Source organism: Scyliorhinus torazame, chromosome 14 (genome assembly GCF_047496885.1).
Source record: "Scyliorhinus torazame isolate Kashiwa2021f chromosome 14, sScyTor2.1, whole genome shotgun sequence".
Taxonomy (NCBI): Eukaryota; Metazoa; Chordata; class Chondrichthyes; order Carcharhiniformes; family Scyliorhinidae; genus Scyliorhinus; species Scyliorhinus torazame.
This window is the reverse complement of record NC_092720.1, coordinates 47,007,688-48,161,120: the sequence shown is the minus strand read 5'-3', so window position 1 is coordinate 48,161,120 and position 1,153,433 is coordinate 47,007,688. Positions and strand designations below refer to the sequence as shown.

Genomic DNA, 1,153,433 nt, shown 5'->3' with positions numbered 1-1,153,433 from the left:
GTTCCTAGGTGGGGCGTTTGATTGCTGGTGCCATTGCTGGTTCGGGGGTTTTTATCTGCATTCGCCAGCGTAATGTCCCATGTGTCCACAATTAGAGCAACCTCGTGGTGCCTGTGCTCTGGGGTGCTGTCCTTCACGTCTGCCCTCATTTACCCATGCTGAGTCCTGATTAGTCCTGACTGGGAGCATATTCACCTCTGCCTTTTCCTGATCTGCCTTCCTATGTAAGGGTTGTTCCCAAGCACTGGAGAGTCGCTTTAAAACTCAAACTTCATTATGTGTGGCGTCTGCGGGGTCGTAATTTACACAAGCCTTTTGACCTGCTTCTGTGGCGTGGGAGACTAAAGTGCGGGACCATGTGCGTGGTTCAAATCCCTAAATATTCCTTTAAAATGGATCCAAAGGCGACCTGCAAATGCAGTTGGATGCTCTCCCTTCTTTTGCCTACAGCGGTTTAAACCTTCTACGGGGTCTCCCTTGTTGTACCCGATTGCATCTAAAATGGCTGTTTTCATTTCCTGTAGGGTTCCTAATCCTACATCCTGGGGTTCGGGTAAAGCTGAGCTAACGGACGGGTCAAGGCTCATGACTATAAGCTTAACTTCCTCTGGTTCGTCTAGACCGTACATAACCGTTTGCTGTTGTACTCTATCAAAGAAATTATGTGGGTCTGTGGTGGGTTTGAATGGTTCAATTTTGGCGCAGGCATCTCGCAATTGGGTGATGGTTAGTGGGGTGCTGTAAACAAAATCAGGCTCATCCCGATCCGATGACTTGCGCTGTGTGGTGATGGTATTCATGGGGGTGTGTGCTGCCTGTGCAGTCTGTGGTGTGGGTGCTTCCCTTTTCGGGCATGGGGGGCTCTATTGTGGTTTTCGGTATTCTCTGGGCGGTTTCATTTAGTTCTTGCCAATTGGGGCCATTCTCCTCATCTAAATCTTGTCCAAAGGTATCTCTGAATCCGTTTTGCACTGAAAGCAGTGACAGCAACTTCTCTATTTGTCGTCTACATTTCGCGTGATCTACTGTGCCCTGCTTTTGTTCTGTAGTGGAGCTATGGAGTGCTCGTAGAGCTGTCTTTAAATCTGCGCATTGTCTTGTTAACTTTGCTACCTGCTGTTCTGTCTCTTCTCGTACCAAGACTGCGCGCTGTGTATCTTGGTAGGCTTTATCGTACTGGGTCTGAAAGCTGCTAAGGTGAACTAAACAAGATTGGTGTGCCCGTTTGACACCAGCCATCTCTTTATCTTTAGCTGCCAACTGTTCCCGGAGTTGCTCAATAATCTTTTCACATTCACTACAGTTTCCCTCATTCTTCTCCTCTTTCTCAACTAGCTGCCTGCGGAGCATTCTCACGACCTCCTCTGTGCCGCGCAACTGTGCCAAACAGGACACTATTGTCATCGGCTTACGAACTTTCGCTGCATTCTTCTTATGTACCTCGGTTAGGTTGTCCCACCAGGTTTGTCCTATGCTTCCTGGACCTGACTCATCATTTGAACAAAACTCGGACCAAATCCTTTCCCCTTCAAATACTTTGGCCTGTATTTAGAAGCCATGATGTGGAGATGCCGGCGTTGGACTAGGATGGGCACAGTAAGAAGTCTTACAACACCAGGTTAAAGTCCAGCAGGTTTGTTTGGAATCATTAGCTTTCGGAGCGCTGCCCCTTCATCAGGTGATTCCTGCGCTCCCAAATCTAGTGATTCCGAGCAAACCTGTTGGACTTTAATCTGATGTTGTAAGACTTCTTACTGCATTTAGAAGGGAATGGAGTATGAAAATAGGGAGGTACTCTTGCTAAAACTATACACGGCACTAGTTAGACCACACCTGGAAAGATATACTGGCATTGGTGGCAGCCCAGAAAAGGTTCACTAGGTTGATCCTGAGTGTGAAGGGATTTTCTTAGAGGAAAGATTGAGTAGGTTGGGCCGTATTAATTGGAGTTCAGAAGAATGTCAGTCGACCTTATTGATGTGGAGATGCCGGCGTTGGACTGGGGTGAGCACAGTACGAAGTCTTACAACACCAGGTTAAAGTCCAACAGGGTTGTTTCGATGTCACTAGCTTTCGGAGCGCTGTTCGGACCTTATTGAGATATGTAGGATTCTCAGGGGGCTTGACAGGGTAGATACTGAGAGGTTGTTTCCCCTTATGGGAGAGTATAGGACCAGAAGGCATAATCTCAGAGTAAGGGGTCACACATTTTAGACAGAAATGAGGAGGAATTTCTCCTCTCAGAGGATAGTGAATCTGTGGAATTCTTTACCGCAGAGAGCCTTAGAAGTTGGGCCATTAAGTATGTTCAAGGTTGATATAGACAGATTTTTAATCAGTAAAGGAATCAAGGGTTATGGGGACTAAGGCAGGAAAGTGGAGTTGAGGATTATCATATCGGATCAGTCATGGTCTCATTGAATGATGGAGCAGACTTGATTGGCAGAATGGCCTATTTCTGCTCCTAAGTATTATGGTCTTATGGCGTACTGCATCCCAGCAAAGAACCCAATCAAACCCACCTGAATGCTAACCCAGGGCTGTGGTGGGTGAGGCGGATGAGTGTTCTGGCAATATTTCAGTACTCTCATCTTCCACTGATTCCCTGGCCCCTCTGTCAGAGCACCTGTTAGCAGTAAATGCCCTCATGACATTGGCTGCTCTTGCAGATATGCAGAACGCGCAATCTCAGATGGGTCCCAACAGGGCCCTGCATGATAAGGCTGACCACCATGATCATCAAAGCCATACAGATGGACAGGTGGGAAGCCTGCCTTCATCACCCCTGAGTCAACACCTTTGTAGGATTATTCAGGAATGCAGACACTAATTTGCTTCAATCACTATCGATAGCTATTTTTATAAACCATGTAAATACATGGTTGTCCCACCAGGTTTGTCCTATGCTTCCTGGACCTGACTCATCATTTGAACAAAACTCGGACCAAAGGGGCCATCCTTTCCCCTTCAAATACTTCCTCAACTCTTCTTCCCATATGGAGCACTGCTCTGCTGTGTTGGTCGCTGCGCCCTAGGGTTCCTGCGGGTTCATTAGGGTTCCATCGCTTTTGGACCATTGCTACTATTATCTCTGTTTTTCCTACCGTTAATCTCTGTTTTCCCTACCGTTAATCTCTGTTTTTCCTACCTCTAAGTTCTCTTTTGCTCTGCTTCTAACTTCTCTTTTCCTACCGTCAATTTGGGACAGGGGGAATAAGGCGGTGATTCGAACAGTGGGTATGGCCTAGGCAATTTTCCGGTTCACAATACTCCTGATAGTTTTATGCAAAATCTAACAAGGTTACCTTATATCCTTGTTAGTATGCATGCAGGTTAATACATACTCACGAATCTTGGTGATTTGATCGATAAGGGCCTTACACTTGTGGTTTCTTTCACTTTTCCTCAATTGGATTTCTAATGCAAGATTTTGTGGGTTCTCTCGGAGTGACAAAATCACATCGAGTCCCGTCAGATGTCGGCAATAATTTTGCCAATCGGCACTAGAGTCACTAATAATGTTGCTCTTTTTAATGAGTGGAATACTATTCCACCAATCAGCATCAATAATGTTGCCAAATTAACTAGATATGGCAATTATTAATGATAATATTGCTTTTCAGAGTCGCTAGGTATCAAATGATACCACCACAAGGCTTTACTGGATATCGATCAAAGACCAAACAACCAGTTAGTTAGTTCAGGTTCAAAGATAGTTTATTTACACACAAGGATTAATTCGACATGCAACATAAAACATTGCAAATTAAACTACACCTAACAACTACAATAACTTATACTTAACTTCAGGGCAACCGGCTCTATGCAGATGAACAAGGCCTTTGTCCGGATCTTGCGTGGCTGGGTAGAAGAAGTGGCTTTGTTTCTGCTGGCTCCTCTGTCTGGTAGCGATCATTGGTCTTGAACTTGTCTTCTGGTCGTAATGCTACACTTGGTTTAGGCATAGGCCGGGGCCAAGAGAGGCCGAACACATGGCTGTGTCTCTTTTTAGCCCTCTGGGATTTTCCACTCTTTGGGGGGGTCCTTAGCTTTGGATCTAATAATTCGACAGGCTTCGATCACTGCCTTTGATTTTGGCCAATAAAGGGACGGGTGCCTTGATAGCTGGGCATGTCCTCGGCGGTCATTGACCTTGGCTGTTTGGGCTTTCTTAGCAAAGGGAGTGGCGCCGGTTAGTCTGCATCTGTATCGATTACCTGAGTACAGTCCTTTTGTTCTGGGGAAATGGGCCATTAGAATGCAAACAAGCGGTGGTTTCGATCGCGTCTAGCTAGCTGGGTTGCAAATACACACACAATCTCTGAGGGTGCCTGAGTCGTGGGTTGGCCATAATTCCCATGGTCCTTTGTAGGTGGCCGCCTGAGATGGCTACACCACGCAGACACGGGGAGAATGTGCAGACTCAGCACAGACAGTGACCCAAGCCTGGAATCGAACCTGGTACCCTGGCGCTGTGAAGCAACAGTGCTAACCACTGTGCTACACTTAGTACCAACTCATGCCAACCCTTACCCTTAAACCATCTATACCAATGTCTCAACATCCACCGTAGGCAGACATCAAGAGCCATGCTGAGATTAAATAAAATAAAGTTCCAAATATTTAATACAGACTTCACTGTATCAAAAACCCTCTCTCGACTTCTGGGTGCGGCGGTGACCAGCTAAGTCGCACGTTTCGGCAGCTCCCGGTAAAACGGACTTTTGGGCTCTTAATAGGAGCCCCATCGGCAATTTTAACGGCAAATAACACTGTGCGGTAATCCAGAAGGGAATCCCCCTGGACACGGATGGAAAAAAGAGAGGAAAGTAGCCGGATTGCGGTGGATCCTCAAGAGCAGCGGCCAGGAAGGCAGGCACAAAGCAAGATGGCGTCGGAAGGAGGCAGTTTAATATGGGGCGCTGACCAACAAGAGTTCCTGCGGCGTTGCGTTGATGAACTCAAAAAAGAGATGAAGAAGGAGCTGTTGGCCCCGATATTACAAGCGATTGAGGGGCTAAAGGGGCAAAAGACCCAGGAACAGGAGCTTCGGGTCGTGAAGGCAAAGGCTGCTGAGAATGAGGACATACAGGGCCTGGTGGCGAAAACGGAGATCGACGAGGCACAACACAAAAGGTGTGTGGAAAGGCTGGAGGTGCTGGAGAATAATGCGAGGAGGAAGAACTTAAGGATTCTTGGTCTTCCCGAAGGTGCAGAAGGGGCGGACGTCGGGGCATATGTGAGCACGATGCTGCATTCGTTAATGGGATCGGAGGCCCCGATGGGTCCGCTGGAGGTGGAGGGAGCCTATCGAGTTATGGCGCGAAGACCGAGGGCTGGAGAAATTCCTCGAGCAATAGTTGTGAGATTTCTCCAATACAAGGACAGAGAGATGGTCCTCAGATGGGCCAAGAAAACTCGGAACAGTAGGTGGGAGAATGCGGTGATCCGCATGTATCAAGATTGGAGTGCGGAGGTGGCGAGAAGGAGGGCAAGCTTTAATCGGGCCAAGGCGGTGTTGCATAAAAGGAAGGTCAAATTCGGAATGTTGCAACCGGCAAGACTGTGGGTCACACATCTAGGGAAACACCACTATTTCGAAACGGCAGACGAAGCGTGGACATTTATTGTCGAGGAGAAGCTGGAGTGAGCGGGCCAGAAAAAGAACGTTTGGGACAAAAGTGGGCGGGTGAATTTGTGGGATGAAGGGGGGAAAAGGGGGAAGAGAAGACTTCCCAGATTGTTAAACCTGCGACCCTGTAACTTCTCTCTCTTCCCCATGTCGTGGGGGAGGGGGTGAGGGAGGATGAGGAGCTGTGGGCGCCGGCCATTGGGGTCGGGGCCAAAAGGGGAAGCGCGGGCTTTGTTCCCGCGCTATGGTAATCACGGCGGGAACAGGGAAGCAGGAAGGAGGGAGCCTCGCACAGTGTGAGCCGAGGTCACGGGGGGAAGCCGAGGTCGGCCAGAGTTTGCTGACTTCTGGGAGTAACATGGGGGGTGCAATTACGCTAGCATGGGATCTAGCGGGAGGGGGGGGGGTTAACTGGGTTGCTGCTGCTGGGGAGAAGGGGGAGCTGGTATGGGAGGGGGGGTCGGGGCGGGGGGGCGCCGCCTGGGGGGGGATACAGCTACGTGGGAAGCGGGTGAGGAGCTGGATTGAAAAAGGAAATGGCTAGTCGTCAAGGGGGAGGGGGGTAAAGAGCCCCCCAACCCGATTGATCACGTGGAATGTGAGAGGGCTGAACGGGTCGATTAAGAGGGCACGGGTACTCGCACACCAAAGAAACTTAAGGCAGATGTGGTTATGCTTCAGGAGACGCATCTGAAGCTGACAGACCAGGTTAGACTTCGCAAAGGATGGGTGGGGCAGGTGTTTCATTCGGGGCTAGATGCAAAAAACAGGGGGGTGGCCATACTAGTGGGGAAGCGGGTAATGTTTGAGGCAAAGACTATAGTGGCAGATAGTGGGGGCAGATACGTGATGGTGAGTGGCAAACTGTAAGGGGAGGCGGTGATATTGGTGAACGTGTATGCCCCGAACTGGGATGATGCCAATTTTATGAGGCGTATGTTAGGACGAATCCCGGACCTAGAAGTGGGGAAGTTGGTAATGGGTGGAGACTTTAATACGGTGCTGGACCTAGGGCTGGACAGATCGAGGTCCAGGACCGGAAGGAGGCCGGCTGCAGCTAGGGTGCTTAAGGATTTTATGGTGCAGATGGGAGGAGTAGATCCCTGGAGATTTAGTAGACCAAGGAGTAAGGAGTTTTCGTTTTTCTCCTATGTACATAAAGTATTTTCACGAATAGATTTTTTTGTTTTGGGAAGGGCACTGATCCAAAAGGTGACGGGGACGGAGTACACGGCTATAGCCATCTCGGGTCATGCTCCACACTGGGTGGACCTGGAGATAGGGGAAGAAAAACAACAGCTTCCACCCCGGAGAATGGACATGGGATTATTGGCAGATGAGGGGGTGTGTTTAAAGGTGAGGGGGTGTATTGAAAGGTACTTGGAACTTAATGATAATGGGGAGGTACAGGTGGGAGTGGTCTGGGAGGCACTGAAGGCAGTGGTTAGAGGGGAGCTGATATCTATTAGGGCACATAAAGGAAAGCAGGAGGGTAGGGAAAGGGAGCGGTTGTTGAAAGAACTGCTGAGGGTGGACAGACAATACGCGGAGGCACCGGAGGAGGGACTATACAGGGAAAGGCAAAGGCTACATATAGAATTTGACTTGTTGACTACGGGTAAGGCAGAGGCACAATGGAGGAAGGCACAGGGTGTACAGTACGAATATGGGGAGAAGGCGAGTTGGTTGTTGGCCCACCAACTGAGGAAAAGGGGAGCAGCGAGGGAGATAGGGGGGGTGAGAGATGAGGAGGGGGAGATGGAGCGGGGAGCGGAGAGAGTGAATGGAGTGTTCAAGGCATTTTATGAAAGATTATATGAAGCGCAGCCCCCGGACGGGAAGGAGAGAATGATGTGCTTTCTGGATCAGCTGGAATTTCCTAAGGTGGAGGAACAGGAGAGAGTGGGGCTGGGAGCACAGATTGAGACGGAGGAAGTAGTGAAAGGGATTGGAAGCATGCAGGCGGGGAAGGCCCCAGGACCAGACGGATTCCCAGTTGAATTCTATAAGAAATATTTGGACTTGCTGGCCCCGCTACTAATGAGAACCTTTAATGAGGCGAGGCAAAGGGGGCAGCTGCCCCCGACTATGTCAGAGGCAACGATATCGCTCCTCCTAAAGAAGGAAAAAGACCCGCTGCAATGCGGGTCATACAGGCCTATTTCCCTCCTGAATGTGGATGCTAAGATTCTGGCCAAGGTAATGGCAATGAGGATAGAGGATTGTGTCCCGGGGGTGGTCCATGAGGACCAAACTGGGTTTGTGAAGGGGAGACAGCTAAATACAAATATACGGAGGCTGCTAGGGGTAATGATGATGCCCCCACCAGAGGGGGAAGTGGAGATAGTGGTGGCGATGGATGCCGAGAAAGCATTTGATAGAGAGGAGTTGGATTATTTGTGGGAGGTGTTGAGGAGATTTGGCTTTGGGGACGGGTATATCAGGTGGGTACAGTTGCTGTATAGGGCCCCGATGGCGAGCGTGGTCACGAATAGACGGGGGTCTGACTATTTTCGGCTCCATAGAGGGACGAGGCAGGGATGTCCTCTGTCCCCGTTATTGTTTGCACTGGCGATTGAACCCTTAGCCATGGCACTGAGGGGTTCCAGGAAGTGGAGGGGAGTACTTAGGGGGGAGAAGAACACCGGGTATCTCTGTATGCGGATGATTTGTTGCTATATGTGGCGGACCCGGCGGAGGGGATGCCAGAGATAATGCGGATACTTGGGGAGTTTGGGGATTTTTCAGGGTATAAACTGAACATGGGGAAAAGTGAGCTATTTGTGGTGCATCCGGGGGAGCAGAGCAGAGAGATAGAGGATTTACCGTTGAGGAAGGTAACAAGGGACTTCCGGTACCTGGGGATCCAGATAGCCAAGAATTGGGGTACATTACATAGGCTTAATTTAACACGGTTGGTGGAACAGATGGAGGATTTCAAGAGATGGGACATGGTGTCCCTGTCATTGGCAGGTAGGGTGCAGGCGGTTAAAATGGTGGTCCTCCCGGGATTCCTTTTTGTGTTCCAGTCCCTCCCGGTGGTGATCACGAAGGCTTTTTTCAAAAGAATTGAGAAGAGCATTATGAGTTTTGTGTGGGCTGGGAAGACCCCGAGAGTGAGGCGGGGATTCTTGCAGCGTAGTAGGGACAGGGGGGGGCTGGCACTACCAAGCCTCAGTGAGTACTACTGGGCCGCCAATGTTTCAATGGTGTGTAAGTGGATGGGAGAAGGGGAGGGAGCGGCGTGGAAGAGATTGGAGAGGGCGTCCTGCAGGGGGACTAGCCTGCAAGCAATGGTGACGGCGCCATTGCCGTTCTCACAAAAGAAATACACCACAAGCCCGGTAGTGGTGGCTACATTGAAAATTTGGGGGCAGTGGAGATGGCATAGGGGAGGGATGGGAGCTTCGGTGCGGTCCCCGATAAGAAACAATCATAGGTTCGTTCCGGGGAGAATGGATGGGGGATTTGGAGCATGGCAAAGAGCTGGGGTAGTACAATTAAGAGATCTATTTGTAGATGGGACGTTTGCGAGTCTCGGAGCGCTGACGGAGAAATATGGGTTGCCCCAAGGGAATGCATTTCGGTATATGCAATTGAGGGCTTTTGCGAGGCAGCAGGTGAGGGAATTCCTGCAGCTCCCGACGCAGGAAGTGCAGGATAGAGTGATCTCAGAGACATGGGTGGGGGACGGTAAGGTGGCGGACATATACAGGAAGATGAGGGACGAGGGGGAGATCATGGTAGATGAGCTGAAAGGGAAATGGGAAGAAGAACTGGGGGAGGAGATTGAGGAGGGGCTGTGGGCTTATGCCCTAAGTAGGGTAAACGCGTCGTCCTCGTGTGCCAGGCTAAGCCTCATACAATTTAAGGTGCTACACAGGGCGCATATGACTGGAGCACGGCTCAGTAAATTTTTTGGGGTCGAGGATAGGTGTGCGAGATGCTCGAGAGGCCCAGCGAATCACACCCACATGTCCTGGTCATGCCCGGCACTACAGGGGTTCTGGGCAGGGGTGGCAAAGGTGCTTTCGAAGGTGGTGGGGGTCCGGGTCGAACCAAGCTGGGTGTTGGCTATATTTGGGGTTGCAGAAGAGTCGGGAGTGCAGGAGGCGAGAGAGGCTGACGTGTTGGCCTTTGCGTCCCTTGTAGCCCGGCGCAGGATATTGTTAATGTGGAAGGAAGCCAAACCCCCGGGGGTGGAGACCTGGATAAACGATATGGCAGGGTTCATAAAGTTAGAACGGATTAAGTTCGCGTTAAGGGGTTCGGCTCAGGGGTTCACCAGGCGGTGGCAACCGTTCGTCGACTACCTCACAGAAAGATAGAGGGAATGGAAAAGAAGTAGATAACAGCAGCAACCCAGGGGGGAGGTGGTGGGGGGGGGGGAGGAATCGGACGGACTCTCAGAGATGTTATTGTATATGTATAATATGTATCGGTATTTGTTATAGGTAATTGTATATTGGATTGTGGGATTGTATTTTTGGAGAGTATTTATTTTGGACAAGGCAGTTGCCATGTAGTTTTGTTTTTTGTTTTTGTTTATATATTATTTATTTATTTGTTTAAAACTGGCCACGGTTATTTATATTGCTTTATTGTTGTGTAAAAGAAACACTACGTATTGTTATGTTTGGCCAAAAAACTTGAATAAAATATATATTTTTTAAAAACCCTCTCTCATTCTTGAAAGCCCTGTTCAATAAAATTCAAAAAATATTTCTTTACCCAAGGAGCAAGGAAGATGTGGAACTCACCATCACAGGAAGTTGAGGAGAATTGCATTGTTGCATTTAAGGGGGAGCCAGATAAGAAAGAATGTGAGGGAGAAAGAAAAAGAGCATTATGCTGACAGAGGCAGATGAGGAAGGAGCGGAGGATGCTTGCATGGTGTATAAATCTAGCATGAACTGGTTGGGATGAATGGTCTGATTCTGTGCTGTAAATTTTATGTAATCCCGTGTAATAGCAGTGTTTTTTCTTTCCACCGCGACTTTCAATTTGTACTTACAAGATCGCAGTTACATGGCCAAAACATTTTGGGAACCACTGAAATACAGAAGATGCTAATTCGAAGAATCAAAGCAGCTGTGTAAGAGGGATTGTCGTGCTGAAGTCGGTTACAGAAATCTAAATACAGGAACAAAAACATTTCATTTGAAGCATTGAAAATGGGGAGGCAATGCATGCCTGCAAATAACTGAGTGAATGATTAGCAGGGCTCGGTGCTGGATAGAATACAGAGAGCACAGCTCATTCCTAGTTAACAATCAAAGGCGTAGGGGAGAGAAAACGAATGTGACAGGATTGAAAGCAAGGGATTAAAAGCAGTAATTCAATCTGGACCTTTCAGCGTATCAAAAATTCAATTGCTCAAATTACACTCTAGATTTCCTGTAACACTCTAACCCCCTCAATTAGATGACTTCCTTGTACTTTACTCCATTGTCTTTAGTATCAACCTCAACACCACCTCACACACACCCATACACATGGAAAACATTTATTTTTTTAAATTATGAAGAAAGGTACACACACTGTGGCCTGGATTTTAACTGAGTTGAATTGACTCAAGAGACCTTTAAAAATGGCAAGTGGGTCTCGATTACAGGATTCCCGACTCCATTCCCAGACTGCATAATTTTTGGGAGTGTCTTTAAAGGCTGGGGGCTACTTCCTGTCAGAAGCTGACATTCCTAACCCGACTGACTCCATTGTAGAGATGGGCATCTTCTACTCCTGTGCAATTTTCATTGAGTTGGACCACGTTTGAAAGAATCGTGGTCCAAAGATGTGCCGGTTAGGTAGAATGGCCGTGATAAAATTGCCCCTTAATGTCCAGGAGTGTGAAGGTTAGGTGGGGTTACGGTGTTGCAGGGATAGGGCAGTGGAGTGGGGTAGAGTGCTCTTTCAGAGGGTTGGTGTGGACTCGATGGGCTGAATGGCCTCCTTCTGCACTGTAGGCATTCTATAACCATGGTCCCTAGAGGAGCCATGAATAAAGTATGCATGACTGGGCCATATAAAAAATAAATTGAAAAGTTCTCCCTCATGTCAATTTATATCCTTATCCACCAGGTCATGCCCCCTAAAAAAACCTCTGCCTTTCCTGTAAACTGTCTAAAACTAATCAATACCAGTGTTCATTATGTATGTTTGGCTGTGTGCCCAGCCAGCTATTCGAATAATAGATCATTTGCTCCCCAGAAGAAACATTGTTTGAGTGACAGATCAAGCTTTTTGATTTCCGTGGTCAATTTCACAATATTTGTTGACATAAATTAAATGGTTTTAATGGTTTATGTTTTATGAACCTTAAAAAGACCTGGATGATTAACACTTTTATTTGCATTTCCAGACTGTTTATCCCAAGAATATGAGAGTTACCAATGGATTACATTTTGCCTGAAGCTTTTGTTTTTACACTTACCACTATCCAATGTGGTGTTCATGGTTCTAGAAAGTGGATCAATGTGCATGGACAGATACAGTTTGGAGGGGAGGGGCGCGTGTGGAAGAGCAGAGCTTGGCATACGGAACATGAGTGGACATTGGGTTGAAGGACACAGATAAGCACAGGGAACATCGGAGTGTTTGACGAGTGATCGGGGTGTGGAAAGGGAGGGATGGAGGGTCTTTGTGTTTTATTTTCACTTCCCACAACACTGAAGTGCACCTTTAACAGCTTGTTTCCATGCCCAGCAGCATTTGGGCTTCCGCATTTGTACCTGGTCAGCTGACCCAACTCCAGCTCATACCCAGCTCCAAAAATTTGTAGGTACTTTGTGGGGGGCCCTGGGCTGGGGGAGGTGGGGGCTGAATGGTTCCGGTCCAACATGCCACCTCAGCCCGACTAAACCCACACCCCCGGATAGCCGGGCTACAAATTTTTCCAACATCCCTACCCAACATGAGGACGATAATCCAAAAAGAAGGAATTTAAATTTATCTAAAATCTTTCATATACAAAGACAACAACAAGCACTTCACATTAGAAATGTAATCACATTGTGATATAGTGTAATGTAGTTACATACAGCAAGACTCAGGAAAACATTTAAATGAATGGTTAATGTGTTTTATTAACAGAGTTCCCAACAGGATAAATGAAGGTGCAAATAGCAGAAGTGCTCCTCTGCTCTACTTCGAGTCGTGCCAACTACCCATTTCTAGGCAGGTGGGGGAGCCCCTGGGGAAGGGGGAAAATGGGCCGGCTGGGGGGTGGGGGGCGTGGCTCCGGTCCAACATGCCACCTCGCTCCTACCAAACCAGCCCCCCCCCCCTCAGGATAGTATGTACACATAACAGGGGCAACTTCAGCTGCTGTCTGTCCATCCCACTGGACAGAGCCCTGTCCGTGGTAATACGTTGAAGATCACTTTAATACCCACTGACCGTGGTAGCCTCTGGCTGCACAGCTGAAGGTTATCGTTAATAGGGATTTGGCAATGTGAGTACTCCCTGCTCCCAAGCGGGTAGATGTGCCACGTCGGTGGCGGGTGTTACAGCCTGGCACCCCAATCAGGCTGTGAGGCCTGGACACTATGCCTGAATACTGGAGGCATCAACACCACAGAGGCAGCAGCCAACAATTGAACACCCAAGAGCTGAGCTTCTGTACTAGGGACATTCCCGCGAGCAGAGGGTACCTGTGTGTGGATCGGGGAAGGGACCCGCCAGGTCTAATGATGGACTGCAGTCCAGGGTCTGGTCAACCAAGAGCCAACAAGTGCATCCGTGAAGTCACGGATGCCCTGTCCGCCCGGGCAGCTGACTATATAAGCGTTGGCATGGACTCTGCCATCACCGGAATGCCCCAGGTCCAGGGGGTAATAGATGGCATGCATGTCACCTTGCACCCTTCAATTAACAAGAAGGGGTTCCACTCCCTTAAACTTCTGTGTGACACCCACCTCAAGATCATACACATTTGTGCATGCTTCCCAGGAGTGTGCATGACTGCTTCATCCTGGGGCATTTGGAGATCCCCAGCTGGATGATCAGTTGGCTCTTGGGGGATAAGGGGTAGCCGTTGAGGTCCTGGCTATTGATGCCAGTACAGAGGCCGATGCTGTCATTGAGTGGTGCATTGGACTGTTTAGCATGTGGTTCCAATTTCTCGACCGCTCTGGTGGCGCAGTGCAGTACACCCCCCCAGAGGATCCCCACAGCAGTGGACAACCTGCTGGAGGTGGAGGAGGGGAAACACGCGGCCTCTTCAGAGGAGAACAAGTTAGAGCAGGAGCAGGAGCGGCTGGAGGACAAGCTCGGGGAGGGCCTGTGGGAGCAGCCGGAGGTTGGATAATGGCTGCACTGAGAGTACAGCATGCCCAGAAGCAAGGGAGGCCCTCATCCTCACCCACTTCACATGGGACCTGATTTCATCCATCATCTCACCCCCCTCCATTAGGCCTTTCCCTATATCTCCAACAGTGCAGCACTGTTAGTTCTGCATTATCTATCAGCCTATGTTATGTGGTTCTGGAGTGTTGGTGTAAAATTCACACCCTAGTTTATAGCTTGAAACTGTGGGATTCTAAATGGCGAATACTGGTGAATACTGTGAAACACTGTGACTGCTTTTAAAAACAAAAGGTTTTCACAGAATTGAGAGCAACTATCAAGGCCACCAGCCCAAAGTTAACTTGTTTGGAAATATACTTGTTATTTCCTCACTAACAAAATACACCATTCCAGCCGTTCAAGGGACTAAGCAGTTAGGGGAATGAATTAGCACACGACGTGACTGGGATTTGCAGCTACCAACAACCTGAGCTACCAGGGGCATGTATAGCAATTTGAGTTGATGGAACAATGTGTTAGATTGGTCAATAGAATGGAGCATGGATGTAAAGGATATTTAAGAGGGTGTTTTAACACACCTTCAAGCTTTTGATTTTTTTTGTGCCTTTGTGTATTTTCTTTGCTTGTTTGTTTCTCTGTTTCAGAGTATATACCAGGGTGGCTTTAAAAAGGTGGAAGTACAAAGTACAACACTGACAAAGATAGAGCTAGAAGTCAGACTGCATGGTCATACCAGGCAATGATCGGCTGATATAGAAGTGTTACTCTTCTTTTTCACTGTATTTCCCACGCTGCTGTCCACCTTGATGATGCTCTGTACATGGGTGACAAAATATTTTTGTCCCCAGCTTGGAACCAGCTGGTGTTTGGAGAACCTAAAGTGGCTGTGGTGGTCCTCAGGTCACTATTGCAATATAGGTCCACCATTGGCTTCCAGTATTAGCCGCAAAGGCATATGTAAGGAACTTTCTCCCACCACAACAACCACAAGCTTCCCTCCCCCCCACCTGCCGCACCCCCTCACTCCCTGCCCCCACTCCCTGCCTCCCCCGCAAAAAAATATTCAACCTACATGGAGATAGTTTGCAATGGAAGCATTTGGTATATCTCATCAATAGCTTGCCTTGTGAACTCTAATGGAGGACAGAACATTATGGGCTGCAGGACCCTAACCTTTCCACCTGTACTTCTATAACCTCCGCATTGGAAACAAGCTGATCACAGAATCAGTTTGAACATTTAAATTCAGCTCAAAGAAACAGTGGGAATTATTAGTGAGCGGTTCTTCAGTAAACTAACAAGCCAAGGCTAAGAATGCAATTGAAAAATGAAACTCCTCCATTTACAATGATTAGTATTTTTACTTATGTGATGTAGATCAATGTAATAAATAAATTATTAAGCAGTGCCACATAAATTAAGCATGCTTCACTTTTTGTTAATTTTACAGCTGGCTGAAGGTTCAATATCACAGTAAGATGCCTTACACATTCAAGAATCATGAATAAAGAATGTAGCAATAATGCATTCACTAAGGAGTATTGACAGCAATAACCTGCTCTCATGGATTCTGTCAGAGCCACTCAGCTCTTGATCTCATTACAGCCTTGGTCCAAACATGGACAAAAGAGTTAAACTCCAGAGGAGCGGTGAGAGTGGCTGTCCTTGATATCAAGACGCATTTGACCGAGCCTGGCATCAAAGAGCCCTAGCAAAATGAGTCAATGGAGATTGAAGGAAAACTCTCTCGGAGTATATGCAGCAAGACTTGGATAATCATCAAGCTTGGGCTATTCAGTGTTAAGTAACGTTAATGTTGCACAAGTGCCAGACATTGACCATCTCCAACAAGAGAGAATCTAACCCTCTCCCCTGACATTCAATGGCATTACCATTGCTGAACTCCCCGCCACTATCAACATCCTAGCAGTTACCATTTACCAGAAACTTAACTGGACCAGCTATATGTGACCACAAGAATAGGTGAGAACTTGGGAATTTTCACCAGTGCGTAACTCACCTCATACTTCATGGAATACCCTCAATTTGCCTCCAGCATCATTCAATAAGTTGGACACCATCTATGACAAAGCAGCCGTGCTTGACCAGCACCCTATTCACCACCTTCAACATTCACTTCCTCCACCACCGACACACAGGAGCAGCAGTGTGTACCATCTACAGGATGCACTGCAGCAACTCACCAAGGCTCCTTTGACAGTATCTGCTAAACACGTGACCTCTATCACCCAGAAGGACAAGGGTAGCAGGTGCATTGGAACACCACCACTTGCAAGATTCCCTACAAACCTCAGACTGCCTGGTTTGTAAATATATCGCCGTTCCTTCACAGTTTCTGGGTCAAAATCCTGGAACTCCCTCCCTAACAAGGCTGTGGGTGTACCCACACCACGTGGACTGCAGCAGTTCAAGATGGTGGGTTCATCGCCACCTTGTCATGGGCAATTAGGGAGGGCAACAAATGCTGGCCTAGCCTGATCACCCACATCCAGTAAAAGAACAAATAAAAAAGAAAAAAAAATTGTCTTGCTCTAGTCTTGAAGAAATTTCCTCAGAGTTACTGATATCACCATATCACCATTGGCAATATAATGGAAACCTGAAGGGTGGAAAAGTGATAGCAGCTCAAAAAAATATTTGCTCAAAATTGTTACAGTACTATGTTGATGAGTGCTAATGTAATTGTTGGGATAAGGGTATTCTTTGTTCTTTCATGATCTTAAATTCTTCAAAATGTTTTTCATTCGATTTCCTGATTTTCTTTTTTAAAGTTATAGGGGATTCATCGACCAGCTCTGTCGTTGTGCATGGAGATGTCTAGTGGTGCCATGGTACTATTCAAAGGTACCAGGGGCGAAATTCTCCGTTATCGGCGGAAAGTCCACCGATCGGCACAAAAAACGGCGCAAATCCGACTTGCGTCACGTCGGAAAAATGGGTCGATAGTCTCCGGCCCGAAATGGGCTAGCAGCGACATAACGGGATCCGCGCTTGCGCAGTAGTTCACTACGTGCAGCGTCATACACGCCGCACGGCGTGACGGCTCATAAGGCCGCGCTGCTCCCCCCCACCCGACCGGAACACCCGACCGCAACACTCGACTGGATGGCTGGCCGTCGCTCAGCCCCGAGGTTCGAGTCACGTGATGTGGAGGCGCTCCTGGACGCGGTGGAGCAGAGGAGGGACGCCCTGTATCCCGGGCACGGCCGCAGAGCCCCACGCCACAGCCGGCATCTGTGGAGGGAAGTGGCAGAGGCTGTCACCACTGTGGCCCTGACACCACGGACAGGCACCCAGTGCCACAAGAAGGTGAACGACCTCGTCAGAGCAGGCAGGGTGAGCCTCCCCATATCCCCCCTCCCCCATACCCCCCTCCCCCATATCCCCCCTCCCCCATATCCCCCCTCCCCCATATCCCCCCTCCCCCATATCCCCCCTCCGCCATATCCCCCCCTCCCCCATATCCCCCATATCCCCCCTCCCCCATATCCCCCCTCCCCCATATCCCCCCTCCCCCATATCCCCCCTCCCCCATATCCCCCCTCCCCATATCCCCCCTCCCCCATACCCCCCCTCCCCCATACCCCCCCTCCCCCATACCCCCCCTCCCCCATACCCCCCTCCCCCATATCCCCCCTCCCCCATATCCCCCCTCCCCATATCCCCCCTCCCCCATATCCCCCCTCCCCCATATCCCCCTTCCCCCATATCCCCCATATCCCCCCTCCCCCATATCCCCCCTCCCCCATATCCCCCCTCCCCCATATCCCCCCTCCCCCCCATATCCCCAAGTGAATCCAGCCCTAACCTTAACCTCTGCAATGCACGCGCAACCGATGGCGTGCATTCATATACCTGCCTAACAGTGTTGCCTTTTACCCCTGCCACCCCCCCCCCCCCCCACAGGAGAAGCGCGCACACAACAATTGGGAGCATGTGAGGACTGGAGGAGGCCCCGCTGATGAGAGGCCACTGACCGAACACCAGGAAAGGGCCCTGGAACTGGCTGGCGGACCTGAGGACCGGGAGGTTGCTGATGCAGAGGTCGGGGGCGTACTAGCAAGTGAGCCACCGACAGCCCGTCCCCATATCTCCCCTCCCCTATATCCCCCTCCCCCGTATCACCTGATCACTGCCTGACGTCTAACCATGCATGCTTCCTTGTGTATCGCAGGACCAAACGTCCAGGCACCCATCCCCGCAGATGCAGACCGCCCGCAGGATGCCCCTCGGAGACCACGGGAGACGGAGAGACCTGCACCCTCCAGCATGCGACGCCCGCAGGATGCCCCTCGGAGACCACGGGAGACGGAGAGACCCGCACCCTCCAGCATGCGACGCCCGCAGGATGCCCCTCGGAGACCACGGGAGACGGAGAGACCCGGACCCTCCAGCATGCGACGCCCGCAGGATGCCCCTCGCACACCACGGGAGACGGAGAGACCCGGACCCTCCAGCATGCGATGCCCGCAGGATGCCCCTCGGAGACCACGGGAGACGGAGAGACCCGCACCCTCCAGCATGCGACGCCCGCAGGATGCCCCTCGGAGACCACGGGAGACGGAGAGACCCGGACCCTCCAGCATGCGACGCCCGCAGGATGCCCCTCGCACACCACGGGAGACGGAGAGACCCGGACCCTCCAGCATGCGATGCCCGCAGGATGCCCCTCGCACACCACGGGAGACGGAGACATCTGGAGCAACAGGGAGACGACACCCCCGTCACATGCAGGAGCGACCACCCAGCGACGAGGGGGGCAGCCACAGGCCCCCGTCACATCCGAGCCAGGACACCACTACCCGGGACACCACTACCCGGGGCAGCAGTACCCGGGACAGCACTACCCAGGAAGACAAAATACCGGACAGTGACTCAGAGTGGATGGGTGGAGATGAACCCCCACCCCAAAGTGCCATGGACTCAGAGTGGGACGAAGAGCACGACACAACGCCACTGCTGTCACCAACACCCTCCACCATCGCAGAAACACTCACCACGGTTGGGCACTTTAGTGATGAGGCGTCTGGTACACTCACTGGTGTGCACAACACAGCCGTCCCGGTACAGCAGGTGGAGGTAGGAGCAGCAGAGGGGCCGGGCGGTCGGAAGGCAGCCCAGCCCAAGCGAACATCTGCCGCCCAGATGGATCCCGGGTTCCTGGAGTTACCACAGCCACACATAGATCCGATGCAACCACCGACCCGGAGACGAGCGAAGAGGGTGACGGGCGGCTTGCGGCGGCTGCGGTCGCAGGTGGAGGAGTCCACCCGCGTCCAGGAGCTGGGAGTGGTGCCGGTCATGCGTGCCACCCAGGCCGACACCGCACGGGTGGCGTCCGCGGTGGAGGCAATGGGTGCGACGGTGTCAAACATGGGGAACGGTTTGCGAGGCCTGGGGCTTTCCGTGCAGGCGGCGTCTGTGGCCCAGGAAATGGCTGCCCTCTCACAGGAGGCCATGAGCCAGTGCCAGCGCCAGATGGCAGAGGCGCTCAACGCCATAGCCCAGTCTCAGCAGGCCATGGCCCAGTCTCAGCAGGCCATGGCCCAGTCTCTGCAGGCCATGGCCCAGTCTCAGCAGGCCATGGCCCAGTCTCTGCAGGCCATCGCTGAGGGCATCGGCGCCAGTGGCCATGTGCGAGCCGGCGTCGCACTGTCACAGACAGGGTTTGCCAACCCCCTGGGCTCCATGGCTGCAAACCTGCAGACCCCTGTCGATACCAGCACGGGCCTCCAGGACTGGCAGCGCCAGATGTCGGGGGGGCGTCGGATGGCAAGTCCGTTCGCATCCCCCACCCATGTAGAGGCCTGGGGGCCATTGGGCACCCCGAGGGAGGAGGAGGTGGTGTGGTCCGTCCCGGCTCCCTCTGTAGAGGAGGTCCCGGTACACCGCGATACCTCGGACTCCCCCCCTTCCGTCCCAGGTGCATCGGGTGGGCAACGGGCAGGACAGGCTGGCAGCTCGCCATCCCAGTCGCCCGGGCCGCAGCATGGCCCATCTAGGCCAGGACGCCCCAGGAAACGGCCGCCAAAGGGATCCAGTGTCAGAGGGCAGGAATCACAGGAGTCCACCTCCAGTTCTGCTGTACCGTCTGGGGAACCACGTAGACGTAGTCAAAGGGCCCGTAAGGCAAAACAATTAGACACTGAGTAAGTTGGCACGGTTGCAGGGCACAGATGAGTTTTAGGGGCTAGGGCACGTGCATGAACTCCTTTGGTTATTAAAGTCAATGTTACACCTACAGAAGCTGCCTTTGTGCTCTGTCCAAAGTGTGCGGGGGTGTCATGTACGTTGAGCGCAAGTGTGTGTGTGAGGGGTGGTCTTACCTCAGCCCCAGGTGAGTCTGCCCCCTTCCCCCTGGGCCGCCATCAACATCCCCCGGGCAGAGGACGGGACTGTGCGCTGCAGTGTCACAGCCGCATGCAGGGATGGTCCGGGCGGATGGCGGTACTGTGGTCATGGGTCAGACATAGTCCAACGATGTAGAGCCAGGAGCTCACCGCAGGGCGGGTTGTCATCATCCTCCATGGCCTGCGATAGACACGCGTCCACCCGCAACTGTGTGAGCCCGGCCCGTTGTGCCGCAGGTGGATCGGCAATGGGGGGGTGGTGTGGTGGTGTGCATGCGGTTGGGGTGGGTGGGGTTTAGGAAGGGGGGGGAGGGTGCTGGGTGGGTGGATGGGTGGGGGGTGTGGGTGGTCGGCTGTTGCCATGGTGTGCGGTCTGTGGCCATACTACCCGATTCCCACGCCCATCTAGTCAGTGAAGCGGGCGTCTATCAGTCTGTCCCGTGCCCGCTGGGCCAGCCGGTAACGGTGGACAGCCACCCGCCTGTGTCTACCCCGTCTGCCCTGACCATTACCCCCATCCCCCTCATCTGGGGAGGACTGCGCCTCTTCCTGTTGCTCCTCCACTCCGCCCTCCTCTGCCTGCGGCACATCGCCCCTCTGTTGGGCTATGTTGTGCAGGACGCAGCACACCACAATGATGCGGCCAACCCTATCTGACCGATACTGGAGGGCGCCCCCAGAGAGGTCCAGGCACCTGAAACGCATCTTCAGCACGCCAAAGCACCTCTCTATCACTCCCCTTGTCGCTACATGGGCATCATTGTAGTGGTTCTCCGCCTCATTGCGTGGCCTCCGTATAGGCGTCATCAGCCACGATCGCAATGGGTAGTCCCTGTCGCCCAGCAACCAGCCCCTCAGCCGCACACACACACACACAACCCGAGACACACCTCTCCTCACGCATTCAGACTGCGGCCACGCCATTGCCTGCCCAGAGCCAACCCCCCAGGCCGTCATTCACCTCCACGCTGGTCGGCGTGAACCTGGAGCACAGGGTCATGCCGATGAAAAGGAGGTTTAATTTACGTCGACGTGAACGGTCATCACGTCGACGGGACTTCGGCCCATCCGGAAGGGAGAATATCGGCAGGCCGAAAATCGGCTGCCTTGCGCAGACCCGTGGCATTCTCCGCGGCAGTGGCGACATTAACGCCCCGCCGACTTTTCTCCCTTCGGAGACTTCGGCAACCGGCGGGGGCGGGATTCACGGCGGCCAACGGCCATTCTCTGACCCGCTGGGGGGTCGGAGAATGACGCTCCTATTTTGTAAGATATACCTCTCTCCCGAAGGCTCAGAATGTTAAAGATATTTATTTTCTTTCTTTGTTTCTATGAAGCCTTAACAACAAATTATAGCTGCTTTGAATACCCCAGAAAGAATGCATTGAAAAATAATTACTGCTTGTTCAGTATTTAGAACTTGCATGGCCAAGTTTCCAAGCATCTTGAATCAAGCATTGTTATCTACATAAAAACACTAAATTGACTAACACTCGTTACCCATGCCTGTTCAACCAGTCCTGAAAACTGTTCCCACCCTTATTTGAATTAATTGTTCAAGCCATTATAGAAAAGTCTGGGGTATGTGATTAGAATTCAGTTTCTGCCAGATCTGTGCAAAAATATGTTGTGGATCTGCTGGAGTCTCTTGATTGCTTCTGCTCATGGGCAAGAGATTTCAGGTAAGAAACAGATGCTTCAATCTTTTCTGTTGACATTATGGTTCTCCTTCTTGCAAGTTTTTATTTAAAAGGTTTGTAAAAGGCAAGAAAATGTAAAAAGATTACAAACATTTTTAAAAATAGTTACAAGCAATAGAATCAATTCCAAGCAGCTATACGCCAGCAAGATTTCAGGTCATTTTCTCCAGTAGTTTCCTTCAGTGGAAAGCTCCTGGACACTGCTTGGATACTGTTTCTTGCATGTTCACATCCTTTAGGTTCTTCACTCAACTCAAGCAGCCATTCTGTATGCATGATCTGAGGCACTGTGTGTCAGCAAGTGATTCGTCCAGATGGAACGAAGCCTGAATCCTGTCTTCCACATACAACGACACAGATGCGGTTTTCAACACATCCAGTGAATAATGACAATGAAATGGAATCCTGGTTAATTCTTGCGCCCAAAGTCAATAATAAGATCACTTGCTGATATCCTGCAGAAATCGGATAACTCAGCACTGGACCGGAATCGTACCTGGAATCTATTGGTTTGTGCGTTGCCCCGTTACTCTATTGGAGAACCTCAAACATAGAAGATGAACAAAGAAATTAAAATAAGTAGATGTCTCCCTGGGAAAGTTCTCTCCAAGCTACTAGCCGTTTGGCCATGCAGTAACCCAAAGGTTCCCATACCAAACTGCACATGTGGCGGCCTCTATGATCTTTCTGTGAAAAACAATTTAGCCTATATTCTTCATCAACAGACTCAGAAATAGGGAAACTCTTTCAAGTTACTATCTAAGAATATGTTGGTTAAGCATATCCTAAGCAATATGTTGATTATATTTGTACAAAATTACGAGTACTTAGTCACTATCTTTGTCCAGCGAGCTGGCGTGAGTGGAAATAAATTAAGGTTAATTTTGGTGGGACAGCTGAGTGGAGACATGCAGATAAACCCGGTGGTAAAACATCACCTGGGTCGTATGTCTCTGACGCCGATGAGAATCTTTCCTTCACACCTGGGGCGTCATTCTCCGACCCCCCGCCGGGTCGGAGAATGACCGTTGGCCGCCGTGAATCCCGCCCCCGCCAAAGTCTCCGCTCCCAGAGATTGGGCGGGGGCGGGAATCGGGCCGTGCCGGTTGGCGGGACCCCCCGCTGGATTCTCCGGCCCGGATGGGCCGAAGTCCCGCCCAGGAATTGCCTGTCCCGCCGACGTAAATCAAACCTGGTATTTACCGGCGGGACCAGGCGGCGTGGGCGGGCTCCGGGGTCCTGGGGGGGTCGCGGGGCGATCTGACCCCGGGGGGCCCTCCGATCCGCGGGCGGGCCTGTGCCGTGGGGGCACTCTTTCCCTTCCGCCTCCGCTACGGCCTCCACCATGGCGGAGGCGGAAGAGACTCTCCCCACTGCGCATGCGCGGGAAACTGACAGCGGCCGCTGACGCTCCCGTGCATGCGCTGGGAAACTGACAGCGGCCGCTGACGCTCCCGCGCATGCGCCGCATTTCCGCGCCAGCTGGCAGGGAAACAAACGCCATTTCCGCCAGCTAGCGGGGCGGAAATCCCTCCGGCGTCGGCCTAGCCCCTCAATGTTGGGGCTAGGCCGCCAAAGATGCGGAGCCTTCCGCACCTTTGGGCCGGCGCGATGCCCGTCTGATTGGCGCCGGCTTTGGCGCCAGTCGGCGGACATCCCGCCGTTGGGGGAGAATTTCGCCCCTGGTTCCTACTCCAAGCTAAGGTTTCAGGCTAATATTGATAGAGTTGTTGTGATTTCTTTTTTTACTTGCATAGCGACTTTGATACTTCACAGGTTTTAAAATTGAATTTAGAGTACCCAATTCGTTTTTTTTTCCAATTAAGGGCAATTTAGCATGGCCAATTCACCTACCCTGCACATCTTTGGGTTGTGGGGGTGAAACCCACGCGGACACGGGAAGAATGTGCAAACTCCACATGGACAGTGACCCAGGGCCGGGATTCGAACCCTGGCCCTCAGTTCTAACCACGGCGCCACGTGCCGCCCTCTTCACAGGGTTTTTAATGCTATTGTTACAGTCATGTCCTTAATAGGCTTCTGGTTCCTGATGTACACAGATTATAATGATCACAAAACTAGGTAGTCAAGTTTGCAGATGACCTATACCCAGGAGCCCGTGGCTTTATTCTATCGGGAGCTTAATAAAAGCTTGTGTTGTGGCCTGAGAGGGATACTAAATTAAATATGAACAAGCTCCCAGTAACCTGCTCTATGAACAGAACAGAACTTACCAAAAGGAAAGTTAAAAGTAACCCTTTTCAGTGAACTCTTGAACATTAATTATAATTTATTGCTGGGGCATCAAAATGGTCTTGCAGATACTTGGTTAAAATGGGGATTTTAAATCCTCCATGGCACTCTAACGCTGTACAGCCTTGGTTGGATTACATCAACGGAGGTCTGCAGACGGTTCGGGACACTGCAACATACGAGAACAAGCCAGGCCACAGACAGTACAGCAGAGCGGGCAGTCTAATACTCAGTCAGAGAAGGAAGAACCACAATTTGATAGAGAACCCAGGAGGAAAACACAGTTCAGAGCAGCATTCTAATTTCCCCGTTTTACTGGTGTTCCATTTCAAAGTATACAAGACCAGTTGAGACCAATATTCTTCGCTGTTTTACAGGAGGGTTTTTCCTTCTGGGGAGAGTTCTTCAGTCTTAAAAAGAAGCATTACAAGTGAAATTTATAGGAATATTTAAGATATTTAATGAGATATAGAAAGATAACCAAAAACATGGGAAAAGGGTAATAAAATTAGAACTGCTGGAAAGACGGGCAGCATCTGTGCAGAGAGTATCAAAATTAACGTTTCAAGTCCATATGAGTCTTGAACATATATGAACAATGGTGATCTTTAAGGAAGGTACAGGAACCTTGGATGATGAGAGAAATAGAGAAAATGATAATGCAAAGAGGGTGTATAATATACGTCACATCAGTTCTTTAAGTGAAAACCAGGTCGAATGTAATGAATTGAAAGAGGAAATAATGAGGAAAATAGGACTGGCAAAGATAGAATATGTGAAAAGAATGACAATTAATATGCACGATAACCACCGTGTTACACCCAGCGCGTGACTGTGCACACCGGTAAAATGGTGGGAAAGGCCAAAATCGAGATTCCCACCTGCTATCGAACCGACCCGCTCCCAATGGCAAGTTCTGGATCTCTCCCAAATATGATGAGCAGTTCATTAACCCTCATTTGCATTAATTTCCATCTCAACAGCAAGATTAAAGTCGAATGCAACGGGGATGAGGGGCTTTGCATCTATGAGGTCTTCAAGCCATAACAAAGAACAAAGAAATGTACAGCACAGGAACAGGCCCTTCGGCCCTCCAAGCCTGTGCCGACCATGCTGCCCGACTAAACTACAATCTTCTACACTTCCTGGGTCCGTATCCCTCTATTCCCATCCTATTCATGTATTTGTCAAGATGCCCCTTAAATGTCACTATCGTCCCTGCTTCCACCACCTCCTCCGGTAGAGAGTTCCAGGCACCCACTACCCTCTGCGGAAAAAACTTGCCTCGTACATCTACTCTAAACCTTGCCCCTCTCACCTTAAACCTATGCCCCCTAGTAATTGACCCCTCTACCCTGGGGAAAAGCCTCTGACTATCCACTCTGTCTATGCCCCTCATAATTTTGTAGACCTCTATCAGGTCTCCCCTCAACCTCCTTCATTCCAGTGAGAACAAACCGAGTTTATTCAACCGCTCCTCACAGCTAATGCCCTCCATACCAGGCAACATTCTGGTAAATCTCTTCTGCACCCTCTCTGAAGCCTCCACATCCTTCTGGTAGTGTGGCGACCAGAATTGAACAGTATACTCCAAGTGTGGCCTAACTAAGATTCTATACAGCTGCAACATGACTTGCCAACTCTTATACTCAATGCCCCGGCCAATGAAGGCAAGCATGCCGTATGCCTTCTTGACTACCTTCTCCACCTGTGTTGCCCCTTTCAATTACCTGTGGACCTGTACTCCTAGATCTCTTTGACTTTCAATACTCTTGAGGGTTCTACCATTCACTGTATATTCCCTACCTGCATTAGACCTTCCAAAATGCATTACCTCACATTTGTCCAGATTAAACTCCATCTGCCATCTCTCCGCCCAAGTCTCCAAACAATCTAAATCCTGCTGTATCCTCTGACAGTCCTCATCGCTATCCGCAATTCCACCAACCTTTGTGTCGTCTGCAAACTTACTAATCAGACCAGTTACATTTTCCTCCAAATCATTTATATATACTACAAACAGCAAAGGTCCCAGCACTGATCCCTGTGGAACACCACTGGTCACAGCCCTCCAATTAGAAAAGCATCCTCCATTGCTCGTCTCTGCCTTCTATGACCTAGCCAGTTCTGTATCCACCTAGCCAGCTCACCCCTGATCCCGTGTGTGACTTCACCTTTTGTACTAGTCTACCATGAGGGACCTTGTCAAAGGCCTTCCTGAAGTCCATATAGACAACATCCACTGCCCTACCTGCATCAATCATCTTAGTGACCTCCTCGAAAAACTCTGTCAAGTTAGTGAGACACGACCTTCCCTTCACAAAACCGTGCTGCCTCTCACTAATACGTCCATTTGCTTCCAAATGGGAGTAGATCCTGTCTCGAAGAATTCTCTCCAGTAATTTCCCTACCACTGAAGTAAGGCTCACCGGCCTGTAGTTCCCGGGATTATCCTTGCTACCCTTCTTAAACAGAGGAACAACATTGGCTACTCTCCAGTCCTCCGGGACATCCCCTGAAGACAGTGAGGATCCAAAGATTTCTGTCAAGGCCTCAGCAATTTCCTCTCCAGCCTCCTTCAGTATTCTGGGGTAGATCCCATCAGGTCCTGGGGACTTATCTACCTTAATATTTTTTAAGACACCCAACACCTCGTCTTTTTGGATCTCAATGTGACCCAGGCTATCTACACACCCTTCTCCAGACTCAACATCTACCAATTTCTTCTCTTTGGTGAATACTGATGCAAAGTATTCATTTAGTACCTCGCCCATTTCCTCTGGCTCCACACATAGATTCCCTTGCCTATCCTTCAGTGGGCCAACCCTTTCCCTGGCTACCCTCTTGCTTTTTATGTACGTGTAAAAAGCCTTGGGATTTTCCTTAACCCTATTTGCCAATGACTTTTCGTGACCCCTTCTAGCCCTCCTGACTCCTTGCTTAAGTTCCTTCCTACTTTCCTTTCATTCCACGCAGGCTTCATCTGTTCCCAGCCTTTTAGCCCTGACAAATGCCTCCTTTTTCTTTTTGACGAGGCCTACAATATCTCTCGTTATCCAAGGTTCCCGAAAATTGCTGTATTGATCCTTCTTCCTCACAGGAACATGCCGGTCCTGAATTCCTTTCAACTGACATTTGAAAGCCTCTCACATGTCAGATGTTGATTTGCCCTCAAACATCCGCCCCAATCTATGTTCTTCAGTTCCCGCCTAATATTGTCATAATTAGCCTTCCCCCAATTTCGCACATTCATCCTCGGACCACTCTTATCCTTGTCCACCAGTACTTTAAAACTTACTGAATTGTGGTCACTGTTCCCGAAATGCTCCCCTACTGAAACATCTACCACCTGGCCGGGCTCATTCCCCAATACCAGGTCCAGTACCGCCCCTTCCCTAGTTGGACTGTCTACATATTGTTTTAAGAAGCCCTCCTGGATGCTCCTTACAAACTCCGCCCCGACTAAGCCCCTGGCACTAAGCGAGTCCCAGTCAATATTGGGGAAGTTGAAGTCTCCCATCACCACAACCCTGTTGTTTTTACTCTTTTCCAAAATCTGTCTACCTATCTGCTCCTCTATCTCCCGCTGGCTGTTGGGAGGCCTTTAGTAAACCCCCAACATTGTGACTGCACCCTTCTTATTCCTGATCTCTACCCATATAGCCTCACTGCCCTCTGAGGTGTCCTCCCGCAGTACAGCTGTGATATTCTCCCGAACCAGTAGCGCAACTCCGCCTCCCTTTTACATCCCCCTCTATCCCGCCTGAAACATCTAAATCCTGGAACGTTTAGCTGCCAATCCTGCCCTTCCCTCAACCAGGTCTCTGTAATGGCAACAACATCATAGTTCTAAGTACTAATCCAAGCTCTAAGTTCATCTGCCTTACCCGTAATACTTCTTGCATTAAAACATATGCACTTCAGGCCACCAGACCCGCTGTGTTCAGCAACTTCTCCCTGTCTGCTCTGCCTCAGAGCCCCACTGTCCCTATTCCCTAGTTCTCCCCCAATGCTCTCACCTTCTGACCTATTGCTCCCGTGCCCACCCCCCTGCCATACTAGTTTAAAGCCTCCCGTGTGACACTAGCAAACCTCGCGGCCAGGATATTTATGCCTCTCCGGTTTAGATGCAACCCATCCTTCTTATATAGGTCACACCTGCCCCGGAAGAGCTCCCAGTGGTCCAGATAACGGAAACCCTCCCTCCTACACCAGCTGTTTAGCCACGTGTTTAGCTGCTCTATCTTCCTATTTCTAGCCTCACTGGCACGTGGCACAGGGAGTAATCCCGAGATTACAACCCTCAAGGTCCTGTCTTTTAACTTTCTGCCTAGCTCCCGGAACTCCTGCTGCAGGACCTCATGCCCTTTCCTGCCTATGTCGTTAGTACCAATATGTACAACGACCTCTGCCTGTTTGCCCTCCCCCTTCAGGATGCCCTCTACCCATTCGGAGACATCCTGGACCCTGGCACCAGGGAGGCAACATACCATCCTGGAGTCTCTTTCACGTCCACAGAAGCGCCTATCTGTGCCCCTGACTATAGAGTCCCCTATTACTATTACTCTTCTGCGCTTTGACCCTCCCTTCCAAACATCAGAGCCAGCCGTGGTGCCACTGCTCTGGCTGCTGCTGTTTTCCCCTGATAGGCTATCCCCCCCGACAGTATCCAAAGGGGTATACCTGTTCGAGAGGGGGACAACCACAGGGGATTCCTGCACTGACTGCCTGCCCTTTCTGGTGGTCACCCATTTCTCTGCCTGCACCTTGGGTGTGACCACATTTACATAACTGCGATCTATGACGCTTTCCGCCACCTGCATGCTCCTAAGTGCATCCAATTGCTGCTCCAACCGAACCATGCGGTCTGTGAGGAGCTGCAGTTGGGTGCACTTTCTGCAGATGAAGCCATCCGGGACGCTGGAAGCCTCCCGGACCTGCCACATCTCACAGTCAGAGCACTGCACCCCTCTAACTGACATTGCGTCAATTAATTAAAAAAATTTTTAAAAATTAAAAAAATTTTTAATATATATTTTTTAAATTTTCAAAGTTACTGTTAACTATCTGTTTCCTAGCACTAGATTTATAATAGAAATGCGAAAGCTAAATATAGTACTCTCCGATCTCTGGCTTAGATACCCCTCTAAATTATAATTAAGTAATTATGTTTAATTAGTTACCAATGCTTAATTTTTTAAATTTAGTGTAGATTCCCAACCAGCCACTCAGGCCACAGCTTTTCTGTGATGTCACTTCAATTTCCCCCCGACACACACAATTTGAAAAAGGTATAAAAGTAAAAATGAGTAAAAATCACTTACTTACCTTCTGAGTGTCTTAGATGTTCTCAGGTTCTCTCCCTGACAGAGACTGCTCCTCCTCCTCCGAACTATCTTTAAATATTGTGGAGACCCAGAACAGGGACAACAACAGCTGCTGCCTGTCTGTCCCAGCAAACACCTCCAGGACAGAGTCCTGCTCTTGGTTCTATGCCGAAAGTCACTTTAACTCCCTTTGACTATAAGCAGCCTTTAGCTTCACAGCTGAAGGCTTTTATCACAGAATCTCCAGTGCAGAAGGAGGCCATTCGGCCTATCAAATCTGCACCGGCCCTTGGAAAGAGCACCCCACCCAACCCCACACCTCCTCCCTATCCCCACACTTCCACCCTATCCCCGTAACCCCACCTTACCTTACCTTTTTTGGACACTAAGGGCAATTTAGCATAGCCAATCCACCTACCCATGCACATCTTTGAGCTGTGGGAGGAAACCGGAGCACCCGGAGGAAACCCATGCAGACACGGGGCGAACATGCAGACTACGCACAGACAGTGACCCAAACCGGAATCAAACATGGGACCCTGGCGCTGTGAAGCCATTGTGCTAACCACTAGGCTACCGTGCTGCCCCTATTGCTAATGAGGAATTGGCTTTGTTAGTTGTGAGAGCACATCACAGCTCTCAAGTGGCTTCCAGTGGGCACACTTGCCATGTCTCAGACAATGATTAATGCATCGCATTTTAATCAAACTTTGATGCCTGAACAGTGTGCCTAAACTCTAGAAGCGTTAGCACCAGGGAGGCAACAGTCAACAATCAAACACTCGAGAGCTCAGCTTCAGCAATCGGGATATTCTTGAAACCTATATGTAAGTGTGCGGAGCAGGGGAGGGCACCTGAGCACTGACTCATTAATGTTCCTGCAGGAATCTTGGAACTGGGGATTTGTGCGGCATATCACAAGCTACAGCCGACAAGTACATTGTGAAGGCACAGATTCTCTGTATGCCCGAGCATATCAGACTATATCATACTTTGAGCTGCACCAAGACAACCAAGATACCCAGGCTGCAAGATTTTCTGCCATTGCCAGGATTCCCCACGTACAGGGGGCAATAGATGGCACGTATGTTACCTCACGTGCACCATGGTGTCTCGGAGTGCCTTTCATGAACTGAAGGGATTCCACTCCCTAAATGTTGAACTCGTGTACTACCGCCTCCAGATTATGCACGTGTGTGCACGCTTCCCAGAGAATAATGTCGGCACTAATTAATACTGATTACTTATTTGACTTAATCAAAGCACGATCACACGTACTAACTTCAAATATTTAATGCAGGCTTATCTTAGAATCTATGGGCAGCACAGTGGTGCAGTGGTTAGCACTGCTGCCTCACGGCACCAAGGTCCCAGGTTCGATCCCAACCCTGGGTCACTGTCCGTGTGGAGTTTACACATTCTCCCAGTGTTTGCGTGGGTTTCGCCCCACAACCCAAAGATGTGCAGGGTAGGTGGAATGGCCATGCTACATTGCCCCTTAATTGGAAAAAATTAATTGGATACTCTAATTTTATTTTTAAAAAGGCTTATTGTAGAATCCCTACAGTGCAGAGGGCGGCCATTGGGCCAATCGAGTCTGCATCGACCCTGTGAAAGAGCACCCCACTCAGGTCCACTTCTCCGTTACCCTATCTAACCTTTTGGACACTAAGGTACAATTAGCTTATCTAATCCACCTAACCTGCACATCTTTGGACTGTGGGAGGAAACCGGGTCAACTGGAGGAAACCCACGCAGACACGGGGAGAACGTGCAGTCTCCGCACAGAGCCAAGGCCGAATTGAACCTGGGTCCCTGGCGCTGTGGTTGCAGTGCCACTGTGCTGCAAGTTTCTTAAAATCAAGGACAACGCAGAAATTAAATGCAAAATTATTCAATTGCAAATATAATGGCTGAAGGCCTCAGGCCCACAGCTGCACCTTAACTCAACATTAAATCCCAAGACAGCCTTGGTGCAAACATGGACAATAAGGTAAGCTCCAGAGGTGAGAATAACTGCTCTTGACCTCTAGGCTGGCATTGAAATCTGGAGTGGCTGGAGTCATGCTCAGCACAAAGGAAGATGGTAAGTGTTGTTGTAGATCAAGCATTTCAACCCAGTATAAGACTGCAAGCTTTCTCAGGCACGGTCCTCGGATCAAACATCTTCAACTACTCATTCCCTCCATGGTAAGCTCAAATGTGGGGATTTTTGCTGATTGCAGTGCTCTGTTCCATGTGCAATTCCTCAGATAATGAAGCAGCTTCAAATCAGTATTTCTACAATCTTAAACATTCAAATATATATATCTATATATAGATATTTTAGAACAAAAAATGGATCTCTGTATTGAGAATATTCCAAATTCAATTGAATGAAAACAAGCATTTCATTTTTTCAATCCAACAGTCAATATGATTTTTCATGTAGTGGTACAACTGACAAAGCAGAATCCAGCTATGGAAGAGAAACAGAGTTAACAGTTCAATGCTGATAACATCATCAGGTTGGCCACCTGAAATATTAATTATGCTTCTCTCTCCTCAGAGTCTGCAGGATCTTCTGAACCTTTGCAGCATTTTCTGTTTTGTTTCAGATTACGCAAGCGATTTACCTGCTGATATATTAGACAGTACATTACAGGCAGGAAATTATCCATCAACATTTCCACCATCAATAGATACCTCAGTTCCATTCCACTTATCACATGTCAAATAAACGGCTGTGAATTCAAAAATTAGAGACATCCTTTTTTTTTAAACTAGCCTTGGTCTTTGCAAAAGCAAACACAAGAGTTCACCTGAAAGATCAGAATTAAGCACAGCAACAGGATTCTTGTCTTAGGAATGTCTCATAAATCCAATTGAATCAAAATATCTATTTGATTCTATCTACCCAAAATAACATGTTTCCTTCAGTATGACCAAAAACAACAGCATGTTACAATCCAGGTCAAGCAGAATCTGTGGAAAGAGAAACAAGTTTTTGTCAGTTTTTTGTCCAATTAATGGGCAATTTAGCTTGGCCAATTCACCTAACGTGCACATCTTTGGGTTGTGGGGGTGAAACCCACACAGACACGGGGAGAATGTGCAAATTCCACACAGACAGTGGCTCAGGGCCGGGATCGAACCCGGTTTCTTGGCGCCGTAGGCAGCAGTGCCAACCACTGTGCCACCGTGCAGCCCAAAGTTTTTGTCAGGTTATTGATCTGAAACAATTTTGCTTCTCTCTACACAGGTGCTGCCTTTTCTTTTGAATCTTTACAAAATTTTCTGTTTTTATTTCAGGAGACACGACTGAAGATGACTCAGGTTTTGATGCAGATGACGACACAGGAACGGAAGTATCAGGATCAGAAATCCCTCCTTCAAGATTTGTGTACAATTCCACTCCCGCCAACATAATTCAAGGTATGGCTTTAAATACAAAATTCATCCTTTTTTAAATTGGCCTTGGTATTTGCAACAGCAAACACGATAGTACCTGAAACAATTCAACTGTGATGAACAGTGTGAATCTGCTTGGTGTGAATTAAGCAGGATTGACAAACCAAAATGTGTTTTACAGCACAGCATCTAATATCCACTCAGAAGGCCAGTTTGGAGTTGTGGGCCAGGGTCATTTTGATCAGGTGAGGGTAGCAGAGTAGAGATTAAGATACGGAGGGAAGGACAGCGGGCAGGCCTGCCACTCGGAGATAAATTGAAGTCCGTAAAGAGCTGCCCCAGGGCCTCATTCACGTGGAGCTGGTATTCAACCAGTCAGCAAGATCCATGTCGCACTCATTAAATTCCACTGCTAAGGTTGCCGAACATGTTCTCGTTACTATTCTTATTTAATGTACCATTTATTTCTTCATTATATGTGCAGCACGGTGTACAGGCAGCACGGTAGCACAGTGGTGAGCACAGTTGCTTCACAGCTCCAGGGTCCCAGGGTCGATTCCCAGCTTGGGTCACTGTCTGTGCGGAGTCTGCACGTTCTTCCCATGTCTGCGTGGGTTTCCTCCAGGTGCTCCGGTTTTCTCCCACAGTCCAAAGATATGTAGGTTAGGTGGATTGGCCTTGCTAAATTGCCCTTAGTGTCCAAAAAGGTTAGGTGGGGTTACTGGGTTACGGGGATAGGGTGGGGCTTAAGTAGGATGCTTTTTCCAAGGGCCGGTGCAGACTCGATGGGCCAAATGGCCTCCATCTGCACTGTAAATTCTATGATTCTATGCTTCTATATCTGGATTTTGTTCATTACAACAAATAAGAGGCAATTTGGAATTTCAAAGTTCACTTAATTTCCATTAAATTCAAAGAGTTTTTATTATTTCAGTACCCTTTATACTATAAACTCCATTATAATGACAGAAACAACAGAAGTAGACTATTTAATGGTATTACTATCGCTGAATCTCCCACTATCAACACCCGTTGGGTTACCACTGATCAGAAACTTAACTGAACCAGCCATTTAAATACAGTCACTATAAGAACAGGTCAGAAGCTGGGAATTACAGCGAGTAACTCACCTCCTGACTCCCCAAAGCCTGTCCACCACACAAAGGACACAAGTCAGGCGTGTCAGGCATGGAATGCTCTCCACTTGCCTGGATGAGTACTGCTCCATCAACACTCAAGAAGTTCAACACCAATCCAAACGAAGCAGCCCGCTTGATTGGAACCCCATTCACCACCTCCAACCACGACTCCCTTCACCACCGATGCTCAGTAGCAGCAGTGTGTACCACTCACAAGATGCATTGTAGCTACTCACCAAGGCTTGTTCGACAGCATCTTCCAAGCCCACCAAGCAGGGCAAGGGTAGCAGATGCTTGGGAACACCAACACTTGCAAGTTCTCCTCTGAGCCACTCAGCATCCAGATTTGGAATTATATCGCCATTCTTCCACAGTCGTGGGTCTAAATCCTGCAATTCCCTCTCAAATAATACTATGGGTGCACCACCACCACATGGATTGCAGTGCTTCACAAAGGTGGCTCACCAATACCTTCTCATGGACAAATAGAGAATAGCAATAAAAACATAAGCCCAGCCAAGGATAAAACAAAACTCACAGTGTGTAGTTCCAAAACACCTGAGCAAACCTGAACTCAGTAGCATTCAGGGCTAAACTCTCCAGCTGCTAGAATCAAAGCTAGCACAGTGGCACTAGTAGGGTTCAATGCATATCAATCATCTCAATCCATAGTGATCACTATCGGAGTTTTGCAGGGTAGGGTCCTCGGCCCAAATATCTTCAGTTGCTTTCATCAATGGCCTTCCCTTAAACATAACGTCAGAAGAGAGAATATTCCTGTTAATTGCACGGTGTTCAGTATCATTTGAAATCCTAAAATAATTAATAAAATCAGCATCTGTACTTTTTTGAGCAAAAGTCAATATTATATAATCAACTTTTACAAACAAAAATGGCGACTAAGTGTTGCCATCGGGCAGGATTCGTGGACTTCCAGGACAGCAAAACTGGTGCTGCATCTGGACCTATTCAGCGAATGTTAAGGGACTAGCGTGCCATGTGGAACACAATTGAGTTCAATGAGAAACAGTGCCAGATTCACGATTGACACTTAGTAGGCTGACACGCTACAGGTGCATATACACATTTCACTCCCCATACACACCATCCCAGCCAACAAGATGGCGCTGGTTGCACTGGAGCACGCCCATATGGCTGATGGGTCGGCTGGGGCCAGAGGGCACTTGAGGGGTGGCCTGGGGGGACACCCATGCGACCCGTGGCCCTAAGTTCATAGTGGGCAGTCAGCGGCGTGCGCAGCTGCATGGCTGCCTTGCAGGCTGCGGCAATGGTGTTCAGTGCCCATCCACCATGACACCACGGCCCACCTCCTAGGCCCCCAACCAGTGGCACAATTGTCAGCAAACGATGGCGATGTTGAACATTTTCCGTACCCCGTCGCTCTCCCTCAGCAAGCACGACACCTGTTTCATGACTTTTAATAGCACAAGTGAACCTCGCCGTTGAGAATTCGGTCCATTGGAGGCGGAGAATCGCTGAAGCCCCGGAGAATACCGGATCGGGCCCACTAATGATATGCCAATGGTGTTTACTGTACGTGTGTGCTGGAACACATTGACGCCGCTTTCGAGGCGCTGGAGATTTGCGATTTGGCATGAAATTTGGCCACGATTTCGGTGTCGGAACCAATTCTCCGCCCAACGCATTTCCCGGTTCCAGCGACGGAAGATGGAGAATCTCTGAGAGTAAGCTATAAATTTAATTAAATCTAAACACATATTTGATTGTAATTACTCCAACTATCAATATTGGGCGACATTCTCCCAAAAAATGATTAAGTGTCATAATAATAATCTTTCTTGGTGTCACAAGTAGGCATACATTAGCACTGCAATGAAGTTACTGTGAAAAGCCCCTAGTCGCCACACTCCTGCGCTTGTTCGGGTACACAGGGAGAATTCAGAATGTCCAAATTACCTACCAGCACGTCTTTCGAGAATTGTGGGAGGAAACCGGAGCACCCGGAGGAAATCTACGCAGACACAGGGAGAACGTGCAGACTCCACACAGACAGTGACCCAAGCCAGGAATCGAACCTGGGGCCCTGGAGCTGTGAAGCAACAGTGCTACCCACTGTGCTATGTGCTGCCCATTTGGGGTGAGAAAATCGGTGTTGTGCTCCTCGTGCCCAATGTGGGAGATAAGGGACGCAGACGATGCCCCTGACTCCTTCATGTGCGGGAAGTGTGTCCAGCTGCAGCTCCTGTTAGACTGCATGACGGCTCTGGAGCTGCGGATGGACTCACTTGGGAGCATCCGCGATGCTGAGGAGGTCATGGATAGCACGTTCAGTGAGTTGGTCACACCGTAGATTAGGGTTGGTGAGGGAGACAGGCAATGGGTGACCAAAAGGCAGAGAAAGAGCAGGAAGGCAGTGCAGGTGTCCCCTGTGGTCATCTCCCTCCAAATCAGGTATACTGTTTTGGATACTGTTGGGGGAGATGATTCACCAGGGGAAGGCAGTAGTAGCCAGGCTCATGGCAACGTGGCTGGCTCTGCTGCACAGAAGGAGGGACAAAGACTGGCAGGGCTATAGTCATAGGGGATTCAATCGTAAGGGGAGTAGACAGGCCTTTCTGTAGTCAAAAACGAGACTCCCGAATGCCTCCCAGGTGCATGGGTCAGCGATGTCTCAGATCGGCTGCAGGACATACTGAAGGGGGAGGGTGAACAGCCAGTTGTCATGGTGCATATAGGTACCAACGATATAGATAAAAAACGGGATGAGGTCCTACAATCAGAATTTAGGGAGTTAGGAGATAAGTTAAAAAGTAGGACCTCAAAGGTAGTAATCTCAGGATTGCTACCAGCGCCACGAGACAGTCAGAGTAGGAATTCAAGAATAGTCAGAATGAATACGTGGCTTGAGAGATGGTGCAGGAGGGAGAGGTTCGGATTTTTGGGACATTGGAATCGGTTCTGGGTGGGGCGGTGGGACCATTACAAATCGGATGGTCTACACCTGGGCAGGACTGGAACCAATGTCCTAGGGGGTGCTTTTGCTAACACTGTTGGGGAGGTTTTAAACTAATGTGGCAGGGGGATGGGAACCAGATGAGGAAGTTAGAGGTCAGTAAAGAGGCAGCAACTAAAGCCAGTAAGGTACTAGATAATAAGCTCAATGTGATTAAGGGGAAGAGTAGACAGGGAAGAGATGATGAACGCTAACGGCCAGGTTGTCTGAGGTGCATTTGTTTCAATGCGAGAAGTGTAGCAGGTAAGGCAGATGAATTTAGGGCTTGGATTAGTACCTGGGAATATGATGTTATTGGTATTACGGAGACTTGGTTGAGGGAAGGGCAAGACTGGCAACTAAATATCCCAGGGTATGGATACTTCAGGAGGGATAGAGAGGGAGGTAAAAGGGGTGGAGGAGTTGCATTACTGGTCAAAGATGATATCACAGCTATGATTAAGGAGGGCATGATGGAGGATTCGAGCACTGGGGCAATATGGGTAGAGCTAAGAAATAGGAAGGGTGCACTAACATTGTTGGGACTTTACTACAGGCCTCCCAAAAGCGAGCGTGAAGTAGAGGTACAAATATGTAGACAGATTATAGAAAAATGTAGGAGCAATAGGGTGGTCGTGATGGGAGATTTTAACTTCCCCAACATTGAATGGGACTCATGTAGTGTTGGAGGCGTAGATGGAGCAGAATCTGTAAGGAGCATCCAGGAGAGTTTTTTAGAGCAGTATGTAAACAGTCCAACTCTGGAAGGGTCCATACTGGACCTGGTATTGGGGAATGATCCCGGCCAGGTGGTTAAAGTTTCAGTCGGTGATTACTTTGGGAATAGCGATCACAATTCCGTAAGTTTTAGAATACTCATGGACAATGATGAGAGTGGTTCTAAAGGAAGAGTGCTAAATTGAGGAAAGGCCAAGTATAACAAAATTCGGCAGGAGCTAGGGAATGTGGATTGGGAGCAGCTCTTTAAGGGTAAATCCACATTTGAAATGTGGGAGTCTTTTAAGAAAAGGTTGATTAGAGTGCAGGACAGACATGTCCCTGTGAAAATGAGGGATAGAAATGGCAAGATTAGGGAACCATGGATGACGGGTGGAATTGTGAGACTAGCTAAGATGGAAAAGGAAGCATACATAAGATCTAGGCGACTTAAATCTGATGAAGCTTTGGCAGATGGAGTTCAATCCAGGCAAATGCGAGGTGATGCATTTTGGAAGATCTAATTCAAGAGCGGACTATACGGTCAATGGAAGAGTCCTGGGGAAAATTGATGTACAGAGAGATTAGGGAGTTCAGGTCCATTGTACCCTGAAGGTGGCAACGCAGGTCGATAGAGTGGTCAAGAAGGCATACAGCATGCTTGCCTTCATCGGACGGGGTATTGAGTACAAGAGTCGGCAGGTCATGTTACAGTTGTATAGGACTTTGGTTAGGCCACATTTGGAATACTGCGTGCAGTTCTGGTCGCCACATTACCAGAAGGATGTGGATGCAGAGGAGGTTCACCAGCATGTTGCCTGGTATGGAGGGTGCTAGCTATGAAAAAAGGTTGAGTAGATTAGGATTGTTTTCGTTGGAAAGACGGAGGTTGAGGGGGGACCTGATTGAGGTCTACAAAATTATGAGAGGTAGGGACAGGGTGGATAGCAACAAGCTTTTTTCCAAGAGTGGGGGTGTCAATTACAAGGGGTCACGATTTCAAGGTGAGAGGGGGAAAGTTTAAGGGAGATGTGCGTGGAAAGTTTTTTACGCAGAGGGTGGTGGGTGCCTGGAATGCTTTGCTAGCGGAGGTGGTAGAGGCGGGCACAATAGCATCATTTAAGATGCATCTAGACAGTTATATGAACGGGCGGGGAACAGAGGGAAGTAGTCCCTTGGAAAATAGGTGACAGGTTTAGATAAAGGATCTGGATCGGCGCAGGCTGGGAGGGCGGAAGGGCCTGTTCCTGTGCTGTAATTTTCTTTATTCTTTGTTCTTTAAATCCTGCTGACTGTTTCAGCACAATTCCCATCAGGCTCTTTGTGCACTTAGTCATATTTTTGAAGGGGGATGTGATTTGCACGAGCATTGAGAGTGGCGAGGTCTAAACATGCCGGCAAGTCTAGCATTGCAGAGATTGGGCTGCCATTTTTAAAGGCGCCCCGATCTCAAAATGGTAGCAAAGGCCTCCACCCCCAGTACCTTTTCTGCCATCGGGCTTCAGTGGCCCCCCCCCCCCCCCCCCCCCCCCCACCATCAGCAACCCCTCCCAAGGATCACTGGCATCCACTGGCGCCTTCCCAATAGATCTCCCTTCAGGCCTCACCCCCCCTTCTCACCAGCAAAGACCTTCCCTCCTGTTAGCATCAGTAGAGTGTCAAACTCATTTATTTGTTTTATCGTTACTTAATAAATTCATTTAATTTACCTTGAAGACTCAAGTGTTCTTCAAGGTCACCTGCAATCGGTGACATATATTACTTACTCCAAGTAATATAACATGGTATCAGAAGCGCCTACTGAATCTACCTACTAAAATTTAAGTTTAGAGAGAAAATTAGATAGCTCTTCAGCAACAGAAGCATCACCTTCGGAACAAAACTTTGATGATTCCCGGCACGATGGTCAGAACACAAGCTCCCCGTCAACTCTGGATCACCAGTAACCTTAATGTTAACTGGTGGTTGCTTAGACAACAATTTCAATTGTATTTGGAAGCACCTGACTTAACAAACGCGACAGATGATCGAAAAATAGCTCTTTTACTGACTATGGCTGCTCCACACACGAGAGAGATCTACAACTCTTTTAACTACACAGAAGGACAAGATAAAATAAAGTATGCCACAATCATTAAAAAAATTTGAAAGCTACTGTAAAGTACAGACAAATGAGACATTTGAGTGCTATATCTTTAAAAAAAAGGATGCAAGGGAAAGAGGAATATTTTAATAGCTTTGTCACTGATCTTCGGCTTCTAGCTCAATCCTGCAATTTTGCTGCACTAAATGACTCAATGATTCGAGACCAGATAGTGTTTGGAATAATTGATGAACACTTTAGAGAGAGATTACTTCAGCAAAAAGATTTGGCCCTTGAAATCGCTATTGAAATGTGTTTGGTGCATCAACAGTCCAAAAATCAATACTGGCAGTATAAAATCTATGAAAGTGACGCCAAAATCCACCACGAGGTAGAGTGTATCCAAGCAGTGTCACAAATGAAGAGGCTCCATGTTTCTGATGGCCGCCATCTTGCGCGCACGCACTCTGGCCCGCACATGTGCACTTCGCAAAAAAGTGCGAGACGCCCGAGAACCGTTCTGCGCATGCGCAAAGACGTATGGGACGTCATGACGTTGACGCGAAGACGTGCATGAGGTGTGGAACCACCCACTTCCAGAAAAAATGCCCTGCAAAAGGTAAACAATGTCTCCAATGTGGAAGACTGAATCACTATGCTGCTCAGTGCAGATCTGCACTCCCCATTTAAAGCTCAAAAAAACAAATTGAAGCAGAGAACATTGGAAGTGTTCAATGCAAAACAGATGAGTCTGATTAAGATAGTGCAACAGATCCAGAAGGTGATTGCCTGGATAAGACATTCCAAGTTGGAATAATTGAGAAATTTGAAAACTCCACAGACAATACATCGCAAGCGAAATCAATCCATGCCATTGATTCCAAAGCTGAATGGAACACAGTGTTAGATGTAAATAGATGCCCGATTAAATTTAAGCTGGATACAGGTGCCTCCGCTAATCTGCTTTCGAAGTTTGACTTCACGAGGCTCAAGCAAGCTCCCAAACTGCTTCCAGCTGCCTGCAGACTTCAGGACTACAATGGCAACGCAATCTCGTCATTGAGTTCATGCCATTTAGTAGTGTCCAACAAACACATCGAGACAAACCTTAGATTTGAGATTGTCCGATCAGACAAGTCGTTGCTCTTAGGTGCGAAAGCCTGCAAGCAGTTGAACCTTATTCAAAGGATTTACACATTGACATCGTCTCATCCAGCTCTTCAGAGCAGAATTGAAGGAATACTGGATCGATATCCAGATGTCTTCAGCGGAATGGGCACACTTCCATTTGAGTACAAAATTTTGCTGCGTGCTGATGCGAAACCTGTTGTTGACCCACCAAGGAGAATTCCTGCTCCACTGAGGGAATAGATAAATCAGAACTAGCAAGTCTACAGAAAAAAGACATCATCTCCAGAGTCACTGAACCAACTGACTGGGTCAGTTCGATGGTGTGTGTAAAAAAGCCGGTGATTTAAGAATTTGTACAAACTCCAAGGACTAAACAAAAACATCATGCGGGAACATTACCCAATCCCAGAAAGAGAAGAGATGGCACAAGCCTGCATCTTCACCAAGCTAGGTGCATCGCAAGGTTTCTGGCAGATACACTCAGAAGAATCCAGAAAGCTCTGCAGCTTCAATACACCATTTGGCAGATTTTGTTACGATAGAATGCCATCTGGAATTGTCTTGGCATCTGAAATTTTCCACCGCATCATGGAACAGATGACTGAGGGAATAGACAGCGCTTGTGTCTACGTGGATGATATTATTATTTGGTCTCCGACTCCAGAGGAACATGTGTCGAGACTGCAGCAAGTCTTCAAACGCATACAAGCTGAAAAAATCCAAATGCAGCTTTGGCACGTCTACGCTCAAGTTCCTGGGTGACCAGATATCGGAACACAGTGTACGATCGGACACAGATAAAATAAAAGCCATTCAAGGAATTAAAGTCCCTGAGGACAAGAAAGCAGTTCTTCGCTTCCTTAGAGTAGTAAACTTCTTAGGCAAATTCATACCAAATCTGGCCAACCATACAACATCTCTAAGAACATTAATAAAGAAATCAACCTCGTTCGAGTGGACTACAGATCATCAAAGAGAATGGTTGGAGTTAAAAATGAAACTCACAACTGCACCCGTCTTAGCATTCTTCTAGCATTGGTGCTCTTTCAAAGAGCCGGTGCAGACTCGATGGGCCGAATGGCCTCCTCCTGCACTGTAAATTCTATGATTCGATCCAGATCGTGAAACAAAGATTTCGACTGACGCAAGTCAGGATGGAATTGGAGCAGTGTTGTTACAAAAAGACAACAGGTCGTCATGGGTTCCAGTAGCATAGGCATCACGTGCGATGACACCGACAGAGACTCGATGCAGATCGATGAGAATCTCAGTGACATGATTCCTCGATTACAAAGAATACGACTCAAACATTGGAGATCTGGGGCGGAATTCTCCGCAATTGGCGCGATGTCCGCCGACCGGCGCCCAAAACGGCGCGAATCAGTCCAACATCGCGCTGCCCCAAAGGTGCGGAATCCTCCGCATCTTGAGCGGCCGAGCCCTAGCCTTGAGGGGCTAGGCCCGCTACAGACTGATTTCCGCCCCGCCAGCTGGCGGGAAAGGCCTTTGGTGCCCCGCCAGCTGGCGCGGAAATGACTTTGCCGGGCGGCGCATGCGCGGGAGTGTCAGCGGCCGCTCACGGCATCCCCGCGCATGCGCAGTGTAGGGGGTCTCTTCTGCCTCCGTCACGGTGGAGACCGTGGCGAAGGCGGAAGGAAAAGATTGCCCCCACGGCACAGGCCCGCCCGCGGATCGGTGGGCCCTGATCACGGGCCAGGCCCCCATGGGGGCACCCCCTGGGGCCAGATCGCCCTGCGTCCCCGGAGCCCACCCGCGCCGCCTTGTCCCATCGGTAAGAGAGGTTGTTTAATCCACGCCGGTGGGACAGGCATTCCAGCAGCGGGACTTCGGCCCATCCGGGCCGGAGAATCGCCGGGGGGGGGGGGGGGGCGGTGGGGGCCTGCCAACCGACTCGGCGCGATTCCCGCCCCCGACGAATATCTGGTGCCGGAGAATTCGGCAACCGGCGGTGGCGGGATTCACGCCAGCCCCAGCGATTCTCCGACCCGGCGGGGGGGTCGGAGAATCTCGCCCATGATTTCAATCTTGTATATACGCCTCGTAAAGATCTACTGATTGCAAATGCATTATCTCATTCAATCACTGCACCGAGCGAACCACTAGAGATAATTCAACACATCGAATCTCAAGTACAAATGTGTGCTGACAACCTTCCTGCGACGGACAAAAAAATAATTCTTATCAAAGAAGAAAACGAAAAAAGATCCAGTGCTGCAACGAGTCATTTACAAACTCAACAATGGGTGGCCAAAAGGGCAATGTCTGCAATTCCACAATGTACAAGCAGACTTGACAATGATTGATGGTCTACTGCTGGAACTTTATAGGATAGTCATTCCACTGTGTCTCAGGCCCATGATACTTCGTCAAATTCATGAGGGACACCTCGGAATAGAAAAATGTAAACGAAGGACTAGACAAGCTGATGATTGGCCTGGCATCAATAGGGACATCACAGACATGGTTTTGGGATGTGAGACCTGTTTAAAGTTCCAACCTGCACAGAGTAAGGAGACTCTGCAACCACATGAGTTGGAAACCTCTCCTTGGGCCAAGGTAGGCATTGACCCACTCTAATGGTTGTGACTACGTACTCCTCATTGACTATTACTCAAACTACCCTGAGGTATTGAAGCTGTCAGACCTCACCTCAAAGACAATGATCAGAGCATGCAAGAAAACTTTCTCACCATGGTATACCGAATACTGTTGTGACTGACAGTGGACTGTGTTTTCGCATCAAGATGGACTGAGTTTGCAAAACGTTATAACTTTAAGCACATCACTTCTCGTTCATAATACCGGCAGTCCAATGGTAAAGTTGAAAAAGAGGTACACATAGTCAAACAGCTGATCAACAAAGCCTCGGATTCAGCATCCAACATTCACTTAGCACTACTCTCATATCGTGCTACTCCATTATCGACTGGCATATCACCAGCTCAGCTTCTGACGAACAGGGATCTGAAAACAACACTTCCGCTCTACAACTACCCAATCCAGTTCACCTTCCGGTAATTAAGAAGATGCAGCAGCTTTGCAATGATCAGAAATATTACTGTGACAGACATGCGCCCACTCTGGACTCGGTATCTCCAGAAGATACCGTCAGAATCAAGATATCTGATGGAGGTTGGTCTGCTCCAGCTGTCATCATTTGACAAGCCGCACCCAGATCCTACATACTCAAAACTTCCGATGGCAATATCATTCACAGAAATCAAAGGGCACTTCAAAAAAATCACACGCCCACAACCAATTTTTCCTCAATTTCCGTTTAATGAAGCGATAGTTCAAGACACGATGACTAACAATTCTACTAGTCATGATACACAGAGAACTATCAAGACATCGACTTCTCCACCTCATATCCTGAGAAGGTCCTCAAGAAAAAGAAGGGAACCTAGCAGACTGAACTTATGAACATTTTGTTTCGTATATTTGCTGTGTATATAAGTCATACATATCTTGTCCTTACCTTTCATATTAATATCCATTTCTCCTTGTAAAAAAAAGGGGGATGTAATGATATGTATGCAGACATGGAACCAAAGGGTTAATCACAACACTTAGCTGTGACACTAACACTAGAGGGCACCACTAAACCACACCAAAGAATTGAGCTCCTAGAGGCTCTTGGTCTCTTTCCATTCAGGAGTAGTTAGATAGCAGTTGTGTAGCAGTCAGGTCACAGCCTAGCCACCATGTGTAGTTCAGATACAGTTTGTACAGTTATTTCCCATTACTTTATTTCTAGAGTTAGTTCAGTAGAGTGTCAAACTCATTTATTAGTTTTATCATTACTTAATAAATTAATTTTATTTACTTCAAAGACTCGAGTGTTCTTCAAGGTCATCTGCAATCAGTAACGACATATATTACTTAAGTCAAGTAATTCTCACCAAACCCTCAGCTTGGGTGAGAAAAACTGCCCTTGGCAGCAACGCAGCATGAAAGGACTGTTAACAAATGTCACTGATTCTTCAACTGGTTTAACATCAGTGGCTAAGGCTACTGTTATGAACTGTCAATCTGATTGGGGGAGGCATAGCAGAAATAACAAGCCCAATGTGCATATTACATTTGTCAAATATGGTCTTGTTACTATTCTTACTTAGGATGTATCTTTTATCTTTCCATTATTTGTACATATCTGGATTTTGTTCATTTTGACAATGAGGCATTTTGGCATCTTAATGTTCACACAAATTCAAAGACTTTATTATTCTAACGCACCATTAGACAATGAACGTCACTGTAATAACAGAAAAACAGCAACAACAGACTAATCTGCCCACTGATGCTCCATTTGTGTTCCTCTTGGACCACTCAACTGCAAACTTTATTACAGTCCAAACATGGCGGCACAATAGCTCAGTGGTTAGCACTGTCGCTTCACAGCTCCAGGGTCCCAGGTTCACGCATTTGATTTTATTTACTCCAACTATCAACATTATCTTTCCTTTAAGTGACATCGAAAACAACTGACAACACAGAATTATGGGCAGGCAGAAGCTGTGGAGAGAGAGAAATTTAATTATCATCAGGGTATCAGCCTGACATTACAATGTTGCTTCTCTCCACAGATACTAGCATATTCTCTCTGTCTTTACAGCATGCTCTGTTTTCATTTCAGATTATGCCACCAAGGATTATACTGATTTTTATATAGAAAAGAATACAGAAACAGAATCATCAGGAGCCGAAATCCTCCCTTCAACATTCCCACCATCAATAGGTATCTACAATTCCATTCTAGTAATCACACTTCACAATATGGCACTAAGTTAACAATTTGCGGTCATCCTTTTCTAAACTAACTTTGGCCTTTGCAATAACAAGCTCCACAGAGATCAAGATCCGGACAGTAAGGCTATAGAGCCTGCCCACCAGGAGAGTAATTGAGGTCCATGAGGATCCATCTTTTTTTTTTAAATTTAGTGTACCCAATTCATTTTTTTCCAATTAAGGGGCAATTTAGCGTGGCCAATCCATCTACCTTGCACATCTTTGGGTTGTGGGGGCGAAACCCACGCAAACACGGGGAGAACATGCAAACTCCACACGGACAGTGACCCAGAGCCGGGATCGAACCTGGGACGTTGGCGCTGTGAGGCAGCAGGGCTAACCCACTGCACCACCGTGCTGCCCCATGAGAATCCATCTTAGCCGTTGCTTGTATTTGACCAGTGAGCGAGTTACCAATCACTCTTTAAATTTAAGGAGTTTTTAAAAAGGAGTTGCTTCCAGGGCTCGAAGCTGAGCAGACAGTTTTCAGCTTGGTCCTTAAAGAAAAGGTTTCTCTTTCCAAGGACTCTGCACCAAGATAAACAAGAATAACATGGTTGCTAAACAGCACAGGAGCAGAGAGCACACCTTCAACATCTCCACCATCAACAGGCAGTGGCATGGTGGTATTGTCACTGGACTAGTAATGCAGAGACTCAGACCAATGCTCTGACGTCCTGGGCTCGAATCCCACGATGGCAGATGGTAAAATTTGAATTCAATAAAAAAAAGGAATTAAAAGTCTTATGATGGCCATAAAATCATTGTCAATTGTTGTAAAAACCCATTTGGTTCATTAATGTCCTTCAGGGAAGGAAATGTGCCATCCTTACCCAGTCTGACCTACATGTGACTCCAGGTCCAGCGATGCGGTTGACTCTTAACTGCCCTCCACTGAAATGGTCTAGTAAGCCACTTAGTTCAAGGGGAACGAGGGATGGGCAACAAATACTGGTTCAGCCAGTGATACGTACATCCCAAGAATGAATTTTTATCAAGTACAACGCCACTCCAGTTATCTCACGTCAAAACATGGGTGTGAGTTGTAAAGTCAGGGACATCCTTTTTTTTACTGGCCTTTGTCATTACAAGATAGGAAAGCACTGCCTGAGTAATCAGATTCAAGCACAGCAACAGAACCATGAACAAATGTCACAAACTCTTCAACCCAAATAAGATCAGTGGTTGTGACAATTGTTCTGGTCTGATTCAGTCTGACTGATGCAGATTAATAGGGATTAACAAACCCAAAAGTGGTTCATGGTGCAGAATTTAATGTCCACCCTAGACGCAGGGATTGAACCCATGTTATCCGATGAGAGTGTGCAGGGTGGAAATCAGGTTGCCGGCCTGTAGGACAAAGGGCAGCCATTTGGCCAGGAGGCTAATTTTAATCTTTTAAAAACCTCAGAAGGACCTAATTCCATCATCGATGATACTGAACCCGTGGGCAAGACACCAATCACTCCTCACATTCCACTCATGAATTTGTCAAATATGCTCTTGTTACTTTTCTTACTTAAGAATACATCATTTTCTTTCCATTGTTTGTACTGATTTAGATTTTGTTCTTAACAGCAAATTAGATACAACTTGGTATCTCAAAAAATATACAAATTCTGCTGAGTCAAAGATTTGTAATTATTTTAACAAACCCTTATAATATGACCTTCACTGCAATGACAGAGACAAGAGTAGCAACAAAATTGGAAATGCCACTTCTATCCTGCTCACTGATGCTCAGTTTGGGTTCCCCTTGAACCATTTAATCTTCAACCCTATTACAGCCTGAGTCCAAAATGGAAAAATCAGATGGATTCCTGAGGTCAAATGAGAGTAGTTGCCCATGACACCTTCGCAGCTTTAGTCAATGCTTTGCTCGAAGAGCCTCAGCAATAATGACCATCATAATATTCGGGGCTAAACCTTCACGAGCTGAATCATAGAACATTACAGCGCAGTACAGGCCCTTCAGCCCTCGATGTTGCGCCGACCTGTGAAACCACTCTAAAGCCCATCTACACTATTCCCTTATTGTCCATATGTCTATCCAATGATCAATTGAATGTCCTTAATGTTGGCGAGTCCACTACTGTTGCAGGCAGGGCATTCCACGCCCTTACTACTCTCTGAGTAAAGAACCTACCTCTGACATCTGTCCTATATCTATCTCCCCTCAATTTAAAGGTATGTCCCCTCAAGCTAGACATCACCATCCGAGGAAAAAGGCTCTCACTGTCCACCCGATCCAATCCTCTGATCAACTTTATGCCTCAATTAAGTCACCTCTTAACCTTCTTCTCTCTAACGAAAACAGCCTCAAGTCCCTCAGCCTTTCCTCATAAGATCTTCCCTCCATACCAGGCAACATTCTGGTAAATCTCCTCTGCACCCTTTCCAATGCTTCCACATCCTTCCTATAATGCGGCGACCAGAATTGCACACAATACTCCAAATGCGGCCGCACCAGAGTGTTGTATAGCTGCAACATGACCTCATGGCTCCTAAACTCAATCCCTCTACCAATAAAAGCTAACACACCGTACGTCTTCTTAACAACCCTCTCAACCTGGGTGGCAACTTTCAGGGATCTATGTACATGGACTCCGAGATCTCTCTGCACATCCACACTGCCAAGAATCTTACCATTAGCGCAGTACTCTGTCTTCCTGTTATTCCTTCCAAAATGAATCACCTCACACTTTTCTGCATTAAACTCCATTTGCCACCTCTCAGCCCAGCGCTGCAGCTTATCTATGTCCCTCTGTAACTTGTAACATCCTTCCGCACTGTCCACAACTCCACCGACTTTAGTGTCATCTGCAAATTTACTCACCCATCCTTCTACGCCCTCCTCCAGGTCATTTATAAAAATGACAAACAGCAGTGGCCCCAAAACAGATCCTTGTGGTGCACCACTAGTAACTGGACTCCAGTCTGAACATTTCCATCAACCACCACCCTTTGTCTTCTTCCAGCTTATCCAATTTCTGATCCAAACTGCTAAATCACCCTGAATCCCATGCCTCCGTATTTTCTGCAGTAGTCTACCATGGAGAACCTTATCAAATGCTTTACTGAAATCCATATACACCACATCATCTGCTTTACCCTCATCCACCTGTTTGGTCACCTTCTCAAAGAACTCTATAAGGTTTGTGAGGCATGACCTACCCTTCACAAAACCGTGTTGACTATCTCTAATCAAATTATTCCTTTCCAGATGATTATACATCCTATCTCTTATAAACCTTTCCAAGATTTTTCCCACAACAGAAGTAAGGCTCACTGGTCTATAGTTACCGGGGTTATCTCTACTCCCCTTCTTGAACAAGGGGACAACATTTGCTATCCTCCAGTCTGCTGGCACTATTCCTGTAGACAAAGATGATTGAAAGATCAAGGCCAAAGGCTCAGCAGTCTCCTCCCTAGCTTCCCAGAGAATCCTAGGATAAATCCCATCTGGCCCAAGTGACTTATCTATTTTCACACTTTCCAGAATTGCTAACACCTCCTCCTTATGAACCTCAAGCCCTTCTACTCTAGTAGCCTGAATCTCAGTATTCTCCTCGACAACATTGTCTTTTTCCTGTGTGAATACTGACGAAAAATATTCATTTAGCACCTCTCCTATCTCCTCGGTCTCCACGCACAACTTCCCACTACTGTCCTTGACCGGCCCTACTCTTACCCTAGTCATTCTTTTATTCCTGACATATCTATAGAAAGCTTTAGGGTTATCCTTGATCCTACCTGCCAAAGACTTCTCATGTCCCCTCCTGGCTCTTCTTAGCTCTCTCTTTAGGTCCTTCCTGGCTAACTTGTAACTCTCGAGCGCCCTAACTGAACCTTCATGCCTCATCTTTACATAAGTCTCCTTCTTCCTCTTGACAAGTGTTTCGACTGCTTTAGTAAACCACAGTTCCCTCACTCGACCACTTCCTCCCTGCCTGACAGGTACATACTTATCAAGGACACACAGTAGCTGTTCCTTGAACAAGCTCCACATTTCCATTGTGCCCATCCCCTGCAGTGTTCCTCTCCATCCGATGTATCCTAAGTCTTGCCTCATCGCATCATAATTGCCTTTCCCCCAGATATAACTCTTGCCCTGTGGTATATACCTATCCCTTTCCATCAATAAAGTAAACGTAATTGAATTGTGGTCACTATCACCAAAGTGCTCACCTACCTCCAAATCTAACACCTGTCCTGGTTCATTACCCAGTACCAAATCCAATATGGCCTCGCCTCTCGTTGGCCTATCTATATACTGTGTCAGGAAACCCTCCTGCATACATTGGACAAAAACGGACCCATCCAATGTACTCGAACTATAGCGTTTCCAGTCAATATTTGGAAAGTTAAAGTCCCCCATAACACCTGTTGCTTTTGCTCCTATCCAGAATCATCTTTGCTATCCTCTCTTCTACATCTCTGGAACTTTTCGGAGGCCTATAGAAAACCCCTAACAGGGTGACCTCTCCTTTCCTGTTTCTAACCTCAGCCCATACTACCTCAGTAGACGAGTCCTCATCAAACGTCCTTTCTGCCACTGTAATACTGTCCTTGACTAACAATGCCACCCCTCCCCCTCTTTTACCCCTTTCCCTGAGCTTACTGAAATGTCTAAATCCCGGCACCTGCAACAACCATTCCTGTCCCTGCTCTATCCATGTCTCCGAAATGGCCACAACATCGAAGTCCCAGGTAACAACCCATGCCGCAAGTTCACCCACCTTATTCCGGATGCTCCTGACATTGAAGAAGACACACTTTAAACCACCTTCCTGCTTGCCGGTACACTCCTGCAACTTTAAAACCCTACTCATGACTTCACTACTCTCAACCTCCTGTATACTGGAGCTACAATTCAGGTTCCCAAGCCCCTGCTGAACTAGTTTAAACCCTCTCGAAGAGCATTAGCAAATTTCCCCCCCAGAATATTGGTACCCCTCTGGTCCAGGTGCAGACCATCCTGTTTGTAGAGGTCCCACCGACCCCAGAACGAGCCCCAATTATCCAGAAATCTGAAACCCTCCCTCCTGCACCATCCCTATAGCCACGTGTTCAACTCCTCTCTCTCCCTATTCCTCGTCTCGCTATCACGTGGCACGGGTAACAACCCAGAGATAATAACTCTGTTTGTCCTAGATCTAAGTTTCCACCCTAGCTCCCTGAATTCCTGCCTTACATCCCCATCCCTTTTCCTACCTATGTCGTTGGTACCTATGTGGACCACGACTTGGGGCTGCTCCCCCTCCCCCTTAAGGATCCCGCAAACACGATCCGAGACATCACACACCCTGGCACCTGGGAGGCAACATACCAACCGTGAGTCTCTCTCGTTCCCACAGAATCTCCTATCTATCCCCCTAACTATGGAGTCTCCAATGACTAATGCTCTACTCCTCTCCCCCCTTCCCTTCTGAGCAACAGGGACAGACTCTGTGCCAGAGACCTGTACCCCATGGCTTAACCCTGGTAAGTCGTCGTCCCCAACAGTATCCAAAGCGCTATACTTGTTACTAAGGGGAAAGGCCACAGGGGATCCCTGTACTGACTGCTTCTTCCCAGCCTCTCTCACGTCACCCATCTATCTTTATTCATTGGAGTAACTATATCCCTGAAGCTTCTATCTATGACCACCTCTGCCTCCCGAATGATTCAAAGTTCATCCAACTCCAGCTCCAGTTCCTTAACTCGGTTTCTGAGGAGCTGGAGATGCGTGCACTTCCCACAGATGAAATCAGCAGGGACATTGACGGCGTCCCTCACCTCAAACATTCTGCAGGAGGAACATTGCACTACCTTCCCTGTCATCCCCTCTAGATTAAAAAAAAAGAAAGAAAGAGCTTACCTGTTATTCACTCCCCTTCTCAGCAAGCACTCACTCAGCAGCCTCTGCGTCCCGCACGATAACACCTGAGGGAAAAATAAATAAAAACTACTTACCAGTCACCAGCCCATCCCTTACCTGCAGGCTGTGACGTCACGGTTCAACTTTCCACTTCTACCTGCCCTCGAGCCTTCCTCTTGATCCTTACAGCGGTTGGGTTTTTTTTGGTTAGAGGAGGGGGTAGGGAGGGAAACACTGAAGAAGTGTTTCGGGTTTAAGTGTCACTTGACAAGAGCTCCTCCACAAACCACCTCCAAATTAGGGTGATCACAGGGACGTATGCAAATTTCCCCTGCAACGGCCAATCAGCAGCTCCGCTCTACTGCCCTCTGCTGGATGCTTGTCTTCACTTGAACAGCTAGGGTCTCTTGTTCAGGTACGCCCCCAAGTTAGGGTGATCACACGGACGTATGCAAATTTCCCCTGCAATGGCTAATCAGCAGCTCCGCTCTACTGCCCTCTGCTGGACCCTCTACTGCCCTCTGCTGAATCATACCTCGCATAATGGAAGAAGGTAGCTTGTTGTTGCACATAATTGATTTCAGTCCATGGCCATTGCTGCAAGAGTCACTCAGGATAGGTTTCAAGGCCCGATCATCTTCAAATACTTCATCAATGGCCTGCCCGAAATAAGGATGTTTGCTGCTGATTACACAGCATTCAGTATCATTTGCAATTTCTCCGACAATGAAGCAGTTTCAAAGCACCAGGTGTAAAATTTGTAACAAACTCTCAGATATATCTATTTACAATGGCAACAAAAGTAGGATTCCTGTGCTGAGAATATCTCATTAATTCAATTGTCAAAACAGATATTTGGTTCGACTTACTCCAACTGTCAAGTGTCTTTTCTCTAGTGATACCAAAATCAACTGACGAGGCAGAATCCACATAAGACACAACTTATGGAGCGGGACAAAAACCTTCAGCAGGTTCTGAAACAATAATATTGCTTCTCTCTCCATAGCCCCTGTCTGGCCTTCTTAGTCCCTAAAACATTTTCTGTTTTTATTTCAGATTATGTAACCAAGGAATATTCACAGTTTGATCTGCAAAACAGCACAGGAACAAAATCATCAGGAATAAAGATCCCTCCTTCAGAATCTCCACCATCGATAGGTCTGTACAATTCCACTCCTGTTATCACATGTCGAAACATAGATGTGAGTTCCGTGGTCTGGGACATCCTTTCGTTGACTGAAATAGGTGATTGCAAGAGGATTTCCAGAATAATCAGAATCGAGCACAACAGATCCATTAATGAATGTCAAAATGTCTTCAACCAGGCAGCTAGGGAGATAGGGAAAGTAAAGGACGGAGATGGGAACCTGGTTGGTGATTCAGTAGGGGTGAATAAGGCATTTAGGGATTTCTACAGCAGGCTGTACAGGTCAGAACCCCCTATGGGGCCGGAGGGGATGAGGCACTTCTTGGAGGGCCTGAATTTCCCAAAGGTGGACGGGGAGCGGCTAGAAGGGCTGGGGGCCCCAATCGGGCTGGAAGAGATAGTGGAGGGCTTGAAGACCATGCAGGTGGGTAAGGCCCAGGGTCAGGATGGATACCCAGTGGAGTTTTATAAAATGTTCTCGGGGGTATTGGGGTCGGTATTGTTGAGGATGTTCAATGAGGCAAGGAAAAGAGGGGTGCTGCCCCCGACGATGTCACAGGCAATGATTTCACTGATTCTTAAGCAGGACAAGAACCCGGAGCTCTGTGTGTCCTACAGGCCGATCTCCCTGTTGAATGTAGATGCCAAGTTGCTGGCCAAAATCCTGTCCTCCAGGATCGAGGATTGTGTTCCGGACGTTATTGGGGAGGACCAGACAGGGTTTGCCAAGGGCAGGCAGTTGGTGGCCAATGTCAGAAGGCTGTTAAATGTGATCATGATGCTCCCGGAAGGTAGGGAGGTGGAGGTAGTGATCGCAATGGATGCAGAAAAGGTTTTTGATCGGGTAGAATGGGACTATCTGTGGGAGATACTGGGATGGTTCAAATTCGGGCGGAGCTTCATTGACTGGGTCAGGTTACTGTATCAGGTTGGAGCACAGGGTTTCGCTCTGTGCAGATGACCTGCTTCTGTACGTTTGGGACCCAATAGAGGGGATGGAAGAAATCATGAGGACTCTAGGGGAATTTGGCCGGTTTTCAGGGTATAAGCTTAATATGGGAAAGAGTGAGATGTTTGTGGTCCAGGCGAGGGGAACAGGAGAGGAGACAGGGAGAGCTGCCGTTTAGGTTAGTAGAGGGAAGCTTTAGGTACCTAGGCATCTAAGTGACGTGGGAATGGGACCGGCTGCATAAATTGAATCTGGCCCGGGTGGTGGACCAAATGAAGGACGATTTTCGGAGATGGGACGCACTTCCGTTGACGCTGGCTGGGAGGGTGCAAACGGTGAAGATGACGGTCCTCCCGAGATTCCTATTTGTATTTCAGTGTCTCCCCATCTTTATTCCGCGGTCCTTTTTTAAGCGGGTCAACAGAGTGATCACGGGCTTCGTCTGGGCGGGCAAGACCCCGCGAGTAAGGAAGGTAATACTTGAGCGGAGTCAGGAGAGGACGGGCTGGCGCTGCTAAATTTTAGCAACTATTACTGGGCAGCTACTATAGCCATGATCAGGAAGTGGGTGGTGGAGGAGGGACCGGCCTGGGTGCATATGGAGGTGGCTTCATGTAACGGCACCAGTCTGGGGGCGTTGCAAACTGCGCCTCTGCCGTTCCCGCCAGCACAGTACTCCACCAGTCCAGTGTTGGTGGCGGCCCTGAGAGTTTGGGGCCAGTGGAGGCGGCATGTGGGAGCAGTGGGAGCATCGGTCTGTGCCCCAATCTGTGATAATCACCGGTTTGCCCCGGGGAGTATGGACGGGGGGTTCCGGTTATGGCGGAGAGTGGGGATTGAGAGGATGGGGGCTATGTTCATAGAGGGGAGCTTTCCGAGTATGAGGACGATAGAGGAAAAGTTTGGGTTGGCGAGGGGAAACAAATTCAGGTATCTGCCGGTGCGGGACTTCCTACGTAAACAGGTGTCAACCTTCCCGCTCCTACCGCGAAGGGGGATTCAGGACAGGGTAGTTTCCAGTGGGTGGGTACGAGAAGGTAGCATCTCGGACAATTATAAGGAACTTATGCGGTCGGAGGAGACGCAGACCGAAGAGCTGAAGCGCAAGTGGGAGGAGGAGCTGGGAGGTGATTAGAGGATGGTCTATGGGCAGACGCGTTGAGTAGAGTCAACGCGTCCGCAACATGTGCCAAGCTCAGCCTGATACAATTTAAGGTGGTTCACCGGGCTCACATGACAGCGGCCCGGATGAGCAGGTTCTTTTGGGTGGAGGACAGGAGCGCAAAATGTGCGGGAGGACCAGCGAACCATGTCCACATGTTCTGGGCGTGTCCAAAACTTATGGGATTTTGGCAGGGGTTTGCGACATCATGTCCACGGTGTTAAAAACGAGGCTGGCGCAGAGTCCAGAGGTGGCGATTTTCAGGGTGCCAGAAGACCCGGGAATCCAGGAGGATAAAGAGGCAAACGTTCTGGCCTTTGCTTCCCTGGTAGCCCGGAGACGGATACCATTAGCATGGAGGGACTCAAAGCCCCTGAAGCCGGAGACCTGGCTGTCGGACATGGCTAGCTTTCTCTGTTTGAAGAAAATCAAGTTCGCCTTGAGAGGGTCACTGTTAGGGCAACCGTTCGTTGACTTCTTTGCGGGAAAATAATCTTCAGCAGACGGGGGAGGGAGTAATTTAGATAGGATTTAGGGGGTTAATAAGGGCGGGACCTGTACGAGAAGTAAATGGCTTTTGCACTATGTTTATGGTTTCATGTATTTTGTTTATTTTGTTGATGTTATTATACCAAAAATGCCTCAATAAAATGTTTATTAAAAAAAATTGTCTTGAACCAATGTAACATCAGTAGCTGCGGCAACTGTTATTAACTCCATCAAATGGATTGATGCAGATTAAGAGAAATTAATCCTGTGCAGAACTTATGTTGCAAGGCCTGAGGCCAGAATTGGATCTTCTAACTGGGTGGGAGTGTGTGGGGTGGAAATCAAGCTGCAGGAAGGATAAAGGCCAGCCTTCCCACCACCATTCCAATTTTGACCCTAAAGAAGCTGCTTAAGGACCGCCTCCCACACCAATAATGGTCACCCAGTGGAAAGACGCCAGTCACACTCCTTATTTCCACCCATAAAGTTTTGGAATAGGCTCTTCTTATTTAAAAGTTTAATGGAGATGCCGGCTGTCATGATATTCAGGTAAACATCATGGTGCAAACATACATACATACTGATGGACAGATCAACGGACCAATCAACACACACACAACACCACAGCCAATCACAGGCACGAGCATACACACTACAAAACAGGGAACACAACACTTCCCGTGCATTCCAGCAGGAGACAGCTCAGGGCACAGAGCTCACAGCAAGCCACTCAGACATCCACCATGTGCTGAGTGCCACTCCAAGATAGTGTTAGGAATAGGTCCACAGATTCAAGGGTTATGATCGAATCTCAGTACCCAGTTTACCACTGTAAATATATGTTAGTAATAAAACTGAGTTGTACCATTCGCAACCGTGTTAGTTTGTCTGTGTAGCAGAGCCCCCAACACATCATAGTACCAGGATTGGAACCCGATAACTGTGAGACCTACCTACGAATCCTCAGGAACCTGCCATCCTGCGCCATGGACACCGTCAGCACGCCGCAGCTGCTACAAGTCGCTGGAAACCTCGGCGTCAATTGGAAGCTGTTCATCAGCGCTTCCAGCTCTTCCTGGAAGCCAACGAAAAGGTGAGCGCTTCGGACACCAGAAAAATCGCCCTCCTCCTCTCCACGGCAGGTCAACATGCCATCCATATCTACAACTCCCTGGTGTTCGCGGAAGGTGAGGACAAGACCAAGTACAAGACGGTCCTTCTCAAACTCGACCGACACTTCAGCGTCGAGGTAAATGAGAGTTTCGAGAAGTGTCTCTTCCAGCAGCGCCTGCAGGGTAAGGATGAGCCCTTTCAATCTTTCCTTACACACCTCCATATCCTCGCGCAGTCCTACTGTTACGACACCACCTCCGATTCAATGATTCGGGACCAGATTGTTTTTGGGGTCACCTCAGGCACCCTACGCCAGCAGCTCCTCAAAATTAAAGGCCTCACCCTAGCCTCCGCAATCGAAGCCTGTGTCCTGCATGAAAACGCGACCAGCTGCTACTCCCAATTTCAAGCGGCCGAATCGGCGCGGCAGGGGTCCTACGCGTCCGGATCGGCAAGGCAGGCGTCCTACGCACTCGAATCGGCAAGGCAGGCGTCCTACGAGGCCGGATCGGCAAGGCAGGCGTCCTACGAGGCCGAACGGATCCAGGCGATCGGGTTCCTCCCGGCCCGCGGCCCAGACAAGGGCAGCCATTTTGCGCGCTTTCTGAGGCCTCCCACGATTGTGCGTGCCAAAAAAGACGTCGACGCAGAGGGACGGGATGCGCAGGCGCGCTCGACGCAAGATCGAACTACGCATGCGCGGTGGCGCAATGAACGCCATGACGTCACGACATGCGGCAACTGCGGAGCCGCACATTTAAAGCGGCAATGTCCGGCAAGAAACCGACAATGCCTCCGCTGTGGCAAGATGGGCCAGTACGCTGCCTGCTGTCGAGCAGCTCATCCTGCCAATGTTCCCCAGTTTACCGTTGAGACTGACCATCGCCCCCTGGTCAGCATCATACATAAGGACCTGAACGAGATGACTCCTCGCCTCCAGCGCATCCTACTCAAACTCAGGAGGTATGACTTCCAACTGGTCTACACTCCGGGAAAGGACCTTATCATTGCGGATGCCCTATCCAGAGCAGTGAGCACACCGCCCAATTCGGAGGGGTTCGTCTGTCAGGTCGAAGCGCAGGTGGCCTCCACATTGCAAATCTGCCAGCTGACGACTCCAGTCTGGCCCGTATTCGCCGGGAGACTGCGGCTGACCCCCTTCTACAACGGGTGATGCGCCACATGATGGGAGGGTGGCTCAAAGGACAGTGCCCGCAGTTCTACAATGTCCGAGACGACTTGGCCGTCATTGATGGTATCCTCCTAAAGCTGGACCGGATTGTGATTCTGCACAGCATGCACAAGCTAGTCCTCGACCAACTACACGAAGGCCATCTGTGGGTCGAGAAGTGCAGACGGAGGGCCCGAGAGGCGGTATACTGGCCGGGCATCAGTGATGACATTGCCAATATGGTGCTCAACTGCCCCACCTGCCAAAGGTTTCAGCTGGCGCAACCCCCTGAGACGCTTCAGCCCCATGAGATGGTGGCGTCCCCCTGGGCGAAGGTGGGTGTGGACCTTTTTCACTCACTCGGCAGGGACTATGTAATCGTCATTGATTACTTTTCAAACTATCCAGAGGTCATACGCTTGCACGATTTGACATCGTCCGCTGTCATAAGGGCCTGCAAAGACACCTTCGCTCGCCACGGCATTCCGATTCCTGTCATGTCGGACAATGGGCCCTGTTTTGCCAGCCAGGAATGGTCGTCCTGTGCTGCTTCGTATGGCTTCACACACGTGACGTCCAGCTCTCTGCATCCCCAGTCCAATGGAAAGGCGGAGAAGGGCGTTCACATCGTCAAGCGGCTCCTCTGCAAGGCTGCTGCTGCCGGATCGGATTTCTGCCTAGCCCTGCTGGCCTATCGCTCGGCCCCACTAGCCACTGGCCTCTCACCAGCCCAGCTGTTGATGGGTCACGCCCTCAGGACCACTGTGCCATCCATTCTGGTACCCACAACCAACCATGCTCCAGTACTGCACAGGATGCAACAGCAGCGCGTTCGCCAGAAGATGGCATATGATCTTCCCGCCCTGGCGCCTGGAGACGCGTCCGCATCCACCTACCAGAAGATGACTAGTTATCACCTGCCGAAGTTCTCCGATGCGTGGCTCCCCGCTCGTTCCTGGTTCGCATGCCTGATGGATCCATTCGCAGGTGCAATCGCCGGGCTCTTCGCCTACTTCCACGCTCGCTACGGGAACTTACACTGGTACCACGCCCTCCTTTTGTTCCTGATGTCGACTTCGTGGAGCTTCCTGCCACCATGCCCGTTCCGTCGTCGCCCGTGGCCAGGCCCATTCCTCAGCCGGTGGATCCTGACCCACCCTTGAGGCAGTCAACCCGAATTCGTCGCCCACCTACTACACTGGACTTATGAGCCTGTTTGTACATTGAACTCATAATACCACTGTGTTAATATGTTTCTGCTCTTCCTTGTCGTTACAGGAGTTTGTTTTGTTGTTCAACATTTCCCCGTCCTTTGTTTATGGTACAACCTCGTTGCTATGCCGCACCCGACAGCGCCCCTTGTATATAGTTTAGCCTCATGTACATGCTGTAGATATTGCACGCACACACATTCAGCTGCACTCAGTACACATCTCTATTTATAACTACATAGGCACATGTTCTTGTAAAAAAGGGGGGATGTCATGATATTCAGGTAAACATCATGGTGCAAACATACATACTTACTGATGGACAGATCAACGGACCAATCAACACACACACAACACTGCAGCCAATCACAGGCAAGAGCATACACACTACAAAACAGGGAACACGACACTTCCCGCGCATTCCAGCAGGAGACAGCTCAGGGCACAGAGCTCACAGCAAGCCACTCAGACATCCACCATGTGCTGAGTGCCACTACAAGATAGTGTTAGGAATAGGTCCACAGACTCAAGGGTTATGATCGAACCTCAGTACCCAGTTTACCACTGTAAATATATGTTAGTAATAAAACTGAGTTGTACCATTCGCAACCATGTTGGTTCGTCTGTGTAGCAGAGCACCCAACACATCACCGGCGGTGGGCTTGGGTGGGCACAGTAAAAAGTCTTACAACACCTGGTTAAAGTCCAACAGGTTTGTATCGAATCACTAGCTTCGGGAGCGCAGCTCACTCACCTGATGAACGAGTTGCGCTCCGAAAGCTTGTGATTCAAAACAAACCTGTTGGACTTTAAATAAATAAATAATCTTTATTGTCACAAGTAGGCTTACATTAACACTGCAATGAAGTTGCTGTGAAAGGTCCCTAGTCACCACAAACCTCGGCAGGATTCTCTAATTCCAGGGCAGAGTGGCCCGACAGGGGGCCAGCAGGGTGGAGATGATGTCCCTGACCTTTTAACTCACATCCGTGGATTTGTCATGTGTTCTTTTGGTGGCTCGGCTCCTTTTTGAGACAACCCTTCGCAGGCCACATGGCCCACCTGGAACCTATTGGGCCATAGCGTCTTGTTAGATCTTCCTTCTGTCCCTCTCAGTGGTTTTGGGACTTTTCTGTTCTTTAGTTTGGGAACTGCTCTCTGCAGTCTTCATGTTCTGTTAGAGAGAGACTTAAACTACTACCCCTACCTCAAGAGCATAATCATCAACTGAACCTGCTTTCTGTTCTCCTGTAACCCGGCCAGTTGAGTATACCCTGTGTTTGCTTTAGAATCGTAAAATGTCATTAAAATGCTGGCATCTTTAAACGTGAAACTAAAACGGCGGTTTCCTCAACACTTAACTGCACAAATGTAAATAAAGCTTAAGTTTAAAGCATCATATTATTCCTAACACCCACAAATACAAATATAACTTACTTAAAACTATCTCATGTAACCTAAGCACATACCTCTTAATCCAGGGGGTGTTGAAGGAGGAATTTCTAATCTCGCTGATTCTATTCCTGTGCTGTTTTGCAAATCAAAATGTGAATTATTCTTGTTTGGGTAATCTGAAATCGGAACAGAAAATGTTGTAAGGATTCAGGATATAATGAAAAAGTCCAGATCTGTACCAACATTAAAAAAGCTAATGATCCATTTTTATGTTCTTACTTAAGAATAGATCATTTTCTTTCCATTGTACGCCCAGATATGGATTTTGTTTATTACAGCAAATAAGAAGCATCTTTTCACCTCACTGGATGTGAATTGTAAAGTTAGGGAATTATTATGGATAATCATAGAATCCCTTTCTTTTACTGGCCTTTGTCATTGCAAGAGCAAATAGGACAACATTCACTGAATAATCAGATCCAAATTCAGCAACTGAACCATTAATAAATGTCACAAATTCTTCAACCCATATAACATCAGTGGCAATGGTTTAAAATCTGTCTATCTGATTGATGAATATTAATAGGGATTAACAAACCCAAATGTGGTTCACAGTGCAGAATTTAATGTCCACTGCTGAGACATTGATTGAAGATACGGTATCCGATGGGAGTGCGGGGTGGAGATCAATCAGCCAGATGGTGGGGTAAAGTGCAGCCATCCACCCAGAAGATCAACTTTTGACCTTTTATAGATCTTCATAAAGATCTAATTCCACCACTGATGATAATCAATCAATGGGCAAGGCACGAGTCACTACACTCCACTCATGAAGTTGTCAGACAAATGGGTCATATTCTTTCCATTGTTCATACTGATTTGGATTGTGCTCATTACTGCAAATGGGATGCAAGTTAATATCTCAAAAGTTAAACAATTTCTGCTGCAGTCAAAGACTTGCAGCTCCACTTGTCCATTCCTGGAAGGTGAGCAGATGTGCATGCGTCTGGTTCAGACAGATTGACTTTCTCCTAATCATTCAGGGCTTTCAAATAGTGGTTTGTGATGGACAGCTCGTAAAAGCCATCTGCCATTTTGATCCCTTTGCATTCCAATGGCTTAAGTGATGGAATCCCAATATTTGTAAACATTGACCACATCAAAGAGAGATAAGTGCAGGGAAATCACAAGTTTGAGTGATTGGAATGCACTTAGTGTAACTTACATCTCTTTGAAGTGGGCAATGTTTACAGACATTGGGATCTCACCACTTAAACCAGCAAGGGTGAAGGGAGATGAATGGATTAAAAGCTGCTCACCTTGGAGGAATGGACACTGCAGCTACAAGGAAAGTTTTACAGCTATAATGCTTCCAACAGCCCCAATCTGGACTGCTCTCTAGCTTCCAGAGAGGGGTCCTTTTACTGTTAATGTCTTTGTGGGGTGGGGGGTCTGTCTGTGGGTTCCTTTATGCAGGGGTCTCCCTTTAACAGGTGTCACCCCCATATTCAGCGGTGGGGGGTGCCCGGGCAATCCGGGGGTTTGGGGTTTCTGAGTGGTGAGGGGGAGGGGACGGTACTGATTTACAGAGCGGGGTGGGGGTGGCCTTGGATGGTCTGGTGGGCCAAAGGGGGAACGGTAGAGGTCCACCACATCAGGTTCACGATTGCTGAGACCGCAAGTGAACCTCGCCCACGTGATTCCCAGCCATGGGGACTGGAAAATCACGGAGAGAAGAGCATTAGGCACCGTTACCGCTAAATAGATGGAAATGGGTCAGTACGACACATTTGCATTTATTCCCATGCTCCCGCTGGTCTGCAGAATGGAACTTGTTCACAACGCCAGTGAGAGGTTGCAGCATGGCATTTGGGCAGGCATCCGTTGCAAAACCTGATCTTAACCCGACGCCCGATCTCTGCCCCATCAGAAAATGCACTCAGGGCACCCCACGGGCAGAGAATCCCACCCACAGGATAAGCTATGAGGCAGGCAACAGAGGAACAGAAAGCAGTTTGAGGTTCAGTTGGTAATAATGCTCTTGAGATGCAGGGAGTAGTTTAACTCTCTCTAACAGGACATGAAGGAAGACTGCAAAGAGCAGACCAAAACCTTAAGAACAGAAAGGTATCAAAACCAGTGAGGGGGACTGAAGGAAGATCCCATAAGAACCTCTAGTCAAAGGGAATAAACAGGTGTTCCAGTGAGACCAGTTGGCTCACAGTGTGAAAAGCATCTGGGGGGGGTGGGAAAAATAAATGGTCTGTGTACTTATTGGGAACATTGAAGTGTAAGATAACATTTGTAACTGGTGCAATCCTTACAACACTATACGAATCTGTAAGGTATATTTGGGGTGCAGGAACTATGTAATATAATTCCTTTCATGATTATTAAATACATTTGTTAAAGGTAAGTTCACTGGCTCCTGTGACTGTTCATTAGCAGCTATCAAGACAAAAAAATTAAAATTTGGATCTATCAAGCCGGGTTCCATCCTGGGATTTGCAGTGTCCATTGGTAACATCTGCTGGGATGGTAACACATGTCAAAACATGAACGTGAGTTAAAATGTCAGGGACATGCTCTCTTTTACTGGACTTGCTCATTGCAAGGGAAAACCCGACAGCTTTGCCTGAATAATCAGAAACAAGCACAACAACAGAACCATTAATCAATGTCACAAATCCATAAACCCAAATAACATCAGTAGCTGTGTGGCTCCACGAGTCTTGGCAAAATTGAGCTCAGGAGCATTCAAGGTAAAACTCCCCATTGGCTGGAATCAAAGCACGCACAATGGAAGATTGTAGGGTTGTTGCAGGTCGACCATCTCACGCTGCAAGAGTCCCTCAGAATTGGGTCCTCAGCCCAACTGTCTTCAATTACTTCATCAATGACCTACTTGAAGTAAATGTGTTTGCTGTTTAATGTACAGTGTTCAGCACCATTTGCTATTCTTAAGATAATGAAGCAGTCTCAAAGCACAATTTCTAAATTGATAACAGACATTCAGATATATAGATCGAAAATTTCCAGGGACTCCTGCCCCTAGACTATCTCAAAAATTCAATTGAATCAAAACAACAAATTGATTCTATTTACTGCATTTATCCACAGGTGCTGCCTGATCTTCTGAATCTTTACAACATTTTCTGTTTTCATTTCAGATTATTCAACCAAGAATTATTCACATTTTGATCTGCAAAACAGCACAGGGACAGGATCATCGAGAGCTGAGATCCCTCCTTCAGCACCTCCACCATCAACAGGCACGTACAACTTCAGTCCAGTTATTGCATGTCAAAACATGGATGCGAGTTCCAATGCCAGTGACCTCCTTTCTTTTACTGGGCTTGGTCAGTGCAAGAGCAAACACAATGACATTACCGGAATAATCAGGATCAAGCATAGTTACAGGGCCCCTAATTAATGTCACAAATTCATAAAGCCGTACAACATCAGTAGCCATGGTGACTGTTGTAAACTGAGTCAATCTTATTGATACAGGTTAAGAGAAATTAACAAGGCCGAATATAGTTTTAAGCACAGAATTTAATGTCCAGCCTGGAGGTCAGCCCGAAGGCAGGGATTGGGGTTATGTAGTCGGATGGGATGGTGCGGGTGCTGTGGCTAAAAATGCAAAGGGACAGTCTTTCAACCTGGAGGCCAAGTTCAGCCCTTATAGAGCTGCTAAACGACTTCCTTCCAGCACTGATGATAGTCAACCAGTGGGCAAGACTCGAATCACAAACATTAAGTACCAATTAAATTGTTGAAATACTTTCTTCTTACTTATGAATTGGTCATTATACAGAATCATTGAAAGCACCGTCCCCCTCCCTTCACCATTTCCACTTTCAAAAGGTATGTCCAATTCCACTCCTGTCATCTCAGCTCAAAACATGGATGTGAATTGTAAAGTTAGGGAATAATCATGGATAATCATAGAATTGCTTTCTTTTACTGGCCTTTGCCATTGCAAGAGCATATAGGACATCATTCACTGAATAATCAGATCCAAATTCAGCAACAGGACCATTAATAAATGTCACAAATTCTTCAAACCATATAACATCAGAGGCTGTGGAAATTGTTATAAAATGAGTGAATCTGATTGATGGAGATTAATAGGGATTAACAAACCCAAATGTGGTTCACAGTGCAAAATTTTAAGTCCACCCCTGAGGCTGTGATTGAAGATATGCTATCTGGTGGGAGTGCGGGGTGGAGATCAATCTGCCAGATGGTGGGGTAAAGTGCAGTCATCCATCCACAAGACTAAATTTGACCTTTTATCAATCATCATAAGGATCTAATTCCACCACTGATGATAATTAACCAGTGGGCAAGGCACGAGTCACACTCACTACACTCCACTCATGAAGTTGTCAGATAAATGGGTCATATTCTTTCCATTGTTTGTACTGATTTGGATGTGTTCATTACTGCAATGAGTTGCAAGTTAGTATCTCAAAAGTTAATTTCTGTTGCAGTCAAAGACATTTAATTATTCTAAATATCCTTATACTGTGATCTTCGCTGTAATAACTGAAACAAGAGCAGAAACAAAATTGGAAATACCACTTATATCCTGCTCACTGATGCTCAGTTTGTTTTCCTCTTGAATCATTCAATCTTCAACCCTATTGCAGCCTTAGTCCAAAATGGACAAATCAGACAAATTCCTGAGGTTAAATGAGAAAAGCTGCCTGTGACATCAATGCAGCTTTTCCAATGTATGGCTCCAAGAGTCTCAGGAATAATGACCATCATAATGTTTGGGGCTAAAACCTCCACAAGCTGGAAGCATACATTGCATAATGGAAGAAGGTACTTGTTGTTACACATCATTGATCTCAGTCCATGGACATTGCTGCAAGAGTCCCTCGGGATAGGTTTTCAAATACTTCATCAATCGCCTTACCCGAATTAGGGATTTTTGCTGCTGTTCAGCTGAGGTCTGTATAAAAGACAGACAGAAAGTGCACTCAGTACGATTTGAGCAAGTGAAGGTGACACAGCCGGAGTGAGACACATCCAGAATGGAAATTTGGAACTTGGTAATTTGGTGCAGTGAGGTAATCAGGAAAGGTAAGTGGTAAGTCTAATTCTGCTGTTTTTCAGTTAAAAGTGCAGTGTGTAGCTTAGTGTCTGGTTGGCTGAAGCTGCCCCTACCCTAATTGCTGAGAGACAGTTATCTGTCAGTCACCTGAGGCCTGTTTAGTGGCACAAAGGTGCACATTGTATTCTTCTACTCTTTGAAGCCTAAGTAGTGTGAGTCACCCTGGTTAGCTGAGGTCTGTATAAAAGACAGACAGAAAGCGCACTCAGTAAGCTTTGCGCAAGTGAAGGAGACACAGCCGGAGTGAGACACATCCAGAGTGGGAATTTGGAACTTGGTAATTTGGTGCAGTGAGGTAATTCGGTGCAGAGTGGGAGAAGGTGCTTTTTCCCTACTGTTTTGTTCTCTCTCTTTCTTCTGGCCTGTAACTTTTAATCTGCAGGCAGAGAAGCAGAAAGCATCTGAGAACCTGGGAAGGTAAGTGATTTTTATTCATTGTTATTTTTATTACCTTTTCAAATTGTGTGTGTGGGCGGGGGGGGGGAAACTGAAGTGACATCACAGTAAAGCTGTGACCTGATTGGCTGGTTGGGAATCTACACTAAATTTAAAAATTAAGCATTGTTAAACTAATTAAACAGAATTACTTAATTACTGAATTATAATTTAGAGGGGTATCTAAGCCAGAGATCGGAGAGTACTGTATTTAGCTTTCATATTTATAGTAGAAATCTAGTGCTAGAAAACATATAGTTAACAGTAACTTTTTTTAAAAAGTTTTTTAATTTAATTTACTAATTCATTGATGCAATGTCAATTAGAGGGGTGCAGTGCTCTGACTGTGAGATGTGGCAGGTCCGGGAGGCTTCCAGGGTCCTGGATGGCTTCATCTGCAGAAAGTGCACCCAACTAGAGCTCCTCACAGACCGTATGGTTTGGTTGGAGCAGCAGTTGGATGCACTTAGGAGCATGCAGGTGGCGGAAAGCTTCATAGATAGCAGTTATATAAATGTGGTCACACCCAAGGTGCAGGCAGAGAAATGGGTGACCACCAGAAGGGGCAGGCAGTCAGTTCAGGAATCCCCTGTGGTTGTCCTCCTCTCGAACAGGTATACCCCTTTGGATACTGTCGGAGGGGATAGCCTATCAGGTGAAAACAACAGCAGCCAGAGCAGTGGCACCACGACTGACTCTGATGTTCAGCTGGGAGGGTCAAAGCGCAGAAAAGCAATAGTCATAGGGGACTCTATAGACAGGGGCACAGATAGGCGCTTCTGTGGACGTGAAAGAGACTCCAGGATGGTATGTTGCCTCCCTGGTGCCAGGGTCCAGGATGTCTCCGAACAGGTAGCGGGCATCCTGAAGGGGGAGGGCAAACAGGCAGAGGCCTTTGTACATATTGGTACTAACGACATAGACAGGAAAGGGCATGAGGTCCTGCAGCAGGAGTTCAGGGAGCTAGGCAGAAAGTTAAAAGACAGGACCTCTAGGGCTGTAATCTCGGGATTACTCCCTGTGCCATGTGCCAGTGAGGCTAGAAATAGGAAGATAGAGCAGCTAAACACGTGGCTAAACAGCTGGTGTAGGAGGGAGGGTTCCATTATCTGGACCACTGGGAGCTCTTCCGGGACAGGTGTGACCTGTACAAGAAGGACGGGTTGCATCTAAACTGGAGAGGCATAAATATCCTGGTCGCGAGGTTTGCTAGTGTCACACGGGAGGGAGTAAACTAGTATGGCAGGGGAGTGGGTACCGGAACAATAGGTCAGAAGGTGAAAGCATTGAGGGAGAACTAGGGAATAGGGCCAGTATGACTCTGAGGAAGAGCAGACAGGGAGATGTTGCTGAAAACAGCGGGTCTGGTGGCCTGAAGTGCATATGTTTTAATGCAAGAAGTATTACGGGTAAGGCAGATGAACTTAGAGCTTGGATTAGTACTTGGAACTATGATGTTGTTGCCATTACAGAGACCTGGTTGAGGGAAGGACAGAATTGGCAGCTAAATGTTCCAGGATTTAGATGTTTCAGGTGGGATAGAGTGGGATGTAAAAGGGGTGGCGGAGTTGCGTTACTGGTTATGGAGAATATCACAGCTGTACTACGGGAGGACACCTCAGAGGAAGGCGAGGCTATATGGGTAGAGATCAGGAATATGAAGGGTGCAGTCACAATGTTGGGGGTTTACTACAGGCCTCCCAACAGCCAGCGGGAGATAGAGGAGCAGATAGGTCGACAGATTTTGGAAACAAGTAAAAACAACAGGGTTGTTGTGATGGGAGACTTCAACCTCCCCAATATTGACTGGGACTCACTTAGTGCTAGGGGCCTGGACGGGGCAGAGTTTGTAAGGAGCATCCAGGAGGGCTTCTTAAAACAATTTGTAGACAGTCCAACTAGGGAAGGGGCTGTACTGGACCTGGAATTGGGGAATGAGCCCGGCCAGGTGGTAGATGTTTCAGTAGGGGAGCATTTCGGGAACAGTGACCACAATTCAGTAAGTTTTAACGTGCTGGTGGACAAGGATAAGAGTGGTCCTAGGGTGAATGTGCTAAATTGGGGGAAGGCTAATTATAACAATATTAGGCGGGAACTGAAGAACCTAGATTGGGGGAGGATGTTTGAGGGTAAATCAACATCTGGCATGTGTGAGGCTTTCAAATGTCAGTTGAAAGGAATTCAGGACCGGCATGTTCCTGTGCGGAAGGAGGATAAATACGGCAAATTTTGGGAACCTTGGATAATGAGAGATATTGTAAGCCTCATCAAAAAGAAAAAGGAGGCATTTGAAGGCTGGGAACAGACGAAGCCTGTGTGGAATATAAGGAAAGTAGGAAGGAACTTAAGCAAGGAGTCAGGAGGGCTAGAAGAGGTCACGAAACGTCATTGGCAAATTGGGTTAAGGAAAATCCCAAGGCTTTTTACACATACATAAAAAGCAAGAGGGTAGCTAGGGAAAGGGTTGGCCCACTGAAGGATAGGCAAGGGAATCTATGTGTGGAGCCAGAGGAAATGGGCGAGGTACTAAATTAATACCTAGCATCAGTATTCACCAAAGAGAAGGAATTGGTGGATGTTGAGTCTGGAGAAGGGTGTGTAGATAGCCTGGGTCAAATTGAGATCCAAAAAGACGAGGTGTTGGGCGTCATGAAAAATATTAAGGTAGATAAGTCCCCAGGGCTGGATGGGATCTACCCCAGAATACTGAAGGAGGCTAGAGAGGAAATTCCTGAGGCCTTGACAGAAATCTTTGGATCCTCACTGTCTTCAGGTAATGTCCCGGAGGACTGGAGAATAGCCAATGTTGTTGCTTTGTTTAAGAAGGGTAGCAAGGACAATCCAGGGAACTACAGGCCGGTGGGCCTTACGTCAGTGGGTAGGGAAATTACTGGAGAGAATTCTACGAGACAGGATCTACTCCCATTTGGATGTATTCGTGAGAGACAGCATGGTTTTGTGAAGGGGAGGTCGTGTCTCACTAACTTGATAGAGTTTTCCGAAGAGGTCACAAAGATGATTGATGCAGGTAGGGCATTGGATATTGTCTATATGGACTTCAGTTAGGTCTTTGACAAGGTCCCTCATGGTAGACTGGTACAAAAGATGAAGTCACACGGGATCAGGGGTGAGCTGGCAAGGTGGATACAGAACTGGCTAAGTCATAGAAGGCAGAGAGTAGCAATGGTAGGGTGCTTTTCTAATTGGAGGGCTGTGACTAGTGGTGTTCCGCAGGGATCAGTGCTGGGACCTTTGCTGTTCGTAGTATATATAAATGATTTGGAGGAAAATATAACTGGTCTGATTAGTAAGTTTGCAGACGACACAAAGGTTGGTGGAATTGCGGATAGCGATGAGGACTGTCAGAGGATACAGCAGGATTTAGATCGTTTGGAGACTTGGGTGGAGAGATGGCAGATGGAGTTTAATCTGGACAAATGCATTTTGGAAGGCCTAATGCAGGTAGGGAATATACAGTGAACGGTAGAACCCTCAAGAGTATTGAAAGTCAGAGAGATCTAGGTGCACAGGTCCATAGGTCACTGAAAGGGGCAACGCAGGTGGAGAAGGTAGTCAAGAAGGCATACGGCATACTTGCCTTCATTGGCTGGGGCATTGAGTATAAGAATTAGCAAGATATGTTGCAGCTATATAGAACCTCAGTTAGGCTACACTTGGAGTATAGTGTTCAATTCTGGTCGCCACACTACCAGAAGGATGTGGAGGCTTTAGAGAAGGTGCAGAAGAAATTTACCAGGATGTTGCCTGGTATGGAGGGCATTAGCTATGAGGAGCGGTTGAATAAATTTGGTTTGTTCTCACTGGAACGACAGAGGTTGAGGGGCGACCTGATAGAGGTCTACACAATTATGAGGGGCATAGACAGAGTGGATAGTCAGAGGCTTTTCCCCAGGGTAGAGGGGTCAATTACTAGGGGGCATAGGTTTAAGGTGCGAGGGGCAAGGTTTAGAGGAGATGTACGAGGCAAGTTTTTTACACAGAGGGTAGTGGGTGCCTGGAACTCGCTGGTGGAAGCAGGGACGAGAGTGACATTTAAGGGGCATCTTGACAAATACATGACAGGATCGGAATAGAGGGATATGGACCCAGGAAGTGTAGAATATTTTAGTTGAGACGGGCAGCATGGTCGGCACGGGCTTGGAGGGCCAAAGGGCCTGTTCCTGTGCTGTACATTTCCTTGTTCTTTGTTCTTATTGCACAATATTCAGTACCATTTGCAATTTTTCAGAGAATGAAACAGTTTCAAAGCACCAGGTCTAAAATTCGTAACAAACTCTCAAATATATATATTTACAATTTAACCCTAACCCTAATGAAGTAGTTTCAAAGTACAATTTCGAAATTCATAATAAACTTTCAAATATATATATGTTTACGATATGCAACAAAAACAGGATTCCTGTGCTGAGAATATCTAACTAATTCAATTGGATCAAAACACATATTTGATTCCATTTACTCTTTCCTCTGATAGCACCAAAACGAACTGATGAGGCAAAATCCATGTCAGGCACAACCTATGGAGAAAGAAACAAACTTTGGGAAAGTGATCAACCTGAAACAATAATATTGCTATTGCTTCCCTCTCCACAACCACTGCCCAACCTCCCAAGTCTTAACAACATTTTCTGTTTTATTTCAGATTATGCAACCAATGAATATTCACATTTTGATCTGCAAAACAGCACAGGAACAAAATCACCAGGAGTAATGATCCCTCCTTCAGCATCTCCACCATCAGCAGGTCTGTACAATTCCACTCCTGTTATCACATGTCAAAACACAGATGTGAGTTGCAAAGTCTAGGACATCACTAACTGATGTCAATGCAAGTGCAAACACGAGAGAATTTCCAGAATAATCAGAATCGAACAGAGCAACAGAACCATTACTCAATGTCAAATTTGTTCAACCAATGTAACATCAGAAGCTGTGAAAACTGTTATTAACCCCGTCAATCGGACTGATGCATTTTCAGAGGAATTAACCAGCTGCAATGTGGTTTACAGCGCAGAATTTAATGTCCAACCAGTGGCAAGACTGAGGCCAGGATTGGGGTCTTGTAACCGGTAGTGTGCGGCGTGGAAATAGAGCTGCAGGAAGAGCAAAGGGCTCTTTTGGCCCTAATGAAGCTGCTTAAGTACCTCCTCCCACACCAATAATGCTTAAGCAGTGAAAAGATGCCAGTCACACACCGGAGCGAGATTCTCCCAGCCCCGCGCCGGGCCAGAGAATCGGCGCAACCGCGCCACGCTGCCCCGACGCCAGCACGCAATTCTCTGAGGTGCGGAGAATTGGCGCCATTTGCGCCGGCCCGCATGGGCCGAGCGGCCACGCAGAAAAAGCAAAGTCCCGCCAGCGCCATTCACCCCTGGTCGCTTCCGGCGTGAAATCTGCGCGAAGGGTCGGGCGGGCGGCCTGTGGGGGGGGGGGTGGGGTCTCCGTCCCTGGGGGGGGCCTCCGATGGGGTCTGGCCCGCGAGCGTGGCCCACCAATCAGCGGGCCGGCCTCTGCCACCCCCCTGGCCCTCTTTGTTGCGCGGCCGGCCCCTGAACCCCCATGCCATGTTGCGTCGGGACCGGCGTGCTGATGAAGTCCCCCGCGCATGCACGGGTGGCGCAGCCCAACTGCGCATGCACGGGTTGGCGCAGCCCAACTGCGCATGCATGGGTTGGCGCGGCACCCATTTGGCGCCGGGAAGGGACCTGGAGCAGCGTGAACCGCTCCAGCGCTGTGCTGGCCCCCTGTGGGGGCCAGAATCGGTAGTCCCCGTGCCCGTTTCCCGCCGTTGTGAATGGCGCGAACACTTAGTCTCCATTTCGGAGAATCGCGCCCAAATAGCCCATAGAGTTGCCAAGCAGCCTTTTCTTACTGAAACAAGGATAATTAACTTTTTTAATGTTGGTACAGAGTTGAATTTTTTTATTTCAGCAAATAAAGCGCAACTTCACACCTCAAAGGTTACATAATTTCTCTGTAGACCAAGTCTTTTTAATTATTCTAACGTATATTATGGTCATCACTGTAATGACAGAGAGAAAAGCAGTGACATAATTGGAAATAACACTGATTACCTGCTCAATGATGCTCAGTTTGGGTTCATCTTGAACCACTCAAACTCAAACCCATTACAGCCTTTGTAATAAAGATGAATTCTAGAGGTGAGGTGAGATTAATTGCGCATGACATCCCCTCAACGTATGTCAATATGTGGCTCCAAGAGCCATAACAAAGTTAAACTCAACAGTATTCAGGGTGAAACTCTCCAGTAACTGGAATCATACCGAACACAATGGAAGATGGTAGGGTTTGTTGCACGTCATTCATTTCAGTCTATGGTAAGGATGTTTGCTGCTGATTGCACAGTGTTCAGTGCCATTTACAATGCTTACGGTAAAGATCATTTCAAACCAAATTTAATTTCATAAAATACTCTGAATAATATATTTAAAATTTACATCAAAAGCGAGATTCCTGTGTTGAGAATATCTGAAAAATCCAACTGAATCAAAACACATATTTGTCACATTTACTGTAACTTGTCTTTCCTTTAGTGACACCAAAAACAGCTGACAATGCACACCCACGTCAGGTGGAAGCTGTGAAAAGAGAAAAAAAACTCTCAGGTTATCGACCTGAAATAATCATTTTGTTTTTCTCTGTTCTGTTGATCTTCTAAATCTTTACATTTTCTGTTTTTATTTCAGATTACCCAACCAAGAATTATTCACATTTTAAATTGGAAAACAGCACAGGAATAGAAACAGCGAAATTAGAAATACATCCTTCAACATCTCCAAGATCAAGAGGTATGTGCAATTCCACTCCAGTTATCAGAAATGATACAAAACAGAGATAGTTTCAAGGAAGTAATACTTTTATTTGTGGATGTTATCAATAAGATGTGGCTTTAAACGTAACTTTAATTTATACTTGTGCAGTTAATTGTTAAGGAAACCGCTGTTTTAGTGTCACGTTTAAAGATACCTCTGAAGTAAACACAGGGCATAAACAACTAGGCAGGCGACAGCGGAACAGAAAATAGTTTGAGCTTCAGTTGTGATTATGCTCCTGCGATACAGGGAGTAGTTTAAGCCTCTCTCTAACAAGACATGAAGGGAGACTGCAGACAGCAGGCCCCAAACTAAAGAACAGAAAGGTTCCAAAAACAGTGACAGGGACAGAAGGAAGATGCAATAACACCTTCTAGTCAAAAGGAAGGATCAGGAGATCCAACCAGTTGGCTCAGTGTGGCAAGATTCTGGGGGTGGATGGGGGAGGGGTGAGCGGGTGAGAAATCTGTAATGGCTGATTTGGGTGGCATATGTCACTTGGTTTCAGAGTGTGGGGTCTCTGACCACAGGTCACCTCTTAGTCTACTGGTCTGTGTACTTACTGAGAACGTTGAAATGTAAGATAAACTTTGCAACTGGTGTTGTCCTTACAAATCTGTATGAATCGGTAAGCTTTTGTTAGGGTGAAGGAACTGTGTAATACAATTATTTCCTTGATTATTATATCAAGTTGTTCGCTGGCTCCTGTGATTGTGTTCATTAGCTGCCCTCGAGATAAAATATAAAAATTAAGCTCTGTCAAGCTGTATTCCAACCTGGGATCTGACTTGTCCATTGGTAATATCTGCTGCGGTCATAACACTTGCTAAAACATGGAAGTGAGTTAAAAGCTCAGGGACATCCTCTCTTTTACTGGACTTGGACACTGCAAGGGAAAACCCGACAGCTTTGCCTGAATAATCAGAACAAGCACAACAACAGAACCATTAATCAATGTCACAAATAACATGAATAGAAGAGTGGCTCACGAGCCTTGAGAAAATTGAGCTCAGGAGCATTCAAGGCAAAAGTCTCCATTGGCTGGAATCATAGCTCGCACAATGGAAGATTGTAGGGTTGTTGCAGGTCAATCATCTCAGTCCATGGACATCGCTGCAAGAGTCCCTCAGGATGTGATCCCCAGTCAAACAGTCTTCAATTCCTTCATCAATGTCCGGTTTGAAGTAAATATGTTTGTTGCTCATTGCACAGTGTTCAGCACCATTTGCAATTTTTAAGCTAATGAAGCAGTTTCAAAGCACAATTTCAAAATTCATAACCGGCTCTCAAATATATAGATCTAAAATTTCAAAGGAAGCAGGCTCCCGGTCCCGGGAACAACTCAAATATTCACTGGATCAAAACATGTATTTGATTCTTTTTACTCCAACTATCCACAGGTACTGCCTGATCTTCTGAATCTTTACAACATTTTCTGTTTTCATTTCAGATTATACAACCAAGGATTACTCATATTTTGATCTGCACAACAGCACAGGGACAGGATCATCCAGAGAACAGTTCCCTCCTCCAACACCTCCACCATCAACAAGTATGTACAACTCCACTCCGGTTATCTCACATCAAAACATGGGTGTGAGCTGTAAAGTCAGGGTCATCCTTTCTTTTCCTGGCCTTTGTCACTACAAGAGTAAAGAGGAGAGCATTGCCTGAGTAATCAGATTCGAGCGCAGCAACAGAATCATTAACAAATGTCACAAATTCTTCAACCCAAATAACACCAATGGCTATGGCACCTTTTATGAATCGAATTGATGCAGATGAAGAGGGATTAACAATCTCAAATGTGGTTCACAGTGCAGAATTTAATATCCTCCACTTAGCTATGAGTATAGTCATGTAACCCAATGGGAGTATGCAACGTAGATATAAAGCTGTTGGCCAGTGGGGTAAAGGGCAGCCAATCCACCAGGAGGGCAAGACACTGGTCACACTCATCATATTCCACTCATGAAGTGGTCAAATATGTTCTTGTTACAAATTATTATGTATCCGGGATTACAGAACCCCAAAGTGTTTCATGGAGTTCAACCAAACCACAACTTTCAATAGATTGTGGTGTGGGAAGCACACGGCGTACTCTCCAGGTGTGATACAGCAGAAATGGACAATGGGTTTTAAAACAAAACAATGTTTATTCTATGAACTCAAGTTAACCTTTTAAAAACAAACATTGAATATCTTAACACCCATTACTTCAAAGATAACCCCAAAAGACTACAACACTAATTAATCCTTCAAATTGTTCCTTTAAATATCCAAAAGACTTCAAACCTTCAAAAATAGGGGCACATTAGGTTACATTCAATGAGCGGTATTCTCCCCCACCCGGCAGGGCGGGAGGTCCAGGCGGGATGGAATGGCGGGAACCACTAGGCGCGGGCCGCCCCAATGGTGCGGATTTATCCGCACCTTTAAGGGCCAAGCCCTCACCTTGAGGGGCTAGGCCTGCGCCGGAGTGGTTGGCGCGCCGCCAGCCAGCGGGAAAGGCCTTTGGCGCCACGCCAGCCAGGGCCGAAGGGACTTCGCAGCCGGCGGGAGTCCGCACATGCGCGGGAGCGTCAGCCGCTGCTGACGTCATCCCCTCGCATGCGCAAGGGGGGGTCACCTAAGCATCGACCATCGCGGAGACCTACACGGCCGATGCGTAGTAAAAGAGTGCCCCACGGCACAGGCCCGCCCGCCGATCGGTGGGCCCCGATCGCAGGCCAGGCCACTGTGGGGGCACCCCCCGAGGCAAGGTCGCCCCCGCGGCCCCCCCAGGCCACCGGACCCCGCCCGCGCCATGCAAGATCCGAACAAAGGCCTTGTTCATCTGCATAGAGCTGGTTGCCCTGGAGTTAAGTATAGGTTATTGTATTTGTTAGGTGTAGTTTAACTTGTCGTGATTTATGTTGCATGTCGAAGTAATCTTTTTGTCTCTCTTGTGTATGTTTGTGGGTGTGTGTATATAATATATATAGAGGATGTGGGTGAGTGAAGGAGGGGAGGTAGGAATTGGATAATAGTTAACCTATTACATTTGCTGCATATTTAATTATTGCTTTGTTCTTGAAAAAACTAATTGTGTTTAACTTTAGAGACCTGGCAGCTATAGTTATGGGGCAGCCAAGGGCCAAAGAGTTTGTGTGTTCTTCGAATAATAGTTTATTAATTACAATTGTGTTGTGACCCTGGGTCAAGTGGGGCTGGAATTAATCGCACACCAGCTCAGGGGGTGTAAAAATGGCAAATAAGATGCAAAGTACACATGTGTGCTGAGTCAAAGAATTTAAATTATCCTAACATACCCTTGTATTATGATCTTCACTGCAATGACAGAAACAAGAGCAACAACAAAATTGGAAATATCATTTTTATCCTGCTGTCGGATGCTCAGTTTGATGCTCAGCCTTAGTCCAAAATGGACAAATTAGATGAATTCCAGAGGTTAAATGAGAATAGCTGCCCATGGAATCTATGCAGCTTTTTTCCAATGTGTGGTTCCAATCGACAGAGCAATAATGAACACAATGTTTGTGGCTAAAACCTCCACGAGCTGGAATCATACATCGCGCAATGGAAGAAGGTAGCTTGTTGTTGCACATCATTGATCTCAGTCCATGAACATTGCGACAAAAGCCCTTCGGTGTAGGTTTAAAGGTACGACCATCTTCAGTTACTTCATCAATGACCTAACTGAAATAGAGACGTTTGCTGTTGATTGCACAGCATTCAGTACCATTTGCCATTTCTCAGATAATGAAGCAGTTTCAAAGTACATGGTCTGGTTCTAGAACATATTTGGTTCCATTTACTCCAACTATCAACATTGCCTTTCCTCTAGTGGCACCAAAATCAACTTGTGATGCAGAAACCCACATCAGGCACAACCTATGGAGCAAGACAAAAAACTTTGGCAGGTTATCGACGTGAAAGAATGATATTGCTTCTCTCCCCATAGCCCTTGCCCAACCTACTGAGTCATTACAATATTTTCTGTTTTTATTTCAGATTATGTAACCAAGGAATATTCACAGTTTGATCTGCAAAACAGCACAGGAACAAAACCATCAGGAGTAAAGGACCCTCCTTCAGAATCTCCACCATCGATAGGTCTGTACAATTCCACAATGCCAAAACATGGTTGTGAGTTCCATAGTCAGGGACATACATTCTGTTATTGACCTTGGTCATTGCAAGTGTAAACACAAGAGAATTTCCCGAAAAATCAGAATCAAGCACAGCATTAACCCTCAACAAATGTCAAAATAAATTCAACCAATGTAACATCAGTAGCTGTGTCAATTGTTATTAACTCTGTCAATCGATCTGATAAAGATTAAGAGGAATTAATGAGCCCAAATGTGGTTTACTGTGCAGAACCTATTTAGCAAGGCCTGAGGCCAGTATTGGGTTTTGTAATCGGGTGAAGTGGGCGGGGTGAAAATAAAGCTGCAGAAAGGGCTTTCTCCCCACCATGAGGCCAATTTTGGTCCTAATGAAGCTGCTTAAGGACAACACTCCTTAATCTTTGCCCATAAAGTTGCCAAATAGGTTATTTTCTTCTTAAAAATGGATCATTAGCTTTTTTAATGTTGGTACAGATCTGGATTTTTTTCATTACAGCAAATAAGAGACAACATGGGATCTCAAAGGTCACATAATTTATGCTGTAGTCAAAGTAGTTTTAATTATTGTAACGTACCCTTATACTATGATCATCACTGTATGGACAGAGAGAAAAGCAGCAACATAATTGGAAGTAACACTAATATTTTACTCACTGATGCTCAGTTCAGGTTCACCTTGGGCCACTCAAATTTAAACTCATTGCAGCCTTAGTCTAAATGATGAATTCCAGAGGTGAGATAAGATGAACTGCCTCTGACATCTCCTCAGCTTATATCAATATATGGCTCCAAGAGCCTTAATAAACTCAACAGCGAAACTCTCCAGTAAGGATGCTTGCTGCTGATTGCATAGAGTTCAGTGCCATTTACAATGCTAAAGATAATGATCATTTCAAATCACCAGTTTTAAATTCATAAAAAACTCTCAAACATATATATTTCAAATTTACATCAAAATCTGAGAGGATATCTCAAAAATCCAAATGAATCAAAACACATTTGTCATATTTCCTTCAACTATTAACATTGCCTTTCCCCTTTCCTTTAGTGACACCAATAACAACTGACGATGCACAATCCACATCAGGTGGAAGCTTTGGAAAGAGAAAAGCTTTTCTCCGGTTATCAACATGAAATGATCATTTTGCTTCTCCCCGATCTCCTGAACCTTTACAATATTTTCTGTTTCTATTTCAGATTACCGAACCAAGAATTATTCATATTTTGATTTGCAAAACAGCACAGGAATAGAAACATTGAAATCAGAAATCCCTCCTTCAACATCTCCAAGCTCAACAGGTATGTACACTTCCACATCAGAACAGTGATTTATTATCAAGGGAAGAACTCTGTATTTACAGAACAACACAGTTGCAACATAGGACTAATTCACTTGACTCTCTGGCTTACTCTGAAGATTCCCTCACTTCCATGATCCGCCTCCTGGCACCTGATAGGTGCAGGTTCACACGCTCCGTCCAATAGGTCCATGAGGGTCACATGTCCCACGAAGGATAGTCCCATAAATAGGCCAAGCTACAGTAACACATGTCAAACAATGACACAAGTTAAAAAGGCAGCGACATCCTCTCTTTTAATGGACTTGAACACTGAAATGGAAAACCCGACAGCTTTGCCTGAATAATCAGAACAAGCACAACAACAGGACCATTAATCAATGTCACAGATTTATAAACCCAAATAACATGAATAGAAGAGTGGCTCACGGGCCTTGAGAAAATTGAGCTCAGGTGTATTCAAGGCAAACGTCTCCATTGGCTGGAATCATAGCTCGCACAATGGAAGATTGTAGCGTTGTTGCAGGTCATTCATCTCAGTCCATGGACATCGTTGCAAGAGTCCCTCAGGATGTGATCCCCAGTCATAGATTTATCATAGAATTTACAGTGCAGAAGGAGGCCATTCAGCCCATCGAGTCTGCACCGGCTCTTGGAAAGAGCACCCTACCCAAGGTCAACACCGCCACCATTTCCCCATAACCCAGTAATCCCATAACCCAGTAACCCAGTAACCCCACCCAACACTAAGGGCAATTTTGGACACTAAGGGCAATTTATCATGGCCAATCCACCTAACCTGCACATCTTTGGACTGTGTGTAGCGCACAAAGACTCCATGAGACGAATAGAGTGAAGTCGATGAGGCTTTATTAAGCGTGTCTGTTCCCCCGCAGCTCGATAGTAAACTGGCCTGCGGGGGAAGACTCCGGCTTCTTATACTCCGCCTTCAGGGCGGAGCTTGAGGTCAACGGCCAACCAGGACCCGGGATCTGTCAGCCAATGACATTAGGGCTTCCAGTCCCACATGACCCCCAATACATACTACCACATTCACCCCTTGTCAAAAATGAATCCGGCGGGGTGATGCTTCGTATGGTGGTAAGGGTTTACAGGGCTGGTCCTGGGAGGACAAAACATTCACATGGCAATACAGTATTGGACAATTTTGTCCTGTTGCAACTATTTACAGAGGGTATTGGAAGAAAAGCAAAATGTTCTTGTGAACAGTCCATATTTGTTTTACATTGACGCCACGAGTCGGTCGGGCGGTCTGGTCGTCCGTGTCGATCGCCTCGGCCCCGGCGGTGGTGGTGGTGCTTGTACCAGTGTTGTCGCCTCCATGAGCCGTACGGTTTCAGCTTGGGCTTGATTCTTGGTCGGAGCTGAGGGGAGGGGAACTGATCCTCCTGGGAAGGGGGCGGTCGCGGGGTGCGGCGGTGGCAGGGAGGGGGGGGTTGGGTTGATGGTGTCGGGGGGGGTGTGCGTGTTGCCGGCGGGCGCCAGATCCCGCAGGGAGACCGTGTCCTGTCGGCCGTCGGGGTACTCCACGTAGGCGTACTGGGGGTTCGTGTGGAGGAGGTGAACCCTTTCGACCAACGGGTCCGCCTTATGTGCCCGCACATGCTTTCGGAGCAGGATGGGTCCTGGGGCCGCCAGCCAGGTCGGCAGCGACGTTCCAGAGGAGGATCTCCTAGGGAAGACAAGGAGACGCTCATGTGGCATTTGATTAGTGCTCGTACATAATAACGACCGGATGGAATGGAGAGCGTCCGGGAGGACCTCCTGCCACCGTGAAACTGGGAGGTCCCTGGACCGTAGGGCCAGTAGGACGGCCTTCCAGGCCGTGCCGTTCTCCCTTTCTACTTGCCCGTTCCCCCGGGGGTTGTAGCTGGTCGTCCTGCTTGAGGCTATGCCCTTGCTGAGCAGGAACTGGCGCAGCTCGTCACTCATGAAAGAGGACCCCCTGTCGCTGTGGACGTATGCGGGGTAACCGAACAGTGTGAAGATGCTGTTCAGGGCTTTAATGAATGTGGCCGCGGTCATGTCAGAACAGGGAATGGCAAAAGGGAAGCGGGAGTATTCGTCCACTACATTAAGAAAATATGCGTTGCGGTCGGTGGAGAGGAGGGGCCCTTTGAAATCGAGACTGAGGCGTTCAAAGGGGCGGGAAGCCTTAATCAGGTGCGCTCCATCTGGCCTGAAAAAATGCGGCTTGCATTCCGCGCAGATGTGGCAGTCCCTTGTGACTGTACGGACCTCCTCTAAAGAGTATGGGAGATTGTGGGACTTGATGAAGTGGTAAAACCGAGTGACCCCCGGGTGGCAGAGGTCCTCGTGGAGGGTTTGGAGGCGGTTAATTTGTGCGTTGGCACATGTGCCGCGGGATAGGGCATCGGACGGCTCGTTCAGCTTTCCGGGACAATACAAAATCTCATAGTTGAAGGTGGAGAGCTCGATCCTCCACCTTAAGATTTTGTCGTTTTTGATTTTGCCCCGCTGTGCATTATCGAAAATGAAGGCTACCGACCGTTGGTCCGTGAGGAGAGTGAATCTCCTGCCGGCCAGGTAATGCCTCCAATGTCGCACAGCTTCCACTATGGCTTGGGCTTCCTTTTCTACTGAAGAGTGGCGGATTTCTGAGGCGTGGAGGGTCCGGGAGAAAAAGGCCACGGGTCTGCCCGCTTGGTTAAGGGTGGCCGCTAGAGTTACGTCGGAGGCGTCGCTCTCGACCTGGAAGGGGAGGGACTCGTCGATGGCGCGCATCGTGGCCTTTGCGATATCCGCTTTGATGCGGCTGAAGGCCTGGCAAGCCTCTGTCGACACAGGGAAGGTCGTGGTCTGTATTAGGGGGCGGGCCTTGTCTGCGTACTGGGGGACCCACTCGGCGTAGTACGAAAAGAACCCCAAGCAGCGTTTCAGGGCTTTTGGGCAGTGCGGGAGGGGAAATTCCATGAGTGCGCGCATACGTTCGGGGTCGGGGCCTATTATCCCATTGCGCACTATGTAGCCCAGAATGGCTAGCCGGTCGGTGCTAAAAACGCACTTGTCCTCGTTGTACGTGAGGTTCAAGGCTTTGGCGGTCTGGAGGAATTTTTGGAGGTTGGCGTCATGGTCCTGCTGATCGTGGCCGCAGATGGTTACATTGTCGAGATACGGGAACGTGGCCCGCAACCCATGTTGATCAACCATTCGGTCCATCTCCCGTTGGAAGACCGAGACCCCGTTTGTGACGCCAAAAGGGACCCGTAGGAAATGGTATAATCGCCCGTCTGCCTCGAAGGCTGTGTACTTGCGGTCACTTGGGCGGATGGGGAGCTGATGGTAGGCGGACTTGAGGTCCACGATGGAGAAGACTTTATATTGGGCAATCCGATTGACCATGTCGGATATGCGGGGGAGAGGGTACGCGTCTAGTTGTGTGTACCTGTTGATGGTCTGGCTATAGTCAATGACCATCCTTTGTTTCTCCCCTGTCTTCACTACTACCACCTGCGCTCTCCAGGGACTATTGCTGGCCTGGATTATGCCCTCCTTTAGTAGCCGCTGGACTTCGGACCGAATGAAGGTCCGGTCCTGGGCGCTGTACCATCTGCTCCTAGTGGCGACGGGTTTGCAATCCGGGGTGAGGTTCGCAAACAAGGACAGGGGTTGCACCTTGAGGGTAGCGAGGCCGCAGATAGTGAGTGGGGGTATGGGGCCGCCGAATTTGAATGTAAGGCTCTGTAGATTGCATTGGAAATCTAATCCCAGCAAGGTGGGGGCACAGAGTTGGGGAAGGACGTTTAGTTTGTAGTTTTTGAACTCCCTCCCCTGCACCGTTAGGGTAACTATGCAGAATCCCTGGATCTGTACGGATTGGGATCCTGCAGCTAGGCAAATCTTTTGTGCGCTGGGATAGGTGGTTAAGGAACAGCGTCTTACCGTGTCGGGGTGTATAAAGCTTTCCGTGCTCCCGGAGTCGACTAGGCATGGCGTCTCGTGGCCGTTTATTAGTACCGTTGTCGTCGTCGCCTGGAGTGTCCGGGGCCGAGCTTGATCGAGCGTAATCGAAGCGAGCCGTGGTTGTAGTAGTGGAGTGGGGTCCGTTGTTGCCGTCCAAGATGGCGTCGGGGATGAACAAAATGGCCGCCCCCATACATCGCACATGGCTGGGGGGTCACAAGATGGCGGTGGACAAAATGGCCGCCCCCACGCGTCGTACAGGTCTGGGGCGGTCCAAGATGGCGGCGCCCCTCCTCGCCTCGTGGTGGCCGGGACCCAAAATGGCGGCGTCTGCGGGTCGCACATCGGCGCCCCTCCTCCTCTCGTGGTGGCCGGGACCCAAAATGGCGGCGTCTGCGGGTCGCACATGGTGTGCTGGGGGGGCTGGGGAGCGCTAGGACCGCGATCGCTAGGACCGCGAGTGCTAGGACCGCGCGGAGCTCCCTCACCGGGGACAGCGGTGGTCGGGGCCCAAGTCGGCGGAGCCGGCTGGTCAGGCGTGGGGCCGCGAGCGCTGGGACCGCGCGGAGCTCCCTCACCGGGGACAGCGGTGGTCGGGGCCCAAATCGGTGGCGCCGGCGGGTCAGGCGTGGGGCCACGAGCGCTGGGACCGCGCGGAGCTCCCTCACCGGGGACAGCGGTGGTCGGAGCCCAAGTCGGCGGCGCCGGCGGGTCAGGCGTGGGGTGCGCGGTGGGGGTTAGGGACGCGGAAAACTCCCTCCTCTCCGTGGAGAGTGTTGGCCGGGACCCAAAGCGGTAGCGCCGGCGGCGGGTCATACATGGGCTGCGGGGAGGGGGGTTGGGGAGCGTAGGCGGCGTGCAGGGCTCCCAGTTCTCCCGGGACAGCGGCGACCTCGCGGGACCAGCACACAACCGCATAAAGGCCCTTTTTCCCGCAGCTTTTGCAGATTGCTGCGCGGGCCGGGCAGCGCTGTCGGGGGTGTTTCGCCTGGCCGCAGAAATAACAGCGGGCGCCCCCGGTGCGACTCGGCGTTTGGACTGCGCAAGCCTGTGGGGTGTCCGGGGGGGGGGGGGGGTAGGGGGTTTGCCGCGACGGGTACATACGGGGCCCAATGGTCTGCCGCGCGGTCGGGGCCGTAGGCGCGGGTATTACGCGCGGCCACGTCTAGGGAGGCTGCTAGGGCCCGTGCCTCTGAGAGTCCTAGCGACTCTTTTTCTAGAAGTCTTTGGCGGATTTGGGAGGATTGCATACCTGCCACAAAAGCGTCACGCATTAACATGTCCGTGTGTTCGTTTGCGTTTACAGACGGGCAGCTGCAGGCTCGTCCCAAAATCAGCAGCGCGGCGTAGAACTCGTCCATCGATTCTCCGGGAGCTTGCCGTCTCGTCGCGAGCTGGTAGCGAGCGTAGATTTGGTTAACTGGGCGAACGTAGAGACTTTTCAGTGATGCGAAGGCCGTCTGGAAATCGTCTGAGTCTTCGATGAGGGAGAAATTCTCCGTGCTCACCCTCGAGTGCAGGACCTGCAGTTTTTGGTCTTCTGAGACTCGGCCGGTGGTCGTTCTGAGGTAGGCCTCGAAGCAAGTCTGCCAGTGCTTGAAGGCTGCTGCCGCGTTCACTGCATGGGGGCTGATCCTCAGGCATTCCGGAATGATCCTGAGCTCCATAGTCCTTTTTTTTTTTTTTTAGGCACGCTTAATAAATTGTAGCGCACAAAGACTCCATGAGACGAATAGAGTGAAGTCGATGAGGCTTTATTAAGCGTGTCTGTTCCCCCGCAGCTCGATAGTAAACTGGCCTGCGGGGGAAGACTCCAGCTTCTTATACTCCGCCTTCAGGGCGGAGCTTGAGGTCAACGGCCAACCAGGACCCGGGATCTGTCAGCCAATGACATTAGGGCTTCCAGTCCCACATGACCCCCAATACATACTACCACACTGTGGGAGGAAACCGGAGCACCCGGAGGAAACCCACGCACACACGGGGAGGATGTGCAGGCTCCGCAGAGACAGTGACCCAAGCTGGAATCGAACCTGGGACCCTGGAGCTGTGAAGCAATTGTGCTATCCACAAGGCTACCGTGCTGTTTTCAATTCCTTCATCAATGTCCGGTTTGAAGTAAATAGTTTTGTTGCTCATTGCACAGTGTTCAGCAATTTTTGCAATTTTTAAGCTAATGAAGCAGTTTCAAAGCACAATTTCTAAATTCATAACCGACTCTCAAATATATAGATCTAAAATTTCAAAGGAAGCAGGCTCCCGGTCCCGGGAACAACTCAAATATTCACTGGATCAAAACATGTATTTGATTCTTTTTACTCCAACTATCCACAGGTACTGCCTGACCATCTGAATCTTTACAACATTTTCTGTTTTCATTTCAGATTATACAACCAAGGATTACTCATATTTTGATCTGCACAACAGCACAGGGACAGGATCATCCAGAGAACAGTTCCCTCCTCCAACACCTCCACCATCAACAAGTATGTACAACTCCACTCCGGTTATCTCACATCAAAACATGGGTGTGAGCTGTAAAGTTAGGGTCATCCTTTCTTTTCCTGGCCTTTGTCATTACAAGAGTAAAGAGGAGAGCATTGCCTGAAAAATGAGATTTGAGTGCAGCAACAGAATCATTAACAAATGTCACAAATTCTTCAACCCAAATAACACCAATGGCTATGGCACCTGTTATGAATCTAATTGATGCAGATGAAGAGGGATTAACAATCTCAAATGTGGTTCACAGTGCAAAATTTAATATCCACCACTTAGCTATGATTATAGTCATGTAACCCAATGGGAGTATGCAACGCAGATATAAAGGGGTAAAGGGCAGCCAATCCACCAGGAGGGCAAGACACTGGTCACACTCATCACATTCCACTCATGAAGTGGTCAAATATGTTCTTGTTACAAATTTTTATGTATCCGGGATTACAGAATCCCAAAGTGTTTCATGGAGTTCAACCAACCCACAAATTTTAATAGATTGTGGTGTGGGAAGCACACGGCGTACTCTCCAGGTGTGATACAGCAGAAATGGACAATGGGTTTTAAAAACAAAACAATGTTTATTCTATGAACTCAAGTTAACCTTTTAAAAACAAACATTGAATTTCTTAACACCCATTATTTCAAAGATAACCCCAAAAGACTACAACACTAATTAATCCTTCAAATTGTTCCTTTAAATATCCAAAAAACTTCAATATTTCAAAAATAGGAGCACATTAGGTTACATTCAATGAGCGGGATTCTCCCCCACCCGGCAGGGCGGGGCGTCCAGGCGGGATGGAATGGCGGGAACCACTAGGCGCGGGCCGCCCCAATGGTGCGGATTTATCCGCACCTTTAAGGGCCAAGCCCTACCCTTGAGGGGCTAGGCCTGCGCCGGAGTGGTTGGCGCGCCGCCGGCCAGCGTGAAAGGCCTTTGCGCCACGCCAGCCAGGGCCGCAGGGACTTTGCAGCCGGCGGGAGCCCGCACATGCGTGGGAGCGTCAGCGGCTGCTGACGTCATCCCCTCGCATGCGCAAGGGGGGGTCACCTAAGCGTCGGCCATAGCGGAGACCTACACGGCCGACGAGTAGTAAAAGAGTGCCCCACAGCACAGGCCCGCCCGCTGATCGGTGGGCCCCGATCGCGGGCCAGGCCACCGTGGGGGCACCGCCCGGGGCAAGGTCGCCCCGCGGCCCCCCCCCCCCCCCCAGGCCACCGGAGCCCGCCCGCGCCACGCAAGATCCGAACAAAGGCCTTGTTCATCTGCATAGAGCTGGTTGCCCTGAAGTTAGTATAGGTTATTGTATGTGTTAGGTGTAGTTTAACTTGTAGTGATTTATGTTGCATGTCGAAGTTATCCTTGTGTGTAAATAAACTATCTTTGAACTTGAACTGACTAACTGGTTGTTTGGTCCTTTGATCAATTTCCGGTAAAGCCTTGTGGTGGTATCATTTGATATCTGGTGACTCTTGTAAGCAATATTATCATTAATAACTGCCAGAGCTAGTTAATTTGGCAACATTATTGGTGCCGATTGGTGGGATAGTATTCCACTCATTAAAAAGAGCAACATTATTGGTGACTCCGGTGTCGATTTGGCAACGACAAAGGTGCTTATCTTTTTATATTTATTATTATTTTTACACCCCTCTTTTCCCCTCTATATCTATTTGTCTCTCTTGTGTATGTTTGTGGGTGTGTGTATATAATATATATATAGAGGATGTGGGTGAGAGAAGGAAGGGAGGTAGGAATTGGATAATGGTTAACCTATTATATTTGCTGCATATTTAATTATAGCTTTGTTCTTGAAAAAGTTAATTGTGTTTAACTTTACAGACCTGGCAGCTGTAGTTATGGGGCAGCCAAGGGCCAAAGAGTTTGTGTGTTCTTCGAATAATAGTTTATTAATTACAATTGTGTTGTGACCCCGGGTCAAGTGGGGCTGGAATGAATCGCAAACCAGCTCAGGGGGTGTAAAAATGGGAAATAAGTGGCAAGGTACACATGTGTGCTGAGTCAAAGAATTTAAATTATCCTAACGTACCCTTGTATGATGATCTTCACTGCAATGACAGAAACACGAGCAGAAACAAAATTGGAAATATCATTTTTATCCTGCTGTCGGATGCTCAGTTTGATGCTCAGCCTTAGTCCAAAATGGACAAATTAGATGAATTCCAGAGGTTAAGTGAGAATAGCTGCCCATGGAATCTATGCTGCTTTTTTCCAATGTGTGGTTCCAATCGACAGAGCAATAATGAACACAATGTTTGTGGCTAAAACCTCCACGAGCTGGAATCATACATCGTGCAATGGAAGAAGGTAGCTTGTTGTTGCACATCATTGATCTCAGTCCATGAACATGGCGACAAAAGTCCTTTGGGGTAGGGTTAAAGGCCCGACCATCTTCAGTTACCTCATCAATGACCTAACTGAAAAAGACACGTTTGCTGTTGATTGCACAGCATTCAGTACCATTTGCCATTTCTCACACAATGAAGCAGTTTCAAAGTACATGGTCTGGTTCTAGAACATATTTGGTTCCATTTACTCCAACTATCAACATTGCCTTTCCTCTAGCGGCACCAAAATCAACTTGTGATGCAGAAACCCACATCAGGCACAACTTATGGAGCAAGACAAAAAACTTTTGGCAGGTTATCGACGTGAAAGAATGATATTGCTTCTCTCCCCATAGCCCTTGCCCAACCTACTGAGTCGTTACAATATTTTCTGTTTTTATTTCAGATTATGTAACCAAGGAATATTCACAGTTTGATCTGCAAAACAGCACAGGAACAAAATCATCAGGAGTAAAGGACCCTCCTTCAGAATCTCCACCATCGATAGGTCTGTACAATTCCACAATGCCAAAACATGGTTGTGAGTTCCATTGTCGGGGACATACATTCTGTTATTGACCTAGGTCATTGCAAGTGTAAACACAAGAGAATTTCCCGAATAATCAGAATCAAGCACAGCATTAACCATCAACAAATGTCAAAATTTATTCAACCAATGTAACATCAGTAGCTGTGCCAATTGTTATTAACTCTGTCAATCGATCTAATGAAGATTAAGAGGAATTAATGAGCCCAAATGTGGTTTACTGTGCAGAACCTATTTAGCAAGGCCTGAGGCCAGTATTGGGTTTTGTAATCGGGTGAAGTGGACGGGGTGAAAATAAAGCTGCAGAAAGGGCTTTCTCCCCACCATGAGGCCAATTTTGGTCCTAATGAAACTGCTTAAGGACAACACTCCTTAATCGTTGCCCATAAAGTTGCCAAATAGGTTATTTTCTTCTTAAATAAGATCATCATCTTTTTTAATATTGGTACAGATCTGGATTTTTTTTCATTACAGCAAATAAGAGACAACATGGGATCTCAAAGGTCACATAATTTATGCTGTAGTCAAAGTAGTTTTAATTATTGTAACGTACCCTTATACTATGATCATCACTGTAAGGACAGAGAGAAAAGCAGCAACATAATTGGAAGTAACACTAATATTTTACTCACTGATGCTCAGTTCGGGTTCACCTTGGACCACTCAAATTCAAACTCATTGCAGCCTTAGTCCAAATGATGAATTCCAGAGGTGAGATAAGATGAACTGCCCCTGACATCCCCTCAGCTTATATCAATATGTGGCTCCAAGAGCCTTAATAAACTCAACAGCGAAACTCTCCAGTAAGGATGCTTGCTGCTGATTGCACAGTGTTCAGTGCCATTTACAATGCTAAAGATAATGATCATTTCAAATCACCAGTTTTAAATTCATAAAAAACTCTCAAACATATATATTTCAAATTTACATCAAAATCTGAGAGGATATCTCAAAAATCCAAATGAATCAAAACACATTTGTCATATTTCCTTCAACTATTAACATTGCCTTTCCCCTTTCCTTTAGTGACACCAATAACAACTGACGATGCACAATCCACATCAGGTGGAAGCTTTGGAAAGAGAAAAGCTTTTCTCCGGTTATCAACATGAAATGATCATTTTGCTTCTCCCCGATCTCCTGAACCTTCACAATATTTTCTGTTTCTATTTCAGATTACCGAACCAAGAATTATTCATATTTTGATTTGCAAAACAGCACAGGAATAGAAACATTGAAATCAGAAATCCCTCCTTCAACATCTCCAAGCTCAACAGGTATGTACACTTCCACATCAGAACAGTGATTTATTATCAAGGGAAGAACTCTGTATTTACAGAACAACACAGTTGCAACATAGGACTAATTCACTTGACTCCCTGGCTTACTCTCAAGATTCCCTCACTTCTATGATCCGCCTTCTGGCACCTGATAGGTGCAGGTTCACACGCTCCGTCCCAATAGGTTCACGAGGGTCACATGTCCCACGAAGGATAGTCCCATAAATAGGCCAAGCTACAGTAACACATGTCAAACAAGGACACAAGTTAAAAAGGCAGCGACATCCTCTCTTTTACTGAACTTGGACACTGCAAGGGAAAACCCGACAGCTTTGCCTGAATAATCAGAACAAGCACAACAACAGAACCATTAATCAATGTCACAAATTTTTAAACCCAAATAACATGAATAGAAGAGTGGCTCACGGGCCTTGAGAAAATTGAGCTCAGGAGCATTCAAGGCAAACGTCTCCATTGGCTGGAATCATAGCTCGCACAATGGAAGATTGTAGGGTTGTTGCAGGTCAATCATCTCAGTCCATGGACATCGTTGCAAGAGTCCCTCAGGATGTGATCCCCAGTCAAACAGTCTTCAATTCCTTCATCAATGGCCGGTTTGAAGTAAATATGTTTGTTGCTCATTGCACAGTGTTCAGCACCATTTGCAATTTTTAAGCTAATGAAGCAGTTTCAAAGCACAATTTCTAAATTCATAACCGACTCTCAAATATATAGATCTAAAATTTCAAAGGAAGCAGGCTCCCAGTCCCGGGAACAACTCAAATATTCACTGGATCAAAACATGTATTTGATTCTTTTTACTCCAACTATCCACAGGTACTGCCTGATCTTCTGAATCTTTACAACATTTTCTGTTTTCATTTCAGATTATACAACCAAGGATTACTCATATTTTGATCTGCAAAACAGCACAGGGACAGGATCATCCAGAGAACAGTTCCCTCCTCCAACACCTCCACCATCAACAAGTATGTACAACTCCACTCCGGTTATCTCACATCAAAACATGGGTGTGAGCTGTAAAGTCAGGGTCATCCTTTCTTTTCCTGGCCTTTGTCATTACAAGAGTAAAGAGGAGAGCATTGCCTGAGTAATCAGATTCGAGCGCAGCAACAGAACCATTAACAAATGTCACAAATTCTTCAACCCAAATAACACCAATGGCTATGGCACCTTTTATGAATCTAATTGATGCAGATGAAAAGGGATTAACAATCTCAAATGTGGTTCACAGTGCAGAATTTAATATCCACCGCTTAGCTATGATTATAGGCATGTAACTCAATAGGAGTATGCAACGTAGAGATAAAGCTGTTGGTCAGTGGGGTAAAGGGCAGCCAATCCACCAGGAGGGCAAGACACTGGTCACACTCATTACATTCCACTCATGAAGTCGTCAAATATTTTCTTGTTACAAATTGTTATGGGTCCGGGTTTACAGAACCTCAAAGTGTTTCATGGAGTTCAACCGAACCACAACTTTTAATAGATTGTGGTGTGGGAAGCACACGGCATACTCTCCAGGTGTGATACAGCAGAAATGGACAAGTGGTTTTTAAAACAAAACAATGTTTATTCTATGAACTCAAGTTAACCTTTTAAAAACAAACATTGAATATCTTAACACCCATTACTTCAAAGATAACCCCAAAGACTACAACACTAAATAATCCTTCAAACTGTTCCTTTAAATATCCAAAAGACTTCAAACCTTCAAAAATAGGAGCACATTAGGTTACATTCAATGGGCGAGATTCTCCCCTACCCGACAGGGCGGGGGGTCCAGGCGGGATGGAGTGGATAAATCCGCACCTTTGGGGCCAAGCCCTCACCTTGAGGGGCTAGGCCTGTGCCGGAGTGGTTGGCGCGATGCTGGCCGGCGGGAAAGGCCTTTGGCGCCATGCCAGCCAGGGCCGAAGGGACTTCGCGGCCGGCGGGAGTCCGCGCGTGCGCGGGAGCGTCAGAGGCTGCTGACGTCATCCCCTCGCATATGCAAGGTGGGGTCACCTACGCGTCGGCCATCGCGGAGAGCTACAAGGCCCCGATTGCTGGCCAGGCCACCGTGGGGGTACCCCCTGGGGCTAGATCACCCCGCATCACCCCCAGGACCCCGGAGCCCGCCCGCGCCACGCAAGATCCGAACAAAGGCCTTGTTCATCTGCATAGAGCTGGTTGCCCTGAAGTTAAGTATAGGTTATTGTATTTGTTAGGTGTAGTTAAACTTGTAGTGATTAATGTTGCATGTCGAAGTAATCCTTGTGTGTAAATAAACTATCTTTGAATTTGAGCTGACTAACTGGTTGTTTGATGCTTTGATCAATATCCGCTAAAACCTTGTGGTGGTATCATTTGATACCTGGCGACTCTGAAAAGCAATATTATCATTAATAATTGACATATCTGGTTAATTTGGCAACATTATTGGTGCCGATTGGTGGGATAGTATTCCACTCATTAAAAAGAGCAACATTATTGGTGACTCCGGTGTCGATTTGGCAACAACAAAGATGCTTATTTTTTAAATTCATTATTATTTTTACACCCCTCTTTTCCCCTCTATATCTGTTTGTCTCTCTTGTGTATGTTTGTGGGTGTGTGTATATAATATATATAGAGGATGTGGGTGAGTGAAGGAGGGGAGGTAGGAATTGGATAATAGTTACCCTATTATATTTGCTGCATATTTAATTATAGCTTTGTTCTTGAAAAAATTAATTGTGTTTAACTTTACAGACCTGGCAGCTGTAGTTATGGGGCAGCCAAGGGCCAAAGAGTTTGTGTGTTCTTCGAATAATAGTTTATTAATTACAATTGTGTTGTGACCCCGGGTCAAGTGGGGCTGGAATTAATCGCACACCAGCTCAGGGGGTGTAAAAATGGGAAATAAGATGCAAAATACACATGTGTGCTGAGTCAAAGAATTTAAATTATCCTAACATACCCTTGTATAATGATCTTCACTGCAATGACAGAAACACGAGCAGAAACAAAATTGGAAATATCATTTTTATCCTGCTGTCGGATGCTCAGTTTGATGCTCAGCCATAGTCCAAAATGGACAAATTAGATGAATTCCAGAGGTTAAATGAGAATAGCTGCCCATGGAATCTATGCTGCTTTTTTCCAATGTGTGGTTCCAATCGACAGAGCAATAATGAACACAATGTTTGTGGCTAAAACCTCCACGAGCTGGAATCATACATCGCGCAATGGAAGAAGGTAGCTTGTTGTTGCACATCATTGATCTCAGTCCATGAACATGGCGACAAAAGTCCTTTGGGGTAGGGTTAAAGGCCCGACCATCTTCAGTTACCTCATCAATGACCTAACTGAAATAGAGACGTTTGCTGTTGATTGCACAGCCTTCAGTACAATTTGCCATTTCTCACACAATGAAGCAGTTTCAAAGTACATGGTCTGGTTCTAGAACATATTTGGTTCCATTTACTCCAACTATCAACATTGCCTTTCCTCTAGCGGCACCAAAATCAACTTGTGATGCAGAAACCCACATCAGGCACAACTTATGGAGCAAGACAAAAAACTTTTGGCAGGTTATCGACGTGAAAGAATGATATTGCTTCTCTCCCCATAGCCCTTGCCCAACCTACTGAGTCGTTACAATATTTTCTGTTTATATTTCAGATTATGTAACCAAGGAATATTCACAGTTTGATCTGCAAAACAGCACAGGAACAAAACCATCAGGAGTAAAGGACCCTCCTTCAGAATCTCCACCATCGATAGGTCTGTACAATTCCACAATGCCAAAACATGGTTGTGAGTTCCATAGTCGGGGACATACATTCTGTTATTGACCTAGGTCATTGCAAGTGTAAACACAAGAGAATTTCCCGAATAATCAGAATCAAGCACAGCATTAACCATCAACAAATGTCAAAATTTATTCAACCAATGTAACATCAGTAGCTGTGCCAATTGTTATGAACTCTGTCAATCGATCTGATGAAGATTAAGAGGAATTAATGAGCCCAAATGTGGTTTACTGTGCAGAACCTATTTAGCAAGGCCTGAGGCCAGTATTGGGTTTTGTAATCGGGTGAAGTGGACGGGGTGAAAATAAAGCTGCAGAAAGGGCTTTCTCCCCACCATGAGGCCAATTTTGGTCCTAATGAAGCTGCTTAAGGACAACACTCCTTAATCTTTGCCCATAAAGTTGCCAAATAGGTTATTTTCTTCTTAAATAAGATCATCATCTTTTTTAATATTGGTACAGATCTGGATTTTTTTTCATTACAGCAAATAAGAGACAACATGGGATCTCAAAGGTCACATAATTTATGCTGTAGTCAAAGTAGTTTTAATTATTGTAACGTACCCTTATGCTATGATCATCACTGTAAGGACAGAGAGAAAAGCAGCAACATAATTGGAAGTAACACTAATATTTTACTCACTGATGCTCAGTTCGGGTTCACCTTGGACCACTCAAATTCAAACTCATTGCAGCCTTAGTCCAAATGATGAATTCCAGAGGTGAGATAAGATGAACTGCCCCTGACATCCCCTCAGCTTATATCAATATGTGGCTCCAAGAGCCTTAATAAACTCAACAGCGAAACTCTCCAGTAAGGATGCTTGCTGCTGATTGCACAGTGTTCAGTGCCATTTACAATGCTAAAGATAATGATCATTTCAAATCACCAGTTTTATATTCATAAAAAACTCTCAAACATATATATTTCAAATTTACATCAAAATCTGAGAGATATCTCAAAAATCCAAATGAATCAAAACACATTTGTCATATTTCCTTCAACTATTAACATTGCCTTTCCCCTTTCCTTTAGTGACACCAATAACAACTGACGATGCACAATCCACATCAGGTGGAAGCTTTGGAAAGAGAAAAGCTTTTCTCCGGTTATCAACATGAAATGATCATTTTGCTTCTCCCCGATCTTCTGAACCTTCACAATATTTTCTGTTTCTATTTCAGATTACCGAACCAAGAATTATTCATATTTTGATTTGCAAAACAGCACAGGAATAGAAACATTGAAATCAGAAATCCCTCCTTCAACATCTCCAAGCTCAACAGGTATGTACACTTCCACATCAGAACAGTGATTTATTATCAAGGGAAGAACTCTGTATTTACAGAACAACACAGTTGCAACATAGGACTAATTCACTTGACTCCCTGGCTTACTCTCAAGATTCCCTCACTTCCATGATCCGCCTTCTGGCACCTGATAGGTGCAGGTTCACACGCTCCGTCCCAATAGGTTCACGAGGGTCACATGTCCCACGAAGGATAGTCCCATAAATAGGCCAAGCTACAGTAACACATGTCAAACAAGGACACAAGTTAAAAAGGCAGCGACATCCTCTCTTTTACTGAACTTCGACACTGCAAGGGAAAACCCGACAGCTTTGCCTGAATAATCAGAACAAGCACAACAACAGAACCATTAATCAATGTCACAAATTTTAAACCCAAGTAACATGAATAGAAGAGTGGCTCACGGGCCTTGAGAAAATTGAGCTCAGGAGCATTCAAGGCAAACGTCTCCATTGGCTGGAATCATAGCTCGCACAATGGAAGATTGTAGGGTTGTTGCAGGTCAATCATCTCAGTCCATGGACATCGTTGCAAGAGTCCCTCAGGATGTGATCCCCAGTCAAACAGTCTTCAATTCCTTCATCAATGGCCGGCTTGATGTAAATATGTTTGTTGCCCATTGCACAGTGTCAGCACCATTTGCAATTTTTAAGCTAATGAAGCAGTTTCAAAGCACAATTTCTAAATTCATAACCGACTCTCAAATATATAGATCTAAAATTTCAAAGGAAGCAGGCTCCCGGTCCCGGGAACAACTCAAATATTCACTGGATCAAAACATGTATTTGATTCTTTTTACTCCAACTATCCACAGGTACTGCCTGATCTTCTGAATCTTTACAACATTTTCTGTTTTCATTTCAGATTATACAACCAAGGATTACTCATATTTTGATCTGCACAACAGCACAGGGACAGGATCATCCAGAGAACAGTTCCCTCCTCCAACACCTCCACCATCAACAAGTATGTACAACTCCACTCCGGTTATCTCACATCAAAACATGGGTGTGAGCTGTAAAGTCAGGGTCATCCTTTCTTTTCCTGGCCTTTGTCATTACAAGAGTAAAGAGGAGAGCATTGCCTGAGTAATCAGATTCGAGTGCAGCAACAGAACCATTAACAAATGTTACAAATTCTTCAACCCAAATAACACCAATGGCTTGGCACCTTTTATGAATCTAATTGATGCAGATGAAAAGGGATTAACAATCTCAAATGTAGTTCACAGTGCAGAATTTAATATCCACCGCTTAGCTATGATTATAGGCATGTAACTCAATAGGAGTATGCAACGTAGAGATAAAGCTGTTGGTCAGTGGGGTAAAGGGCAGCCAATCCACCAGGAGGGCAAGACACTGGTCACACTCATTACATTCCACTCATGAAGTCGTCAAATATTTTCTTGTTACAAATTGTTATGGGTCCGGGTTTACAGAACCTCAAAGTGTTTCATGGAGTTCAACCGAACCACAATTTTTAATAGATTGTGGTGTGGGAAGCACACGGCGTACTCTCCAGGTGTGATACAGCAGAAATGGACAAGTGGTTTTTAAAACAAAACAAAGTTTATTCTATGAACTCAAGTTAACCTTTTAAAAACAAACACTGAATATCTTAACACCCATTACTTCAAAGATAACCCCAAAAGACTACAACACTAAATAATCCTTCAAACTGTTCCTTTAAATATCCAAAAGACTTCAAACCTTCAAAAATAGGAGCACATTAGGTTACATTCAATGGGCGAGATTCTCCCCTACCCAACAGGGCGGGGGGTCCAGGTGGGATGGAGTGGATAAATCCGCAACTTTGGGGGCCAAGCCCTCACCTTGAGGGGCTAGGCCTGTGCCGGAGTGGTTGGCGCGATGCTGGCCGGCGGGAAAGGCCTTTGGCGCCACGCCAGCCAGGGCCGAAGGGACTTCGCGGCCGGCGGGAGTCCGCGCATGCGCGGGAGCGTCAGAGGCTGCTGACGTCATCCCCTCGCATATGCAAGGTGGGGTCACCTACGCGTCGGCCATCGCGGAGAGCTACAAGGCCCCGATTGCGGGCCAGGCCACCGTGGGGGTACCCCCTGGGGCTAGATCACCCCGCATCCCCCCCAGGACCCCGGAGCCCGCCCGCGCCACGCAAGATCTGAACAAAGGCCTTGTTCATCTGCATAGAGCTGGTTGCCCTGAAGTTAAGTATAGGTTATTGTATTTGTTAGGTGTAGTTAAACTTGTAGTGATTAATGTTGCATGTCGAAGTAATCCTTGTGTGTAAATAAACTATCTTTGAATTTGAGCTGACTAACTGGTTGTTTGATGCTTTGATCGATATCCGCTAAAACCTTGTGGTGTTATAATTTGATACCTGGCGACTCTGAAAAGCAATGTTATCATTAATAACAGAAACACAAGCAGAAACAAAATTGGAAATATCATTTTTATCCTGCTGACGGATGCTCAGTTTGATGCTCAGCCTTAGTCCAAAATGGACAAATTAGATGAATTCCAGAGGTTAAATGAGAATAGCTGCCCATGGAATCTATGCTGCTTTTTTCCAATGTGTGGTTCCAATCGACAGAGCAATAATGAACACAATGTTTGTGGCTATAACCTCCACAAGCTGGAATTATACATCGCGCAATGGAAGAAGATAGCTTGTTGTTGCAAAACATTGATCTCAGTCCATGAACATTGCGACAAAAGTCCTTCGGGGTCGGTTTAAAGGCCCGACCACCTTCAGTTACTTCATCAATGACCTAACTGAAATAGAGACGTTTGCTGTTGATTGCACAGCATTCAGTACCATTTGCCATTTCTCAGATAATGAAGCAGTTTCAAAGTACATGGTCTGGTTCTAGAACATATTTGGTCCCATTTACTCCAACTATTAACATTGCCTTTCCTCTAGTGGCACCAAAATCAACTTGCGATGCAGAAACCCACATCAGGCACAACCTATGGAGCAAGACAAAAAGCTTTTGGCAGGTTATCGACGTGAAAGAATGATATTGCTTCTCTCCCCATAGCCCTTGCCCAACCTACTGAGTCATTACAATATTTTCTGTTTTTATTTCAGATTTTGTAACCAAGGAATATTCACAGTTTGATCTGCAAAACAGCACAGGAACAAAACCATCAGGAGTAAAGGACCCTCCTTCAGAATCTCCACCATCGATAGGTCTGTACAATTCCACAATGCTAAAACATGGTTGTGAGTTCCATAGTCGGGGACATACATTCTGTTATTGACCTAGGTCATTGCAAGTGTAAACACAAGAGAATTTCCCGAATAATCAGAATCAAGCACAGCATTAACCATCAACAAATGTCAAAATTAATTCAACCAATGTAACATCAGTAGCTGTGCCAATTGTTATTAACTCTGTCAATTGATCTGATGAAGATTAAGAGGAATTAATGAGCCCAAATGTGTTTTACTGTGCAGAACCTATTTAGCAAGGCCTGAGGCCAGTATTGGGTTTTGTAATCGGGTGAAGTGGGCGGGGTGAAAATAAAGCTGCAGAAAGGGCTTTCTCCCCACCATGAGGCCAATTTTGGTCCTAATGAAGCTGCTTAAGGACATCCTCCACAATAATATTCAACCACATTACTTAATTTTGCCCATAATGTTGCCAAATAGGTTATTTTCCTCTTAAATATGGATCGTTAGCTTTTTTAATGTTGGTACAGTTCTGGATTTTTTTCATTACAGCAAATAAGAGACAACATGGGATCTCAAAGGTCACATAATTTATGCTGTAGTCAAAGTAGTTTTAATTATTGTAACGTACCCTTATACTATGATCATCACTGTAAGGTCAGAGAGAAAGGCAGCAACATAATTGGAAGTAACACTAATATTTTACTCACTGATGCTCAGTTCGGGTTCACCTTGGACCACTCAAATTTAAACTCATTGCAGCCTTAGTCCAAATGATGAATTCCAGAGGTGAGATAAGGTGAACTGCCCCTGACATCCCCTCAGCTTATATCAATATGTGGCTCCAAGAGACTTAATAAACTCAACAGCGAAACTCTCCAGTAAGGATGCTTGCTGCTGATTGCACAGTGTTCAGTGCCATTTACAATGCTAAAGATAATGATCATTTCAAATCACCAGTTTTAAATTCATAAAAAACTCTCAAACATATATATTTCAAATTTACATCAAAATCTGAGAGGATATCTCAAAAATCCAAATGAATCAAAACACATTTGTCATATTTACTGCAACTATTAACATTGCCTTTCCCCTTTCCTTTAGTGACACCAATAACAACTGACGATGCACAATCCACATCAGGTGGAAGCTTTGGAAAGAGAAAAGCTTTTCTCCGGTTATCAACGTGAAATTATCATTTTGCTTCTCCCCGATCTCCTGAACCTTCACAATATTTTCTGTTTCTATTTCAGATTACCGAACCAAGAATTATTCATATTTTGATTTGCAAAACAGCACAGGAATAGAAACATTGAAATCAGAAATCCCTCCTTCAACATCTCCAAGCTCAACAGGTATGTACACTTCCACATCAGAACAGTGATTTATTATCAAGGAAAGAACTCTGTATTTACAGAACAACACAGTTGCAACATAGGACTAATTCACTTGACTCCCTGGCTTACTCTGAAGATTCCCTCACTTCCATGATCCGCCTCCTGGCACCTGATAGGTGCAGGTTCACACGCTCCGTCCCAATATGTTCATGGGGGTCACATGTCCCACGAAGGATAGTCCCATAAATAGACCAAGCTATTGTGTCAAACAAGGACACAAGTTAAAAAGGCACGACATCCTCTATTTTACTGGTCTTGGTCATTGTAGGAGCAACCACAACAGACTTGCCTTAAAAAGCAGAATCGAACACAGCAACCGAACTATTAAGAAAGGTCATAATTTCTTCAATCTCTGTCACAACAATAGCTGTGGCAACTGGTATGAACTGAGTCAATCTGATTGATGCGGATTAAGAGGGATTAACAAACCCCAATGTGCTTTGCAGTGCACGATTTAATGTCCACCCGGAGCCCAGTCCAGAGGACTGATTTGGGACCGTATAATTGGATGGAAATGTGCGGGGTGGAAATCAAACTGAGGGCCAGAAGCATAAATGGCAGCCTTCCCACCAGGATTTCTGCCCTGAAGGAGCAGCGACAAGGCCTCAATCCACTACTGGTAACAGCTAACAAGTGGATAGATGCAAGTCATACAAGTTAAACTCCACACAAGTTGCCAAATATGTTCTTGATAGTTTTCTTACTTAAGAATGGATCATTTTCTTTCCATTGTATGTCCAGATATGGATTTTGTTCATTATAGAAAGTGAGAGGCAACTTTTCAGCTCTAAATCATACAATTGTTGCTGTTGCCAAAGACTTAATTGTCCTAATGTACCCGTAAACTATGACCTTTGCCGCAATGAAAGAAAGAAGAGCAGTTGGAAATATTATTTACCGCCAGCTCACTGATGTTCAGCATGGATTCCTCTGACGACTCAACTTTAAACAACGTGATATCCTCATTCTAAAATGGACAAATTAGATGAATTCAGAGATGAGACAATAATAACTGTCCATGAAGCACGTGGCAATGTGTGCCTCCAAGACCCTTAGCAAAATTGACCTCTATAACATTCAGGTCGAAACTCTCCACTATCTGGAATCATGCCTAACACAATGGAAGATTGGGTGGAGCTGGAGTTAGGAGAGGTGAGGGACCAGCGCCCGCTGTGGCATCTTGATGTGGGATTATTGGCGGATGAGGAGGTGTGCGGGCGGGTGCGGGGGTGCATGGAAAGATATTTGGAGGCCAACGACAACGGGGAGGTGCAGGTGGGGGTAGTCTGGGAGGCGCTGAAGGCGGTGGTCAGGGGAGAGTTAATCTCCATCAGGGCCCACAGGGAGAAGAGAGAGGGCAGGGAGAGGGAGAGGTTGGTGGGGGAGATCTTAAGGGTGGACAGGAGATATGCAGAGGCCCCCGAGGAGGGACTACTCAGGGAGCGGCGGAACCTCCAGATGGAGTTCGACCTGTTGAGCACGGGGAAAGCAGAGGCACAGTGGAGGAAAGCGCAGGGGGCGGTGTATGAGTATGGGGAGAAGGCGAGTCGGATGCTGGCACACCAGCTTCGTAAGAGGGAGGCAGCGAGGGAGATAGGTGGAGTTAAGGATAGCGGGGAGAATACGGTGCGGAGTGCGGTGAGAATAAACAAGGTATTTAGGGACTTCTATGGGGATCTGTACAGATCTGACCCCCAGCGGGGGAAAAGGGGATGCGATGATTTTTGGATCAGCTGAGGTTCCCGAGGGTGGAGGAGCAGGAGGTGGCTGGTTTAGGGGCGCCAATTGGGCTGGAGGAGCTGGTTAAAGGATTGGGGAGCATGCAGGCGGGGAAGGCCCTGGGGCCACATGGGTTCCCGGTCGAGTTTTACAGGAAATACGTGGACCTGCTAGGCCCGTTGCTAGTGAGGACTTTCAATAAGGCAAGGGAGGGCGGACCTTGCCCCCGACAATGTCCCGGGCGCTGATCTCTCTGATCCTGAAGCGGGACAAGGACCCACTGCAATGTGGGTCGTATAGACCGATCTCGCTCCACAATGTGGATGCTAAGTTGTTGGCAAAAGTGCTGGCTACGAGAATTGAGGACTGTGTCCCGGGGGTGATTCATGAGGACCAGACGGGATTTGTAAAGGGCAGGCAGCTAAACACTAATGTGCGGAGGCTCCTCAATGTGATTATGATGGTGGAGGGAGAAGCGGAGGTAGTGGCAGCTATGGACGCGGAGAAGGCCTTCGACCGGGTGGAGTGGGAGTATCTTTGGGAAGTGCTGCGGAGGTTTGGGTTCGAGGAGGGGTTCATCAGGTGGGTCAGGCTGCTATATAGAGCCCCGGTGGCGAGTGTGGCTACGAATCGGCGGAGGTCGGAGTACTTTCGGCTGTACCGAGGGACGAGGCAGGGGTGCCCCCTGTCCCCCTTGTTGTTTGCACTGGCACTTGAGCCTCTGGCCATGGCACTAAGGGAGTCCAGGAAATGGAGGGGACTGGTCCGAGGAGGAGAGGAACATCGGGTGTCGCTGTATGCGGACGACCTGTTGCTGTATGTGGCAGATCCAGTGTCCAGTGGAGGGGATGGCGGATGTCATGCGGATCCTAAGGGAGTTTGGGGACTTCTCAGGGTATAAGCTCAATGTAGGGAAAAGTGAGCTCTTTGTGGTGCATCCAGGGGACCAGGGAAAGGGGATAGACGACCTACCGTTGAAGAGGGCGGAAAGGAGCTTTCGGTACTTAGGGATCCAGGTGGCTGGGAGTTGGGGGGCCCTGCACAAGCTCAATTTGACGCGGTTGGTGGAGCAGATGGAGGAGGATTTCAAAAGGTGGGATGTGCTGCCACTCTCGCTAGCGGGCAGGGTGCAGTCGGTTAAAATGACGGTCCTCCCCAGGTTTCTCTTTGTGTTCCAGTGCCTTCCCATTATGATTCCCAAGGCCTTTTTCAAATGGGTAGGTAGGAGCATCATGGGTTTCGTGTGGGCAAATAAGACCCCGAGGGTAAAGAGGGTGTTTCTGGAGCGTAGTAGGGACAGGGAGGGCTGGCGCTGCCAAATTTGTGCGGCTATTCTTGGGCTGCCAATGTGGCGATGATCCGTAAGTGGGTAATGGAGGGAGAGGGGGCAGCGTGGAAGAGGTTGGATATGGCGTCCTGTGTGGGCACGAGCCTGAGGGTGCTGGCGACGGCACCGCTGCCGCTCTCGCCTACAAGGTACACCACGAGTCCGGTGGTGGCGGCGACGCTGAAGATCTGGGGGCAGTGGAGATGACACAGGGGCGAGGTGGGAGCCTCGGTTTGGTCCCCGATTCAGGAGAACTATCGGTTCGTCCCGGGAAGGATGGATGGGGGGTTTCGGAGCTGGCATCGGGCAGGGATTAGAAGAATGGGGGACCTGTTTATAGGTGGGGCGTTTGCGAGCCTTGGGGCGCTGGAGGAGAAGTTTGGGCTACCCCCAGGAAATGCTTTCAGGTATATGCAAGTGAGGGCGTTTGTGAGGCGGCAGGTGAGGGAATTCCCGCTGCTCCCGGCACAGGGGATTCAGGACAGGGCGATTTCGGGTGTATGGGTTGGAGAAGGCAAGGTTTTGGCGATCTACCAGGAGCTGAAAGAAGAGGAGGAAGCCTCGGTAGAGGAGTTAAAGGGCAAGTGGGAGGAGGAGCTTGGGGAGGAGATAGATGAGGGTCTGTGGGCTGATGCCCTGAGTAGGGTTAATTCTACCTCCTCTTGTGCCAGGCTCAGCCTAATACAATTCAAGGTTACTCACAGAGCGCATATGACAGGGGCGAGGTTGAGTAGGTTCTTTGGGGTGGAGGACAGATGTGGGAGGTGCTCGGGAAGCCCGGCGAATCACGTCCACATGTTCTGGTCGTGCCTGGCACTGGATGGGTTTTGGAGGGGTTTCACGAGGACTGTGTCTAAGGTGGTGAACGTCCAGGTCAAGCTGAGTTGGTGGTTGGCACTATTTGGGGAAACGGACGAGCCGGGAGTGCAGGAGGTGAAAGAGGCCGGTATCCTGGCCTTTGCGTCCCTGGTAGCCCGGCGGAGGATCTTGCTATTATGGAAGGACGCTAAGTCCCCCAGTGTGGAAGCCTGGATAAATGACATGGCAGGGTTCATTAAGCTGGAGAGGATAAAGTTTGCCTTACGAGGGTCTGTGCAGGGGTTCTTCAGGCGGTGGCAACCGTTCCTCGACTATCTCGCGGAGCGTTAGGAGGAGGTCAGCAGCAGCAGCAACCCAAGGGTGGGGGGGGGAGTGGGGGTCTCTTTCGGGGGGGGGAATTCGGGTGGGTGAGGGGGAGCTTCCCTATGGGTACCTTTGAATGTCATATGGGGGGGTTACTGTATATGGGGGAAACCCAATGTATAGGTTTTGTATAATTTTTGACTGTTGTGGTTGTGTTTCTCTCTTTTTGTTACCTGGGGGTGGGGGGGGGTTTGTTAAAAATTCTGTTGGAAAATTTGAATAAACATATATTTTTTTAAAAACACAATGGAAGATTGTAGGGGTTGTAACTTGTCATTCACCTTGATCCATTGACATCATTGCAAGAGTTCCTCAGGGGAGGGGCTTTGGCCCGACTGTCTTCAATTACTCCATGAGTGACCTCCCCAAAGCCACGATGATTGCTGCTCACTGCACAATGTGCAATACCATTTGCAATTCCATGATAATGAAGCAGATTCAAATCAACATTTCTAAATTCAGAACAAATTCTAAAAAATATATTTTTTTAATTTAGAATTTTTTTCCTGCTTTGAGAATATGTCATAAATTCAATTGGATCAAAAATAGATTTGATGAGATGTACTCCAAATTTCAACATTGTCTTTCCTTTAGTCGTAGGAAAAACAACTGCTGATGCTGAATCCATGTCAGGCAGAAGCAGTGGAGAGAATATATAATTTTTCAGTTTGTCGACTGAAATGACAATTTTGCTTCTCTCTCCACAGGTGCTGCCTGATGTTCTGAGTCTTTACATCATTTTCTGTTTTTATTTCAGATTACGCAACCAAAGATTATTCACATTTTGATCTTCAAAACAGCACACGAACAGAATCATCTAGAGCTGAGATCCCTCCTTCGGCACCTCCACCATCAACAGGTACGTACAACTCCACTCCAGTTATTGTACGTCAAAACATGGATGTGAGTTCCAACATTGCATGTCAAAACATGGATGTGAGTTGTTTTCTTGGGCTTGGTTATTGTAAGAGCAAACACAAAGACATTGTCGGAATAATCAGATTCAAGCATAGTTGCAGGACCATTAACTAATGTCACGGATTCTTAAACTCATGTAACATCAGTAGCTGAGGTAACTGTTATGAACTGAGTCAATCTTATGAATGCAGATGAAGTGGAATTAATAAAGCTGAATATGTGTAGAATTTAATGTCCAGCCTGAAAGCAAGTCCCGAGGCGGGGATTGGGGTTATGTAATTGGATGGGACGGTGCGGGTGTAGATCATGATGCAGCCAGAAATATAAAGGACAGCATTCCCACCTGGAGGAAAATTTCATCCCTTAAAGAGCTGCTTAACAATTTCCTAGTCAACCAGTGGGTAAGACTCCAATCACACACTTTTAATTCTACCCATTAAGTTGCCAAATACTTTCTTCTTTCTTAAGAATGGATCATTATCACTGTCTCAAATGTCACAAATATCAGCTGGAGTCTAAGACTTTTAATTATTCTGACATACTGTTATTCTATGAGCTTCATTGTAATGACAGGAAGAGGAGCAGGAAATATCACTGATAACCGGCTTGTTGATTCTAGTTTGGTGTCCTCTTGGATAGCTCAACTTTAAACTATATTCAGCCCAAGTCCCAAATAGGCAAATTAGATGAATTCAAGAGTTGGATGAAAATAATTTCCCATGACATCCATGATGTGTATGCTAATGTGTGGCAACATTGAACTTAATAGAATTCAAGGCAAAAATCTCCATGAGCTGGACTCATACCTTGCACAATGGAAGATTGTAGGATTTTTGCAGGCCACTTATCTCAGTCCATAGACGTCGCTGCAAGAGTCCCTCAGAATACTTGAAGTACCATTTGCAATTCTTAAAATAATGAAGCAGTCTCTTTCTAAATTCATAACAGACTCTCAAATATATAGGCCTAAAAATTCCCAGGAAAGCAGTGTTCCAGTCTGTGGAATATCTTAAAAATTCTATTGGATCAAAACACATTTGGTTCTATTTGCTCCAAATGTCAATATTGTCTTTCCTTTAGCAGCACCAAAGAGCAACTTACGGTGCAGAATTAACATCAGGCAGAAGCTCTGGAGCGAAAAACAAACTTAGCTCAACCTGAAAGAATAATTTTTCCTTTCTCCACAGGTGCTGCCTGACCTTCTGAATCTTTACAAAACTTTCTGTTTTTATCTCAGATCACACCACTAAGAATTATTCATATTATGATCTGCAAAACAACACAGTAACAAAATCATCCAGAAGAGAGAACCCTCATTCAACATCTCGTAGATCAATACGTATGTACAATTTCACTGCGGTTATCACATATATGTGAGTTCTAAAGTCAGAGGCATCCTTTATTTTATTGGCCTTGGTCACTGCAAGAGCAAACACAAGAGCATTGCCTGAATAAACAGAATCAAGCATAGCAACAGAACCATAAATGTCAGAAATCTGTCAACCCATGTAACATCAGTAGCTGTTTCAACTGTTCTGAACTGTATCAATCTGATTAATGCAGATTAAGAGGATTAGCAAGACGAAATATGACTTGCATGCAGTTTTTAATGTCCACCCGAGAGCCATCCCCGAGGCAGTGATTGGGGCTATATAATTGGAGGGGATTGTGTGGATGGAGATCAAGCTGTGGCCAGAAGTGTAAAAGGCAGCCTCCCCGTCAAGAGGCTAAATCTGGCCCTTAAAGAGCTGTTTAACGATCTCCTTCCTCCACCAATGGTATTCAACCAATTGGCAACGCGCCAATCACACATATTGCATTCTACCCATAAATTTGCCAAGTATGTTCTTCTAACTTAAAAATGGATCATTATATTTGCCATTGTTTATGCAGATCCTCATCAGTGACCTACCCAAAGTAGGGATGTTTGCTGCTGATTGTAGAGTGTTCGACACCATTTGCAATTCCTAAGATAATGAAGCAGTCTCCAGTTAGCATTTATAAATTTTATAAATTCATACCAAACTCTCAAATATATGGAATAAAAATTTCCAAGGAAAGCAGAATATCTGAAGCTGTGGAGAGAGTAACAAACACTCTCAGGTTATCCACCTGAAACGATAATTTTGCTTCCTTTGCCTGACTTTGAGTCTTTCTAACATGTTCCATTTTTATTTCAGATTATGCAACCAGGGATTATTCACAGTCTGATCTGGAAAACAGCACAGTAACAGAATCAAAAGCAGAAATCCCACCGCTGACGTCTCCATCATCAACAGGTTGTGTACAATTCTATTCTATTTTTCACATGTCAAAATATGGCTGTAGGTTTTAGAAACCTGCGACATCCTATTTAAAGCTGGCCTTGGTCTTTGCGATAGCAAAGACTACCGGGAAGGTGGGGGGTGGGGTGGGGAGGAGGAGGGGGGAGATTTTCCGGACCTCTTTGCCACAGGCACAAATGCCGTTATGGTTGCTAACTGTCTGGAGAAGGCCATAAGGGGTTTTCCGACGGCGAGAACTCAGAATGCGATGTTCACAGCTCTACCCGCTGATGTAATCAGGTTCACGGCCAGTGAGGGCATGAACCTGATTTTTATCAATTTAAATTCATTTCAATCCGCTTAAGCGGCTGAACACTGTTGCTTCCAGAAAGCAGTAATGATGACCATGCCGGGGGCTCAGAGGTTGGCACTGCCAGGGCGGCCGGGGCCGGGGTCTCCATGGGACTCTATTGCTGGTTTAACACAGGGCTAAATAGCTGGCTTTGAAAGCAGACCAAGGCAGGCCAGCAGCACGGTTAAATTCCCATACAAGCCTCCCCGAACAGGCGCCGGAATGTGGCGACTAGGGGCTTTTCACAGTAACTTCATTTGAAGCCTACTTGTGACAATAAGCGATTTTCATTTTCATTATTGGGGGTATTCTCACTATGCGGGGATGTGGCGATGTTCGGGGTGCACTGAAGCCCCGATGCATAGTATCCCAACAATGCAGAAGGAGGCCATTCGGTCCATCGAGTCCGCACCGACCCTCTGAAAGAGCACTGTAGCCTAGGCCCAATCCCCACCCTATCCCTGTAACCCCACCTAGGGGCAATTTAGCATATCCAATCCGCCGAACCTCCACATCTTTGAACCGTGGAAGGAAACCGGAGCACCTGAAGGAAACCCACGGGGAGAATGTGCAAACTTCACACAGACAGTCAGCAAGGTTTACAGCATGAAAACAAGCCCTTTGGCCCAACTTGTCCATGCCGCCCAGTTTTTACCACTAAGCTAGTCCCAATTGCCCGCATTTGGCCCATATCCCTCTATACCCATCTTACACATTGTGGTAAACCACTGTGTTCCTATATTAAGGGTTGTACGGTAGAACCTGCACTACAGGTTCACCTGGGCCCCTGCATGTTAGCTCCGCCCAGGAGCCGGGTTATAAATATCATAGATTATCATAGAATTTACAGTGCAGAAGGAGGCCATTCGGCCCATCGAGTCTGCACCAGCTCTTGGAAAGAGCACCCTACCCAAGGTCAACACCTCCACCCTATCCCCATATCCCAGTAACCCCACCCAACACTAAGGGCAATTTTGGACACTAAGGGCAATTTATCATGGCCAATCCACCTAACCTGCACATCTTTGGACTGTGGGACGAAACCGGAGCACCCGGAGGAAACCCACGCACACACGGGGAGGATGTGCAAACTCCGCACAGACAGTGACCCAAGCCAGAATCAAACCTGGGACCACTGGAGCTGTGAAGCAATTGTGCTATCCACAATGCTACCGTGCTGCCCAAATGGCCTTCAGCTAGCAGCCATTTTGTCAGCTGCTGTAGGAGGCCACACTTCAGACACTAATAAAGCCGCAGTCTGAATTCAACTTCGTCTCCAGCCAAATTGATCGTGCCTCAATTTATTAGTATCTGATTCAGAAGATGGACCTCCGGATTAAACCAGATCGACTGCAGCTGGATCCACACGCAAGCGACGCCAGAAAGGACTTTCAGCACTGGTTAGCTTGTTTTGAAGCGTATATCAACGCGGCGCCGACCCCTGTTCCAGAGGCTCAGAAGATTCAAATCTTGTACTCCAGACTCAACTCTAAAATCTTCCCACTGATCCAGGATGCGTCCAATTACGCTGACGCTATGACTCGACTCAAAGAGAGTTATGAGCAGAAGACGAACACGCTCTTCGCCAGACACGCGCTCGCAACGCGTACTCAACTACCTGGTGAGTCAATCGAGGACTTCTGGAGGGCCCTGATCCCACTAGTTCGGCACTGTGACTGCCAGGACGTTACAGCTAAGGAGCACTCAGATCTCCTTATGAGGGACGCTTTTGTAACTGGGATTGGGTCCGAAGTTATCAGGCAGTGGCTCCTAGAAGGGGCCACGCGTGACCTCGCAGAGACTAAAACACTAGCGTTTTCCATGACGGTCGCCCTGCGTAATGTACAGTCCTACGCCCCCAACCGCGCGGCCCACTCCTCCTACGCTTCATGGGCCCCACAGGCAGCCGCCACAGCGGGGGCACTACCCACCCAGTATGCCAGTGCTACGCGCCAGCCGGTGATCTCTGGGGGGCCCCGATGCTATTTTTGCGGCCAACAAAGACACCCCCGCCAACGCTGCCTGGCCCACGCTGCCCTTTGTAAGGCCTGTGGGAAGAAAGGCCACTATGCAGCGGTGTGCCAGGCCCACTCAGCGGCAGCGGTCACCCCCATCCCCCCGGGCCCGGACAATGGGCGCCGCTATCCTCCCCTCCACCCCAGGCCATGTGTGAGCAATGGGCACCGCCATCTTCTCCCCCATACCAGGCCAACTCAGCGGCAGCGATTGCCCCCACCCCACCCGGTCACGGACAATGGGCGCCGCTATCCTCCCCTCCTCCCCAGGCCATGTGCAAGCAATGGGCGCCGCCATTTTCTCCCACGCACCAGGCCCACTCAGCGGCAGCGGTCGCCCCCACCGCACCGCCGGTCACGGACAATGGGCGCTGCTATCCTCCCCTCCTCCCCAGGCCAGGTGTGAGCAATGGGCGCCGCCATCTTCTCCCCCGCACAACACGTGCGTTTAATGGTTGCCGCCATCTTGTTCCACCCCCGCAACGTGCGTTCCATGGGCGCCGCCATTTTGTGACCCCCAGGACCTCTGGGCGCCTCCATCTTGTCCACCCCGCAGCACACGGAGACCAACGGCATTTCAGGACCCCGACGCAGCGGCCGCCTCACTACCCGATGATCAACCACGACTCGCATCCATGGTAATCGACCAGTCCAGACCACACACTCTGACCAACGCATGTGAAAGTCAATGGCCACATGACCTCCTGCCTACTGGACTCCGGGAGCACCGAGAGCTTTGTACATCCAAATACGGTAAGGCGCTGCTCCCTTAAGGCACACCGTACCAATCAAAGTATCTCCCTGGCCTCCGGATCCCATCGCGTAGCAATCCGAGGGTACTGCACGGTCACGTTCACAGTCCAAGGTGTAGAGTTCCACGGTTTTCACCTCTACGTCCTCCCTAACCTCTCCTGCACTTATCCTTGGCCTGGATTTTCTTTTTTTTTAATATATTTTATTGAAATTTTTTTTCCCTGAGCAACATTTTTCCCGCTTACCAAACAAGCGAAACGATAACAATAACAAAACAGAAATTTTTTAACTTTTTAACAATAATAATAATAATAATAATATACAAGTAACAAAACCTCGTACTCTATTGACCTATACTCAACTAAGCCTCCCCCCCCCCCCCCCCCCCCCCCCCCGGGTTGCTGCTGCTGGTCATCTGTCTTCGCTCTAACGTTCCCCTAGGTAGTCGAGAAATGGCTGCCACCGCCTGGTGAACCCTTGAGCCGATCCTCTCAGGGCAAACTTTATCTGCTCCAGTTTAATAAACCCCGCCATATCGTTTACCCAGGCCTCCAGTCCGGGGGGTTTCGCCTCCTTCCACATGAGTAGGATCCTGCGCCGGGCTACGAGGGACGCAAAGGCCACGACATCGGCCTCTTTCGCCTCCTGCACTCCCGGCTCTTCCGCAACTCCAAATAGAGCTAACCCCCAGCCTGGTTTGACCCGGGCCTTCACCACCTGCGAAATCACTCCCGTCACTCCCTTCCAATACCCTTCCAGTGCCGGGCACGCCCAAAACATATGTGCGTGGTTTGCCGGGCTCCCGCCACACCTCCCACATTTGTCCTCCACTCCAAAGAACCTGCTCAATCTTGCCCCCGTTATGTGTGCTCTATGTAGCACCTTAAATTGAATCAGGCTAAGCCTGGCGCATGAGGAAGAGGAATTTACCCTGCTTAGGGCATCAGCCCACATACCCTCCTCTATCTCCTCCCCTAATTCTTCTTCCCACTTTCTTTTTAGTTCGCCCACCGACTCCTCCCCCTCTTCCCTCATCTCTCTATAAATCTCTGACACCTTGCCCTCTCCGACCCACACCCCTGAAAGCACCCTGTCCTGTATCCCCTGTGTCGGGAGCCGCGGAAATTCCCTCACCTGTTGTCTAGTAAACGCCCTCACCTGCACATATCTCAAGAAATTCCCCCGGGGTAACTTATACTTTTCCTCCAGTGCTCCCAAGCTCGCAAAAGTCCCATCTATGAATAAATCTCCCACCTTCCTAATTCCCAAATGGTACCAGCTCTGAAATCCTCCATCCATTCTTCCTGGGGCGAACCTATGGTTGTTCCTGATAGGGGACCCCACCAGGGCTCCCCGCACCCCTCTCTGTTGCCTCCACTGTCCCCATATGTTCAGTGTTGCCGCCACCACCGGGTTCGTGGTGTACTTTTTCGGTGAGAACGGTAGCGGCGCTGTCACCAGCGCCTCTAGACTCGTCCCTTTACAGGACCTTCTCTCCAGCCTTTTCCACGCCGCTCCCTCACCCTCCATCATCCATCTACGTATCATTGCCACATTGGCGGCCCAATAATAATCTCCCAAGTTCGGTAGTGCCAGTCCTCCTCTGTCCCTACTGCGCTGAAGGAACCCCCTCCTTACTCTCGGAACTTTCCCTGCCCACACAAAGCTCGTAATGCTCCTATCCATTTTATTAAAAAAGGTCCTGGTGATTAAAATAGGGAGACATTGAAATACAAATAAGAACCTCGGGAGGACCATCATCTTAATTGCTTGCACCCTGCCCGCCAGCGATAAAGGCTGCATGTCCCACCTCTTAAAGTCCTCCTCCATTTGTTCTACCAGCCGTGTCAGATTAAGTCTGTGCAAGGTTCCCCAGCTCCTAGCGATCTGAATCCCCAAGTATCGGAAGTTTCTTTCCACTTTCCTTAGCGGTAAGCCTTCTATCTCTCTACTCTGGTCCCCTGGATGTATCACATATAATTCACTCTTCCCCATGTTTAACCTATACCCCGAAAATTCCCCGAACCTCCTCAAGATTTGCATAACCTCTATCATCCCCCCCGCTGGGTCCGACACGTATAGCAATAGGTCATCCGCGTATAACGAGACTCGGTGTTCTTCTCCCCCTCTAGTCACCCCTCTCCATTTCCTGGAGTCTCTCAGCGCCATGGCCAGAGGTTCAATTGCCAGCGCAAACAACAATGGAGACAGCGGGCATCCCTGTCTTGTTCCCCTATATAATCGGAAATACTCCAATCTATGTCGACCTGTAACTACGCTTGCCGTTGGTGCCCCATAAAGTAGTCTATCCCAGCGAATAAATCCGTTCCCAAACCCAAACCTCCTTAACACTTCCCATAAATACTCCCACTCCACCCTATCAAATGCCTTCTCTGTGTCCATTGCCGCCACTATCTCTGCCTCCCCCTCCACTGAGGGCATCATTATCACCCCTAATAGCCGTCGCACGTTAACATTCAATTGTCTCCCTTTTATGAACCCTGTCTGGTCTTCGTGCACCACCCCTGGGACACAGTCCTCTATCTTCGATGCCAGCACCTTTGCTAGCAGTTTGGCGTCCACGTTCAATAGTGAAATAGGTCTATAGGACCCACACTGCATCGGATCTTTGTCCCTCTTCAAAATTAGCGATATCGTCGCCTCCGACATTGTCGGGGGTAGTGTCCCCCTTCCCTGGCCTCATTGAATGTCCTCGCCAACAACGGGGCCAACAAGTCCACATATGTTCTGTAGAATTCCACCGGGAACCCGTCCGGCCCCGGGGCCTTCCCTGCTTGCATGCTTCCCAGTCCCTTAATAACCTCGTCCACCTCAATCGGCGCCCCCAGGCCTGCCACCGCCTGCTCCTCCACTTTCGGGAACCTCAACTGGTCCAGGAACTGCCGCATCCCCTCCTCTCCCTCTGGGGGCTGAGACCTATACAGTTCTTCATAAAAGGTCTTAAACACCTCATTTATCTTTCCTGCCCTTCGCATAGTGTCTCCCCTTTCATCCCTAATTCCTCCTATCTCCCTCGCTGCTGCCCTCTTTCGCAGTTGGTGCGCCAACAGGCGACTAGCCTTTTCCCCATATTCATACCTCCTCCCCTGTGCCTTCCTCCACAGTACCTCCGCCTTTCTGGTGGTCAGAAGGTCAAACTCGGTCTGGAGTCGTCTCCTCTCCCTGTACAGCTCCTCCTCCGGGGTCTCTGCAAATTCCCTGTCCACCCTTAAAATCTCCCCCAGTAATCTATCCCTTTCCTTGGCCTCTGTTTTCCTTTTGTGGGCCCCAATAGAAATCAGCTCTCCTCTGACCACCGCTTTTAGTGCTTCCCAGACCACTCCCACAGGGACCTCGCCGTCGTCATTGACCTCCAGGTATCTCTCGATACACCCCCTCACTCTTGCACACACTCCCTCATCCGCCATCAGTCCCACATCTAATCGCCAGAGTGTTCTCTGCTCCCTGTCCTCTCCTACTTCCAGGTCCACCCAATGTGGGGCATGATCCGAAACCGCTATGGCTGAGTATTCAGCTTCTTCCACCCTAGAGATCAACGGCCTTCCTAAAACAAAAAAATCTATCCGGGAGTACACTTTATGGACGTGGGAGAAGAAGGAATACTCCCTAGCCCTGGGTCTAAGAAATCGCCATGGATCCACTCCCCCCATTTGGTCCATAAACCCCTTAAGTACCTTGGCCGCTGCCGGCCTTCTTCCAGTCCTTGAGCTGGATCTATCTAGCCCCGGGTCTAGCACCGTATTGAAGTCCCCTCCTAAAATCAAATTTCCTGCCTCCAGGTCCGGAATACGCCCCAGCATCCGTCTCATGAACCCCGCATCGTCCCAATTTGGGGCATACACATTAACCAACACGACCTCCATTCCCTCCAGCCTACCACTCACCATTACATATCTACCTCCACTATCTGCTACGATGTTCTTTGCTTCAAATGCTACCCGTTTCCCCACCAAAATGGCCACCCCTCTGTTCTTTGCGTCCAGTCCTGAGTGGAACACCTGTCCCACCCATCCTTTCCTTAGCCTAACTTGGTCCGCCACCTTTACGTGCGTCTCTTGGTGCCCTTAGTCCTTTCAAATGCGCGAGCGCTCGGGCCCTTTTTATCGGTCCATTCAGGCCTCTCACGTTCCACGTTATCAGCCTCACTGGGGGGCTACCTGCCCCCCTCCCGTGTCGACTAGCCATTACCTTCTCTCGGCCAGTCCCATATCCTGCCTCCGCGCTCCCGCTCGCTCCCCCAGCGTCGCATTCCGCCCCCGACCACCCTCTCTTTAACCATTTCCTTTTGGATTTCCGCAGCAGCAATCCAGTTGTCCCCTTCCCCCCCCCCCCCCCCCCCCTCCCCCCGCTAGATCTTGGCCTGGATTTTCAATGCAACCTCCAGAGCCTGACCCTTAAATTTGGCAGACCCTTACCATCCCTCACTGTGTGCGGCCTCGCGACCGTAAAGGTCGATCCTCCTTCCCTCTTTGCCAATCTAACTCCAGATTGCAAACCGGTCGCCACCAGGAGCAGACGGTACAGCACCCAGGATAAGGCCTTCATCAGGTCCGAGGTCCTGCGGTTGCTTCAGGAGGGAGTCATCGAGGCCAGCAACAGCCCCTGGAGAGCTCAAGTGGTAGTGGTTAAGTCTGGGGAGAAAAATCGAATGGTCGTGGACTACAGCCAGACCATCAACAGGTACACGCAGCTTGACGCGTACCCCTTCCCACGCATATCTGACATGGTTAACCAGATTGCACAGTACCGGGTCTTCTCAACGGTGGACCTGAAATCCGCTTACCACCAGCTCCCCAACAGTAAATCGGACGGGCCATACACCGCCTTCGAGGCAGACGTCCGGCTATATCACTTCCTTAGGGTCCCCTTCGGCGTCACCAATGGGGTTTCGGTCTTCCAAAGGGAGATGGACCGAATGGTGGACCGGTACGGCTTGCGGGCCACGTTTCCGTACCTAGACAATGTGACCATCTGCAGCCATGATCAGCAGAACCACGACGCCAACCTCGCTAAATTTCTCCGCACCGCCACTCTCCTCAACCTCACGTACAACAAGAAGTGCGTGTTCCGTACAAACCGCTTAGCCATCCTCAGCTACGTGGTCCAGAACGGAGTTCTGGGGCCTGATCACGTCCGCATGCGCCCCCTCATGGAGCTTCCCCTCCCCCACTGCCCCAAGGCCCTCAAACGCTGCCTGGGGTTCTTCTCGTATTACGCTCAGTGGGTCCCAAACTATGCGGACAAGGCCCGCCCACTCATACAGTCCACTCATTTCCCCCTGACGGCAGAGGCCCAACAGGCCTTCGCCCGGATCAGAGCTGATATTGCCAAGGCCACAATGCACGCTGTAGACGAAACACTTCCTTTCCAAGTAGAAAGCGACGCATCGGACGTCGCCCTTGCCGCCACCCTCAACCAGGCAGGCAGGCCCATGGCATTCTTTTCCCGCACCCTCCATGCCTCCGTAATTCAGCACTCATCCGTCGAAAAGGAGGCCCAGGCTACCGTTGAGGCTGTGAGACATTGGAGGCATTGCCTGGCTGGCAGGAGATTCACTCTCCTCACTGACCAACGGTCGGTTGCCTTCATGTTCAACAACACGCAACGAACAAGATCAAAAATGACAAAATCGTGCGGTGGAGAATCGAGCTCTCCACCTATAACTACGAGATTAAGTATCGCCCTGGCAAACTCAACGAGCTCCCAGACGCCCTATCCCGAGGTACATGTGCCAGCGCACAGGTAGACCGACTCCGGACCCTGTACGACAGCCTTTGTCACCCAGGGGTCACTCGGTTGTACCACTTCATTAAGGCACAAAATTTGCCCTACTCCGTCGAGGAAGTAAGGACGATCACCAAGGACTGTCAGGTCTGTGCGGAGTGCAAGCCGGACTTCTACCGGCCGGACCGCGCGCACCTGGTGAAGGCCTCCCGCCCCTTTGAACGCCTCAGCGTGGATTTCAAAGGCCCCCTCCCCTCCTCCGACCAACACGTATTTCCTCAGTGTGATCGATGAATACTCCCGTTTTCCCTTCGCCATCCCATGTCCCGACATGACGTCTGCCACCGTCATTAAAGCCCTTAATTCTATCTTCACTCTGTTCGGCTTCCCAGCCTATATCCACAGTGACAGGGGATCCTCATTCATGAGTGATGAGCTACGCCAGTTCCTGCTCAGCAGGGGTATTGCCTCCAGCAGAACGACGAGCACCCCCGGGGAAACGGACAGGTAGAAAGGGAGAATGGGACGGTATGGAGGGCCGTCCAGCTGGCCCTATGGTCCAGAAATCTCCCGGCCTCCCGCTGGCAAGAGGTCCTCCCTGATGTACTACATTCCATTCACTCATTACTTTGCACTGCTACTAACAGTACACTGCATGAACGCCTTTTTGCCTTCCCCAGGAAGTCCACATTCGGGGTATCGCTCCCAATTTGGCTCACAGCTCCGGGAACCTTGCTTCTCCGTAAACATGTGCGGCTCCACAAGGCGGACCCGTTGGTGGAAAGGGTGCACCTGCTCCACGCAAACCCACAGTATGCCTACGTGGCGTTCCCCGACGGCCGCCAGTGTGGTGTTGGGTGCTCTGGTGCACAGATGAGCCAACACAGTTGTATGTGGTACAACTCTATTTTATTTTAACTCTTATAATACAGTTCGTTCTGGATACTCTGCACGTGCTGTCTCCCTGAGTGTGTCATGTAGTAGGTCTGTCCTGGTCCTCCTCTGCAGCTAATACTGACCACCGGGGGTCGTGTCTGTGCTTTTATATCTTTCTGTCATTGGTTGTGGTGTTGTGTGTTCTGATTTGTCTGTTGGTGTATCTATCATGATGTGTGTGTTTGAATATCATGACATCCCCCCTTTTTACAAAGATATGTGCCTACGTGGTTATAAATATAATTGTGTCGTGAGTGCATCTAAGAGTGTGTGTGTGTGTTGTGTATATGACGTAACTATTTACATGGGGCGATGTCGGGTGCGTCACACTAACAAGGTTGTACCATAACAAAACATGGATGCGAGAGAAAAAAAAACTTGAACAGTGGTCCGGTCAGACGATATCTGGAACAATAAACAACAACAGGTTATAATACAGAAGTGTTTGACTTTTTGAACGTATGAACAGCGTTATAAGTCCAGTCTAATGGGTGACCGCCTCAAGAATGGGCTGGTCCTCAAGCCGGTTCAGCTGTGGAGATTTGGGGTCACACTGGTTCACCTTGGACTGTTGGAGGTGATGCTGTTGCCGAAGTCTCTACTTTACCATTTGTTGTACTTCGTGCAGTGCTTGGTTTTTCATTTGTGCAAATATAACATTCAACATCTTTGTTAGTGTTGCCTTGGCTGTGGTTTGGTTCTGGTGGCGATGGAAGGGGCATGATCCGTGGCATCTCCACAAAGTCATCCTTGGGAACCAGAGGAGGATCCGGCGTGTGCGTACGGTTCAGTTGCGAGCGTGGAAGGCGGCGCAAAGCTCGCTGATTGCGCCTACGCACCAATCCATCCGCCCTGCATGCCAGGAACAAGGTGGAGTCTTTTTTCTTTTTATGTTTGTGGTGGACGGCATCTTGTAGCCGATGGGTCGTTGCCATTGAAGTAGCACCATCACTAATATCATGCAAGGCGATGACTGTGCCAGATGTGGAAGTTGGCCGAGACCGTGCACGCTGGTTCCGGCCACCTGCTGTGCCGGAAGGGCGACTCCGCAGAGAAACGTCGAAGCATGTCGCCTTGGAGAGAGAATTATTGCTCGCATCAACGTCTGGCGATGGCACGAATTGGTGTGTCCATCTTGGACCGCCGGTGCTGGTTGCCACCCAGTGGGACTGCCACGCGATCCATTCCCTGTCGCCGTGGCATCCGCCGTCACCCTGAGCGTGCCATCACCGAGGCCGCGACACCGCCCGTCCGGAGCAAGGTCTGGCGTGCGCGAATCAGAGTCGCCGCTTGGCTGCTCCCCATCTGGAGTCCAGTCTGCCTTCCGTCGATGCCCCCCGTCCGGAGTCCCAACAGGTTCACTGGAGGCAGCCGAGATTCCCTGAAGCTGAACTACTGGAGTCGGAACATGCAGGAATGCACCAACCAGTGGAGAGGCTCGAGCCATCGAGGGTGGAAGCGGTGCGCCGCCACCGCAGTCGTCAGTGGTCCCACCGTGATCGTCGAGTGCCTCGGTACGCACTAGGCGAGGTCTGTCACCTTGCACCTTTTGCATGGGAAGTGGGATGCTGTCGTCACTCGTCTCACATCCCGTGGATAGATCCTCATTAGCAGCTTGCTGTTCACTAGGGTTGGGTAAATTGTCAGAGTTTTCATCTGGTGGTGCACACCATGTCGGTGGACTGTCATTGTCTTGCCGTTGTCCTTCATTTGGGCTTTTCTTCTTTGGAATTTTAAATCTTCCCCCAGACATTGCAGAACCTTGTTTATTACCCCCAAATTCTCCCATATGTATGGTCTCGAATATAGGATCCAATGTTTCTATTGACATTGTACTATTTTCCAAAGAACATTCCGTTTCACTTTTCTTCTCAGGTACCTCATATGTATCTTTGTCTAATGTACATGCCTTCATGGTCTCTGGGTCTGATTTTGCTGGGACTGGCATGGTCACAGTCTCTCTTTTACTGTTCTCAATTGCCCACATTATACTCCCCATACATAACTGCTTAATCACTGGGGTTAGTGTGGTACAATGGATAATCGGGTCGACCGTATCTGCATCTTCACCATTAGTGGAAAACACACTTGGTTCACTTGAAACTGCTGTGGGTTTTAAATTCGTTATCTGGCTACTCGATGTCGGTGTCCTCAGGATTCTTGCTCCAATGTTCTGCTCATTTATCAGTGGAGTGTGTATAGGTTCAATGCAATTAATGTTCCCCTCAAGGTTTGAAGAGTCATTACTGACTAACTGCTGGTCTCCGAAGTTGGGACTTTGCGGCGTTGTGTTGAAGGGAGACATTTGTCCCTGCTGTAGATATGATTCAGGTTGTGTTATTTCCATTACCTGAGGATCAATGTCTTGTCCATTTTTTCGATCCGTACTAAAACACTGGCAATTCTCAGTCTGCTCCTTGCAAGTTAAACATTCAATTAATTTCTTTAGCAAATCCTCAGCATCCTTCTGTGGCCGTGCAGCATTATTAATCTCTGTTCGGCTATAATGATCCTGAAGGTCAGCGCATAAACCTTTTTTCTTCGGGCTTGGACGAGGCGATTCCTTTGGCTTGTCTTCAGTTGGGCTTGAACAGTCTTCAGCACTGTGCCCTTCATTGTAGCATGAGAGACCGTCATGGTCATGCTGCTGTGTAGTGGAGCATGGTAGGCTGTTATAGCCTTCTTGCTGTTCACGTGAGCATGGCAGACTTGCATCGCCTGCCGCTGGTTGGTCAGGAGAGGTTGCTAGACCCTCATGGTCTTGTTCCTGCAAGGACTGCACATTGGAGTCTTGCGTTGCTTCTATCGTGGAGGCTGTCCACGAGCTCCCTGTGGAGGCTTGTGATTCTGGAGTCACTTCTTGTTCATGCAAGGACTGCGCTCTGGAGTCTTGCGTTGCTTCTATCGTGGAGGCTGTCCACGAGCTCTCTGTGGAGGCTTGTGACACTGGAGTCACTTCTTGTTCGTGCAAGGACTGCGCTCTGGAGTCTTGCGTTTCTGCAATTGTGGAGTCTGTCCACGAGCTTGCTGTGGAAGCTTGTGACACTGGAGTCACTTCTGGTTCATGCGAGGACTGCGCTCTGGAGTCTTGCATGTCTTCTTTCATAGAGTCGGGAACGTTGAGCGGGACGTGGACCACGCTCTGTGTGGCAGCAGGGCGCTCTCCGTGTGCTTGCAGCGCTCCCTGTCTGTTAATGTCAGGCTGCAGCATCATCCGGTACTGATAAGTTGGGACGTCATATCTGCTGGATTGAAGATCCTCAAATCCGAAAAATGAATCCGCATCTGCGTCGGATTCAATGTGGGGGCCGCCAATGTGCAACACGAAAGATTCGTCCGAGTCATAGTCGTATAGGACCACGGAGCTATCATTGGGCTCGCGAGGTCCGGAAACACTGTAAAGATCGTCATCGAAGTATTCGAGGTCGGAATCATCGGTTTGTGCGTAGGTAACTGCTTGTCGGAGGGTTCTTCGGAGGTCAAATTCATCTCCTGGGTCAATTTGCGGCAATGTGCTGTCATTCCAGGTGAGGGAAGGTTGTTTTACAGCTTTAACAGATTTTTGTTTTTTTGATTTGGGACGTTTCCCTTTTAAATTGGATTTGGGACGTTTCTCCTTTAAATTGGTGCAGTCTGGGGCCTCTGACATCCTGACGCTCGGTATGTAGCACGTAGGAAGCGACTGCGCATGCTCAGATCGCTGTTCCTTTACCGATGGCCGTTTTCTTGACTGCGCATGCGCAGCATCCCGTGCATGCGCAAACGATACTTCCGGTTCTGCGCACTGCTCGCGCAACTGTGCTAGCGTGATACCTTTAGCAAGATGGCCACCGACCTCGACCCAGCCCTCTCTCAGGCCCGGGATTTCGGCCTCTGGGAATTCGGGCTCCGGGATCCCGGCCACGAGGTGAGTACTGCAGCTTTTCTTACCTTTACTAGCCGATTGGATTGCGTTTTCTTCACAGTACTTGGAGAATTTGTCCAGGACTGCCTGGTAATCGTACCTTTGCTGCCTCCTGAAGAACCTGAACCTTGTGAATATTTCTCTTGCCCTTGCACCGGCGATGGTGAGGAGAAATTCAATTTTTTCGCTATCATCCAGGTCTTGGAGTTCAGCTGCCACCAGGAACAATTCGAACACTTGCCGGAATCGCCGCCAGTTTTCGCGGAGATCGCCGTAGCACTGGAGCGGCTGCGGAACCGGGAGCTCTATCATTTTGCCTGGGCACTGCTGGTTGTCTGTGTACACTGAGGTATGCCGGCAGGTATCGATCCACTCCTGTACCATGTGGTGTTGGGTGCTCTGGTGCACAGATGAGCCAACACAGTTGTATGTGGTACAACTCTATTGCGAATTGTATATAGTTATCCACCACCCCCGCCGGACTCAATTTTAACAGGGGGCGAATGTGGTAAACCACTGTGTTCCTATATTAAGGGTTGTACGGTAGAACCTGCACTACAGGTTCACCTGGGCCCCTGCATGCTAGCTCCGCCCAGGAGCCGGGTTATAAATTTGCGTGGCCTTCAGCTCGCAGCCATTTCGTCAGCTGCTGTAGGAGGCCACACTTCAGATACTAATAAAGCCTCACTTTGAATTCAACTTCGTCTGCAGCCAAATTGATCGTGCCTCACACATTTAACTGTCTAAATGCTTTTTAAAAGACAAAATTGTACCCGCCTCTACTACTGCCTCTGGCAGCCCGTTCTAGACACTCACCACCCTTCTGCATCCTTTTGTATCTCTCCCTTCTCAGCTTAAACTTATGCCCTCTAGTTTTAGACTCCCCTGCCTTTGGGTAAAAATGATGACTATCTACCTTATCTATGTCCCTCATTATTTTATAGACCTCTGCAAGCCTCCTGCTTTCCAGGGGAAGAAAGTCCCAGTTTATCCAGCCTCTCGTTATAATTCAAACCATCAAGTCCCAGTAGCATCTTAGGTTTTCCCTCTTTCAAGTTTAATAATATCCTTTCTATAAGGGGCTGGATTCTACGAAGCTCCGCGCTGAAATTCCGGCCAGCGCCGGGGCGGAGAATCCAGTTTTGGGCCGTGATCAGGCCCGGTGCCGGTTCAGCGTTTCTCCGGGCACCGAAAATCGGCGTCGCCGCGGAATGCGCGCACCGCCGGGTGGCCAGAGGCCCACCCAGCAATCTTCCGCTCCCGACCGGCAGAGTTCCTGATGGCGTGAAACTAACGACCTATTGCCGGTCGTGATGCTGGCATGGCGGCTGCGGACTCAGCTATTGCTGAGGCTCCCATCCCTTTAAGGGACAAGAGCCCTCCCTCAAAGAGCTGTGGGCCAAGTGAAGCTCTGACAACAGAAACAGTGGCCGCTCCTGGAATTCCACCAACACAGAGAAGCAGCATGGATGCTGGCATCAGACTCGGCTAGGGCCAGTCAAACAGGCCTTGGCAAGAAGGAAGGATAGTGAGTGCAGGAGATGTCTCCATGGTCTCAGGACTTGGTGCTGTGGAGGGCCCTTTGTGGACAGAATTTCTGGATGAGGGGAACGATCCAACCAAATTCAGAGGGGGAAACGGTAGGTTTTAGTGGACAATTACCTTGTATGGTAAAAGGCCCAGCAGCCATCAGTCAATTGCCAGCAATGGCAGGAAATGACTCTTAAGTAGTCACTTAAGTTCTGTGATTGGCCTCGCGATGGAAAGACCATCTTCACCTTGTGCGCCACTGACAAAATTCCATGACTTTAGAAGGCAGTGGGCACCAACCCCCACCAACCTTGCTCCTGTTTTCTCTACTATCATGCCCACACCCCCACCTCCTCCCATCACCAAACCCCTCCCCGCATATTCCAACCAATTCAAGAGCCACATTAAACTCTGCCCATGGAGTTACCATTTATATTTGTATGCTACTATTCTTGCTGAAGAATATTACTTTTACTTTTTCTATTGTTTATAACTATGTGGATTTTGTTTATTACAAATGATAATATGAGGAACATTGCCACACCGGCTAATTATTTATTTGTTGTTTCTGTACAGTTATGCAAAATATAACTAACTCCAACACAACAGAATCTTCCACAATACTTCCTCGGAAGTTTAATACCGTTTCATCCACCATGATCCAGACCATAAATGCATTAGCCAACAACCAGACAACAAAAGTAACCACAGCTTTATGCTCTGCATTTACTTTACAAGGTATTGTACTATATACAGTTTTTATATTAGCCTATAAATCTAGGGATTAGTTAATCAACTAAAATGGATTTTTCCATTAATATTTGTTGTTGAGATGTGGCTGGTCCAGGCAATATTGATTTATCTATTGTCCATCACTTGTTCTTGAAGAAGGTGGAGGCTGCAGTCCTTTTGGTGATATTGTGTTCACAGAAGTGTTAAATAGGAAAGTCAAACATCTTGTTCCAGCAAAGATGAAAAAATGCCATTATATCTCTGAGTATTGTGTTCAGTTTTGGTCTCCTTACCTGAGAAAGGACGTACTGGCGCTGGAGGGTGTGCAAAGGAGATTCACTAGGTTAATCCCAGAGCTGAGGGGATGGATTACAAGAAGAGGTTGAGTAGACTGGGACTGTACTCATTGGAATTTAGAAGGATGCACTGGGATCTTATAGAAACATATAAAATTATGAAGGGAATAGATAGGATAGATGCGGGCAGATTGGTTCCACTGGCGGGTGAAAGCAGAACTAGGGAGCATAGCATCAAAGTAAGAGGAAGTAGACTTAGAACTGACCTTAGGAGGAACTTCTTCACCCAAAGAGTTGTGAATCTATGGAAATCCCTGCCCATGAAGCAGTTGAGACTCCTTCATTAAATGTTTTCAAGATAAAGATAGATAGTTTTTTGAAGAATAAAGGAATTTAGAAGGATGAGGGGGGGATCTTATAGAAACATATAAAATTATGAAGGGAATAGATAGGATAGATGCGGGCAGGTTGTTTCCACTGGCGGGTGAAAGCAGAACTAGGGGGCATAGCCTCAAAATAAGGGGAAGTAGATTTAGGATTGAGTTTAGGAGGAACTTCTTCACCCAAAGGGTTGTGTATCTATGGAATTCCTTTCCCAGTGAAACAGTAGAGGCTCCTTCATTAAATGTTTTTAAGATAAAGATAGATAGTTTTTTGAAGAATAAAGGGATTAAGTGTTATGCTGTTTGGGTGGGAAAGCGGAGCTGAGTCCACAAAAGATCAGCCATGATCTCATTGAATGGTGGAGCAGGCTTGAGGGGCCAGGTGGCCTACCCCTGCTCCTAGTTCTTATGTTCTTATTATTATGAAATGGCATGGTGTTCAACTTGACAGGGAAATTGCAAATGATTATGTTTCCATGACATTGCTGTTCTTGCCCTCCTCAATGGTCAAGGCTGCAGAAGATGCTGGTACTGTTGAAGTAATCATAGTAGCTGCTGGAGAGCACCTGTACATATTACATTCAATTTTCATCATCCATGATGAAGAGTTGCAGAGATTCAAATGGCAGCCATTGTTTAAGAAAGATAGCAGGGATAATCCTGGAAACAATAGGTCGGTGAGCCTCAAGCCGGTAGTAGGTAAATTGTTGGAGAGAATTGTCAGGGACAGGATTTATACCCATTTGGAAACAAATGGACTCATAAGCGATAGAAAGCATGGATTTGTGAAGGGCAGGTCCTGCCTCACTAACTTGATCGAGATTTTGAGGAGGTGCCAAAGATGAGTGATGAGGGGAAGGTGGTGGGTGTGGTTTACATGGACTTCAGTAAAGCCTTTGACAAGGTGCCTCATGGCAGACTGGTACAATGGTACAAAAATTAAAGTCACTCAGGATCAGAGGTGACGTGGTAAGATGGTAAGATGGATACAGAACTGGCTCAGTCACAGAAGGCAAAGGGCAGTAGATGGGTGTTTTTCTGAATGGAAGGTTGTGACTAGTGGTGTGCCACAGGGATCTCTGCTTGGGCCTCTGTTGTATGTAGTGTGCATAAACAGTTTGGAGGAAAATGTAGTCAGTCTGGTTAGTAAGTTCGCGGATGACACCAAGGTTGGTGGAGTGGCAGATAGTGTTGAGGATTGTCAGAAGATACAGCAAGACATAGATAGGTTAGAGACTTGGACAGAGAAATGGCAAATGGAGTTTAATCCGGACAAATGCATTTTGGTCGGTCTAGAGGGAAAATATACTGTAATTGGCAAAACTATGAGGGATATAGAAAGTCAGAGAGATCTGGGTGTGCATGTCGTCAGTGGATAGGGCATCGAGTATAAAAATTGGCAACTCCAGCTACAGTTGTATAGAACCTTGGTAAGACCCCATTTGGAATATTGCGCACAATTCTGGTCACCACACGACCAGAAGGATGTGGAGGCTTTGGAGAGGGTGCAGAGGAAGTTTACCAGGATGTTGCCTGGTCTGGAGGGTGTTAGCTATGTGGAGAGGCTGAATAGACTCCGACTGTTTTCATTAGAAAGACGGAGGTTAAGGGGTGACCTGGTAGAAGTCTACAAGATTTTGAGGGGCATGGATAGAGTGGATGGGCAGGCACTCTTTCCCAGGGTGGAGGGGTCAGTCACTAGGGGGCATAGGTTTCAGGTCCATGGAGCAAGGTTTAGAGGAGATGTGCGACACAGGTTTTTTACGCAAAGGGTGGTGAGTACCTGGGATAGTTGCCAGGGGAGGTTGTGGAAGCAGGTACATTAACGGCATTCAAAAGGCATCTTGACAAACAAATGGGTAGGATGGGTATAGAGCGATACGGCACAAGGAAGTGCTGAGGGTTTTGGCAAAGGTTGGTATCATGACCGGTACAGGTTTGGAGGGCTGAAGGGCCTGTTCCTGTGCTGTATTGTTCTTTGTGCAGGAAGTATTCTATTGCAATGCTAACTTTTAAGTCTTGCCGATGTTGGAAATAATGTCAGAGTCAACAGATGTCCCACTGATCACAGAATAACCAACTTCTACCTTGATATAGTAACCACAGTGTTGATATGACTGATCTATTTAAGTTCCTGGTGATTGGTTACTCCCAAGATGGACAGCCAAGGTTCAAGAAGGTGGCTTACCACCACCTTCTCAAGGGCATTTAATGAATGGGTAATAAATGCTGACCTTGCCAGGCTCATATCCCCAAAACAAATTTTTAAAATGTAGCAGATGATTGATTCTGCAGTATTGAAGATGAGAGGGATAGCTATACATTCTCTTATTTGCGGTACTCACTCACTGATACTTTTAGGTGTGATGTATCATCAGCCCAAATGGGGACAATGTTCCAGGTTTGTTTAGGTTAGGATGTCATGGGATGCTCCATTAACAAAGAAATTGTGAGTGGAAATGAATCCTATGAAATCATTAGTGAATAGCGCTACTCCTGACCATGCAGCCACTAAATATGACAGACATAATAATTAAGATGGTTAGACTGAATCGTTAGACTTCCCGAAGGAACATCTGCATCAATAATCTACAAATCTGAATTCTCCCTCTATATACCTGAATAGGAGCCGGAATATGGCGACTAGGGGATTTTCACAGTAACTTAATTGCAGTGTTAATGTAAGGCTACTTGTGACAATAATAAAAGATGATTATTATATACACTGACTGGCCTCTATCAACTCGCATAAGTTTTGCATTCCAGTGGATCTAATTAGCAAGCAACAAGTATGGGAGATGTCTCCGTTTTACTGAAAAATTACATCATAAATAGACTAGCCATAAATGAAACAGGATAGTTTCGCACATTTATTTGTTGTTTTAAATAAAAGCTAATCTCCAGTCATGGAAATAGGGAAGGTGCAGAAGATGCTCAGCACAGATTGATTATGGAATCTTGAGATGCCAAGGAAATCCCCGGTAGGTGATGGATCAAGATCCAGCAGAGCATTGCTGTTGCGGGTAAAATTTGCATCTGTGCATTGCGGTCACTGCATCCAGAAAGTGTACCTGAGCAAAACATCCTAGGTGTTCAAGTCAAGGCAAGCATCCAGCAGAGGGCAGTAGAGCAGAGCTGCTGATTGGCTGTTGCGGGGAAAATGTGCATCCGTGCATTGCGATCACTGCATCCAAAAGGTGGTTTGTGGAGGAGTTGTTGTCAAGTGACTGTTAAACCCGAAACACTTCTTCAGTGTTTCCCTCCCTACCTCCTACTCTAACCAAAAAAACAATCACTGTAAGGACCCCAGCCGAGTAAAGATCAAGAGAGAGACTCGAGGGCAGGTAGAAGTAGAAAGAAGTTGAACCGTGACGTCACAGCCTACAGGAAATGATTGGCTGTTTCTGGTAAGTAGTTTTTCTTTTCCCTGAGGTGTTATCGTGTGGGGCACAGTAGTTGCTGAGTGAGTGCTTGCTGAGAAGGGGAGTAAAATTTTTTTTTTAAACTTACTGTTGGGAGTGTAAAAATAGCAGGAGATCACAGACCCGTGTAATGCTCCTCTTGCTGAATGTGGGAGTTCAGGGACGCGGCCGATGCCCCTGACTCCTTCATATGCGGGACGTGTGTCCAGCTGCAGCTCCTGTTAGACTGCATGACAGCTCTGGAGCTGCGGATGGACTCACTTTGGAGCATCCACGATGCTGAGGAGGTCGTGGATAGCACGTTCAGTGAGTTGGTCACACCGCAGATTAGGATTGGTAAGGGAGACAGGGAATGGGTGACCAAAAGGCAGAGAAAGAGCAGGAAGGCAGTGCAGGTGTCCCCTACGGTCATCTCCCTCCAAAACAGGTATACCATTTTGGATACTGTTGAGGAAGATGACTCACCAGGGGAAGGCAGTAGTAGCCAGGTTCATGGCACTGTGGCTGGCTCTGCTGCACAGAAGGGCGGGAAAAAGACTGGCAGAGCTATAATCATAGGGGATTCAATCGTAAGGGGAGTAGACAGGCATTTCTGTGGTCGAAAACGAGACTCCCGAATGGTATGTTGCCTCCCGGGTGCACGGGTCAGGGATGTCTCAGATCAGCTGCAGGACATCCTGAAGGGGAGGGGTGAATAGCCAGTTGTCGTGGTGCATTTAGGCACCAACGATATAGGTCAAAAACGGGATGAGGTCCTCCAATCAGAATTTATGGAGTTAGGAGATAAGTTAAAAAGCAGGACCTCAGAGGTAGTAATCTCAGGATTGCTACCAGTGCCACGAGACAGTAGAGTAGAAATTCAAGAATAGTCAGAATGAATACGTGGCTTGAGAGATGGTGCAGGAGGAAGAGTTCAGATTTTGGGGACATTGGAACCCGTTCTGGGGGCGGTGGGACCATTACAAATCGGATGGTCTACACCTGGGCAGGACTGGAACCAATGTCCTAGGGGGTGCTTTTGCTAACACTGTTGGGGAGGTTTTAAACTAATGTGGCAGGGGGATGGGAACCAGATGAGGAAGTTAGAGGTCAGTAAAGAGGCAGCAACTAAAGCCAGTAAAGTACTAGACAATAAACTCAATGTGACTAAGGGGACGAGTAGGCAGGGAAGAGATGATGAACGCAAAGGGACAGGTGGTCTGAGGTGCATTTGTTTCAATGCGAGAAGTGTAGCAGGTAAAGCAGATGAACTTAGGGCTTGGATTAGTACCTGGGAATAAGTTGTTATTGGTATTACTGAGACTTGGTTGAGTGAAAGGCAAGACTGGCAACTAAATATCCCAGGGTATAGATGCTTCAGGAGGGATTGAGAGGGAGGTAAAAGGGGTGGAGGAGTTGCATTACTGGTCAGAGATGATATCACAGCTGTGATTAAGGAGCGCATGATGGAGGATTCGAGCACTGAGGGAATATGGGTAGAGCTAGGAAATAGGAAGGGTGCAGTAACATTGTTGGGACTTTACTACGGGCCTCCCAAAAGCGAGCGTGAAGCAGAGGTACAAATATGTAGACAGATTATAAAAAAATGTAGGAGCAATAGGGTGGTCGTGATGGGAGATTTTAACTTCCCCAACATTGAATGGGACTCATGTAGTGTAGGCGGCGTAGATGGAGCAGAATTTGTAAGGAGCATCCAGGAGAGTTTTTTAGAGCAGTATGTAAATAGTCCAAATCGGGAAGGGGCCATACTGGACCTGGTATTGGGGAATGATCGCGGCTAGGTGGTTGAAGTTTCAGTCGGTGATTACTTTGGGAATAGCGATCACAATTCCGTAAGTTTTAGAATACTCATGGACAATGATGAGAGTGGTTCTAAAGGAAGAGTGCTAAATTGGGGAAAGGCCAAGTATAACAAAATTCGGCAGGAGCTAGGGAATGTGGGTTGGGAGCAGCTGTTTAAGGGTAAATCCACATTTGAAATGTGGGAGTCTGTTAAGGAAAGGTTGATTAGAGTGCAGGACAGACATGTCCCTGTGAAAATGAGGGATAGAAATGGCAAGATTAGGGAATCATGGATGAAGGGTGGAATTGTGAGACTAGCTGAGATGAAAAAGGAAGCATACATAAGATCTAGGTGACTTAAAACTGATGAAGCTTTGGAGGAATATCGGGAAAGTAGGACAAATCTCAAACGTGCAATAAAGAGGGCTAAAAGGGGTCATGAAATATCTTTGGCTAACAGGGTTAAGGGATTTCCCAAAGCCTTTTATTCGTATGTAAGGAGCAAGAGGGTAACTAGAGAAAGGATTGGCCCACACAAAGACAAAAGAGGGAATTTATACGTGGAGTCAGAGGAAATGGGTGAGATTCTTTGCATCGGTATTCACCAAGGAGAGGGACATGACAGATGTTGAGGCTAGGGATGGATGTTTAAATACTCTCGGTCAAGTCGGCAAAAGGAAGGGGGAGGTTTTGGGTATTCTAAAAGGCATTAAGGTGGACAGGTCCACAGGTTCGGATGGGATCTATCCCAGGTTACTAATGGAAGTGAGGGACAAAATATCTGGGGCCTTAACAGATATCTTTGCAGTATCCTTGAGCACAGGTGAGGTCCCGGAGGACTGGAGAATTGCTAATGTTGTCCCTTTGTTGAAGAAGGGTAGCAGGGATAATCCAGGGAATTATAGACCTGTGAGCTTGATGTCAGTGGTAGGCAAACTGTTGGAGAAGATACTGAGGGATAGGATCTATTCACATTTGGAAGAAAATAGACTTATCGGTGATAGGCAGCATGGTTTTGTGCAGGATAGGTCATGTCTTACACACCTAATAGAATTCTTTGAGGAAGTGACAAAGTTAATTGATGAGGGAAGGGCTGTAGATGTCATATACATGGACTTCAGTGAGGTGTTTGATAAAGTTTCCCATGGCAGGTTGATGGAAAAAGTGAAGTCGTATGGGGTTCAGGGTGTACTAGCTAGATGGATAAAGAACTGGCTGGGCAACAGGAGACAGAGAGTAGTGGTGGAAGGGAGTGTCTCAAAATGGAGAAAGGTGACTAGTGGTGTTCCACAGGGATCCGTGCTCAGACCACTGTTGTTTGTGATATACATAAATGATCTGGACACAGGTATAGGTGGTCTGATTAGCCAGTTTGCAGATGATACTAAGATTGGTGGAGTTGCAGATAGCGAGGAGGACTGTCAGAGAATACAGCAAAATATAGATAGATTGGAGAGTTTGGCAGAGAAATGGCAGATGGAGTTCAATCCAGGCAAATGCGAGGTGATGCATTTTGGAAGATCTAAGTCAAGAGCGGACTATACGGTCAATGGAAGAGTCCTGGGGAAAATTGATGTACAGAGAAATCTGGGAGTTCAGGTCCATTGTACCCTGAAGGTGGCAATGCAGGTCGATAGAGTGGTCAAGAAGGCATACAGCATGCTTGCCTTCATCGGACGGGGTATTGAGTACAAGAGTCGGCAGGTCATGTTACAGTTGTATAGGACTTTTGTTAGGCCACATTTGGAATACTGCGTGCAGTTCTGGTCGCCACATTACCAGAAGGATGTGGATGCTTTAGAGAGGGTGCAGAGGAGGTTCACCAGGATGTTGCCTGGTATGGAGGGTGCTAGCTATGAAGAAAGGTTGAGTAGATTAGGATTGTTTTCGTTGGAAAGTCGGAGGTTGAGGGGGAACCTGATTGAGGTCTATAAAATTATGAGAGGTATGAACAGGGTGGCTAGCAACAAGCTTTTTCCAAGAATGGGTGTGTCAATTACAAGGGGTCACGATTTCAAGGTGAGAGGGGGAAAGTTTAAGGGAGATGCGCATGGAAAGTTGCCAGCGGAGGTGGTAGAGGTGGGCACAATAGCATCATTTAAGATGCATCTAGACAGATATATGAACGGGCGGGGAACGGAAGGAAGTAGATCCTTGCAAAATAGAAGACAGGTTTAGATAAAGGATCTGGATCGGCGCAGGCTGGGAGGGCCGAAGGGCCTGTTCCTGTTCTGTAATTTCCTTTGTTCTTTGTTCAAGATTGCATTTTTAAAATGATAGCAACCTTTGGCATTCAGAAAAATTAGCTGTAAATTTAGGGAAGAAAGGATTTTTGATTCGGCCAACATCCTTGTTATGGTGGTCACAAAGGACACAGGGGATCGTCAACAGATCTCCCTGTGGGCTTCGTGGAATATGCATTCCCCTATTAAGCAGATGGGAGCTCGCCCAATGGGGAATGCACAGCGGGAGTTTAAAACCCACAGCTTTGCCTGCACGGTGGTGCAGTGGTTAGCATTGCTGCCTCATGGCGCTGAGGTCCCAGGTTCGATCCCGGCTCTGGGTCACTGTCGTGTGGAGTTTACACATTCTCCCTGTGTCTGCGTGGGGTTCTCCCCCACAAGCCAAAAAATGTGCAGGTTAGGTGGATTGGCGACGCTAAATTGCCCCTTAATTGGAAAAAAATTAATTGGGTACTCTAAATTTTAAAAGAAACGCTGCTTCAACCCGAGCTGTTATTCTCTAGGTCCCTGGACTTGGACTTGTGTGCTGTAAGCGGCAGCAGCGGCCTTTTTTTTGTTGCTTCAATAAAAGGTTATGGTCCTGGCCTTGGCGAGGTAATTACAATTCTTAATTTGGCAGATTTTGCGACAGGAAGTACTGTAGCTGTAGCATATTAATGTGATAGACAAATGAAGGGGAAGGGTGCATACACGAACATTAAATTTGGCATCTCATGAAAGATTTTCAAACATTGCAACAATTCAGCATAGCATCATATGGTGGTTTTGGGAGGGAAAAGGCCAGCATCAGAGTTTGGTGTAATTGGTTTTGTTAATTGGTTTTAAAAGAATAATGTGTCAGACAACCTGAAGTTAAGAAATGTGGTTCCCTATAATTTATGCAGTGTTTAGCTGGACAGAAGGACCAGTGACATGCGATATCTGTCATCAAAATTAAAGTTAGATCTCTGATATGGAATGTGAAAATATTCAATGTACAAAGCTTCAGAAGCTTCCCGTAACAGCCTCCCGAACAGGCGCCGTGGCGACTAGGGGCTTTTCACAGTAACTTAATTTGAAGCCTACTTGTGACAATAAGCGATTTTCATTTCATTTCATTTCAAGATAATATTGCCAATTATGGGATGATTATCTCATATTATAATATTTGTTGCCTACATTACATTTTACTTTAGATCTTGGAGTCATCTCTGCAGAAAACATCAAAAACAAGAGTTTTACCATGCACTGGTCAGACAATACCATTGAACCATGTGGAATCTACAAAGTTGAGAAATTATCTGAAGATGGGATTTTACTTTGTGCTTTCAACTTTAACAACAACACCTGCAACGTATTTGGACTAAGCCCAGGTCAAACCTACACAGTGAATGTTCACTTCATCAACAAAACAAATGCAATTCTAACAAGATCTTTGAATGTTACAACAGGTAAAATTTTCAAGTAAAATTAAAACAAGTCTATTGCTTCCTGACTTTAAGTTCGAGATATTTGCCAGACAGTAAAATGATAGTTGGTGCGATGTATGCGATGTTACCAAAAGTACAGTCTATCAACAAATCAATGAGCCATCTTGAAAAACAATTGTGTTTGGGACCGGGTTTCTGCGTGAGCATTCAGGTGGCAGAGAAAATTGGGGTGGAATTTTACAGCCCCTTCTGCTGGCGGGAATTTCCTGTCCCACCAAAGTCAATGGACTCCTGAATGTCTCATTGAATTTTCTGGCCCCGCTCCCCGACGGGACCACAACCTTCCAGCCCTCATTTCAAGCCAACTCTCTAACAGAGGCTAATGACACAAATTCTGCTGGAAGACACAATTAACCCCTTGGCTAATAATGTTATTACAGTTCCAATTTACTGATAGCATTGTATCAAAATTAGAAATTCCTGAATTTACTTGTATTAATCTTTTTAATAGTCACACTCGGATTGATTCCAAGAATAGAATTCACTGATTTTTGTAAAACTTCATTGATATAGTTAGTATGATATTTCAAAGTGCCAAATGAAAGCCAGCAATGTTTACCACAAGCCATTTAAGAACAATTGTTTGATTAATGAAATTTATACAGCAGGAGTTTCTTCCTCTGTTCTATATTTTAGTTTCAGATTGTTTGATGTTGCATTTCAAACAATATACTCAAGCTGCATATTCCTGTGAGGCAAACAAGCATCACTGTGATGCTGTGAAGAAGCACTTATGGCTCCAGGCTACTATATTTTAGCCAGGTCTCTTTTTTCAAACAATTCCTGAGTGCTTTGTTAACCTGTCTGTCCTTGGGCAATAAATACCATAAGTACATTAAGGGCAGCACGGTATCACAGTGGTTAGCACAGTCACTTCACAGCTTCAGGGTCCCAGGCTCGATTCCCAGCTTGGGTCACTGACTGTACAGAGTCTGTACATTCTCCTGTGTCTGCCTGGGTTTCCTTCGGGTGCTCCAGTTTCCTCCCACAGTCCAAAGATGGGCAGGTTAGGTGGATTGGCCATGCTAAATTGCCCTCAGTGTCCAAAAACATTAGGTAGGGTTTCTGGGTTACAGGGATAGTGTGGCGGCATCGGCTTAAATAGGGTGTTCTTTTCAAGGGCAGGTGCAGACTTGATAGGCTGAATGGCCTCCTTCTGCACTGTAAATTCTATGATTATATATATTTTTTAAATATGTTTTTATTAAGAATTTTTCAATAACAATATTTTCTACCTTACAAACAACCCCCCCCCCCTCCGTAACAAAAAAAAAAAATAGAACTCGCATGGCAAGACATGAACATGGCAAGTCAATAAGATACAAAACTTTGTACAGTGGATTCTTCCCGTACATGTCAGTTTCCGGATCCTACCATGTGTTTTCTTGCTCAAATGCCCCCCAGAAGCCTCTTTCGCTTCCTGCACTCCCGGCTCGTCCACTACTCCAAATAGTGCTAGCCCCCAGCTTGGCTTGACCCGGGCTTTCACCACCTTAGATACTGTTCCCGCCACTCCCCTCCTGAACCCCTCCAGTGCCGGACATGACCAAAACATATGGACATGGTTCGCCGGACTTCCTGAGTACCTCCCACATCTGTCCTCCACCCCAACGAACCTGCTCAGCCTCGCCCCTGTCATATGCGCTCTATGAACCACCTTAAATTGTATCAGGCTAAGCCTGGCACACGAGGAAGAGAAATTAACCCTACTTAGGGCATCAGCCCATAGCCCCTCCTCAATCTCCTCCCCCAACTCCTCCTCCCATTTACCCTTCAGCTCCTCTACCAAAGCCTCCCCCTCTTCTTTCATCTGCTGTATATCGCTGACACCTTGCCCTCCCCGACCCATACGCCCGAAATCAAAATCCTATGATTATAAAGCACAATAAAGCTCTACAAGTACCTGTCTCCACTTCTGTGCCTGAAGAGGAGTTTTTTGACATTATTTCCAAGCTTATATTTTACTCATTCGAACTGTGGCCCCTGTCCTATTACCACAAATTAATTTAAATTCAGACAGTTGAAAAGGAGCTCACCTACCCAAACGCCAGCTTAGACGTTAACACAGAAAAGCTGGCTCAGGATTACACTAAGAAGTGGTTAGAAACAGAAAGCAGAAATTACTGCCCGCAGATCTGTTACAGGATTTTAGCACCTGTGGCTTTTTCTCCCAACCAATCAAAAATTACTAACATGGTCCGCCAGCTTGTGTGTGCTCCTCCAGCTCTGAGCTCTTGCACATCTCTAATTAAAATCATTCTACATGTGGCGGCCATACCTTCACCTGCATCGGCATTCAGAGCTGCAATGAAGTCCCTAAGCCTCTTCATCTCTCAACCTCTCTTTCTTCATTTAGATGTCTTGTTAAAACCCACCTCTTTGACCACGCGTATGGTCAAACTTTGGTAGCGCTTGTGTGAAGAACCTTGGCACATTTTAGTCTGGTAACGATGATGCAAGTTGTTGTTTCTGTTGTCATTACTATCTGGTGTTAGAGGATTTCTTTGTTCCGCCAAAAACCTCTTTTTTTTTAAAAGTGTTGCTAATCCAGTGACAATATAACCCCTTATGATTCACATAAGGGTTGGCACGGTGGCACAGTGGTTAACACGGTTGCCTCACAGCGCCAGTCACCCAGGTTCGCTTCCGACCTTGGGTGACTGTCTCTGTGGAGTTTGCATATTCTCCCCATGTCTGCGTACGTTTTCTCCAGGTGCTTCGGTTTCCTCCCACAGTCCAAAAATGTGCAGATTAGGTGGATTAGGTCTAAAAGAGATAGCTGAGGTGATTGTGAGGCATTGTTGGTGGTCTTTCAGGAATCACTGGAGGCAGGAAAGGTCTCAGAGGACTGGAAAGTGGCTAATGTAACACCAGTGAGGGGCAGAAGTCCCCCTGTCGGTAATTTAACCCGGCCACTTTGTGTTATGGCTGTGGGGTGAGCTGGCATGGAGTGCATCGGCTTTTAGCCGACTGATTCCGGGTGGTGGGTGGGGAGGTTGGGGGCAATTTGCCCATTCTGCTCGAGGATCGGTCGCTCCTGTCCCTTGAGAATGCCCTGCCTTAAAGGGGATCCAGTTCTAGTCTTGTACTATAATACAACTTGTACTATCAGCAACATTGAAAGTGAACAGGGCAATTTAAGATAAAGCAAACGGGATACCATTGGAGGTGATGTCATCGACCGTTTTCAACGTAACTGCGCAAATTAGGTCTTCAGCCTGTAATGAACACAACTCCTTAATAAAGCTCCTTAGTTTGTTGAACCCCTCCTAGCCTCCATTCTGCAAATGGGAATACACAAAACAAACTGATAACGTGGGAGCCGAACAACGCTCGCAGCCGCCTGGGAAAAATAAAAACTTTGAAGAGGTTCCCCAACCCAGAACGAACTTGGAACAATTGCCATGTGTAACAGTTACTGCAGCAACAAACCTGCAGCTAGCGGTGCTTTAGAACAAAGAAAACATACTGAAGATCGTGCTGTTCCTTGTTTTAAGAGAAGAAAAGCAAGGTGGTGCTAAAACTTCATGGCACACTGTGCATCAGCAGGTCCTTCCATACAGAGAAAATGGTGTGAGGTTTTAGCGCCATGGGAACGTTTGATGAGAATACAAAGAAAGAACAAAGAAAATTACAGCACAGGAACAGGCCATTCGGCCCTCCCAGCCTGCGCCGATCCAGATCCTTTATCTACACCTGTCTTCTATTTTCCAAGGATCTACTTCCCTCTGTTCCCCGCCCGTTCATATATCTGTATACATGCATCTTAAATGATGCTATCGTGCCCGCCTCTACCACCTCCGCTGGCAAAGCGTTCCAGGTACCCACCACCCTCTGCGTAAAAACCTTTCCACGCACATCTCCCTTAAACTTTCCCCCTCTCACCTTGAGGTCGTGACCCCTTGTAATTGACACCCCCACTCTTGGAAAAAGCTTGCTGCTATCCACCCTGTCCATACCTCTCATAATTTTGTAGACCACAATCAGGTCCCCCCTCAACCTCCGTCTTTCCAATGAAAACAATCCTAATCTACTCAACCTTTCTTCTTAGCTAGCACCCTCCATACCAGGCAACATCCTGGTGAACCTCCTCTGCACCCTCTCTAAAGCATCCACATCCTTCTGGTAATGTGGCGACCAGAACTGCATGCAGTATTCCAAATGTGGCCTAACCAAAGTCCTATACAACTGTAACATGACCTGCCGACTCTTGTACTCAATACCCCGTCCGATGAAGGCAAGCATGCTGTATGCCTTCTTGACCACTCTATCGACCTGCTTTACCACCTTCAGGGTATAATGGACCTGAACTCCCAGATCTCTCTGTACATCAATTTTCCCCAGGACTCTTCCATTGACCGTATAGTCTGCTCTTGAATTAGATCTTCCAAAATGCATCACCTCGCATTTGCCTGGATTGAACTCCATCTGCCATTTCTCTGCCCAACTCTCCAATCTATCTAGATTTTGTTGTATTCTCTGACAGTCCTCCTCGCTATCTGCAACTCCACCAATTTTAGTATCATCTGCAAACTTGCTCATCAGACCACCTATACCTTCGTCCAGATCATTTATGTATTTCACAAACAACAGTGGTCCGAGCATGGATCCCTGTGGAACACCACTAGTCACCTTTCTCCATTTTGAGACACTCCCTTCCACCACTACTCTCTGTCTCCTGTTGCCCAGCCAGTTCTTTATCATCTAGCTAGTGCACCCTGAACCCCATACAACTCCATTTTTTTCCATCAACCTGCCATGGGAAACTTTATCAAACACCTCACTGAAGTCCATGTATATGACATCTACAGCCCTTCCCTCATCAATTAACTTTGTCACTTCCTCAAAGAATTCTATTAGATTTGTAAGACATGACCTTCCCTGCACAAAACCATGCTGCCTATCATTGATAAGTCTATTTTCTTCCAAATGTGAATAGATCCTATCCCTCAGTATCTTCTCCAACAGTTTGCCTACCACTGATGTCAAGCTCACAGATCTATAATTCCCTGGATTATCCCTGCGACCTTTCTTAAACAAAAGGGCAACATTAGCAATTCTTCAGTCCTCCGGGACCTCACCCGTGCTCAAGGATGCTGCAAAGATATCTGTTAAGGCCCCAGCTATTTCGTCCCTCACTTCCATCAGTAATCTGGGATAGATCCCATCCGGACCTGTGGACCTGTCCACCTTAATGCCTTTTAGAATACCCAAAACCTCCCCCTTCCTTTTGCCGACTTGACCTAGAGTATTTAAACATCCATCCCTAGCCTCAACATCCGTCATGTCCCTCTTCTTGGTGAATACCGATGCAAAGTACTCATTAAGAATATCACCCATTTCCTCTGACTCCACGCATAAATTCACTCTTTTGTCTTTGAGTGGGCGAATCCTTTCTCTAGTTACCCTCTTGCTCCTTATATACGAATAAAAGGCTTTGGGATTTTCCTTATCCCTGTTAGCCAAAGATATTTCATGACCCCTTTTAGCCCTCTTTATTGCACGTTTGAGATTTGTCCTACTTTCCCGATATTTCTCCAAAGCTTCATCAGTTTTAAGTCACCTAGATCTTATGTATGCTTCCTTATTCATCTTAGTTAGTCTCACAATTCCATCCGTCATCCATGGTTCCCTAATCTTGCCATTTCTATCCCTCATTTTCACAGGGACATGTCTGTCCTGCACTCTAATCAACCTTTCCTTAACAGACTCCCACATTTCAAATGTGGATTTACCCTTAAACAGCTGCTCCCAATCCACATTCCCTAGCTCCTGCCAAATTTTGTTATACTTGGCCTTTCCCCAATTTAGCACTCTTCCTTTAGGACCACTCTCGTCTTTGTCCATGAGTATTCTAAAACTTACGGAATTGTGATCGCTATTCCCAAATAATCACCGACTGAAACTTTAACCACCTGGCCGGGATCATTCCCCAGTACCAGGTCCAATATGGCCTCTTCCCGAGTTGGACTATTTACATTCTGCTCTAAAAAACTCTCTTGGATGCTCCTTACAAATTCTGCTCCATCTACGCCTCCAACACTACATGAGTCCCATTCAATGTTGGGGAAGATAAAATCTCCCATCGCGACCACATTTTTTTATAATCTGTCTACATATTTGTACCTCTACTTCACGCTCGCTTTTGCGAGGCCTGTAGTAAAGTCCCAACAATGTTACTGCACCCTTCCTATTTCTTAGCTCTACCCATATGCCTCAGTACTCGAATCCTCCATCATGCCCTCCTTAATCACAGCTGTGATATCATCTCTGACCAGTAATGCAACTCCCCCACCCCTTTCACCTCCCTCTCTATCCCTCCTGAAGGATCTATACCCTGGGATATTTAGTTGCCAGTCTTGCCCTTCTCTCAACCAAGTATCAGTAATGCCAATAACATCATATTCCCAGGTTCTAATCCAAGCCCTAAATTCATCTGCCATACCTGCTACACTTCCCGCATTGAAAAAAATGCACCTCAGTCCACCTGTCCCTTTGCATTCATCATGTCTTTCCTGTCTAGTCTTCCCCTCAGTCACATTGAGTTTATTATCTAGTACCTTACTGGCTTTAGTTGCTGCCCCTTTACTGACCTCTAACTTCATAATCTGGTTCCCATCCCCCTGCCACATTAGTTTAAAACCTCCCCAACAGTGTTAGCAAAAGCATCCCCTAGGACATTGGTTCCAGTCATGCCCAGGTATAGACCATCCAATTTGTAATGGTCCCCCCCCCCCAGAACCGGTTCCAATGTCCCAAAAATCTGAACCCCTCCCTCCTGCAGCATCTCTCAAGCCATGTATTCATTCTGACTATTCTTGAATTCCTACTCTGACTGTCTCGTGGCACTGGTAGCAATCCTGAGATTACTATACTGAGCGATGGAGCTCATATGCACAATGGTTTGACCATTTTGTACAAGCGAACAAGATAGCGGAAGGTATAAAATTTCCCACATTCCTGAGAATAATGGTGGGGGGGGTTATTTAACATTTTCAGGAGTCTGGTGCAGCTGGCAAAGACATACGAAGAAATAGTGGCAGTTTTTGTAGAGCCACTATTCACCATAATCTTTTGTCATTGCAGAAAGGTTTAGATTTCATAAGCACAATCAAGAAGAGGGGGAAACAATTACGCAATTTGCGGCTACACTGAAAAGACTGGCAGAGCACTGCGAGCTCGGGGATGTATTAAATGGTACAACCTGGGAACACCTGGTCTCTAGTTTGAGAAATGAAGCAATTGTTAACTAAAAGCAACCTAAAGCCACGGGAGTGGCTGTATCAATGGAGCTAGCAGCCAAAGAAGTGCATCATTTGAGTTCAGACACAAGGATTCACAAGATGTCGGCCGAAACCCGAACACAAACACAGACTCAAGTTGCCACAGATGTGCGAAGACCATAGACACTTGGCAACAGATTGTTGATGCAAAGTTACCATGTGCAGAAACTGTGGAAAAGGGGCCACACTGAGTGCCCATGTTGGAAAAAGAAGCAAACTTCATGCAAAAGTAGCAAAAAGTAAGAGCCAAATTAAATCCCTAGCAAGCAGGACAAAGGGATAAGTGTCTATGTAGTACAACAAGAATGAGAGAAGAGACTTAATTCACAGTCTGAAGACAAGTTTCAGAGTATCCAATTAATTTTTTCCAATTAAGGGACAATTTAGCATGGCCAATCCACTTATCCTGTACATCTTTGGCCTGTGGGGCAAAACCCACGCAAACACGGGGAGAATGTGCAGACTCCATATGGACAATGACCCAGAGCCAGGATCGAACCTGGGACCGCAGCGCCGTGAGGCAGCAGTGCTAACCACTGTGCCACCGTGCTGCTCTTTCTGAGGACAAGTTGTCGTTAAATGTGTTAGCCATTGCTGGTGATACAAATAGATACTGGGTCACTCCACTACTGGATGGACAGCAGGTAAAGATTTTTTTTGTTTTGTTTTTTGATAAATTTAGAGTGCCCAATTCTTTTTTATTCCAATTAAGGGGCAGTTTAGCGTTGCTGGGCACATCTTCAGGCTGTGGGGCCTGACTCACGCAGACACAGTGAGAATGTGCAAAGAATGTGCGAACACAGGTAAAGATGGAGGTGGACACTGCAGCAGCAGTTTTGCTGGTGCTCGAAACTACAAAGAAAAGCTCAATCATATCCCTCGGAGACCCTCGAAAACTGTGTTGAAAACCTACACTGGAGAAGTGGTCCAGTTGTAGGGCCATATTGATGTAGCAGTACAAATAAATTACAGATGACAGATTTGCCCTGACATAGAATCATAGAATTCCTACAGCGCAGGAGGCCATTCGGCCCTTGAGTCTTCACCGACCCTGTGAAAGAGCACCCTACCTAGACCCACTCCCCACCCTATCCCAGTAAACACATAACCCCACCTAACCTGCATATCTTCAGAGTGTGGGAGGAAACCAGAACACCTGGAGGAAACCCACTCAGATACGAGGAGAAAGTGCCAACTCCACACAAACAGTCACCGGAGGCCGAAATTGAACCAAGTGTCCCTGGCATTGTGAGGCAGCAGTGCTAATGACTGTGCCACCATGCCGTCCAAAGTCAAAGGAAGTTATCCGTCACTAATAGGCAGAAATTGATTGGAAAAGATCCGACTAAATTGGGTTGAAGTAAACCCAATGATTGATTCAGATTCAGGCCAGTCCCGTGTCCGCGCCAACCTCACCCTCCAGTCCCCCAGCCGGGGGACCCCCGCCCCGACCACCTCTTCTGTGTCCCATTCCCTTTCGGCCAGTGCAGCAGCAACCCTTTTTTCCCCCCTTCCGCCCCCCTCCCCTCCCCCCCGCTAGACCCCTGTCTAGCTTTTTTGCTTCCCCCACATCACTCCCGTAAGTCAGCTGTCACCTGCTGACCCCGGCTTCCCCCGCCGTCCCATTGACCTCCCCGTGTGGGAGTGTCCCAATCAGTATGCGTTCCTCCATTCCCCTTCCCGCCTTTCTTCCCTCGCATGGGAAAAACCCCGCGCTTTCCAAAGCCTACCCCGCCCCCTCTGGCGCAGCTCCTGTCGCGGCCTTGTCTCTCTCCCCCAGCCCATGTAACATTTCCTGCGCGTGATTGACCCCCTATATACAACAACCATCACACATCAAACCTCAAACATCCCCCCCACCCTCACAAACCCTCAGTTTGAGTCCAACTTTTCGGTTTGTATGAAGGTCCACGCCTCTTCAGGCGTTTCGAAATAATAGTGATGGTCGTTGTATGTGACCCACAGTCGCGCTGGCTGCAGCATTCCAAATCTCACTCCTTTCCGGTGCAACACCGCTTTGGCCCGGTTGAAACCCGCTCTCCGCTTTGCAACTTCCGTGCTCCAGTCCGGGTATATTCGGATCTCTGCATTGTCCCACTTACTGCTCCGCTCCTTCTTGGCCCATTTCAGGACCCCTCTCTCTGTCCATGAACCGGTGAAATCTCACCACCATCGCCCTTGGCGGCTCATTTGCCTTGGGCCTCCTCGCCAGCACCCGGTGTGCCCTGTCCAGCTCCAGCGACCTCGAAGGGGCCTCCGCGCCCATCATCGCCCCGAGCATTGTGCTCGCGTATGCCCCGGCATCGGCCCCCTCCACTCCTTCAGGGAGACCCAGGATCCGCAGGTTCTTTCTCCTCGACCTGTTCTCCAGGTCTTCGAGTCTTCCCGCCCACCTCTTGTGTAGCGCCTCGTGCTGCTCCACTCTCACCGCCAGGCCCAAGATCTCGTCCTCATTCTCACTGACTCTTTTCTGTACCTCCTGGATTTTTACCTCGTGGGCCATCCCTGGGTCATCCCTAGTCCTTCAATTGCCGACAGCATAGGCGCCAGCATCTCCTTCCGCAGCTCCTCGAAGCAGCGCTTGATGAATTCCTGCAGCTCCGGCCCGCACTCCGCTTTGTCCCCGGCCGCCGCCATTTTGATTTTTGCTTCTCCCGCTGCTCCAATGCTGCTTTTTTGGCCGTTTCACTTCTGGTCCGGTACATAAAGGTTGAAGGGGGACTTCTCTCTTCCCTTCCCCACGGGTTGTCTTCGAAAAAAATTCCGTTGGGGCTCCTCTAACGAGCCCGAACGTCCGTGATAGCGGGAGCTGCCGAATCGTGCGGTTTAGTTCCGCATAGCTGCAACCGGAAGTCCAAGAAGATTAGTGTTGAACCAATTACGCAAGGAGCTATTTCTGGTGGCCTGGATTAGAGGCTGAAATAGAAGAGAAGGCAGGAACATGTTTGTCTTGCGTGAAGGTGTGAAACCTGTTACCATTAGCCCCATTGCATCCATGGTAATGGCCAGAAGAGGATTGGCAATAGGTACACATTGATTACGCAGAACCGTTTACAGGACGCATGTTTCTAATTAAGCCAATACTCATTCAAAATGGCCAGAAGTTGCTCTCATGAAGTTGACCTCATCAGGGAAGACAATTGAGAGACTGGGAGAAATCTTTAGCAGATTCAGTTTCCCTGAGCAATTGGTGAGTGATACTGGACCACAATCATATCTCAAGAACTTGAAAGCTTCTTGAAGGAGAATGGAATACAATATATAAAATAAAATTGCGAGAGTCCCAGATGACCATAGGCCGCCTTCCCTTTGATTTGCCATCGAAGTGCTGTTTTCTTCAATCAGTTCCGTTAGTGTCAGGTTTTCAGGAAAGTTCAGGTCGTGTCTCAGCACAGTCAGATTCGGACTTTCTTCAGGTTCTGCTTCTGATGGATTGATTCTCCCCACCAACAGTTGATCTGCATGCCTCCTCCAGATGAGGATCACCACACCTCAGGCGAGGAGCAAGGTTACGAAGACAGGGCCTTCATGAATAACCTCAGCTGGTACCTGAATTGACCCCGCACTATTGGCCTGACTCTGCATCACAAACCAGCTGTCCAGCTAACTGAGCGAAACCAGCCCATACCATCCTACACTAAACGGACTATCAGAAGATTTCATGCAAACGATGAAGCACACGTTAAAGGATACCAACTTGGGAAAAGGTTTGTTGAGCAAACATTTGCGTCAAATCCTGCACCTGTAAAGCAACACTGCTCACTCAACAACAAATGTGTCGCTGGTGTTACCGATGAGGAAATGACAATTGCATAGAGGCTTCAACTTATTAAAATTACCCTCAACAAAATAAATCGTCCAGAAAAAGAAACCGGATCAGATCCTATGGTGGGACAACAAAGCAAAATGCTGTGTCTTCCACCAGAGACAAGAGGTTCTGGCAAAATGCTATACTACAGGAGAAAAATAGGTTCCTGCCACGATCATAGCTCAGGCCGGGTCTGTCGCCTACACCATCCAAATCCCCGACAATGTCATCTGGAGGAAGCATGAGACCAACTGTTGATGGGGAGAACCAATCCATCAGAGGCAGAACCTGAAGAAAATCCAAAATCAACTGTGCTGAGACACGACCTGGACCTTCCACAAAACCTGACACTAACAGAACCAATTGAAGGAAACAGCACCTTGATTGCAAATCAGCACCGAGTCAACCTCAAAGCATAACATCAACTCTGGTTAAAGCAACCACTGATGATGTTCATATTGAGTCAAAGACACCAAAGGTCACTGTAAGTGGTAAGAAGCAGATGCATGAGATTCGCCAATAACCTGACAGAGAACGACGACCTCCAAATCGTCTGACTTATTGACTGTTGTTGTTAACTCATTGTTCGCGTTATACTTGTTTGATGTGTTGAAGACGTTTGATTTAAAGGTGGAAGGAGTGTGTATCAGTAGTGATTTCTTGCCAGCAGCATTAATGCTGAACAGAGCACTTTAAGATAATTCATGCATGACATCATCGGAGGTGACATCATCAACCGTTTGCACGAGTAACTGCACAGAGTAGGTCATCAGCCTGTACTGAGGGGGAGAGAGAATAAGAAAACAAAATTGGTGCAGGTAAAATTGGGATGATAATGTATTAAACTTTCAGATTCAGATGAATGTAGCAGTGGAGATAATCGATGTGAGCAGATCTGCATTGAACGTTTCAAGTTTGAAGACAGCCGAGGCTATGAATGCAATTGTGAAAGAGGATTTGCATTAAGTTCAAATAGAGAAAATTGCACAGGTAAGTGGAAAGCTACAGTAAGTGATATTCCTTTTCTCACTATTAATGGGTCAGGAAAGTAGGCAAATGTAGAGTTGAATATTTTTATTGGTTCCATAGTTCAAGCAATTACATATTAGTGCATCATTGATTACATTTTCATATTAAATCACTATAATGATGCAATCATGTCAATCATCAATCTTTAAGTTTTAATTTCATGTTATTAATGCTGATTTTATCCAATCCTGCCTGGAATAGCAGAGGGCATTTGAGCCATCGCTAAAATTAATCAGGGCCTTTATTGGGATAGTATTTTGAAATGAGGCTCCTGCAATAATTTCAGACCTAAATTATTACATTTGTCTGGTTTTCCAATGATCCATCTTTGATCCACTTGTGATTACTCAATAAATGGTCACAAAATGTACCAGGTTTTTGTGCAGTTAGAAGGGGCACAAAGTGTTGAGAGGTGATGGAGTGGTTGGGTATATGGTCCTGTGGCAGGGGTACCTGTCAAGTTAACTGCCCCTTCCCAGGTGATGCAGACCTTCTTGAATATTGGTGCAGTTGAGAGATAAAGATTCCATCACGCGCTTGACAAGCCTTGCAGGTAGTGGAAAGCGGTTGAGGGCTCAAGAAACGGTATACCTCACTGTTATTTTAACTGAACATTTGGGGCCATTTTGTTTTAAGCAGGTTCTTTTTAATTGACTTCTATGTTGTTGGGAAATATTAGCGCTATGTGTCCAATAAAGGCAGATGTCTTTGCATAGTGTAAGTGTGCATTATGTTTGTATACTTAAATTAATTTTACAAAATTAATGTTTTAATTGTTATTTTGTTAACTTTCAGACATTGATGAATGTTCCAACCAACCATGTTGGAATGCAGCCACATGTATCGAGTCTATAAACTCCTTTGCTTGTACCTGTTTGCCTGGATATACCGGCAAACTCTGTGAACAAGGTGAATGATATATTACATTTCAATATATTAGACAAGACAAATGGGATATTACATTACTGATGAGGGAAGGAGAACATTTAATTATGTCATCACGTCAAGAGTTAACCATTATAAAGGGACCCCCAAAATAAAGAGACCCCTCCACAGACCCTCCAGAAAAGAGACCCTAAGGGGCAGCACGGCAGTGGGTTAGCTCGGCAGCCTCACGGCGCCAAGGTTCCAGGTTCGATCCTGGCTCTGGGTCACTGTCCGTGTGGAGTTTGCACATTCTCCCCGTGTTTGCGTGGGTTTCCCCCCCACAACCCAAAGATGTGCACGGTAGGTGGATTGGCCACGCTAAATTGCCCCTTAATTGGAAAAAATGAATTGGGTCCTCTAAATTTATTTTTAAAAAAGAAAAGAGACCCTGGTCAAGAAACCCTCCAGAAGAGAGACCCCTGTCAAGGAGCCCCCCCCCCCCCCCCCCCACCAAGAAGAGAAACCCCAGGTTGGAAGCTAGAGGGCAGTCCAGAGAGAGGCGGTGGGAAAAAAAATCACTGCTTTAAAACTCACCTGTGCAATACGTCTGTTGGCTCAGGCAGAGGAAGCAGCACCTGTAAATTCCTAGAAAGAGAAAACCAGGCAGCTGGGTTTAAATCCCCTTAGATCTTTGATCTGCAAGCCATTTGTTTATTTCGCTTTGATATTGATTTTACTAGGCTGTGATTGACAGCTTCTGCACACCCCAGCTGTCACCATTGTTCCATTCATCTTCCTTCATGATTGAGTAACTCAGAAATGGTCTTTACTCAATGTTTATAAACATCAAGCTCTGGACGCCGCTTTTGGACAACTTCAAACAGAATTAGGTGTTTTCCAAACACCTCCCTTCACAGTTGAATGACTTTGAAGTGGTTAGCTAGAAACTGACAGTACTGTTTGCTCAGGTGAAGGCTCTTTTCTGGGTGTGTCTCAGTGGTTCTGGGGGGTTCTTTATTCAGGTTTTCTATGTGGGCGATCTCTTTATATACCGGGTCTATGTGGGGAGGGGGGTTTGGAGGGCCACTTCTGTACTGGGGGGGTGGGGGGGGGGGGGTGCCCAGAAAGCCCAGGAGTGGGAGTCTGAATAGCGAGACCTCGCTATTGGGCCGCTCATTCAAAATGGTGGCCTGATAGCAGAAATCCCCCGGGAATTCCTCGCAATCCTCGCCATGCATAAATGCGCATGCCTGAGGAGTGGGAGCGCAAATCGGATGCAATTCAACTTCAGCGAGAGAACATATTCTCCCACATGGAGTATTTAGTCCAACAAGCAAACAGACTTATTATAGCATATGGTTTAGGCAGCAGAGTTTGGGAGCGTGCTAGGTGGAAATTCTTCTGTGTGGAGGTGAGAAAAACATGGAGGGCAGCCTCAGCAACAAGTGGCAGAAGCGAGTAATGTTACATAGGTGAAAGGCTGTCTTTATAATTGGGGAAGATATTAAAGGGACCAGGTGGGCAATTTTTTCACACAGAGGGCGGTGAGTGTCTGGAACGAGCTGCCAGAAGCAGTAGTAGAGGGGGATACAATTTTGTCTTTTAAAAAGCATTTAGACAGTTATGTGGGTCTCGAGGGATATGGGCCAAATGTGGGCAATTGGGATTAGCTTAGTGGTAAAAACTGGGCACATGGACAAATTGGGCCGAAGGGCCTGTTTCCATGCTGTAAACCTCTATGACTCTAAGATATGGAGTTAGAATCTTCGCTTTACATAAAAAGGGATGAGAACAGTTTAGTTTAACTTGAGGCAGTGTCTGGTGACGGGATTGGAATTAGTGGTAAGGGTTTGGAATTTATGGCAGGAGCCAAACATAATGGCATAGGGCTCCCGTGTTTAACTGGAGGGAATTGTATCTCATCCAAGACTGCATGATGGCCAGCATTCCAATAACACAGAGACATTGGCAGCAGATGCATCAAAATAGGTTATAGAGTGGCAGGATTGGGTGTTACTAGCATGCATATGGAAGGTTACTCTAGCCTGTGAATGATGTCAACAAGGCACAGGATAAAGGTGAGGATGGAGAAAGGATAGATCAACTGCATCTTGTGAAATCATAAATGTGTATTTTTCTACAAATAGTAAACATACTGAGCGCGATCAACTGGCCGCGCCCCGTTGGAATCGGGACGCGACTGGTAGATCCCTGGCCAGCCTGGGTGCCAAGGTTCTCAGGTTGCACTGCCAGACTGCCTAGTTGGCATTGTCAAGGTGACAGTGCCAAGGTGTCCAGGTGGCATCAGGATACTAGGGTACCCATAACCCAGCCACAGGGGGTCCACGATACCCTGGGAGACCTCCCCCAAGTACCAGTACTCCTAGTTCTCCTTTGTGGAGACCAGTACGAAATGGCACTTGCTCGGGGCCTCGAAGCCTTGGTGGCGCGTTCCCTGCTAAGGCCCCAAAATAAAACAAAATCCCGTTTGAAAGCGGGGTCTTTCTCAGTGCTGCGAGTTCCGGGAAAAACCCAGCTAAATGCGCTTGACTCGGGACTCTGCTTCATTTCTGTCAGATCGCGCCTAATGTATGTCATTAACTGATGAAGACCAGGCAAAACATTATGTCAACTTTGAATCCAGAGAAGGAAAAATGGCATTATGGTAATCTTAAACAGGAGTTTACTTGTTAACTGAAAGGAAGGTTTGTTTGGTAAATTCGTTATTAACGTATCAGTTAACAACTTACCAATTTACCTCAAAAAACTACAATATATTTAGTCTGATTAACCTTTTCTTCCTTTAAATATAGTGATTAATAACTGTGCCAGTAAGCCATGCCAGGATAATGGGTATTGCCAGAACCTTATTGATGACCACATTTGCTGGTGTTTTGGGAACTGGAGAGGCAAAAACTGCAATGAAGGTACAGTTTGGGAAATATTTTATTTAAGTTGCATGTGGTTTAATACATTAAATAAATAAAGTATAAAAAACAAGTAAACTGATTGAATATACGGTCCAAGAATTTGTGATGGTAACGGCAGTGGAAATACCAGCACTCACCGTTTTTATTGTGTAACACTGATAGCAACATCTCGCCACAGTTAAATGCAGAAAACCAGAAGTTGCTGTCAGTGATACAATCTGCACAGGATTAATAAACAATAAACATTTCAATCTTTGTGCAAAAGGGATTTTTAACAGTTTACTAAGTCATAATTTCTGATTAATAACATCCCTGGCCCTGGAGAAGTGATTTTACAAGTGTGAGGTAGCATTCCCTTGAAAGAACATTTTAAAATGGAATAATGTTTTAAAAAATAAAAAAATAATTTTACTTTTTAAAAGATTTTTCAAAGCACTACATTTTTATTAGTTACACAGAATTACATATTAATCAATAATCATATACAGGCAGTCGTTGGTATAAGCTGGTGTGACAATGCAACATGTTTTTACTCCAATGCATGATGATAAAGAATGGCATGAAGAAGATTTGTAACCAAAATTACAGACATATGGGCGAGATTCTCCACTCCCGCGCCGGTTGGGAGAATCGCCTGGGCCGGCAAAATTTCCCGGGACGCCGGTCCGACGCCCTCCCGCAATTCTCCCAAGCGGCGGGAACGGCCCCGTCGAGTTCCGCGGGTTGCAGGCCGGAGAATCGCCGGAGACACCCAAAATGGTGATTCTCCGGCACCCCCACTATTCTCAGGCCCAGATGGGCCGAGCGGCCAGGCCAAAACGGTCTGTATTGCCGTCGGGAACAGCGCGGGAATGCGGGGGGTACCTCAAATGTGGCATGTGGCCTCTGAAGGAGGACCTCCTTCCTTCCGCGGCCCCGCGAGATCCGTCCACCATGTTCTTGGTTCTTGCAGGACGGACTCAGAGAGGACGGCAACCACGCATGCGCGGGTGACGCCAGTTATGCGGCGCCGGCCGCGTCATCTATGCGGCACCGCCTTTACGCGCCGACAAGGCCTAGCGCGTGTATATGACGCGGCCCCGATCCTAGCCCATTGTCGGGGCCTGAATCGGTCGGGATAGGGGCCGCTTCGCGCCGTCGTGAACCTCGACGCCGTTCACGACGGCGTGGTCACTTCGGCGCAGGAGTGGAGAATCCCGCCCAGTGAGTTTCAAATGTAAAATCCTGTCCTGGAAGGGGGGGTAATGGAATTGACATTTGTTCCGCAAAGCCAATGAGAAAGGAAGAGAAAGTGATGTTATAGTTTTAATTAACTTATCCCACTCAGTGGGCACAAACTAATTTGAAGAGATCGTAAGAGCAGAAGGAAATAGCAGCCTAATATATTGGAAATAGGTAATTTCCCATGTTTTTAATGTTAAAATACCTTGTCACAAATATTTACTGATTTGGTTCACTGACATCTTGGCACCCTTATTCTGTAAATTAATAACTGCTATTCCAAATCTATTTACTTATATGAAAGGATGCAATGTACAAACTGCATTTTAATGTTCAATGACTCATTGTCAAAGAGCGCCGTGCCGCCCATGTTGCCACAGACCTTGATCTCATTGGCCCCAAGAAGGACAAAGTCCCGACAGAGTGTAGATCATACAGACCCATCTCTCTCTCAAATACTGATGTGAAAATTTTAGCGAAAGCACTGGTGAGGTGACTGGCGAGTTGCCTGCCAGAAGTGACCGCGGAAGATCAGACAGCGAATATCAGATTCTTGCTGAACGTAAGAATGAGCCCATCTGGGGAGACAAGAGGTAATCATTTCCCTGGATGCTGAGAAAGCCTTCGATTGAGTAGAATGGAGGTACCTCATGGAAATGCTTAAAAGGTTTGGGTTCAGGGCAGGGTTTACCACGTGGGTAAAGCTCCTGCACTCCTATTGCAAGCATATAAACAAATGCAACAGTTCCGAGTACTTCTGGCTGCACAGGGGAACAAGGCAGCTCCTGTTCACACTGGCAACTGAGCTGCTTGCTATCACCCGTAGATCGGCGGATTGGTGGACGGGCATTCGAAAAGGGAGCAGAGAGCATAGAGGCTCACACGATGTAGATGACCTGTTTCTCTACGTGTTGAACCCTCTAGCCAGTATGGGAAAGATAATCAGAATCCTGAGGATGTTCAATTCATTCTCAGGCTACAAACTGGATCTGAGGAAATAGAGAAATCTTCCCGGTAAACCCACCGAGAGGGAGTTGTGGAGCTGGAAGAACTGCCATCTAAAATAAGCCAAACCAAGTTCAGGTACCTGGGGATCCACGTGACCCACACCTGGAAGAGGCTCCACAAATGGAACTTCTCCAGCCTGATGGAGGAGGTGAAGAGGGGCCTGAAATCATGGGACTCACTCCCTCTTTTGCCAGTCGGAATGGTGCAGTCTGTCAAAATGAATGTGCTGCCTAGCCGGGGGGGGGGGGGGGGGGGGGGGGGTGGGGGGGCGGCAAGAGTTCCGAGGGTACGTAAGTCTATTTTACAAAAAGGGTGGCACATGGAAGTTTTAGCCTTACTGAATTTTCTGTTCTACCACTGGACAGCCAATGCAGAGGGGGTAGCTAAGGGTGCCCGAGGTGGACTGGGTCCAAATGGAGGAGGCCTCCTGCACGGGGACATCTTTCCGAGCGCTAGCCACTGCACTACTCCCCCCCCCCCCACACACACACACACACACACACACACACACTCCAGAAGCCCATTGGTAGTAGCCATCCTTAGGATGAGGAACCAGTTTAGGCGCCACTTCGAACTAGGCAAGATATCCATGGGGACCGCTATCTGCAACAATAATAGTGTTCGTACCGGTGAGGATAGGTGCCACATTTGGGAAGTGGGAGGGTGGGGGGGGGGGGCAGGGGAAGAGTACAGAGGATGCTAACAGTAGCGAACTTATATGTGGACGACAGACTGGCGACCCTGGGTGAACTTACAGAGAGACTCCAACTTACAAAAGGGAACGGACTTAAATATTTGCAGCTGAGTAATTTTCTCCACATGGAGGCAAAAATGTTCCCCAGAGAGCTGGACACACATTCCAGGACACAATGATAGTGCTGGACTGGTTAAGAGATGACAAATGCGGTGACATTTATAGACAACTTATAGAAAAGGTCAGTACTCCACTGGACGAAATGGGGGTAGGAAATGTCAATGGAGATAAGGTAGGACTCTGGACCGAGGCACTGCACAAAGCCAACTCCACCCCCTCCTGCGCAGGGCTAAGCCTGATGCAGCTCAAGATAGTACACAGAGCACACCATACCAAGGCACGTATGAGTGAGTTCCTCCCGAGGTGGAGGACAATGTGAGCGGTGGCAGGGGGACGCGACCAACCTGTTCTGGTCCTGCCCGAGACTCGGAGTTCCGGACAGCCTTCTTCGAGGGTATGTCCTACAGCGGGAGTCGGAATGGAACCGTGCACATTTCTGGCAGTCTTCAGGGTGTCGGAGCATCCAGATCTCTGGACATGGAAGGGGGCGGATGCCCTGGCCTCCACCTCATTGATTGCCAGGAGGGGACTTCTACTATGGTGGAAGTTGGCAGCGGCACCCCAGGCCTCAGAATGGCTCTCAGATCTGGCTGAATTCCCAAGGCTGGAACAAATAAAATTTAATGTAAGAGGGTTTGAGGAGAGATTCCATGGCACAGGGAATAAATTCACAAGCCTCTTCTCAGACCTGTTTGCAACCAACAGCCAACCAGGCAAGTGGCAGGGAGGAGCTAGATAAGGACTGGGGGTTGGGGAGGTGGTAGGGAGTTGGGGGAAGAAAAGAGGTGGCAGGGAGGTTGCCTAGAGGGAGGGGAGCTTGTGAGGAACAGAAAGAATGGGGAGGAGATCCACCCGCTGGAGGGGTCACAAACCTCACCCACCCGCGGAGAAACTGGGGAAGCGAATGGACCCATCGTCCCTGGAAAACTCAAACTCATGGGGGGAACGGGACCTCCCCACCCCACCAGTGGAACGGAGTCTAATGGTGAGCGAGGGGAAAGGTCCCAACTATATCTGTATATATGTGGGTAAAACTTGGTGGAACCCTACTGCCAAGCGGTCGGAGCCCCAGCTGAAACCCCTCAACTCACTGTAATAAACAAACACTACTGTAAAGTTGTAAATGTAAATTAGTATTGGAGCCCCAGCCCCAGTTATGGTGACAGTGAGGGGCTCAAATCTTGTTGTTTTGATTTTTTATTGTTCTTGTTGTTGCATTGTATTTTACATGCAAAACTCAGTCTTTTATATCTAACTCCAAACATCAATTAAAATATTTTTTAAAACACAAATATCATCTTACACTGACTATTTTTGCTATAGATTGGTACATTGAGAAATGATTTTATATATTTAAAACATTTATATTTGTTTTACTGACCAGATGTTGATGAATGTGCACATGGTAAACACAGCTGTGATCAGAATAATGGAATATGTAACAATACATTGGGATCCTACACATGTTCCTGTAAGGAAGGATATGAAGGTGATGGCTTCATTTGTAAAGGTACAGTACTGCATGGTACTTAATATTTCCATTACACACAATGGAACAGTGTATTGTAAGAGTGATTATCAACGATGGCTGTTTCTTGCTTGCAGAGAATCATCTGTTCTGCTGTATAGCCCAATTGCAGATCTGCACAAAGTTCCACACTGCTGGCAAGGATGAATTGTTAGACTTTGTTGCGACTCCCCAACTCTTCTAGCTTACCTTTTGTCCTTTGCTGCCTGTATTTTTTGCTGTTCGAAAGAAACAGTGCAATTACTTTAGACTGTCCACCAGGCAGCTCGTTCTTGTGCATTTTTCTCCAAATCTGTGCTGAACATACCACATTTCCTGAGGTTTACTTTCAAGGAGTCCTGAAACTTAAACTTGGCCTACCTTACAAACGCAACCCAAGTTGTGAATATATAATTGCCTTAGGGATTTTCCTAAGGGGTCTGGAAATGAGCGCCTAAATTCAAGTCATTTCTGCTTTTTGAAATACCTGCGTTCAGCACTTTGTCATCATATCCCATCTCAGGCGCATAATAGCCCAAGTACATCGAGTGTGGAACCTGCCCAACTGTTCAGTATTTCTGCAGCTGGCAGTCCATATTTCACATGCATATAGGAGGGCAGCTTTGTACACAGCACAGTTCCTTGTGTAAATGGACAAATGCTGAGCTCGCTCTAGCAATTCCATTTGGTACTTCCCCGTAAATGCAGAAATTTCTGCAAGTTGTCCTTCCGAGACGGGTGAAGTTATCTTCAGGGTTGGGGCATTGATAATTCTAGCAGGTAGGGTATAGTCAGAAATTGAGGGTGATTGGTAAAGCATCTTGGTCTTCCTGAAGCTGATGGTTAGCCCATAGTTGTTGGTCACTGTTGAAAAATAGTCCATGATCCTTTTGAAGGTCGTTCTCACAATGTGACACGAGGCACGGTCATCGGCAACAGCTAATTCCATATCATAATCTCTGGTTGAGGATTTCAGTCATCTCAGGTGGATAAGATTATCATCCACTCTGAATTTTATATATATGCCACCAACATTTCCATTAAATGTCCCAGAAAAAAAGACAGCAAAGAATACACTGAAGAGCACTGGAGCCATGATACGCCCCTGCTTCACACCACATGTTACATCAAAGGGGTCAGTTTATTCACCACAGTCAGCCATCATTCCATTCTGAAACTGCTGTACCAGATTTATTGCTCTATCAGGACATCCAAGCTGGGCTAAATCTTTCCACACGGCCTCACTATTTACTGTGTCAAAGGCCTTTGTTAGGTCAACAAAGGCACAGTACAGTCCATCTGCTGTTCGCAGCATTTCCCTTGTATTTTCTGTAAGGTAAAGATCAAGTGCCTCTGCTCCTGAATCACTTTGAATTTCTGGCACTACATATGAAGATATGTGGCTCACCAGTCTCTTGAGCAGAACATTTGCTAGAATCTTACAGGCCTTCACAAACAGCAAGATTCCTCTGTGGTTGTCGCACAGAGCATTTTATCCTTTTCTTTTGTAGAAGTGAACTGTGGCATCCTTGAACTTCTGAGGAAGGATTTATTGATCTCACATTCTGTGCTATAATTGTGTGAGTTTGATGGCTAGCTGGGGTCCCCCAAATCTGTAAATGTTTCCTAGGATCCTGTCTGAGGCTCGAGCTTTCCTTGAGGGTACAGATCTAATGGCTTTGTCAATCTTCACAACAAAGAGTTTACAGTCCAGGTTTTCCTATTTAGGCCAGTTTGAAAGCTTGTCTGTGGCTAAACCATTTACACTGTATGGGCAATTAAGCATATCCCTAAAGTACTCAGCCCAGCTCTTTTGTTAACTGTCCTGTCCATCAGGAGAGATTCCCCATCAGTGCTGAGAACAGGTAAGTAGTCCCATGAGGGAGGTTCATACACAGTCTTCAGGGTTTATAGAAGTTTCTCCTGTCGTGCTGATCAGTGTGGTTCTGTTGTTTGGCCCACAATGTGTCTTGCATCTATGCAGCTTCTGTTGCACGTGCCTTTTTCTCCCCTCAAGTAATTTCTTAGCACTGGATGTATCCTTGTTTCCCAGCATGTACTGCCCTGTAGGAGTTTCTTTATTTGATTTGGATACATGTAGGTATTTTAGAAATACAACTTATTGTGTTTGAATAAGAACTAGCCATATCATTGTTCACAGACAAAAATTAAAAATTGAATTTGAAGGTCTGAGCTTGGTGGAGTGGCAAATGTCACAATGCTTCTGTTGTGGGCGAGGCGTTTTCAGAACCCCAAAATGTATCATGAAGTTCAACCAACCTCTCCCTTTAATGGATTTGTTGCTTTTCCTAGCACACGGCTTTTTCCCTAGGTGTGGGATTACAATTATGGACATGTGGGTTCTTAAACACAAAACACTGTTTATTCCAAGAACTCAACTTAACATCTTAAATAAACATTGGATCTCTTAACACCCCTTACTTCAAAGATAACTCAGAAAATATTGCAACAGTAAATAATTCCTTAAAATGCTCCTTCAAACTTCCAGGAAATTTAACAGCTTTAAACAGTATCACATCAGGTTAAAGGATATATATATTTTCTGTAGAATGGCAGAGATATATTAGCTTGGTTGACTTCAGCTCCAGCATCTTGCTTTCTTCCTGCAGCTCTCTGGAAACACACAGACACACACAAACTGCTTTTTCCAACTGCAAAACTAAACTGCAAAATGGCTGACCTGACCTCAGCTCCACCCACTCTCTGACATCACTGTTTTCTTAAAGGTACATTGCTTAAACATCCATGTCTTAAAGGTACTCTCACATGACACTTCTTTACACCAAACTGGCCTTTGATTTTCCCTGCAACAAGTCATTAACATTACCAATAGAGAAGGAGTCAAATAAAAGTTTTAAAAATAGAAGAGAAGGAGGGAGGACAGTGGAATTATTTTTACACTAATGATAATATGTTGGTGAACTAATTTACCGGGAAGATGCTCTTAAATGACACTTATGTCAACAAACATTATATTGGTGCGAACATTTGAACTTTTTGGGATACAGTTACTTATTTGTCATTGAGTATTCATTCTCTCTTGAACTAAAAATACAGTCTTCTCTTCAGCCTAATATTTGTAAAAATATATTAATTGTGTTGAACTTTAAATTACACAGATATTCTGATTTATGTTTTTTTATAGCGAAACGGCTATTTAACTATGGATACGATGTTGGTGATGCAAAACTCTTTGTAGAAGGATATGACTTCAACTCTCCAATTATTAGGATCCCACAAGGCTTTCCTTTTGATGATGCATTTTACTACAGATTATATGTATGTTTATGATTCTTCTTTGTCTAAATCAGTTTTAAAATAAAACCTTCTTTAATGCATATTAGTCAGCCTTCCCAGAAATCTTATTTAAACCTTTTTGATAAGCATATTTGACTGTTAAAAGTAAAAGTTGTTTCAAACAAAGAACAAAGAAAAGTACAGCACAGGAACAGGTCCTTCGGCCCTCCAAGCCTGCGCCGACCATGCTTTCAATATTAAATAGTTCAAAATTAAATAGTTCATTGCATTACTGCTACTTTCCCATAGAATATATCAATTAATGATTTATTTTATATTTAAAATATGCAAGGATCACATGATCCTATCTGACAGTATTTCTTAATATGCATTGAGGGAAACAGAACGGGAGGAGCCAGCTTTGATCTGTCCTACTGACTTAGCTGACTCGAAGTTGGGTTGTATTTGAACTTTTGTAACTCATTACAGTTCCCATGATAGGACAGGGGAAATATCAACAAATAGTCCTGTACACGCTGCCAATGATTTATGCTGAAAATGTATTTTTTGTACAAATGAAGTGTGAACAGGATTCTGATTCCTCACCCCTCCACCAAATGGAAGATTATTAGCTTCCTAGCACTCATTGCCTGAAGTAAAGCTTGATCATTTGGAGAAATTTTAACGCACACTTATGAGTAACATAACTCAGCATATTGATGCCAAAGGACAGCATGCAGCTGTAAAATAGAATAAAACTAAAGTATTTTTTGTTGACTTAGATGTGCTACTAGTGTTACGGTAAATTTGTACAGTTCTGAGAAAGAATGAAAATAATACAATAATTTACATGATATGTACTGTTCATTTAAAACCGATGTGCCATCTTATCCTGGTAAAAAGAACAACTGAACATGAAACTCAATGTAATGAACCACCTTTATATAGTTTTCAGATAATGGCCTGATTACATTTCAAAGACAAAATGATTACCTGCAGTATTTGTACTCAAGTCCATTCTGGGCATTCAGTGGCTACTATTCTTTATGGACACCACCAATGATTGCTGTTTTCTGGGATGATGCAGACTTGACAAGAGGAATAGGATCCATTTACTACCAGGTACAGAGGTTCATACTTCATCTTTGTAAGACATCTAATGGTCAGACATATATATATTTGAGAATCATAATTTAAACAGTATTAAATTAAATATTTTATACGGTAGCTCCGAAACAATGAGGATCTCTCAGAAACAAGCATGAATTTAGAGCCTGCAAAGGAAAAAGCAGATACTCCAAAACGTTATAGTTCTCGCCTTTTCATTGGCGAGTTAACAAATTCTAGCGTCCGCAGTCAACCCGTTCTACTATTGGTCACTAGGAATGCTCTGAAAAACTAAACAGAAATATTGAAGAGATGTTGTGAAGTGTAATGCCTCACACAATAAAGTTGTAATGTACCACCATCTTTGGAATTTTGCAGAATCATTATAAAATCTGGGCCAAATCTACCAATTGACCCAATTATTCTGAAAAGGAAAAAACAATTGGCCAGGGTACTGCAACTGCAAAAAGCAGCATCACTGCACAGTTCGTTGGTACCAAGTTCAGGATACCAAGGGATGAAAATTCATCTGGGTCTATATTTGGACCCAAACTTGCATCTGGACAGGTCCCACATTGCCCACGTGACTCACTCAAGGCAGTCCCAAAATTGGGAATCTAGACTCGAGCATAATTTTAGTAGTAGTTGAGAGGAACTTGAAGTCAGCCCTGGAAGGCAGATAGACTGGGCAACAGGCCAGGATGATTGTGATGACTGCGGCGTTCGGGAAACAGTCACGCTGCTCCTGGCTCCACAGAAAGGCTTTTCTAAAAACTTAGCTGAAAAAGTAAAGGGTTGTTGGTATTAAATCAGAAACTTCTGGATACGCTGGGAGTGGGTTCCTTGGAGTGCCCCCCCACCCCCCCCCAAACCCCTCAACCACCACCACCCAGAATTAACTCGGTGGCAAACCTGCCTCTGATTCACCAACTCACACCAAAGCATTTAACAGTTTAAAGTGGACCTTCTGCACCCTTCCAGGTGGGTGTTCTGTCTTTGAGGTTGCCAGCAATCAAGTGCCAGCAGTACCACTCAGAGTGGTGGTCATTGCTGGGACTGCAGCAAATCCCCAATCGAGAGATCCCAACGGAGCCCAGACTGTGTAGCCATCTGGGATGGCCACTTTCAGAATACAAAATGGACACTCACAAAGAATGTAGGGAAATGTGGACAATACTAAGCAACAAGCAGCACAGAGCCTGAATGTATATTTGGAAAGCAGTCAGCAGACGGAATCGAAACTCTGGGTCGATTAGCATATTGATGGCCCATCTCCGAGGAACAAAGGACTAATACTCAGGTAGCTGATACTGTCGCAGACATCCCGGCGCCAATACCCCAACCGAAAGACACAAACAAAGCAAGGCCAATGGCCACCTAGGACACGCCCAGCCTTCAGGGCACCCACCCCTTTATTGGTTTAGATCGATGACAATGATCAAGAAGCTGCCCAATTAATTGGGACCAAGTTTAAGGCCCGCCTAAAGGCGCGCAAAGCCCTTCCAAATATAAGAAGGAACCCCCACCAGAGATTCAGCCTCTTGGATTTGGCTCTCAAGCGGAGAGACCCATCCACCAGCATCACCAGAAACAAGTAAGTTCAAGGTCAACGCTCGCTACCAGACGGACGACCTTAGCTGTACTCCTGTTACCTCTTCGAACCTAACAGCCTCAGATCCGAACAACGGCCATTGTTCCTCTGACTAAGTGGGCACCCGAAGTTAAGTATAGGTGTTAGCGTTAGAGATAGTTTAGTTTGGAGTGTTATCGTGCATGAGTAGATCTTACTGTGTGTAAATAAGTAGTATTGACTTTGAACTAACTAACTGGTGTATTGGCTCTTTGATCGGTATTCGGGTTGAATCTTGTGGAGGTAGCGAGAGATACCTGGCAACTCTGAAAGTATACACATAATTAGGATTAAGAAAGGTGACCATATTGACCGCCATATTTATAACCAAATAAATATAGCAACAACTGCGAGGTAAGTGTAGGAGGTCACTGGGGACAGGCTGGCAGGCCCTGGTGAGGGTGTTTGGGGCTGGGATTGCCAGGGTGAGGGGCAAACACAGTGAGGGGTAGACTTATCTTGGGTTGGGCCTCCAAAGGGCAGAGGAGACTCAAAGATGAAGCATCCTTCCCTTGTCCAGTCACCAGTCCAGTGACTGGTGGGCTGGACTCTTGGTATCAGCCTCCCCCACTGTAGGTAAAGTCACAATGGTGGTGGGAGTAGGCCCTTATGTGGTCATTAATTGCTCACCCAAAAACCTCAATTGACCCACAGACGAGCCAGCAGCCCGACACTTCCCTGTCACTGGTACAATCGCAGCAGGATTGGGGGGTGGTGCCATGTTGCCCAATTTTACCCAACTGGCAGCATCCCAACCCTGGGTGGGGCACAGCAAAAATCCAGCCATTTGGACAATAGTTATTAAATGACAATTATTGTAAAATAGGGTTCAAGTTATGAATAATCAGTTTCAGCTTTATATTGCTAATTTCACAAAATAAAAGTCTCTCTGGGTTTGTGCAAATGAAAGATTAACTAAAAAGAGGACATTTTATATATTTTTTCATCCATTTCAGGTATACAACTTCCAAATCAGAACTGATGCCCACAGTGAAACATTTGAGAAAAACCTTAAGGAGAAAGTCAATGAATACTATGGATCAGAACTTAACATTTCAAGCTTCACACCTAAATGGGCACTCAAGATCACCTGGGAAAATGTCCTTCCATATTCTGGATATCAAAACACAGACCCTGAGGGTGTATGTATTGATTAACTTCCAATTATTGTGCCATGTCCACCATTCTACAATTCTAATATTTTTACCCTTTGCTGCTACCTTCCTACGATTACAGAATTTGATTAGTTCTGAACGATACTGTGAAGAGTGTATTCGCAATGCCAAAGGAAACACTAAATTTCTAAGTTATCATTATAAATTGAGTTATTGTGACTTTTAACTTTTAAAAAATCGAACATGCATGATCGGATGCAGTAAACCTTGAGAGTTGTAAACATATTTCTTCAATTTATTGATGAACATTTTCCAAATCCATAGTTTTTTCAATGAAGGTGATGCAATATATCGTGAACTTTCATCCACAATAATAAGCTCTTAAAACATTGTGCCTGGTTCAGAACAACGCTTAATGATATGATGTTTGCGCTAAGTTCAATCAAATACTGTCTCATACAGTATAGTGTCCCAAAACCAGCCAGGACCACGGCCATGCTGAATTTCAGACCTTGCTGGATTTTGGCTTGGGCAGTTCGGATCATCGGCGATGGTTCAGGGCAAGCCAGGTCGGGCAAGCCAGGTAGGGTAGGGTAAGGTAAAGAGTTGCTCAAAGTGTGGGAATGGTGTAGGGAGATAACCAATCGGGTGTCACACCGCCCCAATGCAGCACCTAGCCACATTGTCTAGGTTAAGTGTTTTTGTAGCATTTCACACAAGTAAAATTGATGCATGGCACATTCTAAAGATGTCCAGTTTTCGGACAACTCTGATTTTTGGATGGCCGGATCTATCTAACACACAGATGACACATTTGCCTTGAAATTCACTTCTGCATTGCCCATTTTAAAAAAAAAGGTGTGCAGCAATCAGGGGCCTAACCTTTGTTTCAGGCCCCTGTCTGAAATTGGTAACCAACCGACAGAAGCATGTGCCTGACTCCACATTAGAACTATGGATCGCTGTGTGCCCACAATCAACCTCCACCCTCCCCCTTCTAGCCCCACGCACACACCGATTGCCTCGTACTAGTATAATTTAGATCCATAATACAACATGTTTAGATATAACTTGGTCAAACATAGCTGAAAACTTGTTTCTCAAATGTTCCTTACTTTACTTTGAAATTTACTAATAGTTTTACATTAATGGAATAACAAATGTGACTTTTTCTTTTCCAGACGAATACGTACCAGACAGTTCTAACAACTGATGGCATCTTCTCCTTTTGTTTAATTCAATTCAAAGACGGTGGAATGAACTGGAAATATGATGCAAAGTCTAACTATAGTAACTATGCTCTTATGGGCTATTATAGGTATGTATAACTTGCAGTTTGTAGTATTGCCTGGGTGGGAGAGTGGTTTAGCTCAGTTGGCTAGACAGCTGGTTTATGATGCAGAACAAGTCCAGCAGTACAGGTTCAATTCTTGTACCGGCTGAAGTTATTTATAAAGACCCGCCTTCTCACCCTTGTCCCTCGCCTGAGGTGTGGTGATCCTCAGGTTAAATCACCACCACTTAGCTCTCGCCCTCAAAGGGGAAAGCAGCCTATGGTCATCTGAGACTATGGCTACTTTACTTTACTTTAAGATAAATTTCCAGTAGAGAAGTTCATTGTAAATGGTACTGCTACAATCAAACAACAAATGTTGGTCTTACACAGTATCCATGAGGTCATTTTACTTTGGTTTATGCAATTCCCCTTTCTCACTCCTCTCCTATTTTTTCAGGCTTCACTCTTAAATTTTACTTAATTGACTGATCAATTAATTATTGTACTTCCATTCTTTTTCATTTATAGTGCATCTCTGAGATCATACCTTGATTCAAACATGGTCTTTAATGACCCTCACACCAGATTTGATGTGCCACCTGAAAAGATCTACCACCCAGATAGGTATCCTGGATTTAAAACAGGTTGGTTCTTCTTCAAAGATCAAGAATAGTATTGTTTTAAATGTTACCTTGAACATAACACAGTAAAGCAAATCAAAATTTAGAAAAATCTTTAAAACATTCCAGGATATATGAAATGTCTTCAAAAGATTTTCAAATTCCAGTTTTTTAACAGTTATTAAATAAGCATGATTCAATTTGGTTAAGAGAAAACTTGGATGGTTAGGAATTTTAAAATAACATCCCGATCTCTCACTACCTCAAAGGATTCATTCATCCCAAGGATAGTTCCACATTGCAATCAGCTTCACAATTCTCTTCAAGTGAGGTACCGGACAATGGGTTATTGACAGGAATGTACAACTCCAATACTCTGAATACTGGATAACGAGTAGGAACATTGATAATTTGCTTCCACCTCTAACAAGCTGCAGGCATTACAGAAACACCCTGGCTGAAATTAGCAAATTTGGCATAAATCAGAAGTTCAACCCACAACATTTTTCAGCTTCAGCCCCACAATATTTGGTGCACTTACCTATTGGAGGAATACAAATATCTGCTTTTGAGGGGCTAAAGATCCAATGATAATCCGATATTAATTTCAGAACTGAACTTACCTCAATGCGAAGATAGGTTATTAACAGACAAGTTTCATAGTTGTGAAACATTACCCTTTTAACAGGTTAATGGTACAATTTTACTTTCAAAGATATGGATCGGCTAGTCCCACAACGTTCTGTTGGTAGGACATAAAATTTCTAACAACTTTTCTTACAATATGAGCCATTAGCAAATAAATGTGTCTCTTAAAACATACATAATAATAATCTTTTTATTGTCACAAGTAGGCATACATTAACACTGCAATGAAGTTACTGTGAAAAGCCCCTAGTCGCCTCATTCCGGCAATTGTTCAGGTACATCGAAGGAGAATTCAGAATTCTCAGCTGGTACGGGAATTGAACCCCCGCTGCTGGCCTTGTTCTACAGTACAAACCAGCTGTCTAGCCCACTGAGCTAAACCAGCCCGACATTTAAGTGGTCAAAATGTACTTTTGTGGATTGCAGGATTTACATTTTAATCTCTGTTACCTTATAATTCTAGGTAAAAATGGACTGTGGGCGTACCGACTAGAAAGAAATAATAATTCCACAATAAACCCAAGACAAAAATGCATGGATTGGTATTTGAGGGAACCCGAATCCTACTGGAGCAATGACACTTCCCCTTGTCCCTGCTCATTTTGGCAGGCGATATTTGACAACGCCTTTACATGGGGAAATAGCATATATTATTATGGATTTGGTGTTAAAGAGCCTCAAGGTAATGGTTTACTTCCTGGTTTTGCAATCAGAAATGCTAATGTGAGAAGATTAAACTCCTCTTAGCCCACTGAAAGCTGCAAGACCTTCCACTTAATTGATTTTATTTGTCAGTGAAAAAAAGATGATGCAGGCAACATGATAATTATGTTTAGCAGTAGATTCTCAAGGAGAAGAAAGAGTTTGAATCTCTGCCTCAAATAAAACCACCTTGCAGATAACTTTAATAGCCTAAACTGGGCTGCTGATTTTTCAAGTCAATTATTACTAAATTTACAGCACAGAAACGAGCAGTTCCACGCCAGTGTTGAGGCTTCATCTAACATTGTCAGTCTGCTCTTCTGGGATCTGTCTCTTGCTCTTACTCTTCTTTACTACAAAAGCAAAATGCTGTGGACACTGAAATACTCAGCACTTGAAGCGGTATCTTTGGAGAGAACAGATCAGTTAATATTTCACGCCATTTGCCTTTTATGGCAATTTGAGAATTTTCTGCCTTGTGTAGCGTGGTGGCTGTCAGGAATGAGGAAATAAACCTCTGCTAAATTAAGGGATTTTCTGGGTCATAGCACAAGGAAACAGTTTTTTTTAGAGACTCTTTGCCATCTCCCTGGATGGTGAATGTAATATATCCCCGTTCACCAGTTAGGTAAATGACAGATGTAACGTTTATTTACATATAACTACAATGCAGAGGCTTGTACCCTTGTGGCTGTGAATCAGCTGCCAGGAACAAACTGATAGAGACTCACGCGAGGTGTGATTCCCCCATCCTGGTCCCTGATTGGTTACCTGGGCCCCGTGACTTTCTCGACAGATCACCCCTTAAAGGTGACAACACCACATCCCACCCTCTGAGTTCTTTTATACGTTAATAATAATTAAGTTATTTAGTCTCCAACAATCAGAACATTAAACACATGCAATTAATCCATCAGAAATTGAGTCTTTCAGGTGGTTTCTGATTTCTAGTGGGGTGGCGTAACTCCTCCATGGGGGGTGCTGTCACAGGGGTGTTTCTGCAGAAACCCAGCTTCATCTGCCTCCATGGTGAGGACAGACTTGCCTGTCACAGGCTGGCTCAGTACTTCATTGCTTTGGTCATCAACTATGTTTCTTGCTGGCAACATGGCTTCAGGTGGCAGAACTAGCTGCTGGGACAACTCTCATCCTCATAAACGGTCCACATGTTTCAGGACGAATCTTACCTTTCAATCCACTTGATAAGACAAAGGTCCTGTTTTTATACAATGACTCCTGGGATCTAACTCGAGCCACTTCCAAAATTTCTAACATAACAATCATTGATTCATCTGAATCATGATTTTTCTTCTGACTCCACTGACTTGCCTCTATCCTCCCTCTGGTAGCAGCACACCCATTGTAGAGTGCAGAGTGGTTCTATAGCCCAGAAGGAATCGTGAGATGCTGGTTTCCAGGTTTGCCTGATTGCTTCTTAAGGCCTCTCTTGAAACTCTCTTGGACATCTTGCTCAACCAGCCTGCTAGAATGCGGGGTGGTAAAGTGTACTTTATAATATTTAAGGAATTCAGCACTTGGGAAAGCTGTTCAATAATTCAACGCTAAGACTTCATTGGGTAGAAAAACATGGACAAAATTTCTCAATTGTGACGTGCAATGTCGTAGACTTTGGGCGAAATTCTCCGTTATCGGCGGAAACTCCGCCGATCGGCGCAAAAAACGGCGCAAATCCCACTTGCATCACGTCATAAAAATGGGCCGATAGTCTGCGGCCCGAAATGGGCTAGCAGCGACGTAACGGGATCCGCGCTTGCGCAGTGGTTCACGCCGTGCAGCGTCATACGCGCTGCACGGCGTGACGGCTCATAAGGCCGCGCAGCTCCCCCCCACCCGACCGGAACAGCCGACCGCAACACCCGACTTGATGGCTGGCCGTCGCTCAGCCGCGAGGTTCAAGTCACGCGATGTGGAGGCGCTCCTGGATGCGGTGGAGCAGAGGAGGGACGCCCTGTATCCCGGGCACGGCCGCAGAGTTGCCCCACGCCACAGCCGGCGCCTGTGGAGGGAGGTGGCAGAGGCCGTCACCGCTGTGGCCCTAACACCACGGACAGCCACCCAGTGCCACAAGAAGGTGAACGACCTCGTCAGAGCAGGCAGGGTGAGCGTCCCCCATATCCCCCATATCCCCTCTCCCCCAAATCCCCCCCTCCCCCATATCCCCCCTCCACCATATCCCCCATATTCCCCCCTCCCCCATATCCCCCATATCCCCCCTCCCCCATATCCCCTCTCCCCCATATCCCCCATATCCCCCCTCCCCCATATCCCCCCCTCCCCCATATCCCCCCTCCACCATATCCCCCATATTCCCCCCTCCCCCATATCCCCCATATCCCCCCTCCCCCATATCCCCCATATCCCCCTCCCCCATATCCCCCCTCCCCAATATCCCCCCTCCCCCATATCCCCAAGTGAATCCAGCCCTAACCTTAACCTCTGCAATGCACGCGCAACCGATGGCGTGCATTCATATACCTGCCTAACACTGTTGCCTTTTACCCCTGCCACCATCCCCCCCCAGGAGAAGCGCGCACACAACAATAGGGAGCATGTGAGGACTGGAGGAGGGTCCGCTGATGAGAGGCCACTGACCGTACACGAGGAAAGGGCCCTGGAACTGGCTGGCGGACCTGAGGACCGGGAGGTTGCTGATGCAGAGGTCGGGGCCCCACGAGCAAGTGAGCCACCAACAGCCCGTCCCCATATCCCCCCTCCCCTATATCCCCCTCTCCCGTATCACCTGATCACTGCCCGATGTCTAACCATGCATGCTTCATTGTGTATCGCAGGACCAAACGTCCAGGCACCCATCCCCGCAGATGCAGACCGCCCGCAGGATGCCCCTCGGAGACCACGGGAGACGGAGAGACCCGCACCCTCCAGCATGCGACGCCCGCAGGATGCCCCTCCGAGACCACGGGAGACGGAGAGACCCGCACCCTCCAGCATGCGACGCCCGCAGGATGCCCCTCGGAGACCACGGGAGACGGAGAGACCCGCACCCTCCAGCATGCGACGCCCGCAGGATGCCCCTCGCAGACCACGGGAGACGGAGAGACCCGAACCCTCCAGCATGCGACGCCCGCAGGATGCCCCTCGGAGACCACGGGAGACGGAGAGACCCGAACCCTCCAGCATGCGACGCCCGCAGGATGCCCCTCGGAGACCACGGGAGACGGAGAGACCTGGAGCAACAGGGAGACGACACCCCCGTCACGTGCGGGAGCGACCACCCAGCGATGAGGGGGGCAGCCACAGGCCCCCGTCACATCCGAGCCAGGACACCACTACCCAGGACACCACTATCCAGGACACCCCTACCCGGGACAGCACTACCCAGGACACCCCTACCCGGGAAGACGAAATACCGGACAGTGACTCAGAGTGGATGGGTGGAGACGAACCCCCACCCCAAAGTGCCATGGACTCAGAGTGGGACGAAGAGCACGACACAACGCCACTGCTGTCACCAACACCCTCCACCATCGCAGAAACACTCACCACGGTTGGGCACTTTAGTGATGAGGCGTCTGGTACACTCACTGGTGCGCACAACACAGCCGTCCCGGTACAGCAGGTGGAGGTAGGAGCAGCAGAGGGACCGGGCGGTCGGAGGGCAGCCCAGGCCAAGCGAACATCTGCCGCCCAGATGGATCCCGGGTTTCTGCAGTTACCACACCCACACATAGATCCGATGCAACCACCGACACGGAGACGAGCGAATAGGGTGACGGGTGGCTTGCGGCGGCTGCGGTCGCAGGTGGAGGAGTCCACCCGCGTCCAGGAGCTGGGAGTGGTCCCGGTCATGCGTGCCACCCAGGCTGACACCGCACGGGTGGCGTCCGCGGTGGAGGCAATGGGTGCGACGGTGTCAGACATGGGGAACGGTTTGCGAGGCCTGGGGCCTTCCGTGCAGGCGGCGTCTGTGGCCCAGGAAATGGCTGCCCTCTCACAGGAGGCCATGAGCCAGTGCCAGCGCCAGATGGCAGAGGCGCTCAACGCCATAGCCCAGTCTCAGCAGGCCATGGCCCAGTCTCAGCAGGCCATAGCCCAGTCTCTGCAGGCCATGGCCCAGTCTCTGCAGGCCATGGCCCAGTCTCAGCAGGCCATCGCTGAGGGCATCGGCGCCAGTGGCCATGTGCGAGCTGGCGTCGCACTGTCGCAGACAGGGTTCGACAACCCCCTGGGCTCCATGGCTGCAAACCTGCAGACCCCTGTCGATACCAGCACGGGCCTCCAGGACTGGCAGCGCCAGATGTCGGGGGCGCGTCGGATGGCCAGTCCGTTCGCATCCCCCACCCATGTAGAGGCCTGGGGGCCATCGGGCACCCCGAGGGAGGAGGAGGTGGTGTGGTCCGTCCCGGCTCCCTCTGTAGGGGAGGTCCCGGTACACTGCGACACCTCGGACTCCCCCCCTTCCGTCCCAGGTGCATCGGGTGGGCAACGGGCAGGACAGGCTGGCAGCTCGCCATCCCAGTCGCCCGGGCCGCAGCCTGGCCCATCTAGGCCAGGACGCCCCAGGAAACGGCCGCCAAAGGGATCCAGTGTCAGAGGGCAGGAATCACAGGAGTCCACCTCCAGTTCTGCTGTACCGTCTGGGGAACCACGTAGACGTAGTCAAAGGGCCCGTAAGGCCAAACAATTAGACACTGAGTAAGTTGGCACGGGTGCAGGGCACAGATGAGTTTTAGGCGCTAGGGCACGTGCATGAACTCCTTTGGTTATTAAAGTCAATGTTACACCTACCGAAGCTGCCTTTGTGCTCTGTCCAAAGTGTGCGGGGGTGTCATGTACGTTGAGCGCAAGTGTGTGTGTGAGGGGTGGTCTTACCTCAGCCCCAGGTGAGTCTGCCCCCTTCCCCCTGGGCCGCCATCAACATCCCCCGGGCAGAGGACGGGACCGTGCGCTGCAGTGTCACAGCCGCATGCAGGGATGGTCCGGGTGGATGGTGGTACTGTGGCCATGGGTCAGACATAGTCCAACGATGTAGAGCCAGGAGCTCATCGGAGGCGGGTTGTCATCATTCTCCATGGCCTGCGATAGACACGCGTCCACCCGCAACTGGGTGAGCCCGGCCCGTTGTGCCGCCGGTGGATCGGCAATTGGGAGTGGGGGGGTTGTGTGCATGCGGGTGGGGTGTGTGGGGTTGGGGAGGGGGGTGATGGTGCTGGGTGGATGGATGGGTGGGGGGTGTGGGTGGTCGGCTGTTGTCATGGTGTGCGGTCTGTGGCCATACTACCCGATCCCCACGCCCATCTAGTCAGTGAAGCGGGCGTCTATCAGTCTGTCCCGTGCCCGCTGGGCCAGCCGGTAACGCTGGACAGCCACCCGTCTGTGTCTACCCCGTCTGCCCTGACCATTGCCCCCATCCCCCTCATCTGGGGAGGACTGGGCCTCTTCCTGCTGCTCCTCCACTCCGCCCTCCTCTGCCTGCGGCACATCGCCCCTCTGCTGGGCTATGTTGTGCAGGACGCAGCACACCACAATGATGCGGCCGACCCTATCTGACCGATACTGGAGGGCGCCCCCAGAGAGGTCCAGGCACCTGAAACGCATCTTCAGCACGCCAAAGCACCTCTCGATCACTCCCCTTGTCGCTACATGGGCATCATTGTAGCGGTTCTCCGCCTCATTGCGTGGCCTCCGTATAGGCGTCATCAGCCACGATCGCAATGGGTAGCCCCTGTCGCCCAGCAACCAGCCCCTCAGCCGGGGATGGCGTCCCTCGTACATGCCGGGGATGGATGACCGCGACAACACGAATGAGTCGTGTACACTGCCTGGGTAACGGGCGCAGACGTGCAGGATCATCATGCGGTGGTCGCAGACCACCTGTACGTTCATCGAATAGGTCCCCTTCCTATTAGTGAACACGGCCCTGTTATCTGCAGGTGGCCGCACGGCGACGTGCATCCCATCGATCGCGCCCTGGACCATGGGGAACCCGGCAATGGCAGAGAAGCCCACGGCCCGGGCATCTTGGCTGGCCCGGTCCACGGGGAAGCGGATGTAGCGGTGCGCCATGGCATAAAGGGCATCTGTCACTGCCCGGATGCACCGATGCACCGATGTCTGCGATATGCCGGACAGGTCCCCACTCGGTGCCTGGAATGACCCCGTTGCATAAAAGTTCAGGGCCACCGTAACCTTGACGGACACGGGGAGAGGGTGTCCCCCGCCAGTGCCACGCGGTGACAGGTGTGCCAGCAGGTGGCAGATGTGTGCCACGGTTTCCCGGCTCATCCGGAGTCTCCTCCTGCATTCCCGGTCCGTGAGGTCCTGGTATGACTGCCGGGGCCGGTACACACGGGGCGCCCTCGGGTGCCTCCGTTGCCGTGGGGCCGCGACGTCCTCCTCCCCCTCCTCGTCCTGTCGGTCAGGTGTCCCTCCAGCCTGGGCGGCTGCCGCCTGCCCCTCTGCGGCAGCCTGCGCCGCCTCTCTGGCACGCTCCTCCTCCTCCTCCTCCTCCTCCTCCTCCTCATCCAGGGCAACATAGACATGAGCGGCTGCCACCACGGCGGCCAACATCGCTGGATGATCTGAAAACATGACGACCTGGTGGGGGGGAGGGGAACGACGACATGTCATCATTGCCCATATCCCCTCCTCCCCCCAGCCAGGTGGCATGGACCGCATGGGTCCAACTGTTGGAGGCTGGCACCTGGCCAGGTGGACCAACTCATTTGCCCTCCCATCACCCACCCCGGCACGGATCCCCCCCCCCCCCCCAACCTCCACCCCAGCACGGACCCCCTCCCCAACCTCCACCCCGGCACGGACCCCCTCCCCAACCCCCAACCTCCACCCCAGCACGGACCCCCCCCCCAACCTCCACCCCGGCACGGAACCCCTCCCCAACCCCCAACCTCCACCCGGCACGGACCCCCTCCCCAACCTCCACCCCGGCACGGACCCCCTCCACAACCCCCAACCTCCACCCCGGCACGGACCCCCTCCCCAACCTCCACCCCGGCACGGACCCCCTCCACAACCCCCAACCTCCACCCCGGCACGGACCCCCTCCCCAACCTCCACCCCGGCACGGACCCCCTCCCCAACCTCCACCCCGGCACGGACCCCCCCCCCCAACCTCCACCCCGGCACGGACCCCCTCCCCAACCTCCACCCCGGCACGGACCCCCTCCACAACCCCCAACCTCCACCCCGGCACGGACCCCCTCCCCAACCTCCACCCCGGCACGGACCCCCTCCCCAACCTCCACCCCAGCACGGACCCCCTCCCCAACCTCCACCCCGGCACGGACCCCCTCCCCAACCCCCAACCTCCACCCCAGCACGGACCCCCCCCCAACCTCCACCCCGGCACGGACCCCCTCCCCAACCTCCACCCCGGCACGGACCCCCTCCACAACCCCCAACCTCCACCCCGGCACGGACCCCCTCCCCAACCTCCACCCCGGCACGGACCCCCTCCCCAACCTCCACCCCGGCACGGACCCCCCCCCCAACCTCCACCCCGGCACGGACCCCCTCCCCAATCCCCAACCTCCACCCCAGCACGGACCCCCCCCCCAACCTCCACCCCGGCACGGAACCCCTCCCCAACCCCCAACCTCCACCCCAGCACGGACCCCCCCCCCAACCTCCACCCCGGCACGGACCCCCTCCACAACCCCCAACCTCCAACCCGGCACGGACCCCCTCCCCAACCTCCACCCCGGCACGGACCCCCTCCCCAACCTCCACCCCGGCACGGACCCCCCCCAACCTCCACCCCGGCACGGACCCCCTCCCCAACCTCCACCCCGGCACGGACCCCCTCCACAACCCCCAACCTCCATCCCGGCACGGACCCCCTCCACAACCCCCAACCTCCACCCCGGCACGGACCCCCTCCCCAACCTCCACCCCGGCACGGACCCCCTCCCCAACCTCCACCCCGGCACGGACCCCCCCCCCAACCTCCACCCCGGCACGGACCCCCTCCCCAACCCCCAACCTCCACCCCAGCACGGACCCCCCCCCCAACCTCCACCCCGGCACGGAACCCCTCCCCAACCCCCAACCTCCACCCCAGCACGGACCCCCCCCCCAACCTCCACCCCGGCACGGACCCCCTCCACAACCCCCAACCTCCACCCCGGCACGGACCCCCTCCCCAACCTCCACCCCGGCACGAACCCCCTCCCCAACCTCCACCCCGGCACGGACCCCCCCCCCAACCTCCACCCCGGCACGGACCCCCTCCCCAACCCCCAACCTCCACCCCGGCACGGACCCCCTCCCCAACCCCCAACCTCCACCCCAGCACGGACCCCCCCCCAACCTCCACCCCGGCACGGAACCCCTCCCCAACCCCCAACCTCCACCCCAGCACGGACCCCCCCCCCCAACCTCCACCCCGGCACGGACCCCCTCCCCAACCCCCAACCTCCACCCCAGCACGGACCCCCCCCCCAACCTCCACCCCGGCACGGACCCCCTCCCCAACCCCCAACCTCCACCCCGGCACGGACCCCCTCCCGGCACTCCCCCGGAGCCCAGCCTACTCTAACCACCCCCCCCCCCCCCCCCGCCGCACACACACACAAGCCGAGACACACCTCTCCTCAGGCAATCAGTCTGCGGCCACGCCATTTCCTGCCCAGAGCCAACCCCCCAGGCCGTCACTCACCTCCTCGCTGGTCGGCGTGAGCCTGGAGCACCGGGTCACGCCGATGAAAAGGAGGTTTGATTGACGCCGACGTGAACGGTCATCACGTCGACGGGACTTCGGCCCATCCGGAAGGGAGAATATCGGCAGGCCGAAAATCGGCTGCCTTGCGCAGACCCGTGACATTCTCCGCGGCAGCGGCGCCATTAACGCCCCGCCGACTTTTCTCCCTTCGGAGACTTCGGCGGGGGCGGGGGCGGGATTCACGGCGGCCAACGGCCATTCTCCGACCCGGCGGGGGGTCGGAGAATGACGCCCTTTGTTTCAAACACTTCCATCCACTTTGAATGGGCATCAACAAAGAGCAAAAACATTGTGCCTTATATGATCGGCATGAAGTCGTACCCATGGCAGTCCCTGCTATTCCCAAGGGTGCAGCAGGGGTGTAGCAGGCAATCTTTGTTGTATTTGGCACTATTCACAGCGCTTCACCAGATGCTCAATTTCAGCATTGATGCCAGGCCATTATAAGGTGAGTATCTTCACCTTAGACATACGTGGATGGGCATCATGCATTCAGCTAGGAGCAACTCTCTCCCTGGTACAGGGATCACTACTCTGGTTCCACAATGTATGATGCCATCTCTTCAGAAACTGGCTCATTGACCCAACCACTTAGGAGGCGATTTCCAGGCCATGTTGCGCTGTGTGCAAATCTCACTATGTCGGGAGAATTCCAGGAGAGGCCCAAAACAGGATTTGCACCGGGCGCAAAATAGTTTTCGCTGCTCCAGCTATTGTGATCAAGACCTTGTCCAGAAAAAGCAATAAACTAATAGCAACTCATTTGCATTCGTTTTAATCTTATTAGTGAAATCAAAGTCGAAGTCATCTGGGTGCAAATCACTTCTGGTCCTTAAAAGTGGGGACCAGGCGCCATAGGCTACAAGGGGGAACAAGAGTAGAGTACCCCTACCCACTTACCGCCGGGGAGTACAAGAACATAGCAGCCATTGGCCAGATGCCGTGAAGGGAGGGGGGGTGAAGTCCTTCAAGGAAGCTGGGGGTTGGGGGGCTGGGCTGGAGGAGGCCAGACCGTTGGTCTCCCCTGGGATGGGGGTCACTTTGGGTCTGTGAGGCTTGCTTTTTTTCATGTTTAATATCCCATAACAGGGCAAAGAACAGCTACAGCCAGTCTGTCCTGAAATCCTCTCCCAGGACAGAGCCATTCTGCACCTTGTTTCGTGGAGAAGCATTTCACTCCACTTGAAGTTTCAATAGGCTTTGTGGGTTCACTGTTGCAGTGTGCCTGCATTTATCCCTTGGTACTTGATTGTTTACATTCTATTTCACACCCCATTGACTTTTACAAGGCTCTGTGGGTTCATTGCTGCATTTGCAAGCCTCCTAACTGACAACTTATCTCAAAAAAGGGTTTGCTTTATTTGTTTTTATATCATTTCACAGTCCATTAACTCCGAAGTTCTTCCTCTTTTGATCAAGTCTCCTGCCTGACCATATTTTATCTATGGTGGATTTTTCTAGTCTGAAGTGCTCCTGGAAAGAGCAGGTGGTCTGTCTGGGTGCTTTTTGTCACGGTGTATTTTTTCTACACTTGAAGTACTTCTTAGAAAGACCTGGTGCTCTGTCTGACAGCAATTCTTTTTAGACTAGGTCTTTTTCATACCTCTGATGCCTGAACATCATGCCTGCACCATAATGAGCTTTGTAACACAATTAAGTTTGGGTATTATAATCAATCTTTCATGTGTAGCTTGCCCTTTTTGCTGGCTGTTTAAGCGAGTAGTTATTTCATCAGACTTAGCTTAGTCTTATATCAAAAACCTCAGCTGGGATGGTAAATAAGATTGAATTGGATTGGTTTATTGTCACGTGTGCCGAGGTACAGTGAAAAGTATTGTTCCGCGTGTAGCTCAAACAGATCATTCCGTACATGAAAAGAAAATACATAATAGAGCAAACATAAAATACACAATGTAAATACATAGACACAGGCATCGGGTGAAGCATACCAGAGTGTAGCTCTACTCAGTAGAGAAGATGTGTGAAAAAACCAGATTATCCCATAAATCCATCAGTCCATAAGAGGGTCGTTTGGGAGACTGGTAACAATGGGGAAGAAGTCGTTTTTGAATCTGTTAGTGCTTGTTGTCAGACTTTTATATCATGTAAATATAAAAGTTTTTTTTTTTTTCCCAGCATCATACCTCACAATGCAAAGTAGATTCCCGGACCAGCAAGGTGCTGGAATGAGATGTTACTATTCATGGAATGGTGGTTTAATCTACGGCGAAAAAGAAAATTTCCTCCCAACACCATGGATTTACTATGACTGGTGGACTTGGTGGCAGAACGATTATTCATATTACATCGAGCAATGGTACAACTTTTGGAACAATATTTTACCACACCTGCGGAAACAATACAAAGGTCAGAACAAAATACCTGCTGCGGGGGCCCATATCTGTAGCAAAAGCTGTTAGATCTACGCCGGGTACCTGCTAGCCCCCTGCAAAGCTAGGGATTAGTGGCCCTATCACGACAGTCTTTCTGGCGTGAAACACCACAGTTTTGACACCGGCGTGGGGACATAGTCCCAATAATGAGAATCCAGCCCAAGATCTTCATTGAGGCTGCCACTTGGGGCACAGCGCTGAGGGAAAACTGCACTGTCAGGGGCGTGCTCTGCACATGAGTTAAATTGAGGCTCCTTGTGCCTGCTCACTGGGCTGCTGAATCATAGAATCACACAGCAAGGAGGCCAATCAGCCCATCGGGTCCGTACTGTCCCTTTGTCAGAGATACACGATAAGTCCCATTTTTCCCCAGACTTCAATTCCTCTTTTGCAAGGTATTATTGAATCTGCTTCCACCGCCTTTTCGGGCAGCACCTCCCACATCATACTAACTCACTGCTTAATTCGGCCCTTGGAAAGAACACACTACTTAAGCCCACACCTCCATCCTATCCCCATAACTCCACCCAACCTTTTGGACACTAAGAGTAATTTAACATGGCCAATCCACCTAACCTGCACATCTTTGGACTGTGGGAGGAAACAGCTCCCAGAGGAAAGCCACACAGACACGGGGAGAATGTGCAGACTCCATTTGTTACCTTACTCTTTACCGTCTGGAAGATTTGCAAACATGACCAAAGATCCAGTCGTGGTGGAGTTTGTGATTGTGTTCAGTCCTTGAAGAATAGCCTTACAATTTGTGCTTCACCAATCAACAGTGAATCCAGCCCCAGGTTACTGCATGTGTGATGTTTTCACATTCTCCCCGCGTCTGTGTGGGTCTCAGTCCCACACCCCAAAGATGTGCAAGCTAGGTGGATTGGCCACGTTAAATTGCCCCTTAATTAGAAAATAAAAGGAATTGGGTACTCTACATTTATTTTTAATAAAGGTTCTGGGCGCTATTCTCCCCCCCCCCTCACGCCGGGTGGGAGACTCGCCGGGGTGCCGCGCGAATCGCGCCACACCGCCCAGACCCCCGCACGCGATTCTCCCACCCCCCGGAAACTAGCGGCGCGCGATTCGCACCAGGCCGCTCGGAGAACCGGCGAGCGGCAATTCTCCAGCCCAGATGGGCCGAGCGGCCGCTACGACACGACAGGTTCCCGACGGCGCCGTCCACCCCTGGTCGCTGCCAGCAGGAACTCTGCGGGAACGCTGGGGGGGCGGCCTGTGGGGGAGGGAGGGGGGCTCCCTTACCGGGGTGGCCTCCGATGGGGTCTGGCCCGTGATCGGGGCCCACCGATCGGCGGGCCGGCCTCTCCCCCCCCGGGCCTACCTCCTTCTGCGCGCGGCCCCAGAACACCGCCGCCATGTTGGTGATGGACCGGCGTGCGTAGACGTTCCCCGCGCATGCGCGGATTGGCGTGGTGCCCATTTGGCGCCACACCCATTTGGCACCGCGTAAGGACGCTGGAGTGGCGTGAACTGCTCCAGCGCCGTGCTGGGCCCCTGTGGGGCCAGAATAGGTCGTGCCCGGGCCCTGTTTGCGCCGTCATGAAACGCAACGCCGTTCACGACGGCACGATCATTTGGCCTCCATATCGGAGAATCGCCCCCATGTTCATGAATTTAGTTCCTTTTTTCTGTCACTGTTTAGAAAGGGAAGTTGAGCCATACCATGACTGCTGCAGAGACTCTGGTGATGATGATTACTGTGATCTGTACCGAACAAAGAGACCCCTGGACTTCTGTTTTGGATATATTCCACCACAGATAGGTATATTTACTTCTTTAAAAATGTTGTGGAGTTATTTCCAACACAATTATAAATACAGTATGTGGATGCTACTCATTCACGCTTGAAAATTTTGCTAGGATATTATTTTCAAAATAAATGTCTTCAAATAGTTAAAATAAAAGATCGTAAATTTGATATCGACATGTTAAGCGTGCAAGTTGTGCGTCACAATTTTCTGTCCTTGTTTTTTAATTTGTAACCACATTATGACTGCTGATCAAGAAATCAGAAGAACTCCTAGTGCAAGATTGTTTCATGAATACTTAATTGCAGATGAGCAAAGTTAATATAATCAGACACATTTCACGTAATCTGATAATATTCTCTTATTACACTTGGGTAAGGCAATGAAAGGTTACGTTTATATAAGTGCTCACATGTTGGTGTGTTTTGTGAAGCAATAGATAGAAGCACTACGCAGGAGGAAAATGGAAAAAGGGTGAGGGGCAAAATTATCTTTGTAAAGGTAGATATTGAGGAATATTTGACTAGGTTGAAATGTTGATGGAGGGTATTCCAAAAAGCAGCACTATAATGACTCAGATGCTGAAGGAGCTGCCACCAATGGTCGAGTGGTCACTTTTAGAGGTCACATTTAGAGGAATAGCATGCAGCAATAAAGTGTTGCAGGAGATTTTGGGTGTAGTGAGGAGTGAAACTATGGAAGGATTTGGTGGTGTGGACAAGAGTTCCGTGGGATATCGGGTGCCTGTGAGGTTTGTTGAAAGAGAAGCATGATGGGATGTTATCACAAATAGCAGAGAGTTGTTTTTTATATTTATTCCCAGGAGCTGGCCATTTCTGGCAAGGCCAACATTTATTTTCAAACCCTATCCTTTGAATAAGTAATTGTGGGCCTTCTTCAGCCACTGAATTATTCACATTGTTAAGTAGGCAGTTCCAGGATTTGGATCTAGTGGGCAATAAAGGAATGGTGAAACGTGCATGTCAGAATTATCTATGCCTAGATAACTTGGTGATAGTCTTCCCATGTAGCTGTTGCCCTTTCCTTCCAAGTGGTAGAGGCTGTATTTTTGGTAGCGAGGACAAACTAGAGCTATGGTATGTGTTGATGTAGGGAGTTAAGGTTTTAGCTGGTCAGTGAGATGTGCACCAAACAGACTGCATTTTCCTGGATAGTGTCAATTTTGGATTTTAGTGGACAAAACATATCTGGGCAAATTTCTATATTGTTTAGTAGATGTTAGTGTTTAGCTGTACTGGAACAACTTGGCTCAAGGTTTGAATTGAATTAGAGTACAATTCTTTTGTTGCTGATTATGCACAGTTCCTCACGATGCCCAGTTTCAGAATGCTACGTATCTATTCATCTGTCCCACTTAGCATAATAGAAACACATCATGATGTGAAGGACTATACAATGGCAATACCTACTGATACTGTCATGAGTTTATGACAGGTAGATTAATAAGGACAAAGTCAAACAGGTATTTTTTTGGTGTTGGCTCCCTCACCACCTGCTGCAATCCCAGGCTGACAACTACATTCTTCAGCAGTCGACCAACTCAGTCAGCGATGATGCCACCGAGCTGGACACTGAAATCCCCCACCCGAGTATTTTCTGCGCCTTGCTATCCTCAGTACTTCTTTCAAGCGGTGTTCAATATGGAGGTGGAGGGCTGATTCATCAGCTGAATGAAGGTTCTAGCTGGTTATCAGCAGAAGGTTTCCTTGCCCGTGTTTAACCTGAAGCCATGAGAATTCATTGAGGTCAAAATTAAATGTTGAAAAGCGGCAGCACCAGCTCATGCTACTATATATCACTGTGTCTCTATCTCTGATGCATTCCTTGAGCTGGTGGGACAGGAATGGCGATGGTAGATACCATTCCATAACTATGACTATGTCATGCTGTTGTTTAATTAGTCTGTGAGACAGCTTTTTGTCACCAATCCCCAGATGTTAGTGAAAAGGATTATACAAGGTTGACTGGGCTGGTCGTATCTTTGTCATCTCCTAATTTGATGCCTAGGTCTCAGCAATGTGATCCATCCAGTTTTATTATTTTTTGCTGTTTGGTGCAACTGAGTAGCTTGTTAGGTCATTTCAAGGCTCATTCAAGAGGCACAGTCAATAGATATAAAGGGAACACGTACCTAATTTTCAAATAAATTATTTATCAGAAATAAATTCTCTCTGAACTTACCAGGTTTCGTCTTTGGAGATCCTCATGTTGTGACCCTGGATAATGTAAAATACACTTTCAATGGTCTGGGAGAATTTATTCTATTAAATGTGATGGATGATGATGATGCACTTACATTCAGCTTACAAGGACGAACCCTCAGAGCTGGAGAGAATAGAACATCACAAGCGACGAGCTTCGTAGCATTGGCAGCACAAGGACCAAGTGGAACAAAGGTGATTAAGAGTTGGTTTTTGAAGAGATGACTATGCACAATGACTAAGCTGAATAATTTTAGTTCGATAAATATCAACAAAACTCCATTTCACACTTGGAGACCACTAAACCTTTATATTGGCCTATCGCTCATGGCGCTGAGGACCCGGGTTGGATCCCGGCTCCGGGTCATTGTCTGTGTGGAGTTTGCACATTCTTCCTATGTTTGCGTGGGTCTCACCCCCACAAACAAAAGATGTGTTGGTTCGGTGGATTGGCCACACTAAATTGCCCCTTAATTGCAAAAAATAGAATTGGGTACTCAACATTAAAATTAAAAAAATATTGGTCAATCACTCTCAGGGTTTATGTAAGTGTAGTGTCTTCTCATGAACAAGCAACATGCAATCCATTTCAGGCAAGTACAAATTCAACTTGTGTGGATTTCTCTGGCATAGAAGTGGTGTCTGAGGTATCTAATACCATAAGGCCTGTTGAATTGGCTTTATAATTTCTTCAGTACATGTACTGAAGTGATGCCCAAATATAAAACTTAATGTTCTTCTGTCGAGTAGAACTGCTGGTCTTATGCTATAGAATGTATGGATGCTTTGTGTACTATTTTATGTGTTTAATACCTATTTTTACATTAAGTCTTGCTTGGTGGATAACATTAAAACACAATGATTTGGTCACGCTATATAAAAGTCCAAACAAAAATCTTAGACTTAGAAATTTGGCCATGTAGCTCCTTCTTGGCTCCCAATATGATGGGCACAAACATTTTCCAATATCAGTGGCACTTCAGGTCTTACTATTCATAGCAATGATTGTACATTGTGCTCCCATTGGCACACCGAAAAATGGGCATATCTTGGGAGGGCAGGATTTAATGTTTTTGCCCCACCAAGTGTGGGGGTTGAGAGGGCCAGTGGCTTGGGGGATATGAATGTATCCATAAAATGCAAAGTGTTAGCATTTTAACTCCACAGCATGTAATAATAATCATCTTTATTGCCACAAGTAGGCTTACATTGCAATGAAGTTACTTTGAAAAGCCCCGAGTCGCCACACTCTGGTGCCTGATCGGGTACACAGAGGGAGAATTCAGAAAGTCCAAATTACCTAACAGCACGTCTTTCGGGATATTTGCGTGTTCATCTTCCTCTCTGCAGTCGCTAATCTGCTGCACATCGTTCGTGATTATAATGTACCTGGTTGCATGAATATAGGATTCATTACCTCCTCAGTGGATTTTTACCTGACAAAACAACATTACTCAGTTACTCCTTGCGGTTACTTCGAAATTCCCTGTAGCATAAAAGTAATGGTCTCCATTGTAACTTACTGTGATTCATCACCACCTTCTCCAGAGAAATTAGGGACGGGCAATAAATTATGGCCTAGCCAACGACGCCCACATCCCGTAATTGAATTTTTAAAAAACTTTCTGTATACTGCAAACAAATAGCTGGGTGTTGAGGTCCTTCGAGACAGATGCCATCCTCCAATTACAACCTCTGTGCCTAAACATCTTCAGGCACATCTCCTTCATCGTGCCCAGGTAGCTGACACTTCTGCAGTCGATATTTTTATAATCTTTTAGAATTTGTAGTAGTGTTACAAGTAGGCTTACATTAACACTGCAATGAAGTTACTGTGAAAATCCCCTAGTCGCCACACTCCGGCGCCTGTTCGGGTACAGTGAGGGAGAATTCAGAATGTCCAATTCACCAAACAAGCACAGCTTTCCGGATTGTGGGAGGAAACCGGAGCACCCGGAGAAATCCCCACGCAGACACGGGGAGAACGTGCAGACTCCGCACAAACGGTGACCCAAGCTGGGAATCCTGCAGTTCAGGTAGTATTTTCCTCAACGTGAAAGCCCCATGCCCTTCACATTCCAGAACTACCAGCTCCTCTTTCAGCATGATATACCTACCTATCTCCCCTGTGATAATCACTACTCTCCCAATATTTAGAAATCTTCTTATTTGTAAGAGGCACATGCAGAATATTATCTAAAAAATCCTTTTTGATCTACTTCCATAGCAGTGGAATGCCTCATTACTGTATCTGTATAGAATATCTGAAAATGTCCTTGCCGAATGATAATTACATGTTATGAGATTATTTTCTGTTGCAGGTTCAGTGGACTTTCAATGACGATGATGGCGAAATAAGTGTGATGGTCAATGGCAGGACTGTTGATGTTACAGGTCAGGACAACATGTATGATTTTAAGTTCCACCAATCCTTTTCGAGGAAACTCCTTTGGGACATTATGATATCCATTTCAATTTAGATGATAGTGGGCATGTTATCAATGACGACGAGGATATTTTCTATCAAATGAAAATATGGTAGAATTCTTCATTTTGTTTAAATCGGTAGCTGCAAAGTTCAAAAGTGTTTGGCTATAAAGGAATTCCTGTTTACTTGAAATATTTGCATATTATTCCATTGCCTATTAGTCATTACTTTTATGCTGTTTACTTAAGGGAATAGATATAGCAGCAATATGGGCTGGAATTGTATGCCACACCCTGGGCAGGAGAGCATGGGGAACGGGGGTAGGCCACAAAATTATTTGCCATGCCAATGGGGCGGCATGGTGGCACAGTGGTTAGCACTGCTACCTCATTGAACCAGGGATCTGGATTCAATTCCGGCCCTGGGTCGCTGTTTGGGGCGCCATCAGCTCCAGGGTCCCAGGTTCAGTTCCCGGCTTGGGTCACTGTCTGTGTGGAGTATGCACGTTCCCCCTGTGTCTGCGTAGGTTTCCTCCGGGTGCTCCAGTTTTCTCCCACAGTCCAAAGATGTGCAGGTTAGGTGGATTGGCCATGAAAAAATTGCCCTTAGGTTAGGTAAATTTGCTGGGTTACGGGGATAGGGTGGAAGTGTGGGCTTAAGTAGGGTGCTCTTTCCAAGAGCCGGTGCAGACTCGATGGGCCAAATGGCCTCCTTCTGCACTTTAAATTCTATGAAACATTTGCCAGCTTGGCCCCAGAAAGAGCCCAGGCTTGTATTCAAGTCCATGCTTCAACACATATCACTTCTCTTTGGGATTCACCAGAGACTTAGAAAACTTCCACCATCCAGACATGCATGGGACAGTCAAAGCACATGCTTACATTTTCCATAGACATGTTGGCTGGATGTGAAGGTTGATGATTAACATGTTTGGTGCATTGTGAATATGCCTTCCATGTGCATCAAGTCCTTTAGTGGGACTCAAACCCAGAGTTTCTAGCTCTTAGGAGGGATGCTACAGACTGTGCCACAAGAACTTAGACCAGAGAGCTGTCAGCCATTTGATTAAATAACTTGTAAAGTGTTTTTTTAAATTATGTTAATGACATTGATGTATGAGTTTATTTTTACAAAGAAATATGTAATAATTTATAAAGCAGTTAAAATATGTCTGTATTAGATAACTAATGTAAAACAAGATTCACTCTTACAATATGTGTTACAATTGCGAGCAATGCTAACAAATTGATATTCAACAGTGTATTTCTTTCACAATTTGCACCTTCAAGTTTAGATAAAATAGCATTTATCAAAATGTAAAATTTGTTCCTTTCAGAAGGCCCAACTTTAAATTTGTTCACAAAATTGTAAATATCTTGTTACCTGAGCAGACCAGTATAAATAGTCGCTGGGAAGTTCAGAACTGCTGGAAAAAAGAGACATGCTGTCAAAGCTTTTCATCTTGCACACATCAGGACAGATTTGCAAGAATACCAAATCTCAAAGGAGCAATAGTTTATACTGTATGGAAAGAGGGTGCCAATTGTTAGGCGAGTGGATTCTGGTTGGTACATGTATTGCCATGGAGAATGCTCCAGGGAACCGTTAACTGCCAAGCTTTGTTTTAGTTAAAAACCAGGCAGGTCAACTCTAAATGATTGCCACAGGGAATGAACCAGGGATTTGAGTATAAGAATTACACTGACAACTAATTTAAGATTATCAGTCAGGCTCCCAGTCTGGTTCAATTATGCATGCTGGAAGCTACATATATTGACACACAGGGCCATGTCCTTTTCAAATAGAAAGAACATGTCCATGTACTGCATCCTTCGCAACTAAACAAAAGCTTTTGGGACAGCTAGTCCCTGGTTCATTCCCCATGACTAATCAGAGTTCCCCTTCTTAGTTTGTTCCCTTTGAGGTTCAGTATTCTTGTGAATCTGTCCCGATGTGTGCAAGTAGAAAGGTTTCAGCAAAACTAATACAACATGGGATAAACACTAATTGAATTCGATTTTTGTAATCATTCTTCTTTACAGAAAATTCCACCTATACAAATCAAGTGACCCTACAAAAGACGAGCAACAATGAAACAGTGGCTACCTTTACAAGTGGAACATCCATTACTGTCTCAGAAACGAAGCGGACGTTGGCTTTCACCACTTCATTAGCTAATTCTTTAAAAAATAAAACAGAAGGTCTCTTAGGTGAGTGATGGCACTACTTTTAAAATATGTCCTTGTTAGAACTTAAGTAAGGTACAGTCTATAAAATAACCTGATTGTTGCTTTACTCAATTCCACCATTTCTTACTACTCCCGTTGTTTCATAAGTTTATGATACTCAACGTGGGTCCTTTGGTATGTCAGTGTTTAGACAGAAATAGTGACGTATCTCGCATTGCTTGCAAATAGAAAATACAATGACTGAGCAAAGATCAATTACAGTGGCTGTTTCAGCTCGACTACGTAAGTGTGTGCACTTAAACCTCCAGCAACTGAACAAAATAAATGTTACAGTTAATTCCAGTTGGCCACGCATGTCTGCATTGTAGGTTGTTAAGTTCAGTCAATTTACTGTGGATTCTCAGTCTAAACCAAAGCAGTCACAGTTCTGACATTCAGTTAATTGGTTAGATTGAACACCAGGGGCGAGATTCTCCGACCCCCCGCCGGGTGGGAGAATCGGCGGGGGCTGGCGTGAATCCCGCCCCCGCCGGTTGCCGAATTCTCCACCACCGGAGTTTCGGCGGGGGCGGGAATCGCGCCGCGCCGGTTGGCGGCCCCCCCCCCGCGATGGGCTGAAGTCCCGCCGCTAAAATGGCTGTCCCGCCGGTGTCGATTAAACCACCTACCTTACCGGTGGGACAAGGCGGCGCGGGCGGGCTCCGGGGTCCTGGGGGGGCGCGGGGCGATCTGGCCCCGGGGGGTGCCCCCACGGTGGCCTGGCCCGCGATCGGGGTCCACCGATCTGCGGGCGGGCCTGTGCCGTGGGGGCACTCTTTCCCTTCCGCCTTCGCCACGGCCTCCACCATGGCGGAGGCGGAAGAGACTCCCTCCACTGCACATGCGCGGGAATGCCGTCAGCAGCCGCTGACGCTCCCGCGCATGCGCCGCCCGGAGATGTAATTTCCACGCCAGCTGGCGGGGCACCAAAGGCCTATTCCGCCAGCTGGCGGGGCGGAAATTCGTCCGGCGCAGGCCTAGCCCCTTAAGGTTGGGGCTCGGCCCCCAAAGATGCGGAGCATTCCGCCCCTTTGGTGCAGCGCGATGCCCGACTGATTTGCGCCGTTTTGGGCGCCAGTCCGGACATCGCGCCGTTTCCGGAGAATTTTGCCCCATATTTAATTGCATATTTTACCATTATGTAGTAGATCATATGTAAAAAAAACTCAGATCACCCACACTATGGTAATACTATATGGTTATCATTAGTCCCAAGTATAGTTGCAAACATTTATCACTAAGTATTTTTTATTTCAAGACCATTTTATTAATGGTTAGTGTCTTAGATTGCTGGATAAGTCTCAAGCCGAGCTGAGCAATCAAGACATGTCGGCAGTCAGGGAAGGCAATGCCTAAAAAAGGTCTCTGAGCCAATGCAAGTCAGAGCTGGTGAGATGCATTTTTAAAATTCCATATTGGGAACAAAAAACATTGGCATGGCCTATCTTATACATTTAAGACTAAATGGTTCCAGACTAAAACTTGATTTATAGAAAAACAGAAGCAGATTAAAGTATAGGAACTAGCCCAAGCTTTCCATGTACTATAACATAATTTTCCATTTCTACATCTAGGTGTCTGGAATGATGATAAAACAGACGATTTTAAAGCTGCCAATGGAACATACCTCGACTTTGATGGAACAAATTTGCCCAATGAAACTCAGATATTCTTTGATTTTGGCCTGACATGTAAGCACAGATTTCACATATTTCAATGCATTATTGATAGGTAAATAATTAATCGATAATCTGGATAATTTACGAATGACTTTTGGGACAGGCTTAATGGACCAGTTGGCCTTTTCATGCTCACACATTTTGCATATTCTTCTTACTTCTGGAACAATAACAATATGGTTCTTATTACGTTTTTCTGTGTTTTTTAGGGAAGACATCTGTGGACAATACTGTATTCACATACAACACGACTGCTGGAGAGTCTTGGTACACCTATAACAACAACAGTTTTGTACCTAAGTTTTATGACCAGCTTTTGCAAACCACGGCAAAAGAGAAAATCGACAAAGCTAATGAAACTTGTCAAGGAAATGATGACTGCATTTTTGATTCTTTAAGTACAGATGATTTATCTTTTGGAGCAGCGACGTTACAAAGTCTGACAACGTTCGTAGCACAGAACAGCACAATGAGTATGTATGCACATTGTTAAATTACAAAAGTGTTGTTTACACATGGTCATTCACAATGTAAGAAGATTGTTGATGAGAAATGATTAAATGCAAAGGTGTCTTTTTTTCTTAAACCTTTGATGGGATGTGGTCATCATGGGCAAGGCCAGTACTTGTTGCCCATTCCCACTCAGTCCTTGAACTGAGTGGCTTACTAAGATATTGTAGAGGGCAGTTAAGTGTCAGCCATATTGCTGTGGGCCTGCAGTCACATGTAATGACGGCAGATTTCTTTCCCTAAAGGATATGAGTGAGTCAAATGGGTTTTTAAGACAATTGGTGACAGTTCTTTGATCACCATTGCTGAGACTAGCTTTCAATTCCAGATTTATTTATTTATTTTAATTCCACCAGATGCCTTGGTGGGATTTGAACTTCTGTCCCCAGACCATTACCTGGGCCTCTGGATTACTAATCCAGTGATGTCAGCATCTAGAAGAATTGGAATTGATCATGTCAGTTCGACATTCAGTACCTGTTTTATGTTAATTACTGATGTGTAATATTTTTTTAAAACATGGCATTGAAAAACTGGTCCCTTTAATGTGTACTAACTTTATTTGTATCTATATTATTGCTAACTTAGAGAGTACATTAAATTCTCATCTTTAAATATCTTTGAATTTATTACGTCTGAACAAGGTTGCAAATTAAAAATGACTTCGTACTGAGGGCTTTCAGTAACATTAATGTGTTTTCACAGATAATTACCCACCTAACATCACTGGAGATTCAACTATTCAAACACGTCTTCATGAACCAGTGTTTGTTCTTTTCACGGCAACTGATAAAAACAATGATGAGGTGAAGTTTTCAGTGTTGACTGATTCTCCAGATATCACAATGACAGGTAATGTTGGACTAACAATGGTTTATCAGGTGCATTTATAGCTCTAGCCAATTGCTATTTTAACATTCAATCTGGAATAATATTTTGAATTTGTGCAAGGAGTCATACTTTGATTTTTGGAATACCATATTTAGGTGAATTGCTGGAGCATTTGGATTTAAATGGAGAGGAGACTGAAACACAAAGGGCTGGATTCTCCGATTTTGTGTCTATGTCTGAAGGAAGCCCCCGGCTTTACCTGCAGATACAGATGCAGTATGGCCGGTTCTGAGGCCGCACATGCGCATGGCGGCGGCCTAGGGCCGCTGTGTGCGGACCCGGCCTGCCAGATAGTGCCCCACCGAAACACCCTCGCCACCCCAGGACCACCCTCCACCAGTCCCCCCCTGCCAGCGGACCGGCACCCCACCTCACCCCGACTGTGGCAGTGCTGGACACAGTCTGCATCCGCCATGCGAGGTCCTGGAAAATTGAGAGGACACGCAACCGACGCCATCGGGAGGTTGGCCCATCGGGGGTGGAGCATCGGGGTAGGGCCTCGGGTGACGTTCTGAGCCATCCTAACAGCATGCGGGGTATTCTCAATCAAAGCTCGATGTTTATAAACATGGCAGTCCGATAGCGAGATTCCCTCAGGAGAGATCCAGATTTACATTTTTAAGTGAGCAATAAGGTTGCATGTGCTAGGCATCAGGCCCGGGGCTCCTGCATTTAAGAGATGGGGTGAGGAGGGGCTCGTGGACACCCCCCAAGAGGTAGGCTGGCATGTTGAGGGGGGTCTGAGACCGTGGTGGGGTGTCTGAAGGGAGTCGAGGGTTAGGGATAGCATTTAAATATGGCACCGCGATCACAGGACATGAGGTAAATGCAGGCTTCGCGGAGCATCCCCCCCCCCCCCCCCCCCCACCACCACCACCACCACCCCCCCCCCAAAGACCAGAAAAACAAGAGTTCCACCACAGGCACCAAGAAAGACCCTGCTATATGTGTCCAAAATGGGACTCTGTTTGCGCATGTTAAATCACGCCCTATATGACTTGCAAAAGAACTCTGTAGGTCACCATTGAAATTGCTTTTCTTTTAGTAAGTTTATCTTGCTTATAACTTGAATAAATATATTGGAACATAATTTTTTTTTTAAATATAGAAAATGGAAACTTTTCCTGGAATCCAACAAGCTCCACTCCTGTGTTTGCCATTGTACAAGCTAATGATTCCAAGGCTGTTTCTGTGTTAGGATTGACACTTACATTGTGCAACTGCAGTATCAATTCAACCTGTGGTTATTCCAGATCAATTTTAAGCACAAAAAGAAACAATACTGTTTTTAAGGTAAGTTAGAGACAATAATTAGTTTACTTTTTAAACAAAAACTTTATGTGGATAGATTGGATTATTAAGAAGTAATGTTTATCCAATAGGCAGCCCAAAACACCTGGGCTGCGATCTAGCGCCCCCACTAGCCTCAGGCGCTAATCCTGCAATAGACCTAAAGCTCACGAAAGGCCAGAAATGGCATTTGTGCTGGCAATATCTTAGTTTGGAATCAGCCTTCCTTCGCATCCCCCAATAAAGTGAAATGTATTTACTAGGCTTGGTGAAGTAGCGAGCACCCACGACACATCCTCCCCACCAGCAGCATAATGTCCGCCAACGCAAATCACTACTGGTTTTCAAAACTGAAAACCACCCTTGATGACCATGCTAGGGGGATGGAGGTGCCCAAAGGGCAGTGCAAGGGGGGGCTCTGGCAGGGGTTGTCCCGATGTTGGTGTTGTGTGGGAGGTTGAGGGGGTGGTGCCCTGATGCTTGGTTGGGTGGGGGGGGGGTCCGAATTCTGTGGAGGGGTGGCCTTAAATTTAACTTTGAGATCTGGACGCCCTTAATCTCAGAATCCCAGACTGTGCCGGTGTGTTTAGGCACTGGTCCTCCAAATGGCTGTGATCCTTACCAGCACTTTGGAATTGCAGAGTGCTGGAAAATCAGGTGAGAAAAGGTTTCTGTGTAGCTGACGAGTTTCACGCAGCTTTTGGGTGTGATCCTCCTGCTGTGCTGCGCCAGAAAAGCAGCTCGCATGCCGCACCGTGGCTGGTGAAAGCCGGGAGACCCCCGCTCCCAGGATCTACCTGACTCGCAAGATTCAAAGCAATAAGCCTTACTTTAATGTGCAGATTCCCAAGGTACCTGAGGCTTTGGGATTCAATCCCTTCGCCTTAGGAAACTTGGGGGTAAACACTGTTTGGTACTGGTCCCGACAAACGGAGACCAAACTGAACGGCACAAGTGGGGGTCCCCACGGAGGCTCCAGCTGCATGCCCTTTGGGCAGGGTGGTGCCCTGGCACTGCTGGTGCTACTTGGGACCCTGACACAGCCAGCCTGGCACCCTGGCCATGCCACCTCGGTGCCAGTCTGGCACTGCCAGCTGTTGTGTTTGGGCTGGGGGGGGGGGGGGGGGGGGGGGGGGGAGGTTGTGGATTCATTTCGGGGTCTCAGAGATGGGGATGCCATTTCTCTCTCGCTTCAATGGGGCGTTCCTACAAGCGCCGCTCCCCATTATTAAAAAACGGGGCTATGTGCGGCCTCAGTTTCCCCATTCAGGCCCCTATTCAAAGCGACTCGTGTTGAACAGCTATGTGTCTCTCGGCACGCGGTTAAATACGCTCGCTCGGGGACTTTGTTCCCTCGTGGGAAGGTTACGCCCTTTCTAGCCTAATTAAAAATTGCACCACTAAAGTTTAATTGATACTTTTTAAATGTAAGACTCCAATTCATTCAACTATATTACAGGATCATTTATACTCAAGGCTCAAGCGACACAGTTATTTTCAGACACTTAGCCTATTTTATCGAAGAGTATGTATGTTTACTGGGAGAGTGTGAAGTACACATCTGACCTCAGCTGCTGCTGCTTGCAAACTGATGACAAGTCATGGTACTAATACATCACATCCTGTTAAGGTGGATGATGGTTGACAGTATTTAAGATAAGAAATGGAAAGATGCATGCACATCGTATCACATCACCTCTTTTCTAACTGAAGATTTACCCTTAAAGAATCAAACTATTTACATGACAGTAAAACAAAATAACATGTGCCTGAATGTACTTTAATACAACAATACATTTACAAATCCCTGAAACATATCGCTGGTTTGCTGATTTGTCCAGACTTGGTTCTTTCTTAGCTGATCTTTGCTGGAGGCAGCTGTACATTATCAGAATGCTGGTCAGAGTGTTGCTTCATTGATGGGAGTGCAGGACAGTCATGTGCCGATGAAAAGGAAAGACAGGAAAGGCACGATTCAGGAACCGTGAATGACCAGGGAAATTGCGAGTCTAGTCAAAAAGAAAAAGGATGCATACATGAGGTCCAGGCAACTAAAAACAGATAAGGCACTTGAAGAATACAGGGAAAGTAGAAAAGAGTTCAAGCAGGGAGTTAGGAGGGGAAAAAGGGGCCACGAAATGTCCTTGGCAGACAGGATTAAGGAGAATCCTAAGACATTTTATACATATATTAGGAACAAACAAGAGGGTAGCTACAGAAAGAGTTGGTCCAATCAAGGACCAAGGCGGGAAATTATGCGTAGAACCAAAGGAAGTAGGTGAGATCCTTAATGAGTATTTTGCACCGGTATTCACAAAGGAGAGGGACATGTTGATTGGTAGTGTCTCAGAGGGATGTGTAAACACTTTAGAACAGGTCATTATTACGAGGGAGGAAGTGTTAGGTGTGTTAGAAAGCATTGAGGTCAACAAATCCCTATCATGTTAGGTACAAAGGACTAACACTGGCTGCAACTGGATGCAGCTTAGATCAGAAAGATACTCCAGACATTGAAGTTAGTTCAATCAGGTTTATTGAACTAATAGCACAGTTAGCACAGTTCTCTGTGAGTTCGACTCTCTGCTAACTTAAGTGTGGTTACTCTGTCTGACTGAACCAGACTAGCTCTTAGCCACGTGTGGAGGTGTGAGATTGTAACAACACCCTTGACTGACTCTCTAGATGTTCATCCATTGGAAGAGGCGGAGTGTGAGTGCCTCGTGTCTTTTATAGCCAGATCCCACCCCTGAATGTCCTGCCTGCTTATTGGTCATGTCCTGTTCTCTGTGTGCATTTGCTGCTTGTCTGTATATCATTATGTGTGTGTCTGCATATCATGACAATCCCCAGGGCCAGGTGGCATTTATCCCGGATTACTGAGGGAGACAAGAGATGAAATTGTTGGGTCTCTAACAGAAGTCTTTGTTTCCTCGTTGGCCACAGATGAGGTCTCAGAGGATAGCCAATGTTGTCCCGTTGTTTAAGAAGGGTTGCAAGCATAAGCAGGTAATTATAGGCCAGTGAGCTTGACATTAGTGATGGTGAAATTGTTGGAAACGATTCTGAGATAGGAAGCGGGATTCCCCGACCACCAGCCGGGTCGGAGAATCGACGGGGGTCGGCGTGAATCTCGCCCCCACCGTCCTCCGAATTCTCCGGCCCCCCAAAAATCACCCCGGTGTGAATCGCGCCGCCCGCCTCGGAGAATGGCGGGGTCCGGCGCGACTCAATGGGCCCCGCGATGGGCCGAAGTCCCCCCTGTTTTTTGCCAGTCCCGCCAACGTAAATTGGAGTAGGTCCTTACCAGCGGGACCTGCCGGCCCGGGCGGCCTCCGGGGATCTTGGGGGGGCGCGGGGGCATTTGGCCCCGAGAAGTGCCCCCATGGTGGCCTGGCCCAAGGTCGGGGCCCACCGATCCGCGAGCGGGCATGTGCCATGGGGGCACACTATTCTTCCGCACCGGCGGCTGTAGCGGTCTGCCATTGCCGGTGCAGAAACTAAGCCCTCTGCACATTCGCGGGGATGACGCCAGCACACGCTGGCGCTCCTGCACATGCGCCAACTCGTGCCGGCCGGCGGATGTTCTTCAGCGCCGGTTGGCGTGGCGCCAAGCCCCTTTCCCACCGGCCGACGGGGCACAAACCACTCCGGGGCAGACCTAGCCCCTGAAGGTGCGGAGGATTCCGTACCTTTGGGGTGGCCCGAAGCCGGAGTGGTTCATGCCACTCCTCGGCGCCGGGGCCTCCCACACCACCAGGTAGGGGAGAATCCCGCCTAGGATCTACGCACATTTTGGAGTGAATGGTCTTATTAGCGACAGACAGCATGGTTTTGTACGGGAGGTCATGTTTCACTAATTTAATTGGGCTTTTTGAGGAGGTGACAAAAATGATTGACGAGGGAAGGGCTGTGGATGTTGTCCACATGGACTTTAGTAAAGCATTTGACAAGGTCCCTCATGGCAAACTGGTGCAAAAGACTACACTAGACGGGGTCAGAGGTGAACTAGCTAGATGGATTCAGAACTGGCTTGGCCATCGAAGACAGAGGGTAGCAGTGGAAGGGTGTTTTCCATATGGAGTGGTGTTCCGCAGGTATCAGTACTGGGACCTCTACTGTTTGTAATATATATAAATGACCTGGAAGAAAACGTAGGTGGCTTGATTAGCAAGTTTGCGGATGATACTAAGATTGCAGGAGTTGCGGATAGTGATGAAGATTGTCAGAGAATACAGCAAGATATAGATAGGTTGCAAAATTGGGCGGAGAAATGGCAGATAGAATTTAAACCGGACAAATGCAAGGTGATGTATTTTGGTAGATCCAATTCAGGAGGAAGCTATAAAATAAATTGCAGAACCATCAGAAGCATATAGATACAGAGAGATCAGGGCATGCAGATCCACTGATCCACAAAAGTAACAGCACAGGTAGAAATGGTGCTAAAGAAAGCATATGACATGCTTGCCTTCATTTGACGGGCATCAAGTATAAAAGTTTGCAAATTATGTTAGTTATATAGAACATTGGTTAGGCCACATTTGGAATTCTCTGTCCAATTCTGGTCACCAGAAGGACATGGAGGCATTGGAGAGAGTACAGAAAATGTTTACCAGGATGTTGCCTGGTATGGAGGGTATTATCTATGAGAAGAGTTTGAATTAACTGGGATTTGTCTCCCTAGAAAGACAGAGGCTGAGGGGCAACCTGATAGAAGTTTATAAAATTATGAGGGATATAGATATGGTGAACAGTTGGAGGCTTTTTCCCATGGTGGAAATGACAATTACAAGGGGCCACAAGTTCAAGGTGAGGGGGGTTGGGTTCAGTGGAGATGTGCGAGGGAGGTTTTTTACACAGAGGGTGGTGGTGGCCTGGAATGCACTGCCAAGTGAGGTGGTTGAGGCAGATACTTTAGCGACCTTTAAGACTTATCTAGATGGACACATGAACAGACGGGGTATAGAAGGATACAAGCGGTTGGTCTAGATAGGACGTGTGATTGGCGCAGGCTTGGAGGGCCAAAGGAGCTGTTTCTGTCCTGCACTGTTCTTTGTTATTTATTTATTTGCTTCGTTTGGCTTATGTCCAAGACTATGTTCTCATTACAATAGGGCTACTTGGTGTTTCAGGTTATGATTTGCTCTAATTTGGCATCTCTCTCACCATACTGTCATGCCATTTGGTGTTCATATTTGACAGAATCTTGATTCTGGGAATGTGCTGACAATTTGTGCTGGAATACTGCTGAATCAAATTTTCAGCCCAATGTTCAGGTTGGCTAATTTGGAACCCACCAAGTCATGGGCATCTTTTATCTTCCCCTTTTTTCCGATCAAGGCATCAAGTACTCCTGTGAGTACCGGCAGTGATGGTTGGAAAGTATTGTCCACACTTATCTGCTGAATAGCAATTCCACAATAGCAATGTGATGAAGTGTGCACAGTTAGAATGAGCATACGTATTTGGTTCATTTTATGCTGCCCAGCCAAACTAGGTGATATTCTCCCATTGTTAGCATTGGTTTTTTTTATTGGTGCTCCTTGTGGTCTTTGTCATTGTCTTGATGAAACCGTGGATTGTGACCAAGGACAGGTCTTTGCAAGCCAGTAAGTCAAGGACCATTGGAGCTCTGGTGTCCATAATACAACATTTCTGAGGTGACCATGGTGAGTTTTTTTGCAACACTTGAGTGTAATGGATCCCAGTGATAGAACTTCTCAGTGAGTATGGGACAAGTTTACCATTGGTTTGTTAAATCATCACTTGCCACTTCTGTGGGTACATTCATTTCAGTATGCAAAGTGAAGTATGTTTGCATCTGCAACAGTGTCTGGTTTTGCTTATGGGTCAACTCACCCTGCATATAATTTGAACGTTGGGAAAGGTTTCTGTTGGTACCACGATGCCAATATATTCTTTATTCACCATGTTGAATGCCAGCTCACTTTGTGTGCCGATGATCAGATCATCCTCGTCACCTGACTGCATAGCTTGGCTCGACATTTTCATGGATCTTGTCTTGATGCTTTTTGATGTGCACTCTTGGTTGGTTAATGCTGTACCTGGCTGGCATGTGGTTGTGGCTTCTCATGATGTTGAACCACTTGTGCTGGCCTTCTCTTTCTGCATTGGCTCTTCCAGAGTCTTGTGCTTCACAAGCCTTGCAGACAACATTAAAATCTGGGCAATTTCTGTGTGCATATTTGGGGCTGCACTGCCCACATTGCTTACAAGGCTTGCTTGCATTGGCTATTGTACTATTTATGGGTGAATTGTGCATAACTGCAGGTTCATCCATTAGTATGACTTCATACTTGTATCTGTTTTGTGGTATTGCTTTCATGATGTAACTTTGGGTTGGTTAAGCATGTCTTTTTTGGAACACTTCCATTGGGATAGGTGCTTGATTATTCTATTGGCTAGTTTTACTGCTGTGAAGTCAAAATCATGCTTCTTGTCTCTGCATCCTTTTATGATTTGGTCAAAGGTCTCTGTCAGTTGTCGCCTAAAAGACATGAATTCAAGATGGTATATTCTGAAGCTGAGATTCACTTGGAATTGATGAGTGTTCACCATATTTTTTCTGGATTTTTATGACCATTGGACTGACCTGACATGTTCAGCGTGTGCAGACCTTCATTGCCTGTACCAATTTTAATTTTAATGCCTTGTGCTTTAGAAATATTGACGTCCAGAAAGAATAGATTGCTGTTGGAATAGAGCAAATTCAGATAGAGATTTGTTACCTTCAAAATGAAATTTTATCCTGAAATCTTATGGTCATTTTTTATTTTTCTGCAGGATTTTGAATGCCATCTGGAACTTTTGACAGAAATTAAGTTCTTTAGAGTTAATGAACTCTGTGTTGCAGTATATTTAGTGGCCACTACCTTAGCGGATCGTAGGTTACTTATTGACTGCAATATTGGCGCTATTGAGCTCTCAGATTATTCACAGGTTTAGCTCTAAGCTCCAGTAGGAAAATTGCTGCAGCATTTCAAAGGTGAAAGCTAACAGTGAAAAAAACTTGCAAACAGGCTTTTTCTAGCTGTTATTGCATGAATCATTTTTCTCAGCCCAGTCTGCAGCATTTTACTTCTCCAGAAGCAGTAGTAATGGACTGTCTCCTGACTGTGTTCTGCATAAAATGAGATCATCCAGAATCTGCTATTTAATTTCTGTTTCTGCTTGAACTTTGCAGCAGAAAGTCTTTAGTGCTCCCAGATTCAAATAATTTTACTGGCATCCGATTCTGCTGGTTGGAGTGAGGTGCAATCCCAGAGTGGAGATATGGGGCTGGATTCCCTGCACCCCTACGCAGAAGTTTCCCGCATGAAAATCGGGATACTTGTGAGGTAGCTGTGGACTCAGTCCGCGGCCGCCACAGTGAGGGGCGGGCCGATCGGAGGGTAGGGAGGGCTGCATTCGGGACTGGGCTTTTATTGTGTGGGCGGTCCGGGTCGGGCATACGGCCAATCGGGGGCACTATTTCCTTGGTCCAGGTCTGCTGTCTGGGTCCGCCATGGAGCACGGCGTGGCCGCTGGAGGAGGCCACCACTGTGCACATGCGCGGCCTATGACCCGGAAGTGCGGGGAGCCGTATCGGCAGCTGGAGCTGCAAGCTCCACGACAGCTGCCTGCTAGCCCCCTGCAGGGCTGGGAAGCTGTGGCCTTTTGACTCCAGTGTTCTGGCATAAAAGACCACAGTTTGCATGACGGCGTGGGGACATTGTCCCTGAAATGGAGAATCTAGCCCATGATGTATAGAATCCCTGCAAAGCTGTAGAATCTTTTACACACGAGGCTTGATAATTATTTCACGTTTAGGCCAACTTTTCTGTTGGATGTGAAGGAATTGAGGCTTGCATTCTGCTCAGTCAAATCTTCAAAACCATTCTGCCACCCTGCCACGATATTACGTTCTTCTTGATTATTACATGAATATACCAATCAGACAAAAAGTTTGGTGAAATAATAATGTAGGGTCGTCAATTGAAAATATGACAATATGCAGATAATTTACACTGGGAGACTATAAGGCACGTATCTGACCTTGGCCACTAATGCTTGCAAACTGACTACAGGTCACAGAACTAATATGTCGCACCCTGTCAAGATTGGTGATGATTGACCGTAATTTAAGATACACTCCCTGAAAGGTGCAAAAGATTTAATGGTCGCTTTAGTATGTTCTGGTGTTACAAAACTTGATGCTTGTAGGTGCAACCGAGACAGATATAATAGTCGAAACAAAAAATATCCACAGGAACCATATAAATCTAAACTCTGTCTGTGCTTAATTAGGTTGCAGGGTGTATCTGTTCTCTTGCCTACACGGGTGATTACTGCACTGAAGATTTTGATGCTTGTCAAGATAACCAATGCTTCTTGAATAACACTTGCAAAGACAAACCTGCTCCACTGGAGGGCTACACCTGTGATCCCTGCCCAGATTATTTAAAAGGAGATGGGATAAAATGTTTTGGTAAGGAACACCTTTATGACTTATATTTACTGAAATTCATCCTCACAATATGTGCACTAAAATGCAAAGTGAAACATTCAGACGGATCAAAAATGAATATCTAGGAAACACAAATTTCCCTGAATACCAAGTTTGTTAGGTTGCATCTGTGAAGAGAGAAACAGGAGGTAAGAATCGGCAATGATCTTTTGTCGCACCTGCAAACAGTTGGGGATATTCTAAATTTAGAGTTTTAAGCAAGTACGGAGACAGGCAAAGGGGAAGGACAGAAAACACACAAGGACCATTAAAATGGATTACTACAAGGCCACCACCCCAACTACCAACCTCTTTTCCCTTGCACTATCATCCCTTTGGCCATTTAATCTCTCTTGCCTCCCACACCTATCTCAGACGTTCTCTTTGGCCCTCCACCCCAAACCCCCTCTCTCTCTTAGTACTTGCTCACATCCTGTTGCAGCCTTCACTTTACCTAGTTCTGATGAAAATCGAATGGCCTAAAACATAGGCCAGGATTTTCCAGCCTCTTTTCATCACCGCTCCCCTCTCCCCCCACCCCCACATGGTGGATTTTCCGGCGGCAAAGGTGGCTTTCCATTGGTCACTGGCAGGATCTTTCAGTTGCGCCAAAGTCAATGGCCATTTGCATTGCTCCCCCATCCCACTGCCGGGGAACCAGTGGAGAGGGTCGACTTCTGTAGCACCAGAAGATTATGCTAGCAGGAAGGGCTTGAAAATCTCACCCATTAACTCGGTTTCTCTCTCCACAGGGGCTGGCAGGCATTTCCTGTTCTTATTTAAGATTTCAAGCATCTGCAGTATTTTCCTTTTATAAGTAGCACAATCTCAACATTGAAATTCACAAACAGTTGTCTTATTTCATTACAATTTCTAGTTGTTTCAAGATGAGCCCTGAGATGGAAATAGAAATGCAGTGTACACATCGGATGGGAGCCTATTCTTAAATCACAGGGAAATTATTGTCGAAGCTTTTTTCTGCAACCAAAAAATAATTGACCAAATTATATCAGTTTTCGGAAATTTTGGTAGTAAAAATGATATTATTCGCACATTGAAGAAATTTTGAAGAAATAGATTGTGATGAATACCCCCACTGAGAGTGGCATACCCCCACAGAGTAAGAGGCTCAATCACAAATGCTGAATGTTTGGTTAGGTACAAGCAAATTTCCTGAATTGATGTACGTGTATATTTGTTTGGCATTCTAGACTTAGATGAGTGCCTAGAAAATGTATCTTCTTGTGAACAGCTCTGCCTAAATGTGTTTGGAGGATACAACTGCAGCTGCAATGAGGGTTACACAGTAAGCACATTGAACAGCTCCCTGTGTACTGGTAAGTTGACAATATTTACTGTTGGAATATAATCTGCTCTATCTATCATAGCAATGTGGAATCTATTTCAGAATATACAAAATAGTCACATTCCAATGAGAAAGAAAAATTCCATGGGGAACAAACATCATACGGGGTTCGCCACAAAAGTTAACATCCCAGAAATTGTTGTAAATTAGGAAATGGTGGAAGGGGAGGAGGAACGTCGGAAAATTAAAAGCATCAGGAAAGAGGTATTGAACAAATTGTTGGGTCGGCAGGCGGATGGTCTGGATGGACTTCACCCTAAGGTCTTGAAAGAAGTGGCTAATGTTAGGAAAACAAAGGTAGTTTTAACGGGTTTATATTTGTATTGGTAAACATTAGAAATAAGGTACAGTTTTAAGCGTGTTTAATTTAATGTTTCTGTGCCTGGAAGAACAAAACCTATAGCTAGATTCATGCTGGACAGACATATGTGTATGCTTTTCTATGTGTGGGTGTTGGTTAAGTTCTAACTGTGATTCTATTGTGCTTCTAGAGGCCAGCCAGAAGTATGCGGTGTTGCTGAGCAACTGGGGCCTTGTAAGATAGAGAAGCTTGAAAGTTTTAGTTTAAGCTGAATATATTGCAGTTGGAGACTCAACTCTGCCCGAGGAAAAACTGGACAGGATGGGGGCTGCGTACAGTCCAGATAACAGGGGAACTGGGACAGAAAGAATGTCTTAAGACGACTGAAGCTAAGAAAACAGAGACCTAAGTCATGAATTATATTGTGAATAGCTGGTGTCCCAGCACCAATCCCTGTGGTATCCCACTAGTCACTGCCTGCCATTCAGAAAAAGACCAGGGGCTGGATTCTCTGCCCTGCCGCGCCACATGTCTGTTTCAGTACGCCGGCAGGATGCTCCGTTATGCCGGCTGGTCAATGGGGTTCCCCATTGGGGGCAGCCCCACGCCTTCGGAAACCCCCCGACTGCCGGCAAAATGGAGCATCCCGCTGGCGGACAATCCAGCCACAGTTTATTCCTACTCTTTCCTGTCTGACAACCAGTTTTCTGTACATCTCAATACACTACCATCAATCCCATGCGTTTTAATTTTGCACGCTAATCTCTTATGCGGCACTTTGGGGAACATTAATCCTTCATTATGCATTGCTTTCATCAATAAGTGCAAATTATGGTCATGTTTTTGTTTTTTTCTGCCCACAACAGCAATGTTAGTGGAAATACAGATACATCCTGGTACAATGCATGTAATGTGGTCCATGTGAGATCCTGGCTAATAACCCAAAAGGAATTTGTTGAAAACAGCACCATCCGAATGGGGAACAAAATATAATAAGCTCTTGGGACTTCTCCAGGAGATGTACTGACCAATAACCATGCTTGGCATCAAGCTTCGAGAAGTAATTTGCACCTCCAAATGTCAAATTTAACTCTTCTAATGTAGATATTTTGTAAGGACAATGTTTCAAAGTTGTATTTAAATGCTGTGGATCAAGCCATACTTTCTTTTTTTTTTTTTAAATAATATTTTATTGAAAGTTTTTGGTCAACCAACACAGTACATTGTGCATCCTTTACACAACATTATAACAATACAGATAATAATGACCTTTTTTATTTAAACAAGAACAAAAGAAAACAACAACAAATAAATAAATATTAAATAACAAAAAATAAAAACTAGCCCTAATTGGCAATTGCCTTGTCTCAGGCCACCCCCCCCCCCCACCCCCCACCCCCCAAGCCCTGGGCTGCTGCTGCTGCCTTCTTTGTTCTCCCCTATCTATCTTTCCGCAAGATATTCGACGAACGGTTGCCACCGCCTAGTAAACCCTTGAGCCGACCCCCTTAGGACGAACTTAATCCGCTCTAACTTTATGAACCCCGCCATATCATTTATCCAGGTCTCCACCCCCGGGGGCTTGGCTTCTTTCCACATTAGCAATATTCTGCGCCGGGCTACTAGGGACGCAAAGGCCAAAACATCGGCCTCTTTCGCCTCCTGCACTCCCGGCTCTTGTGCAACCCCAAATATAGCCAACCCCCAGCTTGGTTCGACCCGGACTCCTACTACTTTCGAAAGCACCTTTGTCACCCCCATCCAAAACCCCTGTAGTGCCGGGCATGACCAAAACATATGGGTATGATTCGCTGGGCTTCTCGAGCACCTCACACACCTATCCTCCACCCCAAAAAATTTACTGAGCCGTGTTCCAGTCATATGTGCCCTGTGTAATACCTTAAACTGAATCAGGCTTAGCCTGGCGCACGAGGACGACGAGTTTACCCTGTTTAGGGCATCTGCCCACATCCCCTCCTCAATCTCCTCCCCTAGCTCTTCTTCCCATTTCCCTTTTAGTTCGTCCATCATAGTCTCCCCTTCGTCTCTCATTTCCCTATATATATCCGACACCTTACCGTCCCCCACCCATTTCTTTGAGATGACTCTGTCCTGCACCTCTTGTGTCGGGAGCTGCGGGAATTCCCTCACCTGCTGCCTCGCAAAAGCCCTCAATTGCATATACCTGAATGCATTCCCTTGGGGCAACCCATATTTCTCGGTCAGCGCTCCCAGACTCGCAAACTTCCCATCCACAAATAGATCTTTCAATTGCGTTATACCTGCTCTTTGCCACATTCCATATCCCCCATCCATTCCCCCCGGGGCAAACCTATGGTTGTTTCTTATCGGGGACCCCCCCAGTGCTCCGGTCTTTCCCCTATGTCGTCTCCACTGTCCCCAAATCTTCAGTGTAGCTACCACCACCGGACTCGTGGTATAGTTCCTTGGTGAGAACGGCAATGGGGCTGTCACCATAGCCTGCAGGCTGGTCCCCCTACAGGACGCCCTCTCTAATCTCTTCCACGCCGCTCCTTCCTCCTCTCCCATCCACTTACTCACCATTGAAATATTAGCGGCCCAATAATACTCACTTAGGCTCGGTAGTGCCAGCCCCCCCCCTATCCCTACTACGCTGTAAGAATCCCTTCCTCACTCTCGGAGTCTTCCCGGCCCAAACAAAACCCATAATACTCTTTTCTATCCTTTTGAAAAAAGCCTTCGTGATCACCACCGGGAGACACTGAAACACAAAAAGGAATCTCGGGAGGACCACCATCTTAACTGCCTGCACCCTCCCTGCCATTGACAATGCTACCATGTCCCATCTCTTGAAATCTTCCTCCATCTGTTCCACCAACCGCGTCAAATTTAGCCTGTGCAATGTGCCCCAATTCTTAGCTATCTGGATCCCCAGGTAACGAAAGTCTCTTGTTACCTTCCTCAACGGTAGGTCTTCTATTTCTCTACTCTGCTCCCCTGGATGCACCACAAACAGCTCACTCTTTCCCATGTTCAATTTATACCCTGAAAAATCCCCAAACTCCCCAAGTATCCGCATTATTTCTGGCATCCCCTCCGCTGGATCCGCCACATATAGTAGCAGATCATCCGCATATAAAGATACCCGGTGTTCTTCTCCTCCCCTAAGTATTCCCCTCCATCCCTTGGAACCTCTCAGCGCTATCGCCAGGGGCTCAATCGCCAGTGCAAACAGTAATGGGGACAGAGGACATCCCTGCCTTGTCCCTCTATGGAGCCGAAAATATGCCGATCCCCGTCCATTCGTGACCACACTCGCCACTGGGGCCCTATACAACAGCTGCACCCATCTAACATACCCCTCTCCGAACCCAAATCTCCTCAACACCTCCCACAGATAATCCCACTCCACTCTATCAAATGCTTTCTCGGCATCCATCGCCACTACTATCTCCGTTTCACCCTCTGGTGGGGCCATCATCATTACCCCTAACAACCTCCGTATGTTCGTGTTCAGCTGTCTCCCCTTCACAAACCCAGTTTGGTCCTCATGAACCACCCCCGGGACACATTCCTCTATTCTCATTGCCATTACCTTGGCCAAGACCTTGGCATCTACATTGAGGAGGGAGATTGGTCTGTAGGACCCGCATTGTAGCGGATCCTTTTCCTTCTTTAAAAGAAGCGATATCGTTGCTTCTGACATAGTCGGGGGCAGTTGTCCCCTTTCCTTTGCCTCGTTGAAGGTCCTCGTCAGTAGCGGGGCGAGCAAGTCCAAATATTTTCTGTAAAATTCAACTGGGAATCCGTCCGGTCCCGGGGCCTTTCCCGTCTGCATGTTCCTAATTCCTTTCACCACTTCTTCTACCGTGATCTGTGCTCCCAATCCCATCCTTTCCTGCTCTTCCACCTTGGGAATTTCCAGCCGATCCAAAAACTCCATCATTCTCTCCCTCCCATCCGGGGGTTGAGCTTCATACAATTTTTTATAAAATGTCTTAAACACTTCATTCACTCTCTCCGCTCCCCGCTCCGTCTCTCCATCTTCGTCTCTCACCCCCCCTATTTCCCTCGCTGCTCCCCTTTTCCTCAATTGGTGTGCCAGCAATCTGCTCGCCTTCTCTCCATATTCATACTGCACACCCTGCGCCTTCCTCCATTGTGCCTCTGCAGTGCCTGTGGTCAGCAAGTCAAATTCCACATGCAGCCTTTGCCTTTCCCTATACAGTCCCTCCTCTGGTGCTTCCGCATACTGTCTGTCCACCCTCAAAAGTTCTTGCAACAACCGCTCCCGTTCCTTACTCTCCTGCTTCCCTTTATGTGTCCTTATTGATATCAGCTCCCCCCTAACCACCGCCTTCAACGCCTCCCAGACCACTCCCACCTGAACCTCCCCATTGTCATTGAGTTCCAAGTACTTTTCAATGCATCCCCTCACCCTTAAGCACACCCCCTCATCCGCCATTAGTCCCATATCCATTCTCCAGGGTGGACGCCCTCTTGTTTCCTCCCCTATCTCCAAGTCTACCCAGTGTGGGGCATGATCCGAAATGGCTATAGCCGTATATTCCGTTCCCCTCACCCTCGGGATCAATGCCCTACCCAACACAAAAAAGTCTATGCGTGAATAGACTTTATGGACATAGGAGAAAAACGAGAACTCCTTACTCCTAGGTCTACTGAATCTCCACGGGTCCACCCCTCCCATCTGCTCCATAAAATCCTTAAGCACCTTGGCTGCTGCCGGCCTCCTACCAGTCCTGGACTTCGACCTATCCAGCCTTGGTTCCAACACCGTGTTAAAGTCTCCCCCCATTATCAGCTTTCCGGTCTCTAGGTCTGGGATGCGTCCTGGCATTCGCCTCATAAAATTGGCATCGTCCCAATTCGGGGCATACACGTTTACCAACACCACCATCTCTCCCTGTAATTTGCCACTCACCATCACGTATCTGCCCCCGTTATCCGCCACTATAGTCTTTGCCTCGAACATTACCCGCTTCCCCACTAATATAGCCACCCCCCTGTTTTTCGCATCCAGCCCCGAATGGAACACCTGCCCTACCCATCCTTTGCGCAACCTAACCTGATCTATCAGTTTCAGGTGCGTTTCCTGTACCATGACCACATCTGCTTTAAGTTTCTTAAGGTGTGCGAGTACTCGTGCCCTCTTTATCGGCCGTTAAGCCCCCTCACGTTCCACGTGATCAGCCGAGTTGGGGGGCTTCCCACCCCCCCCCCCCTTGCCGGTTAGCCATCATCTTTTTCCAGCTTCTCGCCCAGTTCCCACGCGGCTGTATTTCTCCCAGACGGTGCCCCCCCGCCCATCCTTTCCCGCACCCACTCCCCCCTTTCCCCAGCAGCAGCAACCCAGTAATTCCTCCCTCCCCCCCCCCCCCCGCTAGACCCCCCGCTAGCGTAATTACTCCCCCCATGTTGCTCCCAGAAGTCAGCAAACTCTGGCTGACCTCGGCTTCCCCCCGTGATCACGGCTCGCCCCGTGCGGCGCCCCCTCCTTCCTGCTTCTCTATTCCCGCCATAATTATCATAGCGCGGGAACCAAGCCCGCGCCTCTCCCTCGGCCCCGCCTCCCATGGCCAACGCCCCATCTCCTCTCCCTCCCCACCTCCCCCCATCACCACCTGTGGGAGAAAGAAAAGTTACCATACCGCAGGATTAATCATACAATCCCTCTTCGCCCCCCCCCCCACTCGTCCCACCACTTTGTCCAAACGTTCATTTTCGTAGTCCAATCATTCCAATTTTTCTTCTACAATAAAAGTCCACGCTTCATCCGCCGTCTCAAAGTAGTGGTGCCTCCCTTGATATGTGACCCACAGTCTTGCCGGTTGCAGCATTCCAAACTTTATCTTTTTTTTGTGAAGTACCGCTTTGGCCCGATTAAAGCTCGCCCTCCTTCTCGCCACCTCCGCACTCCAATCTTGATAGACGCGGATCACCGCGTTCTCCCATTTACTACACCGAGTTTTCTTCGCCCATCTAAGGACCATTTCTCTATCCTTAAAGCGGAGAAATCTCACCACTATGGCTCTGGGAGCTTCTCCTGCTCTCGGTCCTCGCACCATAACTCGGTATGCTCCCTCCACCTCCAACGGACCCGTCGGGGCCTCCACTCCCATTAACGAGTGCAGCATCGTGCTCACATATGCCCCGACGTCCGCCCCCTCCACACCTTCAGGAAGGCCAAGAATCCTCAAGTTGTTCCTCCTTGCGTTATTTTCCAGTGCCTCCAACCTCTCCACAGATCGTTTCTGGTGTGCCTCCTGTATCTCCGACTTCACCACCAGGCCCTGTATGTCGTTTTCATTCTCTGCTGCTTTCGCCTTCACGACCCGAAGCTCCTGCTCCTGGGTCTTTTGTTCCTCTTTCAGCCCTTCAATCGCCTGTAATATCGGGGCCAACAACTCTTTCTTCATTTCCTTTTTAATCTCCTCCACGCAGCGTTTCAAAAACTCTTGTTGTTCAGGGCCCCATATGAAACTGCCACCTTCCGACGCCATCTTGGTTTCTGCTTGCCTTCCTTGCCGTTGTTCCAAAGGATCCGCTGCAATCCGGCCACTTTCCTCTCCTTTTTCCATCCGTGTCCAGGGGGAACACCCTTCTGGTTTACCGCACAGTGTTTTCAGCCGTTAAAATTGCCGTTGGGGCTCCTATCAAGAGCCCAAAAGTCCGTTTCACAGGGAGCTGCCGAAACGTGCGACTCAGCTGGTCATCGCCGCACCCGGAAGTCCGCATCAAGCCATACTTTCAATGATCAATCTCTCTTGATGACTCATGATTGACCTGTACAATGTTGTAATTTCCCTGCAAGTATAATGTTGTAGCTCCCTTGAAACTGCCAAGTTTATTTCAATGTTAGATCATGAACCAAGGTGATAGGAGCACTTTCTGGTGCTGATCAGCCTTGTTATAACCAATTGATTCCATGGATTGTTCATAATGTGAGATCTCAACATGCCAGTAGATCTGCAATCGCTGGGTCTTTAATTTCTATGATGTAGAACACCTGTACTTCAGGAACATTACTACTTGTATACTATTTGTACTTCAGGAATATGAATCCTGCACATGCAATTAGTGAGCCGTAGTAGGTTTTGCCATGGCTTCCACGTCAGCAGATACATGTCTTTTAGAATTTACAGGAATGGTATGTTGCCATTTGTCCAGTGTCAATCTTGTTAATGAGTAGTTACCAACTTTCCTAGGGCAGATCATTTGAATCTTGGCAGACAATTTGGATGGTATAACGGCAGTTATGTTTTCCATGAGATCGACGGCGTGAAACACGTGTTAACTGCTTTTCATCTCGTCGTGCACATCATCGTCATTTTCTGTATATTGTTTAATCATCTTGAATTTGGATAGTTGGTCAGTTGCATCCAAATTCAAACTGAGGAAATTTGTGAACATTCTAATACTATCCCTTTGAGCTTCCTTGTTCTATAGTTTTTGAGGGGGTGGGGGATGCTTCTGTTGATGTTTTTGCATGCTTTTCAGAGGCTCCAGCCACAAAGGTGAGTTGTGGCAGGAACGCAGGAGTAAAACAGTCTTTGCTTTTTACTCAATTTATTGTTCAGCAACTCCCAAAGCCACCCGTTACAATTGTAACCTTCTCTGGCCCAATTTTCTTTTGTTTGACTCTTCCTTGCTTGCTATCAATCCAGGCTTGAAGGGCCGAATGGTCTACTCCTGCTCTTAGGTTCAGTATTTTGCCAATTCTGCATGGCAAGTGGACGGAATGGGCATTGTCAGTGGCAGTGCGCTCGAGAAAAAGTTGATGCAGCTACAAAAAGCCGTGCAATGGTCCAAACTGATCATACACAACGGGGGGTACCTTCAAGCCATAAGAATAACCATCCAGTATCCTGTCAGAAACATTTGCATGACAATCCAGAAAATGCATACCTTGAAATTATTTGCGACACAAGACACAAGTCACCAACTGTTCATTAGGGATTTGGTAAAATCCTGTGAGTTTCTTTATTAAGTTTAGGACATGATAACAGTTATATAGGTATAAAGTTTGAAGGCATCAGAGCTGTATGAGTGCTCTGCTCAAAGCAAAAGTGAAACTGAGACTGGATCAGATGACATATTTCCCTTCTAATGTGTCACACTGATAGACTTTAAAGGTATATTACAACAGAGACATTCGATGAAGGCTTTGCATTTGTCTTCATAGTAGAACACAAAATATATTCTTAAATAATGGGCAAACAAGGGTCTCTTGAAAATTAGGTAATCACAATGGGGTTAAAAGATTGTAAAAATGATGAATATGGGGGAAGAAATGACTGACCTCGGAGAAAATGTGGGGACAATTTTGAAGAAGGAATAATCTTTAAATATTTGGCTTGAAGAAGAAATGTATTCCCATAGATTATTGTTTAAGTTATCTTTGAGAAGCTGGGAAGAATTTCAAAAATTAAAACTGGACGTGGACAACATAATAGCCACTGTTTTAATTTTTCTCTTTCAGACTTTGACGAATGTAGTAATACTTTTATATGTCCAGAAAATGCAGAATGTCAGAATGCAGTAGGAAACTACTCGTGTATGTGCAAGACTGGATATGAAGGACAACCATACAGATTCTGCATTGGTAGGAAATCATCATCACTTTGAAACTTCAGTACCATTTGATCTTTTGTGGCATTAAAACTAAACTAAAATTGTGTCTCTCCTGTCTCTTATTCAGCCTCCATTTTTTATTCTCTCTATATTCTTCTGCTCCTTCTGCTAGTCTTCCTCTCTTTTGGTCGCCCTGTTTCTCTGTGTATCTTATTTTCTCTTGTTAAAGCCGCCTATCATTTTTTTCTTTCTCTTTTTCTGCATATTCCTTTCTGAGGAAGTCTATATGGCTTTACTGGAATCTAGTTCAGTTGCAATGGCAAATACACAAATACATTTACTGATGTTAATTTTTGCCTATATTTTTCTTTGCCTATAAAGTAGTTGATGGACTCCAAAGTTAACCTTGTGAAATATTTTCAAATATTTTTCTATGGGTCACACTGGGGTGATTAATATTTATTTTAATATTTAACATGGTTCTTGAGGAAGCAATGCCTTGAGGAAAGACTGAAGGAGTCTAGTTCACCCATGCCACCAATCAAGATAGAGTGCAGAGCACGAAATTCTCCGTCCCTCATTACCAATGGATTTTGTGCAAATTTACCCTGCAACATCTAAAAATATGGTTTAAGGTCTATCAAAAAAGTTAAATACACCAAACTAACATTTTTAAGAGATTTCTCATTATGTATTGAACTTGATGTACTTGTTATGTAAAGTATCTCTGTACTGGAGGACTATTTACACCCAAGTCTGCATTAAAATCCAAGGATACCATGGATCGGAAATATATTAAATATCCTCCTTCAGTATCAAACAATGTGGCTCTGTCCAACTCAGTAATGTATTCCTCAGGGTACAGTCTGGCAGTAATTCAAAAGTTCCTAGTTTAAACATTTCCTTTACCTTAATAAGACACTCAATTAACGGCGCTGAGGATCTGGGTTCGATCCCAGCCCCGGGTCACTGTCTGTGTGGAGTTTGCATATTCTCCCCATGTCTGCATGGGTTTCACCCCCACAACCCAAAGATGTGCAGGGTAGGTGGATTGGCCACACTAAATTGCCCCTTAAGTGGGAAAAAACAATTGGGTACAATCATTTTTTTTAAATGACTCAATTAGTGTCAAATCTTGAACAATCTTCACCTCATATGTTTGGAAAGAGATTTAAACCTACTCACAGGCCTGCTCCATTGAGGCAATGTCTGCCCTTTCATCCTGAACTGAGCCAATCCAAATTCTAGTTACTGAAAGGGGTGTTCAAATCTATTCGCCTACCCAATCCCCATCTTTTATCTCATTGAATCATGGAACCCTACGGTGCAGAAGGAGACACTAAGGGGCAATTTAGCATGGCCAATCCACCCAACCTGCACATGTTCGAAATGTGGGAGGAAACTGGAGCACCCAGAGGAAACCCAGGTGAAACGGGGAGAATATGCAAACTCAACACAGTCACCCAAGGTTGGAATCGAACCCGGGTTCGTGGTATGTGAGACAGCAGTGCTAACCACTGTGCCGCCCCTCTTAAAATTTATATTTTTCAATCATTTCCCCTAACATAAAACAGATTTCAATCAAATAAAATAGGCTATACCTTTAAATTTTTGAACCGTCTCCAAGTAAAATAAATGTCAATTCTTCTCATTTTAATGAAATCTCAATTATCGGCAATCTGTTTTCTTCAACAATTTAGCACTGTACAAATGGCTGTAACCGAATGTCTACATCTTTTATAATAATTACTCTTTTATTTTCCGATATTCATCAGATATAGATGAATGTCTTGATTACACAGCCTGCCCAAATCGTAATTCGATTTGTATCAATACGGAGGGGTCTTATATCTGTATGTGTCGACAGGGATACGAAGGATCCAATTGCTCAGGTGAGAAATACACATACCCAAGCAAAGGTCCTTGGAAGAAATGGCCACATAGTAATTGTTAATAAATACCTTGGGACTACATCATCAGTTTGATCACTCATTCAACAAAGTGTAAAAATATGTAAAAGATGAATTGTAAAAAAGGTTTTTAAAACTAGCAAGATGTAGGTTTGATACAGAGGAGCCACGAGTATAAGACAGAATATAATTAGCCACTCTTTTGTGCTCAATGTGATAATTTTTGTGTAGAATTGTAAGTAAAATATGTTAAGCGCAAATTACACTGACATAGATTTACAAGCTGAATCCCAAGTGTGAAATGGCTGCTGCAGTTAAGCCCTCTATAGGAGCTATCTATTTTTTAATTAAATAGAAATTGATGACCATGAGAATTGGGTAGCTTCTATAATGGGTAGCGGATATGAAGGGGGCGATTCTCCGAGCCGGGCCGGAGAATCGCCGCAACCGCGCCCCGAAGCCGGCGCGTGATTCTCCGTGGTGCGGATTCTCCGGCCCTAATGGGCCGAGCGGCCGCGCCGATACGACAGAGCCCCGCCGGCGTCGTTCATCCCTGGTCGCTGCTGGCGGGAACACTGCGGGAACGGTCGGGGGGGGTGACCTGTAGTGGGGGGCTCCTTCACCAGGGTGGGGGCCTCCAATGAGGTCTGGCCCGCGATCGGGCCCCACCGATCGGCGGGCCGGCCTCCTCCCCCGGGCCTACTTTCTGGCGCGGCCGGCCCCTGAACACCAACCCCATGTTGAGTCGGGGCCGGCGCGTGTAAGCCCCCCACGCACGCGCGGGTTGGCGCGGCCCAACTGCACATGCGCAGGTTGGCGCAGCACCCATTTGGCACTGCGTAAGGAGGCTGGAGTGGCGTGAACCGCTCCAGCGCCGTGCTGGCCCCCTATGGGGGCCAGAATCTGTCGTACCAGGGCTCGGTTCTTCATGACGCCGTTCACAACAACACAAACACTTGGGCTCAATATTGGAGAATCGCCCCCGTAATGTCAGTTTCACACTCATGCAAGTTGAAAATCACTCACTGCAATTATAATGTTATCCCTGATAGTAACAAACTTAACACGGGAACAAAAGGACAGGTCTCTATTGCAATGCTTCCCATTCTTTCATCTCACACTGGCCATGGTGTTGGTGTAATTTAAAGGGTTAGACAAGTGATCATGGGAAAGGGACAGGTGTTGTGGAGATTTCTGTGGAGGCACATAAGGAGTTTGTTTCTTTATTCATTCATGGGATGTTTATGTCACTATCAAGGCCAACATTTGTTGTCCATCTCCAATTGCCCTAAGTACAATCGGGTTTGGAATCCTTCTTGAACTGCTGCAGTCCATCCGGTGTAGCTATAACAACAATGGCGTTGGAGAGGAAGTTTCAGGATTTTGACCCAATGTCAGCGAAGGAAAATGATGTAGTTTCAAGGCAGGATGGTGAGTGATGTAGAGGGAACTTGCAGGTGGTGATGTTCTCTAGCACCTGAGACCTTTGTTTTAGGTAGTGGAGGGTATGAGTTTGGAAGGTGCTGTTAAAGGAGCCTTGGTGAACTGCTCCCACAATTGTACATCGGTAGTGTAGGGAATCCATGGAAGGTGATGGATGAGGTGTCAATTAAGCAGATTGTTTTGACCTCAATGATGTTGAGCTTCTTGAGTGTTGTTGTAGCTGCACTCATCAAGAAACGTGGAGCGTACTTATTCACATTCCTGACTTGTGCTTTGTTAGATAGTGGACAGGATTTGGGGAGTCAGGAAGTGAGTTATTCACCACAGAACATTCAGCCTCTGACCTGTTCTTGTAGTCAGAGTATTTAGATGGCTACTGCAGTTAAGCTTCTAGTCAATGGTAACCCCCAGGATGTTGATAGTGGGTGATTCAGAAATACCAATGATGTTGAACATCAGGGAAAAATGGTAAGAATCCCTCTTGTAGGAGATGGTCATTGCCTGGCACCTTTGTAGCATGAATGCTATTTGCCACTTGCCCAAGCCTGAATATTGTTCAGGTCTTGCTGTATGTGGGCACAAACTGCTTCAATGTCTGAGGAGTTGTGCATGGTACTGAACTTTGTGTAATTGTCAGTGAACATCCCTACTTCTGACTTTATGCTTGTGGGAAGGTGGTTGATGAAGCAACTGAAGATGGTTGGGCCGTGGACACTATCCTGAGGAACGACTGCAGCAATTCCCTAGGGCTGAGATGATTGGCCTCCAACCGCCACAACTATCTTTCTGTGTGCTAGGTATGACCCCAATCAGTAGAGAGTCCCCATCCCCACCAGCAACACCACTCACCCCAACTTCCTCCCATTGACTTCCAATTAGTTAGGGCTCCCCCATGATTATGACAGAGGTTATTTGTGGAGCCTGCCCCTCCAGTTAGATGCTTAATTGCAGTCATCTTGCTCCTGGCATCACAAAAAGTGCTTCAAACATTTATACTCAACAGTAAGAGCAACAGGATAAACTCACCCATACATTCTTTAGGAAAAGTTCATATGGAATCTGAGCAACTAGAAAACTTAAAGTCAATGCATTCATTTTGAACCAAGAGAAGGATTGTCTGCACTGTGCAGTTTTCGTACACAATGATAGTTAGTATTATGTAATTGCCCAAAAAAGAAGAGGTAACTTTGGAACTATAGGTTTAAACACCTGTGAAACTTTGGTAAGCTAATCAAAAGTCAAAAGTGAGGGGAAATATATTTTCATAAATATACACACACACACTATTTGATCTCCAGTGAGGTTACATCCTATTTTAGAAGAGAATAAGGATGGAAACTAATTGGAGCACAGCTTATTTGGACTGTGAAGTCGGGGCAAGCACACTGTGATGGGGCAGGTTTCAGACAGGCAGGGAAATAGGAAGATAGAATAGGTTTTAAGGGTTGAAAATGGGGTCCTATAAAGTGAGAGCTTGTGGAAAAGAATCCGAGAAAGAGAAAAGGGTAATTTTTTTAAATTAATTTTGACGTGATGTGGGCTTCGCTGGCTAGACCAGCATTTGTTCCCATCCCCAATTCCCCTAAGTGGTGGTGAGCTGTCTTCTTGAACCGCTGCAGTCCATGTGGTGTAGGTACACCCACTGTGCTATTAGGGAGGGAGTTCCAGGATTTTGACCCAGCGACAGTAAAGGTATCCCTATTTCCAAGTCAGGATGGTGAGTCACTTGGAGGGGAACTTCCAGGTTGTGGTGTTCCCATGTATCTCCTGCACGACCACTATCTTCTAGATTGTAGTGATCAAGGATTTGGACGGTGCTGTCAAAGGAGCCTTGGTGAGTTCCTGCAGTGCACCTTGTAGATGGTACACATGGCTGTTATTGTGCATCAGTGGTGGGGGACGTGAAAGAGGTGTCAATCAAGTGGGCTGCTTTGTCCTGGATGGTGTCGAGCTCCTCGAGTGTTGTTGGTCCTGAACTTATCCAGATAAATGGGGAGCATTCCATCACACTCTTGACGTGTGCCTTGTTGGGGGTGGACAGGTTTTGGGGGGACAGGATGTGAGTTACTCTCTGCAGGTTTTCTCGCCTCTGACCTGCTCTTGTAACCACTATTTATATAGTGAGTCCAGTTCAGTTTCTGGTAAAATGGTTGCCCCCAGGATGTTGATAGTGGGGGATTCAGTGATGGTAATGTCATTGAATGTCAAAGGGCAATAGTTTGATTCACTCTTATTGGAGATGGTCATTGCATGGCACTTGTGTGGCGTGAATATTACTTGCGACTTGTCAGCCCAAGCCTGAATATTGTCCAGGTCCTGCTGCACTTGCACATGGACTGCTTCATTGTCTGAGGAGACACAAATGGTGCTGAACATTTTGCAATTGTTATGGGCGAGGCTTTTCAGAACCCCAAAATGTACCATGGAGTTCAACCAACCTCTCCCATTAATGGATTTGTTGCTTTTCCGAGCACACGGCTTTTTCCCGAGGTGTGGGATTACAATTATGGACACGTGGGTTTTTAAACACAAAACACTGTTTATTCCATGAACTCAACTTAACACCGTAATTAAACATTGGATCTCTTAACATCCCTTACTTCAAAGATAACTCAGAAAATATTTCAACAGTAAATAATTCCTTAAAATGTTCCTTCAAACTTCCAAGAGACTTAACACATTTAAACAGTATCACATCAGGTTAAAGAATATATATATTTTCTGTAGAATGGCAGAGACTGTCGCAAACTGGCTTTCTACTTTTAAACTGCTCTCAGCAAAACCAGCCAGGCACTTTTTAGCTGCTCTCAGCAAAACCAAACTGCAAAACCTGCAGTTCTCTGGAAACACACAGACACTGCTTTTAAAACTGAAACTAAAAACCTGCAAAATGGTTGACCTGAGCTGAGCTCCACCCACTCTATGACATCACTGTTTTGTTAAAGGTACATTGCTTAAACATCCAGTTCTTAAAGGCACTCTTGCATGACACCTCCCCCCAAGAAAAAAAAATAAACCATCAATTTCAAGATGGTTTCATTTTTCACCTTTGCACCATCGACTAAGAAATGTACACAGTAAATATACCTTTTCGTTTTTTTAAAAAAACAACACATGCAAACAAGTATAATAATATAGTCCATGTTTCTTTGTTCTTCTTCCTCCAACTGAAATCCTTCTCAATTATCACATTCGTGACAAAGCATCGGCTATCACATTTTCCCGTCCTGCCACATGTACTATTTTTAAATGAAATGGCTGCAACAACAATCTCCAGCGAAACAGCCTTGCATTGTTATTCCGGAATCGCTCCAAAAACGTCAACGGATTATGATCAATATATATAATGGTGTCAGATGGATTGCTGGTCACATAAATGTGAAAATGTTGCAAAGTCAGCACCAAACTCAAAGTCTCCTTCTCAATCGTTGAATACTTTTTCTGGTGAGAATTCAATTTCTTTGAAAAATAACCAACAGGCCGCTCTAGCCCTTCGTCGTCGTCTTGTAGAAGCACCGCACCTACGCCCACATCGCTCGCATCCACAGCCACTTTGAAGGGTTTGGGATAATCTGAGATGACTAACACAGGAGCAGTGGTTAACACAGCCTTCAGGCCGTCAAATGCCTGTTGACACTCCGCTGTCCATTGGAATTTGTTATGCTTCTTGAGCAAGTCCGTCAGTGGAGCATCCACACTGCTAAAATTTGGTACAAATTTCTGGTAAAATCTACTCATACCAAGAAATCGCATTATTTCCCGTCATGTCGAGGGTATTGGAAACACCCCAATAACCTTCGTTTTCACATCTCGTGGGACCAGTCGACCCTGTCCGATCGTATAGCCAAGGAAAGTGACTTGGGCATTTCCAAATTCACTTTTGGCTAGGTTTATCACCAAACCCGCCTCCTGAAGTCCACCGAATAACTCCCTCAGATGTTTTAAATGTTCTTTCCATGTCTGGCTGAAAACTACCAGATCGGCGATGTATACCGCACAATTGGGTAATCCTGAAACGACTATATTAGTTAACCATTGAAATGTTGCTGGGGCGTTTTTCATGCCAAGTACTTCCCAATTTTAGTACTTCCCAATTTATCTCTACAAACTTGCCCATGTGATATCAATAACTCTTTCAGGTCAGTTCGTTTTTCCTCTGGAAGGTAATTTAACAATTCATCCCAATTTTTAAGAACATCCTCATTTTCCAATTTAATTTGAGGTATGTCAAATTCACAGTCATCTGGATTTGGTTCGTCACTTTGAGTTAGAATCATTAAAACCTCCTTTTTCTCTCCTTCCCTTTCAAAGTACCTTTTAAGCATATTCACATGACACACTCGGTGAGTCTTCCTTCCTTCTATCTGGTGTTTTTACCACATAATTCACCTCACTTAATTTCCTTTCAATCTGATATGGTCCACAAAGCCAAGCTTTTAAAGGCTCCCCTACCACTGGTAACAACACTAAAACTTTATCCCCATTGGCAAAACTACAAACTTTGGATTTCTTGTCCGCTACCCATTTCATCACATTTTGTGCAACTTTCAAATGTTGTCTAGCCAATTCACCTGCTCTATTTAATCGTTCCCTAAAATTTGACACGTAATCCAATAGTGTAATTTCCGATTTCTCACCCACCAATTTCTCCTTAATCAATTTAAGTGGTCCTCTTACCTCATGACCAAAAATTAGTTCAAAAGGACTAAATTTGGTAGACTCATTAGGTGCATCCCTAATTGCAAACAATACGAATGGAATTCCTTTATTCCAATCCTCTGGATAATCTTGACAATACGCCCTCAACATTGTCTTTAATGTCTGATGCCCCCTTTCTAACGCTCCCTGCGATTCTGGATGGTACGCAGTTGATTTAAATTGTTTTATTCCTAAGCTATCCATAACTTCTTTGAATAACTTTGAAATAAAATTTGTTCCTTGATCCGATTGAATTTCTGTGGGTAGTCCATATCTAGTAAAGAATTTAAGTAACTCCTCCACAATCCTTTTAGCTGTAATATTACGTACTGGAATGGCCTCTGGAAACCTAGTAGACACATCCATTATAGTCAAAAGATGTTGATTCCCACTTTTTGTTTTAGGAAGCGGTCCTACACAATCAATTATGACCCTTTTAAAAGGTTCCTCAAATGCTGGAATGGGTATTAAGTGCGCTGATTTTATCACTGCTTGAGGTTTCCCTATCACTTGACATGTGTGACATGATTGATAAAATTTAACTACATCTTTATGTAGTCCAGGCCAATAAAAATGTTTCTGGATTTTAGCTTGAGTTTTCCTTATTCCCAAATGACCTCCCACTGGTACCTCATGTGCAATACTACTTGATGAACTTCTGCCCACTTTTCAGCTGCCTGCATATGTACAGGTCTCCATTTTCCCATCAAGACATAATTTTTACGAGAATAACACTCTGGTATACTCTCAGATTCCTCTTCCATATATGCTTTCTGATATATCCGTTTTATTTCTACATATTTCTGTTGTAACTCCGCCAATTTTCCTGAACTGAAAATATCCACCTCATCCTCCACCTGTTGTTCTTTTTCAACCATCTGATCAAAGATCGTTTCTGATAATTGCACTTCAACTTCATCTTCACTCTTTGATTTCTTCTCTTGTCTTAACCTGTGACTTTGCGACCTTGTTACTACACAATCCGGAAAAATCAAGGACCTTCAACCCTTCAGTTGTCTGATTTTCCACTGGCTTATCAACCAAAGTAGGCATCACTCCCACCTGCGATCCAGCTACATCATTACCCAAGATAAACTGTATTCCTGGACAAGATAGTTTCTCTATTACTCCTACTACCACTTCACCACTCTTCACTGGAGTTTCCAACCTTACCTTATATAATGGAACGCTACTCCTCTCACCCTGAATTCCACATATCACCATCTCTTCTGGCAACATTCTTCCCAAGCTACATAATTCCTCATCTCTTACCATTAAAGATTGACTCGCCCCTGTATCTCTTAAAATTGTGACTTCTTTACCTGCTCCTCCTGATACACATGAGCAAACTTTACCCACATAAGTAAATTCTTTAAAGACATCTGGCACCTTCTTAACAATTACTTCTTGAACGGGCTGTACAATCGTTTGCACCTCCTTCGCTTCCCTTGGGCTTTCCTTTACCACTCTAACAAATCCCACTGTCTTATCCTGTTTTACCACATCAGCCTTCCCAGTGCTGTTCTTCAACCACCAACACTGTGACTTTACATGGCCTAATTTATTACAGTAAAAACATTTGAAACATTTCATTTCTTTTCCACCCTCCTGGATTTCATTTTTAATCTGAGGTACACTCTCTTTATTTTCTCCCATCAGATCACCTTTACCTTTACCACTTGAGTATTTCTCATGTCCCCAGTTTCTATCCCTCACCGGCTGAAACTGAAGTCGGAAACCAATCTTTGATTTATGAATTAATTGATAATCATCTGCCATTTCCGCTGCTAATCTCGCAGTTTTAACCCTCTGTTCTTCCACATGAGTTCTCACTACAGCAGGAATTGAATTTTTAAACTCCTCCAAAAGTATAATTTCTCTGAGAACTTCATACGTTTGGTCTATTTTCAAAGCCCTTATCCACCTATCAAAATTACTCTGAGCCTTTCAAACTCCATGTATGTTTGACCGAATTCTTTCCTTAAATTTCTAAACCTTTGTCTGTAAGCTTCAGGCACTAGTTCATATGCACTTAAGATGGATTTCTTCACCTCCTCATACGCTCCAGATACCTCCTCCGGTAGTGATGCAAACACTTCACTAGCTCTACCTACCAGCTTTGTTTGAATCAGTAACACCCACATGTCCTGTGGCCATTTCATTTGTTTAGCTACCTTCTCAAATGAAATGAAAAAGGCTTCCACTTCCTTCTCGTCAAACATTGGCAATGCTTGGACATATTTAAATAGATTCTCATCAAGCCTACGACTATGACGCTCTTTCTCACTATCCTCATCACTATCATCCAACTGTACGTTTCCCTTTACGTCTGCCAATTTTAACTGATTGTCCTATTTCATGGCCATTTTCTGAAGTTCAAACTCCCTCTCTTTATCTTTTTCCCTGATCTGTATTTCCCTTTCTTTTCCTTTTTGTTCTGCTAGGGCTAGTTCTTTTCTCCTTTCTTCTCTCTCCTTTTCTTTTTCTCTCTCTCTCTCTTTCTTTTTCCTCTCTTTCACTCTCGTATTCCAGCCGCTTTAATTCTTTTTCATGTTCCATTTGTTTAATTTGCAACTGAATTTTTGCCATTTCCAATGAGTCAAACTCTATCTCAGGAAACTTTAAATGCTTAAGCAGCGCCATAATTACCTCATCTTTTTGCATTTTGTCAGGTAATGTTAACTACAATGTTCTTGCCAAATCTAACAGTCTGTTTTTTGTTTCTGTCCGTAAAGTACTACATGTGACATTCTCCACCCCCAAAAACATCTGAGCCTCTGAAAGAGCCATTGTTCACAACACTCTCCCCGCTTAAACTAAAATACCACACCGGAAAAGCAACAATCCTTCACTGTCTTTAAGTTCACAATAGCCAATCCAATAAATAGACTTTTATCCCCCTCGAGCCCCCAATTGTTATGGGCGAGGCTTTTCAGAACCCCAAAATGTATCATGGAGTTCAACCAACCTCTCCCTAGGTGTGGGATTACAATTATGGACACGTGGGTTTTTAAACACAAAACACTGTTTATTCCATGAACTCAACTTAACATCTTAAATAAACAGTGGATCTCTTAACACCCCTTACTTCAAAGATAACTCAGAAAATATTGCAACAGTAAATAATTCCTTAAAATGTTCCTTCAAACTTCCAAGAGACTTAACACCTTTAAACAGTATCACATCAGGTTAAAGGATATATTTTTTTTCTGTAGAATGGCAGAGACTGTCGCAAACTGGCTTTCTACTTTTAAACTGCTCTCAGCAAAACCAGCCAGGCACATTTCAGCTGCTCTCAGCAAAACCAAACTGCAAAACTTGCAGCTCTCTGGAAACACACAGACACTGCTTTTAAACTGAAACTAAAAACCTGCAAAATGGCTGACCTGAGCTGGGCTCCACCCACTCTATGACATCACTGTTTTGTTAAAGGTACATTGCTTAAACATCCGGTTCTTAAAGGCATTCTCGCATGACCCAATCATCAATGAACATCCCTCATCTGATCTTATGTTGGAAGGAAGGTCATTGATGAAGCAGCTGAAGATGGTTGGGCCTGGGAGACTACCCTGAGAAACTCCTGCACTGATGTCACGGGACTGAGGTGACTGACCTTGAGTAACCACGACCATCTTCCTTTATGCTAGGTATTATTCCAACCAGTGGAGACACAGACAATGGTCAGAGAGAGGAAGGTAACACCAGTCATGTCAATATCACAATGCTGGAACATATAGAACTAATATAACACTTCCACAGGAAGAACATTTACATTTACAGCTGCTGGCATCCAACATTTTCTCAAACAGTTAAACAGTTTTTGCAATAGTACATGGCTCTGTCACTCATTTGTGGAATACTGATATTTCCTCTCACTGCTCAAAATGGGACAAGTAGTTTTGCAAAATTATGCTGATGCAGAAAATGGGGGAGTATTAAACACTACTTACTTATTCATTTTTTCAATGTGTCGTGTCACTGTCTGCCATCTTGCTTTATAATTGAAAATTTACTCCGCAGATGTAGACGAATGTCTTAATCCAAAATCAAATAACTGCTCTCAAACTCGAGGTATCTGTACTAACCTGGAGGGTTTATATGCCTGTCAATGCATGCCTGGGTATTCTGGAGATGGTGTAACATGCAGTGGTGAGTAGATAGCATCTTGATTCAAGTGTTTTAAGGTTATTATCTAAAAGATTGTGATTCCCCTTAGACAATAGGAAAACAACATAAAGTTCTAACTCTATGAACTGATTTTTTTCAATATAACCTCTGAAGATTAATAGCTCAGTATAATCCGTGAACTGATTCTGTGTGTACAATGTTTACAATATCGTATTCACTATATTCTCTGATACTACTGGCAACATCTAAGAAAATACCTTCAAGGTAACATTCTATGATCTTTCTTACAGGCTCCCATCAATTCTAAAAACTGTAGAAATATACAACACTTGTACTTTCAATAAGTGCACATTTTGGCTTTCCTGTCTAGTATTATAACAGCAATGTCATTTTTAAATATATGCTTTAAACCTTAAAGTTTCTTTCCTGGACTCTTCTGGCTCACAGTCTGCCTTTTCACGGTTAAAACATGACAGAGGAGTTGTTAGATTGGCCTGCATTTTTAAATAGGACCTGCTGGCCTGAGGCAAGTGCCATGTTTGCCTACTCAAAAGAACAGGTTAATACCAGGATACAGTGAGATACACAGCTGGATCAGAGAGAGTAGATCATTGCCTTCATTTTAACTAGATAGGGGCTGATATGACAAACACCACCTGAGATCTATGTTACTTTCTATAATGATCAGACCAGCATAAGAAACAAGGCTGTGACCAATGATTGAGAATTGGCTTCATAAAAAAACTAAACTGTTGACAAGTTCAGTCTTCACCTATCGTTGTTGGTAACACAAGAATGATTTAGATTCAGAGTGTTTTACTTTTCCCAACAGATGTCAATGAGTGTAAATCATGCTCTCCAGATTCACAATGTGCCTCTGATGGGGAAAGTTACAACTGTACTTGCAAACCAGGATTTTCAGGTAAATATATCAGAATTTTCTTGTATGGCATTAAAGGTTCCTTAAGCATGGCTCAGCTAAATAATTAATTGTACCAAAGCAATCATCGCTCACAATCTCATCATAATGAATATTTTGTTTAGTTTTTATGTACTTTATTTCTCAAAGTGCATATTATTATGTCATTACAGAATTATTTGTGTGTAACCTGGTATATTTATTCAAGACCACGATGCGCAATTGTTGTACTTTCCTTTGATAATTAGAGGCTTATTGCCCATTGTAGGTCTTTTGGGTCAGGAGGACAGGCTGATTTCCTTCTTATTTCTGAAGTCAATTAGAATGGTGGTGATCAAAAAGGCAACTAACAGGAAATAGATAGATCCTTAAAAACCTCTATCATGTTGGAGCCCTGACCACAAGCACAAGGTTAAAGTCAAAAGATTGCAAAGTCTTCTGCTTCAAGCGTCAGGTGGATGATCCTTCTCAATCTCCTCCTAAAGTCCTCAGAGGAATTGACTTGGTCAACATGCTGGTGGCAATGCTCAAGATCTGTGCACCAGAGCTAGCCACTCGCCTAGCCAAGGTGTTCTAGTACAGCTGTGGGGGCTGATATAGCTCAGTTGGCTGGACAGCTAGTTTGTGATGCTAGAGCAAGGCCAACAACATGGGTTCAATTCCCGTACTGGCTGAGGTTGTTCATGAAGGGCCCAGCTTCTCAACCTTGCCCCTCGCCTGAAGTGTGATGATCCTTGGTTTAAATTACCACCAGTCAGCTCTCCCCCTCAAAGGGAAAGTAGCCTTTGGTGCAGACAAATCTAATCCTAAAAATTACTGTCCTATCAACCTCTTTCCAATTCAGTGCAGTGATTGAATCATTACTAGTGGCCTCAAAAACATTGAATCACTAATAATCTTCTCACTACTTCTCAGCTACAGTTCCATCAAAGCCACTTGGCTTTCAACCTATTCACAGCCTTGATCAGACATGGGTGCAACAGCTCAATATATGAAATGAAAGAGAAAATGCTGGAAAATCTCAGCAGGTCTGGCAACATCTGTAGGGAGAGAAAAGAGCTAACGTTTCGAGTCCCATGACTCTTTGTCAAAGCTACAGCAAAGACTACAGCTCAATATATGAGATGTGCAAAAGCTGCTCTCATGTTGAGGGAGCATTTGAATTGGGGCAGCAAGGAGCCTTATCAAAACTGACATTAATAGGGGTCAATGCGAAGATCCACTAATGGCTGACGAAACCTAATACAACGTGAAATGCAGTCACCACAAACTTGGAACATTACTGCAGAAGTTCTTCAGTGAAACATCCTTTCCCGTCAATGAACTTTTCTCCACAATATGAGTAGGAACTTGTTGACAATTCCAGAATGTTCAGCTGCATTCACAAATCGTCTTACAATGAAGCAAGCCATGTCTGTTCACAATAGGATCTGGATAACATGCCTGCTTGGGCTGTTTTTTGACAGGTAACATTCGAACCATGAAGAGAAATTCGGAAACATTTCTAAACACAAATGGCAATTAATGCTAGATCAATTGTAAATTTAAAATCTGAGATTGATAGATTTTTGTTAATTATATTTATTAAGGGATATGGGACAAAGACAATTTATGGAGTTAGGTCACAGATCAGCCACTTCAATTCTCACTGAATTGAGGAACAAGCTTGAGGGGTTAAATTATCCTATGTTCCTATAAAATGCCAATTAATAGCCATCACAAATTTAAAAAAGAAGCTGGTCACTTCTCCTTGATCTTCCATGACACTGAGATTTCCAGCATCAACACCGTTGGCCAGAAGCTGCACTGGACCAACACCAACAAGAGCAAAATGGAGACTGGATACTCTGCAATGAATGGTCATCACGAGACTCCCAAAGCTTTTCCATCTTCCATCAGTTCAAGTCAGGAATATGATAGAATAATCTGCATCACTCATTTGGATAGGTGCAGTTGCAACAATGGTCAAAAAGCTCATCATCACCGAGAACCAAATTTGTTTGATTGGTGCCTCTACCACTTGATTCAATGTCCACTCCCATCATTATCCCACTATGGATCCTTTATATATGATGCTGTAGAGCTCATCAATGTTAGCTTGACAGTAGTTCATTCTTCTTTGGCCTCAAGAAATAAATGCTGTGGAAACAGAGCCACCTCCATCACCTCCACATTCCTACCAAATCACACATCAGCCTCAAAAGTTTACTGTTCAGTCTTCCTCCAATATTACAGCAGGCATTTGGTGGAACTCCTTGGAAATTTCACCCCATAATTCTCAATAATGATGTGTAATTACTGCAAGACATCTCACTGTTTATTTCAGAAAGTAGAATATCATCATGCACGTCTCAAGCTGTTTGGCTCAGAGCTCCATTGCTATAGTGTAATATTCTTCCATTGTACAAAATGAACATCTATGCATTTTGTTGACCTGGAAATTACCTGATATCTTTGGATAATTCATTCATTACATATTAACATAACAAATATTAAGAGAACTTATGCAAAGAAAATTCATATCATTCAGTCCATAACAATTTGTCCGATTGAATTGCTTTACTTCAGGAAATGGTACGACCTGCATTCCATTGCCAGGCCCATGTGATTCTGTCCAATGCTCTCCTTCGTTCTGCAAAAATGGAGGAACCTGTGTAACTAACCCTGATGATGATTGCAAACCATTCTGCCGATGTCCACGTCAGTACAGGGGGGAGTCGTGCACACTTGGAAGACAGCAGTTCATTGCAGAACCATTGCCAAGTATGTTAGTATGCTTGATATGCTGTTACTTGAGAAGAAAGCTTGTGGCTAAGCTTGTTTTCCAGTTCTGTTACTAATGAATTATTGTAAACACAGATAAAACTGATTTCCAATATTCTCACTATGTATCCCTGCATTCTGTTTTCTTGTTTAATTGCCTCACCTTATGATGTAGACTGTTGTGGGCCAGGGTTTAGAGAACCCCAAAGTGTATCATGGAGTTCACCTGACCCTCAACTTTTAATAGATTGTGGTATGGGGAGCACACGGCCCACTGTGCATATGTGGTACAGCAGAAATGGAAAAGTATTTTTTAAAGCAAAACAATGTTAATTCTATGAACTCAAGTTAACCTTTTTAAAACATGCAGTGAACATCTTAGCAACCACTAATTCAAATACGACCCCTAAAGAATACAACACTAAGTAATCCTTAAGTTGTCATTTTAACATCCATAAAACTTAAAACGAAACTTTTAACAGAAGCACATCAGGTTAAAGTCACTACTGAGAGCAGTTATTAGTTTTAAATCACTGGGATCGATTTACAGTCTTTAAGTTACAGAGAGAGAGACTAATACCCCTTCTGGCTGTGTCTGCAACTATCCAGCTTTGAAAACAAAACTAAAACACACCCTGCAGCAAATGCCTAAAACAAAAGTAAAAAGCTGACAGACAGCCCAGCTCCACCCGTTTTCTGACATCATTAATAAACACCCATTTCTTAAAGGTACATTTCTTGAACACCCATTTCTTAAAGGTACTCTCACATGACAAGATATTGAAATTAATGAATCCCCAGTGGCTTTCCAAGTCTCCATCTGTTAGTACAGTCCCATTCATTTTACTCTGCTATGTTTTCAGTCAATGTGCATAAAATATCTATCAGTCTCTACTTTTGTTTGCTGAACTGCATAGCCGCTCAAAACATTTTGTAGCATAGTGACTCTTTCACTGCATCTACTGCTCTCCTAGTGTCTACAAATCTGATGAACATCCAATAAGTTGGAAACATGAGAAACATAACAACTGACTCCATTAAAGAACAGCTACAGAGTACACTCACAATGGTTACAGCACAAAAGGAGATAATTCAGCCTATCATTTCTCCCTCTGAAAGAGCATTTCATCTAGTGCTGCTCCCTGGACTTTCCCCCACTGCTCTACAAATGTTCCTCTTCAGACAATGATCCAATTCCCTTTTGAATACGTCAATTGAACCTGCCTTCATTACACTCTCATTCCAGAGCCTAACCACTCATTGCGCAAAGTTTTTTCCTCATGTCTCCATTGCTTCTTTTGCCAATTACCTTAAATCTGTGCCATCTGGTTCATAAAATCCCTGCAGTGCAGAAGGAGGTCATTTGGCCCATGGAGTCTGCACCAAACCTCTGAAGGAGTATTCTACCCAGGCCCATTCCCCCCTCTATCCTGCCCCCTAACCTGCACATCTTTGGACTGTGGGAGGAAATCGGAGCACCCGGAGGAAATCCATGCAGACACTGAGAGAATGTGCAAACGCCACACAGATAGTGAGCCAAGCTGGAATTAAACTCAGGTCCCTGGGGTTGTGAGGCAGCAGTGCTAACCACTATGCCACCGTGTCGCCCCATGGCTTTTGATTATTCCACCAATGGTAAAAATTGCTCCGTATGAACTTTGTCCAGACCCTTCATGATTTTGAATACATCTATGAAATCTCCTTTCTATCTTCTTTTCTTCAAGGAGAACAGTGCCAACTTCTACAATCTTTCTACGTAACTGAAGCTCCTCATCCCGAAAACCATTCTCATTTATCTTTTCTACACAATCTCTAATTCTTCACATCCTTCCTAGTGTGGTGCCCAGAACTAGAAACAATACTCGAGTGTGTTTTATACAGGTTTAGCTTAACTTCCATGCTTTTGTACTCTTTGCCCCATTGGAAAAGCCCCAGATGCAATTTACTTTATTAAGCACGCTTTCAACCATCCTGTGGCAATCAATGATTTATACATATATATACCATGGTCTCTCTGCATCTGCACCCTCTTTAGAACTGCAATCTAAATTCTATATTGTCTCTCCCCGATCTTCCTACCAAAATGAATCACGTCACACTTCTCTGCATTAAATTTCATCTGCCACTTGTTCGTCCATTCCACCGTCTTGTCAAAGTCCTTTTGAAGTTAAACACTATGTTCATGTTTCACAATGCTTCCATGTTTCACATCATCCACAAATTTTGAAATGATGCCCTGTGCACCAAGGTCTAGGTCATTAATATATATCAGGATGAGCATCAATCCCTGAGGTACTCCATTATAAACCTTCTTCTTGTTTGAGAAACAATCTTCACCATTACTCCTGTCACTCAGCCAATTTTGTATCAATGTACGACTCTTTTATTCCATGAGCTCTAACTTTGCTCATATATCTGTTGTGCAGTACTTTATCAAATGCTTTGTGTTGTCCTCATCAGCATTCTCCATCCATTCACCATTAACGATGGGTTCTTAATTAATTCATATTTTCCCAGGTGACTATTAATTTTTAAGAACTAGATTTTCATTGACCCATTAAAAGGTATAAGCAAGATCAAGATGTATGTATCTATGTATGTATCTAGATGGCTGGCGAGTGAAGGAAGTAATAGGGATGGAGGAGACAGAATCTTGGTGAATCTCTGACCATTCTTAAGTCAGATGAAAGTTCTTTACTGCAGTAAAAATAGCTTAATGTAGAGTAAAAAATTACATATCCACAAAAAATCTGTGTACATTCTTTTCGTACTGTCATGGTATACATTAATCAGTAATTACATATAAAAGAAAATGCCAATGCATTTTTTTGTTTCTGTTTTAAGCTACGCCAAAGAGATCAGTCAACATTACATTGAGGATACAAGACATCAATGTGACTGTCTTAAGTAACAGAAGCAGCACAGATTTCATCTCTCTGACTAATATCACCACAGCAAAGGTATGTCCTGATCTATCAGTTGAGTAGATTAACACTTGTTTAGTGATATTCAGCGGCTGGTTTAGCACAGGGCTAAATCGCTGGCTTTTAAAGCAGACCAAGACAGGCCAGCAGCACATTTCAATTCCCGTATCAGCCTCCCAAAACAGGCGCCGGAATGTGGCGACTAGGGGCTGTTCACAGTAAATTCATTTGAAGCCTACTTGTGACAGTAAATGATTTTCATTTCATTTTTTTTTCATATTCAATACTATTGCACCACAGAGCATAAATGTAAGTTGCTCCAAAAGAAGCCTGTGCAATATTTCCCATTATTATAAAAATGAGGGAATATATTTTCATTAATCTGGTGAAGCACATTATCTGCCTTTTATAAAACTGCCCAATTCCCAATCCATGATATTCTAAAAATGGCAAATTATCCTGTCTGTCAGACTGCTACCCAAATAGTGAAAATAATCATTTATTTCTTGAAATTTAATTTGTATCAATGCAAAATGATTTTAGAAACACTAGACACAGAACCAAAAGCCGCAAATATAACCGTGCATCATAAGATGGGAAAGTAGATTAAGCTGAATCCCTTTGCAAAGTTTCATAATGCTTGGGCTTCATATAGAATGCATTCTACTACAGAGCCAGGTTTATAAGTTATGAAGGTTGTAGATGCTTTATTTTCAATGTTTTGAATCATTAGATGTTGAACTTAATGTCAAATACCAACTAATGAAAAGCCAAGAAAAGGGTTTTTTGTGCTGGGACAAGTCTGTTGATGGCAGGATGACTAAGGTGTACGCCCCTACTTCACTCTACACAGAAAACTGCCTGCATAATCAAATCAGAAAAAAAACAATAATTATGCTAATAGCTAACAGGTGTCCACACCATTCTTTTTGAATACCTTGATGCATACAATGGGGTGGTAAGTGCCATGTATGAAGTTTAAATCCATGTCCCTATTAATCTTAAATTGCTGATATTGCTAATATTGATGGACTCATCCACAGAATCAACAGTGCTAAAAAGTACTGTTCCAAATATTATGGCCCAGGGTTTAGAGAACACCAAAGTATATCTTGGAGTTCACCTGACCCACAACTTTTAATAGATTTTAGTTATGGAGAGCACAAGGGCCCACTTTACAGGTGTGATGCAACAGAGACTAAAAGTATTTTTAAACAAAAACAATGTTTATTCTATGAATCCAGTTAACATTTTATAAACACACAGTAAGCATCTTATCAACTACCAACACTGATAATCCCCCAAAAGGATACAGTACTCTATAGGGACTGGTTTAGCACAGGGCTAAATCGCTGGCTTTGAAAGCAGACCAAGGCAGGCCAGCAGCACGGTTCAATTCCCGTACCAGCCTCCCCGAACAGGTGCCGGAATGTGGCGACTAGGGGCTTTTCACAGTAACTTCATTTGAAGCCTACTTGTGACAATAAGCGATTTTCATTTCATTTCATTCAGGTAACCCTTAGTAACTTCTCTAACAACATCTATAAGCCAAAACACTTTTTACCAAAGACAGTAGGTTTGCATTCTCTACAGAAACAGGTATTACTTGGAAATCATCAAGTGATCTGGAGACATTCTTTAGATTGCAGAGAGAGAGATCAGTACACATCTGCTTGGTTTGAACGCAGCTCTCCAATTGAAAGCGAAACTAAAACACAGAGCCAAAAAGAGCTTCCAGCTCCACCCACACAATGACATCACTGCAGCCATTTGATAAAGCACGCTTTTCTTAAAGGGACATTCACATGACACAAACCACAAACTCACAAAATTCAAAAAAGGTGAGTCAGTTAACAAAGCATACAAGTGAAAACCTTACATGTAAATAATGCCAGGGAGCCGGGCGCAGTTTCCAGGCCCCAGGTGTCAAGCAGATTTTGTTCTATTCCACCGTGGGACTGCCATTTTGAGGGTGGCTACAGTCCACAGGAAAGGGTGATGAAGGTTCAGATTTCTCCCAGTGCTTGTAGAAGGTCACGGAGTGATCATCCTTCCTTCCATCTGGTTCTAGACATTAACTGATAAGGTTGAGGCCTTTAGTGGGAAACTTCTTTCCAATCTTGGGGGCATTTCTATCCCTTTAAGGACAAACGTCTTCTAGTGCAACACCACTGTGCTTCCTCGTTCACACTGGTGGCAATCTGGCTGGGATTTACTATGTATGTATATACAATGGGCACTGACACAAGTAGATACAGAGGGACAAGTGGTGGCACCCTCACACATACAACTTGGCAAAGAGAAGGCTTCTCACACTCATGTCCATATGTTATCAGCAGTCAAATAATATATAGCAGCATTGTGAAAGCATTTCCCGCTTTTCAACTGAAATCGGGAAGAGAATGTTTTATGTTCATAGAATTTCTGAAAAATCTTAATGTCATACAAAGAATATATTTTATTTTGTAATTAGACTTTGAAATTGCTAATGCATTGTATCTGAATGAAATTCCATTTTAACTCTTTTAGCAAAGGAATTAATATATTTATTTAAATAGATTTTCATCTCACCTTCATTTGCATGCATCTCTAGAATGCATTAACATGTTTGTATTAATATCACACATCATTTAATTCAGAATTTTAAAGTTTGCCATGGAAGATGCATTTCACTATTCTTTCAAATTTTTTAGGTCTTTGAAATTATGTCTGGATTACAAAGGTTTGCTGGGAATTTGAAGCCTTTTTTCGGGTTGGTATTTTTAACATTTTGATCAATAGATTTGCTTGTTTATTTTTAAACTGCATGGTATATTAAAGACAAATATTTAAACTATAATTTTTAACATTTGAGTTCAAAAGCAATGAATAGGCAAGAACAAACAAGTATTAAATCTGTAAGTCAAAAGCAAAATACTGTGGATGTTGGAAATCTGAATTGAAAACAGAACATGCCAGAACTCAGCATATCAAGCAGAATCTGTGGAACGGGAAACAGGGTTAATAATTCAGGTCAATGATCTTTGGTCTGACCTGTGAGAAGTTGAAGATTTCGTAGTTTATAACCAAGAATCGTGCCAAGGAAGAGGGGGAAGAAGGCAAAGAATAGCGGGAACATTTTGTAATAGAGTGGAAAACAGGAGTTGATTCTTACCAAAGAGATGATGGTGCACGGCAAAATGAGACGGTGACGGGACAAGTAAAGAGACAAAATATTGGTCTAGAGAAAGTGTAAATGGCAACAACATAATTATTACCAACACCTGCTGTCCAAACAAATAGGAGAAGTGATTATGATCGGAAGTCATTGAAATCTATGTTGACTCCAGCAGGCTGTAACAAGCATTGTGAAAGGATTTTGTTTGCTGTGTTTTTCTCACTGTAAAGTACACCGCAAGGCAGGCTTGCATACTATTGAACAAGAAAGCAGACTGTTTTTTTCAATCACCACTCTTATTTTTCTGGATGACATCTATCTCCAGGAATGATACTGGCATTATCCTATTGTGGTGATATACATCACTGTAAATTGACACTAGAGAGAGCACCAGAGACATCATGACACACAGACAGTCAACCAATAGGTCAGTAAGATAGGACACGACCAATGGTCATTCAAGACACACACAGAGGTGACACTACCACAGGAGGGCATTACACCAACATCATATAAAAGGACACAGCACACATGCTCTTCCTCTTTCCACAGGCGACACTCAAAGAGACAGGAGCAGATCAGGAAAGCATCACTCCCACTGCATGGATTAGAGCAGACTAGTTAGTTAGTTATAGTTACTATAGTTAGATTAGCAAGAGAGTGCCAGAAGACTGGAGGATAGCAAATGTTGTCCCCTTGTTCAAGAAGGGGAGTAGAGACAACCTCAGTAACTATAGACCAGTGAGCCTTACTTCTGTTGTGGGCAAAGTCTTGGAAAGGTTTATAAGAGATAGGATGTATAATCACCTGGAAAGGAATAATTTGATTAGAGATAGTCAACACGGTTTTGTGAAGGGTAGGTCGTGCCTCACAAACCTTATTGAGTTCTTTGAGAAGGTGACCAAGTAGGTGGATGAGGCTAAAGCAGTTGATGTGGTGCATATGGATTTCAGTAAAGCATTTGATAAGGTTCCCCACGGTAGGCTATTGCAGAAAATACGGAGGCATGGGATTCAGGGTGATTGAGCAGTTTGGATCGGAAATTGGCTAGCTGGAAGAAGATAAAGGATGGTGGTTGATGGGAAATGGTCAGCCTGGAGTCCAGTTACTAGTGGTGTACCACAAGGATCTATTTTGGGGCCACTGCTGTTTGTCATTTTTATAAATGACCTGGAGGAGGACGTAGAAGGATGGGTGAGTAAATTTGCAGATGACACTAAAGTCGGTGGAGTTGTGGACAGTGCGGAAGGATGTTACAAGTTACAGAGGGACATAGATAAACTGCAGAGCTGGGCTGAGAGGTGACAAATGGAGTTTAATGCAGAAAAGTGTGAGGTGATTCATTTTGGAAGGAATAACAGGAAGACAGAGTACTGGGCTAATGGTAAGATTCTTGGTAGTGTGGATAAGCAGAGAGATCTCGGTGTCCATGTACATAGATCCCTGAAAGTTGCCACCCAGGTTGTGAGGGTTGTTAAGAAGGTGTACGGTGTGTTAGCTTTTATTGGTAGAGGGATTGAGTTTCGGAGCCATGAGGTCATGTTGCAGCTGTACAAAACTCTGGTGCGGCCACATTTGGAGTATTGCGTGCAATTCTGGTCGCCGCATTATAGGAAGGATGTGGAAGCATTGGAAAGGGTGCAGAGGAGATTTACCAGAATGTTGCCTGGTATGGAGGGAAGATCTTATGAGGGAAGCTGAGGGACTTGAGGCTGTTTTCGTTAGAGAGAAGAAGGTTAAGAGGTGACTTAATTGAGGCATACAAGATGATCAGAGGATTAGATAGGGTGGACAGTGAGATCCTTTTTCCTCGGATGGTGATGTCTAGCACAAGGGGACATAGCTTTAAATTGAGGGGAGATAGATATAGGACAGATGTCAGAGGTAGGTTCTTTACTCAGAGAGTAGTAAGGGCGTGGAATGCCCTGCCTGCAACAGTAGTGGACTCGCCAACACTAAGCGCATTCAAATGGTCATTGAATAGACATATGGACGATAAGGGAATAGTGTAGATGGGCTTTAGAGTGGTTTCACAGGTCGGCACAACATCGAGGGCCGAAGGGCCTGTACTGCGCTGTAATGTTCTATGTTCTATAGAGTCAAACTCAAGTAGGAGAATTGTTAATGGTTCAATAAATGTGTTAAAGCTATCTCCAAGTCTGAACCTTCCTTTGTCAGAGTGTACATCAAGGAAGCAGCTTATGCTACGTCAAGAAGTTTAACACAACATGGTTCCAGGAGTGCTTGTTAATCCCTATAATTCAACTAAACAAATCCGTGACAACCAGCAACACCACCCAAGCATGATGTTCGAGATTCCGGTTCCACAGCAGCTCAGGTACCAAGGCAATCTCAGTGAAAACTGGTGTGCGTTCAGGCAGAGATTCGAGATCTACCTGGTAGTGTCCGACTTAGATGGCGTGGCGGATGCAGAGAAAATAAAGCTTCTACTTACCATCGTGGGTAAAAAAGCAGCATAAATCTTCAAGACCTTCAAATACTCAAAGGGACAAAACAAGAGCGACTTCCAGGCAGTCCTGGATAAATTCCAAGAATTCTGCGAGGACGATACAAGAAAAAACTGTAAAAGAGGCGCCAATCCTGACCACGAGGCGAAGGTAAGCTGACCATTGCAGAAAATGGCGGTTTTGATTTGCAGCCATCTGGGAAAAGAAGCCGCGCATGCGCAATTGCGAAAAAGGCCCCAAGTAAAGGAACAGCGATCTGCGCATGCGCAATCGCTTCCTACGACCTACGTCACACGCTTCGTAACGTCAGAGGCCCCGGACCATGCCCACGTAAAGGGGAAATGTCCCAAAACAAGAAAAAAAAAAATTTTAAGCCTCAAAACAAGATTCTTTCACCTGGAACGACAGCACAATGCCTGAACTTCGACCATTCGCTGAACGTAACCTCCGCAGAACCCTGCAACAAGCAGTTAGCACTGCCCAAAGAGATGATACAGTCCTTGAAGACTATGATTCAGACCTTGAATTCTTCTTTGGACATCGCGAGCCCAATGCCAGCTCCAACACAAACGGTGATGATATGGTCCTGGAAGACTACGACTCAGACGATGATTTCATCATTGGAGATGGCGACCCCAGTACCAAATCCGAACCGCAACGAGATGTGTTCTACAGTGAAGAATCCGACACAGACGCGGATGTGTTCTCCGGATTTGAGGATCTTCAGCCCAGCATATATGACACCCGACCCATGAGTACAGGATTATGCTGCGGCCTGACACCGACAGACAGAGAGCAGTACAAGCCCACAGAGAGCGGCCTGCTGCCACACAGAGAGTGGTCCATGCACTGCGAAGAGTCCCCAACTCCACACAGAGAGTGGTCCACGCACCACAAAGGGTCCCAGCCTCCACACAGAAAGCGATGAAAGACTCCACAGCGAGACAGCTGCATGTCTCCACACAGAAAGTGACTCTAGTGACGCAAGCCTCCACAGCGAGCTCGCGGACAGACTCCACGATAGAAGCAACGCAAGACTCCAGAGCGCAGTCCTTGCATGAACAAGAAGTGATGACAGTCTCCACAGCGAGACCAATGCACGATTCCACACAAGGAAAGCTGCAAGACTCCACAGAGGGAGTGACACAAGCCTCCACAGCAATCTCGTGGACGGACTCCACGATGGAAGGAACGCAAGACTCCAGAGCGTAGTCCTTGCATGAACAAGACCATGAGGGTTTAGCAACCTCCTCTGAGCAACCAGCAGCAGACGATGCAAGTCTGCCACGCTCAAGTGAACAACAGAAAGACTATGACAGTCTGCCACGCTCAAGTGAACAGCAAGGAGACTATGACAGTCTACCACGCTCACGTGAACAACAAAGCGGCTATGACAGTCCACCCAGATTATTTGAGCCACCAGAAGAAGACTATGACAGTCTACCACGCTCAAGTGCAAAGCAAGAAGACACTGAGGCTCTACCCACTGTATGTGCGACAAGTGACGACGGCATCCCACTTCCCATACCAGCTGGTTGCTCAGAGGAGGTGCAACGTGACAAACCTCAGCTAGCGTGTACAGAGACACTCAGCAATCACGGTGAGACTACTGGTGATTCTGGTGACACCACGTTAATTCAAACCTCATCCACTGGAGCCTCTCCACAAGCAAATGCATTCCTGAACGTTTTGACTCCGGACGGGGAGCATAACAAGGAATCTCAGCTGACTCAAGTGAACCTGAAATGACTCCGGACGGGGAGCATCAAGAAACCAAAACTGACTCAGGTGAAACAGACCAGACTCCAGACGGGGAGCATCCATAAGCCAAAGCTGATTCAAGTAAGCTGGACATGACTCCAGACAGGGAGCTCCGCGAACTCAGTGACGGCACGCTCAAGGAAAAAGCAGATGCCACAAAGGACGCTGACACGAGTAACTGTGTGAAGGACTCGTATTATCCACAGAGTGTGGTCCTTGAGTGCAGCAAACACAACAACAAAACCAACCAACACAAAAACCACATCAAAGACAATAACAAGAAGTGTACAAAGGCAACAACGTTGACAACAAGCACGACAAAAACAACAACAATGGAACTACGACTGGTACAACTCTGCACATGCGGGACACTGTTACTGCTCAGCTCAGTACAATGACATACCATGGCAGGACGATGCATCTTGCCAATTCACATTTGCTGCACTGCCAACAGGCAACCTGGCTTTCAGGACAGATGCCATTGAGAATTACCACCACAAGCATCGAAAGAAAGAAAGAGTTCACCTCAGACAATGAAGTGATTTGACCACTTCTTGATTCCGTAAGCACAGGGACACTGACAGCGTTTACAAAGCAATGCCACCATCAACATCACCAACTCACCAACCAAACAAGAAAGCCACTCTACCATAATAATTAATTAACTTTGGACTCATACATATGATTTGGACTTATTGTTTAATAATCACTGTCATCATGATTTGGACATATCATCATTGATCTACCTATGTTGTTCAATTTTCTTTAATCATGTACAGAAAATATGTAACACGAAAAAAGGGGGGATGTGGTGATATACATCATTGTAAATACACAAGGGGTTAATGTAGATACACTAGGGCACTGTAAATACACAAGAGGTTAATGTAAATACACTTGGACTAAATAAACACTAGAGGGAGCACCAGAGACATCATGATACACAGACATGTCAACCAATAGGTCAGTACGATAGGACAAGACCAATGGGCATTCAAGACACACACACACAGAGGTGACACTACCACAGGAGGGCATTACACCAACATCATATAAAAGGACACAGCACACATGCTCTTCCTCTTTCCATAGGCGACACTCTGAGAGACAGGAGCAGATCAGGAAAGCATCACTCCCACCGCATGGATTAGAGCAGACTGGTTAGTTAGTTATAGTTACTATAGTTAGATTAGCAAGAGAGTCGAACTCAAGTAGGAGAATTGTTAACGGTTCAATAAATGTGTTAAAGCTATCTCCAAGTCTGAACCTTCCTTTGTCAGAGTGTACATCAAGGAAGCAGCGCTTGAATTCAATGTTTTTTGAGTGCTTCAGCTGAGTCAAAATTCTCTGCACCAGGTGGCAGTGAACACAATGTTAATTTTTAAAAATCAAGGTTGAGGGAGCTAGGGCTTTTCACTTTGGAGCGGAGGAGGATGAGAGGCGACTTAATAGAGATTTATAAGATGATGAGGGGGGGATAGATAGGGTGGACGTTCAGAGACTATTTCCTCGGGTGGATGTAGCTGTTACAAGGGGGCATAACTATAAGGTTCAGGGTGGGAGATATAGGGGAGATGTCCGAGGTAGGTTCTTTACTCGGAGAATGGTTAGGGTGTGGAATGGACTGCCTGCTGTGATAGTGGAGTCAGACACTTTGGGAACTTTCCGGCGATTATTGGATAGGCACATGGAGCACACCAAAATGACAGGGAGTGGGATAGCTTGATCTTGGTTTCGGACAATGCTCGGCACAACATCGAGGGCCGAAGGGCCTGTTCTGTGCTGTACTGTTCTATGTTCTATGCTACGTCAAGAAGCATAACACGACACCTATTTTCTCACAGAATTGCTTTCCTGAAGTACCTCACTTTCTAACATTCTTGTTTGAATTAAATTCAGTGGCTTTGTTTCTTCCAAATTTTGAAAAATCTGGTTGATGTGTTAAGACCTAAACAATGATGGGCATGGAGTTCATGGCAAGGCTATAATTAAAAATCTTCAAACATATGATGAAAGTGAAAAAATTCTGTTCTTATGTACTACCTGTCCAACTTCCTCTTATCCAAGTTCAAGAAGACAGACATTGGGCTGTTAAATTGTATCACTGCCTGTACTTTGTGAACCTGACAATAAGACAGAATGATTGACACACTCATCTTAGACGGCATTTTATGATTTCACCATTCTTTACAAGTCATAACAGACCTAACTGAACTCACTTGAAGTAACATATGCTTTGCAATGTTTCTACATCATTTGTACTGGTTTATATACTGTTGTTATAGTCCTGGAACCACACGTGCCCCCCCCCCACCCCCCCCAGTTATTTCTATTCCGCTAGCAATCATCATATCACTGTCAATTTTGTCCTTCCACCACATCCAGTTATGAAATTTTATCGCGGCACTCAAAGTTTAAATGGAATACAAAGGGCAGCACTGTTGCTTCACAGCGCCAGGGTCCCAGGTTCGATTCCCGGCTTGGGTCACTGTCTGTGCGGAGTCTGCACGTTCTCCCTGTGTCTGCTTGGGTTTCGTCCAGGTGCTCCAGTTTCGTCCCACTAGTCCCGAAAGATGTGCTGTTAGGTAATTTGGACATTCTGAATTTTCCCTCCGTGTACCCGAACAGGCACCGGAGTGTGGCGACTAGGGGATTTTCACAGAAACTTCATTGCAGTGTTAATGTAAGCCTAGTTGTGACAATAAAGATTATTATTACATTATAAAATAAAACATCAATTATTGAATTAACAAATTAATAAGCTACATATAAGCATTGGTAATTTCTTTTGTATGCGTATTATCAACAGGTCACAGGGAGAAACAATAACGGTTGTTGTTGTGTCATTATTCGATTACAATGGAAACAAGGCAGTGATTGATTTCCTGAATGATGGGTTATATGTTGCAATTCAGAACACCTTCAACAATTTACAGCGGTTCAGACGTGACCTGCGCTCAGATGCTATTTCTTTTGCGTATTTAAATAGAACTGACATTAAAGATATGAATAAATGTAAGTATAACATTTTAACATCATTTTTCACAAACGAGGACCAAAACCTACCAGAAATGGACAACGCCAAATGATAGAATGCTTCATTTACTTCCTGCTTGTTTCAAAATGTTCAGACATATTTAAAATGGACTTTCTGCTATCGAGATAAACACAAGATTAATGTAATTAACCCCAGACAAGATTAAGCACATGCATGGTCCAATAAGATCCCATTCTTGAGTTTACTGTGCAGCAGTTTAACTTGTAGGAGAGATTCTCTGCTGTGTGTGAAAAGACAAATCATTTAGTCAATAATTCTATTCTTCTAAAGTAAATTTTTACCTTGTAGCTATTTAAAAGTACGAGGAAAAGACTTCCGGTGACGGTGATGTGCTGAGCGGACGCACATCAGGTTGCTCTCCTCCCAACCAGAATCAAAAAAGGCACTTTTAGGCAAATTTTGCCCGAAAAATCAATAACAAAGTAATCCCAATGGAAGAAAGAGAACGACTGCGAAAAAGTGCCACGAACGGGAGCTCAAGGGGCTGAAGGGAAGGCAGAAGTGGCAGAAAGGGCCGCGAGGAACTGGAAGCAGCAATAGATCTGGGAGAAATCATGGAGAGCATCAACTCCAGGCAGACGGGGAAGGTGCCGGGACCCGAAAAGTCCTTGGCAGACTTTGATAATAAATTTGTGCCAGCCCTTCCCATACCTAAGGGGTATGTTCGCAGACTCACCAGCAAGGGGCGCTCTGCCTCCTATGCTAACACAGGCCACAATATCGCTGATACTCAAAAAATACAAAGACCCGACGGAACACAGAGAACATGGGAGACAGACTAGCGACACTGAGAGGGTGATGGTAGACATGGAACGACTGACAGGACATGAACCAAGGCTCCTCCAAATCAAACACTTTCCCTGCAAGAAGATGGTAGGATACACCAGGGCTCAGAGAGATGCACTATTAGAAGAACTGATAAACAGGGACAGTAAGGAAGGGGGGAACGGCAGGAACATCTGTGGACAGATTTTGGGCAGGGCAAGTCTATCACTGGACGAAGCCAGACGAAAATGGGAGGACGAACTGGGGACAGAAGTGGGTTGGGGACTCAGGAGCGAAGCACTGAGCAGGGCCAACTCCACCTTCTCCTGCACAAGGCTCAGCCATATGCAGTTTAAAGTGGTGCACAGAGCGCACCTAACCAGAACCCGAATGAACAGGTTATTCCCGGAGGTGGAAGATAGATGTGTATGGTGCCAGGCTGGCCCGGCCAACCACACCCACATGTCCTGGGCTGGCCTCAGACTTGTAGGGTTCCTAATACCAATAAAAACATTTTATTTATAAAGGACGAGGAGAAAGCAAGTGGCCATTTCCTTTCTCACATTCTTAACTTATATGCCATGGACCTTGACAAAAATATTACAGAGCTTTTGAATACATTCTCAATTTAAAGGAAACTGTAAACATTGAAACAAACTATTATTAAAACGTTACATTTTGACAATTTGTCTGGAAAGGTAAGTACCAAATTGACAAGAAAAGGGACCGTGGTCAAATAAATCCCAATCCCAAGGACATGGGATGATGCCTCTCTGTCATTTAATTTTACTGAAAAATTATACAAGTGCTAATTATGACACAATACTACAGAAAGCGACAGCCCACTATTCTTACATGTCCAGCACCATTGAGAGTTGTTCCAGTTGAAAAATATTTTCCATAAATTTAACAAGAAAAAAAGAACATGTTTTCCATTATTAACGGATTACTGAAGACAATTCAAGTGAAAGTTATGGAGAATCACACAGGGAATACAAATAGAAAATGAGCATTGAACTTGCTCTGGGCTGAATGAAGGTCAACATTTCAATCACCCAGCTTTTGCAGAAGATTACAATAGCTAAATTAACAAGGCTTTATGATCACCATTTTTATTTTTAAAAATTTGTGAAAGCAAATGTTTTGATCTGCATTAGGTTAGAAAATTACTCTTGTCTACAGTCCGTATATGAAATGAAATGAATGAAAATTGCTTATTGTCACAAGTAGGCTTCAATTAAGTTACTGTGAAAAGCCCCTAGTCGCCACATTCCGACGCCTGTTCGGGGAGGCTGGTACGGGAATTGAACCGTGCTGCTGGCCTGCCTTGATCTGCTTTCAAAGCCAGCGATTTAGCCGTGTGCTACACCAGACATGTATATAGATTATTCATCACCTCAGCCTCTTTTTAGTTTGATGATCAGATTGTTATAACAGTTTTCATTGAACTCCAGATTCTTGTTCATTGCTACATCATTCAGGTACCAAAGGCCCATACTCAAAAGGAGAGTTTGAGTTTCAAATCTTAGTAGAAAACACTGTTTGTCTTTTGTGTCTCACATGTATTCAACCTCACCTTTAATTCTTCACATACAATATACTGTGGATTTTAAGAAATGTTTGCACTTGATTATATCCAAACTAACAGCACTCCTTTCCGAAAATAGATAACTTCAACTTTTCTAGCAACATTATTAGATTTTAGTATATTCTCGATCTCCAAGAAATGAGTGACTTAAAAAAAAGATCTGATTGAGAACACATTCATTTACCAAGCCCAACCCACTGAAATATTATTCCGAAATACGAACATTAATTTGGTCATAATTCATAACCACAACAAATTGAGGACTTAACTTACTTCAGCTTCACTGCAACCACAGTCTGCAAGCACAATGTTCCCAAACATACAAAGATCTCATCCCCACTTTCCATTTCCCCATTTCTTCAAGAACCCTTTTATTAATCAGCGTTGTAATCATTGTGTTCTATAATCAATTTATTTGGTGAAGCTGCTCGAGAACCTTGAAATTAAAGGAGATATACGAAGTCAAAAATGATGTCCTATTTCTATTTATGCCAGTACTCTGCCCTCAATGTTCCTGTCTGGCTGTAATGGTAAAGGGCTGGATTATCTGGCCGCCCAGCTGCGTGTTTATCGGCAGCAGAAGGGGCTACGCCGTTCATTGATGATGGGATGCTCTGCTCCTGCCGCTGTTAATGGGAATTCCCATTGAAGCCACCCCTCGCCACTGGGAAACCCACAGGAGGGGTGCGCTGCTGGCAGTGCTAGAGAATGCTGGTAAATGATGGGAAAATTCTGCAAATGTCTGGAATTCCCATACTCCCACTTTGTCACTCTACTCTCCTTTAAGTGATTAGCTCTGCTGCCTCATGGCGCCAAAGACCCGGGTTCTATCCCAGCCCCGGGTCACTGTCCATATGGAGTTTGCACATTCTCTCCCTGTCTGCATGGGTTTCGCCCCCACAACCCAAAGATGTGCAGGGTAGGTGGATTGGCCACGCTAAATTGCCCCTTAATTGGAAAAAAAAATGAATTGGGTACTTAAAATTTTTTTTTTAATTCCCCTAAAACTTACCTCTTTGGCCAAGCTTTTTGGTCGTCTTTTTAGGATGGAAATGGCCCTATTGACCACTTAAGGGCCTCAAATTGTGGTAAGGGCAGGTGTCCCGTCTGAGGCCTTGCCCGGCCCAGTGTAAAATCACTGCAAGGTCAGGGTGGGCGTAACCCCAGAAGGAAAGCCCGTTGCTTCAATTTTGTGTTCCCTGCCGCCTAAAAACCTACCGGCGAGGGATTGTGAAATTCAGCCCATGGTCATTCCTTACTGATCTCAAGACCAGGATCACAATGTAACCTTCTCTCTGCAATCCTAACAATGCTGCCGCTGCTATACTGAAACTTCCAAATATTTGTTATATTCACTCATGGCAGGTCAGACTGATAATAAAGGAGCTGATTTAACTACAATCAAAGAATGAACAGGTGGTGGGCATAACTTGATTACCAGCCACCTGATTTTGATTGCAGTAGCCCAGAACATAGTGAAGCCCAGGCCTAATTTACGTTCTGTTGGCTTTCAATCTGGACACCATTTATGAGAGAGGATCTGATTTGCATACTAATATGATTTCCACCTGAATCGGGCACAATGTGACCTAATTACATTTTTGGGCTGCTATAAGCCAGAGAGGGATAAATTTAGATTTGAGTGAAAGCTGCAGAATGTGATTCCATAATGAGGCATGGACAAGCAAACTTAAACTTTTCTCCGAAATCTTTATGGGCAACTTGTTTTTGGATGGGGATAACACTGCATCACCTTAATCTCAAGTCTATCTTGTTTTGTTTCAAATGAATGGAAAGCATGGCCTAAAATTCCCAATTTTCTTCTTACAGTATCATATAATGATTTGCTGAATTTCTTAAGCTGCAATGACACTGCCTTTGTTGGGTACGTGCTCCAATGGGATGATGAAAGTGGAGTGATTTGCCAATCCCCCTGTTCTTTGGGTCATTGCTTGAATGAGGCGGAGTGCCAGCATCTGACAACTGGACCTGTGTGCAAGTATGAAATAAATCAATTGTAATACTTCAGTAAATAAAGTCACAGTCCTTACAAAGTTATACAGAAATTAGTTACCATATTGTCCTTTGCATGCAATGTTATGTCAGTGCAGTAGCACTCTAATAATAGAACATTCTATTATAAGCAGAAATCTCAATGTCTTCATGTTACTTATATTTATAAAGTCAGGTTATTTTCTCTTTTCAAAATTTCTCCAGATTTGCCGGATTCTTCAACCCTTCTTTTCCTTTTTGTTTTTGTGATTTCTTACATTTCAGTATTTCCTTCAACTTTTTCTCTTATTTATTCCTCTATCAACTGTTTCATTTCTCTTGCCACGCCTTGAACTGTTTTATTGTCTTTGAGTGCAACAGAACATCTAAAATGTCTGATGGACTTGGGAGTAAAGGCATTGTGTTGTGGGGGATGGAACCCACGCAGACACAGGGCGAATGTGCAAACTCCACACAGAGAGTGACCCAGGGCTGGGATTCGAACCCAGGTCCTCAGCGCCGTAGGCATCAATGCTAACCACTGTGCCACCATGCTGCCCATGAATTGAAATTCATGTCCATGATTCTCTAAACAGTGAGATGCCGGCTTTGGCTGTGCAATCAGTTATATTACAATGTGATCAGACATTTGCCCATAGAGAGAGATGAACTAGAATATGACAGCACAACAGATGTTCATAGTGGTAAGAGAATGGGCTGAATTTTATGTGGTCCCCATGGGCGTGTTTCCCACAGGGAGGGGCACGTGGGTACCCATCCCACCACCTCCCACCCACTCCCAAGCTCATCCCCATAATGCGGGGGTGGTGCCATATTTAAATTAACAATCAAGTGTCAGTTAGGTTTGTTATCACGCAAATAGGCCAGCAGGATAGGTGAAGGAAGCAAAATGTATTTCTTTGTTGTTAAAAAGCAGGAACAAAGTGGGGATGCTTTCTGGGGCTGCCCTGCCAACCGCGGGTGGTTCCCCTTAAATTGAACCACCCCCTTCCTTCTTACCTCTTACCCACTGTGGTAGTCACCACAAGTAATATATTATATGTATTACGGCACTGCCCGTATATTAGAGGTACAAGGGTAAATCCCTGCCTGCTGGCTCCGCCCAGTAGGCGGCGTATAAATGTGTGTGCTCTTCTGTGCTGCAGCCATTTTGGTTCCAGCTACAGGAGGCACAACATCTTTGCTCAATAAAGCCTCAATTATTCCACTATTCTCGGCTTTGTGGTAATTGATAGTGCATCAATTTATTGAGCAAGATTTTTTAAACGATGGATCTCCGCATCAAGCCTGATCACCTGCAGCTGAGCCCTTAAGCAGCCAACGCTATGTCCACCTTTGAGCGCTGGCTAGCCCGCTTCGAAAGCTACCTCAGGACAGCCGCTGAAGATCCCTCGGACACGCAGAAGCTCCAAGTCCTCTATTCACGGGTGAGCCCTGACATTTTCCCCTCATCCAGGATGCGCCCACCTACTCCGAAGCGATGGAGCTCCTGAAGGGACATTACGTTCGACCAGTAAATCAAGTGTACGTCAGGCACCTCCTGGCCACGAGACAACAACTCCCCGGGGAGTCTCTGGACGATTTCTGGCATGCCCTGCACATCCTATGTAGGAACTGTGACTGCCAGGCAGTTTCGGCAGTCCAGCACACAGAACTTTTAATTAGAGACGATTACGTCAAGGGCATGAAATCTGCGTACGTCCGCCAGCGGCTACTGGAAGGGGGTACGCTTGCTCTTGCGGGAACTAGGCAGCTCGCTAATTCGTTAGAAGTTGCCTCCCGTAACGTCCAGTCGTACACCCCCAACCGCGCGGCACACTTGTGGGCATCGAGGGCCCCACCGCCGCACGGCAGCCAGCCAACCCTGGGGGGCCCCAAGTGTTATTTTTGCGGGCAAAACAACACACCAGGCAGCGCTGCCCGGCGCGGAGCGCAACGGGTGTGGGAAGAAAGGACACTTTGCTTCTGTTTACCAGGCCCGGTCGGTCGCCGCTGTTTCCAGGCCCGGCGATCCTACACCCACCACGTGCGACCCAGGGGCGCCGCCATTTTCCCCTTCGCAAGCCACGTGCGGCTCGTGGGCCCCGCCACCTTTGATGCCGCCCACCATGTACGCCCCGTGGGCACCGCCATCTTCGGCGCCATTTTGGACTGCGTCTCAGGACTCCTGCTCGTCTGGCTGTTCATCGTCTGCCGCTACCTCCGCCACCACTGACCAGGCTGGGACCTCCCAGCATCTGCCGCAGCTCACCTCTATCACCCTGGATCAGTCCCGGCCCCGCAACCTCGCAACGATGACGGTGAAGATCGATGGGCACGAGACGACCTGCCTTTTTGACTCCGGGAGCACAGAGCTTCATCCACCCCACTGCGGTAAGGCGCTGCTCCCTCCTGGTACACCCCGTCACCCAGAAAATCTCCCTGGCCTCCAGGTCCCATTCCGTGGCAATCCGGGGGGTACTGCATCGCGACCCTCACCGTCCAAGGCGTACAGTTTAGCAACTTCCGGCTCTACGTCCTCCCCCACCTCTGCGCTGCCCTGTTACTCGGCCTGGATCTTCAGTGCCATCTCCAAAGCCTAACTTTAAAATTCGACAGACCCCTACCCATCTCACCGTCTGCGGCCTCACGACCTTTAAGGTCGATCCACCTTCCCTGTTTGCGAACCTCATCACGGATTGCAAACCCATCGCCACCAGGAGCAGATGGTACATTGCCCAGGACAGGACCTTCATCACGTCGGAGGTCCAACGGCTTCTGCGGGAAGGGGACATTGAGGCCAGCAACAGCCCCGGGAGAGCTCAGGTGGTGGTAGTGAACACTGGGGAGAAGCACAGGATGGTCATTGACTACAGTCAGACCATCAATCGGTACACGCAGCTCGATGTGTACCCCCTCCCACGCATATATGACATGGTCAATCAGATTGCGCAATACCGAGTCTTTTCCACAGTGGAATTGAAGTCCATCTACCACCAGCTCCCCATCCGCCCGGAGGACCGCCAATACACTGCGTTCGAAGCAGATGGCCGCCTCTATCACTTCCTTTGGGTTCCCTTCGGCGTCACTAATGGGGTCTCGGTCTTCCAGCGAGAGATGGACCGAATGGTTGACTGGTACGGACTGGGGGCCACCTTCCCATACCTAGATAACGTCACCATCTGCGGCCACAATCAGCAGGACCACGACGCTAACCTCCAAAAATTCCTCCAGACCGCCAAACTCCTTAATCTCACATACAATGGGGAGAAATGCGTGTTGGGCACCAACCGCTTAGCCATCCTTGTGGAAAATGGAGTCCTAGGGCCCGACTCCGACCGTATGCGCCCCCTCCTGGAACTCCCTCTCCCCCACTGCCCCAAGGCCCTGAAGCGATGCCTGGGGTTTTTCTCTTCCTACACCCAGTGGATCTCTAATTATGCGGACAAAGCCCGCCCACTCATTCAGTCCACAGTTTTCCCCCTGGCGGCGGAGGCCCGCCAGGCCTTCAACCGCATCAAGATAGACATCGCCAAGGCCACGATGCACGCGGTCGACGAGTCCCTCCCCTTTCAGGTGGAGAGCGATGCATCGGACGTAGCTCTGGCCGCCACCCTCAACCGTGGCCTTCTTTTCCCGCACCCTCCATGCCTCCAAAATTCGGCACTCCTCTGTCGAAAAGGAGGCCCAAGCCATTGTGGAAGCTGTGCGACATTGGAGGTATTACCTGGCCGGCAGGAGGTTCACTCTCCTCCACTGACCAACGGTCGGTTGCCTTCATGTTTAATAATACAAAGAGGGGCAAGATCAAAAATGACAAGATCTTGAGGTGGAGAATCGAGCCTGTAATTACGAGATTTTGTATCGCCCGGGGAAGCTCAATGAGCCCCCTGATGCCCTATCCCGCGGTACATGTGCCAGCGCACAAGTGGACCGACTCCGGGCTCTCCACTATGACCTCTGTCACCCGGGGGTCACCCGGTTCTTCCATTTTGTCAAGGCCCGCAACCTGCCCTCCTCCATTGAGGAGGTCAGGACCGTCACCTGAGACTGCCAAGTCTGCGCAGAGTGCAAGCCGCACTTCTACCGGCAAGATCAAGCGCACCTGGTGATTTTGAACGCCTCAGCGTGGACTTCAAAGGGCCCCCCCCTCCACCGACCGCAAAGTGTACTTTCTGAATGTGATTGATGAGTACTCCCGGTTCCCTTTCGCCATCCCATGCCCCGATATGACTTCTGCCACGGTAATCAAAGCCCTGCACAGCATCTTCACTCTGTTATGTTTCCCCACCTATATCCACAGCGATCGGGGATCCTATTTCATGAGCTACAACCCCTGGGGAAACGGGCAGGTGGAGAGGGAGAACGGGATGGTCTGGAAGGCTGTCCTCCTGGCCCTGTGATCTAAAAATCTCCCGGTCTCCCGCTGGCAGGAGGTCCTCCCCGACGCGCTCCACTCCATCCGTTCGCTCCTCTGCACCGCGACAAATGAGACCCCTCACGAACGTGTGTTTGCCTTTCCCATGAAGTCCATCTCCGGGGTCTCGCTCCCAACATGGCTGACAGTTCCTGGACCCGTCCTCCTCCGGAAGCATGTGCGGACCCATAAGTCGGACCCCTTAGTCGAAAAAGTCCACCTCTTACATGCTGACCCGCAGTACGCCTACGTGGCACACCCCGACGGGCGCCAAGACACAGTCTCCCTCCAGGACCTGGCAGCCACGGGATCCCTACCCACGGCCCCGACCTGACACCGCCCCCCCCCCCCCCCCCCCCCCCACCGGCTGCCTCATTCACCCCTGCACCACTCGCCGTCCCTCCAGTGAACCTCACCGCAGCCCCCACTCCAGCAGGATCCATCCTCCCACTGGTTCCACTCAGGGGTGGCGAAGACGAGGACAACACGCTCCCGGAGTCACAGGTGACCAAGTCGGCGCCCACATCACCATCGGGACTGAGGAGGGTCAAGGCCCCCGACAGACATAACTTGTAATGTTTTCCACCACCCCCTCCAGACTCTTTTTTTAACAGGGGGTGAATGTTGTAGTCACCACTAGTAGTATATTATATGTATTACGGCACTGCCCGTATATTAGAGGTACAAGGGTAAATCCCTGCCTGCTGGCTCCACCCAGTAGTCAGTGTATAAATATGTGTGCTCGCCGGTGCTGCAGCCATTCTGGTTCCAGCTACAGGAGGCACAGCATCTTGCTCAATAAAGCCTCGATTGTTCCACTACTCTCGTCTTTGTGGTAATTGTTGTGCATCACCCACTCCCTCCCTAAAACCCACCTCCTCCTGCCCCATCACTGCCATTGCCCTTCTCCCTCACCTACCAAACCCTCCCAGCTCAAGACCCCAGGATTATCTGCTTCAGGGATTCAAGGGGGGGTCCTCTCTACACCAGCAGTCATGGTAGCTGCCACTGCTCCTGGTATCGATGGAGCTGCTGGCCAATCCAATTGAGTGGCAGCTCCAGAGGGCAGCATCTCTTCCCTAATGAGCAAGTAAGTGCTACTCAGCCCTGGTTAATCTGCCCTGCATTGCTGTTAGCTACAGGATAGGATGGAGTTGACTATGTTGTTTCAACTCCAACGTGGTTCCCGCTGCGGCTGTGTCTGCACCCACTCCATTCCACCCCATATTATTCAGCCCAATGGCATTGGCAAGGGCTTCATCACCTGATGAAGGAGCTGCACTCCGAAAGCTTGTGATTCGAAACAAACCTGTTGGACTTTAACCTGGTGTTGTAAGTCACCTTACTATTAACTTTCCTAATTGCTTGCTGTACCTGTATACTAACCTTGGCAATTCATGCATCATAGAACTCTGCAATTTTTAATGAAGGAAAGGAAAATTGAAAAAATACAAATTGAAAAAAAATTAAAGATGAGACCATGTCTGTTATTTAAGTTTCAAAATTGGATATTGCTAAGATTTTGCTGCTACTTATGAGCCTTTATGATTAAAATGATTAAAATCAATATGGGTGGCACGGAAGCACAGTGGTTAGCACGGTTGCTTCACAACGCCAGGGTCCCAGGTTCAATTCCTGGCTTGGGTCACTGTCTGTGCGGAGTCCCTGTGCCTGTGTGGGTTTCCTCCAGGTGCTAGGTTTCCTCCCACAAGTCCCAAAAGACGTGCTGTTAGGTACTTTGGACATTCGGAATGTGGCGACTCGGGGCTTTTGACAGTAACTTCATTGCAGTGTTATTGTAAGCCTACTTGTGCCAATAAAGATTATTATTATTATTTAGGTTATAGACCCTGTAGAGGTATGGAACCGGGTGAATTCAGTTCCTCATGCCATTTGTGTTTATTTCCAGGTGTGTTCCACAGGCAATATATTCCAGTTATGGCAATCGCTGTGAACACCTATCCCTGAAGCTTGGAGCATTTTTTGGCATTCTGTTTGGAGCTTTGGGGTTCGTGCTGATAGTATCATCCATTGTCATATGGAAGTGCAAACCATCTAAACGGGAAAGACTCATAAATGATGATAGCAGGTATGTTATATTGCTTTACATTGCAGAATCTTCCATCCTTACCCAGTCTGATCATCCTTCACTCCAGAGCTACAGCAATGTGGTTGACTCTTAACTGTCCTTTGAATTGGGTTACAGCAAAATACTCAGTGTAAAATTGCAACAGAAAAAAACAGTGTGTATCTACAGCACATAGACAGCAACGGCTCACCACCAGCTTCTCAATGGCATTAGAGCTGGGAAATAAATGTGTGCCTTTCCAGTAATGTTCAAATCCCAAGAATGAATGAAAAATACAGGGTTTTCTGGTTGCGTTGAGTGTCTGAAAGTTTACTTCCAGGGATTGATATCCATCAAGGCTTGATTTTGAGCACATTGATGAACACTTTAATCTTTCTAAGTGTTTTTTAAGTGATTCTTGTTTTATGAATGTCACTGGCAAGGCCAGCATTTGACGCCCATCACCCTTTGGGAAGGTAGTGGTGAGCCAACTTCTTGAAACGTTGCAGTCCACCCAGTGTAGGTGTGCCCAAGGTACTTTTCCAGAATTTCAATCCAGCAATACTAAAGGAACGGCAATATGGTTCCAAGTTAAGGTGGTATGTCACTTGGAGGGGAACTTCACGGTGGTGTTCACATGCATCTGCTACCCTTGTCCTTCTAGGTGGGAGAGGTCGTCGGTTTGGAAGGTGCAGTCGAAGGAGTCTTTTTTTTTATTTTTATTTTTTTTAAATTCTCCTCCTTTTTCACATTTTCTCCCACATTTACATCCATCAACAATAAACAATAATCAGCAAGATATGTCAGTCCCCATAATAACAACGATCCCATTCACCCAACCCCCGAACCTCAACCCGCATGTTCACATAAACAAATGACAAAAAGGAATCAGGGATTACCCGTAGTCACCCTTAATCTTACACAGCTCCCCCCCCTCCCCCCCACCCACCGCAGGTCTCCAGCTCCTCACGTCCACTGCCTCTTGTAAAACTCCTCCTCCTCAGTCGAAGGAGTCTTGATGAGTTGCTGCCGTGCATCAGATGGTACTGACTGCTGCCACTGTGTTGGTGGTGGATGAAGTGGAGTTTAAGCATGTGACTGGGATGTAAATCAATGGGCTGCTTTGTCCCAGAAGTGCTTCTTGAGTGTTATTGTAGTTACACTCATCCAATCAACTGGAGAGTATTCTGTCACACTCTTTGTGCCTTTTAGATGATGCATGTAGTATAAGACTGTGGCACATATAGGGTTAATGTGGCACTGAGTACAGTACCATCCACACAGTGATATAAGCAAGCACATAATCCAGGGTCAGTTGACTGTTGGACCGAGCTGTGTGTATCAACAAGCATGGAGAGAGCTCCTAGCTTGTATCCTTTACTGTATATTATTTAATAGTTCTAAGGGTCAATAAAGACTTAGTTAATCTCTTTCTTGAGCAGTCCTTCAGGATCGAGCATGACTTGCTTCCACTCTGGGGAGGTAGGTTCTGCAGAGATTAAATAGTCCAATCCTGGATCTGCATTCTGCCACAGCTTTGGCAGGTGATGTTTGATGGGGTGGGTGTAACACACTGGAGTCTGCGCTCTCCTTCCACTGTTTGCACTTGGCCTCCACGTGCTCCACCCTGTGATGTTTGAGGTTATTGGTGCCTTTGTGGATCCTTCTTCTCCAGTTTGCGTGTTCTGAGGCAATCGATTCGCACGTGGCGATGATGATGTTGCATTTACTTAGGGAAAGTTTCAGAGGTCCTTGTAGCATTTCCGTTGCCCTCCCTTTGCGGAACTCGGAGTGGAGCACTTGTTTCAGGAGTCTTGTGTTGGGCATGTGGATAATGTGGCCTGCCCCTTGCAGCTGCTTGAGCATGATCAGTGCCTCGATACTGGGGATATCGGCCTGGGAGAGGACACTCACGTTGATACTCCTATCCTGCCAATGGATTTGCAGGATTTTGCAGAGGCAATTTTGGTGTTATCAATCTTCAAACACTCTGTTCCTCGTGCATCCGAAGACTGCACTGGCGCATTGGAGTCGATGCTGGATTTCGTCGTCGATGTCTGCTCGCGTCAAGTGCTCCCGAGGTATGGGAAATAATCCACATTGTCCAAGGATCACCGTGGGTCTTGGGTCTTGATTGTCGGGGGACAGTTTTGTGCGGCTCGAGCTGTTTGGTAGAGAACCCCTGTTTTCCACCAACCCCGGTATCAGCCTAGTACACTTCCTCTTTGGCAAGTATATCCTTTCTTAGGGAGGGAGACCAAAATTTCACACAATACTCCAAGTGTGGTCTCTCTAAGACCCGGATAGGTGGATTGGCCATGCTAAATTGCCCCTTAACTGGAAAAAAATAATTGAGTACTCTAAATTTTACCAAAAAAAGTTGGTCCCTTTCGGGAGACATTTAAAAAAGACTACAGTGAGGCATCTCCACATCCGAACTCAAATCCTTGCAATAATAATAATAATAATCACTTACTGTCACAAGTAGGCTTCAATGAAGTTACTGTGAAAAGCCCCTGGTCGCCACATTCAGGTGCCTGTTCGGGGAGGCCATTATGGGAATTGAACCCACGCTGCTGGTCTTGTTCTGCATTACAAGCCAGCTGTTTAGCCCACTGTGCTAAACCAGCCTCTAATGAAGGCTAACATACCATTTGCCATCCAAATTTCTTCCACTTTTATTGACTGCTGGACAAGGACACTCGGTTCCCTTTGCACATCCAGACTTCCAATATATCACCATTTTTTTTCACACTGAAGTGTATAATTTCATATTTAGCCACATTGTACTGTATCTGCCATGTGTTTGCCCACTCACTCAACTTGTCCAAATCACCTTGAAGCCTCCTTGCATCCTTCTCACAACTCACAATTCTGCCCAGGTTTGTGTCATCAGAAAACTTGGAAATGGTGCATTTGCTTCCCTCATCCAGGTAATTTATATCGTGAATAGCTGAGACCCAATTACTGATCTCTGCGGCACCGCACTAGTCACTGCCTGCCAATAGGAAAAGATCAATCTATCCCACTCTCTGCTTCCTGTCTGTCAACCAATTCACGATCCATGCCAATACATTACCCCCTATCCCATGTGTCTCTTACTAACCTCATAAGGGATACTATCAAAAGCATTCTGAAAGTCTAAATACACCACATCCACTGGTTCTCCCTTATCTATTCTACTAGTTACATACTCAAAAAACTCCAGTAGATTTGTTCAGCATTATTTGCCTTTCAGAAACCAAAGTTGGGTTTTTACAATCTCGTTAATACTTTCCAAATGTTCTCTTATCACATCTTTTATAATAGACTCCAGCATCTTCCTCATTACTGATGTCAGGCTAACTGATCTGTAATTCTCCTTATTTTCTCTCCTTCCCTTTTTAAATAGTGGGGTTATATTTGCCGTCCTCCAATCTGAAGGAACTGCTCTAGAGTTTATAGATTTAGGAAGATGACCACCAATGCAGCCAATATTTTCAGGGCCACTTCCTTTAATACACTGGGGAAATTAATTGTAAGAAGATGATCAATACTTTAAACAAACACCTGTCTTTGTGGGTTTCCTCTGGGTGCTCCGGTTTCCTCCAACAGTCCAAAGATGTGTAGTTTAGGTGGATTGGCCATGCTAAATTGCCCCTTTCGTGTTACTGGATTATGGGGATAGGGTGGAGGTGTGGGCTAGGGTAGGGTGCTCTTTCCAAGGGCAGGTGCAGACCTGAGGGGCCGAATGGCCTCCTTCTGCACTATAAATTCTATGATTAAATGATTCACGGGAGAAAACACAAAACAAATTTCCACCAAAACAAATGGCAGAAAACCACGAGTGCAGTGAGAATAAGGAACTTAAAGAAATGAGTATTAATAAAGAAATTGCACAAGAGAAAGTAATGGGACTACAACACCACAAATCCTCTGGACCTGATTACCTGCATCTCAGGTTTGTAAAAGAGGTGGCTGCTGAGATACTAGGCGTACTTTTCTGCACCCCGCCGTCGGGGAGACGGCCCACCTTTGGCCAGCAGTGGGATTTTCGGAACTTGTCGCTGTCAATGGAGTTTCCCATTCTATGCACCCCTTGCCGCCGGCAGCCACGCGGCAGGGGTTCGCTGTTAGCGGATTTGGAACTTCCCGTCAGTGAGAACGGCCAGAAAATTCCAGCCGATGGATACACCGGTTTTGATCTTCAGAATTCCTTGGATTTTAAAATGGTTCCTGAGTTTGGAAGGTAGTAAACATAATCTCACTATTTAAGGAAGGAGGGAGAGCAAAAACAGTGAACAAAGATTGTTGTAAGTATTGCATCAAACCGAATTGAGATGAATTTCAGAATTGCATCCTCAAACTGTATATTAATCATCTCGACAAAGAATTAGTTATACAGTTTCAGTGTCAAGAGACACTGGGCGGAATTCTCCGGGTGGGAGAAACGCCGGGGCGCCGCGCGAGTCCCGCCATGCCACTCGGCACCCGCACAAGATTCTCCCAACCCCCCAACCGGCGTGACGAGAATCACGGCTGGCCGCTGGGAGAATCGCCGCTCGCCGTTTGCAACGGGTGAGTGGCGATTCTCCGGCCCGAATGGGCCGAGCGGCCTGCCCAACACAACGGGTTCCCGCCGGCGCCATCCACACCTGGTCGCTGCCGGCAGGAACAGCGCGGGAATGCTGGGGGCGGGGGGGGGGGGGCCTGTGGGGGGGGTAGGGGGGTTCCTGCACCGGGGGGGCTTCAAAAGGAGTCTGGCCCGCGATCGGTGCCCACCGATCGGCGGGTCGGCCTCTCTGAAGGAGGACCTCCTTTCCTCCGCCGCCCCACAAGATCCATCCGACATCTTCTTGCAGGGTGGTCTCTGGGAGGACGGCAACCGTGCATGCGCCCCCCGGGGGCGGGAGAATAGGGAGCTGGGAGTGGGCTCCGACGCCAGAGTGAAACACTCCGGTTTTCACGCCGGCGTCGGGTCTTAAGTCTCCCGATGGGAGAATTGCGCCCACTGTTTCTCAGTAAGTAGATTTGTAGATGTTGTTCAACTAGCTCTGTAAGGGAATAAGTTAATCATTCCCATTTGTGATTCCTGGGAGAAATACATAACTGTGAATAAATTTGGTTGAAGCATATCACACTGTTTGAGATTATTTGCAGATTAAATGTAAATTTTCTTTCTTATAGCACTGGGAGTGAGGAAAATTATGCAAGATACCATTCACAACCGAATATATTGTAATGTAAGTATTATAGTCACAACTTACAGCCATGACTGACCTAAGGCCCAAGTGTGAGTTGACTTCACTCAGTGCGGAAGGATGTTCCAGGTTACAGAGAGACATAGATAAACTGCAGAACTGGGCTCAGAGGTGGCAAATGGAGTTTAATGCAGAAAAGTGTGAGGTGATTCATTTTGGAAGGAGTAACAGGAATACAGAGTACTGGGCTAATGGTAAGATTCTTGGTAGTGTGGATGAGCAAAGAGATCTCGGTGTCCATGTACATAGATCCCTGAAAGTTGCCACCTAGGTTGATAGGGTTGTTAAGAAGGCGTACGGTGTGTTAGCTTTTATTGGTAGAGGGATTGAGTTTCGGAGCCATGAGGTCATGTTGCAGCTATACAACACTCTGGTGCGGCCCCATTTGGAGTACTGCGTGCAGTTCTGGTCGCCGCATTATAGGAAGGATGTGGAAGCATTGGAAAGGGTGCAGAGGAGATTTACCAGACTGTTGCCTGGTATGGAGGGAAGATCTTATGAGGAAAGGCTGAAGGACTTGAGGCTGTTTTCGTTAGAGAGAAGAAAGTTAAGAGGCGACTTAATTGAGGCATACAAGATGATCAGAGGGTTAGATAGGGTGGACAGTGAGAGCTTTTTTCCTCGGATGGTGATGGCTAGCATGAGGGGACATAGCTTTAAATTGAGGGGAGATAGATATAGGACAGATGTCAGTGGCAGGTTCTTTACTCAGAGAGTAGTAAGGGCGTGGAATGACGTGCCTGCAACAGTCGTGAACTCGCCAACATTAAGGGCATTTAAATGATCATTGGATAAAAAGTATGGATGATAATGGAATACTGTAGATAGGCTTTAGAGTGGTTTCACAGGTCGGCGCAACATCGAGGGCCGAAGAGCCTGTACTGCGCTGTGATGTTCTATGGCAGAGTCAAACCCTGACCTCAGAATCAGGCTAAATTTACACTATTGTTGTATCTTGAATGGGGCCTAATATCCTCTGATTCTGAGATAACATTCCTTTTTCATTTCTTTATCAGTTTTGGAGACCCTTTTATCCTTCTTAGAGTCATAGAGGTCTACACCACAGGAAAGGCCATTCAGCTCACCACGTCTGTGCCAGTCAAAAACAACCTAACTATTCTAATCCCATTTTCCAGCACTTGGCCCCTGGCCTTGCATGTCTTAGCATCGCATGTGCGCACCTAAATACTTCTCCAATGTTCTGAGAGTGTCTGCCTCCACTACCCTTTCAGGCAGTGAATTTGACACTGGGTGAAAAAAAAAATTCTCACACCTCCTCTAAACCTCCTGTCTCTTACCTTAAATCTATGCCCTCTGATCCCTCCACCAAGGGGAAATGTTTCTTCCTGTCTACTCTATCCATGCCCCTCATAATTTTATGCATCCCAATCATGTCCTCACTCAGTCTTCTCTGCTCCAAAGAAAACAACCCCAGTCTGCCCAATCTCTCTTTATAACTAAAACTCTCCAGCCCAGCTGTCACATCCCTCCTAAAATGTAGATTCTAGAACTGCACACAATACTCTAGTTGTGGCCTAACCAATGTTTTATACAGTTCCAGCATAACTTCCCTCCTCTTAAACTCTATGCCTTGGGTAATGAAGGCAAGAGTACCATATTGACTGTTGTTCAAGGACACCCAGTTCCCTTTGTACGTTACCACTTCCACCATTTAGATAATACTCTTCCTTTCTATTTTCACACTGAAGTGCATAATTTCACATTTAGCCGCATTGTACTGCATCTGCCATGTGTTTGCACACTCACTCAACTTGTCTAAATTACCGTGAAGCCTCCTTGCTCCTCCTCACAACTCCGCCAAGTTTTGTGACATCAGAAAACTTAGAAATGGTGCATTTGCTTCCCTCAACCAGGTCATTTATATATATCATGAACAGGTGGGATCCAAGCACTGATCTCTGTGGTACCCCACTAGTCTCTGCCTGCCACTCGGAAAATTATTCATTTATTCCCACTCTCTGCTTCCTCTCAGTCAACCAATTCGCGATCCATGCCAATACATCATCTCCTATCATATGTGTTTTAATTTTGCCCACTAACCTCTTATGAGAGATATTATCAAAAGTCTCCTGAAAGTCTAAATGCACCGCATCCATCGGTTCTCCCTTATCTATTCTACTCGTTACATACTCAAAGACCTCCAGTAGATTTGTTCAGCATTATTTGCCTTTCGTAACTAAATCCATGCTGGCTTTGTCCAATCGCGTTAATGTTTTCCAAATGTTCTGTTATCCGTCTTTAATAATAGACTTTGGCAACTTCCCCACTACTGATGTCAGGCTAACTGGTCTGTAATTCTCCCTTTTTTCTCTTCTTCCTTGTGCCTTCTTAACCATTGTATCCACCTGCTCTGTTACCTTAAGGGATCGGTGTACATGCACACCAAGGGCACTCTGATCCTTGGTACTTCCCAAGGTCCTCATCGTTTATCATGTATTCCCTTGCCTTGTATGTCCTGCCCAAGTACATCACCTCACACTCATCCAGTTGCCACTGATCAGCCCACCTGACCAGCCTCTCTACATTCACATGTAATCTAAGGCTAACCTCCTCATTATTTACCGCCCACCAATTTTCGTATCATCTGGAAAATTACTGATCAACCCTCCCACATTCATATTTAAATCTTTTATATAAATCACAAACAGCAAGGGCCCCAACACTGATCCCTGTGGGAACCCACTGGACACAGCGCCAGCAAGAAAAACACCCCTCGACAATCACTCTCTGCTTCCTGCCACTCAGCCAATTCTGGATCCAATTTTTCAAATTTCCTTGGATCCCATGGGCTTTTACCTTCGCCATTAGTCTTCCATGTGGGACCTTTTTAAAAGCCTTGCTGAAGTCCAATTAGATGATAACAAATGCATTTCCCCTATCTACACACCTGGCCACCTCTTCAAAAAATTCAATCAAGTTAGTCAGACATGACGTTCCCTTAACAAAATCATGCTGCCTGTTCTTAATTAATCCCTGTCTTTGGCAACAACATTCACCTTCACATCTCCAAACTATCCGCAGCTTAATGATCTCTTTCGCGGTGTCGTTTAAGGCATTACTTTTACGTGTGTTTTCTATCCTCCTAGGATCACGCCATCCATTCTCTATTAACTCTTCCTCAGCATCCATTTTTTTGTGTCGAATATCCATGCATTACAACAATGCACAGCCATCTTAAATTGATTCAATAATTGGCATATCTAGAGATAATTCCAAACTATCCGCAGCTTAATGATCTCTTTCGCGGTGTCGTTTAAGGCATTACTTTTACGTGTGTTTTCTATCCTCCTAGGATCACGCCATCCATTCTCTATTAACTCTTCCTCAGCATCCATTTTTTTGTGTCGAATATCCATGCATTACAACAATGCACAGCCATCTTAAATTGATTCAATAATTGGCATATCTAGAGATAATTCCAAACTCTTGTCACCAGCTACAACTGCAAAGTAGTTCTTACCTTTTAATCCAGACTTTCTCCACCATTTTTCTGTTCTTCCCAGTTTGCATTTAAGATGACCTGTGACATGTATATCAATTATTATACCGGTTTATTTATTTTAATAATAAATATAGAGATCATTTTTATTATTTTTCTTTCATGTGTCACTGGAACTCCTTCAAGCTATTGTTTAATAGCAAACTTGGGCCTTCATCCTTGAGGATTCGCTCCTCCAATGTTGCTTTGGCACCTCTGGCCCAACTGCTCAATCCACATTCTCCCTGGTGCTGATGTTCCCATGCTGCTCCACAGTTCTGTCACTGTCTTTGGGCTTCCTTCTCCCAATAGTACTGCTTTTGCTACAAATTCACGATCCAGGGGGGCGACATTCTCCGACCCCCCGCCGGGTCGGAGAATCGCCGGGGGCAGGCGTGAATCCCGCCCCCGCTGGTTGCCGATGTCTCCGGCACCGTATATTCGGCAAGGGCGGGAATCGCGCCGCGCCGGTTGGCGGGCCCCCCCCCGCTCGATTCTCCAGCCCGGATGGGCCGAAGTCCCGCCGATAAATTGCCTGTGTCGCCGGCGTAAATTAAATCACCTACCTTACCGGCGGGACAAGGCGGCGTGGGCGGGCTCCGGGGTCCTGGAGGGGGGCGCGAGGCGATCTGACCCCGGGGGTGCCCCCACGGTGGCCTGGCCCGCGATCGGGGCCCACCGATCTGCGGGCGGGCCTGTGCCGTGGGGGCACTCTTTCCCTTCCGCCTCCGCCACGGTCTCCACCATGGCGGAGGCGGAAGAGACTCCCTCCACTGCACATGCTTGGGAAGCTGTCAGCTGACGCTCCTGCGCATGCGCCGCCCGGAGATGTCATTTCCACGCCAGCTGGCGGGGCAACAAAGGTTGTATCCGCCAGCTGGCGGGGCGGAAATTCCTCCGGCGTCGGCCTAGCCCCTCAATGTTGGGGCTCGGCCCCCAAAGATGCGGAGCATTCCGCACCTTTGGGGCGGCACGATGCCCGTCTGATTGGCGCCGTTTTGGGTGCCAGTCGGCGGACATCGCGCCCTTTCCGGAGAATTTCGCCCCAGGTCTTCATGCTACTCTTTCCTGTTTGCACTCCTCTGGTCACTTCAGTTTCAATTGCTCACAGCATTATGATGATGAAGGAGGAAACTGGTCCTACTGAGACTGCCTCTAAGTTAAAATCTAAGAATGTTGTCTTGAAGGGAGTTTATAGTCATCACAAAAATCCCAGTGGCTCAAGGATAACATTCACCACCTTTTGGCAATCAAGGATAGGCAATGAATGCGGCGGCCTGGTTGGCACCATCCACATACAAAGAAGAAACAAAAAATAGTCTGGAAAAAATGATTCCAAGAGGACTATTATGGTGTTAAATTTCCTCAGGTCTTTCATTTACAATTTTTGTACCCCATCCTGTGCGCTCTCCATCAGATCCTCTCATTACCTTTTAAAAGAAGCAGCCCAACCTTGGCATGTACAAAATGATGTGAGATTAATTAGTTATTTCCGTAAGTATTGGCTGTGCCTGACAAGGGGGCACTATTAATTTAGATTAAATTAAATCAAAGCAATGCAAATGCTAATTTTTTATTTTTTTTTAAACATTCAGGTTGTTCTTTCATTCTGTTCCTGGCATCTTAATTCAGTTCTTTGTCACTTGCTGTCAAACTCTATTATCTTTAGCTGCTCTGCCCGTTCATACTCTACTTTTATATAAATTTGGTAAAATGTCATCTCTATTCTTGGTTATAGGCACTTACTTAGCTACTGAATATTTGATTAGTCTAACACAAAGTATTGTAAGTTATTTTTATAGCAAAACTACATAAACTCTAATGGTGTACTGGTAACTCCCTGACCTCACACTCAAAGAAAATACAGTTGGGGTAGGGCTACAACAATGTACTTTCTTCTATGACTGTACTCCTCAGGGTGTACTGTAATGAAACTGCAAGTGCTGTATCAATTATATTTAGACATGTATTCTCTTGTTTAGAAGACTGAATAAAAGGTCATCGAAAATGGATACTGTGAACCCATCAACAAAGCGCTGAGGAATTCTATCAAGTGCCAGTGTTTTGATCAAAATTAAATAAGAATAGAAAGGAAATGGTGGAACACATTTACATATTTGTGATTATCAAAAAATATTTATATTAATTCTGTTATTTAGTGTCCAAATCAACAATATTTTACAATTTTATTTGGCAATTTTTTTGCATATATTTGTTATTTCTTGGAAACATGTAATCAAATGTTATGTACATTTAATATATTAGCACCTTAATTTGTGAAAAATAAGATAATTTTATTTAACAAAGCAAAAATGAAATGCATTTTATGAAGGGGATTGGAGAAATTGTTCATTTCATGTATTTGAAAGCAAATCATGTAAAGTTATCCATATATTTTGTATAATAAATTCTATACCAAATTTATATGTCAAACATCTGAAGTAATCATTCATGTCGCTAGGGAGAGTATTCAAACTGCTTGCAATGTCAGACCTAATAGCGAAGCCAATACCTGCCTCTCACCTCTTTTTGGTTTGGTGCTCCATTAGCTGGCTCTCCTTTGCTAGGCGAGTCTCACTTAAAGAATCAATGTTAATATTGTATCGCGATGGCGCCCTGTCAACAGAGCAGTTCTGCACTGGGCTCAGGAGCTGTTGCCTTTATGAAGTACAGCTTGCATGTTCCAAGAGGTAAAGTCCTGTTTCTTCTTTTTTTCCTTTCCTGCAATATACTGTGTGTTGGTAAATACTAAAATAGTGCATTTTGGGATGTAACGGATGTAAGGTGTGCACGCAAAAACACCTGCGTTGATTACAGTGGACAGGAATTGCATTTGGCCAGCTCCTCTGTCTCGACCTTGCACAATTTTTCCCAGTGACGTGCCAAGTCAAGATGACTGGAGAGAATGGTTGACTACACTGGATAATCTGTAGCACGTTCTGCACCCATGTCAAACTTTACAGTTGTTCACATAGAGCTGTGTTGTGATGCTTTCAGTATCAGTAAAGGAAAACCATTTTGGGCAGCATGGTGGCACCTCACAGCACCAGGTACTTGGGTTCGATTCTGACCTTGGCTGAATGTCTCTGAGAAGTTTGCACATTCTTCCAGTTTGCGTGGGTTTCCTCCTGGTGCTCCAGTTTCCTCCCACAGTCTAAAGATGTGCAAGTTAGGTGGATTGGCCATGCTAAATTGTCCCTTAATTTCCAAAAAAATTAGATGGCGTTACGGGGATAGGATGGGACGTTGGCCTAGGTAGGGTGCTCTTTCATTGTTGATTCTATGATTTTCATTGTTACAACCGTCAAGGCAATCTTTTTTGTGCACCTGGAAAAGGGTCGTTGGTGACATGCATTGTCCCTCAAATATGGAACCACATGCTACCCTCACTTGGTTTGATCTGCAAACTGCTGGTTATCGGGGCATGGCCTCTCTGCCATGCACAAGTAGCTACATGGAACCACAGGTGACGGCTGCGTGAGTATGGAGGACTAGCTGCCATTATCCATCCAGCTATGAAGCAGGATGCAGCTGACTCTTGCAGAAGGGTTTACCTGTGACTCATACCCGTGCATAATTCTAGAGCATGACAAAATCCATGGGTAGGTGCATATAATTTACATATCTCGATCCCTCGGATTAAATGGAACTTACATGGTGTTTTACTGCACTACAGTCTATCCTATATACCCCAAAGTATTGACCGATATAAATAATTGATATACTCATCAGCGGTTGTACTCCAATTCACTATTGTAGTTGATAACTTCCATTAAATCACTCTTTGGTAAAACTGGAACTTAAAAAAAATAGAAATAAAACAACAGTTCTCAACATTCAGATAGGTGTTACTATTAATATGAATCAAAGTGACATGATAAAACAATGGTAAAGTATAAGATTGTTCCAGCTAAATAGTATATTGCTCTTTGGTTCAGTTCCACTTCTTTGTTCTTTGGTCGATTTCTCAGCCAAAGATAGGGAGGGAAAGGTTGGGTTGACTGCATCCTTTTTAACTACTGTTTAGGATATTTCTCTGTTAGCGTACAGCCCTGAAATTTTAACTTGTGCTGGAGGAGACCACTTTGTGCAGTACAGGAATGAGACTCAAAGGGCATTTCATCCTGAATCATGATGGCAAAAATCTATAAAGAAAAATCACCAAGAGAATTGGATGTTCCACCTTTATCAGATTTATGAACTCATGAATATGTACTGAATCTTCCATTCAGAAATAAAGAACAAGTGCTAATACCAGTGATACAAAGTGGAATCTCACTGGTTCTCTCAGGAATGTGACTTTCCTGAATCTGAATCAAATGTCGCTTGAAAGACTCCCACATTTCCGATGTTGATTTACCCTCCAACAACCGCACCCAATCCAAATTCTTCAATTCCTGTCTAATGTTATCATAATTCCCCAGTTTGGCACTTTAACTTGAGGGTTACCATCATCCCTATCCAAAAGTACCCTAAAACCTTTTAAAAAAAAATACATTTAGAGTACCCAATTATTTTTCTTTTCCAATTAAGGGGCAATTTAGCATGATCAATTCACCTAACCAGCACATCTTTGGGTTGTGAGGGTGAAACCCACGCAGACATGGGGAGAATGTGCAAACTCAGACAGTGATCCAGGGCCGGGATTCGAACCTGCGTCCTCAGCGCCGTAGTCCCAGTGCTAATCACTGCGCCACGTGTCGTCCCCTTGTACCTGAAAACTTATGGAATTGTGGTCACTACTCCCAAAATGTTCCCTACTGAAACCTCAACCACCTGTCCAGGTTCATCCCTACCCCTTCCTTGTTGGACTATCTACATATTGCATCAAGAAGCCTTCCTGGATACACCTTACAAACTCTGCTCCACCCAAGCCCCGAGCAGTAAGTGAGTCCCAGTCAATATAGGAGAAATTAAAATCCCCTACCACAACAACCCTGTTACTTTTGCACCTGTCATGATATTCAGATAAACATCAAGGTGCAAACACACATACACACTGATGGACAGATCAACGGACCAATCAACACACACGCAACATCACAGCCAATCACAAGCAAGAGCACACGCACTATAAAAGGGGAACACCACAGTTCCCGCTCATTCCAGCAGGAGACAGCTCAGGGCACAGAGCTCACAGCAAGCCACTTAGACATTCACCATGTGCTGAGTGCCTCTCCAAGATAGTATTAGGGCTGGGTCCACAGATGAAAGGGTAATGAACGAACCACAGTAACAAGTTTACAGATGTTGTTATTGAAAGTAATAAAACAGAGTTGTACCATCTGCAACCGTGTTGGTTCGACTGTGTAGCAGAGCACCCAACACGACATAGTACCAGGATTGGAACTGAGCAACTGTGAGACCTACCTACATATCTTCAGGAATCTGCCATCCTGCGCCATGGGCACCATCAGCCCGCCGCAGCCGCTCCAAATCGCTGGAAACCTCAGCGTCAACTGGAAGCTGTTTAAACAGTGCTTCCAGTTCTTCCTAGAAGCCACAGAAAGGGAGAATGCTTCGGACACCAGGAAAATCGCCCTCCTCCTCTCCACGGCAGGGCAACACGCCATCCACATCTACAACTCCCTGGTGTTCGCGGAACGTGAGGACAAGACGAAGTACAAGACGGTCCTTCTTAAACTCGAGCAACACTTCAGCGTCGAGGTAAATGAGAGCTTCGAGAGGTACCTCTTCCAGCAGCGCCTGCAGAGTAAGGAAGGGCCTTTTCAATCTTTCCTTACACACCTCCGTATCCTTGCGCAATCCTGCGGTTACCAGGCCACCTCCGATTCCATGATTCGGGACCAGATAGTTTTTGGGGTCACCTCGGACACCCTACGCCAGCAACTCCTCAAAATTAAAAGCCTGACCCTAGCCACCGCCATCGAAGCCTGCGTCCTCCATGAAAACGCGACCAGCCGCTACTCCCAATTCCTGGCGGCCGAATCGGCATGGCAGGGGTCCTACGAGGCCGAGCGGGTCCAGGCGATCGAATTCCTCCCGGCCCGCGGCCCGGACGAGGGCGGCCATTTCGCGCGCTTTCCGCGGCCTCCCGCGCTTGTACGCGCCAAAAGAGACGTCGACGCAGAGGGACGTGATGCGCCGGCGCGCTCTACGCAGGACCGAACTGCGCGTGCGCGATGGCACAATGAACGCCATAACGTCATGACGTGCGGCAACTGTGGATCCGCACATTTAAAGTGGCAATGTCCAGCAAAGAACCGACAGTGCCTCCGCTGTGGCAAGATGGGCCACTACGCTGCCTGCTGTCGAGCAGCTCAACCTGCCAACGCGCCCAATTCCGCCAGCCTCGCAGGGACGTGCGGATCATTCAGCCTCCATACACCGAGTCATACCCTGACGATATACAGAACGGTGATACAGACGACCGGGAAGCCTTCCGTGTTGTGGTCATTGACAGGGACCGATGTCCCCAAGCAGGACCCACCAGCCGATGCCAGAGAACAGTGTCAATCCGGGTGATAAATGGTGTGCCACCCTAACGGTCAACCGATCACCGACCACATTCCGTTTAGACACTGGTGCCTCCGCCAACCTAATATCATGGTCAGCCTTCTATGCCTTGAAGGTCAGACCACCGATTCGGCCATCCCGTTGTAAGATGGTCGACTACAATGGAAACGTTATCCCGGCCATGGGATCCTGCCAGCTCCAGGTGACACACAATGCATACACAGCATCACTGTCCTTTGAGATAGTTGGATCATCGAAGGACTTCCTGCTAGGCGCACAGGCGTGCAAGGTTCTCCACCTCGTTCAGCGGGTACACGCTCTGTCTCCAGAAGGCACGTCAGACTTTCCGGGTGCAGAATTTAGGGCACAGCTCCACTCGCTCCTCGCCCACAACAGGAGGCATTCGAGGGCATGGACACACTGCCCTACACTTACAGAATACGGCTCAAACCGGACGCCACCCGGTCATTCACGCACCTCGTAGTGAATGCCCTATCCAGAGCAGTGAGCACACCGCCCGATTCGGAGGGGTTCGTCTGTCAGGTTGAAGCGCATGTGGCCTTCACATCGGCCAATCTGCCTGCTGATGATTCAAGTCTGACCTGTATTCGCCGGGTGACTGCGGCTGACCCCCTTCTACAACGTGTGATGCACCACATGATGGGAGGGTGGCTCAAAGGACAGTGCCCACAATTCTACAATGTCCGGGATGACTTGGCCGTCATTGACGGTGTCCTCCTAAAGCTGGACCGGATTATGATTCCACACAGCATGCACAGGCTGGTCCTCGGCCAACTGCACGAAGGCCATCTCGGGGTTGAGAAGTGCAGGCGGAGGGCCCGAGAAGCTGTCTACTGGCCGGGCATCAGCGACGACATTGCCAACATGGTGCTCAACTGCCCCACCTGCCAAAGGTTTCAGCCGGCGCAGCCCCCTGAGACGCTTCAGCCCCATGAGTTGGTAACATCCCCCTGGGCAAAGGTGGGTTCTGCTTTCACCTGCCAGTGGAAACAACCTGCCTGCATCTATCCTATCTATTCCCTTCATAATTTTATATGTTTCTATAAGATCCCCCCCTCATCCATCTAAATTCCAACGAGTACAGTTCCAGTCTACTCAACCTCTCCTCGTAATCCAACCCATTCAGCTCTGGGATTAACCTAGTGAATCTCCTCTGCACACTCTCCAGTACCAGTACGTCCTTTCTCAAGTAAGGAGACTAAAACTGAACACAATACTCCAGATGTGGCCTCACTAACACCTTATACAATTGCAGCATAACCTCCCTAGTCTTAAACTCCATCCCTCTAGCAATGAAGGACAAAATTCCATTCGCCTTCTTAATCACCTGTTGCACCTGTAAACCAACTTTTTGCGACTCATGCACACTCAGGTTTCTGCACAGCAACATGTTTTAATATTTTATCATTTACATAATAATCCCTTTTGCTGTTATTCCTACCAAAATGGATAACCTCACATTTGTCAACATTGTATTCCATCTGCCAGACCCTAACCCATTCACTTAGCCTATCCAAATCCCTCTGCAGACTTCCGGTATCCTCTGCACTTTTTGCTTCACCACTCATCTTAGCGTCGTCTGCAAACTTGGACACATTGCCCTTGGTCCCCAACTCCAAATCATCTATGTAAATTGTGAACAATTGTGGGCCCAACACTGATCCCTGAGGGACACCACTAGCTACTGATTGCCAATCAGAGAAACACCCATTAATCCTCACTCTATGCTTTCTATTAATTAACCAATCCTCTATCCATGCTACTACTTTACCCTTAATGCCATGCATTTTTATCTTATGCTGCAACCTTAACCTTGGCACCAGGGAGGCAACATATCATCTTGGAGTCTCTTTCACATCCACAGAAACGCCTATCTGTGCCCCTTACTATAGGGTCCCCTATAACTATTGCTCTCCTGCACTTTGGTCCTCCCCTGCTGAGCAACAGTTGTGGTGCCACTGTTCTAGCAGCTGTTGTTTTCACCTGATAGGCTATCCCCCCAACAGTATCCAAAACAGTATACTTGTTAGAGAGAGGGACAGCCATAGGGGATTCCTGCACTGACTGCCTGCCCTTTCTAAAGGGCACCCATCTGTCTGACTGCACTTTGGGTGTGACCACGTCTCTATAACTCCTATCTATGACGCTTTCCGGAACCTGCATGCTCCTAAGTGCATCCAACTGCTGCTCCAACCGAACCACACGGTCTGTGAGGAGTTGCCATTGGATACACTTCCTGCAGACATAGTCAATCGGAACTGGGAGTGAGACAGAGAATTATGTAATAATTGTGGGGAACGTTAATTTTCACATGGACTGGGATAATCAATTGGCAAGAATAGTCTCAAAGATAAGTTTGGAGAATGTTTTTGTGACAGTTTCTTGGAGCAATACATTGTGAAATGTCAAGAGATAAAGTTATCTTAGATCTAGTATTGTGTAATGAAACAGGGTTAATTAGTAATGTGCAAAAGATCCATTGGGAAATAATGATCATAATACCATTGTATTCCATGTTAAGTTTGAAAATAATATATCCAATCACAGCAAGAATGTTAACTTAAACAAAGGTAATTACATTGAGATGAGGAGAAAACATGCTAAAGTTAATTGGGTAAACAGACTAAAAGGTATGGAGGTAAATGAATAGTGGGAAACATTTAAAGAAACAGTTCAAAATGTTGAACAAAATTGCATTACATTGAAAAACAAAAATTCAGAAAGACCCATCTACGTCTCACTCTGGAAGTTAAGGCAGTATTCTATTAAAAGAAGAGGCTTACAATGTTGAGAAAACAGGAGCAAGTCTAAGGATTCTGGAGCATTTTAGAAACCAGCAGAGTGCCAACATAATTTTGATAAAAAGGGGGAAAATGGAATATGAGAGTAAACGAGCCAGAAATATACAAACAGATAACCGCATTACTAATTGTATAAAAAGGAAGTAAATAAAGTAAATGTTGGTCCCTTAGAAACAGAGAAAAAAATTAATTGTCTTCGCGCATGAGGAAATGGCAGAGGCATTGAACAATGTTTTGTACCGGTCTTACTCCGATTGTAAAGAGGTTTTGCAAGACCACATTTGGAATATTGCGAGCTGTTTTCATAGAATCCTGCAGTGCAGAAGGAGGCCATTCGGTCACACGTCTGCTCCAACCTATCGAAAGAGCACTCTACCCATGTCCACTCCCCGGCCCTATCTCCGTAACCCCACCTAACCTGCACACACATGGACACTAAGGGGAAATATAGCCTGGCCAATCCACCTAACCTGCACATCTCAGGACAGTGGGAGGAAACCAGAACACCCAGAGGAAACCCAAGCAGACACGGGGATAACGTACAAACTCTATACAGTCAGTGACCCAAAGACGGAATTGAACCCTGGTCCCTGGCACTGTGAGATAGCAGTACTAACCACTGTGCCACTGTTTTGGCCTCCACTATTAAGAAAGGATATGCTTTCATTAGAGTCGGTACAGCAAAGTTTTACTAAATTGGTCCATCATATGAGGGGGTTGTCTTATGACGAGATGCTAAATAAATTCACTGGAGTTTAGAAGAATAAGAGGTTATTTCATTGAAACCTACAAAATTCTGTGAGGGCTTAATAGGGTAGATGCTGAGAAATTCTTTTCATAGGTCGGGGACATGAGGACAAAGTCTCAGGATAAAGGGCTGATCATTTAGGACTGAACTGAGGAGAAATTACTTCACGGAAAGGGTTGTGAGTCTTTGGAATTCTCTACCCCAAAGGATTGCGGATGCTTCATTGCTGAACACAGTCAAAGCTGAGATATGCTGTTTTTTTGTCTCAGGGAATTAAAAGATATGAAGAGCAGTTTGGAAAATGGAGTTTTTAAAAAATATATATATTTATTCAAGTTTTCAACAAATTTTCAAAACCCCCCCCCCCCCCCCAACAAAAAGAAAGCAACAAGAACACAAGTAGAAATTATACATTGGATTTCCCCCATATAGAGTAACCCCCCATATTACAGTAAAAAACACAAACAGGGGGGAAAAAAACACCTTAACCCAGACACCACCCCAAGAGAACCCCCCCCCCGCCCCTGGGCTGCTGCTGTTGTTGACCTCCTCATAACGCTCCGCGAGATAGTCTAGGAACGGTTGCCACCGCCTGAGGAACCCCTGCACAGACCCTCGCAAGGCAAACTTTATCCTCTCCAGCTTGATGAACCCTGCCATGTCATTGATCCAAGCTTCCACATTAGGGGGCTTTGCATCCTTCCATAGTAGCGAAATCCTCCGCCGGGCTGCCAGGGACGCAAAGGCCAGAATACCGGCCTCTTTCGCCTCCTGCACTCCCGGCTCATCCGATATCCCAAATAATGCTAATCCCCAGCTCGGCTTGACCCCGGCATTCACCACCTTGGACATAGTCCTCGCAAAACCCCTCCAAAACCCATCCAGTGCTGGGCAGACCAGAACATATGGACGTGATTTGCCGGGCTCCCAGAGCACCTCCCACATCTGTCCTCCACTCCAAAGAACCTACTCAACCTCGCCCCTGTCATATGAGCTCTGTGAGTAACCTTGAACTGTATTAGGCTGAGCCTGGCGCAAGAGGAAGAATTGACTCTACTCAGGGCATCAGCCCACAGACCCTCATCTATCTCCTCCCTAAGCTCCTCCTCCCACTTGCCCTTTAACTCCTCCACCGAGGCCTTCTCCTCTTCCTGCAGCTCCTGGTAAATCGCCGAAACCTTGCCTTCTTCAACCCATACACCCGAAATCACCCTGTCCTGAATCCCACGTGTCGGAAGCAGCGGGAATTCCCTCACCTGCCGCCTCACAAACGCCCTCACTTGCATGTACCTGAAAGCGTTTCCCGGGGGTAGCCCGAACTTCTCCTCCAATGCCCGTAGGCTCGCAAACATCCCATCGATGAACAGGTCCCCCATTCTTCTAATCCCTGCCCGTTGCCAGCTCCAAAACCCCCCATCCATCCTTCCCGGGACGAACCGATGATTCTCCCGAATCGGGGACCAAACCGAGGCTCCCACCTCGCCCCTGTGTCGCCTCCACTGCCCCCAGATCTTCAGCGCCGCCGCCACCACCAGACTTGTGGTGTACCTTGTGGGCGAGAGAAGCAGCGGTGCCGTCACCAACGCCCTCAGGCTCGTGCCCACACAGGACGCCAACTCTAACCTCTTCCACGCCGCCCCCTCTCCCTCCATTACCCACTTACGGATCATCGCCACATTGGCTGCCCAACAATAGCCACACAGATTCGGCAACGCCAGCCCCCCCCCCCCCCCCCGACCCTGCTACGCTCCGGAAACACCCTCGAGTTCTTATTCGCCCACACAAATCCCATGATGCTCCTGCTTACCCGTTTGAAAAAGGCCTTGGGGGTCAGAATGGGAAGGCACTGGAACACAAAGAGAAACCTCGGGAGGACCGTCATTTTTACTGACTGCACCCTACCCGCCAGTGAGAGTGGCAGCATATCCCATCTTTTAAAATCCTCTTCCATCTGCTCCACCAACCGCGTCAAATTAAGCTTGTGCAGGGCCCCCCAACTCCTAGCTACTTGGATCCCCAGGTACCGAAAGCTCTTTTCCGTTCTCTTCAGCGGTAACTCGTCTATCCCCTTTCCCTGGTCCCTTGAGTGCACCACAAAGAGCTCACTCTTCCCTACGTTGAGTTTATATCCCGAAAAGTCCCCAAACTCCCTTAAGATCCGCATGACCTCCGCCATCCCCTCCACTGGATCCGCAACATACAACAACAGGTCATCGGCATACAACGACACCTGGTGTTCCTCTCCCCCCCGACCCAATCCCCTCCATTTCCTGGACTCCCTCAGTGCCATGGCCAACGGCTCAATTGCCAGTGCAAACAAAAAGGGGGATAAGGGGCACCCCTGTCTCGTCCCCCAGTACAGCTAAACGTACTCCGACCTCCGCCGGTTCGTAGCCACACTCGCCGCCGGGACTCTATATAGCAGTCTGACCCAACTGATGAACCCCTCCCCGAACCCAAATCTCCGCAACACTTCCCAAAGATACTCCCACTCCACCCGATCAAAGGCCTTCTCCGCGTCCATAGTTGCCCCTACCTCCGCTTCCCCCTCCACCGAGGGCATCATAATCACATTGAGGAGCCTCTGCACATTTGTATTTAGCTGCCTACCCTTCACGAGTCCCGTCTGGTCCTCATGAATCACCCCCGGGACACAGTCCTCAATTCTCGTAGCCAGCACCTTCGCCAGCAACTTAGCGTCAACATTGTGGAGCGAGATCGGTCTATACGACCCACATTGCAATAGATCCTTGTCCCGCTTCAAGATCAAAGAAATCAGCGCCCTGGACATTGTCGGGGGCAAGGTCCCCTCCTCCCTCGCCTTATTAACGGGCCCAGCAGGTCCACGTATTTCCAATAAAATTCAACCGGGAACCCATCCGGCCCCGGGGCCATCCCCGCCTGCATGTTCCCCAATCCTTTAACCAGCTCCTCCAGCCCAATCGGCGCCCCCAAACCAGCCACCTCCTCCTCCTCCACCCTCGGGAACCTCAGCTGATCTAGGAATCGTCGCATCCCCTCCTCCCCCGCTGGGGGCTCAGACCTGTACAGATCCCAATAGAAGTCCCTAAATACCTCGTTTATTCTCACCGCACCGTATTCCTCCCTCTATCCCTAGCTCCACCAATCTCCCTCGCTCCCTCCCTCTTACGAAGCTGATGTGCCAGCATCCGACTCGCCTTCTCCCCATACTCATAAGCCGCCCCTTGCGCTTTCCTCCACTGTGTCTCTGCTTTCCCCGTAGTCATCAGGTCGAATTCCGTCTGGAGGTTCCGTCACTCCCTAAGTAGCCCCTCCTCGGGGGTTAACACTTGTTAACTCCTCTGCATAACTCCTGTCCACCCTCAAAATCTCCCCCACCAACCTCTCTCTCTCCCTCCTCTCTCTCTTCTCCCTGTGGGCCCTAGTGGAGATTAGCTCTCCCCTGACCACCGTCTTCAACGCCTCCCAGACTACCCCCACCTGCACCATCCCCGTTGTCATTGGCCTCCAAGTATCTTTCAAGACCCCCATCATCCGCCAACAGTCCCACATAAAGGCGCCACAGCGGGGGCTGGTCCCTCTCCTCCCCCATCTCCACCCAATGTGGGGCGTGGTCCGAGATGGCTATGGCCGAGTATTCCGTTCCCTCCACTTTCGGGATTAGCGCCCTACTCAAAATGAAAAAATCTATCCGGGTGTAGGCTCTATGGACTTGGGAAAAGGAAAATTCCCTGGCCTGCGGCCTGGCAAACCTCCATGGATCCACTCCCCCAATCTGGTCCATAAACCCCCTGAGCACCTTGGCCGCAGCCGGCCTCTTACCCGTCCTGGACCTAGAACGGTCCAGTGCTGGGTCCAGCACCGTGTTAAAGTCCCCCCCCCCCCATTATCCAGCTTCCTACCTCCAGATCCGGAATCTGACCCAACATGCGTTTCATAAATCCGGCATCATCCCAATTCGGGGCATGTACGTTCACCAGTACCAACCGCACCCCCTGCAACCTACCACTCACCATCACATATCGACTTCCGCTACAATATTCAGTGCCTCGAACGACACCCGCTTCCCCACCAGTATTGCAACCCCTCTGTTCATCGCATCCAGCCCTGAATGAAAGACCTGCCCTACCCATCCCTTTCTCAGCCTAATGTGATCTGCCACCTTCAGATGTGTCTCCCGGAGCATAACCACGTCTGCTTTCAGTTCTTTTCAGTGCGCAAACACCCGGGCCCTCTTGACCGGCCCGTTCAGGCCCCTCACATTCCAAGTTATCAGCCGGATCAGGGGGCTACTCGCTCCCCCCCCCCCCCCGCTCTGCCGACTCGCCATCTCCTTTTCTAGGCCAGCCACGTGCCCGCGCCTCCCGCACCCTCCAGTCCCCAGGCAGCGGACCCCTGCCCCGACCACCTCTCCTACTTCCAGCTCCCCTTCGGCCAATGCAGCAGCAGCCCAGTTCCCCCCCCTCCCTAGATCCTCATCTAGCCATCTTGCTCCCTCCATGAAACTACCGAAAGTCAGCTGACTCCTGCTAACCCCGGCCTCTCCCGCCATTCCATCGACCCCCCAGTGTGAGAATCCCCCCACCCCTTGGCAGTCCGTGTGCGCTCCACTCCAGCACTGCCCTTTCCCCCCCGGCCCCACCCCCATCCTTCCCTAGCGCGGAAAAAAGCCCGCGCGTTCCGTCTGCCCCCTCTGGCGCAGCTCCTTTTTGCGGCCTTACCCCAACTCCCCATCCGCGGGCCTCCACACCCCCCCCCCTCCTCCGTGGGGCCCTGCCCCTCCAACACCGATGCCCACACTCTCCCACAGCCCCCACATCAAATCCATTCACCCATCCTCACCCAGCACCGAAACGAAAAGAACATTCTCCAAATGCAGTAAACACAGTAAACATCCCCCCATGACAAACCCTCAGTTTGAGTCCAACTTTTCAGCCTGGATAAAGTTCCATGCCTCATCAGGTGTTTCAAAATAGTGGTGCCGATCTTGGAACGTGACCCACAGTCGCGCTGGCTGCAGCATCCCGAACTTCACCCCCTTCCGATGGAGAACCGCCTTAGCCCGGTTAAAACCAGCTCTCTTCTTAGTCTCCTCCGCACTCCAGTCCTGGTAAATACGGATCTCCGTGTTCTCCCACCTGCTGCTCTGTTCTTTTTTGGCCCATCTCAGGACACACTCTCTGTCCATAAAGCGGTGGAACCTCACCACTACAGCCCTTGGCGGCTCGTTGGCTTTGGGTCTCCTTGCCAGGACCCGATGAGCCCCATCCAGCTCCAGGGGCCTCGGGAAAGCTCCCGCGCCCATCAGCGAATTGAGCATCGTGCTCATATATGCCCCGGCATCGGGCCCCTCCACTCCTTCAGGAAGACCCAGAATCCGAAGATTCTTCCTTCTCAACCTATTCTCCAGGTCCTCAAATTTTTCCTGTCACCTCTTGTGCAGCGCCTCGTGCGCCTCCACCTTCACCGCCAGGCCTAAGATCTCGTCCTCGTTCTCCGAGGCTTTTTGCCGCACCTCCTGGATCGCCGCCCCTTGGGCCTTCTGGGTCTCCACAAGCTTCTCAATCGGCGCCTTCATTGGCGCCAGCATTTCTGTCTTCAGCTCCGCAAAGCAGCGTTTAAGGAATTCCTGCTGCTCCTGCGACCACTGTGCCCATGCTGCTTGGTCTCCACCCGCCTCCATCTTGCTTTTCCTCCGTTGCACTTTCCGCTGCACCAGGATCACGTTTTTAACCGCTCCACTCCTGGTCCAATCCATATAATGTCGGGGGAACCTTGCTGTCACCTTCCCACATTGGGAGCCGTCGAACAATTGCCATTGGGGCCCCTCTGAAGAGCCCAAAAGTCCGTTCCCGGCAGGATCTGCCGAACGTGTGACCTACCTAGGCATAGCTGCAACCGGAAGTCCCCTGGAAAATGAAGTTGAAGCCCAAGATCAGCCATGATCATATTGAATGGCAGAGCAGACTTGGCAGGCCACAGGGTCTGCTCTTGTTCCGAGTGCTTGTGCTCTTGTGTTAGATGAACAATTTTTATCTTCATATTGTTGGGTTGGTCCCATTCATTTAAAGTCAACAGAGACTAGAATAATTTCAAGTCATCAGAAACCAGAATTTTATGATGAGGCACCATACTTGGAAGGAGTGGAAGCTGATTTAATTGGCAGGCCAAGTAGGAGAGAAGTAAGAGGATTCCCCACTTTCTGTAACTACAAAGAACAAAATAGAAAAATAAGTTTGAAAGTTAGATGATTCATTGAGAGGAAGCGAAGAAAGACCCAGGTAACTTACTGTAAAGCTATTGCTGATCAAAACTCAACAGATCCTCCAAATCTTTTTGCACCTCTGCAGCTTCTGACTTCTTGCCATGTGGAAAATATTCTGATCAATCTTTCTTAGGCCCAAAGGGGATTGTTTGCACTTTCCCACAATGAACTCCATTCTTTGAATGCTCAATCTGTCGATATCCTTCTGCAATCTTCTTCTACCATTATCACTTCTGTACCACTTAACATAATGCCATCAACAAACTTGCTTATATAGCCTTCTAATCCTTTCTCTAAATCTTTGATAAATATAGTGAAAGTCTAAGACCCCAGTTCAGATCCCTGAAGTGGTAGTGGGTGGAGAGGGTATCACAAGTTACATCCTACCAGTTGGAGTACACATCCCTACTCTCTCCTACCTCTTACCCAATTTACAAACCACATAAATACATTACTTCTGAACATCTTTTATTTGGAACCTTATTGAGCACCATCTGGCAGCCCATATAAATAATAACCATAAGCATCCCTTATCTCTCATATTAGTAATCTGCTCAGAAAAATATAACTAGATTAGTTGGACATGATTTACCCTTTACAAAATCCATGCTGGCTCTCTCTGCTCAACTCGTATTTGTCCTAGTGCTCAGTCACTCTGGATGCCTGAAATCTGAAATAAAAAAGAAAAGGCTGGATCAACTCAGCAAGTCTGGCAGCATCTGTGGAGAGAGAAACCGAAAACTCCACAGATGCTGCCAGACCTGCTGAGTTTATCCAGCATTTTCTGTTTTTATAACAAATTCTGGTAACTTTCCACAACTGATATTAAACTAAGAGGTCGACAATTTCCTGAGGTTCTCGTCCATTCTTCTTTTTTTAAATAAATTTAGAGTACCCAATTCATTTTTTCCAAATGAGGGGCAATTTAGCGTGGCCAATCCACCTACACTGCACATCTTTGGGTTGTGGGGGCGAAACCCACGCAAACACGGGGAGAATATGCAAACTCCACAAGGACAATGGCTCAGAGCCGGGAACGAACCTGGGACCTCGGAGCCCTGAGGCAGCAATGCAAACCACTACGCCACCGTGCTGCCCTTCATCCATTATTCTTAAGTAATGGATTAGCTAATAAACATTTAGCTTAAAATACCTCAGGCTTGACTTCTCCTTTCTCCGCATTGACTATTACATCAAGTTTGCCAAATATTTCTCTCCTTCAGTTTTACTGCCAGTAAATGGCAAAACTCTTAGGAATATAGAAAGTCAGAGAGATCTGGGAATGCAGGTCCACAGATCTTTGAAGGTGGCACCACAAGTGGACAAGGTAGTCAAGAAAGCATACGGAATGCTTGCCTTCATTGAACAGGGCACAGAGTATAAAAACTGGCAAGTCATGCTATAGTTGTATAGAACCGTGGTAAGGCCGCACTTGGAATATTGCGCACAATTCTGGTCGCCACACTACCAGAAGCATGTGAAGGCTTTGGAGAGGGTGCAGCGGAGGTTTACCAGGATGTTGCCTGGTCTGGAGGGTATTAGCTATGCAGAGACATGGAATAGACTCGGACTGTTTTCATTAGAAAAACGGAGGTTGAGGGGTGACCTGATAGAGGTCTACAAGATTATGAGGGGCATGAATAGAGTGGATGGGCAGGCACTCTTTCCCAGGGTGGAGGGGTCAGTCACCAAGGGGCATAGGTTTCAGGTCCTTGGGGCAAAGTTTAGAGATGTGCGAGGCAGGTTTTATACGCAGAGGGTGTTGAGTGCCTGCAACGGGTTGCCAGGGGAGGCTGTGGATGCAGATACATTAACGGTGTTCAAAAGGCATCTTGACAAATACATGGATAGGATGGGTATAGAGGGATACGGCACAAGGAAGGGCTGAAGGTTTTGGCCAAGGTACAGGCTTGGAGGGCCAAAGGGCCTGTTCCTGTGCTGTATTGTTCTTTGTTCTTCACTAATTCTGCCATCTGAATTTGTTCTGTTCCACAGTCCTAACTTTTGTATCATCCCTGAATTCACAGACCACTCCTCTAACATCTATGTCGATTATTTACAAAAATGGTAAAAAGCTGTATGGCTGACATACCAATTCCAGTGGACCAACTGTAGTTGACAACCAAGCAAATCCCCCTGAGCTACTGGTACAATGAGACATCATCTTGCTTTAACATTGCATCTGATGGACATCTGTTATACAAATATTAATTTTAGAATTCGAGCCCATATTGTCCATATAACATCAGCTCGAACACACCTGAGCAAATGTTCAATACCCCTATGTTTATAATTGTACATGTGCAATCACAAATTATAGTCCCATTCTCCCAGATTTGAACAGAAAATAGGTTTAGGAAATATATTTCCATGTAAATAAAAATAACCCATACAATCATTTTATTTCAGAAATAAATGTAACTTTTTATTTTATGAAAACAACACAATTTATACAATACTTTGAACATGCTATTGTGTTTCTCACCATATTATAAATTCTTTGGACTGGCTAAAGCAAATGAATGGCTGTGCTCTGCAGCGGTAAATTATTCTCTCCCCTTCCTTGCACATATCACTTTTTCCTGATATGGTTGAAACTTTGTTACCTATTGGGTAGGGGTAAAGCTATGGCGATACCACTATCACTTTCATTATTTAAATACCAGTACCTATACAAGGAACGTTTTGTACAGTGATACAAATGTTATAGATATTGATATAGGATTGTATTTATTCCTGTTTTCTGGGTATCGGGTATCATATCCAACATGGTCAATTGTAGCCTCTTTTCAAGAAAGTGCTCCTCAAACACACCAGTGAAAAAATGCAATCCAAAGAGAAAGTGGAATGGGAGAAACATAGCAGCAATGCACTAATGCCCTTTCTTAATTGTGAGCATTAGTTTCATTTTTATGGATGCTACAGTGAAATTGTACAGACCTAGTCGATCACTAATCGTACAGTCTTTACAAATAGTCAAGGAATTCAAAGGATAACGTCAAAACAGTTCTTATATTACAGAGGGAATTACCTCAGGTTTCAGTATACACAAGTTTATTTTTGCAAGGATCCAACGAGACCTGAGTTAACACTAACATTTTTTTCTCAAATGTAGCATTATGACAATGTTGCAATCCAAGCAATGTTGATCACAAGACATGCAACAACCAAGCTTCTACAAAACAGGTTGAAAAATAAACTTTATACAAATGTGCAGTGTTCAGTTTCTCAGAAATCTCTGGCACCAACACAATGTCTATACATAATGTTACTAAATTTAATCTTTGCTGGCTTTAAAACCCATTCAGAGTTCATTGTAGTAAGAGGTTCTCTTTAACTCACTTACACAGGCCATTTTCCAAATGTTTCTGTTCAGCACTTTTCTGAGCAGGACATTTGGTGGCAGTTTTTAGGCCCAGACTGACCAATTTGCTATCATTCTCCAACACCACTTCTGTTGGGAATTATCAGGACTAGCTTAATCGGGGAGGAAGAGTAAACCCATTAAAGTTCATTTGCTCATTCAAACTACTTGCGCTGTTGGTTAAGGAGTTTTAAATCTGGTTACAGAGAAGACCATTTTAGTAGCTGTGGTATTGTGCTGACAGTTAGTCAAAAACTTGAATTTCAGAATACAAACAAACTTGGTCAATTTGATTCATTCTTTTAAGTTCTCAAGTAGACACTGTGCTGTGCAGAAGACTAGCTTAATCTTGGGTGGATAGTTATTTGATGACACAAAAACACTCATGATTATGACAGAAAAAGTTTGTGATCAAGACTATCCTGCCCTAACCTCCTTGGTGAAGCAAAAAGTGGAATGACAAACGGGAAACTGATAGTCGCAAAATCAGGGGAAACTTTATAAGTGGTGTCCCATATGATGTCTTTCCCCAATTCTCTGGACCACACACTTTTGGTTATGGTACTTTGCTGGGACTGTGGAATCATTCCTATGTAATTGAAGATTATTTAGTAACCAAAGCAAATATCGTTTCCTCAACCATCCTTTGTCCTGATGGATATTGGCCCTTTCAACAAAACAAGACCGTTTCCCATTTTCAAAATGTACTTTTCCTTTAACAGAGTAGTTAGAAAAGTGACTTGCTACAAGTTGTTAATGGCAAAAGTATGAGGTAATTCTACTAAGAAGTATAATCATCAAAATATGTAACTGTAGAACATATTTTAATTGACTTTATCTTGAAACATTAAAAGCTATAAGCTTGCTCTAGTTTTGATTCAAAAACTGAAATGTTACTGCAGTTCTCAGAAAGAATATAATGCCACACATTTCAGTTTGAATCTCCAATTCAACAAGGTTAGTTTCACACTGTCAACGCAAACTATAATTTTGGTTCACTCCTACTTGCAGAATATGCAAGTTAGATTGAGTTGAGAATCTTCTCTCCCAGCTAATTGGCAAATATAGTGGGATTAAAACATTGCCCTCCACCCTCCTACCTGAGAATGGAATATAACCTCAGCAGACATTTGCCTCTAGTCCACCCTCTCTCAGCCAGACAACAGCAGACTTTAATAAACTGAATCGAGCCATCCAATTTTCTAACTAAATGATGTTTGTACAAGATAAATTGCTTGTTCTAATAGTATAAGAAGGGTGTGTGAAGATCCTAATTTCATCGCCCAGTTACGCTGCACTTGCACCGTGTACCTTTGTAAACTGAACAAAGCTAAACATCAGGGACATCAGGGTGACTTTGCAACTTCCTTTATTACTGGAACAGTTGTCTTTTGGCATTTATACAGGCTGCCAAGGTGTTTTGTTGCAGCACTAATTAGAATTTGTATTTTGTGGTACAGGACCACATTTTCAAATTTAGGCTAAATTTAAACCAAGGGACGCGAGGGAGCACTGCCAGCCTAATAAGTGGGAAAAAAATCCTTTGAAAGGCAACTGTACAGGGAGGAGGGACTGTAAGTTAATGTAGATCATTGAGAATGGGGGAAATGGATGGAAGACCAACAAAAGAACACTGCAATAGTTGAGCCTGGAGATAATAAAAGCATGGGCAAGCGTTTCAGTGTCTGAAGGTGATGTTACAAAGCTGGAAATATACAGGCTTTGTGATATGGAATCAGAACACCAAGAATGAGAACTTCACCCTTTAATAACTCAAACAGCTATATACTGATTACAATAAACCACTTAATTTGTATGGAGGGGGGGGGGGGGGTGACTGATTTAATAAAACTGATAGACTCAGAGTCTTAAGAAATTTTTCTCAGTGTTACGCAGATTTAATTTGTATTATGTCAGAGTGCCTGTGGCCTGATTTTCTCAAATAGATGTGTCAATTTGAGCCATGTTTCTCCTCTAACAAAATATAAATTTTTCATAATTAAATCAAGTTCATCATGTTCCCCTTTATTTGCAACACAGATAAAATTGGCCACCTCCAAAATTTAATCCATGCTCCCTAATGTTCACCAAGGCTCCATTGCCACCTTGAGCTAGTGGGGCAGGACAGTAAAGTGCAGTACAGATTTCTCCGCAATTACTGCCAAGGTTTACTTGTATAGCTTTGGTTGGTTTGTTGAAAGTTTATGTTGCTACTGCGACAACATCAGCTATGTCAGTTCCTTTCTCACTCATCACTACTATCCCTGCCCTAAGGGAGCACCATTGCTGCACCTCATGAACGGAATTTAGTCCAAGAAATTACTGTTTTGGGGAACTCTAGAACTTGAAATTATGACTTGAAAATCCAGGGTGTTGCCCTTCTACTGATGGGGATAGTGAACAAATCCAAAACTTTATTGTAATTATGTGAGGCTTTAAATCCACGGTTCCAATTTGCAGGTTTGTTTAACACGGTCGTAAAGAGGAGAAAATTAAGCATATTGAAGAAGATAAATACTTTGACAGATTTAGCATGACTTGCTCAGTACAAATTTTCTTTCAGTAAACTAGTGCCGATGGCTTTTAAAAGATTGCATCTCCTGAATGTAGCTAAACTTTACCTTGATAGGAAATTCAGGACATCAAACTGAATCATTCAACTGTCTTTTAGGAAAGTAAATTAAATAATTATTAGAATATCCAATATGACAAATTCAATGCAAAATATAAACACAACTGTAATCTACTGTCAACAAGTTATCAAGTAAAATTTATATTATATATTTATATATATATTTATATACAGCAGACTGTTGGGTTATGCCATAAAATTACAAATATTTTCACCAAGAACAAAACAAATAACCTGTTACTTTTGAAGAATACTGTCATTTCAGAAGCTGACTCGCACTTCCCAGTAGCACCACAATGCACAGATAGTGCGAGAGTGGGTTAGTGATAGTCATTTAATACCCTTTGCTTCGAGACTTTTACTCTGGAAAATGCTGTCTGGGAGTATGTAGGTAGCATATTTCGCAATCCCTGCAAGGTAAGAAAGGTACTGGGACAATAAACCAGTAATGTCTTGAGGTCTCTCTTCTGTTGAGAAGCTGATCATCGCCTATAGGTCAACAAAAAAAAAAGTTAGTTTGTCTTGTGGACACTTTGGTTGTTCTCAGTTGTGTAGACATCACACACTGAACCACTGTTTCATTTAAAGGCTCTGACGCTTTTTCATATAACTGACAAGACTGGCTTTGTGACAGAAAATGCAGATAAATAAGCTTCAATAATCAATCTATCTGTATTTTTGGGTTTATTAAAAGTTTGGAGAATAATAACCTTGAGTGGAACAAAGTTTAATGGGGAAATTTGCTCACTAGTCATATTATTACATCCCCTCACTGCAAAGAAATGGCCTGCAGGGGGCATAGAAGCATTATTTGATGCATCAGATTGTGTAAATTCTGTAGTAAGTGTTTGTGGCTCAAGGAACATTGGCTCTTTGTCATAGAGCTGGAGACCAAGCTACAGCCACTGCAATGTCTGCAATGGAGGAGGAAAGTTATCTGGGCACTTTGTTCCAGTAGTCAGTCACACTCCTCATGATGGTGTCTTCTGATTTGAAGAATGGTCAAGGAGAGAAGGGCATGATTGTGAGTGAGGCAGGTATGGGGACCCTGAGATAGAAATAGAGGAGCCACTTGTAATTATCCAAAAGGTTCTAAGTGCTTGCAACCTGTATGAATGAAAATGGGGGCTGCAGGGTGGATGAGTAACTAATTGTGGCAACATGGTACAGCTGAGAGCCAGAGTCCAGAAGGCTGTGTTGCCTGTCTAATGACAAAGTTCAGGACTTCTGCTCTGTGCTGGAGAGCAACCTGCAGTGGGCGGGGGACGATCCAGTGGTCATGGTCCACTTCGGTACCAACAGACGGGACGAGGGAAGAGGATCTGCTTAGGGAGTATGAGCAGCCAAGGCCTAAATTAAAACGCAGAGCCGCAAAGGTGATGATCTCTGGATTATTACCTGAGCCATGAGCAGATTAACATAGGGTAAATAAGATTAGGGAGTAGAATATGTGGCTCAAAAACTGGTACAGGAGAAATGTGTTTAGATTCTTGAGGCATTGGCACCAGTACCTGGGAAATGGGAGTTTTACTGTTGGGACGGCCGTCACCTGAATTGTGCTGGGCCTAATTTTCTGGCAAGTCGAATAACTAGGATAGACAAATTAGTAGACAAGACCGAGGGTAAGCTAGTAATAAGATAACTGATAACCAGAATATGACAGAAATGGACAGAGTGCACCAGCAGATAAGGCCGGAGGCTGCAAAAATGGCATAAACAGAGTTAAAGGCTCTGTATCTGAATGTATTTAGCATTCACAATAAAAGAGATTAATTAATAGCTCAAATAGAAATAAATATGTGTGATCGGATAGCCTTTAAAGAGAGCAAGATGTCAAAGGCTGTGACCTGAATATTCAAGGACACATGGCATTTCGGAAGGACTGGAAGCTAGGAAAAGGCAGGGAGATGTAGCTCTGTTAATTAAATGTGACTTTAGTGCATCGAGAGAGATGACGCGATGAGGACACGGAGTGATTTCGGACAATTTCTTGGAGCAGCAAATTTTAGAACCAATCAGCCAGCAGGCTATTCTAGTTCTGGTATTGTGCAATGAGACAGGATTAATTCATGACCTCATAGCAAATGGCCTCTAGGTAGCAGTGACCAAAACATGATTGAATTTCACATTCAGTTACTAGTGTTTTGAACTTAAATAAGGTTACCATGAGGAAATTAAGGCAGAGCTGGTTAAAGTGAACTGGGAAATTAGGTTAGGGGATAAGTCAGTAGAGATGCAGTAACAGACATTTAAGGAGATATTTTGTAACATTCAGCAAAGATACACTCATGTAAGAAAGAAAGACTCCATGTGAAGGACGTGGCTAACTATGGGAATTAAAGATAGTATCAAATTGAAAGAAAATGAACCCAATTCCATTAAGATTAGTGGCAGGTTAGAAGATCAGACAATATGGTAACCAGCAAAGAATGGCTAAAAAAGGGAGAAATTAGAGTATGAGCAAAAGTTAGCTCGAAAATAAAAACAGATAGTAAGAGTTTCAACAGGAATTTAAAAAAGGAAAGGATAAGTAACATGAACGTTGATCTGCTACAGAGTGAATCTGGGGAATTACTGTTGGAAAATAAGGAAATGGCAGATGAACTGAACAGATATTATGCATCTGTCTTCACTGTAGAGGATATAACTAACATCCCAGAATAAGTGCACACCAAGAGATGAAAGAGAGAGTGGAATTTAAAACAATTACCATCATCAGGGAAAGAGTCTTGAGAAAACTATTGAACTAAAAGTTGACAGACATCCAGGCCTGATGGACTTCATCCAAGCATCTTAAAAGAAGTAGCTGCTGAGATAGTAGATGCAGTGGATTTAATGTTCCTAAATTCTGGGAAGTTCCCATCAGATTGGAAAAAAGTGAATGTAACTCATCTATTCAAGAAAGAAGGTAGAGAGAATGCATGAAAGCACAGGCCAGTGAAGGCTATAAGACAAAGGAACACAATTAGGCCATTCAACCCATCAAGTCTTCTCCCCCATTCAATCATGGCTGATCGTTTCTCATCCCCAATCTCCTGCCTTCTCGCCATAACTCCTGATTCCCTTATTAATCAAGAACCTATCTATCTCTGCCTTAAAGACACTCAGTGACTTGGCCGCCACAGCCTACTGCGGCAATGAGTTCCACAGATTCAATGAGATCCCCTCCTCATTCTTCTACACTCCATTGAGTACATATCCAGAGTCCTCAACCACTCCTCATATGACAAGCTCTTCATTCCGGGGATTATTCTTGTGAACCTCCTCTGAACCCTCTCCATGCCAGCACATCTTTCCTTAGATACGGGGCCCAAAACTGCTCACAATATTCCAAATGGAGTCTGACCAGAGCCTTATACAGTCTCAACAGTACATCCCTGCTCTTGTATTCTAGCCCTCTTGACATGAATGCAACATTGCATTTGCCTTTCTAACTGCCAACTGAATCTGCATGTTAACCTTAAGAGAATCCTGAACTACCGACTCCTAAGTCCCTTTGTGCTACTGATTTCCAGAGCCTTTTCCCTTTTAGAAAATAATCTATGCCTCTATTCTTCGTACCAAAGTGCATAACCTCACACTTTTCTACATAATCTTGCCACTTCTTTGCCCACTCTCGTAGCCTGTCCAGGTCCTTCTAAAGGCTCTCTGCATCCTCAACACCACCTGTCCCTCTACATACCTTTGTATTATCTGCAAACCTAGCAACAATGCCTTCATGTCCTTCTTCCAGATCATTAATATATATTGTGAATAGCTGTGGTGCCAAAACTGACCTCTGCGGAACATCACTAGTCACCAGCTGCCATCCTGAAAACGACCCCTTTATCCCCACACTCTGCCTTCTTCCAGTCAGCTAATCCCCTATTCTTGCCAGTACCTTGTCCCAAATACTAGGGATGGGCAATAAATGCTGGGCTAAACAGAAACGCCCACATCTCGTAAGTGAATAAAAACAAATACCATGGGTGACGTCCACATCCCGGAAATGAATTTAAATAAAATACCATGGGTTCTTATCTTATTTAGCAGCCTCCTGTACGGCACCTTGTCAAAGGCCTTCTGGAAATCTAAATAGATCACATCCACTGGTCTCCTTTGTCAAACTTCCTCGGTATCTCCAAAGATTTGTCAGGCATGAGTTCCCCTTGACGAATCCGTGCTGACTCAGTCCTATTTTGCTATGCACTTCTAAGTACTCCGCAATCCCATCCTTAATAATAGACGCTAAAATCGTACCAACAACTGAAGTCAGGCTAACTGGCTTACAACTTCCTGCCTTCTGCCTCCCTCCCTTCTTAAACAGGGTGTTACATTAACCATTTTCCAATCCTCTGGGACCTTCCCTGCCTCCAGTGATTCCTGAAAGATCACCACCAATGCCTCCAAAATCTCGTCAGCTATCTCCTTCTAAACCCTGGGGTGTAGTCCATCCAGTCTGGATGATTTATCCACCTTCAGACCTTTCCGTTTCCCCAGCACCTTCTCTTTGGTGATGGCCACTTCATTCATCTCTGCCCCCTGACTCTCCTGAAGTTCTGGTGTGCCACTGGTGTCTTCCACTTTGAAGACTGATGCAAAGTACCTATTCAGTTCTTCTGCCATTTCTTTGTTCCTATTATGGGCCAGACCCCATTGGACGCCCCCCCCAAACAGGCCACCCCCCGACCGTTGCCAGCAGAGTTCCTGCCGGCAGCGACCAGGGGTGAACGGCGCCGGCGGGACTCTGTCGTATCGGCGCGGCCGCTCGGCCCATCCGGGCCGGAGAATCGGCGACCCCGCTGATTCCAAGCGCCTGCGCCGTGCCAAACGGCGCCGATTTTCCGCACCTCGGAGAATCGCGGCATCGTGGCGCGGTTGCAATTCTCCGGCCCGTTGCGTGGCTCAGAGAATCGCCCCCAGCATCTTCTCCCTCCTTATTACTTTTTTAGTTATCCTCTGCTTGCTTTTAAAGGCTTCCCAATCCTCTGGCTTCCCATTAATTCTCGCTACATTGTATGCTTTTCCTTTTGCTTTTATGCTGTCCTTGACTTCCCCTGTCAGCCATGGATACCTTGTCCTCCCCTTAGCATGTTTCTTTGTCCTTGGGATGAATTGCTGTTGTGCCTCCCGAATAACTGCCAAAACCCCCTGCGATTGTTGATCAACTGTCTTCCCTGCTGGGCTCCCCATCCAATCAACTCTGGCCAGCTCGTCCCTCATGTCTTTGTAGTTACCTTTATTCAATTGTAAAACCATTACATCTGATTCCAGCTTCACCCTCTCAAACTGCAGGGTAAATTCTAACATATTCCATCCCCCGACCGCACATTGGGAAGTCAGACCATAAGACGGTGCTCCTTCTCCCGGCATGCAAGCAGAAAGTCAAGCGGGAAAATCCAGCTAAGAAGGTCGTGCAGTGCTGGTCCGAGGAAACAGAAGAGCTCTTACATGACTGCTTAGAGACAGTGGACTGGTCCATATTTAAGAACTCAGCGACCAACTTAAATGAGTATGCCACTACCGTCACAGACTTCATCAGCAAATGTGTGGACAACTGCGTGCCAAAGAAAGCAGTACGTACGTTCCCCAACCGGAAACCATGGCTCAATTGCGAGACTGACTCCCCACTGAAGGACAGATCTGAGGTGTTCAAGTCAGAGGACCCTGACCTATACAAGAAATCCAGGTACGACCTCCGCAAAGCCATCCGAGATGCCAAGAGAGAATATCAAACCAAGCTAGAGTCACAGACAGGCTCTCGACGATTGTGGCAAGGACTAAACAACATAACGGGCTACAAAGCGAAGCCGAGCAGTATCTCTGGCAGCAGCGCACCCCTCCCCGATGAACTCAATGCATTCTATGTTCGGTTCGAGCAGGTAACCAACAATCCGCTGTCGAGTGCCCCAGCAGCCCATAACTCACCAATACCCACCATCACAGCTTCCGAAGTCAGATCGGCCTACCTGAAAGTGAACCCTCGGAAGGCGACGGGCCCGGACGGGGTCCCTGGTCATGCACTCAGAGCCTGCGCAGATCAGCTGGCAGAGGTGTTCGCGGACATCTTTAACCTGTCCCTACTCCACTCCGAGGTTCCCACCTGCTTCAAGAAGACCACCATCATACCGGTGCCAAAGAAGAACCAGGCAACGTGCCTCAATGACTACTGTCCGGTGGCCCTGACCTCAGTCGTAATGAAGTGCTTTGAGAGGATGATCATGAAGCGCATCAGCTCCATACTCCCAGAATGCCTTGATCACTGCAATTTGCATACCATCGCAACCGGTCCACAGCAGACGCCATTTCCCTGGCCCTACACTCATCCCGAGAGCATCCCGACAACAAGGACTCCTACATCAGACTCCTATTTATTGACTACAGCTCCGCCTTCAACACCATAATCCCAGCCAAGCTCATATCAACGCTCCAAAACCTAGGACTTGGCTCCCCACTCTGCAACTGGATCTTCGATTTTCTGACCAACAGACCACAATCAGTAAGAATGAACAACACCTCCTCCACAATAGTCCTCAATACCGGGGCCCCGCAAGGCTGCGTACTTAGCCCCCTACTCTACTCCCTGTAAACACATGACTGCGTGGCAAAATTTGGTTCCAACTTCATCTACAAGTTTGCTGACGATACGACCATAGTGGGCCGGATCTCGAATAATGACGAGTCAGAATACAGGAGGGAGATTGAGAACCTAGTGGAGTGCAGCAGCAACAACAATCTCTCCCTCAATGCCAGCAAAACTAAAGAGCTGGTCATTGACTTCAGGAAGCAAAGTACTGTAGACACCCCTGTCAGCATCAACGGGGCCGAGGTGGAGATGGTTAGCAGTTTCAAATTCCTAGGGGTGCACATCTCCAAAAATCTGTCCGCCCACGTCAACGCTACCACCAAGAAAGCACAACAGCACCTATACTTCCTCAGGAAACTAAGGAAATTTGGCATGTCCACATTAACCCTTACCAATTTTACAGATGCACCATAGAAAGCATCCTATCTGGCTGCATCACAGCCTGGTATGGCAACTGCTCGGCCCAGCACCACAAGAAACTTCAGAGTTGTGAACACCGCCCAGTGCATCACACGAACCTGCCTCCCATCCACTGATTCCATCTACACCTCCCGCTGCCTGGGGAAAGCGGGCAGCATAATCAAAGACCCCTCCCACCTGGCTTACTCACTCTACCAACTTCTTCCATCGGGTAGAAGATACAGAAGTCTGAGAACACGCACAAACAGACTCAAAAACAGCTTCTTCCCCTCTGTTACCAGACTCCTAAATGACCCTCTTATGGACGGACCTCATTAACACTACACCCTGTATGCTTCATCCGATGCCGGTGCTTATGTAGTTACATTGTATACCTTGTGTTGCCCTATTATGTATTTTCTTTTATTCCCTTTTTTTCCCATGTACTTAATGATCTGTTGAGCTGCTCGCAGAAAAAACTTTTCACTGTACCTCGGTACATGTGACAATAAACAAATCCAATCCCAATCCAATCCAATACTGTGGTAGAATTGGTATAATGATTCCTTCACCTTAAGTTCCCTAATCGAGTCTGCATAAATTACACATCACCAATCCAGAATTGCTTGTTCCCCAGTGGACTCTACCACAAGCTGTTCCAAAAAAACCATTTCATAAACATTCCACAAATTCCTTTTCTTGGTATCCGCTACCAACCTGATTGTCACAGTCCACCTGCATATTAAAGTCTCCCATGATTATTGTTATCTTGCCTTTCTTAAATGCCTTTTCTGTCTCCTAATTTATTTTCTGCCCCACATCCTGACTACTGCTAGGGGACCTATCAGGGTCTTTTTTTCCTTTGCGATTCCTCAACTCTACTCAATCAGATTCTATGCCTTCCAACCTAATATCGCTTATTGCTATTGAACTAAGTTAATTTTTTTACTAACAATGCAACCCCGCCCCCTCGGTCATCTGTCAGTGCTTTCAATAGGACATATATCCTTGGATATTTAGATCCCAGCCCTGATCCCCTTGCAACCACGTCTCTGTGATACCCACAACATCATACGCACCAATTTCAATGTGCACAACAAGCTCATTTACCTTGTTTTGTATACTGCGCGTATTTAGGTTCAACACCCTCAGTCCAGCAGTGACCGTCCCCATTCTCATTGTTTTCCCTTTATGCTGTGCCAGGAATTGGATTCCTGCCTCTTTCTATACTCTCTGCTCTATTACGTGTTCTTGAAACTTTACTAACCTCTCCTGAGCCCTTGGCCACTTTAACTCATTTAAAGTCATCATCATTAACTTGCACTCTCACCTTCTCTTTTAACTTTGGTTTTCTAATTTTCCATACAACTGAACCCTCCCCACCACTATTTAGTTTAAAGTCCTATCTACAGCCCTAGTTATGCGATTCGGGTAAAAACTGTCCCTGTGGAACAGCCCCTTCCTTCCCCAGTACTGGTGCCAATGTTCCATGAATTCAAACCCTTTTCTCCCACACCAATGTTTGAGCCACTCATTTACCTCTTTGATCTTATTGACTCTGTACCGATTAGCTCATGGCTCAGATAGTAATCCAGAGATTATTACCTTTTTGGTTCTGCTTTTTGATTTAGCACCCAGCTGCTTATATTCCTTCAGCAGAACCTCTATTCTTGTCCTACCCATGTTGTTGGTACCTACGTGGATCACGACAACTGGATCTTTACCCTCCCACTCCAAGTTCCTCTGCAGCACAGATGAGATATTCCGAACCCGATCTCCAGGCAGGCAACACAATCTTCGGGACTCTCGATCCTGGTCACAGAGAACAGTGTCTAGGCCGCTAACTATACTGTCCACAATTACGACTACATTTCTTTTCTCTCTCCCCCCCCCTCCCCCACTTGAACGCTCCCTGTACCACGGTGCTGTGATCAGTTTGCTCATCGGCTCTGCAGTCCCCATTCCTGTCCACACAGGGAGCAAGAATGACAAACCTGTTGGGACAAGGTCAAGGACTGAGGCTCCTGCAACCCTACCTCCTGGGTCCCTCTACCTGCCTCACTCACAGCCACACCCTCCCATCCCTGACCGTTGGCTGAATTCAAGTTAGTTCGTCTAAGGGGTGTGACTGGCTCCTGAAACAAAGTTTCCAGGTACCTCTCCCCCCTCCCTGATGTGTCGCAGCATCCAAATCTCAGAATCCAGCTCATCAACTCTGAGCCGAGATCCTCAAGCAACCAAAACTGACTATAGATGTGGTCATTGGGAACCACAATGGGGTCCACCAGCTCCCACATCATGCAGGAACAACATATCACCTGGCCCTGCATTTCTATTTTATATAATTAGATTTAATTCTTTTTTTTAAACTTCCAGCTGTTTTAGTCTTTCTATTCTGTAAAATATTTCCCTTTTTACCTTTAATCTGAAAGCAATTTAGAATAGGTCATGCAAATTAGCAATTACTTACCAGCCAATGCATTACCATTTTCCTGTGACGTCTCTCCCAAATTTTATTTCAAACTCAGCACTCAGCAGACTGCCCAGAGGTGTCTCTCTCGGCACCCACTCTATTGAAATCTCCGCTCTGACTCTCGGCTCCCACTCTTTTTAAATCTCCACTCTGAATCTAGGCTCCCGCATTTTTTAAATCTCCGTTCTGAATCTTGGTGCCTGGTCTTTTTAAATCTCTGTGGTGACTCTAGGCTCCCGCTCCTTTTAAATCTCCGCTATGACTCCCAGCTCCCACTCTTTTTAAATTTCCGCTCTGACTCTCGGCTCCCACTCTTTTTAAATCTCTGCTCTGACTCTCTGCTCCCACTCTGACACTCAGTTCCCGCTTTTTCAATCAGTTAATTTAACATCCATCATAGGGAAAATGATTGAATCTATTATTAAGGAGGTTATAGTGGAACATTTTGAAAATCTCAATCAGGCAGACTCAACATGGTTTTGTGAACAGGAAATCATGTTTCACTAATTTGGTGGAGTGTTTTGAAGAAGCAACAAGCAATGTGAATGGGGACTAAAGTGTTCGCGCCGTTGTGAACGCCGTCACGTTTCACGACGGCGTGAAACGGGCACGGGGACGACCGATTCTGTCCCCCACAGGGGGCCAGCATGGCGCTGGAGCGGTTCACGCCGCTTCAGCCTCCCTTCCTGGCGCCAAATGGGCACCGTGTCAACCCGCGCATGCGCAATTGGGCTGCGCCAACCTGCATATGCGCGGGGGACCTCTTCAGCGTGCCGGCCCCGACTCAACATGGCGTGGGGCTTCAGGGGCCAGCCGCGCAACAAAGTAGGCCGTCCCGCCGATCAGTGGGCCCCGATCGCGGGCCTGGCCCCATCGGAGGCCACCCCCAGTGAAGGAGCGTTTTCCCCCGCCCCCCCGGACCCTTCGCGCAGAGTTCCCGCCGGCAGTGAGCAGGAGTGAACAGCGCTGGCGGGATTCTGCCGTATCCGCGCGGCCACTCGGCCCATCCGGGATGGAGAATCGGGGGCCCCGCCGATTCCAGCGGCCGGTGCCGCGTCAAACGCTCCGGCGCAAATGTCGCCGATTCTCCGCACCTCGGAGAATCGCGGGCCGGAGAATTGCCGCAACCGCGCCACGACGCCCTAACGCCGGCGCGCAATTCTCGGAGAATCGGACCCATTGCTGCTAAATTTACTGATGACACGAAGATAGGTAGGAAAGTAAGAGTGAAGAGGAAATAAGAAGTCTGTAAAGGTTTATAGATAGGTTAAGTCAAGGGGAAGAATTCTGACAGATGAAGTAGGGTGTGGGAAAATGTGAACTAGTCCACTTTCACAGGAAGAATTTAAAAAACAGAATACCATTTAAATGGGGATGGATTGCAGAATTCTCGAGGTACCACAGCAGGACCTGGGTGTCCTGTACATGAATCACAAAAACTTTGTATGCAGGCACAGCAAGTGATTGGGGAGGGAAATGGAATGTTGTTTTTTATTGCAACGGAAATTAAATATAAAAGTAAGGATGTTTTGTTACAGCTGTCTGGGGTATTGGTGAGAACTCGTCTAGAGTACTGTGTACTGTTTTGGACTCCTTATTTAAGAAAGACCAAAATAAATTAGGAGCTGTTCAGAAAAGGTTCTCTTGATAAGGGGTAAATATTGGACAGGTTGGGACTGTATCCATTAGAGTTTTGGAGAATCTTTTTGAAATATTTAGATTCTGAGGAGACTTGACAGGGTGGATGCTGAAAGAATGTTTTCCCTTGTAGGAGAGACTAGAACTAGGGGACAATATTTAAAAATAAAAGATCTCCCATTTAAGACAGAGCTGAGGAGAATTATTTCCTCTCGGGGGGTCATGAGTCTGTAAAAGTGTCTTCCCCATGGGGTGTTGGAGGCAGGGTCACTGAATATTTTTAAGCCCACGTTAGACTGACTCCCTTGACAATCAAAACTCCGAGGGTACAGTGGGCAGAAATGAATCAGATCCGCCATGTGTGAAGCAGGTTCAAGGGGCTGAAATGCATACTCTTGCTCCTAATTTGTATGCTTTTAAGTTCAATCTTTCATGTTCGTTTTGTATAAAGAACAGTATATTACAACACAAATGGCATTGTATTTTGATACTTCACATCAGCATGGCAATGAATTAAAAACCACAATGTAGATGAAGATAGGGTTAGAATATATTACAGTAGTTCCCCTTTTCGACCCAAAGGACAGGATCATAGACATGTCCTTCCTTATCTCTTCACATCAATAACTAGAACAAGCAAAATCCAAAGAAGCCATACGCCGTTCCACATACCTGTGTCGAGCTGTACTGTAAGTGTCTAACAGGTGGCAACTGGCTAATTCCAGATTCCAGTTAAACATTTCCAGAATTTTCTGACAATCACTTCTCGTCTTCAATCCCAGACAGAATAATTGCTCAACCTAAGAGGAAAACAATGCAGGCTGCAACAGTAAGATCTCCGATCGTCATAGATCATTTTCTATCACATAGGTTCAGGACTGGAGATAAACAACATAGCTTTCCATTGTATACAAACAACTTCAATTCCCTTCTGCTGCTTAAAGACAAAAGATTTGCAATGTGGGCTGAATGCTCAGATGCTTGTCTGCAACTCTCCATTAATTCCACAATATCTTTGCATTTATCATCATTGCAGTTTTATGGACTGTAACCAGAACAAAACTCCCTAGAATCAGTGAACTGAGCTTTATCGGGTCTTTGGTTAAAGTAAATCTTCCTGTCAGAACAAAATACCTAGTGAGGAAGGGCAGAATATAGCAGGGCAATAAACAATAGAAAAGACGATGTGATTCGTGACTTTCAGTCATTTCCCAGTATGGTCTCCCAACTTACTAGATTGCACATACACTCTGTTCCGCACCATATCATCAGAGCTCTCCAAAAATTGGCGTCATTTCTACTTTGCAAAGATTGACATTGTAGTAGCTTTATAATAGTGCAGCTGTTAAAACCAAAGAGTAGGAGCAAAGCTGATTACAGTACATCACTGAACCCTATGAAATAGTGTTTACTATTTAAATGCAATCCACCAAGGCCAGTTACATTTTTAAAAGTCAGCCATGGCTCAACTCAACTGTCAACAGAACATGTTAAATCAGAAAACAGAATCTATGCAACCAGTGTAAAGTTGTACAAAATTACTCTGCTGAATAGCATAATGGTTTTCAACCTTCCAAAGTTTGTGAATGGGTGAGTTTTGCCCCTTTTTTTTAAAGGAAGTGCTTGTTACAAGCTTGGTTGTGCCGCAATTGGCCAGGTGCCTTTATCTATGTTTCTACTCACTTTGTGGGTGTGTGGTTTGATTACAAGTTAATTTTCATACAGTTCATCCTGCAACAAAAAGTACAGCCACTTTAACTGCTGTCAAATCATGATCAGCAGATAAAGTAAAACACACATCACAGGGTTAGCTCAGCTTGTGTTAATTTGTGTGTGGCTGAGAATATGGCTGAACATTGGCCCGGTATGGTAGCACACAATCCACATTTTAAAAGTTTAGTTCCTCTTCACCATAATCATGTCTGAAGAGGATCATCCATACGTTGCAACACCAGGGCACTGGCACTGCACGGGTTTGAACAAGAATCATTGTGTCCTATTTGGCACAAACTCCTTCAATGATTACAAACTATTCCCAGGTGAGCAGGGACAGCCTGGCCCAACACCTAGTGCCATTAATCCTTTGATTACTGGTAGCTTTTGCGGCTTCCCAAATTTGTGCTGGTTTGCTGACACAAGAGTTGATATCAGAAAATAAATACACGTAATGAAGCACAAAATATTAAGTAACCAGAAATAGTAACTCACTCTTCGAAGAACTCAAGAGGACTATCGCTATTAGGGGAGAGTGACAGGAAGTAGTTTCAACTAACAATATTCCTCAAGATGTATTGTGTTAAAATGTATTTAGAAATCTAGTATCTAAAAGGATGAATTCTTACCGCCTCAGTGAGAAAGAAGTTTGCTGTAACCTGCCACAATGCAACAACTGACTAGTAAAACAAGGCCATCTACATTAAGGGAAGTAGCATCCTTTCTTTGGAGTATAATGCAATTCAAAGGTTCAGGCCTGGATTGTGGCCCACTAAGTGCTTGACTTGTTAACAGCACCAGCGCAGGGATCAACATGCAGGGAAAGCAAGGAATTTGATTTGTCACTGAACCCAATAAGAACTATGCAAAAGTGGAACTACCTGGCAAAACCTGTCAATTGATGGGCTTTCAGAGCAGCAATGTTTCAAAGTTAAAAGCTAGAATCTACTTTATTTGGCAGTGCCTCCACAGCACTGTTCTCATTTAGGGTTAGTGCAAATAAGGTAAAGGGTGGATCCGAGTTCATGGTTACCTTGAGGTACTGTACGGCTTTTTGAACGTTCCAGGTGTGATTCTGAAGCGCAGTCTGACTTTCCTCTGTCGTAACGCCATGAACATTCTCCTGAACCTGAACATAGAAACATTTCTGAACGTCTGATTTATTACCACACCATCTTTCTGGTGTAAAGAGTCACTACCTCTTTAGAACCATTGTGTTTCTGATGGAGCAGTCCAACAGAAAGTGTCAGTGTTTACGTCACGTATGCAGTGCCTATACTGATGGTACAATGTCAAGATTTAATTGTTTACATCATTGGGAACTATTCCACCTCCCATGAAAGTTACTTTATTTATTTTAGACCTACTGCAGTTTATATTCTCTTTCATAATCTTTTTAATGACTAAAATATCACAGATGATATAAACAAATTCCACAATGCCCACCATTAGTTTATTGACCATCCTTATTTGTTTGGAATGTTCCTGAATGGTATGAATAGTTGAAGCTACTGCTGGGAACTGTACACTTTCTACAAATTTGTATGCCAATCTGGATCTTGGTAAATTAGGCACCTTTACACACGTTACCTGTGTGCATATAACAAGCAACATACAGTTCACACTGCAGATATAGAGATGGCCATCATGTAATCAAGTGTAAATGAGTTCTACCTGTAACTTTAATTAATTAAGATATGCAAAAGAAAACTGCAAATTATATTAAACTCTTGAATGTAAAGAGATGGATGGATCAAAATTAAGCAACTCTATTGTTGTTGTTGTTTCTCTTCCCAAGCCTAGTGGTGCTCAAGGCAGACTTTCATCTGTCCCCACGTAAAGGGTTTTCCTGGAACAGGTCACTAGGCCTGTTACCAGAGGCTTATAATAAAGCTTGAGGGGCGCCACTCCATATTGAGCATGGCTGGCCAGGAGTCTCTCTCGCTTTTACCACCAGCCATTGGCACATTGGAAGGATTTTGTAGGTTGATACTCAACCCGTTGGCCTCGTCATGAATGCACCTTCCTTGGCTATCAAGCCCTGAGTTGGGTCAGAGACAGGGACATTACCCAATGTGTCACAAAACCTCAACCAACTCTGCACTGTGTTAATAAGTACAAGTAGAACAGTCTACTATTTTTAAAATAGTTACTTTTCTCTGCTTCTGAAACAGTTTTCATCCAGTGTCAGAATGTTCTGAAAACATGCAGCCCTTTCTGTTACATAATATAAATAAATCTGTTATAAAGGTAATTTTTTACTTTTATAAGTTTACTGTGATTCAGGCAGTGCTCTCCAAATTACAGAATTATCAGGTTAAAAATGTTACATGAGCTCTCAAGATAGAGGGATGCACCGCCATATTTAAGTATTTTACACTTTAGGTACTGTAACGTCATGTTTAATTACAGTTGCATAAGATTCCTTAGTAATAGAGCTCCATCTAGTGGTGGAATGTACATTGCAGCTAATTTGAATTTAATACACAGGCTCTATGGCAATTAATGGGCTCAGATCTTCCAGACGCCACGCCACTGACCATGTTTAAAAAAACTATCCCCATACCTTTTCACACTGGAACCTTTGGACCTTCCAGTCTTGCATCCAGCTTCAACCAACAAGCAGACTGGGGAAGTGGGTTTGTGAAGCATCACAAACGAAGCCATGCCCCCTTTTTCATCTTAAATTGAAGACATGTCTCTTAAGGTCTGTCTTCAGTTTATTGACTTGCAGAGTTTTTAAATGGACATTGATGTGTTGGGTACTCTGGATCTATGGAGACTGTGTTTACCTTAGCAGTAACATAGACAGGCTACCAACACTTGTAATAGTACAACTCTATTTTATTTAACTAAGAGCTGTTACACATACTTGCACTGTGGGTCGACACTATGTTAGATTGACTGAAGACCTATGCCTAACCTGACCAGCCTATACTGCTAGCACATGGTGGATGTTTGTGCTACTGACTGCGGGCTCTGTCTCTCTCAGAGGCTGCATCCCGAATGAGCAGGAAAACTAGTGCCCTCTGTCTTTATAGTGACCGTGCCCTAACTGGTGATTGGCTGCTGTGTTGTGTGTGTTGATTGGTCTTTCAGTGTGTCAGTCAGTGTGTCTCTGCACCATCATATACTGATGTGTATATTATGACACACGTGCTGGGAAGTGGATTTTTTTAGTCTTTTCCATTACAATTCCCACCGTAAATCATAGTCCTATCTCTGAGTTTAATAGCAGAAGGATTGGATAAATACCTAGGTAACAACAGGGCAGCGTTGGAAACATTATTTTATTGGCCCTGGCAGCGCAATTCCACCCACTGAAAACTTAAACTTCCCAGGTAAATACCGTGATGTGCATGAGTCGAGCCTTCGGCAGGGTCAAAACATGCAACAGTAGGCAAAGTCTTTGTTATCATGGTTGTCTATTGTTTGGTAAAAGACCTTGGGGTGTAGATTGGTATTGATCTGAACAGCAAGAGGAACCTAAGCAGTACGTTCATCTGTCCATTATGTCCTGTAAATTAGTTCCTTATTTTTGAGGGTCCGAAAAAAAATTCTCAGAAAATTAAGTTTGATGCATCACTGTCTAAAACGCCATCACATTCCCCCTCACCCACTGGAGAACAAGTGGAAAAGTGCTGTGGTATCCTCATAGCCAAACCTCGTATCATACTGTAAAATAACTACCCAGCCAAGAATGAAACGCATTGAAAATTTACTGAAATACAAACGCAAATTGCAACTGCATCTTAATTCTCTGAAAATTAAGTTTGCTTCATTGACATTTGAAACATTTAACAGAAAATATGTAAAGGTCTCAAGTGAACATGTATGGGCTAAATTATCTGATCTCAGTTGGGATAAGAATTTAGGGAATACAAATAGCCTACCTAGTTCCTTCATTCCTATCATGTCAGAATCATTGTACTGTTTTGGGGATTCTTGGATTTTTCCCTCCCCACAAAAACACCATAATCATTTTGTCTATTGTTTGGTAAAAGACCTTGGGGTGTAGATTGGTATTGATCTGAACAGCAAGAGGAACCTAAGCAGTACGTTCATCTTGATCATCTGCACCCTCCCCGCCAGGGAACGTGGGAATGCATCCCATCTCAGTAGGTCCTTTTTTACATCTTCCACCAGATTGGTCAGGTTCCACTTGTGAATCCATGTCCAGTCATGGGCTACTTGGATCCCCAGGTAGTGCGGAATTTGCTTCAGGCTATTTAAAGTGGTAGACCCTCCAGATCTGCCTCTGCCCCTCTTCCTCCCGGGTTCACTGGGAATGTTTTGCTCTTGCCCAGGTTGGGTTTATAGCCCGAGATAGCTCCAAACTGTGCCATGAGCTCCGTGATTTCTTTCATGCCATTTTGCGGGTCCGAGATGTAGAGTAGCAGGTCATCCGCACTGAATGAGAATTTGTGCTCTCTGCCTCCCCTTCCAGCTTCCTGCCTCCTGCAGAGTGATCGGCAGTGGCTCAATTGCCAGGGTGAACAAGAGTAGGGACAACGGGCATCCCTGTCTTGTACCTCTGTGCAGCTGGAAGTATTCATAGCTGGTTGATTGATTGATTTATTGTCACATGTACCAAAGTGCAGTGAAAAGTACTTTTCTGCGGCCAAGGGAACATACACAGTACGTATACAGTAGACAAAAGAAAAATTGACAAAGTACATCGACAAATGAGTAATTGATGATGTTGGTTCGAACTCTCGCCTTGGGGGCATTGTACAGGAGTCTTACCCATGAACCTTATCCCTAGCCCAAACCGCTCCAGTACCTCAATGAGGTGCTTCCACTTTACTCTGTTTAAGGTCTTCTTAGAGTTCAGGAGACGATTACCTCTGGTGTTCTCTCCTTGGATGGGGTCAGTATCAAATTCAACAGCCGTGTGATGTTCGCAGATAACTGTCTACACTTAACAAAGCTGTCTGGTCCTCTACGCCCTCCTCTGGCATGCAGCTATCCAGTCTCTTGACCGGGACATTTGTGAGTATTTTCCATCTACGTTGAGCAGCGAAATGGCTCTATATGATCCAAATTCCGTCGGGTGTTTGTCTTTTTTGGGCATCAGTGATATGATGGCCTGTGTTAGCATTGGAGGCTAGTGAGTTTTTGGACATTTCACGCAGGTGTGGGACGAGTGCCGGCACAAATATGAGCTAAAGGTCTGCTGGGAACCTATTGGGTTCCAGCACCTTCCCTGCCTGCAAGGAGCCGATGCTCTATACAACCTCTCCCGGTCCTTTGGTGCTTCAAGCTCCCTCCATCTATTGTCCCCCATGACTGGCATGTTGATGAACTGTTTCATACCCAAGTCCCCATCGGAGGGTTCGGAGGTGTACACTGGTAGAACTGGTAGAAGGCCTTGAATGCTTTGTTGACCTTTTTTGGTTTGGCTACCAGTCAGCCTCTGCTATCCTACACCTGCGCTCTTTCTTCGTAGCTGCCTACTTTCTCAGCTGGTGAGCCAGCAGGCGGCCAGCCTTGTCTCCATGCTCGTAAAAGGTCCCCCGTGTCTGGTAGTGTTGGTACACTACTTTCCTAGTGGATAGCAGGTTGAAGTCCATTTGCAGCTTTTTTCTCTTTGCCAGAAGCTCTGCAGTCAGGGCCTTGGAGTACCGTCTGTTGACCTCAGTATGGAGACGATCAGTTGTTGCCTAGCCACCCTCTCATCCCTATCTCTATGAGCCTTGTAGACAATAATTTCTCCCCTAATCACAGCTTCAGTGCCTCACAGAACAGGGAAGTTGAGACTTCCTGAGAAGATGCATGGGAGGGCTGGCCCTGCCGAACTTGCGATACTACAACTGGGCAGTCACGGCCGGGAGAGTGAGGGGATGGGTGAAGGAACCAAATATGGAATGTCTGAGGATGGAGGAGTCCTCCTGCACAGGAACGACCCTCCGGGCACTCACAACGACAGCACTCCCATTCCTGCCAGCAAAGCATTCAACAAGCCCAATGGTGGTAGCAGTCCTGAGAATCTGGCATCAGATGAGGCAGCACTTTGGTCTGACCAAAGTCTCCACCATGACCCCCATCTGTAGCAACCGCAGGTTTCCGCCAGCCATGCTCGACGCCACCTTTAAGAGGTGGGACTGGACGAGGGGGGGAGGGGGGGGGGGCACTGATGGTTAGGGATTTTTACACGGGCGGCCTTAGAGGAAATGATGGAGAGCAGCTGGAGCGAGGCAGTGAACAGGACCAACTCCATCTCCTCCTGCGCAAGGCTAAGCCTCATGCAGCTAAAAGTGGTGCATAGAGCACGAGCACACCCAAGCAGGTTCTTCCCAGAGGTGGAGGACAAATATGAACCGTGCCAGGGAGACCCGGCCAACCATGCCTACATGATCTGGGCCTTCCCAAACTTGTTGGGTTTTGGTCAGCCTTCTTTGAGGTAATGTCCAAGGTTGTGGAGACTGGAGGAAATAACAAGGCCAGAAAGCAGCCGACACAGGGGCCAGAGGGCCCAACACAAGGTCACATGAAAGAGAATCCTCAAAAGAAGGCTGACAACAGAATGGGAAGACGAGAGAGGGAGGGAAGGAAGGCCAAGCAATAGGAAAGGGGAAGGGATAAGGAGTGCACTGACCACATATAAAGACCAAACAACCACCCACGGCGAAGTAAAGGGCCAAGAAAAGGACCCTGAAATGGATGCAATGGGGGGTGGATACTGAAAAGAACTTGTAAATTGGAACCATCTCATCTATCTTTAATGAATATACAGTGTAAAAATGGAAAACGTTAATAAAAATATATATTTTTAAATGTCAGAATCATTATTTACCTCTTAACATGGGTTGTGAATATTCACATAAATGCTCGTTATGGGACAGCAGCTTCTTCAAGAGTTTCAAGCACAATTATATGTATAGAACAAAGTGCATTTATTTATTAACCAGCAACACTGATAAAACTCATCAGAAAATGCATAGCACTTCACCTTTCAAAGTGATCTTTCTCCAGAAACTTTTGGGTTTCGTCTAATACAACCAACTCCTCACTACCCTATATTTCCCGGTGGAAGGTGCCAAAGCTCTAGCCAATCCTCTCTAGGCTAGGCCCTTGGTATTATTACAGCTGTATCCCATTATTGGCTTCTACAGAATCGCTACAATGCAGAAGGAGGTCACTTGGTCCATCGACTCTGCGTCGACCCTCCAAAAGAGCACCCTACCTGTAACCCCACCTAACCTGCAGATCTTTGGTCTGGGGAGCAAACTGGAGCACCCGGAGGAAACTCATGCAGGTATGGGAGAACGTGCAAACTCCACACAGTCACCCAAGGACAGAATTGAACCCAGGTCCCTGGTGCTGTGAGGCAGCAGTGCTAATCACTGTGCCGCCCTTCGACAGTGATTCCTTCCAGGGAGTAATTATTTGCTTTATGAACTAGTCACATCCACAGTTTTAAGTACTTTCATTTTTTTGGAGTCTTATTTCTTCCCCAATAGCCTTCTTCCTATTGTGATACTGGAAAAGAAATGCTGTTATGTTAGTGCCTTCAGCTATATTCTTTTACAGTTTTCTATTGTCTTCTGTTATCTTTTGAAGCTTTGCAAGATCGAATCTTCCTTATTTATTTCAATTCATATTATTTTGTGAATGAATTTAGGGCTGTATTTGTTCAATCAGCACTTACTAGCTCTGAATAGGATATTTATTATGTTTGTTTAGCATTCTGTCTTTAAAGGGCCTCAACTGTGGATTTTCCAATACTATTTCCTCCCCAGTAATAACGCCAAAGCAACCCTAATGAAGAAGGTGCATGTATGGCTGTATTCTTATTTTAAGTCCCATTATTTTCTCCATTTTTAAAACTTACGATTAAATCCAAATATGTTCCCCCTTTTGACTTGCTAGGTTTATCTTCCACCACAATATGATATCCTCTTGCTCCACTGTGAAAGCAGATACTGTCTTACTATAATGTCTGCCATTTCTTATTACATATTATACCATCTACATCTGTTTTAATGGGACCGTATTTCCCCCTTACCAGTGTTTATAAAAACTTTAACCATTACATTTGATATCCTTTGCATTATCTTTTTCATATTCCCTATTTGCATCTTATTACTTCCTATTTATCCATTTGTTTGTTTTTTACAGCTGTCTCAGTCTGCTGGATCTCCACTTTTCCTTGCATTTATGAAGCTTTTTCCTTTAGCTTGATACTGATTCTTACATCATTTGTTGACCATAATTGTGCAACTACACAGTTGGAGATTTTGTCTTTTAAAAATGATGTACTAATTTTACATTGTTCTAAAATCCTGTCTGTAGGTTGACTCAAAAACAGGTCAGCCTAGTTTACTGTGGTTGATTTATTTCTTAACCCCATCAAAGATTGCTGTATTTAATTTTAAAACTTTGGTTTTTAACTCTTGAATCTTCATCTCAAACCCAATATCAAATCCCATTATATGATGGTCATTGTTCGCAGGATGTTTCCTTACAGTCAGATTATTGGTATGGTCTTTATCTCATATCAGTTCTAAAACATATAACTGGTCTGAATACATTCTTGAAATTAATTCTAATTTTTAAAATACATTCATGAGATGTGGGCATCGCTGGCAAGGCCAGCATTTGTTGCCCATTCCCAATTGTCCTTGAATGGAGTGGCTTGCCAGGCCATTAAAATTAACCATATTACTGTGGGTCTGGAGTCACACCAGGTAAGGATGGCAGATTTCCTTCTCTAAAGGACATAAACTTGTTGCACAGCTACTCTGCCAGACCTGAATTTCCATAATTTTCTGTTTTTAATTACTAGAAATTAATTATCTTTACTGCTTGAATTATTCATCTCCTTCCAGTCTGTGAAAATTAACACCTTCCATTATAACCACGGTGTTTCTGTTATATGCTTCTTGGATCTCAGTATTCATACATTGTCCCATTTACATTGCTCCTAGCAGGTTGTCTGTAGAGACTTTCCACCAAAGTCTTGTACCTTTACTATTCTTTAGTTTACCCATAACTGCCCTCTGCCTGTTCACTCCGTGACTAATTTTTTCCACTGCTCTAAATTAGCTATTCCTTTCCTAATCCTTTCAAAAGATCATAATAAACCAAAATATTGCTGATGTTGGAAATGGAAAACATAAACAGAAAGTGTTGAAAAAACTCAGGTCAGGCAGCATCTGAGAAGAGAGCAACAGAGTGAACATTCCAAGTTGAATACGACTCTTCTTCAGAAAAGTCATATTGAACTTGAAATGTTAACTCTCGTTTCCCCCTCCATCTTTCAAATGATCATTTAGCCTGTAGTGATTATCTCCCAATCATGACTAGTTTGTACACTTTAATACAAGACGATATAGTAGAATTTGGGCCACTCAGCCCATCGAGTCTGCTCCGCCATTCGATCATGGCTGATATGTTCTTCATCTCCATTCTCCTGCCTTCTCTCCATAACTCCTGATCCCCTTATTAACCAAGAAATCCCCTTATTAATCAAGAACACCAGATTTGTGCTTCAGGTGCTGTTACCTTCAGAGCTACAGATCAAGAGCTGGAAGGTGGAATTAGACAGAATAGTTATTTCTTAGAACACAAGAACAAAGAGCAGGAGTAGACAATTTAGCTTCTCGAGCCTGATCTACCACCGTTAAAGCTGAATTTGTCCTTCAAACGCAATTGTTTCATTTATTATGGTGTGTGAAATGTATATTGCAATACATACAGTTTAATATTTTTCATATTTCTACTTTATTTTTAACTGATTATTTCATGACAAAATTCACTTAAGCTATATTTAAATTGGGCAATTAGTTATGTCGGGGCAATAACAAAACAATTTCTATTCTACTGCTGTTAATTACAGGTCGTTGCTCACAGTGTGCTCAGTGAATTGGTTACTTTGAATAGAAGCAGAGGTCCATTGAGTAGCTGGTTGAGGTGCAATCAGTCTTTACTCTTCTTGGTTATGGAGCTACATGGAGGGATCAGCTGAAGGAAAAAGTTGGCTGTTCTTGACAGACAGCAAAAGTATGGAGCAGCATGAGAGGAGTTCAGAGCTAAAAGTGCATCGAACATCACAGGGTGTGCACAGCAGAGAAAAGTATGAGGTCAGAATTTGAGGGAAGGGGTGAAAACAATGTTACTTTTGAATGCCAAGTACTTCATTTCAATGGCCTGACTGAAAACTTTTATGATTCATCATGTATAAATGACATGCTGAGATGCCAATCATAAAATATGTTGCGCTAGCCTGCTACCAACAAATACAAGTTTGTGGCAGCACCTTGAGTGCATCAGTCTGCTGTTCAAAACTTTTAATCAGTTAGACAATAATGGACAATGTGTGCATGACATGTTTTCCTCAATCAGGCCGGGGAGGGACCCAGAGGTGGGAGGCTGACGACGGCCCAAGGTGTAAAGGCATCACTGGTCTTTCGAGGAGATGTTGAGCACAGTAAGAAGTTTTACAACACCAGGTTAAAGTCCAACAGGTTTGTTTCAAATCAATCTCAGGTGAAAGGAGCAGTGCTCCGAAAGCTAGTGATTTGAAACAAACCTGTTGGACTTTAACCTGGTGTTGTTAAGACTTCTTACTGTGCTCACCCCAGTCCAACGCCGGCATCTCCACATCGAGGAGATGGTGGACAGCATGTGCCGCAGGAGGCTCCACCTCAAGGGGCGCTGTGGCACCTGTGTCATGTCCTTGCAGATGTGGAGGAGGATAGCCAATCCCGATGGCTGTCAAGGTTGCCGCAGCCCTGAACCTTTACACTTCGGGTTCATTTCAGGGCTCGAGTGGGGACTTGTGTGGCATATCCCAACCAACAGCCCACAAGTGCATCTGTGAAGTCACGGATGCCCTGGTTGCCCAGGCAGCTGAATATATAACTTTGACCTGGACCAAGCCCATCAAGTTGCCTGGGCAGCAGGATTCTCCGCCATCACCGGCATGCCCCAGGTCCACCGGGTAATAGATGGCACTGAGGTCCTGGCTAATGACACTAGACCCGGAGGCCAATGCAGAGAACTGATATAATGAGGCCCATGTGGCTACCTGAGTTGTCATTGAGCAGTGCATTGGACTGCCGAAAATGCGGTCCCAATGCTTTGACCGCTCTGGTGGCGCAATGCAGTACATCCCCCAGAGGATTGCCCCCTTTGTGATGCCCTGGCACAGCAGAGGGGGGACGTGCTGGATGTGGAGGAAGGGGAACATGCAGCCTTGTCTGAGGCGGACGACGATGAGGAGGAGCCAGACCAGGAGGGGCTGGGGAATGAGCACTGGGAGGACACACAGGAGCAGATGGACGACAGGCAGCGAGGATTCAGCATGCCCAGAGGACCAGGGAGGCCCTCATCCTCACCTGCTTCTCATAGGAACTGACTTTGTCCATCATCTCACCTCCTCCTCACCCTCCATTCCCCCACTCATTCTCTTCCCCCACCCCCCAATCGCTCTATTCCATCCTCCCAGGGTCTGTGTTACATCACTCTAGGGTGATGGACCTGTGTGGGCACTGTCAGCGGGTCAATAGACAAAGGAGGAGATGATGATAACCCTCTGTGAGCTGAGCTCTGATGTTCCTCAATCTATGCCATAGTCTGATTCCTGTTCGTCTGTTGACAGGGCCCTCACACCCATCACCTGCAAAGGGGGGTGGGTGTCCAGGACTCCTAAAAGAACTCCTCTGCTCTTATTTGATGCAGCGCCGTAAGATCTTTCACTGTTATCTGGAAGAGCAGGAGGGGCCTTGGCTTAATGTATTATCTGATATAAGGCATTCTGACGGTGCATTATTCCTTCAATAATGTACTGAGTGTCAGCCTAGATTTTGCACTCAAGTCTCGGAAGTGAGATTTGAATCCACAATCTTCTAACTCAGAGGGGAAAATGCAGTGCCTGAGCCATGGCTAACATTAGGCTAAAGATAGAAAACTGGGAATTTTCAAATGCCTGAAAACACTTCACAGATATTAACGGAAATGGAGCTGACTTTAGTATCATATATATATATTTTATAGAATTTACAGTGCAGAAGGAGGCCATTCGGCTCATCGAATCTGCACCGGCCCTTACAAAGAGCACCCTACTCAAGCCCACGTATCTACCCTAACCCCGTAACCCAGTAAACCCCACTTAACCTTTTTTGAACACTAAGGCCAATTTAGCATGGCCAATCATCCCAGCCAGCACATCTTTGGACTGTGGGAGGAAACCGGCGCACCCGGAGGAAACCCACGCAGACACGGGGAGAACGTGCAGACTCCGCACAGACAGTGACCCAAGCCGGAAATCGAACCTGGGACCCTGGAGCTGTGAAGCAACTGTGCTAACCACTATACTACAGTGCTGCCCCTATATATATATATATATAAATTTATTAGTATAATTTATTTTCAAATTTTGTAGCTGAACTTCAGTCAAAAATAAGAGGGACCTACGGTTGGTAGGACAGGTCTTGTGGCACAGTGGGTAGCGTCCCAGTCTCCAAGCTACGAGTTCCCTCCAGGAGTTGATGGCTATGGAAGGTGTGTTCATAACATGGTCAAACAGGTGGAGTATAAATTTGTAAATCCTTTCAACATACGCCAATGGCAGGCAGTGAAAGTAGAAGAGATTGTTGGTCAGCCAAGTGGAAAGAAATTGGATCTTCTACCATAATTATCCATAGCTCCAGGCGACACCATGCATGTAAAAAGTATATGTTGCCACAGCAACTTGGACTCCTATTGGGGTGTCAGGGTTTGGCTCAGTTGGCTGGACAGCAGGTGTAGATCAGATCAATGCCAACAGCACGGTGCTCAATCCATGTTCCAGCAGGAGTGGATTCAGAATCTGCCCCCTTGCCATAACTATAGTGGAAATTGCGGCGCTGTGAGCTGGACCTGTCTTCGGGCAAAGAACTCAAGAAAAAGGGTTGGTGGCCAATGGGTGGTTTGAATAGAATTGCAGTAGGTGCGAGAAGATCTGCTGAATGAGTTGGATAAAAATATAAGTGGTAGAAGAATGGCTGGTAAAAATTAATATATGGCACAGGGTAATGTTACTGGACAAGTAATCCAAACCTGTAGAGATGATTTTGAATTCCACCATGACAGCTAGGAAAGAAAAAAACCTGGAATAAAAAGCTAGTATCTGGTTCACTGATCCCCTTTAGGGAAGTAAATCTGCTTAGCCTGGTCTATATATGTGACTGCAGATCCAAAACAATATGGTGTAGCACAGTGGTTAGCACGGCGCCAGGAACCCATGTTTGATTCCCGGCTTGGGTCACTGTCTGTGCGGAGTCTGCACATTCTCCCCGCGTCTGCGTGGGTTTCCTCCGGGTGTGCCGGATTCCTCCCACAAGTCCCGAAAGACGTGTTGTTAGGTGAAGTGGACATTCTGAATTCTCCCTCAGTGTACCCGAACAGGCGCTGTCGTGTGGCGACTAGGGGATTTTCACAGTAACGTCATTGTTAATGTAAGCCTACTTGTGACACTAATAAAGATTATTAACTGCCTTTGAAATGGCTTAAAAGTTTATTCATCTGTATCAAACTGCTGCACAAAGCTGGTCACACAACAGCATCATAATTGCAGTCCATCACAATCTATAACCTCATGACCAGCCATGCCTCACTCTATCATTATCGTCAAGGTACAGGATCAACCCTGGTGCAATGAGGAGTGAAGAGCATGCCAAGAGCAGTAACAGCAGGCATACCGAAACTGAGGTGCCAACCTGGTGAAGCTACACACAGGATTACATGCATGCTACATAGCGGGAGCAGCAATCCCCTTTAGGCAACCACCAATCAACAGATCAGATCAAAGCTCTCCAAGTGCTGCCATATCTTGTCGTGAATGGTGGTGGAAAATCAACAGACATGAGTAAGAGGCTACATGAACACCTGCATCCTCGCGCCGAGGACCTGAGTTTGAACCCGGCCCCAGGTCACTGTCTGTGTGGAGTTTGCACATTCGCCCCGTGTCTGCATCGACCTCACTCCCAGCAACCCAAAGATGTGCAGGGTAGGTGGATTGGCCACACTAAATTGCCCCTTAATTGGAAAAATGTAAAAATAAATAAATAAATAATAAATGAACACTAGCATCCTCAATAAGGGTGCAGCACAGCATGTGAGTACAAAAGACAAGGCTGAAATATTTGCAACAAGCTTCAGCCATAAGTTCTTTGTAGATGAACCATCTTGGCATCCCCTTGAAGTTCTCAGCAGCATAGATGCCAATCTTCAATCCATTCAATTCACTCCACGTGACATAATAATAATAATCTTTATTATTGTCACACGTAGTCGCCACTCCGGCGCCTGTTCGGGTTCACTGAGGGAGAATTCAGAATGTCCAATACACCTAACAAGCACTTCCTTTTGGACTTACGGGAGGAAATGGAGCACCCGAAGGAAACCCACACAGACACAGGGAGAACGTGCAGACTCCGCACAGACAGTAACCCAAGCCGGGAATTGAACCCGGGTCCCTGGCACTGTGAAGCAACAGTGCTAACCACTATGCTACCATGTGATATCGAGAAACAGCAGCAAGCACTAGATACAGTGAAGGTTTGGTCCTTGCAACGTCCAGACCCATTCCAGAACTAGACGCATGACTATGCAAGCTGTTTCAGCATGGCTATAACACTGGCATTTATCTGACAAAACCCGCATAAAAAGCAGAAGCAATGCAATCCAGAAAATTATCATGCCAACAGTTATTAGCAGAGTGCTGGAGGGTGTTGTCAATGGTGCTATCACTATTCCACAAGGATCACTTGGTTCCAAAACTAATCACAGCCTTGATTCAAACATGGGTGAGGGAGATACATTCCAGAGGTGAGGTGAGAGTAACTGCCCTTGACATCAAGGCAGCATTTGATATGTGATATCAAGGAGCCCTAGCAAAACTGGAGTCAATGGGAATATGGGGAATCTCTCCATTGATTGGCATCAGATCTAGCAAAAAAATTAAATGGTTGTAATTGTTGGAGATCAGTCATCTCAGCCACAGGGCATTGTTACAATAGTTCTTTAGGGCAATTCCCTCAGCCCATCTCTCGCTGCTTTCTCCCATCATGAGATCATAAGTGGAGATATCTACAATATTCAGTTCCATTTGTGACTCCCCAGACAATGACGCAGTCTGTACCCACATGCAGAAAGATGTGGACCACATTCAGGCTTTGCTAAGTGTCATTTGTGTCATGCAAATGTTAAGCAATGACCATTTTCAACATGAGAGATTCTAACCATCTCACCTTGACATTCAATAGCATTATCACCTCTGAATTCTCTACCATCAACATCCGATGAGTGACCATTGAACAGAACCTTAACTGAACTGTCCACATAAATACTGTGGTTTCAAGAATCGGTCAGAGGCTGGGAATTTTGACGTACGTGGCACCTTCTAGCTTCCCAAAGGCTTTCAACCGCCTATAAAGTGTGTTCGAATATTCTCCATCTAGGCAAGTGCCGCTTCAACAACACTCAGGAAGCTTGACATCTTTCAGGAAAAGACATCTCACTTGATTGGCATTCCATCCACTAGCTTAAACAATTACTCCCTCCACCACCAGCACATCTACAAGATACCCAGCAACAACTTGCAAAGGTTCCTTCAACCGCGCATCCCAAAGTTATACAACCCAGAAGAACAAGGGGAGATGATGCATGGGAATGCTCCACCTCCAAGACACATGCGATCCTGACTTAGAAATATTTCACTCTTCCTCATTGCTGCTGAGTCAAAATCCTGGAACTGTAACAGCTTACTTCATATGGACTGCAGTAGTTCAAGATGGTAGCTCACTATCAGATTCTCATAGATAATTAGGGATGGACAATAACTGCTGACATTGTCAATCATGCCCACAACCCATGGATGAATCATGAGAAATAAACAAAAAGAGTATTGTGCAAGTCAGGCAGAAGTTGGCAATGTAATTACTCAACAACTGGTGTTAAACTTGACATCTTGGTGATGTTGAAAGACATTTACTAGGCTCACCGTTAATCACTGTGGGGAAGCAACCAACAAGCCAACTGGAATGATAAATATTGATTGCAGAATGATAAAGTGAAACATGCAGGAAATTATTCTCAAAGTCAACATTGTTCTAGTCAAACCATACCCAAAGTAGCATGTCCTGTTCTGTTTACTGAGACAAGAAACACATTCAGGGCAGCAAGGTAGCACAAGTGGCTAGCACTGTGGCTTTACAGCACCAGGGTCCCAGGTTCAATTCCCCGCTGGGTCACTATCTGTGCAGAGTCTGCACGTTCTCCCTGTGTCTGCATGGGTTTCCTCCGGGCGCTCCGGTTTCCTCCCACAGTCCAAAGACATGCAGGTTAGGTGGATTGGCCATGCTAAATTGCCCTTAGTGTCCAAAAAGGTTAGGATGGGTTATTGGGTTACGGGGATAGGGTGGAAGTGAGGGCTTAAGTGGGTCGGTGCAGACTCGATGGGCCAAATGGCCTCCTTCTGCACTGTATGTTCTATGTTTTATTCTAGGTGATGAGCAAACAGCTTCAATACTGCCACCCAGTGCCAAAATACTGAATTATGAGCAAACAAGTACATGCTAACTATTCAGAACTTTGAGGAATCAGCGCAAAAAAAGTAGTTTGGTCAGCTTGTGGCTGACACAAGTAGAGACCCATCTCACTATGTTTAAGTGTCTCCAAATTTACAAGATGTGGAGATGCCGGCGTTGGACTGGGGTGAGCACAGTAAGAAGTCTTACAACACCAGGTTAAAGTCCAACAGGTTTGTTTCGATGTCACTAGCATTCGGTGCCAGCACTAGCGCTGCTCCTTCCTCAGGTGAATGAAGAGGTATGTTCCAGAAACATATATATAGACAGATTCAAAGATGCCAGACAATGCTTGGAATGTGAGCATTAGCAGGTGGTTAAATCTTTACAGATCCAGAGATGGGGTAACCCATGGGGTAACCCATAAAATAACCAGTGCAGAAGGAGGCCATTCGGCCCATGGAGTCTGTACCAACCCTCTGAAAGAGGGCCCTGCCTAAGGGCCACGCCCCCGTCCTATCCGCCAAAATTTACAAGGATAGAGCTTGTCTTTATATCAGGGTTTCCCAAACTTTTCCAGCCACTGAACACGTTTGACCTTCCCAGAGAACTGAAGGAACTCCTGAGAAATATTCTTATTGCACTGAAAACTTAAACCACAAAAAATATTACACAACAGGTGTAAACACACAAAAATAAATTTAAAGATGTATCAATGTCTGACATGTATACATTTATCATAATAAAAAAAGTTGTTATTCAGCAAATGCTTCCAAGTCTTACCTCCATATTGTCATTCTTAATGGGAAGACACACTCACACTCCCCTCTCCCCCCTTCCACCACCCCAGTTCCTCCTCCTCCCCCCTTGGAGGAGATCTGCAGAACCCAGTTTGGGAACCCCTGCCTTATATATGAAGTGTATACACACATTCTCTCATAAAGGGTACATCTGACTTATCGAAGTCCCAAGAGTGTAGGTGAGCACAGTCACATCTGTGCAAGGAAACCCGTACCAGCCTCCCCGAACAGGCGCCGGAATGTGGCGACTAGGGGCTTTTCACAGTAACTTCATTTGAAGCCTACTTGTGACAATAAGTGATTTTCATTTCAAATTGCTGGAGCTAACTGCCAACATACAGCACAACTCTTATGATTTCTGTTGCTTGTCCACCAGCTTGGTGCATTGGCTTGCACAGCTATCTGGAGGCAAAAGAATAATCCCATGCTCCAGTCGCTGACTTACCCTCTCGGTTCCATTAATGAGCCGGACATCTCTTTTTGGAGCCAATTAAAATCCAAAGGAGCCATCCATCCCAGGAAGGCCATTGCAAGGCTGTGAAACAACTGCTAAGTGTAGATTCTGTTCCTTGCTCAGGTACAAGGGACATCTCAGAAGCTACATGGAAGGCAGCTCAACCTACCATAGAATGTTACAGTTCTCTTGATGGTGGTAGAGTATAATGAACGTATGCACATTACACCTCATCAAACAGTGACCCAACAATTGGAAGTTTGATGGTTCAGTAGTGCTTGTCTGGATTCAGTGAGGCAATCATAGAACATAGAAAAGTACAGCACAGAACAGGCCCTTCGGCCCTGGATTTTGTGCCGAGCTTTGTCCGAAACCAAGGTCAAGCTATCCCACTCCCTGTCATTCTGGTGTGCTCCGTGTGCCTATCCAATAACCGCTTGAAAGTTCCTAAAGTGTCCGACTCCACTATCACAGCAGGTAGTCCATTCCACACCCTAACCTCTCTCTGAGTAAAGAACCTACCTCGGACATCCCTCCTATATCTCCCACCCTGAACCTTATAGTTATGCCCTCTTGTAACAGCTACATCCACCCGAGGAAATAGTCTCTGAACGTCCATTCTATCTATCCCCCTCATCATCTTATAAACCTCTATTAAGTCGTCTCTCATCCTCCTCCGCTCCAAAGAGAAGAGCCCTAGCTCCCTCAACCTTTCCTCATAAGACCTACCCTCCAAACCAGGCAGCATCCTGGTAAATCTCCTTTACACCCTTTCCAATGCTTCCACATCCTTCCTATAGTGAGGTGACCAGAACTGCACACAATATTCCAAATGTGGTCTCACCACAGTCATGTACAGTTGCAGCATAACCCCACGGCTCTTAAACTCAAGCTCCCTGTTAATAAACGTTAACACACTATAGGCCTTCTTCACGGCTCTATCCACTTGAATGGCAACCTTCAGAGATCTGTGGACATGAACCCCAAGATCTCTCTGTTCCTCCACATTCCTCAGAACCAAGCCATTGACCCTGTAATCCGCACTCAAATGTTTCCTACCAAAATGAATCACCTCGCACTTATCAGGGTTAAACTTCATCTGCCATTTTTCGGCCCAGCTCTGCATCCTATCAATGTCTCTTTGCAGTCTACAACAGCCCTCCACCTCATCCACTACTCCACCAATCTTGGTGTCATCAGCAAATTTACTGGCCCACTCCTCCAAGTCATTGATAAAAATCACAAATAGCCGAGGACCCAGCACTGATCCCTGTGATACACCGCTGGTAACTGGTCTCCAGTCTGAAAATTTTCCATGCACCACCACCCTTTGTCTTCTATGTGATAGCCAGTTACTTATCCAATTGGCCAAATTTCCCTCTATCCCACACCTCCTTACTTTCTTCATGAGCTGACCATGGGGAACCTTATCAAACGCCTTACTAAAATCCATGTCTACGACATCAACTGCTCTACCTTTACCTACACACTTAGTTACCTCCTCAAAGAATTCTTGTCGGCCTATCCACATATTGTGTCAGGAAACCCTCCTTCACACACTGTACAAAAACTGCCCCATCTGAACTGTTTGACCTATAGAGGTTCCAATCAATATTTGGAAAGTTAAAGTCGCCCATAACAACTACCCTGAGACCTCCACACCTATCCATAATCTGTTTTGCAATTTCTTCCTCCACATCTCTATTACTATTTGGGGGTCTGTAGAAAACTCCTAACAATGTGACCGCTCCTTTCCTGTTTCTAACTTCAGCCCATATTACCTCAGTAGGCAGATCCCCCTCGAACTGCCTTTCTGCAGCCGTTGGACTATCCTTGATTAACACTGCTACTTTTACTACCTTCCCTACTCTTACTGAAACATCTATACCCCGGAACTTCCAACAACCATTCCTGTCCCTGTTCTAACCATGTCTCCGTAATGGCCACAACATCGTAGTCCCAAGTACCAATCCACGCTCCAAGTTCACCTACCTTATTCCGGATGCTCCTTGCATTGAAGTAGACGCACTTCAACCCACCTTCCTGTCTGCTGGTACACTCCTGCGACCTTGATACCCTCCTCAGTACCTCACTACTCTCAACATTGGCTTCTGGACTACAGCTTGTTTTCCCATCCCCCTGACAAATTAGTTTAAACCCCCCCGAGGAGCCGTAGCAAATTTCCCTCCCAGGATATTGGTGCCCCTCTGGTTCAGGTGCAAACCGTCCTGTCTGTACAGGTCCACCTTCCCCAGAATGTGCTCCAATTATCCACGTGACTGAAACCCTCCCTCCTACACCATCCCTGCAGCCACGTGTTTATCTGCACTCTCTCCCTGTTCCTCAACTCGCTAGCACATGGCACTGGCAACAAACCAGAGATGACAACACGGTTTTTCCTGGCTCTCAGCTTCCACCCTAGCTCCCTAAATTCCTGTTTTAAATCCCTGTCCCTTCTCTTACCTATGTCGTTGGTACCAATGTGTACCACGACTTGTGACTGTTCTCCCTCCCCCTTAAGGATTCTGAAAACACGGTCCGAGACGTCACGGACCCTGGCACCCGGGAGGCAACATATCATCCGTGAGTCTCTTTCGTTGCCACAGAACCGTCTATCTGACCCTCTATCGAGTCCCCAATAACTATTGCTCTCCTGTTCTCTCCCCTTCCCTTCTGAGCCACAGGGACGGACTCAGTGCTGGAGATCCAGTCACCGTGGCTTACCACTGGTACGCCGTCCCCCTCAACAGTATCCAAAGCGGTATACTTGTTACTGAGGGGAACGACCACAGGGGATCCCTGTACTGACTGCTTCCTCCCAGCCCCTCTCACCGTCGCCCATCTATCTTCACTCTTCGGAGTAACGACATCCCTGAAGCTACTATCTATGACCACCTCTGCCTCCCGAATTATCCGAAGTTCATCCAGCTCCGGTTCCCTAACGCAGTTTTTGAGGAGCTGGAGAAGGGTGCACTTCCCACAGGTGAAATCAGCAGGGACACTGACGGCGTCGCCCACCTCAAACATTCTGCAGGAGGAACATTGCACTGCCTTCCCTGCCATCCCCCCTAGATAACTTGCAGATAAAACAAGAAAAGAAAGAGCTTACCTGATATTCACTCACCCCCTTAGGTTAGAGGAGGTGGAAGGGTGGGGGATACTACAAGTGTAGTGTCTCTGGTTTAGCAAACGCCCAACTTAAATACAGGTAAAAATAAAACACTTAAGCACCTACCTGATTCCCAAGCTGCACTCCGGCTCCCTCTCTCTCTCCCGCTCCCGGAAATGAAGGCCGCTGGAACCTGGGGGTAAGTTTAAGCACCTTCCTGATTCCCAAGCTGCACTCCAGCTCCCTCTCTCTCTCCCGCTTCCGGAAAATCAATCACTTTAGGCACTAAATCTATATATGAACATAAGTATTTGTTCCCATATTTACTTTTCAGATAATGCCTAACTTCAGGTATCATCATACAGTCTCAGAGTTTCTTGCCAGCTTTACAACAGGCATTTGCCTTCACTTTGTTAGCAGCAGCTCATGGTAACATGCCAGCCACATTAAAATTCTGGTCCCTCAAGTCTACCGACACTTACCAGGCTTACTCACCCCCAGCTGCTCAATCCAGATCCTCAAATGAGGAATTTTGGCAGAGATGTGTTCACCATGAAGTTGGCTTCTTGTACAGTGCTCAGTGATAAGCCAGTTTCATTTTCTTTTTGCTTAACTCACCTCACAGCTCAGAACCATGAACCAGAAGAATCCCTACCCACTAGAGTGCAGAGATTACTTCTTCCCATTAAACTGGCTCATTAAAGTTTGCTTATATTGCAGCAACGTTCATAGGTTTTTCAACTTTGGTTGAAATGGTAAATTGATTCAAACATCAACACATTTAATTGGTCCCTCCACACTGAAAAGTTCTTCTCACTTGTTTTTCGTCTCAGAAAAACCCTCCTGGTCCACGGTTAATGACATTTAGGATAACTTTTGTATCATTGCATCCACATGGTGAATGCAACCTAATTATATTGTTTCATGTACCCAAAGATCCTTCTGGCATCACAGTGCACATTCTTCAGCCATGGAATATTGCCTCCACTAGATTCTCCCGTTCAATCCTTCTCTAAACAATGTCTCTATTGTATTTGCAAAGGAATCAAAACCTAGTTACCAATACTAATTGCTCCAAGTTCAAATATTATTATTTGACATCAACTTCCGTGAATTCCCATTGATTTGCCTCTTGTTAATTCCGAGTACATTTCATTTGCAAGCACAGTGCAAACACAATGAAATGCAAGCAATGACATAATCCCATTGCTATCAATTATGTGGAAAGTTTAACAGACAATTGGTTGAATATTAACCAGCCAAGCCAGGTGGGTTTCTGTGCGGACAGCAGGTTAACCACCATAAACCTCCAGTATCCAGGTATCCCCATGGGTCAAGCAGGTCTGATATTTACACATGCTAAAAGGCAATTAAGTGGAGTTTTAACCTTGGATTATTTCTCCAACTCAGAGAGCATTGATTTCCTGGGCTTCCTGGAGATTGCCAAGTGGAACAAGGCAAGAGGAATTGACAGGACCGAACAATTGACAAGCAAGGAAGTATTTAAGTGCAGAGGTCTTGAGGCTGCTTCATTCCCTAAGTGAAAGGATTTTGCGCACAGAACTAGTTTTGAGAGTTTTCTTTTATTTGTTCTTGGAATCTGGGTGCTATTAGCTGGGCCAGCATTTTTTGCCCATCCCTAATTGTCCTCGAGAAGGGTGTGGTGAGCTGCCTTCTTCAAACACCAACATCCATGGGTTGTCAGTACACTCGCAGTGCTGTTAAGAAGGGAGCTCCATCGCGGGAATGGGACCGGCTGCATAAATTAAATCTGGCCCGGCTAGTAGACCAAATGAAGGACGATTTTCGCAGATGGGACGCGCTCCCGTTGTTATCAGCTGGGAGGGTGCAGACTGTGAAGATGACGGTCCTCCTGAGATTCCTGTTCGTGTTTCAATGGCTCCCCATCTTTATTCCGCGGCCCTTTTTTTAAACGGATGAACAAAGTGATCTCTGGCTTTGTTTGGGCAGGCAAGACCCCACGGGTAAGGAAGGTAATGCTTGAGCGGAGTCGGGGAGAGGGCGGACTGGCACTGCCAAATTTTAGTAACTATTACTGGGCGGCAAATATAGCCATGATCAGGAAGTGGGTGGTGGGGAGGGGTCGGCATGACCTGGGGGCAATGGAGGAGACATGTGGGAGCAGAGGGAGTATCGGTCTGGTCCCCAATCTGTAATAACCACCGGTTTGCCCCGGGAAGTATGGATGGGGGGTTCCGGATATGGCGGAGAGCAGGGATTGAGAGGATGGGGATTATGTTTGTAGACAGGAGCTTTCCGAGTATGAGGGCGCTGGAGGAGAAGTTTGGGTTGGTGAGGTGAAACAAATTCAGGTATTTGCAGGTGCGGGACTTCCTACGTAAACAGGTGTCAACCTTCCCGCTCCTACCGCTAAGGGGAATTCAGGACAGGGCAGTTTCCAGAGGGTGGGTAGGAGAAGGGAGTGTTTCAGACATTTACAAGGAGCTTATGGGGTCGGAGGAGACGCAGAACGAGGAGCTGAAGAACAAGTGGGAGGAGGAGCTGGGAGGAGAGATAGAGTATGGTCTATGGGCGGACGCGTTGAGTAGAGTCAACGCATCCGCAACATGTGCCAGGCTCAGCCTGATACAATTTAAGGTCGTTCACCGGGCTCACATGACAATGGCCCGGTTGAGCAGGTTCTTTGGGGTGGAAGACAGGTGTGCAAAATGTGCAGGAGGACCAGTGAACCATGTCCACATGTTCTGGGCATGTCTGAAGCTTAAGGGATTTTGGCAGGGGTTTGCAGATGTCATGTCCACGGTGTGAACAACAAGGGTGGCGCTGAGTGCAGAGGTGGCGATTTTCGGGGTGCCGGAAGACCCGGGAATCCAGGAGAAGAAAGAGGCAGATGTTCTGGCCTTTGCTTCCCTGGTAGCCCAGAGACTATTAGCTTGAGGGACTCAAAGCCCCCGAAGTCGGGGACCTGGCTATCGGACATGGCTAACTTTCTCTGTTTGGAGAAAATCAAGTCCGTCTTGAGAGGGTCACTGTTAGGGTTCGCCCGGAGGTGGCAACCGCTTGTCGACTTCTTCGCGGAAAATTAATCGTCAGCAGAAGGGGGGGTTAGTTTAGCTTAGTGTAGGGGGTTAATAAAGGTGGGACCTGTCAGGGAGGGAGATGGCTTTTGCACGATGTTTATAGTTTATTGTACATTGTTTGTCGTGTTGTTGTTAGAATACCAAAAAATACCTCAATAAAATGTTTATTAAAAAAAAAAGGGAGCTCCATGATTTTAACCCAGTGACAGCGAAGGAACAGCAATACAATTCCAAGGTCAGGATGGTATGTGACATGGAAGGGACACTTGAAAATGCTAGTGTTTCCATGCAACTGCTGTTCTTGGCATTCTAAGTGTTAGAGATTGTCCGCGGGATTCTCCGACCCCCTGCTTTCGGGTGGGGGTGGGGATCAAGCCGCGCCAGTCGGGCGCCGTTGGCAGCGGCCCCCCGGCAATTCTCCGGGCCCCGATGGGCCGTGCGGCAGCCCGTTTTTGGCCAGTCCCGCCGGCGTGAAATGGGCATGGGCCATCCTGGCGGGACCTGGCTTGGAGGTCGGTTAGCGGAGTCCTGGGGGGGGGGGGGGGGGGAGAGACCGACCCCAAGGAGTGCCCCACAGTGACCTGGCTCACGATCGGGGCCCACCGATCTGCGGGTGGGCCTGTGTCGTGGGGGCACTCTTTCCCTCTGCGCCGGCCTCTGTAGGGCTCCGCCATGGCCGGCGCAGAGAAGAAACACCCTGCGCATGCGCAGGAAACATGCCAGCGGTTCTGTGCATGCGCCAGAACACGCCAGCAGTTCTGCGCATGCGCCAACTCGCGGCGGCCCTTCGGTGCCGGTTGGCGCGGCACTAACCCCACCAGTGCCGGCATAGCCCTCGGATGTGCGGAGGATTCCGCAACTTCCGGGCGGCCCGATGCCGGAGTGGTTCGCGCCGCTCTTGGCACCGGTGTCAAGCCGTCCCACCAATTGCGGAAGAATCCCGGCCTGTATGTTTGGAAGATACTGAGCAAGAGGCTTGGTGAGTTGCTGCAGTGCATCTTGTAGATGGTACACACTGCTGCCAGTGGGTCGGTGATGGAGGGAGTGAAAGTTTGCGGATGGGGTGACAATTAAATGGGTTGCTTTGTCCTGGATGCTGCCAAGCATCTTGAATATCGTTGGAGCTGTGGTCATCCAGACAATTCAGAAGGCTGTTTAGCACAGGGCTAAATCGCTGGCTTTGAAAGCAGACCAAGGCAGGCCAGCAGCACGGTTCAATTCCCGTAACAGCCTCCCCGAACAGGTGCCGGAATGTGGCGACTAGGGGCTTTTCACAGTAACTTCATTTGAAGCCTACTTGTGACAATAAGCGATTTTCATTTTTCATTCCATCACACTCCTGACTTATGCCTTGCAGATGGTTTTGTGGAGTCAGAAAGTGAGTTACTTTCTGCAGAATTCCCAGCCTCTGACCTGCTCTTGCAGCCACAGTATTTATATGGTTGATCCAGTTCAATTTCTGGTCAATTGTGACCCCCAAGGATGTTGATATTGGGGGATTCAGCAATGGCAACGCATTGAATGATGTTCAGTTTCTCTCTTGTTGGAAATGGCCATTGCCTGGCCCGAATGTTACTTGCCACTTCTCAGCCCACGCCTGAACATTATCCAGGTCGTGCTGCTAATGGACATGGACTGCTTTATTGCCCTTTCACTTCTTTGAAAATGATTTTTAATGCTTTGGAAGGTAATTTCTGCTACCTTGGCATGTTTTGCTTTTGATATGCTCTTTCTTCCAGCTAGCCTTCTCAGCAACAAGGGAGCTGCTAATGCAGCCCCACTTTGGGCCTCTGATGAGGAACAGCACCATATTACCCCAGCAAGAGCAGCAGCAGTCCCCTCTCAACTGTCTGCCACTCCACACGACAGAGGGAAAAAATAACAGAGCTTCATCTCACAGGAGTCGATACCCCAACACAGGGGGAAAAGGTGATGAAATCATTTTCTGAACACCCGTGCATTAGGAGGTTCAGATTTCCCTGTCATGTTGTTTGCCACTTCCTTGACCTCATTCCAAGTGGACCAGTTGAGCACGCATCGCCTGTCATAGTTGAGATCAACATAGCCCAAGGGGCTGCACGGTGGTGCAGTGGTTAGCACTGCTCCCTCACAGCTCCAAGGACCCAGGTTCAATCCCGGCCCGAGTCACTGTTCGTGTGGGGTTTGCACATTCTCCCCCATGTCTGCGTGGGTCTCACCTCCACAACCCAAAAAGATGTGCAGGTAGACGAATTGGCCATGCTAAAATGCCCCTTAATAGGCAAAAAAAAATAATGTACTCTAAATTTATAATTACAAATTTTTTTTTTTTTTTTTTTTTAAAGGGCAGCATAGTGGAGCAGTGGTTAGCATTGCTGCCTCACGGCGCCGAGGTCCCAGGTTTGATCTCGGCTCTGGGTCACTGTCGTGTGGAGTTTGCAAATTCTCCCCACGTTTGTGTGGGTTTCGCCCCCACAACCCAAAGATGTGCAGGGTAGGTGGATCGGCCACACTAAATTGTCCCTTAATTGGAAAAAATTAATTGGGTACTCTAAATTTATGTATAAAAAATAAAATTTTTAAAAAGCTCAACACAGCCCTGAAACAGTCCTTTCAGAAACCTGCAGGGGATATTTGTAGCGTATCCCGCGCCCCCCTGCCCTCCCCAAGTGATGATACCATGTTTGCACTTTGCGTCTAATGAAGCCAGCTACAATAAAGAGCCCCTGGGATTTGATGCTCTGGCTCAATTCCCCAGGAACACACGGCATTTAAGGCACACTCAAATACACAATTCGGCAGGCATTCCACTTCATTAATGTACAGCATTAATGCAGAAAGATCATTAGTTATGACAGTGCGAGATATCCAGGGAACTGTCATGATGCCTTCATCCTGCACTGGTCAAGTATCCCATGGATATTTGGACCTCCAAGTAATGTCAGTCGATGGCTTTTCAGAGTCAAGGGCTATCCTCTCAGGACATGGCTGAGGAGCCGTACCATTGGATAGGAACAAAAGAAGAAAAGTGACATGAGCACAAGTATGGTCTTGAGTAAACCATCAGTATAAGGATGCAATTCAGATGCCTGGACAGATCTGGGGGCGCGTTTAAGTATGCACCATCTCAGGCCTCCAGAATGATAGTGATGTGCTGTACCTTGTATAACAGCGTAGCAGCAAAGACTGGAGCTGCAGAAGGAGGAAATGACTGCTCTGCATCTTCAGAGGAGGTGGAGAAGGAGTCTGATGTGGTGAGGGAACCCATAACCCCTCACTAGCTGCTAGGGAGATGCATGTTGCCCTGATTCAGGCATGCTAATCTGGCACACCAATTCAGAACCCATCATGCCCCCCAAGCACAATGATTTCACACAATTAAGAAACCAGACAATTCACTGACATCCATTGCTCATTTTTTACTTTCTGCATATCTTTTACAACAAGGTTGAATACCGGGCAGCACAGTGGTGCAGTGGTTAGCACTGTTGCCTCGGCGCCGAGGTCCCAGGTTCGATCCTGGCTCTGGGTCGCTGTCATTGTGGAGTTTGCACATTCTTCCCATGTTTGCGTGGGTTTCACCCCCACAACCCAAAGATGTACAGGGTAGGTAGATTGGCTACGCTAAATTGCCCCCTAATTGGAAAAAATTAATTGGGCGCTCTAAATTTATATTAAAAAAACAAGGTTGAATACCACTTGACAAGCAACAGTGGAACGTTTTGAAATAAAGTTTCTGGTTAAAAACATTAAACAGAAAAATTCCAACACTGCACACCTAAGTGAATATACCCTTATGCAAATCCTCGCTCTTCCTTTTCCTAATACTCTATGCAGTGCAACTCCAGTGGCTTCAGCAGAACTGGAAGCAGGCTGCCCATTCCCATGCTCTGACAGCTGAGATGATCTTGGCTAACGTACTCTGAAATTTGGAGCTCGTAAACACCCTGCTATGACTGCGCCACATGCATTGGTGCATCACGACAGGAGCAAACATACAGAGCTCGGACAGGTGGTGGGACCAAAGGGCCAGGAATGGGAGTGCTTTGAGGCAGGGTTTTCACTTTCTGTTCCGTCTCCATCTTGGCCCTCACATCCCATTTGCACCTCCCTTCTAACCTAGAGCAGGACGGCACTTTGCTGCATTGAGGGAGGTGGTGGAGTAGTGGTATTGTCACTGGACTAGTAAACCAGAGACCCAAAGTATTGCTCTGGGGACCCAGATTCAAATCCCGCCACAGCAGATCATGAAATTTTAATTCAATAATTAGAAGTCTAATGATGACCACGAAACCATTGTCGATTGTCACAAAATCCTGTCTGGTTCACTCATGTCCTTTAGGGAAGGAAATCTGCCGTCCTTACCTGGTCTGGCCTACACGTGACTCCAGACCCACGGCAATGTGGTTGACTCTTAATTGTTCCCTCAAGGAGCAATTACGAATGAGCAATAAATGCTGGCACAGCCTGCGACGCCCACTTCCCATGAACAAATTTTAAAAAACTTCAATGAGGCGCTGAATAAATGGCTACGGCAATGTGTAACCCTATCCTGTTTAGACCAGCAGATTAAGTGTTCAGGACATTGTTGAAGGTCAGCATGCATTCAGTTGCCTGCTGCCTCTGAATCTACATGCAGATAGCCACTTCTTCCCATTGTTGCTTGCCAAGTGGTATTCAACCTTGTTTTTACATGCAGATTGCCACTTCTTCTGCAGAGGTGAATTTAGTGAAAAAACCTGACACATCCTGGCACTCATGCTCGGGATGAACTCTCCAATTGCAGATGTGCTTCCAGGAAGGCTTACAGAACTTCCAAATCAACATCAGCGAGTGTTGTTTGCCACGTGGCTGTGTGATATTTAACTCTTGCCACCATGCAGCTGGGAAGACTTTATCTCTCCATTGCCGAGGGCCAGGCATAGACTGGCTTATCTGGGCTACCTCCAGTCCTCTGCCTCTCCCTGTTGTTCTGTGTCCTCTTCTCCTGCAAGGAGACTAATGAGTGTGAGAAGTGGTGTTTTAAGAGAACAGCATTTGTGGAAGATGGAGTATGATGTAGTAAGATGTGGGTATGTGTCAGTGGTTGCTAATCAAATGTGGATGTGAGGAGGTATCATAAGAGAGGGCGGGTGCACCTGCCCAGATAAGCCAGTCTTTGCCATGAGTGGCATGTCATTGAATGTGACATGCCACTCATTTTCTTGCCCTGACCAGGCCATTAAACCGCTTACAGCACTGTATCCAGGGACAGGGCATCACACTCCCATAGCTGGCTTCTTCAGCAACTTCCAGCCATGTCTGCTTGTTCTCAGTGGCAGGCTTCTTCCTCGAGTTAGCATGGAAAGGGATCTCCTGGGTCAGCCCTTGTGGAATGTAGTATATCATTTAGAAACACATCTGAAAATTCAGTTGCAACTGTTGCATGCTGACACACTACTCTTAAGTTGTAGGTTCTGCTTTGACACTTCTGGAACTATGCAAGGTTCTGAACTATGCAAGGTCCCTTTTAATACTGTTGAAACATAATATGGTGGGTCATCATCACACCCACTCTCTCTAATTGGTCAAGAAAAAAAGATGCAATGCCGTAATTGAGTTAGAAGGGGAAGTGACAAAAGTGCTGCTGAAATTTCTGGGTTTGGAACATGAAGCCAGCCTCCCCCGCTGCGAGTGGATCTGACAGTTAAAATTCACCCAACAGGTCTAGGTTAGCAGATTATGGTGTGAAAAACAGAGATTAACAAATTGCAGATCAATGATGATTTGAAGATAGTTGACGATGGACATCATTCAGCTCAAGTTCATCAGGTATTGGTTACAACAAAGCAGGCAATGGTGGTGAAGTGGTAATGTCACTGTACTAGCATTCCATAGGCCCAGGCTATTGCTCTGGGAACAAATCCCACTACAGCAGTTGGTGGAATTTAAATTTTATTAATATATCTGGAAGATAAAGTTAGTCTCAGTAATGGTGGCCATGACAACTGTCATAAATGGTAAAAACCCATCTGATTCACATGTCCTTTAAGGAAGGAAATTTGTCATCGTTACTTGGGACTGGATTTTATGTGCCCTAGCCAGGTGCGCTTTCGGAAAACCCTTGCCTGAGCTGACTTCCATAATACACTAGGTGGGTGCGGGCCAAAACCAGCAGCCCTGTGGTACCCTCAATAACGACGCTTAGAGTGTAAACGGTAAAGAAGGCTTTAATAAGTTAAGAACTAGCCTGGTGCCGAGACGTGTGCTAACAGAGGTGCCGCCCACAAGGCGGCCCCTTATATACGGTTCCCAGATGGGCGGAGCCGGAGGCGGAGTCCCCCAGGGTTCCAAGCCCGGTCTTAAAGGGGACATCACCTTACATGATGACAAGGGTACAGTGTTACAGTAACCGTTCATCACAAGCCCACTGACCATATATAATTAAAGGTCAATTAGACTTGTTACCTATTGAACTGAATAATACATTGCCCGCACCAAAATACTGCTGGTGTGGATAGGCAGGTGGGAGTGCTGTTTTTCAACAAAGCCTAGATGGAAAAGGGCAGGAATGTAGGGGATATCTCATTTGGGGAGTGCCTTTCACTCATCGGGGGTACCCCAACCCCCAAGATGACAACACCCCTTCTTTCCACGCTGCCTACTCTCCAAAACACGACACCCCAACCCCATCTTCCCCCACTTCCTGGGCTATCAGATCTGCCCCCACGCCCCCCCCCCCCACACCGCAAAATGCTGCTGGAGCTTCCGGTCAAATAGGTGGGCTTGCAGCTCCCAAGGACAGGACTTCCTCCCACTGAAGATCAAAAGTCCCATGCTGAACCACATTACCCTGCCCTCAGCATGTTATAGTTGTCTGCACAATCCAGTCTTCATCCACAAGCCTACAAAATACAGCCCTTTGTCTCCTAGATGTGACTCCAGACCCACACAACATGTCCCAGAATGCCACTCAATTCAAGAGCATTCAGGGATGTTCAATAAATGCTGGCTCTGCCAGTGACACTCACATCCTGTCAAAGGATATAAAAAAGGCAGCAATTGTGGAGCCAGAAACAAAGCATTTTGCCAACTGATGATAGGTCATCAACGTGAAGCACTAACCCTAATATTTTGTTCTCCACAAATACTGCCTGATCTACTGAGTGTAGATTTGACCAGAGTGCTGATATTAGATTTTCTAATTGTACAGCCCATTTCTCACCATTAGGTGTGAGTATTAAATCAGAAACTTATATTGTGCTCCTTAAATATCAAGGAACTTGTAAAATGCCTTGATAACAAAAGCTTATTATTCTGGGCTTTTGTAGGCAGATTGGGTGGGGGGGAGGGGTCATGATCCAAAGCCCAAAGATGTGAAAACACAAGTTTACAGACCATTTTTATGCAGGTGATTTGCACTGTAACTGTATCACAATAGCACTTGATAACTGAAAGCATGGGTTTGATGTTACAGGGTGAAGTGCTCTCGACCCCTGGCTAAAATGTCAGGGGGAGCCCCCTGAGGTGAAGAACAGTGGCCCAGCAGCCTTTAACGGCCAATTTGATATTAATAAAGCAGAGGCCAGACCTTTTGGCACTTGGAGGCAGGACGTGCCACCTCAGAGTACTGTCAGCGAACTGCAGGCCAGGAGATGTCAAGTTCAGGCAGCACCACCAGGAACGGTGCCACTGCCAATACTGCACTCAGGTCTGGAGGAGGTGAGCTGTGCCAGATCACGACTTTTTAAGTGTTTTGGGGGTCTTGCCGAGTGCCAGATGGCAGGTCCAAGTAAGGGAGGTGGAGGGGCAGGGTTTGAGAGGTTAAGGGGAGGAGAAAGTAACATCTTGGGGGGCAGGAGATCTGACAAGGAGACCACCCAACCCTCCATCCGCTACCAGCCCATGCAGACAACCTGGCATGGGTCTCACTAACAACAGCAGGATGAGTCCCTTAAGTGGGCATTAACTGCTCACTTTAGGACTTTTGGCCCAGTGGCTGGCTGGCTGGCAAACACTGTCACTGGTAAATGTTTGGTGGGGCAGGTACATCACTCGCTGGATTTTACACATACTCCACCTTCAAACTTGCTTGCAGGGGTGTGTATAATCCAGTTCTATTAAACCAATATACTTTGTTAGTAAATTTTTTGGCTTCAGTTCCAGGCCCTAACAACTTGAAAAGTGCATTTACATCATCTATAAAACAAACTGAGGGGAAATGGATTATTAAATCCAGCAAGAACACAACTGCCATTCAGATTGAGGAAGATAAAAATGAACATGATTTTGTCTTGTCTTTAAATCCATTCCATCCATTGTGGAATCATATTGTACCAAAAACAATACTGATCTGCTTTAAATTCTCATTCTGTTCAGCATTTCACCAGTAAATTTGCATTGTACTACTTACTATTTTAATTTTGTCCGAAGGTGTAATACTGTCTGTCTTGCCACTTGAAATCTCATAAGACATTTTTTGCAGACTATGAGAACTTTTCATTGCTGCTACACAGGACCCAGGATTACTATTGTTGGATGAAAAGTTAGTTTTATACTCAGGATGTTGCACCATAGGCCTCACTGTAGCTGTGGTCACAGTTTTTTTGGAACAGTGTTCATCCACACTCTCAGCCTCTTTGAAAAATTTTTCATATTTGTCTAGATAAGGAGGTCTCTCTGGAAGCAAATAGTAATGGGTGCTGCTGACCTTTTTGCCATCTTTTACTATTGGCAGGATGCAAGGTCCCTTTGTATTGTCCTTTCCTTGAGCTTGAATGACTTTGGGTGAGGCATATTTTGGGTCAGAAGCGAAACTCTGAGTGGTGGGCATTAACTTGCTTGGAGATGTTGAGAGGTACGCACCTACAGTTAGTGTTGGCATTGAAGATGCAGTTGTCCTTTGTTGGGGAGAACTGACAGGAATTGCCTTAGGACTTGGAGTTCTTGAGGATGGTTGTGACATTGGATCCCTGGGAGGAAGTTGTGGAGGCTTGTCCTCTTCACCTCCAGACGCAGGCGACATCTCACCAGACCATCGGCCTAGCTCATTTCTCCTTAAAGGCCGAGGAGGAATGGGGATCCGTGGTGGAATCTGAGGTTTATCATCAGAAATAGTTGGAGATACACATGCTGACAAGATGGGACTTGGTGTAGAGGCTGGTGTTGAAATGACAGGGACATTAAGTCTTTTCATGCATTCTTGTTGAAGTTCCTCAAATATCTCAGCTGACTGAGAGAAGCTGCTCTGTTTCATGTGTCTGGGTGGTAGAAACAAATTATCCTCCACTTTAAGCTGTCCTTTGCCATTTGTATCAAGCACAAATGCATAATTAGTTTCTCCTGCTTCTCTATTTCTTGGCAATTGAACAGTTCCATATTTTGATACTTCACCAATTAATCCAGTATCTAAACTATTAATGGAGGAAACTTCAAAATCATCTTCATCCTGAGCAACATCATCATAGGCTGGAGGTGGAGGCAAGGGTTTGGAATCCCAGTCAACAATAGGGACAGGGTGCAGAGGTCTGGGCAAAGTTCTGGTTGGACTCTGAGGTGGTGTTTTGTCCAGAAGTGAATAAGAATCCAATACTAGCTTGGCCAGTGTCGGAATTGTGTTCTCCAGTACTGGGGATGGAGTCTGACTTGCCTGTTCATCTCCAAAGTCAATCAGAGCCACTTCGTTATTTGTGAGACCTGAAAACTTACTCCAGTCTGATGGTTTCTCACCCAACTTTGTGGCAAAAACACGAGCAGCAGGTTTGTTGAGCTTTAAAGATTTCACTGGGCCCTGTTTCTTCAGACTGAGCTTTTTTGGAGGTAACGAAACTGCAGCTTCCTCTTCGATCACAGGGTCATAGACAGGTTCTGAAATATGTGCAAGAACAGAATTATTTAACTCAGAATTCAAAAACAAAACTATTTTAGAAAGGTCACGACAATCTGTTCCTTTTGCGCATTTTCCCTGCTGTCATTTGTGTAATATATTTGCTATCAGAGCCAAATTCATCAAGTTGCTTGATTTAGAATATTTTACTTTTAGCAAGAAAATTTCCAGCACACAAGGAGGCCATATGGCCCACCTCATTTGTGCATGATTTTGCTGACATAATCCAAAACTGTTCTACTGCCCTGCTCTCTTCCCACGGCCCTCTATCTCCCTCTGCTTCAAATATTTATCAAATTTCCCTGGAAAAGATGCAATAGTCTCTATCTCAGCCACTTATTTTGACAAAGCACCCATGTTCCAACAACGTCACCATTAAAAAAAATTCCTGACAATTTTAAATCGACACTCATCATATACCAAAGGAAATAGCCTTACCATTATTCCTAATTTTACAAAACTTGAAATCTTGTTTCAGTTATTTCTGCTTCAATAGCCTCAGCATCTCAAGTCTCTCCTCATAACTATTGCTTCCTACTCCTGGTATTTTCCTGGAGAATCTACCCTGTACATTCTCTATTGCTGCAATGGCCTGTCAGCAATGGTGTGCCTAAAACTGCAAACCGCACTCACTGGTCTAACAATGTTCTGCACAACTTTTAAAAAAACGTTTATATCCATGTGCTCTATGCTCCCTATTTATGTACTCCAAAATGTTACTGGTCTTTGCTTATGTCTTTATCCACCTGAAATGGCAATGAATTATGGATTTAAAACCCTGGCTCTTTCTGTTCTTTCACATCCTTCAGCATCTTTCTATTGAAGATGCATTTCCATCAATTAATTTGCTAATGTCTTCCTGAAGTTAAGTACTCTATTAACACCACAGTTTGATGTGAAGCTATAATATGTGCAGAACTATGAGCTAGTGCAGGATAGTATTCATGTGACATCTGAAGTGTTCTGATTTAGTGGCCTTTTTTCTGCATTGTTATTTTTGCATTTAGTTTTAGAAGGAACTGGCATCTTTATTCCTTTATGCCCTCAGAGTATTCCACAGCTAAATAATTACTTTTGAATGTAGTCACTATGGTTAGGTAGACAAACATAGCAGTCAATCTGCATGCACAAGGTCCCACAACAAAAGATAAGGGGCGAAATTATCCGGAAACGGCGCGATGTCTGCCGACTGGCGCCCAAAACGGCGCAAATCAGACGGGCATCGCGCCGCCCCAAAGGTGCGGAATGCTCCGCATCTTTGGGGGCCGAGCCCCAACCTTAAGGGGCTCGGCCGGTGCTCGGTGCCGGAGACTTCGGCAACCAATGGGGGCGGGATTCACGCCAGCCCCCGGCGATTCTCCGACCCGGCGGGGGGTCGGAGAATCTCGCCCCAGGTCCCACAACAAAAGATAAGGGGCCACTGTTTATTTATTTTTTGGTCATGTTGCTGGTCATATTAGCCATGATATTGGAAGAATCCCCCTGCTCATCATCAAACATATCCATTTAAACAGAAAGATGAGTCTTCGCTTTAACTTCTCATCTGAAAGATAGTGCTATATTTTCAACAATACAGCATTCCCACAGTCAGAATTGAAATATATTCAAGCCTTGACCAGCAGCCTGAAACCAATCTTTGGACACAAAGACAGCAGTACTCCGAAGTCCCCTGACAGCTAACATTTTAAAATTGAGTTTCACTAGTTTTTACATTAAGCATTATGGCCACATATTTGGAAAAGCAAACTTTCAGCCCGGTATAAAAGGTTTTCTCATTTTCAGCATCAGAGGAACAACCTTTCAATGACAGTTGGCATGTACTGATGGGAAAACCAGTCGAATGACCAGAAATGAAGTAATTAGCTTCAGGGCAAGATCTCGTAGGTAACATCACTGAATAATAAAATAAAAACATTTGCCCAATGATAAATGAAGCTGCTGTAAATATGAAGTGTCAATGGCATTCAGCATTCCCAGACTGTATTCTACAAGCAGACTTGTCAAGTTGGACTCTGGTAAGTGACAAAAACAATGCAGCTCCCAGTTAATCTGTACTTAGCATATTTTACTGTATCGTGTTATGAATCATGTGAAACCTCATCTTATTTAACTTCTACATTTCAGCTAGTAGACATCAACTGCCAGTTAATAAACTGAAGACTAAAATCAGTTTAGTGACTGTAGCACCGGAAATTGTTTTCTGCCAAAAAGATTAAATGCAATTTTAAAGTAGATTATTGTGTCTGTAGAGGTTGATAAAACATAAGCCGATGCATTAACCTATTGATGGCTATATGGCTCCCTTGCAACCAACTGAAATGGTGATATAATGCAGGATTATACTTTCTCCCTCCCCGTGCTGCATATTTGAAGGCAGGCAAGCTTGTAAAATTCCCACCACCCACCAGTTTGCTCCGACGCGTCTCCCATTTTAGGGGGAGCAGTGGAAACGTGGGCAGTCTGCCCATCCTTAGGCCAATTAAGGGAATAGGGGCCCACCAAAAATGTCATAGCTCCCTTTAATCTCCCACCTTCTCACACCCCTTCTAAACCTGGCACCCCACCCTGATCCCTATCGCTGTAGCTTGTCAGCCTGGCCCCAGTGAAATCTGGGACGTAGCTGAAGTTTTGTTTCCATTAGCTTTTCCTCTTTGAGGGCTGCCTGCAATTCCCACAGTGGCCACAGCTCGAACCTGGTACTGCTGGCCAATTGGATTGGTGGGTAAATCTTTAAAGTGGGACTTCCTCCCCAGATGGGGGTGGAGGTTACACCAGGAGCCAAGTGATAAATGGCTTTGGGGCAGCCAACTTTTTCATGGGCAGGTTCCTGACCTTTCAGCCTGGGGCACAGGGAACACGGCATCTGTAAAATCCAGCCCTTGGTCAAAAACTTTTGGACCAGAAATTACAACGTGTACCTATAAGGAATGGACTGTTTAAGTAAGTTATAAGAAAACATAAATAAAAAATGTAAACATTAAAACCATTTCAAACTCAGTGTAACACCCCATGGAATATTAAACTCTTAAAAGCAAAGAGTTTAGAAAGTCAATCTAATTGAGGAATAACTGAAAAAAAGTCAATCTAATTGAGCAATAACTAAAAAAAAAACTTTTCTCTCTTGTAGCAAAGCCATAAAATTCATGCATCAGTGTCTTTATCTAGTCTTCGCTGGTCAGCATCTAATACCAAATGTTGCCAGGTTGCCACAGTGGAATGCCAGGCAAAGAATCTGCAATGGTTGTCACTGTAGAATGCAATGACAGGAAAACACTACATGACATGAACAGAGATACTGTGAGTGACTACAAATTTAATGGTCTTTAAGTTGTCAGATTTCTTTAAAGATACATGAAAATATATGCACTCATAAAGCATGCAGGAGTGATGGTTAGTAAAACTGAAAAAACAGAAACCTGCACAGACATTTCCTACAATCGAGACACTCAGGAACTATTTAGGATTAAAAGATCACAACATAGATACAGAAATGATTGAATGCCCAAAACCTTCAAATACTGGAGATGATAACAGCGAGTTTAAATTCTGCTGTGGTGTCATATGCAGAAAAAAACAGAACAAGGGTTCTTGAGGCATTTTTTGTTTCAATTCAATCCAAACAGCTACTATTTTGTACTTTAAGCCACCTTTCATTCTTCCAGTCAAAAATGTCCCAAGTGTAACTAAAGCCCATTTATGGGAAGTGCTGTAGCCAATTGTTTGAAACTTGATTTTATTAAAGGATTTATGTACTTCACCACAGACCATCGTGGTAGAACTGACACCATGTGGGAAGAAAGATTTTTGGTATTAAAGAATGCATTATATTCCTGCTATAAACAACGAGATTGCATATTGTTCAACTCAGTGGGGTAGACAGCTGGTTTGTAATGCAGAACAATGCCAACAGCGCAGGTTCAATTCCCGTGCCAGCTTACCCGAACAGGCGGTGGAATGTGGCGACTAGGGGCTTTTCACAGTAACTTCATACTTGTGACAATAAAATATTATTATTACATTTTGACACAGTATCAACCCATCAAGATCAGGAATAGTAAGTGATTCACCAACCTCAGAAGCACGTGCCATTTTTCATTAAGGGTGTCAAATCTGGGGAAAATTTGTGTTGTGTGCCCTGTCCAGGGCCCTTGCAGCCAGCAGACAAATTATACTTTGACCTTCAGCAGTTCAAGCTGAATTTTAATTTAGATTGCTAAAGTGAAAGGCTAGTGTCTAACTCACTGGCCTATATGATCCATAATTTGTGTATTATGTATATAACATACTTTACGTTTGTCATGTATTCAGCATTATTCACTAGGTCAGGTGAAGGTTTGTTTCGTGGCTGTAGCAAGTTTGAGAGAAATTTCTAGAGACTTTTTCTTAAATTGGTCCCAAGTTTTACTTTACCTCTCCTAGAGCACTGCATGATTAGATTGATGGGTGAACAGATGGGTGCATTGATAGAGTGGATGAGAGGATGTTCCCACTTCTAGGAAAATCTCGAAGCAGAGGACACAATCTCAGACTAAAGGGACAATCCTTTGAGGAGGAATTTCTTCAGCCAGAGGGTGGTGAATTGTGGAACTCTTTGCTGCAGAAGGCTGTAGAGGCCAAATCACTGAGTGTCTTTAAGACAGAGATAGATAGGTTCTTGATCAATAAGGGGATCAGGGGTTAGGGGAAGAAGGCAGGAAAATGGGGATGAGAAAAATATCAGCCATGATTGAATGGCGGAGCAGACTCAATGGGCCTAATTCTGCTCCTATGTCTTATGATCTTATGATTGGATGCTCTCTCCCCGCCCTTCCCTATGTTTGGATAATTCCAACACAGGAAGAACTTGCATTTACATTGTGTCATTCATACTCTCAGGAGGTTCCAAACCATTTCAGTTAATAAATTACTTTTCATGTGTAGACATTGGTATTGTGTAGGAAAACAGGGCAGTGAATTAGTGCACAATAAGGTCACAAAGAGGAAATGATGGTGGTGGCATTAATTATGTTGTTCATTGAGAGCCTCACTGTTCTTGTTCAAATAGTGCTCTACTCTTCCTCTAATTATTCCATGGGACCTCTTGGGCAGGATTCTACGAGAACCGGTGGGGCAGGCAACTCCAGCGCGAAGGAATGGCGTGAACCACTCCGGCGTCAGGCCGCCCCAAAGGTGTGGAATCCTCCATACCTTCAGGGGGCAAGGCCGGCGCCAGAATGGTTTGCATGCACTGGACGGCGTGGAAGGGGCTTGGCGCCACGCCAACTGGTGCCGAAGGGCCTCCACCGGCCGGCGCAAGTTGACGCTTGCGCGGGAACGCCAGCGTCTGCTGGCATTATCCCAGCGCATGCGCAGGGTGGTTCATCTCCGCGTCGGCCATCGCGGACTGTTACAGCGGCTGACGCGGAGGAATAGAGTGCCCCCATGGCACAGGCCCGCCCGCGGATCGGTGGGCTCCGATCGCGGGACAGGCCACCATGAGGGCACCCCCCGGGGCCAGATCCCCCCGCGCACCCCTGAGGACCCTGGAGGTCACCCGTGCAGCCAGGTCCCACCGGTAAGTACCTGTCGTAACATACACCGGCGGGACTGGCCGAAAACGGGCGGCCACTCGGCCCATCGCGGGCCGGAGAATCGCCGGGGTGTGGCCGCTGATAGCGGCCGCCGACCGGTGCAGCGCAATTCCTGCCCCCGCCAAATCCCCAGCGCCGGAGAATTCGGCAGCCGGCGGGGGAGGGATTCACGCTGCCCCCTGGCGGTTCTCCAACCCGGCGAGGGGGTCAGAGAATCCCGCCCCTTATGTCTACCCGACCAGGGAAACATGACTTTGGTTGAACATTTCACTTGAAAGAAAGCAGATAATGTAGCACTCCCTGCAATAGTGTGTCGGCCTAAATTATGTGTTCAAGTCTTGGAGTGGGGCATGAAGTCACCACCCCTTACTCTGATGTAAGAGTGGGACCACTAAGCAAAGGGAAAATTAATATACTATAAAATAAAATCCACACTTAGGTCAGTAACTTTAGCAGTAAATGACATGGCTCTTCCAATATACTCATAATTCATGACATCTGGCAAATATCTATTCTATATACTTTTTATTCTACTATCAGTGGTAGAGCTGTAAGTAGCTGTACTTCACCAAATTGTTGTATGGGTCAAAACTGTCCTCTACTGCCCTCTCCAGATACAATCTAAGTTTGGAAAGTCAAAATCCATAAAGGTACTGGTGAGCATTTTCCACAAATATAGGGGACACAAGAATTTCCCACATTATGTATTATGGAGATACTAGTTTTAAAAAATCTACAGTAAAACAGATTGTGACAGTAGGTAAGAATAAGAGGTGCATGGGCAAAACAGAAATAAGAAACAAATATTACTAAGTATACAGGGATTTAACAGCATTGTGTTATCCCAACAAAGTTGTAACATGCTCCACAATGCAGAACGCCTGGGCCTAGTTTGACAGTCGTGACTGCCAAATAATTTCTAAAGCACTTTGGCAGACAAGTTTAAATACTAATGGAATATAATAGAATAGACATGAAAGGGAATCACTGTTTTACTAATCTCTGTCTATACAAGTGATCCATTAAATGACTCACATTTACAACACAATGCGACGGCCAAAATGAATTCAACCATAAGTTAATGATAAATCAGTTCAACAGTATTGTCTGTTCAATAGAGTGTCTCAATATCAATTCTGTGCAGATCTCCCATCACACAGAAAACCCATGCCTCAATTGTAGTGGTACATGACAAAATACCTTTGAAAAGAGGGGCTAAAATGGAACAGAGTGGGCAGGAACACCTTTTAAACTGGAGAAAACGCCGTAACTTACTCTTGCCAAAGACATTCGGTTGAGGAGGGCGTGGAGGAGGCTCCTCTGCAAATTTTAAAAGAGGCAGCACAGGAAGAAAAGGCCAAAATCATTAGCTCAGTCACACCACAGTGCATCAATAGACAATATTCATAGCACCATTTAACCCTTAAAGAGCTATCTGCTGGATATCCATGGAGAAAGAATTGGCAGTAACCTGCACTACCCAAACAGGCGTCGGAGTATGGCGACTAGGGGATTTTCACAGTAACTTCATTACAGTGTCAGCCTACTTGTGACACTAATAAAGATTATTATTATTATTACAGTATAATGTTTTTCAACAAGAGCTTCCTAGTTCAAGGGCTAAAAGTTCAGATTTCAACTACCTGCATTTTTACCATATTAAACGTGTTTGTTCCAACTGGATGATAATTTTTGGCTAAGATATCTTGTCTGCATTGCTCCTTCAGAAGCAGAAACACATGTTCCACCAGTCACAGAAATACACAAATCCAATCTCTTTGGCTATATGATCTAAAGATACATATCTACAAATACACACACACGCGGCAGACAGTCGCAGTTTAATGGATTCTAAATGGAAAGCAACGAGTTTAGACCTCCCCGCACCTCATCTTGCAAGTCTGTATTTACTAGTTCACTTTCTGCATCCATCACTCTTCTGAGCTGAGCCATCTTATAGGCAGACCACATAGAGTGACATCACATGCAAACAAGTTATTTTATGTGAGAATGAGATGGGAGCCTGACCTCATGTTCACTCACACCAATTTTCCAAGCAGAAGTGCAGGCATTGCTGGTAATGGAAAAGTTAATTTTGTCATTAATTACAGGTGCAGTGACAGCCATCTAATGGTCACCAATTTCATTCTCATAAACTACATTAAGTCATTTTCCTCAGGTATGTGCACATTTAAGTGTATTAGATGTAGATACATGTTTGTATTTATTAGGATACAAGTGCGATTGTATATTGAAATATTAAAATAAATAAAGCCAGATAAAGCAGAGAAAGCAAAATTTGCATAAAGCACACAGTCAAGATTTCTTTTTTTGACTAGGAGTACTTACTTTTTGATCTTCCTGGTAGCTGGGTTGCCCCGATTGCTTTCATATCAAGTCCAAGGACATCTGGAGGATCCATGGGATTGCCCAGGTACAATCTGTGAGAAGACAAACCAACCACCATAAAATGTGGATGGTCAGTAACACCTTGGGAATCAAAACAGCTTTGTATTGGCTTACAATGTAACAAAGCACCAACTAAGTAAGAAGTGGACATTTGTATTGCTCCAGATGTTATAAATATACTTGTTCCTTTTATAGTTGATATTCTTGTCAAGGTCCAATGTTATTCCTAGGTAGATGAAGTCAGCAACTTGTACTTTCAATATTCATAAGCAACTGCTGTAAGTCTTTCACAGTATTTATCTAACTGGAGCATGTTTAAGTGCAACTGATTTAAGATTGTTGCAACAAAAAAAGTTACCATGGAAAAGTGTCTCTTCAATGTAATGCAGAAAGGAGTGGCACAAAATAGAAACACAGGAATGTACAGGAATAAAAAAGACCACTGTCATCCGACTGTCTGTTCCTTGTGTCTAGGAAATAGGATATCCAGCATAATACTTGGGTTTCTACCATTCCTTTATTTTTTTAAACTGAATTTAAGAAAATTGTACTTAAAAAGTTTGCGCTGGCTCTTCCAGCAGCTAAGCTGATCAATAATTCCTATGTCTGACTTGTAAAAGGAGGGTGTGGATGGTGTTTCTGTGTACTCAAGCCAACAGAGAAGACAGGCACGTCGTGGAGCTCTTATATTGAGTCGCATACACTGCAAACTTGAAAGGATTTACTGGACAACATGTTTCGCTACTCCCTGCGACAACAGGGTCCTGCTCTTGTCTGTTAAAACTGCTCATCCTGGAATGCAAAGATTAATTTCTCTACTGCAAATTGTCTTCTTAAATCCCTTGCCCCTGTCTGCTCCACCCTCACCTGCAACACTAAGTATGAAGAACTCATGAACTTCTTTGTCACTAAGATTGGTACATTCAATCGGTTGCTTATGCCGTGTCCCTCCTTTGCACTAGCCAACATGTCAAACTTCCTCTAAAATTCCCCCTATCCTAGTTCTGAACTAGCATATTTCTCTGGTTTCTCTCCTACCGCCCCTCATGCCCTTCAGAGCTCATCATGCTCAGCAGATCCACGTCCTGCTTCCTCAACCCTATTTCCACCAAACTGTTAAACCACTCAATTTCCCCTTCTGATCCTCATTTCAACAATATTGTAAATGGTTCTCTTTTCAAGTGTTGTTCTTCTCCTCTTTAAATCTGCTGACAGCAATCTATCTGCAAAAAATCAATCCTTCACCCAATTGTCATTGCAAACCTTGCTCCATCTCCAACCTCACTTTCCTCTCCAAAGTCTTTGAAGGTATTTTCATCTCTGAAATCTGTTCTCACCTTACCTGGAATTCTATATTGGAATCCTTCCAATCAGGTTTTCGTCCGTGCACAGTACCTATCAATGTCACAAATCACATTCGACTAGGGGCTGGCTGAGCACAGGGCTAAAGAGCTAGCTTTGAAAGCAGACCAAGGCAGGCCAGCAGCACTGGATAAATAGAACAGTCATCCAATTAAATATTGAGAAAACTGAAACTATTGATTTCAACCAACAACTGTTCCAAACTCCTGTTCCCTAGCTACCGATTCAATCCCCTTCTTGACTGACATCCGAGATTAAGCAAATCTCTTTGCAACCATCATGTCATATTTAACCCCGAGGTGAGCTTCTGACCAGATATTCGTACCAATGCAGAGACCTCTTATTTCCACCAACTTCACACCTGTATCAGCTCATCTGCTACACATTTATGCCTTTATTACCTATTTATGTCTTTATTACCTATCAATGTCATTATTCAAATCTACTCCTGGCTGATAGCTCACAGTCTACCCTCCATTAACTTGAGGTCATCAAGAATTCTGCTGCCCTTGTCTAAACTCCCATCAAGTTCCATTTCCCTATCACCCTTCCTTCTCGCTGACCTAATATTGGTTCCCAGTCAAGCGATGACTTGATTTTAAAAACTCTCATCCTGGTTTTCAAATCTCTCCATGGTCTCTCTCTCTCCTCCCCCACATCCAACCCCCCCCCCACCCCCCCACAACCCTCCAAGGTGTCCATTCTTAACTCATTCTGGGATCCCTGATTTTTATTGCTTTACCATTGGCCAAAGCTTTGATAAAGAGTCATCTGGACTCGAAACATTAGGTATTCTTTCTCCCTACAGATGCTGCCAGACCAGCTGATATTTTCCAGCATTTTCTCTTTTGACTTCAAACCTACCTCTGTGATCAAGCTTTTTGTCATCTGACCAAATCTCTCCTTATGTGGCTTAGTGACAAATGTTGTTTTATAATGCCCGTGCGAAGCACCTTGGGACATTTTATTTCCTTAAAGGCCCTACATAAATTGCTGTTGTCTAAACAATCAGCTTTATTAATTCTGTCCATCAGGACATGCATATAAAATGTAAACTCCAAAAATACAAAACAAGCATATTACAAGAGAAACTCCAGAAAATCAGTTCAAAAAGCACAAATTAATATTAAACCTTAGAATTCTCAATCATTCAGGAGTATAAAAGCCCAATTTCTGAGTATGAAATCTATAATTCTCCTGTTCAATATGCAATCCAATCCCCATTCTACGCATGATTGTGTTGCACTCCATTATTTGGAGATCATTGCACTTCACCCCAGCATTAAGAACTCAGTATGCAAATCTGTCAATCAAGTCAGAAAACCAAAATATAAGATCGTTATCGCGACAGTTTCAATGCTTAACAATTTCATTTTGAAGTTAATAGCGTTAGGTGTAATGATTGGTAATGAAAAAAATATGATAAATTTATTATTATTTATTTGTAATTGGGGGACCACCACAATTGGCTTCTGAACATGGGAAAACAGACAGGGCATTCAACAACACAGTTTCTGATCCTTAATATAAATGGAAGCACACATGTAAGCATTTGTGATGACAGGATGTCACTTGGTTCTCAACTGCCCCTGATCAAGTCACTTGTTGAAACTCATTGTCCAAGTTCATACACGAATAGTCATGGGCAAAATACCAGATGCTGTCAGCACCATAACTCAGCATTTTCTTTTCAAAGGCAGTGACTAGAATGGTTGGCAGAATCAAGAAACATGTCGTGGTACAAGTGCAAGTTGTTGTTGCAAAGGGAGGTCAGCAACTTAATGCTCAAGTATGGATTGGGTAAAATTAACAATTAACCCTCCAAATATGGAGTATGTTTCATATGTCTATAGAAGCAGCCCTGCTCCATCTAAATTAAGTTGGAAATAAAACTGTTTTTTATGAATATCTATACTTAAACTGGTCTACGGTTCAGTGGAGTAAGGTGTATCCCGGCGTATATGCAAAGTCCTACATACTCATCTATTTTGTCAGGAAAGCCCCAGCAGTGCTCAAGTTTGGTGTCTCCATGCCCCGTGTGAATAAAGCTGTTCTTGAGCGGATGGCTGATGTCATGGGCTGAAAGGCCTGCGACGGATGTCACTGTGTTTCGTGGGAACTGTCCCACCTTCAATGTGCGCTTGTCCTGACCTCTCCACCAATAATTTTCAGCCCTGCAAAAAGGGAGGTAAAATGTTTATTAAAATTCTAAAGTTTTATGACTTGGATCTGATGGCTATTTAGGCAGAAAGCGAGCAGCCTATTTTGTTAGTAGCCTTTTCTTTACAAAAATGCAATCTAATTAGCATGTGTGTTTATACGTTCTTGTTGCAAACAATAACAAATACACTCCCACATTTCAGGAGTGGGAAAAGTATATTTGTATTATGCATCCCAAAATTAGTGACAATCGGAACTGAGCTAAAATATTTGTTTTACTACAAGAAGACATACGCTCCAAAATTCACATTAATTGAGGTGGTGAGTTTTGAAATATTGACAAATGTGGAAATGCTCGTGTTCCAAGTGCATACCTAACAGGTTATATTTTGTAAACTTTAAATGTGGCTTACAAATGGTTGTAATAAGAACAGAAATGTCCATTAAAAGTCTCTTATCCCTTAATATGCAGATAGTTGTTTGATATTTGGGTGCTGAAATTGACAAGATTTTCATTAAAACATTGAAAAAATTACAGCACAGAAAGAGATCATCTGGCCCAATGTGTCCATGTGATTGTAAGAGTTATCTGGCCTAATCCTATCTTCCAGCTCTTGTTACATAGCTCTGCAGATTACAGAACTTCAGATACACATCCATTCTTTTTTTTAATGTAATGACAGTTTCTACCTCTACCAACCTCACAGTGAGTTAGTTACATGTTCTGGGTGAAAAAACATGATTCAACTTTCCTCTAATCCTTTTTTCATTTATGGAATGTGGGCCTCACTGGCAAGGCCATCATTTGTCACCCATCCCTAATTGCCCTTGAATTGAGTGGTTTGCTAGGCCATTGCAAACGGCAGTTAAGAGTCAACTACATTGGCCATAACTTTTTCTCCGGTCAGTGACTTAAGCCGCTAGTCCGCCGCACATGAGCAGCGTGACAATCAGGAACTGCAGGCTTATGGGCATGCAGACCGGAAGCGTGCGGCGTTTGAACTCTCAGCCGTTTTGTCCCCCCTGCTTGAAACCCTGAGCTGTCCTGGAGCTGCTGAATGAAAGATACAGGGCGCTATTCTCCTCCCCCCATGCCGGGTGGGAGAATCGCCGGGGCGCCGCGCAAATCGCGCCACGCCGCCCCGACCCCCGCACGCGATTCTCCCACCCCCCGGAAACCAGCGGCGCACGATTCGCACCGGGCCGCTCCGAGAACCGGCAAGCGGCGATTCTCCGGCCCGGATGGGACGAGATGCCGCTACGACATGACAGGTTCCCGCCAGCACCGTCCACCCCTGGTCGCTGCCAGCGGGAACGCTGGAGGGGCGGCTTGTGGGGGAGGGAGGGGGCCTCCTTCACCGGGGTTGCCTCCGATGGGGTCTGGCCCGTGATAGTGGCCCACCTATCGGCGGGCCGGCCTCTCCCCCCCACCGGGCCTATCTCCTTCCGCGCGCGGCCCCAGAACACCGGCGCCATGTTGGTGAGGGGCCAACGTGCGTAAGACGTTCCCCGTGCATGCGCAGGATGAACCACTCCACGCCGTGCCCGGGCCCTGTTCGCGCCGTCGTGAAACGCGACGGCGTTCACGACGGCGCGAACACTTGGCCTCCATATCAGAGAATCGCCCCCACAGGCTCACCGCCAACATGGACCACTTGCCCCAATGTTAGAGAGTCGTTACACTTTTTTATTTGTTCCTTTATTTTTCGGTCTAGCAGAGGCATGAGATATCGGAAGACATTTGTTTTGGTAGGTTAATGTTTCATATTATTAGTGTTTAGCATTTATCAATAGGTTTAAAATGCAAATAAAATGAAAGAAAGTAATATCTTTATTTATTTTTAAACTTTGGTTCGTCATGAGGATGTCCATTCCATTAAAGGAACTATAATGGATAGAATGCGATGATCACTGTATGATTGTCCACTTAAGATACTCCGTGTTACTGGTCACAGGTTCCGTGGGTCCGTGCGTAGCTGCTGAGACCAATCTTAGAGCCACATCATCAAGCACACATTTGGAGTTTCCAAAAGGTCGGATCAATCCTTGGACGCAAAGTCACGGGTATTCCTTTCTCAGGTTCCTTTTCCGGGCCTCCTCTTGCCATCAGATGTTCTTGAAGAATTGTGAACCTTCAATCAAGAGGTTTCTCCAAATAGGTCTCTTCTGAGCAAAGGTCTTCCAGGTGTTGACGTATATGTTCCATTTCTTGAGGTAAGCCTTCGAGGTGTCTTTGAAGAGCTTTGTTTGTCCTCCTCTTGACTAGGATCCTTCCTTGAGCTGGATGAAGAAGATTTGCTTTGGCAGTCAGAACTCTCTGACACCCTCAGCATTTGGGCGGCCCAGCAGAATTGGTTTCGGATGATTATGGCCTCGATACTGGTGCTATTGACTCCTTCAAGGACACTAATGTTAGCACGCCTGACCTCCCAGCTGATTCAGAGCTAAAGTACATTTGGATTTTGTAATGCATTTTAAGCTGTGTTTATTAAAAGTCTCTCTGATGTTCATCCTTACAAGCTTCAGTGACTTCTTCAAATGTTTTAACAAGGTTTAATGCCTTAGAATCATAGAATCATAGAAGTTTACAGCATGGAAACAGGCCCTTCGGCCCAACCAGTCCATGCCTCCCAGTTTTTACCATTAAGCTAGTCCCAGTTGCCCGCACTTGGCCAATAACCCTCTATACCCATAGAACATACATAGAAAATACAGCACAGAACAGGCCCTTCAGCCCACGATGTTGTGCCGAACCTTTGTCCTTGATTAATCATAGATTATCATTGAATTTACAGTGCAGGAGGCAATTCGGCCCTTTGAGTCTGCACCGGCTCTTGGAAAGAGCACCCTACCCAAACTCAACACCTCCACCCAACACCAAGGGCAATTTTGGACACTAAGGGCAATTTATCATGACCAATCCACCTAACCTGCACATCTTTGGACTGTGGGAGGAAACCGGAGCACCCTGAGGAAACCCACGCAGACACGGGGAGGATGTGCAGACTCCGCACAGACAGTGATCCAAGCCGGAATCGAACCTGGGACCCTGGAGCTGTGAAGCAATTGTGCTATCCACAATGCTACCGTGCTGCCCTTAAGAACAAATAAATCTACACTATATAATTTTACCGTAATCCATGCACCTATCCAATAGCTGCTTGAAGGTCCCTAATGTTTCCGACTCAACTACTTCCACAGGCAGTGCATTCCATGCCCCCACTACTCTCTGGGTAAAGAACCTACCTCTGATATCCCTCCTATATCTTCAACCTTTCACCTTAAATTTATGTCCCCGTGTAATGGTTTGTTCCGCCCGGGGGGAAAAGTCTCTGACTGTCTACTCTATCTATTCCCCTGATCATCTTATAAACCTCTATCAAGTCGCCCCTCATCCTTCTCTATTCTAATGAGAAAAGGCCTGGCACCCTCAACCTTTCCTCGTAAGACCTACTCTCCATTCCAGGCAACATCCTGGTAAATCTCCTTTGCACCTTTTCCAAAGCTTCCACATCCTTCCTAAAATGAGGCGACCAGAGCTGTACACAGTACTCCAAATGTGGCCTTACCAAAGTTTTGTACAGCTGCATCATCACCTCATGGCTCTTAAATTCAATCCCTCTGTTAATGAACGCGAGCACACCATAGGCCTTCTTCACAGCTCTATCCACTTGAGTGGCAACTTTCAAAGATGTACGAACATAGACCCCAAGATCTCTCTGCTCCTGCACATTGCTAGAACTCTACCGTTAACCCTGTATTCCGCATTCATATTTGTCCTTCCAAAATGGACAACCTCACACTTTTCAGGGTTAAACTCCATCTGCCACTTCTCAGCCCAGCTCTGCATCCTATCTATGTCTCTTTGCAGCCGACAACAGCCCTCCTTACTATCCACAACTCCACCAATCTTCGTATCGTCTGCAAATTTACTGACCCACTCTTCAACTCCCTCATCCAAGTCATTAATGAAAATCACAAACAGCAGAGTCTTACCCATGTAACTATCTAAATGCTTTTTAAAAGACACAATTGTACCCGCCTCTACTACTACCTCTGGCAGCACATTCCAGACACTCACTACCCTCTGAGTGAAGAAATTGCCCCTCTGGGCCCTTCTGAATCTCTCCCCTCTCACCTTAAACCTATGCCCTCTAGTTTTAGACTCCCCTACCTTTGGGAAAAGATGTTGACTATCAACCTTATCTATGCCCCTCATTATTTTAGAGACCTAAAAGTTGATATATGTAAGTCTCCTGTAAGCTAATGAGAACAATCTCTCTGACAGGTATTGCAGAGAATCTGTTACCCACCCCTGAGACTGTACTGCCAAAGGACATCCCAAAATGATTTCAGAGGAGATTTGTGCCAGGATACTACTCTTCAGCAGCTGCTGCTTTCAGACTTTGAGCTATAACATTCACAATTGATATGTCAAAACCTTCCCCTTCCCCATCCCCCGCCTTTACAAAGTGCCGCCATCTGGGATGGCCACTTCCAGAATACAAAATGGACACTCACAAAGAATGTAGGGAACTGTGGACAATGTTAGGAAAACAAGCAGGCACAGAGCCTGTATGCATATTGGAGAAACAGCTCCCAGACGGAGCTGAAACTATAGGTCAATTAACATATTGATGGCCATCTCCGGGAACAAAGGAAAGACACTCAAGCAACCGATACTGTTTCAGACATCCCGGCGCCAGTTCCCCCAACCGAAAGCACAAACAAAGTAAGGCCAACGGCCACCAAAGACACGCCCAGCCATCAGGGCATCCACCCCTTTATTGGTCAAGATCAATACCAGTGATCAAGAAGCGACCCAATTAATTGGGGCCAAGTTTAAGGCCCGCCTAAAAGCGCGCGAAGTCCCTCCGGGTATAAGAAGGAACCCCCACGAAAGAATCGCTCTCTTGGATTTGGCTCTCAAAGTGGAGAGACCCATCCACCAGCAGCACCAGAAGCAAGTAAGTCCAAGGTCAACGCTCGCTACCAGACGGACGACCTTAGCTATTCTCCTGTACCACTTCGAACCCAACAACCTCAGATCCGAACAACGGCCATTGCTCCTCCGACTGAGTGAGCACCCGAAGCTAAGTATAGGCATTAGCATTAGAGATAGTTTAGTTTGTAGTACTTTGTGCATGAGTAGATATGTGTGTAAATAAATAGTATTGACTTTGAACTAACTAACTGGTGTATTGGCTCTTTGATCAGTATTCAGGTTTGAACCTTGTGGCGGTATCGAGAGGTACCTGGCGACTCTAAAGCAAACATAATTAGGATTAAGGAAGGCGACCATATTGACCGCCATATTCATAACCAGAGAAACAGAGCAACAAAATACAGAACCGTTGTGTTTACGCGGGGAAATATATTTTATTGACTGCTGAGTTAGAAAATACATTTTATTGCAAAAAATTTGTAAAAGTTGAGGTAGTTTAATGTCATTTTTCAGCTGATAACGTTAAATAAAAGCTGGTTTCAAAGTCTTGTATTTATAAATTATTTTTGTTAATAGGTGTTTTACATTAAACTTTACAAGTTTCTACAAATGTCTTACTGAAACATCAAAACATTAAATTATGAGATAATTATAAATGAATAAGATAATTGAAGTAAACAAGGCGGAAACATAATAACATGGTAATAAGGCGGCACACTGACTGGCACTGCTGCCTCACAACACCATGGACCCGTGTTAAATTCCGATCTTGGGTGACTGTGTGGTGTTCACACATTCTCCCAGTGTCTGCATGGGTGTCCTAGAACCATGGAACATAACCATAAAATTCCTACATGCAGAAGGAGGCCATTCGGCCCATTGCGTCTGCACCGACCCTCTGAAAGAGCACCCTTCCTGAGCCCTACATCCCTGGACACGAAGGGGAAATTCAGCATGGCTAATCCACCTAATCTGAACATCTTTGGACTGTGGGAGGAAAGCAAAGCATCCGGAGGAAACGCACGCAGACTGTGGGAGAACATAAAAGTCCACACAGTCACCCGGTCGGAATTGAACCCGGGTCCATAGTGCTGTGAGGCAGCAGCGTTAACCACTGTTCCACAATGTCGCCACCATTTCCTCCGGGTGTTTTGGTTTCTTCCCACAGTCCAAAGATATGCAGGTTAGGTGTATTGGCCATGCTAGATTGCCCATCAGTGTTCAAAGGTTAGGTGGGATTACGGGGATAGGGCAGAGGCATGGGCGTGAGAAGAGTGCTCTTTCGGAGTGTCGGTGCAGGCTTGATGAGCCAAATGGCTTAATTCTGCACTGATTCTCTGATTCTTTAAACACAGGACAAAAAAAATCAGATATTACAAAGACAGTGACAGCAAAAAGCCATGGGGAGCTTTTAAAACCTGATGACCACAATCTAAATTAAAATTTACAAACACTTTCAAGCATGCCACATGCAAAGTTTTATATAGTGCAGATTTAAATAGTTTCACAGATATAAAATAAATAACCAAACCTATTTTCACTTATAAATAACCACCTTAAATCATTAAAAAAATGTAAAATTACTTTAAAAGAATCAATAACAACAGCAATGCATGTATAACAAAAAGCGCAAAAAAACTCAAAAAACCTCTACCTGGGGTGGGAGTGGGGAAGATCTCAGAAACTTACCAGGTGATGCAGGAGGAGGAGGCCTCGGTGGTGGAGGTAAAAGGTAAGTGGGAGGAGGAGTGGGAGGGAAATTGAGGAAGGGACATGGGCAGATGTTCTGGGGAAGATGAGCTCTTCCTCATCGTGCGCGAGGTTCAGCCTCATACAGTTTAAGGTGCTGCACAGGGCACACATGACCGGGACAAGGATGAGTCGGTTTTTTGGGGGTGAGGACATGTGTGTTAGGTGCTCAGGGAGCCCAGCAAATCACACCCATATGTTCTGGGCATCGTTGACAGTATCGTACATCAGCACTGGCATTGTCATTACTACTTGTTTGATGCAAATCAAAGCTGTTTCTTTTTGCGTGCCCCAATACCACTGAACGTCCTTTGAAGTGAGCTTGCATAGAATTTCACACACTGAAGACAAATTGGGCAAGAGCCTAGCTAGGCAGTTCACAAATCCAACAAATCATTGAACCACCTTCCCATCTTTTGGATGCTGCATTTCCATTACAGCTTGCATCTTAACAGGATCAGGGCAAAGTCCTTTAGCTGTCAGCACATGACCTATGTACTTGCCTTCAGTCGCAGGTCTTTCTTGTTCAGCTTCAGGTCTGTCTGACTCTTTCAAGCAGTTTTAGTAAATCATGATCTTGGCCTGTGATGGATTCTTCCATTGTATTTCCACATCCATAGACTAGCAGGTTATCCATGATTGTTTCCATTCCTGGTTGACCATTGACTAATTTCTGCCGTCTGCATTGATACTCTTCTGGAGCAGAAAAAATGCCAAATGACATGCTCAACCATCTGTACCAGCCAAATGGCATCCAGAAGTAATCAGATAATGCTGCTTTCACCCAATTTCACTTGGCTGTATCGATCCTTAACATCTAGGGGAGGTGGTAGAAGGAAATCTGCCATCCTTACCTGGTCTGGCCGACATGTGATTCCAGACACACAGCAATGTGGTGGACTATTAAATGGTCTAGCAAGCTACTCAGTTGTATTCAACCGCTACAAAAACACAAAAAACAAATGGAACGGACGGACCACTCGGCATCTAACCAGGCACCGGAAACAACGGCAAACCCAGCCCTGCTGATCCTGCAAAGTCCTCCTTACTAACATCTGGGGGCTTGTGCCAAAGTTGGGAGAGCTGTCTCATAGACTAGTTAAGCAACAGCCTAACATTGTCTATAAGGTATGATTCTGTGAGTATGACTAAGTCCCAGACACCAGTATCACCATCCCTGGGTATGTCCTGTCTCACCGGCAGGACTAACACAGCAGAGGTGGCGGCAGCACAGTGGTATACCGTTGCCAGGAAGTTGCCCTGGGAGTCCTCAACATCAACTCTGGATCCCATGAAGTCTCATGACTTCAAGATAAACATGGACAAGGAAACCTCCTGCTGATTACCACTTACCGGCCACTATAGCTGATGAATCAGTACTCCTCCATGTTGAACACCACTTGGAGGAAGCACTGAGGGTGGCAAGGGCACAGAATATGATCAGTGCGGGGTCTTCAATATCCTTCATCAAGAGTGGTTCGGTAGTACCACCAGACCGAGCTGGCCGGGTCCTAAAGCACATAGCAGCAGGTGGTGAGGGAACCAACAAGCGGGAAAATCATACTTGACCTCATCCTCACCAATCTGCCTGCTGCAGATGCATTTGTCCATGACAGTATTGGTAGAAGTGACTACCGCAAAGTCCTTGTGGAGACAAAGTCCCTTCTTCAAACTGAAGATACCCACCATCGGGTTGTGTGGCATTACCACCGTGCTAAATGGGATAGACTTCAAACAGATCTAGCAACTCAAGGCAGGGCACCTATGTTGCGCTGTGGGCCATCAGCAGCAGCAGAATTATTTTCAACCACAATCTACAACCTCATGGCCCGGCCTATCCCCTACTCTACCATTACCACCCAGCGAGGGGATCAACCCTGGTTCAATGAAGAGCGCAGGAGAGCATTGGATTGGATTTGTTTATTGTCATGTGTACCAAGGTACAATGAAAAGTATTTTTCTGCGAGCAGCTCAACAGATCATTAAGTACTTGAAAAGAAAAGGAAATAAAAGAAAATACATAATAGGGCACCACAAGATACGCAATGTAACTAGATAACACCGGCATCAGGTGAAGCATACAGAGGTGTAATGTTAATGAGGTGAGTCCATAAGAGGGTCGTTTAGGAGTCTGATAACAGTGGGGAAGAAGCTGTTTTTGAGTCTGTGCGTGTTCTCAGACTTTTGTATCTCCTGCCCGATGGGAGAAGTTGGAAGAGTGAGTAGGCCGGGTGGGAGGGGTCTTTGATTATGCTGCCCGCTTTCCCCAGGCAGCGGGAGGTGAAGATGGAGTCAATGGATGGGTGGCAATTTGTGTGATGGACTGGGCTGTGTTCAAGACTCTCTGAAGTTTCTTGCAGTCTTGGGCCAAGCAGTTGCCATACCAGGCTGTGATGCAGCCAGATAGAATGCTTTCTATAGTGCATCTGTAAAAGTTGGTAAGAGTTAATGTGGACATCCTGAATTTCCTTAGTTTCCTGAGGAAGTAGAGGCGCTGTTGTGCTTTCTTGGTTGTAGCGTCTATGTGGGTGCACCAGGACAGATTTTTTGAGATGTGTACCTCTAGGAATTTGAAACTGCTAACCATCTCCACCACGGCGCCGTTGATGCTGACAGGGGTGTGCACAGTACTTTGCTTTCTGAAGTCAATGACCAGCTCTTTAGTTTTGCTGGCATTGAAGGATAGATTGTTGTCGCTGCACCACTCCACTAGGTTCTCAATTTCCCTCCTGTATTCTGACTCGGAGTTATTCGAGATCCTGCCCACTATGGTCGTAGCGTCAGCAAACTTGTAGATGAAGTTGGAACCAAATTTTGCCACGCAGTCGTGTGTGTACAGGGAGTATGGTAGGGGACTAAGTACGCAGCCTTGCGGGGCCCCGGTATTGAGTACTATTGTAGAGGAGGTGTTGTTGTTTGTTCTTACTGATTGTGGTCTGTGGGTTAAAAAGTCGAGGATCCAGTTGGAGAGTGAGGGGCCAAGTCCTAGGTTTTGGAGCTTTGATATGAGCTTCGCTGGGATTATGGTGTTGAAGGCGGAGCTGTAGTCAATAAATAGGAGTCTGATGTAGGAGTCCTTGTTGTAGAGATGCTCTAGGCATGAGTGTAGGGCCAGGGAGATGGTGTCTGCTGCAGGCCGGTTGCGTCAGTATGCGAATTGCAGTGGATCAAGGCGTTCTGGGAGTATGGAGGTGATACGCTTAATGACCAACATCTCGAAGCACTTCATTACGACTGAAGTCAGGGCCACGGGACGGTAGTCATTGAGGCACATTGCCTGGTTTTTCTTTGGCACTGGTATGATGGTGGTCATCTTGAAGCAGGTGGGGACCTCGGAGCATTCCAGGAGCAACATCAGGCATACGACAAATGAGGTTGTCAACCTGGTGAAGTTACAATACAGGACTACTTGTGTGCCCAGCAGCAAGTAATAGACAGAGCTATGTGATTCCACAACAAATGCATCAGATCTAAGCACCGTAGTCTTGTCACATCCAGTCGAGAATTAAACAACTCACTTGAGGGGGAGGCTCCACAAATATGCCCATCCTCAATGATGCAGGAGCCCAGCATATACATGCAAAATACAAGGCTGAGGCATTCACAACAATCTTCAGCCAGAAGTGCTGAGTGGGTGATCCATCTTGGCCTGCTCCGGAGGTTCCCAGCATCACAGATGTCAGTCTTCAGCCAATATGATTCACTCCACGTGATATCAAGAAACGGCTGATGGCACTGGATACTGCAAAGGCTGTGAGCCCTGACAATATCCCGGCAATAATACTGAAGACTTGTGCTCCAGGACTCGCCGCACCCATAGCCAAGGTGTTGCAGTACAGCTACAACACTGGCATCTACCTGACAATGTGGAAAATTGCCCAGGTGTGTCCTGTACACAGGACAATTCCAACCCAGCCAATTACCGCCCTATCAGTCTACTGTCCATCATCAGCAAAGTGACAGAAAGAATCATCAACAGTGTTATCAAGCGGTACTTACTCAGCAATAACCTGCGCATGGATGCTCAGTTTGGAATCCGCCAGAGTCACACAGCTCCTGACCTCATTACAGCCTTTGTTCAAACATGAACAAAAGAGCTGAATACCAGAGGTGAGGTGAGAGTGACTGCCCTTGACATCAAGGCAACATTTAGTCAATTATGGCATCGAGGAGCCCTAGCTAAACTGGAGTCAATGGGAATTAGGGGGGGAAACTCTCCGCTGGTTGGAGTCATACCTGGCACAAAGGAAGATGGTTGTGGTGGTTTGAGGTCAATCATCTCAGCTCCAGGACATCACTGCAGGAGTTCCTCAGGGTATTGTTCTAGGTCCAACCATCTTCAGCAGCTTTATCAATGACCTCCCTTCTATCGTAAGGTCAGAAGTGGGACTGCACAATGTTCAGCACAATTCATGATGCCTCAGATAATGAAGCAGTCCATGTCCAAATGCAGCAAGACCAGGCCAATATCCAGGTTTGGGCTGACATGGGGAAAGTTACATTTGTGCCACACAGGTGCCAGACAATGTTCATTTCCTACAAGAGAGGATCTAACCACCACCCCTTGACATTCAATGGCGTTGCCCTCACTGAATCCCCCACAATCAACATCCTGGGAGTTACCATTGATCAGAAACAGAACTGTACTAGCCAAATTAATACTGTGGCTACGAGGGCAGGTCAAAGGCTAGAAATCCTATGGCTGATAACTCACCTCCTGACCATCCAAAGCTTAACCACCATCTACAAGGCACAAGTCAGGAGTGTAATGGAATACTCACCACTTGCCTGGATGAGTACTGCTCCAACGGCATTCAAGAAGCTCAACACCATCCAGGACAAAGCAGTCCGCTTGACTGCTTCCCTTTCCAAATATTCAAACCCTGCACCATTGACGAACAGTGGCAGCCATGTGCACCATCTACAAGATGCACTGCAGTAACTCAACAAGGTTCCTCAAGCAACACCTTCCAAACCCATGACCACTACCATCTAGAAGGACAAGAGCAGCAGATGCCTTGGAACCCCACCACCTGGAGGTTCCCCTCCAAGTCACTTACCACCCTGACTGGCAAATATAACGCCGTTCCTTCACTGTCCCTGGGGCAACATCCTGGAACTCCCTCCCTAACAGCATAGTGGGTGTACCTACATTTTAGGGACTGCAGCGGTTCAAGGAGGCAACTCACTACAAGCTTCTGAAGGGCAACCAGGGATGGGCAGTAAATGCTGGTCTAACCAGCAACGTCCATGACCTGCAAATTATTTTTTTTAAATCTAGGGTAGTAAAGGATTCTGAAATCTTTTCAAACATTATTTTTTTTATATCAAAATTATTTTTTTAAAATTTAGAGTGCTCAATTAATTTTGTCCAATTAAGGGGCAATTTAGCTTGGCCAATCCACCTAGCATGCACATCTTTGGGTTGTGGGGGCGAAACCCAGGCAAACACGGGGAGAATGTGCAAACTCCACACGGACAGTGGCCCAGAGCCGGGATCGAACCTGGGACCTCGGCGTCCATTATCTAAAACTGAAGATTTTCTTTCTTTCTGTTGCTGAGTTTATCCTCTTGGGGTGAGCATCATTCCATCATCGAGCCTCAACTTCAGGTTCAGGTCACCATCTTGAGCAATTTCACAAGTCTGCAAAGCCCATTATGTTGCAAGTGGAACCAGTGTCTATCTGACACTTCACATTAATTTGATGCTCTCCTTCTACAGTCACCAATCTCTGACGGTCACAAACTACTTTCTACTTCAAGACTTGATGGCATCATCCCATTCTCAGATGTAGAGATGATTTGTCTTTCTAGGCTTGCTTTTCTTTTAGCAAAACATTTGTGGGTAAAGTTCTTTGGCTTCTTGCAGTTAATGTCCTGCTTTCCCTCTTCTTCCTTTTTTCCCGTGGTACGCTCCACAATATTTACATTTCTTCTGTTGGCCTCTCTATAAGTTGCCCTTTCTTTGCATCATTGACTTATGCTTGAAAGGCTTGAACTGCCACTCAGCATAGTTAAAAGCCTTCTCCTATCAATCCTTCTTGACTAATAATTAGTTTCTCTTCTCTCAGACCTGTTCTCACAGCAGGATCTCTTGTAGCCAAGGCAATTCTATCTCTGATGAGATCATCCTTCAGTTTCCCAAACCCACAAGATTCAGTTAGATGTCTCAGTGCAGTCACTTGCGGATCAGTATTCTCCCTCTCTTCCTGAGCTCTAATGTTAAACACAATGTTAAGAAATTATATTAGTAGTGGGTTCAAAGTGGGACTTTAAGGGTTCCAAAACTTCACAGATCTTGCTTTTCTGCTTCTCGGTGAAATCAGCATATAGCACTCTTTTCCCATCACTGGTATCAGAGTTGCTACTCTTAGCAGTTCAAGTTTCTTATTCGGCTCAGTGGCAATCTGATAATTATGCCATTGAGATTGGAAAACTCGTCAATTCCCTCTCAAATCTCCTTTATGCCCATAGGAGCAGGTACTGAAAACTGAATATCATGACTCTCCTATCAGTCGATGTTATGTATAAAGTTGCAGGCAAAAGTTTTAATGATTCTCTGCTTTTTTTACCTCTGCGGGCTCTCTCACAGCTATTAAAATCCTCTCAATCCTGGCTACTCACTTCTGACACAATGGTCCGTGTGCTGTGCAAAATGGTTACTACCCTAAAGCCTTTATTTAAATATCATTACATTAGAAGTCACATCAATATGGCAACCACAGTATATAAATATATTTGTCTAAACAATGCCCCATGAAAACATTCTTCCAGTCACAAAAATATCAGTTGACCATTACCCGTTGCTTCTTGCTACTGTGCCAATTATGGGTCCAACTTGTCACTTTCCCTTGAACTCCATGAGTTTTTAATTATCTGACCAGTCTATGTGGGACCTTGTCATAGCTATGATGATAAAATGACTTTCACTATTCTGTCACTACTCAATACTGTTTCTGGAAGCTGTCAAGAAAATTGTAATTGCTCAAAACCGGATTCAAGACAAAACTAATAGTTTGGGATTATTAAGATGATGTTAAGATTGAAGATAATGCAATGAATATTTCAACCAGTATGTCTGGTGTTGCCAGTGACTGACAGATCCATGCATAAAGCCTTTCTGACAAAGGGGCCTTTTTGTAGTGCACTTGGTCTCTATTCACTGTTCTAGCACATGGGTGAAGATAAGCAGAAGAGTTTACATGTCATGAATACATGTTGCCTAAATCCCTGATAAGAACTGCTAGAGAATTCTGGGATTTTATTGTTTTGGAATAGATTTATATTAAGTTCTATGAACTTCTGTAATTCTCTTGTTTAATCCTTGCTCCTGCTATATTTATATATTAATAAACCAAATTCATAGTTAGAGCTATCAATCAATCAACATCATTGTGTATTTATACAGCACTTTTAATTTGAACAGAATTCTGAAGATACTTTGCAACTAAGTATAAGAAAATCCAGATGCTGAGCCAGGAAAGAAGATTAATCTTTAATTCGTCTATCGAATTTCTAAATACGGAGAGAAAGAGATGGGATAAAGGTAGTTGTGATGGAAATCCACATTATTTTAGCTGTGTACCTCATTAGTAAATGGATTGATTTTTCACTAAAGGCATACTAATTCAGAGATTACTTCTCACACAAGATCACAAATTACTTCAAAGCGAACAGAGCCTTTTGTTTTGTGCACAAATTAAGACACCCAAACCATAATAATCACATATATGGCATATCCGCAAAGACACTTCAAGTGTTTCATAAACCATTGATAGAGGGAAAAATGCACATTATTTGTCACAGTTAAAACTGCCTGATGTCTGAAGTTATGGCAAAATTTGAAATCCTCAAAATGAATGCCACCTATAAAGATTGCGTAATATTAAATTGCCATCTCACCAATCTGATTAGTGAATTTAACATAGTATGAGTAACACTCAGGATGAAGAAAACAAAATAGCGTGTGAACAAAAACCCAATCCCACATTTCTCTGGAGTAGAAAAGATCTTATAGGGATCAGGAATCTGGGGCTGGATTCTCCGATCCTGCGGCTATGTCCGCAGGATCCATCTGGTTTATAACCAGAAATTCGGCGCCGTCCCCGCACCAATCCTCCGTCCGGTGGAGGGCTAGCAGCCGCGCAGCATAAAACCCCCATCTTTACCTGCAGATACGGCCGCAGAATGGCTGGGTCCGTTGACACACATGCGCACGGCAGAGGCAGCGCCGTGCAACATGGCGTCGGCTGCGCGTGGACCCAGCCTTCCAAAAACTGCCTCACTGTAAACCCCCTCGCCACCCCAGGACCACCCGTACCCCCAGCCTCCTCTGAAGCCCCTCCTGCCAGCGGAACGACCCCCCCCCCCGACTGTGGTGGCCCTGGACAGTCCACAGCCGTCACGCGAGGTCCCCGAACGTTGTGAGGATACGCGCCTCATGCCGTCGGGGACAGAACATCGGGGGAGGGCCTCAGGGGACGTCCTGAGGCCATCCATACGCCCCTTTTGAGGGGGCAGAGCATCGCAAAAACGGCGGCACCCCCGATTCCAGCGTAAGCGTGGATTCTCCGGCCAATTGCCGAACATGATTTTGGCATCGGCAATCGGAGAATCCCGCCCCTGGTATTTTAACCTAGACAAGCACCATCTACAAGTACACTTGGAATATTATTGAAGGAGTCTTTCCACTGTTTGAAGGAAGGAAATAGATCAGAAGAATTGCATCTAATTTCATCAGAATGAAGTAAGGCATGACATAGCAATACCTCTTGGCTAACAATAACTCATTGACTAACAATACTGGGTTATCAAAGAGTTGATAAAAAGGAAAAAAATAGAATAAGAGAAACTAGCCAGATATATAAAAACAGATTGTAAGAGCTTTTACAAGTATATAAAAAGGAACAGAGTAGCTAAAGTAAATCTTGGTTCCCGAGAAGCAGAGACAGAAGAAATTATAATGGGGAATATAATAGGTAATTTTTTGTCTGCTTTCACAGTAGAAAATACAAGTTTCATACCAGAAACACAAGGTAACCTAGGGCCTAAAAAGTTTAAGGAAATTAACACCAGCAGAGAACAAGTATTGGAGAAACTTAAGGAACTAAAATCCTATAAATCTCCGGGACCTGATGCCTGATGACACTTATAAAAGAGATAGCTCCAGAAATAGTGGACGTGCTGGATATAATTTCAAAAAAATCTTCAGATTCAGGAACCGTCCCATTAGATTGAAAGTTGCCAAATATTGCAACACTTTTCAAGAAAGGAGGGAGAGAGAAAATGTTTTGTTAGACTAACATCAGATCAGTTGTTGGAAAAATGCATTTGATTAGATGCCACAGAAAAGGTTATGGCAAAATAAGGGCTCATGAAGTTGGGATACAATTTGGGATAGAGGATTGATTAATGGATAGAAAGCAGACAGTGGGCTTAAAAGGGGCTTTTTCAAATTGGTTTGCAGTGAATAGTGGAATGCCACAGGGATCAGTGTTGGGGCCTCAGCTATTTTATGTTGGATAATACCAAGTTAGGTGGGAAGGTCAACTGCAGGCAGGACATAAGAGAGGCTGCAAAGAGATATAAATAGGCTAATTTAATGGTCAATTCATTTTGGTCATTAAAAATTAAAAAATCAGAATAATTTTAAAAGGTGTGAAACCTGGAGGTGTTGATGTTCAAAGAGACTTGGGTGTGTTCATACAAGGAACGCAGACAGTTTTCATGCATGTGCAGCAGGCAATTAGGAAGGCAAATGGCATGGTGGCCTTTAGTGCAAGGGGATTGGCGTACAAAAATAAAGAAGTTTTACTACAATTGTACAGGGTTTTACTGAGACCACATCTGGAAATATGATGTGCAATTTTGGTCCCCACATCTAAGAAATGATATACTTGCATTGGAGGCAGTACACCAAAGGTTCACTGAATTGGGCCCTGGGATGAGGGGTTGTTTTATGGTAAGAGGCTAAGTGAATTGGGCTTATATTCACTAGAGTTTATTAGTGTAAGAGGTAATCTTATTGAAAGCTACAAAATTCTGAAGGGACTTGATTAGGTAGATACTGAGAGATTGTTTCTGCTGGTCAGGGAGTCTAAAATAGGGAGGCACAGTTTCAGGATAAGGGGCTGATTATTTAGGACTGAGACGTAGAGAAATTACTTCACTTAAAGGGTTGTGGATCTATGAAACATTCAAGACTGGGATTGATAGAGTTTTGGTCTCTAGGGAATTAAGGGATATGGAGAGCTGGTGGGAAAATGAAGCTGAAGCTCAAGATCAATCATGATCATGCAGAATGGCCATATGGTCTATTCCTGCTCCTGTTTCTTGTATGTTCTTTCTGGTCATGCTGGTGAATTTTAATACAATTGTTGTCATAACAATTTACAAGACCAACAATGTCCTAATGGCATGGAACCTTGATTTTTTTTTTGTTTGAGGTCAGTCCTTGGAAGAGTTGGCATGTTGTAAAAGGCCCTTTACCAACAAAATGCTGAACTGCCCTGCTCAGAATTCAAAACCAAGTCGATAATTTTCAATTTTCTTTTTACTTCCAGCCAGTAGATGGAGTACTTTGTAGAAGGGAAGTCAATAAAGGTTGAAAGCAATGGTTCCATTTCACAGACTTCTGCTTGCTAATTGTTAAGTTACAAAAGTCCTGAAAAAACCCATTAACGCACTGTGTCTTAGCATCTTGACTGAGGCAGAGAAAAGTAGCATGCAATGTGATTAGGAAGAAGGGACAAAGTAACTGTGGAAATTTTAAGGATTACAACATTCTGTTGACTGAACATTGATAATTCAGAAAGTACTCAATTTCTCATATAATGGAAAAATCAAATATCAATTTGACAACCTGCAATCAAATTGATTACAATGTACTTGCTTTGCCGTCACTGCACCGTGCAGGACTCTGTCATGAACAGCAGATCTAAATACAGATCAATAAAGTCCTAGTTTATACTGCTACAGTACAGGAACTGTAAACCAAAAACGATCAGAGGAATTTAAATGTTTACCTTCAATAAATTGTTTCATAGAACCTGCTGCACAATTTGTTTTTTTGGGGGAGTGAGAAAGGCACTAAATAAATGCAGCAGTGTTCTTTATTTCTTTTCTAAACCTTACCTGGAGATAGAATCTGCTTTGATCTTGGTAGAGCTAATGAGTATTATTCCATTAAACATGCATTCAACCACTCATCACTGAACTTATCAATGTTTCTTGAAGACAGTAACATACTGAGAAAATATACTTCCTTACAGACACAGCCTTGCAGTTGTTGTTTATAGTCATCACGGACTGCCTTTTATCCTCATTAGATAAATAATTTTCCAAGTGGGGATCGTGTCTTGCAACCACATATTTGTGCACAGATCAACTGGCCAAAACATGCCACATACACAGAATAATATCCATGATAGGCAGTGCGCCGAAAGGTTATTGGAGGTTCTTCCAGGGATCAGCGAACATGAGGAACATTATTCAGAAACTCTACACCTTAACCCGCTTCCAGAATCCATTTCAACATGCCAGAGCCACACAAGTGGAAAATTACTCATGAGTGGGTGGATAGAGACCAATGCCAAGTTTCACTGAACAAATATATAGTCAAAAGAAACCCAACTGCTGGTGTCAATCTATATTGAGAGATTCATGGTATCTAATGGAGCTATAAAAATATAATTAGCTTACAGAAAAAATCCTCTTTATCACAAATGATTCCCAACCCACATCCAAGCATATGTGAATTTCCAGGACTGTGCTCGGTGCTGGCAGTGCCCAAATCCAAATAAATGGTTGTTTGCTCCCAGCAAGGGTATAGAGATTCCTCGCAACTTCTCTTTCACCATTCCCAATTTTCTTTGTTCTTTTCCTGAGGCACCAAATTCTTACTGTAGTAAAGATTTCAGAAGCATCGGGAGCCCTTTTGCTGTGCTGCTATGTCTGAGTCTGGAAAATGTTGCTTGGCAGGCTATTCAACTGTCTTAGGCATCACAGCAGAGTCAAATCATATCCACTTTTGATTTCCAAACACTAGCAATTCCCCTCCTGAATTCATTGGACTCTAAACTGGCACAGTATTCCTGGCGGATTTGAGGGGGAATTTGTATTTCAGAGTTGCTTTGATGGGTTTTCCGTGTGGACGCAGAGGACTACATTTTCTGGCATGGCCAGGATTCTGAATTTGAGCTGATGTTGCGGGAAATCAATGGACAGATACTTGTAAGAAATTAGTTGAGATCCTTTGTGAGTTGACAGAGATTTAAAGAGTTTTTTTGACACACAGTGTTCACTGACATCTGGGTAGGTTGCTGAGGAATTAAGTGTGGCCTGTCATGGTTGGGTCTGCCATTTAATGTGCAGTTTGAGGTGTGTTCAACAACAGTTTGTTGGTTAATTCATGTTTACCTCATTTTAATGTTGTATATTAGAGTATGATAGAGTACTGATTGTATTGTTGACTTGTATAGTAAAATATATTCTGTTTGTTTAGAACTGTGGAATCTTGTGAATTTATTCTCTTTTTAAGAAACTGGGCTCTCAAATTTCATCTTCTTTAAAATAAAGGTTTCTGGTCCCAAACGTTTGAGGTCTGGACTGGGTTCGTAACACTTTGTCAAGTGTATCGCAGACCAAGATTAGCTGCCTCAGCACAGATCAAATCTTTAACTTGGCAGATATGTTTCATTCACTGCCAAATAAGTTGGCAGTGAATGAAACTAATCAGATATATGGGGACTTTTTTCTTTGGCACAGTTTCTTCAGCAAGAAAGGAACTGAGGTTCAACATACAGTGGTGACCTTCAATTTCCTGCCTTCGCACAATATGAACCTGCTATAAGGGCCCTTCCTGTTGATTCCCTTAGTTCATTTTTCTTTCATTTTCTCTATATCATTTTTGGACACATCTTTTAAGTTGAGCAAAAGAAGTAAGGAACTCAAAGTATCAATATATTACATTGTGCTATAAAGTTTTGTATTTTGGGCAGAAGAACACAAGAGATTGGGGGAGTTTGTTTCGATTGGTTGGTTGGTGATCAATGGATTGGCCAGGGGCAGTATTCTGCCAGGCAACCAACGGTTGCTTCCTGTCAGGTATTTTTTTTCAGAGAGAACACAGGAGAAGCCACTGGACCCTCAAAGTGGAAGCAGCTCTCTCTCTCTCTCTGCTCTCTATCTTCAGGCAGAAGCTTCTAGACTCTGAAAGAAGCTGTTTCTCTCTATCTCGCGAATGCTATCTGCCTGCTATTTCTGGGAGTCAACAACGAAAACCAGCATCAGATGAAAGGAAATATAACATCTATCTGAAAGCCTAGACTGAAGACGAAACTAACTGGAAGATGTTCATCTGAAACAAAGACTCTTATCCTTTTACTTTCGTCATTATTTCACACCCTTCTTGTTTGTTTGTCTGTGTGTGTGTGCTTGTGTGTGCGTATAGAGGGGTGGATTAAAATGAGAGGGAGGTGGGGGGTTTAGAGATTAGATAGTAGTTAACCAGTTGTATTTGATGCATATTTCATTATAGTTACTGTAAATAATAAAAAGTTAATTGTGTTTAAATTTACAAACCCGGTGACTGTATTGGGCAGCCGAAGACCTTGAGTATTTTAAAATAAAAGTTAATTTCAACTGTGTTGCGACTTTGGATCAAGTAGAGCTGGAATTGACCGCACGCTGGTCCAGGGTATCGTGGCCCTGTAGATAAGACTCCCTGGGATTCAGTTGGTTGCATGTATTTGTCCCACTTAGTGCAAAGTTTAAGTTTACAAAGTTGTGCTTTGACAGAAATTGGGTTAATCCTTGTTAATTTGTTGTCTAATACAATAGTTGCTTTTCTATTTTGTCACAAAAAACAAACAAAGAAAATAATCACAGGACTTGCTCCTTACAAATGGAGAAAAGCCATGCAATCTTGCTGCTCCTTTAGCGTATTAGTGCTTGTTTTTATGTAACAAAAAAACATTTCTCCCTTGTCACTTGTTCTGACATGTTCGTTCCTTCTTTTCCTAAAGGCATTAACTCCTTGTCAGGATAATTTCACACATACCCATTGGATCCATGCCCAATTTAACATCAGTTACGTATGAGCTTCGACAGCAAGTGGTGACATGTTATTCAACTCTGCTGTACCACACCTGTAGAATAGTCTGTGTGCTCCCCATACCACAATCTATTAAAAGTTGTGGGTCAGGTAAACTCCATGATACACTTTGGGGTTCTCTAAACCCTGGCCCATAACAAATTGGGGGCTTGAGGGGGATAAAAGTCTATCTATTGGATTGGCTTAGTGAATTTAAAGACAGTGAGGGGTGAGCATGCTGTGGTTGCTTTTCAGGTGTGGTATTCTAGTTTAAGTAGGGAGTGTGTTGTAGACAATGGCTCTTTCAGAGGCTCATAAGTTTTTGAGGGGTGCAAACGGTCACACGCAGTACCTTACGGACAGAGACTAAAAGCAGACTGTTAGATTTGGCAAAAACATTGCAGTTAACATTACCTGACAAAATGCGAAACAATGAGGTCATTATGGCGGTGGCTAAGCATTTACGGTTGCCTGTGACACAGCTTGACTCATTGGAAATGGCAAAATTTCAGTTACAACGTAAACAAATGGAACATGAGAAAGAATTAAAGCAGCTTGAATACGAAAGGGATAGAGAGGAAAAAGAAAGAGAAAAGGAGATACAGATCAAGGAAAAAGATAAAGAGAGAGAGTTGAACTTCAGAAAATGGCCATGAAACATGACAGTCAGTTAAAATTGGCAGGTGTAAAGGGAAACCTACAGTTGGATGATAGTGATGAGGATAGTGAGAAAGAGCGTCATAGTCGAAGGCTTGGTGGGAATCTATTTAAATATGTCCAAGCATTGCCAAGGTTTGATGAGAAGAAGGTAGAAGACTTTTTCATTTCATGTGAGAAGGTAGCTAAATAAATGAAATGGCCACAGGACATGTGTGTATTACTGATTCAAACAAAGCTGGTAGGTGAAGTGTTTGCATCACTGTGGGAGGAGGTATTTGGGACATATGAGGAGGCGAAAAACTCCAACTTAGGTGCATATGAACTAGTGCCTGAAGCCTACAGACAAAGGTTTAGAAATTTAAGGAAAGAACTTTGTCAAACATACATGGAGTTTGAAAGGATCAAACAGAGTAATTATGAAAAGTGGATAAGGGCTTTGAAAATAGACCAAAGATTGTAGTTTAGTCGGGCAGCATGGTCGGCATGGGCTTGGAGGGCCGAAGGGCCTGTTCCTGTGGTGTACATTTCTTTGTTCTTTGTTCAAACGTATGAAGCTCTCAGAGAAATTATACTTTTGGAGGAGTTTAAAAATTCAATTCCTGATATAGTGAGAACTCTTGTGGAAGAGCAGAGGATTAAAACTGCGAGATTAGCAACAGAAATGGCAGATGATTATGAATTAGTTCATAAATCAAAGTTTGGTTTCCGACATCAGTTTCAGCCTGTGAGGGATAGAAACTGGGGACATGAGAAATACTCAAGTGGTACAGGTAAAGGTGATCTGATGGGAGATAATAAGGAGAGTGTACCTCAGATTAAAAAAGAAATCCAGGAGGGTGGAAAAGAAATGAAAAGTTTCACATGTTTTCACTGTAATAAACTAGGCCATGTAAAGTCACAGAGTTGGTGGTTGAAGACAAGCACTGGGAAAGCTGATGTGGTAAAACAGGATAAGACACTGAGGTTTGTTAAAGTGGTAAAGGAAAGCCCAAGTGAGGCGAAGAAGGTGCAAAAGATTGTACAGCCTGATCAAAAGGTGATTGATAAGAAGGTGCCAGATCTCTCTAAAGAATTTATTTGTGTGCGTAAAGTTTACTCATGTGTATCAGGAGGAGCAGGTAAAGAAGTCACAATTTTAAGAGATACGGGAGCTAGTCCATCTTTAATGGTAAGAGATGAGGAGTTATGTAGTTTGGGAAGAATGTTGCCAGAAAAGGTGGTAATATGTGGAATTCAGGTTGAGAGGAGTAGTGTTCCATTCTATAAAGTAAGGTTGGAAAGTCCAGTGAAGAGTGGTGAAGTGTGTAAGGTTTTCGGGCAATTCGGCCCTTTTTGGACTGCCCAAAAATAAAACCCAGAGACTAAACTGGACACTTTTCAGCCAAAGGAACGTAACCAAATTTCCCAGCAGGCTTGGTCCGCTGAGCTGAGTAGGGGCATAGGTATTTACAAACCCCACCCCAGGAGCTACAAGGAAGAAGGAGCCAGACAACTAGATAAGATTAAACACAGAGACAAAGGGGCATGGTAATGCTGTAAGGGGCCTGCCTGCAAGCAGGACAATGGGATGGTCATAGACCCATGCAGATGTAAATGACTTTGCCTCCACCAGAGCAGAATCCAATCAACACCCCATCAACATAGCAGCGATCTCCAGAGCAGATGGAAGACTTTGAAAATCTTCACAAGGGAGCTCAACCTCGTTATCTCAAAAAGCAGACTGGAGGCGGACCTAGGGGAGGTACTCCTATCTTGACAGGTCTGACCGGCTCAAAGGGGGCAGGACCAGCGGGAACTTTAAACCTTATGGATTCAATGCAAAAGGGGCTGGCCGAACACAGGAAAAAGCCAGGTAAAACGGATATAAAAGGGTCTGTGTTTCGATTGAGGGGCTCTTGGCTTGACCTCTCCACCTTTGACTTGACCTCCTGCAGCCTGTGACTGTAAGTACCCTGCAGCAGCTTGCAAAACTCCCTTGACTTTGATAGTGGTTGAGGCTTTGGGGAAGGGGACTTGATTTGTGTTTTGTGTGATTGCTAAAATTGTGTAACAATAAGATTTTACGTTGTGTCCGTTATAGTACTTTCTGAATAGACTTAGTTTGTGTTAGAGTTTAAGATTTTATTATAATTTCTTCTGTTTGATGATTTTGACCTGGGTTTTGCAATAAACCTTGATTTGCTGATAATTGGAGTCGTTTCAATTCTTCAATCTCTCACCAGCGATCTCTGACCAAGTCATTGTTAAGATATTCCTCACCTTAATTCCGGGGTCGAGAATCTAGGGTCATCTTGAACGATTCACTCAGGACAGGCTGCTGGTTAGGTAATAAACAGCAGTGTCCTATTCTCTCTCTTGGGAAAGCTACTCCAGCGAAGTAGGAACCGGGTGGGTGTTGCACCACCGGCAAGAGAGAGAATCACCTGGGCATTGGTGGGGGTCTGGATATCTGTGTGATATAAGCCTCAGGCTTCCGGTTAGGGATAAACGGCAGGCTTGATTCAGTGCTCTCTTCCGTGGAGGTGTCCCAGTGCGGCATCCCCTGGCCTCTGAAGTTTCAGTGCCAGCTGGAGAGAGACACACACAGATACTCAAACCCCAGATATCGGCCCAGTAGTGGAGTAGCAGAGATGGAACCCTCTACAAGTGGTAGTAGGAGTAATAGAGAAACTATCTTGTCGAGGAATACAGGTTATCTTGGGTAATGATATAACTGGATCGCAGGTGGGAGTGATGCCTACTGTGGTTGATAAGCCAGTGGAAAATCAGACAACTGAAGTGTTGAAGGAAGAATATCCTGGGCTTTTTCCGGATTGTGTAGTAACAAGGTCACAAAGTCACAGGTTAAGACAAGAGGAGAAATCAAAGCGTGAAGATGAAGTTGAAGTGCAATTATCAGAAACAATTTTTGATCAGATGGTTGTAAAAGAACAAGAATAGGTGGAGGGTGAGGCGGATATTCTTAGTTCAGGAAAATTGGCGGAGTTACAATAGAAAGATGTAGAAATAAACCGGATATATCAGAAAGCATACACGGAAAAGGAATCTGCGTGTATACCAGTGTGTTATTACCGTAAAAGTGATGTCTTGAATAGAAAATGGAGACCTTTACATATGCAGGCGGATGAAAAGTGGGCAGAAGTTCATCAAGTAGTATTGCCGGTAGGGTATAGAAAGGGGGTGTTGCGAGTTGCACATGAGGTACCAGTGGGAGGTCATTTGGGAATAAGGGAAAATCAAGCTAAAATCCAGAAACATTTTTATTGGCCTGGACGACATAAAGATGTAGTTAAAGTTTGTCAATCATGTCAAGTGATAGGGAAACCTCAAGCAGTGATAAAACCAGTGCACTTAATATCCATTCCAGCATTTGAGGAACAAAAAGTGGGAATCAATAACTTTTGACTATCATGGATGTGTCTACTAGGTTTCCAGAGGCCATTCCAGTACGTAATATTACAGCTAAAAAGATTGTGGAGGAATTACTTCAATTCTTTACTAGATATGGACTACCCACAGAAATACAATCGGATCAAGGATCAAATTTTACCTCTAGGTTATTCAAAGAAGTTATGGATAGCTTAGGAATAAAACAATTTAAATCAACTGCGTACCATCGAGAATCGCAGGGAGCGTTAGAAAGGTGGCATCAGACATTAAAGACAATGTTGAGGGCTTACTGTCATGAGTATCCAGAGGATTGGGATAAAGGAATTCCATACGGTTTGCAATTAGGGATGCACCTAATGAGTCAACCAAATTCAGTCCTTTTGAACTAATTTTTGGTCATGAGGTAAGAGGACCACGTAAATTGATTAATGAAAAATTGGTGAGTGAGAAATCGGAACTTACATTATTGGATTACGTGTCAAATTTTAGGGAACGATTAAATAGAGCAGGTGAATTGGCGAGACAACATTTAAAAGTTGCACAAAATGTGATGAAACGGGTCGTGGACATGAAATCCAAAGTTCGTAGTTTTGCCAGTGGAGATAAAGTTTTAGTGTTGTTACCAGTCATAGGTGAGCCTTTAAAAGCTCGGTTTTGTGGACCTTATCAAATTGAAAGGAAATTAAGTGAGGTGAATTATGTGGTAAAAACACCAGATAGAAGGAAGACTCACCGAGTGTGTCATGTGAATATGCTTAAAAGGTACTTTGAAAGGGAAGGTGAGAAAAAGGAGGAGGTTTTAATGATTCTAACTCAAAGTGACGAACCAAATCCAGATGACTGTAAATTTGACATACATCAAATTAAATTGGAAAATGAGGATGTTCTTAAAAATTGGGATAAATTGTTGAGTTACCTTCCAGAGGAAAAACAGACTGACCTGAAAGAGTTATTGATATCACATGGGCAAGTTTATAGAGATAAATTGGGAAGTACTGAAATGGCTATACATGATGTAGATGTGGGAAAGGCTGTTCCAATCAAACAACATCCATACAGACTTAACCCTTTAAAATTGGCACAGGTTAACAAAGAGATTGAGAGTATGCTTAAAAATGGCATAACTGAAGTGGGTTGCAGCCAATGGAGCTCACCCATCGTGATGGTGCCTAAACCAGACGGTACCCAACGGTTGTGTGTGGACTATAGAAAAGTTAATGCAGTTACAAGAACGGACTCTTATCCTATCCCACGTTTGGAGGATTGCATTGAGAAAGTGGGACAATCAGCTTTTATTTCCAAACTGGATTTACTTAAAGGTTACTTTTTTATCCGAAAGGGCGAAGGGGATTTCAGCTTTTGTGACTCCAGATGGTATCAGGATTATCCAATTTCAGGATTTTCCAATTGTGCGGTATACATCGGCGATCTGGTAATTTTCAGGCAGACATGGACAGAACATTTGAAACATCTGATGGCGTTATTCGATCGACTTCAGGAGCCGAATTTGGTCCCATGGGATGTGAAACCAACAGTTAGTGAGGAGTTTCCGATACCCTCACGACGAAGGGACATAATGCGATTATTTGTCATGAGTGGATTTGATCGAACATTTGTGAAAAATCTTTGTAGCGTGGCTGCTCCACTGATAGACATGCTGAAGAAACGTCAAAAATTTCTGTGGACACAGACTTTCAAGAGGCATTTGACTGCCTGAAAGCTGTGATAACTAATGCTCCTGTGTTGGAGAATTACAAGGGACTCTGTGATCAGATTGACCTAAAATATCTGACTTTTTAAAAAAATGCCGAGGCGTAGAGAAATGGACGGATTGTGCAGAGACCTCCTTGTTCAAAGAGACTGTCAATCGAGAAGGATTTCAGTTGGAGGAAGAAGAACAAAAAAAAATGGACTATATTATACCTGTTTGCGTGTGGTGTTTTTTGAAACGAAAAGTATATTTACTGTGTGCATTCCTTAAAGGATAGTGAGACGGTGACAAATGAAACCACCTTGAAGTTGATGGGTTTTTTTTTTTCTTGTGGGGGAGGTGTCATGAGAATTTCACTTTAAGAAATGTTTGGCTGCTCATGTTACTGCAGTGATGTCAGAGTATGGGTGGAGCTGAGCTCTGGCTCTGCTTTTTAGTTTCACTTTGAGAAAAGCTTGGGTGTGTTTGTGTCTTTTTGGTTTCATTTTCAGTGTTGGAGCTGAAGCCAGACAAAGCAGGTGTACTGCTGTTCTCTCTGCCATCAAAAGACTATCTCTTGATCATTTGGTGAATTCAGAATTATAAATGTTATCAGTAGTGACTTTAAACTGTTGCGCTTCTGTTAAAGGTTATGTTTTTTGTAAGTCTTCTGGATGTTAAAAGGACAGCGTAAGCATTACTTAGTGCTGTACTCTTTGGGGGTTGTATTTGAATTGATAGTTGCGAAGGTGTTCACTGTATGTTTTGAAAAGGTTGACTTGAATTCATTGAATAAACATTGTTTTGCTTAAAAAATACTTTTCGATTTCTGCTGTACCACACCTGTAGAATGGGCCGTGTGCTCCCTATACCACAATCTATTAAAAGTTGTGGGTCAGGTGAACTCCATGATATACTTTGGGGTTCTCTCAACCCTGGCCCATAACATATTGCAAATGAAACCAATCCTGTACTCACACAATGTCTACATGTGCATTTTCCATGAGGGTCCCTGGATAGTGAATAAATCATTCAAAGCTTTTCCTCACCTACCCCAGGACATCAAAGCCAATAGCAGGAACCTTTTGCCATGCTGGATGAGATCAGCAGTATGCCATTGTTTTACAGACAATAAAATACTGTTGCAGCTGCAATTTTCAGACACACATACCTGCCCTCAATGACTGTGATAACATCATTCATCTGAATCTGCAGTTTGTCCACTTCACTGAAGTCTTGCAGTGCTCGCATGTCTGTGGGCTGGGCCTGTTCCACAAATACATCTTTTAGCATTGTAGACACAAAACGTAATCTCTTAGACAAAGTATTACTTTGCCACTGGTGTGATAACTCAAGCAAATGAATTGTGAGACAGCTTAACACCAAAAAATAGGACTAATTTCTATCTGCACAAACTGGGACACCTAAACCAGTCCAAAACTCCTAACAGAAACCTGGAATTGTGTTCATTTCTCAGCACGATGAGAGAGAAAGCAAGAAGTTCTGAACATTTGGGAGCGGTGTAGAAAATTCTGAATTTAACTTCGGGCAGCACGGTAGCACAGTGGGTAGCACTGTTGCTTCACAGCTCCAGGGTCCCAGCTTCGATTCCCAGCTTGGGTCACTGTCTGTGCGGAGTCTGTATGTTCTCCCCGTGTCTGCGTGGGTTTCCTCCGGGTGCTCCGGTTTCCTCCCACAAGTCCCGAAAGACGAGCTGTTAGGTGAATTGGACATTCTGAATTCTCCCTCTGTGTACCCGAACAGGCGCCGGAATGTGGCGACTCGGGGCTTTTCACAGTGACTTCATTGCAGTGTTAATGGAAGCCTACTTGTGACAATAATGTTTATAAATAAAAGTCATGCACAGATCTGGAGCAATCCAGATTTAAACTGTATTCAGGTAGCCCACAGCCTCGATGCAGCACTCTAGTAGCCTATAACCTCTTAGCAGTTTCATGTTTTGATAGACCTGGGTTGCTTATTTGCACCTATGTTTTCTGAAGTTTAATCCTGTGTTTAGACAGCTAAACCATTTGTAATTGAACTTCCAGCCATTTCTTGACGTAGGTTAAGCTTAATTCCTGTTTTTCATCTGTCCTAGCTGTGGCATGTCTGCACCTTGTCCCTACTTCAATTCCCAACACGCCGCAACAACTTTGAAGTTTCCAATTCACTTCAGACTGAGTGCTTCAGCATAAGAGCTTCCTGTGGATATGTTATCTATATTAAGAACACAGTGGCCATTAATTTCAATCTCTATAGCGCTATCAATGTAGTAACACTGTATCCTGCATTTCTTCAGCTGTTTAAAAGTAGCTCTGGCGTCTCACACCTGTCACTCACTGGCTATCCAGTGGGATAATTGTTACTAATTTTACATGTTGGACCAGATCCGTTCTTTCAGATTTAAATGCCACTGTCTATGATCACCTCTACAAGCGCAGTAACCAAAATTGACAGAATCAATGCTGATATAGTCATCGATCTACCCCCCCCAACTCTGATTCATTTCATCAGAAGACTTCATGTACTCTTCAGCAAATTCAAGTAAATTATTCTTCTCGTTTAAGTTAAACATCTGGGATTATCGTTAAATAATGGGCTGGTTTAGCTCAGTGGGCTAGACAGCTGGTTTATGATGCAGAACAAGGCCAGCAGCGTAGGTTCAATTCCCGTACCAGCTGAGAATTCTAAATTCTCCCTCTGTGTACCCGAATAGGCGCAGAATGTGGCGACTAGGGGCTTTTCATAGTAACTTAATTGCAGTGTTAATGTAAGCCTACTTGTGACAATAAAGATTTAAAAAAATAATAATTCTTTGCCATCTTTAGAAACTGTCTTTCAAAACTGAACTGGTGGTTTGAACAATGGCTTTGATCAATCACTTTGACAATTGTAGAATATGTTTGATGCCTTATTATTTTCAGTTTTTAAAAATAAATTTAGAGTACTCAATTCTTGTATTTCCACTTAAGGGGCAATTTAGCTTGGCCAATTCACCTACCCTGTGCATCTATTTTGGGTGTGGAGATGAGACCCACACATACATGGGGAGAATGTGCAAACTCCACACGTCAGTGACCCAGGACCGAGATTGAACCCAGGTTCTCAGTGCCGTGAAGCAGCAGTGCTAACCACAGGGACACCATGCTGCCCTGGTGATGCCTTGTTATTTTCAATAGTCAGATTTACCTGCAGCAACACTTGGGCCCAGAAATAGCACAGGGCTAAATCGCTGGCTTTGAAAGCAGACCAAGGCAGGCCAGCAGCACGGTTCGATTCCCGTAATAGCCTCCCCGAACAGGCGCCGGAATGTGGTGACTAGGGGCTTTTCAGAGTAACTTCATTTGAAGCCTACTTGTGACAATAAGCGATTTTCATTCATTTTTCATTTGAAAAATAGGTAATTTTTTTTTTTTGAAAAATATGCTCCATTGTTGTTCCACACATTAAATTTACTATTTTCATTCACCTGGGCCGGGATTCTCCCCTACCTGACGGGGCGGGGGGTCCTGGCGGGATGGAGTGGCGGGAACCACTCTGGAGTCGGGCCGCCCCAAAGGTGCGGATTTCTCACCTTGCCCTCACCTTGAGGGGCTAGCCCCGCCCCGGAGTGGTTGGCGCACCGCCAGCCGGCGGGAAAGGCATTTGGTGCCACGCCAGCCGGGGCCGAGAGGACTTCACCAGCCGGCGGAAGTCCACACATGCGCGGGAGCGTCAGCGGCATGCGCGAGGGTTGTCTCTTCCGCGTCGGCCATGGTGAAGGCTGTGGCCGAGGCGGAGGGAAAAGAGTGCCTCCACGGCACAGGCCCGCCCGCGGATCGGTGGGCCTCGATCGCGGGCCAGGCCACCGTGGGGGCACCCCCCGGGGCCAGATCGCCCCGCGCCCCCCCCAGGACCCCGGAGCCCGCCCGCGCCGCCTAGTCCCGCTGGTAAGAGTGGTGGTTTGATTCTCGCCGGCAGGACAGGCGTTCCAGCAGCGGGACTTCGGCCCATCACGGGCCATAGAATCACTGGGGGGGGGGGGGGGGGGGGGGCGCCGACCGGCGCGATTCCTGCCCCCGCCGAATATCCGGTGCCGGAGAATTCGGCAACCCGCAGGGGCGGGATTCACGCCAGCCCCCGACAATTTTCCGACCCGGCGGGGGGTCGGAGAATCCCGCCCCAGGTCTTCAATTCTACTCCAGTTTCACTACATCAACTTTGACTTTAAATTAATTTTTTATCCACTTGTTAGCTCCTCTCTATAACCCATGTATTTCAAAGCTTAGCTATCTTGTGACTGTTTAGCACAGGGCTAAATCGCTGGCTTTGAAAGCAGACCAAGGCAGGCCAGCAGCACGGTTCAATTCCCGTAACAGCCTCCCCGAACAGGCGCCGGAGTGTGGCGACTAGGGGCTTTTCACAATAACTTCATTGAAGCCTACTTGTGACAATAAGCGATTTTCATTTTCTTGATCTCGCTACGAACACAGCTTAACTTAGTGCAAAATTCTTGCACATTATGGTCAGTATTTCCTAAAGGTTACACATACACACATACTCTTCAGCAAATTCAAATAAATTATTCATTACTCATTGTCTTTCCTGCTCTCATGCCACATTCCAAGGCTTCACTCCCTCCTAAATGATCTTATAATTTCATCTATCCTTCTCTGGAAGGTCCATCAAAGTGCTCATCAATGCCTAATAAGCAGCAACCTCAATTGCTTCATCTTAGTCTCTCCCTGTCCTTCAGGACCTATGCGCTTGCTTGTGGCTGGTCTTGCATTCCCCTTCTTGTCCCTCTCTTTACTCCCAACCCTGATCCTATGAATTCTACTCATAGGCCGGCCATCACTTCCCCTCTCTATTTCCCTCCAGAATATATGGTCAATTGTTAATAAAATCTCATCTTCCATGGTCTCTCTGTGGATGATCACAGCATCAACAAGAGAGCTTTAACAGAAACAAGGCTGAAGGCCGATGATGTCTCTCTTCTTAATAAAGTGTCCGTGCCTGGCCTTCATCTCCAAATCACAATTTAATCTGCCCCTGTACTCTTCAGGCAACTGCCCTTCATTTGAATATCTCACCTTGTTCCACCCTTCACATCTCTCATTCAAAAATCCTTGTCCTGGATCACCCATAAGACCATAAGACATCGGAGCAGAATTAGGCCACTTGGCCCATCAAGTCTGCTCCGCCATTCAATCATGGCTGATATTTTTCTCATCACCATTCTCCTGCCTTCTCCCCATAACCCCTGATCCCCTTATTAATCAAGGACCTATCTATCTCTGCCTTAAAGATACTCAGTGAATTAGCCTCCACAGCCTTCTGTGGCAAAGAATTCCACAGATTCACCACCCTCTGGCTGAAAATATTCCTCCTCATCTCTGTTTTAAAGGATCGTCCCTTTAATCTGAGATGGTGTCCTCTGGTTCTAGTTTTTCCTACAAGTGGAAACATGCTCACCACGTCCACTCTACCCAGGCCTCGCATTATCTTGTACGTTTCAATAAGATCCCCTCTCATCCTTCTAAATTCCAATGAGTACAGACCCAGAGTCCTCAAACGTTCCTCATACGACAAGTTCTTCATTCCAGGGATCATTCTTGTGAACCTCCTCTGGACCCTTTATAAGGCCAGGACATCCTTCCTTAGATATGAGGCCCAAAACTGCTCACAATACTCCAAATGGGGTCTGACCAGAGCCTTATACAGCCTCAGAAGTACATCCCTGGTCTTGTATTCTAGCCTTCTTGACATGAATGCTAACATTGCATTTGCCTTCTTAACTGCCAACGGAACCTGCACATTGACCTTAAGAGAATCGTGAACAAGGACTCCCAAGTCCCTATGTGCTTCTGCTTTCCGAAGCATTTCCCCGTTTAGAAAATAGTCTATGCCCAGATTCCTCCTTCCAAAGTGCATAACCTCACACTTTTCCACATTGTATTTCATTTGCCACTTCATTGCCCACTCTCCTAGCTTTTCCAAGTCCTTTTGCAGCCCCATTGCTTCCTCAATACTACCTGTCCCTCTACAGATCTTTGTATCATCTGCAAACTTAGCAACAGTGCCTTCAGTACCTTCTACCAGATCATTAATGTATATTGTAAAAAGTTGTGGTCCCAGCACAGACGCCTGAGGCACACCACTAGTCAGCGGCTGCCATCCTGAAAAAGACCCCTTTATCCCCACTCTTTGCCTTCTGCCAGTCAGCCAATCCTCTATCCATGCCAGGATCTTACCCTCAACACCATGGGCGTTTAACTTATTTAACAATCTCCTATGCGGCACCTTGTCAAAGGCCTTCTGGAAATCTAAATAAATCACGTCCACTGATTCTCCTTTGTCTAACTTGCTTGCTACATCCTCAAAGAACTCTAATAGATTTGTCAGATATGACCTCCCTTTGACAAAGCCGTGCTGACTCAGTCCTATTTTACCATGCACTTCCAAGTACTTTGCGATCTCATCTTTAATAACAGACTCTAAAATCTTACCAATGACCGAAGTCAGGCTAACCAGCCTATAATTTCCCATCTTCTGCCTCCCTCCCTTCTTAAACAATGATGTTACATTAGCCACCTTCCAGTCCTCTGGGACCCTTCCTGCCTCCAGTGATTCCTGAAAGATCATCACTAATGCCTCCACAATTTCCTCAGCTAAATCTTTTAGGACCCTGGGGTGTAGTCCATCTGGTCCAGGTGACTTATCCACCTTCAGACCTTTCAGTTTCCCCAGAACCTTTTCCTTAATAATGGTAACTGCACTCACCTCAGCCCCCTGGTTCTCCTGGAGCTCTGTCATCCCACTGGTGTCTTCCACCATGAAGACTGATGCAAAGTAACTATTCAGTTCGTCATTTCTTTGTTTCCTATTATTACTTCGCCAGCCACATTTTCTAGTGATCCAAAATCTATTTTTGCCTCTCTCTTACCTTTTATATATTGAAAAAATCTCTTCCTATCTTCCTTTATCAGACCATAAGACATAGGAGCAGAATTAGGCCACTTGGCCTATCGTGTCTGCCCATGCAATTTAAATTTCTCAGATGTCCTATTTATTTTCTTCCTTCTTCTTCTACACTGAGCAACTGATCATCTTCAGTTATTTCAATCTCTATCTCAACACTTGTTCTAATTTCTCTGAGTTTACTGTCCTTTATCCCTATTTCTTCCTGAATATATACACTCCCACCTAGATAGATTGCCAGCCCCTCAATCTCATCATCTCATACAGCCTTGTCACCGCTATCTTTACCATCACTGATAAGATCATCCTGATCATTTCCGTGTATTGCTCACTCCCTACATTCCCCAGCCCCTCCCAAGTCTATTTGTTTCTGTATCAATTTCTGTCAACAAAAAACTTCCCTCAAGTAACTTACAATTGCACTCTCAAATTTCCAACTATTTAGTCTTTGGCCTCGCATTCATCATGACATCCTGCAGTTACTGATTTGATAAGTCTCACTTTATCCATCACATTTGTTGCCCTTGTCCCTATTCTTTCTCAACTCATCATTCCCCAATATGCCCTTCATCTCTTAAATTCAAGGGATACGGACTTGAACAACTTTGACAACAACCGGATAGCCATTCATTACCAGACCTGTTGAGACTACTTTGATGTATTATCAGGCAATTCTTTTCATCACTATGGCAAAAGTAATCTATTTTTGACGCAGCCGACTATGAGGTTCCGCTCCAACATTTCTCCTCTGTTGTCCAGATCAGGAGGAATATACCTGCCTGATTTCATTTTTATCTATCCATTGCAGCTAGAGGGTCAAGTGCAATGAGTTTGCTTCCTGCTCCCACACCATTACCTGTGATATTTCCCCAAATGTCTATCCTTGGCCCCCTCCTTTTTCTCATTTACATGTTGTTCCTTAGCAGCAACATCTGTAAATGCATTGTCAGTTTCCATGTGTAGGCTGAGAACATCCACCTTAACCTTTCCCCTCTCTTGACACCCCAGCCCAAATTGTCAGACTCATTGTTCGACATTCACTATTGATGAGTAGAAATTTTCATAACTTAAATATTGAGAATACAAAAGCCATTATCTTTGGTCTCTGTCACAAACTCCCTCTTCACCAATATCATCCTTCTTCGTGGCAACTACCTAAGATTGTTCATAACCTTGGAGTTATATTAATCCCCGAGATTACCACAATCTATACCATCATTAAGTGTGCCTATTTCCAACTCTGTGACTCCACCCTATCTGCTGAAATCCTCACCCATGCTTTTGTTACCTCTGGACTTGACTATTTTGATGCATTCCTGACCAACTTCTCATGTTCTACCATCTGCAAACTGCTGCCCATATCCTATCTCGCACCAAGCCCCAATCACCAATGTTCCCTCTAATTTTTTTGTTGTTACACACAGCCTGTACATCTTAATTTTATATGTTTTATTGTGGCTGTGCACATTATCTTAAACAGGTCAACTTGAGGATTTATGCAATACCTTTGAACTTATTGCACATCTGTGCACTCGCACACCTTAGAGGGGACATTAACCATTTCCTCTGTGCCCCCTGATCTACATTGGTTCCAAGTCAAACAACATCTTGATGTTAAAATATTCAGCCTTGTTTTCAAATCCCAATAAGTCCTTGTCACCCACATCTCTGTACTCTCCACCAATCCCACAAACAGCTACCCCCATCCTCCTCCCCCCCCCCCCCCCCCCCCCACCCCCCACCAGATCTCTGCACTCCTTCAATTCTGGCCTTGAGCATTCCCAATTTTAATTGCTACACCACTGGTAACCAGGCCTTCAGTCAAGGCACTAAACTCTGGAATTCTGTCCCTTAATTTATTTCTCCTTTTCTTTTTTTAAATAAATTTAGAGTACCCAATTAATTTTTTCCAATTAAGGGGCAATTTAGTGTGGCCAATCCACCTAGTCTGCACATCTTTAGGTTGTGGGGGCGAAACCACGCAAACACAGGGAGAATATGCAAACTCTACATGGACAGTGACCCAGGGCCATGATCGAACCTGGGACCTTGGACCCATGAGACAGCTGTACTAACCACTGTGCCACCGTGCTGCCCATGTTTAATTTCTTTCTAACTCACTTTCCCTCTTGTGACAAAGCTTTTAGTTATCTGGCCTACTATCTCCTTCTGTGACCCTTCGGAAATTTTATATGTTTTCTATACTAGTCCTGTAATGCACCCGGGAAGTTTATTAGTCATAGATGTTTACAGAATGGAAACAGGCCCTCTGGCCCAGCTTGTCGATGCCACCCAGTTTCTAGCACTAAGCCAGTCCCACTTGCCCACATTTGGCCCATATCCCTCTATACCCACCCTGCCCTATGTAACTGTCTAACTGCTTTTTAAAGGACAAAATTGTACCAGCCTCTACCAGTGCCTCTGGTAGATCGTTCCAGATGCTCACCACCCTCTGTGTGAAGAAATTTCCCCTCTGGTCTCTTTTGTATCTCTCCCTCTCATATTAAACCTACACCCTCTAGTTCTAGACTCCTCTACCTTTGGGAAAAGATGTCGACTATCTACCTTAACAATGCTCCTCATTATTTTATAGACCTCTATAAGGGCAGCACGGTATCACTGTGAATAGCACAATTGCTTCACAGCTCCAGGGTCCCAGGTTCGATTCCGGCTTGGGTCACTGTCTGTGCGGAGTCTGCACATCCTCCCCGTGTGTGCGTGGGTCTCCTCCGGGTTTGCCCATAGTGTTGGATGGGGTTGCTGGGTTATGGGGATAGGGTGGAGGTGTGGACCTTGGGTAGATTGCTCTTTCCAAGAGCCAGTGTAGACTCGATGGGCCGAATGGCCCCCTTCTGCACTGTAAATTCTATGAAGATCATCCCTAGGAAAAAAGTCCCAGCTTATCCAGCCTCTCCTTACAACTCAGACCATTGAGTCCTGGTTGCATCATCATAAATCTAAATTACGTGACATATATATGCTGGTTTTATGTTAACTAACCTCAATCAGAAAATCTCGGAGTGCCACAAATGTGGGCCGATCTTCTGGTTTATGTGCCCAGCACTGCAACAGCACATTGTAAATATCCTGAGGACAATCTTCAGGCCTTTGCAACCTCTCACCCTCCTTGTCAATCTTGTGCAAGATCTGGAAGAAAGAAAAATATTACCATGTTTCAACCTATTAAAATAGTGGGCCAGGTGAATAGATAAATCATCATAGCCCCATAAACGTGGCTATGAATATGCGCACATATTCACAGATACTCATACAGGGACATGGATTACTTATTACTAAGTTTGCTGATCACTGAGTAAAATAACTACTTACACAAAATGAATGTCATCTGTATTGTCCTGCATAAGGCACAAGGTTTCCGAGACAGACCAAATTAGACAAATAGATGTATTCAGACACCTTTAAGTCACATACAGGTATTTGATTGGTGAAACATACACTGACGTTCAGTACTCCATATGCACACATAGTTTGAGTCCACTACCTGACTTCCATTGAGACCTATCCAAGGTTCCTGGCCATAGGTATACATTTCCCACAGAGTGACACCAAACATCCAAGTATCACTGGCATGTGAGAATGTCCTAGTCTTCAAACTTTCAGGGGCACACCTGCCAAATAAATAGACCAGAGACATTTAATATCAGTTATAGAACAGGTTTCTAAACAAGCAATTGAGATTACCTTTTGGTTTCAAGTCAATAGAACTAAAACCAACGTGGATCATACAGCAAAAGATGGTTTATGGTTGCCAATGATAAAATCAAGGTGGTGATGTTTAATGCAAGTTATTTCATGATTGTGCGGAACTACACTTTTCCGAATGTGTCGAATCTGTGCAGGTTCCAGTTCTGTTATGGTGATATAATTTCAATGCAAGTAACTTTGCACACATACCAGGCAAAGGGGACCTTGCGATGTTCCTGCATGACATAGTGATCATCATTCTGTGGAAGAGCTCTCATGAGTCCAAAATCTCCAATTTTCACTAACTCATTCGAGGCCAGCAAGATATTCCTGGCTGCCAGGTCCCGGTGAATGAAGCGTTTGGACTCGAGGTAAGCCATGCCATTTGCTATCTGTATTGCATACTGGCACAATGTTGAGATGAGAAAGTAACCTTGGTTTTTTCGTAAACGATCCAGTAAAGAACCAAGTGGCGCCAGTTCAGTAATCTGGAGAAGGCAAATGAATATTGTTAAAGGAATCTGAAAGTAGTGATAAAAAGCAAGTGAAATCATCCTGTTAGGATGGGTATTCTTTATGAAATAATGCAAAAATAATACTTCAGCTCTGCCAATGTTCCACTTAAATGGGATGCTCAGAAAGAAGATACAGTACAATTTCCCTGAGAAATCTAGTGTAAAATCAGACTGAACAAACGTTTGTGCAGTTTTCTCTCTGAAAGGGGACTGGATTGCTTGGGAATGAGAAACTGCAGGTTAGAATCTTGTAACTTATGTAACTTGCATTTTATTTTATTCCAAACAGTAAGGATCAATGTTCCCATCATTTTTTAAATACATTTAGAGTACCCAATTATTTTTTTCCAATTAAGGGACAATTTAGTCAATGCACATCTTTTGGGTTGTGGGGGTGAAACCCATGCAAACACGGGGAGAATGTTCAAACTCCACACGGACAGTGACCCAGAGCCAGGATCGAACCTGGGACCTCGACGCCATGAGACAGCAGGGCTAACCCACTGCGCCACCGTGCTGCCCTATGTTCCCATATTAAACTGACTATCAGGTGAACATGTTTGGCCAGGCCCATTCCGTTCCCAAAGGACATAAATCCAACACTGCTTCAAATTAAATGCGACAGGTATTTGGCAGCTTCACTCAGAGGAGACCATAAACGTTGGAAATTGAAACATCACACGACTGAATTTGTAGTTAAGACACATTGTCAGAGTACATAAGTGGGAGCATAAATTGCAGCTGCTTTGTTCTGTTACCGATCATAAGGCAGAAAGAGGCACATTTCAGAGGTTTTTCTGTAATTTCTCTGACATTTTGCTTACCATTTTCATCGGGTGGGTCAGTACGACACCGTACAAGCGAATAAGGTTGAGATGGTCAAGAGAATGCATGGCATTGACTTCTCGTATAAAATCATCAAGAGCATCAGGTTGATTTAATACATCGGTTTTCAAGCACTTCACAGCCACATTCATCTGGTAAAATGCAAGTGTGAATTAGCGTTAAGTACCAGCTACGCTTGTGAACTGGAATCCAGATGCGGCCAGAGCACTTATTGCACAGGGTTATATAGGATATGTGATACAGAAACAGGCCATTCCACCCAACCAGTGCAGGTGGGTGTTTTGCTCCACTTGAGCGTCCTCACAGATTTTCTCATCTACATTGACCAATGTAACCGCCTATTCCATTCTTGCCCATATGCTTGTCCAGTTTTCCCTTCAATACATCCATACTATACATACAAAATAGGAGAAGTAGGTCATTTCGCTTCTCGAGCCTGCACTGCTATTCAATAAGGTCATGGCTGATCTGTTTGTGTTTCTAATTCTACACCTCCATCTACCCTCGATAACCTTTGATTCCATTGCCGAACAAGAATCTATCCACCTCTGCCTTAAAAATATTCAATGACACTGTGGAAGAGAGCTCAAAAGTCGGACAACCCTCATCTCTGTCCTAAAAGGTCGACCCTTAATTTTAAAAAAGTGGTCCCTATTTCTAGACTCACAGAGAAGAGGATCATCTTTTCCACATCCACCATGTCAATACCATTCAGGATCTTATATACTTCAATCAGGTCACCCCTCACTCTTCTAAACCCGAGTGGAAACAAGCCTTGCCTGTCTAACACATCCTCAAGATAACCTGCTCATTTCAGGTATCAACCTAGTAAACTTCCTCTGAACCGTTTCAATGCATTTACACCCTTCTTTAAAAAAGGAGACTAAAACTGCTTGCAGCATTCGAGAGGTGCATTAGAGAAGTGGTCTTGCCAATGCCCTGTATAACTGCAGCATAATTTCCTTACTTTTCTATTTTGCTCATAATAAAGGATAGCATTCCATTAGCCTTCTTAGTTACTTGTTGTACCTGCATACTCATGTTTAGTGACTCATGCACGAGAACACCTAGACCCTTTGCCCCTCTCTGCAGGCATTCTCTATTTAAATAATAATCTGCTTTTTTGTTCTTCCAGCCAAAGTGAACAACTACACATTTTCCCACCTTATATTTCATCTGCCAGATTTTTGCCCACTCACTCAACCTAACTGTACCCACCTCCGGCCTCCTTATGTCCTCTTTACAACATATTTTCCTACCTATCTTTGCGTCATATGAAAGTTTAGCTACCATGCCTAACTCACCTCATCGAAGGCATTGGTATAAATTGTAAAAAGTTGAGACCCCAGCACAGATCCCTGCAGTATTCCACGCATTACTGTCTGCCAATCAGAAAAAGACCCATTTATATATACTCTCTATTTTTTGCCAGCCAGCCAATCTTCGATCCATGCTAATATATTAACCCCTATACCATGAGCTTTTATTTTCCACAATAACAATTATCAAATGCCTCCTAGAAGTGCAGTACGTCGACAGGCTCCCCATAATCCACAACGCACGTTACTCTTCAATCAAAGCCTGTGCTAGTGGGTTTCACATTCTCACCATTCTTTGGAGGAAGAAGTATCTTCTGAATTCTCCATTGGATTTCTTAGTGACTATCTTATATTGATGGCCTCTATTTATGCACTTCCCCACAACAGGAAACACTCTGTTAAAACACAATTTTAAAGCCCTCTTGAGGTCACTCCTTGGCCATTTTTCATGACAGAAGAGACCCTGTCAATCCTTTCCAGATACATAGTGCCATCCTTTCTGGGATCAACCTTGTAAATCTTCTCTATATCCTCTGTAGTTCCTCTATATCCTTTTCATAATATGGCAACCAGAACTACACACAGTACTCCAAGTGTGGTCCAACCAAGGTTCATTACAGGCTTAGCACAACTTCCTTACTTTTCAATTCTATCCCTCTAGCTAGTGCTTGGTTTGCTTTTCTTATGGCCATGCTGACCTGTGGCACAGCTTTTAGTGATTGATAAATGTTACTCCAAGATTCCTTTGTACTTCCACTCCACTTAGACTTGCTGCTTCCAAATAATAAAGAGCTCCCGATTCTTCCAATGAAAATGCTCTACCTCACATTTATCTGCATTGAACTTTGTTCGCTAATTATTTTCCATTTTGCAACTAATTTGGATTGAGAAATTGTGTTTCCTATGATGAATGTAGGAATTTCAAATACATTGAATAATATGTATTTAGTGCAATAAAGTTTAGAATTCTGAGTTAATGTGTGTGTGTGTGCTGCAGAAGTGTTTTGAAAAATCCTGGTTTGCAACGCAGTCAGGCTTTGTGGCTACAAGAGGTGCAATTAAAGCATCGTGAAAGTTTGGAATAATGGACTTTTGTTTCGTAGATAATTAGAGACATTGTGTTCAGCTTAGTGAGATGAGGTAGTTAATGGGAGGAGCCAGGACTGAAGTAGTCAGATGTTAAAATTTCAGTTTAGCTCTGGATTTGAAGGGGAACAGAAGACAAGCAGCTGCTCTCAATTCAGTTCAGTTAAAGATGTAGACAGACTAGCAGTTTCTTCCCAAACAGTTCAGTTAAAGATTTGATTGGGGACAGACCAAGAGCAGCTGATTTCAAGGCAGTGAGTTAAAGATTTGCCTGTGAACAGGATAGGCAGTTTAAACAGCAAGTTGAGACAGGCAAGAACCTGCAGCGGGTTCCTGAAGGATATCGCTTCCTCAAAGTGGTTATCCAGGATGTCTCTTTACATCAAGTGTTCCTGAGTCTGCTAACTGTATTTAAAAGTGGATTTTGGTTTGAGATGGGTGATGTTTGAGTGGAAATAAAGATAGCAGTTAAGGGTTATTGTGTCATTATATTGATAAGCATTGCTTAACTGGTAATTGAAAGCTATTTGTATTTATACGGTTAAAGTTATTAATACTGTGTTAGTAATAAAAGTTTGTTTTGATATACCATATCATTATTTGTGCATCAAATCACTCCTGGAGTGAAGTATTCTTTCCTCACAGTCTTACAAATTATCGTAGCAACTGTTGGGATCTGGATTGTAATAATTCCAAAGTCCAAACATTTAATGTAAATTGAGAATATAGTGGTCCCAGCACTGATCCTTGTGAAACATCACTCCTCACCTTCTGCCACACTCAATAACTATCCTTTATTCGCACTATCTGCTTTCTATCTTGAAACAGTTATCAATTATTTGTATTAACAGGAACATTAGAACATAGAGTGTAGAGGGAGGCCATTCCACCCATCGAGTCTGCACCAACCCACTTTAAGTCCTCACTTCCACCAATAACCCCTCCTAACTTTTTTGGACACTAAGGGCAATTTAGCATGGCCAATCCACGTCTTTGGACTGTGGGAACATGAATGATGTTCCTGCAGAAAGTCTTTCAGAATAACAGAAAACCAACAGCTTAAGGCAAAGGGATTCAGTTCTATATTACAACTCGCAGTTCTTACAACACCCACTTCCTAAAGCAGACTAATAATGAAATTCACCCCCTTCAGTCCTCGAACCTCTTGTCAGAATGTACAAAATATTTCTAGCATAATAACAGGTCATTAGGCTAACTGGTGCCTGCTGAAGTTTATGATTCAAATCAGCCTCCTCCCACTCTATATTTTTCCTTTTCTTTTATCCCTCATGTGTTTATCGCGCATTCCCTTAAATTCACCTAAACTTCATGCCTCAACTATTCCTTGTGGTAGCGAGTTCCAAATCTTAATCATGTTTCCTCTAAGTTCACTATTAAATTTCTGAGTGACGATATACAGCAAATAGAAATTCTCCAAACCTACCCTATCGTAAAGACCACAATCAGGTCACCCTATAAACTCGTCTTTCCCGAGCATGTTCAATCCTTCCTGACCTGTATACCATCTCAGTTCTAGAGAATTTGGAATTTGATGACTAGGTCCGCAACATTACTGTGCCAGTTTGGACGGACAGTTGGTAGAAAATAAACAAGGTGGTGAAGCTTCAATAATGGGCATGAAACAATCATTCAATATTCATGCTTCCAAAAAGGATGCACTGCCAATGCAATTCTTTACAGTAAAGTTGTGAATGGAAAGGTTCTAGTCCACAAATGAATGTGATGCACAAACCCATGGCTTGCAAGGAATCAGCACTAGAAGGGCTGAGTGGAATGGGATGGTTGAAGAGATTACATCCCAGAGGGTCTACTCAACACATCAGAGAGAGAGAGAAAAAAAAGAGGATGGGACTTATATAAAGGGAATGGCTCAATGGGCCCTTAGAGAACATCAAGCGAGGCATCGAGGGAGGCTGTGGGCTTATCCAAGAGGTATTCAGCCTCGGAGAGCAGTAAGAGAGAAGAAAAGCAGTGTAAAAATTAAGGACTGACGGAGGGAGGGTGTGTGGTATTAAGTATCCTAGAAAGGGGAAATGAAACGTGACATGACTGGGTGACAGGAAGGGGTGATAAGAGAGGAGTGTGAGGGATAAAGAGAAGAGGGAAAAAGTGAGATAAAAGTAACATGCTCAGGTCTGACAGCAGAACAGTCATGCAAGTGGACACAAAGGAAATTCAAATTGCATAGACATGGTAAAGAATAGAATAAATACATCTTGGTTATTTAACAAAAGAATAAGAGGATTTGTTTCAACAATGTTAAATAGACAACTTATAATTAGCTTCAATCAGTGGGCTTTGTTTTTAATTTTAATCTAGTTTTCAAGTGTCATCACTCTGTGAACATGTACTTACAATTTTTCCAGAAGGTGACTGCCATTCACCCCGCTTCACAACTCCAAAAGACCCATCACCTAGCTTCTCGTGAAGTGTTAAATCTTTCTCTGTGATCAGACACGTCAGTGTCTGGTTCCCTTCAGCCGGTGGTGGCGGAGGAGTTGGTAGTTTGCGAAATGTTGCTCCTGGCTGAGGCTGGAATTCAGATTCAGGACGTTTTCCACTAAACACCTGGAAATATACAAACCACTGTGAACAGCCCAGTGTCCCCCTGATTCAAATCCCTCATCTAATTCAAACAAGTGTAGCAAAAATGTCCCTACAATACCAACATGACATACTATTTCCCATATCAAACATTCATGATATCAGACGGACAGTTCAGTGCCAACAAGTGGCCTTGGGAAAACAATAATAAGTTTAACAAACAGTCGATTACATGCTATTTCCTCTCTCATTGGTGGGAGTGGGACGATGCAAATAGGATGTACTTCCAGAAATTAACAGGAAACCACAATGAAATTCAAATGTAAAGGAGGCTGAATTGAGAAGGAACTTATTCACTCACAGAATCAGGGGGCTGCAAACTTCACTTTGAGTTAGTGGCCAACGGAGAAACTCTGGCAACATTCAAGTGCAGATTGGGCAGATAAATAATAATAATCTTTATTGTCACAAGTAGGCTTACATTAACCAAAAGAGAAAATGCTGGAAAATCTCAACAGGTCTGGCAGCATCTGTAAGAGCTAACGTTGAGTCCAGATGACCCTCTGTCAAAGCTAAAAGGCATAGAAAGTGAGAGATATTTAAACTGTAGGGTGAGGGAATGAAAGGTAAGTCATAGCCACAGAGACCAAGGGAAAAGAGTGCTAATGGCAATCCTCAGAGAGAATAAAAGGTGTTAAAGGCCAAACAGCAGAGAAACTAAAATCAGAGGATAAGCAGGCTTACATTAACACTGCAATGAAATTACTGTGAAAAGCCCCTGGTCGCCCACTTTTTAATGTCACACAATACACAAAATTAGCATTCATTTTCAGTAACTGGGAAAGCACTCCTTTTCATTTATAATCAATAAACAAATTTGGGTTGTCTGTTCACAACCATCTGGGTCCAGGTGAACTTCATCCTGGGGTCTTTTAATAAGGTAGATGTGTTGGTGTTAATTTTCCAAACTTTCCCATATTCTGGAAAGATTCCATCAGGCTGCAAAGTAATAAATATAACCCCTCTGTTTAAGAAGGGACGGAGGCAGAAAACAAGCAACTATAGGCCAGTTAGCTTGCTGTCTGTCATGGGCAGTTGTTAGAATCAATTTTTTAAAAGTTATAGCTGGGCACAAAGAAAAACTCATGTTAATTTGGAAGAGTCAGCCTGGTTTTGTGAAAGGGAAATCATGTTTAATCAATTTATTCGAGCTCTTTGAAGGTGTCATGGGAATGTCCCTTTAAGAAATGTGTGTTTATCAAATACCTTCAGTAATGTCATTGTGTGGGTGGAGCTGGGCTGTTGTTCTTTTAATTTCGTTTTGAGCTGGGAGCTGTTTGTGGCTGTGTTTTACTTTCGGTTTAGACAGTTGGGAGCTGCATTCAGACAAAGAAGGTTTATTTTGGTCTCTCTCTCTCTATATGTTAAAAGGTGCCCAGATCACTTGACAATTTAAAAGTGATACATGTTTTCTGTAAAGAATTCAAACCTACTGTTTTGTGGAAAAAGGGATTGTCTGATTTATGGATGTTGTTCCTTGAACGAATCAGTAAAAGGGAAGTTATTAAAGGTTAAATATAGAGTACCGCAGCTGTGTGGGGGATGTATGTTTGTAGTTGATAAAAATGCTTATTGTGTGTGTTTATAAAATGTTAACTGAATTTGTAGAATAAACTTTGTTTTTGATTTAAAGTGCTTAAGGCCTCTATTGCATAACAACTGAAGAGTAGGCCCTTGTGCTCATAACCAAAACCTATAAACAGTTGTAGGTCAGGTGAACTCCATGATATACTTTGGTGTTCTCTAAACCCTGGCCCATAACAAGGGGTAACACATAGAATTTCGACAGCGCAGAAGGAGGCCATTCGGCCCATCAAGTCTGCACCGACCCTCTGAAAGCGTACCCTACCGAGGCCCACTTCCTCACCCTATTATTTTTATTATTATCACGAAGGGGTAATTTAGCACAGCCAATCCACCTAACCTGCACATCTTTGGACTGCGGGAGGAAATCGGAACACCCGGAGGAAACCCATGCAGGCACAGGAAAAGTACAAACACCACATGGACAGTCATCCAAGACCAGAATTGAACCACGGTCCCTTTCAACCGGAGGTAGCAGTGCTAACCACTGTGATGCCCTGTGTGCTGTGGATAAAGGGGAACCGGCAGATGTACTGTGTTTGAATTTCTAGAAGTCATTTCATAAGGTGCCTCATCAAAGGTTACTGCGGAAAATAAAACTGCATGGTGTAGCAAGTAACATATTAACATTGATAGAAGATTGGCTGGCAGAAAACATAAATGTGTCTTTTTCCAGTTGTCAGAATTAATGACTGGAATTCGGCAGGTGCCTTCGCTGGGGCCTCAACTTTTTACAATTCATTTTAATGACTTAGATGAGGGGAGCGAAGCATGGTAACAAAATTTGCAAATAACACAAAGATAAGTAAGAAAGCATATTGTGATGAAGATATAAGGAGTTTGCTGACGGATATAGATAGAGTGAGTGGGCAAAGGTCTGGAAGATGGGAGTACAGTGTGGGAAATTGAAGTTTACTTAAGAGTATTATTAAATAGAGAACACCTGCAGAATTCAGAGGTGCTGAGTGAGGGATCAAATTGTTCGCGCCCATGAGTCACAAAAAGTTAATATGCAGGTACAGAACATAATCAAGAAGGCTACTGGCATGCTTTCCTTTAGTATGAGAGGAATTGAACATAAAGGTAAGACTGTTCCACGTCAGTTATACAGGGCATTGGTGAAACCACATCTCAAATACTGTGTGCAGTTTTGGTCTCCTTTTTTAATGAAATATGCAAATGGAACGGAGGCAGGTCAGGGATGGATTACTAGATTGATACTTGGAATGAGCAGATTGTTTTATGAGGATAGGTTGGACAGGCTGGGCTTGTTTCTACTGGAGTTTAGAAGAGTGTTAGGAATTTGGGAAATTAACAAGGTTAAAATTGAACTTGAGGTGAAAACAAAATAATAGACACGTAACAAAACTAGCAGGAGTCTAGAGGAATAATGTGATGCAATTTTCCCAGTAACAAGATTATCAGGTGTCCAGAGATATTGAGGTGCGAATGGCCATAACAGAAATCTTGTTTACCAGACATCGGTGGAGCTATACAATAGATAATTTCTAAAGAAATTTGAGAAATGTAGACAGCGGAATCCACAGGGTGGGATATCAGAGACTGAACAGTATAACTGCTAGCTCTCTCATTGGGGAAGGAGGCTAGTTTCCATTCAACAGTCAAACATCTATGATCCGAGCCATGGAGGTCTGTTCCATCTAACATTCAGAGCCACGGCAGATTGCAGATATTCCCCTCGAAAGACACAATTTTGTGCCTTTGCTGAACCGGGAAGTGACGTTTGCCCAGACTTGGTCACCTACACCTATTGTGCCTTAACTATTAACTGGATTTGACATTTATATAGATCTCCTAAAATAGGATGATACTTGGGCAAAGGGGTGTCTCAGTGAGTTTAGGGAACATAGAACATAGAACAATACAGCGCAGTACAGGCCCTTCGGCCCACGATGTTGCACCGAAACAAAAGCCATCTAACCTACACTATACCATTATCATCCATATGTTTATCCAATAAACTTTTAAATGCCCTCAATGTTGGCGAGTTCACTACTGTAGCAGGTAGCGCATTCCACGGCCTCACTACTCTTTGCATAAAGAACCTACCCCTGACCTCTGTCCTATATCTATTACCCCTCAGTTTAAGGCTATGTCCCCTCGTGCTAGCCATTTCCATCCGCGGGAGAAGGCTCTCACTGTCCACCCTATCTAACCCTCTGATCATTTTGTATGCCTCTATTAAGTCTCCTCTTAACCTTCTTCTCTCTAACGAAAACAACCTCAAGTCCATCAGCCTTTCCTCATAAGATTTTCCCTCCATACCAGGCAACATCCTGGTAAATCTCCTCTGCACCCGTTCCAAAGCCTCCACGTCCTTCCTATAATGCGGTGACCAGAACTGTACGCAATACTCCAAATGCGGCCGTACCAGAGCTCTGTACAGCTGCAACATGACCTCCTGACTCCGGAACTCAATCCCTCTACCAATAAAGGCCAACACTCCATAGGCCTTCTTCACCACCCTATCAACCTGGGTGGCAACTTTCAGGGATCTATGTACATGGACACCTAGATCCCTCTGCTCATCCACACTTTCAAGAACTTTTCCATTAGCCAAATATTCCACATTCCTGTTTTTCCTTCCAAAGTGAATCACCTCACACTTCTCTACATTAAACTCCATTTGCCACCTCTCAGCCCAGCACTGCAGCTTATCTATATCCCTCTGTAACCTGCTACTTCCTTCCACACTATCGACAACACCACCGACTTTAGTATCGTCTGCAAATTTACTCACCCACCCTTCTGCGCCTTCCTCTAGGTCATTGATAAAAATGACAAACAGCAACGGCCCCAGAACAGATCCTTGTGGTACTCCACTTGTGACAGAACTCCATTCTGAACATTTCCCATCAACCACCACCCTCTGTCTTCTTTCAGCTAGCCAATTTCTGATCCACATCTCTAAATCACCCTCAATCCCCAGCCTCCGTATTTTCTGCAATAGCCTACCGTGGGGAACCTTATCAAACGCTTTGCTGAAATCCATATACACCACATCAACTGCTCTACCCTCGTCTACCTGTTCAGTCACCTTCTCAAAGAACTCGATAAGGTTTGTGAGGCATGACCTACCCTTCACAAAGCCATGCTGACTATCCCTGATCATATTATTCCTATCTAGATGATTATAAATCTTGTCTCTTATAATCCCCTCCAAAACTTTACCCACTACAGACGTGAGGCTCACCGGTCTATAGTTGCCGGGGTTGTCTCTGCTCCCCTTTTTGAACAAAGGGACCACATTTGCTATCCTCCAGTCCTCTGGCACTATTCCTGTATCCAATGATGACATAAAAATCAAAGCCAATGGTCCAGCAATCTCTTCCCTGGCCTCCCAGAGAATCCTAGGATAAATCCCATCAGGTCCCGGGGACTTATCTATTTTCAGCCTGTCCAGAATTGCCAACACCTCTTCCCTACGTACCTCAATGCCATCTAATCTATTTACCTGGAGCTCAGCATTCTCCTCCACAACATTATCTTTTTCCTGAGTGAATACTGACGAAGAATATTCATTTAGTATCTCGCCTATCTCTTCAGACTCTTCACACAACTTCCCATCCCTGTCCTTGACTGGTCCTACTCTGTCCCTAGTCATTCGCTTATTCCTGACATACCTATAGAAAGCTTTTGGGTTTTCCTTGATCCTTCCTGCCAAATACTTCTCATGTCCCCTCCTTGCTCGTCTTAGCTCTCTCTTTAGATCCTTCCTCGCTACCTTGTAACTATCCATCGCCCCAACTGAAACTTCACACCTCATCTTCACATAGGCCTCCTTCTTCCTCTTAACAAGAGATTCCACTTCTTTGGTAAACCACGGTTCCCTCGCTCGGCACCTTCCTCCCTGCCTGACCGGTACATACTTATCAAGAACACGCAGTAGATGATCCTTGAACAAGCTCCACTTATCCAGTGTGTCCAAAACTTGCAGCCTACTTCTCCACCTTATCCCCCCCAAGTCACGTCTAATGGCATCATAATTTCCCTTCCCCCAGCTATAACTCTTGCCCTGCGGTGTATACTTATCCCTTTCCATCCTTAACGTAAACGTCACCGAATTGTGGTCACTGTCCCCAAAGTGCTCACCTACCTCCAAATCCAACACCTGGCCTGGTTCATTACCCAAAACAAAATCCAATGTGGCCTCGCCTCTTGTTGGCCTGTCAACAAACTGTGTCAGGAAACCCTCCTGCACACACTGAACAAAAAACGACCCATCTAATGTACTCGAACTATATCTTTTCCAGTCAATATTTGGAAAGTTAAAGTCTCCCATAATAACTACCCTATTACTTTCGCTCTTATCCAGGATCATCCTCGCCATCCTTTCCTCTACATCCCTAGAACTATTTGGAGGCCTATAGAAAACTCCCAACAGGGTGACCTCTCCTTTCATGTTTCTAACCTCAGCCCATACTACCTCAGAAGATGAGTCCCCATCTAGCATCCTCTCCGCCACCGTAATACTGCTCTTGACTAGCAGCGCCACACCTCCCCCTCTTTTGCCTCCTTCTCTGAGCTTACTAAAACACCTAAACCCCGGAACCTGCAACATCCATTCCTGTCCCTGCTCTATCCACGTCTCCGAAATGGCCACAACATCGAAGTCCCAGGTACCAACCCATGCTGCCAGTTCCCCTACCTTATTTCGTATACTCCTGGCATTGAAGTAGACACACTTCAAACCACCTACCTGAACACTGGCCCCCTCCTGCGACGTCAAATCTGAGCTCCTGACCTCTATACTCTCATTCTCCCTTACCCTAAAACTACAATCCAGGTTCCCATGCCCCTGCTGCATTAGTTTAAACCCCCCCAAAGAGCACTAACAAATCTCCCCCCCAGGATATTTGTGCCCCGCAGGTTCAGATGTAGACCATCCTGTCTGTAGAGGTCCCACCTTCCCCAGAAAGAGCCCCAGTTATCCAGAAATCTGAATCCCTCCCGCCTGCACCATCCCTGTAGCCACGTGTTTAATTGCTCTCTCTCCCTATTCCTCATCTCACTATCACGTGGCACGGGCAACAACCCAGAGATAACAACTCTGTTTGTTCTAGTTCTGAGCTTCCATCCTAGCTCCCTGAAAGCCTGCCTGACATCCTTATCCCCTTTCCTACCTATGTCGTTAGTGCCAACGTGGACCACGACTTGGGGCTGCTCCCCCTCCCCCTTAAGGACCCGGAAAACACGATCCGAGACATCACGTACCCTTGCACCTGGGAGGCAACATACCAAACGTGAGTCTCTCACGCTCCCACAAAATCTCCTATCTGTGCCCCTGACTATAGAGTCCCCAATTACTAATGCTCTGCTCCTCTCCCCCCTTCCCTTCTGAGCAACAGGGACAGACTCTGTGCCAGAGGTCCGTACCCCATGGCTTACCCCTGTATCTTGGGAACAAGATACTGTCTGTATCTTGGGAACAAGAGGTAACCTCAGATAAAATGGTATGTTTAGTTTATCAATGTACTTAAGTATCATAGTGTACTTTAGTCTTTCGTTGTGTGTGTTTTTCCCCCTTTTACTTAAATAAATATTCTTTCTTTACTGTTTAAAAATGAGTGGACTGGTTCCTCTCTGGGTTGTACATTGCTCCTCATATTATTCCAAACAAATATACACGACTAAGAACCAGTGTTTCAAGTTATCCTTCAAAGTATTGAGACACTCTTGCAGGTAACATCAGTGGGGAACTTAATAAGATTGAAGGTAAGAAAAGATCCTGAATGATCTTGACAAGGGAAAGCAGTTGCATTGTGGTATTGTCACTGGACTAATGTTCCAGAGAGCCAGGATAATATTCTTGAGACCCAAGTTTGAATTCCATCACAGCAGACAATAGAATTTGCATTCAATACAAATTTGGAATGACAAGTCTAATGATGACTATGAAACACTGTAGTGTGATAAAACCCCATCAGGTTCACTGATGCCCTTTAGGGAAAAAAAGAATGAAGCCGATCCACCCAGCATTAACCTAGGCACCTGAAATGACAACAGCAAACCCGGCATTGTTGAACCTGCAATGTCCACTTCACTAACCCATGAGGATTTGTGCCAAAATTGAGAGTGCGATCTCAGACTAGTTTAGCAACAGCATGATCTAATCATACTCACAGAATCATACCTTAGAGATAATGTCCCAGACACCACCATCACTATCCCTGGGTATGTCCTGTTCTTTTTTTTTTAAACAAACAATTTTATTGAGGTATTTTAGGCATATAGAAAAAGTGACATTGTACAGTACAAAAAAAAAGTTAAGACACAAATTAAACATAGTGCAAACCACGGCTCTGTTCACGCAAGGACCTGCCTCAAGATCCCCCTACTCTACTCTACCGAGCACCCTCGTCCCCCCCCCCCCCCTACTGACGCTTACTCCTCTGCAAAGAAGTCAATAAATGGCTGCCACTTTTGGGCAAACCCTAGTAGCGACCCTCTCAAGGCGAACCTGACTTTTTCTAGGCCAAGAAAGCGCGCCATGTCAGATAGCCATACCTCAGCCCTCGGGGGCTTTGAGTCCCACCATGCTAACAGTATTCGTCACCAGGCTACCAGGGAAGCAAAGGCCAGAACGTCGGCCTCTCTCTCTTCCTGGACTCCCGGGTCCTCTGAAACTCCAAAGATTGCCACCTCAGGGCTCATTACACCAGTTTTCAATACCCGGGACATGACATCTGCGAATCCCTGCCAATACCCCCTGAGTTTAAGGCGCAACCAGGACATGTGTACATGGTTAGCCGGCCCTCCGGCGCATCTAGCACACTTGTCCTCCAGCCCGATGAACTTGCTCATCCGGGCCACCGTCATGTGGGCCCGGTGCACGGCCTTAGATTGGATCAGGCTGAGCCTGGCGCATGTTGCGGTCGTGTTTACTCTGCTCAGGCGTTCTGCCCAGACACTGTCCTCCATGTCGCCCCCGAGTTCCTCTTCCCACTTAAGCTTCAGGTCCTCGGTCTGCGTATCCTCAGCTCCCATTAGTTCCTTGTAGACGTCTGAGACTCTACCCTCTCCCACCTCTCCCCAAGAAACTACCCTGTCCTGCCTCCCCTTCAGCGGGAGATGTGGGAAGGACGGCACCAGTCCGCGTACAATATCCCGCACCTGTAAGTATCTAAAGTCGTTCCCTCTCGCCAGCCAAAACTTCTCCTCCCGCGCCCTCATGCTTGGAAAGCTCCCTTCCAGGAACAGATCCCCCATCCTCACAATCCTCGCCCTCCTCCACAGTCGATACCCCCCGTCCATGTTCCCCGAGGCAAATCGGTGGTTGCCGCAGATTGGGGTCCACACCGATGCTCTTACCTCCCCTACATGCCCCCTCCACTGGCCCCAGATCCGAAGAGCCGCCATCACTATCGGGCTGGTGGAGAATCGTGCCGGCAGGAGCGACAGAGGTGCCGTGACCACGGCTGCTAAGCTGGTGCCCCTGCACGAAGCAGTCTCCATCCGCTCCCAAACCAACCCTGCACCCACCATCCATTTCCTATGTTGGCCGCCCAGTAATAGTTGCTGAAGTTCGGCAACGCTAGCCCCCCTTCTCCTCTGTTCCTTTCAAGCATCACCCTCTTCATCCGCGGGGACTTCTCTGCCCATACAAATCGCAGAATAATTTTATTCAGCCTCTAAAAGGACTGCGGGATAAAGATGGGGAGACACTGAAAAACAAACAAGAACCGCGGAAGAATCGTCATCTTAACAGTCTGCACCCTCCCCACCAATGATAGCGGGAGCGCATCCCACCTCCGGACCTCCTCCCTCAGTCGTTGAGCTTATGCAACTTGCCCCAGTCCCGCGCCACCTGAATCCCCAAATACCGGAAACTCTCCCCCACTAGCCTGAACGGCAAACCCTTCAGCCTACCCTCCTGCCCCCTCGCCTGAATTACAAACAACTCGCTCTTAGCCATGTTCAGTTTGTATCCGGAGAACCAGCCAAATTCCCTCAGAATAATACCGTCCATCCCCACCATTGGGTCCGATACATATAACAGCAGATCGTCTGCGTATAACAAGACTCTATGTTCCACTCCCCCCCCCCGGACCAGTCCTTTCCAGCCCCTAGGAGCTCTCAGTGCAATTGCCAGCAGCTCTATGGCCAGCGCAAACAGCAGTGGGGAGAGAGGACAGACCTGTCTTGCGCCATGGTGCAGTCTAAAGTAGTCCGATGTCGTCCTGTTCGTCCTTACACTCGCCTCCGGGGCCTGATACAATAGTCTCACCCAGTCGATGAACCCCGTCCCGAACCCGAACCGTCCTAGTACCTCCCACAGATAATCCCACTCGACCCGGTCAAAAGCTTTTTCAGCATCCATGGCTACCACTATCTCTACCTCCCTACTCTCCGGGGGCATCATAATCACGTTGAGCAGCCTCCTTAGGTTGGCCACCAGCTGCCTCCCCTTTACAAACCCGGTTTGGTCCTCCACAATTACATCCGGTACACAGTCCTCAATTCTCGTCGCCAAAATCTTGTCCAGTAACTTGGTGTCTACGTTGATCAAAGAGATCGGCCTGTATGACCCACAAGCCTCCGGGTCCTTATCACGTTTCAGAATAAGTGAGATGGTGGCCTGCGACCATCGGGGGTAAACTCCCTTTGTCTCTTGCCTCTGACCAGCACCGGCCCCACTATACCGGCAAATCTTTTGGAAAACTCCACCGGATACCTGTCCGGCCCCGTGGCTTTACCCGACTGCATGACCTTCAGGCCCCCCAATACCTCTTCGATCCTGACCAGAGCCCCCTGTGCGTCCACCAACCCCCTCCCCACTCTTGGGAAGGTCAGTCCGTCCAGGAATCGCCTCATCCCCCCTGGTCCCCCAGGAGGTTCCGAAGTGTACAGCTTCCTATAAAAGTCCCTAAAGACCTTACCCACTAGATTACCTTCCCCATCCACTACCCTCCCTATTTCCCTAGCCGCTTCCCTCTTCCTTAGTTGTTGCGCAAGCATTCTACTGGCCTTCGCCCCGGTGTTCATAAATCTCCTTTTACCCTTCTAAGCTGCTCTACAGCCTTGCCTGAAGACAGCACCCCAAATTCGGCCTACAGCCTCTGTCGTTTCCTGAGTAACTCTGGCCTCGGGGATTCCGCGTAACTCCTGTCCGTCCGTAGAATTTCCTTAATCAGTCGGTCCGTCTCTGCCCTATCTGTCCTGTCCCTGTACGCCCAGATTGAAATCAGCTCCCCTCTCACCACTGCCTTCAGTGCCTCCCAGAGCACCGCTGCTGAGACTTCTCCAGTATCGTTCACCTGCAGGTAATTCTGCATGCATTTCTGAGTCTCTCACACACCGCCTCGTCCGCGGGTAATCCAACTTCCAGCCTCCATGGTGGGCGCTCAAAGCTGTCCTTACAAAACTGCAGGTCTACCCAGTGCGGAGCAAGGTCCGATATGGCAATTGCCGAATATTCTGCCCCCACCATTCCGGCCAGCAGGTCCCTACTCACAACAAAGTAGTCAATTTGGGAATACACCTTGTGGACATGGAGTAGTGCGAGAACTCCCTCGCCGTCGGCCGGCTAAATCTCCACGGATCTGCTCCCCCCATTTGCTCCATGAACCCTCTCAGTTCCTTTGCCATCGCTGGCAACCTGCCCGTTCTTGAACATGACCGGTCCAGGCTCGGGTCCAGGACTGTATTAAAGTCCCCGCCCATGATCAGCTTACGCGAGTCCAAGTCGGGGATCTTCCCCAGCATCCTCCTAATAAAATCCACATTGTCCCAATTAGGGGCATACACACTGACCAGGACTACTCTCACCCCTTCGAGCTTACCCCTCACCATAACGAACCTGCCACCCCCATCCACGACTGTGCCCTCCGCCTCAAATTGTACCCTTTTATTAATCAGGATCGCAACCCCCCTCGTCTTAGAATCAAACCCCGAATGAAAGACCTGACTAACCCAGCCCTTCCTTAACCTAACCTGGTCTGCCACTTTCAGGTGCGTCTCCTGCAGCAAGACTATGTCCGCCTTCAGAACCCGCAGATGCGCAAACACACACGCCCTCTTCACTGGCCCGTTTAACCCTCTAACATTCCAGGTGATCAGCCTGGTTGGGGGGGCACTTCGCCCCCCCCCCCCCCCCCCCCCCTTGCCGATCAGCCATCCCCTTTCCTTGGCCAGCCCCCCAGCCATGTGTCGCACTTCATCTGGCCCGGCTCCTGACCGGCTCCACCCATGACCTCCTCACTGTTGCCATGCCCAGTTTCCATCCCCGTCAGCAGAACGACCCTCCCCCCCCTAGCAACACCATCCTATCACCTAACCCCTGCTCTAATCTAACTATATGCACACCCCCCACCTCGGCTTCCATTGACTAGCCCCACTCAGCTAGCCTGGGGCTCCCAGCCTCGGCGCCAGCGCGTCTCCCACCCATTAGGGTATGTCCTGTTCTACCGGCAGAATGTATTGTTAACACCATTCTGTAGTTTCCTGGGTTATCCTTTGCCTCTTTCTTAAACAACGACATCACATTTGCAATCCTCCAGTCCCCCGGGACTAATCCTGTGTTCAGAGAGGCCTGAAACAATTCTGTCTACGACTCCGCAATATGCTCCTTTATCTCTCTCAGCAATCTAGGATGCATCCCATCTGGGCCTGGCGACTTCCCTACCTGGAGTTCCGACAGCCTTTTTAGCAACTTTTCCTTGTTTATCATCACACTGCTCAGTTGCTCAACACCCACATTTTCAACTGGGCCACTGTCACCATCTTCTAATTTGGTAAAGACAGAAGCAAAGTACTCATTTAGTATCACTGACGTACCCTCCGCTTCAGTGAGCAGTTTACCCTGCTGGTCCCTTATGGGCCTCACTCTATCCTTCACTAATCTTTTACCATTACTGTAGGTGGGGAATTTCAATGTCCATCACAAAGTGTGGCTTGGTAGCATCACCACAGACCTAATTGGCCGAGTCCGGAAAGACATGGCTACGAGACAGTCTCTGCGAACGAACGAGAGAGAGAAAAACGTACTTGACCTTATCCTCACCAACTTCCTGCCTGCAGGTATCCAGGGCCGTATCAGTAGGACTGACAACCACACGGTGACACTTATGTGGCACTATCAGCATGCTAAAAGAGATCTAGCAACATCCATGAGGCACTGTGGGCCATCAGCTGGAACAGACTTGTACTCAACTACAATCTGCATCTTCATGGCTTGGCATATCCTGCGCTCTAACATTACTACCAAGCCAGGGGATCAACCCTGGTTCAATGAAGGGCGCAAGAAGGAATTCCAAGAGCAACACCAGGCCTACCTAAAAAGGAGATGTCAACCTGGTGAAGCTACAACAGCGGACTTTTTGCGTGCCAAACAGCATAAGCAACAAAAGCTAAGTGATTCCACAACCAACAGATCAGATCTAAGCTCTGCAGTCCTGCCACATGCAGTCGTGAATGGCAGTCGAAAATTAAACAGCTCACCAGAACAACACAGAACAGTACAGCACAGTATAGGCCCTTCAGCCCACGATGTTGTGCCGACCATTTATCCTAATCTAAGATCAACCTAACCTACACCCCTTCAATTTACTGCTGTCCATGTGCCTGTCCAAGAGTCGCTTAAAATTGTCCAATCACTTTAAAATTATGTCCCTCGTGACAGCCATTTCCACCCTGGGGAAAAGTCTCCGGCTATCCACTCTATCCATGCCTCTCATCACCTTGTACATCTCCATCAAGTAATCTCTGTTCCTTCTTCGCTCCAGTGAGAAAAGCACTACCTCCCGCAACCTTTCTTGATGTGGAGATGCCGGCGTTAGACTGGGGTGAGCACAGGAAGAAGTCTTACAACACCAGGTTAAAGTCCAACATGTTTGTTTCAAACACTAGCTTTTGGAGCACTGCTCCTTCCTCAGATTCACCTGAGGAAGGAGCAGTGCTCCGAAAGCTAGCGTTTGAAACAAACATGTTGGACTTTAACCTGGTGTTGTAAAACTTCTTACTGTGCTCAACCTTTCTTCATAAGACATGCCCTCGAGTCCAAGCAGTATCCTGGTAAATCTCCTCTGCACCCTCTCCAAAGCATCCACATCCTACCTATAATGAGGAGACCAGAACTGGACACAATATTTGAAGTGTGGTCTAACCAGGGTTTTATAAAGCTTCAGCAAAACTTCGCGGCTCTTAAACTCAATCCCCCTGTTAATGAAAGCCAACATACCATAGGCCTTCCTAACAACCCTATCAACCTAGGTGGCAACTCTGAGGGATCTATGTAAATGGACCACAGGATTCTTCTGTTCCTCACCACTTCCAAGAATCAGGAGCGACCTCCGACGCTGGAGTGAAACACTCTGGTTTTCACTCCAACGTCGGGACTTAGTCTCCCGATGGGAGAATTGCGCCCCATGTGCGGGATTCTCCGACCCCCCGCCGGGTCGGAGATTCGCTGGGGGGGGGGGGGGGGGGGGGGGGGGGGGCGTGAATCCCGCCACGCCGCTCCCGCGATATTCTCCGGCAGCCAAAAATTTGCACCGATGGGAATCACGCCACGCACCTCGCAGAATAGCGAGGGCCGGTGCGACGCTATGGGCCCCGGAGTTGCTCCAATTCTCCGGGCCGGATGGGCTGAAGTCCCGCCGAGGTGACCACGGGTTAAATCAAACAACCATTTTAACGGCGTCAACTCCAGCGCGGTGGTTGGAGTCGGCGTAGGGCGGCTGCCGGAGAAGTGACGGCACGGTCATAGGTGTGGGGTTCACGGGTGACGGTGTTCGTGACTGGTGCCGGTGTAGGAGTGAGTGCTGGGGTGTGGGAGTGAGGCTGGGGAGTGTGAGTACTGGGGAGTGAGAGTGCCGGGGAGGGGGGACTGGTGAGGGGGAGTGATAGGGAGTGAGAGTGCCGGGGAGTGAGAGTGCCGGGGAGTGAGAGTGCCGGGGAGTGAGAGTGCCGGGGAGTGAGAGTGCCGGGGAGGGTGAGTGCCGGGGAGGGTGAGTGCCGGGGAGGGTGAGTGCTGGGGAGAGAGGGGTGGGGGGTCTGGAGAGGGGGGTCTGGGGAGGGTGAGTGCCCGGGGGGGGGTTTGCCTGACCATGTGGCAGCAGTCGCGACCATGCAGCCCATGGCACCTGGCTGTCGAGGAGGGTATGTACAATGATAAGACCATAAGACATAGGAGTGAAAGTAAGGCCATTCGGCCCATCGAGTCCACTCCACCATTCAATCATGGCTGATTTCAACTCCATTTACCCGCTCTCTCTCCATAGCCCTTAATTCCTCGAGAAATCAAGAATTTATCAACTTCTGTCTTAAAGACACTCAACGTCCCGGCCACCACCGCCCTCTGTGGCAATGAATTCCACAGACCCACCACTCTCTGGCTGAAGAAATTTCTCCTCATCTCTGTTCTAAAGTGACTCCCTTTTATTCTAAGGCTGTGCCCCCGGGTCCTAGTCTCCCCTGTTAATGGAAACAACTTCCCTACATCCACCCTATCTAAGCCATTCATTATCTTGTAAGTTTCTATTAGATCTCCCCTCAACCTCCTAAACTCCAATGAATATAATCCCAGGATCCTCAGACGTTCATCGTATGTTAGGCCTACCATTCCTGGGATGATATGTCGTCTATCCTCGACCAAGCACCCCCTGCAGACCATAATGTTTGGGCATCACCCAGCGATGTTGGCCGCCGTGGCGGATACCGCCCTTCTACATGTTGCCCTGGGGGACCTAGAGCAGGAACGTGCCAGGAAGGCGTGCCGCAGAGGCAGGTGGTAGCCGCCCAGGCTGGACGAGGAGGAGGAGGAGGAGGTGCCACGGAGAAGCCCGATGAGACCCCGTGTGTACCGGCGCCGCACGTCGTACCAGGACCTCACGGACCGGGCATGCAGGAGGCGACTCAGGATGAGCTGGGAAACCATCGCCCACATCTGCCACCTGATGGCACCGCGCAGCGCGTGGCACTGGGGGAGGACACCCTCTCCCGATAGCCGTCAAGGCTACAGTGGCCCTGAACTTCTACGCGACGGGGTCATTCCAGTCGTCGAGTGGGGACCCGTCCGGCATCTTGCAGGCATCGGTGCATCCGTGCAGTGACGGACGCCCTGTATGCCATCGCGGACCGCTACATCCAGTTCCCTGTGGACCGGGCCAGCCAGGATGCCCGGGCAACGGGCTTCGCTGCCGTGGCCAGGATGCCCAGGGGGCGATCGATGGGATGCACGTCGCCGTGCGGCCACCTGCTGTGTTCACCAATAGGAAGGGGACCTACACCAGGAATATTCAGGTGGTCTGCGACCACCGCATGAGGATCCTGCACGTCTGCGCCCGGTACCTGAGCAATGTACATGACTCGTTCGTATTGGCGCAATCGTTCATCCCCGCAATTTTCAAAGGAAGTACATCCCCGGCTGAGGGGCTGGTTGCTGGGCGACAAGGGTTACCCGTTGCGGTCGTGGCTGATGACGCCTCTACGGAGGCCACAGACTGACGTGGAGACCCGCTACAATGATGCCCATGCAGCGGCCAGAGGTGTGGTCGAGAGGTGCTTTGGCCTGCGGAAGATGTGTCACAGGTGCCTGGCCCTCCAGTACCCTTCGGATAGGGTGGCCGCATCGTTGTGGTCTGCTGCGACCTGCACAACATAGCCCAGCAGAGGGGCGATGTGCTGGAGACAGAGGAGGGGAGGGGGAGGGGGAGGAGCAACACGACGAAGGGCAGGCCTCCCCAGATGAGGAGGATGGGGGCAATGTACAGGACAGACGGGCTGGACATGGATGGGAGGCTACCCACCGTTACCGGCTGGGCCAGCGGGCATGGGACGGGTTGATAGCCGTCCGGTTCACAGACTGGGGGGTGTGGGAATCGCCAGGTATGGGCACAGACAGCACAGTCTGGCACCAGCCTACCACCCTCACCCCACCCGCCCACCATCAACCACCCTCACCCCACCCACCAACCACCCTCATCCTACCCACCCACCACCAACCACTCTCACATCACCCGCATGCACACCACCCCTCCATTGCACATCCACCTGCAGCACCTCCATTGCACATCCCTGCATGCGACCTTGACACTGCAGCGCACGGTCGCGTTGTCTGCCCAGGGGGATGGCGAGGGCTACCGGGGGGGGGGGCACACTCACCTGAGACCGACGTCCTATCATCCCTCACACACACACTGGCACTCACCTCACACCACACCCCCGCACTCATCGGACAGAGCACAGAGGCAGCTTCCATAGGTGTGAAAGTGATTTCAATGACAAACAGTTCATACACGTGCCCTAGCCCCTATAACAAATCAGTGCCCTGCACCCATGCAAACTTATTCGGTGTCTAATTTTTTGGCCTTACGAGCCCATGACTACATCTAGGTGGTTCCCCAGACTGTACAGCAGAGCTGGAGGTGGACTCCTGTGATTCCTGCCCTGTGACAAGGGTCCCCTTTGGCGGCCGTTTCCTGGGGCCGGCCTGGATGGGCCAGGCTGCGACTCGGGCGACAGGGATGGCGAGCTGCCAGTCTGTCCAGCCCGTTGTCCACCAGATGCACCCGGGACAGAAGGGGTGGGGTCCGAGGTGTCGCGGTGTTCCAGGACTTCCCTGCAGGGGGACCCAGAACGGGCCCCAGCACCTCCTCCTCCCTTGGGGTGCCCAATGGCCCCCAGGCCTCTCCATCGGTCGGTGTGCAAACGGATCTAGCATCCAACGCACCCCTGGCACCTGGCGCTGCCAGTCAGGGGGCCCGCCCTGGAATCAACAAGGGTCTGCAAGTTTGCAGCCATGGAGCTCAGGGAGTTGGCCATCCCTGTCTGTGTCTCGGCGACGCCGGCCAGCAGCAGGGCCATGGCGCTGATGTCCTCAGCGATGGCCTGCTGGGACTGGCCCATGGCCTGCTGGGACTTGGCCACGGTCTGCTGGGACTGGGCCACGGTCTGCTAAGACTGGGCCACGGCGTTGAGCGCCTCTGCGCTCTGCTGCTGGCTCTGGCTCATGGCTTCCTGTGAGAGGGCAGCCATGTCCTGGGCCACTGACACCGCCTGCACGGAGAGCCCCAGGCCTTGCATACAGCTCCCCATGTCTGGGTGGCAGATGGCTGCTTGCGCCGGTCTGCCCTCCGACCGTCCGGCCCCTCTGCTGCTCCTACCTCCACCAGCTGTACCGGGACGGTTGTGTTGTGCGCACCAGTTAGTGTACCAGAGACCTCATCGCTTAAGTGCCCAACCGAGCTGAGTGTCTCTGCAATGGCGAAGTGTATAGGAGATAGCAGTGGCGTAATGTTATGCTCCTCATCCGACCCAAAATCCAGGGTCCCCTGAAGTGGTGTATCCTGTCCATCCGTCCCGTGTGTGGGTGTCTTGGGGGGTTGTGTCCTGTGTGTGGGTGTCCTGTGTGTGGGTGTCCTGTGTGTGGGTGTCCTGTGCGTCAGTGTCCTGTGCGTCAGTGTCCTGTGCGTCAGTGTCCTGTGCGTTAGTGTCCTGCTTGTCAGTGTCCTGGGTGGGTGTGTCCTGGGTGGGTGCGTCCTGTTTGTGGGTCTCCTGGGTGCTTGTGTCATGTGTGTCAATGTCCCGAGTTGACTGGGACGGGGGCCTGTTGCTGCGGCTGCCCTCCTCGTCGCAGGGTGTGGCCCACCGGCGTCGCCGCACTGGCACTAGATGGGGGCGGCGTACACCTGAGGCTCCGAGTCTATCCCTGGCTCGTGGGTGGCCTGGCACTGGGTGGGGGTGTGGTATGTCTGACGCTCCGGGTCTATTCCTGGCCCGCGGGCGCCCTGGCACTGGGTGGGGGCGTCGTATGCCTGATGCTCCGGGTCTATCCCTGGCTCACGGGCGCCCTGGCACTGGGTGGGGGCGTCGTATGCCTGACGGGCCGGGTCTATCCCTGTCACGTGGGGGATGGGGGAAGGGGGGGTTGGGGGAAGGGGGGTTGGGGGAAGGGGGATGTGGGAGGAAGGGGTGGGGAAGGGAGAAAGGGGGGATGGGGAAGGGGGGATTGGGATGGGGGAATGGGGAAAGGGGGGATGGGGAAAGGGGGGATGGGGAAGGGGGGATGGGGAAAGGGGATGGGGAAGTGGTGTGGGGAAGGGAGAAAGGGGGGATGGGGAAGGAGGATGGGGAAGGAGGAATGGGGAAAGGGGATGGGGAAGGGGGAAAGGTGGGTGGGGAAGGGGGGTGGGGGAAAGGGAGATGGGGAAGGGGGGATGGGGAAGGGAGGATGGGGGAAGGGAGAAATGGGGGATGGGGGAAAGGGAAAGAAGGGATGGGGAAGGGGGATGGGGAAGGGGGTATGGGAGAAAGGGGGGATGGGGAAGGGGGATGGATGGACGGGAGATGGGGGAAGGGGAGGCGGAAGGGGGAAAGGGGGGATGGGGAGGGGGATGGGTGGAAGGGGGGATGGGGGTAGGGGGGATGGGGAAGTGGGGTTGGGGATGGGGGGAGAGGGGGGTTGGGGAAGGGGGTATGGGGGAAGGGAGGATGGGAGAAAGGGGAAAAGGGGGGATGGGGAAGGGGGAAGAGAAAAAGGGGGATGGGGAAGAGGGGATGGGGAAGGGGGGATGGGGAGGGGGATGGGGGTTGGAGGAAAGGGGGGCAGGCAGCGGGTGGTCTCACTTGGTGGTGCGCCCCCAACCTCTGCATCCGTAACCTCCCGGACCTCGGGTCCGCCTGCAAGGTCCAGGGCCCTCTCTTCATGAACGGTGAGGGAGCGCACTTCAGGTGGACCCCCTCCGGTTCTCTCACGCTCCCGGTTGTTATGAGCACGCTTTTCCTGCGGGGGCTGGGGGGGGGGGGGGGGGGATGGCAGGGATAATGGGCAACAGTTTTAGGTGGGCAACATATACATGCGGACCAGCGGTTGTGTGTATGATGGCATAGGTTAACACCCCATCCTGACAATGCAGCCTGCATGGGTGGGGGCAGCCATGTCGGTTTCAGCAAGGGCTGTCCCGCCCATCGCTGGGTGGGGGGGCGGGGTATTCACCCTGGCTGCCCTGACTAGGTCATTGACCTTCTTGTGGCACTGGATGCCTGTCCTGGCTGTTACGGCCATGGCGCTGATGGCCTCTGACACCTCCCTCCACAGGCGCCGGCTGAGGCGTGGAGTGACCCTGCGGCCACGTCCGGGGTACAGGGCCTCCCTCGACTGCGTCCAAGAGCGTCTCGATGTCGCGCTCCTGGAACCTCGGCGCTGTGCGGCGGGCGGCCATTTTGCCGGGTCTCCGGCGGGGGCGTCTTTTGTGCTGCAACACCGCGCAGCGTCAATGACGGTGCACGCGTCAGTGACGGGCGACTCTGTCGCGAATGGCGTCACGCTGCTGCTAGCCCCTTCCGGGTGGGAGGTTTTCCGACTTTCCGGTTGGCCCGATGCCAGAGTGGTTCGCGCCGTTTTTGACGCCGGCGTCGGGCCATCGCGCCGATCGCGGAGAATCACGCCCCATGCCTTTAACCCTGTACTCAGCATTCAAATTTGACCTTCCAAAATGAATCACTTCACATTCATCTAGGTTGAACTCGATCGACCACTTCTAAGCCCAGCTCTGCATCTTGCCAATGTCCTGATGTAACCTGCACATTTAGGGCAGCACGATAGCTTGGTGGTTAGCACTGTGGCTTCACAGCGCCAGGATCCCTGGTTCAATTCCCTGCTGGGTCACTAACTGTGCAGAGTCTGCACGTTCTCCCCGTATCTGCGTGGGTTTCCTCCGGGTGCTCCGGTTTCCTCCCACAGTCCAAAGACGTGCAGGTTAGGTGGATTGGCCATGCTAAATTGCCCTTGGTGTCCAAAAATGGTTAGGAGGGGTATTGGGTTAAGGGGATAGGGTTGAAGTGAGGGCTTAAGTGGATCGGTGCAGACTCGATGGGCCGAATGGCCTCCTTCTGCACTGTATGTTTTATGTCATGTCTATGTGCAACAGCCCTCAGCACTAGCTACAACTCCACCAACCTTGGCGAACTTATTAACCCACCCTTCCACTTCCTCATCCAAGTCATTTATGAAAACCACAAAGAACAGTTCACCGACCTCCAGGCGGAATACTTTCCATCCACTACCACCTGCTGTCTTCTTTCGGCCATCCAATTCTGTATCCAGACAACCAAATTTCCCTGTATCCCATGCCCCCTAACTTTCTGAATGAACCTACCATGGGGAACCTTATCAAATGTCTTACTGAAATCCATATACACCACATCCACTGTCCGACCTTCATCAATGTGTCTTGTCACATTCTCAAATAATTCAATGAGGCTTGTGGGGCGTGACCTGCCCCTCACAAAGCCATGCTGACAATCTTCTATCAAACTATGTTTTTCTAAATAATCATAAATCTTGGCCGGATACTCCCGCAATTGGCAGGATGGCCCGACGCCGGCGCCAAGAGCGGCGCGAACCACTCCGGCTTCTGGCCGCCCGGAAGTTGCAGAATCCTCCTCACTTCCAGGGGCGAGGCCGGCGCCGGCGCGGTTGGCACCGTGCCAACCGGCGCCAAAGGGCTGGCACGGGTTGGCGCATGCGTAGAACCGCCGGCGTTGTTCTGCGCAGAACTGCCAGCGTGTTCCTGCGCATGCGCAGGGGGGTTCTTCTCCGCGCCAGCCATGGTGGAGCCTTACAGAGGCCGCACGGAAGGAAGGACTGCCCCCATGGCACAGGCCCACCCACAGATCGGTGGGCCCTGATCGCTGGCCAGGCCACCGTGGGGGCCCCCCGCGCCCCACCGAGGACTCCGCTAGCCATCCTCCAAGCCAGGTCCCGCTGGGATGGACCATGTCCATTTCAGGCTGGCGAGACTGGCCAGGAACGCTCGGTCGCTCCTCCCATCGGGCCCGGAGAATTGCCGAGGGGGCCACTGCCAACGGCCCCCGACCGGCGGGACATATACCGAGCCCCCGCCCGAAAACCGGCGCCGAAGAATACGGCAGCCAGCATCGGAGCGGGATTCACGCCGCCCCCCCGCCCCCGGGGATTCTCCGATCCGGCGGGGGGTCGGAGAATCCCACCCCCTATATCTCAGCATCCTTTCCAGTATTTTGCTGACCACAGATGTAAGCCTGACTGGTCTGTAATTCCCAGGGATTTCCCTATACCCTTTCTTGAACAGGGGAACAACATTCGCCTCCCTCCAATCATCCGGTACTACTCCAGCGGAGGGTGTGGACGCAAAGATCATCGCCATCGGCGCAGCAATCTCCTCCTTCGCTTCCCGTAGATACCTTGGGTATATCCCGTCTGGCCCAGTGGACTTATCTATCCTGATGCTTTTCTAAATTTCCAGCACATCTTCCTTCTTAATATCAACCTGTTCCGAGTCTATTAACCTGGTTCACACTTTTCTCACGAGCAACAAGGCCCCTCTCTCTAGTGAATACAGAATCAAAATATTCATTTAGGGCCTCCCCCACCTCTTCAGACTCTAGGCACAAGTTCCCTCCACTATCCTTGATCTGCCCTACCCTCACTCTGATCATCCTCTTATTTCTCACATAAGTGTAGAACGCCTCGGGTTTTCCCTCATCCTTCCCGCCAGGGCTTTTTTTGCCCCCTTCTAGCTCTCCTGTCCATTTTTGAGATCCTTCCTGGCCACCTTGTAACCCTCTAGAGCTGTGCCAAATCTTTGCTTCCTCAACCTTAAGTAAGCTTCTTTCTTCCTCTTGGCTAGAAGCTCCAATTCCCTTGTCATCCAAGGCTCCTTCACCTTACCATTCCTTCCTTGTCTCAGTGGGGCAAAACTATCCACCACTCGCAACAAGTGTTCCTTAAACAACTACCACATTACTGTTGTGCATTTCCCTGAGAACATCTGTTTCCAATTTATGCTTCTCAGCTCCTGTCTAATAGCAGTATAGTTTCCCTTCCTCCAATTAAATACCTTCCCATACTGTCTGTTCCTATCCCTCTCCATGACTATGATAAAGGTCAAGGAGTTGTGGTCACTGTCACCAAAATACTCTCCCACCGAGACATCTGTCACCTGGCCTAGTCCTTTGCCAAGCACCAAATCTAATATGGCCTCCCCCAGTCGGCGTATCTACATATTGAGTCAGGAATCCTTCCTGGACACACCTGGCAAAATCTGCTCCATCCAAATTATTTGTACTAAGGAGGTTCCAGTCAATATTAGTGAAGTTGAAGTCACCCATGACAATAACTCGGTTACTTCTGCACCTTTCCAAGATCTGCTGCCCAATCTGTTCCTCCATTTCTCTGCTATTAGGGGGGTCAAGAGAAAACTCCCAATAAAGTGAAGTGGAGGCTCCACAAATATTCCCATCCTCAATAATAGAGGAGTCCAGCACATCAATGCAAAAGAGGAGGCAACAATCTGCAGCCACAAATGCCAAGTTGATGATTCATCACGGCCTCTTCTGGAAGGCCCCAGCATCACAGATTCAGTCTTCAGCCAATTCGGTTAACTCCATGTGATATCAAGAAACGGCTGAAGGCACTGGATACTGCAAAGGCTGTGAGCCTTGACTACATTCCAGCAATAGTAATAAAGGCTTGTGCTCCAGAACTTGCCATACCCCTAGCCAAGCTGTTACAGCTACAACACTGGTATCTACCGGGCAATGCTCAGGTATGTCCTATACGTAAAATGCAGGACAGTGCCAACCCAGCCAATTAACACTCCATCAGTCTACTCTCGATCATCAGCAAAGTGATGAAACGGGTCATCAATAGTGCTGTCAAGCAGTACTTGCTTCTCAATAATCTTCTCACTGACGCTCAGTTTGGGTTCCGCCGGGGTCACTCAGTTCCTCACCTCATTAATAATAATAATAAAATTAAAGCCTTGGTTCAAACATGGAGAAAAGGGTTGAATTCCAGAGGTGAGGTGAGAGTGACTGCCCTTGACATCAAAGAAGCATTTGACCGAGTGTGGCACCAGGGAACGCTAGCAAAACTGGAGCCAATAGGAATCGGGGGGAAATCCTTCACTGGTTTTAGTCATACCTCGCACAAAGTAAGTTGGCTGTGGTGGTTAAAAGCCGATCATCTCAGTCCCAGGACTGAGAGGAGTTCCTCAGGGCAGTGTCCTAGGCAAAACCATCTTCAGTTGCTTCATCAATGACCTTCAATCCACCATAAGGTCAGAGGTGGGGAAGTTCGCTTATGATTGCACAATGTTCAGCACCATTCGCGACTCCTCAGATACTGAAGCAATCCATGTCCAAAGTCACAGCGGTACGGTGGCTCTGCGGCCTCACAGCTCCAGGGGCCTGTGTTCAATTCCAGCCTCGAGTAACTGTGTGGAGTTTGCACGTTCTCTGCGTCGGTTTCCTCTGAGTGCTCAGGTTTGCTATTACAGTCCAAAGATGTGCAGGTTAGGTGAGGTTACAGGGATTGGATAGAGATATGGGCCACGGTAGAATGCTCTTTCGGAGGGTTGGTGCAGTCCCAATGGGCTGAATGGCCTCATTCTGCACTGTAGGGATTCTATGGATTCTAACAGTAAGGTCTGGACAATATCCAGGATTTGGCTGACAAGTGGCAAATTATATTTGTGCCACACAAGTACCAAGCAATGATTATCTCGAACAAAAGATGATCTAACCATCGTCCCTTGACATTCAACAGCATTACCATCACTGAATCCATGACCATTAGCATTCGAAAGGTTACCATTGACATGAAACTGAACCAGAGCAGCCACATAAATATGGTTGTTACAAGAGGTCAGAAGCTGGGAAATTTGTGGAGAATAACTCATCCCGTGATACTCCAAAGCCTATCCATCATCTACAATGCTCAAGTCAGTGGTGTGCTGGAAATCTCTTCACTTGCCTGTGCAATGTTGGCAATACTTAAGAGGCTCAACATCATCCAGGATAAAGCAGCCCGCTTGATCGGCACCCCTTCCACAAAAATCAGGCTCTGTACCATCAGTGAACTGTGGAAGCATGTTATACCATCTACAAAATGCACTACAAGAACTCATCAAGGCTCTTACACAGCAACGTCCAAGCCAATAACCACTACCATCTAGAAGGGCAAGGGCAGCAGACACATGGGAACACCACTGCCTGGAAGTTTTCCTCAAAGTCCCTCCTAGCCAGTGATGCTCACATCCTGTAAATGAATTTTTATAAACATAAAAAGTGCGTTTCCTCTGATGGATGAGCCCAGAACCTGGGTGCACTGTTTTAAAATTGGTGTTCGCTCTTATAGGACAGAGGTGAGGATTTATTTTTTCTCCCAAAGGGTTGTGCAACTTTGGAACTCTGTCTCTGAAGGCAGTGGAAGCGGGATCAATGAATATTTATGGGGCAGAGATAGATAGATTCTTGTTACACCATAGAATCCCTACAGTGCAGGAGGCCATTAGGCCCACTGAGTTACGTAAGGGAATCAAAGGTTATTGGGGGTCGATGGGAATGTGGAAGTCAAAATGCAAAAGATCAGCCATGATCTTATTGAATGGCAAAGCCGGTTTGAGCGGCCGAATCACCGACTTTAGTTCCTCTTTCCGACTTTTGTATGAACTGACTCCTCAATTCTTACAGTCCATTAAAATGTGGTTAACCTCAGTCAAAAGATTTTGACGATATAATTCAATTTTGACGGAGATCCAAAATAGATAGCAGCCATTATTATCCTGCCCAATTTTCTTAGTCATTGATATCAACTCCTTCTTAGGCAGGCACTAACATGGGTGGCTAATCTGATTTACACCCTTGTCAAGATGTACTTAACCCTTCAGACTGCCGACTCTTCTTGGCTTTAAAATAAATACTAACAATCTCCATATCTATGATGTGGAGATGCACCGGTGTTGGATAGGGTGAGCACAGTAAGAAGTCTTACAACACCAGGTTAAAGTCCAACAGGTTTGTTTCAATGTCACTAGCTTTCGGAGCGCTAGTGTTGTAAGACTTTAACCTGGTGTTGTAAGACTTCTCACAATCTCCATATCCAGCAGACGGCAGTAGGGCGGAGCTGCTGATTACTGTTGCGGGGGAAATTTGCATACGTCTGTTGAGCTCACCCTAACTTGAAGGTGTACCTGAGCAAGAGAACCTAGCTGTTCAAGTGAAGACAAGCATCCAGCGGAGGGCAGTAGAATGGAGCTGCTGATTGGCTGTTGCGGGGGGAACTTGCATACGTCCGTTGAGCTCAGCCTAACTTGAAGGTGTACCTGAGCAAGAGACCCTAGCTGTTCAAGTGAAGACAAGCATCCAGCAAAGGGCAGTAGAGCAGAGATGCTGATTGGCTGTTGCAGAGGAAATTTGCATATGTCCATTGAGCTCACCCTAACTTGAAGGCGTACCTGAGCAAGAGACCCTAGCTGTTCAAGTGAGGACAAGCATCCAGTCGAGGGCAGTAGAGCGGAGCTGCTGATTGGCTGTTGCGGGGGAAATTTGCATACGTCCGTTGAGCTCACCCTAACTTGAAGGTGTACCTGAGCAAGAGAACCTAGCTGTTCAAGTGAAGACAAGCATCCAGCAGAGGGCAGCATAGCAGACATGCTGATTGGCTGTTGCAGAGGAAATTTGCATACGTCCGTTGAGCTCAGCCTAACCTGAAGGTGTACTTGAGCAAGAGACCCTAGCAGTTCAAGTGAAGACAAGCATCCAGTCGAGGGCAGTAGAGCGGAGCTGCTGATTGGCTGTTGCGGGGGAAATTTGCATACGTCCGTTGAGCTCACCCTAACTTGAAGGCGCACCTGAGCAAGAGAACCTAGCTGTTCAAGTGAAGACAAGCATCCAGCAGAGGGCAGTAGAGTGGAGCTGCTGATTGGCTGTTGAGGGGGAAATTTGCATACGTCCTTTGAGCTCAGCCTAACTTGAAGGTGTACCTGAGCAAGAGAGCCTAGCTGTTCAAGTGAAGACAAGCATCCAGCAAAGGGCAGTAGAGCAGAGCAGCTGATTGGCTGTTGTAGGGGAAATTTGCATATGTCCGTTGAGCTCACCCTAACTTGAAGGTGTACCTGAGCAAGAGACCCTAGCTGTTCAAAAGAAGACAAGCATCCAGTAGAGGGCAGTAGAGCAGAGCTGCTGATTGGCTGTTGCAGGGGAAATTTGCATATGTCCATTGAGCTCACCCTAACCTGAAGGTGTACCTGAGCAAGAGACGCCAGCTGTTCAAAAGGAGACAAGCATCCAGTAGAGGGCAGTAGAGCGGAGCTGCTGATTGGCTGTTGCGGGGGAAATTTGCATGCGTCCGTTGAGCTCATCCTAACTTGAAGGTGTACCTGAGTAAGAGACCCTAGCAGTTCAAGTGAAAATAAGCATCCAGCAGGGGGCAGTAGAGTGGACCTGCTGATTGGCTGTTGCGGGGGAAATGTACATACGTCCGTTGAGCTCAGCCTAACTTGAAGGTGTACTTGAGCAAGAGACCCTAGCTGTTCAAGTGAAGACAAGCATACAGCAGAGGGCAGTAGAGCGGAACTGCTGATTGGCTGTTGCGGGGGAAATGTGCATACGTCCGTTGTGCTCACCCGAACTTGAAGGTGGTTTATGGAGGAGCTGTTGTCAAGTGATACTTATACCCGAAACACTTCTTCAGTGTTTTCCTCCCTACCCCATCCTCTAACCAAAAAAAACCAACCGCTGTGAAGATCAACAGGAAGGCTCGAGGGCAGGTAGAAGTAGAAAGAAGTGGAACCGTGACGTCACAGCCTTCAGGTAAGGGATTGGCTGGTGACTGGTAAGTAGTTGTTCTTTTATTTTCCCTCAGGTGTTATCATGTGGGCGCAGAGGTTGCTGAGTGAGTGCTTGCTTAGAAGGGGAGTGAATAACAGGTAAGCTCTTTCTTTTTCTTTTTCTATCTAGAGGGGATGGCAGGGGAGGCAGTGCAATGTTCCTCCTGCAGAATGTTTGAGGTGAGGAACGCCGTCAGAAACCGCGTTAGGGAACTGGAGTTGGAGCTGGATGAACTTCGGATCATTCGGGAGGCAGAGGTGGCCATAGATAGAAGCTTCAGGGATGTAGTTACGCCGAAGAATAAAAATAGATGGGTGACGGTGAGAGGGGCTGGGAAGAAGCAGTCAGTACAGGGATCCCCTGTGGTCGTTCCCCATAGTAACAAGTATACCGCTTTGGATACTGTTGGGGGGGGCGGGGGGGACTTACCAGGGGTAAGCCATGGGGTACAGGTCTCTGGCACAGAGTCTATCCCTGTTGCTCAGAAGGGAAGGGGGAGAGGAGTAGAGCATTAGTCATTGGTGACTCCCTAGTTAGGGGGATAGATAGGAGATTCTGTGGGAACGAGAGAGACTCGAGGTTGGTGTGTTGCCTCCCAGGTGTCAGGGTGCATGATGTCTTGGATCATGTTTTCGGGATCCTTAAGGGGGATGGGGAGCAGCCCCAAGTCGTGGTCCACATAGGTACCAACGACATAGGTAACAAAAGGGATAGGGATGTAAGGTAGGAATTCATGGAGCTCGGGTGGAAATTTAGATCTAGGACAAACAGAGTTATTATCTCTGGGTTGTTACCTGTGCCACGTGATAGCGAGACAAGGAATAGGGAGAGAGAGGAGTTGAACACGTTGCTACAGGGATGGTGCAGGTGGGAGTGTTTCAGATTTCTGGATAATTGGGCTCATTCTGGGGTCGGTGGGACCTCTACAAACGGGATGGTCTACACCTGGACCAGAGGGTTACCAATATCCTGGGGGGGAAATTTGCTAATGCTCTTCGGGTGGGTTTAAACTAGTTCAGCGGGGGCTTGGGAACCTGAATTGTAGTATACAGGAGGTTGAGAGTAGTGAGGTCATGAGTAAGGTTTCAAAGTTGCAGGAGTGTACTGGCAGGCAGGAAGGTGGTTTAAAGTGTGTCTTCTTCAATGCCAGGAGCATCCGGAATAAGGTGGGTGAATTTGCAGCATGGGTTGGTACCTGGGACTTCGGTGTTGTTGCCATTTCGGAGACATGGATAGAGCAGGGACAGGAATGATTGTTGCAGGTGTCGGGGTTTAGCTATTTCAGTAAGCTCAGGGAAGGTGGTAAAAGAGGGGGAGGGGTGGCATTGTTAGTCAAGGACAGTATTACGATGGCAGAAAGGACGTTTGATGAGGACTAGTCTACTGAGGTAGTACGGGCTGAGGTTAGAAACAGGAAAGCAGAGGTCACCCTGTTAGGCGTTTTCTATAGGCCTCCGAAAAGTTCCAGAGATGTAGAGGAAAGGATTGTAAAGATGATTCTGGATAGGAGCGAATGCAACAGGGTAGTTGTTATGGGGGACTTTAACTTTCCAAATATTGACTGGAAACGCTACAGTTCGAGTACTTTAGATGGATCCGTTTTTGTCCAATGTGTGCAGGAGGGTTTCCTGACAGTTTGTAGATAGGCCAACGAGAGGCGAGGCCATATTGGATTTGGTACTGGGTAATGAACCAGGACAAGTGTTAGATTTGGAGGTAGGTGAGCACTTTGGTGATAGTGACCACAATTCGATTACGTTTACTTTAGTGATTGAAAAGGATAGGTATATACCGCAGGGCAACAGTTATATCTGGGGGAAAGGCAATTATGATGCGATGAGGCAAGACTTAGGATGCATCGGTTGGAGAGGAAAACTGTAGGGGATGGGCACAATGGAAATGTGGAGCTTGTTCAAGGAACAGCCACTGTGTGTCCTTGATAAGTATGTACCTGTCAGGCAGGAGCAAGTGGTTGAGCAAGGGAACTGTGGTTTACTAAAGCAGTCAAAACACTTGTCAAGAGGAAGAAGGAGGCTTATGTAAAGATGAGACATGAAGGTTCAGTTAGGGCGCTCGAGAGTTACAAGTTAGCTAGGAAGGACCTAAAGAGAGAGCTAAGAAGAGCCAGGAGGGGACATGAGAAATCTTTGGCAGGTAGGATCAAGGATAACCCTAAAGCTTTCTATAGATATGTCAGGAATAAACAAATGACTAGGGTAAGAGTAGGGCCAGTCAAGGACAATAGTGGGAAGTTGTGATTGGAGTTCGAGGAAATAGGAGGTGCTAAATGAATATTTTTCGTCAGTATTCACACAGGAAAAAGACAATGTTGTCGAGGAGAATACTGAGATACAGGCTACTAGACTAGAAGGGCTTGAGGTTCATAAGGAGGAGGTGTTAACAATTCTGGAAAGTGTGAAAATAGATAAGTCCTCTGGGCCGGATGGGATTCATCCTAGGATTCTCTGGGAAGCTAGGGAGGAGATTGCTGAGCCTTTGGCTTTGATCTTTAAGTCATCTTTGTCTACAGGAATAGTGCCAGAAGACTGGAGGATAGGAAATGTTGTCCCCTTGTTCAAGAAGGGGTGTTGAGACAACCCCGGTAACTATAGACTAGTGAGCCTTACTTCTGTTGTGGGCAAAATCTTGGAAAAGTTTATAAGAGATAGGATGTATAATCATCTGGAAAGGAATAATTTGATTAGAGATAGTCAACACGGTTTTGTGAAGGGTAGGTCGTGCCTCACAAACCTTATTGAGTTCTTTGAGAAGGTGACCAAACAGATGGATGAGGGTAAAGCAGTTGATGTGGTGTACATAGATTTCAGTAAAGCGTTTGATAAGGTTCCCCACGGTAGGCTACTGCAGAAAATACGGAGGCATGGGATTCAGGGTGATTTAGCAGTTTGGATCAGAAATTGGCTAGCTGGAAGAAGACAAAGGGTAGTGGTTGATGGGAAATGTTCAGACTGGAGTCCAGTTACTAGTGGTGTACCACAAGGATCTGTTTTGGGGCCACTGCTGTTTGTCATTTTTATAAATGACCTGGAGGAGGGCGTAGAAGGATGGGTGAGTAAATTTGCAGATGACACTAAAGTCGGTGGAGTTGTGGACAGTGCGGAAGGATGTTACAAGTTACAGAGGGACATAGATAAGCTGCAGAGCTGGCCTGAGAGGTGGGAAATGGAGTTTAATGCAGAAAAGTGTGAGGTGATTCATTTTGGAAGGAATAACAGGAAGACAGAGTACTGCGCTAATGGTAAGATTCTTGGCAGTGTGGATGAGCAGAGAGATCTCGGTGTCCATGTACATAGATCCCTGAAAGTTGCCACCCAGGTTGAGAGGGTTGTTAAGAAGGCGTACGATGTGTTAGCTTTTATTGGTAGAGGGATTGAGTTTGAGGGATTGAGTTTCGGAGCCATGAGGTCATGTTGCAGCTGTACAAAACTCTGGTGCGGCTGCATTTGGAGTATTGCGTGCAATTCTGGTCGCTGCATTATAGGAAGGATGTGGAAGCATTGGAAAGGGTGCAGAGGAGATTTACCAGAATGTTGCCTGGTATGGAGTGAAGATCTTATGAGGAAAGGCTGAGGGACTTGAGGCTGTTTTCGTTAGAGAGAAGAAGGTTAACAGGTGACTTAATTGAGGCATACAAGATGATCAGAGGATTGGATAGGGTGGACAGTGAGAAACTTTTTCCTCGGATGGTGATGTCTAGCACGAGGGGACATAGCTTTAAATTGAGGGGAGATAAGATATAAGACAGATGGCAGAGGTAAGTTCTTTACTCAGAGAGTAGTAAGGGCGTGGAATACCCTGCCTGCAATAGTAGTAGACTCGCCAACACTAAGGGCATTCAAATGGTCATTGGATAGACATATGGGCGATAAGGGAATAGTGTAGATGGGCTTTAGAGTGGTTTCACAGGTCGGCGCAACATCGAGGGCCGAAGGGCCTATACTGCGCTGTAATGTTCTATGTTCTATAAAGCAAAATGAAATGGGTTGCTTCTTATCGAGAACAATTTTAAAACTTTGCTTTTGGAAATTATAATATATTTCAAAACTACTTTCTCTGAATGGCAGGAAATAATGGAAGAATATGGAAATAATGGAAGAATACGGGAGGTAGTGTAGTGGTAATGTTACTGAACTGGTAACCCAGATGCCCATGCTCATGCTCTGGGGACACAGGATCCAATCCAATATGGCAGCTGGTGGAATTGAAATTCATCAATGAATAAATATGGACTTGAATACTAGTCTCAGTTTAAACTACTGAATTGTCATCAAAACCCTTCTGATATTCAATGTGGTTTACTCATGCCCTTTCGGGAAGGAAATCACCACTTGACTCCAGACCCACAGAAATGTGACCAACTCTTAAATACCTCCTGAAATGGTCTTGCACGTCACTCAGATGTACCAAACGACTAGAGGAAGTCAAAAAGAAATAAAACTGGACAGGCCACTGAAGCTAGGCACTAGAAGCAAAAATGGCACACCATCGCCATTCAACTCTTCAAAGTCCTCCGTAAGAACATATGGGGGTTTGTGTCAAAATTGGGTGAACTGTCCAACGGACTAGTCAAGTCTCCACATTGATCATTTTGTGTGACACTACCAATATGTTAAACGGGAGTGATTCAGAGCAGATCTGGCAACTCAAAACTGGACATCCATGATGTGCTGTAAACCATCAGCAGAAGCAGCATTGCATTCACCCACAATCTGTAATCTAAGCGCCCAACATATCCTCCAGTCTCCCATTACCCTTAAACCAGGGAAGCAACCCTGGTTCAATGAGGAGAGCATGCCAGAAGCAATAACAGGCATTCCTTAAAATGAGGTGGCAATGCTGCAATGTGCAATGCCAGAGCTAAGCAATTTCACAAGCAACAAAGCAGATGAAAGTTTTGCAGTCCTGTCACATGCAGTCGGGAATGGTGGTGGGCAAATAAGCGACTAACTGGAAGAGGAGGCTCCACAAATATCCCCATTCTCGATAAGGAAACAAAGCACACCAAACAAAGACAAGGTTGAAGCAATTGTAACTATCTTCATCCGGAAGTGCTGGGTGGATGACCTATCTCGGCCTCCTGAGGTTCCCAGCATAGCAGATGCAAGTGTTCAACAAATTTCAGGTGATGTCACAAAACGGCTGACGGTTTTGGTATAGCAAAGTCTATGGGCCCTGCTAACAACCCAGCCATATTACTGAAGTGGCCTCATGCAGCAATACCTGGGCAACATTCAGGTTTGGGCTGACAAATAGCAAGTTATTTTCATGCCACATGAATATTCAATTGCATTACCATCACTGAATTTCCCCCAACATCAATATCCTAGTGGTTATCATTGACCAGAAACTTAATTGGATCAGCCATATAAATACTCTGGCTACAAAGGCGAGTCAGAAGCTGGATATTCTATGGCAAATTACTCACCTCCTGACTCCCCCACAGCCTGTCCACCACCTGGGCGTACCTCAGGAATATGATGGAATACGCTACACTTGATTAGATGAATATAGCTCCAATAACACTCGAGAAGCTCAACGCCAGTCCACACGATTAGCACCCCATCCACCACCTTAAACATTCACTCCCTCCACCAATGACCGACAGTGGCAACCATCTCTAAGGTACACTCACTAAGGCTTCTTCAATAACACCTTCCAAATCCACGACCTCCGCTATCAAGAAGACCAAGGGCAGCAGACAAATGGGAACACCACCACATGCAAGTTCCCCTCAGCCACAAACCATCTTGATTTTATATTTGTTCCTTCACTGTTGCTCGGGCAAAATCCTGGAATTCCCTTCATAACAGCACTGGAATTTATGCACACTATACGACTGCAGCGATTCAAAGCAGCAGCTCACCATCATCTTCTCAAGGGCAATTAGAGGTGAGCAACAAATGCTGGCCATGCTAGCAAGGCTCAGATCCCATGAAAGAATTAAAACTGAGAATTAATTTTCTTTTCAAAAAAGTGCTTAGTTCTAAAACACCCTTGTTGACCATAGAATTATTCCATCTAGAATTTTAACTTGTCAGCCATATTTTATCCTCACTTTTAAATTGGATATGATTATTCAGATTTTATTGCAAACATGCTGCTCAGCAAATCATAGCAACCAAGAGATATCAGAAAGAGTTCAAAGCCTCAGATGAATCTGGTTGTTCACTCAAAACCGGAAGCAGGTGAAAGGGTTACACTTCCACTGTACTAAGGTTAGGTTGTCCATAAGCTAACTATAATTATAGAAATGAGGATCAGAAGACTTAGTCCTGTTCCAGTAAAAGATTCCTGGTTTAAAAATAGTGCTGTGAGCAGGAGGAACTGTATTTAAACCTGTTCTTGACCAAAGAATTGCCTGTGGTTTCCTGAATGATAAAAGCGGGTGTAGGTTTTGTCACTGAGAAGCTGTGCTCTGTTGATTGATTGGTACCAGGACCTTGAGCCACTGATTACACTATCACTCACTGCTGCCAAAAACGGCAATATACACATGTAATTTTAGAAGCTACTTAATCTTGGATTTCCTGTTTGTTTGCCACTTCTGGCATAGAAAGGGGAGTGGGGGGGAGAGACAGAGACAGACAGACAGAAGCGGGGGGTTGGAGGGAGGGGGTGGTGGAGAGAGGTTTTAACCAAGACTCCACAGAGATTCCGGGCCACCCAAAATACTATAAAGGAACAGTCACATATTTTATTACAGACCAGGTTGTAATAGCAAATAAGAATTTAGTACAAAGCATAAACAACTGTTGTAAGAAAATTAACTCCCTTTACATTACCAGTTCACAAACTTCACTGAAACAAATCAAGTCCAGTAATCCACAGAAATGTTATGTTCAAATGATGCAAAACATCTTATAAACTCAGTGAAGTTCACAAGTGACCCATGACTGCAAATTCTAAGAAGCCAAATTTTACGGCCCAAGGTTTGGCCTCCGAACTTGCCCCGCACATTTTATGAGGATTAAAGCTGTGGAGGGATTGGTAAAAGCCTGACTTTGCAACCATTTGGAATCTTCTGGGGGGAAAACAGCATCAAGCAACTGACAGAATCGGACCAGCTGCAGGGAGGTCAGGAAGAGACATGGGGAAGAGAACAATTTTAAAAGGTTTCCATAGGTTAACTGCTGAAATTCAAGTTGCACCAGCCCATTCCAGATCAAGAGGGGAGCCAAAATTGAATAATTTAGCAGATCAGGAGTCATCACTCTCATGGCATCAAGTGGACATTGGAGCAGTGGACAAGGCTATATGGACACCATTTGTGTACCAGGAAGGGTGCAGCTGGAAATAGGCACTGTATTCGCAGAAATCGAGGACAGTGGAGATGAGGAACAGCAGTCTTCACAGGATATTGCAAAGCAACAGGCATCAAAAGGCCAGAAGACGGTCAGGGAGCATGAAGGCGGAGGAGACATGACCCTGACTTATTTAGTATTGAAACTACTTGGACAAAACTGAGAACCAGTGCCAAAGGAAACCTACACTGTCCAGGCAGATGGTCACAGACATCTGTGCATTTGCCAGCACCTAAACCTCTGTAGCATCCCACAGGTGGCTGTGCACTTGTGCATCACCCAGGTGACAGATGCCCCCTTTGCTGAGGCTGGACATCAAGTGATGGAACATCAGTAGCTCAGAGGACACTGAGTCTGGTGCTTAGACTGCTCAGGTGGTGTCCTACAATATCCTCCTGTGCTCTCCATAACCTGGCCCTGCAGGGATATGTGGACCTTGAGGACAGTGAGATCCTGCAAAGGGATAACGCATCAGAGTGTAGCAGGAGCATGGAGTAAGAGAAGGAGAAATGGAGGGAGAGGGCGAAATGGAGGTAGTGAGAGATGATTCTGAACAATAAATACCCTTGCTGCATGACAAGGTGGTGTCCTCCTGCCACCCTCATGGAAAAGGGCTTCTCTCCCTCACAGGTGCCCAGCCTCCTGTTTCCCTGAGACATCTCAATTTCCAATTATGCAGTGGCAGGTTTGGCACAAACTCTTTCCCTCAGGACAACTAGCAGCCTTAGTGATGTTTGACTTCGGTGCCTTAAACCCACTTTCGTTCTTGCCCCAGCTAGCTATATTTGGAAGGGAAATCCCTATCAATTAAGGGATGGCACCTGCAAAAATCCAAAGCTCAGTCAGTTTCCCATCGGAGGTGGGTTTTTGACACAAAAACATACTTGACTCCTGTTACCCATCTCCTTGGCAAAATTCTGGCCCAAATGTCTGCATTCATAGGTAAAGTGTGATGATTAAAAGTAAGAATCTTTATGCAACCCCCATCCCACTCCAAAGTCCAGCAGTAAAGTAGAAGCCTCTCAAGGGAAAATCCACTGTTAACAACTAAATCTTCGCTGCATCCTATGTTTGTCAAGCTAATGCTAGTAAACCTAAGCCTGCAGATCTCAATTAGGTAACTCAAATTTTGTAGCTGCCCAGCATCCAGTCATGCTATGAAGTCACGGTCCTCCAGAAAGTTCAGCACTATAACATCTCTGAAATGGATGCAACTCACTTCCAGGAAGTGATCCTCAATTGGTGGAAACTTTTGTTCATTTTGGACTGGTGGGAAGCTAGAAGAATGGACAATCTTTTTGGACTGATTGAAAATCACATAATATATTAGTTGGCAAATTAATGGGGGAAATTCTCTGCTCATGCTGTGCCTCAAGCGCATCACGCTATTCCAGGAGTTGGCCGCGAAGGGGCTGGTGCCAAGAGGGGCCTGATGCCATCTAGAAAAGGGCAGAGCCTGAAGGCAGGTGGAAGGGTCTGAAGGGAGAGCCTTGGGGGAAGGGTCTGAAGGGAGAGCCTTGGGGGAAGAGTCTGAAGGGAAAGCCTTGGGGGGTCTGAAGGGAGAGCCTTGGGGGAATGGTCTGAATGGAGAGCGTTGGGGGAAGGGCCTGAAAGGAGACACGTGGGTAGGGCCTGAAGGGAGACCCTTGGGGGAGGGGCCTGAAGGGAGACCCTTGGGGCTAGGCCTGAAGGGAGACCCTTGGGGCTGGGCCTGAAGGGAGACCCCTGGGGGCTGGGCCTGAAGAGAAACCCTTGGGGGAGCAGGGGGTAAAGGGAAACTCTTGGGGGGGCAGGGCCTACAGTGAAACTCTTTGCAGTGGGTGGGGTGGGGGGATGGTGGGGTCCTGATGCCCAATGACAGCGATCCTTGTGGGTGAGGGTTGTGCCTGCACTCTCACTTCGAGATCAGGGCGCCCTTTAAAAAAGGCTACCTCGATCCCTGTGTGCCTGGGCTTGCCAGCATCTTTGGGTCCCACACATCCCTTTTCCGGGGGATTTCACCCCTGGTTTCAAAAAATTGACCAAGTGTGAGAGAATTGCAATAATAATCGCGCCAGAACAGTCAGCATGATTTGCACCGGTTTTTCCGTGCATCATGACACATCATTTTAACGGAGAATTCTGCAGCACTATCTGACTCCAATAAAGGAGTTTGAATAATGGCTTGTAACCTGAATAAGGTTTTGATCGCCCAAATCGTTACGGTTGCAAATCATGTGAAGTATAATTCCTGGTGACAATAAAAAGCTTTGTGAATCACTGACATTGTAGATCAACTGCCAAGAGAATGATACTTTAATCTGAGAAAGTGATAAAAAAAACTTGTTCGGAATGAAGCAATGCTGTGTTTGCAAAGAAGTAAGTTTAACATTGAACTGGGAACTCGATATACAGATGGGAGTCCTGCCACTTACGCTCTGGTACTTTCAATTCAAATCAGCTTTGCATTGTTTGTTGTTACAAGGCCTTCTGAAAGCACTGCTGCCAGGGCAATGAAACCTTCCATTCTAAAAAAGAACTCTCAAACAGAACTATGAAAATCGTCTTCTCTTAAACAACAATAACTTGTATTTATTGATGCATTAAAAAAAAAAAATTTAGAGTACCCAATTTTTTTTTTCCAACTAAGGGGCAATTAAGCGTGGCCAATCTATCTAGCCTGCACATCTTTTGGGTTGTGGGGGCAAAACCCACGCAGACAGGGGGAGAATGTGCAAACCCCACACGGACAGTGACCCAGAGCCGGGATCGAACCTAGGACCTCGGCGCCGTGAGGCAGCAGGGCTAACCCGCTGCACCACCGTGCTGCCCACTGACGCATCTTTTAAGGTAATAAAATGTCCCAAGATATTTTACAAGAATGTCATAAAGCAAATTCTGATACCAACCATATGTGGTGATGTTCGAGTAAATGGCCAAACAAAGTAGATTTAAGAGTCATCTTGAGGGAAGGGAGGGATAGTTAGAGATTTAGGAAGAGGATTCCAGAACATAGCACTTAGGCAGCTGAAAGCACGGCCACTGATAGTGGAGTGATTAAAATCAAGGATGCTCAAGAGGCAAGAATTAGATGAATGCATATCTTGGAGAGTTGTGAGAAAAAGAGATTAGTGATAGGAAGGGGTGAAGTCACAGAGTGAGCTGAACACAATTATAAGAATTTTTAAATCAAGACATTGCTTCACCGGGAGCCAATGAGTCAATGAATACCTGGGTGATTGATGAACAGGACTTGGTGCACCTATGGCAAAGGCATCGGAGTTTGGGATGACTTCGAGTTCCCCCAAGGGCAGAATGTGGAAGATCGGCCAGGAGTGTTTGGGTACATTCTAGTCTAGAGTAACTAAGACATTGATGATGTTTTCATCAACAGATTAGTTGAAGCAGGGGTGAAAAAAATGGTTTTAATGATGGGGCAGATAGGGCAGATACCTGGTCCAAAGCTTACCTCAGGGTCAAATATGATACCAAGGTGCCGACAGGCTGGTTCAGCCTCACACAATTTTTAGGGACAGGGATGGAATTGGTAATTAGAGAACAATGTTTCTCGGACAAACCAAAGACATTGGGCACGGCCCTTCCGGCCATGCTGCACCGGAAAGTCAGCTCACTGCCATGGAACAGTGTGGCCTGTGAAAGCCAGGAGACCCCGCTCCTGGGATCTGTCTGGCTTGCAATGCCTCGCGAGATTCAACGCAATCTCGAAGACGTTGCAAGGGGAACCCTGCCCACAATGGGCCCGATCACTTTTTAGCAAATCTGCGTATTAGAGGTAGGTAGTAAGCCTTACTCTAACGTGCAGGTCCCCGAGGTACCTGAGACTTTGGGATAAATTCCTTTGCCTCGGGGACCTCGGGCAAGCGCTGTTTGGTACTGGTCGCCACAAACGGGGATGAGACGGATCGGCACTCATGGGGGTCTCCATGGGGATCGGAGGCTCCAAGTTGCATGCCCTTTGGGTAGGATGGTACCCTGGAACTGCTGGTGCCACCTGGGTGTCAGCCTGGCACTGCCAAGGTGCACAGTTAGCACTGCCATCTGGCAGGGGGCACTGCCAAGGTGCCAAGCTGGCATAATTTGGGAGTGCCCGGTGCGGGGCTGATGGGTGGGGGGGGGGGGAGACCACCCCCCATGTTGTGTTTGGGCTGAGGGGGGGTTGTTGGGGAAGGTCGGAGATTCTTTTTGCGGCCTTGGAGATTGGGACGCCATTTTTAAATGGCGTCCCGATCTCTCGCTACAAAACAGGGCTACGTGCGGCCTCGGCCACACATTCCTGTTCAGGCCCCTAATTCAAAGCGAGTCGCATTGAATAGTCATGTGTTTCTCAGCACTGCGACTGCCGGGAACACGTGGCTAAACGCGCTCGCTCAGGGACTTTATTCCCTTTTGGGAAGATTGCGCCCATTGTTTTTCCAACATTTAATTGGAGGAAATTTGCAGACTAAAGAAATTGTTTTGAACTTTTCAAATATTTAATTGGAGGAAATTTCTGCTCATTAATTTAGCAACAGTGGAGGATCCAAGAGAAGTAATGGTGAGGGAGAACTGGGTGTCATCAGTGTACATGTGAAAACCAAGCTGTATTTTGGGGTGAATTTGCCCAGGGATAGCATGTGGATGAGAAAAATGAGGGGCTAAGAATAGATCCTTGGGAGATGCCGGGGTAAAGGTGTGGGAGCGTGAATGATTCTATGACTAACACTGAATGAATGAGAATGAAACCAGGCAAGTCATATACCCCCTCATTGCTCATTGACAATGGAGAGACTTTGGAGGAGAAGAGTGTGCTCAACCATCTCAAAGGCTCTCTGCAGGTTGAAAAGGAAGAGGAAGGATAATTTACCTCATATATCAAATTGGATATGTTTCTATGGCCACAGATTGCCTTCTGTACAATGGCTGCAACTTTCATTCATAATTGAATCTTGACTACAAGTGCTAGCAGATAACTTTACTCTCCTATCAAAAATGAAGGCATCTTTGGCTATTTGGGAGTTGGAAGTGGGGGTCACACACGCCATTTAATTTTTTTAAAATTCATTTTTATGGGATGTGGGCTTCGCTAGCTAGGCCAGCATGTGTTGCCCATCCCGAATTGCCTTGACAAGGTGGTGGTGAGCTGCCTTTATGAACTGCTGCAGTCCCTGTGATGTAGGTACACCCAATGTGATATTAGAGAGGGAGTTAGAACAAACAAAGAAATGTACAGCACAGGAACAGGCCCTTCGGCCCTCCAAGCCCGTGCCAACCATGCTGCCCGACTAAACTACAATCTTCTACACTTCCTGGGTCCGTATCCCTCTATTCCCATCCTATTCATGTATTTGTCAAGATGCCCCTTAAATGTCACTATCGTCCCTGCTTCCACCACCTCCTCTGGTAGCGGGTTCCAGGCACCCACGACCCTCTGTGTAAAAAAACTTGCCTCGTACATCTACTCTAAACCTTGCCTCTCTCACCTTAAACCTATGCCCCCTAGTAATTGACCCCTCTACCCCGGGGAAAAGCCTCTGACTATCCACTCTGTCTATGCCCCTCATAATTTTGTAGACCTCTATCAGGTCACCACTCAACCTCCTTCGTTCCAGTGAGAACAAGCCGAGTTTATTCAACCGTTCCTCATAGCTAATGCCCTCCATACCAGTTCCAGGATTTTGGCTCAACAACAGTGAAGGAAGGATGATATATTTCCAAGTCAGGATGGTAACTTGGAGATAACTTCCAGCTGGTGGTATTCCCATGTATCTGCCTTCTGCCTTATCCTTCAAGATGGTGGTGGTTATGGGTTTTGGGAGATGCTTGCCGCGTCCCTGCACTGCATCTTGTAGATGCCACACACTTACCACTGTGCATTAATGGTGGAGGGAGTGAATGTTCGAGGAAGTGGTGCCAATCAATTGGGCTACTTTGCCTTGAATAGCATCGAGCTTCTTGTTGTTGAAGCTGAACTCATCCAGGCAAGTGGGGAATATTGCATCACATTCCTGACTTGTGCCTTGTAGGCAGTGGAAGTCAGGAGGTGAGCTACTCGCCACAGGATTCAGATCACAGGCTCTGATCTGCCATTGTTGCCACAGTATTTATTTGGCTAGTCCAGTTCATTTTCTTGTCAATGGTAACCCCCAGGATGTTGCTAGTGGGGGATTCAGTAATGGTAATGCCATTATATGTCAAGGGTTGACAGTTTGATTCTCTCTTATTGGAGATGGTTATTGCTTAGCACTTGTGTGGTGCAAAAGTTACTTGCCACGTGTCAGCCTAAGCCTGGATATTGTCCAGGTTTTCTTGCATTTGGAATGGACTGCTTCAGTAACTGAGGAGTTGCGAATGGTGCTGAACATTGTCTCATCATCAGTGCACATCCCCATACCTGACCTTATGATGGAAGGAAGGTCATTGATGAAGCAGCTGAAGATGGTTGGGCCTAGGACATTACCCTGAGGAACTCTTGCAATGATGTTCTAGGACCGAGATGGCTGACAACCAGTTTCTTTTGTGTTAGGTATGACTCCAACCAGTGGAGTGTTTTACCCCTGATTCCCATTGACTCCAATTTTGCTAGGGTTCCTCGATGCCTTACTCGATCAATTGCTGCCTTAATGTGAAGGACAATTACTCTCACCAAACCTCTGGCGTTCAGCTGTTTTGCTCATGTTTGAACCAAGGCTCTAATGAGGTCAGGAGCTGAGTGACCCTGGCGGAACTCAAACTGAGCATCAATCAGCAGATTATTGCTAAGTAAGTGCCACTTAATTGCACTGTTGATGACCTCTTTCATCACTTTACTGCTGACTGAGTAGACTGAGAAGGCGGTAATTGGCCAGGTTGGACTTCTCCTGCTTTTTGTGGACAGGGCATACCTGGGCAATGTTCCACATTGCCGGCTAGATGCCAGTGTTGCAGCTGTACTGGAACAGCTTGGCTTGGGACGCAGCAAGTTGTCAAGCATAAATCTTCTGTACTATTGCGGGAATATTGTCAGGGCATGTAGCCTTTGCAGTATCTAGTGCCTTCAGCAGTTTTTTTGACATCACATGGGGTGAACCAAATTGGCTGAAGACTGGCATCTGTGATGCTGGGGACCTCTGGTGGAGACAGAGATGGATCATCCACTCGGCACTTCTGGCTGAAGATTATTGCGAATGCTTTAGCCTCTTCAATTGCACAAGTATGCTGGGCTCCTCCATCATTGAGGATGGGCATATTGATGGAGCCTCCTCCTCCCGTGAGTTGTTTAATTGTCCACCAGCATTCATGACTGGATGTGGCAGGACTGAAGAGCTTAGATCTTTGGTCTTGGGATCACTTAGCTCGGTCTATCACTTGTTGCTTATGTGGCTTAACAAACAAGTAGTCCTGTGTCGTAGCTTCACCAGGTTAACAGCTCATTTTTCAGTATCATAGAATTATAGAATTTACAGTGCAGAAGGAGGCCATTCGGCCCATCGAGTCTGCACCGGCTCTTGGAAAGAGCACCCTACCCAAGGTCAACAACTCCACCCTATCCCCATAACCCAGTAGCCCCACCCAATACTATGGGCAATTTTGGACACTAAGGGCAATTTATCACGGCCAATCCACCTAACCTGCACATCTTTGGACTGTGGGAGGAAACCGGAGCACCCGGAGGAAACCCATGCACACACGGGGAGGATGTGCAGACTCCGCACAGGCAGTGACCCAAGCCGGAATCGAACCTGGGACCCTGGAGCTGTGAAACAATTGTGCTATCCACAATGCTACCGTGCTGCCCTTCCTGGTGCACAAGTATGCCTGGTGCTGTACTGGCATGCCCTACTGCACTCTTCATTGAACCAGGGTCGATCACCTGGGCCACGAGGGTACAGATTGTGGATAAGTACAATTCTACTGCTGCTGATGGCCCACAGCGCCTCATGATGCCCACGCCTTGAGTTGCTAGATCTATTCTGAATCTATCCCATTTAGCACAATAGTAATGCCACATAATAAGATTGAGGGTATCCTTAATGTGAAGACGGGAATTCATCTCCATAAGGATTGTGTGGCGGTCACTCCTACCGATACAGTCATGGACAGATGTATCTGCGGCAGACATGTTACATAGAAGCATACATAGAAAATATAAGCAGGAGGAGGCCATTCAGCCCGACAAGCCTCTTCTGCCATTCATTATGATCATGGCTGTCATTAAGTTCATAACCCTGATCTGACCTTCTCCTCATATCCCTTGAATCCTTTAGCTCCAAGAGCTAGATCTAATTCCTTCTTGAAATTACACAATGTTTTGGCCTCAACTACTTTCTGCGGTAGTGAATTCCACAGATTCACCACTCTCAGTGTGAAGAAGTTTCTGCTCACCTCAGTCCTAAAACTAGGGGCTGTTTAGCACAGGGCTAAATTGCTGGCTTTGAAAGCAGACCAAGGCAGGCCAGCAGCACGGTTCAATTCCCGTATCAGCCTCCCCGAACAGGCGCCGGAATGTGGCGACTAGGGGCTTTTCACAGTAACCTCATTTGAAACCTACTTGTGACAATAAGCGATTTTCATTTCATTTCATAAAAGGTTTACCTCTTATCCTCAAATTATGACCCCTAGTTCTGGGCTCCCCCATCATAGGGAACATTCTTTCTGATTCTACCCTGTCTAATCCTGTTAGAATTTTATTAGTTTCTATGAGATCCCCTCTCACTCTTCTGAACTCCAATTAATATAATCCTAATCGACTTAGTCGCGCCATCCCAGTATAAACCTTGGCTACACTCCCTCCATAGCAAGTATCCATCTCTCTCAATTTACACTCATTCAAATAATAATCTGCCTTCCTATTTTTGCTACCAAAATGTATAACCTCATTTATCCATATTATGCATCTGCCATGCATATGCCCACTCACTCAGCCTGTCCAAATTCCGCTGAAGCATCTGCATTCTCCTCACAGCTCACCCTCCCACCCAACTTTGTATTCTGCAAATTTGGAGATAATACATTTAGTTCCCTTATCCAAATCATTAATATATAATGTGAACAGATCCCTGTGGTACCCCACCAGTCACTGTCTGCCACTCGGAAAAAGACCCATGTATTTCAATGTTTTACTTCCTGCCACTAACCAGCTTTCTATTCTATCGATCTCAAGGCACTACCCACAATCCCATGCCCTTTAACTTTACACAGTAATCTGCTGAGTGAGATCTTGTCGAAAACCTTCTGAAAGTCTAAATAAACAACTTCCACTGGTTCTCCCTAGTCAACTCTACTAGTTACATCTTGATATAATTCTAGTCGATTTGTCAAGAATGATTTCCCTTTCGTAAATCCATGCTGACTTTGCCTGATTATACCACTGCTTTCTAAATTCTGTGTTATAAAATCCTTGATAATTGACTCTAGCAACTTCCCTTGGTCTATAGTTCCCTGTTTTCTCTCAACCTCCCTTTTTGAATAGCGGCTGAGGATGTGGTCTTGTATGTTTTTCCCACCACCCTGTTACAGACCCAGTCTAGCAGTTATGTCCTTTAGGACTCGGCCAGCTCAGTCAGTAGTACTGTGAACGAGCCACTCTTGATAATGGACATTGAGGTCCCCTACCCAGACTACATTCTGTGCCCTTGCCACCTTCAGTGCTTCTTCCAAATGGTGTTCAACATGGAAGAGTACTGATTCATCAGATGACGGTGCATGGTACGTGGCAAGGTTTCTTTGCCCATGGGGTCCAGAGTTGATGATGAGAACTCCCAGGGCAAATCCCTCTCAAATGTATACACTGTCCCACCACTACCTCCGATGCTTGACAATTCTGTGAGATAGCTCTCCCAATTATGGTACAAACCCCCAGATGTTAGTAAGAAGGACTATGCAGGGTCAACAGGACTGGGTTTGCCGTTGTTGTTCCCAGTGCCTAGATCGATGCTGGGTAGCCCATTTTGTTTCTTTCTACACTTTGTAGCGGTTTTGGTACTACAGCGTGACTTCCTAGTCTATTTGAAAGTCAACCACATTGTTATGGATCTGGAGTCACATGTATGCCAGATCAGGTGAGGACTTCAGATTTCTTTCCCTAAAGGATACGAGTGCACAGCTGGGGTTTTTAGGATAATTGATAATGGTTTCATGGTTGTCATTGGACTTTTAATTCCAGATATTTTACTAGATTCAATTTTCACCAACAGCTGTAGCAGGATTTGAATCCGGTCTCCACAGTATTGCCCTGGGTCTGTGGATCACCAGTCCGGTGACAATATCGCTACGCCACCACTTCCCCTATACGGTTATGGAATTCCTGAATTTTCAGTAAAGGTATATAGTAATTTTTGAGTGCAGGTGCAATAAAAAATGCGAGTTCTTAAATATTATAAAATTAAGACTCAACAAAATTAGCACCCAACTCTGGCCTTTCCCAATGTAAAACACAGCAAAAGGCAGCTTGCAGAGTTAATTGTCTGTTCAGAAATTAGATTATAATTCAAAATTCCATTCAATATAGATGCAATAATCACATATACAATAGTTACAGGTATACCTTGCTCATCCAGGATTTACGCTTGCACATTGCTCTTCTTCGTTTTACAGTTTCCCATAACCTCCTCTGGCCTGTGAATACACAATGGATTGTGTCATTTTCGAAGGAGCAGCTTTCCATATAGTACAAAATGCTAAATAATGACAGAAACACTGATTTGGACACTAACGAGCATTTTTAGCATGGCCAATCCAACTAATTCGCCCATCTTTGGACTGTGGGAGGAAACCGGAGCACCTGGAAGGAAACCCCTATGGATTCCATTGATTTAAAATGTATTTTCAGCATTGCAAATTCATCTGGTCGAATGCAATAATGATAGAAAACCTATCTTTATCTCTCACATAATTTAGATCAGTAACCAATTGGCTACTGAAAATCAAGTGCTCCTTCTAAACATTTCTTCACACACCTTTTCCCTCTATTACATAAACGAACACTGAGCACTTTTTCAATGGTAAAATAAAAGACCTAAATTTATATACATCTTAACAGAAGTCACAGAACATAATGATTAATCAGACAATATGCAATAAGCAAGACCAAATTTGCACTGGGGTACTTAAGCACATCATGGCACCCTGATTTAAATATATAAATGAAGCTCTCGCTTGGGTTAATATCCCTGTAGAGACCAATAATGTTTTAAAAAGACAATTGAATTCCCAGTGACCGATTTGAAGGAATTGCACAAGACTTAAAGTTTAAAGACTTTTACCTAACAAACAAACTGTAAGCAACTTCAACTAAACATTATCTAGTAGGTAACTTGTCCTATAAACTACAGAAACAATAGCCCTTATTAATATCTTGACCCGACCGATAACCCAACATTGCAGGCATATAATTTACAGTGTCCTCGCCAAAGGATTATAGTCTTCATAGTAATAATAATATTTATTGTCACAAGTAGGTGTACATTAACAGTGCAGTGAAAAGGAAACAGTCCATAGTTGATCCCAGCTTCCACTGGTTAACAACTTCCCATTTCACTGATTCGTAACGTCAAGTTCCCATTGAAAGGTGTTTCCATCAGTTTTCAGAGAATTTCCAAGGCCAGCAGTAAGGTCCAGTCTGGTAAGTTCTCCACCTGCCCTTGCCAGGGTAACTATTCCAGAGTCTTAGAATGCCACTTCAACCAGACATCATTGTCACTCCAGCATTCTGCCTGGTGGTAGCCTTTTATTCTCCACCACACCAGCTGCATCCCTCTGTCTCTATGAGATTGTGCCTGTCTCTCTCTCTCTCTCTCCTTCTGATCAGAGGTCTGTCCACAGTCAACCCAGCTGATCTCATCTTTTATTTTCAGGTATAAACAGTTTATACTTTGCTCCCAGTCAGCCTCAACTTGAGCCCCCGTCGCCATTGTAACCAAGCCACACATGCTTCATGCCATTCAATTCATAACAGATTACATGACTCTCTTCATTCTTCCATTTTACATTAAATTAAAAAGACAGTCCAAAATATAACCACACCATCAAATCTCACATTTGTAACGCTTATTTTAAGTGGGAGCGTGACCGTCTTTTTCAAGACACACGCAAATGCACTAGTGATAATTTACCAAAATTCACTAGACTCTGGGGTGGTCCCAGCGGATTGGAAATTAGCAAACGTGACACCACTGTTTAAAAAAGGAGGTAGGCAGAAAGCGGGTAATTATAGGCCAGTGAGCTTAACTTCGGTAGTAGGGAAGATGCTGGAATCTGTCATCAATGAAGAAATAGCGAGGCATCTGGATGGAAATTGTCCCATTGGACAGACGCAGCATGGGTTCATAAAGGGCAGGTTGTGCCTAACTAATTTAGTGGAATTTTTTGAGGACATTAACAGTGCGGTAGATAACGGGGAGCCAATGGATGTGGTATATCTGGATTTCCAGAAAGCCTTTGACAAGGTGCCACACAAAAGGTTGTTGCATAAGATAAAGATGCATGGCATTAAGGGGAAAGTAGTAGCATGGATAGAGGATTGGTTAATTAATAGAAAGCAAAGTGTGGGGATTAATGGGTGTTTCTCTGGTTGGCAATCAGTAGCTAGTGGTGTCCCTCAGGGATCAGTGTTGGGCCCACAACTGTTCACAATTTACATAGATGATTTGGAGTTGGGGACCAAGGGCAATGTGTCCAAGTTTGCAGACGACACTAAGATAAGTGGTAAAGCAAAAAGTGCAGAGGATACTGGAAGTCTGCAGAGGGATTTGGATAGGCTAAGTGAATGGGCTAGGGTCTGGCAGATGAAATACAATGTTGACAAATGTGAGGTTATCCATTTTGGTAGGAATAACAGCAAAAGGGATTATTATTTAAATGATAAAATATTAAAACATGCTGCTGTGCAGAGAGACCTGGGTGTGCTAGTGCATGAGTCGCAGAAAGTTGGTTTTCAGGTGCAACAGGTGAATAAGAAGGCGAATGGAATTTTGTCCTTCATTGCTAGAGGGATGGAGTTTAAGACTAGGGAGGTTATGCTGCAATTGTATAAGGTGTTAGTGAGGCCACACCTGGAGTATTGTGTTCAGTTTTGGTCTCCTTGCTTGAGAAAGGACGTACTGGCACTGGAGGGTGTGCAGAGGAGATTCACTAGGTTAATCCCAGAGCTGAAGGGGTTGGATTACGAGGAGAGGTTGAGTAGACTGGGACTGTACTCATTGGAATTTAGAAGGATGAGGGGGGATCTTATAGAAACATATAAGATTATGAAGGGAATAGATAGGATAGATACGGGCAGGTTGTTTCCACTGGCGGGTGAAAGCAGAACTAGAGGGCATAGCCTCAAAATAAGGGGAAGTAGATTTAGGACTGAGTTTAGGAGGAACTTCTTCACCCAAAGGGTTGTGAATCTATGGAATTCCTTGCCCACTGAAGCAGTAGAGGCTCCTTCATTAAATGTTTTTAAGATAAAGATAGATAGTTTTTTGAAGAATAAAGGGATTAAGGGTTATGGTGTTCGGGCCGGAAAGTGGAGCTGAGTCCACAAAAGATCAGCCATGATCTCATTGAATGGTGGAGCAGGCTCGAGGGGCCAGATGGCCTACGCCTGCTCCTAGTTCTTATGTTCTTATGTCTCTAAATTGTGGCAGAAGCTGGTAAGTTTAGCAATTTTCTTCTTACTTACCAATCAATATCAGCACCTCTATTTTAGATCTTTGTCTACATTATAACAAGAGTAATTCATTAGCTGTGATTCAATTTTGGATGTTTTGAAGTTGTGAAAGGCAACAGAAATACAACAAGAAACATTTCCTTTCAAATTGGACAAATGTGGGTCCATTACAAGTAGAGTTAGGAGAATCTAAAATGGGAAATAGAGAAATAGCAAAGAAATGTCACAAACCATACTGATGTTATCTGTGAGGGTATCCCAACTTGGAACACCTCTTTCATGGGGGTGTATAGTTTTGTTTTTGAAATGGTGTGAGGAGCCATGTGAAACTTCAGTGAGAATAAGCAGCCCAGTCATCGTGTAAAAAGTATTAAAAACAATTCATTAAATTAAAGCAAAGACAATTACACACAAACAGGACTACACTAATCTAACACAATTAAGTACATGAATTACTAAACATACACAGTTTATGTAGAATGTACCCAGTGTTCCGAAATATATCTACGAGCCCCAACTCCTTATTAGCATGTGTATACCTCATTGATCTCCCAATCGTCTAGGTAAGCTGTCTTTACTAATAAGCAATTCACATCTGGGGCGTCATTCTCCGCCGGCGGGAGTCTCCGTTTTGCCGGCGCCCGGGGGTTTCCCGACGGCGTGGGGCTGCCCCACAATGGGAAACCCCATTGACCGACTCCCGCCGGCCGGTCGGGGCAGCAATGTGGCGGGGCGGGTAGAAGAATTTCGCCCCTGATTCTATCTAAATGCCTTTTAATCTCATCTGGCCTTTTGAATACTGGCTACTTCTGTCACAAGGCACATTTCTTTCTACCTGTTGCTGGGCAGGTCGCATCCTATTATATATCTTGTTACTGCTGTTATTAGGCAAATCAATGACAGAAGCTAAATGATTACTTTGTGTTCATCTTCACTGAGGAAGATATAGGAATCTCCCAGAATTTGATATCCAAGGGACTAGGTAAAATTAAGACTTAATAGAAATTAGTGTAACTAAGATGGTTCTTTTGATGAAATTAATGGGACTGAAGTCTGATAAGTCCCTGGAACCTGATATGTTGCATCCTAGAATGTTTAAAGTAGCAATTCTAGAGATAGTGGATACATAGGTGATCATCTTCCGAACTTCTACAGATTCTGGAACAATTCCTGCAGGTTGGAAGGTAGCAAATGTCAAGTCACTATTTAAGAAGACTGGAAGAGAGAAAACAGGGAACTACAGACCTGTTAGCCTTACATTGTGTAGTAGGGAAAATGCTCTAAACTATTATAAAGGAAATGATAAATGTACACTTGGAAAACGATGATCTGATTGGGCACTGTCAACATGGATTTATGAATAGGAAATCATGTTTGATGAACCTGTTGGGAGTTTTTTGTAACAGAATTGATAAAAGGGTGTTTGTGGACATAGTGCACTTGGATTTTCAGAAGGCTTTTGATAAAGTACACCACAGGAGGTGAGTTAGAAAAGTTAAAGCATGTGGGTTAGGTGGCAATATATCGGCATGGATAAAGGATTGGCTCACAGATGTAAAAAGAGAATAGGAATAAACAGGTAATTTTCGTATTGGTAGGCTATGGACGAGTGTGGTACCGCAAGGATTAGTTTTTAGGCCTCAGCTGTTCACAATATATATCACTGATTTGGATGTGGGGACCAAATATAATATTCCCAAGTTCGCGGATGCCACAAAGCTGGGTGGGAATATGTGTTGTGAGAAAGATGCAAAGTGGCTTCAAGGGGATTTGAACAGACTTAGTGAGTGGGCAAGAAAATGGAATATCATGTGGAAAAATGTGAGCTTATTTACTTTGGTAGGAGGAATAGATGTGCAAAGCATTTTTAAAATGGTGAGGGAGAAAAAAGAAGAAATGAGCAAAGAAGGCTCACCAGGGGCAGCACGGTAGCATACTTGTTAGCACAGGTTCAATTCCCGGCTTGGGTCACTGTCTCTGCGGAGAACTGGGCCTGTTTTCTCAAGAGTTTTGAATAATGAGAGGTGATCTCACTGAAAGCTACAAAATAATTAAACATAGATACACAGGGGCCGGGATTCTCCCTTCTGGGGACTAAGTCCCCACGCCGACGGGAAAATTGGCGGCAACCACTTCAGCGTCAACAGCCCCCGAAAGTGTGGAATTCTCCGTACATTCGGGGGCGAGGTGGACGCCGGAGGGGTTGGCGCCGCTCCAGCCGGCGGCGAAGGGACGGCGCGAGTTTGCGCATGCGCCGAAGGGCCAACGTGGTTCCACGCATGCGCAAACCGGCCGGCGTATTTTGGCGCATGGGTTCTCTTCTCCGCGCCGGCCATGGTGGAGCCTTCCAGGGGCCGTGCGGAAGGAAGAAATGCCTCCACGGAACAAGCCCACTTGCAGATTGGTGGGCCCCGATCGCGGGCCAGGCCACCGAGGGGGCCCCCCCGGGGACGGATCCCCCCCACCCCACTCCCCGAGGACGGCCCCCGCTGACTTACCTGCTAGGTCCCGCCAGTACGTGAGTTGAGCTCACACCGGCGGGACTAGCCAATAATGGACGGCCGCATGGCCATCGGGGCCCGGAGAATCACCGGGGGGGGGGGGGGGTGGCGCTGCCAACGGCTCCCGACTGGAGTGTCGGGAATCCTGCCCCCGCCCGAAAAACGGCGCCGGAGAATAGGGCAGACGGCATTGGGGCAGGATTCGCGCCGCCCCCCGGGGATTCTCCAACCCGGCGGGAGGTCAGAGAATCCCGCCATGGGTATATGTAGCTGACATGTTTGCCCTGGTTGGAGAATCTAGAGCTGGGACAAAATTTCAAAACAAGGGGGAAGCCACTTCTGGCCAAGATAAGAATCATAGAATTTACAGTGCAGATGGAGGCCATTCGGCCCATCGAGTCTGCACTGGCCCTTACAAAGAGCACCCTACTCAAGCCCACGTATCTACCCTATCCCCGTAACCTAGGAACCCTCACTTAACCTTTTTTGGCAATTTTTCATGGCCAATCCGCCTAACCTGCACATCTTTGGACTGTGGGAGGAAACCAGAGCACCCGGAGGAAACCCACGCAGACATGGGGAGAACGTGCAGACTCCGCACAGACAGTGACCCAGCTGGAAATCGAACCTGGGACCCTGGAGCTGTGAGGCAATTGTGCTAACCACCAGAAGAATATTTTTTTACATCAAGGGTTGTGAATCTTTGGAATTCTCTATCCCGGAGGGCTGTGAAAGTTCAGTCATTGAGTATGTTGAAAGCAGAGATTGACAGATTTCTAAATACCAATGGCATAAAGGGATATGGGGATAGTGTGGCAAAAGGCATTCAGCCATGATCGTATTAAATGACGGAACAGGCTTGATGGGTTGAATCGCCTGTGTTCCTACGCTATTGGTCCCCAATCTATTTCCTCAGGGTCTGGCCGAGGATCATAATATCCTTCACAGATCCAGGCTAAATAAAACTGGAATTTGACCATGTGGGATTACCAAATCCTTTCAGTGCATATTTCTCTCAAAATTGGGTAAATAACAGGACTTTTGCATAAACAGTCTTTTATAGATATTCATATAAATTTGTATCTGGACAATCAGTTCATTCTTGGAGTTGTTTCTCCAGCCATAACTACAGAAACTACAAAATAATCCCTAGTACTTAAACAATCAAATGTCTGTGAATCTTTCATTAAAGAAAAAAGGTTCAAATTATTCCACAGAATGCTGACAAACAGGTGCTCTCAGATGATCTAGTTTTCAAAGGGCTGTACTTTCCATGACCAAATAAAAATTAATATTTTGTGCAAACCGCACATGTCCTGACTTATTCCAGATCAGTCAGTCAATTTAACTTTGCTCGCTGTTAACTAACCACCAGGTGCTCATTTTGAAATTAACGAAGATTCTGTTTAAAATTCTTTTTTTAATATATAAATTTAAAGTACCCAATTTTTTTTCCCAATTAAGGGGCAATTTAGTGTGGCCAATTCACCTAAAAAATCGAAGGGAACTTCACTGGAACATTAGCAAACAAGTCACCTATTAGGATAGATGACCAAATTACCAGGGGTAAGTTTAAATGCACATTTCAAAAGAGGAAAGAGAGCAGGGAAGCAGAGAGGCTTGGAGGGAATGGGGAATTCCAGACCTTAGGGCACAGGTAGCTTAAAGCCACTAATGATGGAATAATGGGGATGCAGGAGAGGTCAGAATTCGATGAATGCAGTGATCTTGGAGGGTTGAAGGGCGAGAGGAGGTAAGAAAGATTGGGACGGGTTGCAAACATGTCAGGATTTGAAAACAAGGATGAGAATGTTATACTTAAAGCTTTGCCAAACTTGGACTAAACATAGGTCAGCAAGCACGGAATTGGAGCTAGGGTATGAGAAGCAGAGTTTTGGATGCGTTTAACTTAATGGAGGGTGGAAGTTGAGAGGTCAGCCAGGAGAACATTGTAGGCAACAAATGCATGGGTAATGGTTTCAGCAGACGATGGGCTGCAGCAAGAGCAAAAACAGGGAATATTACGGAGGTGGAAGTCAGCAGTGTCATGTGAGAGTACCTTTAAGAAATGGGTGTTTATAAATGAGTGTGTATATAAATATCTGTAGTGAGAGTACCTTTAAGAAATGGGTGTTTACTACTGCAGTGATGTCAGAGAGTGGGTGGAGCTGGACTGTGTCAGCTTTTTACTTTCGTTTTAGGCGGTTTGCTGCAGGGTGTGGTTTAGTTTGGTTTTCAGTGTTGGAGCTGAAGCCAGACCAAGCAGCTGTACTGCTGTTCTCTCTGCCATCAAAATACTATCTCTTGATCATTTGGTGAATTCCGAATTATAAATGATTTCAGTAGTGAATGTAAACCTAATATGCTTCTGTTAAATGGTGTTTCTTTTGTATGGATGTTAAAAGGAAAGCTTAAAGGATTACTGAGTGTTGTATTCTTTGGGGGTTGTATTTGAATTAATGGTTGCTAAGATGTTCACTGTATGTTTTAAAAAGCTTAACTGGAGTTCATAGAATAAATATTGTTTTGCTTTAAAAAATACTTTTCCATTTCTGCTGTACCACACCTGTAGAGTGGGCCGTGTGCTCCCCATACCACAATCTATTAAAAGTTGTGGGTCAGGTGAACTCCATGATACTCTTTGGGGTTCTCTAAACCCTGCCCATAACAGCAGTCTTGGGAATGGACCGACTATGTGGTCAGAGGTTCATCTCATGGCAATATAGGCATCCTATGCAACCTTATTCTACCTTTTGATAAGTTTGTATACACAGTGATGTACTGACAATGACTGCCTGTTGCATCAAGAAATATATCTGCATTCCCGGATAGATCTGTAATAAAGCAGTCATTACTTTTTAAAACTTTGAATACTTTTATATAACCCTGTGGGATTGTTTTGGTATTTATTACAAGTCCTACTAGAGAAAGGAAGATAAAAAGTACTGCAAAGAATAACACTTACCAGGACGGCCCATTCCGATTTTCTCAAGGTCCTCATTTTTCACATAGTCAAAGTGGGAGAGCCGAGTAACATTCAGGTCATCGCGGATGCGGAGGAAATACTGCTGCAACTGTACCTCAGTGAGAAGTTCAAGAAGCCACTCTGTTCCCTCATCTGACTGCATGCTCCCACTGAGCTTCTAGAAGAGAAAGAAGCACACAACGGCATTAAAACCTAACTGAATAGATAGTGAGAAACAACAAAATGCCAGAGAATTACAAGAAATGTTTACAAAGTCAAAACATTGGATTTGCCAAATTTGCATTGGTCATAAAAGTGTGGTTTGAATGCTGCAGGGAATGTATTCCCATGAAGAATACTAGGCTTCCTCTATTACTCCATTTAATTTAAATTTTGAATTCTTGTACTTTTTAAGGCCCGGAACACTAGTGAGGAGAATAGAACCATTTTACACTTGGTACCCATTGCCAATTGGATAGATGCAGAATAAAGTTTCTATTATAACTCTGAGCAATTAGTACCAGTGTGACATTTCCATTTCCAATTCATTGTGTATGAGGAACTACTAACAGTTTTAAATAATGGAAAGTTTTTGCAGTCAATTTGCTCAGTAGAATTGACTTAAGGCTGCCCAGAATCATGTCACAGTAGACTTTGAAAGATTGCAGAGAAAGGTGACTATCATCTGACCCATTCAACTGAGCTGAGTTTGGACCCAAGTTGAGTGTTTCTACACATTGCGCCATCAAGTGCTTCAAATTTTACTGTGTATTTTGAGGTATTGTAAAATACCCCTTTATATTTATTATATTTTACTCCCTCATCCGCTGCTTGTATACGAGTTGTGAGTCCAATAACAGACTTGTTCATCTAAAATCGGAGATGATTGCAGCCTGGTTGAAGTGGTCTTTTTGCATTCCTTGGTGCTGATCCATGCACTGAGCAACCACATGCTGATTAACAAAAAATTTGTCAGTTTTCTGCTGAATTTCATTCTTCAAGTTAGTGCTTCAAATTACATGGCTCTACTGAGTTAGAAGTCCTCCAGCACTTCGGTCAAGTGTCCATTTCTTGTGTGAACCTACAAGTAAGCGTTAAACGTTGGAATCTATCAGGGCCACACGGCTACACCGAATCTTGCCAAAACCTAACATCTGGACTCCACAGGCATAGCAAAGGAGTACAGGAAACTGGTTATTTGTTTCTTACTCCTCCTGCTCACTCAGACCTTCCACAGATAGCCAGGATTTATTTTGGACAATTAAAATCAGTATTCCCTCACCAGCTCAGCAGCAAAAAAACAAAACCAGAAATTCCCTCAATGCAATTTGTCCTTATCCTGAATCTATCAAAGCTGTTTTTTTTAATTCATTTTAATTGAAAGACACCTAGCAAAGATATAATTTTTAAGTTTGTATTCATCCACACATTATACCAATATCATGCTCAAAGTCCATAAGACCATAAGAAATAGGAGCAGAATTAGGTCACTCGGCCCATCGAGTCTGCTCCGCCATTCAATCATGGCTGATATTTTTCTCAACCCCATTCTCCTGCCTTCTCTCCATAACCCCTGATCCCCTTATTGATCAAAAACCTATCTACCTCTGTTTTGAAGATACTCAAGTCATTTGGCCTCCACAGCCTTCTGCGGCAAAGAGTTCCACAGATTCACCACCCTCTGGCTGAAGAAATTCCTCCTCATCTTTATTTTAAAGGATCGTCCCTTTAGTCTGAGATTGTGTCCTCTGCTTCTAGTTTTTCCTACAAGTGGAAACATTCTCCCAACATCCACTCTATCCAGGCCATGCAGTATCCTGTAAGTTTTAATAAGATCCCACCCCCCCCCCCCCCCCATCCTTCTAAACTCCAATGAGTACAGACCCAGAGTCCTCAACCGTTCCTCATAAGACAAGCTCTTCATTCCAGGGATCATTCTTGTGAACCTCCTCTGGACCCGTTCCAAGGCCAGCACATCCTTCCTTAGATATGGGGCCAAAGACTGCTCACAATTCTCCAAATGGGATCTGACCAGAGTCTTAGATAGCCTCAGAAGTACATTCTTGCTCTTGTATTCTAGCCCTATCGACATGAATGCTAACATTGCATTTGCCTTCCTAACTGCCGACTGAACCTGCACGTTAACCTTAAGAGAATCGTGAACAAGGACTCAAGTCCCTTTGTGCTTCTGATTTCCTAAGCTTCCCATTTAGAAAATAGTCTATTGCCTCCATTTCTCATTCCAAAGTGCATAACCTCATACTTTTACACATTGTATTCCATCTGCCACTTCTTTGCCCACTCTCCTAGCCTGTCCAAGTCCTTCTGCAGCCTGCCTGCTTCCTCAATACTACCTTCCCCTCTACAGATCTTTGTATCCTCTGCAAACTTAGCAACAATGCCTTCAGTTCCTTCCTCCAGATCATTAATGTATATTGTGAAAAGTTGTGGTCCCAGCATCGAACCCTGAAGTACACCACTAGTCACCAGCTGCTATCCTGAAAAAGACGCCTTCATCTCCACTCTCTGCCTTCTGCCAGTCAGCCAATCCTCTATCCAAGCCAGGATCTTACCCTTGACACTATGGGCTCTTAACTTATTTAACAGTCTCCTATGCAACACCTTGTCAAAGACCTTCTGGAAATCTAAATAAATCACGTTCACTGGTTCTCCATTGTCTAACTTCCTTGTGACATCCTCAAAGAACTCTTAACAGATTTGTCAGATATGACCACCACTTGACAAAGCCGTGCTGACTCAGTCCTATTTTATCATGCAGCTCCAAGTACTCCGCGACATATCTTTAATAATGGATTCTAAAATCTTACCAATGACCGAAACCAGGCTAACCGGCCTATAATTTTCTGTCTTCTGCCTCCCTCCCTTCTTAAACAGTGGTACTACATTAGCCACTTTCCAGTCCTCTGGGACCCTTCTTGCCTCCAGTGATTCCTGAAAGATCATCACCAATGCTTCCACAATCTCCTGAGCTACCTCTTTTAGAACCCTGGGATGTAGTCCATCTGGTCCAGGTGATTACCCACCTTCAGACTTTTCTGTTTTCCAGAAACCTCTCCTTAGTAATGGTCACTGCACTCACCTCTGCCCCCTGGTTCTCCTGGAGCTCTGGCATCCCACTGGTGTCTCCACCACCATGAAGACTGATGCAAAGTAACTATTCAGTTTGTCTGCCATTTCTTTGTTTCCTATTATTACTTCTCCAGCCACATTTTCCAGTGGTCCAATGTCTATTGTTGCCTCTCTCTTACCTTTTATATATTGAAAAAAACTCTTCCTATCTTTGTTATATGGCTAGCTAACTTACACTCATATTTCATCTTCTCCCTCTTTATTGCTTTATTAGTTGTCCTCTGCTCGCTTTTAAAGGCTTCCCAATCCTCTGGCTTCCCACTAATCCTTTGTATACTTTTTCTTTAGCTTTTATGCTGTCCCTGACTTCCCTCGTCAACCATGGATGCTTTAGCATGTTTCCTCCTCCTTGGGATGAATTTCTGTTGTGCCTCCCGAATATCCCCCAAAATTCCTGCCATGGCTGTTCCACTGTCTTCCCTGCTAGGCTTCTTTTCCAATCAACTCTGGCCAGCTCCTCCCTCATATCTTTGTAGTTACCCTTATTTAATTGTAATACCGTTACATCTGATTGCAGCTTCTCCCTCTCAAACTGCAGTGTAAATTCTATCATATTGTGGTCACTGCTCCCTAAGGGTTCCTTCACCTTAAGTTCCCTAATCAAGTCTGCCTCATTACACATCACAAAATCCAGAATTGCCTGTTTCCTAGTAGGCTCTGTCACAAGCTGCTCCCAAAAAACCCATCTCTTAGACATTCCACAAATTCCTTTTCTTGGGATCCACTACCAACCTGATTTTCCCAGTCCACCTGCACATTCAAGTCCCCCATGATTATTGTAATATTGCCTTTTTTACATGCCCTTTCTATCTCCTGATTTATTTTCTGCCCCACCTCCTGACTACTGCTCGGGGGCCTGTACATAACTCCCAGCAGGATCTTTTTACCTTTGCGATTCCTCAACTCTACCCACAGAGATTCTGTGCCTTCTGAACCTATATCGCTCCTTGCTATCGATTTAACTTCATTCCTTACAAACAATGCAACCCCGCCCCCTTTGTCCATCTGCCTGTCCTTTCGATAGGACATATATCCTTGTATATTTAGATCCCAGCCCCGATCCCCTTGCAGCCACGTCTCTGTGATGCTCACAATGTCGTACCGGACAATTTCAATGTGCGTAACAAGCTCATTTACCTTGTTCCGTATACTGTGCGCATTTATGTACAACACCCTCAATCCTGCATTGACCACCTCCTTTCTCACACTTGTCACCTTTTTTGCTCTGCCTGAGGGTGATGTTGTTCTTTTATTTTGGTTCTCTATTTCCCCCTCAGTTATTACACCTTCTAAGTTCACATTCAGGTTCCCACCCCTCTGCCATACTAGCTTAAATCCTCCTGAGTAAATTTAGTTAATCTCCCAGCCAGGATATTAGTACCCCTCCTGTTTAGATGTAACCCGTCTTTCTTGTACAGGTCCCAGCTGCCCTGGAAGAGATCCCAATGTCCAAAAATCTGACACCCCCCCCCCCCCTACACCACCAGTTTAGCCACATGTTTATTTTGCAGTCATTTTAAGCATGGTAACAATAGTTTTGAACTTACTCCGATACAATAAAAATTGAACTCAAACTAATGGAAAAATTGAACTCAAACTAATATAATCATCCAAAACCTTTGCATATCTAACTGCCCACAACCATTTGCCTTGTGGGGCATGCCAAGACATGCAACTCATTCTAATTTTACATTATCCAGCTGTATGAATTTGCCTAAGAATTCAACGCATTAAAGGAGTCTCGAAACCTGCTGTACAAAACCTACAGTTAATTTGCTTAGTGCAAGCTGAGCACAAAAGGAGGTTAAGAATTTTCATTGAACATGTCCCAAATCACAACTTGCTTCCAACCTCCCACTGTTCAGAGAACACAGAACCAAGGACCTTGGATCCACACTTCTTTTGGCTGTTACAGTTAGAAATGTTTCATTGTGGAAAACAAGCCAAAGTTATGACTAACACATTTTTCCATTTGTTGGTGTTGGCACAAATGGTACAAGCTACATGTTTTCTGCCATGTTGCAGAGTGTTTCTTTTTCTTTCAATATATTTTGAAAGAGTTATTTTCTTTTCTCCATGTAAAGGCCATTCATTACCACACATCCTGCCGCCGCCAAAAGGGATTCACTGTCTGGGCCACAGACAAAGTCACAAGAAGTAATACTCTGATTCACGTGTGGTAATCAGAGAAATTGCTTCCCTAAGGCACAACCATGAGAGAAAAAAACATAGTCACCTTTGCCAGCTTGTCAACAAACGAAAACATCTGCTGATCAATCCATTAGAATTGTAGGATAAAGTGGACTGAATGATTAGGAAAGTAAAGTACAGAAAATCAGAGTGAGGGGAAATGCAACAGCTATGCCACTGAATGAAAAGTAAAATATGGTGCAGGTTGGAAGAGCAAATTATGATGCAGGTTGGAAGACTGAAATAAAAAATGGCCATCTCCATTGATGCTGCCAGACCAGCTGAGTATTTCCAGCACTTGCTTGTTTTAAGTTATTGTTGAAGTCCAACTTCTCTGACCTGAATTTATCAACATCATTCCACTGCACTGCATCTTCTTGTCTATTAAAGTCAAATAATAGGTTCTAGCAAATTTACCATTTACCTTCACTGTATTAATTTTTGGCAGTTTGCTGTATTCAGACAGACCCTGAAAAAAGTGGATAAAATAATTCCAATGAAAGTGAACATATATAAAGAAAGGTAAAGTAACGTAGAGAGCGCAGCAGCAAACACAAATAAAATTATTTTGAGAGTTCTGGGGCAGGATTCACCGCAATCGGCGAATTGGTCCGATGCCGGCGCCAAGAACGGCGCGAACCACTCCAGCGTCGAGCCAACCGGATGTTGCTAGGCCGGCGCCGGAGGGGTTGCCGCCACGCCAGCTGGCGCTGAAGGGACTGTGCGAGTTAGCGCATGCGCAGAACCGCCAGCGTGGTTTAGCGCATGTGCAAAATCGCCGGAGTATTCTGCCGCATGCAGAGCCCTACAGGGGCCGGCATGGAAGGAGTGCGCCCACGGCTCAAGCCCTCCTGCAGATCGGTGGGCCCCGATCGCGGGCCAGGCCACCGTGGCCCCCCCCCCCCCCCCCCCGGGGCCGGGTCGGCCCCGCGCCCCCCCCCCGAGGACCGCACCAGCCGGCCTACCAGCCCAGGTCGCGCCGTGTGGGACCATGTCCAATCCACGACGGCGGGACTGGCAAGAAACCGACGGCCGCTCGGCCCATCGGTGCCTGGAGAATTGCCAGGGGGGCCATTGCCATCAGCCCCCAACCGGTGTGGTGAGATCCCCACCCCCACCCGAAAACCGGCGCCGGAGAATACGGCAGCCAGCAGCGGAGCAGCGGGGCGGGATTCGCGCCGCTCCCCGAGGATTCTCTGACCCAGCGGAGGACCGAGAATCCCGCCCCAGATTCTTGACTTCAGAAAATCAGCTTTTTATTTTTCCATTCAAGAATTTTTTTTTTCATTCATAGGATGTGGGCATCATTGGCTCGGCCAACACTTATTGCCCATCCCTAATTGCAATTGAGAAGGTGGTGGTGAGATGCCTTTTTGAACTACTGGAGTTGCTGTGGTGTCCGTGCACAAATAGTGCTGTTAGGGAGGGAGTTCCGGGATTTTGACCCAGCGATAGTGAAGGAACAGCAATATATTTCGAAGTCAGGATGGTGAGTCACTTGGATGGGAACACATAGTTGGTGGCATTTCCATGTGTCTGCTGCCCTTGCCCTTCTAGATGGTAATGGTTGTGGGTTTGGAAGGTGCTGTCGAAGGAGTTCCTGCAGTGCATCCATCTTGTAGATAGTACACACTGCTATCACTGTTCTGTGGCAGAGAGAGTGAATGTTTGTCGAAAGGGTGCCTGTCAAGTAGGTTACTTTATCCTGGATGGTGTCAAGCTTTTGAATGTTGTTGGAGCTGCTACTTTCCAGACAAGTGGAATGTATTCCACCACAATCCTGACTTGAACCTTGTGGCTTTGGAGAGTCAGGAGGTGAGTTACATGGCGCAGGATTTCTAGCCTATGACTTGCACTTATAGCCACAGTATTTTATGGCTAATCCAGTTCAGTTTCTGGTCAATAAAAATGCCTATTCAGTGAGGGCAATGCAATTGAATGTCAAACCTCTCCATAATCAATTCAAATTTGTGGCTGGCTAGCTGGCAGCAACAGGGAATAGGAGACAAATAAAAGCAGCAAGTGCTGAAAAAGCTCAGCAGATCTGGCAGCATTTGTGGAGAGAAAAACAGAGATAATGTTTTGAGTCCAATATGACTTCTTTTGAACTGAACGGAGGTAGAAATGTGATGGGTTTTATGCTGTTCAACAGGTGGAGGGTCGGGTGGAACAAGGATTGGTTAAAGGGTGGCGGATTTGAATACAAAAGATATTCAAGGAAGTACAACCTGCATGCAGTTAATAAAATAATAATAATCTTTATTATTTGTCCCTTCTCATAAGCTTTAATAACTGTCCCAGCAGTGAGTGGAGACTGTTACGTCCAAATGTAATGACAGGCTCTGTCAAGGCAGCCTAATGTCTCAAAACCATCTGCCAAGGCAGCTCAATTACTCAAAAACAAGGCTTTCATCCATTTGCCACAGTCACGCTTTCACCTGCAGTTAGTTGGTTGAATCTTGCACAAAGGATTACTGAGGGTTTTTTTAATTGCTTTTTTTAATCCCTTTTGATTTTCTTTGCAGCTGAGAGGATACAAAAAAAATTCCATGCTGTAAATCAGAAGATGGAGAGGAGAATGCAGCTAGGTAAAATTATGATCACTTAAGCAGTATTTAACAAACAGATGGAGCTGCGAGGTTGGGTCCAGATAGACTTCATCCTAGGGTTTTAATGAAGTGCCTACTGAGGTAGCAGATACATTTGTGTTAATCTTGCAAAATTCGCTAGATTCTGGAAAGGTTCCATCAAACCGGAAAGTAGCAACCATAACCTCACAATTCAAGAGGGGGGCAGAAAATAGGAAACTAGAAGTGAGTTAGCTTGATGTCTGTCATGCGGAAGGTGCTAGAATTGATCATTAAAGTTATAGCTAAGCACTTAGTAAAACCCATGGTAATTGGGAAGAGCCAGCATGGTGTTATCAAAGGGAAATTATGTTTAATCAATTTCTGAGAGTTCTTTGAAGGAAGAACATGAACTGTGGATGGAGGAAAGCCTGTCGGCATACTCTCCTTGGATTTCCAGAAGGTGTCACCTCAAAGATTAGTATGGAAAATAAAAGCTCATGGTGTGGGGGTAACATATTAGCCTGGATAGAAGATTGGCTGGCAGAAAACAGTCTTTGTCTGATTGGCACCATATGACAAGTGGAATCCTGCAGGAATCTGTGCTGAGGCCTCTACTTTTTACAATTTACGTCAGTGACTTAGATGAGGGAGCATGGTAACTGGTGGATACAGATAGGTTGAGAGAATGGGGAAAAGTCTGGCAGATGGAGTATAATGTGGGAAAATGTAAAATTGTTCACTTTGGCAGGAAGAATAAAAATGCAGAGTATTACCTAAACAGATCATGGTTTTAGAATTCTGAGATGGAGATGTAGACAAGTGTTCTTGTGCATAAGTCACTAAAAGTTAGCATATAGATACAGCATGGAATTAAGAAAGCTAATGTTATGCTATCCTTTACAACAGATAATGGTTTAAGAATTCTGAGATAGAGACGTAGATAGGTGTTCTTGTGCATAAGTCACTAAAAGTTAGCATATAAATACAGCATGGAATTAAGATGGCTAATGTTATGCTATCCTTTACAACAAGAGGAGCTTGAACATAAAGGTAAGGATGCCATGCTTCAGTTATACAGGGCATTGGTGAGACCACATCTCGAATGGTGTGTGCAATTTTGGTCTCTTTATTTAAGAAAGGATGTAAATACATTGGAGGCGGTTCAAAGATGGTTGACTAGCCTGATAACTCGAATGAGCAGGTTGGCTTATGAGGATAGGTTGAAAAAGCCAAGCTTGTTTCCACTGGAGTTTAGAAGAGTGAGGGGTAACTTGATTGAAATATATAAGATGGTGTTAACAAGATGGACCTGAAAATGGTGTTTCCTCTTGTGGGTAAGTCCAGAACTGGGGCACCGTTTTAAAATTCGGGGCCCATCGTCCTTATAGGACAGAGATGAGAATTTATTTTCTCAGAGGGTTGAGCGACTTTGGAACTCTCAACCTCAGAAGGTAGTGGACGCAGGGTCACTGAATATTTTTAAGGGAGAGGTAGATTGATTTCCTTGCCTAATAAAAATCGAAGGTTAGTGATCGATGAGAATCTAGAAATCGAAACACCAATAGATGAGCCATAACCTGGATGTTTGAATCTTATTGAATGGTGGAGCAGGTTTGAGGGGCCTATTTCAGCTCCTATTTAGTGTAGTAAGAAATCTTACAAAACCAGATTAAAGTCCAACAAGTTTGTTTCAAATCACTAGCTTTCTGAGCACTGCTTCTTCCTTCGGAGCAGTGTTCCGAAAGCTAGTAATTTAAAACAAACCTGTTGGACTTTAACCTGGTGTTGTAAGACTTCTTACTGTGCTCACCCCAGTCCAACACCGGCATCTCCACATCATGGCCTATTTAGTGTGTTCATACACATATCCTCACCATGGTGAAGCCTGACATCAATGGGTCGACAAATTTTGAATAAAGTCTAAAACAGTAGCCTGTGACTGTACAATGTCCCTGTCATCATATAATTCAATGATTTGGACAGCATAATTTGTCGAAAATAAGTAGATTTCAGCAAAAATCCAAGTTATATGTCATTCAGAAGATTAACTGTCCAAATCCATTAGCAGTCTAATTATGCACCTAATCACATTTTGGCCTTTTTTCATATTTCCCTACCTTCAAATTTTCCTACCTTCAAGTTTCCTTACTTTCAGACACAATAAGATGCAACAATATTATAATCTACAACACACACCAGCTAAAGCTGATAATCTGCTTGTGCATGTCATACCATATGGTTCATGTATGTTAGAGAGCAAGATGCACTCAAGGAAACTCCTGCACTAACTGCCTGATGCTCAAATTTCAGGCAGTCATTCATTCCTGTTTGCACATTCTTAAGTTGCAAGATAACCACCTCCAGAAGCGAGCTTTCTACCTAACACTTTGTCTCATGAGTACAGCACAGTGATGTTTTCTGCTCAAGCACTGAAATCCAGAGCTTGATCTCCTGTAACCAACAACACTTCCCGAAAATGTAGTTCTCCAGGACACAAGCAGCATCCTGGAGATCGGATTTGTACTTGGTGGGACTGAGACACTCTGCTATGCCTCTATTTATTAGACTACTGGAAATATACTTAAGGCTTAAATAATAACTCAGCAGATACTCAGCAATCAGCTCCATCCCTTGTGCTGATCACTGTAGCTATTCTCCTTTACCTCGTGGCTCCTTGATTCAACTTTAGCTTTTTTTTTTAAGTTTTTAAAACTCAATCTAGATTAATTTATAGGTGAGTTAATTTAAACGTTTACCTGTAAACCTAACCTCATTAGCCCTCCTTGTGCTGTGAAATCATTTTACAAATTCATTTTCTCCTGCTCCCAAGGTACAGGAGTAGGCCAATCTGCCCCTCGGGCCAGTTCTGCTACTTTAATAAGATGATGGCTGATCTGATAGTAACATTAAATTTGCATCCTGTCTACCCCCGATAACATATGATCCCCTTGCTTACCAAGAATCTATCAAACTCTACTTAAAAATATTTAAAGACTCTGCTTTTACCACCTTTTCAGGAAGAGTTTCAAAGGCTCATATATAGAAACATACATACAAAATAGAAGCATTTGGAAGGCCATTTGGCCCTTCGAGCCTGTTGCGCCATTCAATTGATCATGGCTGATCATTCAATACCCTGATTCCGCTTTCCCCACATAACCCTTGATCCCTTTAACCCCAAGAGCTACCTCCCACATGTCCCGAAAGACAAGCTTGGTCAGTGAATTGGATATTTTTAATTCTCCCTCAGTGTACCCGAACAGGCGCCGGAGTGTGGTGACTAGAGGATTATCACAGTAACTTCATTGCAGTGTTAATGTAAGCCTACTTGTGACACTAATAAAGATTATTATTATTCCTTCCTGAAATCATACAATGTCTTTGCCTCAGCTACTTCTCATGGTTGCGAATTCCACAGATTCACTATTCTCTGGTTGTGAAGAAATTTCTCCTTACCTCTGTCCTAAAAAGTTTATCCCTTGTCCGCTAGATCTGGATTCTCCCACCATCGGGAACATTCATTTTGAATCTGCCCTGTCTAATCCTAGAATTTTAGAAGTTTCTATGAGATCCCCTCGCACTCTTCTAAACTCCTAACCGACAAAGTCTCTCCTCATTTGACAGTTCCTCCATCCCAGGAATCAGCCTGGTAAATGTTCGCTGCACTCCCTCCATAGCAAGAATATCCTTCCTCAGATAAGGACACCAAAACTGCACACAATACTCCAGGTATGGCCTCACCAATGCCCTATACAATTCCTGTAAAACACCCCACTTCCTTTCCTCAATTCCTCTCGCTATGAAGGCCAACATACCATTTACCTTCTTTACTGCCTGATGTACTTGCACACTTACTTTCAATGACTGATGCACAAGGACACGAAGATCTCACTGAGTTTCCACCCCTCTCAATTTACACCCATTCAAATAATGATCTGCTTCCCATTTTTGCTACCAAAGCGGATAACGTTACACTTATCACACTGTGCATCAGCCTATCCAAATCCAGCCAAAGCATCTCTGCATCCTCCTCGCAGTTCACCACTTCTCATGGTTGCGAATTCCACAGATTTACCACTCTCTGGTGTTCTCACCTAATTTTGTATCATCTGCAAATTTGAAGATAATACATTTAGTTCCCTCGTCCAAATCATTAATATATTATGTGAACAGTTGCGGTTCTGGCACAGACCCCTGTGGTACCCCACCAGTCACTGCCTGCCAATCAGAAAAAGACCCATTTATTCCAAAATCTTTGCTTCCTGTCTCCTAACCAGCTTAGTATTCAACACAAGACACTACCCACAATGTGCTTTAACTTTACATAGTAATACATATTGTATTTTCCCCTTCTCAATCAATCCCTTAGTCTGCCTTTACTGAATTTTAAACGGTTTCCAATCCTCAGGTCTATTGCTTTTTCTTGCTAATTTGAATGCTTATTTTTTAAACCGAATACTATATCTATTTTCCCATGGTTTGGCCACAGTTCAATTCTACTCTTGCGCCTGTTTTGAAACCCTGGCTTTTGCATGATCGATTCCAGCGCTATAGGCCCCCCCCCACCCTCCCCCCCCCCCCCCCACCCTCCCTCCCCCCCCCCCCCCCCCACCCTCCCCCCCCCCCCCACCCTCCCTCCCCCCCCCCCCCCCCCCCCACCCCCCCCCCCCACCCTCCCTCCCCCCCCCCCCACCCTCCCCCCCCCCCCCCACCCTCCCTCCCCCCCCCCCCCCCCCCACCCCCCCCCCCCCCCACCCCCCCCCCCCCCCCCCCCACCCTCCCTCCCCCCCCCCCCACCCCCCCCCCCCACCCCCCCCCCCCCCACCCCCCCCCCCCGAGTCCCAAAACAATAATTACCCATTAATTCAAAAAAATTCCTGAAATCTTTGGCTCTTGGCAGCCCAATAATTTACAGACACCAGGGGCGGGAGTCTCCAACCCCCCGCCAGGTCGCAGAATCCCCGGGGGTGGCGCGAATCCCACCCTGCCGCCGGCAGCCGTATTCTCCAGCGCCATTTTTTGGACGGGGGCAGGATTCCCGCCACGCCGGTCGGGGGCCGTTGGCAGCGCGCCCCCCCCCCCGGCGATTCTCTGAGCCCCAATGGGCCGAGCGGCCGTCCATTTGTGGTCAGTCCCGCCGGCGTGAATCACTCAACTCACGTACCGGTGGGACCTGGCAGAAAAGTCGGGGGGAAGCGGGGGGAGGGATCCGACCCCGAGGGGGCCCCCACGGTGGCTTGGCCCGCGATCGGGGCCCACCGATCTGCGGGCGGGCTTGTTCCGTGGGGGCACTTCTTCCTTCCGCGACGGCCCTGTAGGGCTCCGCCATGGCCGGCGCGGAGAAGAGAACCCCCCGCGCATCCGACAAAATACGCCGGCCAGTCTGCGCATGTGCGGAACCAATCTGGCGGTTTCGCGCATGCGCGCGATCACGCCGGCCCTTCGGTGCATGCGTGAGCTCGCGCTGTCCCTTCAGTGCCGGCTGGAGCGGCGCCAACCCCTTCGTCGTCCACCTAGCCCCCGAAAGTGCGGAGAATTCTGCACTTCCGGGGGCTGTTGGCACCGGAGTGGTTGGCTCCGTTTCTCCCACCGGCGTGGGGGATTTAGTCCCCAGAAGGGAGAATCCCGGCCCAGGTTTGTAAGCTAAAACACAATTATGGTTTATTTATAACACAAATAAAGATGAAATATGCAGAAATTACAATGGAATAAAGGGAAGCTAATCTACACCCCCCCCGCTTTACTGTCCCACTCTCTACCCACACACACAAGACAACGACAGAAGTAGAAAATGGTTTTAAAAAAATAAGGATTCAGATAAAACGGATGGTCCTTGCTTTCGATGTTGAATTATTTGCAATAGGCTGTCCTCCCAGCACGCTGTTTGACCAAAGCTACCGTGTACAGTTGGTGATGGTCTTCTGGCAGGAATATTCATTCAGTACTCAAAGGCAGTAAGGTTTCTTCTGGAAACTTTACCCTTTATTAAACTCAGCCTTCAACTCTAGGTCCACCTGTGAGACTACTTCTCTCATAAGACTCTGTTTCAACCCAGCTTCCAGCCCAAGTTTTAATCTCAATCCTGTGCAGTTTCACTAAAATAACATCCAGCCTTACTGGGGAAAGAAAGAGTTCCTACACTGAATCGTTTCAGAGATAATCAATCCATCAGATCTTTAAGAGAGAAAATTCAGAGAAGCTTCTTCCAGCTCCTGAACTGAAAGCGAAACTAAACAGCCCGACCTTACTGGGGAGTGAGAAACTGTCCAGAGAAATCAGAACCAATCACCGCCTATTGCCAACAAAGCCGAGCATTTTGAGTCTGTTGATTGGTCACCAGTCTGTCAGTCAAACTGAGTCATCACTGATCTCTCCTGTCTGAATTAAAGGCGAAGTCTGCATTAGAGGCACAGGCCCATGGATAAAAGAGCAAAAAAAACAAAGGAAAGGGAAAATAAGGGAATAAACAGGGTTTCAACAGGAGGATCCTTACATTACGACCCCGCCCTCCCTAAAAGAACGAAACTTCAGGGCACAGACATTTCATATGACATAAGACATCAAACACAAACACATCCCCATCTAAATCATCCCCATTGTACAAGTACCCTTCCCAGTCTCTAAAATATATTTTCCAGGAATATGTACAAGTTTAACAAGTTATTGCAATAGAAAATTCCAACAGAATAATCTTACATTCTGGGTATTAAAATTCGCTATAAGCACATGTGGATAATGGTCTGGCAAAGTACAGGGTGGCCAGCACCGATTCGTTCTCCAACATGTCCGTCAATCTCCCAAACTCTACTTGGCATTCCGTGGACCATTGCGGTTTCACTTGTTTCTGCAACATTCCCAATATACATTGTTCTTCAGTCTCTAATCGAGCCAGTCTCTGTAGTTGTACTCGAGACAAATGTGGCTGTAGTGGTTCAAAGTCTCTTATGTCTACGTCATGATTAGTTAACGGACTGCTCCTTGGTGTTTCCCTACACTCCATCTATACTCTCAGTATCTTTTCTATATCTATCCCTTTCTATCTATCGTGCCATGCAGTCAGTCTTTCCTGAGTATCCAATGAATGTATAACCAAATTTGGAGGATCTCCTGCAACTAAACTGCAAAGAGATTTGTCAGAGCTGAGGGAAATATTTGGTTCATTTTAAACCAATAGACTCTTTTCACCCCCTCCATCTTTACCTTCTCTCTTGGTCTTCACATGGCCACCCTCAGCCATAAGTGCAGCTGAGGGTTCAACCCTCTCAGAGTTGGTTAACTTCATATGCACCATTCCTGTGTGACAACTTTTATCTCCTCATCGGAGTTTTCGTAAGCACAGCCTTTATCTCCAACTAGTAATACGGACTGACATGACTTGTGCTTTCCAGATTTCAATTGATCCTCTATTCTGTCAGAATCAGAGGATGGCACATTATTGGCTCTATGAACTTTCCAGTTGTTGTTAACAGATGTGGTTGCAGGATTGTCCCTCCATCCACCTTCTCCTTAATTTTCAAAAGGAATTGATTACCGATTACTTTATTTCCCTTGCTATCTACTTCTTTTACCTCGAAGAGGGATGTAGGTTAACCAACTGCTTGGTATCATTACTTTCCTCTTCCTGACTAGCCAATGCCATGCTATCATGGATACTTTCCTTCAAAGCAAGCCTGCTCTGGGAATTGCTTTCACCAGAAGGGAATGGCAATGGATTTACCTCAAGAGGCTGGAACAAATTACTTTTAGAAAATTTCAATTCACTTTCTTCTTCCGGTTTGGTTTCTTCTTTATTAGCTTTGGAAAAATGATTTGCCAATTATTCAAGATCAATTAGAACGAGTTTATTCAGTAACAACTGTTTACCATTACTTCATAATCAGAATCGACACCAAAGTCAAAACTCTCGTCTGACTCTTCATCTCTGTCACTCTTAAATTCAAACTCCTCTTTCTTATAGTCACTGTCGGTCTGAGAATTCTCAGAATCTGGTTCATTCCCACTGTCCTCTGATAAGTGATTAATGTCTGTCGCCATTTCGTTCCTTGAGTCATTCACTGCCCAATGAGCTTTCCTGACTCTCACATGCCCTACCATTGGCATCTCATGTGCTATCTACAGTACTTCCTCCAAACTCCAACCTTCACTCCCATTAAACCATTCCCCAAAAGTCAACCGTGGTGTTACAAATTTGGCCGCTGTTGTTATTCCGAGAGGTAATTCCCCTCAACAGTATCTGAAACGGTACATCTGTTTAGCAGGGGAATAGCCACATGGGAATCCTGCACTATCTGCCTAATCCTCTTGCTCTGCCTGGTGGTCACCCATTCCTTCCTGCCTGTGAAATCTGAGCCTGCAGTGTGACCATCTCATAACCCTCAGAGGAAAATTTTACCTCATCTCCGTTTTAAATCGGCGACTGTTTTTTTAAACAGTGACCCCTTGTTCTAGATTTGCCCTGAGGAAATATCCTCTCTACGTCCACCCTGTCAGGAATTTATGTATTTCAATCAAGTCACCTCGTACTCTTCTAAACTCCGGGGTTTACTCTCACTGCTTTATTATTTTTAACAGAACTTTCCATTTTAGTTAACCTGCTTTGTAATTCTATGTGACAACAGCTCAGATTGTATAGTACAAACATGTTCACTCTTGAAGGTTGACCATGGACTCTGCATAAGTTCAGAAAAAGACAGCTATGTGGTGAATGTATATAGTGATGCATCACACTGATGCTGGTACAATACAGGAAATGCGGAAAATATCTACAATAGAAATCTGAGGAGCACGCCATCAATCAATACCGTTAGACCATAGCCATCACACTTAGCAGAATAAACATGAGAGTATGCATAAACCTGTTACATTCCAAAACCAATGCATGTGCCCAGGGCTGAGCTCCCACATGCAAGATGCTTTTTGTGGAGGCTTTTATCAAGCTTTCTTCAGCCAACATTTGCAAAGACAAAGTACACTTAGCAACCTTCCACTAACTATTAAGGTGGTGGACTAGTGTTTTTTCCTGCAGATCAGTGATTTTTTTTACCAGATTCAACTTCAAATCTAATAACCTCAAAGTTGCAGAATCAGCAGCAAACTCTCTCAATATCTCTAAATGTGGTATAATCATTCCAGAAAAATGTTTCATTTATTCTTTTTAACCGTTCTCTATTGTTTGTTGCGATTACTCCTGTCAACTGACACAACTCAGATGAAAGAAGCGATATAGAATATCTAATTAGAGATTATAAATTGTAACACTTTATATCAGAAAAAATGCAACACTGCATTCCTACATTCCGAAAATCGGGACTTACTAACTTTCTACATATAGCAATGGGCACTCACAGTACAGAACAAAATAGAAACAGAAAACACTGGAAATAACAGCCTCTGAGTAACTGAAAAGAGTAACGATTGCAATCTGTCTCCTCTTTTCAGATAATGACAGGCGCAGATGGTCAAAAACATGAAGCAGTCATTTGTCTTCAAAAGGCATCCTCAAAGGCACAACACTGGGGTATGTCATAATATACACCAGTATATCATGGTACAGATACACACACACTGATGGACACACAGCAAGACCAATCAACACACACAACACCGCAGTCAATCACCAGTTAGAGTACACGCACTATAAAGACAGGGGGCATCAGAGTTCCCGCTCATTCGGGATGCAGCCTCCTACAAGGACAGAGCTTACAGCTTACAGCACAGATCCTCACCATGTGCTGAGTTCATAGACTGGTTTGGACAGGCATAGGTCTTTAGTTTAATCTAACATCGTGTTAACCCACAGTGAAAGTATGTTCAACAGTTTCTAACTTAATAAAATAGTGTTGCACTATTTTAAGTGTTGGTGGCCTGTATGTGTTCCACGGATCCAGAGCACCCAATACATCACATCAGGGTACTAGCCCTTAATCTGCATTAACACCCTTTCTAGTTTTCAGAACAAAGTCTTGTCCACAAGAAACTTCTTACAGTTCCAGAATGAGCAGAATAATCAATTTTTGAATTTGCAGTTTTGTCTTTTCTCCTATCCATTGCATGAATGTCTCTTTGGGCTGATTTTCCAAAGTAAATTGAGCATATTCTGGAATTATTGGTACATTATTAATTTTTGTAAAGCGATTTGCATACAACTGGATTTAGGTTTGATTTTCAATGCATGATAGTGGATGTTACACTGAATATCTAAGCAGTGTGTGTGCTGGAACACAAGTGATTCAAAGAACAGATCAGCATCTTCATTACACATTAAAGTGCACAGGTTAAAATGTAATATAGCAGTTCCAGAATAATACTGAGATACTACTCAATGAGAAGGAAAGGGAGGGGTTAAAGCATTGAGAATGAAATCCAAAGTAGTCTTTTTGCTTTTGTCAGAGCTCCTCCTACCAAATTAAACCTGTTATATTCCTGGTCTTGTTCTCCAAGATAGCCAGATATGTAGGGGGCAATTCTCTGAGCCCCGCGCCAGGCCGGAGAATCGCCGCAACTGCGCCACGACGCCGGGGCGCGATTCTCCGAGGTGCGAAGAATCGGCGGCATTTGCGCCGGCGAGTTTGTCGCGGCGCCGGCTGCTGGAATCGGCGGGGTCGCCGATTCTCCGGCCCGGATGGGCCATGCGGCCGCGCGGATACGACAGAGTCCTGCCGGCGCCGTTCACCCCTGGTCGCTGCCGGCGGGAACTCTGCGCGAAGGCTCGGGGGGGGTGGCCTATGGGGCAGGGAAAAGCGATCCTTCACCGGGGGGGCCTCCGATGGGGTCTGGCCCGCGATCGGGGCCCACCGATTGGCGGGCCAGCCTCTCCCCCCCGGGCCTACCTTGTTGCACGGCCGGCCCCTGAACACCAACGCCATGTTGAGTCGGGGTTGGCGTGCTGAAGAAGTCCCCCACGCATGCGCAGGTTGGCGTGGTGCCCATTTAGCGCCGGGAAGGGAGGCTGGAGTGGCATGAACCGCTCCAGCACCATGCTGGCCCCCTATGGGGGACAGATTCGGTCGTCCCCGTGCCCGTTTCGCGCCATCACGACGGTGCGAACACTTGGTCTCCATTTTGGTGAATCGCCCCCGTAGTGTTGACAAAGAATATAAAACTAAGAAGTTTAATTCAAAACAAATTTATTTTAAACTAATAAACTTGATTAGGTTTGATTAGGTTACTAAGTAACAGATAATAAAATAATAATACTGAATCTGTAGTACAGTAATCAATATTCTCTAACTATTAAACTAAACTATAACTCAACCTCATGTTATATTTCCACAATGAAATCTCCCTCAGCTTTCTCTCTTTCTCATCAGCTTCTCATCATCTTCTCCCAGAATTCCTAGAGATGCAGTCTTATATACAATCACTTAGTGACGCCATCTAGTGTTGAGTTACACGTAGTCTCAGTTGTTAACCCTTTACTACACTTGTACTATACATATCATTACAAAACCAAGTTGTGTTGACAGCAGTTATGGCCACACCACCTGGGAATGTATTAATGGGTGTTCTGCACAACAACTAGATAAAATGGGAAAGAAAAGGGTGGAGAAGGAGGAGAAGGAAGAGGAAAAAGAGGAGATTGTGAGTCAGGAAAGGATGAAGTTAATGGCCTGACATGATACTAAAGCTGGTGTAAATGGAAGTCTGTAACCAGACTCTGAAGCAAATCATCTGCTTCTATAAATTTAAGGATCTTGAAATCTACACAAGCTGACACCCAGCAGGATGCAGGATTTAAGTTTCAGACACACTATGAAAAAGTCTGACAGATCATGCCCAGTCAGCAACCCAAATACTGAACACACAACAGCCACAGTAAAGGTCAACCCCGGGACTTGCTTAAAGGTTTCTAAGAATAGGTCAGATACAGTTTTCTGCTTTAAAAAGTTACTTGCAGGTATAAGGCCAGAGCTGGACAAGAGACTTTAATTTCTTCACCTTTTTTGGCCTTCAGAAAACTAAATCATTCAACAAACTGAAATAATTAGATATCTTAATTTGTTTGAAGAATGCAAAATACAAACAGCTTCTAGCGTTAATCATGACACAATGAATTAGAAAGTTTGTTGTGCTCACAGATGTCAAAATGTTAGGGGAGTTGCCAAAGCTGCCAAAAACATTGAAAGGACAGGGCAGACTGGTTAAAAGAAGTATTCATTAAAGACCAGCAGACACTAAATTCTGATAAATTGCAAGAGAAGGGACCCTGTCTTAAAATCAAATCTCTAATATCAAGACGAAGTGAGATGAATCATAAATTGGATAAAGGGAGTAGCCAGAAGATTACTTTAATTGGGGCTGCTCTCCAAAGGGGTCCTGGTGAGTGAGGTGTGCCCACAGTTCTGTACACCCTTCCGCCTACGACGTTCATTAACAATATAGAGAGGGGCATAGATAGTAAAGTTATTGAATTTAAGGGTGGCACAGTGTAGCAGCGGCTAGCACTGCAGCCTCACGGTGCTGGGGACCCAGGTTTGATTCCAGCACTGGGTCATTGCCATTTAGTGTTTGCACATTCTCCCCATGTCTGCATGTGTTTCCCCACAACCCAAAGATGTACAAGTTAGGTGGATTGGTCATGCTAAATTGTCCCTTAATTGGGTACTCTAAATTCATTTTTTAGAAGGTTAGCAAATTTAAAAATTTCATTATAGTGTGCAGTACAGTAAGTATATTAAAATAAGGAAATAGATTACAAATGAATATGCATAGATTGTGGAACTAAGTGGAAAACCAGCAAAGGTCCTTTGATGTAGATAATTGGGCATTATGACAAAATTTGAGTGCAGAGTACAACATGGGTGGTTTAAAGGTGACAGGAAGGGAGAGATACTTAAGGGGGTAGTCATTAACCAGGTTCAAACTCAATGTTGGGTGGCTGCAGCTAAAGATCTTGGGTTCTATTGCCTAGACTATTCAGTATAAAGCTAAAGCTATAAAAGTAAGATCGGAGAATGCCATACAGCATTTACTTTTTTAAAAAGGGACTTCTACAGCTCTCTTATTAAGGTCATTCGTGTTCCAAAGTGATGATCATGTGCAGTCAGCTACAAATCAAATTTAAAACTGCCAGGCATGCCAAGGTCAGTGGCTGTGAAGATCCATTTTAAACTAGACTTCCGGACCATTAATCTTATTCTTAGTAGTTTTGCATTTGGCTCACAGTCGATTGCACAGCACCTAAGCTTCAGGAATCTGGAAGCATTAACACAATGTAAAAACGTCTCTAATGTCTGTGATGTCCTGGCACAAAGCACACTTTACAGCAATCTGCTCCAGAAACTCAGTGATGGCATTTCTTTTCCCATCATATTTGAAGTGCAGATAGATTTGGCCAGAAGAACAAGGAAACAAACTGAGTATTGGACAAACAAAAACTCCTCCAATACCTAAAATAGTTTACAGGACTGCTCCGGATATATTTGAATTAAGTTTCAAACAGCTGAGTAATGTGGAGTAGAGCTTTGCTTGTACATAAACACTGAAAATGTTCCTGCCTGACCAATGTCAGAAAATACATCACACTAAATTTTAAATACTTTATCCATGAACAATGCTTCAGCAAGCATGAAGACCAAGATCCTTGTTAAAAATAACATCCAATATTCAGAAGCTAGCAGACATAAACAGACTTGGATGTAGAAAACTTGAGGATTAAACCAACAAAATGGGCGCGATCCTCCGGCCACGCTGCGCCAGTAAAGCATCGCGCTGCACGTCAGCGTGGCCAGTGAAAGCTGGGAGACCCTGCTCCGAGGATCCACCCAGCTCACAACGCCTCACGAGATTCAATGCAATCTCCCATGGTGTGTTCGGGCTGGGAGTGGTCGGGGATTTTATTTGTGGGCCTCAGAGATCAAGACGCCATTCAAAAATGGCGTCCCGATCTCTTGCTACAAATTGCAGTTCCGGCGAGTGGAGCTCCCTGTTGTAAAAAACGGGGCTACGTGCAGCCTTGGCTGTGCATTCTCCGTTCAGGCCCCTTATTCAACGCGAGTAGCGTTGAATAGCCATGTGTTTCTCAGCACCGAGAGTGCCGGGAAACACGCGGGTAAATGCGCTCGCTAGGGGACTTTGTTCCCTTTTGGGAAGATCGCGCCCAATGGATCCATGTCAACGAGACAATTCACACTTATCGATTTGAAGTTTAACACAAGGATCAATAGGATATTTTTGATCAAAGCAGCTAGGAGCACTCTTTAACGAGTATCCTCAAAATAAGCGGCACTTTAATTCACTGAATTTTCAACTGACAGTGTACCTGACAATCATGTAATATGCCTTTAAGGGCCATCACCATCACGTGATCCAGTCTTAGTTTCACATTTACCTGTGAGTAAAGCAAACCTTTGCTGCTAATGACTTAAAGCTTTATGTACTGTGATTTTTTTTCGAATGCAGAGCTAGCAGGTTGAGTTGGTGACATCATCCACTCCCAAGGAAGAAGTCCAGAAAAATCTACTAGACAAGTCCAAAACATACAGCATCGAAGAGCTACTCGAGGATGGGCGTAAGAACGATGCAATCTCACAAGTATATTAAGCTAATTGGTCCCAAGTATAACCCCTCAATTGTTGAAGCATTCACCGGAACACCCAAACTGAACAAGACATGCAAAAGGTGTGGCCTTCCACATGCACCAAGGAAATGGACAGCTTTTCATCAATTTTGCAAAGCATGTGGCAGAAAGGGCCACTGGCAGCAGCAGTGCACTCGAGTAGTGTTTTTCAAACTTTTTTCCCAGGGACCCATTTCTACCAACCAGCCGACCTTTGGGATCCACGGCAGTCGATCTTCAAGACCCATGTCGCCCGAACTTCGAGACTCACCATTCTCACTTACCTTTAAAGCAACAGGTGAGCCTGCTTGGTCCTCACAATCTCACTTGGATTGTCATTCAATGTTACATTTATGTATGGGTTGTTCATCAGAGGTCCTGGAGTTCACACCAGCACAGCTTTGTTCTGCCGTGGATTCTCCTGTGAAGCTCTCTCCAGCAGATTCAGTTGAAAGATCCTGGCCTGTTTGTGTCTCTGACCCTCTCTTCCTTAGTCCAAAAAAATCCATCTTCAGTTCTTCACACAGTCCTGTTGCTTGCTTTCTGGCAGTTACAGAACGAAGGAAGCTCTCCTCAGTAATTTCGCACCCAGAGTACATGACATCAGTGTACAGGGCACATGACTTGCTCTCTGCCGCTGCTTCTGGCGGAGAGACTAATCAATTTTATATTAAGAATATGCTCCTGGAACAGAGCGCTAGTATATGAAGGAGACGGTCTGCCCCGCTGGGCTCCGGGCCTGCGCACTGCTACATCTGGCTGAGGGGCCATGCATGCGCGGGTCGGACGGCATTCTTGAAAGCCAGTCTAGGCTGGTATTTTTAAAAGGCAGTCGCATCCGTTGAGCACTTCGTCCCGTGATTGGGAACGTGCAACTGATCGCTCCGTGACCCTCCCAACACCCGCCAATGACCCAACCATGGGTCGCGACCCTGAGTTTGAAAATGACTGCACTAGAGCAAAGGCTGATTGATGCAGCTACAAGGAGCAGCGCACTGATTTAAACAGACCATACACAACGGAGACCTTCAAGCAATAACAACTAACTCATCAAAAACATATACATACCTGAATGAACAGGTTTTTCCCAGAGGTGGAGGATAAATGTGAATGGTGCCAGAGAGGCCCGGCCAACCACACCCACATGTTTTGGGCCTGTCACACCAAGACTGGCAATATGTATCTAAGAACCACACGTGCTGCAAATATTAAACGTAAAGTGTTACTGTGTATAGTTTGAAAATACCAATAAAAATATATTTTTAAAAAACATATACATGAGGTGAGTGACAAACCAAAACATGACGATAATGTGCACAATGAAATGCAGAGCAGTGAACACATTTCACATCGTCAATCTTATGGAAAACTTAAATGCCGTCACACCATGCAAAGCTTTTGCCAAGATTCAAATTATCTACCCTGAGACAGCTGATATTTGTCTTAATAATAAATGCTGGCTTAGCCTGTGATGCCCACATCCCATGAATGAATCACAAAAAGACTACTTGTTTACATAGAATTTACAGTGCAGAAGGAGGCCATTCGGCCCATCGAGTCTGCACCGGCTCTTGGAAAGAGCATCCTACCCAAGGTCCACACCTCCACCCTATCCCCATAACCCAATAACCCCACCTAATCTCCATAACCCAGTAACCCCACCCAACACTAAGGGCAATTTTGGACACTAAGGGCAATTTATCAGGGCCAATCCACCTAACCTGCACATCTTTGGATTGTGGGAGGAAACCGGAGCACCCGGAGGAAACCCACGCACACACGGGGAGAATGTGCAGACTCCGCACAGACAGTGAGCCAAGCCGGGAATCGAACCTGGGACCCTGGAGCTGTGAAGCAATTGTGCTATCCACAATGCTACCGTGCTGACCGTTGTTATTGGCCAAGATGGCATAGGGGAAAATGCCAACATACTACTTCTGCTAATTCCAAAAGTCATGTATCCAGAGACATGGAAGGCCAAGGTAAAACATGCCACTACAAAACATTCAGCATACAACGGTTACAAAACATAATCGAAGGATGGCCTGATTCAATTCAACGTGTCCACGAACATGCAAGACCGTTTTGGCCTTATCAGGACAAGCTGGGCATCTCCCAGGAAGACAATTTTAAAGGCAGGCAGGTCAACTTTGTGACCTGATATTCGTCAACAACTTCATCACATAATACATAGATCAGACGAGAAGATTCGCAAAAGAGACCGTTTTGGCCAGGTATGAAGAACAACACTTAGGTCGTCGTTGAAGTGCAAGGCATGTCAAGAGCATATGCCAAGTGAATACAAAGGACCACTGATTCCACATGAAGTTCTTACTCATCCTTGGGCAAAAGATTACATCCGCCCTCTCTCATGTCCATGGCACTGACTTGATCATCATCATTGACTACTTTCCCAAGTACTCCATTATTCAACAATTGCACAATACGTCAAATAGAACTGGCATATAATGAAATCCCTAATCCTCAAATGTAGACTGATCAAGCAAGATCTGCACATTGAAATGCTACATCTGAGATTATCACAGTACAACTATTCCATCACTAGCAGAGCTCATGTTTGGCAGACCATTACATATCAATTTACCTACTCTTACCCATTCTACTCTCTCAGAAACTAGACAGCAACTTTAAAACTGCAAGAGAAGATTACCATCATGCACGCTAAAAATGCAGGTACAGAGTTGCCAAGTTTATGGTTGGGGACAAGTTCTCATCCACGATACCTTTGAAAGTACGTGGCAACCAGCCGGGACAACAAGGATTTGTTCGGAATAAAGGTTCTATGAAGTCATTCCAAACAAAGGCACAATGGTGAGATGTAACTGTTACATTACGTGGATCGTAATACGTCTTTACTCTTTGCTTTACTCCCAGAATGGTCTGTTGGTTGTATTTCAATGAAACTATCAGTCTTCAATTTAAAGCAAATAACATTTAATGAATAACAGTTAAGGACAAATCAGATCTATTCCAGCTCCTCAACCACCGTAGAGTCCTATTGCATCTAGGACAGTGTCCAAAATGCAACCAGGAACAATATCTAAGAATGGCAACCCCACAGGTCATTGTGAGCAATAAAGAAACCTCCAGACAATTCTATCATTACAATATTTGGGCATTCCAGCAGATTCCCATACCAGCCTCCCCAAACAGGCGCCGGAATGTGGCGCTAGGGACTTTTCACAGTAACTTAATTTGACAGTACTACTTGTACTACTTCTAACTAACTCTACTACTAACTCTACTTGTGACAATAAGTGAGTTTCATTTCATTCATTACCTCTTGGCTTTAGAAACTCATCGATGCATCAATTCCAATGGTAAATGAATCATCAGTACCATTATGCAATGGTAAACAAACATGCATTATAAATAGTTCAACCTCTTGGGAAGGGGAGAAAAATATCTTTAAAAAGGGAATGTTGTAACCCTAACCCTAACCCTACCTCAAGAAATAACAGGATGTTATCACTAGAAGTAATCCAGTCAGAGTTTCACTTTTGTCCATGAGTAGAACATAGCTCAGCTGCTGATTTCTTCAAGCTTTCTATATGTTCTCATGTGCCTAGTCTAAATAAATTAATCTACAACATGTTTACACAATCCCTTATGAGTGATGTGTGCTTATATCATTATAAAACACAACATGTTTTTATTGGGGTGTTTGCATCGCTAGTTTCCTTTGTAGTGGCTCCTCAGCATTGAGCAATCGAACTGAAGTAGAGACTGACAGCCAAAAATACTATTTTAATACTTTCTTTCTAAAGTGATATATTTTACGTTGTGAGAAGCTAATTAGCCAATTTGAAGAATCTGAAGATGGATTCCCCAACTCTTGAAGAATTAACCCTAAAATAGATCAATAACTCTTCATGAACCCCCGTGTCTATACTAATTAAAGTTATTGACTAGTATATCAATACTAGCTTAGTTGTCCTGCAACCCAATTTTAAAACAAAGTAGAAAGGATGAACTGAGTAAGGAGACAGGAAGGTTGAATTCATCCATCAATGGAAGGGATGTACTTCTGCATGTTCATTTTCACAGCCTGAGGAGAATGCACTTAATTTGACGCTTTAAAAAGTACAATCTTCATCTAAAACCCATTTAGATGAAGATAACGGACAGCTGTTTCTATAGCTGCTGAATTGAATTGAGAATGGAATGATGCCTTCCTGGTGTCAGGGTCCAAGATGTCGCTGAGCAGCTGCAGAACATTAAGGAGGGAGGGTTGTGATCGATTTTGGTACCAACATTGTGGGGAGAAGAGGGAATGAGGTTCTGCAGACAGATTTAAGGGAGGCAGGAATAAACATTAATAAGCAGGAGCACAGAGATAGTAATCTTCAGATTGCTCCCAATGCCATGTGCCAATGAGTAGAGAAATAGGAGGATAGTGCAGGTGAATGTATGGCTGGACAGATGATACAGAAGAGAAGGCTTTAGATTCCTGGGACTAGTTCTGGGAGAGTTGGAAACTATACCGACAGGACAGCTTACACCTCAACAGGACTGTGACCAATGTCCCCATGGGAGGTGTACAAGTGCTGTGGGAGAGGGTTTAAACGAATTTGGCAGGGGATTCAGAACCAGGGTGTAGCATTAGAAGGGAGAAACAAGGTGCACAAGGATTGGAACAGATAGATAACACTAAAGCAAAACAAATTAAGGTATTACATGGAATCAGAATAAGAGGAAAGTAAGATCGAATTCAGGTTTCTAGTGCACGTACGTAAATGCATGCAGCATGGTAAATAAAGTGCTATGAGCCAAATGGGACCATGATGTGGCAGTGATAATGGAGGCATAACTCAAAGAAGGGCAAGATTGGGTACTAAATATTCCTGGATGTATGAAAAATAGGCCAGGAAATAAATAAAGAGGGGTGGCAGTATTGATTAAGGAGAACATTGCAATGTTAGAGAGAGAGGGGATGTCCCAGAGTGGTCAAGGATACAATCTATTTGACTAGTTAAGAAACAACTGTTTCTTAAGTGGGTGCCATTACAAAGACTTTAATTTTTTAAATATAGACTTTATAATAATAATGTAAAGAGAAAAGAGGGATAAGCGTTTCTTAAGTGTGTTCAGGAGAATTTTCTTGGTCAGTACATTTACAGCCCAATAAGGAGGCATTGTTGGATTTTGATGTGAGCATTGACGTGGGTCAAATGGATCACGCTTCAGTAAGTGAACATTGAGGGAACAGTGATCATTGTATCAAAAGATTTAGATTAGCTATAAAAAAAGGCAAGGAGCAATCTAGAATAAAAACAATTACCTGGAGGGCCAATTTTAGTGGGTTGAGAATAGGCCTCTCTCGTGTAAATTGGAAACAAAGATTGGCAGGTAAGACTGTAACCGAACATTAGGCTACCTTTAAAGAAGAGGGGCGGGTGTCTCCCGCACTTGGCGCGATGGCTCGACGCCGGCTCCAAGAGTGGAAAACGGGAGGCCGCTCAGCCCATCGAGGCCCGGAGAATTGCCGGGGGGGGCGCTGCCAACAGCCCCTGACCGGCGTGCCGTGATCCCCGCCCCCGCCCGAAAACCGGCGCCAGAGAATTAGGCAGCCGGCGTCGGAGCGGCGGGGCAGGATTCACACCGCCCCCTGCCGAGTCGGAGAATCCCGCCCAAAGAGTTTACACATGGATATAGATATGCTAGGAGAATGGGCCAAAATGGGGCAGATGGAGTTTAATGTGGATATGTGTGAGGTTATCCAATTTGGCTTAAAAAATAGAACGGCAAATTATTATCTAAATGGAAAGCAGGTTCAAAATGCACCTGGGCAAAGGGATCTGGGTGTCTTTGTTCACGAATCGCAGAAAGTCAGTGTGCAGGTACAGCATGTAACAAAAATGGCAAATGGAATTTGTTGCAAAAGGACTGGAGTATAAAAACAGCGAAGTGTTGTTGCAATTTTACAGGGTGTTGGTGAGACCACATCTGGAGTATTGTGCCCAGTTTTGGTCCCTTTATTTGAGGAAGGATGTGGTGGCATTGGAGACAGTTCAGCGGAGGTTCACCAGATTGATTCCGGGGATGAAATTGTTGACGTATGAGGAGAGATTGAACAGTTTGGGCTCATACCCGCTGGAGTTTAGAAGAATGAGAGGGAATCTGATCGAGGTATATGAAATATTAAAAGAGATTGATAAAGTAAATGTAGACCAAATGTTCCCCCTTGTGGGACAATCCAGAATGCGAGGTCACAGATATAGGTTGAGAGGTGATAGGTTTAAAACTGAGATGAGGAGGAACTATTTCTTGCAGAGGGTGGTGAATTTGTGGAACTTGATGCCCCATTGTGCGGTGAGACTGAGTCATTAAATGGTTTCAAGAAGGAGATAGATCGGGTAGGTACAGTGACGCAGTGGTTAGCACTGCTGCCTTATGCCACCGAGGATCCGGGTTCGATCCTAGCCCTGGGTCACTGTCCATGTGGAGTTTGCACATTCTCCTCGTGCCTGCGTGGGTTTCATCCCCACAACTTAAAGATGTGCAGGGTAGGTGGATTGGCGACACTAAATTGCCCCTTAATTGGAGTTTTTTTTTAAAAGGGTAGATATATTTCTGATTTATAAAAACAAGTTGAAGGGATATGCGGATCAGGTCAGGAGGTGAATTTGAGACCAGGAAGAGTTCAACTAATGATCTGATTGAATGGCAGAGCAGGCTCGAAGGGCTGAATTATCTATTTCTGCTCCCAATTCCTATGTTCCTATGTTAACCAATACTGAATCCATGCCATTGTCTCTTTAATTCCCTGGGCCTCCAACTTTGCAGACGAACACCTTTTGGAAGACCATTGACGACATTACCCTCAAATCCCACCGTGTAACTTCATTAAAAAAACAAAGTTGGTTAAAACAATTTGCCTTTAACAAATCCATGATGGTTTTTGTTAATTAACCGACACTTGTACAATTTTGTCCGAGATTATTGTTTCTAAAAGCGTTTGCACCACTGAGTTTAAACTGATTTAGCGTGGCCAATCCACCTACCCTGCACATCTTTGGGTTGTGGGGATGAGACCCACGCAGACATGGGGGAAATGTGCAAACTCCACACGGGCAGTGACCCAGAGCCGGGATCGAACCTGGGCCCTCGGCATTGTTAAGCGCAGTGCTAACCACTGCACCACCATGCCGCCTGCTTACACACATTTTTGAACAATTCTCCAGTTTTCTGGCATCATCCTTCCATGTGTAAGGATTATTGGAAGACTATGTCTTGTGCCGCCACAATTTTAACCTTTACTTCCCTCAGCATCTTCAGATGCATCCAATCGGACACTGATGACTTATTGGGCTCATTTCAACTAAGTGGGAACAAAGTCCCATAGTGAGTGCGATTACCGGAGTCTTTCCCAGCGCTTGCAGCGCCGAGAAGCATATGGCTATTCAACGCGACTCGTGTTGTATAAGGGGCCTCAGCGGGGCACGCGCGGCCGAGGCTGCACATGGCCCCATTTTGTACACTGAAGAACTACCCAGTATAGCGAGAGATCGGGCCGCCATTTTTAAATAGCGTTCCCATCTCCAAGGCCTAAAAGCAATTCCCAACTCCCCCCCCCCCACCTCCTAGCCTGATGTCAACCTGGCACCCTGGCAGTGCAGAAGCCAGTTGGCAATGCTACCTGGGCATTTGACAGTGCCAGGCTAATACCTAGGTTGCACTGCTAGGGTGCCCAGGTGGCACCAGCAGTGCCAGGACACCACCCTGCCCAAAACGCCATGCAGCGTGGGCCTCCAATCCCCTGGGAGACCCCCATGAATGCCATTCCGTCTGTTCCCGTTTGTGGGGACCAGTGCTGAACAGTGCTTGCCCGAGGTCTCCGAGGCAAAGGGGATGATTCCCAAAGCCTCCGGTGCCTGGGGATCTGCACATTAAAGTGAGACCAACTGTCTCACTCTAATATACAGATTTGATAAAAAGTGATCCCGGCCACAATGGCAGGATTTACATCGCATTGTCTTGCGAGATCACGTTGGATCTCGTGAGGCGTTGTGAGCTGGGTAGATCTCCCAGCTTTTATCAGCCACACTATGCCGTGGCGATCTGCATTTCGGGCGCAGCGTGGCCATTGGATCGTGCCCAGGAACTTTCTGTGGAGCCAGCCTCTATTACTTCTACTTAATCAATTCTTAGCCGATCTTTTTTGGTGAAGGCAGATGCAAAATAATAATTTAGAACCTCAGCCATGCCCTCATCTCCAAGTGTTGATCCCTTTTTTGGTCCCTACTTGACCCCAATCCTCTTCTTACTACCCTTTTACAATGTGTATGCCCACAGAAGATGTTTGGATTCCCTTTTAGGTTAGTTGCTTCTCATACTCTCCCTTTGTCTCTTATTTCTTTTCAGCATTTCCCATCTGAACTTTCTACATAAAACCTGGTTCACAATTGTATTACTAATTTAGCATATGAGAACATAAGAACCAGGGGCAGGAGTAGGCCATCTGGCCCCTCGAGCCTGCTCCGCCATTCAACGAGATCATGGCTGATCTTTTGTGGACTCAGCTCCACTTTCTGGCCCGAACACCATAACCCTTAATCCCTTTTTTCTTCAAAAAACTATCCCCTGGGAGACCCCCATGAATGCCATTCCATCTGTTCCCCGTTTTTGGGGACGAGTGCTGAACAGTGCTTGCCCAAGGTCTCCGAGGCGAAGGGGATGATTCCCAAAGCCTCCGGTGCCTGGGGATCTGCACATTAAAGTGAGACTAACCGTCTCACTCTAATATACAGATTTGCTGTCTATTATGTCTATATATGAGGGAGTACATATGTCATATGTACTCCCTCTTTTCTGCTTTAACTTTCTTTCTATCTCGTTTGTTATCCAGGGAATTCTAGCTTTGTTCACACTACCTTTGCCCTTGTGGGAATGTATCTCGGCTGTACCTGAAACACCCCGGGCGGGATTCTCCGACCCCCCTCCGGGTCGGAGAATCACCGGGGGGGCAGCGTGAATCCCGCCCCACCACTGTGATAGCGGCTGCCGAATTCTCCGGCGCCAGTTTTCGGGCGGGGACAGGGATCACGCCGCACCGGTCGGGGGCCAGTCCCGCCGACGTGAAATGGGCATGGTCTACCAGAGTCCTCGGGGGGGTGCGGAAGGATCCGTCTGGGGGGGGCCCCCACGGTGGCCTGGCCCATGATCGGGGCCGACCGATCTGCGGGTGGGCCTGTACTGTGGGGGCACTCTTTCCCTTCACGCCGGCCTCTGTAGGGCTCCGCCATGGCCGGCGCGGAGAAGAACCCTCCTGCGCATGCGCAGGAATACGCCGGTGGTTCTGCGCATGCGCGGGACCACGGCAGTCCTTCGCCGCCAGTTGGCGCGGCGCCAACCCCTCCGGCACCGGCCTAGCCCCCGGAAGTGCGGAGGATTCCGCAACTTACGGGTGGCCCGACGCCGGAGTGGTTCGCGCCGCTCTTGGAGTCGGCGTCGGGCCATCGCACCAAGTGCGGGCAAATCCCGCCCTTTATCTTTTCTTCACTGCCTGCTTTCCCACCTATTTTAGTATCATCTGAAATTTTGCTGTTACAATCTGTCCCTGTTTTCAAATCATTGAAATAGATCATAATCAGTTGAAGTCCAAGGATTGACTTCTGTGGCACCCCGCTAGTTACAGTTCGCCAGCCAGAAAAGGACCCATTTATCCTCACACTCTGCTTTCTTTCAGTCAACCAATCCTCAATACAATCTAGTACTCTACCCCAATCCCCTGAAATCTCACCTTCTGGATCAGTTTTTATGTGGCACCTTGTAGGAGTCTAGATATACCACATCAACAGGTTCCCCATTATCCACCTTGCTGGTTACGTCCTCAAAGAACTCAAGCATGTTTGTCAACGAGACTTCTTTTCATAAATTTAGAGTACCCAATTATTATTTTCCAATTAAGAGGCAATTTAGCATGGCCAATCCACCTACCCTGCACATCTTTGGGTTGTGGGACTGAGACCCACACAGGGAGAATGTACAAACTCCACATGGACAGTGACCTGGGGCCAGGATCAAACCCGGATCCTGGGGGCCATGAGGCAGCCGTGCTAGCCACTGTGCCGCTGTGCAGCCCCTGTCAAGCATGATTTACCTTTCATGAAACCATGCATGCTGACAATGATGGATTGAGCTTTGTCTTTCCAAATGTTCAGTCATCTCCTCCTTAATGAATGATTCCAGCAACTTCCCCACCACAGTGGTCAAGCCACCCGGTCTATAGTTTCCTACTTTTTGCCTCTCTCTCTTTTTGAATGGGAGTGTTACATTAGCGTGTTTCCAATCCATCGGGACCTTTCCAGAATCCAGGGAATTTTGAAATATCATAACCAATGCATTCACTATCTCTGCTGCCACCTCCTTTAATATCCTAGGGTGCTGGCCATCAGGCCCCGGAAACTTATCTGCCTTTAATAGAATTAGTTTAGTCGATACCTTCTCCCTAGTGATGGTTATTGCACCAAATTCCTCTGCATTAACTGCAATTTTTGGAAAATTATTATCCTCTACCATGAAGGCAGAGGCACAATATTGGTTCAGTGCCTCCACCATCTCTGTGCTCCCCATTATTAACTCACCATTATCGTCCTCGAAAGGGACATTTACTTTAGCCATTCTCTTCCTCTTTAAGTGTTTATGTTTTCTGCTAGTTTCCTTTCGTGGTTTATCTTAGCTCTTTTGATTTTATTTTTAGTAGCCTTTGGCTGAACCTTAAAGTTCTCCCAATCGTCTAGCTTACCACTAGCTGTTGCACAATGGTATGCCCTAGTTTTTGCCTTTATGTCCCCTTTGACTTCCTTGTTTAGCCATGGGACATTTTTCTCCTTTTTTGCACAATGGCATGCCCTAGTTTTTGCCTTTATGGCCCCTTTGACTTCCTTGTTTAGCCATGGGACATTTTTCTCCTTCTTACAATTCCTCTTCCTCTCAGGAATATACTTTAATTGAAAGGTAGTTAATATCTCCCCGAACATCCGCCAATGTTCCTCAATTGTCCAGCCCTTAATTATTTGTGCCAATCTACTTGGGCCAATTCTTTCCTCAAGCCTGTATAATTACCTCTGCACAACGCTAAAAACTAGTATTGCACTCTGTCTTCTCTTGCTCAATTCGAATTTGAAATTCTAGCATGCTGTGATCACTCCTTCCAAGAGGATCCTTAATGACAATACTATTTATCAACCCTTCTTCATTACATGATGCAAAATCTAAAACAGCCTGCTCCCTGGTTGGCTCCACAACATATCGCTCTAAGAAACAATCCCTCATGCACTCTATGAAATCTCCCTCGAGGCTAACCTTGCCAATTTGATTTGAATAAGTGACAGAAAATGAAGAGTTATGGTGAACAGTTGTTTATTGAACTGGAAGAAGATGTATACTGGGGTTACCCAGGGGTGGTACGAGAAACAGAATTTTTCTTAATATTGTCATTATATATTAATGACACAATCTCAAAATTTGCAGATGATACAAAACTTCAACGTATTGTGAACTGTGGGAATAGTGTTAGACTTCAAATGCACTCGGACAGGCTGGTGGAATGGGCATAGAACTGTGAAGTAATACATTTTGATAGGTAGAAAGAGGCGAGGCAATAGAAACTAAAGGATAAAGTTTTAAATGGAGTGCAGAAGCAGGGGACCTTGGGGTATAAATCATTGAAAGTGGCTAGGCAGGTTGAGAAAGTGGTTAAAAACGGCTTTAAAATACTGGAATAGAGTATACAAGGAATATATTGTGAATCTTTATAAAACACTGGTATAGCCTCAACTGGAGTATTGTATCCAATTCTGAGCACCGCGCTCCAGGAAGGACGTAAATGCTTTAGTGGGGTGCGGAAAATATTTAAGAGAATGGTTCCAGGGCTCCGAGACGTCAATTATGTGGACAGACAGGAGCGGTTGGGGCTATTTTTCTTAATGAAGATAAGATTGAGAGAAGGGGTGATTGAAAGGAGATTTGACTGCAAGGGACAAAATTATGAGGAGTCTAGAGAGGTCAGATAGCGAAAAGCTGCTCCCGCAGTTGGAAAAAGATCCAAAAGCAACATGAGGGTTTTAAAAAAATAATGAGTGGTTAAGATCTGGAATCATAGAATCCCCACAGTGCAGAAGGAGGCAATTCAGCCCATCGAGTCTGCACTAACTCTCCGAAGAGCACTCTACTTACTACTGTAACCCCACGCATTGATAATGTGTCAATCCACTTAACCTGCACATCTTTGGACTGTGGGAGGAAACCACAGCACCCAGAGGAAACCCACACAGACATGGGGAGAAAGTACAAACTCCACACAGACAGTCACCCTGGGCCGGAATTGAACATGGATCCTTGTGCTGTGAGGCAGCAGTGCTAACCACTGTGCCACTAAACATCCAGTCTGAAAGGGTGGTGGAAGCAGATTCAATCATGGTTTTCAAAAAGGAATCATATAAGAACCTGAAGAGATTCGAAAAATTGCAGGGCAATGGACAAAGGGCAGAGGAGTGGAACAAGCCAAGCGGCTCTTGCTATGAGCCACGGCGGACTCAAAAGGGCTGCATGGCCTCCTTGTGGGTTGTAACCATCCTGTGATAATCTGTTTTATATAACAAATTTTAAAATATGGATTCCTGGACTTTAGAGAAAGTATTCAGAGAATCTGAAAAATCAGAGTAAAAGTCATCATCAGACTTGTAAATTTTTATTTGCTAATGTTATTTTTTTGTTAGATAATAAAAAAGGCTGGAATTTCTGCATGTTCTCTGGATGACCTGTGGTTACAAAGCAGGAAGCATGAAAAAACAATAATTTTTAACTATTCATGCTGCAACGGGAAGTAACTGAAGTTATGGTGGAACACCCTGCAGAATTTCAGAGAATGATTCTTTTTGGGGACATTTTGGTAGCTGAGACAAATTTTCAGATAATAGGGATTTATTCAATGTGTCAATTGTACAGATGATTTCAATGTAGAAAAGTTTGAAAGCCACCATTTGCCATGAATAGCAGTGATTTTCAAATAATTACCAAGTAGCCTAACTTTCTTTAGTGCAGCTTCTCGATTTAATATATCACACCACTACTTTCCCAACATAATCAGAATCAAACCAACTTTTCACAAATGCAACTCCATGTGTAAAAGGATACGGCACGTTTTGAGAATTTAATCAAACTGAATATAAGCAACTTACAGTTATATAGCACATTTAACCTAATAAAACATCTCAGAATGCTTCATAAAGGCATTATAAAACAAAGTCTGACTCAGAGTTACATAAGGAGATATTAGCTCACATCACCAAAAGTTTGATCAAAGAAGCAGGTTACAAGAAATGTCATAAAGGCGAAGAGAGATGTATGGAGCTCATTTCAGAGCTAAGGACCTAAGCTACTTAAGGTACAGCTATGGTAGAGTAATTAAATATTGGGGATGCAAAAGAGGCCAGAGTTAGAGGAGTGCAGATATTTCAGAGGGCAGAAGGCGAATATAGAGATAGGAAAGGGCATGAAGAGACTTTAAAACAAGAATAATAATTTCCAAAAAATCAAGGCATTGCCTGATTGGGTGTCAATGTAGATCAGCTAGCACTGGGATGAAAAAGAAGGAACTGGGATTTACTCCAATTTAAGATGTGGCCAGTGAGTTTTAGATGACCTCAAGTTTACGGAGACCAGCCAGAAGTGTTGGATTATTCAAGTCTAGAGGTAACAAAGTCACAGACAAGGGTTTCAGCAGCAGATGAGCTGAGACAGGATGGGAGACTGGCGATGGTACGGAAGTGGAAATAGGTGATCTTAGTTGGCACGAATATGGGGTCGGAAACTTATCTCAGATCAAATGTGACACAAAGTTGTAAAAAAAATTGGCTCAATCTAAGGCTGCTGTCAAGGATTCTGCCTGTGGGCCAATTCAATAAGATTGCGTTAATTCAAATTCGACCTTTTTGGTTCAGTGCGCATATGGAAACAATCACTTCTCTACCCAAATAAGAAGCTGAATGAACAATTTAATATTTGAATATAGAGAAGCATCTACCACTTGTTTTAAGAAGCAAATTCACTCAATCTACATTGATGTAAAGACGTGTAAATGTGAAGACACTTGGCTTAAACATACTCGAGAATCAGTTGGGTTTCAATAAGAAACAGGGATTCAATTAATTCTGATTAGCAATCAAGTTATGGTGGGTAAATGGAGTTGAGCTACAGATCAGCCTTGATCTAAATGAATGATGTTGCAGGGTCCAGAGGGTGAAATGTCTCCCCTGTAACCATGTTCCTGGACATCAGACCACTGTAATCTGCTGCTCAGAAATTATGAAGTCTTGATTTGCTTCTGTAAACACGTCATTATGACTCCTTAAGTGGAGAAAGTGGTGTTCCCTTTGAAGGTGATTTAGTACTTACCAGGCAGACAAAATTGCAAAAGTAAATGCTGGGCCAGAAAATTCTGCTCGCGTTATTAATAAGAACATTTCTGAGGAAAATTTGCCCTTCACTCCAAACAAAACACTTCTGTCTTCTCCCATGTTCCTACAGCGATCCATCTGAGGAACTGTGACTGCTCAGGAACAAAAGAAGCAGTGAGACCTTTTCAGATGCTGTTGATCCAGCCTCAGCTCATTTACTCCTAATTGGTTCCTGTAGCCTGAGTTTAAGAGATGATGGCAATCTAGACTTCCTTTCTTCCTTTTTCACGTGGTAACTGTTATTGGTGCTCAGGAGTCAGGAAGGCAGATCTGCCTGCTCACCAGCCTCCGGAATGGGCCGAATTATGGATCAGTGCAAGCAAAAAAAAATGTTGTATTCAGCTGCAGTCTTTGTGCAACTTCACAGCTGGTCTACAACCAGACTCTTTACAAAATAGATACAATGCACACCCCTTGCTTTAACATCAGAGCTTTCAGAAACATAAATCTCATTACCATGTAACAAGTTAAGTTCTGACTTTTAACCCCCTCATACATCACAGCATCCAATGCAAATTTCAAATAAAAGAATTGAGAAGTTAAAACAGCACGAGGCATTTAATTTGGAAAGCAAAATATTCTAAATGGTCAAAAAACTGAACATTCACATTTAATTTTGAATGCAAATATGCACATGGAACAGTCTAATTAAACATTTTATTCCAGGCATGGAGCACAAATTCTAGGAAACAAAATATTTTAGTTGCAGGGTCACTAAGCAATCAAGTAAATCACGTGCACAAGCCTCAGAGCAGAGCAACCTCCATTCAAAACATTCTCCTATCTTAAAATGCTGCCTTGCTTGACTTCACTGTGCAACCCAGTGAAAGCATCATTGTTAAACCTTCAGACAGACCCATAGGTCACAGCATGGACCTTGGGAAAACCTTCTATTGATTCAGGAAATTGTTTCATGGTTTTCCTCAGGTTGACCCCATTAATAGATCCCATTTATAGAATCCATAGAATCCCTACAGGGCAGGAGGCCATTCGATCCAACGAGTCTGCACCAAACCTCCGAAGAGCACTCTACTTAGGCCCACTCCCCCACCCTATCCTGCGCATTGATCATGGTCAATCCACTTAAACTGCACATCTTGGGGAGTGTGGAAGGAAACCCACGCAAACACAGGCAGAACATGCAAGCTCCACACAGACAATGACACAAGGCCTGAATCGAACCCAGATGCCTGGGGCTGTGAGGCAGCAGTGCTAACCACTGTGCCACCATTCCAGTTAAGAACATGTTAATCCAAGCTCACATTTGCTTTAAATGAATAATGGGCAGTACAATAGCTAGAACTGCTGCTTCACATCGCCAGAGATCCGGGTTCAATTCCAGCCTCGGGTGACTGTGTGGAGTTTGCACTTTCTCCCCGTGTCTACGTGGGTTTCCTCCGGGTGCTCCAGTTTCCTCCCATAGTCCAAAGATGTGCAGGTTAGGTGGATTGGCCATGTTAAATTGCCTCTTAGTGTCCAAAGGTTAGGTGGGGTTACAGGGCTAGGCCAGGGAGTGGGCCTTGGTGGGATGCTCTTTCAGAACTAGGAGGGGTTAATTGGTCATTAGGCCCATCAAGCCTGCTCTGCTATTCTATATGATCATGGCTCATCTTCTTCTTCAATTGCATCTTCCCACATTATCCAAATTTTCCTTAAAAGCCAACATTAGTAAGTAGCTCTATTTTTAGAAATCTTCAATTCTGTCATATATATATAATTGCGAGTTCTGTTGGTGCTCTCATTTCTATATTTTATGAAAATCTGTCATCTTGACACCTTCTAAAGACAAACATTTTACACAGAGAGTTCCCCTGGTGTGATATTGGGAATGTGGAAAGATATCCAAAACTGACTGTGCACAAATGCTGATTCTAATCCCCATTCTGCATAAATATTTTAATCACTGAATCAGTTTTACACAGTATCAAACAAGGAAGCTCCTACAAGCACCAGTAACTATCATACACCCTCTTTATTATGCTTCATAATGAGTAAATTCTACTTAAATTAATTCATATTAAATGGAAAATTCCAAATGTGTTTCTACTTAAAGGTCACAACTTCAGCCTATTTCTAGTATGACACTACCTCAAATTCTGTTGATGATTATTGTCATAGTTTCTCCGACAGTGCAGACTGATCACTGAGCCCACCCAAATAGCCCAGCAACATGCAATGCCCTGATTACTGACCTGTACAAACTATACCTCCATCCCATGCACAGTGTCCTGAAACAGGGTCACAAGTCATGACATTGATTCAACTGCCCCCTGTAGTTTTGTCCATTGCTACTGATAAATAGATTGTAGGACTGCTTCTATTAAAATCAGAGAGCATCAGATTTTACTGGTAGATATATTTGTAGTGGATGTATTATCAAATATTTGATGAGCAAGGTTATAGCTATACAATTGTATGCACTAATTCCAAATACTGACACTGTCCTTCCTGCACCAACATGCTTAATAAGCATCTTGCATTTATGTAGATACTGCAACATAATAAAACATTCCAGGCCAGACAATCTAAAGGTCAAAGAAGTAGGTTTTAAAGAGCATCTTAAAGAAGAGAGGAATAGAAGTAGAAAGATATAAAGATATGTCAGGGGGTAGGGGCGGCAGTATGCAGGGTGATTTCCCCACTCATAGCATAGGCATTATAATATTTTTAATTAAATGATGGAATATGGGCATCGTTGGTTATGCCAGCATTTACTGCAAATCCCTAAATGCCCTTGAGAAGACCTCCTTGAACCGCTGGTGTCTCTGAGGTGTAGATACCACAATGCTGTTAGGGAGGGAGTTCCAGAATAATGACCCAGCAACAGTTAAAGAACAGCGATATATTTCCAAGATAGGATGGTGAGTGACTTGGAGGGGAACTTGCAGGCGGTGGCGTTCCCATGTGTCTGCTGTCCATTTCTTTCTATATGGTAGCTGTCGAGGGTTTGGTAGGTGCCTCCTAAGGAGTATTGTTGAGTTCCTTGGTGGTGTGATTAACATTGGGGATGCTCATTGGGCTAGAATTGGAGGAGCACAGAAATCTAAGGAAGTAGCAGAGATGAATAAATTGGGAAGGGTGAGGCCATGAAGCAATTTAAAAATAAAATGAGAATTTTTAAATCGAAGCATTGCTTCACCAGGAGCCAATGTAGCTCGGCGAACACAGGGTAAGTGGGTGGTCAGGACTTGGTATGAGTTAGGGTACGGGCAGCAGAGTTTTGAATTAGCTCAAGTTTGTGGCGTGTTGAATGTCAGGCAGGTGCGTGTTAAACAAATCAAGTTTGGAGATAACAGTGGCATGAATAAAAATTACAGCAAATGGGCTGAAGCAAGGTTGAAGTCAGGCACTGTTGTTGAAGTGGAAATAGGCAGACTCTGTATTGATACAGATATGTAGTTGAAAGCTGATTTCCGGGTCATATATACCAAGGATACAAAACAGTCGAGTGCAGCCTCAAACATTTGCCACGGATGGAGTCGGTGACAAGGGAACCAAGTTTATGACAGGGACCGAAAACAACAAACAGCTTCTGTTTTCCCAACATTTAATCGGAGAAAATGTATGCTCATTCAATACTGGATGTCAAACAAACAAGAAGACAATGTAGAAATAGAAGAGGGGTCAAGAGGAGCTGAGGTGAGGTAGAGCTGAGGATCTTCAGCATAAATGTAGAAACTGATGCCATGATTTTGGACTGGATGAGATTGCAAGGAGCAGCATGTATCTTTGGGAACACCAGAGGTAATGTGCGGGAATAAGTAGAGAAGCCATTGAAGGTAACTCTGGCTATGACATAATAGATACAAATGAAACAGGCTGCAGGCCCTCCAAGCCAGACAATGATAGAGAGGCATTAAAGTCGAATTTCAGTATTAAACTTCTCAAAGGTCCCAGACAGATCAAGCAGAATGAGGGATAATTTAATTCTGTCACAATCAACTAGGATGTCTTTTGTGACTTGGTAAGAGACGTGTTAGTATTATAATGGGGGAGGAAGCGTGGTTGAAGGGATTCGAACAAGGCATTCCAATGCAGATGGACATGGATTTGCATGGAAACAATACATTCAAGAACTCTAGAGAGTAAAGGAAGGTTTGCGATTGAGTGGTAGTTTTCAAAGACATCGAAGTCAATGGCAGCAAATGTGCAGATGGGCCCAGGGAATGCTCTCTGAAACATGTTGAACTTTCATTAATAAAGGCTTATTCTGGTTAATATTTAGAGTTCACTATTTCATGGTTGATATAATTTTAATGTCAAAAAAATGAAAAACAAGTGACCACAAGTTGGCCAAATTCAATGGGCTAAATAGACTATCACTTCCATAAAAACTATTTCTTCCCTCCCCCAAAGCAACCACCCTCCACCTCCACCCCTCTCTCTTGAACCCATCTGTCTCCTGTCACTGAGGTACTTTCCCTCTGAGAAGCTCTCTCTCAAGAACCCCCCCCCGCCTCACAGAGGTTCTGTCCCACTGCCAGAGAAGTTCCCTTTCCAATCCCTCCATGCAAAGGTCCTCTATCCCTTCTGTCAATTAAGAGACATTCATCCTCCTGGACATGCTCATTACTGCCACTGCCAGCAAACAGATTCTAGATAACACTGCTTCTTCAGTTTGGCATAAGCTGCAAAACAAAGTTCCAGAATAGTTAACAAATGAGGAATTCCTCCTTTCTCACTTGCAGCACAGTCCAGGATTGGAAGAAGCCAGGTGCAGCAGTATTACAGCTACAGCAATGAAATTGAAATCCGCCATAATCCACAAGGACTATAGGTTGCTCTCCCTTTTTGAGAGAACGTGGACTGATGGTGATTTAACCCGAGCATCACCACATCTCAGGCAAGAGGCAAAATTGAGAAGGCGGGGCCTTCATGAATAACCTCAGCCAGTACGGGATTGAACCTGTGCTGTTGCCGCTCCTGCGCATCACGAACCAGCCGACCAACCAACTGAGCTAAGCAATCTCCTAACAATCGGAAGGCAGGACATGCTATACGAATTTCACATGTGATGGACATTTTAAAATACTTAATTATACCTTAATTTAATTGGTGCAACATGTATTGCAAATATGTCTGAAGACCTACCTGATATGAGAAAAAAACCCACAAGTTTAAACTTTAACCAGCAAGAAATAGGAAAGGTACCGCAAAATAGTAAAGCATAAAAGGAGGCCATTCAGCCCTCCAAGTCTGCACCAACTCTTTTCCAGTTAGTCCAACCCATTAGCTCTTTCCCAGTTTTTTCTCCTTGAAGTATTTATCAAATTCCCTTTTGAAAGCTACTATTGAATCTTTATCCACCACCCTCTCAGGCAATGAATTCTAACCACCCATTGAATAAAAAAGGTTTTTCTCTCCTGTTTCCCCAGGTTCTCATCTTAAAACTGCACCCTTTGGTTATTAACCCTTCAGCCATTACAAACTGTATTCTTTATTTACTCCAGCTAAATCTATCATGATTTTTAAAAACCTATGTCAAATCTTCTCTTCGGCTCAGATAACCCACTCTAGCTTCTCAGTCCATCCATGTGACTGTGCGCCTCAACCCTGGAACCATTCTCTTGTGTTCTCTCTCCAAAGCCTTCATGTTCTTCCTGAAGTGCTGTGCCTAGAACTGAACAATACCCCAGCTAGGGCCAAACTAGTGTTTTTTAACGTAACATTTTTTGTACTCTATGTCTCTATTTGTTATGTTCAGGGTCCCATATGCTTTATAATGCATTGTTAACCGGTCCTGCCACCTTGAAAGATTTGTGCACCAACGCCCCAGCTCTTTCTGTTCTTGAGCTCCCTTTTATCTCACAGATTTAATTTTGCCACACACTGGTAGTCTCAGCTCTCTCCTAATATGTTCCCCCTCACTCACATCTTTTCCATGTCCGTATTCCGTACCTGTCTTCACTCCATCCTCCTTCCCCTCATCATTCCTTCCACCTCTGCCTTCTCCCTCCCCAATCTGGGACAAATGTTCCTGCCCTCTAATCCTGCTGGACCTGAATACTTTAGCTTGAGTCTGCCTGTGCCTTTTATATAAGACGGTAGTTGAAACTTTAATAAAGCAATGCAACTTTTTGAGAAAATAATCATATATGCCTTGCTACTAACAATATTTGTCTAACACAAATCCCTCAAAGTCTTATTATTAGTGAGAACAAATGAAATAGGCGCATTTTAATTTTTTTTAAAGTAACATAAAATATATATGGTGCAGATATAAAGTTGCATCAAATGAATATATCAGATTAGTAACAAAAAACGTGGATCATACATCTCAGCTAGGCATTACAACTGGTTAGTGGCATTATCAAGCTGAGACGCTAGACCCCATTTTTATAATTTTCTGAAGGTCATCGACCACAACTTGTGCACCTATCCTGACAGTTGGAGGAATGAACTAATTACTGACAAGCCAGCTGTAAGGAAAAGGTGGCGTGGGCATTTCATCAAGTTCCTCAACTGACGTTCACATCTGAGCAGATTCCCTGCATCAACTTGAGCATTTTCCAGAGAAAGAAAGCCCATCTCTCCCTTCTTCCATTGAAGAGTAAATAATGGCAATTAAATCCAAAACCCCTGGTCCAGATGGCATGCCAGCAGAGATTTGGAAGTATAGTACAGAGCTTATAGCTGTCCTCAGAAATGTCAGGGATCAGGAAAACGTTCCACAAGATCTCAAAGATATCAACATAGCCAGAATGTGGAAGTGGAAAGAATCCAAATATGTATTTCGCTAATACAGAGGAATATGTCTTCTCACAATCGCAGGAATGATCCTATTAGACGAGCTACTAGACAGTCACGTAGACGACTGTCACGTAGGTGGTGGCATAGCAGCACAGGGTTAGCACTGCTGTCTCACAGCAGGGACCCAGGTCCAATTCCGACCCCGGGTAACTGTGTGTGAAGTTTGCACGTATTCGCTGTGTCTGTTTAATGTTGACCAGCGGGCAATGGTCGGTCTTGACAGGGAATTGGGGGAGGCCGTACACGTAATCATGAAATTTGTCGACCACAGTCAACAGGCCCAGGCACTCCTTTTCGATCTGCGCGTAGCGCTGTTCCGTGGGGGTCATGGCACATGACGCATATGCAACGGGGGCCCATGATGAGGCCTCATCGCGTTGCAGGAGCACCGCCCCAATGCGGGATTGGCTGGCATCCGTTGAAATTTTTGTTTCCTTCGTGGGATCAAAAAAATGCCAATACCGGGGCCGTGGTAAGCTTGGTCTTAAGCTCCTCCTATTCGCGCTCGTGGGCGGGAAGCCATTGGAAGTCTGTTGTCTTCCTGACCAGGTTCCGGAGAGCTTTGGTATGGGAGGCGAGGTTGGGGATGAACTTCCCCAGGAAGTTGACCATGCCCAGAAATCGGAGGACCGCCTTCCTATCCGCTGGCTTCTGCATGGCCGTGATGGCTGGCACCATGCCCGCATCCGGTCGCACACCTAACCGGGAGATGTGGTCCCCTAGGAACTTGAGTTCCGTCTGGTCGAAGGAACATTTGGCTTTGTTGAGGCGAAGGCCTTGGTCCCGTATTCGTTTGAAAACACGCTGGAGGCGACTGATGTGCTCCTGCGGGTTGGTGGACCAAATGATGATGTCGTCAACACACCCTCAATGCCCTCCATCATTTGCTCCATGATCCGGTGGAATACATCTGATGCCGATATAATCCCAAACGGCATCCTGTTCTAACAGTATCTGCCAAATGGGGTATTAAAGGTACACAGCTTTCTGCTGGACCTGTCTAGTTGAATTTGCAAGAATCCTTTCGAGGCGTCAAGTTTGGTGAAAATGTTGGCCCGAGCCATCTCGCACATGATCTCCTCGCGCTTGGGGATAGGGTAATGCTCCCTCATTATGTTGCGATTCAGATCCTTTGGGTCAATGCAGATCCGGAGCTCGCCGGCGGGCTTCTTTACGCACACCATGGAACTGACTCACTCTGGAGAGCACTCCTAGGTCCTGGAGGTCCTGCAGCTGCTGCTTGAGGCGGTCCTTGAGGGGTGCTAGGACCCTGCGAGGTGCATGAACCACAGGCGTGGCATCTTGTTTGAGCAGGATTTTGTAAGTGTATGGAAGCGTGCCCATGCCTTCGAAAACGTCGCGGTGCTGGTCGATGATGGCATTGAGTTGCGCCCTGAAGTCGCATCCTGGAAGGCAGACGTGTCCTCTGGAGAGAGAGAGAGAGTGTACTCGTTGAACGAGGTTTAGGAGTTTGTACGCCTAGCACAGAGCCCTTCGAGGAGCCCACAATCTCGAAGGGAAGGATGACTTTTCGCGAGTTGTGCGTCACTTCGAGTTGGCATGAACCGGTAACAGGAATGACGTTGCCATTGTAGTCCACTAGTTGGCAGGTCGACGGAAGAATGGTTGGTTTAACCCCAAGGATCTGAAAGGCTAACCACGCTAGGAGATTAGCGGAAGCACCAGTGTCCAGGCGGAATCGTATCTGGGATCGGTTGACCGTCAGGGTGGCACACCACTCGTCGTCTGGATCAATGCTGTGCACCGACAGCGGCTGGTGGTTTTGGTTTGGGGACAGCCTGTTCTTTGTTATAACAGCGACTCGAAAAGGCTCCCTCGGGTCCTCGGTATCACTGGTCTGCGGGAATTCGGAATCGGACTCGGTTTGGGGGTAGGTAACTGCTTGTTGCAGGGTTCTTTGGAGGTTTATTTCATTTCCTGGTTCAATTTGAGGCATTGAGCTGTCATTCCAGGTGAAGGAAGGTTGTTTTACACCTTTAAAAGATTTTTTCTTTGATTTTGGACGTTTCCCCTTTAAACGGGCGTGGTCCAGGGCTTCTGACGTCATGACGCGCGTGACGTAGCACGTAGGAGGCGTTTGCACATGCGCAGATCGCGGTTCCTTTACTGATGGCCGTTTTCGTGATTGCGCATGCGCGGTGTCGCGCAACTGCGCAAGTGTAGTCCCTTTAGAAAGATGGCCGCCGACCAAAATCATTCTCTGCTCCGAGATTTCGGCCTCGAGGTGAGTACTGGCGCTTCTCTTACCTTTCCTTGCTGGTTGGAGTGTGTTTTCCTCACAGTATTTGCCGAATTTGTCCAGGACTGCCTGGAAGTCGCTCCTGTTTTGCCCCTTGGAGAACTCGAATTTTTTTAAGATTTCTTCTGCTCTGGCACCGGCGATGGTGAGGAGAAGCTCTGTTTTTTCAGGATCGGCCAGGTCTTCTAGTTCGGCTGCCAGCAGGAAGATTTCAAACTTTTGCCGGAATGCCCGCCAGTTTTCGCGGAGATTACCGTGGCACTGGAGCTGCTGCGGAACCCGGATCTTGAACATCTTGCCTGGGTATCGTTGCTGGTTGTCACTGTACGCTGAGGTCCCGGCGATGCGGAGCGGCGGCAGCGGGTTGATGTTCTCCATACTTCAGGATGTCGGAATGCTGATTAGTTGCAGGTGGGTCTCAGAAGTGCTAGTATGCAACCACTCCTTGTATCATGATGTGTTGGATGTTCTGGATCACAAACAGGTCACCAACACTGGAAGTGGTGCAACTCTATTTTATTATAAGGTTAACTATATTAACATACTTGAACTGTGGGTAAATGCAATACCAGCTTTAACTGTTGACCCTTGCCTTGTCCAAACCAGGTGATGCACTCAGCACATGGTGAATGTCTGTGTTGCAGGCTGTGAGCTCTGTGCTCCGAGCTGGCTGCTACTAGAATGAGCGGGAACTCTCCTGTCCCCTGTCTTTATAGTGCATGTGCTCTCACTGGTGATTGGCTGCGGTGTTGTGTATGTTGATTGGTCCCACTGCATGTCCATCAGTGTGTGTGTGTGTGTGTCTACACCATGATATACTGGTGTATATTATGACAGGTAGGGTGCTCTTTCAAAGGGTCGATGCAGACTTGATGGGCCGAATGGCCTCCTTCTACACTGTACAGATTCTAAGATCATGTCCTCTTGGGATCACATTGTGGCTTCAGGGCTAACTGTGAAACAGCTAATAGTTTTAAGCAAGCCAACTCCAAGAAAAGTGCATAGAGCAACATCAAGATCTATATGTGCTGTCCATAGATCTAAGTAACATTTTTGACAATGGGAGTTAACCTGCTCTGTGGCATTTTCTCTTCAAGCTAGGATGTCCAAACAAGTGTGTCAAAATCCTGTGCACACTGTAAAAAGACATGGTTGGACGTGTTTGCACCTGTGACAGGATGTCTGATGCCTTTGAAACAAACGATAGCATAAAGCAACTCTTCAACTTCTTCATTGCTGCAAAGCTTAAGGAAGCCACCAGAACATGCCTGCAGGCATCAACATGAAGTCCCATTCAGGGAGGCAGTCATCAGAGAGCTGTTGATGACATCAGTCTAAAGATCATTAGAAAGATTCTCATACCTTGGCAACATGCTCTCTGAGGATGCAACTGTGTTTTAAAAATATATATTTATTAAAGTTTTTAACACAATTTTTCTCCCTTACAAACAATAACCCCCCCCCGTAACAAAAAAAAAGAAACGAGAAATCGCGCGGAGCAAGATATATACATGGCAAAATAGTATATTTACATAGCTTTGTACACTGGCTCTCTCCCGTACGTGCCAGTTTCCCCGACTCTTCATGTTATCTCTTGCTCATTCACCCCCCCCAGGCAGCTCCCCCCCACCCCCCACACCCCCCCCCCCAGGTTGTTGCTGCTGCTGACCGACCTTCCTCTAATGCTCCGTGAGATAGTCTAGGAACGGTTGCTACCGCCTGTAGAACCCCTGCGCAGACCCTCTCAAGGCGAACTTAATCCTCTCCAACTTTATGAACCCAGCCATATCATTTATCCAGGCCGCCACGCTGGGGGGCTTCGCCTCCTTCCACATTAGCAAGATCCTTCGCCGGGCTACTAGGGACGCAAAGGCCCGAATACCGGCCTCTTTCGCCTCCTGCACTCCCGGTTCGTCCACTACTCCGAATATTGCTAGCCCCCAGCTTGGCTTGACCCGGACTTTCATCACCTGAGATATTGCTCCCGTCACTCCTCTCCAGAACCCCTCCAGTGCCGGGAGGATGCAACTGTTGATGAAGAGATCAGTACACACACCAAAAAAGCAAGTTTTGCCTCTGCAAACTCCATGATCGTGTTTGGAAGTAGCATGGCATTGAGCTGAAGACTAAAATCGAATCCCGCTGGGCCATAATCCTTACCACCCTCCTGTATGGCATGGAAGGCTGAGTCTGCTTTAAGTGCCACAAAACTCTACCAAAGACCCCCGAGCTCCAACACAAGGATTTGTTGGCAGGTCAAAAATTACAAACAACAAGGCCATTCATCATGTTAGGCTGAACATCATAGAGACCATCCTCCAGAAAATTCAACTTACATGGTCTGTCCATGTCTCCCGCATGGAGAATGAAAAATTCCCACACAGATCTTTTATGAGGAACTGGCAAACAACATCAATATGATCAGTATAAAGATACGAAGAAACTGTTTAAAAAAAAGCTTTACAAACTTGTGCATTGCAGATCGCTTCTTTTGGGAAAGCATTTAAGCTGGCTATGTGCAGGCATTGATATTTGATTCAGCATGCTTCAAGAATTATCTACACCAAACTCATAACATCCATCACAACAGGGCTGGCACAGTGCAGAAATTCCCCCAGGCACCAACATCCATGCCAATCTCACAGTGGTGTCTTCGTCATGAGAGGACCCACAGAAGACATTGTAGCCATTTGCTGCCTGGACATACTCTGATCAAGAGAAGTCTACCATCATCTGATTAGAAAATGATAAAAATTTACACAACATTTAAACATTGTCACGTTTCATCAAATCAGATCTGTCAACACAACTAAGTCTTTCATAACCAACTGTACGTATGTCTAAAGTGATGATTTGCAATATTATACTTTCATCAGTCAAAACCATGAAATACAATGAGAAACCACAAAGAGCAGAGATGGATCCTCTGTCAGATCAGAGATCTTGGTCATTTAATTTCATGTGACTCCAATTTCAATATTGTTATACTAAGAATATACAGCATCATAGACTTCCGTCATCTGTGTTAACACTTATTTAGTCACAGGAGCGGCACAGTGGTTAGCACTGCTGCCTCACAGTGCCAGGTTCAAATCCAACCTTGGGTGACTGTGCAGAGTTTGCCCATTTTACCTGCATGGGTTTCCTCTGGGTGCTCTGGTTTCCACCCACAGTCCAAAGATGTGCAGGTTAGGTGGATTGGCAATGCTGAATTACCCTTAGTATGCAAGGGTGTGTAGGTTAGGTGGAGATATTGGCATAGGCCAGGGGAGTGGGCCTAGGTAGGGTCTTCTTTCAGAGGGTTGGTGCAGACTCGATGGGCCAAATGACCTCCTTCTGCACTGCAGTAATTCTATGGTTCTATGGAGGGGACAAGAAGCAATCACGGTGCGAAAGTTGCTCTGTTTTATGGGATAAATGTTGCAAACAAAAGAAAAGCTCACATTTATAAAGTCCGATACCGCACATGACTTCAGAATATCTCAAAGTAATTTGCAACCAATTAACTTGTTTAAAGTGTGGTCTCTGTTTTAATGTAGGAATCATACGCGCACAGAATATCCCACCCACAACACTGAAATTTGTTTTAGGAGTTGATTTAAGAATATCTGTGGCCAGAATATTAGGGCATGCATTGTTCTTCGTTAAATAATGGCGTATGATATTTTATGCACACTTAATGGGGAAAACAGAGTTTCAGTTTAACATTAAATCTGGAAGATAGTACTTCTGAAACAGTATTATGTTTATGTGCCAGCCTAGATTACATGCATGGTTCTCTGGATTGGGGTTGGAACATACAATGATCTGACTCAGAGGCGAAAATGCTACCACTGAGCTGAGTTAGAAAAAATATCAGACAGACTGTCTCATTGAAACCTATTCGTGGTACACTGTGCTGTCATTCTACACAGCAAATATGGCAGGTGGAATTCTTTTAAACCATTTGAAAATCATTTGGACCACAATATTCCTCTTGATCATGGCCAAAACAAGCATAGCATTTCTAAAGAATTTTAAATTTCAGCCCTTCAAAATGCATAAAATTAAATTTCATGCAAGGTACTAGTGATTCTTTTAGCCATGAAAAATTCCTTCGCAAACTTGACACAATTACAGAGTTTGTAACAAACGGCCTTTCCTGCAAAATGAAGCCAAAAGTCACGCAAACAGGAAGGGGACGTTACGTGTCCAACTTTGCAAAATGATTAAAGTTCAACCTGAAAGCATGAGAATAAAATGATTAATTATAAGTGCAGTACCCTAGGGATCCTTGCAGACCCATAATGCTGAATATTATAGATGACAAAGAAAACAATTTTATTTGACATGCAACTCTGTAACTCCTATAGGATAATGGATTTCTGTATGACCACTATTTATAGATCAGCTGCTAATGAACTTCATTTGGGCTGTATGAAAAACTTCACTTTTCCCCCAAATGTCCCACTTCCATACACTGCTCATTCTGGTGATTCAGAGAAAAACAAAGCACAAAAAGCTCAGTTCGCCTGGCAATCCAAAAATATTCTATTTTGTCATGAAGATGCTATTTTAACAGTTAGCTATAAATTTGACACGGACAGACAGAAATCCTGACCAAAGCCCAAAGAAATGTGTTACTTTACATACATTGCATAACAAGCATGTCAAATTGAATTGTTTACCCAATCATAAAAGGAGTGGTGCAAATTGCAATACAGGCTACATAAAAATATTTTGTTTAAGACATTCATCCACCATCGGTTTGGGCCCCGATATACAACAACCAGCGGTTTGTTCCTGGGAGACTGCCTGGTGGGTTCCGGGGATGGCAGAGAGCAGGAATTGTGAAGATGGGAGATCTATTCATAGACAGGAGCTTCCCTAGCTTGAAGGCTTTAGAGGAGAAATTTGAATTGCCAGCAGGGAATGGGTTTAGATATCTGCAGGTACAAGATTTTTTGAGAAGGCAGGCTCCAACCGTCATGCTCCTGCCACCACGAGGTTGTACACCGGGCATACATGACGGTGGCCCGGATGAGCAAGTTCTTTGTCGTAGAGGACAGGTGCGCGGGGGGCCCAGCAAACCATGTCCACATGTTTGGCCCGAAGCTAAGAGAGCTTTGCTAAGGCTATGTCCACGGTACTTAAAACATGGTGATGCTGAGTCCAGAGGTGACGATCTTTGGAGTGTCGGAAGAGCCGGGAGTCCAGGGGGCGAGAGAGATGTTTTGGCCTTTGCCTCCCTGGTAGCCCGGAGACGGATACTGTTAATGAGGAGGGACTCGAAGCCCCCGAAACTAGAGACCTGGGTTTGTGACATGCCGGGCCTTGCCGCCGCGTAAAAGTGGCGCCACGTAAATGACATCACCCGCACATGCGCAGGTTGACCGGCGCCAACCCGTGCATGCGCGATTGCCGCCCTCCCTGCTAGGGGGTGCTGGGAGCGGCGCCGCGTCATTTACGCACGCCCGGCCTTAGCGCCACGTAAAAGCGGTGCCGCGTAAATGATGCGGCCGGCGCCACGTAAATGACGTCACCCGCGCATGTGTGATTGCCGTCCTCCCCACTGCCGCCTCGCAAGAAGATGTTGGATGGATCTTGCGGGGCGGCGGAGGAAAGGAGGTCCTCCTTCAGAGAGGCCGGCCCGACGATCGGTGGGCACCGATCGTGGGCCAGACCCCTTTTGAGTCCCCCCCCCTCCGGTGCAGGAACCCACCCACCCACAGGTCAGCGTCCCCCCAGCGTTCCCACGCTGTTCCCGCCGGCAGCGACCAGGTGTGGATGGCGCCAGCGGGAACCTGTCATGTTGGGCAGGCCGCTCGGCCCATCCGGGCCGGAGAATCGCTGCTCGCCCGTTACAAACGGCGATTCTCCGAGCGGCCAGCCGTGATTTACGCTGCGCCAGTTTGGGGGGGGGGGGGGAAGAGAGAATCGTGTGCGGGTGCCGGGGCGGCGTGGCAGGACTCGCGCGGCGCCCCGGCGATTCTCCCACAAGGCGTGGTGGGGGGGAGAGAGAGAGAATTCCACCCAAGGTTGAGAAGGTGGGGACCTCATGAATAACCTCAGCCGGGAATTGAACCCGTGCTGCTGGCCTTGCTGTGCATCACAAGCCAACTGTCTAGCCAACTGAGCTAAACCGGCTGTAGATAATAAACAGCCTACCCATTCCCATCAAAAAGTATATGAAATTAAATAAGCAATGTCCTTGTCCTATAACATAGTCACCGTCAGCGTTGTAACCTTTTGAGACAGTAACTTACATTAGAGGACTCAAGCACAGTTGGCATTCATACATTAAATAAAACAATCACTCCTACACTACACTGATTATGAACGAGTGAAAGAGTCAGTTTAAATCCAGATGCACTCCTTTGTTTGACAATATAACACGAGCTTTAGCCACAAATAGATCAGTCCAGACCTGGAAAGGAAATCAGTTTGCAAAGTGCAAACACAAGGATTTCATCTTTCTTTACGATTCAGTTTTTAATATGAAGCATTGAATTTGCAAGAGCATAATCCACTTCTGTACAGGCCATCTTGAAGTATGAATGATGCAGCTGGGAGTTGAGTGCTTTCTCTACAAAAGCACAGTACTGTCACTGTTCTATAAATGACTTTAAAGGAGCTGAGCTCTATGTGGCATATTTCACACCGGACAAACGAATTTGATTTTGTGAGCATCAAGCAACTTTGTTATCTGCAAGACTCACATTCTACACAAACAACGTTACAGAGTAAAAAATACTGCAGCAATTACAGTCTGTCCAGCAGGAAACTGGTCACAAGCAATCATCTCTTGAAGTGGGCGATTCAACGCCTCCTCTGGCTAAATATTTTTTATTATGCAACTGGTTAACAAAACAGAACTCATTGGCTGCTGGTGCACTCAACCACATTTTTACTGCGTTTGAAACACTCGGAATGTCTGCCATGCTCCTATTCTGAAATGGAAGGCAAATCTAGATAGGTTCTTGTTTGCATGAAAGGGTCAGAGAGGAATTTTCCACAGTATTTTTTCCTTTATTATACCTTTATTTCCCTCTTTTCCTGCAGCAATATTACATGCCTTCTGTTGTGAGGAGCGGGGGGGGGGGGGGGGGGGTGGTGTTACGTGTGCATGTGTGTGAAAGAACTCATGGTGCTACGGCCATCGTGAGCGTGCAAATGGCTTAATGAACCAGTCGGTCTTTCACAAGCAAACATCTATATTCATAAGTACATGCTTGTGCCAACTGAAAGATTGTGTTTTCATTCCTACTAAACGTCCAGTCATAGCAGGAAAAGACAGACTGAAGAGACAGTAGATTTTGGAATAAATCTGTTAATGAGGCAGGACACAGCGTCAAATTTGGTCATATAGTTCATTGGCTTGTTACCAGCCCAAAGTGAGCATTCTGCAGCACAAAGCTCTTAAATGTAGCGCACATAGCATGAGTTTAACAATTTTTACTGGACAGACACTGAGCATACAGCATACAGGAAATGAAATGTCACACAGTGGTGGACATGTGTTTGAAGGGTGGCAGTGCAAAGGAAAGAATGCATATCAGGTTCAAAGTTCAGAATAAAGGGATCTATGTTCAGAAATCTGCACTTGAAATAAAATATCCCCGAAGCCCCAACGAGAAAAATATGACCTCTTTTATATTTAACCGAGTTTTAACTTCTCAAAAATATACATAGAATGCAATTTTATTAATATCTAATGGAGATATGAATGATGTGAAAGCACTGGGATGCAAGCTGCACGGCAGTGCTGACTCTACAGGAACATGGAGATCCAACCTACCAGATTGGTCAAATACAAGAATTTTGTCTGCTCTTTTTCAAAAAACACTTGCAACAGCTGCAGCCGCAGCCAGAGACAGGGCACTCAGGGAGAACTGGCAGAAGAATCATTCCAACAAAACAGACAAGGCAAATAAATTGATTTAATGCAACACCCTTTTCTACAAAAATGACCAATTCTAAAAGAATTTATTACAGTCCTTAAATAAAAAAGGCCTTAAATAATCAGAATTTGCTGTTTTTCTCCTTTTCGATGTTCACCTCACATCTGCCATTTTAAGAAAGCCTTCAGATAAAAGTCCACACTATCAGCACAACATAAAGGACCTGCCCCAAGCTGCACCTAAACATGCCAAAGCTTAGTGTAATTATTAAGAACTAAGTGCAACCATGACCTTACAATGGCACTCTGTCGCTTGCGCTTCATTACTGCTTCAATATGGATAATACTGATGCAAAGTTTGTGCTTCTTGTTTTTTTTATCAATTTTCTCCTTTTACATTCCCGTTTTAGTGAGAAGCAATCCTAAAAGATGCGCATACATCATTATTCCATTCCTCATAACCGCATAAAAAGTATAAAAATTATTTTCAAATCCAAACAGATGCTACAGCCTATTATCATACAATCTTTTCCACTTCTTGCTATTCTTATTCGCTTCCAGTTCAATGTCTGCCTCGAACATTGTTCTTCTATTTATACGCTTCCTCCCATCTGTTCCACACCTGCATCTTATGGTTTCATTTACTCCAAAACTCTGCTTTGCTCTGATTTCCTTGCTCTCCTGCTTTCCTTTCCACTTCTTTCGCTAACTCATCACCCACATCATCTGCATCCCAGATGTCACTGCATTTGTAATCACATGGCCTCACTGTACTCATCCACCAATGATTTGAGTTAATCCATAAACCATTAGCTTGGATAGAAGACTGGCTAACTGACAGAAGGCAGAGAGTCGGGAAAAATGGGTCTTTTTCTGGTTGGATAGATGTAACTAGTGGGGTGCCACAGGGTTCGGTCCTTGGGCCCCAACTATTTACAATATATATTAATGACTTAGATGTAGGGATAGAAGGTGCTCTAGCCAAATTTGCAGATTACACTAAAAGAGGTGGGATAGTAAGTTGCAATGAGGAAATAAGACATTTACAAATGGATTTGATAGGTTCGGTGAGTGACCCAAAATTTGGCAGATGATGGGCGCAATTCTCCCATCGGGAGACTAAGTCCCGACGCCGGAGTGAAAACCGGAGTCGGAGGCCGCTCCCAGCCCCCTATTCTCCCGCCCCCGGGGTGCTAGGAGCGGCGCCGCGACATTTACGCACGCCCGGCCTTGGCGCCACGTAAAAGCGGTGCCGCGTAAATGATGCGGCCGGCGCCACGTAAATGACGTCACCCGCGCATGTGTGATTGCCGTCCTCCCCACGGCCGCCTCGCAAGAAGATGTCGGATGGATCTTGCGGGGCGGTGGAGGAAAGGAGGTCCTCCTTCAGAGAGGCCACCCCGGTGCAGGAACCCCCCCCCACAGGCCGCACCCCCCCCCCCCCCCCCAGGGTTCCCGGGCTGTTCCCGCCGGCAACGACCAGGTGTGAACGGCGCCGGCGGGAACCTGTCGTGTTGGGCAGGCCGCTCGGCCCAGCCGGGCCAGAGAATCGCTGATCGCCCGTTACAAATGGCGAGCGGCGATTCTCTCAGCGGCCAGCCGGGATTCTCGCCGCGCCGGTTTGGGGGGGGGTGGGAGAATCGGATGCGGGTGCCGGGCGGCATGGCGCCCCGGCGATTCTCCCACCCGGCGTGGGGGGGGTAGAATTCCGCCCCATGTTTAATGTGGGAAAGTGTGAGGTTGTCCATTTTGGCTGTAAAAATGGAAAGGCAACTTCCTATTTAAATGGGCAGAAGCTTCAGAGTGCTTCGGTGCACTGTCTTCATGAATGAATCACAGGTAATTAGTATGCAGGTACAGAAGGTAATAAGGAAAGCAAATGGAATTTTGGCACTTATAGCTAAAGGAATAGAATATAAAAGTAGGCTGAGATTAGATCAGCCATGATCGTATTGAATGGCGGCGTAGGCTAGAGGGGCTGAATTTGAATTGTCTACTCCTGCTCCTGGTTCTTTTGTTCTTATCAGGAGAACTGCAACCTGCAAACCTAGCTGGTACTGGGGTCAGATAGTTTCAAATTAATTCATAGCAACAACAACTGGTGTTTACTGTAGCACCTTTAACAAGGTAAAACATCCCAATGTCCTTCACAGCAGTGATATCTAACAATGTGGCACCTAGCCCATGCAGAAAGATATGAAGGCAAATTATCAAAATCTTGGTCAAACAGTAGATTTCAATGAGCATCTTAAAGGAGAAGAGAGAGGTAGAGAGATGAGATAGATAGGTTTAGAGAGGAAATTCCAGACCTTTGGGGCATTGGCAGCTGAAGGCAGTTACCAATGCTGGAATGGTCCATTTCAGAGATGCTCAAGAGGCCAGAATTAGAGGAGTACAGATATCTATAAGGAGGCTGGATGAGATTATAGCGATAATAGTGACCACAATCACAATAAAAACCATTCTAGAGCACCTCCATATCAATAACACTGCCAGAGTGGGAAACCTCATGTAGCAGATCTCCACTTGGCCCACTGGAGCCAGGAAACTGATGTTTTTTAAGTAAATACTTATATTATAGTAGGTTTTGTCCCCAAATAAACAATGGGAGAATACTAGGCATAATACAGATTTATCTCTGCCTTCCACCTATTTCCATCTACTTCATGGTTTACAAACTGGAAGTAAACATAGGGGGGCAGGATTCTCCATAGCCCAGGCTGAAAACGTGTTCAGCGATCGGCCGGAGAATGGGCTCCGACGCCAAAATCGGGGCCGGCATCAGTTTGACGCCAGTCCGCCATGCTCCATCCCCTCCAAAATGTTGTCATCATGACGTGGGCCATTTCAGCGCTTTTGGCAAGTCATCGACCGGCACACCCGCGATGCTCTGCTCCCGGTGGGTCAAGTTCCCGATGGCGCGTGACACATGGGGCCTGAGCCGTCGTGCCAGTTGCGAACTGTGTCCAGCACCACCACACTCGGCCAGGATCCGTGCCGCTGGCTGTAGGAGTGTCTGCTAGGGCTGGGGAGACAAGTGGAGGAGGGGGGGGGGGGGGGGGGTGGGGGGGGGGGGAGGCCAGGGGATGGGCTGTGGGGTCGCGGTTTGCGGGTTAGGTTACGCACATGGCCGGCGCCATGTTGTACGGCGTGACCGGTGCAGGTCATGCGCATGCTTGGCCCAGCCATTCTCCAGCCCTTTTCGGCGCAGGCGGCAGGCGTTTCATTCAGCCTCGTGCTAGCCCCTCCCCCGTACCGGATCGGTGAGGGGTTGGCACCAAATTTCCTGGCGTCAGCACTTAGTCTCCAGAACGGAGAATCCAGCCCAGGGTTTATTTTTCTAAGTCTGCAACAAGGAGCCTTGCTTGACACCAGTGTGCCTTGGAAAATGTTGGGCACACTGACTCCGATTTTCTGTTCAACATCGGAATATTTGTAATTTTCCAATATAATCCAGGGCAGGCGAGATAGCTTGCTGACACCATTGACACAGACAATTACATTCGTACGCACTTCGTGAGTTAGCAAGGGAAGTTTAGAAATTAGGCAGGGAGTCCATTCCTGATTGTTTAATGGCTGCTGTTGGAAAGAACATGTGTGGAGGTTCTGAACTTGCTTAAAGGGAGAACAGTATAAATTTGATAACTAAGGGAAACAGAACACGGCACAGGCATGCCTCGTTCCTTGCTGAAATTCCTGAGGAGAGGGCAAAATAATCGCGAAGCAATAAACAAAAATAACTGGAACTCAAAACCTGCAAACTCCTAAAATGTCCATCAGCATCTGAAAAGAGAAGATGGATGTTTCAGGTATAGATCTGACTGGATAGGTGAAATATTTAGTCGTCTTTTCATTTTAAAAGAGGACAGTCCTGCTGTGAATTTCCGACATTTTGTGCCTTTATTTGAGATTACCAGCAGTTGCAGCTTTTTTCATTTCAGCCGGAACCAGCTCATCCCAGAAGATAACTGTTGAAACATGATTAGACCAATTGGTTGCTGAAATGTTTTTGTATCAAATCAGTATTCCACCTCTCATGGGATCAGTTGTTCTTGAGTTGATTATCCTAACAAGAAATGTTCACATTTTTTAAATTTCAAGTTACTTCGAAAGAAATTATCCTCAATGTGAGCAAAAATCATACATGGATTAACTGGGAAACAACCTTTCAGAAAACAAACGAGAAAAGTAAGAACCCTTTTTGATCATTCTTTAACTGAGTCCACAGAATGTCATGCAGCTGATGTGCCTTTTAATGATAATAATTAATAATCGCTTATTGTCACAAGTAAGCTTCAATGAAGTTACTGTGAAAAGCCCCTAGTATGACACTAAGGGATATAATTTCCTTTGATTGCTAACATAAATGAAAATGTCGGAGTAACTGCAAGACAGAGAAAACCATCTTATTCTTGCACTGGTGACCAGATAAAATTGCATTCCTAAATGTGTTACGCTTCAGAGCATTGCAGAGGTACCCACACACATTACAATAATATGTTCATTATGACATTGCCATGACAATATACAGAAAATTAGCACACATCCTGGTGTGGGAAACTGAAGCTTTACATGCTCTGGGCACTCATATTCACTCATGTCAGGTGCATGCGTAGCATTAGTAAATACTCTTTGATTCTCAACAGTCTTCGGAAAAATTGCACATTTCCACTGTTTAAAAATCTAGGCCTGTCAACAAATGCTGTTCTTTTACTAGTAACGGTATAAAAAACTAATCAAAAACACCACATAACTTACTTTATAAACATGAAAACGTGCCAGAAAAGGAAAGGATCTCTTCAGTTTGTCAAAGCGACGCATGCCTGAGCCGTGTTCTGTTTCCCTTAGTTATCAAGTTTATACTGTCCTCCCTTTAAGCAAGTCCAGAATTCCAACTTAGCCATTCCACTCTCTCTGGAGTAAAAATTCTTCAACTTCCCATGACTTAGAAAAGCTGCCGCTTTTTCTCAGGGGCACAATCCTACATCCCAACATTTTCCGTTTTCTTTAAATTATAAAAGTAGAAATTGTTTTGCATGTTCACTGTTTATGGCTCAAGTGATTTCTTGTTGATGGGATAAATAGAAGCTTTCTCCAATAACATTCGTTTCAAAGCTGCCATACGCTGTAGGAGTCGACCAAGTACTGAATGGTAAATCTGTGCTGCTTTGCTAGTCAACTGCAGCACAATTTGGACAGAAGCCAGGAGGTCAATATTAACTGGAGGATGGAGAGTTCATTTCCTGTGGGCCCCTCAGCTGATGGTTTAACAAGGCAATTCTCCACGCCTCCTCACATACCGCCAATCTCCTCCCCCCCACTTCCACACCCGCTGTCCAACTAGCACAGGAGCATACAAGATAAAGCAGTGTTGTGCTCAGTCCTGCAGTTAAAGCTGAAAAAGGCAAACCTGCAGTTTCTTGTATAAATTCCCAGTGAAATCAGTTAGAAATGGAGAAAATTTCAGCTGTGCACTCTCTGGAAAACCATTCCACTTAAAGGGACACTGCTTTTAACAGTAAAGGTCTGATGGTAATTGTCTTTTAATCTTTAAAGAACTAGCAGTGAGGTGTGTAATTTTCATCAAATCATTTGTTATCACATTCAAATGATATTGTTTATGTAATAAATACCAAGCTGTGCACCTGTAAACAGATTGGAGGGGCGAGGCGGGAGTAATTGCCTTCCACTTTATAGCATGATTCAAGACTTCCAGTGATTTCACCATAGACAAGGCTGAGAAAATTATACAAGTTTAAGGCCAACAAACTCTCAAGGAAGAAAATATAGATTCTGCAGATCGAATCACTTTCTTTGATGTATGATGGAGTTGTCTATTCATATTTATACCTTGCGTGCCAGGAATAATTTTTGGATGAAATATAAATTCAATCCACTTGATCCAAACAAACAATACTTGGAGAAGAAGGGAACAAGGCAGCAGAGCAGGAGCTGGAACAGGGACAGAAACCAGAACAGGGAACAGAATTCTGAAGCAGCCAACTCTGCAAGAATAATCAAGCAGCCACTCCACTACATGCAGTTGGGAATGGGAGCTGTGGCATGAGAACTGACAAAATAAGCACTCTGATTGGGAGCAGGAAAGACTGTACTAATACAATGGGACTTTATGGTCAGCTTGTTAATTGATGTACAATCTTCACAGGAGCAAAAACACTAGGGGCCAGATATTTGCAGAGTTAGGCTGGCTCCGGTGGCTCTAGAAATGGCAAATGGGACTCGATTCCCCAATTTCCGCTCCATTTGCGGTGCTGACAATTTTTGCTAGCACGGATAAGGGTGCAGATCTTGAGCACTCACCCTGCGGTCCCGAACTGGCCAGTTTAATTGTAGGGTAGGTATCCCATAGATACCACCACCACCCCACGCTCACCCCCGCAATTTGCATGGAGTTAGGTCAGCTTCTTGAGGGCCCGTGTTTAATGACTCCGCAGAGGAGTCGTGAACCATAGTCTGGAATCAGGGACCTTTTGAAAGGGTATGTTTGAAAAAGTCTCACCAATGTCCCTTCTATGGCCTCCATGCTACCTCCCCTCACCCAGTATGCATGATGTACACAACTAATGAGCCATACAATAATAATGGCAAGTCTTGAAATACCCATTCAAAAATCTGCTTTTTATAACTGCTGCTTTTACAACCTTGAATGTCAATCAAACCACCATTCATAGGTCCGAATTTCTAAGATGGTTAGGGCACAGTGCCTTAGTCAAAATGGCACCCAAGACCCCGAATTCAGAAGTTCCCACCCCCATATCCAGCACCCATCATTTTCACCAGGAAGGTAGTGGTGGAGAGTGTGGTGATGTGCATCACTGTAAATACATGTAAGCTAGACAGACACTAGAGGGAGCACCAGAAACATCACACACACACACTCAACCAATAGATAAGTTAGATGGGAGGCGACCAATGGACATTCACGATACACAAGGAGGTGACACGACCACAGGGGGGCATTACACCAACCAATACATAAAGGACACCACAGACATGATCAGCCCTTTTGGCCATTATCACACCCACCACGTGGAAGACAGCAGCTGGTTAGTCAGTTTAGGTAGCTACAATAGGATTAGCAGTAGTGTCGAACTCAAGTTATAAAAGTGTACATAGTGTAAATAAATTAGTTGAAGTTATTTACACGTCTCGACCTTCCTTGACAAATGCAACACAAGGAAGCCGCTTATGTTACAAAGGAAACATAACAAAACAGAGAGGACAGAGAGTGGGATGCACTTTCCACATTTGTGATTCATGGAGATACCGGCACATTTCAAAGTGCTCCTGCCTTCATTCAGAAGCAATTTTTGTTACCGGGATTTCCAAAACATGACCTTAAGGATTAAGGATTAGAGGAAAAGATCTAACTCTGCCAGAGTTCTTGTCAAGGTCAGCTTTTGAATGCCACATTTTGGAGTTCATGTACCTCTTTGAGATTGTTCATAGTAGATGTGTAATGTGCATACAAAGTGGATAAGGGCTGTGGAACAGTCAAGCTGTCATGTCATTTAATTCCCTTCTGTTTAAATTCAGAAAAAAAGCCTGCTGTTGAAAAGAATTGGCTCTTGCAACTTTGATATATTGCAAATGTTTGTTCAAATAAGCCTGAGGGTTATCATAATATTAGTGTTGCTTGAATGTTTCTAAACCTACGATTATCAGTCATGGGTTTGTAAGCTCACATTTTATTGATAGCTCCAAGTGGTCTTAAAAGGATTAGTCTCTTTAATGTGTGACTATAATAATAAATGTTTATTTTATAATGGATTAAGTACTTGAAGGGATTTAAATGTATTGAATGAGTTGGAATAGGAGTTATAAAGGGCCCTGGGGATGATTGGGTGACACGGGATTGCATGGAGGATATGAGGGGCCATGAGGGTTTGATAGAGGAGGAAATAGGGGAGGTATATGGCCATTGGGATGGGTGAAGATGCATGGATTGACATGAAGGGTATGCAGGGAGCCATGGGGGGTGGTTAGAGGAGCATAGGTTTACATGGAGGCTATGAGGAGCCAGGGCATTGGCAGTGAAGCACTGGTGGCATTGCAGCTATGAAGAGCCATGGGGATAAGTGGGGAGCATGCGTTGGCATAGAAGATATAAGGGGCCATGATGGTGGGTGGGGCATTAGATGACATGTAGGTGGCATTAGGTGACATGTGCAGCGGAAGTGTGTGAGATGATGGCTAATGAGTCTCACCATTTTTAATTATAACTGGCGTAACATCTCAGAGCACCAAGGCAGACCTTTTAATCAGCCCAACTCGGCATTTGGCAGCCCTTGAGCCTGTCTCTGCACTGTTCCAGGAAGTTACTCCTGAATCGGGTTAGCAGAGTCAGAAAATTCAGGAGCTAAACTTCAGCTCAGAGTGATATTCGCAGAAACTACTCTTCACACCCGCTCGTCCTGTCCAAATAAAATACATTGAAAAAACATATGAAAGAAATCACTTATTAAAACCTCCAGGTTGTCAATCAAAGCTAACATTCCCCCGCAACCTGTAAACAGATTCTTGCTGAGCTAATCCATTCATGTGGTTTGAGTTCAGTCAAGTATTCATAAGGGGAACATCTGAGAACCATGTGAATAGAAACAGGTGGCCAGGCATCTGTTTCTCCAGGTGGGGTGATGACTAGAGGCATAATAGTCTGGAATGAAACTGGGGCAAAGTCCCAGAGAACCAAGGCAGATCTTCTAACAAGCTCACCTTACACTCACCCACCTCTGTGGCTGTCACATCCAAACTGCTCCAGGATCCTAAACCTAATTATGGGGTCTAATTTTGCAGCCATTTTCTTCAAAATGCAATCGAGCGGCAATTCTGAGAAGAGGAATTCTCAGGTAATTTTCAAGACTATGAAAATCAGTCGCCTTGATTGGAGATCGGCATCCATGAGTATAGAAAAAGCCTTTGTGAAAATAGATCTCTAAATCAAGTACATTGAACCTCATCGGACACAATCACGAATTTGTCTGAAGTGGTTAAAGAAAGACATATGCTGAGCTTGTAACCAGTCTAGATCACTTGAAGATGTCAGCAACACATCCCTATAATTAGGTTATTATACAAAGAGAGATAGGCCAATACGAATCTGTTCCCATTCAAATTAGATACTCAGACTCTTTCCAAAAGCAATCAATTCCACTGAACGCAAGAACGTAGCAATGGCTAAGCCACACTGTAACAATGGTATAAAGAGCAAGACCGAGTGAGAAAAACAGGCAAAGTCAGAGGTAGATGGAGTTCCACAGAACCAAAATTCCAATCTCACAAAGGCCTGGATTTTAACCCGGAGATAAATCCGGTGCAGGGGGCTGTTGGGGTGGGGAAATCTGGGAGAACAGAAAATCCTACACAACGTAACTACAGAGCTCCTGTAAAGGGGGTTTCCATCGACAGACAGGCTGACAATCTGGAGCCCTTCCTGGCTGGAAACCTGCTTCACAGAGCTGAAAACTATGACAGCAGGTATTAGGGGAGTGAGAAAAATCATAGGAGGGGTTGCACAGGGAGTAGGTGTCCTAATTATGTGGCATGGGGGACTGGTGAAATGAGGTTTCTGTTAATAATACTCTGAGCTGAATGTTCGCTCCCAAGTTGCATGTGCAGAGTCAGGAAATTTTCAGACTCCACGAACCCGATTCAGGGAGAACTTCCTGGAACATAATGGAGACAGGCTCAAGGGTTGCCCTGGCCTATAAGCAATGTTGTAAAAGCACTTACCTCATGGATTCAGGCCTACTCATTCCCTTTTCAGCTACCATATTTTCTGAGCCTGTAAAACTCAGGATTCTGTGGTTAAAAATATAATGGGCTGGATTCTCCATCGGCGGGATCCTCCGTTTCACCGGCAGCGCATTCATGCCCGCCCATTTCCTGACGGCGTGGGGGTGCCCACAATGGGAAAGCTCATTGGCCAGCTGGCGGGACAGAGAATCCTGCTGCCAGCGGGGCCGCGCCGCACCCGAAAACGGTTGCGGCGTGATGGAGAATGCCGCTCAATGACTGTTTGCGCACAAGTCAAAGTATATTCCCTCAAAAGGGGAAGGTAAGGATCAAGAGCATCCTGGATGAAAAAGAAGATAGAAATGAAGATAAAGAAGAAAAGGTATGTTTATAACAAGTGTCAGGTAGAAAATACAATTGAGAACCAAGAGAAATATAGAAGGTTCAACGGGGAGGTGAAAAGAAGCATATTAGGGAAGTGAACAGGGATCATGAGAAAAGCCAAAATAAAGGGGAATCCCAAAGTTCCATCGGCATATAAATAGTAAAAGTGTGGTTAAAGGAGTAGGACCGATTTAGGGATCTAAAAGGGAACGGTGACAGAGGAGGAAACTCTTGTTAGAAGTGTTTAAAATTGATAAGGACGATGCGTTGGACAGACAGTCGTTACTTAAAATTGTCATGTCACAAGGACTGGATGAGATGCATTCAAGGGAGAGAGCGTGGAAATTACAGGGGCACTGGCTATAATCTTTTTGTCTTCCCTAGACTCAGGGGAAGAGCCAGAGAAGTAGAGAATTTAAAATATTATGCCCTTGTTCAAAAAAGGTTATAAGGATGAGCAATTACAGATCAATTAGTATAACTTTAGTGGTGGGGAAGCTTCGAGAAACAATTATTCTGGATATAATTAGTGGTCATATGGAGAAAAGTGGGTAGATTAGGAAGAGCCAGCATGAATTTAAAATGGGGAAATCATACATAACTAACTTGCTGTAATTTATAGAAGAGGTAAAGAAAGGGTCGATGAGGGTATGTTGTTGAAGTGCTGCATACTTTCAGAAGGCATTTAACACAGTACCACACAACGGACTTGTGAGAAAAGTTATAGCTCACGGAATAAAAGGGCCAGTAGCAACGTGGATACAAAATGGTTGAGTAATAGGACACAGAGAGCAATGGATATTTTTGGGGCTACAGGAAGGTTTGTAGTGGAGTTCTACAGGGATTGGTATTGCTTGCTTTTCCTGATATATATTAATGATCTAGACTTTGGTGCGCCGTGGCAATTTTAAAGCTTGCGGATGACAAAAAACGTGGAAGCATTGTAAACTGTGAAGAGGACAGTGTAGAACTTCAAAAGGACATCGATATGTTGGAATGGGCTGATAGGTGACACATGATGCTCAATGTGGAGAAGTGTAAGGTGATACATTTTGGTAGGAAGAACATGGACAGACAATATAAAATGAGGAGTACAGTTCTTAAAAGGGAGCAGGAGCAGAGGGACCTGTGTATGTGCTTAGATCATTGATCAGGACACAGGGGAGAGAGCAATTAATAAAGCATACAGTATCCTGAGCTTTATTAATAGGGTATAGAGTGCAGAGCAAGGATGTTGTGCTGTACTTATACAAGACCCTAGTTAGACCTCAGCTGGAATATTGTGTACAGTTCTGGGTGCCACACTACAGGAAGGATGTGAACGCATTGGAGAGAATGCAGAGGAGGTTTACAAGAATGACTGCAGTGATGAGAAACTTTAGTTATGAGGATAGATTGGAGAGGTTGGGACAGTTCTCCTTGGAGAGAAGGTGGCTAAGATAGAGATGTTAAAAATTTTTACTGCATAGTTATGGTCAGTGTAGAGGCCATGGAAGAGTGCTCGCTGGGTCAGGGAATGAAGACAACGCAGTTATGTGATCCTTCACGCTTCGCGTTAGGGATCACAAGGAGGGCCTGTAGCCACCTGGGTTGGCCACTTCCCGACTTAAAATGGAGAACCACAAAGACTCCAGGGAAATTCAGCCAACACAGGCAAAAACTAGCAAGTGCAGAAATCCTGTGTATTAGTACTTGCAAAAGCCCAAACAGCACTGAAACCAGCAGCCATCTGCATATTAATGAGCGATCCCCGGGCACAATTGAAACACTTAAGGTGAATAAGGCCAAGCCAGACTCCTCGGCGCCAGCATAAGCCAAGACAAAGGAAGGCCAACGGACACTTAGGGACCGCCCAGCGATCAGGGTACTCCAGTATTTGAGAAATCGATCCAAGTGATCGGAACGCAGTCCAATCACTTGGAACCAGGTACGGGGTCCGCCCCGAAGGGCGGGATGCCCCTGGGGACTATAGAGTCTCCAGGTTCAAATCGTCCTTCTTGGCAGGGTCACTCAGCAACACGAATCAACCCTTGACAGTGACCTGCCCAGCTGCCGCACCAACCAAGTAAGTCTCCAGTCAACGCACGCTACGAGATAGGCGCTCCTAGGTACCAGTCCATACCAGCTTTTGAATCCTACAGACTCAGATCGAACGAAAGGCCATTTGTTCCCCTGACCTGGTGGGCCAGTTCCAAAGCTAAGTATAGGCCTTTTAGTGATAGAGAATAGTCCAGAAAGTAGAGTTTATGCATGAGTAGTGATTTACTGAGTATAATAAATGTGTTTTGATTTGAATCTTACTAATTGGTGTGTTGAGTTATTGATCAGTACTTGAACTTGAACCTCGTGGCGGTATCATAAAGACTCTAGAGCAAAGATTATAGAAACAGAGCAAATTACGAATTAAGAGCCAACCAAAGTTAGCAACAGTAGATAGGGATAAACTTTTTCACACAACCAGTGGTTCAGGTCTGCAATGCACTACCTGGAAGTGTGGTGGAGGCAGGTTGAATCAAGGCATTCAAGAGGGCATGCAAAGATTCTTTGAATAAAAACAAAGTGCAAGATTATTGGGGAAAGACAGCTGAATGGCACAGTCATAATGTTCACTTGGAGAGCCAGTGCAGATGCGATGGGCCTAATTACCCCCTTCTACACTGTAACATTGCAGTGATTCTGTGAAGTGAAGGCATGCAACTTCATTATAAGATTTCATAGGCCAATCTACTTTCACTGGTGAGCGGATTGGTCGCCCATCCTTCAAGCCTTGTTAATTAAAACCGGAAGTGTACGAGTTGATTCAGCTTTTGATATTTTGCATTTGAACTGCTAACGGCACCCCAACATACTCATTTTTGGGAGTCAAAATTGAATCCGGAATGTCTAATTTGGTATGAAGCTCACATTGGTAGAGACATTGGGTGTGTTTTAGAGCTCTTTGAGGGTGTAACAATCCTGGTAGGTAAAGGGGTGCAGTAGATGCAGTATATTTTGGTTTCCAAAAGTCATTCAATATGGTGCCACATAAAAGATTGCTGCACATGATGTTAATGATGATATATTAGCACAGATAGAGAGGGTTGGCTAACTAACAGGAAACAAGTCAGGATAAATGGGTCATTTTCAGGTTGGTAAACTGTAACTAGTGGAGTGCTATGGGGATCAATGCTTTATCTATCTACAATCTATATTAATGACTCTCCACGCACAAAACAAAATTTAATGACTTGGATGAAGTGGCCAACTGAAGAGACTGCAGAACGTTGTGGTACAGAGCCCTTGTACATGAATTACAAAAGATTAGCAAGCAGATACAGCAAGGGTAGGAAGTCAAATATAATGTTGGAATTTATTGCAAGTGGGACAGTCTTGCTCAACTGTAGCATTAGTTGAACTACTCCTAGAATACTATGTACACCTTTAGTCTCCTTACTTAAGGAGGGATATTCTTCCACTGGAAGCAGTTCAGAAAAGGTCCATTAGGCTGATCCCTGTGGGATAAAGGGGTTGTCTTATCAGGATAGTTTGATGTGGAGATGCCGGCGTTGGACTGGGGTGAGCATGGATAGTTTGAGCAGATTAGGCCTCTATCCAGTTTCGAAAAATGAGAGGTGATCATATTGAAACATATATGATTCTGAGGACATTTGACAGGGTAAGAGGGTATTTCGACAGGGTGAGAGGGTTCTTCTCCCTCATGGGGTATCTAGGGCTAGTGGATAGAATTTAAAAATAGATGGCATGACCGGATGCCTCATCGCGCCCGACTCAGTGACGCAATGAGACCGTTAAATCTCGCAGGAGACCTCTTGCGAGATTTGCAACGCTCGGATTTAACGGGATCTTGCGAGACTTTGAGATCTGGATCTCACCCTCGCTGGGTGAGATCCAGATTAACATATTTAACTGAGCCATTAGGCATATTTAAATGAGCTATGAGGCTCATTTAAACATGCCTGCGCTGTATTATCCCAGCATCCGGGAACTACCAGCCTCCCCCGCAAAGCCTCGACCCGGTGTTGTTTAGCACTGGTCCATACAAATGTGGGCCAGGTGTAACGGCACTGGGGGGGGGGGGGGGGGGGGGGGGCTCCCAGGCCACCCAGGTGGTCGGAGTCTGGGCAGGGTGGTCACATGGCACTCCCACTGCCAGCCAAGCACCTTGGTACTGCCAGCCTGGCACCCTGACAATGCCACCCTGGCACTACCAGGTGGCACAACCAGGCTGTCAGGGGCACTGCCAGGTTGTCAGGCTGACAGTGCCAAGGTGCCCGTGCATTTATGAGGGGGCCCTCACATCTACAATTCTCATTTCTCTCTTCTGGGGCAAAATTCTCCGTAATTGGCGCGATGTCCGCCAACCGGCGCCAAAAACGGCGCAAATCAGTCCGGCATCGTGCCGCCCCAAAGATCCTCCGCATCTTGAGCGGCCGAGCCCGAATCTTGAGGGGCTAGGCCCATGCCGGCCTGATTTCCGCCCCGCCAGCTGGCGGGAAAGGCTTTTGGTGCCCGCCAGCTGGCGCGGAAATGACATTGCCGGGCGGCGCATGCGCGGGAGCGTGAGCGGCCGCTCACGGCATCCCCGCGCATGCGCAGTGGAGGGGGTCTCTTCCGCCTCCGCCGTGGTGGAGACCGTGGCGAAGGCGGAAGGGAAAGAGTGCCCCCACGGCACAGGCCCACCCGCGGATCAGTAGGCCCCGATCGCGGGCCAGGCCACCATGGGGGCCTCCCCCCCGGGGCCAGATCGCCCCGTGCCCCCCCCCCAGGACCCCGGAGCCCACCCACGCCGCCTTGTCCCGCCGGTAAGAGAGGTGGTTTAATCTACGCCGGCAGGACAGGCATTCTAGCGGCGGTGGGGCCCGCCAACCGGCACGGCGCGATTCCCGCCCCCGCCGAATCTCCAGTGCCGGCGAATTTGGCAACCGGTGGGGGCGGGATTCACGGCGGGGGGGTCGGAGAATCTCGTCCCTGCTCCCTTTGTCCTTGATCTCTTTTGTACCACATTCCTCCTCTCGTCACTCTCCTTCCATTTTTCCCATTGCCCCTCTCTTCCCCTCCACCTCTCCTTTGCCTATTTGTTTACCTTTTTTACAGACCTGTATGTTTTGCATTCATGGGCGTCATTCTCCGACCCCCCCAGCGGGTCGGAGAATGGCCGTTGGCCGCCGTGAATCCCGCCCCCGCCGGTTGCCGAAGTCTCCGGCACCGGATATTCGGCGGGGGCGGGAATCGGGCCGCGCCGGTTGGCGGCCCCCCCCGCTGGATTCTCCGGCCCGGATGGGCCGAAGTCCCCCCGATAAATTGCCTGTCCCGCCGGCGTGGATTAAACCACCTTTTGAACGGCGGGACAAGGCGGCGTGGGCGGGCTCCGGGGTCCTGGGGGGGTCGCGGGGCGATCTGGCCCCGGGGGGTGCCCCCACGGTGGCATGGCCCGCGATCGGGGCCCACCGATCCGCGGGCGGGCCTGTGTTGTGGGGGCACTCTTTCCCTTCCGCCTCCACCACGGTCTCCACCATGGTGGAGGCGGAAGAGACTCCCTCCACTGCGCATGCGCGGGAAACTGTCAGCGGCCGCTGACGCTCCCGCGCATGCGCCGCCCCGAGATGTCATTTCCGCGCCAGCTGGCGGGGCAACAAAGGCCATTTCCGCCAGCTGGCGGGGCGGAAATTCCTCCGGCGTCGGCCTAGCCCCTCAATGCTGGGGCTCGGCCCCAAAAGATGCGGAGCATTCCGCACCTCTGGGGCGGCGCGATGCCCGTCTGATTGGCACCGTTTTGGGCGCCAGTCGGCGGACATCGTGCCGTTTTGGGAGAATTTCGCCCCAGGATTCTCATATTTTATTTCTTTTGTCGTTTTTTTCACCTCTCTCTATAGCATACCTATTTTATACTTTAATCAGCAGAAGTTAATTTCGTAGACAATTCTTTATAAAAACTGCAAAAACGTTTTATAACCAGAAACAAAGATTTTGAAAAAACAACAGACTGACAGTGGCCAGGAAAATGCCTCTTTATGACTCTAGTTTAAAGCATTTGGCAGCAGGATATGACTGAAGCAGTCACAAAGACAGCAGCAACAATGCAGCAATTAAGTTTATTGTTTATAAAGCTCACTTGATGGCATTGTATTATCTCTCATCAAGCTTTACTTCAATTACAAAGTAAGATATAAACTCAACAGTTCAGGCTGTAGAAATTATATAAAACAAAATACATTACACGTGTGTAATCTTTATTATAAACATTGTGCGTCTGTCACCTACATAGGAGGAGAAAGGAGAATTGAAGAGATATGGGAAAGATGGAGAATCCAGAGAAGAGGGAGAGGGGAGAATTTTGGGGAATGGGAAGGGGAGAGGAAGAGGGGATCGGGATCAGGAGAAGAGAATGAACGGGAAGTGCAGAGAATGAAGGGAGAGAGGATTGTTAAATTTGTATGTCAACTGAATAAATTTCCCTCTTTCTCATCAATTGTTTTTTATTCTTTCTGATTAGCCATTTTTATTATATCCATGATTCCTCAACAATATTGTGCAAAACCTTTTATCCCCATTTCAATTTCCTTCCCAAACAAATTCCACTGTGCTGCAGGCTGCAGGAAGTTTAAAGGTCAGACAGGCCTTGCAACTATTCTGCAGAAAAATACGAGAGATGGAGCTCCAGTACAACCGGACGATTTGGCCTTTTGTTTGTAGCCTACCTCTTTTGCTGCACCCAACCTCCAGATGAGGAGGAATTTGATAAGTGGCACCAAAGATGGGTTTGGTATAGTATTGTAAATCAGTCCATGCACTTGTTGCAAGGAAAGATTAAGAGAGCCTGTCCACACAATTCCTTCCCATCAGTGGGCGGAGTGCAGATACTTCATAAAGAGCGTATTTTTCTTTGAAAGCCAGGCAACTAATTTAGCATTAAAGTTAAGCACTGGACGATGCACATAGTGCCTAAAGTAAAGCCTAGCCGAAGCCTTAAACATCCATTCAGTATTGTGAATTAGAATATTTAAAATTAATCTGAAACAAAGTAAGAATTTTGCTTCCACCCAATTATTTTTTAATGTTTTATTTAAGGAAACTTGTTAGCTGCTACCTCATACCACTGTGGGTTAATTTCCCGGCTCTTTCCTCCTCATTCCCAGCTGTTTAGTTTTCCTCTATATTTTCTTCAGTTATTCCCCTTTCATGAGTTATTTCCTCTCCTAGAACCCAGCTAATTTCCTTCTCCTCTGCCACACCTCCACACCATTCCTGCAGAAGTTCAAGAAGACAGTTCACCATCACTTTTTCAAGGGAAATTAGGGATGGACAATAAATGCTGGCCTAGCCAGCAACACCCACATGGTAAGAATGAATATTAAAAAGTCATTGGCTACTTGTTGTCTTCCAAGCATTCAGAGTGCATTGGCCAGGTCAGAGTTCCAGACACTTGGGGGGCAATTCTCCGAGCCCCGCGTCGGGCCGGAGAATCGCCGCAACCACGCCACGACGCCGGCACACGATTCTCCGCAGCGACGGCCGCTGGAATCGGCGGGGTCGCCGATTCTCCGGCCCACATTGGCCGCGCGGATCCGACAGAGTCCCGCCGGCGCAGTTCACCCCGGTCGCTGCCAGCGGGAACTCTGCGCGAACGGTCGGGGGGCGGTCTGTGGGGGGAGAGGGGATCTCCTTCACTGGGGGGGCCTCCGATGGGATCTGGCCCGCGATCGGGGCTCACCGATCGGTGGGCCGGCCTCTCTCTCTCCCCCCCCCCCCACCCAGGCCTACTTTCTGACGCAGCCGGCCCCTGAACACCGACGCCATGTTGAGTCGAGGCCGGCGTGCTAAAGAAGTCCCCCGCGCATGCGCAGGTTGGCGTGACGCCCATCTGGCGCCGGGAAAGGAGGCTGGAGCGGCGTGAACCGCTTGGGGGACAGAATCGGTCATACCCGGGCCCGGTTCGCGCCATCGTGAAACGCGACGGCGTTCACGACGGCTCCATATTGGAGAATCGCCCCTTGCAGTTTATTTTGTAATCATCCAGTAGATGGCAGGATTCCACAAGGCAAGCAGGCAACTATCTTTTCCCCACCTTTAAAATGGAATATCATACTTCAGTTGAGGTTCATTTGCTGAGGTATTAAGAATCAGAATGGAGTTGGAATGACGAGCAGTCCAGTCATGACTTTAAAATAGTAAATGATATAGTTGACTATTTGACTAATAAGGCTATCTCGTGACATACAATGTCTGACTGCAGGTCAAGAACGATAATCCATGGTTTACCAATCTAACCTCAGTTACTAACACTGGCAGCCTCTTCCATGCTCCTTAATTGTAAGTACCAAAATCCAACATGAGTCTCATTAAAAAGGATTTCGAGTTTATTAAACCAGGTTCTTAGCTGACTCTCACTGCCCCATCAGACCAAGAGCAGCTGGGGTGTCTGTGCTGCAATGATCACAGGGTAAAATAACTTCAGCAGTGGCACAAATTGGATGGCCTATCTGCTAAAAATGTACCGTCTACATCTCACATGCCATTTCAGTTGTCTCCTTGGCTAGTGAGAGCACTAAGTCATGAGTGTAGGATTAAACCATACTCTTGAGCATATTCTCAGCTAACAATTTAGTTACATTGTCAGAAATTTTTTAATGGTCATCTTCTGAATTTGTAACTTTAGAATTCTTTTGTGACATGGTGGATAAGTATGCTTTAAAAATATCAACTCAGCTTAAATGCTACATCAAAAAGGAAGGCAAGTCAAACTTCTTATTCACTTGCCGCATTTTGTATTAGTCAGTTCCTTCCTTCAGCACGCAAATTGGTGGATTTTCTTTTGTTTCACTGCCATTTCCAACCTCCTGAAAGTTACAGGCTCTTTGTTGCTGCAGCAAGGTTTATTTTAATGCACTCTAAAACAAGTTGGAGACCAATGGCAACAATTAAAGACTGCTTGGTAGAGAACATGTGAGGAGGATGAATTGGTATTGGGACGGAAGAAAAGATTCTTCCTGCTTGAATTAAAGATACAGGCTGCTTGACTTAAAGTGGCATGTCCATTAATCATGGATCAAAAATGTAACGGCAAAAATAAAAGAAAGCGGAAATAGGGAATGAACAGGGAATAAACAATAAGGACCCAGAAACTAGCGACAAGAGTGTTGCTGTTGTTGACAGCAAACATCGCTGCTGTGCAGCGCTTCCTCCTATATTTCTCCCGATCCGGGCTTGAGGGGATTAGCAATTTGCTAGAATTTTTGAAGAAGTTAGTGGATGAGGGTATTCCAATAGATATTATAACAGAAAATGATGGAAATACTCAGCAGGTCCAGAAGTGAAGAGAAAAATAGAATAAACATTTCTAGTTGTGACCTTCCATCAGAACTCGTAAAAGTTAGAAAATGGAGAAGTAAAGAAAAGAAAACAAATGGGAAGGTGTGGGATAGGGCAGAAGGTGGGAGAGAGGTGTGAATAACAGAATAATGAACAGCTGTCTTCTGAAAGCAAAAATTAGAAAAAATACAGCTAACACTAACACAAGCAAAGAAATGGAGCCAAAATTGGGGGCAAGGCAGGGGGGTGTTTGAGAATCCAGAGATTCAGTCAACAATTTTGACCCATAATGTTGAGTTCTGGGGCGAAATTCTCCGTTATCGACGCAAAGTCCGCCGATCGGCGCAAAAAACGGCGCAAATCTGACTTGCGTCACGTCGGAAAAATGGTTCGAAAGTCTCCGGCCTGAAATGGGCTAGCAGCGACGTGTCGGGATCCGCGCCTGCGCACGTGGTTCAAGCCATGCAGCGTCATACACGCCGCGACGGCTCATAAGGCCGCGCTGCTCCCCCCCACCCGACCGGAACACCCGACCGGAACACCCGACTGGATGGCTGGCCGCCGCTCAGCCCCGAGGTTCCAGTCACGGGATGTGGAGGCGCTCCTGGACGCAGTGGAGCAGAGGAGGGACGCCCTGTATCCCGGGCACGGCCGCAGAGTTGCCCCACGCCACAGCCGGCGTCTGTGGAGGGAGGTGGCAGAGGCCGTCACTGCTGCGGCCCTGACACCACGGACAGGCACCCAGTGCCACAAGAAGGTGAACGACCTCGTCAGAGCAGGCAGGGTGAGCCTCCTCCCCCTGCCCGATATCCATATCCCCCCATCCCCCCTCCCCCACATCTCCCTCCCCCATATCCCCCATCCCCCATATCCCCCCTGACCCATATCCCCCTTCCCCCATATCCCCCCTCCCCCATATCCCCCATCCCAAATCCCCCCTCCCCCATATCCCCCCTATCACCCCTCCCCCATATCCCTCCTCCCCCATATCACCCCTCCCCCATATCCCCCCTCCCCCAAATCCCCCCTCCCCCATATCCACCATATCCCCCCTCCCCCATATCCCCCCTCCCCCATATCCCCCCTCCCCCATATCCCCAAGTGAATCCAGCCCTAACCTTAACCTCTGCAATGCACGCGCAACCGATGGCGTGCATTCATATACCTGCCTAACACTGTTGCCTTTTACCCCTGCCACCACCCCCACCCCCCCCCCCCCCCCCCGCCTCAGGAGAAGCACGCACACAACAATATGGAGCATGTGAGGGCTGGAGGAGGCCCCACTGATGAGAGGCCACTGGCCGAACAGGAGGAAAGGGCCCTGGAACTGGCTGGCGGACCTGAGGACCGTTGCTGATGCAGAGGTCGGGGGCGTACTAGCAAGTGAGCCACCGACAGCCCGTCCCCATATCCCCCCTCCCTCATATCACCTGATCACTGCCTGCGTGTCGAACCATGCATGCTTCATTGTGTATCGCAGGAGCAAACGTCGAGGCACCCATCCCCGCAGATGCAGACCGCCTGCAGGATGCCCCTCGGAGGCCACGGGAGACGGAGAGACCCGGACCCTCCGGTATGCGACGCCCGCAGGATGCCCCTCGGAGGCCACGGGAGACGGAGAGACCCAGACCCTCCGGCCTGCGACGCCCGCAGGATGCCCCTCGCACACCACGGGAGACGGAGAGACCCGGACCCTCCGGCATGCGACGCCCGCAGGATGCCCCTCGCACACCACGGGAGACGGAGAGACCCGGACCCTCCGGCATGCGGCGCCCGCAGGATGCCCCTCGCACACCACGGGAGACGGAGAGACCTGGAGCAACAGGGAGACGACACCCCCGTCACTTGCGGGAGCGACGACGCAGGCGTGTGCCACCCAGCGACGAGGGGGGCAGCCACAGGCCCCCGTCACATCCGAGCCAGGACACCACTACCCAGGACACCACTACCCAGGACACCACTACCCAGGTCACCACTACCCAGGTCGCCACTACCCAGGACGCCACTACCCAGGACGCCACTACCCAGGACGCCACTACCCAGGACACCCCTACCCAGGACACCCCTACCCAGGACACCCCTACCCAGGACAGCACTACCCAGGAAGACGAAATACCGGACAGTGACTCAGAGTGGATGGGTAGAGACGAACCCCCACCCCAAAGTGCCATGGACTCAGAGTGGGACGAAGAGCACGACACAACGCCACTGCTGTCACCAACACCCTCCACCATCGCAGAAACACTCACCTCGGTTGGGCACTTTAGTGATGAGGCGTCTGGTACACTGACTGGTGCGCACAACACAGCCGTCCCGGTACAGCAGGTGGAGGTAGGAGCAGCAGAGGGGCCGGGCGGTCGGAGGGCAGCCCAGCCCAAACGAACATCTGCCGCCCAGATGGATCCCGGGTTCCTGGAGTTACCACACCCACACATAGATAGGGCAGCACGGGAGCATTGTGGATAGCACAATTGCTTAACAGCTCCAGGGTCCCAGGTTCGATTGCGGCTTGGGTCACTGTCTGTGTGGAGTCTGCACATCCTCCCCGTGTGTGCGTGGGTTTCCTCCGGGTGCTCCGGTTTCGTCCCACAGTCCAAAGATGTGCAGGTTAGGTGGATTGGCCATGACAAATTGCCCTTAGTGTCCAAAATTGCCCTTAGTGCTGGGTGGGGTTACTGGGTTATGGGGTTATGGGGATAGGGTGGAGGTGTTGACCTGGGGTAGGGCACTCTTTCCAAGAGCTGGTGCAGACTCGATGGGCCAAACGGCCTCCTTCTGCACTGTAAATTCTATGATTCTGTAAATTCTATGAACCACCGACCCGGAGACGAGCGAAGAGGGTGACGGCCGGCTTGCGGCGGCTGCAGTCGCAGGTGGAGGAGTCCACCCTCGTCCAGGAGCTGGGAGTGGTGCCGGTCATGAGTGCCACCCAGGCCGACACCGCACATGTGGCGTCCGCGGTGGAGGCAATGGGTGCGACGGTGTCAGACATGGGGAACGGTTTGCGAGGCCTGGGGCTTTCCGTGCAGGCGGCGTCTGTGGCCCAGGACATGGCTGCCCTCTCACAGGAGGCCATGAGCCAGTGCCAGCGCCAGATGGCAGAGGCGCTCAACGCCATAGCCCAGTCTCTGCAGGCCATGGCCCAGTCTCTGCAGGCCATGGCCCAGTCTCTGCAGGCCATGGTCCAGTCTCAGCAGACCATCGCTGAGGGCATCGGCGCCAGTGGCCATGTCACAGACAGGGTTTGCCAACCCCCTGGGCTCCATGGCTGCAAACCTGCAGAACCCTGTCGATACCAGCACGGGCCTCCAGGACTGGCAGCGCCAGATGTCGGGGGGCGTCGGATGGCCAGTCCGTTCGCATCCCCCACCCATGTAGAGGCTTGGGGGCCATCGGGCACCCCGAGGGAGGAGGAGATGGTGTGGTCCGTCCCGGCTCCCTCTGTAGGGGAGGTCCCAGTACACCGCGACACCTCGGACTCCCCCCCTTCCGTCCCAGGTGCATCGGGTGGGCAACGGGCAGGACAGGCTGGCAGCTCGCCATCCCAGTCGCCCGGGCCGCAGCCTGGCCCATCTTGGCCAGGATGCCCCAGGAAACGGCCGCCAAAGGGATCCAGTGTCAGAGGGCAGGAATCACAGGTGTCCACCTCCAGTTCTGCTGTACCGTCTGGCGAACCACGTAGACGTAGTCAAAGGGCCCGTAAGGCCAAACAATTATACACTGAGTAAGTTGGCACAGGTGCAGGGCACAGATGAGTTTTAGGGGCTAGGGCACGTGCATGAACTCGTTTGGTTATTAAAGTCAATGTTACACCTACAGAAGCTGCCTTTGTGCTCTGTCCAAAGCGTGCGGAGGTGTCATGTACGTTGAGCGCAAGTGTGTGTGTGAGGGGTAGTCTTACCTCAGCCCCAGCTGAGTCTGCCCCCTTCCCCCTGGCCCGCCATCAACATCCCCCCGGGCAGAGGACGGGACCGTGCGCTGCAGTGTCACAGCCGCATGCAGGGATGGTCCGGGTGGATGGTGGTACTGTGGCCATGGGTCAGGCATAGTCCAACGATGTGGAGCCAGGAGCTCACCGCAGGGCGGGTTGTCATCATCCTCCATGGCCTGCAATAGACACGCGTCCACCCGCAACTGTGTGAGCCCGGCCGTTGTGCCGCAGGTGGATCGGCAATGAGGGGGGGTGGTGTGCATGCGGGTGGGGTGGGTGGGGTTGGGGAGGGGGGTGAGGGTGCTGGGTGGGTGGATGGGTGGGGGGTGTGGGTGGTCGGCTGTTGCCATGGTGTGCGGTCTGTGGCCATACTACCCGATTCCCACGCCCATCTAGTCAGTGAAGCGGGCGGCTATCAGTCTGTCCCGTGCCCTCTGGGCCAGCCGGTAACGGTGGACAGCCACCCGCCTGTGTCTAGCCCGTCTGCCCTGACCATTGCCCCCATCCCCCTCATCTGGGGAGGACTGCGCCTCTTCCTGCTGCTCCTCCACTCCGCCCTCCTCTGCCTGCGGCACATCGCCCCTCTGTTGGGCTATGTTGTGCAGGACGCAGCACACCACAATGATGCGGCCGACCCTATCTGACCGATACTGGAGGGCGCCCCCAGAGAGGTCCAGGCACCTGAAACGCATCTTCAGCACGCCAAAGCATCTCTCTATCACTCCCCTTGTCGCTACATGGGCATCATTGTAGCGGTTCTCCGCCTCATTGCGTGGCCTCAGTACAGGCGTAATCAGCCACGATCGCAATGGGTAGCCCCTGTCGCCCAGCAACCAGCCCCTCAGCCGGGGATGGCGTCCCTCGTACATGCCGGGGATGGATGACCGTGACAACACGTATGAGTCGTGTACACTGCCTGGCTAACGGGCGCAGACTTGCAGGATCATCATGCGGTGGTCGCAGACCACCTGTATGTTCATCGAATAGGTCCCCTTCCTGTTGGTGAACACGGCCCTGTTATCTGCAGGTGGCCCCACGGCGACGTGCATCCCATCGATCGCGCCCTGGACCATGGGGAACCCGGCCACGGCAGAGAAGCCCACGGCCCGGGCATCTTGGCTGGCCCGGTCCACAGGGAAGCGGATGTAGCGGTGCGCCATGGCATATAGGGCATCTGTCACTGCCCGGATGCACCGATGCACCGATGTCTGCGATATGCCGGACAGGTCCCCACTCGGTGCCTGGAATGACCCCGTTGCATAAAAGTTCAGGGCCACCGTAACCTTGACGGACACGGGGAGAGGGTGTCCCGCGCCAGTGCCACGCGGTGACAGGTGTGCCAGCAGGTGGCAGATGTGTGCCACGGTTTCCCGCCTCATCCGGAGTCTCCTCCTGCATTCCCAGTCCGTGAGGTCCTGGTATAACTGCCGGGGCCGGTGTACACGGGGCGCCCTCGGGTGCCTCCGTTGCCGTGGGGCCGCGACGTCCTCCTCCCCCTCGTTCTGTCGGTAAGGTGTCCCTCCAGCCTGGGCGGCTGCCGCCTGCCCCTCTGCGGCAGCCTGCGCCGCCTCTCTGGCACGCTCCTCCTCCTCCTCATCCAGGGCAACATGGACATTAGCGGTTGCCGCCACGGCGGCCAACATCACTGGATGATCGGAAAACATGACGGCCTGGTGGGGGGGGGGGAACGACGACATGTCATCATTGCCCATATCCCCTCCTTCCCCCCAAGCCAGGTGGCATGGACCGCATGGGTCCAACTGTTGGAGGCTGGCACCTGGCCAGGTGGACCAACTCACTTGCCCGCCCATCCTCCTCCCCGGCACGGACCCCCCCCCACCCAACCTCCTCCCCAGCACGGACACCCCATCCCCCTCCTCGGCACGGACCCCCCAACCTCCTCCCCGGCACGGACCCCCCATCCTCCTCCCCGGCACGGACCACCACATCCTCCTCCCCGGCACGGACCCCCCCATCCTCCTCCCCGGCACGGACCCCACCCATCCTCCTCCCCGGCACGGACCCCACCCATCCTCCTCCCCGGCACGGACCCCCTCCCCCCATCCCCCTCCCCGGCACGGACCACCCCCCATCCTCCTCCCCGGCACGGACCACCCCCCATCCTCCTCCCCGGCACGGACCCCCCCATGCTCCACCCCGGCACGGACCCCAACCTCCTCGCCGGCACGGTTTCCCCCCCCCCCCCATCCTCCTCCCCGGCACGGACCCCCCCATCCTCCTCCCCGGCACGGACCCCAACCTCCTCACCGGCACGGACCCCCCCCCACCCAACCTCCTCCCCAGCACGGACACCCCATCCTCCTCCCCGGCACGGACCCCAACCTCCTCCCCGGCACGGACCCCCCCCCATCCTCCTCCCCGGCACGGACCCCTCCATCCTCCTCCCCGGCACGGACCCCATCCTCCTCCCCGGCACGGACCCCTCCATCCTCCTCCCCGGCACGGACCCCAACCTCCTCACCGGCACGGACCCCCCCCCACCCAACCTCCTCCCCAGCACGGACACCCCATCCTCCTCCCCGGCACGGACCCCAACCTCCTCCCCGGCACGGACCACCCCATCCCCCTCCCCGGCACAGACCCCAACCTCCTCCCCGGCACGGACCCCACCCATCCTCCTCCCCGGCACGGACCCCAACCTCCTCCCCGGCACGGGCCCCCCCCCAACCTCCTCCCCGGCACGGACCCCACCCATCCTCCTCCCCGGCACGGACCCCAACCTCCTCCCCGGCACGGGCCCCCCCCCAACCTCCTCCCCGGCACGGACCCCACCCATCCTCCTCCCCGGCACAGACCCCAACCTCCTCCCCGGCACGGACCCCACCCATCCTCCTCCCCGGCACGGACCCCAACCTCCTCCCCGGCACGGGCCCCCCCCCATCCTCCTCCCCGGCACGGACCCCCCCATCCTCCTCCCCGGCACGGACCCCAACCTCCTCACCGGCACGGACCCCCCCATCCTCCTCCCCGGCACAGACCCCAACCTCCTCCCCGGCACGGACCCCCCCCCATCCTCCTCCCCGGCACGGACCCCAACCTCCTCCCCGGCACGGACCCCCCATCCACTTCCCCGGCACGGACCCCTCCGCCACACCCCTCCCCGGCACGGACCCCCCAACCCCCTCGCCGGCACGAACCCCAACCTCCACCCCGGCACGGACCCCCCATCCCCCTCCCCGGCACGGACCCCCCCATCCCCCTCCCCGGGACGGACCCCAACCTCCTCCCCGGCACGGACCCCCCATCCCCCTCCCCGGCACGGACCCCCCATCCCCCTCCCCGGCACGGACCCCCCATCCCCCTCCCGGCACGGACCCCAACCTCCTCCCCAGCACGGACACCCCATCCCCCTCCTCGGCACGCCCCCCCCCCATCCCCCTCCCCGGCACGGACCCCCCAACCTCCTCCCCGGCACGGACCCCCCATCCTCCTCCCCGGCACGGACCCCCCCATCCTCCTCCCCGGCACGGACCCCCCCATCCTCCTCCCCGGCACGGCCCCCCCACCCATCCTCCTCCCCCCCCCCCATCCTCCTCCCTGGCACGGCCCCCCCATCCTCCTCCCTGGCACGGACCCCCCATCCCCCTCCCCGGCACGGACCCCAACCTCCTCCCCGGCACGGACCCCCCCCATCCCCCTCCCCGGCACGGACCCCAACCTCCTCCCCGGCACGGACCCCCCCATCCCCCTCCCCGGCACGGACCCCCCCTACCCGGCACGGACCCCCCATCCCCCTCCCCGGCACGGACCCCCCATCCCCCTCCCCGGCACGGACCCCAACCTCCTCCCCTGCACGGACCCCCCATCCCCCTCCTCGGCACGCCCCCCCCATCCCCCTCCCCGGCACGGACCCCCCATCCCCCTCCCCGGCATGGACCCCCCCCATCCTCCTCCCCGGCACGGACCCCAACCTCCTCCCCGGCACGGCCCCCCCACCCATCCCCCTCCCCGGCATGGACCCCCCCCATCCTCCTCTCCGGCACGGACCCCAACCTCCTCCCTGGCACGGACCACCCCCCATCCTCCTCCCCGGCACGGACCCCTCCATCCTCCTCCACGGCACGGACCCCAACCTCCTCCCCGGCACGGACCCCCCCCCATCCTCCTCCCCGGCACGGACCCCCCATCCACTTCCCCGGCACGGACCCCCCCCACCCCCCTCCCCGGCACGGACCCCCCATCCCCCTCCCCGGCACGGACCCCCCATCCACTTCCCCGGCACGGACCCCCCCACACCCCTCCCCGGCACGGACCCCAACCTCCTCCCCGGCACGGACCACCCCATCCCCCTCCCCGGCACGGACCCCAACCTCCTCCCCGGCACGGACCCCCCCATCCCCCTCCCCGGCATGGACCCCAACCTCCTCACCGGCACGGACCACCCCATCCCCCTCCCCGGCACGGACCCCAACCTCCTCCCCGGCACGGACCCCCCATCCCCCTCCCCGGCACGGACCCCCCATCCCCCTCCTCGGCACGGACCCCCCCCCCATGCCCCTCCCCGGCACGGACCCCCCAACCTCCTCCCCGGCACGGACCCCCCATCCTCCTCCCCGGCACGGACCCCTCCATCCTCCTCCACGGCACGGACCCCAACCTCCTCCCCGGCACGGACCCCCCCCCATCCCCCTCCCCGGCATGGACCCCAACCTCCTCACCGGCACGGACCACCCCATCCCCCTCCCCGGCACGGACCCCAACCTCCTCCCCGGCACGGACCCCCCATCCCCCTCCCCGGCACGGACCCCCCATCCCCCTCCTCGGCACGGACCCCCCCCCCATGCCCCTCCCCGGCACGGACCCCCCAACCTCCTCCCCGGCACGGACCCCCCATCCTCCTCCCCGGCACGGACCCCTCCATCCTCCTCCACGGCACGGACCCCAACCTCCTCCCCGGCACGGACCCCCCCCCATCCTCCTCCCCGGCACGGACCCCCCATCCACTTCCCCGGCACGGACCCCCCCCACCCCCCTCCCCGGCACGGACCCCCCATCCCCCTCCCCGGCACGGACCCCCCATCCACTTCCCCGGCACGGACCCCCCCACACCCCTCCCCGGCACGGACCCCCCATCCCCCTCCTCGGCATGGACCCCAACCTCCTCCCCGGCACGGACCACCCCATCCCCCTCCCCGGCACGGACCCCAACCTCCTCCCCGGCACGGACCCCCCCATCCCCCTCCCCGGCATGGACCCCAACCTCCTCCCCGGCACGGACCACCCCATCCCCCTCCCCGGCACGGACCCCAACCTCCTCCCCGGCACGGACCCCCCCATCCCCCTCCCCGGCATGGACCCCAACCTCCTCCCCGGCACGGACCCCCCATCCCCCTCCCCGGCATGGACCCCACCCCCCTCCCCGGCACGGACCCCCCATCCCCCTCCCCGGCACGGACCCCCCATCCCCCTCCTCGGCACGGACCCCCCCCCCATGCCCCTCCCCGGCACGGACCCCCCAACCTCCTCCCCGGCACGGACCCCCCATCCTCCTCCCCGGCACGGACCCCCCCATCCTCCTCCCCGGCACGGACCCCAACCTCCTCCCCGGCACGGACCCCCCCCCCCCATCCTCCTCCCCGGCACGGACCCCCCCCATCCTCCTCCCCAGCACGGACCCCCCAACCTCCTCCCCGGCACGGACCCCCATCCCCCTCCCCGGCACGGACCGCCCATCCCCCTCCCCGGCACGGAGACCCCAACCTCCTCCCCGGCACGGACCCCCCAGTCCTCCTCCCCGGCACGGACCCACCATCCTCCTCCCCGGCACGGACCCCCCATCCCTCTCCCCGGCACGGACCCCCCATCCCCCTCCCCGGCACAGACCCCCCCCCATCCCCCTCCCCGGCACGGACCCCACCATCCTCCTCCCTGGCACGGAGCCACCCCCCCCCCATCCTCCTCCCCGGCACAGACCCCAACCTCCTCCCTGGCACGGACCCCCCCCCCATCCTCCTCCCCGGCACGGACCCCTCCATCCTCCTCCACGGCACGGACCCCAACCTCCTCCCCGGCACGGACCCCCCCCCATCCTCCTCCCCGGCACGGACCCCCCATCCACTTCCCCGGCACGGACCCCCCATCCCTCTCCCCGGCACGGACCCCCCATCCCCCTCCCCGGCACAGACCCCCCCCCCATCCCCCTCCCCGGCACGGACCCCACCATCCTCCTCCCTGGCACGGAGCCCCCCCCCCCCCCATCCTCCTCCACGGCACGGACCCCAACCTCCTCCCCGGCACGGACCCCCCCCCATCCTCCTCCCCGGCACGGACCCCCCATCCACTTCCCCGGCACGGACCCCCCCCACCCCCCTCCCCGGCACGGACCCCCCATCCACTTCCCCGGCACGGACCCCCCCACACCCCTCCCCGGCACGGACCCCCCATCCCCCTCCTCGGCATGGACCCCAACCTCCTCCCCGGCACGGACCACCCCATCCCCCTCCCCGGCACGGACCCCAACCTCCTCCCCGGCACGGACCCCCCCATCCCCCTCCCCGGCACGGACCCCAACCTCCTCCCCGGCATGGACCCCCCCATCCCCCTCCCCGGCACGGACCCCCCATCCCCCTCCTCGGCACGGACCCCCCCCCCCATCCCCCTCCCCGGCACGGACCCCCCAACCTCCTCCCCGGCACGGACCCCCCATCCTCCTCCCCGGCACGGACCCCCCCATCCTCCTCCCCGGCACAGACCCCCCCCCCCATCCTCCTTCCCGGCACGGACCCCCCCCCCATCCTCCTCCCCGGCACGGACCCCCCCATCCTCCTCCCTGGCACGGACCCCCCATCCCTCTCCCCGGCACGGACCCCCCATCCCCCTCCCCGGCACAGACCCCCCTCCCCGGCACGGACCCCCCATCCACTTCCCCGGCACGGACCCCCCCACACCCCTCCCCGGCACGGACCCCCCATCCCCCTCCTCGGCATGGACCCCAACCTCCTCCCCGGCACGGACCACCCCATCCCCCTCCCCGGCACGGACCCCAACCTCCTCCCCGGCACGGACCCCCCCATCCCCCTCCCCGGCACGGACCCCAACCTCCTCCCCGGCACGGACCCCCCCCATCCCCCTCCCCGGCACGGACCCCCCATCCCCCTCCTCGGCACGGACCCCCCCCCATCCCCCTCCCCGGCACGGACCCCCCAACCTCCTCCCCGGCACGGACCCCCCATCCTCCTCCCCGGCACGGACCCCCCCATCCTCCTCCCCGGCACAGACCCCCCCCCATCCTCCTTCCCGGCACGGACCCCCCCCCCATCCTCCTCCCCGGCACGGACCCCCCCATCCTCCTCCCTGGCACGGACCCCCCATCCCTCTCCCCGGCACAGACCCCCCATCCCCCTCCCCGGCACAGACCCCCCTCCCCGGCACGGACCCCACCATCCTCCTCCCCGGCACGGAGCCCCCCCCCCCCCCCATCCCCCTCCCCGGCACGGACCCCAATCTCCTCCCCGGCACGGACCCCCTATCCTCCTCCCCGGCACGGACCCCACTCCCGGCACTCCCCCGGAGCCCAGCCCACTCTAACCACCCCCCCCCCGCCGCGCGCACACACACACAACCCGAGACACACCTCTCCCCACACATTCAGACTGCGGCCACGCCATCGCCTGCCCAGCGGCCAACCCCCCAGGCCGTCACTCACCTCCACGCTGGTCGGCGTGAACCTGGAGCACAGGTTCACGCCGATGAAAAGGAGGTTTGATTTACGTCGACGTGAACGGTCATCACGTCGACGGGACTTCGGCCCATCCGGAAGGGAGAATATCGACAAGCCCAAAATCGGCTGCCTTGCGCAGACCCGTGACATTCTCCGACGTCAGCGGCGCCATTAACGCCCCGCCGACTTTTCTCCCTTCGGAGACTTCGGCAACCGGCGGGGGCGGGATTCACGGCGGCCAACGGTCATTCTCCGACCCTCTGGGGGGTCGGAGAATGACGCCCCTGAAGTCTGTAAAGTGCACTCTTGACAGTTGAGGTATTGTTCCCTATGCTTACAATCAACTGCAATGGAACACTGTAGTAAGGCAGAGATGTCAGCATGAGAGCAAGATGGAGAATTAAACTGATGAGCTACGGGAAGCTCAGGGTCATACTTGTGGACCAACCGGAGGTATTTTACAAAGCAGTCATCCAACCTCCGTATGGACATAGAGGAAACCACACAGAGAGCAGCAAATTAAATTGAAAGTAGGCCATGTAATTCACTGCTTCTCCTGGAAGGAGTATTTCTGACCTTGGAAAAGTCTATTTTCCAAATATTTATTCTTTCTTTGGATATTCAGAAAGTCTTTGATAAGGTAGCTCATAACAAGTTACTCAGGAGCACAGAATCTTGTGAAATTTGTGGGGAATTGCTTCACTGGTTTAAGAATTCGCTACACTCTTGTTTGCAGAAATTTGTATTGATTTAACAGTGTTAGAGTAATTGCTTTTCACCACCTTCAGAAATTACCCAGACATAAAGATTTGGAAAATAATCTGCAGGTTTGAAAATTATACGAAAGTACAGTGAGTCTTTGCCCTCGGCCACAAACAGAATATGTTGCAGCTGTGTACATGTAGGTAGATTGACGAACATTCTCCCACCACTTCCCTAATTATGTTCCATGGGAATTCCTGGAAACAATACAGCTCATTCGGACCATGCCATTTTCCAGAGGAGCTCACAAACCTTCCACTAAGGCATCGAATTTAGAATTACATGTACCCTTTGTGGTAGTCTGTGTTAGGAGGATTACGGTACCTAGTAATGCGGGAATACCATTGGTGGAGAATGTACTTGTTCCATTGGATAAGCTTGCATGTTGGCTCCGCCTTGCAAGGCGGGGTATAAGAGCCCGTGCTGCCCCAGCAGCTTCCTTCTGTATATGTGCTGCTGGGGGAAACATCTAGCATATTAAAGCCTTCAATTGTCTCCAATCTCGTTTCTGAGGTTATTGATTGTGCATCAATTTAATACGCTAGATTTAAAAGAATGGAGCTCCGAATCAAGCCGGAGTGTCTGCAACTCAGCCCCCACACAGCAAACTCAGCAGCAACCTTCAAGCACTGGCTGGCGTGTTTTAACGGGTACCTCGGAACGGCCGAAAACACACCCACGGGAGAACAGAAACTGCAAATCCTGCACTCGAGGGTGAGCCAAGAAATTTACACCCTCATCGAGGATGCGGACAACTTCGGTGCAGCAATGGAGCTGCTGAAAGGACATTATATTCGCCCGGTAAACCAGGTCTACGCTCAACATCTCCTAGCGACGAGGCGACAAATCCCTGGGGAATCGCTGGAAGAATTCTACCGTGCGCTCCTGGTGTTGGGGAGAAACTGTAGCTGCCCGCAAGTTTCGGCGAGCGACCACACAGAACCTTTGATCCGGGACGCTTTCGTTGCAGGTATGCTGTCCTCCCAGATCCGCCAGCGATTGCTGGAGAAAGACACCCTAGGCCTCAAGGAGGCACGGGCCCTTGCCAGCTCCCTGGATGTGGCCTCCCGAAACGCCCGTGCTTACGTCCCAGACCGCGTGGCAGCCCCCTTGGCAGCGTGGAACCCCCCCCCGCGGCCAACTTTGTGGCGGAATGCAAGGCCCGGGCGGTCGCTGCGGTCTCCGGTGGCAAATGCGGACTGCCACCACAACCCTCTCCATGGTCCCCGTGCGGCCAGCGGGCGCCGCCATCTTCCTCCTCCAGGGCCACGTGCGGCCTCCGGGTGCCACCATCTTGTCCTGCAGACGCTACCGGCGATGGATGGGCTCTGCCATTTTGTGCACCCCCCGCCATGTGCGACCAATGGGTGCCGCCATCTTGGATGGGCCCCCAGGACCCCAGCTCGGCTGACTACACACCACCCGAAGAAAACATTCAACTGCTGCCACGAGTAGCCTCGGTGACCCTGGGCCAGTCTCGGCCCCGAACACTATCGACTGCTACGACGACGGTGCTAATCAACGGGCATGAAACGTCCTGCCTAATCGACTCTGGGAGCACGGAGAGCTTCATACACCCCAACACGGTAAGACGCTGTTCTCTCCCTGTCCACCCCATTAATCTCCCTGGCCTCCGGATCTCACTCAGTAGAGATCAAGGGTTTTGTATAGCTAACCTCACAGTCCAAGGGAGTTCAAAAACTACCGACTCTACATCCTTCCCCACTTCTTCGCGGCCACACACCTAGGATTGGATTTTCAGTGTAACCTCCAAAGTCTAACTTTCAAATTCGGCGGCCCTATACCACCCCTCACTGTCTGCAGCCTCGCAACCCTCAAGGTCGATCCGCCCTCCCTGTTTGCAAACCTCACCCTGGATTGCAGACCCGTCGCCACCAGGAGCAGACGGTATAGTGCCCAGGACAGGATTTTTATTAGGTCAGAGGTCCAATGGTTACTGAAGGAAGGTGTCATTGAGGCTAGGAACAGCCCCTGGTGAGCTCAAGTAGTGGTGGTAAAGACCGGGGAGAAGCATAGGATGGTCATAGACTACAGTCAGACCATCAACAGGTTTACGCAGCTCGACGCGTACCCTCTCCCCCACATATCCGACCTGGTCAACAGGATCGCGCATTACAAGGTCTTCTCCACGGTGGATCTTAAGTGCGCCTACCACCAGTTCCCCATCCGCACTAGTGACCGCAAATACACTGCCTTCGAAGCAGATGGGCGGCTCTACCACTTCTTAAGGGTTCCCTTCGGTGTCACTAACGGGGTCTCGTTCTTCCAGCGAGAGATGGACCGAATGGTTGACCGGTACAGTTTACGGGCCACATTCCCGTACCTTTATTAATGTCACCATCTGCGGCCACGACCAGCAGGTCAACAACACCAACCTCCGAAAATTCCTCCAAACCGCAAAAATCTTTAACCTAACGTATAACAAGTATAAATGCGTGTTTAGCACCGGCCGCCTAGCCATCCTTGGCTACATAGTGCGTAATGGAGTGATGGGCCGCAACCCTGAACGCATGCGCCCCCTTATGGAGTTCCCCCTCCCTCACTGCTCCAAGGCCCTGAAGCGCTGCCTAGGCTTTTTTTCTTACTATGCCCAGTGGGTCCCCTACTGTGCGGACAGGGCCCGTCCACTGATCCAATCCACAGTTTTTCCCCTGTCGATAGAGGCCCGCCAGGCCTTCAGCCGCATCAAAGCAGACATTGCAAAGGCCACGATGTACGCCATCGACGAGTCCCTCCCTTTCCAGGTCGAGAGCGACGCGTCCGATGTAGCTCTGGCAGCTACCCTCAACCAAGCGGGCAGACCCGTGGCCTTCTTCTCACGCACTCTTCACGCCTCCGAAATCCGCCATTCTTCAGTCGAAAAGGAGGCCCAGGCCATAGTAGAAGCTGTGCGACATTGGAGGCATTACCTGGCCGGCAGGAGATTCAATCTCCTCACTGACCAACGGTCGGTTGCTTTTATGTTCGATAATGCACAACGGGGCAAGATAAAAAACAACAAGATCCTACAGTGGAGGATCGAACTCTCCACCTACAACTATGAGATCTTGTATCATCCCGGGAAGCTAAACGAGCCTTCTGATGCCCTATCCCGCGGCACATGTGCCAACGCACAAGTGGACAGCCTCCGAGCCCTCCACGAGGACCTCTGCCACCCGGGGGTCACTCGATTTTTCCACTTCATCAAGACCCGCAACCTCCACCGACATCACTAACAAAGCTACGACGATCGCAGAGGACGAACTGGGCTCCCGATCAACTAATTGCTTCCTTTTGAAATGTAAATTACTGTTGTAAATAGTTAAAAGTTGTAATGAGACAAAACGCTGTACGGAGGCATTACGGTACCTTCATGACTATAACTTCTACCACGTTGTAGTACGAAGCCACCACCCCCGCCAGACTCTTTTTTAACAGGGGTGAATGTTAGCTCCGCCTTGCAAGGCGGGGTATAAGAGCCCGTGCTGCCCCAGCAGCTTCCTTCTGTACCGGCGCTGCTGGGGGAAACATCTAGCATATTAAAGCCTTCAATTGTCTCCAATCTCGTTTCTGAGGTTATTGATTGTGCATCACCCCTTATTTTGTATTGCCTCTCCTTCCTACCAAGTTGTATCATTTCACACTGCTCTACCTTACAATTTCCACTGTAACATATCTGGATTGATTTTATTCATTCATGGGATGTGGGCATCAGTAGTTAGGCCAGCATTTATTGCCCATCCCTCGTTGCCCTTCAGAAGGTGGTGGTGAGTTGAGTTCTTGAACCGCTGCAGTCCCTGAGGCGCAGGTACACCCACTGTGCTGTTAGGGAGGGAGTGGCAGGTTTTTGCCCCAGCAACAGTGAAAGAACGACAATATATTTCCAAGTCAGGGTGGTGAGTGACTTAGAGAGGAACCTCCAGGTGCTGGGGTTCCCAGGTATCGCTGCTCATCCTTCTAGATGGTAGAGGTCATGGTTTGGAAGATGCTGTCCAAGGAACCTTGGTGAGTTACTGCAGTCCATCTTGTAGATGGTACACACGGCTGCCACCATTTGGAGGGTTTGAATGTTTATGGAAGGGGGAGCAATCAAGGGCGGCTGCTTTTTCCTGGGTGGCGTTGAGCTTTTTTTTTCTTATTTTATTTTTCAAAATTTAGAGTACCCAATTATTTATTTATTTTTTCCAATTAAGGGGCAATTTAGTGTGCCCAATCCACCTAACCTACACATCTTTGGGTTGTGGGGGTGAAACCCATGCAGACATGGAGAGAATGTGCAAACTCCATACGGACAGTGACCCAAGGCCGGGATTCAAACCCAGATCCTCAGCGCTGCAGTCCCAGTGCTAACCACTGCGCCACATGCCGCCCTCGTGTTGAGCTTCTTGACTGTCGTTGGAGCTGCACTCAACCAGGCTATATTCCATTAGACTCCTGACTTGTGCCTTGTAGATGGTGGACAGGCTTTGGGAGGTCAGGTGGTGAGTTACTCATCATACGATCCCTAGCCTTTGACCTGCCTGGTAACCACAGTATTAATATGGCTAGTCCAGTTCAGCTACTGATCAATTGTAACCCCCAGGATGTTGATTGTGGGGGATTCAGCGATGATAATTCCATTAAATGTTAAGGGGTGGTGGTTAGATCCTCTTTTGTAGGAGATGGTCACTGTCTGGCACTTGTCAGCCCAAGCCTGGATATTGTCCAGGTCTTGATGCATTTGGACATGAACTACTTTATTATCTGATCTGAGGAGTCACAAATGGTGCTGAACATTGTGCAGTCATCCGCAAACATCCCCACTTCTGACCTTATGATGGAAGGGAATTCCTTGATGAAGCAGCTGAAGATGGTTGGGCATAGGACGCTACCCCGAGGAACCCTACCAGGCTGATTATGTCCTCTTGAAGCCCATTATCCTTCTTACAGAGTATTTTGAGGTGATTTGAATTAACCAAAGGTGAAGAGCAGGCTGAAACCTGTGTTGTGTTACATTTCCTTGCAGTTATATAATCTTTGAGTTTTGATCAAATCCAGACTCACAGGCCTGGTTAGCGCAAAGTAAAATTATTTACAGAAATGTCAGATTAGGTTAAATTGGCAGACATTCCCATTGGAAAGGTTCTTTGAAGCAAAATCTTCTGCACTTTCTCCAAGTAATTCTATAAACCATGACAATCAGTATAATAACTTATAGTGATAGACAATGAGTCAGAGAGAAAAACATGGGAAAAGGAAGGAAAGCAAGATAGAGCGGGTGTAGAGAAAGAGCAAAACAGAAATATAAATCATGATTTAGGAGGCAGGCAAAAAAAAAAGCCAGACCGATGTACACACAGAAATAGATAATAACAAAAAGAGCAAGGGCCAAATTAATTAAAGTCGAAGAAAAATGCAAACAAAGTAGCTATGAACATCAGGTATAAAGAATATGAGAGAAAATAGTTGGAATTGCAGTTTTTCCCTCAGTAGAAATTCAAGGGAAAATGTTTCAAAACTTGAGAGAATATTAACACTAAGGTTCAGTTTGATCATAAAGAACGTCACAAGTAAATATTTGTTCTCAATCAAAAATAAATATTCACTATCAAAAATAGTACTAAAATTGCACTCACAAATACTTCTCACAGGCAAACAAGACAAAATCACACAGCTATGGTTTTCATGCTGCAGCCAAAACTATCACAGGCTTCAGTTTGACTCCAAATCAAAACATTAACCAAGCGAATCTTAAATTCTGGCATTGAACATTCCAATTACTGCTGCAACTCTACATTTCTAAATATATCTCAGGCACTTTTCTGATCACAAAATTATTTTCACATTTTCAGTATTGAATGCCTCAAGTACCTTTTGCACACTTGATATAAAACCATTGTATCCCATAATACCCTCAAGAGTATTGAAAGTCAGAGAGATCTAGGTGTACAGGTCCACAGGTCACTGAAAGGGGCAACACAGGTGGAGAAGGTAGTCAAAAAGGCATACGGCATGCTTGCTTTCATTGGCCGGGGCATTGAGTATAAGAATTGGCAGGTCATGTTGCAGCTGTATAGAACCTTAGTTAGGCCGCACTTGGAGTATAGTGTTCAATTCTGGTCGCCACACTACCAGAAGGATGTGGAGGCTTTACAGAGGGTGCAGAAGAGATTTACCAGAATGTTGTCTGGTATGGAGGGCATGAGCTATGAGGAGCGGTTGAATAAACTTGGTTTGTTCTCACTGGAACGACGGAGGTTGAGGGGCGACCTGATAGAGGTGTACAAAATTATGAGGGGCATAGACAGAGTGGATAGTCAGAGGCTTTTCCCCAGGGTAGAGGGGTCAATTACTAGCGGGCATAGGTTTAAGGTGCGAGGGGCAAGGTTTAGAGTAGATGTACGAGGCAAGTTTTTTTACACAGAGGGTAGTGGGTGCCTGGAACTCACTGCCGGAGGAGGTGGTGGAAGCAGGGACGATAGTGACATTTAAGGGGCATCTTGACAAATACATGAATAGGATGGGAATAGAGGGATACGGACCCAGGAAGTGTAGAAGATTGTAGTTTAGTCAGGCAGCATGGTCGGCACGGGCTTGGAGGGCCGAAGGGCCTGTTCCTGTGCTGTACTTTTCTTTGTTCTTTGTTCTACCATAGTGAAAACATACAACAGGATGCTGATGCCACGTGGAGACACAAAATGCAGATATCTTTGTGAAGTTCACCATAAAGTTTGCCTTTCATTTAACAGATAAGAAATAAGCACTCGGTAGGGCTGTCAAATAGATAGAAATATGAAAGTTACCTAATGTTACCTTTAAACAACGTTTAAAAAATATTTTCGCCACAAAAAAAACTAGCAATTACCCAAATACAATTTTTTTTAAATGAGGTGAGGGGGTATTCTGTCCTTCACAAGGAGTACTGTTAGATTAAAGTCTACCCTAGTTCATTGCTTAATTTGCTTAATCGCCAAGCTTGAACCAGTGAAGATGTATTCTTCCCAAAGGGGCCTCTAGTTTATTGCACAACAGGGACCATTTTCCATTTATAAAAACTGACCACAGCCGTGTACACCTTTATATTGATGTTGCAGTCATGCTACAATGCAGCACATACATGCTTTAAGTTTGTAATTGAGAGCAACTGCCACCAATTGGAGAAAAATTCAGGAATTACTGCAAGTGCGCCAAATACAGTTCACACTGGGTTGGGGGTTACAATAAGAATCTATGCCTGTACTCTGCACTTTTGTCAATAATTCTGGATTAAGAATAAGACAGGCTTCAGATTAACCCTTTTCTCTACGTATGAACAGTAACTTTAACAGTCGATACTATATATTACCATCCCAATCCAGACCTGCAATATTTATTACGATCCCCAATGGGAAACCCAAATTTTACTATGATTGGGTTACAGACCAGTAACTTCTGTTTTAAAGTAGACATTTTCTTACTAAGAGGATAATGCCCCCAGATCCAATGGTTCTAAACAACAGAAGAACTTTTAGTATACAAAGGTCAGCAAAGCAATCAACACTATTTATCTTATGCTCTAACGTGCAGAATTAACATGAGTTAAACATGAATTAACAGGCAAATTGTGGCCTCACACACACCAGAAACTGCACATTAAATGGTAAACAAAAGACAGGTCCCCCAAATCTTCTCTGAAACCCACCCAGACGTCAATGATCCACAAAATTTCTTTAAAGCTCTGAATTCCTCCTGAGGGAATCAAGCTCCTGTCTTTTGAAAATCGTGCCTCTGGTTTCCCTCAAAAGCTGCTCCAACTCAGACCCCGCCAATGACTGCTACTGCTAGTTGTTCAATCTCTTCTCCCAAAACTGCATCCCACTAGTCTTGATCAACAAGGCTGCATCCAGCATCTCGTTACTAGCAAAGTTCGAGCTCTCAAGCTACTCTGAGCAGAACCCACTGCTTATGGGTTTTCCTTTGTCCCAACGCCCAGCTTCATGGAGCTAATGACTGTTGTCCACTTCAGCTTCACTGGGTTGATAACTGCCTTGGCTTCTCTTAACTCCAATCTCCACACCACAATTGTTCACTCTGCCCCTTGAATTGATTTGTGTGACCTGTTAATATTTTGCAACAGGATTCTTCTGTCCCTGCCCTTAGGCAAGACCCAATGTATCCAATCAAGGTACATTTTCCACCTTAAATGTTACAATCTCCATTCAATCAATAGTACCTGTAGCCCACTCCACAGACGTTAACTTACAAAAACAAATATTCATATAAGTAGATTCTCTTACACAAGTATATTGTCAAGATCCAAGTTTTGGACCCCTTGCAGAGGATTTATTTTATACTAAGTGAGACAATACACAGAATGTGCATCTCTCATGCATCCAGTGGCCATATTCCATTAATACCCCCTCATCAGAGCAACACGGTGGTGAAGTGGTTAGCACTGCTGCCTCACGGCTCTGAGGACCCGAGTTCGATCCCGGCCCGGGTCACTATCTGTGTGGCGTTTGCACATTCTCCCCGTGGGTCTCACCCCACAATCCAAACAGATGTGCAGGGTAGGTGAATTTGCTACACTAAATTTCCATTCAATGAAAAAAAATATTGGGCACTCTAAATTTAAAAAAAATAGCTCCGCATCAATATAATTTTCACTAGTGAGGAATAATATGCTTTGGGTTTTAATTTAATAGAGACATGGGGCAAAATTCTCCGGTATCGGCGCGATGTCTGCCGACTGGTGCCCAAAGCGGCGCAAATCAGTCGGGCATCGCGCCGCCCCAAAGGTGCGGAATGCTCCGCATCTTGGGGGGCTGAGCCCCAACCTTAAGGGGCTAGGCCCGCGCCGGACTGATTTCCGCCCGCCAGCTGGCGGAAAAGGCCTTTAGTGCCCCGCCAGCTGGCGCGGAAATGACATCTCCGGGCGGCGCATGCGCGGGAGCGTTAGCGGCCGCTGACGGCATTCCCGCGCATGCGCAGTGGAGGGAGTCTCTTCCGCCTCCGCCATGGTGGAGACCGTCGCAAAGGCGGAAGGGAAAGAGTGCCCCCATCGGGCAGACCCGCCCGCGGATCAATGGGCCCCGATCGCGGGCCAGGCCACCGTGGGGGCACCCCCCGGGGCCAGATCGCCCCGCGCCCCCCCCCCCCCCAGGACCCCGCCCGCACCGCCTTGTCCCGCCGGTAAGGTAGGTGGTTTAATCTACGCCGGCGGGACAGGCATTTTAGCGGCGGGACTTCGGCCCATCCGGGTTGGAGAATCGCGGGGGGGGGGGGGGGGGGGCCAATCGGCGCGGCGCGATTCCCACCCCCGCTGAATATCCGGTGCCGGAGAATTCGGCAACCAGCGGGGGCGGGATTCACGCCAGCCCCCGGCGATTCTCCGACCCGGCGGGGGGTCGGAGAATCTCGCCCATGGGCGCGATTCTCCGATGCTGCGCCATTTGGGAGAATCGCCTGGGGCACCCAAGCGGCGGGATCGGCACTATCTAGTTCTGCGCGGCACAGTCCTGGTGAATCGCCCAAAATGGCGATTCTCCTCCACCCCCGCTATTCTCAGGCCCGGATGGGCCGAGTGGCCTGCCCAAAACGACGGCTTCCCGCTGGCGCCATCCACACCTGGTCGCTGCTGGCGGGAACAGCACGGGAACGCTGGGGGGGGGGTCGGCCTGTGGGGGGGGCGAGGGGGGTTCTTTCACCGGGGTAGGACTCAAAAGGGGTCTGGCCCGCGATCGGTGCCCACAGATCGGCGGGCCGGCCTCTCTGAAGGAGGACCTCCTTTCCTCCGCGCCCCGCAAGATCCATCCGACATCTTCTTGCGGGGCGGTCTCAGGGAGGACGGCAACCACGCATGCGCTGGTGATGCCAGTTAGGCGGCGGATGACACGCCGCGGCTTTTATGCAGCGCCAATGCCCGGCGCGCGCTGACGACGCTGCTTTAGCGACATGCCCCCCGAGTTTCTCGTGGCCCCGATCCTAGCCCATTTTCGGCCCTGAATCGGTCGAGGTCGGGGCCGTTTCGCGCCGTCGTGAACCTCGACGGCGTTTACGGCGGCGTGGGCACATAGTCGCGGGAGTGGAGAATCGCACCCCATGTCCTGGTGAATTATTTGTTGAAATGGCACACTACAGGGCACGAAGGGTCGATTTATGTTACAGGTCTGAAGATGAAGACTAATTTAGATTATTTGATAAATTCTAGTGATTCAGGAATGTTGCTTGGATCTAGAATTAAGTTGCACCCAAATGTTAGAAATTTATATTTTCTGAAAATGAACAGTAGTTACAAAGGACAACACGAGCGAAAGCAGCACTCATTATTCATTTTAGGGAGGAGAAATTAAAAATAACACTCCTGCTCCTACTCCTGATTACTATATCCTTCGCCACTTGACGAAAACTGCACATGTCGGTTCGGATCAAACTGGCAGTGATGCCAATGCTATTTGTGTAGTCTCACTCACGACAAATAGGTATTTAGATAAAATATATCAGGTGCTTGGATAAGTATATTAGATGCTTGGATAAAGTATATCATCAGACCTCTCACTCCCATAGATTCTCCCAATGCATTTTACATCAAGCCCTTACAGCCAGCAGTCTGAAAATACTTTTATCACAACAGCTTAGAAACAATTTGAACTAAGATGAAAACCCGGGCGGGATTCTCTGATCCTGAGGCTAAGTTTTGACGCCGTCGTAAACGCCGTCCCGTTTCTCGACGGCGTCAACGTGGCCTCAGGATCAGCGGTTTTTCTGACCCTTACAGGGGGCCAGCACTGGAGCGACCCACGCCGCTCCAGCTGCCAATCCCCGGCGTCAGTTGGGCGCTGCGGGTCTGCGCATCCGCAGTGGGGGCGGTGCCAACGCGCGCATGCGCAGTGGGACCGGCGCGATTGTGCACATGCGCGGTGGCTCCCTTCTCAGTGCCAGCCCCGACGCAACATGGCGGAGGGCTACAGGGGCCAGCGCGGAACAAAAGAGGCACCCAGCCCAAGAGGCCGGTCCGCCGATAGGTCGGACCCCCCCCCCCCCCCCTCCCCCAGGCCACCCTCGGATCCATTAACACCAAAGTCCCGCCAGGTAAGACCAGGTTAGAACGGCGGCGGGGGACTCGAGTATTTTTGTACAGCCGTTCGGCCCATCACAGGCCGAGAATCACCGGGTGGGGGCTCCGTAGAGCGGCCCCCATCTAGCGCCGCGCCGGCGCCAATGGCGGCGATTCTCCGCTCTCCGGAAAATCAGCGTACTGGCGTCGGGGCGGCGTGGCGCGATTCGCTGGGGCAATTCTCTGACCCGGCCACGGGGTGAGAGAATCCCGCCCCCAGTGTCTAATCCATTCACTGCCCATTTCCTTCTGATAAACAAAACAGCAAAACACACAAGCATAATTTTTCCAATTACTAGTCAACCTATTATGGTGTCACATATAAGGCAAGCACAAGGCTGAGAGCAAATTGTCGGAAAAAGTCCAGGCCACATGTGAGCAGGACACTTAAATTTAATATAGACCGGGGACTGAGTGGCAGGCCTTTGGTTTGTTAAGAAACAGAGGCCTGGGAACAAGTAGAAGGCGAATGCAAGACATGCGAGAAAATGGAGCAGTAAGGAGGAATGGGCAGGTTAGGGCCAAGGTGGCTCTCATAGTAGGAGGGCCATAAATCTGCAACTGGTGTTACGGAAGTAAATTGAAATTTAGCTCTTTCTTTTTTGCATGTTTGTTGAGGTGCAAGCAAGGAGGTGTCATATGTAACTGAAAGGAAGCCAACACTTTCTTTGTCCAGTTTCCTGATCTGATTTTCTACAGCAAAATCAGTGAGCCAATCAGAAAAAAAAGTAAACCTCCACCTATTAGGTTGGTTTAGTGTTTCAATTGCGGTCAAAACAGACAAAATACTGGGGCATGTATTCTATTGTGAACCACCAAAAACGACCAAGTGAAGATTGTTCAGAAAAAGAGAGGATTTTATATGTTCACATGGAGACAGTGGAATAATAATAATAATCATCTTTATTAGTGTCACAAGTAGGCTTTCATTAACATTGCAATGAAGGTACTGTGAGAATAATGATAGTGTTATAATAGTAATCCAAAGGTATGGATTAATGCTTCAGAATACCTAGGGTGGCACAGTGGAGCAGTGGTTAGCACTGCTGCCTCACGGCGCCGAGGACCCGGTTCGATCCTGGCCCCAGGTCACTGTACGTGTGGAGTTTGCACATTCTCCCCATGTCTGCGTGGGTCTCACACCCACAACCCAATAAGATGTGCAGGGTAGGTGTATTAGCCACGCTAAATTGCCCCTGAATTGGGAAAGAAAAGAATTGGGTACTCAGATTTTTTTTTAATGCTTCAGAATAGCTATACCATCCCGATGTAGGTTGTCACCAACAAGTTATTACACCACTGCTTAACCCAATATTGAGGCGAGTGCATTCTGCCAACCCTGCAATGAACAATTACTGTTCCAATTTAATTTCAATCATCCCTAGGTTATTAGATCAGAAGGAGGAACAGAGCAATTTCACAACAAACTGCTTTCTTCCAATCAAGCTAATCACTGCTAATATGTCATGATAATCGCAGTCTGATAAAATATTGAATAAGGAAATGTATTATTTTCCACCTTTTTGTTTTAACCTGGAATGATGATTGAGGGTCATTTTGAATTTAATTTGACTATCTATATGAACATTGAATGGAATTCCGTGTGTCTGAATTAAACTAAATTTGCAGTGACAATTTCTATGGCAACAGGCTTACTGCTGCCCTGGAGGAATCATTAAAATTGAAGAATTAGTGGGGAGGTAGTGGGAGAAACAGTTGGAATGATTTAACTCTTTCATGACGATGAGTTCTTCAGACTTCAACTACAACATAAATGAACAGGAGGCCAATGATTTTTGATCAACCAACATGTTTAACTCATCGATGTATTTTTCTGGAGACAAATATCTTTACTCACTATAGTCACTAAACACGCATGTATTTCACTCAAGCTAAATGGGGGGAAACAAATTAACCGAAGCAAATTATCATGCCATGCTCGCGAGCTGTGAGAAGAACCTCAGAGTTTATTTAATAGGAAAATAATCAGTGCAAAATAGAAGCAAGTGATTAATTTCTCAATCATAAAGCAAACCTAATGGAAGTTGGTTCACGTGATCTGTCCCTCAGGACTTTTCTGCAGACAGCAGCAGAATATAATAACCTTTTGAAGTGTTATGTTGGCCAGTGAATTACATTCATGTTTTAAAAATCAATCAAAAGTCAAGCTCCCAATCTATCCAATGTACAGGACAATGTGACACAAACCAGCCCCAAAATCAGCCAGTTTTAAATTTGCTAGAGCCAAATAGTTGGATCACAAAAACAAAATGGACACATCTTCAACTGCAATATTTCCTGAATAAAATAAAAATTGTAATTTTGTTTTATTTGGAGGTATAGTGTTTATGTTACTGAGCTAGTAATCCAGAGGCTTGGACTGATGATCTGGAGATACAATTAAATAAATCTGGAATAAAAAGCCAGCATCAGTAATGATGACCATGAAACTATCAGATTTGTCAGGAAAACAACCTCTCTGGTTCACTAATGTTCTTTTAGGAAGGAAATCTGCCATCTTTACCCAGTCTGGCCTATATATGTGTTCAGACCCACAGCAATGTGGCTGTCTCTTAATTGTCCTCTGAAATGGGCACTCAGTTGTATTCAAGAAGGCAACTCACCACCACCTTCTCAAGGACAATTAGGGATGGGCAATAAATGCTGATCTTGCCAACAACCTTACATCCCATAAACATTTAATAACATTCCAGAACAAAAATCTTTCTTTACGTAAAAATAAAATGTTCAAATTGAAAATTTAAGTTAGTTTTTGCCTTTTGTCAAGTGCATCTCATCCCAATGACCTGGGACTAGAATATTTCCAAAGCATGAAAGACAGTCAGCGTAATCCTACATTGCTGCAGAATTTTCATTAAAAAATACACTTTTTGCAAGGGTATAAAATTATTTTACAATTACCTCTTCTTCCTCACTTGATAGCCGCTGGTATTCTGACTGGTCGTTCATATCTGGGTGATTTATTTCAGTTCTCCACAATGACATGAGAAAATGCAGCTGCTTTCAAAGATGCTATATTAAAAACGCATTGCTCACTTTCCAATTACTGTCCTCCACCACTCTTTTCCCTTTGGGTTTCTCCCTCTGTGCTGCAATTGTAAGTCCCCAAATGTTTTGCACAACATTTACTGACACAGCGCCACAAACACACATTGAATATGTGTGCCCCTCTCCCACACACACAACCTCTCGGCTGCATCAGCTGCTTTTAAACCATTCAGCTTCTGCTTTACTGGTTTAGAGATGCTGCATTAAAAACACATGATCACGCCCTCTGTCGATCCATCCTTTTGTCGCTCTCACACATAACGTAAACTCTCTCACTACATATTCCTGTGTCATAGTCTCTCTATGTCATTACCTCAATCGGTCTGCTTCTCTCTTTTTTAAATTATAATATTTTATTGCCTATCACTCTTCGATTCTCTGTATCAATTTATTTTCAGCTCGTATGCATTCTGTAACTGGCTTTGTCCTTTGCGAGGCAGCTGTGACTGTATACCATACACTTGAACACGGATGAACACACAGCCTACAGTGTCACACCGTGCTGAGTACTGCCTAGCTCACTGGGAAAATTACTATGCTTCATTAATGGCTTGATTGGAAGGAGCAAAAAGAGAAAAGAGGCCATTCCATTGTACAAAGCAGTAACAACAATTCAATCAGAGCTTATTAAACCAGAAAAAGACACGGTTTATAGTTTGAACTGCTAAAAACAGCCATTCTTCTAGAATAGTGAATTTCTTCAATGCCACTTGTGCCTGTTTAGTTTGGTTACCAGCAACCAAAAACTGGCTGCCAATGTCTATAGTGATAATCTGGGTCATTTACCCAGCACAGCAGCATAATTGCTAACACAAGAAAATAATCTTTAAACATCTTGGCACTTGAAGCTCTTTACTAGTTAATTTACCTTGGCTAGATGATTTTAAAAAGTGAACTCAAAGCATCATACTCCTACAACATTCTGCACTTCGACAACATCGTCACATCAAAACTACACCATCAGCCACCACATATACAGGAAAAAAAACTCAAGTCCCTTGCATTATCGAGAGTCACCTTTGGTGGTTTTGTAATGAGACCTGCTGTGGACTTGATGTTTTAAATTAGGACTCGTTCTAATAATCTTGTAAAAATATATCAACTAAAAAAAAATAAGCTTTTCTCTCTTATCAACCTTCGGGATTATCAGATAAATGTGATAGACCAGAAAGCCTGGGCAACTAGAGATGCCAGATTCAACATAATCCTCTTGGTTTACATACACTGAATTGTTTTTAAAAATAAAGGTTTTACAAATGAGGAGTACTTCTAATAGGTTTAATTCATCAAATCAAGACAGCCTGCCGCACATTAATAATAATAAACATTGATTAAAGCTAATATTTTACAATTCGATATTGGTAGCTTAGTCAGAGATTGCACTTGAGGAGTTAAGTTCAAAATATCCAAGACACAAGTTCAAATACACAAATGTCCATGGGGAGGGACAATGCAGAATCAACTGTGGTTACAATCCATGTATTTACATCATTGGCGATTTTACACTAACTAAGTTGTGTGCCACACAGGTGACAATCTCAACTCACCCTTCCATGCTCCTGAAAAAAATCTAATTTCAATTTGCAACACAATTAGAAGAACTTTCTTGGAACACTGTGCCGGATCTGCACATTCTCCCCATATCTCCGTGGGTTTCCTCCGGATGCTCCGGTTTCCTCCCACAGTCCAAGGATGTGCAGGTTAGGTGGATTGGTCATGATAAATTGCCCTTAGTGTCCAAAAAAGGGTAGGTGGGGTTACTGGGATAGGGTGGAGGCATGGGCTTAAGTAGGGTGCTCTTTCCAAGAGCCGGTGCAGACTTGATGGGCCGAATGGCCTCCGTCTGCACTGTAAATTTTATGATTCTTTGATTGCCATGTTTTCATTTTTGCTAACTTTTCCAAATGTCCTCATCTAGCAGAGTGGGTGGATCCATAAATTTCTCCCAGATAATGTTAATACCAATATGGGCAGCAAACATGCAGTTGAGTGAGGATGTTTCTGTAGATTATTTCTGCCATTTGCGATGAAGTGCCTTATTTTTGACCAATACCTCCATATGAACTTGCTCTGCTGCACTGTGCACAGATGCACACAGTATTATTGGACTACTGCACCCACCTGAAGTTTTATTTAGCAGGCTTATGCCAGATGTATATCCATCTTCGAGCCAATCTCTTTTGCTGCACAGGCTTTGGATGATTTTAATATAATAACCCAATCGGCAATACCTGCTTTACATGTGCTTCATTCATCCGTTAACATAGTTGTAAAAGATCATTGACAAAATAAAGAGACAGAAATAAGTTCAGTAGGTCCGACAGAAAGAATCCTAATCCAATCTAAATTGTGCCCTGTACCAATAAATAAAGATGACCCAAAATTATATGGTTTTAACAGATTCAGAAATTGAAGTCTTCCTTCCATTTCAAACTTCAACTCAAACACCTGTAAGCGCCCCTCAGCTCACTGAAAGAGAACTTTTAGTAGCTCTGAGCATCAACATTTAATCCTAGGTTGTGTGCCAACAGAGTCCCTAAAGATAGTCAGCACTGAAATGCATCTGCAAGAAGCATTCTAGAGGTTAATCGGATGACAAAGTCAGTCATCAAACACAATAGCAAAAATGTCATGGGCTCAAAGAAAAAAAATCAATGCACACTATCCTGGCTGAACTCATGGAAGAATACATTAAGGCAAACATTCTCATTGGGCTCGTGCAGACTGTTCTGAGAACTGCAGACAGATATTTTTATGTCATTATACATATTAAAATACGCACATATTCACTTCACTTTATTCCCTTCACGAACCTAATGAAGCGTCGCCTAGCTGCTAATGAAGCTGTGCTGGTGATTATCATGTGCTGATGGCTTGTTTGAGTGTCTTTCACATTTATACATAGGTCTGTGCCAGCTGTAGAGTATTATTTTCAGCACTAAATATAGGTTAAAATCAAAGGGTTTATGATGTGTTTTTTTCTTAAATAGCAAACTTTTCTTACCTGTAATAAGTGTTACGGTAAAATCATGGCAGTATCACTGCAGTTACGGAGACAATTAACACATGTAAAATCTTCAGCACATATTCCTACACACAACCACACAATTCTATGAAAATATCTTCTCTCTGTGTTAGAAGTATGCTCACACACACTCACTCATATTAGCCCCTTTGATCCTTTTTGCAATTGCAAGACAAGTACCCATTTTATCTACAAAATATGGTGAGGTTTATTGCAAGCAACATGTACAACAGGTTCTCAGCTCACATGGTAATGTGTATAGTACTATGTAGTTGCTTAGCCTGACAGCTCAAAATGAGTAAGAATCAATTAGCACTTCCTGAAAAGACTTGCTCTGTACAGCTAAGCACGATGCTGTGTTACAAGTGACTCCTCAATGTTCTAATCTTCAGTTTCCACACAGACAGAAAGCAGGCACTTACAAAGTGTAAAGGGGTAGACTTTGTTAATTACTACATTTTATAAAAGTTGGCATCCAAAATTGCCAGGGCAAAGAGCTTGCCTATATAGTACAATATGAAGAACATGAATAAACTGCCACAAAAGAAAAGAGTAAATAATGTAATGTGATTCAAAAAACAAATATAATTAAGAGAATAAAACATAAACAAGAGCACACAATATTCAATATTTTAAATATATTAAACTTGGCATGAGGGACATTGTCGAATCATTTTAAGTATCTTCAGTACCTGTTATTCCTGGAAGTGATGCCATGATAGCTCTTTCAATGTTCAGTGTCACACCATGTTTTTGTCATGATATGCAGACATGCAGATAATGATATACAGACAGGCACAGACAGGCAGATAATGATACACAGACAGACACAGACAGGCAGATAATGAAAACAGAGAACAGGACATGACCAATGAGCAGGCAGGACACTCAGGGGTGGTATCTCACTATAAAAGGCACGAGGCACTCACACTCCGCCTCATTCCATTGATGAACATCTACAGAGTGAGTCAGGGAGTATGCACAGTATCACACCTCCAGCACGTGGCTAAGAGCTAGTCTGGTTCAGTCAGAGTAACCACACTTAGGTTAGCAAAGTCGAACTCATAGAGAATTGTGCTACTGGTTCAATAAATCAGATTGAACTAACTTCAAGGTCTGCAGTGTCTTTTGGTTAAAGCTGCATCCAGTTGCAGCCTGTGTTATCCCAGAGTACATAACACATCAGTTTTTACACCAGGGTTTCCCAAACTTTGAGCAACAAGACCCCTAGTGGCCACCCCAGAGCATCGGAGAACCCCAAGTATTCTCATAATGTCGACACCCCTTTTTTGCACGAAATAGGTGCAAACACGAAAATCAAATATTAACAAGTCTTTTCCAGATATATCTATGCATATATTAGGAATTAGGAAGAGACATGCACTCACAAGTACATGCGCCAGCTACATGATCCCCTCAAATTATCCCTAGCCAAGCCACCTCCCCATGGCCTCTTAACATTAACCCCTGGAAGTAGCAATATGCAAATGTCACCGCAGTACCAGAGGACCATAGGTTGCTCTCCCCTTACAGAGAGAACTGACTAGTGATGATTTAAGCTGAGGGTCACCACACCAAGATTGAGAAGGCAGGGCCTTCCTGAATAACCTCAGCCGGTATGGGAATTGAGCCCATACTATTGGTGTCGCTCCGTCCCGAGATCCCGCCGGCACCTGTAGGCCACACCATCACCTCTCCTCACCTCAGAATCAATCCTCGCTCTTGGCTGCGGGCCTTTATGCCCAGCAACAGCGAGATGAAATAAGTAAAATGGGCCAATCAGCATCCAGTATTCCAATTGTTCTCATTGATCTATTTCATTAATGTAATTATTTTTGAAATTGGTCGATTGCTCCTTTCGAACCAGCGTTTGCCGATCACCAGCGGCTGCCAATTCCACTGAGCCCCTGTAAACCCTTTGCGGAACCCCTGCATTACACATAGCAACTATTTCAGAGTGCCAGTATGTCACCCTGCAGTTGCACACTGAGCACCAGTGATGGGAAGGGCGAAGGGAAAGCTTGCCGGCACTGCATCCAGTTTTGGAAGTTATCTCAATTCATCGATCCAGGAAAAAAAGATTTACCCGACATCATCACTTTGCAGGAACATTTGGGCCAACATGTAAACAAATATTCAAATAGACTCCTGATTAAGTATGAATTGGACAAGATTGTTACCTTATTCAATAGAAAATTAATCATAGTCCCTGAACAGTTTGTCCTACTAAATGGCCCTGGCAAGAAAGCCCATTCTAGAAAACTGTACTTTGTTGTGCTTGACAATATCTTATTGTCTCAACACTGAAGCAATATGCAAAAAATAATCTAAATTGGGTATGTTCAGTAAACTTTGTGTTAACCGACACTCTACCATCAGAATTCTCTCCTAACTGGAATTTCTGTCAGGTCTATTTTTTTTTGACTGGAGATGCCTCTCATCCCTCAGAAACGAGTGGCAACATTTATCCCTGATCAGTCCTATTCTCACACAACCACTAATCTTTGTCAAATTCATGAGTAATTGTTATCTGCAGCCTGCCCTCAGTCTGGTCTCAGCCTCCCACTGTTCTGCAGCACCATGTTCCCTTGATGCTGCATACTTGATTCATACATTCCCAACACCTCTCTTGGGATCTCAACACCCACATCATTATGAGGTCTCCCAGAAGCTTTCTGACTGGTTTAAAACATGGAACTCTTAGATAGCCAGCATTTTTTGGCTAATGGGCGCTGCCATATTCGGCGCCATTTTGGACGGCGCCTCAGGACTCCTGCTCGTCTGGCCGTTCATCACCTGCTGCTACCTCTGCCACCGCTGACCAGCCCGGGACCTCCCAGCACCTGCCGCAGCTCGCCTCTATCACCCTGGATCAGTCCCGGCCTCGCAACCGAGACGATGACGATGAAGATCGATGGGCACGAGACGACCTGCCTTTTTGACTCGGGGAGCACAGAGAGCTTTATCCACCCCACTACGGTAAGGCGCTGCTCCCTCCCGGTACACCCCGTCACCCAGAAAATCTCCCTGGCCTCCACATCCCATTCCGTGGAAATCCGGGACTACTGCATCGCCACCCTCACCGTCCAAGGCACAGAGTTTAGCAACTTCCGGCTCTATGTCCTCCCCCACCTCTGTGCTGCCCTGTTACTCGGCCTGGATTTTCAGTGCCATCTCCAAAGCCTAACTTTAAAATTCGGCGGACCCCTACCCATCTCACCGTCTGCGGCCTCACAACCCTTAAGGTCGATCCACCTTCCCTGTTTACGAACCTCACCCCAGATTGCAAACCCGTCACCACCAGGAGCAGACGGTACAGTGCCCAGGACAGGACCTTCATCAGGTCGGAGATCCAACGGCTTCTGCGAGAAGGGGACATTAAGGCCAGCAACAGCCTCTAGAGAGCTCAGGTGGTGGTAGTGAAGACTGGGGAGAAGCTTGACAACATCTTATTGTCTCAGCACTGAAGCAATATGCAAAAAATAATCTAAATTGGGTATGTTCAGTAAACCTTGTGTTAACCGACACTCTACCATCAGAATTCTCCTAACTGGAATTTCTGTCAGGTCTACTTTTTTTTTGACTGGAGATGTCTCTCATCCCTCAGAAACGAGTGGCAACACTTATCCCTGATCAGTCCTATTCTCACACAACCACTAAACTTTGTCAAATTCATGAGTAATTGTTATCTGCAGCCTGCCCTCAGTCTGGTCTCAGCCTCCCACTGTTCTGCAGCACCATGTTTCCTTGATGCTGCATACTTGATTCATACATTCCCAACACCTCTCTTGGGATCTCAACACCCACATCATTATGAGGTCTCCCAGCTTTCTGACTGGTTTAAAACATGGAACTCTTAGATAGCCAGAATTTTTTGGCTATCTGGCACCACGCATTCAGCATGCACGCTGGCTAATAGAAATGACGAGCATTCTTATTAAGCATCATTACAACATCAATTAATTAAATAACATTACTTAAACCAAAATCCCATTTCATCAAGTAGGTAAAAATTCCAACATATTTATTACAATTACATAGATTACATAGAACATACAGTGCAGAAGGAGGCCATTCGGCCCATCGAGTCTGCACCGACCCACATTAATCCCTCACTTCCACCTTATCCCCGCAACCCAATAACCCCTCCCAACCCTTATGGACACTACGGGTAATTTAGCATGGCCAATCCACCTAACCTGCACGTCTTTGGACTGTGGGAGGAAACCGGAGCACCCGGAGGAAACCCACGCGGACACGGGGAGAACGTGCAAACTCCGCACAGACAGTGACCCAGCGGGGAATCGAACCTGGGACCCTGGCGCTGTGAAGCCACAGTGCTAATCACTTGTGCTACCGTGCTGCCCAATTGTGATACAGTTAGTAGTAAGAGGTTGCTTTACTGATTAGTGAGAAGCTAATTTAAGAAAATCGCAAAAAGAACTGAAGTGAAAATAGTAAAGAATTTTTCAAACTAAGGGTGGTGGAATATAAAACTCTTCATCCACAAACTGTTAAGAAAGTAAGATATATAAATTCTTCTTGAAGCTAATTGCATCATTTCTTGAAAAATAATATTAAACAATAAAAGAAATGAAGAGGTTTAGAAGGCTTATGCTCAGTACTTCCACTTGCCATCCCATAACTTAACTGTTCATTAAAAGTTATGGAGGAAAATAACATGCCGGTGACGTAGAAGACCCTGACCCTGGACTCCTAAATTACATGCCATACTTAAAATACTGACAGGAAGTTCGAATTAAATGTAAAGTGTAAATTTAAAAATTATGAACAAAATGTAGTAGAAAAGTGTGCTTTTTTAAAATCATTAAAGCAATTTCATTATCAAAAAGCTGTTTAAACTGTGGGCCACATGGTAGCGCAATGGTTAGCACTGCTGCCTATGGCACCGAGGACCATGTTTGATCCCGGATCACTGTCAATGAGTTTGCACATTCTCCCCGTGCCTGTGTGGATCTCACCCCCATAACTCACAGATGTGCAAGGTGTGGTAGTCACCACTAGTAGTATATTATATGTATTACAGCACTGCCCATATATTAGAGGTACAAGGGTAAATCCCTGCCTGCTGGCTCCGCCCAGTAGTCAGTGTATAAATGTGTGTGCTCCCCTGTGCTGCAGCCATTCTGGTTCCAGCTACAGGAGGCACAACACCTTGCTCATTAAAGCCTTGATTGTTCCACTATTCTCATCTTTGTGGTAATTGATAGTGCATCAATTTATTGCGCAAGATATTTTAAACGTTGGAACTCCGCATCAAGCCTGATCGCCAGCAGCGGAGTCCTCAAGCAGCCAACGCTACGTCCGCCTTTGACCGCTGGCCAGCCTGCTTCGAAAGCTACCTCAGGACAGCCGCTGAAGAACCATCGGACTTGCAGAAGCTCCAAGTCCTCTATTCACGGGTGAGCCCTGACATTTTTCCCCTCATCTGGGATGCGCCCAGCTACTCCGAAGCAATGGAGCTCCTGAAGGGACATTACGTTCGACCAGTAAATCAAGTATACGCCAGGCACCTCCTGGCCACGAGACAGCAACTCCCCGGAAAGCCTCTGGACGATTTCTGGTGTGCCCTGCACATCCTAGGTAGGAACTGTGACTGCCAGGCAGTTTCAGCAGTCCAGCACACAGAACTTTTAATTAGAGACGCTTACGTCACAGGCATGAAGTCTGCGTACGTCCGCCAGCGGCTACTGGAAGGGGGTTCGCTCGATCTTGCGGGAACTAGGCAGCTCGCTAATTCGTCAGAAGTGGCCTCCCGTAACGTTCTGTCCTACGCCCCCGACCACGCGGCACCCTCGTGGGCATCGTGGGCCCCACCAGCTGCCGACACCAGCTCACCGCAAGCCTGCGCTGCGCGGCAGCCAGCCAACTCTGGGGGGCCCCAAGTGTTATTTTTGCGGGCAAAACAAACACCCAGGCAGCGCTGCCCGGCGCGGAGCACGACCTGCAACGGGTGTGGGAAGAAAGGCCACTTCGCTTCTGTTTGCCAGGCCCGGTTGGTCGCCGCTGTTTCCAGGCTTGGCGTTCCTACACCCCCACGTGTGACCCAGGGGCGCCGCCATTTTCCCCTTCGCAAGTCACGGGCGGCCCGTGGTCGCCACCATCTTCCTCACCGCAAGCCACGTGTGGCCCGTGGGTGCCGCCATCTTTGATCCTGCCCACCATGTGCTCCCCGTGGGCGCTGCCATATTCGGCGCCATTTTGGACGGCGCCTCAGAACTCCTGCTCGTCTGGCCGTTCATCGCCTGCCGCTACCTCTGCCACCGCTGACCAGCCCGGGACCTCCCAGCACCTGCTGCGGCTCGCCTCTATCACCCTGGATCAGTCCCGGACCCGCAACCTCGCAATCGAGACGACGACGATGAAGATCGATGGGCACGAGCCGACCTGCCTTTTTGACTGCGGGAGCACAGAGAGCTTCATCCACCCCACTACGGTAAGGCGCTGCTCCCTCCCGGTACACCCTATCACCCAGAAAATCTCCCTGGCCTCCGCATCCCATTCCGTGGAAATCCGGGACTACTGCATCGCCACCCTCACCGTCCAAGGCATAAAGTTTAGCAACTTCCAGCTCTACGTCCTCCCCCACCTCTATGCTTCCCTGTTACTCGGCCTGGATTTTCAGTGCCATCTCCAAAGCCTAACTTTAAAATTCGGCGGACCCCGACCCATCTCACCGTCTGCAGCCTCACAACCCTTAAGGTCGATCCACCCTCCCTGTTTGCGAACCTCACCCCGGTTTGCAAACCCGTCGCCACCAGGAGCAGTCGGTACAGTGCCCAGGACAGGACCTTCATCAGGTCGGAGGTCCAACGGCTTCTGCGGGAAGGGGACATTGAGGCCAGCAACAGCCCCTGGAGAGCTCAGGTGGTGGTAGTGAAGACTGGGGAGAAGCACAGGATGGTCATTGACTACAGTCAGACCAAGAATCGGTACACGCAGTTCGACGCGTACCCCCTCCCACGTATAACTGACATGGTCAATCAGATTGCGCAGTACCGAGTCTTTTCCACAGTGGACCAGCTCCCCATCCGCCCGGAGGACCGCCAATGCACTGCGTTTGTTGCAGATGGCCGCCTCTATCACTTCCTTTGGGTTCCCTTCGGCGTCACTAATGGGGTCTCGGTCTTCCAGCGAGAGATGGACCGAATGGTTGACTGGTCCAGACTGCGGGCCACCTTCCCGTACCCAGATAACATCACCATCTGCGGCCACGATCAGCAGGACCACGACGCTAACCTCCAGAAATTCCTCCAGACCGCCAAACTCCTTAATCTCACATACAATAGGGAGAAATGCATGTTCCGCACCAACCGCTTAACCATCCTTGGCTATGTCGTGGAAAATGGAGTCTTAGGGCCCGACCGCATGCGCCCTCTCCTGGAACTCCCTCTCCCCCACTGCCACAAGGCCCTGAAACGATGCCTTGGGTTTTTCTCCTACTATGCCCAGTGGGTCCCTAATTATGCGGACAATGCACACCCACTCATTCAGTCCACAGTTTTCCTCCTGGCAGCTGAGGCCCGCCAGGCCTTCAACCGCATCAAGGCATACATCGCCAAGGCCACGATGCATGCGGTCGACGAGTCCCTCCCCTTTCAGGTGGAGAGCGATGCATCGGACGTAGCTCTGGCCGCCACCCTCCACCAGGTGGGCAGGCCCGTGGCCTTCTTTTCCCGCACCCTCCGAAATTCAGCACTCCTCTGTCGAAAAGGAGGCCCAAGCCATTGTGGAAGCTGTGCGACATTGGAGGATTACCTGGCCGGCAGGAGATTCACTCTCCTCACTGACCAACGGTAGGTTGCCTTCATGTTTAATAATACACAGCGGGGCAAGATCAAAAATGACAAGATCTTGAGGTGGGGGATCGAGCCTCCACCTATAATTACGAGATTTTTGTATCACCCGGGGAAGCTCAACGATCCCCCAGATGCCCTATCCCGCGGTACATGTGCCAACGCACAAGTGGACCGACTCCGGGCTCTCCACTATGACCTCTGCCACCCGGGGGACACCTGGTTATTCCATTTCATCAAGGCCCGCAACCTGCCCTACTCCATTGAGGAGGTCAGGACCGTCACCAGAGACTGCCAGATCTGCGCAGAGTGCAAGCCGCACTTCTACAGGCCAGATCGAGCGCACCTGGTGAAGGCCTCCCGCCCCTTTGAATGCCTCAGCGTGGACTTCAAAGGGCCCCTCCCCTCCACCGACCGCAAAGTGTACTTTCTGAACGTGATTGATAGTACTCCCGGTTTCCTTTCACCATCCCATGCCCCGATATGACTTCTGCCACGGTAATCAAAGCCCTGCACAGCATCTTCACTCTGTTCGGTTTCCCCACCTATATCCACAGCGATCGGGGGTCCTCTTTCATGAGTGATGAACTGCGTCAGTTCCTGCTCAGCAAGGGCATCGCCTCGAGCAGGGCGACCAGCTACAACCCCCGGGGAAACGGGCAGGTGGAGACAGAGAACGGTCTGGAAGGCCGTCCTGCTGGCCCTGCGGTCTAAAAATCTCCCGGTCTCCCGCTGGCAGGAGGTCTTCCCCGACGCGCTCCACTCCATCCGTTCACTCCTCTGCACCGTGACAAATGAGACCCCTCACGAACGTGTGTTTGCCTTCCCCAGGAGGTCCACCTCTGGGGTCTCGCTCCCAACATGGCTGACAGTTCCTGGACCAGTCCTCCTCCAGAAGCATATGCAGACCCATAAGTCGGACCCCTTGGTCGAAAAAGTCCACCTCTTACATGCTAACCCGCAGTACGCCTACGTGGTACACCCCGACGGGCGCCAAGAGACAGTCTCCCTCCGGGACCTGGCACCCGCGGGATCCCCCCCCACGACCCGACACCACCCCCCCCCCCCCCCCGCCCCCCGGCTGCCTCATTCACCCCTGCACCACTCACCCTCCCTCCAGCGAACCTCACTGCAGCCCTCACTCCAGCACGATCCGTCCTCCCACTGGTTCCACTCAGGGGTGACGAAGACGAGGACAACACGCTCTCGGAGTCGCAGGTGACCAAGTCGGTGCCCACATCACCATTGGGACTGAGGCGATCGCAGAGGAGGGTCAAGGCCCTCGACAGACTTAACTTATAATGTTTTCCACCACCCCCGCCGGACTTTTTTTAACAGGGGGTGAATGTGGTAGTCACCACTAGTAGTATATTATATGTATTACGGCACTGCCCGTATATTAGAGGTACAAGGGTAAATCCCTGCCTGCTGTCTCCGCCCAGTAGGCAGCATATACATGTGTGTGCTCTTCTGTGCTGCAGCCATTCTGGTTCCAGCTACAGGAGGCACAACATCTTGCTCAATAAAGCCTCGATTGTTCCACTACTCTCGTCTTTGTGGTAATTGATAGTGCATCACAGGGTAGGTGGATTGGCCATACTAAATTGCCCCTTAATTGGAAAAATATTTTTTAAAGTTGTTTAGACTTTGATCTGTGACTCTCGCAATGTACTATCAGCTGGTTAGAACAAGCAGTGACTACTGGGTGAGGATTCTACAAACTTGTTTTATCTCACCTAAACCTCCATTATTCAATCACCCTGCATGAAATTCAGGGTCGCAGAATATATCTCCTGAAAGAAATATTGAAAGCGAGCAGATCCTGGGCAGTGCCCAGAAATAATAAACAATGGGCTAGAAAAAAACAAATAAACATTTAAAATAAAATCTGGTTGGTTGGACATAATGTAACCTCCTCATTATTTTAAATGTCTTAGTCATATCCCCTCAAAGACTCCTCTTTTTCAATGTAAAAAGTCACAGGATTCGAAGACTGCCCCAATAACAAAGGGTCCTTCAACTAGGTATCAATCAAATGGCCCAGCTATGGATTTCTTCCTGAGGCCTCAGCATTCTTCATGTCAGACAACCAAGCAAGACACAGTACTTTAGACACAGGCAGAACAATGCACTGTACAAACAAAGGATTGTACTGATAAGCTTCAAATCTAAAATAATTGAGTAAAAAGCTAACACCCTATTCTCTTTCATGTAGCCTCTTAACAATAGTCATGTGCTTTCGATGATTCATAAACTACAACCATTGATCCTTCTTCCATTCAGCAGCTTAACAACTCAACTCTGCTTTGAAATCCATGCTTGGAATTGCCTCTGTCCAACTGCATCAATTTGCTGTTGAACTGAAAGTCATTGGCCAGACATGGGTTCACTTTCCTATACTACTAGTTCCACTTATAAATTATTTTATTCATCCAAGGCAATGGGCTGGATTCTCAGCTGCCCCGCGCCGAAACCGCGTTTGGTGCAGGGGCGGAGAATCCAATTTGGTGCCGAATCGCTGGACCGTGCCAGGCCCCGAAAATCAGCGTGTGCACATAGTACTCCGCGCGGCTGGGGAGCCATTGCCAAAGGCCCGCCCAGCGATCCTCCACTCCCAACCGGCGGAGTTCCCGACGGCGTGGAACTAACATGCGATAGCCAGTCGGGATGCTCGCGTGGCAGCTGCGGACTCAGTCCGCGGTCACCCTGGTGGGGAGCGGGGGGATCGGACACCAGGGGGGGGCCGGGGGAGAGATCAGAGCGGCAGAATCTTGGGGCGTGCAGCCGTTCGGGGGGGCCTATATTTTGCAGCTGCCTCAGCGTTTCGAGTCCACCATGGCGCTCGGCCCGGCCGCTGGAGGCCACCGCCGCGCGCATGCACAGACTCGAAACCGGAAATGCAGGGGCCCGTATCCGCAGCTAGAGCTGCGTGAATTAATTGGGGTCCTTGCTAGCCCCCTGCAGGGCACTGAATCAGCTTGAACTTTCTTCAGGAATCTTCGGAGTGAAACGCCAGCGTTTTTATGCGAGCATGGGGACATGGCCCTATTTTGGGAGAATCCAGCCCAATGTTTTTCAAACTTTTTTTCCCCAGGGTCCCACTTTTGCCAACCGGCCGCCCTTCAGGACACACGTTGGACGACCTTTGAGACACGTGCCACATTCACTTACCTTTAATGTAAAAGGGAAGCCTGCTTGGTCCTCACAATCTCACTTGAATCAGATTCAGAGGAGGAGAGGGCAATGCACACATTAGGTGCAGACTTCAACCAGGACCTTTGTGTCATTTGCATCTTTGTGAAAACAGAAAATCCAACCTCGCACATGTAGATCGTCGTAAGGGCAATAGCAACAAAATGCTGGTTTTACTCAGCACTGGATACTCCTGGGAGATGCTACTCCAGAATGCTGACAGCCTCCTGGGCTTTTGCTGTGTTTATAATGTGATATCACAGGTCAGGTACAGCAGCGCCATCTTTTAATTTGAAGTCCGCTGTAAGTTATTAACTGACTCTGGTGTCTCACCCTCAAAAGGAATTTCTTACTCACCACTACTCTTTCAAAATCTGAATTTTTTCCTCTCATTTCCTGCATATAACACACATGGCTTTCGCACCCTTATTTGCACTGACACAATTGAAAAATACATACCTCAAGTTCCCAAGTGAAGTTTCTTCTTGGTAGGCTGTTCGCCAGAGGCCCTGGGGCTTTGTACAGAGCTAACATTAGCACTGCTCTGTCGTCCCATGCACTCTCCTAAGCAGCTCTCTCCAGCAGATTCAGTTGCGAGATCCTGTCTGGTAGGTGCACAGGTGCATTGCCCATTTGTGTCTCTGGCAATCTCGTACTTGTATCCATCTTCATAGTCTCCTTGCCTTGCTTGCCAACAGCTAGAAAATGGAAGCATCACTCCTCTGTGATGTTGCGCCAAAAGCACATACAAGGCGCTCAATTTTAAGTGTATGTGCAGGGTGCTGACCTGCTCACTGCTGCCTTTTCTGGCCAGAAGACTCCATACAGCCCCATTTCATTTACAAAGTGGCAGTGGCCGCCATTCTCAATTTAAAAGTCAGTAGCGGTCGTTGGGCGCTTCTCCCATGATCAACACCACTGCTGGAATGGGGTGACCGATTGCTCGGCAACCCTCCCGACACCCGCCCATGACCATGTTATCTGCTAACTTGTGGATTGGGAACCTTCCCCACCCAATACCTTAATCTAGATCACTGATGGATGAAGGACAATGACCTCAATATCAATCTCTGCAGGCACTTCTAATCAACCCCCACATAAACCTGTCACTTTTAATAACTAGTTACTGCGCACACAAATGGAGCTAAATGTTCATTCCAGCATAAGATTAGCCCATCAATTCCAGAAAATGAACTACGCTTCACAGTCTTCGTGCAGCACTTTATCAAAGGCTTTTAGAGACACAAAATCTGGCACGGTTTTCACCTCCTTAAAAAGATTTGAACAAATGAATGAAATGTGACCTGTTAATGAGATGTGACCTTTTTCAGAAGTCATGCTGCAATTGCCTAATAGCTCCTCAGTTTCATGTACATACAACATGTCTCTAATTATACCTTCCAGCTACATACCTGTAACAGATATTCAAATAATGAGCATAGAGTTACCTGATTTTAACTTTCTCCCCTTTTTTTCCATTAATATTTTTTATTAAAGTTTATATTTTAACACTGTACAAGATTTGGATGAAACAGTTATTATTTACAATTTACATGCTGCTCCTTTTCGGCACCCCTTCTCCACCACCCCTCCTTTGTTCCCCCCACCCCTCCCATTTTCTACTGTCTCCGGGTCCTATCTTGGGCCCTTCCCTTCGCCATAGATGGTTTGTTTTGCTCTTATAGCTTTGTGAGGGGCCCTCTGGCCCCCTTGTTAGTCTCTCACTGGGTTCCCTCCTGGCGTTTTCTTGGGTGTGTCCCCCGCCCCCCGTTGCCCACCCCCCCACCCCTCATTCGGGTCTGCTTACTTTCTCCCCTTTTAAAATATAGGGAATGCATCAGTCTCTCTAGTACATAGAAACAACCCCTTATATTGAGCAGCTTGTGGAAGCCACAAGCTACCACATTAGCACACAGGAACTTTTCTTCATTCTGGCACTAACATTAAGAGGCCTTACACTATGATAGATACATTTAAAAAGTAAAATAAAATCCAACTTAAATTGTAAGCCACATGCTAGACAAATAATACAAGAGGGGTCTTTGTAATCTATACTGAAATTATAATGCATTTTAAACATTGTACCTTTCCAGTTGCAGTAATAATTAACCAAGGGGAACTACTCCCAACCGCCTGCAGCCACGTTATAGGCAGTGGAGGAAGTGCGTTGCAGTTGTTATTTTTTACTCTGATTTCCTGTCATGCTGCAGCTTCAGTATCATTAAAAATTCTGTAACTAATTTGTCAATACTGAATTTGTAATAACTTTCACCTCACCAGCTAGGTATGAAACAACTAACGTTTATTTACAACATACTACCTTACGGAGTTTTGCAGCTTCGTGGCTGCCAGTCAGCATTCGGAATCGATCCAAGGCAAACCGCACTTGTTAAGACGAACCCCCACCGGTCCCCTGATAGGGCCATATGACCTGGGAAAACCAATCAGCAATTGCCCCTTAAAGGGGCAGACACCAAATCCCTCCCCCTCCAAGTCCTTTTATACAATGATAACAATTGAACTATAAAGTCCCCAATAAATTTAACATTCAACCCAGTATACCAGACCATCATAGATTTAGTCTCTCTGGCAGTTTTCGTTTTCTGGCAGAGACTGCTGCACCTGCTGGCTCATCTGGTACTGGCAACTCTGCCTAATCCGTTCCTGTGGTGACGGCAGGCTTTCTTGGCAGGTTAACTCGGTACTTCACTGCTCGGACAACCCACAATGTTTCCTGCTGGTATTATGGTTTCAGGCTATAGTATAGGCTGTTGAGACAATTCTCATCCACGTCAAGTGGTCCACACATTTCCATCTTGTACATTCACTTCATAAAACCGTAGTCCTCTTTTAGTTACAACTCCTGGGACCCAGCTTGATCCGCTTCTGAAATTTCTGACGTACGCTGGTTCATCTATCGCAAACAATCTTGCTGCTTTGCCTGAATCATAACTTTTCTTCTCACTGCTCTGACTGGTCTCTACCTTCCCCGGCAAGTTCGGAAACACCAGACTTAGTCTGGTCCTCAATATTTCTGCTGGTGACACTCCTATCGTAAAATGCAGCACTGTCAGGTATCCAAGAAGAAATGGAGACATTCTGGTTTCCAGAGTCATACCTGACTGCTTTTTAAGATCTTCCTTGAAGATTTGGACTGTTTTGCTCAGCCAGTACGGGTGGCACAGTGACGTAGTGGTTAGCACTGCTGCCACATGGCGCTGAGGTCCCAGGTTCGAACCCTGCTCTGGGTCACTGTCCGTGTCGAGTTTGCAAATTCTCCCCATGTTTGCGTGGGTTTCGCTCCCACAACCCAAAAGATGTGCCGAGTAGGTGGATTGGCCACACTAAATTGTCCCTTAATTGGAAAAAATGAATTGGGTCCTCTAAATTTATTTTTAAAAGGACGCCCGAGGAGAGATTCAACGACACGTGGAAGAAGTCCACAAACCGCTTTACAGACCTGTTCGCAACCAACTGGGCAGGGCGGGTGGGGAGAGATAATAGGAAATGGGGGGGGGGGGGGGATACAAAGTGGAGGAAATGGATGAAAGGGAGCATGCACATAGCTGTGAAGGAACGGGAAGGAAGGCCATTTGCAGGAGGGGACACAGATCCCTCCCACGTGTGCCAAACTGGGAGGACAGACCAGTCTAACCTCCCCCGAGAACTCAAGGGGGGGGACCAGGAAAACAAACGTAAATGTAAAGAGTCCTGGCAATAATTGTAAATACGTATGTATAGTTGTGTGTAACTCTTATTACTAAACATTAAGAGTCCCAATAAGAAAACTACTAAAAAAAAACTATATGACGCACATTGATGTAAATAATGTAGGGAAAAGACAGAACTGGGACCACTGTCACAGATGGGGTGACAGCTCGTGATACCTGCGTTGGTGTTGTTATTGTGTTGGCTATTATTGTTGTTTCTGTATGGTTTGCAAAGTTTGGATATTAAGTACAAAAATGCCAATAAAAAAAACTTTTTTAAAAATTGTGTGCTTCACTTTCAGCAATTGCAGGTCTATGCTGGTCCAATACTTGACTTGCTGCGCCAAAACTAGCAACACATCCTGCGGTATTGAGGCGGGGAGGGTTTGCTTCGCTCTCAGGCAGTGGTAGGCGACTCAGTGCATCTTCCTTTACTCTCTGCGTTGCTGGCCGGAATTGGAATGTATGCCCGTACGCTGATAAGATTAATGCTCAAAAGTTGAATCCTTGCTGAGAATAGCCTTTTTCGGCCTCTGAGAGGTTCCTGGAGACATGTCCTGCAAGTCTTTCAAGCCCACCATCCATTGTATGAGACAAAACTAACTGACAGTTTACCCCAATTTTCTGGATGGGTAGGAGTGCACTAATAAACAAAATTAATATAATAACTACGTTACCTTGTTAAAAGCTTCTCTGAGGTGTCCTCCAAAACCAACGCTGGTACTTTAGTAACACATGTATGGGGGCCAACAATGTTGACAAATTCTGCAAAAAAAGACCATAATAATTCACCATTCCTAAGGAGGACTTGGTTCAGATGTGTTTTTGGGGCCCAGTGCCTCCTTTATTGCTCTAACCTGGTCTTGCAACCCATGTGCATCTACCCGGTAACCCATTTCATTGACCTGAAAAGTACATTTCTTCCTTGCAACAAGCTTTCTATCAGTCTCTGAAATATGGCACAAGCTGATGACACGTCGAAAGGCAGACGTGTATACTGAAACAAAACATTGTGTGTGTTAATTCTAGCATAATTTTGGGAAGCTGCTGGTAAGTGTGGCTCATATCTAAATTCATATATTATTGGCCCCTGGCCAGCTTTGCATACAAATCTTCTATCTTTGGAATGGGTACTTGTCTAGCTTGGCAGCCTGATTCACTGTCAATTTATAGTCCTCACAGATGCGGTCGGTCTTGTCTGGTTTTATCACAGGGACAATGGGGCTACCCATTCTGCAAACTGGATGAGCTGAATGATTCCCATTTCTCCCAAACTTTTCAATTCTGTCTCCACCTTCTCTAACAAGGCACAGGGCACGGGTCCCATAAAACCGTGCGGCTGCCCCTGGGTCTACATGGATCTTCACCTGCAGGCCCTTAATTTGCCCTAGCTAAACGCAAAATACATCTTCATACTTGCTACAAAATTCTAGCAGACCTCCTTCTTTTATTTGAAAAAATTTCTGTCCCATTTAATTTAGTTTCTTTGAGCCAGTTGCTGCCCAGTAGACGTAGTCCTCGACCTGATACAACTATTGGTGGGAGTTGGGCAGATTGCTGCTGATATCTCACTAGTACATTATACAATCATAGAATCCCTACAGTGCAGAAAAAAGCCATTTGGCCCATCGAGTCTGCACCAACCCTCCTAAAGAGCGCACTACCTAGGCCCACTCTCCTGCCCTGTCCCAGCAACCTCACCTAACCTGCACATCCTTGGACACCAAGGAACAATTTAGCATAGCCAATCCGTCTAACCTGCACATCTTTGGACTATTGGAGGAAACCAGAGCACCCGGAGGAAGCCCACGCGGACTCGGCGAGAATGTGCAAACACCACACAAGTAGTCACCCAAGGCCAGAATTGAACCCAGGTCCCTGGTGCTGTGAGGCAGCAGTGCTAACCACTGTGCCCCATGCCACAGTGGTAGTACCCATGATTGATGGCCTCTCTCATACAAGTCGCCAATTTTGATGAAATATTCCTTAAACCCAAAGGCTGAACCCCTTCTCGCAAATACCTGTATGTGTCTTCCACTATTACGGTAGCGGGCACTCGTGTCTACTTTCACCTCTATAGATTTACCATCAACCAAAAACACCACTGTGATGGGAGCTACCTTCTACACTTTCACATTGTTGAATGAACATTCAAATCATTTTCAGGGAAATCTTCTACACTGTGTACTTGTGATGCGCTACTGCCTTTAGTGCTGAGCAGGCTTTGCTTGCTCTTACACCGGTGCCCCGTCCTGTAGCATGAAGAGCATTCTCCTTCCTTAAACCTACAAGTTTCTGGGGGAATGATTACCCCGCATCCGTAAGGATGGAAGCTCAGAACTAGAACAAACAGAGTTGTTATCTCTGGGTTGTTGCCCGTGCCACGTGATAGTGAGATGAGGAATAGGGAGAGAGAGCATTTAAACACGTGGCTACAGGGATGGTGCAGGCGGGAGGGATTCAGATTTTTTGGATAACTGGGGCTCTTTCTGGGGAAGGTGGGACCTCTACAGACAGGATGGTCTACATCTGAACCTGAGGGGCACAAATATCCTGGGGGGGAGATTTGTTAGTGCTCTTTGGGGGGGTTTAAACTAATGCAGCAGGGGCATGGGAACCTGGATTGTAGTTTTAGGGTAAGGGAGAATGAGAGTATAGAGGTCAGGAGCACAGATTTGACGTCGCAGGAGGGGGCCAGTGTTCAGGTAGGTGGTTTGAAGTGTGTCTACTTCAATGCCAGGAGTATACAAAATAAGGTAGGGGAAACTGGCAGCATGGGTTGGTACCTGGGACTTCGATGTTGTGGCCATTTCGGAGACATGGATAGAGCAGGGACAGGAATGGATGTTGCAGGTTCCGGGGTTTAGGTGTTTTAGTAAGCTCAGAGAAGGAGGCAAAAGAGGGGGAGGTGTGGCGCTGCTAGTCAAGAGCAGTATTACGGTGGCGGAGAGGATGCTAGATGGGGACTCTTCTTCCGAGGTAGTATGGGCTGAAGTTAGAAACAGGAAAGGAGAGGTCACCCTGTTGGGAGTTTTTTATAGGCCTCCTAATAGTTCTAGGGATGTAGAGGAAAGGATGGCGAAGATGATTCTGGATATGAGCGAAAGTAACAGGGTAGTTATTATGGGAGACTTTAACTTTCCAAATATTGACTGGAAAAGATATAGTTCGAGTACAATAGATGGGTCGTTTTTTGTACAGTGTGTGCAGGAGGGTTTCCTGAAACAATATGTTGACAGGCCAACAAGAGGCGAGGCCACGTTGGATTTGGTTTTGGGTAATGAACCAGGCCAGGTGTTGGATTTGGAGGTAGGAGAGCACTTTGGGGACAGTGACCACAATTCGGTGACGTTTACGTTAATGATGGAAAGGGATAAGTATACACCGCAGGGCAAGAGTTATAGCTGGGGGAAGGGCAATTATGATGCCATTAGACGTGACTTGGGGGGGATAAGGTGGAGAAGTAGGCTGCAAGTGTTGGGCACACTGGATAAGTGGGGCTTGTTCAAGGATCAGCTACTGCGTGCTCTTGATAAGTATGTACCGGTCAGACAGGGAGGAAGGCGTCGAGCGAGGGAACCGTGGTTTACCAAGGAAGTGGAATCTCTTGTTAAGAGGAAGAAGGATGCCTATGTGAAGATGAAGTGTGAAGTTTCGGTTGGGGCGATGGATAGTTACAAGGTAGCGAGGAAGGATCTAAAGAGAGAGCTAAGACGAGCAAGGAGGGGACATGAGAAGTATTTGGCAGGAAGGATCAAGGAAAACCCAAAAGCTTTCTATAGGTATGTCAGGAATAAGCGAATGACTAGGGAAAGAGTAGGACCAGTCAAGGACAGGGATGGGAAATTGTGTGTGGAGTCTGAAGAGATAGGCGAGATACTAAATGAATATTTTTCGTCAGTATTCACTCAGGAAAAAGATAATGTTGTGGAGGAGAATGCTGAGCCCCAGGCTAATAGAATAGATGGCATTGAGGTACGTAGGGAAGAGGTGTTGGCATTTCTGGACAGGCTGAAAATAGATAAGTCCCCGGGACCTGATGGGATTTATCCTAGGATTCTATGGGAGGCCAGGGAAGAGATTGCTGGACCTTTGGCTTTGATTTTTATGTCATCATTGGCTACAGGAATAGTGCCAGAGGACTGGAGGACAGCAAATGTGGTCCCTTTGTTCAAAAAGGGGAGCAGAGACAACCCCGGCAACTATAGACCGGTGAGCCTCACGTCTGTAGTGGGTAAAGTCTTGGAGGGGATTATAAGAGACAAGATTTATAATCATCTAGATAGGAATAATATGATCAGGGATAGTCAGCATGGCTTTGTGAAGGGTAGGTCATGCCTCACAAACCTTATTGAGTTCTTTGAGAAGGTGACTGAACAGGTAGACGAGGGTAGAGCAGTTGATGTGGTGTATATGGATTTCAGCAAAGCGTTTGATAAGGTTCCCCACGGTAGGCTATTGCAAAAAATACAGAGGCTGGGGATTGAGGGTGATTTAGAGATGTGGATCAGAAATTGGCTAGCTGAAAGAAGACAGAGGGTGGTGGTTGATGGGAAATGTTCAGAATGGAGTACAGTCACAAGTGGAGTACCACAAGGATCTGTTCTGGGGCCGTTGCTGTTTGTCATTTTTATCAATGACCTAGAGGAAGGCGCAGAAGGGTGGGTGAGTAAATTTGCAGACGATACTAAAGTCGGTGGTGTTGTCGATAGTGTGGAAGGATGTAGCAGGTTACAGAAGGATATAGATAAGCTGCAGAGCTGGGCTGAGAGGTGGCAAATGGAGTTTAATGTAGAGAAGTGTGAGGTGATTCACTTTGGAAGGAATAACAGGAATGCGGAATATTTGGCTAATGGTAAAGTTCTTGAAAGTGTGGATGAGCAGAGGGATCTAGGTGTCCATGTACATAGATCCCTGAAAGTTGCCACCCAGGTTGATAGGGTTGTGAAGAAGGCCTATGGAGTGTTGGCCTTTATTGGTAGAGGGATTGAGTTCCGGAGTCGGGAGGTCATGTTGCAGCTGTACAGAACTCTGGTACGGCCGCATTTGGAGTATTGCGTACAGTTCTGGTCACCGCATTATAGGAAGGACGTGGAGGCTTTGGAGCGGGTGCAGAGGAGATTTACCAGGATGTTGCCTGGTATGGAGGGAAAATCTTATGAGGAAAGGCTGATGGACTTGAGGTTGTTTTCGTTGGAGAGAAGAAGGTTAAGAGGAGACTTAATAGAGGCATACAAAATGATCAGGGGGTTGGATAGGGTGGACAGTGAGAGCCTTCTCCTGCGGATGGATATGGCTGGCACGAGGGGACATAACTTTAAACTGAGGGGTAATAGATATAGGACAGAGGTCAGAGGTAGGTTCTTTACGCAAAGAGTAGTGAGGCCGTGGAATGCCCTACCTGCTACAGTAGTGAACTCGCCAACATTGAGGGCATTTAAAAGTTTATTGGATAAACATATGGATGATAATGGCATAGTGTAGGTTAGATGGCTTTTGTTTCGGTGCAACATCGTGGGCCGAAGGGCCTGTACTGCGCTGTATTGTTCTATGTTCTATGTAACATTCTGCTTTGATCCATGGTGTGGCATTCAGGCTGCTAAATCTTCTCACTCTAATTGCTGCTACATTTGCTTCCCATTTAAAACTAGCGTCTTCACTTTGGGCACCGCTGCTGACTGCAGCTTCCTACCCTAACTGATGAACCGCGCCGTCATTTTGCATGCTCTGAATCTCCTGTGCGTCCTTCTCAGTGCTCTCCATCGCGAGCGCCATCTCCAGTGCCTTTTTAAAATTGTATCTGTTGGGCGGGGGGGGGTCACCTGATGTGAGCACGGGAGCAGCTGCGTTTTCGTGAGCTCCGGCTCAGCTGCTCTTTTAATCCTTCATTTCATTCGGGTGCACATTTCATACTTGCTTTTTCTCGGTTTGCACTGTGTCCCTGGAAGTTCCCAATTTTCTTTTTTGCGAGAAGGAGCCAAAATAAAATGTTAAAATCTTTGTTTGTTTGTGGTGGTGTGAGTGGGCTGGTGTGGGGTGAAGTTGCTGCTGAGCGGGTGGTGGTGCTGTGTGCATCGGATAATGGCCACCATCGAAGATGTTGTCTTGGCTGAGAATCTTGGCTCTGCAGTGCAGGTCATTAAAGCTCACTGTGAAGGATTGCGGGCTACTTTTAGAACAGTGGAGGTGCATGAGAGGGTTTGCGCACTCAAAAGAGCACCGTCACTGATTATGGGCCGCCTTTGTGTTGTCAAAATCCTGCAACATGGTGTGTCGTTTACCCTGATAGGTTCGGCAGAGGGGGCCTGGCTAATCACAAATAACATTTTAGTTTATGTGTCTTATAATCCTTGTGGTTGGGGGAGAGGAATGTTTTTCATCATCCCCTGTCTCGTTTGTGAAGAGGATGAATGGAGCCGGGACAAGGTGAATGGTGAGTGGATATGGTTGTAGGGTTAGTTCCGTTCTCGGAGGTTAAAGATGACTTCCAGTGGTAGTATGTAAGGAGAAGTCGCGCACAAGGTGGCTCCCACCAGGGCACTTGTCTTTCAGCCCTTTTTGCCCGGTTTGGTGAAAAAAAAACTATCTACTTAAACACACAGGTTGGCTACATCAGAAAAATACCAAGGCTGGGAATAAGAAACCGCCGGATGAAAATTTGTCAACATACTTGGCTCCTCTGTGTGGAAAAATGGCAGATGCTGCTCCAGTGACTGCGGCCGCTCTGATTATGGCAGACAACGGAGTTTGATAAGCGGTTTGAAAAGCAGTGGAGAGCGATGTCTGAGGGCCTCCGAAAGTCGATCAAGGATCAAAATTGGAAAAGACCTCCGAGGTGGTGAAGGAGCATGGCAAGTGTTAGAGGGAGAGGAGAAGACTTTGACGAGCCAGTGAGCAAATTGCCTTGTTGGAGGCTGAGATCGCCATGGTAGCGGATGAGAATAAGTTGCTGAGAGCTAAAGTCGATGATCGCTTTTTAAAATAAATTTAGAGTACCCAATTTTCTTTTCCATTTAAGGGCCAATTTAGCATGGCCAATTCGCCAACCCTGCACATATTTGAGTTGTGAGGGTGAGACCCACACAGTTACGAGGAAAATGTGCAAACTCCACACGAACAGTAACCCAGGGCTGGGATCGATCCCGGGTCCTCGGTGCTGTGAAGCAGCAGTGCTAATCACTGCTCCACCGTGCTGCCATAAGTCGATGATCTTGAAAACCACGCGAGGAGGCTAACCTTGAGAGTTGTGTGGCTGCCAGAGGGTATGGAAGGCCCGACTCCCACTGCGTATTTTTCGCAGCTGGTGGGAAGATAATGGGAGAGGGTGAACTCGAGTCATCTCCGGAGTTGGACAGGGCCCCGACCAAACGAACCACCATGGGCAGTCATTGTTTGGTTTCATAGCTATCAGGATAAGGAACGAGTCCTAAAGTGGGTCAAGAAACACCAGAACTGGGAATGGGAAAATAACCGCTGGAACTACCAAGACGTTGGTGCTGAGATGGCGAGCAAGCAGGCAGCCTTCAACAAGGCCACGCCTTATACAAGAAGGAAGTTCGGTTCAGGGAGGCTGCGAGTCGAAAGATTATTATTTTGATGTGCCGGAAGGAGACGCCTTTGTAAAAAAAAAAGCAAGGACTTGACTCAAGTTAACTGTGCTGCTCGTGATGTCTTTTATTGTTGTGGTGGGGAATTTTGCATATATCTGGTGGTATTTCTTTGTTCTTGGGCAAGATGGTTTTCTTGCATGTTGTTTGTTTATTGGCAGGGGGGGTGGTAACTGGTATGAGGGGTGTTGTGTTACCTAATATTATTGGAAATATATAGCTCCCGATGGAAATTTGTTTTTTGTATCGGCACTGGTTTACGTTTAATGTTTGTCCTCGGGGCGGGTGGTAGTGTTTTCTTTCTTCTTTAACCTGAGTGGGGGCTGCATCGGGAGCAGTAAAGTTAGCAAGAGTGAGGTGGGGTGGTGGGGGGGGGAGAAGAGAGAGAAGATCTGCAGTTCATTGGACCAGTTTGTGGGGTTTAATGAGCTTAGCGTTTTTGTTTTGTTGGGAGTTGGGGTTGTTGAGTGGGTGCTATTGTTCATTTTCATGTGATCAATATGTACATTTGGGAGAGGTGTTGTCTGGGGAAAGGGAGGGGGTGGGGAGAAGGGTTAGTTTACAGACACTGATTACAGACTTTTCCTTGTTTCATTTAGTGGGTGGGTTTGGCAGCCATCTACTATCTTGTGTGGGCCTTCTGCCTGTACTTTCTGGGCATTGCTTGATAATCCCTTTCAGTGGAAATGACTGACTCTGGGATTGGAGGGGGGAGGTCCCCGATTCACTTGGTCACCTGGAATATAAGGAGGTTGGGCGGACCAATGAAAAGATCGAGATTATTTTATCACTTCAAGAATCTGAGGGCTGAAGGAGTATTTTTGCAGGACACCCATTTGCGGGTAAGGGATCAGACCAGATTGCGGAAGGGGTGGGTGAGCCAGGTATTTGATTTGAGCTTCAACAGTAGGACATAGGGGGCGGCAATTATGGTTAACAAAAGGGTTCCTTTCTCAGCTACCAAGACCATGGCAGACACAAATGGCAGATACGTGGTCAGTGGATCCTTGGCAGAAACGTTGGTGGTATTGGTCAATGTCTACGTTCCAAATCGGGATGATACAGCATTTGTGAGGAGTTTTTTTGAAGGGATTTAAACTGAGTACTTGATCCTCAGTTGGATCGATCATCGGCTCCATTGGAGTGAACTATGATGCTGGTGGCTTTTACAGAGCAGATGGGGGGTATCGTTGGCTGTTTTTGCACCCAGAAGAAAAGGACTTTTCATTTTCCTCAGGTCCTCAAGGTTTATTCTAGGATAGACTTTTTTCTGATGGGTAGGTCTCTTCGCTTGTGGGTGAGGAAGGCGGAGCACTCGGCTATAATTATTTTGGACCACGCCCCACATTTCCTGGACTTGGTTCTAGAGCCGGACCCCGCTCAATGCCCACCGTGGAAGTAGGGCAGCACTGTTAGGGGACATGGGGTTCTGTGGCCACATGTTTGCTGCTATTGAGGAATATGTTAGGTCGAACAAGAATGAGTTTGTCCCCACCTGTCAAGCTGTGGAAAGCCCTTTGTGATTATTAGAGAGGAAATAATCTCCTATAAGGCGTATCTAGATAGGGCCGCAAGGAAGGAATGGCAGAGGCTGGTGGGGGCTGGTGAGGTAGATCACCGGTACTTGTGTGATCCTACCCCGGAACTGCTGGCGAGCAGGAAGAAGCTGCAGATGTAGTTTGACCTTTCTACAGGAAAGGTGCGCCAGCTGCGGAAATCGAGGGGGATATTTTATGAATATGGTGCGAAGGCCAGCCGTCTTTTAGCCCACCTGCTGAGGCGGCAGGCAGCTTCCCGGGAGACCATTCAGATTAAGGATTCAGGTGGCAGGGCGGCACAGTGGTGCAGTGGTTAGCACTGCTGCCTCAGGGCGCCGAGGATCCGGGTTCAATCCCGGCCCTGGGTTTACTGTCTGTGTGGAATTTGCATATTTTCCCCGTGTCTCCATGGATCTCACCCCCACAACCCCAAGATGTGCAGGGTAGGCAGATTGGCCATGCTAAATTGTCCCTTAATTGGAAAAAAAGAATAGGGTACTTTACATTTTTTTATATAAAGGGAAAAAACAGGGGCTGGGATTCTCCCCGACCTGGCGGGGCGGGGGAATCCGGCGTAATGGAGTGGCGGGAACCACTCCGGCGTCAGGCCGCCCCAAAGGTGTGGAAGTTCGCACCTTTAGGGGCCAAGCCCTCACCTTGAGGGACTCGGCCCGCGCCTGAGTGATTTCCGCCCTGCCGGCTGGCGGGAAAGGCCTTTGGCGCCACGCCAGCCGGCGCCGAAAGAACTTCGCCTGGCGACGCATACGCGGGGGCGTCTGCGGCCGCTCACGGCATCCCTGCGCATGCGCAGTGGAGGGGGTCTCTTCCGCCTCCGCCATAGTGAAGACCATGGCGAAGGCAAAAGAAAAAGAGTGCCCCCACGTAACTGGCCCTCCCACCGATCGGTGGGCCCCGATCGCGGGCCAGGCCACCGTGGGGGCACCCCCCGGGGCCAGGTCGCCCCGCGCCTCCCCCAGGACCCTGGAGCCCGCCCGCGCCGTCTGCTCCCGCCGGTAAGGTAGGTGGTTCAATCCACGCGGCTGGCGAGGGTTGACAGCGGCGGGACTTCGGCCCATCGCGGGCCGGAGAATCGGCGGGGGGGAGCCTGCCGATTCTCTGGTGGCGGAGAATTCGGGACACGGCGGGGGCGAGATTCACGCTAGCCCCCGGCAATTCTCCGACCCGGCGGGGGGTCGGAGAATGGCGCCCAGGATTCGGGTGGCAGCTTGGTCTCCGTCCCGGTTAAAGTTAATGTGGCTTTTGAAGCATTCTCTAAGAGTGTTTATAGATCAGAGCCCCCAGTGAGGAGTAAGGGCATGTCAATATTCTTAGATGGGTTGTCCTTTCCAGTGAATTGGCCTCCACAGCCTCCTGTGGCAAAGAGTTCTACAGATTCACCACCCTCTGGCTGAAGAAATTCCTCCTCATCTCTGTTTTAAAGGATCGTTCCTTTCGCCTGAGATGGTGTCCTCTGGTTCTAGTTTCTTCTACAAGTGGAAACATCCTCTCCACGTCCACTCTATCTAGGCCTCGTAAGTTTCAATAATATCCCTCCCCCATCCTTCTAAACTCCAACGAATACAGATCCAGAGTCCTCAACCGATCCTCGTACGACAAGTTCTTCATTCCAGGATCCCTTTTCCTCTCAAAATACTTTTTTAGGGTCAATAAGTTGGCAGCTTCATTTATATAGATGGGGAAGACCCCAAAGATTCTTAAGGCATTTCCTCAGAGGGACAGACAATTGGGGGGTCAAGGATTGCCAAATTTGCTCTTTTAATTATTGATCGGCCAATATTGAGAGGTATCGGGGTGATTCAGCAGTCCGAGTGCCATATGGGGGCGGATGGAGGTGAGCTTGCACAGGGGCTCTAGTCTACTAGAGGTAAGGACCTCGCTGCCATTTTCTCCGGCGAGGTATTCATCGAAACCGGTGGTTGTGCCAACTCTAAGGATATAGAGGCAATTGAGGTTAGATCCAATCTGTGATAACCACCTACTTATACTGTCGAGTTTACTCTGCATTTAGGTAGTCGGAGGAGAAAGATCTTGAGAGATTTGGGGATTTATTTGTGGAGGGACGGTTTGCAAGTCTGGAGGAGCTGTCGACAAAAGTTTTGGCTCTCTGAAACGGATTTGTTCAGATACTTCCAGATTCATTATTTTGATCGAAAGGCTTTACCGTTATTTCCCATGGCACCACCGCCATCCCTGCTGAGGAAGACTCTATCTTTAGCAGAATCGGGGGGTGGGTGATTTCAGCTATCTATGGGCAGATCCTGTCAGTGGAGTCGATCCCAGTGGATAGGGTGAAAGCAAAATTGGAGGGGGAACTGGGACCTATCTTGGATGAAGAAGTGTGGAATGAAGCCCTTCACAGGGTAAACCACGTCCTCCTGATCAGCTTAAGGTGGCACAAAGGGCTCATCTAACTAAGGCTAGGATGAGAGATTTCTTTCCGAGGGTAGAAGATAAGAGTGGGCGGTGGTCTCGGAGACCGGCTAATCACACCCATATGTTCTGGTCATCTCCCAAGCTGGTAAGCTTTTGGGTCTCCTTCTTCCACAGCGTGTCAGCAATGTTGATCCAGAGCCTCGTCTTTGGTGGCCATTTTTGGGGTGGCAGACTCGCCAGGGCTGCAGACGGGGGTGAAAGCGGATGCCCTCGCCTTTGGCTCGTTAATAGCCCAAAGGCGATTTCTGCTGGGTTGGAGGTCCTCGAATCCACCCGGTGCCTTGGTGTGATTGGGTGACCTTATGGAATTTCTGCAGTCAACTACACCATCAGCGGGTCAGTTGAGGGGTTCTGAGATGGCAGCCATTCATTTCCTTCTTTAAAGAGTTAGCCACCATCAATTGGGGGGGGGGGGGGGGGGGGGAGAGGGGGGGGGAAAGAGTTTAGTTAAGTTTATTGGGAGGAAAGGTTTTTTTTCTTTGGGAAGAGATTTATATGGTTGGTTGGGTTTTGGCTATATTGTATTGTGTAACATCCGTCTTTTGTACCGTTAGTTCATTATAAATTTGCCATAAATGGAAAAGATAGATTAAGGTAGTTAGAAATAATCCATTTCGGGTTTTTCTTTTGGATTTTTAAAAATGTTTACTGAATTAAGAATCGGTGTCTTTATCCTTCTGCTTGGGCAGTTTAAAAAAAATAAATTTAGAGTGCCCAATTATTTTTTTCCAATTAACGGGCAATTTAGTGTGGCCGATCCACCTACCCTGTACATCTTTGGGTTGTGGCGGTTAAACCCACGCAGACACGGGGAGAATGTGCAAACTCCACACAGACAGTGACCCAGGGCTGGAATCGACCCCTGGTCCTCAGTGCCATAGGCAGCAGTGCTAACCACTGTGTCACCATGCCGCCCAGCTGGGCAGAGTTTGTATCCGAGGGAGGACTGGTTCTTTCCGTTTCATCCTTGAGGTTGAGATTGTCCTTTCCTCTGTTTGTATCTCTCTTCGTGTTCCTCCCGTGGGCTGTTGTTGTTGAGGAGGGAGGTTGCGCTGGATATCCTTTCTGTGACAGTGGTCACCTTGAGATGGCTGGGTGGCCCCTCTTCAGGGGTTATTTTCTTTTCTTCCCTCTTCATCTGGGTGAGCATTATGTTAATTCTTGCCCTGATCTGGTCCGGTGGGTTTTTCTTAGGTGGGGGGGGGTACAGGTTCAGGTTCTACGTGCAGGTTCCTGGGGTGTGCTAGAGGCCCTGGGGGTATAGTTTATGATATGAAAATGAAATGAAATGAAAACTGCTTATTGTCACAAGTAGGCTTCAAGTGAAGTTACTGTGAAATGCCCCTAGTCGCCACATTCCGGCGCCTGTTCGGGGGGGCTGGTTTATTGTGTGTCAGTTGCTCTGGGCAAGGCCAGTCCCAGTTATGTAGCTAGCCGTGGAGTGGGCCTAGGTAGAGTGCTCTTTCGGAGGGTCGGTGCAGACTCAAGGAACCAAATGGCCTATTTATGCACTGTAGGGATTCTATGAATGTGACCCTATCGGCCAATCACCCCTTAGAGGGGCTAGGCACCACAAAATTACAACTGAAAATGTGGTTTTGTATTCACATTTCACGTAAAGAATCTGCATGGAAAATGATGCCATACCACGAAAGCAAGTAGAGATGGCCACAATGAAAGCATGTAGGGCGCGATTCCCCACTCCCACGCCGGTTGGGAGAATCGCCTGGGCCGCCAAAATTTCCGGGGACGCCGGTCCGACGCCCTCCCGCGATTCTCCCAAGCGGCGGGAACTGCCCGGTCGAGTTTCGCGGGCCGCAGGCCGGAGAATCGCCGGAGACAGCCAAAATGGCGATTCGCCGGCACCCCCGCTATACTGAGGCCCGGATGGGCCGAGCGGCCAGGCCAAAGCGGCGGGTTCCCCCCCGGCGCCGTCCACACCTGGTCGCTGCAGTCGTGGGCGGTGCGTGACCGCTGGGGGGGCGGCCTGTGCGGGGGCGAGGGGGGATCCTGCACCGGGCTTCACCTGGAATGTGGGGTGGCCCGCGATCTGTGCACACCGATCGTCGGGCCGTCCTCTCTGAAGGAGGACCTCCTTCCTTCCGCGGCCCCGCAAGATCCATCCCCCATCTTCTTGCGGGGCGGATTTAGAGAGGACGACAACCACGCATGCGCGGATGACGCCCATTATGCAGCGCCGGCCACGTCATCTATGCAGCGCCGCTTTTACGCGGGCGACAAGGCCTGGCCCGTGTAGATGACGCGGCCCCGATCCTGGCCCATTGTCAGGGCCTGCATCGGTCGGGACCGGGGCCGTTCCGCGCCGTCGTGAACCTCGACGGCGTTCACGACGGCACGGCCACTTCGGCGTGGGAGTGGAGAATCCCGCCCCAAATCTTAGAATCATAACATTTACAGTGCCAAAGGAGGCCATTCGGCCCATCGAGTCTGCACCGGCCCTTGGAAAAAGCACCCAATTAAAGACCACGCCTCCACTAAAGGACAATTTATCATGGCCAATCCACCTAACCTGCACATCTTTGGATAGTGGGAGGAAACCGGAGCACCCGGAGGACACCCATGCAGACACAGGGAAAACATGCAAACTCCACACAGTCACCCGAGGCCGGAATTGAATCTGGGCCCCTGGAGCTGTGATGCAGCAGTGCTAACCACTGTGCCACCATGCCGCCCTAATATTTGACGACAGTAGATTTGTAAAACTTTACCCAAACAGTTTTTCAATTGAAACATGCAAAGAAAAAACTGGAAGGTGTATACTGGAAACAAATGGATGTCTTACATCTGTACAAATTCAACGTTTAGTCATCACTGGGGCATGGAAGGGAGTTTCGGAACAGACAGTCCCAGGGACACAAACCACCACAGCACCACACCTCACCCAAAAATGCTTTTTTCACAATAGGGCTTGCCAACAACTTGCCCTAAATTATTGGCAGCTTTGTCCTGGGCCCATGCATATCAGAAACTGAATTGATTGTCATTTCCAACAGATTTCAGACATAGACCACTTTGATCTCATCAACTCTAGACAGAGCTGGGGGGCACCGACTGCTATCAGATGTCAATTATGGATGTCAGAATCTAACGGAGTGTTTTAGCACACTAGGGGCGAGATTCTCCGACCCCCCCCCCGCCGGGTCGGAGAATCGCCGGAGGCTGGCGTGAATCCCGCCCCCGCCGGTTGCCGAATTCTCCGGCACCGGATATTCGGCGGGGGCGGGAATCGCGCCGCGCTGGTTGGTGGGCCCCCCCCCACCCCCCGCGAATCTCCGGCCCGGATGGGCCAAAGTCCCGCTGCCAGAATGCCTGTCCCGCCGGCGTAGATTAAACAACCTACCTTACCGGCAGGACAAGGCGGCGCGGGCGGGCTCCGGGGTCCTGGGGGGGGCGCGGGGCGATCTGGCCCCGGGGGGTGCCCCCACGGTGGCCTGGCCCGCGACCGGGGCCCACCGATCCGCGGGTGGGACTGTGCCGTGGGGGCACTCTTTCCCTTCCGCCTTCGCCACGGTCTCCACCATGGCGGAGGCGGAAGAGACTCCCTCCACAGCGCATGCGCGGGGATGCCGTGAGCAGCCGCTAACGCTCCCGCGCATACGCCGCCCGGAGATGTCATTTCCGCACCAGCTGGCGGGGCACCTAAGGCCTTTTCCGCCAGCTGGCGGGGCGGAAATTAGTCCGGCGCGGGCCTAGCCCCTTAAGGTTGGGGCTCGGCCCCCAAGATGTGGAGGATTCTGCACCTTTGGGGCTGCACGATGCCCGACTGATTTGCGCCGTTTTGGGCGCCAGTCGGCGGACATCGCGCCGATACCGGAGAATTTCGCCCATGATGTTGATAACATGTTAAAATAGGTGGAAATGCTTCTGCGTTCATCAAGCAAATAACATCCAGTGCTGGGGAAGACTGAAGTTCCTTCCATTCATTCCCTCCAGTGTCTCATCTCCAACCTCACAACATGATGTTTTCCCATGTCTCACATTAGCTATCCCATAGCCTTCAACTGGGGTTCATAGATAATTGACAATCGATGCAGATTCTTCTTGGAATATTCCTCCCAAACCCCCCACCCCTCCCCCCCATTCAGTAACCATATCTAACTCAATCCTTCACATTCTCTAATTTTAAAACAGAGTACAGTGATCAGTACTAAGTGCAGTACTTCAATTGGTGTAATGTACCAATGTGGTGGGGTTGGATTAGAAGAAGTGTGGCCGTCTCTTATTGTTAGATCAACTTTGGCATCACAACCCAATTCATAATCATGGTAATCCCCTGGCTTTGATCTAAGGAAATACCACTCAGTGCATGAGCTCATTGCATGCCATCTTTCCATCAAATTGACAGCCAACAAACAGACCAAAAATTAAAACTGACTCTGGGCAATATCCCTGTGGAATCCATAACATCACAGGGGAATCTGCACACCAAACGCACTGTCACTTCAAATACAACCCGCATGACAGCGTAAATTACTCCCAATTTTGTTTCAACTCCAAATAAAATCTCTTTGTGGCGAAACACAGTTCAGAAGAATTTAATCAATAGAACAATGCAGAAGTCATGCTGAACAATGTCTTTTGATGTTGCTCACTGAACTCCAAATCCAGACGCTTGTGACCTTGAGCCCCCTGCCTGCATAGACATTTATTAATAATAATCTTTACTATTGTCACTAGTAGGCTTACATTAATATTGCAATGATACTGTGAAAATCCCATAGTCACCACATTCCGGCACCTGTTCGGGTACACAGAGGGAGAATTCAGAATGCCCAATTCACCTAACAGCAAGTCTTTTGGGATTTGTGGGAGGAAACCGGAGCACCTGGAGGTGCTCGTTCTTCCGCATTCAGTGAGTTTTGGTAGATTTACCAACTGGAGGTTGTGAGTGGGGTCTTATTCCGATCAAAGAAAGCATGATACAACTACACCTGTTTTACTTTGACTACACATAGCTATGCCTTAGAGACTTGATAGCAGCCACTGGAGAGATTCACAAACAGGCCATATTTTGAAAAAACATGTTGTATTTAGATAGTATCTTCCACATCCTCCAGACATCCCACGCATTTCACTGCCATCGAGTTATTTTTGAAATGTAGCCCAAAACAGCCAGAATTGCATGGAGTTAAATCCCACAAACAGAAATGAAATAAATGACCAAGTAACCTGGGCGCGATTCTCCGCTCCCGCGACTAAGTGCCCACGCCGTCGTGAACGACGTCGAGTTTCACGATGGCGTGAAATGGCCCCGATCGTGATCGATTCAAGGACCGAAAATGGGCTAGGAGCGGGGCCACGAGGAACTCGGGGGGCATGTCGCGAAAGCAGCGTCGTCAGCGCGCGACGCCCGAATGACGCGGCGCTGCGCCATAAATGGCGCGATCCGCGCACGGAAGGACCCTGGAGGAGGAGAAGGAGGAGAGATGGCTGAGCCCCGACGAGACGCACCAAGGTTCCGGGACATGGACCTGGACACCCTCCTCGATGAGGTGGAAAATCGAAGGGCCACCCTCTGCCCAAGACGTGGGCATCGCCAGCAATCCAGCACGGTGAGGCGTGGTTGGCGTGAGGTTGGCACCGCTGTGAGTGCTGTGGGGCACACACCCCGGTCCGGGGAGCAATGTCGAAGGAAGCTGCACAACCTCACTCGGTCTGCCAGGGTAAGTGCCATGAGGGTGCCCCCGGGTCAAAACCAACCTCCACCCCCCGGGCACAAAGGGGGGAAGTGGGGTGGGGGGGTTCACGGTGCACAACATTGTACTCGACCCACATGAGTACCGGGACCCCCCTGGAGAGATGCCATGGCGTGGCTCCAACTGTCTCCTCACACAGCAGAATAGTGACCACGACACCACACAACCCTGCCATGGCAATCTCTGCAAGACGTGCCAGATCATCGACATGGATACCACTATTACACGTGAGAACACCACCCACCAGGTACGCGGTACATACTCGTGCGACTCGGCTAACGTTGTCTACCTCATACGCTGCAGGAAAGGATGTCCCAGAGCGTGGTACATTGGCGAGACCATGCAGACGCTGCGACAACGAATGAACGGACATCGCGCGATAATCACCAGGCAGGAATGTTCCCTTCCAGTCGGGGAACACTTCAGCAGTCAAGGGCATTCAGTCTCTGATCTACGGGTAAACGTTCTCCAAGGCGGCCTTCAGGACGCGCGACAACGCAGAATCGCCGAGCAGAAGCTTATAGCCAAGTTCCGCACACATGAGCGGCCTCAACCGGGCCCTGGGATTCATGTCGCATTACATTCACCCCCCCACCATCTGGCCTGCGAAATCCTACCAACTGTCCTGGCTTGACACAATTCACACCTCTTTAACCTGAGGTTATCCCATCTCTGGATCTGTAAAGATTTAATCACCTCCTAATGCTCGCATTCCAAGCATTGTCTGGCATCTTTGAATCTGTCTATATATATGTTCCTGGAAAATACCTCTGCATTCACCTGAGGAAGGAGCAGCACTCCGAAAGCTAGTGACATCGAAACAAACCTGTTGGACATTAACCTGGTGTTGTAAGACTTCTTACTGTGCTCACCCCAGTCCAACGCCGGCATCTCCACAGCATTAATCTAGATTATATCTGCACGCCCTGATGATACCCACCTAATTGTGATGCTTTATCCAACCCCACCTCCCCCAGGACAAGATGTGGAGATGCCGGCGTTGGACTGGGGTGAGCACAGTAAGAAGTCTTACAACACCAGGTTAAAGTCCAACAGGTTTGTTTCGATGTCACTAGCTTTCGGAGCGCTGCTCCTTCCTCAGGTGAATGAAGAGGTATGTTCCAGAAACACATATATAGACAAATTCAAAGATGCCCCCAGGACAAGACAGCTCACAACCAGCGTGAGCGTATGAGAACCGGAGGGGGTTCTCCTGTGCGGCACCTCCTAAATGTTCACGAGCAGAGGGCCCTGGACCTCGCTGGGGGATCCGACACCCGGGAGTTCACGACATGCCAGGTCGGAGGCGCAGAAGCAAGTGAGACAACCCTGCATTTCCTCACCCCCCGCACCCCCCCCCCCAACCCATCATCGCCCCCCTCACACTCATGCCACTGCACCCTCGATCCCCTCCCCCCTCACACTCTGGCCACTGCACCCTCGATCCCCTCCCCCCTCACACTCATGCCACTGCACCCTCGATCCACTCCCCCCTCACACTCATGCCACTGCAGCCTCGATCCCCTCCCCCCTCACACTCTGGCCACTGCACCCTCGATCCCCTCCCCCCTCACACTCATGACATGCACCCTCGATCCCCTCCCCCCTCACACTCATGTCACTGTACCCTCGATCCCCTCCCCCCTCACACTCATGCCACTGCAGCCTCGATCCCCTCCCCCCTCACACTCATGTCACTGTACCCTCGATCCCCTCCCCCCTCACACTCATGCCACTGCACCCTCAATCCCCTCCCCCCTCACACTCTGGCCACTCACCCACCATACACCCGGCCCAGCGTGTCTGACGAACCCCGTATCGTTGTGTTCCCCAGTGCCAGCTGCCAAACGTCCAAGGTCGTCTCGGCCAAGACACAGCCGAACATCTCCAACATCAAGCGCACCCAGGGACGCAGGCCAGAGGGTGGCAGTTGGTCGGACAGGAGGGCCATCCTCTCAGTCTGGGACGCTGGACGGGGACGCGCATTCAATGGACAGAGACAATACTGAGGGGCACAGGGTGGACAGTGACGTGGACGCACAGATAACGGCCACACAGATCACGGAATCACCTAGAGGGCAACATGACATGGCCCGCATGCACCTTGTGCCGGGCCATGAAGGGGACCAGTACACACCAGACTTCCTAACGGACGATGACTTTGAGCTAGCGGCACTGCTGTCTCCCACACTATCCACCATCGCAGAGACACTCACCTCAGTTGGGCAGATAAATGATGAGGCTCCCGGGTCACGGTCTGGTGCGCACGACACAGCCGAGCAGGTATAGCAGGTGGAGTTTGGAGCAGCCGAGGGGCTGGGCGGTCGGAGGGCAGCCCAGGCCCAGCAAACAGCTGCCGCCCAGACGGCTCCCAGGTTCCTGGATGTACTTGACCCACCCGGACAACCGATGCATGTGGACACCCAGGGACTGAATAACGGGATGAGGGCCATCTTCCAGGACCTGCACACGCAGTTGGAGGACTCCATCCACGTCCAGGAGCAGGGAGTGGTGCCGTTCATCGCAGCCACCCAGGCCGACACCGCACGGGTGGCGTCCGCGGTGGAGGCAATGAGTGAAACGATATCGGCCATTGGTCAGGCTCTGCAAGGCGTTGGGCTTAACGTGCGCACATCATCCATGGCCCAGGAGAGGGCTGCCTTCTCACAGGTAGCCATGCGCCAGAGCCAACACGACATTGCCTCCGCTCTCCGGGCCCTGGCCGAGCCTCGCTATGCCATGGCCCGGTCCCAGCATGCGATGGCACAGTCCCAGCAGTCAGTCGCGGAGAGCATAGACCGCCTGGTGCACGTGATGGATGGCGTAGCGCACTCACAGGTAGAGATAGCACAGTCCCTGGCAGGAATGTCGCACTCCCTGGGCTCCGTCTCTGCGAACATTCGGACCATGGTCGATACCGCTGCAGGCCTTCAGGACTGGCAGCACCAGGTGTCGCTGGTGCGACGGGGCATGTCTCCGATCGCACCTCCATCCCACAGTGAGGCCCGGGGGCCACCGGGCTCCCCGAGGGAGGGGGGGGTTCTGGGGCCCGTCCCATTAACTCCAGCAAGGGACGTCCTGGCACACTCGGCCTCCCCCCGTTCCGTCCCTGGCGCATCTGGTGGGCAGCGGGCAGGACAGGGTGGCACGCCATCCAGCACACACGCCGAGCAGCCTGGCCCATCGAGGCCGGGCCGCCACAGGAAACGCGTGCCGACGGGGAGCCATGTCGCAGGGCGTGATTCTCAGCAGTCCGCCTCCACTCCTGCTGTACCATCTGGGGAGACACCTAGACGTAGCGGTAGGGCCCGTAATGCAAAGAAGTTAGGCACCTATTAAGTTGGCATGGGTGCAGGGCACAGTTTACTTGTAGGGGGTAGGGCATCTGTATGTTAATTGTCACAAATAAACTCACTGTTGCACTTAATTTGTAAGACTCTGTGCTATGTCCGATGCCAGGGGGCTTGTGAGGGTGACCGAGTGGCGCTGTGGTTAACGAGTGGTTCAACGTCGGTGCCGGATATGCTGTCCCTTTCCCCCCCGCCTCCCAAAATCGGACACCGTCGTCCTCGGCACTCGGACACCAGCTACCCCACACGGCCACGTGATGAAATGCCCATTACGAAGGACGTGACCACCGGAGTGCACGGTTCAGCTATAGCCATGAGTCAGACCTCGGCTGCCGAATCTCAGCTCACAGCTCATCGCAGAGCGGGCTGTCATCATTCAACATGGCACTGATCACACCCGCTTACACAATCATCAATGTTGTGCAATCCCGTAGTGCCGCAGTGGTACGGTGATGTGGAATTGGTGCCGTGAACGCGGTGCGGGGGTGCAGGGGGGGGTGGTGCAGTGTGGTGCCCATGTGCAGGACTGGCCGTGCAAGTGGCAGTGTTCAGCGAATACCTCCCCCGCGGTGCGTGAACCGTGTGGCCACCAACGCGTCACATGCCCGCTGTCCTCGACGGTGCCGTCGTGCAGCCTCCTGGACGTAACCAGCACCCGGGCATTGTCTGTGTCCTGCGCCCCTGCCCCCACCCTGATGCACGCCATCCTCCTCCTCCTCCCCTTCGCTTGCGTTAGCTCCGGTGCCATCGGGTCCTCCCTCCGACGTCGGGCCGGTACTGCAGGGACCCTCCGGAGCGGTCTAGGCATCTGAATCGCATCTTCAGCAGGCCAAAGCACCGCTCCACCACACCCCTGGTTTCTGCACGGGCCTCGTTGTGTAGGCTCTCCGCGTTGGTCTGAGGCCTCCGTATTGGCGTCATCAGCCATGACCTCAACGGATAGCCCGTCGCCCAGCAACCAGCCCCCTCAGCTTGGGGGGGGGGGGGGGGTCCATCGAACACTGCGGGAATGAACGACTGTTCCAGAATGTAGGCGTCATGCACACTCCCGGGGTACTTTGCGCACACGTGCATGATCTTCATGAGCGGTTCGCACACCACCTGAATGTTCATGGAGTATGCGCCCTTCCTGTTCATGAACACTTCCCTGTTGTCTGCAGGTGGGCGCATGGGGATGTGCACACCATCGATGACACCCTGGTCCATCGGTATCCCGGCCACCTTGGCGAATCCACGTGCCCGTGTTTCCTGCTGTGCTCGGTCCTCGGGGAATTTAATGTACCTGTCCGCGATGGAGTACAAGGCGTCGGTCACGGCCCTGATACACCTGTGGACCGATGCCTGTGAGATCCAAGATAGGTCCCCGCTCGGCACCTGGAAGGAACCGGTAGCGTAAAAGTTTAGGGCCACCGTCACCTTGAAGGACACTGGTATAGCGTGTCCTCCACCCATTCCAAGTGGTGCGAGGTGCGCCATAAGGTGGCATATATGTGCGAGCTACTCCCTGCTGAACCGTAGTCTCCTCCTGTACATGATGTCCGGTAGGGCCTCGAACGACATTCTGTCACGGTACACCCTAGGCCTTGCTGGACGCCTGTGGTGCCCTGGCACCACCATCAGTGGCTCCTCCTCCTCCCTGCCAAGCACTTCGATATCAGTGCCCCCTTCCTGTGCATTCCTTGCCGTCGGGGGGGTCAATGTTCCCCTCGGCATCCCCCTGGACATTCCGGCACTGAGCGCCTGCGGCCTGCACGGCGACGATGGGCCACTCCGCGGCCATCCCCTCTGCTGCAGCAGTAACCGCTGCATCTGCAGCCACTGTGGGCCGTCTCAGTCTACGCTGCCGGATGACCACCTGCAGAGCTGCGGCTCCAACCACGGCAGTGAACATCGCTGTCTGGTTGGCATACATGGTGACCTGCAGGCGGGTGCTGGGGGGCAGAGAAACAACATGTTATACGGAGGTTCTTCCACATCTCGACAGCCGGGTTGCATGGGATCCCTGTGTGCTCCGGTGGCCTGGTCGCGCTGCACACACGCAGCCAGCCTAACCCTAGGTCACTGTCTGCGTCCAACGGTCAGTTAACACGTCCTCACCAGTGTGCCAGTTGCCTGTGCCCATCAGCCACATGACAACCTGCGGCCGTGTCCTCATCACCGTTCTGCAATATCAGGGCGGCTGACGTGGCATCCGTGGATGGACAACACCCTCCACACTCTCCCTCCCACCTCCACTCCCTCCCTCACCACCCTCCCACCTCCACACCCTCCCTCCACCTCCCACCTCCACTCTCCCTAAATCCCCTCCCACCTCCACTCCTTCCCTCACCCCCCCTCCCACCTCATGCCCCTCCATCCCCCTCCCACCTCCTCACCCTCCCATCTCCTCACCTTCCCTCCCCCCTCCCACCTCCACACTCCCCCTTACCCCCCTCCCACCTCCACACTCCCCCTCACCCCCCTCCCACCTCCACTCCCTCCCTCACCCCCTCCCCCTCCACACCCTCCCTCCCCCCCTCCCACCTCCTCACCCTCCCTCCCCCCTCCCACCTCCACACTCTCCCTCACCCCCCTCCCACCTCCACTCCCTCCTCAACCCCTCCCACCTCCACTCCCCCCCTCCCCCCTCCACTCCCTCCCTCCCGCCCACCTCCACACCCTCCCTCCGCCCCTCCCACCTCCACACCCTCCCTCCCCCTCCCACCTCCACACCCTCCCTCCCCCTCCCACCTCCACAGCCTCCCTCCCCCTCCCACCTCCTCACCCTCCCATCTCCTCACCTTCCCTCCCCCCTTCCACCTCCACACTCTCCCTCACCCCCTCCCACCTCCACTCCATTCCTCACCACCCCCTCCAACCTCCACACCCTCCCTCCCCCCCACCTCCACACTCTCCCTCACCCCCTCCCACCTCCACACCCTCCCTCCCCCCCTCCCACCTCCACACCCCTCCCCCCTCCACTCCCTCCCTCACCCCCCCCACCTCCACTCCCTCCCTCACACCCCCACCTACACTCCCAGCTTCACCCCCTCCCACCTCCCCCCCTCCCTCCCCCCTCCCTCCTCCACTCCCTCCCTCACCCCCCTCCCCTCCACACCCTCCCTCCCCCCTCCGACCCCTCCCTCCCCCCCTTCCACCTCCACTCCCTCCCTCACCCCCCTCCCCTCCACACCCTCCCTCCCCCCTCCGACCCCTCCCTCCACCCTCCACTCTCCCTCACCCGCCTCCCCTCCCTCCCTCACCCCCCTCCCACCTCCACTCCCTCCCTCGCCCCCCTCCCACCTCCACTCCCTCCCTCACCCCCCTCCCACCTCCACACCCTCGCTCCCCCCCCACCTCCACACTCTCCCTCACCCCTCTCCCACCTCCACACCCTCCTTCCCCCCTCCACACCCTCCCCCCCTCCCACCTCCACTCCCTCCCCCTCCACTCCCTCCCTCACCCCCCACCTCCACTCCCTCCCTCCCCCACCACCTCCACTCCCTCCCTCCCCCACCTCCACTCCCAGCTTCACCCCCCCACCTCCCCCCATCCCTCCCCCTCCCACCTCCACCACCCCCCCTCCCACCTCCACTCCCTCCCCCACCACACCCTCCCTCCCCCTCCCACCTCCTCACCCTCCCCCTCCCACCTCCTCACCCTCCCTCCCCCTCCCATCTCCTCACCCCCTCCCCCTCCACACCCTCCCTCCCCCCTCCCACCTCCTCACCCTCCCTCCCCCCTCCCACCTCCACACCCTCCCTCCCCCTCCCACCTCCACACCCTCCCTCCCCCCTCCCACGTCCACACTCTCCCTCACCCCCCTCCCACCTCCACTCCCTCCCTCCCCCCCACCTCCACACCCTCCCTCCGCCCCTCCCACCTCCACACCCTCCCTCCCCCTCCCACCTCCACAGCCTCCCTCCCCCTCCCACCTCCTCACCCTCCCATCTCCTCACCTTCCCTCCCCCCTTCCACCTCCACACTCTCCCTCACCCCCCTCCCACCTCCACTCCATTCCTCACCACACCCTCCAACCTCCACACCCTCCCTCCCCCCCCACCTCCACACTCTCCCTCACCCCCTCCCACCTCCACACCCTCCCTCCCCCCTCCCACCTCCACACCCTCCCCCCTCCACTCCCTCCCTCACCCCCCCACCTCCACTCCCTCCCTCACACCCCCACCTCCACTCCCAGCTTCACCCCCTCCCACCTCCCCCCTCCCTCACCCCCCTCCCCTCCCTCCCTCACCCCCCTCCACTCCCTCCCTCGCCCCCCCCTCCCACCTCCACTCCCTCCCTCACCCCCCTCCCACCTCCATACCCTCCCTCCCCCCCACCTCCACACTCTCCCTCACCCCTCTCCCACCTCCACACCCTCCCTCCCCCCTCCACACCCTCCCCCCCTCCCACCTCCACTCCCTCCCCCTCCACTCCCTCCCTCACCCCCCACCTCCACTCCCTCCCTCCCCCACCTCCACTCCCAGCTTCACCCCCCCACCTCCCCCCATCCCTCCCCCCTCCCACCTCCACCACCCCCCTCCCACCTCCACTCCCTCCCTCCCCTCACCCCCTCACCCCCCTCCCCCTCCACACCCTCCCTCCCCCTCCCACCTCCTCACCCTCCCCCTCCCACCTCCTCACCCTCCCTCCCCCTCCCACCTCCTCACCCTCCCTCCCCCTCCCACCTCCTCACCCTCCCTACCCCTCCCACCTCCTCACCCTCCCTCCCCCTCCCACCTCCACACTCTCCCTCCCCCTCTCAACTCCACACTCTCCCTCACCCCCCCTCCCACCTCCACTCCCTCCCTCACCCCCCTCCCACCTCCACTCCCCCTCCACACCCTCCCTCCCCCCCACCTCCACACCTTCTCTCCGCCCCTCCCACCTCCACACCCTCCCTTCCCCTCCCACCTCCACAGCCTCCCTCCCCCCTCCACACCCTCCCTCCCACCTCCACACTCTCCTTCAACCCCCTCCCACCTCCACCCCTTCCCTCTCCCCCTCCCACTATCACCCCCCTCCCACCTCCACACCTTCCCTCCCACCTCCACTCCATCCCTCACCCCCCCTTTCACCGCCCCCCCCCCCCCACCGCGCCCCCCCCCCCCACCGCGCCCCCCCCCCCCGCCCCCCCCCCACCCCCCGTTGGCCGCAGCGTTCTCGGGGAAGCCGACCCGGTCTGCAGGAGCTCCGGGAAAGTCCGCTCACCTCCTCACTGATCAGCGTTAGCCAGCACCACTGGCTGATAACTTTATTTACCAGGTGTCAACGGCGACGGCATGAACTGGGGTCACGCCGTCGGGACTTCGGCCCATCCGGGCCGGAGAATAGCGGGGATAGCGGAGAATCGCCATTTTGGGTGTCTCGGGCGATTCTCCGGCCTGCGCCGCGCCGAACACGACAGGGCCGTTCTCGCCGCTTTGGAGGGCGTCGGACCGGCGTCGCGTGGAGAAATGGCGCGCCAGGCGATTCTCCCAACCGGCGGAGAATCGCGCCCCCTGTTTCAGTAGTGTTAGTCAAACAATTTTTCAATTGAAAACATGCACAAAAAGCAGGACAAAAGTTTGCACTGGAGACTAAGATGTCTTACGGCTGTACAAACCTTTTTGGGTCATCACCGGGGATAAATTTTGGCCTGGACACAATTCTTGACAAATAGCATCAGGATGAGATCTTTACAGATAAACAGTGCCTCGATTTAATGTTTAATCCTAAACAATAGGAACTTCAAAAGTGGAGGATTCCCAGAGTACACGTGGCAATCCTTCATAGATTATCGTAGAATTTACAGCGCAGAAGGAGGCCATTCGGCCCATCGAGTCTGCACCGGCTCTTGGAAAGAGCACCCTACCCAAGGTCAACACCTCCACCCTATCCCCATAATCCAGTAACCCCACTCAACACTAAGGGCAATTTTGGACACTAAGGGCAATTTATCATGGCCAATCCACCTTCAGTACTGCTTAGCTTAGATCACATGCTGACATCCTGCAAAAACGGCTTAAACTCACGATCTGCAGGCTCAGAGCCCAGAGTTGTACCATTAAACAAACTGACAAAAAAAAAGGGGATGAGGATATATCAGTCTGCATCCTATTCTTCAAATAAGAGGGGCAATAGAAACAATGGGAAAGAAGATGATGCAGATAAGAAAAAAAGTTTACAATTAGAAGCATCAGAATCTCCTTTACTGAGGGTATTTATAAACTCCCCAAATGATTTGGAATTTAAAGACAAGTGCAGCAGGCATTTGGGAGCATCACCATTAACACACAAAGGGCAAATAACGGCGCAAAGCCCACTTGCGTCACGTCATAAAAATGGGACGATAGTCTCCGGCCCGAAATGGGCTAGCAGCGACGTAACGGGATCCGCGCTTGCGCAGTGGTTCACGCCGTGCAGCGTCATACGCGCTGCACGGCGTGACGGCTCATAAGGCCGCGCAGCTCCCCCCCACCCGACCGGAACACCCGACCGCAACACCCGACTGGATGGCTGGCCGTCGCTCAGCCCCGAGGTTCGAGTCACGCGATGTGGAGGCGCTCCTGGACGCGGTGGAGCAGAGGAGGGATGCCCTGTATCCCGGGCACGGCCGCAGAGTTGCCCCACGCCACAGCCGGCGTCTGTGGAGGGAAGTGGCAGAGGCCGTCATCGCTGTGGCCCTGACACCACAGACAGGCACCCAGTGCCACAAGAAGGTGAACGACCTCGTCAGAGCAGGCAGGGTGAGCCTCCCCCATATCACCCCCCTCCCCCATATCCCCCCTCCCCCATATCCCCCCTCCCCCATATCCCCCCTCCCCCATATCCCCCCCTCCCCCATATCCCCCCTCCCCCATATCCCCCCCTCCCCCATATCCCCAAGTGAATCCAGCCCTAACCTTAACCTCTGCAATGCACGCGCAACCGATGGCGTGCATTCATATACCTGCCTAACACTGTTGCCTTTTACCCCTGCCACCACACCCCCCCCCCCACAGGAGAAGCGCGCACACAACAATAGGGGCATGTGAGGACTGGAGGAGGGCCCGCTGATGAGAGGCCACTGACCGTACACGAGGAAAGCGCCCTGGAACTGGCTGGCGGACCTGAGGACCGGGAGGTTGCTGATGCAGAGGTCGGGGGCCCACCAGCAAGTGAGCCCCCGACAGCCCGTCCCCATATCCCCCCTCCCCTATATCCCCCTCCCCCGTATCACCTGATCACTGCCTGATGTCTAACCATGCATGCTTCATTGTGTATCGCAGGACCAAACGTCCAGGCACCCATCCCCGCAGAAGCACACCGCCCGCAGGATGCCCCTCGGAGACCACAGGAGACGGAGAGACCCGCACCCTCCAGCATGCGACGCCCGCAGGATGCCCCTCGGAGACCACGGGAGACGGAGAGACCCAGACCCTCCAGCATGGGACGCCCGCAGGATGCCCCTCGCACACCACGGGAGACGGAGAGACCCGGACCCTCCAGCATGCGACGCCCGCAGGATGCCCCTCGGAGACCACGGGAGACGGAGAGACCCGGACCCTCCAGCATGCGACGCCCGCAGGATGCCCCTCGGAGACCACGGGAGACGGAGAGACCTGGAGCAACAGGGAGACGACACCCCCATCACGTGCGGGAGCGACCACCCAGCGATGAGGGGGGCAGTCACAGGCCCCCATCACATCCGAGCCAGGACACCACTACCCAGGACGCCACTACCCAGGACACCACTACCCAGGACACCACTACCCAGGACACCACGACCCAGGACACCCCTACCCGGGAATACGAAATACCGGACAGTGACTCAGAGTGGATGGGTGGAGACGAACCCCCACCCCAAAGTGCCATGGAGTCAGAGTGGGACGAAGAGCACGACACAACGCCACTGCTGTCACCAACACCCTCCACCATCGCAGAAACACTCACCACGGTTGGGCACTTTAGTGATGAGGCGTCTGGTACACTCACTGGTGCGCACAACACAGCCGTCCCGGTACAGCAGGTGGAGGTAGGAGCAGCAGAGGGACCGGGCGGTCGGAGGGCAGCCCAGGCCAAGCGAACATCTGCCGCCCAGATGGATCCCGGGTTCCTGCAGTTACCACACCCACACATAGATCCGATGCAACCACCGACCCGGAGACGAGCGAAGAGGGTGACGGGCGGCTTGCGGCGGTCGCAGGTGGAGGAGTCCACCCGCGTCCAGGAGCTGGGAGTGGTCCCGGTCATGCGTGCCACCCAGGCTGACACCGCACGGGTGGCGTCCGCGGTGGAGGCAATGGTTGCGACGGTGTCAGACATGGGGAACGGTTTGCGAGGCCTGGGGCCTTCCGTGCAGGCGGCGTCTCTGGCCCAGGAAATGGCTGCCCTCTCACAGGAGGCCATGACCAGTGCCAGCGCCAGATGGCAGAGGCGCCTAACGCCATAGCCCAGTCTCTGCAGGCCATGGCACAGTCTCAGCAGGCCATGGCCCAGTCTCTGCAGGCCATGGCCCAGTCTCAGCAGGCCATCGCTGAGGGCATCGGCGCCAGAGGCCATGTGCGAGCCGGCGTCGCAGTGTCACAGACAGGGTTGGCCAACACCCTGGGCTCCATGGCTGCAAACCTGCAGACCCCTGTCGATACCAGCACGGGCCTCCAGGACTGGCAGCGCCAGATGTCGGGGGGGCGTCGGATGGCCAGTCCGTTCGCATCCCCCACCCATGTAGAGGCCTGGGGGCCATCGGGCACCCCGAGGGAGGAGGAGGTGGTGTGGTCCGTCCCGGCTCCCTCTGTAGGGGAGGTCCCGGTACACCGCGACACCTCGGACTCCCCCCCTTCCGTCCCAGGTGCATCGGGTGGGCAACGGGCAGGACAGGCTGGCAGCTCGCCATCCCAGTCGCCCGGGCCGCAGCCTGGCCCATCTAGGCCAGGACGACCCAGGAAACGGCCGCCAAAGGGATCCAGTGTCAGAGGGCAGGAATCACCTCCAGTTCTGCTGTACCGTCTGGGGAACCACGTAGACGTAGTCAAAGGGCCCGTAAGGCCAAACAATTAGACACTGAGTAAGTTGGCACGGGTGCAGGGCACAGATGAGTTTTAGGGGCTAGGGCACGTGCATGAACTCCTTTGGTTATTAAAGTCAATGTTACACCTACCGAAGCTGCCTTTGCGCTCTGTCCAAAGTGTGCGGGCGTGTCATGTACGTTGAGCGCAAGTGTGTGTGTGAGGAGTGGTCTTACCTCAGCCCCAGGTGAGTCTGCCCCCTTCCCCCTGGGCCGCCATCAACATCCCCCGGGCAGAGGACGGGACCGTGCGCTGCAGTGTCACAGCCGCATGCAGGGATGGTCCTGGTGGATGGTGGTACTGTGACCATGGGTTAGACATAGTCCAACGATGTAGAGCCAGGAGCTCATCGCAGGGCGGGTTGTCATCATCCTCCATGGCCTGCGATAGACATGCGTCCACCCGCAACTGTGTGAGCCCGGCCCGTTGTGCCGCCGGTGGATCGGCAATGGTGGGGGGGGTGGGGGTGGTGTGCATGCGGGTGGGGTGGGTGGGGTTGGGGAGGGGGGTGAGGGTGCTGGGTGGGTGGGGGGTGTGGGTGGTCGGCTGTTGCCATGGTGTGCGGTCTGTGGCCATACTACCCGATTCCCACGCCCATCTAGTCAGTGAAGCGGGCGGCTATCAGTCTGTCCCGTGCCCGCTGGGCCAGCCGGTAACGGTGGACAGCCACCCGCCCGTGTCTACCCCGTCTGCCCTGACCATTGCCCCCATCCCCCTCATCTGGGGAGGACTGGGCCTCTTCCTGCTGCTCCTCCAGTCCGCCCTCCTCTGCCTGCGGCACATCGCCCCTCTGCTGGGCTATGTTGTGCAGGACGCAGCACACCACAATGATGCGGCCGACCCTATCTGACCGATACTGGAGGGCGCCCCCAGAGAGGTCCAGGCACCTGAAACGCATCTTCAGCACGCCAAAGCACCTCTCGATCACTCCCCTTGTCGCTACATGGGCATCATTGTAGCGGTTCTCCGCCTTATTGCGTGACCTCCGTATAGGCGTCATCAGCCACGATCGCAATGGGTAGCCCCTGTCGCCCAGCAACCAGCCCCTCAGCCGGGGATGGCGTCCCTCGTACATGCCGGGGATGGATGACCGCGACAACACGAATGAGTCGTGTACACTGCCTGGGTGATGGGCGCAGACGTGCAGGATCATCATGCGGTGGTCGCAGACCACCTGTACATTCATCGAATAGGTCCCCTTCGTATTAGTGAACACGGCCCTGTTATCTGCAGGTGGCCGCACGGCGACGTGCATCCCATCGATTGCGCCCTGGACCATGGAGAACCCGGCCACGGCAGAGAAGCCCACGGCCCGGGCATCTTGGCTGGCCCGGTCCACGGGGAAGCGGATGTAGCGGTGCGCCATGGCATAAAGGGCATCTGTCACTGCCCGGATGCACCGGTGCACCGATGTCTGCGATATGCCGGACAGGTCCCCACTCGGTGCCTGGAATGACCCCATTGCATAAAAGTTCAGGGCCACCGTAACCTTGACGGACACGGGGAGAGGGTGTCCCCCGCCAGTGCCACGCGGTGACAGGTGTGCCAGCAGGTGGCAGATGTGTGCCACGGATTCCCGGCTCATCCGGAGTCTCCTCCTGCATTCCCGGTCCGTGAGGTCCTGGTATGACTGCCGGGGCCGGTACACACGGGGCGCCCTCGGGTGCCTCCGTTGCCGTGGAGCCGCGACGTCCTCCTCCCCCTCCTCGTCCTGTCGGTCAGGTGTCCCTCCAGCCTGGGCGGCTGCCGCCTGCCCCTCTGCAGCAGCCTGCGCCGCCTCTCTGGCACGCTCCTCCTCCTCCTCCTCCTGCTCCTCATCCAGGGCAACATAGACATGAGCGGCTGCCACTACGGCGGCCAACATCGCTGGATGATCTGAAAACATGACAGCCTGGTGGGGGGGAGGGGAACGACGACATGTCATCATTGCCCATATCCCCTCCTCCCCCCAGCCAGGTGGCATGGACCACATGGGTCCAACTGTTGGAGGCTGGCACCTGGCCAGGTGGACCAACTCATTTGCCCTCCCATCACCCTCCTCGGCACGGACCCCCTCCCCAACCTCCACCCCAGCACGGACCCCCCCCCAACCTCCACCCCGGCACGGACCCCCCCCCAACCCCCAACCTCCACCCCAGCACGGACCCCCTCCCCAACCTCCACCCCAGCACGGACCCCCTCCCCAACCTCCACCCCAGCACGGACCCCCCCCAACCCCCAACCTCCACCCCGGCACGGACCCCCCCCAACCCCCAACCTCCACCCCAGCACGGACCCCCTCCCCAACCTCCACCCCAGCACGGACCCCCCCAACCCCCAACCTCCACCCCAGCACGGACCCCCCCCAACCCCCAACCTTCACCCCGGCACGGACCCCCCCCAACCTCCACCCCAGCACGGACCACCTCCCCAACCTCCACCCCAGCACGGACCCCCCCAACCCCCAACCTCCACCCCAGCACGGACCCCCTCCCCAACCTCCACCCCAGCACGGACCCCCTCCCCAACCTCCACCCCGGCACGGACCCCCCCAAACCCCCTACCTCCACCCCGGCACGGACCCCCTCCCCAACCTCCACCCCAGCACGGACCCCCCCCAACCCCCAACCTCCACCCCAGCACGGACCCCCCCCCCCCCAACCCCCAACCTCCACCCCGGCACGGACCCCCTCCCGGCACTCCCCCGGAGCCCAGCCTACTCTAACCACCCGCCCCCCCCCGCCGCACACACACACACACACAAGCCGAGACACACCTCTCCTCACGCAATCAGTCTGCGGCCACGCCATTTCCTGCCCAGAGCCAACCCCCCAGGCCATCACTCACCTCCTCGCTGGTCGGCGTGAGCCTGGAGCACCGGGTCACGCCGATGAAAAGGAGGTTTGATTCACGTCGACGTGAACGGTCATCACGTCGACGGGACTTCGGCCCATCCGGGAGGGAGAATATCGGCAGGCCGAAAATCGGCTGCCTTGCGCAGACCCGTGACATTCTCCGCGGCAGCGGCGCCATTAACGCCCCGCCGACTTTTCTCCCTTCGGAGACTTCGGCGGGGGCGGGATTCACGGCGGCCAACGGCCATTCTCCGACCCTCTGGGGGGTCGGAGAATGACGCCCATAATGTCTACAGTATATAAGGAGGCCAGTCAGCCGGTCATGTCTGTGCAAGCTTTCTGCAAGAACAGCTCAACCAGCCCAACTCCCCTGCCAAGTCCCCAGAGGCCTACAAATCGTCTTATTTTCAGTTAATTATCCAATTCGATTTTGAAGGTCACGATTGAATCTGCTGCCATCATTCTCCCAAATCGTCCGTTCCACATCCTAGCCACTCACTGCCTAAAAATGTTTTTCTTTACGTTGCTGTCATGATATGCAAACATGCAGCTAATGAACACATAGAATAGGACACGACCAATGAGCAGTCAGGACACTCAGGGGTGGTATCTCACTATAAAAGGGATGAGGCATTCAAACCCCGCCTCTTTCCACAGACCAACATCTACAGAGTGAGACAGGGTGTATCCTCAGCATCACACCCCAGCACGTGGCTTAGAGCAAGGCTGGTTCATTTAGACTGAGTTACTACATTTAGATTAGCAGAGAGTCGAACTCATTGAGAACTGTGCTAATGGTTCAATAAAACACATTGAACTCACTTCAAAGTCTGGAGCATCTTTTACTCAAAACTGCATCAAGTGGCAGCTTGTGTTATTCCAAATTACATAACACAACAGTTGCTTTTGATTCTTTTGATATTCACTTTAAATCAATGTCCTCTGGTTCTCATCCCTTCTGCCAATGGGAACAATTGTACAGTTTCTTCCTATCCACTCTATGTAGACCCCTCACTGTTTGAAAACTAGTATCAAATCTCTTCTCCAAGAAGAACAGCCATTCTATCACCAATCTATCTACTGAATACTCATAGCAGAAATTCTGTAAATCATTTCTGCACTCTATCCAATGTCGTAACACCCTCCCTAAAATGCAGTGCCCAGAATTGGACACAATATACCAGTTGAGGCCAAACCAATATTTGATAAAGGTTCATCACACCTTCCCTTATTTTGTACCCTATTGCCCGAACCGTCCAAGGAGTGGCAATCACTGGAGCCTCACATTTCTTGCCTAGACTTCTGGAGCAGGCCTCATCAGAAATACAGAGTGCACCTGTTCTGAAAATCCTTCCTCGTCGTGCAGAATCATTGGGGAAGCCAAGCTATGTACACTTTTTTAACGACACTCGTTGCCGTTTTGGTACGTCTTCACTCACTAACAGCGCAAAAAGCTTTGGGACATTTAAATAGCTTTTCACGGTGTTAGTGAATGTGTGTGAGGTAAGTGTGCAGGCTAGCATAGTGGCAGGGTGACAGGGTGGCTTAGGGGTGGTGAGGGGAAGCGTGGCAGGATGGGAATGGTGAGGTCGAGTCAAAGGGGAGTCAGAGGCTCGAAGGGAGAGTCAGAGGGTCGAGGTGGGATGAGTCGGAAGTTCGAGGGGGAAAGGGTCAGAGAGTTGGGTGAGGGATCAGAAGGGCAGGTTGTCAGTTATTTACACATGGATTTTCTTGTTTAACTTTTTTTTAAACTCTATCATGAAATATGGGTATTTCTGGCAAGGCCAGCATTTGGTGCCCATTCCTAACTATCCTTGAAATGAGTGGCTTGCTAGGTTGTTTCAGATTGTTTTTAAGAATCAAACATATTGCTGTGGGTCTGGAGTCACATGTCGGCCAGACACAGTAAGGATGGCAAATTTTCTTCCATAAAGGGTATCAGTGAACCAGATAGGTTTTTACAACTAGTGATGATAGTTTCATGGTTACCATTACTGAGGTGGCTTTCAATTCCAGATGTATTAATTGAATTCAAATTCCACCAGCTACCGAAATGGGATTTGAACTCATAGCATCCCTGCCTCTGTGCATTAAGCTCTAGATTCAAGGACTTGCTGGACATGGAAGGAGCATTTATGCTGCAGCGTTCAAAACATAATCAGCTTGCTAATCCTTCCAGCACTTCCCCATCATTCCCCAACAAAACAAACTGGTATTTGTTTGATGATGGGTAAAAACAGATTAAAACAGAACCATACTAAAAAAAGCAACAGCTGCTCCTGCTGGAACGTCAGTGAGAAACACTAAATATTCAAGTAAACCTGATACGCATCTCAGGCATAACGTTTGCACAATACAATCAGCGTCATCAAAATTAGGCCACAGGAAACAGTGAGAATCTGTAACCTATGTATATTACAAGTTTACTGAGATGACTAAGACTATGGTTAAGCTAATTATTTACAATTAGACACAGGAGGTTGTTATTTTTCAGTGACCATGTCTGGAAGTAACTGAGACATGCAGCTTGCACCATATTCTTATTTCACAGTGAAAATGAAAGCCTAACCTAACCACCTTCTGAAGTCTCTGAGAATACTGCAAATTCAGTGAGGCTCTGTAAGTTACAAGTTACTGCTGACAATGATGCAATTTCTATTAATGAAGGTGCTAAATGCTCACTGGTGGTGTAAGGATGGGAGTGAGAAGAGACCACAATGAGTACATTACTGATTTGGAGTATGCTGCAAATACAAACTTCCCCACAAAAAGGGAAAATATTGGAAGGACAGTAAATTCAGCATGTTCTCAGACAGTACTTGCAAAAGTGATGCATTGGAGTATGTGCATCAAACCGTACCATACCAAGCACCATATTTAGAATCAGACAAATAGATCCCCACTATTCTTCCTGAGTATGCTAACATCAATCCTAAATTAATTGATTGCCTGCTTGATCCATGTCTCCTTATCCTACTCCTGCAATTTAATGTGAAATAAAATGCGGAGTTCATCTTTTCCACTCCCTTACCTACTTCTTTCAGGCGGTCTTTCAACTGTGTCCTTTCCAGCTGAAAAGCCCAACTTTACCCAGCGTTCCTCATTACCCATAACTCTGGCAATTGTGATTATCTTGTGGCTCTTCTCTGTTCTGTTTCCAGCACATAAATGTCTTATTGTGCTTTGGTGACCAGAAATGAACACCGTATACAGTTGTGGTGAGGGCAATATATAGTTTGGTAAAGACATTTTTTGACTTATTTATTACTGTTACGGCTATGTAATTGAACATTAGATTGATTTTTTAAAAATTCTAATTAAGGGGCAATTTAGAGTGGCCAAACCACCTGCCCTGCACATCTTTTGGTTGTGGGGGTGAGGCCCACGGTGACAATGGGAGAATGTGCAAACTCCACACGGACAGAATGCAACAAATGTAAGATATTGGAAAACCTGCAGGATTGGGCTGTAAAGGGGGGGGGGCTAATGATTCAGTTTTAAGAGGTATCATCGCTGAAGCCCCCTTCAGGCTATAAGTCGCAAATTTACTTTAACATTGCTAATTGTGTAAAAGAAACAGAAACCTTGGGCGTCATTCTCCGACCCCCCGCCGGTTCGGAGAATGGCCGTTGGCCGCCGTGAATCCCGCCCCCGCCCCCGCCAAAGTCTCCGCTCCCGGAGATTGGGCGGGGGCGGGAATCCGGCCGCGCCGGTTGGCGGGACCCCCCGCTGGATTCTCCGGCCCGGATGGGCCGAAGTCCCGCCCAGAAATTGCCTGTCCCGCCGGCATAAATCAAACCTGGTATGTACCGGCAGGACCAGGCGGCGCGGGCGGGCTCCGGGGTCCTGGGGGGGGCGCGGGGCGATCTGACCCCAGGGAGTGCCCCCACGGTGGCCTGGCCCGCGATCGGGGCCCACCGATCCGCGGGCGGGCCTGTGCCGTGGGGGCACTCTTTCCCTTCCGCCTCCGCCACGGCCTCCAACATGGCGGAGGCAGAAGAGACTCCCTCCACTGCGCATACGCGGGAAACTGACAGCGGCCGCTGACGCTCCCGCGCATGCGCTGGGAAACTGACAGCGGCCGCTGACGCTCCCACGCATGCGCCGCATTTCCGCGCCAGCTGGCGGGGAAACAAACGCCATTTCCGCCAGCTGGCGGGGCGGAAATCCCTCCAGCGTCGGCCTAGCCCCTCAATGTTGGGGCTAGGCCGCCAAAGATGCGGAGCCTTCCGCACCTTTGGGCCGGCGCGATGCCCGTCTGATTGGCGCCGGCTTTGGCGCCAGTCGGCGGACATCCCGCCGTTGGGGGAGAATTTTGCCCCATGGGCGAAGTTCTCCGGAAACGGCGCGATGTCCGCCGACTGGCGCCCAAAACGGCGCAAATCAGACGGGCATCGCGCCACCCCAAAGGTGCGGAATGCTCTGCATCTTTGGGGGCCGAGCCCCAACCTTGAGGGGCTAAGTCGGCGCCGGACTAATTTCCGCCCCGCCAGCTGGCGGAAAAGGCCTTTGGTGCCCCGCCAGCTGGCGCGGAAATGACATCTCCGGGCGGCGCATGCGCGGGAGCGTTAGCGGCCGCTGACAGCTTCCCACGCATGCGCAGCGGAGGGAGTCTCTTCTGCCTCCGCCATGGTGGTGACCGTGGCGGAGGCGAAAGGAAAAGAGTGCCCCCACGGCACAGGCCTGCCCGCGGCTAGGTGGGCCCCGATCGCGGGCTCAGCCACCGTGGGGGCAACCCCCGGGGCCAGATCGCCCCGCGCCCCCCACAGGACCCCGGAGCCCGCCCGCGCCGCCTTGTCCCGCCGGTAAGGTAGGTGGTTTAATTTACGCCGGCGGGACAGGCATTTTAGCGGCGGGACTTCGGCCCATCCGGGCCGGAGAATCGCGCGGGGGGCCCGCCAACCGGCGCGGTGCGATTCCCGCCCCCGCCGAATCTCCGGTGCCGGAGACTTCGGCAACCGGCGGGGGCGTGATTCACGCCAGCCCCCGGCGATTCTCCGACCCGACGGTGGGTCGGAGAATCTCGCCCATTGTCTATACGTTAGAAAATAAACTAAATCAGTAGAAAGAGCAAGAAGCTCTAGGGATACAGGTGCACAAACCATTAAAGACAACACATCACAAGTCATCAAAGCAGTTTAATGCTAACAAAGCAATGGGATTGATTTCTAACAATACAGAATTCAAAAATAGTGAAGCTATGTTAAATTTGTACAGCACCCTTGATCAGGCCTCACTTAAAGAGTACTGTGCTCAGTTCTGGGGCGAAATTCTCCGGAAACGGCGCGATGTCCACCGACTGGCGCCCAAAACGGCGCAAATGAGTCGGGCATGGCGCCGCCCCAAAGGTGCGGAATGCTCCGCATCTTTGGGGGCCGAGCCCCAACCTTAAGGGGCTAGGTCGGCGCCGGACAAATTTCCGCCCCGCCAGTTGGCGGAAAAGGCCTTTGGTGCCCCGCCAGCTGGCGCGGAAATGACATCTCCGGGCGGCGCATGCGCGGGAGCGTTTGCGGCCGCTGACGGCATTCCCGCGCATACGTTGTGGAGGGAGTCTCTTCTGCCTCCGCCATGGTGGAGACCGTGGCGAAGGCGGAAGGAAAAGAGTGCCCCCACGGCACAGGCCCGCCCGCGGATCGGTGGGCCCCGATCGCGGGCCAGGCCACCGTGGGGGCAACCCCCGGGGCCAGATCGCCCCGCGCCCCCCACAGGACCCCGGAGCCCGCCCGCGCCGCCTTGTCCCGCCGGTAAGGTAGGTGGTTTAATTTACGCCGGCGGGACAGGCATTTTAGCGGCGGGACTTCAGCCCATCCGGGCCGGAGAATCGCACGGGGGGCCCGCCAACCGGAGCGGCGCGATTCCCGCCCCCGCCGAATCTCCGGTGCCGGAGACTTCGGCAACCGGCGGGGACGGGATTCACGCCACCCCCCGGCGATTCTCCGACGAGGCGGGGGGTCAGAGAATCTCGCCCCTGGTCTCCATTCTACAGAAAGAACACAGGAGAAAAATTAAAAACAAAATTTGCAAAGATAATCCCAGGATTAGGAGGTTTTCAGGTTTAGCAGGTTTTCCAATATCTTACATTTGTTGATTTAACTGAAAAAATTTGAAGTGTCATTTTGGGCGCAATTAGCAGGGTGTTTCACAATGGCCATGTGATGAGAACGACACTTAGTGCAAGAAATGAGCCCCCACGAGCTTCTCGCCATTACTGGCTGTCAGGAGAGCGGCATGGTAGCATAGTGGTTAGCACTAGGGTCCCAGGTTTGATTCCCAGCTTGGGTCATTCTCTGTGCAGAGTCTGCACGTTCTCCCTGTGTCTGTGTGGGTTTCCTCCTGAAAGACATGCTGTTAGGTGAATTGGACATTCTGAATTCTCCCTCTATGTACCCGAACAGGCACCAGAATGTGGCGACTAGGGGCTTTTCACAGCAACGTCTTTGCCTACTTATGACAATAAAGATTACTATCTCGCCTTCTGATTCGCCAGACTCACGCCTCAGCGTCTCACCGCGAACAAGGGATGGCTGCCTTTAAGCGCTCCCTCACCACTCACTCCAGGCAACTCAGCCAAGCATGGCAGCGTGCAGATCTGCTCCTCGCTTTGGGGGTGTCAACCTCATCAGAACCAGCAACAGGGTCATCAATACCGCCTGGGAGACAACATGACCAGGAGGACCGCCATACCAATGACCTCCACGGAGCTGCAAGGGTAAGTTACCACCTACCTCCTGGCATCAGGGGCGAAATTCTCCTACCCGCCCCGCCACATTTCTGCATCGACCCCTGGAGAGCATAGTGCATAATAAGCGGAAAAGAGCCAAGGCGTGGTTGGAATACCAGAGATACGAGTCATTTCCTGCTATGAGGAATGGGCCCTGGAGGAGATGGTGGGGTTGACAAAGGAGAGAGATGTCACCGACAGCGAGGTTGGCCTGCACCACAGAGATAAGGATCCATTATCCCTTCACTCAGATGGCCTATCCCAAGTGAGTTGTTGACGTCAGAGAAAATGATTCTTCCCTCTTACTGACCACGGGTGGAATTCTCCGACCCCCCGCCGGGTCGGAGAATCGCCGAGGTGCGGCGTGAATCCCGTCCTGCTGCCATCTGCCGCATTCTCCGACACCGGGGTTTTGGCGGGGGCGGGAACCGCGCAACGCGGTCGGCGGCCCCCTCCCCGGCGATTCTCCAGCCCGCGATGGGCTGAGCGGCCGCCTGATTTCGGCCGGTCCCGCTGGCGTAAATCAAACCAGGTCCGTACCGGTGGGACCTGGCTCTACTGGTGGCCTGCAGAGTCCTCGGGGGGGCGCGCGGGGATCTGGCCCCGGGGGGTGCCCCCACGGTGGCTTGGCCCGCAATTGGGGCCCACCAATCCGCGGGCAGGCCTGTGCTGTCGGGGCACGCTTTCCCTCCGCACCGTCTGCTGTCAACCTCCGCCGTGAGTGACGTGGAGAAGAACCCCCCTACGCATGCGCTGGGATGACGCCAGCACACGCTGGCGTTCTCGCGCATGCGCCAACTCGCGCCGGCCGGCTGAGGCCCTTCGGAGCCGGTTGGCGCGGCGCCAAGCCCTTCTGCGCCGGCTGGCACGGTGCCAACCCCTCCGGCCCCGGCCTAGCCCCTGAAGGTGCAGAGGATTCTGCACCTTTCAGGCAGCCCAACGCCGTAGTGTTTCACACCACTCCTCGGCGTCGGTCCAGCCCGCCCCGCCGGGTAGGGGAGAACCCCGCCCCACATGTCCATTCTCTCACAGGATCTCCATTTGATGGGGCTGAGCCATCCAGAGTCATTTCTCCCACCCTGCCACCCAAGAGACCATCTCAGAAGAAAGTTCCAATGAGGCCACAATCGAGGCATCACAGCTACCACCCCATTTCACCAGCACAGTGACACACCTCAGTGGACAATATTAGTGGACAAGCATCTGGAGCATAAACTGCTGGGAACCACACAGTTACTGATGCACATCAGGTGGAGGCAGGAACATCCGAGGGAGTCAGCAGTCGGAGGTCTGCTGGATCCCAGAACGCCGCTGAGCCCCGTTCAGATGCAAAGTCTCTGGACAAGGACACCCCGGAGCTGGTGCAGTTGTAAGTGCAAGAAATGAGCCCCCACGAGCTTCTCGCCCTAGACCCCAGACCCTTGTTGGGGACATGGTTGGGAGATTCAGGAGGGGATATCAGCGACATTCCAGTGAGTGCATAGCCAATTGGAAGACTCCCAAAGGCTATGGGTGCAGGAAATGATGCTGACAACGCGTAGCACCGAGGCCAATATTACTAGCATGACAAACGCAGTGGAAAGCCTGGAACACAAGGTCAGCATCTTGAGCGGTGCTATCCAAGGCATAGCTCAGTCTGCGACCACCATGGCTGAGAGCCTCGCCATCATGCTCCAGTCGCTGAGGGACCTGTCCCGGACGCAGGTGGATAATGCCAAGGCACTGCAGAGCATGGCCCAGTCACTGCGGAGCATCACTGAGGGTGTCATCATGATGCAGGCAATGGTGAGCCGCCAGGGCTGGGAGAGGCCTCTGGAGCTCACTCCAGCTGCCCCTCCATCCCATGGAGACTCCCAAGGCCCTAAGGGGTCCATCAGGGAGGGGGAAGTGCTGGAGGCCTAGCTGGGACCTGCCATCAAGGTGACGATGGCAGTCTCCAATCCTTCCGAATCCGTCCCCCTCCTGATACCAACTCACCTCAAGTACAGGGTGGCTCACTGTGCCAGTGACACCGGTAAGTTGGATAGGGCCTACAATCTGGAGCTAGGGTGAATGGAAATGTGCAATGTTCACTATTAAAACATGTTACATCCGATACATGCAAAGCCTCTATCACGTTTATCTTCACAGCATGCCTGCCTGCACCTCCACTCCCTGGTGCCATCCACTCCCCCGCCCCCAGGGCACAGTGATCCAAAATTAAACGCCCCCGATGCAGACCCTGTTCAGGGATGGGTGTGAGTGCGCGGACAGAAAGACAGGAGTCAGACTTTGGCATAAACCCAAGAGCAAACCTCACAGCGAGTTATCATCACTCTCCTGCCTGGTATATTGACCTGCTGACACAGGCCCATCACCCTAGGGTGATGTTACCCAAGGATGGTGGAACAGTGTACTTGGCCGGGGGGGGGGGGGGGGGTGGGGGGGGGGGGGATGAGGAGTGCGGGGGGAAGGAAGAGAATGTTGGGGGGGGGAAGGAGGAGGGGAATGGTGGGCACAGGGGTATAAGGTGAGCGGCAAAACCTCATCCTATGAGAAGCGGGCGAGGGCTTCCCTCACCCTTACGTGTCCCGCCTTTTCTCAGAGTGCCACCTAGTGAGCCGCTTGTGCTGGAGAACCTCACTCTGCTCACTCACCCCCAGCCACAGCAAGAGCCCCTAGACCCCAGACCCTTGTTGGGGACATTAGGGAGACTGTGTTCAGATGCCCTCCCCTGATCCACACACATCCTAGTGCCGCAAGAATATCCCTAGTGTTTGATTGTTGGCTGCTGCCTTTATGGTGCAGACGCTTCAAGAGTTCAGGCAAAGTGTCCAGGCTTCACTGTTTGATTGAAATGCGATGCAATAATCATCGTCTGAGACATGGCACGTGTACACATGAAAAGCCACTTGAATAATATTTTATTGGCAAAAATGGTCAACATTAACAAAGATTTGAAAATCAACTACATAACATTCCACATACCACACCAACCACTGATCAACAAGGAAATGTCACCGTTCCATATTGGTACCAATACAAAACTATATCAGCTAATTTTCACAAAAAAAACTTCATGATATCATCCCTCGCAGGTTCCTCAACAGAAATGGAGGATATGCCTGAGAATGTTTTATTGATTTATTTATTTATTGTCACATGTACAGAGGTACAGTGAAAAGTATTGTTCGGTGAACAGTCCAGACAGATTGTTCCATACATGAAAAAAAACATAGGACATACGGAGTGTAGTACTACTCAGTCGAGAGGATGTGTGAAGAGATCAGTTCAATCCATAAAGAGGGTCATTCAGGAGTCTGGTAACTGTGGGGAAGAAGCTGTTTTTGAACCTGTTAGTGCACGTTCCCAGACGTTTGTATCTCCTGCCCAATGGAAGAGGTTGGAAGAGAGAATAACCCGGGTGGGAGGGGCTTTAATAATCCTGCCCGCTTTCCCAAGGCAGCGGAAGGTGTAGACAAGAGTCAATGGATGGGAAGCGGGTTTGCGTGATGGACTGGGCTGTGTTCACGATTCTCTGTAGTTTCTTACGGTCTTGGGCCAAGCAGTTGCCATACCAGGCTGTGATTCAGCCAGATAGGATATTTACTATGGTGCATCTGTAAAAATTGATAGAGTCAATGTGGACATGTCGAATTTCCTTAGTTTCCTGAGGAAGTATAGGCGCTGTTGTGCTTTCTTGTTGTAGTGTCGACATGGGTGGGCCAGGACAGATTGGTAGTGATGTGCATACCTAGGAATTTGAAGCTCTCAACCACCCCCACCTCGGCACCACTGATGCAGACAGGACTCATGCCTTTGTCGTAGAAATGATATGTTCATCAATGCATCACTTGTAGGTTATTCCACTTATCAGTGCCATTCCCCATCCATGAGTCGCAGCTGTGCAGGTCCTCCCAGACGGCCCAATCTCACTGGAACCAAATCCTCGCATCCACATATTCCACTGGCGCTTAAAGTGCAGTTGAAAATCCTCGACTTCCAGCGTGATTTAAAAAAATATTTATATTTAAATTTTGCAGTTTTTACATAGTTTACAGGACGAGATAATTGTGTATTTACATATGAATAGTTCCTTTCCCCCCACCCTCCCCCTCCCATGTTTGGATGTTCCCTTGGCATCTTAATTTATTTACATTTTGGTAGGGTTTTACTTGTTTACTTGTGCTGGCCCCAGCAGGGCCCTAGGTCATTTAACTGGTTCTATTTATTTGCCGGTCACAATGGACTTTTCCACATATGCGGGTCCCTGCTCCAATGTCCTTGAGCTGCATGCCCGAATATGGAAATGACTACTCACCTCCTCAGTTCCCCTCAGCAGCCATTGCACCAGCTTCATATTTTTAAAGAGGATTACTAAACGATACCGCCGAGATTTCTTGCTGGGAAACCAGTTAATTCCCAGGAGGCCGTTACATTCAACTTCAATCTCGCTAATAAGATGGAAATGATATGCTTGCCATATTTTGCATTATCCGGAACTCGCTATCATCTGCGGGCCCGTTACATAGCAAACTGATTCGCGCCCATGAATCTCGATTTTGGCCTTTCCCGCTATTTAACCAACGTGCCCAGATCCGCACCGGGCGCAACGCAGTGGTTCAATTGCGCCCAATGGCTATCAGGAAAAATTGAACAGGTTGAGGATGTTTTTCTTTATAAATGGGTTCAATTAGAAGTGACCTGATGGAGGTCTATGAAATCATGAAACAGGGAAGGTGAAAGAAAATGTTTCCAATCGAAGAACAATGTAAAACTAGAACCAAAGAGAAAATGTTGGAAAACCTCAGCAGGTCTGGCAGCACCTGTAGGGAGAGAAAAAAGCTAATGTTTCGAGTCCAGATGTCCTTTTTTGACAAAGGATCATCTGGACTCGAAACGTTAGCTCTTTTCTCTCCCGACAGATGCTGCCAGACCTGCTGAGATTTTCCAGCATTTTCTCTTTGGTTTCAGATTCCAGCATCCACAGTAATTTGCTTTTATCCAATGTAAAACTAGACACCATAAGTACAAAGATAGCTACCCAAAGGGAAATTAGGAGACATTAAGAGGGATTAGAATGTGGAACTCACTGCCACAGAAAGTGAGTCGAGGCAAATAACTTTGAAGCTTTCAAAAGACAAGGATATGAGAGAAAAGGAAACAGAAAAATATGCCAAAAGATTAAGATAAGATGGATGGAATGGGAGAAGACTTGCACGGATCAAAAATGTCAGCATGGAAAAGGCACGTCAAGTAACCTGTTCCTGTGATATATATTTTGTGTAATTCTATATAGTTGGCTGGGTAAACTGAGTTCGAGAGTGGTTCAGTCTCAGTTTCATCTTCAGCTGTTTCAAAACCATTAATTGAGTGCATCCGTCACTTACTGTTACTGCCTATGTGCTATACATTTTCCCATATTAAATTGCATCTGTCATTATCCTATCCACTTACATATTCAAGCCAACTGATTCTATGTGAGTTAATTTCTCTGCATCCACTTTCCCTCCTTGTTTTCTAAAATCTGAAAGCTTGACCATTGTGTGTTTAGTTTTTGAAACCAAGGCATGTGTATAGAAATGGTGTGATTCCAACACCTGGACCACAGGAATCCTACTCAATACTCTCCTTCCAAACACCCTACCCCTTGAATTTATCATTCTACTAAGTACTTATTGTTCACAACCCTTTAGCCAATTTCTTCCTTAAAATGCCTAACACGGAGTTTAACAAATACCGTTCCTTCTGTGTTGAACTCTCTAAGATCCCTTAACACATACAGTGTTTGTCAGAAGAACAATGAAAGTGATACACAAATTGGTGTAAGGACAAAACACTGAGATAACTTTTAACTGGATAATTGTCTGCATCTTTCTGTCATTCATGAAAATATTTACATACCTGACCACTCGTGTTCAACATTTTTCTTCTTTTCCAGTATAAAGACTAGCAAGCCTCAAAAGCATTCTCCCACGAATATAAAATCAACTTTAAAGTAGCCAGATTCACTCTTGTGCTCTTAAGTACACAATTAATTTACAGATGCCAAATGTAAATACGGGCCACCACCCTGCACCACATCTGCAGAAGCTCCAATGAAAACACACAAAAGTGACATCACCATTTCTCCCCCTCACAGGACAACATTGATTTAGCTCTTAGATCACTTTCTTCATTTCCACCCTTTAAAACCACATGCGCTAGGATGATGTCAAAACAAAGAATGTGGGATGTGGAGGTGGAAACTGTCTGCAATGTCATTCAGCTTGTGGCTAGAACAGAAACCTTTCAACCAAGTGAATTTTCCCTCAATTTCACAGGCAACTGAGTGTTAATCTTAGTAGATTTTTATTAAGTGTCTCAGATTACATCCCCAGTTATGTGGGTAGGGGTTGTTTTCATATCAAGTTAATTCTAGCAAAGGATTTTCATTTCTTAAAATCATAGAGTCCCTACAGTGCAGAAGGAGGCCGTTCGGCCCATCAGGTCTGCACCGACCCTCTGAAAGAGTACGCCACCCAAGCCCACTCCCCCTCCCTATCCCAATAAACCCTTAACCTTATCTACACTTAAAGGGCAATTTAACGTGGCCAATCCACCTAACCTGCACATCTTTGAATTGTGGGAGGAAACCGGAGCACCTGGAGGAAACCGTTGCAGACATGGGGAGAAAGTGCAAACTCCACACAGTCTCGCAAGGCTAGAATTGAACCCTGGTCCCTGGCACTGTGAAGTAGCAATGCTAATCACTGTGCCACCATGCCCGCTTGCTTATATATATATATATATTGTGAACAGCTGGGGCCCAAGTGTAGGATCAGAAAAGATGCCATACTGCTTGGCTCTAACAAGTCACTGCAAAACTCGAGACAAATTTAGAATTAGTAATTTAATTTATGGTCATTCTTAAGCTTCTGATAAGCTGATGCTGGCAAAGTGTTAGGTTTGAACCAACACTCATCTAGAGATTCATCCTATTCTGCAATGCTCTCCAATTTCTCCAAAGTGACTTGAAGGAATTGGGTGATAATTGTATGGCAAGTCTTGGCATTCTGTTTTAGCATATCTTCACACCCATACACTTTTTCACCCTCAGAAGAATAGTGGGAGAAGTGGTGGAAGGATTCCCGAGTTGACTACCAGCCCATTGAACCGTGTTTCGCCCCCGAAAAAACATGCGCAAATCACTCTGGGCTTACCTGGAGTAAGTCCAGAGCGATTCTCCTACCTGAAGTAGGAAAAGCACAGACCCGAAGTAGTCCTCGCAGCTCCGGCTGCCTATACAGGCCTGCACTTCCGGTTGGGGGTCCGCGCATGCGCATGGCGGCAGCCTGTGTCGGCCACGCCGCGCGACATGGTCGGCCCACACCGCAGGCCGGCACCAAGAAAATAGGTCCCCCAGATCGCGCGCGCCCCCGGATCAGTGGCCCCCGATCGATAGCCTGGCCATCCTGGAGGCCCAACCCAGTGAATGATTCCCGCACCCCCACTAGGGCGGCCTCGGACTGAGTCCGCAGACGAAACGGCGAGTGCCCGCCGGGTGGAACCATGAGAGAACCACGCCGGCAGGAACTCGTGCAGCTGCAATTGGAGAATCGTTGCGGGGCATCTTTCAATGGCCCCTGACCGTCTCCTCGTCAACCGCGCGTGACCGATTGGTGGCGATTCTCCAGGGACCGGAGAATCGCGGGAGCGGCGTCAGGCCCAATCTCGGGTCTGACACCCATTCTCCGCCCCCGCGACGAGTGCAATTTTGGCGTGGAGGCTCGAAGAAACACGCGCCATGTCTATCGGAACTTGTGGGAAGAAACCAGAGCACCCGGAGGAAACCCACGCAGACACAAGGAGAACATGCAGACTCTGCACAGATAGTGACCCAAGCTGGGAATCGAATCCGGGTCCCTGGCGCTGTGAAGCAACAGTGCTAACCACTGTGCTACCGTGCCGCCCAAACCTCAATATCAAAAGCAGAACTGCATAGAGTCATAGAATGAGGCCATCTGGGCCATCATATTTGTGCTAGCTATCCACAAAAGCAACTCATCCAATCTCACACGTTAATCCTTTCTCCCAGCCGTGCACATTTTCTTTGTTCAAATGACTATCCAATTTATCTTCAACGATTTGAATTGAATCTGCCTCCATCACTCTCAGACAGTGCATTCTAGATCCAAACCACTTGCTGAGTAAAAAGGCTTTTCATGCCATCGTTAGTTATTTAGCCAATGGACTGACTCTCGAACTTCCCACCAATGGGAAAATATGGAAGAGATGGCTTAAACACTCTTTTCAAGTGAGGCAGCGCTTCACGTGCATCTTCTTCAATCTGGTCTATTGCATTTGCTGCTCTCAATGCCCTCCACTATACATTGGAGAGGCTAAACGGAGACTGGGTGACCGCTTTGCAGAACACCTTCGGTCCGTCCGAAAGCACGACCCAGACTTTCCTGTCGTTTGCCACTTCAACTCAGCGTCCTGCTCTCATATCCATATATCAGTCCTTAGCCTGCTGCAATGTTTCAGCGAAGCCCAGTGCAAACTGGAGGAACAGCACCTCATTCTCTGATTAGGCACGTTACAGCCTTCTGGACTTAACATTGAGTTCAACAACTTCAGACAGTGAACTCTCTCCTCCACCTTCACCCATTTTTATTTCTATAAATTTATTTTCATTTCTTCCATTGATCTGTTTTTGCCCCTCACCATTTTCCCCCTACCCCCACCCTACCCCACTTGGGCCTTCTGTTCCCTGTTGCTAGTTGCCCTTTGACACATTGCTTACCTTTGTTCGGCCATTAACACATTCTAATCTCTTCATGTGCCACTATCAGCACCCTTCTTAGCCTTAATCACCCCAACTTAATCACCCCCACTGATACTCCCTTTGTCTTTCTGCCCATGACATCTTTGTCAATCTCCACTTATAGCAGGCCCGCTATCCAGCCCCACTACACCATGCACCCCACCCCCCACAACAGAATAAATCTGACCCTAGAGTCATCCAGAATTGAAATGTTAGCTCCCTTCTCTCTCCACAGATGCTGTCAGACCTACTGAGATTGTCCGTATTTTCTGTTTTTGTTTTGAGATTTCAGCACCACAGTAATTTGTTTTCTTTAAAGGATATAAGGATTCACCAGGCTAATTCCTGGCATGAGAGGTTGTTCTATCAAGAGAGACTAAATAGTCTGGGTCTGTATTCCCTAAAGTTTAGAAGAATGAGGGATGACCTTATTAAAAAAATATAAGATGCTGAGGGAGCCTGACAAAGTAGATGGTGAGATGTTTTCACAAGTGGGGGTGTCTCGTACAAGAGGCCATAGATATAAGATAAAGGGACGGTCATTTAAAACTGAGGTGCGTTGAAATTTCTTCTTGCAGAGGGGGGTGAATCTCTGAAATTCGGTGCTCTGGAGGATGGTGAAGGCTGGTTCATTAGAAGTATTTAAAGTGGAGGTAGATAAATATTTGATAGATCGAGGAATAGATGGCTATGGGGAAATGGCACACAAAACAGTTAAGGCCGGCACAGATCAGCCATCATCTTGAATGGCAGGGCAGGCTTGAAGGGCCTACTCCGGCTTCAAATTCTTATGCTGTGTTCTTGTGTTGAGTTCTTAGAGGGCACCCTCACTAACACAGCTCACATGGACTGCAGATTAAACAAACCTTCCAACTAGAACAGCCAGCTCCAACCCCCGACAGCCTAGCCTCCATAACCAGTGGCGTTGATCTTCCATACAGCTCTTGCCCTCTGGCTTCACAGTGCTGTCTGAGTGTGGGGATTCATTCCCACTGCAGTCGTCCTCCTCTCTCCCCGCCTCGCCCCCTCGTGTAAGGTCTTCAGGCCTCATGAGGCTGGAAAACACTCCTTCTCAGAGTCCTCCACTCTGACCAGGCAGCCTGGCCTCTCATTGGACCCACCCAAGAACCTCACAATTGTCCCCAGTGCTGACCCTATGAATTGTCCTGCTCGCACCCGCTTTCCAGCTGCTACTCTGGAAGGACAATCCCTCCGCCGTTATATCACTACAAGTACACCAAGGAGGACTCAGAAGCACTGTGTGCATACCAGCCGCCAGACCCCTTTACTCCGAGAAGCTCACAGACATGAAGGGCCGCTAAGACCTGCAAGCAACACCCCCTCCCCCCCCTCCGGCCATGAGTTTAACTTATCTGGATTCCCCATGTCCTTTCCAATGCCCCCTCTGTGACTTGAACCCTGGATGGTAATGGCAACCTGAACGCTCATCTTCTATATGCACTTCAGTGATGAGCTCTCCAGGCTCCCCGAACAGGCGCCGGAATGTGGCGACTAGGGGCTTTTCACAGTAACTTCATTTGAAGCCTACTTGTGACAATAAGCGATTTTCATTTCATAAATCATGCCGGCGTGCGTCACACTGATTACCGATGAATATTCAGTGAGTGGGGAAGTACAGGACGCAGGGCTCGCTAATGCTATAATAATTTATGAATATGAGGTGCAGATTTCACATTATGCCATCAGCGAGGGAGGGGCCTGGAAAAATCGGAAATCACTATCTCGTTGGTGAGAATCAGGTTTCCTGAATCTTACCGAATTTTCTGCCTGTGCCACCATTCTCACTGGTAGCTAACGAGGGTTCAAAATCGCCCCAGTACTCCAGTTGGGCCGAAAAAACTTTTTAGAATGATTCATGATAACCTCCTTGCTTTTGTACTGTCTATTTTAACTACTTTCTAAATCTGCCCATCAACCTTCAACAATTTGCATATATAACCCCATGCCTCGATCCCTGCACCCCTTTTAGAATTGTATTTTCTATTTTATTGTGCCTCCTTATTCTTCCTGTCAAAATGCACCACTTCACACTTCACTGCATTAAATTTCATCTCCAACTTTCCCATGATCCTCCTCACCATTCACAATACTTCCCAGGTTTTTACATTTTGCCTTCCTGCACACCCAAGTCATATGTGTAACTGGGTGTACCTATACCTTGTAACATTTCAAGAAGGCAGCCACCTTCTCAGGAGCAATAAGGGATGGCCAGTAAACATATTCTTTTCCAGAGACACGCCAATCTCATGAAGAAGTCATTTTTTTAAAATCAAGAAAAACAGTGGTCTTAGTCACAATCCCTGGGGCACCCCACCCTAGACCTTCCTCTAGTCAAAAAAAACATCCACTCACCATCATGCTCTGCTTCCTGTCACTCAGTTAACTTAATATCCATTCTGTCACTGCCTCTTTTATTTCATGAGTTTCAACTTTGCTGGCAAGACTATTATGTAGCACTTCATAAAATGCTTTTTGGAAATCTATATCCCCATTAACTGCATAATCTCATCCATCTCTGTTACTTCACCAAGAAACTTAATCAAGTTAGATAATTTTGATGTGCCTTCAATAAACCCATACTGGCTTTCCTTATTTAATCCATACTTGTCAAGTGACTTACTTTTTCTAAAAGCTTTCCTACCTCTTGTGGTTGCTGGGTTTATCATTCCAACCTTTTTAAATCAAGGGTGTATCATTTGCAACACTTCAGTCATTTGGCATAACCCTTGTATCCAAGGTAAATTGAAAGATTATGGTCTCTGCAATTCCAACCCTTACTTCCCTCAGCAACCTCAGTCTCCAATTAGGTACTGGAGACATACAGAATCACAGCCTTTCTAATAACCCCTCAATCAATATTTAGCCATCCAGTGTCTCAACTACCTCCTCTTTCACTGTGGCTTTAGCAGTATCTTCTTCCTTGGTAAAGACAGATGCAAAGTACTCATTTAGTACCTCAGCCATGCCCGCTAATTCCATGCATAGATCTTTTCAGTCCATAACTGGCCACATCCCTCCTCTTATACCCTTTTAATATTCATGTGCCTCTGAAAAACTTAGGATTCCCTTTTATGTTCGCTGCCACGGGGGCGGCATGTGGCACAGTGGTTAGTATTGCTGCCTACGGCGCTGAGGACCGGGGTTCGAATCCCGACCCTGGGTCACTGTCCGTGTGGAGTTTACACATTCTCCCCGTGTCTGCGTGGGTTTAACCCCTACAACCCAAATATGTGCAGGGTAGGTGGATTGGCAATGCTAAATTGCCCCTTAATTGGAAAAGAAATAATTGGGTGCTCTAAATTTTTTTTTTTTAAATGTTAGTTGCCACTCGCCTCTCATATTCTGATTATCTTTTTCACTTCCCTTCTGAACTTTATTCAGCCTGGTTCTCACCTGTATTATCAACCAGACACCATTTTGTTTCTGCTTATATCTTACTCTCCATCTGCTTTGTCTTCCAGTGAGTTCTGGCTTCATTTCCCCTACCTTCTCCCATGTCTGAATGTACAGTAAAGTCCCATAATTCGTGAGTTCATTGTTGGTATTGTCACTTTCCCCCACTTTGTACTCCGCATTGCCCATCGCATGAGCAATGTTTGCTTATCCACATTTGATGTGTCCAAATTTTGCAAAAGATCTTTTATTTTACTGTAGCAAATGTGCAAATCAAATTTGTCTCACAACGTAATTTCATAGTTTATTCCTGGCTAATGGGTTTGGGAAAAATAGTGATCATTAGTTTAAACTGTGAGATAGGAGGAATACACTGGCTGTTAGGTGATTTGTCTTTTCTCAGAGTTGTGACACTCTGGAATGTAATACAGACTGATGTGGCAGATGCTGACACCCCAAATACATTCAGAGGGAACTGGATAGTTGCTGATGAGAACTGAAATCACATAATACAAAATGCAAATGTCGTTATAACTCGTTGTAATCCTTGGTTCACGTGACCTCCTTGGCTGGGACGGGGGGCTTGGAAAGGAGTTTTCCAGGATACATTTTACCCCTTGTTGGCCCTGGGATTTTCTATTTTTCATTGACCATGATTTTTATATGGGTTGTGAATAAAACTGCCAGTGCTAGAAATCAGAACCAAAAAAGCAAAATGATGGCAGATTTAACAGCTTCAGTGAACACATGGTATTGTGGAGTATTGTAACTGCCCAAACCAATGCTGCCGTCGCCAGTAATGTTGCCAATCGGAATACTATCCCACCAGCGTCACCAATAATGTCGCCAATCGGCACCAGAGTTACCAATAATGTTGCCAATCAATAATGATGCTCTTTAGAGTTGCCAGGTATCAAATGATACCACCACAAGGCTTTACCGGATATCGATCAAAGGACCACACAACCAGTTAGTCAGTTCAAGTTCAAAGATGGTTTATTTACACACAAGGATTACTTCGACATGCAACACAAAACACTACAAGTTAAACTACACCTAACAACTACAATAACCTATACTTAACTTCAGGGCAACCGGCTCTATGCAGATGGACAAGGCCTTTGTCCGGATTTTGCGTGGCTGGGTGGAAGAAGTGGCTCTGTTTCTGCTGGGCTCATCCATCTGGTAGCGATCGTTGGTCTTGAACTGGTCTGTCTGATTGTTATGCTGCACTTGGGTTGGCATAGGCCGGATCCAAGAGAGCCCAAGCACATGGCTGCATCTCTTCTTATCCCTCTGGGATTTTGTGCTCTTTGGGGCGGTCCTTAACTTGGACCCAATAATTTAACAGGCTTTGATCACTGCCTTCAATTTTGGCCAATAAAGGGGCGGATGCCTTGATGGCTGGGCGTGTCCTTAGCGGTCATTGACCTTGGCTGTTTGGGCTCTCTGAGTAAAGGGAGTGGCGCCGATTAGTCTGTATCTGTATCGGTTACCTGAGTACAGTTCTTTTGTTCTGGGGAAATGGGCCATTAGAACATAAACGAGCGAGGGTTTCGATCGTGTCTAGCTATCTGGGTTGCAAGTACACACACAAGCTCTGTCTGAGTCCTGGGTTGGCCATAATTCCCATGGTCCTTTGCAGGTGGTCATCTGAGATGGCTACAGTGGCTGGAACCTATCTAATCAAGTTGCACTCAAAAGCTCGTTCCACTTTGCGATTTCGGCGTTTGTGAATTTTCACAAGAACATAATCCCTGCGAACGGCAGGACTTCACTGTACATTGACTGTACCTGAAACCTCATCACGGCACGGTAGCACAGTGGATAGCACTGTTGCTTCACAGCACAGGACCTGGGTTCAATTCTCGGCTTGGGTCACTATCCGTGCGGAGTCTGCACGTTTTCCCCGTGTCTGTGAGGGTTTCCTCCAGGTGCTCCGGTTTCCTCCCACAAGTCCCAAAGACGTGCTTGTTAGGTGAATTGGACATTCTGAATTCTCCCTCAGATTACGCAAACAGGTGCTGGAGTGTGGCGACGAGGGGATTTTCACAGTAACTTCATTTTAGTGTTAATGTAAGCCTATTTGTGACACTAATAAAGATTATTATTATCTCCTCTTTAAAGGCAGTCCATTGCTCAATTACAGTTTTGCCTGCAAATCTTTGATGCCAATTTATCTGGGACAGGTCTGTTCTTATCCCACTGAAATTTGCCCTCCTTCAAATAAGTACCTTCATTTTCGATTGTACCTTGTCCTTAATGGGAGCAGAAACAAGTGCAATGCTATTGGAATATCAAGAGCCCTGAGCATGGGGAGGGGATGTGCCAGGAGGTGAACAGCATGTGGCAAGAAGGGCAAGAGGTGACATGCTGGATATGTACTGAGAGACCCAGAAGTGTCTGAGCTTCTATCAAGTGAGAGCACTCCTGATTCATCAATCAATTGTATGAGAGGAGCAGAGACTCAGGAAAATTCCCAGCTAGATGGTGGCCTTTGCGGGGGGGGGTTTGCTAACAACAAAAACCCAAGCCGACCCAACCATGATCAGATAGTTTGTGATGAAACTGATCGATGGATTTAGTCTCAATGCACACTAATGCTTTCTGATGGACAGGTTTATGACACAGATTAGCTTATTGATCATGTATATGGAGCATTGCCAATGAACACTGACCTATAGTTTTGATTGAGCCAAATATATCACCCAGGAAACTGCAGGCTAATTGAAGCTGTCTAGGCTAATGGAAGAGACATCAGATTGTACATATTCCATTTCACTATTTAGCAAAAGGATTGGACATTAAGGTCCTTTGTTATCTAAACCCTGACTTTCAAACGACATGCATCCTCCCCATTTGTTCCTTTCACATCATATCCACTCTCCTGAAAGGGCGAGCTCTTGTGTCGGAAATGGAGAGCTAACAGTCCAGGTAGATGCAGAATTCGAAATGTTAAGAGAGTTGGATTGACACATGTGACAGTAGTACAAGAGACCTACTAGATGAAAGGTGGATTGGGACCAGTGAGATTATGAAGGTGAATGGAAACTTTGAGGAGAGAAAGAATAAGACCAAAGAGCAATAATCCATTTAACGTGTGTGGCCACGCAACAATCAGGTATGTTCCACACATTGAAATAATGTGAAATTTCAGGGTCTTTTAAAATGCAACCTACCCATCGACAATAACATAGTGCTCAGAAGTGTTTGTAACCTGCCCAGGACAAAGAGACTTTTGAAGGAACATTTCTAATGACGCAATTTTCTTGCAATAAAAAAAGGTGTAGATTACATTACAATGTGTGCGCTTTATTTGACTAGTCAAACATTTTACCCAGCAGACTGTTTGCAGAGTTTCATGTTGCTTTACTGAAATATTGGAGTGTATGTGACAAGTAAACGTTGTTTACATGCCAGACTCCTGTTTTTGCATCGCCAAGACAGATTTACTTCTTCCAATGAGGGAATCATAGACCAACATTTCTTTATGTTAAGAATTATAACATTGGGATACGGAAACCAGTTCAAGAAATGCAGCACAAGGAGCTGATGCATAGTCGCTGTCATGTGTTCAGAATTAGATACATCAAATATTAATGGGCTGTGATTCCAACGCTATACTATTGGCAGCCAGTCCTTTTCGGGTAGCTCCTGTTAAACAGGAACATTCAGAAGCAGGACACCTATTTTATTCATTTTTATTTCGAAGTTTTTCAATTCCGAATTCAACCAAGTAATCAAGTTGAGAACTTTTGGTGACATCATTTAAAGACGGGGCTTAATTCTCCGTAATCGGCACGATGCCCGCCGACCGGCGCCAAAAACGGCGCGAATCAGTCCGGCATCACGCCGCCCCAAAAGTGCGGAATTCTCCACATCTTGAGGGACCGAGCCCTTACCTTGAGGGGCTAGGCCCGAGCCGGACTGATTTCCGCCCCTCCAGCTGGCGGGAAAGGCCTTTGGTGCCCCGCCAGCCGGCACGGAAATGACTTTGCCGGGCGGCCCATGCGCGGGAGCGTCAGTGGCCGCTCACGGCATCCCCGCGCATGCGCATTGGAGGGGGTCTCTTCTGCCTCCGCCATAGTGGAGACCATGGCGAAGGCGGAAGGAAAAGAGTGCCCCCCACGGCACAGGCCCGACCGCGGGCCAGGTGACCGTGGGGCCACCCTCCGGGGCCAGATCGCCCGCGCCCCCTCCCAGTGACCCCGGAGCCCGCCCGCGGTGCCGTGTCCCGCCGTCCCAAATGTGGTTCAATCCACACCAACTGGTGTGGGTTGACAGTGGCGGACCGAAGAATCGCCGGGGGATTCCCGCCGATCGGCGCAGCGCGATTCCCGCCCCCGCCGAATATCCGGTGGCGGAGAATTCACGACACGGCGGGGGTCATGCCAGCCACTGCCGATTCTCCGACCCGGTGGGGGGTCGGAGAATCGCGCCCAAGATGTGTAAAAGTGGCTCCAAGGGGCGGGATTCTCCGCAATCGGCACGATGTCCGCCAACCGGCGCCAAAAACGGCACGAATCAGTCCGGCATCGCGCCGCCCCAAAGGTGCGGAATCCTCTGCATCTTGAGGGGACGAGCCCTAACCTTGCGGGGCTAGGCCCGCGCCGGACTGATTTCAGCCCCGCCAGCTGGCGGGAAAGGCCTTTGGTGCCCCGCCAGCTGGCGCAAAACTGACTTTGCCGTGTCGCATGCGCGTGGGCGTCAACGGCCGCTCACGGCATCCCCGCGCATGCGCAGTGGAGGGGGTCTCTTCCGCCTCTGCCATAGTGGAGACCATGGCGAAGGCGGAAGGAAAAGAGTGCCCCCCACGCCACAGGCCCGCCCGCGGATCGGTGGGCCCCGATCGCAGGCCAGGCCACCATGGGGGCACCCGCCCGTGGCCAGATCGCCCCGCCCCCAGGACCCCGGAGCCCGCCCGCGCCACCTTGTCCCGCCGGTAAGAGAGGTGGTTTGATTCTTGCCGGAGGGACAGGCATTCCAGCAGCGGAACTTCGGCCCATCGCGGGCCGGAGAATCGCCGGGGGGGGCCCGCCAACCGGCGCGATTCCCACCCCCGGCGAATATCCGGTGCCGGAGAATTCGGCAATCAGCGGGGGCGGGAGTCATGCCAGCCCCCGGCGATTCTCCGACCTGGCGGGGGGGGTCGGAGAATCCCGCCCCAGGTCTTTGCACTTGATCCCTTTTACTCATTTTTCCCAGAGTTTTTGGTGCCCAAACCTAGTATGTCAAGGAGGAAAACATTTTTCTAACGGGATTATGTCAAAATTGTTGACAAAGAAGTCCATTAAAAAGGCTCAGGAGGGAAGCCCATCGAAGGAAGGTGAAGGGAGGGAGTGGGGGAAGGAAATGGCCACCGCATCCAGGTTTGGGGGCAGATGTGGCTTTCCTACAAGAAACTCACCTCTGGGTGCGGGACCAGTTGCGGAAGACCTCAGGGTTTGGCATGAGGGCATAGGGGGTGTCGATTCTGGGGTGAAGAGTGCAGAGTTCTCAACAGTGGTTATTTCAAAATCCACATTTTGTGGATTTAAAGTTGGTGTGGGAGGCATTAAAAGCGGTGATTAGGGGGGAGATTATCTCATATAAGTCATATATGGATAGGATGAACAGGCAGGAGTGGTGTTTAGGGCGGACCTCAGTAGGATCAGGGTGAGTCAACTTTTTTTAGGGAGTCAAGCATAAGTGTGAGTGGTGCTTGAGAGGGCCTGCTCACCATTAGTGTCCAAAATTGCCCTTAGTGTTGGGTGGGGTTACTGGGTTATGAGGATAGGGTGGAGGTGTTGACCTTGGGTAGGGTGCTCTTTCCAAGAACCGGTGCAGACTCGATGGGCCGAATGGCCTCCTTCTGCACTGTAAATTCTATGATAATCTATGATACTCACATGTTCTGATCCTGTCTCAAACTGGTGGGCTATTGGAGGTCCTTTTCCCGCACAATATTGACAATCCTGAAGATCGACTTAGGGCCCTGCCCGTTAGTCGCTATATTTGGGGTGTCAGACCAACCAGAGTTGAGGATGGGGGCAGGGGCGGATACACTGGCATTCGCATCGCTGTTGGCTCGGCTACAAATACTGCTGAGCTGGAGGCAGGTAACGCCACCCAGTGGCAAAGCATAGCTGGGTGACTTAATGGAATTCTTCTACCTCGAGACGGTCAAGTTCACAATAAGGGGGTCGATCAATTGATTCCATCAGAGATGGTGGCCATTTATATCGCCATTTAAAGAACTGGTCGCTGTTGGCTGTAGTGGGGGATGAGGGAGATTAGTGAGGGGGAATTATTCCGGATAGTATTACATTATTTTTGAAATTTTTTTTAAAAAATTCATTTACGGGATGTCGCTGGGTAGGCCAACATTTATTGCCCATCCCTAGTTGCCCTTCAGAAGGTGGTGGTGAGCTGCTATTGGGGTGACTTACTTTTGTTCCTGTATTTCCTGATGTATGTGTTGGTATTGTTGTGTTTTGTAAACCTTTTCATATAAAATTTCAAAAGTTCAATAAAAATATTGTTTAAAAATTGATCAAGTTGATCACAAATTTGAGTCCATCAAAACCAATGGTGAGGCAGAATGTTGAAGTATATCAGTGCAACGGAGCTTTATCTTAGCCTCATCATTGCTCGGTGGCATGGATCGAAAATTTCCCACCATGCAAAATGCAGCAAATTATCTCCAAGACAGTTATGAGCATCTCAGTGGCTTCAAAGCACCACTGGCAGATAGGAATATCTGGTATCCTGAAGACATAAGTAGCCCAGAGGGATGGGCAAGAAGGGGGGTTATCCTGAAATTCAACGGGGGAACTCTCCATAGCCCAACGCCAAAATCAGGATTTGTGATTGGGTGGAGAATGGCATCCGATGGCGGATTCGGGACAGGTGCCAGTTTGACGCCATTTGCCGATACTCCACCCCCTCCAATTCGGCATCATCGGGACACGCGCCCCGAGCAGTCGCAAGGCCATTGCAGCGTCATCAGCTGGTCCACCCGCGATGTTCCGCCCCAATGGGCCGAGTTCCAGAGGGGGCGGGTCACATGTGGTCCCAGCAGTCGGTAAACCTGGCGTGCCGGCTGCGGACAGTGTCCAGCGCCACCACACTCGTCTGGAATACGTGTTGCTGGCAAGAGGCTGCTGCTAGGGCTGGGGAAGTGGTGGGGGCTGTCCAGGGGGTGGGCCGTGGGATCGGGTGGGCAGGTTAGGGTTCCAGCACGGTTGGCGCTATGTTTTCCTGCCCGACCGTTGCTGCTCGTCAGGGCTGTGCTATGCATGCGTGGCCTGGGACCCGGCGATTCTGCGGTCGTTTTCCACGCGATCTGCAGGTGCTCCACGCAGCACCGGTACTAGCCCTTCACCAGTACCGGAATCGGTGAGGGGTTTGCGCCGATTTTTCCGTCGTGAATCACCCGCGGATTCTCCGCTGGCACCAGAATGTAGCCTCCGGAACGGGAATTCCGCCCAACAGTTTTTTTTTAAAATGAACAGAAAAATAGCTAATTTTAAAGTAAACTGAAATAAGGAATTTCCAGGTCATTGAGGCAACGCAATGGTCATATACACCAGTGTGAGCCATTGAAACATCATCTGTCAACTACTTTGGAGACATTCATTATGGGGAAAACCTGGTAGCCATATTTGTCTTGGACAACTCAACTGAACATGATTGTTATGTGCATAACGATTAACAAAATCAAAAGAAATGTTCTTCATAAGCACAGCTCACATAAAACTGAGGAACACTTGCCCAACTTAAGCTATGCTCCAATCAATAATACCATATGCTTTTACTTTTAAAAAATTATTCTCAGAATTTGAGCATTTGTTGTCCAGCTATGGTTGCCATGAGGTGGTACTGGTGGGTTGCTTTTCAAAGCAGTTGCAGTCCTTCTGCTGATAGTGTTCCTATTATAACACTAAGTAGGAACTTCCTGGGTTCTGTACCACAGTCAGGATAGTGTCCATCTTGGAGAGGAATTCAGAAAAATTATGCGCCCATAAAAATGATGTTGTAAGTGGTAGCTGTCACAGAAATGGGAAGTGCAGTTAAAGTTAACTTACTGAGTTGCCACAGTGCTTCTACCTATTAAGGTCACAATGCAGTGATGGTGGAGGGGGTGTACAATGTCCAAATGGCAGAATTGCTGATCAAGTGGCCCTCTTTGTCCTGAATAATGCAGAGCATCCTGAGCATTGTTACAATTGCATTTCAACCATGATAGATCCTGAAATAGCAAATCTTTAAAAAAAAAATTTAGAACACCCAATTTTGTTTTCCAATTAAGGGGCAATTTAGCGTGGTCAATCCACCTACTGTGCTCATCTTTGGGTCATGGGGGTGAAACCCACGCAGGGGAGAATGTACAAACTCCACACAGACAGCGACCCAGGGCCGGGATCAAACTCAGGTTCTCAGTGCCGTGAGGCAGCAGTGCTAACCACTGCGCCACCTGTGAAACAGCAAATCTAACTCCGCAATAAAAAATAGTTTTTGGAAAGAATTATTAATGATGAGAACTGAGATTAAAAGTAATGTACAGTGCCTATATATTTTCATGTGAAGAAATTGCACACCAGATTATTCTGGAACATGAGACATTAAACAGTTTGCATGTATTTTGGTGTTAGTTGCTTATGGTTCTGTGGTTTGTATCCTGGGTTGCTGACTCGGTTGGAGAAGATGGTGGTGGAAGAGGGGCTAATTACTGATTAATCTATGACTATTGTGTTTGGGCACTGGACCAGACCCTAACTTTTGCTCGGACACCAGACGAGAAACCTCAAAGAATTTTTTATTTGTAAAACTGTGTGGGAAGGATATTTCACCTCAGGAGGGATAACGCTTACCAATAGGTACCATTTAATGTTAAAAACAAACTTTAATTTAAACACAGAATTAACTATATTGACATCAAAAAAATTACTTTACAATTAACAGTTAATATTCTCAAATAAAAGGAAAAACTTTAACTTACTACCTACACCTGCCACTATATTCCAATTAAGCAACCCAATACAGTTCAAATGCCACTTATAAATAAAGCTAACAAAATAGGTTACTTACTTATCTGTGTAGACCTTTGGAGAGAGATATCTTTTCAGGAACAATCTGAAATTTACATACTATGACAAACTGCTGTTCAACTTAAAATCTTCTAGTAGACTGCCAAACTACAGACAGACCTGGCTCCTCCCATTAATTACATCATCTGTATCTCACTAAGATGTCTCATGACCTGCTTGGCTAGGATTAAAAACAATTCCTTCTAAAGTATCTGCACCTCAGGGAATCTCCAGCAACCAAAACAACATCCTATTAGCCATCTATAAGTAAACAAGTAACTGGCTAGAATCAATCATTCCCTCATATTTATGACACCTTAATTACAGCTTTAGTAGACACACTGCCTGTATGTATTTTAAACCAGTGTTTTTAATAACATTGATGCCACAAAATATAATATATAACAATTTCTACATTCATGAAAACTGCATATTGGGGAAGAGGGGTTTCACCAAGTCTTCTGTCACTGGGCAATTCAAGGAGCTGAGGTGTACGTGTGTGCATGCACATGCGTACATAAAATAACATTTTAACAAAGTACATGAAAAATACATTTTCACATTGGGGCAGACCTAGCCAGGAGACGGGCTGAGTTTAATAGAGCGAAAGCAGCTCTTCACAAGAGCAATGTGCGTTTTGGTATGCTGTACCCAGCGAAACTCTGGGTCACATATTAAAAAAGAGAATACTTCTTTAAAGCCCCTGCCGAAGCAAACACGTTTGTTGAGGAACACGGGCCGGAAAACCACCAGCGAAGGTAGAAATGAGGGGCTCCTGGCAGGGGGCAACAACACGCCGAAGGGGGGGGGGGGGGTGAGGCCCTCCCGCCCCCGCCACGGCGAGCGCACCCTGAACTAAGAACAGACCACTGCCCGAGGGACCACTTCAGGTGGGAGGCCAGGCCCCAGCAAGAGGGAACGAGAGTAGCGGAGAAGGGAGAGCAAGCAAGAGGAGTGCAGGGTAGGATAGGGGAAGAGCTGGCAGAAAACCGTGGAGGCCGGGCAGAGGAGAAGCGAGACAGTAACTCCCGAGAGGGGGGCCACCGTACTAGCGGGAAAGCTAGCACCGGGGGCATGCAACAAAGCAGAGCCGCAGCACGCCCCGAACAGGGGGGGAAGGCGCCAGGCTGGAGGTGGGGGGGACCACTCAACAGAGACGGGAGAGCAAACTGGGACAGGAACAGGGGAAAGAGGGGCAAAGGAGGGGTACAAGGGAGAGGGGGAAAAGGGGAGAGACCGGGAGGGGGGGGGGAACTCAGGGAAGGAGAGACCGGGGAGGGGCGACACAGGGAAGGAGGGACAAACAGGGCTAGAAAAGGAATTGGGCTACAAAGTGCCACAACCAAGGGCTCAAAACAAGGAATCGCTGCAAACACCCACCCAGTACGGTCTCTGGGCGAAGGGAGACCCCAGAGTGCAGGGGACTACCCGCATGGCGGACGCACAGTGGGCGGCCATGTCGGGTGCCCCCGGGACAAAGGGAAACCCTGGAGCGCAGGGACCCGACCGCATGGAGAGAGCTGTGACAGCGGCCATCCTGGACGGCCCCCTAACAAAGGGAAACCCTGGATGGCAGGGGCGCGTCCACCAGGTAAGTATGGTTAATCCCACAGGAGCGAGGGGGCAGAAGCCCCCCACCAGGATAACGTAAGGGGACTCAACAGCGCAGCGAAGAGATCTGGAGTCCTCACCCACCTAAGAAATATGAGGGCCAACATAGTCTTCCTCCAAGAGACACACCTGAGAGAGCAGGACCGACTGCGGGTACGAAAGGGCTGGGTGGGACAAACCTACCATTCCTGCTATGGAACAAGGGCCAGGGGGGGTGGCGATATTGATTGGCAAGAGGACGATGTTTAGGGCGCCAAAGACGGTTACGGACCCAGGGGGATGGTATATCATGGTCAGCGGGGCCCTGGATGGGGCACCGGTAGTACTAGTTAACGTGTACGCACCCAACTGGGATGACACGAGCTTCATCAAGAAGACCATGGCAGAACTCCCTGACATAGCGACGCATCGACTAATCATGGGGGGGGGACTTCAACTGTGTACAGGACCCAAAGACAGACAGATCAAACCCCAAAACGGGGAAAACCTCAAGCATGGCAAGGGAGCTCAGTCACTTTATGGAGCAGATGGGAGCGGTGGACCCCTGGAGGTTCGCCAACCCAGGGGAGAAGGAATTCTCCTTCTTCTCCCCAGTACACAACGTATACACCAGAACTGACATCTTTGTGGTCGGGAAAATGGTGCTTCCGGGGATAGACATGGTGGAATACTCCGCAATTGTGATATCAGACCACGCTCCACACTACATGGACGTGAGACTGGAGACGGGCAGGGCCCAACGCCCCACATAGAGGTTGGACTTCGCCCTACTAGCGGACAAGGCCTTCAACGAAAGGTTATCACGGGCCATTGCAGAGTACACAGAGAACAACCAGAACGGGGAGGTCTCACCCTTCACGTTCTGGGAAGCACTAAAGACCATACTAAGAGGGGAAATCATCGCTTTCAAAGCGCGAAGAGATAGGGAGGAAAGGGTGGCGAGGCAGCAGCTGGTCGACTCCATACTGGAGGTAGACCGTAAATACTCCGAGATCCCGACCGTAGAACTCCTGGCAGCGAGGAAAGAGCTACAAAGGAACTTTGACCTGCTCTCCACCAGGAAAACAGTGCACCAACTCCGCCAGGCACGTGGGACCCTATATGAACACGGAGACAAAGCCAGCCACCTGTTGGCACACCAGCTGAGAAAGCAGGCGACCACCAGAGAAATTGCACAAATCAGGGATACCAGAGGCACGCTAGAAACAGAATAGAAGCCACAATGGCTTGTCTCCAATAATTTCAATCATCTGTATGTGTGGTAGGTATGACTCACCATTACTAGTTGTTTTGTCACCCAACACTCAGCATGAATGTCTGCCTTTTGTCTAAGGACAGGATCCTTTCTACAATCAGCAAGGAGCTTGTTAATGACATTTGCTCACTTGTCTTTATGTTGGGTTTTACTGCAAACATACCCAATATGTTTTCTGAAGCACACTGCCATCATATGATGCAATAAAAGGCTGCATTTGGTTTAGTTTCTGATCTTCTATCATGTTATGAATTGTTAATATGTTATTATTGACAATAATTACAGATCAAATAAGAAATTGAAGTAGAAAATATTACAGAATATGCTTTTAGCAAAGTAAGCTTTCGCCATCAGTCAATGCAGGTTTCAGAATGTCCCAGGAACTGAATCTAATGAAAAAACCCAATCTCCTGCTAAAAAGAACTGCATAGGAAATATAATACACTAAACGGACTCCTGACATGTAAACAGAATATTCAATAGATAAAAATAACATACTCAGTTTAGTTCACTCATAACACACTCAGCCAACTTACTGTCTGTATATCCCACTCTTATCCTTTGTAATCAAGAGGAAGAATAGAAATGAATTACACAAGGAACTGACTCAGTTCAACAGAGACAATTAAAATCATTGTCAGTCAGTCATTTAGCAAACAGAAGAGAATATGAAAAACTGTGGCTTCAGTCAGGTCTCAATGCTCTAAGGGACTGTTTTAAAACAATTCACACCTATTGCGAGCAGGCAACGTTATATTCTTGATGGAGCAGAAAACCAATATATCAAATCATACAAACAGCTAGAAGTGATTAGTTATCCAGGCCATGCAAGTTTCGAACAGGCAAAATCTGTATGGCTAGTATAGAATTTATTTAGATACATTATCTGGTTTTCTGCCTTCAAATATCCACAATTAAAAATATTCCAATGCATTGTCCTTTATTTTTAACATGCAAAGTTAACTACTAAAGTTAAAACTCGATTTTTCTGGACCTAAAATTTATAGCCTTCAGATTATTGAAACATCGAAAGAAATGGAAGTAGGAATGGGCCATACAGCCCATCGAACCTGCTCCATTTAATTCTTCCGTTTTAAGTTTTATCATTTGTTTCACTTTATTGCCCTGAAATTTTGTACCTTCACTTTCATTTCTCAAACAAGTCAAGTCCATCACAAGGTAAAGTGGAGGTGGAACAGCTATGTTATTTTCATCAATCACAATTCGGAGAAGTAAAGACAATTATGCACTTTTACACTCCATTCATTTATTGGCAAACACAAATCTTTTTGACGGTGTTGTTTTAATACCAAGCACTGTCTAGTAACCTCTTCAAATTATCTTATGTCCCAGTCTAATAAACATCAAGGCAAAGTCCATTGCTCATATTGATATTTCACACTGTGTTTTAAAAACTAGACCTTATTGTCCAGTGATCGTTTCAATTGTCCCCTTCACACCTACTCATTACTGTAGAAAACATGTCCACAATGAAATGTGTTGGACTGCAGGGATTGACGAGAAACCGAGAATAATGGAGACACACAGTTGGAAGTACTGAACAAAGAGAACAATGAAAGCAGAGGAAAAAATCATTTACCTCGTTAGAGGTTCAAAAATTACTTAGATGAGGAATCAACTGGATTTTACATGGTTTTAAAAGCATCTGAATTCAGAACATGAAATCAGTGCTCTGGTAATCCTGATTGTCATTAAAATTATATCACCTAGCATTTTTGCTTCAGGCGTTGGTTCACTTCGCTGTTTGGTCTGTTATTTTTGCCACTGTTTTCTGTGTTGTCATTTAAGTAGAACTAGACCATCTCAAGGGAGATGGTGTTTTGTGGTAATGTCACTCGGCTCGTACCCAGAGACGCAAGCTAATCCTCTGGGAGCATGGGTATAAATCCCACCATGGCAGCTGGCTGAATTTGAATTCAACTAATAAAATCTGGAATTGAATAGCTAGTCTCAGTAATGGTAATCATGAAACTGTCATTGATTATCGTAAAAACCCAATGCCCTGTAGGAAAGGAAACCCACCATCCTTATCCGGTCAGGCCTACATGTGACTCCAGATCCACAGCAATGTAGTTCACTCTGAAATGGCCCAGTAAGCTACTCCATTCCAGGCAGTTAGGGATGAGCAATAAATGCTAGCCTTGCTAGTGACATCCATATCCCATGAAAGAAGTTTTAAAATGATGAGGACGAGAATTCCTTTGGGGCTCCCATAACACCGCAATTTAACATGTATTTTGGTTTATAACCAATCAGTAAATGCAGATGCTCTTCAGTATCCCTAAACCTGGTGTGTATAATAACTCCACACATACCTAGATGTGACAGTAGAGCTGGGAGTCTACCGGAATCAGAATCTGGTGACCATTAAAAGCAATCTGGGAGATTTAGGTACACAACTGTTAAGGTTCATGGATATAGATAGAGTTAATAGGTGGATGGGGGTGGAAGGCAGCCAGGACATTTGTCTGTGTGTGAGTGTGTGTGTGCGGGGGGGGGCGGGGGGGGGGGGGGGGGGGGGGGGGGGAGTTAATGAAGGCTGCTTGATATTGGCAAAGTGCTGGTTCTACTTACAGTAATGTTGGCGGCTCCCAGAACTGGCTTGAGGCAGCTGCTCCCTCTCTGGAGCCTGGGCAATGTTTTGGCTCTCCTCACCAGCTGCAACACGTCCGAGGTGGAAAATGTGTAGATAGGGAGCACCACGCCACAGGCTTAGTTCTTGCTTAAAGGCCATCTGTTCCTGGGTGGTGCGCCAGGCAGATCCCGGAGCGTTCAGCCTGAAATCTAGCAAGTGCCTAGGCTCAAACTCCTCGGTTTTCAATACGGCTGAGATGAGACCAATAGCAGATGTTTGTGGCTGGGACAGATGAAGATAGAATGTCATGTGACATCTCCCAGAATCTCTTCAAAGTTGGCAACAAGAACAGGGACAGATCTTGTAGTGGTGAAGGTTAACACAGTATGAAGCATTTTTTTTTATCTTCCCAAGCCACCACAGGTAATTGAACACATCAAGAAATCTACATGGTTCAAAATGGGTGGCACGGTAGCACAGTGGTTAGCACTGTTGCTTCACAGCGCCAAGGTCCCAGGTTCGATTCCCGGCTAGGGTCACTGTCTGTGTGGAGTCTCATCGTTCTCCCTGTGTCTGCGTGGGTTTCCTCCGGGTGCTCCAGTTTCCTCCCACAAGTCCCAAAAGACGTGCTCTTAGATAATTTGAACAGTTTCAATTCTCCCTCCATGTACCGAACAGGTGCCTGAATGTGGCGACTAGGGGATTTTCGCAGTAACTTCATTGCAGTGTTAATGTAAGCCTACTTGTGACAATAAAGATTATTATTATAAAATTGACTGAAACAGCGTTTGTAATGGGTAATATCTTCATTTACCATGTGGAAAGAATGTATTTAACTGCAGGGGGAACTACTTTGGAGACCGGGACTAGTCTCTGCATCTGTAACTGCTGCTCTAACAGAAGCAGAGCAGCATTGCAGGCCAAAAATGACTTTCATCTTACCCCTTAATAATTATCTGTTCCTGGAGTATCAGCTGTGCTCACCTACACAATCGTACGGTTTTGGGTTCAAGTCCATCTCCAGGACTTGAGCACAAAAATTCTTAATCCAGCCCAGTTTTCTTTCACAGGAGGTGGGGAGAGGTTATTCGAGTAAATACTGGTTAAAAACAGAAAATGCTAGATAAACTCAGCAGGTCTGGCAGCAGAAAAACAGGGTTAAGGTTTTGAGTTTGTATGACTCTTCAAAACTGCTTGCTTGGTTGGTGAGTTACTTCAAGCCCATGTGGCAAAGAAATCCAAGTTCTTGGGGATAGCAGCCAATGTGCTTTACTGGTAGTACTCAGGCGATTGAGCCGAAGGGAACGAGCCAAAATCGGAGATTAACAATATATATCTCCACTGATAGATTACAGAGCAGGACACTGAAAGATAGAGATTAATTTATTTTCCTATGCTCTTGGCCAGAAAATGTGAATTTCTGACATCCCTTTATAGTTGTTCTGAAACATTGTAGATTTTCTTTCAATTTAAAGTAACCAATCATTTTTTCCAATTAAGGAGCAATTTAGCGTGGCCAATCCACCTACCCTGCACATTTTTGGGTTGTGGGGGTGAGACCCACATAGACACGGGAAGAATGTGTAAACTACACATGGACAATGACCCGGGGCCGGGATCGAACCCGGGTCCTCGGCGTCGTGAGGCAGCAGTGCCACCGTGCCACCCATTCTGAAGCATTGTAGATTGGTGAGGAATTCATTCCTCTCTGTGGATTCTATCTGCAATTAAAAGAAGAACAAGCAGCTCCTCAGAACAACTCTGGAGACCAGGACTATTATGCATATGACTGAAAATGTAAGGTTCTAATCTACTTTGCATCAAGCAAATCACAGCCATATGTCAAACACAAAGCAGCCTCCAACAGCAGCCAGCAAAACCAGAATTTGGTTTCTAATTCAATCCACCAGTCATAAGGATTCCTGGAACTCTCCAATACAATGGCAAAGGAAAGATTGGCCATGAGCAGAAGAGGAAAATATTCCTCCTGCCTCAGATTTTCCTATCAAATAACAGTGAGGCTAATGGTGTTTACCTTCAATTATGTGTAATTAAGACAGCAACTTCAGGAAAGGGGCAGATTGAGCAGTTAAAGCAAAACATCTAAAAGAATACTCTCTAAAATATACAGCTCCCCTGTTTAGCTTCTCAAAAAGGACATTTCATTGTTGCGCTCACTCATGAAATGTGCTGAATGTTGTGAAGTTTTTGCAAGGTAGACATGAAAATATGCCACAGCAAGTTAAAATTGACCCATTTCACTCTTTTGATTACGTAAAATGTGCTAATTACTGCTAATCAATTCTAAGTGTAGAGCCTTAATCCTTCATGTATGAATTATTGTTGGATATTTTTTTAATATACAATGTAAAATCTTTTCAGTTTCATTCTGAATTTTTTTTCTCTCAATCCAATCCTTCTGAACTTCGACTTTTTTTAAACTGGTCATGAACTGTGGATGCTGGGCCAGCATTTATTGCCCGCCCCTAATTGCCCTCGAGATGTTAGTGTGCACCTTCTTGAACCGCTGCAGTCATGTTGTAGCCACCTGGGATGGCCACTTCCAGAATACAAAATGGACATTTGCAAAGATTGCAGGGAAAAATGGACAATGTTAAGAAAGCAAGCAGGCACAGAGCCTGTCTGCATGTTGGAGCCGCAGCTCCCAGACAAGACTGAAACTGTCTGCTCATTAGCATATGGATGGCCCATCTCCGGGAACAAAGGAAGATACTTAAGTAACCGATCTGGCCCCAGACCTCACGGCGCCAGTTCCCCAAACCGAAAGCAGAAAACAAAGCAGGCCAACGGCCACCCAGGACACGCCCAGCCATCAGGGTACCCACCCCTTTATTGGTCAAGATCAATACGAGTGATCAGGATACAGCCCAATTGATTGGGGCCAAGTTCAAGACCCGCCCAAAAGCGCGCGAAGCCCCTTCAGGTATAAGAAGGCGGCCCAAAGAGAGAATCGCTCTCTTGGACTCGGCTCTCACCGGAGAGACCCGTCTACCAGCTGCACCAGAAGCAAGTAACTCCAAGGTCAACGCTCGCTACCAGACGGACAACCTTAGCTGTTTCCCCTCTACCACTTCGACCCCAGCAGCCTCAGACCCGAACAACGGCCATTGTTCCTCTGACTGAGTGGGCGCCCGAAGCTAAGTATAGGCTTTAGCAGCAGTGATAGTTTAGTCTGTAGTATTTTGTGTATGAGTAGATATTGCTGTGTGTGTAAATAAATAGTATTGACTTTGAACTAACTAACTGGTGTATTGGCTCTTTTGATCAGTATTCGGGTTCGAACCTTGTGGCGGTATCAAAAGATACCTGGCGACTCTAGAGCAAACATAATTAAGATTAAGGAAGGCGACCATATTGACCGCCATATTCAGAGCCAACCAAAGAGAGCAACAATGTGTTGTAGGAACACCCACAGTGCTGTTAGAAAGGGAGTTCCAGGATGTTGACCCAGCAACAGTGAAAAAACAGTAATATAGTTCTACGTCATAATAATGTGCGACTTGTGCATCCGTGGTAGAGGGATTGAATGTTTAAGGTGGTGCATGTAGTGACAATCAAGCAGGCTGCTCAGTCCTAGATGGTGTCAAACTTCTTGAATGTTGCTGGAGCTGCACTCATCCAAGCAAATGGCGAGTATTCCATCACATTCCTGACTTCTGCTTTGTAGATGTTGGACAGGTTTCAGGGAGTCAGGAGTGGAGTTATTGTCTGCAAAATTCGTAGTCTTTGACCTGCTCTTGTAACAACAGTATTTATGTGGCTGCTTCAGTTCAGTTTCTAGTCAATGGTGACCCCCATAATGATAATAATAGGGGATTCAACAATGGTAATAACATTGAATCTCAAGACGAGATTGTTAGATTTTCTCATGTTGGAGATGGTCATTGTCTGGCACTGTATGGTGTAAGTGTTACTTGCCCCTTTTCAGACTAAGCCTGAATATTATCCAGGTCTTTCTGCATAAGGACACTGACTGCTTCAGTATCTGATGAGTTTGCAAATGTTGCTCGACATTGTACAATAAGCAAGCATCCCCATCTCTAAACTTATGTTGAAGAGAAGATAATTGATGGAGACCACTACCCATAGGAACCCCTCAGCGATGTCCCAGGACTGAGATGATTGGCCCCCAACAACCACAACCATCTTTTTTTGCGCTTGATATGACTTCAACCAGCAGAGAATTTCCCAGATTCCAAATGACTTCAGATTTGCTCAGGCTCCTTGATGCCACACTTGGTCAAAAGCTGCCTTGATGTCAAGGGCAGTTACTCTCATCTCACCCTCGAGTTCTGCTCTTTTGTCCATATTTGGAGCAACGTTGATATGAGTTACGGAACTGAGTGGCCCTGGCAGAACCAAACTGAGCAGTGAACAGGTTATTGCTGTCTAAATGTCGCTTGATAGAGCTGTCGACTACACCTTTCATTACTTTGCTGATGACCGAGAGTAGACTGATAGGGTGGCAATTGGCCGGGTCGGATTTGTCGTGCATTTTGTGGACAGGAAATATCTGAATCATAGAATCATGGAATTTACAGTGCAGAAGGAGGCTATTCGGCCCATCGAGTCTGCACCGGCTCTTGGAAAGAGCACCCTACCCAGGTCCACACCACCCAAACCCCATAACCCAATAACCCCACTCAACCAACACTAAGGGCAATTTTTGGACACTAAGGGCAATTTAGCATGGCCAATCCACCTAACCTGCACATCTTTAGATTGTGGGAGGAAACCGGAGCACCCGGAGGAAACCCACGCACACACGCGGAAAACGTGCAGAATCCGCACAGACAGTGACCCAGCTGGGAATCAAACCTGGGACCCTGGAGCTGTGAAGCAATTGCGCTAACCACTATGCTACATCTGGGCAATTTTCCACATTGCCGGTAGATGGGTTTCAACTCTCCTGGAATGGCTTGGTTAGGGTAGTTCTGGAGCACAGGTCTTCAGCGCTATTGCTGTATCCAGTGATTTCAAGTAATTTTTTGATATCATGTGGAGTGAAAAGAACTGGCTGAGGACCAGCATCTGTAATGCTGGGGACCTCACTAGGAGGTTGAGATGGATCACCCACTTGGCACTTCTGGCTGAAGATGGCTGCAAATGCTTCAGCCTCATCTTTTGAACTGATGTATTGGGCTCCCCCATTGATGGAATGGGGATATTTGTGCAGCTTCCTCCTCCAGTGAGTTATTTAATTTTCCACCACCATTCACAACGGGATGTAGCATGGCTGCTGAGCTTAGATCTGATCCATTGGCTGTTGGTATTACTTAGCTCTGTCTAGCATATTTTGCTTTCGCTGTTTGGCATGCAAGTGGTCCCATGTTGTAACTTCATGAGGTTGACACTTCATTTTTAGTTATGATTTTTCCAGCTCCTACATACCCTCCTATACTCTTCATTTGGTCAGTATTGATCCACTGGCTTGATGGTAATGGTAGAGTTGGGGATATGCCAGGACATGAGGTTACAGATTGTGTTCAATTCTGTTGACAGCCCAAAATGCCCCATGGAAGCCCAGTTTTGAGTTGCTAGATCTGTTGAAACCTGTCCCATTCAACATGCCAGTAATGCCACACAAGGCAAAGGAGTGAAAAAGGGACTTTGTCTCCACAAGGAATTTGCAGTGGTCACTCCTGCCAGTACTGTCAAGAACAGTTACATCTGCAACAGATAGATTGGTGAAGGCGAGGTCAAGTAGGTTTCTCCCTCTTGTTGGTTCTCTCATCATCTGCTGAAGATACAGTCTCGCAGCTACGTCCTTTCGGACCTGTTCAGTTCGATCACTGTGGTGCTATCAAACCACTCTTGGTGATGGGCATGGTAATTCCCCACCCTTGGTACATTCTTTGCCCTTTCCAACCTCAATGCTTCCTCCAAGTGGTGTTCAAATGGATGAGTACTGATTCATCATCTGAAGGGGGGGGCGGTAGGTAGTAATCGGTAGGAAATTAACTTGCGCAAGTTTGACCTGATGCCATGAGGCTTCACAGAGCCAAGGATCAACGTTGAGGGTTCCCAGAGCAACTTGCCCCTGACTGTATACCACTGTCTGTCTAGTCAGTGGTACAGAACATACCCAGGGGCGATGATGGTGGCATTGTCTGTAACGTATAATTAATAATAATCGCTTATTGTCACAAATAGGCTTCAATGAAGTTACTGTGAAAAGCCCCTAGTCACCACATTCCAGCACCCATTCGGGAATTGAACCCGCGTTGCTGGCTTTGTTCTGCATTACAAGCGTGCTGTTTAGCCCACTGTGCTAAACCAGCCCCTGCAAGTATGTCAGGCTTTTTTTTTGACTAGTCTGTGGGACAGCTCTCGCAATTTTGGAACAAGTCCCCAGATGTTAATAAGGAGGACTTTGCAGGGTTGAGAGGGCTGGGAACACTGTTGTCATTTCCAGTGCCTAAGTCAATGTCGGGTGGTCCATCTAGTTTGTCCTATTTCAGTTGTAACATTGAATTCACCCACTCCACACTTCCTTTTCAACTCTTGTAGTGTTCATTTCACCCTTGTAGTGTTCATTTCACAGTACTTCAATCTCATTGGTCCAGAAAATACATAGTAGCATTCACATTCATGATGCCATTTCCCTCACCTTTACCTTCATCAGATTGCCTTTTCTTGCCACCTACTTTGCCTCATAAAAAGTGAAAAATTAGTATGCAGAGGTGAGTCTAACTAACAGCAATCACAATTAGATGATACATTTAAATTAATCCATTAGATCATCTTAATTCATCTGTAACACTGATTTTTTTTGTGGCTACAACTTGTAGGTACATATCGAATCTGAACTGTTACGTTCGTCAACCCTCTGTTCACTGACCAACACTGACTCCCAGTCCTGTGCGCCTCAACTTTAAAATGCTCAGCTTTGTTTTAAAATTCCTCCATAGCCTCGCATCTCCATATTTCCACAGTGTTCCTTCAATTTTCCCCTCTATTGCATTCCTGATTCATTTAATTCTATTACTGGTGGTATTGCCTTCAGCTACCTTGGCCCCAAGCTCTGGAATTCCCTCCCTAAATCCTTCCACCTGCCTAAATCTTTCCACTTCTATACCATGATTTCCTCCTTCAACCCACAATTTTGACCAAGCTTCTGGCCATCTGTCCTAATATCCCCTTAGGTGGTTCTGTGTCAAAGTTTGTTTGATATTCAATTCTGAGAACACATTGAAATGTTTTACCATATTAAACATATTGTATACACATTGTAGCTGTTGTTAGCTCAAAAACAAATAATTTTCACACAAGTCAAACATTATTATTTTGACAAATTTCTTTTAACAATAGTTTATGTCCATTTTTGTTAATTGTTTCCACACTTTCCAATCACAAACTATTCTAGGACTAGGGCAGCTGATCTGTCCTTTAATGCTTCTATCAATGGCCTAGTGCCACTTGACCATCAACTTGCACTCCCTTTGTGGCCTTTGATATTATTCCTTTGCTAGATGATCCAGTTGAATTGCTTCTCAGATTTTTGAATTGCTAGTAAAGTCTCTTTACACTACACAATTCCGTTTCCATCACCATACCCAAACACTTCAGCACTGTAACATTTTCTTTTAAACTGAGAAATCTACATGAAGAGCAAGGCCATTAATACCATGTTCGAGGGAATTTTGTGATACTGGACTATGATATAAATTATAGGTGGCCCTGTAACTACATTTGTGCTCCTATATTACTTTTGAATAGTTCTGATGAGACAAAAGGTAATCATTGGCTTAGATGCCTGTTTAGAAGAAGCAATTTGTAGAAATAGATAGTGTATACACAATGCTTGTTAATATCAGAAAGGACACAAAATGGCTGTTAGCTATTAAAGCAATACTAAAGACACAAAATGGCCGAACTAGCCACATTCCTGAACAATAAGTTATAAACTGTAAACTACCTCATGAGAACCTAGGGAGTATTTTAACAGCCACTGATAACAGCGTCACAGAACAAGAAATGCTATGTGTCCTTGATAAGCCCAAGGACCCCAGCTGCAGACAGGACATCATTATGTTAGTTTTGAATGACTTCTGTATGAAGTTAGTGGCGGGTAAGACAACACCCACTTTAACCATATATGTGATAACTGGGATGCTAAGAAAATTGATTGACTGCATGTAATGAAGTGTGACGCGAATATAGCTGATTGATTGTATGTAAATAAGAATACATCTAATTCCACCCCTTGAATCTGTATATTAACCCGTGTGAACCTTAGCTCAAGTGAGAAAGGGTGCTGTCAATAGGCTGCGGAGCCTCAGGCCTTTTCTCCCAGAATTCTGATATAAGCTGCTTTTTACTTATACTCAGGCCTTCGTGTGGATATTTTCACCTCTAACAACCAGAAACCACAAAAGCTAAAGAAAGTGATCGCAGAAACAGTGTGTTAGCCGTGGCACAGTTGGTAGTAAATTCACCTCTGATTCTGGGTCATGGTTTAAAGTCCCATTCCAGGACTTGGAGCACAAAAATCTAGGTTGACACACCAATGCAGAGCTGAAGGAGTACTGCACTGTCAGAAATGCCGTTTTTCGAGGGCGGCACGGTGGCGCAGTGGTTAGCACTGCTGCCTACGGCGCTGATGACCCGGGTTCGATCCCGGCCTCGTGTCACTGTCTTGTGTGGAGTTTGCACATTCTCCATGTGTGTGGGGTCTCACCCCGGCAACCCATAGATGTGTAGGGTAGGTGGATTGGCCACGCTAAATTGTCCCTTAATAAAAAAAAAAGAAATGCCGTTTTCCAGATGAGACGTTAAACCCCTTCAGATGCACATAAAAGATCCCATGGCACTATTTCGAAGAAGAGGAGGGATGTTAGCCCCAGTTACCTGGTCAACATTTAGCCCTCAATCAACAGATTGTTTGGTTATTATAATATTACTGTTTGCAGGAGTTTTCTGGCTGTCCAGTTTCCTACTTCACAACAGTGATTACTCTTCAAAAGTATTTAAGTAAAGCAAAATACTCTGGATGCTGGAAATCTGAAATATCAGCTCTAAAGAGTTAAATGGACTCAAAACTTTAACTCTGATTCTTTCTCCACAAACACTGTCAGACTTGCTAAGTTTATCCAGCATTTATTGTATTTACTTATTTGGCTGCAAAGCGTTAGGGATGTTTTGCAGTTGTACAAGAAAATATTTCTTTAAATATTCAGCCATATTCACTTTAAAAGCCTGAAGGTTATAAAGAAAATAAACTCCTGTGGACGATAAGGAAGTTTGGATATTCTGAGGACGAATGAGAGAAAAAGACACAGTAAGAGTTAACCAGCACTTTTACATTTGTGACTAGGACTACAGAAATCACAAAGTCCTATTTCCACATATTGATTTCCCCGACTTACATTACTGAAAGCGATCCTCTTTAGCCCAATAGCAGAATTGTCGATTTATGGAAATGTTGGCTGACAATTGCGTTGTCTGGATTAAGAAGCCAGGTTTAGCAACGTTAATGTTGGGAGTCCGCGTGAGATTCAGATTCCCAGAACCTGGGCTACAGAGCATTAATTGTAAAAGTGCCTGAACAAGCAACAATTTAAACATTTTCATGGAAGAGTGCAGCGCATCAAAACAGTAGCTAGGACACTAGCTTAGACCTATAATTTCTCATGCAGCAAATGAGCTCCCACCTTCTGTCATGCCTGTGTGAAAACATAGCAAGCACTTACTCACAAGAAAAGAAAATAAGAGAATTTTATTCCCATAGAGCCTTTCCTTTCCTCCCCTAAGTCTGGCATGACAGCAAGTCACCTTCTCACCCACTCAATTGGACAGTCAGGCATAGTGCAGTGACATTTTTTATAAATATAAACTATTGATGCCAGTGCAATGTATGTTTCTGCAATGCAGCTTAATGTCCCATACATAAAGGAATTTCTGTGCAGCTTGCAATTCTAATCAAGAATAACTTTATGCTGACAAAATCTAACCATGCTGGCATGCCTGGGTCACCTTTGTCTGCAGAACAATAAGAATACTGTATTGCACAGACATAAAAATAAAAGGATGAACGATTGCCATATTTATAAGACACCACAAAACACAGAAGAGATGGGAGAGTTATATGTATTGTAAATAACTCTCTTTTACTCAAAAGAACACCATAATGTGAAATTGCCTGATTAGAATGTAATCAATTGCATTAAAAGGCTTACAAAGTGCATTTACTGATGCCATTATTTTCAGCATTGTAAGGTTATTAACAACATCAACTTCACCAATATGAAGAAGCACCACAAGGTGCTTTTGTGAATTATGTCAGTGGCAACAGATCCAGTGCAGAACAAGCAGCTGTTTCCAGTAATGCAAACCAACAATACCCACTGTTTTTCTGGGCATAAACAGGCCAACAGCTCAACTCATCAGGAAAAGCCAGCAGAGTAGGGTCAATAATATATATCGTAGATTATTTAACAAGACAGTTATTTATATTTCTGTAATGGAAGTAAACATTTAGTTTCAAAATGCAATGCTGGAACCCACACATGATCGAATGCTATGAGTACCTATTAACGCTTGGAATAAACCTTGCTCTCTGGGTATTTCCATCAATAACAGGATACTGGTAAAATAATAAACTACTGAACTGAAACATGCATACAGGTCAATGCAAGTGGAATGATACAAAGTGAGTGCATAGGCTGGCCTCAACAAAAACAATGGGCGCGATTGTTCGTCCGCTCCCACGACGAAGTGCCCACGCCGCCGTGAATGCCGTCGAGGTTCACAACGGCACGAAACGGCCCCGGTCTCGACCGATTCAGGGCCCGACAATGGGCTAGGATCGGGGACTCGAGAAACTCATGCATGCGTGGTTACCATCCTCCCCGAGGCCGCCCCGCAAGAAGATGTCGGATGGATCTTGCGGGGCACGGAGGAAAGGAGGTCCTCCTTCAGAGAGGCCGGCCCGCCGATCGGTGGGCACCGATCGCGGGCCAGGCCCCTTTTGAGTCCTACCCCGGTGAAAGTATCCCCCTCGCCCCCCCCACAGGCCGCTCCCCCCAGCGTTCCCACGCTGTTCCTGCCGGCAGCGACCAGGTGCGGATGGAGTCGGCGGGAAGCCGTCGTTTTGGGCAGGCCGCTCGGCCCATCCGGGCCTGAGAATAGCGGGGTGTGGCGGAGAATCATCGCGTGAAAAAATGGCGCCCCAGGCGATTCTCCCAAACGGCGCGGCATCGGAGAATCACGCCCAGTGAGTCTTCCAACATTTAATGTCAGCACCACAGCAACTACTCCAGGCATTGTTTTTGGTGCATGCTGATAGGCCAGTCTTAACATGCTGTAAGGATTAACTCACACTGGCTGAAACACATTCTTTTTTTAAAATGCTAGTATGATTTTGAGAAGTTTAATTCATAGTAAGTCTCACTCATGTATTTGCTTTGTTTGGCCCCTTGTTCCGCACGGTAACCAATCACGGTTTTGTCAATGTACCATTTGTCAATGTCCTCTGTTGATTATTCTTGTGTCTACTATGTACGTACTGTGTACGTTCCTCGGCTGCAGAAAAATACATTTCACTGTACTTCGGTACATGTGACAATAAATCAAATCAAATCAATCAATCAACGCTGTGCCAAACTAATCAATTTCCTCAATAACATCAATTTAGTCGGTAATAAGTCTCCCCATATATTTGGTTACTTTCTACCTCAATGGCCCTCTGGATTTTATTGTTGTCATAACAGCCTCCATTCAGTGGACACAAATAGGGTACGTTACTGAGTATTACAAGACTGCCTTTGAATAGCACAAGTCCCATTTTCGTTAGCCTAACCAACTAACAGTTCACGTGAAATATCCAGTAGATTTAATGCCACAGAAGGATGCTTTGATCCATGCATTGGCTATTATTACCTGCATGGATACTTTCCATAAAGGCACAATCCCAGAAACATTCCACTCTTGTGGCACCATGTTAGGTGCTGCAGCAGTTTTCCATAAAACATTGAGATCAGACATCATAGATTTTCATAGAATTTACAGTGCGGCGCGATTTTCCGATAATGAGGCAGAGTGTCCGCGCCGTCGTGAAAGCCGTCGCGTTTCACCACGGCGCGAAACAGCAGCGGGCACGATCGATTCAGGCCCCGAAAAGGGGCCAGCAGCGGGGCCGCGGGAAACGGCCCCAGAGCGGCGACGTCATCACACGACGCCCGGCTGACGCCGCGCCGCGTCATTTAGAGTGCGCGATCCGCGCACAGGACCCGAACAGTCGAGATGGCTGAGCCCCGCCGTGCCGCTCCCAGGTTCAGGAACAGTGATCTGGACACGCTGCTGGACGCCGTAGAAGAGCGCAGGGCCATCTTGTGCCTAAGACGTGGTCACCGGCAACTAGCTAGCACTGTGAGGCAGGGCTGGCGTGAGTTGGGCACCACGGTAAGCCCTGTGGGGCACACCCCTCGGTCTGGAGACCAGTGCTGCAAGAAGCTCCACGACCTCACAAGGGCTGTCAGGGTAAGTACCCCGAGGGTGCCCCCGGGCCACATCCCACCCCTCCCCCCCAACATCCACCCCCCATCAAGTATCGTGACTCCCCCCTTTGCCCACGCAAGGGGGGTGGGGTGGTTGGGGACACCACTTTGTTCCCGACCCATTTGGGCAACCCCCCACTGAGAGCTGCCATGGCGTGGTGCCCAGGGCCCCCCACCCAGCCATAATGGTGAGAACATCTGCGCGTCTTGATGCTGACCGCCTAACTCTGATGCTCCCCCCCTACACCCCCTCAGTCTGTCACCTCCCCAACCCCATACCACTGCCCCCAAGCCCCCCCCATTTTCAGCCCACCCAAACACATCCCCCCCACCCCCTAACCCCCCTCCACTCCACCCCCTCACAATGCCCCCCCCACTTCCTAACCCCCCCGACACTGCAGCCCCTCACAATGCCCCCTCCATCCTCTAACGCCCCCCCGACACTGCACCCACTCTGAATGCCCCCTCCACCCCCTAACCCCGCCTGACACTCCACCCCTAACCACCCCGACACTGCACCCCCTCTGAATTCCCCCTCCACCCTCTAACGCCCCCCCGACACTGCACCCCCTCTGAATGCCCCCTCCACCCCCTAACCCCCCCTGACTTTGCACCCCCTGTGAATGCCCCTTCCAATCCCTAACCCCCCCCCCCCCCCCATGACACTGCACTCCCTCATAATGCCTCCTCCACCCTCTCACACCCGACTCCAAGTGTCGACCGATACATGCCTCATTGTTCTCAGCAGGGCCAGGAGCCGAACGTACAGGGACGACGCGGAGAAGCCCCCGCAGTCCAGCTGCAAGCACATCCACCCCTACCGACGCACGGCAGAGGGGGCAAAGAAGACTGACAGGAGGGCCCTCCCCTGAGGCCGTGGCACTGGAGGGGGATGCACAGAGGACGGACAGACACGACAGGGACTAAGATACGACGGACACTGAGGACACTGATGGCCGTGAGTCGGACAAGGAAAGGGCTGCGAGCCAGGACAGTGACGGAGAGAGGGTGGGGACTCTGGACAGTGACGCACAGAGGACGGCCAGACAGTCGACACACATACCGGACACGGCACCTAACGTGGGCCGCAGACTAGTAGCGTCGGTCCAAGGATCGGCCCACAAGACCCCAGACGTGGGGACAGATGACGAGCTCAAGTTTGCGGCACTGCTGTCACCCACACCATCCACCATCGCAGATACACTCACATCGGTTGGGCACATAAGTGATGAGGCTTCGGGGTCACTGACTGGTACGCACCACACAACCGAACCAGTACGGTAGGTGGAGGTAGGAGCAGCCAAGGGGCTGGACGGTCGGAGGGCAGCCCAGGCCCAGCACCCAGCTGCCGCCCAGACAGTCCTCGGGTTCCTGGACTTACTAGACCCATCCACAGACCCGATGCATTTGGAAACCCAGGGAGTGGACAACGGGATGACGGCCGTCTTCCAGCCAGTTGGAGGAGTCCACCCGCGTCCAGGAGCAGGGAGTGGTGCCGGTCATGACTGCCATCCAGGCCGACACCGCACGGGTGGCGTCCGCGGTGGACGCAATGGGAGCAACGGTTTCGGCCATGGGTCAGGTTCTGCAAGGCGTGGGGCTTGATGTGCACGTGTCTTCCATGGCCCAGGATAGGCCTGCCCGTTCACAGGCAGCCATGCGCCAGAGCCAATTGGACATTGCTGCCGCCTCCGGGGTCTGGCCCAGCCTCTGCAGCCCATCGCTGAGAGCATCGGCGGCCTTGGCCACGTGCTGGATGGCGTCGCAGAATCCCAGCGGGATTGCGCACTCCCTGAGCTCCATCTTGGAAATGTTCAGACCCTGATCAACTCTACAGCGGGCCTCCAGGACTGGCGGCGCCAGGTGTCGGTGGTGCCAAGGTGCATGTCTCCTCGGGCACCACTGTCCCATAGTGAGGCCCGGGGACCACCGGGCTCTCCGAGAGAGGAGGTTCTGGTGGCCGTCCCGGTTACTCCAGCAAGGGAGGTCCCGGGAACTCTCGGACTCCCCCCGTTCCATCCCTGGTGCATCTGGTGGGCAGCGGGCAGAGCAGGGTGGCACCACACTATCCAGCACGCACGCCGAGCGGCCTGGCCCATTCAAGCCAGGTCGCCCCAGGAAACGGGCGCCGAAGGGGATCAACGTCGCAGGGCAGGTGTCTCATCAGTCCACCTCCACTCCTGCTGTACCGTCTGGGGAAACACCAAGACGTAGTGGTAGGGCCCGTAAGGTAAAGAAGTTAGACATGTTGTAAGTTGGCACGGGTGCAGGGCACAGCTTAGTTGTAGGGGCTACGGCACTTGTATGTGAATGTCACGATTAAATTCGCTGTTACACCAAACCTAGATGCCTCTGTGCTATGTCCGGTGCCTGAGGGGTCGTGAGGGGAACCGAGTGATGCTGGGGGTCGACCTTCCGAACAACGGTGAGGCCGGGTGGGGTGTTTCTCCCCCCCCCCCCCAACACTCCGTCGCCCTCTGCACACCAACGGCAGCTGCCCCACATGGCCATGTGGTGGGTTGTCCGTGACACACACAGGGACCACCGGGGTGGAGGGTTTAGCTATGGCCATGAGTCAGACATTGTCTAGCAATCCGGAGCTCACAGGTCATAACAGAGCGGGTTGTCATCATTCAACATGGCACTCATCACACCCGCTTGATGTGTTGGGTGCTCTGGATCCATGGAACACATACAGGTCACCAACACTTAAATAATGCAACACTATTTTATTGAATCAGAAACTGTTGAACATACTTTCACTGTGGGTTAACACGATATTAGATTGAACTAAAGACCTATGCCTTGTCCTAACCAGTCTATGCACTCAGCACATGGTGAAGATCTGTGCTGCAGGCTGTGAGCTCTGTCCTACTTGGAGGCTGCAGCTAGAATGAGCGGGAACTCTGATGCCCCCTGTCTTTATAGTGCGTGTGCCTTCACTGGTGATTGGCTGCGGTGGTGTGTGTGTTGATTGGTCTTGCTGTGTGTCTATCAGTGTGTGTGTATCTGCACCATGATATACTGGTGTATATTATGACATCCCCCATTTTATAAAAGAATGTATATGTGTGGCAATAGATAGTGTATGGTGAGAATGTTCCTAACTACGTATGGGGTGCGAAGACATATTTGCAGGACTATGTACATGAGAACTAAGCTATTTACATGGAAATGTGTCTGGTGCAGAGAAGCAGTATGCAACAAGAATAACGAGATGAACACTATATACAAACCAGGTAAACGATCAAACAAAGCAACAAAACAATGCAGAAAATCTATAAGTCCGCAAAGTTCATAAATTAAGTCTCTGAGGTGGGCGACGAAGTCTGGTTGACCGCCTCAAGGGTGGGTCGACAGCCGCCGGTTCAGGAGCGGGCTGGACAGCGTCAGAGTCAGGGGGATGCAGAGTGACAGGGATTTCTGCATAGTCCGTGGGTCAGGAGGAGGGCGAGGCGACAGAGGAGGATCACGTAGCGAGCGTGGAACGAGACGAAGGGCGCGTTGATTGCGGCGCCGAATGGAGCCATCCGGTAGACGAACCAGGAACGAGCGGGGGGCCACCTGCCGAAGGACAACAGCGGGTGCAGACCAGCCACCATCCGGAAGATGGATGCGGATGTTGTCATCTGGAGCAAGAGCCGGGATATCAGCTGCACGGGAGTCATGAGCCACCTTGTGCTGTGCACGAGACAGCTGCATCCGGCGAAGGACCGGAATGTGGTTGAGGTCTGGGACATGAATGGACGGCACCGTCGTCCTCAGGGTATGACCCATGAGCAACTGGGCTGGCGACAGGCATTGGCAGCGTTGCATAGGAGCCGTTTGACGATATGTACTCCCTTCTCCGCTTTGCCGTTGGATTGAGGGGACTGGACGTCACATGGGCAAAATTGTACCGCCCGGCAAAGTTGGACCATTCTTGGCTGGCAAAGCAGTGGCCATTGTCCGACATAACCGTGAGCGGGATGTCGTGTCGAGCAACGGTTTCTTTACATGCACAAATGACTGCAGACGAGGTGAGGTCGTGCAACCGTATCACCTCCGGGTAATTTGAAAAGTAGTCCACGATCAGGACATAGTCTCTATCCAGCGCGTGGATCAGGTCGATGCCCACCTTGGTCCATGGTGACATGACTAACTCATGGGGCTGCAGGCTCTCACGTGTTTGGGCCGGCTGGAAGCGCTGACAAGTGGGGCAGATGAGCACTGTGTTGGCTATGTCCTCATTAATGCCGGGTAAGTACACTGCCTCTCGGGCCCGGCGGCGGCACTTTTCCATGCCAAGGTGGTCCTCGTGTAGTTGTTCCAGGACAAGCTGGTGCATGCTATGCGGGATGACAATGCGGTCCAGTTTTAGAAGAACCCCGTCTACTATCGCCAAGTCATCACTGACATTATAGAATTGAAGGCATTGGTCCTTGAGCCACCCGTCTGGCACATGACACGCTGTAGCAAAGGGTCAGCGCCGTCTCGCAGCGAATTTTGACGAGGCGTTCATCCGTAGCAGGTAGATTGGAGGTCGCGAATGCCACATGGGCATCAACCTGGCAGACAAATCCCGCTGGGTCACATGGAGTGTTGACTGCCCTGGAGAGAGCGCCAGCAGTGATGAGGACTTTGCCAGGGGCGTATACCAGCTGGAAGTCATATCGCCGGAGCTTGAGAAGAATACGCTGGAGGCGAGGCGTCATGTCGTTCAAGTCTTTCTGTATTATATTGACCAGCGGGCAATGGTCGGTCTCGACGGTGAATTGAGGACGTCCGTAGACATAATCGTGAAACTTAACCACACCAGTCAGAAGGCCCAGGCACTCCGTTTCTATCTGCACGTAGTGCTGCTCCGTGGGGGTCATGACGCGTGACGCATATGCAACGGGGGACCATGATGAGGCCTCATCATGTTGAACGAGCACTGCCCCAATGCCGGATTGGCTGGCATCGGTCGGAATTTTGGTCTCTTTTGCTGGATCAAAGAAAGCTAAGACCGGGGCCGTGGTGAGTTTTGTTTTTAGTTCTCTCCATTCGCGCTCGTGGGCAGGGAGCCATTGGAAGTCTGTAGTCTTCCGGACCAGGTTCCTGAGAGCCGTAGTATGAGAGGCGAGGTTAGGGATGAACTTCCCTAAAAAATTTACCGTGCCCAGAAATCGGAGGACCGCCTTCTTGTCCTCTGGTGTTTTCATAGCTGTGATAGCAGCTACCTTGTCTGCATCCGGCTGCATACCCAACTGGGAGATGTGGTCCCCGAGGAACTTGAGTTCCGTCTGACCAAAAGAGCATTTGGCCTTGTTGAGGCGGAGGCCATGCTCACGTATACGTTTGAATACGCGCTGGAGGCGACCAACAGCTCCTGCGGGGTGGTGGACCAAATGATTATGTCGTCGACATAGACGCGAACACCTTCAATGCCTTCCATCATTTGTTGCATTATCCCATGGAACAGTTCTGAAGCAGATATGATCCCAAACGGCATCCTGTTGTAACAATATTTATTAAATGTGCAAAGTTTCCTGCTGGATTTGTCGAGTTGGATTTGCCAGAATCCTTTTGAGGCATCGAGTTTTGTGAAGAGCTTGGCGCGAGCCATCTCACATGTGAGCTCTTCGCGCTTGGGAATTGGATAGTGCTCCCTCATGATATTGCGATTCAGATCCTTGCAAATTCTCAATTCGCCGGAAGCTTTTTTACACATACCATGGAACTGACCCAGTCGGTTGGTTCCGTGACTTTGGAAATCACTCCTTGGTTCTGGAGGTCCTGCAGCTGCTGCTTGAGGCGGTCTTTAAGGGGTGCTGGGACCCTGTGAGGTGCGTGCACCACAGGCATGGCATTCTGTTTTAATAAGATCTTGTAGGTGTATGGGAGCGTGCCCATGCCCTCGAAGACGTGGTGGTGCTGGTTGATAATGGGGTCGAGTTGCGCCCTGAAGTCGGTGTCCTGAAAGGCAGACGTGTCATCAGGAGAGAGCGAGTGAACTCTCTGGACTAGGTTCAACAGCTTGCATGCCTGCGCGCCAAGCAGGGAGGCTTTCGAGGAGCCCACGATTTCAAAGGAAAGGATGGCTTTGCGTGACTTGTGCGTCACTTCGAGCTGACAATTGTCGCTGTCTTCAATGGCATTGCCATTATAGTCTAATAGCTGGCAGGCTGATGGGAGGATGGCTGGTTTGACACGAAGGCTTTCGAGGTCAGACCGCGCAATGAGATTGGCGGAGGCACCAGTGTCCAGGCGGAATCGTATTTGGGACTGGTTGACCGTCAGGGTGGCACACCACTCATCGTCTGGATCGATGCTGTATACCGATAGAGGCTGGATTCTTTGCTTCGGGGACACCCTGTTTTCTGTAACGATACCGACTTGAAAAGGCGCCTTCGGGTCCTCGGTGTCAATGTTGGGTAGTAGGTCCGCATCGGACTCGGTGACCGTGGGTTGAATGGCCCGGACATTCCTGCGAGGCTGGCTGAAGCGATGTATGTTGGCAGGCTGAGCTGCTCTGCATAAGGCAGCATAGTGTCCAAGTTTGCCATATCTCAGGCATTGTCGAGATTTGGCAGGGCATTGCCGCTGTAAATGGGCGGAGCCACAGTTGCCGCACGTCGGAGCGTCAGTACGTTCGCTGCGCCACCGCGCATGCGCGGTCATACGTGGTGCGCGCCTGAGCATTACGTTTGTCGACGTCGCCGTCCCCTCGTTTGGTGCGCACAAGTGCGGGAGTCCTCTAAAAGCGTGCGAAATGGCCGCCCTCATCCAGGCTGAGGCCCAAGAGTTGCTCGATTGCTTGGACCCGTTCCGCCTCGTGGGGACCTTGCCGCACCGTTTCAGCCGCTTGGATGTGGGAATACCGACTAGTGGCGTGTTCGTGTAGCACGCAGGTCTCGATGGTGGTCGCTAGGGTGAGCTGCTTTACCTTGAGGAGCTGCTGGCGTAGGGGGTCCGACTGAACACCGAAAACGATCTGGTCGCGTATCATGGAGTCGGAGGTGGGCCCGTAGCTACAGGACTGCGCAAGGGGCGGAGGTGGGTGAGAAAGGACTGGAGAGGTTCAGCCTTACCCTGCAAACGCTGTTGGAATACATAGCGCTCAAAACTTTCATTCACCTCTATGTTGCAGTGTCAAACTTGACGAGGACCGTCTTGAACTTTGTTGTATCTTCATCATCCGCTAAGGTGAGAGAATTGAAAATGTGGATGGCATGGTCCCCGGCCGTGGATAGGAAGAGAGCGATCTTCCTGGTGTCCGAAGCATCCTCCCGGTCTGTGGCTTCAAGGTAGAATTGGAAGCGTTGTTTGAATATCTTACAGTTGTCCCCTAGGTTACCGGTGATGCAGAGCGGCAGCGGCAGGAAGATGCTGTCTATTTTGCAGGATGACTGTATGCTGGTGGAAGGCAGATCACTTGCAGGTAGGTCTAAGAAGTTCTAATACCCCTCAACTCCTGGTATCATGATGTGTTGGGTGCTCTGGATCCATGGAACACATACAGGTCACCAACACTTAAATAATGCAACACTATTTTATTAAATCAGAAACTGTTGAACATACTCTCATTGTGGGTTAACACTATATTAGATTGAACTAAAGACCTATGCCTTCTCCTAACCAGTCTATGCACTTAGCACATGGTGAAGATCTGTGCTGCAGGCTGTGAGCTCTGTCGTACTAAGAGGCTACAACTAGAATGAGCAGGAACTCTGATGCCCCCTGTCTTTATAGTGCGTGTACTCTAACTGGTGATTGGCTGCGGTGTTGTGTGTGTTGATTGGTCCCGCTGTGTGTCCATCAGTGTGTGTATCTGCACCATGATATACTGGTGTATATTATGACACCGCTGACACAAGTAACGTGTTAAAACATTCACGATGTGCCGCAGGTTTAATGTGGTGTGAAAGTGGTGGTGTGGGCGGTAGGGCTGTGCGATGGTGCGGGAAATGGGGGAGTGCTGGGTGGTGCTGTTGTGCGCGATCCGTGGTGCAAGTGCCTAGCTCAGCGATGTCCTCCCCCTAGTTAATGAAACGTGCGGCGATCGAAGCCTCACGTGCTCGCTCTCCTAGCCGGTGTCGTCGTGCAGCCTCCCGGCCATATCCCACCCCCAGGTCGAGTGTGTGCCCCCCCTCCCCCTCCTCCTCATGTGCAGAGGCATCGCCCTCATCGGGCTCCCCCTGTGTATCCTCCTCCAGGACCTCGCCCCTCTGTTGTGCAAGACGCAGCAGACCACAACTATGCGCCCGACCCTGTTGGGGTGGTACTGCAGGGCCCCTCCAGAGTGGTCCAGGCACCGGAACCTCATCTTCAGGAGACCAAAGCACCTCTCCACAACACCCCTGGTCGCTGCATGGGCCAAGGTGCCAGGTGACAGAGGAAGTCCTGGGGTACCACCCAGCCCAGAGCCCAGCCACCTGGGGCCTCCGATGGCCTGGTCCACGTGCATGTGGACCAGTGCCAAATGGTGCCATGGCGAGGACTCCCAGGCGCGGGCTCATTTAAATGTGATCATCTGGATCTCGCTCAATGAGAGCGAGACCCAGATCACGACATCTTGTGCGATTTCGCTATCCCTCGTGAGGCAGTCAGAGTATCGCAAATCTCCCACGCGTCCTCTCACGAGATCTAATGGCCTCATTGCGTCGCTGAGTCGGGCAAAACGAGGCCGTTCAATCGTGCCCATTAACATTTATATTAAAATTATCATTTTGGGGTTGTGTTTGCAAATGGTTTCTCTGATTGTACTGCTGAATACACTGAAATATCTTACAATTACAACGATAAATGCTACTTGCTGTTGTATACAAACAGAAAACCCAATGTTGTCAATGAATGCTCAGATTATCTAATTAAGTGTTAATTGGGACCCAAGAGGCAGAAATGGAAACACTTAGTGCTTTTCCATTCTGATTTAACACTGCAACTTGGGTTTTTAAGCAGTTCTAGCATTTTTGTGCTGTGTGCTTTTACACTGCATTATTGCACTGTGTCCCAAAGCAGAATCTCATCCAGATGCGGCAGGGTGGCACAGTGGTTAGCACTGCTCCCTCACAGCGCCAGGAACCCTGACTCGATTACAGCCTTAGAAGACTATCTGCATGGAGTTTGCAAGTTCTCCCTGTGTCCATGTGGATTTCCTCCAGTTTCCTCCCACAGTCCCAAAGATGTGCAGGTTAGGTGGATTGGCCATGCTAAATTGTCCCTCAGTGTCATGATCAAAGTGCATGGTTGCGGGGATACAGCACGAGAGTGGGCCTCGGTAGAGTGCTCTTTCAGGGGGTCAGTGCAGATATGATGTGCCAAATGGTCTCCTTCTGTACTGTAGGGATTCTATGGATTATATGTCTGAAAAGTATCTGCAAAATTTCTGGGACTTGTAAGACTCTTTCTGGATGAACCTCCCAAATTTTTAGGAGAGTTCTGGAAGTTTTGTATTTGCTTGGAACCAGTGAACAAGTTCAGGAATACGGAACGATAATACAGTTCTTGTAAATGTACCATTTTTTGTCAAACAAAACTCAAATTTCAAAATTCATATCTTTCCAATGATGTCTTTAGAAACACAATAGGTTCCACATCCCTGACTCCCATTTAGGATAGATACAAGGAGATTTTGTTTCTCTCAGTAGAGTCGTCAGTTTATGGAACTCTGTTCCTCAGAAAGCAGTGGAGGCAGGATCATTGAATATTTTTAAGACTGAACGGGTAGATTCTGGATTGACATGGGAATCAAAGGGTTGGTAGCATTTCCCCATTTAGAAAATAGTCTATGCCTCCATTCCTCCTTCCAAAGTGCATAACCTCACACTTTTCTACATTGTATTCCATCTGCCACTTCTTTGCCCACTCTCCTAGCCTGTCCAGGTCCTTCTGCAGCCCGCCTGCTTCCTCAATACTACACGTCCCTCTACAAATCTTTGTGTCATCTGCAAACTTAGTAACAGTGCCTTCAGTTCCTTCTTCCAGACCATTAATGTATATTGTGAAAAGTTGTGGCCCCAGCACCGACCCATGAGGCACACCACGAGTCACCGGCTGCCATCCTAAAAATGAAATGAAATGAAAATCGCTTATTGTCACAAGTATTCTTCAAGTGAAGTTACTGTGAAAAGCCCCTTTAAAAAGCCCCTAAAAAAAAGACCCCATTATCCCCACTCTCTGCCTTCTGCCAGTCAGCCAATCCTCTATCCATGCCAGGATCTTACCCTTAATACCATTGGCTCTTAACTTATTTATCAGTCTCCTATGCGGCATCTTGTCAAAGGCCTTCTGGAAATCTAAATAAGTCACGTCCATTGGTTCTCCTTTGTCTAACTTCCTTGTGACTTCCTCAAAGAACTCTAACAGATTAGTCAGACAAGACCTCCCCTTAAGGAAGCTGTGCTGACTCAGTCCTATTTTATCATGCACTTTCAAGTACTCCACAATTTCATCTTTAATTTTTTTTAAATAAATTTAGAATACCCAATTCATTCTTTCCAGTAAAGGGGCAATTTAGCGTGGCCAATTCACCTAGCCTGCACATCTTTGGGTTGTGGGGGCGAAACCCACGCAAATACGGGGAGAATGTGCAAACTCCACACGGACAGTGACCCAGAGCCGGGATTCAACCTGGGACCTCGGCTCCGTGAGGCAGCAGGGCTAACCCACTGTGCCACCCAATTTCATCTTTGACAATGGACTCTAAAATCTTACCAATGACCGAAGTCAGGCTAACCGGCCTATAATTTCCCGTCTTCTGCCTCCCTCCCTTCTTAAACAGCGGTGTTACATTAGCCACTTTCCAGTCTTCTGGGACCCTTCCTGCCTCCAGTGATTCCTAAAAGATCACTGCCAATGCCTCCACAGTGTCCTCAGCTATCTCTTTTAGAAACCTGGGGTGTAGTCCATCCAGTCCAGGTGATTTCATTTGCTTTGCAATAGCACTGTAAAACAAAATTTAATATCTTTCAGAATTTTGTTTTTGTTGTGGTGCAATCTTTACTTCCAATACAAATGTTCAACTGAGTAGGAAAGCAACAAAGCTTTTCAAAAACATTTGGAGCGAATTTACACAAATAGGAAATATATATGACTGTTTTTGTTGGTGATGATTCAAGGAGTATTTTTGACCAGTATCCCGAAGAGAATGAAAACAAAGGGCAGCACGGTGGTGCAGTGGTTAGCATTGCTGCCTCACGGCGCCGAGATCCCAGGTTCGATCCCGGCTCTGGGTCACTGTCCGTGTGGAGTTTGCACATTCTCCTCGTGCCTGCGTGGGTTTCGTCCCCACAACCCAAAGATGTGCAGGATTGGCCACAATAAATTGCCCCTTAATTGGAAAAAATGAATTGGGTACACTAAATTTATTTTTAAAAAAGAGAATGAAAACACAACCACAAACCGCGAGAAACATTCTTAGCAGGTCAGGCACAGCTTGTCTGGAGAGAAGTGACAAGTTAACATTTCAGGCATTTACATCAGAATTAAAAAGTTTCAGCAACCTCAGTATTTATTCTTAATTCCACTAAGAAAATTACCTGCTATTCAAATAAAATTATAGCTCAACCTGTGCGAGTTAAATCATTGGTTACACAACCTACATGAAAGATGGCACCTACAACAAAATATCACTTCCTCAGTACTCTGCTGACCTTTCAGCCTAGTATCATGTTGATACTGGAGAGTAAACTCATTATAAAGGCAGATTAAATTGTCAAATCTCGATGGTGTTCTATCAATTAGCATCATAAACCAAAGAAGTTCCTTTTGTTGGTTTTGCACGTGCATCTGGATAGGCAGTAGCACCATTTTGTTTACTTAACTGCTCAAATTCAAAGCTGTTGGCAACATAATAAAGGTGCTATTACAATACTTAAAGTGGCAATTACTATCGTTCAGTGGTGATAAAGAGCGTATTTAATTTTCATTGTGAGGATATCATTATTGTAATCTATGCTGCTTATATTGTGTATTTGAATTACAGAACCAAAGAATTTAAACAACTATTGCCCAGTTCGCACATGTTTCCACAGAACTAAATGAAAGCAGTGTAAAGTGCTACTTTGACCCTGAAGGGTGCTGCCAGCACTGATTCCTAAATGCCAACCTCTCCACAGCCAGTGGCCACACCCTGTCAGATTCATCAAATTAGGTCTTGAAAACTTGTGTTCTATTTAAACAAGTCATCTTGTTTAACGATGACGCTTTGACACCTCGACAGCCAGGGTTCATGGGATACATGGGTGCCCCGGTTGCCTTGTACCGCTGCAGACACACATGCAACCTTCGCCCTGCCCACAGTATCCGTCCACCGCGCACTTAACCCCGTCCCTCCTCATTGCGGCGCCACTTGCCTCGGCCCATCAGCGTGACCTGCACTTATTATTTTTCTAATTGCACTAAAAATATACAGACTGTGTTTTTATCCATATTAAGCACACAGAACTGGGAACATTTTGAAAGGTGCAAAAAGCATTCAGAACCAAGATTAACTTAATACACTATATTGACAAATTGACGTTAAATTGACAACTGAGTGACATTACATAATTAAAATCAACAAGTTCAATGGAGACTTGGATTGCCTTGGTGCAAACAAAATATTGCAGTTTTTCTGTGAAAGTAACAAATGTAACAAAAGCATTCACCTTGAAACTACCAATAACTTCCAAAGCACTCCAAGTAAGCAATTAAAATTCTCATGGATGAGTAACTGCATCAATACTCTCATTTTTCCTCAAAAACTTCATATTCTTCAGTGTGTTGTGCTGTTAGCTGCATGATGGAAGTCCTTCCACTGAGTCCATCTGCCTACACAGTCTAGCACGGATAGTGCTCTGCAAAAAGAGGATCATGTGCATCTTCGCTGTTCAACAAGACACAGCTGAACACCCAGTTCAATACAATCTTGTCACTTGGTTTGTGGATTGTGAAGAAACTTTTGGGGCGGGATTCTCCCATGCCGCGCCGTATGGGAGAATTGCCGTCCGCGCCATTTATTCCCGCGGCGCCGGTCCGACGCTGGCAGGCGATTCTCCGAGGAGCAGAGAATCGGCGCCATTTGCGCCGGCGCATTTGGCACTGCGCGGTCGTGGGCCGTTGTCCGCAGCCGGTCCGCCGATTCTCCGGCCTTGATGGGCCGAGCGGATACGGCAGAGTCCCGCCGGCGCCGTTCACACCTGCTCACAGCCGGCAGGAACTCTGAGCGTAGGGTCGGGGGGGCGGCCTGTGGGGCGGGGAAAAGCGCTCCTTCACCAGGGTGCCTCCGATGGGGTCTGGCCCGCGATCGGGGCCCACCGATCGGCGGGCCGGCCTGTCCGGCCCCGGCCCTATTTTATTCCGCGGCCGGCCCCTGAACCCCCACGCCATGTTGCGTCGGGGCCGGTGCGTTGAGAAAGACCCCCGCGCATTCGTGGGTTGCCATGGTCCAACTGCGCATGCGCGGGTTGGCGCGGCACCCAGTTGGTGCCGGGAAGGGAGGCTAGAGTGGCGTGAACCAGTAGTGCCCGTGCCCGTTTTGCGCCGTCGTGAAACACGACGGAGTTCACGACGGCGCGGTCACTCTGCCTCCATTTCGGAGAATCCCGCCCTCATTCTTTACATTTGGAACAGGGAAATAACATATTATAAATGGGAGGTGCCTAGGAAAGGTATAATTCTAAAAATATTGAGTGCGATTTAACGCCCGTTTTGGGTGCTTTTAATGGGGTGTTTCTCAGCACTTGCAACATCGAGAATAACCCCACTATCAAATGAGACTCTGCTTTTTTTGTGCCACGCCAAGGAACGCCCCACCGATGCTGCACTTACCTCACTTCCTGCACTGACAAGCTCAGCTTGTCAGGAAGAGATCAGGACACCATTTTTAAATGCGGCCCTGGGCTGTATCAGAACAGCTTGCCAAATTCCCATGAGTCAGTGCCGATATATCCTGGAAGATATTTTTCACTTACTACAAGTTGTGCCTGACAGCCAAACCAAATCTCGTCTCTCCTGTTTAACCCTTCAGGAGTGTTCTTGCATTACATCCAGTCTAAAGGGAGTTCTATGTTTCTGAAAACATCCAAAGCCCACAATCCAGTCGAGGCAGAACATAGAAAATAGAAGCAAGAGGAGGCCATTCGGCCCTTTGAGCCTGCTCCGCCATTCATTATGATCATGGTTGAGCATCAAGTCCAATACCATGATCCTGCCTCTCTCTCTTCCCCCCCCCCCCCCCCACACATCCCTTGATCCCTTTAGCCCCAAGAGTGATATCTAATTCCTTCTTGAAATTATACAATATTTTCACTTAACTATTTTCTGTGGTAGTGAATTCCACAGATTCACCACTCTCTGGATGAATTTCTCATCTCAGTCCTAAAAGGTTTACCTCTTATCCTCAAACTATGAACTCTAGTTCTGGATTACCCCCAACAACGGGAACATTCTTTCTGAATCTACAGTATCTAATCATGTTAGAATATTGTACGTTTCTATGAGATCCCCTCTCTCTCTTGTAAGCTCCAACGAATATAATCCTAACCGACTTATTCTCTCCTCATAGGACAGTCTCTCCATCACAGTAAGCAGCTTGGTAATCCTTTGCTGCACTCCATCCATAGCATGATCATCCTTCCTCGGATAAGGACACCAAAACTGCACACAATACTCCAGGTGTTGTCTCACCAATGCCCTATACAAAAACAATTATATGTCCAATTGCAGAACATTCTGAACATTTACTCATTTCAACCCCAATATCTCTATTCCCCTCGGGCACCACACCGTAGCCTCCGGCTCCCTCACCCCACCCCACCCCACCCCCCCACCTCACCTCTGAGATCATCCTCAAGCTCACCCCTCTTCTCACTTCTAAAGGGAGGGCACCGCCAGGCCCGATTCCTGGCACAGACAATCTGGCAGTACCCATCCCAGCCTGGCATTGCCACTCAGGCACCCTGGCCAGGGTGCCCAGTGGCATTGCCAAGGTGCCAGGTGACAGAGGAAGTCCTGGGGTACCACCCTGCCCAGAGCCCAGCCACCTGGGGTCTCCGATGGCCTGGTCCCCGTGCATGTGGACCAGTGCCAAATGGTGCCATGGCGAGGTCTCCCAGGCGCGGGCTCATTTAAATGTGATCATCTGGATCTCGCTCAATGAGAGTGAGACCCAGATCACAACATCTCGCGCGATTTCGCTATACCTCGTGAGGCAGTCAGAGTATCGCAAATCTCCCAAGCGGCCTCTCACGATATCTAATGGCCTCACTGCGTCGCTAAGTTGGGCAAAATGAGGCGGTTCAATCGTGCCCATTAACATTTATATTAAAATTATCATTTTGGGGTTGTGTTTGCAAATGGTTTCTCTGATTGTACTGCTGAATACACTGAAATATCTTACAATTACAACGATAAATGCTACTTGCTGTTGTATACAAACAGAAAACCCAATGTTGTCAATGAATGCTCAGATTATCTAATTAAGTGTTAATTGGGACCCAAGAGGCAGAAATGGAAACACTTAGTGCTTTTCCATTCTGCTTTAACACTGCAACTTGGGTTTTTAAGCAGCTCTAGCATATTTGTGCTGTGTGCTTTTACACTGCATTATTGCACTGAGTTCCAAAGCAGAATCTCATCCAGATGCGGCAGGGTGGCACAGTGGTTAGCACTGCTCCCTCACAGCGCCAGGAACCCTGACTCGATTACAGCCTTAGTGACTATCTGCATGGAGTTTGCAAGTTCTCCCTGTGTCCACGTGGATTTCCTCCAGTTTCCTCCCACAGTCCCAAAGATGTGCAGGTTAGGTGGATTGGCCATGCTAAATTGTCTCTCAGTGTCATGATCAAAGTGCATGGTTGCGGGGATACAGCACGAGAGTGGGCCTCGGAACGGTGCTCTTTCAGGGGGTCAGTGCAGATATGATGTGCCAAATGGTCTCCTTCTGTACTGTAGGGATTCTATGGATTATATGTCTGAAAAGTATCTGCAAAATTTCTGGGACTTGTAAGACTCTTTCTGGATGAACCTCCCAAATTTTTAGGAGAGTTCTGGAAGTTTTGTATTTGCTTGGAACCAGTGAACAAGTTCAGGAATGCGGAACGATAATACAGTTCTTGTAAATGTACCATTTTTTGTCAAACAAAACTCAAATTTCAAAATTCATATCTTTCCAATGATGTCTTTAGAAACACAATAGGTTCCACATCCCTGACTCCCATTTAGGATAGATACAAGGAGATTTTGTTTCTCTCAGTAGAGTCGTCAGTTTATGGAATTCTGTTCCTCAGAAAGCAGTGGAGGCAGGATCATTGAATATTTTTAAGACTGAACGGGTAGATTCTGGATTGACATGGGAATCAAAGGGTTGGTAGCATTTCCCCATTTAGAAAATAGTCTATCCCTCCATCCTCCTTCCAAAGTGCATAACCTCACACTTTTCCACATTGTATTCCATCTGCCACTTCTTTGCCCACTCTCCTAGTCTGTCCAGGTCCTTCTGCAGCCCGCCTGCTTCCTCAATACTACACGTCCCTCTACAGATCTTTGTGTCATCTGCAAACTTAGCAACAGTGCCTTCAGTTCCTTCTTCCAGACCATTAATGTATATTGTGAAAAGTTGTGGCCCCAGCACCGACCCATGAGGCACACCACGAGTCACCGGCTGCCATCCTAAAAATGAAATGAAACGAAAATCGCTTATTGTCACAAGTAGGCTTCAAATGAAGTTACTGTGAAAAGCCCCTAAAAAAAAGACCCCTTTATCCCCACTCTCTGCCTTCTGCCAGTCAGCCAATCCTCTATCCATGCCAGGATCTTACCCTTAATACCATTGGCTCTTAACTTATTTATCAGTCTCCTATGCGGCATCTTGTCAAAGGCCTTCTGGAAATCTAAATAAGTCACGTCCATTGGTTCTCCTTTGTCTAACTTCCTTGTGACTTCCTCAAAGAACTCTAACAGATTAGTCAGACAAGACCTCCACTTGAGGAAGCTGTGCTGACTCAGTCCTATTTTATCATGCACTTTCAAGTACTCCACAATTTCATCTTTAATTTTTTAAAAATAAATTTAGAATACCCAATTCATTCTTTCCAATTAAGGGGCAATTTAGCGTGGCCAAATCATCTAGCCTGCACATCTTTGGGTTGTGGGGGCGAAACCCACGCAAATACGGGGAGAATGTGCAAACTCCACACGGACAGTGACCCAGAGCCGGGATTCAACCTGGGACCTCAGCGCCGTGAGGCAGCAGGGCTAACCCACTGTGCCACCCGATTTCATCTTGAACAATGGACTCTAAAATCTTACCAATGACCGAAGTCAGGCTAACCGGCCTATAATTTCCCGTCTTCTGCCTCCCTCCCTTCTTAAACAGCGGTGTTACATTAGCCACTTTCCAGTCTTCTGGGATCCTTCCTGCCTCCAGTGATTCCTAAAAGATTACTGCCAATGCCTCCACAGTGTCCTCAGCTATCTCTTTTAGAAACCTGGGGTGTAGTCCATCCAGTCCAGGTGATTTCATTTGCTTTGCAATAGCACTGTAAAACACAATTTTAATATCTTTCAGAATTTTGTTTTTGTTGTGGTGCGATCTTTACTTCCAATACAAATGTTCAACTGAGTAGGAAAGCAACAAAGCTTTTCAAAAACATTTGGAGCGAATTTCCACAAATAGGAAATATATGACTGTTTTTGTTGGTGTTGGATCAAGGAGTATTTTTGACCAGTACCCCGAAGAGAATGAAAACAAAGGTGCAGTGGTTAGCATTGCTGCCTCACGGCGCCGAGGTCCCAGGTTTGATCCCGGCTCTGGGTCACTGTCCGTGTGGCGTTTGCACATTCTCCCTGTGTTTGTGTGGGTTTCGTCCCCACAACCCAAAGATGTGCAGGGTAGGCGGATTGGCCACAATAAATTGCCCCTTAATTGGAAAAAATGAATTGGGTACACTAAATTTATTTTTAAAAAAGAAAATGAAAACACAACCACAAACCGCGAGAAACATTCTTAGCAGGTCAGGCACAGCTTGTCTGGAGAGAAGTGACAAGTTAACATTTCAGGCATTTACATCAGAATTAAAAAGTTTCAGCAACCTCAGTATTTATTCTTAATTCCACTAAGAAAATTACCTGCTATTCAAATAAAATTATAGCTCAACCTGTGCGAGTTAAATCATTGGTTACACAACCTACATGAAAGATGGCACCTACAACAAAATATCACTTCCTCAGTACTCTGCTGACCTTTCAGCCTAGTATCATGTTGATACTGGAGAGTAAACTCATTATAAAGGCAGATTAAATTGTCAAATCTCGATGGTGTTCTATCAGTTAGCATCATAAACCAAAGAAGTTCCTTTTGTTGGTTTTGCACGTGCATCTGGATAGGCAGTAGCACCATTTTGTTTACTTAACTGCTCAAATTCAAAGCTGTTGGCAACATAATAAAGGTGCTATTACAATACTTAAAGTGGCAATTACTATCGTTCTGTGGTGATAAAGAACCTATTTAATTTTCATTGTGAGGATATCATTATTGTAATCTATGCTGCTTATATATTGTGTATTTGAATTACAGAACCAAAGAATTTAAACAACTATTGCCCAGTTCGCACATGTTTCCACAGAACTAAATGAAAGCAGTGTAAAGTGCTACTTTGACCCTGAAGGGTGCTGCCAGCACTGATTCCTAAATGCCAACCTCTCCACAGCCAGTGGCCACACCCTGTCAGATTCATCAAATTAGGTCTTGAAAACTTGTATTCTATTTAAACAAGTCATCTTGCTGGATGAATTGAACGTGCCTGGCAGCTGGCTGCACAAGCTGTGCGCTCCAGGAACTGGCAATGTTACATGCAATGACACACATTTAAAAGACACTTCAAAACAAGATACCCAACATTACTTTTTGATAGCATTTAAAAACCTTCCATCAAATAAAAGGCAAGCCTCATCTTTAACAATAAGTGCAAGAAGCTCACCATTGTTACTAAGATTGAGACCACATAATCAGCTGCTGCTGCTGCAACCTTCCTTTCCACTAGCCGGCCTGGTCAAACTTCCTGTATTGCTCCCCTTGCCGTAGCCCTGAACTCGCATTTCTGTAGTTTCCCTCCTCTCAAGCCCTGTCAGAGCTCACCGTTTTCGGAAGATTCACCTCCTGATCCCTCAACCCTATTCCAACTAAATTGCTGACCACCTCAGTTCTTGTCCTGATCCCAATGGTAGCTCAAATTGTTAACAATTCTCTCTTCGGGTGTTGTCCCCACCTTCTTTGAATCTGCCATCATCACATTTTACTAATTTTGCCTCTTATTTCCACTTGAGCACTGGTCAAATTTGCCTCGCTTCAGATTATTTGCGCTGAAACACTCATTCATACCTTTGTTACGTCTATACCTGACTACTCCAATGCACTCCTGGATGGTCACCAACCTTCTTCCTTCTGTAAACTTGAGGTCATCCAAAGTTCTGCTGCCCATGTCTCAATTTTCACAATTCAACGGTCAACCCTGTACTCACTGACTAACAGTGACGCTTGGCCAAGCAACAACTTTAAAAAAAATTCTCAACCTAATTTTTAAATCCCTCCATGGCCTCGCCGTTCCCGATCTCCTCCAGCCCCACAACACCTTGAAATATCTGCACTAATTCTGGACTTTTCAGCATCCCTAATTTTAATCATTTCCCCATTGGTGGCCGTGCATTCAGTTGCCAAGGTCCGAAGCTTTGGAATTCCCTCCTTATACTGCTCCATCTCCCTAACTCTCTTTTCTCCTTTAAGACACTCTTTTTAAAAATATAAATTTTGAATACCCAATTATTTTTTTCCCAATGAAGGGGCAATTTAACGTGGTCAATCCACCTAAACCATCTTTGGGTTGTGAGGGTGACATGCAGACACTGGGAGAATGTGCAAACTCCACACAGACAGTGACCCAGGGCAGGGATCAAACGCCGGGTCCTCAGTGCTGTAGGCACACTGCTAACCACTGCACCACCGTGCCGCCCTACCTTTAAGACACTCTTAAAATCTACATGCTTGACCAAGTTTTTGGTCATCTGATAAAATATCTCATAAAGTGTCTCAATTACATCTTGTTTACTAATGTTCCTGTGAAATGCCTTGGGATTCTTTATTACATTAAAAGGTGCCATAGATTGTTGATATGGTTAACATCTGACTCTTAGTTGCATAATGAAACATAAAAATATAAACTGAACTCATCCCTCAATCCCAAACCTACTACTATGCACACATGCTTGCTAAATCAAATGGACAAATTAAAAATTGAAAAATTAGAAAACTGAAAACTAAAAACTGGTTTTCAGTTGGAGCTTTGGCCTCAACTCTCTCCATTTCTGTAACCTACAATCCCCCAAGAGATTTTCATTCCTTCAATTCTGGCCTCTTTTTTTTTTTAAACAAACAATTTTATTGAGGTATTTTAAGCATTTCGAAAAAGTGACATTGTACAGTACAAAAAAAAAGTCAAGACGCATAGTGCAAACCACGGCTCTGTTCACGCAAGGACCTGCCTCAATATCCCCTGACTCTACTTTACTCTACCCTAGCCCCCCCCCCCGCTCCCCCCCCGCTGATGCTTACTCCTCTGCGAAGAAGTCAATAAATGGCTGCCACCTTCGGACGAACCCTAATAGCGAACCTCTCAAGGCGAACTTGACTTTCTCGAGGCCAAGAAAGCTCGCCGTGTCCGATAGCCATACCTCAGCCCTCGGGGGCTTTGAGTCCCTCCATGCTAACAATATTTGTCGCCGGGCTACCAGGGGAGCAAAGGCCAGAACGTCGGCCTCTCTCTCTTCTTGGACTCCCGGGTCCTCCGAAACCCCAAAGATTGCCACCTCAGGGCTCATTGCCACCCCAGTTTACAATACATGACATCTGCGAATCCCTGCCAGTACTCCCTGAGTTTAGGGCACAGCCAGAACATGTGTACATGGTTAGCCTGCCCTCCGGCGCATCTAGCAAACTTGTCCTTCAGCCCGAAGAATTTGCTCATCCAGGCTACCGTCATGTGGGCCTGGTGCACGACCTTAAACTGGATCAGGCCGAGCCTGGCGCATGTTGCGGTCATGTTTACTCTGCTCAGGACTTCTGCCCAGATACCGTCCTCCATCTCCCCCCGAGCTCCTCTTCCCACTTAAGCTTCAGCTCCTCGGTCTGCGTATCCTCAGCTCCTATTAGTTCCTTGTAGATGTCTGAGACTCTACCCTCTCCCATCTCTCCCCTAGAAACTACCCTGTCCTGCCTCCCCTTCGGCAGGAGACGTGGGAAGGACGGCACCAGTCTGCGTACAAAATCCCGCACCTGTAAGTATCTAAATTCGTTCCCCCTCCCCAGCCCAAACTTCTCCTCCAGCGCCCTCATGCTCAGAAAGCTCCCTTCCAGGATCAGATCCCCCATCCTCACAATCCTCGCCCTCCTCCACAGTCGATACCCCCCGTCCATGTTCCCCGGGCAAATCGGTGGTTGCCGCAGATTGGGGTCCACACCGATGCTCTTACCTCCCCTACATGCTTCCTCCACTGGCCCCAGATCCAAAGAGCCGCCACCACTATCGGGCTGGTGGAGTACCGTGCCAGCGGAAGCGGCAGAGGCGCGTAACCAGGGCTGCTAAGCTAGTGCCTCTGCACGAAGCAGCCTCCATCCGCTCCCAAACCGACCCCGCACCCACCATCCATTTCCTTATCATCGCTATGTTGGCCGCCCAATAATAGTTGCTGAAGTTCGGCAACGCCAGTCCCCCTTCTCCTCTGTTCCTTTCAAGCATCACCCTCTTCACCCACAGGGACTTCCCCGCCCATACAAATCCCAGAATAATTTTATTCAGCCTCTTAAAGAAGGACCGTGAGGGGCAGCACGGTGGCGCAGTGGGTTAGCACTGTGGCCTCACAGCACCAAGGTCCCAGGTTCGATCCTGGCTCGGGGTCACTGTCCGTGTGGAGTTTGCACATTCTCCCAGTGTTTGCGTGGGTTTCGCCCCCACAACCCAAAAATGTGCAAGCTAGGTGGATTGGCCATGCTAAATTGGCCCTTAATTGGAAAAAATGAATTGGGTACTCTAAATTTTTATTTTTTATTTTTTAAAAGGACCGCGGGATAAAGATGGGGAGACACTGAAAAACAAACAAGAACCGCGGGAGAATCATCATCTTAACAGTCTGCACCCTCCCCACCAATGACAGCGGGAGCGCATCCCACCTCCGAACCTCCTCCCTCACTCGTTCCACCAGTCGGGACAGGTTGAGCTTATGCAACTTGCCCCAGTCCTGTGCCACCTGAATCCCCAAATATCGAAAACTCTCCCCCACTAGCCTGAACGGCAACTCCTTCAGCCTACTCTCCTGTCCCCTCGCCTGAATTACAAAATACTCGCTCCTAACCAAATTCCCTCAGGGTTGCCATGATACCGTCCATCCCCACCATTGGGTCCGATACATATAACAGCAGATCGTCTGCGTACAACGTTCCACTCCCCCCCCCCGGACCAGTCCTTTCCAGCCCCTAGAAGCTCTCAGTGCAATTGCCAGCAGCTCTATGGCCAGCGCAAACAGCAGTGGGGAGCGAGGGCAGCCCTATCTTGTCCCACGGTGCAGTCTAAAGTAGTCCGATGTCGTCCTTACACTCGCCTCCGGAGCCTGATATAATAGCCTCACCCAGTCGATGAACCCTGCCCCGAACCCGAACCGTCCTAGTACTTCCCACAGATAATCCCACTCGACCCGGTCAAAAGCATTTTCAGCATCCATGGCTACCACTATCTCTACCTCCTTATTCTCTGGGGCATCATAATCACGTTAAGCAGCCTTCTTAGGTTGGCCACCAGCTGCCTCCCCTTTACAAATCTGGTTTGGTCCTCCCCAATTACATCCGGTACACAGTCCTCAATTCTAGTCGCCAAGATCTTGGCCAATAACTTAGCGTCTATGTTGATCAAAGAGATCGGCCTGTATGACCCACAAGCCTCCGGGTCCTTATCACGTTTCAGAATAAGTGAGATGGTGGCCTGTGACCATCGGGGGTAAACTCCCTCTTTCTCTTGCCTTGTTAAAGACCCTAACCAGCACTGGCCCCACTATCCCGGCAAATGTTTTGTAAAACTCCACCGGATACCCGTCTGGCCCCGGGGCTTTACCGACTGCATGACCTTCAGGCCCTCCAATACCTCATCGATCCTGACCACTGACCAGGGCCCTCAGTCCGTCCACCAACCCCCTCCCCACTCTTGGGAAGGTCAGTCCGTCCAAAAATCGCCTCATCACCCCCGGTCCCCCAGGAGGTTCCGAAGTGTACAGCTTCCTCTAAAAGTCCCTAAAGACCTTGTTCAGGGGTGTAGCACCATCGATAACACACGAGGCGAGATGTAGAGAACTTCAATCGAGGCTTTATTGAGCAGACTTGTTCCCCAGCAGCTCAATTACAGAATGCAGCTGCTGGGAGAAACCGGGTTCTTATACCCCACCTACCTGGATGGAGCCCAGTAGGCGGCTGATCCAATCAGGACCCAGCATCCGTCCACCAATAGCTCCTCGGCATCATGGTGTACCGTATTACCCCTAATACATACCACCACACCGGGTCACCCACTAGATTACCCTCCCCATCCATTACCCTCCCTATTTCCCTAGCCGCTTCCCTCTTCCTTAGTTGTTGCGCAAGCATTCTACTGGCCTTCTCCCCATGCTCATAAATTGCGCCTTTTACCTTTCTAAGCTGCTCTACAGCCTTGTCTGTAGTCAGCACCCCAAATTCGGCCTGCAGCCTCTGTCGTTTCCTTTTTTTTAATAGATTTTTTATTTAAAACAAATTTGTAACATTTACAGAGAGAAAAAAGGCCATATGCAAAGAGCCTTAACATAGTGAAAACGAACAGTGGGAAAGAATAAACATGTTAATAAGGCACTTCCCCTGTCAGCTCTGTTTGCCCATGCCACACGTGTTCAACTAAACTAACGTGGCTCTAAACCCCCCCCCCCCCCCCCCCCCCGCCCCAGGTGCTGTTGCCGTCGGTTTCCTGCGATGCAACTGAGAGTCTGCAAGCGACTTTCTCCCCCGGGGGATCCCTGGTCACACCCCTTGCCCACTTAAGTCTCCTCTGCTCTACTCCTCAGCTGCCCCCCCCCCCCCCCCCCCGAGGCCTGACCTGCCAGGTCAGCCCTCCGCTTGGCCCTAGTCCGCCCCTCCTCCTACTCTCCCTGGTGCCCCCTGACCTACACTAGCTACGCTGACCCCTGCCCTTGGCACCTGTCTGTCTCCCGCCCTCCCCTCCCTCCCCTCACACACCAAGGACCCATTAACCTGATTGTATCTCACCGTGCCCTTTCAAGTCCCTTAACCAGCCCATAGCCCATCCCCCCTATCAGAGGCCCCGATCTCCCGCCAAAAGCTACCAAGTGCAGGGCCCCCTTTGCAGGGCCCCTCTTCCCTCCCCCCGCCCTCGTTGCAAGCTCCCAAAAACACCCGAAACAGTGCGCCCTCCAGCCCCCGCTCTCTGTCCAGGCTGAAAACAATCTTGGATAAAACATTCCAGTGCAGGATAATTTAACAAACCGCCATCACACAAAAGCTGAGAGCCCAGAGTCCATTAGTTCAAGTCCAGCTTCTTCTTTTAATAAAAGTCCACACCTAGTCAGAGCAAATTAGGTTAGCAGACCACCGCCACTGTACAGCACTGAAAAAACTAAGTGCCCGTTAGTTCAAGTCCAGTTTCTTATCTTTAATTAAAGTCCAAACCTGTTCTGGTGTCTCAAAGTAGAAGTGGAGTTCCTCAAACATTACCCAAAGCTTCGCAGGATACAGCATTCCAAACATCACCTCCTTTTTGTAGAGGGCTGCCTTTACCTTGATGAATCCTACACACCGCTTGGCCAGCTCCATTCCCAAGTCCTGGAAAATGCGCACCTCGCATTTCTCCCATCTGACGCTCCTCTCCCACTTGGCCCATCGCAGCACAAGTTTCCGGTCAACAAGCCGGTGAAAGCGGACCACCAAGGCCCTCGGTCGGTCGCCCATCCTGGACTTCCTTGTGGGGGCTCTATGCACCCCATCCAACTCCAGGGGTCGAGGGAGGGCCTCCGGTCCCATCCGCGCCTCGAGCATACCAGTCACGTATGCACCCACACCTGATCCCTCGCAGCCCTCGGGGAGGCCAACGATTCTCAAATTCTGCCTCCTGGCTCTGTTCCCCAGCTCTTCAAGTTGCTCCTGCATCCTCCTCTGGCAGCGTTCAGCTCCTCCACTTCGTGTTCCAGCTCCGTTACCGTGTCCGCCTGGCTGGAGAGCTTCACCTCGACCTCCCTGAGCGCCTTCTCTTGGACCGCCTGTGTCGTGACCATTCGGTCCATTACCACTCTCATGGGATCCAGCTTGTCCCTCTTCAGTTCGGCGAAGCAATTCCTGAAGAACTCCATCTCTTTCTCCCTTGGCCAGTGAGCCTCCGCTCCCTGGTCCCTGTCGTCTGCCATGCTTCGCCGCCTGGTCTGGGGTCCCCGCTGCTCCCGCTTTGATCCTTGCCGCTCCACTCGACCACTTCAAGTCCAGCTGTCCATATCCCGGAGGGAAAGCCTCTTCCCTATCGTCTCCTCCACTGATTCAGGTCGGCAGGTCCCGAAAAAGTCAGTTGGAAAAGGTCCGTTTGCCCATCGTGGGTGGGAGCGATCCGACCTGTGACCTGCTTCCTCGAGGGCGCCACCGGAAGTCTCGCTGCCGTTTCCTGAGTAACTCTGGCCTCGGGGATTCCGTGTAACTCCGAACCGTCCGTAGAATTTCCTTAATCAGTCGGTCCGTCTCCGCCCTGTCTGTCCTGTCCCTGTACGCCCGGGTTGAAATCAGCTCCCCTCTCACCACTGCCTTCAGTGCCTCCCAGAGCACCGCTGTCGAGACTTCTCCAGTATCGTTCACCTGCAGGTAATTTTGCATGCATTTCCTCAGGCTCTCGCACACCGCCTCGTCCGCGAGTAATCCAACTTCCAGCCTCCATGGTGGGCGCTGAAAGCTGTCCTTACAAACTGCAGGTTTACCCAGTGCGGAGCATGGTCCGATATGGCAATTGCCGAATATTCTGCTCCCACCATTCCGGCCAGCAGGTCCCGACTCACAACAAAGTAGTCGATTCGGGAATACACCTTGTGGACATGGGAGTAGGACGAGAACTCCCTCGCCGTCGGCCGGCTAAATCTCCACGGGTCTGCTCCCCCCCTTTGCTCCATGAACCCTCTCAGTTCCTTTGCCATCGCCGGCAACCTGCCCGTTCTTGAACATGACCAGTCCAGGCTCGGGTCCAGGACTGTATTAAAGTCCCCGCCCATGATCAGCTTACGCGAGTCCAAGTCGGGGATCTTCCCCAGCATCCTCCTAATAAAATCCAAATTGTCCCAATTAGGGGCATACACACTGACCAGGACTACTCTCACCCCTTCGAGCTTACCCCTCACCATAACGAACCTGCCACCCCCATCCACGACTATGCCCTCTGTCTCAAATTGTACCCTTTTATTAATCAGGATCGCAACCCCCCTCGTCTTAGAATCAAGCCCCGAATGAAAGACCTGACTGACCCAGCGCTTCCTTAACCTAACCTGGTCTGCCACTTTCAGGTGCGTCTCCTGCAGCAAGACTAGATCCGCCTTCAGAACCCGCAGGTGCGCAAACACACGCACCCTCTTCACTGGCCCGTTTAACCCTCCAACATTCCAGGTGATCAGCCTGGTTGGGGGGCACTTCGCCCCCCCCCCGCCCCCCCCCTTTGCCGATCAGCCATCCCCTTTCCTTGGCCAGCCCCCCAGCCAGGTGTCACGCTTCATCTGGTCCGCCTCCTGACCGTCTCCACCCATGACCTCCTCACTGTTGCCATGCCCAGTTTCCACCACCGTCAGCAGAACTCTACCCCCCCCCCCCCCCCTCCCCTATCCCCGAGCAACACCATTCTATCACCTAACCCGCGCTCTAATCTAACTATATGCACACACCCCACCTCGGCTACCGTTGACTAGCCCCACTCAGCTAGCCTGGGGCTCAATTCTGGCCTCTTGAACATCCCTGATTTTAATCACTCCAGTACTGGTGGGTGTGCCTTGTGATGAATGTAGAAATATCAGATATATTGGGTGGGATTCAAGCATTTTACGACGGTGTGAACGGGCCGCTCCCTGGAGTAATTCTGGCCCCTATAGGGATCCAGCACGGTGCTGGAGTGGTTCGTGCTGCTCCAGCTACTGATCTTGGCGCGAACTGTGCGCCGCGGGATCCGCGCAGTTGGCCTGCACCAACGCGCACATGCGCAGTGGCACCGGCACCAGCGTGCGCATGCGTAGTGGCCTCCTTCAACTTGCCGACTCAACATGGCGCATGACTACAGGGGCAGGCGCGTAGGAAAGGAGGCCCCCAGCCACAGAGGCTGGCCGGCCGATTGGTGGGCCCCGATTGTGGGCCAGGCCACATCGGAGGCCCCCCCCCCCCCCCGCCCCCGGGGTCGGATCCCCACTCCCCCCCCCACAAGTGCGCCACGTTTCAACGCTGAGGTCCCGCCGGCCCAGGGCAGATTAGAACGGCGCTGGTGGGACACAGTTCTTTTCTTACGGCTGCTCGGTCCATCCGGGCCGGAGAATCGGTGGGCCGGCTGCGTAGAGCGGACCCTAACCGGCGCCACGCCAACCATGCCAGCACCAATGGCACCGATTCTCTGCTCTGCGGAGGAACACGGGCCGGCGTTGGGGCGGCGTGGCCCGTTCGCGGAGATTTTCCGGCCCTGAATCCCATCCATTGTATTATATGCATTTGGTGCAGTAAGAGTTAAATACCTGGATATATGACTGCTGCAGCAGTGTTTTTAAAAATCCTGGTTTCCAAAACAACTGCACTTTTTGGGTGCCAGAGGTGCAAGTGAAGCACCGTAAAAGTTTGGGTTAATTAATTTTTGTTTATATTAAGAGGGTTCCCTGCGGAGTAGTGAAATACATTGTGCTCAGTCCAGTGAGAGGATGCAGTTAATGGGAGGAACCAGGAGTTGAAGCAGTCAGGTGTTGAGGTTCAGTTTTAGTTTGTGGCTAGAAGGCAAGCTGAGACGTTTCTAAATAAATACAGCCAGCGATTCGGCATTCTTCTGACATGGCTCAGGTCTATCGTTTCAAACAGTCTCAAAAGACATCTCTGCAAAGCAAGTATTCCGGAGTGCTAACCATATTTCAAAGTGGATTTGGGGCGGAGATGGCTTTGTTGTTTGAGTGGAAATAAAAATTGCAGTTAAAGGTTATTTGTCACTGTATTGATTAGCACTGTTTCATAGAATCATAGAATTTACAGTGCAGAAGGAGGCTCTTCAGCCCATCAAGTCTGCACCGGCCCTTGGAAAGAGCACCCTACCTAAGCCCACACCCCCACCCTATCCCAGTAACCTAACCCAACCCAACTTTTTTTGACACGAAGGGCAATTTAGCATGGCCAATCCACCTAAACTGCACATTTTTGGACTGTGGGAGGAAACCGGAGCACGCGGAGGAAACCCACACAGACATGGGGAGAAAGTGCAAACTCCACACAGACAGTGACCCAAGCCGGGAATCGAACCTGGGACCCTGGAGCTGTGAAGAAACTGTGCTAACCACTATGCTACCGTGTCCCCCAATTAAGCGACAATTATAAACTATTTTCTTGTGTGAGATTTTTTAATACTGTGTTAGTAATAAAGTTTGTTTTAATATACCATGAAGAATACTTATCAAATTGCAACTGTAAGGCGAAACATTTGATAAGTATTCTTCATCAACCAAGTAGAGAAGAGAAAAGGGAGAAAATAGGAAAGTGATTGAACAGTGGCCAGCATGGATTTCTAAGGGGCAAATCATGTTTAATTAACTTACTGGAGCTTTCTGAGGAGGTAACAGAAAGGGTTGATGAGGGTAATGCTGTTGATGTGCTGTATATGGACTTTCAGAAGGCATTCGATACAGTGCCACACAAGAGACTTGTGAGAAAAGTTATATGGAAGTTTTATGAAAGCTCATGGAATAATGGAGACGAGCAATGTGGATACAATATTGATAGCATAATAAGAAGCAGAGTGGAATGTTGAATGGACATTTTCCGGGCTGGAGGAAGTTGTGGTGTTCCCCAGTGGTCGGTATCGGGACACTTGTTTTTCCTGATATATATTGATGATCTAGATCTTGGTGTGCAGGGAACATTTTCAAAGGTTGCAGATGACACAAAACTTGGAAGGATTGTAAACTGTGAAGAACAGTGTATAACTTCAAAAGGACATCAACAAGTTGGTGGAGTGAGCAGATAGTTGGCAGATGAAGTTCGATGAGGAGAATGCGAGGTGATGCTTTCTGGTAGGAAGAATATGGACAGTCAATATAAAATAAGGTGTAACATTCTTAAAGGACTGCTGGAGCAGAGAACCTGGATGTATATGTGCATATCAATTAAGGTGTCAGGATAGGTGGAGAGAGCAGTTAATAAAGCATATAGTATTCTGGGCTTTAATAATTGGGGCTAGAGTACAAGAGCAAGGAGGTTATGCTGAACTTATACAACACAGTAGTTAGGCCTCAGCTGGAGTATTATGTACAGTTTTGCATGCCACACTATAGGAAGATTGTGAGCGCATTGGAGAGAGTGCAGAAGAGGTTTACAACAATGGTTCCAGGGATGAGAAACTTCAGTTGTGAGGATAGATTGGACAGTTTGAGATTGGAGTCCTTGGAGAGAAGGAAGCGAAGACGAGATTTGATAGAGATGTTCAAAATCATTCGGGGGCTGGACAGAGTAGATAGGGAGAAACTGTTCCCACACATAAAAAGATCACGAAAGCGAGGGCACAGATTTTAAATGATTTATATTTAAATGAAATATATTTTTCATACAAATAATTTGGGTCTGGACTGAAGTGTGGTGGAGGCAGGTGAAATCGAGTCATTCAATAGGGAATTAGATGATTACTTGAAAGAAACAATATGCAGGGATACGGAATAAAGGCAGAGGAATGGCACTAAGCCACAATGCTCGTTTGGAGAGCCAGTGCAGAAATGGGCAGGGATTCTCCAACCCCACGTCGGGTCGGAGAATCGCCGGGGGGCGGGTGAATCACGCAATGCCGCCCTGGCCCGCCGATTCTCCGGCACAGATTCTCCGGCACCCGTGGGATTGCCGCCGTGCCGGTCGGGGCCACTGAAAGCGGTCCCCTCGCCGATTCTCCGGGCCGACTGCCCGCCAGGTTCGGCCGAGTCCCGCCGGCGTGGGTGATGTATGGTCCCAGCCAGCGGGACGTTGGAGTTCTGGCTGCGGGGGCTGTCCTTGTGGGGTGGGCGGGGGGATACGACCCCGGGGGGGGGGGGGGGGCGGGCGGGGGGCCTCCACGGGAGCTGGCCCGCGATCGGGGCCTACCGATCGGCGGGCGGGCTAGTTCCGTGGGGAGCATATGTTCCTCCGCGCTGGGCCCCTGTAGGGCTCCGCCATATTGCCCGGGGTCCAGCGCAGAGACGGGAACCCACACGGATGCGTGGACTCGCGCCGGCCGTGGTGAGCATGCGCTAACTCGCGCTGGCCGTGGCGCGCATGCATACATGGACTCGCGCCGGCCGTGACGCGCCGGCATTCAGGCGCCGGAGCTGCGGGCATCACTCCGGCGCCGTACTGGCCCCCTAGGAAGGGGTGGATACCTGCCACTTGAGGCCGTTGACGCTGGAGTGGCTCGCGCCACTTTTCACGCCACGTCAGAATCCCAGCCATGATGTGCCAAATGGCCTCCTTCTGCACATTAACAATTCTGTGATTCTGTGGTCGCATCATCAGGGAGGAGCCGAGAGAAGTTACAAAGCCTGACACTGCAGGCTTAATATTAGTAGCTACAACATTAACTTAAGTTATTCAAGATCTTTGAACTGCTGGGGTTAGCAACTGTTTCCAATAAATTCCAATTTGTTTCCTCTTTTTAAAAAGCCTGGCAAAATGCCTTTTTGAGTATATATCCAATTCCCTTTTGAAAATTGCAATTGAATTTCCTTCTGTTCCCATTGCACACAGTTGATTCCAAGTTATAACTCATTGTGTTAAAAAAAAATTTAACATCTCCCCTTTGGTTCTTTGCCATTCTCAATTCGAGCAAGCATCAACTGAAAAAAACAGGTTAAAAAAAATATAATAAAATATGCTTTTTCATTGCAACCTGGATGAAGAAGCGATACTCCTGCATTTAGTTCACAATGTTCAGCTGATCTTCCTATAAATCAATCATTGGGAGTTTTAATCCCTTAACATCATTTCAAAAATAGTGGTAAAGGTTGTGTTGCACCATGGAAGTTGTTGGTCAAAGAGCAATGTGGATTTCAATGCGGTCACATCTTGAGCCAGTGTACAAATCAGAATGTAATTGAACTTAGTGGTTATAAGAATCCTAAGTAAAATGATTTTTGACAGTTTCAATTCACCAACAAGCATTTCATAGAATAATAGAATTTACAGTGCAGGAGGCCATTCGGCCCATCGAGTCTGCACCGGCTCTTGGAAAGAGCACCTTACCCAAGCCCACACCCCCACCCTATCCCCATAACCCAGTAACCCCACCCAACACTAAGGGCAATTTTGGACACTAAGGGCAATTTATCATGGCCAATCCACCAAACCTGCATATCTTTGGACTGTGGGAGGAAACCGGAGCACCCAGAGGAAACCCACGCACACACGGGGAGAATGTGCAAACTCCGCACAGACAGTGACCCAAGCCGGGAATCGAACCTGGGACCCTGGAGCTGTGAAGCAATTGTGCTAACCACTATGCTACCGTGCATTTGAACCGAGCTTTCAAAAATTGAATTAAAAAGTTATTTTAGTGATGACAAAATCACTTTCACAAAAGGAAAATCCTCCCTAAAAAAAAAAAATTATTTTACCAAATTAAATATGCATCAATGGGCAACATTCTCCTCTGTACATTTTCATTATCCTAATTGGGACTAAATGGAGGTGGGACTGGAAGAAAATTTCTGCCAAGCAGGGCATCCTGAAGTCCTGCCTCCATTCCCATCCTTGGCCATTTTCATGAGGGTGGGGGAGGAAGCGGACCTCAGAACCTGCCCACTCACATTAACCAGGCATGCCACAGCATTGTGGGTTCATTGAGAGCCCACCCCAGGTAAGTTCTTTTAATTTTCACCGAGACAACCGGACTTTTATAGCAGCTGCGTGAAGGCGGGAATCAGAGTGGAGGCAGGAAGAGTTTAGAAGATAAGTTAAATGATGGTTTCCTTTACAGTTCATCATCATATTCTATAGTGCAAGCTGTATCTATGTTCATTAAAGTGAATTATAATAGCACTGTAATTGAAAGATGTAACTACCCTTAAAAGGTGTTGATCAGATTGTTGCTTCTGCAAATTGGCAAGCTGTCAAAGTAAAAAGACCAGCATTGTAAATGTAGAAAAGTCTTTAGATGAATTAAGAAAGCTCACCTAATGGATACTATTGAAAGGGCAACTTTGCATGACAGCAGTGTATATATGTTTAATAGTTTCCCATCACTTTTATGTATTCAGGCTTGACATATGCTGACATTGCAGTTCTGAAGTCTGTTCATTTACTCCCGAGTTTCATGGGCTGCTGACTGCAATACATCTGCCTAAATTGTTTTACAAGAGCTTGCAAAAATGGTTTGAAAAATCTATTTGTTTACTCGGAGTTTAATGGGCTAACCAATGGCTTCCAACTGTTAGAATAGGGCTCATGAGTTCTGTTCATAAAGTGCATAATGGATGAGGGGGTGAGTGCAGGTTTAAATTGGTCAGAAGGTTCAACTGGATATAGGTGAGACACTGATTGCATTGGAAGCACTGGGCCAAGGCTTTTTGGGAATTGATGCAGGCCTTTTAATCTGTCCATTCTGGAGTCAGTCTGCCTCCATTTCCGCTTCAGCAGCAGGCCCACCTCCAGCCACTAATATGGATTCAGATTTTAATCCCCATTCGGCATCCTACCAAGTTAAAAGCCTTCTGATGTTACTTTATTATTAGATATCAGAATATACTTAAGGGTAGAATTTCCACTTTGAGAATAATTGGGAAACTGCCAAAAATGCTCTTGAATTTGCACTACTTAATTGAAAGTTAAAATTTCCACTAAACTAATCTGCATCATCAGAGAAACATTCCAAAAAGCAGCACAATTGGACAGCGTAACAGACTGTATTTGTTTTGTCTTTCTTATTCCATTTAAAAATGATTTCTTGATGTATTTAAGAATAATAACCTGGTGCAGTTTTATTGATAATGTGAGGGTTTAAACTAGTGTGGCAGGGGGATGGGAACTGCAACAGCAGGCCCGTAAATGTAGAGGCTGGGGGAAAAAGTGAGACTGAGATAAACAAAGAGCAGAGTAAGAGTAGGCAGAGGGAAGGACTGTAGGTCTGGAGTGCGTTTGCTTCAATGCAAGCTGTATAACAGGTAAAACAGATGAACTGAGAGCCTGGATTACTGCATGGAATTATGATGTAATTGCAATTACGGAGACATGGTTGAAGGAGAGACAGGACTGGCAGTTTAACATTCTGGGATATCGTTGTTTTAGACGGGACAGAAGGGGAAACAAAAGAGGTGGGGAATTGCATTGCTAATTAGGAAGCAGATCACAGCTGTGATGAAGGAGGACACTTTGGAGGGATCTTGTAGTGAGGCATTCTGGGTGGAGCTCAGAAATAAGAAGGGTGAAATCACAATGTTGGGAGTATACAATAGAGCTCACAGGAGACAGAGGAGCAGTTGTGTAGTCAGATACTGAAAAGGTGTGAAAAAAGCAGGGTGGTTGTGATGGGCGATTTTAACTTCCCCCATATTGACTGGGAATCTCTTACAGCCAGGGGCTCGGATGGAGAGCAATTTGTTAGATGTGTCCAGGAGGGATTTTTGATACAGTATGTTGATAATCCAACCAGGGAAAGGCCATACTAGACTTGGTATTGGGGAATGAGCCAGGTGATTGATGATTCAGTGGGAGAGTATTTTGGATTTAGCGACCATAATTCCAGAAGATTTCGAGTAGTCATGGATAAGGACCAAGGTCTTTTATGCATATACTAGGAGCAATAGAGTAGCAAGAGAAAGAATAGACCCACTTAAGGATAATGAAGGGAACCACAGGAAGTGGGTGAAATCTTTAATGAGTACTTTGTATCAGTATTCACCAGGGAGAAGGACATTACAGATGTTGAGGTCAGGGATAGATGTGTGAACTCTCTTGAGAATGTCAATATATCAAAGGGGGAAGTGTTGAGTATCCTAAATTGCATTAAGGTAGACAAGTCCCCAGGGCCGGTAGGGATCTATCCCAGGTTACTGCGGGAGGCAAGGGGAAAAGTAGCTGGGGACTTAGCAGATATCTTCACATCTTCTTTGACCACAGATGAGGTTCCAGAGGACTGGAGAATAGCTGATGTTATTCCCTTGTTTAAAAGAAAGGAACTAGGGAAAATCCAGCAAATTTACAGAGGGTGGTGAGTGCCTGGAACGCGTTGCCAGGGAGGTTGTGGAAGCAGGTACATTAACGCTGTTCAAAAGGCATTTTGACAAATACATGGACAGGATGGGAAGAGAGGGATATGGCACAAGAAAGTGCTGAGGGTTTTGGCCACGGTAGGTATCACGACCGGTACAGGCTTGGAGGGCCGAAGGGCCTGTTCCTGTGCTATATTGTTCGTTGTTCTATAGGCCAGTGAGCCTGAAATCAGTGGTGTTGAAGCTTTTGGAAAAGATACTGAGAGACAAGATTTATGCACATTTGGAGGAAAATGGACTAGTCAGTGACAGGCAGCATGGTTTGTACGGGGAAGGTCATGTCTCACCAACTTGATTGAGTATTTTGAAGAGGTGACAAAGAAACTTGATGAGGGAAGGGCTGTGGCTGTAGTTTATGTGGACTTAGTATGGCGTTTGACAAGGTCCCACATGGCAGACTGGTACAAAAATCACATGGGATTCGGAGTGGGCTGGCTGTTTTGGATACGAGAACTGGCTTGGTGAGAGAAGACAGAGAGTAGCAGTGGAAGGGTGTATTTCAGAATGGAGATCTGTAGCTAGTGGTGTTTCGCAGGGATCAGTGCTGGGACCTCGGTTTTTTGTAGTATATTTAAATGATCCGGAGGGAAATGTGGGTAGTCTGGTTAGTAAGTTTGCAGATACACGAAGATTGACGGAGTTGCTGATAGTGCCGAGGATTGTCAGAGGATACAACAGGGTATAGATAGATTGGAGACTTGGGTACAGAAATGGCAGATGTAGTTTAATCTGGAAAAATGCGAGGTGATGCATTTTGAAGGATCAAACCTAGGTATGAATTATACTGTAAATGGCAGAACACTTAGGAACATTAACATAGAGGGATCTGGGCGTGCAGGTCCCGAAAAGTGGCAACACAGGTGGCCAGGCTGATTAAAAAGGCATATGGTATGCTTGCATCCATCAGCCGGCTTTTGAGTACAAGAGTTGGAGAATCATGGTGCAGCTATATAAAACCTTGGTTAGGCCGCATTTGGAGTATTGCATGCGGTTCCGGTCACCACATTATCAGAAGGATGTGGAAGCTTAGTAGAGAGTGCAAAGAAGGTTCACCAGGATGGTCTTAAGGGTGTTGGCTATGAGAGGTTGGATCAACTAAGATTGTTTTCACTGGAAAGACAGAGGCTGAGTGGAGATCTGATAGAAGTCTACAAACGTATGAGAGGCATAGACAGGGTGGGTAGGCAGAGCCTTTTTTCCAAGGGTGGAAGTGTCAATTGCAAGGGGGCACAGGTTCAAGGTGAGAGGGGGAAAGTTTAAGGGAGATGTGCGGGGTAAGTTTTTCATACAGAGAGTGGTGGGTGCCTGTAACATGCTGCCAGAGGATGTGGTGGAAGCAGGTACATTAGTATCATTTAAGAGGCATCTGGATGGATACATGAATAGGGAGGAAATAGAGGGATACGGACCAAGGGCAGGCGTTTTTTGATTTAGTTAGGACAGCATGATCGGCACAGGCTTGGAGGGCCGAAGGGCCTGTTCTTGTGCATGTAATTTTTTTTGTTGTTCTTAATACAGTTAAAATTCGTAAATCAGCAAAAATAAGCATTTGAAATAAGGGTCTACCTGTGAGTTTTCATAATTAAAAATCACTGAAAATTACTTAATACTATACTGAACATTCAATGAGTTAATTGGAGCGCACAAATCAGTATCTTATCAAATTAGATATTTTTTCATACGACAACTTTTAGAACAGATCTACTAGTGCCTGTGCACCTACGAAAATGAGTGCAATTTTAAGTCTTCTCAAACCAATGCAATTGCTGGAACTCAAATATTCAATCTGGAGGCAAGGCCAATTCTTGGGCAAGGTCTGGACCAGGCAAACTGAATCTTAAGTCAATGTAAAAGATCACTGAAACACCATAACTCACCAGTTCAAAATTGCCGAAACATTTGCGATGGGTCAGCTGATTTTGCCTGAATTGCACTCATATTACTGGCGGAAGCAAGAGGAATCTTGACCCTTAATCAGCATAATCAAAGGCCCTTCCCACTGCGGTTATTCTCTCTTCCAACCTCTTCCATCGGGCAGGAGATACAAAAATCTGAGAACACACACTAACAGATTCAAAACCGCTTCTTCCCTGCTGTTACCAGACACCTGAATGGCCCTCTTATAGACTGAACTGATCTCTCCACGCACCTTCTCTACTGAGTAGTACTACACTCCGCATGCTTCACCCAATGTCCGTGTCTACTGTGTCTATGTATTTGCATTGTGTATCTATCGTATGTCCTAAGTTTTTTTTCATATATGGAACGATATCTGGACTGTACGCAGAACAATAATAATAATAATCGCTTATTGTCACAAGTAGGTTTCAATGAAGTTACTGTGAAAAGCCCCTAATCGCCACATTCCGGCGCCTGTTCGGGGAGGCTGGTACGGGAATTGAACCCTCACTTGCTGGTTTTGTTCTGCATTACAAGCCAGCTGTTTAGCCCACTGTGCCTTCGTACATGTGACAATAAATCCAAATCCTTGATGTTAATGCTTTGAAATGAGTATGTGCAAAAGGGTATCAGAAAATACTGACTTCTGAATAGGTTCGAAAAAAAAACCCAGTAAAATGAACAGGTGGGCAGCACAGTGGCGCAGTGGGTTAACCCAGCTGCCTCACGGCACCGAGGTCCCAGGTTCGATCCCAGCTCTGGGTCACTGTCCGTGCGGAGTTTGCACATTCTCCCAGTGTTTGCATGGGTTTCGCCCCCACAACCCAAAGATGTGCAGGCTAGGTGGATTGGCCACGCTAAATTGCCCCTTAATTGGAAAAAATGAATTGGGTACTCTGAATATTAAAAAATAATAAAAAGGATCGCATCAATGATCAAATTCACAATTATAAAAGAATGGCTTTTATAAAAGATATTCTGAAAAAGAGCCTCAACCCAAAAGTATAATCCATTTTACTCTTTTCAGATGTTACAGTATTTCCAGCATTTTGGCTTTTTATCTTGATTTTTTAAAATTCAGAGTACCCAATTAATTTTTTCAATTAAGGGGCAATTTTATTTTCTATCATTTGCTGTTTCTGTTGGATTTGTTCAGCTCTTCTGCCGCACGTCTTCCTCATTACAGTACTAAGATGATGCCACATTGCTAATGAACATCCCAGAATACTTTTCTTTTAATCCAATGCACAGAAAATGATAAATCTTTGATTTTAAGGGATAGAATACAGAGGACATTCTTGTAAATTCATGCAACATGCCCAAACTTCCGAAATACATAGCTACAATATAGTTTATCTCAAAATTGCTCTATTGACTGCTTAGCAAGTCATTGCTGAACATTTTCTTGAAGTATTAAATTATCAGTCATGTCATGCTTATTAACGAGGAGATAATTCTACTAAACTAAGTGCGGTCACTGTATACCAAACCCTATTTACTATAAATCATACTAGTAGAATCCACACATAAGCCTTTCAACCAGTTTTCAAAATTATTCTGCCCAAAGAATTTTGACGCCAGTTTGGTAATTGCATAAATGTTTTTTATGATGGGAGATGAGGGAAGCGGAGAGGCAAAAAGCATGGTCAAATTCCAGAACTGTGTCTTGTGGGTCTGGTCCAAAATCTTGTAACACACGACATGGTTATATTTACATTTACATAGGTGGGGGCCGGTTTAGCTCAATTGGTTGTATTTTTCAACGCGTTATGGAGGGCATTTTGAGAGGTTTACCGCGTGTCGCTGTCTACTTAGATGACATTTTGATCACAGGGGCGTCGGAGCAGGAACATTTGGAAAATCTGGAGGCTGTCCTTAGATGCTTTTCGGAGGCTGGAGTTCGTTTACGTCGCACAAAGTGAGTCTTTCAGGTGAAGGAAGTAGTCTACCTGGGTTATCGGGTGGACCGCAAAGGTTTGCACCCAGTCACAGAGACAACAGGCCCCCACCCCGACTGACACTTCGCATCTTCTTTCTTTTTTCAGCCTCATAAACTATTACGGGAAGTTCCTCCCCAATCTGGCAACTACGCTGGCCCCGTTGCATCTCCTGCTAAAGAAAAATCACACCTAGGTTTGGGGTCAGCCGCAAGAAACTGCTTTCCGGCGGGTAAAACAACAATTGTCGTTGTCTGGGTTACTAACCCACTATGATCCTGGAAAGCCTTTGCTCGACACATGTGATGCATCCCCGTATGGTATTGGGACCGTCCTGTCCCACAAGATGGAGAACGGGGCCGAGCGGCCGATAGCTTTCGCCTCCCGCAATTTGACTGCAGCGGAAAAAAAGTACGCACAGATCGAGAAGGAGGGTCTGGCAGTAGTCTTTGCGGTGAAACGTTTCCACCAGTACGTGTATGGCCGCCACTTCACTATCGTGACTGATCATAAGCCTCTGCTGGGACTTTTCAGAGAGGATAAGCCAATACCGCCCATTGCTTCCGCATGGATCCAGCGCTGGGCTTTGTTGCTCGCTGCATACGAGTATTCTCTGGAGCACAAACCAGGAACGCAGATAGCGAATGCCGACGCACTGAGCCGATTGCCTTTATCGACTGGCCCCATGTCGACCCCCACGACTGGTGAGGTGGTTGCAACCCTAAATTTTATGGACACCTTGCCTGTCACGGCATCACAGATCCGTGAGTGGACCCAGACAGAGCCAGTCCTGTCAAAGGTTCGACACATAGTCCTGTATGATGGGCAGCATAGACAGCTGCCAGGCAAGTTGCGGGCATTTTCCTCCAAGCTGTCAGAATTCAGCGTGGAAGACGGCATCCCCTTGTGGGGGACGCGTGTGATTGTCCCGGAAAAAGGACAGGAGCTGATACTAAGAGACTTGCACAATGGGCATCCAGGTGTGATCAAAATGAAAATGTTGGCCCGGAGTTATGTTTGGTGGCCAGGCCTCGACGCCGACATTGAGAAGGTGGCCCAAAACTGCTCCATTTGTCAGGAGCATCAGAAGCTTCCGCCGGCCGCGCCCCTACATCACTGGGAATGGCCAGGACGGCCTTGGCGCGCTTGCATGCGGATTTCGCTGGCCCTGTTAAAGGATCCATGTTCCTTTTATTAATCGACGCCCAGTCTAAATGGCTCAAGGTGCATAAGATGCTAGGCACAACGTCCTGCGCAACAATTGAGAAGATGCGTTTGTCTTTTAGTACACATGGCCTCCCCGAGGTGGTGGTCACGGATAACGGTACTCCATTCACCAGTAAGGAGTTTGCGAGGTTCATGAAGATGAACGGCATACGCCATATCCGCACTGCCCCTTACCACCCGACTTCAAATGGGTTGGCGGAGCGCGCAGTGCAGACATTCAAACGAGGCCTAAAGAAGCAGTCTTCCGGGTCAATGGACACGAGACTGGCTCGCTTTTTGTTTTCGTATAGGACCACCCCCCATGCGGTGGCTGGGGTAGCTCCCGCAGAACTCCTAATGGGCCGGAGACCTCGCACCCACCTTAGTATGGTTTTCCCTGACATTGGCGCAAAAGTACGCCGCACACAAGAACGGCAGGGACAGGGTTTTCCTCGGCATCGGCCGATTCGGCAGTTTGCGCTCGGTGACCCACTGTTGGTTCGCAATTTTGCTGGTGGTGCCCAGTGGGTCCCTGGCGTAATCTTTCGCCAAACGGGCCCTATATCTTACCAGGTGCAAGCCCAGGGTCGTCTCCAGCGCAAACATGTAGACCACGTTCAGTCCAAGAGACTATCCCTTCCAAAGATTCCCCGCCTCCGGAGCTCATTTCTACAGCCGCAGAGACAATGGAAAGTAGTCCTCACAATCTTCCTCTGGTGCCTCACTCAAAGACTGCGCAGGTCGTTACAGAATCGCGCGGAGATCGAGACGCCGAGATGACAGAGGCAGCAGACTCTGACTCCGAGATGGAGACACAGGACGCATCAGAGGGGGAATCCTCGGGCGCACGGGCCGTGGATGTACAACCGTTACGCCGTTCATCACGAAAGCGCCAGTCTCCGTCTCGTTACACGCCGCCCGATCCAGCGCCTCGTGCAAATGGTGACCGGCCTGCAGCAAAACGAGTCCGACGCCCTCCTTCGCCATGGTCTTCGGTGGATTCCTTGGACTTTGGGGGGGGGGGGGAGGGATGTTATAACCTGCCTGCTTACCATTGGCTGGGGACTAATGACAATCCCACAATCCTGTGGGAGTATGAGCTTCCCCATTGAGGGGGGGGCGGAGAAATCATTAGCAGACTCCCTGGATAAATAAAGCTGGCCAGTTTGGAACCAGCAGGAAGGAGTAAGCAGCAAGCGAGGTTGCTGCTGTTGTGTATATATACGTTACTGTAAATAAATGTTATTTCTTTGTATCCTTGAAACTCGTGCTGGATTCTTCGTGACCCTTACAAAAGTTGGACAGCCGGTTAGTGATGCAGAGCAAGGCCATCAGCGTGGGTTCAATTCCCACACCGGCTGAGGTTATTCATGAAGGCATCACGGTCGCAAAGTGCCAGGGACCCAGGCTCAATTCCCGCCTTGGGTGACCATCTGTGTGGAGTTTGCCCGTTCTCCCTGTGTCAGTGTGTTTCCTCCCAATGCTCCGCGGAGTTTCCTCCCACAGTCCAAAGATGTGCAGGTTAGGTGGATTGACCATGCTAAATTGCCCCTCAGTGTCCAAATACGTGTAGGTTAGGTGGGGTTATGGGGCTACGGGGATGGGTCAGATGGTCGATGTAGACTCGATGGACCGAATGGCCTCCTTTTGTACTGCAGGTATTCTATTCTACTCTAAGGCCTGCCGTTTCAATCTTGCCCCTCGTGATGATCCTCAGTTAAATCACCACCAGTCAGCTCTCCCCATCAAAGGGAGCCTATGGTCATCTGGGATTATGGCGACTTTAATTTTTACATTTACATAGCAGTACTTTGTTAGGACTGAATTATTCAATGGCAAATGGTTTTAAATAAGCATCCAATAATCAAAAACGAAGCATATATACCTTATTCTTTACCGCTAGATGCTCACTGATTTGAGTCTACGGTTGATGGCAGATCAGCATGAATCAGGTCTCCACAGGGGTGTATTACAATCCTTTATGAAAGCAGATGTATGCAAACTACTAGTGCATCTTTAATAAATTATACCCAAGATGCAAGACAAAATGATCCACATACAAAGCACTTCCGTATACAGCTTCTTTCCACCTCAATTATTTCCTTCTTGCTATGTCAATTGTTTAAAAATAAATTATAAATCCGTCAACGACACCTGCATCTGTGAAAGACAATGCCATCGTAGATTTTCGTTGCGAATGTTTAGGAGAGGGTGTGGAGCTGAAATTTACAAATTCATTGGGCTCTGGCCTTCTCTGAAATCAGATTCCTGAAGGTTTGCAGGGAATAATTTGCTTCAATCTCCTAGATGCTTGGTATTAGGTTGCAAGACATGGATTTCCTTACAATGACTGCTGGGGGCAGCTGAGGTCATCATCCTTCAGATAAAGCACGATAGGACTGACTGTCATAAAAAACAGCCATTGATAAAAGGTTGTTGAATAATTGCAAATCATCGCCGATTCCAACCTGTGTAATTTAGTTGTGTTCATGTCTGTATAAAAGAGCTGGAAGAAAAAGGAAAATATTCACAGGTTACAGGCAGAATAATTGTCCGACATCACCCTGTACATGTACATAACAAGGCAGGCTATATCAAGTCTTAAAACAGCCAAATCACATCAGATTACTGCATTATATTGGCATACACATATCCATCATTCAGCATTCAATTGCCTCAAAAAATGAGAATAAATTATAAGAATAAAACACAGTAGAGAACTAACATAACTAGTCAATCTGCTACTAACATAGCTACTTTCTATGTATATGGTCAAAGATACCAGTGCATAATTAAACTCCAAGTGCAGTAAGGGGCAGTGAATAGCCTAGGTTGGAATTCTTCGGAGGGTCCAAAGATAGTGAACTGTTCCCATATTGTATAAACAATCTGGTGATGTATCTGAATCCACATAGAATATTAATTTACATTTAAATACTTACATTTAAATACTTAAATGTAAATAGCACCTTTAATATAATGAAACATCCAAAGGCATTTCACAGGAACATTATAAAACAAAGTATGAATCCAATTTACAGAAGGAGATATTAGGGCAGATGGCCAAAAATCTTGATACAAGAGGTAGGTTTTAAGGAATGTCTTAAAGGAGGAGAGCAAGGTAGAACAGAGGAGCGGTATAGGGAAGGTACTTCTGAGCTTGGGATCCGGGCAACTGAAGGCACAGCCAACAATGATGGAGCAACTAAACTTGGGAATGCAGAAGAGGCCAGACTGAGTTGAACACAGATATATCAGAGTGTTGGGGGGCTTACAGTGTTAAGGAGGGACGATGGCGTGGAGGGATTTGCATACAAGGATGCATTGTATGGTCATATGAATTGGAATATGATATGGAATGAGATTAATATTTCAACAGTAGGCTTGAATGATGGGAATTAGTTAACAATAATATTGGGCACAATTCTCCAGAAAAGTTTCTAAGTGTGGTAGCGAGCGGGAATTGCCGTGAGCTTTCCTGCACTCGACCCAGCAAGGTCAGCAATCCCACTCAACGCTAATTTGTCAACTTAACGAGGCCTCTCGGACTTCTCATTACAAATGAAGGCTCCCCAGCTGATTCGCCAAGACCGCACTCGCCAGCCCCCCGCTAACAGATTTGAGCAGCACTTACTCAGCCAACCCCGGCCAGCTGACAATAATACTGCCAAGGAGACCAGCCCCAAGATTCGGGGATGGTGATCTAAGGAGGCTGCTCGACACCGTGGAGGCCAGGATGGGTGTCATGTTCCCCCGAGGGTCCAGGAGAGTCAGCCACAAGGCTGCCGGTGCTGCTTCGGATGAGATGGTGGTAGCTGTCAGCTCGGGGACTGTGACCAGGAGGACTGACCTCCAGTGCCAGAAAAATGCCAAGAACTACACCGGGCAGCACGCGAGTAGGCATCAATGTCCCCCCCTCCCCAAGGGACCACCAACCCCCCAACTCCTCATCCAACCCCCAGCCCCTCCGCCAACCCCCTCTCCCACCGCTGTGAACCATGTGTGTGGTTAACGATGCCCTCTCTGTGTCTCCTCAGGAAAAGCTCTCCCATAACCGTCTCTGAGAGGGCCCAGACTGGCGGAGGAATGCCAGACATAAGAATCCTCACCTCCTTCGAGGAGCATGCCCTGGAAGTGACTGGGATGGCCGAGGACAGATCGGTCACCCACAGAGGCTGGCGGATGCTGCAAAGGTGATGACCTGTCAAACATGAGTTGTTATTGCCTTACTGGCTGACCCATCCCTCCCACTGACCAAACGTCCATTCTCCCGCAGGTCCTCCAGCCGACGGCGCCGGCCCATTCCAGGCGGCACCCTCTCCTGACTCCGAGGACAACACCTCTGAGCATAGCTCTGAGGATGCAACTGTTATAGTCACGGCACAGCTGTCATTCCCACCCTCCACCAGTGCAGATACACGCACCTCGGTGTGACATGTTAGTGGACAGGCCTCGGGGGCACATCAGGTGGAGGCAGGAGCTGCCAGGCGATTCAGCGGTCAGAGGGCTGCTGGATCCCAGGACCCAGCTGGGTCCCAGCCTGATGCTGAGCCCATGGTACATAGATACTCGGAGTTGATGGCGATGTTAGGGAGCAGCCGGGACATTCAGAGGGAGATGTCAGCATCACTCCTGCAGATCCATAGCCGCCTGGAGGAGTCCCAGAGGCTAGTGGCGCAGAAGATGGCTCCTGCAATGAGTGGCACCGAGGCCAATGCGGTTAGGGTAGCGACCGCAGTGGAGAGCCTAGTGCACGTCGCCGGCACCATGAGTGAGGGTGTCCAAGGCGTCACGCAGTCGGTGATGTCACCCAGTACCAGGCCGACATTGATGAGATTCTGCGGGACATGTCCTGTTCTCAGGTGGGAATGGCCGAGGTGCTGCGGAGCTTGTCCCAGTCACAAGTGGGCATTGCTGAGGCGCTGTGGAGCATCGCTGATGGCGTTGACACAATGGTGCGGACCATGGGGTACTGCCAGGAGTGGCAGAGCCAGATGTAGGTTAGATGGCTTTTGTTTCGGTGCAACATCGTGGGCCGAAGGGCCTGTACTGCGCTGTATTGTTCTATGTTCTATGTTCTATGTTCTATGATACAGGGACAGCCAGGGCTCAAACTAGCTGCCTCTCCAACCCAAGGTGAACCCCAGGACCCTATGGGCACCGACTGGAAGGAAGGGGCACTGGGTGCTAACCCAGGCCCGACCCATGAAGTGGCAACGGTGGCTATCAACTCCCCCCAATTCCATCCCTCTGATGAGGCCGCGTCTCAAGGTCAGCACATGGAACAGGGCGGCACGGCTGTGCATGTGTCGCCAAGTGTGCCAAACCCCCAGAGGAGGCCAGCCAGGAACACCAAGGCCACGGGACAAGGTCAGATGTGCATCCTGGGTAAACACCTGGACCTAGTGTTAGAGCTAGGAGGGCAAAGCACAGAGGGCACCTGGGGAGGGGTTGGGGATGTGGCACTATTGAGAGTGGGGTATTGTACAGTACATTAAACACCTTTTCAAACAACCATTATAATGCCTCGGTCACTTGCTTCCGCAATGTGGACTGGCCACCGGACCCTTTGCCCATCTCTCCAGACACCGCGCCCCCAACCAGCGCTCACCCAACCTCCGGCCGTGGAAATGGCCCCAGAGCTGTGTCCCATCCCCTTGGTGTTCGGATGTTACATGTGTGGTGTTGCCTCCCGCAGTGTTCAAGCATGGTGTCCAGACATAAAGGTTTGATTGGGATGCTGGGCAATGACTTCCACACGCCACATATTCTGCCCACCCACGGGAATCCACTTGGCATCTATGACGTGCTAATTTAACGATGATTGCCAATTCCCAGAGGCCTCGGCAGTCGTGGGGGTTATGGGTGGTCATTAGGGCAGACAGGCAGGCACAGGGATTGCCCCTGGAACGGAAACGCACGACCCAGGGGTTGGCAAGATGGTGCCATGAGCGGTTGCTCCCCAGTTGCCCCACCCCCCCAGTGCACACACCCTCCCCTCCCCAGGGCATGTCAACTCAGCCGAGGGTCCCCCACCACCAACCGTGGATCTCTCCACCCCCACCAAGCACTGGGGGGGCAAGCCCACCACCCCGGCTTTGTTGCCTGTGAGCAGAGATAGCTACACACCTCCTCGGCTCCCCACAGAAGCCCTTCCGTCAGGTTCACGTTTTTCAAAAGGAGTACTAATCAGCATCAGCGTGAGCACTTGCTGGGGAGGCCGCTGAATGACAGGAGGCCGTTGGATATAGGGTGGTTCTTATTGATTATATGGAAATTGGGCTTAAGAGGTGATAATTGGTTTCTCGCCATGCTCCGGTGAGTTCCCGATTTCGCCTACGGGAGCGGTCCAGCTGCATCGCAAACTGTTTGCCGCCTGCTGTGGATCTTGTTTTTAACACCTCCCGCTATTCTCTGGCCTCGTTATGCTTGAGTGAGAGAACAACGAGGCCGGAGAATCGCTCCCATTAGCAACATTTAGTCAAAGATATAAAGATTGAAAACAACTGGAAACCATAAACAGATTTTCCAGGAAACTTAAAAAGGCTCTGTTAACATTTTGCAAGTTACTTATACCAGAAAATAAAGTCTGTATTCTCATTAGTAGATCTTTCACTCAAACACCCTCACTGCCCCTGCCTGTAAAATCACAACCAATATATTTTTTTTGATGTAAACAAAAAGAATCATGTTCTGTCTAGTCAACAAGGATTTCAAGAGCTAATGTAACAGTTTCTCTTCGTAGTCAATTCCCACTTTATATTACATATCTAAATGGAGATCATCATTCGATCAATGGCAGTAACAAAACATGTTTCAATGAATATTAAAAGCAATTTCAAAATACAGTTTAGTGCTCTTTTACCACAAATTGGATGATAATACACTCTGGTTATGTATGGTACATCACCAGGCACCAGCAAACTGAAAATGAGATATTTCAGGATTGCCCAACTCCTGTCCTGAATGTTCAGAAAGTTCCCTCAAAAATACACCATAATTGTATTTTTAAATTCTCTATGGCACAGCCCTCACTATAATAACAATTAGCAATGTCAGATTAAATTCTCTATGGCACATCCCTCACTATAATAATAAATAGCAATGTCAGATTTATTACAATCTCTGAAGCAAGACAATTTTGCTTTATAGCTACTTGATAAACCACAAAGCATTCAATATTACAGCAACCTTGGGGTCATCCAGCGAGGCTTTGGGGGTGGAACTAAGAAATAAGAAGTAAATGGTGACCTTATTGGGGTTGTACTATAGGCCCCAAATAGCCAACGGGTATTAGAAGAACAAATAGGCAGGGAGATTGGGGACACTTGCAGGAGTAACAGGGTTGTCAGAGTAGGAGATTTTAATTTTCCTAACATAGAGTGGGACCTCAATAGCATTAAGGGCTTAGTTGGGATGGAATTTGTTAAGTGTGTTCAGGAAAGTTTCCTCAGGCAGTATGGTCAAAAACTTGACCTCCTATTGGGAAATAGAGCAGGGCAAGTGACCAAGGTGACGGTGGGGGACCACTTTGGGACCAGCGACCATAGTTCTATTAATTTTTAAATAGTTTGATAAAGGGACAAAACTGGTCCACAGGTGCAAGTTCTAAATTGAGGCAAGGTGAATGTTAATGGAATTAGATAGGAGCTTGCAAGGGTTGATTGGAGGGCAAAGGGGCCTCCGGCAAGTGATATAGGTCTATATGTTCCTGTTAGGGTGAAAGACAAGGCTGGCATGAGTAGGGAACCCTGGATGACAAAACATATTGAGGTTTTGGCCAGGAAAAAGGAGGCCTGGCTCAGGTACAAGCAGCTGGAATCAAGGGATTCCCTGGAGGTGTACAGGGGATTCAGGAGTATACTCTAGAAGGAAATTAGGAGGGCCAAAAGAGGGCATGAGGTAGCTTTGGTTGAAAGGATTAAGGTGAATCCAAAGGGATTCTTTAAGTATGTCAAAGGAAAAATATTAAGCAGAGAGAGAATAGGACAAGGTTCTCAATGAATATTTCTCCTCTGTGTTTACTGTGGAGAAAGACATGAAGACTTAGGTACCTGGGAAGGTTAGTGGCGACATATTGGGGACAGTTCGCATTACAGGAGATGAGGTGATGGACGTATTAAAATGTATGATGGTGGATAAATCTCCTGGCCCTGACCAGGTATATCTAAGAACACTGCATGAGGCTAGAGAAGAAATTGCAGGAGCCCTGGCTGAGATATTTGCATCATCGTTAGCCACGGGTAAGATACCAGAAGACTGGAGGGTAGCAAATGTTGTGCCCTTATTTAAGAAGGGATGCAGAGAAAACCCTGGGAATTATAGACCGGTAAGCCTAAGATCTGTGGTAGGTAAGTTACTGTAGAGGATTCTGAGGGATAAGATATACAGGCATTTAGAAAGTCAGGGTCTGATCAAGAGTAGTCAGCATGGCTTTGTGCATGAAAGATCATGCCTTACAAATTTGTAGAGTTCTTTGATGAAGTGACCAGGAAGGTTGATGAGGGCAGGGCGGTAAACGTAGTCTATATGGACTTCAGTGAGGCCTTTGATTAAGTTCCACATGGTAGGCTACTCTGGAAGGTTAGATTACATGGAATCCAGGGAGAGATGGCAAATTGGATTTACAATTGGCTTGATGGTCGGAAGCAGAGGATAATGGTGGAAGGATGCTCGTCAGTCTGGAGGCCTGTGACTAGTGGTGTGTCTCAGGGGTCAGTGCTGGGCCCATTGCTGTTTGTTATCTATATCAACGATTTGGATGAGAATGTACAAAGCATGATCAGTAACTCTGCAGATGACACAAAAATAGGTGGTATTGTAGACAGTGAGGAAGGTTATCAAAAATTGCAGCAGGATCTTGATCAGCTGAGGAAGTGGGCTAAAAAATGGCAAATGGAGTTCAATACAGATAAGTGAGAGGTGCTGCATTTTGGAAAGTCAAATCAAGGTAGGACTTCCACGGTGAATGGTAGGACCTTAGGGAGTATCGCAAAACAGAGGGACCTTGGAGTTCAGGTGCATGATTCTCTAAATATGGAGTCACAGGTAGATAGGGCAGTGAAGAAGGCTTTTGGCACGCTGGCCTTCATCAGTCAGGGCATTAAGTATAAAAGTTGGGAAGTTATGTTGCAATTGTACAGGTCGTTGGTGAGGCCGCACCTGTAGTACTGTGTTCAGTTTTGGTTGCCTTGCTATAGGAAAGATGTTATTAAACTGGAGAGAGCGCAGAAGAGATTTACAAGGATGTTGCCAGGATTCAAGGGACTGAGTTATCGAGAGAGATTGGACAGGCTAGGACTTTTTTCTTTGGAGCGTAGGAGACTGAGGGGCAATCTTATAGAGGTGTATAAGATCATGAGATGTATGGAATGCACTCAGTCTTTTTCCCAGGGTTGCTGAATCGAGAACGAGAGGGCATAGGTTTAAGTTAAGAGGGGAAAGAATTAATGGGAACCTGAGGAGCAACTTCTTTTACACAGAGGGTGGTACATATGTGAAATGTCCTACCAGAGGAAGTGGTTGAGGCAAGGACATTGACAACATTTAAAAGGCATTTGGACAGATACATGGATAGGAAAGGTTTAGAGGGATATGGGCAAAAATGCAGACAAGTGGGGTTAGCTCAAATGGGCTTTTTGGTTGGCATGGACGAATTTGGGCCGAAGAGCCTGTCTCCATGCCATAGATTCTATGATTAGATTCCAGCGTAATGTACATTTAATAATGCAAGCACATTGTAAAAGATTTTATGGTTTCCCCACAAAGATAAGAAACATCTAAAATACATCCTTCCAATAGAATAGGTCCAATAAACGTTCGTTACAAAGATGCAGGAAACCATTTTGCATAATATCGGGATTAATTTACAACGCTAGCAGCAATCTCACTCAAATACACATATGCAGTCAAGCTGCTTCCACATTAAAGGTCAAATCAGGAAAATTACCTATTCACTGTGAACAGCATTTAACTGTTCATAGTGCAAATACTAGCTTCAGCTTGAAATATTACACCAATATTCCTCAGAAGCAATAAGTGTCAGGTGGTGGTGATAAAAGCAAAAGCTTGCACCTGTGACTACAGGATTTTTTTTTTTATTCCATTCATGGGACATGGCCATCGCTGGCTAGGCTAACATTTATTGCCCATCCCTAATTGCCCTCGAGAAGGTGGTGGCGAGCTGCCTTTTTGAACCTCTGCAGTCCATGTGGTGTAGGTGCATCTACAGTACGGCTAGGGATGGAGTTCCAGGATTTTGACCAAGCGAGTGAAGGCAAGATATTTCCAAGTCAGGATGGTGAGTGTTTGGAGGGGATCTTCCAGGTGGTGGTGTTCCCATGTGTCTGCTGCCCTTGTCATTCCAATGGTAGTGGTCATGGATTTGGAAGGTACCACAGAAGGAACCTTGGTGAGTTCCTGCAGTGCATCTTATAGATTGTATACACTGCTGCTACTGTGCGTCGGTGGTGGAGGAAGTGAATGTTTGTGGATGGGGTGCCAATCAAGCGGGCTGATTCCTGGATGGTGCCGAGCTTATCAAGTGTTGTTGGAGCTGTACTCATTCAGGCAAGTGGACTGGCTTTGCCAGTCAGGAGTTGAGTTACTTGCTGCAGGATTCCTAGCCTCTGACCGGTTCTTGTAGATACATTGGGCGGGATTCTCCATTTCTCAGACTAAGTGTTGACGCCAACTCCGAATTCGTGGACTTCCACGACAGGAAAACTAGCAACAACCCTGCTATTATTAAGGGGCTAGCACTGGTGCCACGTGGAACACAATCGATTCCAATGAAAACGGTGTGGGATTCGCCGGGTCCATGATTGACACTCGGTAGGCTGACAAGCTACAGCCACACATACACATTACACTTCCCACACTCACTTATCCCAGCCAAAAAAGATGGCATTGGTTTTGCTGGTGCGCATCCATACAGCTAATGGGTCGGCTGGGGGCAGAGGGCACCCAAGGGGGTGCCACCTATATGACCCATGGCACTAGGTTCAAAATGGGCTGTTAGCGATGTAAGCAGCTGCATGGCTGCCTTGCCTGCTGCAGCAATGGTGTTCCATGCCAGTCTAGCCCGACCCCACAGCCCACCTCCTGGCCACCGTCCGCTACTCCCCACCCGATCCTGGCAGAAGCCCCCATGCCAGCTGTACAACTGTCAGCAAACTATGTCAATGTTGGACACTTTCTGTACCCCCTCACTCTCCCTCAGCAGCCACCACGCCGGTTTCACGATTTTCAAAAGCACAAGTGAACGGCGCCATCGGGAACTCGGCCCATCAGAGGTGGAGAATCGCGGAGGCCCTGGAGAATACCCGGTTGGGCCCGCTAATGGTACATAAATAGTGTTTACTCTACGTGCATTCCGGAACGCACTGACAACGTTTTTGAGGTGCTAGAACATTGTGATTCGGTGTCAAATTGGTGCCTGCCACGATTTTGGCGTGGGAACTGATTCTCCGCCCAATCTACTTTCCTGATTTAGGCGTCGGCTAATGGAGAATCCCACCCATTATTTACATGGCTAGCCCATTTCCGTTTCTAGTCAACGGTAACCCCCAAGATGTTGCCAATGATTATCTCTTGTTGGAGACGATCACATCCTGGCACTTGTGCTGATGTTAATTGCCACTTGTCAGACAAAGACTGGATCTTGTCCAGATTTTGCTGCGTATGGGCATCATTTGCTTCAGGATCTGAGGAGTTGCAAATGGTGCTGAACATTGTGCAGTAATCAGCAAACACCCTCATTTCTACTCTTATGATAGAAAGAAGGTTAGTGATGATGCAGCTGAATGTGGTTGTGCCTAAGACACGATCCTGAACCACTCCTCCAGTAATCTCCTGGAACTGAGATTATTGATCTCCCACAAGCCCAACCATCTTCTTTTGTGCCAGGTATGTGTCCTTTGTGTCCAGTTTTCCCCTAGTTCCTACTGACTCCAGCTTTACCAGGGCTCCTTGATGTCACACTCAAGTCAAATTCTGCCTTGATATCACTCTCATCTCACCTCTGGAGTCCAGCCCTTTTGTCTAATTGAATGAAGGTTGTAATAAGGTCAGGAGCTGAATGGCCAAGGTGGAACCCAAACTGAGCATCAGTGAGCAGGTTATTGCTGAGCAAGTGCCACTTGATAGGCAGCACGGTAGCATTGTGGATAGCACAATTGCGTCACAGCTCCAGGGTCCCAGGTTCGATTCCGGCTTGGGTCACTGTCTGTGCGGAGTCTGCACATCCTCCCCGTGTGAGTGGGTTTCCTCCGGGTGCTCCGGTTTCCTCCCACAGTCCAAAGATGTGCAGTTTAGGTGGATTGGCCATGTTAAATTGCCCTTAGTGTCCAAAATTGCCGTTAGTGTTGGGTGGGGTTACTGGGTTATGGGGATAGGGTGGAGGTGTTGACCTTGGGTAGGGTGCTCTTTCCAAGAGCCGGTGCAGACTCGATGGGCCGAATGGCCTCCTTCTGCACTGTAAATTCTATGATAATCTATGATAGCTCTATTGGTGACCCCTTTTCCATTATTTTACTGGTGATCAACAGTTAAATGGTGGGGTGGTCATTGGCCAGGTTGGATTTATCTTGCTTTTTGTGTACAGGACTTACCTGGACAACGTCCTGGAACTCCCTACCTAACAACACAGTCGGTGTACCTACACCTCAAGGACTGCAGCGGTTCAAGAAGGCAACTCACCACAACCTTCTGAACGGCAATGAGAGATGGGCAATAAAGGCTGGCCTAACCAGCGATGCCCACATCCCATAAATTAATTTTTAAACAAATTCCACATTGGTAGGTCGAAGCCAATGTTATAGCTGTACTGGAACAGCTTGGCTAGAGGCGTGGCAAGTTCTGGAGCACAAGCCTTCAGTACTATTGCCAGAATATTGTCAGGGCCCATTGCCTTTGACGTATTTAGTGTCTTCAACCATTTCTTGATGTCACATGGAGTGAATCAAATTGGCTGAAGACTGGCATCTATGATGCTGGGGACCTTAGAAGGAATCTAAGATGGATCATCCTCTCTGCACTTGTGGCTGAAGATTGTTGCATGTGCTTCAATCTTATCTTTTGCCCTGATGTGCTGGGCTCTCCCATCATAGAACATGGGGATATTTGTGGTGCGTCCTCCTCCAATGAGCTGTTTAATTGTCGAACACCATTCCTGATACGGCAGGCTGCAGAGGTTAGATATGAGCTGTTGGTTGTGAAACAGCTTAGCTCTAAATATCGCTTGCTACTTATGCAGTTTGTGAAAAGAACGTTGTTTATATCCTGAATGGATGACTGTTGTTACGGTACCCGGACCAGACCCCAATTTATATTAGGGAACCAGATGAGATCCCAACAATGTTTGAAGTGTAAACTGTGAGGAAAGGATACTTTGCTCCAGGGAGTGATTCCATGGGCAACTTGGGATTTTTATATCAAAACAAACATTATTAACACAGGATTAACCCTATTAACATCCAATGAAAAACAGTTTTTCAATTTACAGTTAAACAATTCTTACAAAAAATGAAAGAAAGGTCTTTGAGCTAACTTTCCCATCTACTTCTAAAATTTCAATTAATCAAAATCCATACACAGGTCAAATACCACTTATTAATAAAGTTAACACTCAGTGGCTTACACATTTATGCACAAAGGGGAAGATTCAACGGAAATATTTCTAAGTTCATTTGTGGCGGGTTTTTCAGGGAGTTTCCCACCGGCTCTGCCGGCGAGTTCCCCACCGCTACCCCAATGACAGTTAAGTCACTTTTTTGGGCCCTGGGGTGTTTCTCACCATTTAGCCCACACTTAAGAATTTTTCTCAGCACTGGGGAGCTGAAGAGATCAGGCCGCCATTTTAAAAGGTGCCCCGATCTCTAAGCGAGCTTTTGGGTCCCCCACACCCCACCTATGGGCAATGTCACATCCACACACATGGACACAACCGCACACTCTCCCAAGTGAGGACACACTGTTATGGGGTCCCTGGAGGTCCACCCTCTTCAGGCCCCCCACAACCTCCCAGAGGCCCCTACTTACCTGCAATGCACACCGCCCACCCTTCACACCTCCCGTTCACTCTCCTTTCATGGACATGCCCCCCCCTCGGCCCGAGACTCTTGGTAGAGCCACACTGGCACCAGGCACATTTGCACTGCCACCCTGGCACCGCTCCTGCCAGCTTGTCAGTGCTATCCAGGTACCTTGGCAGTGCAAGGTTGGCAGTGCCAAGGTGCCCGTGGGCAGTACCAAGGTGCCCACGTTCCAGGGGGAGGGCCAGGGAACCATCCTGCACTGACCATGACCACCCAGGGGTCTCCGATAGCCCCGGGTGCCGTTCTGCCTGGTCCATGTTTGTGTGGATCAGTGCTGAATGGTTCCCGATTGCGGCTTTGCAGAGGTCCCGGGTAAATTCCTCGAAGTCGGTAGAAAACTGACTTTGGCACATGGCATTTGGTCCCGCCCCTTTTGGACGTGCTTCTGACTCCGATGCCTCATGGAACTTGGGTGAATCCTGCGAGACGTGAATGCGGCCAGGAAACCCACAGGAGGCCTCTCTCTGGATTCACCGGCAGCATCGCGCTCAAGTGAGAGAGCAAAAGCTTTCAGAAGTCAGTCTGAGAAACACACCTCCTTGCCTCAGAAACCAGAGCAGAACTTCAAAAATAAAACTAAAAGCAATAGACACAGGGCAGGGCTCAAAAACGAAACTAAAACAGACCCAACCCCTCCCATGAGTGACATCACAGCCTGTTGTCTTTGTCAGACAAATAGGGCGGAATTCTCCCCCCCCCCCCCCCCCCCCCCCCACACGCCAGGTGGGAGAATCGCCCGGGCACCGCGCGAGTCCCGCCACGCCACCTCGACGCCCGCACGCGATTCTCCCACCCCCCACCCCGGCGCAGCGAGAATCACGGCTGGCCGCTGGGAGAATTGCTGCTTGCCGTTGGTAACGGGCGAGCGGCGATTCTCCGGCCCGGATGGGCAGAGCGGCCTGCCCAACACGACAGCTTCCCGCCGGCGCCATCCACACCTGGTCGCTGCCGGCGGGAACAGCGCGGGAACGCTGGGGGGGGGGGGGGGTCTGTGGGGGGGGGGGGGGGATCCTGCACCGTGGGGGGCCTCAAAAGGGGTCTGGCCCGTGATCGGTGCCCACCGATCGGCGGGCCAGCCTCTCTGAAGGAGGGCCTCGTTTCCTCCGCCGCCCCGCAAGATCCATCCGATGCAGGGAGGACGGCAACCGTGCATGCGCGGGTGACATCATTTACGCGGCGCCGGTCGCGCCACTTTTACGCGGCCCCAAGGCCCGGCACGTGTAAATGACGCGGCGACGCTCCTAGACCCCGGGGCAGGAGACTGGGGGCTGGGAGCGGACTCCGACGCCGGAGTGAAACACTCCGGTTTTCACTCCGGCGTCGGGACAGTCTCCCGATGGGATAATTGCCGCCATAATTTGGATACCTTAAACCAAGTACTTTTAATAATATTATTGCAACAGACACATAATACAATATATGTAAAAATTTCCTACATTCGTCACACTGTCCATTGCCAAAGTGAAGGAGGAGTTAAATCACTGACCACTAAACTAAATGGATTCACAGAATTCACAGTTGTTACTAACAAGGCTAATCAAGCACAAAACTCTTGTAGTATAATGGTCTGGTACATTGATGTAAGAGAATACATGACAGCACCTAAGGGTCTGTCTATTGTTGGTTCGAGCTATGCATACAAGCAAGCATGGAGACAGTTCCTAACTTGAACCCGTAACTGTGCATATACATAGTTCTAGCATTTAATAAATACACACAGTTAACCCATTTAAGGCTACAAAGACTTCATTTTGACCTACCAAAAGGTATCCAACACCATGGTGGCAGCTCTTGGAAAAGTCCAGGACCTCGGAAGCTAGAGCAAAAATTCAAAGCTAGAAAACTAAAGCTGCATTCTGACCTGACTTTGCTTGAAATGAAGATGCAGAGGGAGATTGCCTGAGAGATCCATTGCAGAACTAGTAGCAAAGGGCAGAAGAAGAAAAAACTCCACTGTGCAGCTGAGGACTCCGGAGGTTGCTTGGAGGTCCAATTGGAATACCCATGGACTACAGAGTAAAAGCACCAAGGAGGGTTTCTTGACCACCAGTAGTTTTGAAATGTTTGCAGTCATTTAAAAGTCAGAGCCACTCATTTCCGAATGCACTACAGCCATACGGATCCCGGACTTGGCGCTTAAAAACGTGGTGTCCGAGATCACTCCAAGAAGGAAATAAAATTAATTAATAATTAACTCGGAAAAATCACAACAAAAGAATCAGCTTTGAATATCAGCAAAGGCCAAGATTTAGAATTTTCGTAACCCTAAAGCATAGTGCTGAATTGGATGATCCAAGGAGCCATTGTATAAAATCTTTCAAGGCTGAGCGCAAACGCCATTGCCACAGGTACCCACTAAAACCAGCAATTGCGGGTAAACCCTTTGTCCTCAAACGAACAGCGGCACGATCTTGAATTTCAGCAATATTTTCAAGCTGATCACTTTTCCAGATCAATTTGGACTTATCCAAGGCCCAGATAAATCATATAATTAGGACTTCAGAGAAAAAGATTCCTTACAAACAGGATTGCTTCAGGCTTGCGTAAATATACAGAGGCTCAACAGGTTAACACACTGCTTTATTCGGTAGGCCCAATAGTGGATGACATTACTGCTAGGCAAAGAATCAATGAATCATCTGCTAAATTTGAAGTACCACCAAAATTATTCAATGTTCATCTTAACACAAGAAGTAACAAAACCCCCAAAGGGGCTAAATTTAATAAGTGCACCTAGCAGCCAGGAGAACGTGTAGACTCATTCATTAATGATTTCTTAAGAAAATTAAAGGTAATTTTAAGGGATTTATATTTGCATTGGTAAACATTAGATACAAGGTATACTTTAAAAAAAAAAATTTAGAGTACCCAATTCATTTTTTCCAATTAATGGGCAATTTAGCATGGCCGATCCACCTACCCTGCACATCTTTGGGTTGTGGGGGCGAAACCCACACAAACAGGAGGAGAATGTGCAAACTCCAGACGGACAGTGACCCAGAGCCGGGATCGAATCTGGGACCTCGGCGCCGTGAGGCATCAGTGCTAACCACTGCGCCGCCCTGCAAGGTATACTTTAAGTGGGTTTAATTTAATGTTTCTGTGCTGGGAGGGTAAAATCTATAATTTGATTCATGCTGGACAAAGGTGTTTTGTATGTGTAGGGATTGGTTAAGTTCCAACTGTATTTCTAGTGTTCTTAGAGGGCTACGGCGTGAAAAATAGGCCAACAGAGGAATGCCGGTTGTTAACAATTAGGGCTCTGTATGGTGGAGAAGCTTTTAAGTTTAGTTTTGGCTGAATATGTTGGCAGGTGGAGATAGGTAATGAGAGAGAAGGCAGCGCTCACAGCTCTGCTAGAAGCAGGTTGTTTAGAAAGTTAGAGAGCGAACATCTCTCTCAGCTTTGTTACAAGAAAAGCCATACTATGGAGTAATGGTTAAGAAAACAAGCGCAGAGATCTGAAGAGCACCTAGTTAAGGAAACTAGAGAAATTAATGACAGTTTCCAAGAAGTCTGAGTTTAAAGATACTAGAACAGAGAACTGTTCAGTAAAGATAGACAGAGCCAAGCGGAAGGCTGTGGTGCCAGAAAAATAACTGAAGGATTGTAAGATTTTACTGAAGCCTGAGGAACGCAAGTTGAAATAACTATGGAAATTGATGGCTGGATCTCGGAGTTTGTCTAAAAGCAATAAAGAAAATGGAACCTAAAAGGGGGTGGTGTAAAATCCTAGACAAGATTCACTGGTAAAAGTGGAGTGGAAACGTGGGTTAAAAGAGTAATTTTATTACACCTGGACTGGATTTCAGAATGCAAACCACTGAGGGAAAACTTTATGCGAGAAGTTTGTTTTTATGGGAGTGGAGTTTGGAAACTCTCATGTGATCATCAACTGGGGGAGAAATCGACAGGCACTAACTTGGGTTCAGGGCAGAGTGCTTGGGCTGGATTCTCCGTTTCAGTGGCTAAGTGCCGGCTCGAACGGAGAATTTGCATACGTTTTACGACCAAAAAATCGGATTCAACCCCTCATTGATTCCGAGACCGATGAGGGGCTAGCAGCGGTGCCGGGTGAAACACCTGGCTCCTGTGCCGAAAACGGCAGGAGAATGGGCGGGTCCCTGGCTACTAATTAGCGATCCTGTGACTCTAGAAGTGTTTTGTGTCAGGATCCATTCTGAGAACTTCCCTTCCAGTTATCACATCAACTGGGATTGAAACTCCATGCAGGATGGCTGAAGGCTGCAAATACGGACCTACAGTCTGAACTTATCAAGGATAGAACAGTTGCAGAGAATGCACAATCAGACATGCTGCAAGACAAGGAAGAGCTAGCCCTCAAGAAAGCTACCACATTGTTAGGCAGTCTGAACTACGTGTGCAGCACAGTTCATTTTAAGAGAGGAAAGTAAACCTTGATACTGAGAAAACCTTTTAATCCATTGAGTTAAACGGCACTGAAAGAGGGGCAGCCCATGCCAAGGGAAACAGTACAGCGATGCCAATGCCTTGGAGCAAATGCCACTCACAGGCGAGCTCAATGTCCTGCAATTTCAGCCAAATGCTTTCAACAGAGCAGCATTGGGCACTTCGGCAAACTGTGCAAGGCCAAAACACTGAAATGCACAGGAGATCTAACGATTATTTATGAGGTTAAGACTGAACACTAAGAGGACACACTGCCATACTTTTTGGAGGAGGTCAAAGATCCTGGATTTTCGCATTGGAATGTGAAAATTTTAGGTTTCTTAAAATAAATTTAGAGGACCCAATTATTTTTTTCCAATTAAGGGGCAATTTAGCATGGCCATCTAACCTGCACATCTTTGGGTTGTAGGGGTGAGACCCATGCAGACACGGGAAGAATGTGCAAACTCCACACAGACAGTGACCCGGGGCCTTGATCGAACCTGGGTCCTCAGTGCCGTGATGCAGCAGTGCTAACCACTGTGCAACTGTATTGCCCCTGTGGAAATTTTAGTAAACGGCATGTCACAAACTTTTAATTGGACACGAGCCAGTATTACAATCCAATCGGACAAAGAACCTATGGCTTTGAACAACAGACACACTGCTCATTGGGCCTGCAGAAATCTGACTTCCGGTCAGAGACAATGTCAAGACAACCATTGTCATAAATCATACAGAATTACAAGTTCACAAGAGCTCAAACAAGAATGAGCATCCTGACTAAGACTTCAGAACTGTTTTCTCTCTTTAATAATAAAAACAGAAAATGTTGGAAAGATTTAGGTCTGGCGAAATCTGTGGAGAGAGAAACAAGAGTTAATGTTTCGAGTCTGTATGACTCTTGTTCAAAACTAAGAGGGGTAGAAAAAGGATGTTTTATATAGTTGGAAATGGGGTGGAGAAGATCGAGCAGAATAGAAGGTCTAGGATAAGTGGGATCTCAGGATAAGTGGGATCTCCACTTTCCGGCCCGAACATCATAACCCTTAATCCCTTTATTCTTCAAAAAACTATCTATCTTTATCTTAAAAACATTTAATGAATGAGCCTCTACTGCTTCACTGGGCAAGGAATTCCATAGATTCACAACCCTTTGGGTAAAGAAATTCCTCCTCAAATCAGTCCTAAATCTACTTCCCCTTATTTTGAGGCTATGCCCCCTAGTTCTGCTTTCACCCGCCAGTGGAAACAACCTGCCTGCATCTATCCTATCTATTCCCTTCATAATCTTATATGTTTCTATAAGATCCCCCCTCATCCTTCTAAATCCCAACGAGTACAGTCCCAGTCTACTCAACCTCTCCTCGTAATCCAACCCCTTCAGCTCTGGGATTAACCTAGTGAATCTCCTCTGCACACCCTCCAGTGCCAGTACGTCCTTTCTCAAGTAAGGAGACCAAAACTGAACACAATGCTCCAGGTGTGGCCTCACTAACACCTTATACAATTGCAGCATAACCTCCCTAGTCTTAAACTCCATCCCTCTAGCAATGAAGGACAAAATTCCATTTGTCTTCTTAATCACCTGTTGCACCTGAAAACCAACTTTCTGCGACTCATGCACTAGCACACCCAGGTCTCTCTGCACAGCAGCATGTTTTAATATTTTATCATTTAAATAATAATCCCTTTTGCTGTTACTCCTACCAAAATGGATAACCTCACATTTGTCAACATTGTATTCCATCTGCCAGACCCTAGCCCATTCACTTAGCCGATCCAAATCCCTCTGCAGACTTCCAGTATCCTCTGCACTTTTTGCTTTACCACTTATCTTAGTGTCGTCTGCAAACTTGGACACATTGCCCTTGGTCCCCAACTCCAAATCATCTATGTAAATTGTGAACAGTTGTGGGCCCAACACTGATCCCTGAGGGATACCACTAGCTACGGATTGCCAACCAGAGAAACACCCATTAATCCCCACTCTTTGCTTTCTATTAATTAACCAATCCTCTATCCATGCTACTACTTTCCCCGTAATGCCATGCATCTTTATCTTATGCAACAACCTTTTGTGTGGTACCTTGTCAAAGGCTTTCTGGAAATCCGGATATACCACATCCATTGGCTCCCCGTTATCTACTGCACTGTTAATGTCCTCAAAAAATTCGACTAAATTAGTTAGGCACGACCTGCCCTTTATGGACCCATGCTGCGTCTGTCCAATGGGACAATTTCCATCCAGATGTCTCGCTATTTCTTCCTTGATGATAGATTCCAGCATCTTCCCTACTACCGAAGTTAAGCTCACTGGCCTATAATTACCCACTTTCTGCCTACCTCCTTTTTCAAACAGTGGTGTCACGTTTGCTAATTTCCAATCCGCCGGGACCACCCCAGAGTCTAGTGAATTTTGGTAAATTATCACTAGTGCATTTGCAATTTCCCTAGCCATCTCTTTTAGCACTCTGGGGTGCATTCCATCAGGGCCAGGAGACTTGTCTACCTTTAGCCCCATTAGCTTGCCCATCACTACCTCCTTGGTGATATCAATCCTCTCAAGGTCCTCACCTGTCATAGCCTCATTTCCATCAGTCACTGGCATGTTATTTGTGTCTTCCACTGTGAAGACCGACCCAAAAAACCTGTTCAGTTCCTCAGCCATTTCCTCATCTCCCATTATTAAATCTCCCTTCTCATCCTCTAAAGGACCAATATTTACCTTAGCCACTCTTTTTTGTTTTATGTATTTGTAGCAATTTTTACTATCTGTTTTTATATTCTGAGCAAGTTTACTCTCATAATCTATCTTACTCTTCTTTATAGCTTTTTTAGTAGCTTTCTGTTGCCCCCTAAAGATTTCCCAGTCCTCTCGTCTCCCACTGATCTTTGCTACTTTGTATGTTTTTTCCTTCAATTTGATACTCTCCCTTATTTCCTTAGATATCCACGGTCGATTTTCCCTCTTTTTACTGTCCTTCCTTTTTGTTGGTATAAACCTTTGCTGGGCACTGTGAAAAATCACTTGGAAAGTTCCCCACTGTTCCTCAACTGTTTCACCATAAAGTCTTTGCTCCCAGTCTACCTTAGCTAGTTCTTCTCTCATCCCATTGTAATCTCCTTTGTTTAAGCACAAAACACTAGTGCTTGATTTTACCTTCTCACCCTCCATCTGTATTTTAAATTCCACCATATTGTGATCACTCCTTCCGAGAGGATCCCTAACTATGAGATCCTGAATCAATCCTGTCTCATCACACAGGACCAGATCTAGGGCCGCCTGTTCACTCGTAGGTTCCATTACATACTGTTCGAGGAAACTATCGCGGATACATTCTATAAACTCCTCCTCAAGGCTGCCTTGACCGACCTGGTTAAACCAATCTCCATGTAGATTAAAATCCCCCATGATAACTGCTGTACCATTTCTACATGCATCTGTTATTTCTTTGTTTATTGCCTGCCCCACCATAATGTTACTATTTGGTGGCCTATAGATTACTCCTATCAGTGACTTTTTCGCCTTACTATTCCTGATTTCCACCCAAATGGATTCAACCTTATCCTCCATAGCACCGATGTCATCCCTTACTGTTGCCCGGATGTCATCCTTAAATAACAGAGCTACACCACCTCCCTTCCCATCCACTCTGTCCTTCCGAAAAGTTTGATACCCTCGGATATTTAACTCCCAGTCGTGACCATCCTTTAACCATGTTTCAGTAATGGCCACTAAATCATAGTCATTCACGATGATTTGCGCCATCAACTCATTTACCTTATTCAGAATACTACGAGCATTCAGGTAAAGTACACTTATGTTGGCTTTTTTACCTCTGTTCTTAATCTTAACACCTCGATCAGTAACCTCTCCTAAGTTATATTTCCTCTTAACCTTTCTCCCAATTTTCCTTGCCGTCGAACCCATATCTTCCTGTAACAACCTGCCGCGTCGCTTACCATTAATGTTTTCACTTCCCGTTTTATTTCTTTTAGTATTCCTGGTCCTATTTACTGCGCTCCCCTCAGAAACTGTACCTTGTACTGTCACCCTTTTTGATTTTTGACTATGGCTTCTCTGCCTTACACTTTCCCCCTTACTGCCTTTTATTTCTGTCCCTGTTTTACTACCTTCCAACTTCCTGCATCGGTTCCATTCCCCTGCCACATTAGTTTAAACTCTCCCCAACAGCTCTAGCAAACATCCCCCCAGGACATCGGTTCCAGTCCTGCCCAGGTGCAGACCGTCCGGTTTGTACTGGTCCCACCTCCCCCAGAATCGGTTCCAATGTCCCAGGAATTTGAATCCCTCCCTCTTGCACCATCTCTCGAGCCACGTATTCATCCTCTCTATCCTGACATTCCTACTCTGACTAGCTCGTGGCACTGGTAGCAATCCTGAGATTACTACCTTTGAGGTCCTACTTTTTAGTTTAACTCCTAGCTCCCTAAATTCAGCTTGTAGGACCTTGTCCCGTTTTTTACCTATATCGTTGGTGCCTATGTGCACCACAACAGCTGGCTGTTCACCCTCCACCCCCAGAATGTCCTGCAGCCGCTCCGAGACATCCTTGACCCTTGCACCAGGGAGGCAACATACCATCCTGGAGTCTCGATTGCGTCCACAGAACCGCCTGTCTATTCCCCTTACAATTGAAGGTGGAGAACGCGCTGGCTGAGCAGGAGGAACATCAAACTGCGGTAGAGCTGGAGGTGGGGATGCTGAGGGACCAGCAGAAGAAGCTCCTGGAGAAGGGGGAGGACCTTGAAAATAGATCCCGCAGGCAGAAGCTAAGAATCGTCGGGCTCCCGGAGGGGTCCGAAGGAACTGACGCTGGGGCATACATTGCAGACATGTTTGTGAAGCTGCTGGGGGATGGGGCATTTTCCCGGCCCTTGGAGGTGGATATGGCTCACAGAGCACTCGCGAGGAAGCCGCATATGGGAAACCCCCTCCCCAGAGGGCAATGGTGGTGAGATTCCACAGGTTCTCGGACAAGGAGCGCATTCGACAGTGGGCCAAGCAGACACGGAGCCATAAGTGGGATAATTGCATCCTGCGGGTTTACCAGGACCTGAGTGTAGAGGTGGCCAGAAGGAGAGCAGGCTTCAATCAGATTAGGTCGATCCTTTTTAAGGAAAAGGTGAAGTTTGGACTGTTAGACCCAGCCCGTCTCTGGGTCACGCATGAGGACGCGTTGGACTTTGCGAAAAAGAAAGGGCTGGCGAAGGACTGAGAACTTTTGAACGTGACTGCAACGTTCATGTTTTTGTTTTTGTTTCTCTGTGCTTGTAAAAAGTTTCTCGTTTTGCGTTTTATGGAAGATGTTTGTGATGCCGTTTGCATTGATTTGGAACCAGAGGTGGAGCTGAGTGAGTTAAGGTTTTCATTTGCACTGTTGGGGGATGGAGGTGTACTTGTTTTTGATCTTGTTTTTTCTGTTGGGCAATTGTGTGGGGATTGTTTGATGTTGGAGTTTGTTTGTATGAGTGGGGGGAACAATAGGTGGGAGACTATCTGGTGCCGGGGATTGGGGGGGGGTGGCAATGAGCCCCCCAACTAGGCTGATAACCTGGAATGTTCGAGGGCTAAATGGGCCGGTCAAAAGGGCACGTGTGTTCGCGCATCTTAGGGGATTGAAGGCGGACGTGGTAATGTTGCAGGAGACGCACCTTAGAGTAACGGACCAGGTTAGACTGATGAAAGGCTGGATCAGTCAGGTCTTTCACTCGGGATTAGATTCAAAGACTAGAGAAGTCGCGATCCTGATCAATAAGTGGGTGGTGTTTGAGGCGGGTAGAATAGTCTCGGTTGTGGAAGGTTGGTTCATTATGGTCAATGGGAAACTAGAGGGGGAGCAGGTGGTATTAGTAAATGTATATGCGCCAAATTGGGATGATGTGGAGTTTATAAAGAGGATGCTGGGGAAGATACCAGACCTGGACTCGCACAGGTTGGTCATGGGAGGGGACTTCAACACTGTTATGGACCCTGGCATGGACCGGTCAAGCTCGAAAACGGACAGGGTGTCAGCAATGGCAAAGGAACTAAGAGGGTTCATGGAGCAGATGGGGGGGGTGGATCCATGGAGGTTTGGGCAGCCGAGGGTGAAGGAGTTCTCCTTCTACTCACATGTGCATAAAGTGTACTCCCGGATTGATTTCTTTATTTTGAGCAGGGCCTTGCTGGCTGGGGTGGTGGACATGGGGTACTCGGCGATTACAATCTCAGACCATGCTCCGCACTGGGTTGACCTGCAGGTTAGTAAAGACAGTTGACGAATGTGATATAAAATAGTTACTTTAGAGTTACTAGTTAATGTAATGTAGAAATAAGCCACTTTGATTTTTGCAGTTAGGGACAAAGGAATTTGAGACCGCATGGAAAAAGCAGGAAGAGGTGTGTCTATGAGAGTGAGACTGCATTGATAGGGGCCAGAGAAAGGGATTGGAAGTGAGCCAATCAGAATAGATCGAACAGGTCAGGAGGGACATAGGCTGACCTATGTCCGTCGAGTATGTGAAACTTGATACCATTTGAATTGATTTTGCAGAGATCTCTTTGTCTTTTAGTCAGTCGTTTTCTGGAGTGTAAGAGGCAGGATGTCCTGTTACATTTCTGTAAGATGATTCAAGCTTGCAAGCTAAATAAATAACTTCTGTTTACGTGCGAATCCGTCTCAACTTTTATTGAGGCCAGACTGACAGAGAAAGAAATTTGGAGATCAACATTTGGTGCCGAAAACCGGGATTTCTCTGGGCGATCCTGATCCAACTGCGAAATCAGAATTAGACTGATTATGAACAGGAGGACGGGAACAAAGGGCCCTCAATGTAGAAATGGAAAACGACCAGCATTGATTGTTCCCCTCTTCTTATCGTCTGATTAGTCTGGTCACTCGCGGTTGGCACAGAAAGACCGCCTCGACGAAATCACAGGTCAGTCTGGGGATTAGCACTTTAATTGATGGGATTTCATATTGTTGTTTCGGCTTGGGTTAGGGTTTTGGGCTGATGTGACTTAAATAATAAAGGTTCAGTCTATTATCGGGGTTCAGAGGCTGATGTGACTTAAATAATAAAGGTTCAGTCTATTATCAGGGTTCAGAGGCTGATGGGACTTTAAATAATAAAGGTTCAGTCTATTATATGGGTTCAGGGGCTGATGGGACTTCAATAGATGGGGGTTCAGTCCAGTATAACTGTTTTTAAATCTGAAGATGGTTCAACTCTATGTGTGAGTGTTTTAAATATATAGTTGATTAAGCTAAAATTGTCTCCTTGGACTGTAAAGTTCCGAGGTCTAGTTGAGATTGTGAGGTTGAAGCAGAAGTCTCTCAAAGGGTTAACAGCAGCAGGCGGAGTTGAAAACAGACAGTGCTTCTCACTCAGGCCTTGAGATAACAGCACCAGTCTGCAGTGTAATCGGATACCTTTCCTTTGAGTCAGTGAACACCAGCAAAGTTACGTTTTGAATTAATTAAAGGAAACCAGTGGGTTTCTCCACCTCTTTGATAAAAGTTATTATTTTCGAAAGCAATTGATTGAAATTGCCAGAATCTTAAATTTTACTTACTTGAAATAAGGTTTATCTCATTTTATCTGGAGATTAATAGAAACTTAAAGAAGATCATGGACACCATTTTAAAAAGTGTCAATCTGGAGATGATAATTGATTTTGCTAATACTTATGATAGTTGATTTTGCTAATACTTATGTGTATGTAACAGAAAAAAAACTTGTTAAAAGAAAAAATTGTTAAGATAAAGAAATAATTAAGTTGTAAATGTTATACAAGTTTGTGTTAAGCAAATTGTAAATTTAGTTCTGAGTTGAGATCAGAGCTAAGCTTGCAAGTTGCAGTAATTCAATTTGAATTTTCAAACATTTTTAAGTTTTAAAAAAGAAGAGAGCAAATAGAGAAAAGAAGGACACAGATCTTGAATGCGTTGAATAGCACATTTCAAAGGCCCATAAATCTTTCTGTTATCTTAGACCTAAAACCTAGGAAGATTGATGAGCCATAGGAATGTCTGGGGCGTTTTAATGAAATCTACCGGGGGCAGTCAGGCGATTTGCTGTATCAAAATGGTCAGAATTCCCCTCAATACTGTGCTATGTTAATGCATTGCCTACCACCTTCTGTGGTTACTGCTGTGAAATGTAATAACATGAATTGGACGGAGAACGACCCTTCCCAGATGGCAAGGGCAGTCAGATTTTACTGGAAGGAGGGTGTAGGCCAAGAAGGAGGCTCAGTTACAAAGGTTAAGACTGAGTATGTAATGAAAAAGGATGATCTGCGATCCCAACAAGCGGCAGAAATGGTAGTTTACCAGCAGGAGCTCCAATATAGTGACTTTGGGTGGGTGGATCAGCGAAGAGGAGGATGAGACAACAGTGCTATATTTCTATCACCCCCCAGTGGTGGACGTTAGACATTGAACAGCCACTATCACTGCATCACGTTACCCTGGCCTATGACAGAACTGGACGAAACAGGGAGTTGGAGGACAAATACCAGCCATTACTTGAGACCGAATGGCCAGTCAAGGTTACAGCCACAGTCACGGGAAAAGAAGGTACAGCCGATTTTGTTACAATATCACCACATTTATGGCCACAGTCAGCTTCGGTAAGCCCTCATATTACACGTCAGGTCCATGACCAGTACCATGCCAGGGATATGGGGCGAATGGTCAGCATCTTACCGCAGCTCGTCAGAATAGGTATGAGATATACCTTTTGAACAATCCACGTCTGACATTTAAACACTGTACCACTATCAATCCAGCCTGTTTTCTTAGTGGTCCCCCTGTCCATGAAGACGCACCTGGCCACGACTGTTTAGCCTTGATTCAGGAAACTACCACAATAAGGGGCGATTTGAGTGACATTTCGTCAGAACAACCTGACATGATTATGTGTGGTCAAATATCCCTCCGGGGTTTAGTTAATGACCTACTGCAGGCCCTCCTTCTGCCAGCGCAGATTTCCGTTATTAAATGCGCTGCCCACACGAATGGTACAACCCCAGTTGACGTTGGTAATGAACGAGCAGATTGTGCAGCGCGCACAGCCGCACAAATTCAGCAAGTGATGGTGCCTAAAATGTTAAGTCAGACTAAACGATCTACTATGAATGTGTCTGCTTCTGACAAGCCAATGCCAGACGTCATAAGGTTACAGGAGGACGCTCCTGAGAGTGATAAACAAATGTGGAAACGGTTAGGTTGTACATATGATTCTGTTTCCTCTTTATGGGCCACGCCTGCACATCAGACTTGTATGTCTGATGTACTGGCTTTATGGGTCATCGAATGTGTACACTTTGCAACTCATTGTGGGGCTCGGGGGACTAGTGATTTGTTGCTGGACACTTGGTGGCACCCTAAAATGCAGGGGTTGGCCCAAAGTATCAGTAATCGGTGTTTGATTTGTCAGCAATATAACACCGGAAAAGGTATCCCTTGTGGGAAGGGGCAAACCCCGTTGCCCAGTGGTCCCTTTGAGACGCTCCAAATGGATTACATTGAGTTGGAAAGGTGTCAATGTTATAAATATGTTTTGGTCATTGTGGATGTGTTCAGCAGATGGGTTGAGGCGTATCCGACTATCTATAGTAAAGCTGTTACTGTGGTTAAAGTCTTGATGAGGGAAATCATTCCCCGGTACGGTATACCAGCTCAGTTAAGTTCTGATAATGGGCCTCATTTTATTGGACAAATTAACAAGGAGTTTTGCTCCCAGTTGGGCATACGCCAGCAGTTACACTGTGCTTACAGACCGCAGGCAGCCGGGGTGGTTGAGAGACACAATCAGACCCTCAAAACTAAATTGGCTAAATTAAGAGCAGACACGGGACTGACATGGCTTAAGTTGCTCCCCGTTGCTCTCTTCCAGCAGCGGGTTACACCTGCGGGACCAGCCCGGCTCTCTCCCGCCGAGATTCTTTATGGCAGGCCTCTTAGAATTCCTTGGAGCCTGCAGGTTCCCAGACTGGTTCAGTTTCATCAGACGACTGAAGAAATTACCACCTATGTTCTAGCCCTTACGCAAGTGCTCAAGGAACTCCATGGCCAAGTCCGTGCGGCTCACCAGCCATTGCCCAGTACCTAGCTCACTTTCAGTCCAGCCCGGTAGTTATGTAATGGTCAAAAATTGGACTAGGAAGGGGTCGGAGCCGCGATGGGACGGGCCCTTCCAAGTTCTCCTTACCACCCCCACAGCAGTTAAAGTGGAGGGGCGAAGTGCTTGGGTCCACCTACATCACTGTAAATTGAGTCCATCTCCACTACTGTAAAAGGTCGGATACTAACCTGCCTCCCTTCTCCAGTGCTATTTTACAGGTGTGGAGCATGATGGAGTGGCTACGCATCGTCTGTCTGATATTTGGCCTCACTTCGCTTGGCGTGTTATTGGCGATGGACATGGAAAAGGGGAATATTATGTATCTGTGTAGCCCCAACCAATCTACAAGGATACATCACCTATGCACAGGTGATGTTCTTCACTGCCCCCATATACGAGGACATGGTATCGACTCATGGAAGGTCATCAAAGTTAAGGAGAATGCGGGAGTCATGAAGCAGCTGCACCGGCCCCGGCGATGGGAAGGGAACATTATATGGACATTGCCTTGTTTTTGGAATACATGTAAATTTGATTTTGGATGTGTTAAAAGTGGTACAATAAAGGTAACATCAGGCTGTCAGAAGAGTGTAGGAAGAGACCATGAGAAAGAGAAAGGGACTAGAGAGAGGACGGGGCGTGTGAGAAGGGAAGTACAGCTAGAACGTAGGTTACCGGGAGATGCACTTAAGTTAATTAAAGGCCAAACTGAGGAAAACCCGGGTAGTATGAATCTCTTCTACCAGATTTACCACCGTCTGTATGGCCAGGGACGGGTTGTCTGCTACCCAAACCCCGCAGCGGTGTCTAGGTTATTTTCTGTTTCACCGCTTTGGGGCACTCCCCAAACGGTGGTTCATTGTCAGCGTTCCGAGCCATTGCCCGAGCAAGTCACTCTTCCTTACGATCCGGATTCAGCACCACCGGCTATTTGCCTTCCCCTTCCTCGGGATAATTCCCATTCACAGTACGATAGGCTGCGACGGTGGAGGGCGTACATACCTAGCCACTTCACTCCCAATAGGGATTCCCGGTCGTACGAGAATTGCTTCAGCAGTGAAGGATATGGCTGTTTGCTGGTAGAGGTGGACACAAATATAACATGTCTGTTTCCCACCTGTACGGACAGGAGGTGCCATATCACCCAGGCGTCTGGCCAATGCGTTTGTTATAGCACCACTTGCGTTCCATTGAACGCTGGCCTCCAGCTCCTTTGTGGCTGGGCGAATGTCTCTCATATCACTGTCGGGAATAGGGCTTTCCGCATTGCTGGGCGGCCCGAATGGGCATTTCAAAATTGGATAAACTGGGCTACTGGGAGGTCCTTACGCAACCGATATGCTGATTGTGATGCTAGTCTCCACACGGAACAAGGATACTACTTTTTATTTAATGGTACGGCGACCAACGTTTTGTCACCCCATTTCCCCGCCGAATTGCTATAGGGACTCTAGTCCCTACCACAGTCCCCTGCCCTTCGGCGTGGAACCTGCATAATCAGTTAGCACGCCGGGCAGTCTCTGCTGAATTTTGCGAGAACTGGAAAAAACCTCAGGTTCTTGCACCCAACCGGGGCCACTCAGCCGGGTGGGGCATTCTGAGCGTATTGACACTGGGAGGTGTGGGGGGTTCCTTGGCTGTTAGTGATCGGAATTATTTTATTTGCGGCCTTACCATCTTGGGAAATGAAACCTTGGGAGCCCTCGGGGCAATAACCAAGGAGTTGTCTCAGCTGCGGTTGTTTGCAATGCAGAACCGGTATGCTCTTGACTATCTTCTGGCCCGTGAGGGTGGGGTATGCGCCATAGTGCAGGGCAAGTGTATCATGGGAGTTCAAGACTTGACCGCTAACATTACTAAATTTATGGATCGCATACGGGATCACTTGGACGGGATGCAGGATCCTGACTCTTGGGGTAACTGGGGATCTGGAGGATGGAAGGACTGGTTGATAAATATGGCCATGTATCTAGTGGTAGCTATCGGCTGCATCTTTGTGGGCCTGGCCATCCTTAAATGTGTGATGGGTAGAATGCTGGGTGCACTGGATCAGATCACCGCCCCAATCACCGAGAAAAAAAAATTTAACTGTTAAAATCCATGAGGGTGAAGCAGATGAAGGGGGGCTAAGACAGGAATTGGAAATGCAGCGACGAATCTTTTTAGATGAGGAACCGTAGCTATAGATTGGATAGTTCGGTTATCATGGAATGATAAAAGGAGGGAATGACGAATGTGATATAAAATAGTTACTTTAGAGTTACTAGTTAATGTAATGTAGAAATAAGCCACTTTGATTTTTGCAGTTAGGGACAAAGGAATTTGAGACCGCATGGAAAAAGCAGGAAGAGGTGTGTCTATGAGAGTGAGACTGCATTGATAGGGGCCAGAGAAAGGGATTGGAAGTGAGCCAATCAGAATAGATCGAACAGGTCAGGAGGGACATAGGCTGACCTATGTCCGTCGAGTATGTGAAACTTGATACCATTTGAATTGATTTTGCAGAGATCTCTTTGTCTTTTAGTCAGTCGTTTTCTGGAGTGTAAGAGGCAGGATGTCCTGTTACATTTCTGTAAGATGATTCAAGCTTGCAAGCTAAATAAATAACTTCTGTTTACGTGCGAATCCGTCTCAACTTTTATTGAGGCCAGACTGACAGAGAAAGAAATTTGGAGATCAACACAGTAACCAGCGCCCGCACTGGAGGTTGAATGTGCGACTTTTGGCGGATGAAGGGGTGTGCGAGCTGCTGAGGAAATGTATTCAGTGCTACCTGCAGGTCAACGACACGGGGGAAATTTCAGCAGCGGTGGTGTGGGAAGCACTGAAGACGGTGGTCAGGGGGGAGCTGATTTTGGTCTGGGCCCATAGGGAGAAGGTGGACAGGGCAAAGACATACCGACTGGTAAAGGAGATACTACAGATTGATAGGAGGTATGCGGAGACCCCAGAGGCAGGGCTTTTAAGGGAACGGCAGAGGTTACAGGCGGAGGGCGGTGGAGCAGCTGAGAAAAGCGAGTGGGCGATCTACGAACATGGAGAGAAGGCCAGCAGAATGCTTGCACAGCAGCTTAGGAAGAGGGAGGCAGCTAGGGAGATAGGGAAAGTGAAGGACGGAGATGGGAACCTGGTTGGTGATTCAGTAGGGGTGAATAAGGCGTTTAGGGATTTCTATAGCAGGCTGTACAGGACGGAACCCCCTGTAGGGCCGGAGGGGATGAGGCAATTCTTGGAGGGGCTGAATTTCCCAAAGGTGGACGGGGAGCGGGTAGAAGGGCTGGGGGCTCCGATCGGGTTGGAAGAGATAGTGGACAGTCTGAAGGCCATGCAGTCGGGTAAAGCCCCGGGGCCGGACGGATACCTAGTGGAGTTTTATAAAAAGTTCTCTGGGATATTGGGGCCGATGTTGATGAGGATGTTCAATGAGGCAAGGGAAAGAGGGATGCTGCCCCCGACGATGTCACAGGCAATGATTTTGCTGATTCTTAACCGGGCCAAGAATCCGGAGCTGTGTGGGTCCGACAGGCCGATCTCCGTGTTTTAAAAAAATATATATTTATTAAAGTTTTTTTAACAGTTTTTCTCCCTTACAAACAATAGCCCCCCCTCCACCACCCCCCCCCCCCCCCCCATAACAAAATAACGAGAAATCGCGCAGAGCAAGATATATACATGGCAAAATGATATATTTACATGTCTTTGTACACTGGCTCTCTCCCATACGTGCCAGTTTCCCCAAACCTTCATGTTATCACTTGCTCATCCACCCTCCCAGGCAGTCCCCCTTTCCCCCCAGGGAATTGCTGCTTCTGACCGATCTTCCTCTAACGCTCCGCGAGATAGTCTAGGAACGGTTGCCACCACCTGTAGAACCCCTGAGCAGACCCTCGCAAGGCGAACTTAATCCTCTCCAACTTTATGAACCCAGCCATATTGTTTATCCAGGCCTCCACGCTGGGGGGCTTCGCCTCCTTCCACATTAGCAAGATCCTTCGCCGGGCTACTGGGGACGCAAAGGCCAGAATGCCGGCCTCTTTCGCCTCCTGCACTCCCGGCTTGTCCACTACTCCAAATATTGCTAGCCCCCAGCTTGGCCTGACCCGGACTTTCACCACCTGAGATATTGCTCCTGCCACTCCTCTCCAGAACCCCTCCAGTGCCGGGCATGACCAAAACATATGGACATGGTTCACCGGGCTCCCTGAGCACCTTCCACATCTGTCCTCTACCCCAAAGAACCTGCTCAACCTCGCCCCCGTCAGGTGAGCTCTGTGAACCACCTTAAATTGTATCAGGCTGAGCCTGGCACACGAGGAGGAGGAATTAACCCTACCTAGGGCATCCGCCCACAGACCTTCCTCGATCTCCTCCCCCAGCTCCTCCTCCCATTTACCCTTCAACTCTTCTGCCAGCGCTTCCCCTTCTTCTTTCATCTCCTGGTGTATTTCCGACACCTTGCCCTCCCCGACCCATACACCCGAGATCACTCTGTCTTGAATTTCTTGTGCCGGGAGCAACGGGAATTCCCTCACCTGTCGCCTCACAAAAGCCCTCATCTGCATATATCTAAAGGCATTTCCCGGGGGTAACTCAAACTTCTACTCCAGTGCCCCTAGGCTCGCAAACGTTCCGTCAATGAACAGGTCCCCCATTCTTCTGATCCCTGCCCGATGCCAGCTCTGGAACCCCCCATCCATCTTCCCCGGGACAAACCGATGGTTACCCCTGATCGGGGACCACACTGATGCTCCCATTGCACCCCTGTGCCGTCTCCACTGGCCCCAGATCCTTAGCGTTGCCGCCACCACTGGGCTCGTGGTATACTTTGTCGGCAAGAGCGGCAGCGGTGCCATCACCAACGCCCCCAGGCTCGTTCCTTTACAGGACGCTATCTCCATCCTCTTCCATGCCGCCCCCTCTCCCTCCATAACCCACTTGCGGATCATCGCCACATTTGCTGCCCAGTAGTAGCTCCCCAGGTTTGGCAGCGCCAACCCTTCTCCGTCCCTTCTGCGTTCCAGGAACCCTCTCCTTACCCTCGGGGTCATATTCGCCCACACAAACCCCATAATACTCCTACCTACTCTCTTAAAAAAGGCCTTAGTGATCACAATGGGAAGGCTCTGAAACACAAACAAAAACCTCGGAAGGACCACCATTTTGACCGACTGCACTCTACCCGCCAGCGAGAGCGGTAACTTGTCCCATCTTTTGAAATCCTCCTCCATTTGCTCCACCAACCTCGTCAAATTCAGTTTATGTAGGGCCCCCCAACTCCTGGCTATCTGGATCCCCAGATACCGAAAGCTCCCCTCCGCCCTCCTCAGCGGTAGGTCCCCTATCTCTCTTTCTTGGTCCCCCGCCTGTAATACAAAGAGCTCACCCTTCCCTACATTGAGCTATAGCCCGAAAACTCCCCCAGAGTTTGCATGACCTCCACCATCCCCTCCATTGGATCCGCCACATACAGCAACAGGTCATCCGCATATAGTGACACCCGATGCTCTTCTCCCCCTCGGACCACCCCCCTCCATTTATTAGACTCCCTCAATGACATGGCCAATGGTTTGATCGCCAATGCAAACAACAGGGGGGACAGGGGGCACCCCTGCCTCGTCCCTCGGTACAGTCGAAAGTACTCCGACCTCCGCCGGTTCGTCACTACACTCGCCACCGGGGTTCTGTAAAGGAGCTTAACCCAACTGATAAACCCTCCCCCGAACCCAAACCTACGCAGCACCTCCCAGAGGTACTCCCACTCTACTCGGTCAAAGGCCTTCTCCGCGTCCATAGCTGCCACTATCTCCGCCTCTCCCTCCACGGATGGCATCATTATCACGTTTAAGAGCCGCCGCACATTGGTGTTTAATTGCCTACCCTTTACAAATCCTGTCTGGTCCTCGTGAATCACCCCCGGGTCACAGTCCTCGATCCTCGTGGCCAGCACTTTTGCCAGCAACTTTGCATCCACATTAAGGAGCGAGAGCGGCTTGTACGATCCACATTGCAGTGGGTCCTTGTCCCGCTTTAGGATCAAGGAAATTGTCGCTTCCGACACTGTCGGAGGTAGGGTCCCCTCCTCTCTTGCATCATTAAAGGTCCTCACTGTTAGCGGGGCCAACAGGTCTACGTACTTCCTGTAGAACTCCACCATGAACCCGTCCGGTCCCGGGGACCTTCCCCGCCTGCATGCTCCCCAAACCCTTGCTCAGCTCCTCCAACCCAATTGGTGCCCCCAAACCAGCCACCTCTTGCTCCTCCACCCTCGGGAATCTCAATTGGCCTAGGAATCGTCTCATACCCTCTTCCCCCGCTGGGGGCTGGGATCTGTACAGCTCTTCATAGAAGGCCTTAAATATCTTGTTTATTTTCGTCGCACTCCGAACCGTGGCTCCCCTTCCATCTTTGACTCCCCCTATTTCCCTCGCTGCCATCCTTTTACGGAGCTGGTGTGCCAGCATCCGACTAGCCTTTTCCCCATACTCGTAGGTCGCCCCCTGCGCTTTCCTCCACTGTGTCTCCGCCTTCCCTGTGGTCAACAGGTCAAACTCCGTCTGGAGCCGTCGTCTTTCCGCAAGTAATCTTTCGACCGGGGCCTCTGCATATCTCCTGTCCACTCTCAAAATCTCCCCCACTAACCTCTCCCTTTCCATGCCCTCTGTCTTCTCCCTCTGAGCCCTAATGGAGATTAGCTCTCCCCTAACCACCGCCTTCAACGCCTCCCATACCACCCCTACCCGCACCTCCCCGTTGTCGTTGGCCTCTAAGTACCTTTCAATACACCCCCTCACCTTCCCACACACCACCTCGTCCGCCAGCAGTCCCGCATCCAGCCGCCACAGCGGGCGTTGGTTCCTCTCCTCTCCCAGCTCCAGTTCCACCCAGTGCGGGGCATGGTCCGAAACGGCTATGGCTGAATACTCCGTCCCCTCCACCCTCGGGATGAGCGCCCTGCCCAGAACAAAGAAATCAATCCGGGAGTAGGCTTTGTGTACATGGGAGAAGAAAGAAAATTCCCTGGCCTGCGGCCTTGCAAACTGCCATGGGTCCACTCCCCCCATCTGATCCATGAACCCCCTAAGTACCTTGGCCGCCGCCGGCCTCTTTCCAGTCCTTGATTTGGAGCGGTCCAGTGCTGGATCCAACACTGTATTGAAGTCCCCTCCCATTATCAGGCCTCCTATCTCCAGGTCCGGAATGCGCCCCAACATGCGCTTCATGAATCCTGCATCATCCCAGTTCGGGGCGTGTACGTTTACCAACACCACTCACGTCCCTTGCAGCCTACCGCTCACCATTACATATCGCCCTCCATTGTCCACCTCAATAGTCTTGACCTCAAATGACACCCGCATTCCCACTAATATTGCCACCCCTCTATTCTTCGCGTCCAGTCCCGAGTGGAATACCTGTCCTACCCATCCCTTTCTTAGCCTGACCTGGTCCGCCACCTTCAGGTGAGTCTCTTGGAGCATGACCACGTCCGCCTTCAGTCCCTTCAAGTGCGCGAACACTCGAGCCCTCTTCACCGGCCCATTCAGCCCCCTCACGTTCCATGTTATCAGCCGGATTGGAAGGGCTCTCAACTCCCCCCCCCCCCACCCGCCGACTAGCCATCTCCTTTTCTGGGCCAATCCAGTGTCCATGCCTCTCTCATCCTCCAATAGGCGGGGGGGCCCCGTCTCGACCACCTCCTCTGTGTCCCATTCCTTTACGGCCAGTGCAGCAGCAACTCTTCCTCCTCCTCCTCCCCCCCCCCCCCCCCCCCCCCGCTAGACCCGTCTACCTTTTTTGCTCCCCCCATATCACTCCCGTAAGTCAGCTGACACCTGCTGACCCCGGCTTCCCCCGCCGTCCCATTGACCTCCCCGTGTGGGAGTCTCCCAATCAATATGCGTTCCTTCGTTCCCTTCCCGCCTTTCTTCCCGCGCACGGGAGAAACCCCGCGCTTTCCACAGCCCACTCCGCCCCCTCTGCCGCAGCTCCTGTCGCGGCCTTGTCTCTCTCCCCCAGCCCATATAACATTTCCTGCAGGTGATTGACCCCCTATATACAACAACCATCACACATCAAACCTCAAACATCCCCCCCACCCTCACAAACCCTCAGTTAAGAATCCAACTTTTCGGTTTGTATAAAAGGTCCACACCTCTTCAGGCATTTCGAAGTAATAGTGTTGGCCCTTGTATGTGACCCACAGTCGCGCTGGCTGCAGCATTCCGAATTTCACTCCTTTCCGGTGCAGCACCGCTTTGGCCCGGTTGAAACCCGCTCTCTGCTTTGACACCTCCGTGCTCCAGTCCGGGTATATTCAGATCTCTGCATTGTCCCACTTACTGCTCCGCTCCTTCTTGGCCCATTTCAGGACCAACTCTCTGTCCATGAACCGGTGAAACCTCACCACCATCGCCCTTGGCGGCTCATTTGCCTGGGGCTTCCTCGTCAGGTCCCGGTGTGCCCCGTCCAACTCCAGCGACCTCGAAGGGGCCTCCGCACCCATCATCGCCCCAAGCATCGTGCTCGCGTATGCCCCGGCATCAGCCCCCTCCACTCCTTCAGGGAGAACCAGGATCCGCAGATTCCTTCTCCTCGACCTGTTCTCCAGGTCTTCGAGTCTTCCCGCCCACCTCTTGTGTAGCGCGTCGTGCTGCTCCACTCTCACCGCCAGGCCCAAGAGCTCGTCCTCGTTCTGGCTAACTCTTTTCTCTACCTCCTGGATCTTAACCTCGTGGACCTTCTGGGTGATCCAGAGTCCTTCAATTGCCAAAAGCATAGGCGCCAGCATCTCCTTGCGCATCTTCTCGCGCTGCTCTTTGAAGCAGCGCTTGATGAACTCCTGCAGCTCCCCTTTGTCCCTGGCCGCCGCCATTTTGTTTTTTTTACCCTGCTTCTCCCGTTGCTCCAGTGCCACTTTTCTGGCAGTTTCACTTCGGGTCTGTTTCATAGGCGTTGGAGGGGGACCTTCTCTTCCCTTCCCCATGGGTTTTTGTCAAAAAAAGTTCCGTTGGGGCTCCTCTAGCGAGCCCGAAAGTCCGTGGTAGCGGGAGCTGCCGACTCGTGCGGCTTAGCTCCGCATCGCCGCACCCGGAAGGGGGGTGGAGCACAGGGTTTTGTTCTATGCGGATGACCTGCTTCTGTACGTTTCATACCCAATAGTGGGGATGGAAGAAATCATGAGGGCTTTAGGGGAATTTGGTCGGGTTTTATGGGAAAGAGTGAGATGTTTGTGGTCCAGGTGAGGGGACAGGAGAGACGACTGGGAGAGCTGTCGTTTAGGTTAGTAAAAGGAAGCTTTAGGTACCTAGGTATCCAAGTGCGCAGGAATGGGAACAGCTGCATAAATTGAATCTGGCCCAGCTGGTGGACCAAATGAAGAACGACATTCGGAGATGGGACGTGCTTCCATTGTCTCTGGCTGGGAGGGTGCAAACGGTGAAGAAGCCGGTCCTCCCGAGATTCCTATTTGTATTTCAGTGTCTCCCCATTTTTATTCCGCGGTCCTTTTTTAAGCGGGTCAACAGAGTGATCACGGGCTTCGTCTAGGCGGGCAAGACCCTGCGAGTAAGGAAAGTAATGCTTGAGCGGAGTCAGGGAGAGGGCGGGCTGGCGCTGCCAAATTTTAGTAACGATTACTGGGCGGTTAATATAGCCATGATCAGAAAGTGGGTGGTGGGGGAGGGGTCGGCATGGGTGCGGATGGAGGCAGCTTCATGTAAGGGCACCAGTTTGGGGGCGTTGGTAACTGCGCCTCTGCCGTTCCCTCCGGCACGGTACTCCACCAGTCCAGTGGTGGTGGCGGCCCTGAGAGTTTGGGGCCAGTGGAAGCGGCATGTGGGAGCATCGGTCTGGGCCCCAATCTGTGATAATCACTGGTTTGCCCCGGGAAGTATGGACGGGGGGTTCTGGTTATGGCGGAGAGCAGGAATTGAGAGGATGGGGGGATATGTTCATAGAGGGGAGCTTTCCGAGTATGAGGGCGTTGGAGGAAAAGTTTGGGTTGGCGTACCGCTAAGGGGAATTCAGGACAGGGCAGTTTCCAGAGGGTGGGTAGGAGAAGGGAGCGTCTCGGACATTTACAAGGAACTTATGGGGTCTGAGGAGAAGCAGGCCAAGGACGGAAGCGCAAGTGGGAGGAGGAGATGCAAGGTGAGATAGAGGATGGTCTTTGGGCAGAGTAGAGTCAACGCGTCCGCAACATATTCCAGGCTCAGCGTGATTTCATCGGGCTCACATGACAGTGGCCCGAATGAGCAGATTCTTTGGGGTTGAGGACAGTGCGCAAAATGTGCGGGAGGACCGGCAAACCATGTCCACAAGTTTTGGACATATCCAAAGCTCAGGGGATTTTGGAAGGGGTTTGTGGACGTCATGTCCATGGTGTTAAAGACAGGGGTGACACAGGGGTGAGTCCAGAGGTGGCGATTTTCGGGGTGACAGAAGACCCAAGAATCCAGGAGGAAAAAGAGGCAGACGTTCTGGCCTTTGCTTCCCTGGTAGCCCGGAGACGGATACTATTAGCATGGAGGGACCCAAAGCCCCAAAAGTCGGAGACCTGGCTGTCGGACATGGCTAGCTTTCTGTGTTTGGAGAAAATCAAGTTCGCCTTGAGAGGGTAACTGTTAGGGTTCACCCGGAGGTGGCAACCGTTCATCAACTTCTTTGCGGGAAATTAATCGTCAGCAGATAGGGGTGGGGAAGTAGTTTAGATTAGAGTAGGGGATCAATAAGGGTGGACCTGTACGAGAGGCAAATGGCTTTTGCACTATGTTTATGGTTTCATGTACATTGTTTATTTTTTTATTGTTACTATACCGAAAATACCTCAATAAACTGTTTATTTTTTTTAAATGGGAAGGTCGCATCATGTGTGTAAACTGAGTGACAGTGTTCCATAAAGCAGCCACCCAGTCTACGTTTAGCCTCCCAATATCTTCTCTCTTTGCTGAGCAGGTTAGTCCATATTCGTTACAGGTGCCGAAAGTCCACCTTGGTCAGCCCAGCTAACCACTCAGATAGTTACCACGACTACTCCAGTGGAAGATGGACAAGAGAGCAACCAACAACTACAAGAGCTTAAACGTCCAGCTCCAACAATTGTTGGTGACGTCAACACTGCGACCACATTGCAAACACTTCAACTCCCAGCCAGCATGACAGTGCCAGAGATAATGCCAGAAACAAAGAGCAGTCATTCATTGCTGAGAACACACCACATAGCCAAATACAATGATGAGGTTACTAAAAAACCACATCCTCACAGCAGGAATGGTCATCTTCCATAACTTGAGGAGATCGCAATGACCCACAGCACAAAAGATGAGGAAGAAATGCTATGTGGATGAAAATAGCATTCATCCACCCGGGGAAAATGGGATACCTGTGAAAGAACTACCTGTAAAATTAGCGAAGAATGGTTCAATACAAAGTAATGGAAAAAGAGGATGAAAGGATACCCAGATGCCAGAACAACCTCCAAATTAACAGAGTCTCCCACTTTTCCAACAGTAGTGCAGATAAGATATTGAAGGGTTAAAAGGCCTCCAGACCGCCTGAACCTGTAAACCAAAAATTTGAAGGGGGATGGGACAATGGAGTAGTAATAACGATATAAATACATGGGGTAAACTAGAAGAACTGGAATTACATTGGATAAAGACTTGGGAGGAAATATAGTACAAGGATTTGGCACGTACGGACAACTCCAAGCTTGAACCCTTAGCTGTATATATGCACTTAGTTCTTGTAGTTAATAAATAGACAGTTGACCTACTTAAGACTACAAATACTTCATCAAGCTCTACTAAACGGTGTACAACACCTTGCAACACTGATACCTGCTTGTGGGCAGCACGGTAGCATTGTGGATAGCACAATTGCTTCACAGCTCCAGGGTCCCAGGTTCGATTCCGGCTTGGGCCACTGTCTGTGTGGAGTCTGCACATTCTCCCCGTGTGTGCGTGGGTTTCCTCCGGGTGCTCCGGTTTCCTCCCACAGTCCAAAGATGTGCAGGTGATGGCCATGATAAATTGCCCTTAGTGTCCAAAATTGCCCTTAGTGTTGGGTGGGGTTACTGGGTTATGGGGATAGGGTGGAAGTGTTGACCTTGGGTAGGGTGCTCTTTCCAAGAGCCGGTGCAGACTCGATGGGCCGAATGGCCTCCTTCTGCACTGTAAATTCTATGTATGTCTATGTATGCTTCTTCTCTGACCTTTGTCTTCAAGCCTCACATAAACTCCATCACCCAGAACCAAAGGGACCCAAGTTAACTTTGCCAACTCTGGTGAATTATTTTCCCCAGGATTTTGATTACCAACACAGTTATTGCAGACTGCTTAGTCTCCCTTACCACATACCTCGTTCACATCCACCATCCTCAGTATCTTCCTAAACTGCATCACGACTTCAATCTGAAAACCAACGTCCTCCAAATCCTTCCACTTTGGCTCTCCATTCAGCAAAATATCATTGCTGTTGTTGACGTCCTAAACTATTCACTATTCTCTGTCTTTTATACCCATGCTCCTCACATTTGCAGTTCTCTCTTGGTACAGCTTCCATCCATGCCTCTTCAAGTCACAGAACCTTGAATGCACCTGGCAGATATCCAATCTGATTATCAATCATCAGATTTATCTCGACCATATCAAGCATTTCTGTACTTCTCAACAAAAATTGATCCCACCTCCAGGATCATCCTGGACAGTAAAGGCAACCTAGTGGCTCCTTTTCTTTGGGGCTAACTGCTTCTTCATTAATTTAATAAATTTAGAGTACCCAATTAATTTTTTCCAATTAAGGGGCAATTTAGCGTGGCCAATCCACCTACCATGCACATATTTTTGGTTGTGGGGATGAAACACACGCAAATACGGGGAGAATGTACTCGATCCCACTTTAACCGTATGTGTCAAATCCTTGTACTATATTTCCTCCCAAGTCTTTATCCAATGTAATTCCAGTTCTTCTAATTTACCCCATGTATTTACATCGTTATTACTACTCCACTGCAAATTCCACATGGACAGCGACCCGGGGCAGGGATCGAACCCGGGTCCTCGGCGGCGTGAGGCAGCAGTGTTAACCACTACACCACCATGCTGCCCCCTAACTGCTTCTTCAACCACCTTATTTCACCTCTTAACGCAACAGCAAAAAGCAGAATGATTTTAGTGGTCTCCAAGGCTATCAATACAGATCTTCTTTAGTTATCTCCTATACACTCTTTGCTTCTTACTCAGAGATCAACCATTCAAACCCTGTTCCCTGATCATCTTGGCAGTTCCTCCCCAAGTAGTATTGTTGTTTTAGAATGGTCATCGATGGCATTGCATTAGAAATCAAAGCAAATAATTTCAACCTTGTAGAACTCATTATAATGCCACTGGAATAAACTGGATTTTCTTTTTCCAGGTGATCATTATATAAGAAAGGGAAACATATTTGCAATTCACTTATACCAGTGGCGTAAACATCTTCTGTAACAAGGCAAAACACAAACACTTCACCGCTGAGGGACAACATCCTTACTCTTCGATTGAACAGAAGCTTGTTACATTATGTTGAATGAATATAAACACCATAGTTGTCAGCTGTGTCTCAGTTGCAAGCACTCATGCCTCTGAATCAGAAGGTCAGGGATTCAAGTCCCACTCCAGAGACTTGAAATCAAAAATGTAGGCTGACACTCCAGCTCAGTACTGAGGGAATCTGTACTGTTAGGGCAGCATCTTTCAGATGCAATGTTAACCCCTCAGTTAGAAATAATAGATCCCATGTCACTATTTCTTCTTTTTAAAATAATTTTTATTAAGGTTTTCATAAAATATCAATAACAAAATGAAAAAGGAACCCAACTGGGTTAAGTACAAAACAAGTCCAAAAAAAAACAACCTTCCATACCCCCCTCCCCCCGTACATAAATAATAAATTAACGTTAACACCCCGACTTAACACAACAAATGGCAAGGTGAGATGGTCTCCCTCGGTCACTGGCAGGTCGGGTATAGGCGATTAAAATGAACGTGTTGACGCGATTTCAGTTTATTTTCCAATGCCTGCCGATTTTCCTGCCAAAGGCATTTTTTAGAGAGATTGAAGGAATAATTACCTCGTTCATGTGGGAAGGGAAGGTGGCCAGAATTAGAAAGGTGCTGCTACAGTGGGGAAGGCAGGCAGGAGATTTGGGTCTTCCGAACCTGATGTATTATTCCTGGGTGGCGAATGTGGCGAAGGTGCAGAGCTGGGTCAGAGGGGTTGATTCCCATTGGGTCAGAATGGAGGAGAGTTTAGCTCCTGCTGGTTTAGTTCAGTGGGCTAGACAGCTGATTTGTAATGCAGAACAAGGCCAGCAGCGCGGGTCCAATTCCCGTACTGGCTGAGAATTCGGAATTCTCCGTGTACCCGAACAAACGCTGGAATGTGGCAACTTGGGGCTTTTCACAGGAACTTCATTGCAGTGTTAATGTAAGCTTACTTGTGACAATATAAAGGTTATTATTATTAGTTTGTGTTGGGGGTTGGGGTTGAGGACGCTAGCAACAGCGCTGCTCCCGATGGCTCCGGGGAAATACTATGGGAGTCCTGTAATAATAGCTTCATTGAGAACTTGGAGGCAGTTTTACCAACACTTCGGGTTGGGGGCAGGGTCAAGGGAAATGTCGATTCGGGGGAACCACACATTTGAGCCAGGGAAGTGGGACTGGAATTTTCAGAGATGAGAGGAGAAGGGGATTAAAGATTTGTTTCTTGGGGGTCGGTTTGCAGGATTGAAGGAGCTGGAAGCGAAGTATGGGCTGGAGCAGGAGGAAATGTTTAGATACATGCAGGTTCGAGATTTTGCCTGGAAGGAGATACAGAGCTTCCCGGTGGAGCCGGCCTCCACATTGCTGGAGGAAGTGCTGACGACAAGGAAACTGGAGAAGGGGGTAGTGTTGCCAATTTACGGGGCTATTTTGGAAAAGGAGAAGGCACCGCTGGAAGGGTGGAAGGGATCAAGGCAAAGTGAGAGGAAGAGTTGGGAGAGGGTATGGAGCAGGGGTTCTGGTGTGAGGTGCTCCGGAGATTGAAAGCCTCCAACTCGTGCGCGAGGTAGGGGCTGATACAGTTGAAGGTGGCATATAGAGCACACCTCACAAGGGTGAGTATGAGCCAGCTTTTCAAGGGGTTAGAAGATGTGTGTGAAAGTTGCGGGGGCGCGAATCCCTTTCAAATGTTTTGGTCCTGTCCAAAACTGGAGGATTACTGGGAGGAGGTGTTTAGGGTAATCTCTAAAGTGGTGCACGTGAAACTGGATCCGTGCTCTCGGGAGGCCATATTCGGGGTGTCGGACCAGCCGGGGTTGGAAACGGCTGCGGAGGCAGGTGTTGTAGCCTTTGACTCATTGATCGCCCGAAGGCGGATCCTGTTGGGATGGAGATCAACCTCTCCACCCTGTGCCCTGGCGTGGCGGGGGGGTCCTGCTGGAATTCTTAACTCTTGAGAAGATTAAGTTGAGGGGAAGGATGGAAGGGCTCTACAATTCATGGGCGTTATTAAATATTGCACTTTCGAGAATTGGATAACATCGAACATTAGGGGGTGGGGTGGAGGTTGGGAGTAGTAAGGGCGTGGAATGCCCTGCCTGCAACAGTAGTGGACTCGCCAACACTAAGGGCATTCAAATGGTCATTGGATAGACATATGGACGATAAGGGAATAGTGTAGATGGGCTTTAGAGTGGTTTCACAGATCGGCACAACATCGAGGACCGAAGGGCCTGTACTGCGCTGGAATGTTCTATGTTCTAAATATATACACCCTCTCAGACCCCCCAGTGTAAATAACAAAAACAAAAATAAAGTAAACCCCCCCCCCCCCCCCCACTGAGTTGCTGCTGCCATTGACCAATGTCTACCGTTCTGCCAGGAAGTCTAAGAACGGTTGCCACCGCCTAAAGAACCCTTGTACCGACCCTCTCAAGGCGAATTTCACCCTCTCCCAACTTATTAAACTCCGCCATATCGCTGATCAAGGATTCCACGCTTGGGGGCCTCGCATTCTTCCACTGAAGAAGAATCCTCCGCCGGGCTACCAGGGATGCAAAGGCCAGAATACCAGCCTCTTTCGCCTCCTCCACTCCCGGCTCCTCTGCCACCCCAAATATTGCGAGCCCCCAGCCCGACTTGACCCTGGAACCTACCACCCTCGACACCGTCCTCGCTACACCCCTCCAAAATTCGCCCAGCGCTGGGCATGCCCAGAACATATGGGTGTGATTCGCTGGACTCCCCAAGCACCTAACACACCTTTCCTCGCCCCCAAAGAACCGGCTCATCCTTGTCCCGGTCATGTGTGCCCTGTAGAACACCTTAAACTGTATGAGGCTGAGCCTCGTGCACGATGAGAAAGAGTTCACCCTCCCTAGGCCAGCTGCCCACATCCCTTCCTCGATCTCCTCTCCCAACTCCTCCTCCCACTTGCCTTTCACCTCCACCACCGAGGCCTCCTCCTCCTCCTGCATCACCTGGTAAGTTTCCAAGATCTTCCCCACTTCCACCCACCCCCCCGAGAGCACCCTGTCCTGTACTGTGCGTGGCAGCAGCCGCGGGAATTCCACCACCTGCCGCCTGACAAATGCCCTTACCTGTAAGTACCTGAAGGTGTTCCCCGGGGGGAGCCCGTACTTAACACCCAGGCTCGCGAACTTCCCGTCCACAAACAGGTCCCCCAACCTTCAAATCCCTGCTCTGTGCCACCCCGAAAATCCTCCATCTGTTCTCCCTGGGACGAACCGGTGGTTCCCCCGTATTGGGGTCCACACCGAGGCCCCAACTTCCCCCCTGTGCCACCTCCACTGCCCCCAGATTTTGAGGGCAGCCGCCACCGGGCTTGTGGTATACCTCCTTGGAGGGAACGGTAGTGGCGCCGTTGCCAGCACCCCCAGACTCGTACCCACACAAGACACCGTCTCCAGCCTCTTCCATGCAGCCCCCTCCCCCTCCATCATCCACTTGGACCTCAGTTGGTCCAAGAATCGTCGCATCCCCTCTTTTCCCCCTGGGGGCTGGGACCTATACAGCTCCTCGTAGGAGGCCTTGAATGCCTCATTCACTTCCACCGCACTCCGCACCATAGTTCCCCGTCCATCCTTGACTCCATCTATTTCCCTCGCTGCCGTCCTCTTACGGAGCTGATGTGCCAGCATCCGACTCGCCTTCTCCCCATACTCATACATCGCCCCCTGTGCCTTCCTCCACTGTGCCGCTGCCTTTCCTGTGGTCAACAGGTCGAACTCTGTCTGGAGACTTCGCCTCTCCCTGAGTAGTCCCTCATCAGGGGCCTCTGCATATCTCCTGTCCACTCTTAAAATCTCCCCCACTAACCTCTCCCTTTCCCTGCCCTCTCTCTTCTCCCTATGAGCCTTGATGGGAGATTAACTCTCCCCTGACCACCGCCTTCAGCGCCTCCCATACTACTCCCACCTGCACCACCCCGTTGTCGTTGGCCTCCAGATACCTTTCGATACACCCCCGCACCCTCCCGCACACTTCCTCGTCTGCCAGCAGTCCCACATCCAACCGCCACAGCGGGCGTTGGTCCCTCTCCTCCCCCAGCTCTAGTTCCACCCAGTGCGGGGCGTGGTCTGAAATGGCTATGGCCAAATACTCCGTTCCTTCCACTTTCGGGATCAATGCTCTGCCCAGAACAAAAAAATCTATCCGGGAGTAGGCCTTGTGTACATGGGAGAAAAAAGAAAATTCTCTGGCCAAAGGCCTGGCAAATCTCCACGGATCTACTCCCCCCATCTGATCCATAAACCCCCTGAGCACCTTGGCCGCAGACGGCCTTTTTCCGGTCCTAGATCTGGAGCGATCCAGTGCTGGGTCCAACACAGTGTTGAAATCCCCACCCATTATCAAGCTTCCTACCTCCAAGTCCGGAATACGCCCCAACATCCGTTTCATGAATCCAGCATCGTCCCAATTCGGGGCGTATACATTTAGAATACCACCCCCGTCCCCTGCAACCTACCGCTCACCATCACGTATCGGACTCCATTGTCCGCTACTATGTTCTTGGCCTCAAACGACACCCGCTTCCCCACCAGTATTGCCACCCCTCTATTCTTCGCATCCAGCCCCAAATGAAATACCTGTCCTACCCATCCCTTTCTTAACCTGACCTGGTCTGCCACCTTCAAATGTGTCTCCTGAAGCATGACCACGTCTGCCTTCAGTCCCTTTAAGTGCGCGAACACTCGGGCCCTCTTAACCGGCCCATTTAGGCCTCTCACATTCCACGTGATCAGCCGGATTGGGGGGCTACCTACCCCACACACCGCCCCCCCCACACCCCCCTGCCGGCTAGCCATCTCCTATTTTAGGCCAGTCCCGTGCCCGCGACTCCCGCACCCTCCAGTCCCCCAGACGGGGAACCCCCACCCCGACCACCTCTTCCATTTTCAGTTCCCCCTCGGCCAATGCAGCAGCAACCCTATTGTCGTTCTCCACCCCCCCCCCCCCCCGCCCCCCGCTAGATCCAAATCTAGATCTTTTGCTCCCCCCATAATACTTCCGTAAGTCAGCTGACTCCTGGTGACCCCGTCTTCCCGTTGACCCCCCTGCCCCCAGTGTGGAAATCCCTCCTCCTCCTTGCGCTCCTCCATTCCCCCCCCTCCCTAACGCGGGAAAAAGCCCGCGCTTTCCTGAGCCAGCCCCGCCCCCTGTGGCACAGCTCCTGTTGCGGCCTTATCCCAATTCCCCCATCCCCGAGTCTCACCTCCCTCCAGCACCGACGCCCACATTCCTCACTGTCCCCCCCATCAAAAACTCTTCCCCCATCCCCATCCATCGTCCCACCCGTGAAACATTCTTTACCCATATTTACAACCCTGTATACAGTCAACATCTCCCCCACAGCCACAGTCCCTCAGTTCGAGTCCAATTTTTCCATTTGGATAAAGGTCCAAGCCTCTTCTGGCGTTTCGAAATAGTGGTGTCGGTCCTGATACGTGACCCACAGTCGCGCTGGCTGCAGCATTCCGAATCTCACCCTTTTTTTAATGCAGCACCACCTTGGCCCGGTTGAAGCCAGCTCTCATCTTTGCCACCTCCGTGCTCCAGTCCTGGTAGACTCGGATCACCGCATTCTCCCATCTACTGCTCCGCTCCTTCTTGGCCCATCTCAGGGCACTCTCTCTGTCCGCGAAACGATGGAACCTCGCCACTATCGCCCTTGGCGGCTCGCCAGCCTTGGGTCTCCTCGCCAGGACCCGGTGAGCCCCATCTAGCTCCAGGGGGCTCGGAGAGGCCTCCGCACCCATCAGCGAATGGAGCATCGTGCTCACATACGCCCCGGCATCAGCCCCCTCCACTCCTTCAGGGAGACACAGAATCCGGAGATTTGTCCTCGTCGACCTGTTCTCCAGGACCTCAAATCTCTCGGCCCACCTCTTGTGCAGCGCCTCGTGCGCCTCAATCTTCACCGCCAGGCCCAAGATCTCGTCCTCGTTCTCGTTAGTTTTGTCCTTCACCTCTCGGAGCTCTATCGCCTGGTCCTTCTGGGTCTCCTTCAGCCCCCGATCGCCAACAGCATTGGCGCCAGCACCTCCTTTTTAAGGTCCTCCATGCAGCGCCTGAGAAACTCCTGCTGGTCCGGCCCCCATGCTGCTCGATCTCCGCCCTCCGCCATCTTGCTTTTTCCCCCTCGTTTCTGCCGCTGCTCCAAAGCCTCTTTTTCCGCCGCTCCACTTCTAGTCCCCTCCATACACAACGGAAGGGGGACCTTGCTTCACCTTCCCACAGGAGATTTGGTCAAACAATTTCCGTTGGGGCTCCTCCGGAGAGCCCAAAAGTCCGTTCTAGCGGGAGCTGCCGAAATGTGCGGCTAAGCCGCTCCAGCCCCCCCTTGACCATAGCAACAGCAACTCCATTCCACCTCCTCCCCACCCCCCCCCCCCCCCCCCCCGTGCCCCTGGCTAGGACCCATCCTAGCTGCTTTACTCCCCGCATTGCACTTCCGCAAGTCAGCTGACTCCTGCTGACCCCGGCCACTCCCGCCTCTCCTTCGACTCTTCCCATTGTGTGACACACCCTCCTCTTACATTCCCCATCTGCAGGCTCTCCCCCTCCCCCTTACATCCCAAGCGCGGGAAACAACCCTCGCTTCCCCGCCCCGGCCCCGCCCCCTCCAGACTTCAGCGCGTGAAAGAACCCGCGCTTTCCACCTACCCGGCCCCGCCACCTCTGACGCAGCTCCTTTTACAGGCCCAGTCCCCTCATCCCCGACTCGGGCCTCCCCCTCCCCGCGGGGCTCCATCTCACTGCCGGCCATCCACCCCTGTTCCATTTGCTTACCCCCCTCCAAGAGCCCCCCTGACCAGCCCAACCCAAACAGTGCTCAGCCCGCCCTAACCACCCTCACGTTACGGGAAAGGAAAAAGAAAAACAAAAGCAAAGGACCCCCCCCTCAAAAAGTAACATATCAACCGCAATCCCCAAACGCCCATCCCAACCCTCAATCTGTGTCCAACTTCTCGGCCTGAACAAAGGTCCACGCCTCCTCCGGTGACTCAAAATAATGGTGCCGGTCCTTGTAGGTGACCTACAGTCGCGCCGGCTGCAACATGCTAAATGTCACCCCCTTCCTGTGCAGCACCGCCTTCGTTCGATTGTACCCGGCCCTCCTCTTCGCCACCTCCGCACTCCAGTCCTGGTTTATTCGAACCTCCGCGTTCTCCCACCTGCTGCTCCTCTCCTTCTTGGCCCACCCGAGCACAGACTCCCGATCAGCGAACCGATGGAACCGCACCAGCACCGCCCGCGGAGGCTCGTTAGCCTTGGGCCTCCTCGCCAGCACTCTCTGGGCCCCTTCCAGCTCCAGGGGCCCCTGGAAGGACCCCGCTCCCATCAGCGAGTTCAACATGGTGACCACATAGGCCCCCACGTCCGGCCCCTCCAGCCCCTCCGGGAGGCCCAGAATCCGCAAATTCTTCCGCCTCGACCGATTCTCCACCACCTCAAACCACTCCTGCCATTTCTTGTGGAGCGCCTCGTGCGCCTCCACTTTTACCGCCAGGCCTAAGATCTCATCCTCGTTGTCGGAGATCTTTTGTCGAGCCTCGCGGATCGCCACCCCCTGGGCCGCCTGTGTCTCCAGCAGCTTATCGATCGAAGCCTTCATCGGCTCAAGCTGGTCCGCTTTAATCTCCCTGAAGCAGCGCTGGATAACCTCCTGTTGCTCCTGCGCCCACTGCATCCACGCTGCCTGGTCTCCGTCCGCCGCCATTTGTTCTTCTTCCCTCGCACCTTCTTCAGGTCCACCACTTTTTTAGTCGCCCCGCTCCTGGTAAAAGCCGTATACTGTCGGGGAACTATTGTACTCTCCTTCCCACCGGGGGAAACGTCGAAAAAGTGCCGTTGGGGGCACTGAAAAGAGCCCAAAAGTCCGTTTTTTTGCAGGAGCTGCCGAATGTGTGACTTAGCTCCGCAGAGCCGCACCACCCATGTCACTATTTCAAAGAACAGGAGAATTATCCCCTATACCTGGCCAATATTTGGGCTCAATCAATGTCACTAAAAAAACATTATCTGGTCATAATCACACTGCTGGTTGTGGAACCTTGATGTGCATAAATTGACTGCCATAGAACAATACAGCACAGAACAGGCCCTTCGGCCCTCGATGTGCCGAGCATTGTCCGAAACCAAGGTCAAGCTGTCCCACTCCCTGTCAGTCTGGTGTGCTCCATGTGCCTATCCAATAACCGCTTGAAAGTTCCTAAAGTGTTCGACTCCACTATCACAGCAGGCAGTCCATTCCACACCCTAACCACTCTCCGAGTAAAGAACCAACCTCGGACATCTCTCCTATATCTCCCTGAACCTTATAGTTATGCCCCCTTGTAACAGCTACATCCACCCGAGGAAATAGTCTCTGAACGTTCACCCTATCTATCCCCCCTCATCATCTTATAAACCTCTATTAAGTCACCTCTCATCCTCCTCCGCTCCAAAGAGAAAAGCCCTAGCTCCCTCAACCTTTCCTCATAAGAGCTATCCTGCAAACCAGGCAGCATCCTGGTAAATCTCCTTTGCACCCAGTTTCCAACAAGACTACACTTCAAAAAGTACTTCTTTGGCTCTAAAGTATTTTGAGATAACCTGAAAGGCACCACATTTAAATTTACATTTTTTTCATAGACTAAGATTTTAATTTATGACCATTAAACATTGAAACTTACATTTAAAGCAGTAAAAGCGAGAACATTCACATAAGTCACAATGGAGACATTACTTGAAAGTTGTTTGGCATTTCAGGTTAACAGTTTTCTTCGAAGGAATAGCAAGTTGATATTTTAAAATTAACATTGTGTTCACTGCCACCTGGTGCAGAGAATTTTGACTCAGCTGAAGCACTCAAAAAACATCGAATTCAAGTGAACAACCAGATAAGGGTCTGGAAACAAGGCCGCGGAAGCTGAGAGCTGTCTGAACACTTTCTGAACATAGATACAAACAAAGAAAATGAGGGCAATTGGATAGCCATACTGCCTTTTTATTGTTCCTAACTGCTAATGTTTTGACAGACAACAGTAGAAGGAATTCAAAATTAATTTTTAAACAAAAGCAAACTTTGTCCATTAAAATATGGTGGCAGCACGGTAGGATTGTGGATAGCACAATTGCTTCACAGCTCCAGGGTCCCAGGTTCGATTCCGGCTTGGGTCACTGTCTGTGCGGAGTCTGCACATCCTCCACGCGTGTGCGTGGGTTTCCTCCGGGTGCTCCGGTTTCCTCCCGCAGTCCAAAGATGTGCAGGTTAGGTGGATTGGCCATGATAAATTGCCCTTAGTGTCCAAAATTGCCCTTAGTGTTGGGTGGGGTTACTGGGTTATGGGGATAGGGTAGAGAAGTTGACCTTGGGTAGGGTGCTCTTTCCAAGAGACGGGCAGACTCGATGGGCCGAATGGCCTCCTTCTGCACTGTAAATTCCATGATAAATATTAAAAAAAAGTAAGCATGGCTAATTTAACACGACAGTGTGTTATGTTGCAAGATTGTGAAAGTTCTCCTGGGACCAACCAAAAGTATGCCACAGCTCTTTCGAGTTCACTTTGATTTCTCCTCAGTTATCCAGCTACTGGTACGAGGTTTCACTGAGATTTTTCCATTAGCTTCTGGCTGAGTGACCCTCCAATCACCTTTAAAACATCAAAATTGTGAGGTGCGATTCTCTGGTCTCATTTCGCTCGAGGAGAGTGCGACAAGGCTGGTGAATAGCGGGAGAGGCCAAAAACGAGAACAGCTCCAGGCGCCAAACCGTTTGCGATGCAACTGGCCCACTCCCGTAGGCGAAACTGAAGGGAGTAGTCAGCCGGGGGGTAACCATACGCAGCTCCCCCATGCCAACCTGTGGATCATGCGTACCTATACCAGGGGTAACCTTTGTCCCTTCCTCTCTGCCCCACCAACCACCCATAACCCCCACTGACTGTGAAAGCCTCTAGTTGTGCAGCTGAAGGCTATTGCTGGATTGGCTATCGTGGTTACGTGAGCACCTCACACAACGCAAGTGGATAGTAGATTCCATGGGTGGGCGGGCCACATAGCATGTGGGAGTCATTGCCTAGCATCTCAATCAAACCATGATGCCTGGACACGGTGCCTGAACACTGCGAGAGGCAACACCACACACACAGCAACCGAGATCCGAGCGCCCAGGGAATCGACCCCAGCACCAGAGACATGTCCACGGCTGGAGAGAGGGTGAGTGCAACATGGAGGGGACCAGCGCCTGGTCCAGGTAACATTATGAGCAGGTGTCAGGGATACAGGGTCTGGGATCCAGTGAGCACTGCGCCAGAGGTGTGTGGGTAGGGTGTACCGGGTTTTTTTTTTTGGGGGGGGGGGTCCAATGAGGGAATGGAGGGTCCTGGGGTAAGAGCCACCACTGATGGTCAGTCTAACACCCTCTCCCAATTCCTTACAGATATTGAACGATATGGAAGGTATTTTGGACCCCGCAGAACAGGCCTTGGTGGTGCTGCTGGTAGGCTGGATGGCCAGATGCTGGATATGGCGGCAGCAGCGTCTACAGAGTCTCGAGGCGGCGGCCCATGTGCTAGTCCCTGCCCCAGACCGAGGCCAGGGTGTGACCCAGAGGGGGAGGACCTCGACGGCCCAGGATGTACAAGCATCGCTTCAAGGGGATGATGATGGCGTGTCCCGCAGGAAGCTCCGCCTCAACAAGGAGACAGTGCGGCACCTGTGCCATGTCCTGTCGGACTTGGGAGCTCATGGAGAAGGACACCCAACCTCTATGGCTGTCAAGGTCACCGCAGCGCTGAATTTTAATACCTCGGGATCTTTCCAGGTCTCAAGCAGCAATCTGTGTGGCATCTCTCAGGCCACAGGCCACAGCCCACAAGTGCGTCCGACAGGTCACGAATGCTCTGTTTGCCCGGGTAGAAAACTAAATCTGGCCAAGCCCAACAAGATGCCCGGGTATCAGAATTATCCGGCATCATTGGGATGCCCCAGATACAGGGTCAGATAGACGGCACGCATGTTGTCTTGCGCTCACTGGGCCATCTGGGAGTGCCCTACGTTAACAGGAAGAAGTTCCAATCCCTGAACATACAGCCCATGTGACCACCACATGAAGATCATGCATGTGTTGCACACTTCCCAGGGAGTGTTCACGACAGCTACATCCTGAGGCAGTCAGACATCACTGGCCTCTTTGAGGACCACCCCAGCATGGCCTGTTGGCTCTTGGGGGATAAGGGGTACGCGCTGAAGACCTAGCTAATGACAGCAGTACGGAGGCCGGAGACCAATGCAGCGGCCCGATACAACTAGGCCCATGTGGCCACCCAAGCTGCCATCCACCCAAACTGCCAATGAGTGATGCATCGGACTGCTCAAATGCGGTTCCGAGGCCTCGATCGTTCCGGTGGTGCCGCAGTATCCTCCACCAGGCCATGTCTCACAGCGCCTCAACAAGGTCCTCCTGGTATTGGGTCTGCTGTGCCCTCCAAAACCTGGCACACCAGCAGGCCGATATGCTGGAGGAGGGGGATGAGGAACATGTGGTAACCTCTGAAGAGGACGAGGATGATGAAGAGGCGCCAGACCAGCAGGGCTGGAGGACGACCCCAGGGAGGAACTGGAGGACCAGCCAGAGGCTGCAGGATAGGCAGCAGTGGCGAGGGTCCAGCAAGCCCAAAGGTCAGGGAGGCCCTCATACTCGCCTGCTTCAAATAGGACATGGCCTGGTCCGTCATCATTACACCTCCCCCCCCCCATTTGCAACCCTCCCAGGGTCTGCGTCACATCAATCCAGTGTGCTGGGACTGTGTCTTCACTGTCAGCAGGTCACTGTCGAGGGAAGGGGAGTGATGATAGCCCGCAGAGAGCTGAGCGCTGGTGCTCCTCAATCTATGCCATAGTCTGACCCCTGCCTGCTGAGTCTTCGCTCACACCTATCACCTGCAGATCGTATGTCCGGGGGATGGGAGAACATGACTGGAGAAATGGGCCAAGGGTTTGGAGGTCGGTCTGCATTGTGGAGGAAAGTGACAGAGGTGTCATACCGGTTGTGGTGAAGGGTTTTTAATGTTTCACCAGTGTCCACCAATGCCCCACTCTTCCAATGGTGCTGCCCCGTCACTTTGCTTTACCCCCCTACCTACAATACCCACCCCCCCCACACCCCTGAGTACCCACAGTGATGCTCGACGTGGTTAGTTTTCATTGTTCTACCGATATATCTAGGTGTGTCCCCAGGATCCACATCCGAGGTGAAGGCAACCAGCTACTTACCACGTCCTGTGGCCTTCAGTGACCCTGAAGGGCGTCCTCTGGGGTTGGAGGGGCCCGGCATACTTGTCGGCAGCACATTCACAGCCATGGTACCTTGTCCCATGTGCTGACTGGGAGATGCGCCGTCCTCAGAGGGGTAGAACTCAGGGGTGCTGCTGTCCACCATCCCCACTCCATGGGATAGGTCCAGGTTGGCACCCAGCGGCCCTTCCTCCCGGCCAATGCCATAGGTTCGAGCTCCAGCTGCCCCTTCATCAAATGGCTCTCCAGCCCTGGCGGCTCCCCAATGTCTGCACCATGATGTTGACACCCTCGGCAATGCTCCTCAGTGATCGGGCCACGATCCACAGCACCTCGGCCATTCCCATCTGAGACCGGAGCATGTCCCACAGCACCTCAACAAGCTCCTCCTGGTATTGGGTCACCTTCCCCAGTGAGTCGGGCATTCTGCGGAGGCCATAAGCCATGGCCGTCACTGACTGTGCCACGCCTTGGACACCTCCACTAATGCTGCTGACATTGTTCACCAGGCTTTCCACTGCGGTCGCCACCCTAGCAGTGTTGGCTTCAGTGCCAAGCATTGCCAATAACATCTCCTGTGCCCGCAGCCTCTGGGACTCCTCTAATCGGTTATGGGCCTGCTGGAGTGTCATTGACATCTCTGTGAATGCCCAGCCGCTCCCTAAAGTCTCCATCAGCTCCAGGATAGCCTGGTCCATAGGCTCGGCATCAGACTGGGATCCAGCTGGGTTCTGGGATCCAGCAGCCCTCAATTTCTGTCCCACACTTAGAAATCTTTCCGGCAAATCACACCCATGGACTCCTCAGCTCAAGCTTGGGGCTTCACCGCATTCTTGCTTAGCAATTTAAAGATCAAGTTCCTGATTACCTCTAAGCTCCTTGTTCTTGCACTTTGGATGGACCCAGGCTCTCTTTTCCCCAGTCAGCTCCTGCACAACTCCTGGTCTCACAGCTGACTGACCAAGCTGACTACCAGGTGCCAACTAATTGCTTTCTTGTGGAACTCACAAATAAATTAAACTAAGGAATTTTCCTAACCCTCACAGCTCATCTTCATGGCAACATGGCAGACGTTTGTGATCCTCCAAACAGAAATATAAACAAATTATCTTTTACTTTCAAAACAATCCTTTGATTCTGTCGTCCACATAAATATTTCAAATCTTTAATAGAAACAACAGCTGGCTTTCTCTACTCCCTGGTTTCACTAAAGAACTCCCTTTTTTACAAGCTGCTTTTGAACCAGGGGATTGCATGAATAATTGGATCCTTTATTGAGATAAGTGTGGCCATCTTGGCTCTACCAAAAACTCAAAGATAGGTCATCCATTTTTTAAAGTTCCCACTTCCAACTCTGACCTTATTGAAAAACAGAAGTTACCTTTCAACTATAACTCCAGTTTGCACTGGAGTGCTGACTGGGCTGCATTAGAGTGCTAAAGTGGGAGTTCAGTGACTGAGGGATGTTAAGGGTTCATTTTTATCAAACCAGCTTTAAACAGAGTTTACTCAGGCTCGACTTGCAGCCTCTTGTTAATTAGTTCATTGGATTAAGCCAGTTTTCAGAGGCTAGAGTTGGACAGTATAAAACAGGGCCATCTTACAGTGCTGACTGGGCTGCATTAGAGTCCGAGGGTGGGAGTTCTGGCGAGGGTGGGAGTTCTGGCGAGGGTGGGAGTTCTGGCGAGGGTGGGAGTTCTGGCGAGGGTGGGAGTTCTGGCGAGGGTGGGAGTTCTGGCGAGGGTGGGAGTTCTGGCGAGGGTGGGAGCAAGCTGCTCCTTTCATTTCCTACGTTTCCTCAAAGAGTGTGAGGGGAGCTGGGAGTTTACAAAGATACAGCTGACTGGGAGCAGAGTCGGAGGGCGGAGTTCCAGCTGGTTCACAGGGCAGAATCTCAGCTACATTCTGTATGGTAAGAGTTGTTTTGGGTTTTTTTTTAGGGGGCAGCAAGCTATATGTGTATCATTCAGCAGAATCACCAATTTTAGAGGATTCACTTGAGAGAGAAGCTGCAGTATATATATGATTTTTTTTTTTTAATAAGGGCCTAACGGATATTTAATCTTTAATTATTTATTTATTTTCTCCTTTTAAATCTCTTTGGGAATTCAGATCTGAGGGGATGGAAGCTAAGGCAGTTGCATGCTCCTGTGGGTGGTGAAGGCCACCACTAGCGTCCCTGCTGACTACACCTGCGGGAAGTGCACCCAGCTCCTTGGAGACTGCATTAGGGAACTGGAGCTGGATGAACTTCCTGGAGGCAGAGGGGGTGATCGAGAGGAGTTACAGGGAGGTAGCCACACCCAAGGTTCAGGACGAGAGTAGCTAGGTTACAGTCAGGGGAAGGAAAGGGAACGGGCAGACAGTGCAGGGATCTCCCGTGGCCGTTCCTCTTCAAAACAAGCATCCCGTTTTGGAAGCTTTTGGGGCGAATGACCTACTGAGGGAAGGCCAGGTCACTGGCACTGAGCCTGGCTCTGTGGCTCAGAAGGGAAGGGGGGAGAATAGAAAAGCGATAGTGATATGAGACTCGATGGTTGGGGGAACGGATAGGAGATTCTGTGCTGGTGAACGAGAATCCCAGAAGGTATGTTGCTTCCCGGGTGCCACGGTCAGGGATGTCTCAGAGGAGTCTACAGGATTATTAAGGGGGAGGGGGAGCAACCAGAAGTCTAGGTTCGCAAAGGCACCAATGACATAGCTATGTAAACGCATGAGGATCTAAAAAGTGATTTTAAGGAGTTGGGTTGGAAGCTAAAAGCCAGGACAAGCAGAGTAGTAATCTCCGGATTGCTACCGGTGCCACGTGCAAGTGAGGCAAGGAAGAGAGCGATGCTACCCTATTGAAACAGACACACATTGATGAAGGATGGGCAGTGGATGTGGTGTATATGGATTTCAGTAAGGCATTTGATAACATTCCTCATGGTAGGCTCATTCAGAAAGTCAGGGGGCATGGGATACAGGGAAATTTGGCTGTCTGGATACAGAATTGGTTTGGCGAAAGAAGACAGCGAGTGGTAGTGGATGGAAAGTATTCTGCCTGGAGGTCGGTGACCAGCGGTGTCCCACAGGGATCTGTTCCAGGACCTCTGCTCTTTGTGGATTTTATAATTGACTTGGATGAGGAAGTGGAAAGGTGGGTAAGTAAGTTTGCCGATGACACGAAAGTTGGTGGGAGTTGTAGATAGTGTTGAGGACTGTTGCAGGTTACAACAAGACATTGACGGGATGCAGATCTGGGCTGACTTGGATGAGGAAGTGGAAGGGTGGGTTAGTAAGTTTGCTGAAGACATTAAGGTTGGTGGAGTTAGTGGTGGTTAGTTGTAGATAGTGTCGAGGGCTGTTGCTGTTACAACAGGACATCGACAGAATGCAGAACTGGGCTGAGAAGTGGCAGATGGAGTTCAACCTAGATAAATGTGAAGTGATTCACTTTGGAAGGTCGAATTTGAATGCTGAATACAGGGTTAACGGCAAGATTATTGGACGTGTGGAGGAACAGGGGGATCTTGGGGTCCACGTACATAGATCCCTAAAAGTTGCCACCCAGGTTAATAGGGTTGTTAAGAAGGCGTATGGTGTGTTGGCTTTCATTAACAGGGGGATTGAGTTTCAGAGCCCTGAGGTTTTGCTGCAGCTTTATAAAACTCTGGTTAGACCACACTTGGAATATTGTTCTGGTCGCCTCATTACAGGAAGGATGTGGATGCTTTGGAGAGGGTGCAGAGATTTAGCAGGATGCTGCCTGGACTGGAGGATATGTCTTATGAAGAAAGGTTAAGGGCTTTCCTCACTGGAGCGAAGAAGGAAGATAGGTGACTTGATAGAGGTGTACAAGGTGATGAGAGGCATGGATAGAGTGGATAGCCAGAGACTTTTCCCCAAGTCGGAGATGGCTGTCACGAGGGGACATAATTTTAAGGTGATTGGAGGATGTTAAGTAATGGGTTAAGAGACATTCCAATTAATTGTCTCATTTATGTTAAGTATCCAATAATTGACACTGATTATGTAAAGAGGCTTCAGGTGGCCTTTGTGTCAGGTGATGTGATGTTAGAGTTTTGTGCAGAGTCTGTTGAGGTAAATTAAAGGTGTAGTGGAAAAGGAGCAGAACCTTTGACTCTTTATACAACAGCAGCTAAACATCTAACAAATGGTAGCAGAGGACGGTTGCTGTGCAAATGTGAAGGGTTGAAAGATACAACTTTTCCAAACCAAACCAAGGAGTGCGTGAGAAGAAAAAAAACCCCAGATATATGGCTGAACCTAGGATAAAGATGGCCGGATATGACTACCCCCTTATTTTCTGAAAGGGGATCCTATGATCAATGGAGAAGTGCAGTAGTTATGTGGACTAAGGTAACTGCTTTGGGAAAGAGAAAACAAGGTATGGCATTGGCTTTCTCAGTAAAATCCGAAGCAAAGTGTTTTCTGAACTGGAATTGGAAGAGTTAGTCTCAGAAGAAAGTCTGGAGATTCTATTACGTTATATGGATAAGATTTATAAAAAGGATGACTTGTTAAGTGCGTATGAAGCATGGTCAGATTTTGATAGGTTCCGGAAAATAGAGGAATTCTCCATGGAAGACTATATAATGGAATTTGGCAGACTATATAAAAGGCTGCAGAAATACAACCTGGAATTTCCACAGTCTGTGTTGGCCTTTAAGTTACTTGACTGTGCTAGAGTGAGCAACATGGATAGGCTCCTGGTTTTGACAGGATAACAATACCTTATTCGATGAGATGACAGAAGCTTTAAAAAGGTTTCTGGGGAAACATTCGATTCCGATGGCTCTGATGACCCAAATAGGTCAGTCTGCAATAAAGCAGAATATGGAAGACACATTACTAAAAGGATGGCAAAATCGCACGGCTACAAATAGGTTCCAAGACTATAGAAGGAGATCGGGACCCGGAAAGAATGAAGACAGAAACCCAGTTAGAACCTACAATAGGAAGATGAACCCCAGAAATGTCCGGGGTATGATAAATCGATGTTTTCGATGTGACTCTCAATACCATTATGCGTTCAACTGCCCAACACGTTATAATGGAGTGTTTGAAGCGACAAGTGACACGGAAGAGTCAGAAGAGGAAAAAGATAGTGACCAGAAAGAAGGCATTGTTCTATTAACAAGCAGTTTTAAGCCAGTAATGAGGGTCTTGGTTGCAGAATCCTTCAATTGTGCTGTATTGGACAGTGGCTGCACATCTACTGTGTGTGGAATTGACTGGTTAAAATGTTACCTGGACTCTTTGAATGCTGAAAATCGTAACAAGGTTAAGGAATCTGAAAGTTCCAGGTTTGGGGATGATAATACTCTGAAGTCGCTGAAAACTGGTGATCTCTTGCAATATTGCTGGAATGAATCATTTAATTAGCACGGATGTTGTATCAAGCGAGATACCTTTGCTTCTGAGCAGACCGTTGATGAAGAAAGCACACATGAAACTGGATATGGAACAGGATAAGGCACAGTTTTTGGAAAGACGGTGGACTTACAATTTACACAGTAGGGACACTATTGTATTCCATTACTGACAAATAATATAAGTACAGTTGTTAAGGATGTGTTAATGGCAGTTGAAAATAGGACTTTAGCTGCTAAAAAGCTTGTTGTATTAAAACTGCATAGGCAATTTGTGCATCCGTCTCCTCTGAGGCTGAAAAATTTATTAAAGGATGCAGGGGTAAGGGATGAAGACTATACTGAACTGATAGAACAGGTTAGTGATTGTGGTGAAGTTTGTAGGAAGTACAGAAGGACACCAATAGTAACCCTACCTTTGGCCAGGGATTTTAACAACATTGTGGCCTTGGACCTTAAGATCTGGGATAAAGCCAATAATATATTTATTTTGCAAATTTAGCAACCAGATTTAGTCAATAAACGATTGTACAAAGTAAAGAAAAGAGAGTAATTCTGGATAAAATTGTGGAAAAATGGATAGGGACAGGAATGGGCCCACCGGCAAAATTCCTTACAGACAATGGGGGAGAATTTGCTAATGATGAGTTTAGAGATGTGTGTGAAAACATGAATATCACTGTTATGAATATGGCTGCGGAAAGCCCATTTAGTAATGGTGTCTGTGAAAGAAACCATGCAGTAATAGATGATATGCTCCGGAAAATTTTGATAGACCAAATTGCAAGTTAAATTCAGCTTTAGCATGGGCGGTACATGCAAAGAATTCATTGCAGATGGTTGGGGGCTATAGTCCCTATCAATTAGTGTTTGGTAGAAATCCTAAAATTCCGTCCATTTTAGATGACCAGCCTCCAGCTTGGGAAGGGACTACAATTAGCTCTGCCTTTGCTGAGCATTTAAATGCATTACATAGCAGTAGAAAAGCTTTTTTGGAAGCAGAAGTCTCTGAAAGAATGAGCAGAGCTTTAAGGCATAATGTATGGCCATCAGATACCATTTTTCAGCAAGGAGATATGGTATACTATAAGAGAGACAATTTTAATAAATCGAAAGGCCCAGGGAAGATCATAGGCACAGATGGCAAAACAATTATTTTACAACATGGCAATCAAACTGTTACATTCATCAAGGATAATGGGTACATATTACAAATTTTCAAATTTAGACCGAGCAGACAGACATGACGAGGAACCAGAGTCATCTGGTACGCACGTGTTACAGAACTGAGGACCAGTTAACTGATATAGACAGGGTTTCTGTAGAGGAACACAACACTTCTGATGAATTAGAACAGGCCATTTTTCCGAAAGGACAACTGCCAAAAGTTGATACAAACGTGACATACTTGCCTGAAGGGTCTAGTCATTGGAAGGATGCAACTGTTATTAGTAGGGCAAGGAAGGCCACATTGGTTGAATGTACAGCATGCAGGGGAGGGAGTCAAGACAATGGATTGGGAACACGAAGTTCAAAAATGGAGGGCACAAACGCAGTGCCAGTTCAGATAGTACATCGGATAGTGAACAGGTCCGCAGGAAAAGGTCAAACTATTGAAAGAACATCCCACAGCAGAAGGGAAAGATCTAGCAGTACAGAACGAGTACCAGGCGGGAGAGGGGATGTAGTTTATCAAGATCTCAGAACATGTAACACTACAAATATTAATAGGAGTAGAAGCCCACATGCACGTGAGATTTTGGTGGCTTCCAATAAATTAGATGAAAAAGTTATCGAAGGTGCCAAACAGCAAGAACTGCATAGTTGGAGTGAATTTGGGGTATACACAGAAGTACCGGATAGGGGACAAAGAGCTCTATCCCACAGATGAATTTGCACGGAAAAGGTTCTTCCGGATGGAACTTCTAAGGCAAAGGCCAGGTTTGGCACCTTACAAATGTGAGGTTATCCATTTTGGTAGGAATAACAGCAAAAGGGATTATTATTTAAATGACAAAATACTAAAACATGCTGCTGTGCAGAGAGACCTGGGTGTGCTAGTGCATGAGTCGCAAAAAGTTGGTTTTCAGGTGCAACAGGTGATTAAGAAGGCAAATGGAATTTTGTCCTTCATTGCTAGAGGGGTGGAGTTTAAGACTAGGGAGGTTCTGCTGCAATTGTATAAGGTGTTAGTGAGGCCACACCTGGAGTATTGTGTTCAGTTTTGGTCTCCTTACTTGAGAAAGGACGTACTGGCACTGGAGGGTGTGCAGAGGAGATTCACTAGGTTAATCCCAGAGCTGAAGGGGTTGGATTACGAGGAGAGGTTGAGTAGACTGGGACTGTACTCGTTGGGATTTAGAAGGACGAGGGGGGGGATCTTATAGAAACATATAAGATTATGAAGGGAATAGATAGGATAGATGCAGGCAGGTTGTTTCCACTGGCGGGTGAAAGCAGAACTAGGGGGCATAGCCTCAAAATAAGGGGAAGTAGATTTAGGACTGATTTGAGGAGGAATTTCTTTACCCAAAGGGTTGTGAATCTATGGAATTCCTTGCCCAGTGAAGCAGTAGAGGCTCATTCATTAAATGTTTTTAAGATAAAGATAGATAGTTTTTTGAAGAATAAAGGGATTAAGGGTTATGATGTTCGGGCCGGAAAGTGGAGCTGAGTCCACAAAAGATCAGCCATGATCTCATTGAATGGTGGAGCAGGCTCGAGGGGCCAGATGGCCTACTCCTGCTCCTAGTTCTTATGTTCTTACATTCTTTGTGGCAAGGGGATTTGAAGAAAACTTAGAAGATCAGGATTTAAGGGTAGATTCACCTGCGACAGGAAAGGTTATTTTAAAGATCATCTTGGCTCTAATAGCCACAAAGGCATGGGAATTCAAATCTATAGATATAAAAGTTGCCTTTTTGCAGGGGCATCAGCTCCAAAGAGACATTTTTCTCCATCCTCTTAAAGAGGCAGCTAACACAGAAGGGGTACTCTGGAAGTTGAACAAATGTGTATATGGATTGAATGATGCATCTAGAGTCTGGTACTTTTCGGTAAGGTCAGTTTTGTTAAAGTTAGGCTGTTGCCAGTTGAAAGCAGATCCGGCAATGTTTTACTGGCACGATAAAGGAAATATTTCTGGCATCTTTATGATGCATATCGGTGATTTTTTTGTGGGGTGAGACTAGTGATTTCGAAGCTATTGTAATCTCTGGTTTGAGGAAAGAATTCAGGGTTGGGAGTCAGGCTTACGGTGCATTTAAATATATTGGACTAGAAATCGGACAGACTAAGGTAGGGGCAACTTTATGTCAGCAATCTTATTTGGAAAGCATCAGCCCAATAGCAATTAGTTGTGGCCGGGTTTCACAAAAAGACGCAATGGTTTCAAAGATGGAAAAAGAGCAACTGCGAAGTTTAATTGGGCAACTGAATTGGCTAGGTAGACAGACTAGATCGGACGTGAGTTTTGATGTCTTAGAGTTGAGTACAAAAATGAATGATCGCAAAGTGGAAGACATAATAAGAGCAAATAAAGCGTTGGTCAAACTAAAAATGCAGGAGTGTGTTCGGAGGTTCCCGATTTTAAGTGACCTTAGGAACTTGAAACTCCTAGTTTATAGTGATGTGTCCTATGCAAATTTTTCAAGCGCAGGAGGTTTTATCATTTTCCTTTTGGGGAACATTGGTAAATGTTGCCCTCTTGTGTGGGAAACAAAGAAAATAAGGAGTGGTCAAAAGCACTTGGCTGTTGAGACGTTAAGCCTTGTCAGAGACGGTGGATATAGCCTTTTATATATCTCCGATATTGATAGAAATTTTGGGATTTGGGTATTTTGCCGATTGAATGTCACATTGACAATAAATCATTGTGGGAAAATGTGCTCTCTACAAAAAGTGTCAATGAAAAAGGTTAAGGATAGACATCGCAAGTTTGAAGCAGATGTTGGACAGAGGGGAAATAGCAAAAATTAAATAGGTCGACAGTAGCTATCAATTGTCAGACTGTTTTACAAAAAGAGGGTCTAGCTCACAGAAATTTTTGGATATTGTTAATGAAGGGTGCCTGTTTCTGCGACTTTTCTTCTTAAAAAAAAGAGATAGAGGGGAGATTGCGGGTGTGGTTTCGAGTTTCTTGTAATTTTGTTTTCACCTAATTTTTTTTTCTTCAAGGAAGGGGAGACTGTTAAGTAATGGGTTAAGAGACATTCCAATTAGTTGTCTCATTTATGTTAAGTATCCAATCATTGACACATATGTAAAGAGGCTTCAGGTGGCCTTTGTCAGGTGATGTGATGTTAGAGTTTTGTGCAGAGTCTGTTGTAAATTCAAGGTGTTTGTGGAAAAGGAGCAGAACCTTTGACTCTTTATACAACAGCAGCTAAACGTCCAACAGAAGAAGATGTAGGGGAGATGTCATGGGTTTGTTCTTTATACAAGAGTGTGGTGGGTGCGTGGAATGCACTGCCAGTGGAATCAGAGCCATGAGGCACATTTAAGAGACTCTTGGACAGGCACATGGACAGCCGTAAATTGAAGGGGTGTAGGCTAGGTTGATCTTGGATTAGGATAAATGGTCGGCACAACATCGTGGGCCAAAGGGCCTGTACTGTTCTATAATTTATCCAGCAAGTTTGATTTGCATTCACTGCAGATGTTTATCAATTTCTCAATGTAGATAAATGAAAAACCTGATTTCTTAAAAATCAAATTCCTGAACAAAAGCTATATTTCTAAAACATTGGATATAATGTCAAAACTTAAATTTTACCAATGATGGAAACTCATACAACATGAGGAATTGGCTAAATGTCAGGTGATGACAGTATTTGATCTAAAATGCCATTGTTTCATAGTTGTGCTTGAATAAGAAATACCTGGTGATTTATTTCCTTTTAAAAATATTAACAGTTATTATAACAAGGAATACAGCAAGCATTACAAGAATAGTCTCCATTATAAACCAGAACCAGCTTACAATTTTTCCTGCCTCTTATGCTTTATCAACATTTATGTCTGATCCTATTCAAAATTTACAGAAATCTATTGTGGCGTATGATGCACATGGCAGTTAGTAAACGTAAAAGAACATTCGTTGCTTAGAAGATTTAATTCAATAATTCTCCATAGCTGAATTCGGCCAATAGCAGGGCTTTACAGCCACAGTTGGAAGAAACAGGTCAACAATCCTGCAGTACCGTCCCTCCTACCCAAATGCAGGTTTGAAACTGTTAACACTAAATCCAGACTTCCCTTCGTTGGCAATGCAACAAAAATCCACTGCCAAGAGTATTGTGTTGTTTGGCAAGTGGCGCACCATTTCTGCTACAACTGGGAGAGGTTGCTAAATTTGTAGCGGAGATAACGGGTAAAACTAATCTGAGTGACACAATATCAGCAACAGGATCTTCTTATTGCCCAATGTGTGATTTTATGACTTTACCTAATGATGTGAGGTGACCTGATCATTGTGCTCCAGCCTGTTTTGATCAGAAGACATTTGATCTTCTGATAAAATAAGACATGCTGGCAATTAGTACAGCAATGCAACCTCCAGATATGGAACATGGCTTGTGCACATTGAGCACATTTTGTTTATTTCTAAGAACTAGTGGTTTTAGTGCCAACACCTCCCCACCCCCATCAAGCCCCTCAGGATTTTGAAAGTTACCACATGTTCCAGTTCTAAATCCCAAAAGAGATGTATGTTGCTTAAAGGTACAGCCCATTTAAGTGCCAGAATAGCTCTAAATGGCAAAAGGAAGAACAAAGACACACATTTGCTTTAATATGCAATCCTGCTGATTTTCAGGGCACTCCAAAGTAATTCACAGCCATGAATCACTTCTAAAATTAAATCGCTGTTGTCAATGAAAATATAGCATCCAAATTGTGTACAGCAAGATTCCACAAATAGCTATAAGAAATGGACAAGTCATTTTTTTTTCCCACCAATGGTTTGGACTGAGACCTAAATGTTGGCCAGGTCACAAGAAGAAGTCCTTGATTTGATTGATTGATTTGATTTATTGTCACATGTACCGAAATACAGTGAAAAGTATTTTTCTGCAGCCGGGGGAATGTACACGGTACGTACATTGTAGTCAAAAGAATAATCAACAGAGAATATTGACAAATGGTACATCGACAAACAGTGATTGGTTACAGTGAGGAACAAGGGGCCAAACAAAGCAAATGCATGAGCAAGAGCAGCATAGGGCGTCGTGAATAGTGTTCTTACAGGGAACAGATCAGTCCGAGGGGGAGTCGTTGAGGAGTGTTGTAGCTGTGGGGAAGAAGCTGTTCCTATGTCTGGATGTGCGGGTCTTCAGACTTCTGCCTGATGGAAGGGTCTGGAAGAAGGCAATGTCTGGGTGGGAGGGGTCTCTGATAATGCTGTCTGCCTTCCTGAGGCAGCTGGAGGTGTATACAGAATCAATGTGGGGGTGGCAAGCTTGTGTGATGCGTTGGTCTGAGTTCACATACTCTGCAGTTTCTTGCGATCTTGGACCGAGCAATTGCCATACCAGCCTGTGATGCAGCTGGATAGAATGCTCTCTATCGCACATCTGTAGAAGTTTGTGAGAGTCGATGCAGACATGCCAAATTTCTTTAGCTTCCGTAGGAAGTAGACATTTTTGGGCTTTCTTGACTGTTGCATAAACGTGAGTGGACCAGGACAGACTGTTGGTGATTGTGAACTTAAAGCTATCAACCATCTCCGCTTCGGAGCCATTGATGCAGACTGGAATGTGTCGTGCTATGCTTCCTGAAGTCGATGATCAGTTCCTTGATCTTTCCAACATTTAAAGAGGTTGTTTTCGGTACACCATGCAACCAAGTGATTTATCTCCCTCCTGTAGTCTGATTCGTCGTTGTTTGAGATACGGCCGACCACAGTCGTATCATCTGCAAACTTATACCTCTGCTCTTCTTCAAATAGTGCAGTGGGATATTTTACAGCCACTTGAATAGAACCTCAAGTTAGCATCTCATCCAGAGGACAGTTGCACCTACAGTGCAGCACACCCTCAGTACTGTAATGGTGTCATCCTAGAGTATTTGCTCGAATCCCTGGAGTAAGGCTTGAACGTTCAGAGTCAGAGGTGAAGGGGCCAGCACTGAGGCAAACTGGCATGGTGATATAATTACCATCCACGGCAATGGTGGAGTGCTCAATGTGGCTCAACATGAATGGGCTAAGACATGAAGCTGCAGATGAAAATCAGCCAGAGTTCCTACTCCTGATCATTACCAACTGACTGCAAATGGAGAATACATGTGCAGATACTGGATTGAAACACATTACATTTGGCGCTGATGCCTCCACTGTTTAACTACTAACACACCTGGATACTGAGAGAGCAGCTGGTGTCCATGGAACTATTCACTGACACACGTTGCAATTTGACTGTTTTACACTGGATATAGGGGCAGAATGGCTTCAACTCTGCTCTTGCCTCATCCTGGTACCTGTCTGACAGTTACAGAATGGCCAGGCGCCCTAACTAATCCTAGATTACCGTAGGACAAGGTAAGAAAATGACCCACCTCAAAAGCACTGTTCAATATTTTTAACTGAAGTCCTTTGTACAGTTAAATGTGCCACGAGTGAGTTATGTTAATCTCGTGCAGTTGATGAATTCATATGAAACCATTTCAAATTAGATATAATTGATCATATTTTAAAATCTAGCAACAGTGCTTTTTTAAAACATGGTTATACTGGAGTGGCAGGAACACCATCTTAGTCATGAGCCTCTCAAATGTAACATCCTCTGTTTCCCATCAGGCACTTAAACTTTTTTCTACAGTTCCTTTTAAATATGCATTTGAGAAGAATAAACTCATTGGAACCAGCAAAATGCCTGTTTACCGAGGCCTATTTCATTGTTGACGGTACAGTAAACAGTTTTGGATTCAAATATGAAGCCTGTTGAACTGGGGGGAAGTGAGCAGTAAGATGACGTGTTATCAGGTGGTACAGCTGGGGTTCAGTTGGTAGCATTCTCACCTGCAATTCAGAAGGCAGTGGGTTCAATGCTACTCCAGATATTTTAGCACATTATCCAGTACAATACACCGGAAGGACTGCCAAGTTGGTGGTGCCATCTTTCAGATGAAACGTTAAGCTGAGACTCTGTCTTCCCCTTTTAGGTGGGTGTAAAAAGATCCAATGGCATTATTTGGTCTTGCCGATAGTTCTCTCAATTAACATTACTAAAAAGAGACACATTATCATCTCATTATTGTGTTTAGGACATTTTTTTTAAAAAAAATTTTATTCTCCTTTTTCACATATTTTCTCCCACATTTACACCCATCAACAATAAACAATAATCAGCAAGATATGTCAATCCCCATAATAACAACAATCCCATCCGCCCACCAACCCCCAAACCTCAGCCCACATGTTTACATAAACAAATGACAAAAAGGAATCAGGGATTACCCATAGTCACCCTTAATCTACACAGCACCCCCCCCCCCCCCCCCCAACTAATGTTCGATGTTATCCAGTTCTTGAAAGTGCATAACCCCTCCGAGCTTCCCCTCAGTTCGAACTTAACCTTCTCAAGGGTCAAGTATTCCAACAGGTCCCCCCCCGCCATGCCAGGGCACTGGGTGGAGAGGCTGCTCTCCATCCCAGCAGGATCCGCCTTCGGGCGATCAACGAGGCGAAGGCTATGATATCTGCCTCCGCTCCCGTTTCCAACCCTGGCTGGTCCGGCACCCCGAATATGGCCTCCTGGGGACCAGGGTCCAGTTTCACACGCACCACCTTGGAAATTACCCGAAACGCCTCCTTCCAGTACTCCCCTAGCTTTGGACAGGACCAAAACATATGAACGTGATTCGCGGGCCCCCCCCCCCCACAATGCTCACACACATCCTCTACTCCTTCAAAAAATCGGCTCATCCTCGCCCTCGTGAGGTGCGCTCTATATACCACCTTCAGCTGTATCAGCCCAACCTCGCACATGAGGTGGAGGCATTCACTCTCCGGAGAACCTCACACCAGACCCCCTCCTCTATAACCTCTCCCAGCTCTTCCTCCCACTTTGCTTTGATCCCTTCCAGTGGTGCCTTATCCTCTTCCAGAATAGCTCCGTACACCGCTGACACTGCCCCCTTCTCCAGTCCTCTTGTCGTCAACACCTCCTCCAGCAATGTGGAGGCCGGTTCCTCTGGGAAGCTCTGTATCTCCTTCCTGGCAAAATCCCGAACCTGCATGTACCTAAACCCTTCTCCCTGCTCTATCCCATACTTCGCTTCCAGCTCCCTCAATCCTGCAAACCGACCCCAAAGAAACAAATCTTTTAGCGTCTTAATCCCCTTCTCTTCCCATTTCCGAAAACTTCCATCCCACCTCCCTGGCTCAAATCTGTGGTTCCCCCGAATCGGCATTTCCCTTGACCCCAAACCCAACCCGAAGTGTTGGCGAAACTGCCTCCAGATTTTCAATGAAGCTATTATTACCGGACTCCCTGAATATTTCCCCGGAGCTATCGGGAGCGGCGGTGTTGCAAGTGCCTTCAGCCCCGACCCCCTGCACAAACTCTCCTCCATTCTGACCCACTGAGAATCCACCCCTCTGACCCAGCTCCGCACTTTCTCCACATTCGCCGCCCAGTAGTAGTACAACAAGTTCGGGAGACCCAAACCCCCTGCCTGCCTTCCCCTCTGTAGCAGCACCTTTCTCACTCTGGCCACCTTCCCTCCCCATATGAATGAGGTATTCCTTCCCTCAATCTCCCTGAAAAAAGTCTTTGGCAGGATAATCGGTAGGCATTGAAAAATAAACAGGAATCGCGGCAACACATTCATTTTAACCGCCTGTACCCGATCTGCCAGTGACAGAGGAAGGCCGTCCCACCTTGCCAGATCGGCTTTCACTCTCCCCACCAAACTAGTGATGTTGTACCTGCGAAGCCTCCCCCACTCCCTAGCAACCTGCACCCCCAGATACCTAAAATGAGTCCCTGCTCTACGGAATGGCAGCCCCCCCACCCCTGCCCCCACCCCCGGCCGAGACACCACAAAGTACTCACTCTTGTCCAGGTTCAACTTGTACCCCGAGAAAGACCCAAATACCCGCAGTAGCTCCAATATTCCTCCTATCGACGCACTCGGCTCCGACACATACAGCAGCAAGTCGTCAGCATACAAGGACACCCTATGCTCTATCCCCCCCCCCGCACTATTCCTTTCCATGCTCCCGAACTTCTCAATGCGATGGCCAACGGCTCAATCGCAAGTGCAAACAGCAGGGGGGACATAGGACATCCCTGTCTCGTCCCACGGTGGAGAGAGAAATATCTCGAACTGATATTATTTGTGCGGACACTCGCCTTCGGTTCCTTATATAATAGCTTTACCCAGTTCACAAACCTTGGTCCAATCCCAAACCGCTCCAGCACTGCCATCAGGTACCCACATTCTACCCGATCAAACGCCTTCTCGGCGTCCAATGCCACAACTACCTCGGTTTCCTATCTTTCCGCCGGTGCCATGACAACGTTCAAAACCCTCCTAATGTTCGAAAACAGCTGCCTCCCTTTCACGAACCCCGTCTGATCCTCCCCTATTACCTTCGGAAGGCACTCCTCCAGCCTACCCACCAGTACCTTCGCCAACACTTTTACGTCCACATTCAGAAGTGATATGGGCCGATACGACCCACACTCCGTCGGATCCTTATCTTTTTTTAGTAACAGGGAAATCGATGCCTGCCCCAAGGTTTGCGGCAACACCCCCTTCCCTATCGTCTCCTCCAACATCCCCACCATCAGGGGTGCCAACCTATCCTTAAATTTTTTATAATATTCCACCGGAAACCCATCCGGCCCTGCCACCTTACCCGACTGCATCCTCCCAATCGCATCCTTTATCTTCTGCTCCACTATTGCTCCTTCTAATGTAGCCCTGTCCCCCTCCCCTAGCCTCGGGTACTCCAACCCATCGAGAAATTCCTGCATCTCACGGTCTCCTCCGAGTGGCTCTAACTTGTACAACCTCTCATAAAACTCCTCAAAAACCTTGTTAATCAGCACTGGGGCCACCACCAACTTCCCTGCCCTATCCTTCACCTGAAGAATTTCCCTTGCCGCTGTCTCCCTCCGGAGCTGACCTGCTAACATACGCCTTTATCTCCATGTCCATAAACTGCACCCCTTGCTCGTCTCAGTTGGCGCACCGCCTTCCTGGTGGACAGTCGGTCGAAGCTCGCCTGTAGTTCCTTCCTCTTTTCCAGCTTCGCCGGGTCCCCATCCTCTGCATACCTCCTGTCTACCTCCAACATCTCATCTATTACCCTCTGCCGCTCCAACCTCTCCTCCTTATCCACCCTAGCCTTAAACAAAATTACCTCACCTCTCACCACCGCCTTTAGAGCCTCCCAGACGACTGCCTTCGACACCTCACCCGTACAATTGAAACCTACATATTCCTTAATTACCTTTTCAATTTTCTCACAGAATACTTGGGTCCCCAAAAGCCCCACATCCAGTTTCCACCCTGGTCTCTGCGCTGCCCCCTTCTCTAGCACCATATCCACCCAATGTGGAGCGTGATCTGACACTGCAATTGCAGAGTATTCCGACCCCTTGACTCCAGCCAGCAAAGCCTTCCCCACCACAAAAAAGTCGATCCGCGAGTATACCTTATGGACTGCTGAGAAAAACAAAAATTCCCGTTCCCTTGGGTGCAGGAACCTCCAAGGGTCCACCCCTCCCATTTCCACCATTAGCCCAGCCAGCGCCTTCGCCCCCCCCCCCCCCCCCCCCCCCCTCCCCCGGGTTTCCTCCCACAGTCCAAAGATGTGCAGGTTAGGTGGATTGCCCCTTAGTGTCCAAAAGATTAGGTTGGGTTACAGGAATAGAGTGGAGATGTGGGCTTAAATATGGTGCTCTTTCCAAGGGCCAGTGTAGACTTGATGGGCCGAATGGCCTCCTTCTGCACTGTAAATTCTATGATTTCTATGGAAGTACTTCAATGCCTGGAAAGCAATTTGTGGCTCCTGCAGGGTGGTGCCCTCCCTCGCTGTACCTTATTTACACCACTCTGCTAAAGCCAGGGGCAGGCTTCACTGTTCCTGTCTCACCTGGCCTGTGAGCCAGGCCAGGTGAGACACAGCTTTGCAATTCCAGTGAAGGCACCTGCGGAGTGGCAACGCGCTGATGATTGCCATACCGGGTTACAGGCCAGTGTTTTCTTGCTCCAACAAATACATTTTTTTTTTCATAGGGGCAGCACAGTTGCTTCACAGCTCCAGGGTCCCAGGTTCAATTCCCGGCTTGGGTCACTGTCTGTGTGGAGTCTGCACGCTCTCCCCGTGTGTGCGTGGGTTTCCTCCCACAGTCCAAAGATGTGCAGGTTAGGTGGACTGGCCATGCTAAATTGCCCTTAGTGTCCAAAAAGGTTAGGTGGGGTTACTGGGTTACGGCGATAGGGTGGAGACATGGGCTTAAGTAGGGTGCTCTTTCCAAGGGCTGGTGCAGACTCGATGTGCCGTATGGCCTCCTTCTGCACTGTAAATTCTTCTGCACTGTAGATTCTTCTGCACTGTAGATTCTATGATTCATGCTCCTTCATGACACCACTTTCTATTGCCTCCAGAGCACCGCAACCACACATTGACACACAGCATTAAAGCATGTCATCATAAGGGACACTGGGACCATCTGAAAAGAATGCAATTCACCAGCATTTGCAAGATTGTGCACCAGATCCTAAATGACAGAAACACACTCATAATTAGATCTACACGAGTACATTGAATGCAGCTATTTCAATGACATGACAGGCTTTCTGTGACAGAAGAGGGCAAATTGTTTCTTTGCAGAATTTCCTTTGCCACAGAGCCAATGGCCTGAGCTGGATTCTAAAAGCAGAATGGGTCAGTAGAAAGCAGTCAAAAGACTGGCTGCCTTGCCAGATGGTCAGTGCATGCTCAAATCCAAAAGCTGTTTTTCGCTTGAATGCATTTGTCACAGTTTTGACGCATGTTTAATCAGCTCTTGGTCAAGGCACTGGGAGAAACGTCTTGTTTCAGCCATTTTTATGAGTGTGAAATAAGAATGATAAACTTGTGTACACACTTACAACATTTTAAAATACAGTGTAGAGCCAATAAATGGAAGCTTTCCTCTTTTAATCAGAAGGGTACATCAAGCCACACTCGCACCACACAATTAAACGCATAAGAGCTGCTATAGCTAGGAGGAATGCAAATTATATTTCTAATTCTTAATTCGTAGCATAACACATTGTGTGGTCAGCAATTTGAAGCAGACAATGCACAAAAAGCTTGCATTGATGACAAGCCATGAAGGACACTTTCATTTACTTTCTACATTTAATTTGATGTGTATAATCATTTGGAATCTCTGAGACAAGAGAATTAACTATTACAGCACCATCTTGTACCTTTCTAAACTCAAAAACAATGTGCATAATGCATGCTTCACAAGTGCAAATACCTGAAAAATATTTGTTCAAATTTTATTACGATCCCAGACCAGACCCCAACAGGCTAGGATACTGGACCAAAAGCTCAAATATTTTGGTTTATTTGGAAGACTGTGCAGAAGAAATTACTCACTCCAGGAGTGACTGCATGAAGAAATAGGAATTTGGCATTTTTAAAACCAAATTTTATTATCATAGAATCACTACAGTGCAGAAGGCGGCCATTCGGACCGGCCCATCGAATCTGCACCAATCCTCGGAAAGAGCACCTACCTAAGCCCATGCCCCCACCTTATACCCATAACCAAGTAACCCCACCTAACCTTTTGGTCACGAAGGGGAATTTAGCATGCCCAATCCATCTAATCTGCATGTCTTTGTGACTGTGGGAGGAAACCGGAGCACCCGAAGGAAACCCAAGAAGACAAGGAAAGAAAGTGCAAACTTCACACAGCGCCAATAAATGGAAGGCTGGATTTGAACCTGGGTCCCTGGCACTGAGGCAGATGTGCTAACCACTGTGCAACCATGCTGTCTTAAGAATACAATATTAAACTCTTTAAATTCACACCCGAAAGGGCTTACAATTGGCCCTTAAACATTACTGCCCACTTTCCCATTAAACAACAAGAAAATAAACATACAAATCTCAATTTATCTTAAAATCAGCAAGGCATAGCATAATACTTGCTTCACAGAACAGATCGGGACTCCTATTAGAATCCCTCCAGACTCTGGCTGAATATGTTCAAAAGACTAGTTTACCTGGCGTGTTTCAATTTTTTCCTCGTCCTCAAACAAGACTGCTTTGCTTTAAATATTCTTTTTATAACAATCCTAATGTGAGAGAATTGTGGACTACGTATCAGAGAGACTTAACCTTCTCCAAAGCTTTTTTCAAAAAGTCTCTATAAAGCTTTCTCAATGTCTCCCTGTATTCCTTGGCTCTACCCAGCACTGACATCATCTGCTCAAGATGAAAAACAAATCAACTCCCCAAGATGAAAAACAAATCAACTCCCAAGGACTTTCCCCAGTCAAACCACAGTAGCCCTTGGTCAATTTTACCTCTGGCTTCTAAAAGCTCCCAGGTCTTTACAAAACAAAATCCTTTTTAAAAAGATGAACATTGCAGTCAAACACACTTTAGCCCCAGGTTTTTAACCCTTAAATTGTCCAAATATTTAGACGGCAATATTCCTAAAATCCTTCATGTCACATTTTCAGGAAAAACCTTCACCCAGAGAGTGGTCGGCCTGTGGAACTCGTTACTACAGGAAATAGTTGCGGCCAAAACATTGCATGTTTTCCAGAAGCGGTTAGATATAGCGCTTCGCGCGAAGGGGACCAAAGGATACAGGGGGAAAGTGGGATTAGGCTATTGAGTTGGATGATCAGCCATGACCATAATGAATGGCGGAGCAGGTTCAAAGATCGAATGGTCTCCTCCTGCACCTATTTTCTATGTTTACTCACAGCAGATCCTAAATCATTTACTGTTGGCATTACTTCAAGTCTTTGTTTTTTCTCAGTAAATAACTTGTCGTGAACATAATACTGCAGTAAATTTTACAACTAAAAGCAACAAACCCAGCATGTTGCCTCTTCAAATGATCTACATCAAAAAATATTCCCAGTACAATTAAATAGAAATTTCATCAATGCAATCAGGATCAAGGACTGAGTGAAGGCCAAGCAGCCCTGGACTAATTTAGCACAAGATAAGCTAGAAGATGTACAAGTGGAACATTGGAACATGTTTAGGCACAGATTAACAGTCCTAATGACCAAAGAACTGCAGGTCAATGGAAACAAGTACAGGAAATAGCTGTTAGGTTCAACAAGCCACTCCTCTTTTGTGATTGATTCCAACCCTATTTACAGTGGCATAGTGGTTGGCACTGCTGCCTCACAGCGCCAGGGACCTGGGTTCAATTCCGGCCTGGGTTCTATGTGGAGTTTGCACGTTCTCCCCGTGTCTGCGGTTTACTCCGGGTTCTGCGGTTTCCTCCCACAGTCCAAAGATGTGCAGGTGAGGTGGATTGGCCATGCTAAATTGCCCCTTAGTATCCAAAAGGTCAGGCAGGGTTACTGGGTTGCACGGATAAGGTGGGGGCATAAGCCTAGGTGCTCTTTCCAAGGGTCAGTGCAGATGCGTGGGCTGAATGGCCTCCTTCTGCACTGTAGGGATTCTATGATATTGCTGTATTCTCTTCATATCCTACAATCTTTTCCATGAAGATACATAATGGCCTCTTTCGTCTCCCAGTAATCTGAAAATGAAAAAAATGAAAATCGCTTATTGTCACAAGTAGGCTTCAAATGAAGTTACTGTGAAAAGCCCCTAGTCGCCACAATCCGGGGCCTGTTCGGGGAGGCTGGTACGGGAATGTACTTATTCAGCAATGTAAAGTAAATTCCACCCAAGACCAATCTCACTTCCTACTCTTAACTGTTTAATTTATTACCAACGCTATTGAGTATTTCCCATGGGCAACCACATTGCAGAATGACAACTGTCAATATTTTTCAAAGTATTTTTTTTAGGAGACAATAATGACAATTTAAAGCTACAACTTCCAATAAAATGCATAATGTTTTGGACAGCAAAGTTGTATTATTGAAGGAACTGTATATTATTCAAATTATAGTTTCCATTCAGCATATGTCAATGGTTAGCTTCAGTAATAAGATACACTGCAAAACCCATTGTTCCATCCATGTTCGTTCTGTTATTGATACACACAGCTTTGCAGAGCTTCTGAGCACCTGCACTGACGCACAGTTCTTTGCTGTGTACGTACTTGTTTGCTTAACACCAACCTGATGAATCAGTGACCTTTAGCATAATGCTTTTGGGAGGGGATCAACATATTTTTCTCTCATTTATCTGCTCTTCTTTTTAAGTGTTCTATTCATATTTTACCACAAGTTTGATTTGCAGTAAGTTGTTGAATCATTTCTAGACAATGCAATGAGCACTTGAACTTCCATGGCTGCCTTGCTCTGATATATTAACATGCCAATCTAAACACTAGTCATGCATTTATGATCTGCAAGAAAATATCAATTTGGATGTCCTGATCCGCAAGATCACAGATTATGATGGCAATCATTTTATTCATTCAGAGTTCCATTATTTTCACCTTGCTGTGAATTATTGATTTAAAATTTGTAAATCTTTGATCAAATCCCTCCTTCAATTCTGGCCTCTTGCACAATTTAATTTTCATCACTGTATCATTGCCAGCTATGCCTTCCCTTCAGCAGCCAATACCCCTAAATTCTAGAATACTCTCCCCAAATCTCTCTGTCATGATATCCATATTAACATATCATGATGCAATCTCTCACACACACACACTGATGGACAGGTAGATGGACCAACCAACACACTCACAACATCCCAGCCAATCACCAGTGAGAGCACATGCACTATAAAACAGGGAACACCACAGTTCCCGCTCATTCCACCAGGAGATAGCTCAGAGCACAGAGCTCACAGCGTGCCACTCAGACATACACCATGTGCTGAGTGCCTCACTAAGATAGTCCTAGGGCTGGGTCCACAGGTTAGCTGGTGAAGAACGAACCACAGCCAGAAGTTAATACTTATTATTGTACAGAATGTTAAAACAGAGTTGTACCATCTACAACCGTGTTGGTTCGTTAGTGCATCGGAACACCCAACACGACATGATACCAGGATTGGAAACTCGACAGCGACTGAGACCTACCTGCACCTCTTCAGAGATCCGCCATCCTGCGCCATGGACACCATCAGCCCACCACAGCCACTCCAAATCGCTGGAAATCTTGGCGTCAACTGGAAGCTGTTTAAACAGCGCTTCCAGCTCTTCCTAGAAGCCACAGACAGGGCGAATGCATCGGACACCAGGAAGATCGCCCTCCTCCTCTCCACGGCGGAGCAACACGCCATCCACATCTACAACTCCCTGGCATTCGCAGAAGGCGAGGACAAGACGAAGTACAAGACGGTCCTTCTAAAATTTGAGGAACACTTCAGCGTGGAAGTTAATGAGAGCTTCGAGAGGTACCTCTTCCAGCAGCGCCTGAAGGGTTAGGATGAGCCTTTTCAATCTTATTTGACACACCTCCGTATCCTCGCGCATTCTTGCGGCTATGAGGCCACCTCCGACTCCATGATTCGGGATCAGATAGTTTTTGGGGTCACCTCGGACACCCTACGCCAGCAGCTCCTCAAAATAAACCACCTCACCCTAGCCACCGCCATCGAAACCTGCGTCCTCCACGAAAACGCGACCAGCCGGCACTCCCACTTCCAGGCGACCGAATCGGCACGGCAGGGGTACTACGAGGCCGAGCGGGTCCAGTCGATAGAGTTCCTCCCGGCCCGCGGCCCGGACGAGGGCGGCCATTCCGACCGCTTTCCGAGACCTCCCGCGCTTGAACGCGCCCAAAGAGGGGACGTCGACACAGAGGGACGTGATGCGCAGGCGCGCTCTACGCAGGACCGCACCGCGCATGCGCAGTGGCGCAACGAACACCATGGCATCACGACGTGCGGCAACTGTGGATCCGCACAAAGCGGCAATATCCAGCCAAAACGCGACAATGCCTCCGCTGTGGCAGGATGGGCCACTACACTGCCTGTTGTCGAGCAGCTCAACCTGCCAACTCTCCTCAATTCCGCCAGCCTCGCAGGGATGTGCGGGCCATTCAGCCCCCATACACCGAGTCATACCCTGACAATGTGCAGGCCGGTGATACCGACGACCGGGAACCCTTCCGCGTTGCGGTAATAGACAGGAACCGGATGTCCCCAAGTAGGACCCACAGCCGATGCCTGTGCACAGCATTAATCCGGGTGATGAATGGTGTGCCACCTTAACGGTCAACCGATCACCAATCACATTCCGCTTAGACACTGGTGCCTCCGCCAATCTCATTGCATGGTCAGCCTTCCACACTGTAGCGCACAATGACTTACGAGAGAGACGAGTAGAGATGAAGTCGATGAGGCTTTATTGAGCGAGACTTGTCCCCAGTAGTTCAGCAACAGAATGGAGCGGCGGGGAGAAGCTCGGGTGCTTATATTCCGCCTTCAGGGCGGAGCCAGGAGTCAACAGCCAACCAGGACCTGGGATCTGTCAGCCAATAGCATCACGGCTTCACAGTCCCACATGACCCCTAATACATACTACCACATTCACCCCTTGTTAAAAATGAACCCGGCGGGGTGGTGGTTCGCATGGTGGTAGGGGTTTACAAGGCTGGTCCTGGGAGGAAAATTTCGGGCATGTCATTACAGTTTTCGCCCTACACTGGGCTATGTACAAGGTTTGTGAAACTATTTACAATATTAGTAAGAGAAAAAAATTTTTTGTTACAGTCCAACAACATTCTTGGTGTCACGCCGATGCCATGAGTCGAGCGGGCGGTCTGGTCTTCCTCGTCGATCGCCTCAGCCCCGGTGGTGGTGCAGGTGCTTGTTCCAGCATTGTCGTCTCCGGGAGCGTTTCGGTGTTTGTTCCTGTTTCACTCCTGGGCGGACACGGGAGGAGGACCGATCCTCCCGGGAAGGGGGTGGTCGCGGGGCGCGCCGGTGGCAGGGAGGGGATGATCGGTGTCGGGGGGGTGTGTGTGTTGCCGGCGGGCGCCAGGTCTCACAGGGAGACCATGTCCTGTCGGCCATTGGGGTACGCCACGTAGGCGTACTGCGGGTTCGCGTGGAGGAGGTGAACCCTCTCGACCAACGGGTCCGACTTGTGCGCCCGCACATGTTTCCGGAGCAAGATGGGTCCTGGGGCCGCCAGCCAGGTCGGCAGCGACGTTCCAGAGGAGGACTTCCTGGGGAAGACTAGGAGGCGCTCATGAGGCGTTTGGTTAGTGGTGGTACACAGCAGCGACCGGATGGAGTGGAGAGCATCCGGGAGGACCTCCTGCCACCGGGAAACTGGGAGATCCCTGGACCGTAGGGCCAGTAGGACGGTCTTCCAGACCGTGCCGTTCTCCCTCTCTACTTGCCCGTTCCCCCGGGGGTTGTAGCTGGTCGTCCTGCTCGAGGCCATGCCCTTGCTGAGCAGGAACTGGCGCAGCTCTTCACTCATGACGGAGGACCCCCTGTCGCTATGGATATATGCGGGGCAACCAAACAGTGTGAATATGGTGCCAAGGGCTTTAATGACTGTGGCCGCTGTCATGTCGGGGCAGGGAATGGCGAAGGGGAAACGGGAGTACTCGTCCACCACGTTCAGGAAGTATGTGTTGCGGTCGGTGGAGGGGAGGGGCCCTTTGAAATCCAGACTGAGGCGTTCAAAGGGGCGGGAAGCCTTGATCAGGTGCGCTCTATCCGGCCTGAAAAAGTGCGGTTTGCACACCGCGCAGATGTGGCAGTTCCTGGTGACAGTACGGACCTCCTCCACAGAGTAGGGGAGGTTGCGGGACTTTATAAAATGGTAGAACCGAGTGACCCCCAGGTGGCAGAGGTCCTCGTGGAGGGTTTGGAGACGGTCTATTTGTGCGTTGGGGATCAGGGCATCGGACGGCTCGTTCAGCTTTCCGGGACGGTACAAGATCTCGTAGTTGAAGGTGGAGAGCTCGATCCTCCACCTTAAGATCTTGTCATTTTTAATTTTGCCCCGCTGTGCATTATCGAACATGAAGGCTACCGACCGTTGGTCGGTGAGGAGAATGAATCTCCTGCCGGCCAGGTAATGCCTCCAATGTCGCACAGCTTCCACTATGGCTTGGGCTTCCTTTTCCACTGAGGAGTGGCGGATTTCTGAGGCGTGGAGGGTTCAGGAGAAAAAGGCCACGGGTCTGCCCGCTTGGTTAAGGGTGGCCGCCAGAGCTACGTCGGATGCGTCGCTCTCGACCTGGAAGGGGAGGGACTCGTCGATGGCGCGCATCGTGGCCTTTGCAATATCCGCTTTGATCCGGCTGAAGGCCTGGCGAGCCTCTGTCGACAGGGAGAAGGTAGTGGTCTGTATTAGCGGGCGGGCCTTGTCTGCATACTGGGGGACCCACTGGGCGTAATATGAAAAGAACCCCAGGCAATGTTTCAGGGCTTTGGAGCAGTGGGGGAGGGGAAATTCCATGAGGGGGCGCATGCGTTCAGGGTCGGGGCCTATTATCCCATTGCGCACTACGTATCCCAGGATGGCCAACCGGTTTGTGCTCAAGACGCACTTTTCCTCGTTGTATGTGATGTTCAAGGCGTTAGCGGTCTGGAGGAATTTTTGGAGGTTGGCGTCGTGGTCCTGTTGATCGTGGCCGCAGATGGTTACGTTATCGAGATACGGGAACGTGGCCTGCAACCCATGCTGGTCAACCATTCGGTCCATCTCCCGTTGGAAGACCGAGACCCCGTTCGTGACACCAAATGGGACCCTTAGGAAGTGGTATAGACGCCCGTCTGCCTCGAAGGCTGTGTACTTGCGGTCACCTGGGCGGATGGGGTGCTGGTGGTAGGCGGACTTGAGGTCCACGGTGGAGAAAACCTTATACTGGGCAATCCGATTTACCATGTCGGATATGCGGGGGAGAGGGTACGCATCTAGCTGTGTGTACCTGTTGATGGTCTGGCTATAATCTATGACCATCCTTTGCTTCTCCCCGGTCTTTACTACTACCACCTGGGCTCTCCAGGGACTATTGCTGGCCTGGATAATGCCTTCCTTCAGCAACCGCTGGACTTCAGACCGAATAAATATCCGGTCCTGGGCGCTGTACCGTCTGCTCCTAGTGGCGACGGGCTTGCAATCCGGGGTGAGGCTTGCAAACAAGGACGGCGGTTCAACCTTGAGGGTTGCGAGGCCGCAGATAGTGAGTGGGGGTATTGGGCCGCCGAATTGAAATGTTAGGCTCTGCAGGTTACACTGGAAATCTAATCCCAGTAATGTGGGCGCGCAGAGTTGGGGAAGGACGTAGAGCCTGTAGTTTTTAAACTCCCTTCCTTGCACCATTAGGTTCGCGATGCAGAACCCTTTGATCTCTATGGAGTGGGATCCTGCAGCTAGGGAAATCTTTTGCGTACTTGGATGGATGGTCAGAAAACAGCGTCTTACCGTGTCGGGGTGAATGAAACTTTCGGTGCTCCCGGAGTCGATCAGGCATGATGTCTCGTGTCCGTTGATCAGCACCGTTGTTGTCGTCGTCTGGAGCGTCCGGGGCCATGATTGATCCAGCGTCACCGAATCCAGTCGTGGTCGTAGTGTCCCGGCGTCTTCTTCGGACACCGTGGAGCCGTCGATGCTGGGGTCCTTTGTTGTCATCCAAGATGGCGGCGTCCATGAATCGCACGCGGCCGGGGGTGGACAAAATGGCCGCCCCCATGGATCGCACGTGGTCGGGGGTGGACAAAATGGCCGCCCCCATGAATCGCACGTGGCTGGGGAGTCACGAGATGGCGGCGCCCATCCCCCCCTCGTGGTGGCCGGGACCCAAAATGGCGGCGCCCGCGGGTCGCACATGGGGCACTGGGGGGGGTTGGGGAGCGTTTGGGATGCGCTGGACCCGTTCTTCTCCGGGGATTGCGGCGACCCCCCGGGACCGGCACACAGCCGCGTAATGGCCCTTCTTGCCGCAGCTTTTGCAAATAGCTGCGCGGGCCGGGCAGCGCTGCCGGGCGTGTTTTGCTTGCCCGCAGAAATAGCAGCGGGCCCCCCCCGGGATGATCTGGCGCTTTGACCGCGCAAGCCTGTGAAGGAGGGGGGGGGGTTTGTCGCGACGGGGGTCCACGGAGCCCAAGGGGCTGCCGCGCGGTCGGGGCCGTAGGCGCGGGCGTTTTGCGAGGCCACATCTAGGGAAGCTGCAATGGCCCGTGCCTCTGAGAGTCCTCGCGACTCTTTTTCTAAAAGTCTTTGGCGGATTTGGGGAGAGTTCATACCTGCCACAAACATACCCGTGTTCAATCGCGTTCACCGGCGGGCAGCTGCAGCCCCGTCCCAAAATTAGCAGCGCGGTGTAGAATTCCTCCAACGATTCTCCGGGACTTTGCCGTCTCGTTGCGAGTTGGTAGCGTGCGTAGACCTGGTTCACGGGGCGAACGTAAATGCACTTTTGTGCTGCGAGCGCCGTCGGGAAATCCTCTGCGTCTTCTATGAGAGGGTAAATTTCCGGGCTTACCCTTGAATGCAGGACCTGCATTTTCTGGTCTTCTGTGATCCGGCCGGGGGCCGTTCGGAGGTAGCCTTCGAAACAAGCTTGCCAGTGTTTAAAACTGCTGCCGAGTTCGCTGCGTGGGGGCTGATCCGCAGGCATTCCGGGGCGATCCGGAGCTCCATAGTCCTTTAAGCTCGCTCAATAAATTGTAGCGCACAATGACTTACGAGAGAGACGAGTAGAGATGAAGTCGATGAGGCTTTATTGAGCGAGACTTGTCCCCAGCAGTTCAGCAACAGAATGGAGCGGCGGGGAGAAGCTCGGGTTCTTATACTCCGCCTTCAGGGCGGAGCCAGGAGTCAACAGCCAACCAGGACCCGGGATCTGTCAGCCAATAGCATCACGGCTTCACAGTCCCACATGACCCCTAATACATACTACCACACACACCTTGAAGGTTAAACCACCGATTCGGCCATCCCACTGTCAGTTGTTTGATTACAACGGGAACGTTATCCTGGCCCTGGGGTCCTGCCAGCTCGAGGTTGCACACAATTCATACACAGCCACACTGTCTTTTGAGATAGTTGGCTCCTCGAAGGACTCTCTGTTAGGCGCACAGGCGTGCAAGATCCTCCACCTCGTTCAGCGGGTACACACTCTGTCTCCAGAAGGCACGTCCGATTTCCCGGATGCAGACTTTAGGGCGCAGCTCCACTCGCTCCTCGCCCACAACCAAGAGATTTTCGAGGGCATGGGCACACTGCCCTACACTTACAGAATACGGCTCAAACAGGACGTCACCCCGGTCATTCACGCACCTCATAGAGTCCCAGCATCACTCAAGGACCGCCTCAAGCACCAGATGCAGGATCTGCTGGACCAAGGAGTGCTTTCCTGGGTCACGGAGCCAACGCCATGGGTCAGCTCCATGGTGTGCGTAAAAAAGCCTTCCGGCGAACTCCGGATCTGCATCGACCCGAAATACCTGAACAATAACATCATGAGGGAACACTACCCCATACCCAAACGGGAAGGAATCACGAGCGAAATGGCCCGGGCTAAAATTTTTACCAAGCTTGATGCCTCAAAGGGCTTTTGGCAGATTCAGCTGGATCAGTCCAGCAGGAAGCTGTGCACTTTCAACACTCCCTTTGGCAGATACTGCTACAATAGGATGCTGTTTGACATCATCTCGGCATCCCAGGTGTTTCATCGCATCATGGAACAGATGATGGAGGGCATCGAAGGTGTACGGGTATATGTTGACGACGTCATCATCTAGTCCACCACACCACAGGAGCACATCAGTCGTCTCCAGCGTGTCTTTGCACAGATACAAGATCACGGCCTGCGTCTCAACCAAGCCAAGTGCTCTTTTGGCCAAACTGAGCTAAAGTTTCTGGGGGACCACATATCCCGGTCAGGGGTGTGTCCGGATGCCGACAAAGTGGCAGCTATCGCAGCCATGCCGCAGCCGGCAGACCAGAAGGCAATGCTACACTTTCTCGGGATGGTCAACTTCCTGGGGAACATTATTCCCAACCTTGCCTCGCACACAACGGCTCTTCGCCACCTGGTCAAGAAGACAATGGAATTCCAGTGGCTGCCCGCACACCAGAAGGAATGGGAGGAGCTCAAGATCAAGCTTACCACCGCCCCGGTATTGGCGTTCTTCGACACTACTCGGGACACAAAGATCTTGACTGATGCCAGCCAGTCCGGCATTGGGGCGGTACTCCTGCAACGGGACGACACTGCATCATGGGCCCCGGTCGCCTATGCCTCGCGGGCCATGTCCCCCACAGAACAGCGCTATGCGCAGATTGAAAAGGAGTGCCTGGCTTTGTTGACCAGCATCGACAAATTCCACGACTATGTGTATGGTCTTCCGCAGTTCACTGTGGAGACCGACCATCGACCCCTGGTCGGCATCATTCAGAAGGACCTCAACGAGATGACCGCTCGCCTCCAGCGCATTCTGCTCAAGCTCCGGAGGTACGACTTCCAACTGATCTACACCCCGGGAAAGGACCTCATCATCGTGGCTGCCCTGTCCAGAGCAGTGAGCGCACCGCCGAATCGGAGGGGTTCGTTTGTCAGGTCGACGCACAAGTAGCCTTCACATCGGCCAATCTGCCGGCTACTGATGCACATTCGCCGTGAGACTGCGGCTGACCCCCTTCTACAACGTGTGATGCGCCACATGACGGAAGGGTGGCTCAAGGGGCAGTGCCCACAATTCTACAATATCCGGGACGACTTGGCCGTCATTGATGGCGTCCTCCTAAAGTTGGACCAGATTGTGATCCCACACAGCATGCACTGGCTTGTCCTCAAACAATTGCACGAAGGCCATCTCGGGGTTGAAAAGTGCAGGCGGAGGGCCCGAGAAGCTGTGTACTGGCCGGGCATCAGCGACGACAATCGCCAACATGGTGCTCAACTGCCCCACCTGCCAAAGGTTTCAGCCGGTGCAACCCCCTGAGACACTTCAGCCCCATGAGTTGGGACCGTCCCCCTGGGCAAAGGTGGGTGTGGACCTCTTTCATGCGCTCGGCAGGGACTACGTCATTATAATTGACTATTTTTCCAATTATCCGGAGGTCAGACGCCTGCACGACTTGACATCATCAGCTGTAATCAGAGCATGTAAAGAAACCTTCGCTCACCATGGAATTCCGCTCACCGTCATCTCTGACAACGGGCCCGGTTTTGCGAGCCAAGAATGGTCTTCTTTTGCTGCTTCATACGGCTTCACACACGTGACGTCCAGCCCTTTGCATCCCCAGTCGAATGGCAAGGCGGAAAAGGGCGTCCATATCGTGAAGCGGCTCCTCTGCAAGGCGGCTGATGCCGGATCTGACTTCTGTTTAGCCCTGCTGGCCTATCGCTCGGCCCCACTGTCCACAGGCCACTCGCCAGCCCAGCTGTTGATGGGTCGCACCCTCAGGACCACTGTGCCGTCCATTCATGTTCCTAAACCCGACCATGCTCCAGTACTGCAAAGGATGCGACAGCAGCGTGCTCAGCAGAAGGTGGCACATGACGCTCGGGCAATTGATTTCCTGCCTTGGCGCCTGGAGACAACGTCCGCATACACCTACCGGAGCGTGGCTGATCGGCAACCGCTGAGGTTCTCCGCCGCGTGGCTCCCCGCTCGTTCCTGGTTCGCATGCCTGATGGCTCCATTCGCCGGGGTGATCGGCGGACCCTTCGGCTGCTTCCGCGCTCGCTTCGTGATCATGCACCGGTGCCACGCCCTCCTGTTGTCCCTGATGTCGACTTCGTGGAGCTTCCTGCCACTCTGCCTATTCCTCTCTCGCCCGTGGCCAGGCCCATTCCTCAGCCGGTGGATCCTGACCCACCCTCGAGGCGGTCAACCCAAATTCGTCGGCCACCTAATAGACTGGACTTACGAGCCTGTTTGCACATTGGACTCACTGAATTGTTGTGCAATACTGTTAACGTGTTTCTTTCTTGTCGTTCCAGGAGTTCTCTTTCGATATTTGATGATTGCATTTGTTTTGTTCGTGGTACAACCTCGTTGCTCCGTTGCACCTGACACCTTCCTATGTATATAGTTTAGCCTCATGTACATGTTGTAAATATTGCACACCCATACTCAGATGCACTCAGTGCACACCAATATTTATTACCATGTAGGCACATATCCTTGTGAAAAGGGGGGGGGGGATGTCATGACATCCATATTAACATATCATGGTGCAATCACACACTGATGGACAGGTAGATGGACCAACCAACACACACACAACATCACAGCCAATCACCAGTGAGAGCACACGCACTATAAAACAGGGAACACCACAGTTCCCGCTCATTCCAGCAGGAGATAGCTCAGAGCACAGAGCTCACAGCGTGCCACTCAGACATACACCATGTGCTGAGTGCCTCTTTAAGATAATGCTAGGGCTGGGTCCACAGGTTAGCTGGTGAAGTACGAACCACAGCCAGACGTTAATAGTTATTATTGTACAGAATAATAAAACAGTTGTACCATCTACAACCGTGTTGGTTCGTTTCCATCTCTTTCTCCTGAAGACATTCCTTAAAACCTAACTTTTTAACCAAGCTTTTGTACACCGTGTTAAATTTGTTTCAGAACACTGCATGAAATGCCTTGGAATATTTAACTACATTAATGACACTATATAAATGCAAGTTGTTCTTGTTATTCCATAAGACAAATCGGACTTCAACAGAACATTGACATTGTAGTATAGAGCCCTTTAAAATAACTAAATAATCAAATCCTAGATGCTGCCTGGAAACAAAATTATGAGAAAAACTGAAACTTTTCTTTGCATGTTTACGTTTTTTTTACATTCAAGCAGCAGCACATCTACTCTAGGCACAGCTTTTGTTTCATTTTTCTTGCCCATCACCATTCCCATTGGCTCTGTCATATAGAGTTTACAGTGCAGAAAGAGGCCATTTGGCCCATCGAGTCTGCAGCGGCTCTTGGAAAGAGCACCCTACACGCCCATGCCTCCACGCTATCCCCATAACCCCACCTAACATTTTTGGACACTAAGGGCAATTTACCATGGCCAATCCACCTAACCTGCACATCTTTGGACTGTGGGAGGAAACCGGAGCACCCGGGGGAAATCTGTGCAAACACGGGGAGAGAATGTGCAGACCCCACACAGACACGGGGAGAACGTGCAGACTCCACACAGTAAATTAGGCCCTCTAACCCATCATGCCATGGTCCCTCATAGCCTCCATGCCAATCCAAAGTCAACTCATGCTCCCCATCCACCTCCTCTGGTCCTTCATGTCTTCCATGCCAACTCCATAGGCACGCACCCAGTATCCATAATGGGAAGACCTCAGGGAGACATGAGGAGATGAAAAAAATAAACTTTACACATTTGATAAAGGGAAATAAACTCTTTCATAACATTCATTCAAAGCTTTTAAATCTCAAATGGTTAAGTTCTTATAAAAATTAAACTTCTGAGGACTTCCGTGTGGTTAAATGCCTGTGGGCAATAGATGGATGGTGTGCGACCTCCAACCAGCAGGTGGCGGTTCAGACTCACCAAGCGGCCTCAAGACCATGGTCATCTGACCAGGGACTCCCATATAAGTGGAGACACATCCGGCCATCGCCAGATGGTGGCAGATAGTAGTAATACATACAGATCAATGGTCTATGCTAGGTGTAGTTCCAGAGGAGTAACAAGGCGACTCCATGATAACGTGCTCTGTAACAAATTGCTATCTTACCACACAAGACTCAGTGAAGATCCTGGTTTGGACAAGTCGAGGTGTTTGGTGGATTCCTTTGCAAGGTATAGAAGACCAAACACAACATGGTACCACGAGTGCTGGAGATTTAAAGATAGCGATGGCACTGACAACGTTGACATTTAGCTGGAAGACCAATCTGGTGAACTGCAGCCTGAGGCGACTCAACACGTTAGATGCTGAACCTCGAGATGGACGGACTGAGAGCCCCCCACCAGCTTCAGATGTCCGAAAAAGTAGATGAGATCTGGCGGCTGTTCAAGCAGCAGTTCAAACTTTATGTTTCGGCTCAAGGCCTTCAGAACCGGCCTAATGAAAGGTGAATCGCATTGCTACTAACGGTGGTAGGTTCACTAGCGTATAACCCGTTTGCGTTCAATAATGAGGAGGATCGCAAGAAATATGACAAAGTGATGAGGCACTTTGATAAACATTATTCCCCGAAAAAGACGTTTGAACGATACATGTTCCGCATACGTACCCAAAATACCGGCGAATCATTTGACAGTTTTGTCATTGACTTGAGGCAGAAGGCTCTGTCATGCAACTTCAGCAACCTGAAATCTTCTTTGATCCTCGACCAAACTGTCTTTGGTGTAGCTAATGATGAGCTTCGGGAAAGATTATTGCGGGAAGAAGATTTGGTGCTGGAACAGGCAGTGAAGATTTGCCAGACGAGCGAGATAGCTGCACAGAGAATCTGCTCGAAAAATGTTGCCGCCAACCCGGAAGAAGCAGCCAGCGCCATTAGTGCTGTGACGCACATCACAAAGAAATATGATCTCAGTGTAGGTGGCCATTTTAAGCGGCCGACAGGAGCTGCCGCCGCCATCTTGTGCCAAACGTGTGGCACTCAACATGCTCCACGGCAATGTCGGCCTTTGGAAAGGTTTGCTTTGCTCCAGGTGTGGTCATATTGGGCATTTTTCAAAACAAATGTTTTTTGCATTCTACAATGGACCATGCACGAGCAGTGCGTAGCAGTTGATGTGATAAATACTGAAGAACAGTTTTTCATTGATCTCATCGCGGCGAGGAACCAGAATAGTCCGCACAACAATGATAATCGTAAAGAAGACTGAACCTAGTAAGAACTTTCCGAAGACTGTTACATCTAAATTGAAATCGATGGTGATACTGAGCAATTCTTTAATACGTTGAGACTTTGACCCAAAGCGACAGCCAACCTCGTGAGTCGGTCTGCGTTGCAAAAGCTGAACATGCGGCGGATATTCGCTGATCAACCAGGCCTGTTGGACCTCGGAACAAGAACTATGGAGACCTTTGATGTTTGCGAACTTATGTTCTCCGTGGCTGACATGAAGCACACACTACTTTTTCATATTGTAGACATGGACGTTGACTTCGTACTTGGAGTAAAATCATGTGAATCTAGTCAAGCGACTATGTGTCCATTATTATTATTATTATTATTATTATTATTAAGAAGATGGCTAGTCTGCTGAACACTACAGGATATTACCGTGTGCACAGTGTATGAGGATTCGGAAGAAATCCTAGTGGAGGATGACAAATCAGAAGAGGGGACGGAATTGCAGGTGAGCATTCCGCAATTCTGGTGAACTGTCTTCAAGAAAGTGCAGAGGCTCAATGGAATGATAAGAGATCATGACGGAGCCGTATTAAAGCATCTGCAAGACGTGAGCGTTAAATGGACAGATCATGGGAAGCCGTGGAGCTTCACTCTGGAGTTTACATTCGAGCCTAATAAGTATTTCACAAATGATGTGATCACTAAAGTATATCAGTTGGACTCATGGCCGCTGAAATCATTCTTTGCTGAGCCACATCATCGGTTGCACAGGCTGCACAATCGACTGGAGGGAAAAAATGTAACTATGTAAACAATCCGAACGAAACCAAAGCACAAAGATCGAAGCACTCAAGAACAGCGACAAGGACTACCAAATGAATCGTTCTTCAATTTTTTTCAGTCCCACTGAAGTTCCACACCGTGGAATGTTAAGTCAAGGCGCGGCGGCCAAACTAAAGGCCGACTTTGAACTTGGCGCCCTACTGCATGAACAAATATTTTTCAGGAGAAATCATTGCAGACGATGCTGAATCCGGTGACGACAACTACAAATATCTGCTCGACGATATCGACAACAATGCAGAAAGCGATGGCATGCAAGATTAGGCAGATGAAGACCACTGTAGTTCAATGTGTTTTCCAGCAGCACAGATGGGCTTACGGGCAAGGCTCCAGGAGCACTGCTCCGGTAGTCTGGAAGAAATGACGAGGTGGTCACTGTCGTGTTGGGTGTTCCACTATACAAACTAACCAACACGGTTGTAGATGGCACAACTCTGTTTTATTACTCTTGATAACAACATCTGTTAACTCATGGCTGTGGTTCGTACTTTACCCGTTAACCTGTGGACCCAGCCCTAACACTATCTTAGAGAGGCACTCAGCACATGGTGTATGTCTGAGTGGCACGCTGTGAGCTCTGTGCTCTGAGCTATCTCCTGCTGGAATGAGCGGGAACTGTGGTGTTCCCTGTTTTATAGTGCGTGTGCTCTCACTGGTGATTGGCTGTGATGTTGCGTGTGTATTGATTGGTCCGTTGATCTGTCCATCAGTGTGTGTGTGTGTGATTGCACCATGATATGTTTATATGAATATCATGACAGTCACGGGACGCCCAGATTCTGTGGAGAACGGGAGTTTGGATATGGCGCATTTAAAAATTGAAGCTGCTGATACAACAGAGGATCAGCCATTGACTGAGCCAGAGACGGAAGAAACCATCCCGATATTAGAAAAACTGGCCTTGGAGGTATTTGGTGACTCGTTCTAGGTCTTTAAAACGGTTCCTACATTTCACTCCCAAACCATCAACAACACTGATGACGAATGGATGGACATAGATAATGACTGTGATGGCAGCGACTTGGAGGTTGCAGTAGTTGGCAACTCTGAGACTGACTCTGAGGAAGAGCTGATGACAATCTCAATATGCAGCTCCACTGACCACTCACACATTTGTGTGTTTGACCAAGGTGACCCAGTAGCTGGATCTTATGCGTCAGGGTTTAGAAAACTCCAAAGTATATCATGAATTCACCTGACCTACAACTGTTTATGGATTTTGGTTACAATAAGCACAAGGGCCTGTCTTTCAGGTGTTATTCATCAGAGGCCTTAAGCACTTTTAATCAAAAACAAGCTTTATTCTACAAATTCAGTTAACATTTTTATAAACACACCAGTAAGCATTTTTATCAACCACAAACATAAATACCCCACACAGCTACAGTAATCTATATATCACCCTTAATAAATTTCCCCCTTCAGCTGTTCCAATTTCATAACAAGATCTCATAAACCAGTACCCCCTTTTTAAAGGTGTGGCCCTGCACACAAGACCTTGTATAGATGCTCTTTTGTTTTCTTTCCAAAGCAGCAGGTTTGAATTCCTTCCAGAGAGCTATTATTTCTTTAAGTTATCAAGCAGTCTGGAAACCGCTTTTAAAACGAGGATAGAGAGATAGGACAAGACTTCTCTGTCTGAATTCAGCAGCCAAATGTGAAAACGAAAGCCACAAACAAGCCCCAAACCAAAGCAAAAGTAAAACTCCAGAGCCACAGCCCAGCTCCACACAATGACATCACCGAAGCCACCGAAAACATGTCTTAAAGGGACACTCCCATGACAATCTGCACAACCAGATAGCATTGTAATCTCGAGTGACAAAGGGCAAGTGAGCGAAGCTCCAGCAAGCCAAGAAGGGGCAGCACCTATAGCCCAAGACCCAACCTTAACTCAGGCACCAGAAACCTTTGTGCTCCAACATGTCAGTGAGACCACAGAAGTGGGCATGGTAATACCACCCAATGTTGACGCGATGCCTGAAACTCTGCTGACCTCTCAGCACAAGGTAACAACCAGCACCAAGCCAGAGGCTGCTACACAAAACACAAAAGCAAGAGACTCAAAAAAGTACATTCTCTGGCTCTCAAAATAAAGACTGGGAGAGCTAGCTCATCCCACCAGCAAACCAACAATGGCAAGTAACAAACAAAGTCATGCAAGGAATGTCAAAAGAAAGAGACTGGTGATACAAATGTGGCAGTCACGGACACAGGCCTTCCAAAGGCACAGAGCAAAGAGGAAAAGAAACAAGCCGGCAGGTAAACCAGTCATTGAAGAGGCTGGCAACAGCTCGAATGATCACAGAGGTGATCCTGAGGGAGGCACAATGATCTGTGTAAAGGAGACGGACATTGGCCAGGCATATCAAGCTAATGGACACCCTAGTAAAACTATTCACTTTGTTTGACAAATATCATGATTTTTAAAGTTAAAGATCAATGTTGCTTGTAAACATATCTTAATGTATTGTGAGGAAGGGGGATGTGGTGATATGCCTGTGGCCAATATCGTAGATGGATGGTGAACAGCCTCCAAACAGCAGGTGGCGGTGCAGATGCATCATGTGGTCTCAAGACTGTGGTCGTGTGACCAGGGACTCGCATATAAATAGGGACACATCCGGCCATCACCATTTGGTGGCAGATGGTAGTCAGACACAGTGAATGGTCGATGCTAGGTGTAGTTCCAGAGAAGTAATAAGGAGACTCCATGATAACGTGCTCTGTAACAGATTGCTATCTGACCACACAAGACTCAATAAAAATCCTGGTTTGGACAAATCAAGGTGTTTGGTGGATTCCTTTGCAAGATACAGAAGATCAAACAACATTCTGGCGGCAGTATGCAAGGGGAAGACATGCATGAGGTGGCTTCCACTAAGGTACTGTTCTTTTAGCCCTGTTCACGCAACTTTTGGTGATATTTCTGTTTAAAAACCCACTTGTTTATTGGACTAAAGCACTCACATAGAGGAAATGCCCAGGAAGCCCAAGGAGAGAAAGTCTGAAAGACTAAATTCGTCAACTGAATTGTCGGCTGCTCGGGACTCGTCAGTGGAGAAAATGGCAGAGACAGCTTCCGGCAACTCCACCAACACCCAAGATGCTTATCGGCACCTTGGTGGTGAAATTGAGAAGCAAAGGTGGGTAGTGTTGGATGACCTCCGCAATTCGACAGAAGTGGCCCTGGCAATTACGGAGGGGCAGTGTACCACTACAGGGAGAAGGCGAGCAGGATGCTTCCCACTAGTTGAGGAAGCAAGAGGCGGCGAGGGAGATTGGCAGAGTAAAGGATGATAAGGATATGATGGTGTTGGACCTGGAGGGGGTGAATGATGTGTTTGAGGCGTTTTACAGGAGTATACAACTCTGAGCCCCCGGCCGGAGGGGGGATAGAGCAATTTTTCGACTGGCTTGAGTTTCCCTCGGTAGTGGAGGAGCTGGCTCAGAGATTGGGTGCCCAAATTGGGTTGGGGGATATGTGGACAGTATGGGGACGATGCAGGCAGGGCAGGCCCCAGGTCCAGATGGGTTCCCAGTTGAGTTTTGTAAGAAGGGCAGGGGGTGGAGATAGAGGTGGCAATGGACGCGGAGAAGGCGTTCGATCGGGTGGAGTGGGAGCATTTGTGGGAGGTGTTGGGGTGGTTCGGGTTCGAACAGTGGTTTGTCATCTGGGCCCAGTTGCTATACAAGGCACCAGTCACAAGTGTGCAGATAAACCGAGTGAGTTCAGAGCTGAAGGGGTCCTGGCAGGGGTTCGCGGACGTAATGTCCTAGGTACGGGGGGGGGTGAAGGTGGCCCCGGGTCCAGAGGTAGCGATATTCAGGGTACCGGAAGACCCAAGAATCTGATGTTTTGGCCTTTGCCTCCCTGATAGCCCGCCGACGGATCTTGAGTGAGTGGAGGGACTCTGAGCCGCCTAAAGCAGGGGTGTGGGTGGTGGAATGCCTGAGACTGGAGGGGGTCAACTTAGTCTTGAGCGGGTAGGTCGATGGGTTCATTCTGAGGTGGAAGCCATTTACTGATTTCTTTAAGGAGGTTTGAGGGATCAGCAACGGGGGAGGAGCTAAAAATGGGGACAGCAGGTCGGGAGATTGGGGCGGCAGTATTGGGGGAGCGGTGGGGGGGGGGGGGGTTGGTTGGTTATAATGCTGTTTGGTTGTTCTTATGCTTTTGTTTGTTCATATGAAAATGCCTTGAATAAATGTTTTCTTAAAAATTCTTCGATCAGCAGCAGTACATAGTGATCCGTGCACAATACTGGGTTTCTAGTGGTTTTAAAATTTCCACATAGTCTTCCTGAGCCATCATGTTTTAATGCAGGAACTATTGCGCAGCCCAATCACTTGTAGTGACTAGTTCAATAACTCCTTTTTGAACTAGTCTTTCTAGTTCTTCTCCAACTCCAGGTGGCATACGGTACAATTCTAGCGGAGACATTTTGGTGCAATGATTGGCTAAATGTTGAGTTGGACTTAACTACCGTCATTGAGCCCAGTGAGTCTTCAAACATCTTTTTATACTTTTCCAGAAGCTGTTATGGTCATTCTTTTAATCTACCAGTTGATTCACCACTCCCCAGTTGAGTTTGATTTTTCCCAACCATGCTCCATCAAATGAAGCAGTAAAGTTACCACATTTTTATCGACTATTTTGCGCCTCAATCCTCGTCACCGGTTTTCTCTTTTGTTACATTCTCTAAGTGCTGCAAAGAGAAACAGTAAGGAGGTTCCACACAAATAGATTACTTACAAACACGATGCAAGGTTTATTAGATGTTGCTCATACAATAGAAGATGGAGAACTGAAAGCCCGCGCAACCACTCTGCTGACATCACCACAGATCACATGACATTCCACCAGCAAGGTGTATTCATTGACAAACAGAATTAAATTTGTAAAAATCTGGAATGCCATTGTTGAATGCCGTAAAAACCCATCTGGTTCACTAATGCCCTTTAGAGAAGGAAATCCGCCTTCTTTACCCGGTCTGGCCATCTGTGACTCAGATCCACAGCAATGTGGTTGACTCTCAAATGCTCTCTGAAATGGAGGGCAGTTAGATAGGGCAATAAATGCTGGTCCAGCCAGCGATGCCCAAATGAATGAAAAAAAGCTAACTGTCTCTCTCAACAGATGCTACCAGACTTGCTGAGTATTTCCAGCATTTTCTGTTTTTATTTCAGACAATTTACATAGCTCCTTTTACTGATTTCCAAAAACACTTCACAACCAATTGATTATATTTGAAATGCAGTCATTGTTATGTATGGCAGACACTTTGCATACAGCAAGGTCCAACAAACAGGAACGAGATAAATGACTGGTAATCTGTTTTGTCGGCAACGGCGGAAGGAGAAATGCACATCCCTCCCCTGCTGTTCTTCACACAGTCTCATGTGATCTTCAGCCACCAAGACAAAAAGATATGTCCCCCCTCTCTCGCACATGCGCTCTCTCCCTCCCCCCCTTTCTCTCTCACGCGCTCTCCCCCCCCCCTCCCTCTCCCATCTCTCTCTCAAGCACACCTTCCCTCCCTCTACCCCACGGGTGCACTCTCCCATCTCTCTCTCGCGCATGTTCTCCGCTCTCTCGGGCGCTCTTTCCCCTCTCTCGCGCGCACATGCCCTCTCTCTCTCTCTCTCGCGCGCACATGCCCTCGCTCGCGCATGCATGCCCTCTCTCTCGCTCGCACGCACATGCTCTCTCTCTCCTTTCTCGCGCTCCCCTCTCTCTCCCTGTCGCGCACCCTCTCCCCTCTCTCGCTGTCAGACACACATATAAAAAAGCACACTTTCTCTCTTGCTCTTTCGCCACTTCGCCCCCTTCATCCGTCACCTGCATTGTATTTACTTTATCACTTGCCTGGGACTTTGAATACTGACTGTGCCGCTGTTTCCAGCTCGCCAATCAGAGGGTGGTTTCTCAGTGCATTGGCTGCTGATAGGTGCACTGGTCAGCCTATCAGGGCTGTTTAGCACAGTGGGCTAAACAGCTGTTTGTAATGCAGAAGAAGGCCAGCAGTGTGGGTTCAATTCCCATACCGGCCTCCCCGAACAGGCGCCGGAATGTGGTGGCTAGGAGCTTTTCACAGTAACTTCATTGAAGCCTACTTGTGACAATAAGCGATTATTATTATTAACACAGTGTGAAAACCACCTTCAAACTAGAAGGACAGCTTCTTTTCAAATTTACAATGGCCAGACCTACCAGAGAATCCCTAGATGTCTCTTATGGAATCCAATTTGGTAAATGCAGCTCTAAATAGTTATAAAACGTGGGGGAGGGTGGGAATAATAAAAGCATAATTAACCTGTATGTTCTGTATCTGAAGTTCTCTCACTGGTAAACACAATGAATTTCACTGACAAGGAATCATTTGACTTGAGAACAATTCAATCAACACCCACTGATTCATTCCTTTTTCATGAATCATTTTAATTGGACATTCCTGGTAACTCAAAATGTCCGTCTATTTTCAGCCTTTGTAGTATATTCAATATGCCTGCTGCTCCTAGTTCCCTTGCTAAATTTACCAGAATTAAGCATTTTTTTGCGCACCGTTTTAAAACTAATCACAGCCTAAAACGTACAAAAACAGGACAATAGAACATTATTTTGATTAGAACAATCAGTACTGAAAAACTATCTTGGACTACAGGCAAGCTCATTGACTCTGAATTAGTAAAGTGACCCATATATATATATTATATAGAGAGAGGGAAAGGTCGCAGCAGAGGAATAAGAGTGGGGAGGCAGAAGTAAGAGGAAAGAGTAGAGGGCAAAAGGATATCAAATTGACCCAGTTCTTTGGATAAAGTACAGAAGTGTTCATAAATTGAATAAAAATTAATTTGTTTTTTTATTCCATAAAAAGAATGACAAATTCTATTTTATAAGAATCCATCTACTCCCACATATTCACATATATACAATAGCTGGTTTGGATTTTAATGAATGGAACAACTTCTGGCACCTATTGATTTTCCTCTCTCCTTGGCTGCATTAGAGCTTGGTGATTAAACAGGAGCAGCTTATCAGCATTCCTAGCTCCACCTCCCTGGCTGGAACAGATGCCTCTTGTTGTTAATAAAGTGAATCATCAAAGCACTGAAATTAAACTGCTTCCACAATCCACCCACATCGATTACATAACCAGGCGAGTGTCAAAGTTTATAATGATTCTCATCCGGCGTGGCCCAATGCACTGGAAACATTCAGTCTCCAATCTGTTCCCTCCACTACCTGTTCTCACATGCATTTCAGCAATACACCCACCCCACCCCCCAAAAAAACAACCCACACACATACCATGAAAAATATACAACTGTGGGCGTCTTCTGCATGCAATAACACTCAGTGGAGTGAATTCAATTCAGATCCAATCTCCTTTGAATGGAATGGCTTCAGGCAACTAATAAAGGCAATTTTGTTTGAACTGATCGTTAACTGTTTAGAGTCCACGGTTACATAGGTAAAGGTACCACAGTGCAAAATAAAAATGGAAAATGCTGGAAAGCACTCAGCAGGTCAGGCAGCACTTTTGTACAAAGAAACAGTGTTACAGTTTCACCTTTCATCAGAACAGAAACATAGCAAATGGGAGTAGTCCATTCGGCCCATTGAGCCTGCTCCACCATTCAGTGTGATCATGGCTGATCGCCACTTTCTCCACTTGCTCTCTCCCCATACCCCTTGGTGCCTTTACTGTCTAGGAAATCCATTTCTTTCTTAAATACGTTCAGTGAGTTGGCCTCCACAGCCTTATGTGTTTGAGAACTCTATAGGTTGACCGCCCTCTGAGTGAAGAGATTTCTCTTCATCCCAGTCCTAATGGTCTACCCTGTGCCCTGAGAAGGTGACCCCTTGTTTTAGACCCACAGCCAGGGGAACATCATCCATGCATTCAGTCTGTCCAGCCCTGTCAGATGTCCCTATCATTCTTCTAAACTCCAGTGAGTATTGGCCTAGTTGACATAATCTCCTCATATGACAATCCTGCCATCCCAGGAATCAGATGATCATTTGCACTCCCTTTATGGCAAATATATCCTTTCTGAGGTAAGGAGATCAAAATTCTGGTCTCACCAAGGCCTTGTACAGCCACAGCAAGACATACTTGTTGTGATACACAAATCCTCTTGCAATGAAAGCCAACATGCCATTTGCTTTCCTAACTGCTTATTGCACTTGCATGCTTGTTTTCAATGACTGATGTACATGGTCACCCTGGTCACTTTGTGCATAAACATTGCCTAATCTGTTAGTAGTTAAATAATATTCTGCCATTCTGTTTTTCCAACCGAAGTGGATAACTTCAAACTTATCCAAGTTATACAGCATTTGCCATGCATTTGTCCACTAACCTTGAAGCCTCTTTACTCCCCCCTTATTATTCCACCTCGTTCTGTGTCATTAGCAAACGTGGAAAAATTGCATTTGATTCTTTCATCCAAATCATTGATGGGTATTATGACTCGCTGGGGCCCAAACACTAATTGCTATGGTACCCTACTAGAATGGATGAGGGCGAGGGTCAGGAGCAGATGCCGGAGAGGGGGAGCAGATGCCGGAGAGGGGGAGCGGATGCTGGTGAGGGGGAATGGTGGCGGGCGAGGGGAACGGTGGCGGGCGAGGGGAACGGTGGCGGGCGAGGGGAGAGAGGCAGGTGGAAAGGTGTTGGTGGGGTGCGGAGAGTGGAATGATGGGGTGGTGGGTAGAGAGAGGGGCATGGTGGAGGTAGAGAGAGGGGCGTGGTGGGGAGGGGGGAGAGGGGCATGTTGGGAGGAGGGGGAGAGGGGCATGGTGGGGGAGGGGGAGGGGCATGGTGGGGGTAGGGGAAGAGGGGCATGGTGGGGGTAGGGGAAGAGGGGCATGGTGGGGGTAGGGGGAGAGGGGCATTGTGGGGAGGAGGGGGCATGGTGGGGATAGGGGGGAAGGTGGGGGAGGGGGAGAGGGGCATGGTGGGGGAAGAGGGGCATGGTGGGGAAGAGGGGCATGGTGGGGAAGAGGGGCATGGTGGGGGAAGAGGGGCATGGTGGGGGAAGAGGGGCATGGTGGGGAGGGGGTTATAGATGGCGGGGAGAGAGGGGCAGATGGTGGGTGGGATGGTGGGGAAGAGAGGGGGAAGATGGTGGGGAAGAGAGGGGAAGGTGGGGGAGAGGGGGAAGGTGGGGGAGAGGGGGAAGGTGGGGGAGAGGGGGAAGGTGGGGGAGAGGGGGGAGGTGGGGGAGAGGGGGAAGGTGGGGGAGAGGGGGAAGGTGGGGGAGAGGGGGAAGGTGGGGGAGAGGGGGAAGGTGGGGGAGAGGGGGAAGGTGGGGGAGAGGGGGAAGGTGGGGGAGAGGGGGAAGGTGGGGGAGAGGGGGAAGGTGGGGGTGAGGGGGAAGGTGGGGGAGAGGGGGATGGTGGGGGTGAGGGGGAAGGTGTTAGCTATGTGGAGAGGCTGAATAGACCCTGATTGTTTTCATTAAAACGAAGGATGTTGAGGGGCGACCTGATAGAAGTGTACAAGATTATGAGTGGCATGGATAGAGTGGATGGGCAGACACTCTTTCCCAGGGTGGAGGGGTCAGTCACCAGGGGGCATAGGTTTTCACATTCACTTCATTAATTTTGTGAATTCCTGGCTGGTGAAAATCGATTCATTATCTGAAACTAACACCTCTGGGATACCATGTGTTGCAAACGAGGTGCAAAGTTTTTAGATGGTTGCTGTTGTATTTGCCAAGTTCACTTTGTAGACATTCAGCCATTTAGAATGGGCGTCTACCATCACAAAAAACGTTGAACCCATAAACGGGCCTGCAAAATCGACATGAAGTCGCGACCATGGTCTACCCGGTCATTCCCATGGGTGCCACGGGGCTGCCAGTGGCACCTTCTGCCCATTTTGGCATTTTTGGCACCAACCTACCAATGCCGCTATGTCTGTGTCCAGGCCTGGCCACCAGACATAGCACATGGCCAAAATTTATTTTGTGAGATTCCAGGATGCCCATGATGTATTTCAGCCAAAATGGCTCGGCGGCCTTTACTTGGGAACTATTACTCGAGCTCTCCAGAGCCGTATCCAGTCTTCCACGGTGATCTGCTCTCTTCTGCTCCAGTAGGGGTGGAATTCCACCTGGACCAGTCTTTTCATCTTCTCCGTTTGCACCATGTGTTCTATTTTTGCTAAAACTGGGTCCCTTTGTGTCCACAAACAAATGTTTTGTGCGACCACTGGAAGGGTATCCAGGAAATGCAGTGTCATCACCGTTTCTTCTATTCTGGGTACCAATGATGGGGTATCCGGTAATGGCAGCTTGCTTCGTGCATTGGCGTTTGCTAACCAGGTTCCCGGCTCCAGTTGACATTGGTATGCTGCCAGTAGTAAGGCCCAGTGTTGGATCCGGGCAGAAGCTATTGGTGGCACCGCTTTATCGTCTTTCAACAAACCCAGCAATGGCTTGTGGTCTGTGATTGTGAATTTCGACCCATACACGTACTAGTGAAATTTGTTCACCGCGAAGATCACAGCCAGACCTTCTTTTACAATTTGGGGGTACTTTCGTTCTGCTGCTGCTAATGTCCTGCCAGCAAAAGTTATAGGCTGCCCCTGTCCGTTTTGCCCTCTGTGTGCCAGAATTGCACCAACGCCATATGGAGATGCGTCGCAAGTGTGCACCAATTCTTTCCTGGGGTCAAAGAGTGCCAAGACGTTTTCTGATCTTCTTGAAAGCTGTCTTGGCGGGCAAACCATTCCCAGGCTTGTTCCTTTTTTAGTAATTGATACAGGGGGTCCAGGATGGAAGCGTTGTTCTGTATGAGCTTTCCATAGTAAGTCACCAGTCTGAAAAAATATCTTAACTCCTGGATTGTGGTGGGGCAGGGGCATCTTTAATCGCCCTCACCCAATCCTCCAAAGGGTGTAGCCCTGAGTTTGTCAACCTTGTACCCAGATAAGTTAACTTGATGTGCTAGAAAAACACATTTCTCCCTCTTTACGCACACTCCTGCTGCTGAAAACCTCCTGAGGACTTCCTCCAGGTTTTCTGCCCTTGTTGTTCCCGTAATGAGGATGTTGTCCAGGTAAATGGCGACCTGTGGTAACCCTTGTAATATATTCTCCATTGTCCTCTGGAATATCGCACAGGCTGACGAAGGGTAATCTTGTATACTGAAAAAGGCCCTTCAGGGTGTTTATCGTTGGGAAGTTTTGCGACTCTTCGTCCAGCTTCAGCTGTAGATATGCATGGCTCAAAACCAGCTTTGAGAATAAGAGTCCTCCAGCCAGCTTTGCATACAAATCCTCAACCCAGAGAATTGGGTATTTGTCCAGTTGTGAGTAGCGATTAATTGTTTGTTTGAAATCTCCACAAAGGCAGACCGAGCCATCCGGCTTAAGGATAGGCACCACGGGTGTCGGCCATTCTGCAAAATGGACCGGTTTTATTATTCCTTCACGCTCCAATCTTTTGATTTCCGTATCGACTTTCTGCCTTAATGCAAAGGGTACCGGTCGGGCCTTGTAGAATTTTGGGATTGCATCTGATCTACGTGTAATGTCGCCTTTGCTCAGTTTATTGGTCCGAGCCCTTCTCGGAAAACCTCTGGGTATTTGCACAGGAGTTCGCTCAGGCAACCATTTTCCAGCTGAAAAATGTTTACCCAATCCAGCTGGATCGCTTTTAGCCAGTTTTGTCCCAATAAGCTTGGTCCCAAACCTTTCGCTACCATTAAAGGCAGCTTAACCTGTTGCTCTCCATAAGCCACAGGTACATGCGTTGTGCCCAACACTCTGTGGTTCCCCCATGTATGTCCTCCGTTTTGCCGAGGTCCCAGATAGGGATAAGGGTTGGAGTCCAGTGCGAATTTTACTAAATACTGTTTCCCCTATCACTGATACAGCTGCTCCCGTGTCAACTTCCATTAATGTGGGACGTCCATTCAACATTATGGATTTTGATTTAACCATCGTTACACAATTTATTCCGCACACCAACCGGTCTCGGAGCATCTCATTTAGCATCAGGCCAAATTCGCAAGCCTCTGCTAATCGCCTTAATCTTGTTAAAAAGTTAATGACTGACTCCCTCGTGCCTCAGAATGCTGAGTAAAACAGATACCTTTGCAGGATCAGAGATGGCTCAGGGTCATAGTACTCTTTTACTTAGGACGTCAATTTCTGGAAAGTTTTTGTGTCCTGTGCCTCTGGAAAAGTGAGACTGCGCATAATGGCAAGAGCTGCCAGCCCACACTCGGTCAGCAGAATGACCCATTGCTTTTCATCCGGAATTACATCGTTTGCTCTAAAAAAAGTACTTCATCTGCTCTACATATTGGGCTTAGTCTTCCACTGCAGGGTCAAAAGAGTACAACTTCCCAAATAAAGGATTTATTGCCTGTCAGTGGCTTACCCTCAATATGTGGCGGCTGCTAATGAGCAGGTTCCTTCGGGTCATTCCGCAGTCCTCGTCGCCACTGTGGTAAGTCCACGGATTTAGTTGTTCCTCGTCGGAGGTAGGTGGGGTTCTAGGGTGTGCATTCTCCTGTACCCCTGTCTACGTGTCCTTCTCCAAGATGTTGGTTTTGGGCTTCTATTTCTCCTCTCTGGCTCCGATCTCTGGCATCAACTACAATATCTTGCCGGGCGAAAGGCTGCAGGGGCTGCCGTCCGTCTGGTCCTAATTTTCCCTTGCTTAGGAGCGGTTCTGCGAGTGGGCCTGGGTTCCTTAGTATCCGAGTCGTTCCTGAGGGTGGCTATGCAGTTGTCTATCCCCCAGCAGTAGTCCCTTAACTCGGTTCCACAGGTGTGGGCGTCTACCTCCATCAGAGTACCCTGTAACTCATGTGCTCCGCTCGCCCTTTCTCTCTGGACAAAGCCAGCTGCAATGCTTGTTTGCAATCCAGCTCAGCCTCTGTATTGCTAAATTATTTAGTCCGCACACCAACCGGTCTCGGAGCATCTCATTTAGCATCAGGCCAAATTCGCAAGCCTCTGCTAATCGCCTTAATCTTGTTAAAAAGTTAATGACTGACTCCCTCGTGCCTCAGAATGCTGAGTAAAACAGATACCTTTGCAGGATCAGAGATGGCTCAGAGTCATAGTACTCTTTTACTTAGGACGTCAATTTCTGGAAAGTTTTCGTGTCCTGTGCCTCTGGAAAAGTGAGACTGCGCATAATGGCAAGAGCTGCCAGCCCACACTCGGTCAGCAGAATGACCCATTGCTTCTCATCCGGAATTACATCGTTTGCTCTAAAAAAAGTACTTCATCTGCTCTACATATTGGGCTTAGTCTTCCACTGCAGGGTCAAAAGAGTACAACTTCCCAAATAAAGGATTTGTTGCCTGTCAGTGGCTTACCCTCAATATGTGGCGGCTGCTAATGAGCAGGTTCCTTCGGGTCATTCCGCAGTCCTCGTCGCCACTGTGGTAAGTCCACGGACGCAGAAGTCCCTTCACCAGAATTCCTTTTATTTACAAAACCAACAGCTGAATAACCAGGTGCATTCAGCTTGCTGTCTACACTGGGAGTGCAGAGGATCTGACACTCCGTTATATATAGAGAAAGGGGTTCCCTGATTGGGCCACTAATCAGGGAACTCATTCTAATTGGCCAATCTCAAAGGCCTGGCCAAAGTCATCACAGAGATGAAGAAAATATTAATAAAAATGAAAGGGTAAAGGATCATTGATGCTATGGGATTGATTCAAGTTAACATCTTTCTGGAGTTCAAGCTTTCATTTCAGTACTTCTTCCTTCTAGGCTTGAGATGGTTTTCTCTGGCAAGATTGTCTACTTTCTCTGTAAATTCAGGATTATTTCAAGTTTACAGCAAAGATGTGTCAGGCACTCACTGGTTTTAGAACAAAGAGCAGTTCTTTCACTTCAGCATGCAGGAGAAATAGAGAGAGACCATTCCTTTCACTTTCAAAGTTGAAACACTTCTGCCAAGTTCTCTCAAAAAGCATCACGCAGGAACCAATCACTGGCAGAACACGGACCTAGCCACCACACAGGGCACCAGTCAACCAATCAAATTGACTTCATCCAAAACTGGTTCCTATGATTTACTCGGCGCCGACAAGTCTGTTTCTCCTTTCCAAAATACAAAACCAAGGGACACAATGTCTTGACAAACAGGTTGCTTCAGCTCAAGTTCACTGCTTAAAAGCGCATTCCAAATTTGGGTCTACGGATTAAAAATAATAAAATAAAATGGCAACAAGGCAAATAAACAGGAAGGTCTCTTAAAATGGAACTTTGTAGTGGTTGAACATTTCCGATACTTTAGTAGGTACCTTTCTCAAAACATCACTATTAAAGCAGAGGTCCAGCACAGAATCAGCTGTACCAGAGCAGCCTTGCAAACGTTGTGCAGCCAGGTCTTCGGCAATGCTCAGCTCCATAACAGGGCAACGGTCAACAACTCTATTGTTGCTATTTTTGTCATCACGTTTCTATTTTGCAGTGAGATAGAAGTTATCTACCAAAGGTACCTCCAGTGCTAGGAGACCAACAGCGTCTCCGCAAGATGCTCAAGCCAAGCACAAAACAGGCAACAAACATCAGCATCCTCACCAAAGTAAACTTTCACAAACAATAACATTTAAAAAAAGGTATTACCTGTTTTTAAGTGATGCTGGTTGACGGGTAAATATTGGTCAAGACACCAAAAACAATCCCCCTGCTCTTCTTCAAAATAATGCTATGGCATCTTTTGCATTTACCTAAAAGAGCAGACAGGACCTCTCGGCTTAATATATCACTTTAAAGATGGCACCCTCCCCACACCATCAACCCTACTCAGCATTGCACTCAAGTGTCAGCCTAGATGTCTGCGCCCAAGTCTCTGGTCTCAGACTTGAATCCACAAGCTTCTGACTCAGTGACCTACCAACTGAGCCACGCTGACATAATAGAAATATACATAACAAAAGTAGTTAGATATTTAAAAGAGAATATGGGAATAGCTGGGTGGAACTCTAATGAGGAATTGGAACTGGGTCTAACGCAGGAAAACAAAATAGCCTAATACCAGGTGCGAAGACGGCTCTACCAACTCGGAGTTTATATATTCTGGAATAATTCCTTGAATTTCTCTATCTCTTCAGCTCCGTCTTCCATTCTTAAAACACAGGTCTTTGACCAAGCTTTTGATTACCGCCGCCTAAAATCTGTGGCTGGATTCTCCGACCCCCGCCGGGTCGAAGAAATGCCGGGGGTCGGCGTGAATCCCGCCCCCGCCGTCCTCCGAATTCTCAGGCCCCCAAAAAATCGCCCCGGCGTGAATCGCGCCGGCAGCCTCGGAGAATGGCGGGAACCGGCGCGGCACTATGGGCCCCGGGGCTGCCCGAATTCTCCAGGCCGCGATGGGCCAAAGTCCCGCCGACGTGAAAACCACCTATTTAACGGCATTAACCAGTTGTGATGGTTGATGCCAGCCAGCGTGGAGGTAGGTCTCAGCGTGGGGTGGCCGCAGGAGAAGTGACGGCGCGGCCGCAGTCGGTGGGGAGGATGGTGTGTGAGTGTGGAGTGGGGGGAGGGGGTGTGTGGAGTGGGGAGGGGGTGTGTGGAGTGGGGAGGGGGTGTGTGGAGGTGGGGGGGGGGGGTGAGGTGGAGAGGCGAGGGCGAGTGCCGAGGAGGAGAGGACGAGGGCGAGTGCCGGGGAGGAGAGGGCGAGGGCGAGTGCCGGGGAGGAGAGGGCGAGGGCGAGTGCCGGGGAGGAGAGGGCGAGGGCGAGTGCCGGGGAAGAGAGGGCGAGGGCGAGTGCCGGGGAAGAGAGGGCGAGGGCGAGTGCCGGGGAGGAGAGGGCGAGGGCGAGTGCCGGGGAGGAGAGGGCGAGGGCGAGTGCCGGGGAGGAGAGGGCGAGGGCGAGTGCCGGGGAGGAGAGGGCGAGGGCCGAGGAGGGGAGGGGAGGGAGAGTGCCGGGGAGGGGAGGGCGAGTGCCGGGGAGGGGAGGGGAGGCCGAGTGCCGGGGAGAGGAGGGCGAGTGCCGGGGAGGGGGGATGGCGAGTGCCGAGGAGGGGGGGGGATGGCGAGTGCCGGGGAGGGGGGGGATGGCGAGTGCCGGGGAGGGGGGGGGGGGGTTGTCGGCCTGGCCAGGTGCCAGCTTCCAACAGTTGCGACCATGCAGCCCATGGTACCTGGCTGCGAGGGCGGGGGGAGGGGGGGGGTACGGGCAATGGTGGCATGACGTCTATCCTCCACCCCCCCCCCCCACACACAGGCCGTTATGTTTGGTGATCACCCAGCGATGTTGGCCTCCGTGGCGGGAGCCGCACTTCTACATGTTGCCCTGGGGGAGCAGGAGGAGGAGCGTGCCAGGGAGGTGGCGGAGGCTGCCGCAGAGGAGCGTGCTGCAGGGAGGCAGGTGGCAGCCACCCACGCCGGAGGGCCGCCCAACCAACAGGACGAGGAGGAGGAGAAGGAGGTGCCACGGCGACTGAGACGCCCGATGAGGTCCCATGTGTACCGGCCACGCTCGTCATATCAGGACCTCACGGACCGGGCATGCAGGAGGAGACTCCGGATCAGCCAGGAAACCGTCGCCCATATCTGCCACCTGATGGCACACCTGGCACCGCGTGGCACTGGGAGAGGACACCCTCTCCCCGTGGCCATGAAGGTTATGGTGGCCCTGAACCTTTATGCCACGCGGTCATTCCAGTTGCCGAGTGGGGACCTGTCCGGCATCTCGTAGACATCGGTGCACCGGTGCATTCATGCAGTTAAAGACGCCCTAGATGCCATTGCAGACCGCTACATCCAGTTCCCTGTGCACCGGGCCAGCCAGGATGCCCGGGCAGCAGGCTTTGCTGCGGCGGCCGGGATGCCCATGGTCCAGGGCGCGATCGATGGGATGCACGTCGCTGTGCGGCCACCTGCAGAAAACAGGGCCGTGTTCACCAATAGGAAGGGGACCTATTCCATGAATATTCAGGTGGTCTGTGACCACCGCATGATGATCCTGCACGTCTGCGCCCGTTACCCGGACAGTGTACATCACTCATTCGTACTGGCGCAATCTTTCATCCCCGGCATGTTCGAGGGACGCCCCCCCCCCAGCTGAGGGGCTGATTGCTGGGCGACAGAGGTTACCCGTTGCGGTCGTGGCTGATGACGCCTATAGGGAGGCCACAGACTGACGCGGAGAACCGTTACAACGATGCCCAGGCCGTGACCAGGTGTGTGACTGAGAGGTGCTTTGGGCTGCTGAAGATGCGCATCAGGTGCCTGGACCGCTCTGGAGGGGCCCTCCAGTACCCGCCAGATATGGTCGACCGCATTGTTGTGGTCTGCTGTGTCGTACACAGCATAGCCCAGCAGAGGGGCGATGAGCTGCAGGCAGAGGAGGGGGAAGGGGAGGAGCAGCAAGACGAGGCGCAGACCTCCCAGATGAGGAGGATGGGGGCAATGGTCAGGACAGACGGGCTGGACATGGACAGGAGGCTGCCCACCGTTACCGGCTGGGCCAGCGGGCACGGGACAGGCTGATAGCCGCCCGGTTCACTGATTAGGGGGGGGCGTGGGAATCGCCGAGCATGGGCACAGACTACACACCAATGCACCAGCCGACCACCCTCACCCCCCCCCACCCACCCACCACCAACCCTCACCCCCCACCACCAACCACCCCACCCGCATGCATACCAACCACCTGACCCCACCCGCATGCATACCACCAACCACCCTGACCCCACCCGCAAGCATACCACCCCTCCATTGCACATCCGCCTGAGGCACAACGGGCCGGGCTCACACCGTCGCTGGTGGAGGCGTGTCTGTTGCAGGCCATGGAGAATGATGACAAGCCGCTCTGCGATGAGCTCTGGGCTCTACATCGTTGGACAATGCCTGACCCATGGCCACAGTACCACCCTCCACCCGGACCGTCCCTGCATGCGGCCGTGACACCGCAGCACACAGTCCTGTCATCTGCCCGGGGGGATGGCGAGGGCGACCGGGGGGGGGGGGGGGGGGGGCACACTCACCTGAGGCCGACGTTCTATAACCCCTCACACACACACTGGCGCTCACCTCACACCACACCCCCGCACGCATCAGACAGAGCACAAAGGCAGCTTCTGTAGGTGTGAAAGTGATTTTAATAACAAACAGTTCATACACGTGCCCTAACCGCTACAACTCATCTGTGCCCTGCACCCATGCCAACTTATTCAGTGTCTAATTGTTTGGCCTTACGGGCCCTTTGACTACGTCTAGGTGGTTCCCCAGACGGTAGAGCAGAACTGGAGGTGGACTCCTGTGATTCCTGCCCTGTGACTCGGGATCCCTTTGGCGGTCATTTCCTGGGGCAGACTGGCTGCGGCTTGGGCGACTGGGATGGCGAGCTGCCAGCCTGTCCTGCCCATTGCCCACCAGATGCACCTGGGATGGAAGGGGGGGGTCCAAGGCGCCGCGGTGTTCCGGGACCTCCCTGTTGCTAACTTTGATTGGCTCTTACTTTGTTGCCCGTTGTGTCTTTACTGAATTTGCTCTGTTTCTATACCCTTTGCTCTAGAGTCGCCAGGTATCTTTATGATGCCGCCACGAGGTTCAAGTTCAAATACTGATCAATAACTCAACACACCAATTAGTAAGATTCAAATCAAAACACATTTATTATACACAGTAAATCATTACTCATGCATAAACTCTACTTTCTAGACTATTCTCTATCACTAAAAGGCCTATACTTAGCTTCGGAATTGGCCCACCAGGTCAGGGGAACAAATGGCCTTTTGTTCGATCTGAGTCTGCAGGATTCAAAAGCTGGTATGGACTGGTAGCGCCTGTCTCGTAGCATGCGATGACTGGAGACTTACATGGTTGATGCGACAGCTTGGGCAGTTCACTCTCAAGGGCTGTTTCGCTGCTGAGTGACCCTGCCAAAAAGGACGATTTGAACTTGGGGACTCTATTTTATAGTCCCCAGGGGCTTCTCCAATACTGGAGCCGTTCCCTGATCACTGGGCGGTCCCAGAGTGTCCGCTGGCTTTCCTTTGTCTTGGTTCCTGCTGGCGCCGAGGAGTCTTGCTTGGCCTTATTCACCTTAAATGTTTCAATTGTTCCCGGGGATCGCTCATTAATATGCAGATGGCGGTGAGTTTCAGTGCTGTCTGGACTTTTGCAAGTTCTAATACACAGGATTTTTGCACTTGCTACTTTTTGCCTGTGTTGGCTGAATTTCCCTGTAGTCTTTGCGGATCTCCATTTTAAGTCGGGAAGTGGCCAACCCAGGTGTCTACATCCCCTACAGGGGGACCCGGAACGGGCCTCAGCACCTCCTCCCTCGGGGTGCCCGATGGCCCCCGGGCCTCTACATGGGTTGGGGATGTGAATGGACTGACCATCCGACGCCCCCCGACACCTGGCACTGCCAGGCCTGGAGGCCCGCCCTGGTATCAACAAGGGTCTGCAAGTTTGCAGCCATGGAGCAGGCCATCCCTGTCTGTGTCTGGGCGACGCAGGCCAGCACCTGGGCAATGGATGGCTCAGCGATGGCCTGCAGAGACTGAGCCATTGCCTGCTGAGACTGGGCCACGTCGTTGAGCGCTTCTGCGATCTGCCGCTGGCTCTGGCTCCGTGTGAGAGGGCAGCGATGTCCTGGGCCACAGACGCCGCCTGCACGGAACGCCCCAGGCTTTGCATACTGCTCCCAATGTCTGACACCGTCATCCCCCTTTGCCTCCACCGCGGATGCCACCATTGCGGTTTTGGCCTGGGTGGCACATATGAGCGGCAGTACTCCCTGCTCCTGGACGCGGGTGGACTGCTCCACCTTCGTCTGCAGCTGCCGCAAGCCGGCCGTCACCCCCTTCGGTCGTCCCTTGGTCCGTGACTGCATCAGGTCTATGGGTGGGTGTGGTAGCTCCAGGAACCCGGGACCCGTCTGGACGGCAGATGGTTGCTCGCACCGGGATGCCCTCCGACCTCCCAGTCCCTCGGCTGCTCCTGCCTCCACCTGCTGTACCGGGACGGCTGTGTTGTGCGCACCAGTTAGTGTACCAGAAGCCTCATCGCTAAAGTGCCCAACCGAGGCGAGTGTCTCTGCGATGGTGGAGGGTGTAGGAGATAGCAGTGACATAGTGTAGTGTCGTGCTCCTCATCCGACCCAAAGTCCATGGTCCCCTGGAGTGGTGGTTCTTGTCCACCCGTCCCGTGTGTGTCAGTATCCTGGGTAGGGGTGTCCTGGGTAGGGGTGTCCTGGGTCAGCTGCGACGGGGGCCTGTGGCTGCCTCCCTCATTGCTGGGTGTGGCCCGCCGGCATCGCCGCACTCGCGAGATGGGGGCGTCATCTCCGTGGTGCTCCGGGTCTGTCCCTGACTCATGGCAGCTCTGGAACGCCCTGGTGGTATGGTATGCCTGATGGGCCGGGTCTCTCCCTGTCTTGTGGCCGCCCTAGATCATCCTGGGGGCAGTCGGCATCCGCAGGGATGGGTGCCTCGACGTTTGGTCCTGCAATACACAATACAGCATGCATGGTTAGACACGCAGACGGGGATCGATGGCAAGGGGGATATGGGGGAAGGGGAAAAGGGGGGCAGGCTGTGGGGGGTCTCACTTGGTGGTGCACCCCCAACCTCTGCATCCACAACCTCCCAGTCCTCTGGTCCGCCTGCAAGTTTCAGGGCCCTCTCTTCATGAACGGAGAGTGGTCGCACATCAGCTGGACCCCCTCGAGTCCTCTCACGCTCCCGGTTGTTGTGTGCGTGCTTCTCCTGTGGGGGGGGCGGGTAGGTGGCAGGGATAAAGGGCAACAGTGTTAGGCAGAGATATACATGCAGGCCAGCGATTGTGTGTATATTGGCAGAGTTGCACAACCCATCCTGCCACTGCAGGCTGCATGGGTGGGTGCAGCCATGTCAGTTGCACCTAGGGTTGTGCCGCTCATCGGAGATGGGGGAGTTACTCACCCTGGCTGCCCTGACTAGGTCATTGACCTGCTTGAGGCATTGGCCGCCTGTCCTTGGTGTTAGAGCCACAGCGCTGACGGCCTCTGCCACCTCCCCCCACAGGCGCCGGCTGAGGCGTGGAGCGACCCTGCGGCCGTGTCCGGGGTACAGGGCCTCCCTCCTCTGCTTCACTGCGTCCAGGAGCGCCTCGATGTCCCGCTCCGGGAACCTCGGCGGTGCGCAGCGGGCGGCCATTTTGACGGGTCTCCAGGGGGGCGGGGGGGCGTCTTTTGTGACGCCGTCGTGAATGGCGTCACGCCGCTGCTAGCCCATTCTGGGCCAGAGAAGTTGCGCCATTTCGGGGGGCCCGAAGCCGGAGTGATTCGCGCCGTTTTTGGCGCCGGGTTCCAGCCATCGCGCCGATTATCGGAGAATCCCACACTTGCTCTTTTAACTTGACATCTAGACTTTCCCCTTGAACCTTTGTGAAACACCAGGGAATATTGTTCAGTTAAAGTACTGTGTAAATACAAGTTATTGTTGGCAGCATATGGTCTGATGCCTGCATAAAGCATTTTGCAAGTGCCTTGTCTTTATTAGATTTAAAAGCAGGTGTCAATGCTGGAAATAATACAAGCCCTATAATGTTGTTTTATGCTCAGATTCAGTCCCTGGCACAGCTGCCGCCGATGGGGCTGCTTTGCTCCCATCTATCCAATGAATCCCTCTACTGCAGAAGGAGGCCATTTGGCCCATTGAGTCTGCATCGACCCTCCAAAAGAACACCGTTCCTAGGCCCACCCCACTGCCCTATCCCCAAAACCCCACATCTGCACACTGGTGAACACGAAGGGGTAAATTAGCACGGCCAATCCACCTAACCTACTCATCTTTGGACTGTGGGAGGAAACCCACAGACACGGAGAGAACGTGTAAACTCCACACAGGTCACCCAAGGCCGGAGTCCCTGGCGCTGTGGGACTGCAGTACTAACCATTGTACCACCATGCCGCCCTAGTGCAAGACGGAAGCAACGTGCAGTCATATTCTGCACGGATTTCAGTGTGGAAAAAATGTAAATGTTCTGCAAGATACTCAAGGGCGACACAGTGGCGAGCACTGCTGCCTCACGGCACTGAGGACCCAGGTTCAATCCCGGCTCCGGGTCACTGTCCATGTGGTGTTTACACATTCTCCCGTCGCACTCCCACAACCCAAAGATGTGCCAGTTGCTGGATTGGCCACGCTAAATTGCCCCTTTATTGGGAGAGAAAAAAAAACTTATAATTGTGCTTCACTGTTTTGCAAGATTCTTCACCATGATGATGTCACTCCTTTTTAAAAGACAATTCGATATCAGAGCAAGAGAACTATGCTGAAGTGCACAGTACTTACAGTACTCAAATAAACCAAACCAACTGGCATTCCGTTTTCAAGAGATCTTGGTAAAGCTCCAAATCTTAAAAATATGAAAAGCTAGTTTATTTGCGTTGATTTGCTTTTCCTGTGTTTGTATTGTAGTCAAGAGCAAAACAACAGAGAGGCAGGATGCTAGGAATAAAGTTTTCCTCCCAGTAAATCAGACAAGCCACTGCTCCCTACAGTCCCAAACAATATCTCTTTATCTCAATCTCAGAGCACCCTACAAATATGCAAATGCAGCATTTTTAGACTCCAAAACATTAATAGTTCATATGGCATCAATGAGTTTCCCACATTGCCAGGACTTTCCTCCTCCAACATGGGACTGACTGCACAATTGTCATTTCATTCTGCACTACATCTGAATCCAAACTACGGGAGGCAAGAGGATGGCTTTGACTGAGTGGGATATTTATTAAAAGTGAAATAACCAGTTAATTATTCCCAATTATGTACATTTTAAGTCAAATGTAGCAATGGACTATACAATTATTGCTCTCCCAAAGTCCCAATCACCCTTACAAAAATAGCAGCAAGCGTCAATGCAGATGACCTCCTGAACAAACAGTTTCTCAAAACTAAAACAGTAAAAAAGTGAAACTGTTGTGTTGCCAAATTCAAAACACAAAGATTTGCACAAGAACATACTCTCCCAAGCTCACCGCCAACCCCCCACCGGAGCCCCTCCCTACCACTACCCCATCCTCTAATTTTAGGCATTGCCTCTTTATGGGATAACAGTGCAACTCGTATCTCATCCAAGTAATCCTACAGCCAGATATTCAACCATGAAGGGCATCAGAGTAGAGCACGATCTTCACATTTTCACCCACTATTTGCACACAAACCTAGGCCTGTATGCACTTCCTGGTTGAAATCACTTGAGAATAGGGCAGCACGGTAGCATAGTGGTTAGCATAGTTGCTTCACAGCTCCAGGGTCCCAGGTTTGATTCCCGGCTTGGGTCACTGTCTGTGCAGAGTCTGCACGTTCTCCCTGTGTCTGCGTGGGTTTCCACCGGGTGCACCGGTTTCCTCCCACAGTCCAAAGATGTGCAGGTTAGGTGGATTGACCATGCTAAATTGCCCTGAGTGTCCAAAAGGGTTTGGTGGGATTACTGTTATAGGGATAGGGTGAAGGTGTGGGCTTGGGTAGGGTGCTCTTTCCAAGGGCCGGTGCACACTAGATGGGCTGAATGGCCTCCTTCTGCACTGTAAATTCTATGAATTTGGGAGCAGAAACTCTGTCCGTCCTTTCCTCGTCATTAAGGGTCCATGCACTGCTTGGCTACACCCAGAGAACCAAACACAGACACAAGAGCAGTGTCCAGGGACATCCTGGCCTCAACAGTTGAATAATCTGCAAATAACTTACTACTTTAGGCCAGTACATAGTAACTGACCTGCAGCCTCCACTTCCTCACCATCCCAATATATCATGGCGTGTTCACCCAAACAATCTTCAGGGCTTATTGACAATGTGTATGTACTACTTTGTGATGTTGCCTGCATAAACTCTTCCACTTCTTCACCTTTAAAAATTTTCTGAAATCTCAGCTTTTGAACTAAATATTTGCTCATGTCTCCTAATACTGACAATATCTCTTGATGTACATTCCCATTTCTTTTATTGTTTTTCCTCTCCCCACCTCCCAACTGTCGGATAATTTTCTGACATTAAGGGCTTCATATGAACTCAAATTGCCATTGTTTTAAATGCCTTGTATGGTGAATTGTTAACACACACAAAGATTAGGAAGTTTCCTATGCTCATATCTTCATGTCATCTTTGCCAGGCAAAGCTGTAAGAACATCACAACTGGCCTCAGAATTCCTGGGTTGGAAAGAGAGAAATTAAAACAAAACACACCTGCTCCAGCTTACTATCCAGTAACACCATCTGGAAACAGAAATGAAATGAAAATCGCTTGTCACGAGCAGGCTTCAATGAAGTTACTGTGAAAAGCCCCTAGTCGCCACATTCCGGCGCCTGTTCGGGGAGGCTGGTACGGGAAATTAGTTTATAAAATCTACTCACATTCAATATGTAGTTAATACATGAAAAATGCAATCCTGAGCAAGTTATAAGGTGGCTGCTCACATCCAGGGAACCACATCGTAGAATGAGGCACTGAACAAGTCTTGGAAACTGACCTGGAGCCCCAACTTCCCAAGTAACCCCCTCCCCACACGTGCGGACTTCAAAAGCAGACATCACTGACAGCATGCACCCTTGGGCCTTCGTCTTAGCACAATTGCGGACACTCTCACATGACTGCTGCCAGTTTCCCATCTCTACGAGCCTCACTGATCTTTCAGCAATGTGTGCAGGGAAATCCACATGATATCCGAGTACTCTTGCAAAATCTCAAGAGGGACATAATTTTACCCAAAAATCACATCTCACGCGATGTAACCTGGAAAGTTGGCGTGTCTACATGCTCTCTGCCTTTGTTTTTAGACAAGTGGCCATTTTACCACTACAATTCTTGCTTTACAGTCAGATATATATATAATATGCAGTTTTATTATTATTTTTTTTTTACAGTGTTGATGGTGCCTTAGTACACATTAACCTCAGAGGACAACTGTTCAAGAAAAAAAAAACCCGATTATGGCAAGACTCCGTGAGCGTTTATGTGAGAAATGAGAAGGAAAAAGAAAAGAAAGTGAGAGAGCCAAGGAGAGACAGACAGTGAAAAGACTTGAAATGATGGGGGATTGCGGGGAATCTGCTCTTGGTCATCATATAGATGCATAAATATATAACCTAGCCAAGGTTGCAAACTGCAATTTGCCACACTATCACCCTTGCATTTATTTGATCAATATTATCTGGCAATTACATTCATTTCACATCAAAAATAAATAAACCCAAATGTATTAGCACTGCACCCATGACAATTTTTTTTCATAATTTTTAATAAGCTAAACATTCATCCTCACAGTAATTCTGAAAACTTTATGCAGATCGTATTATAGTCATGGATTTCCACATTTCATCACATCACATTGTTTTGTAGCTGGTGCAAGTAGCTTTCTGGTATTTCAAGTTGTTGTTCCTCACATTTATTCTGTGAAATGAGAAAGTGGTTTATGATCAAGCCCCATTGTCACATCCTGATCCAAACAAGGTTCGTGGACAGTAATTGGAAACAGGAAGTTTGGCTGATTTTCCTGTTCCTTGTTTGGACAAAGGTCAAATCAGCACTGTTTCCAATGAACTTAAGAGGTATTCCACAATTCACAGTCATACTATTGAAGCAAACACAATTAAAAACGAGGAAACCATGAAAGTATTTGAAACGTTTATGAATCCTGTTTTCTAAATGCCAGGACTCACACTGCACAATTATTTGCCTCAGACAACACATAAAACACTTAACTATCTAAACAGTGAAACCTAGAATTAGTATCACATTCAAAACGCTATCTATTTGTACCAAGTATAAAAATAGATCCCGAGCACCAGCTAGTTACCACTTTCTAATGCATAATTTAAGAGCTACGTCTATACCAAATAGAGCCTTGCACTGTTGAAGATGTCTATGTATCTGCGGTATGTGTAGCATCACTGTCATTTATTTCCTTTCAAATGGTACTTGTGGGCAGCACGGTGGCACAGTGGCTAGCATTGTTACCACACAGCTCCAGGATTCGGGTTCAATTCTGGCTCTGGGTGACTTTGCACTTTCTCCCCGTGTCTGCGTGGGTTTCCTCCGGGTACTCCGGTTTCCTCCCACAGTCAAAAGAAGTGCAGGTTAGGTGGATTGGTCATGCTAAATTGCCCCTTTGTGTTCTAAAAGTTTGGAGGGGCTCTGGGTTATGGGGACATGGTGGAGGCGTGGGCTTGGGGGGGGTGGGGGGGGGGGGGGGTGGTCTTTCTAAGAGCCGGTGCAGACTCGATGGACTGAATCATCGAGAATAGAATCATAGAATTTACAGTGCAGAAGGAGGCCATTTGGTCCATCGAGTCTGCACCGGCTCTTGGAAAGAGCACCCTACCCAAGCCCACACTTCCAACCTATCCCAATAGCCCAGTAACCCCACCCAACACTAAGGGCAATTCTGGACACTAAGGGCAATTTAACATGGCCAATCCACCTAACCTGCACATCTTTGGACTGTGGGAGGAAACCGGAGCACCTGGAGGAAACCCACACACACGCACGGGAAGAACATGCAAACTCCGCACAGTGACCCAAGCCGGGAATCGAACCTGGGACCCTAGAGCTGTGAAGAAATTGTGCTAACCACTATGCTACCGTGCTGCCCAGATTGGACACACTAAATTGCTCCTTAATTGGAAAAAATAATTGGATACTCTAAATTTTTTTAATTTTTTTAAAAAAAAGAATAACTGACATTACTTCACAGCTCTTTACATTTGATATATCGTCACGTTTCTCTTCCACCTTTAATTTACTGATTCTGGGCGTGGCGGGACTGATGTACAATGAGAGATTGAATCAGTTAGAATGGTTTTCGCTGGCGTTCAGAAGAATAAGGGGGGATCTCATAGAAACCTACAAAATTCTAAAAGGACTAGACAGGGTAGATGCAGGAAGGATGTTCCCAATGGTGGGTGTGTCCAGAACCAGAGGTCACAGTCTGAGGATACGCGGTAGACCATTTAGGGCAGAGATGAGGAGAGTGGTCGGTCTGCGGAATTCATTACATTTACCGTACAGGGTGGTTGAGGCCAAAACATTGCATGTTTTCAAGAAGCAGTTAGATATCATAGGATATGGGGGGGAAAGCAGGATTTGCTATTGAGTTGGATGATCAGCCATGATCATAATGAAAGGTGGAGCAGGCTCGAAGGGCCAATGGCCTCCTCCTGTTTTCTATGTTTCTATTGCTTTTGTAATGATCATCTCGAATTTGATTCTTAATTTTTGGAAAAATGTAAGCAGTTAACTATTTGTTAATTTTATAATTACTTATTGATTCTGCAGGTTAAGTGAAAGGAGTTGTCCCATTTCATTTTCGACTGTGGCTTTGCTGACCTCTGACCTGCTTCCAGCAATGAGTGAGCCATTTTTTCCTGCAAGCATAGGGATACTTAGTGGATGTCACCTTCACAGCACACACTAGCACAATAGAACTGGAACATCAGACTCGCACACAAAAACCAGGGTTGCAGTAGGTTTTTTAAACCCATTTTCTTATGTATTCCTGGAAAGGGAAGACACATACATATCTCTCACCCAGACTGCTTTCTTTCAATTCACATCACATCCACCATATGGGATATAGCTCACAGGAGACGATTTCTGCTAAGATGATGCTCAACCTCCATTTTTTGCATTGTGTCTCTTCCTTTGAAGGATCCCTGTCTGAAAATATATGGCATTTTGTTCTCTCTGGACTCTTTGGTCAAACGTAATCACACAGGAATTCTAGCAAGTGGTTACAGTCTCAGCTAGTTTTTGCTTGTATGTCCTTTGTTAAAGACACTGTTGCTAACTTTTGGTCGGCTCTTATTTCGTAATTTGCTCGGTTTGTTTAACCTTTGCTCTAGAGTCGCCAGGTATCTTTATGATACCACCACGAGGTTCAAGTTCAAGTAATGATCAATAACTCAACACACCACTTAGTAAGATTCAAATCAAAACACATTTATTATACACAGTAAATCACTACTCGTGCATAAACTCTACTTATAGGCTATTCCTATCACTAAAAGGCCTATACTTAGCTTCGGACTGGCCCACCAGGTCAGGGGAACAAATGGCCTTTCGTTCAGGTCTTGAGTCTGCAGGATTCAAAAGCTGGTATGGGCTGGCAGCTAGGAGCGCCTATCTCACAGCGAGCGTTGACTTGAAACTTACTTGGTTGGAGGCAGCGAGGCAGGTCACTGTCAAGGGTTGGTTCAAGTTGCTGAGTGACCCTGCCAAAGAAGAACGATTTCAACTTGGGGGCTTTACTTTATAGTCCCCAGGGGCTTCCCGCCCCTTTGGGCAGACCCCGTACCTGGTTCCAAGTGATTGGACTGCGTTCCGATCACTTGGATCGATTTCTCCAATACTGGAGTTGTTCCCTGATCATTGGGCGGTCCCTAAATGTCCGTTAGCCTTCCTTTGTCTTGGCTCCTGCTGGCGCCGAGGAGTCTGGCTTGGCTTTATTCACCTTAACTGTTGCGATTGTGCCTTGGAATCACTCATTACTATGCAGATGGCTGCTGGTTTCAGTGCTGTCTGGTTCCTTACAGGTTTCAATACACATGATTTCTGTATTTGCTAATCTTTGCCTGTGTTGGCTGAATTTCCCTTCAGCCTTTGCGGTTCTCCATTTTAAGTCGGGAAGTGGCCACTCAGGTGGCTACAGCACATGACTTACTTAAAAGTTCAATATATCTGTAAGTAATTTAGGATTATGATCCACTGTCATGACAATTGACAAGTTGCGTTGGTTGGAGAATCACAGAAGCAAATCCAGACCTGCCTTTTCGCTCAATCCCAACGTGTAACTGTCTTGAAATGCATTTTGGATTGTGTTGTGCCTCAATATTCAAAACATTAGTGACCTGCGATTGTTTTTTTTTTCTTATCAACAGGAATTACCATCACAGATGATGGTTAACGAACAATGACAGATTCTCATGTGGGGGTTTTGTGTCTAAGGGAAATTAAGGGTTAATTTCTATCTAAAGTCGAGACTTACTTTTATTTAGTAAATTAACTTAAAAGTTACTGTTTGGGTTGGAAGAAGGCAAATTTTTAAACCAGCTTTATAAAGTGTTCATTCAGGCTCTGCTTGCAGCTGCAATTTGTTAATTAGATAACTGGATTAAGCCAGTTTCCAGAGGCTGGAGTCAGACAGTATAAAACTGGGCCATCTTACAGTGCTGACTTTAGGCTGCATTAACGTGCTAAAGTGGGAGTTTAGTGACTGAAGAAAATTAAGGGTTAATTTCTATCTAAAATCTAGACTTTCTTTGATTTAGTAATAATGTACCGTAAATTACCACGAGACGAGAATGGTGAAACAATCGAGGCTTTATTGCACAAGATGTTGTGCCTCCTGCAGCTGAAACCAGAATGGGAGCAGCGCAGGAGCATACACTTTTATACGCCGCCTGCTGGGAGGGGCCAGCAGGTTGGGATTTACTCTTGTACCTGTAATAGAGTAGCAGTACCGTAATACATGCAATATGTTACGAGTGCGACACCATCCGGGATGGGGAGAGGTACCTGGACACTGTGGTTCAGGAGACAGTCATACCCTGTAGATTAACCACCTTGAATTCAGACAGTGGTCATGTGCAGGAGGGTTTGGCTGCGAGTGAGGGAGGTAGAGGGATCCAGTAGGTAGGGCTGCAGGAGCTTCAGCCCTTGTCCTTGTCCAACGGGTTTGAGATTCTTGCTCCCTGTGTGGACAGGAACAGGGACTGCAGCGAGGATGAGCAAACTGACCACGGCATCGTGGTACAGGGAGCCATTCAAGTGGAAGGAGAGAAAGGACATGTAGTCGCAATTGGAGGCAGTATAGTTAGGGGCATTCTCTGCGACCAGGCTCAAGAATCCCGAAGGTTGTGATGCCTGGTGCTCAGGTTTTGGATATCTCATCTGGGCTGCAGAGGAATGTGGGGCGGGATTCTCCCGCAACTGGCCGGATGGTCCGACACCGGCGCCAAGAGCGGCGCGAACCACTCCGGTGTTGGGCTGACTGGAAGGTGTGGAAAAAGTTTCTCGTTTTGTGGAAACGGTTTGCAATGCCTTCTGTATTGATTTGGGACCAGTGGCAGAGCTGAGTGAGTTAAGGTTTTCATTTGCGCTGTTGGGGGATGGAGGTGTGCTTGTTTAGATTTTGGTGTCTTTCTGTCGGGCAATTGTGTGGGGATTGTTTGATGTTGGAGTATGCTTGTATGAGTGGGGGGTGGGGGAGGACAATAGGTGGGAGACTATCCGGCGGCAGGAATGGGGGCCACCAAGCTAGCTGGGCAGGCTAGCTCACTGAAGAGCAGTGGGGGGTGTGCATATGTTCTGTTTATCAAAGGGGTTGGGTTACAGAGTGTTGTTACTGGGGGGGGGGGGGGGGGGGAATGTTCTGCTGCCTGGGGGGGGGGGCTTGGGCCAAGGGACAGAGAGGAGGTTGGGGCGGAGGCTGCCTGGAGGCAGGCAGGTGGAGGTGTGGAGCATGGGCTGGAGGCGGGCCCAAAAAAGGGGATGGCTGATCGGCGGAGGGGGCAATGAACCCCCCAACTAGGCTGATCACCTGGAATGTTGAGGGTTAACTGGTCAAGAGGGCACATGTGTTCGTGCATCCTAGGGGACTGAAGGCAGACATGGTACTGATGCAGGAGACGCACCTTAGAGTAGCTGACCAGATTAGATTGAGGAAAGGCTGGGTCAGTCAGGTCTTTCACTCGGGATTAGATTCAAAGACTAGAGGGGTAGCGATCCTGATCAATAAGCGGGTGGTGTTTGAGGCATGGAGAATAGGTTTGGATGTGGGAGGCCAGTACATTATGGTCAGAAGGAAACTGGAGGGGGTGCAGGTGGTATTAGTAAATGTATATGTGCCAAATTGGGATGATGTGGAGTTTATAAAGAGGATGCTGGGGAAGATACCAGATCTGGACTCTCACAGGTTGGTCATGGGAGGGGACTTCAACACTGTTATGGACCCTGGCTTGGAACGGTCAAGCACAAACGGGCAGGGTGCCAGCAATGACAAAGGAACTAAAAGGGTTCATGGAGCAGATGGTGAGGGGGGTGGTGGATCGATGGACATTTGGGCAGCTGAGGGTGAAGGAGTTCTCCTTCTACTCACACATGCATAAAGTGTAGTCCCGGATCGATTTTTTTCATTTTGAGCAGAGCCTTACTGGCAGGGGTTGTGGATACTGGGTTCTCGGCGATCACAATCTCAGACCATGCCTCCACACTGGGTTGACCTGCAGGTTAATAAAGACAAGTAACCAGCGCCCGCACTGGAGGTTAGATGTGGGACTTTTGGCTGATTGAAGGGGTGTGTGAGCAGCTGAGGAAATGTATTCAGAACTACCTGCAGGTCAACAACACGGGGGAAATTTCAGCAGCGATGGTTTGGGAAGCACTGAAGGTGGTGGTCAGAGGGGAGCTGATCTCAATACGGGCCCATAGGGCAGGGCAGAGACGGCCCGATTGGTTAAGGAGATACTACAGATCGATAGGAGGTATGCGGAAACTCCAGAGGCAGGGCTTTTAAGGGAACAGCGGGGCTACAGGCGGAGTTCGGCTTGTTAACCACAGGGAGGACGGTAGAGCAGCTGAAAAAGGCGAGGGGAGCGATATACGAGTATGGAGAGAAGGCCAGCAGAATGCTTGCACAGCAGCTTAGAAAGAGGGAGGCAGCCAGGGAGATAGGGAAAGTAGATGACGGAGATGGGAACCTGGTTGGAGATTCAGCAGGGCTGAATAAGGCGTTTAGGGATTTCTACAGTAAGCTGTATAGGCCGGAACCCCCTATGTGGCCAGAGGGGATGAGGCACTTCTTGGGGTGGCTGAATTTCCCAAAGGTGGACGGGGAGCTGGTAGAAGGGTTGGGGGCCACGATCGGGTTGGAAAAGATAGTGGAGGGTCTGAAGGCCATGCAGTCGGGTAAATCCCCGGGGCCAGACAGGTACCCAGTAGAGTTTTATAAAATGTTCTCTGGGATATTGGGGCCGATGTTGATGAGGATGTTCAGGAGAGAGGGGTGCTGCCCTCTACGATGTCATAGGCCACAATTGCACTGATTCTGAAGCGTGACAAGAACCCGGAGCGGTGTGGGTCCCACAGGCCGATATCCCTGTTGAATGTGGACAGCAAAACTTTGTCCTCCAGGATTGTGTTCCTGACGTTATTGGGGAGGACCAGACGGGGTTTGTTAAGGGTAGGCAGTTGGGGGAGGTGGAGGTAGTGATCGCAATGGATGCAGAAAAGGCTTTTGATCAGGTAGAATGGGATTATCTGTGGGAGGCACTGGGACGGTTCGGATTTGGGCGGGGCTTTATTGACTGGGTCAGGTTGCTGTATCAGGCTCCTGTGGCAAGCGTACGGACGAATAGGACAACATCGGGCTATTTTAGACGGTACCGGGGGACGAGAACAGGGATGCCGCCCCCCTCTCCCTCGCTCTATGGCAGAGGACCTGCTTCTGTATGTATCGGACCCATTAGAGGGGATGGAAGAAATCATGAGGATTCTAGGGGAATTTGGCCGGTTTTCGGGGTTAAAGCTAAATATGGGGGTAAAGTGAGATGTTTACGGTCCAGGCGAGGGGACAGGAGAGGCGATTGGGGGAGCTGCCATTTAGATTAGTAGGAGGAAGCTTTAGGTACCTAGGCATTCAAGTAGCGCGGGAATGGGACCGGCTGCATAAATTAAATCTGGCCCGGCTAGCAGACCAAATGATGGATGATTAACTGGGAGGGTGCAGACGGTGAAGATGACGGTCCTCCCGAGATTCCTGTTCATGTTTCAATGTCGCCCCATCATTATTCCGCGGTCCTTTTTTAAATGGGTCAACAAAGTGATCTCTGGCTTTGTTTGGGCGGGCAAGACCCCGCGGGTAAGGAAGGTAATGCTTGGGCAGAGTCGGGGAGAGGGCGGGCTGGCGCTGCCAAATTTTAGTAACTATTACTGGCGGTGAATATAGTCATGATCAGGAAGTGGGTGATGGGGGAGGGGTCGGCATGGGAGCGTATGGAGGCGGCTTCATGCAAGCGTACCAGTCTGGGGGCGTTGGTAACTGCGCCTCTGCTGTTCCCGCCGGCACGGTACTCCACCAGCCCCGTGGTGGTGGCGGCCCGGAGAGTCTGGGGGCAATGGAGGAGACATGTGGGAGCCGAGGGATCATCGGTCTGGTCCCCAATCTGTAATAATCACCGGTTTGCTCCGGAAAGTATGGATGGGGAGTTCCGGATATGGTGGAGAGCAGGGATTGAGAGGATGGGGGATATGTTTATAGAGGGAAGCTTTCCGAGTATGATGGCGCAGGAGGAGAAGATTGGGTTGGCATGGGGAAACAAATTCAGGTATCTGCAGGTGCGGGACTTCCTTCGTAAACAGGTGTCAATCTTCCCGCTCCTACCACTAAGGGGTTCCGCTACAAGGAACTTGTGGGGTCAGAGGAGACACAGGCCGAGGAGCTGAAGCACAAGTGGGAGGAGGAGCTGGGAGGAGAGATAGAGGATGGACTGTGGGCGGACGCGTTGAGTAGAGTCATTCTTTGGGGTGGAAGACAGGTGTGCAAAATGTGCGGGAGGATCAGCGAACCATGCTCACATGTTCTGGGCATGTGATTTTGGCAGGGGTTTGCAGAGGTCATGGTCACGGTGTTAAAAACAAGGGTGGCGCTGAGTCCAGAGGTGGCGATTTTCGGGGTGTCGGAAGACCCGGGAATCCAGGAGGAGAAAGAGGCAGACGTTCTGGCCTTTGATTCCCTGGTAGCCCGGAGACGGATACTATTAGCTTGGAGGGACTCATAGCCCCCGAGGTCAGAGACCTGGCTATTGGACATGGCTAGCTTTCTCTGTTTGGAGAAAATAAAGTTCGCCTTGAGGGTCACTGTTAGGGTTCGGCCGGAGGTGGCAACCATTCATCGACTTCTTCGCGGAAAGTTAATCTTCAGCAGAAGTGGGGGGAGGTTAGTTTAGCTTAGAGTAGGGGGTTAATAAAGATGGGACCTGTAAGGGAGGGAGACAGCTTTTGCACTATGTTTATAGATTCATGTACATTGTTTGTGTTGTTGTTATAATACCCAAAAATACCTCAAAAAAGTTTTTTTTTTTTTAAAAAGATTTGGCGAAAAGAGGAGGTAATTATGGGGGTTGCTAAGCATTTAAAGTTGCCTGAGATAGTTTCACTCATTGTAAATGGCAAAAATTCAGTTTGGGCAGAAATTCGTTGCATGGGTGCGGTTGTTGTATGCGACCCCCCCCCCCCCCCCCCACATGGCAAGTGTGCAAACGAATGAGACAATCTGTGTATTTTGGGCTGCATAGAGTGTTAGACGTTTTAGTTGCTGTGATATGAAGAGTCTAAAGTTCTGTTCCTTTTTCACAAACACACATTTATTTCATTCCAACAGCCTTTGCACAAGACTCTAACCATCCATCACCTGCCAGAGGCCACCTGAAGCCCCTTTACACATCAGTGTCAATTAATGGATACTTAACATAAATGAGACAACTAATTGCAATGTCTCTTAACCCATTACTTAACAGTCTCCCCTTCCTTGGAGAAAAAATAATAATTAGGTGAAAACAAAATTTCAAGAAACTCAAAAACACACACATGATTTCCCCCCCCTTTTTTTTGTTTGGACAAGAAAAAAAAAAAGTCACAGAAACAAGCGCCCTTCATTCACAATATCCAAAAGTTTCTGTGAGCTCGCCCCTCTTTTCGTAAAACAGTCTGACAGTTGATAGCTCCTATCGACCCATTTAATTTTTGTTATTGCCCCTCTGTCCAACATCTGCTTCAAATTTGCGATGTCTATCCGTAACCTCTTTTCATTGACACTTTTTGTAGAGTGCACATTTTCCCACAAGGATTTATTGTCAATGTGACAGTCAATAGGTATATTACCCAAATCCCCTAATCCCCAAATTTCTGTCAATATCATACTTATATAAAAAGCCATATCCACCGCCTCTACAAGGCTTAACGTCTCAGCAGCCAAAGTGCTTTTTTACCACTCTCCTTATTTTCTTTGTTTCACAAGTTGGCAACATTGACCATTGTTCCCTAAAAGGAAAATTATAAAACCTCCTGCGCTTGAAACCCCATCACATAAATTTGTGTAGTACGCATCACTATAAACTAGGAGTTTCAAGTGCTTACGGTCACCTAAAACCGGGAACTTCAAAACACACTCCTGCATTTTTAGTTTGGCCAACGCTTTATTTGCTCTTATTATGTCTTCCACTTTGGGATCATTCATTTTTGTACTCAACTCTAAGACATCAAAACTCACGTCCGGTCTAGTCTGTCTACCTAACCAGTTCAGTTGCCCAATTAAACTTCGCAGTTGCTCTTTTTCTATCTTTGAAACCATTGCGTCTTTTTGTGAAACTCGGCCACGACTATTTGCTATTGGGGTGATGCTTTCCAAATAAGATTGCTGACGTAAAGTTGCCCCTAATTTAGTCTGTCCAATTTCCAGTCCAATATATTTAAATGCACCGGGAGCCTGACTTCCAACCCCGAATTCTTTCCTCAAACCAGAGATTACAATAGCTTCAAAATCACTAGTCCCACCCCACAAAAAAATCATCGACATGCATCATAAAAATGCCAGAAAGATTTCCTTTATCGTGCCAGTAAAACATTGCAGGATCTGCTTTCAACTGGCAACAGCCTAACTTTAACAAAACTGACCTTACCGAAAAATACCAGACTCTAGATGCATCATTTAATCCATATACACATTTGTTCAACTTCCAGAGTACCCCTTCTGTGTTAGCTGCTTCTTTAGGAGGACGGAGAAAAAGGTCTCTCTGGAGCGGATGCCCCTGCAAAAAGGCATCTTTTATATCTATAGATTTGCATTCCCATGCCTTTATGGCTAATAGAGCCAAGAAGATCTTTAAAATAACCTTTCTTGCTGTAGGTGAATCTACCCTTAAATCCTGATCTTCTAATTTTTCTTCAAATCCCCTTGCCACAAGCCTGGCCTTTGCCTTATAAGTTCCATCCGGAAGAACCGTTTCCGTGCAAATCCATCTGTGCGATAGAGCTTTTTGTCCCCTATCGGGTACTTGCGTGTATACCCCAAATTCACTCCAACTATGCAATTCTTGCTGGTTAGCTTCTTTAATAACTTTTTCATCTAATTTATTTGAAGCCACCAAAATCTCACGTGCATGTGGGCTTCTACTCCGATTAGTATTCGTAGTCTTACTCATGTTCCGAGATCTTGACAAACTACGCCCCCTCTCCCGCCTGGTATCTCGTTCTGTACTGCTAGATCTTTTCCTTCTGCTGTGGGATGTCCTTTCAATAGTTCTCGACCTTTTCCTGCGGACCTGTTAACTATCTGATGTACTATCTGAACTGGCACTGCGTTTCTGTGCCCTCCATTTTTGAATTTCGTTTTCCCAGTCCATTGTCTTGACTCCCCTGAAAGCTGTACATTCAACCAATGTTTATACTTTCCAGTGGCCTTCCCTGCTCTACTTAAAACAGTTGCATCCTTCCATTGACTAGACCCTTCAGGCAAGTATGTCACTTTTGTACCAACTTTTGGCAGTTGCCCTTTCGGAAAAATGGCCTGGTCTAATTCATCAGAAGTGTTGTGTTCCTCCACAGAAACCCTGTCTATATCAGTTAATTGGTCCTCATAGTTCTGTAACACATGCGTACCAGATGACTCTGTTTCCTCGTCATGTCTGCCTGCTCTGTCTAAATTTGAAAATTTGTAATTTGTACCCATTATCCTTGATGAATGTACCCTAACAGTTTGATTACCATGTTGCAAAATAATTGTTTTGCCATCTATGCCTATGATCTTCTCTGGGCCTTTCCATTCATTAGAATTGTCTCTCTTATAGTATATCATGCCTCCTTGCTGAAAAACAGCATCTGATGGCCGTACGTTATGTCTTAAAGCTCTGCGAATTCTTTCAGAGACTTCTGCTTCCAAAAAAGCTTTTCTACTGCTATGTAATGCATTTAAATGTTCAGCAAAACCAGAGCTAATTGTAGTCCCCTCCCAAGCTGGAGGCTGGTCATCCAAAATGGACGGAATTTTAGAATTTCTACCAAACACTAATTGATGAGGACTGTAGCCCCCAACCATCTGCAATGAATTCTTTGCATGTACTGCCCATGCTAAAGCTGAATTTAGCCTGCAATTTGGTCGATCTGCCAAAATTTTCCGAAGCATGTCATCGATGACAGCATGATTTCTTTCACAGACACCATTACTAAATGGGCTTTCTGCAGCCGTATTCATAACTCTGATATTCATGTTTTCACACATATCCCTAAACTCATCATTAGCAAATTCTCCCCCATTGTCCGTAAGGAATTTTGCCGGTGGACCCATTCCTGTCCCTATCCATTTTTCCACGATTTGATCCAGAATTACCCTCTTTTCTTTACTTCATACAATCGTTGATTGACTAAATCTGGTTGCTAAATCTACAAAATGCAAAATAAATATATTATTTGCTTTATCCCAGATCTTAAGATCCATGGCCACAATGTCGTTAAAATCCCTGGCCAAAGGTAGGGTTACTATTAGTCGTGCTGGTGTCCTCCTGTACTTCCCACAAACTTCACAGCGGTCACTAACCTGTTCTATCAGTTTAGTATAGTAGTCATCCCTTACCCCTGCATCCTTTAATACATTTTTCAGCCTCAGAGGAGACGGATGCACAAATTGCCTATGCAGTTTTAATACAACAAGCTTTTTAGCAGCTAAAGTCCCATTTTCAACTGCCATTAACACATCCTTAACCACTCTACTTGAAATATTATTTGTCAGTAATGGAATACAATAGTGTCCCAACTGTGTAAATTGTAAGTCCACCATCTTTCCAAAAACTGTTGCCTTATCCTGTTCCATATCCAGTTTCATGTGTGCTTTCTTCATCGACGGTCTGCTCAGAAGCAAAGGTATCTCACTTGATACAACATCCGTGCTAATTAAATGATTCACCCTGGCAATATTGCAAGGGATCACCACTCTTTTCAGCGACTTCAGAGTATTATCATCCCCAAACCTGAAACTTTCAAATTCCTTAACCTTGTTACGATTTTCAGCATTCAAAGAGTGCAGGTAACATTTTAGTCAGTCAATTCCACACACAGTAGATGTGCAGCTACTGTCCAATACAGCACAGTTGAAGGATTCTGCAACCAACACCCTCATTACCGGCGTAAAACTGCTTGTCAATAGGACAATGCCTTCTTTCTGGTCACTATCTTTTTCCTCTTCTGACTCTTCCGTGTCATGTGTCGCTTCAAACACTCTATCATAACAAGTTGGACAGTTGAAAGCATAATGGTATTGGGAGTCACATCGAAAACATCGATTTATCATGCCCCGTGCATTTCTGGAGTTCATCTTCCTATTGTAGGTTCTAACTGGGTTTCTGGCTTCATAATTTCCTTGTCTCGGTCTCCTTCTATAGTCTTGAACCCTGTTGGTAGCCATACGATTTCGCCATCCTGTTAGTAGTGTATCTTCCATATTCTGCCTTATTGCAGGCTGACCTATTTGGGTCATCAGAGCCATCGGAATCGAATGTTTCCCCAGAAACCTTTGTAAAGCTTTTGTCATCTGTTCGAATAAGGTATCCTTATCAGTAAACTGAACTGCTGTCAAAACCAGGAGCCTATCCATGTTGCTCACTCTAGCACAGTCAAGTAATTTAAAGGCCAACACAGACTGTGGAAATTCCAGATTGTGTTTCTGCAGCCTTTTATATAGTCTGCCAAATTCCATTATATAGTCTTCCATGGAGATATCCTCCATTTTCCGGAACTTATCAAAATCCGACCATGCTTCATATGCACTTAACAAGTATCTTTCTTATAAATCTTATCTATATAATGTAATAAAGTCTCCAGACCTTCTTCTGAGTCTAACTCTTCCAATTCCAGCTCAGAAAGCACTTTGTTTCGGATTTTACTGCCATATGGTAGAGGAAGAGCCAATGCCATAGCTTGTTTTCTCTTTCCCAAAGCAGTTATCTTAGCCCCCATAACTACTGCACTTCTCCATTGGTCGTACGATTCCCTTTCAGAAAATAAGGGAGGATAATCATATCCAGCCATCTTTATCCTCGGTTCAGCCATATATCCCTTTTTTTTTTTCTTTTCTCACTCACTCCTTGGTTTGATCTGGAAAAGTTGTATCTTTCAACCCTTCACATTTACACAGCAACCATCCTCTGCTACCAATTGTTAGACGTTTTAGTTGCTGTGATACGAAGAGTCTAAAGTTCTGTTCCTTTTTCGCAAACACACATTTATTTCATTCCAACAGTCTTTGCACAAAACTCTAACCATCCATCACCTGCCAGAGGCCACCTGAAGCCCCTTTACATGTGTCAATTAATGGATACTTAACATAAATGAGACAACTAATTGCAATGTCTCTTTACCCATTACTTAACATAGAGGAATGAGGCAGGGGCATCTGCTATCCTCACTATGTTCGCACTGGCAATTAAGACCTTTTTACAAAAAAATATCAAAGCAGTTTACAGCCAATAAACACCCCGGGAAACATACTTCCCAACAATCAACTGTAAAGTCTGTACAGATTTTTCACCCTCTTCCCTCACCCCCCTGCGATGAACAGCTCCTCAAACATGGCCACAAACATCCCCCCCCCCTTTTCTCAAACTCCCCTGCTAAGCCCCTTAACTCATACTTTATCTTCTCTAACCACAGGAAGTCATACAGGTCACCCAACCATGCCGCAACTGCCGGTGACTATGCCGACCGCCACTCCTGCAAAATTCGCCGTCGCCGCCGTGCAATCAGAGAGGCAAAGGCCATGACATCAGCCTTCCTCCTCTCCATGAGCTCCGGCTTCTCTGAAACCCCACCACCAAAGGGTCTGCCACATCCTCCTCCACTACCCTGGCTAAGACCACGAACATTCCTGCCCAGAACATGTGCGCATGATTCGCTGGTCCCCGCCCACACCTCTCACACTCATCTGCTACCCCCTGAAAGAACCCACTCATTCTCGCCCGAGTCATATGCACCCTGTGCCCCACCTTAAACTGTATCAGGCTCATCTTGCACAAGAGGTCCCATTTCCCCATCGCAGTGCCTCACTCCATACTCCCCAATTGATCTCCCCTCCCAACTCCGCTTCCCATTTCACTTTGATCTTCACCACCCGCTCACCTCCCTGCTCCCCCAGCCACTTGTATATATTCCCAATTCTTCCCTCCCCTTCCAAATCCGGAAGCAGCAGGGTGTATCCTGACAACTTATGGAACCCCCTCCAAACCTTTTGCGCAAAGTCCCTAAACTGCAGATACCTGAACTCACTACCCCTCAGCAGCACTACCATCTCCCTTAGCTCCTCCAGACTGGTGAATCCTTCCTCCAAATACAAATCCCTCACCCTGACCAGCCCTATTTCCCTCCCCTCCTGTATACACTACCCCCCCTCCCCCACCCAGCTCAAACCCATGATTCTCACACAGCGGCGTCAGCACCGACATCCCTTCCATCCTAAAATGCTTCCCCAGCTGATCCATATCTTCACCGTGGACTGCACCACTGGACTCCCTGAATACCTACTCAGAGCCATTGGCAACGCTGCCGTCAGCATAGCCCTCAAACTCGACAAGATTCCTCCTCCATCCTAACCCACTACCCCTTCTCACCACCACCACACCTTGTCCATATTCGCCGCCCAATAATGAAGCAAGTTCGGCAACGCCAACCCCCCTGCTGCCTCTGCCTCGGTAGCAGGGTCCTCACCACTCGCGGCACCTTCCCCGCCCATACAAAGTCCAAGATGATTGTGTCCACTTTCTGAAAAAAGGCCTTTGATAAAGATCAGGAGAGCCTGAAAGATAAACAAGAACCTCGGCAGAATATTAATTTTCATCACTTGGACCCTCCCCGCCAACGTTAAATGCAGTATATCCCACTCCTAAGATCCTCCCTGGCCTCCTCCCACCGGCTTCGATAAGTTCCACTTATGGAGCCCTGTCCATTCACTCGCTACCCGAATCCCCAAATACCTCAAACTATCCCTCGCCACCGTAAATTACATTCTTTCCCCCCCCTCCCCTAAATTAACCCACTGTCCCAGCTCATACACCGGGAATGCCTCTTTTCCCTACATTCAGTTTGTACCCAGAGAACCCTCCAAACCTCCCCAGCAGGCCCCTAATCCTGCATACACACCAATGGATCCGAAACACACTCCAATGGATCCGAAACATACAAGAGGTCATCGGCACAGAGCGACACCCGATGCTCTCTCTGTCCCCTCATAATCCCCCGCTACTCCACTGACTAGCTGGGAGCCATCACCAATGGCTCGATGGCCAGCGCAAACAGCAACGGCGACAGTGGGCACCCCTGCCTCGTACTCCTGTGTAAGTCAAAGCTTTGTGAGCTCATATCATTCGTCCTCGCCGTTGGTGCCACATACAGCAACCGCACCCATGCCACAAAACTCAGCCCAAACCCAAAACTTCGAACAAGTACCGCCACTCAACCCAATCAATGCCTTATCCGCGTCCATGGACACCACTACCTCCGGTACCAGAGCCCCCAACGGATTCATCACCACATTCAATAGCTGTCTTATATTACTCGGGAGCTGCCTGCCCTTCACGAAGCCTGTTTGATCTTCTGCAACCACCCCCGGGACACAGTCCTCCACGAAGATTGATGGAGTTGTGGATAGTAAGGAGGGCTGTTGTCGGCTGCAAAGAGACATAGATAGGATGCAGAGCTGGGCTGAGAAGTGGCAGATGGAGTTTAACCCTGAAAAGTGTGAGGTTGTCCATTTTGGAAGGACAAATATGAATGCGGAATACAGGGTTAACGGTAGAGTTCTTGGCATTGTGGAGGAGCAGAGAGACCTTGGGGTCTATGTTCATACATCTTTGAAAGTTGCCACTCAAGTGGATAGAGCTGTGAAGAAGGCCTATGGTATGCTCGCGTTCATTAACAGAGGGATTGAATTTAAGAGCCGTGAGGTGACGATGCAGCTGTACAAAACTTTGGTAAGGCCACATTTGGAGTACTGTGTACAGTTCTGGTCGCCTCATTTTAGGAAGGATGTGGAAGCTCTGGAAAAGGTGCAAAGAAGATTTACCAGGATGTTGCCTGGAATGGAGAGTAGGTCTTACGAGGAAAGGTTGAGGGTGCTAGGCCTTTTCTCATTAGAGCGGCGAAGGATGAGGGGCGACTTGATAGAAGTTTATAAGATGATCAGGGGAATAGATAGAGTAGACAGTCAGAGACTTTTTCCCCAGGTGGAACACACCATTACAAGGGGACATAAATTTACGGTGAAAGGTGGAAGATATAGGAGGGATATCAGAGGTAGGTTCTTTACCCAGAGAGTAGTGGGGGCATGGAATGCACTGCCTGTGGAAGTAGTTGAGTCGGAAACATTAGGGACCTTCAAGCAGCTGTTGGATAGGTACATGGATTACGGGAAAATTATATAGTGTAGATTTATTTGTTCTTAAGGGCAGCACGGTAGCATTGTGGATAGCACAATTGCTTCACAGATCCATGGTCCCAGGTTCGATTCCGGCTTGGGTCATTGTCTGTGCGGAGTCTGCACGTCCTCCCAGTGTCTGCGTGGGTTTCCTCCAGGTGCTCCGGTTTCCTCCCACAGTCCAAAGATGTGCGGGTTAGGTGAATTGGCCAATGATAAATTGCCCTTAATGTCCAAATTGCCCTTGGTGTTGGGTGGAGATGTTGAGTTTGGGTCGGGTGCTCTTTCCAAGAGCTGGTGCAGACTCAAAGGGCCGAATGGCTTCCTTCTGCACTGTAAATTCAATGATAATCTATGATTAATCTAGGACAAAGGTTCGGCACAACATCGTGGGCCGAAGGGCCTGTTCTGTGCTGTATTTTCTATGTTCTATGTTCTATGTTCCCTGCCAACAACTTAGCCAATACGTTCACATCCATGTTCAATAGTGACATGGGTCACCGGATCCACTGGATCCTTCCTTTTTGGGGGGATTAGTGTGATTTTGCCTGCGTCATCGTCTCCGGCAACTCCCCCTTCTCTCGTGCTTCATTCAACACCCTCAACATTTGTGGTGCCAGGTCCGTCGCGAATTCCTTATAAAATTCCGCCGGGTACCTATCCGGCCCAGGGGCCTTCCCAGACTTCATACCCCTGATACTATCCAGCACCTCCCTCAACCACAGGGGCTCCTCCAACACCTGCCTCTTTGCTTCCTCCACCTGGGGAAATTCAAGCTCATCCAGAAACCACCCCATGTCCCTCTCCTCTCCCCACAGGTCCTCCTCGTAAAGCCCCTGCTAGTACTCCCTAAAGGCCTCATTTATCTTCCCTGGCTCCGACACCACATCCCGTCTCTTCAATATTTCCCTGGACGCAGCCTGCCTCCGCAGGTGGTGTGCCAGCATGCGGCTCACCTTCTCCCCATACTCATCTTGCACCCCTCTTGCCCTGCGCAGTTGCCCTACTGCCCTCTCTGTTGTCAGCCTGTCAAACAGCCCCTGCAACTTTTTCTTCCTCACCAATTCCACAACGGTGGGCACCCTCTAATATTCCTTGTCCACCTCCACTATCGCGCTCACTAGACTATCATGTTTCGCCCTCCTTTCCTTATCCGCACGAGCCAGAAACAAAATAATTTCTCCCTGTACCACTGCCTTCAGTGCTTCCCAAAAAATGGCCGCCGACACTTCCCCATTCTGATTCAACTCCACATACTCCTTAATCACTGCCCGCACCTTATCACAAAAAACCTCCATCTGCCAACAACCCCGAGTCAAGCCTCCACCCCAGCCTCTGCTCTCGTCCCGTTCTAAACCGAATCTCCAGCCAGTGGGTGCATGGTCCGAGATAACTGTCCCGCATACTCTGCCCCCTCCACCCCAACCAAAATCTCCCGACTCATTACAAAGGAGTCAATCCTCGAATACACCTTACGGACGTGTGAAAAGAAGGAATACTCCCTTTCCCTGGGTTCTGAAAATGCCATGGGTCCACCATACTCATCCACTCCATGAACACCCTCCCCGCCCCCCCCTGCTCCCTCGCCATTTGTATCCTACCCAACGACCTATCCGTCCTCGGCTCCAGGACACAGTTTAAAATCTCCTCCTGTGATCAACTGGTGTGTGGCCAAATCCGAGATTTCTGCCAGCAACCCCCTCCTAAAACCCACATCATCCCAATTTGGGGCATACACATTTACCATCACTGCCCCAATCCAATACCCCACTCACAATCACGTATCTCCCACCCGGATCCCTCACCTTCTTCCCACTCTCAAATCTAATTTTTTTGCTCATTAAAATCGCCACTCCCCTCGATTTCAAATCAAACCCCGAGTGGAAAAACCTGCCCGACCCACCCCTTCCTTAACCTAACCTGGTCCTTTACACGGGGGTGGCTCTCCTGCAGAAAAACCACCCCCGTTTTCAGACTCCTGAGGTGCGCGAACACCCGTGACCTTTTAACCGGCCCATTCAGTCCCCGGACGTTCCATGTTACCAGCCTTACTGGAGGCTTATGCCTCACATCCCCTTTACCGTCGGTCATCTTCCCTACTTAACTCCTGCGCCCTTATCTATATCCTATACCTAGCCCATCCCAGATGGCCCCTTTCTCTGCCCCTGACCATGTCATCTCTCCCCCCCGGCCACCCCTCCTGGCCTTCCGTTCACCAGCATAACCTGCTAACGTGGCAGCTCCTGCCCAAAGGCACCTCTCAAATAACTCCCCCCCCCCCCACCCGTCCTCAGCTCAAGGAAGAAGGCTCCCTGATGACCTTACCCTCCCCCACCCAAACGACGACTTCTCCTGAGGCAGCCGTCTCCAAAAGCAAACAAACAAATGTTAAACACAAACAGTCCCATAAAACAGGGGGTGTGGGGACATCCATCCCCACATAAACTCTTCACCCCTAGAACTCCTTACAATCTCAACATTAAACAGCAACCCCCCCCCCCCCCCCAAACAAAAAAAGAAAATCCCCAATCCCTACACCCACTTCAAACATGCTCCCGACCATTACAAAATGCCAGATCCCTGGTTCCCAAGCATTGTCTGCTCAGTTCTCCCCAGTTTATGCTCCTTAATGAAGTCTTTGGCCGCTTCTGGGGTCTCTAAATAATACTCCTGGCCTCCAAATGTCACCCATAATTTCGCCGGGTAGAGCACCCTAAACACAATCTGCCACTGGTACAGCACCGCCTTGGCCTTGTTGAAACCTGCCCGCCACTTTCCCAACTCTGCTCCGATGTCCTGATAAATTCAAACGTTATTTCCCCTCCCCCCCCCGCCACACTTGCAGGTACTCTTCTCCCTGGCCCATCGCAGAATTTTCTCTTTCTCTACAAATTTGTGGAGTCTAAATGAGTCCTTGGTGATGCCACTTCAGGCCTTGGCTAAGTGGCATGGGGTTGAGAGGGAGGGCAGCACCGGGTGTCACTGTATGCCGATGACCTATTGCTGTTCGTGACGGACCTGTTGGCAAGTATGGGCAGAATCATGGGTTTACTGGAGAAAATTGGGACCTTCTTGGGCTAAAATAGAATGTTGGGGAAAGTGAGGTCTTCTCGGTAAACGCTTCAGGGACGGGGGCGAATCTGGGGCTCGGGGCTCTACAGTTTAAGGTGGCATGGGAGAGGTTCTAGTATTTGTGGATCCAGGTAAAGCATGAGTTGGCCATGATGCACAAGTGGATGCACAAGTGGAACCTGACGGGGTTGTGGAGGAAGGGGGACCTTAAACAGTGGGATAGACTGCATTCGATATTGGTGGAGGCTAAAGATGGAAAAGATTTTTATTTTTTAATATATTTAGAGTGCCCAATTCATTTTTCCAATTGAAGGACAATTTAGCATAGCCAATCCACCTACCCTGCACATCTTTGGGTTGGGGAGCGAAACCCATGCAAACACGGGGAGAATGTGCAAACTCCACACGGACAGTGACCGAGGGCCGGAATCGAACCTGGGACCTCGGTGCCAATGAGGCAACAGTGCTAACCACTGCGCCACCGTGCTGCCCCTTCAGGTGTAAAAGATGAGCATACTGGCAAGATTCCAGTTTGTTTTTCAGTCCCTCACGATTTTCCTTCCCACGGATTTTTTTCGGAAAGTGTATGCATTAATCTTGTAATTGTTGTGGGCAGGGAAGGGGCCGAGGATTAGTAGGACTGGTGCAGAGTTGGGAAGCCGGGACTGGCGCTCCCGAATTTGCTGAATTACTATTGGAAATGTGGAAAAGGTGAGATGATATGGGGGGATGGATGGGATGTACAGGAGGTGTTGGGAGGACTGGTCATAGTCATGTTTGTGGAGTGCAAGTTTGCTGGGCTAGAGGAACAGTGAGAGATTTGAGTTACCACAGGGAGTGAGTTCAAATACTGGCAAGCATGGGACTTTGCACGCAAGGAGCTGCCCTCATTCCCTCAGGAACCCGGAACAAGGACCCGAGTTTGATTCCTGGCTTAGGTCACTGTCTGTGCGGATTCCGGTCTGCACGTTCTCCCTGTGTCTGCATGGGTTTAGTCTGGGTGCTCCAGTTTCCTCCCACAAGTCCCGAAAGATGAGCTTGTTAGGTGAATTGGACATTTCTAAATTCTCCCTCAGTGTCCCTGAATAGGCGCCGGAGGTGTGGAGACTAGAGGACACAGTAACATCATTGCAATTAATGTAAGCCTATTTGTGACACTAATAAAAGATTATTATTATTTTATATGCTTTTGGAGAAAATATTGCTCCTGGATAAAGTGGGGGGGCTGGTAGGATTGGGGACACATATGGTGGTTGGGAGAACAGGGCACGACCTTCGTGAAAAGGATCAAGCAGAATTGGTAAGAGGAGTGTGGGAGGGAGATAAGATGGGGACTTTGGTGTGAAGTCATGCACCGAGTGAACTCGAACTCCTCTTGCGCAAGGATGAGTCTTATACAGTTTTTGAGGTGGTGCATAGAGTCCACATGACTGGTCCGGATGAGTGGGTTTTTTGCCGGAGGTAGCGGCGTGTGCGAGAAATGTGGGAAGGGGCCGGCGAACCATGTCCATATGTTCTGCGGGTGTGTGTGTGGAGTTGGAGAACTTTAGTGCGGCGGTGTTTAGGAACCTATCGAGGATTGTAAGGTTCAAGATGAAGCCACACCTTATGGTGGCGATCTTTGTGTGTATCTGTGGGGAAGGGGGCCGATGCTGTGGCCTTCGCCCCTGTGGTTGCCTGGAGATGGATACTTTTTAGATTGGAGGTTGGCTACACCACCGGGGGTCGTGGCATAGTTGGGAGACTTGAGGTTTCTCAGGTTGGAGAGAATCCGATTTGTCTTAAGGGGATCAGAGGAGGGCTTCAAATTACAGTGGAGGCCGTTCATGACTATATTAGAGGAGCGGTTTGTCGCCGGGGGGGGGGGGGTCGGGAATACTCTGTTGGATGTTAAAGTTGTGTTACTATGTTGAACATGTTTGGAATAAAATACCTTTTTTTAAAAAAACTTTTCATGATTTATTCCTATTATCAGAACAAATGACTTATTCTCACGGTAGCAACACAAAATACCCACAAGCTGGCCAAATCAGTGATTGAGGACAATTCATGGACTCCACCAGTAACTTATTTTCAGATTTAGCCTTTTTGCATGTGTCTGCACACACCAGATAAGAGATATTATCCACTGCACACACAAAGCAAAAGCTGAATCAGAAAAATAGTGGCAGGAAAATTACGACATGTATTGGAGGCTTTACATTGTTCCTGTCCAGTGACAAGGCTGCCTTGTTTTGTTTTGATTATTCTCTAGAATAACTCATGAAAATGAGTCAGAAAATGTGAGCAAATAGCACATGAATGTGCCTCATACATTTCAACAGCATTCACATAGTTGTTAATTCAATATAAAGTATGGAATTCACACAGTAAATGTTTTTGTTACGTTTAGTGAAGCCTTCCTATTCTGGCAGGTGGCCCCTTTACAGGCAGCGCAGTAGCAGTGGTTAGCACAGTTGCTTCACAGCTCCAGGGTCCCATGTTCGATTCCCGACTTGGGTCACTGTGCGGAGTCTGCACATTCTCCCCGTGTCTGCGTGGTTTTCCTCTGGGTGCACCGGTTTCCTCCCACAGTCCAAAGATGTGCAGGTTAGGTGGATTGGCTATGCTAAATTGCCCTTATGTCCAAAAAGGAGGTGTGGGCTTGGGTAGGCTGCTCTTTCCAATTGCCGATGCAGACTCGGTGGGCTGAATGGCCTCCTTCTGCACTGTATGTAAAGTCTATGATCTAGATCACCATGTTCAAGCAGGGGATGTTTTCAAATTCTCCACTGTCCTCCTCACAATTACACAATGCTGTCTTGCATGGGACAAACTGGTAGACATAACTGCAATCATCAGTGGAGCAAACTTGCACAATGAAAAAAAACAAATTGCGTATCAAGGCTGAAACACTCAAGCATCCAAGAAAGCAGCCACTGATACAAATTTGCCAAAAGGAACGCTGGATGAAAATCAAGAGTTTGTCCCTCCCTAGCAAGGGGCATAAATGTCAATTTTAACCCCAACCCAAGTAAGATCATGGACTATAATTGTCCTTCAGATTAAGGTGGTTTGCTGATGTAGCAGCCATGCGACAGTGATACAATTTTATGCAATGGATATTGTACTCCAGCTTCTGGAGTGGGACCTGAACCGACAACGTTCTGACTAAGAGGACAAAATGTGGTGTTAGAAACGGGCCTTTACACTAATTGCTACATAAAACATTGTATGGAAATGCAAACACATTAGCAACCTTAAGATAAAAACTCTAAATGTTGCAACACTTACAGCATCTGCTGAAAGCCAGGTAATGTTTTGTGTGCAAACTCTTGTCCAAAGTCAGCTATAAAGAAGGGCGCAGACCCGAATGTTAACTCAATATTAAGTACGGAATTCAGACACAGTAGGTAAGTAACTGTTAAGTATTTCCATCATTTGATATATTTTTTCAGATTTCCAGCGGCAAATTTAATTTCTTTGCCTTTTGTCTTTATACGAGCAATCATTTGTTGTGGGAAGGTGAGAAAGTGCAGGGAAATCTGGAGACTGGAGAAGCACTTGAACAACCAGAGTTACAATGACATTGAAATTCTTAGCATTCTACAGCATGCAAAAGAAAACAGTATTTCAGAAAGCACTCGGGCCTACTCATTTCCAAATGTGCTTGCTCTTACTAGAATAACAGAATTTTTACACAAGATTTAATTGTTCAGAAGAAAAGGCAATGACCTGAAACATTAACTCTGTTTCTCTCGCCACAGATACTGCCTGGCCTGCCCAACATTTCCAGACTTAAATGAAGTATAACTTCAAAATGGCATTAGCTGAAAAGGTTTATTTGATCTAATGAGCAACATTTGGAACAACATTAATTAATTTTTTTTAAAAATATATTTATTAAAGTTTTTTAACCAACACAATTTTTTCCTCTTACAAACAATAACCCCCCCGTAACAAAATAACACGAAAACGCACTGAGCAAGATATATACATGACAAAATGGTATATTTACATAGCTTTATACACTGGCTCTCTCCTGCACGTGCCAGTTTCCCCCACCCTTCATGTTATCTCCTGCTCCTCCATCCCCCCAAGCAATCCCCCATCGCCCCTCGCCCCCCCCCCACCCCCAGCGTTGCTGCTGCTGCTGACCGAACTTCCTCTCACGTTCCGCGAGATAGTCTACGAACGGTTGCCACCGCCTGTAGAACCCCTGCGCAGACCCCCTTAAGGCAAACTTAATTCTCTCCAGCTTTATGAACCCAGCCATGTCATTTATCCAGGCCTCCACGCTAGGGGGCTTCGCCTCCTTCCACATTAGCAAGATCCTTCCCCGGGCTACTAGGGACGCAAAGGCCAGAATGCCGGCCTCTTTCGCCTCCTGCACTCCCGGCTCGTCCACTACTCCAAATATTGCTAGCCCCCAGCTTGGCTTGACCCGGACTTTCACCACCTGAGATATTGCTCCCGCCACTCCTCTCCAGAACCCCTCCAGTGCCGGGCATGACCAAAACATATGGACATGGTTTGCCGGACTCCCTGAACATCTTCCGCATCTGTCCTCTACCCCAAAGAACCTACTCAACCTCGCCCCCGTCAAGTGCGCTCTGTAAACCACCTAAAATTGTATCAGGCTGAGCCTGGCACACGAGGAGGAGGAATTAACCCTACCCAGGGCATCAACCCACAAACCTTCCTCGATCTCCTCCCCCAGCTCCTCCTCCCATTTACCCTTCAACTCTTCTGCTAGCGCTTCCCCCTCTTCTTTCATCTCTTGATGTATTGCCGAAACCTTGCCCTCCCCGACCCATACACCCGAGATCACCCTGTCTTGAATTTCTTGTGCCGGGAGCAACGGGAATTCCCTGACCTGTCGCCTCACAAAAGCCCTCACACCTGCATATATCTAAATGCATTTCCCGGGGGTAGCTCAAACTTCTCCTCCAGTGCCCCTAGGCTCGCAAACGTTCCGTCAATGAACAGGTCCCCCATTCTTCTAATCCCCGCCCGATGCCAGCCCTGGAACCCCCCGTCCATCTTCCCCGGGACAAACCGGTGGTTACCCCTGATCGGGGACCACACCAATACTCCCATTGCACCCCTGTGCCGTCTCCACTGGCCCCAGATCCTTAGCGTTGCCGCCACCACCGGGCTTGTGGTATATTTTGACGGCGAGAACGGCAGCGGTGCCGTCACCAACACCCCCAAGCTCGTTCCTTTACAGGACGCCATCTCCATCCTCTTCCATGCCGCCCCCTCTCCCTCCATAACCCACTTGTGGATCATCGCCACATTTGCTGCCCAGTAGTAGCTCCCTAGGTTTGGCAGCGCCAACCCTCCTCGGTCCCTGCTGCGTTCCAGGAACACTCTCCTTACGCTCGGGGTCTTATTCGCCCACACAAACCCCATAATACTCCTACCTACTCTCTTGAAAAAGCCCTTGATGATCACGATGGGAAGGCACTGAAACACAAACAAAAACCTCGGAAGGACCACCATTTTGACCGACTGCACTCTACCCGCCAGCGAGAGCGGTAACATGTCCCATCTTTTGAAGTCCACCTCCATTTGGTCCACCAACCTCGTCAGATTCAATTTATGTAGGGCCCCCCAAGTCCTGGCTATCTGGATCCCCAGATACCGAAAACTCCCCACCGCCCTCCTCAGCGGTAGGTCCCCTATCCCTCTTTCTTGGTCCCCTGCCTGTAATACAAAGAGCTCACGCTTCCCTACATTGAGCTCATAGGGAGTTTGGGGAGTTCTCGGGCTAAGAGTCTGCATGACCTCCACCATCCCCTCCATTGGGTCCGTACAGCAACAGGTCATCCGCGTATAGCGACACCCGATGCTCTTCTCCCCCTCGGACCACCCCCCTCCATTTATTAGACTCCCTCAGTGATATGGCCAAGGGTTTGATCGTCAATGCAAACAACAGGGCGGACAGGGAGCACCCCTGCCTCGTTCCTCGGTACAGCCAAAAGTACTCTGACCTCCACCGGTTCGTCACTACACTCGCCACCGGGGCTCTGTAAAAGAGCTTAACCCAGCTGATAAACCCTCCCCGAACCCAAACCTACGCAACACCTCCCAGAGGTACTCCCACTCTACTCGGTCAAAGGCCTTTTCCGCGTCCATAGCTGCCACTATCTCCGCCTCTCGCTCCTCCGATGGCATCATTATCACGTTTAAGAGCCGCCGCACATTAGTGTTTAATTGCCTGCCCTTTACGATTCCCGTCTGGTCCTCATGAATCACCCCCGGGACACAATCCTCAATCCTCGTGGCCATCACTTTTGCCAATAACTTAGCGTCCACATTGAGGAGCGAGATCAGCCTGTACGATCCACATTGCAGTGGGTCCTTGTCTCGCTTTAAAATCAAGGAAATTGTCGCCTCCGACATTGTCGGGGGCAGGACCCCTCCTCTCTTGCCTCGTTAAAGGTCCTCACTAGTAGCGGGGCCAACAGATCGACGTACTTTCTGTAGAACTCCACCGGGAACCTGTCCGGCCCCGGGGCCTTCCCCGCCTACATACTCCCCAAACCCTTGCTCAGCTCCTCCAACCCGATTGGTGCCCCCAAACCAGCCACCTCTTGCTCCTCCACCCTCGGGAACCTCAGTTGGTCTAGGAATCGTCTCATTCCCCCCTTCCCCCCCGGGGGCTGGGATCTGTACAGCTCTTCATAGAAGGCCTTGAATACCTTGTTTATTTTCGTTACACTCCGAACCGTGGCTCCCCTTCCATCTTTGATTCCCCCTCTTTCCCGCGCTGCCGTCCTCTTACGGAGCTGGTGTGCCAGCATCCGACTAGCCTTTTCCCCATACTCGTAGGTCGCCCCCTGCGCTTTCCTCCACTGTGTCTCCGCCTTCCCTGTGGTCAACAGGTCAAACTCCGTCTGGAGCCGTCGTCTTTCCGCAAGTAATCTTTCCTCCGGGGCCTCTGCGTATCTCCTGTCAATCTCAAAATCTCCCCCACTAACCTCTCCCTTTCCATGCCCACTGTCCTCTCCCTATGAGCCCTGATGGAGATTAGCTCTCCCCTGATCACCGCCTTCAACGCCTCCCATACCACCCCCACTCGCACCTCCCCGTTGTCGTTGGCCTCTAAGTACCTTTCAATACACCCCCTCACCTTCCCACACACCACCTCATCTGCTGGAACAACATTAATGTATGGATTACACAGAATTAGTGAAAATTATAATACACAATAGGTTGTTTGGGCAAAGAACAGTACAGCACAGGAACAGGCCCTTCAAGCCTGTGCCGACCATGCTGTCCGTCTAAACTAAAATCTTCTACACTTCGGGGTCCGTATCCCTCTATTCCCATCCTATTCATGTATTGGTCAAGATGCCCCTTAAACGTCACTATCGTCCCCGCTTCCACCACCTCCTCCGGCAGCGAGTTCCAGGCACCCACTACCCTCTATGTAAAAAACTTGCCTCGTACATCTCCTCTAAACCTTGCCCCTCGCACCTTAAACCTATGCCCCCTAGTAATTGACCCCTCTACCCTGGGATAGTCTCTGACTATCCACTCTATCTATGTCCCTCATAATTTTGTAGACCTCTATCAGGTCACCCCTCAACCTCCGTTGCTCCAGTGAGAACAACCGAGTTTATTCAACCTCTCCTCATAGCTAATGCCCTCCATACCAGGCAACATCCTGGTAAATCTCTTCTGCACCCTCTCTAAAGCCTCCACATCCTTCTGGTAGTGTGGCGACCAGAATTGAACACTATACTCCAAGTGTGGCCTAACTAAGGTTCTATACAGCTGCAACATGACTTGCCAATTTTTATACTCAATGTCCCGGCCAATGAAGGCAAGCATGCCATATGCCTTCTTGACTACCTTCTCCACCTGTGTTGCCCCTGTGGGTCTGTACACCTAGATCTCTCTGACTGTCAATACCGAGGTTCTACCATTCACTGTATATTCCCTACCTGTATTAGACCTTCCAAATGCATTACCTCACATTTGTCCGGATTAAACTCCATCTGCCATCTCTCCGCCCAAGTCTCCAAACGATCCGTGCTGATGTTTATCCTTCACATGAGCCGCAGTCCTTATTTTATGTGCCCACCCTGTTCTATGGAATCATAGAATCCCTACAGAAGAGGCCATTCAGCCCATTTAGTCTGACCGACCCCCTGAAAAAGCATTCTACCTAGGCCCACTCCTCACCCTATCCTCGTAACCCCAGTTAACCTGCATTACTTTGGCTAAGGGGCAATCTTTTTAGCAAGGCCAATCCACCTAACCTGTACATCTGTGGGAGGTGACTGGAGCACCTGGATGAAGCCCACACACACAGACAGGGGTGAATGTGCAATCTCCACACAGACAATCACCCCAAGTCCAGATTCGAACCCAGGTCCTTGGCATGGTGAGGCAGCAGTGCTAACCACTGTGCCACCATATGTCTTTATCATACTTTCCCTCAATTGCCTTTCAAAGCTGTTCTGAAATGTTGTCATGCTCTCTGTTTCAATTAACAACTCCAGTAGTGTATGCCAGACACAACCCTGCAAGATAAAGAGTTTGCATCTTTTGCGCCTTTAGCCATTGTGAAATGTGTACACCAATACAATACCCAAACTACTCTTTACACCAGCAGGCATTTATTGCTTGATTTCTGTGGTCTTACCCATCACTTAACCTGCTTATATCTAAATAGAGATGACTTTTGAGAGAGTTTCAGGGATACTTCAGGAACCTGCGAAAATAAATGAGTCAAAAGACCAGGGGTGGGATTTTCCATTAGCCGACGCCGTAATCGGGAAATGCGATTCGGCGGAGAATAGCTTCCAATGCCAAAATCGTGGCAGCCGCTGATTTGATGCCAAATTGCGATTCTCCGTCAGTTCGAAACTGGCGTCAATGTGCTTCACTCCGGACGTACAGTAGGCAACGTTTGCATATCATTAGCGGCCCAATCCAGTACTCTCCAGGGCCTCCACCTCTGATGGGCCGAGTTCCCGTCGGCGTGGTTCACTTGTGCTTTGAAAAATGTGAAACCGGCATGGCGACTGCTGAGGGAGAGAGAGGGGGTATGCTGACATAATGTGTTGGCCGGGCAGGGCTTCTGCCAGGCCTGGGGGAGTAGTGGGGGCTGGCCAGAAGGTGGGTTGTGGGGTCAGGGTGGACAGACACAGAGCACCATTGCCGTAGCTGACAAGGCAGCCAGGCAGCTGCGCACACCGCTAAAAGTCCACTTTGAACTTAGTGTCAACGGTCGTATAATTGTCTCCTTGGGGCACACCCCTGGGTGCCTTCTGACCCATCAGCTGTATGGGCACGCTCCAACTCAACCAGTGCCATCCTTTTGGCTGGGATAAGTGTGGGTAGGGATTGTAATATGTATATGCGGCTGCAGCTTGTCAGCCTCCCTGAGTGTCGATCACAGACCCGGCGGATCCCGCACCATTATTTTGTGAAATCGAGTGTGTTCCACACGGCACCGGTGCTAGTCCCTCAACGGTAGCAGAACCAGTCCAGGTGCGGCGCCAGTTCTCTGTCATAAAGGTCCACGGATTCTCTTTTGGCATCAACACTTAAGTCTCAGAAACGGATACTCCTGCCCATGGTGTATCTGCTTCAGTGGCATCTAATGGAGTGTGCTATTTTTGATGAAAAGGGCTGATCAGAGCATCTTACAGCACAGAAAGCTTGGGCTGATACGTGGAAGTAATATTTGTGCCACACAAGTGCAAGTAACGATTTGATTTGTTTTATTGTCACATGTAACAACGTACAGTGAAAAGTACTTTTCTGCGGCCAAGGGAACGTACACAGTACGTATGTAGTAGACAAAAAGAATAACCAACAGAGTACATTGACAAATCATTGATTATCATAGAATTTACAGTGCAGGAGGCCATTCAGCCCATCGAGTCTGCACCGGCTCTTGGCAAGTGTACCCTATCCAAGGTCAACACCTCCACCCTATCCCCATAACCCAGCAACCTCACCCAACACTATGGCCAATTTTGGACACTAAGGGCAATTTATCATGGCCAATCCACCTAACCTGCACATCTTTGGACTGTGGGAGGAAACCGGAGCAAACCCACGCACACACGGGGAGGATGTGCAGACTCCGCACAGACAGTGACCCAAGCCGGAATCGAACCTGGGACCCTGGAGCTGTGAAGCAATTGTGCTATGCACAATGCTACCGTGCTGCCCCAAATGGTACATCGACAAACAGTGGTTGGTTACAGTGCGGAACTAGAATCATAGAATCATAGAATTTACAGTGCAGAAGGAGGCCATTTGGCCCATCGAGTCTGCACCGGCTCTTGGAAAGAGCACCCTACCCAAGCCCATACCCACCACCCTATCCCCATAACCCAGTAACCCCACCCCAACACTAAGGGTAATTTTGGACACTAAGGGCAATTTTTTAGCATGGCCAATCCACCTAACCCGCACATCTTTGGACTGTGGGAGGAAACCGGAGCACCCGGAGGAAACCCACGCACACACGGGGAGAAAGTGCAGACTCCGCACAGACAGCGACCCAAGCCGGGAATCGAACCTGGGACCCTGGAGCTGTGAAGCAATTGTGCTAACCACTATGCTACCGTGCTGCCCACTAGGGGCCAAACAAAGCAAATACATGTGCTAGAGCAGCATAGGGCGTTGTGAATAGTGTTCTTACAGAGAACAGATCAATCCAAGGGGGATTTGTTGAGGAGTCTTGTAGCTGTGGGGAAGACCATTTCCAAAAAAAATAATTGGATCTTCGCCCTTTGACATTCAAAGGCTGAATTCCCCCACTATCAATATCCTAGGCTACGGAATACCATTGACCAGAAACTGAACTGGAACAGCCATATAAATACCACAAGATCAGGTCAGAGCTGGGAATTCTGCAGCAATTATCTCATCTCTTGACATCATAAAGCCTGTCCACCATCTACAACGTACAAGTCAGGCGTGTGCTGGAATAGTCTCCACTTGCCTGGATGAGTACAACTCCAACAACACTCATGAAGCTCAACATTATCCAAGACAAAGCAGCCTGCTTGATTGGTACTCCATCCAACACCAATCCACTGTGACGGCAGCATGCAGCATTTACAAGATGCACTGTTGCGAGTCACATGGAAAAACTGGCACCTACAAATTCAGCTCTAAGACACACACCATTCTGACTTGGAACTACGTCGCCATGTCTTCAGTGTCACGAATTCCCTCCCTAACACCACTGTGGTATACCGATACCACATAGAACAATAGAAGGTTTACAGCACAGTAAGAGGCCACTTGGTCCATCGCGCCCGCACCGGCAGATAAATCAGCCACCCTTCCTAATCCCACTTTCCAACATTTGGTCCACAGCCTTGCAGGTTACGGAACTTGAAGAGGTGAATATTCAGACACCTTTTAAATAAATTGAGGGTGCCTGTCTCTACTCATTGCCTTTCAGGCAATGAGTTCCATATCCTCACCCTCTGGGTGAAAAAAATTCCTAATCGCCCCTCTAATTTTTCTCTCAGTCATTTTAAATATATTGTCCAGTGACTGATCTCTTAAAGTAAATAGGCCCTTCCTAGCCACTCCATCCAGGCCCCTCACAATTTTGTTCATCTCAATCAAACCTCCCTTCAGCCTTCTCTGTTCCAAAGGGAACAACCCCAGCCTATTCAATCTTTCCTAACAACTGCAATTTTCAAGCCTAGCAACATGCTTGTAAATCTCCTTTGTGCCCTCTCTAATGCAATTTACATACATTCTGTAATGAGGTGACCAGAACTGCATACAGTGCTCAAAGCTGTGGCCTAACTAATGTTTTATAAAGTTCCAGCATAACCTCCCTGCACTTATATTCTATGCCTCAACTAACAAATGGAAGGTTTGCATATGCCTTCTTAACCCCCTATCAATCTGTTCTGCTACCTTCAGGGATCTGTGGTCATTCACTCCAAGGTCCCTCACTTCCTCTGCACCTCTTGGTATCCTCCCATTTATTGCACAATCCTTTGCCTTGTTTGACCTCCCGTCCTCTGCACCTCTTGGTATCCTCCCATTTATTGCACAATCCTTTGCCTTGTTTGACCTCCCGTCCTCTGCACCTCTTGGTATCCTCCCATTTATTGCACAATCCTTTGCCTTGTTTGACCTCCCCAAATGCATCACTCACACTTCTTTGGGTTGAATTCCTTTTACCACTTGTCTGCCCACCTGACTGGTCCATTAACACTCCTGCAGTCTACAGCAACCCTCCTCGCTATCAACTGTACAGCTAAGTTTTCTGTCGGCTGCAAATATTTTTTTATCATTCACCCTACATTTATGTCCGAATCACATGGACAGCAACAGTTCACGAAGGTTGCTCTTCTCAAGGTTTATTAGGATGGGCAACAAATGCTGGCTGAGCCAGTGACGGCCGCATCCTGTAAAAATAATAAAGGAGACCATTTTTCTGCTTACAATTCTGCAATATTTTCCATTCAAGGATATAGCCATTTCCCTTTTAAAAGATCTACTGAATCTGCTTTGGCCATCCTTTCGGGCAGTGCATTTCAGATCTCAGCCACTCTCATCCCTTCGCCCACTTTGTCCTGCATGTTAGATTGCACATAATTATAGAGTTGGCACATGGACAAGTAGGCACTTCAGGAACACAAATTCCAGGGGCTGGTTTAGCACACTGGGCTAAATCGCTGGCTTTTAAAGCAGACCAAGCAGGCCAGCAGCACGGTTCAACTCCCGTACCAGCCTCCCCGAACAGGCGCCGGAATGTGGCGACTAGGGGCTTTTCACAGTAACTTCATTGAAGCCTACTTGTGACAATAAGCAATTTTCATTTCATTTCATTTTCAAATATGTCATCACAAATCATACAGTAGCACAGTGATTAGAACTTTTGCTTCACAGCGCCAGGGCCCTGGGTTCGATTCCCAGCTTGGGTCACTGTCTGTACGGAGTCAGCACATTCTCCTCGTGGGTTTTCTCCGGGTGCTCCAGTTTCCTCCCACAAAGTCTCGAAAGACATGCTTGTTAAGTGAATTGGACATTCTGAATTCTCACTCAGTGTACCCAAACAGGCGCCAGAATGTGGCGACTGGGGGATTTTCACAGTAACTTCATTGCAGTGTCAATGTAAGCCTACTTGTGATACTAATACGATTATTATAATAATATAATTGTCCATAAATCTTCAATTCAAACCTGGTAACATATCAAAAGATCCACAGTGAAGGGGAAACTTTGGAAAACATGGATTTGCTCCTAACAAAGATGCTAAATTTGTAAAGGCAGCCTGGGCACTGATACCATCTCTTTCAATGTACTACACAAAAATAAAAATAACAGATCTGGCCAAAGCTGCACTCACGCATCACTGGGGCAGGAGGAATGTTTGAATACAACTTAAACAACTACATAGCTGTAGAATGAATGACAGTAAAAATCATGTAAACAATTGCCTGCCTAAATTCGAAAATCACATGATCCTTGCCCGAAAACATTAATTAAATTAATTTTGCCCAAGCAAAACCTGTAGCATCTTATAAAGCACCAACAAATAATCAATGGGAATACATATCAACTTCGAATTATTTGACCTTTCTAGGTATCCGACCAACAAAGAACTCCTCTGCCAGGGAGCGCCAGCCACTAGTTGCTGGGACAGGCCCGACAGTTGGTGCTGCCAACTTTAAATAAATAGCCTTCGATGCCCGACACACAGAGACTGGCGGTGACAGAACACGGACCCGGGTCAAGGTGTGTTTGCACTGCAAAGAATGAAGGTCCCAATTCTCACCTATTCCTCAGGCGCATTCTCTCCAAATGGGCCCCAAGCCGCGGCTATTTATTGTTTTTGTTGTTGTTGTTGCTGCTGCAGCAAACTCCAGCACCGAACACTCACTGCCGACTCCGCCTGCTCTCCGGTACCGGAGCAGCAGCGCGCATGCGGACTACCGGCTCCTCTGGCTCGCCGGCAATGCGCACGCGGGCTGCCGCCTGGTGCCCGCTGGCACTGGCACCAGTGCGCGTGCGGGCTGCCGTCTCCTGCTCCGGCAGGCGGCAAGGCGTATGCGGGAGCAGCCGCCTGCCCCGCGCAGTGGAAGATCAGCCGGCTCAGGGGAAAAAAAACTGGGCTGACAAGCCCACCACCCGAAGGGGGTAGACAAGCTAATGTTTCTGTTGGAAATTAACCTCTTATCAGCATTGGGCTGCTTAAAGATCAACCCCAAGTATTAACAACCTTCTGTCACATGGTGGTGGCACTTGTTATGCATTCCAGCTCACCCATGCCTGCCACAGGACAATTTACCATCTGCTATGGTGGGATTCAAGCCTAGAACCCCAGAGCATTTTCTAGGTTTAGTGATTTCCCAGTTCAGTAACCCATACCACTAGGCCACAGGAGGAAAGTGACCATAAAATGCAACCACTTGTTGAAATGAATCCCGACGGTGCAGACTGAGGCCATCCGGCCCAGCGCGTTTGCACCAACCCTCCGAAAGAGCACTCTACCTAGGCTCAAAACCCCACCCTATCCCATAACTTCACCTAACCTTTGGACACTAAGGGACAATTTAGCACGGCCAATCCACCTAACTTGCACATCTTTGGACTGTGGGAGGAAACTGGTACACCCGGTGGAAACCCACGCAGACACGGGGGAAAAGTGCAAACTCCACAGACAGCCACCCAAAGTTGGAATTGATCCCGGGTTCCTGGCGATGTGAGGCAGCAGTGCTAACCACTGTGCCACTGTGATTGTTACATAAATTTCATTACATCAGCTGTGCATAATACCCACATTGATGGGCAACTGTTTTTACTGACGGTGACAAAGACTTGAATGACAACTTGTATTTATATCGCACCTTTCACATGATGATATGCATATTTCTAGGTCAGAGGGTGCCAGTTGCACCTCGATGTATGTGAGGAAGGATGGCCAAAGACTTGATTAAAAACAGGAGTTTAGTATAGGTTTTTTATATAATAGAGATGCGATGGGAGTTTAGCAAATTAATGTGTGGCAAATATTTAAAGCATTAATTAATTTTGATCTTTGTCTTACAGTGCAGTACCAGGGACATCCCAAGTTAATTTTGCTCTTCACCAGAATAGTAGTTACAGTTGTCCTCATTGTGTGCAGGTAGGATATTCATTCCAAATGCTGCTGATCACCATCTAATAATTGCTACTGGAAAGTGTCCATGTGTTCAACACTGAGATCAGAGTTGTGTCCAGTCAAACGAATAGAGCCATAAATTTGTGGGGAAATATTCTTAAGCCACGTATTAATGACATCCTCTGACCTGGAAATGTATCTATTGGTCAATTAAATATTTGCACCATTGTTAGCAGCATGATGCTCTCATCTCTGTAGGATAAAACTTTTAAAACTACCAGTTGTCTCTTATCTATTCTGTTAGAACTCTGTGATGGTCTCTGGTAGCCACAAGAGATATCAAGTACAACTGATCCTATATTGCATCTGCCAAATTGTTGGCACCACACCTTATTCAATATTAGCTCATCCTCTCCTTCAGTTTTTTTAGCACGGGTTATTTTTTAATCAACACTCAAAAAATGTTGATCTGTGCTGAATTGTCAGAAGAACTCTAATTTGAATTAATTTTAACTGATGTCATGTTCAAGTGGATGTTAAAAACCCCATGACATTATTTGGAAAAGAGCAGGAAGTCGTTCTGGCCAATTTTCCCCCCTTGATCAATATGATCATTCATCTCATCGTCACAGAAGAATTGCTTGATTAAAAAAAGACCAAGGTCCATCTAGTCCATCATTCACCATCCTGATACAATATATGACTAATTTGTGACAAAACATAGAAATCAATCCCTATCGAGAAGTGTACAATGGGCATAAACATGGTGCTATGAAAGTCCCGGTGGTGGAGGGCTATGGGAACAGTAGATCCAAAGTCACCTGGTCCTTCCTAGAATGCAACATGCTTGTAAATTATTCCAATACTATATCACACAATATTACATTCCATTGGGAATTAATGATACAGAATATCTAAGCAACAAAAGAGTTTATAATCTGAAGCATAATGATAAGGTAATGTAATACGCCTTTGTATAAATTAATATATTGTTTGACTTCCAAAATCAATATTTTTTTATTTTAAGAAATGTAATTGAATGGTTACCATAGAATTTACAGTGCAGAAGGAGGCCATTCGGCCCATCGAGTCTGCACTGGCTCTTGGAAAGAGCACCCTACCCAAGGTCAACACCTCCACCCTATCCCCATAACCCAGTAACCCCACCCAACACTAAGGGCAATTTTGGACACTAAGGGCAATTTATCATCACCAATCCACCTAACCTGCACATCTTTGGACTGTGGGGGGAAACCGGAGCACCCGGAGGAAACCCACGCACACACAGGGAGGATGTGCAGACTCCGCACAGACAGTGACCCAAGCCGGAATCGAACCTGGGACCCTGGAGCTGTGAAGCAATTGTGCTATGCACAATGCTACCGTGCTGCCCCCAGAAATCTATTAACACCAGCGGCACAGGGGCGCAGTGGTTAGCACTGCTACCTCGGCACCGAGGACCCAAATTCGACCCTGGATCTCTGTCCATGTGGAGTTTGCACATTCTCACTGTGTCTGCAAGGGTCTCACCCCCACAACAAAAGACGTGCAAGGTAGGCAGATTGGCCATGCTAAATTGCCCTTCAATTGGAAAAAAAAATTGGGTACTTTAAAAATTTTTTTAAAAGAAATCTATTAACACTTTGCATTAATTTTGTTACAGGTTTAGTGATTATGTTGCGCCCGCTGACATCACCTTATGCACAGAGTACCACAGTGATTCTGGTACCTGGACAAGCAACCCAGAGAATAAGAGTTCAAACTTCATCTTGATATGAATTGAATTCAATTAATTTAGTTTATTGTGAGCAAATGCTAGAACGATAACCACAAAAGATTCAAGATCATAAAAAGTTAACCAGTTCACTAATTTTCATTAGAACGGGTAGCCTGCTGCATCTACTCAGTTTGCCTTTCATATGATTCTAGTCTCATGCTACATTTGAATGTCCTCTGACCTATCCCAGCAATGACGTGGAGACGCCGGCATTGGACTGGGGTGAGCACAGTAAGAAGTCTTACGACACCAGGTTAAAGTCCAACAGGTTTGTTTCGATGTCACTAACTTTCGGAGCGCTGCTCCTTCCTCAGGTGCAGCGCTCCGAAAGCTAGTGACATCAAAACAAACCTGTTGGACTTTAACCTGGTGTTGTAAGACTTCTTACTATATCCCAGCAAACCACCCAGTTGTAAACAATTGCTACAAAGTTCAATATTCCAAAATCGGACATGGCTGCCTAGGCATCAGTCCATAAATGTAAGTCAATTTCAACCAGTCCTCACCACTAACACCTTGGGGTGTTGTTGGGGGGGGGGGGGGTTCGTGGAGTAGTTGGGCAGGGGCACAATGCTATATTGATTCCTCGAAGACAAACAACTTCAAACAAAGCCAAGGAAACTTTCTGTTGATCATTCCACATGACATTTAGGGTGTCACAGCTTAGTGGTTCTATTACTGAACTAGTGATCCAGATGCCTGAATTAATAATCGAAAAGGCAAGTTCCAATCTCACCACAGCAGCTCATGAATTTAAATTCAGTTACATGCGAACATATGAAATAGGAGCAGGAACAGGCCACTAGACCCTACAAGCCTGCTCAACTATTTAATAAGATCATGGTTGATCTGCTTGTAACTTCAACCCCACATTCCTGCCTACCCCCAACAACCTTCCACAACCTTGTTAATCAAGAATCTATCCATCTCTGCCTTAAAAAGACTCTGCTTCCACTGCTTTTTGAGGAAGAGTTCCAGAGATTCATGACCCTCTAAGAGAAACAAATTCTCCTCATCTCGGTCTTAAATCAGCGACCCCTTATTTTTAAACAATGACCCCAGTTTTAGATTCTCCAACAAAAAGAAATGTACTCTCCACCTCCACCCTGTCAATAACCCTCAGGATCTTAAAGGTTCAATCAATTCATCTCTAACTCTTCTGAACTCTAGTAAATACAAACATAACCTCTCCAACCTTTCCTCATAAGACAACCTGCCTACTCCTGGTATTAATCTTAAGAAGTCTTACAACACCAGGTTAAAGTCCAACAAGTTTGTTTGGAATCACTAGCTTTCGGAGCACAGCTCCTTCCTCAGGTGAGTGAAGAGATGGGTTACACAAACACACATATAGACAAAGTCAATGATGCAAGACGATACATTGAATGTGCGTCTTTGCAGGTAAATAAGTCTTTACAGGTCCAGACGGTGCGACTGGAGAGAGGCATAATCACAGGTTAAAGAGGTGTGAATTGTCTCAAGCCAGGACAGTTGGTAGGATTTTGCACGCCCAGGCCAGATGATGGGGGGTTAATGTAGTGAGACATGAATCCAAGGTCCCTGTTGAGGCCGTACTCATGCGTGCGGAACTTGGCTATCAGTTTCTGCTCAGCAATTCTGCGTTGTTGTACATCCTGAAGGCCGCCTTGGAGAACGCTTACCCTTGACTGCTGAAGTATTCCCCGACAGGGAGGGAACATTCCTGCCTGGTGTCGCCCGATGTCCATTCATTCGTTGTCGCAGCGTCTACATGGTCTTGCCAATGTACTACACCTCGGGACTTTCTTGCAGCGTATGAGGTAGACAATGTTGGCTGGGTCGCATGAGTATGGACCGCGCACCTGGTGGGTGGTGTTCTCATGTGTCATGGTGGTATCCATGTCGATGATCTGGCATTTCTTGCAGAGATTGCCATGGCAGGGACCTTAACCTGGCGTTATAAGACTTCTTACTGTGCCCACCCCAGTTCAATGCCAGCATCTCCACATCATGGTATTAGTCTAGTAAACCTTCTCTGAACTACTTCTAGTGCATTCACATATTTCTTTAAATAAGGAGACCAATATTGTACACAATTACTCAGATCTAATCTCACCAATACCTTGTACAACTGAAGCATAACCTTCCTACTTTTGTAATCAATTTCCCTCACAATAAATAATAACATTCTATTAGCTTTCCTCAATTCTTGCTGTACATGTATATTAGCCTTTTGTTATTCATGCACTAGGACGCACAGATCCCTCTGTACCTCAGAGCTCCTCAATCTCTCACCATTTAGATAAAATTATAATTTTTTATTCTTCTTGCCAAAATGCAATACCTGGAATAAAAAGTTGTTATGAGTAATGGTAGCCATAAAACTACTAGATCGTCATTAAATGGTCAGTGAATGTCCTTTAAGGAAGGAAATCTGTTGTTCTTACCTAGTCTCACCTATGTAACTCCAGGCTCGCAGTAATGTATCTGTCTCTTAACTGCCCTCTCAAATGGCTGAATAAACTACTCAAAGCAAAACGCTAAAGAGAAACTAATCCATTACCACATTCTCAAGGATACTTTGAGATGGGCAATAAATGTTGGCCTTGTCAGCAAAGTCCACATCCTGTGAACAAATTAAAAAAACAGCTGAATATATACATGAATTTCCCACCTAACACCACTGTGCGACTGTCATCATTATGAGAGTTGCAGCAATTCAAATAAAGTGCTCAAACGCTTTCATCTCAGCACCAAGGGTGGAAAATAAATGTAGTGGTATCCACATTCTGAGTGGTAAAATACTAGCCGTCAATATTTTTCTTCATGGTTCCTTCATGGTCGCTGGATATAAATCTTGGAATTTCCTCCCTCACAGCACTGTGGGTGTTCCTACAACACATGGACAGAGGCAGTTCAAGAAGGCAGGTCACTGCCAGCTCAAGGGCAATTAGGGATGGGCTATAACTGCTGGTCTAGCCAGTGACAACCGCACCCCATGAATGAATATTAAAAAAAAATTATTTCATTAATTCATTCTTCACAAATTTCTTATTGAGTGTTTACCTACATAGTGTTCTTTTAGCTCTCAGAAGGTCAAAATTGGCCTCCAGAACAGTAGACAGTATAAGACCTCTGGCCTATTCAAAGTCATTTTAAGGGAATTGGGCTGGAAGATCAAAACAATTTGAGCAACCAAGTCTATAAGTGTAACAATGAAATGGATTGTCAGGAGGGAACTTAAAAATTCTCTCTATGATGTAAACTGCAGCTATATATGGAGTCAGAACAGGAAGACCCTTTTTACTAAACTCCTTGGCCTAGGAACTGGATAATGGTCTGCCCATCTTCAGGTGATGTGGAGATGCCGGCGTTAGACTGGGGTGAGCACAGTACGAAGTCTTACAACACCAGGTTAAAGTCCAACAGGTTTGTTTCGATGTCACTAGCTTTCGGAGCGCTGCTCCTTCCTCAGGTGAATGAAGAGGTATGTTCCAGAAACACATATATAGACAAATTCAAAGATGCCAAACAATGCTTGGAATGCGACCATTAGCAGGTGATTAAATCTTTACAGATCCAGAGATGGGGTATCCCCAGGTTAAAGAGGTGTGAATTGTATCAAGCCAGGACAGTTGGTAGGATTTTGCAGGCCAGATGGTGGGGGATGAATGTAATGCGACATGAATCCCAGGTCCCGGTTGAGGCCGCACTCATGTGTGCGGAACTTGGCTAATGAGTGCACTACTTAATTTGGAATTGAGCTTTTAATTGTTTAATAGAATGCACTTATTGTTTAATCAAAAATAACGTCATAGTCCCATAGGCTGCTCTCCCCTTTGAGAGAGAGCGAGGTGATGGGAAGTGATCTCACCTGAGGGTCACCACACCTCAGGCAAGAGGCAAGATTGAGAAGGTGGGGCCTTTATGAATAACCTCAGCCAATATGAGAATTGAACCACATTGTTGCCATTGCTCTACATCACAAACCAGCTGTCCAGCCAACTGAGCTAATCGACTCCCTGTTCGTTTAATAGATTGCAACAGTATATAAAGGGGATACAGTGGCACTGGTGTCAAAAGAACAAAGAAATGTACAGCACAGGAACAGGCCCTTCGGCCCTCCAAGCCCGTGCCGACCATGCTGCCCGACTAAACTACAATCTTCTACACTTCCTGGGTCCGTATCCCTCTCTTCCCATCCTATTCATGTATTTGTCAAGATGCCCCTTAAATGTTACTATCGTCCCTGCTTCCACCACCTCCTCCGGTAGCGAGTTCCAGGCACCCACTACCCTCTGCGTAAAAAACTTGCCTCGTACATCTACTCTAAACCTTGCCCCTCTCACCTTAAACCTATGCCCCCTAGTAATTGACCCCTCTACCCTGGGGAAAAGCCTCTGACTATCCACTCTGTCTATGCCCCTCATAATTTTGCAGACCTCTATCAGGTCGCCCCCAACCTCTGTCGTTCCTGTGAGAACAAACTGAGTTTATTCAACCGCTCCTCAGAGCTAATGCCCTCCATACCAAGCAACATTCTGGTAAATCTCTTCTGCACCCTCTCTAAAGCCTCCACATCCTTCTGGTAGTGTGGCGACCAGAATTGAACACTATACTCCAAGTGTGGCCTAACTAAGATTCTATACAGCTGCAACATGACTTGCCAATTCTTATACTCAATGCCCCGGCCAATGAAGGCAAGCATGCCGTATGCCTTCTTGACTACCTTCTCCACTTGTGTTGCCCCTTTCAGTGACCTGTGGACCTGTACACCTAGATCTCTCTGACTTTCAATACTCTTGAGGGTTCGACCATTCACTGTATATTCCCTACCTGCATTAGACCTTCCAAAATGCATTACCTCACATTTGTCCGGATTAAACTTGCCATCTCTCCACCCAAGTCTACAAACAATCTAAATCCTGCTGTATCCTCTGACAGTCCTCATCGCTATCTGCAATTCCACTAACCTTTGTGTTGTCTGCAAATTTACTAATCAGACCAGTTACATTTTCCTCCAAATCATTTATATATACTAAAAACAGCAAAGGTCCCAGCACTGATCCCTGCGGAACACCACTGGTCACAGCCCTCCAATTAGAAAAGCATCCTTCTATTGCTACTCTCTGCCTTCTATGACCTAGCCAGTTCTGTATCCACCTTGCCAGCTCACCCCTGATCCCGTGTGACTTCACCTTTTGTACTAGTCTACCATGAAGGACCTTGTCAAAGGCCTTACTGAAGTCCATATCGATAACATCCACTGCCCTACCTGCATCAATCATCTTTGTGACCTCCTCGAAAAACTCTATCAAGTTAGTGAGACACGACCTCCCCGTCACAAAACCATGCTGCCTCTCACTAATACATCCATTTGCTTCCAAATGGGAGTAGATCCAGTCTCGAAGAATTCTCTCCAGTAATTTCCCTACCACTGAAGTAAGGCTCACCGGCCTGTAGTTTCCTGGATTATCCTTGCTACCCTTCTTAAACAGAGGAACAACATTGGCTATTCGCCAGTCCTCCTGGACATCAGTGAGGATGCAAAGATTTCTGTCAAGGCCTCAGCAATTTCCTCTCCAGCCTCCTTCAGTATTCTGGGGTAGATCCGATCAGGCCCTGGGGACTTATCTACCTTAATATTTTTTAAGACGCCCAACACCTCGTCTTTTTGGATCTCAATGTGACCCAGGCTATCTACACACCCTTCTCCAGACTCAACATCTACCAATTCCTTCTCTTTGGTGAATACTGATGCTAAGTATTCATTTAGTACCTCGCCCATTTCCTCTGGCTCCACACATAGATTCCCTTGCCTATCCTTCAGTGGGCCAACCCTTTCCCTGGCTACCCTCTTGCTTTTTATGTACGTGTAAAAAGCCTTGGCATTTTCCTTAACTCTATTTGCCAATGACGTTTCGTGACCCCTTCTAGCCCTCCTGACTCCTTGCTTAAGTTCCTTCCTACTTTCCTTATATTCCACACAGGCTTTGTCTGTTCCCAGCCTTTTAGCCCTGACAAATGCCCTTTTTCTTTTTGACGAGGCCTACAATATCTCTCGTTATCCAAGGTTCCCGAAAATTGCCGTATTTATCCTTCTTCCTCACAGGAACATGCCGGTCCTGAATTCCTTTCAACTGACACTTGAAAGCCTCCCACATGTCAGATGTTGATTTGCCCTCAAACATCCGCCCCCAATCTAGGTTCTTCAGTTCCCGCCTAATATTGTTATAATTAGCCTTCCCCCAATTTAGCACATTCACCCTAGGACCACTCTTATCCTTGTCCACCAGCACTTTAAAACTTACTGAATTGTGGTCACTGTTCCCGAAATGCTCCCCTACTGAAACATCTACCGCCTGGCCGGGCTCATTCCCCAATACCAGGTCCAGTACCGCCCCTTCCCTAGTTGGACTGTCTCCATATTGTTTTAAGAAGCCCTCCTGGATGCTCCTGACAAACTCTGCCCCGTCTAAGCCCCTGGCACTAAGTGAGTCCCAGTCAATATTGGGGAAGTTGAAGTCTCCCATCACCACAACCTTGTTGTTTTTACTCTTTTCCAAAATCTGTCTACCTATCTGCTCCTCTATCTCCCGCTGGCTGTTGGGAGGCCTGTAGTAAACCCCCAACATTGTGACTGCACCCTTCTTATTCCTGATCTCTACCCATATAGCCTCACTGCCCTCTGAGGTGTCCTCCCGTAGTACAGCTGTGATATCCTCCCTAACCAGTAACGCAACTCTGCCACCCCTTTTACATCCCCCTCTATCCCGCCTGAAACATCTAAATCCTGGAACGTTTAGCTGTCAATCCTGCCCTTCCCTCACCCAGGTCTCTGTAATGGCAACAACATCATAATTCCAAGTACTAATCCAAGCTCTAAGTTCATCTGCTTTACCCGTAATACTTCTTGCATTAAAACATATGCACTTCAGACCACCAGACCCGCTGTGTTCAGCAACTTCTCCCTGTCTGCTCTGCCTCAGAGCCACACTGTCCCTATTCCCTAGTTCTCCCTCAATGCTCTCACATTCTGACCTATTGCTCCCGTGCCCACCCCATTGAAGAAGTGATTGTTGAACATAATAAACTTGGAGTCGTCAAAGTCAAAACTTGCTTTCTAGTTCTTATTATATATAGTGTTACCATCGGAGCTCAACACAGATGGCCCAATTTAGGACACCAACCTGTCACACTCGAATAGCATCAGAAAAAAGTCCAATGCCACTATTGGACTTTCAAGGTTTATAAGGGATGTAACAACTGTTTAGGATCAAACTGGGACTGATTAAGCCTGCTGGGTTTCAAGACTAACAGGTTCTCATGTAGCCTAACCAACTATCCTTAAAGGGACTACGAGAACATGCTATCAAAAATGTCTGTTTTTGAAAATCCAGGTACCTTAAATGTAGAGCATGGAGGAGCAGAAGTAATTAAAAGCATGGGTTGCTCCTGGCCCTCTAGAACTGCAACATACGCCCAGAGTTCACGATAATAAACAAATAAGACTAGTGGGTCAATTTGTCACCATCCTGCCACCAGACTCTTTTGATGGATTGGATTGGATTGGATTTGTTTATTGTCACGTGTACCGAGGTACAGTGAAAAGTATTTTTCTACAAGCAGCTCAACAGATCATTAAGTACATGAGAAGAAAAGGGAATAAAAGAAAATACATTATAGGGCAACACAACATATACAATGTAACTACATAAGCACTTGCATCGGATGAAGCATACAGGGTGTAGTGTTAATGAGGTCAGTCCATAAGAGGGTCATTTAGGAGTCTGGTGACAGTGGGGAAGAAGCTGTTTTTGAGTCTGTTTGTGCGTGTTCTCAGACTTCTGTATCTCCTGCCCGATGGAAGAAGTTGGAAGAGTGAGTCAGCCGGGTGGGAGGAATCTTTGATTATACTGCTCGCTTTCCCCAGGCAGCGGGAGGTGCAGATGGAGTCAATGGATGGGAGGCAGGTTTGTGTGATGGACTGGGCAGTGTTAGAACATAGAACAATACAGCGCAGTACAGGCCCTTCGGCCCACGATGTTGCACCGAAACAAAAGCCATCTAACCTACACTATAGAACATAGAACAATACAGCGCAGTACAGGGCCTTCGGCCCACGATGTTGCACCGAAACAAAAGCCATCTAACCTACACTATAGATCACGACTCTCTGAAGTTTCTTGCGGTCCTGGGCCGAGCAGTTGCCATACCAGGCTGTGATGCAGCCCGATAGGATGCTTTCTATGGTGCATCTGTAAAAGTTGGTAAGGGTTAATGTGGACATGCCAAATTTCCTTAGTTTCCTGAGGAAGTATAGGCGCTGTTGTGCTTTCTTGGTGGTAGCGTCGGCGTGGGTGGACCAGGACAGATTTTTGGAGATGTGCACCCCTAGGAATTTGAAACTGCTAACCATCTCCACCTCGGCCCCGTTGATGCTGACAGGGGTGTGTACTGTACTTTGCTTCCTGAAGTCAATTACCAGCTCTTTAGTTTTGCTGGCATTGAGGGAGAGATTGTTGTCGCTACACCACTCCACTAGTGATGGATACAGCATGTACAATGCGGTACATCAAATCTGACGGTGTCCAAAAAACGGACAATCTTTTGAAAAAGTGGGCCATGCAAGAAGTTTAAGTCCTATTAAATGAGTGAGAAATACTTAATGGCATATTTGGGAAGTTGCTGCATCCACTTGGCACTGATGTTTCCCATGCTCCAAGTGGGTTAGCTTAGCTTGGTTTTCTGGCAGCGTTACTAGCATCCAACACAGCCGATGAATCAGCCTTGTTTACCTTACCTCGCCAGCGAAGATGGCTAAACCTTTCCCAGAGATGGCCAAGAGAGTTGGTGAAAAATATTTGGATTTGATGAAGTCAGTGCAGATGTGGCAGAGACTGTTGAATTCACCCAGGAAGAACAAAAGGCTCCTGTAGAATCCAATCAGGTAGAATATTTAGCTATGCATTTCACTTAGAAGCATATTTTCAGTAAGGATAAAGGCAGCAATGCCATTGAAGAGAAAACTATAAAAGCTAAAACCAAGCCAGAAGAATGAGAATTCATCAGCCTGCACTAAAATTAAGAAATGTCGACCTAAAAATAAATCCTACATGTCAGATTCTATCAATAAAAAAGGAGACTCTCGTTGGCAGAAAGGAATTCTGGAAAAGCTAGAAACTAAGATGGATAGAAAGCATTTCAATGTGTATTCAAAAATACTTTATTATCTTGATTTCATGTGTCCCTAATTGCCGGTTTTGAGACACTCTACCAGATCATAGTTAGGTGGTCACTTTAATCAGTCACCCATTGTGAAGTAGCACACCTTGTCACTGAACAGTGTCCTGGAAAGAAGATAAAGAACTTGGGTTAATATAGCACCTTTCAACACCTCAGGACGTCCAAAAGTGCTGCACAACCAATCAAGCATTTTTGGTTGCGGCCTCAAATTGCACACTGCAAGGTCCCACAAACAGCAATGTGGTAATGTACAGAAAACCTAGTCTACTAATGCTGTCTGAGGGATAAATGTTGTCCAGGACACCAGAGGAACTTTTCTGCTCTCCTTTGAATAGCATTGTGGGATCTTTTACCTCCACCTAAGAGGTCAGCGATTTAACATCACATCTGAAAGATGACACCTCCAACAGGTTAGCACTCCCCTCAACACTGCACACAAATGTCAGCCTAGATTTAATGATTATATCTCCCACAACCATCTGATTCAAGGGAGGGACTGCTATCATTGAACAGTTGGCACTATAAACAACCCATCATCAACAGGGATCTTTCGTCTATGATTAAATTACTAGTTCAATCAGTGACTGTTGCATTTCTAATTAGAACATTTAATAACCCAAGGTGAAGGGTCAAGTCCGAAAGCGACACTCAGAGAAAGTTCCGGGGGGCGTTTTGTCAATCTCTTTGTAACAAATGAGAAATAACTTTTCCCAAAATAATCCTCTTGTGGAGGGCAAAGGGCCACATAGCCCGTTGCCACATAAAAGCAAAATATTGTGGATGCTGAAAATCTGAAGTTAAAATGGGAAATGCTGGATAAACCCAGCAGGTCTGGCAGCATCTGTGGAGAGAGAAACTGTGTTAATGTTTCAAGTCCAGTATAATCTTTCTCCTGAAACCATGCTGTAAGAGCTATGTATTAATTACTTCTCTGGCAGTCTGCACCCCTATTAAAAGATGAATTACTTCAAGGACGCCACTGGCAATTGAGATTCCAATGTCACTAAGAATGGGATGAAAAGAAATCTAACCAGAAACTTCTGAAATTCTTAGAAGGAATTAATGGTGAAAATGCAACAAAGTTATATTTAGAATTCTTTCACAGTACAACACAACACATCATTTTGGTTTGAATTAGTGCAAATCGGGAAAATTGAATTATGAGCCTTAGAGTTTTGAGATGTTCATGTTATATGATCCTTGGTTGAAGCTCATTTAGTAAATTTTGGCGGGATTCTCTGTCGGCTGACGCCAGAATCGGGAAACGCGATTTGGCGGAGAATCGGTTTTGATGCCAAAATCGTGGCGGGTGCCGGTTTCATGCCAAATTGCAATTCTCTGTCACCTCGACAGAGGCGTCAATGCATTCCAGAATGCACGCACAGTAAACACTGTTGACATATCATTAGTGGGCCCGACCCAGTATTCTCCGGGGCCTCTGCGATTGCCTTCACTGGGGTGAATTCCCAACGGCAAGATTCACTTGTGCTTTTAAAAATCATGAAACTGACACCCTGGTTGGTGAGAGAGAGGGTACATAAAGTGTCCAACATCACCATAGTTTGCTGACAGTTGTGCCGCTGGCTGGAGGGGGGGGGGAGGGGGCTTCTGCCACGCCAGGGGGGTGTAATAGTGGGTGTGGCCAGGAGGTGGGCCGTGGGGTCGGAGTGGACGGACACGGAACACAATTGCCGCAGCCTGCAAGGTCGCTGAATTGGTCCAGGTACAGCACCAGTTTGCTGTCATGGAAGTCCACGAAGCCTGCCCCGGCATCAACACTCACGAATGGAGAATCCAGCCACTAATCTTTGGACAAACAAGAAAAAGCAAATCTTAATCTTTTTATTCTAAAAGATAAAGGCCGGAATTCTCCAACTATTGCAATTCACTTTCCCCGCAGTCAACGCATCCCGGCTCCGCAGGTTTTCCAACAGCGTGGCCTCAATGGGAAATCCTGCCGCCAGAAGACAGCACGCTGCCCAGAAATACATGGCTGATGGACAAGAGAATCCCACTCAATGTAACCCGATTCAATAAAACAAACAATATAGCTATTTTCAGGTAGTTCAACGGTGCTCAGAAGTTCACTCAGATAGTGTAAAGTAACTATCCTTAACACACTGCCAACGTCTGACAATCTAAAATGTAGAGTGGGAGTCATGATACTTAAAACTACTGTGGTGAGAGAAATTGGTTTGCCTGATCTAAATTCTGTGCAAAAGTAAAACTACTGAGATCAAAATATTCAACAAGGGCAATTCACAGCTTACTCGGAGTAAAATTTATATCTTTCTGGCCCCACCTAGTGGTCAAATATGAATACATACACTGCAAAGCAAATTTATTGGATTTGGGGGGCTGTGTTCTCCATTTGGGGGGCTGTGTTTCCCCCGCTGGAGCTGAATTGCATCTGATTTGCGCTGGGGCCGCCATTTTGAGCGGGTGACCCGAGAGTGAGGTCCTGCGGCTTCCCCCCACCCGCAATGCTATTCACAGCCCCCCACCCCTGGATTTTCTGAGTTCACCCCAGTACAGGGGTGATCCGGCCCCAACCGCACAGAAACCCCCTGAATAAAGAGACCCCCAGGGAACCGCTAAATAAAGAGACCCCAGGGATTCCCTAAATAGAGACCCCCAGGGACACTCTAAATAAAGAGACCCCACAGACCACCCAGGAAAGAGACCCCTGTCTGGAATCCCCCTCCCCAGAAGAGAGACCCCTGTAAGGAAGCAAGAGAGCAGTCCAGACAGAGGTAGTGAAAAAGATTACCACTTTACCACCTGCTGGCTCGGACACCGGAAGCAGCACCTGTCAAGTCCTGGAAGGAGAAAACCAGTCAGCAGCTTTGATCTTCAAGACTTATCATTATTTTTCTTTGATATTGATTTTACTAGTCTATGATTGACAGCTTCCACATACCTCAGCTGTCAGTATTATTCCATTCATCTTCCTTCATGGTTGAATAGGGGCAGCACAGGGGCATAGTAGTTAGCACTGCTGCCTCACAGCGCGAGGGACCCGGATTCAATTCTGGCCTCGGGTGACCGGCTGTGTAGAGTTTACACATTCTCCCCATGTCAGTGTGGGTTTCTCCGGGCGCTCCGGATTCCTCCCACTATCCAAAGATGTGCAAGTTAGGTGGATTGGCCATTATAAAATTGCCCCTTCGTATCCAAAGGTTGGGTGGGATTGCAGAGATGGGGCAGGGTGTGGCTGTGCCTCGATCGGGTCGATTCTGTTGCCAGTGGGGGGCAGGAGCATCAGAAACGGGTCGGTGCCCAGCCTGAGGCGGAGAATTTCGCCCAATGTTTGCAGCTTTGACCAGTAGTCTCAGCATTATGAGTTTGGTGGAAGTTTGACTGGAAGGTTGTTTTTTTAAACAACAAATGGTTAGAAAATAGTTGAGCGAGAGCAATGTGTTTCAGGAAAGGGAAGGTTAGAATTGGTGAGGGAAAGGGTGGCATGGTGGCGCAATGGTTAGCACTGCTGCCTATGGTGCTAAGGACCAAGATTCGAATCCCGGCCCAGGGTCACTGTCCATGTGGCGTTTGCACATTGTCCCCCTGTCTGCATGGGTTTCACTCCCACAACCCAAAGATGTGCAGGTTAGGTGGATTGGCCACGCTAAATTGCCCCTTAATTGGAAAAAAATAATTGGTACTCTAAATTCATGGAAAAAAAAGAATTGGTGAGTGAGAGCAGCAACATGCTCAGTTGGCAGTATACCTTTTACAGAAAGTCTTTGGATTTGAGACAGCAGTGGCGGCTGATAAATCAGAGCGGGCGAAGAGCAGACCTTCCATGGTCGCTGTCTTCTCCTTTTGGCTTCTCCATGGTGCTGTTTGATCACCCTTCTCCATTTCTTGTCCCCTCCTGACCACCCATTCCTCCTCCAATCCTGCTGCATTTACACCATGGGCCATCCTTTCTCCTTCTTCCTGTCAGACCCATCTCATTACTCAGCTCACAATTCCTCTCTCTCTTTCTCCACAAAAGGTGACGCGCCATTTCTGTCTCTTCTTGGTTCCTTTCTTTGCTGCTCCCACAATCCTCATTGACCCCTTGATGTGCTGGTTCCTGATTTTTCCCTCTCTCGTAACTCCACACACCCGCATCATGAGTATCCAGTTACTGTTCCGCTCTTCTTGGTGTTGACCAAGGTTCTACATTACAGCACAAGGCTGGCCTTATGCCTGTCTTGTAGCTTCTTTCTTTCAGTTTCTGTGATACATTTTCATCACATAACACATTTCTTCCAATTATTCCACCCAGAGTAACCTGTTGCCTAATTTCCACTTCCATACTTTGATCTTCTGCCATTACTGACCCCAGGTATTTGAAGCTATTATTTTCTCAAAATCTTCAGCCAGAATCTTTACACCTTCTCTCTGATTCTCTTCCCTCAGCTCAGACTGACAATCCATAAATTGGGTCTTTGATCTATTGGACTTCATGGCCCTGTCTTTCAGTGCTTTTCTCCAATTCCCTTGTTACTCAGTCACATTCTGATGATCTTCACCACATAGTTCAATATTGGAGAAACCGGAGCACCCAGAGGAACCCCACACAGGAACATGGAAAATGTGCAAACTCCATGCAGACAGTCACCCAAGGCCAGAATTGAACCCGGGTCATAGAATCACAGAATAATAGTGCAGAACAGGCCGTTCAGCCCATCGAGTCTGCACCGAACATGGGTCCATGTCGTGTGAAGCAGAAGTGCTAACTACCGTGCCACAATGCAGCCCCTTATTCTACAATGTTTTCACTAGTTGTATAGGTCAAGGACTGACCCGGAAAACTTCGGAGACAATCACGATGCCAGTGTCATATCAGCGACAAGATACCCAGCTATTGTCAAGGGACATCAGCCACGTTTCACAGGGTGGGATTGGTTGCCCCAAAACAAGTTAAACTAGGGTGGCACAGTGATGCTGTGATTAACACAGCTGCTTCACGGCGCCATGGGCCCGGGTTTAATCCTGGCTCACTGTCCGTTTGGAGATTGCACATTCTCCCCGTATCTGCGTGGATCTCACCCCCACAAGCCAAAGATGTGCAGGGTAGTTGAATTAGCCATGTTAAATTGCCCCTTAACTGGAAAACAAAAGAATTGGGTATTCTAAGTTAATTTTTATAAAAAACAAGTTGAACTGGTTGGAAATATTAAGAATTTCGGACAGTGTCTTCCAGGAAGTTTTATGCAAATATAAAGATGTATTTCAAAACAAGCTGGGCCGAATAAAGGGAGTAAAAGCCAAGATTTACATCAATTCAGGTCTTGGATGACTGTCTGTGTGGAGTTTGCACTTTTCCTGTGTCTGTGTGGGTTAACTCCGGGTGCTCCGATTTCCTCCCACAGTGCAAAGATGTGCAGGTTAGGTAGATTGGCTATGTTAAATTGCCCCTTAGTGTCCAAGGAAATGTAGATTAGGTGGAGTCGGTTACAGGGATAGGGTGGGAGAATGGGTCTCGGTAAGGTACTCTTTCAGAGGGTCAGTTGATGGGCCGAATGGCCTCCTTCTGCACTGTAGAAATTCCACGTGTTACCCCTTCAAAGAGCTCTAATAAATTGTTTAAACATGATTTCCCTTTCACAAAACCAGGCTGACCCTTCCAAATTACCTTGAGTTTTTCTTTGTGCCCAGCTATAAGTTTTAAAAAATTGATTCTAACCACTAGCCATGACAGACAGCAAGCTAACTGGTTGCTTGTTTTCTGCCTCCGTCCCTTCTTAAATAGAGTGGTTATATTTATTACTTTTCAGTCCGATGGAATCATTCCAGAATCTGGGAAATTTTGGAAAATTTTGGAAAATTAACACCTACACATCTACCTCATTAACCACCTCTTTTAAGACCCCAGGATGAAGTCCACCTGGACCCAGATGGTTGTGAACAGACAACCCAAATCTGTTTATTGATTATAAATAAAAAGGAGTGCTTTCCCAGTTACTGAAAATGATTGATATTTTTGTGTATTATGTGACACTGAAAAGTGGGAAAGAAATACATCTGGAACATTGTTATGTGCAATACCCCAGCTGCTTCCAGCAGTGCCTGTTGGAGTAGGGATCAGTTTACATAAAATGGAGATATGTTTATTGTACATTGTATTATTATACAATCAAATACTTTTTAATACTTGATAGAAATTACATAATTGAAACCATCCATTCGGCCCAGCCAATCCTGTGTTTTCCTTTAATCCTTATGGATTGCATTTATCCACCATATTCTCTCAAAACCTCTGCCTCTACCCATATTCTCCCAGTGTCTGAGTGGGTTTCCTCTGAGTGCTCTGGTTTCTTCTCACAATGCTGGAAGACGTGCTGTTAGGTAATTTGGACATTCTGAATTCTCTCAGTGTACCAGAACAGGCGTCGGAATGTGGCGACTAGGGGCTTTTCACAGTAACTTCAGTGCAGTGTTAACGTAAGCCTACTTGTGAATATAAAGAGTATTAAAAAAAAGGCCAATTGCCTTCGCCTTTAGAACTCTTTCTGATGCCGAGTGGAAATGTGCACAGACCAAGAAGGAAGGCCTTGCCGTAATCTATGGCCTCAGGAAATGTTTATGGGCGACATTTCCCAATAATAATGGACCACAAGCTGTTGGGTCTGTTGGGTCTTCTTTGTGAAGACAAGTTGATATCTCCAATCGCCTCTGTCAGAGTACAATGGTGAGCCTTGTTGCTGGCGGCCTACGATTACATCTTTCAGCATAGACCAGGAACTCAAATTTCAAACGCTGATGGGCTGAATTGGCTTCCACTTCCACTTCCAAAGAACCTGGCACCACCAAAGGTGCCTCAAGAAATCATCCTGGCAATGAACTTTCTTTACACTTTGCAGTATCGTCATGTCATATAAAGACCCAGTGCTGTTCAAAGTGAAGCGCATGATCTTAACCGGGTGGCACCATGATAAATCTGACCAGTTAAGAACACAAGAACTAGGAGCAGGAGTAGGCCATCTGGCCCCTCGAGCCTGCTCCGCCATTCAATGAGATCATGGCTGATCTTTTGTGGACTCAGCTCCACTTTCCAGCCCGAACACATCACCCTTAATCCCTTTATTCTTCACAAAACTATCTATCTTTATCTTAAAAACATTTAATGAAGGAGCCTCTATTGCTTCACTGGGCAAGGAATTTCATAGATTCACAACCCTTTGGGTGAAGAAGTTCCTCCTAAACTCAGTCCTAAATCTACTTCCCCTTATTTTGAGGCTATGCCCCCGAGTTCTGCTTTCACCCGCCAGTGGAAACAACCTGCCCGCATCTATCCTATCAATTCCCTTCATAATTTTATATGTTTCCTTAAGATCCCGCCTCATCCTTCTAAATTCCAACGAGTACAGTCCCAGTCTACTCAAACTCTCCTCGTAATCCAACCCCTTCAGCTCTGGGATTAACCTCGTGAATCTCCTCTGCACACCCTCCAGTGACAGTATGTCCTTTCTCCAGTAATGAGACCAAAACTGAACACAATATTCCAGGTGTGGCCTCACTAACACCTTATACAATTGCAGCATAACCGCCCTAGTCTTAAATTCCATCCCTCGAGCAATGAAGGACAAATTCCATTTGCCTTCTTAATCACCTGTTGCACCTGTAAACCAACTTTTTGCGACTCATGCACCAGCACACCCAGGTCTCTCTGCGCAGCAGCACATTTTAATATTTTATCATTTAAATAATAATCCCTTTTGCTGTTATTCCTACCAAAATGGATAACCTCACATTTGTCAACATTGTATTCCATCTGCCAGACCCTAGTCCATTCACTTAACCTATCCAAATCCCTCTGCAGACTTCCAGTATCCTCTGCACTTTTTGCTTTACCACTCTTCTTAGTGTCGTCTGCAAACTTGGACACATTGCCCTTGGTCTCCAACTCTAAATCATCTATGTAAATTGTGAACAATTGTGGGCCCAACACTGATCCCTGAGGGACACCACTAGCTACTGATTGCCAACCAGAGAAACACCCATTAATCCCCACTCTTTGCTTTCTATTAATTAACCAATCCTCTACCCATGCTACTACTTTACCCTTAATGCCATGCATCTTTATCATTTGCAGCAACCTTTTGTGTGACACCTTGTCAAAGGCTTTCTGGAAATCCAGATATACCACATCCATTGGTTCCTTGTTATCTACCGCATTGGTAATGTCCTCAAAAAACTCCACTAAATTAGTTAGGCACGACCTGCCCTTTATGAACCCATGCTGCGTCTGCCCAATGGGACAATTTCCATCCAGATGCCTTGCTATTTCTTCCTTGATGATAGATTCCAGCATCTTCCCTACTACCGAAGTTAAACTGACTGGCCTATAATTACCCGCTTTCTGCCTACCTCCTTTTTTAAACAGTCATGTCACGTTTGTTCATTTCCAATCCGCCGGGACCACCCCAGAGTCTAGTGAATTTTGGTAAATTATCACTAGTGCATTTGCAATTTCCCTAGCCATCTCTTTTAGCGCTCTGGGATGCATTCTATCAGGTCCAGGTCTACCTTTAGCCCCATTAGCTTGCCCATCACTACCTCATTGGTGATAACAATCCTCTCAAGGTCCTCACATGTCATAGCCTCATTTCTATCAGTCACTGGCATGTTATTTGTGTCTTCCACTGTGAAGACCGCCCCAAAAAACCTGTTCAGTTCCTCAGCCATTTCCTCATCTCCCATTATTAAATCTCCCTTCTCATCCTCTAAAGGACCAATATTTACCTTAGCCACTCTTTTTTGTTTTATATATTTGTAGAAACTTTTACTATCTGTTTTTATATTCTGAGCAAGTTTACTCTCAGAATCTATTTTACTCTTCTTTATAGCTTTTTTAGTAGCTTTCTGTTGCCCCCTAAAGATTTCCCAGTCCTCTAGTCTCCCACTAATCTTTGCCACTTTGTATGCTTTTTCCTTCAAATTCATACTCTCCCTTATTTCCTTCGATATCCATGGTCGATTTTCCCTCTTTCTACCGTCCTTCCTTTTTGTTGGTATAAACCTTTGCTGAGCACTGTGAAAAATCGCTTGGAAGGTTCTCCACTCTTCCTCAACTGTTTCAGCATAAAGACATTGCTCCCAGTCTACCGTAGCTAGTTCTTCTCTCATCCCATTGTAATCTCGTTTGTTTAAGCACAAAACACTAGTGTTTGATTTTACCTTCTCACCCTCCATCTGTATTTTAAATTCCACCATATTGTGATCGCGCCTTCCGAGGGGATCCCTAACTGTGAGATCATGAATCAATCCGGTCTCATTACACAGGACCAAATTGTGGACCGCTTGTTCCCTCGTAGGTTCCATTACATACTGTTCTAGGAAACTATCACAGATACATTCTATAAACTCCTCCTCAAGGCTGCCTTGACTGACCTGGTTAAACCAATCGACATGTAGATTAAAATCCCCCATGATAACTGCTGTACCATTTCTACATGCATCTGTTATTTCTTTGTTTATTGCCTGCCTCACCATAATGTTACTATTTGGTGGCCTATAGACTACTCCTATCAGTGACTTTTTCGCCTTACTATTCCTGATTTCCACCCAAATGGATTCAACCTTATCCTCCATAGCACCGATGTCATCCCTTACTGTTGCCCAGATGTCATCCTTAAATAACAGAGCTACACCACCTCCCTTACCATCCACTCTGTCCTTCCGAAAAGTTTGATACCCTCGGATATTTAACTCCCAGTCGTGACCATCCTTTAACCATGTTTCAGTAATAGCCACTAAATCATAGTCATTCACGATGATTTGCGCCATCAACTCATTTACCTTATTCCGAATACTACGAGCATTCAGGTAAAGAACACTTACGTTGGCTTTTTTAACCTCTGTTTTGAATCTTAACACCTCGATCAGTAACCTCTCCTAAGTTATATTTCCTCTTAACCTTTCTCCTAATTATCCTTGTCGTTGAACCCATAACTTCATGTAACAACCTGCCGCGTCGCTTACCATTAATGTTTTTACTTCCCGTTTTATTCCTTTTAGTATTACTGGGCCTATTCACTGAGCTCCCCTCAGTCACTGTACCTTGTACTGTCCCCATTTTTGATTTTTGACTATGGCTTCTCTGCCTTACACTTTCCCCCTTATTGCCTTTTGTTTCTGTCCCTATTTTACTACCTTCCAACTTCCTGCATCGGTTCCCATCCCTTTGCCACATTAGTTTAAACCCTCCCCAACAGCTCTAGCAAATCCCCCCCCCCCCCCCAAGGACATCGGTTCCAGTCCTGCCCAGGTGCAGACCGTCCGGTTTGTACTGGTCCCACCTCCCCCAGAACCGGTTCCAATGCCCCACAAATTTGAACCCCTCCCTCTTGCACCATCTCTCAAGCCACGCATTCATCCTATCTATCCTGAATTCCTACTCTGACGTGCTCCTGGCACTGGTAGCAATCCTGAGATTACTACCTTTGAAGTCCTACTTTTTAGTTTAACTCCTAACTCCCTGAATTAATCTTGTAGGACCTCGTCCCATTTGTTACCTCTATCTTTGGTGCCTATGTGCACCACGACAGCTGGCTGTTCACCCTCCCTCCCCTCAGAATGTCCTGCAGCTGCTCAGAGACATCCTTGACCCTTGCACCAGGGAGGCAACATACCATCCTGGAGTCTCGATTGCATCCGCAGAACCGCCTGTCTATTCCCCTTATGATTGAGTCCCCTATCACTATAGCCCTGCCATTCTTCTTCCTGCCCAGCTGCGCAGCAGAGTCAACCACAGTGCCATGAACCTGGCTGCTGCTGCCTTCCCCTCGTGAGCCATCTCCCTCAACAGTATCCAAAGTGGTATATCTGTTTTGCAGGGTAATGACCGCAGGGGACACCTGCACTGCCTTCCTACTCTTGCTCTGTCTTTTGGTCACCCATTTTCTATCTCCCTCAGTAACTTTCACCTGCAGTCTGACCAACTCGCTAAACGTGCTATCCACGATGTCCTCAGCATCGCGGATGCTCCATCCGCAGCTCCAGACCCGTCAAGCAGTCTAACAGGAGCTGCAACTGGACACACTTCTTGCACGTGAAGGGGCCAGGGACAGTGGACGTGTCCCTGAGCTCCCACATCGCACACGAGGAGCATGACACGGGTCTGGGATCTCCTGCCAGTCTTAACCCTTAGGTTAACTTATACAACTACAATTCCAAAAAACGAAAGAAAAAATAAATAAATTAGACAATGAAAAGAAAAACTACTTACCAGTCACTTAGCAGGAATAAAAAGCACCTCCTCCCCCCCCCCCCCCCCACCCCCCAAGCTTCGAATTCCCACCGAGATCAAATTCTCAAACTCACTCTTGGTTGTGTCTCACTCTGGCTGTGTCTTCTCTGGCTCACTGGGAGAACTTTCAAATTAGGATTTATTTTAAAACATGATTGCAGTAGTCACACACACTAACCAAAGCATTTAATCCTTACTGCACCACATAACTATAATACAATACATCCAAAATTCCTACATTCACTACAGCAGAGGAAATCTGGTAGTTCTGACGAGTACCCTTCGATTACCTCAGAGAGAGCTAGAGAATGGTATAATCCTGCTGTGGTGGTCAAATCTCAGAGACAATCCGCTACGATAACAACATTGACACCTCAGAGTTGGAGGAGCCAGTTGGGGGACTAAGGCAGTCTACGTGCCCCAGAGGGTCTCCCGACAGATTGAAATTGTGATGAATTGTTAAGGACCCTCTCCCCTCGTGTTTCTCAGCCTTTTTTTTTATTATTTATAGTTTAAAAAAAAATATATATATATATATATGATAGAAATTGATGTTTCTAATCAGCTATAACCATGAGCGTAAGGGGAGATAGAACATAGAACATAGAACAATACAGCGCAGTACAGGCCCTTCGGCCCACGATGTTGCACCGAAACAAAAGCCATCTAACCTACACTATACCATTATCATCCATATGTTTATCCAATAAACTTTTAAATGCCCTTAATGTTGGCGAGTTCACTACTGTAGCAGGTAGGGCATTCCACGGCCTCACTACTCTTTGCGTAAAGAACCTACCCCTGACCTCTGTCCTATATCTATTACCCCTCAGTTTAAGGCTATGTCCCCTCGTGCTAGCCATTTCCATCCGCGGGAGAAGGCTCTCACTGTCCACCCTATCTAACCCTCTGATCATTTTGTATGCCTCTATTAAGTCTCCTCTTAACCTTCTTCTCTCTAACGAAAACAACCTCAAGTCCATCAGCCTTTCCTCATAAGATTTTCCCTCCATACCAGGCAACATCCTGGTAAATCTCCTCTGCACCCGTTCCAAAGCCTCCACGTCCTTCCTATAATGCGGTGACCAGAACTGTACGCAATACTCCAAATGCGGCCGTACCAGAGTTCTGTACAGCTGCAACATGACCTCCTGACTCCGGAACTCAATCCCTCTACCAATAAAGGCCAACACTCCATAGGCCTTCTTCACCACCCTATCAACCTGGGTGGCAACTTTCAGGGATCTATGTACATGGACACCTAGATCCCTCTGCTCATCCACACTTTCAAGAACTTTTCCATTAGCCACATATTCCACATTCCTGTTTTTCCTTCCAAAGTGAATCACCTCACACTTCTCTACATTAAACTCCATTTGCCACCTCTCAGCCCAGCACTGCAGCTTATCTATATCCCTCTGTAACCTGCTACTTCCTTCCACACTATCGACAACACCACCGACTTTAGTATCGTCTGCAAATTTACTCACCCACCCTTCTGCGCCTTCCTCTAGGTCATTGATAAAAATGACAAACAGCAACGGCCCCAGAACAGATCCTTGTGGTACTCCACTTGTGACAGAACTCCATTCTGAACATTTCCCATCAACCACCACCCTCTGTCTTCTTTCAGCTAGCCAATTTCTGATCCACATCTCTAAATCACCCTCAATCCCCAGCCTCCGTATTTTCTGCAATAGCCTACCGTGGGGAACCTTATCAAACGCTTTGCTGAAATCCATATACACCACATCAACTGCTCTACCCTCGTCTACCTGTTCAGTCACCTTCTCAAAGAACTCGATAAGGTTTGTGAGGCATGACCTACCCTTCACAAAGCCATGCTGACTATCCCTGATCATATTATTCCTATCTAGATGATTATAAATCTTGTCTCTTATAATCCCCTCCAAGACTTTACCCACTACAGACGTGAGGCTCACCGATCTATAGTTGCCGGGGTTGTCTCTGCTCCCCTTTTTGAACAAAGGGACCACATTTGCTATCCTCCAGTCCTCTGGCACTATTCCTGTATCCAATGATGACATAAAAATCAAAGCCAATGGTCCAGCAATCTCTTCCCTGGCCTCCCAGAGAATCCTAGGATAAATCCCATCAGGCCCCGGGGACTTATCTATTTTCAGCCTGTCCAGAATTGCCAACACCTCTTCCCTACTTACCTCAATGCCATCTAATCTATTTACCTGGAGCTCAGCATTCTCCTCCACAACATTATCTTTTTCCTGAGTGAATACTGACGAAAAATATTCATTTAGTATCTCGCCTATCTCTTCAGACTCTACACACAACTTCCCATCCCTGTCCTTGACTGGTCCTACTCTGTCCCTAGTCATTCGCTTATTCCTGACATACCTGTAGAAAGCTTTTGGGTTTTCCTTGATCCTTCCTGCCAAATACTTCTCATGTCCCCTCCTTGCTCGTCTTAGCTCTCTCTTTAGATCCTTCCTCGCTACCTTGTAACTATCCATCGCCCCAACTGAAATTTCACACCTCATCTTCACATAGGCCTCCTTCTTCCTCTTAACAAGAGATTCCATTTCTTTGGTAAACCACGGTTCCCTCGCTCGGCACCTTCCTCCCTGCCTGACCGGTACATACTTATCAAGAACACGCAGTAGCTGATCCTTGAACAAGCTCCACTTATCCAGTGTGTCCAAAACTTGCAGCCTACTTCTCCACCTTATCCCCCCCAAGTCACGTCTAATGGCATCATAATTTCCCTTCCCCCAGCTATAACTCTTGCCCTGCGGTGTATACTTATCCCTTTCCATCCTTAACGTAAACGTCACCGAATTGTGGTCACTGTCCCCAAAGTGCTCACCTACCTCCAAATCCAACACCTGGCCTGGTTCATTACCCAAAACCAAATCCAATGTGGCCTCGCCTCTTGTTGGCCTGTCAACAAACTGTGTCAGGAAGATAGAGGTTTAATTGAGAACTCATTAAGAATAATTAACTATAATCATGTTAAGCATTTCTTCAGTGCAAAAAATACCTGGGAACCCACTAAGGGTTAATCCAGATAACACTCTCTAATTTATTTCTTAAGTTTCACATTTTGCAAGCTACTTAGACTGCGAAGTCATTGACGTCAACTAGCTAAAAGACCCCATTGTTTGGTAAAAACTGGGCGGCGGTCCCAATACGAGTAGTCCCGTTTCTATGGAAACAGCTCATCTAGAGATATAATTTCTTAACGAAAAATGTGTTTTTCTAAGTAATGATAGATGCAGGTGTGGATAATTTGGAAAACTGGCAAGCAATGGTATGGGAAAGTGGAACCAAGATATTTAAATACATATATTTCTTAAAATTGAAAGACAGACAGTTTGGCTGCATTGAGTGAATTATAAATTAGTTAAAGCCAATCAGAAGTAAAAAGGCCAGACCTTAAGATAATAATCTCCTTAAGAATCACTTACCGGGATGGAAAAACACATTCCAGAATCAATCTATCTATATTTCTGAAACCTTTTTCTTTGCTGCTTGCTTTTGCTAATCACCATCTTTCTTTTGTTTAAATCACTTAGTGATTTTATACTGCGTATTATGATTTGAAGAATTACCACGATCTTTAATCAAATGAAAACTCAACCACTGTATTCACAGAAGGCAATCAATTTGACTAGCTTGCTGCAGAGCTAGTCGGAACTTCCTATATGTTGTATTTAAAATAAAGTTACCAGTGGCACAGCTGACAAATAAAGTACTAGTGTACTTTGCAAAAAAGCACAGACTTGACCTTGGGAACTGAGAAGGGGTAACGGATATCCAGGGTTCCGAATAGACACAGAGATCCATCAATATTTTATTCCAAACAGTCAAATATAAACAACACGTAACACTTCAAAAATAAATATGTTACACAGTTTGTAACTTTCCCCCTCTTTTTCCCTCCCTAAATCCTCACCCCCGCGCTCTCCACTGACGATAAACATGGACAGAAACGGCCTCCACCGCACGTAAAACCCATCTTCTGACCCCCTAAGGGCAAACTTGATTTTTTCCATCTCCAAATTTATACAAATCCTCCAACCACGCCATGTTACCCAGCAGCATTGCTGACCTTCTGCTCAATAATATTCAGCGCCGGGCAATCAGAGAGACGAAGGCCACGATATCAACCAACCTCCCCTCCAACAGCCCACAAATCGCCGCCAAAGGACACAGCACCTTCTTGACCCCCATTATCCTTGACAATGTTGGGCGGTACAGTGGTGCAGTGGTTAGCACTCTGCATATGGCGCTGAGGACCCGGGTTCGATTCCGGCCCTGGGTCACTGTCCGTGTGGAGTTTGCACATTCTCCCCGTGTCTGCGTGAGTTTCACCCCCAAAACCCAAAAATGCAGCATAGATGGATTGGCCACGCAAAATTGCCCCTTAATTGGAAAAGAAAAATTGGGAACTCTTAAGTGTTTTTAAAAACAATGTCTTGAACACCACTTCCCAGAAATCTTCCAGCTTTGCACCCCCCCAAAAACATATGAGTGTGGTTCGCAGACCCACTCCCACACCTCTCACATACACGCTCTACTCGCGGGAAAAACGACTCTATGCCATATGAACCCTGTGTACCACCTTGCACAAGAGGGCGAGTTATCATGACGCATTATCTCGCTCCTTGCCCCCACCCCCGCTCCAGCTCGATCCTCAGCTTTTCCGCCCACTTTCGCTTAATTCCTTCCACTAGTGCTGTCGCCTTCCACCCCCGCATCCCCTCCAACCACCATAGATATTCCTGATCCTCCCTTCCCCCACTCATCAGAAACCAACAACTTTTCCAAGAGCGTATACTCCGGTAGCGGAGGAAACGAGGGTAACCCCTTACATGCAACGTCCTGCACCTGCAAATACTTAAACTCACTCCTCCTCAGCATCTTGAATGTCTCCCGCAATTCCTCCAACCCTACAAACCTATCCTCGGCGAATGGGTCCCTTACCCGCTCTATCCGTTCTCCACGCCACCTCCCATACATCCTCCCAGGTAGAAACATATGGTTCTCACATAGAAGGGCCAGTACTGACATATACCCTGGGCTGGATTCTCCATGTGATAACGGCGAGATCACTAAACGCGACCAGCCGGAGAATCGGCTCGGACGCCGAATCCTGGCCTGATGCCGGTTTTGCGCCGAACTGGCATTCTCCGGACCCCCGAAATCAATGAAATCGTGGCGCCCACCACACGGCCCGAAAGTACAGTACGCATCTCATTATCTGTCCTGACAACCGATTCTCCAGGGCCTCAGCGATTCTGCGCCTCAGATGGGCCGATTTCCCGATGGCGTGTTTTTAATGTCCTATAAAAAAATCGTGAAGCTGGCGTGCTGGCTGAGGTGGTTGCGAGAAGAGGTAGGAGGTGGCATGGGGGCACTGCGGGCTCCCGTATCGGACACCGGTCGTGATTTCTGCGGGAGGGGGGGGGGGGGGGGCGGGTCGCTGCCGGCGGCTTCCCGGAAGATTGTACAGATCAGGGACTTGGGCGGTAACTTGGTTTCCACTCCGAGAGAGCTTAATGCAGCATTTGAGTTTTTTTTACAGGGACGTCTATAGGTCAGAGCTCCAAGGAAGTGGGCGGAAATGTTGGAGTTTTTAGATGGGTTGTCCCTCTTGGTGGTCAAGAAAGAAGGCAGGAGCTGGAGGCTGTTAAGTCCTGATGATGTACTCAAGGGCATTGGGCTGATGCAAACAGGTAAGGCCTCTGGTCAGTTTGGGTTGCCTGTCGGATTTTATAAGAGGTTTGCGGGCCAGTTGGTGTCATTGATAGATATGTTCAATGATTCTTTGGCTCAGGGTTCATTACCCGACATGCTTTTGCAGACCTCTATCTCACTCATCTTGAAAAGGATAAGGACCCCACGGAATGCGGATCATCTCTCTTTTGAACAAGGACGCCAAACTGCTGGCCAGGGTGCTGGCACTGCGATTGGAGGATGTCCAAGAGGTAATTGTGGAAGACCAGACAGGCTGTGTTAAGGGGTGGCAGTTATCGGTTAATATACGTGGGCTGAATGTTGTCCTTTCCAGAGGTGATTATATCTATGGATGCTGAGAAAGCGTTCGACAGCTTGGAGTGGGAGTAACGTTTTGAGGTGCTTGGAAGTTTTGGATTTGAGAAGTTAATTTCATGGATTCAGTATTGTATAGAGTCCTATGGCCAGTGTATGCACTAACGTGATGAGTTTGAGGCATTTTCTATTGAGTAGAGGTACGAGGAAATACCTTCCGCTGTCCTTGGCGGGCAGAGTCCAGACTGTTAAGATGAACATTCTCCCAAGGTTTTTATTTCTGTTTCAATGTCTTCCTGCTTTCCTTGCTAAGTCTTTCTTTACCAAGGTCAACAAGTTAATCACTTCTTCTCTTTGGGTGGGTAAGTCACCAAGAATTCATAGGGTATTCCTTCAGTCAGGGACCAGCAGTCGGAGGCCTGCATTAGGCAATTTGCTCGCTTGAGGTGTTGGGATGATTGCGGGAGTCAGATTATACAGGACAGGTAGGTGAAGGCAAGTTCGTGTAGGGGCTTGAGTTTACAAGCTTTGTTAATGACTTTGTTCCTGACCTCCCCCGTGACAGTGGTGATATCGACTTTATGGATATGGAAGCAATTTAGGCTGACAGGTTGAACATCATGTCATTGTTGGGCCTATGTATGGCGACCATTTGTTTGTGTTGTTGGGTCTGGATGCAACATTTAAGTCGTTGGAATGAAGGAAAGGGCCTCGAGTATTTTAAGAATCTATTCATGGAGGTAAGGTTTGCTAGTTTGGAGGAGCTGGTGCCGAAATTTCAATTTTAAGGGACTACTTGTTTTGCTACTTCCAGTATCTTGTGGCAATCTCTCTCAGCTAATTTAATATCCAACACATTTTCCCTCTCTTCGGTTCTGATGAAGAGCCAGACGGACTTGGAATATGTTTTCTCTCCTTACAGATGCGGTCAGACCTACAGAGAGTTTCCAGCACCCTCTGTTCTCGTTTTGGATTCTATTGTATTTTGCTAATTTTAAAGTTTGCATGACAATTGCCCAAGAGAAGCACAAATTTGCCTGGGCAAGTGCCCTGCACGGAAAATCATCCAAAAACACAAACTTCAGATAGTTTGTTCCATCTAATTAACCAGAAAAAAATTAGAATTAAAACTACTTTGACCGTCTGGTAATTGTTGTACAGACCCACACAATCTCCACACAGAACCCCCCCCCCCCCCCCCCATGGGATTCCCACTCCCAGGAAACTCATCCCATCCCCCTACACCATGGGATTCTTTCCCTGGGGCTCCTCCCCCACACTGTGGGGGATTGCCCATACCTCCCTCCCCCTCCCAAGGCCTGACTCCCAACTTTTACCACACTAACACCACCCCACCCCCAGGCTGAGGCCTGACTCAACCCAATCCAACCCACTCCCTTGCCCCTGAAGCCTTGCCTGACTCAACCCAAACATACCCACCCACCCAGAGGCATGATCAGACCCACACCTCCTCCTTAAACCCCACAATTTCTCCACGGCCTGTCAAGGACCTTTAAACCTGCTGGACCGTTAACTTATCTGGTTACAGCCAGCAGCCTCCATAAATCAGACTGATCTACCCTTGATGTTAGGCCTCAGGCACACACTACTTGAGTCAGAAGGTCAGATGATTTAGAATTTAAAAAAGCTTCAGGTAAGAAAGTAGTAGGGTGGCAATCTTGAGTTCAGGCCCAGCACTTGGTATGGCTATTTACTAAAAAAGAGCTGGCAAAATATCAGAGGTGAAAATTGAAAGGGAGGATGAACTGGAAAGCCGGGTTATGTTGAGAGTGCAATGGTCACCTGGTCTGAATGGCTTGCATCACAGGTTGCTAAAGTAAGAGAAGGGGAGATATAAGGAAGGACTTGTCTTAATCTTCCATCAACATAGGGGGAGGTGCTGAATAATTGGCAAGTGGCAATGTTCTTCAAGGTTGGATGCGAGGCCATTTCTCGAAACTACACGCCTGTTAGTTTAATGCTAGTGGTGGATAGGTTTTATAAACATACATCACGGGAAAAAAAAAATCAACCGGCACTTTTTTTTATCCTTTCATGGGATAAACATAGGAAATAGGAGAAGGCCATTTGGCCCTTAAGCCTGTGCCGACATTCATTATGATCATCCAACTCAGTTACCTGTTCCCACCTTCCCCTCGTATCCTTTGATTCCTTTAGCCCCAAGAGCTATATCTAGCCCCTTGAAAACATACAACATTTTGGTTGTGACTGCTTTCTGTTTTTGAGAATTCGACAGGCTCACCTCTTTGGGTGAAGAAATGCCTCAATCTCAGTCCTAAATAGTCTACTCCTTATCCTCAGTCTGCGACCCCTGGTTCTGGACTCCCCTGCCATTGGGAACATCTTCCAGCATCGACCCTGTCCAGTCCTGTTTTAAAAGTTTCTATGAGGCCCCCCTCATTCTTCTAAACTCCAATGAATACAATCCTAACCGGCTGAAATCTCTTGTGTCAACCATCCCAGGTATCAGTCTGGTAAACCTTTACTGCACTCCCTCCACAGCAGGAAAATCCTTCCTCAGCTAAGACCAAAACCGCACAAGTGTGGTCTCACCAAGACATCCCTCATCCTCTCACAATGAAGGTCAACATACCATTTGCCTTCTTTACCTGTATGCTTACTTTCAACAAAGTGTACAAGCACACCCAAATCTTGTCCCACATTCCCCTCTATCCAATCTATAGCCATTCAAATTATGTCTTCTGATTTTTGCTACCAAAGTGGATAGCCTCACATTTATCCATACTGTATTTGCCATGAATGTCCACTAACTCTACTTGTCCAACTCACACTGAAGCATCTCTGCATCCTCCTCATAGCTCACCCTCCCACCCAGCTGTCAGCTGCAAATTAGAATTCCATAGAGATAGAACCATAGAATTCCTAGTGCAGAAGACCATTCAGCCCATCCGAGTCTGCACCGGCCCTCTGAAAGAGCACCCCATCATGGCCCACTCTCCCCAAACCTGCACATCTTTGTGGACACATGGTCCAATCCACCCAACCTGCACATCTTTGTACCGTGGGAGAAAACCGGAACACCGAGGAAACCCACATACACAGGGAGAACGTGTAAACTCCACCCAGCCACCCAAGGCAGGAATTGAACCTGGGTCCCTGACACTGTGAGGCAGTAGTGCTGATCACTGTGCCACCCCTTGGAGATATATTTAGTTCCCACATCTAAATCATTAATATACATTGTGAATAGCTGTAGTTCTAGCACTGATCACTACTGTACCCGAGTCACTGCATTCCATCTGGAAAAAGACCCATTTGTTCCCATTTTGTTTCCTGTCTGCCAACCATTCTATCCATCTCAATGCACTACCCAAATCCCACACGCTTTAATTTTACACGTTAATCTCTAGGTATCCTTGTCAAAAGCCTTCTGAAAGTCCAAATAAACCAGATCCACTGGCTGCCCCTCATCAACTTTGCTCGAGAAAAGTTGATGAGGTGACGGGTCATACTACCTGTGATGATGAATTGGATAGAGTTGTGGGTCCAATCCTCTTAAGTCTCGTCGCCTCAGGGCCTTTGTCTGCGAAGGTGGGTCTCGCATGCCGATTCATTCTGTCCGTCGTTGAATCTTCGCGGGTCCCTAATCTTATCCCCCTCTTTATACCCTTCCAGAGGCTTCTCTGGTCCTCAGCCAATGAGATCTCAGGGCTGGGGTCACAACACCCAACGGAGTTGCCGCTTGCAACGCTGCCGGACCCCAGGATCTCTTTCCCCCCCACTGGGGTCTGTCTTCAAGTCCATTGCTTGCACCTAACCGTACTCCATATATGGTTAAGGGCAGGAAATCTAGGTGCCAAAAAGTCTGGCTTCATATGGGTAATCCACAACAATCAATCAATGTGAATGGGACTGATTATCTCCCGATGTCTTGTTTACAGGGCAGGCTGTCTGACTCTGTCCAGTATATTCAAATTTGGCTGTTCAAATTCCCATCTGGCCTAGTGGTAGAGGTTTGGAACTCTCTCCCACAAACAGCAGTTGAAGCTAGAACAGTTGTTAATTTTAAATCTGAGAAATATTTTTTACTTAACAAAAATCTATTAAGAGATGTGGCAGTTAGGTCACAGATCTCATTAAATGGCACAACAGGTTCAAGGAGCTGAATGTTTTACTCCTGTTCTAGTCTTTGAAAGTAGAGTTTAAATACACGTGACAATCATCTGGTGGGATTTTTTAAAATCCACAGCAGATCGATGGAGTGGCTTGGTTTCAGAGTGGAGTGCGTCTGACCGGTCATGTTTACCAAAAGCATTATATCACAAGACATATTATGTGACCGGTGTTATCCTTGAAATCTGTACCTTTGTGAAAATAAGTATGAATGAAGTATTATGGGTAAACTTTTCATGTTTAATAAAAAAATTCTTGTTATGAAAAGCTAATCGACAGTCCTGTGCCTCTGTTACTCCATGTTTTATTTTTTAAAAATTACAATCTTCTGAGCCAGGGTTCCATTCTGGAACCTTCTCATAATAATAGCTTGTCACCACAAGTAGGCTTCAATGAAGTTACTGTGAAAAGCCCCTAGTCGCCACATTCTGGCGCCTGTACGGGGAGGCCAGTACAGGGTTTGAACCCACGCTGCTGACATTATTCTGAGGGATATTCACCTAAGGAGCAGTGCTCCGAAAGCTAGTGATTTGAAACAAACCTGTTGAACTTTAGCCTGGTGTTGCAAGGCTTCTTACTGGGCATTATTCTGCATTACAAGTCAGTTGTTTAGCCCACTGTGCTAAACCAGCCCGTCCAGTTCAGTAGTAACATTAGCTGAGACCTTAACTCAGAATTTACTACGCATCACATTATCATAATTGTTCCCCATAGTATTGACTATGGTCATATCAAGTTCAAGAGTGGAACAGTGTGTGTGTATATATATATATATATATATATATATATATAAAAAATAGTTTTGGTCTATATACCCAAGGAGGGATATTCTTGCTTTAGAGGCAAGTGCAACAAAAGGATTGGTCTCCGAGATAAGAGGGTTGTCCTGAAGAGAAACCGAGTAAGGCCTTTACTTTCAAGTTCAGAGGAATGAGGTGTGATCTCAGTGAAAAGTATAAAATTCTCAAGAGTGTTTATCCAAGTAGGTGCCAGGAGGTTATTTCTCTCGTTTGAGAGTCTACAACTAGAAGTCAACGTTTTGGAATAGGAAACAGCACGGTGGCAAGCACTGCTGTCTCACAGCGCCAGGGACTCTGGTTCAATTCTGGCCTTGGGCGACTGTGGAGTTTGCACATTCTCTCCGTGTCAGCATGGGTTTCCTCCGGATGCTCCAGTTTCCTCCCGCAGTCCAAAGATGTGCAGGTTAGGTGGATTGGCCATGTTAAAATTGCCCCATAGTTACGAAAGCCAAGTTGATAGCATTTCAAAGGCTGAGATTAATAGACCTTTGGACCAAGGGAATAAAAGGATAAGGGTATCAGATGGGAAAGTGGGGCTGAGATCAAAGATCTGCCATGGTTTCACTGAATTTAAGTTCAAGAGCTAACTACCTACTCCGGTTCGATTCCTTATCTTATATCCAACTATGTTTTGGTATGCATGAGTCTTTCTGTACATCTTGGAACAAATTATTTCTGCTATTGGGACTTGGAGGTTCCAAATATTGTTTCAATTATACTCATCTTGCTTTCCTTTGGTCACATTAATTATCCAAACTAGCAGCCGTGAGGACATCCCGACCCTTTTCATATCTTGTACCTATTTTTTTTAAAATTAGAAATCTTAAAAGACCAGAATTAGCAATTAAACAGTAATAATTTCATCATTAAAGATCCAGGCAAATGGCACAACTTTACAAAACAGCTTTGTACAGTTGTCTTTTCTACTGACTTACACTAATTTAAAAAGGCAGTTGTGCACCATACTGGAAAAAGTCACACATACGGACCAAAATTTGCAGTTCATCTTCAGGTTAATGATAAAATACCAGTAGATATTAATAAACCTGCAGAATGGGCATGTAATTAGCAACTAAACTTTAATATAGGTAGATGCGCATTTGGACATTTTGACAAGAAAAATAAGGGGACAACAGTGAATGTTTATTGGAGTTGAACGGCTTGTTCTATGCGTAAACACTAAGCAATCCAAAAGCAACGTTGTTTTAAGATTTATTTGAATCATATATGCAAGGCAACATAGTTTAATCTTATACCAACTAGCATTTTAGATCAATTTGTAAATTAATACAATTATCATTGCCTACAACTATGCCTATACAAGTGCTTTGCTTCACAAATACAAAACAATAAGAGATAACTGACAAGTTTTCAGAATATTCTGCAGTAGCAAAAAGAACAAAATAATTAAAGCCAGGCCCAAATGGCATTCAATAACTGTGGAAAAGAAAATCCAAACAGTATATTCAAAAGCATTAAATACCAGGTACCACAACCAAAATAACTGGAAACTGGTTAAATTTGAAATCGGTGTTTGAGGTTAGACGACGCATCAAGATAGAGAGCCAAAGAACTCTCAGGGATGTGGGTTTTCTCATTAGTCTATTAAGTTACTTGTTTCTAGAATTACTCATTCCTTGTTCTCGGTCAGCCTGATTAAGTTTAACATTTCAGTTCCTGACCTGAACATTTTGTTTCAAACAAAAACAATGACGACAAATGTACATTGCAAATACTTTAAAAACTGATGTAACATTTCTCTTCCATTGAATCTGGACTTAAATGCAATTGGATAGCATCATTCTCATCCTGGTAGCCAGTAATGCATTTTACAATAGTTTAGTTCAATCTCATGGCAATGTGAACTGCAGAATCTATTCCGATAAAAATGGCAAGAGTAATTTGGAAAGCTATAAACATTGATTGAAGACACACTAACATGCACGATTTCTACTTTTTTTTATCTGATGGAATTGATAATTTTTCCATGAGAATTTAAAGAGACACTGGTTTAAAATGTTCTGTTCTTGTATCCTGGGATAAGTGCAATAGTGTTGCCTCTCAAGGATGGAGTGCACACACCATCAAATTACAATGCCATACAAAAGAACACAACCCACTTACCAAAGCCAAAGTGCTTAGGTGCAGATTATCAAAAACAAAATTGAGGCACTCCCAAGTTTGTACATGGATACTGCTGAACTTAAAGCCTCTGAAGACACTAGCACAGATCAAAGGTAACCATGTAGGATTGAACTATAAGGGCACTGATTATGAGGCCATTTGGAGCAGTTAGAAGAATTCCAGTTTCCAGAGAAAGGTCTGCTTCAAGGTTACAATTATAAACCAAACTGGTTGGTCAATCAATTGATTTACTGGATACCTGGATTAAGTTTGCTCAGTTACAAACTTCCATTACAAGGCATGCACCTTGGAGTCAACTGAACAGTAAAGACTCAATTTCTTCCACCCCAAAACAGTCATGTGACAACTAACAAGTATGAGTCTGATCCACTGCCAGCTGTACAATAGGCACCAGAAGCTCTTCACAAGCAAGAACTTTGCCACCATTCTCCTCACTATAGGGCGAGTACACTGTAGGCCAATCTGTAGCATTTCCACCAGTCAAAGGTGAAGAGCACCAGAAACAGGACATCAACAGTGTTTTCTCAATAAACAACAGCAAATATATTCATAAGTCTATATTGGAGGTGAGGATATCTTGGAACTTCACAACATTCTATTGCGTTCTTTCATTACTACTGGTCCATGAATTTCTTCTCCCTGCTCTACATGCTCAAGTAACAATTAAAAAGGGAAGACAAGTTTTAAAGTAACTGCGAACATATATTGACACAAGGTACACAAGGTCCTTATACATGGAGGACATAAACCACCAGTTAAGCTACTATTACACACAATTAAGCAAATAAAACAGGATTGCAGTTGATCATTAGCATGCAATTACCACACACCCCACTCCCACCCCGCAACTGCTATTCAAATAAAATAGATAAATTATGGGAATCCCTGTTCCCGATAATTTTATACACCTTAGGTGAAACATATGGAAGACACTGCTTCCGATATACACCTTGGTAGGCAAAAACTACCTTATTTCATGACATTATGGAAGACACTGCCCCCGATAATGAGGTTTTTTAAACTTGTAGAAATGTCATAGGCTTTCATTTCTTAGTAGCAGATGCTGCTTTCTGATTGTCGACAGTATAACCGTCATAATTATGGAAGACACTGCTTCCGATAATTATCTTATTTTAAAAAAGATAAAATACTATTTATAGTGAACTCTGTCACTGATAAATAAAAAAAATAAATATCTCAGTGCTGATTGGTGAAAAAAGTAGACATGATAACTGGGCTCAACAGATGCTTAAGTGACAAGTATATAAAAGCAATGGTTGCTGTTATAGTCATTTTAGTGACAATTTCAGCATCCTTAAAAGTTACTTACCAGACAAGAATTTAGATACATTATTTTGAAAGAAAGATGATCATTGGTAAGCACTGAGCCCTGCCACACTGACCAATATTCTAGATAAATAGGCAGACAGCATTAAAGTACTCGAACAGGTGTTAAATGGATTAAGATAACTAAGCCAAGTATGACGTTTCTTTTCATGCCACTCGTTCTGGGCTTTTACGGTATTTGCAAACCCCTGCATCAATAAAATTCAAGACATAAATTGCCTGTGCCAATTTCATACAATTTTCCATATCTCTTCAATGCAGCTTGTAATTTTACAAATTAGCCCTGGTTCAAAATGGGATTATTGTACTTTGCACAATAACTGACCCATCAAACTATCTGCTAGAGGGACTAGTCTGAGATGCGCTATTGGGACAAGCCATCTTTCACAGTATACCTTCGCTTTAAACTCAATTAATTTATGAAAAAAAGAGGTGATGAGCAAAGTTTACCTAGAACTTGGAAGTGTTGACAATTGTAATAAAGTACTCAAATACTATTTTTGTATTATTGCCAAGCCTGTCAAAATTTCCAGACAGATGAATAGCACTGAAGTAGAAGGCAAAAGTTAATATTTTAAAGATTTCAAAATAGATGCCAAATGCAAGCTGCACTTATTTCTATACCATCTAAATCTAGATTTTATTTTAAAGTCAGAGTCAAAATGTCAGGGTTTGAGGCAATTTCTTGGACACTCAATTTATGTTACCTAATTAGCACATTAGCCTAATCTGGGGGAAGAAAAAGGTAACAAGAATGACCTCATACCCCCAGCCCCACCTAAATACACAATGGACCAATAAAAAAGTGTGAATGTATCACAGCTTTGAGCTCTTGAGAACAGTGGGGAGGCAGTGGCGTAGTGGTATTGTCACTGGACTAGTAATCCAAAAACCCAGGGTAATACTCTGGGGACCTGGGTTCGAATCGCACCATGGTGGAATTTGAATTCAATAACAAAATCTGGAATTAAAAGTCTAATGACAACCATGAAACCATTGTCGATTTTCGTTTTAAAAAAACCCCATCTGGTTCACTAATGTTCTTTAGGGAAGGAAATCTGCCATCCTTACTTGGTCTGGCCTACATGTGACTGTACCCACAGCAATGTTAATCTTAAATGCCCGGAGGGATGGGCAATAAATGGGCAGAGATCATTGTATTAATGTTTGTTTTGAGTTTGTCATAATTGTGACACCAGATTCTTCATCCAGAAAAAAGTGCAATGAATTCTTCAAAATAACCGGTTGTTTTCAATCCCATTAAAGTCAAGTAAGAACCTGCAGGTGAGGCTGGAGATTAATTATACAAATCTTCTCTTTTCAATTTCATGTGTTTCAGTTGGTAACATGGCATTATTGCAAATCAAAATAAGCAGCTAATGCCCTTTTACTTTACTTCTGAATGGGCAAACCCTTTTCATCCACACTACTTGTACTTATTTGCACCCTCCCAATCATTGGGTAACTTTAACATTTATAACATGCTTCTCCCAGCTACCATCACTCTACTTAAATCTCTACACTGCATCGAAAAGATAAGTATTTAATGCCAATGTATTAATTTTGCATACATTTTTGGTCTGGACCCCAATTTTGTTTTGATTTCCTTACTGTAAATGCTGTAAATATCTTTCAATTTTGCTAAATGCTGCCTCATAAAAGACATAAACACAAACTTTTCCAATGGATTGAAAGCAATTTTAAGCAACACTAACTCTGCTTTATGCCTCATTAGCTTTCAGATCTACCCATTAAATTTGAAAATGCCATTGCTATTGACGAGAAAGTTTACTTATTAGATTTCCACTGATGTCACTAAATCATTGTTAATGCACATTATTCTATCTTCTTGCTCTTCTTCCCGGATTATTTCAATTTTGCTGGTGTAATAATTAAATTTAACTTTGAAAAACTTCTCCAACTACAGAAACTTTGCCTCTTACATAGCCAATTTAATTTCCATATTACACTGAATTAATTTACAATGTTCCTCACTTTTATTTGGTGCCCACACTATATTCCTAGTAACTTCAGTGCTTCACTGCTAGGAGGAGCATATTATATTATTTCAGGATATGGAGATATTTAACATTATACAGACTTACTCCCCATGTGCAATGTTCCAGGAGTTCAACTCCTCACACAAAATGTTTTGGGAGGAGAAACTTGATGCGGAGTCAACAGCTTCATCGATATATTAAAGTCGCCAAAGTCCCAAATGACCATAGGCTTTGATTTCTCATTACCCCTCTTGTATTAGGATCATCACTTGCACCATTTCTCCTATTTCCCACATACATTTGTTTCCCTCAATGCTTCCAAGTTTAAATGTACTCCTTTGCACACCACTATACAATGCAAGAACACAGGATAAGTCACCTACGAAAGAATATATTGCACAGCTGCTTCGCCATTGGTCCAAGGAGGTACTTGCACCACCAACCAGGTTTATAATGTGCAGTTGTTACATACTAATGAAATTTGTGAATTTGCCAAGATCAGTTCTCCAAAAGACCTAGTGAAAGGTCTTACCAGGAGCTGTTCTTAAACGATGAGTAAATGTAGATGGTTGGTGTTGACAAGAGGGATTCTGCCAGGTACATGTCTATTCACTGGGAACAAGCAATGCAAGCACCTCTCGAAGACAAATATATAAACAGCTAAAATGGCAGCAGTATGGAATACAAAAGATTACAGATGACTTAAATATAACCGAGATATTATTGTCCCCTCACTTGTACTTCTGGAATAGAATATCTGTTCTTTTAAAGCATCCAAATAAGGCAGCAAGTTTATGCCGATAAGTTTGCACCTCACAAAACAGATTTCATGCATGATTGAAATACAAATCTCAATTAATCCCATACAAGGGTAATTAAACCCAAGTGACAAGTGCTCAGGCATTAATTATCTCAGCATTTTGAAAGTTAAAGCATTGCCTGTAGTCAAACGAGTGTGAATGCCTGTAGATCAGAACTCATTGCTGCTGGTCCACACTTCTCCACCGAGTGCATTGGCTGCTCCCTGGATGGTCCAGGTAGCAAAAGCCAAATCGTTACGGGTCATATTGAAATCAACGAGGTCAGGGTTCACTCTCAGAAGTTTCAGCTGCTCCACAATACCGGCAAGGGTATGGTTGCCTTTGCCATACAACAGGTGTCTATATGGACAACTCTTTATAGACACATAAGGAGAAAGAAAATTGTACTCCACCTGTTGGAACAAATGGATATTAATTTTAATTACTTCAGCACAAAACTGGATAAATTGTATTTTTCGATATATTAGACCTATTATTTTGTCCAAAACATACTGCAACCAATGAAAATGGGACTTTAAGGGACAGAGAAGTGGACAGAGATCCATTATACCATTCTTCAATTTCTTTTGTACAAAACATTAATTCATGCAGGTGGTTAAAACTTCTACCTTGCACATAGACTGGAGGAATCAAATTGGCAAGGGTAGCCTGGAGGCAGAGTTCATTGAATGCATCAGAGACTGTTTCCTGGGACAGTATGTTGGGGAACCAACCAGGGAGGAGATTGCTCTCGATTTGGTATTTTGTAATGAGGGATTCATTAATGGCCTCATAGTTAAGGATCCACCAGGGAGTAGTGACCGTGGTATGGTAGAATTCAAGATTCAGTTTTGGGGCGAGAAAAGGGAGCCCTACCCTAGTGTTCTGAAATTAAACAAAGGAAATTTATTAGGCTTGAGGACAGATTTGACCCTTATAGACTGGGCAGGAAGGCTGATGAGCAGTGGCAATTGTTTAAGGAGATACTCAATTCCTCACAACTAAAATATATCCCAGTGAAGTAGAAAGATGGGAAGAAGGGTAAAAAACATCTATGGCTAAACAAGGAGGTCAAGGACATTATAAGACAAAAACTAAGTTATATCATATTGCAAAGGCCAGTAGGAGACTGGAAGATTGGGAAACTTTCAAACATAAACAAAGGGAGACTAAAAAAAGTAATTAAAAAAGCTACGGTAAATTACTGGAAAAAACTAGCACAGAATATCAAAAAGGATAGTAAAAGCTTCTAAAAGGGAAGAGAGTCGCGAAGGTGAATGTTGGCCCCCTGGAAGATGAAACTGGTGAGTTAATAGTGGGGAACACAGAAATGGCAAAGATGCTAAATCAATACTTTGCCTCAGTTTTCACAGAGAATACTTGTACCATTCCTACAGAAACGAGCAAATCAGAGGTAATAGAAAGACTGGAATTTGGAACAATCAGCATCAACAAGGAAATGGTACTCAACAAACTCTTGGGATTGAGGGCAGACAAGTCCCCATGGCCTACACCCTAAGGTGTTAACGGAAGTGGCAGCAGAGATAGTGGATCCATTGGTTATGATATTCCAAAATTCCATGGAAATGGGAAAGCTTCCAGTGGAATAGAAAAATGCTAATGTAACGCCCTTATTCAAAAAGGAGGGAGGCAGAATGTGGGAAATTACAGGCCAGTTAGTTTTAACATCTGTTGTTGGAAAATTGTTAGAATCAATTATCAACGACGTAACATCAGGACATTTGGAAAGCCAAAGCGCTATCCATTAGAATCAGCATGGTTTTATGAAGGGCAAATAATGTTTGATTAATTTGCTTGAGTTCTTCAAAGATGTAACAAGCAAAGTGGATAATGGGGATCCTGTAGATGCAGTATATCTGGACTTCCGGAAAGCATTTGATAAGGTGCCACACAAGGTTCACAAGACCCGATGGGACCCAATGGCCTAATTTTGCTCCTATATCTTGTGAACTTGTGTGCAGGAACTTGTTACACTTAAAAGTATCGTGACAACATATTTCTGCTTTGCTCACATTTACATTCAGCCTCTGCTGTTTCCAAATCACATCTATTTAGAAGGTGCCCATAGAATTATACATACTGAATTGGATAAAGAGCCAAATAAGATCATAAGAGAAGCTATAGGCCATTTGACACACCAAGCCCGCTGCCATTCAATACAATAATGCCTGATCTCTTATGTTAACTCCATTTTCCTGCCTCACTCCTTATTCCTCAATTCCAAGAACATCCAAAAATCTATCGACCCCTCTCACACATGTTCAACAAATGAGCAACAACAAACATCTAGGATAGAGATTTCCAAAGATCCATAACCTTTTTTGGAATTATTTCCTCATCTCAAAGCTAAATGGTCAACCCCTTTTTGAGAGAGTGATCGACAGTTTTAGACTCCTCAGCCAGGAGAAACATCCTTCCAACATATGAACAATTAAACCCCTAAAGAATTGTGTTTATTCAAAGACATACAGCATGCTCTCATTAATGTTTTTACTTTTGTTGGCATAATCAGCCACATTTGTGCACATTGAAAAGCAGGAGGATCAGTAAATGAATGACAGGTGAGTGAGGCTGTCCAAGAAGCCCTGTGTTCTCAGCCACCAGTACACCGACGTCCATGAAGATATTTTTAGTGATACAGATTTTTCTTCTTTTTTCATCCCAAAGTTATTTATTGAGACCAATTCAAACCCCTACACCAAAGTGCAAACAGCAGTATCAGAATGTTATAGACCTTCAATCCTGTGACACTGACTGAAGTTTCAGATTTACTATTTCTCAGAGCAAAGTACATCATTGCCATGAAACAACAGCACTTCACTACATATTTACCTATAAACCTATTCAATGGTTTTTCTTTCTACTGTCCAGAGGAAGTGTTTATAGTTGAACAAAGGGCGCTTGGCATTAAACTCCAAGCGACGTCAGATTATCAATTGCTTTATTAATACAATCACACACACCTTGGCCAAGTTTAAACAAAAATAAATTTGTATTCCTGCGAGGTGATCATTTTAAACATGCCAGACATTCTAGATAGAAAGAAGCAATAGGTTGAGTGCATCAAGGCATTGAAAAGAGTTCTATCACATAATTGCTCCTGAACAATGAGCCGGTGACACCATTGCCTCATTCAATTACTACCTCCAAAGGAATGAGAAATTTGTTCTTCATTCTGCTTTACGATTCGAGTCACCATAGACAGGCTAACAAATATCATCAGAATGAGGATCACAAGAACACGGATGCTCAGGACTGTGGCCGCAATGTTGAGTGCTCGGGCTGTAGATGCATCGTGCCGAGCTCCTTCTGCATCTCCCACAACTTTCCGATCTCTAGATTTGACGGAGAAAACCAGCGCCACGAATCCCAGGCAGCAGAAATTCATGTAGAAGAAGTTGTAGATGGACCAGAGCAGGTGGTCCTGGACTGGGGGCACATTCGAAACCACGGTAATGACGGTGGACTGCTCATCCTCCCTCAGCCCCTGGCACGGGTAAGTTCGGGTATTCATTGGCACATGTCTGCTTTGTACTCCATCTCGAACAGATCTCAGTGGGAGAGGAAACTCTGATACAGATTTTTCAATATCATGGCTTTGAAACTCTTGTACGGCAGTGTGCTCCAGATCAGATCAAATCAAATTTGCAACCTCTTGTAGGACAGTGTGCTTCAGATCAGATCAACAGCTGGCTGACCGCAAATGCACTCAGTTTATCATCTCAACACTTAAAACAAAGCTGGAACAAATCAAAGTTACATAAATTGCAGAAGAAGCAAAGTAACAAAATACAAAAACGTACCCTCATAATTCGATTATTGTAGGCCCGGCAGAGCAATACATTATTCATATCAGAGGTTTCGATTTCAGTTTTCAGATTATTGGCAGCACGTATTAAGTCACCACGTGCTGAAAATAGCCACTGTGTAGTCAGTCCACGCTCCTGCAAAAAGATTAATTTTGGTTTCAAGTCTAATTCACACTGCATCAGTTTCCCATACAGGGGTCACGCCCCAGAAAATGTGCTGGGGGATCACCCCCCCTCTGCAGAAGGACTGCATGGGAAATTTAAATTTCAAATGGGTACTTGGCCTGCACCAGGAACATGAACTGAGTGAGTAGAGAGGTTCTGGGCACTCTGTTTAGTGTAAAAATGTTTTTTTGGGGGGGGGGGGGGGGGGAAGCGGGGTTAACGGTCCCAGCAACCAAGAGGTAGGTAATTGATGAGGGATTGGGATGGTCATGAGGGTAGTCGGACAGTGAGGTAGTGGATGAGCAAGAGAATGAAGCACTAATTCGGGGCAGCACGCTAGCACAGTTGCTTCACAGCTCCAAGGTCCCAGGTTCGATTCCCAGCTTGGGTCACTGTCTGTGCAGAGTCTGTACGTTCTTCCCATGTGTGCGTGGGTTTCCTCCCACAGTCCAAAGATGTGCAGGTTAGGTGGATTCGTCATAAATTGCCCTTAGTGTCCAAAAAGGTTAGGTGGGGTTGCTGGGTTACAGGGATAGGGTGGAGATGTGGGCTTAAGTGGGGTGCTCTTACCAAGGGCCGGTGCAGACTCGATGGGCTGAACGGCCTCCTTCTGCACTGTAAATTCGAAGATAATGTGACAGTTTGTCAAACATGAAAATAGTTTTAATGATTCAGAAGTCACATCTTCCCAGAAAGCATTTGTTTGGAAAATCAGATGGGTAGGTGGATTGGCCACAATAAAACATCAAGAAAGTGAAGATGGTTTCAAAACGACTAAAGTTTGGTGAGCAACATCAAGTGTCAACAGTTATCACCCTACATTTGAGCATCAACAGGGAAAAATAACTTGTATCTCGACAAAATAAATAAATAAATAAACAAACACTGTTTAAACGCAAGCAAATGTGGCATCCAATTTGGGCAGCGCGGTAGCATAGTGGTAAGCACTGTGGCTTCACAGCACCAGGGTCCCAGGTTCGATTCCCCGCTGGGTCATTGTCAGTGCGGAATCTGCACGTTCTCCGTGTCTGCGTGGGTTTCCTCCGGGTGCTCCGGTTTCCTCCCACAGTCCAAAGATGTGCAGGTTAGGTGGATTGGACATGCTAAATTGCCCTTAGTGTTCAAAAACGTTAGGAGGGGTTATTGGGTTATGGGGGTAGGATGGAAGTGAGGGCTTAAAGTGGGTTGGTGCAGACTCGATGGACCGAATGACCTCCTTATGTACTGTATGCTGCATGTACAATAGCTCATGTCCAAGTGATTTCAATCAATTACACTGTTTACTACGGCGCTGAGGACCCGGGTTCGAATCCCGGCCCTGGGTCACTGTCCGTGTGGAGTTTGCATATTCTCCCCGTGTCTGCGTGGGTTTCACCCCCGCTCCAGTATACAGGAGGTTGAGAGTAGTGAGGTCATGAGTAAAGTTTCAAAGTTGCAGGAGTGTACCGGCAGACAGGAAGGTGTTTTAGTGTGTCTTCTTCAATGCCAGGAACATCCGGAATAAGGTGGGTGAACTTGCGGCATGGGTTGGTACCTCGGACTTCGATGTCGTGCCCATTTCGGAGACATGGATAGAGCAGAGACAGGAATGGTTGTTGCAGGTGCCGGGGTTTAGATATTTCAGTAAGCTCAGGGAAGGTGGTAAAACAGGGGGAAGGGGTGGCATTGTTAGTCAAAGACAGTATTACATTGGCAGAAAGGACGTTTGATGAGGACTCGTCTACTGAGGTAGTATGGGCTAAGGTTAGAAACAGGAAAGGAGAGGTCACCCTGTTAGGGTTTTCTATAGGCCTCCGAAAAGTTCCAGAGATGTAGAGGAAAGGATTGCAAAGATGATTCTGGATAGGAGCGAAAGCAACAGGGTAATTGTTATAGGGGACCTTAACTTTCCAAATATTGACTGGAAACGCTATAGTTAGAGTACTTTAGATGGGTCCGTTTTTGTCCAATATGTGCAGGAGGGTTTCCTGACACAGTATGTAGATAGGCCAACGAGAGGCGAGGCTGTATTGGATTTGGTACTGGGTAATGAACCAGAACAGGCGTTAGATTTGGAGGTAGGTGAGCACTTTCGTGATAGTGACCACAATTCGATTACCTTTACTTTAGTGATGGAAAGGGATAGGTATATACCGCTGGGCAAGAGTCGTATCTGGGGGAAAGGCAATTATGATGCTATGAGGCAAGACTTAGGATGCATCGGATGGAGAGGAAAACTGTCGGGGATGGGCACAATGGAAATGTGGAGCTTGTTCAAGGAACAGCTACTGCGTGTCCTTGATAAGTATGTACCTGTCAGGCAGGGAGGAGGTGGTCGAGCGAGGGATCCGTGGTTTACTAAAGTAGTTGAATCACTTGTCAAGGGGAAGAAGGAGGCTTATGTAAAGATGAGACGTGAAGGTTCAGTTAGGGCGCTCGAGAGTTACAAGTTAGCTAGGAAGGACCTAAAGAGAGAGCTAAGAAGAGCCAGGAGGGGACATGAGAAGTCTTTGGCAGGTAGGATCAAGGATAACCCTAAAGCTTTCTATAGATATGTCAGGAATAAAAGAATGACTAGGGTAAGAGTAGGGCCAGTCAAGGGCAGTAGTGGGAAGTTGTGCGTGGAGTCAGAGGAGATAGGAGAGATGCTAAATGAATATTTTTCGTCAGTATTCACACAGGAAAAAGACAATGTTGTCGAGAAGAATACTGAGATACAGGCTACTAGAATAGAAGGGCTTGAGGTTCATAAGGAGGTGCTAGCAATTCTGGAAAGTGTGAAAATAGATAAGTCACCTGGGCCGGATGGGATTTATCCTAGGATTCTCTGGGAAGCTATGGAGGAGATTGCTGAGCATTTGGCTCTGATCTTTAAGTCATTTTTGTCTACAGGAATAGTGCCAGAAGACTGGAGGATAAATGGAGGACTTCAAAAGATGGGACATGTTACCGCTCTCGCTGGCGGGTAGAGTGCAGTCGGTCAAAATGGTGGTCCTCCCGAGGTTTCTGTTTGTGTTTCAGTGCCTTCCCATCGTGATCACCAAGGCCTTTTTCAAGAGAGTAGGCAGGAGTATAATGGGGTTTGTGTGGGCAAATAGGACCCCGAGGGTAAGGAGAGGGTTCCTGGAACGAAGTAGGGACCGAGGAGGGTTGGCGCTGCCAAACCTAGGGAGCTATTACTGGGCAGCAAATGTGGCGATGATCCGTAAGTGGGTGATGGAGGGGCATGGAAGAGGATGGAGATGGTGTCCTGTAAACGAACGAGCCTGGGGGCGTTGGTGACGGCACCGCTGCCGCTCTCGCCGACAAGGTACACCACGAGCCCGGTGGTCGCGGCAAAGCTAAGGATCTGGGGTCAGTGGAGACGGCACAGGGGAGCAATGGGAGCCTCGGTGTGGTCCCCGATCAGGGGTAACCACCGGTTTGTCCCGGGGAGGATGGACGGGGGGTTCCAGAGCTGGCATCGGGCGGGGATTAGAAGAATGGGGGACCTGTTCATTGACGGGACGTTTGCGAGCCTAGGGGCACTGGAGGAGAAGTTTGAGATACCCCCTGGAAATGCTTTTAGATATGCAGGTGAGGGCGTTTGTGAGGCGACAGGTGAGGGAATTCCCGTTGCTCCCGGCACAAGAAATTCAAGACAGGGTGATCTCGGGTGTATGGGTCGGGGAGGGCAAGGTGGCGGCAATATACCAGGAGATGAAAGAAGAGGGGGAAGCTCTGGTAGAGGAGCTGAAGGGTAAATGGGAGGAGCTGGGGGAGGAGATTGAGGAAGGTCTGTGGGCTGATGCCCTAGGTAGGGTTAATTCCTCCTCCTCGTGTGCCAGGCTCAGCCTGATACAATTTAAGGTGATTCACAGAGCGTACTTGACGGGGGCGAGGTTGAGTAGGTTCTTTGGGGTAGAGGACAGATGTGGAAGGTGCTCAGGGAGCCCGGCGAACCATGTCCATATGTTCTGGTCATGCCCGGCACTGGAGGGGTTCTGGAAAGGAGTGGCGGGAGCAATATCTCAGGTGGTGAAAGTCCGGGTCAAGCCAAGCTGGGGGCTAGCAATATTTGGAGTAGTGGACGAGCCGAGAGTGCAGGAGGCGAAAGAGGCCGGCATTCAGGCCTTTGCGTCCCTAGTAGCCCGGCGACGGATCTTGCTAATGTGGAAGGAGGCGAAGCCCCCCAGCGTGGAGGCCTGGATAAACGACATGGCTGGGTTCATAAAGCTGGAGAGGATTAAGTTTGCCTTGAGAGGGTCTGTGCAGTGGTTCTACAGGCGGTGGCAACCGTTCCTAGACTATCTCGCAGAGCGTTAGAGGAAGGTCGGTCAGCAGCAACCCGGGGGGGGGGGGGGGGGGGGAGAAGAGCAGGGGGAGACGTCCTGGGAGGGGAAATGGGGGATTGCTTGGGGGGGGGGGTGTGGATGAGCAAGAGATAACATGAAGGGTTGGGGGAACTGGCACGTGCGGGAGAGAGCCAATGTATAAAGCTATGTAAATATACCATTTTGCCATGTATACCTCTTGCTCAGTGCGATTTCTTGTTATTTTGTTACCGGGGGGGGGGGGTTTGTTGTTTGTAAGGGAGAAAAATTGTGTTAAAAAACTTTAATAAATATACTTTAAAAAGAAAGACTGGAGGATAGCAAATGTTGTCCCCTTGTTCAAGAAGGGGAGTAGAGACAACCCAGTAACTATAGACCAGTGAGCCTTACTTCTGTTGTGGGCAAAGTCTTGGAAAGGTTGAAAAGAGATAGGATGTATAATCATCTGGAAAGGAATAATTTGATTAGAGATAGTCAACACGGTTTTGTGAAGGGTAAGTCGTGCCTCATAAACCTTATTGAGTTCTCTGAGAAGGTGACCAAACAGGTGGATGAGGGTAAAGCAGTTGATGTGGTGTATATGGATTTCAGTAAAGCGTTTGATAAGGCTCCCCACGGTAGGCTACTGCAGAAAATACAGAGGCATGGGATTCAGGGTGATTTAGCAGTTTGGATCAGAAATTGGCTAGCTGGAAGAAGACAAAGGATGGTGGTTGATGGGAAATGTTCAGACTGGAGTCCAGTTACTAGTGGTGTACCACAAGGATCTGTTTTGGGGCCACTGCGGTTTGTCATTTTTATAAATGACCTGGAGGAGGGCGTAGAAGGATGGGTGAGTAAATTTGCAGATGACACTAAAGTCGGTGGAGTTGTGCACAGTGCAGAAAGATGTTACAAGTTACAGAGGGGCATAGATAAGCTGCAGCGCTCGGCTGAGGTGGCAAATGGAGTTTAATGCAGAAAAGTGTGAGGTGATTCATTTTGGAAGGAATAACAGGAAGACAGAGTACTGGGCTAATGGTAAGATTCGTGGTAGTGTGGATGAGCAGTGAGATCTCGGTGTCCATGTACATAGATCCCTGAAAGTTGCCACCCAGGTTGAGAGGGTTGTTAAGAAGGCGTACGGTGTGTTAGCTTTTGGAGTATTGCGTGCAATTCTGGTCGCCGCATTATAGGAAGGATGTGGAAGCATTGGAAAGGGTGCAGAGGAGATTTACCAGAATGTTGCCTGGTATGGAGGGAAGATCTTATGAGGGAAGGTTGAGGGACTGGAGGCTGTTTTCGTTAGAGAGGTCAAGAGGTTAATTGAGGCAGACAAGATGATCAGAGGATTAGTTGGGTGGACAGTGAGAGCCTTTTTCCTCGGATGGTGATGTCTAGTATGAGGGGACATAGCTTTAAATTGAGGGGAGAGAGATATAGGACAGATGTCAGAGGTAGGTTCTTTACTGAGAGTAGTAAGGGCGTGGAATGCCCTGCCTGCAACAGTAGTGGACTCGCCAACACGAAGGGCATTCAAATGGTCATTGGATCGACATATGGACGATAAGGGAATAGTGTAGATGGGGTTTGGAGTGGTTTCACAGGTCGGCGCAATATCGAGGGCCGAAGGTCCTGTACTGCACTGTAATATTCTATGTACAACTCAAAAGATGTGCAGGTTAGGTGGATTGGCCACGCTAAATTGGAGAAAAAAAAATTGGGTACTCTAAATTTACATTTAAAAAAAATAAACGCAAGCAAATATTGCATCCAATTTGTGCACAGCAATGTCCCACAGACTCAACTGAATGAATTCAAGGGGAGATGGTGTCGTGGAAATGTCACTGGACTAGTAATTCAGAGACCCAGGCTAATGCTCTGGGGATACTGGCCAAATCCCACCATGACTGGTGGAATTTAAACTCAATTGATAAAAATCTGGAATTGAAAGCTAGTCTCAGTAATCAATTGTTGGTTTGTCAATATCCTTTGGAAAGGAAGTCTACCATCCTTACCGGGCCTGGCCTACATGCAACTCCAGACCCATAGCAATGTGGCTCTCTCTGCAATGTAGCCGAGCAAGCCACTGGATTCAAGGGCAATTAGGGATGGGAAAGAAATGTTGGTCATGGCAGTGACGGCGACATCTCATGGAAGAACAATAAAAAAAAACTGTCCAGATGAGCTATTTTTAGTTCTATTGGCTAAGTGATAAACATTGACCAGGAAGATCCCCTGCTGTTTTTCATTAAGTCAGCGTCTTTTTCCAGCCAAATTGGAGAATGGGTTTCAGTCAGTGCTTTATGAGAAGGATTGCATTTCTTACAATGCAACACTCTCAGTAATGGATTCAAGTTCCAGCATAAATTATGTGCCCATTCATAATCGGGCCCGTACTCTCAAGCTCCAACTGAAAGTAAAGGTTACCAACTGAACAAAGCTGACACTGGAAAACCATTTTAGACTTTTCTAGCACACAACTGGCCAAATAGATTATTTCTATGCAGATATGTTTGTTGAGGAAGCAATTTTATCATTCCTGGTCTAAGCCAAACAACAGTTCAAACTCTGCTCCTTGTGTAGAACTGTACTATTTTCTGCTCCTGGAGTAGAACTACTATTTTCATTCATACTTCTACTGATCAGACTCTACGACGAGCAAAGATTCTACATCGTCAAGGGCAGCACAGTGGTGTAGTGGATAGCACTGCTTCCTCATGGTGCTGAGGACCTGGGTTCGATCCCGGCCCCAGGTCACTGTCCGCATGGAGTTTGCACATTCTCCCTACGTCTGTGTAGGTCTCACCCCTACGGCCCGAAGAGATGTGCATGGTAAGTGAATTGGCCACACTAAAATTGCCCCTTAATTTAAAAAAAAGATTCTACATAGTTTTTGTTTACCTTTAGCTCTGATGCATAATTTTGAATTTGAGTAGTGTAGACCAACAACTCATTAGCATATTTCTGAAAATCAAGTGGAAGCTGATGGTGACTGATTAGCTTTATCACAGCAATTCCGATGACTTCTGCCACGGTACGACCAACAACCTCTAGTTTATTATTGGTAAACTTGTTGAGAGTGTTTAATGTGTCAACTTCGGTATTGCATGGGTAATTTTTATCCTGCAACAAAAAAGAACAATTAGAAATACTAAATTTATATATGCATCCTAAAGTTCTCCTCCTCTGGTTTTGGTTAATAGGAATTGGAAGCAAATACCCTGCAAAATTTCTGAAAATAATTGGCAACTCACTTCTTCAACATTGGGGAGCTGATTTCACCATTAGCAATTTAGTCTAACCCCAAAAATAAACTCAACAGATTCACTGAATGATTACAGCACAGAATGCAGCCATTTGTTCATGCAGCGGCATGGTAGCACAGTGGTTAGCACTGTTGCTTCACAGCGCCAGGGTCCAGGGTTCGATTCCCAGCCCAGGTCACTGCCTGTGCAGAATCTGCACGCCCTCCCGGTGGGTTTACTCCAGGTGGCCTGGTTTCCTCCCACAAGTCCCGGAAGATATGCTCGTCAGGTGAATTTCTGAATTCTCGGTGTTCCCGAACGGGTGCCAGAGTGTGGCGACTAGGGGATTTTCACAGTAACTTCATTGCAGTATTAATGTAAACCTACTTGTGCCACTAATAAAGATTATTAGCTCTGCAAAAACAAATTGGTTAGTGCCATTCCCCTGCCTGCTGCCCCACCAAAACAATTCCTGGGGTACCAGCATTCTGGAAGGAAGGGGACAAAACTTTAGTGAGATCTCAAATTGGCAGGGATCTGCTCAACAAGTTCTAGTACTTTCAGGGGTGGATGCATAACAAGCCCACCCTCAAATAGGCAAGCACCACTTGTAACACAACAGGTAAAAGAAATACATCATGTGCAACACAGTTACTCATCTAAGCCTTTAAAGTTAGGCACCATTTACTTCTTTGGTTTTGCTACGACTGGAGAAAATTCAAAGTAATAAGTCTAAAAATCAACAACTTTGGTTATGCTATCGTTTGCCATATCAGATAATTTAAAAAGTTTTTACTGACCTGCAGAGACCCATGGGTTCTCTTAACACTGGCAAAACCCTACAGCACAATTTCCCCCCACTACAGAGCCAGTGCGAATAAAGGTCTACCCAAATATTTCCATTAATCTGACTCCAATGATGTCAATGGCATGGCCATGAGAAAGTTTCATTCCAATCCAGATCTAAACTCGCAATGTCTCAGCAGGAATTTCAAACACCACTTACCCCAGTAAAACTGAGTCCAATAGCTGGGATCCCACCAACTGCCAAGAACGCATAAACACTGGTATCCATAGGCATCGGCTGCAAACTGCAAGAAGCAATGCTTTATTTGTAAAATATTAGGTATTGGAAGTGGTATTTCAATTACTTTTACTAAAGGTTTGGATTTGTGCTCAGACTTATCCCATTTTGTATGGAGATGTCTGAAGTTCAATTAGTTCCTTCTGGAAAATGATTTCTCTTCAATCTTAATGGGTTCCCCAAGGCAGTGCTGATGATAGCAAGGTCATCTCCCCTGACCGCCACCTTCTGCAATCTTTCTGTCCCTTAAGAGATTTTGTCCCTAGCATTCATCTTGCTTCCTAACCACTTCTGGATCCCATTCCTCAATATCTTTTGCTTGAAGAGAATCTGCAGAGGTGCCAAGTTAAAGAATACACATACAGATCATAAAATTCTACAATACTGTGGAGCTGTTACATTAAAGTTGTGCTATCCTAATCATCATGCCAATCCACTAAACCTCAAATCTCAACACAATTGTTAAAATGTGTTCATTGTACCATTGTGCAAACTTTCCTTTGAAGAATGTTGTTGCTGAAGATCACCAGTGTCAGAAGAACAAATAGAATTTGTTTTGAAAGTAATGCAGCCTTGAAATATTGTGGATTCAATTTCACTCCCCTGCCCCCAACCTGCGGCAAGGGTCAACAATTTTTAAAATTCTTTCATGGGATGTGGGTGTCGCTGGTTGGGCCATCATTTATCGCCCAGCTCTAATTGCCCTTGAACTGAATGGCTTACTTGTGCCATTTCGAGGTCATTTCTTTTTACGAGTCAACCACATTCCTGTGGGTCTGGAGTCACATGGAGGCCAGACTGGGTAAGGATGGCAGATTTCTTTCCCTGAAGGACATTTGTGAAGTAGATGGATTTTTAAAATCAACAATGGTTTTAGTCGTCGTCATTAGACTTAATTCCAGACTATTCCTCCAATTGACCCAATTCTCGGAATATAAAATGACAACAGTTCAGGGCATTGCAATGGTCCTGTTAAAAGATGTGCAGAGGGTGGCGTGGTGGTGCAGTGTTTAGCACTGCTGCCTCATGGTGCTGAGGACCCGGTTTGATCCTGGCCCCAGGTTGCTGTCCATGTGGAGTTTGCACATTTTCTCAGTGTGTGGGGGTCTCACTCCCCACAACCCAAAGATGTGCAGTGGATTGGCCACGCTAAATTTCCCCTTATTGGAAAAATAAATGAATTGTGTACTTTAAATCTAAAAAAAAAAGACTTGCAGGGAGCCTACAAGATCACAGCCCAGTGATATAACAACATTAAAGTCAAGCCAGGAGAGTACTGCACTGCACCCTATGCTGTCCAGTAACAAAACCATGGTGGGAAGAACCAACTGGCTAGAAGAAGGCTAAGATGAACACCTGAGTCCTTTGGGGGTCAGAAGGACCAGAAGTGTTTCCACAAAATGGGTCCTTGAACACTGCCCATTCCCAACACCCCCCCCCCCCCCCCCCCATCTCTGGCTGCATCACCCCATTCCCCAAAGCAAAGATATGGGGGACTGTCCACTCAGTAAAACAATATGGAACTTTACAACATTGGACAGTATAACTGGCCATTGCAATGTACAATAGTAGAGAGACACTGACTCGCAGGAACCTGCAGCGTTCAGGCCCGAGCTGCTGTATCTCCGGCATGCATGTGAAAGAACAACTTTTCCTTAAAGCTCAAGACAGTCTCCAGGACTCAAGTTTAATTCCCCCCAACAGAGGCGGATAGATTAATGGAGCCAGAATTTAGTTTTTCCGCATGGGAAAGGAAACGTATGACAGAAAAAAAAAAAAAAATAATCAGTTAAATTGAGATGATATGCAAAATAACTTACGTTGCTTCCAACCAGTCGGCAACACCCGACTTAGCCCTTTTGTAGATGGTTTGTTCAGGTGACGAAGGGCTCTTTACCTGTTGGAAACATAAGATGAGGTCTTATGGGGTCTTAAAATTCTAACAGACTTTTAAAAAACAACAATTTAATGTCAGTATATTTCTAAATACAAATTTCAGTTCTCATTACTTCAAAGGAACGTTATCGGTAGATGTCATTGAAAGATCCTGTGACTAGCTACACTGTAGGACAGACTATAAATTCAGAAATAGTGGGAGCTTGTAGGAGACGTAGTGCAACAATCATGCGAGATTTTAACCTTCAAATAGATTTGACAAATCAAGTTGCCAATAGCTTGAGGAGGAGTTCAAAGAATATATTCCAGACAGTTTCTTAGAACAGTATGTTCTGGAACCAACCAGAGAACCGGCTACTTCAGACCTGGTAATGTAATGAGACAGGATTACTTAAGGACTTCATAATAAACGATCCTCTAGGAAAGGGTGGTCATAACGTGAATTTCAGAAGAATTTCGCAATCAGTTTGAGGGTCAGAAATCTGCATTCACAAATACAGGCCTGGACTTAAATAAAGTCATTGCAAGTGTAATTGAGAAGGTAGTACAGCAGAAGTCAAAGAAGGCATCCCAAGAATATTAAAAGTTATAAGATTAAAAAGAAAACTTAAGCGCATAAGATTAAAGTTAGACAGTTAAAAAGAGTCTTACAAAACATCCCCAAAAGAACCCACTTGGTCAGAATATACAACTAAACACATTTTTGGCAATATTCATGTATATATTTTTAACTCTTAAAAATCCAGTAGTACTACCCATGGTAAAAGTGCTGTTGCTCTAGTAAAGGTCACACTGCTCCTCAAACTCTCACCCACTCTGCTGTGGAAATTCTAAAACTAAGATTATCCTTGTTTCTGGATGGCTACTTCAGATTTTACACCTCAGGACAAAGCTGGTGGCCTCAAGCCATCTTCTGCACACAGCTAGAACCTTAATATCCTTTTCTCCTTTCATTTTTGATCCCAATGCCCTCAGCAGATTTTTGAACTCAAGCTTCCCAAAATATAAAAATATTTTGTTTTCCTATTGTCTCCCATTTTGTGTCAAATAAAATGTTAACCTTCCCTCGTTTCCTTTTAAATTGCAAAAGTACCCATTGAAATTTAACAGCTGAAAAGCCAAGTCCCTATCTATCTCCTAATGCAAATTTTAAACCCAACCTATTTACTTATAAAACCACTTCACCATGGCCTCTTATTACATATACATGAGTTTAGTATCTTTACCCTTCTTATCTCTCAGACAAGTTACCTCTATTAACCTTTCCTAAGCTTAAATGAATCATTTGCTCACAAATAGCCTTCTTTACAAAATAACACAATATTCTCCAACGATACAGAGATAGTGGATTCATTGGTTGTAATCGTCCAAAATTCATTGGAAACGTCCCAGCAGACTGGAAATCAGCAAATGTAACAAGACTATTCAAGAAATTTTAAGCTATCGGGAAAATGCTGGAATCCATTACAAAGGAGGTCTTAGCAGGACATTTAGAAAATCGTAATGCAATGAGGCAGGGCAGATTTCATTAAGTTGGGAGTGGGGGGGTGGCATGAATACCTTAAACGTCGTCGCCCCCCACGGAGTGATAACATACTACCACTGGGGTGAATGAGCAGAGTGGAACATCTGCTTCTCAGTGGGAGAAGTCCTACGCTCAAGAACTGCCAGTCGATTTTGCTGGCTAGAAGTCCTATCAGCGCCGTATCTGAGTATTAGGCACTACTGGGACTTCAAGTACGGACTGTGAAGGCGGCAATTATGACATCCAGACTCATAAGCCCCGGGCAGGGTGACCAACCATCCCGTAATTTGGCCTTTCATCCCCTGCCCTGGGTCAGGCCTTCCCAAGATTAGTTTGTCCCAGATTTCTGATGTCTCCACAGGCTTTGACATTTGCCAGGCTGGTAACATTAAGTGCTAGGGGACAGAGGCAAAGGTAACAGCATCGGAAATACCCACTCCCCCAAAGTAACACCCCTGGACTAAGCTCTTCACCAGCAATGACCTACCTCACTCTCAGACCCACATGCCAAAGTGTTCCTTAATCTTTTCCTTGATACTTGGGTCACCCTGGTCCTCAGGTTTTGGAGAGGGCAGGATCAGGGATTGTGAGGCCACAGGCTTTGGAGGCCAGGTTGAGGAATGGGAGGTGGGGGTCTCCGGTGCACACAGGGAATTCCCTGAATGAATTGTATGAACCGCGCCGCCTTCCTTCACACCTTTTCCAATAAGTTGTTTTAACAATGGTTTGCTCACTCCTGCCTGTAATATTATGGTGTGGGCAGTGTAATATTCAGGTGAATTGACTTGTTGACAAGCTCAATTGCCTGGTTAATTGTTTCAAATTAAAAGACTGCCAATATTGGCAGCTGCCTACCTACGGTTTTGTAGAGACTGGCTCAGGGGTGGGATGGGAAGACCGGGCTATCCACCGGTTACATTTTACATGATCCCCCACCAAAATCCAGCCTATGGTGTATTTGGTGTGGTACTCGGAACAGACTGACAAGTGGGAAAAACACATTGGCTGGAAACAGAAACTGCCAAATCCGGCCCTGGCTGGAATCAATACTGACCGTCTGCAAGAGCACTGAAGACAACACAAACTCATCAATCGCTATATTGACTTTGTGATTACCCACTCACAGTATGTATCACATTTACACAAAAGAACAAGACCATGCTATGAATATGTAACTAATTTACAGACAGAGGTGATCAACTTTGCAGCAAGACAAACAGAGGCCATCAGACTCTATAACTGGCTAATACCTGGTTAGACAAGTGTTTTTCAAGGACAATGGATCTTGATTGAATCACCCTGGCTGAACAGGAGTACCCTGTTTATTCCCATTAACAAATTTAAGTCGGGATGGCACAACAGAACTTAGGTCAGGTGTGGGCGTATACCTATGACTCGGTGCTAGCAGAACCCGAATGAAAGATCGAACATCAGAACAGTTAATCAGCAATAATCCGGAGGTCCCTAGGCACAACCATCGCAAGAAGGGACCCTGTGCTTGGAGCCCAGGAGAAGATATCCACATTGAGTGATTATCGCCTGGCCAGCCTCCTTCACTAACTGCGGGTAATACCGAGAACTCAACTGTGAGTCTGATTCACATGTGTGTGATGTTGAATATTGTAATATTCAAATAAAATGGAGTAATAGTAAAAGAATCCAAAAATTGTGACTTAAAATGGGTTAAACCGCAAATTTGTTTTGTCCTTTGTTTGCCTCATAAGTAAAGACAGCTGGGTAAAATGCTTTGCTAATAAACTGGTCAGTGTGTGATAATTTACAAACATGGATTTCCAAAAGGCATTTGATAAGGTGCCCCATAAAATGTTACTGTGCAAGTGCTCATGGTGTTTGGGATGATATGGTAGTGTGGATAAGTTGGAATAAATATGCCATTTTCAAGTTTGCAAATTCTAACTGGAGCAATGCTGCGGCTCCAACTATTTACAATCTGACTTGGATGAAGGAACAGACAGTCTTTTGGTCAACTTTGCTTATGGTACAAAGTTTAGTAGAACAGCATGTTGTGAGGATAGAAAAAGTCTGCAAAGAGATACAGACTGGCTATGTGAATAGGAAAAATATTGGCAGATAGGATATCTAGTGTTTAGGAAGTTAAATAGAACTTTGGCCTTTATTGCAAAGGGAATGGAATATAAAAGTAGTGAAGTCTTACAACAACTGTTTAGGACTTTGGCACAGTTATACCTGGAGTCTAATGCAGTTTTCATCTCCTTAAAGAGGAATATGTTTGCATTGGAAGCAGTTCAAAGAAAATTTACTCGGCTGATTCTGGAGAGGAATGGCTTGTCTTATCAGGAAAGGTGGAGTTAATAAGGCCTATAGCTCACTGGAGTTTAGAAGAATGAGAGGTGACTGATTGAAGCACACAAGATCCTGAAGGGGCTTGTCAGGGTAGATGTTGGGAGGATGTTTCCCCTCATGGGGAATCTGGAACTTGGGGGCATAGTTTAATATTAAGGGAGATGAGGAGGAAATTCTTCACCAAGGGTCATTAAACTTTGGAATTCTTTTCCACATAGGGCAGTGGACCATTTAATATATTCAAGGCTGAGTTAGACAGATTTAAAAAAACATTTAAAAAAAATATATTTTAAAAAGTTTTTCGATCAACCAAATATTTTCCATTTTTACAACTTTGTAACAGTATATACATTGATCGTTTTTTAAATAATATATTAACTAACGGCAAATGCCAACAACAAATAAGTAACAAAAGAAATAATAACAGAAATAATAACATTGAGAAAATAAATATAAACATCTAACATGTACCAACATACACAAAACCCCAGAAAACCCAAATGAACCCCCCCCCTCCCCCTCGGGTTGCTGCTTCTATCTTTCCTATTTTCCCTTATCGCTCTGCGAGATAGTCGAGGAATGGTTGCCACCGCCTGGTGAACCCCTGAGCCGAACCTCTCAGTGCATACTTTATCCGCTCCAGTTTTATAAACCCAGCCATGTCGTTTATCCAGGCCTCCACGCCCGGGGGTTTAGCTTCTTTCCACATAAGTAGAATCCTTCGCCGGGCTACTAGGGACGCAAAGGCCAAAACATCGGCCTCTCTCACCTCCTGCACTCCCGGCTCATCTGCAACCCCAAATATAGCCAACCCCCAGCTTGGTTCGACCTGGACCCCCACCACGTTTGAAATCACTTTTCCCACACCCACCCAGAACCCGTGCAATACCGGACATGACCAAAACACGTGGGTGTGGTTCGCCGGGCTTCCCGCGCACCTCCCACACCTCTCCTCCACCCCAAAAAACATGCTCAATCTTGCTCCAGTCATATGCGCCCTGTGTAGAACCTTCAATTGGATCAGGCTGAGCCTGGCACACGAGGACGAGGAATTTACCCTACTCAGGGCATCTGCCCACAGCCCCTCCTCAATCTCTTCCCCCAGCTCCTCTACCATCGTCTCCCCCTCATCTCTCATTTCCCTATATATATCGGACACCCTACCATCACCCACCCATGCCCCCAAAATCACTCTGTCCTGGGTCCCTTGCGTCGGGAGCTGCGGAAATTCCCTCACCTGTTGCCTCACAAATGCCCTCACTTGCATATATTGAAATGCATTCCCAGGTGGCAACCCGTATCTTTCTGTCAGTGCTCCCAGGCTCGCGAACGTCCCGTCCAAGAACAAGTCCTTCAGCTTCACAATTCCTGCTCGCTGCCAAGATTGAAATCCCCCGGACTTCCGGGTGCGGCTATGCAGAGCTAGGTTGCATATTCGGCAGCTCCTGCTTGGAACGGACTTTTGGGCTCTTTTACAGGGCCCCCACGGTATTTGTTTGACATTTCCCGGTGTGGGAAGAAGGCTGCAATATTCCCCCGGCAGTGTCCCCCAGGAAGGGTATGTCTCTTGGTTGCCAGACACACGCAGAAACAGTAAAAGATTTGGCTGCAACTGCAGGATAAACAGGGCCTCTTCCAGCATGCAGGCGGGGGAAGGGCAAGCTTAAAGCTGCAAGCTGACCTGAGGGCCTGTATCAAAAGTGAATTCTAGCAGCAGAGGGAACAACTGTGAAAAGACCTCATCAAGGCCACTGAAGGGACTTCCGGTTGCGGTGATGCCTAGCTAGCCGCACGCTTCGGCGGCTCCAGCTCTGACGGACCTTCGGGCTCTTTTAAGAGCCCCAACGGGGAATTTTTCGACGACGCAACCCGGTGTGGGGCGTGTGAGAAGGGAGTCCCCCCCAAACGAAGGAGGAAAAAACTGGCGGCGGCGGCTGCAGCGCGAGGAATCGTCGACCAAAGGGTCAGAAAGAGAGAAGTACAAGATGGCGGCGGAGAAAGCGCAGGCGACATGGGGGCCTGAGCATGAAATTGTGAGACGGTGTGTGGAGCTGCTGAAGAGGGAGGTGCTGACCCCGTTGCTACAGGCAATTGAGGGGCTCAAGGAGACATTAAAGACCCAGGAGACAGAGCTCCGTGTGGTGGAGCAGAAGGTGACAGATATTGAGGACGAGATCCTGGGCCTGGCGGTTAAGACACAGACGCACGAGGCACTTCATAAAAAGTGTACTGAAAGGATCGAAGCCCTAGAAAATGGAGCGCGAAGGAAGAACCTTCGGATACTGGGTCTCCCTGAGGGTGTGGAAGGAGTGGACTGTGGAGCGTACGCAAGTACGATGCTGAGCTCACTGATGGGTGCTGAGGCCCCTACGGGCCCCTTGGAGGTGGAGTGGGCAAATCGGATTCCGGCGAGAAGACCAAAAGCGGGAGAACCACCCAGGGCGATAATCGTGCGATTTTACCGCCTTAAGGATAGAGAAGAGGTCCTGAGATGGGCTAAAAAGGTGCGGAGTAGCAGATGGGAGAATGCAGTGGTACGGGTATACCAGGATTGGAGTGCGGAGGTGGCGAGAAGGAGAGCGAGCTTCAACCGAGCCAAAGAGGTGTTGCATAAAAGGAAGGTGAAGTTCGGGATGCTGCAGCCGGCAAGACTATGGGTCACGTATCAGGAGAGACACCATTATTTCGAGACGGCGGAGGAAGCATGGACCTTCATCAAAGAAGAGAAATTGGATCGGAACTGAGGGACTGATGCTGCAGGAAATGTTATTGTTAATGTTACGGTGGAAGTTAATTGAGAAGTAAACAGGGAAGGGGGGAGACATTGGGGAAATGTGGGCGCCGGTGAGGGGGGGAAAGACGGGACATAGTTGGAGAGTGGGGAAGGGGAGGGGGAGGGGAAAGGGAGCTGCGCCATAAGAGGCGGGTCAGGTAAAGGGATGTTCCCGCACCAGAAAGAACAAGGCGGGAAGACAGGCGCAAGGCGGATGGGAGTTCCCCACATCGGGGGGGTCGAGGAGTGAGCAGGAGTAGCCGGGGTCAGTTGAAGTCAGTTGACTTACGGAAGTAATATGGGGGGAGCAATCATGATAGAAAGAGATCTAGCGGGGAGGGGGGGCTGGGGAACAACTGGGTTGCTGCTGCGGAAATCCAAAAGGAAATGGCTAAAGAGTGGGCGGGCGGGGATGGTGTGCGACGCTGGGGGAGCGAGCGGGAGCGCGGAGGCGGGATATGGGACTGGCCTAGAGAAGGTAATGGCTAGTCGACACGGGAGGGGGGCAGGTAGCCCCCTAGTGAGGCTGATCACGTGGAACGTGAGAGGCCTGAACGGACCGATAAAAAGGGCCAGAGTGCTCGCGCATTTGAAAGGACTAAGGGCAGACGTGGTTATGCTCCAAGAGACGCACCTAAAGGTGGCGGACCAGGTTAGGCTAAGGAAAGGATGGGTGGGACAGGTGTTCCACTCAGGACTGGACGCAAAGAATAGAGGGGTGGCCATTTTGGTGGGGAAACAGGTCGCATTTGAAGCAAAGAACATCGTAGCAGATAGCGGAGGTAGATATGTAATGGTGAGTGGCAGGCTGGAGGGAATGGAGGTCGTGTTGGTTAACGTGTATGCCCCAAACTGGGACGATGCGGGATTTATGAGACGGATGCTGGGGCGTATACCGGACCTGGAGGTAGGAAACTTGATTTTAGGAGGGGACTTTAATACGGTGCTGGACCCGGGGCTAGATAGATCCAGCTCAAGGACCGGAAGAAGGCCGGCAGCGGCCAAGGTACTTAAGGGGTTTATGGACCAAATGGGGGGAGTGGATCCATGGCGATTTCTTAGACCTAGGGCTAGGGAGTTTTCCTTCTTCTCCCATGTCCATAAAGTGTACTCCCGGATAGATTTTTTTGTTTTGGGAAGGCCGTTGATCTCTAGGGTGGAAGAAGCTGAGTACTCAGCCATAGCGGTTTCGGATCATGCCCCACATTGGGTGGACCTGGAATTAGGAGAGGAAAGGGAGCAGAGAACACTCTGGCGATTAGATGTGGGACTGATGGCGGATGAGGGAGTGTGTGCAAGAGTGCGGGGGTGTATTGAGAGATATCTGGAGGTCAATGACGACGGCGAGGTCCCTGTGGGAGTGGTATGGGAAGCACTAAAAGCGGTGGTCAGAGGAGAGCTGATCTCCATTGGGGCCCACAAAAGGAAAACAGAGGCCAAGGAAAGGGAAAGATTACTGGGGGAGATTTTAAGGGTGGATAGGGAATTTGCAGAGACCCCGGAGGAGGAATTGTACAGGGAGAGGAGACGACTCCAGACGGAATTTGACCTTCTGACCACCAGAAAGGCGGAGGTACTGTGGAGGAAGGCACAGGGGAGGAGGTATGAATATGGGGAAAAGGCGAGTCGCCTGTTGGCTCATCAATTGCGAAAGAGGGCAGCAGCGAGGGAGATAGGAGGAATTAGAGACGAAAGGGGAGACACGGTGCGAAGGGCAGGAAAGATAAATGAGGTGTTCAAGACCTTCTATGAGGAACTGTATAGGTCTCAACCCCCAGAGGGAGAGGAGGGGATGCGGCAGTTCCTGGACCAATTGAGGTTCCCGAAAGTGGAGGAGCGGGGGGTGGTAGGCCTGGGGGCACCGATTGGGGTGGACGAGGTTATTAAGGGACTGGGAAGCATGCAAGCAGGGAAGGCCCCAGGACCAGACGGGTTCCCGGTGGAGTATTACAGAAAATATGTGGACTTGTTGGCCCCGTTGATGGTGAGGACGTTCAATGAGGCCAGGAAAGGGGGGACTCTACCCCCGACGATGTCGGAGGCGACGATATCGTTAATTTTGAAGAGGGATAAAGATCCGTTGCAGTGCGGGTCCTATAGACCCATTTCATTGTTGAACGTGGACGCCAAATTGTTGGCAAAGGTACTGGCATCGAGGATAGAGGACTGTGTCCCGGGGGTGGTGCACGAAGACCAGACAGGGTTCGTAAAAGGGAGACAACTGAATGTTAACGTGCAACGACTATTAGGGGTGATAATGATGCCCCCAGTGGAGGGGGAGGCAGAGATAGTGGCGGCAATGGACGCAGAGAAGGCATTTGATAGGGTGGAGTGGGAGTATTTATGGGAAGTGTTAAGGAGGTTTGGGTTTGGGAACGGGTTTATTAGCTGGGTTAGACTTCTTTATGGGGCTCCAACGGCAAGCGTAGTTACAGGTCGACATAGATCGGAGTATTTCCGACTATATAGGGGAACAAGACAGGGATGCCCGCTGTCTCCATTGTTGTTCGCGTTGGCAATTGAACCTCTGGCCATGGCGTTGAGAGACTCCAGGAAATGGAGAGGGGTGATTAGAGGGGGAGAAGAACACCGAGTCTCGTTATATGCGGATGACCTATTGTTATACGTGTCGGACCCAGCGGGGGGAATGATAGAGGTCATGCGAATTTTGAGGGGGTTCGGGGATTTCTCGGGGTATAGGCTAAACATGGGGAAGAGTGAATTATTTGTGATACATCCAGGGGACCAGAGTAGAGAGATAGAAGGCTTGCCTCTAAGGAAAGTGGAAAGAAACTTCCGATACCTGGGGATTCAGATCGCTAGGAGCTGGGGAACCTTGCACAGACTTAATCTGACACGGTTGGTAGAACAAATGGAGGAGGACTTCAAGAGGTGGGACATGCAGCCTCTATCGCTGGCGGGCAGGGTGCAAGCAATTAAGATGATGGTCCTCCCGAGGTTCTTATTTGTATTTCAATGTCTCCCTATACTAATCACTAAGACCTTTTTTAATAAAATAGACAGGAGCATCACGAGCTTCGTGTGGGCAGGGAAAGTTCCGAGAGTAAGGAGGGGGTTCCTTCAGCGTAGTAGGGACAGAGGAGGATTGGCACTACCGAACTTGGGCGATTACTATTGGGCCGCCAATGTGGCAATGATACGTAAATGGATGGAGGGTGAGGGAGCGGCGTGGGAAAGACTGGAGAGAAAGTCCTGTAAAGGGACGAGTTTAGAGGCGCTGGTGACGGCGCCGCTACCGATCTCACCTAAAAAGTTTACCACGAACCCGGTGGTGGCGGCAACATTGAATATCTGGGGACAGTGGAGGCGACAGAGAGGGGTGCGGGGAGCCCTGGTGGGGTCCCCAATCAGGAACAACCATAGGTTCGCCCCAGGAAGAATGGATGGAGGATTTCAGAGCTGGTTCCAGTTGGGAATTAGAAGGGTGGGAGATTTATTTATAGATGGGACTTTTGCGAGCTTGGGAGCATTGGAGGAAAAGTATAAGTTGCCCCGGGGAAATTTCTTGAGATATATGCAGGTGAGGGCATTTACTAGACAACAGGTGAGGGAATTTCCGTTGCTCCCGACACAGGGGATACAGGACAGGGTGCTTTCAGGGGTGTGGGTCGGAGAGGGCAAGGTGTCAGAGATTTACCGAGAGATGAGGGAAGAGGGGGAGGAGTCGGTGGGCGAACTAAAAGGAAAGTGGGAAGAAGAACTAGGGGAGGAGATAGAGGAGGGTATGTGGGCTGATGCCCTAAGCAGGGTAAATTCCTCTTCCTCATGCGCCAGGCTTAGCCTGATTCAATTTAAGGTGCTACATAGAGCACACATAACGGGAGCAAGATTGAGCAGGTTCTTTGGAGTGGAGGACAAATGTGGGAGGTGTGGCGGGAGCCCGGCAAACCACGCACATATGTTTTGGGCATGCCCGGCACTGGAAGGGTATTGGAAGGGAGTGACGGGAGTGATTTCGCGGGTGGTGAAGGCCCGGGTCAAACCAGGCTGGGGGTTAGCTCTATTTGGAGTTGCGGAAGAGCCGGGAGTGCAGGAGGCGAAAGAGGCCGACGTTGTGGCCTTTGCGTCCCTAGTAGCCCGGCGCAGGATCCTACTCATGTGGAAGGAGGCGAAACCCCCCGGACTGGAGGCCTGGGTAAATGATATGGCGGGGTTCATTAAACTGGAGCAGATAAAGTTTGCCCTGAGAGGATCGGCTCAAGGGTTCACCAGGCGGTGGCAGCCATTTCTCAACTACCTAGGGGAACGTTAGAGGGAAGACAGATGACCAGCAGCAGCAACCCAGGGGGAGGGTTTAGTTTAGGTCAAAGATAAAGGGGTTTTGTTACTTGTGTATTGTTTAAAATTTCTGTATTATTGTTGCGTTTGCTTTGTAAGAGGGGAAAAATTGTTGTTTGGGAAAAAAATTTCAATAAAACATTTATATAAAAAAAAAAGATTGAAATCCCCCATCTATCCTTCCCGGGACGAACCTGTGGTTGTTCCTTATCGGGGACCACACTGAGGCACCCGTCACTCCCCTATGGCGTCTCCACTGCCCCCAAATCTTCAGAGTCGCCACCACCACTGGGTTTGTGGTGTATTTTTTCGGGGAGAACGGCAGCGGCGCCGTCGCCAGTGCTTTTAAGCTAGTTCCCCTACAGGACGCCATCTCCAGCCTTTTCCACGCCGCCCCTTCTTCTTCCCTCATCCACATACATATCATAGACACGTTGGCGGCCCAACAATAATCACTCAGACTCAGCAGTGCCAGTCCCCCTCTATTCCTACTGCGCTGCAGGAACCCCCTCTTTACCCATGGGGCCTTTCCGGCCCACACAAAGCTCATGATACTCCTGTCCACCTTCTTAAAAAAGGCCTTTGTAACCAGTATGGGGAGGCACTGAAACACAAAAAGAAACCTCGGGAAGACCACCATTTTAACCGCCTGCACCCTGCCCGCCAATGACGGGGGCACCATGTCCCACCTCTTAAAGTCCTCCTCCACCTGCTCTACCAGTCGTGTCAAGTTAAGCTTATGTAAGATTCCCCAGTTCCTGGCCACCTGGATCCCCAAGTACCGGAAGTCTCTCGTTACCCTCTTCAACAGCAGATCGTCTATTCCCCTGCCCTGTTCCCCGGGGTACATCACAAACATTTCACTCTTCCCCATATTCAATTTGTATCCCGAAAACTCTCCAAACTCCCCGAGTGTCTGCATTATTTCAGGCATCCCCTCCACTGGGTCCGCGTATAATGACACCCGATGTTCTTCTCCTCCTCCTCCAAGTACCCCTCTCCACTTCCTAGAGCCCCTCAGCGCTATGGCCAATGGCTCAATTGCCAATGCAAACAGTAACGGGGACAGGGGGCACCCCTGTCTTGTGCCCCTATATAGTCTGAAGTAGTCGGATCGTTGCCTGTTTGTAATCACACTTGTCACCGGGGCCCCGTACAGGAGCCGAACCCATCTAATGAACACCTCTCCAAATCCAAATCACTTCCGTACTTCCCACAGGTAGTCCCACTCCACTCTATCAAATGCCTTCTCTGCATCCATAGCCACCACTATCACCGCCTCCGGTGGGGGCATCATCATCACCCCCAACAACCTTCGTATATTAGTATTCAATTGCCTCCCTTTTACAAACCCTGTTTGGTCACCATGCACCACCCCAGGGACACAGTCCTTTTTCCTTGTCGCCATCACTTTGGCCAATAGTTTGGCATCTACATTCAGGAGGGAGATAGGCCTGTATGACCCGCACTGCAGCGGGTCTGTGTCTCTTTTCAGGATCAGCGATATCGTCGCCTCCGACATCGTCGGGGGCAATGTCCCCCTTTCCTTGGCCTCATTGAAGGTTCTCGTCAGAAGTGGGGCTAGCAGGTCCACATATTTCCAATAAAATTCCACCGGGAACCCATCTGGTCCTGGGGCCTTCCCTGCCTGCATGTTCCCGATTCCTTTTACCACCTCCTCCACCTCAATCTGCGCTCCCAGTCCGGTCATCTCCTGCTCCTCAACCTTCGGGAACTCCAGCTGGTCTAAGAAACGCATAATTCCCTCTTTCCCTTCCGGGGGTTGAGCCTTATACAGCCTCTCGTAGAATACCTTAAACACCCCGTTCACCCTCTCCGCTCCATCCTTCCCTCCTCGTCTCTAACCCCTCCAATCTCTCTCGCCGCCCCCCTCTTCCGAAGTTGTTGGGCCAGCAGTCGGCTCGCCTTCTCTCCGTATTCATACTGTACTCCCTGTGCCTTCCTCCATTGCGTCTCCGCCTTACCCGTGGTCAACAAGTCGAAGTCAGTGTGCAGTCTCCATCTTTCCCTGTATAGCCCTTCGTCCGGAGCCTCCGCATATTGTCTATCCACCCTCAATCTCCCCCAACAGTCTCTCCCTTTCGTTACCCTCTTGTTTCCCCTTATGGGCCCTTATGGAGATCAGCTCCCCTCTAACCACCACCTTCAGCGCCTCCCAGACCACTCCCACCTGGACCTCTCCGTCATCATTGACCTCTAGGTATCTTTCAATACATCCCCTCACCCTTCCACACACACCCTCGTCCGCCAACAGTCCCACGCCCAATCTCCAAAGTGGGCGCTGCTCCTTTTCCTCCCCAAGTTCCAGATCTACCCAATGTGGGGCATGATCTGAAATGGCTATAGCCGAATACTCCGTTCCTGCCACCTTCGGGACCAGCGCCCTTCCTAGGACAAAAAAGTCTATCCGGGAGTACACTTTATGGACGTGGGAGAAGAAGGAAAACTCTTTACTCCTCGGTCTAGTAAATCTCCAGGGGTCCACTCCTCCCATCTGCTCCATAAAGCCCTTAAGCAGCTTGGCTGCTGCCGGCCTCCTCCCGGTCCTAGATCTGGACCGGTCCAGCCCTGGGTCCAGCACCGTGTTGAAGTTACCAACTTTCCCATCTCCAGGTCCGGGATGCGCTCCAACATACGCTTCATAAAGTTCGCATCATCCCAGTTCGGGGCATATACGTTCACCAGCACCACCGCTTCACCCTGCAGCCTGCCACTCACCATCACGTACCTACCCCACTGTCCACCACTATGGTCTTTGCCTCAAACGATACCCGTTTCCCCACCAGTATTGCCACCCCTCTATTTTTCGCATCCAAGCCAGAGTGGAATACCTGTCCCACCCATCCTTTTCTTAATCTAACCTGATCCGCCAGTTTCAGGTGCGTCTCCTGAAGCATGACCACATCTGCCTTTAGCTTCTTTAGGTGCGCAAATACCCTTGCCCTCTTAATCGGCCCATTCAACCCTCTCACGTTCCACGTGATCAACCGGGTTGGGGGGCTCTTTACCCCCCCCCATTGTCGACTAGCCATCCCCTTTTTTAAACCAGCTCCTCACCCGGTTCCCACGCATCCGCTTGTCCCCCAGACGGCGCCCTCCCGCCCCGACCATCCCATCCCGTAACAGCTCCCCCTTCCCCTTAGCAGCAGCAACCCAGTTAACCACCCCCCCCCCCCCCCCCCCCTTGCTAGATCCCGCTCTAGCTTGATTGCTCCCCCCATATTGCTTCCGGGAGTCAGCAACTCTGGCTGACCTCGGCTTCCCCCGTTTATCCTTAGCCTCCCAGCTGGTGAGGCCCCCTCCTTCCTGCGCCCCCTTTTCCCGCCAGTTTCCATAGCGCGGGAACAAAGCCCGCGCTTCCCTCTCGGCCCCGCCCCTAATGGCACAGCTCCCTCTCTCCTTCCCCACACCGGTGCCCACATTTCTTAGTGTGTGTCCCCCTTCAAGGGGGAAAAAAATTCCCCCATCTGATCTACAATTCCTTGCCACCACCTCGCTACTTCATTTCAAACATCCTTTCCCAAATCTAGTCCAACTTCTCCTCTTGAATAAATGTCCACGTCTCCTCCGCCGTCTCAAAGTAGTGGTGTTTGCCCTGGCGTGTAACCCACAGTCTTGCCGGCTGCAACATTCCAAATGTCACTTTCTTCCTGTGGAGCACCGCCTTGGTCCGATTGAAACTCGCCCTCCTTCTCGCACCTCCGCACTCCAATCTTGATACACGTGGATCACCGCGTTCTCCCACCTGCTGCTCCGTGTCTTCTTAGCCCATCTCAGGATCATCTTCCTGTCCTTGCAGCGGTGGAACCTCACCACTATTGCTCGAGGTATTTCCCCTGCCTTTGGTCATCTCACGAGGACCCGGTACGCTCCCTCCACTTCCTCAGCTCCCATTAAGGTATGGAGCATCGTGCTCACGTACGCCCCAACGTCCGCTCCCTCTGCCCCTTCGGGAAGACCCAAAATCCTTAAGTTCTCGAGCTATTTTCCAGGGCTTCCAGTCTCTCCATACACCTCTTGTGTAGTGCCTCGTGCGTCTCAGTCTTCACCACCAAGCCCTGTATCTCGTCCTCATTTTCGGCAGCCTTTGCCTTCACTCCACGGAGCTCCATCTCTTGGGTCTTCTGCGCCTCCTTTAACCCCTCGATCGCCTGTAGCATCGGCGCCAGCACCTCATTCTTGAGCTCCTCCACACATCGCCAGAGGAACTCCTGCTGTTCCAGGCCCCATACCAACTGGGCTCCCTCAGTCGCCATCTTACTTCTCCCTTCCCTTCTCTGCCGCTGCTCCAGAGGATCCTCCGCAATCTGGCCACTTCTATCACTTCTTTCCATCCACACCCAGGGGGACTCCCTCCTATGTCGCCTCACACTGGGTTTAGCCTTCGAAAATTGCCGTTGGGGCTCCCGTTAAGAGCCCAAAAGTCCGTTGAAACGGGAGGTGCCGAAACATGCGACTTAGCTGGTCATCGCCGCACCCGGAAGTCGAGTTAGACAGATTTTTGATCATCAAAGAGAGTTATGGGGACAGGCAGGAAAGTGGAATGAGGGTCACAATCAGATCAGGCATGATCTCATCAAATGTGCAAAGACTACAGATTCAGCAATGTTGATCTAAATTGCGTCATCTTCAAGATGCATTCATGCAACATCTTTTTGGCAGTCAATAATAGCTTTCATTAAAATATATATAGTACTCTCAAAACCCAAATGTTATTAAACCTAAATCAGTCAAAGAGGCAGTCAGGGTCTTTGGGTGCCTTGCATCTGCTTGGCACCATTCTCAAGCAATATTAGCACAGGGCTAAAGAGCTGGCTTTTAAAGAAGACCAAGGCAGGCCAGCAGCACAGTTCAATTCCCGTACCAGCCTCCCCGAACAGGCGCCGGAATGTGGCGACTAGGGGCTTTTCATAGTAACTTCATTTGAAGCCAACTTGTGACAATAAGCGATTTATTTCATTTCATTTTTTCATTTCACATATGCTGCAGTTTAGTTGACAATTCAGACCCCTTGAAATTAAAGGCAGCAGATAATTTTGTTAAAAGTCTTCTATATTAATCAGCATTAAATTGGATTCTTACCTCAGAAATACTTTCTCGAATTAGATTGTGCAACATGGAACTGCCAAACATTCTGAAGTTGTCGTCTCCTGGAACAGAATACATAACGTGACTGACACTCCAAAAATATCTCTCAAGCCAAAAGTGGATGAGAACATTCACAATTCAGATTTAAATATGAATGCTTAGAAGTTATTAATGGTCTGCCGACTGAGCCAATTAATTATAAATATACTTTGCCTGTTGCAGGTTAAACAAAATTAATTCACTTCCAAACCGCTTGGGACAGGTCCTCTACAAATCCGCTCTGGGATTAACTGATTGCAATATTAAAAAGTTTCCTCTGACCTAGCCTTAGTGCTGTTGCTCGTCCTAGCTTTAGTCTATTTGCTCTGTTTAGGTCACCTTTGCTCATGAGTCGCCAGGTATCTTTATGATACCGCCACGTGGTTCAAGTTCAGGTTATGATTAATAACACAGCACCGCTTAGTAAGGATTAAAACGGTCATTTATTATATACAAGCAGCAATATTAATACCCTAATACTACTATTTATATAATAAACCTATCACTACTGGCTAATACTTAACTTAGGAAGAGCCCACCAGGTCAGGGAAATGAATGGCTTGTCCAATCAAATCTGGCCCGCGGGATTCAAAAGGCTGCTACAGGTCGGTGGCTACGTGTCTCTACCAGATAGCGATTGCTGGATTCACACTTAGTGGCCGGTGGCTGGTCTTGCGAAGGTCTCGAGCAGGCGAAGATGAGAGAGAGAGATCTGAACTTGGACCTTCACTTTTATAGGGCCCAGGGGCTTCCCGCCTCCCGGGGCGGCCCTTGACCCTGAGTCCCAAGTGATTGGATTCTGTCCCCAATCTCTGGGGTCGATGTGTCCAATGGTGAGGCGATTCCTCGATCGGGGGAGTGGTCGCTCACCTGTCTTTGTTTTGGCCACTGCAGGCGCCGACAGGTCTGGCCCGGTATTCAATTGCTAATATGTTGCAATTGTTCCCGGGGATAGCCGATTTAGCTGTGGATGTCTGAGTAGATTAGGTGTAAACAGTCCTGAATGAAACTGCGGATACCTGGGTTGATGGGCTGTTGATAGCCCTGAGTATCGATCTGGGCTACGTTCCCCGAGCTGAAGCTGCAAACCTGTCTGCAGCTGCCTGCTTGTGTCTTTTTGGCTGCTTTTCCCAGCAGTCTTTCGGGTTAGCCATTTTAAACTGGGTTTTGGCCAGATTAATCGGAACGCAGCCATTTTACATGGCTACAGTGCAACATTCCATCCAACAATCCAGCTCACCTTCTAATTGAGGCAGGTTCAAATGCTGAAAAAACCCATTTTTAAACAAAGTTTACCCATTTATTTACTCTTATAAGAATGAAACAACATGGTTCACTTACCTAGCACTGCTCTATCAAGACTAAAGTAGGCACAGATCTTCAGATGTAACACAGAAAAATATCCCTGAAAAGAAAGATGATCAGTTAAAATGATTTGCAGTGCCATCTCAAGACAAGGCCTCCTTTCCTGGTTTACATCTCTCTCTCCCCTAATCAACAAAATGGACACCCCTAATGGCCTTTGAACTGCCTTGCGAAGCCATTTCAGAGGGCAGTTTAGACTCAACCACATTACCAAAGGCCAGACTGGATAATAATGACAGATGGATTTGTACAGCAATTTATGAAAAACTTCATGGACAACATTACTGAAATTAGCTTTATATTCCAGATTTTATGAACTGAATTCAAATTCCACCATCTGCTGTGGTGGGATTTGAATCCATGTTCCCAGGGCATTAGCCTGGATTACTAGTCCAGTAGCATTACTACTATGTCACCATCTCTCCTTTAACGAAACAAAGTTAGGTTCCTAAAAACAAACAAGACTTGAAATCAATTTGCTCAACTCGTGCATGGGCAAGCACTTGGGCATTGGTGCATTAATAACATGCTCCTCATGATTCATAGCTGATATTTCAGAAATGTTCATTTTACAATTGTTTTACAAACATCATGCACAAGCCTAGTAGATATTATTTTTCTGGTGTTCATCAGGTGAGAAACACTGGGGTGTTTAACATATGGAGAATTATTTTGACCTGAAGCAAGAAAAGCATGACCATGACATTTTTGCAATGTTTTTCAATATTTTCAAACTCAATATTTGACTTTTATTTGTTCTTGCAATAAGGATGACACTGGCAGACCAACAATGGCCATCCTGAGTATGGAGAAGATGTTTGCAATTTTCTTCTTAAAGCAATGATGTTACAACTGAGTGACTTGCTTGGAATGATGTTCCTTTAAAACACATTGAATTGTTTTAATATATCATAGATTTTACAGTACAGGAGGTCATTCGCCCATCGAGTCTGCACCGGCCCTTGGATAGAGCACCCTACTTAAGTCCACGCCTCCACCCTATCCCCGTAACCCCACCTAATCTTTTGGACACACTAAAGAACAATTTAATATGGCCAAGCCACCTCGCCTGCACATCTTTGGATTGTGGGAGGAAACCGGAGCACTCGGAGGAAACCCAATCAGACATGGGGAGAAAGTGCAAACTCCACACAGACAGTCACCAGAGGCCGGAATTGAACCCGGGTCCTTGGAGGTGAAAGGCAGCAGTGCTAACCACTCCGTCACTGTGCTGCCCATATATAAAACATAAACGTTTGAATGACCGGGTGTTCATCTCAACAAGTTGTGAATTTAAAGTAACTTTTTCTAGAACGATCAGTTTGATCAAGCAGATCTTCAAAACTTTCCTACCTCTAGCCATTCTGTTGCTCCAATTGTTCCAAAACTACCACCACTCCAACTTGCAAAGATAATGCTTCTTTTAGGTCTGAAACCATCTATGTAGAAAAATAGATAGCATTAAACAACCACAAGAAATTAAGCCAACATTCAAAATGTCTTGCAATGCACTGAGCTCAGTAGCTTGAAAAGACATGAATAACATGGCACCGAAACATACATCATACTAGTTTAAATATGAGCAGATTAAACATATGTTCGGTCTGCATTTGGAGCAATGGAATTGATCAGTTAAAAGGAGGGGAAAATATAGGCAGCTCCCACTCCTAATGGCAAATCAGGAGATTGTTGCTGAAAGGTATATGAACACCAAGTGAAATTGCCGCACTCCCCTTCTCCTACTCAAAATAAGGGTATAGACAGAAAACTGAGCAATCTAGACTGGTGGCCCCCACCTCAAGCAGTCATGTGGAGTTTATTCTACTTGGTAGAAAAACAACCAAAGTGGACACAAGTTAAGTTTGCTTACCATTTGGAGTTAGAACTAGAGTCGTATGCTAGATCTGATTTTTCAAAAGGGAGAGGTATTTTTGATCCTCAATAACCCTCAGCCCAAAATAATTTTGATTTTATAACTTCGGTCTATTCAAATCACCTGTGCCACACTTCTGGGCTTCTCAGTGGACACCCATTATTTGACATTATTATACATATTTTCTATTTCTGCATAAATAGTTTCATGCAGGCATGATATTTCACGTTTGTCCCTCTAAAGTTTTACTAAACACAGATCCATTGGATTTTCATATCCCTGGAATGATCTATATTCTCACCTTCAACCATCTTGGAAAAGTCTCTAGCTAGTTCCAACAATATTGCAGTTCCCACTCCAGACTCTGCTGCACCAGGGCCATAGGAGTCACGCTGAGCTCCAATCACAACATAATGATCTAAGTGAGGGGGGGGGGGGGGGGGGGGGAGGAGAAACAAAATTAAAAACAAGATTACGTTAGAAACAGTACAAACTACCCCCAGGTCACAGTCATATCAAAATCTGCACTGTTGTTGGAAAATTACCAAACCAAAGTCACAAGTAAGGTATTGCTAGACATTAGCATTTAATACATTTAAATGAATACATCTTACCCGGTTCTTCAAAACCCTTAACAACGCCAAAGACATTGTGCAGTTCTCTCACTGTTTCAACATTATTCACTTCCATCATTACTTGTCCATCATCATTGGCAAACCCTGGCCCACTTTTCGATGCCGCGCTGTTCCAAATAGAAACATCAGCACCACGCATTTTACTAAAAACAACAAAAAAGACCTACAGGTTACGAAGAGAATAAACGCTTCAAACTATAAAATTTCTTACATAACCAAAAGTAGATAAATCTAGATGGACCTAATGAATACGGAAAACCTGCAGAGCTGATCATTTTTGAAATGCAACCAATGACAACTTTGATAAGGAGTTTAAAAATTATAAATGCACAGCACAATAGTGAGCAATAGAAACAAATTTTAGCAAACCATTGCATGAGCATGCTAAAGCTGTAAATATCTGCCACGTAAGTAAATCCGGCCCTGACAGATAAACAGGCAGCTATGTTGTTGAACCATGCAGACCAGAAAGATCTGAATTTTGAGTTCTCTTCTGTGCCAGGTTAGCTAATTATTAAGACAACAAAATTGTCTTCAAGCAACCTTGCTGTAAGAAACTGAATGAATGGGTGGGGGGGGGGGGGGGGGGGGGGGGGGGGGGGGGGGCGGGGGGAAATAGGGAATTTTATAACATTCTTGAATATGTTATCAGAATTCATTCCAGTTGACTGTGCTCAAAGAAAGGCTGCAACAACCACTAAATGAAATTGAGTGGAAAATAAAAATGAAGATCACAGGAATGTAAATAACTTGGTGCATGTTATTCCTCCTACAATTTCTAATGCTTCCAAAAGCAACAAAGTTGTCAGACTAAATAGTTCAGTGTTCATGTGTTGTATATTTACCCAAGAAGATAAATGGCAGCCTTTGCACTAATTGAGTGAGCCAAGATTCCAGGAAGTCCTGATGACTTAGTTGGGGGGAACTGAGTGTGATTGAAGGATGGAAATCCAGGAGTCCGGGGATCACCCAAGCCCAAGTGAACCTTTTGGGGAAAAAATGCACGGTTAACTATAGTCACCAAACTGATCAGCTACTTAAGGACAGCAAAAATGAACATTTTACAGGGAAGTGTATTTGATTGCAAATTAATGACAACAATGAACTTTGATTTGTTGGTTAATTCCTTTGGTTTCAGAACCTTAATTGCAGGTCTGTCTGGTACTACCTTGCTGAATCAAAGTTGGCCACTGGCTTGATGGTAATGGTAGAGCGAGGGAAATGTCAGGCCATAGGTTAGATTGTGGTTGAATACAATTCTGCTGCTGGGGGACCCACAGTGCCTCATGATGCCCAGTTTTGAGCTGCTGGGTCAATTTTGAATTTTTCAACCACACCCACATGTTTTGTCATGTCCCAAACTTAGGGAATGCGGAATGGCCTTCATCGAGGCTATGTCTAAGGTGGTGGGGTTCGAGATGGAGTTGTGCCTGTCCGTGGCAGTCTTTGGGGTATAAGAGCACCCAGAACTTTGGATAGGAAGAGAGGCGGACACCCTGGCCTTTGCCGGACTGATCGCCAGGTGGAGACTTCTGCTAGGATGGAAGTTGGCAGCACCGCTCTGGGCCACGGAATGGCTCGTAGACCTGGCTGAATTCCTGAGGCTGGAAAAGAATCAAATTTGAAATAGGAGGGTCCGAACAAAGGTTCCAGATCAGGTGGAGCAAATTCACAAACCTATTCGGACAATGCTCGGCACAACATCGAGGGCCGAAGGGCATGTTCTGTGCTGTACGGACCGGTTTGTAACCAGCAGCCAGGCAGGGAGGGAGACAAGGAGGGGGGAAAAGGAGGAATAGGGGCAGAGAGAGGAGAGCTCGAGAAGAACAGGGAAGGGGGAGGACGGCCATCTACTGGAGGGAGCACAGGCCTCCCCTATAGGGGAGAAACAGGAGTAGCAAGCAGACACATCCCCTCTCGAAGGCCTAAAGACCATGAAAGCTTCAGACAAATGAGGGGGGGAACCCCAAACACACCACAATACAGAAGGGGGAAACCGAGACACGACTCCTTTCGCTAAACGACAGTGACACGAGTGGAGCCTAACACACTGTTCTAAAAATCGAACACGGTCGTACAAATGTAAATACTATCCAGTGTTAGAGCCCCAGTTATGGCTATGGTGACAAGGAGCCCCCCCCCCCCCGCGGCTGGCCGTTCAAACCTGTGTCATTGTATGAAACCTTGTGTGTAATCCAGTTTTTTTGTACTCTTCTTTTCTTGTTTATTCTGTAACGTGTTAGTTGGAACACCAATAAAAATATTTCAATAAAAAATTCTGAATTTATCCCATTTAGCAATGGCATGCCACATGACATGATGGAATTTAATCTGAGTGTTTGTGCAGTGGTCACTGCTATCAATAGGGTCACTGACAAATGCATCTGTGACAGGTAGGTTATATGCACACATCCCGCTTGCTGGTTCCCTTACTATGAGCCACAGACCTATTTGAGCAGCTATTTCTTCAGGAGTGGCTAGCTTGATCAGTAGTGCTGCTACTAAGTCAGTCTTGGTTATGGGCATTGGAGTACTCCACCCAGAACACATTCTGTGACCTTGTATCCTCAGTGCTTCTTCCAAGTGGTGTCGAACATGAAGAACTACTGATTCAATCAGCTGAGGGAGAGCAATAGGCAGTGAATCAGCAAGAGGTTTCCTTGCCCATGTTTGACCTGGTGCCATGAGACTTCATGCGATCCAGGAGTTAATATCGATGACTCTCAGGACAACTTCCCCCTGACTACATAATACTTCTGGTAGGTATACTCTGTTGCACTGAAGGATGATGAAAGAGTCTTGACATTAGCTGTGAGATATGACTCTAATTACAACCATATCAGGGTGTTGCTTGATTGTCTGTGTGATAACACTCCCAGATGTTTGTGAGGAAGTCTTTGTGAGGTGCATTGGGCAGGATGCGCCTTTGCCGTTTCCGGTGCTTAGGTCGTGCAAAGTGGTCCTTCTGGTTTTATCCTTTTCCAACTTCTCTTCAGTGGTTTAATACAACCGACTAGCTTGCTAGGCTATTTTACGGGATAATAAAGAGTGTCAACCACTGTGGTTCGTAAGTCATATGTTGTCCCGATTACATTCCCGACAAGGACATTAATTAACCAAATGGGCTTTTAATGATAACCCAGAAGTTTCATGGTCACTATTACTGACAGCAGCTTTTCATTCCAGACTTTTAATTTATTGAGCTCAAATTCCACCAGATACCCTGGTGGGATTTGAACTCGTGTCTCTGGAGCATTAATTCACGATTGCTAGTTAGTAACATTATCACGATGCTTCTTTCCCTGTACATACTTACATGTCCAAACATGGCTACGTCTTCATTTAGATCATAATCTTTAGGATCAGGATAGATTAGAACCCCTCCAGCTTTCCTCTTCTCAGCATTAGAAACCTCAAAAGAAAAAAAGATTACTTCATAGCTTCCCCATCACCAGTTAATTAATGTGCAACTTTAATCAACTTCTATTTTAAACATGAAACATCGGTCAGTAATTTACTACTGGCAGATCTCCCACGGTGATGTTCTTGGGTACGTTGGTACAGGGGAAAAGGAGCCCAGAGATTCAAATATAAATTACCTTTGGCTCTTTCCGACTTTCAGTACACCCCTCCGAGTTTCTGAACATCAATTTCCTCCCTGATCTACCCACAATGTTTTTGATCTCTTAGCACCACCCACCTAAGCCCATCTGCTGTCAATTGTTTTATATCTGTATGCATCAGATAGTAAAGTGCTGTTTATCTGCTCAAGATTAAACGGACAGAGGGAGAAAAAAAAAATCAGATTGGGATTCAATTACCTGATTTTCATTCCCTGGGTACAAGGATTTCGGAAGAAACTTTAGAACATCATTAATGACTTACCAACTGCATACAAAGTCTCCATAAATATTTATGTTGATACTAAAAATATTTAAAACCCATCTTTATTATCTTTGTGCATCAGTCTTTTCATTATAAACTCCCTCAATGAATGATAAAGTCTGGGTAAAAATCCTACACTATTTATATATTCTACCACCAGTGCTGATGTGCTTTACTTTGCATCACTCTACTTCTTCGTCCTTGTTATAGAGAATCTTTTTCAACCACCACTGGTTCCTAAATTCTTTTGACGGAGATTGCACCATAGAGTTCCACTATTTCTTAAGCTCGAGTTATATATAAAATGAACCCATATACCTCCTACCACAAAGGCATACTTTTTCTTCTATGAAGACGGACTACATAATCTAAAATTACTGTGCGTTTTCAACAGTGCAATATTTATGCATCTTTGGAAAATAAGCCTACCTGGGCTAAAAATTAGACAATGCGAACAACCTCATACCAGAGGCCTAATTTTCTTTTTCCTCCCACTCAACCCTATAAAGGTTGGTTACATATCAAAACTTGGTATGTATTTTCACTGTTCTTTGAAACACAGTATTTATACTTCATGGGGAAATAAGAGGGCGCAGCATGGTGGCAGAGTGGTTACCACTGCTACCTCTCAGTTCCAGGACCCCAGGTTCAATTCCAACCTGGGGTGACTGTCTGTCTGAGTTTGCATTCGCTCCCAGTGTCTGTGGGTTTCCTCCGGGTGGCCCGGTTCCCTCCCAAAACCCAAAGATGTGCAGGTTTAAGTGGATTGACCATGCTAAATTGCTCCTTAGTGTCCATAAGGTTAGCTGGGGTTATAGGGATAGGATGGCGCATGGGCTTAAGTAGGGTGCTCTTTCCAAGGGCCGGTGCAGACTTAATTCTATGATTCCAAGAGGCCACCAGCAAAATGTAATGAAAAAAATGCAGCATTCAGGATAGAAATACAAAACCATTTAAGATTGCGTTGAAGTTTCATTCAGAATCAGACAACTAACAGGACAGGTGGTAAGGGTTCCACTACATGGTTACCATTATTAGTCAAAAGAGAGTGGGCATTAAATAAATTTAGACACTCCAAAGTACATTTTCTGCCTGGCACAGAATTCTATTTGAACTTACTGAAATAAAATAAAATAAATATCTTTCAAGTGCCAGGAATTCTTCTGGAAATTAGAACTCCACCAATGCAAAAAAATTCATACCAGTTCGTTATGATACAAGCAATTTTGAAACTAATAATTCACTGGTCTTGTGAATACAAGTAAGCCATTTAGCTCCTCAAACCTGTTCCGGCATTCAATAAAATCATGGGTGATCTGCAACCGAATCCTGTCCCCACATAGCCAAATGCATTTGGATAATAAAAATCCATCAACATCAAATTTAAAACTAATTCATCAAGTGCTGCTTGGAGAACAGGGTTCAAAGCTTCTTCCATTCTGCATGTGTAGCAGTGTTCCTTCTAATTTTTAGACTAGGTAGGCTTATTTTCCAATGATGCATTAATTAATACTGAAAAAACAGACAGTAATTTTAGATTCTGCAAGCCAGTCTTCAGAGAAGAAAAATGCCTATGCAGTAGGAGGTGTTCACATTGCCATTCACTTTCATTAATCTTGTACGGTCCAATTAGTTCAGCGATGATGCCACTGCATCCCCTATTAGCAATGTTGCTGCAGTGCCAGGGACCTGGGTTTGGTTCCCGGCTTGGGTCACTGTATGTGCGGAGCCTGCACATTCTCCCAGTGTCCTCGGGTTTTCTCCAGGAGCTCAGGTTTCCTCCTGCAAGTCCCGAAAGGCGTGCTTGTTGGTGAATTGCACATTCTGAATTCTCCCTCAGTGTACCCAAACAGATGCCGTAGTGTGGCGACTAGGGGACTTTCATAGTAACTCTTCATTGCACTAATAAAGTTTATTTCCTTAATTTTGAAGACAGGCAAGAATCCTGAAGAGTGCGCATTCTATAGCCCAATCTTGTTCCTGAATATAGATTTGAAATTGTTGTCTAATGTGCTGGTGTGGTGCGGAGAAAGAATTCTCCCTATGATCATCCAGGGCGATCAGACTGGATTCATGAAGGGCCGGGATTCAAGTTACAATGTTAGGAGGTTACTAAATATAATTCAGATCTTTCCAAATCGGGCATTAGATCCCTTTGGATAGAGAAAGCATTTGATGGATGGAATGCTTTTAATTATTTTATACGCTGCAGAAGTTCGGGTTGGGAGGGGAGTTTGTTAAGTAGAACAAGTGCTTTATAAAAGTCCACTGGCGGCAGTTCTCACTAGCGGTTATAGATTTGATTATTGTCTCCAGCGAGGGACAAGGCTGGACTGTCCGGCGTAACATTGTTGCCATTTGTGTTCCTGATATTATTGAGGTGGTGGGTCGATTCAGCCTTTCACTGGGTTATAAAATCAATTTTACAAAGTCTTAGGCTACACTTCTGGGAAGGTTTAGAGGGAGTCTTCCCCACTTGGTTAATATCCAACTTAGATGGTCTCCTTCAGGGTTTATTTATTTGGGTATTTTTGCTAACCCGTCTTTCAGACATTTGTACGGACATACTTTACCCCCCCCCCCCCTACTTGCATCTATCCAGTGGGACCTACATTGTTGTCCCTCCTTACTGATTTATTGGCTGGGTAGGATAGCACTGATGAAGATGAATGTGCTGCCTAGTTACTATATTCTCCACAGATGCTGCCAATCTTGCTTTCTGCTAAGGTCCCATTCATTAATGGGGTGCTCAGTTCTTTTATATGGAACAAAAAGAAACATCACTTAAAACTAGCCAAACTGCAGCCTCCCAATTCAAAAGGAGGAAGGGGGGGGGGGGGGGTGCTTCGAATATTAAAATGATTCAGTTAGCTTCTCATCTTAGATTCATTCGGGAATGGGTCCCTTTCTCCATTTGGTTCAATACTAAAGCTGGCCAGTCAGTGTATTCCTTACGGGTCCTGTTGTTTCTTAGGGATTTGTTTCTTAGGGATTTCAAGGCTGTCCTGTCAAGTGTGAAAATTCTATAATCATTAACATTCAGAATCACAGAATACTACAATGCAAGAGGCCTTTCGAGTCTGCACCGATGCATGAAAGGCCCTGACCTGCCCACCTAATTCAACTTGCCAGCACTTGGCCCATAGCCTTGAATGTTATGGCATGCCAAGTAGTCATCCAGGTACTTTTTAAAGGATGTGTGGCAACCTGCATCTACTACCCTCTCAGGCAATGCATTCCAAACCATCATCGCTCTCTGGGTAAAAATGTTTTTCCTCCGATCCCCCCTAAATCTCCCACCCCTCACTTTGAACTTGTGTCCCCTCATAACTGACCCTTCAACTAAGGGGAACAGCTGCTCCTTATCCATGCCCCTCAATCTTGTACACCTCAATCAGGTCACCCCTCAAGTTTTCTCTGCTCCAGAGAAAACAACCCAAGCCTTTCCAACCTTTCTTATACTTAATGTTCCATCCCAGGCAACAATCTTATGAATCTTCTCTGCACCCCCTCCAGTGCAATTACATTCTTGCTATAATGTGGCGACACAGTACCCCAGCTGTGGCTTCACCAAAGTCCTATACAGCTCCAGCATGACCTCCCTGCTTTTGTAATCTATGTCCCAAATGCCTTTTTCACTATTAATCTGCCCTTCTGCCTTCAAAGATCTATGGACAAACATGCCACAGTCCCTTTGTTCTTCGGAACTTCCCAGTGTCACATCTTTGATAGTATCCTTCCTTGTCAAGTTACTCCTGCCAAAGTGCATCGCCTCACACTTTTCAGGGTTAAATTCTATCTGCCACTTAATCAGCCATTTGACCATCCCGTCTATATCTTCCTGTAACCGAAGACACTCAACATCAATGTTAACCACCCAGGTAATCTTTGTGTCATCCACAAACTTACTGATCCTACCTCCCACATAGTCATCCATGTTATTTATATAAAAGACAAACAATACTCAGAGCTTGGAGCATGGCCCTTGAGCTGAAAAGGACAGCTAATAAGACATAGGAGCAGAGGTAGGCTAATCGGCCCATTCAGGGAAATCGGATTTCTCACAGGTCATATGGACCATGGATTTGATATCTGTTGGGATAGAGGCCTTTGTAGGCTGGGTGATATGTTTAGTGGCGTTCCCTTGTTATCTTTTGAGCCACAATGTGAACAATTTACTATCCTAAGATACTCCTTTTTCAGATATTTATAACTCAGAAACTTTATCTTTAATAAGACGTCCCTGCATATTGACACTTTTATGACACTTTAAATGTTAGATCCTGTGTGAATATACTAGAAGCTCTGTGGTCATGGCAAAAAGACTTTGCAGTGAATACTGATGAGGAGACTTGTGGAAATATATGTGAAAAAGCCAACAGAATCGGTCTATAACAGAACAAGGAAACAGAAACATTATTACACCGTCTGCCCATCACGTCAAGCTTAAGGCCCAGGGGCTGTTTAGCACAGGGCTAAATCGCTGGCTTTGAAAGCAGACCAAGGCAGGCCAGCAGCACGGTTCAAGTCCCGTAACAGCCTCCCCGAACAGGCGCCAGAATGTGGCGACTAGGGGCTTTTCACAGTAACTTCATTGAAGCCTACTTGTGACAATAAGCGATTTTCATTTTCATTCATTTCAAGACCCTAACCATATCCTTGCTGTGCCAAAAGTGCAAAGTAATCAATGGAGACTACACACATTGGTTGGTCCTGTCAAAATTAAATCCTACTGGTCTGGTGTACTTGGAGCTTGAGAAGATATTTGATAATATGTTAGAATTCGATCCTTCACTCCTAATTCTGGGGTTCCCAGGTAGAAAGATAATTGATGCTAATGGAAAAAAAGCTGCATGATATCCTAACATTTGCAGCATGGAAGAATATCTATCACCTGCCCCTGCATTAGCGATAAATCCCCTTCAGTTCAGAATTGGCATAAAATTAAAATTATCATGGAATATATCCCGATGGAATTTCTAACCTGTATACGCCAATCTAAATCAGATGTAATCTGAAAAGTATGGGGTCCCTATCTTAATATATAGGTTCCATACTGTCTGACCTGTTCCGATAATGTTTTTCATAAGCTATGGAACACTGCCTTTAACAAGCCGTACGTGAAGTTGCGCACCATTTTGCCATATTTTCATGGCTTCATCTGCCTTTCCCTTCATCCTTTCAAGATTTCTTTGTACAAATGGAGACGCCAGCATAATGATTAAGCTGAACCAACTACGTTTTTCTGTATTCTTATATGGAGAAAAATTCATGCTGTACTGTACCAGTTTTGAGGGTTTGTTACGTTATTTGTAAAAAGGGAAAAACGCTAATAAAAATATATTTCAAACAAAAGGAACAAGTGGAAATATTTGCAGTGGAATTCATTGAAACAGGTTGTGCAACCTCTTCTCATAATTTAACCCTTGGAATCCAGCTATCATTCTGATCAACCTATGCTATACTCCCTCCAAGGTCAACACATCAGTCCAAAAATATGGTGCCCAGAACTGCTCACATTATTTGTGGTGGGGTCTAAACAGGGTTTGGCGTAGCTGATGCATGACTTCCATTCCTTATACTCTATTCATCCCAATATAAAGGATTGCATTCCATTAGCATTTTTGGATTATTTTCTGCACTCATTACATTTATAATGAGTGATGGACTTGGACACCAAGATCTCTTTGGATCGCCACTGCTTCTGGCTTCTCCACATTTAACAGTGCACCATTCTATCTTTTTTAGATAGGTGGTTGACCTTACATTGAAATCCATTTGCCAGTTTAATACGTCACAATACACAGCTTACAATGTCACCTATCTTTGTCTCATCAACAAATTTGGATATTTGGCTTTCTATCCCATTGTTCATGCACCATAAATATGGTGCATGTGGTCGAGGAACAACAGCAAAAAGAAATGTTAACTATGATTTAACAGTCTCCAGAACACGTACCTTTTCAGCAAAATTAATCTTCCCCGCACGAACAATGACAACACTGTCATTGACTAACACATTTCTGCTGCTCAAATACTCAAAATCGACTTCAGTTCCATAGTTGGCATATACCAGTTTGCCCTAAATCAAAACATAGAATGTATTAGGTGAGGCACAAGGCATTAATGGATCAGTCCTACAGCCACCATCCACCCTTGTAACCAAGAATCCAAATTATTCTGGATAGTCAAGAGGCTTTTTCCAAGCATGGAAGTGTCATTTACAAGGTTCAAGGTGAGAGGAGGAAAGTTTAATGGAGATGTGCAGGATAAGTTTTTGACAGAGTGGTGGGTGCCTGGAACACGCTGCTAGAGGAATGGTGGAAGCAGACACATTAGTAACATTTAAGAGGCAACTGGATGAATACATGAATAGGGAGGAAAGAGGGATACGGACCGAGTAAGGGCTAAAGGTTTTGTTTTTAGTAAGGGCATCATGATCAGCACAGGCTTGGAGGGCCAAAAGACTTGTTTCTGTGCTGTACTTTTCTTTGTTGGCAGGGCTGTCAGGGGAGAAAAGCAAGAAAGAAAGCAATGGAGAATCAATAGATGGGCAGCAAGGTAGCATAGCGGGTAGCACTGTTGCCTCAGAGCTCCAGGGTCCCAGGTTCGATTCCCAGCTTACGTCACTGTCTGTGTGAAGTCTGCATGTTCTCCCTGTGTCTGCGTGGGTTTCCTCCCACAAGTCCCGAAAGACGTGGTTAGGTAATTTGGACATTCTGAATTCTCTCAGTGTACCCGACCATGCGCTGGAATGTGGCGACTCGGGGCTTTTCACAATAACTTCATTGCAGTGTTAATGTAAGCCTACTTAATAAGAATCTTCATTGTCACTGCATTATTCTATATAATTCTGTTTTTAAAAAATCAACAAATCTATAAGTGCACCATCTGAAAAAATGAGAGCAATGTTGTGTTAGGCCAAGTAGGTCAATAACGAAAACCTGTATGGTTAGAATAGAGCAGGCGTACAAAACTTAAAACAATACAAAGGCGATGGGAGAAATTCCAGTGGAAATTTTTTAATAATTTACAATCGTCACAAGACAGAACAATGAGGGTGATTTTAGAACCATTACAGGACAGTGGAAATATTAATAGAATTCTCTTTACAATGCCATCTACTATGAGAAACAGGAGGGTGTGAAATTTCTATAAGAAACACTTGTATAAATATTCAAAGCATTGGAATAAAATGTAATGAAATAGCCTATATAAGGGAATGCAGCAATACAACAGGAGAAAAGCTAGATTCCATATAACCTAGTCATGCACACGTTTGAAATTACTTAAAAATGAACGTTTACTATATTTTGAAATTATTCATGGGATGTAAACATCACCCGATTGCCCTAAAAAGTGGCGATTGCTCACCTTCTTGAACTGTTGTAGTCCATGTGCTGTGGGTGGACTCAGTGCTGGGAGTTGACCAAGTTAAAAGAACAGCATTGTAGCCCAAAGTCACGATGGAGTATGGCTTGAGAGGAACTAGGTGGTGGTGGTCCCCTGCTTTTGCTGCCCGTTTCTTTCGAGGTGGTAGAGATCTTGGATTTGGAAGATGCTGCTAAAGGGTCTTGGCGGGTTGTTGTAGTGCAATGCCGCTTATATACACCAGTAGTGGAGGGCGTGAATGTTACCGGTGCCAATGAAGCTGACTGCAATGTCCTGTGTGGCTTTGAGCTTCTTAAGTGTTGTTGGAGCGCCATTCACCCAGGCATTCCAACACACTCAAACAGTTGTGCATTGAAAATGGTGGACAGGCTTTGGGGAGTCAGGTGTTGGGTTAGTCACTGCAGCCTCTGACATGCTATTGTAGCCACAATGATGGCAATGCCATTGATGTCAAAAGGATATGGTTGCATTCTCTCCTAATTAAGACGGTTATTTCAAGGCACTGTGACATAAATATTACTTGCCATTTATCTGTCCATGTCTGAATTTTGTCCAGGTATTACTGCATTTGGGAATAGATTGTTCAGTATCTGAGGAATCATGAATGGTACTGAACACTCTGCAATCATCCATGATCCTACTTCTGACCTTATGGTGGAGGGACCACAGCTGAAGATGGCTGGGCATAGTACACTACCCTGAGGAACTCCTCCAGTAATGTTCTGAGGCAGAGATCATTGATTCTAACAACCTCAACCATCTTCCTTTGTGATAGGTATGACCAGTGGAGAGCCCCCTGCCTCCTGATACAATTTTGCTAAGACTCATTAATGCCACACTCAGCTAAATGCTTCCTTGATGTCAAGAGGGAATCACTGAAATGTAAGTTTTGGAATTCAGCTCCCATCTATATTTGGATCAAGAGTATATGAGGTCTGGAACAGTATGGCACTAACTGAGCAAAGGTGAACAGGTCATTGCTGAGTGAGCGCCACTTGATAGCACTGCCCAGTATTTTCCATTACTTTACTGATGAATGAGATGAGCTTGAAACCGTAATTGTTCGGTTTTTTATTTCAGATTTCCAGCACCATCAATATTTAGCTTTTATTCTGATAGAGCAGTAATTGACTGGATTGGATTTGCCTGACGCTTGTGAACAGAAAATATCTGCAAAAAATTCCACATCATCAGGCAGATGCTAGTGTTGTAGCTATACTGGAATATCTTGGCTCTGGACACAGCTAATTCTGAAGCACCCAGTGCCTTCAACCATTTCCTGATATCACGTGGAGCGAATCAAATTGGCTGAACACTGGCATCTTTGATATATGTCTGACATTCTTATAAAATGCTAAATAAAATAAATATTTGGACAACCAAAATCGACACAGCTTTTACAAAAAGCAAATGTACGTTTCAACCACTTCAGGACCTATGCAAAAACAGAAAATTTGAACTGGTTGAGCTTGTATATATGACTTGTATAAATGCTTTGGGTTGGGGTGGCACAGTGGTTAGCACTGCTGCCTCACAGCCCCGGGTTCGACCCCTGCCCTGGGTCACTGTTTGCACATTCTCCCAGCGTCTGCGTGGGTTTCATCCCCACAACCCAACAAAGTGCAGGGTAGGTGGATTGGCAATGCTAAATTGGCCCTTAATAGAAAAAAAATTGATTGGGTACTTTAAATTTTAAAAAAACAAATGCTTTGCATTGAAAATTCTCCACATTGGATCGTTGTTACCGCACTAAAAGATTTTTAAAAAAACATAAAATATACTGCTTTCATGCTGGCTAGTCTAGAGGAAGCTGCAAATTCTGTAATATATTGAATAACTCACATAAAAATATTTGAAAGTTTGACCCTTACCGTGAAGTTACCAGTTGCACTGTATGGACAATAGATCTGTGAATTTCTCTGCCCTGGCACTACATCGTCGTCACTTCCACCTCCAACAAGCAAAACTCTACTTGGAGACTTACTAGATGAAAAAGAAAAAAGTTATACTTGTGATTTAGAGTAGTGGCGGTGGTTTCTGTGCTGGACTAATAATTCGGAGGTGATACGAAATGTCACCATAGCAAATTGGAAAAATGAACTCAAAAGAAAAAAAGGATTTTAATCGGATGGCATCAAAAACGTCAGGGAGCTTTTCCCTCATACTTAGTGTAGGGAGGAAAAGAAAACTGCTCCTGAACTTGGAATATATAATGGATTTCATCAGCACTGGGACAACACCTTGTGCCCATAGAGAATTTTTGCACAGTGCTCGGACCTTATTGAGATTAATAAAAGAATGCGGAGACTAATAATCAGCCAACCAGGAACGTCATCTTGAAATTGCACGATTCAGTAAATGATTTGACCAGTGTTCTAAATGTATAATTTCAACATAAAAACTATTAAACTCCATTTCAAGAACTGGTCAACGCTATGCATTAAACATTTCTATTAGAAACCATCTGCTTCTTCAAATTAAAAACTTGCAGCATAGGTGGGCAGCAGCCAAGGAAAATAGTCACAGAACTGATAACACAATAGTAAAGTGGAAGAGGAGAAACTGACAGGATAGCCAAACCCCACAAGCAGTCTGCTGAGAAATAAGGTCTGCAGAAGGCAGCTGATGAAGGTACAAACTTATTAACTTGATATACAATCTAAAGATACATCCAAGAGCCAAACACAATGTTTTACAGCAAGGTAGGAAAATTGCCATTGATAGTTATGAGCAAATCAATGCTTCAAAAATAATTTTTTGCACCCTCTTGATGCTAGTGAACCCGGAGGTTTGGGCTTCACAAAAAAAGCAGGCAGCAACTGTGGAGTGGAGACTCTAGCCGATCACCCCTGGACTAACGCTGTCAAACAGCAGTTTGATTATGAGCCCAAAGTACCCTTTCAACCTAGATGGGGGTCATGCAGGCCTGAATGTCTGTGTAGCAACTCAGCATAGACAGAGGCCTGTAACTCAGTTCAGGTGATTGATGACTTCAGGCTTTACGGTGTTCCTGCTTCTATTGGGGCATGACAGTGGTTAGCACCTGGCTTCGATTGCAACCTAGGGTGACTATCTTTGTGGAGTTTGCAATTTCTTCCCTCGTCTGCGTGGGGTTCCTCCGGGTGCTCTGGTTTCCTCCAACAGTCCAAAGATGCACAGGTTAGGTGGATTGGCTACACTAAATTATCCCCAAGTGTCCAAAGGTTAGGTGGGGTTATGGGGATAGGGCCTAGGTTGGGTGCTCCTTCAGAGGGTTGGTGCAGACCCGATAGGCCTCCTTCTGCATGGTAGGGATTCTATGATTTCTTACCCTGAGCTAGTGACTGCTTGGCAGGCACAGATATCTGTGGTGGGGGGCACTTGCTGTGTGTAGAGGGAAAGTAGGACTTCACTTGTCCTTGGTCATCAGTGAATATGGCGAGCTTGCCTGAAACCTACACGAGTACATGTTTTCCGAAAGTGCTTTAAAAACAGATTTTCACATTTATGCTGACCTATAGTATGCAACCGCTAATGTTTATATACGGACTATTAGTATGCTGTTTTATTGCCTCTGCCACATCTATTAGTCTACATCTCAAAAACCAATGAATAGAAATGAATGAACACATACCTAGAGTCTAGTCTTCCCAAACTCCAGTTATAAGGATTGAGCAAAAGACAATGGTGAGTGGCAAATAGGAAATTAGACAGGATACAAACATTGCCCACCTTATTTAGCAACTGATCGATGGCAAATGAAATCATACCTTCTAAACAGGGGCAGCACGGTAGCATTGTGGATAGCACAATTGCTTCACAGCTCCAGGGTCCCAGGTTCGATTCCGGCTTGGGTCACTGTCTGTGCGGAGTCTGCACATCCTCCCAGTGTGTGCATGGGTTTCCTCCGGGTGCTCCGGTTTCCTCCCACAGTCCAAAGATGTGCAGGTTAGGTGGATTGGCCATGATAAATTGCCCTTAGTGTCCAAAATTGCCCTTAGTGTTGGGTGGGGTTACTGGGGATAGGGTGGAGGTGTTGACCTTGTGTAGAGTGCTGTTTACAAGAGCCGGTGCAGACTCGATGGGCCGAATGGCCTCCTTCTGCACTGTAAATTCTACACAATTCTATGTCAACATAATATTAGATAAATTCCATATTCCTTCAGTCCTTGCACAAGGGCTGTTGGTCTTTTCAACAATTTGCCTCTTAGAGCCATGGAACCCCTACAGCACAAATGGGGGCCATTTGGCCCATCGAGTTTGCACCGATCCTCCGAAAGAGCACCCTATCGGAGGTTCACTCCCGCAACTTATCCCCCTAGCCCCAGTTAACCTGCACATCTTTGGACTGTGGGAGAAAACCAGAGCACCGGAGGAAATCCACCCTGACATGGGGAGAATGTACAAAAAGTTACCCAAGGCCGGAATTGAACCCGGGTCCCTGGTGCTATGAGGCAACAGTGCTAACCACTGTGCTACCATGCTCCCCCTTCCAAAGTATTTCAAAAACATTTTCTAGCTCTCTTCAGCCGCTCATTTTTCACTTTCAGAATTACAGTTTCAACTGTATGCATAAAATCTTGTGTGAAGTGGGGAAACTGAAGCTCATTTCAAAGCTCAGTTCTTTTGACTCTATGCCTCTGATGAACTGTTGTGTACTATAAACTTCTCAGTTGCAACTGGCAACCAACCCAAATACATTTTCTTTCCGTTCTCCCAAAACTCCAAAGCTTAAGTGCCCACAAATATAAATATGTAGACCAACAATTGAATGCAACACTTTACAGGTCAAAGCAAATGCAAATTCTGATTGCAGTCATGAATAAGTTAACAACAGGTCTATTTTGTGACAGACAAGCAACAATCCAATTGCGCTTTAAACAGTGTGTAGGTTTTACGGATCTTGCTTTGGCAGCAAATAATTTGAAACACAGATCTGCATTTCCAAGAGATATTTTCACATGAGAATCATGGATTGAAAGGCTTTTTTCATAATACAACGCCCACAAGTTGAAAATGGTATTGAATGTTATATTTGAATTCAACAAAAATTAAAACTGCATTGCATCCTGTTGAAAGGGGCTGTACACGACTCAAGTGAAAGGACATCATAATATCTTGAATCTTATACAAGTTCAAAATTAGCATGCATCATCTTCTGCGATAAAACTCCCAATTTGCCAAAGTGGAATTTTTGCAACACTAACCCGTTAATTTGTAGTGATACATAGTGAGTGTCAAACCAGACATTGTGCTGACCCAAGGTCTTCAAAAGCTCTTGACGGATGACCTGAGTGATGGTCAGATCTCCAGTGGATCCAGTTCCACGATTGTCAGTCTCAGAAACTTTGCTGACAAAGAGAAAAATTTGGTGAGGAGCAGTTGCAATTATGGACAAATTACTTTACATTGATACAATCCCTTAAACATAAAAGGGAAGTCCAAAGTTGGAAATGAAGCAGTGGTTGGCAAGAACACACGAGTCAAATGAGTGTTCCTTGGTGGTGGATGGGGTGTGATGGAGAGAAATGTGATGAGAAAACATAAAAACAAATTGCTGCGGATGCTGGAATCTGAAACAAAAACAGAAAATACTGGACAATCACAGCAGGTCTGACAGCATCTGTCTTCTCTCTTCCTCCACAGATACTGTCAGATCTGTAGTGATGGTCCAGTATTTTCTGTTTTTGCTGTGATGACAAAAGCAGTTTGGAGGTAAAGGTGGCTGTGACTATGGAAAGGAAATCATTCATGTCAGCTGAAGAAATTCACAATGCTTAAGATTACCAAAAGGAATCGTCAACGAATTAGGGTGGGAAATAGTGAAGCTAAAACAGGTAGGAGAGGTCATTTAGGGCAGCACGGTGGTGCAGTGGTTAGCACTGCTGCTCACAGCGCCAGGGACCCGGGTTAGAGTCCCACCTTGGGCAGCTGTCTGTGAGGAGTTTGCACTTTCTCCCCGTGTCTGCGTGGGTTTCCTCCGGGTGTGCCAGTTTCCTCTCACAGTCCAAAGATGTACAGGTTAGGTGGACTGGACATGCTAAATTGCCCCTTAGCGTGAGGTTACAAGACAGAGGATTGGGCCTAGGTAGGGTCATCTTTCAAAAGGGTCGGCAGTCTCTATGGGCTGGATGGCCTCTTTCTGTACTGTAGGTATTCGATAATTCTATGAATTCCTAGATGATAATTATGAAAGCAAAATTACTGGGGTTGCTGCAGATCTGAAACAAGATATACTGGAAATACTCAGCAGATCAGACAGCATGAATGGAGAGAGAAACAGAGTTAACATTTCACGACAATGAATATCTGAAACTTATATTTACTACTGCTCATTTGTCATGACTATACAACGATACTTGTTCCCATTATTTAAATTAGGGAATGCCAGATATTCCACCGAGACATTAGACACAAGCAAGTGCTTTAACTCTCCTGTAACAAAGTATCTTACCGGGTATAATCATGGCCTGCTTACCGAATTGTAGATACCAGGTCCGAAGAGCCCAGGTTATCCTGTAGCATTTTCTTAAGGTCAGAGAAATAGAGTGATGAAAATGTCTCAGTCATCTCATCCTCATCATTATATTCCAAACTTGGTTCGGTAATTGGGTCTGGAAAAGGGCGGGCCTTCCTTGGTGTTTGACCACGAAATGCCAGATAACCAACGAGAAACCCTGAGGGTCAAAGGAATGATAAATATACTGTTAATCTTTAGCAATACAACACCCAAAGAGTTTACCAATCAATGCACTTTGAAATGCATATTAGGTAGAATGCATCAACTAACATTGCCAGAATAAATGTCAGATGTTTAAGACATTGAATTCTATACAAAAATTTTTTAAAATTCACAAGTCAGTTATTATACTGATCACAACTGTGCTCTTAACAATACTCTACATATCCCACAAGGAGCGGAGGGAGAGTGAGAGGCTGGTGGTGGAGATGGTGAGGGTAGACAGGAGGTATGCGGAAGAGCCTGAGGAAGGATTGTTGAGGAAGAGGCGCAGCCTCCAGGCCGAATTCGACCTGGTGACCACCAGGAAGGCGGAGGTGCAGTGGAGGAAGGCCCAGGGGGCGGTCTACGAGTATGGGGAAAAGGCAAGCCGGATGCTGGCGCAACAGCTTCGGAAGCGGGACACAGCTAGGGAGATCGGGGGAGTTAAGGACAGGGGAGGGAGCGTGGTGCGGAGTGGGGTTGGCATCAATGGGGTCTTCAGGGACTTCTACGAGGAATTGTACCGATCCGAGCCCCCATGGGAGGGATGGGCCGTTTCCTGGACCAATTGAGGTTTCCAAAGGTGGAAGAGGGACTGGTGGCGGGACTGGGGGCCCCGATTGGGCTGGAGGAGCTGATCAAAGGGATAGGAAGCATGCAGGCGGGGAAGACACCGGGGCCGGACGGTTTCCCGGCCGAATTCTATAAAAAATATATGGACCTGTTGGGCCCGCTGTTAGTTAGGACCTTTAATGAGGCAAGGGAGGGGCAGGCTTTACCCCCGACGATGTCCCAGGCACTGATCTCCTTGATCCTGAAGCGGGACAAAGATCCCCTGCAATGTGGGTCTTACAGACCGATTTCCTTGCTAAATGTAGATGCCAAGGTGCTGACGAAGGTCTGAGCCACGAGGACTGAGGATTGTGTGCCGCAGATCATCCATGAAGACCAGACGGGGTTTGTGAAGGTGAGACAGTTGAACGCGAATGCGGAGGCTTTTGAACGTTATCATGATGCCGGCGAGGGAGGGGGAGGCGGAGATAGTGGTGGCGATGGACGCTGAGAAAGCCTTTGATAAGGTAGAGTGGGGGTACCTGTGAGAGGTGCTGAAGAGGTTCGGGTTTGGGGAGGGGCTTGTCAGGTGGGTTAGGCTGTTGTATGAGGTCCCGATGGAGAGTGTGGCCACAAATAGGAGGAGGTCAGAGTACTTTCGGTTGTACCGAGGGACGAGACAGGGGTGTCCCCTGTCCCCCCTGCTCTTCGCACTGGCGATTGAACCCCTGGCTATGGCACTGAGAGAGTCGAGGAACTGGAGGAGGTTGGTGCGGGGTGGGGAGGAGCATAGGGTGTTGCTTTATGCGGACGACTTGCTGCTGTACGTGGCGGACCCGGTGGGAGGAATGCCAGAGGTAATGAGGGTCCTTAGGGAATTCGGGGACTTTTCGGGGTACAAGCTCAATATGAGGAAGAGCGAGCTGTTCGTAGTTCAGCTAGGGGACCAGGAGAGGGGGATTGGCGAGCTCCCACTAAAAAGGGTGGAGAGGAGCTTCAGATATTTGGGGGTCCAGGTGGCCAGGAGCTGGGGGGCCCTGCATAAGCTTAACTTTACAAGGCTGGTGGAGCAAATGGAGGAGGAGTTCAAGAGGTGGGACGCGTTGCCGCTGTCCTTGGCGGGTAGGGTGCAGTCAATCAAAATGACGGTGCTCCCAAGGTTTTTGTTCCTGTTCCAGTGCCTCCCCGTGTTTATCCCAAAGACTTTTTTCAGGCGGGTTAAGAGGAGTATAATGGGGTTTGTGTGGGCGCGAAGGACTCCGAGGGAGAGAAGGGGGTTCCTGGAGCGGAGTAGAGATAGGGGGGGGACTGGTGCTGCCCAACCTCTGTGGGTACTACTGGGCCGCCAATGCGACGATGGTGCGCAAGTGGGTGATGGAGGGGGAGGGGGCTGCATGGAAAAGGCTGGAGACGGCGTCCTGTGTGGGTACGAGTCTGGGGGCGCTGGCAACGGCGCCGCTGCCGCTCCCTCCAAGGAGGTATACCACGAGCCCTGTGGTGTTGGCGGCCCTCAAAATTTGGGGGCAGTGGAGGCGGCATAGGGGGGACGTTGGGGCCTTGGCGTGGACCCCATTACGGGGGAACCACCGGTGCGCCCCAGGAAGAACAGGGAGGGTTTTCGGGGTGGCACAGGGCAGGGATACGAAAGTTGGGGGACCTGTTTGTGGACGGGAAGTTCGCGAGCTTGGGTGAGCTGGAGGAGAAGTACGGGCACCCCGGGGAACACCTTCAGGTACTTACAGGTAAGGGCGTTTGCCAGACGGCAGGTGGTGGAATTCCCGCGGCTACTGCCACACACAGTACAGGACAGGGTGCTCTCGGGGGGGGGGGGGGGGGGGGGGGGGGGGGAGGAGGAGGAGGAGGAGGAGGAGGAGGAGGAGAAGAGAGTGGGGAAGATCTCGGAAACTTACCAGGTGATGCAGGAGGAGGAGGAGGCCTCGGTGGGGGGGTTTACTTTATTTTTGTTTATGTTATTTACACTGGAGAGTCTGAGGGGGTGTATACACCTGTTGTGTTAAGTCGGGGTGTTAATGTTAATTTATTATTTGTGTACAAGGGGGGGGGGGGGGGGGGGAAGAGAGGAGAGGGGTTTGGGGGGTTCCTTTTTTAGATTGTGTTTTGTACTTAACCCTGTTGGGTTCTTTTTTCTTTCTCATTTTGTTATTGATATTTTATGAAAACCTTTAATAAAAATTATGTTTAAAAAAACAATACTCTACATATATATTCATACATTTACAACACAGGGCCCATTCAACACTATGTCTATGCCAACTAATGTTTTTTGCAATCCAAAACTAATCCCATAACTTTGTTCTCCCAGCTACAAATATTTACCCGTTTATGGTTAATGGATGCAACATCTCAGTTCTTACGTCAAAGCTTTGTGCATGACAATCTTTCACAGAAAAACTTCTAACCACTCATAATTCTTATTTGGTGTGAGCTCCCAGAAATTGCATTCCCCATTACCAGAAAAACAAGTCACCAGTGCTGTCCAAGTCAAAATTCTCAATTATAGCAATTATATCACAACTCCTTGGTTTAATGCTCCAATTTTGTGCTAAATTACTTCTTATTCACTAACACACGCTGAAAACATTTTGACAAGTTAATCATTATTCCCTTTTAGCTCCAAATTTATTTTTCTGATGCTTATTGCCGATTCTACAATGAATTTACTTGTATGTCACTTAACTGCAATACGAGTTTTGCTCATGTTCCAACAGATATAATCCCCTACTATCCTCACTAATCTTAATCTAGACTCTTCTTCCCTCAATTAATTAGTTTAAAATCAACCCTCCCACTTTCCTATTTACCCTCCAAAAATACACCAATGCAGTTTCAGTTCAGAAAAAAGCTGGCCTTTCGGCAAGGCATCTTTTTCCTTCAGAACTCACTCTGATTCTTCTAGAATATTAACTCTTCTACCCCAAACTAGCTCGCTACCAATTCATTGAAATTTCTAAAAACTTTCCTTCTTTAACCTGTTTGGCACAAGATGAAATGTGAAGATCACTGAAGCACAATCTACTGCTCAACTCTTTACACTCCCCAGTAAGACCTCGAATTCACTTCGACCCTGTTCTCTCTTTCCCTTCCCAATGTTTTCCACCCATCCTGGCACCAAAAAAAGATAATGCACCAACTGGCACTCTTATTCACAGATGCAGAAAAAAAACAATTTATTCCCCTGTATCACTCAGAAGCTATTTGAGGAGCTGAATTGTGATCTGACTTGTACGATTGTAGATTCAGAGACAGAAATGGAAACAAAAGGCACAATGATCATGAAAGTTGCTCCAAAAGCTGTGAAGTTCACGGATACCACTTATGGAGGAGGGCAGTAAAAGGTCAAGAGTGCAGACTCATCGATAAATTTCACTTTGCGAATTGTATGTACAAGGTTAAATTAAGAATTGTGCAAATACTTTGGGATAGAACTTGAGACTTCGAAGGCGGTGGTCAGAGGGGAGCTGACCTCGATACGGGCCCATAGGGAAAAGAAGGGCAGGGCAGAGACGGACCGACTGGTAAAGGAGATGCTACAGATCGATAGGAGGTATGCAGAGGACCCAGAGGCAGGGCTTTTAAGGGAGCGGCGAAGGCTACAGGTGGAGTTCGGCTTGTTAACCACAGGGCGGGCCGTGGAGCAGCTGTGAAAGGAGAGGGGGGGTGATCTATGAGTATGGAGAGAAGGCCAGCAGAATGCTTGCACAGCAGCTTAGAAAGAGGAAGGCAGCCAGGGAGATAGGGAAAGTAAATGACGGAGATGGGAACCTGGTTGGAGATTCAGCAGGGGTGAATAAGGCGTTTAGGGATTTCTACAGTAGGCTGTATAGGTCGGAACCCCCTACGGGCCGGAGGGAATGAGGCACTTCTTGGGAGGGGCTGAATTTCCTAAAGGTGGACGGGGAGCTGGTAGAAGGTCTGGGGCCCCCGATCAGGTTGGAAGTGATAGTGGAGGGTCTGAAAGCCATGCAGTCGGGTAAAGTCCCGGGGCCGGACGGGTACCCAGTGGAGTTTTATAAAACGCTCTCTGGGATATTGGGGCCGGTGTTGATGAAGATGTTCAATGAGGCAAGGGAAAGAGGGGTGCTGCCCCCGACGATATCACAGGCCACGATTTTGCTGATTCTGAAGCGGGACAAGAACCCGGAGCTGTGTGGGTCCTACAAGCCGATATCCCTGTTGAATGTGGATGCCAAATTACTGGCCAAGATTTTGCCCTCCAGGATTGGGGATTGTGTTCCAGACGTTATTGGGGAAGACCAGATGGGATTTATTGAGGGTAGGCAGTTGGTGGCCAATGTCAGAAGGTTGTTAAACATGATCATGATGCCCCCGGAAGGTAGGGAGGTGGAGGTAGTGATCGCAATGGATGCAAAAAGGCTTTTGATCGGGTAGAATGGGATTATCTGTGGGAGGTACTGGGACCGTTTGGACCCAATAGAGGGGATGGAAGAAATCATGCAGATTCATGGGGAATTTGGCCGGTTATCGGGGTATAAGCTAAATATGGGGAAAAGTGAGATATTTGCGGTCCAGGCGAGGCTATTGGGAGAGCTGCCGTTTAGATTAGTAGGGGGAAGCTTAGGTACCTCGGCATTCAAGTGGCGTGGGAATGGGCCCGGCTGCATAAATTAAATCTGGCCCGACTAGTAGACCAAATGAAGGACGATTTCCGGAGGTGGGACGCGCTTCTGTTGTCACTGGCCGAGAGGGTGCAGACGGTGAAGATGACGGTCCTCCCGAGATTCTTGTTTGTGCTTCAATGTCTCCGCATCTTTATTCCGTGATCCTTTTTTAAACGGGTCAACAAAGTGATCCCTGGCTTTGTTTGGGCAGGCAGGACCCCACGAGTAAGGAAGGTAATGCTTGAGCGGAGGCGGGGAGAGGGCGGGCTGGCGCTGCCAAATTTTAGTAACTATTACTGGGCAGCGAATATAGCCATGATCAGGAAGTGGGTGGTGGGGGAGGGGTCGGCATGGGAGCGTATGGAGGCGGCTTCATGCAAGCGCACCAGTCTGGGGGCGTTGGTAACTGCGCCTCTGCTGTTCCCGCCGGCACGGTACTCCACCAGTCCCGTGGTGGTGGCGGCCCTGAGAGTCTGGGGGCAATGGAGGAGACAAGTGGGAGTAGAGGGCGCATCGGTATGGTCCGATCTGTAATAATCACCTGTTTGCCCCAGGAAGTATGGATGGGGGGGGGGGATTCCGGTATGGCAGAGAGCAGGGATTGAGAGGATGGGGGATATGTTTATAGAGGGGAGCTTTATATGAGGGCGCTGGAAAAGTTTGGGTTGGCAAGGGGAAACAAATTCAGGTATCTGCAGGCACGGGACTTCCTACGTAAACAGGTCTCAACCTTCCCGCTCCTACCGCTAAGGGGGATTCAGGACAGGGTAGTTTCCAGAGGGTGGGTAGGAGAAGGGAGTGTCTCTGACATTTACAAGGAACTTATGGGGTCAGAGGAGACACAGACCGAGGAGCTGAAGCGCAAGTGGGAGGAGGAGCTGGGAGGAGAGATAGAGGATGGTCATTGGGCGGACACGTTGAGTAGAGTCAACGCACCCGCAACATGTGCCAGGCTCAGACTGATACAATTCAAGGTTGGCAATCAGGCTCACATGACAATGGCCCGGATGAGCAGATTCTTTGGAGTGGAAGACAGGTGTGCAAAATGTGCAGGAGGACCAGCGAACATTGTCCACATGTTCTGGACATGCCCGAAGCTTAGGGGATTTTGGCAGGGGATTGCAGATGTCATGCCCACGGTGTTAAAAACAAGGGTGGCACGGAGTCCAGAGGTGGCGATTTTCGGAGTGTCGGAAGACCCGAGAGTCCAGGAGGAGAAAGAGGCAAACGTTCTGGCCTTAGCTTCCCTGGTATCCCGGAGACGAATACTATCAGCTTGGAGGGACTCAAAGCCCCGAAGTCGGAGACCTGGCTATCGGGCATGGCTAGCATTCTGTTTGGAGAAAATAAAGTTCGCCTTGAGGGTCACTGTTAGGGTTCGCCCTGAGGTGGCAACCGTTCGTCGACTTCTTCGCGGAAAATTAATCGTCAGCAGAAGGGGGGGGGGGGGTGTTAGTTTAGCTTAGAGTAGGGGGATAATAAAGGTGGGACCTGTAAGGGAGGGAGACGGCTTTTGCACTACGTTTATAGTTTCATGTACATTGTTTATTTTGTTGTTGTTATACCAAAAATACCTCAATAAAATGTTTATTTTAAAAAAAGTTGAGACTTCATTGCAAGGTTATTGCAGAGGTTACAAAGTAGCATCATTGTTTTAAAATTATAAGTGCACAACAGAGCCCTAGAAAACCACAAAAGATAAAATCTGAGAAACTTGCTGGCCATAGTCTCGTCAACATAATTTAATTGGGCAATTAAGTGCCTAGAAAAATGATATTGAGCTCACAAAGCTTTGAATTACACAGAGGTACGAGGCAGGGGTGCCCGCTGTCGCCGCTGCTGTTTGCGCTGGCCATAGCGCCATTGGCGATGGCTCTCAGGGGGTCGGCAGAGTGGCAGGGGATAATGAGGAGACAGATGGAGCATCAGGAGTCGCTCTATGCCGATGACCTCCTGTTGTATGTTTCGGATCCGTTGGAGAGTATGGGAAGGATGATGGGCCTGTTGGGGAGATTTGGAGGGTTCTCGGGATAAAGGCTGACTGTAGGGAAAAGAGAGGTATTCCCGCTGAATGGGCAGGCACAGCGGGCTAATTTAGGGATGTCATTTACGGTAGCGAGGGATAGGTTTAGGGATTCAGGTAGCGAGGGAATTGACGGGGCTCCATAAGGGGAGCTCAACGAAGCTGGTGGAGGAGGCCAGGGAGGATCTTAAGAGGTGGGATACACTGCACTAAACGTTGGCAGGGAGCGTCCAAGTGGTGAAAATGAATATTCTGCCGAGGTTCTTGTTTATCTTTCAGGCTCTCCTGATCTTTATCAAAGGCTTTTTTTCTGAAAGTGGACAGTCATCTCTGACTTTGTATGGGCGGGGAAGGTGCAGAGGGTGGGGAGGACCCTGTACAGGGGCAGTGGCAGCAGGGGGGGTTGGCGTTGCCAACTTGCTTCATTATTATTGGGTGGCGAATGTGGACAAGGTGCGGCGGTGGTGGGAAGGAGAAGGGGTAGAGTGGGTTAGGATGGAGGAGGAATCTTGTAAGGGGTCTAGTTTGAGGGCTATGGTGACAGCAGCATTGCCAATGGCTCCGACTAGGTATTCAGGGAACCCAGTGGTGCAGTCCACGGTGAAGATATGGAATCAGCTGAGGAAGCATTTTAGGGTGGAAGGGATGTCGGTGCTAACGTCGCTGTGTGAGAATCATGGGTTTGAGCCGGGGGGGGATGGATAGTGTTTATGGGAAGTGGGGCTGGTCAAGGTGAGGGATTTGTATTTGGAGGAAGGGTTCGCCAGTCTGGAGGAGCTAAGGGAGAGGGTAGAGCTGCCATGGGGTAGTGAGTTCAGGTATCTACAGGTTAGGGACTTTGCACAAAAGGTCTGGAAGTGGTTCCCGAGATTGCCGGGATACACCCTGCTGGAGCGACTGCTGCTTCCGGATGTGGAAGGGGAGGGAAGAATTAAGGATATATACAAGTGGCTGGGGGAGCAGGGAGGCGAGCGGGTGGTGAAGATCAAGGAGAAATGGGAAGCGGAGTTGGGAATGGAGATCAATTGGGGAGTATGGAGTGAAGTACTGTGAAGGGTAAACAGGACCTTCTCTTGTGCAAGGATGAGCCTGTTCAAGGTGGTGCACAGAGTGCATATGACTCGGGCGAGAGTGGGTTCTTTCAGGGGGTAGCAGATGAGTGAGAGAGGTGTGGGCAGGGGCCAGCGAATCATGTGCACATGTTTTGGGGTTGTGAAAAATTGGGAAGATTCTGGGCGGGTGTTCGCGGTCTTAGCCAGGATAGTGGAGGAGGAGTGGACCCGGACCCTTTGGTGGCGATATTTGGGGTTTCAGAGAAGCCGGAGCTCATGGACAGGAGGAAGGACGATGTCATGGCCTTCGCCTCTCTGATTGCACGGCGACGAATTTTGCTGGAGTGGCGGTCGGCATCGCCACCGGGGGTAGCAGCATGGTTGGGTGACCTGTATGACGTCCTGCGGCGAGAGAAGATAAAGTATGAGTTAAGGGGCTCAGCAGGGGAGTTCAAGAAAAGGTGGAGGATGTTTGTGACTGTGTTTGAGGAGCTGTTCGTCGCGGGGGGGGGGGGGGGGGGGAGAATCTGTACAAACTGTCTAGTTGATTGTTGGGAAGAATGTTTCCTGGGCTGTTTATTTGCTGTAACCTACTTTGATACAAGTTTGAATAAAATGCGTTTTTTTGAAAAGTACCTGGAAAAAATTGCTCAAGTACAATTCAAAACAAGCATACAGAATTTGATATCAATTCAATTGTTGCTCATACAAAATCAACACTTACAAACTTCAGTGTAGGTATAAAAGCCATTTTTGACCCAACATTATTCGATCATGAGCAAACTACAAAGGTTTCCCCCTCACCGAGCAAATATTTTTGGCTGGATAGAGCAAGGTGGAAAATTGTATGATGATATTCAACCCAGACAGGAAACATCATTCTTACCTATTAGAACAAACAATATCACAGCCATCAAATATCCCAGGGGCTTATAGTTATTCTGAGGTTTTTCGATCTGGGTTTCCATGCCATCTGCCATTCCATCTCCCATTTCCTCATCATTCTCAGCCTCTGCTAATTTCATCTCGACTCTGCTGCCATCCCCATCTGTTCGACGTGTTAGACTGAAACGTGTATATGATCTTGCCTCAGCTCCAAACTAAAGGAGGAAATGTTTCATGTGTTAATAATTTGTAAATAAGCAATACTCTTCACAATAATGGAGATTTAAAAACATTTTCATGCAAGTCAGTAATAATAATAATAGCTTGTCACAAGTAGGCTTCAATGAAGTTACTGTGAAAAGCCCCTAGTCGACACATTCCGGCACCTGTTTGGGGAGGCTGCTACGGAATTGAACCTGTACTGCTGGCTGTGTTCTGCATTACAAGCCAGCTGTTTAACCCGCTGTGCTAAAGCAGACGCCTAAGCTAAACAGCTTAGCTCAGCAGAAACTTCACGAAATCTTGGCCCACCTTTGAATAACGCAGGTTCAACAAGATCAGCAACATGACCCTCCCAACTTTACCAGAATTTTAGTTAACTTGTGAACAAGACCCTTGCCCAACATGATTTAAAAAAAAAAAAAAGATTTAATTGACATGGCCTTGAGGAAACCTAGGTGAAGGGTGATGACACCGTTATCCTTAATGAAGCTTCGTCGGCTGGCCAGATCTTCCACCACTTATCCTAGGATGACCATTGTGACAGCAGTATGGAAATTAACAGATTGCACTTTGCCATGACTACTCCTCCGACATTCCTCCTTTGAACATCTCACTTTGTTCCGCTGCTCTCACCTCTTGTTCAAAATTAATCATTCTCTATCACCCTCCCAAGTATGTTAAAAAGCTTTCTTACTGAGAAACTTCACTGCTTTTGTCCTTCAGCCTCTGCACCGAATGGCTTTTCATCCTCACGATTTCAACTCATCATGCTCTCTCCTCCAGGTTTACCACCCACTTTCTCTCTCCCTCTAAGTAAATCTCCCTAACCCACTTTAATGGTCACCTTGATCATGTCATCTTGCATGGTCTTGCTCGTCCCACAGCATCAATCACAGAAAGGTCAACTCACCTCTATGTATCAATCTCCACCTTAGTCCCCAATAAAACCCTTATTCACTCACGTCCTGGCTGCTCTTCCTAGCATGGTGCTGATCTCCAATGCAGACAAGAGAAGGTGATCCAGGCAAGCCACCCACTGCCAGATTTGGCTCGACCTGTTAGAACACGGTCGAGTCTTGCTCTCACCTGCTAAAACTATGTTCTTCCAGGAACGCAAAGATAACTCCAGCTCATTTTCTCTACTGCAAACCATCTTCTTAAACCCCTCTTATCTCCACCCTCACCGTCAGCAATGTGCGAGGAATTCATGGCCTTCGTCACCAAGATCAAAGCCATCCATTAGATGCTTTGGCTATGTATACCTACCTCTAATCTCACAACCCTCCAAAATATCTGCATTCATCCAATTCTGATCTCTTGAGCACCCCTGCTCCACCCATTGGGGGGCTGCTCCTTCAGCTGCCTAGGTCCCAAGCTCTAGAATTTCCTCCCTATGCCTCACTTCCCATCTTTAAGACACACCTTAAAATGCACTAAGAGGAGGAGATGGCTTCTTAATTGAAATATACAAGATCCTGAAGAGTCTTGACAGGTTGGATGGGAGAGGACACATCCTTTTGTAGAAGAATCTAGAACCCGGGGGTCAATGTTTTAAAAAATAGTGTCACCCATTTGAAACAGAGGTGAGACAAAATTTTCTGAGGGTTGTGAGCCTTTGAATATGTTTAAGGCAGAGGTGGATAGATTTTGTTTTATATATAAATTTAGAGTACCCAATTCTTTTCCTTTTCCAATTAAGGGGTAATCTTTGGGTTTGTGTGGGTGAGACCCACGCAGACATAGGGAGAATGTGCAAACTCCACACGGACAGTTCGATCCCGACCCCGGGTCCTCAGCTCTGTGATGCAGCAGTGCTAACCACTGTGCCGCCCAGAGGTGGACAGATTCTTGGTAAGCAAGTGGGTGATAGTTTATTGGGGAGACGGGATGCAGATCAGAGGTTGCTATCAGATCAGGCATGATCTTATTAAATGGTAGAGTGGGTTTGAGATACCAGATGGCCAACTCCTGCTCTTTGTTCGTATGCTCGAATTAAGCCTTTGATCATCCATCCTTCCTCACTCAGGCTGGATGAGACATAGAAGTGCCCCAGGCTGCATTGGCAAGTAACTGGAGCGCAGGGAACAAAGGAATACCCCGTTTTTACAGCATTAGCTGCCATAAAGGAGATTAAGTCGTTCAGCCAATCAGTTGTGCGTGTGTGGGGGGCGGGTAATGTAAGACAGTCAGGTCAGGTGGGGGGGGGGGGGGGGGGGGGGCTGAGTCCGGTCTTTAAAATAGTTACTCTGAAGTTAAAAGTGCTTTTTTCCCCTTCTAACTCTTTCAGAGTAACTATCAGGATAAAACTGGCAGAACCATCTGAAGTTAATGATTTCAATTGTTATTGGTGTGGTTCCCAGCCCAGCGCAATTGTCCAGGGGAGGTTAGCGTCTCTGAACAATTGGCAAGTAAACCCTTACGTAGGAACTTCCTCGAAGGATTCTCCAGCGCATCATTGGAATACCCCCTAAATGTGGCACAGGGGAACCAGAAAGTTATGGGCCAATATCTTTGTGGCCTGGCATCATATTTTATGAGAAGTGCCTTGGAATATTTTATTATATCTATATAGTGCCCTTAATATAAGTTGTTGTTGAATACCATGTCATCTTCACAATTTGTGTGAGTTCAAATCAACTTACATGTGACGCACGAGCTTTGTGATATAGCCCAATTGCAAGAGCAAAATCCCAAAGGTCTTTCAAAAAAAAAAATCAATACACATTATTGTGTCTCCAAAAGCTGTACAACTCCCAGAACATTAAAATACAATCTCAATAGTGTGATTATGCTTGTGTGATTCTCAATTGTGTGATTATGCAATAAAAAAACCTACCAAACTTGAAATGGCCACTCTAGCACGATCCATTGTGGAATTGTGATGAAATTGAGATAGCTGAAAAGAGAAAAAAACGACATCAGCAGTAAGTCTCAGTAACATCCTACTATCCTATTAGTCTAAGAAGTTCAATATTTTCCAGTTATTATTTAACCTGAATCATGTATATAACATCTCTCCCCCTCAACCACAACAATAAATAACTCAAGTCAAAATATGTAACCCAGGTTAGAACGGAGCAGAAAAGGTTAAAAAGCAAATTTTTCCAAGGCTTGCTTACTTTTTGGGGAAGAAAAAGGAAACCCCTTTTGGGTTCCAGTTGGTCCCCCATTTCTAAACCCAAGAAAATCTTAGATAATCCAAAACATATTGTAATACCAGCAAATATCAGGAGCTTCGCAAGTATCATTGTATGCCACATGTGGGGGTAGGGAGAAAGGCAAGCAAGGAAATTCTCAAGGACCTCTACAGGTGCTCAATGCTGACGAACTTTCCAGGTAATAAATAGGTGCCTTTGCAGGACAAGTCTGTTTTTCCCCCTGGAATAGGTCACTAGCACAAAGTCAGAGTGGGAGGGGCACCACTCAACATCAAGCATGGTTGACCAGGAGCCTCTCCCACTCATACCGCCTACTCTAGGGATGTTGGAAGGATTTCACAGAATTGTTACGCTGCAGGAGGCGGCCATTTGGCCCATCGTGTCTGCACCATCTCCAAATGAACATCATGTTCGGCATGGCAGCACTGTTGCTTCACAGCGCCAGGGTTCCAGGTTCGATTCCCGGCTGGGGTCACTGGCTGTGCGGAGTCTGCATGTTCTCCGTGTCTGCGCGCGTTTCCGCCGAGTGCTCCGGTTTCCTCCCACAAATCCCGAAAGACATTAGGGGAATTGGATATTCTGAATTCTCCTGTGTATCCGAACAGGCGTCGGAATGTGGCGACTAGGGGCTTTCCACAGTAACTTCATTGAAGTGTTAATGTAAGCCTACTTGTGATAAAGATTATTATAATTTAGTGCCATTCCCCTGTACCCCTGGGCATTTTGTCTCTATTCAAGTAATCATGTTAACAATCAACCTGTTTGACCATGTTATGCCACACGTTCCGTGATCAACAAGTCCTGGAGTGGGACACAAATTTGGAGCTTCTGGTTCATTAGGCAGGGATGCAATCCACGATTCCTCTCCAAGAAAATGCTCAATGATTGCAGTTCTTATTTACATACAATTACCAATTGGAGGAGTGCCCAAATCAGTCATCAAATGAACAGATGGTTTTCAAACTGCTGTTCCAAGTTGAATGTTTAATTTTTTGCCACTAAATTAGTTATGGCATCAATAATCGTTCTAGTTCAGCAAACTAATTATTGTGCAAGTGGTTCTCTTTTTAAAAGAGTGAACCTTCGTGCTGGATCCATTATGTTACTGATTCACCATGAATGTCACAGCAGTCAATTAGCTCAGTATTTACCATATCAAATTATCCTATTTATTCCCATCATGCTTTTGTTCTACAGAGATGAGAGGTTTAGCGTATGAAGAGACATTGAACAGTTTAGGCCTATATTCTCTAAAGATTAGAAGAATGAGGGGAGGTCAAATTGAGGTATACAAAATGATAAATAGTATGGGTAAAGTAGACATGGAGCAGATGCTTCTTTGGTGGGGCATTCTAAAACAAGGTCATGGTCTTAGGATAAGAGGTAGAGTTGAGGAGAAATTACTTCTCCCAAAGGGTTGTGAATCTGTGGAATTCTCTACCCCAGAGTGTGATGGATGCTGGGACAGTGAGTAAATTCAAGGAGGGGTTGGACAGATTTTTAATTGGTATGGTTGAAGGTTATGGAGAAAGGGCAGGACGGTGGAGTTAAGGCCAGGATGAGATCAGCCATGATCAGGCTCGAGAGGCTAAATTGCTTATTCCTGCTCCTAGTTCATGTGTTCGAAGAAAAAAGCTACTCTGGCTGATTTCACTGTCCAGCTCTTGGTCTTTAGCACTGGAGGTAACAGCACCCCAAGTACAAATATGGTTGGTATTTGTGACCAATAAAGGGATTTCTTGATTAATATGAAGATCAAGGTTAATGGGAGAAAGCAGGAGAATGGGGATGAGGGACATCTTAACCATAATTGAATGGTGGAGCAGACTTGATGGGCCAAATGTCAAATTTTGCTCCTATATCTTATAAGAATGTAGTACACCGCATGTTTAAAAGCTTTGAAGTGAATGGCTCAATCAAACATTGCAACTATAGTAACGTCAATCCAGAATGTTTTTACTGGAGGAAAAAGTTAAAAATTCAATACGGTTTAATTTTCATAGCATCCATTAATGTCATTCTCTCTAGTAGGGCATTGCTTACTTGACCTTCAACTTGCACAGACGTCAGGCATGATTATTAAGGTAACATTCAGGACAGACATCATCAGAAGCCATGGATAAGGTGAGAAAACAGGGAGCAAGAGGTACGAGTTAGTCAACATTAAAATAATTTGGTCCCAAGTGATTCGTTATCAAAACTCTTGCTTGGGTCATCAAATAACCCTGCTCCTGAAGGCAATACTACTTTCTCAGTGTTCTAAACTGCCCTTGACATGAAGCCAAGTAAAACAAAACAGCTGACTCTGCGTTAACAAAGCCCCTTATCTACTTTCATTGGTGTTATTTTATTCTCAACATCAGGTTTTCAATAACTCGGTTGTCAAATTATTCTGGAGCCATTATCTTGAGCAGAAGCAGAAATATCTATTGCCATTGACGAATAACGGTAATGAATTTTTAAGATTAAAACAAAACAAAAAGGAGATTAAGACAATGTTGATATGGAGGCCATTACTACTAGGACACAAAATTCCCTAAATATATGATAAAGAACATTTTTTAAAAAGGGGAGCAGAGGAGTGCAAGCAGGATAAACTCGGAAAGCCAGCACAAACGACAGGGTGAATGGCTTCCTTCTGTGCATTAAAATTTTACATGTGTAAAAATTGCGACAAGGATAGTGTTTGCATTGTTGAACATTTAGGAACTATATATACTACATACACAGCAAGGCAGATATTAGAGTAGCACAACATATACAGTCAGCATCATAAAATGGCCTCGAATGAACGTTTTTACAATGTAGGAATGCTGTTTCAACCTTTATCTAAAATTTTGTTGAGTAGTTAACTGAAAAGTCAAGCATTCTGGAAGAGGTGGCAGTCTAAATTCACACAATAGGAATCATAATTTGTACTGATCTTCATAAATTAAGTAGCTCTTGGGCAGCACAGCACAGCGGTTAGCACTGCAGCCTACCGCGCCGAGGACCCGGGTTTGAATCCCGGCCCTGGGTCACTGTCTGTGTGGAGTTTGCACATTCTCCCCGTGTCTGCGTGGATTCCACCCCCACAACCCAAAGATGTGTAGGTTAGGTGGATTGGCCACGCTAAATTGCCCCTTAATTGGAAAAAAAAAGAATTGGGTACCCTAAATTTATTAATTGTAGCTCTTAAATTACATATAAAGCTTAAATTCAGTTATTTAAAAAAATCCTATTTTAAAAGTCACATTGGTGTCCAGAGTAGAGACTACCAGATGGCACAACTTAAATGCAACTCCCATGGGTTGTACCACGTAGCATTTTCTAATGGTGATCCAATTATATAAAAAACAAAGATTTGACAAATGTAGGACCACAAACCATCTGCTGCCATGTCAAAATATAATCAAGTCGTTGTTAACATATTGTCACCCCCATCAATCACAATAAAGTGGAAAATAGGTTTGCAAGCAATAGGAAAACACAGAAATCAACTCAAACAATATAAGTTGTTCAACTCAACATTCTAAATTACACCTCCTTGTGCAGACCATGCACTCTGCTTTGGGGATACTTGGGAGCAGTACTGCAACTGTAATTCCAAACAGGTCCCAGATGCCCTCTAGAGGGCACACCGTTTCCATCTTGCTTCCAGGAACTTGCATATTTAAAAAATCGTGTGGAGATTAAATAGACAAGGGCAAGTTTAATGCACAGGTTTCATTCTTGGAGTTACAGGAGTTTCAAGACTAAGTGATTAGCTTGAGTTGCAGTGAACAATTTCAGCACATGTACAGCAAAGTTGTATGCATTAGAGAAACATCAACCTTATGAATGCTCAGTTAACCTAGTGCCACATGCGGGCTGAAGGAAGGACATGGACCAGAATAACAGAAACCTTTTCTCTTTAAAAAGTGTCACAGGATCGTTAACATTCATCCAAGATACATAAACGGTCATTCACCCAAGATACATAAACGGACATGTCTGATTTCAGTTCAACGTCTCAATTAAAAGATGGCACCTCCAACAACATGACAGCATAGATTAGAAACTCCAGAGTGTTGCAGGGCTTCAATTCTCCGGTTCATCAGTAGCATGTTTCTCGGACACGCACGCTGGTCGCGGGATTCTATCTTGCTCCAGCTGGTCAATGGTATTTCTCCCATTGTAACTACCCCACACCGCCGCAAGAAAAGTGAATCGCAATGACCAGATAATTTCAGCCAATATTTACCTCAGGAAAGGTGAACACTTCCAACTGAACCAAGCTAACAGTTTGGAACATTTAAAATGCAATACTTTGGTGGCACGGTGGTGCAGTGGTTAGCACTGCTGCCTCACGCGCCAGGGATTCTGGTTCATTCTCGGTGCCCAGGTCACTGTCCATGTGAAGTTTGCACATTCTCCCGGGTGTCTGCATGGGTCTCACCTTCACAACCCAAAAAGCTGATTGGCCACGCTAATTGTCCCTTAAATTGGGAAAAAATAATTGGGTATGCTAGGAAATAAAAATAAAATTCAATACTTTCACTAACATGTTTTAAGGCTGTGTTTTGAGTCAAACTGGACAACCCGAAGTTGGAAACACGGAATGCAAGTAGGTGCGACATCGACATATTCTGACAGGAGTACACATGTATACAGAGCCCCAAATCTAAAGATCAAAGACTAAAACTGTGCTCATCGCCATTTTAAGAAAATCGACCTATCCCATTCCTCTCGCGGAGTATATCTGCTCAGTTGTCCGCATCTCTCTCCCTCTCAGACACCCTGTCTTTCTTGTCTGAAACGTTGGGGCGGTCTCCACTCGTGGGAAGGTCTCCACTCGCGTGAAAACAAAGGTTTTCTTATTGGGGGCTGGGGAATGAAAGGAACCTTCATACGTTGAATCATTTGACCACCCAAACAAATTCCACAATTCCCACTCAAAGGAATTGAGATACTTTTCACGCCCCCATGCAAAACCCAACTGAAAAGACATACACGTTACTTAATATCCATTTCCGTGGCTGCCAAAGGTTAATTGAAACTAATGTTCAACTTGAATGCCCAAGAACGCACTGGTCGGAGAAGAAATACACGGGCCCATGTTGAGGGGCATTCAAACAATTGAAGGCCATCGCCCAAGGTCCCTATCCACGATCGGGCTTTCGGGTGGACGAGACGTTTTCAACGAGAGAATTCACGTCAAGAAGCCACGTTTCCATACCGGCCGCACGAACGCGCGTGTTTAATTAATTCACTTCACAGAAATACACCCCCCTCCCTCCCTCCCCTCTCGTCGCAACAATTCAATGAAAGTCAAAAAAACGACCGACAATCTTCTCTTCGCGTCTTTGCATTCATCAGAATGTCACTTACCCGGTTAAAAATATAATTGAGGGCAAGAAGGCGCTGCCGCTTCTTCGCGCGCGGGCCACGACCGGAACTGTGACCCGGGAAGCAATTCAAATCACACCCACTTGATGATTGATTCACCTCACTGCACAACCCCCACACTGAGCTTTCTCTGGAGCCCTCTTCAGAGACGCCCCCCCCCCCCCAAAAAAAAAACCTTTCTGAAATCTTTAATTATATAGTAGGTGGGGGTAACAATCGCGCGAGTGAATGTGTAGCCTCCATATGTCCTGAATGTGATTCTTTTCATATTGAAATGGACTAAGAGTGTACTTCAAAAACAGCTTTTACCATTCGAAATAGTAACTTAAATATTACGTGGCTTTAGCGACGATTCTGCGTCCCAGTACGGTAGCATTACAGTATTACACCTGGAAGTCCCTCGGTTCATCCTTCTGCTTAACCGTGCAAGCTAGAGCAAGAAAATTCCGAAAGACGGATGAAACGCATTAAGATTTAAAATTGATGCGCGGGGTGTTAACGGTAATTTTGCAGCAGGGTTAAAAGGTTTACTGAAAGAAAATACTGAAGATACTGGTTAATGTTTTGCACACTGGAGCATTGATGTTCCCATGGATTAATACGGAGACAATAGCTCACTCCAAGCTTCACATGTACCACCTTCGGAATTACCAAAAAGACCTCCCTCCAATACCCCTCCAGCTTTGAACAGAACCAAAACATACAAACGTTGTTTGCGGGGGGGGGGGGGGGGGGGGTCCTGGACCCCCGCAACATTCACAGACATCCTCTACTCCCTCAAAGAGTCGGCTCACCCTCACCTTTGTGAGGTGCGCCCTATACTCCACCTTCAGCTGTATCAGCCCCAACCTTGAAGTTGAAGCATTCACCCTCCGGAGGCACCTCACACCATAACCCCACCTCCATGCTCTCTCCCAACTCGTCTTAATCCCCTTCAGAGGTGTCTTCTCTTTCCCAGAATCTCCGATACCACCCCCTTCTCCATTCCCCCTGTCGTCAGCCCCTCCTCTGACAGTGTGGAGGCCGGCGCCACCAGAAAGCTCAGAACCTCCTTCTTAGCGAAATCTCGGACCTGCAAATACCTAAACATTTCCCTCTACCCCAACTCATATTTCGTCCCCAGCTCCTTCAGTCCCGCAAACTGGCCCCCCAGAAGCAAATCCTTTAGTGCCCTCACTCCCTTCTCCACCTATCTCCAAAAGTTCCCATCCCACTTCCCTGGCTCAAATCTGCGATTCCCCCAAATCGGCATTTCCCTTGATCCCACCCCCAGCCTAAAGTGCTGGCGCAACTGCCTCCAGATAACAATTGCCAGGTTGAGTGCAACTCCAACCACACAAGAAGCTCGACACCACCCAGGATAAAGCAACCACTTGGTCACTTGCCCTTCCACCAACTTAAATTATTTACTCACGTGACCATCAACGCACAGTGGCAGAAGTGTACACTGCATACAATATGCACTGCAGCAACTTGTCAAGCCTCCTTTGACAGCGCCTTCCAAACCTAAAACCTCCACCGCCTAGAAGGACATGGGCAGCAGACATGTGGGGTCACCACCGACTGTACATTTCTCTCTATGTCACACCTCTTCCAGATGTGGAACTACTAGAGTAATTCCTCCAATGTAACTGAATCAAAATCCTGGAACTCCCTTCCTAACAGCACTGCAGATGCACCACAAGGACTGTAGCGTTCAGGAAAGCGGCTCACCACCATCTTCTCAAGCGCAGTTAGCGGTGGGCAACAAATGTTGGAACTTAACCAGCCCACATCCCATAATAAACAAATTAATAACTGGAATAGAAACTTCCTTTGTAAATGTTGTATGTAGCAAGATAATAATAAAAATAAGCTTTATTAGTGTCACAAGCAGGCTTACAGTGACACTGCAATGAAGTTATTGTGAAAATCCCCAAGTCCCAGCACTATGTTGCCTAATTGGGTACGCTGTGGGAGAATTCAGAGTGTGTGATTCTACATTTCTGAGATTAAGTGTTGACGGCAACACCAAATCCGTGGGCTTTTACGACAGAACCGTTGCGGGCCTAGCACCAGTGCAGTGTGGAACACAATCGATTCCAATGAAAAATGGTGCGGGATTCGCAGGTCCATGATCAACACTCGGGAGGCGGACAAGTTGATGGCACTGGTTGTGCTGAAATGCGCCCATACAGCTGATGGGTTGCCTGGGGCCAGAGGGCACCCAGGGGGGACAAATATACAACCCATGGCACTAGGTTCAATGTGGGCTGTTAGCAGTGTGCACAGCTACATGGCTGCCTTGCCGGCTGCAGCAATGGTGCTCCATGCCTGCCCACTCCGACCCCACCTCCTGGCCACTCCCCTCTGCTCCGCACTGGCAGAAGCCCCCCGGCCAACGGCACAACTGTCAGCAAACATGCCGATGTTGCGTATCTTCCATACCCCCTCTCTTCCTCAGCAGCCGTCACGCTGGTTTCACAATTTTTAAAAGCTCAAGTGAACCACGCCGTCGGAGGTGGAGAATCGCAGAGGCCCCGGTGAATACCGGGTCAGGCTCGCCAAATGATATGCGTATGGTGTCTACTGCACGTGCATTCTAGAATGCATTGAAGCTGCTGTGGTGGTGCCGGAGCATTGTAATTTGGCGCCTGCTGCGTTTTCAGTGTCGGGACCGATTCTCCGCCCAAATGCCTTTCCTGATTTTGCTGTCAGCCAACGGAGAATCCCACCCAGAATGTCCAATTCACCTAACAAACATGTCTTTTGGGACTTGTGGGAGGAAACCGGAGAAACCCACGCATACAAGGGGAGAATGTGCAGACTCCACACAGACAGTGACCGAAGCCACGAATTGAACCCTGGCTCTGTGAAACAACAGTGCTAACCACTGTGCCACCCAAGAGTGCAAGTGATGACATTTTGCAGAGGTTCTTTTTTCCATTGTAAACATTTGTATATGAATTTGTAATCGGTATATGAAATCAACAGAATGTATGACCACTTATGAATAAGACAGGACTATTGCCTACTCTCGACCCCTACTTTACTCGAGAACTGGTTGATTTTGACTCCTAACGTGCAATGCCAGAGGAAATCTATTGATATACAATATCTGGACGTGGGTTCAGTATCAATACAATACAGATTCAGTATCAATTTACAAATTACAAAATAGGGATTGCAGGTGACTGATGAGATCACTTAAGTTTCCATTTTAGTTGATTTGACACATAGATGGCAAATTAAATTGACAAATTGGTGGCATATTTTGGGAGACAACATATATATTAAATGGTAGAACTTTAAAAAGATTAGAGGAACAAAGAATTTAGAGGTTCAGATCAGCAGATCTTAAAGTGGAAGACAAATTGATAAAACAGTTGAAAAATATACAAAATCATGGGCTGCATAACTGGAGTAGCAAAGCAGAGAGGTAGTGATAATACACTATGATTAGGCTGTAGCTGCTATATAATGCCCAGCTTTGGACACCTTATTTGAAAGGACATCAAGGTCATAAGAGAGCACAGTAGAAATTCACCACAATTACAACAGAATTAACATATTTAGCTATAACAAAACACTAGACAAAGCATGCGTTATTTTAAATTCTGTGTTTTAAAGCTGTTTGCACATTATTGTACAGGCATTAAAATTTAAACTTCGTTTAGTCCAATGAAAATGCTCACATCATCCTTTTCTTTAATTGTAGCTCGCCTGTGACAAAAAAATCCTGTGGATTCAAATCTCACTCAAGAGACTTCTGCACATTAACTACTTAGACCATGATGCAGTCGTTCAGAGGAGATGTTAAGCCAGGGCCTTCTGATATGGGTGTAAAAGAGCCTATTCAAGGTGCTTTCCAAAGGGCATGTCTTGGCCATCATATTTTGTTTAACCACTTCGCAAAGCAGGTGTTTTCTAGGTATTTATAGCATGGTTGTTTGAGGAACCTGCTACTTACTACATTGCTTAACACTTCAAAAAATTAATACATGGCTTTTGCAGCCTTAGGACATCCTATAGTTGTGAAAATTGGAAACACGTTCTTTCACATGACCAGAACATTTATGTTTTTATTCTTGTTCGAATTAAGTTCCTTGTTCTAATGGATTTGCAGAGAGAATCAACAATTCTAATGTGGAGAAAATCAATTCTAAAATTCTAATTACATCAGAAAAATCAAGTCTCCCAAATGTTACTTTAATAAAAGGTGGGGGGGGGGGTAAATTTTAACAATTTATGTCCAAATTGGAAGTAATGTGCTCTTTCCTTCAACCATAACGCAAACAAGTTACTTTCGAGCCAATTCGCTTGAATCTTAACAGTGGAGGGTGAAAACCGTGTGCTGGAAAAAGGGACCCATCTCACGATTTCTGAACAACCGATCTGGCCGAGCAGCTTACACGGTGCAATGTCCTTCCCCACGTCGTCTTCACCCAACACTGTGCAACTAACTCAGTCAGCCTCAAATTACAGAAGAGCCCCAGAGAGTGAAAAAGTAAAAACAGGAAGAGAATTTATTCTATCAGACTTAACTGGATCAAATCACGCAGCAGGGTGGTTTGTCTCAGGCAACAGAATTACGGGGTGGTTTTTTGAGCGACGATGCGAACCCTCAGTGATTTGAGGGTCAAGTCATTCCAGCTGGACCCTCACTCCCACTGACCTTCCCTCCTGCCCTTAATGTGCTTGAGGCAGGTTAACGAGGGCCTGAGAGGAACCGCCTCGCAGCGTCGAGCCAGTGACTCGGACCCCACCCAGGGAGCCGGCGACTGTGCCGTGCCCACTGCGACCTCCATGGTCCTTACCTCAGTGCCGCCGAGCTTCCTCACTGAGCGAGCAGGCGACCGACCATCCGTCCTTCAGCGGCTCGCGGCACCAAACTCCACACCATACCCACACCTCACTTCCGGACAGGCAGCCAATCCGGACCGTCCGGGGATGGTGGGCGTCGCTGGTGGACCATACCACACCTCGTTTCCGGACAGGCAGCCAATCCGGACCGTCCGGGGATGGTGAGAGGCCTCTCGGAGGGCGGTTCAGAGTCAAGCACATCGCCGTGGCCCTCGACCGCGGCAGGCCAGACCAGGTTAAAAACTACACATTTTCTCCTCCTCCACCGCCCCCCATCTCCAAAGGACACCAGTGAACCACATTCTGCTTTATTTTTTAACGATAATGGTTCCACGGTCATCATTAAAGTTTTTTCATTTACTTCAAGCTTCACCCTCTGCTGCGGTGGGATTCAAGCATTAATTAGCCCGGGTCTCTGGACTAGTAGTCCAGTGATGATGCCACTGCCTCCCCTAACAGCGCCAGGGACCCGGGTTCGATACCCCGCTGGGCCACTGTAGGTGCGGAGTCTGCACGTTCTCCTTGTGTCTGCGTGGGTTTCCTCCGGGTGCTCCACTTTCCTCCCGCAAGTCCCAAAAGACGTGCTTGTGAGGTGAAATGGACATTGTGAATTCTCTCTGAGTGAACAGGTGCTGGAGTGTGACGACTCGGGCATTTTCACAGTAACTTAGCCTACTTGCGACAATAATAAAGATTATTATGATAAATTCAAATCGGTTTCCAGCAACAAATTCAGGTCCAGATCTCATCTAAATCCCGATGATCAAATCCAGGTACTGGCCCTCATAGAATCATAGAATTTACAGTGCAGAAGGAGGCCATTTGGCCCATCCAAGTCTGCACCAGTCCTTGGAAAGAGCAGCCTACCTAAGCCCACACCTCCACCCTATCCTCGTAACCCAGTAACCCCACCTAACCTTTTGGACACTAAGGGGCAATTTAGCTTGGCCAATTCACCTAACCTGCACATCTTTGGACTGTGGGAGGAAACCGGAGCATCCGGAGGAAACCCACACAAACATGGGGAGAAAGTGCAAACTCCACACAGACAGTCACCCAAGGCTGGAATTGAACCCAGGACCTTAGAGCCATGAGGCAGCAGTGCTACGAGATCCAAATCCTGATCTAGATCCTGATCCAAATTTAGATACCGATCCAAATCCCAGTTGCCTGTTGATAGAATTCAAATGACCAGGTACCCTCCTCCTCTACCCCCTGTTCGGGTTGTGATCCAAGTCCTATCTTTCTCCCTCAAACAGAGCTTACGTGGCTCAGGCCCTTCTCCCCCTTCTAGACCGTAGCTTTTTTATATTACTTTATCAGAGTTACAAAGCCAGAGCTCAGAGTGTGGACAGGGGCAAACCCCTAATCCAGCTCCTTGCCTGCTCCAAAACCAATTCAAATTGAATCCAATTCATGGTCCACACAAGAAAGACATACCAGATCCAGGCATTACACCTGATCTCACATTCATCTTAGCCAAAAGACCAAGAAGCAATCTGCTAGGCCTTACCTGGTCTGGGCCTCCTCCCTCAGACAAGATTACAACCAGCACACCCACCATCTCATTTTTGTATGCATTTTATTCCAAATATGCGTAAATCCCCCCCACATATACAAAAATACACTCTACAAACTCACAGTCCACAGTTCGTACAATTTTCCCCCATTTCCCCCCTCCCCTAGCCCTCAACCCCCCCCCCCCCCCCGACAAACAGTTCCTCAAACATTGTCATGAACAACTCCCACTATGTCTCGAAGCCCTCCGCTGACCCCCTGAACTCAAATGTAATCTTTTCCAACCAGAGAAAATCATACAAATCCCACAACATCGGCCTCCTTCCACTCCAGCACCTCCGGCACTTTTGATATCCCAAAGTTCGCCATCATTGGGCTGACCTCCACCCCCATAATTTTAGATAGTGTCCCAAAAACCGCTTCCCGGTATCTCTCCAGCTTCTCACAACCCCAGAACATGTGCACATGATTCACCGGCCCTCGACCACACTTCTTACAATCAACGGTCACCCCTCGGAAGAACCCACTGATCCTCGCTTGAGTTATATATACCCTGTGCTACATCTTGAACTGAATCACGCTCACCCTAGGGCAGGAGGAGTTGGATTCACCCTATGCATCGCCTCGCACCATAATCCCCAGCCTATTTCCCCCGAATTCCTCCTCTCATTTTTTCTTGATTCTCAGCACCTGAGCCTCGCTCCCCCAACCACCCATATATATCCTCAACCCTACCCTCTCCCAACTCTTCCGGAAGCAGCAGCTGCTCCAATAAGGTGTACTCCAGCAACCTGGGAAACGTCCACCCCTCCTTTCGTGCAATGTCCCTCAACTGCATATATCTAAATTCACTCTCCCTTGGCAACTCAAATCTCTCCCACAGCTCATCCAGACCTACAAATCTCCCTTCCAAGTCCAAGTCCCTCACCCTCACCAGCCCCGCCTCCCTCCACTTCCCATACATCCCATCCATTTACCCGGCTTAAACCAGTGGTTCTTGCACAATGGTGTCAGCGACTGACATCCACCCCAACTTAAAGTGCCTCCACAGCTGATTCCACACCCTAACCGTTGATTGTACCACCGGGTTTCCCGTATACGTTCCAGGAGCCCCAGAGCTTGTGGCAGCAGAGCCGTCACCATAGCCCCCAGTCTGGAACCCCTACAGGAACCTTCCTCCATCTTGACCCACTTTTCCTCCTCCATCTTGATCCACTCCCCCTCCATCTTGACCCACTCTGCCGACGCTTGCTCCCCACCACCACCACCATAGCCTCACCTCCACATTCGCCGTCCAATAATAGTGAAGCAGGTTCAGGAACGCCAACCCCCCTTTCTGTCTCTGCCTCTGCAGCAGTGCCCTCTTTACCCTCAGCACCTTCCAAAATCATCTCCAAAATCACGAGTCTGCAATTTCCGGGAGAAGGCCAAGTACCCTCAGAGAGAAAGATCGGGAGTGTCTGGAAGACAACCAGGAACCTTGGCAGCACATTAATCTTTACCATCTGCACCCTCCTTGCCAGTGTCAGGTGCAATGTATCCCATCTCTTAAAATTCCCCCAAATCTCCTCTACCAACATTATCAAATTCCACTTTTGCATCGTAGTCCATTCCCTCGTCACCTAAATCCCCAAATACCTGAACCTTTCCCTAGCTACCTTGAATGGCAACAAATCCAAGTTGGCCCCTGCCCAGCCGCATTCATCGTAAATACCTTGCTCTTCCCGACATTTAACTTATACCCAGAGAAGGCCCCAACCCTCTCCATATTCCCATGATCCTACCCATACTCTCCATCGGGTCCGACACAAACAACAACAGATCGTCCGCGTACAGCGACGCCTCACAATCTCCTGCCGCTCCACAGACCCTCTAAGGGCCATCGCCAAGGACTCAATCGCCAGCGCGAACAATAAAAGTGACAGCGGACACCCCTCGTTCCCCTGTGCAATCCAAAACTCTGTGAACTAATCTCATTTGTACGCACACTTGCCACCGGGTCTACACACAACAGACGCGCCCATACCACAAACATCCTGCCCCACTGATGGAGTCGTAACCACATTTAACAGCCTCCTGATGTTGCTAGAGAGCTGCCTGTCCTTTACAGACCTGTTTGATCCTCAGCGACCATCCATGGCATACATCCTTCCACCCTCCCGCCACTAACTTAGCCAGCACTTTCAACACCGAAGTGGGCTTACACGACCCACACTCCGGTGGATCATTCCTCTTCTTCTGGATTAGCGTGATCGATGCCTGTGTCAGTGTCTCTGGCAGCTTCCCCTTCTCCAATGCCTCACTAAACATCCCCAACAAATGCAGTGCCAACTCTGCCGCAAACGCTTATAAAACTCAGCCGGAAAGCCATCCGGTCCTGGAGCCTTCCCCGATTTCATCCCCCTAATGCTGGCAATCACCTCCCTCAGCCCCAGCGGCTCCTCCAACGTCTGCCTCCTCTCTTACTCCAACCTTGGAAATTCCAACCCAACTAAAAAACATCCCATATCCCCTTCCTCTCCACCCTGCTCTGCACTGTACAGCTTCTCATAATACCTCCTGAACACCTAATTTATCCTCCCTGGCTCTGACACTACCTTCTGTTCGCACCCGTACACTTTTCCTGGACAGTCTGCCTCCGCAGCTGGTGGGTCAGAATACGGCTCGCCTTCTCTCCATATTCATATTGCATAGCCCTCCGTCGCTGCTCCACTGCCCGTCCCGTCATCAGCCTATCGAACTGCCTCTAAAACCTCTTCCTCTCCGCCAGGTGGAATATCTCCTGTCCACCTCAACTCTCTCTCCAACAACTGTCCATGATCCCGCCTCCTCCTATCCCTGTGTGCCTTGAGCGAGTTAATCTCCCTTGGACCACTGCCTTCAACGCCACCCTGAACGTGGTAGTCGACACCTCCCTGTTCTGATTCAGCTCCATGTAATTTCCAATCACCGACCTTGCCTTTTCACAAAACACCTTATGTGCCAAAAGACCCAAATCTAGCCTCCATCCCAGCCTCTGCACTTGCCCCGAGCAAAGCCTCACCTCCAGCCAATGTGGCCAATGTGATCCAAAATCACGAATCCCGCAAACTCTGCCCCCAACATCCCCATCAACACCGTTCAATTCACCACAAAGAAATCAATTCTCAAAAACACCTTATACACGTGTGAGAAGAAGGAGTACTCCCTCCTCCCCAGGATTCTTAAACCTCCATGGATCAACCATTCCCATATGTTCCATAAACCCTCCCAACTCCTTTGCCATCCTCAATCTTCCCATTTACTTGGGGCTCGACCTGTCCACCCTCGGTTCCATCACACAATTAAAATCTCCACCCATAATCAACTTGTGCGTATCCAAGTCCGAGATCGTACCCAGTAAACCCTTCACAAACCCCACATCATCCCAATTTGGTGCATATACGTTGACTAGCACTACTGGTGTTCCCTCCAGCACCCCACTCGCTATCACATATCTTCTCCCCCAGGCCTCGCATTTCCTTGGCCCTTCCCCCCCAAAACCCTGTCCTTTGGTTCAACAAAATGGTGACCCCCGCGACTTTGAGTCAAACCGCGAATGAAATACATTTCCCACCCATCGCATCCTCAACCTAACTTCACCCAGAGGTGTGTCTCCTGTAAAAAGATCACCTCCACCTTCAAACTCCTCAGCTGTGCAAAAATCTGAGACCGCTTAATCTGCCTATTTAATCCAAGTATATTCCACCTACAATTCTTAAGGAGGCTTATGCCTCCAGTCCCCTCTACCATCCACCATCACCCTCTCCGGCTTTGCCTCACCTCTAATACCACCCTAAACCAGGCCCATCCAAGATGGCCCCGCTCTCCCCCATGACCAGCTAAATCTCCAACTCTGCCATGCCGCGACCCCACCCGGGAGCCTCGCCACCTCTCGCGGCATCCTCCCCCAATTCACCTCTGTTCACCAGCATTATTTGCCAGCCTTGCAGCTCCTGTTCGCAGGCCCCCCTCCCTACCCACCCCTTAACCCCTCACACTCCACTGGTTCCTCCTTAGCCTGTGCAACTGGCCCGCCTACCCACCTGAATACCCGTCAGCCGACGACCCCATCCAGCGGGCTCCACCATACATACCCATTACCCATAGAGAAAAAACAACCTAAATTGCAAACGACCCCTCCAAAAAGAGAAACCACCACAAACGGCAGGGGAGGGGGAAGGGGGGGAGGGGGGGGGGGGGCGGGGGGAACACCTTCTCAGATATAGCTCCTCCATCTCACACCAATCTCCATCCTCCCAAAGCTTATGGTCCCTTATAAAGTCATTAGCCTCTTCTGGCGTTTCAAAATAGTACTCCCGGCCTTCACATGTAACAAGTTTTGCTGCAAACAGCACCCCAAACCTAATCTTCCTTTGGTACAACACTGTCTTGGCCCTGTTGAATCCAGCACATCTCTTCACCAGCTCCGCATCAATGTCCTGGTATACTCGGACGCCATTCCCCTCCCATTCAGTCTCGCTTCTCCCTGGCCCACAGTAGGATCCTCTCCTTTTCCATGAACATGAACCTGTGGCGGCTCCCCTGCTCTCGGCTTCTGCCTTAGAGACCTATGGACCATGTCCAACCTGGAGCCTTGTCCAGCACCCTCTCCTCCACCAACCTGACCAACATCCTCGACACATACTTCGTGGCACTCATTCCTTCCACACCTTCTGGCAGACCCACATTTCACAGGCTCTGTCGCCTGGACCTGTTCTCCTGCTCCTTGACCTTCATTCTTAGCAACTTGCATAGGTCCCCCAGGATCCCCACCTCTGCCTTCAGGGCCACAATCTGATCTCTGGTCGGACATCACCTTCTCCACCCTGCATATCGTGTTCATCACTTTATCCACCTTGCATCCTTGTGCCTCAAGGCACTTCTCGGCATGGTCCATTGATCTTCGCAGAGACGCTACTGCTCACTCAGTGGCCTTCGACCAGTTGCCACTCATCTTCCTTTGTGGTGAAATTCATCTTTGATGAAGGCCATCAGCTGCTCCATCTCGGGCTTTCCGACTGGCGACAGCCCTTCACTCTCCACCATTCTTTTAATTGTTGCTGTGCCGCAGGTTCCCTCTAATTCCTTAGCCAGGTTTTTTTTTTAACAAACAATTTTATTGAGGTATGTGGTAGTATGTATTGGGGGTCATGTGGGACTGGAAGCCCTAATGTCATTGGCTGACAGATCCCGGGTCCTGGTTGGCCGTTGACCTCTAGCTCCGCCCTGAAGGCGGAGTATAAGAAGCCGGAGTCTTCCCCCGCAGGCCAGTTTACTATCGAGCTGCGGGGGAACAGACACGCTTAATAAAGCCTCATCGACTTCACTCTATTCGTCTCACGGAGTCTTTGTGCGCTACAATTTATTAAGCGTGCCTAAAAAGGACTATGGAGCTCAGGATCATTCCGGAATGCCTGAGGATCAGCCCCCACGCAGTGAACGCGGCAGCAGCCTTCAAGCACTGGCAGACTTGCTTCGAGGCCTACCTCAGAACGACCACCGGCCGGGTCACAGAAGACCAAAAACTGCAGGCCCTGCACTCGAGGGTGAGCACGGAGATTTTCTCCCTCATCGAAGACGCGGAGGATTTCCAGACGGCGTTCGCAGCACTGAAAAGTCTCTATGTCCGCCCAGTTAACCAAATCTACGCTCGCTACCAGCTCGCGACGAGACGGCAAGCTCCCGAAGAATCGATGGACGAATACTACACCGCGCTGCTGATTGGGACAAGCCTGCAGCTGCCCGTCGGTGAACGCAAACGAACACACGGACATGTTAATGCGCGATGCTTTTGTGGCAGGTATGCAATCCTCCCAAATCCGCCAAAGACTTCGAGAAAAAGAGTCGCTAGGACTCTCAGAGGCACGGGCCCTAGCAGCCTCCCTAGACGTGGCCGCGCGTAATACCCGCGCCTACGGCCCCGACCGCGCGGCAGCCCATTGGGCCCCGTACGTACCCGTCGTGGCTAACCCCCTACCCCCCCCCGGACACCCCACAGGCTTGCGCGGTCCAAACGCCGAGTCGCACCGGGGGCGCCCGCTGTTATTTCTGCGGCCAGGTGAAACACCCCCGACAGCGCTGCCCGGCCCGCGCAGCTATCTGCAAAAGCTGCGGGAAAAAGGGCCATTATGCGGTTGTGTGCCGGTCCCGCGAGGTCGCCGCTGTCCCGGGAGAACAGGGAGCCATGCAAGCCGTTTACGCGCCCCAACACGCCATGTACGACCCGCAGGTGCAGCCGCTGCCGCTTTGGGTCCCGACCACCGCGGTCCCGGGAGAACAGGGAGCCCTGCACGCCGCTTACGCTCCCCAACCCCCCTCCCCGCAGCCCATGTATGACCCGCCGCCGGTGCTACCGCTTTGGGTCCCGGCCAACACTCTCCACGGAGAGGAGGGAGTTTTGCGCGTCCTTAACGCCCCCCTAACCCCCACCCCGCGCCCCACGTCTGACCCGCCGGCGCCACCAACTTGGGTCCCGACCACCGCTGTCCCCGGTGAGGGAGCTACGCGCGGTCCTAGCGCTCGCGGTCCTAGCGCTCCCCAGCCCCCCCAGCGCACCATGTGCGACCCACAGACGCCGCCATTTTGGGTCCCGGCCACCACGAGGGGAGGAGGGGCGCCGCCATCTTGGACCGCCCCAGACCTGTACGACGCGTGGGGGCGGCCATTTTGTCCACCCCCGCCGCCATCTTGTGACCCCCCAGCCACGTGCGATGTATGGGGGCGGCCATTTTGTCCATCCCCGACGCCATCTTGGACGGCAACAACGGACCCCACTCCACTACTACAACCACGTCTCGCTTCAATTACGCTCGATCAAGCTCGGCCCCGGACACTCCAGACGACGACGACAACGGTGCTAATAAACGGCCACGAGACGCCATGCCTAGTCGACTCCGGGAGCACGGAGAGCTTTATACACCCCGACACGGTAAGACACTGTTCCTTGACCACCTATCCCAGCGCACAAAAGATTTCCCTAGCTGCAGGATCCCACTCCGTACAGATCCAGGGATTCTGCAGTTACCCTAACGGTGCAGGGGAGGGAGTTCAAAAACTACAAACTAAACGTCCTTCCCCAACTCTGTGCCCCCACCTTGCTGGGATTAGATTTCCAATGCAATCTACAGAGCCTTACGTTCAAATTCGGCGGCCCAATACCCCCACTCACTATCTGCGCCCTCGCAACCCTCAAGGTGCAACCCCCGTCCTTGTTTGCGAACCTCACCCCGGATTGCAAACCCGTCGCCACTAGGAGCAGACGGTACAGCGCCCAGGACCGGACCTTCATTCGGTCCGAAGTCCAGCGGCTACTAAAGGAGGGCATAATCCAGGCCAGCAATAGTCCCTGGAGAGCGCAGGTGGTAGTAGTGAAGACAGGGGAGAAACAAAGGATGGTCATTGACTATAGCCAGACCATCAACAGGTACACACAACTAGACGCGCACCCTCTCCCCTGCATATCCGACATGGTCAACCGGATTGCCCAATATAAAGTCTTCTCCACCGTGGACCTCAAGTCCGCCTACCATCAGCTCCCCATCCGCCCAAGTGACCGCAAGTACACAGCCTTCGAGGCAGACGGGCGATTATACCATTTCCTACGGGTCCCTTTTGGCGTCACAAACGGGGTCTCGGTCTTCCAACGGGAGATGGACTGAATGGTTGATCAACATGGGTTGCGGGCCACGTTCCCGTATCTCGACAATGTAACCATCTGCGGCCACGATCAGCAGGACCATGACGCCAACCTCCAAAAATTCCTCCAGACCGCCAAAGCCTTGAACCTCACGTACAACGAGGACAGGTGCGTTTTTAGCACCGATCGGCTAGCCATTCTGGGCTACGTAGTGCGCAATGGGATAATAGGCCCCGACCCCGAACGTATGCGCGCACTCATGGAATTTCCCCTCCCGCACTGCCCAAAAGCCCTGAAACGCTGCCTGGGGTTCTTTTCATACTACGCCCAGTGGGTCCCCCAGTACGCAGACAAGGCCCGCCCCCTAATACAGACCACGATCTTCCCTCTGTCGACAGAGGCTTGCCAGGCCTTCAGCCGCATCAAAGCGGATATCGCAAAGGCCACGATGCGCGCCATCGACGTGTCCCTCCCCTTCCAGGTCGAGAGCGACGCCTCCGACGTAGCTCTCGCGGCCACCCTTAACCAAGTGGGCAGACCCGTGGCCTTTTTCTCTCCCGGACCCTCCACGCCTCAGAAATCCGCCACTCTTCTGTAGAAAAGGAAGCCCAAGCCATAGTGGAAGCTGTGCGACATTGGAGGCATTACCTGGCCGGCAGGAGATTCATTCTCCTCACTGACCAACGCTCGGTAGCCTTCATGTTCGATAATGCACAGCGGGGCAAAATCAAAATCGACAAGATCTTAAGGTGGAGGATCGAGCTCTCCACCTTCAACTATGAGAGTTTGTATTGTCCCGGAAAGCTGAACGAGCCGTCCGATGCCCTATCCCGCGGCACATGTGCCAACGCACAAATTAACCGCCTCCAAACCCTCCACGAGGACCTCTGCCACCCGGGGGTCACTCGGTTTTACCACTTCATCAAGTCCCGCAATCTCCCATACTCTTTAGAGGAGGTCCGTACAGTCACAAAGGACTGCCACATCTGCGCGGAATGCAAGCCGCATTTTTTCAGGCCGGATGGAGCGCACCTGATTAAGGCTTCCCGCCCCTTTGAACGCCTCAGTCTCGATTTCAAAGGGCCCCTCCCCTCCACCGACCGCAACGCATATTTTCTAAATGTGGTGGATGAATACTCCCGCTTCCCTTTTGCCATTCCCTGTTCTGACATGACCGCGGCCACAGTCATTAAAGCCCTGAACAGCATCTTCACACTGTTCGGTTACGTCCACAGCGACAGGGGGTCCTCTTTCATGAGTGACGAGCTGCGCCAGTTCCTGCTCAGCAAGGGCATAGCCTCAAGCAGGACGACCAGCTACAACCCCCGGGGGAACGGGCAAGTAGAGAGGGAGAACGGCACGGTCTGGAAGGCCGTCCTACTGGCCCTACGGTCCAGGGACCTCCCAGTTTCACGGTGGCAGGAGGTCCTCCCGGACGCTGTCCACTCCATCCGGTCGTTATTATGTACGAGCACTAATCAAACGCCTCATGAGCATCTCCTTGTCTTCCCTAGGAGGTCCTCCTCTGGAACGTCGCTGCCGACCTGGCTGGCGGCCCCAGGACCCATCCTGCTCCGAAAGCATGTGCGGGCACATAAGGCGGACCCGTTGGTCGAAAGGGTTCACCTCCTCCACGCGAACCCCCAGTACGCCTACGTGGAGTACCCCGACGGCCGACAGGACACGGTCTCCCTGCGGGATCTGGCGCCCGCCGGCAACACGCACACCCCCCCGACACCATCAACCCAACCCCCCCCTTCCTGCCACCGCCGCACCCCGCGACCGCCCCCTTCCCAGGAGGATCGGTTCCCCTCCCCTCAGCATCGACCAAGAATAAAGCCCAAGCTGAAACCGTAAGGCTCCTGGAGGCGACAACACCAGTACAAGCACCAGCACCGGGGCCGAGGCGATCGACACGGACGACCAGACCACCCGACCGACTCGTGGCGTCGATCTAAAACTAAATATGGACTTTTCACAAGAACATTTTGCTTTTCTTCCTATACCCTCTGGAAATAGTTGCAACAGGACAAAATTGTACAATACTGTATTGCCATGTGAATGTTTTTTTTTTCCTCCCAGGACCAGCCCTGTAAACCCTTACCACCATACGAAGCATCACCCCGCCGGGTTCATTTTTGACAAGGGGTGAATGTGGTAGTATGTATTGGGGGTCATGTGGGACTGGAAGCCCTAATGTCATTGGCTGACAGATCCCGGGTCCTGGTTGGCCGTTGACCTCTAGCTCCGCCCTGAAGGCAGAGTATAAGAAGCCGGAGTCTTCCCCCGCAGGCCAGTTTACTATCGAGCTGCGGGGGAACAGACACGCTTAATAAAGCCTCATCGACTTCACTCCATTCGTCTCACGGAGTCTTTGTGCGCTACAAGGTATTTTTGGCATTGTAAACAGTAACAGATAACAGAAATGTGCAAACACCAATATAAAACCAATACTTCAATCAAACCATACTGCACATCCCTGCTCCTCTCCCATAGACACTTCCCGCCTATTTATCCCTCCTTCTCTAATCTCCCCCCCGCCCCCCGCTGATGTTCACTCTCCCGCGAATAAGTCGATGAATGGTTGCCACCTTCAGGCGAACCCCCAGAACCCCAGATCTGCCCCTCAAGGCGAACTTAATTTTTTCCATACCCAGAAAACTTGACATGTCCAAAAGCCATAGTTCGGTCTTCGGGGGTTTTGAGTCCCTCCATGCCAGCCGTATTCGCCGCTGGGCTATTAGGGAAGCAAAGACCAGAACATCTGCCTCTTTCTCCCCCTGGACTCCCGGGTCTTCCGAAACCCCCAAAAATGCGCCCCTGGACTCATCACCATCCTTGTTTTCAGCACCCGGGACATGACCCCGCAAATCCCTCCCAGTACCCCCTAAGCTTAGGACATGCCCAAAACATATGAACGTGGTTCGCTGGTCCTCCCGCACATCTAGCGCACTTGTCGTCTACCCCAAAGAATTTGCTCATCCGAGCTACCGTCATGTGGGCCTGGTGAACAACCTTAAATTGAATCAGGCCGAGCCTGGCACATGTTGTGGTTGAGTTTACCCTACTCAGGGCTTCCGCCCACAGCCCGTCCTCCATCTCCCCGCCAAGCTCCTCCTCCCATTTGAGTTTCAGTTCCTCCGTCTGGGACTCTTCCTCCTTCACGAGCACTTTGTAGATATCCGAGACTCTACCCTCTCCTCCATCTCCTTTGGAGACTATTCTGTCCTGAATCCCTAATGGCGGGAGGCGTGAGAAGGATGGGACCTGTCTGCGTACAAAGTCCCGCATCTGTAAGTACCTAAAGTCATTTCCCCTTACCAGGCCAAATTTCTCCTCCAATCCCCTCAAACTCGCAAAGCTCCCCTCCAGGAACATATCGCCCACCCTCCCCACCCCCGCCTGCTGCCATGTTCGAAACCCTCCATCCATGTTCCTGGGGGCAAATCGATGGTTATCACATATTGGAGCCCGGACAGACGCACCCACCTCCCCTACATGTCTCCTCCACTGACCCCATATCCGCAGGGCCGCCCCCACTACCGGGCTGGTGGAGTACCTGGCCGGCGACAGCGGTGGAGCCATGACCAGGGCTGCCAAACTGGTGCCCCTGCATGAAGCCGCCTCCACTCGCTCCCAGATAGACCCCGTACCCACCATCCACTTCCTTAACATGGCTATGTTAGCCGCCCAGTAGTAGTTGATCAGACTCAGCAATGCCAGTCCCCCCTCGCTGCGGCTCCTTTCAAGCATCGCCTTCTTCACCCGCGGGGATTTTCCCGCCCAGACAAAGCTCATGATGATTTTGCCAGTTCTTTTGAAGAAGGACCGTGGGATAAAGATCGGGAGGCACTGGAAGATGAACAGAAATCTAGGGAGGATTGTCATCTTTACAGTCTGCACCCTCCCCGCCAGTGACAGTGGAAGTGCATGCCATCTCCGAAAATCCCTCTTCATTTGTTCCACCACTCTAGTCAAATTTAACTTATGGAACCTGTCCCAGTCTCGTGCCACCTGTATCCCCAAGTACCGGAAACTTTCCTCCACCAGCCTAAATGGCAGCTCCTTCAGTCTATTCTCCTGGCCCCTTGCCTGCACCACAAACATCTCACTCTTGGCCATATTTAATTTGTACCCTGAAAACCGGCCGAACTTCCTCAATGTTTCCAGTATATTTTCCATCCCGGCCAGTGGGTCCGACACGTACAGGAGCAGGTCGTCCCAATAGAGAGAGACCCTATGTTCCACCCCTCCCCCTAGTCATTCCCTTCCACTCCTTCGCAGCTCTCAACGCAATCGCCAATGGCTCTGGCCAGCGCGAACAGCAACGGGGAGAGTGGGCACCCCTGTCTGGTCCCGCGGTGTAGTCTGAAATAATCTGACATTATCTTGTTCATCCTAACACTAGCTTTTGGGGCCTGGTACAATAGTCTGACCCAATTAACCAGTCCCTCCCCGAACCCAAACCGCCCAAGCACTTCCCACAAATAGCCCCACTCCACCCGGTCGAAGGCCTTCTCAGCGTCCATTGCCACCACTACCTCCACCTCCTTGCCCGTCGGGGCATCATGATCACATTAAGCAATCTTCTCAAGTTAGCTGTCAGTTGCCTGCCTTTCACAAACCCTGTCTGATCGTCCCCAATCACCTCCGGTACGCAGTCCTCCATTCTAATTGCCTGGACCTTGGCCAGGAGCTTGGCATCCACATTGATCAGGGAGATTGGCCTGTATGACCCGTAGGATTCCGGGTCCTTGTCCCGCTTCAATATCAGTGAGATGGTGGCTTGCGACATCGTCGGTGGCAGGGTCCCTCTGTCCCTTGCCTCATTAAAAACCCTTGTCAGGACAGGTCCCACTATCTCCGAGAACTTCTTGTAAAACTCGACTGGGTATCCATCCGGCCCCGGGGCTTTCCCCGACTGCATGGCTTTTAGACCCCCCAATACCTCCTCCGCTCTAATCAGGGCCCCCGGCCCGTCCACTAGTCCCCCGCCTACTTTTGGGAGGGTTAGTCCATCCAGGGACCTTTTAATCTCCTCCAGCTCTTCCGGGGGTTCTGAAGTCCCGAAATACCTTATTCAGTCCTGCCGGGTCCTCCACTCTGCTCCCCTCCCCATCAACCACTCTACTTATTTCCCTGGCCACCTCCCTCTTCCTGAGTTGCTGCGCTAGCAATCTGCTGGCCTTCTCTCCATGCTCATACACCACTCCCCTCGCCTTCTGTGATGAATGATATCTGTATACACATGTACCTTTAATGCGTAGGCCCCTTTAAGACCGGGTTTTGAACCCTGGGGGACTCCGCCTCCAGCTCCGCCCCCAGAGAACTGTATATAAGGTTACGTTCAGTGGGCAGCGTGCAGTTAGCACACTTCTCGGCAGCTGTCTGGTTCTCTGGTAATTAAAGCCTTTGAATTATCCATCTTCTCTCCTGAGTCGTAATTGAGGGTATCACAATTTAATTACCAGAATACATCAGATGGACAGCGGTCTAAAGCTGGAGAAGCTCAATTTGGACGTTTGGTTGCTGGAGGCCACTGAAACCTTTAAATACTGGCTCTGGTGTTTTGAGGCCTATCTGAATTCCTCAGAGACTAAAGTTGACGGACCTCACAAGCTGAGCTTACAACATGCCCGGGTGGGCCACCGACTAATCTCCGTGATCAAGAAAGCTATGACATACGAAGCGGCGGTCAGAATCGTACAGAAGCGCTTCGTAAAGCCAATAAACGAGGTACACGGCAGACATTTGCTCTCGACATGCTGCCAGCGCTCCGGGGAAACGCTAGATGAATACTTGGAGAGACTCACCGCGCTCGCCAGGAACTGCGATCATAAAGAGTTGACGGCAGAAGTCCACATGAACTTACATATTCGTGATGCTTTCGTGTCCGGTATCCGATCCACGTACATCCGGCAGCGGCTCCTAGAAGACGGAGCTAAGGACCTCCAAGGCACGGTAACGCACGCTTCTCTGGAAGCGACCCACCATAATCTACGCACGTACTCCGCGGACCTTGCGAACCCCTCTCGATCACCTCCAGACTCGGCCACGCTACAGGCCTGCGCCGCGCGGCGACCCACTCACACCGGGGGCCCCCCATGCTATTTCTGTGGGCAAGGCCAGCACTCACGCCAGCGTTGCCTGGCCCGCTCCGCTATCTGCAACGAATGCGGAAAGAAGGGGCACTTCGTAAAGGTTTGCCTGGCTGGGCCCAAAGGCCAGAAACAAAAGTCTCATTGGGCCCTGAAATCGAACTCCCGGGACCACAGGCCCCGCAACGCGGCCGGGCGGCGGCCGGGCATGCCTACTTCCGACGCGTCATCGGCCTCGTGCGAGTCATGGTGGCAGCCATCTTGGCGGCGGCCATCTTCAAAACCCAACACGTGCGACTGACGGCGGTGGCCATTTTGCGAGTCCAATTCAACCGAGGACTCTGACTGCCCACAACTAGGAGCGATCACGTTCGATCAATCTCGGCCGAAGCACCACGGAGAGTTTTATCCATCCAGACACGGTAAGACGCTGCTCCCTGCACACCTATCCCGCCTCCCATACTATCGCCCTCGCATCTGGGTCTCATTCGGTCCAAATCATGGGATATTGTGTCGCAAACCTTGCTATTCAAGACGCCAAATGCGCCCGTTTTAAACTTTATGTCCTCCCTCACCTCTGCACCCCCCTGCTGTTCGGTCTGGACTTTCAGTGCAGCCACCGAAGCCTGACACTGAAGTTCGGTGGACCCCTGCCCCCGCTCACGATATATAGCCTGGCGACACTCAAATTTGCACCACCCCTCCCTCTTCGTGAACCTCAGCCTCGACTGTAAGCCCGTCGCCACCAGGAGTCGGCAGTACAGTGGCCAAGACATGACTTTCATCGTCTCTTCCACTTCCTCAGGGTCCCTTTTGGCGTCACAAACGGAGTCTCCGTTTTCCAAAGGGCGATGGATCAAATGGTGGACCAGTACGGCTTATGGGCTACATACCCGTACTTGGACAATGTCACCATAGAACATAGAACATAGAACAATACAGCGCAGTACAGGCCCTTCGGCCCACGATGTTGCACCGAAACAAAAGCCATCCAACCTACACTATGCCATTATCATCCATATGTTTATCCAATAAACTTTTAAATGCCCTCAATGTTGGCGAGTTCACCACTGTAGCAGGTAGGGCATTCCACGGCCTCACTACTCTTTGCGTAAAGAACCTACCTCTGACCTCTGTCCTATATCTATTACCCCTCAGTTTAAAGTTATGTCCCCTCGTGCCAGCCATATCCATCCGCGGGAGAAGGCTCTCACTGTCCACCCTATCCAACCCCCTGATCATTTTGTATGCCTCTATTAAGTCTCCTCTTAACCTTCTTCTCTCCAACGAAAACAACCTCAAGTCCATCAGCCTTTCCTCATAAGATTTTCCCTCCATACCAGGCAACATCCTGGTAAATCTCCTCTGCACCCGCTCCAAAGCCTCCACGTCCTTCCTATAATGCGGTGACCAGAACTGTACGCAATACTCCAAATGCGGCCGTACCAGAGTTCTGTACAGCTGCAACATGACCTCCCGACTCCGGAACTCAATCCCTCTACCAATAAAGGCCAACACTCCATAGGCCTTCTTCACAACCCTATCAACCTGGGTGGCAACTTTCAGGGATCTATGTACATGGACACCGAGATCCCTCTGCTCATCCACACTTTCAAGAACTTTACCATTAGCCAAATATTCCGCATTCCTGTTATTCCTTCCAAAGTGAATCACCTCACACTTCTCGAAATTAAACTCCATTTGCCACCTCTCGGCCCAGCTCTGCAGCTTATCTATATCCCTCTGTAATCTGCTACATCCTTCCACACTATCGACAACACCACCGATTTTAGTATCGTCTGCAAATTTACTCACCCACCCTTCTGCGCCTTCCTCTAGGTCATTGATAAAAATGACAAACAGCAACGGCCCCAGAACAGATCCTTGTGGTACTCCACTTGTGACTGTACTCCATTCTGAACATTTCCCATCAACCACCACCCTCTGTCTTCTTTCAGCTAGCCAATTTCTGATCCACATCTCTAAATCACCCTCAATCCCCAGCCTCCGTATTTTTTGCAATAGCCTACCGTGGGGAACCTTATCAAACGCTTTGCTGAAATCCATATACACCACATCAACTGCTCTACCCTCGTCTACCTGTTCAGTCACCTTCTCAAAGAACTCAATAAGGTTTGTGAGGCATGACCTACCCTTCACAAAGCCATGCTGACTATCCCTGATCATATTATTCCTATCTAGATGATTATAAATCTTGTCTCTTATAATCCCCTCCAAGACTTTACCCACTACAGACGTGAGGCTCACCGGCCTATAGTTGCCGGGGTTGTCTCTGCTCCCCTTTTTGAACAAAGGGACCACATTTGCTGTCCTCCAGTCCTCTGGCACTATTCCTGTAGCCAATGATGACATAAAAATCAAAGCCGAAGGTCCAGCAATCTCTTCCCGGGCCTCCCATAGAATCCTAGGATAAATCCCATCAGGTCCCGGGGACTTATCTATTTTCAGCCTGTCCAGAATTGCCAACACCTCTTCCCTACGTACCTCAATGCCATCTATTCTATTAGCCTGGGGCTCAGTATTCTCCTCCACAACATTATCTTTTTCCTGAGTGAATACTGACGAAAAATATTCATTTAGTATCTCGCCTATCTCTTCAGACTCCACACACAATTTCCCATCCCTGTCCTTGACTGGTCCTACTCTTTCCCTAGTCATTCGCTTATTCCTGACATACCTATAGAAAGCTTTTGGGTTTTCCTTGATCCTTCCTGCCAAATACTTCTCATGTCCCCTCCTTGCTCGTCTTAGCTCTCTCTTTAGATCCTTCCTCGCTACCTTGTAACTATCCATCGCCCCAACCGAAACTTCACACTTCATCTTCACATAGGCCTCCTTCTTCCTCTTAACAAGAGATTCCACTTCCTTGGTAAACCACGGTTCCCTCGCTCGACGCCTTCCTCCCTGTCTGACCGGTACATACTTATCAAGAACACGCAGTAGCTGATCCTTGAACAAGCCCCACTTATCCAGTGTGCCCAACACTTGCAGCCTACTTCTCCACCTTATCCCCCCCAAGTCACGTCTAATGGCATCATAATTGCCCTTCCCCCAGCGATAACTCTTGCCCTGCGGTGTATACTTATCCCTTTCCATCATTAACGTAAACGTCACCGAATTGTGGTCACTGTCCCCAAAGTGCTCTCCTACCTCCAAATCCAACACCTGGCCTGGTTCATTACCCAAAACCAAATCCAACGTGGCCTCGCCTCTTGTTGGCCTGTCAACATATTGTTTCAGGAAACCCTCCTGCACACACTGTACAAAAAACGACCCATCTATTGTACTCGAACTATATCTTTTCCAGTCAATATTTGGAAAGTTAAAATCTCCCATAATAACTACCCTGTTACTTTCGCTCATATCCAGAATCATCTTCGCCATCCTTTCCTCTACATCCCTAGAACTATTAGGAGGCCTATAAAAAACTCCCAACAGGGTGACCTCTCCTTTCCTGTTTCTAACTTCAGCCCATACTACCTCGGCAGAAGAGTCCCCATCTAGCATCCTCTCCGCCACCGTAATACTGCTCTTGACTAGCAGCGCCACACCTCCCCCTCTTTTGCCTCCTTCTCTGAGCTTACTAAAACACCTAAACCCCGGAACCTGCAACATCCATTCCTGTCCCTGCTCTATCCATGTCTCCGAAATGGCCACAACATCGAAGTCCCAGGTACCAACCCACGCTGCCAGTTCCCCTACCTTGTTTCGTATACTCCTGGCATTGAAGTAGACACACTTCAAACCACCTACCTGAACACTGGCCCCCTCCTGCGATGTCAAATCTGTGCTCCTGACCTCTATACTCTCATTCTCCCTTACCCTAAAACTACAATCCAGGTTCCCATGCCCCTGCTGCATTAGTTTAAACCCCCCCAAAGAGCACTAACAAATCTCCCCCCCAGGATATTTGTGCCCCTCAGGTTCAGATGTAGACCATCCTGTCTGTAGAGGTCCCACCTTCCCATAAAGAGCCCCAGTTATCCAAAAATCTGAATCCCTCCCGCCTGCACCATCCCTGTAGCCACGTGTTTAAATGCTCTCTCTCCTTATTCCTCATCTCACTATCACGTGGCACGGGCAACCCAGAGATAACAACTCTGTTTGTTCTAGTTCTGAGCTTCCATCCTAGCTCCCTGAAAGCCTGCCTGACATCCTTGTCCCCTTTCCTACCTATGTCGTTGGTGCCAATGTGGACCACGACTTGGGGCTGCTCCCCCTCCCCCTAAGGACCCGGAAAACACGATCCGAGACATCACGTACCCTTGCACCTGGGAGGCAACATACCAAACGTGAGTCTCTCACGCTCCCACAAAATCTCCTATCTGTGCCCCTGACTATAGAGTCCCCAATTACTAATGCTCTGCTCCTCTCCCCCCTTCCCTTCTGAGCAACAGGGACAGACTCCGTGCCAGAGGCCCGTACCCCATGGCTTACCCCTGGTAAGTCTTCCCCCCCACAAGTATCCAAAGCGGTATACTTGTTTCTCAGGGGTACGACCGCAGGGGATCCCTGCACTGACTGTTTTTTCCCATTCCCTCTTACAGTTACCCACCTATCTCCAATCTTTGGTGTAACTAATTCCCTGAAGCTGCTATCTATGACCCCTTCTGCCTCCCGAATGATCCGAAGTTCTTCCAACTCCAGCTCCAGTTCCCTAACTCGGTCTTGGAGGAGCTGGAGATGGCAGCACTTCCTGCAGGTAAAATCAGCAGGGACACTAACTGCATCCTTCACCTCAAACATCCTGCAGGAGGAACATTGCACTCCCTTCCCTGCCATTCCTCCAACTTTCTACCAAGATCTGGCTAAAAAATAATAATAATAAAATAAAATATGGTACTTACCTCAGACCACTGGGTTTTATTATTAGGTTAGAGGAGGAGGGCGGGTGGGAGACACTACACGTGTAGTGTCTCGGGTTTCCTCTCCACCAGAATTTATTGGGGAGGGTCTTCCCAGACGTCCGCGGGTCGACTTCCTGTTCCCGCCTAAAAAACTCCCAGCAACCTCCTTCCGCAATGCTCCCGCTGAAACTGACTCACCACTCACCAGCTGTTCTCACGCCGCCGAAATCGACTGGCCTGCCCCTTCAAAGACAAGTGCTTTTAAAGGTTGACTTACCTCCCAGCAACCTCCTTCCGCAATGCTCCCGCTGAAACTGACTCACCACTCACCAGCTGTTCTCACGCCGCCGAAATCGACTGGCCTGCCCCTGCAAAGACAAGTGCTTTTAAAGGTTGACTTACCTCCCAGCAACCTCCTTCCGCAATGCTCCCGCTGAAACTGACTCACCACTCACCAGCTGTTCTCACGCCGCCGAAATCGACTGGCCTGCCCCTGCAAAGACAAGTGCTTTTAAAGGTTGACTTACCTCCCAGCAACCTCCTTCCGCAATGCTCCCGCTGAAACTCACTCACCAGCTGTTCTCACGCCGCCGAAATCGACTGGCCTGCCCCTGCAAAGACAAGTGCTTTTAAAGGTTGACTTACCTCCCAGCAACCTCCTTCCGCAATGCTCCCGCTGAAACTGACTCACCACTCACCAGCTGTTCTCACGCCGCCGAAATCGACTGGCCTGCCCCTGCAAAGACAAGTGCTTTTAAAGGTTGACTTACCTCCCAGCAACCTCCTTCCGCAATGCTCCCGCTGAAACTGACTCACCACTCACCAGCTGTTCTCACGCCGCCGAAATCGACTGGCCTGCCCCTGCAAAGACAAGTGCTTTTAAAGGTTGACTTACCTCCCAGCAACCTCCTTCCGCAATGCTCCCGCTGAAACCCACTCACCAGCTGTTCTCACGCCGCCAAAATCGACTGGCCTGCCCCTGCAAGGACAAGTGCTTTTAAAGGTTGACTTACCTCCCAGCAACCTCCTTCCGCAATGCTCCCGCTGAAACTGACTCACCACTCACCAGCTGTTCTCACGCCGCCGAAATCGACTCATCTGCGGCCATGACCAGCAGGACCACGACGCAAACCTGAGAAAGTTCCTCCAGACCGCCCGGGCCCTCAATCTGACATACAATAAAGAGAAATGCATGTTCCACACAACCCGGCTAGCCATCCTCGGCTACGTCGTGGAAAACGGGGTCCTAGGCCCAGACCCCGACCGCATGCGCCCCCTTAAGCACCATCCCCTCCCCCGTAGCCTCAAGGCACTCAAACGGTGCCTGGGGCTCTTTTCCTATTATGCGCAGTGGGTCCCGAGATATGCAGACAAAGCCCGACCACTCATTAAGACCACGGTTTCTCCCCTGATGGCTGAGGCTCAGTCGGTCTTCAGTCGTATCAAGGCCAATATCATCAAGGCTGCTATGCACGCGGTGGACATAACCATTCCCTTCCAGGTAGAAAGCGACGCATCAGACGTCGCCCTGGCTGCTACCCTCAACCAGGCGGGCAGACCAGTAGCGTTCCTCTCCCGAACCCTCACCCTCTCGGAAATTCAACACTCTGCAGTCGAGAAGGAGGCACAAGCCGTAGTGGAGGCCATGCGGCATTGGAGGCACTACCTAGCCGGTAGGAGGTTCGCCCTCGTCACTGACCAACGGTCGGTCCCCTTTATGTTCGATAACGCACAACGGGGAAATGTAAAGAATGATAAAATTCTGAGGTGGAGGATCGAACTCTCCACTTACATATCGTCTGGGGAAGCTCAACGAGTCCCCAGATGCCCTGTCCCGCGACACATGAGCCAACGCGCAAAAAGACCGCCTGAGGGCCATCCACGATGACCTCTGCCACCTGGGGGGTCACCCGGCTTGCCCATTACATCAAGCCCCGCAACCTACCTTACTCCACCGAGGAGGTCAAGGCCATGACCAAGGCTTGCCAGATCTGTGCGGAGTGCAAACCGCACTTCTACAGACCAGACAGGGCCCGCCTGGTAAAGGCCTCTGGGCCCTTTGAGCGACTAAGCGTGGACTTCAAAGGGCCCCTCCCGTCCACCAACCGCAACATTTATTTCCTCACTGTCATCGATGAATTTACCCGCTTCCCCTTCGCTGTCCCCTGCCCCGATATGATCTCGGCCTCCATAATCAAGGCACTGCACAGCATCTTCACGCTGTTTGGTTTCCCCGCTTATATCCACAGCGACCGGGGTACATCGTTCATGAGCGATGAGCTGCGTCGATATCTGCTCAACAAGGGCAGCTATAACCCATGGGGAAACGGGCAGGTGGAGAGGGAGAATGCGACAGTTTGGAAGGCTGTCCTTCTAGCCCTACGGTCAAGAAGTCTCCCAATCGCCCACTGGCAGGAGGTCCCACCCAATGCCCTACACTCCATTAGGTCGCTCCTCTGTACGGCCACAAAAAAACCCTCACAACCGTTTGTTTGTCTTCCCCAGGAAGTCCACCTCTGGGGTCTCGCTTCCACGTTGGCTGACGACTCCGGGACCAGCTCTACTCCGGAGGCACGTGAGGAGCCATAAGACAGAGCCGCTGGTTGAGAGGGTCCATCTACTACAGGCAAACCCTCAATACGCCTCCGCCGAGCACCCCGACGGCAGGCAGGACACCGTTTCCCTGCGAGACTTGGCACCCGCTGGCTCGCCCACCGACGCCCCCTTCTACCGACGCTCCCCTCCCCGCACCGGCTGTCGACTGCGACAGCGCCCCCCACATAGCGCCCCCCAGCCGGCACCAGCACCAATCACCCGAGTCACCCCGGATACCCCCCTGCTCCAGCGCGGGCAAAGGCTCAGACAACCGTGTTCCCGGATACACCACCCCCAAGGACAACCATATCCACCGCACCACCACCGGTGCTGAGAAGGTCGACACGGACATTCAGACCACCCAAAAGACTGAACATGTAATTCCACCTCACCCCCGACGGACTATGCGTTTTATTAAACAGGGGGTGAATGTGATGAATGATATCTGTATGATACACATGTATCTTTAATGCGTAGGCCCCTTTAAGACTGGGTTTGGAACCCTGGGGCACTCCACCTCCGACTCCGCCCCCAGGGAACTGTATATAAGGTTACGTTCAGTGGGCAGCGTGCAGTGAGCACACTTCTCGGCAGCTGTCTGGTTCTCTGGTAATTAAAGCCTTTAAATTATCAATTTTCTCTCCTAAGTCGTAATTGAGGGTATCTCACCGTCCTAAGTTGTTCCACGGCCCTACACGTGGATAGCACCCCCAGTTCCGCCTGCAATCTCCGTCTCTCCCTGAGTAGGTCCTCCCCCGGGGACCCTGCATGCTCCTCGTCTATCCGGTGAATTTCCCTAACCAATCTGTCCATTTCTGCTCTGTCCGCCCTGACCCTGTGAGCCCGAATTGAGATCAGCTCCCCTCTCACTACTGCCTTCAGCGCCTCCCACAGGGTCGCTGCTGAAACCTCCCCTGTATCGTTCACCTGCAAGTAATTTTGCATACACTTCCGAAGTCTCTCACATATCCCCTCCTCCGACAACAGTCCTACGTCTAACCTCCATTGCGGGCGTTGGTAATTCGCCCCCCCCGACCTGCAGGCCCACCCAGTGCGGGGCATGGTCTGAGATAATAATTGCCGAGTATTCCGTATTCTTTACCTCCCCTACACAGTCCCTGCACAAGGTAAAAAAATCAATCCAAGAATATACTTTATGAACATGCGAATAAAACGAGTAGCCCCTTCCCGTCGGTTGTCTGGCTCTCCATGGGTCCACAGCCCCCATTTACTCCATGAACCCTTTCAGCTCCCTTGCCATTGCTGGGAGTCTGCCCGTTCTGGGACATGACCGGTCCAGCTCCGGGTCAAGGACTGTATTAAAGACCCCTCCCCATTATCAACTTACGTGAGTCTAGGTCCGGGATCTTCCCCAGCACTCTTTTGATAAAGTCAACGTCGTCCCAGTTCGGCGCATATATGTTCACCAGGACCACTCTTCTCCCCTCCGGCTTGCTCCTTACCATAAGGAATCTGCCCCAGCCATCTGCGACTACGCCCTCCGTCTCAAATTGAACCCACTTATTGATCATAATTGCTGCCCCCCTGGACTTAGAATCCAAGTCCGAGTGGAAGACCTGGCTGATCCAGCCCTTCCTTAGCCTAGTCTGGTCAGACGCTTTCAAATGCGTCTCCTGCAACATAATTATGTCCGCCTTCAGAGCCCGCAAATGCGTGAACACACGTGCCCTTTTAACTGGCCCATTTAGTCCCCTGACATTTCAGGTGATCAGCCTGGTAGGGGGACGCAACCCCCCCCCCCCCCCCCGCCGGTCAGCCATAACCTTTCTTGGGCCCGCCATTCTTGGCTCGCCTCTTGGCCGCCTCCACCCCCGACTTCCTTTCCATTACCTACTTCAGACCTCCTCGTCAGCAAAATCACCCCCCCCCCCCCCCCCCCCCCCAGCAACACCCCCCGATAACCCCACCCCTGCCATCCACTGGCTGTATTCTCCCCCCCCCCCACCTGACTCCCTTGACTACCAATCTGCTAGCCCGGTGACTCATCGCTCCGGCGCCCCCTTGTCTCACTCCCATTGTTTCCCCGACCTCATCTCCCCACTCCCCAGCACACCATCCCCCACTCCGACCCACTGGAGCAGTCTCACTAAGATGGGAAAGATCAAACAAGATGTAAACATCAAACAGCGACGCGAGGCTGCTCCAGGTACAACACAGTTCCAGCTGTGTACACAGAAAAGTGTTAACCCACGTCCCTTTCTGAGCACTAAAAAAAATATAACACCGCAATAACCCAGTACCCGTACATCCCCCACCCGAAACAAACATAAAAACCGTAGACATAAGTGAAACAAAAGCCCCAACCAACATCTTTAATCCCCATTGCTGACCGGCCACATTTTTGTTACAATACAGGCTCCAGCGCACTCAGAGAGCCCGACAAAAGGTACCGACCACAACCGAAGAAAAAAAAAAGAGAGAAAAAAAAAGGCAACAGATAAAAGGAAAAAGACCATACGAGAGGGGATACCCTCTACCCACATCCTCCACAGGCAGAAACTGCCCACAAAAAATACACCACAAGGCATCTTTAAAGCAGTAAACAGTCGACCAGCAGTCCAGGCACAGTAGGCGTCCCTTCAAACAGTAATTCTCGGATCCTAGCTTGCGTCTGTGGGTCCTTTTTTTCGAGACCAGACCCTGATCTCTCACAAAGTCCATCGCTTCTTCGGGCTCGGAGAAGTAGTGGTGTTGGCCCTGATGCGTAACCCAAAGATGGGCCGGTAAGAGCAGAGCAAACTTCACGTGCTTTTTGAACAACACCTCCTGAACCTGTTTAAAGGCTGCTCGCCGCCTGGCCACCTCCTTGATGTGTTGGGTGTTCTGGATCACAAACAGGTCACCAACACTGGAAGTGGTGCAACTCTATTTTATTATAAGGTTAACTATATTAACATACTTGAACTGTGGGTAAATGCAATACCAGCTTTAACTGTTGACCCAGCCTAGTCCTAACTAGGTGATGCACTCAGCACATGGTGAATGTCTGTGTTGCAGGCTGTGAGCTCTGTGCTCCGAGCTGGCTGCTACTAGAATGAGCGGGAACTCTCCTGTCCCCTGTCTTTATAGTGCGTGTGCTCTCACTGATGATTGGCTGCGGTGTTGTGTATGCTGATTGGTCCCACTGCATGTCCATCAGTGTGTGTGTGTGTGTGTCTGCACCATGATATACTGGTGTATATTATGACATCCCCCTTTTATATAAAGAATATGTGCCTGCGTGACAATAAATATTGTGTAGTGAATGTACCTGACTATATGTGTGAGTGTTATTTACATGACTATGTAGATGAGGCCAATCTATTTACACTGAAAAGTGCCTGATGCCGAGAAATAGGGTGTCACACCAACAACGAAATGAACATTATATACAAACTACTGGAACGATGAAACAGGATAACAGAACAGATCAAAGAGTCCAACATCGTAAAACTCATAAGTCAAGTCTCTGAGGTGGGTGACGAATTCTGGTTGACCGCCTCAAGGGTGGGTCAGGAGCCACCGGCTGAGGAACGGGCTGGGCCACAGCAGAGTGAGGAGGATGAAGAGTATTCGGGGAGACACCTGCCGAAGAACCACAGCAGTTGCAGACCAGCCACCCTCCGGAAGATGGATGCGGACGTTGTCATCCGGCGCCAGAGCAGGGAGATCAGTCGCCCGAGTGTCCTGTGCCGCCTTGTGTTGTGCACGAGACTGTTGCATCCGCTGAAGGACCGGAACGTGGTCGAGGTCTGGGACGTGAATGGACGGCACCGTGGTCCTGAGGGTGCGACCCATGAGCAGCTGGCCTGGCGACAGGCCCGTGGAGAGTGGGGCCGAACGATAGGCCAGCAAGGCGAGGTAGAAGTCGGATCCTGCATCGGCAGCCTTGCAGAGGAGCCGTTTGATGATGTGGATGCCCTTTTCCGCTTTGCCATTGGATTGGGGGTGCAGGGGACTGGATGTCACATGCACAAAGTTGTACCTGCTGGCAAAGTTGGACCATTCCTGGCTCGTGAAGCAGGGGCCATTGTCCGACATCACAGTGAGTGGGATGCCGTGCGAGCAAAGGTCTTGCAGGCAAGGATGACCGCCGATGATGTGATGTCGTGCAGGCGTACGACCTACGGGTAGTTTGAAAAATAATCTACAATCAGAACATAGTCCCTGCCGAGCGCATGGAACAGGTCAACGCCTACCTTAGACCAAGGGGGCATGACCAACTCATGGGGCTGTAGGGTCTCACGTGGTTGGGCCGGCTGGAACCGCTGACAGGTGGGGCAGTTGAGCGATGATGTCCATCATTGATGCCGGGCCAGTACACAGCCTCTCGGGCCCTCCGTCGGCACTTCTCCACGCCAAGATGGCCCTTGTGTAGCTGTTCCAAAATGAGCTGGCGCATGCTGTGCAGGATCACAATGCGGTCCAGCTTCAGGACCATCGACTACTGCCAGATCGTCTCTGATATTGTAGAACTGCGGGCATTGGCCCTTGAACCATCAGTCCATCATGTGGCGCATGACACGCTGTAGTAGGGGGTCAGCCGCAGTCTCGCGGTGAATATGGATAAGGCGTTCATCCGTGGCCGCCAGATTGGAGGCCGTGAAGGCCACATGGGCGTCAACCTGGCAGACAAACTCCTCTGGGTCACACGGGGTGTTGACTGCCCTGGACAGAGCATCGGCTATGATCAGGTCCTTGCCCGGGGTGTATAGGAGTTGGAAATCATACCGCCGGAGTTTAAGCAGAATGCGTGGAGGCGAGGGGTCATATCATTCAGGTCTTTTTGTACAATGTTGACCAGTGGGCGATGGTCGGTCTCGACAGTGAATTGGGGGAGGCCGTACACGTAATCATGAAATTTGTCGACCCCAGTCAACAGGCCCAGGCACTCCTTTTCGATCTGCGCGTAGCGCTGTTCCGTGGGGGTCATGGCACATGACGCATATGCAACGGGGGCCCATGATGAGGCCTCATCGCGTTGCAGGAGCACCGCCCCAATGCCGGATTGGCTGGCATCCGTTGAAATTTTTGTTTCCTTCGTGGGATCAAAAAATGCCAATACCGGGGCCGTGGTAAGCTTGGTCTTAAGCTCCTCCCAGTCACGCTCGTGGGCGGGAAGCCATTGGAAGTCTGTCGTCTTCCTGACCAGGTTCCGGAGAGCTGTGGTATGGGAGGCGAGGTTGGGGATGAACTTCCCCAGGAAGTTGACCATGCCCAAAAATCGGAGGACCGCCTTCTTATCCGCTGGCCTCTGCATGGCCGTGATGGCTGCCACCTTGTCCGCATCCGGCCGCACAGCCAACCGGGAGATGTGGTCCCCTAGAACGTGAGTTCCATCTGGCCGAAGGAACATTTGGCTCTGTTGAGGCGAAGGCCTTGGTCCCGTATTCGTTTGAAAACGCGCTGGAGGCGACTGATATGCTCCTGCGGGGTGGTGGACCAAATGATGATGTCGTCAACATAGACGTACACACCCTCAATGCCCTCCATCATTTGCTCCATGATCCGGTGGAATACTTCTGATGCCGATATAATCCCAAACGGCATCCTGTTGTAGCAGTATCTGCCAAACGGAGTATTAAAGGTACACAGCTTTCTGCTGGACCTGTCTAGTTGAATTTGTCAGAATTCTTTCGAGGCGTCAAGTTTGGTGAAGATGTTGGTCCGAGCCATCTCGCACGTGATCTCCTCGCGCTTGGGGATAGGGTAATGCTCCCTCATTATGTTGCGATTCAGATCCTTTGGGTCAATGCAGATCCGGAGCTCGCCAGAAGGCTTCTTTACGCACACCATGGAACTGACCCAGTCAGTTGGTTCCGTCACTCTGGAGAGCACTCCTTGGTCCCGGAGGACCTGCAGCTGCTGCTTGAGGCGGTCCTTGAGGAGTGCTAGGACTCTGCGAAGTGCATGAACCACAGGCGTGGCATCTTGTTTGAGCAGGATTTTGTAAGTGTATGGAAGCGTGCCCATGCCTTCGAAAACGTTGCGGTGCTGGTCGATGATGGCATTGAGTTGCGCCTTGAAGTCCTGGAAGGCAGAGGTGTCCTCTGGAGAGTGAGAGTGAACTCGTTGAACGAGGTTTAACAGCTTGCACGCCTGTGCGCTAAGCACAGAGTCCTCCGCGGAGCCCACGATCTCAAAGGGAAAGATGGCTTTTCGCGAGTTGTGCGTCACTTCGAGTTGGCATGAACCGGTAGCAGGAATGACATTGCCATTATAGTCCACTAGTTGGCAGATCGACGGAAGAATGGTTGGTTTAACCCCAAGGGTCTGAAAGGCTGACCACGCTAGGAGATTAGCGGAAGCACCAGTGTCCAGGCGGCATCATATCTGGGATCGGGTGACCCTCAGGGTGGCACACCACTCGTCGTTTGGATCAATGCTGTGCACCAACAGCGGCTGGTGGTTTTGATTCGGGGACAGCCTGTTCTTTGTTATAACAGCGACTGGAAAAGGCTCCCTCGGGTCCTCAGTATCACTGGTCTGCGGGAAGTCGGAATCGGGCTCGGTTTGGGGGTAGGTAACTGCTTGTTGCAGGGTTCTTTGGCAGTTTATTTCATTTCCTGGTTCAATTTGAGGCATTGTGCTGTCATTCCAGGTGAAGGAAGGTTGTTTTACAGCTTTAAAAGATTTTTCTTTGATTTGGGACGTTTCCCCTTTAAGTGGGCGTGGTCGGGGGCCTCTGACGTCATGACTCGCGTGACGTAGCACGTAGGAGGCGTTTGCACATGCGCAGATCGTGGTTCCTTTACTGATGGTCGTTTTCGTGATTGCGCATGTGTGGCGTTGCGCAACTGCACAAGCCCCCGAACAGGAGCCGGAATGTGGCGACAAGGGGCTTTTCACAGTAACTTCATTGAAGCCTACTCGTGACAATAAGCGATTTTCATTTCATTTCATTCAAGTGCAGTTCCTTTAGAAAGATGGCCACCGATCAAAATCGTCCTCTGGTCCGGGATTTCGGCCTCGAGGTGAGTACTGGCGCTTCTTTTACCTTTCCTTGCTGGTTGGAGTGTGTTTTCCTCACAGTATTTGCCAAATTTGTCCAGGACTGCCTGGAAGTCGCTCCTGTTTTGGCTCTTGGAGAACTTGAATTTTAAAAAGATTTCTTCTGCTCTGGCACCGGCGATGGTGAGGAGAAGCTCTGTTTTTTCAGAATCGGCCAGGACTTCTAGTTCAGCTGCCAGCAGGAAGATTTCAAACTTTTGCCGGTAAGCCAGCCAGTTTTTGTGGAGATCGTCGTGGCACTGGAGCTGCTGCGGAACCCGAATCTTGAACATCTTGCCTGCGTATTGTTGCTGGTTGTCACTCTATGCTGAGGTGCCGGCGATGTGGAGCGGCGGCGGAGGGTTGATGTTCTCCATACTTCAGGATGCCGGAATGCTGATTAGTTGCGGGTGGGTCTCAGGAGTGCTAGTATGCAACCAATCCTGGTATCATGATGTGTTGGGTGTTCTGGATCACAAACAGGTCACTAACACTGGAAGTGGTGCAACTCTATTTTATTATAAGGTTAACTATATTAGAACAAAGAACAAAGAAATGTACAGCACAGGAACAGGCCCTTCGGCCCTCCAAGCCCGTGCCGACCATACTGCCCGACTAAACTACAATCTTCTACACATCCTGGGTCCGTATCCTTCTATTCCCATCCTATTCATATATTTGTCAAGATGCCCCTTAAATGTCCCTATCGTCCCTGCTTCCACTACCTCCTCCGGTAGCGAGTTCCAGGCACCCACTACCCTCTGCGTAAAAAACTTGCCTCGTACATCTACTCTAAACCTTGCCCCTCTCACCTTAAACCTATGCCCCCTAGTAATTGACCCCTCTACCCTGGGGAAAAGCCTCTGACTATCCACTCTGTCTATGCCCCTCATAATTTTGTATACCTCTATCAGGTCGCCCCTCAACCTCCTTCGTTCCAGTGAGAACAAACCGAGTTTATTCAATCGCTCCTCATAGCTTATGCCCTCCATACCAGGCAACATTCTGGTAAATCTCTTCTGCACCCTCTCTAAAGCCTCCACATCCTTCTGGTAGTGTGGCGACCAGAATTGAACACTATACTCCAAGTGTGGCCTAACTAAGGTTCTATACAGCTGCAACATGACTTGCCAATTCTTATACTCAATGCCCCGGCCAATGAAGGCAAGCATGCCGTATGCCTTCTTGACTACCTTCTCCACCTGTGTTGCCCCTTTCAATGACCTGTGGACCTGTACTCCTAGATCTCTTTGACTTTCAATACTCTTGAGGGTTCTACCATTCACCGTATATTCCCTACCTGCATTAGCCCTTCCAAAATGCATTACCTCACATTTGTCCGGATTAAACTCCATCTGCCATCTCTCCGCCCAAGTCTCCAGACAATCTAAATCCTGCTGTATCCTCAGACAGTCCTCATCGCTATCCGCAATTCCACCAACCTTTGTGTCGTCTGCAAACTTACTAATCAGACCAGTTACATTTTCCTCCAAATCATTTATATATACTACAAACAGCAAAGGTCCCAGCACTGATCCCTGTGGAACACCACTGGTCACAGCCCTCCAATCAGAAAAGCATCCTCCATTGCTCGTCTCTGCCTTCTATGACCTAGCCAGTTCTGTATCCACCTTGCCAGTTCACCCCTGATCCCGTGTGACTTCACCTTTTGTACTAGTCTACCATGAGGGACCTTGTCAAAGGCCTTACTGAAGTCCATATAGACAACATCTACTGCCCTACCTGCATCAATCATCTTAGTGACCTCCTCGAAAAACTCTATCAAGTTAGTGAGACACGACCTCCCCTTCACAAAACCGTGCTGCCTCTCACTAATACGTCCATTTGCTTCCAAATGGGAGTAGATCCTGTCTCGAAGAATTCTCTCCAGTAATTTCCCTACCACTGAAGTAAGGCTCACCGGCCTGTAGTTCCCGGGATTATCCTTGCTACCCTTCTTAAACAGAGGAACAACATTGGCTATTCTCCAGTCCTCCGGGACATCCCCTGAAGACAGCGAGGATCCAAAGATTTCTGTCAAGGCCTCAGCAATTTCCTCTCCAGCCTCCCTCAGTATTCTGGGGTAGATCCCATCAGGCCCTGGGGACTTATCTACCTTAATATTTTTTAAGACACCCAACACCTCGTCTTTTTGGATCACAATGTGACCCAGGCTATCTACACCCCCTTCTCCAGACTCAACATCTACCAATTCCTTCTCTTTGGTGAATACTGATGCAAAGTATTCATTTAGTACCTCGCCCATTTCCTCTGGCTCCGCACATAGATTCCCTTGCCTATCCTTCAGTGGGCCAACCCTTTCCCTGGCTACCCTCTTGCTTTTTATGTACGTGTAAAAAGCCTTGGGATTTTCTTTAACCCTATTTGCCAATGACTTTTCATGACCCCTTCTAGCCCTCCTGACTCCTTGCTTAAGTTCCTTCCTACTTTCCTTATATGCCGCACAGGCTTCGTCTGTTCCCAGCCTTTTAGCCCTGACAAATGCCTCCTTTTTCTTTTTGACGAGGCCTACAATATCACTCGTCATCCAAGGTTCCCGAAAATTGCCGTATTTATCTTTCTTCCTCACAGGAACATGCCTGTCCTGTATTCCTTTCAACTGACACTTGAAAGCCTCCCACATGTCAGATGTTGATTTGCCCTCAAACATCCGCCCCCAATCTATGTTCTTCAGTTCTCGCCTAATATTGTTATAATTAGCCTTCCCCCAATTTAGCACATTCATCCTCGGACCACTCTTATCCTTGTCCACCAGTACTTTAAAACTTACTGAATTGTGGTCACTGTTACCAAAATGCTCCCCTACTGAAACATCTACCACCTGGCCGGGCTCATTCCCCAATACCAGGTCCAGTACCGCCCCTTCCCTAGTTGGACTGTTTACATATTGTTTTAAGAAGCCCTCCTGGATGCTCCTTACAAACTCCGCCCCGTCTAAGCCCCTGGCACTAAGTGAGTCCCAGTCAATATTGGGGAAGTTGAAGTCTCCCATCACCACAACCCTGTTGTTTTTACTCTTTTCCAAAATCTGTCTACCTATCTGCTCCTCTATCTCCCGCTGGCTGTTGGGAGGCCTGTAGTATACCCCCAACATTGTGACTGCACCCTTCTTATTCCTGATCTCTACCCATATAGCCTCACTGCCCTCTGAGGTGTCCTCTCGCAGTATAGCTGTGATATTCTCCCAAACAAGTAGCGCAACTCCGCCTCCCCTTTTACATCCCCCTCTATCCCGCCTGAAACATCTAAATCCTGGAACGTTTAGCTGCCAATCCTGCCCTTCCCTCAACCAGGTCTCTGTAATGGCAACAACATCATAGTTCCAAGTAGTAATCCAAGCTCTAAGTTCATCTGCCTTACCCGTAATGCTCCTTGCATTAAAACATATGCACTTCAGGCCACCAGACCCGCTGTGTTCAGCAACTTCTCCCCGTCTGCTCTGCCTCAGAGCCACACTGTCCCTATTCCCTAGTTCTCCCTCAATGCTCTCACCTTCTGACCTATTGCTCCCGTGCCCACCCCCCTGCCATACTAGTTTAAACCCTCCCGTGTGACACTAGCAAACCTCGCGGCCAGGATATTTATGCCTCTCCGGTTTAGATGCAACCCGTCCATCTTATACAGGTCACACCTGCCCCGGAAGAGCTCCCAGTGGTCCAGATAACGGAAACCCTCCCTCCTGCACCAGCTGTTTAGCCACGTGTTTGTCTGCTCTATCTTCCTATTTCTAGCCTCACTGGCACGTGGCACAGGGAGTAATCCCGAGATTACAACCCTCGAGGTCCTGTCTTTTAACTTTCTGCCTAGCTCCCTGAACTCCTGCTGCAGGACCTCATGCCCCTTCCTGCCTATGTCGTTAGTACCAATATGTACAACGACCTCTGCCTGTTTGCCCTCCCCCTTCAGGATTCCCTCTACCCGTTCGGAGACATCCTGGACCCTGGCACCAGGGAGGCAACATACCATCCTGGAGTCTCTTTCACATCCACAGAAGCGCCTATCTGTGCCCCTGACTATAGAGTCCCCTATTACTATTACTCTTCTGCGCTTTGACCCTCCCTTCTGAACATCAGAGCCAGCCGTGGTGCCACTGCTCTGGCTGCTGCTGTTTTCCCCTGATAGGCTATCCCCCCCGACAGTATCCAAAGGGGTATATCTGTTCGAGAGGGGGACAACCACAGGGGATTCCTGCACTGACTGCCTGCCCTTTCTGGTGGTCACCCATTTCTCTGCCTGCACCTTGGGTGTGACCACATTTACATAACTGCGATCTATGACGCTTTCCGCCACCTGCATGCTCCTAAGTGCACCCAATTGCTGCTCCAACCGAACCATGCGGTCTGTGAGGAGCTGCAGTTGGGTACACTTTCTGCAGATGAAGCCATCCGGGACGCTGGAAGCCTCCCGGACCTGCCACATCTCACAGTCAGAGCACAGCACCCCTCTAACTGACATTGCATCAATTAATTAAAATTAAAATTTGTCTTTTTTTTAAATACTTTTTTTTTTAAATTGCAAAGTTACTGTCAACTATCTGTTTCCTAGCACTAGATTTCTAATAGAAACATAATATTAACATACTTGAACTGTGGGTAAATGCAATACCAGCTTTAACTGTTGACCCTTGCCTAGTCCTAACCAAGTGATGCACTCAGCACATGGTGAATGTCTGTGTTGCAGGCTGTGAGCTCTGTGCTCCGAGCTGGCTGCTACTAGAATGAGCGGGAACTCTCCTGTCCCCTGTCTTTATAGTGCGTGTGCTCTCACTGGTGATTGGCTGCGGTGTTGTGTATGCTGATTGGTCCCACTGCATGTCCATCAGTGTGTGTGTGTGTCTGCGCCATGATATACTGGTGTATATTATGACACTCCTGGCTTAGGTCCTGGTAAATGCGAAGGACACTGTTATTCCACGTGCTGCTCTTAGCGCTCTTTGCCCACTGCAGCACCCGCTCCTTCTCCACAAACCTGTGGAACCTAATCACCATCGGACGGGGCGGTGGCGGCGGCCTGGACACACCTGTCTCGCCTGTACTCTGTGTGCCCCCTCCAGCTCCGGCGGTCGCGGACAGGCTTCAGCCCCCATCAGCTGCATCAACAAGTCCGCCACGAACGCTGTGGCATCAGCTCCCTCCGCCCGCTCCGGGAGTCCGTGATCCTCAGATTTTGTCTACGGGCTCTGTTTTCCAGCTCCTCTACTCTGTCCAGCAGTCTTCTCTGTCTCTCCTTCAACCCGTCGACTTCTAGCGCAGCAATCGTCTGCGTGTCCACCTGCTCCTCCACCGCCTCCCCCAGCTCCTTAACTTTTTCGTCCTGGGCATCCAGTCTCTGGTTCAGCTGATCCACTGCCTTCTGAAGTGGGTCCAAGTTATCCCGCTTCAACGACTCAAAACTGCTTTTTATCACCTGCGGCATGCTTTCCAGCGCCTGCTGGATCGCCGGGTCCGAGGTCTGTAGGTCCGCCATCTTTGCTCCCGGGTCAGCTTCCCCTGCACCTTGCCTTTGTCCCTTCCTCTCCCATTTGCGCTGTTTTCTGCTCTCCCGCAGTTCCATGCAGCTCTGCTCGCTCCTTAGCCCCCCCCCCGTGGCCGTCCTTTCAGTGCTCCACAGTCCCGCAAAACCAGGGAATCAGGTCCTCAAATCCCGCCGGAGTAAGAGCCCCCGAATGTGCGGCTCACTCACTCATTGCCGCCACCGGAAGTCCTTAGCCAGGTTTTTAACTGTTTTTTGCCCGGTCTGGTAGCCAGTAAACATGCTGATCTTGGGGAGAACCTCTCCCTCTACTCTTCCACACCACTTTCCTACCGGAGATCCCCACTAACGAGTATAAAGTGCTGTGGTAGTATGTATTAGGGGTCATGTGGGACTGTGAAGCCGTGATGCTATTGGCTGACAGATCCCGGGTCCTGGTTGGCTGTTGACTCCTGGCTCCGCCCTGAAGGCGGAGTATAAGAACCCGAGCTTCTCCCCGCCGCTCCATTCTGTTGCTGAACTGCTGGGGACAAGTCTCGCTTAATAAAGCCTCATCGACTTCATCTCTACTCGTCTCTCTCGTCCCTTTTATATATTTAAATAAACTCTTGCTATCCATTTTTATGTTATTTGCTAGTTTACCCGCATAGTTTATCTTCTCCCTCCTTATTATTTTTGGTCTTTGTTGGTTTTTAAAACATTCCCAATCCTCTGATCCTCTGACATACCACTAATCTTTGCCATTTTATATGTTTTTTCTTTTAGTTTAATACATCCTTCACTTTATTGGTTAAATCATGGTTGATTTATCTCCTTCCTAGAATCCTTGCTCACTGGGATTTTTTTGTTGTGAGTTATGAACTATTTTCAGAAACGTCTACCATTGCAGATCAACCATCTTTCCTTCTAAGCTCCTTGAGGCACGATCAATTTGACTGGAGACGAAGTTGAATCCAAACTGAGGCTTTATTAGTATCAGATGTGTGGCCTCCCACAGCAGCTGACGAAATGGCTGCGAGCTGGAGGCCACGCATATTTATAACCCGCCTCCTGGGCGGAGCTAGCATGCAGGGGCCACAGATGAATCTGTAGTGCAGGTTCTACCGTACATCCTTTAATATCAGAACACAGTGGTTTATCACATTCACCCCCTGTTAAAATTGAGTCCGGCGGGGATGGTGGATAACTATATACAATTAGCAATTTTTAATATTTACAGAGCAGTAAAAAAAATGTCTCTGGTCATCCGGCGGGCCGGTAAGAGGTTCAGCCGGTCCGGCGCCTTGATGGTCCTTTGAGATCGACGAAGTGGTGACGGCGATGTTGGCGCTGTCGTGGTCGAAGTTGACTCCGGGAGCATGCCAAAATGCTCTACATCAACGGGGGTGGGCTGGGGGAGGCCGGATGGTCCTAGGGAGGGTGATGGGGGCGGCGGGGGAGGGGAGGGTGGCGCCGGGGGCGTCGGGGGTGGTGTGGGGGTGGAACCAGCTGGTGCCAGGTCCCTAAGGGAGGCGGTATCCTGGCGGCCGTCGGGGAACTCCACATAGGCGTACTGTGGGATTGTGTGGAGCAGGTGCATCCTTTCCACCAACGGATCCGCCTTGTGGAGCCGCACATGTTTACGGAGAAGCACGGTTCCCGGAGCTCTGAGCGATACTTCCTGGGGAAGGCAAAAAGACGTTCATGTGGTGTACTGTTCGTAGCAGTGCAGAGTAATGAGCAAATGGAATGTAGTGCATCAGGGAGGACCTCTTGCCAGCGGGAGGCCGGGAGATTTCTGGACCGCAGGGCCAGCTGGACAGCCCTCTATACCGTCCCATTCTCCCTTTCTACCTGTCTGTTTCCCCGGGGGTTGTAGCTCATCGTTCTGCTGGAGGCGATACCCCTGCTGAGCAGGAACTGACATAGCTCATAACTCATGAATGAGGATCCCCTGTCACTGTGGATGTAGGCGGGGAAGCCGAACAGAGTGAAGATAGAATTAAGGGCTTTAATGACGGTGGCAGACGTCATGTCAGGGCACTGGATGGCGAAGGGAAACCGGGAGTATTCATCGATCACACTGAGGAAATATGTGTGTGGATCGGAGGAGGGGAGGGGGCCTTTGAAATCCACGCTGAGGCGTTCAAAGGGGCGGGAGGCCCACACCAGGTGCGCGCGGTCCGGCTGGTAGAAGTGCAGCTTGCACACCGCACAGACCTGGCAGTCCTTGGTGATTGTCCTTACTTCCTCTACGGAGTTGGGCAAATTTCGTGCCTTAATGAAATGGTACAACCGAGTGACCCCTGGGTGACAAAGGCTGTCGTGCAGGGCCCGGAGTCGGTCTACTTGTGCGCTGGCACATGTACCTCGGGATAGGGCATCTGGGGGCTCGTTAAGTTTGCCAGGGCGATACTTAATCTCGTAATTATAGGTGGAGAGCTCGATTCTCCACCGCAAGATTTTATCATTTTTGATCTTGCCCCGCTGTGTGTTGTTGAACATGAAGGTTACCGACCGTTGCTCAGTGAGGAGAGTGAATCTCCTGCCGGCCAGATAATGCCTCCAATGTCATACAGCCTCAACGATAGCTGTCATAATATACACCAGTATATCATGGTGCAGATACACACACACTGATGGACACACAGCGGGACCAATCAACACACACAACACCGCAGCCAATCACCAATTAGAGCACATGCACTATAAAGACAGGGGGCATCAGAGTTCCTGCTCATTCTAGTTGCAGCCTCCTAGTGGAACAGAGCTCACAGCCTGCAGCACAGATCTTCACCATGTGCTGAGTGCATAGCATGGTTAGGACAAGGCATAGGTCTTTAGTTCAATCTAATATCGTGTTAACCCACAGTGAAAGTATGTTCAACAGTTTCTAACTTAATAAAATAGTGTTGCACTGTTTTAAGTGTTGGTGGCCTGTATGTGTTCCATGGACCCAGAACACCCAACACATCAATAGCCTGGGCCTCTTTTTCGACGGATGAGTGCCGAATTTCAAAGGCATGGAGGGTGCGGGAAAAAATGCCACGGGCCTGCCTGCCTGGTTGAGGGTGGCGGCAAGGGCGATGTCCGATGCGTCGCTTTCTACTTGGAAAGGAAGTGTTCCGTCTACAGCGTGCATTCCAGCTTTGGCGATATCAGCTCTGATCCGGGCGAAGGCCTGTTGGGTCTCGGCCGTCAGGGGGAAATGAGTGGACTGTATGAGTGGGCGGGCCTTACCCGCATAGTTTGGGATCCACTGCGCGTAATATGAGAAGAACCCCAGGCAGCGTTTGAGGGCCTTGGGGCAGTGGGAGCTCCATGAGGGGGCGGATGCGGTCGGGATCGGCCCCAGAACTCCATTCTGGACTACGTAGCCGAGGATGGCTAAGCGGTTTGTATGGAACACACACTTCTCCTTGTTATACGTGAGGTTGAGGAGAGTGGCGGTGTGGAGAAATTTAGCGAGGTTGGCGTCGTGGTCCTGCTGATCATGGCTGCAGATGGTCACATTGTCTAGATACGGAAACGTGGCCCGCAAGCCGTACTGGTTGACCATTCGGTCCATCTCCCTTTGGAAGACCGAAACCCCATTGGTGACGCCGAAGGAGACCCTAAGGAAGTGATATAGCCGGCCGGTCCGATTTACGGATGGGTAGCTGGTGGTAAGCGCATTTCAGGTCCACCGTTGAGAAGATGCGGTATTATGCAATCTGGTTAACCATGTCAGATATGCGTGGGAGGGGGTACGCATCGAGCTGCGTGTACCTGTTGATGGTCTGGCTGTAGTCCACGACCATTCGTTTTTTATCCCCAGACTTAACCACTACCACTTGAGCTCTCCAGGGACTGTTGCTGGCCTCGATGCGCCTTCCCGAAGCAACCGCTGGATCTCGAACCTGATGAAGGCCTTACTCTGGGTACTGTACCGTCTGCTCCTGGTGGCGATGGGTTTGCAATCTGGAGTTAGATTGGCAAAGAGGGAAGGAGGAGCGACCTTTAGGGTCGCGAGGCCGCACACAGTGAGGGGTGGTAAGTGGCCGCCGAATTTAAGTGTCAGGCTCTGGAGGTTGCACTGGAAGTCCAGGCCGAGGATAAGTGCAGCGCAGAGGTTAGGGAGGACGTAGAGGCGAAAGCTGTGGAACTCTACGCCTTGGACTGTGAGCATAACCGTACAGTACTCCCGGATCGCTACGCGATGGGATCCGGAGGCCAGGGTGATACGTTGATTGGTAGGGTGTACCTTAAGGGAGCAGCGCCTTACCGTATTTGGGTGTACAAAGCTCTCGGTACCCCTGGAGTCCAGTAGGCAGGAGGTCACATGGCCGTTGACTTTCACGCTGGTGGATGCGTTGGTCAGATTATGTGGTCGGGACTGGTCGATTGCCATGGAGGCGAGCTATGGTTGATTGTCGGGTAGTGAGGCGGCCGTTGAGTTGAGGTCCTGGAACGCCGTTGGTATCCATGTGCTGCGGGGTGGACAAGATGGCGGCGCCCGGAGACCCTGGGGATTACAAAATGGCGCCGCCCATGGAACGCACGTTTCTGGGGTGGAGCAAGATGGTGGCGCCCATGAAACGCACATGTTGTGCGGGGGAGAAGATGGCGGCGCTCATTGGTCGCACATGGCCTGGGGAGGAGAGGAGGTTGGCGGCGCCCATTGTCCATGACCGGGAGGGGTGGGGGCGACTGCAGCCGCTGAGCGGGCCTGGCACACCGCAGCGAAGTGGCCCTTCTTCCTGCAGGCCTTACAAAAGGCAGCGCGGGCCGGGCAGTGTTGGCGGGGGTGTTATCGCTGGCCGCAAAAATAGCATCGGGGGCCCCCGGAGATCGCTGACTTGCGTGTAGCGCAGGCGTATTGGGTGGATAGCGCAGGCGTATTGGGTGGATAGCACCCCCGGTTGGGGCGGCTGCATGTGGGGCCCATGAAGCGTAGGAGGAGTGGGCCGCGCGGTTGGGGGCGTAAGACTGGACATTGCGCAGGGTGACCGTCATGGAGAGCGCTAGTGTTTTAGTCTCTGCGAGGTCGCGCATGGCCCCTTCTAGGAGCTTCAAAAGAAGCTTGCCAGTGCTGGAAGTCCTTTCTGGCATCGCTTGCGTGTGGATCCAGCTACAGGCGATCTGGTTTAATCCGGAGGTCCATCTTCTGAATCTGATACTAATAAATTGAGGCACGATCAATTTGACTGGAGACAAAGTTGAATCCAAACTGAGGCTTTATTAGTATCAGATGTGTGGCCTCCCACAGTAGCTGACGAAATGGCTGCGAGCTGGAGGCCACACATATTTATAACCCGCCTCCCGGGCGGAGCTAGCATGCAGGGGCCACAGGTGAACCTGTAGTGCAATTTCTACCGTACAACCTCTAATATCAGAACACAGTGGTTTACCACATTCCTTTCCTAGTCCATTCCAGCCAACTCTGCCCTTATTCCTTTACAACTATCCTTATTTAAGTCTAACATAGTTATTTCTGATTCAAATTTCTCACTCTCAAATTGAAAACTAAATTCTGCCATGTTATGGTCACTGCTGCCTAGGGGATCTTTTACTCTGAGATTGTTTATTGAACCAACCTCATTACATATTACCAAATCTAAAATAGCGTGATTTCCGGTTAGATCCACAACACATTAGAAACAGTCCCGAATACACTCTATAAATTCTTCCTCATGGCTACCTCTGCCAATTTAATTTTCCCAATCTGCATGAAGATTATAGTCACCCATAATTAAGTTACTTCCTTTTTTACATGCCTTTATTATCTTCTGATTTATTTTCCGTCTTATAGTCTAGCTATAGATTGGGGCCCTGTAGACTACTCCCACCAGTGACCCCTTCCGTTTGTTATTTCTTACTGCCACCAATATGGATTCCGCATCTTCCGATCCAGGATAATTTCATGCTTGTTCCATCTCGGACTAACAAAGCTACCCCACCACCCTTTCCTTCCTGCCTGTCCTTACAAAAACACATATACCCCTGAATATCCCAGTTTTGATCTCCATGGGCGCGATCAGACAAAAAGGTGTGGTAAGTGTGGTAGCAAGCGGGAATTGCCGGGTGTTTGCTGATGGTCTTGGAGTCCAGATGGGATGCTCTGTTCCCCCGAGGGAGTCAGAGAGTCAGCCACAGGGAAGCCAGTGCCGCTTAGGAGGCAGAAGCAGCGACCATTAGAGCGGGAAGTGTCACAAGGAGGATTGCCATCCAGTGCTGCAAGAAGCTCAACGGCCCCCACCGGGTCACACGGGTGGGTTGGCATTGGCCGCCTGGCACCGATCCCGTCTGCCACCCCTCAGCACACAATATCACGCCTGTGCCCCAGCACACCATGGCACTCACCTGCGTACCCCACCCATCACCAGCAGTGGTGCCCACGTCTACACCCTCCATAGACCCCCCACCCCGCGATACATGAAATATGCGGCTCATGATGCCCTCTCTTTGTCCCCCGCAGGAGGACATAGCAGATGGGAGAGGGCCGAGACGAACGGCTGGGTGCTGGACATCAGAATCCTCACTCCAAACGAGGAACTGGCCCTGGAGGTCGCAGGGGTGGCCGAGGATAGATTGATCCCGACCTTGAACTTTGCCTGCGCTGCAGAAGTGAGTCTCCACCAGCCCCCACCCAGATGACCTATCATACGTGTGTTGTCGATGCCAGACATAATGATCCTACCCTCCCACTGACCACATGTCCAATTTTCCACAGGATCTCCATCTGATAGATGCCCCCCCCCCCCCCATGACCTCTCACGAGAACACCTTGGGGACAGCTCCATGACACCATTGAGGCATCACAGCTATCATCCCCACCCTCCACCAGTGCAGAGACACACACCTTGGTGCATGAAAGAAGCGGACAGGCTTCTTCGGTCATGGGGCATGGGCATCGCAGGCTGTACCAGCATTTATTGCCCATGCCTTGAGGGGCCAGTTAAGAGTCAACCACATTTCTGTGGGCCTGGAGTCACATGTAGGCAAGACCAGGTAAGGACGGCAGAGTTCCTTTCGTAAAGGACATTAGTGAACCAGGTGGGGTTTTCTGACAACCGACAATGGTTTCATAGTCATCATTAGACTTTTTAAATTCCAGACTTTTATTCAGTTCAAATTTCACCATCTGCAGTGGCGGGATTTGAACCTGGGTCCCCAGAGCATTACCCTGGGTCTCTGGTTTACTAGTCCAGTGACAAAACCACTATGCCATTGGCTCCCCTGGTAAGGGACGTCCAGGGGGGGACGGCAGTCGGAAGTCTGCTGGATCCCAGAACTCAGCAGGTGCCCAGTCATATACAGAGCCTCTAGACCAGGTTATCCTGGAGCTGACGCAGCGCTATGCAGCTGTGAGATTCATAGGGGATGTCTGTGACACTCGAATGGGGATTGGAGGAGTCCCAAAGGGTACGGGTGCAGGAGATGGAGCCGTCAATGCGTGGCACTGAGGCCAACACTGCTAGCATGGCGACTAAGGTGGAGCCTGGAGCATGATGTCAGCAGCATGAGTGGTGGTGTCCAAGGCTTTGCTCACTCTCTTGTTATCATTTTTTCTCTTTTTGAATCTATTTGTTGCCATTTTTTTTACGTTTGTACGCCCTTCCTGTCACACTCGGTTACCTAAATAGCTGTCTTGTAATGCTATCATATCCTTTTCCTTTGTACACCTACACATCCCCGGCCGCCCCCTCTACTTCCCCAGTTAAGCATTTTGTAAGAACACTGGCCCCAACACAGTTTTGATGCAGGCCATCCCAGGTACAGTCCCTGCTTTTCTATCAAGTAATAATAATCTTTGTCACAAGTAGGCTTACATTAACACTGCAATGAAGTTACTGTGAAAATCCCCTAGTTGCCACATTCCGACGCCTGTTCAGGTACACTGAGGGAGAATTCAGAATATCCAATTCACCTAACAGCATGTCTTTCGGGACTTGTGGGAGGAAACCGGAGCACCCGGAGGAAACCCACGCAGACACAGGGAAAACGTGCAGACTCCGCACAGACAGTGATCCAAGCTGGGAATCGAACCTGGGATCCTGGAGCTGTGAAGCAACAGTGCTAACCACTGTGCTACCGTGCTGCCCATGGGCACTTACTCAGCAATAACCTGCTGACCAGTACTCTGTCGAGTTCCACCAGCGCTGCCTGGGTCCAGATCTGAATTTAGCCATGGTTCAAATATGGACAAATGAACTGAAGAAGTGAGAGTGCCTGCCCTTGACATCAAGGCAGCATTTGAACGGACATAACATCACGCAACTCGAGCAAAATTGATGTCACTGGAAATCAGGGACAAAACTCGAGTGATTCAAGTCATAAATATCACAAAGGAGGATGCTTATGGTCGTGAAGGCCTGAGGACATCGCTACAGGGGTTTATCAGTGTAGGGCCCTAAGCCCAATTATCTTTAGCTGTTTCATCAGTAAGCATCCCTCCATCACATATTTAGATATTTGTTGATGATTGCTCTATGTTCAGTATCATTCACAATTCTTCAGATACTGAAGCAGTCTGAATCCATATACAGCAAGACCTGGTCAGCAGTCAGATTTGGACCAAGAAGTGGCAAGTAAATTTGCACCACACAAATGCTCGCTATTGCCCATCTTTAACAAGGGGAAATCCCTGTTGACATCCAACAATATTGCAAATGTCAAATCCCCCACCATCAACATCCTGGGAGTTAGTATTCGCTAGACACTGAACTGGAAAGATTGTAGCTACAAAATGCATGTCAGAGGCTGTGAACTCTGCAGACTGTAACTCATCTCTTGCCCCTCTCAAAATCTGTTTAACATCAAAAATAATAGGGGCTGGTTTAGCACAGGGCTTAATAGCTGGTTTTTAAAGCAGACCAAGCAGCGCAGGTTCAATTCCTGTACCAGCCTCCCCGAACAGGCGCCGGAATGTGGCGACTAAGGGATCTGGTTCAATTTACGCCGACGGGTCTGGCATAGAAGCAGCAGGACTTCGGCCCATCGCGGGCCGGAGAATCGCCGGGGCGGGGCCTGCCAAATGGCGCGATTCCCGCCCCCGCTGAATCTTCGGTGCCGGAGAATTCGCCGGCCGGCGGTATTCACGCCGCCTGTCGGCGATTCTCCGACCCGGTGGGGGGTTCGGAGAAACCCGCCCATGGTGTTCACATCCCTACCGACTCTTAACAGGCCCGCTGCCATTATACACTCAATTGAGTGCTGAATGGCAGAGATGGGTGGGACTTATGCCCACACAGGTTGGCCGACAGCTGTGCAGCCCCTTCAGATGGGTACTGAGGCGCTGTGGCTGAGCCTAAGTCCTGGGGTCGCACTTCAGGGAAGTACCAGGTGTGTCTGGGGAGGGGAAGAGAGGGTTGGGGATGCCCGGGGGAGGGGGGGGGGGGAGTGTGGCAATCTCAGTGTCGAGAGGTAGGCCAGTGAGGGATGCAGGGCCAAAGCCCCCTAGGGAGGGCCCCTTCAGTCTGAAGGGGCCTTCCAATTGAGGCAGCCACCTCCCCGCTTCCCACCCTCGAGGGTGAAAAAATTTTCAGTTTCCCATCTCCAGTCATCAGGCACCCACCAGCTTACGATTTGGCTAGAGCTGAGTGGCAAAAGGCCCTAAGTGGTTACTTATGGACCTTAATAGGGGCATGGGTGGGCTTCCTGTCCAAGGCCTGCCCACCTCACTGTAAAATTGAGTGTGGTTTGGGACGGGTGGGATCCTGGAGGAAATCCCGCTCATGCAATTTTACACTGCCCGCGCCCCAACCCACAGAATCTTCTTGGATGGTGGGTTGGGGGGCCTGAATCGTGGCCCCGGGTCACTGTCCGTGTGGAGTATGCACAGTGGCACAGTGGTAAGCACTCTTGCTTCACAGCCCCAGGGTCCCAGGTTTGATTCCCAGCCTGGGTCACTGTGCGGAGTCTGTACGTTCTCCCCGGGTCTGCGTGGGTATCCTCAGAGTGCTCCTGCCTCCTCCTACAGTCCAAAAATGTGCAGGTTAGGTGGATTGGCTATGCTAAATCATCCTTAGTGTTCAAAAAGGTTAGGCGGGGTTATTGGATTACGGGGAAGGGGTGAAGGTGTGGGCTGGAGTTGGGTGCTCTTTCCAAAGGCCGGTGCAGGCTCGATGGGCTGAATGGCCTACTTCCGCACTGTAAACCCAATTGTAACCCAAAGATGTGAAGGGTAGGTGTGTTGGCCACTCTGAATTGTCCCTTAATTGGAATTTTTAAAAATTGGATATTCTAAATTTATAAAAGAAAGTATTTACCAATTGACCCAACTCAACTGAACTGAGCAATTTTGTTAATTTTAGTCCTTGACTTGAGAGGAATAACTGTTTGCTCAACTTTAAAATCTGCTGGGCGGCACGGTGGCGCAGTGGTTAGCGCTGCTCCTATGGCGCTGAGGACCCGCGTTCGATCTCGGCCCCAGGCCGCTGACCGTGTGGAGTTTGTACATTCTCCCCATGTCTGTATGGGTTTCACCCCCACAACCCAAAGATGAGCAGGTTAGGCGGATTGGCCACGCTAAATTGCTCCTTAATTGGAAAAAAATAATTGGGTACTCTACATTTAAAAATTTTCAAATGTGCCATGACCCTGTTTAGTAGATATACCCTTCAGTAGGGGAGGCAGTGGTGCAGTGATATTGTCGCTGGACTGGTAATCCAGAGACCCGGGCTCGAATCCCACTATGACAGATTGTGAAGTTTGAATTCAGTAAATATCTGGAATTAAAAGTCTAATGATGACCATGAAACCATTGTCCAATTGTATAAACCCATCTGGTTCATTAATGTCCTTTAGGGAATCTGTCGTCCTTACCCGGTCTGGCCTACATGTGACCCCAGACCCATAGCAATGTGGTTGATTCTTAAATGCCCTTAGGGATGGGCATAAATGCTGGCCCAGCCAGCGACGCCCACATGCCTTCAACAAATGAAAACAAAGTTGAATTAACTGGCATTTTGATACGTGATAATGTGTAAGCCTGTGAGAAGGGATAAATGTTGCTCCTTCAATGGGTGTAGAATTCTTGGAGCCTGCTTAAATAATCTTTTACAAAGAAAACAGAGTATCAGAACTGACTTTGCAGATTGATAAATGCTGAGTCATTGTGGCCAAATTCCAAACAAGCGAGAGTTGCTGTTGATAAGCAACTAATCTATTATGCATATTCCTGCTCCCACCCTTTCATCTATCCAATATGTGTTGGTAGAATGTCTAAGTGGGTGATTTTCTAGTAAACTGTGGAATTGAATATTTTTAACCTGAATGGAATATCGACTCGTTCTCCTCCCGGCCCAGACAGGGCTTCTTTTGGGTGCCATAAACATATTTGGGTTGTAGCTTGTAACAATTGTCTTTAATGTTCCTTCTTGCTTTCCTGCTCCTCTTAAATCTAAATCGTCTGAGGGAAGCATTTGAAAATAAATTGGAATCAAAATACAAATGATTGCCAGAACATGCGGCAGTAATTATTATATTTAATTTGTACAAGTAGATTAACAGCATATTTTGCAGTACTTTTGAAAAGTCTGGACCTAACATAAATATAAGAAGTCGGTTTCTAAAGCTGCAATCTACTTAATGAGTCCACTCAATTGAATAATGCTAGAAATTGATTCTGATGGTCCTGAATTAGTCTTTTAACTCTTAGAATTCTGTTATGCCTTTGAGTTACGTTTTTATTGTGATGTATATTTAGTTCATAGAATGCAATACAAAAAGCAATTGTTTTGATCTCTCAAAAAAGTCAAGTTACCTTAAATTTCCATTATGAATAAAATAGATAACTATTATGTCAATAAGACATGAAAGAAATCCAAAGTGTGTACACCAAACTTTATTTTTCATTGCTATTTTTAAACGGACTCCGCTGAACCCAACAAGATGGCTGCTACAAGCCAAATGAACACAGGATTGGCCCTTTGTTCTGGAAGCTATCAACAGGAGTTACAAGAAAAAAAGAATCCTCCTCTCACCATTGTGGATTCTCAACCCAATTGTAAGGACATTATAATCACAAAACCAGGGGATACACAGATCAACTTTGTTATTCCAAGGGCGGCAGTGGTGCAGTGGTTAGCCCTGCTACCTACGGCGCTGAGGACCCAGGTTCGATCCCAGCTCTGGGTCACTGGCTGTGTGGAGTTTGCAAGTTCTCCCATGTCTGCGTAACCCAAAGATATGCAAGTTAGGCAGATTGGACACACTAAAATTTCCCCTTAATTGGAAAAAAATAATTGGGTACTCTAAATTTTAAAAAAATTGTTATTCCTGTAGAGTTGTTAATAGACCTATCTCACACCTGGGATTTTCCAGATCTATTTCAAGGGAGGGGGGGGGGGGTGCTTTGAGGGGACAATGGCCGTCATTTTCTTCTTGAGAAGCTCACCACTCTAGTGGAGTTAAAGGGTCTGCCCAGGTAGGGGCTTCCCCACGCAAGATCGTCAACATGGATGTTAACTTTTTCAAAAGCTGTGGCGAAACCAAAGCCAATCCAGGACACAAGATAAATATCCCTTTTGAAATCATCGTCATGAAAGAAGGTCACATGATTTTAGTGACCATTTTGAAATCTATATTCCTTTGACAACTGAGAAACCTTTAGTCTGCTGAATTAATGACTAATCAAACAGACCTACAGGAGGACTCTTAGCTGACGAAGCGGCTGCTTACCATGTCTCAAATGCTCAAAGACTATTTCATTTAAAAGTCTCTAATTATCTCCTGACAAGTGGTGTAAGCACAGAACACCCATTGTACTTCATCGTCATTCGTTTCAGGAGGGCAGCACGGTAGCACAAGTGGATAGCACTGTGGCTTCACAGTGCCAGGGTCCCAGGTTCGATTCCCCGCTGGGTCACTATCTGTGAGGAGTCTGCACGTTCTCCCCGTGTCTCCGTGGGTTTCCGCCGGGTGCTCCGGTTTCCTCCCACAGTCCAAAGATGTGCAGGTTAGGTGGACTGGCCATGATAAATTGCCCTGAGTGACCAAAAAGGTTAGGATGGGTTATTGGGTTACGGGGATAGGGTGGAAGTGAGGGATTGAGTGGGTTGGTGCAGACTCAATGGGCCGAATGGCCTCATTCTGCACCGTATGTTCTTTTTTCTATGTTTTCCATGTTGCTGTCGTCAACCAGGAACTCATCTAAACTAAATTCCACCATGAAGGGACACCCTCTGGACCTTCACTGCTTGGACTCTGGAAATCATGTGAACTAATGTTTATTTCTGTCATTCTTTTGCTGTTGATATCCATAGTTGTATCAACTCCCTTTTTCCTATTTCCTCCATACCATATCTGTGTCTGAACCCCAGTCCCCATCCCCCGATCTGGGTTTGAATGTGAAATAAATTAACCTCCTGAGTTTATCATCAAGCGAATTTGTTGCGTGTTACCTATAAAATTGGGCAAAACTAAGTGTGGGGGAAATATACCACGCCTACTTTTAAAAAGTTCCAAAACACCTCCGCCTAAACATAGATGGGACGAGATAAGGAAGTTCAATGCACCTCTCCCCTGTTTGTACCAGAATTAATGTTTGTTTGTGTGGATGCCACAGATACTTTCTGCAAACCAATGCAAATGTTGGGGTGTTCACACCGTTGTGATATTCCGGTCCCATGCCGACACACGGGTTTCCCGGCAAACAGTGGAACTGTGCTTTTACATCAATTGGTACTTCTGGAGAGTAAAGGGGGTGAAGAAGTGGTGGAGGGGAGAAATTTAAATAATTTCGGAGGTACAGCTATTATACAAAAATGTTTTTAATGATTTTCTATGAGACAGAGGCTCAATGGAATAATTCATAGAATTATAGAATTCGTACAGTGCAGAAGGGGGCCATTTGACCCATCGAGTCAACACCGTCCCTCTGAAAGAGCACCCCACCCTCGGCCCACTCCCCTCCCTATCCCTGCAACCTTATAACTCCACCTGTCCTGCATATCCCTGGACACTAAGGAGCAATTTAGCATGGCCAATCCACCTAACTTGCACTTCTTTGGACTGTGAGAGGAAACCTGAGCACACGGAGGAAACTCATGCAGACACGGGGACAATCTGCAAACTCCACACAGTCATCTGAGCCCGAATTGAACCTGGGCACTGTGAGACAGCAGTGCTAACCACTGTACCACCATGCCGCCCCATACTGAATCATGAATTGTGTTGGCATTGTACTGCTTGCACATCTTATTTTTCTGATGATAATGAGGCATGACTGTTGCTGTTCCCCCTTCCTTCCAATAACAATATCATAGTTCAGACAGTTACATTATGGAACCAGATTGAAAGAGCGGGGTTTTCAGTGCACCCCAGAACTACCAATTTTCTTGCTTTAAATTAAGGAAGCACAACATAGATAGGCAGTCCAATGCGAACAATAGGTAAGCCAGGAATCACCATGTTATGCCTTATAAATTCATCAATGGTTTAAAAAGAACCAGTAAATATTGAAAGCTCCTCCTCAGACTTTGTGTCTCCACAGATAATTTTTTTATTGATTATAATCCACAATTGCACTTCAAGTACTGGAAGAAAATTGAGTTTTCCCGATTGCAGAGAGCAAATGGAAAAGGTGGTGGAACTCACATATTTTTTACTTAATGGAGAAAACAGTCGACTCAACATTTTATTGACATCTGATTGTGCATTTGGAGCAAGCCAAACTAGCACAACTTCAATATGTTAACCTCGAGAAATGTAACTGTTGCTATTGAATGCATAATGTCATTTTTGATTCTTACAATGACAGCTGGAAATTTTACATAGTTTTCTGATTGATTTCTCATTTGTGAAAGGCGAGAATATGATCCCCAAGATTATTTGGCCAATTTATAATAATGTAATTTACAATAAAATTCAATGATTTGTGCACAATGATTGATACATCATGACTATTGCATTACTGTGTGTTCAATGGCTCAGTTTCTCGTCAGTATTTCGTGATATAAGAGTACTTATTGAGAAGAATCCTAATTTTTAAATCATTTGAAATACAATAAATGAATTTTGTTGGATAATTACATTAGCAGTTACTTTGGGACAAAATTCTCAAAATGTTTCACTCTGCCTTCATTTGTCTTTTCACCTTTCTTATCCCCTCCCCCCTTCAGTTTATATTTTTGCTAAAATAGAGATTAACAGCGATTTAATAGAGCTATTTCTAACAACATCTTGAATTAATTTAGTGCCTTCAATGTAAGTGTTTCACAGGAGCGTTATCAATTAAAAATTTAACACAATGCCAAATAAGGAAACATTAGGACAAGTGACCAAGAGCTCAGTCAAAGAGTTAGTTTTTGACTCCTGAGCTTCGGGATAGGCAGATGAAAGCATGCCCATCAATGATGGAGCAGTGAAAACCAGAATGTGCAAAAGGCCAGAGTACAGATACCTCAGCACGTAGTATAGGAGGAGGTTTACAGAGTTAGGGAGGAGTGAGGCCATGGAGCGACTTCAAAACAAGGATGATAATTTTTTTAATCCAGGTATTGCTGGACCAGAAGTCAAAACGGTCAGTGAGGATGGCTGAACGGAACTTGGTGCAAGTTACGAAATGAGCAGCCAGAATTTTGGTGAGCTTAAATTAACAAAAGGTAACAAGTGGAGGGCTGACGGAAATGATTGGAATAAAAACAGAAATATTCAGCAAGTCGGGGCGCATCTGTGGAGAAAGAAATTGTTCTGTCGTTGGTCTGAAATGTTAAGTATTTTTGTCTTTCCACAGATGCTGCCAGACCTGATGAGTATTCCCAACATTTTCTGTCTTTATTTCAGATTCCCAACATTTTGCAGTATTTTGCTTTAGTGAAAACATTGGAATAGTCAAGTCGAGAGGTAACAAAGACTTGGATGAAGTTTCAGCAGCAGCAGATGAGATGAAGCAGGGCTGGAGTTCACTGATGTTTTTATGGGTGAAAGAAGACAGTCCAGTAAATATGCGGTGAGAAACTTAGCGCAGTACATAAATGTGACAGCAAAGTTGTAAACTATCCAGTTCAGCCTCAGATAGTTGCCAAGGAGGGGAATAGAGTCAGTGGCTAGTGAATGGAACTCATGACGGCGCCTAGAGACAATGGGCACGATTCTCTGCTCCCGCGCTGGTTGGGAGAATCCCCTGGCGCGCCATTTTTCCCCACGACGCCGGTCCGACGCCCTCCCGCGATTCACCCAAGCAGCGAGAACAACCCCGTCGTGTTCTGCGCGGCGCAGGCCGGAGAATCGCCCGGGGCACCCAAAATGGCGATTCTCCGCTACACCCGCTATTCGGCCCGGATGGGCCGAGCGGCCTGCCCAAAACGACGGCTTCCCGCCGGCGCCATCCACACCTGGTCGCTGTCGGCGGGAACAGCGCAGGAACGCTGGGGGGGGTGGTGGCCTGTGGGGGGGGCGAGGGGGGTTCTTTCACCGGGGTAGGACTCAAAAGGGGTCTGGCCCGCGATCAGTGCCCACCGATCGGCGGGCCGGCCTCTCTGAAGGAGGACCTCCTTTCCTCCGCACCCCGCAAGATCCATCCGACATCTTCTTGCGGGGCGGCCTCGGGGGGGATGGCAACCACGCATGCGCGGGTGATGCCAGTTATGCCAGTTATGCGGCGCCGGCCGCATCATTTACGTGGCGCCAATGCCCGGCGCGCACTGATGACGCTGCTTTCGCAACACGCCCCCCGAGTTTCTCGCGGCCCCGATCCTAGCCCATTTGCGGGCCCTGAATGGGTCGAGATCGGGGCCGTTTTGCGCCGCAGTGAACCTCGACGGCGTTCACGACGGCGTGGGCACATAGTTGTGGGAGCGGAGAATCGCGCCCAATGACTTTGGCCTTCCCAATATTTAGTTGGAGGAGATTCCTGCTCATTAAAGAATAAATGTCAGATAAGCAGTGTGACAACCCAGGAACAGTGGCAGGGTAAAGGCGGTGTGTGTCAGAAGCATATATGTAGAAACTGCGGTGCTTTTGGATTATGTAGTCGAGAGGTAGCATTTAGATGAAATGTAGGATGGGACCAAAGATAAGTCCTTGAAGGACACTGGGGTAGGAAGAGAAGATGATTCTCTGACTACAATTTAGAAAAGGATAGAATCAGGCAAGGGCCAGTCCACCCAGCTTGATGATAGAGGAGAGGCATTGAAAGAGAATGGTATGGTCAACCATGTCAAAGGTTGAATACAAATTGAAAAGGATGAGGCGGGATACTCACATGGTCACAGTCACATATAATTTGTGATTATAATAAGGGCTGTTTCAGCATTAAGGCAAAGGCAGAAGCTTGATTGGAGGTATTTAAACATGGAATTGTGGGAAATATATTCAAGGACTTTGAAGAGGGAAGGGAGTTCAGATACTGGACGGTATTATTCAAGGACAGATTGGTTAATAGGGGATTATTTGGGAAGGGGATGATGATGACAGATTTGAAGGGGAAGGCGGCAACTACCCAAGTGTTGGAAGCGACTTTATTAATTAAAAAAGGCTACTAAAACGGTATTAATTTGAAAACAAATGGCTTCTTGCCAGTCTGATTCACACCCAGGGTTTGGCATTTCCTGATAACGAGTCGGCTGCCAGTTTCATTTTTGCTGAGTCAGAAATGAAAAACAAAACTCATTTAAAAAAAAAGAAAAATGTCAGGCTCTCCCTATTTCCATTAACATGGAATATAAATTTATCAGTGTGCATGAGAACCATTACAGTGGCATTGTCATCCCCATAAAACTATTTGTAAAACAATTAAATTAAGCTTGTTTCAGGCCATGAACTATTTTGTTGAGTGACTAGGCATAACTACTCCATGAAAATATGTCATGGTCCACCAAAAAGAAACCACTCCTATATTATCTGATAACATGGGGGGGCGGGGGGGGGGGGGGGGGGGGGTGCGCGCGGCTATGGATGGGGAAGGAAGTTATAGAGGCAGCTGAGTTGATCTTAGTGACAAAGAAGTCCATAAGTCCCTCCGCCTTGATGGCAGAGAAAAGATAGAGTGAATTAAGAAGATGGTTTGTAATGGAGAAAAGTGCTAAACGCACTCACGAGGGAACTTTGGTCCCTTTTTGGCCCTCCAGCACCCGTCAGATAGGGTCGGCCGCATTGTTGTGGTCAGCTGCATCCTGCCCAGCATAGCCCAGCAGAGGGGCGATGTGCTGCAGGCAGAGGAGGGGGAAGGGGAGGAGCATCAAGACGAGGCTCAGACCTCCCCAGATGAGGAGGATGGGGGCAATGGTCAGGACAGACGGCTGGACATGGACGGGAGGCTGCCCAGCTTTACCAGCTGGGCCAGCGGGCACGGGACAGGCTAGTAGCCGTCCGGTTCACGGACTAGGGGGGCGTGGGAATCGCCGAGTATGGGCACAGAATGCACACTACGGCACCAGCCTACCACCCTCACCCCACCCGCCCACCAGCCTACCACCCTCACCCCACCCACCCACCACCAACCACCCTCACCCCACCCACCCACTAGCCTACCACCCTCACCCCATCCGTATGCACACCACCCCTCTATTGCACATCCACCTGCGGCACAACGGGCCGGGCTCACACGGTCGGCGGTGGAGGCGTGTCTATTGCAGGCCATGGAGGATGATGACAACCCACTGTGCGATGAACTCTACATCGTTGGACAATGTCTGACCCATGGCCACAGTACCATCCTCCACCTGGAACGTCCCTGCATGCGGCCGTGACACTGCAGCGCACGGTCCCGTTGTCTGCCCAGGGGGATGGCGAGGGCGACCCGGGGGCACACTCACCTGAGGCCGACGTTCTATCACCCCTCACACACACACTGGCATTCACCTCCACCACCACCCACCCCCCCCCACCGCACATCGGACAGCGCACAAAAGCAGCTTCTGTTGGTCTGAAAGTGATTTTAATAACAAACAGTTCATACACGTGCCCTAGCCCCTATAACTAATCTGTGCCCTGCACCTGTGCCAACTTACTCAGTGTCTAATTGTTTGGCCTTACGGGCCCTTTGACTGTGCCTAGGTGGTTCCCCAGATGGTACAGCAGAACTGGAGGTGGACTCCTGTGATTACTGCCCTGTGACTAGGGACCCCTTTGGCGGCCGTTTCCTGGGGCGGCCCGGCCTAGATGAGCCAGGCTGCGGCTCGGGCGACTGGGATGACGAGCTGCCAGCGTGTCCTGCCCGTTGCCCACCAGATGCAGCTGGGACGGCAGGGGAGTGGGGGGGGGGGAGTCCGAGGTGTCACGGTGTTCTGGGGCCTCCCCTACAGGGGGACCCGGAACGGGCCCCAGAACATCCTCCTCCCTCGGTGTGCCCGATGGCCCCCGGGCCTCTACATGGGTCGGTGATGCGAACGGACCAAGCATCCGATGCCCCCCCGACACCTGGCGCTGCCAGTCCTGGAGGCCCGCCCTGGTATCAACGAGGGTCTGCAAGTTTGCAGCCATGGAGCTCAGGGAGTTGGCCATCCCTGTCTGTGTCTGGGCGACGCCGGCCAGCACCTGGGCAATGGCGCCGATGCCCTCAGCGATGGCCTGCAGAGACTGGCCCATGGCCTGCAGAAACTGTCCCTTGGCCTCCTTGGACTGGGCCACGGCCTGCTGGGACTGGGCCACGGCGTTGAGCGCCTCTGCGATCTGCTGCTGGCCTTGGATCATGGCTGTCTGTGAGAGGGCAGCCATGACCTGGGCCATGGACGCCACCCGCACGGAACGCCCCAGGTCTTGCATACTGCGACCCATGTCTGACACCGTCGCACCCATTGCCTCCACTACAGACGCCACCCGTGCGGTTTCGGCCTGGGTGGCACGCATGACCAGCACCACTCCCTGCTCCTGCACGCGGGTGGACTCCACCTGCGTCTGCAGCTGCCGCAAGCCGGCCGTCACCCCGTTCGATCGTCCCTTGGTCCGTGACTGCATCGGGTCTATGGGTGGGTGTGGTAACTCCAGGAACCCGGGACCCGTCTGGGCAGCAGATGGTTGCTTGCGTCGAGCTGCCCTCCGACCGCCCGGCCCCACGGCTGCTCCTGCCTCCACCTGCTGTACCGGGACGGCTGTGTTGTGCGCACCAGTTAGTGTCCCAGTTGCCCCATCGCTAAAGTGCCCAACCGAGGTGAGTGTCTCTGCGATGGTGGGGGGCGTAGGAGATAGCAGTGGCGTAGTGTCGTGCTCCTCATCCGACCCAAAGTCCAGGGTCCCCCCGAGGGGTGATTCTTGTCCATCCGTCCCCTGTGTGTTGGTGTCATGTGCGTCAGTGTCCTATGGTCGGTGTCCAGCGCCTTGGTGTTCTGGGCGTCAGTGTCCTGGGCATCAGTGTCTGGGTAGGTGTGTCCTGGGTAGGTGTGTCCCGGGTAGGTGTGTCCTAGGTAGGTGTGTCCTGGGTCGGCTGCGACGGGGGCCTGTTTCTGTAGCTGCTCCCCTCGTCGCTGGGTCTGGCCCGCCGGCGTCGGCGCACTAAGATGGGGGCGTCGTCTCCCTGGTGCTCCGGGTCTGTCCCTGGCTCGTGGCCGCCCTGGATCGTCCTGGGGCGGTCGGCATCTGCGGGGACGGGTGGGTCAACGTTTGGTCCTGCAATACACAATACAACATGCATGGTTAGACACGCAGACGGGGATGGGGGCAGGGGGGATATGGGGGATCTGGGGGAAGGGGGTTATGGGATATGGGGGAAGGGGGATATGGGGAAGGGGATATGGGATATGGCGGAAGGGGGATATGGGATATGGGGAAAGGGGGGATATGGGATATTGGAATATGGGGAAAGGGGGGATATGGGGGAAGGGGGATATGGGGGAAGGGGGATATGGGATATGGGGGAAGGGGGATATGGGGGAAGAGGGATATGGGATATGGGGGAAGGGGGATATGGGGGAAGGGGGATATGTGATATGGGGAGGGGGACATGGGGGTATATGGGGGAAGGGGCATATGGGGGAAGGGGGATATGGGGAAGGGGATATGGGGAAGAGGGGATATGGGGGAGGGGGATATGGGGGGGGATATGGGGATATGAGGGAATGGGCATATGGGGGAAGGGGGGATATGGGGAAAGGGGATATGGGGGAAGGGGATATGGGATATGGGGAAAAGGTGATATGGGGGATATGGGGGAAGGGGTATATGGGGGGCAGGCAGTGGGGGATCCCACTTGGTGGTGCGCCCCCGACCTCTGCATCCGCAACCTCCCGGTCCTCGGGTCCGCCTGCAAGGTCCAGGGCCCTCTCTTCATGGACGGTGAGTGGACGCAGTTCAGGTCCTCTCACGCTCCCGGTTGTTGTGAGTGCGCTTCTCCTATGAGGGCCGGAGGGTGGCAGGGATAAAGGCCAACAGTGTTCGGCAGACATATACATGCGGACCAGAGGTTGTGTGTATGTTGGCAGAGGTTCACAACCCATTCTGCCACTGCAGCCTGCATGGGTGGGTGCAGCCATGTCGGTTGCCCCTAGGGCTGTGCCGCCCATCGGAGGTGGGGGATGGGGGGGTACTCACCTTGGCTGCCCTGACAAGGTCATTGATCTTCTTGTGACATTGGACGCCTGTCCTTGCTGTCACGGCCACGGCACTGACGGCCTCTGCCACCTCCCTCCACAGGCGCCGGCTGAGGTGTGGTGTGACCCTGCGGCCGTGTCCGGGGTTCAGGGCACCCTCCTGTGTCCAGAAGCGCCTCGATATCCCGCTCCTGGAACCTCGGCGCTATGCGGCGGGTGGCCATTTTGAAGGGTCTCCGGGAGGGGGGGTGTGGGGTCTTTTGTGCTGCGACGTGGGGGGGCATCTTTTGTGCTGCGACGCGGGGTGGGGGGGGCCGCCTTTGGTGCTGCGACGTGAGGGGGGGTGCCGTCCTTTGTGCTGTGATGCCGCTCGGCGTCACAGACGGCGTGCGCGTCCATGACGGGTGACGCCATCGCGAATGGCGTCACGCCGCTGCTCGCCCAATCCGGGCCAGAGAATTCGCGACATTTCGGGGGGCCTGACGCTGGAGCGATTCGCGCCGTTTCTGGCGCTGGGTTCGGCCATCGCGCCGATTCACGGAGAATCCCAGCCCTTGGATTTCCAGAAGGCATTTGATAAATTGCCACTTCAAAGGTTATTGTGGAAAAGAAAAGTTCATAGCATAGGAGGAACATATTAGAATGGATTGAAGATTGACTGGCTGGCAGAAAACAGAGAGAATGCATAAATGTTTTTTTTTCCTGATTGGCAAGATGTGTCGAGTGGAGTCCCGCAGGGGTCTGTGCTGGGCCTCAATTTTATTTACATCAATGATTAGATGAAGGGAGCGAAGGAATGATAATTAAATTTCGAGATAGCACAGAGATAGGTAGGACAGTACGCCGTAAAGAGGATAAAAGAAGGTTACAAACAAATATAAATAAGTTGAGTGAGTGGGCAAAAATTTGCATGTGGAAAAATGTGAAGTTGTTCTCTTCGGAAAAAATAATTTACAAAAAGCAGAATATTAGACGGAATTCAGGGGTGCATAAGGATCTGGATGTTTTTGTGCATTAGGCACAAAAGGGTTAGTATGCAGGCACAGCAAGTAATTATGAAACCTAATTGATAAAGAGGGTCTTTAAAATTTTTTAAAATTTTATTCCAAACATGTATCAAAACAGGGCGAAATTCTCCAGTATCGGCGCGATGTCCGCCGACCGACGCCAATAACGGCGCTAATCAGTCTGGCATCGCGCCACCCCAAAGGTGCGGAATCCTCCGCATCTTCTGGGGCCGAGCCCTAACCTTGAGGGGCTAGGCCCACGCCAGACTGAGGGGACGGAAAAGGCCTTTGGGGTCCCACCAGCTGGCGCGGAAATGACATCTCCGGGCGGCGCATGCGTGGGAGCGTTAGCGGCCGCTCATGGTATCCCCACGCATGCGCTGTGGAGGGAGTCTCTTCCGCCTCCGCCATGGTGGAGACCGTGGCGAAGGCGGAAGGAAAAGAGTGCCCCCATGACACAGGACCGCCCGCGGATCGGTGGGCCCCGATCGCGGGCCAGGCCACCGTGGGGGCACCCCCCGGGACCAGATCGCCCCGTGCCCCCCCGAGGACCCCGGAGCCCGCCCGCGCCGCCTTGTCGGAGAATTCGGCAACCGGCGGGGGCGCGATTCACGCCAGCCCCCGGCGATTCTCCGACCCGGCGGGGGGTCAGAGAATCTCGCCCCAGGTTACAGCAAATAAACACCCCAGGAAACATACTTCCCAACAATCAACTATACAGTTTGTATCGAATTCTCCCCTTTTTCACCCTCCCTCTCCGGTCTTCCGCTCCTCCTCCTGCCTCCACCCCCTGCCACGAACAGCTCCTGAAACACAGTCATAAACATCCCTCACCTTTTCTCAAACCCCCTGCTAAGCCCCTTAACACATACTTTATCTTCTCTAATCGTAGGAAGTCGTACAGGTCACCCTACCATGCCGCTACCCTCGGTGGCGATTCTGACTGCCACTCCAGCAAAATTCGCTGCCGGGCAATCAGAGAGGCGAAGGCCACGACATTGGCCGTCCTCCTCTCCATGAGCTCTGGCTTCTCTGAAACCCCAAATATCGCCACCAAACGATCCGGGTCCACCTCCTCCTCCACTACCCTGGCTAAGACCGCGAACACTCCTGCCCAGAACTTTGCCAATTTTTCGCAACCCCAAAATATATGCGTGCGATTCGTTGGCCCCCACCCACACCTCTCACACTCATCTGCTACCCCCTGAAAGAATCCATTCATTCTCGCCCGAGTCATATGCACCCTGTGCACCATTTTAAACTGTATCAGGCTTAGTCTTGCACACAAGGAGATCCATTTACCCTTCGCAGTGCCTCACTCTATACTTGCCAATTGATCTCCCCCCCCCAACTCTGCTTCCCACTTCTCCTTGTTCTTCACCACCCGCTCACCTCCCTGCTCCCCCAACCACTTGTATATATTCCCAATTCTTCCCTTCCCTTCCACATTCGGAAGCAGCAGTCACTCCAGCAAGCTGTATCCCGGCAACCTAGGGACCTCCCTCCAGACCTTTCACACAAAGTCTCTAACCTGCAGATACCTGAACTCACTCCCCCTCGGCAGTTCTACCCTCTCCCTTAGCTCCTCCAGACTGGCGAACCCTTCTTCCAAATGCAAATCCCTCACCTTGGATATAGAGGGTCGTAATAGTGTTTAAATAAGCATTTTCCTTTTTGATTAACAAAAGTGTGCATGCGCCTGTGAGACATCATCAGGAGTGTGGATTGCATGAGTTTTCAGTATAGCCACAAGAGTTTGGGTATAGTTGTGTTTAGCTGCTGCTGGTGTCTGAAGCCAAACAGTGTTAATACCTCAGTGTTTTCTAAAGTAAAGATTTAACTTTTACAATGCATTTGACAACCTTTCTACTGGTCAATTACCACATCTTTTTGAAGAGGAGGATTAAAAAGGACAAGGAAGATTGAGGTGCAGCGTGGTGACACGTTTTGTACAGTGAATAGCTAGTTTGCAATGTGGTCGGTGGCAATGACTCCTCCCATTTATTCCATCATCTGTATTACACTAAGATGTCCCATCACCTGCTTCACCAAGTAAGTGGTTGAAATGAATGATTATCTCACTCTTATGACACCTTAATTACAGTTTTACACACAGAGGATACCTTAACGTTGGTTCTTTAATAATATTACTGCAACAAATATATACCTTAACCTCGGCTTTTAAAAACATGACTGCAACAGATATAACATACAATATATATAACAATTTCTTACATTTACCACAGTGTAAATGAGATTGTGTGTGTGAGAATGAATGAGAGTGTGAGAGTGAGTGTGCATATAAGCGTATGTGTGTGTGAAAATACTGATTTTAGTGCCAAAATACTGATTTTTGCTGTCTGGAATATTGATTTCTATTGGGAAAGGTTGGCAGCTCTGCATCTGGAAAGAGCAGAGCAGGAAGAGGAGTGCTCCTACAAGATGTTCAATGTCAGTGAGGTGTGCGAGGGGCCTAATTATGCTACAGTGGGGATCAATGGACAGAAACCAGTGGGGTGGACACAGGAGCTTCTGCATCTTCATCAGTGAGGAGACCGACAGGAGAATTTGTGGCTCTAAGCCGGCGCTAGCCCTTACTCAGGCAGGGATCAACCTTTGAACCTACACTGGAAAGACTATGCCATTACTTGGAACGTTTGAGTTGGACATTGTGCATAACAGCCAAGAAGCAAGAGCACAGTTCCTGGTAGTAAAAGGGCATGGACCAGACCATGGGTGTGACTGGCTCAGGATAATTCAGTTAAACTGGGGTGAGATAAAGCACACACAACAGTGACAAGGGAAGTCATTCAGAAACAGCCTCAGTTTTCAGAGATGAACTGGGTACATTGCGTGGCGCTACAGTTAAGTTGTTTGTAGATCCTCAGGCTACCCTCGCTTTTTCAAGCAGGATAGTGCCCTATGCCATTAAAGGCAAAGTGGAAGAGGAGTTGGAGTGGCTGCAAAGGCTGTGAATCATTGAGTGATTCAGTTTTCATGCTGGGAAGCTCCAATTGTTCTATTTCTTAAAGTGATGGTATATGTATATGTAGGGACTAAAAACTTACCATTAATCAGGTTTCCAAGCTGGACGCTCACCCGTTGCTGAGGGTAGAAGATCTCTTTTCAACTCTGGCAGCAGCCAAGACGTTCTCCAAACTTGAAAAGTGTCAAGCCTGCCAACAGCTCTTGTTAAAGGAGGACTCAAAACAGTATGTCACAAGGGTTTTTTCAAATACAATCATCTAGTTTTTGGAGTGTCTTCCTGTCTCGACAATGGACAAGATATTGCAGGAGGTTCCCCGTTTATTTGAACGATATCCTGATCACAGGGGATACTGAAAAGGAGCACATCTATAACCTGGATCAAGTGTTAACGAGATTTTCAGAGGCAAATCTGCATCTGAAGCGTAGCAAATGCATCTTCCCGGCATAAAGTGGGAAATATCTGGGTCATAGAATCACAGTGCAGGGTCTGTTCCCTGTGGAGGAAAAGGTTTGAGCTATCAAGAAAGCTCCAAAACCCAGGAATGTGTCTGAGCTCGGATCACCTCTGCGTTTAGTGAAATACTACGGGACATTTCTGCTCGACATTCAACAGTGTTGGTGCCAGTGTATCTGTTGCTCCACAAAGTGACCAAATGGAAGTGGGGGGCCAGCAGAAGAGAAAGCTTTCAATGACGTGAAAGTGCTGCTAGTCAGCTAACCTGCTGGTTCACTTTGATCAGGACAGAGAGCTCATTCTGTCAGGTGATACCTCGCCTTATGTTGTCGGGGCAGTGTTCTGTCATCTGACGGAGGATGGGTCATTGGATTTGCATCATGCACACTGACAATGGCTGAGAAGGGATATTCGTAGCTAGACAAGGAAGGTATAGCCATTCTTTTCACTGTGAAACGGTTTCATCAATACCTTTATGGGTGTTCATTCAGTATATGTACAGACCACAAGCCATTCATGAGCCTTTTTAGTGAGTCCAGACGCAGTCTTCCCATGGCCTTAGTGAGGTTCCAGCACTGGGATCTCACATTGTCAGCCTGCCAGTACAACATTGTGTACAGGGCAGGGAAGGACAATGCAAACGCAGACACGCTGAGTCATCTTCCCTTACTGGACATGCCAACCAAGACAATATTTTTGCTGGTTCTTGCTTGAACGACTTTCAACTTCTGTGAATGCCAAACAGATTAAACAGTGGACGGACAGGGATCCAGTTTTTTCCCGGGTGAGAAGATTCCTTATGTAGGGTTGGCCTCCCGTTATAGAGGATGAAGAACTGAGACCATATGCAAAACACAAGGATGAGCTGAGTGTGCAGGATAAATGCATTCTTTGAGGGTCTAGAGTGGTAGTTCCAACCCCTGGCCAGGACCCACCACCCAGCCAGCCCTGCACCTCACTAACCGCACCCAGGGCAATGCATCAACTCATTAATAAAAACAAGGCTGATAAGAGCACATTGTTCACCCAGATGAAGAGATGCCCTCCGCCCCACCCCCACCCCCACCCCCGCCAACAAGGGAGGATGCCTGAGTAAACCCATGAATATTAGGCACAGACTAGCAGAGTAAATTCTTGCAAGAAGGATATTAGGAGACAGGGCAGCGCTGCCACGACAGAAACAAACATGACCTCCCCATGGAAAACCTAACCACAACGAGGAGGACATTCAGGAAACCACCCGGAGGATGTCGTCTAACTCCCCCATGAAACATACTCCCAACCGAAGAAAGGCTCCGGAAACACAGAGACATAGCACACAGACTCTCACTTGAACAGGGATAAAGCGGCCACACCCAGGCATGCACCACCACTCATTTCTCCCAACTCCGATAGCCCTAAAATTGCCAACCACACAAAAGAATCAAAAGGAACCCAGTCCCTGCAGGATACATGATCTGCACAGGTCATCGAAGGAGACAGGTATAGAATCTCAAAATTCAAAGCAACAATAAAAAAATGCAAAATGAGAACCCGATGCAAGTAGGTCTAACTGGGGACTTTCCTCAATGCGAGTGAAGGCTAATCTAACCTCACCACCCACCACCACACAGCCATCTGTCATGATATCCACATCAGCATATCATGGTGCAATCACACACACACTGATGGACAGGCAGTTGGACCAACCAGCACACACATAACATCGCAGCCAATCACCAGTGAGAGCACACACACTATAAAACAGGGAACACCACAGTTCCCGCTCATTCTACCAGGAGATAGCTCAGAGCACAGAGCTCACAGCGTGCCACTCAGACATAGTCCATGTGCTGAGTGCCTCACTAAGATAGTGATAGGGCTGGGTCCACAGGTTAGCTGGTGAAGCACGTACCCAAGCCAGCAGTTAGTTGTAACCGTTGTTTAGACAATAAAACCATCTGTACCATCTACAGCCGTGTTGGATCATTTGTGCAGCAGAATTGCTGATGAACTACAGGGCAATAACACCATCTATGTTGCTTGGAAAGGCCAAGGTCATGGCAGAATCGTAAAACAACACTCAGGGTATCTCAAAGGTTCCATTGAACGAAGTGTCTTGACCCCCACCATGCCATTGCCCCGACACCCAGGTGGCCACAAACCCAGGCCCTGGCCGGGTGGTGACTCGACCTGGCCAATCTCTTCCAACCCTTCATGACGAGCATCCCGGACTGGATTGAGGCCTCCATCCAACCCCAGACCTCGAAAACTGGATCCAAATGTTCCATTCAACCTTCTTTCAAGGATACTTCACAGTCCTAGGGGCCATTTAGCTCACTTGGGTAGACAGCTGGTTTTTGATGAAAATCAAGGCCAGCAGCATGGGTTCAATTCTCGTACCGGCTGAGATTATTCATAAATGCTCCGCCCTCTCAACCTTAACCCTCGCCTGAGGTGCGGTGAACAAAATTTGAATTCACTGAACATAGACATGTCTGGACCTGCCCTGTCAGTCATCCATCAGGAGATAATCAGTCCTATTCATATGGATCGATTGTTGTGGATTGCCCAGATTAAGCTAGATATTCTGCACTCAGTTTTCCCGCCATTACCATATATCGAGAGAGGTTACTTGCAAATCATACATCTAGGAATGGACCACAGGGGTTGTGTTCCTGGTGTCCTGCAGAGTTTCACTTGGCAATGCCATTGGGTTTTGCACCCCGGGACCTCTTTGGCTGAGGGCCAGAGAACTTTCTGGTAAGGCACGAAGAGGAATATAAAGACCAGCCGCTTAGGACCTTCCCCAACGAAGACTCAGCGGTAGCAGAGAAGATTGGACAACTGACCAGAGGCGGAAAGAGGCAGTGTACAAGACCCACCTTCATGGATGAAGTGCCTAAGGAATCGACACTCAGAGAATCGGACCCACAGCTCAATTGAGTTGATCGGCACAGATAGTATGAAGAATCTTGGGATTGTTATTATTTGGGGTCATTTAAGGGAGATGACTGTTTCACTGTGTTTAGTAATACATTTTGTTGAATCATAAACTTGTATTTGTGCTTTGTTCATCTCTCAATAAGAAGTCTTACAACACCAGGTTAAAGTCCAACAGGTTTGTTTCGATGTCACTAGCTTTCAGAGCGCTGCTCCTTCCTCAGGTGAATGGGAGCGGGAACATTGAATATTTTTAAGGTGGAAGTAGATAGATTCTTGTTGGGAAAGGGAATCAAAGATTATTGGGGATTACCAAAGATGGGGAATATGGAATTTAACACAAATAGATCAGCCATGATCTTGTTGAGTGAGAGACTCGAGGGGCTGAATGGCCTACTTATGCTCCTATTTTGTTTGTTCGTGAATGTATTACGTATACAGGTTGAAAATCCCTTATCCAAAATGCTTGGGGCCGAGTGTGTGTAGGATTTTGGAATTTTTCGGATTTAGAATATACTGCGCATGTGAGGCGTGCGCATGTGAGGCGTGCGCATGTGAGGCGTGCATTGGGCGCTGCGCATGTGAGGCGTGCATTAGGCGCTGCGCATGCACATTGCCCGGGAGCCTTGCAGGATTTCCCACCCGTGACGTCACATTGGCGTGCAAACAGAAGTGTGCATTTCAGAATTTTGGGTTTTCAGAATTTTGGATGCTCAATCTGTATCATGAAGGCAACTGGATAAACCAATCCCTGAATGAATTTTTTCATAAGCACTTTTGAAATGGACAAATGGGCCACCACATATTTACACAGTGTAATTATGCATCATCACACAAATATTTCAAAACCTGAAGAAAGATTCATCACATTTTTATAAAAATAGTTTGGTGACAATAACAATGTTACTCCTATCTTTCTCATGTGCACTGATAAATTTATATCCTATGTTAACTGGTGAATTGGGAGATCCTGGACGCGGTTTAACACAACCTTGCCCGGTGCCATTACACGTGGTTTGTGTGGACCAATGGCGCCATGGCGAGGTCTCCCAGGCGTTGGGAGAATTGTGTGCAAACATATTTAAATGAGCCAAGCAAGGGCGAGATCCAGATCGCAATGTCTCCTGAGATTTCTTCTTGAAATGTAGCCAAGAGAACCAGATAGGTTTCTACTGGCTGAGCAGAAATATCTGAATAAAGGTGGAAATTGGCAGACTGTTTTAAGGAGTGTTTTAATTGACATAGTAGTTGTGAGGAGAGTTTCGTAAGTCGTTAGACTGTGCTAAAATTGTTCGCAGCCTTTGAAACTTCATTTCCATCTGCATTGCAGAAACAGGATGAGTGGGCAGTTAAAATTGAGCCGATGACACATTTCATTGTTCAAATTTTAACATACTTGATTTGTCAGGCATATCAGAGTCTGACAGGTGCATTGTTTACCTCAGGACCTGCAGTCAGATATAATCAAAATGTCAATGGGGTACTGCCATCAGCAGCTATCTCTACCGTAAGATCTTGGTCTGATGATTATCAGGCCCTGCAAGGTAAGTTTAAAACTTTCTTTTCAAGGGATAGGATGAGCAGTCTTGTTCCTCTGTGCCACAAATAGGAAGTGTGGACTGCTCAACCATAAATTCCCCCACCTTGCCTTGGATGCAGGCAGCCTCTGCTCTTTATGTACCCAATCATTTGGTGCTAGGTGCCTGTGGCTTTTGCCTGTATACAGATCAGAATCCTGTTCCTCCAGTTCCACAAGGAAAGAGCAGAAAATACATTTCAAATTAACACTTGACCCCTCCCAGCTATGATACTGCTTCCTGCTAGCTTATTAAATATATAAGGGGCGGGTTTCTCCAATCCCACGCGGGGTCGGAGAATTGCCGGGGGGGGGGGGGTCGAATCCCGCGAAGCCACTCCGACGCCGGGCCGCCGATTCTCCGGCAGCCAGAGAATCAGCGGCAATGGCGCCGGCGCGGTCGGGGACCGCTAAACACGCCCCCCCCCCCCCCCGGCGATTTTCCGTGCTCAACGGGCTGAGTGCCCACCGAGTTCGGCCGAGTCCCACCGGCGTCGTTCGCATGTGGTCCTTCCCGGGGGTCCTCGGCATCCTGGCTTCGGGGGCCGTCCTGGTGGGGGGGGGCGGGGGGGATCCAACTCCGGGAGGGGGGGCCCCAACTCCGGGAGGGGGGGCCTCCACGGTGGCCAGGCCCGCGATCGGGGGCTACCGAACGGCGGGTGGGCTAATTCCGGGGGTGGGAGGAAAGGGGGGGCTATGTTCCTCCGCGCCGGGCCCCTGTAGAGCTCTGCCATGTTTCGTGGGAGCCGGCGCGGAGATGGCAACCCACGCGCATGCATGGACCCGCACCGGCCGTCGCGTGCATGCGCAGACCTGTGCTTGGGCCTGTATCGGCAGCTGGAGCTGCGTGAAGCATTCCAGTGCTGTGCTGGCCCCCTGTGGGTTGGGGGACCGCTGCTCCTAGTGGCCAGATGACTCCGTCGTAAAACGCTCCAGCATTTATGACAGCGCCAACACTTAGCCCCATTATCGGAGAATCCCGCCCCCAGATTCTGAGGGGGCTCAGTAGGGCAGAGGCTGAGAAGATGTTTCCCTTCTTGGGATAATTTAGAATGAGGGAATACTGTTTCAGAATGAGGGATCTCACATGAGACAGAGATGAGAAAGAATTTCTTCTCAGAATTATTGCTTTTTGAAAATCTCTACCTCCGGGAGCAGTGGAGGCTGGAATATTGTATGTATTCAAGGCTGAGTCACACAGATTTTTGACCCACAAAGGAATCAAGGGAAAATGGTTCAGACCCAGACCAGATTAGCTATGATCTTATTGAATACTGGAGCAGACGCAAACTGCTAAATTCTGGCTCTTATTTCTCACGTCCTTATGTTCACTTCTGCCTCCAGCATTGGATATCAGTACCATGAATAGCAGTCAAGATATATGGGGAATAAATGAATTCATTGGACCTCAACATTTAAATATTCTTTAGGTCCTCAGCTGCCTGCCTGACAATGTCAAAACCCAGCAGCTAAAATGACAGCAGCTCCAACCACACAGAAAATAATAACAATCTTTGTTAGTGTCACAAGTAGGCTTATGTTAACACTGTAATGAAGTTATTGTGACAATCCCCTGGTCGACACACTCTGGCGCCTGTTCGGTATACTGAGGGAGAATTCAGAATGTCCAATCCACGTCTTTGGGGACTTGTGGGAGGAAACCAGAGCACCCGGAGGAAAATCCACAGACATAGGGAGAATGTGCAGACTCTGCACAGACAGTGACCCAAGCCGGGAATCGAACCTGGGTCCCTGGCGCTGTGAAGCAACAGTGCTAACCACTGTGCTACCGTGCCGCCCTTGCATTGCATCTTGAAACAAAGAGTCATATGGACTGAAAACATTAACTTGATTTCTCTCGCTCTTCAGATGCTGCCAGGCCTGCTGAGCTTTTCCAGCATTTTCTGTTTTTATTTCAGATTTCCAGCATCTGCAGTGTTTTGCTTTTATCTTAAAATTCTCACTGGTAGACTTAGTTTTGACAATTCTGAAAAACACAATTTTGCCTCTTGAACTATGAAGCAATATGAATAAGTTATGTGTTCCGATGTTACACGGGACTTGAATGTGAACCTTTTCTTATCCTTGCTGTCAAGGGTCCTAGTCCATGAATTGCAAAAGACTGCTATGTAGGTACAAGTAATTAGGAAATTTAATAGAATGTTATCATTTAATGTGAGGGGAATTGAATATAAAATTAGGGAGGTTATGCTTCAGTTATATAGGGCAATGGTAAGACCACATCCGGAGTATTGTGTACAGTATTGGTGGCCTTATTTAAAGAAGGATGTAAATGTGTTGGAAGTAGTTCAGAGAGTGTTTACTAAACTTATAGCTAGATTGGGCAGGCTGTCTTATGAGGAATAGGCTTGGAGTTTACAGAGTAAGAGGAAACTTGATTGAAACAAACAAGATCCTAAGGGGTATTCACGGAGTCAATGTGGAAAGCACATTTCCTCTTGTGAGAGAATCTAGTCCTCGGGGCCACTGCTTAAAAATAATAGAGATGAGGATAATTTTTTTCAGTCAGAAGGTTGTGAGTCTTTGGAACTCTCCTCAAAAGCCAATGGAAGCAGAGTGGATATTTTTAGGGCGGAGGTGGATAGATTCTTGATATGCAAGGGGGTGAAAGGTTTTCAGGGTAGGAGAGACTGTGGAGTTGTAGCATAGGAAATGGAGAGAGACAAAGGAAACAATGTTAAAGGACGGTGTTATACTTCTAAGTCAGCAGTATTATGTGTCATTTGAAAGGCAATTCGGTTCTCATGATGTTACCATGGGCTGGATTCTCTGGTCCACCTGCTGAGTGTTTCTCAGCCATGCACCATTAGCCAGCAGCAGGATTCTATCTTCCTGCCGCTTGTTAATTGGGAAACCCGTGGGCGTTGGTGTGCTACCGGCAGGAAAAATTAATCACACCTACCAGACAATTCCAGTCAAATATATTATTATTTTCTGTGGTGATTTTGGAGGACTGGGAGGTGCCCCCGGAGTAATTTTATGCATCCTATTAAGACATACTACACATTCCAGCCACATTATCTTGGGTGTGTGGGCTTTAAGTTCTCATAGAATTTACAGTGCAGAAGGAGGCCATTCGGCCCATCGAGTCTGCACCGGTTCTTGGAAAGAGCACCCGACCCAAGGTCAACACCTCCACCCTATCCCCATAACCCAGTAACCTCACCCAACACTAAGGGCAATTTTGGACACTGAGGGCAATTTATCATGGCCAATCCACCTAACCTGCACATCTTTGGACTGTGGGAGGAAACCGGAGCACCCGGAGAAAACCCACGCACACACGGGGAGGATGTGCAGACTCCGCACAGACGGTGACCCAAGCCGGAATTGAACCTGGGACCCTGGAGCTGTGAAGCAATTGTGCTATCCACAATGCTACCATGCTGCCCCAAAGAGGCACAATATTCACAATAGGCACAATGTGCAAAGAACCACAATATTCTATCCACTAATTACCCCAGCCAAATGGACTACTCTGTCATAGAGTCATAGAATCACTACAGTGCAGAAGGAGGTCATTCAGCCCATCGAGTCTGCACCAATCCTCTGAAAGAGAACTTTCCACCTAACGTTTGGACACGAAGGGGCAATTTATCATGGCCAATCCACCTAACCTGCACATCTTTGGACTGTGGGAGGAAACCGGAGCACCCGGAAGAAACCCACGCACACACGGGCAGAAAGTGCAAACTCCACACAGTCATCCGAAGTTGGAATTGTACCCGGGTCGCTGGCACAGTGAGTCAGCAGTGCTAACCACTGTGCCATCGCATCGCCCTGGATGATGTCAAGATCCTCATATGTCTTTGCAGTGCACCCTTCCAGGCAAGTGGTAAACATTCCATCATATCTGATTTGTGTCTTACTGATGATGAAAAAACTTTGTGGAATAACCAGCCTCAGATTCTACTCTTTTGACTATCATGTTGATATGGCTGGTACAGTTAAGGTTTTGGTCAATGGTGTGCATTATAAAATGTTAATAGTAGGGGACTGAGCCCGTGGTGTTGCAGCTCAAGTTAAAGGAAGGTGATTGGCTTTTTCTTATTAGAGGTGGTCATTGTCTGCCACTTAGACAATGTGAATATTATTGACTACTCATCATCCCAAGCCTGAGTGTTCTCCATGTCTGCAGTAGCATGACAAACAAGGCAGGAGAATACATGATAAACAGCAGGACCCTGGGAATCACCACGGATCAGCGGGATCTTGATGTGCATGTACATCGGTCCCTTAAGGTAGCAGAGCAGGTGGATACAGTGGTTAAGACGGCATATGTTATACTTATACATAAGTGGCGACTAGGGGCTTTTCACAGTGACTTAATTGAAGCCTACTCGTGACAATAAGCAATTGTTATTATTGTTGTTATTACTTGCCTTTATTAGTCGAGGCATAGAGTTTAAGAGCCGGGAGGTTATGCTGTTGGTTAGGCCACAGCTAGAGTATTGTGCGCAGTTCTGGAATCCACATTATAGAGGAATGCGAAAGCACTGGAAAGGATGCAGAGGAGATTTACCAGGATGTTGCCTGGGCTAGAGAATGTTAGCTATGAAGAGAGATTTTATAGACTTGGTTATTTTCCTTGGAGCAGAGGAGACTGAGGGGGGACATGATTGAGAGGTATAAAATTATGAGGGGAATAGATAGAGTCAGCAGGAATAGACTTTTCCCTTTGGTGGAGGGGTCAACGACCAGGGGGCATAGATTTACGGTAACGGGCAGGAGGTTTAGAGGGGATGTGAAGAAAAACCTTTTTACCCAGGGGTTGGTGGGAGTTTGGAATTCACTGCCAAAAAGGTGGTGGAGGCAGAGACCCTCATAACATTTAAAATATGCACTTGTGATCCCAGGGCATCCAAGGCTATGGGCCAAGTGCTGGAAAATGGGATTAGAATGGTTAGGTGGTTGTATTTGACTGGCACAGACGGGATGGGCCGAAGGGCTTTTTCTGTGCTGTATGATTCTGATTATGACATGAGCTGCATCACTATCTGAGGAGTTGTACATAAAGCGTAACACTGTGAGATTATCAACGCCAATGTTACTCCTAGCCTTTAGGTAGAGGCAAGGTCATTCGTGAGGCAATTGAAGTTGGTTTGGACAAGGATACTGTTCTGAGAAACCTTTACAGTTATGTCCTGGGACTGCGAAGCTTGGTGTCTGACCATTCTTTCTGTCTGTCAGGTATGAATCCAGACACTGAAAGATTTTCTCATTGATCTTGACTGACCTCTGTTTTGCTAGAGCTCTTTGTTGCTATGCTCAGTGAATGTTACCTTTATATCCAGAACATCTGCTTTCTCATCTTCTCTGGTATTTAACTGGTGCTCATGCTTGAATAGAGTCTGCGATGATGTCCGAAATTGAATCGTTCTCATGGAGCCTAAAATAGTATTTGTAAGTATACATAGAATCCCTACAGTGCAGAAGCAGACCATCGGGACCACCAAGTCTGCACCAGCCCTCAGAATGCCCACACACCCAATACTTAGACCCACTCCTCCCGCCGTAACCCCGTAACCCCACCTATCCTGCACATCTTTGGACACCAAGAGGAAATATCTTTAGCTTGGCCAATCCACCTAACCTGCACATTTTTGGACTGTAGGAGGAAACCAGAGCACCTGGAGGAAACCCACGCAGACACGGGGAGAAGGTGTAAAATCGACACAGTCACCCAAGGCCAGAATTGAACTTGGTCGCTAGCGCTGTGAGGCAACAGTACTAACCACTATGCCATTGATTACGTCTCTTATTGTCTTGCTGATTAATGGCTGTAAGTTAATGGTGTGGTAATTGGCCAGGTTAGATTTGTGAACAGAACATACCTGGATTTTCTTCCTCATTATTGGTGCCATGACTACATGGAACATTGCTGAAAGGTTGAGTGTAGTATACATATAGTGTTAATGTGGGACTAAGGAAAGTACCACCCACAGTGATGTAAGAGATCACATAACCTACACGAAGGTTCTGCCTAGTGTTTGGACAGAGCCATGTCTACCAGTAAGCATGGAGACAGCTCTTAGAATGAACCCTTCATTGTATTTTTGTAAATAATTCTGAGAATCAAAATAGACTTACAGTTAACATACATATAGGAACACAGAAACACAGAAAATAGGAGCAGGTAGAGGTTATATGGCCATTCGAACCTGCTCCGCCATTCATTATGATCAGGCTGATCATCTAACTCAATAGCTTAATTCCGCTTTCCCCCCATATTCTTTGATCCCCTCTGTCCTAAGTGCTATATCTAGCTGCTCTTGAAAATATCCAATGTTTTGGCCTCAACTACTTCCTATGGTAATGAATTCCATAGGGTTACCACTCGCTTAAGTGCTAAATGGTCTACCCCAATATCCTCAAATTGTGACCCCTGGTTCTGCCCACACCCACCATCGGGAACATCCTTCCTGCATCTACCCTGTCTAGTCCTTTTAGAATTTTATAGGTTTCTATGAGATCCCCCTCATTCCTCTGAACTCCAGCGAATATAATCCTAACCGATCCAATCTCTCCTCATACGTCAGTACAGCCATCCCAGGAATCAGTCTGCTAAACCTTCGCTGCACTGTCTCTAGAGCAAGAACGTACATCAGACCTCAGGTAAGGAGGCCAAAGCTGCACACAATATTCCAGGTGTCACCTCACCAAAGTCCTGTATAATTGCAGCAAGCCATCCTCACTCTATGACAATGAAGACTTCTTAAGACCTACCAAACTGTAACCAACACCTTACAACATGTACCGTCACACCTTATTAAGAATTTTCTGTATCAAGTGTACTCAGACACATTACTGTTAAAGGATTCCACCAAAATTGTTAATCACTGGCTTCAATAATAATGGGGATCTCTCAAAAAGGCTGAGTAGGATCACCTGATCAACACTTTTGGCTGAGGCATGTGCATTCACTTCAACTTCAGGGAGAGTTTCCTGATATTCTATTCCAACAAGTGAAAGATTGGGTAAAACAAGAAGCTTCTAATTTATTTTTGGTGATTTGTTTCAGTGCATGGCCCTTTTATTATTTTGAGTGGGTGATCACACGAGTTAACCTACAGCAGCTGACTTGTGCCTGGCCTGCACGGGAACCTCAGAGTTGCTGTACAGCCATGTGGCCCTACATCCTAGAGGGAACATTGGTAGAAACCCAAAAGAAATAGTATATATGACTGCTTCTAGCTATCTGTGCCATTTCTCCAAGTTCCAGGGATGTCCTGCTGGAGCACCCACACAAAAATTCCAGGCATTTGTCCTTTGTCCTCACATGCTGTGCCCTTACATTGGTTGAGGAAGGGAGGTTATTTTTGGCTCCTCCTTTGAATTAATTGCCTCCTTGTCCACCACAATTCTAAACTGGATGGGATAATGCACCAGAGCTTTCTTCTGATGTGTAGGGCAGAATTTTATCAATTGAGTTGGGTCTCGACAATGACCAGAAATTCCTGCCAGCAACACACACAGCCGGCCGATGGCACCTCTTCCCCCTCAACTTTCCCAGCGGCAGCTCCTTACCTGCTACTGGAGTTGCCATTCTGTGTGGGACAGCCACATGTCCCCAAGAATCGCCAGCCTAATCAGAGAGCTGGCAGCCCAGCAGTGCCACTGGGAGTGCTGCCCACTGCTGGGGTATGCAGCAGGCCTGCAGTGATTCATGTCTGAGATTTAGAGCATGGCAAGATACTAAGATACAGAAAAGAGAGTTTTGAATGAGCACATGTTTATGTAGGGTCAATGATGGGAGGCCAGCCAGGAACAATCAAATCGATAGGTAACAAAAGCCATGGATGAAAGAGATAAGTAGAGTCAGAGTTGAGCAATATTATGGAGATGTACATTGCCCAACTTGGCAATAGTGCCAATATGTGGTCAGAAACCTATCTCAGGATCAAACACAACACCAAGTTTGCAAATACTCTTGTTCAGCTTAGGCCTGTTGCTCATGGTGGAAATAATAGTCAGGGAAAGGAGTTTGTGACGGTGGGCACCAAAGACGATGGCTTCAGTTTTCCCAATGTTTATAAGATGAACATTTCTGCTCATTAAATATTGGATGTGAGACATGCAATGTGACAAATTAGAAACAGTGGAAAGGTCCAAAGATTGGTGGTGAATGGAGCTGAGTGTCAGCAGCATATATGTAGGACCTGATGTGTTTTCAGATGATATCACTGAGGGATAGGTAATATGTTGATAAAAAGTAAAAGGAAGCAAAGACTAAATTATTTGGGAGCTCAGAGGTAACAAAAGTAACTCATTCTCTTGATTTGCTGATTCGGGGAGGAGTACTTGGCCCAATTAATCAAATAGCTGTGGACGAGCTCAAGTTGGTAGATTCCTTGCTTCAATTTTTCAACAAATCTGGCCATTATATCCTTTAGAACTATATTTACTCGGTCAGTGGTATTACAGAGTCACTTTTTGGTAGTGCACATTGAATTTCCCCATCAGAGCGCATGCTGGAATTATGTGCCCTCTGTGTGTTAGCTGCAGGTAAGGACTTCATACAACACCAGGTAGGCAGGATAGCAACTTGGTTTATTTACTCACAACACTACAATTACACCACTCCTCACCCCGCAGGGACACCCTCCCCAACCTGCTCCCACGTCAGGGTTTATATCCTGTGAGGCTCCGTCCCCCAATCACCTGGAGAGTTCGTACTCCACGGTATAGGAAGGGAACTGTATACTAGCTAGGGTTTGGCCCCGAGGGGATCGTAGCAACTCCCACCCTTCCCCCACCCAAGTCTGTAGAAATGTCATTTGCTTTAGATTGTGGTTCCCACTTGGGAAATGAGCAGTGGTCCAGTGGCAGTAAGTTCGGTCCAGGAAGCTTGGAGCACACCGGCGACTGTCGCTTTCGTGAAGAGGTGGGAGTGGCTTGGCCGGCAAAGGTGTTGGTGCAAATGGCGCCTTATGCTGTCGGGCGGGCCGTTGTCCATGTCGGAGCCATCTTTGTTGTTTGACAGCCCCGCGAGTGCATCGGCTACCTTGGCTTCCTGATGTCTGATAGGCGGCAGTGATGGCGGGTGGTGCTCTGGCCCCGGTGGTGCCTCAGGGGTCCTCCTAGGCTGTAAATGGGATTTTGCCTTGACCCTGGTCGGGGCACCCTGACTTAGCTCTAGCGGTTCTTGTGTGCATCATCGAATGTGGTTAAGGCGGTGGTTGGCTTCATTTTCTTGTGTCTGGACCACGTAGGAGACCAGGCCTGTCGCTCAGAGGACCACGACAGCGATCCATGTGGCTCCGGCGCCAAAGTTTTGCATGTATACCATGTTGCATGGCTGGAACATGCATAGTTGCGAGTGCCGATGTGAGTCCACCTTGGAGCAATCCTATCGTTGGCAGGTCCGTGTGCCGACATCAGGGAATATGAGGCTGAGGCAAGCTCTGAGCCGCCGACCCATGAGCAATTCCACCAATGCAACCTCGGTGGTGGCATGCGGTGTCGTACAGTAGCTGAAGAGACATCGAGCCAACCATGTCTCCCAAGATCAGGCGGTTATCGTCTTCATGGCACGCTTGAATGTCTGGACTGGCCGTTGGCCAATCTGTTGGAAGCCGGGTGGTACAGGGCAGTTCTCACGTGCCAGATTACATTCACGGCCAAGGATTATGCAAAGTCTTGACTGGTGAATGCTGTCCCATTATTGGGCACCTGGACTTCAGGTATTCCATATATGCAAAAAATGTGTCATAGCCTGTCTATGGTTGTCCGATTAGTCGCGGTTTGTACCCGGTGGAACGTGGCTTTCTGGAACGGGCTGGCGAGGTCCACGTCGATGCATGACCATGTTATCCCCGGCCATTCCCATGGATGCACCAGGGCCGCCAATGGGGTTCCAAGCACGGGCTTTAGTGTTGAGCCACTCTCTCAATCTCAGAGTCCATCCTGGGCCACCAAAGTAGCTGCGAGCCAGCATCTTCATTTTGGCCGCTCCTGGATGCTCATTGTGGAGGTCTTTCGACAGGACGATCCTGCTCAGGGATGATCACTCGCGTCCCCCCACAAAGGGACTCCGTCTTCTATGCTCAGCTCTGGTAACTTCATGGTGAGGGTCATCGGATCATCCGGCAGTGCTCTATGCTGGGCCCTGGTTTGAACCATGTGTCGGACCCGTGACGATTGTGGGTCTGTCTGGGTCCACTCCTTGATACGAGCCGCCGTGACCGGCAAGGTGTCCATGAAGTGAAGGGTGGTGATTACCTCAGCAAACAACGCGGGCGCTGGCAGTTTCGTGGAGAGAGCAGGTGGCTCAACATGTCAGTGTGCGGTATTTGTGTGCTGGACAGTGCTCCAGCATGTATTCACAAGTGGCTAGTAGCAAAGCCCATCGTTGTATCCAGGCAGATGCGGTCGGTGGAATCACCATGTTCTCTTAAAATATCCCAGCAGGGGCATGTGGTCTGAATAAATCATGAAAGCTTGCCCGTAAACGTACTGATGGAACTTGCATACTGTAAATACGATGGTCAAACCTTCCTTCTCAACCTGCACGTAATTTTGCTCGACGTCAGCGAGCGTGCGCGAAGCAAAAGCCGTTCTGAGCCCTAGGGCATCCTGTGTGCTAGAAAGGCTCCAAAGCCGTAAGGTGACGCGTTGCATGTGGGGAGCACCGGCTTCAACGGGTTGAAGTGTGTCAGTAGTTTGTTTGACGACATGCGCAGTTTGATCTCCTGGAAGGCCTTCTGGTGCAAGGGGCCCCTGGCCCATCGCTGCCCTTTGTTTCAGATCTGGTGGAGCAGGTTGAGCAACGTGGCCATTCTGGGTATTAGTTTTCCGTAGTAATTGACCAGTCCAAGAAAGGAGCGGAGCTCCGTCGGGTCACGAGGGATGGGGGCCTGTTGGATTGCCCACACCTCTTCCTCCTCTGGGTGGAGGCCCCGGCTGTCCACCCAGCAACCCAAGTAAGTGACCTTGGGCATAAAAACACATTTCTCCCTTCAGAGGCGGATGCTGGCCTGTTCAAACCTTTTGAGGACTTCGGCGAGATTCCCCATACGTTCCTTTTTGGAGCTGCCTGTAATTAGGACATTATCAAGGTCTATGGCCACCCTTGACAAACCCCATAAGATGTTTTCCATGTCGCACTGGAAAATCAGGCAGGCTGAGGAAACCCCGAATGGCGACCGAGTGTACTCATATAGCATCCCGTGGGTGTTAATCGTTATAAGTGTTTGGGACCCTGATCCAGCACCAGCTGCAGGTATGCGTGGCTCATATCAAGCTCCGTAAACGTCTTGCCCCTGCTGAGCTTAGCGTAAAGGTCCTCGCTATACGGGACCAGTAACAGTCGAGGCGGGATACGGTCGTATTGATCTGTTGGACTTCAATACTGGGACTACTGGTGCAGCCCATTCTGCGAACTGGACAGGGCGGATGATGCCCAAATTCTCTAACTGGTCCAGCTCATGGTCGACCTTGGGTCATAGAGTGTAAAGTACTGGACAGGCGCCAAATACCAGGGTTGAGTTTTCCCGTCTACGCTGATCGTGGTTGTTGCTCCCTTTATGGTACCGAGGCCCTCGGCGAAGACTCCCAGGAACTTGGCCAGCACTCCTTCTGGCCCGCGGGGGTAGATCCGACATACGTGCTGTCAATCCAACCATAGGTGGCGTAACCAATCGTGGCACAGCAAGTTGGGTCCCTCGCTGCGGACCATCACCGATGGCAAGCACGCTGATTGGTCCCTGTATAGCACGGGCACATGGGCAGTGCCCTGGTGGCCAAGGGCTCCCCGGTGTAACTGGCCAACCTGGCTCCCATGTCCTGAACTTCCAGCATCTGTAGGCTGTGCCGGATTGTGGTGAACGTCTGATGGCTGATCACCAAAACTCCCACCCCGGTAAAGAGTTCCATCTGTAGCGTGAATCGGATAGGTGCAGTCCTGGGGCCCATAACAAAGTGCAGCAGCAGGGCAGTGTCCTCTGCTTCTGGTTCATCCGCGTAGTACATCCGGCCTCTCGGGGTGCCGGGGGGGGATGGCAGCCTGGCCTGTTGCCGGGGAATGGTGTCCCCAGGTGATCTCCAAGACACTCGCCCCTGGTCACGGTGTCGCCTCGATTTCGGCGGCTGTCATCCTGGAATGTTGGGTCGGGGGAAATTCCTCGGTCACTCCGGGGTAAGTCGCAGAACCTACGGAGGGCTCCTCCTTGCGAAAACTCTGGCTGCTCACTTCTGGTTGCGGCCGGCGGTCCTGTTAATGGCCGATAATGAGGACCGTTAGACCCTGGAGTTCCTGGAGGCTACACTCGACACTCCCCCTGGAGGGTGCGATGTGTACTGCTCTCTGGAAGGTCAGGGGAGTCTCCATTAGTAATTTGCATTGCGTATCTTGATCCCGTAGCCCACAGACAAAATGGTCCCTCCGGGACTCGGCCCCAAATTTGCAGGGGACGGTGAGCGTCTGCAGAAGCGCCAAAAACTCCCCATTGGATTTATCTGGGTCTGTGATGCCATGTGGAAATGGTACTTCTGGACTATTGGGCAGCACGGTAGCACAGTGGTTAGCACAATTGCTTCACAGCTCCACGGTCCCAGGTTCGATTCCTGGCATGGGTCACTGTCTGTGCGGAATCTGCACGTTCTCCCCATGTGTGCCTGGGTTTCCTCCCGCAGTCCAAAGATGTGCAGGTTAGGTGGATTGGCTATGCTAAATTGACCTTAGTGTCCAAAATTGCCCTTAGTGTTGGGTGGGGTTACTGGGTTATGGGGATAGGGTGGAGGTGTGGGCTTGGGTAGGGTGTTCTTTCCAAGAGCCAGTGCAGACTTGATGGGCCGAATGGCCTCCTTCTGCACTGTAAATTCTATGAAATGATTGTAGGCTGTGGGTTTAAGGGCATTTTGAACAAGTCGACCAGCTTTGCGAACGGCAGCCTGTCCAGGTAGGCAATGCTTTTAATTATAGGTTGAACGACTGACGCAGTTAGCAGTGTGATCATCTGGCTTTCACCATCCGTGATGGCGTTTGTCCAAAAAAAAGGTTTACCCACTTGATGTATGAGATGGAATCGTCTGTGACAGCATCAAATGGTTCCAGGTTACCAATGAGCGGCATCGCCCTGCTCGGGGTGGAGGCCTTATGGGTTCGGAGGAGCTGAAGTGAAAGTGGGAGGAGAAGCTGGTGGGGGGGGGGGGGGGAGATAGAGGAGGGCCTCTGGGCGGACGCGTTAGGAAGGGTCAATACTACCGCAACATGTGCCGGGCTCAGCCTTATCCAATTTAAGGTTGTTCACCGGGCTCACATGACGCTGGCCTGGATGAGCAGATTCTTTGGGGTGGAGGACAGGTGTGCAAAGTGTGCAGGGGGGCAGCGAATCATGTCCATATGTTCTGGGATTGTCCAAAACTGAGGGGATTTTGGCAGGGGCTTGCTGACGCCATGTCCACAGTATTAAATATGAGGGTGGCAATGAGTCCGGGAGGTGGCGAATTTTGGGGTAGCGCAGGACCCAGGAATCCAGGAGGAGAAAGAGGCGGATGTTCTGGCCTTTGCTTCCCTGGTAGACCGGAGGCACATATTGCTGGCATGGAGGGACTTAAAGCCCCCGAAATCGGAGACCTGGCTTTCAAACATGGCTGGCTTCCTCTGCCTGGAGAAAATTAAGTTCGCAATGAGAGGGTCTATGCTGGGGTTCGCCCGGAGGTGGCAACCATTCGTCGACTACCCCGCAGAGAACTAATCGTCAGCAGAAAGGAGGGGGTTAGGTCACCGTAGGTGAGGGGAGTCAGTAATGGGAAGGCTTGTGGGAAAGGGAGGTGGAATTTGCACTATGTTTATATTTTTCTTGTTATGTATATTGTTGATTTTGTTGTTGTTGAAATGTGAAAGAAATACCTCAATAAAACGTTTATTAAAAGAAAACAGGAAGAAGGAGGAGGAACACTTTTATAAAACCAACACCAGTAAATACAGGTGCAATAAGTATTTCCTTGTCAGACTGGTTCTACAATCTTCAAGATTATCTGTAAGAAGGGCAGCATGGTGATGCACTGGTTAGCACTGCGGTCTCACGGCACCAAGGTCCCAGGTCCTATCCCGGCTCTGGGTCATTGTCTGTGTGAAGTTTGCACATTTTCCCTGTGTTTGCGTGGGTTTCGCCCCCCCAACCCAAAAGATGTGCAGGCTAGGTGGATTGGGCACGCTAAATTTGGCCCTTAATTGGAAAAAATGAATTGGGTACCCTAAAATTAAAAAAATATATTAAAAAAATAAAATTATCTGCGAGAATGCAATCAGAGCACTGGACAAAATTGCACTTACTTTTAGTATTTAGGAAAGGTGTTCAGCAATATGTATACAGGATAAAACAAAATTAGAAAAAGTAAATCTATATTAAGATACTTATATATAAATTCTATAAGCATAACTTCCAGTGGCAGCCATGGAGTAAGTGGTCGCACATAGGGCAGCTCCAGCTCAAAGGCGTTAGTTTGGACACTTTATACCAGTCAGTGGGGAGCTCCGGCAGGAAAGTGGTGTAGAAGATGTAGAGGGAGAGGTTGTCCACAAGTTTGGCATGTCTACTGGCTACCTAGACCCAACAAAATACAGTTAAAGACCTGGCTAAGGAATTGGAAGGGCCTGTGGTGCAGCAGCAATTGCGAGAATGGCAGATGGGGAAGAGTCGTCGCCAGTGGGAAAGGCCCAAATGGAGCAGCTGATGGCTTCATCAAAGACAAATTTTGCCGGCAAAGGAAGGAGATGCATGGTGACTGGTTGAAGGACATTGAAGGAGCAGTAGCAGCTCTGCAAGGATCGATGTATCGTGTAGAGAAGTGCTTTGACATGCAAGGGGCGACAATACACAAGGTGGAGAAAGTGATGTCCGACCAGAGCGATCGGATCGTGACCCTGGAGGCGGAGGTGGGGATCCTGGGGGACCTATGCAAGTCGTTGAGCGTGAAGGTTGAGGAGCAGGAAAACAGGTCCAGGCATCAGAATCTGCGAATTGTGAGTTGCCAGGGGGTGTGGAAGGAACGGACGCTGCAAAATATGTTTCAAGGATGCTGGCCGGGTTGGTCGAGGAGAGGGTGTTCAACAAGGCCCCAGAGGTGGCCAGGGCCCACAGATCTCTAAGCCGATTGCTGGGGAGCCGCCGCGGGCAGTGATTGTGCAGTTGCACAAGTTTGTGGAAAAAGAAAGATCTTTTGATGGGCCAGGGAAAAGCGTGAATGGGAGGGGAATCGTGTGCGAATATACCAGGACATTGGTGTGGAGTCGGCGAAGGGGCGTGCTGGATTTAACAGGGCCAAGGCGGTTTGAATCGAAGGAACATTCAGTTTGGGGTGCTGTACCCGACAAAACTGTGCGTCACATTTGAAGGCCGGGAGTATTATTTTGGGACGCCAGAAGAGGCCAATGATTTTATAAGGGACCATAAAATGGGGGAGAACTGACAGTTGGTGACATTGAGGATAGTGTTTGTGGTGTTTTCCCTTTTGGACAGGGTGTTTGCAGTTTTGGGTGATTTTTCTTTACAAGTAAAGGAAGTGTATGGTGGGACCGGTTGGGTGGGATTGCCAGCTGAGGGGTATTCAGGTTGGTATGGGGCCCGATTGCTTATCTCAGGAGGGACTGGTGGGAGAGGGGCGGAGGTGTGTAGTGGGGCCTTCGAGTGGGAGCTGCCACGATAGCAGGTAATGCTGGTGAAAGGTGGTGAGGTGAGGGCGGAGGCCACGCGATGTGGCTTGGGGGGAGGGGGGGAGGTAATTGTGATGTGGCAGAGTTGGAGACTGAGGGTGTTCATTGGCAGAGAGGGGGGGCCCGGTTCAGGGTGGTAGTAGAGGAGGGGGATGATGGCAGACAGTAGACGCGTCAGGTAAGAATTGTAACAATATATTGCTTTTTTTTTACACATGTTTGGAATAAAGTACATCAAGAAGCTAGAAGATGGGAATTACTGTAATATTCAAGGACTTAAGCGAGAAGAAGGCAGCACAGTGGTTAGCACTGCTGCCTCACAGCGCCAGGGACCCGGGTTCAATTCCCGTCTTGGGTCACTGTCTGTGCTGAATCTGCACGTTCTCCCCGTGTCTGCGTGGGTTTCCTCTGGGTGCTCCGGTTTCCTCCCACATGTCCCGAAAGATGTGGGGGGCGATTCTCCGAGCCCCATGCCGGGCCGGAGAATCGCCGCAACCGCGCCACGACGCCCTGACGCTGGCGGCGATTCTCCGAGGTGCGGAGAATCGGCGCCATTTGCGCCGGCGCGTTTGGCGCGGCACTGGCCGCAGGCCGCTGGAATCGGCGGGGCCAACGATTCTACGGCCTGGATGGGCCGAGCGGCTGCGCCGATACGACAGAGTCCCGCCGGCGCCGTTCACCCCTGCCGGCGGGAACTCTGGGGGAATGGTTGGGGGGGGGGGGCCTCTGATGGGGTCTGGCCCGTGATCGGGGCCCACCGATCGGCGGGCCGGCCTCTCCCCCCCCCGGGCCTACTTTCTGGCACGGCCGGCACCTGAACACCGACACCATGTTGAGTCGGGGCCAGCGTGCTAAAGAAGTCCCCTGCGCATGCACAGGTTGGCGCGGCCCAACTGCGCATGCGCGGATTGGCACGGCGCCCATTTAGCGCCGCGGAAGGAGGCTGGAGCGGCGTGAACCACTCCAGCGCCGTGCTGGCCCCCTATGGGGGTCAGAATTGGTCGTACCCGGGCCCAGTTCGCGCTGTCGTGAAACGCGACGGCGTTCACAAGCGAACACTTGGGCTCCATATTGGAGAATCGCCCCCGTGCTGTCAGGAGAATTGGACATTCTGAATTCTCCCTCAGTGTACCCGAACAGGTGCCGGTGTGTGGCAACTGGGGGATTTTCACAGTAACTTCTTTATAGTGTTAATGTAAGCTTACTTGTGACAATAATAAAGATTATTATGACTATTAAAGAAGAGAGAAAAGAAGGGCAGCCATATGATAACTATGATAAACTCCAGGTACAAAAGGGAGATTCCTGGAATTCATCCTTTGGGAGAAAGTAAGATTCATAAAGAATTACTTTGGACAGAAAACTCTGAATGTGGTACAATCCAAGCTGAAGCCAGGAGTATGTTAAGATCATCAAGTCAACAAAAACAGAGTTTGCTCTGTAAAAATGTGGGAACAAATATAATTTGGGAAAACCATGTGGTTTAGAGTCAGACATGGTAAATAGTTAAAAAAAAAAAATTTAGAGTACCCAATTCATTTTTTTCCAATTAAGGGGCAATTTAGCGTGGCCAATCCACCTCGCCTGCACATCTTTGAGTTGTGGGGGTGAAACCGACGCAAACACAGGGAGAATGTGCAAACTCCACACGGACAGTGACCCAGAGCCGGGATCGAACCTGGGACCGCAGCACCATGAGGCAGCAGGGCTAACCACTGTGCCACCGTGTTGCCCCCAGACATGATAAATATAATTGATCATTATTTTTTAAAAAATGTTTTTATTCAAAATTTTCAATAATTTTTACAAACCACTACAAAAGAAAATATAATGCAAAGAGAACGAAACAATATGCCAACAAAACAACTTAACCTTCTACCAAATTAACAATTTAGCAAACAAAACAAAACAAGGTGGGGCATTTGCCCCTTACAAATAAAATGAAATCAACGCCCCCCCCCCCCCCCCCCCCCCCCCGCCCCACCCCACCCCCGGATTGCTGCTGCTGCTGACCTCCATCTAACGTTCCGCGAGAAAGTCAAGGAACGGTTGCCACCGCCTGGAGAACCCCTGCACAGACCCTCACAAGGCAAACTTCATCTTCTCCAAACTGAGAAACCCCGCCATGTCACTGACCCAAGCCTCCACGCTTGGGGGTTTTGCGTCCCTCCACATTAACAGAGCCTTCTCCGGGCTACCAAGGAGGCAAAGGCCAAACTCCTGCCTCTTTCGACTCCTGCACTCCCGGATCATCCGATATCCCAAATATCGCTATCCCCCAGCTCGGTTTTACCCGAGTGTCCAAGATCTTGGACATAGCCTTTGCAAAGCCTTTCCAAAATTCTGTAAGTGCCGGGCATGTCCAAAACATATGGGCATGGTTCGCTGGACTCCCTGAACATCTCACACACCTGTCCTCTACCCCAAAGAACTTACTCATTCTTGCCCCTGTCATATGCGCCAGTTGCACCACTTTAAACTGAATCAGGCTCAACCTGGCGCAAGATGAGGAGGAATTGACCCTGCCCAGGGCATCAACCCACAGGCCCTCATCCAGCTCCTCACCCAGCTCCTCCTCCAACTTGCCCTTCAGCTCTTCCACCGAGGCCTCCTCTGCCTCCTGCAGCTCCTGGTATATGTCCGATACTTTGCCATCCCCACCCACACGCCCGAGACCACCCTATCCTGTACCCTCCGGGCAGGTAGCAGCGGGAATTCCCCCACCTGCTTTTTCACAAATGCCCGAACCTGCTTGTACCTAAAAGTGTTCCCCTGGGGGCGACCCAAATTTCTCCTCTCGCGCCCTCAGACTGGTAAAAGTCCCATCGATAAACAAGTCCCCCATCCTTTTGATTCCCGCCCTGTGCCAGATAATTGATCATTATTAATATTGTTTCATGAGATGTGGGCATCACTGGCAAGGACAGCAGTTGTTGCCTATCCCTGGGCCATTTCAAAGGACAGGTAAGAGTCACCACATTGCTGTGGTCTGGAGTCATACGTAGGCCAGAGAAGGTAAGGAAGGCAGATTTCCTTCCCTAAAGACATTAATGAACCGGATGACTTTTTACAACAATTGATGATAGTTTTATGGAAGACTGCAGGGTGGCGCAGTGGTTAGCACTGCTACCTCACAGCATCGAGGTCCCAGGTTCGATCCCCGCTCTGGGTCACTGTCCATGTGGAGTTTATGCATTCTCCCCGTGTTTGCGAGGGTTTCACCCCTACAACCCAAAGATGTGCAGGGTAGGTGGATTGGCCATGTTAAATTGCCTCTTAATTGGACAAAATGAATTGGGTACTCTAAATCTAAAAAAAATGGACAACTAGCTTATTATTCCAGATAAATTGATTGAACTTAAATTTCACGAGCTAAACTCTGTCCCCAATGCATTAACCTGTGCTTCTTGAGTTTTAGGCCAGTGACATTGCCACTATGCTATCATGTCCCCATATTGCCACAAGACTTAATGCATAAGGGAAGTCGCAAGAAATGGTGCTCACCTTGGCCTAGTCTTTATAAATGGCCCAGACAATGTACAGGAAATGAAAACTCTCAACTAACAATAAAGTAAGTTTATTTGCTGATTACATTCTTGCACGTAACTACTAACCAAGTTTATTACTTTAAAAACAATAGATTAAAAGAAATGAGGAAAAATTAAAACTGTTATATTTGAAGAGGATGGTCATAGTACATGGACTGCGAGGGTCGTTCTAGATAGATGAATTAAGAGGAGCAAAGTGGTCTTCCTCATCTAAAAAGAACAAGGTAATATGGTGGTGAAAAAGGCATATGGGACACTTGCGTTTATCAATCGAGGCATATATTAAAAAAGCAAGGCGGTTATATTGAAGTTGTATAGAAGTTTGGTGAGGCCATAGCTGGAAACTGTGTGCAATTCTGGTCACCACATTATAGGAAGGATGTGATTGCACTGGAGTGGGTGCAGAGGAGATTCACCAGGATGTTGCCTGGGATGGAACATTTAAGTTATGAAGAGAGGTTGGATAGGCTAGAGTTGTCTTCGCTAGAGCAGAGAAGACTGAGGGATGACCTGATCGAGGTGTACAAGATTATGAGGGGCATGAACAGGGTGGATCAGGAGCAGATGACCCGCTTAATTGAAAGGTCAGTTACTAGGGTACACAAATTCAAAGTGAGGGGCAGGAGATTTAGGGGGAATTTGAGGAACAACATTTTTACCCAGAGGGTGGTGTCGGTCTGGAATTCACTGCCTGGGAGGGTGGTAGAGGCGGATTGTCTCACATCCTTTAAAAAGTACCTGGGTGAGCACTTGGCACGCAATAACATTCATAGCTAGGGGCCAAGTGCTGGCAAATGGAATGAGGTAGGTCAGGTGTTTTTCATGCATCAGTGCAGACTCTACACTGTAGTATTCTGTGATTCTGTGAAATGATCTTGGGATTAGCAAGTCTCATTAATTCACTTTTTTTATATGAGTTTGCAATGAATTAAATGTTTTAAAACACAATGAGTTAATTCAGGCCCCATATGTCAGGACCACTTCCAGTTCCCTCACCACACAATTTGAATTTTGCTGGAGTTGACCAATTTGTACTTTACCACCAATTAATATCGGTAATACAGCAGAAATCCTATAATGATAACCCTCAGTCTCATGTCAACAGAGTGAAATGGCCAGTCCTGATTTTTTTTTTAAACTACCAGATATAAAAAAAAATGAAAGCTAAATCCCTTGACTGCTTTCTTAGTTGTAATGAATTTTGATAGTTGTAATGAGTTTTTACAGTTCTTTGACAGTTCTTAACTTGATAGTTCTTTCACATCTTGACAATTCCAATGAGTTGATGCACTTTTTTATACACATTCATAATCCCAAAAGGCACCTGCCTGCTCCCAAATTATACATTATTTCAACCAAAAGGTATGTGACTTCACCCAAAAATATCCTGGGACCATATCCAAAGACCTCTCCAAAATGGTTCCCTGGCTATACAAACAAATCCACAAGGTTCAGACATGTTCTTACCTGGTTAAATCTGTATCTACTTCATCAAAGTCAGACGTGAGTGGAGGCAGCTGCAGATTTATATGGGTACCTTCCTCCAGGAACCACTATTGTGAAATTTAGAACATACTCCCATTTTGACCCCTGCAAAAATGACAGAAGCCAGGTTCGGCTGTGGGACTGCTGGATTTGGGCCTCTGTTTACATTTCCACACAGATGCGTGGCCACTGTGTAAGACTGAGTGTGTAAGATTGGGGAGGTGTGTGTCCAGTCCCACCTCTCCCCAAGGGAAGGGCTCCCATCAGTGTAACATTTGGAAGATGGTTAGGCTATGGACTTTGCAATGCCAGGATTAGAACATGTAAACGTGCTTCATGCTGGTCAGATGAGAGTTTCATTGTTGCTAAACTCTTCATCTTCACCTTGCAGGAGAAAAGAGCACACAGCACCCATGACAGCGATCATTCCAGAGCTACAGTGGCCCACCAGGCAGCATGGAGATCAACAGAGGAAGGGGATGAGGCCCTTGACCTTGGCAGGGTGGCCGTAGTGGAGGTAGTTAGTGTTGGTGAGATGGATGTGCATCAGAGAGAGGGCAAAAACTTATTGAATGCTCCATGGGTATTCCTAGGAACAGCTTCCTAATTTGTGCAACCATATCTATTAGTTCTCATTTGATGTGCTGCCAGATGTCTGATGATACAGCTGCTGAGCATTAGGAGGGTGAATAATTGATATGTTTTCTATCCTGTAGGGCTGGTGCAAAAGAAGCAGCAGCAGCTGATTGTGGTCAAGATGATGACCTCAGACGGATAGCCGTTGAGTCTCCTACCTTGCTGCCTTATGGATTTGTCCACATCTGCACGCAAAGACTGATTTTGGCGGATGAGACCAATCTAAGGTCCAATGGTAGAATGCGTAGAGCTCAACAAGACACAGGAGATGTCACCCACTGCATCACGATTTATCTCCAACCAGCTAGACTGTCTTGACACTGCTGTCCTTAAAATAAAACAAAACTAAGTCGAGAGCATCATGAAGAGTGAGAACGGCAAAGTCTCTGGCTGACACCTCATCATCCACTGTAACTACGAACAAAGAAACATGGGCTTTGATTCCTGCATTTAACTATTTAACCGTGGTCATCGTAAGTTGCTGTCCAATTAATCCATTAATAACAGTGAGCACCGATAGCCTCACCACTATTTTTACTACAAACTTTGGGCCATGTAATGTGAAAGACCAACTTCATTAACATTGAAAACACCACTTGCAGGGCCACCTGGAGGACACTTTTTAAATGGTATCTTCCATAAAGGACAGTTGACATAGGAGTTTTCAATGTATTTTGCAAAAAATGAAATGATCCACACACCGCTTTTTACATTATAGGTAGATATACATCACATACATTTTCTGTGTAATGTATCTAATGCGTATTGCAGAGTACAACATTTTTTAGTGTTGGAGTAAATGTTAATTGAAATTCAGTTTGTTGTTAAAACCTTGTAACAGTGCTTATTTTATTACAGATAGGAAAGGGTTGACCTTTCTGCTGTTTAGATTATTTCAGTGAACTCAAGGATATTTTCTGTGAGACATAATAATAAGATCCAGACAATACCATACTGGAATGAAAGCTGGACGAACTATCTTGAATGGCCTCCTTCGTTCTTCCAACAACAATAATTCAGAGAGCGAGGAATTTACTTTTATGAAAACATTTTTGCTTTTAGTAATTATCGAACAATCTCATGTGTAAACGTGCTTTATTTTTTCATGCAGCCATCACTGGCAAGGCAAGCATTTGTTTTCTATCTCCAAATGCCCTTGAATTGAGTGGCTTGCCAGGTCATATAGGAGGGCAGTTAAGGGTCATCAACATTGCTGTGGGTCCGGAGGCCAGACCAGGTAAGGATGGCAAAAGGACATTCATGGTCACCATTACTGAAACTAGCTTTCAAATCCAGATTCTATTATTTGAATTTGTCCCCAAAGCATTGGTCTGGGCCGCTGAATTGTGAACCCAGTGGTGCTAACTTTTGGTTGGTTCAATTGGCTCTGTTTTATAACCTTTGCTCTAGAGTTGCCAGGTATCTTTATGATACCGCCACAAGGTTCAAGTTCAAGTAATGATCAATAACTCAACACACCAATTAGTAAGATTCAAATCAATACACATTTATTATACACAGTAAATCGCTACTCATGCATAAACTCTACTTTCTAGGCTATTTCTATCAATAACAGGCCTATACTTAGCTTTGGACTGGCCCACCAGGTCAGGGGAAAAAAATGGCCTTTCGTTCGGGTCCTGAGTCTGCAGGATTCAAAAGCTGGTATGGACTGGTAGCTAGGAGCGCCTATCTCGTAGCGAGCGTTGACTTGAGATTTACTTGTTTGGAGGCCGCTGGACAGTTCACTCTCAGGGGTTGCTTCGCGTTGCTGAGTGACCCTGTCAAGAAGGACAATTTGAACTTGGGCGGCTTTACTTTATAGTCCCCAGGGGCTTCCCGCCCTTCGGGACGGACCCCGTACCTGGTTTCAAGTGATTGGACTTCGTTCCAATCACTTGGTTCGATTTCTCCAATACTGGAGCTGTTCCCTGATCATTGGGCAGTCTTTAAGTGTCCGTTAACCTCTTTTGTGTTGGCTCCTGCTGGCGCCGAGGAGTCTGGCTTGGCCTTATTTACCTTAAAATGTTTCGATTGTTCCCGGGGATCACTCATTACTATGTAGATGGCTGCTACATTACTATGCAGATGGCTGCTTGTATCGATGCTGTCTGGGTTTCTGCAGAGTCTAATACACAGTAACTTTGCACCTGCTAGTTTTTGCCTGTGTTGGCTCAATTTCTCTTCAGCCTTTGCGGTTCTCCATTTTAAGTCGGGAAGTGGCCAACTCAGGTGGCTACACCCAGTGACATTGCCACTATACTTTAGGCAGCACGGTAGCATTGTGGATAGCACAATTGCTTCACAGCTCCAGGGTCCCAGGCTCGATTCTGGCTTGGGTCACTGTCTGTGCGGAGTCTGCACATTCTCCCCGTGTGTACGTGGGTTTCCTCCGGGTGCTCCGGTTTCCTCCCACAGTCCAAAGATGTGCAGGTTAGGTGGATTGGCCATGATAAATTGCCCTTAGTGTCCAAAATTGCCCTTAATATTGGGTTGGGTTATGGGGATAAGGTGGACTTGTTGACCTTGGGTAGGGTGCTGTTTCCAAGAGCCAGTGCAGATTCGATGGGCCGAACGGCCTCCTTCTGCACTGTAAATTCTATGATTCTATACCACCACCTCCCCAATGCTAATCTTGTGAAGTTACTCAACTTGGGATATTTAACCTGGAGGGGGTACAAAAATATTTACATGAACATGACAGCATGTAATCGCCATTCAATAATGTCACCTTGCCAAAGACATAAGGCAGATTAACTGTAAAAGTAACCAAGACAGTTTTTAATAACATAAATTTTACTTCATATGGTTGTCAGGAAGGATACGGAAAGATGTGTTCCCTTTTTGAGAAAGCACATGGAAAGCTGTGGTATTTATTGCTGCAACAATGCGGGCAGCACGGTAGCATTGTGGTTAGCACAATTGCTTCACCGCTCTAGGGTCCCAGGTTCGATTCCCGGCTTGGGTCACTGTCTGTGTGGAGTCTGCACATTCTCCCCGCGTGTGCGTGGGTTTCCTCCGGGTGCTCCAGTTTCCTCCCACAGTCCAAAGATGTGGTTAGGTGGATTGGGCCTGATAAATTGCCCTTAGTGACCAAAATTGCCCTTAGTGTTGAATGGGGTTACTGGGTTATGGGGATAGGGTGGAGGTGTGGGGTTGGGTAGGGTGCTCTTTCCAAGAGCCGGTGCAGACTCGATGGGCCGAATGACCTCCTTCGGCACTGTAAATTCTATGACATCTATGACCAGCTTGCTGACACTAACCGTAGCGGAAAGGAGTTTCTCTCCACTGGCCTTTGTGTCACTGACTCTTTTTGTATTCCAGGTGGGTAAATTTTGAACTTACTGCCTGGGATATGAAAATCAGGAATCTTTTTTCATAATGGACGGTCAATCTATTTTGCTAGCTTTACATGCAGATGTCAAGTTAAAAATCTAGCCCATGTGGTCAGAGTTGTAATTAGATTAAGCATGAGCATTTGAGTGTGTATTGAAATGAAATGAAATGAAATGAAAATCGCTTATTGTCACAAATAGGCTTCAAATGAAGTTACTGTGAAAAGCCCCTAGTCACCACATTCCGGCGCCTGTTCAGGGAGGCTGTTACGGGAATTGAACCGTGCTGCTGGCCTGCCTTGGTCTGCTTTCAAAGCCAGCGATTTAGCCCTGTGCTAAACAGCCCCTATTGTGGTGAAAGGGATGAAGTTAGCAGAAAGTGGTGGCCAATGGTGGAGAGTGCTGTGTGGGCTGGATGAAGGTTCTTCATGGGAACTAAATGATCCCTTTTCCAAACTGGCCTTGCAAAATTTTCATCAAGTAACATGTGCCTGTGTCATGTAGGTGTGGGTTACCCTTGGGGCTGGGGATGTAGAACTGGTAGTAATTCCAGTGGACAATGCCATCCTAACAGGCCCACTTCTCTTTCAGTGGCATCTGGCAAGGGATGATGCCTTAGGAAACCCACGTGCAGGCCAAGTGCTGTGGAGACCTAGCATAAGTGTGTTACATCTCAAAATATTCCCCACCCTGATAGCACTTTAAATCTAGCAAAAAGATTGTGGATTTTGAGAGCCTGCATCCACAATTCTGAAATAATGTTTTACAACTCAGCTGACCAAAGGATTTGACTCTCCTCTATATGATTACATTTCTTTATCTTAGAGCCTGAATTTTACACTTGGCATGCAAGTTAAGTCGGCGCGAGCAGAAGTGGATAGCTACTCCTGGCCAAGATCACGTTCTCTGAGGCGGCACGGTGGCACACTGGTTCGCATTGTTGCCTCACAACGCCAGAGACCCGGGTTTGATTCCTACCTCCGGCGACAGGCAGGGGTTTTAAATACTCTGCAGGCAGCACCCAGAGGGATGCCAGGGTTTGTCAGGGAGTTTTCTGATGTCTTGGAAGAAAGTATATGCAGTGTTGCATATTTTTCCCATGTCTGTATGGGTTTCCTCCAGGTGTTCCAGTTTCCTTCCCACAGTCCAAAGATGTGCAGGTTAGGTGGATTGGCTACGCTAAATTGTCCCGAGCTGGGATTGTGGGCATAGGGTGGGGCATTGTGTCTAGGTACAGTGGTCTTTCAGAGGGTCGGTGCAGACCCGATGGGCCAAATGGTCTCTTCCTGCACTGTAGGGATTCTATGATTCCACTTGATTTCACACTGGTTGCTTCTTGAAGCCAGCCCAGCGTGAAACACGTCTCCCGGTTGGACTGACACTGCGGGCGATGGTGGGAACGGGTCAGGTGCCGAATCCAATGGGGATCTGGCAGGTGATGTGTTGGGTGCTCTGGATCCATGGAACACATACAGGCCACCAACACTTAAAATAGTGCAACACTATTTTATTAAGTTAGAAACTGTTGAACATACTTTCACTGTGGGTTAACACGATGTTAGATTAAACTAAAGACCTTTGCCTGTCCGAACCAGTCTATGCACTCAGCACATGGTGAGGATCTGTGCTGTAAGCTGTAAGCTCTGTCCTTATAGGAGGCTGCAGCTCGAATGAACAGGAACTCTGATGTCTTTATAGTGAGTGTGCTCTAACTGGTGATTGGCTGCGGTGGTGTGTGTGTTGATTGGTCCCGCTGTGTGTCCATCAGTGTGTGTGTATCTGCACCATGATATACTGGTGTATTTTATGACATCCCCCATCCGCCGGCGTAAATTAAATCACCTACCTTACCGGCGGGACAAGGCGGCGGATGGGCTCCGGGGTCCTGGGGGGGGGGGGGGGGCGCGGGGCGATCTGGCCCCGGGGGGGGTGCCCCCAGGGTGGCCTGGCCCGCGATCGGGGCCCACCGATCCGCGGGCGGGCCTGTGCCGTGGGGGCACTCTTTCCCTTCCGCCTCCACCACGGTCTCCACCATGGCGGAGGCGGAAGAGACTCCCTCCACTGCGCATGCGTGGGAAGCTGTCAGCGGCCGCTGACGCTCCCGCGCATGCGCCGCCCGGAGATGTCATTTCCGCGCCAGCTGGCAGGGCACCAAAGGCCTTTTCCGCCAGCTGGCGGGGCGGAAATTCGTCCGGCGCTGACCTAGCCCCTCAAGGTTGGGGCTCGGCCCCCAAAGATGCGGAGCATTCCGCACCTTTGGGGCGGCGCGATGCCCGTCTGATTTGCGCCGTTTAGGGCGCCAGTCGGCGGACATCGCGCCGTTTCCGGAGAATTTTGCCCCAGAAGCGGGATTCTCCAAATCTCCTCGCCACAATCGTGCCTGGCACGGGAGTGGAGAATAGCCGTTCACACCGAAAATCCGGCACAACGGCCCTTCCACGATTCTCCACGGACCTGCCAGTCGCGCCCGCGGGGGGGCCTCCAGGGGGTCCGGGGCTACTGATTGGTGGGCGCCTGTGATCTGGAGGGGGCCTACCTCCATCTGCGCGGGTCCACTGTAGGTCTCTGGCATGTTGCTCCGTGCCAGCACGGAGACAACGTGCGGACACGGCAACCATGCGCATGTGCAGCGCGGACACGGCAACCACACGCATGCGCGGACCCGCACCAGCCATGTAGGGCCGCCTTTCAGCATCGGAGCAGCACGCAGCACACCGGCGCCATGCTAGCCCCCTGAGGACCGCTGAATTGCTGGGCCAGGAGGCCTGTTGACGCTGACGTACACCACTCTGGTGTTTACGCCGGCGTCAACAGTTGGCCGGGATTTCGGAGAATCCCGGCCCAGGTATAAGTACACAATATTTTGTGACTTAAATAACATTTCTAGTTGGGAAAGGTTATTCAAGCGTCCGTTATAAAAACAAAGTACTGCAATGCTGGAAATCTGAAATAAATGCAGAAAATGCTGGAAAGACCTGCTGAGTATCCCCACAATTTCCTGTTGGTTAGTCCAGTTGGAAAGTTTAAACATACATCAAATATGTGACTTAATGTTGCTGTTATTGAGCAGGAAGATCACATGACTCCTTGCATATACTCAGCTCTTCATTCATAAAATGTTGTTAACATAATTAGGATGCCAGAAACCCATGACTTAATCTGACCGCACAGAAACAACAATCAATTTGGCCAGCGGCACGGAGGGGGATAATTGGACAGCAGAAAATGTTCCACTGCCCAATTAAGAGGATGCTGATTGCACAGAAAATGCAGAACATGGGTCAAAATCCTGCAACTCTCTCCCTAACAGCACTCTGGGTGTACTTACACCTTGTGGACTGCAGCGGTTCAAGAAGGCAGCCCACCACCACCTCCTCAAGGGCAATTAGTGATGGGCAATAGATGGCTGGCCTAGCCATTTAAATCATAAGATATTGTGTTCTATCAGCACTATCGACTCAAGGGCAATTAAGGATGGGCAATAAATGCTGGTCTCACGGTAGCATTGTGGATAGCACAATTGCTTCACAGCTCCAGGGTCCCAGGTTCGATTCCCGGCTTGAGTCACTGTCTGTGTGGAGTCTGCACATCCTCCCTGTGTGTGCGTGGGTTTCCTTCGGGTGCTCCGGTTTCCTCCCACAGTCCAAAGATGTGCAGGTTAGGTGGATTGGCCATGATAAATTGCCCTTAGTGTCCAAAATTGCCCTTAGTGTTGGGTGGGGTTACTGGGTTATGGGGATAGGGTGGAGGTGTTGACCTTGGGTAGGGTGCTCTTTCCAAGAGCCGGTGCAGACTTCGATGGGCCGAATGGCCTCCTTCTGCACTGGATATTCTATGATAAACACCACATCCCCGGAATCAATAAACACTGCAGCCTGAAAGAGGCTTGTTGCACCCACTGAAAGCCCTTCAATCTACCAAAAAATCATTCAGGGTGGATTTCCACAGGACTTCTCCCGCTCCTCCACTGAGATTCTGGTAGAAGAACTATGGTGACTTAAAACAAAAACAAATTGGGCATGATTCTCCAGAAAGATTTTTTTAGTGTGGTAGTGAGCGGGAACTACCGTGAGCTTCCCGGTGCTCGGCCCGGTGAGGCCAGCAACGTTAATTGGTCCACTTAACAAGGCTCCACGCTGCAAATGTAGGCTTGCCGGCCGATTCACCTGGACTGTGCGCGCCAGCCCCCCGCTAACAAGGTCGAGAAGCACTTAAACAACACATTCACAGCCAGCCCCGCTCAGCATGCAGCCATGGCGCAGGGATGACACACCCCACAATTTGGGGATGCAGACCTGGCGAGGATCCTAGATGTGGACGAAGCCAGGAGGGATGTCCTCTCCCCACCCCCCCTGGAAGTTAAGGGGGTGGCCGAGGACAGAGCAGTCACCAATGCTGCAGAGGTGAGGAACCACTGGGCCCCACGCGGAGGACCTGTCACATTTGAGTTGTTACTGCCATACAGACGGACCCATCCCTCCCACTGACCATGTGTTTATTCTCCCGCAGCTCCTCCAACCGAAGATGCCGGCCCATCTGGGGTGACCCCTCCCCTGCCTCCCATGAGACCACCTCGGAGGAGAGCTCCGAGGATGCCACATCGGCGCGTCACAGCTGCAATCCCCACCCTCCACCAGCGCAGAGACACACACCTCGATAGGCACCGTTAGTGGTCGGGCTTCTGGGTCACATTCTGGTGATCACCACACAGTCACTGATGCACATCAGGTGGAGGCAGTTATGGTGAGATGAGACAGCTGGATTCAATTCCCAGCTGGGTCCCGGCCAGATGCCAACCCTTTGGACCAGGCTCTCCCGGAGCTGATGGTGACGTTAGGGAGCGGCCGGGACATTCAGTGGGAGATGTCAGCGACACTCCAGCAGGTCCAGGACTAGAAGTGCGGGAGCTGTCGCCGGCAATGCATGGCACCGGGGCCAACACTGCTAGGGTGGCGATCGCAGTGGAGAGCCTGGGGCACAACGTAATCAGCATTAGTGGAGGTGTCCAAGGCGTGGCACAGTCAGTGACGGCCATGGCTGAGGAGAATGTCCAACTTACTGGGGAACGTGACCCAGTACCAGGCTGACCTTGATGAGGAGCTGTGGGACATGTCCCAGTCTCAGATGGGAATGGCTGAGGCGCTGTGGAGCTTGTCCCAGTTGCAGATGGGCATTGCCGAGGCACTGCAGAGCACGGCCCAGTCACTGAGAAACATCGCCGAGGACGTTGACACCATGGTGCAGACATTGAAGAGCCGCCAAGGCTGGCAGAGCCAGATGATGCAGGCCAGCCGGAGCTCAACCCAGCTGTCTCTCCGTCCCGAGGTGAACCCCGGGGCCCTATGGGCACCAACTGGGAGGAGGAGGCGCTGGGTGGCAACTTGGACCTGTCCCATGGAGTGGGGATGTGGCCATCATCTCCCCTGAGTTCCATCCCTCTGACGCCGCATCTTGCAGTCAGCACATGGGACAGGGTGGCAAGGCTGTGCATGTGCTGCTGACAAGTGCGCCGGGTCCTTATGTCCCAAGAGCCCCAGAGGACCTCCGTCAGCGGCACGAAGGCCACGGGACAAGGTAAGCAGCTGGCTTCCTCCATCGCTGATGTGCATCTTGGGGACAAATCTAGTCGTCGCGGTAGAGCAAGGAAGGCTGAGCAGGTCAAGGATCACTGAGGGCACTGAGGGGGGGGGGGGGGTATAGGGGCGGGGGGAGGGGGGTAGGTTACGGGTTAAGGGGGGGTGAGGGGGGAGTGTGGGGCACTCCATTGGGAGAGTGGGACACTTGTGAAACATGGCACGCCCATCCATGGGAATGCACTTGGGATGTGTGAAGTTCTCACCTAACCAATTCTGCAGTAGCCTTCAGCAGCACGGCCAGAGGCCTCTGCAATCAGTGGGGGTTATGGGTGATCGGTGAAGCAGACAGTAAAGGAGAAGGGTTGCACCCGGAACGATCCAGGGGTTGGGGCGGAGGAGCCACGCATGATTGCCTCTCCCAGTGGCCCCACTCCCCCCCTCCTATGACAGCCCACCCTCGCCTGACGTGTTCCCCCCGCCATCCTCCGAGCACAGAGGCGGCACGCTAAGTGCCCTAGACTCATTGCCTGTGAGCGAAGATAGCTACTCACCTCCTTGGCTCCCCACAGAAGCCCGCCAGGTTCACGTTTTTAAAAATGAGTATTAATCGGTGCCAGCTCGACCACTTGTTTGGGAAGCGGCTGGATCACAGGAGGCCGTTGGATGTGGGGCAGCTCCCGTTAATTTCATGGAAATAGGGCTTAAGTAATGATTATTGGTTTCCTGCCACGCTATGACAGGATCCCACCTTCGCCTATGGGAGCGGGCTGGTCGCATTGCAAATGATCGTGGCACGATTCTCATTTTTGGCCTCTCCCGCTATTCACCGGCCTCGTTGCACTCTCACTCAAGCGAAACGAGGCCAGAGAATCGTGCCTATTATGTGGCATTTAGACCATTTTGATGGCTTTTCGATAAAGCTCCCCTGGAAATTAATTCCCAATGTAGTTTGGCTCAGTGGCAGCACTCTCAACTCTGGGTCAGAAGGTCATGGGTTCAAAACTTCAGGACATGTGTGTCATAATGTACACCAGTATATCATGGTGCAGACACACACTGATGACACACAGTGGGACCAATCAACATACGCAACACCGCAGCCAATCACCAGTGAGAGCACACACACTATAAAGACAGGGGACATCAGAGTTCCCGCTCATTCGAGTAGCAGGAGCACAGAGCTCACAACCTGAAACACAGACATTCACCATGTGCTGAGTGCATCAACTCGTTAGGACAAGGCAAAGGTCTTTAGTTAAAGCTGGTATTGTATTTACCCACAGTTCAAGTATGTTTAAATAGTTAACCTTTTAATAAAATAGTGTTGCACTACTTCAAGTGTTGGTGACCTGTATGTGATCCAGAACACCCAACACATCATTGTGTACTGAGGGAGCACTATATTGGAGATTCTGTTTTTCAAATTAAATATTGACATGGAGGAGCCATGGGTGATTACCCCCCCACAGTTGACCACATCCTCCCTCCCATCTCCCATGACAGCTCACCGTGCCAGGTGCCAAACTGTCTGCAATGCAACCGGCCTGCTCCCCTTGACCTGGGGCCCTGACAGTTTAAAATATCCCGTGCCCACTGTTTGAAGAAGAGCAGGAGAGTTCTCCTGGTGTGCTGGTTAAAGTGATGTCTCAATATACAACAAAATAGAGACTACCTGCTCATTAACTCTTTAATGTTTGTGCAACCTTGCTGTGCTTGTGGGAACATACGAGCAGGAGTAGGCTATTTGGCCTCTCAAGCCTGCTCCACCATTTAACTACATCATAACTGATTTTCTACCTCAACACCAACTTCCCGCACTATCCTTGTATCCCTTAATGTCTAAAAATCTATTTACCTCTGCTTTCAACAAACTCAATGACTGAGCCTCTACAGCACTCTGGGTAGAAAATTCCGAATGTTTAACACCATCTGACTGAAGAAATTTCACACTAAATGGCCACTACATTTATCTGCAGAAAAACACTGATTGTTTTTCAAAAATGTAAAATATTTTGGGACATTTTCAAGACAAGTGCTATATAAATACAACTCTTTTTTAATGAAAAGGCCACATGCATGTCCCTAAATGGAAAATAACTTGAATTTATAAAACAGCTGAATAATCCCTCTCTTCATTATGTAAAAGGATTGCAAAGGTGACCTTGTTAAGCATTTGTGTGCTATCACAAGAGGTTTATTAATAATTGCTTTGCTCCCTGAACTGCATGGAATTTGAAAGCTGCTTGTTTTGGTATGCTCCAGACTCAACAGCTTTAACTCCATCGATACCATACAATACAACAGAACATGCAAGGCTACAGGCTATGCTCTGGTTAATGACCTGAAGGATTTGCAACTATTTACATTACCACGCTGTATGATGTTGATTCCTTATCTCATTTTAGTCATTTACGGGATATGGATATTGCTGGCCTAAGCCAGCATTTATTGCCCATATCTAATTGCCCTGTGAGGGCATTTAAAAGTCAACCACATTGTTGTGGCCTGTAGTCACATGTAGGCCAGACCAGGTAAGGATGGCAAATTCCTTTCCTTAAAGGACACTAGTGAACAAGATAGGTTTTTACGACAACAGTTTCAAAAAGGTCCTGGACTTATACAAATTCAACCAAATGTGCTAAATTCCAACAAACCCGATTCATAGTCACATAGGTGCGGCTAAAAATTTGTCTTTCTAGTGGGGGAGCATGGGAAAGGGTTGGTGTGGAGGACAGGTGGGGTAGGGTGGGAAATGGTGTGGATGTTTAGGTCTGATGAGAGGTAATGCAGAGCTGAAATTCAAATTTCTCTTTCACTGAAATGAAAACAAAAATATTGGGAATACTCAGCAGATCAGGCAGCTTCTGCAGAGAGAGAAACAGTTATTTGGCTGAGTTCTTCCACTGGCTTCGAGACCCTAATGTTGGGATCAAATAGGGGTTCCACGTCCACACCTACTGGCAGAGAGACCAATGTTGTAATCTTCCTGGGGAATCCTCCTATTAGGGACGGTGAGCTGGTGCGGCCCAATCAGAGGCCATTCATTCCACCAGAGAGGTGCTGAGGCACATCGGGACCAACGAGGACATTTCAACACAGAGGCACCCCATTGACCTGTACACCAATAATTAAATAGACAAGATATAAACCAGTAGGTGAATCGGGGTGGAAGGGAAACCCTTTCAGTAGACTGATCTAACATTGTGGCCTTTTGTGAATGAAGGTCCCTCTTTGCGTCATTCCTCTGGCTCTAATGGTCACCAAGCCTGTGCAGTGAGGCCACGAGCACTGAGCTGATGGCTTCTGCATGAGCAGGGCCTGCACCACTTGTGGCAAAATGATGGTGAGGCTGCAGAATCGGCCCAAATATGGGTCTCAACAATGCAAATTGGCTGCCTGATTCTGTCTGTGGAGCAGGCAGCTGATCACCTTCCCAGCCCACGCTAGGAAATTTTCCTGATCACAGGAATGCATCAGGGTGCCATACTGACATTGCACTCCCCAACTTTTCCCCACCTGCAAGGCCACCACACGGTTGGGAAGGAAATCCTTACCTGGTCTGGCCTACATGTGACTCCAGGTCCACAGCAACGTGGTTGACTCTTAATTGCCCTCAGGGATGGGCAATAAATACTCGTCCAGCCAGCGGCGGCCTCATTCAATGGACAAATAAAAAATAAAATCAGCCCAAGGTTTCAGGCCAATGTTGACCCAGGCTGGGAAAGGCGACAAGGCAGAATCAAAACACTGATTCACGGTTTTGGCACAAAAAGCTTGAATTGATTGATTATTTTTCTCCAAAAGGGCAATGTAGCCTGTTTCTGATTTGAGTCAGCAGAAGGGGGTGCTGTTAGAAGAGAAAATTCTCTTTAAAATATCAGAGTGAAATCGCAGTGCAGAGAAGCCACAACTAACGAGTAAATTAAAATGTTAATACATTAAAGTTGAAAGTTCGATATTAAATAATATTTCTGATTTCAAAGGATATTGCATTCATTTAATTCTCAATATATAGAATCCATCATAGAATCTCGACAGTGTAGGAGGAGGCCATTCAGCCCATCACGTCTGCATCCATCCTCTGAAAGAGTACTTCACCCATGCTCACACCCTGCCTTACCCCATTAATCCCCTAATCTAACCTACACATCATTTTGGACACTAAGGGGCAATTTAGCATGGCCAATTCACCTAACCAGAGCACCCAGAGGAAACCACGCAGACTTGAGGAGAATGTGCAAACTCCCCACAGACAGTGACCCAAGGCCGGAATTGAACCCGGGTCCCTGGTGCTGTGAGGCAGCTGTGCTAACCAATATTGATGAAACTTGTATGGTTTTACCTATGTATCAATTCAATGAACAAAGAACAAAGAAAAGTACAGCACAGGAACAGGCCCTTCGGCCCTCCAAGCCTGCGCCGACCATGCTGTCCGTCTAAACTAAAATCTTCTACACTTTCAGTGTCCGTATCCCTCTATTCCCATCCTATTCATGTCTTTGAACTGCACTTCATTGCACTTCAAAGCTATTCCTTTTAGGTTGTGCTTCTAAGATATGATGAGGTGCTGTACAAATGCAATGTCCTGTGCTGCCCTCTTCCTTTATCTCTTCCTCTCGGATTCCCTCACTCCCTCCTCTCACTCTCTCCTTTCACTCTCCATGTCTGCCTCTGTGTCTCAAATCGCCCTGCTCAGATGGCATGGAATTACACATGTGGTATCTTGCATGGATAAATGGCAGCCACATTCAGTCAGTTGTAGGGTCGTCAATCAATGTCCCCTCCCATTTTTCTTTTTGGTGCTGTTATCACCTTACAGAGGACCAGGCTTACTTTAACATTAGGGAATCCCAGTGGCCTCACCTGAATACGATTTACCCAGATGAGGGGAGGGGCTAATCCCCCTTTTCCGGGGATGGCTGGGATTTAAGTACCTTGGCCCAGGTGTGGGTGGGCACAGAAAACCCTTCGGGGAGTAGGAAGGGTGTATAGTAACCAGAATAAAACCAAACTTTTCTACAGACATCGCTTCCGAGTGCATAGCTTGTTTTTGTGGTCACTTTAAGATTCCTACACAACCCCACAGGCATCTATCTTAAAATGGAATGATGATTGACTGGCCAATTTGTCATACTGCCCAGCATGTTTCAGATTACTGTTTCGCTGTGCACCCATGCAGTTCGGCGAGGACCTTGTTTCCAATTCTAGCTCCACGTATTTCTGGAAGTCTCATTGCCGATGCCCTCCTGCCTTCAACCACCCTGACAGTCAAACAGGCATTTTCCCCAATTGCTAATATTAGTTTCCCAATATTTAAAATTAATAACAAAGGCGTTCAAAAAATGAAAAGAAAATGTGCAATTATCTTTAATGCCTAGTTGATTTTTCCTCCAGGTTGTTTGCAGCAGTATCTAGGAGATTAGTCTCTAATTTCTGAAGACTCCAGAACAATTCAATAGGGTTCGCAGCATTTGCAGTTGCCATGCTGTAGCTAGCTTGAAAACAGTGTACAGGAAAACCGGTTCGTTCACAGTGATCTAGTTGAACCTGCGCTTGAGAAATTTGCACACGTCATGGAACTGATGAAAGCTTTTTCATGTAAACAGGCTCGCCACCATATCACTTGTTCATTAATAAGTATTTTTGATAAATATTTGAATCAGGATACGATGCAGATTGGAAGAAAGATAGGGCAGCGTGATTCATTTTGAATTTATTCAGCCTCGGATAGACAACAGGCTAATAACCTCCTTCTGCTGTAAAGCTAGGTGTTTCTATTGTAATTACTGATGGGTGTTCCTTCTGTGTTCAACGTTTTTGAATTGTTGCCAATTTAAACCCATGCAGCAGTTGATTTTGACTCTCTTATCCTGAGGCATCAAAAAGGCGGCACCCAGCCTGACTAAACTTCTCAGGAAGAATTTCCTCCAGACATTGCTCACGAGAAAATGCCTTGAACATGAAAGAAAAGTAGAACACATCAATTTTTTTTTGACCCCGGACCCCGGAGCCCGCCCACGCCGCCTGGTCCCGCCGGTAAATACCAGCTTTGATTTACGCCGGCGGGACAGGCAATTTCTGGGCGGGACTTCGGCCCATCCGGGCCGGAGAATTGAGCGGGGGGGTCCCGCCAACCGGCGCGGCCCGATTCCCGCCCCTGCCCAATCTCCGGTACCGGAGACTTCGGCGGGGGCGGGGGCGGGATTCACGGCGGCCAACGGCCATTCTCCAACCCAGCGGGGGGTCGGAGAATGACGCCCCTGGTCCCTGGCACTGTGAGGCAACAGTGCTAACCACTGCGCCATCCTTATCACGGATGTGGAATTCATTAGCGTAGTACTGGAGATTAAAAAATTTTTTTTAGAGTACCCAATTCCTTTCTTCCCAAATAAGGGGCAATTTAGCACGGCCAATCCACATACCCTGCACATCATTTTGTGTTGTGGGGATGAGAACATCGCAGGCACGGGGAGAATGTGCTCCACCTTGTCACCCTCGTAGTACTGGAGACCTAGTGTCACTTTGCTGGCATGCGAGGCACCTCTGCCTACTTCCTGAATCAGGTCCATGCAACAAATTCAACAAGATGATTGAGGACAATCTGTGGAGAGTGGAATCTCTGAGCAATACCCTCAGTTAGCTTGGCGTTGGACTCGCCCATTCTCTTGATTGTGACAGGAGGTTGTCTGACAGAGTAACAAATGCACTCAGCCTCTAGGTGTGTCCCTTCATAAGTGGTTTCTTCTCTGCTTCTCATCGGAGTCTGTACACAGAACATATCCATGACCTTGTCTTTTCCCTTGGCCTAGTTACAGTTCACTTCTCCCCGGATGACACACCAAGTACTGATCCCAACTCTATATTAGCTGCCATGTTGGGTGCTGTGCCAATATCTGAGCTGATGGATGTGAGTGTCACATCAAGTGACGGGGCCTTTACATCAGTACTGTGCTGTTGTTCAATCTCAACCTCCTTGGGCTGTTGTGGCTGGTCAGGTGGCTGTTCTTTTGATGTTTAAAAGCAGAAAATCACAAGTGGAAGGTAGAGATGAAGAGAGTGAGGTACATGGGAAGCAATATGATGTGTTATGTACTCTGGGATAACACAGGCTGCAACTGGATGCAGCTTTAACCAAAAGATATTCCAGACCTTGAAGTTAGTTCAATCTGATTTATTGAACCAGTAGCACAGTTCTCTATGAGTTCGACTCTCTGCTAACCTAAGTGTGCTTACTCTGTCTGACTGAACCAGACTAACTCTTAGCCACGTGCTGGAGGTGTGATACTGTACATACACCCTGACTCACTCTGTAGATGTTCATCAGTGGAAAGAGGTGGAGTGTGAGTGCCTCGTGCCGTTTATAGTGAAATACCACCCCTGAGTGTCCTGCATGCCCATTGGTCATGTCCTGTTCTCTGTGTTCATTAGCTGCCTGTCTGTATATCATTATCTGCATGCCTGCATATCATGACATCTCCCTTTTTAAAAATGTTTTGTTGGCACATGGGAACATACTTACATGTGGTGGCATATATTAATATATTTACAAGCGGTGGCATATGTGAACATATTTACATGTGAAGACAGCTGTCTAATGTGATAAAACAGAACATAGCAAACAAAACAAATGTTCATAAGTCCAGTCTCTGGGGCTTGCGTCTGATCCTTGTCGACCGCCGGAGAGTTGGTGGTGGGGACGACGGCGCCTTGACAGGCGGGATGGAAGCCTGACTGGTGGCCTCGTAGTTCGAGGTATCAGGAGGTGGCAAAACAACAGATGGAAACGGAGAAGAAAGCGGTTGCAGACAGGCAACTTTGCGCAGTGCCCGTCTGTTTTGTCTCACAACAGAACCATCAGCCATACGTACAACATACGAGCGGAGCGCAGCCTGTCGAACAACGACAGCTGGAGCAGACCAGCCATCATCCGATATCTTGATCCTGACAGTGTCTGCCGGGGATAACACGGGCAAATCGGTGGCATGAGCATCATAGCCCTGCTTTTGCTGGTTTCGGAGCTGCTGCACCTTCTGCAGCACCGGGAGGTGATCCAGGTTGGGCAAGTGTATGGCTGGAAGTGTCGTCCGCAGGTCCCTGTTCATCAGGAGTTGAGCTGGCGACATGCCAGTGGGCAGTGGGGTCACCCTGTACACAAGCAGCGCGAGGTAGATGTCAGAAGCAGAATCTGCGGCCTTGCAGATGAGCTGTTTCACAATGTGCCCCTTTTTCAACCTTCCCATTGGACTGCGGATAGTGTGGGCTGGAAGTGACATGTTTGAAATGGTATGACTTGGCAAACATAGACCACTCGTGGCTGTTGAAGCACGGGCCATTATCACTCATGACAGTGAGTAGGATACCACGCCTGGAGAACGTCTCCTTACAGGCCTTGATGACGGTCCGAGATATGAGGTCTGAGAGCTTCACGACTTCAGGATAATTGGAGAAATAGACAATAATCAACACGTAGTCACGACCATTCGCACGAAAGAGGTTGATGCCAACCTTGGACCACGGGGAGGTCTCGATTTCATGCTGCTGGAGCGTCTCCTTGCTCTGCATTGGCTGGAAGCGTTGACAGGTCACACAGTTGAGGACCATGTTTGAGATGTCCTGGCTAATATCGGGCCAGTAGACAGCCTGCCGGGCTGTGCGTCTGCACTTCCTGACGCCCAGGTGTCCTTCATGGATTTGGTGCAGCACCAAGCTCTGGAGACTGAGCGGAATGACAATCCGGTCCAGCTTGAGGAGGATACCATCAATCACCGTCAGGTCATCCTTTACATTGTAAAATTGAGGGCACTGCCCTTTCGCCAGCCATTGGCGAGGTGGTGCATGACACGCTGCAAGAGGTGGTCTTTGGCTGTCACCTCGCAGATACGAACCACCTTCTCATCAGACGCTGGGAGGGTGCGAGCGAACAGCTGCACCTGTGATTCAATCTGCTGGATGATTTCCAGCAGTTCACTAGGCAATGTGATGGAGTGGGACAATGCATCAGCGATGATGAGCTCCTTGCCAGGCGTGTACACAAGTCAAAGTTGTACCTTCTGAGTTTGAGGAGGATGCGTTGCAACCGAGGCGTCATGTCGTTCAGGTCCTTGTGGATAATGTGGACCAGAGGCCCATGATCCATCTCGACAGTGAATGTCGGCAGGCTGTAGACATAGTCGTGAAACTTGAGAGTGCCAGTGAGAAGACCCAGGCATTCCTTCTCTATTTGCGCATACCTTGTTTCGGTGGGTGTCATGGTGCTCAATGAGTAGGCTACCGGTGCCTAAGATGAAGTATCATCGCATTGAAGCAGCACTGCACCGATGCCATCCTGGTTTGCATCTGTCAAGATCTTCGTCTCCCTGTCTGGGTCGAAAAATGCCAAGACGGGTGCAGTGGTGAACTTGGCCTTCAGCTCCAACCACTCTGCCTGCCACTCGAAGGCAGTGGGCTTTTTCACCAGGTTTCGTAGGGCCATGGTGTGTGAGGCCAGGTTTGGGATGAACTTGCCCAGAAAATTGATCATGCCAAGGAAGCGCAACACCGCCTTCTTGTCTTCAGGGATCTTCATGGCTGCGATGGCCTTGACCTTGTCTGTGTCCGGTCGCATGCTCTGCTGAGAGATCTGGTCACCTAGGAACTTGAGTGTCGACATGCCAAAGCAACATTTGTACCTGTTCAGCTTCAGGCCATTGGCATGTACACGGTGGAATACCTGCTGGAGATGGGAAACATGCTCTTCAGGGGTCGTGGACCATATGATGAAGTCGTCCACGTACACACGAACCCCTTCGATGCCCTCCATCATCTGCTGCATGATGCGATGGAAGATCTCTGATGCCGAGACAATGCCAAATGGCATGCGATTATAGCAGTATCTGCCAAACGGTGTGTTGAAGGTGCAGAGCCTTCTGCTGGACTCATCCAGCTGGATTTGCCAAAATCCATGTGATGCATCTAACTTGGTGAAAAAACGTGCCATCTCACTGGTGAGTTCCTCCCGCTTCGGGATGGGGTAGTGTTCACGCATTATATTCTTATTGAGATCCTTGGGATCAAGGCACTTGCTCAGGTCTCCCGAAGGCTTTCTAACACATACCATCGAGCTGACCCAATCAGTCGGTTCAGTTACCTTGGAAATTATGTTGCTGAAGATCCTTGAGCTGTGCCTTCAGGCGCTCCCTCAGCAGAGCCGGGACCCGGTGTGGTGCATGGACCACTGGCTTGGCATCAGGTCGTAGCAGAATCTTGCATCGATATGGCAGCGTGCCCTTCCCGTCGAACATATCCGGATACTGAGCGAGGACGTCATCAATGCCGGCCTGAAGATCCACATTGGAGGATGTTGTTGTGTAAACCCGCTGCACGAGGTTCAGCTACTTGCAGGCATGCGCACCAAGTAGGGATGCCCTGTCTGGCTTGACAATTTCAAAACGTAACCGTGCATGGGTGTCCCGGTTGGAGACGAGTAGATGGCAGGATCCCAGAGCCGTGATGGCATTTCCGTTGTAGTCCAGGAACCTGCAGGCTGCTGGAAGGACCTTGGGGGGCTTCTTGATGCATTTGAAATCTGCCTGTGAGAAGAGGTTGGCAGAAGCACCTGTGTCCAGCTTAAACTGGATGGAGCAGTGGTTGACCTACATCACCACATGCCATTCGTCCGCAGAATCCATAGCGGGGATGGATTGAATTTGTGATGAGTTGGATGTGGCATATTCACATTTGGTAATGATGCCCACACAGTAGGCGGAGTCCAGGCATTCTTCCTCTGGATCCGTTGTGCTGCCAGGATCAGAATCCTGTAATCGTTGTTGCAAACTCTGAACGCGCCGTCGGCGGAATTGGGAGCGCTGGCCCCTGACTAGTGGTGCAGACCTGCACAAGGCTGCATAGTGTCCAGGCTTCCCGCAGTTTAAACATCGCCTGCCTCTTGCAGGGCAGTGTTTCTTTAAGTGGGCATTGCCGCAGTTTGAGCACGTCATGACGCCGGCGTCCTGACGCTCCGCGCGTCGTCGTACATGCGCAGTGCGGTTGTCGGCCGCTTCATTATCCCGTTTGCATTGCGCATGCGTGGGGCCCTGGGAAAAGCGTGCAAATGCTGAGGTGCTGCATCCGGGAGATGGTCTGCAAACGCTCTGCCTCGTGGGAGGCAAGTTTTTCATTTTCAGCCGATTTGTACTGGGTCTAGCGATTTTTGGCGTGCTCATGCACTGTGCATGTTTCACTCGCGACTGGCAGGGTCATATGCTTGATTTTCAGTAGCTGCTCTCTCAGAGGATCAGAGTGAACTCCAAAAACAATTTGGTCTCTGATCATGGAGTCAGCAAGATCACCAAAGTTGCAGGGCAGCGCTAGCAGGCGGAGGTTAGTTAAGAAGGAGTTGAAAGATTCATTTTTACCTTGTAGACGTTGTTTGAATATGTAGCGCTCGAAGATTTCATTGGTGTCCACTTCACAGTGACTGTCAAACTTGTCCAGGATGGTCTGAAACTTTGTCTTGTCCTGGCCTTTGGTGAAGTGAAAAGAATTGAAGAGTTCGATGGCTTGATCACCCGCTGTTGAGAGGAGAAGTGCGATCATCCGTGCATCAGACGCACCAACGAGGTCTGACGCTTCGATGTACATCAGAAACCTTTGCTTGAATGTCCGCCAGTTGGCACTGAGATTGCTGGAGGTCCTGAGCTGGTGAGGAGCCTGAATCTTCTCCATGGTGCCGGGATGCATTCGCTGGTCGTCACGGAATGGACTGAGGTAAACCACCTAGATTAAGCAGTCTCCTGGTAGCATGTCATGTTATGTACTCTGGGATAACACAGGCTGCAACTGGATGCAGCTTTAACCAAAAAATACTCCAGACCTTGAAGTTAGTTCAATCTGATTTATTGAATCAGTAGCACAGTTAGCACAATTCTCTATGAGTTTGACTCTCTGCTAACCTAAGTGTGGTTACTCTGCCTGACTTAACCAGACTAGCTCTTAGCCACGTGCTGGAGGTGTGATACTGTACATACACCCTGACTCACTTTGTAGATGTTCATCAGTGGAAAGAGGCGGAGTGCGAGTGCCTCGTACCTTTTATAGCGAGATACCACCTGAGTATCCTGCCTGCTCATTGGTCATGTCCTGTTCTCTGTGTTCCTTAGCTGCCTGTCTGTGCCTGTCTGTATATCATTATCTGCATACCTGCATATCATGACACAATAAGTCCATGGTCACACCATCAGCAACTTTCTCATCAATGCCACGTAGCAGGGCAAGGGTGTTCTAGGAGCTGAGAAGACTCATAAGGTAGGAACATACCATCATCATCATTATTCTCCAAAATGCCAGATGGCAGTGGCCCCATCGCAGCCAACCCCATCGTGCAGAAAGCCATCTCCTCTGTAGGGTTCAGGTGTTGTCCTTGCCTTCCAAATGCTGTGTTCTGCTCCCTTCTATTGTGTGTGTGTTTTTTCTTGCAAGACAGAGAGCAGAGTTTCAGTGATTGTGTTGTGCTGTGATTTCGTGTCTGCTGTAGTTGAACAGCTGGGCGTATGTGCAGTGAGCGACAGGTGTGAGCATTGGCAGGTGTGTGAGGGTATGATGGAATACCTAGATTTTAGGCAGGTCTCAAGTGGTAGGAAGGGCTGCTGCATGTTTGAAGAGGCTGTGGTGCATTGGGCTGTGCGAGAGATTGGTGGTGTGGGTACGAGATGCCAGATAGAATCATAGAATCCAGTGCAGAAGGAGGTAATTCGGCACTTAAGAGTCTGGACCAACCCTCTCAAAGAGTGCTTTATCTGGGCCCTAGCTCCCACCTTATCGCCACTTAACCTTTTGGACACTAAGGGGCAATTGAGCATGGCCAATCCACCTAACCTGCACATCTTTGTGACTGGGAAGAAACCAGAGGAAACCCACACAGTCACGGAGAGAACGTGCAAACTCCACACAGTCACCCAAGGTCAGAATTGAATCCAGGCCCCTGGTACTGTGAGGCAACAGTGCTAACCACTGTACTACCGTGCCGCACATATGAAGATGTATTCTCTGACATTGATGATCCACATGAAGTCATTATACTTCTTGTGCTACTGCTAAGTCTTCATGTCAGAATCCAAGAATCAAATTTCCTGATGACCTGCACACACACCATTCTCAAGGTGGGTTATTGAGGGCCTCCTGGACCCCCAACAGAACAATGGTCCCTCTTTTCCTGCCCACTTCACCACCAATACATCCGGTACCGCATCTATCACCCTGGGACCACATCTCTGCCTTGGTGTTCAATTTTCCATTATTTAAGTTCTACCAATACATTCAATTAAGTTTCATCAAACATGCAGTAGCCCTCCCTACCACAGCTTCCCTTTAATGCACAGCCTGGCTTTAAGAATAGCAAGCTGGCTGCACCGTGTGGTATCTTCACAATGTTAAATGCAGAGACAGCTGGCAGCATGACGAAGACACCAGCAGTGCAGAAACTGCTCAGTTACATACTACAATCCTACAGAGGAGGTGACTGCACCAAATTTATGTGTTGCTCATCTCGTTTGAAACTGACGTTGGCAGCCTGTGAATTGTGATCACCATGTCTGCAGACTGGGGCACACACATTTCTGTTATGTTCTGTGTTATGGTTCTAGTACAGATGCACACAGAACATCTAGTTCTTTGAGCAGTAACAGTAAGAAGTCTTACAACACCAGGTACATTTTGACTAGCAAGATAGTTTATTTAACAAAGTGAACATGTGGAAAGATAACGAACGGACTGCTTAAAAACACGCCAATTCTCATCTACATAATAATAATCTTTATTGTCACAAGTAGGCTTACATTAACACTGCAATGAAGTTACTGTGAAAAGCCCCTAGCCAAATCTCTCAATTCACCTGGTGAATCTCTATCGCCATCTGCTGGTTGGAGGTTGTACCGATAACTATATACATTGATAGATAACTATATGCATTGATGTGCACATGCATATCACCACTTCCCCCTTCCTTTGGAAGTGTTAACATTTAGAAATATAACAATGCTTTACAAAACATGATATGCATGATGAATTTAAACATGTACTGTACACAGTTCACTACAAGTTCAGTCTCTTCAGGTTTCCGACATAATCTGGTTGATCTCCTCAGCAATGGCTGAATAGGTGATCGTGTTCCACTTTCATTTATTCTTGGTGTTCCTGCTTGGTCTTTTTCCGAGGGTTAATAAACACTACAACGGGCACTGTAGTCAACAGGATATGCAATGCTCGTCACTCCTGCTCATGTCTGGGAGACCATTAGAACACTGCGTCCTTTTATATTGCATCGCGGAGGTGAGAGGTTTTAAAGTCAGATTTGGAATAAATTTGCCAACAAAGTTGATTAACCCTAGTCTTTGTAAGATGCTTTTTTATCTGTGGGACGTGGCACGTCAAAATAGCCGTTATCTTCTCATTATCCAGCTGCACACCTTGAGCAGAGAGCCCGTCCCCCAAGAAAGTGTTGCTGTCAACCCCAATTTGGCATTTTGGTTTATTAAGCTTCAGGCCACTTTTATTCTTTGCAAACTCTAAAACGTCTTCTGTCACGCTCGTCACGTGTGGACCCCCAGATTATGTCATCCACATAGATTCAGACGCCTGGTATCCCTTCAACTATGTACTCCAGGGGCAGCATGTGGCACAGTGGTTAGCACTGGGACTATGGCGCTGAGGACCTGGGTTCGAATCCCAGTCCTGGGTCACTGTCCATGTGGAGTTTGCACATTCTCTCCTTGTCTGTGTGGGTTTCACCCCCACAACCCAATGATGTGCAGGTTAGGTGGATGGCCATGCTAAATTGCCCCTTAAGGAAAAAAAAAATGGGTACTCTAAATTTATTTTTAAAAAACTATGTGCTCCATGGCAAGATGGAAAATTTCTGACACATTCTAAATTATGCCAAATGACATCCTCAGGAAACAATAGTGCCCAAAGGGTGTGTTAAACGTGCACAGCTTTGGGTTCACTTCGTCCAGCTTGAGCCTTTTGACACGTCCAGTATTCTGAAACATGTCGCTCCAGAATACTGGACGTGTCAAAAGGCTCAAGCTGGACGAAGTGAACCCAAAGCTGTGCACGTTTAACACACCCTTTGGGCACTATTGTTTCCTGAGGATGTCATTTGGCATAATTTAGAATGTGTCAGAAATTTTCCATCTTGCCATGGAGCACAGTTATTTCCTCCCACTTCGGAATCAGGTAGTTCTCTCTCTTGATGTTAAGATTCAGGTCTTTGGGGTCCATGCATATCCCTAGGTTATTATTCCGCTTTCTTGACGCACACCATAGAATTAACCCAATCTGTAGGTGAATTCTCTCTCGGTGTATCTGAACAGGCGTCGGAATGTTGCGACTATGGGCTTGTCAAAGTAACTTCATTGCAGTGTTAATGTAAGCCTACTTGTGACAATAAAGGTTATTATTATCCATAGTGGCAGACACCATAGAAAGCCTGAAGGTGATCTGGGAGTGCAATTGGCAAAACAGAGGTGCCTAATGTAGGGAAATCATTCAGATTTGGAGATCAAGCATCCCACACAAAAATCCGTAAATCTTAATTCTTCCTGACAGGCAAATCATTCAGCCAGTATTGATTCTTTGAAAATTTTGCAGTCTAACTAGGAATTACAGGGAATTATTGTGCAATCATTCAAACAGGCAACAAGTAGATCAAAGATTGCCACTTTAGATTCTCTTATTAATTAAAATATCTGGAGATGGTTTGCTGGATTCTCCGTCGGCGGGATGATCCATTTTGCCGGCAGCCCGGGGTTTCCAGACGGCGGGTGGCTGCCCCACAATGGGAAACCCCATTGACCAGCCGGCGTAACGGATCATCCCGCCGGCGGGGTGAAAGAGAAATGTGGTGCGGTGGGGCGGAGAATCCAGCCCGGTGTTCCTCAGTGCACCTGCTTAGCCGGACTTTTTCCCAGAAGTTATTTTGCTGGATCATGTGTTCTGGTCACTCTCCTGTATCTCAGACAAATGCTATCCTTAATGTGGTAACCTAAAAAGTGATTACTGGTAGCCTACTAAATGGCAGGGATTGTGGGGCAGAATGTGGCGCAGTGAATAGCACTGGGACTGCGGCGCTGAGGATCCAGGTTCGAATCCCGGCCCTGGGTCACTGTCCGTGTGGAGTTTGCACATTCTCCCCATATCTGCGTGGGTTTCACCCCCACAACCCAAAGGTGTGCAGGTTAGGGGGATTGGCCACACTAAATTGCTCCTTAATTGGAAAATAAAATAATAATAATTGGGTACTCTAAATTTATTTTTAAAAATGGGAGGGATTGTCATACAATGTAGAGCAGGAATCATTGAACAATAATTACAAGTTAATTTTTCACGGATAGGAGTACTTAGGATAATTGTACAACACTAAAACTTTGGGGATTACCAAACATTTCTCATTCGATGTGTCAAGGGAAATGATATAACCTTATTGCCATAAAAGTTTATCTGGTGAATCACTTGATCGCTACTCATTTAATAATTTCTCACATAAAGATTTATTTAGAGAACCAAACTAATCTACAGACCCTTGGAGTATGGGGATGCAAGTTTGGTTCCCCTTTGCCACAATTATATATTTAAAAAAAATATATATTTTATTCAAATTTTTCGGTCAAACAAAGACAGTACAAAATTTTCCCCTTTTGCAACTTTAAAACAATATAAATAATGATGATGACCGTTTTCTGTTTTAAGAATAAATAATATATTAACTAGGCGGCAACTGCCAGCAACAAAAATAAAAACTAGCCAATATCCAAAATAATAAAGTCACAAAAACCAATATAAATAACTCATATACAAACACCTGTACAAAACCCCTGAACGGTAAAGGCGCCGTCGCTCATGCTTTTAGGCTGGTTCCCCTACAGGACGCCATCTCTAGTCTTTTCCACGCCGCTCCCTCCCCTTCCCCCATCCACTTGCATACCATTGATATGTTGGCGGCCCAATAATAGTCACTTAAACTCGGCAGTGCCAGTCCCCCCTATCCCTACTACGCTGCAGGAACCCCCTCTTCACTCTTGGGGTCTTCCCAGCCCACACAAAACTCATAATGCTCTTATCCACTTTCTTGAAAAAGGCCTTTGTAATCATCACAGGGAGGCACTGGAACACAAAAAGAAATTGTGGAAGGACCACCATTTTAACCGCCTGCACCCTACCCGCCAGTGACAGGGGCACCATGTCCCATCTCCTAAAGTCCTCTTCCATCTGCTCCAGCAATCTTACTAAATTAAGCTTATGCAAGGTTCCCCAGTTCCTGGCCATCTGGATCCCTAAGTACCGAAAATCCCTTGTTACTCTCCTCAACGGCAAATCATCTATTCCCCTGCCCTGGTCCCCAGGGTGCATCACAAACAGCTCACTCTTCCCCATATTCAATTTATATCCTGAAAATTCCCCAAACTCCCTGAGTGTCTGCATTATCTTGGGCATCCCCTCCACTGGGTCCGCGACATACAACAACAAATCATCCGCGTATAGTGACACCCGGTGCTCTTCTCCTCCCCTAAGTACTCCCCTCCACTTCCTAGAGCCCCTCAGCACTATGGCCAGTGGCTCAATTGCCAACGCAAACAGTAACGGGGACAGAGGACATCCCTGTCTTGTCCCTCTGTATAGACGGAAGTGGTCAGATCTCTGCCTATTTGTAATCACACTTACCACCGGGGCCCTGTATAGAAGCTGAACCCATCCAATAAACCCCTCTCCAAATCCAAATCTCCTCAACACTTCCCACAGGTAATCCCACTCCACTCTATCAAATGCTTTCTCTGCATCCATCGCCACCACTATCTCCGCCTCCCCCTCAGGCGGGGGCATCATCATCACACCCAGCAGCCTCCGTATGTTAGTGTTCAATTGTCTCCCCTTAACAAACCCCGTTTGATCCTCGTGAACCACCCCCGGGACACAATCCTCCATCCTCGTCGCCATCACCTTGGCCAGAAGCTTGGCATCTACATTCAGGAGGGAGATAGGCCTGTAATACCCGCACTGCAGCGGGTCTTTGTCCCTTTTCAAGAGCAGCGATATCGTCGCCTCCGACATCGTCGGGGGCAACGTCCCCCTTTCCTTGGCCTCATTAAAGGTTCTCGTCAGAAGCGGGGCCAGCAGGTCCACGTATTTCCTATAAAGTTCCACCGGGAACCCATCCGGTCCCGGGGCCTTCCCTGCCTGCATGCTCCCAATCCCTTTTACCACCTCCTCCACCTCAATCTGTGGTCCCAGTCCTGTCCTCTCCTGCTCCTCAACCTTCGGGAATTCCAACTGGTCTAGGACGTGCATCATTCTCTCCTTCCCTTCCGGGGGCTGAGTCTTATACAGCCTCTCATAAAATGCCTTAAACACCCCGTTCACGCTCTCCGCTCCCCGTTCCATCTCACCCTCCTCGTCCCTTACCCCTCCAATCTCCCTCGCCGCCCCCCTCTTCCTCAGTTGTTGGGCCAATAACCGGCTCGCCTTCTCTCCGTACTCATACTGCACTCCCTGTGCCTTCCTCCATTGTGCCTCCGCCTTGCCCGTGGTCAACAAATCAAATTCCGTGTGCAACCTTCGTCTTTCCCTGTATAGTCCTTCATCCGGGGCCACCGCATACTGCCTATCCACCCTCAAAATTTCTCTCAACAATCTCTCCCTCTCTTTGCTCTCTTGTTTCCCCTTATGGGCATCAGTTCCCCTCTGACCACCGCCTTCAGTGCTTCCCAGACCACCCCCACCTGAACCTCTCCATCGTCATTAATCTCCAGATACCTTTCGATACATCTCCTTACCCTTACACACACACCCTCGTCCGCCAACAATCCCATATCTAATCTCCACAGTGGGTGCTGTTCCTTTTCCTCTCCTACTTCCAGATCTACCCAATGTGGGGTATGGTCCGAAATGGCTATAGCCGAGTACTCCGTCCCGGCCACCTTCGGGATCAGCGCCCTTCCCAGGACAAAGAAGTCTATCCGAGAATACACCTTGTGGACATGGAAGAAGGAGAACTCTTTACTCCTAGGCCTAGTAAATCTCCAGGGATCCACTCCTCCCATCTGCTCCATGTAGTCCTTGAGCACCTTGGCCGCTGCCGGCCTCCTCCCGGTCCTAGACCTGGACCGGTCCAGCCCAGAATCCAGCACCGTGTTAAAGTCTCCCCCCATTACCAACTTTCCCGCCTCCAGGTCCGGGATACGCCCCAGCATACGCTTCATGAAGTTGGCATCATCCCAGTTCGGGGCATATACGTTCACCAGAACCACCGCCTCACCTTGCAATCTGCCACTCACCATCACGTATCTACCCCCACTGTCCGCCACTATGGTCCACGCCTCAAACAATACCCGTTTCCCCACTAATATTGCCACCCCTCTATTTTTCGCATCCAAGCCCGAGTGAAATACCTGTCCCACCCATCCTTTTCATAATCTGACCTGATCCGCCAGTTTCAGATGCGTCTCCTGCAGCATGACCATATCTGCCTTTAATTTCTTTAGGTGCGCAAGTACCCTTGCCCTCTTAATCGGCCCATTCAGCCCTCTCACGTTCCACGTGATCAACCGGGTTAGGGGGCTCTTTACCCCCCCCCCTCGTCGACTAGCCATCCCCTTTTTTAGACCAGCTCCTCACCCGGTTCCCACGCACCCACTTGTCCCCCCAACGGTGTCCTCCCGTCCCGCCCATCCCATCCTGTAGCAGCTCCCCCTTCCCCTTAACAGCAGCAACCCAGTTACCCCCCCCCCCCCCCCGCTAGATCTCTCTCTAGCGTGATTGCTCCCCCCATGTTGCTTCCAGAAGTCAGCAAAATCTGTCTGACCTCGGCTTCCCCCGTTTATCCTCAGCCTCCCATTGTGTAAGGCTCCCTCCTTCCTGCGCCCCCTTTTCCCGCCACAATTACCATAGCGCGGGAGCAAAGCCCGCGCTTCCCACTCGGCCCCGCCCGTAATGGCGCAGCTCCCTCTCTCCTTCCCCCTCTCCTTCCCCACCGGCGCCCACAGTTCACCATACACCCCCCCCCCCCCCAATCGAGGGGAAAGAGAAAAACTTATCCCCCCTTCCGATTCCCAGTCCCATGCAATCACACCACTACTTTATTACAAAAGTTCTTTCTCTCTCCAGTTTAGTCCAGCTTCTCCTCTTCAATTAATGTCCACGCCTCTTCCGCCGTCTTGAAGTAGTGGTGTTTCCCTTGATGTGTAACCCACAGTCTCGCCGGCTGCAGCATACCAAATTTAACTTTCTTTCTATGGAGCACCGCCTTGGCCCGATTGAAACTCGCCCTCCTTCTCGCCACCTCCGCACTCCAATCCTGGTACACGCGGATCACCGCGTTCTCCCACCTGCAGCTCCGTGTCTTTTTCGCCCATCTCAGGACCATCTCCCTGTCTTTATAGCGGTGAAACCTCACCACTATAGCTCGAGGTATTTCTCCCGCCTTCGGTCTTCTCGCAAGGACTCGATATGCTCCCTCCACTTCCAAGGGGCCCGTCGGGGCCTCCGGTCCCATTAAGAAATGAAGCATCGTGCTCACATATGCCCCGACGTCCGCTCCCTCTGCACCTTCGGGAAGACCCAAAACTCTTAGGTTCTTCCTCCTCGAGCTATTTTCCAGGGCTTCCAGCCTCTCCATACACCTCTTATGCAGTGCCTCGTGTGTCTCTGTCTTCACCACCAGGCCCTGTATTTCGTCCTCATTTTCGGCAGCCTTTGCTTTCACGCCACGAAGCTCCAATTCTTGGGTCTTCTGCGCCTCCTTTAGCCCCTCAATCGCCTGCAGCATTGGGGCCAGCACCTCCTTCTTTAGCTCCTCAACACATCTCCGAAGGAACTCCTGCTGTTCCGGGCCCCATACCAAACGGCCTCCCTCCGCCGCCATCTTGCTTCGTGCTTCCCTTCCTTGCCGCTGCTCCAGAGGATCCTCTGCAATCCGGCCACTATTATCTCCTTTCTCCATGTACATCCGGGGGGATTCCCTTCTGTTTCACCGCAGAATGGGTTTAGCCGTCAAAAATTGCCGTTGGGGCTCCCAATAAGAGCCTAAAAGTCCGTTCAAACGGGAGGTGCTGAAACATGCGACCTAGCTGGTCATCGCCGCACCCGGAAGTCTGCCACAATTATATTGACTCCCTAATTGCGAGCATGTGATAAAATCGGAAATTAATTCCCCACAAACTGCAATGGCTCTTTTTTTAGACTTCCATTATTCTACAGTCGTTACGTTCTCTTACCTGCAGAGTATGGAATAACACCAGTAAATGTTTTGCAGTGTTATGAACTCCCAAATCCCGATGTCTAATGCTAATATCACCTCAACCATTTAACCAGCTTCTGTTTTCCATTTAAGCACTCCACAAAGCATTGGGTAGAATTGTAACCGCCTAGTGGAAGCAGGAGACACAGAGACGCTACAACTACAGCCTCAATAGTTGTTGCAGCCTTTATGTGACTAGGTGACAAATCTCCACTGCTCTCCGTGTGCACATAGCAACACTCCCTTTCAAATTCAACAACTCACCTTCAAAAAAAATACTCCAATACTTTCACAGATTTTGCAAAAGTAGGAGTAATTCCAACGCATGTGACCCACCACTAGGATGCCTGGTCCTTTAATTTTCTACTTTGTGTAGCTGAACTCATTTCAGCTGTGAGTGCTTAACATAGGAGTTAACTGGACCTGCATAGGTCAAGTTTGCAGAACATACCTCAAATCAGCTGGAATGCTTAATTGACTTCACAATTTTCCCCATTGTGAAAGCTGTTTGTGTACGGCACACCCAAACCTGTACCCTTTCCAGCATAGGTGTCACACAGGGTGCACGACAAGTGCTATATACACGCTTTCTCAGGTTGGTGCTTCTGAAGCACAATCCACAGTGACACTCCAGAGTCCAATTTTTGTAGTCTCTGGGTAGAATCCACTCCTGCCACAGCGGAAATCGTGGTGGATGGAGAAACAAGACCTGGTGGGAGGGCAAAAATCAGTTTCCCAGTGGCAAGAAATTAGTTTGGAATTTTGTTCTCCTGACTTTCATGGCCGCTTAAAGGGAGGATGGATGTCCCGTGGAGTTATGTCGAGAAACCTATTTGCATCTCATAAATCTCATTAAAAGACCAAAACAGCAAAATATTGCTCTAGTTCCAAATTAAGTGCCCTGCCAGCAGGAATATAGAAAGTTCTATTCCATGACTGTACATGGCAAGGTAGACTTCATCCTGGACTCAGGTCAGTTGACACTGCTTTTGCCCTCTTTGGGGCCACTCTCAAATACAAAAGTTATGCCAAGGTTCTAAAAGGTGCAGAAGCAAAGGGTGGGGGTGGAGGAAGGGTAGAGTGGAAGCTGGGCAAGAAATGCAGGAGAGAGAGTCTGGGAAAGAGGGGAAGAATGTGTTCAGCAAAGGGATTGGGGGTTGATTTAGAGGGTTAGATCCATGGTGTCAATGGTGGGGTCCTGGGGGTGGGAACTCAGGGTACTGGTGGGAGGAGGGTATAATAACACTTAGAGGGGGGGAGTGGAATGCAGTATGGTGGGAGGTAATCCCCATGCCTCCTGAGCGATTCCCCCGTTCCCACATGATGTGTGCCTGGGACTTAAGAGTTAGAGGTGTATTGGCCAGCCACCATGTTCACATATTACATTCCTTTGTTGATGGCACAGATGTGAAAATTAAGGGTACTCACTATGGAGAGATCGTGTAGGGATCAATGCAACTGGACATTCTTTAGGGTGAAGAGTGAACATGTTTGACCTCTGAATGAATGGAAAACATTGCATCATTTGAATATCCGTGGGATCCATGGGACTTGGAGAAAGAATAAAGTAGAATATATTTACTAAAGGGGTAAGTATAGGGAGGCACAGTGGCGCAGTGGTTAGCACTGCTGCCACACATCACCGAGGATCTGGGTTCGATCCCGACCCTGGGTCACTGTGTGGAGTTTGTACATTCTCTTTGTGTCGGCTTGGGTTTCCTCCAGGTGCTCCGGTTTCCTCTCACAATCAAGGGGGCCAGCAGTCGGGGGGTTTGGCTCTTCGGAATCTGTTGCACTATTACTGGACGGCAAATGCGGAGAAAATGCGGGGCTGTAGGAAAGAGTTAGAAGCTTCGTAGGTGCAGATGGAGGCGGTGCCCTGTAAGGGACAGGGTTGTGGGCGCTGGCTACGGCACCGCTGCCGCTAGTCCCAGGGAAGTATTCTGGGAATCTGGAGTGGTAGCCATGCTGAGGATCTGGGGGCAATTTCTACAGCACTTCAAGTTGAAGCGGAGTCAAGGGTGATGCCAATAAGAGGGAATCAGAGGTTTGAGCCAAGGCAGGTGGATGCGAGGTTCTGGGGATGAGTGAAGAAAGGGGTGAAAGGGATGAAGGATAATTTTCTGGAGGGGAGATTCGCAATTTTGGGGGAGTTGGGGGTGAGGTATGGGCTTCAGCGTGACGAAGGCTTTAGGGATATGCAGGTGCGGAATTTCGCAAGAAAGACCTCTTTGCTGCAGGAGTTGTTGTCGGTGGGGGACGGGGGGGGTTGGAGGGTGGGGTTGTCTCAGCGGTTTATGGTACGCCTATGGAGGAGGATAAGGAGTCTATGGAAGGGATTAAGACTAAGTGGGAAAAAGAGTTGTTGGGAATAGGCCTGGAGGACTGATTATGGTGCGAAGTGTTTCGAAAGGTCAATGTGCGAGGCTGGGGTTGATTCAGCTAAAGGTGGTGCACAGGGAGCACTTAACGAAGGTGAGAATGAGCCGGGTGTTTGAGGGGTTGGAGGACAGTTGTAAGCGGTATGGGAGGGGCCAAGCCAACCATGTCCCATATGTTCTGGTTCTGCCCGAAATTGGAGAGATATTGGGGGTCTTTTGTAGCACCATATCCGAGTTCTCCACATGGAATTGAAGCCGAGCCCCCTTGAGGCCATATTCAGGGTATCAGACATACGGAGCTGCAGATGGGAGGGGGGCAGATGTCTTAGTCTTCACCTTGCTGATCGCTCGCAGACAGATCCTGTTGAGGTGGAGGTCAGCTTCTTCTCCCAGTTCCTCCGTGTGGCTGGGGGGACCTGTTGGAGTTTTTGGCCTTGGAAAATGTAAAATGTGCTCTGTGTGGGGCAGACGAGGGATTCCACCAGAGATGGGAGGGTTTTCTTTTTGCAGTTTGGAGATGTAGTTGCTGCCAAGGGGTGTGGGGGGGGGGGGGGGGGGGGGGGGTTGCGGGTCGGGTACTGTTTGTGTTAAAATGTTGAAAATAAATATTTTTCAATAAATAAATAAATAATCTAGATCCTGGTATGGAGGGGAAATTTCAAAGCGTGCGGATAACACAATACTTCAAAATAATCTAAACTGTGCAGAGAACAGTGTAGAACTTCAAAAGGACATAGTCAAGTTGGTGGAGTGGGCAAATAGGCGGCAGACAAAGTTCAATGTGGATAAGTGTGAAGTGATACATTTTGATAGGGAGAACATGGAGAGACGATATAAAATAAGGGGTAATATTCGTAAAGGGATGCAGGAGCATAGGAACCTGGGTGTATGTGTGCATAGATCATTGAAGGTGGCAGGACAGGCCCAGGGAGCAGTTAATAAAGCATAATATTCTGGGCTTTATTAAAGGGGCATAAAGTACAAGAACAAGGAGGTTATACTGAACTTACACAAGACACTAGTTAGACCTCAGTTGGAATATTGTGTACAGTTCTGGGTGCCACACTACAGGAAGGATGTGAACACATTGTAGAGTGCTGAGGAGGTTTACAAGAATGGTTCCAGGGATGAGAAACTTCATTTATTTCTTTTAAATTCTGTTTATTAAAAAAATGTCATTTTACACAAAATCATCCAAAACAATTAACCATAAATACACATAGAAGAAAGAGACAAACAAGCAAAAACACGTATTAAATAAACTAAACTAAATCCCCTAACAGCTGATGTGACGAGCACTTTAAAAAAGAACATGAATGGCTGCCATCTTAGGTAGAACCCTTCCACAGACCCTCTAATGGTGGACTTAATCTTCTCCAAGTGTAGAAAAGACAGGATATCACCCAACCTGGCCGAGATGGAGTAGGAGCCCTCCACCCAAGCAGAACTCGTCTCTGGGCTATCATTGAGGTGAAAGCGAGGACATCCACCTTCACCCGATTGAAGCGTCGGTGAGTCTGACACCCCAAATATGGCCACCAGCAGACAAGGATCCAAATCCGACAGTGTTAAAGAAGGAGACCCAGAAGCTTACCAACTTGGGATAAGACCAGAACATATGTGTGTGGTTAGCCAGCCCCCGAGAGCAGCACTCACACTTATTAGAGAAACTTCCTTTCCGAGGATAGATGGCGAGGTTGGGATTACTTTCCTCAGAGAGAAGAAGGCTAACAGGATATTTGATAGAGATGTTCAAAATCATGAGGAGGATGGACAAGTACATAGGGAGGAGATGTCCCTGCTCATAAAAGGATCAAGAAGGAGCGAACACAGATTTAAAATGATTTGCAAAAGAAGAAAACGTATTGTGAGAAAAATATTTTTACTCAGCAAGTGGTTCGGGTCTGGAATGCACAGCCTGGAAGTGGCGTGGGGGCAAGTTCAACTGAGGCATTCAAGAGGGCATAAGATGATTATTTGGATGGAAACAATGTGCAGGGGTACGGGGTAAAGGCAGGGTAATGGCATTAAGCCACGATGCTCATTTGGAGAACCAGTGCAGACATGATCGGCCAAATGGCCTCTTTCTGCACTATAACAATTCTGCGATTTTATTGCATCACCTTCATCTATTTCCCTATTTTCTAATATACTGGTGAATCAATAAAAATCAGTAAAATTGCATTGGTATCACAGAAACACAGAATCCCTAAAGTGCAGAAGGAGGCTATTCGGCCCATTGAGTCTGCACAAACCTTCTGAAAGAGCACACCACCCAGGCCCAATCCCCCATGCCATGTAACCCCATCTGGGGACAATTTAGCGTAGCGTAACCTGCATATCTTGGGACTGTGGGAGGAAACCGGAGCACCTGGAGGAAACCCACGCAGACACAAGGAGAACGCGCAAACTCCACACAGATAGTCAACCGAGGTGAGAATTGAACCCAAGTCTCTGTTGCTGTGATAATATCGAAAATTTACTTCCAGGCATTCCACTGAAATCTGTTAGGCAGGACTTTCAGTGGGATTCAGGACTGCGATGTCAGGGTCAAATGGGGGCCAGAAGCCTGCCCAGTGGAGAACAGTAACCCAGCTGTGATTATTCCAAAAATTAACAACTGAAGGACAGGTTCAGCATCCAATTAGGGATGATATGTGGGCTCTTGAAGCTGGAGGGCTGAGAGGAACCTCTCAAAAGCTGTCAGAGAGAGTGCTTACCTCTTTGTTCACCCACATTGTGGCCTAAAGGTTCAGCCCATTATCTTTTTATCATGACTCTGTTTATTCCTTCCTCATCTGCAGACTGAGGCAGAGAAAGTAACTATTGCCGAATCTTGTCGTAGCAGAAAAAAAAATGATCACATAATGTATTGTGCAAAAAAGCTACTCAGATCATAGAATCCCTACAGCGCAGAATGAGACCATTTGGTCCATCAATTCTGCACCAACTATGGGCAGCACGGTAGCATTGTGGATAGCACAATTGCTTCACAGCTCCAGGGTCTCAGGTTGGATTCCGGCTTGGGTCACTCTGTGCGGAGTCTGCACATCCTCCCTGTGTGTGCGTGGGTTTCCTCCGGGTGCTCCGGTTTCCTCCCACAGTCCAAAGATGTGCAGGTTAGGTGGATTGGCCATGTTAAATTGCCCTTGGAGTCCAAAATTGCCCTTAGTGTTGGGTGGGGTTACTGGGTTATGGGGATAGGGTGGAGGTGTTGACCTTGGGTAGGGTGCTCTTTCCAAGAGTCGGTGCAGACTCGATGGGCCAAATGGCCTCCTTCTGCACTGTAAATTCTATGATAATCTATGAAACCCTCCGAAAGAGCATCAAACCCAGGCCCACTCCCCGCTCTATCCCTGTAACTCCACCTAACTTTTGGACACAAAGGGGCAATTTAGCATGGCCATTTCACCTAACCTGCACATCTTTGGACTGTGGGAGGAAACCAGAGCATAGAACATAGAACAATACAGCACAGAACAGGCCCTTTGGCCCACAATGTTGTGCCAAACTTTTGTCCTAGATTAAGAAAAAATTAATCTACATTCCATCATTCTACCATAATCCATGTACCTACCCAATAGCCGCTTGAAGGTCCCTAATGTTTCCGACTCAACTACTTCCACATGCAGTGCATTAAAACCATATCGACATGGAGAAAAATGTGCAAGCTCTACACAGACAGTCTCCCAAAATCAGAATTGAACCCAGGCCCCTCACACTTTGTGGCTGGAGTGTTAACCACTGTGCCACTGTGCCACCCTAACAGGGAAGACTGGGACCTTTTGGAAAGTAATTTTTAAAATGAGCCATTCACCATGAACAAATGGTGTTTTGAAGGCCTCTGAATTAATAGGGTTTTTATGCCACATGAATAATAATAGTTGATTAATAATAATCTACATATTCAATTTAAATTATATAATTACAGTAGGAAAATTACATGAGTTATGTGGCGAGGAATCTATTATTTTTCTCATTTACCAACAAAGGAAAAGAATCTGAATCAATAACTAACTTACTGAGTCTTAGAAGTTGAAAATGATACACGAAGAAGCAATGTACAGGAATGATTAACAAACAAACATTTTTTAGTCTTTAATTAATGTCATGTCAGTTATCAACAAAAATGAAACCAAAATGGTTGCTGAATGTTTTGAAAAACATTGATTAATTCTTCTCCACTAAACAGGAGTGCCTATCATAATTCTATGTAATTTTTCAGAGGTGGGTGGACTTGCCTAACTGAACAGCTTTACATATACTCAATTATATACACTTTATATAAAGAAAACAAATTGGATACTTCGAGGAAGCATCTAGAATGTCTTAAATGATCAAATGTGGCCTCCTAAACATATAGAGGTGATGTGATGGTAACCTAGTATGCATCCTGTACCAATCACAACTCGCGGTAATTCATGTAATTCCTGTACACACCAATACAACCGTTTTCAAATTGGATGCCGAGTTTCGCAACGTACATTTTTTTGTTGCAAAAAATGTTTTCTCATACATTATTGTTAAAACAGATTTGCTATTTGTAATGTCTTTGTCTTATGGGGGCTGACAAATGGAGGAGTATCAAAATATCCCGCTATTTCAACTATCAGATTAATCCCTGTGAACAGTTGAAATTGTTTCTGAGATATCAGCCAGATTTCACATAGTTTAGAGAAGCTTTTGACCTCTTTTAGTTGTCTGGGACTAATCTTGGAAAGTAAAAGTTTTAAAAAACTACAGGTGACTGTTGCTGGGCTGTGAGACTGTTCATGGCACAGAGCATGTTGCTAACTGGTGACATCACTATCCTATTCTTTGTACGTGACATCTACACAACAAAATGTATTGAAAACAGCAAACTGGCAGTGACAGCAAGATGTGAGTTTGCCTCTGTGAATCTCAACAGAGTGACATCATCGAAGCATGAAATTATACAGGATAGAAGGAACATATCCAGTTGTTGGCTCTGGATTGACACCAAATTACAGTTAGACAAGTTCCCAAAATGCAAATGTGTGACAGGGCAAATGGATTCCACTCACACATCTCCTAGTAGCTGAAGAATATGAAAAATAAGGGGTCTCATGTTCAGGGAGTAATGTGGTGAATAAGTGAGCCTAAAAAGAGGTTTTAGAAAAAGTGTTTAACTTGCAAGATTGGAAGTATTTGAGGTGTGGTTAAAATCCAATATTTTGAAGCAATGTTGAAAGTCAGGAGCAAAATCGGTGGTGGTGGTGGTGGGGGGGGGGGGGGGGGGGCTTGATAATGTAGGGATAACTAGTTGGTAAAAGAATGGTCGAGTACTTTGCTTCCAGCCCTGCATTCTGAATATTATACATTTGCTGTGTAAAATCATTTATAAAAGTAAGGATTGGAGGCTCACTGAAACATGGCTTATTTAAACATGATTCTCATTCAGGATGTAACTGATGGCTGGAGTTAACTTGTTTTCATTCATCTTCAAAGTCCACTTGCCGTTTTCCTTGACTGTATTGGTATCGACCTTCTGTACATCTGTAAAAGATAAGTGGCTACAGTTCTTTTTTATTCCAGGTGGGATAAGCAAACTATTAATTTTGAAGGACATTCATAGAACTGAATCTTAATTCCTTAAAATGGGTAGGTTGCACTCCGGTCAAAGGTTAGATGCAAAAACCCTGGAGGAGGAACAGCCTGCCTTGAATTTTCCCACTTCCAGATTTAAGGGTGATCAATCCACTCATCATTTACATATTATAAATGAGGCTGCCTGCCATTGATTTAATAGCCATTCTGTTTTCAATTACAGTCAGCCAGGTTTCCTAGTCAAGAGAAACTCAGAACTGAAAGAAGTCAGGAAGGGCTGATTCCCTGAAGTAGGTTTGTCTGGGCAGCACTGTGGCACAGTGGTTAGCACTGCTGCCTCACAGCACCAGGGACCTGGGTTCAATTCCGGCCTTGGGTGACTGTCTGTAATCCTCCATGTGCTTGGCCCTCCTAGTTCTAACACTATGTCTAGGTGTCCCCGGATGCACTTCTGAGATGGAGGCAGCCAGCTGCTTCCCACGTCCCATGGCCTTCGATGCCCTGGCGGGCATCCTGCAGCAGCCCCCAACATGAAATTTTCCACCAGGCTAAAATCAATTTTTCTCTCATGCTCATTTGTCCTAAAAGTATAAAGCTGTGTATTTGTCTAGGACTCTGATCTAAGTGTTGAGTGCTGCAATATGTTACCATTCCACTGTGCAAAGTTTGGACAGTATTTTGCATCATCTTTGGAGAAAGATGGCATACTGGATGTTATCTTTGATACCACTGCCTCTACCCCGATTGTGATCCTCATTTTGTTTAACACCTTTGGCAACAGTGATGATAAAGGGAAATAAGGCAGCATTTATTCTTTCATTAAGACTGCAAAGAATGCTTCCCAGTGAAACTGTGAAATACCTATGTTGGTGAAATTAACTGGGATAAGTCCTTAATATCTGTTCACTTGAAAAGATAATTTGATATTACATTTGCTGTTTTCCTCTAAATAAGATGATTACAAAGGAGCAATGGTGACAGGGGATTAAGCTTTTAAGTATGAAATTTAATGAAAATATGCTGCCATTATAAAAATCATACTTTTATTGCATTATATCTTTGCTGATGTGCGTCACTAAAGAAAGGAATGTAGAATACATGACAACTAAACAAGTGACAACCAAAGGGATTTATATCAGCTGCATAAAAATACTCTTCAAAGTCCACTTGACTGTATTGGTACATAAAAATACTGAGCTTCATTTCCTCTTCATGTAATTGTTGATGGTAGTAGAAGTATGGCATATAGGCTTTGACAAAGAGTTATCCAGACTCAAAATGTTTGCTCCTTTTTCTCTCCACAGATGCTGTCAGACCTGCTGAGATTGTCCAGAATTTTCTGTTTGTAATATAATAATCTTTATTATTGTCACAAGCAGGCTCACATTAACACTGCACTGACGTTACTGTGAAAAACCCCGAGTCGCTACACTCCGGCGCCTGTTCGGATACACTGAAGGAGAATTTAGAATGTCCAATTCATCTAACAAACACGTCTTTTGGGACGGGTGTGCCCGGAGGAAACCTACGAAGACACGGGGAGAAGGTGCAGACTCTGCACAGACAGTGAACCAATCCGGGAATCGAACCTGGGACCCTGGCCCTGTGAGCAACAGTGCTAACCATTGCGCTACCGTGCCGCACTACTTTGTTTGTAGTATATATGTAGATGTACAAGGAAAAATGACCTAAAGAAGCTTTTGCTCGTACAGTAATGCTGCTAGTCCTTTCACATTTGCTTGCAGGTAATCGACCTGCCATATCTGTGCTGGCTCTTCCCTGGAGCAATCCAAAAATGATCGCACGATCCTGCTTTCTCGCACTAGTTTTATATAATTCTCTGCTTCAAGTATTTGTCCATGCTTCTCTTAAAAGAAACGCATCAGCCATTCCTTGTTTCATACTATAAAAATCCTTCATGTAAAAGTTTTCCTTAAAAAAATCACAAAGGTGGAAAGCTAACCCTGAACAAAGAACAAAGAAATGTACAGCACAGGAACAAGCCCTTCAGCCCTCCAAGCCCGTGCCGACCATGCTGCCCGACTAAACTACAATCTTCTACACTTCCTGGGTCCGTATCCCTCTATTCCCATCCTATTCATGTATTTGTCAAGATGCCCCTTAACTGTCACTATCGTCCCTGCTTCCACCACCTCCTCCGGTAGCGAGTTCCAGGCACCCACTACCCTCTGTGTAAAAAACTTGCCTCGTACATCTACTCTAAACCTTGCCCCTCTCACCTTAAACCTATGCCCCCTAGTAATTGACCCCTCTACCCTGGGGAAAAGCCTCTGACTATCCACTCTGTCTATGCCCCTCATAATTTTGTAGACCTCTATCAGGTCGCCCCTCAACCTCCGTCGTTTCAGTGAGAACAAACCGAGTTTATTCAACCGCTCCTCATAGCTAATGCCCTCCAAACCAGGCAACATTCTGGTAAATCTCTTCTGCACCCTCTCTAAAGCCTCTACATCCTTCTGGTAGTGTGGCGACCAGAATTGAACACTATACTCCAAGTGTGGCCTAACTAAGGTTCTATACAGCTGCAACATGACTTGCCAATTCTTATACTCAATGCCCCGGCCAATGAAGGCAAGCAGGCCGCATGTCTTCTTGACTACCTTCTCCACCTGTGTTGCCCCTTTCAGTGACCTGGGGACCTGTACACCTAGATCTCTCTGACTTTCAATACTCTTGAGGGTTCTACCATTCACTGTATATTCCCTACCTGCATTAGACCTTCCAAAATGCATTACCTCACATTTGTCCGGATTAAACTCCATCTGCCATCTCTCCGCCCAAGTCTCCAAACAATTTAAATCCTGCTGTATCCTCTGACAGTCCTCATCGCTATCCGCAATTCCACCAACCTTTGTGTTGTCTGCAAACTTACTAATCAGACCAGTTATATTTTCCTCCAAATCATTTATATATACTACAAACAGCAACGGTCCCAGCACTGATCCCTGTGGAACACCACTGGTTACAGCCCTCCAATTAGAAAAGCATCCTTCCATTGCTACTCTCTGCCTTCTATGACCTAGCCAGTTCTGTATCCACCTTGCCAGCTCACCCCTGATCCCGTGTGACTTCACCTTTTGTACTAGTCTACCATGAGGGACCTTGTCAAAGGCCTTACTGAAGTCCATATAGACAACATCCACTGCCCTACCTGCATCAATCATCTTTGTGACCTCCTCGAAAAACTCTATCAAGTTAGAGAGACACGACCTCCCCTTCACAAAACCATGCTGCCTCTCACTAATACGTCCATTTGCTTCCAAATGGGAGTAGATCCTGTCTCGAAGAATTCTCTCCAGTAATTTCCCTACCACTGAAGTAAGGCTCACCGGCCTGTAGTTCCCTGGATTATCCTTGCTACCCCTCTTAAACAGAGGAACAACATTGGCTATTCTCCAGTCCTCCGGGACATCACCTGAAGACAGTGAGGATCCAAAGATTTCTATCAAGGCCTCAGCAATTTTTGAGAAGGACTATGGAAGAATTCTGGGGATGGCATGGGCTGTCAGGTGGCACGTGACTTAACGTGAACTCTCTTAATGCCTGCCTGACTAGAGAAAAAGTCTTCCCCCAATCACTCTATTAACATGATGTGGAGATGTTGGCGTTGGACTGGGGTGAGCACAGTAAGAAATCTTACAACACCTGGTTAAAGTCCAACAGGTTTGTTTCAAGTCACTAGCTTTCGGAGCACAGCTCCTTCTTCAGGTGAATGAAGAGGTGGATTCCAGAAACATATATATAGACAAAATCAAAGATGCAAGATGATACTTTGAATGCAAATCTTTGCAGGTAATTAAGTCTTTACAGGTCCAGATGGAGCGACTGGAGAGAGGGATAATCGCAAGTTAAATAGGTGAGATTTGGCTCAAGCCAGGACAGTTGGTAGTATTTCGCAAGCCTAGGCCAGATGGTGGGGGTGAATGTAATGCAACATGAATCCAAGGTCCTGGTTGAGGACACACTCATGTGTATGGAACTTGGTGATCGCTTTCTGTACCCTAAACACATAAAAGAAGCCATCCCCTATGGACAAGCCCTCCATATACACAGGATATGCTCAGATGAGGAGGAACGTAACAGACATCTACAGACGCTGAAAGCTGCCCTCGCATGAACGGGATATGGCGCTCGACTCACAGATCGACAATTCCAACGCGCCACAGCAAAAAGTTACACCAACCTCCTCAGAAGACAAACATGGGACACAACCGACAGAGTAGAGTACCATTCGTCGTCCAGTACTTCCCAGGAGCGGAGAAACTACAACATCTTCTTCGTAGCCTTCAACACGTCATCGATGAAGGCGAACATCTTGCCAAGGTCAACCCCACACACCTACTACTTGCATTCAAACAACCGTGCAACCTCAAACAGACCATTGTTTGCAGCAGATTTTCCAGCCTTCAGGAGAACAGCGACCACAACACCACAGAATCCCGATGCTGTAAACAGACAGAGAATCCCGCTGCTGTAAACAGACAGAGAATCCCGCTGCTGTAAACAGACATAGAATCCCGCTGCTGCAAACAGACAGAGAATCCCGCTGCTGTAAACAGACATAGAATCCCGCTGCTGCAAACAGACAGAGAATCCCGCTGCTGTAAACAGACAGTGACATTAAGGGGCATCTTGACAAATACATGAATAGCATGGGAATAGAGGGATATGGACCCAGGAAGTGTAGAAGATTGTAGTTTAGTCGGGCAGCATGGTCGGCACGGGCTTGGAGGGCCGAAGGGCTTGTTCCTGTGCTGTACATTTCTTTGTTCTTTGTTCAGGGTTAGCTTTCCACCTTTTTGATTTTTTTTAAGGAAAACTTTACATGAAGGATTTTTATAGTATGAAACAAGGAATGGTTGATGCGTTTCTTTTAAGAGAAGCATGGACAAATACTTGAAGCAGAGAATTATATAAAAATAGCACTTGGGCCCCCGGAGGTTGGCTGGGGGCAGTCGCTGGTGGGGTCCACGATGTTCAGGAGGGGGGCGCTGTGCGGTCGGGGGCGTACGCTTGTACATTACAGGAGGCTACCGTTAGTGAGGTCGGGAGTTTCTTGATCGCCGCGACGTCGGGCGTACCCCCTTCTAAGAGGCGCTGGCGGATGTATGCCGACCGTATGCCCGTAACGGAAGCGTCCCTGATTAGGAGTTCGGAATGTTCAACGGCCGAAACTGCCTGACAATTGCAGTTCCTCGCCAGGGCGTGCAGGGCACGGCAGAAATCTTCCAATGACTCACCGGGGAGTTGTTGCCGCGTGGACAGGAGGTGCCTGGTGTAGAGTTTGTTGATCGGCCGTGTGTAGTTCTCTTTCAGAAGCGCCATGGCCTCAGTGTAGTTGTACGCGTCCCGGATAAGGGGAAAAATATCGGAGCTCAACCGTGTGTACAGGATCTGTAGTTTCTGTGCCTCTGAGGGTGGTTCTGTCGCTGATCCGATGTAGGCTTCAAAGCAAGCTAGCCAGTGGACGAAGCCAACGTGGCTTTGTCTGCTTGAGGGTGCAGCTGCAGGCAATCTGGCTTGATGTGAAGGTCCATCGCTGTAAAATCTCTGTGTAATACATTGATGCACTATCAATTACGACAAGACGAGAATAGAGCGTAATCGAGGCTTTATTACGCAGAGGTGTGTTGCCTCCTACAGCTGCTGCCGAAATGGGTGCAGCTCGGTGAGCACACACATTTATACTCCGCCTACTGGGTGGAGCCAGCAGGCAGGGATCTACCCCCGTACCTGTAGTACAGGAGCCTTACCGTATTACATCTCATATGTGTACTATATACAAACAATGGTGACTACCACACAGTGCCGCTGTGGCATTGGGGTTCTCCAGTGCTCTGCAGTGAATGGCTGAGCCCCACATTCTCTTCTCTCGCTCACAGCGGTAACGGGGTGGACTCGCAATGGAGAATCTCGGTCATTATTTAAAGTTTTAGGTCATTTTGTGCATCGGGTGTTTATCCATTAACAATGTCCTCCTATTCCTTAGTCACTATCCGAAAACATATTACTCCACAACAATTCACATTAAGTCACTTTTCCCCCGTGCCAACCCATGCCACCAACAAATGTCTTTCAAAGTCCTTCGCGCGGTGGCAGAACCTACTTTTCTGTCACCAGTAAATTCTGTGATTGCTTTGCTGATACAAGTCCAGATTATCTACGTGCACCCAGTGGTGGTTCTTGGTCATTATCAGCACTTCTCCAGTCTCGGTGACATGATTCCCCCAAACTCTTTTTCTGTCTGTCAACCCCAACCTTCTATCCACACTGCTGCTTTCTCTTATACCATGGAGCTAAGGTTTTCCAACAAATTCCTCAATTTCTCACCACATTTCAAGCACCCCAACCCCCCACCCCCCACCCCCCACCGCTGCGATGGGGCCATAAAAACCTGTCCATAATCATTATTTTAAATGCAAGAAACGTTCATTGGGCTGTTGTGTGCAGCTTTTCTGAGTTTAATGGTGACATTTCCTGGGACTCACATATTTGCCTGGTGTCCATGTGTTAATCTAAGGGGGCCTTCTCACAGACTTGTTGATCCATGATAACAGTCACTTTTCACAAACCACTACACAGATTATGCCTCGAAAAGACTCGAGTTTGTCTTCTTTACAAATAAATCCATGGATTTAAATGGAAATATCAATCACAGGTGTGGTGAATGTATTCACCAGATAGGTGATATGCCTTTAAGATTTGCTGTGATATGCCTTTAAGGCTTGGGTTGGAACCCCGGTGGGCTCCGCCTCTGGCTCCGCCACCCCGGGGCTGTATATAATGTTGCGTCCAGTGCGTAGCATTCAGTCTGTACAGAAGTCTCTGGTTAGCTAAGTTCTTTGCGTATTAAAGCCTTCATTCACTTGATCTCTCTCACGTGTCATAATTGGTGGTATATCAATTTAATATGCAAACAACGACACTATGGACCCCGCTCTCAAGCCAGAGAAACTCGATCTCGATGCCCGTGCGCCAGAAGCCAAGGAGACCTTCTCGCACTGGCTTCGCTGCTTCGAGGCATATATGGGCTCCTCAGAAGCACCTATCCTCGAAACTCGCAAGCTGCACCTCCTCCACGCTCGGGTGAGCCGCAGAATCTCCGTTTTAATCGAGAAGGCGGCCTCGTATGACGCTGCGGTCGAGATTCAAAAGAAGCGCTTTATCAAGCCCGTCAATGAGGTGTTCGCGCGGCATCTACTTTCTACCCACCGGCAGCGCTCCGGGGAATCGCTGGATGAGTATTTGGAAAAGCTCACCATGCTCGGCAGAAACTGCGATTACCAAGCTGTGTCGGCGGAGGACCACATGAAGCTGCAGATCGGGGATGCCTACGTGCCTGGAATCCGCTCGAACTACGTCAGGCAGCGACTCCGAGAAAATGGGGCAAACGACCTGCAGGAAACGGTAAAATTAGCCACGTCATTAGAGGTGGCCTCCCAGAACCTCGGCGCGTACACCGCGGACCCTGCGAGCCCCACACGGACTTCACCAGTGTGGTAGTATGTATTGGGGGTCATGTGGGACTGGAAGCCCTAATGTCATTGGCTGACAGATCCCGGGTCCTGGTTGGCCGTTGACCTCTAGCTCCGCCCGGAAGGTGGAGTATAAGAAGCCGGAGTCTTCCCCCGCAGGCCAGTTTACTATCGAGCTGCGGGGGAACAGACACGCTTAATAAAGCCTCATCGACTTCACTCTATTCGTCTCACGGAGTCTTTGTGCGCTACAATTTATTAAGCGTGCCTAAAAAGGACTATGGAGCTCAGGATCATTCCGGAATGCCTGAGGATCAGCCCCCACGCAGTGAACGCGGCAGCAGCCTTCAAGCACTGGCAGACTTGCTTCGAGGCCTACCTCAGAACGACCACCGGCCGGGTCACAGAAGACCAAAAACTGCAGGTCCTGCACTCGAGGGTGAGCACGGAGATTTTCTCCCTCATCGAAGACGCGGAGGATTTCCAGACGGCGTTCGCAGCACTGAAAAGTCTCGCTACCAGCTCGCGACGAGACGGCAAGCTCCCGGAGAATCGATGGACGAATTCTACGCCGCGCTGCTGTTTTTGGGACGAGCCTGCAGCTGCCCGTTGGTGAACGCAAACGAACACACGGACATGTTAATGCGCGATGCTTTTGTGGCATGTATGCAATCCTCCCAAATCCGCCAAAGACTTCTAGAAAAAGAGTCGCTAGGACTCTCAGAGGCACGGGTCCTAGCAGCCTCCCTAGACGTGGCCGCGCGTAATACCCGCGCCTACGGCCCCGACCGCGCGGCAGCCCATTGGGCCCCGTACGTACCCATCGCGGCAAACCCCCTACCCCCCCCCCGGACACCCCACAGGCTTGCGCGGTCCAAACGCCGAGTCGCACTGGGGGCGCCCGCTGTTATTTCTGCGGCCAGGCGAAACACCCCCGACAGCGCTGCCCGGCCCGCGCAGCTATCTGCAAAAGCTGCGGGAAAAAGGGCCATTATGCGGTTGTGTCCCGGTCCCGCGAGGTCGCCGCTGTCCCGGGAGAACAGGGAGCCCTACAAGCCGTTTACGCGCCCCAACCCCCCCAGCACGCCATGTACGACCCGCAGGCGCAGCCGCTCTGGGTCCCGACCACCGCGGTCCCGGGAGAACAGGGAGACCTGCACGCCGCTTACGCTCCCCAACCCCCCTCCCCGCAGCCCATGTATGACCCGCCGCCGGCGCTACCGCTTTGGGTCCCGGCCAACACTCTCCACGGAGAGGAGGGAGTTCTGCGCGTCCCTAACGCCCCCCTAACCCCCACCCCGCGCCCCACGTCTGACCCGCCGGCGCCACCAACTTGGGTCCCGACCACCGCTGTCCCCGGTGAGGGAGCTCCGCGCGGTCCTAGCGCTCGCGGTCCTAGCGCTCGCGGTCCTAGCGCTCCCCAGCCCCCCAGCGCACCATGTGCGACCCACAGACGCCGCCATTTTGGGTCCCGGCCACCACGAGGGGAGGAGGGGCGCCGCCATCTTGGACCGCCCCAGACCTGTACGACGCGTGGGGGCGGCCATTTTGTCCACCCCCGCCGCCATCTTGTGACCCCCCAGCCACGTGCGATGTATGGGGGCGGCCATTTTGTCCATCCCCGACGCCATCTTGGACGGCAACAACGGACCCCACTCCACTACTACAACCACGTCTCGCTTCAATTACGCTCGATCAAGCTCGGCCCCGGACACTCCAGACGACGACGACAACGGCGCTAATAAACGGCCACGAGACGCCATGCCTAGTCGACTCCGGGAGCACGGAGAGCTTTATACACCCCGACACGGTAAGACGCTGTTCCTTGACCACCTATCCCAGCGCACAAAAGATTTGCCTAGCTGCAGGATCCCACTCCGTACAGATCCAGGGATTCTGCATAGTTACCCTAACGGTGCAGGGGAGGGAGTTCAAAAACTACAAACTAAACGTCCTTCCCCAACTCTGTGCCCCCACCTTGCTGGGATTAGATTTCCAATGCAATCTACAGAGCCTTACGTTCAAATTCGGCGGCCCAATACCCCCACTCACTATCTGCGGCCTCGCAACCCTCAAGGTGCAACCCCCGTCCTTGTTTGCGAACCTCACCCGTCGCAAACCGTTTGCAAACCCGTCGCCACTAGGAGCAGACAGTACAGCGCCCAGGACCGGACCTTCATTCGGTCCGAAGTCCAGCGGCTACTAAAGGAGGGCATAATCCAGGCCAGCAATAGTCCCTGGAGAGCGCAGGTGGTAGTAGTGAAGACAGGGGAGAAACAAAGGATGGTCATTGACTATAGCCAGACCATCAACAGGTACACACAACTAGACGCGTACCCTCTCCCCTGCATATCCGACATGGTCAACCGGATTGCCCAATATAAAGTCTTCTCCACCGTGGACCTCAAGTCCGCCTACCATCAGCTCCCCATCCGCCCAAGTGACCGCAAGTACACAGCCTTCGAGGCAGACGGGCGATTATACCATTTCCTACGGGTCCCTTTTGGCGTCACAAACGGGGTCTCGGTCGTCCAACGGGAGATGGACCGAATGGTTGATCAACATGGGTTGCGGGCCACGTTCCCGTATCTCGACAATGTAACCATCTGCGGCCACGATCAGCAGGACCACGACGCCAACCTCCAAAAATTCCTCCAGACCGCCAAAGCCTTGAACCTCACGTACAACGAGGACAAGTGCGTTTTTAGCACCGATCGGCTAGCCATTCTGGGCTACGTAGTGCGCAATGGGATAATAGGCCCCGACCCCGAACGTATGCGCGCACTCATGGAATTTCCCCTCCCGCACTGCCCAAAAGCCCTGAAACGCTGCCTGGGGTTCTTTTCATACTACGCCCAGTGGGTCCCCCAGTACGCAGACAAGGCCCGCCCCCTAATACAGACCACGACCTTCCCTCTGTCGACAGAGGCTTGCCAGGCCTTCAGCCGCATCAAAGCGGATATCGCAAAGGCCACGATGCGCGCCATCGACGAGTCCCTCCCCTTCCAGGTCGAGAGCGACGCCTCCGACGTAGCTCTAGCGGCCACCCTTAACCAAGCGGGCAGACCCGTGGCCTTTTTCTCCCGGACCCTCCACGCCTCAGAAATCCGCCACCCTTCAGTAGAAAAGGAAGCCCAAGCCATAGTGGAAGCTGTGCGACATTGGAGGCATTACCTGGCCGGCAGGAGATTCACTCTCCTCACTGACCAACGCTCGGTAGCCTTCATGTTCGATAATGCACAGCGGGGCAAAATCAAAAACGACAAGATCTTAAGGTGGAGGATCGAGCTCTCCACCTTCAACTATGAGATTTTGTATCGTCCCGGAAAGCTGAACGAGCCGTCCGATGCCCTATCCCGCGGCACATGTGCCAACGCACAAATTAACCGCCTCCAAACCCTCCACGAGGACCTCTGCCACCCGGGGGTCACTCGGTTTTACCACTTCATCAAGTCCCGCAATCTCCCATACTCTTTAGAGGAGGTCCGTACAGTCACAAGGGACTGCCACATCTGCGCGGAATGCAAGCCGCATTTTTTCAGGCCGGATGGAGCGCATCTGATTAAGGCTTCCCGCCCCTTTGAACGCCTCAGTCTCGATTTCAAAGGGCCCCTCCCCTCCACCGACCGCAACGCATATTTTCTTAATGTGGTGGACGAATACTCCCGCTTCCCTTTTGCCATTCCCTGTTCTGACATGACCGCGGCCACAGTCATTAAAGCCCTGAACAGCATCTTCACACTGTTCGGTTACCCCGCATACGTCCACAGCGACAGGGGGTCCTCTTTCATGAGTGACGAGCTGCGCCAGTTCCTGCTCAGCAAGGGCATAGCCTCAAGCAGGACGACCAGCTACAACCCCCGGGGGAACGGGCAAGTAGAGAGGGAGAATGGCACGGTCTGGAAGGCCGTCCTACTGGCCCTGCGGTCCAGGGACCTCCCAGTTTCACGGTGGCAGGAGGTCCTCCCGGACGCTCTCCACTCCATCCGGTTGTCATTATGTACGAGCACTAATCAAACGCCTCATGAGCGTCTCCTTGTTTTCCCTAGGAGGTCCTCCTCTGGAACGTCGCTGCCGACCTGGCTGGCGGCCCCGGGACCCATCCTGCTCCGAAAGCATGTGCGGGCACATAAGGCGGACCCGTTGGTCGAAAGGGTTCACCTCCTCCACGCGAACCCCCAGTACGCCTACGTGGAGTACCCCGACGGCCGACAGGACACGGTCTCCCTGCGGGATCTGACGCCCGCCGGCAACACGCACACCCCTCCCGACACCATCAACCCAACCCCCCCCCCCCTTCCTGCCACCATCGCACTCCGCGACCGCCCCCTTCCCAGGAGGATCGGTTTCCCTCCCCTCAGCACCGACCAAGAATAAAGCCCAAGCTGAAACCGTAAGGCTCCTGGAGGCGACAACACCGGTACAAGCACCACCACCACCGGGGCCGAGGCGATCGACACGGACGACCAGACCACCCGACCGACTCGTGGCGTCGATCTAAAACTAAATATGGACTTTTCACAAGAACATTTTGCTTTTCTTCCTATACCCTCTGTAAATAGTTGCAACAGGACAAAATTGTACAATACTGTATTGCCATGTGAATGTTTTTTTTCCTCCCAGGACCAGCCCTGTAAACCCTTACCACCATACGAAGCATCACCCCGCCGGGTTCATTTTTGACAAGGGGTGAATGTGGTAGTATGTATTGGGGGTCATGTGGGACTGGAAGCCCTAATGTCATTGGTTGACAGATCCCAGGTCCTGGTCGGCCGTTGACCTCTAGCTCCGCCCTGAAGGCGGAGTATAAGAAGCCGGAGTCTTCCCCCGCAGGCCAGTTTACTATCGAGCTGCGGGGGAACAGACACGCTTAATAAAGCCTCATCGACTTCACTCTATTCGTCTCACGGAGTCTTTGTGCGCTACAACCAGATCGACCATGCCACAGGCCTGTGCCGTGCAGCTGCCCGCCCAGACCGGGGGCCCGTCGTGCTACTTCTGTGGTCAGGGCCGACATCCAAGACAGCATTGCCCAGCCAGCTCCGCAACATGTAGTGACTGCGGCAAAAAGGGGCATTTCGCTAGAGTCAGCCTGGCCAGACCGAAGGCCTAAAAGCAGAAAACTCACCAGGCCCGGCCAACGGACTCACAGGCCCGCAGGCCCCGCAACGTGGCTGAGTGCCTGCCAGACACGCCCTTTTCCGACGCTTCGTCGGCTTTGTGCGATTCGTGGGGGCGGCCATCTTGGCCGTTATCTTCTGCTCAACCCGACACGTGCGAGAGAGAGGGGGTCATCGAGGCTAGCAACAGCCCCTGGAGGGCGCAGGTGGAGGTAGTCCGGTCCGGAGGAAAGAACCGGATGGTCGTGGATTACAGCCAGACCATAAACCGGCTCACGCAGCTTGATGCATACCCACTTCCCCGCAGCAGCGGAGATGGTTAATCAGATCGCACAATACCGGGTATTCACCACGGTCGATCTGAAGTCCGCCTCCAACCAGCTCCCGATCCGCCCGGAAGATCGCCACTACACGGCTTTTGATGCAGCAGGCCGACTCTTCCACTTCCTTAGGGTCCCTTTTGGCATTACTAATGGGGTCTCGGTCTTCCAGAGAACGATGGACCGAATGGTGGACCAGTACGGGCTGCGGGCTACTTACCCGTACTTGAACAATGTCACCATCTGCAGTCATGATTAGCAGGACCACAACGCCAACCTTGAGAAGTTCCTCCAGACCTCCCGGCCCTCAACTTAAATTACAGCAAAGAAAAATGCATTTGCCGCACAACCCGGCTAGCCATCCTCGGTTACATCGTGGAAAAGGGGGTCCTCGGGCCCGACCCCGACCGCATGCCCCCCCTCATGGAACTCCCTCTTCCCCTCAGCATCAAGGCCCTCTAACGGTGCTTGGGGCTTTTCTCCTATTATGCCCAGTTGGTCCCCAACTATGCAGACAAAACCCACCCACTTATTAAGACCACGACATTTCCCCCGACGGCTGAGGCCCGTTCAGCCTTCAGCCGTATCAAGGCCGATATCACTAAGGCTGCTATGCACGCGGTGGACGAGACCATTCCTTTCCAGGTCGAGAGCGATGCGTCAAACGTCGCCCTGGCTGCTACCCTCAACCAGGCGGGCAGGCCAGTTGCATTTTCTTTCTAGAACCCTCAACGCTTCCGAGATCCGACACTCCACTGTCGAGAAGGAGGCGCAAGCTATTGTGGAAGCTGTGCGGCATTGAAGGCACTACCTAGCCAGTAGGAGGTTCACCCTCGTCACCGACCAACGGTCGGTCGCCTTTATGTTCGACATCGCACAGCGGGGCAAGTTCAAGAATGATAAGATCTTGAGGTGGAGAATCGAACTTTCCACCTACACTTACGATATTAAGTATCGTCCGGGGGAGCTCAACGAGCCCCCAGATGCCCTGTCCCACGGTACATGCGCCAGCGCGCAAGAGGATCGACGCGGGCTATCCACAATGACCTCAGTCACCCAGGGGTCACCCGGCTTGTCCACTTTATTAAGGCCTGCAATCTGCCCTACTCCACCGAGGAGGTCAGGGCCATGACCAAGGATTGCCAAGTCTGCGCGGAGCGCAAACCGCACTTCTATCGGCCAGGCAAGGCTTGCCTGGTGAAGGCCTCCCGACCCTTTGAGCGCCTAAGTATCGACTTCAAAGGGCCCCTTCCATCCACCAACCGCAAAGCCTATTTCTTAACCGTCATTGACGAGTACTCCCGCTTCCCATTCGCTTATCCCTGCCCCGACATAACCTCGGCCACTGTTATAAAGGCACTGCACAGCATCTTCACCCTGTTCGGTTTCCCCGCTTACATCCACAGCGACTGGGATACATCGTTCATGAGCGATAAGCTGCGTCAGTACCTGCTCGGTAAGCGCATCGCCTCGAGCAGAACGACCAGCTACAACCCGCAGGGAAACGGGCAGGTGGTTTGGACGCGATGGTTTGGAAGGCCGTCCTTCTGGCCCTGTGGTCTAGAAGTCTCCCAATTCCCCGCTGGCAGGGGGTCCTCCCCGACGCTCTTCATTCCATTAGATCACTCCTCTGCACAGCCACGAACGAGACCCCTCATGACCGTTTGTTTGTTTTCCCTAGAAGGTCCATCTCCGGGGTCTCGCTTCCACCCTGGCTGACAACTCCGGGACCTGTTCTTCTCCGGAGGCATGTGAGGAGCCATAAGATGGATCCCCTAGTCGAGAGGGTCCAGCTGCTACATGCTAACCCCCAGTACGCCTACGGCGCGCATTCTGATGGACGGCAAGATACGGTTTCCCGACGGGATCTGGCGCCCGCTGGTTCCCCCGCCACTGTTTCCCCCTGCATCCCCGCGTTACCAGTCACCACCAACCGCTCTCCTCCCGCGCCTCCATTTCCCCCCCCTGCACCTGCACTCTTGCCCCCAGCCACCCACCCGGCCCCTGCTCCCTAAACTTCTTCGACATGCCAGACTGAAGCTCCGACCGCCGTGCTCCCGGATATATCATCATCGATGACTTCTGTGCCCACCGCATCACTGCCTGAGCTGAGGAGGTCAAAGAGGACGATCAGGCCTCCTGATAGACTGAACATTTGATCCCACGTCACTCCCGACAGACTTTGTGTTTTTTTTAAACAGGGGGTGAATGTATTCACCAGATAGGTGATATGCCTTTAAGGTTTGGTGTGATATGCCTTTAAGGCTTGGGTTGGAACCGCAGTGGGCTCCGCCTCCCCGGGGCTGTATATAATGGTGCGTCCAGTGGGTGGCGTTCAGTCTGTACTGAAGTCTCTGGCTAGCTAAGTTCTTTGCGTATTAAAGCCGTCATTCACTTGATCTCTCTCACGTGTCGTAATTGATGGTATATCACCAGGAAAATTTTTGATTTTCATAGAAATAAAACATGTTCTTTGCTGGTTATTCTGAACCTTTATAGAAAGAAAGGTTTAAGGCTCATTTACGGCAGCAATTTGTTTTTATTCTTCAAAACTGATCAACCTGCTACAATCACAGAGTTCCAGTCTTGGAAGTCACTGCAGAAATCTCAAACTCACGGCCTGCACTAAGATAAACACAAAATGGCGGACGTTCTTTCAGATACCCTGCCGTACAGCACAATGAAGTGACATTGTGGTGGAGAGGGACAAGTAGAATGTAAGCAGTACAAAAAAGTAATTGCTTTCAATTCAGTGGAGCCAACTTTCTGCTTTAATACCTAGAAAGATAAAAACGGATTTAAATCATGAGCTTTTAAATTGTTGAAGCTATTCACTTTGGTCATTGTTTTTAATTTCTGCCCCAAAACATTGTGGGGTGTTGAGGCTTTATCAGTCATTGTGACCTGAAGATAAAAAGGAATTAAGAGTAATACAATAATTTCCTAGCATGGTTTTCAATATGTGCTAAATAAATGCTACCATACCTCTTGTTGCCTTTGTGATTGTTCCCTTTTTCATTGTATTTGTACTCGGAACTAGATTTCCAGTTTCTCTGTCAGCCTATAAATGCAATGAAAAAGATTACTGCCCACTCATGCCTATCAATGGAGCGTTGAAAATATGTTTTCCTTTTACTCTTAAAGCCCTATTCTTGGTATCACTTCCTAATCCAAGCAATGGTTGCAATCTTAGTTGTTCAACTATTGATATGCTTGGTCTATTTCCTTTTCTCTGAAATGGAAGCCCCATCTTTCTTGTTCCTAAAACTGACTCAAAAAGCTTGGGTTTCTCTTTTGTACCAAGCTATCTGCTCTGCTCAGCCACATTTAAAAATTCAGGTCTGCACAAGACATGAATACTGCTTAAATATCTGATGAAGCTCTAATGACACGTTCCTAAGCTTCAGCTTTTCTTTAATTGCAGTATTTCTTTTTTTATCTATTTTATCAGTGGAGCAATATTTTGTGATGTAATTTCATCCTGATGGCTAAGTACTGCTGTGAATGTGGTTAACTTATTATCATAGTTATGCAATTATGCATCATTCTATATATAGGGAGCATAGTAGCAATGGGAGAAAAATGTAAAGAAAATTAACGGATATGGGATAGTTGCATCTGCTAAAGGAATAACTGCAATTAATGCACACTCATAACAATAGCACAATGACTGTCCTAGTTGACTGAAATGTTACACCATGGGCGGGATTCTCCATTTTAGTGGCAGAGTGTTGACGCCATTGTAAATGCCGGAGCGTTTTACGATGCCATCATCTGGCTGCAAAGAGCAGCGATTCCCCAACCCACAGGGGTCCAGCATGGCGCTGGAGCACCTCACGCAGCTCCAGCTGCCGATATGGGTCCCAGCACTTACGTCCATGGGTCCACGCATGGGCGCCACGGCCGGCACGGGTCTGTGCATGCGTGCCATGGCCGGCGCGGGTCCGCAAATGCACGCGACGGCCATCTCCGTGCCGGCCCCCACGCAACATGGTGGAGCCCACAGGGGCCCGGCGCGGAGGAACATAGGCCCCCCCCCCCCAGAATGAGCCCGCCGATCGGTAGCTTCCGATCGCTTATCTGTCCCATATCTCTTATCTCAGTTGTTTCCTGCCTGTACCATGGTCGTCTGGGTACAGGATGCTGGAGCTGGTTCCTGCCTGTACCATGGTCTGTCTGAGCGCAGGATGCTGGAGCTGGTTATTGAGCTGGCTGTATTATTGCCAACCACATTATTTCTGTCTGATTCTGTCTGTCTTCGGAATGTGGTCAAGTTATCTATCTTAAATCCCACCATACACTGCGGTCACTACTATTAGCAAGAGTTGAAATGTTTGTTACTGCTATGTTCTAAGAATACATGTTTAATACTTAATAATGGTTACTGGGTATACTTTCTATGATTAGTTTCAATCCTCAATAAACTAACTTATGTGGAGCTATTCTAATGTTCTCCTAGCTATGCCCCAGGATCATCAAGAGGATTGTTTTTCGTGAATTATAAGACCATTAGGGTTTAAGACATAGGAGCAGAAGGAGGACATTTAGCCCATCAAGTCTGCTCCACCATTCAATGAGATCATGTCTGATCTGGCCTGTTAATCCTCAACTCCACTTTCCCACCATATCCCCATAACCCTCGATTACCTTACTGATTAAAAATCTGTCTATCTTTTTACTAATGACTCAGATCAAGTTGAGTGTATAGGGTACAATTGAAAAGTTTGCGGATGAAGCAAAACTTGGAAGCATTGTGAACTGTGAGTAGGATAGTGTTAGACTTCAGGAGGACATAGGCAGGTTGATGGAATGGGTGGTCATGTGTCAAATAAAATTTACTGCAAAGGAGTGTGAAATGATACAATGTGGGAGGAAGAATGAGGGGAGGCACTATAAAATAAAAGGTACAATTCTAAAAGGAGTGCAGGAACAGAGGTTCACCTGCAGAAATTATTGAAGGTTGAGAAAATAATTAAGAAGGTATATGGGATCCTGGGCTTTATAAACAGAAACATAGAGCTCAAAAACAATAAAGTAATGATGAACTTTTATAAAACTCTGATTCGGCCTCATGTCCAATTTACTCCAGGAAGGATATGAAAGCTTTAGAAGGGTGCAGAAAAGATTGAAGAGAACAGCGACCTGCTTTGTAGATATATTGGGGAAGCTGGTGGGTGGGATTCTCCGTTATAGCAGCAGAGTGTTGATGGCGTTGTAAACGCCGGAGCGTTTTACGACGGCAGCAGTGGGCCGCTAGGAGCAGCGATCCTGCATAACACAAAGGTCCAGAATGGCCTCCGTGAGAAGCGCGGGTGGAGCGGGCCCAGTCCGGCGTCGGATACGTGGGCTGCGTCGCAGAATTTGCCGACGCTAGCAAGATGGCCGTCGTCTGCCGTTCTGCCCCGATATTTAGGGACCACGACTTCGACACGCCCCTGGACGAGGTGGAGGAGAGGAGGGTGGTCCTGTACCCTGGACCGGGCGGCAACAGGCCGCGCAGCACCGTCCGGCGTATGTGGAGGGAGATGGGCGAGGCCGTGAGCGCCGTGGGGTACATCCCATGGACCGACGAATAGTTCCGCAAAAAGCTGCAAGACCTAATGAGAGCAGCCAGGGTGAGTACACAGCACCGTGCCCCTGGCATCACCCTCCCTACCCCTCCACACATGTGAAACACGCCCTCCCCTCAGGAGGAGGGCACAACCCCCTCCCCACATGGGCTGCATCCACTCATGCCAGCTGCATTGACCATGTGCCCTGTGCTCCTATGCCATCATATACCCAACAGCTGCGCAGCATGCAGATGCCCCCCCCCCACCCGAACCTGGAGGGGCCACCCGTCCTCACCCTCCAGCACGACTGGCTGACGATTTTTATAACCACATTAGAACTGGGTCGGCATGATCTCGGGTCACGCCATCGGGACTTCTGCCCATCCGGGCCGCAGTATCGGCAGGAGTTCAGAGCATTGCTCATTGGACCACCTCAGGCAACTCCCCAGGCCGCACGGCGCTTTTCACGACCACGCCGTTTTCACTTGTTTGGAGAATAGCGAAACGGCGTCACGTGACTTTCCGTCGTGAACGGCTATTTTCCGACCCGGCGCGGGCTCGGAGAATCCCGCTCTACGTTATTCACCCCAGAGAAGAGAAGGCCGAGAGCAGATTCGATGGAGGTATTGAAAATCATGAGGGGTATGGGCGGAGTAGATAGGGAGAAACTGTTTGCATTGGCAGTGTGGTTGAGAACCAGCTAAAAACAAATTTAAGGTGATTGGCAAAAGAAGTGATGATGAGATGTGGAAAAGCTTTTTCTTTGCAGTGAGAGGATAGGATCTGGAATGCGCTTCCTGATAGTATGGCAGAGGGAGATCCACTGGTGGCTTTCAAAAGGAAAGTGGATAAGCAGCTGTAGTGAAAAGCATTGCAGGCTACAGAGAAAGGGTGTAAGAGTGGGATTAGTTAGGTTGCACTTGCAGAGACCCGGCATGGACATAATTGGCTGAATGGCCAGTTGGCTGTGCTGTAACCTATCCATGATTCTAAGATTAAGGCCTCTCAGTCTCTTTATACTTGGAAAAGTAGTGTACCCAAACAAAAATCCATACTGTAGTCTCAGATTGATCTGTAATTTACCCTTTTCTTAGAGCACAAAATAATAAAACTTCTTCCACCTTAAATCTCATAGATTTGGAACCTTGGCTTAGTGTCACCAAGCAATTAATTGTTATTTGGGTCTCATCACCTTTTCGGCCTTGGTGGTGTCCAACACTGTACAGCTTTGTACTTCAATTTAGCTCCTCACTAAATATAAAACTATTCCTTTCGGATGCATTTGTTAAAACCTGCAATTTAACTACATCCTTTAATCTACACTATAATGATAGCTTTAATCTAAAAAAAAGTCAAAAGCTCTAATTAGTGTGAAACATAACTGATTCTGGAAACAGTTAACTAGCAAAGAGAAATTCTTTTCAACCACAGTGTTTTTCAAGTCGTGCATTAAAATTTATCTTCTGAATGTTAAACAAAAAAGGACGGCACGGTAGCACAATTGCTTCACAGCTCCCGGGTCCCGGGTTCGATTCCCGGCTTGGATCACTGTCTGTGCGGAGTCTGCACATTCTCCCTGTGTCTGCGTGGGTTTCTTCCGGGTGCTCCGGTTTTCTCCAACAGTTCAAAGATGTGCCGGTTAGGTGGATTGACCATGATAAATTGCCCTTAGTGTCCAAAAAGGGTAGGTGGGTTTACTGGGTTACAGGTATAGGGTGGAGGTGTGGGCTTAGGTAGGGTGCGCTTTCCAAGGTGCTGACTCGATGGGCCGAATGGCCTCCTTCTGCACTGTAAATTAATTGATTCTATGATGATGATGAGCTTCAAAAACAATTTTGAGCTTCAATGTACCATGAAAAGTAAGGCCTGATTGGGGAATACTTCAGGGCTGGACTTTACACTTCGCCGGTGGAAGCTTCATTAATGTTCTTTAGAGAAAGAAATCTGCCATCCTTACCTGGTCTGGCCTACATGTGACTCCGGTCCCACAGCAACTTCCCTCTGAAATGGTCTGGCAAGCCACTCAGTTCAAGCGCAATTAGGGATGGGCAACAAATGCTGGTCCAGCCAGCAATGCCCACATCCCATGAAATAATAAAGAGAAATAAATACTCAAACATCTCTGTTTCAGCTGTGAATAGTGATCTCACTGTATTCAGCCAAAAGAATACTGTGGGGAACAGCCATTACCAGGCATGCCCAGAATTACTCTCCCGGGTCGGGAGCACAGAGATGGGAAAGCATATGACTCTGTGAACTTGACGTTTAGAAATGGCCTCCTGCAGGTCAGAATTTGGTTCCGGAGGCCTGGCCCATTGGCAAGATCTTCTGGTCCTGCCAATGTCAACGGGCATTTAAATGAATCGTTGCATCCGCTGTGGGAAAGCCCGGCACACTGCCGTAAAGTCTCGGCGACTGTCTGAGGTGAATACTTCAGGTCAAAAGCAAAACATAATCACCTATACTGTTACCATCCCAGTTGATGTTATAACCGGACGGGAAGATTCAAGAATTGAACTCTGGTTCAAAAGGCCATCAGCGGAGAAAGGTTAAAGTGCGCTTTTGGGTGCATTTGGCGGGGTGTTGCTTGGCAACTCCAGCACTGAGATACATCTTGTTATTCACTGTTTTTTTGGGTGTTTGGGGAGTTTCGCGCCGCTGAGACCACACTTTCATCAATTTCCTGATGGCTCTTTGCAGATTTGGCTGCCATTTTCTTTTTTAAACACATTTTATTCAAACTTGAATCAAAGTAGGTTACAGCAAATAAACACCCCGGTAAACATTCTTCCCAACAATCAACTATACAGGTTGTACAGAATTTTCTCCTTTTTCACCTCCCCCCTACCCATCACCCACCCCCCTGCGATGAACAGCTCCTCAAACACGGTCACAAACATCCCCCACCTTTTCTCAAACTCCCCTGCTGAGCCCCTTAACTCATAATTTATCTTCTCTAACCGCAGGGAGTCATACAGGTCACCCAACCATGCTGCTACCCCCGGTGGTGATGCCGACCGCCACTCCAGTCGGGCAATCAGGGAGGTGAAGGCCAAGACATCGGCCTTCCTCCTCTCCATGAGCTCTGGCTTCTCTGAAACCCCAAAGATCGCCACCAAAGGGTCCGGGTCCACTCCCTCCTCCTGGCTAAGACCGCGAACACTCCCGCCCAGAATTTTCCCAATTTTTCACAACCCCAAAACATGTGCGCATCATTCGCTGGCCCCCGCCCACACCTCTCACCCTAATCTGCTACCCCTGAAAGAACCCACTCATTCTCGCCCGAGTCATATGCACCCTGTGCCCCACCTTAAACTGCACCGGCTCATCCTTCTCCTTTCCTTATTCGCACAAACCGTAAATGAGATAATTTCTCCCCGGACCACTGCCTTCAGTGCTTCCCAAAAAATGCCCGCCGGCACCTCCCCATTCTGATTGAACTCCACATAATCCCTAATCGCCAACCGCACCTTATCGCAAAAACCTGCATCCGCCAACAACCCACGGCCTCTGCTCTCGTCCCGTACTGAACTGAATATCCAGCCAGTGGGGTGCATGGTCCGAGATAACTTTCCCCGCAAACTCTGCCCCCTCCACCCCAACGAAAATCTCCCGACTCACTACAAAGTAATCAATCCTTATGGACGTGTGAAAAGAAAGAATACTCCCTTCCCCCTGGGTTCTGAAAGCGCCATGGATCCACCATATCCATCCTCTCCATAAACCCCCCCAGCTCCCTTGCCATTCGTACCCTACCCATCGACCTGGGGCTCGATCTATCCACCCTCAGCTCCAGAACACAGTTAAAATCTCCTCCCATGATCAACTGGTACGTGGCCAAATTGGGTGCCATTTTGACCAAAAGCCATGATCTCTACCCCCTCTTTAGTCCCTCCTCCGCTTTATTCACCCCTATTTATTGACCCCTCCTTCACCCACCTAACTTGTCGAGGCCTCTTGTACCCCTCCTCAGCCCCCTCCAATGGGAAAGGCCCACTGCGGACTCGATCTCTGGCAGTACCAATCTGGCACCCGGGCACCCTGGCACTGCCAGCCTGGCACCCTGGCAGCGATCCAGACACCACCAGGGTGCCAGGATGGCACCTCCAGGATGCCAGGCTGGGTGCCAAGGTGCCCGGGTGCTGGGGGATGCCAGGGTATCACCCTGCCATGTTCTTGCCCACCCGGGGTTCTCTAATGGCTTGTGATAACTCCCAACGTGCCATCACACCTGGTCCACGTTTGTGGAAACCAGTGCGAAACGGCGCCTTGGCGAGGTCTCGCAGGCGTGACCATTGACCCCCAGGCATTTTGTGCATACGGCATCCAGGCATGCAGATCCGAATCATGCCCAGTGAGGGCTAAATCCAGATCTCGCTGGGCAGAGCAGGTCGGGTGACTTGTGATCGGCCCGACGCCTGGCGCGGAGCCTGTTTTGGCTCATGCGCAATTCACCTGGATCAGCGCCGGGTGTAACACGGTCACTGAATCACGCCCCATAACTTTTACCTTTTTTTCTAAAACATGTAGGAACAGGGGGCGTGATTCTCCACTCCCACGCCGGTTGGGAGAATCGCCTGGGCCGCCGAAATTTCCGGGGACGCCGGTCCGACGCCCTCACGCGATTCACGCAAGCGGCGGGAACGGGCTGGTCGAGTTTCGCAGGCCGGAGAATCGCTGGAGATACCCAAAATGGCGATTCTCCGGCACCCCCGCGATTCTGAGGCCCGGATGGGCTGAGCGGCCAGGCCAAAACGGCGGGTTTCCCCGGCGCCATCCACACCTAGTCGCTGCAGTCGTGGGCGGTGCGTGAACGCTGGGGGGGCGGCCTGTGGGGGGGCTAGGGGGATCCTGCACCGGGCTTCACCTTGAATGTGGGGTGGCCCGCGATCGGTGCCCACCGATCGTCGGGCCGTCCTCTCTGAAGGAGGACCTCCTTCCTTCCGCGGCCAACCCGCGCACGCGCGGATAACGTCATCTATGCGGCGCCGCTTTTACGCGGGCGACAAAGCCTGGCGCAGGTAGATGGCGCGGCCCCGATACTGGCCCATTGTCAGGGCCTGAATCGGTCGGGACCGGGGCCGTTCCGCGCCATCGTGAACCTCGACGGCGTTCACGATGGCGCGGCCACTTCGGCGTGGGGGTGGAGAATCTCGCCCAGGGTCACAGGATTGCTAATTAGTTTTAACAACAAGAATTTTTTTATTAAATGAAAAAATTGGATTATGATCCAATACACCGTTACTACCTCTTAGCTTCACAAATATGCAGCAATTTTAAGATGACCATTACAAAGTATATCTTAAGATAAAATGGTCCCATTAGCACAAAGTCTCTTTTAAGCGCACAGATTAGCTCTGGTCAAATACACACACTCCACTCTGAATTCAAGTTAGTATCTATGAATTTCTCCTCAGACTCCCCCCCGATGTTTACCACAGGTGAGTTTCCAAACTTCACTCCCAAAAACAGGTTTCAAAATCTTTTCTCATAATAATGCTTTTCATTAGCGGTTTGCATTCCGAAATCCGGAGCAGGTTATGCAAATGACTCTTTTAACCTAAGCTTCCACTCCACTTTTAACATTGAATCTTGTCCCAGATTTTACATCACACTATTTTAGGTTTCCTTTGTCTTAAATGCTTTTACACAAACTCCGGGATCCAGGCACCGATTTCCATAATGATTTCAACTCACGGTCCACAGGCTGTAGTAAAATCTCATAAACCTGAAATCACTTCAGATATCTTTCTGGCCTCACACGAGCCAATACCTTTTCAACTCTCTGTGACTTTACTGAATAGTTCTCTGTTCTAGCACATTTTAACCTCAGGCTTCTTCGAAACCTTTCTTCATTTCTCTAATTTCCTTAACTAACTGACCTTCAGATCTTTACACTTGTTTTCTTAACCATTACTCCATGCTGTGGGTTTTAAAAAATTTAGAGTACCCAATTCATTTTTTCCAATTAAGGGACAATTTAGCGTGGCCAATCCACCTAACCTGCACATCTTTGGATTGTGGGGGCGAGACCCACGCAACACAGGGAGAATGTGCAAACTCCACACGGACAGTGACCCAGAGCCGGGATCGAACCTGGGACCTCGGCGCCGTGAGGCAGCAGTGCTATCCACTGCGCCATCATGCTGCCCTGCTGTGGGTTTTTTTGTCTAGCAAACCTGAGAGATGTTCCCTCTTTAGCCTTCTAAGCTAATTGCTTCTAGCAGAGCTATAAGAGCTGCATTCTCTCTCATTACATATCTTCAACTGCCCACAAATTAGCTGAACAAAACTTAAATGCTTCTCTCCCTTACAAGGCCCCAGTTGCTAAGCAACCACTGCTGGTTTATTTATTCTTCACCCCCTCTAAGCACAATGGAAAAACAGTTGGAACTTAACCAACCCTGACATGTCCAGCGCGAATCTAACTATAGGTTTTATCCTTCGTAGCACAGAAACATTAAATTAAACACACTTAAAACTATACTTTATTTCTAATGTTTACCAATACAAATGTAAATCTGTTAAAGATACCTTTGTTTTCCTAACAATACATTAGACTAAAATTCTCAACTGAACCCTTTTTTGTTTTGACTTGTCCGCATAGTGTCTTTCGCTGCATATCAGGTTGTTTATGCTTCATTCATTTTCCTGGGACCAAGACATAGATCATAGAACGTACAGTGCAGGAGGAGGCTATTCGGCCCATCAAGTCTGCTCCGACCCACTTAAGCCCTCACTTCCACCCTATCCCCGGAACCCAATAACCGCTCCTAAACATTTTTTTGGTCACTAAGGGCAATTTATCATGGGCAATCCATCTAACCTGCACGTCTTTGGACTGTGGGAGGAAACCGGAGCACCCGGAGGAAAGCCACGCAGACACGGGAAAACCCACGCAGACAAAGGTACGTCACAATCCTCTGACATTCAATTTGATTTCCCCTCAGTTTTCAAGCTATTCCCCGAGGTGTGCAATTACATGGGGATCCTTCCATTAGCTTTTGACTAAGTGATACATCTAATTACCCTTCAAAATCTCATGACTGTGAACTTCTCAGCTCAAATTTAGCATTCACTGCAATCTTGCTTATTGCCTCCAACGTAGAACGACCAGTGATTTCTGATAGCCATTTTGCTTCTGGTCCAGAGATGCATTTCAGCCCTTAGTGGATTCTTTCTTTCTCTGGACTCAGGGTTTACCTCCACTAGTGTGGTTGTTTTCAGCTCCAACCCCAAAGATCTCCTGGAAAAATCCCACAGACACTTGCCAGAATTCTTGCAAAGGCTTCACCCTTGAATTACTCATTTCAAAGGCAACTAATAATAGCTGAGGTAACCAATAGAGTTTTAGATTAATTAATATTTAGCTTCAAAAGCAAACCTTTTGATTCTGCGATCCACCTGAATAATTAAAATTTCTAAGGAAGTAAGGGAAATTCTTCTCAGACTTGCTGTCTGCAGTCCCCTGGAAGAATGAAGGTCACATGGCATTTTTATTGCTTTCACTCTTCTAACTCTGATTCCATAAGTACACATGGAATTCTTTGAACCACCATTATTTGAGACTTCCCGGCAATTTCTAAAGTCCAGTATTTAATTATCCTACCCTTACAAATGTCATCTTCCCAAAACTAAAAATTACCACTAAAATATCAATTTGAACCATGAAGTTAGATGATTATGGTGCCATTATCCTCTTGGTATTATTTAACTATCTGTGCAAGTGCAGTGAACGTTACACACTGCAGAATATGTGTATGAGCTTTCACCAACCTGCTGCACATCTCTCTTCCTTGATGCCCTTTTTGTTTCCAGTTTGTCGAGTGATCCAAGGTACCTGAAGGAATAGATCACAAAATAACCAAGTAAATGATGCCTGCTCCACATTAGGCCAAACTGCAGTATCATCCATTCTGTTCCATAATGTTCCATAACTTTGGCAAATGAAAAACATTCAACTTCTTTAGTCTTCACCAAGAAAGCACAACAGTGTCTCAACTTCCTCAGGAAACTAAGGAAATTCGGCATGTCCACATGAACTTTTACCAACTTTTACAGATGCACTATAGAAAGCATCCTATTGGCTGCTTCACAGCCTGGTATGGCAACTGCTCGGCCCAGCACCACAAGAAACATCAGAGAGTTGTGAACACCGCCCAGTCCATCACACGAACCTGCCTCCCATCCATTGACTCCATCTACACCTCCCGCTGCCTGGGGAAAGCAGGCAGCATAATCAAAGACCCCTCCCACCCGGCGTACTCACTCTTCCAACTTCTCCCATCGGGCAGGAGATACAAAAGTCTGAGAACACGCACTGAGAAAGACTCAGAAACAGCTTCTTCCCCACTGTTACCAGACTCCTAAACGACCCTCTTATGGACTGACCTCATTAACACTACACCCCTGTATGCTTCACCCAATGTCGGTGTTTATGTAGTTACATTGTGTACCTTGTGTTGCCCTATTATGTATTTTCTTTTATTTCCTTTTCTTTTCATGTACTTAATGATCTGTTGAGCTGCTCGCAGAAAAATACTTTTCACTGTACCTCGGTACACATGACAGTAAACAAATCCAAGTGAATACCGGTATCCTTAGAAACTCCTCTTCCTCCAGCTCTATTGATTAGTACAATTTCAGCTCATGCGCTATGAATCTGGAAAGTCCACTGGTATGCTTAACAGAAACTCAGACTATAGGAACACCACAGGTTAGTGTTTTTGATGCTGTACAATATATGCATTTACAGCTAAGAATTAGGTTGAAGGTAATCAGAATAAATTTACAGAGATAATCAAATGGTCTTCAGAACATTACATTATTGTGGAAAAAGAGCAAGAGTTATAAATTCTGATTCTAATCCCACCTGCTCAGAAGCTGGGTGGGTAGGCAGTTAAAATCACCCCTGCTACTCAACTGCTGACATCACAGGCAGGATTCTCCAATAATGGGGCTATGGCGTGAAAACCGGCTCCAGCCACTCTGGCGTCCACAGCCCCCGAAAGTGAGGAATTCTCCCCGTTCTAGGAGGCTAGGTTGCCGCCAGAATGGTTCCCGCAGCTCCAGCCGGCGCCAAACAGACCGCGCGAGTTCACGCATGCGCAGACGGCTGGCGTATTTCCACGCATGCGAGAAACGGCCGGCGTTTTTCCCGCCATTTCCCTTCTCCGTGCCGGCCCACGGGCAATATGGCAGAGCCCTACAGGGACCCAGCACGGAGTAAACTAGGCCCCCACGGAACTAGTCCACCTGCCGATCGGTAGGCCCCGATCGCGGGCCAGGCCACAGTGGGAGGCCCCCCTGGGGTCGGATCCCCCTGGCCCCCCTCCAGGACGGCCCCCGCACACTTACCTTCCAGTTCCCGCCGCGTGTGAGGTGAGTAATCCACGCTGGCGGGACTGTGCAAAACTTGTCGGCCCATCGGGGCCCGGTGAATTGCCGGGGGGCCGCTGTCAACGGCCCCCGACTGGCGTGGCGGCGATCCTGCCGGCAAACGAAAAACGGCGCCGGAGAATACGGAAGCCGGCGTCGGGGCAGGAGTTGCGCCTTCCCCCGGCGCAGAGTCGGAGATCCCGGCCCACACCTATCAATATCCCACATCAATTGAACAGAATTCAATTTAAACATTTCTCTTCTGAAGGGGAACGACTTTCAGCTTGATTTTTGCTTCGGGCAACCAGACAGCAACCCATCCCATGGTCATTTATAGCCGCAATACCAACGCAATGTCAACTCAAGCTAACCCATGCCCTCACTTATCATTATTTTACTTCACCCTTTTTTGCCTTATATCTTCCATGCAAACTCACCCAGCATCCACCAGGGTATACCTCAGGATCCATGCTGAGACTAAGTAAAATAAGGTTCGAAGTGTCTATTGCAGACTTTATTTTTTAAACATTCTCATTCATACAAACTCATTTATTATATTTTGCCCCTTCAATTACATAATTTCTTATAACAAACATTTCAAACTGTTCCCCCCCCCCCCCCCCCCCCCCCCCCCCGCAAGAGTCTACTACTGCCAACACCCTCACCCTGCCCGACCATAGCACCCTGCCCCGCCACCATCACCTTCATCCCCATCACCACCAACCTGCATCACCACCCGAACCCCACCTCCGTTCCCCCCATACTCGTTCCACCCATCCAACAAAGTTGAAGGAGACAGATCAAGATTGGTGATCTTATGGTCACTGGAAATATAGCCATTGATCTGCTGTCAAAATGCAAACCATAGCAGCCAACGCAGACACGCTGGGCAGGATTCTCAGTTGGCTGACGCCGAAATTGGAAAATAAGATTGGGGGAAATCGGGGTGGGTGCCGATTTAACAGCAAATTGCAATTCTCCGGAACCTCGACAACGGCGTCAATGCGGTCCTGAACGCACATCCAGTAAACACCATTTGCATGTTACTAGCTGGCCCAACCCAGTATTCCCCGGGGCCTCCGTGATTCTCTGCCTCTGAAGGGCCAACTTCCCGACAGCACGGTTCACCTGTGTTTTTGAAAATTGTGAAACCGGCGCCATGGCTGATGAGGGAGAGAGAGGAGGTAGGGCACAGAGAGGTGCGACCATGCTCTGCCGGGCAGGACACTGGCCGGGCTGACTGGTGTGGGGGTTGACGGGGAGCAGGCCGAGATATGAGGTGACCCCCCCTATGGGACTGTGGCAGTGCCCAAGCACAGACTGCCACTACCGCGGCCTGCAAGGCAGCCATCTGGTTGTGCACCCCAGTGACCACCCACCTTGACCCCTGGTTCTGCAGAGTGACACCGGCCGTATGGGTGCCCCCACTCCCCCATCCCTGCACCCCATCCTCCGCCATTCCCCCCACCTGGCGCCACCTGCTGGTGGGGCATCAGGCTGCCCAGCCAAGGGCAACGGCCACTGTAGCACTACTGGGGTGCCAAGCAGAGGCCGCAGAGTGTACCACTGGCAAGGGCAGTGCCATATGACGGTACCCCTGACATCAGGGTAAGCACCAGGGCAAGAGGCCCCCATGGTACTGGCCACCGCCATGGCCAGGAGTGCAGGGCTTGGGGGGGCATGTGGGGATGGAGTCCGCAGAGCCACCTGTGCCCAACCATGTAGTCCAGTGGACATGGTTGAGCACAGGGGTACACAGCATGTTAACATGTCAGCCTTTTACGCCCTGCAGACAATGGATATTGGAATTCAACCAGCAATCGCCGCCTTCCTGTTGGTCACCACAATCCTGGGGATGACCTGTGGCTGTACGAGCTGGCGCTGTCCGAGGAGGAGGAAGCTGCAGTAGCGGAGCGTGCTGCAGAGGAACAGGAGGTAGCTGCACAGGATGAAGAGTCCAACAGACTAAGGAGGAGGTGCTGCAAAGGAGGCGCTGCACGAGGCCTCGCGTATACCGGCAGCACCAGTCATTTGAGGATCTGCCGGACCGGGCATGCTATTGAAGACTCAAGCTGAGCAGCAGAGACACATCTGCCGGAAGATGGCACACCTGGCACCGCAGGGGTATGAGTGAGGACACCTGCTCCTGGTGTCCGTCAAGGTGACGGTCGGCCTGAACCTTTATGCCACAGTGTCCTTCCAGGTGCCGAGTGGGGACCTGTCTGGGATCTCACTGACCTCAGTGCACAAGTGCATCTGTGACGTAACGCATGCCCTATATGCCCAGACGACTCAATACATCCCCTTCAATGTGAACCAAGCCCACCAGGATGCCCGGGCAGCTGGGTTCGCCGCGGGTCCAGGGGATACATGTCACCCCACAAGCACCTGCAGATGACAGGCTGTTCTACACAAAGCAAAAGGGGTTCCACTTGATGAACATGCAGCTGATTTGTGACTATCAGCTACACATCATGCACGTCTGCATCCGATAGCCCGGCAGTGTGCACGACGCCTTCATCCTGGTACACTCGACAATTCTGACATGTTCGAGAGGCTGGGGGTTTGGCTGATGGGCGACAGGGGGTATCTACTGTGGTCATGGCTGATGATGCCTATCCGGACGCCACAGACCGATGTGGGGACCCACCACAACGACGCCAATACAGCAACCAGGAGCGCGATCGAGCAAGTGCTTCGGCCTCCTGAAGATGTGGTTCACTGCTCTGGAGGGGCTCTCCAGAATGATGCTGAGAGGGTCGCCCAGATCGTGGAGGCCTGCTTCGCCCTGCACAACGTCACGCAGCAGAGGGGCGATGTGCTGGAGGAGGAGGAATGCCAGTCCTCATCTGACTAGGAGGATGCGGGGAAGAGGGACAATGGGCAGAACATGAGGCCCAGGCAGACATGGGAGGCCGCACAACATGTGCGCCAGGGCAAATGCACATGGGATGCTCTGATCGGCTCCAGGTTCACCAACAAGGCGGGGGCGAGGGGTGGGGAACTGGCCCGGGCACAAACACCGTATCTCACACACACACACACACACAGCCACCCCCTCGCCTGAAAACCTGCCGCAGTATGGGGTGCAGGCCCTGGGTTGGCATTAACCGCAGGTCTGGTCAATGGGATGGAGGATGATGACAACCCACTCTGCGATGTCTCACTCCTGCCCACGGTAGCACTTTCCACCTGGGTAATCCCTGCATGCGAGCTGGCCATTCCATCACATGATCCCATCGAATGCCTGGGGTGATGGTGGTGGGGACAGTCGGGGGGGGGGGGGGGCGGGGGGGGGAAGGGCGGGGAGCCCAGGTCACCCACAACGTCCGCCCATTCCCCCGCTTGCATCCTCTCCCTGGCCAGCCCAAACCAGCCCACCACTCTCACCCATCTGACTGAGTACTGAGGCAGGTTGTAACAGTGTGAACATGTGTTTAATGCGACACTGTATATGCAGATTTGTGCCCTAACCCGTTGTGTTGGGCGCTCTGGATCCGTGGAACACATGCTGGTCACCGACACTTGAAATAGTGCAACGCTATTTTATTGAGTCATTAACTGTTTAACATAATCTCACTGTGGGTTAACACGATATTAGCTTTAACTAAAGACCTTTGCCTTGTCCTAACCAGTCGATGCACTCAGCACATGGTGAATGTTTGTGCTGCAGGCTGTGAGCTCTGTCCTACTAGGAAGCTGCAGCTCGAATGAGCGGGAACTCTGCTGCCCCATGTCTTTATAGTGCGTGTGCTCTAACTGGTGATTGGCTGCGATGTTGTGTGTGTTGATTGGTCCCACTGTGTGTCCATCAGTGTGTGTGTCTGCACCATGATATACTGGTGTATATTATGACATCCCCCCTTTTATAAAAGAATGTACATGTGTGGCAATAAATAGTGTATGGTGAGAATGTCCCTAACTACGTGTGTGCGAAAGACATATTTACAGGACTATATACAGGAGAACTAAGCTATTTACATGGGAAGGCGCCTGGTGCAGAAAAACAGTATGCAACAAGAATAATGAGATGAACACTATATACAAACCATGTAAACGATCAAACGGAAGAACAGAACAATTCAGAAAGTCTATAAGTTCACAAAGTTCACAAATTAAGTCTCTGAGGTGGGCGATGACTTCTGGTTGACCATCAGGGTGGCACACCACTCATCGTCTGGATCGATGCTGTATACCGACAGCGGCTGGTGTCTTTGCTTCGGGGACACCCTGTTTTTTGTCACGATACCAACTCGAAAAGGCTCCTTCAGGTCCTCGGTGTCACTGTTGTGTGGGAGGTCCACATCGGACTCGGTGACCGTGGATTGAATTGTCCGGACATTCCTGCGAGGCTGGCTGAGGCGATATGAATTGGCAGGCTGAACTGTTCGGCAGAAGGCAGCATAATGGCCAAGCCTGCCACATCTCAGGCATTGTCGAGATTTGGCAGGGCATTGCCATTTTAAATGGGCGGAGCCACAGTTGCCGCACGTCGTAGCATCAGCACGTTCACTGCGCCACCGCGCATGCGCGGTGCGGTCGTGTGTGGTGCACGCCTGCGCATTACGTTCTTCGACGTCGCCGCCCCTCGTTTGGTGCGCACAAGCGCGGGAGTCCGCGAAAAGCGCGCAAAATGGCCGCCCTCATCCAGGCTGAGGCCCTGGAGTTGCTCAATTGCTTGGACCCGTTCCGCCTCATGGGGACCTTGCCGCGCCATTTCAGCCGCTTGGATGTAGGAATACCGACTCGTGGCGTTTTCGTATAGGACACAGGTCTCAATGATGGTCGCTAGGGTGAGCTGCTTTACTTTGAGGAGCTGCTGTCGTAGGGGGTCCGACTGAACACCGTAAACGATCTGGTCGCGTATCATGGAGTCGGAGGTGGGCCCGTAGCTGCAAGACTGCGCAAGGATGCGGAGGTGAATGAGAAAGGATTGGAAAGGTTCATCCTTACCCTGCAAACGCTGTTGGAACACGTAGCGCTCGAAACTTTCATTCACCTCTACGCTGCAGTGAGTTTCAAACTTGAGGAGGACCGTCTTGAACTTTATTTTATCTTCATCATCCGCAAAGTAGAGAATTGAAAATGTGGATGGCATGGTCCCCGGCCGTGGATAGGAGGCGAGCAATCTTCCTGGTATCCGAGGCGTCCTCCCTGTCTGTGGCCTCAAGGAAGAGCTGGAAGCGCTGTTTGAATATCTTCCAGTTGGCCCCGAGGTTGCCGGCGATGCGGAGCAGCGGTGGTGGGCTGATGTTGTCCATGTTGCAGGATGATGGAATGCTGGCGGAAGGCAGATCACTTGCAGGTAGGTCTAAGAAGTGCTAATATCCCTCAACTCCTGGTGTCATGTTGTGTTGGGCGCCCTGGATCTATAAGATCACCTCTAAGCCTCCTACGCTCTAGGGAAAAACGTCCCAGCCTATCCAGCCTCTCCTTATAACTCAGACCATCAAGTCTGGTAGCAGCCTCGTAAATCTCTTCTGCACTCTTTCTAGTGTAACAATATGCTTCCTATAACAGGGTGACCAGAGCTGAACACAGTATTCCATGTGTGGTCTTCCCAATGTCTTCTACAACTTCAACAAGACGTCCCAACTCCTGTATTCAATATTCTGACGAATAAAACCTAGCATGCTGAATGCCTTCATCACTACGCTATCCACCTGCAACTCCACCTTCAAGGAGCTAGGAACCTGTATTCCTAGATCTCTTTGTTCTATAACTCTTCCCAACTCCCTTCCTTGCTTCCGAGGGTCAAGGCCATTATATCTTTCTTCCATTTTGATGCTGCCTTTTGTGCATTTGATTGTCTGCCCCAATCAAATTCCAAGACAGTCCCTAGACATTCACATGTTTGTACCTCATTGATCTCCCAATAATCCAGCTGATTTATTTCTATGAATAGGAGATTCACACCTGATCCTATCTGTTAATCTGATTACTGGGAAAGACTCATCTCAGCCGTCCTTTTGTAGGATGGCTACTGTTGTGTTGGGCGCTCTGGATCCGTGGAACACATACAGGTCACCAACACTTGAAATAGTGCAACATTATTTTATTGAATCATTAAATGTTTAACATACTCTCACTGTGGGGTAACACAATACTAGCTTTAACTAAAGACCTTTGCCTTGTCCTAACCAGTCGATGCACTCAGCACATGGTGAATGTCTGTTCTGCAGGCTGTGAGCTCTGTCCTACTAGGAAGCTGCAGCTCGAATGAGCGGGAACTCTGATGCCCCCTGTCTTTATAGTGCGTGTGCTCTAACTGGTGATTGGCTGTGATGTTGTGTTTGTTGATCGGTCCCACTGTGTGTCCATCAGTGTGTGTGTCTGTACCATGATATACTGGTGTATATTATGACAGCCCCGATAACTAATCTGTGCTCTCACCTGTGCCAACTTAACTAGTGTCTAACTTTCTAGCCTTACGGGCCCTAACACTATATCTAGGTGGATCCCCAGACGGTACAGCAAGAGTGGAGGCAGCCTGCTGTGATTCCTGCACTGCGACCTGGGTCCCTATTGGTGGGCGTCTTCTGGGGCGACCGGGCCTGGATTGGCCCGGCTGCTCCTCGGGTGTCCCAGGTGGTGTGATGCCATCCTGTTCTGCCCGCTGCCCACCAGATGCACCAGGGACAGGAAGGGTGGTGGTGTCAGAGGTGCTGTGGTGTTCCGACAGCTCCCTTGGGGGAGTCACTGGCATGGGCCCCATCACCTCGTCCTCCCTCGGGCTGCCCGATGGCCCCAGGCTTCTCCATGAGACAGGGGTGTGAGCGGAGCTAAGCCCTTAGGCTCCCCCGCTACCTGGCACTGCCAGTCCTGTAGGCCCGCTCTGGTCTCGATTAGGGTCTGCTGGCGGCCATGGAGCACAGGGAGTGGACCATCGCTGTCTGGGACTGCACCACATCACCCATTGACTGTGCCACCACCTTCTGGATTTGTGTCACACCTGCCACATCAGCCAGTGACTGCGTTATCTCCCTCTGGGACTGGGCCACCTCCCTAGGTGTCTGCGCCACGTTGGCCAGTGCCTGGGAAATGCCGTTGACGTTCTCAGCCATGGTCTCTTACTGGCCACGCTCAATTTCCAGGTGGCTCTAGCACACGGCTGCCTGTCCTGGACCTCAGCCAGTGCCTGCACAGATTGCCTCAGGCCTTGGACATGCTGATCCATAGTCAAAACCATTGTCCCCAATGTCTCCACCGCGGGCGGCACCCGTGAAGTGTCGGCCTGGGTGGCACATCTGATCGGCACCACTTCCTCCTCCTGCACGCGGTTGGGCTCCTCCACCAGTGCCTGCAGGCACTGGATGCTTGCCGACAACCCCTCATTTAGTCCCTGGCTCTGCGATTGCAGCTCCACAATTGATGGGACTGTCCATTCCAGAATCCCGACATCCACCTGGACGGCAGCTAGTTCCTGGGATCGGCCCACTCTCTGACCGTCCGTACACTCGGGAGTTCCTAACTCCACCTGCTGTAGCGGATCAGCTGCGTGGCGAGCACCAGAGAATGTCCCAGGAGCCTCTTCACTGAATTGCCCAACCGAGGTGAGTGTATCTGGGATGGTGGAGGGTGTAGGAGCCAACTGTGAAGGGAAATCAGTGTCATCCTCAGACTCAAGCTCCCGGGTATCCTGCTTCTCGGGTGGAAGGATGGCGTCCGATCAGCTCTCATCGTCGGTGCTCGGCTCACGAGGGGACGTTCTGGCCGTTGGACCCGCCCCATCTCCAGCAGATCCTGCAAGACACAAGGGAAGACGCATGATTTGACCTCGGGTCGGGGGGGCTGTGGGGGTGGGGGGGGGGGGGGGCGAGTGCTGTGTGGGTGTGGTGTGGGGTGGGGTGGTGTTGGTAGCTGTTCACACATGTTTCATGGGGAACCGCAACTCAGCAGGGTCTTAATTCCCCGCTGGCAACCGAAGTCCACCCCTGCAATCTCCCTCAACTCCCGGATGCTGACCACATCCAGGGCTCTCTGCTCTGCCAGTGGTCCCTGAGGCACGATCAATTGGACAAAGATGATTGTTGAATCCAACTGAGGCTTTATTGCTATCAGATGTGTGGCCTCCCACAGCAGCTGGCGAAATGGCTGCTGGCTGGAGGACACGCATATTTATACAGGCAGGGACTACCGGCGAACCTGCAGTACAGGTCATACCGTACATCACCTAATACAGGTGCAACAGTGGTTTATCACATTCACCCCAGGTTAAAAATTGTGTCCGGCGGGGGTGGTGGATAACTATATACAACAATCAGTTAATATTTACAAGATTTGAGCAAACAAATGTCCTTTGATGTCCGGTGGACCGGTCAGAGGTTTAGCCGGTCCGGGGCCTTGATGTTCCTCTGGGAGCGACACAGTGGTGTCGGCGGTGTTGGTGTTGATCTGGTCGATGGTGACTCTGGGAGCGTGTCGAAATCCTCTTCATCGTCGGCCATGGGTAGGGGGGGACGGATGGCCCTGTGGGGGGTGCTGTTGGGAGCGATGGGAAAGGGGAGGGTGGGGGCGGAGGGGGTGTGGGGGTGGAACCTGCTGGTGCCAGGTCCCTGAGGGAGACAGTATCCTGGCGGCCATCGGGGAACGCCACGTAGGCATACTGGGGGTTTGCATGGAGCAAGTGCACCCTCTCCACCAACGTGTCCGCCTTGTGAAGTTGGACGTGCTTACGGAGAAGCACGGTTCCCGGAGCTGCGAGCCAAGTCGGGAGCGACACCCCGGATGTGGACTTCCTGGGGAAGGCAAAAAGACGTTCATGGGGTGTATTGTTCGTGGCAGTGCAGAGTAATGAGCGAATGGAGTGGAGTGCATCAGGGAGGACCTCCTGCCAGCAGGAGGCCAGGTGGTTTCTGGACCATAGGGCCAGCTGGACGGCCCTCCATACTGTCCCATTCTCCCTTTCTACCTGTCAGTTTCCCTGGGGGTTATAGCTTGTCGTTCTGCTGGAGGCGATACCCCTACTGAGCAGGAACTGACGCAGCTCATCACTCATGAATGAGAATCCCCTGTCACTGTGGATGTAGGCGGGGAAACGAAACGGAGTGAAGATTGTGTTGAGGGCTTTAATGATGGTGGCAGACGTCATGTCGGGGCATGGGATGGCAAAGGGGAATCTGGAGTATTCGTCGATCACAATGAGAAAATATGTGTGACGGTCAGTGGAGGGGAGGGGGCCTTTGAAGTCCACGCTGAGGCGTTCAAAGTGGCAGGAGGCCTTCACCAGGCGCGCGCGGTCCGGCCGGTAGAAGTGCGCCTTGCACTCCGCACAGACCTGGCAGTCCCTGGTGATTGTCCTTACTTCCTCGACGGAGTAGGGCAGATTTTGTGCCTTAATGAAGTGGTACAACCGTGTGACTCCCAGGTGACAAAGGCTGTCGTGCAGGGTCCGGAGTCGGTCGACCTGTGCGCTGCCACATGTACCTCGTGATAGGGTGTCTGGAGGTTCGTTGAGTTTGCCAGGGCGATATTTAATCTCGTAATTATAGGTGGATAGCTCGATTCTCCACCGCAAGATTTTATCATATTTGATCTTGCCCCGCTGTGTGTCGTTGAACATGAAGGCTACCGACCGTTGGTCAGTGAGGAGAGTGAATCTCCTGCCGACTAGGTAATGGCTCCAATGCCGCACAGCTTCAACGATACCTTGGGCCTCCTTTTTGACGGCTGAGTGCCTAATTTCTGAGGCATGAAGGGTGCGGGAAAAGAATGCCACGGAGCTGCCTGCCTGATTGAAGGTGGCGGCAAGGGCGACGTCTGATTGCCAAGCTTTCTGCTTGGAAGGGCAGTGTCTCATCTACAGTGGGCATTGTGGCCTTGGCAATATCAGCTCCAATCCGGGCGAAGGCCTGTTGGGCCTCGGCCGTTAGGGGAAACTGGGTGGACTGTATGAGTGGGCAGGCCTTGTCCGCATAGTTTGGGACCTACTGAGCGTAGTACGAAAAGAACTCCAGGCAGTGTTTGAGGACAGTGGGGGAGAGGGAGCTCCATGAGGAGGCGCATGCGGTCGGGATCGGGCCCCAGAACTCCACCCTGGACCACATAGCCGAGGATGGCTAAGCAGTTCATTCTGAACACGCACTTCTTGTTGTAAGTGAGGTTTAGGAGAGTAGCGGTGTGGAGAAATTTAGCAAGGTTGGCGTCGTGGTCCTGCTGATCATGGCCGCAGATGGTGACGTTGTCTAGGTACGGAAAGGTGGCCTGCAACCCGTACCGGTCGACCATTCGGTCCAGCTCCCTTTGGAAGACCGATGTCATGATATTCAGATAAACATCATGGTGCAAACACACATACACACTGATGGACAGATCAACGGACCAATCAACACACACGCAACATCACAGCCAATCACAAGCAAGAGCACACGCACTATAAAACGGGGAACACCACAGTTCCCGCTCATTCCAGCAGGAGACAGCTCAGGGCACAGAGCTCACAGCGTGCCACTCAGTCATACACCATGTGCTGAGTGCCTCTCTAAGATAGTGTTAGGGCTGGGTCCACAGGTTAAAGGGTGAAGAAGGAACCACAGTCATAAGTTTACAGATGTTGTTATTAAAAGTAATAAAACAGAGTTGTACCATCTGCAACCGTGTTGTTTCGTCTGTATAGCGGAACACCCAACACGACAACCGAGACCCCGTTTGTGACGCCGAAGGGGACCCTAAGGTAGTGGTATAGGTGGCCGTCTGTTTCGAAGGCGGTGTATGGACGGTCCGATTTACAGATGGGGTGCTGGTGGTAGGTGGATTTCAGGTCTACCGTTGAGAAGACCCGGTACTGCGCAATCTAGTTCACCATGTCAGATATGCGTGGGAGGGGGTACGCGTCGAGCTGCGTGTACCGGTTGATGGTCTGGCTGCAGTCCACGACCATTCGGTGTTTCTCCCCAGTTTTAACTTCTACCACTTGAACCCTCCAGGGGCTGTTGCTGGCCTCTATGATGCCTTCCCGAAGCAGCCGCTGGACTTCGGACCTGATGAAGGTACTGTACCGTCTGCTCCTGGTGGCGACGCGTTTGCAATCTGGAGTTAGATTGGCAAAGAGGGAAGATGGGTCGACCTTTAGGGTCGTGAGGCCGCACACATTAAGGGGTGGTAAGGGCCCGCCGAATTTCAGAGTTAGGCTCTGGAGGTTGCACTGAAAGTCCAGGCCGAGGATTAGTGCAGCGCAGAGGTTAGGGAGGAGGTAGAGGCGGAAGCCGCTGAATTCTACGCCCTGGACCGTGAGCGTGACCGTACAGTACCCCCGGATCGCTACGCAATGGAATCCGGAGGCCAGAGAGATTTCTTTGGTTGGCTGGGTGTATCGTGACGGAGCAGCGCATTACCGTATCTAGGTGTATGAAGCTTTTGGTGCTCCCGGAGTCCAGCAGGCAAGAGTTTACATGTCCGTCGACTTTCACGCTGGTGGATGCGTTGGTCAGGTTATGCTGACGAGACTGGTCGATTGACATGGGGGCGAGTCTTGGTTGGTCATCGGGTAATGGGGCGGCTGGTGAGCCCGGGTCCTAGAACGCTGGTGGTGCCCATGTGCTGAGGGGTAGACAAGATGGCGGCGCCCGAAGATCTTGAGGCTTACAAAATGGCGGCACCCATGGAACGCACGTTGCGGGGTGGAACAAGATGGTGGCACCCATGGAACGCACGTGTTGCACGGAGGGGAAAATGGCACCGCCCACTGGCCGCACGTGGTCTGAGGGGGGGGGGATGGCGGTGCCCATTGTCCGTGACCGAGGGGGTGGGGGCGATAGCGGCTACTGAGCGGGCCTGGCACACCGCAGCGAAGTGGCCCTTCTTCCTGCAGGCTTTACAAAGGGCAGCGCGGGCCGGGCAGCGTTGGCGGGGGTCCTTCTGTTGGCCTGAAAAATAGCATCGGGGGCCCCCGGGGTTCACTGGCTGGTGTGCAGCGCAGGCGTATTGGGTGGGCAGCGGCCCAGCTGGGGCGGCTGTCTGTGGGGTCCACGAAGCGTAGGAGGGGTGGGCCGCGTGGTGTAGGACTGGCCGTTGCGCAGGGCGACCGTCATGGAGAGCGCTAGCGTTTTAGTCTCTGCGAGGTTGCGCGTGGCCCCTTCTAGGAGTCGCTGGCGTATGAGATCTGACCCAACTCCAGTCACAAAAGCGTCACGCATAAGGAGGTCTGAGCGTTCCGTGGCCGTAACAGCCAGACAGTCACAGTCCCGGACTAGAGGGATTAGAGCCCATCAGAAGTCTTCTATGGACTCACCAGGGAGTTGAGAGCGAGTGGCGAGTGCGTGCCTGATGAAGTGCGTGTTCGTTTTCTGTGCGTAGTTGTCCTTGAGTCGAGTCATGGTTTTGGCGTAGTTTGGTGCATCCTGGATTAACGGAAAGACTTTGGAGCTCAACCTGGAATATAAAATCTGAATCTTCTGAGCCTCCGAAACAGGGGTTGGTGCCGCGTTGATATACGCTTCGAAGCAAGCTAGCCAGTGCTGCAAGTCCTTTCTGGAGTCGCTTGAGTGAGGATCCAGCTGCAGGTGATCTGGTTTGATACAGAGGTCCATGCTTAGAAACTGAGAGCAATAAATTGAGGCATGATCAATTGGACAAAGATGATAGTTGAATCCAACTGAGGCTTTATTCCTATCAGATGTGTGGCCTCCCACAGCAGCTGGCGAAATGGCTGCTGGCTGGAGGACACGCATATTTATACAGGCAGGGACTACCGGAAAACCTGTAGTACAGGTCCTACCGTACATCACCTAATACAGGTGCAACAGTGGTTTACACAGTCCCTCTCCACTTTTATCCTGCTCCCGGCGATTATGGGTGCCCTTCTCCTGGGGGGTGTGGGGGGAAACGAAAAACAATTGTGTAAGGCAGTCCAACACATGAAGCCCAAGGGGTAGATAGCTGGTGGCCTCAGTGGCCAGGGCACCTGGCCATGGCAGCCGGTATGGGTGAGGGTTTGGCTGCCCTCGGGTTGGGGGGAGGGGGCTAGCGATACGGGTGTGTGGGACAGGGATTAGTGCCAGGGGCACAGTGTTGCCTACTCACCCTAGCTGCCCTGAGGGGGTGGTACAGATTCTTCCAACTCTATTGGCCGTTCAGGACGATGTTACCCACGGTGCTCACTGCTTCTGCCACCTGCGCCCAGGCATGGTGAAAGGCAGCGGCTGGCAGCCTCCTTCCTGGGCCTGGGTACAGGGTCATCCGCCTCTCCTCCGCCTCGTCCAGGAGTGTATCCAGCTCGGTGTCAGTGAAGTGTGGAGCTGCTCTCCTTGCTGCTATCTTGTTGGCTGGGATGGTGTGTGTGAGGAGTGAAGTGTGTATAGGCAGCTTGTCAGCCTCCAGTGTGTCAATCTCGGACCCAGCGAATCCCACATCGTTTCTCATTGGAATCAATTGTGTTCCTCGTGGCGGCGGTGCTAGCCCCTCCACAGCAGCTGAATCGGTCCAGGTGCGGCGGCAGTTTTGCTGTCGTGGAGCTCCACGAATTCTGCACTGGAGTCAACACGTAATCTCAGAAATGGAGAATCCAACCCCTTATCTATTCCACTTTCCTCTCTGAACTGTAATCAGTGTCTGCTTCTCAATGTGAATACAGTCAGGAGTCTAGTGTTTATTGTGAAACACCGACTGGTGTTATGCCAGATTGCACAGGCCCTGAGACATAATACTAGCCCTGCAATTCTTTGAGAGCTTAATCAGTCTCTGACTGTAATTCTGGCAAGAGGCTTGTGAAAGCAACAGGAAAGCAGCAGCGAGGTGGTGTAGATATTGTCAATATAAAAGATAGACCATTCTCAAATTTTCACAGTGATAGACTCACCTTGGCACAATTCGACCACACAGCATGTTGAAAAAGTTTTTTTTCCAGCCATGTGTGAAGGGATTTTTTCTGTCCTCCTCGTCACTGTACTGTCAGAGGGGGAAAAATATCAGTGCTGTTTACAGAAGAATTCATTAACAATAAAACTTAACAGATATTACAGTGTGGTGAGAAACTGGTATTCGGATTTTTCTCAGTTTTCTTGCCCGCTTTTAGGTGGGTGGAGGGTGGACGGGATGGACCGGGGGGGGGGGGGGGGGGGGGTTGCATTGATGATAGCAGAAAAATACAATTAGTTCATAAGTCATTGTGCCAAATATCAGTCCCAAACAAACCATTATCTTCAAGGAGTGACGTTAGTGGTCAGAGAAACAGCCACAAAATTACTGACAGGCACTTACCTTCACTGCCAACTATCCATTGCTAAAAGGTGAGCAGATAAGGTTCACTTAACATTTAGAAAGCTGCTGACAGGCAGAACTGAATTTAATTGGCATTAATGAGATACCCTAATTTGACCATAGCTGTATAGAATTATAAATGTTTACAGTACAGAAATATCCAAGTGAACTCTTCATTAGAGCAACAGAACATTAACTCCACTGCCCCACTCTCTCTTTGGATCTTGTGTCCCCACAAGAACCTTGTACCTTTCTTTGCCTCAAATATTTATCCAATTTTCCACGAAAGGACGTATTTGCCTGTGCCTCAACCATTTCTTTCAACTTGGTGGGAGTATCAAATGGGTAAATCATTTTGACCACTGAAGTCAATGTGGAGGGAAACAAAACAGTGTTTTACGGAGAGCTGATTTAATGCTGCTCATTCCGTATTCCTCTGTGCAAACAGGTTTCCCCCAACTTTTGTCCTCATTCTTAATCATTTTAAACTGATGACTGCCTATCACCAACTACCCAAACTAAAAGAATAACCTTGAATATTCATTCAATCAAAGCACTCATAATTTTATAAACTCTATTGAAACTTTTCTTATACAAATATTAAACCAGTCGACAATATCAGCAATGTCGAAAAAGACAGGTGTCTGTTTCCCTCTCCTGCAGTGGCTAATAGCCCCAGTTCAATTCCCTGTGGAGGGGGCATATGAGCCTCCAATAATACTTTGCTTTGTTAATGAGGTGGAGAAACAGGAACTCTTGAAGTAAGTGCCCATGTGTGATTCCAACTCCTCCGTAATAGGCAGATGGTACATGATGCGACCATCAATTCACATGAGACAGAGAGTTGAAGTGAACAGTGGCTTTAATCAACTAGAACTGTGCCTGCCTGCGATTGCTCTGCACTGAGAGCCGCCTACAGAGCAGCTGCTCTATATACCTCCCCTCAAGGGGGCGGAGTCAAGGGCAGTGCCCACAATGGCACCAACATGATACAAGTGGTGTAATACAGTACAACGGTCCATAGGTGGAGCCCATAAAGACAACAACATAGTACAATGCAATACAGTGGTGAATGGTTACCATAATACGTTCACCACAGTACAGTAACTTCAGCAGAGATCAACCATAATTGGGACAGAGTCCTTTTGCTGTCGGGTTTCAGCTGGTGGTTTGCAGAACCCTTGATTAAATTAGGACCAGTGAAGGAGTTTGGACAAAAAGCTCAGAAAATAAAACAGAAAATATGTTGCTATTTGATCATCTATTGCCACATTTGAAGGAATTATTTAGTTTATAGCACTTGCTGCCACTCTTTGACAAAGCAGCTTTGACAAATCTCCCCCTACAGATGCTGCCAGAATTGCTGAGATTTTCCAGCATTTTCTCTTTCTTTGCTGCCACTCTTACCTTCTGCCACCGTGGGTGGCAAGGTGGCACAGTGGTTAGCACTGCTGCCTGACCGGCAGGGACCCGGGTTCAATTCCAGCTTGGGTGACTGTCTGTGTGGCGTTTGTACATTCTTCCCGTGTCTGCGTGGGTTTCCTCCGGATGCTCCAGTTTCCTCCCACAGTCCAAAGCTGTACACATTAGATGTATTGGCCATGCTAAATTGCCCCTTAGTGTCCAAGGGTGTGCAGTTTAGGTTATGGGGTTATGGGGGTCATTAGGTGAGTGGATATGGGCAGAGTGCCCGATCGAATGGGCGGTGCAGACTTGATGGGCCGAATGGCCTCCTTCTGCACCGTAGGGATTCTATGATTCTTTTTTTTAATAAATAATTTTATTCTCCATTTTCACATTTTCTTCAGAATTTACACCCCACCAACAAACAGTAAACGGTAACGAATACAATGTCAATCCCCTTATCAACAACAACGATCCCATCCTCCCACCAACCCCCAAACAACGGCCCACCTGATAATATAAGCATCAAATAAAACAAACCCTCCCAAGGTGGAAAAACAAAAGGAAAAAAGAAAAAGGAATCAGGAATCGCCTATGGTCACCATTGACATATACAGTCCACCCCCCAACACCCCACTAATATTCAATGCCATCCAATCCCCAAAAGAGTACCGTGAATGACACCCATGAATTGTAGACACCCCCCCTCCAAGACTCCTCCCCTCCACTTCCTCTTGTAAACTCCTCCCCCCAACCTTGGTTCTTTCCCCAAACTTTTCACCCCGGCTAGACTCACCGAAACCTGTTCTACCAGGCTCCGATGGCCGCAGCCCCTCCCCCCCCACCTCATTCCTGTTCACTGGCCGGCTTAAACCGGCCAGCTTGGAGGCTCCCCGCCCAGGTCTCCTTTCCCCTTGCCAAGTTCCAGGAAAAGCAAGAGATCCCCTTTCGCACACAACCCCCGCATACACACCCAAGCCCCAAAGAACCATCATTGCAAATGAAAGTCCCATCTCTTCCCTTGTCCAAATATATACAGCGTTGACTCATTTAGTACATACACCAACACGCAGTGAAAAAATAAAGTTACTTGAGGTTTCATTGGTACACAACCATTTCTCAATTCTGCCACAGTCCTTCTGCCTTCGCAAACTCCTCTGCTGCTTCTGCCGACCCAAAATAAAAGTCCTTGGATTCGTAGCTCACCCTCAACTTAGCTGGATATACTATGCCGCACTGCACCTTGCTGATGTACAATGCCTTCTTCACCCGGCTGAAGGCAGCCCGCCTCCTCGCCAGCTCCACCGTAAATTCCTGGTATATGCGTATACCAGCTCCAGCCCACTGCACCACCCGCTTCTGCTTTGCCCAGCACAGGACTTTCTCCTTCACGCTCTACCTACGGAAACACAGAGTTACTACTCTTGGCGGCTCACTCGCCTTTGGTATAGGCCTCCACGACCGATGAGCCCGATCCAGTTCATATCGGGAGGGATCATCCCCCTCCCCCAATAGCTTCGCCAACATCGTGGCAAAATACTCCGTCGGCCTCGGGCCTTCCACCCCTTTGGGCAGACCCACAGTCCTCAGATTCTGCTGCCTGGATCTGTTTTCCAGGTCTTCCATTTTGGCTCGCAGACCCTCGTTGGTCTCTATCACCCTCCGCAGCTCCTTCCCCATCGAGGTGAGTTCATCACTGCGCTGTGATGATGCCTCTTCCACTTCCTTCAGTGTCTCACCTTGCTCCCGCACCTCCGCCGCTGCGCTTGATACGCCGCCCTCACCGGGGCAATCGCCTCCTCCACCAGCATTTTCAATACCGCCCCCATCTCCTTCTTCATTGCCTCCATGTGTTTTGTGAACTGTTTTTCAAGTTCCACAGCCATCACCTTGGTCATTTCTTCTGCTGTGAGTGATGCGGCCTCCCCTGATGCTCCAGCTTCCGTTTTCCGTACAAGTTCCTGCGCTGACTTTTTAAACTCCCCGGTGGACTTCTGTTAACCCCCTGTTTCATGGCCATTTTTCTCCCAAACTTGGACATTTCTACTCCCTGTGCCTTCTTACAGCCTTTTCAGCCTCCGTTGCCCCCGGGACCGGGCGTTAAAACTCCGAAATTCCTGTTCCCAAGCGGGAGCCATCCAGTGTGCGGCTGCCTCCCGCCCGCCGTCACCGGAAGTCGGGATTCTATGATTCTATGTCTTACCTCTTCAGACATGGTTTCTCCCAACACAATGAGTTCAATATGAGCTCCAAACAGGAAAAGCACTGGAAAGAGGAAAAAAGCAATTGGAACAATTACAGCATAACTGAGTTATTATTAAGGAAAACTTATTTTTGTAACTCATGGATGGGATCTGGAATTACATAAGGCTGACAGATTGGAATACCGGACAACAGGGGCGGGATTCTGCATAATCGGCGGGGTGGGCAACTCCGGCGGGAAGGAGTGGCGTGAACCACTCCGGCGTCAGGCCACCCCAAAGGTGCGGAATCCTCTGCACCTTCAGGGCTAGGCCGGCCCCGGAGTGGTTTGCGCCGCGCCAGCCAGTGGGGAAGGGGCTTGGCGCCACGCCAACCGGTGCCGAAGGGCCTCCGCCGGCCGGCGTGAGTTGGCGCAAGCACAGCAGCGCCAGCATGTGCTGGCATCATCCCAGCGCACGCGCAGACGGCTTTGTCTCTGCACCGGCGATGGCTACAGCCACCGGTGCGGAAGAATAGAGTGCCCCCATGGCACAGGCCCGCCCGCGGATCGGTGGACCCCAATCGCAGACCTGGCCACCGTGGGGGCACCTCACTGGGCCAGATCCCCCCGCGCCCCCCCCCCCCCGATAACCCCGGAGGCTGCCCGCGCCACCAGGTCCCGCCGGTAAGGGCCTACTCTAATTTACGCCGGCGGGACCGACAAAAGACGGGCAGCTACTCGGCCCATCGTGGGCCGGAGTATTGCCGGGGGGTTCACTGCCAGCGGCCACCAATTGGCGCGGTGTGATTCCCGCCCCCGCCAAATCCCCAGTGCCGGAGAATTCGGCAGCCGGCGGAGGCGAGATTCATGCCACCCCCCGCCGATTCTCCGACCCAGGAGTCTAAAGGCTGTTGTAAACATTCCAAATGGGGTAAATTCCAAATTTTTCCCCCAGAATGTGGCAATATTATTCTCACTGGTTTGAGACTACGAATTTAAAGGTATCCACATACAGGATGTGCATACATGGGTGTGCGCAGTAGGTTGTAAACCCTCCATCCGGGCTTGTTAAAGGTGTTATAGATTGACCACCTATTACAGAAATACTGATTTTTATTTTCCTTTCAATCAATGAGAGTACAAATGGATAATTTCTGTCATAAGTTCCATCACCAGTCTTATGCTTTGCTGATTATTTGCAAATGTATTGGTTTGATGTCAGGCTCATTCCCCGCATTGGTTTTGACTCGGCTGAGAGCAAGAAACATAGAAAATAAATGCAGGAGTAGGCCATTCGGCTCTTCGAGCCTGCACCACCATTCAATATGATCATGGCTGATCATGCAAATTTAGTATCCCACTCTCGCTTACTCTCCATACCCCTTGATCCCTTTAGCTGCAAGGGCCATGTCCAGCTCCCTCTTGTACAAACCGGCCCCATCAGCTTCCTGTGGTGGAGAATTCCACAAGCTCACAACTCTCTGAGAGAAGAAGTTCTTCCTCATCTCCGTCCTGAATGGCTTACCCCTTATTTTTAGGCTGTGACCTCTAGTTCTGGAAGTCCCCAACATTGGGAACATTCTTCCTGCAATTAACCCATCAGGCTAAGAAGAACATTCTTCCTGCAATTATCCCCACAGTCCCATCAGGATTTTATACGTTTCTATGAGATCCCCTCTCATTCTCCTAAACTCCAGTGAGTACAAGCTCAGTCGAACCTGTCTTTCTTCATCTGTCAGTCCTGCCATCCTGGGAATTAGTCTGGAGAACCTTCGCTGGACACCCTGAATAGCAAGAATGTCCTTTCTCAAACCAGGAGACCAAAACTGCACACAATACTCAAGGTGTGGCCTCACCAAGGCCCTGTATAACTGCAGCAAGACATCCCTACTCCTATACTCAAATCCTCTTGCTATGAAGGCCAGCATGCCATTAGTCCAAGTCATCCTGCAGCCCTTTTGCATCCTCCTCACAGCACACACTGCCACCCAGTTTTGTCTTGTCTGCAAATTTGTAGATATTGCATGCAATTCCTTCATCCAAATCATTAATGTATATTGTGAACAGCTGGGGTCCCAGCACTGAACCCTGAGGTACCCCACTAGTCACTGCCTGCCACTCTGAAATGGACCCACTCTCTGCTTCCTGCCTGCCAACCAGCTCTCTATCCATGACAATACATTACCCCCAAAACATGAGCTTTAATTTTGCTCACTAAGCTCTTGTGTGGGACCTTGTCAAAAGCCTTTTGAAAGTCCAAATACACAACAGCCACTCGTTCATCCTTGTCCACTCTACTGGTCACATCTTCAAAAAATTCCAGAAGATTTGTCAAGCATGATTTCCCTTTAGTGAATCCATGCTGACTTGGACTGATCCTGTCCCCACTTTACAAATGCTCAGTTATTTCATCCTTAATAATTGACTCCAGCATTTCCCCACCAGCAATGTCAGGCTAACCGATCTATAATTCCCCGTTTTCTCTCTCCTTCCTTTTTTAAAAAGTAGGGTTACATTAGCTGTCCTCCAATCCATTGGAATTCTTCCAGAGTCTATAGAATGCTGGAAAATGGTCACCAATGCATCCACTATTTCTAGGGCCACTTCCTTAAGTACTCTGGGATGCAGAGCATCAGGCCCTGAGGACCTATCAGGTTTTAATCCCATCAATTTCCCCAATACAATTTCCTGGCTATTAAGGATTTCCTTCAGTTTCTCCTTCATGCTCGACCCTCTGTCCCCTAGTATTTCCGGAAGGTTATTTGTGTCCTCCTCAGTGAAGACAGATCCAAAGTAATTAGTTGGGATGATTTTCCCTTCATGAAGCCATGCTGACTCTGCTTGATTATATTATGCATTTCCAAATGCTCTGCTATTACATCATTTATAATGGAGTCTAACATTTTCCCAATGACAGGAGTTAAACTAACTGGCCTATAGTTACATTGACAGTTTTATAATCCTCTGGGACTATTCCAGCCGGTACCCCACCGCCCCCCCCCCCCCCCCCCCCCCCCCCCACATCTTCTGCTCGTTGATTTTTTATTTTTGGAATGTTATTAGTGTTTTCCACTGTGAAGACCGACGCGAAACATTTGTTTAACTCCTCTGCCATTTCCTGGTTCCCCATTATTATTTCCACAGTCTCATTCTCTAAGGGTCCTATATTCTATGTTCACTTTGTCTTCTCTCTTCCTTTTTATATATTTAAAGAAGCTCTTGCTGTCCGCTTTTATATTTCTTGCTAGTAACCTTTGCCACCTTGCTAGTAATCTTTGCCACATTTTATGTTTTTTCTTTCAGTTTAATACAATCCTTCACTGATTAATCATAGTTGATTTATCCCCTTCCTAGAATCCTTCTTCCTCCTTGCTGATCAAACGTCTTTCTTGATAAACTGCTCTGCCATCTCTTTGTTGCCCACTATGAATTCACCTGATTCTAACTGTAAGGGACCTACATTTGTCTTCACCAGTCTTTTTCTCTTCACATATCTATAGAAGCTTTTTGTCAGTCAGTTGTTATGATTTATGCTAGCTTACTCTCGTATTCTATTTTCCTCTTCTGAATTAAACACTTTGTCTCCTCTGCTGAATTTTAAATTTCTCCCAATCCTCAGGCTCGCTGCTTTTTCTGGCCAATTTATATGCCTCCTCTTTGGCTTTAACACTATCCCTGATTTCCCTTGTTAGCCATGATTGAGCCACCTTCCCGGTCATAGCCATGCGCCAGACAAGGATGTACAATTGTTGAAGTTCATCCATGCCTATCCACCGTCAACCCCTTAAGTATTCTTTGTCAGCTTATCATATCCAATGCACGTCTCATACCATCAAAGTTAGCTTTCTTTAAGTTCAGGACCCCAGTCTCAGAGTTTACAATTTCCCTCAGTCGTGTTGATCCTGCACCAGTGGTGATACTGTGCTTGACCATTCCACGGAAACTTTCTTTTACACTCCACCCGCTAACAGATTTTCCCAGCTCGGGAACTCCAGTCCCGGAAATGCTGTCGATTGCTCCAAGTGAGAATTAAAGGATACGTGGTGCCCTTCTCCGCTGTCATTGGCTCTTGGTGGTTGAGAATAAGGTACATGATGCAGGATCCCAAAATAGTCAGCATGTAAAGAACAAGAAAGAAAACAAAGAGGAAAAAAAAGCGGTAATTTCTTCTTCCGACACAGTTATTCACCCATTTGCAATGGTGGTCAAAATCCTGCAACAAGAAAAAGCAGTTTTCAGCTACTGATGTTCTATATTCTTCAGATCCTCTCCACAAGAACACTCCTCTGATGGCAGTCAACAATAATCCAGTTAGCAGCTGAACGATTCAGAAAGATCCTAGATATGATCCCTAATCTAAGATGGCTTAACTCTGCAGCTGAGGCAACAGAAGGGTGTCAATGGCTTCAGGTTAAGTGAGGGAAAAATGATCAGTGACCATAACATGGTGGAATTTAGTTGTCAATTTGAGAGTGAGAAACTTGGGTCAGAAACAACTGTGCTACACTTAAATAAGGGTAAATATAAAGGGATGAGGGAAGAGTTGGCTGGAGTGGACTGGGAAAGGAGTTCATCAGGAAAGACAGTTGATCAGCAATGGCAGATGTTTCTGAAAATAGTTCTTAGTGAGGAAGAAGGATTCTAGGAAGGGGATAAATCGACTATGATTAATCAAGGAAGCGAAGGATCATATTAAACGGAAAGAAAAAAACATAAAATGTAGCAAAGATTACTGCTGAGCCAGAGGATAGGGAAAGTTTTCAAAACTAGCAAAAGATGACCAAAAAAAAGGGAAAAGATAAACCATGAGGGTAAACTGGCAAGAAATATAAAAGCGGACAGCAAGAGCTTCTTTAAATATATAAAAAGGAAGCAAGAAGGCAAAGTGAACATAGAACAAAGGACCTTTAGAGAATGAGACTGTGGAAATAAAAATGAGGAACCAGGAAATGGCAGAGGAGTTAAACAAATACTTTGCATCAGACTTCACGGTGGAAAACACGAATAACATTCCAAAAATAAATAATCAAGAGGCAGAAGTTGCAGGGGGGGGGGGGGGCGGGACCAGTGGGGTACAGGCTGGAATAGTCCCAGAGGATTGGAAAACTGCCAATGTAACACCTTTACTAAAAAAAGGAGGGAGACAAAAAACAAGTAACTATAGGTCAGTTAGTTTAACTCCTGTCATTGGGAAAATGTTAGAATCCATTAAAAAGGGTGTAATAGCAGAGCATTTGGAAATGCATAATATAATAAAGCAGTCAGCGTGGCTTTATGAAAGGAAAATCGTGCCTGGCAAATTTATTTGAATTCACTGAGGTGATAATGAACAGGATGGATGAAGGGAACCAGTAGATGTAATATACTTATGTGCATATAATGTATATATGTTCAAGGCTGAGTTGGAAAGGTTTTTAATCAGTAAGGGAATCAAGAGTTATGGGCATAAGGCATAAAAGTGGATTTGAGGATTATATCAGATCAGCCATGATCTCATTGAATGGTGGAGCAGACTTGATGGGCCTATTTCTGTTCCTACATCTTATGGTCTTATCCTTGCTGGAGGTACCGCTGTGCAGATATCAGGTGAGGATAGAATCGGATTCAGCAAATACTCTTAGTGGTCAACAGTCACTGTTAATATTTACACATAAATAATAATGAGATAAGGGAGAGATAGACCTGTAGCCCGGTAATGATCAACTGCCTTAAGGGGATGCGATTCAAGTGGCAATTTGTAGCGAGAAATTGGGAAGAAAAGTCCACTCTAAAATACTTAAAATGTGTCACACAAGAAGTTGCTATAGCATTGATATTAAAATCTTATATATTTCAATGTATCAACATGTTCAGATGAAAAGATCCAGGTACCTTGACTAATTATAACACTGGTAGCCTCCATTTCTTCTAACTTATGGGTTGAAAAGCTGATTATTATTGTATGATTAGTACCTGTGACACTGGTGTGATGATATGCATAAGCTGTCACGTATATAGTGATAGACAAGACCTCCAACCAGCAGGTGGCAGGAAAGAACAACCACGTGACACGGTTACCTCGGGGAGTTGACAGAGGGTCTTCGTAGTGGATAGTCAGTTTGTAGTAGCTTGTAGTTAATTTATTATAGTTAGTAGTTTTTGATAATATTCTCATGGTTATCTAACCCATGCAATTGTTCAACAATAAAACTTTAACTAGTCTAAGAACTAGACGTTCTTTAGTGCATTTATTCTAACTGGCTAAGCACCAGAACATGACAATTGGTATGACAGGAGACATTTTACAAGGGTGATTACACAGCTGAACCACTCGATAGATCCTATGGGCGGAACTTTAGCAAAAAATGTCAAAATGTCAGGGTCAAGTGAAAACCGGCGTGTTTCTCTCCAGAAACACAGCTGAGTTTTCAGACCAGATTTGGGGTTATGGTTTGCACTGTTACTCTGGTGGGGCAGGGCCTGATAGAGCCAGCAAGGCCAGCACCACAGAGATCTGGGCACCATCTTTAAACAACGCCTCAATCTGCATTGAAAGTAAGTTCCCCCAAACCCCCAATGGACACAGAGGACCTCCCACAAGCTTCAGGGTGACCACCCCCACCACGGAAATATCGGGGGGCACTCTTTCCCCCCTCTCCACCTCCCCCCCCACCACCTCGTCATAATCGGGGCTCTACCCTCTCCTCCCCCCCACCACACATAAGGGGAACAAGGGCACTGCCCGGCCATGTTCCTTACTACTTAGGGGCTACACTCATCGCCACATCCCTGACGTGGTCATCACAACTGGTTCTTGTTTTTGAAAACCAATAGTGATTTGCGACAGAGTGCGTCATGCTGACTGGGTGGGAGGAGAAGGCGTGGGTGGAGGTTACGGTGCCAAGTACTGTAAGTATATGTTAATATATTATAATGCATGGAAAGTAAGTTGACGTCCTTTCTTGGCATGAATCTGATCACATCACCGGCGGGGGCGAGGAAGATCTCAAACTGAGGTCTCGCGATGCAAATCTCATTCTGGCCCACTTTGGCGATCTCGCTGTCATAATGGGTTTTGCGCCCACAGCGAACGGGCCTGCTACATCCCGCCTTAAGCGTTCTTTCATTGTGTTTTACTTAGTTTACCTGTTAACTGTCAATGTTACACCTTGTCCTATCCAAACAGACACTAAAATGGCTGAGCAGTAAAAGGGACCACCTGTATAATTCCCTAAGTCTATTGCCAGGTGAGGTGGATAAACTTTAAAAATAAAATGGACGCTGTCACATTACCTTTAGGAGAGGTGCATGTCATATAGTTAAGATGTACATGTGCCTATACTGTGCACATCTGATTGACATCTATACATGTGCACATATACAATCAGGAATGGAATCAACAATGGTTATCTAACAAGTTACCCCAAATCACCCATGTTTTAGAAGCTCAGACATTTCAAAATTCCCACTCTCATCAACTGTACAAACATTAAACAGCATATTAACAACGTCAATTATGCATAGTTCCCATGGAGTGTGCAATAATTGTTTAATGTGCAGAATGGTCTATTATCTGCAAGAGTATTAGAATGAATAAATTTGCTTTGCTTGTCATTCCCATGACCTATGAAGAGAGTCCAGAAATAATCTCCTCTGCCAGGGATCTATTTAATCGGTTTCTTCCACAAAGTTAATCAAGCAAACTCATCACATGCATGGTCATGTGTCTCATATGTATGAGACATACTTCAGCTAGTTTTGTGAATAAAACCAGAATACATTTTTAGAAGGATGCAGAAATGAGAAACAAGGACTGAAGCAGAAGAAAGAACAAAAATGAAAAGTTTAAAAACTAAAAATTGTTTCTGTGGTTCAATTTCACACATCTGCCCACATGTAGACTGTCTATTTTAGAACTGCTCACCTCCACACATACATTGCAGAGTCTGCAATGTGAACAGCGAGGTGGGCGGTAGAACTGACACACTCTGCACCATTTCAAACAAAATATCTTGCCGTTGACCTTCACAACTTTAGGATCAAGTCTCTCATGCATTGATATATGTGAGCCTGCAATTAGAACCAATAAATTATTTGAGTTATACCAGTTTTGAAATTTGAACAACAAAGATTACTCAGGAGGTACATACTTGCTAGATTAGCATGCAATGGGGGTCTCACAGTGAATTTTGGAGACGTCCATAGAATCCCGAGTGCAGAGGAGGCCATTTGGCCCATAGAGTCTGCACCAACCCTCCAAAAGAGAACTCTAACTAGGCCCACTCCCCCCGCTCCATACCCATCCATTGATCATGGCTAATTCACCGAACCTGCACATCTTTGAACACTAGGGGGCAATTTAGCATGGCCAATCCACCTAATCTGCCCATCCTTGGACATTAAGAGGCATGTTTGCATGGCCAATTCACCTAACCAGAACAGCGTGGCACTGTGGCAGTATTCCGGAGCACCCGGAGGAAATCCACACAGACATAGGGAGAATGTGTGAATTCCACACAGCCACCCAAGGACAGAATTGAATCCGGGTCCCTGGCACTGGGAGGCAGCAGTGCTAACCACTGCATCACCGTGCCGCCCCATTGGAGGGAGAAAGGGAAAATAAAAACTAGTTATCCAGCTGTGGAGAGGCACATTCACACTGCAGTAAACAGTATGCTACCAAGTTTTTGTTCATAATCATTCAAGTTAAGAATGAAAAAATTGCATTTACATAGTGCATTACCCTATTCCTTGCACCACAAAGTAACCCAAGCCTCATTTCAGCTCTTCAGAATGAAAAGCCCATTGCCAGAGGAGGAAGAGGACAAGATTGATAATGAAGATGCACTGTGTCTTGATCTAACATTCATAATTGCCAGCTGAGGTATTAAAAGCATGCAGTAAGGCATCTAAAGGTTAGGTTAGATGCAGAATCTACACATGGCAACTCACTGGGCACTTTATTGGGAGTTGAGCTGAGGGACAGGACGCAACAGCTGCCAACTTGCTGAAGAGTATTGTAAGGGGTTGGGTGTAGTTTGGTGGGTCTTATTAAGAAATTCATAGTCTTAAGTAGTTCAACAGTAAGTATTTATTAACTACTAAAAACTATATGCATAGGAAAGCTGGGGGCTTCCTCCATGCTTGCTTCTGCACGCTGTTATGTCCATCATTATACTGACCCCTAGGTGCAGGTCAGAGATCATAGAATTTACAGTGCAGAAGGAGGCCATTCGGCCCATCGAGTCTGCACCGGCTCTTGGAAAGAGCACCCTACCCAAGGTCCACACCTCCACCCTATGCCCATAACCCAGTAACCCCACCCAGCACTAAGGGCAATTTTGGACACTGTGGGCAATTTAGCATGGCCAATCCACCTAACCCGCACATCTTTGGACCGTGGGAGGAAACCGGAGCACCAGGAGGAAACCCACGCACACACGGGGACTCCGCACAGACAGCGACCCAAGCCGGGAATCGAACCGGGGACCCTGGAGCGGTGAAGCAATTGTGCTATCCACAATGCTACCGTGCTGCCCTCCGTGCACCCCCCCACATTGTACTCCAATTCCGTTGCAACAAAAGCCAACATGACATTTGCCTCCCTAATTGCTTGCTGCACCTGCATGTTAACTTTCTGTTTTCCTTCCAAGAGCGCACTCTGAACATCTCTAAAGGTAAACTTGCAGGTTGAGTCCGTAATTAAGAAAGCAAATGCGCGGACTTCCGGGTGCGGCGATGACCAGCTAAGTCGCACGTTTCGGCAGCTCCCGGTGGAACGGACTTTTGGGCTCTTAATAAGAGTTTGAAACGGATGGAAAAAGGAGAGGAAAGTGGCCGGATTGCGGTGGATCCTTTAGAGCAGCGGCAAGGAAGGCAAGCAACAACCAAGATGGCGTCGGAACGTGACAGTTTAATATGGGGCCCTGAACAACACGAGTTTTTGAAACGCTGTGTGGAAGAACTTAAAAAGGAGATGAAGAAGGAGCTGTTGGTCCCGATATTACAGGCGATTGAAGGGCTAAAAGATGAGCAAAAGACCCAGGAGCGGGAGCTTCGGGTCGTGAAGGCAAAGGCTGCCGAGAACGAGGACGATATACAGGGCCAGGTGGTGAAGACGAAGATGCACGAGGCACACCATAAACGATGTGTGGAAAGGCTGGAGGTGCTGGAGAATAATGCGAGGAGGAAGAATTTAAGGATTCTTGGTCTTCCTGAAGGTGCAGAAGGGGCGGACGTCGGGGCATATGTGAGCACGATGCTGCAATCGTTAATGGGAGCGGAGGCCCCAGCGGGTCCGTTGGAGGTGGAGGGAGCATACCGAGTGATGGCGCGAGGACCGAGAACAGGAGAAATTCCCAGAGCCATAGTGGTGAGATTCCTCCATTTTAAGGACAGAGAGATGGTCCTCAGATGGGCAAAGAAAACTCGGAGCAGTAGGTGGGAGAACGCGGTGATCCGCGTATATCAAGACTGGAATGCGGAGGTGGCGAGAAGGAGGGCGAGCTTTAATCGGGCCAAGGCGGTGCTTCATAAAAAGAAGATTCAATTTGGAATGCTGCAGCCGGCAAGACTGTGGGTCACATATCAAGGGAAGCACCACTACTTTGAAACGGCGGATGAGGCGTGGACATTTATTGTTGAAGAGAAATTGGAATAAGCGGGTTATTAAAAAGAACGTTTGAGACAAAGTGGTGGGGCGAATATGGGGGGCGAAGAGGGGGGAAAAAGGGGGGAGAGATGATTTTTATGTTGTTAATCCTGCGACCCGGTAACTTTTCTCTCTTCCACAGGTTGTGGGGGAGGGAGGAAGGGAGGTGGAGGAGCTGGGGGCGTTGGCCATTGGGGGCGGGGCCAAAAGGGAAGCGCGGGCTTTGTTCCCGCGCTATGATAATTATGGCGGGAATAGGGAAGCAGGAAGGAGGGGGCATCGCACGGTGCGAGCCGAGGTCACGGGGGGAAGCCGAGGTCGGCCAGAGTTTGCTGACTTCTGGGAGCAACATGGGGGGTGTAACTACGCTAGTGGGGGATCTAGCGGGGGGGGTGGGAGGGGGGATTTACTGGATTGCTGCTGCTGGGGAGAAGGGGGAGCTGGTATGGGGTGGGGTGGGCGGGGCGGGAGGGCACCGCCTGGGGGGGACACAGCTGCGTGGGAACCGGGTGAGGAGCTGGATAAAAGGGGATGGCTAATCGACAAGGGGGGGGGTGGTAAAGAGCCCCCCAACCCGGCTGATCACGTGGAATGTGAGAGGGCTGAACGGTCCGATAAAGAGGGCATGGGTACTCGCACACCTTAAGAAACTTAAGGCAGATGTGGTTATGTTACAGGAGACACATTTGAAACTGATAGACCAGGTTAGACTACGCAAAGGATGGGTGGGGCAGGTGTTTCATTCGGGGCTAGATGTGAAAAACAGGGGGGTGGCTATACTAGTGGGGAAGCGGGTAATGTTTGAGGCAAAGACCATAGTGGCGGATAGTGGGGGCAGATACGTGATGGTGAGTGGCAAACTACAGGGGGAGGCGGTGGTCTTAGTGAACGTGTATGCCCCGAACTGGGATGATGCCAACTTTATGAGGCGCATGTTAGGACGTATCCCGGACCTAGAGGTGGGGAAGTTGGTAATGGGTGGAGATTTTAACACGGTGCTGGAACCAGGGCTGGACAGATCGAGTTACAGGACTGGAAGGAGGCCGGCAGCAGCCAAGTGCTTAAAGACTTTATGGAGCAGATGGGAGGAGTAGACCCATGGAGATTTAGCAGACCTAGGAGTAAGGAGTTTTCGTTTTTCTCCTATGTCCACAAAGTTTATTCGCGAATAGACTTTTTTGTTTTGGGAAGGGCGTTGATCCCGAAGGTGAGGGGGACGGAGTATACGGCTAGAGCTATTTCGGATCACGCTCCACACTGGGTGGACTTGGAGATAGGGGAGGAAACAGGAGGGCGCCCACCCTGGAGAATGGACATGGGACTAATGGCGGATGAGGGGGTGTGTCTAAGGGTGAGGGGGTGTATTGAAAAGTACTTGGAACTCAATGATAATGGGGAGGTCCAGGCGGGAGTGGTCTGGGAGGCGCTGAAGGCAGTGGTTAGAAGGGAGCTGATATCAATCAGGGCACATAAAGGAAAGCAGGGAACGGGAGCGGTTGCTGCAAGAACTTCTGAGGGTGGACAGGCAATATGCGGAGGCACCGGAGGAGGGACTGTACAGGGAAAGGCAAAGACTACACGTAGAATTTGATTTGCTGACAACGGGTACTGCAGAGGCACAGTGGAGGAAGGCACTGGGTGTACAGTACGAATATGGGGAGAAGGCGAGCAGGTTGCTGGCCCACCAATTGAGGAAAAGGGGAGCAGCGAGGGAAATAGGGGGAGTGAGTGATGAGCAGGGAGAGATGGAGCGGGGAGCGGAGAGAGTGAATGGAGTGTTCAAGGCATTCTATGAAAGATTATATGAAGCTCAGACCCCGGATGGGAAGGAGAGAATGATGTGTTTTCTGGACCAGCTGGAACTTCCTAAGGTGGAGGAGCAGGAGAGGGTGGGACTGGGAGCACAGATCGAAATGGAGGAAGTAGTGAAAGGAATTAGGAGCATGCAGGCGGGGAAGGCCCCGGGACCGGATGGATTCCCAGTTGAATTTTACAGGAAATATGTGGACTTGCTCGCCCCGCTACTGATGAGAACCTTTAATGAGGCGAGGGAAAGGGGACAGCTGCCCCCGACTATGTCAGAGGCAACGATATCGCTTCTCCTAAAGAAGGAAAAAGACCCGCTGCAATGCGGGTCCTATAGGCCTATTTCCCTCCTGAACGTAGACGCTAAGATTCTGGCCAAGGTAATGGCAATGAGGATAGAGGATTGGGTCCCGGGGGTGGTCCATGAGGACCAAACTGGGTTTGTGAAGGGGAGACAGCTGAATACGAATATACGGAGGCTGCTAGGGGTAATGATGATGCCCCCACCAGAGGGGGAAGCGGAGATAGTGGTGGCGATGGATGCCGAGAAAGCATTTGATAGAGTGGAGTGGGATTATTTGTGGGAGGTGTTGAGGAGATTTGGCTTTGGAGATGAGTATATTAGATGGGTACAGCTGCTGTATAGGGCCCCGATGGCGAGCGTGGTCACGAATGGACGGGGGTCTGCGTATTTTCGGCTCCATAGAGGGACGAGGCAGGGATGTCCTCTGTCCCCATTATTGTTTGCACTGGCGATTGAGCCCCTGGCAATAGCATTGAGGGGTTCCAGGAAGTGGAGGCGGAGTACTCAGGGGAGGAGAAGAACACCGGGTATCTCTGTATGCGGACGATTTGTTGTTGTATGTGGCGGACCCGGCGGAGGGGATGCCAGAGATAATGCGGATACTTGGGGAGTTTGGAGAATTTTCAGGATATAAACTGAACATGGGGAAAAGTGAGTTGTTTGTGGTGCATCCAGGGGAGCAGAGCAGAGAAATAGAGGACTTACCGCTGAGGAAGGTAACAAGGGACTTTCGCTACTTGGGGATCCAGATAGCCAAGAATTGGGGTACATTGCATAGGTTAAATTTAACGCGGTTGGTGGAACAGATGGAGGAGGACTTCAAGAGATGGGACATGGTATCCCTGTCACTGGCAGGGAGGGTGCAGGCGGTTAAAATGGTGGTCCTCCCGAGATTCCTCTTTGTGTTTCAGTGCCTCCCGGTGGTGATCACGAAGGCTTTTTTCAAAAGGATTGAGAAGAGTATCATGAGTTTTGTGTGGGCTGGGAAGACCCCGAGAGTGAGGAAGGGATTTTTGCAGCGTAGTAGGGATAGGGGGGGGGGCTGGCACTACCGAGCCTAAGTGAGTACTACTGGGCCGCCAATATCTCAATGGTGAGTAAGTGGATGGGAGAAGAGGAGGGAGCGGCGTGGAAGAGATTGGAGAGGGCGTCCTGAAGGGGGACTAGCCTACAAGCTATGGTGACGGCGCCGTTGCCGTTCTCACCGAAGAAATACACCACAAGCCCGGTGGTGGTGGCTACTCTGAAAATCTGGGGGCAGTGGAGACGGCATAGGGGAAAGACGGGAGCCTCGGTGTGGTCCCCGATAAGAAATAACCATAGGTTTGCTCCAGGGAGAATGGATGGGGGATTTGGAACATGGCAAAGAGCAGGAGTAACACAATTGAGAGATCTGTTTGTAGATGGGACGTTTGCAAGTCTGGGAGCGCTGACTGAAAAATATGGGTTGCCCCAAGGGAATGCATTCCGGTATATGCAACTGAGGGCTTTTGCGAGGCAACAGGTGAGGGAATTCCCGCAGCTCCCGACGCAGGAGGTGCAGGACAGAGTGATCTCAAAGACATGAGTGGGGACGGTAAGGTATCAGACATATATAGGGAAATGAGGGACGAGGGGGAGATTATGGTAGATGAGCTGAAAGGGAAATGGGAAGAGCTGGGGGAGGAGATTGAGGAGGGGCTGTGGGCTGATGCCCTAAGTAGGGTAAACACATCATCCTCGTGTGCCAGGCTCAGCCTGATACAATTTAAGGTGTTACACAGGGCGCATATGACTGGAGCACGGCTCAGTAAACTTTTTGGAGTAGAGGATAGGTGTGCGAGATGTTCGAGAAGCCCAGTGAATCACACCCACATGTTCTGGTCATGTCCGGCATTACAGGGGTTTTGGGTGGGGGTGACAAAGGTGCTTTCGAAGGTGGTGGGGGTCCAGGTCGAACCAAGCTGGGGGTTGGCTATATTCGGGGTTGCAGAAGAGCCGGGAGTGCAGGAGGCGAAAGAGGCTGATGTTTTGGCCTTTGCGTCCCTAGTAGCCCGGCGCAGGATACTGTTGATGTGGAAGAAAGCCAAGCCCCCGGGTGTGGAGACCTGGATAAATGACATGGCAGGGTTTATAAAGCTGGAACGGATTAAGTTCGTCCTAAGGGGATCGGCTCAAGGGTTCACCAGGCGGTGGCAACCGTTCGTCGAATACCTCACAGAAAGATAGAGGGAATGGAAAAGTAGAAGACAGCAGCAGCAACCCAGGGGTGGGGGGGAGGGGGGGGGGGGGGTACCAGAAGGACTCTCAGGGATGTTAGTGTATAAGTATAATATGTATAGGTTGTTGCTATAGGTAATTGTATACTGGACTGCTGAATTGTATTTTTGGAGAGTATTTATTTGGGACAGGGCAGTTGCCATTTAGTCTTGTTTTTTAATTATCATGTTGTTTATATATTATTTATTTCTTGTTTAAAAAACTGGCCATTGTTATTTATATTGTTATATTACTGTGTAAAAGATACACAATGTACTGTTATGGTTGGCCAAAAATTTTGAATAAAATATATTTTTAAAAAAAGAAAGTAAATGCAATGTTGTCATTTATCTCAAGAGGCTTGGAATATAAAAACAGGGATGTACTTCTGAAGCTTTATAAAGCATTAGTTAGGCCCCATTTAGAATACTGTGAGCAATTTTGGGCCCCACACCTCAGGAAGGACATACTGGCACTGGAGCGGGTCCAGCGGAGATTCACACGGATGATCCCAGGAATGGTAGGCCTAACATACGATGAACGTCTGAGGATCCTGGGATTATATTTTTTGGAGTTTAGGACGTTGAGGGGAGATCTAATAGAAACTTACAAGATAATGAATGGCTTAGATAGGGTGGACGTAGGGAAGTTGTTTCCATTAGCAGGGGAGACTAGGACCCGGGGGCACAGTCTTAGAATACAAGGGAGTCACTTTAGAACAGAGATGAGGAGAAATTTCTTCAGCCAGAGAGTGGTGGGTCTGTGGAATTCATTGCCACAGAGGGCGGTGGAGGCCGGGACGTTGAGTGTCTTTAAGACAGAAGTTGATAAATTCTTGATTTCTCGAGGAATTAAGGGCTATGGAGAGAGAGCGGGTAAATGGAGTTGAAATCAGCCATGATTGAATGGTGGAGTGGACTTGATGGGCCGAATGGCCTTACTTCCGCTCCTATGTCTTTTGGTCTTATCAAAATTTACAAGTCTCAGGCAGCACAGTGGTTAGCACTGCTGCCTCACGGCACCTAGGACCTGGGTTCGGTCCCAGCCCCGGGCCACTGTCCGTGTGCAGTCCGCACACTTGCCCCGCGTTTGCATGGGCCTCACCCCCACAACCCAAAGATGTGCAGGGTAGGCAGATTGACCACGCTAAATTGCCCCGTAATTGGAAAAATTTTAAAAAACACACATTTACAAGCCTCACGCCTTTAAAAAATACTCTGCTTGTTTTTCCATTCTTACAACAAAAACGTCACACTCCCCCACATTGTAGTGGGGGGAGGGGGTGATGTGGCACAGTCCCCCACATTTTAAAGTGGGGGGGGTGATACATTTGTGGTGTGTTTTCCTTCATTGCTGTGTGACCGGTACTGTGCTCAGTCACACATCAACTCTTTATGTGCCAGACCATTATAATACACCTCCCCCCAAGCCTTTATCCAATGTATTTTCAAGATATCCCATTTTACCCCATGTATTGCATCAATACTACTACCCCATCTCCCCCACCTCAAGTCTCTGAGTTCATAGGTTCAGGCGGTCTGGAGGCATTCTAAACCTTCAATACCTTGTTCTCCGTGGTATTGGAAGAGTGGTAGTCTCCATTGCTGTAGGTAAACTTTGTTGAATTGGGATTGTTCTGGTACCTGGGTATCTTTTCATCCTCTTTTCCCATTCTTTGGCACTGGATCACTCTTTGCCGATACCCCAATTGTAATGATGGCTGCCGGTCGGTTTATCCTGCTCTTTATGGGGCAGCTGAACCCTGGGCTCATTTCTAGAATATATTTTCTCTTCCTTTGTGCTGCTTTCCGTGACATAAGCTGGATAGAATGCGGTTCTTCCTGTTGTGAGGTTGTGACTTGGTAATAAGCTTACCTGAACGTTTGGATGTGTGGTGTACTATCATCAATGGATGGCTACTACTCAGTTCCAGCATTGCTTGTGGCACTGTCATACTGGTTCAGTGTCTACTCTCTGCTCTTCGGGGTTGGCTCGCCAACTGGTGTCGAAGCCAGAGGTCGAGTACTTCTCGTTTCTGGTTCCTCTCCTTTCATCTACTTGAGATGTCAAGGTAGCCAACTGAGTGCTTGGCTGGTCTGACCAATGAAGGGTTTCTAGCACCTGTAACAAAGCTGGAGAAATCTGGGCTGGATTCTCTGGCTCCCCCAGCCACGTGCATCTTGGCGTTGCGCCGTTCGCTGGTGGTGAGATTCTATACCCTCGCCACTTGTCAATGGAATTTCCCACTGAAGCCATTTCACACCGCCGAGAAACTCATGGTGGGAATGTGCTGCCAGCGGGAAATGTGTATCGCAATGACGGAGAATTCCGTCCCTGCTTTGCAAAGAGAGAAGACAATTCAGAGTTGAAGACCCAGTCAAGAACATTTTTATAGTTGGAGCTCTTGGGAATTTTCTGTTCTGTATCATTTACGACAGTGATTGTCTTGACAGCTTCCACCATTTTGAGGAGATTTAGGGCTACACAGGCATCTCTGCTCAAAAGAGAAAAAGACTGGCTACAGATGACACACATCAGATTGAAGATTTGTTTTGTACCATACCTTAATCGTTCCAGAAGTCTGCCAATAACTGGAAATCGGATGCCTCCAGGACCATAAAGTGTCATGTGTGTTGTTCATTGTCAAAGGTTTCTGAGCCTTGTTTTTTTTGTCTGATAGGTCCGTCACACTGGTTCCCTTGTCCAATTTAAAGTTTGTGAGATGGCCATTAACCGAGATGTCTGCTTCCAGAAAGAAAACCCAGGATCTTTGACCTCACTCAATGGTTGTGTCCTCTTGGTGTGCTGTGTCGAACTCAGGAATTCTCTTGGGGTCTTCTGTGTATTTTGGCGTTGCACAGTTTGCTGAAGTGTCCCATTCAGTTACATTGAAAGCACTGGGATGAAATTGTTGGACCTTGATCACACCTGTGGGGGTGCTTTGCTATGCAGCGCTGGCATGGTCTCTCTATTGGTTAGTTAGGGTATTACTTCCCTTGGCCTGGAGTATCCCTGTTTCTGTGCTGTTTCACTAACCGGCAGTGGAGTTTACTTTGTACCATGGTTAGCTTTCTCCCCTCAGATCTGGATCGCCTTCTCAAGAGTTAGATCTTCGTTCGCTTGATGCATGTCGTCCGCAACTCCTACAATTACTCTATCCCTGATCAAGTCACAGTTCAGGTCATCATAATCACAGCTGTCAGCCACTTTGTACAGCTAATCAATGAAGGAGTCAACAGGTTTTCCTGGCTGCTGGGCACATTTATTAAATTTAGCTCTTTCAAGGCCTTTGTTACTGTCAAATTATTTTGAAATGTCATCAGATTTTGCAGGTAGTTTATTGATTATGTCTAGCTATTATATTGTTGTCTATCAGGCCTACATTATAAAGTAGTGTGTTAATTTGTTCAGCTTCTGTCTTTTGATCCAGACCTGAAGCGATCATGTTTCGAAGGAATCTCTTTCTCCAGAGTCCCCAATTCTGTGATTTATCTGCGCCTTGAATGAGTTGAAATTGGTCTGGAAGACTCAATTTCTGTTAAATTGTATGTTCAGCTTTTGCGAGGTTACCGGAAATCCAAGATGGTCCCCCCATATACTACTGCACAAAGGGTTTTCTCACGACTGCCAGTTTTGGCGGGCTCTCACAGTAATGGCATTTGTGATCTCTACATTTACATTTTTTTCAATAATGACTGTCGGGATTGGCTGGTAAAGCTTTCCCCACTTTATTGCAATGTTCTTGGGCCTTGGAAGTGTTGAATCCCGGGTTTAGCTGGGTTTTTAAAGCTGCCTACTCAGTCAAGATGAATTTTGACTTAATTTTTTTTCCTGTGCTTGGGGTGAGCTCGGCCACCACCTGTTCTGGCACCGACTCAGGAAACATGGGCAGGATTCTCCATTCCCCGACGCCGACTTTGTAATCGGCGATCGGGTGGAGAATCCCTTTTTAGGATGCTCCACCACCTCCAAAACAGCGTCATCGGGCAGTACACCGCACGCCGTTGGGACGGCCTCAGGACGTTAGCTGAATCCCCTCCCCCAATGCTCTGCCCCCGATGGGCTGAGTTCCCAACGGCGCGGGAGTGTACTCTCGTGAACCTGGCATGGTGGCTGCGGACTGTGTCCGGGGCTGCCACAGTCGGGAGGGAGCTGTACCGCTGGCCAGAGGGGCGTTGGCGAGGGCTGGGGGAACTAGTGGGGGATGGTCCGGGGTGGCGAGGTGGTGTCCAGGGGGCACTCTCTGGCAGGTCGGGTCCGCACACGGCTGTGGCCATGTTGTACGGCACGACCGATGCAGGTCATCGCTGTGCACATGCACGGCCATGGACCTGGCAATTCTCCAGCTGTTTATTTTGTAAAGGAGGTGCGTTTTACGTGGCGTGGATGTTAGCCCCTCGCTGGTCAGAGGGTCGGTGCTGGAGCTGCGCCGATTTTTCATCGCAGAACTAGACACATTCTCCGGACATAGCCTCAAAATCGGAGAATCCAACCCCAGGTTTCTCAGATTTAGATGGCAATTTCTGACCACTCAGAAAACCGAGAGCACACTCCCGTGCCGTTGGGCACAAAGCCCATCGGGGGCGGAGCATTTCAGGAGGGCCTTCACCTAACGTCCTGAGGCCGTCCCAATGACGTGCGGTGTACTCCTTGATGACGTAGTTAACATTTTTAAGGAGTTGTGTTCTCCAGGAATATTTAATTTTTAGCTCACCCCTACTTGGTCTGCTGACTCTGAATACTCCGGCTATCAAAGCTGGACTTCTGCTGCAGTGAGGAATTGAATTTCTGCCTTCAGCTTCCATGCCTTTCTTTGGCGATTTTCCCTGACAACTTTCTGCTGCATTTTCACTTCCTGAGCATTTCTTTGGGCCAGAATATTTTTTTGATTTTTTTTTTTCTTGTTTTTCAGGGCTTGAATTTTCTTCTGCAGTCTCTGCAAGGTTTTCAGTTGATCCATTCACTGCCACCATGTTGGAAAGTGGTGGGCGTAATTCAGAAAGTCTTATTAAGGTATTTGTAGTTTTAGGTAGTTCAACAATAAATATTCATTAACTACTGGAAAGTATATTCATCGGTACAGCCAAGGTCCAAGCCAGGAACTGTTTCCATGCTTGCTTCTGCACACATCTCTGTCCAACACTACACTCACCTCTACACATGGGCCATGTGTTCCCCTTTGTACTACAGAGAGCAAGGTTGCACACCAGTCCTATTGCAGTGTCTCAGATGCAGACATTAATGGGCCAGGCTACTGAAGGAGGCTAATGTGCAAATACCAGAAAATGCTTGGTGCAATGGCAGCATGCTGGAAAGTTTGCACACAATGTTGCAGAGTGTGGAGGATTTCATCCCCACTTGGAACAAGAATTTGTGCAGAGCATGGAGTCCACTCTTTTCATTGTAAAGCGACTGATCATCCCCATCATCAGCAGCATAACTGTTGCCATGGAAGCTGAATGACTGCCTTCTTGGTTCTGGGTATCACTCTTGAAAAGGGTGTTATGAGTGATCAAAGTGATTATTTATTGCCCTAAGAGCCTTGGCTCCATTTGAGAGAAAGCTGCTGTCCTCTCTCTAGATGACAATATTCCAGCTCTCCGAAAGGCCACTAGTGCCAGCTTTATGTCAGCTGGGCCAGAGAAATGAAACCCAGGTCAAGATGATCCTGTCTGTAACTGGGTCCCCTGAGTCACGAGCTGCTCGAAGTTGCCCTCTAAGGCCACACGGTGTGTCTTTACTGAAATCTCAGCTATCTTCTAACTACCAAGCCACAGCAAAGCACTTTGTAGAAGCATGAGGCTATGCAAAGTAACATGAAAGACAGACAGTGAAGATATGCAGAAGGTTGAATAGTCATATTTACTGTAAATGATGACATCCTTTATTTAATAAATAGGCTTTAGTTTCACGTCAGAGGCTGGTATTTGTATTTATGTTGAAGTGGGGGTGAGCCCAATAAGTGTGAAGTGATGGAAGAGAGAATAATCAGTCTGAAGGTGAGTGGGAGATCTGACTTAGTTGCCTTGGTGAGCTGAGCTCTAGCTCGGGCAGATGGGGACTCTCTTGGTCCTTGCCTATCTTTCTGCTCTTCCTCCTCTTCTTGCTCCTCGTCCGTCTAATGATCTCAGTTAATGTTATAACTGGATAGGAAGATCCCAGAATGGAACCCTGGCTCAAAAGACCATAACTTTTACTTTTTTAAATGACACATGGAGGAACAGAATCACAAGACCACTACTTAGTTGTAACAACAAGAAAATAAAACATTTATTAAATATTGAAAGTTTGATTATGATAGAATATTCTTTTACTCCTCCCTTAGCTTAACAAATACCACATATACATTACGACTAACACGGACTACAAAGTACATTTTAAGCTACAGTTAGAAACTGAGAGAATCATTGACTTTTGTAGGGGCAATGTAACCTTTGTAACAAGAATGTGGTATGCTTTTGGATTGCATGTGACATAGTTAATGGGAGAGGCCAGGTTTGTCAATTGCTTCTGGAACACCAAGTTGGACAGACAGGGTTTAGTTTTCTCTGAAAAGACTCTCTCTCTGAAAGGCTTTGTACCATATAAGCAAGTGAAAGCCTTTGTTGTTGGCTTTATCCATGAAAGATATTCAAGCGATGTGGTTTGCTTAATTGGAATGTACAAGCAGGTTTCAGGAAGCACATCAAAATGTTGCAATTATTAACTGTAAAGCTATTTCTTTTTTGCTAATGTGCTTAATTGATTAGTAAGTTTGCAGACGACACACTGATTAATAAGGTCGCAGACGACACAAAAATTGGTGGAGTTGTGGATAGTGAAGAGGATTGTCAGAGGATACTGCAGGATATAAACTGGTTGGAGTCTTGTGCGGAGAAATGACAGGTAGAGTTTACAAGTGTGAGGTAATGCACTTTGGAAGGTCCAATACATGTAGGAATTACATGGTAGAACTCTTGCGAGTACTGACAGGCAGAGAACTCTGGGCGTGAATGTCCACCGATCACTGAAAGTGGCAATGCATGTGGATAAGGTGGTCAAGGAGGCATACGGCATGCTGGCCTGCATCGGTCGGGGCATTGAATATAAAAAGGGCAAGTCATGTTGCAGCTGTACAGGTCCTTAGTTAGGCCTCATTTGGAATATTGTGTACAATTCTGGCCTCCACACTACCAGAAGGATGTGGATGCTTTGGAGAGGGTACAGAAGCAATTTACTAGGATGCTGCCTGGTATGGAGGGCATTAGCTATAAGAGGTTAGATAAACTTGGTCTGTTCTCACTGGAATGATGGAGTTGAGAGGTGACCTGATAGAGGTCTACAAGATTATGAGTGAGATGGACAGAGTGGATAGTCAGATGCTCTTTCCTAGGGTAGGAGAGTCAAGTAATAGGGGACAGAGATTTAAAGTATGTGGGGAAAAGTTTAGAACAGATGTGTGAGACAAGTTTTTTACAAAGAGGGTGGTAAATATATGGAACGTGCTGCCTGGGAGGTGGTGGGAACAGGTACTGTCATAATATACACCAGTATATTATGGTGCAGATACACACTGATGGACACACAGTGGGACCAATCAACACACACAACACCGCAGCCAATCACCAGTTAGAGCACACGCACTATAAAGACAGGGGGCATCAGAGTTCCCGCTCATTAGAGCTGCAGCTAGCTAGGAGGACAGAGCTCACAGCCTGCAACACAGACATTCACCATGTGCTGAGTGCATCGACTGGTTAGGACAAGGCAAAGGTCTTTACTTAAAGCTAGTATCATGTTAACCCACAGTCAGAGTATGTTAAACAGTTAATGATTCAATAAAATAGTGTTGCACTATTTCAAGTGTTGGTGACCTGTATGTGTTCCAGGATCCAGAACACCCAACACAACATGATACCAGGAGTTGAGGGATATTAGTACTTCTTCGACCTACATGTTAGTGATCTGCCTTCCGCCAGCATTCCGTCATCCTGCAACATGGACAACATCAGCCCGCCGCCGCCGCTCCGCATCGCCAGCAACCTAGGGGCCAACTGGAAGATATTCAAACAGCACTTCCAGCTCTTCCTTGAGGCCACAGACAGGGAGGACGCCTTGGATACCAGGAAGATTTCTCTCCTCCTCTCCACGGCCGGAGACCATGCCATCCACATTTTCAATTCTCTCACCTTTGCGGATGATGAAGATAAAACAAAGTTCAAGATGGTCCTCCTCAAGTTTGACTGCAGCGTAGAGGTGAATGAAAGTTTCGAGCGCTACATGTTCCAACAGCGTTTGCAGGGTAAGGATGAACCTTTCCAATCCTTTCTCACGCACCTCCGCATCCTTGCGCAGTCTTGCAGCTATGGGCCCACCTCTGACTCCATGATACGCGACCAGATCATTTTCCGTGTTCAGTCGGACCCCCTACGACAGCAGCTCCTCAAAGTAAAGCAGCTCACCCTAGCGACCGCCATTGAGACCTGAGTCTTACACAAAAACGCTACGAGTCGGTATTCCCACATCCAAGTGGCTGAAACGGAACGGCAAGGTCCCCACGAAGCGGAACGGGTCCAAGTGATTGAGCAACTCCAGGGCCTCAGCCTGGATGAGGGCGGCCATTTCACGCGCTTTTCGCGGACTCCCGCGCTTGTGCGCACCAAAAGAGGGAAGGCGACGTCGAAGAACGTAATGCACAGACGCGCATCATGCACGACCGCACCGCGCATGCGCGGTGGCGCAGCGAACGTGCTGACGCTACGACGTGCGGCAACTGTGGCTCCGCCCATTTAAAACGGCAATGCCCTGCCAAATCTCGACAATGCCTACGATGTGGCAGACTTGGCCACTATGTTGCCTGCTGCCGAGCAGCTCAGCCTGCCAATTCATATCGCTTCCGTCAGCCTCGCAGGAATGTCCGGGCAATTCAACCCATGGTCACCGAGTCTGATGCGGACCTCCCACACAGCGGTGACACCAAGGACCCAAAAGCGCCTTTCCGAGTCGGTGTCGTGGCAAAAAACAGGGTGTCCCCGAAGCAACGACACCAGCCGCTGTCGGTATACAGCATCGATCCAGACGATGAGTGGTGTGCCACCCAGACGATCAACCGGTCCCAAATACGTTTCCGCCTGGACACTGGTGCCTCCGCCAATCCCATTTTCTAATCGGCGCATTTAATCATGTACATAGTCCTGTAAATGTTTCGCACACACGTAGTCAGGGACATTCTCACCATACACTATTTATTGCCACACAGGTACATTATTTTATAAAAAGGGGGATATCATAATATACACCAGTATATCATGGTGCAGACACACACTAATGGACACACAGTGGGACCAATCAACACACACAACACCGCAGCCAATCACCAGTTAGAGCACACGCACTATGAAGACAGGGGGCATCAGAGTTCCCGCTCGTTAGAGCTGCAGCTAGCTAAGAGGACAGAGCTCACAGCCTGCAACACAGTCATTCACCATGTGCTGAGTGCATCGACTGGTTAGGACAAGGCAAATGTCTTTAGTTAAAGCTAGTATCATGTTAACCCACAGTCAGAGTATGTTAAACAGTTAATGATTCAATAAAATAGTGTTGCACTATTTCAAGTGTTGGTGACCTGTATGTGTTCCACGGATCCAGAACACCGAACACAACAGGTACGAAAATGGCATTTAAGTGACGTCTATACAAATATATGAATGGAGTAGGAATGGAAGGATACAGACTCTGTAAGTGCAGACGGTTTTAGTTTAGACAGATACCATGGTCGGCGCAGGCTTGGAGGGCCGAATGGCCTGTTCCTGTGCTGTATTGTTCTTTGTTCTAATTCAATGTTTAAATTAAAGTTTGTTTGACTATAAAATCTGTCTGCTGGTCAGTGTTATCACTCCTGTGGTGCAGTGGCATTTTCTCACAGTTTTACCAATTTCAAATTATGGATTCTAGTGTGGGATCCGAACAAAAGATTGGGGTTCTGGTCCGGACCCATAAAATGGGGTATTCATAGGGGAGGAACACAAGCAAGCAAACATATGCGTAGTCAGTATCACATTGCACTGTGAGGGGATCTGACATCTGGACAAAATTACACGCCGTCTCATCTTCAATCTTTCTACCAATAGTGGTGTAGATGCAATTTTTTTCTTTGTGTAGAGATCCACGATGACATTAATATACAGTGAACTATGAGATATTGCTCATATCATCTATTAGAATCTGAAAGGCACCTGTGACCTAAAAACTGAGTGTGACGGTAACCTTGACAGTCACACAAGCAGTGCTGTCCTTGGCTGCACAGCTGACATGGATCCGTAACAGATTCCTTGGTAAAGTGAAAACACCTCATACGTTGCTTGTCAGTGGAGATGAGGTGGGAGAAATGCAGCCTGGAGTCCCTCTGTGGATGTTGTCTCGTATTGTGCATTTCTCCTGCTCCTTCTTCTGGCATCTTGTCCTGCTTAGTGGTAACTTATTTGGTGCTCCAAATTGTGTTTTCCATCCAAAGGCAGCTCTACCAGGCCATCTAATTTTGCAGGCTGACTGGCGGTGAGCCTACACTGTGAGCAGTGCAAAGCCAAGCCTCTCAACTGTGAAATCTGAGCACTGGTGGAGTCCAGCCAAAATTGCTTCAAAGTGATGTAGTAGCTAGAAGTAGCGAACTGTCAGCTAACCTGTAAATATTGCATGATCCCTTTAAATTTAGCTTCCAACTGGGCCTTCATGTCAGTTTGTGAGCCATTGTGCTGAGTGAGGTGAGTGAGGTGGTTCAAAAGGTTATTACATTCCACATGTAGCAGATAGCCCTCATCATGATAAATTAATTACCTTTGACATTAAATGCTGCCAGGACATTATTATAACACAACACTACTGCCTATATCAAAGTAATGAGCAATGCATTTCTGGCTGGAAGTGCGTGCCTGCAACAATCCTGCCATTTTGGCTGCTAAGGTACTGCCATAGTGCTTGAAAAACTCTATGCAACCTGATTTATCAAAATTGGTTTCAGTGGATGGTCAGTGCATCTCACTCCAAGTGAGCAAGTTTTGATGGGTTCGTCCATTTCTTTGAGAAATTAAATTGCTTTACCTTGTTGCAGAATTCCAGGGTCCATGAAGCTGGTGACAATGAAACTTGTAAAACACAGGAAGAACAAGATTCCAGCCGCGATTGGGATTGCCAGGGAAACTTTAACAGCCAAGAAAGCACAACTGAAAAACAGAGGCAACCTTTAGGAAATAAAAACATTATAATGTGGAGTTAACAAGACAGTAAGTGCATGGTATCTATGGATACAACCCAGATTTGCAGTTTCTAGAACTCTGTTGCCATTTTTTGAAAGAAAGCTGACTTTTAAAGGTACTGTTCACAGGCAGAACAATTCTCTCTCTCATTCTCTCTGCCCACAATAGGAAAAGGCCACTTAGTCCCCTGCACCTGTTTTGCCATTCAGTGAAATGATAGCTGATCAGTGATCCAAATATCCACCCCATATCTCTAATATCTCAGACTTCTAACACTGGTAGAAGTGTTCCCTAATTTCATTCCTGGAAGGGCTGGCTCAAATCTTTGACTTTGCTGCCTTGTCTCAGACATTCTAACCGGTAATAATGGGCCGAATAATATGGTCTAAGGAGATAGGTGAGAGTCTAACCTGGACATGTGCGGATTGCTGACTGCTTTCCCCACCTTCCCAGGATGGTGGATAACACACTAATCATCTAATTAGATGTCGCATTGGGTGTTCCGATATACAAACGAACCAACACGATTGTAGATGGTACAACTCTGTTTTATTATTCTGTATAATAACAACTGTTAACTTCTGGCTGTGGTTCGTACTTCACCAGTTAACCTGTGGACCCAGCCCTAGCACTATCTTAAAGAGGCACTCAGCACATGGTGTATGTCTGAGTGGCACGCTGTGAGCTCTGTGCTCTGAGCTATCCCCTGCTGGAATGAGCGGGAACTGTGGTGTTCCCTGTTTTATAGTGCATGTGCTCTCACTGGTGATTGGCTGTGAGTTGCATGTGTGTTGATTGGTCCGTCGACCTGTCCATCAGTGTGTGTGTGTGATTGCACCATGATATGTTAATGTGGATATCATGACATCCCCCATTTTCACAAGAATATGTGCCTACATGGTAATAAATATTGGTGTGTACTGAGTGTGGCTGAGTATGTGTGTGCAATATTTACAACATGTACATGAGGCTAAACTATAGACATAGGAAGGTGTCAGGTGCAACATAGCAACGAGGTTGTACCACAAACAAAACAAGTGCAATCATCAAATATCGAAAGAGAACTCATGGAACGACTAAAAGAGAAACACGTTAACATTGTTGCACAACAATTCAGTGAGTCCAATGTGCAAACAGGCTCATAGGTCCAGCCTAGTAGGTGGGCGACGAATTCGGGTTGACCGCCTCAAGGGTGGGTCAGGATCCACCGGCTGAGGAATGGGCCTGGCCACGGGTGATAGAGGAATAGGCAGAGTGGCAGGAAGCTCCACGAAGTCAACATCAGGGGCAACAGGAGGGCGTGGCACCGGTGCATGATCACGTAGCGAGCGCGGAAGCAGCCGAAGGGACTACCGATTACGCCGGTGAATGGATCCATCGGGCATGCAAACCAGGAACAAGTGGGGAGCCACGTGGCGGAGAACTTCGGCAGTTGCCGACCAGCCACCCTCTGGTAGGTGTATGCGGACGTTGTCTCCAGGCGCCAAGGCAGGAAGATCAGTTGCCCGAGTGTCATGTGCCACCTTCTGCTGAGCACACTGCTGTCGCATCCTTTGCAGTACTGGAGCATGGTCGGGTTTAGGAACATGAATGGACGGCACAGTGGTCCTGAGGGCGCGACCCATCAACAGCTGGGCTGGTGAGAGGCCTGTGGACAGTGGGGCCGAGTGATAGGCCAGCAGGGCTAAACAGAAGTCAGATCTGGCAACAACAGCCTTGCAGAGGAGCCACTTCACGATATGGACTCCCTTTTCCACCTTGCCATTTGACTGGGGATGCAGAGGGCTGGACGTCACGTGTGTGAAGCCATATGAAGAGGCAAAAGAAGAGCATTCTTGGCTCGCAAAACTGGGCCCATTGTCCGACATGACGGTAAGCGGAATGCCATGGCGAGCAAAGGTTTCTTTACATGCTCTGATTACAGCTGATGATGTCAAGTCGTGCAGGCGTATGATCTCCGGATAATTGGAAAAATAGTCAATTATGATGACGTAGTCCCTGCCGAGCGCATGAAAGAGGTCCACACCCACCTTTGCCCAGGGGGATGTTACCAACTCATGGGGCTGAAGCGTCTCAGGGGGTTGCGCCGGCTGAAACCTTTGGCAGGTGGGGCAGTTGAGCACCATGTTGGCGATGTCGTCGCTGATGCCCGGCCAGTACACAGCTTCTCGGGCCCTCCGCCTGCACTTTTCAACCTCGAGATGGCCTTCGTGCAATTGTTCGAGGACAAGCCAGTGCATGCTATGTGGGATCACAATCCGGTCCAACTTTAGGAGGACACCATCAATGATGGCCAAGTCGTCCCGGACATTGTAGAATTGTGGGCACTGCCCCTTGAGCCACCCTTCCGTCATGTGGCGCATCACACGTTGTAGAAGGGGGTCAGCCGCAGTCTCACGGCAAATGTGGGCCAGACTTGCATCAGTAGGTGGCAGATTGGCCGATGTGAAGGCTACATGTGCGTCGACCTGACAGACGAACCCCCCCGATTCGGGCGGTGTGCTCACTGCTCTGGACAGGGCATCCCCGATGATGAGGTCCTTTCCCGGGGTGCAGACCAGTTGGAAGTCGTACCTCCGGAGCTTGAGCAGAATGCGCTGGAGGCGAGGGGTCATCTCATTGAGGTCCTTTTGTATGATGCCGACCAGGGGGCGATGGTCTGTCTCCACGGTGAACTGAGGAAGACCATACACATAGTCGTGGAATTTATCTATGCCGGTTAACAAACCCAGGCACTCCTTCTCAATCTGCGTGTAGCGCTGTTCTGTGGGGGTCATGGCCCGCAAGGCATAGGCGACTGGGGCCCATGATGCAGTGTCATCCCGTTGCAGGAGTACCGCCCCAATGCCGGACTGGCTGGCATCAGTCGAGATCTTTGTATCTCGAGTAGTGTCGAAGAACGCCAATACCGGGGCGGTGGTGAGCTTGATCTTGAACTCCTCCCATTCCTTCTGGTGTGCGGGAAGCCACTGGAACTCCGCAGTCTTCTTCACTAGGTGGCGAAGAGCCGTTGTGTGGGAGGCAAGGTTGGGAATAAACTTCCCCAGGAAGTTGACCATGCCGAGAAAGCGTAGCACTGCCTTCTTGTCTGCCGGCTGCGGCATAGCTGCAATTGCTGTCACTTTTTCTGCATCCGGACGCACCCCTGACCGGGATATGTGGTCCCCCAGAAACCTTAGCTCAGTTTGGCCAAAAGAACACTTGGCTCGGTTGAGGCGCAGGCCGTGTTCTCGTATCCGAGCAAAGACGCGCTGGAGACGACTGATGTGCTCCCATGGTGTGGTGGACCAGATGATGACGTCGTCAATATAGACGCGCATCCCTCCGATGCCCTCCATCATCTGTTCCATGATTCGATGAAACACCTGGGATGCCGAAATGATGCCAAACGGCATCCTATTGTAGCAGTATCTGTCAAAAGGAGTGTTGAAAGTACACAGCTTCCTGCTGGACTGATCCAGCTGAATCTGCCAAAAGCCCTTTGAGGCATCAAGCTTGGTAAAACTTTTAGCCCAGGCCATTTCGCTCGTGATTTCTTCCCATTTGGGTATGGGGCAGTGTTCCCTTATGATGTTATTGTTCAGGTCTTTCGGGTCGATGCAGATCCGGAGTTCGCCAGAGGGCTTTTTTACGCACACCATGGAGCTGACCCATGGCATAGGCTCCGTGACCCGGGAAAGCACTCCTTGGTCCTGCAGATCCTGCAGCTGCTGCTTGAGGCGGTCCTTGAGTGGTGCTGGGACTCTACGAGGTGCGTGAATGACCGGGGTGGCGTCCGGTTTGAATCGTATTCTGTAAGTGTAGGGCAGTGTGCCCATGCCCTCGAAAACCTGCTGGTTGTGGGCGAGGAGCGAGTGGAGCAGTGCCCTAAAGTCTGCATCCGGGAAATCGGACGTGCCTTCTGGAGACAGAGTGTGTACCCGCTGAACGAGGTGGAGGATCTTGCACGCCTGTGCGCCTAGCAGAGAGTCCTTCGAGGATCCAACTATCTCAAAAGACAGTGTGGCTGTGTATGAATTGTGTGCAACCTCGAGCTGGCAAGACCCCATGGCCGGGATAACATTACCGTTGTAATCGACTAACTGACAGCGTGATGGCCGAATCGGTGGTTTGACCTTCAAGGTGTAGAAGGCTGACCATGCAATGAGATTGATGGTGGCACCAGTGTCTAAACGGAATGTGATTGGTGATCAGTTGACCGTTAGGGTGGCACACCATTCATCGCCCAGATTAACGCTGTGCACTGGCATCGGCTGGTGGGTCCTACATGGGGACATCCGATTTCTGTCTATTACCGCAACGCGGAAGGCTTCCCGTTTGTCGGTATCACCGGTCTGTACATCGTCAGGGTAGGACTCGGTGTATGCGAGGCTGGTGGAATTGCGGAGCGTTGGCAGGTTGAGCTGCTCGACAGCAGGCAGCGTAGTGGCCCATCTTGCCACAGCGGAGGCATTGTCGAGTTTTGGCTAGACAGTGCCGCTTTAAGTGTGCGGATCCACAGTTGCCGCACGTCGTGACATCATGGCGTTCGTTGCGCCACCACGCATGCGCAGTTCTGTCCTGCGGAGAGCACGCCTGCGCGTCACGTCCCTCTGTGTCGACGTCCCCTCTTTTGACACGTACAAGCGCGGGAGGCCTCGGAAAGCGCGTGAAATGGCCGCCCTCGTCCGGGCCGCGGGCCGGGTGGAACTCGATCGACTGGACCCTCTCGGCCTCGTAGGACCCCTGCCGTGCCAATTCGGCCGCCTGGAATTGGGAGTACCGGCTGGTCGCGTTTCCGTGGAGGATGCAGGTTTCGATGGTGGTGGCTAGGGTGAGGCTCTTTATTTTGAGGAACTGCTGGCGTAGGGTGTCCGAGGTGACCCCAAAAACGATCTGGTCCCGAATCATGGAATCGGAGGTGGCCTCATAGCCGCAGGACTGCGCGAGGATACGGAGGTGTGTCAAAAAGGATTGAAACGGCTCACCCTTACCCTGCAGGCGCTGCTGGAAGAGGTACCTCTCGAAGCTCTCATTCACTTCGACGCTGAAGTTTTGCTCAAGTTTTAGAAGGACCGTCTTGTACTTCGCCTTGTCCTCGCCTTCCGCGAATACCAGGGAGTTGTAGATGTGAATGGCATGTTGCCCTGACGTGGAGAGGAGGAGGGCGATCTACCTGGTGTCCGATGCATTCTCCCTGTCTGTGGCTTCTAGGAAGAGCTGGAAGCGCTGTTTAAACAGCTTCCAGTTGACGCCGAGATTTCCAGCTATTTGGAGCGGCTACGGCGGGCTGATGGTGTCCATGTCGCAGGATGGCGGAGCTCTGAAGATGTGCAGGTAGGTCTCACAGTTGCTGGCGAGTTTTCCATCCTGGTATCATGTCGTGTTGGGTGTTCCGCTATACAAACGAACCAACACGGTTGTAGATGGTACAACTCTGTTTTATTTTTCTGATTAATAACAACTGTTAACTTCTGGCTGTGGTTTGTACTTCACCAGTTAACCTGTGGACCCAGCCCTAGCACTAACTTAGAGAGGCACTCAGCACATGGTGTATGTCTGAGTGGCACGCTGTGAGCTCTGTGCTCTGAGCTATCTCCTGGTGGAATGAGCGGGAACTGTGGTGTTCCCTGTTTTATAGTGTGTGTGCTCTCACTGGTGATTGGCTGTGATGTTGCGTGTGTGTTGATTGGTCCGTCGACCTGTCCATCAGTGTGTGTGTGTGATTGCACCATGATATGTTAATATGGATATCATGACACCCAGGATGGTGGATAACACACTAATCATCTCATTAGCAACGGTCAGGCGGGTTGGCGGCCAACAGTGTCAGTGAAGGACGGGCTACTCGCCCAATGGGCCATTGAGGGGAGGATGTCTGGGCACTGGGCTGAAGGATGCGACCCAAAAGGAGGTCATGGTCACTTATTCAAAGGGACCCCTGATGTATGGAGACTTTGTTCCTGAATAAAATAATTTGTAAACATTGCCAGAGGTAATGAGATTCGTTATTTATTTTTGACTATTCTCACTAAAGGACCATAAAGCTAATAAATATAGGGAGAAATGGGGCATCAGACTGATCACTCTCTTTGTCTCTCTATATATCCCTGACAGAAGGGAGCCAGGTGATCGAGAGGGAAGAAGGATTAGGATGGCCCCAGAGTTTGGTGGCGACTCCCTGTGCCTGAACTTGATATGATACCCACCCAGTCTGGCGGATGATTGTTCCTGAGATCCACTGGGCGTCGTCTGCCAAGTTGCGACTATAGACTGCGTCACCTTAACAAACAGTCTGGGTGGTTTTGTCCAACTGAGCAATGCCCTTGCTGATCCTGGCTGTGGCATATTTTCCCACCAATATCAGGGAAGTCAAGGCGAAGACGAGTTTGAAGCCTTCGGCCCATTAGCAATCCAGCTGGTGCTACCCTGGTCGCGACGTAGAACGTAGAACATAGAGTGCAGAAGGAGGCCATTCAGCGCATCAAGTCTGCACCGACCCACCCAAGCCCTCACTTCCACCCTATCCCCATAACTCAATAACCCCTCCTAACCTTTGTGGTCATTAAGGGCAATTTATCATGGCCAATCCACCTAACCTGCACGTCTTTGGACTGTGGGTGGAAACCGGAGCACCCAGAGGAAACCCACGCAGACACGGGGAGAATGTGCAGACTCCACACAGATAGTGACCCAGCGGGGAATCGAACCTGCGACCCTGGCACTGTGAAGCCACAGTGCTAGCCACTTGTGCTACCATGCTGCATACTGAGTGGTCCTATAGCAGAAAAAGAATCTGGCCAGGTTTGTATTCATGGACCCTGAAGTCTGCTTTTTCAGCCCTTATTTGCATGTCTGTACTGCCCTTTCTGTGCTTATTGGAAACCGGGTGATACGAAGCTGTACGGATGTGTCGCACCCCATTCGCCTTCATGAACTCCTCACTGGTGAAGGGCGTACCATTGTTGGTAACTAAACCTCTGAGGTACCGTGCTTACTGAAATAAAAGCACAATTTCTCCACTTTGAGGTGGTGGAAGACATTTTATGGATTTCCCAATCACTTAGAGTGGGCACCAATCAGGAGTAAGAACATTGAGCCTTCAGGGGGGCCAGCAAAGTGAGTGTGTAACTGCACCCATGGTCGCCCTGGCCGTTTCCATGCGTGAAGGGACGCGGAGCTGGTGAAAGTTTCTGTTGTTCCTGACAAACGCAGCACTGCTGGGCCACCCATTCTATATCTGCATTCAGACCTGGCCATCAAACAAAGCTGTGGGCGGGCATTTTCAATTCGGACACCCCTGGGAGTTCATTATGCAGGTCCCTCAAGATTGGGTCTTGGCCCTTACCCGGAACAACAATGTTTGTCCCCCACAAGAGGATGCCGTCTTCTACACAACACTGACATTTCCGTCGAGAATGCCCGTAACTGCTTTGGCAGTCTTCTATGCTGACTTCCATTTAGGACTATGTGACTAACTTTCGATAGGGTCAGTTTGTGTCCACTCACAGATTTGGGATGCCGTAACAGGCAACGAGTCCATAAAAATGAGCGTGGCCAGTACCTTCTCAGCCCTGGGAGGAGAAGGATGACTTGAAGGCAAAGGCAGTCAGCTTAACGCATCCACATTGGCGATCAAGGTACCTGGACGATACTCAAATGAGTATTCATATGCAGCAAGCAGGGGGCCCAATGCTATATCCTGGTGGTGGCGATGAGTGGAATCGCTTTGTTTTCTTTGAAAAGACCAGCAGCGGTTTGTGGTCCGTGATATGATGGTGAACCATCGACCATACACACACTGATGGAATTTCTTCATGGCGAAGACACCTGCCAGACCCTCTTTCTCAATTATCACATAATTACCCTCGGCCACAGCCAGTGTCCAGGAGGCGAAAGCAATAGCCTCTCCCTGCCATCTTCTATGCGGTGTGATAAAATGGTGGCAATGCTGTATGACGCGTTACACATGGCTATCAGTTGTTTAGCGGCATCATAATGTGTTAACAAGCCTGAGGAAATCAATTGTTTTTTTTAAACCTATGTGAAAGCTTCTTCCTGTTCTCTTTTCCACGCCCATTCTTGGTTCTTTTTTAAGAGGTGTAAGGAGGTTAACATTGCCGTGAGGCCGGGGATGAGGGTTCTGTATTAGGTCAGCAGTTCCAGGAAAGACCGCAACTCCGTGGTGTTTTCAGGTGGAGTAGTTTGCTGAATTGACCATACTTTCTCCACAACTGGGTGTAAACCATCACTTGTAACCCTGATGCACCCTACTTCCCTCGGGTGGAACACGCGGTTTTGTCTCCTCAGGCAAACGCCCGTCTCTGAGAAACGATGGAGGGCCTCGTCCAAATTACTTGAATGTTCCTGTTCAGTCGCCCTGTGACTAACACGTTGTCCAGATGCACTGCGACTGGCAGCAAAGCTCTCAATATGTTTTCCATTACCCTCTGGAAAATGAGACAGGCTGACGACACTTCAAAGGGTATTCTGGTGTACTTGTATAGGCCTCTATGGGTGTTATGGCGCATATCAAGCTTCATAAATGAGTGTCCGGCCAGTAGCATCAGGTGGCAATCTGGGAGGATCAACTTATCAACTTATAGTCCCCACGCAGCCTGACTATCCTATCTGGTTTGAGCACTGGGGCCACCAATGCTGGCCAATCAGCAAGACATACGATTTAATGATTCTAAGGCCTTTGAGCCAGCTTCGTTCTGCCTCAATACTCGCTGACAAAGCTTAAGGGACCGAACAAACCAGTCTGGATGGAAGACCTCAGGGTATTTCCCTTCATATAGGCCTCTGGATCCCATTTGGAAATTTTTTTGCCAGCCCAGGCTATGTAGAACCATTGTGAGACCTCATCTGGAGCATCGTGCAGTTTTAGTCTCTTTAAGGACGGATATACTTGCCACAGAGGGAGTACAACAGAAGTTCACCAATTTAATATTATACATCAGATATCTCAATTTAATTGTTATTCCAATGCCCCATGACCCTATTAACCATCTGACATCTAACACTAGTTCACCTAGAAATTGCTTTAGGCCCTGATTATCTCAAGTTAGCTTTAAGCATTCTTATGGAGATGAGATTGCTCCGAACATCAAAGCAGCATTTGATAGAGGAGCCTTAACAAAATTGAGGTCAGTGGATTCGCGGGGAAACTCTTCATTGATTCGAGTCATAGCTGGGATAAGTGACGTGGGTTGTAGTTGTTGGAGGTCAATCATTTCAACCCCAGGATATTGGTGCAGGAGTTGCTCAGGCTAATCTCCAAGGCCCAATCATCTACAGCTGCTTAATCAATGACCTTCCTCAATCATATGGGCAGAGGTGGGGATGATCGCTGATGATTGTAATGTACCATTTGCAACTTTTAAATACTGAAGCAATCTGTGCCTCTTGCAATGAGGATTACCTGGATAATATTCGGGCTTCGGTTGATATATGGCAAGTGACATTGGCTCCACCAACATGCCAGACAATGACCACCTTCCAACGAGAGAAAATCTAACCTTCTGGCCTTGAAATTCAACAGACTTACTACTGCTGAATCCTTCACCATCAACATCCTGGGAGTCACCATTGAGCAAAAACTTAACTGGACCAGACACATAAATATTGTGGCTGCAAGAGCAGATCAGAGACTGTGAATTCTATGGCAAATAACTCACCTTCTGACTTCCCAAAGCCTGCTCGTGTCTACAAGGCACGTCAGGAGTGTAATGGAATATCTCCAATTGCCTGAATGACCTCAACACCACTCAAGAAGCTCAAAACCATCCAGGAGCAAGCAGCAGCCTTGATTGGCACCCCATACACCACCTTAAACATTCACTCCTCTACCAATGGTGCACAATGGCTAAACAGTGTACTATCTATAAGATATGCTGCAGTAACTCAACAAACCACATTTAGCACCTTCCAAATGACAACTATCATTTAAGATGAACAAGGATGGCAGGCAGATGAGGACACAACCACTTGCAATTTTTCCTCCAAACAAAGCATCATTCTGACTTGGAACTGTATCATTGTTCCTTCACTGTCACTGGATGAAAATCCTGGAACTCCCTCGCTAATAGCACTGTGGATGCACCTACAGCAGGTGGATTGCAGTGGTTCAAGAATCAGGCTCACCACCACTTCCTTGAGGGCGATTAGAAATGGGCAATAAATGCTGGACCTGCCAACAATTCTCACAAACCACGAATGAATAAAAAATAATACACTCTCAGTACAGTAAACATTGGTGTCAGTATGCCGTTAGTGCTTGCCTGAAATTGAGCTTCAGGTCATGTTTACATTATTAGGGATGCTGTTTGCACCTATTTCTCACTTTAAGTAGATGGATGTCATGCTACTTGGTTTGATGGCAGCAGCTCCAAGGTAAATCCTGTTGAAGCAGGAAGCTAGGAGGATGTGGATTGGAATGACCCAGCTGTTGTGCCACTTGTTGCAATGTATGGGGGCCTAAAACAGGTATCTGGCCTTTACATACATAAGTCACCTAATGCCATTTTTAGGTGGTGGGCAGAGATGCCTAAAAAAATACCTGATTGAAAATCCGATCGGATATCTTTCATGGATCGTTAGAATTTTAGATAATGACCCCCAAAAACTGGATTTAATTCTGCCCATTGTGTATTATTCCTTGTGTCTGCTAAAGCTCGTAGTCTTACAGTTGAGGTAGATGCGTTATTGTGTGAGTTCATTCTCTCTCCAGCGCTTATACTATATGTTACATCTGAACTGTCTGTCGTGTCCTGCTCACCAGCTGCCGTTCCTGTGAATAGTGCCCCTGACTTCCTGTCTGTCCATTATATACATCTCTGGTCCTCCCTCTAGTGGTTACTTAGCTGTAGTGTCTTTACATTAACCCCTTGTGCATATACAGTGATGCATATCACTACATCCCCCTTTTTTCATTTTACATATTTTCTGTACTTTGTTAAAGAAAATTGTACAAAACAGATAGATAAATGATGATATGTACAAGTTGTGATGATTTTGATGATTATACAAACCAATTAATCTTTATGAGTCCAATCTTCATTAAAAAATTAATGAGTCCAACTTTATGAATTTATTCGGTTGAGTTTTTTTTACTTCTTCTGTTGTTGACGTGGTGATGTTGATATTGTAATTTCTTTGTGAATGTCGTCAGTGTTCTTGTGTTTAAGTAACCAACAAGTCATCACGAGGTGTTCGAGTGGTCGAACCACTGATGTTGACTGATGTGGACTTTTTTCTGTGCTTGTGGTATCAATTTAGTGTGTCATCTGCCTTGAAAGCTGGTGTGCATGTTTGTTCTGGAGCAAATGTGAATTTGTGAGATTCGTTGTCATGCCATGGTATGTTTGTACTCTTGTCATTGTTTTGGAGTGTGCTGTTGCATTGTCCGTCATGTGCAGAGTTGTACCATGTTGTACAGGTCGTTGTTTCATTGTTGTTGTTTCTGTAATTTCTGTCTTTGTTGTTTTCGTTGTTCTTGTTGTTGTTTTTGTCGTGCTTGTTGTTTCTGTTTTCGTTGTTGTGCTTGTTGTTGCTGTTGTTGTCTTTGTTCTGCTTCTTTGTTGTTATTTTTGTTGTTGTTCTTGTAGTTTTTGTTGTTGCTCTTGTTGTGCTTCTTGTTGTTTTTGTTGTTGCTGTTGTTGTTCTTCTTTCTGTTGTGCTTCTTGTGGTTTTTGTTGTTCTTGTTGTGCTCAATGACTGTTCTGCCTGGATAATTTAAGTAATTCTCAAAGTTATTGGTGTCAGTGTCCTTTGTGGTATCTGATATTTCATTGAGCGTTTCCTCTTGAGGATTGTGAGAATGATCTGGTGTTGTATTGATCTTGGTGACATCAGTCCTTTGTGGTTGATTTGATTCCTCTTTGCTTCCTTGATGCTCCTCTTCTGGAGTCATTCCTGGTTGATCTGCTTTATCTTCGATCTCTTGGTGCTCCTCTTCTGGAGTCAACATCGTCAAGATTTCAATTTCTTGTAAGTTGTCAAGAGTAGATGAGGTTTTAATTGATGTGGTCTCACTAGACTCATGAGTGGTTGTGTTTTGATTGTCAAGTTCTTTTGTACAGACGAGCTGAGATCTGTCAGTCTCGCTGTGATCTTGTGTATCTTGTCTGGGAATTGTGATTTCTTCGTCACTTGTCTAACATACAGTGGGTAGACTTACATTGTCTTCTTGTTGATTATGTGCGCTGGGTAGACTTTCATAGTCTTTTTCTTGTTCACGTGAGCTTGGTAGACTTTCATAGTCTGCTTTTGGTTGCTCAGATAAGGTGGTTAGATCTTCATGGTCTTGTTCATGCATGGATTTTCCTATGGAGGCTTTAGTTACTTCCATTTTAGAGTCTATCAACGAGCTCTCTGTGAAGGCTTGCATTGCTCTCTCTGTGGAGTTTTCCACCGTTCTCTGTGTGGAGTCGTGCAGTGTTCTCTCTGTGGAGTCGATCTGTGCTCTCTCAACGGAGTCGGTCAGTACTCGCAGTGTGGCGTCGTTTTCTTCTTGTGTATTTGACAGGTTGCTGTCATCCAATATATCGACGATCTGCCATTGCATCATGGTATTGGGTTCATGTGCCATGAGTAGAGTCGTGTTGAGCGTTTCAACCGTGTCGCTGATGCTTTTATGATCGTATCCAAACAACTCAGCCATGTCTGAGTAGTAGTCTTCAATATACCAGTCATCTTTATTTGTTTCGGATTTGCTATTGTGCTCTTCATGTTCAATGAACAAATCATCTTCTTTGGTTTTGAATTTGTCATTGTGCTCTTCACTTCGGGTGGTGCAAACTGCTTGTTCCAGGGTGCTGCGAAAGTTATTTTCAACTGCTAGTAGAAGATCAGGCAATGTTGTGCCTTTTGAGGTTCAAATTTTTGGTGTTGTGCAGCTTGTGCATGCGCAGAACGATCTGCGTCCAAACCGCCTTTTTTCAATTGCGCATGCTGTGGTTTCCTGCGCATGCACAGACCAAGATTTGTGTCTTTTATTCCCCGGGCAGTTTAAAATGTGTTCAGACGCCATTTTAACTGCTTTAGGCCCATGGAGAAGAACTTTTTCGGTGTCCTTTCTTGGTAAAGACTTAATGTTATTTTTTTCTTGTGATCTGCACTTTTCAATCGCGATTTCCAGCATTAAACCTTTCTGTCCTGATAATGATTATTTGAGTTTCACATCACTCATCCCCTGTGCAATTTGGTCTCCGAGCATTGAATGTCTTAAAGCAGCATTGTTACTGGTGTTACAGTGATCTTCAAATTTTTTGAGTATTACTTCTAATTTGGTGTTGTCTTCACCTTTCAAGTAATTAAAGCATTTATAGATTTCTCGAGCTTCATGTCCTGCTCGTAGCAGTGCTATTTTCATTTCTTCTGAGGCCATGCTCAAATCATTAGCTACGATATATAGTTCAAACATTTGTTTAAAAGATTTCCATCTGTGACTTAAATTGCCGGTTGTTTTCAGCTGTGGTAGAGTTCCAACGAGTTTCATTGAGTCAGCGAAGTCTCCCCACGTCGAATGTCCGGTACGAGTTTTCTTCTGTTTTCAATCTTTCTTTGTCTGCATCTTGTGTAATTTTCTAGTAAGCGTTCTGAATCCTCCTGGTACCATGTATTATTCCTTGTGTCTGAATAAAGCTCGTAGTCTTACAGTTGAAGTAGATATATTGTGTGAGTGTGTTGTCTCTCCAGCGCTTATACTATATGTTACATCTGAGCTGTCTGTGTCCTGCTCACCAGCTGCCGTTCCTGTGAAGAGTCCCCCCCGACTTCCTGTCTGTCCATTATATACATCTCTGGTGCTCCATCTAGTGGTTACTTAGTTGTAGTGTCTTTACATTAACTCCTTGTGGAGATACAGTGATGCATATCACTACACATTGTATGTCGCATTTCTATCCCAATCACAGAGCAGCAGGGCACATCAGGAGAGAGAGGAGAATTTAAAAACATTTCAGGGACACCAATAGTGCCAGAGCAACAGAGCCAGAGCAAGGCAATTTCAATCAGGGTAAGTAAAACATTAATTTAAATAATAAGAATACAAGCACAACTAAAGGCATGGTGGACACCTGTGTAATCCATGGCAACCATACCTGCAGCAAATGTCTGTAGCTTGAGCAACTTTGTCGCAGAGTTAATGAGCTGAGTCTATGTTCTGGACACTGCGATGCATCAGGGAGGGGGAAAGGTACCTATACACTTAGATCCAGGAGTTCGCCATACCCATTAGGCTAAGGTCTTCTGATTTGGTCCATGGTCAAGGAAAGTAGGGTGCGACTGTGAGTTCCAGCAGAGATGGGGATCGAGAAGGCAGAAGTGAAAGAGCCTCAGCATTTACAGTTGTCCATGCAAAATTGGCATTGGGTAAATAAGATTAGAGAGTTGATTGTGTGGCTCAAAGATTGGTATGGGAGAAAATAGTTTCAATTCATGGGGAACTGGCATCAAGTACTGGGGGAAAAGGGAGCTGTACCATTGGCAGGTCTTCAGCTGAATAATGTTCTGCCAAGTCATATAACTAGGGCAGTAGAGAGGGCAAGGCAATAGCACAGGAGAGGGATATAGGTATTGATAATGAAAGTGTAACAAGAAAGATAGAGAGCGGGATTCTCCTCCCGCTGCACCAGTTGTCTGGTGCGGTGCACCCCCGCCGGCAGCGGGAGTCTCCGTCCCGCCAGCTGACCAATGGGGTTTCCCGTTATGGGCAGTCCCACACCCCCGGAAGTGGGTGCGCTGCCGACTCAATGGAGGATCCTGCCAGCGGAGAATCCAGCCCAGAGTCTATAAACTTAACAGTGCATCAACAAATAAAGCCAGAGCTCACAAGATTGATAAAAAGACAGAATTGAAGGTTCTGTAACTGCACTCGTAACAAAATAGATGAATTAATAGCATAAATAGAAATAAATATGTATGACCTGATAGTCATTTCAGAGATGTGGTTGCAAGGTGACCTATATATTCAAGGTTATTTGACATTTTGGAAGGACAGGAAGCTAGGAAAAGATGGTGAGGTAGCTTTGTTAATTAAGGATGACGTTAGTGTGGTAGTGTGAGGTTATTCATGAAGACGTCACCTGCAATTGTATAAGGTTAGTGAGGCCACACCTGGAGTATTGTGTTTTGTTTTGGTCTCCTTACCTGAGAAAGGATGTATTGGCGCTGGAGGGTGTGCAGAGGAGATTCACTACGTTAATCCCAGAGTTGAGGGGGTTGGATTACGAGGAGAGGTTGAGTAGACTGGGACTGTACTCGCTGGAATTTAGAAGGATGCGGGGGGGATCTTATAGAAACATACAAAATTATGAAGGAAATAGATAGGATAGATGCGGGCAGGTTGTTTCCACTGGCAGGTGAAAGCAGAACTAGGGAGCATAGCCTCAAAATAAGGGGAAGTAGATTTAGGACTGAGCTTAGGAGGAACTTCTTCACCCAAAGGGTTGTGAATCTATGGAATTCCTTGCCCAGTGAAGCAGTTGAGGCTCCTTCATTGAATGTTTTTAAGATAAAGATAGATAGTTTTTTGAAGAATAAAGGGATTAAGGGTTATGGTGTTCGGGCCGAAAATGGAGCTGAGTCCACAAAAGATCAGCGATGATCTCATTGAAAGGCGGAGCAGGCTCGAGGGGCCTACCCCTAGTTCTTATGTTCTTATGTTTACTTACTTACTTTTCTGGTGTGAAATGACCTTAGTTTAGAAGATCAAAATGTCGAATCAGTTTGAGTAGAGATAAGAAATAACAAAGGCAAGAAGTCATTTGTGGCAGTAGTTTATAGGTCTCCCAACAGCATATACACCAGGAAGAAGAATAGACAAAGAAATAATAGAGGCTCATTTGAGGGGGTTTTAAGAAAGGCCTGCAATAGTCAAATGTGATTATAATCTTGATATAGATTAGCTGAATCAGGTTGGCAAAGGTTATCTAGAAGATGAGTTCATAGAGTGTATTCAAGACAATTTCTTAGAGCAATATGTTATCTTGCCAACCAAGGAGTAGTCTATTTATGGCCTAATAAAGTAAACTCCATAGTCTCAGGTGACCATAGGCTGTTTTCCCCTTTGAGGGGGGAAGCTGACTGATGGTGATTTAACTTGAGGATCACCACACCAAGGGGCAAGGTTAAGAAGGCAGGGCCTTCATGAATAGCCTCAGACAGTAAATTGAACCTGTGCTGTTGGGCTCATTCTGCATCACGAACCAGTTGTCCAGCTAACTGAGCTAAACCGGCACCCTTTTGGCCTGATAATTAATTAATTAATTATTAGTTAATTACTTTATGGTAAAAAAGGAGCCTTGAGGCTAGGGTTTTTCAAAGTGTGGGTCGGGTGGGTTCAGGGCAGGTGTCGGGAGGGTTGTAGAGCACTTGGTCACAGCATCCCTGCGGTGGTCATGTGAGAAGTGCCCAAAGGCTGCTACCGGCATATTAAGAATGGTGGTCACTTCTGCCTTTTAACTAAGAAGGAAATTAGGCTGTGTGCAGTCTTCTGGCAGCAGTGAACAGGTCAGGCATCCTGCACATACACTTGACGTCAAGTGCCCTATATGTATATGCTTTTGGCACTAAATCACGGGGGAGAGCTTCTTCCATTTCCTAGCTGCTGGCAAGCAAGGCAAGAGAACTGCGAAGATGAATCATTTTCTTACAAATAAGAGACACGAATAGGCAATGTATCCACTAGCCAGGATCTCACAACTGAATCTGTTGGCGAGAGCTGCACAGGAGAGTCCAGAGCAGGACAAAGCAGTGCTAATGTTAGCTCTGTGCCGAGCTCCAGGGCCCCTAGTTAACAGCCTACAAAGAAAAAATTGAACTTGGGAACAACTTAGTTTAAAGAAGATTTCTTGAAGTTTGGTTTTGCCAATTGTGCCAATGCAAATAAGGATGCAAAACAGGGATATACACATAAAGAAGTACTGGCAAATGAGGGAAATTTCAGATTTTGAAAGAGAAGTGGTAGGTGAAAAATTTCTTTTGAGGTTGAGAACCCAGAGTCAGCAATTAACTTACAGCTGACTCCAAATGAAAATACTACGCTGCTGTACCTGTCCTGTGGTAACACATTAAAAACACGCCAAAATCCCATGAGGCTGTCAGCATTCTGGAGTAGCATTCCCAGGAGTATCCAGTGCTGACTAAAACAAGCATTTTGTTCTTTCATGACAACCTACATATGGGAGATTGGATTTTCACAAAGATGAAGACGTTACAAAGGAACTGGCTGAAGGCTGCACCTGATTTACACCTTATCCTCTCCTCTTGTGAACTTGATTGGAGTGAGACCGTGAGGACCAAACAGGCTCCCCTTTCGCATTAAAGGTAGGTGAAGTAGCGTGTGTCGCAAAGGTTGGACGGTGTGCATCTCAAAGGTCAGGCGACGTGTGTCAAGTAGGTCAGCCGGTGTGGGTCCAGAAGGTCAGCTTGTTGGCAAAAGTGGGGCCTGGGAAAAAAAGTTTGAAAACACTGCCTAGGAAAGGTGATAATAACATGACAGAATTTCATATTTGGTTTGAGGATGAGATGTATGGGTCTAAGATTAATGTCTTAAACTTAAATAAAAATTACGATGACAAACACCACACTATTACTAAGGAGGATGTAGCAGGACATTTAGAAAATCATAATACAAGTAGGTAGAGTCAACATAGTTTTTTGAAAGGGAAATTGTGTTTGACTAACTGATTAAAGTTCTTTGAGGATGTAACAAGCAAGGTGCATAAAGGTGAACCTGTAGATGTGGTGCACTTAGATTTCCAAAAGGCATTGTGTAAGCTGTTAAATCAAAGTTACTTCACAAAATAAGAGCTCATGGTGTAGGCAGTAACATATTAGCATGAATAGTGGACTGGTTAACAAAAGGAAGCAGAGAGTAGGGATAAATGGGTAATTTTTGGATTGACAAGCTGTAACTAGTGGGGTGCCGCAGAGATCAGTGCCAGGGCCTCAAGTATTTATGATCTAAGTCAATGACTTGGATAAAGGGGCTGAATGTACAGTTGCTAAATTGGCTGATGACACATAAAATAGGTAGGAAAACTGAAAAGCAGTATATTGTTTCAATTAGGAGAGGTTGTAGAATACTGTGGTACAGAGGGATCTGGTTGTCCAGGCACAAGAGTCACAAAAAGTTAGTATTCAGATACAGCAGATTAAGAAATCACATGGAACATTTGAGCTTATTGCATAGGGAATTGAGTCGAAATCGAATGTAAAAATAGGGAAGTGTTGCTGCAGTTACACAGGGCCTTAGTGAGACCACATTTGGAGTACTGTGTACAGTTTTGGTCTCCTTACTTAAGAAAGGATGGAATAGCTTAGAAGTTGTTCAGGGGTTGTTCATGCAACTGATTTGGGGATGAAGTGTTAACTTACAAGAAAAAGTTGGTCAGATTGGACCTGTAAGTGGTTAGCACTGAGGTCTCATGGTGCCGAGGGCCCAGGTTTGATCCCGGCTCTGGGTCACTGTCCGTGTGGAGTTTGCACATTCTCCCTGTGTTTGCGTGGGTTTCACCCCCACAACTCAAAGATGTACAAAGTAGGTAGATTGAACATGCTAAATTGCCCCTTAATTGGAAAAATTGAAATGGGCACTCTAAATTAAAAAAAAAAGATTGGACCTGTATCCACTGGAGTTTAGAATAATGACAGCTAATCTTGATAAAACACATGGGGCGGGATTCTCCGACCCCCTGCTGGGTCGGAGAATCGCCGGGGGTGTGTGGGGGTGTGTGGCGTGTATTCCGCCCTGCCGCTCCGACGCCGGCTGCCAAATTCTCCGGCGCCGGTTTTTTGGCGGGGGTGGGGATCACGTTGCGCCGGCTGGGGGCCGTTGGCAGTGGCCCCACCCCGGCGATTCTCCAGGCCCCGACGAGCCGAGCGGCCGCCTGTTTTTGGCCAGTCCCGCCGGCGTGAAATACAAAGGTCCAGACCGGCGGGACCTGGCTCTGAGGGTGGCCTGCGGATGCCTCGGGGTGGCGCGGGGGCCCCATGGTGGCCTGGCCCGCGATCGGGGCCCACCGATCTGCAGGCGGGCCTGTGCCTTGGGGGCACTCTTTCCCTCCATGCCGGTCTCTGTACAGCTCCGCCATGGCCGGTGCGGAGAAGAAACCCCCTGCGCATGTGCAGGGATCATGCCAGCGGTTCTGCGCATGCGTCAACTTGCGCCGGCCAGCGGAGGCTCTGCGCCGCCGGTTGGTGCGGCGCCAACCACTCCAGCGCTGGCCTAGCCCCCAGAAGTGCGGAGGATTCTGCAACTTCCGGGCTGCCCGATGCCGGAGTGGTTCACGCCGCTCATTGGCGCCGGTGCGGCCCGCCCGCCGGCTGGGGGAGAATCCCGGCCATAGAGATGGATTCTCCGTCAGTCGGATCCCCCGCTTCGCCTGCAGCGCACTCACGCCCGCGGATTTCCTGAAGGTGTATGGGTGCTCACAATGGGAAACCCCATTTGTCGGCTGCCGGGACAGAGGATCCCGCTGCCGGAGGTGGCGCACCGCACCAGAAAATGGGTGCAGCGGGACAGAGAATCCATCCTAAGGGCAATTGACAGGGTGGATGCTGAGAGGATTGTTCCTCTTGTGGGGGAATCTGGAACGAGGGGATACAGATTGAAGATTAAGGGTCTCATAGATACATAGAAGATAGGAGCAGGAGGAGGCCTTTGGGCCCTTCGAGCCTGCTCCTCCATTCATCACGATCATGGCTGATCATTCAACTCAATTGCCTAATCCTGCTTTCTCCCCATAGCCTTTTATCCCATTCTCCTCTGTAGCCACCTGAGTTGGCCACTTCCCGACTTAAAATGGAGAACCGCAAAGGCTGAAGGGAAATTCAGCCAACACAGGCAAAGACTAGCAAATACAGAAATCATGTGTATTGGAACCTGTAAGGAACCAGACAGCACTGAAACCAGCAGCCATCTGCATAGTAATACAGCAGCCATCTGCATAGTAATGAGCGATTCCAAGGCACAATCGCAACAGTTAAGGTGAATAACGCCAAGCCAGACTCCTTGGCGCCAGCAGGAGCCAAGACAAAGGAAGGCCAACGAACATTTAGGGACCGCCCAACGATCAGGGAACAATTCCAGCATTGGAGAAATCGATCCAAGTGATCGGAACGCAGTCCAATCACTTGGAACCAGGTACGGGGTCCGCCCAAAGGGGCGGGAAGCCCCTGGGGACTATAAAGTAAAGCCCCCAAGTTCAAATCGTTCTTCTTTGGCAGGGTCATTCAGCAACTTGAACCAACCCTTGACAGTGACCTGTCTTGTTGCCTCCAAGCAAGTAAGTCTGAAGTGAACGCTCGCTGTGAGATAGGCGCTCCTAGCTACCAGCCCATACAAGCTTTTGAATCCTGCAGACTCAAGACCTGAACGAAAGGCCATTTGTTCCCCTGACCTGTTGGGCCAGTCCGAAGCTAAGTATAGGCCTGTTAGTTATAGAAATATCCTAGAAAGTAGAGTTTATGCATGAGTAGCGATTTACTGTGTATAATAAATGTGTTTTGATTTGAATCTTACTAATTGGTGTGTTGAGTTATTGATCATTACTTGAACTTGAACCTCGTGGCGGTATCATAAGGATACCTGGCGACTCTAGAGCAAAGGTTATAAAACAGAGCCAATTGAACCAACCAAAAGTTAGCAACACCTCAAGTGCTATATCTAGCCGCCTCTTGAATATATTAAAAGTTTTAGCATCAACTACTTCCTGTGGTAATGAATTCCACAGGCTCACCACTCTTTGTGTGAAGAAATGTCTCCTTATATCCGAAATGGTTTACCCTGAATCCTCAAACTGTGACCCCTAGTTCTGGACACACCCATCATTGGTAACATCTTCCCTGCACCTACCCTGTCTCGTCCTGTTAGAATTTTATGTCTCTATGAGATTCCCCCTCATTCTTCTGAACTCCAGCGAGAACAATCCCAACCTAGTTAATCTCTCCTCATATGACAGTCCAGCCATCCCTGGAATCAGTCTGGTAAACCTTCGCTGCACTTCCTCGAGAGCAAGAACATCCTTCCTCAGAGAAGGAGATCAAAACTGCACACAATACTCCAGGTGTGGCCTCACCAATTCCCTGTACAATTGCAGCAACACATCCCTGCTTCTGTACTCGAAACCTCTCGCAATGAAGGCCAACATACCATTAGCCTTCTTTACCGCCTGCTGCACCTGCATGCTTACTTTCAGCGACTGGCGCACAAGGACACCCAAGTCCCGCTGCACACCCCTCTCCCAATTTATAACCATTCAGGTAGTAATCTGCTTTCCTGTTTTTGCTTCCAAAGTGAATAACCTCACACTTATCCAAATTATACTGCATCTGCCATTGATTTGCCCACTCGCCCAACCTGTCCAGATCATGCTGTAGGATCCCTGCATCCTCGTCACAATTCATCCTCCCGCCTAACTTGGTATCATCTGCAAACTTTGAGATGTTACATTTTGTTCCCTCATCCAAATCATTAATATATATTGTGAATAGCTGGAGTCCCAGCACCGATCCCTGTGGTACCCCACTAGTTGCTGCCTGCCAATTTGAAAAGGACCCATTAATCTGTACTCTTTGTTTCCTCTCTGCCAGCCAGTTTTCTATCCACCTCAATACATTTCCCCCAATCTCATGTGCTTTAATTTTGCACAATAATCTCTTATGCGGGACTTTGTCAAACGCCTTTTGAAAGTCCAAGTGTACCACATCAACTGGCTCACCCTTGTCAACTGTACTGGTTACATCTTCAAAGAATTCCGACAGTTTTGTTAAACATGATTTTCCCTTCATAAATCCATGCTGACCCTGGCTGATCCTGCCACTGTTTTCTAAATGTTCTGCTATAAAGTCCTTGCTAATGGATTCAAGCATTTTCCCCACTATCGATGTTGGGCTTATTGGTCTATAATTCCCTACTTTCTCTCTACCCCCTTTTTGAATATCGGAGTGTCATGAGCCACCCTCCAATCTGCAGGGACAGTTCCAGAGTCTATAGAATCCTGGAAGATGACCACCAATGCACCCACTATTTCCAGAGCCACCTCCTTAAGCACTTTGGAAGCCAGATTCTCAGGCCCTGGGGATTTATCCGCCTTCAATCCCATCAGTTTTCCTTGCACCATTTCTCTACTATCCTATTTAGGACTGAGATGAGGAGAATTCTTTCCCCTCAGAGTGTTGTTTGTCTGTGGAATTTTCTTCGGCAGAGAGCAACGAAGATTGGTCATTGATTATATTCAAGGCTGAGTAAGGGTTGGTTTAGGTCATTGGGCTAGACAGCTGGTTTGTGATGCAGAACAAGGCCAGCAGCGCAGGTTCAATTCCCGTACCAGCTTACCCGCACAGGTGCCGGAATGTGGCGACGAGGGGCTTTTCACAGTAACTTCATACTTGTGACAATAAAAGGTTATTATTACTGGATTTATCTTTGATCAACAAGGGAATCAAGGGTTATGTGGGCCAGACAGGAAAATGGAGAGTTCAATCCGATCAGGCATGATATTGAATGGAGCAGCAGGCTCTAATGGCCTACTCCTGTTCCTAATTCTTGCATTCTTGTAACACCGAATTAGGGGCCATTGTCTCAGGGTAAAGAGCCAACCATTTAAGACTGAGATGAGAAGGAATTTCTTCACTCAAGGGTTTGTGAATCTTTGACGTTCTCTACCTATGAGGGCTGTGAATGCTCAGTTGATGAATATATTCAAAACTAAGATTAATAGGCTTTTGGATCGGATGGAAATCAAAGGATATGGGGATATGGCTGGGAAGCATATTCAATGTAGAAGATCAGCCATGATCATATTGAATGGTGGATTAAGCTTGAGGGGCAATCTGGGCGACTCCAGTTCCTTGTTCGTTATATCTTTTCTTAGTAGCCTCGAAAATGCTTCAAAGCTCAGATTGACTAATAAATTCTGTTATTTCGATTGTTTTAAGATCAAGATTTTGGGGATTAGTTAACAACTAACAATGAACTTTAAAGGCATTTCATGATTAATTAAAACCACTTGGTACAATTATCTTTGCATATAGAAGTTCTTACGGGAAAGTGAAAAACAAGCTGCTTCCTCCCAGGATCATACATGTGGTAAAACACACCATCAGGCTCTTGTAGCAGGAGCTTCTCCACCATTGTTCTTCATCCATTTTCCATTACTAATAAATACACTGGTTTTGAGGCCATGGATTGGTAGGAAAGCTGTTTCTGTTCTTCCCCAACATATGCACAGTTAAATAGAATGCACAGTGATTCATGCAGCACGCCAAAACTGCATCACAATCACCATTACCAAAGAGATCATCACAAACATTATCACTGCAGTGGTGTGTCATAATAATTCATTGTCAAGGAAATGTCACAGCGCCTCATTTTCATTGAGACCTAATACTCAGTTCATTACAGTCAACCATAACCACTTAAATGCAGAAAATGACAGAAAGATGCTTCACAGAGGAGGGAATGGAAGTAACCAGAGAAGTAATCTCAATCACCATTACTGCTGAGGTATGTGGATTAAAGATTGAGTCTCCGAGCCCTGGCGGTTCAACCAAAATGTGGAGCTTTAGTTTGAAGATATTAACACTGCAGTGTCTCGGATTTGTCTTGTACCAGCAGTAACGCGAATTTGACAATACGTAATAGAGTGTGATATGCCCAGCAACAGGTAGAAATCTGCCTTGCAACAGCAGTAGCTGTCATAATATACACCAGTATATCATGGTGCAGACACACACTGATGGACACACAGTGGGACCAATCAACACACACAACACCGCAGCCAATCACCAGTTAGAGCACACGCACTATAAAGACAGGAGGCATCAGAGTTCCCGCTCATTCGAGCTGCAGCTAGATAGTACGACAGAGCTCACAGCCTGCAGCACAGACATTCACCATGTGCTGAGTACATCGACTGGTTAGGACAAGGCAAAGGTCTTTAGTTAAAGCTAGTATCGTGTTAACCCACAGTGAGAGTATGTTAAACAGTTAATGATTCAATAAAATAATGTTGCACTATTTCAAGTGTTGGTGACCTGTATGTGTTCCACGGATCCAGAGCGCCCAACACAACAGTAGCCATCCTACAAAAGGCCGGCTGAGATGAGTCTTTCCCAGAAATCAGATTAACAGATAGGATCAGGTGTGAATCTTCTATTCATAGAAACAAATCAGCTGGATTATTGGGAGATCAATGAGGTACAAACATGTGAATGTCTAGGGACTGTCTTGGAATTTGATAGGGGCAGACAACCAAATGCACAAAAGGCAGCATCAAAATGGAAGAAAGATATAATGGCCTTGACCCTCGGAAGCAAGGAAGGGAGTTGGGAAGAGTTACAGAACAAAGAGATCTAGGAATACAGGTTCATAGCTCCTTGAAGGTGGAGTCGCAGGTGGATAGCGTAGTGAAGAAGGCATTCAGCATGCTAGGTTTTATTGGTCAGAATATTGAATACAGGAGTTGGAACATCTTGTTGAAGTTGTACAAGACATTGGGAAGACCACACATGGAATACTGTGTTCAGTTCTGATCACCCTATTTTAAAAAAAAATAAATATTTTTGTTAAAGATTTTTAACACAATTTTTCTCCCTTACAAACAATAACACCCCCCCTCGCAACAAAAC

The 1,153,433-nt window shown here is 47.7% G+C and overlaps 5 protein-coding genes across 26 annotated transcripts; 1 reads left to right on the top strand and 4 right to left on the bottom strand.

The window, feature by feature from the left end:
* The first annotated feature begins 21,934 nt into the window (after nucleotides 1-21,934).
* Nucleotides 21,935-256,351, top strand: LOC140389023 (uncharacterized). The gene is made up of 57 exons (XM_072473189.1): nucleotides 21,935-21,992; nucleotides 32,882-33,004; nucleotides 45,682-45,783; nucleotides 52,750-52,851; nucleotides 63,501-63,602; nucleotides 70,554-70,655; nucleotides 72,619-72,720; nucleotides 74,195-74,296; nucleotides 76,759-76,860; nucleotides 78,075-78,176; nucleotides 84,505-84,606; nucleotides 87,375-87,476; nucleotides 88,691-88,792; nucleotides 89,683-89,784; nucleotides 92,462-92,563; nucleotides 93,777-93,878; nucleotides 94,767-94,868; nucleotides 96,969-97,070; nucleotides 98,306-98,407; nucleotides 103,435-103,536; nucleotides 104,833-104,934; nucleotides 105,776-105,874; nucleotides 121,671-121,832; nucleotides 131,128-131,382; nucleotides 143,365-143,502; nucleotides 144,337-144,450; nucleotides 147,222-147,335; nucleotides 151,766-151,891; nucleotides 155,055-155,188; nucleotides 156,095-156,268; nucleotides 158,840-159,025; nucleotides 160,180-160,316; nucleotides 160,803-160,918; nucleotides 162,006-162,224; nucleotides 173,100-173,330; nucleotides 175,020-175,139; nucleotides 177,331-177,542; nucleotides 179,669-179,741; nucleotides 181,818-181,985; nucleotides 183,578-183,694; nucleotides 183,892-184,155; nucleotides 184,898-185,044; nucleotides 186,192-186,376; nucleotides 194,681-194,861; nucleotides 196,091-196,216; nucleotides 205,029-205,151; nucleotides 206,896-207,012; nucleotides 217,192-217,320; nucleotides 218,132-218,221; nucleotides 220,787-220,981; nucleotides 223,826-223,941; nucleotides 226,599-226,657; nucleotides 234,101-234,306; nucleotides 238,533-238,701; nucleotides 245,021-245,200; nucleotides 250,346-250,401; nucleotides 255,901-256,351. The coding sequence occupies exons 1-56, from the start codon at nucleotides 21,935-21,937 to the stop codon at nucleotides 250,398-250,400; spliced, it is 7,356 nt and encodes a 2,451-aa protein (XP_072329290.1). The 3' UTR covers nucleotide 250,401; nucleotides 255,901-256,351.
* A 16,259-nt stretch (nucleotides 256,352-272,610) lies between these two features.
* Nucleotides 272,611-816,038, bottom strand: tnk2b (tyrosine kinase, non-receptor, 2b). Of its 15 annotated transcripts, XM_072474109.1 has the most exons (18): nucleotides 815,890-816,038; nucleotides 668,919-669,539; nucleotides 454,996-455,126; nucleotides 431,461-431,638; nucleotides 422,887-422,957; nucleotides 377,617-377,829; nucleotides 372,814-372,966; nucleotides 371,685-371,962; nucleotides 371,272-371,398; nucleotides 370,770-370,916; nucleotides 361,978-362,072; nucleotides 334,100-334,294; nucleotides 330,699-330,790; nucleotides 329,550-329,669; nucleotides 321,307-322,760; nucleotides 290,030-290,125; nucleotides 287,956-288,083; nucleotides 272,611-276,697 (listed from the first exon to the last, which is right to left on the bottom strand). In XM_072474109.1, exons 3-18 carry the CDS (start codon nucleotides 455,071-455,073, stop codon nucleotides 276,691-276,693), a joined length of 3,432 nt encoding a protein of 1,143 aa, XP_072330210.1. In that variant the 5' UTR covers nucleotides 455,074-455,126; nucleotides 668,919-669,539; nucleotides 815,890-816,038; the 3' UTR covers nucleotides 272,611-276,690. The 15 variants fall into 15 exon arrangements, with proteins under 15 accessions (XP_072330210.1, XP_072330219.1, XP_072330220.1 ...); XM_072474118.1 differs by lacking the exon at nucleotides 454,996-455,126; XM_072474119.1 differs by lacking the exon at nucleotides 454,996-455,126 and having other exon boundaries at nucleotides 669,379-669,539.
* Nucleotides 630,089-638,388, bottom strand: LOC140389706 (uncharacterized). Its single transcript, XM_072474107.1, has 2 exons — nucleotides 638,163-638,388; nucleotides 630,089-634,945 (listed from the first exon to the last, which is right to left on the bottom strand). The coding sequence occupies exon 2, from the start codon at nucleotides 634,230-634,232 to the stop codon at nucleotides 633,150-633,152; it is 1,083 nt and encodes a 360-aa protein (XP_072330208.1). The 5' UTR covers nucleotides 634,233-634,945; nucleotides 638,163-638,388; the 3' UTR covers nucleotides 630,089-633,149.
* A 35,606-nt stretch (nucleotides 816,039-851,644) lies between the features above and the next one.
* On the bottom strand, nucleotides 851,645-931,958 carry LOC140389705 (transferrin receptor protein 1-like). Of its 5 annotated transcripts, none has more exons than XM_072474102.1 (19): nucleotides 931,846-931,958; nucleotides 921,361-921,420; nucleotides 918,304-918,517; nucleotides 908,908-909,106; nucleotides 907,637-907,780; nucleotides 904,322-904,433; nucleotides 901,018-901,140; nucleotides 894,490-894,585; nucleotides 892,019-892,158; nucleotides 891,153-891,316; nucleotides 890,840-890,956; nucleotides 890,019-890,104; nucleotides 888,642-888,705; nucleotides 887,256-887,323; nucleotides 871,155-871,231; nucleotides 869,257-869,341; nucleotides 867,907-868,128; nucleotides 860,561-860,701; nucleotides 851,645-857,149 (listed from the first exon to the last, which is right to left on the bottom strand). In XM_072474102.1, exons 2-19 carry the CDS (start codon nucleotides 921,391-921,393, stop codon nucleotides 856,907-856,909), a joined length of 2,328 nt encoding a protein of 775 aa, XP_072330203.1. In that variant the 5' UTR covers nucleotides 921,394-921,420; nucleotides 931,846-931,958; the 3' UTR covers nucleotides 851,645-856,906. The 5 variants fall into 5 exon arrangements, with proteins under 5 accessions (XP_072330203.1, XP_072330206.1, XP_072330202.1 ...); XM_072474105.1 differs by lacking the exon at nucleotides 931,846-931,958 and adding an exon at nucleotides 927,032-927,089; XM_072474101.1 differs by lacking the exon at nucleotides 931,846-931,958 and adding an exon at nucleotides 926,712-926,827.
* Nucleotides 931,959-1,056,652: 124,694 nt separating this feature from the next.
* LOC140389291 (palmitoyltransferase ZDHHC5-B-like) lies at nucleotides 1,056,653-1,151,978 on the bottom strand. 4 transcript variants are annotated; one of them, XM_072473470.1, is made up of 9 exons: nucleotides 1,151,848-1,151,978; nucleotides 1,128,661-1,128,782; nucleotides 1,110,510-1,110,655; nucleotides 1,106,647-1,106,819; nucleotides 1,102,628-1,102,730; nucleotides 1,098,620-1,098,708; nucleotides 1,083,223-1,083,286; nucleotides 1,072,880-1,072,955; nucleotides 1,056,653-1,056,907 (listed from the first exon to the last, which is right to left on the bottom strand). In XM_072473470.1, exons 1-9 carry the CDS (start codon nucleotides 1,151,949-1,151,951, stop codon nucleotides 1,056,792-1,056,794), a joined length of 993 nt encoding a protein of 330 aa, XP_072329571.1. In that variant the 5' UTR covers nucleotides 1,151,952-1,151,978; the 3' UTR covers nucleotides 1,056,653-1,056,791. The 4 variants fall into 4 exon arrangements, with proteins under 4 accessions (XP_072329571.1, XP_072329574.1, XP_072329573.1 ...); XM_072473473.1 differs by having other exon boundaries at nucleotides 1,151,904-1,151,955; XM_072473472.1 differs by lacking the exon at nucleotides 1,056,653-1,056,907 and adding an exon at nucleotides 1,058,098-1,058,297.
* Between the last annotated feature and the right edge of the window lie 1,455 nt (nucleotides 1,151,979-1,153,433).

What these genes read in the sequence shown, in the direction of transcription:
- LOC140389023 (XM_072473189.1), top strand. Translation starts at nt 21,935, where the DNA reads ATGTTGTGGATCTGCTGGAGTCTCTTGATTGCTTCTGCTCATGGGCAA. An exon ending in GGCACCTCCACCATCAACAG is followed by an intron (nt 103,537 to 104,832) that starts GTACGTACAACT and finishes TTTTTATCTCAG; the next exon opens with ATCACACCACTAAGAATTAT. An exon ending in TGGTGTTAAAGAGCCTCAAG is followed by an intron (nt 162,225 to 173,099) that starts GTAATGGTTTAC and finishes TTTTTTTCCCAG; the next exon opens with CATCATACCTCACAATGCAA.
- tnk2b (XM_072474108.1), bottom strand. Translation starts at nt 531,202, where the DNA reads ATGTCATTGTGGAGAACTGAAATAAATCACCCAGATATGAACGACCAG. An exon ending in TAGGTCTCAATGGAAGTCAG is followed by an intron (nt 370,917 to 371,271) that starts GTAGTGGACTCA and finishes TCTTTCTTCCAG; the next exon opens with ATCTTGCACAAGATTGACAA. An exon ending in ATCACAGTCATTGAGGGCAG is followed by an intron (nt 334,295 to 361,977) that starts GTATGTGTGTCT and finishes CCCTTTTTGCAG; the next exon opens with GGCTGAAAATTATTGGTGGA.
- LOC140389706 (XM_072474107.1), bottom strand. Translation starts at nt 634,232, where the DNA reads ATGAGGGCGGCCATTTCGCACGCTTTTAGAGGACTCCCGCACTTGTGC.
- LOC140389705 (XM_072474101.1), bottom strand. Translation starts at nt 926,771, where the DNA reads ATGCCCCTCAACATGGGCCCGTGTATTTCTTCTCCGACCAGTGCGTTC. An exon ending in GATATTGTTTGTTCTAATAG is followed by an intron (nt 909,107 to 918,303) that starts GTAAGAATGATG and finishes TTTGACCCTCAG; the next exon opens with GGTTTCTCGTTGGTTATCTG. An exon ending in GTGCAACTGGTAACTTCACG is followed by an intron (nt 901,141 to 904,321) that starts GTAAGGGTCAAA and finishes GTTTTGATTTAG; the next exon opens with GGCAAACTGGTATATGCCAA.
- LOC140389291 (XM_072473470.1), bottom strand. Translation starts at nt 1,151,951, where the DNA reads ATGGATGAAGAACAATGGTGGAGAAGCTCCTGCTACAAGAGCCTGATG. An exon ending in CCCTGGAATTCTGCAACAAG is followed by an intron (nt 1,110,656 to 1,128,660) that starts GTAAAGCAATTT and finishes TTCTAATTGCAG; the next exon opens with GCTCACATATATCAATGCAT. An exon ending in TCTGCAATGTATGTGTGGAG is followed by an intron (nt 1,106,820 to 1,110,509) that starts GTGAGCAGTTCT and finishes TTCTTGTTGCAG; the next exon opens with GATTTTGACCACCATTGCAA.